Genomic DNA, 1,088,135 nt, shown 5'->3' with positions numbered 1-1,088,135 from the left:
CTGCCACTTGATGTTTTTGTGGAGGATCTTACAGAGGTTTTCAGGAAAGATGGGAATGTGACCTACTACTGTTGCTTCTTTCCTCTTTAAGGTGTCCCAAGTTCATTGCCTTTAAATTTCTCTGCTAATGTCCTTGCATTATGAAAGGAAACAGGGGGATCTACTACAGAAGAATTTCTTTAGTCTTCATTTATTTCCAGTTTCCTGTCTTCTTAATTTCATTGATGCTGAGGTGGTTTTTGTGGGAGGTTTGGGGGGTTTTTTGGGGATACTGAGGAGATGAGTCCTTTTTTTTTGTTTCAAGGTAATTAATCAAAAGATAACACTTTAGCTGCAGACATTTATTTTTGACTGTCTATTCCCCCTCAGTTTATTATTTTTGACTGTCTATTCCCCCTCAGTTTATTATTTAAAGATTGGTTGTTTGTATTGATTAAATATAAACATCTCAGAAATGCATAATGATTCCAATTATCTGCCCAGTTTCCCTTCTCTAGAAATACCTTATCAGTGCAACATAAAGCTCAAGATGACAGCAATTTACATCTCTGCAGAGACAATAAAATGAAAATAATGTGGTTTGTCTTGAGTATATTCCCCTGCAAATAGTTTTACCCTGTCTTTATTTTCACACACGCAAAAATAAAAAAGCACTAATAAGATGACTGCTGCTTATTTACTTATTGACTTATTTATTTTATTTTTAAAACTCAGATAAGAATCTATCTATTACAAGAGCTATCAGGGGAAGTTGTGTGTTGATTGGGTACCACATAACAAAGTCACCTGCCTTTCACCACTGCTTGTTCACAGAGAGACATTGGTAGGTTTTAGATCCCACTAGTAAGTTTGTGTTTGGCTGAAGTCACTAAATAATGAGGGGCCATAGAGGCCAGTTATGACACAGCTCCTTGGTTTGTATTTCAGATACGGAACTTCTTTATAAATGGTGCTTTATATGGGTTTTAGTTTCCGTGGGATTTTTGTCACATAGCCTCACTGAACAAAACTGCTGTACCCTAGGGAGAAAAGTATCAGCACTGTCAGAGAACTAATTTTGGGAAGGCAGAGAATAAAACTGTCAGCTTTTCTAAGCTGAATTTCCCAAAGGGACTTTTTATTTTGTGAGGAAAACTACCAGACACTTGTAGCATTACTGGTATTGATTTTAATGTTCAAGTTTGCAGTCATTATTTGCAAGAGCATTTTGATTAAAATAACTTGTCTTTGATTTTCCTCCTCGAAGTGGCTTTGATTTTAAAATTGATTTTCTGACTGTTGATAACATATAACTAAAATGGTTAATTTCTTTTTTTTTCAATCAAGTCCACTATTCTGATTATTAATGTTAAAGTGATATCATAAGGCTGAACAATTAACAGTGCATTTTTTAAAGGAAATTTTTTTCTCAGGTCCTGTTTGGTTCTGTGTCAGAGTAAACCAATTTGCCAAACTACCACAATTTCTCATGGAAGAGACACTCTTAAATCAAAGGTGCTCTGTTGCTTGACTTCTGTCAAAATAAGTCATAGGTAGCAAATATGTATTGGTTCCTTTCACAAATTCACTCAAATAAGATGAAAGACCCTAAGATGACACAATAAGTCACTTACTTCCTGATTTACTGAACTAGAAAAATAATCGCATCATTAAGTCCCATCTTACGATGCAAGACTAACCTTCTGAAAAGTTTAGTCAGTGCTTTCACCTGCTCCATAAATTTATGCAACGCATTCCTCAGCTTTATTGCTTCCATGACATCCACAGCTACTGAGGTCCACAATTCCAGGGCACAGATGATTAACGTCACCCTATTTGGATTCCTGCACCTGCATGATGAGTCAGGCTGTGTGGGAGGGGACAGTTTTCAACCTTTGAATTTTTCCCATCTTTCCCTATTCTCCTGAGTTAGATTGGTCAGAATTTGTCCAAGAAGCTCTTTCCTACTGAAGATTTTTCTTATAGCAAAGTTGAAACTTTTCAGTCTCTACATTTCCCAAGTAAATTTTTAAAACGGTTTAAAGATGTTTATCTTGATAAAATTTTTCCTTTGATGATACGTTAGTTAAAACAATGACATAAAATACTTGTGCTTCAATTTGGATGTTTTATTTTGTTAAAATCTTTGGGATTTTTACACTTTATTATAATATGAGGCAAGTGTAATTTCAAAATCCATAAATTGTTCTTATGAACTAAATTTCCTTTTTTGTTTTTTGTTTGGATCACCTTCTCTAGTTTGCTGTAAGTACCTTTCAGAAAGGTCATGATTTGATTAGTATGTGCCTCCAGCCCTTCAGAATCATATTCATCCATTCAAAGGTTTATTCTTTTTTTCCCCTTCCTCTTCATCCATCCCAAAGCTTCTGCCTTATCCTGTGTCACCTGAGGACAGAAGAGATCTTGTTTTGAGGCATATATTAAATAAACAAGTTGGTGGCTTTTCATCTTTCCTTTCAAAATCCTTCAATTCTGACATGGATCTTAGAAGCACTTTCTAATTTTTCATTTTCACGTGTGAAAATCAAGCCATTTCTAAATACCATGATATGTACCACTGAAGCAAAAATAACCACACCATGGAGATGGGGAGGGGGGGTAAATAGGGGGAGGGAAAAATGAAGATCCAGAGCTGACACTGGTAGCAAGGAACTAAAGCATTAGGATAAATAATGCCATTCTCAAAGTGTTATTCCAGCATGTAATGGTTCCCTTTTCTTTCTGATCAGCTCTCAACTGAAAATCAATTTACTTTAACAGAGACCACACCCCATGTTGTGTTATTTATAAAAACAATTGTGTTCTTTTCACAGCATTGTTGACTGCCATCAGCAGTCAATCTAAAAAGTAGAGTTCTGAGCTAGCTTGCACAGAGATATAATAAAACTAAAAATTAATAAAGAGTGATAACAAAGATGATGTAACAATATCTGCACATGGAGAGTAAATGTGCTAGGACAGTTCAGCCCTGAAAATAGCCAGTGGGGTTTGAGGTATGATGACAGCCTACAAACTCACGAGTGGCTTGGAGAAACTGAATAACCTTTTTTTTTTTCATGCAAGAGCAAAGAGTCACTACACAAAATTATCAGGCTCTACATTCAGGATGCATAAGAGAAGATGATTCTTCATTCAACCTCTAATTAAAATATTTTCATCATTACCATGGGGCACTGTAGATGCTGAAAATATATATGACTCCCCAAACCATATTCATAAAAGATTATTTATTTAGGGTCATTAAACACAAAAAGAAATATGTCCACTTTCTCAAGGAGATCTTGAGACACAGGGCTCGCTCCATGTATTCTGGCAGTTCACCAGGGGAATATCAGTTCCTGCTTGCAGCATTCTCATATCCTTCCTGGGCATCGGCTGCTGCCCACTGTAAGGACTAGGCAGACCTTTAGTCTTCCTCAGTATGACTTTTCATACTTTCACTAAAAATTGCTTGCATGCTAGAGATTTATGTAGTGTCCAATACTGTGATGGATTTGAGATTTGCTTGTTGTAAGAGCTATCCTCTTTTGGGATTCTTCAAAGACTGTTATGCTATAGGGACTTGCTGTTATTAAGATAAATGTGGGAAATTCATCTCACCCGACTTTAGACATCTATATGTGAGGTAGTCGCCTGGATCCCTACTCTGGTCAGTGGAGAAGAAAATTCCTTGTTATTGTCATCTCACCTAGGAGAAGAGCTGTGCACTGGGGAACATACTTATTAACTCTCATTTAGGCACCTACATCATGGTCCTCAAAATTTGGGTATGTGAATCCCACTATGTTTGGAATTAGGTTATGGTCTAAGTGAGAAAACTGAACGTTTTTTCCCTGTTTTTAAAATCAGGAGATTTCTATTAGCAGGGTCATTACCTTTGACTGCTCACATTAGAAATAATGTGAGGGGAGAATTGGTAAGGAAGGGAAGTAAGCAGAGAGCTGTATTCTGGTTCTACTTCCTCCCTCATGGAAAGCACTGAAAAAAATGCAGGAAATATGGCTTTTAATTTTTTTTTTTCAAGTAGAGATTGGTATATTTTCTAAAACAATAATGCAAGGGCAAGTCAGCTGGAAAAGTGGTTTGGCATACAGACTTCAATGAAGTTTGGGGTCCACAAAGGTGTTAAATGCAGGTTTTGTTATCCAGAAAGATCCTTTTCTTCCTTCGGGAGTGTAACATGTATGCAGAAAACAAATATCTCTAGAAAAAAATGCATTAATTGCCTTATTATCATATCCAAAATCCCAGTTCTACAATTCAGAGGGCTAGCTAGGACTGAGAAATATGCATTTAAATCACTCCTGGCTCTTAAAAGCTGTATTATGGAAATGAGAGATGGAAATGCCTAAAAATGATGTCAGGCAGGAGATGTACACATAGCAGGGCGTCTGAAGGGTAGCACTAGGAACAGTGAGCAGCTATTGCTTAGGTTCAGAGGAACTGGACTTTATATCTCCTCATGGTTAAATTCATCCACAACAGAATTGCAGTAGGTGTATGACATATTATTTTCAATATTGTTTCTGTTTTCAAGATAAAATCATCTGGCCTTCTGCCATATGGAAACATATTTTTACATAAATGTAAAAATATCACTGTTGAAGAACAATTTCCCAAATCCTATCTGTGTCTATATATACAATTATACCTATACCTTTTTTTCAAAGCTAAATTCATTCTCTCCACTTCCTCTTGATCTGCATCTATAATAGGTCATTGTTTCTTCATGATGACACTTAAATTGCTCACCTCTCCTTCTTCAGGCAAATTAAATGTACCACAGTGCTTTGAAGATATTCTGTCTGCCTTGAGACAGGGTTCTTCACATAACCTATGCTCCAAATGCCATGTTTTGCATTGTTAATCTAAAGGTAATGACTTGCTGTTATGGTGTTTTAATGCAAAGGTACAGCTACTTGAGTCAAAATGGGTGGGATTCATTTGACCAACCCTCAGCTGCTTGTGACTTAGCTCTATACACCCTCATCAATAAAGAGGAGGAGTCACTTCCAAGGCACTGCTTGTCATATCCTAAAGCAGAAATCTTAGCTAGGGGAAACTGTATGACTGGCAAGGGAAGTACACTGGGAACCTGAAACAGCACATGTGCTGTATGGAGGCAGTACAGGGGAGGAGTGAATTTTTCCTTTACAAATTGTTAAACAAGAGGAAGACCTTTTTACACCTTTTATTTGTAATGAAAAGGTAGGTCTCTAAAGGACAACACTTGCTTAATAAAACATATTAAATCAGGGCCTGCATTATCAAAGACGCACTTTTGCACACACATCTGCACCTCTCCTTCACAGAAGGTGTGTCAGCTCATGCTAGAAGTACTGAAATGTGCTCTAGCTACTCTTTCCAGAGATGAGACAAAAGTAATGTACTGTGATATAGCATGAAACCTTTCCAAGTAGTTCTTTATTATGGTGAATATTCAAGTCCTCAGAAGTGTGAGTAACGGAAGTTCAGGCTTCCAGAACAACTGATCAGCATGTTGATGGATCAATAAAAGACACTGCCGTGGATCTAAGCAAAATGTGCCTTGTTACATTCAGTGCACACTGAGCATTAAACTAGCTTATGAGATGGGTGCATACCACAGTTTGATGTATTTCTTCTTTCCTTAAAAAAAAAAAAATCCAAAAATCGATCCTCTGTTGGATCTAAGGATTCCTTGCCTATGAGTCTGGAGAATAGTTCTTGTGTGATCAACTGAATCTCTTCCTTGAAAAACCCAGCCTCTATTCAAAGATCAGTGGAGACTCAAAGACTTCCCTCAGAGGCTTCACTCTAAGGTCTCACCATCTTTTTGCTAAGAGGATATCACAGCCCAGAGATCCACAGCTATTTTGAGTGGTGCAGTTGGAACTTGTTTAAATTCCAAATTATTCTTTATTTTTCATAGAGTGCAGAAAATTTTCAGAATGAGCAATGCTTACTCATTTGGGATTGCGGCTACTGTAATTTGGTTGGAGGTGTCAATAACTCAGACTTCTGCTCGGAGCAATGACTTTCTGAGTTTGACTGTCTGAACATTGATTCATGTGCAAACAGGGAGTGGAGACACAGCTCTGGTTCTCTTGGCCTACCAGTCTGCACAGGAAAGATTGTTATTCAGTTCTTGCACTGCTCAGGAGAAAATTATTTTGGTACTCACTTGTTCTTCAATTTTAAAAGACGACTAACCTTGTATGTGCAGGATTTAAAGGCAGCACAAAAGGAAAGTGAGAGAAAGGATGACAGCAAAGCATTTAATGTATTAGAATATCTATCTCGATGTGTGTGTTGGAGGTTTACGCTATCCAATTGTGGTGGGGGGAAAGAGTTTTCCCCCTGAAGTTATAAAATGGTAAAACCCCAGGGGGTGGTGACCCTTGAGGTTCTACCCAATGAGTGCTTCTGCAAAATATAAACATATCACAAGTAGACCGGAAGAGAAGGTAGTTGTAGTTGTTGTTGGAGGAGTGGCCATGTTGTAAGGCCATGAGGAGAAAGGGCAGGAGCCCCCCTGGAGGGCTCTGCCCCCCCCCCCCCAACCCCAGCTGGGGGGCTGCAGGAACTTGGAAGAGTGTAAAACTGGGCTAAGTACCTTTAACTAGAAAGCTAGAGAAGTTTTCTCCACCATGAGTGAGCAGACAGAGCAGCATCAGAAGCAGCGGCAGAACAACACTGGCCGGAGGAAAGTGGCAGAGAGCCAACAGAAAAGAACTGAAGAAGCAGCAGAAATAAACATGCAGCCGAGCAGGAAGACACAGAGTTGTCTGAAGGAAAGAGAGCCAGCAGCAGAGAGAGAGAGAGTGTTTGGGTGAGAACTGAACCAAAAACCCCAAATTCAGTAGGATGGATTCCTACTGGATGGAAGTCCTAAATGCAGCAGCACTGCAGAGAGGAGCTGAAAAGCTCAGGTGTCCTGGAAAGCTGGACCGGGACGATTAAAGGAATGTGGAGGGGGTGACCTTGGCCCCTCTCACTGCTGCTGCCAAGCTAAGCTAGCAGCCTGAGATCAGAGCACAGGAGCTCTGATAGAACTCTTGAGGCAAAGGTCTTCAACTGAAAGCTGCCCGAGATGTTCTGACTCAGGGGTGAATCCCCTGAGGAAGGGACCTTCATGGGGTTCCTACACCCCATGATATGACCGTGGTGAAGCGAGTTTTGTCCCTGCTACGCAGTCCACGGAAGAGAAAGACCCTCGCTTGGAGACGATGGGCCGAGGGGCTTGGATACCCCCTTGTGTGTACTGGCAGAGATCCAGCTACCGCTGCTGCATGGAAGAGAGAGAGATAGACTGCTACTCTGAAGAGAATACTGCTCCAAGAGTTGGAAAGGATCTTTTCCTTCTTCCCTCCTGGACTTTTATTTGGAGGGGAGAAGAAATTTGATCCATTGTAAATACTTTTATGTCGTGGTAGAGATAGCTAAGATTGTATATAATGTATTGTAGTATTTATTTTGTACAGTCATTGTAATATATATTCCCTTTCCCCCATTTTGAGTCTTGTGTAGAGTCTGCATATCCAGAGCCAAAGCCTGTGTGTTGCTGGTGTATCTGAATTTGGCTATTTTTCTGAATGACTGAGGGTAGCATCAGAAGATTTGGATGGACACTATCCATTTATTTAGGAACTGGAACTCTCTGTTGTCTGAGTTTATTTCAGAATTGAAGCTTACTTCCCTTAGGAATTTAAAAACCCTCCTCTCTGTCTTTCCATGAACTGCCTGAGCTTGTAACACATGAAATAGCTGTTACCATCTCGTACATCTTTATACTACCTTATTCTGGCTCCAACCATGAAATTGTCTGTACATCTGCATACATGTCATACCGTTATCCAATCACATTTCTATGAAGTGGTGGATGGTAACAATGTTTGCCATACAGGTTTGAAGGATATTTTCTTGGTTTGTTAGCATAATTCTGTGATGGGGCCACCTAAATCTAATGAACAAAAAATAAATTGTAGCACTAGCAGTTAAAGGGTAATTTAAAGAATTAACAGTGGGAAAAGAGAATGCTGTACACAAACTAGTTTGTAAATTTCAGACCTTTTTCTTAAACAGAAGTAGTTAGTAACTTTCCTATTGTGAATCAAAGGCTTTTTTTATTGGAAATCAATCATTCCTTCCATCAAATCCATTAGAAATTGTTAATCATAGCAATCTATTGCACCTCACTGATAGGTTTTGCAGCAGTCTAGTCTTCTGGACTTGTATTTACCAATGATTTAGGATTACATTAATTAGCTATAGCCCTGCCGTGTTTAAATTCTTGCATAAAGACACTGTATGTTGATAATAGTTTTCCCCTGGGATCCCAGGGAATAAACTTGGTATGTTTCAGAGCTAGCTTGGTTTCATGCTAGAGGACTGGTGCATTATTCATAAAAAGAAAGGCAACAGTAAATATAAGGGGAGCTTATATTTCAAACTGCAGCTTCAGACCCTCCTTTGAGAAGCTCTGCATTATGTTCCCCATCCTCCACGACATTACAATCATTCACTTCAGTCTCTTGTACTGTGTCTCCAAAAAGGATTAGTGAGAAGAACAGGCTAGAGCTTGAGTCTCCAGCTTGGAGCTCCTTGAAGAACTGGAAGGCAATGAAGTTCAACTCAAGACATTTGTTTGAAAGAATAATAGACATTTTATTTCCTGACATATCTTTAGTTTTTACTGTGATCATAACTTGCATGCACTCCTCTCTCTCTTTGGATGTGAAGACAAGGCTCCCTTCCAGATGGGCAGAGAAGGTCCTTTTCTTCTTTTGTCTGCTTTAGGAAGAGATCAGGAGTGTGTGCTTAACTCGAAGGCATAGGTCTGCCTGCTCTCACATATGGACTGGTCAGGGATCAGAATTTTTTTCTGATACAGAGATGACCTAAAGAAACCTTTCTGTCTGATTCCCATGTGTAAGGAAGGGTATTAGTCATCATGTCATGGCTAGGCTTCGTGAACGAAGATTTGGGAAGGGCTCTACCCACATTTGTTACAAGCGTGCTGGTGGCTAAAAAGGCCAATATGAGATAGACACGTCCGATTGCAAAAGGCACAGCAGAAAGACTCCTTAGGTGGTATATTCTGCAAGACACAATTCTTTCTGTGTTGTCTTTTCTCCTCAAGAGTGATCCTGCGTGTGTTCTCAAAGGAAGCAGCAACGTTATAGATGGTGTGTCTCCAGACCTCCCGATTTGAGGCCAGAGTAGACCAGTTATGTTGATCAATATGGTCAAGGCTGAGATGTTGTTTCAGGGAGTCCTTGTATCTTTTCTTTGGGGCTCCTCTCTTGTGGCAGCCGGTAGCAAGTTCACCACAAAGCAAGATCTTAGGAAGGCGGTTGTCCTTCATCCTTGAGATGTGTCCTGCCCAATGCAGCTGTGTTCTCAGCAACATGGCCTCAAAACTTGTGAGTGCTGCTTGTTCTAGAACAGATGTATTGGTCACATAATCTGACGAGTGGATGTTTAGGATTGTACAGAGATAGCATTGATGGAAGTGTTCTAGGAGATGCAGGTGGTGACGGTAGATGACCCATGATTCAGATCCATATAAGAGAGTAGACAGCACAATGGCTCTGTAAACACTGATCTTTGTACTTTTCTTCAAGTGTTTATTTCACCAAACTCTTTTATGGAGTTTTCCAAAAACACTATATGCCTTTGCTAACCTGTTGTCTATCTCTCCGTCAATCTTACCGTCTGATGAGATGAGGCTACCTAAGTAATTAAACTGCTGGACTGATTTAAGCTCTGATTGGCCAATGGTGATATGGGGATGACAGAAGACTTCCTGAGGTACCGGTTGATAGAGAACTTCTGTCTTCTTTAAGCTGACTTCCAGCCCAAATAACTCGGCAGCATCTGCAAAACAGGATGTTAAACGCTGCAGGGCTGCTTCTGTGTGGGTGACAAGGGCGGCATCATCAACATAAAGCAGCTCCTGGACAAGATGATTTAAGGTCTTAGTGTGGGCCTTCAGTCACCTTAGGTTGAAAAGGCTTCCATCAGTACGATATTGAATGTAGATACCATCTTGATCATTGAGGTCTGCTGTGGCCCTTTGGAGCATCATGCTGAAAAAGACTGTGAATAGGGTTGGTGCAAGAATGCAGCCTTGTTTCACACCATTAGTTATCAGAAAGGGCTCAGAAAGTGCATCACCATATCTGTCTTGGCCATGCTGATCCTCATGGAGTGAGATGATCATTTTAAGGAACTTGGGGAGACATCCTAAACGTTCCAAAATCTGCCTTTTCTGTGACCTTTTCTACTCACAGTATCGAAAGCCTTGGTGAGGTCAACAAAGGTTACATAGAGACCTTTATTCTGTTCCCTACACTTCTCTTGCAGTTGTCTGAGAATAAAATACCATGTCTGTGCTACTCCTGTTGGCTCTGAAACCACACTGGCTTTTGGGTAGAATACCTTCTGCTGTAGCGGGTATTAATCTGTTCAAAAGTATTCTTGCCAGGACTTTGCCAGCAATGGAGAGCGGTAATTAGTACTGACCATGTTATTATATTTGTCAAAATTGGACATTTCAATAGTTAAGAAAATATTTACTAAGACTCTTTTAAACATCATGTGTTCAAGTGGGAAGTGGGTATAGTTTTGGATGGGTACCTATAAGTTTTCAAAAAAATATTTGGACATCAAGCGTAAGTATATATTTTCATTTAGTGGGAAAAAAGGTTCCTGCTAGCATAGTAACAAGATTAATTTATTTTGTGATGTATTTATGCATGAGTCTGAAATATTAGTGTGAGCAGTCTTAAGTAGTTAATTGGGAAGTTTTAACAGCAAAAACCTTATTAGACATTTCCCTGTTTTCTAAGAAGCTTGAAAGGTTAATCTTCAGTAGTGTTGTGACTCCAAGGACATTAAACTGTAGATGTATTTTTAATAACTTGCTATGTTCTTAATCAGCAACAATAGTTTATGTATGCTTATTCAGCTATTTCTGATGAAAAGAACATGTTGAGGAAGGGGAAGCTATCTTTATAGCATAAATCTGTAATGTGTTCTTTATCTTGTTTATAGTAAGTAGAGAAACCGTGTTGATCTAACTTCCTCGTTAGAAAGCTTATTTGAAGATTTATAAAACTTTTACCTTATTGTTTTACCATTAAAACATAAATATTTCTTTAAAAATATCAATAATTTGATGTGTATGAAAAGACTTATCTGACTGAAAAAAATGTATATCTAACTGAATTATGTCTTTCCAAATATCCAAAAATATGCAGCCATATATCAGGTCTCATTGGTGAGGTAAATACTGGCATGTTTTTTGATAAGAATAAAGTTATCAGTCTGTGAGGTAGAATGGATATTGGAGGTGAGTCAGAGGGACACTGTCTACTGCTCTGACTGGGGAATGGGATGCTAAGTGAGGGAGCAGGGGCAGAGGGAAAGGGGCTGCATGGCAGTGCTTTGCTGCCCAGTGGTCATGGCACTCTCCTGCTCCTTGAAAAACTCATATGCTTTATCCAGGCAAAATAATGAGCAACAGGCAGTGAGCAAGGAGTCTGCTTGTGTGTGAAGACAGTGGCAATTCTCAGAAATTTCTCCACTAGTATTTGTACTGTGTCACAGACTGAAGTATACTTTTGTCCCCCACCTCTGTTCCGCTATGTATGTACTTATAGTGACTTCATTAGCACCGTTTCACCTCATCATCACTCTGGAAGCTCATGCTTCATTGCTAATTCTGTGTGGTTCTCACCGAGTCCCTATTCCAAGTGCAGTATTTCATTTCACATGCATGATCTAGATGCTTTTGTCTAGAGATACGTGGCATTTAAAAAGATCATTTGTTTGAGTGGGCCCAGACTGACAAGTTGAATGTCTTCATCATTATTATCTGCTATTCTGGCAATCTATGTGTCATCCACACATTTTACCAACAGTGATATTTTGTATTATTAGAGAGCATTAATAAAACATTATTGAATTAATCCCTGCAAAAGGATCATCCTTTTAGAATATTCCTCATTCCAGTATAACTCTCCATTGACAGCTGCTTTTGGGCATCTGCCAATTAGTACATTCTTAATCCATTTAATGTATTCTCTACTGGTTTATAAGAGACTAATTTTATAATAAAACTCACATGTGGTACTAAATCAAACACCTCATGAAAGGCAGAATTTACCAATTACTTTTGTCAAACAAGTTAGAAATTTCAGAAAAAAATCCCATAGATACAGTCATCTTGGGGACTGAGTTACAGAATCTCAATCAAAACATTTTTGAAAGTGAAAAGTACTTAAATATTTATTTAGGGCTAATTTCACTGAGGTAATTTAGAATTGTGAGCCTGACCTATAACACAGGTGCAGTCTACTTTCAGGTAAGTTCATGAAAAGTGAATTGACTCCTCTCTTCTTGGCAGTTTCCTCTCTGAATGCCTTACTCATCAAATGGTTTATCATAGGTTGTGAGAGGTACATTGTGCTATTGAACAAAAGGAGTGGGGTAGTTTGGGTGGCAGTGCAAGCCCTCTGTTCCAGACATACTTTTTAAAAAAGCACTGGGTCTCCCTTTTTTTCAGAAAGAAAGGTGGCAGATCAGGACAAGACAATTAACTTTCCTAGTGGAAAGAGATGTAATACGGGATAAAGTACATAAATTCTTCCCTCCTCTCCTTCCTCCTAACTCTGTTTCTGATTGCTTAGTTTAGGTGTCTCCCAACTCAGCCTTTGTGCAATCCATTTTTAGATGCTTGAAAGGATATCTGCACAGACTGTTGTCTATTGCTATGCATGTGCTCTGCGCCAATCTAAGCCTGCTAAATGTAGGTTTCCACTGGTAAAGCTGTCATTTAGTGTGGGACTTTGCTAGAGTCAATACACTTTTCCTCTTTAGAGGGAACAACATTATAATGCACTTAGCAGATCTTTCCCCTCCCAGCCTGACTACCAGAAGTGAAAATAATGAACTCTAGAGTCTTCAGCCAAAGGACAGGCTTTCGGTGAACCCATGCTTTTGTGCCTCTAAGCATTAGCATTTGGTAATACAAGGAAAATCTACCTTGAAAGTTTAATATGAAATAATTCAACCTAATATCACATTAAACACGGTTTTTATTTAGCTTGTCTTGCTTCAACTTGTGCCTACAAACTGAGAACAGTAGCTACACCAATCTCATAAATATTAATAAGCCAGAAACAACTTTTAGGATATCCCAGACTGTTAGTGATATTATGCAAAATAACTGCATACATGGAAAATCATGTAGAGTTTTGGGAACTATAACATAATGTCTTTCCAGATCTATTCAGACATCTATATCACAATTTTAAAATGCCATAATTCCCCTGTATATGGCATCAGTCAGTTTTATGATCTTTAGGGTAATTTACTTGTGCAGGTGTTCAAAGATTTAGTGTTACTGTCATCAGCCATTCCTTCAGGCAATCATTGTTACTAGAGAAGATGAGAGGAAATGGGTTTAAATATCATGATCTTGACAAATTGGAGAAATGGTCAGAAAAAACTAGGTTGCAGTTCAATAAGAATGAGAACAAACACTGTACTTAGATGAAAATGAGAACAGCATACAAGACAGGAAAAAGGCAACTAGGTAGAAGTTCCCAAGGAAAGGATCAAAAGTTGTATTATAAATATAACCATATGGGGATAAAGTCAAGGGTCCACCTAGACTAATGTCTTTTTCTGTCAGTGAACAACATTTCATGCTTAGGAAAAGACTACAAGAAACAGGAAGGATGGAGTGGCACCTTTCCTGATGCACTCAGTTCTTCTGGTGCTCTAGATTATAAATTTACTGAAACAGAGTCACATCTTCAACATCATATTTTAGAATACCTTAGTGCATCTTCCATGTTTTATTAAAAAATCTCTGAACCTATTATTATTTGTGCTATCCAAATCATCCTGTGACAAAGAGTTCCACAATTTGTGTACCTCATAAAACTTTGCTTCCTTTTGTTAGTGTTAAGCCTGCTGCCTATAATTTCATTTAATGCCTCTTATCTTATATTTTATGACAAATAAGGTATCATTGTTCTCTCTTTATGTTTTTAATTACATGTTAATCTTTAATTTAAAAATAATTTTATAAATGTTGATTATGTCTTTCTAAATTTTAAGAAGGGTCCTACTCTATGCAATTTGTCCTCATAGGCAATCATGTGCTTCTGATAATCCTTGAAAATTCTTCTAATTCTACTTTACCATTTTATGATATCTGCTATGTGATTTCTGATTTGTGGTATCCAGAACTGCACACAGCATTTGAAACATAAACACACAAGTATTTTATTCAATGACTTTATGCAGCTTTCTTCCCTTTCCTTTTCTTAATAGTTCCAAATATTCTAATTGTTTTTGTAACTGTTATTGAGTACTGGGCTAACATTTTCAAAGAATTGTTCACAATTTCTCATTTCTGAGTCAGAAAATCTTACTGAAAGCCTGCTGCTGTACGTATAGAATTACAATTACTTATGTGCATTTATTGACTGTTTTCTCCTGATATCTTTTCATGCTTTATCATGAGACCCTGCTTCAGCTATTTTCAGCCAGTTTAGCTGTGACTAACCTGAATGTGAATGCTAGTACTGCACCCCATCTCTGATTTAGAAGTGGGTCTGTATACCTATATCAGTTGTTTGCCTATGTGCACAGCGACTCAGAATGTATGTATGTGTCAGATACGTGATTTGTGATTACCCAGCTGACATTTATGCATGTAAATTGGGCATCGACAAATATCTATGTTTGCCCATCACTGAAATTCTGGTCCCCAATGAATTAAATCCTACTTAAAAACATAATTTCATGCTGAACAATCACTGTGTGCAATCTATAAGTCTCAAAATTGAGACTTAATCTCAATTTTAGAGATTAAGATAGAGATTAGAGATAGAGACTTATAGATTGCACATAGTCATAATCTCTCATGTGGGTGCTGTTGATGTTGAATTCTCTTCAAAAATTTAGTAGATTGTTGTGGAATGGAGTCTGTAAACTGATTAATGATGACACCAACATTATGGCCTGGTGGGACCTTGTATAGTTTTCAGACAAGGTTGAACTGGAAAAAAAAAATAGAAAAAAGCTTACAGGCGGTGCTGCTGCATGTTCTTTGTGGACAGCTGTGATTTCTCTTTGTTCAATTTCATAATTATGAAAGAATTATTCTAGAACCTTCATCCAAAATTTTAAAGGTAAACAGAAAACTGGGAAAATAATTTTCAAAATGAAGTGTGCCCAATTAGGCGTGAGTTAGCTGAATGCCTGATTGTGCACCCGATTGGCACATTAAATTTGTCATGTTTCTTATTCAGTTAGGGTAATCGTGCATGCAAATGAACAGGTAGTCATATAACCTGTAATTTCCATAAGTAATTGACATATTTGCATGTGTAATTATTTTCTTTGTAACTGAAACTCAAATTTTAACAATATTAGGGTTCATCAAGAGCATGAGATTAGGTCCTTTCAACAGGAAATGAACTTCAATGATTCACTGACAAACTGAGTTAACTTCACAAAAGTGGGGAATTATCTCACCACTCTAGATTATCCTGAATTGTTCTCTTGGTGACTTAGGAAAGAGGGTTATCAAACTGGATCAGCAGCGATAGGTGACAACTTCCTAGCTATATATAAACAAAAAGGTTGTAGATATAGAAAGATTATTCTTAGCAGCCACTACTGCACTGAAGGGTTTTTTAGAAGGAATAAAAATGAGAATAGTTGATCAGCCCATCAAAGCTTTCTATACTATATGCCATAGATACTGTATAGGCATCTATATATTAACACAAGAAACTTAATCTCGTTGTTGTGAAGTAACTGGAATAATAGAGATGAGATAACTCATGACTAAAAGATGAATATAAATAATATACTTAGGAGGGACAAATAAGGGAGAAGGGAGAAAGTGTTGTCTTGCATTTACAAGATAACACACTTTGTGGTTGAAAGTATAAAGTGTATGCCAAAAGTCTCTGGTTAATAGCTAAAGAGAATAGGGAAGAAAGATTGCAGGTACACAGGTAGATTTTCAGAATTTGGTCTGAAAAACAAAGATGAAGGTATACACAGGTATGAAAAGTCATGAAAACAGAAATAGGATGAAATACCAGATTTTTGAGACAGAATGTGGGATTTATGGTGGACCATAAGACCATAAGCTGAATGTAAGTTAGTAGGGCTGTGCAGCTGTGAACGTCATGTCTGGGATGTATTTTCAGAAATGTAGACCACAGGATTTCTGTTTCTCTCAGACCTGTCTTGCCAAGCAGAATGGCTCTGGTCATTACACTTTGAGAAAGACATGAAGTGACCAGAGAATCTGATCCAGGAACCAAGTCCAGGAGAATTTCTAGAAAAGGTGGCCTTTGGTAAACTTTGAAAAAACTAGACCTGGATAAGACACAGAATGGAAAATAGTTGGGACAATGCAATAGAATTTAGGTGTAGAAAGGAGAAGATAGACTGTTTTCCAAGCTTTTGGTAGACAAAGAAACAGTGATAGGCTTTTTTTTTCAGCAAGAAACGATTGAGTTAAATATTGGGAAATTTCCTACTTATAAGAGAAAGTGACAGTGGTAGTCATGTATATAGCTTTGCACTGTATGAGCAGGCATCTGCAGAGCTTGTAAAATCTTAATTGCTGGAGATATTAAAAACAGTTTAGCCATATGTCTTTCAGGAACGACATAGGGATAATTGATCCTGCCAGAGCAGGACTAACTAATATTCCCAGGGTTGCTCCCAACAGTTCTTTATAAAACTCTCTTATTTTATGGCTGTATTTAAAATTATATATTCTTGTAATTGCTTAGTCTTTTTTAAAAAATAGAATTGAAAAATTTTAATAACCCAGCAGTGTACAGTTTCACAGATATTTACAGTTCCTGTTTTTCCTCTGGCCTCTTTATTTAATGTCTGTTTCCAGAAAAACAGTGACTTAGTGGCTTAATGTATTTGACCCTTTGGAGGGTCCCTGAAGAGGGGCTGGAGGCAATTTCAGTGTCCAAGAGATAAACAATCATGAAGGCTTTATTCTTCTGAAAGGTGGCTAATCCAAGCAGTCAGGGCTGTCAGGCTTGGGTGATTTGTAAGATCTCTCAAGAACAAAATGACTCTGACTTTTGGTCTGTTTTTCATCATTTCTTATCCTGACTTCATCCTCTGAATATTTCTGGGAGGTAACTGTGGAAATGGTGCTAAACCCCCAGACTCATATGCTGCACTTCTAATGGGCGCTCCTTCTGACTCTTTGATGCAGACACCTGAAAGCTGAGAACAGGTACTGAGGAGGGAACACAGGTCAACACTCATGCAGAGTCTTCCATCTTTTCTGAAATTTATATTCATAAAAGCCATGTGCAGTCTCAAGCAAAAAGCTGGAAGAACATCAAAAGCCACAATTTTAATAAAATACGTATGAGTTATATTTTAATGATTAATTGGTTTAATTATTTTTAATAGGTTTGATTGTTTTAATGAAGATTTAATAAAGACAGTAATGAAGATTCAGGCTCAAATTTTATCAACCTGAAAACATGTAGAAATGCACTCTAGCTGTCATAACTTTACAGTGACAATCAGTGGGAAGTCCACCTTAATCTTTCCCTACCTTTCCCACACCAGAAAGCTGGGCAAGGTGGGATTTGCTCTCATGCTGCTTTTGCAACTGGCTAGTGTAGATGGGGATGGCTCAGTAGGGAAAATCTAAACCACAATTATAGTACAAAAAGCAAGCCACTGGTAAGACCCTGAATTGAAGCTAGAAGCCAGGCTTGATATATGTGAAGAAAAGAGACAAATCCTCCAGAACCTGTAGGTTTACTTGACTATGCCACTATTTCAGGAAAGAGGAACATCTCAGATCAACATACGCTACAAGGGCCTTGCATGAAACACCCAAGAAAAGTCGGGAAGCCAATGTTATTGTTAAGAGCAACAGTTTATATCTCCTGTGCTTGCAGTCTTGTAGGTATAATTCTGAATTCATTACCTTCAACTCTGATAAATTAGCCTCTGCTTATAGCAAAACTTGGCTTGGATTGAGGGGTGCAAAGAATCCGGGAGAAAGCAGCAAAGGGGACTGCCTCTGACAGAGGTAGACAGTGAGCATGGGTTAAGGTGTAATGGTAGCTCACAGGCATCCATCTCCATCTACCTGCTGGCGACTTGCTCATGGGGCTGGCATCCCTGAAGCAGGCTGTCAGACATAGCAGGGAGTGGTGATGAGGCTTATGTTAGCAGCCTCTGAGTCTGCAGGAAGAAGTTTCTCTAGAAGTGATGAAGAGGAGCTCTGTCTGCAAGAGTTAGACAACAGTAAATATGTGTCAGCCTGGTATCTCACCTGGGCTCCCAGAGCCACAATCTGCTGACCACTATGCTGCATGGTCCATGCTGTGAGGAGCAACCTTTGAGAAGGAAATGAGTCAGTGGCAATTAGTGGTGCTCTGCAGAGGTTTGCCTTACTGAACACTGTTGTACAGTCAGATCAAATAGGTGTTAGTGCGAGTCCTGATCTTCCAGTTATGGCTTGTGCAGCAAAACCTGGCATAAGCCGGGTTCCTCCTGTACTGGACACTCAGCTGTAACCACATCTTCCTTTGTGAGAGGGGAAGGGAGGATGACACATTTACCAGTTATATTGATAATGAAAAAATCATTGATCTTTGCAGATTCAAAGTCATAGCTATATTATTCTACTTGGTGTTTAAAACTCTAAGGATCTCTGCATTATTAAATAATCAGGCATATATTCACACAAGCCTCTCCTCAAAATATGAAACAAAATATACTGATGCTGAAAACTCAGTTGGATAATTTCTGTGAGAGAGCAATAGTTTGATTTGGTATGTGAATACTGCTGTAAGACCTGTTTATAATTATCAGGATTTTTCCTTCTAAGTGCCCCTCTTCCCAGGGCTAAAGTAATGACATTTAAATGATGGTGCAGAAGGATGAATATTCACAATGCAATGGTTTCATAGTAGTTCTATGAAACCTCAGTTCTACTTGCAGCAATCCTGATTGTTTAAGGAAGATCTACGGAAAAAAATTGTTCCATGTCTTTAGAAATCACATGCAGATGCTGCTATCTTTCTAATATTTTAATGAGGAATTATTACTATTAACTAAATTTTTGTTCTTGTGTCAATTTCTCATATGGCCAAATCCTGGGTCGTATTTCTTGTTATTCAAAGTACAAGTGGCATAGCATGAGACCCCTAAAATTTCTTAATAGTAGGTAACAAAAAGAAGAAGGCTGGGAAGCTGTGGGAAAGTGGCATCTTGAAGTTGTCTTTGAATGAGCCTTTACATTGTTTTCTACGGAAAGGGTGTCAACTAACATCTGTCCAGAATACATAGAAAATAATATGATGGACTTAAAATTTAAAGCTTTTTTAAAGAGGATTCTTCCAAGATTAAAGTGAAGCAAAGCAGAACTCCTACTTATGGAAGTATTACACTTCGGGGTAGCTGATAAGCATTTTTTTACACTACATTTGCATTACTTGTGTAGATGTAGATGTTATGGTAAGATCTTGAAACAAGACTGTTTCTCTTCTTCATTAATTTTGCTGAAGTCATGTTTCTATAAAAATGTTTTATTGATAGGATTCTAAGTTTTCTAAGATCCTTTCTTCTCAGTGTAATCAAATTTACGGTACATGGAAAAAACCATTATCCTTTGTATTATGGCTAAGGAACATAGGTCCTCTTTCTAAATTGTAAGAATATTTCGATAGGGACATACAATGATCATCAAGTTCTTTTTGGTAAGAATTTCCCTGCTATTCTGCAGTAGTGCATTAGCAATGACAGTGCCAGGTAATGCTGCAGGAGGTGTCAATAAGGTTTATATAAAGATAGTGAAGCCGTGGTACAGGGCATCCAGGAAAATTTTTGCATCTCCATTATTGGAGGGATTTAAAAAACAACAGGTAAAAATCTGTTGGCAATAATTTAGGCACAGTTTATCTTACCTAGTCATGATTCATTCCAGTTTAATTTTCTGTTATTTATTGAATTTTACCACATATCTCAAGCTGTATTGTATTTTCTTTTCGTTTGGTTGGTTTGTTCATTCTTTTTTTTGCTTTGGGGGGGCTTTTTTTTTAAGTTCCATCCCTCACTGCTGTTAGAACATAAGCTCTTAATGAAAAATGTTAAAGTAAGTTCCTACTTTCAAAGAAAGGTTGGAGTACTTGACACTAAGATAGCCTGAGGACACAACACAAGAAGGGTTTAATGGTAAAACTCCATTCTCTATGAATAGTGGAGCTGAGAAGCCTACTTTCCTGTGGACTGTTGTACAGCATTTCTTGCTTCTCCATCATCACAATTCCAACTCTCTGCAACTGCTCTGTGTTCCCTATGAGGATACCTTCCATTTTCCTACAAACCCCTTTCAGTTGGTCAGAATAGGAACTTCTTTTTTTCCACACAGCAAAAGATACTGATCTTCCCCAAGAGCCCCATTTGCTAAACCTGTTTCTTTACAGCGGTGTTTGGGCAAGCACCAGTTGATCCAAAGCTGTGGAGATGGTGACTGCTGGCTGCTGCTGCTGCGAGGCAAGAAAGTGAAGTGCTGACCTGCTCCTGCCTTTCCACCACCGCATGCAGCACTGGCACTCCATCTGACTGGTGGTTTTCATTGCACTTGCAGGAACTTTGTGAGACCTCAGTAGCTCTGTAAACATTTGATTAATATTAGTTAGTGCCCAACAGTAAATCTTGGAAACTGATGGACAGATAGTGTGATCACTGAAGTCTCAATTAAAGTAGATAAAATGAGTCTTACAATTTTGAAGTTATTAAGGATTTGGAAACATGGTTCGTGGAATTGTCAGGTCTGAACAAAATGCACCTTGTAATAAATGACTCTACAATCTAGTATCTTGCAAGCACTGTCACTGGCAGCTTTAAATAAGTGTCTTTCTTTGCCAGGAATGTAATTCCACTCTTTCATTTTAACCTCAATGATGTGGAATTGTTCCGGTAAACTAATATATCTTTCTCTGGAATCAAGAAAACTACAACTGGTTCCGAGTCACACAAAATAAGTTATTTTAGAGCTGATAAAAGATGTCCTGAAGGTCTGATTCAGAATTTAATCACCACAGAGCTGGATGTACTCCTATCAGAAGGTGTTTTGAAAATATGCTCGTGTTTACAGCACCTGCTCACAGGAAAGGACAAAAAAATCTGATACTGGTTCTTATTGAGATTCATTTATTTTGTCAGTGGATATGGATTTTTTTAAAAAATAATTTAGATTATTTTCCTTTTGGACAGAGTGATTATAAACTTAAATATCATATTTGGAATCTAATAACCTGACTGTAGTTTAATAAGTGTAGAAACTTTTGAAATATTTAGGGCATATAATATTGGTTTTGATAAATAAACAGACAAAATATTGTATTATTCCAAAGCACGTACATGAAATACTCATTTCCAACATGATCTTAACAAAATATTATGAAATGATTATTTAAAGACTCAGAAATAATACTCAGAAAATTACTCCAAGATAATATTGCTGAAGGACACATATTCAGATATCTTTTATATTTCCTTGCCATGATTTAATATGACAGGAGAGAAACCCCAAAGACTCTACAGCAGCACAAGTTTGTGACTTTGCTGTGTTCATCTAACCTAATCCAGTTAGAAGGACAGGTCTGAAAATCATAGTTCTAAGTCTTAAAATTAGAGGATTTTTATACATTTACTGGTGATCTGATGTCCTTTTCTGGGCATGAAACAGACCTGTCATCAAAGGCCAGCCTGCAAATCATATTTGAAGACTGAGTGCAGTGAAAATAGCATTTCTTCAATGCTATGCTTTTTCTGTAGTTAAACCAGCAGTAAGTGATAGTGGCTCTGACTTCTGTACACTTATCCCTAATCCTATGTTGACTTTATATTCTCAGTAGTACTTGGAAAAAAGGTTACATTCTTATTCACAGTGAAGTTGGGACTTACTGTCACCACATTCTCTGTCATCACGTTTGGAGTGGAGAAATAGAGTGAGTCCTGATGTAGACCACATGTTGTGGTGGAATAGTACTGTTGTACAGGTACCTCAGCAGGTCTTCTAGGAAGTTTGGTAATGTGGAAAGACAAGGTCAGTTGGGTTTTTTTGCATTGTTTCCTTTCAGTTCTACAGCAGCTGAAAATGTATTTCTCCCCTGGAGCCAGGAGGGCAGAGGCACAGGCTACCCAGGGACACTGTGCTGGCTCTGGTCTGGGGCATTTCCAGCCCAGAGGGGACACAGCCCTCAGCAGCCCCATCTGACTTCAGTGCTGAGTACACTCTAGCAGAGCCAGACCAGAGACATCCCAAGCTCCCATCCAGACCAACCTGGCATCACTTTCCTAAGCCATTGAATGGCAGTGTAAGGATATAGGATACTAAGAAAAAAAAACCCAAACCAACAACACATTTTTACAGAAAAACTTCAATTACTGTATTTACCAGAATCACTTTTGTACCAGCACTATCAATAGTGGAAAATGTGTCCTGGGCAGAGATAGAGCAAGGGGTGTGCCTGGTCTAGACAGTATAGACTTGTTCAGCAGACAGTGGAGAAAACTACAATTCATCTCTTTCAGATGTTTACTTTATAAATTATACCTGTTCTCTTTGACAATGCAGGCAAGCTTTCCGTTCATGGAAAAGGTATTCTGTGATGACTTGCAGCAAAGATAGCCATTTGGTCAGGTGAATCTCATCTTTCAGCCTCCTACTCTGAGAGGCTTGTGGGTGGCTTTGCAAATTCAAATTCACCTGCACAGATCACAAGTTGTCTTTAAAACCTAAACATTTTTGCAAGTCATGGAGGTGTTCTTTGAAATATGTTTGCATGCCCTGCCAGCAATGATTTTCTCCACTGCAGGAAAAGTCTGAGCAGATTAAGGAATTTTTCTCTCACAAAGGGCTTGCAATAAAATTTCTGGCGTTTCATTTATCCCTTTTGTAAGGAAATGGGTCAAATAAAACTCATATATTTGAAAGACAATAAGGTTTTTAGGGCCAGTTTGCACATATTGATATTTGTGTGTTCATTACTTCACATTTGAACTGACACAGGGAGAAGAGAAATGACAGGCATGGCTAACTTGATCTCAGTGCAGAATTTTTAAAGGCAATACTGCTCTCTTCTCCTGTCTTATTTTCCTCTGCAGCTATAAAATTATGAACACTTTCTAATAACTTTTGATGTGGGCCTTCTGATTTTTCTTCACCTCATGAAAATACTGTGTAGAAACAAATGTATGAATGTTTTGAGGAACTGGGTTTATTATGGAAGAGGATTCTTGCATCCATATGTTTATTTTTTTTCATCACGATAGCATAAGTTTGTTTCATCAGGTCAAAACACTGGCTTATATATCCTATAGCCTATCTCTTGTCCCAGCTAATATCTCTTTAAAAAACAAGGAAAAAATCCTTTAATGCACCTGAGCTATTGGGCAACTCCAGATCCGAGTTGGATTTAGACAAGATTTCTGACTGACCTCTTTACAAGATATGATTCTACATCTATGATTTTATTATCTGTTAATTCAAATGCATCATTGTAATACAATTCACCCTTTCCTTAAAATTAGTCCATAATATTTGATGCAATGTAAGGTGCTTAAAAAGTAATCTACAAATTAATGTGAATCTGTGAGAGTTTCAATTAAGCACTAATAAGCAGAAATCATTATGTTTTTGCATACAGAGAAAGACAGAAATAGAAAATACTTTAACTAGTATTTTCTTTCAAAAACATCCCATCATTTTTATCTGGTTCTCAGTTACTTGGTCAGGGTCTTTTGTTTACAGCTAAGATCATAGCAGTTTGCTGAATAAAAATAACATCTCTGCTGAAGGGGATATGAATGCATTATTTTTATGCTGCTGACCTTTTGCCAAGAACATATATCCTTACTCAAAGACAAAGAAGAACTGGGTGTAGCATCGGGGGTTCTTTTGTAAAGTTTCCAATTCGCTGATGATTTACATTTTTATTTACTATTGGTCAATGTAAAAAAATCTGTTGTGCAGATGGAAGGCATCACTTCAATGGTCTTGTTTCTATAGAACTTGCAGCTACCATACTGCATATGAATAGCTGATTAATCAGTAGAGCTGGATGGAAAGCTGTGTTTAGTTCTGTTTTCAGATCTCCTGTAGACGTGCATGACCTTGGGTAAATCACCCTTGCTAAATCCTTGAACAAACATCTGTCATTTTATGTGTTTCACAACTCCTGTGCAATGAGTAGGAAGCCACATAGACCAGCTTTGTATGACCTTGTTTCTGATTTACTATAGTAGGAACTTAATGCAACACAGAGGAGGACCACAGCTGGAATTTAGACTGGGGGACTCACAGGAAGTTCTGGGTAGCAGGAAGCTCTGCAGGTAGTCTGGTCCTACCTCCTGCACAGAGCTGAACTATTGTCGAAGTCATGCTTGGGAATTTTACTTGGGAACTACCTGAGTCAGTGAACTGAGGATGGAGCTGCCACAGTATCTCTGGGTAACTGTTCTGATGCTTACCACTCTGATGGTGTTTTTTTTTTCTTGCTGGAAATTGTGATGATTGCATCTCTGAGAAGGCCCTGGTTTTGACTTTCTATAACTACACTTTAGGTTGTGGAAGATTGCAGTTCATCTTTACTCTTAACCTTCTCTTCTCCGGGCTGAAAAGAACGTGTTCCCTCAGCCTTTCCCCATGCAAGCCCCTAACTATGCAAGTGACCCTCCTCTGGCCTGCCTGCAGGTCACACCTCTTGCACTGGGCTGGCCAATTGGGAGACAGGGCAGCACATACGTCCACAAAAGTGCCAAGAAGGGTGGAATAACCATCTTCCCCAACCTCCTTACTGTACTCCTTTTGATGCAGCACAGCACGCTCTTAGCCTACTTCATTGCAAGAATGCATTGCTGGCTCATATTTAACTCATTTCCTACTATAATACCCATGGTTTTTCTGTGGAAGCATTACCCAGCCAACCAGTCGCTAGCCTGTACCCTTGCAGGTTCTCTTCTGCCCTGAGGCACTATAATTTATCTTTGTTGAAGTTTGAATCTTTGATCACAATTTTGAGATAGTTTTTGGTCCAGCAAGTGATTCACCCACCTCGTAGTCTACTCATCCAGTCCATCTCCACAAATTTTAGGGAGATTATTTTTAATTAGTTTTTTGTATTCCTAGTTACATTGCTATAACTTAAGATTTTGCTCACTGAATGAATGACAGCAAAAACACAGAGGGGAAGCAAATTTTCCCTTTTCATTTAGCAATAAAAGGGATTGATTTTAATGTTTGAATGTGCTATCAAGCAGAAGCTGTTCTGGAGAATGTCTATAGCACAAATATTGCCATTTTATTACAGGGGGAGAGTGAGGAATAAATAGTACCCACCACAGTTGGTACCAGAAATCACTACTAAGGATACTTGAGAATGTAACAGAGGAGTGCTCTGCATCTGCACAGAAGGTCTTGTTCTGGGTACTCTAGCTGTGAATATTCTGGCATGTCCTAAAGGCAACAGAATACTTATTCCACAAGTTACAAGTGGATGCCAAAGATTAATTGGCCCAGTTATCTCATTCACTATACACTTGCTGCCCTTCCTCCCTGTAGGTCACTTATCATTTTTTTGCAGCTTACTGCTTAGGCATTAAACTTCCAGAGGGATGATGCTAACAGTAGTCAGCACATTCAATTTCCCTGAAGCAGGAGTGTTGAAAACATATACATGCAATTCATTAGATTTTGTTCTCATTAAAATTTTATTAAGCATATTTATTTGACTTCTACTGCTATTTATCCTGTTTTCTCTGAAGTAATGTATTTACCTGAGTCAAACATTAATGTTATCAATCAAATCAATTAATGTTATTGATCAAATTTTCAGTGATATTTCTACTATATATTTAATTCAGTAAGAGTTTGGACTTCAAGAATAAGTCAAAACAATTTAAGAGCAATGACCTGTACACCCTAAATGAAAATTAAACATTTGATTTAAATGAGAAGTTTCAACACTACATGTACAATTTTTTGACCATATTTATATTCCTCCATAATGGAGAAAGATTTTGTTTAGAGAGCACAGTGAAGTACTTTTTCCTTTATGAAGACAAGAACTTTAAAGAATCATGTTACCAGAGGGAAGCAAAACATGTAAAAGCACAGCTGCCTGAAGGAAGAGGCAAAAGGACACAACCATTAAGTAATTGGATTAACCTCTATTTGGCCTTTTTCATCTGAGTGAGATTTATTTTGATAACATAATGTTTGTTTCCTTCCTGGTTTGCTCACAATATAAAAGCCACTCTCAAAGACTGAAAAAGAAATTGAAGCATGGAATTTCAGTAAAAGTCCCTATCTGGGTAATAAAATAATACATCTTTCAGTAACTTGAATTCTGGAACAAGATTGTCCCAGTAGCCATAACCTGAATAATACATGAACAGAGATATTGTTTTATACACAACTTCTTCTAAAATTACAGCTGCAAGGACAACCTGGGGATGAAATGAGAAAGAAAAGCTTCTCTCGTTTTACTTGAAAATGGTTTTGCTGAAGAAAAAGGATCTATTTTAAATTAGAATAAAGCATAAAAATCTAAGACTTTGCAAATTGGAAGTCCAAAGTGTCTTTGATTCAAATAAAATATATTTTACATTAATTTATAAAAAAAATTTCTCTGAGATCTAGAAATATTGATTGTGCTTAAATAAACTTTATTTAGTCTATTTTAAAACAAAGTTATTTCAAGGCAGAAAAATATAAGAGTTTTGTTAGAAAATATCAAAACAGTTAATTTAGACAATTTTCAAAGTTAAAAACCAGATTTTTTTCTAATTTCTTAGCCTACTCTACAGATATGTAATTGAAAAATAAGTATATACATTTTGTAGCAGCTGTAAGAAGTGCTTACTTTTCTTAGAGCCTCCATCTTAATTTATCTCACCTCTGTAATTTTTTGCTTGAGAACTTCAGCAGGGAAACAGTGTATTTTTCATTTCTGTTGATGAGGTGTTATTGGTGTTTCCTTTGTCTGCTATGAACATAGATCTGGCGTGAAAGTGGTCCAGCCTGTGACTTTCAGCTGTATCCATGCAACACACCCAACCCAGCCATAGCAACTGCATCTATTATTGAGATGAGGATGGATCTGGGGCCAAGAGGTGACTGGCTGATAGTGGTGGGGAAAAAAAAGTGTTTTTTTTCTCCTGGAGTTAAAAAAAAAAAAAGATAACCCCCAAGGGGGTGGTGTCTCTCTTGGTGTTGACCCAATCAGCACTCCTGCGAAATTTAAACATATCACACTAGACCGGAAAAGAAGGAGGATGAGGCTGTTGAAGAGGAAGTGGCCATGTTCTGAAACCATAAGGAGAAGGGGCAGGAGCCCCACTGCGGGGCCATGGCCCCCAGCCCCCGGCTGGCGGTTGCAGAAACTCAGAAACAGTGTTAAACTGGACCAAGGTCTGTAACTGAGAAGCTGGAAGTCTTTCTCCACTGTGAGTGGGCAGCAGGAGCAGCGGCGGAGCAGCAGTGAATGAAGAATTGTGGCAGAAAGCCAAGAGACAAGAGGGAAGCAGCAAAGATGGCATGCAGCAACGCAGAGAGATATACTGCAAAGAGAGAGAGAGAGCCGGCAATAGAGCAGAGAAACCTCAACAAAGACAGTTTTGGGGGTAAGAACTGAACCAAAAACCCCCAAAACCCCTAGAGAGGAGGGGTGATGGACTCCCACTTGAGGGGAGTCTTGGAATGCAGCAGTACCGGAGAGAGGAGCTGAGAAGCTCAAGATGTCCTGGAAGCTGGACTGGGATGTCCAGACAGAATGGGGGGGACGTGGCCTGACCCCCTGCTGCTGCTGCCAAGCTGGTGGCCTGAGACAGAGCACAGGAGCTCTGGTAGAACTCTTGAGGCAAAGGCTTTCAACTGAAAGCTGCCTGGGACGTTCTGACTGAGACGTAAACCCCCTGAGGAAAGGGACCATCACGAAGACCCCTGCACTTTGTGATATGATGTGGTGAAGCGAGCCTGTCCCTGCAACTGCAGTCCACAGAAGAGAAACCTTCGCTTGGAGTCAAAGGGCTGAGAGGGGAGAGAGGAGACCGCCTTGTGTGTACTGGAAAGAGATCCAACTACAACTACTGCATTGAGGAGGAGACACTGCTGCCCTGAAGGTGGAAAGGATCTTTCCTTCTTCCCTCCTGGACGTTTATTGGAGGGAGAAGAGATTTGATCCAATGTAAATACTGATTTATTATAGGATAGATAGTTAAGATTATGTATATGAGGTATTATAATATTTATTTGTGTAGTGATTTTAATATAACTCCCTTCCCCCTATATTGATCTTGTGTTGTGTCTGGAAAACCCATCTCACACGGGCGACATGTGGGAGGGGGACTTGGACTTGGGAATTGGATTTTGGGGGTCTCGAACCACCACACTGGTGTTTGATTTGAAAGGGATCAAAGTCCTGGTCATGGTAAATGGCAGGAACAGATGTCAAAGAGAATATTGGCACTTTTGACTCAAAAGAGGCAAGTAGGAATGAAGTGAGTTCACTGCTGATATTAGAAAATTAGAGAGCTACTATAGAGGATGTGATCTAGTTTCTCTCCTTGTCCTTCACACTCATTTTGTTAAGTCATGCATTTAGAAGCTATTACTTTCAGCTCAGGATTTACAATGATTGCTACTAAGGGCTATACTTTGAAACCATCTGGAGGTTGAAAACATACCAGAATTCAAGTCTGTGATCGTTAAGAACATATCTTTCTGGAGTGCAGACACTGATGTTTCTGTGTTTGTACTGTCTACACAGTGGGAACTAAACAGGATTTTGTTTAATTTGTTGGCCTGGGACCAGCTTTGCTAAAGCATCTTCTCTTTCCTTGGGCCGATCTGTTACTGGTGTGGTCAGAAGGAGACGTGTTCCACTCCTTGCCTCTGAACCAGTTTCCCACAGAGAGCACTGCAGTCAGCAGCCTGTCTGGCAGGCTCCTGATTTCCAGATATGAGTGGGGTGATGGACAGGTTAAATGGAGCACAACCTCTCTTTCCGATGCACTATCACATGTTTCTCCAAACTCCTGGAAGATAGTTACAGTCTCAGAAACTTTGAAATAGTATCAAGACAAAGAGTTTGCCCAGATACTTTGTCCAAGCATTGAGAATGTCAGAATTTATATGAAACAGAAAGTATCATGGGAATTACTGTCCCAATATCATGATCATGACTCCAACATAAAATCCTTTCCATAAACATATCAAACTCCATCTTACAACTAACTAGGTTCCCTTCCCTCCCATATAATGTCTGGAAGAACTGGCTCAGAATCCTTATTGTATGTTGTTTAAGGTTACTGACAGTGCCTTCTTTCAATTTCGGTTATGTATTGACAGTTTGCTAAGCAGTTGTCCTCAAGATTTCTTGAAGATTTTCTTCAGAAATTTGTGTTTAACACTATAAAAAGATTTGTACATGACCACTTCTTTATATCTTTTACTGTCCCATTCTCTTCATTGAGAAAACACTAATTTCATCACATAAAATGCTTTGAACCAAACTGGTGTACTTTGCTTAGCTTCCTCCTTGGAGGAAGGATAGGATTTCCATGAGAAGTTGTATGTTTAGATCAAAAAGATTATAAAATATATAGAAGTTCATGCCTCCTTTGTGCTCTCACAGGTTTAGGTATAATGCTGAGCAAAGTCACTGAAATCTGATAATATTTTTCCACTCTGAAGCTTTTTTGGTGATTTATCCCCAGAAAATCTCACACGCTCTGATTTTACACTGAAGATCCAATGCTGGACTAACTGCAGAGTCTTCAAAGAACACAGAATGCAAACAACTCCTAGAGAAAAACCACTACTACAAACCAAGTTTAAGATTTATAACTCCTTTCCCTCAATTTTAGGGTAGAAATTCAGCTCGGAAGAAACAAGAGATTAACAATGTAATTAAGATGCCAGAAATGTTACAAATAGCTCCATTCCAGATAATACAGTTTCCCTTTGACAAATCACTGATAAACCTGAAAGAAATTGTATGAACTTGTGTGAGCTCTTCCTTTTGTTAAAAAGGTAGAGCAAGACCTGAGCTTAAATTGTAAAAGGCATTTCTTTATCCTTGTGATTAGTTAAGAAGCAAAATCAGATGTAACTCCAAATGTAAGAGACATATAGGCCTCTATTAAACAACCTTTCCTCTACTGTCCTTATGTACTGCACAGAAATGCTTTGATGTAGGGCCAGCAGTAGAAAGTTCTGTCTCTCCAGTGGTTTCTTACCCTTGGCCTGATACATCAGACTGTGAAAACATGGATTTTTAGATAAATACGAGCAAGCAGGATTTTCTCAAGTTTTGGGATTTTACCAGACCCTTTGCCCCAAAGGATCTTAGTAATATGCTCTCCATACAATTTCACCCAACAGAACCAAGAACTGGAGGTTCTTATTTAGAGCGTTGTGCAACACTTGTTGCACAAATGCTGATTCTGTCATTTCACTCTCCATCCTCTTTCGTGTTTTAATCTGGAATAGGAATCACTGATGCACCAAGAGAGTGAACTGGTCACTTTGCAGGAATGAAACATCATTCTCTTTTTCACTCTTACCTATCCTGTATCTTCGTTTTTCTTCCTTAATACTGCTACTGACATATACCTATGCTTCTCTCAAGCACAGGATTACCCCATTCCTACCTAAATACTAAGTATCTAGAAGATATGGAGTAATCTGTTATCCTGAACCTTGACACTAGAAGCAGTGGGTCGTTTCACCCGTTTCTGCCATGGCTGTGAATAATGTTGCAAGAACTGGGGGTTAAAAGTTGATAGTTTGATGCCAGGAACAGCACTGAATTGTTTGCTGAATGATTTATAGGGAATGTATGAGTTTTCATGAGGCAAGTGGAAAGAGTATTTTTTCTGGTAATGTCATAGGTATAACACATTTTGGGAGAGAATAAAGCAGAGTAAGATCCTTACTGAAACCCTGAGAGGGTCTCACTGGACTAAATTTGCTTGGCTTTTTCCCCTTCCCCCATCAGAAAAGCAAAAAGACTGTTCACCTATTTCTCCACTGTTTGAATGGATGTTTTCACGATGTTTTAGACAGGACACTATTTGTTGAATTATTTATTTTTCAACAGAGGGCATAAAGACACAGTGACCTCAGTTTTCTCCCGTGAAAGACTCTTCACAAATAACTACTTTCAAAGTCAGTGCAGCACATAGGTGGGATGCCATAGATATGTTTAATTATTGAAGTTAACTTTCATCCTCTTTTCTCATCAAGCTTAGCAATTTTAATGTGCATTTTTATGGGACACTGTGACAAATGTAGTGTCTCATTTTGCTCTGAATAAGATGCTGATTTCCCTCATTTTGAAAATATTTTCTCGAGTTTCAAGAAGTGGAAAAAGATAGTTTCATATATTGGAGAACTCCCATTGGGCTTAGATTTCATTATAGCTAATAACTGAATAATAGATGTTAGGAAAGAAGAGAAAATCCACTAAGGGAAAATTGACATGAAAAATGTGACCAGGGTGAAAAAACCTGCTTCTGTAGCAATCTATTTCAATGATCAAATTGCTCTGGTCCCAGGACCTGAAATGTAAATCACATAAACAAATTTGGGTGACTTTTCATTAAACAATAGATAGGTTTAAATACAGCAGGCAATGGATTCTGGGACAAGTGTTATTTACTGTCATAATTTTAAATCTGAAGCAAAGATATACTTCAATTAGGTCCGTTAATATTTCAGATAAACAGCAGATGTTGATGTTAGGAGAAACAATGTTGTCAAAATAAGAAGCTAGAAGTGTAATATTTGCTTTATAACTTGCTTCTTCACCTATGCTGCATCAGTATTTTTGTTTTGATACATTTTATGTTTGCCTAGATACATCATATGAATAACCAGTCCCTCAAACATCAATCCTCATTCTCATGTTTTTTAATTTCTGAAATATTAGCTGTCGTGTCATCATCCGTGAACAGCCTTCTACTCTGTAGTCCTCAGTTTCACCCCTTCCTGTTATTCCAGTCTCAAAGACCATTTAGTTCTTTTCTATTATCCCCAAGTTGATAATCTTATTCTTTATTAGGTCTTATAAAAGTTTCACTGTTACAGTCCTACTTAATTTGTCCTCAGCAATGTTCTTTGGCAATTATATTAATTTTGCTGAAGAACTTCCTTCTGAAACATCATTTCTCTAAATGTACACCCCAGCCTGGCACACTGATTTCCAATGGGTTACAAAAGGGATCCTTTTCACACATGAAAAGCAATTATAGTTTCATTTTATGTTCCATCAAAGTACTTTGTACTAGAGTAGTAAAATTTGTAGGAAAAAAATTCAAGCCCCCTTAACACTGAAGAGATCAGATATAAAATCAAGTTAGTCTCTTTCCTGTTTGAATAAATTTTCTACTGATTTTAATACACCACATGGTGAAACAATTGCATGATCCTAGGAAGAACATTAGCATTCAGTCACTCATAATTAGGACTTAAAATTGAAATTCACAGAGTGATTTATTCTAACATTTAACAAGCAGAAATATCAGTTAAGTAACCAGTCTGGTACAGTTGCAAGCAGCATAATATTTGAGAAATTTTAGAAGGCATCATGCTGCACAAACATTTCTTTATTATATATTATACAGGACTTTTCTAAAAAGCAACCATTATATGGCACAGCTGGGAGTAATTTCACTCCATGAAACTTTAAGCGAAGTATCCTCTTGAGTGCACAGATTTTGTCCTTTAGCTCTGCATTTTGAGATTTGTCAAAATGAGTTTGGCGGTTGCAGATAACTTCATAATGCAATTGGATTTCTTTTGGCTTGCAAAAAAAAATTCTCTGGCTCCAGAAATTATGGTTAGAAGGGACTTATTTCCCTTCCAAGTGAAACAACTGGAAAATTAATGAAAGAAGAAATTGTCAATATTTACCTGAATTTGACTGGTAAGGACAAACCCGTCAAGATATGAAAAAGGAGAATGGTTCTCTTCTAATACGTTAGAAGATTCTATCTAGAGAAATTATTTGTAATTTTAATGTTAGTTACAATAATTGTCCTTCAAATGAGCTATTTTGTTCCTATATTTCATGGCAGGTATTGAATTTGAGGTGTTGTTTTTTTTTTAATCCAGGGAGGCTATCTTGCTATTTCCGGAGGATGTAAAAAAAGGGAAAAGAGAAAGAGGGAGAGGAAAAATATAGAAATAAGAGGAATCAAAGACAACTATTACTGTACCACATGCTGTTACTTTCAAGCTGAGAAAAATCGTTGGGGATAAATCTGTTTCGTGAACATGTTCAAATGTTTTCATTCCAAATGGAAAAAAAATAATAATTTAAACACCAAGTGTCTGATCATCAGCCTTTCTGATTTCCACCAACTACCTACCACAAAGCAAATCATCAAATTAATTCTTCTGATTCCAATTTTTTCATACATTAGAAGACAAGCTTCTGTTCTAGTGATAGAAAATTGTACCTTGATAGACAATTATACCACTTCTGTTAGCATTGATATTTCACAGATAGAAAAGAAATACTTGTTCAGGCAAATACCATGCCTCTGAAACTGATTACACAGTGCCAAAAGATTTCAGCATCTGTAGATGTTGGCCCTGATTTCACCTTTATATGGGGTTGTAAAAGTAATTAGTAATTGTAATTAGTAAAGTCAGTGGAGTCTTTCTAAAATGACTAAAAATGTTAATAGTTGGAAAACATTCATCCTTAAATTATGAGATATAGAAACCTTGTTTCTCCAGTTATTTCAGTGAGGCTATGCCATTTCAATGCTTGAAAAACTCCATTGGACAAGCCTGCAGGAGTCACATCTAAAATTTTTCTTTATCGGAATAAGTACTTTTTTGTTATTTCAGAATAATTGTCTTAAATTTAACTTGAAAGTTCATTGTGTGCTTTCAGTTTAACCATTTTGTTGCAGACTCTATGAACATTCTTCTTGAACTGGCCTTGAATTCAACCTTGGAGTATTTTCAAATCAAATTTTTTTGAAGAAAAAGTGAAATAAATAGTCTTTTCCAAAGAAGCAGTTCTTGCAAGAACTCATTATTAAAGTAAATTAGGAAAGACCATCACAGTTGTTGCTTAGTAAGCCCAGAACAAGTCAGCCATTAGCGTTCTAACCAAGAAAGAACTGCTGTTTGTCAGTGAAGCACATATAACAGATTTTGGACCATCAGTACCTCTACAGATACATTATGCCTTTCTCCATCACTGGCTTGGTCTGTTTCAGTCTTAGACTGGCAGACTTTTCAAAATCTAATAGTTATTAAAGAAAAGTCTCTATAAGGTTGCATGCTCTATTCAAGAGGACATACTATATGGGGCATAAAGACTGTCATGTGTCCAAACAAGAGGAGAGCTTGTTATTCAGCTCTTTCAGCGTGATTCATGAAGTTTCTGAAAATTAGGATCACTACAACTAAGAATTGTTTTGATCTGCTTTTTCAAGATAGAACAGCAGCTATAGCAATACAGTTAATGGCTACGTCTCTCTACAAACTGCCAGTTTACCACTCTTTGTTAAATAAGGTGCAGGAGAATTATGAGAGGAAAGAAGGGAAATCAAATATTGTCAAAAAGCACCCATCAACAGGAATTGTCTCAAGAAAATACCCAAGGCAAAAGGCCTCTTTGGCAAATAGCAGTGTTGGCTTTGTTGTCATAAATTAGAGAGTTGTAATTTATTTGTCATTAATTTACTAAATAAAAAGAAAGTGAAGGCGATATGAATTAATGCAATTGGAAACTGGGATTACCAAATGACTAAAACAAATGGAAACATCTCACAGAATGAGACATTTCCACTTCAATAATGTACAGAAAAGTAGAGGTCACCTTCCTCAAAGAATTAAAAATTTAAACTCTTCTGATGAGAAACTTGCTATGTCATAGCTCAAGCCAAGTTGTATCTGAGCTTCACCCAGTATTACATTACCTTTTTTGACAAAATATTATCATCCAAAGAGAACTATACAAAGAAGACAGGCAATGTGAAAGCAATGAAGTAATAGAAATATATTAAGTCAGTAAAACTTTCCAGTTTGGTACAGTATCATTACTGAATCCCAAGGCAGCAATTTTTATAGATAGAGCTTAGCTACTAGGAGACCTTACATGAAACAACTGTGTGAGCACTTTTTTGAGACCAGTTGCTTAAGGAAATGAGCTGATCAGACCTTATGTCTGTTCATGTCTGTTTTCTTTATGCAGTTGTGAATGGTTAGGCAAATTTCAACTGAGTTTGTTAGAGGAGTTTGTTCTTAAATTGACTTTTTTGCCAGAAAATGTCACATAAAGTGGTGCCTAGGTAGAGGAGAGGTGGCCTCATTGGTGATTCTCTTGGTGGAAAAGCACGTGGAAATTGTAACAGCAGTAAGCCATCCAAGTGGCGGTGCACATCAGAACATCTTCAACAGGCAATGTCTTGACCTCCTCTTACCTCACTGAAAAAATGAAGAGTGTGCCATGCAGTTAGGTGAAAGGGGGGAGCTCATGGCATTGTGGGAGTAGACCATAGGGGTTTGGAAAACATCTGAGATAGGGGAAGTTACAAGAGTGTGGAAAGGAACTACTACCATGGAGGGAAACGAGGGATTCATTAGTTCAGCTGCTGCAGAACATTAATTTTTGTCTCCTTTATTTTTTTGTTCATTCTGACATTAATAATGCTACTCTGTTATGAACTCAAATATCTTAAGCTTCCGATTCCTTAGTTTCTCTTATGTGCAATGCTCCTAACATTCTTTCCATGTCTTGTAAGTGTGCTCACAGTTTTTATAAAACTAATTTTGTTGTTAATCTTCTGATAAACATGAGTCTAGGTGAGTCTAATTAAAATAATAAGATAGTGTACAAGGTCAATTTGGTAAGGATGTACAATGAAAATTTTACATAGAGATAACTAATTCAGCTAATGTGTTGCTGGACTAGTGAAAAAGAAAGTCTGGTAACAAAACCATTATGGAAAGAATCTTGGCAATGATGGAAAATGGTAAGCTTTTCATGCTTGGAACTAAAAATGTGCAGTCTGATAGGTTTAAGAATGAAGGAGAGTGTGATCAATACTAGAATGAGTGAATAAATTGCGTGGGGTATATCAGATATCAAATGTCAATTGAAACTTAGAAAGTTCCAAAAAGCATGCAAATAATCAGTATTATTTTTTGAAATGACTGGCTTAGGTTCTCCTTGGATTTTTTTACTGTGATTCTTCATTCATCCACTTGTGTCTTGTAAATCAAAACAAGTTATACAGGAATCATGTTTCAGCCTGTTGTTTGCAGAGTTTGTGTTGATCATTCTTTCGGGACAAGACAGAAACCTAATATAGGTAGCTAAGTTAGTTGAGTAGTCTGCCTAGACTACCTCTCCAGTCCATGGGGAGTGATAAACACTTTCAGAAGTTGCTTCAGAGCAATTAGAATAATCTTCTATCTTCACTGGCTGCGTAATATGTTTATGCATGAATGGAACAGATATACTTCAGTCAGGATATATTTGATGGGAGGCAATCGCTGCAGTGTAATAACTTCCTTGCCAGTGCACTAGAACATATTAAGAGGAAAAGTGATACAGCTGTTATATCACTTAATATATCTGATTTCTCATCAAGAGAAGGTGAACCTGTTGTATTCTCTTTAAAAAGGAACCAAAATGTTCCTGTGCCAGAGCCACATCAGGAGAAATGATCACTCACGATCCAATTTCTTCATCAGATTCTGTCAGGGAGACTAACATTATTTTTGTACCACATTCTATGGGAGAGTCAACAAACCACTTGATATGAATAAGCACAGCTGAGCATTGGCAGACTGTTAAACATTTGGGTTCTTTGTATTAGGATTTCCCAAAAGAAGGGTCAAATGCAGACAGACTTAGCACTGCTCCACAGCATTAAATCTGAAGAGACATCCCTCTCTCTGGGAACATCAAGATGAATCAGAAGCCAAAGTCATTTTACCTTGGAGTCCACTAAAGAGGTGCTTTACCCGTACAAATGAACATCTTTTTCCTGGTAGCATGGTAATGTTATCTGTCTTACAGAGGATACTGGATATTGGGTTTAGTTTCTTTCTGACATGTTTTAGTACCAGGAAGAATGTTAGCATTGCGTTGGTATTTGTGTAGTCATTGGATGTGCCACTTTTGTTGCAAGAACCTAATGAAGACAAATGAACTGTGCCAAAGATGTCCACATTTGTTCTATTTCATGATTGCTTCTGATATAATGGAGGACAGACAACAAAAGTTCAGCAAAGGTCAGCACACAGAATGGGCAATCATCTATAGTTGTCCAGATGTCCCCTCTAGCTGGAAATATTTTGCAGATAAATAACCCCAGGAGAAATGAAGATACACAATGATGACTCAGAAATTGCCCTGGCCAAGCTCAAAGACGCAATCAACTTTAAAGTTAGGGAAGGGAGAACCTGCCTGCAAAGCCAGCAGGCACAGAAGAACCTTTTCTTAATCATATACACTCTCTTAGTAGCATAAATTAATCACCTAATATTAACAGATCGCTCCCAGTCCAGATATGTGGCTTTTGATTTAAATCAGCCTCTAATCTGACAGTACACTTTCCAGTGCCAAATAGAGAGGTCTGATATAGTGCCTGCCCCATAAACCATGGTAGATATTGAACTGTAAAACCCAAGAGTTCAACAGTGGAGCAGGTAAAATTACTTGTAGGTTTCCTGCTAGAAGCTGGGAAATTTGCTATGCCTAAAAGATTTTTTAATGATAGCAGTAAATGTGAAAGTCTTTTATAACTTTTTTTCCCTGGTTTGAGTAGAGAGGAAGACAAAAATGTGATGAATCCTATCCACCTCTTTAAAAGAAAAATGCTTCCCCTCAAGGGAAAGAAACAGAATGGGGGAAAAAAAGACAAAAGAGAAAGTAAAGCATTTCCTGTACCTTTAAAAACACCGAAGGATTGAGGTACTGTAGTGCTGAGCACCAGAATCATACCATGCACTAAAGCACAGGTGAAAAGTGGAATTCCCCCCCTTCCATTTGAGATATCATATTCATCACCAAAAGATAAAAAAATGAAGCCAAGGAATGAAAGAATATTTCCACTGTTACTGGAAAAATGATGGGACAGGATATATATTCGTGAGGGTGATGAAGAGAAAAGTCTCTCTGAGTTTTCATTTCATTTAGACTTTGTCTCAAACATAGTATTATTCCTATTTTTATAGAGGAAAATAAAGAATATACTGATTCATTTCCCCCAGTTGGAGAACGTGGCGACCTCTGAATTCTCTTGATGTATTAATTGTAAGCCATTACTATTGCTATTCTGGTTACACAACTTTTCCAATCAGCAGCATCTCCATGTATGGTATAGCTGTATTCTTGGAGGCACATTTCATAGTTTTGTTACGATCAATATGTTTTTTCGCAAACTATGTTAGTAACTCAATAATATTTATCAATTTATTGTTATTTCTTCTAGGAAATTAAATCTTACGTGTACATTCAGGTTATGAAGGAGCTGGTGGTGGTGGTGGGTGGAAGACAGAGATGCCTGCATATACCACTGAAGTAGTGCAGAACAGGCATTGGTTGATGTGGCAAAGTTATCCCATTGACTCACTGTAGCAGAGTAGTTGAGGGAAGGTTGTCATCCAGATGTGGGAAGCAGGACACAGTGATGTGTGGATGATTATCATTAGATTTATTGCTAATACATATCTAAATATTGCCAATGCAGTATCTAAATAACAACTTTATCATTGATTACAATGGATTACAGTATCTAAAGGATTATAATATAAGCAGATTTGGCTAGAAACACACAGGTTTACAATCTTTGGCCTTGCAGAATTCACAATTAAAAAGCTGTAGTACTTTTTGTTTACCTGTCCAAAAGGTGAGTGTTCCCTCTCTTTGGACTGGACATACTTTGCAGGCATACCTGCCAGGGCAGGAATCCACTCAGAAGCTGCCTGCAACCTCAGTAGCCCAGTTTTCCCCTTTGCCTCAGTCTCCAGCAGCATTTTATACCCTTTTAGAGGCTGAGGTGCACCAAAGCCAGTCACAAACATCTCAGCTACCCCATCTCTGGAACGCGTTAATTATGTGAGCATTCAGACAGTTCCTCTTGCAAACCCTACCTGGTGTTCTTATCTTAGAACAGATCACGCTCTCTCTAAGAGATGATGCAAGGGGAGAGGGTTTGTATATGTGTGTGTGTGTGTGTGTGTGTGTGTGTGTGTGTGTGTGTGTGTGTGTGTGTGTGTGTATAGGACACATGTGGAGACCTGAATATCTGTCATTGTTACATTCTGCAGGGCAAGGCATTCCTTATTTCATTAACTGAAAGAATAGAGATGGATGAAAAGCACAAGGAGGTTGAAACTGTAGAAAGTGCTGATGAACGAACCAAGAATGGCCAACAGTGGTACTGGCTTATGTAATGTGGGCTTCTTTTTTTTAAGAAGTGAACTGAGAAAATAATTGCTTTCAGAGCTGGCTGCACTGTCATCTGGAAATAATTCTCATGCAGTAGCAGCTGGGTCTGGCTTGAAATCAGCTTTTAGTACTGTGGCTTGGTATCCCATTGTTATTTCCGTAACCTCTACAGCTGTTTTACTATAAACCTTAGTCAGGTAACATGTTCTCTGAGCACCATGATGTGGAAAATGAATAGTTAAGTTTTCAACAGATGTCTGATGATGGGTTATTTTTGTCAGGAGATGAATTGTTTTTATTGGGTTCTGCTGTTCTGCCGTGCTCTTAGGCCTCATATCTCATCAATTCATCCTATACTGTTTATTTTCACAGACATAAATTTGGTAAATTGAAATACTGGTGTCAGCTGTAATCTGTCATTTCACATGTGACTACTTTTTGTGACTGATTTTACCTAATCTGTTTGATAGATACAAGTACCTATTAGAGCTCCTGGGGTTCTCCATTTTGGTAGAGGGTTGTTCCTCTCCACTGTAGTATAATGGGGTGTTGGCAATGTGCATGTTGGCAGTATTCAGGAACTCCTTCAGGTTTCCAGGCCTGACATATGCAACAAAGCTGCTGCATTTCATCTTAATGGCCATATTAAAATTAACCCGCTTGGCCACAGCCAAATTTTTGCAAAGAAGAAGCTGTATCTGTGGCAAGAACTCCCATAAGGGAACTAGATGTTTAATTCTGAATTCTTTTAGCACACAGCCTATTCTTAGTGTTTATTGATAAACAATGGTTACAAAGTAGGTGCTTTTTAAGAGTCAAGAAGCATTGTACATGTTCATTATACTGGAGTTAACAGTCTGCAGTACATTAACCATGCATGCTAAAACCCTAATGTATAGTGCCCCAGAGATTTACTGAAAAGCCACTACCAAAGAGAATTTCTTTTTTATTTCCAAAACTGCAGATCTTCAGGAGTCAGACACCTGTTCTCAAACAAACACCTAAACAAGGGCACCCTCACAGGAAATCTGTTTTAGACAGCTTGTGTAAGTACTAGTGGAAAGTAACGCATGGATTCCTTGACAAATTTTGGCAGATAAAAAACAATATATCAGCAAAAGATGTACGTGTTTAGTAGCACTTCCTCTATAAAACAGTACAAATTAACATATCACCTTTTCAGCATTACTTCACTGACGAGTGACAATGTAGAATTGGGGCTCTTCAGGCTGAAATAACCCGAAATGACTTGGGATACAAAATAATACCACGAAATCAGGAGTATCATAAAGGACAAAAATAGGAAATTATTATACACTCCCTTCTAGCACACAGATGGAAGTCAAGCAAATGAACCTAGCAAGTGGCAGGTGAAAACAAACTAAAGGCTATGGTTCCTCACACAGCATGCTATTAAGCAGTGGAGCCCATTCACTCAAAAATGTTTTGGATACTAGTATTTTACAGAATTTAAAAACTGGTTAAACTCATGAAAGAATTTGTTTAAGGTTACTGATTAGAAAGACAACCCTATTTCAGGAAACTTATTTCTGCATATTTTTGAATTTCCAAGGAGAATATCTTTACACATTTTCCCTATTCGTACTATTTACTAGAAATTTTCTGCCAGTGACAGACATTGATGTAAACAGAGCAAAAATATGTCTACTTTTCTGTTCAAGTGTAAAAATTGTCTGTACTGGTTCAGTGGTGTGCTGTTTTATTGCTGGAGAGGAAACTGTGCTTGCTTTACCGTATCTTTAATGTATACTGAGTTACTCATTTTATTTAGGTTGTTAGGTGGTCATGGAGTAGACAGAAGAATTGAAATCCTTCTGACTTCTTATTCCAGATTCTTCCTCACAATCCAGGTAAGTAGGACCCTTCAGGTGTACCTAATGCAATGCAGTGCACTGCAGACTTACCCAAGAAATGTCTAAATATACTTCCAGGATCCTAATTAACTCACCTATCTTTGTCATATACTTCAATATAGTTATAACCTAACAACTATGCAAAATGAACTCTGTCAAACACCTCCTTTGCTTTCAGTAATTTCATGACATTAGGTCTTTCCCCTTTTTCATGCTTCATCTTTCCTGTAGGTTGGTCCTAGTTTCATGTCTTGAGAACACTTCAATTGCCAGAGAAACTAGCAGGTTTCACCTTTTACATCTCTTACTGGGCCATTCTTACAGCAATTGCAATATTTGATTCTAATAATATGCAAATATTGATAATTGTAACACATAAATGCTCTAATCTGGGAGTAATTTACTGTTTATATTTTTTGCATGTATGTGGCTTTCAGTATTATCACAAAGCTGAACAGAAATTCCACAATAGATGTTAATTAACTCCTGAGAATAACTTCTGTAAAATAATACTCCTTATTCACATATTAGTACAAAAAAAGGCATAACAGGATTATGGATGGGAAATAAATTATTCAGAGTTTGAAAAAAGAGATGGCACCAAAATGTGATGTATTTTGTGCAGAGAATTCACTAGAGACATATGAAGAGGAATTTGGTGTGATCATAGTGGCAGACAAAGCAGATGAAGTTTTCCCCAGTGTATTGAAAGCTAAGAGGCTGAAGAAGTTAGATTGTAGGGAATTAGAATGGGGGAAAATGCTCTAGTCAAAGTTTGATTTGCTGTGGAATGAAGAAGAATCCATGCATTTTAACAATATGGAAATAACGACACATTATATTATAGATCCCATGTTGGAAGGAGAAGGTGTGGTAGTTGAAATGATACTGCTTGGCTAGATAGGTCTTTTTATTCCCCTATCACAGAAAAAGGAAAAGAATGACTTTCAATTTAATTCTTTAAATTGCCTCCTCTTTCTCTGTTGCCCCTGGAGAAATTATGTATTTGGACATGTCCTTTGAGTCACTGACTAGCTCTTTATTAAAACACACACAAGAAGAAACAAGAGAAAGCCAAATTTTAGAGATAAGATGATGAGAAATTTAAGCCCTGAACTTCACCCAATGTCAGAAAAACTTATGTGTGATGCCACCCCTTTCAGTGGTGCTGCAATTCAAGTGAATTGCAACACAGTTCACCAACAACCCTTCCCATGTGTGCTCCTCTGGATACACTCCATACGTAACTTATGTATGGAGAGCACAAAAATTAATAACCATATTGGTTTCTACAGGTTAAAATTTTACAGAATAAGGTCTTTCATTTATCATGTGCTAAATGAAGCACAAGAGCATTCAGAAATTATATGTCACTTGCCTTCTTTTTAACAATAATAGCTGTTTCATTGGAAGTGTTCCTTATCTACAGGAAAAAAATGCCAAATAAAAATCTTTTGATTTATTAAATGTCTTATTAACTTGATTTTAGTTATAATTTTTCATTTAAGTGAACTTTTCATTAATTCCTTCAACAAATTCAAGCACTAAAAATAGTTAGTAATAGTAATCCTTCAGCACTATTACATTATACCTTTATTATACCTTAATCACTTGAAAAAGGTACCTGCAAGGAAAACATTAAAACCACAAATGCATCTATGATTAATAAGTGAAATTACATTGCTTTGACTTCATATTTTTATTATGACTTTTCTCTAAGACAAAAATTACCAACACATTGAGTCTTGTACAAATCCAAGTTTATCTACAAAGTGTGAAGAAAAAATCTATTGAAAAGTATGAGGAAAAACCTATAAATTAGGGGAAAGATACAGTTTTCCATTTTATTTTCCTATTTTCTGTTTATCAATGCATTTCCAATCTCTTTTTTTTAACAACTTTTTCTTCTGAAATGCTTTAAATACTGTTATTCATATATAATATTTGTGATATCAAAATATTTTATAATGGAAAGGTCATTTCATGTGATAAAAAAGCATATTTGAATAACTTGCAAATAAGGAATTCAATAACATATTTAGTCACAGGAAAAACTTATGGATATGGTCTCCAAGAATTCATGCTGGTACATTGCAATATTTTGGGGTGGGATAGTTATTCAATTCCCTAGACCAATGTAGAGTTCGCATACAAATATTATGTGACCTGGCAACTGAATCAGTGTCTTTGCGGAAGACAATTCCTTCAGACCTCCTTCAAATATGCTTTAGAAACATTGACAATGGTGTCAACAGTAGAGAGAAATTGAGGGATATAATGGCTTATTTAGCACAATAATAAAAAATTCAGGGGGGAGGTTGGTGTTATGATATGTTAAGCATGCTCTGAGTATGTGTGCTGGTTTTGGCTGGGGTAGAGTCAATTTTCTTCACGGTGGCTAGGATGAGGCTGTGTATCAAATTTTTGCTGAACACAGGGTTGATAATACAAGGATGTTTTTCGTATTGCTGAGAAGGGCTTACACAGAGCCAAGGCCTTTCCTGCTTTTAGTACTGCCATGATAACAAGGGAAGTTGGGGGTGCCTGGGAGGAAACACATCTGGGTCAGGTGACCCAAAATGACTAAAGGGATATTCCAAACCCTATGACATCATGCTCAGTATATAAAGTGGGGAGAAGAAGGAGGAAGTGGGACACATTTAAAGTGATGGTGTTTGTCTTCCCAAGTAACTGTTAACACGTGATGGGGCCCTGCTCTCCTGGGGATGGCTGAACACCTACCTGCCCATGGGAAGCAATGAATTAATTGCTTGTTTTGCTTTGCTTATGTGCATGACTTTTGCTTTCCCTATTAAACTGCCTTTATCTCAAACTGTGAGTTTTCTAACTTTTGCCTTTCCAGTTCTCTCTCTGATCCTACTGTTGAGGGAGTGAGTGAGCAACTGCATGGTGCTTGGTTGCTGGCTGGAGTTAAACCACAGCAGTATGTGTGATTACTTGGGTCCTTCAGTGCCCTCTGTCTCCTGAAGGTTGATTTGGCCATGGTGAGCATGAAGCACCTCAACAGGTTTTGATGGTTTTACGCTGTCAGAAATGAAACTAGTAGGTATGTGAAGGTATCAGATCAAAAAGAAAGGTAACTAGTAAGTATTTAGTCTATGGCCCTAAATTTTTCTTAAATAATTTTTCATGTATCTGGGTCCTTCTTTATGGTTCAACAACTAGAATAATTATCTCCATAGCATGTTGTATAAGCAAATATATTATTTCTTTGTTCTATACACATTCAGTATCACTTGAAATACTTCTGCTTCATCAGGATGTTGAAGAACAGTCAGACAGTTGTCTCCCTTTATAACAAAAAGAGGTTATAGGGATTCTGAGCTCCAGATTCCAGGCTTCCCTTTCTTGTCCCTCTTGCTCTTTATCCATCTCTGCCTACCTCAGTCTGACATATCTGTGAAAGCAGGTGTTTTTTCAAGTTAAAGAGAATAACTTGGGATCTGTTCAACAGAGGGTATGGTGCAGGTTTAAAAATCGATTTAGACAAAAAACATTAAACATATAGTGTTGGCACTCTAGGTGTTATGCTATGCTAAGGTAGGGTAAAATATGTTTGCTTTCATTAAAATGTAGGAAACATGACAGAACCATGTACTCAGAGCTCTAAATTTGTCATGTTTGATACAGAGTTGAATCAGAAGAAACATCTTGCACTCCGGACAACTGATGAGTAAGTATAGTCCAGCATGGGCTTGCTGTTGGCAGTGCTGTCACTGAGGAGCTCTCCACTAAGGGAGAAGAGGTTCAGGGACAAATATTCTGTGTCTACGTGGTGGAAGGAACACTGCCTTTAGTATTGCACTGATCAGCAACCGTGCTTTAAGGACATGATCTTCCAGTGATTTGACGATTGGAAATGTTCCAATTAACTTTAGTGGTGCAGGCTTTTGAGTTGAGAGGAAAGCCTTGACAAAATTTTATTCCTGAACTGAAATATTATTGGCTGCTGTGATTTCATCAGTGTCTCTGCAGAGGAATGAATCACTGATTAGGAAATGAGGGGTTTACACCTCTGTACATTTGAAGCAATTGTTATAAGTCAAAATAAAAAAAACCCTCCTACACAAGTAGTATGGGTAAAAAAAGAAATTTCTCTAGGTTTTTATAATGTCCCAACAATTCAAACAATATTTATGTTCTGCGTAGTGTTGTGGGAATGGAAGCAGTCAGGGGATACTGATATTATTCAGAGTTTGAACTGATTTATGTTCATGATGTTTGAATCCCACCTGGCTGCTGCATACATTTTTTGTTTTAGACTGTTTTTTGTGTTACTTCCTTTTGATCCTGAAGAGAAAACAGGAGGGACATGGAAAGCAGCCTATTGTTTATAGGATCAGGGATTTACCAGCCAGCTTTGGTACTTAGGGATGACTTTTCCGTTGTCTGCAGTAACTCTGTTATGAAAGTACATAATTTCAACATCAGTAAGCCCTTGTGTTATAACTCCCCCACCTCATTTCCCGTAAAAAGACAAATTCTACAAATCCAAGTTATACTTATTCCATTTTTATTCACTAGATACAGTTAAGTAAATAGTGATTTTAAATATAACCTCTGCAAAATATCACCACTTGGTGAGAAAAAAAGTACAATTAGAGAGTCTAGTGGAATCTTAGTCCTGTGGCATATAGGTGACATGGAACTAAAAGGGGAGGAGGAGTGAGAAGAGCAAAATGACACTAATGTACCAAATTTGATATTAATACTTTTGCTTTTGGCAACTAACACTTGACAGAAATACAGAGAATGCTTCATTGCACTTTTCCCATATATCAAGATTATTGTCATATACTGAAATAAAGTCCATTTCTAGCTTTAGTACTTGGCACACAGCATTATAGCATCATAGATGAATCTCATATTGCTTCAGTCTTATGAAAGCTACAGAGATCTACTCTTATCTAATTAAGAATACAGCAAATGAAGAAAGACTTGTTCCTCTCAGGGGTGATTCATCCCACCTCTCAGATTTTTATTTCAGACTAGATGAACTCTCATCAGGAGTTACCAGTCTCTCTTCTTTGACTACAGACTTAACATTGACTGAGCAACTGCCTTAGACTGGACACCTGACAAACTAGAGATGAAGTGAGACAAATCACATTCAGTGTCTTTTGAGCAATACAGTTCTGTATTCACTCTGAACTTTAGCTGTTCTATATAGTCACATGTCTTCCCTGTGACCTACTGGGAAATCAGAAATATAGCCTCAGAGTCCCTTTACTGTTTATTTTATAGATTTATTCTATAAAGTCCAACATAACAGAAATATATAACACAGACGGATTTTTTTCCCTCATCTACAAATTAGGGCAGCTGCAGATGCCAAAGTTAGTTGAGTTGCAGGAATCTTAAATAACAGAATTTAATTTCTTTATGTTAGTGCTTCCTGAAAGAGCATTTGTGCCAGTGGGATTCACAAAGGTTTTACTACTAAAGTGAGGTCTGTCTTACCAGAAAGAATTTCAATGTAACCCACTGTTTTCAATATTTGAAAAATATTTGATATTTGAAAATATGCCATAGTATTGATTGTCAGAATGCAATTGCTACAATGAAACACCTCATATGCTGTTTTAGAAGCTGGTTGACTTTGAAGGTGCATATACTTTCTTGTCACTTTAGAATTCATTGCTGCAGCAAGAAAAATGCTAAGGATATATATTAACTCAACCATAGTGTTTAGGGCTAGAACAGGCACTGTGAGGTGATCATCCTTCCCTCTAGGCAGGATCAGCTGTAATAGTGTCACTCTTGACACGTGTTTATCAAACCTTTCCTTTAAAAGTTCAGAAAATTCTGTATTGCCTACAAATTTTCCACTTTTTAACTATCTATACAACCAGAAAGTGGTATCTAAGGTTTAACCGAAACCCTGGAGTGTTTTTATTTTTTCTCTGATAGCTGGAGTGTAGGAAGAGAATCTAATCCCATCTTTATTTCTGCAGTGACAGGAGTACGTGCATTTTCTTTTTGTCCTCACACATTAGAATTTAATCAGCAACCAGAATCACATTTGTTGAAGCAATACATAGCGTAGATCAGACGAGTTGGAGCCTACTGTGCAAGAAAGAAAGATTTCTCATATATGAATATTCTTTTCACATAGAGAATTCCTAGTATTGTATTATCTTTTTTGCAGCAGAAAGGCAGAATTATTAGGCCCAGGGCTGTGGTTTGCAAGAAAATGTAGTGTGTAAAAAGACTGAGCTGGTTTCTATTCTGTCATGAGTGACTGGAAGAAGCAGGTAATGCAACAAATGATTCACAGAATCTTGTAGAAGGCTGAGCCAGGAGCTGATGTGAAATATGCTCTGCACATCTCTTCATAGAGCTTAGATAGAAGATACTTAATTACCTCATGGGATAGTAGTGATTACTTTTTTCTTTAACAAATAATCCAACAGAAGCATCATCTAATATTTGCTCCAATGGAAAAGAAATGAAACATCTGAAGATGCTTTTAGACACATTAAAAAAAAAGAAACAAGTAAAATTAATTAATTAATGAGTGGGTTTTCTGTCAGGCTCAGCGGTGAGATCTGGGTCCTTTTGTTTTCCTGCCTTGTACCTGTGAGGGTATAATAGAAATTACTGCCCATTGAAATTGGGTAAGGGGATAAAACTCATTACATTTTCTGTGTAATCACATATTTGTAAGTTTTAAAAATAGATGAGTTTAGCAGTGACTTGTTTTTGTCAATTTTCAGATTAGGACAAGTATTAACACAATAATATACATTGGACTCCTGATAGTTAAAGACAAGATGAATTTTTAGCTAAATTATCATTATCATAGTATATAATTATTGTTATATATTATTATTATATGTTATTGAGATGTATGCCGAGCCCCATGCAAGTATATAGCAAATGATGGCTACTGATAACAACAATTAACAAAGGATCCAGCCTAGAGGAGTTCAGGAGCACCCTGCCTGGGTACCTTGTTTGGCATGAACTCTGTTCTGACAAGTTCATGAAGCGAATCATTCCCAGTCTTCACATACACTGTATCTGGTGGGTGAGGTGATTGCTTGCCTGTGAGATAACAGCAGTTCAGTCCCCAGGAAGAGTTAAGCTTTCCAACACATCACAGAAGCAAGACTCCATTTCTAGTAATTATCCAGTGCATGAGAATCAGTTTTCCAAAGAGCACTGGGATCACACTGTACAGAGGTAATTTTTATTTCCCAGAGGAACTAGCAGTCAAAGTTTAGGGTGTGTTTGTCCATCAGCAGAGGATGGTACAGACAACTTATTGCATTCGAGTGCTTGCCAGAAAATAGAGAAGGAAGGGAGAATGTTAATTTTTTTTTAGAGGATCAGCAGCTTCAGCTTCATAGCTTGCGTATTTATACTTGTTAGGGCAATTGATTTGATCAGGGACTGATATCCATCCAAACCATTATAAGAAAAATAATTAAACAAAAGCAAAGTCTGCTTGTGGTTTGTAAGGGAAATGAACTGAATTCCCTGTTCCTGAAACTGAACTTGAGCACTGTATATCCAAAGAAAGCTCCTCAAAAATACTTGCAAAATCGGATGCTACTGTCCCAGAGAAGAATACAAAATGTTTGAGGGCATTAAAATCTAACTTTTTAGCAGTGACAACATGGTTTGTTGAGTTCCATTACCTCCAAATCACTCAGGGCCTCAAGTCTGTTGAACCTTTACTTTCGTTTTCTTTCATTCTCCTCTTGATTCTCATTTCTTCCTGCGGTGAACAACTCCCTGAAGGTCTGGTCCCTCCTCTCAGAGAGAGGGAGAGGGAAGGAATGGAAGACAGTCTTCTTCAGCAAGGAAAAATTCCACTAGTTCAGTTGTACTCATGTTTGTGTCCTTACTCTCACCATCATGGGTGATTTATCCACTCAATAGTTTTTCTCCAGGCATTTTTTTTCATTAGTCTAACATTGGCTTCATAAAGTTTGGGTATTTTGGAAGGCTTTCTATTAAAGGAAAGTCTGTTTTCAAACTTTGAAGTAATTTAAGTCAGTTAATTTTAATGTGGAAACCTTAATTTTTAATGTACAAATATGTGCACACAATATAACCTAAGACGTTGCACGAGCTGAACCTCTCAGTGCTCAAAAATTAAAAGCTTTATAGCTTTTCCATTATTCATCTCCTGTAGAATGCCAGTGATTGGGTTTGTGTGAATCTGTGCCTCCTGAAGGTTTTTGTGGTAGGAAAAATCTGATCTTTGGGATCAAATACAATAATAATTGGCATAGATTCATCAATGAGCCACAGTGAAGCAATTTGTTCAGATCTCTGCCTCATGTGAGCCTTCACAGTTGGCAAAATAAATTTTGAGAGTCACGTGTAACAGTAAATTGACATGGTTTCATCAATGTTGATGGGAGAATAGTAACAGAAACCATTTCTAAAATGACTGTAGCTGTGTTTGTGGAAAGATGAGACAGGGTAGCATTGGAGACTGAGACCTCTTATAATTACAGACAGCATGGGAAAAGGAGAGCACTTAATCTACAAACCTTTTTTTAGTTTGTCCAAAATAGATATTAAAGATTTGTGCTTTATTCCAGCTTGAGTTATTGGACTTAATACAAAAGGTCACAGATTAAAATACGAGGGTTTAAATCCCATGAGTTTACAGATGTATGCTGAAGGAGAGTGCTTAGGTCTCTGCATGTGCATGTCCACAGAAGTAAAGGTGACTTGCTGCATTCACACACACACAAACATTTCTTCTCCTTGGTCTCTTCATGCTGCTTTTGCAATGACTGTGAAAATTCTGTCCTCGGATTGCTGACATGGTGTAGCTCCACTAAATGTACTTTTCAAGTGATTGGTATTTGAGCCATCAACACGTAAGAAATCATACACAGTTGTGAGACACTGAAATGGTTAACAGGTTAAACATTGTTAAAAATCACTGAAGGACTTTTGTCCGCTGTAGCAAATTGTGCAAAGCAGAGACTGCTCACCAAAACCTCCTCCTCCCTGATGTGCCTACTAATTTGAACTGTGACAGGAACTTGACCTAAGATAAAGGTGGTACTATTGTCTAGTTGTCCCAGGAGAAGAATGTATCCACAGGTGTGAGAGACTGGAATGCTGATGGTTGAGGCAGTCAAGGTGCAAGCTGACAATGTAACTGCCCCAGTGCAGAGGGCATGCACACCCACCACCTCGGGCTGCAAGCTGGGTCAGATAAAAGGAAAATCCTGCAAGGTGGGGTAATGTTTCTTTGTCCTTACACAAATGATTCCGCTGTGATAACATCCCTCGGGGGGAGGGGGGGGGGAGGGGGGAAGCATCCAGACAATTCACACACAGTCTGAAGATATTAATCTCCACTGATGGGCCATAATGTATGCAGATGTAAGGTCTTAGAAAGCTTCAAAGACTCATGAAATATCCCATGATCCATTATTACATCATCCATTGTAAACCTTCCTGCCCCAGGGGAGGTACCAGGGGTGTTCCCACCTATCCTAAGCCTAATAAAAGCCATACTTGGGTTTCTTCCTTGACAGCATGGACTGCCCTCCCCCACATGGTCTCCTTCCATCACCACATGGACTTCTTCCTTCACTACCATGGGCTTTTTAGCCCACCACCCTGGGTTTCCCTCAAAGGATTCAGACCACAACCATCACTTTGACAAATCTGGGACTTTCATCACAGAGAAGACCATAAGAAGAGGATCAATGGGATGCCATCAGAATCCACAGAGCGGTGATATTTTTTCTACTTAATTTTTCTATCTATCACTTTCTTTCTTTCCACCTTTCTCTCTTTTTCCCATTTCTTTCTATACCTCTCTACCTCACATTTACTGTTAAATAAAAATCTGTACCATTGACTTTGGCATATGGTCTTGTTTGCATCTTAATTCAGGCAGAGGCATCTCTCTAATTTTGAAAGAACTTGGTCATAACAACAGTGCTGACAGCTCGGAAGATACAGTCTATGTCATGTGTTTCTGGATTTAATTATTGCTTGCTATTTTTTACAAACAATATTTAATGTGTATGAAATCATTGGAAAAGGTCTTCTTTACTATTATTCTTTGACCAAACAGCCTCCTTCAGTAATTTTCTTCCTCTTAAAAGTTTTGGTTAAGACATTTATATGACAAAAATAAAAGAACAGTCTGATTTAAAAATGAAAACCAGAATTTTCTTATACTGATAGTTCCATCATAACCCTAAAGTACTCAGCTCTATACTACAACTAAGTTCTTAGCATCTTAGCTAATGATATTGTTTTCACAGCATATTAATATTAGAGAAAAAATGCTAGAGAATGACTTAAACACTCTAACATATACATATCTATAAATAAAAGCAGAGAATTGTACATTTTTGTAAGTGAAAGACTGACAATGATTGCATTTGATAAAAGACTCCTTTACATTAGAGGTCTCAATGTGAAGGGTAAAAGCTATCAAACAGGATTATACCTAAACTTGTTAACTGCTCTATGGCTGTGATTTTTTTTCAGAGAATTTATGGTCTCAACTAAATTGCAGAAACATTGTAGTCTACCAGTCACTACTGTTCATGACATAGCTGCCCACAAATAGATGCATTTGTAAAACATCCCTATGAAAATGTGAATTGGTCTCCCATGCCTGAATTAAGTTTGCAGTATTTCTGCCTTTGATTACATGGATTTGTCATTTTCACTAATTGTAACCTGCCAAAACTATAGGACATCAACAGCACTGCTAGCAGCTGAAAATGCTAGACTTAAATCATTAAGCATCAAGCAAATTAGAGGCATGTTGTTGTCTTTATTTTCTGGAAGCTGAAGCACACAGATGTTTCATTTTCATGACATTCAGCATTTAATAACCTCACTGTCATTGGTACTAATTTTCTAAATGCCTTTTCTGCTTTTTTTGTTTTGAAAATGAATACACGAAAAAATGCTTGGTACTTCAGTTTTCTCTTCTACTTTTTGTGGAAGCTTCTAAAATGATTAGCTAAAAGATCAATTAGTTAAAGAAAAAATAGATTCAGAGTTGGATCCAAATGGCCCTATAGTCTATAGGATTCTGTTACCTTCTATTACTTGTGCCCAGACATGATAAATTAGTTGGCAAGGCATTAATGGGAAAAAACCTCTTGACAATAAACTTAAAAGGAGGAAGATTTGCATGATTTAAACAGTAAGGGTCTTAAAATCTTATAAAAGAGAGTATTCCACTTTTTTTTCCACATTTTTTTGGAAATTTAAAAGAACAGGTAATATTATTTGGCACAACACTACAGCTTCCTTGTTCTAGTTTACTAATTTGATATATCAGAGAACACATCATTCCAACTGAAATGTAAGTATGCTGCTATACGTATGTATACCCACACATATGTATGTATATGACAGCAGAACACTGGATTGACTTTCACACTCAGAAATCATCAAGCAGCAGTGATTTATTAACATTTTCTCAAGCCAGACTTACATCCATTCACATCAAGTTGGAGACAAGAGAGAATCAGTTTTTTTGAGAAAGGCTGGAGATATCACTTTGGCAGGAAGATACGATATTGAGAGAAGTGCGTGGAAGGTTCTCACTAAGTTGTCTTCATGTTGCCTTTTCTTTACTGCAACACTACTGCTAAGCCCTAATTTAACAGCATGGTAGTCAAGGCTACTCCTTTGCATTGTTTCTTTTCTGAAGGAAAGAAATAAAGTGCAGAAGGTAGGTCGCACAATAGATGTGCATTTATATCTTTGTCATTCAGCTGGAAAGTGTGCTGGAGTATTAATGTCAGCAATTTTATTTTCCCATTTCTTTGACAGGTTCAAAACCAAGAAGACTTCCCTTTTGTAATGCCCCTTTGCAGAATAAAAAAGCAGGTGAAGAAAGTGTTTCTTTACCATACAAAGTTACCCTTTGCCATAATTACAATTTTTCAGTTTCGTGATTCAGTTTCAAAAAAATATTTGCTTTTTCTGCTAGCTGGAGCTTAGCATGGGGTACATAGGAGAACAGATGAATTTCTGAGCAAAATTTAGCCCAAAAAATGAGAAAACTGTAGAATTAAAAAAGCAAATATGACACTTAACAGGAAGAAGCTGCTCATTACCTCTGCTACTATCTAAATTCAGTGACTTGCTGGTTCAGCCACCAGCCAATATTATCTAATACAATTTCCTATTGATGACTGAGAAAAAACCCAAAAGTTTAGGGCATGAGCATGCTTATTACCATTAGATATTGTGAGAGAAAATTAATAGACTATTTCAGGTAAAGAAAATCTGAGAAGAAATTTGCCTGTTGGCAGAGTATCCTTTAGACTCATAGAATGGTTTGGGTTGGAAGAGACCTTAAAGATAATCTAGTTCACACCCTCCTGCCATAGGCAGAGGCATCTTCCACTAGACCAGGTTGCTCAAAGCCCCATCCAACCTGGTCTTGAACACCTCCAGGGATGGGGAGTCCACAACCTCTCTGGGCAACCTGTTCCAGAGCCTCACAACCCTCACAGTAAAAATTTTCTCTCTAATATCTAAACTAAACCTAACCTCCTTCAGCTTAAAACCATTCCCCCTTGTCCTATCACTACATGCTCCTGTGAAAAGTCCCTCTTTACCTCTCTTGCAGGCCCCCTTTAGGTACTGAAAGACTGTAATTAGGTATCCTCGAAGCCTTCTCTTCTCCAGGCTGAACAGCCCCGTGTCTCTCATCCTGTCTTCATAGGAGATGTGTTCCAGCCCTGTGATCAACTTACTAGCTCCCCTCTGGACCTGCTCCAACATGTCAACATCTTTCTTGTGCTGGGGGCCCCAAAGCGGGATGCAGTATTCCAGCTGGGGTCTCACCAGAGCAGAGTAGAGGGAGGGAATCACCTCCCTCAACCTGCTAGTCATGCTACTTTTGGTGCAGCCCAGGATACAACTGTCTTTCTGGACTACAAGCACGCATTGCCAAGTCACGTTGAATTTTCTGTCCACCAATAACCCCAAGTCCTTCTCCCTAGGGCTGATTTCAGTCCATTCCCTCCCCAGCCTATACTTGTTCTTGGGATTGTCCCAATCCAGGTGCAGAACCTTGCACTTGGCCTTGTCAAACTTCATGAGGATCACCTGTGCCCACCCCTCAAACCTGCCAAGGTCCCTCTGGGTGTCACTCCTTCCCTCCAGCATGTTGACCGTACCACACAGCTTGGTGTCATCAGTGAACTTACTGAGGGTGCACTCAAGCCCACTGTCCATGTGACCAACAAAGATGGTAAACAGTGCCAGTTCCAATACCAATCCCTGAGGAACACCACTAGTCACTGCTTTCCACTTGGACATTGAGCTGCTGACTGCAGTTCTTTGACTGTGACCCTCCAGCCAATTCCTTATCTGCCCAGTGGACCATCTGTCAAATCCATGTCTCTTCGGTTTAGAGACAAGGATGTCATGTGGGACAGTGACTTTGCACAAGTCCAGGTGGGTGATACCTGTTGCTCTTCCCTCATTCACCACTGCTGTAACCCTATTGTAGAAGGCTAATGAATTTGTTAGGCTTGATTTGACTTTAGTGATGCCATGTTGGCTGTTAACAATCACCTCATTATTTTTGATGTGCCTTAGCATAGTTTCCAGGGAGAGCTGCTCCATGATCTTGCCAGACACTGAGGTGAGACTGACTGACCTGTAGTTCCCTGGTTCTTCCTTATTTCCCTTTTTAAAAATGGGTATGTTTCCTGTTTTCCAGTCAGTGAGAACTCCACCAGATTGCCATGACTTCTCAAATATGATAGATAGTGGCTTAACCACTTCCTTGGCCAGTTCTTTCAGGACCCATGGATGTATCTCGTCAGGTCCCATGGACTTGTGCACCTTCAGGTTCCTTAAATGGTTTTGAACTCGGTCTTCTCCTACAGTGGGTGGAGAAAAAAAATGGGACCACTTAGGTTTTTCTTAACACAGAATAAGAATCAAGTCACAGGGAACACAGGGGTCATTGTGGTCATTTGAGCAAGAACATATTTTTCCCTTTGAGAATAAACAACTCCTTGAAAGAAAAAGGGTCAAAGTTTTAAACATATTTTGTCTAGTGAGTATTGGTAAAACAGATACATAATAAAAGTGATATCTGGAAAGTGCATTTTTTTGCAATATCTTTCCAAAGGAAACATTACTGAATAAGTTGAATTGCTGGGCTTTTGGACCAGGTAAAATAAAATGTGTTCTAAAAATTTTACTAATTTCTATCATAATAAATATAATAATAAAAAAGACTGGAAACTGAACAAAACTGCTGATTTACAACTTTAACTAACCCAGTCCTTGAGATGTGAGGTCTTCAGAACAGATTGTTGGGTAGAGTATGTATCACAAAACAACATGAATACACAGAAATCCATAAACCAAGAGAAAACCTGAAAAATGTCATGTTATTTCATGGTTAAATTGAATGGCTAAGAATTCTGCATTTAGAGGTACACTCTGTTTTACCCACAGGTGAATAACATGACTCCCTAAGTACCTGGGTAATTGGAAATTTCTGGACAACTTCACTCAGTATGAATAGCTAGTATGCAAGCTAGAGATCTAGTGACCTTTTCAGGTGTATAAATAATACATGCTTCATATTTTCAGTTACCTTTGTGTTTTTTCCTTCTGAAGAACTGAAAGGTGGCAGAAATATCACCTTCTTAAAAATGAATTTTTAGCAAATTTTTCTTCTTTTATGTATGGTTCCTGCCTAGGAACCCTCATAAGGCATTTGATATTTTCTTTTATTTTGTCAAATAACAGCCCCTCACACCTTCACTTTCACCAGTACTACTCATGTAATTCTTTTACTTTTGTTCTTGGCTTCCACAGTCTTCAATCCCTGGAAAGAAGTGCTGCCAATGGTATATACCTCAGGGCAGTCAGATGATGACTGTCTTGAGTTCCAAGCAGCTTAAACAACCAGTGTTCTCCCTAAGGCGGTAAGTCACCCATTTCTTACCATACTGAGTGGTGGAAGAAAAGTATTAAGATAGGAAAGGGAAAAGTCTTTCAGCTGCTCTCCTGAGTGCCTACATGCTAGCAGATAAAGATATTCCTCTGCAACTGTGCTTAATGCACTTCTATTATGTTATCTTAAAGCCACGTCATACAGTTTTGTCATAGAGAATTTGGCATCTAAACTAGACTACTAAGTAGTAAATGGATGTCTACAAAAAAAAGTAGCAGTGTGGTTCTAGAGCTGGGGGTCAGTGGGATAAATCTTTGTGGCAACGTGCAAGTTATGTATGTTCTGTCTTGTGTTCTAGGTGGAGACCCTAAATGTGCAACAAATAGCAGTTTGTTGACATTTAGTAGGAGTGTATAGGATCTGTGTAACAACCGGTTGTGGTGGGTTAGCCTTGGTTAACAACTGAACTCCCACCCAGCTGCTTGCTCACTTATTCCCTAAGAGAGAGGTAATAGGAAGAATAGGAATGACAAAGCTTTTGGGTCAAGCTAAAGACTAGCAGATTGGTTACTGATTATTGTGGTGGACAAAGAAGACTCAGGGAAAATTAAGTCATAAAAAAGTAATTGCTGATTTGGATAGTGGGAAACGGAAAGACAAACATGAAATCAACACCTCTCCTTCCCCTTTCTCAAGATCAGTGTCACTCCTTCACACCAGTCTTCAGCAGTAATGGTTGCTACATGGCAGTTCCTCTCCACTGCTCTGTCCTTGTCACACTTTTAGCCTGTGCCAGCAGGGGTACTCCACAGGCTGCAGGTGAATCTCTGCCCTGGTGTGGAGCAGCTCCTCTTCCTCCTCATCTTCTGACCTTGGTGCTTCGTCTGCTCCTTCCTCTTTTTGTTCTGTCCTCCTCTCTTTGTGGCATTTCCAAATCTTCCTTACAAATGGTTTCCTTGAGGCACCACCATCATGGCTGCTGGGCTCCAATATGCCCTGAGGTGGGTGCATTGGAGCTGACTGGAACCAGCCAAGTCTAACCCAGGGCAGCCCCAGCTGCTCCTCATAGAGGCTGCCCTGCAGCCCCCACCAGCACCTGAGCATCTGTACTCTGTACATTGGCACAGTTAATCAATAGAGAAGCTTTTTACATAGACTTTCTGACCACCCCTCAGTAGCTGGTGCAATAGGAATGAGCCACTGAGGAAAGGTCCCATTTGCAGAAAGGTTTTAAAATGGACAAAATTGGACTCCAGCTATGCCATGGGTAGAAGTGTGAAACACTGAACAGGGACTGAGGGCTGTGGATGGGGTCTGAGGGCTGCACCAGTGAAAACAGACAGCTCTGGGGCAGACGGCAGTGCAAAACTGATCTCACTGGTCTTGCTGGAAATTTACTCATTTCTGTTGCCTCAGTTACTGAAAGGTGGTTAGAAAGTCTGTGTAAGAGGCTTCTTTAGTGATTAACTGTGCCAGTGTATGGCACTGTGCCCAGTTCCTGTTGATTTAAGCAGGATTTTACCATCTCAGGAAAAGGTGCACAGCCAAAATGCTGAGTGACACACCTTGCACTTGGGATGGCTCACCAAACTCCACAGGGCAAAGGACTCCTGAGCCCCAGTGTAGAGCTGTGCAATTGCAGTTGTACGGTCTTCGGGTTGGAGTCTGGTTCCCACACTATCTCATCTGTCTTAGCAGTTGCTGATACAGGCAAACCATATCTCCTGTGGGGTGTGAGAGGAGGGAATCTCACCATTTTTTGCTATCTCAGCTTCTTGGTGGCCATTTTCTGAGTTGTCTGAACTACAAACTAGTCACTGGAGATCAAAGCTCTGTCTGTATTGGTTGTACAGTTGTATTTTAAATAATCACTTTGATGAACATATGTGATTTGGTACAGATGAAGTCCTACCTTGAATGACTGCAGCAACGATTTAGCTTTTCCTATGCCAGAGTGTAATCAACAAAGTGTGTATTAGCTAAAAGCTCATTAGGAATAAATACAATGCTGAATGAATTATTTTCCCAGCCTAGTTGCATCTTTATAATCATATTTTTATAAATTTACATTTGTAAACCCTTGTCCTCCACTTTGAGATTCACAGAACAACATATTACAGCCACTGAAACAAGGTTTATATTTTTTATTTTCCAAAATGTATAACAATCAGCATATGATTTTGCAATATTTCAGGCTAATTTGAGTAAAACCATGCAAATCAAGTAATTTTTTTTTTAATTTTGCAGGTGAATTTAAAGAGAAAAATGCTTCCCACTTGGAGAGTAGACCTGTTTCTCCAGTTTTTTGAGGCAGTGACTAAGATTGTGAAACAACAGTAAATGACTAATTTTATATCCCTTATTCAGTTACACTAATTGTTTATATTTCCAAAGCTTTCAGATAGCTAACTGAAACATTATGCAAATGAGATCTGGAACAAATTCTTGTCATCTCCCCTCTCAGATAGGAAGAAAGGATTAAGGCTAACTATAATGAGAAAAAATTATTTTGCCAAAAGAAACTGAAAAAAATAAAGGCTTATGGTATATTAAAATGTTGTGCTGATTATTTGCATTAGATAAAATCTTCAATTAATTGATTTTTCAGAAAGTTATAATGTCAATTTCAAGATAGCTTTGACAGTAAAAACCTAGGGCAATAACATCCATAATAATACATACAAAATCACAAATTGGGAAGGAAAAAGTAACTGGAAATATAAAAAGAGACATTGAAAGAAAATTAAAGATTATCATGTGCTCTGTTGGCAGCACTATACCCAGAGAAGATTTCACAGAGGACTTTGAGGGCATTCACCATGAACACTTATCTGCACTGTGGTCCTACATGGAAAGAGCTACTCCTAGCTGTTCCTACCTCTTTCTGCACACCACTACCTAAACTGCTTGTTGCAATGACAGTTTTTGCAGCACAGGACCTGTGCAATATCAGAGCGCACTAAGACCAAAAACCTGGTTCATGTAAGGCCATGACCACTAGTCACAGAGTACTAACCTGACCCAGCAGTGTAACAGCAAAGCTTTCTGAATTGTGCTAATCTGTCAAAGAATCAGTTGCCCAAAACTCACGTGAGTCAATTATTTGATGATGGTAAGAATGGATGGGCAGGGAAAGGGAATGAGGGAAAGACCTAATGTTATCTTCAACTACACTAAAAATAAAAAATAGTATATAGTTTTTGGTGTGTTCAGACTCCACAAGTAGTCAGGTTGTACAAAGAGAAACATGCTGCTTCACCAAAAAACTATATAACTAAGATCACTGCTTCATATTTCCCAGATTAAATGCAAAAATATAGTAAAGAAATACAAACAAATAGCAGCTTGCAAAAATGCATGATTATTTACAATACCAGACACAGACAGGCGAGATGCCAATTTTCAGTCATGTGCCTTTACATGGATCGAATGCTATCTTGTCTCTTAAGGCAACAAGTTCATTATTTCTACATAAAGGCACAAAAGAAGGTTGAGAACTGGCATATCTTTCAGTTCTGTAATTTATCTACAGTACTGTGCTATGAGGAAGCCCTTTCATTTAATCTAGTAGAATGAGCTACCTGGATTATTCCATGTGTTCCTGTTTCTGTTTTCTGATTGTTTGTCTGTTTTGGTTTTGGGTTTTTTTGTTCTTTTTTTTGCTCACTGATCTGAGATATCATCAAATTCGCATGCTTACTTATTGGAAATTTGGGTTGCCTTAGTTTCATGAATGACATCTCACATCCTAGCTTTTCATCTGACTTATGCTAATAGCCAACGGTTGGCTGATATATTCTCCATTTACAAGGTTTTCAGTGCAAGTCAGTCTGATTTAGCTGCAGAAGAAAACTAGAAGCACTATAACTATTTCATTAGTTTCTGGGGACTTTCATGTTGGTAAAACACTGGTTTTCCTGAACTTTGCCATGTGGTTTCACTTTCTCTTCTCACTTTGGGCTTTAAAAGGAGATGAGTTTGTATTTCACCAACAGGCAGGGCAAACTGTCCATGCCTTTACAACTTTAAGTTAAATAGAAATATTCATCATTAGCATGACTTGGGGAGTCAACTTACTGGTAGTATGTTGGGCTGTTCCAAGTAAGTGTGAGCTTTAGGCTACACTGGTCAATGAGACATAAAAATAGAACCAGTCACAGAGCACATTTGCACGGCTTAGTGAGGTTTTTTCCTGTCAGCAGTTTGATTGAACTTTAAGAAGAAATGATTTAGGATTGCAGGAAGCCTTGCAATCTTGCTGATATAAGAGCTACATTCAACATTTCTCTGCTTAGATAAGATTAAATGGAAAACAGACTCACTTCAATGCTGAGCATGTAGGTAAAGAAAAACAAGAGCAAAAGAGGCAGGAAAACACACACGCATGCTCACACACACAGTCATGTCAATGCTTTGTTAGCATTGCAGCCTTTCCATGAGAAACGGGGCGCTTTTACATTTCTTTTTGTTAAACATAGTTCATTACTGCTTGTTCTGCCTCTGCCCTATGGAAATTTTATACAGGTACATGTGTGCAAGTGGATCACGTTCTTGCAATGATAAGTACCATTGTAGCTACTGTGGACCTCAGCAGAAAAGGTAAAGTGCAAAATATCAGTGATCACAGGACTCAGTCTCTCTACTGCCCCGGTTTCCTTGTCTTTCTCTTGGAAGTCTTTGAGTGAGTCTTTTCTTCCTTGTTTGAAGGGGGATTAGTGGGAAATTGCAGCCCAAATCCATTAGGTCCATTTAGGAAGACACATTGAAAGTAGCGAACAGGAGCTAGGAAAACAAGGAAGAGATGATTAATGTTTATGGCTTCCAAACTAGGGCCATGAGTCAGTTCCATGTAGTTTCAGAAAACATCTCTATAATTTTATTCCCATTAAATGAGTTATAACAGCAGAAATCTCTAACGTGATCACAAGCCAGGTTTCACGCATCAACAAGATTTTAGCTAAAAGGCTCAATGGGACATCTTTGTAGCACAAGATGAGAAATTACGGGCAATTTCACACTGAAATCTATTATTCCTCTCAGTGTTATAGCCCTACTTATCCCAGAATATTTGCATTTTGGGATAGCTGAATGTAAGGTGTTTGCTTCTTTGTTTTTCACTTTGTGAAAGGAACAGGAACTTTTTCTCCTCAAAAAAAAGACAGAATTCCTTTAAATTATTTTTTTTTGCCAGGATGGAAATCAGTTTGGAAAGAGAACAGCCAAGAGTTCTGGAAAGCAAAGAAACCAACAAAACCCCCTGGATTCAAAGTTTGTGTGAAGTTGTTTGGTATTTATCTAGTGGAAATGCTAAGTACATTCTGTAATTATTCAATAAATTATACAAATATTCCATGGAGCTTATTTTGCTCTTGATCTCCAAGTGACATGTATGTCACACAGAGAGCTGGTTTAAAGAAATATGAGGAACATCGCAAGAGCACTGTCCTGGCATTTTCAATTCTTTAGCAGAAAGCAGGAAAGCAGCCTATAATAAAATTCACTAATCCTGAAGAGTATAAAGGTGTTTGTGTTTATGTGTTACAATGATTAAAGTCTTCTTTCTATGAGGCTCAGATAGCTATTTTCAATGCAAGTCACCAAATAAAATATTCGTTAAAAAGAAAACTTTTTTAGCAATACAGTTTGGTAATTAAGGGAAAATTACAGAGAATGTGTGAAGAAACAATTTTTACTACAGATGTTTTCTAGTTTAAATCAAATTTATTCACTTAGAGGCTGTACTAACAGAATTAAGAAATTCAAAAACCCACAAAAATTCAGGCAATCATAGCATTACAAACTACTATTTGATAAGCAATTACAAATAAAAGAAAAATATTAACTATTGCACTCATTTATTTCTGATTACTTCTCAGGAAAGTATATGTTGTGTTTTGGTTCAGAAATCAAAACAAAATCATAAAAGAACAAAGAAATTTGCTCCAATGGCAGGGTAGCCAAAGATTTTTTCACTTACTAAAGGGCAAGGAATTGAAGTGGGTACTTCCCCTCTTGCTCTGCTTCTTTTTCTGTCAGACAATTTGTGCCCTTTCACTTAACATTTCAGTAAAATTACATTATGACAAACTGACCAGACAAAGCACTGGCAGATTCAGAATGAAAATGTTGTGGAATCCTCTATAAATATCACAAAGTTATGCCTTCATATTATCAAAAAAAAAAAAAAAGGGATATAAGTCTTTGAATAGCAAAGATGCATGCTGAGAGCCTATGCAGGAGAACAAATACTATTTTCTTAAATTCTCAGCATGGTCCATGTTTAGGTAGTGGCTATTCAAACCAATATTTTTGGGTCAAAAATTAAACTTATTTTTTCTTTTTTTTTTCTTTTTAATAAATTCTTTTAAACTCCTTTCTTATTGAGCATGCTGTACAGTCATGTGACTGCCATTCTCAGAAAATATAATGTTTAATGGGAAGAAAGAGGGGGAAAAGAAGAGGAGAAAAGTTTTATACACACATTAGAAGTAAACAAGAAATATCGCTACCACTTTAAATTAATTCTATACATCTGAAAAGATCTTAAAATGACGTATTTCTAGCTTTGTATAGACAATGCATAGGTGGGGAAAAAGCATGCTTCTTTTTCATTTTATTTTGTGTTTTGAATAACGAAAGACAATGAAGAATGTTCAGAAATAGCTCTCGAATGTACTTTCAAAGTGTCTGTGATACAATGCAATCAATTGATTATCTTTGCAAAGACCATCCAAGTTTTCATATCCATTTTAGCATGGGGTCTGTCAGATAATAAGTTATGTAATGAAAAACTTCTAAAGATGTTTGAGTAGCAGAGTTAAATACTAGAAAAATATTGTTATTATAACCATGAGAATTCAGATTGCATGTTCTCCATAAAAGCTCTTTTTCAGGCATTGTGGGACTTCTCCAACAAGGTCTTGAAAGGTAAAATAGATTCATTTTGCAATAATAAATACCTTTTCTCAAAAATAATGCTCGACAGTGAGCTAAAAACACCCAGAAGGTTGTTCTATTTCTTATGTGTGTTTGAGGTCACAACTCACCCAGGAAATTTGCTAAATACACAAAAGAAATCAGCCTTTATCAGTGTTTCAATCAGCAGAACAAAAATAGTATCAGTACAAAGTCGATAATACATGTCTCTAATAATACTTTCTTAGTATTAAACGTTGTAGATGTATCAAATCAATAGTGATAGAAGGTCACTCGCATTATACTTAATGTTATTAGAGGGGAAAAATATCACCACAGTAAATGTATATATATAAGATTAAAAGAACAGAACTGGTTAAAACCAGCTATGATCTGTTACTTGTCAGAGTCAGTGCTCTTTTCGAAACATATTCTAAGAAAACCAGTTCTTCAATAGAAGGCAAATTTTATTAGTTCTGTCTTTTAGCTTGAATGTGATAGATGACATCTAACAGCCATTTAAGGCATAAAAAAAATCTATATTTTTCTAACTGGCTCTTGCATTGCCTAGTAAGAAGGCTTAATGGATAAATAAGATGTAAGTTTAGAGAACAATGTTATATTCTGTGTTATGGTCACTGCACACAAACAATGTAATTCTCATGCATAAATGTGTGAAGAGCCGCAAAGTGACATTCCCCCAAAATTCATTAAAAGAATTCTTTTTGTTAGTAAAACCATGCAAGATGTAACAGTGCAACACACGTAAGTGGTAATACAGACACTTCCAAGAAAGCAAAGCAATGATCAGAGCACATATGCTTTGCAACTTTGCTAGCATTGAGTTTTCAAAGGAGTCCAGTACTAGCATTATGTGTTTTATTACTGAAACGTAGGAGCACATGGATGAATCATTCAAGACATTATATACAAGAAGGACCAAAACTTACTGGATTTTCCCACAGTGCGGTGGTAATTACATGAGACTGCAGTGGTATTTGGTGGGCAGCAAAATCAAATTGGATTTTATTGATATTGCCTAATAAACACTGACAGTGTCATGGTAGGATACACTGTGTGCTGGTCACATGGCAAGTTGACATGACATAGATCCTCTGTCAACTCATTTCTACATCCGTAACATTCAACTAATGTAGTTTCAACATATTGCAAGAAAATAATTGCTTCTAAATAACAGTCAGTTGCTAAAAGACTGGTTTGAACTTTACATACGAACACATTTATGTACACCAAAAGAAAATAAAACCAAAGAAGAAGGTAAAAACAATGAGGGATCTTATTATGTTAATAAGAATGGATACCAAGTAACTGGAAGTTAATACCACATATTTATTCAGCTGTGAAGGCATGGGATGGAGAAAGGAGGGGAGGAGAAGAAAAGGGAGAGGAGGGAAACAGTGAATGATAAGGCAGTTAAGCAGCTAATGAAAATTAAGCTGGTGCTTGAATGATACAAGTGATTTCTTAATTTCTGTTATCATTCTAACTGAAATCTTTATTAAATAAAGGCAAGTGTGTTTGGTTTTGGTTTTGTTTTTTTTTTTTTGGGTGTGTGTTGCATTATGTGCACACACTTATATTCATCAATGAGAACAGCAGCACTTCTTTTATGACAATAAAAACCCAGTAAAGAGTCAGTGTTGAACTGTCTGATAACCTTGAACTACTTGACAAACCCTGATAGACCCAGATTCACTCTACTTAACATCAGACACTGGAGACACTACCTTCTGGGTTTAGCTCTAGCCACATGACATAATCCTAGGAGGTAATTCAGATTTTGAAGTGATGAGTAACCCATTGGAGAAGTTCCTCTGTGATTTACCATGGAGCAAATATGCTCTTATTTAAGTGCTAGTGATCAGAAAGATCAGATCTGTGCCTGTGTGCTACTTACAATGAAAGATAGAGTTAAATTAAAATATCTTCTTCACCCTGAATTTGCACAATTCTGGGAATAAGGGAAAAAAAGAAATAAACTATAGGACCTCAATAGACTGTCTTTTTAAAATATTTCACAACATTTAGTGTCACTAATTAAAAATTAAATCACATAATTATGATTTTTCTACTGGACTTGACTATACTGATGATAGCCTGGAAATATGAACTGACTCCAACATCAGGATGTCTGTTTTTCAGCTAAAATTTTTAAAAACAAAACCCATGTTGTTAAAAAGTAAGACAGCAGTTACTTTCCTAAAGCTGAAGAGGGATTTGAAGTAATAACCATTTATCTGAAACAAAGATAAAGAATCTCTGACTCTGAAAACTGCTGAAGAATTACATTTTGTTTACAACTTGACTTTCACAAGGTATGTAATGGAAATATGTAATATGTACTTTTTTTCTTTTTTTTTGCAGTGTGATTTAAGAAGATATACCACTCGAACTAAAGGGCAAAATGAACTTAACAATGTTTATTAAGATAATATACATTGGTATTTTATTTGTGGCTAAATCATTCAGAGACTTATATATATATATATATGCATTTGTAATTGTAAACGAATCTAGACCATAAATAAATTCAAGGTAAGACAATAGAATTACCAAATGTAGCTAAAGGTAAAAAAGATTAGTTTAGAGCTAGGGATAGATATCCTCCTACAGAAGAAACAACAGGAACACAAAGTGCTTCTTGATTCTCGCTGCGAAGTTCTTTGTTTCAAAACATAAAACTTAACACTGATTTAAATAGAATCTCTGTAATTCATAATTTAAATTAAAGTGTCACTATGCTGAGAGGCTATAAACTTATTATTAACATAAAACCTGATTTTTGTTTTCATTTTTGGTGTGTATTTACAGATTTCGAGTTTCAAAACTTATTGCAATCTATTAGAAGTTTTCCAGTGACATTTAATCTGCTTCAAGACAGGCCATAAAGCTTTCATTTTACCTAGCTGCCACAATCTGTCTGAAATTTCCCCCTTAGATGGCTTTTCTGTGTAGGAACAATTCAAGTTAACTGTAAAAATGGATTAATTAGGCCATATAAAAGTGTTGTGTGGGTGCTGGTTCAGAATTAATTCAGCCTCAGTAAAAAATTCATCAATTCAATTTCACAATAGGTTAAACTAAATTAATTCAAGGTCACCTTAGTTCTTAATAAGTGACCACTTCAGCATTTAGCACTGTTTTTCCATGCTCTTTAAACATATACAACTTCTAGCTGGATAGTATTCCTCCGTGTCTTCATTTAGACAAGCCTGATGAGATTTAGTCTCCAAGTATTTCTATAACATCAGTTTCAGAATAGCAGAATGACCGACACCAACTTGTTGGAGAGCCTGCATATACAGGCTTGGTCCTCACAATTCTAATGAATATGAAGTGCTGAGACATTCCTGTATATCCCCAGAACAGAGGCTGTTCTACGTGAACTCACTTGCAAAAAGCCTTAGTGTGCAGCTCATCCTGCTCTCATTTAAGTGCTTTTACTGGGGTGTGATGAGCACCCTGGAAAATCTTACTCAATGAGAATATGCTGCGCAGACGCGGGTCTTGTAAATGAATAAGAACAGACCTTACACAAAAAAATCTGAAACTTTTCAGTGTTGGTTCCTTCTAATTATTTTCTAGCCAGTGGCAGACTTTCTTATGTCCAGAAAACACATTAATATTAGTGATTTATTGCTAAATTCTGGTGAGGAAAAAAAAGAAAGATGAATCTCCCATATAAATTACGTCAAAGATGCTATTACTGTTTTCATTATTACTTTCAGAGACACAGCTGTTACAATTAATGGTCCCTTCCTTGATCTCTATCTCTATTCTGCAAAAGGACATCACATCTTTTCTCCTCAATATTTTCGTTCTGCTTCTTTGGTCTACTTGCATTCAAATGGTCAGCTTCAGGAGTATTAGTCTATACAGCTGAATTTCTGAGAGAAACTACTCTCTATGAGAGAAACTATATGATAGTATACAGAACTATCATACATCTGAGACACAGACACTTTCTGGGTGGCAAGGAGAGTAGAGAGTATAGTATCTGCAGTTTATCACCTGTCTATAGATCAGAGCTACCTGTACTGCTGAGATTAAGATCTTGCTTTCTCTTTTGAACATTGTGCATTATTTTTCAAGTAATTCCAAACTTTTATTTTATATAACAGTACCAATCTTTGTGTTTAATGAAACTGACAAAATTTCTGCTACTTCAGAATAATGAAAAGGATCATATTTTATTCCAAAGTCTTCCAGTGCTCAATAACCAAGGAAAAAATTCAGTAGTCTCATTCTCTTTCAAAATAATTATCCATGGGAAAAATCTTACACATGGCATTGCTGACAAGTGTATGTTCCCTTAGCATTGAGGAAATATCCTTGATGATCTCTCAAATGGCTGTCATATCAAATCTCACATCAAATTAAACTTTCTGCTTTTGCAGATTTGGAAATCATCTTTGCTTTAGAAAATTTATTACAAGACAGAAAGTGCAAAGCAATAAACCAACCTCACAGTAATAAATAAATTATCACATGCTTATACAGATGTGATGAGTTTGCCCACTGGAGTTGCTGAGGTTTTCATGTGGTGATTACTATGTGCCATTGAATATATTTTGATAGTATGATGAAATGCTTGTCCTTTATGCTAGAAAATATTTGAGAATCTGTGTTGTATTTGAGGATCTTTATCACTGCAGAAGCAGAAGAAAAATCTAGCTGGATATTTTTCTTTTTACAAAAGTGCTTGCATAATATGTTCATATAAACAATATTCCAACTCTACTTAATGATAATTTTAGTTTTTGAGAGGTACAACTTCTTTGACCAGACAGTAAGTATAACAGTTCTTATGTCAAAGAAACTTTCAAACCTCTAATAATATATGAAGGTAGATACCTCGTAGAGGTAGATGCATTATGTAAGTCTATTTATGACACATCTATTTACATGGAAGTTAGCATGACTGGTTTGATTTCACTTGACCTTGAGAATAATCCACACTTTTCTCTAATTAAAAAACCCCAAACATATGTATTAGCATAAATTTAATTATTTCTCATTGTCATACTCTTGCAACACAGCCTTACTGTATTTCTGTCACATTTGCACATTTGTGGGCTTAGATAGCAGCACAGTAAAAACACTGACCTGTTCAGTTAACTGTATTATAAATGCAACATATGATGGTTCCAGAGTTTTCAGCCAAGAGGACATTTGGAAGGTAATTACAATAAATATAATCAACTTTTGATCCATTTAGATTTTCATACTCTGATATTAGCTTTGAAACAAAGTAGGACTTATATAAGTGTACAGCTGTTCATATAAAGGGTATGGCAGATAATCCTCACTAGAGAATTGAATTTGTACACTACTTAAATTTCACCCCAAGAGGCAGAAACCTGCTTCTGTGTGCTTGCAAATACATTTGTTATAAGATGGAAATAAAAATGGAGTTGCAACAATTCCCATTTCTTTGCTTTGGGTAAGTTACCATCCTGGTACACTGCCAATTTTGACATTTAGAAGAGGAAAAAATTCTAAGTAATTGCAGATCTACAGGGGAGAGAAATTTAGTGTCTACTGCATATAGCACCATTGTTTATGAAAGATACAATACTACTTAAAATTCTGTTTAAAAGTGGAGCATTCTAAAATTGAAGCTATATACAGCTTTTTTAATTGCTTATTCTTTCTTATCTGATTGCTGTTCAATATGAGGGAAAGGTTGAAGGGGTCGGAGGAAAATCTAAGAACATGTGAATCTCTATTCAGCTTTTGAAGGCTGAAAGAAGATTTACTATTTAAAGTTTTAGATTAGCTCAGAATGTGTAAATCCTTTTCTACTTTCATTTATCAGAAAAAAAGTATTAGTATTCAATGAACTGGGGAAAAAGCACTGGTTTCATCTGCAAACAGAACAGGGAAAAGCTATCAAGTTCCAGTTCAGATATATATGACTCAGGATTTGGTCTCAACTTTTAAATTCTCAACTTGAGCAAATACTAAAGACCAACATTCATAAAGAGAAGTAACTTTGATGTTCTTCTGGAAACCTCTCATCCACTGTCTGAAAGGTAACATTCTTTTCAGTGGACAAAGAATACTTTGAAAATACTTACAGACTAAGTTCAGTTTGCAAAAACAGTTTTGAAGAACTGATTGCACAGAGCTGCTTATGATCTGGGAAACATGCAATCAAGAATAATTGCACGGTGATAACATATGATTAAATTAAACAAGCACAACAATTACTATAAATGAAAGCCACAGAAACAGTTTTTGAATGATATAAACTTTGTAGGAGTGTGGTGTGCAGGAGAAAATCCACTGACGGACAATTTTTAGTACATTCCTTTTTTACACTGAATTTGGACTTTTGATCCATAAGATAATTCTTTTCTCTCCTGGTAAAATCTTTGGTTTAACTCACTGGTTATATATTATGATTAGCATTACTTGATCTATAAAAATTCTATATTAGTAAAATAAAAATACATTTTTGCTAGCATAGATTCAACCTTCTCTGTCTCTCAGTTAACAACATAATCAAGAGAAATTAAAGTTTGTATCTGACTCCATATCTCTGGATTCCTGATTAAAGGAAAAAAGATGAAAAAAGCCAAGCCATTCTTTTATGTAAATGTAGTTGCCTTTACAAAACAAAGTCTGGTGAGCCATGTGTGCAAATATTTTCATATAATACACATGGTCACAAATTTATACTTGATCTTAGTATTTCATTTGTATTTTCTCTCACTTGATGTCAGATTGTTCTGTACTTGTTTTATACTTAGCTATCTTTTTTATTATTCTATGAATTAAATTTTATACATATGGATAAATGGATATTTCTAAATACATAGATACATATAACTACATATACATTACATATCTTATATAATGTATATTAAATCATTCTACTTATAGTAAAAGGGTGAAAAAATCATGTACAATAAAATAGTCTGGATGATCAGAAGTGAACTTCTTTCCTCAGTAGTTTAAGACTACAAAGTTTCATTAGGAGGAACCACATTTATATTTAGTTCATATTTTCTGTGTAAACCAGTTAGACCTCAGGCGAGACTAAAGACTTCGATCCTTGTTTGTCATGAAATAATGCAGTTCCATTGAAGTCATAGGGATTAATTTTACTAGTCAAGAACCTGGAACATATTTATATTTTTGCTGTGAACTAGTAAAAACATGATAACACAATGGATGGAGGTTTTCTTCTGAGATGCCCTACCTTTATTCATCATTTTTGCCAGAGGGGGGTTGGGACAGAGTGTGATGGAAGACAATATTTATTAATATGAAAGAAAATAAATTGAATGTGTTTCTCCCTGTGTGGTTTTGTTACAGAAAAGGTTTTCTATGAGGAGAATATACTTGTTTTAAACACTGCATGCCAAATTAATTACAGGCCACTTGACTAATAAAGTAATCGGCTGAATATATGTTTAAAAGTTTAGGAAGGTGGTAAAGCAATACCATTTTAGCAATTAATTCCTCACAGGAACAATATTTATGGATTTGATTTGCCTGGCTTGTCTCACATCTTGTCCCTTAGACTGGAATTCAAAAAGAGATAAGATTGCAAGTGTGATCTCCCTTACAGAAAAAAAAAAAAACAAAACACCAAAACAACAAACCAAACAAAACTAAACAAGAAACCACAGCCTTCCTGAAAGGAAGTTCCTTTACAATAAAGGAAAATCATGTACCTGATGTCAGGTTTTGATGTCGTGGGGCTTCTTTTACTGGTGGGGCACCTAAAGGACAAAAGGTAGATAGTACATTAATCTCCAGTTTCAGGTCAAAATACTGAAATAAATTTCAGTAAGAAACATGTTGGTTTCTTGGACTCAAATCTCAGATAAAAATTTCTTTAAACTAGATTTTTTTTAAGCATGACTCTCCTAATAAATTATTTAAACATAGAAATTTTATGTCCAGTGAAACCATAAAAGCAAACTGCTTCTAGGTGCTAGTTTAATGCACTTGTACCAGTACAACTAACTGTTATCCTTTGAGGGTCAGGACTTCAATATACAAAGTTTATATGTAAGTCACTGTATTTAACCAATGTAGAGAAGATTTTTATGTCTTCCATCACCTCCTTAATAAAATAGTGTAATTTATTACTATTAATTATCTTTAGAGGCATAGCAGAAACCATTTCTCCATTTGTATATTACCGTGGGGAAAAAATCCAAGGTAGTGCTGTGTCCAGTGAATATAGGTGATCACGAAGTCTGTCTTATATATAAAAAAGTGCTTCTTGTTATCAGGGCAGTTATTATGCAGTATGAAGCTGGTGACCTAAGGGATCACACAAGCTATGGAGACAAACTTTGCACTGCCTCTGTAGGGAGCATCACAGCAGACGCAGTGGGGGCTGCCAATCCTGCGGCTGCAGTGCTGGAGAACCCTGCAGAGAGGCTAATGCTGTGCCAGCCAGGGAGAGTCACGGGCAGGGCACTGCTGCAGCCAGATTGGATGTGCTGATTAATCCTTGATAGTCATATGCAAAGGAGCCACTAGACATTCCATTACTGGAAATTTATGTACAATATTATCATTTTGGCCTACTTGCACACACGTAAAAATGCTAACAAACCTCCTTTTTCCAACCCCATCAAAAACCCCAAAACCTAATGCTTGTATTTTTACTGCCGTTTACAAAGATACTAATTTTTATTACCTTTGTTTTTTTCATTTTTCAGCTGTTTCTTCTCAGTTGGTTTTTCTAGCAAGGAAAAAGTAGCACAGTTCAAGTTTGGTAAGTTGACTGTTGAATAGATTATTACCTAGAATTGTCTGGTAATATTCTTTGAAAATTAACACAGATGTATTAGGGGTTGTTTCAAACAACAATACATACAAATTTGCAATCTCATGCTATTTTTATTGTTATTTTCTACATATATATGCACACACAGAGTAAATCCTACCTTCTTTTTCCTTAGTTGTCTTTGGTTTTGGTTTTTTTGCGGCTAGAAATATTTGCAAGGAAATAAAATTACGTCACAGGCAGCAGAAATACAGGGATCTTACAATAAGCACATTGCACAAAGATTCTGTCCCTTGTAATTTCCCTGGAAGAATTATTGTGGTAAATGTGTCTCATGGCACGTATACAATGTCTCTAATACTATAACAGTGGTTGCTACCCGTAGTGGCAGCAGCCGTTCTGGGTTTTATGTAGAGTTTTTGGAAATTTTTTGAATATTGCTGGTTACAGAGTAGTTTAGAAAACTCTGATAAAGACTTTAGGCACTTGAATTCTGTAATTCCTTAACTACTGCCAGATTTCCCTAATTATTTGTTGCCAAAATGCACCAGGGAAGAATCCCTCCACCTATTGCTTGTTTCTTACTCTCTTTCCCAGAGTGATCTCAATCTGAAAAAATTAAACAAACAAAACACCCCAGAATATGGAGCTAGATGGACCTTTAAAACTGCCAAGTGTGACCATTCAGAAGTCCTGCACCAACAGATTGTAATTTATTTTATTCAAGTTTTTTTTCCCCCCTAGTTACCCATTCACTTAGAGCATGTGCTTTTTTCTTTTCAGCATCCTCTTCCCCAGCCTGCAAACACATTTGGTCTGTGATTCCATTCAATAGGGCAGACTGAAATTAAGTAAAGTGTATCGCTTCAGGCATCTGAGTCCATTTCAGTATTCCCTTTTGACTACAGCAGGAAACTAGCAGGCTGCCTTCAAATTGTTCATTTGCACTGTGTATCATCCAACGAGTTGTGATAAAGTTTTTTTCAATGTCTTCTGGTGCATGTGTTATCTGATTAACACTAACTTGCTCCGTGAGGATCACCTGTGTGTAGCTCACCAAGAGATGCTGCAGAAGATGAACAGTGAAAATCACGATTGACCAATCATAACAGTCTGTGATAAAGAACTGCGTAGCAGCAATGCTGTCATTTCACCCAAGCTGCTTTACATTATCATTGCTTGTTGCTGATGAGCAGTATGCACTTACTGGTATGTTCATTAATTCTTTCCACAAGGCATAGTAGAGAAATGTAATATTTACCTGCTGTTGGGATTTCAGCTGTTGGCTCTTCAGGAAAATGATCAATGATGAAGAGGAAGGGGATGGGGAAGGGAAGGAAAAGAATAACAGATTGAGTACCATGTTTTTTCAGGGCAAGCAACAATTTATGTAGATCTTCTCTTTCATCTGCAAGATGAAAGATATCTGCAACATCCTTTTCTGCAGGATATTAATTTACAAAGAAATACGCCTTAACAATGGGTGTGTACGTAGTTTCACACTGAAAGCTAAAAGTCTTACTCTTTGAAGTACTATAATCCAACATGCAATGGTTCCTGCAAATGCAAACACTGTGCCAATGAAAGCCTTCCAGCAAACAAATATTTAAATACTTATTTTTAAATATGCCTTCAAGGTTATAGATGACTATGCTATTTTCCAAAAAAATTATTAATTTTAAATGTTTCCTCTCATCATCCACACGCTCCAATGAAAAAAATGACACTGACCTTGAATAGCTACCATTTCCCCTGTGTGTGTTTCTCCCACATTAGTAGTTTACCTTGCCTTTTAAGAATAAAACCTCTTGGGAGTTGTAAAGATTTTGACTACATCTTTGCACAGCACCTAGCACGAGAGAAGCATATAGTCTTGTGCTATTATAATACCCATAACAATGAATGGAAATTGGTCAGTTCAATGGAATAGAAATTCTCCAGTGTAAACCATCATTACTCTTTTTAAATCAAAGGAATGAATTAAATCGTGATTTTGAATCCAAGAATTTTTTACCCATTGCTACTTCATTAGTCCCAGTTTTATCTTAAAATACAATTTGAAGGAAGAAGAATAACCTCACTATCCAAGCAAAGCCTCTATTCCCTGAACCTGGAGCCGGACAAAAAGAGAATAACCTCTCAAAACATTTCAGGATATCTTTTGATTTAATTATCTCTGTATTTTCCTCCTGCTGAGGTGAACATGAGGCTCTACAGCTCACACCAAGGTGAAAATGTCTCAATCAATGCTTTTTCAACAGGAAGACTGAGCAATTAAGCATGATTTTCACTAACACATCCCAGGAAACTTTCATTCAAGTCTTGGTTTGTAAAGAAACCCATAAATGTCAATGCTCAATGCTTAGGCATCATGGGCATTCAGCAAAGGCCAGTTTTGCTGCTGTTAAATGCTGATGTGCTTAAATCCTTTTAATATTTACATTTTTGCTTATGATCATGCTCATAGCTGCTGAAAGTTGATACAGTACTGCATTGTCACCCATGGAATAATTAACAATTTTTCTTATTTTCAGAAGAAAAAACAAGATTTTTCTGAGGTACTAAATCTGGGAAAGAGTTTCATGCTCTCACTCCTTAATTGAGGGATTATCTTTCTGAGGGATCTGAATGGGCCCAGTTATCTGCATGTATCCTAATTTAGGATTAATGACTTAGACAGTGAGGTACTGGAACACTGTTGACCTCAAGTGTAGTCAGCTTGACCCTCTGGTCTATGAAATGCAAGAGCCATTTTCTCTTCTCAATGCATCAACAAACTTCCACTTACTCTGAGGACCTTGAGAAACATACTACCCTTATCACAGGACTTTCATTACAGAGCTAAACGGGAATATAGTTTGGCCAATTCTTAGTTTTTCTCTTAAAATATCAGCCTACATGTTCTTCTTCTTGATTTCAACCTGCGCTTTGGTATTCTTGCGTGCGCAAGACCAAACATGGTTTGGTCTTGATGTGCCAGGCACAGTACAAAAAAAGAAAACATAGGTCCTGTGCTAAAGAGGCTACAACTAATCCATCTGTGAAGGTCCATACCTCAATATTTTCACAATTCAAAGCATGCAGTGTAAGCACTGTCCTTCCGATTCTTGTCTGACCATGATTTGCAGTATGTAATGTGTAATGACTTGCCACAATAAGAATAGATCCCATCCCACTCTTTATCTGTTCAGAAGTCTTAGTGACCTTAAGAACACCATTATCCAATGACTTCAGTGGAAGTATTTGTTATGTGAGAAATTCCACTTGAATTCTCCTTAAAACTCATCTAAATTGGAAATATTCTTTTCTCTTCTTTAATTTAATTTAGGGTTTTTATTAAAGTAGGAAAAAAAATCTTGTATTGAAACAAGTCCAACAACGTGCTTAGTGAATTAATGGTATAAGTAATTTCAAAATGGTAAAATAAGTAAGGAAAAGGTTGCCTAATTCAGTTATGCTACATGCCATTTTCAATAAAAAATATATTTGCATAAAGATAAATCATGCATCTAAACTCATCTAAAATCACAAGAACATCAATTTTACTACCAGTGTAATTTAATTTATTTTATAAGAAGTAAAAATTGCAAAATGTTGAATTGAATGTTGCAGCTTCCCAATATTACATTATAAATGTACTTAGTATTGTTGTGTTCAGCTGCTAGTAAGCAGGCAGAGTACAAGAGTATCTGTAGTATAAGCAAGAAAATAACGTTACCTAACATGACAAAATTACAAAAATGCAAATCGAGATAACATGCATCTGAAAAGAAGGTTTATATTCTGTAAGAAACAAGACATGACACATACTTGCAGTTATTTTTGGTTTGACTGGGAAGTAAAAAGAGGAAAGAAAAATGGTCAGAGCAGTCAGGTTCAGCATAATATTGTCATAGCAGAGAATAGCTTTGTTTGTTCTATATGATTCCTGCGTATCAAAACACAATTTTTAATAATATCACAGTAATTAATAACAATCTAATAATGAATAATAGTAGTAGGGACGTTTTCATCTAGAGATGATAATTGTTTTGCTAGAGTTAAGGATGAATAATAATAAAAATAAGAATTTTAATTCTTCACTTATTTCCTTCCATGGAGAAGCATGGAGCAGACATTTCTTAAACCCATGATGATTGCTACACAGAGAAACTGAACAGCACTCCTTCCTAACCCACCAGCAATTTTGCTCATCTTGTAAAAGTGAGGCTGTGCATGAGCTATGATATGCAGAGACATTTACCAGAGATGATAGATAGTGCCAGATCATGCTGAATAAACTATCATATAATACCTGCTATGGATAAAAATTAAACTATTGCTTGTCCTGACAAGTTAACTCATGCAGGAAGACCGTGAAGTCCAAATAAAAGGCAGATACCCACAACTAATTACCAAAATGAAACCATGTAAAGTAAAAAATTCCAGAAAATGGTTCAAATTCCTTACTGGCATATTCCTTTGACATCAATGGAATTACAAAAGCAGAAATTTGACCTTCGATATATACATATGTCTATATCTTAAAATGACAACCCACATTGTAAATGAGCAGTGTATTATCTTAGTTACGGTCTGGCATGTCAAGGCCTTTCTGTACAGCAAAATAGATCACAGGGCCATGACTTTGACATTTGTCATATACAATTTTATTTCGCTATTTCTTTAAATAACATTTTCAAAAGTAATGAATACATAAAATGCAGGAGTCCTTACCTGGTTTTGTTCGTGGACCATCTTTTTGATGTCTGACTGCTTCATGCTCTAGATGAAAGAAACAGCATAATAAAATCACCATTAAGTTTCTAAGTTACATTTTGTATGGATGTTTTGGTGTTTTTTTTTCTGATTGGTTGGAGTTTTTGTGTTGTTTCTGATTTTTTTGGCTTTAACTAAGAAAGACTACATGTATATTTTTTCAGGATTAAGCATTCATTTTCTCTTGTTTCATGCTGTTGTTTTGAAAAAAAACAAACACATGGGTGGTTATTTACAAATTTTCCACTGAGGGATCTGTCACAAAATAACAAAGTTCATTAGTACTGTACATAGCTCTACACATGTGACTACAGTTAATGCCACTAAGAGTTATGCATGTATCTTAAGGAAGAAGTCAGTTAACAGGGTCTCCTCTCAATTTTTGAAATGTAATTTGTATCTGCTTTCCATTTTTATTATTTGAAAGAAGAGCATAGAGCAAACTCAGCAACTATTTACTCATCCTTTATGCTGTTGATCCAGATACGCTTGAGTTGAATTCCCAAATTCTTGAACATGTACTGTTCCATATGAATAAATTATATTTAGCTTTGAAAACTGCACTTCATCTCCCCCTCCCCTCCCTTCTACTTCATAATTATTACTGGAAAAAATTATAACTTATGTTATTTTGAGAAAACCCCACCCTACAGATCTCACACCACAGTAGAAGCTATGCAGTGCAAACAGGGACCACAATGCAACTCAAGGCTGAAGAATCAGTGGACAGCTCTGTTGGCCTTGTTTCCAGGGGATGTTTTGCACAGCTAAACGACTGTGCATCAGTTTCCCTTTGAGCAATGAGGACCCAAAAGTGGGCTGTAAAGTGGAAAGTGGAGAGTGTTGAAAGTGTGAATGGCCCCTGAAAAAGGTCAATATGCCTCAGCCTTTCTGCTACTTAGATGAATAATTGAATTCCTAGTAATTGTCATTTCAGGTGAAGATACAGGTCGAGAAATACCAAGAGGAACACATGATAGGGAATATCAAATGGGAAACAGTTTTATGGTGTGAATGAAAACATATGTCAGTGAAGAGTGATATATTTCCCATGTCTGGGTTTTTATTGATAATGAAATTATTTAGGGAATCAATTTTTTTTTTTTTTGAAGTTTACTTTGGATTCTAAAGGTATGAAAGATATAGTAAAACAACAAACAGGCTGTGTGGTAAGTTAAGGTATAGACTCTTTCCATCTCCAGAGGTTAATTCATGTAATTATGAAATGTTTATTAAATAAAGATGGGATGACTTTCCTACTGTTTGAAGTTGCCTGTTTCAAGTTCAACAGGTATTGATCTGAAAACTTACAATTATTTCTGTACTAACTTAAGTTGGTCAAACTGAAATGTTGCAATTTCAGTTTGGTTCCAACAAATAGGAAAAAGACATGATAATCACATGAACAAATCTTCCAAAAAGTAGCCAAGTCATGATATTTCTGTCAGTTTTGTTTCCAAACACTTGAACCTTTTAATTTTGGTCACAAGCGAAAAGCAAAAATTAACTGACCATAAAAGCAAAATCAGGAATTCAGATGTGAAAATTCTGTAAATTCAAAAACGTAATTTCTTCCTTCTCGAGATTTTTTTACCTATCAGTAATTCCTAACTCATTAACTATTTAGGTTAGAAATATATTGAAGTGTTTGTCAGTAATTTCTCCAGTTAGTATTAGAAGAAACCCCAAAAATTCCCAAATCTTCGTTCGCGAAGCCTAGCCGTGATTAGAAGAAACATAATTTACGTGGGTTTGAGCAAGCTACAGTAGTTTATAATCAGATACAAACCATCAAACCAGTACTTTTACTAGATAATCAGAGAGCTCTAAAACATCATTTCATAGTAAAATGATAGACTATCATAAGAGGTCTTATAGAAAGAAATATAAAACCACAAATTATATGAATGTACATCATTAGAGACAGAACCATAATACTCTGTACAACATCTATTCTGCTACTGCAAAAAAGAAAAGACATATACAAAACAATAATAGAAATCATCACCAAATCAAATGAAAATCCATTTTTGACATCATTGTCCAAGATTTGGCAATCTTTCATTTTATGTTTGGATCACAGCTACCCCCAGTAGAAATAAAGAGGTTATGAAAAATCCTTCTGAATGGCTTTGTGTTGACTGCTAAATGATGATGAGAATGCTCTAATTCCTTAGCTGACTCTTCACATTTGCTATAACAATCAATATTACTTGATTTTTTTTTCTGCCATCATTACATTACAAAACTTACGAGGTTTAAATCATAGGAAAGCTCCAAAGATTTAGAGTTTAGTTGCAAAGCTGTTTTCCCCATGAGATAGCCAGTTTAAGACTGATCCAAGTTCCTAATCCAACTGAAGGTTCATCCTCATGTTTGAGATAATTTCAGAAATCTGATTTACAGCTACCCCCCATTTCATTAACCCAGCTCTGACAAAGAGGCTGGAACAAGCAGCTCAGGGGCCGAAAGGCCTTGACCTGTCTTCATCGTTGGAAAGACTCTCCGTAGAATGGTATCTGCAATTGCCACTCTGCTGGTTTTGCTCTAAGAAAGTGTTATCAGTTACATATTTCAAAATACTGTAAAAAATTATTGCAATGCAAACATACTACACTAGATGAGTGCTGAATAGTGTTTAACACTCCCTACCCCCCTCCATAAATCAGGAGAGAAGGACTTATTCTTACCTGATTTCACAGTGGGAGTTGTCTTTTGTTGTTTCATTTTCTCCTCTGTATTGTGAAAGTAGCATTAAAATCACAGTGTGTTAGCATAGGTGAATATAATTGGAAAAATATTTCTATAGGTAATAGTATGCATATGGTTCACAATGACAAAATAAATCCATATCTTTAGCATCACTATCCCATTGTAGCACTATAAAACAGCATGCATGCATTATGAGTTCTGACTGCATGGTGAGATCATACTCCATGGAAAAATTAAATTATTGGCCCTAATGTCTCAGCTGCCAGAAAACAGCTACATACCTTTTAGTTCTTTCAGTCAGGCACTCTGGTGGAAACTATTCTATTAATGCATCTATTATAGCTTTGAGAACATCACTTTCCTAAGTGTCTAAGTTCAACAACTTGGTATTATACAATACTGAGAACTTCTGCTTACATGCTGCCTAATCACAAGCATGAATGGAGCTATCCACGTGTGTCTACACTCTGAAGATGAAGGTATGGAGACTCCTAAGCACATGCTAACTCACAGGGGGACATGTGGGACAGTCTGGATGTCAGTTCATACCACCTGCTACCGGACAAGCTTACTTAGACCTGGCTGGATATCTGTCACAAAACCTCAGAGCAACCCTGAACTTCTGCTAATCTCATGAGAAAAGCTGCCCAAGTTCGCTTGCCCTTCAGCTGCCTGTGGTTTTACTGAGCACGATTCTCAGATGATGTAGACCCATATCAACACCAGCCACCAGACTTGAGCTGCCTCTTCTCCAAGTAAGATGGTGAATAAAACTTCAAGTGGAGGCATGAGTGGGACTACACTTTCTAATTAGGTGGGGGTTGTCTGACCTGCCCAATGCCCACATGAGGTGGAAATTTGGGTGTTTATTTTCCTATTTCTACTGTACTCAGTTTGTTTGATTTAAACTTCACCCTAACAGATCCTTTTTATAACTCTACTCTGTTTTATCTCTTTTTCCATACCTGAATTCAAGCCCCTCTCCCAGCTACCACCTTTCAACATTATCATACATCACTAAATTATTCTTAAATATGCTTAAGGCATATTCAGACCATATTTCCCCTTCCTCTGCTGAAAGCAGTTTGCAGCCATATGCCTCTGACCCCTTCCTTTTCCCTAAGACTTCTGCAAGGCATCAGATTGAAGCTGACAATGGCTGGGTGGAGGTCAGGTTGGGCAGGTATATTTTCCCCCCAAACCATTTGACTAATCTGAGTACTATTTGTCTAGAAATCCTAATGTGTAATCTGCCTGCATGCACAAAGTTGCTTGACCCCTGACTGAGACCAGTGTTTCCAGCCTGGCAGTCAAACTCGTTCTTAAATGAGGTCATGGAGGGAGGTACTGGAAAAGAGACAGGTGGCTAGAGTCACCTGTGGATGGTCAGAGCCTTGGTTAATCCATCACTGTACCTATGTACCCTCAAATAGTCAACCTCAAGAACTGTTCTTTTGTAGGAGCTATTTATCTGGAATCCAAAAGTCCAAGTTTGACTACTATATCCTAATCTGTGCTCTGATTAAATAAGTGGGTAATTAAAAGAGCAGACTGTTGAGTGGTCTCAACATACATGATGTTTGCTTTGAATTTAGTGTGTAACTTCCAGAGAATTTTTCTTTCTGAGGGCAGAGAGAAGGTTTATCTTCTCCTCTGTGCTGATTTCCTTTTAATTTTTTTCTGCTGTTAGAAAAGCTTTACCATATAACACTACTTTTCACTAGTTTAGATCAGGATGTTAAGCTTTTGATGTACCAATACAGAAATAAACCCAGCATGCTGACTTTAAACATAGGACCTGTAACATGCATTGGATTAATGACATGCAAAAATCAAAAGGCTTCTTTTATTTGCATATTACCCCAACCGTTTTGAACACCAAATAAGCTATTTTTCTAATTGTGTTGAGAATTTACAGCAATGTTTTCTCTGTAACTCTAAGATAATAAGTCTGTGAGGAAATAAGTAAGGAAATAAGTCTTTGACTGGATGGCACATCTGATCCATTTAAAAGTAGGGGAGGTATTTCTTCTCAAAATCAATTTATTGTTGAAAACAAGAGTGTCTTGAACAGGCCTGTGAATTTGTATTCATCTGGGAATAAATACAGCAATCTCTTGGTATTCATTCACCTACCTATTCTGCAATCTAACCATACAGTAACTATTGATCTATTGATTCCATTGGAGAACACCTTGACACATTCCCTGGCAGATTTCCAGGTGATGACTGTATGGCTTTTTCTCTGAGTTTCTAGCTGTTGATTGTAGTCAAAAGGAAAACTGAAGGGTTAGATCACCCAGACTTAGGCAGAACAGTTTTTATAAGGGAATATACTTCAAGACATTAGGAAGCTTCACAAAATCACTCTGTTCACCAGACTCAATGTGAAAAAAAGCAGTGAAAAAAATACGATGAGAATAATGCATATTATTTTGCTAAGAACATGTCGTATTTCTAATTTCTCATGCATGTTTTGTTTGCCATATCATGAGTCTTGCTAAAAAAAAAAAAAAGTAAACTATTTTGATGACCTCATAAAGCAACAAAAAGTCCAAAATAAATTTTGTGAATATATAAACAAAAAATCTGATTTTGTTAGGATTTTCAGTAAGCCAAAAGTTTAAAGTTCTGAAGTCTTTCATGGGAGTGAATTTATTTCTTTGCAGAGCTCCAGTTTGGGAAGCACTACAAGCATTAATATTATTTTTTCCCTGATGTATCAAATGTAAATTGAAAAACATAAATCCGTAAACATTTCTCTGTGTGTTGAAGGCAGTTTCAGCAGAATTACATCAGAAATGAATTTTCTTGCTTTACTTGCTTTCACTGACATACACAAAACACTCTTTAATTTAAATATTTCCCTACAGGATCAATATATTTTCTGAAGTTCTTTAGTACCTCAGTCATGTGATACTTCTAAGTCTGACAACAGGAGGCATAGGAATAATAGTTTTGAAGCTGCTCTGAATCAAGGTGAAAAAGGAGGTCGCTGCTTTGTACAGAATAAAGCTTTTATAATTCAAGTTGCTAACTCAAAAGCACTCATCGGCACACAGCGGGCAGAAACACTATTACCACCAGTGCTTGTAGATTAATGCTTCCAGTCATCAACTGAAACTCAAAGCAGCCACTGTTCTCCAAAGCAACCATTAATCACCTGAGAATAGGTCTTTTATGTTAAAGGAAATTTAGCAAGTTTTTTTCCTTCAAGCATTTAAATTCCTAGGATTTGAGTCTGGAATATACTGAATAAGCTCCTAATCAGTCCAACATACTGGTTTGTGACATGATGCTCTCATGTTTGAGAATGCCTCACCAAATAAATTTATTTTTCTGCTTCTATATGGATGAGATTAGGCTGATTGTGTAGTAGGACTGATTTCATTTAGCTGGAAAGGTAAGTGGTCATACCACCTGTCCAGGCAACACATTTTTTGGCCACCACTGTGGCCACCAAGTGTGGCTTCCTCACTAGGACATTCCTGCCTTGGCTGAGTCCACCTACACCTGCCTGCTGGCTGAAGCATTCTAGTAGCTTTTAATACACAAAAAGTGAACAACAAGTTAAATTTAAAGCTTGACCTATGTGCCTTTGAAGGATGAACTGAGAAATATTTTCCCCCTATTGACTCAAAACCAATAGATCTTTACTAAATCAGCTACTCAAGGATTGCAGGAAACCTCAAGATGTCTACGGAAATACTTAACTTACAAGGTAGAATATTTTATTATAAAAATGAATGAAAAAAATGCTAAATGCGCAGGAGAAATTACTTTCTTTCAAAATAAAATTCAGGAAAAGAAAGTAACGAAAAAAAGCCTGCCTGCTTATCACTGAACACATAAGGGTTTAAATGGTGTATCCAATCACTTGTTTGTGAGCTCTTCATTTCAATGTGAAGTTCAAACAGCAGCACTGCTAACAAAGGTCAACAGTATGTTGATACTTGCTTTCCAGTACCTCAAAAAAGTCTGTGCCTAGCTCAAGGAAGTCTCCAAGTTTTTCAGACCATGCATATCCTTATTAAGTAGAGCTGGGAGTAACTGAACCTACCTGGCTTACTCTGAGAGATAGCTTTTTCATGTTTAACATGTTCATGCTCTGCAAATAAGAAATCCTAAATTAGAGGGCTTTTTAATTTTTAGAAGATTTTAAAAATAAAAGATTCTCATTATAATTTTAAAAGATGACTGCATTACACATTCACATGAGACTTGAAAAGAATTTTTTGATAGATATATTTTTCAAGAAAGAGTATTTAATTTTTTTCCCTAAAAAATTAAAATAATGAGATTTTTAAAAAACTTCTTAATGGTGTTTAATAAATCACAAAATTTTTTTCTGTGTTTTTTTAGAAATACAGAAATTCTAAAAATTTTGAAATGCTTCTGCTATTAAATTTAATTGTTATAGTTGATCTTCTATACAGAAAATTTTTCCTTGATGTATAATACAGAAATCATAGAAGTACTTTATTACAATGGAAGTGGGGTTTTCTCGTATAGAATGACAAATAAATGTTCAGTATCCTGCATAAATTAAAAAGTAGTTTTCCATGTTTTTCTGTGCCCTGGATTTGATTGGGATAGAGTTAATTTTCTTCACAGTAGCTAACACAGGGATCCCATAGATATATTGTGAAGCAATAAGAATAATGGATATTATACTGTATTATAATATAATCTGCATGCAATTTTGCGCTATTTAAAAACAGTGTGATATCCAAACCCCAACATTATGAGACAGAAAAAAGAAAGCTATGGAATTTCAGAGGAATGTTAAAAATATGTGCAATTCTAATTTATAGCACAAATGTTTAAACTGTGCAGCAGGTGAGGTTGCAGCAGACCAAGAGATAAATCTCTCTAAAGCTTGGGCCAGAGACCTAGCCAGAGAATTGCACAGCCCCTTCATCATCTGTGGCCCCCTTGATTTTTTCCCAGTATGAAGCTGCCTTAGATGCAGAAGGCAAAGTTAGGTCTTATCTTGGCCTGAACTGGAAAATGGTTTCCATGCAAACTGGGACCTGTGAAACACACCTGGTCTGGCATTACAGAGCAAGTAATTGAAAACCAGTTTTATAAGTCAAAATGTTGTATGACTTTGTGTTGATGAATCCCATCTTAAGCTGCTAAAACTTGACAACATAAAGAAATACCTTCCTCCAAAAATCTGAAATAACAATGTTCTTTATCACCTTGATACTCACTGTGTTCATGAGGTTTCTCTGAGGTAGCTAGAAGTAAACAAAAAAGGCACATTTTAATATTTTTGTAATTGTAATGCAAGATTTAATGTATTTATTAATGACATTTTAGACACATAAAAGTTCAGGGAAATCTATGTTAAAATGTACAACAGCTAGCATTGTCTTGCACTGTCCGCCCCAGACACCTAACTGGAAACAAAGATACCCTAAGTTAAGGAACACTGTTAAGGAACACAGGCTCCTAAATTCCTCATTTAAATGAAGTTTGATACAAGTACCCCTGGAAGGCTCTGCACCTCTTCAGTGGGCTGAGTCACCCTCACTAAATGGTGTCCATACATCAAACCTAGGGAAACTACCTTGTTAAGTGAGATGCTCAGTTCAGTGCCAGAGACAGGGTAAGTTCAGACCATAAAGTCCAATACTAGACAAAGCCAGACAAATAATTTTAGCTCTAGTGAGGTAACTGCACCTAGGGCAGTCTAAACATGAGTCCCTGACAATTACACCTGCTTTAGTGAGGTCAGTGAATTTCAGGTGGTTTAGTGATACTCCAAGAGGAAAAAAGACATACTTGAAAATGTTAATTAACTTAATTAGGGCACTTGTAAACAAAAGGATTTCAGTGCTGCAACTCCTAAACTTTGTGCCATTTCATTTTCCACATTTTTCCAGGAAAAAAACTAGATGAGATAAAACTGAAAACCAAGTTAATACTTTCCATGGACGCTAAGAGAGGAGCTCAGGGAGCTGTAACCAATGTCATTATTTGTTCTAAAGAAGAAAGCTAAATGTCAAGACCTAGCCCCCCAGCTGAATTTTTCTTCTTGACTGTTGCAAGGCAGCTGTTGTTTTTAAGAGAAAAAAGGCTCTACCACCTGCATGCCCAGTATGTGTGAAAGAGCATAATCCCACAGACAGATGCAGCAGTGCAGGGGATGAGCTGCCTTTGCAGCCCCAGCAACATAAGCAATAAATCTACTGCTGTGAGCCCCCAGGCTTTGATTCACCGAGCTCCTGAACTCCCTAGCTCCCACTCAGGACAAAAAGTAACTGCTGTGCAAGTGCGTTTGTGTTTTGGTTGTTTTCTCTATAGTATAAAATTGCTCCCATTTTATATCCAGTCTCTATTTAATCCAAGTTGTTGTGCATTTAAGGAGGCAGCAACTGAAGACGGTGTGCAGAGCAAAGTTAAAAAAAAAGCAAAAAACACAACAAAGCATTTTTGGGGGTAATAGAGACCAAAGATACAAATTAAGCATATATGCCTGCTCCTAATAGGAGAATCAGAAATAGGAAACAACAGAAAAACAAGTGTCCTATGACAAAGCCACATTTGTTATCTTTTGTAGGTAAACATCATAAGCTGAGGCAAATTCTATTGCAATTGAGTTTCCATGAAATTAATAGAGAAAATTAATTTTTTATTGTGTCAAAGGACATATGCTCACCTAACTATGAATTTCAATTTGCAAAAAGAAATTTATGGCAAATATTTAAATAAAATCTGAACTTCAGGGTATGATATAATGGCTTACATAACTATTACAGAACATTGTGTCACATGACACTTTCAGTGATCACCAAATATGATCAGAGCTAGGTGGCATTTGAACAGTATTGTTTTAAAGACTCTTTATTGACACTGCTTAATGAATTTTACAACCAAGCTTTTGTAATAGCATCCTTATCTCAGATCTGCCTAAAATCAAAACAAAACCATTGATCCTTAACTTTCCAGTGAAGCCAGTGCAGTTATTTCCCTTTTTATGCTGGTGAACATGAGTCACAGAGAATGTTTAAAAGAATAAAAGCTCAGCTAAGGTCTGGTCCCTCAAGTTTGTGAAGGTATCTCTGTTGCCCTTGTCCATATTTTCTGTGGGGACATTAATAAGCCAAACTCATATAGTGCCAGTATCAAGACAGAGATTGAACACTGAGATTGCTTCTATCTCAGCTTTGTCTAAAAGTCCAACCTTCTTATTTCTGGCATAACACTCAGAGATATTTTTAGCAGATATTTTGATGAAGTAATGAAGGTCTTATAAAGTTAAAAGTTTCTAGAGGATGTGCTGGTGTTCTGCTGCTCTGGGAATCTCACTGCATGTAGTATCTTGCACTGAAAGTGCAAGTCAGCATTTGATGGTTTGGCCACTGGTGGAGAGAGTGTGTTGGGCTAAATGACCTCTTGGTCTCACTTCAGTTGTTCTGATGTCATTAACTAACAGGAGTATCTGTTGGGTAAATAAGTCTTTATTGTTCACAATGTTAGAAAATTCAGTCCTAAGTAAGTACTTTATCTTCATTAGTTTAACACTTAAACTATATTAGAAGAGGAACAGGGTCAGATTTGGATCTAAGGAGAACAGTTGGATTATTGATGAGATACTTGAAGTTATATAAGATCTGAACTGGATCAGTGAAATCATCTGGTTCTATCCTCAGCAATATGTTTTTGAAATTTCTTTTATACTATTCTAAATTAAACTTGGAAATTGTGCTTCGTAGATATCTTGTTGTTTTTCACATTCATCTAAAATTTTTTTTGACTCTTGCCTGCTATTCTGAAGGCCACAGGGGCATTAACTATATATGACATATTTTTGCAAATTAGCTTCTGATATTGGTTCAGAAAAGAAATCCTGTGCTTTATTGAACCATAAATTGGTAAGGCTAAAAGCAAAATGTGCTTTTTGATTATAACATGTCTATTTTCCATCTGGATAACAGTGATTTGCTATTCAGACAGCAAATACATTTGTGAGTGTACACACTCTGTAAGAAAAGAATATGTCACAAAGGAAATGAAAGCAATGCTAGAACTATTTGTTTTAGTGAAGAATGACAGAATAACAATCCATGTATCTGAGAAACATTATTTCTAATTGCATAGTTACATGTGTATTATAAATAATACTTTATAATAAATAAATAATACTTTATAATAAATAAATACTTTCCATTAGACAAAGCAAGAGCTTGGTTTATTTCTCGTTAAAGAGAAAACAAAGATTCTTTAACAGGTTTTGGACTGGGCATTAGATGAACACACAGCACATCCATAAAATTAATCTTTAACAACACTACAGGCCAAAAGAAAGATCAAAATCAACAGGAATCTTTTAACAGAATTCCAATTATTTGAGAAGTATACCTTGCAATTTATACATCATGGTGAAGGATAAATCTTTGATTTTCCTATTTGAGTTCATTGTCCCTGAAAATGAACTCCAGATAAACTAAAAATTTGACCTCTATACAAATAAATGGACATTCCTCCTTAAAAATTTAAGTTTCAAGAGCTTAAGAGGTCACATCGTTCTGCCTAATCATCAATGCATTTTTAATTTAAGGTTAAACCAAACAGTTTTCTAGTCACTGCAAGGTTTTTAAGGCTGTGAAGGAACTGCATTAAAAAGAATTCAAATAGAATAAAATATATTACTTGCATTAGGCCAGTTCAAAATGACTCAGATGATAATAAGTTCAGAAAAAAAGAAGGGATATTAGGATTTATCAATCTGTTAAGGAGCAGTTTCCTGCCTTTGTGAAGTTATTGTCTGTACTCTTTGTCATTCAAAGGAGAAGTCAGATGATCCCACAATTTTCTAGATCAGGAGACCTGATCTCTCATATCTGCCTGTGTCCTACTCAAGTCCTGCTGGTTAGCTGAGCAGCTGGCAGACCGATTGTGTAGAAAAAACTGTCTAATGAGCATATGTCTAAAAAAATGACTCATAAAGCAGATTAGCTGCACCAAGATTCCTAAAAAGAGAATGGTTTGTTTTCAGCCTGACCTCTGCTCTACGTTAAAAAATTGCCTTGATTGTATATGGCTAATAGTTACCCTATGGCTGAGTGAAAGAAAAGAAAGCAGGAAGTGTGTGGTGGTGGTGGCATAAATAGAGGAAGTTGTATACAATTAAATTACAGTGCATGCTGTGTAAGCCTTGCCCTTACAAGATCTCTTAATTCCCTATACCATTAGTTTTAAATTTCTGGTTTACTTTAGACCTTGAATTTTCCAGAATATTTTTCTACACATTAAAAAAGTATTATCCCACATTAACATGACCGGTATGAAATACTAAGTGATTATGGCTGTCTGGAAGGTTTGAAGAGAAGCAGAGAGCTTGAGCTTCCAGCTGTGGTCTAATGCTTATTCATGGTCAGGGAGTGCTCGTTTGAATCTGTGCAGCTCCACAGACTTCCTTGGATCAATGTTTCAGCAGTGGCTGAAGGATGATAATAGGGTAAATGATTAAGACAAACCTTCCTAAAATTCCATGCTTTGCTCTTATCATTAATAGTTAATCACTGGTATTAGAGCCTGTAGGGTATTCACTTCAACAGACTGATCTTCATATTGCCTCTTTCCACTTAGAAAAGTTGTCAGGCTGCTCTCACAGTTCTTTCTCACAGTTATTTCCAGTACTAAAGCAGCCTGGCCCAAGATATCTATCTACTTTTCATACAGTTAGCATGTTTGTGTCCTTGCTGTTTGATTTGCTTTATGCCTTTGGGCTGTATAGGGAAAAATGAGCTGACACTTGGTTTTGGGGGATTTTGCTGTTGTTGTCTAGAGCAACTTGTTTTTTAAGACTTATTTTTAACTGGCAGTTCAAGGGTACTTTATATAGCAGGGAAAACCAAAAAGTAGTCCAGACAGAGGAGGGGAGAAACTTGAGCATGATGGAAATATAGCAGAAGTAGCAAAGAAGTACAGACATTTCCAACATTTTTAAATGCTTTTTAATGAGAGGAATTACTTCAATTTCAATCTGAGATGCATGCCTTCAGGGATCATCAGTAATGGTCCGATCTTTCTCTGTTTCCCAGCTTGTCACTTAAACAACAGAAATGCACTGGGAAATATAAGTCTTGTTGAAACAGCAATCTTGCATGGTAGCACTGAAAGCTTATATATTTAAAGTACTATAAGTCTTAAAATCCCAGCAAGACAAATCTTCTATCGACGGAGCTGGAAAGAATAAAATTTCAGTCAAATGTGGATGAGGTACATCTGCTGCATTAATGCATTTCATCTTTAGGCACGTGTGGTGAAAGACCTGAAGAGCTTCCTCTCAATATCATCCTCAGCTTCTGATGTTTTCATGTGCTCTTCCCTGAAATTGTGCGATGGGAACATACAGATGAGGGAGAGTATGTTTAATAAGCTTTCACTTTTAGAAATATCAGTTGTCCATTTTTATATAACTGAGACAAAACATAGCCAAGCTTAGGCCATGCTTTATTGCAACAGAAATTATTGACTCACAAAGAGTAACTGAGTGAAATCAGTGGTGTGTCCAGATTCCATGCAAATACATTGAATATGAACTTCTTTGTTGAGCTCCTTCTTATCTATTACTGGATTTGTAAAAGCATAATAATGTCTGGAAATATATTTACATACATTATTAAATAAATGTGAAATAATTGTCAATTAGATAAGAATAAGATGACCATGAAAATCTAGAAAAAAAAGAATTTCACAGGAAAGATTAGTTGATAATAAGAATGGTGAACAATAAAAAACAATTATCTTTTGCACACTAGGAAGATGGACTTTTCCTAGTGTGCTACCGAAATTAACACAGTGATTAAAGCAGAGGGCTGACTGACTTCTGCAGGTATAACATCCTGAACCATCTTTATTCCTCGTGAAATGCTGCTGTTCACTGTTTTTTCTTTAACTACAACTTTGTAAGGGGCACATTCTGAAAATGATCTCTGCATAGATAAAAAAAGAAATGTAGATTAGCACTAGAAGAACCATGCATTCTGGAACTGCATCTGAGTAGAATACCCCTGAGTGTTCATTTGCAGACATCTTTGTGCAGAACAGTAAAGTAATACTTGATCACATGGGGAAATTTTTAGCCAATTAGCCATGTGTTATATGGCTATCCAGGTGTTCAAGCCTATTATGCTGATTGACAGGTGTGAGTGTTGCTGATATGATGCCAATATACATGTGTTATACCTAACATAACAACACAGGCCAACAATTACGCAGAGCAGTCTTTCTTCAGAAATCACAGTTGTTCCATAATCATTAAATAAGTAGTTTAACTGTCTCCAGTTTTTGGTAGTAGGGGCTGAATAAATTACTGTTGTACTTTAAGGTATGTAAGAATGATTAACACAACTTTTAATCATAACTGCAATTGAAATACTATGCCAGATCTATCAATATGAATTGTTTCAGAAGTTTGTTGTTACATAAGACATAAAACAGTGTGATCTCAATTTTACCTAGAATGGATAACAAAGTTGTAGTCAACGTTAAGGCTTAGGTTAAATCCTATTGAGAATAAAATTGTGGTCATCTTTTTAAAAAATGGATGCAAGTTATCATCATTAGTTTTACATGCCTTAACTATGCGTACACTGAAAACAAGGTGCTAGGTAGATAAACATGGAGCTTGAAACTTAATGTTAAAATTTCTAGGTTAAATATTTGCATTAAGCCCTCCATGTAAGTAAATGAAAGTGGACATTCAATCAGCTATTAAGATCTACAAATTGTTTGCTAATTTCTATCCATTAGTTCTAAACTGAGACTGGGGTGAATGGCTTCAATGTAGATGATTAACTTTTGACATCTATGTTTGTATGAGTTAACGTTTCTTAATGATAAAATTAGTCTGAGCATCTAAAAAATTCTTAAAATTTATTAATTTGGTGAAAAGCCTTGAGTTTACAACACTCATGCCTCTGCCTGCTTTCTACTTATACTGAGCGGGCAATTTGGAGAGTGTTTTTTTGCCAAGTCTTATTATCCTAACTGAAATATCTGCAACATGGAAAGTACATGAGTCTAGTTCCTCAAGGTCTGTTCATCACTTAACAGATGTTATACAGACCATTAAGTCTTGCATAACCCTGTAAAATGGACATAAATTATTTAAACCCTCAAGATAGTTGAGACAAGGTAAACAGAGGTCAAGCGAATTTCAGCTAACTGATGTAGGCTTTTCAGATCCTTTTCCATATTTCATGTAAATTCTCTGGTCATCAATATTCCTTGAAATGCTGGGGGTTTATTACTTCAACATGAGAAGTCAAAGTTCACTGGTGCATGTATAGTCATCTATTAAATTAAAAATATTTTTAGACAAACTACATTGTCTGTAGTTTAAAATTCCAATGAAGTGTTCCTCAGTAAAACCATGTTATTTAGTTCTTGATCTGATGCAGGCAGGCAATGTTAACTACCATCTGGAAGATCCTTTGGGCTCCATCTTGTGGCTAATTCAACAATTGTTACCTCATAAGAGAGATGTCTACCCTCAGCTAGTCAAAATAGCACTACTAGTTTCAACAGCATAATAGCATGGGGGTGTTTTTGTTATTTTCTTACATGTAATACAGAATTTTTGATACTATTTTAAGAAGATGGTTTTAAAAATATTTATATTGTTGTGGGGGTTTTTTGTTTATTTGGTTGGTTTGCTTCTTTTTGGTTTTGGTTTTGATTTGTTTTTGGTTTTTTTACCCCTCTGATTAGGACTACAAATTCTTTTAGGGGGTTGTGTAATACACTTAGAGGTTATGGAGTCAGGTAATCCACTTGCTTGTCCTTTGATGCATGTTAGAAAACTGCTTAATGAAACTGTGATTCATGTTGCACCAGTGGCCTCTGCAGCTGAGCCAAAAATCCCATGCTACCATTTGCTTTATGAATAAGATTGTTGACTTCCAATTTTTCTGGTCAACTCCAAAGCTAAATAGTTCTGAAATGCACTACAACCCTTTTTTACTTCAGTTTGGAAAGCGTCTTGATTTTTGTATATATCGAAAAGGGATGCTACTGTGCTTGGCCTGTTTATACCGCACTCTGTATGCAGGGCAGCAGTTTCTAAGCCATGGATATGGTACCATTACCAGGAGTACTTGAAAGAAGTTGTACTTTATTGGGTTGATAAAAATATATACTTTGGAGTTTGAATGTACATGCCTTGCCCATTTTCTCTTTTTGTTTGATATCAGCTGCACTCAGATTATATGCATGTTTTTTTACACCAGCTTGTATTTATTGCAAAAAGGTCTCTAAACGTGATCCTGTACAGTCTACTGTCAATTTATTTTGATGAAACTTGTCACGTGAATGTGTGTTGGTTTTTTTGTTTGTTTGTTTCTGAAAACTATTAAACCAACTTCCTGGCAACTCAGGTTCATGATTCACTTTAAACAGTGGGAGTGTTAAACGTACTCATGCAAAAAAACAACTCATAGGGATTATGCAGTGGTTAAATCCTGTTTGGGTTCACTAGAACCACAGACATAAAGAATCTTCAAGACAAGAATTCCTGACACTGACCTGGAGAAAGAAATTACTAAGCTTGTGAAGGTTGCTTGCTTGACATTCCCAACTCAGTCCATGTCCTTTTTAGTCAGAAATAAATAAGGTATGCGAGCTATGAACTGAAATGAGAAATTCCATTTTATGCAGAACTAGGAAAACTTGAAATTTTCTCTGATCTGGTTCCATTCCAAACAAAGGATTTTTGGAACTCTCTGTAATTATGAAATATTTTTGAAATATAAAAATACTGGTTTTGTTTATATAAATAAAAATAATTATTAATATTTTTTCCTTTAAGAAAGGCAATTAAACCTGAAAAAATCCTGAAATACTACAGAGTGTTACAGCTCTGTTTATTGTTTTCTGGAGCTGCTCTGAAGATCATGACATTTAATGTTATTTCGCAAATACCTGAGTCTATTTTAATTCACTTGAGTCCTTACTCACAGTGCTTTGAATTATGAGCAAGAATTAAAAATTTTTGTGTACTGGCAGCCAGATTTGCTCTTGGGAAATTTAGGAAGTGCCTTCTTCATGCAAAGGGTTATTATCTCTTGCCCTTTCAGATCTGACAACACACATTTCTCTCACAGCTCCTCTATCCCACACGTGTTGAAAGAAGGCATAACATGATGCTGGAAGCTAAAGCTGACTATTTTCTAGGACTTTGGTCACAAAGTCTGAGAGAGCTAACCTTTCAAATAGAAATAGTGAATGCCTAAATTTCATGCATAAATTGTGCCTTAAGGTTCCTTTTAATACCACTCATATTTGGAGAAATCAGTGAAATACATAAGGTTTCTCAATCTGAATTTTGTTCTTTTCTGTCTCTTTCGAACTCCTTCCTGTTTGATTTATGCTATGTGCAGAATGTACCATCAGCTGAAAGCATCATTCCATCTTCTTCTCTTCTCTTTTTATGATGGCTTGTAACTCTGTATTGCTCATTATTCTTGTTCTTCTAGATGAGGGATGTGTATTTGAATAAGACAGAATAATTGGAGAAAGCTTCATGTAGAGTAGAGTGTCTATGTGCTGCATGATTCACATGAGAAATGGTAAAGTCTATTTGAACTCTGCATGCTACTACCACAATATATTTTGGATAATGAGCCAGTCAATTTAGAGCACTGCCTAGCTACTTCTATTATTTTTGCAGTTGTGCAAAAAATACTGTATCCTTAAGCAAAACCAGCAAACACTACCCTTTTTTATTGCCAGTCAGAGGAATACACATCAAGCCTGGAGCAATTTCTTGTGATAACAGAACAAGCAGAAATAAATAAAACCTGATCATATTAGGAGTTAGCTAGTGGCATGCAATATTTTCCATGTTGGGCCTGCAGAGAGGAGGAAGCTAGATGAGAAAGCTAAAGCATGACATGATTGGTTTTTGGCAGAAGCCTTATTAATTCTCTCCAGTTATTCAGTTTAGGGAATATCTAAGAGAATATCAGAGGAACATATGAAGAGAAGAACATTGCTGAACCAGTTTTCCTTAGTAACTGGAAAATTTCATTGGACTAGCTTTTTTTTCCCACTAGAATCACTACCTTCCTTGCTGACAATGTTGGTTATGATCTCAGAAAACCAGAGGAAGGTGGTTTAGCCCATAAATAAATAGAATGATGATATCATAAAAATGACTAAATCTGACTTTCATTTCACACCTCCATGTTTCTGTGAAGTAGGTTGGTGGTATCCACCAGAATGACATATGACCTGTCCTGAGCCAGGGGCTTGAAAGTATCCTACATATATAGGTTGGTAGAATCCTTTCAACTAAGAAATCAAAGGAATTTTTTTTTAAGCAGAAAATATATAAACCTGAAAGTGAAATGGAAAAATTGATCTAACTTCAAAGAATGTTCATTAAAAATGCATTTTTCAGTTTTGCTGGGAAAGAATATGGTTAAAGAGAAAAAAAATCCTAACTGGTAAAAAATGAGCCAAGAGCAAGCAGTAGGTGTTTAAAACAAATTCCCTTGATGTTTTTCTGTAAATGAATGGGCCCATAATCTGTGGCAAGGGTGACAGAAGTAGCACCCTTAATAATTACCTCACTCTTTTTTTCCATTAAGGATGTAACAGTCCATGTTTTTGAACACAGCATGCATTTTGATGTCTGAAAACCAATGGTGGTAAACGTAGCTGCCAATTTTCTGATTCTCCCCGCTTCATGTGCTATCTTTCATGCCTCAGTTATTGCAAATTAATCTTTGGACAAAATATCCAGCTTGATACCTACTAAGCATGGTCATTTTTGATAACCAAAATGAATTTTATTATTCTGTTAAAGACATGAGGTAAATTTTTGGCTTCAGTGGATGAATTGGACTTTTGCCACTAACATCAACACAGCCAAGATTTCACTCATGAGCTGATAAAACATTTGAGAATATAATTTTTTTTTCCAGTTTAGTTAACAGCTGTGTATAGGGATAACAGAAAAAATAATAAATTAGCAGGATTGAAGATGTCTTCATGTATAGACAGTAAAAGTTGGCTCCATTCTTCACTTATGTGAATTGCAGAATTTCCAAATGTTTTTGAAATGGCAAAAGACATCCATCCCCCACTGTCCCCCCCAAAAAACTCACGTCAGTAGATATCGGTAATAAAGAACAATTTTTTTTCTTACTAAATGAAATCTAAATCTCAAATAATCCTATGAAATCTATGGAAATGTTCTGGAAATGTTCCCACTGCCCAGTTTAGTGAGCAAGATATGATTTATAAACCACATAATCAAGAAAGTTGAATAACCTAAAGAAAAATATCACCTTAGTGCTAATATTTAATTATTTTTGCTGTTTGAATAAAATCAGAAAATTAAAAAAAAAAAAGTTTAAACTCAGCAAATCTTAAAGACAACACTATAAATAGATATTTAGGGTCTGATAAATACATTGTATTTATCTTTAAGCGTAAAAAAGTAATGTTTTAGGCTCTGATGTAGGGCAAATTTTTCCACTAATCTGTTAAAATATCAAAGAACAGCTTCAGCAAAGGTTACATGCAAGCTCCATACATATCTGAAAAGAGGAAATTAAATGGGCCGAGAAAAGCAACTTCTGCAAAGAACAGCCAGGTCAGCATGCATGGTGAACTGCAAGTTTTGTTCTCTTTGACAAATCCTAATGTGATAACAAAGGCCTCTCATTTTCCTCCCAGTCAGAATGATGAAGTGTTTGATACTGGGCTGTGTTGGCCTGTTTTAACAAGGAGTTGCAATACTGGAAATGACAACTGTGTTATCACAGTAGGAGTGGATAAAGTCGACTGATGGTAGCACATGAGGTGGTGTATGTCATTGCAATTGTATCACTGAACGAAGGAAACATTTCTCACAGCAGTCACAGTCTGAAAGTCAGTCAAGGGAAAACATTGATTTACCTTTCTTCTCCCCCTCCTTTTTCACTGCAACTGAAATAGAAACAAAAATACTGTGTTTTCACAATGGAAGCTAATAATAGTTAGTATCAGTAAAACTAATTCAAATGCCTACATATGAGCCTTTTGTGTACATAAATCATATATACATTGTGCAACATAGGAATAAATTTCTTTGCCAGATGAGGAAACTGAAGTGTTTCCTCACAGACACCCAGCTCTGCTATTGATGAGAGCAAATTTCAGCTTTCTGTATTCTCATATACAACTTCAATCATGGTCATCCCCCCTCTCAGATATCAGTACTGGAGATAGTCACAGAGTAAATATTTCAAAATCAACAATGAAGGAAGTGAATAGACTGAAATGGGAAGGCATGAAGGGCCAAGGGAAGTATAGAGGAAGGTTATGAAGCATCATCAGTTCAATAGAAATATGTGCTTTTTTACTATTAAAACTTATAGTCTTAAAAAAATGCATAAAAGAAGTAATAAAAATACACCTGAAAGTTATGTTTACATTTCTAAGACTGCCTAACATGGGGAATTACAAGACCTGATCATTCAGCAATTCCACCTCCAGATTCCATAAGTATGAGTTTTGTGGGAAGGAAGATGGGAAAGAGAATGTGAAAAACCTGGTACTTTAAACTCAGTTTAAACAACTTGGAATTGGTTCCCCAGTAGAAACTGTGCTGTGTGACCAGTGCTGTGTGACCAGTGTTCAAATTCTGGGGACAGAATTAAAGTCCCCTAAAACTCAGCCTGATATTCCAATAAAACATTGTGTGTATCTGCAGTGGACACTGTGAAAATATAACATTTTACTAAAAGGGTTGAGGTGTCAAAAATGGGAGAGTTAGCTGCATTTACAGATTACACAAGTTCATACCTAAGTCCATTTGAAACTTGTTCCTCAGCCTATATTTATAGGACTGAACCTTCTAAAAATAGTTACAGATGTCACTTTATTTTGAAAAGTCTATTAGAAGTGGTCATATTAAGTCTCTGCCTTAGGCTAATATTTGCAGGCAAAAGAAGACAGAGGAATTAAAATTCAGAGCTCTTACTTCCCAGAAAAGGGTGTTCAGCATCATACTACCAGTGTGAATGGATCTGATGTGGCGCTGGAACTGGAAACAAAACAAGCAGAAGCATAACTGTGCTCTTCATTGGAGAATGTGCCCTGGTGCAGGACAGAAATGAAGTGTCATGAGGTCAGAGGAGGGAGTAGGCACTCCCTAGTAGTTTCAATGTATGCATTTAAGGTTTGGGTACTGATCTCTGGTTCTCCAGTGTTCTTGAAATGAAAAAGTGTTTTATTTCAAACTGTTAGTACATTTGGATAAAAGAGATTAAAAAAATATTAAACCTGGAATTACTGAAGTGCCATCTATCGATGGCCTGCAGTAAAAAATATTATGATTTCAAAGATTTTTTGTGTTTTCTGCCGCTTACTCCCCTTTGACAATTAAATTTAAACATCTCAAGAATGTGCCCAGCAGTAGAAAAAAGGTTTCATGCCTAGAATTAGTGAAAAACTGGCACAGGTTTTCCAGGATCTGGTCCTCTGCAATCACTTCACTTTTCTAGGGAATGTGTGTATCAATGTGTGTAGCTGTGAAGTGCACCTTTCAGAAACTGTTGTTACAGCAGATTTAGTAGCTTTTACCTCCAGAAGCTGCTTTTGAAAGGCATACTTACAAAGCCAGTTGAAGTGTGTTGGAGGGATTCCCAAATCAACAGAAACCCCGAATACCAAGACTCTGGGAAGGGCATATAGATTAAGGTGCAGTGCACCTCTGGGTTCCTCCTGACTTCTGTCCTGCCAGCTTATGGGATGTGGCTCACCATGCTCCTGCTCCCGAGGCAAGCACAGGCAGAGTCAAGTCCATCCATGCCTAACACTGCATTTATGGCTGGCTAGTTTCTATTATTGGGCTATTATATCGTGCTGTGAAATCCTTTGGAATTTTCACTTTGGCCACAGTTTTTCTTATGGAATGTACTGCAAATACTCTACAAATCTTAAGAGACAGAAGAGAACTCATTCTGACCACTGTTGCCAATAGCATTGTTCCTGTTACTCAAACAGAAAATGACAACGAATAAATGAAAAAGAGCGTGGACATCGTCCTTTACATTGCTCTTTCGGAAGTTGAGCAATGTGTTTGAATCTGAAATGCAGCAAAAAGATGGATAGATTACCCAAAGAATTTGGTTTACAACTGTTAAAAAGCCAGAATACCTGCTGAGCAATATATTGTAGCTGGGCAAGGAAGGACATGAAATAAACCAAGAATGATGAACTAGAAAATCTGATGCTCTGACATGAGAGATGGCCTTGGCTGTGTACTATTTTACCTTGATTATTTGGAGGAAGAACAAATTCTTAAGTCAACTTGTTTTGCACTGTACTGATGAGAGTTGTCACCTAGTTCTTGAATTAGGAATTTGTACGCACAAAGCTATTAAAAGAGAATTACATTAGCAGCCTTAAATTATGCTCTGTCTTTCCTAGACTTATCCAAATCTGATCTTCCAGTTAATACAGACATGATACAAAGCAAAATACTTTTTTATCAAGAATACATATACCATTTTCAGGGATCATAAGTCCAAATGGACAACTATTCTAGAAACCAGAAGTGAACATTATTGTATTTTAGATTTTGGGAATGGGTTTCATTACAAACCATGGTAGACCTTGTTCAAATTTTTTATGTAGTGTGGGAAAATAAAGGTAAATTTCCAGTGATGGAAAGGTCACAAAACTATGGCACTGTAAGTCTTTTCAGGGAGGAAAAAAAATAAATTTAGGTTTAGTATGGTTCTATTATTTTTGATTTGTATCAGAAACTTAAATATAGATCACCATCAGTCCTTTAATCCCATATAGTGACAGTTTTGAAGGGCTTTTTTCACTGCTGTTGAGCAAACACAAACATTTCTGAAATCTTGAAGACATCTTGAAAGCAATTAAAATCTTGAAAACACTGTTTCCTGCTCAACAATAGTCTATTCCATGTTGCTTTATGATCCAGCAGTGGCTAGGAATAAATATTTAGTTTAAATACCATCATAGAAGTGATTTCTTCTATAAATTCTTCCTTTATTTTCTTATAAGAACCAATTGGTTCCATCTTGACACATGAAGTTTAAATAACTTTCTAAATTTACAATAATTAATTGTGAAAATTTGGGCTATGAAAACTGCATTTTCATAAAGATATCCAGTTCCTTTGTGTCATTTCTAAAGAGCCCTTGATTTAGATTTGTGATCTTCAATCTTATCATGACCATACTAATTAATCTCAAAGGGAATCTTGAATCTTTCCTATTTCTCTTTGGCTTTTGCTGCTTTTTCCTAGCCCACACCAGTGCCACATTATCATGTCAGGATTTTGTACACAACGTTCTAGGCAAGATGCATTTTTGATTTATGCATAGCTTTACAATGTTGAATGCATTTACCCTAATGCACTTATATATAGAAGAAAGTTCTTCACTGACTTGTCTGCAGTACTACTTAGGTCCTTTCCTGAATTGACACAGTCAGTTTAGAGATAAATTATTCTTTAATATTTTCCCTCCACTATATATTACATTGTATTTATTGACACTAAATTGTCTTTGCCATCATGCTGTTTTCCCCTTGTAAATTCAATGTATCAGAGTCCCTTCTAATCCTGAATTTTTTAACTAATTTTGTCGACTAAAAATTTCATTATATTACTATTTCTATATTTTCCTGTTAATTAAGGAATATAACATGAGTCCAGGCATGGAATCATAAGCAATTATTCTGTAAACAAGCTGCAAGATGAAAATGAACCATGATGAATGCGCTTTTAAATCACATATTTATTTCCTTCAATACTGTAGGTCTTGGGCAGCAGCTATTTAATTTCTACAGTAATTCCTATACTGGAATTTTTCATAGGCCTATTTAAACCATTCCATAAATGCTGTGCTTATTTCTTTATTAATATATTGAAAACAGTTATTACTAAGACAAAGTTTCCTTTTCTAGATACCATGCAGACAGGATCTCTGTGATTTTCCAGATAGTTGATTTTGTTCTGAATTTAATTATGATTTCACCAAATTTCTGACTAATTTTTAAATTTCTGGAGTAATTTAAGTGTATTAACCCTGACACAGTAACTGTCTGAAGGTAATGGAAATTTTGCCTAAGTTCTTTCATTTATTTTGGTTATAAACATGTAAGTTATGGTAAAACAAGATCAAATGCAGACTCATCCCATGTGTCAGATACTCTGTAATAACTGTTTATATTCATGCTGTTATGCTAAAGTGAAAACCACCTAATGTAGGCAGCAACAGCAAAGAATCTGGCATTCACTGAGTTGATACTGTCTTTGCCCATCTCACCATAAATTGTCCATCTGTTCATAGCTTGAGAAGAATGTACTGTTTGAAAATATTTTAAGAAACATATAAAGTGATATTTCTCTCTCAGGTCTTCTTAACAGGTATTTTATCTCTCAGTGTTTTGGAGTTCAGAATTTCTCTTATCCATGTCAAAAGAAACCTTAGTCATGTTAAGAAACCACAGCTGAAAGAACCAGTACAGTGAGCAACAGAGAGGAGAATTTAGCTGTTAAATCGACAGGAGTATCTGTTATTTAGCATGATTCTCATTCAGTAGCAGAAAAAACTTTTCCTGCCCTTTTCCTCCTCTGGTCCAGGTTTTAATAACCTCTTATTCAATTGTATTCATGCATTTTATCATTAATGGGCAAGAATGATCTTACGGTTTAACTCCTCTGCATAACCTGACTATCCCTTCTGCCTCCATTTGTAAGACATAGCTGCCAAACCTACTTAGAAAAAAATATTTCATTAGATAACCCCCAAAAAGTTTACAGTGTTTTTCTCTTTATTACCAGCAATGTCTTAATGAGAATACACAAGCACATTGTCTAGAAGGAAAATGGGCAAACTCTACTTTGTATTATCGGTATTCACATTATATGGATTATTAGGCCCCTCTTCTGGTTCCAACCAGGACAGGGTTAATTTTTCAGTAGCCAGAAGGGTGCCTGGCTAGGACCCATAGGTTATTCTATACCACCTCACATCATTTTACAGGGATGGGGGAAGAGGTGGTTTCCTGGTCAGATAGGTGGTGGAGGGAGAGATCAGTTATTGTTGGGAGTTTCCCTGGTGAGAACTTGCATGTGAGTTGTTCAGAGTTTTTTTCTCCTATACTCTATCATTAATATTTTTGCTGTTACTCTTCATTGTCTTATTCCACTGCTGTTTCCAGTAAATTGTTCTTAGTTCAACCCATGATCTTTACTTTTTGTGCCCCAATTTTACTCTCCAGCCCACTGCAAGGGGGCAGGGATGGAGAGGGAGGAGTGAGTGGCATGGGGTTTGAAGTGTTCCGGTGGGGACTCTAAGGTGGGGAATATCATTCCTAAACTATGACAGTGCTCTGTAAATTCACTTGGTAGAGGTGGTAACATTCCTGAGCAAGTTCTCCTTGACTGTGTGTGGAGCCTGGTTCAGCCTCTTGACAGCTGAGGAATGGGAAACACTGACTACAAGCAGAAACCTTCTCTCAACGCTGACTGAGTCCTTGAAACTTGAGACCTAAAATGTATGAGGATTAATTCAATCACACTCCCAAAGACAGGCACAAATCTCTTTTTGAAGATACCACAAAGGGCCAAGGAGTGGGGCAGAGCTGCCCAGGGATTTGATCTCTCTGCCACAACAGAATGTGCAGATCTTTCTCTGCCAGTCTCACTTTTCAGAGAAAGTGCTCAAAGTATGAAGCATTTTTGGAGAAAGACAGATTTTCGCTGGATCTGTGTAGAAAACAGTGCAATTCGGGCCATATATCCAGAGGCACCTTGACACACTTGAGAGGTGGACCTGTGTGAACCTCGTGAAGTTAAACAAGGCCAAGTGCAAGGTCCTGCATGTGGGTCAGGGCAATCCCAAGCACAAGTACAGTCTGGTCAGAGAATGGGTCGAGAGCAGCCCTGAGGAGAAAGACTTGAGGGTGTTGGTGGATGTGAAGCTCAATGACCACACAGTGCACGCTTGCAGCCCAGAAGCCAACCATGTCCTGGCCTACATCAAAAGCTGAATGGCCAGCAGGTTGAAGGAAGTCATTCTGTCCTTCTACTCTACTCGGGTGAGACCCCAGCTGAAGTACTGCTTCCAGCTTTGGGCCCCCCAATATCAGAAGGATATAAATAGTTTCAGTGAATGCAGAGGAGGCCACGAAGATGATGAGAGGGCTGGAACATGTCCAGAAAAGAGTAACAAAAGCTGGTGAAGGGTCTAGAGAGTAAGTCATATGAGGAGTGGCTGAGGGAGCTGGGGTTGTTTAGCCTGGAGAAGAGGAGGCTCAGGGGAGACCTCATCACTCTCTACAACTACCTCAAAAGGAGGTTGTAGCCATCTGGGGCTTGGTCTCTTCTCCCAGGAAACTAGCAACAGGACTAGAGGACATAGTCTCAGGCTTCACCAGGGAAGGTTTAGGTTGGACATGAGGAGAAATTTCTTCATGGGAAGGGTTGTTAAACAATGGAATGGACTGCCCAGCGAGGTGATGGAGTCACCATCCATGGAAGTGTTCAAGAAATGACTGTACATGGCACTTAGTGCTATGGCCTCATTGGCAAGGTAGTGATCACTCAAAGGTTGGACTTGATGATCTTGGAGGTCTTTTCCAACATAAATGAGTCTGTGAATCTGTGATTCTGTGATTCAGAGGACATTTCAGAATGCTAATATGGAGTTTTGTGTGTCCCAGTATGTAGCAGGCTCTACTTCCAAGAAATAACTTAAGTGTCATTAGACATACTTCCCTTTAGAAATCTGTTTTGACTACCGAATGTATATTTCTACATACATATGCAGATGCTACTTATTCAGCTCGACTATTTTTTTTAAGAAAAAGTAATTTAAAAAAAAAGTATCAAGCCATAGGACAATGTTACACTTTGTAATTTGCCAAAAAACATGCCTCATCTTTGTGTAACCTGTTTTATGAAATTAAATTTTTAACTCCTTCCATTTATAAAATGGTATTCATTCACATTATATATGTTATTTCTGATCTTTTTCTCTTACTTTCTAATGTCTATTGTAGATTTTTTTCCAGAGAAATGCTGACTCCCAATGGTAGTTCTATACCACCTGCTACAACTCAGTACTGGTTACATATATGTCATTATCTTAGTGTCTGACTTTTAAAGCTCCTGTATTTTCTTGAAATATTTCTTACTGACAAAGTTCAGCAATGATGTTCTGTAATGGTTGAACCATTTGAACAGGTTGATACTGCAATTTTTATACACTAAATACATCTACCTTACATTTTGGTCCTCTATTATTCAGGATTTTCTATTGCAATTCTATATTGAGCTTGTGTGAATTCAAATTTCACATTTCAAAAATGTATTTATCATAACAAAGGGGTTACACTGTAACCACTTATATGAATTCAATTTACACTGGATTTGACAGATTTCTGTAAAGTAGCAAATGCTAATCAAAACACTGCTATTTCTCAAGGTGTTTTTGGTTGGCTAGTTTAATGTGAGATGTCCTCTAAAGAAGCTCCCTATGTACTCTCAGTTGACTAAAAAAATGTACCAGTGCTCATAAAAGTGACCTCATGTTTGCCCTTTGTTACAGGGCAATGGCCACAAAATTTCTGGAATACTTTTCCCCATAGAGGATTTTCTCAAACTGTCTGCCTGATGTATGTGACGCGTCACTTATCATTGTTAAGAAAGAAAGGTTTAGTAATGTGCAGCATCGTACATGAATGCTTGAAGCCACTTTACGAGTTGGGGTTACACTCTTCTGACAAAATGTCAATGTCTTGTCATGCATATTCAGTGTCACTGAGTTAGCTGTATTTGCTTTTGGAAATGTTGTACTTGTATGAAACTTGTCACATAAAACAGAAAAGACAGAAATAACTTTTAAAAATCTGCACTACTGAGCTGAAGTGCCTTCAAAGTAAGATTGTATAAAATTTGCTGTGTCATGAACTTTGCTGACTAGAAAATTAGTGAATCCTATTGTAGACACGAAGGTGGCGTCACTATACACGTGTGTGCAACCTGAGATCTTCCTGCTCAAGCTCAACTTTCTCACTCAACTTTTCCATTGCAATCTTGCTTCAGGAGCCTTGAAGGATTTGCAGTCCTGCTCCGAATAGCCACTGTGCACAAGTTGACCTGATCATGTGTCTGACAGCATTTAATCCAAATATTTTAAGTTCTTATAGAGCCAGCTAGAGTCAAAGAGAAATACTCTCACAACTGTGAGATATCAGTTGTTCTCAGTGAACTGTGCAAGTGCATCCACAGGTAATGTACAAGGTCGTATACAAGCCACTAGAAATAATTGAAGTAGACAGTACTCATGTCACTTGGGAAGGTGGTAAAGGCTGTGCAAAATCAAAATCAGCACTGCTAGTCTCCATTAGATTATGGCATTTCTCATCCAAATATCCTGCTGTTACTACGAAAAACAATCCTAATTCAGACTGAATCTGAACCATTGTTCTTTGTCAGAATAATCACATGTGTTTCTAACGTAATCTTGTACTGCAGTGGAGTTAAGTTAAACTCAGCATACTACACACTAAACATTCAGATCATGATTCTTGTGTTTTGACAAGCAAGAAACTATAAGTTTGTAAGATAACACAGCAACACAGAATCTTTTACGTTTCTTACAGTGTTTTAATCTGTAGGGTAAAAAAATTAGGCCATGTAGAAAAAATCTGTGTGATATGAAAGTTCACTTGGGAACATAGCTTATACTTTCTACTGCTATAGTATAAGAAAAATTTTGCATATGTTTTATCAGCTACTATGGGAAGAAGTAATTAATTTTACTATAAGAAAAAAATCACCTCTGGGTACTGACTTTCCTTTTCAAGTATCTGAGCACAAACCACTTCATGTGCAGTCAATGAAATGTTACAATGTTTAAATAAATTTGTCCTTTCTTGAAATAATTCCATTTTGGAACTTGAAAGGAGCTGTTATTCACCAGTTGTTTCAGTGACTGAGTTAATAAAGTTCTTATTCTTTGTATAGTTGGGTGGATGTTTGACACTTCACTGAAACTAATTTATTAGCATTGCAGCTAAAACACTTTTATAGACATACATTACTTCTTTACAAAATTTGATCTTTTGAAATAAGTAGTATTTTAGTTTCAATATCACTTAAATTTAAATAATTTGGTCTTCCAATCAGAAATATTCATGGAGAGTTGAAAACAAAAATTAGAGAAGAAACTCAGTGGTAAGCTCAATAGTCAAATAGTTAAAGGTCTGATCAATGTTTAACTCTTCATTAACCTAACTACATTTCCTAGATATGTTGCAAGAACCTAGCAGGAAGACCATAGGCCTTGCTTGCCTCAAGATTAAAATAAAAGCCAAGTTGTATTAAACCAGTAAACAACACACAAAAAGCCACCCACGCTTAGGATCACAGAATGATAAGCTTGGAAAAAATTTCTAAGATCATCAAATCTGACTGTCAGCCTAGCACCACCACCATGTTCATCACTAAACCCGGTCTTCAAATGCCATATCCATACATTCTTTGAATACCTTCAGGAACAGTGACTCTACCACTTCACTAGGTGGTCTGTTCTGATGCTTGACAACCCATTCTGTGAAAGGGTTATTGCTCCTTGTTCACCAAAGTAAACTAAATGAAAGGGTACAATAATGTGTCCCCATTTTTCTAATGTCTTTGACCTTGAACTGACAATTCAGGCTCATCTACTTTGAGTGCTGCAAGGAGTGTCAGAATATTTAAGCTCTACTACATTTTCATAGAATCATAGAACCATAAAATCATAGCATAACAAAATCATAGAATGGTTTGGGTTGAAAAGGACCTTAAAGATCCACTGGTTCCAATCCTGCTGCTCTGGGCAGGCACACCTTCAACTAGACCAGGTTGCTCAGATTCATGTCCAACCCGGCCTTGAACACATTCAGGGGTGTGTCATCCACAGCTTCTCTGGACAACTTGTTCCAATGCCTCACCACCCTCACAGTTAAGAATTTCTTCCTAATATCTAGTCTAAACCTAGTCTCTCTCAATTTGAAGCCCTTCCCCTGTGTCCTGTCACTACATGCCCTGGTATATAGTCTCTCTCCATCTGTCTTGTAAGTTCCCTTCAGGTATTGGAATGCTGCAATTAGGTCACTCCAAAGTCTTCTCTTTTCCAGACTAAACAATTCCAATTCACTTAGCTGTTACTCATAGGAGGGATGCTCCATCCCTCTCATTATCTTGGGGCTTATTATCTGGACTTGCTCCAACAGGTCCATGTCTTTTCTGTGCTGGGGACCCCAGAGCTGGATGCAGAACTTCAGGTGGTGTCTCATGAAAGTGGAGTAGATAGAGAGAATCATCCCCCTTGATCTGCTGTCCATGCTCCTTTTAATGGAGCCAGGGATATGACTGGCTTTCTGATCTGCGAGTGCACATTGCAGGCTCATGTTCAGCCTCTAATTCACCAGCCCCCCCAAGTCCTTCTCAACAGCACTGCTCTCGATAACACTTTTTTTTGTAGCATGTAAGCCTTTATTTTTTCTTCAGAATGATACAGCTGTGTAAAGCAATACTGCTATTCTGTTATACACTGTGTGAAATAGCTGCACTTAAAAACTTGCAGATGTCATCTTTCATAACTTTGTCAGAGAAAATATTCCTTCATTATTTCTAGCAATTGTTAGGGAAAATCTAAAAATAGGAAGTAGTATTATTCAATTATCTGAAATAGTTTTCAAAACTGACTGAAAGATTTTAAGATTGACTACTATATTCCTATGACTCAAATGACTGTTAGTAGCTAACAAGTTATTACATATTTTTATCCACGTTAAATTATTTACACATTTAACCTGAGAGACTGTTTTATAATGAACAAGTGACATTTAATCAATATGCAAATAGTGTCAAAGTAAAACTAAGTTTTGTTTGAATTTAGTTCATATGAATAAACCTGAACATATTTGGTTAATTATAATTATTGTGTTATCATTGCCTAAAAAAGCCTAGTATTTTGGAGGTACTATAAACTGTAGTTGATTTTTATTTGATGGCTGATACTGATATTTCAATGTAAGAAGAGAGAGCAAAGTACAATCAAATACTGTATTATAGAAGAGAAGTAAAATGAAACCTGAAATGACAAATTTTAATAGAAAGAATGAGAAAAAAACAAGAAAAAAGAAAATAAGTCCTTTTAACTTCGGAGTCTATAAAATACCACTGCTACAGCTTGCTTGTATAGCCCCATATGTATCTATCACTTGTCAGCCAGGTAAAAAGAATGTCCAGCAGCAAAGGATGCCATTCAAGGATATATAGGGATTGCTTAATGAGGAAACTAGGATTTCATTTGCAAATACTTGCACAACAGATTTATTTTCTCAGCTGAATCTTATGCTCAGTTCAACTTGGGACTATTACCTTTTTCCTTAGTATTACTTGAAGCCTTAATATCTTTTCCTTTTGAAGAGTCTGAAAAAGAAATAGAACACAGAAATGGAAGGACAAAGTTAGTACTATTAGTATATCCTGTGCTCACTGGTACTATAACAGATGTTCATAGCACCAGATCAACCAAATATTCAAAAGAGATATATTAATAATTAAAATTTCTGTTTACCTCAATAAAAGGCTCAACGTAAGATTTGGAAGCAAAACAAAAATAATTCCTCAAAATTTGCTGACAAAATTTCTGTAGGTCAAACCATGTACTCATTCCTGTGCAGTCTATTATTTCAGCCTGACATGTGAATTTAGTAACAGCTCTGTTACTAATTCACTCAGAATAGATTAGCATTCCCACTTCCTTGGTTGTGCAGGACAGCAGTTAAACAACACTACAATAAAAGGGTCATGAATTTATTATTTCTGAATCATGTCAGAAACTGCTCTTTTCAATATATCAGATCTATTAAATGAGAAGAAGCTAGGTTTAGTTGCTTTTCACCAACACTCTGTACCAGCAGACAACTGGTTATTTGCCAACCACATAATGATAAGACATTACCCTTTTCTTTTGAAGCTGCTGGAGGCTTCACCTCTTTTCTTTTACTGGTCTCTAGAAAAAAACATTTAACATTTATCACAAGCCAGGTTAGAAAAAAAATATGACACTTGAAAAGAAAGCAAGTCAAACAATTTGATATGTAGAGAGCAAAAAAGATGTGATAATTAAATGGATTTAACAGCATGGAAATAAAAAAACAGGACAAAACCCCAAGGTCATCCATTCATCTTTTTAGTCTTGTATATGCAAAATAATAAGCCTTCAATATGTCATTAGTTTCTTCACATTTTGAGGAAACTGTTGAGCCCTCTCTCAAGTAGGCAATGAAGAATAATAACTTACACAGAAGTAAGAAATTCTGTAGAGCAGTTGACATCAATGGATTTTTCCTTTGCTGAACCCAGACAAAAAATTAATCCACATTGATACAATTGAAATATTAGGAATACCAGTCTTGAAAGCCAAAGGCTGTTGATAAAGGTAAGTAGGAGTTTTCTTTATTCAGAAGTGACAAAAGGACCAGCTACTCACTGAGGACTCCATTATTCTTTTAATATCAAAGAGGCCATATGGGTATTGCCAGGGAACAGGATTTTACTTCCTGCATATATATAGCCTTTTAAAATCACAGGCACACTGGGTATAAAAGAAGAGCAGTGCTCATCTTTCAAAGGTACATTCATATATTTTATGTCACAATGAATAGTCCAATAACTTAATTGTATCTTCTTTTTTTTTTCCCCGCAATATATGACAAAGTATTAAAGGACATGAGAAAAAAAAAATGATATTCTAATTTTCTCTTTCTAGTAACTGAAAAGGCAGAACCTAAGGACAAAAAAAAAAATAATCCACAAGTTAGTTAAGAACAAATAAAGGAAAACTATGATCTTCCTGTGATGAGACACATGGACTGAGAGCAGTGACAAAAAGGAGAATTCTGAACCCCAAGGGGTGACCTGGTTTCATTTCTCAGACTTTTTAGAAGGAATAAGACATTCCTCGCAGAAATATATTCAGATATACTTTGCTGTATATCTATTCAGCAGCCATAGACAGGACTGCATCAAATATCTCCATCTTCCAAAAAAATGAGACTTTGTAATAATTTGAACCTCAGATGTGCTGTTACAGCTCAAGACCCTGGCACAGTTCTGAAAGCCTTTGCTATTTCCTTTAAATTTTTAATCTGTTTCAGTACTCTCCAGAAAGAGTTTTTAATACATATCACATTGCAACAAATAAGGTTTTCTCCAAATGGATACTATCAAGCAATCTGTGACCTCTTTGTGCACAGCAGCAGGCCAGCCTCCTGTAACTGAAAAGGTTAGAGACATATGTGCCTACATTGCCAACAAATTAAGGAAAAATCTTAACATATCAGGCACTCTCAAACACCTGAATCTGTCAGTAGCCTCAGCCAGTTTCATTCTCAGTCATCCACGTTCCTGAGCTGTAGCCATGTGGACCAGATTTAGTCTAGCTCTCTGCAGAAATGTTCTTACTATGGGATTTAGACAACCCATTTTTGACAGACTAACATCCAAAGGTGGTATAAAAATAAATTTTAGTATTTCCTCTCAGATCCAAATTCAAATATGTGCATTTAGAAGAAGTCTAGGGAGTTTCTAGGGACCCTACTGGGATCTATACAGCACAAATAAAGTTAAAAACAATATTATAATTAAAATAATCTAAACATGAATCAGAAACGGTTTGGTTTTACACACATATATTTCTAGTCAAGACCTGTTTCTAGCATAGAATAGCTGTTCTGATATTCAGATTTCTGATAATCTTAGCTTCTTCACTTACCTTTTTCCCTTGAACTCTCTGGATTCTTGGGATTTTTTCCTTTCAGAGAATCTGTAGGGAGATAATTATGTTTTTGAGACTTAGAAGATAGGACAGCCCTTCTACATTTAAAAGAAAACCCAAGAAATATTTAAAAATCAAGACTAAAATTGTGAACATAAATGGATACAACCTTAACGTCTCTTTACATCCTCTCTAGCAACCACCTCATATTTTTTAAGGTGCAATAATGTTAGTAGTAAATGCAAGAGTAGAAGTTGCTAAGTTGCTATAGATGGTTGTCTGTAGAGATCTCATAGAAGGAAGAAACTGGAAAGGAGAAAGGGAAAATGCAAGTAATGACACAGAATTAGAAATTCTTAGGGCTTTATACAAAACTTCATGAAGAGAGAAAGGTTTATTCTGCTTTCTCTTTTTGTCTGAAGAATATTTTTTTTACCTCAATCCTTCAGGAAACATGCACTTAGGGCCATCAAACACAGCAAAAGCATGTTATTTTGTAGAAACAACTAATGTTTAAATAATTTTTTCAAGCAATAGTCTCTTGACCTCTTAAGAGTATATATCAAGGAAATTAAGAGAAAATAGTTTTTGCCAAAGTAAGGAAGTAGTTTTATAGGTTTATGAATGTATGTGCTTTCAGTGAGAGAATATCAGAGCTTGCAGGGTGCTGAGTAGTCCCAGTTGCATTCTGTCTGACAGGATATAGCACCTAAGCATCTGGAAAAAAACCATACCATTTATTCCAAATGAAAGTAAACCAAATCTTCAGTAAAATAGATAGAGCTAAAAGAAGATCCTTTACAAAATAATTATAACTCTGAACATTCTCCTGGCTGCCATGGTACCAGGAAGTGATCCCACTTATCCATCTGGCCTTAAGTGTGAGTTGTAACAGGAAAAGTTCATTTCCAGGATGGTTGAAGTTGTTGGAGAAACCACACTGTGAAGGGATAGGCTCTTCACTTAGAAGCCTGCTCTTCACAGCACCAGTGGACCCTTCTTTGTGGGACTGAGAGAAAAACTGCAGTGTGAAAACTGAAATCCTTTGAAGTAGCCTATATGTTGATTATATAAGAAGCCTTGAGTCAACAGCTACCCAATTGACCATTTTACTTTGGGTAAATTTGTGATTTCAACAATCAGCAGCCACTGTTGCAGTCACAGCCAAAAAAACATTGCCTTTGTCCTTATGGGTTTGGTGGCATATAGTCATGAGGGGTTTTTTCATCATCCATGTAGCAGATCTCCCTGAGATTTCCTACAATGTGTAGCTCCTGAAACAGATTCAGCACTTTCGACTCTTACAACTTTTGGATGCAGTTGGACACTTTCCATGGCACACCAACTTCCCCACCCTCTCAGCCAAGACTGCTGAGATCACCAGTTATGCTTTCCTTCCCGGGTGCAGATTTTCATTTTCAGAGGTTCATACAGGGATTCACTGAAGACTTTCCAAACTTCTCCTCTCAGCTGACCACTTTCCTGCTAGTCCCAGAAGGGGAAAAACATAACATGCTCTCTTAAAGCCAGCATTTGCCTTGCTACTTTGCTCACGCGTTCTACTCCAGGTGTAAAGCTGGGTCAGGCTAGGAAGATGGTATAGAAAGATGAAAGAGCAGCAGTGTGTGATATCTTCAAGATAAGGACCTGCTTCTCATGCAAATGACAACAAATGGAAATAGGAAGACACAGCCTTTCTGTAGGTGAGTCTCACAATATAACTTCTGCATTTAAAGAAAAAAATATGTATAAGTTAAGATAAAAAATGTAGTAGGCAAGATGTTATTCCATATTACTTTTGCTTTAAAGGAAACATAAGCATTTCATAGTGAGTGCAAATCAGCACAATTTTTTTCTTTAATAACAATGTGCTGTTATGTATATGGCAAGAAAGAAATACACACTACTCACTTATTTCCCCTACCAATCTGTGCATAAAAATAAACATGCATATTCATGCATAGCTGATATAAGAAAAGATGCAAAGATATATCAAAAACATTGCAAAAGCAAAGAAGAAAGAAAAGAGGAGCATTTGTTTGGAAAACAAATCCTGTACCATAGGGTAAGAGTGAATTTACATTATCTGTACAGCACAACTGCTCTCAGTTTAATATCTCAGCATAATGCTCTTAGAAAAACTCAGTGAGGGGTTGTATATACTATATCATGAGCTTTTAGTGCCACTATTAGAGACTCTGAATAAATAAGTTATCTACCCAAAAACCACCTGGCAAATTATACCTTAGAATTTCATTGGCCTCAAATTTTTTGAATATGCTTATGTCAACAGAAAATCAGTTTTTATATTTTTTAGTACAAATGGGCTTCTTTACTGCAGGAAAAAGATGAAAAGTTAGTTATAAATTCAGATGGAGTCTTGAGATGTCCTTTATTACAAGGCAATGGAAAATATATTATTCCAGTGTTCTCCTTAATTACTGCCAATAAAACTAGTCTCCAAGACTGAAGACACTTTGTTCACCTCATAAAATAGATAAAGCAATGTTTTGAGGTTGTGATCTATAGAGTATCCCAGCAATAACTCTAGATTCAGGGATTTATTTTTCCACTTTCTGCTTTAAATAAAACCACTATGCTTCAGGTTATGAAAAATAGTCTGCTTTATGATAAGGGTTTTGGTCTGGACATCATCCTTGTTCATTCAACCTTAGCCCATCCGTCAAAGAGAATGAGGTACGATAATGCCTCCCTTAGTGCATAAGGTGCCAGGCAAATATTAATCACCCCAAATATTCAACACTTCATGTAGAAGTGTTCCTTTATTTGGTTTACATGAATAGTAACAAACTACCAAGATACCTGATTAGGAAGTATATGCAGTCTTAAAAATCCTTACTTTCCTATGTCCTTCGAAATATTTATATTTGTCAAAAACATCCACTTAAGAAAGAGCTATATAAGACACCAAGTCGCAGAGCGAAAAGAAGTCCCCAGTGATCTGGTTAATAAACTACAGAGGCCCACTGATGAGGCTTGAAGAGGTGATAGAGAGGTGAAAGAGTTCATGCAAATAAACATGCAAATAAGGCTTTGATTAATTTATGAACTACAGTTTGATCAAATATGGTGATTGAAATGGGGGATTTACAGTGCTAAATATATGTTTATGTAGCAGAGTAATGCAAAATGCAATAAGAAAACACACAGAAAGTCACCAAGGTTTCTAGGAGTTTCTCACAGACAGCTTTATAAGTTCTCCCTATGGAGTCTTTGATGTCAATATGTTTTGAACTGAGCTATACAGCTCACTAATCAGCACCTTCATTTTCAGACACAGGTACAAAACTGTGAAGATTTGATGCCTATTATGGAAAACAGCAATGGCTACATGAGCAAGTGCTCTCAGGATCTGAGGGACAGGCTCAGGTGGGCTGCTCATCAGTGCTACTTCAGGGTATCAGGAGCCTGTGGTGCATTTATGGCTGTATTCAGCATTGAGTAGCAGGTCGAGATCTTGTTCTCAGCAGCAGTAATGCATTTGGCATAGAGGACTGTGTGGAGCTCTGGTTGGTAACACTTTGATTAACATGTTGGAATTTTTACAGAGACTTTTGTCTCGTTTTCCCAAAATGTAAGAAATTTGTTATAACTTGGCCTGCACTTTGATATTTAAAAGAAATTCCTGCCTGCCCATTTCTGAAGGCTGATTGGAGAATGCGTAACCTCCTTTGTCATGTTAGAAGGACCTGTAAATAACTTAATTGACGTTGCTGATACATTAAATATGAGCCCAGGAGATAAAAAGCAGTGCTGTGGGAGCACTCAGCAAAGGACACACTGAGGAAGCTTGTTCAGGGCTGGTAAACCCCTTTTTCATTGGATCTAAAGAAATTCTTGCCAGGGAGAAAAAAATTTTGGGTCTTCTCTCTCTTTCTTTTTCTCTGCTCCCCCTCTCCCCTTAATCCTTTGAAAAGAGTATCAGGCTGAGCATATGTGTTCCATGCAGGGAAAGATGCAGCAGAGCTGTCACTCAAGTCTCTCCTCTAATTTTCCAGCACAACGCCATCATTACAGGCAGCCATAGATTACAGGCAGTCCATGGAGAGGGCCACAGGACCCCAGAGAGGTTGAGTATACAGTTCTGGTCCAGATAACTAAGCTCATGTACGTAGGGTGTGTGTACATTAGGAGTAGAATAGACATAGAAGAACAATATATGCACCACAGGATTTGAAGACTGCTATAATTTAATTTAAATTTGTGAATAAAGGAGTGAATGAATATAGATTCTAGGATTTTGAAAATACATCTATATAGACTATATCTATATATTATAGACTACACCTATATATCTATAGACTTACAATACTTATAGACCATAACTTAGAATAAATACTAAACCTTCTATATAATGTAGGTCTTTTTACTCTGAAGTACCTGAATAACATGTCAAATAAGTTATCCATAACTCACTTCATTCAAATAAAGCTATTTGTAATAAGGAGGAAAGAAATAAGATGAATAAAAAGCACCCAGCAAAACAAGTGATGAAAGGAAATCTAGCTGTCCAAATTACAAAAACCAATACATGGGAAATGTTTCATAAAAATCAGTAGCACAAAAAGATTTGGACCATCTCTCATGTTGAAGACGGTTGAACAGATGAAGCTCTGGGTTTTTAGCTATAGCTTTCACAGAGCCCAGAAAGCGCATTTCCTACTCATATATTTATAAACTTTACTTTATTCCTAGTATATCCAAAGATTTATGCAAGGATTCAGTTGAGACTTTGTTAACTGGCTCCTATTAAAGAACTGGCATTGTTCAGACAAGGAAGGTTTTCTGAAGGTTCTTAACTATTACCCAGAGTAATAGTTTTGTGATATTTATTTAATTAATTTTGAGACTTTCAAATGTTAATTGGCTCACCATATTCTGTCTTTTTCCCCCTCCTGCTTTTTTCATGACATAAATACTGTAGAATATTTTAGCCAATTAAATTTTGATTGGTTGAGATTTATAGTGAGAAAGATTGATAATGATTATTTTAAAATTAGCACCTTAATTCCTTTTCTTGAGGTTTTCAGTAAGTTTTATATTCTAATCTGTAGTCTTACCTTTTTCTTTTAAAAATGTAGGATTCTTTTCTTCCTTTTCTTTAGCATGTGCTGTAAAAATAATAACTAGAGTGATAAAAGGTTAACATCTCATACATCTGGGGTAATGATTGATTGAATAATTGATGGTTTCTAACTGACACAAGATACCAATTAAATGTGTAGAACAAAACTGATTTTCATAAGTTTTAGCATGTTCACAAAGTGAAACCACAATTTTTATTAAGTTTGATGAAAGACAAAATCACCTAAAACTTATTTCACTTGGCAGCATGTAATAAATGTTATCAAGTTTCCTAAATTCTAAGTTTGGACTTGTCAGTTTTTATACAGATGTTACCAGGACTCTCTTTGCACTTCTAATCCAGGTAATGCCAATTAAGTTTCACAGCAAATTTAGTGAAATAATATTATGCACATGAATTCCTACCTAAACTATACTCTAAAAACAAAATGCTCAGTGCCTTTCAAGATCTTAGAGCTATATACAAATTTGTTCTGCCAGGTTACCTTTATCTTTTGTAGCTGCTGGAGATTTCAATTCCTTCTCTTTTTCAGGATCTGTAAAAGAAGCAGTCACACTGATAAAGTGACAGTTAGAAGCCATAACTGAGTGCAAATATAAGATTTAACTATAAGAGAAAATGAAGCATCTAGATCATATGAGAGACTAAAACTGTATATTGGAAGATATGGTAAAAAATTGAGTTCTTGAGAGATTTGTACCAAATTCACCTTTTTCCATCCAGAAAGTTCAGTCCACAAAATGTGTTGGAACTGACATCAAGAAATAAACGTTTCATTATTTTTCTCCTTCTACATTTTGTTTCAAAATAGGTAATACTCAACACTTCCAGACAATATGATTTTTAAAGTAGAAGACTTGGGAAAGAAATTTGTAAAACAAGGTCAAAAGTGTAATTTTATTGTAAAAAACCTGTCTCTTCTATTCCTTACTACATCCCAGACATCTGCTTCAGAAAATACTGCTGTCCTGCTTTGACCTTCATGTTTTGTACTCATCAGTACAATTCAGTCACTTGTTTTCAAAGTGAGAAAATAAACTATTTACTGCAGATATCTGTGAATCATATAGAGTGGAACTCAGTATCTCTAAAATTCTTAATAAAATATCAATACCATTTTTAAAATATTAAGTTAATGACAGAAATCTGTGCAAACAGAAAGAAAACTCAGTGTGAAGACTGAAAAACTTGTTCTTCTGTGCTCATGAGTCATGCAAAATTCCCAAGAAATTCCATGTTCAGTGCAATAGTGTCTACAAAAAGAAAGAGGATAGTGAAAGACAGACCTCCAGCCAAAATAAGCCACTTTATGCATGATATAAAGCCTTTACTTTCAGAAGCCTGCCCGTAAGAACTTAAAGTTGCTGTGCACCTCCATTATTAGTAACATAGTTACTCAAACTGTTGTGGAAGATTTTACTTTAATGAGGCATTTTGATAAAGAGAACATTAAACAATTCTGTACTGAAAGCTTAAGTCATTGTTGACAAAGCTTGAAGTCCCAGGTGATCCCAAACAAGGAAACATTTGGAAAGGTGCTTCAGAGGTAGTTGTCATCTTCAGGAGAAAAAAAAATGTTTTTTTAGACATTGTGGCACGTGACACATGTGCTGCTGAAGAATTTGAAGAAATGAAACAGCATTGACCTGTAAATGGGAATTTAAACTGTAAGTAAATCCTAGTAAATTCTGTAAGATTGAACTCATCAAGGTCTATTAGAAAGTCTGCTGTAACTTGACAAAATGACGACATGTAGCACAAATCCCATGTCAAAAGCCTTGTGCTGATTTGCAGTGTAAGCTCATATTGAAATCAGAATACGTGACTGACACCTATAGTGAGCATAGGAAGTGTGGAGAGAATAATTTTTTGTGTAAAATAATAAATATAAAATTTATAAATATTTTTGTGTACTGGTATTTCATAAGACTCTTCTTTTTGTCCAGGAAAAATGTACAGTATTGGGATGAAACTTCTTGGGCATAAAAAGGAATTTCTTAACATATGCATTATTACTATTATCAGCTATGTTGTATCAGTTTTAGTCTGTCTAATCAATCATAATCTGCAATTCTGACTAGTACTAGCAGTTATTATTTTTTTTATTATTTATAGATCTGAAATCACTTTTTCAGTTATAGGGAGAAGCAATACATAAAATACGGCTTACTTCCATGTTTCGTCTTTGGTTTATCTGAGGAAAGAGAAGAGAAGGGAAACAAAAGTGAAGAGAGAAAAGAAAAAGGAAATGTTAGAATGCATGTTCACACGGGAAATTATATTTAATATAATCAGCTAATGAAAATGTATTTAAGTGCATGCTGACCCTAAGTGCTTAAATATGTGTTGAGAGTGATTTCTACTCCACTGTTGCTTGACAGTGTATGTGAATAAAGTTCATGTTTCCCATCTCCTGCCTTGTATACACGCAACAAGAGTGTGAAAACCTCCAGTGTCATATGATGTGCTTTAACCAATGGCAATAGTCTCCTTTCTTAGTACTACTGAATATCACAAGAAAAGAATTTTTGCCTTTTCATCATGACTTTTAAATATTAATTCTCAGTAACAGGCAGTAACTCCCTGGCATTTACTCATGTCATTTTTCAAACACATAGGACAAAGAGTTAAAGTGCCTTCTTACTCACCTTTTAACAGTTAAAAATGTTACATACAACTTTGCTTTACAACCAATAGAAGATCAATGAAGTGAAATGTTGCTACAACCTTTCAGCCCACTTCCAGAGGTAGGGATTTGCAATAGATTGGAAGGTCACTAAAACCTTCATGTTTGAAACAGTGAAGCTGTGTTCTGATTGCTAAGCAAATCCAGCTGCCAACGCTCCAGATTTTTCTGCAAGTTTTTTTATAGTGTTTTTCTCAGATTACAAATCCCAATTTTGTCTAGGTCTGAATCCCTCTACTTTTTGAAATGTATCCTGATGCACAATAATCCTCTGTGAGAAGCATGATTAGTGCATGCTGATGTTCAAAAAATGTCCTGGATGTTTATTGGACTTGTTTGTCTTTGAGTGATCGATGTATTGGCAGTAGCTTCATACACATAGGGTGCAGAAGTAAGAATCCTTTGAATTCCTTGGGGAATTTGCCCCCCTTTTGAATTCTAAACCACAACCTGTGGTTTAGTCTGTGCTCTTTATGGCACAGTCAAAGTATTTGGCAAACAAAGTCCCATCTAATGGTGGTACATTGTAGAAAGGACAAATCTTGCAACAATCACACACCTCATTGTTGCATCAGATAGCCAAACAGAGGGGAGGCAATGTAGATGGCTGGTAAGTAAGTACTTGTGTGGAAAACAGTGTGGAGATACTCAGACTAACAATGACTGAAATGTAGGCCAAGGCCCACCTAATTATAACATTTTCCATGACAACTATCAAGCTGCTGACAGCTGCTGCAGGGTATCTCTACTGGCTTGATTAATGCTGAAGAAAACAAGCTGAGAAACTGGAGAAAAGAAAGGGATAATAGCTCATCTGACCAAAGCTACATCAGTAAGTATGTCTCAGACCTTATTCTGAAGGTTACTGGCAAGTTCATCATCAGGGTTTTAACTGCCAATTTGAGCATAAATAAATACAAAAATCACCTTGGTAGCTTGTTAGTAATAAAATACAATAGGCAAAGATGTGTATCACATTAAGACAGTCAGGGTTGATAAGGTTTGGGTATTTACATCAATCTTTTACCATGCTCCTTACCATACTAAACTAAAAAAGTAGGATTGCTTTTAACAAGCATACAAGAAGCAAGTGTGCAGGAATAAGGCTGAAAGTAATAATAATAATAAAAAATCTAAGTGTATATGATGGGAAAAGACACATTTATCTCGATGGTTTAAGGCTTCAGTCCTTCTCTTTTTATGTTCACCATCATCACTCAATGGCTCGAGTTTTGTTTTAGCTTGGGTATAGGTGGTGCCTTGGTGTTCCTGCTCTGGTTGTTTTGGGATACTGTATGTAGACTTTGTGTCCCTCTGAACTATGCGCCATCAACACATGAGGTTCTTGTAGGCTTTCTTCTTCTAGTGCTCCCACTCAGACATTCCCACTCAAGCCTCATCCATACCAATCCTAAGCTTTTCGTGAAAAACTTCTAGAAGGTCAGGTCTCACAAGCTTTTGAGTTTCTGTAAAGTGGACCTTTGTGACTTTTCATGGGGCTAATGTTTCATCTGGGACAGGAAGGGCAACTCAGCTGACTTTAGGGGGTCTCTGCGCCTTTACCTCATTGTGACTTACGCTTTAAGACTAAATAGCAAAGGCTGATCCCTGCCCAGGCTGCAGAGGCAGGAAGCCCCTTGCAGGATTGGCGAGACACAAAGTTGCAACACAGAACCTTTAAGCTGAAGCGGGCACCTGAAGCCTTTTATTGGGGTTGCAGTTTTGTGGAAGTGGGACAAAGCCAGTTTCATAGTGGAAATTTCCTGTTGTTCTAATAAACACAGCAAAGCCCTGAAAAATACTCTCAAAGCAATGGATTTAAAGGTTAGTCATCCAGCTCTCTGAATCTGAGGTTATTGTTTCTGTGCTATTGTCTTTTAAGAAAGATAATGCCAACATGCTTTTCTTTTTACCTTGCTCTGTTGCCTTTGTTGCTTTTACTTCCTTCTTTTCAGGTCCTGATGCAAATAAAAGATATGGTTTAAGTAAGATTTTAGTCAGAAAAAGCTCTTCTTAAATACAATTATGAGATTTCCCCCCTCCAGTATATGAATACATAATAGCTATCTTTTACCTGCCTGAAAAAGGGTATTTTTTTTTTCCTTTCAGAATAAAAATAGTAGCATTTTCTTCTAGACCTTGTCTAGTGGAATGTGTCCCTGCCCAGTCCAGGGGGATTGGAATTAGATGATCCTTAAGGTCCCTTCCAACCCAAACCATTCTATGATTCTATGATTCTGTGATGTCAGGTGAAAGAGATGCTAAACTGCAGCACATATCATGTAATGGAGAAGGGAGAAAAGCAAGCAGGTTTTTACTTTGTGAGGGTTCCCCAAGCAAGCATGGTTTTCCGTTTGCTCCAACAGAAACCTCCACTCTGCATCCCTAACGCAGCAAAATATTTCCCTGTATTCGCAATTTTAAGCATGTTGTTAGTCTCAGTGCGGATAGCAGGCCACAGATTGGCTGTACTTAGATTATGACAGCTAACTTGATCCTTATGAATACTGAGACTTCTGCGTACAAGAGAGACACGCGAACCAGACCACTTGTGCAGCAGAGCTGCTAGACCTTTACTGATGCTAGGGGAAACAGTTGTAACAGGTCAGGATGCCTGGACATATCCAATTGCTTGTTCACAAGCTTCACCTTGCGCAGTTCTTAGTTCAGTTGCACAGCTTGAGAGACAAGGGACAGAGATAATTTGTTCATAGCTCCACACTAAGGATTAAATTATCTAAAAAGAGATGGTGCAAGAAGGAATCCCTTCAGATTTTACTCTCTTAGGAAATATGGGTATATTTTATAGTTTCTGACAATTTACATTGCAGTTTTGGCAATGTACAAGATTATATATTTAGGACAAACCACATATTTTCTAATTGAATTATTCAGGATTATGTTTTGCATACCTATGAATATATGTGTTTAGCTATAAACTAAGCAACACCAACACTTCACTTTTGTGGAACCAAATTTTTGTAGCCATAATTTATGACTATTATGCTAAATGAAAAGCCTTGCTTTAATTTAAAAACACTCATAGAGTGTTTGAGACAAAAAAACATGTGGCATTAAGAAAATAAGCTTCACTGTCATTGCCTTATTTAAAAGTAGTGCAAAGAATAGACAATCAGCATAAGTGGCAGGATGTAAAGTGGACAGGGAAAATTAATTTACATCTGATAAGTATAGAAATGTCTTTGCAGCTTCAGAGGTATTAGCACATAACAACCTCTCAGCTTGTTATGTCAACCTGTCAAGCAAAAAAATATTTTTAGCAAAATGGTTTTTTGCAACAAGTCACAGTTGAAAATTAAGAGTTTGCCTTCTAGAGATAAGGTAAATTCTGAGGATCATGTTTTGTTACCATTATTTATGCTGGGAAAGTCAGGGAATTTAAAGGACCTGTGAAGAGCCTCCATATGTGCTCACTACTTTTGAAGGGATGTCCTGGTGGTGCCTCTGGGGCCAGGCTTGCAGTCCAGGCAGCAGGGAAGCATTCTGAAGTTGCTGGGCATGATGGCTCAAGAAGATCAGCTCAGGTAGTAAATTATGGCCTGTCTGTAATGTCTTCTGGTGGGCTGGAGGCCAAAAGAATGATCTGTTCCCAGATTCCCTGAATCCTGAGACTCAGAGAAATGTCAAGTATGGACAGATGAACTACTTCACATTGAGTGGGATGGACCAACTCACAGATATCAATCACTCCCTTGCCACTTGCTCTTGTTTATCCCAGGATGCTGTGAGATGTGCATGTGTTTGTGAGCAAGCTTCATGTAAACAGTGAAATATTGCACTTCTGCACCTCAGTTACCCTGAAAATCAAGTCTAGGTTGAAAAGATGTCTGACTCAATCCTCAAAAAAAAAAAAAAAAGAGTATTCCATTTCTATCCAAGTACCTAATTTTGTATTGGTGTTCATAGACACACAGAAAGCTGAAGAGGAGCAAAGTCCCTTAATATGTGTTGTATATCTCTGCTATAAACATCCATGTTACTAAGGCCCAAATCAGCAGTGCTACTTGTATTAACAATGAACTAGGTGAGTCTGAACACTGAGACCTGCCACTGAGCGAATTGATATCAGAGTGCTTCTAAAAATCCTACTGAAGTGGTCAACATCTTGAAGAATAAGCTTCTTTTAATATGGAAATATATAAAAAGTGCCACCAGAAGCATGTCCCATTTGTATTACAAAAGACATTTTAGTATCTAAAGCTGTGAAAGCACCTATGATAAGAGTAAAATGAGTTATTGAGAACTTTGTTTCTCCAAAACGTTTGTGCTTTTTAGCTAAAAGGAAAGCAGTTTTGGTTTGTAAAGTTTCTAAAACCATAATAATAATGGAGTAAAAGCATTTTCTGACTATTGAACTGCAGGCTAGAAGAGCTATACGGCTCTCTAAGAAGATCAGGTATTTAGAGTCATCAAAGTTGTGTGGTGGGGGTAGACCATGAGTATGGTTATGATGAAGGAACCAGCCATCCTTGAGAAATGTTGAGTCTACTATAACTAGTACTATTGTACTATAGTATTCTGGGCATCAGTGCACTCACTTCTGTTGAGTGAGTGTTAGTAAAGAGGAACTTGCTGAGACAGAACAGAGCTTGAGTAACTTTTGGGAACTGCCAAGTAGCATCATCTGGACATGGCAGAGCAATATCTGGAAGGACAAAGAGGACATTCCATTATTCTCTTTGCTTTTAAACAAGGGAGGTGTGAGCTGCTTTAGTAATGCTGAGAGGTCTTTTATCATCAAGGTAATAGTTGTCACTTTGACAGTATACATAAATAGAAAGCCTGCACACATATTCGGTGTTTAAAATAAGACTCCAACTCTGTTTCTATCAGAACAGTGACAGGTTTTCTAAATAGCTTAAGATGTCATCCCTTCCACTGGACAATTTCAAAGTTCATGCCACTTCTAAATTGCAGCCTGAAAGGTGATCTCTTTGTAAAAAATGGTCCTGTTGCAGGTGTTCCCTATTTGAAAAGTTGATCCTTTAGCCATATGACTTAAGTAAAATGAATGTGTTATAAGGTATCATATTCTCCTCAGCAGAATATCAGGTATTAAAAAAAAAAAAAAAAAGAAATTCAACCCCCTCCCAATAAAACCAAACCAAAAACCACAAAAAAACCCTGCCTGAAACAATACAAAATAAAATAAATGCGTATCAAGGTAAAACTAGAAATTTGCCAGAGATCCATGTTTTCAGTAAGATATGTTTTCAAAAAATAGATTAAGTAAATGGAGTGAAACGCCTGTTTATATTTTTGCTATTTCTCAGCAAAATTCTTGACAACTGTGCATAATGTGGATCAAATGGGTAATTCATTTGGTAATTGTTTCTCTGATTCCATCATAAGCTCTTAGAAATCAAATGAGAGACAACTCAGCAGATACTGTTTTATGCTGAAAGTGTCCAGGAGAGCAATTCATCAGTCAAATATTTCTGCACTCTCAATAGTTGTAGGCTACAATCAAATTCACCAGAATATTTTTATCCTGAAAGAGTCAAGTTGCATAATCCACAGCAGAAATATGCATACCAAAATGTCACTGATTTTAAAGATACTTTGAGATATTTGCTCAGTATGAAGGAAGGCTGAAAGAAATCACTCTGACTGGAAATAACGAACACTTCACTCACTGAACCCTGAGGTCAGAGGCTCCTTATCGTGATCTCACTAATTCAAGAGGTCATTAACTTAAGAAATGTATATTATGGTTTAGGAACTGTTCCTGTTATATGGAGAAATGAAAAAAATTCATGCTGTAGTGGCTTGTGAGAAAATGAAAGAAAACTCCATATGAATTTGATAGTTCTTCAAACATACACGCTAATTGGAATGACCTTCTTCTATGTCAGGAGATTATTTTTTTTTAATTATCAAAGAAGAGAATTTCGTAAAAAGCCTTGCTTGTTTTCAGAACAGGACTGTGTGCCCTCCAAAAATGTACTTAAAAATTTAAAATTTGTCACCATCTACTGAATATTGAAAATCACTTTTTGCCCAGAGAGCTGCTACATCTAAAAGGATTAATAGCAGAAAAATAAGAAAAAAGCAAATAAATATCAAGGAAAAACAAATAAATATGGATTGAAAAGCAATGATCTTGATTAGATTTAGTGAAAGTTATAGCAAATAAGCAATACTAGAATTTGTCTGCATCACAAGAAATATAGAAGAAAATAACAGCATTCCTTTGTGATTGTTACTAAGTGGCAAAAGAAACAGCTGTAACATTTTTTTATAAATACAATTTTTCCCCTGGAGTATAGGCTATGTTTGAGTTTCAAAATTAGCAACATAAAGTTAAATTTAGATTACTTGTTAAGAAATAATTTTTAAGAAATCAACAATTACCCCAGAGTTAAAATCAGTTATTTCTATTTAATGAAGATTAAAACAAAGTTGTTATTTACTAAGACACTGGAGAATAATTTCAGGTTCAACATTAGGTTCATCCTATGGTAAAACTAAGATAGCTGAGACCAACACTTTCAGCTGTGAGACTGTTCTTTTGACAACAGAAATAGAAGAATTATTCTTGTATTATATAAGCGAAACCCAAAATTTCTATTTATCCTTAATTAACTGTGAAGTTCCTAAAAGTTTTTTTTCAAATGCCCCTTAATTCAGGAGCTCATAAGGAAGAGTTCACTTCCATCCTTCAAAATGCTGGTGGCATGATGAAGACCTATTGCATATGCAAATATTTGCTTCTTATCTAAATAAATATGAAATATGAAAAAAATGAGGCTACTCACAGCAATAAAGCATAGAGTTAAATGCTCTGTAGTTTGAAAACCCCTGCTAACTCTATTTGTAAACTTTACAAGTGACCTAAATAAAGTAGCATTTAATAAAAGGGCAAATACCATCATTAGGATAACAATTTCAAAAGGTATGTGACAACATATTCCAAAAGTGACCAAAGAAAACTTCAAGTTCACTGAAAGGGACTTAATTTTGTAAGAAATAATTGCTTCACTTCTTTTCAGACTGTGGTGGTCACAGGTTTGACAGAAATGGGTTCACAGATATTGAAATGTTGATGAGTCCTGCATACTGCAGCATTACAGAAGAAATCAAAAAATTTATTCAGAGGCTTCAAGCAATCAAAAGCTATCCACCTTTTTTCAACCTTCATTCAGTCACACATAGTGGCAAGACTACTTTTATATTCAGCTTTGGCTTTCTAGAATTTGCTAAAAATGCAAAAGCTTAATACCACATTTTTTTCCCCTTTAGTTTCTGTGTTTTGTCTGGTGGGAGTATGAAGAGAACAAATGCTTAAATTTGGTTCCTGTTTTGCTCAATACAATTAGCTGCAGAGCAATGACAACATTATGAATTTAGCCATAAAGCAGGGAACTTAAAAAAACATCCAATAAAGGGAATAATGTATCAGCTTTGATTTCCTTACATTAATCTCCACAGTTGTGATTCTGCAACCTCATGCTCCAGAAGAGCACTCTCTTGCAATGCAACCTGACTACTTGGGTCAGTATTGTACATATGCAAAAAGTCAGACACTGATGTCAACAACTCCATATTTACTCAACTTGAACTTATGTCCTTAATGTTTCTCACCAGTCCCAGTTCCCTGTGCATTGTGGAAAGGAGCAACCTTTGAAGCAAACACTGATGCTCTCACACCTCCCCCCTTCTGTCATCAACAGTTCATGTGTAAAAGGAAGGCAAAATCTGGTTCACTGAACCTCCCTGTAAAACTCCATTCCTTAAAGAAAACAACACTTCTGTCACTGGGTTTGTGTTGCAGTAGGACTGACAGAAACAGAAATATTAGTCTTTGTGTCATGTCTCTATAGAAGACCGGTTATTTCTCCTTTCTGCCTTTCACAAAAGCCTGATGATTTGAGTTAGGATTAGAAACTGAATTTGATATAGTTGGAGATTGACAGTTAGTCTATGAATAACTCTAGGAAAAGGCACCTGCTTTGAGATGCTGCAAGGTAGAAGCCATTATAATTTAAAAGGTTGTTTGTTTTAAATGTCACACCTGTTAACAACTTCTTTTCACAAGAAGCCTTCTTCATTAACAGTAAAGTTAACAACAATCTTCTTCCATTTCTATTTTAAAAACAAACACAGTTACCCACCTTTTAACTTCGGATTTTGCTCAGATCCTATAAAACAAAAGAAAATTCTCAGGCACTAATTTTGTAAATGAATAAAGAAATTAAGACTGATCCTAACATCTCTTCTCGTGGTCAATATGCTATCTATGCTATCTATGCAGAAGCAGGAGTTCATTTTTTTGTGTAGAAAAAACTGACACACATACATTGCTTGTTTGGATAGTCTTATGGCAGATGACTGATTAACCTGCAGATTAAGAGCAATGGAAAACAAGGTCAATATATAAGTTATGTATGGAGCTTCAATAGCTCCACTATTTTTAATAATGTGAACGAGAAAAGGAACAATATGGGTTTCAGAATGAGCACATATTAAACAGAGGTGGAGGGTATAAGATAGAAATCTTTTGACACCTTTAGTAATTTAGCAGAAGATAAGGATTTTTTTCTCCTTTTTTTTTATTTTATTGAAAACTTCGGATACAGAGGAGGATCCAGTTATACAAATCTTCCTCGAAAATATGTTTTTTCAGATAATTTATTATTCTTCATAATTACATTAACTAAATCCAAATTAATTTAACTACCACATTTCTCTTTCTTCATTATTTATACCTTCATTCTGATGCACTGTGGTAAGTTTCTATGCTTTAGAAAAGAACAGATTCATTTTTCTATAAATTGGCTGTCTATTGTAGGTATTTCTTGCTCAGAATTTCTGTCTGAGAAAATGCAGTCATCTGATGAATGAGTCATCAAGCTTAGCTGTAAAAGGAGTTGAAAATCTTTACGATCTCCCAGATTTGGATAAACTTGAGAAGCGGATTCCAGTTAGAAATAAGACCATCTAGCTGCTCTAAAATAAACCAATAAAATGCATGGGTATTTGGAATAAAAACATATTAAACAATCTACTTTTTTCCTCCCTTTTACACTCTGAATCTTATATTTTATTTTTGTTTCTCCATCCATTTACATTACTGTAACTTTTAAGTAAGCCCCCTTCCTTGAAAAGACAAACCCTTTAAAAACTGAAATTAAGAATTACCGACCTCTTGTGCTCCTCAACAGTATTTGATCAGATCTCAGTTCCAGAAGACCAAATGGCTGCATGTCTGCTCCACAGCAATTCAGTTGCTTAAGTTACTTTTATTAAACCAGGGAATCTTTATCTATGGTATTACTTTTTTTATCCTTCTACCTAATCCTGTCTCAACTGAAAATCAAACCAGATAAATGAGACTCTAAAACTTACAATATTCCACAGGTCTTACCATGTACTTTTACTTCTCTCTTTGCTGTTTTGGCTGTAAAAACAAACAAAAAATTAAATATTGACTTTTGACATTATTTAATTTAAAACATTAGGATAGTTAAAAGGTAAGATAAAAAGGAGAGAATATTCACCAGACTCCATCGCTTTTTCTTTCTTGTGTGGTTCTGAAAAAGAAAAAAAAGTAAAGATTATATTTCTCTTCCTGTAATGCTTTGTTTAATTGCCTTGGACAGTCATTTTTCATGTTACTAGTGGTGGTTGGATGTGAGACATTCCCTTGGACTCTCAACTCAGATGAGCCCTTCTCTGCTTTCCTGCATGTCAAAATAAAACCTTTATAGTTGTAATCAGTCTCTTCAGTGGTTTTCCCACTGCATAAACAGGCTGAGATTAGCTCCTGATAATGAACAGCAAAGCATTTAACTTGTATAATAAGGTGCTAAAAGGAAACTACAGAAACAGTGTAGGTTAAAACATCGGCAGTTTTGCTTCAGGGTGGTTTAAATGGAGGCCTGCAACTGTAGATGCTTCAGGACACCTGTGGTCCTTGTCTGTCTTCACTGGAGAGAACAGAGAATAAGCAGAGTATCTAGTTCACCCACTGTACTCTACATCCACGGGAAAGGGGACAGGATCCTGGCCTCCTTTACAGGAGTGCACAGTGTGGAAGAAATGACTGCTCACTGGAGCTCACCATCAAAACAGGAGCTGAAAACCTGAAGTTGAAAAGCTTCCTCCACCTAAACTCTGTACCCTCTATCAAGCTATGCCTGAGATTTACAACTTCTTAATATAGTTTCTGTAACAGCTCTTTTCATCCTGCCAGGATATGCTTCAAAACCTCCTCACAGAAGGAGCAGGCAGCCTGCCATGGGGAGAGACTGAATGTTTCTCTCAGACACCAAGCATCATCTACCAGTCAGTGCTGATGCTCACAGTAGCAGAAAAAATAGTTAAGTTTTTTCTGTCTGCAGATGCTTTTAAACAGCATATGGAAAGGCTCTGCTGAGCAGGTTTGGATCTACATAGGAACATTTCCTAAATTCAAGAGTATCTGAACTGACTGATCACAAGATATATCATAGAATCATTAAATCATAGAATATCCTGAGTTGGAAGGGATATTCTTGAGTTCCAACTCAGAATATTCTATGATTCTATGATTCACAAGGATTACTGAGTCTATCTCCTCTCTCTCCACAGAATAACCCCAAGAATCACACCATGTGCCTGAGAACATTATTCAAGTGCTTCTTGAGCTCTGGCAGGCTTGATGCTGTGACTACTTCCCTGGGGAACCTGTTCCAGCTCCCAAACACCTTTGGGTGAAGAATCTTTTCCTAATATCCAGCCTAAACCTCCCCTGACACAACTTCAGGCCATTCCCTTGGGTCCTGTCACTGGTCACCACAGAGAAGAGATCACTGTCTGACCCTCCTCTTCTCCTCACAAGGAAATTGTAGACTGCAATGACGTCTCCCCTCAGCCTCCTATTCTCCAGGCTGAACAGATCAAGTGACCTCAGCTGCTCCTGGTATGGCTTCCCCTCCAGAGCTTTCCCCATCTTCATAGCCATTCTTTGGATGCTCTCTCTCTTATGCTGTGGCACTCAAAACAGCACACAGGACCCGAGGTGAATACTCTTAAATACATGCTCATCGCTTACCAGTATCTGATGCCTATATTTTCTCCATGTTTATTATAGGTTATATCTGTATTAATGCTGTGATATACAGTTGAGCAACAATAATGTTTCAACAGTTTCCACTCTAGAATCAAGACATAAAGTTCTATGTTCAAAGAGATTCTGAATGTTGCATCCTCACAAACCTATTAATAAATCTGAGCTATCATTCATTTGAATAAGCAAAAAGGAACAAGAACCTGCCAATAGAAAATTAAATATGTTTATAAACAACATTAATATGAATAATATTCCTCCTATTAAATATTAATTAATAATCAATCCTGACTGCACAGTATTAATACTGACTGCACAGTGGGCAACTAAAAGAGGTAAACTTCATGCAGAGTTGCGAAAGTAATTTATATTAGAAAGGGCATACTAATCTAAAATACAGGCCCCTCAATTGTTAAGTTTGAAACAAATGTGTCATTACAGCATACTCTCACCCCCAATAAGCTTATATCAAGCAACTCATGAAATTCTCTCTGAAATAAAACCTCATTTTTTTCTAGGGCTTTAAATCCATTTGAAGAGCCATATTACATACATTTTAAAGAAAAATATAGTTTCTAAAATAAAGTTTTGCTCTGAGTTCTTAAAAATCCTGATTAATTTATCTTTTTTTCCCAAAAATATTTATGTAGTTTCATCACAATTTCAAAAACAATATCTTTCAGACAAAATGTACACTTTAAAGTATTAAGACTAGCTGACTGAAATAATGGAACTAGCTTTAATATAGTTATATAAAGCCCGTTTTAGTGTATTTATTATAAAACTTATATTTATGAAAATTATTATAGATTCTTGATAGACACATTGTAAACAAGAAGGGGGATTTAGCGGAAATGGTCATGGAGCAGGTTCATGTCATCAAAGCAATGAGTCATAAATATGATTTTCCCAGCAATATGAAAAAGTGATAGAGATAGAGAGCAAGTTTACATTAAATGGTTTATTGCCTGAATAAGTATTATATTTCCTTGATGGCACTCTACCTTGGGTGGCAACCCTATATAGGTCAAGGATGAGAAATATTGTAAAATCTGAGAAGTTTGGGACTCAGTAGTTTGGCTGACTCGATCTTAATTATAACAACAGCTGCAGGTTTGGTTTTGTGTAGCCCAAGTACTCTTCAGACTACCCACTTTCATGCAGATATTCTAGGATTTATTCCATGAAATGAGAATTTTTATTGGTTTTGTGCAGTTTTCTGTTTTGCTATTACTCAGAATAGCTTCCTGGAAACTGAAGGAAATGTAATTCTGCCTTCAGTTGTTCTGAGGCAATTATTTTTTCCTCTCATTCTAAGATCTGTCAGCTCTCATGAGATCAGGGAACAGTATGATACTAACAACACTCGGCAAGTGTTTTGGCAAAGTATAAAATAATCCATTTATTTAGCTTTATTTTTTAAAACTTCAAACATTAAGGAAATCCTATAGAGTTTCCTTTATAATAGTTTGATTTCCAGAAGCATATGAAATGAGATCCTTTCCTATAAGAAATTTTATAAAAATTAATAACATGGAATTTGACATCAAGCATTTCTGGGAAATCTGACATGTCAGGAAATTTCAGGTGATTCCTGCCTTGAAATTTGAATGGAACAAACTTAAACCTTTCATTACATGAGCCATAAATTTCAAGAAACTTCAGACCTAGATCTTTCCTGTTTGTTACAAGTTATTATTGCTTGATCTCAATGTCTTTCTCTTTGCTTTTTTTTACTTCCAAGTAGTTAGTATGACGTAGGAAAGGATATTGCCAACTGTAGAAACATTAGACATTTGCCATGACATTTGTCATTCTTTTTATATTTAACCATTTTTGCATGTATATGAGACTGTACAGCATGTTTTTATTTCGGGAAGTTTTGTTGGTAATATAATATTTTTCTACCATGCATGGAATTCAGATTTGGTTTAGTTTGACATTTCACCATCTTTATATGCTCTGATGCTTTAAACAAATGACTTTTCCTTTTTTTTAATGAGAACTGGTAATGTATTAGATACCCATAAAACCATATAAATGTGGTTTTTTTCATTACTAGTAACATACTCCTAGGCAATCCAGAGTAGCTGGAAGATAGAAGAGAACCTGAACCTGTTTCTGCACTCTTCCCCAAAGCACAAATGGTGCTGAAAAGCATCTAGGCTGGTAAATTCATTGTGGTGCACTTTAATCTTTACTACTACGATAGACAGTCACAAACTGGGACTCTCTGCCGTCCCTTAGAAGAGAATAAATTGATATCCCACATAATTTATATAGCTATGTGTGCACATGTATGCATGTGTGTGTGCATGTGTCATCTCTTAATTCAGACAGAGCATTCATGCTCAAGAAGTGTTCAGGAAAATAAAAATTGTATGAGGAATGACACAGATTGGGAAAAGTTTAAATAAATGGCATATCAAGTGGTTTTGCTATTGTGTGTCATACACCACATGTCAATTAACCAATACCGTTTTGTTTGCACTCAGCAGCTGCATAGAAGTGGTGTTTAACTGCTGTACTGTTGTTTAACTTTTACCACAAATATTTCAGTCACTCTTGTCATATTCTATGCAGTGTCTTGAATACTTAAATCCTTAGACAGCAGAAAGTTAGCCTAGTCTTATAGTTTTGTAATCTTGGTTTTACAGGCTATATGCTTGTCATTTCCCTTCTCAGACCTTCATATCACATTGTTTAATTAAAACCAAATGAAACAGAGTGGTAAAGCTCTCCAAGATATCCTTTCATTAAGAGTATTGTGAACATAAGCAACCAGATACAAGGAAGATGCCTTTAGTTCCTCCTGGTGAATGGAAATTTTGCAATATGAGTTCAGTCACATTGTTAGATCTGAGATAATCCCCATGAGAAAGTCTTGCATCAAACTAGGTTTTTCCATTTCTCCTGCTATCAAGAAGAATGTGTTCTGCTATAATTCTCTCCTATTCTTACTTTCTAGATCAATGTAGAAAACCTCACCACCATTGTACACTTTGATTCATAAAGATAATGAACTGAACAAATACATTTCTTTCTGGAATAAGAACAGAGATAGGAAATCCCTTACTTGGTGAGATCATGCCACACATACAATTGTTCCTCTATAAATCACCTTTTGAGGGGGGTAACAAACAGTTTTTCTGATAAATTTTTGTGAAGGAAAGGAAAGCATTTGACAATTCTCTCTATCAGCATATTTATATGAGAATTCTGCTACCATGTTGGGAAATACCTGAGAAAAATTTTACACAAAGAAAAGAAAGAAAAGAGGCCTGGAGGAAATTAAGTACTTTCATTTTCTTCTATTTGGTCTATAGCTTTTCCTCACAGGCAGAAAGCAGTGACATCAAAAGTGAACGTCATAAATTCTAGAGGTAGTATGACCATATATGGTATAGGAAAGTAAACCACACCACTGCTCCCCTGTAAATCAAGTGATGTTTTCATAACAGTCTCAATGAACAAGATGAGGCCCATTTATTCCCATTTTAGCAAAGTAAAGGTGGCACCACTTTCAAAACATTATTATCTGGGAAGATAATCATATCCATAGTGTATGCGATAGTCTAATCAACGAAACTTAAGCATGCCCTTGAATTCTTTGTTGATTCAAGATGGAGTTAAAGATATGTTAATTTCTTGCTCAAAATTGGCCCCATTCTTGACAAAAGTGCACTTAAATCATGAAAAAGTTCAGGGCTATGAAAGTTTGCCAGTTTCAGAACAAAATACCTTAAAATGCCTTTTCTGTAAAGAGCAGACACTTAAATAATCCTTTTAACTCGGATTTGTACTTAAATAGCACTTAATTTGACCCTCTTTTATTCTCATTATTGTTACTTTTGTGTATGGAAAAAAAGTCGGTTTTGTAGTTTACTTGCTCCCCCTGCCTTGCTCTTAAAGTAATGTTGCTTTGTGTTAGGAATACGGCAGTACTTTGGTGCATATCAAATAACTGGTAATAAAAAAAGAAAGAAGGCTGCATTTTTAGTACAAGTGTCTTCACAGACACTGTGATCTGAAGGGAAGTATTTGAAATTATTTTAAATCTTTATCATCCTTAAACAGAGAATACTGTAAGGAAAGTATAAATACCAAGCTATGAGACTGGGCTTTTCAACATCTTAGTAAAAGTCACAAAAATAACATGGATTTCAGGACATTTACTCAAAAATAATTGAAAAAATTGGTGAATAAAAACTGGATTTCAGATGAGAAAGCTTAGTGTAAAATAAGCTATTCATGCTCCATTTAAATAAATCCTATAATTAAAGAATTCAAGGTTGTAAAGTAAAATCTTCTAACATCAGAAAATTCTTCTGCTTTCAGGGCATCTGTTGTGACATGTCAATAATTCATTTTTCCTTTCCTATTCAGAGTTAGATGAATTCAGAGTTCAGCTTACATAATCATGTGAACCATTTAAGACATCCTGTTCTGTAATATTTTCTCAGACTTGAGCTGGGATGAAAATGTCAATGGGTTGGAATGATTTGTGGAATACATCTCCATCCACATAATAGATTCCTGCAGATATTAAGTGGCTGAGTGATGGACTACTGCAATAGCAGCAAGGTTTTAGCTGCTGAGGGTACAGTGCATTCCTGACAGATCAGGAGCAGAGTCAGCTGTAAGGCTTCACTAAAGCCCAGCGGAAGCACCGTAGGACAAACAGGTGAGAACCAAGACCCAGGTTCTCCTATCCTTTGGCAGGTTGCCGGTGACTGAAACCAGATAATTCCCAACTGCTGTGCAAAAAACAGGCAAGACTGGAACTATCCATTTAAAACCAAAAAGAAAATTAGTAAGTCAGAGAAGATATGATGTTTAATTTCCCAAACAATTAAGGTGGGAAAGAGGAAGAGTTATGCTAATATGGACTGAAAAAAAAAAAAAAAAGCCTTGATGATGCAAAAGACCTACAGAATGATCCTGGACCTAAATCCAAGGACCCCAAGCAGCAGGATTAATGCAGGTAGGGTTTCATTATTTTGTTTACTGTTGCATAAGCACCTGTTAAGTGTATTTATTTTATAAAGAAATAAACTGCAAAGCCTGTCCTTATGCCATCAATAAGTTACCTCTAATATTTGGTCCTCAGGAGTTAGATTGTAAACCTGGAATATAAACCCTGAGAATGGCTGTTCTTATGTTATGAAAAGACTGAGAGGGTTAACTTCAGGGACCAGAAAACTGAACAGACTACTGCAGCTTCCAGAATAATTTTCTTTGTAACACCTGCATGACAGAAATATGTGCAGAGATGTTCTAACCAGGTGCAGTGGCTGCTTATAGAGAGAAATTTCAGGGCACATAGAGGCACTATGTAACATAAGAGCCCAAGGAGAATGTGGGATGGCAAACCTACTAGGGCCATGTCCATATACTGTGAGAGAGACAGAGAAATAAACTATTCATCTCCTTTTCCTCTTTCTAAAAGTACTTACAGGGGGTGTGTAACATAAAATTATACTGGTTTTTGAAGTCTCTCCTCTTTTACTGACTACACAAGAAGATACGTGTAGTCACATAAGGTGAGAATAGGTAGGTCGATGGATGATGCAGAGGGTGTGGTGCTGTGAGTAAAATAAATCCCAAGATGTGTGACTTGAGAGAGTTACCTGTCTGAGAAACCTGAAAAGCAATCCATTATAATTTTGCCCGTTCCACTGTGTTGATAAATTATTCAATAGACATGCTGAATTTTATTAATTTTTTGTAACATTTTCATGGTTTTAGCATTCTTCCTATGTACTTCTGTCCTATAAGTGATCATTAAAAGACAACCAATTAAAAGACAATCCAGCTCCTTAATAAACCTCTTCAACATTTCAAAGCACATCTACTGTCCCATAAACTTTTGTTATTTCTTCCTTTTTATGTAGAATAGCACTGGTTATACACTATGGAAATAGCTTTCCTGCTGCCATTTTAGTTGCATTGTTTACCTTGAACCAAGAAATAAAATAATTTCTCTGCTAAGTAAATACTGCCCATTACCACTAGAACCAGTGGTTCTTCCTGCATTAGGTAGGGTGATCTGAACCTCTTCAACACATCCTCTGACGAGGTTTTTCATTATAGTCTGCATTCTAATATTCTGTACTTATACCATGAAGGCATTTCCTGTATAATTTTCTATATAATGTTCTCTTTCTGCTTCTTACCAACAGTGGAATGATCAAAGGCATGATAAATTAATAATAATTCTAGCACAACTGGTAGTCAGTTTGAGAGATTGGATGCAGCTGACATCTGAGCACTCAAATTTAGCTATTGCCTGTCACATTTATTTTATTCTTTCTGGATCCAAACTAAATTTCATTGATTTTCAAGGGAGAAATTGTGCTCAAAAAGAGATTTTTGTTATGAACTCAAAGGGAGAAAAGAATAAGATTTTTTTTTTGCATGTATGAGGAGAGGAAGATGGGGAAAATCAGGCATTAAAAACCCGCAATTAGGCAGTTAAGTGACAGTACAAAATCTGTTAAACATACTGTAAAATTAAATTAAAAATTTCAAGACCATTCCAGGGAAATTCTAAACTGCAATTAGGATTTAATTTTTGCAATGTTGAAAGGAGTTAGAACTGATTTTTAAATCAGGCAAATCATCAGGGGGAAAGCTATCACTGTTGCTTATAGAAGGTGCATGAGTCTTGCCTATGATATTAGGTTATCCCGTAAGATGGAGTCACAGATGAGCTGTTCTCAACCCTCACCCCAGTTAAGGGAGTGCCTGAGGCTCAGTGGCACCAAGGCTCCTTGCTGCCTACTGGGGAACACACTCACCCTCCTGCTAGTTTAGCTGCAAATGCTCTCTGCATGGTTTGAGCCTGTGCCCTGTCCTGCACCGCCATGTGCTTGCTTTCCTTACCATGACAAAACAAACCCAGAAAATTTACCAAGATGAGGTGTGGTGACTCTGTGCCCCACCGCTGACAGCTGGACCACTGACCTAGTAGAATTAGCTATAGCTGTGAGGCATGATAAGTGTTGAGGTGTGGGAATTTTTTCCAGGTGAGCCTCCACAGGGATGAGAGGGAGAGGATTTTCCCTCCCCGTCCTGACAAAGGATGAGGCAGCTGCTCACCACCTACACCCCTGGCTCTGAGAAACCCTTCAGAGAACCTACTGGGCCCAGCACACACAGAGTGCCTGAGGAAAACCCGTGAAAGAAACGTGCACCTGTCCTCAAGGAAAAAGGGTAGACAGATATCTTGTAAGGGTAGGTCATGTTCAGACCTGTCCTGCCTGGCAAAATTCAGGAGACAAGGCACTGTGGAGAAAGAAGAGAAAATGGCAGCAGGGTTTGGGATGGGGACAGCATGTGACAGAGTAACTGAGGAAGACTGGTGTAATGAAATATCTTCAACTCTGATTTCTTCCTTCAGAACATTTGCATACACCTATGAAACAATTCTGCTCTACAGCCAAATACTGGCCTCTCCAGCCCAGTTTCTGATGGTTGCCAAAGAGGTAATTTTTTCCAGTTAGAGAAAACTGGAAATATTTGAACGTATCCACTTTCAAAATCATGTAATGGAAATTCATTAAGGCTGATTTCCTAGAGCGGTTGTCACCTTCCAGATATGGAAGTTCTCATAGACTTCCAAACTCCATATTCATTTCTGTTGCTTTCTCTGTATAAATATATGGAGATAAAAATAGTGCATATTGAATTAGGCAGGGATTTCTTCACCAGTGACATTATGATCAGGAACATATGTGATGTAGGTGCACCGTAAGATGACCAGCTGTGCTGTCAGTCTGTTCAGTCTGTTAAGAGGAGTAAACCTTCAGCTTTAGGCATTCTTGGGTACAGATTGTGATGTAATAAGATATGAGGAAGAAAATGAAATATGAAATTGGATAATGTATTTAATTTACTGTGCTAATAGGCAACAGTCTACTTACAATGTTTCCAAACAAGCATATTTAATATTTTGCTATGGTGAGTTATTCTGGTGGTAAATTAGTTTTCAGAGAACTAGAGGGGAAGCAAAAATGTAGAAGTCAGAGCCTACTGCTCTTTATTGCTTTTAAGGTAAACTAAATAATTAGAAATGTGTCAGAACAAAGTTATTTTATTTTTCCATAAGAAGCCAGTTTTCCCCCTTTCTTTGTCTTAAGCAGATTACTGTCATCACCATTCATGCCAACAAGCAGACTCATTGGAATATTTTTCAAAAATGAACACAAATATTGGAAGCAAGCAGGTGGAATGAATTAATTATAAGTATATGGTTCTAACATAATGGTTCAAACATCTAAGGGTCTAGCTATACAACTGGGGGAACAAAGCTGCTTTAAGAAATTATCAGTTACATGGATATAAATGTGTGTGGAGCCAGACTCAATGCCCTGTCACATACACATTTCTGGGATAGTTTTTAGCTGTAAGGCATGGCAATGGTGTGATTTACGCTGTTTTCCCAGTTGTGTTAGCACAAGTGAACATGGTGGCAAACACAGAAGGCAGGGATGGGGAGCATTGGCAGGGAAATGGTGCTTCTTAGGCCAGCTTCACACAGTATATCCTACAGCTGAGCAATAGCCTGCATCAACTGTGAGTCCAGACTACATGTCCTTTGTTGGTAGAGGCAACTGAAGGTGCTCCTGGTTTGCACTGATCCCTGACCAACTCCCAATCACCCCTACTGGTGCAAGTCATTATTCTCTCTTTCATCAGAACAGATCTCTGAGATAGACTACAGACATGCTCTGAATTTTACAAAGAGAGCCAGAAAATAATCTTAAAGAAAGGAAAAAAAAAGGAAATAACAAGATCCCAAATCCGTACAGTGGGATTAGCTGGAGGCAAGAAGCAGCAGAAGTGTGGGCTGGCCTCTCCTGCAATACCAGCACCAGAAACAGCTCAATAGCACAGAGCCTGGTGCAGTGTTGGCTGCCCTGCTTTGGGCTAGGATAATATTATAGTTTTATACTGACCACACTTTCACATGGGGATTTCCTGAGCATTTTTTTGATAATCAATATAAAATGTAGTCAAACTACAAATATAATAAATATTCAGATTGTTATTAATTATATTAGGTTTTATTTAATTAAGCAGAAATGAGATGTGGCTTTTTTGAAGATGGCTCTGAAGCAGATGAGATCAGAAATAAAAAAAAAGTAGTAGATTTTTACAATCCAATCTAAATTCAGGTAGGAATTTATGACATTATTTTATTGAAAAAAGTTTGCTTGTCTTTTCAGTGCATATTTATTATTATTATCTAAAAGCTGCATTTTGAAAACCTACTGCGAGAGCAGCACTTTGAAAAATCAGATCTTCTTCTTAAAGGGCTGGAATATAGCTTCGCAAGGAAAGTAATTTCTGTAAATATTGCTTTTAAAATCAGTCTTTACATTCAGATTATTTTTTTTTTAATATCAAGACCTACAGAATGACCCAATAGTTAGGACCCAATAGTTGGCCCCCCTTTGGAGGCCCAAATTAATAGATCCTTTAAGAAGTGCTTGCAAATAGGCAGTTATTTCACTAACAGACGATTACCTGTAAAATAAGTCTATTGAAACTTTTATTCAATATTCCTGCAACCTTACGGTTGACATGGGAAGACAAAAAGTAAATATAATGTCATAAATCAGTGCTAAATATTTTTGTTCTTAGCAAAAATTTAATGTACAAATTATCACAATAATTTAGAGGAAACAGATTAAAAAAACCCCAAACCCAAAACCAAACAGTGGCTTTTGTGCAATCCAGCAGATGGTGCTATGATGCAATAAACTAGTTCAAGAGTATAAGAAATGCATTGTATGAGAACATTTTTCTCCTTTACCTGGTGCTGCTGCTTTTTTGATAGCTGGATTGGCTGCAGGAGCTTTTGCTGGCTCTTAAAAAAAAAAAAACAACAAACAAAGAAACAAAGAAACAACAAATTAAACCAATTATTACAAAGTATTATATAATAAAAAACCCACAGAAATCTGAGGAAAGGCTTCCAATGAGGTACAACCTGTAGCAATTTTTTCCCTGAAGAATTAAACAAAGAGATTACCCAAAGGGAGAGGAGCTGTCTTCAATAAACTCAAGGGTAACAATAAAATAACCTTACAAGCTGAAGGGCTAGTAAGCTCTGGCTGTTAGGCACTGAATCACTTATTTTAGCTTTTTCTGCCTAGTAATTCAATATCTATTGGCAAAGCAGAGGAAAGGAGGTATGTAGGGGTTCCAGCATGGCCTTGCCCCTCAGGGAGCATGTATGTGCTGGGCATCTCTGCATTTGATCTTGCAGCTATGAGAGCAGAAGGTCCCGAACTAGCCTACATCAGGTATTGACGATTCACTCCTGTGAATTCAGCAGTGGTGTTTCAGGGGATCTCACAGCCATTCAGTGCCATCCTTTCCCCTAATCTGAATCTCTCCCTGGTTAGAAAAGGTGAAATTGGGCTACTTCTGCAAAGTACATCCACAGACTTGGCTCTCCATCCTGAGGAATGGAGGAGCATTAGGAGAAGATCTCCGTGTTTGATCCTGCACTTGAAAGAGCAACAACAGTATTCTCCTAGCACAGAAACAGGCCCTCACAGGCCATTAAACTGTAATTCTGTTCCTGGTCTTTTAAGTCCACTTGCAGTATATTTTAGTGCACTTGCACTATACTTTCTTTGCTGGTAGAACATGTCCTTGCAGAATGAAGATCCAAGTGATGAAGGGTATGTACATCCCCAAGCGGATTTGGGGAATCTCAGCCCTAGATAGAAGAATCTAAGTAGTTTACTAGATTTATTTACTCTTCACTAGTGTTTAGTTAATTGCTTTTGCTCTCAGGAACTAACAAAACAGACTGTACTTAAACCACAATAATTCAATGAATATCAATAAGGAAAACTCCACCAACTGTCATAAAGGATTTTGTGTATCAACTAGAAGGTCCTATAAATTAAAAATCACATTTCAGTATTTTGAGAGGAAATAACTAATGATTTTAATCACAAGCTGAATTACAGATTGTCAAAAAATGTTAGTTAATCTTCACATCTGCCATTGTGTTATTGCAAAGAAAAAAAAACATGGCTAAATCAGGAATGTAATCTTGAGTTCTTCCCTCCAGTCTTTTGAGAAGTTCATAAAAGATGCATAGACTGTCTTGCGAAACAGAATGAAAACAAAATATACTTTGCATGTGTGGTATTGTTTTGTTTACATCCATTTAAAACCCCACAGCAGATAATTATATTCTAACTTAGTTATTATCACAGCATTGTAATTACTTGGGGTGCTCACACCTCCTTCAGGGAAATATGTAGAAGACCTTGAAGAAGAATGTACTTAGTATTACTTTCCTAAGTGCCAGTTCTGGCAGAAATAAGAGATCCAACTTTCATGTTCTACAAGTGTCAAGTTGGATTCAATACAAAATTACAGGACTCTTGCAAGTCCCTTCTGAGCTCTGAGCTAGAGCATGGTGGACAGTGAGACTTTTTTTTTACTTTTTGTTCTTAACATCCATGAAAAGAAACTAGGTTAGGACCCTTTTTATTCTACAAAGATTTTTCTTTTCATTAAAATATTTAATTTCTGAGCAACTGAAATAATTATAGTTGAGAAAAAATAAAATTAAGGGTATGTTTTGTCAGAAATTTCTTTATTTAATTTTTAAATAAATTTTCAGTAGCACTGAAACAAAACTAACCAATGTTTTAATCTTTCTTTTGCAAGCATACACTTTTCAGTTTGTAATTCACAAATTATTTAAGTGCTAATGACTCTACATATTTATGAACTAGTTTCAGCTGCAAATTTCATGGTGGAGCTGGGACTTTTTGCTGTGACAGCTGCTGTGGAATTCTGCCATGAAAAGTGTCATAAAATGGAAGGCACATCTAGTGTTCCTTAAAGTCCATCTAGTTCCAACTCCCTTGCCACTGGCAGGGACACCTTCCACTAGACCAAATTGCTCCAAGCCCCATCCAGCCTGGCCTTGAACATTTCTAGGGATGGGGCATCTACAACCCCTCTGGGCAACCTGTTCCAGTGCCTCACAGCAGGATACAATAGAGATACACGGAGATACACAGTAGAGAGTTTGTTCCTAATATCTAATCAAAACCTTCCCTCTTTCAGTTTAAAGTCAATACCCCTTGTCCCATCACTGCATACCTTTGTGAAAAGTCCCTCTCCAGCTCTCCTGTAGGTCCTCTTTGGGAGCCGAAATAATTAGATCCTTTAAGACCCGCTTGCAAACAGGAAGTTATTTCACTAACAGACCATTACTTGTAAAATAAGTCTATTGAAATTTTTATTCAATATTCCTGCAAAATTTGAGTAAGAAGCAAATGTATAAGCTTTCCTTGATTGCCAAAAGAAATCTTTTAATAAATTGCTGCAAAACCGAGGATGTCAGGAGATTAATCTGCCATTCATGTCACGAAAGATCATAAATGGAAAGTCAGTGCATTTTTTAATCATGAATTTGAATGAGATTTTGAAGCCCCATAGTTTTTCTATATTTTTCCTATATACTATACTTTCAGAACAGAGAGCTGGGCAGATGAAGTCTTACCAGAGAAACTGTCTTACTGTCCTTACTGTGTTGAGGTATTGATGGTTGCAAACTTGTAGAAAAGGAAGACGTAAGTGTTCCTCTGTTAATGACGCCACATTCTCAGAACATTTTGTGGTTATTTTTTCAGAAGAGCCCAACTCCCATCTCTCTTCAGAAGTCTCTGTGCTGGAATCAGAAGTAACTAGATAGGCAGGGCCCTTGTACATTTGTGAAGATAAATTTGGTGGTCCCCAGCATGTTGAACTCTCAGCCTTCTCAGCTCATTTATGAAAATTGCTGCCACTGAGAGCACATTTTGCTGACACTTCAATTTGACATTTCCTTTCCTAGGAAACTTTTGTTTTTTAAGACAGTGATAAGGAAGAGGGGAAGGCAAAACTGTCAGTCACAAAAAAGAGTGTGGAATTAAAAGTAAGACAAGAATGTATTTAGAAAATAAGAGACACATGAAATCTAAACCTATAATTTTTCAATTATAAATGGTGTAGCTGCTTTCTTTGCATTTTCAACAATTCAATATCTATTATTTTTGGATTATTGAAATGTACTCTTTGAAACTGCATATAAAAGAGATAGTAGTTTCTTACTTTTGAGTTCTTTGGACACAGCAGCTTCTTTTTTATCTGTAAGATAAAAAAAAACCAAACAAACAAACAAAAAAACAACCAAAAACACATATGCATGAAACATAGAAAGGATATAAATAGATAGAAAACTGCAGTGTGTACTTTAGAGGTGAAACAGCTTATTTGCTGCAAAGTGCATCTGATGATACAGTGCCTCAATTCAGTTCTGTTTCTTTCATGGTACAGTTACACTAATTTAACGCTAAGTGTAAATACAAAAAAAATCTGTGTGAGCATGAACAGTTTTGTTTAATTTCTGTATTGTAATCCCTGAAATTTGACATGTGGTTGAGTTATCATGGTTTGTATGTACTGGCTGAACTATAGTTACTCACCATGTGCACATTGTTAAGATGCATAAATGCAAGGGAAGATGAGCTAGGAGCCTAAGTATAGAGATGTAATGAAAGGCACTCTCTTCTTAAAGATCTTACAATCATACAACTTAGACCTAGTTTAGAAGACTTCCTACCTAACACCTTCGGAACCTGGAGAAACTCAGCCAGTCCTACATATGGACCAGGCAAATTTAGGCAAAATCTGTCCCCGGTTGATTTAAATAAAATTTAAATGACTTAGCTATATCAAAATGCAGCATGGCCAGGAAGTCTACCAGAAAGACTTAACTAGGCTGTTCAGTCTCTCTTCACTTAAGGTAGCATTTTTGTGCCAATTTTTGTAGGACTTTTTTCCGATGGCTGAGAGATTTGGAATCTTTATTAAGGAGATATAGGTGGGCAGAAATACTCAGTGATAGCTTCTTCTCTATAATTCTTGCTACCTCAGGGTTTTTAAATGGATACAAAAATCATCCATTTTTAGAAACATACTTGGAGTCTCACATACCTTTTTCATTAGTCTCACTCTTACAACTAAGAGATCTTACAACTAAGGTCCATGGAGATCCTGTGAGACAGAAGCAAAGGGGTGCATAGAGCAGTGGTAGAAGTTACTCCCTGGGTGACTATGAGGAAATTAACATCCTGTCTAATAATCTATAGTGTGTGGAATAAAGGCAGAATAATGCTTATGTCCACAGCATATATGAAGGACAAATGAACTGCGCTCTTAAATACTAACACAGGAAATACTTCAGGGTAGAAACCGCCAAATTAAGTTGCCTGCAAACCCAAGACTATCCCATTACTGCTAAAAATATGAAGTTGTTTCAGTTTCTGTTGCTTCCTAAATTGCTATGAAGAAGTTGATATGAGATAAGGTAATGCAAATGACTACCAAGTAGTCTAATAAAAAAATCTTGAAAAATTTGGAGGAAAATACATTTCTACTTGGGCGAGACGCTGCTCTGAACTGAATGTTTCTAGGTTAATCCTCTGCTTCCCCTAACTCTCTGTGAAAGCATGTTTTGCAGGCATAACTTCAAAGTATGATAATTACCACATTTAGATGAAATTAACCATGAGGCAGCTTTTAGCCATGTTATCTGGCTGAGGAGCCTATTGAAGCCTTCAAGAAGCGCCTATTAGTTGCCAGATATGGAAATTTTGAAAGGTATATATTGCAGTGATATGAATCATTTATCAAAATAATCTTCTATTGCTGGAGGTTATAAAAAATAAATAAATTGACAGCATCATTTACAATAAGAGACTGGATCTAAATAAAGCCCTCAGGTTCTTTATTTCCTTTTTTCATATAAGTTATCATTTATTAGGACAATGTACTTCCATATATTTTAAAACCATAATTTATGTTCAAAGAATCAACGTGTTTTCTCATCATCTGAAATACATAACCTATAGTAAATTCTGAGTAAAAAGCTGGACAATTTTTTCCAGTAAGAAAATCTTATAATTTGGGGGGTTTGGTGTATTTTTGTTTTGTTTTTAAAGTGAAGAAAAATTAACAAAACCTGATTCCATTCACACATATTAATATGAAAATGTAAATATTTTTACTTTTATGACATTCTTTTCAAACCAAGGTGCCTAATATTTGATTTCTATAGCTATATTTAACCATCTAGGCTGCAATGATTAACAGAAAATTGTGCAGAGGAGGTTTTGTAGGATCTTGAATCACAGAGGTTCCTTTGAAGGTATATATCATTTACATCTACGCACTTCATACTCGACTGAAATAAATGACCCGGTTGCAAAGAAATGAACAACTGGTAGATCTTACAGAAGGAGGGAAAACTGCTCAGAACTTCTGAAGTTCCTAAATGTAGTTACCTGCTATAATGCAGCAATATCAGATAACTAAACAACTCAAAGGAAAACAATACCAAAAATGAAGTGAACAATGAGTTAATTTGTGCAATTTAAGACAATGAGCATTTTGTCTCATTCACTTTTGCTTTGCACAGGTCTAGGGTTTAACTTTTAAACTATGGGAGTGCGGTTGGAGAACGTAACTTATATTACATCAGGTTTTCATATTTATTATGTCTTTTTCTTAAAAACAACAGTAAACTCTCTGGCCTCTTGATGGGTCTGCTTTTTTATGTTAGTTAAGAAGAGGTATTTCCAAAACAAATTAACTTATATTCAAACACTAGTATTGGACAACCTGTGAACATTATCCTAAACACATCAACTTAGAAATACCAATCAACCTAGAAAGTATAATCTTCAGACCTCTAGGTTATTTTCTCTTTAAAACTTTACTGGTACAGGAAAGGCAAATGCGTGACATGAGAATGATTATTATACTTCTCAGAAGCTATGTCATTTCATTAGGACCTGTATAACATGTGAACATCAGTCTGAGTGTTCTAGCAGCCTTGACCAGTAGTACAATCAAAAGCACTGTGATTATCCTTCATATTGGTGACAGAACTATTTGATATCCAACAACAGGGTATGTATTTTATTTTCAAGAAAAGCCACATTTCTACAACAATGTAAAGCAATAAAAAGCCCAAACCTTTAATAGACTTATAATAGAAGACAAGACTTCAAAATCTGATGCTTTCGATAATTTGGTGGCCAATTCGAAGCAGCCATTTTTTCAGAAGTTTTTGAGGACATGTTTGATATTTAGGTCTTCTTAAAGGTCTTATGTAAACCACACAAATACTGTGCAGTCCAAAGTTTTGGATACCTCTTAGAACCCTAACCATTACTTTTTCTTGAAAGAACATGCAACAGATTTTAAAAGGCTAAGCACCATAGCTGACAAAATAATTTGTCAGCTGCGGAGTACTGTGAAGCACCCTTTTCATCTTACAGTTATTCTATCGAGGTGTTTAAAGGCAGTTGTATTCTAGTCTATATTATCAAAAAGCAATCATGTTTGTACAAGCTCTCCTCTTCTCAGGTGAATGAACAGGTTTTTCTTTTATTGACTCTTGCGAAAGACTAAAGTACAGCAATACTTAAAAATTATTTTATTAAAAACCACCAAATATTTAAACAAATATGATCTGACTTTGTTCTTATCTGTAAAGGCTAAAAGGATCAATTTTGAATTCAAACTAAGAATGAGCACAGATGTATCGCAGCAGAACAGCAAAGGAGTATTTTATTTTTTGCCTCTTTTTAGCACACAGCTCAATCTTTTCCTCAGGCCTTGTTCAAAATTCTTTTGAAGTAAACTAGCAGTACACAGTAAGTGCAAATGATATCTAAACTACACATGGGACAAGAAAAAAAATCTCTCCAAGCTTATATAGTGCCTTTCATGACAGTGAGTCCCTAGGAGGTTGGTAATAAGCTATTAGAAAAGAATGCCCCAGTACTCTGGTACAGAGTGTAGTTGTTTGAGTTTAAACAAACTTCCAAAATGGAATATTTCAAACACTGCTCTGAAGTGAATTCCAGATCTGGGGTTCATGAAATTTTTACACCTGTTTTAGCAATAGATTTATAATACAGTGTACACTGTACATTTCATTACAGATCTTTGGCAGCTCCATACAACCTATATTTTTAATATCTAAAAGAAAGTTATGGGAAATAAGTGGGTCTCAAATTGCACTCACTTGAAAAGCTTCTCTGTGCCTTTCCTCCTAAAAATCTCTCAAACACATATAAGAGTATTAAAAATCTTAAATTAAAAGTATTATTCAGATAAGTGAATATTTCAGAGACAGTATAGTGATAGCTCAGATAATGATACACTATTTAAAATAGCTGGCTAAAACCCCTCTTACTATTGGAAGCATTATCGTTTATGTTGTATATAAACCAACCTTTCTATTTGGAAGCTTCCCAAAGAACATGACAGTAATATCAAATTTATAAACAGAAATTCATTTCAACATCAGTGGGAAATCACAGTGTCCAAACTGAACGGTAGCTAATATCCTAATCAAACATAGTGTAACCCAATAGATTCCTCCACAGATGATCTGGACTAAGTACCAACACCTTGGAGAATTACTAGATACCTCTGAAAGACATGATTTACTGAATCAAAAACTAAAGAGAAATTTAAGATATTAAGCAGTTATGAAAGGAGAAATTCTCACTCTAAGCCTCAGCTAACACTTTTTTACTTTCTCTATCTTTAATTGATGATCACATACTAGGATGGACTTAATCAAACACCACTGACTGGCTAACGGTCTATATGTACTCACAGAAAATAAGTTGTGCAATGAAGATACCTCACACAATGTGACCATAGCTCTCAAAGAAGAATGTTCCTAATAAGACACACAAATATTGCATCATTGCTTGGCTCTTACTGTTTATTTTGCCTCAGGTATTCAATTCATCTTGTGATTAAAAGTGGGAGAACAAAAAGAGAGGAGGGAAGAAAAATGAACAGAAAGCTCAAGAATCAGAGAGAATTGTGTTGAAAACAAAAATAGTATTTTCCAATGTCTTGGAACCAAAATTGTGTTGATTTTCCAGAAAAAAAAAAAAAAAAAGAAAAAAGGCTCCTGGTTGTCATTATTGACCAAAGCACAATCGAGTACCAGCTTTGGGAGCTTGGTTCTGGCTTTCAAAGTGCAATACAATAGCAGAGCTTTTATGACACCACACCTTGCAAGTATGACAGCTAATGTTCTCCTTACTGCCCTGGGTAAGAGTTCAAAAAAGTAGAAATAAAAACCATAGCAGGTGGCACCTGATGTCTGAGAACTTCCATCATGTGAATGGAAAACATAATTAAAGTAGCCTAGAGACCAGTCTCACTACAGCCTGTTCCCAAGCTAGAAGATGTACCAGAATTTACAAATAATTTATTAAGTAACAAGATTTGCTGTTAATGTGATTTACAGTGCTAAAAGAGGAAGACACCCCAGATAGCTGAGCATTTTGAAAAATAAGATGCTGTTGAGCACATAGTAATTAAAAAAGCATTCTCAAACTTCCTACTAAAATATGTTGTGGTCTAACATTTCTGGTTTTCATTTACTTGGAGTTATTAAAACTGCTTTTCACAATACAGCATTGATTTCAACTAATAGTACAACAATTCTGAGAAGTGTTCAATTCTGAACTGTCTTTAAGAATTTCTTACCCAGTTGCTTTTTAATTTACATTATTTTTGATAATTTTACACTAATTTCATGGCATTACTGAAATTATTTTCACCTTACCACATCTAAAAGTTTTTGGGAGTATTTTCTTTATTTTGATTTCAATAATTTCCGAAACAGATGCTCACATATAGGTGTGTTTTCTCAGAGTATCTACCCATTTTGTTGTAATGTCTCCATTATACAATAAAGATTTTAAAAATTCCATATTACATAGAATTAAAGTAGTATTGTTTCTTCTTTTCAGTGGAATTAAAATCTAGGAAGGCTCTATCAAAGCTGCTTATACTAATGTAAGATTAAATTTTTAACATACTTCCCCAAAACCCTAAAATTTGATGATGGCATAAAAGAGCTGTTTAGAAATATCAACATTTCTCCCACATGCAAAGTTCTGTGTTTGGACCAACACTTGATTTTGTTCCCTATCTTAATCACTGAGCATGGTATTGCCATATGCTCTGTGACAACTACTGACAAGAACTCCTCTTGTCTTTCCAAAATATAATTTCTTGGTGAGTCTATGAAGGGCACTTCACTGTACCAATGAGACTGAAGATATGCACAAGGTAAAGCAAAGTACTGCTCCTTCAGAGCTGTTCCTGACCCACTTGGCTATAGCAGTAAACTCTCTGACCAAAGTTTAAATAATTTCCTTTGAGAATAACTTGGGAATAACAGTGAAATTTATTGGCAGGGGCCAGCAAGCCTTGAATCCTAGACTTCAGGTTTTGCATTTAAATCTCTAGTCTGCAGAGATTTCCCCATATGAAATGAGGAGAAACTGCAGATAATGTTATTACAGCTGGGTAAAATGGGAGGATGTGGAGCTTCTGGAAGTTAAAATCGAATTTCCCCAAGCAACATGAGACTGGACTATAAGAAAGAATTCTTAAATGTACTGATAACCTATGTGGCATATAAAGTAGTTTGAATAATGTAGGACTATGAAAAAGAGTTAATTAACTATCATTCCTCTGTTGTTGATTACTATAGAAAACTGGTGATAGTACTCTAAAATTTTGACAGATCATTTTCCATTGAAGCAGGAAAAATTAAACCCTTCCATCCATTCTCTGTGAAGGGTGCCTTCTCATCTCATCATCACCTCTATTTCCTCCCCATTCACAGTAACAGGCTTTTTGAAACTTCTATGGTGTGTCCAAGTCCCTTCTGATTAACCCTTGTGTGTGTTGCTTCTCCTGTGTGCTATCTCCTTGCATCATCCTGTCTATCACCATTTACAAATCAGCTCTATATTCTGCAGAGCCAGTGAGTGCCTGCAAACCCTGAACAGCAGAGCATCAGAGGCAGGTAGCAGCTTAAAGCTCATTGAGATTTCCAGTAAGTGGAGTGGCAATGCACATGGGTGAAATACTAAATGTTACGTCAAGCAGACTTCCCAAGATCATTAAAAAGTTCACTTGATAGAGTAAAAGATAAAGCAAGTAGAGGAGGGATGTGGGCCAACAAGTGATTCAGTTATAGTAAAAAACAGTCTGCACTTTGGGAATGGCCACTTTCAACTGTACCAGTTATTCATGGTTCCACTAATTGGTGATTTCTCCTCTCTACTTTGTACTTGCTGGAATGCATTCAGTCTTCCCCTCCACAACCACAGAACAGGTGGAAACATGTTCATGTCCACGTTAAATGCTTGCTCATGTCTGAACAGTATCCTAGCTTGTATCAGAACTCCTGTGACCAGGGCTAGGGTAGTAATCATCCCCCTGTACTCAGCACTAGTGAGGCTGCAACTCAAATCCTCTGTTCAGTTTTGGACCTCTCACTGCAAGAAAGATATTGAGATGCTGGAGCGTGTCCATAGAAGGGCAATAGGGTTAGTGAAGGATCTGGAGCACAAGTCACATGAAGGGCAACTAAGGGTGCTGAGGTTGCTTAGCTTGGAGAAAAGGAGGCTTGGGAGTGGGGGGAGGGGGAAGACCTTATTACTCTCTACTACAACCTGAAAGGTTGCAGCAAGATGGATGTCGATCTCTTCTCCCAGAAAACAAGCAATAGGACAAGAAGAAATGGCCTCAAGCTGTGCCAAGGGAGGTTCAGATTTGATATTAGGAAAAAATTCTTCACAAAAAGGGTGATCAAGCACTGGAAGAGGATTCCCAACAAAATGGTTGAGTCATCATCCCTGGAGGCATTGAAAGAAGTGTACATGTGGCACTTGGAGACATTGTTTAGTGGTGGAGTTGGCAGTGCTGGGTTTAAGGTTGGACTCAATGATCTTAAAGGTGTTTTGCAACCTGAAAGAATCTATGTTTCTATGTTCCATTTCCTTCTGTATTCATCAGACATGGTTTAAAAAAGTAAAACTTCTGGAGCATGAGATCAGAGTCATCCACACACAGGAAGCTCTAAGTGCAGTTAATTACAGAAACTGCAGTCATTTAGGGAAAAGGTAATGATTTTTTACGTAGCAAATGTGAGTAATAACATTACTTCCTAAAATTTAGGAATCAGATACTTTCCTGGAATAAACTGTCATTTGAATTACTGCAAATATTATAAAACCAGAAAATTTTCTTCAGCATTTTTTATCTTTTCTTGAAACAGCATGGGGGATAGACTCTCTAATTTTTTCTTAATAAAGCTCAGCACCAATACTTTTTGAAGGATTCAGAGGAGAAGTCTGGGGGTTTTTTGCATTCAGACTGGGCTTTTTTAAGTGTCTGTCTGCTATGCATCCTTGTGATGCTTTCTGTACTTCTCAACATATTTCCATTTCTTTCTTTCTTTCTCTTGGATAGATAGATGTACAGATGGCATCTATAGACATTATCAATAGGATGAAGATATTTTTCATATTTCTGAACACAGATGCAGTCAACATTCTCACTCTGATGAAAAGGAGATCTTAAATAATGAAATGTCTGTTCGTTCATCTTTATAGATGACACACTACTCTAATTACTCTCATAAGTGAAGCAGAATCTATGAGAAAGGAACCTCATGCAGAAGACATGGCAATCAAGCTAAAAATCAATGCTTTTATAGCCACAGTAATGTAGGGCTCTTCTGTTAAAGAAGATTTGCCTGTTCTATTTTCCTAATCATTCAATTATACTCCATCCGACTTAGTCTCTCAGAGTTACATATAGCAAAGCCACAAAACTGGCTCTGCTTCTTGGAAAACATGTCAGGAGAGCAAACATGGACATTGGGAACATTTATTGAAAGGTTAAACAATTGTAACTGAGACTGAAGTGTAAAGGTTGCCCTGTTATAAGTCAGGAATACCTCTGATCTATGAATCTTTCTAGGGGAAAGGTACACAAGAGACTGAAGTATACTCTAGAATCAGTGACATGAATGTCTTTATCCAATAGGTGCTCATCAAAATTTGCTAAAGGTTTTTAAAGCTTCATTTCAAGGTCAAAGTAAAAATTTATTTTTCTTTTTAAGAGTAAAGCAAAAGAAAGGAAAGAAAATCAGTCTGATTCCAGACTCTGAGTATTCCTATTGGCTGACTTTACTTGTGAGTCAAACCTTCAACTTGTCGATGGAGCAACAGCAGAAAATAGATAGCACTGCATAGCTATGCCATTTCAACCTGTCTGATGCATCTGTGCATGGATGTTTAACACAGAACAATTATCCTAAATATCAGGCCTGCTGACTCAGATGCACATTTTATTCTGGGGACACAAAATTTTTCCTTCACTAAAAAGATTAACTTTGTGTTGTTTGAGGCATAGGCATATTCTAATCCTGTTATTTCTGGATGTGACTGGAAAAATAAACATTACATTAATCCCCAGACCAACATAAACAGAGTTGGAGTAACAAATTAGATTCTTTAATTAAAACTATGCCACCCAGCAGCTTGCACAGCACAGGTAGTTCATTCTACATATTTGAAAGATCAAAGGCAAAGTGTTTATTTGGTTACCTGTGTGGACTTTAGATCGAATATGTATCACCTTCTAGCTTGATTATTTCTAGCATCACAACTCCTCAAAAAGTTCTTTGTGAGATTGACCATACAGTGTCAGAAGAAATTGCCTGTCAAACACTAAAATGACTCCTATGCTTTGCTCAAGGAAGATTTTCTTGCCAACTCATCAAAAAGTAAGTTAGTAGTATAAGCCCAAGCCTCCTCCCTTTTATCTGTATTTATTAAAGGGTTAAAATTTCTAATTCTTTGCCAGCCAGATCTAACAACATAATTCACAAATTACCTTTCTCACATCTCTCCCTACTTTGTGTAGTCAAACACAAAACGCCAGATCTGGACTGAGCAATACTCAGCATAGCCTTGAAAGCACTCCAGCCGGAACCTACTGTGTTTTCATCGGAGAGTTTTGTGCTCACTGGGAGAAAGGGAGGAGCCTTGAAACACCCATCCGAGAACAACAGTGAGTTCCGTGGTGGTGGACTGCTTTTCTTTTCCTCTTCTTCTGTTGGGGGAAGGGTCCCCATTTTTTTTTTGGCTTTTCCCGTGATCCAAGACAGCCTCCCCCCAGACCCCCGTGTGGTGACTGCCAGAGCCCAACAGCGTCCCCTGCAGCCACCACAGAGCACTGCAGGCTCTGCCCCTCCAGTGATCCAACAGCGCCACTGCCAACTGTGATTAGAACTGTGCTGAAGGACAGAGAAGTACTCAGACTGTTTCTTGTGTTTGAAGGGGACTTTTTGGGTACAGGACTATTGTCTAGTTGGTTTTTCTGTGTTCTGTTACTGTCCTTGCCAACATACATATATCTTTTAATAAAGGGTTGTTATTTCTTCTTTTTTGCACACTTCCTCGATTAGAGCCCCTTAATTTTGAATTTACAATTGCTGAGAGAGGAGTTTGGTCTATCTCATGACTCATCCTCTTTAGCAAACATTCCAGTCTTGTCAAACTGAGACAATTTTGCAGTCAGATACTATCACTGGCAATCCTTGAACCTTAACCTTAACCTTATTAATAAAGATTAAAGATTCTGTAAACTGTTAATGTGAGTCCTTCACAGGTGCTAGCAGTTGCTGGAAGTATGTAAAGGTGTGGAGACTCAGGAGGGGGTCTCTCTTTTTAGCATGTGACCCTGCACAAGTCGGTGAAACCTACCTCTGATCCGATGAACTGCTCAGTGTGGAGTTCCCATAATGGGACACTGACAGACTGGTCAGGCACAAGGGTCTCAGCTTTCCTGGGGCACTGACAAACTAATCCAACATTAGGGGTTTAAGAAAATTTCCTCTTTTCATGTGACAATGGACAAAGATGGAAAGGGAGATGCAGTTTCCTCTAAAGCTGATACATAGTGAACGAAAGAGGAAATCAGCCTTTCACTTGAGTCACCACATCAATTGCAATGAAGACAGTCAGACTGAGTCAGGTAAAGAAGAGACAAGGGGAAGACAGGAAAAGCTTATTTCTAACTCTTTCTCTCTTTACATTTCGTCTAATTTCTAGCTCTTGAACACTGAATCCTAATGATGTCCTGGAATGACACAACTGTTTGGTTTTGTTTTGGTATAAATAGTGTTACTATTCCTGGCTGAAGAACTCTTTAAACTCTGAAGAACTCTTTCAACACCATAGTGACCTTGCAACCTCTGTACGTTTTTACAAAAGCAGTTTGGGGGCTCAGTTCTCACAGAAAATCAATGGGAATTATGTGCCTGGCCTTCTGTGACGTGTTTGTAAATCCCACCTGGTACCATGCTACATTGACACATTTTGGAATCATATTGCTGATTACGATGATAATGGAGGACAGAATTCGAAGTCCACTGAGTGCTTTGAAGTTTCAGTGTATGACATATTCAAACTGCCTTTTGTCTTCTTTCAGGAAGAGACTCTCTTAATAGCCAGTCATATGGAGTCCATGGGAATTGCCTTTCTGCTGTGTTTGCATCTCTGCTGGATTTTTTGCCTTGTTGCTCACTGTAACCCTATTTTTATTCTTCTGTTTTTATCTGTTTGGGGAGACACAATTTGATTTTTACTAAATAGTCCTATCTGTCTTGATGATTTCTGGAAATTCAACTAGAAAAGCAGACTTTTAGATTTTCCATGGAAGACTAAATACCTAGAGGATGACTACCAGTCATGTGTTCAGAGTTGCATTCCTGCACTGACTCTTCACTGCATTCTCTTTTAGCTTATCGTGTATCTCTGAGGATACACCTCCATAATGCTCAAGGCTAGAACACACCATCAGGTTATCTAGTCTGACACTTTGCTGTCAGAGACTCCTATATTTCAGCTAGGCAACTTTTCAGGCTGATCTGTATCTTCCATTAGGTAAACAATCATCTTCTGCAGACACAAGGGAAAGCAATATCCACTCTGTGCTGTGGTAGTTTATCACTCTTAGTGTTAAGAACATGTACCTCATTTTCAGTTTGGATTCAGTCAGCTTCAGCTCCCAATCATTCATTCTTGTTTAACTCTCCCTTACTATATTAAAGGGAGCTATTGTAACCAGAATCCTTCTTTTTTTTTTCTACAAAGGTGCTTATTATCCACAATAACAAAGTCACCTCTTTCTGAAGAGGTGAATAGAGTAGTTTATTCTTCTGTGTGAAAAAATCCTTAATTTGTAAATAATTTGAGCGACCTTTTTCATTTTTTTCTCCAATTTGGACATGCAAGTTCAGTCTCTTCAGTGCACTGTACACACGTGATGTGTGGCCATGGTCAGTGTTTCCTGTTACAAGATTAGTAGTTTCATGGCTGTATGAAAAAATATCAACCTCAATTTACCATTACCTTGTCAGTTTTAAAGCTACTTTTCAGATATAAATGTAAGTGGCAATATAACTCATGAGGCAGTAGGGAATTGGGCCCTGAGGTTAGAAAGACTATATTTGGGTGTCACGAGAGAGCATAACTCAGAGTAATGAGATAAAATTAAGCAAGGGAAAATTTAGTCAGACTGGAATGAAGTACTTCTTAACTGTGAGATCTATTAGGTTGTAGAATAATCTTCTGTGGGAATTGATGGAGGCCTAGTTACTTCAGACATTTAGAACTAAACTTGTGAAAGCACTTAAAGATATTCTGTCAGGAATTATCCTGCATTGCCAGAAGGAAGGATCAGATGACCTAGTAGGTCATTTTCACCTCCAGTTTCTGTGATTTTTGTTGTACAAAGCCCCACAAACTGGCAATTTTTATCAAAGTCAAGAGATGCCACTAAACCCTGTGTCAGAGAAAAAAAGAGTGAATTACATCATTTGCTGGTAACTGTTCAGGAATCCTAATCCAGTATTTCTGTGGGCCAGTAAAAACTACCAGTTCTGAGGGCTGCATGCATAGTTTGTGTCTGAAAGAAGAAGCATCTACTAATGCAAAGTATCAAGGGAAACAGCAAGTGAGTTATGAATAGGATCTCAGAGAAGAGGAGTAGAAAAGAAAAAATCAGAATGGGCCTGACATGCCTAATAATGTCATGAACAAGTTATTAGTCAGGAATGGATCAGCCTGTAGTAGAGTAGATGAAACCTTAAGCTGCAGTCATCCAGATGGGAAAATTGGATGGTTTGTATAGGCTTTGATGTATGGGCATTGATTCATATAATTCATATTACCAATTGAAGTCATAATTAAGACAAAATCAAAACCAGGGTCTTTGCTAAGGGTTGAACAACAAGCCAAGTCATGATCTCTACAGAAATATGCTAGTGGACAATGAGTCTAGCAGAGAAAGCTGTCAAAAGAATACCAGTAAATAACACATTAGAGAAGGATCACACAGTTCTAAGCTCCATAAGTTGTTTTTCCTTGTTTTTTTGTGTGTGTGTGCTTTAAAGTGGTTTGTTCCTAAATTTGCTCTCAACTCATAACACACAGCACTCCCTTAATTATTGTTTTTATTCATTCGTCTGCATGAGGAATCACTAGGCAACTCATTGCTTATTATTTCTGTTGCTTAATTTTTGCATTTGTCTCTTCTCCTTATCTCTCTAAACCTGCCTGCAAATAAAAACAACAGGTTCCTGTACTGGGTTTGGGTGGGATTTAGGAGGTAGTTTTCCTCATAGCAGACTGTATGGTGCTGTGGTTTGGATTTGTTGTTCAAATGTTGTTAACACATCAATGTTTTGGCTATTGTGCTGAACAGTGTTTGCACAGCACCAGAGCCTTCTCTTTTTCCCACTCTGCCTGCCCCTACTGGAGGCTGGGAAAAGGTCAGGAGGGGACACAGCTGAAATAAATTCACCAAAGATGTATTCCCTACCATATAATGTCAAGCTCAGCAATAGGAACTCAGGGTAGAGGAAGAACAGGGGAAGGGTGGCCTCTGCTCCAACTGGCTGGGCATTGGTCTGCTTGGCAAGGTGGTGATTGCCATTGCATCACTTGTTTTTTAACTCTTTCTTTCATTTATTAAGCTGTCTTTGTCTCTACCCATGAATCTTTTTTGCTCTTCCTATTCTCTTCCCATCCTGCTGGTGGGTGGGGAGTGAACGAGCAGCTGTGTGGGTGTTTAGCTGCTGGCCAGGATCAACCCAATATAGTGCCTTTTCCTCGTTAAAAAAAAAAAAAAAAGGCAAAGAAACAGTCAGACAGGGTTCTACCTCTCAAAACTCTGTACCTTCTACATGCTGTAGCTGTCATTCTGAAAACAGGTCTGGCCAATCCAAAATGCACGATAACACTTATATGTGCACCCAGTTCCTCATCAACACAGTTTTCACCTTTTCCTCATATTTTGTCTAATAAACTACAAGAAAATTTGTGAATAAATATTTTTTTTTCTGTACATGACCAACCACTTTCAAAATAGCTTAGGCTCTTTTGTTCTGTTTTCACAGTTCCATTTTGTCCCTGTAAGTAACCTAAATTGAGACAGCCTCTACATCTCACCGGCTATTGCAGATGTGATATCGGGGCTTCTTCCGAAAACACCCATCACTGACATCTGCTGACATCTATCACATTAGGGAACATGAGGCACATAGTAGTGCCAAAGCTGGGCTGCTTACAGCTGTTAGCCACTCAGCTGGAAATACACTCTTGGCAGAGGGCAGGATAGAGTGAGGAATTTCAAACCCTGCTCTTGAGAGACAACAGAGACGTTTTCCTACAAATATATGCAAATACAACCCCTTTGCTCAGCTGAAAAATCTGAGATCAACATTTGAATCCCAGATTAAATATTCAATCCATTGCAGATGGATGATCCCAAAGCAGTTCAGGCACTGTGATGTGCACCTACTTCCCTAGATCAGTGGATTAGCCAACTATGTTTTTTTTCTGAGTTTTAACTTATGTCATAAGTTAATTTTTACTTTTCTGGCAGTAATACTGAAAGCATTTGCATTCCAAAATATTTCTTCTGAGAAGAATGTCACATTCAGATGACATTTTAACATATTTATAGCCATGAAAGCAGCAGGATAAAAAGTGCAGGGAGATAAGTAATAGGTTCATCATTTCATTGGAAAACTATTTAAATAGCCTCATTTGAGAACAAACAACAAAAAAACCCCAGGCATATAGGTTGAAAGAAAAAGATAATTTACCACCAGGTGTCAGTAGTTGTTTTTTTATTATAATGAAAGGTTTAATATCAACATTGAAAAGGTAGCAGTTAAGCCAAGGAAGTCACAAAATTAAATGGATTTTTAAAATTGTTTTTCAGACCAGGAGTTTAAAACTGATCAAGGGAATTTGTCTTCCTGCCTGTATAAAGAACAATAACAAGACACTGTCGGTGTATAAATTTATCTTTTCCCTCCATTTTCTATTAAATCATTGGGGTTTTTTTTCAAATTACACTGTCCTTTAAAGAAAAGAAAGTAGAGTTGATGCAAATGCATCTGTGGTCAACTCATGCAAAAAGTCACTGGGACCTGGTAGGTCTTGTTTATTTTTGTTTTATCACCTCCACTCTGCTCTACCTATGTAGTACTAACATCCTTCCTCCAAAGTATGGTTAAAGATAGACCTTCCCCCCAGCTACTTGATCTCATTGTATGACAGGGTAGCAAGAATAGCCTGGTTAACCCGGTTCTGTGGCAGTCATAAGGTTCTGTTTTCAACTTTTATGTTTAAGATTTACTTTTAGATTGTTTTCTTCATGGCTGCAGAGGGAGTTCACTTGATTTTTACAGTGACATAATTAAAATGCACCTCAGCATTTGTAACTTTAAACGCCCAGGGACTTTTCCTATTCAGGAGGCAAAGATTTACTCTGTATCTAAAGAGAAACATCACCACTCCCCTCCTCAGCTAACACTGACTGGTGTGAAACATATGACACGATGTCATGTGTCACAGATACATCTATACCATGTTCATATCTTTATCAATGATCTCTATGAAGGGATCAAGTGCCCCCTCAGTCAATTTGCAGACCCCATGTAGCACTACAGGCCTGGGGAAGAATGTCTGGAAAGCTTCCTGGTGGAAAGGACCTGGGATTGCTGATTGATAGTGGCTGAACATGAGCCAGGAGTGTGCCCAAGTGGTCAAGAAGACCAATGATACCCTGGTCTGTATCAGAAATAGTGTGGCCAACAGGACTAGAGAAGTGGTTGCCCTTCTGTACTTGGTGCTGGTGACGTGACACCTTGAAACCTTTGTTCAGTTTTGGGTCCCTCTGTGCAAGAAAATCATTGAGGTGCTGGAGTGTGTCCAGAGAAGGCCAATGGAGCTGGTGAAGGGGATGGAACAAAAGTTTTATAAGAAGCAACGGAGAGAGCTGGAGTTGTTTAGCTTGAAGAAAAGCAGGCTCAAGGGGGACCTTATCACCCTCTACAAATAGAAAGGAGTTGATCTCTTTTTCCAGATAACAAGCAACAGGATGAGAGGAAACAGTCTCAAGTTGCACTGGGCTGAGGGATATAAAAATTTCTTCACTGAAAGGGTGGTCAAACATTGGAGCAGGCTGCCCAGGGAAGTGGTTGAGTCACCAAACCTGAGTATTTAAAAGGTATTTAAAAGATATTTAGATCATAAAATCATAGAATCATAGAATCAGCTGGGTTGGAAGGGACCTCCAAGATCATCAAGTCCAACCCTTGATCCAACACTGCGACGGTGGTTACTAGACCATGGCACTAAATGTCACATCCAGTCTCATCTTAAAAACCTCCAGGGACAGTGAATCCACCACTTCCCTGGGCAGCCCCTTCCAATGCCCGATTACACTTTCTGTAAATAATTTCTTCCTAATATCTAACCTAAACCTCCTCTAGAACAGCTTAAGACCATGCCCTCTTCTCTTACTGATAGTTGCCTGGGAGAAGAGACCAACCCCCACCTGGCTACAACCTCCTTTCAGAGAGTTGTAGAAAGTGATGAGGTCTCCCCTGAGCCTCCTCTTCTCCAGGCTGAACAGCCCCAGCTCCCTCAGCCTCTCCTCATAGGACTTGTGCTCAAGTCCCTTCACCAGCCTCATTGCTCTCCTCTGGACCTGCTCCAACACCTCGATATCCTTCCTGAACTGAGGGGCCCAGAACTGGACACAGTACTCCAGGTGTGGCCTCACCAGCGCTGAGTAGAGGGGAAGAATCACTTCCCTGGTCCTGCTGGCCACACTGTTCCTGATCCAGGCCAGGATGCCATTGGCCTTCTTGGCCACCTGGACACACTGCTGGCTCATGTTCAGTTTCTTGTCAATGCAGCCTCTCAGGTCCCTTTCTGCCTGGCTACTCTCCGGACACTCTGTGCCCAGCCTGTAGCACTGCAGGGGGTTGTTGTGGCCAAAGTGCAGGACCCGGCACTTGGCCCTGTTGAACCTCATCCTGTTGGAATCAGCCCAACTCTCCAGCTTGTCCAGGTCCTTCTGCAGAGCCCTCCTGCTTTTCAGCTGATCGGCACTCACCCCCAACTTGGTGTCATCTGCAAATTTGCTAATGATGGACTCAATCCCCTCATCCAGATCATCAATAAAGATATTAAACAGAACTGGGCCCAACACTGATCCCTGGGGGACACCACTAGTGACTGGCTGCCAACTGGATGCAGCCCCGTTCCCCACCACTCTCTGGGCCCGGCCCTTCAGCCAGTTCCTGACCCAGCACAGGGTGTCCCTGTCCAAGCCGTGGGCTGCCAGCTTTTCCAGGAGTATGCTGTGGGAGATGGTGTCAAAGGCTTTGCTGAAGTCCAGACAGACCACATCCACAGCCTTCCCCTCATCCACCATGAGGGTCACCTGATCATAAAAGGAGATCAGGTTGGTCAGACAGGACCTACCCTTCCTAAACCTGTGCTGGCTGGGTCTGATCCCTTGTCCATCCTGTAGGTGCTGTGTGATTGCACTTAGGATGATCTGCTCCATAACCTTGTCAGGCACTGAGCTCAGGCTGATGGGGCTGTAGTTTCCCAAGTCCTCCTTGCAACCCTTTTTGTGGATTGGTGTGACATTTGCCAACTTCCAATCATCTGGGACCTCCCCAGTGAGACAGGACTGTTGATAGATGATGGAGAGTGGCTTGGCAAGCTCTTCCGCTGGCTCCCTCATCACCCTTGGGTGGATCCCATCTTGTCCCATAGACTTGTGGGGATCCAAGTGGCTCAGCAGGTCGCTAACTGTTTCCTCCTGGATTACAGGGGGTTTATTCAGATTCTTATCTCTTTCTACAAGCTCCAGAAGCCAGCTGTCCTCAGGACAACCTGTCTTACTGTTGAAAACTGAGGTAAAGAAGGTGTTAAATATCAGCCTTTTCCTCATCTTTGATAACTATATTCCTGCCCATGTCCAATAAATGTGGTGCTTAGGGATATCATTTAGTGGGACTTGGCAGAATTGTGCTAACAGTTGGACTAAATTATTTGGAAGGTCTTTTCCAACCTAGAATAGTCTATGATTCTGTGAGAGAGGCATCCTCAACACGAGATGTACAACCACTGCAACCTAGTTCCTTGATTTAGAGAGGAGCTGTAATGTTGCTTTGTAAGGGCTTGTATGTTCTTTTGGAGGCATGCATGTATCAGCACAACAAAATACAAATCAAATTCATGCTGCCTGATCTGAGTGGATCTGTACACCAGAACGTTTGACTCCCTTAAAAGGTTTTTCACTGACATCAGAACCTAGGGATTTTTGAGCACAGGTCCAGCTGATAAGGCCTTATGCTTTGTAGCAAAAACATTTTCTTCCTAAACATCAGTTGCATTTGCTGATGTCTGTGGTTTATCATTAGGGAAATAGCGAAGGTGTATAAAAATTCGGGTTCTTTAATCAGATACCTTTGGTTTAACTTTCAGAAGATATGTATGAACAGAAGATAAATATGTGAATAACTGGCCTGGATTATATATCTGTACCTGAATTTCCCTGTGGGGAAAGTGGAGAGAAAGACACTGACTGTCTTTCTAAAGTGTTGCTAAGATTTACTATCAAAAAAATGCAGGAATAACAGGAAGGAAAGATCATCAATGACAGCTGAGCAGACCGTTAGTTAGGAAATGGTATGATGATCCAGGCTGACATTTTTATTGCTTTGTAAACTCATTTATTACCCATGTTATTTGTTCTGAGAATCAAAACAAAATGGGAAAGGAGTTTGCAGCAACCAGATTTAAAGGCTGGTGCGAACATCATTTCTAGGAAAGCTGATACAGAAGGAGCAGAGAAGTTCCAGATTGTTGAGTTTCTGGGAAAGAGACCATCAGAAACATTCTGCAAGCAAACTCTGAGTGGCTGAATACATCAGTCTCTGGATATTCATTTTCATGTAGTATTGGACAACAAAGCTTTAACAGAGAAGGCCCCCTTTCTCAGTCAAATTACAGGCTGGACCCCTCCAAGCTGATGTGTCCCAAGCACTGGGATGAACTCTGGGAGAGCCTGGCAAAGGCTTGTCTCTGCCGAGGTGTAACAAGCCCCTTCACAGGGATTTGGAGATGCAGCTCCTTCTGTATCCAGAGTAGCACTGGAAAGATTTTTGTAAAATGTTTTGAAGTCTGACTGTGCCAGACCCTTGTGTCTGATGATTATGTTTGTTCAAGTTAGACCTCTGAGTTTGTAACAATGGAATTATCTATTTTTCAGAACAATTAACACAATGGTATTGTACAAGCTGGAGGTTGGAGGATTAATGTGGTTTTATCTACAATGCACTTTTAAAAGCTAATTAAGAATCATTCAGTTTGCTCTGTACTAAAGACTGAGAACATTTCACACTTGATGACTCTTGATCCTCTGAAGGAGCAGAAAGAGGGGGGGAGAGAAAGAGGAATGGATGAAGAGAGAATTGTAGAAAGAATGAGCTGGCATGCAAATAAACAAATACATCATAGGGATGCAGTTAGTAGAAAGCAATAAAAAAAAAGTAATTCTGGTAACACTAGAGATAAAATTGTCTCTTGGACCAAAGGGCTAATCTAAACTATTAATCTGCAAATATAATCAGTATTTGAAATTACAAGTTTTCCTTGTTAAAGGAAGAGAGATGGAAAGGAATAAAGAGAAGTGCTTCTCTAAGACCATTGTTTTAGAGATGTTTTTGTCACCTAGTGTTTACAAAGCATCTCCTCCTCCTCCTCTCTCTCTCTCTTGTGCCTGACATTCTGTATATGGGGAAAGCCGGTTAATGGGCCTCCTGTCAGAGATGGGTCTTCCGGGAGAAAGTATGCAAGCATGTGGAGCAGAGGTGGCACTTGGGTGCCAGAAGGACCCTGGAGCAGAAGGAGCTGCCTGCTGGTACAGGGAACGATGTGGGTGGTGGTGAGAAGGCAGCTTGCCCTGCAAACACCTGGGCTTCAGGGATTGTAGGTGTCAGGGGAAGCAAAATGAGGTACAGAATCAGAGATATACAGAGGTAATGCAGAATTTGAGAACCAGGGCAAAGATTTTATTTTCCATGCAGTGGTCTCTACCTAACCTTTTAAAGGTAAGAAAATTGAAAGCTGTTTCCTGCTTTTGGATGCTTATCTATGCTACTGCTGATTCAAGCACTTGGAGGTTCATTTTCTGTCTCTGTCCAAAGCATGTAAATACTATCAGACATTGAAGTACCTCATTTCAAAACTGGGCTATGCACTACTATTCTGTTGATCAAATATGGCAATTATTTCAGGTTTAAAACCTTTTAGGGATAACAATAGGTGCTGCCAACCAAAGCTAGAAAGTACACATGCATTCAGAGCAAGCTGAATGAGGAATAACAGTAACATGTGTACGTAGAATATATTATGGATTACCATCCTCTTGCACAAAGGCTAGTAAACTCTTCAAAATGCAGCAACCTACAGAGCTAATAAAAGGGATAGAAATGTGTGGATGTCTCAGTTTGTCTAATTTGTGTCTTTCTAGCGTTGGTAGGATGACTCACTGGATTTAGCAACTGCTTGTGAAGATGAACATATTAATAACTTTATGCTGTAGCTCTGCCATAAAATGTAATCTTTTACAATTCTGTATTCTCAAGTGAAATACAAGCTTAGAATCAGAACAAAATTAGAAAAGATATGTGAATTGTCAGCTTATTTTCTTTTAAAACCTGTGTTTATACATTTAAATATGCAATTTAACTTGGAAAAGAGTATTCCCTTTCTACCCCATCCCTTTCTCCGGTGTGTACAACTCCCTACTATGAAAGACATGTTTAAATGTAGGACTACCAAGATAGTTGTCCAAGGTAATTTGTGTAGGTTTGTATTGTACCAAACATAAATTACCATTTTTCTTCCCATCCATAAACACTTGAATAAGAAAGCTTATACAGACCATGTATGACTCAATGACGAAGAAACCAGCTGCTTATTGACATTTGCATATATAATCCACAATGTTAGTAAACAATGAGATATAGATCCTTTTGGCTTTTGATAACATTCAACAGATTTGAATAATTAGAAAACAGATCAGAAGGTTTACCCTGAGGATGTAGTAAATACAGTCGAATCTTTCAGTCCTATTTTAAACTTTTCTCCATGTTTTTAGGCATTACTCTAATCTACAGGAAGGTTAATCTGAGTACTTGATGGTTTGTAGAGGGTTATATAGAAAAGTGAGTGACAAACCAGCAAGTAGAATCGGTGTTTCTAGGTATTCAGATGATGACCAAACCACTAAACTGATCATTTTGTTTCTCTTTGATTTTAATGAGACAGTTTCACAGATTGTGTAACTTACTGTTGTATTTGGGCATTGAACATACTTGGAAATTTACTGAAATAATGGCAAAAAAATTACAAAATTTTTAATGTCGACTAGACCCAAATGTTGATTTCTAATCTTATGGAAAAATCTATCTTTTTATGTATGACAGTCAATTATGTTTAGGACATTCACTAACACTAACTTTTAAAAAATTCTTTTCTGGGCATGAATAAAGCCTCAGAAAGATAACCATATATTTTCTACCACATTTAGTGGTTTGATATGTTAATGTTTCTATTTATTACTTGAGCTTAAAATGAGCTATATTTGTAAAATAATTCATGTAAAAAGCTATGCTGGCCATTGAATCTGTTCATGCCATGCACCCTTTGAAACTACTTAGGCCTTTGATTGATTTAATGTATAAGGAAAAACAGTGTTTCTAATGTTTCTGTAAAAATCATAGAACTGAAAATTACATGTTTTATATATTTATATATATAATATGCATAAAATATGTATATATGTCATATGTAAAGCCACGATATAATAAAATAAATATAAACATATATATCTATATAAATATACTGTGATATATCTGTGTCAATGTATCCATATCTCCCACTTGGATTCTTAAATGATAATGAATTACATACACCCTTATCTCAAAAGTGGAAAACTTGAAAGTTCTTACGCTAAATAGTCAGATATTAACTGCAGAAAAAGTCCAAGTTCAATTTCTTACCTGCTTTTTTAATTTCAGGGACAGCTGTCTTCTCATGAGTTTTCTCTTTTTTTCCTGTTTTTTCTAAGATTTAATTAAAGAAAGTAATTTGCTATGCTAGAACTCTGAATCATACACTCAAATATGTAGTCAGACAAGTCCTGGTGGGCACATGCTGAAAAAAGTGTGACTTATTTGGGAGTTTAGTTCAGATTATTCCCTTATAGCATTTGCAGCCAACTAGCCACAGATCAATCAGCTGAAAATGAAAAGTAATCAGTATGCATCAACTATGGATGATTTGGACCCTTAATAATTCATCAAAGGCTAGATGAAAATCATCAGCGCATGACTGTGGCGCCTTTTAGCTTAAGCTCCAGTAGCCATGAGATCATTAAAAAATAATTAATGACTTAAATATTTTTATATGCAACAAGACCTTAGTGGATTTCAGATGCTTCCTGGGAATGAATGATCAAAATATTATTTAGATGGATATCATGGCTTTGCAGTTTGGTCACTGCAAGTTTCGATTCTGATTCTATAAAATAAATAAATAAATCTAACCCACTTTTGGAAAGTGATGTACCAGGAATCGAATGATATCTTCCGTGAGTTTTCTGTATTGCATTATCACTATGTCCTACTATATACAGACTCTATTAAATTGTTTAAAAAGCCCATAAATGGCCGCAAAACAAGACATTTTGTTTGTCAGAAAATAAGTTTGGAAAATATTGGATGCTGAACACATCAAACATTAGATACTGAAGAAGTGGTAACATGCAAACAGTGACTAAGCAACTAAGAGGAGGACAGTACAGAGCCAGAAGCATAGGATTAACACATCAGAAAACAAAGATAAATGAGCCAGGAGTGTGAGTAAAAGCTGAATAAGGCCAGTGAGAAACATTTCCAACTCATACCTTTCATCTTTGTTTCAGTCTTATTCCTTTTTTCATCAGTCTTCTTCTTTTCCTCTTTTCTCTCTAAAAAAGGAAATAGAAGTTCAGCTGACTATTTTTACATAGATACACACACACAGACATGTATGTTTTTATGCATGTATACATTTGGGATGGGATTCCTTCACTAATTGCAATACGTTCTAGATTTGATAAGCTGGTCACTTACTACCAGCAGCTCAGAAAGACAGCTTAATACTCTGAGAGTGAATGTGGTGCTAAGGATAGAACTGGAACAAGTATGTACACCAGATTATTACTTAACTAACTACTAATTCAGGAAGTTATGCCCATTAACATGGTGAAACTAAGAGATTATTGTGGTGACTCAATAGCCATGCACCTGTTCTGCTTCTTTTGTAAAGTCTAACCGAGTGGCAGCAAAACTTGAAAGTGGTACTTGGGAAAAAGTGTAGAATGCCATGAAAAGCCTGCATATACAATACATCTTTATAACACCTTTTATGAATTGAATCTTTGAAACTATCATTACAGGACTTCAGCTATTCACAGAGAGTTGTTGTTAAAGTATCATTACAAAAGAACATGACTTATTCTTTTAAAAGCATCTGCCTCTATTTTGTCAATTAATTGAACAACAGTAGCAATAAGGGGAATATTTTTCTTTTTTTTACAACAAGCTACAACGATTTAATTACTAATTTCATTAATGTTTTTAATTAGAAAATTGAGAGTTCAGTAGAGGATATGAGGAAGCTGTAATTCTTACTTTTCCTTTGGGAAACGAATTCCTTTTTTGATGGGGAAGAATACAAGAGTAGCTAATCGAAGTGCTCTTTTAATTGCTCATCCATGAAAAGCCACATTTGTTACCATCAGGTTGTGCTTCATGGCTTTGGGTACTGATGTAGTTATACACAGAGAAACTAAAATTTTGTGATGTTTTACTGTTACGTATGTGGATAAGAAACCAAGTTTTACTATCTTACAAAAGAGAGAACCATAAGCCTTGAAGCAAGAGTCTTTTCTTTAATTAAAAAATATTTAAGGTATGGAAGTCTTTTCAGATCCAAGAGACAATATACTCCTATCCTTTGCATAAATTAACATGAAGACAAGGGAAATATAATAAAAAACAACTTACTTTTCACTTCTCTGGGTACCACAATAGACTTTTCTTCTGCATGGAAAATATATACAAATAAGGAAAAAAAATAATCAGTATAGCATCTTCCTAAACCAAAATAAATATATACACAAATTTGATTTTTGAAAAATTTAAAAATTGCTGGCTTTATAGAGTACATGAATTCCACAGTCTGTCCATGGTGGTTTCACAAATTTTTTATTTTGCCTATCGTGGAGGCAATGTATTTACCAATATGCAGGGTCTCCCCAAACCACACTTGTTCTGATTTTCTGACAATAGGATTTAATGTTAAGCATAATCTTGATGCATTACAGCCCTTTCTACTTTAAACAGATTTGTTCAAGACATTTCCCTAGTTGTTGTCTTCAGAAAATGAAACAGAAAATCCTTACATGCATTCTACAGAATGTTTGTCTTGGTGTTTTATGTGCTTAGTTCTTCAGGAGTGTGCTTTGTGATACTCAGGTTTCTTAGACATGTATAGAGCATTAGAGCTGTGTTCACCCTCCACAAACTTGCTTGGAGCTTCATTTTCTTGTATATTTGAATATTTTTGTTATTGGCTATCTCTAGGGTTCCAAGGAGTCTCTCTCCCTCTCTCTCTCTCTCTCTCTCTCTTTCTGACACACCGTTTGAGAAACTTGTGCTAGGAACTGTGGATGTCTCCTCAAAATGGAAGTCTCTCAGCTTCAGATTTCACCTAAGCTGTTCCACAGCTCCCCTTTCCTGTGCAACCTGACTTTCATTGTTTCATTTCCACATGTAATGTAGAGCTCTTCTAATTTCTGAAATGTGGTTTGTTTATTTATTTGCTTACTCTGCCTGAATTAACCCAAACTGTTAAACATACCAATTATGTCAGTTACTGTTAGAAAAGAGTTTCCTTCTGCCTTTCTTCCATTAGCCTTTACCCTAGTAACTGTAGGCTGAAGTGCTACCGGTACTTCCGTAATTTCCATTTTTTTTAATTAGATCGATTGTTTTGCTTTCTTACACTTCTGATGCTAGGTGATGCACAGGAACAATTTGTAAGCCCGGGTCCTTACAACAAACAAGATTCTTTTTAACCCAAGACCATTTCTGCTTTTGAATTTGTATAGTTTTGCATGCTTCTGGGGCCCAGAAAAGCCACATGAAATCTGCCTCGAGTTTCATAGCAAGGTTCAGAGCCATATGTGTCTTGAGAGCCATGAGCTGAGGCATGGAGCTTTGAGAAATGGAGCTTTGTATGGAAGCTGTACAGGAAGTAGCGAGAATTTTTAGTGCAAATAACCTAAAGCAAAGACGACTACGTCCCTTCATTGCTAAGTCATTCTAACAATTAATCCCACTGACATATTTTCTTTCATCAAGCTCTCAAGCTGCATTATTCAGAATGTCCAGGCAGCCTAGAGACATCTGTATTCATTATGAAATTTCTGGAGGATGATTACATAGAAGTATTAAAGAAATGTGGCCCCTATTTCCAATTTGCACTGCCTAATTACAAGATGTATAATCTCAGTCAAGTTTGAGAAAAACAGTCACAGGTCTTCCATTCACATCTCACCTGCATCTAGCTCCATTGCTGTCCCTCACAGATACTACTGACAGAAGTTTATGTAAATGACAGTGATGGACTTGGATATTATGGAGAGCTATTTCTGATTTAACAAAGTGATCCCATTTCTTGAATAAATTTATTTCCTCCTAATTTGAGTAGCTCATATTTAAAATGTTGCTTATTAAGTGTATGTTTAGCACCAGCAAAACTTGTAATTCCTGAAGCAGTAAATGTAGTGGACTTTCTCTAGATATGTACACAGATAAATTAAGAGGCAGAGCAAATAATTAAATAGGAACTTAACAAGTCTTCTGCACTGTAAAACATGATCCCCATCTGTTAATTGAAAGGACTTATTTTTTTAGCTAAGAGCACTAACAGAGCTACAAATGACCATGGATCAACTGCATAAAGAAGGATCATAATATCCACAAACTGTGGGTTACACAAGGCAAGACAAGGTGCTTTCAATGATTCAACATTGACCACAATATAGAATTCAAGTGCAATTGACTACTGAAAAATCTATTGTTATTGCTCCTGTTTCTTGATAATGTAACTAATGATATTTTTTTCACCATGTCCTAGTTAGAGCAGCCAGGACCAGTTCATCACTGTGTGGGTGTAACCCAAACTATGTATTCGACACTCTATGTCATTTCCCAGGAACTGTTAACAATAGACCATTTGCACCAGCTGCTTAGAGCACACCTGACTCCTCAGGCTATAAGAGGGGTGTTAAGAAGCCTGTGAGATAGGAGAATATTTCTATCCTCACGCCAATGACTCAGGTGTGATAACTCCCCTTTGGGGAGTCATTAGTACCTTCACACCCAGCCTGAGGGGTCATGTCTGCTAATGACCCATTAAGGATTCCAAAAATATCTCATGACTCACAATCACCCATTGTGGAACTCCCTGCCCTGGGGGAGGTACTGGGCATTCCCACTGGAGCCTGAGTATATATAATCTTGGGGTCTTGGAACTTCTGGGCCCCACTTGTTGGATCCAGAGGAGGACCAGAACCTTGACCAGACTGCAACCAGCACTCTCATCAACAGGTTTTCCTTTCCTTTTACTTTGGACTCAGGGGGATCAATATGGGGCTCAGCACAGGGGCCAAAGAACACCATTCTGTTCCTGCCCCAGGGTGCTGGGTTATACACCCGGTTTTTGTGGTTTAAAACCAATTGTTTGTCTGTATAATTGTATTTATTGTATTATTTTAATTAAATTGTAACTTTGACTTATAATCTCTTTTGAGTTGGGTTCATTTCTCCTGCCGGTTTACGTTTAAACTAGCACACACCAGGAGCACTAGTCCTGAACCACATTTTACAGATAGGGTGTAAGACATATGGGTACAAAAAGACCTCATCTTCAAAAGCCTGCAATACCTTTACAAGAATGAAATAGGGATATATGCAGCTGTTAGAGTACATGACAGAATCAGTCAGCCAGGCAAGCAATGGACTTTTCACTTAATCAAGTCTTTTTTTTTCTGTAGGTTCTGGCAGAAGTTGAGCTTTACGTAGTATAAGAAGTACAGTGATCACAAGAAATGTGAATTAAAGTAGTGATGTACTACTGAATGGGAAATTCAGGTAAATTTTTTCCTGGGTGAAAAATAAAAAGAAGCAGCATAGAATAGTTTTCCTGAGAAGTGACTGAATTGAACAGCCATTAGAGCAAAGAAGCATCTAAGATGGAATTATTTATTTTTGAATAAGGAGTGAAGGACTGAGGCCAGTGGAAATCCAAGTAAGATTCAACAAAGACCAAGAAAGAGGTCTTTGACAATGTCTTTGTGTTGTTCTCATTGAACAGCAACTAATTCTTGAACAACAGTGGGAGAGGAGATAACAGAAGCATGTTAACAATGCAGTACTTGAAAACAGGCCTTGTGAGACTGGTCTGCTACTGTGCCAGCAATGAGTGGAATCTAAATTTAGAGATGCTCATGAGTTACTGGGCATAGTGTCATGAGAATGCTGCACAGGAACTGGAAGAAGAAGGTGCTCTGAAAATTTCTTCTCGGAATTGCTCCTGATGGTTCGTGTGTTTATGGAAAGACTGACTCAAAGGAATTGTCAGCTTATCTCATCTCCTCTCAGAAACCGAGGTAAGGAGGGCAGCAAAATACAGCCACAGATTCCTTCTTGTGGAGAGGCGTGCATACAGCAAACACTGACTAGTGGGACTGAATGCCAGAAGTCTGGAGATGTTTTGGTTCACCAAAGCTTTCTTAAGTTCAGATACTTATATAGGGCTTATCTGCATTTATCTAAAACCCTGTTGCCAGGAAATCTCAGGAGGAAAGCTCTTGTGAGAGACTTTAGCTATTGCCTGATTTTGTGAAATACTACAACAGCTTTTCTTGCCTACTGATTCTCATCCTGGTAGAACTAAAGAGCAGCAAAGATATGTGTGTACTCACTTACATACAAACCAGAACAAAACAAACATTTACTTAGCTTTTCCTGAGAAACCATAATTCAGACTGAACACAGTAACTTAATTCTGTTTTTCTCCAAACAGCTCTGTACATCTCAAGATGTCACTGGCATAATTTTAAAAGACCATTCCTTATTAATTTTGAGGGAATTACAGTTGTTCTTTGTTTTACTGGTGACTGCAATACTTTTCCTGCTGAACTCAATGAAAGTTTTGCTGTTGATTTGAGTGGAATTTGGATACCTTTTAAATATTAAAATAACTAGTTGTGTTTCAGTTTTTGATGATATTTCTTTCCCCTTTGTGTTTTGCTTAGAGTGGAGGCTGACAATGACTGGTCAGTTGCACTTTCGATTCTAAACAACTTAACACATTCACAAAATAAGGCCCCCTAAGGGTTACAAAACTTCTGGAGGAATGGAAAAACAATGCAAGGAAATATTTCTGCTTAGTTTAGGGTGTCATAGAAACTCATAGTTTTAAGATTAAGTCTAAATTTCAATTAAAAATTTACCTCAGCAGTCTCTTTGAAAAAAATCCCTTTCTGTGTCCTTGTTGGTCCAGTTATTTTCTCTATGAGAAATAATTCTCTCTAGATTCAGCCAAACTACAGAAAGGTCAAGAAAGATCAAAGAAACCTAAATAATATTAAAGTTCTTAGAATTGCTTCTTTTAACACACCATCACATACACGTGCACACACACATACACACTCATATGTTCTCTCTAACTTACAGGTGAATGCTCAGGCCAAAATGAAGTGCATTTTTTTGCAAAGCTCTGTTTAAGTGGCACCTTTTTTTTTTCAACAGAGGAATGAAATACAATTTGTTCTCATATCGAGCAAGTGAGAGATTATTGAGGCACATGGATAATTGGAGATATAGCAGAAATCCTAGGCAATTTCTCCAGCTTGACTTTGCTTTTTGAAACTGCTTTACTGTTTTCAAATCCCAATCTGAAACACTATTTGGCAGCTGTGAAGATTGCTTATGGAGATATTTTTGAGGTCTGCAAAATCTATGTAATAGCGGTACCGTGCTTGAAATTCCTAATGTTTTCATGTGACCTACATAAATGTTTCTCATTTCTTCCTGTAGTGATTATAGGCTCCTTTTTCATGGCTCTGTTGAATTAAGCATCAGAACTGTTTGCTAATAGCATGAAGCCATATGTTGCCCTCACTAAAAAACACAGTGGGGAGCAAAGGGATAAAAATACCAGTGCAATGAAGCCAGAGCATGCATGCCAAGAGAAAAAAGAGAGGCCAGGCCAATTTACAAGACAAGACCAGCAATAGGAAATCCACTGGACAGTGGTCAATGGCAAACATGATGCAAATATGATTTGACAGAGAATTAAATTCCCAGGGGAACACTGACTTGTGGTACAACCTTCACTAGAGAGAGCCAAACCAACAGAGCTAAGGTAGCAGAGTTAGCCTTCTCCATCCTTATGACTAACATTCTTACTAGGCAACATGAATCAACAGCAGCACCAATTGTGTTACCAGTGCTGGGAAGGATATTGTTGTCACTTTTTAGGAGGCATGCTTTTGAGCAAGAATGTCTGAGCTTTATTAATGGGATGATGAGGTTATGCAGGACCTCTTCTGCAAGAGTTTCCCTTTCCTTTCCAAAGAAAAATGGAATTTCTGCTTTTGAAAGCCCAGAGAATCTCAACCAAGTAAGTATTTTCCATTTGCAGGTACAACATATTCAAAATATTATTGCTTTTCTGTAACATTTAAAAAGCACTTGAAAAAGTTAAAATAATCTTCAGAGCTAATTGTTTTTATTTTCTTGGGTAGATTTTGGTGAATATTTAAAATGGATAATCTAATATTGTAAATTGTATTATTATTATTAATATTAATGATGAGAAAACAAAATAATATGTCTAATCAAAATAGACATATCTTCATAAATATCTTTCTACATTTGAGTAAGTTTTTTTCTAATGTCTGTTTAACTTTTTGTATTTTATGCTAGAATAAAAGTAGTACAGAAGAGCCTCATATCATTAAGGAAAATGTCAAGGGCTTTTTAAAACCATGACAATTTAGGGTTTTTTTCATCTCAGCTAAATCATTAGAATGTACTGCTTATATGTCTAATCTAAATCATTAAATAACTCACTTTGAAACCTTGTTCATATTATTTCAAAGGTTTTACTGTCTTCAGTACAGACTCATGGAGATTTAAGGCCCATGTTTCTCAAAAAACCTTGTTATGCTACATATAATGTGTTAAAGCTAACCAAACTGTTCCATCTAATAACCTAGATTAAAACCTAGCCTATTGTATTGTGCTATTTCTCATAGCACTATTTTTCTCTTTTTTTAAAATTTTTATTCTCTCTTGGATTAAAATGGATTTTTATCCACAACTCATGTCAGTATTATTAAGAATACTTCAAACGGGAAGAATTTTTTCAAATTGTGTTTTTTGGAAAGGTTTTGGTTGTATCTTGAATCACTGTCTTTCACTGGAAGGATTTTTTTTAGGGTAATTGATTTTATAGTACAAAAGAAAAAAACGAGTTTTTTATAGAATAATCTTTGTACAGAAGAGAAGGCAGACATCGACAGACTGTACAGAAGCAGATTGATTTGTACAAGATTTATACACTTCTATACATCAAGGAAGCTTTGTCAAAATTGGTATTGACTTTAGTAATTTAAATATTCTTGGCTATATCCTGTAATATTATATTCATGAACAGAGGTATAGACTAGAAGTTCTTAAGATAGTCAGATAGTGTACATTCTATACAGCACTAAACATAGATGTAGTTGCCAATTCAGCCTCCACAAGAGTTTTGGAGGAAGTTAAACATATTTCACAGCAATTCACTTTATTGCATTCTGCAAAATTTGTCATTAGAGGATTCAAACAGTGACCTAGAAAAAATATCTTTTCCTCATAGGTTCCCTGAAGATGCTACAGAAACTTTAATTTTTTTTCTTTTTTTTTTTTTCGTCATTTAATATCACAAATACCAGCAAGATGGCAAGGAACAGCCGGTATACTTCAGGCAAAGAAGGGGGATATGTCAGAGCCTGTCACAATGCATTAACAAATCAGAATGGTTATGTTGATGACTCTTCCATGATCAATGCTATCCTACTCCAAGATACAAGCACAGAGTTCTAGGACAATACAACCTGGAAAATCGTACTCAGATACAATGCCATTCCGAGGTTTTTCATGATTCAGGGCTCTTCAAAGTGGTACAAAGCAAAGTCTATTTGAGATCATATGTAATATTCATTAAGATTCCTTCCACCAGGAGAAACATTTTGATAAAGGCTTCTCACAAAAGTGCTGTGATCTTGTGAGAAGGCAAAGACATGCTATTCTGGGGCAATTAACATGAAACCTTATGGATAACTACCTGAGCCTCTGAGCTTAGTTTTGACATTTCTTGTCTAACTACAGCATCTTCCTGAGAGATTACCCTGCCATGTCAGAGAGCTTCACATGAGAGGACTATCAGAAAGGAGAGTCCTTTTTAGGTGAACGGGGAATGGAGGAAGCTAAAAGCTATGTGAGCTGAGTGAAAAAGTCAAGACCTGAAAGAGAGAATCACAGAGGATCAGTATACACTGCAAAGCAGTTTTAGGATGCCAGTGAATAGCAAAACACAAGAAATCTAGAGTTAAAAGAGGTGGAGAAGAGTACAGTCAAGGAAGGAGAAACATATTAAAGTTCAGGGAGCCATGGAGAACTGATCTGTTCAAATTACAGGCAACACCAGTATCCTCCCTAGATGGTAGCATCAGAGTGTCAGCTAAGCTGAGAGCACTGTTCCCAAGTCCTTGTGAAAGCTCCAGAAGAAGATAAGATAAAGAATTTAGAAGTTATTTCACTTCACAGTTTACCAAACAAGGTTTCTAAGCTTGAAACCTAGGTAGAAGGTAGGTATCAATGCCTTTCTCTTCACAAATTTCCTTTTCCTGTTTCTCTTGTTTATTGTTACAGGATCTTTTGTTTCATTTCATTATTCTCTTCTGTTGGTAACCTGAAACTTCAAACTCTTCATTGAACTTTGACGATAAGATCTTTGAAAAGAGCCAAAGAACCATGAAATAGGAGAGCAATGATCTGTTCTTTTTCTTTCTGACTGGATGAATACAAAGCATTTTGCGTTTTGACCAGGAGATAGCTGAAAATTTCAACTCCCATACACACTTTAATGCCATTTATTGAATACTACTAGAATGTAGTATGCAAACTGGGATTGTCTTACGTAATTATCCCTTTTCCAAAAAATTTACTGTGGAGGTGAAGGAAGAGCAAATGGTAATGGCAAGGAGAGAAAGTTTGAGTTTTAGTACATAATAACAATATGCTCTTTTTCTAAGATGTCAAGAATTCAGCAGAACATAGTATCTATAGGGCATAGGATAGTATCCAGGAAAAACTTTCTATCTGAAGGTATCAAAAAAATCTAAAAATTCTGGAGATATCTGGCACATATGCTACCACTCTTTTCACCTTATCAGAAAACAAGAGTGGTCCGAGGTTAGGTAAGAAAGCAGTGGCAAAACAGAGTAAAAGTGAAAACATGTCGTTCTAGAAAAAGAGTATGATCCTTCACCAGTGGCATGATTATGTATATAGTGTCTGACTATCACTGAGTTGGAAAGCCCAGGGTGTAAATAGATTGGTTTCATAAATTTCCTGTGGGTTAACCATTCCGTTACTTCCTAACATTTTACCATTTTTTTTGGAGCTGGTTTCTTCTGTCAGAGGCTGGGCCAGTCTTTCATATTATGAAAAGTGTATTTCTCAATTAATAAATGCTTCTACTTATTCCCTTTTCTGCGAACTTAATATACTATCTTCAATTATATTTTTGATAAGAAGGATCTATGGTTCAATCTGCCCCTTCTCCTGATCAGGGATATTTAGTGATGTACCAGTCATAAAGGTATGTAAGCACTAAGAAGTCACATGCAGATGTCTCTTTAGCTATTTCAGAGATTTATATTTCTCTACCTAGTCCTCTTTTTCCCTTCTGACCTTGTGCCAAATATTCCCATAAATTACTTTTTTTTTTTCCTCAGGGCTGAAACAAAGCTTCAGGGTTTAGGGTTTCTAAAGGCAGTCTGACATATTTTCTCATATACGGAAAACACAGAATAGCACAATATAACAGTTTTTCACAGTAGCATTTTACAAGTAATTCTGCCTTCTTCATTTCCTTTAAAACTCTTGCATGAGTAGTATTGTATCTCAGTGACCAGTCTTGAGCTTTAAAGGAAATTCAGTTTTATGGTTCTGAGCAGATCATCTGCCCCCCCAATTTGTTTGCCAAACTGGTATCTAATTTACATTCCCAATTACCTCAATTGCACACATAAACGAGCTAATGAAACACACAAATGTATAACTGGTCATAAATAGTAATTTCTAAGTGCAATTGCAGTAATTGCATGCTCCTCATGATTTTCAAAATCAAGACCCTAATGTTAATTTAATGCTAGTTCATCTTGTATAACAGTTATATTTAAAGCAGAAGTTTATCACTCAGCAAATGTGACAGTCTTGTTCTATTATGTCTTTTTTCCATTACAGTTAATTGGTGGATAACAGTGTTTAACATTGCAGGGACTTCTTTCTGCTGATAAGCAGGGATCAGGCATTTTCCTAAAATAAACAGGACTGCAAATCTATTTATAAACTACATTGTGTCACAATAACTGCAATTTTACACTCTTTAAACAACATATTTAAAAAGAAATATTCATTTGAGGTAACGAGATTTTGGGGAAAGAGATAATAAGCCACATAACTATTTTTGTCCAAATGTTCTGGTCACAATCACATCACAGAAATATTTAATTAACATATCTGTTTTAGTCACAGGTCCTGCCAAAATCTAAGTCTCATTTTCTGTTTCCAAATGCAGTTAAATCTTGTAGCTCTTGTTACTTATTCTGCTGCCATCCCATCTGTTTTTCTCTTAGACTACAATTGATTTCTGGATAATGTAGAACTAAGACCTCTATGAGATTAACAAGTGCTGCGGTGTGACTGAATTACTCTGAAGTATCATATGAAAACTTCTATATAATTACGTGATAAGAATCATGTGTTATTAAATTTGTATTACTAAAGTGTATGGTATAAAGACCAAGAATGTATATTGCAGTAGTAGTTCTAAGTCACTGGATGTAGTCCATTTTAAAATTAAAATGCGTATTTCAACCACTTTACTGTTATGGTTAGCCTATAAACAATATAATTCAATGGCAGGGATTATGTTTTAATCTTTTGAAGGTAAGATCTGACTTTGTATTTGTCTTTTACTGGTTTTAACAATAGAAATAGGGTTGATAAATGCAGAGCCAGAAATATTATGTTCATTATTGCAGATAATGCACAGAAATGCTACTGAATAACAATAGCTGAAAGAGTAATCCAAAGTATATTAAGAGGATAATGTTGATTATGTTTATAGTTAGATAACAATTCATGGCTGAACACCATTCAAAGCATTTTACATATTAGGCCTCAATTCTGTAATCTGTTTCACTCAGGAAATCCCAGAAGCCATCTGTGGATGGCTACTACCATAAGGAACACTTAGGTATTGTGCATATTTCAGTGTGTCATTCCTGTCCCAACCCTAATTATTAGATCAGCTTTGTAATATAGGTTATAATTACAAAAAATAAAAATAATAATAAAAAAAATCCATTAGGACAGATAGTCAAGTTAATGAGAAGAAGAAAAAGTAGAAAAACTCAAACTTGCCGTCAACAGCTGCTGGTTTCTTTCTTGGACTGTGTTCTAGAAGAAGACGAGGTGGTACAAATTCCTTATGTCCTGCACACAAGTATATGGGTTAAGAAGCGTAGAAAATGTATTCACTAACAGGCTAAGCAGTTTCACTGGGAGACTGAACTCCCTTCAAAATTGTTCATGTTTAAAATATTACACTGTGCATAAAAGCTATTATCTTTCTGACACCTTAGGAAGGAAATGTATTTCTCAACAAACAGAGTAATTTATTTTTAAGAGACACATTTGAAATCAATGAAGTCTAGGTGACTCAAGCATATGCTGAAATACTTACAGTTTTATTTTTCTTCATTAGACTCAAAACTGAACTATAATACTTTGATAATAAGGTTACATATTCATGATGCCTCTTCTACAGTAAAGACTTATTTTCTTCTGTCAAACAAATGATCTTCAGCAGTTCCCTAAAGTCTACTTATTATGAACTCCTTGAAACACCAGTAAAAATGATGACGTTTCTCATCCTTAAGGGTTATTCTTAATTAGGCAATACCAACCACGTCATGCATTGTAAACACTGAGGTCCTGATTCCAGCTGTGGTTGAAACACCTCTACTCTCTCAGACTGTTCAGCTGGGACTTTCTGTACTGTCTCAGCCTACGTGCAGATATCATGCTTTATAACAAAATATTTTTCACTTCATTTCTCCAAAGATTCTCAAGCCAATTTAGCCTACTCTTATTACTTACGCTTATTTTCTAGTCTCTAACATGTTTTCAGTCTCATTTCCTTTTAATTCCTTTCTCTGACATTTATTCTCAGTAGCTATCATGTCATTGTCATTTGGAAAGTACATTTTTTTTGTGACATGAGAAATAAAATTACATAGTTAAATATGATATTGATTCAGCCTTATGTACCAGCATACATTCACTGCACCAGAGTCCACATGCAATCAGGCTGTTAAATCTCAGCTCCAACTCCACATCAGAAGCTCAAAGTCATGCCTCATGCTTGATTTCTCAGAAGAGAAATTAAGATCTTAATGGACCTTGGAAACTGCAGCATCTTACTTACCCCTCTCATTTTACAAAGGTATGTGTACTCATGGGGGAATGCATGAGAAAAACATCATCTTGGAGACAGCAATGGGATTTGAGCATCATGGTCTTAATGTTATTGCATCTCATCAGCATATGTACAATTGCAGGCATGTGGTTTAGTTCATCCAGTAATTTGTATAAAATATCACGTACAGAGCTGCTCAGACTTGACTCGTGCCTGAGCTACTGAGAAAATGTTAACACATTGGTAAAATCAATGCTTGAAGGTGCTTTGCAACAAATAGTAAAAATCAGGTTTTACACATAATTCCTGTCTTGGCAATAATGAGAAGTGGACATTTACCAATCTCATAATAGAATAACTATAGCCTTAAAATGAATGTTAGGCAAACTTTAGGAATCCAGGTATTTAGCTATGATTTTGCAAACACTTTATGTCTTAAAAAAAAATCTTGAAGTTGCAAACTCAACTAATGAACCACCGAACACTTTTGTTACCAACCAGAATAGAAAAATTATATTCATAACATTTGTCGAAATACAGGAACTTCATCAACCGAATTTCTATTTCAGAATGACAACAAAAAAAAAACAAACCAAGATAAAAATTAATAAAGAGTGGATAATCATATTCTTTCTGCTAGGTTTGATCAGACTAAAGATCACTTTTTTTCCCCCTAAACTAGATCACCTACCCCCAGGTAGGAAAACTGATCATTTTTATAAGTTGGACTAATTGTTTTGTGTGAAAGATGATAAAGAGCAGTGGCTCAGAATGTTGAGTGGATGAGTAATGAAGAAGGATAATCAATGATTTGGACTGCTGTGTAGTATCTACAGTGTGAGGCAATGATCTAACACCTCTAGGTCAAACTGTAGGCTGGCTCCATTATCTTCTTGTTCTTTACTGTAGCACCAGTTTTCTAATGATTGCACCAGTGTGAATATACTGCCAGTATGGTACCACTTATTGCTAATGACTTGTCAAGTTTTATTTTATAGTTTTACAAGTTCTAAGAAAATAATTTATTTCATGCAAATTGACCACATGATCCAATATGAGAGTGTTTTAAGCATGAAAAGCTTAAGCTTCACACATCAAAAACTTTCCCTTAGGCCAAAATGTTTGTTCTGAGCAGGTTCCTATCCACTCTGATAAAAGGCTTCTTTAATGTCTCCATGTCTTATTAAATGTCTCTATATTCACTTTGATGGGATTGCAAAGGACAGTAGCTGAATAAATATTTTATTCATTCTTTTGATGAAATATGTTAAAGGAGATAACCTAAGTCAAATTTCTTTTCTTTCCCTTTTTCTCTCCTCTTTAAGTTATAAAGCACAAGTGGTTTTCTGTAGTACAGATGGCTCACAAATAGAACTGAAGAATTGGCTTCAGCAGATCAGACCATTAGGATTAATGGTGTCTGCTATCTTGACTCCAGCAGTGGCCAGTTGGACACATATCCATGATGTAAATGAGAGGAAGGCAGGATGTTTTTAATGCTCCCAGTGGACAACCAGATTAGTCCATGAATCATGAGAAGTCATTATCCAGATTACTGTTATTATTGTTGGACATACATTTATCTGACTGCTTTAAAAATGCAGCAGAGCACTGCATAGTTATTTGCTTCTCATTTCAAATGTAGACTTTACTTTTCTACTATGAGATAAGATGAAAAGGTTCATTTAACTTGCTTTTTTAATTTTTTTTTAAACTTTTATTAGGGTTTGTTTGCTCAAAAAGACGTAATTGCAAACACAAAAATGGGCACACGTTTCTATGCCTAATCTGTCCATACAGTTCCACAACATTTCCATGCATAATCTTTCCATGCATTTTTGCTACAGATATCTCTTTCATATATGATATTGCAAACAGTTCTCTAACAACAAATTACATCAGATGACAACTGAAATAGTGAAATGTTTTGGTTTTAATCTCATGGGAATGTTCTCATCAGAAGAAAAAGTGTCACATTAACACATGAGTAGCTTCTTCCACTGCCTGAAAGGCAAGAAATATGCTGCAAGGATGAGTAGAAGGTTTAAAACACTAGATGGTAACATGAGTACTTAACTGAAAATAAGCTACAGACCTCAAGCTCTGAGAAACTTCTGTCATTGGTGTTTACTAAATCACTTGAGATGTCTTGAATAAATTAATTCTGACTTGGTTTATTAATATTTTAGATTTTTTATTGCATGGTAAGGAATACAAGACAAAATTTAATTACCTTAATTTTCTCAATCTAGGAAGTGTCTTTCTACATGTATCAAAAATGTCATGTCCAGACATTGTGGATAAATTGAATTTTTATGACAACAGCAAATTATATGAGTTTTCTTTCTTCCCTGATCTTTTGAGTTCTATTTGTCAGCAGTAACCTTAATAAATTGTGTCAAACTATATCTTTCTAATTCAAAAGATCGAGATAAAATAAAATATTTCTAAAATTATTATTATCAAACAACTAAACACATTGTAGACAGATGAATATTCCAATTGGATATAGAGAGAAATAATGCCACCCCAGAATGTAACATGTGGAAATACCACTCCTATGACTGTTCACTTCCTCATACCTATATAGCATTTATTTGAACAACAGGAATCCTACAGTCCAACAGCACCAACACTTTGTTACCGTGTTTCTCCGCGGCAGCAAAATGTCTTCAGATAAATCTCATTCTGCTCAGATGTGATGTCATTCTCTAATGATAGTAAAAATAATTGAAATAAAATAAATGTGCTCTTTGCAGAGTCATTTGTTACAAAAAGTAAATTCAAATCAAATGTTTCATGAATCTTGGAATAAGATATGGATCAACGGAATGAGGTAAGACTGCCAAATATGCTTTTAGAGGACTGAAAACTTCATGAAGGCCAAACATTTTTTCCAGGCTTCCAGTTTTGACATGCAAGATGCTAGAAGTTAAAAGTGAGTCTCTCTCTTGCTATCAGTCGTTACTCTCCAGACATTAGACTGTCATAGTGCTGAGGAAGGGTTTCTCTGCTTAGTACATGTGCATGAAAAACTATGAGCAAACCATTTTTCATTAAGAAAGAACAGCTGTGGATCAAGAGGTGAGATTGTGCAACTGTACTGAACAATGCAAATACTCATTTTCAGGAAAGAATGAGCTGAAATACTGACACCCATACAGGCATTCTTTCCTAAGGAACATATTGTGACGTAATGGTTTTATGCACACTAGTAATTAAATGGTGCCTGAGAACATTACTGGGCTCTGGAATTCAGACATACATATCCTGCAACATTTTTTTGAATAGTCCCTGACAACTTTGACTTGTGCTAAGCAGCAATGTCTCAAACAATTAATTGGCTCAATTTAGGAGTTAACAAGGGCCAGGGACCACTCCCAATAGACAGCCAGGAGACAACCAACCCATTTCGACCTTGAGGAAGTGTACTGGATGCGGATCACTCTATGACAGAAGAAATCGCATTCAGGGAACAGTTGAATTGAGTTTGATTTACTAATCTAGATGTAGCCCACAAGTCTTAAAAGTGATAACAAAATTATATCAAATGGAAAAAATAGTTTAAACAGTGTGTTAATGACCTATCTGGAACTGAATTTTTGGCAGTGGCAGATGAAATTAATGGATAATAAAATGAGGCTTTTAAGAAAGTATATCTTGGAAGCCAAGATACATTTCGGTTTTTCATTTGCACTCAGGATCTGGGTCTTATTAAATGGATAATTGCTCAACATAAAGTGAAACTCTGATTTTGGATAAGGTTGATGTTACCTAAGAAAAGACTCTGTTACAGTGGTGCAGTGATTACCAGTACCAATGAAATCCTTTAAATTGTCATATTATGGTGCACACTATCAACCAGTTACCTTTATGATGCAAAAGAAAAGAAGAAAAGGGAAAATTACATGGATAATGCCAAATCTATCTATCCATCTATGTTCCGCTGTATCTATGCATTTAAGTCCATTAAAAATACCACAGACAATTTTGGAACTCTTCGTAGATCCTAACTTATGAGTAAAGCATGTTATTGAGAGATATTCCCTCAACACGCAGACAACAAAACGAGGCATTTATAAATAACCTTACAGCATTGGGAGGCCATTGATCTATTAAGTTGAAAGCAAGGATCAGTAGGTTAAAAGTGAAGGTGTAGGAAGGATGGATGCAGACTGATAATGTAAATGTAAATGCTGTTTTCAGTGGAGTAGGTGGAGGGATTAAATTTTGCTTCTCAAGGCACCAAACAAAAAGTAGCAGCAACCTGATGGTATTCTATTCTTAATACAAAGAGATTTGAGTTCATCCTTTGTTTTTGATGAAGCATTCTTTTATATATTTACATGCAGTTATACCTACATAATATATAGTACGTATATGTGCATGCATGGGCATATGTGTACATATGCATACACATATATACGCAAATACATATAGGTATTTATTTTGAATGAATTATAGAAAGGTTAGGGTTGGAGGGGACCTTAAAACCATCTATTTCCAAATTCCTGCCGTGGTTTAGTGATGTTTGTGAGCAGAAAACACTTGATTTGGTAATTGAACAGGTGTGAGATTCATTGTTGCAGATTCCTGGAGGTTATGTGAACATCAGTTAGTTGCTGCGTTTTCACTCAGCCACCAAATCCAATTAAAGTCACAGCTGGGAACTTGTTTGATATATCTTTTTCTTTTCCTGTGGGTTTATATCTCACACAATGCAAGTGTGAGCAAGTGTACAGATGAGGCAGGCAAGAGAGGCATGGGTAAAGTTATAGGTGTTTTGGTTTTTTTCTCTTTTAACCTACAGCCAGTACTATGGGTCTAGAAATGTATGCAATATATTTTAGCTGCATGGCAGATCTGTACAGTTAAATCCAGTTAAAATTATATATCTGTTGAGAACTATTTTACTGAGATTTTTACAACAAAATCCCTCTTTACTTCAGTCCATACCTCATGAAAGCTGTTCTAGCTTTTGTGTTCAAAAGACCGAAGTCTTTTAGGAGTTAAAAGTTAAGTATTAGCAATTTTGCCATTAAGTAAGAACTCACACAGCCTTTTCTGACATTAAAATAAAATTGAATTGAAAAAACTGAAAATTCAATTGCCTTTACTTCTTGCCATTATTTATCATGGGCATTTAGCAGATAAAAATAATCCTACATTTATGTTTAGAAATATCGAAAGAGGGATCCCAAAGAACTAAGTAGTAGGACAGTGAAAATGATGGGTTACTGTGTGGAAATGATGGGCTATTATAGCTATTGCTGCATACTTGAGTGTGAAAGGACTGTAAAAGCAGATTATAAAATGGAAAACCGTATTCAGCCTTTCTCTCCCCAAATAGCCTTTAATAAATTGGTATCATATACAGTGACCTCTAGCATAATTAACATGAATATCAGGAGTTAGTATAGATGCATTTTTTTCACAATGTGAAGTATCCAAGGGAAAATAATTAAAACAGAGAAAAGAAAACACTGTAACTAAATACTTGCAGCAGAATGGAGGGGACTGATAAGCTGTTATGACGAAAAGTAATAAACACTGACTATGCCATGGGATCACTGCTCAGTAATTTATAAGTAATTTGTATTTGGTTTATCTGTACATAGCATCATTTCAACTGTCCTTATTCCAACTACATCTAAGAAACATTAAGTGCTAAAGTCAGAAAAGCTGAAAGTAACTACTGCAAGAATGCTAAAACTTTGTGTTGTCTTTGAGAAAGAGTGCATATACGAGGTTTTGCAAAACAAAGACAGCCTAGGATAGATAAAATCACTATAATAATTTCTCATAACTATAGATATTTGTAGATAGTGAATATGTTTAATATAGAAATCACTGGAAGTCAAACTGAACCCAAATATCTCTGACCACAACTCACAAAGTTTTTCATATCTTTATCTTTTTGCCTGAATGAGAGAAACAAGAAGTTAATGACAATCACCTAAGACAGTGAATCCATAACCATTTTTCAGTACTACTGATTTCAATAATAATTTCAATTTAAAGTTAGAGGGAAAAGAATGGAGAGGTTTTATTAGATCAATTATCAGGAGTTAGGCCCAAAGGTACAGAGGTGTTGGCTCCTAACTCCTGTTCCTCACTCCCACTGAAATCAATGAGAACTAAGGACTAGGTTCATATCTCACACCTCTGAAGGTTAGGCTCTGTGCAATTAAGAAACTCAGTGAACATTCTCTTTCTTCTATAAGTGCCATGGCTGTAATTATGAGAAATACTGGAACAAAAAACTGCAATACTTGAGATAATGATTACTTTAAACCAATCTTACTTTAGTGACTTCTGATTCTTCATTCCCTTTAATTTTCACAAGAAAGACACTCTATTTTTTAAATATATATTTTATATATATAGGTATTATTTTTAGAACAGAGTCCTGGGATTCACTGTCATTGGTTCTAAACCTTGTGTTCAAGGCCTCCTCTATGATTTTTGAGAAAATTACTGAACTTACCATGCCTTTCCATTACACCTATAAATGGATGTAACAGAAATTAAAAAAAAAAAAAATGTTACATGCATACAGAAACTAAAAATTCCCAATCTTAAATTATATGAAAGTGAAATCTGTAAAGACCGAGCTTTTGTTCTGATGTTAAAATCATTTAGTTTCTTTGTTTGATTCATTTGGACAGGGAATACCTTCCATATTTTTTGAAGAAAGTATTTCCCTCTATAGTTCTTCTCCTCCCTTTTTCTCACACCCAAAATGCTATAGCAATTGCTATTCATATTTTTAAGTGTCACCACTGTTTTTTTGATTAACAGCTGCTCCTGATAATATCCTTTGAAATCTTACAGAAAACTCGTAATTTCAAGTCTTCATTTGAGCAAAATCCTTGTTTGCACATTTCCAGCATGCTTCTTGAATATATGTAGGCTCTTTCACTACTAGACATCTAAAAGTTAGCTTTCAGACAGTTAAATCACCCAAGGGATCCATTTATAGTCAACAGAGAGAAATTGCTACCTTCAAAGGGCGATTCATCTTTTTTATCTTAAGGCATCTTTTTTAGGATGAAATTGTCTTCTGGAGGCCTCCATTTCATACTATTGGCTATAAAGACAGCTAAAGGTTAAAGTTTGGCAATTAACTTTTGGGTATCTAAGCGAGGTCCAATGAATTGCAAACATCTTATTTAGCAGTTCTACATAAAGATGACACTATGTGCCACCAAAATATTACAGAACTCTAAATTTCACACTCTAAATGCTGTCTGGTAACACAGTGCTCCCCAACCCCCTAGCAATTATATGAATGAATCTCACATAGATAAAGGATTTTGTTGTTAAGCTTAACAGAAAAAACAAACAAAATAAAAAACAAAACAAAAAAAATTATAAAAGTGTTGTTTAGATTTAACGTGTGTAGGCATTGAACACTTTTTGAACTCTATATGTTCTTTACTTTGTCATATAATACTGAGTGTATTGAAGGACAAAGTGAAACAATAGGAAGGAAAGTGAAGTACCAGAGGGAAGAATAGCATTTCCTGATGAAATAAAAATAAATTACTCTTGACTCACTCTAGGTATATGTCATACATTACATGTGTTTCTGTCCACAGAAAGAAAGTGGACATCAAAAGAAAGATTCACCTGAAGAGAGAATGGTGAAAAGAATGGATCTGTCACAGCTTACTGTCACAGTGGCTGCAGATAAGATGCAGAAGGAGGAGGACATCAACAAGGGAGGGAGAGCACGTGTTGCTTAGGCCGTGTCTGAACACTCTTCTGCCTACTGCATTGTATGTTCTCGGAGCAGAAGAGGTGAGGAATTATTGCTAAGATGGAAATGCCTTATGATGGAATGTATCTTATCAAAGCATTTGTAGATTCTTTGTATGGTCTTCTTATCTACACGATATGGTGACCTGGAACCATCCATCAGTGTTAAAACTCGGCGTCATCATTTTCCAGTAGAGAATCTATATTTGAATCAGAAGAGTAACTTCTCTCAGTCCCACAGTGGAGCTATAGGTTCTTCCTTGTTAATGAAAATTTCAGGTGAAAACTGGATGCATTTTTCCTCCTTCATGACGTTTCAGTGTATTCAGCATCAGGAGGTGTTTAAAGACACATTATATGCATCTCAGCTATTTTCCTTTTAATTAAAGTTGAGAGAGACTACTTGTTATGGTGGTTAACTTCCCTAAGAATTTTCAGAAGTATATTTTAAAGGTAATGGATTCATTAGCTCATTTATAATTTTTGAAATAAATATATTTTAGAGTTATATAACCTGGGCTTACACAACTAACTGAAGGAGAAGATTGTGGGTTATCATGTCTCATCAAAGACAAGTGTTTGCTTCTAACCCATGAAATATTCCTATTTTACTGAAATGGTTGGCATTTAAGATGTAGTTGGCTGGCTGGTTTGACCTAAGTAACTCTATAATTTCCCATTCATTGTGTAAGAAGACTAAGCAATTGGTTAGGGTCTTCAGGGACTATTAGGTTGATTAGTATTTAAAATATAGATTCTGTAGTGCTCAATGTTACAACACTAAAATATTTCTACAGGTCAATTTTGGTCTCCAAAATTAGAAAATAACAGAACTTAGAGGTACTTGTAATCAGACCTATGTAGAAAATCCTAAGGTCTTTTTGAATAGACTATCAATTTTGCTGAGTATCTGTTCCAACCTGTGCAACAAGAAAGTTGAACCTTTTAGTGAATCTCCCTTTTAGCTAGTTTAGGAGCACTTAGAATATTTGACAGGGAAGGATTAAAAGAGACAAATTTTAAATGACCAACACAAATTATCTTTCTGTATGTTGGAAATGGCTGAAGTATTTTGTCCAAAATAAGCATCTTTACTGGAAGAATAATTTGTCATAGCAAATTTTGAACTCAGTCAGCTGAGGTTTGGCAGAGCTATATGTAGCTAATTTCAGTGGTTGTCTTTTCTACTGACATTGCTTATAATGCAATCTCAGATCTATCAACAGTTATATTCCATCCCCTTAAATAACTAATCCTATGGGTGTTCCAAATAGAAATGCTGTCAACAAAATCTGAAACATACATAATCATTGTCTGGGTTCTTTTGCATATATAGGTTTTTAAAAGCTAAAAAATCTAGGCTTGAGGAGGAGGGTCTTTCTTTTGCAAATTGTGTTTTTCCTCATACTTGAAGCCATCCAAGATCTAAGGAAGAAACATATGTTCTTATAGGCTGACATTTGAAACTTATGTTTTTCTAGATTTCTGAAATGTTACCTTGCCAACTATGCCTTACAAATATGTATAAAACTACTTGTGGCTTAAATAATTTTCTGTGAGTATTTTTCATATTAAATTAACTTCTGACAATGATATTGAATACTGAAGAATGGTTGTGTAGCTCTAGAATCACAGAATAACAGAATGGATAAGCTTGGAAGGGTCCACAGTGGGTCATCTGATCCACCTTCCCTGCTCAAGGAGGTTCATCCTACAGCATAGGATGAACACAGCACAGGATTGCATCCAGGTGGTTCTTGAATGTCTCCAGTGAGGGAAACTCCACAACCTCTCTGGGCAATCTGTTCCAGTGCTCAGTCACTTGCACAGTAAAGTTCTTCCCCTTATTCCTATGCATCAGTTTCTGCTCATTGCAATTGTCCTATTGCTTGGCACCGCCACGAAGAGCCTGGATCCATCTTCTTGACTCCATCCCTTCAGATGCTTATATACATTAATGAGGTCCCCTCTCAGCCATCTCTTCCTGAGGCTGAACAGGCCCAGCTCCCTCAGCTTTTCCTTGTAAGAAAGATACTTCAGTCCCTTAATCATCTTCGTTGCCCTCTGCCGGACCTGCTCCTAGAGTTCCACGTCTCTCTTGTACTGAAGAGCCCAGAACTGGACACAGCACTCCAGATGCCTCATCAGGGCTGAGTGGAGGGTTAGTATCACCTCTCTTGACTTACTGGCAATGCTCTTCCTAATGCACTCCACGATCCCATTGGCCTTCATGGCCACAAGGACACACTGCTGTCTCATGGACAGCTTGTTGTCCACAAGGACCTCCAGGTCCTTCTCCACAGAGCTACTTTCTAGTAGGTCAGTCCCCAGCATGTACTGGTGCATGGGGTAATTATTCCATAGATGCAGGGCTCTGCATTTTCCCTTGCTGAATTTCAGAAATTCTTCTCTGCCCATCTCTCCAGCCTTTTGAGGTCCTTCTGAAGGGCTGCACAGCACTCTGGGGTATCAGACATTCCTACCACCAGCCTTGTGTCATCAGCAAACTTCCTGAGGAGGCCTCTGCCCCTTCATCCAAGTAACTGATGAACAAGTTAAACAATATTGGACCCAGTATCGACTCTGGGGGGACAGCACTAATGACAGGCCTCCAACTAGACCTGATGCCACTGATTATGACCCTCTGGGATCTGCCATTCAGCCAGTTCTCAATCCACCTCACTGCCCACTCATCCAGTTCACAGCTTCTGACTTTGCCTATGAGGATGTTGTGAGAGACAGTGTCAAAAGCCTCGCTAAAGTCGAGGTAGACAATAACCAGTGCTCTTCCCTCATCCCCCCAGGTAGTTGTTTCTTGTAGAAGGCAATCGAGCTGGTCAAGTATGATTTACCTTTAGTGAATATATGCTGACTACTCCCAATTACCTTCTTGTCATTCATGTGGATAGAGATGGCCTGCAAATGAGGAGCGCTATCACCTTTCCAGGGACTGAGGTTAGGCTGAATGGCCTGTAGTTCCCTTGGTCCTCCTTCTTGCCCTTTTCAAGGACTGGGGTGACATTTACTTTCTTTCAGTCCTCAGACACCCTCCTGATCACCACAGCCTTTCCAAGATGATCGCAGGGAGCCTCATGGATCAACACTCATGGATCCATCCTGTCAGGGCCCATGGATTTGTGGATGTCAAGTTTGCCTAGGTGGTGTTCTCTAATCCAATCCTCCTTGATCAATCTTCCTTACAACATTCCTTTACCCAGGTCTCCTGGTCATAGACTATTGGGGGCTGGTCTTGTCAGTGAAGTCCGATGCAAAGGAGGCGTTCAGTAACTCTGCTTTCTCTGCATCCTCTGCTACCAGAGTCCCCTCTCCATTTAGTAATAGGCCCACACTTTTTTTAGTTTTCCTTTTGTTATTAATGTATTTGAAGAAGCTATTCTTGTTGTCCTTGACATCATTGGCCAGATTTAATTCCAGGAAGGCCTTGGCTCATTTCTACTTACTCTGACAACTTCTATATATTCATTCCAAGTAGTTTCACCCTGTTTCTATCTCCTGCTTATTCTTGAGAAATGATGGGATGTCCTTGTTCATCCATGCAAATCTCTGGCCCCCTTTGCCTGATTTCTTCTCATCAAGATGCATCATTCTTGAGCATGGAGGAAGTGATCCTTGAATATCAACCATCTCTCTTGGACCCCTGTGATAACTACTGCGAGTTAAAGATCAAGAAGTACCAATAGCCATGACAACCCCTCTTCACTGAAGGACCTGCTCCCCTGGGGTTCTTTCAAGAAGAACCCTAAAAAGTCTAAAGTTATTTTACCTGAAATCCATGGTTACAGTCTTACTCGTTGCCCTGCTTTGTCCTTGCCTGATGCTGAACTCCATAATCTCATGGTTACCACAGCCAAGACAGCCCCCTACCTTCACATCTCCAACAAGACCCTCTCTGTTTGTTAGTGTGAGGTTGAGCAGCACTACCATGCCTTGTGAGATCCTCCACTGATGACAGAAGGCTGTCTGGGGATGTCTGGGGAGTTAAATTCCCCCACAAGAAGCAATGCCTGTTACTTTGAGGCTGCTTTGGGCTGCCTGTAGAATGCTTCCATTTTTTAACCTACTTGACATATCATCACTATTTGTTGTAATAACTATAACTGGAAATCAGTTATGACAATGAGTCACTAAATGTAATACATATTTTACAAGGTCACTTCTTAAATTTATTATGACCTTTTAAATATGAAACTCTGTTTACTATTAGCAGTTTAGGGGTTTTTTTGGTATTTAACTTTTACTCTTATTTTCTAAATAGCTTACTTTTCAAAACTATAGTTGAGTCTTTTGATGATCCTCCATTGAAATTATTCTTGATTTTTAAACTTGTTTACTGAACTATATGAAATTGTTATAATATTAAATAGTAGTAATAAAATATAAAGTAAGTGTGAGAAAAACTGTTACTCTAGTCTCTCTGTCTTCACAGATTAAATTGGTTTATTTCCATTAAAATCAAAGATTTAGACTCACGCCAGCAAAGGTTTAGACTTTCTCTGGTATCCCATAATTTTGCCTCCTCAGAGTGCCTTATAGTGAACTATCGAAGAAAGAGATCCATTCCTCTCTACAGAAGCAAAATACCACACATTCCCTTTGTAGCTGCTTCTGAGAGAGTCAGTCATTTGAAATTTTTTTGGCAAAGTTACAATAAAGTGCCACAAGAGTGTTGACAGATGCAGCTTTGTGTGCCAGCATATGGCTCTGGTTCACAGTAGGATGACATAAGCAGGTAATAATGGATAGCTATTTTGCTTCTGTGGGATGGTGTCAGGATTATATGCTGATAACATTCCAATTGAGAGATCAATGTCATTCCAGAGTTTGACCAAAGAGACAGTTTTTGGGGTGAGAGTGGGGTCAAAGAGAAGAACCTTGTTCAAATGAAGATCAGTGGATATCTTCTCATTGTTTCTCATAGCTGAACAGAAATTCAAAGAAGCAATATTTAGACTCCAAATGGCAGATAAAGTTATTGCAAGAATTGAACATTAATAAAATAGTTATACATTTTTCAACAATTAAAACTTAATTTTCAGCTTCTCATACATGTATTTAAAATCACTCTTCATTAATTCTTTCCTTTCAGACTGATTGATCAGTATTCAAAACTCTCCCAGAGTAAACTCCTCTGTCATTCAATCATCTCCATTTATGTCATCAGCAGAAAAAAAATGTGTCAATAAGTGTTTCATCATATGAGCTGCTTTTTGATAAACTGTCGGACAATTAACTGTCAACTCTGAAGATGAATCCAGATGAATCTCTTCAAATTTTGGGGTACAGTACTGCCCTCAGAAGGCAGTAAAAAAGTAAATATTTAGAAAATAAAACTGGAAAAGTATTACAGCTCCCTTACTCTTTCTTTAGTATTTCACTAAAACAAATATCTGGCTTGTTTGTTTTCTACCAAGGGGGAGAGGGCTATTGAGTAGTTAGCATCAGAAAGCATGTCACCATAGAAAACAAATCCTATTCTTTGGCATTTTTTCTCAAATGTTAAAGCCTATAACTCAGCCCATAATTTTCCTGCTGAATTTCTCCAAACAAAAAACTGATAACATACTACTTTCTTATTTATTACAATTGATTTTTCTTTCTTTTCTATTTGCACTGCATCAAATATATACCCAGAGAAAGTGCACTGGTATCAAAGTTGTTTCCATGTAAATGTGATGTAATGAGGTGAAAAGTTACACCTTGTCATTGAGACATCCACAACACATTCTAGTCTTTAATCGAATAGGAGTGACACTTAAAAATAGTTCAAGAGCCTAAAGTGTTTTACTATCTGAACAGCACAGGGCAAATATTTAACTCCAGTGCTACAGCCCACCCACAGCAAACACAGGCATTTTTACTTTCAAAATTAGGTACTTATTGCTCTAGGGGTTTTTTGCAGTATACTTCATGATCTTTCAATATTAATATACCAGTATCTCAATTTGTTTTATATTATATGGCAAGTATCATACTGACAGTCTTGAAATTCTTTTACCACATTTTGTAATAACAATAATACCTCTCTTTTGACTGAATACTTCTTGGCAACGGAGAAGAGGTACGCCTTGGAAGAAGATTGTAGATGTGAAGGATATTCAGTCTACCACTTCTTTCTGGGACAAAGTAATCTCTAAGATTCCCTATGGTCACTCCTCACAATTTGCCTGAATTTCTTGACTCTCCATGTTTGTCAGGTTTTCTTCCTTTCTGTTTTTTCATAAGCATATGTGCAAAAGGTAAGGCTTCAATGATTTTTTAATGAGAAGGTGGGATGACTCTTTTACCCTATATGATACACTCTTGTGATGTACACATGCCAGAAATCCTGATGATTTTCTCCAAGGCAAATATTTTTTCAACAGTATAAGATTAGCAATATCATCTACATCAGTTTCCCTGACATGGAAATACACAATAAACATATCAGGGTAAATTGATGAAAGGAAAAGATATGGCCACATTCCTTTGTAGTGTAGCTGTTATCAGAAAGAGGTATGTAGTGGTATAAGGTCCATAGAGTAATTGGGTACTTCCGTGCAAAGATTTTAGAAGGTCTAAACTGTGAATAATATCACATCTGTTCTCCCACTGTCTTTGTTGCCAACTAGGCAACTTGAAGATCATCCAGCAGTGAGTCCAGAGTACTGTGAAATGCAAGTGGTTTAACTGAAACTAGAACACCATAAAACTATGCACACAAAATAACTTCTAAGTGATTAAAATGAAAACAAAATCAAACCATGAGTAGAGAGTGTGCCTGTGGAAAGAAAAGGTGCCATGTTATGAAGAAATACCCAAGAGACACTTATCACTCTTCATTCAGCAATATGCAGCATGCACAGCCCCATGCTAAGGTGGCATGCAAAAAGAGAAACACACAAGAATCCACTTTATGTAGCTGCAAACCAAAAAAAGCATTTCATCAGAACAGCTCCTTGATCTGCCAGAGTAGTTCAGGATGTGCTAACATAAAGCAAGCTGGCAAACATTGCAGGGAAAGTAGGGAGTGAGTGGGAAAACAGGTGTATGGCTCAGGAGGAACAAAATAGAGTAGACCCAGTTAACTCAGAGAATCATGTGCTCCATGCTAAAAGAGTGACCAATTAGTGTCCCTGAAATCCATCCATGTGGGTGAGAATTTCAAACTCTCTAAGGCCAAAAATAGTTACAAAATTAAATTTTAAATTTTCTACTAAAATAGAACCTTTTCTCCTACCAATAAAAAAATAAAACTATGAATAAAAACATTAGAAATTCTACTCAGAACAAAATACAGGAATATCAAACAAATTATCTATTACACGAAACTGTATAAGTCAGTTGCCTTCTGTATCAGAAAGGCCATCTTGGACATCAGAAGTGCCAGTAGAAGAATAGAGGTACCAAAGTTCTTAATAAACAAACTTTCCACCTTTGGTTTTTAAGTTTTATAAGTAAAACTTGGGAAATTAACCCTGGAAGAAGTGTATATAAATTCTTCATTTACAGGCAGCCAGGAGTTCAAAGCAATTTGGACAGAGAGATTTTTAATTCTGCAACAGTACTCCCCATACTTGGTCGAGAAACAGTAGTCCAGCAACGAATAAGATCAAAAAATTTATGCTTTTGAGGAAAGGTGGTTCAGCAGTCCCTCTGAGAAACTCTCACATATCACAAGCATGTTAGACAGAAAGTAAAAGAAATTCTCAAGCTCCATTTCTCAACAGATAAATTCAGAAAGCAATTTTTTATAATGTATACAGTAAACCTCAAGTGGGCTACCTATAAATGTCTCAGTAGACTCCAACTGGTCACTGTTGCAGTCATAATATTCATGAGACAGACTTCTGGTTTAGAAAAAAAATTACTTTATGGCTAAAACTCTGCTGGTTATCTATTGCAAAGGGCTGAGAACCCCAGATACTTCTCTTTTGTAAAAAGTAAAATAGTAGTCTTAGGAGTTAGTTAATATTGATAAAATTATTGTGATTTTTAGGAGGATCTGCATGCAATTGGTCAGTATCAGAGACGAATAAGAGCTAGAGAAACAAGAAAACCAGCTAACGCTGCATGAAGCAGCTTAGCAAGAATTTTTCCTTATTTGGCTTCCTATGAATTCCCTGTGTATATTTCATTCATTTTTTATAGCTAAGGCTTCAGTATCATGACAAAACTTTGCGTAAGTGAAGAACATATCAGCTTCATTTGTTAAAATTAACAGAAGAGCATTAACTAACCTCCAACAGGTTGTTTATGTAACAATGTATTAAGTTATATGTTTTGAAAAGTGTACTTAATTAATGAAACATAAGAATCTGAGTTTTACTTTTAATTTTAATTATTTGAGGATTATAAAATGCCATCCTAAGTGATCTACTTTTCTACAAATTCCTTCTTAAAATTAATATAAAACTAAAATAATCTAATGTAGGAAGTAATTAATATAAATTTTATAATAGTAATATTGCAAAAATACTATCAAAGAATAAATACTGAATTGCTATCATTGAGATTATACATTCATGTATTTTGCTTAAGGAGTCTAATAAATGGGTGACTGGTCTTATAAACTCAAGAAGACAGAAATGCATGTTTGACATAAACAATCCTACAGAAAGCCAATATACTTGTGTGAAGGAATTTTCGATGACAAAAATTGTGGTTTTTTTTCTCCTTCACAAATGGCACTATTGAGATTTATATAAATAATTCCTGTTTTAAAAGTATTACAGTGTCAAACTGACTGTAATTAAATTCCTCAGCTGATTTGCACTCAGATCTCTTTGTTTGGACAAAGTTGTTTATCACAAAATATATAGACTGATAAAAGGATAAAATATACCAGATTTTCAAGCTAGTTGGATATTAGGTTCATTAAAGGGTGTTTTCCCCACATTCAATAAAATGAATTATAGTAATACTTCAGTTCACAAAAAGACAGGGTGAAATGAGTAGGTTGCCTGAGAAAGACAGCAACAAACACTGCCTGAGCAATGTTTGGTGGCACTTGCCTCAATGATTTCTATAAATTGAGGCTGAACGTACCTGACTTTTACCTTGCTTCTCAGAAACACAGTGTGGATGCTTCAGCATTGCTTTTCACAGCTAGTGGGTCAACTAAAGCTTGTTGGCAACTAATAAACATTTGAAGGCAATGTTTTTTGGGGTTTTTTACCTCCCACAAAAACGTGTCTGGCTTCACCACAACAACCACCCACAGCATTCAACTTCGGGTGTCAAGAACTGATTTAACAGGTCAGATAGCAGTTGCTTTACAGGTGAAGCCACAGGTGAACTTTAGGAGATGTTTAGGAGATGTTAAGGGGCTGTCCTTTTCCATTTCACCTGCAAATCTACAAAGTAGATTATTTAAGATGCTTTATGACTTTTTTTCACTTTCTGGGGCCTAGAGCTGTCACCCTTGTTGTTCATTCACCTGTGAGGCCATCTGACCACCCAATGGCCACTGAATGTCTTTCAGTTGTTTAATCTGTGGTTTCTTAGCACAGCTTAGTCATACCACATTGGTATGATGCGAGACAAACATTGGAAAGCAAGAGTTTTTTATCTTCTTAAATTCAAGTCACTACAGAATTCCCTCTCTACCTTGCTGCTCCCCTTCACAGTTTTCCCAGTTTCCTTGTAGTTGGAAAGGACAAAACTGAAAAGAACCTAAACCTTCCCTTCCCACAGCATGTCTACTCTGCCTTCAGAGACTGTCAAACAGGACAGGGAGCCATCTGGAAAAAAGGGGCTTTGACATGTGTCACGGCTGCTTGTAAATGTCAGAAGAACCGTAAGAAAGATCTTGAAGATCTCCATGCAAGTATTTGTCATGTGATTTGTTGATGGTACAGCTGTGTAAAGGCAGAAACTAGGTCATTCACACTGGTGCAGGCAGTTACTTTGTAAATTAAAGCATACTTGAAGGTCTCTAGAAGGTTTTGTTAATCTTTCTCCCCCTATGAGCCTAAAACAGTTCCTCCATTTATAACCAGCTGTCTTTAAAAGTCATAGAGGGGGTACAATATTTTGTTCCCTTGTAATGGAACCCCCTACCTTTCCATGTCACTCTTTGAGAACAGGCTTCACAAACCCTTTCCGTACAGAATCCCAAGATTTTCATTTTCCCTCCACAAAAATCTGTGTCCTTCTTCTCTTTGTGAGAGTCTTTGTGTCTCAGCTACATCCTTGGGACTTCCCAGCTCTTTCTGAACCTGGGCATGTCAAGAAAGGATGTAAGCCGCAAGACAGAGATAAGAAAACCCATCCAATTCAGAAGTATACTAGTGGAGAGCTTGTTGAGCAAATAACTGACTAAACAAAGTTTGTAAGTCTTAGTATATCCTTAAATATTCTCTCCTCGACTCTTCTCATGAATATCATTGTTTTCATTCCCAGGATTATGTCCTCTCTATAGTAAGTCCTCTTATGCTAGATTTCAGCAGGAAAAATACGTATTAACTAAGGTCAGGGTAGAGTGATTTAATAATGTGAGATGATGCTCAGTCATCATCAGTAGCTCCATCTTCTTTTTTGGTGAGGAATTGTCTGTGTTAGAACAGATTAGCATGGAGATGTGGGAAGAGAGAATATAAAGCACAGAAGTAATAGATCAGCTAAGGTATTTTATGTACTAAGAACAAAAATTACTGTTTCATTTTTGAAACATTTTGGGCTTAAGCCTTATTATTTGTGGGGGAAAATCCCCAACAGATAATAAGCTATTAACAATAAGCTTCTTCCTTTTGCATCTCATCCAAAAAAAGCATGGAAAATTTTAGCAATTTCTACAGCCTTCCTTTGACTCTATTTTTAACATAATCTTGATTTTAATTCATGCATTGTAGGCAGAAAATTAAAAGCTTTAAGAAAACAGCCATTAGCTCTTATGCTTTATTAAAACTATTTGCACACTCCGTTGCTCTTAAAAGACCTCCCAATAACACAAAATGCACTTTTATACATAAAGGAGCAAAAACTCTCAGGGAAACAGAAGAATATTAGAACAGAGTCCAATGATATAGGAAAGTACCTGGATAAAAATCCCCTTGCGCAAACATGTCAATCACATAGCGACAGAATGCATATTGATCTAACAGAGCAAAAAGGAAGAAAAGAGTAATGAAGAAAGTAAATTTAACATGTCATTTGTATTTAACAGTGAAGATAAAGCTTGGTAGTGCAAAGACATTTCAGTAGTCTTTTTATAAGTAGTCTTACACATATGTTTGTGGTTTTCTCCTGACCTTCAATAAATTCATATGTTCCAAAAGCAACAATTGTTGTCCAGGTCTAATTCAAAACCCCTACCAAGAACTGCAGAACTTCCAGTACGCCAGAGCTAACAGCTCTTCTTCTGGGCTAGCAGTGCACAACTTTGGTTTTGGCATATGTCCTAACCCCATGCACAATTAGTGTGCAAATTGCTGTTTGGACACAGGGCTCAAAGACTTTTCTTTATGCTTAGAGATTAATTTCAGAGACAGGTGATAGAAAATTTTAAAAATGTTTTGTATTGTGGTATTTTGATAATATAGTTTTAAAAGTATAATAAATGTGTATGCTTAGTGAATGGGAATATAAAGAGAACTCCGTGTACTTACACTCCAATAGCAATGACACTTTTCACAGAATTTTACTACAGAATTATCTTCTAAACACTAATCTTTATAAACATACATATGTATATATTAAATCTGTATATATATAATATATATATTAAAACTAAACTATTCAGAAATTAGGTTTTGGAATCTAAATGAAACTCAGATTCTAAAAATGTTGATAGTCTACTGATTTCTCCTATACATAGGCAAGTTGGTGACTTTAATAAAAATTTCTAACATTAAGAATGTTGAAGAAAAGTTATCAGTTGTAACTGAGTACCCAGTGGACTATAAGGGCCAGTAGCTTTGAAAATTAATGTTGATGACTAAATGCCAGCTGTGGTTAGCTAAGTTAGTTGCCAACTGCCCGTGAGTGAAGCACATCCATCCATCTGTTCTACACTCTTCTAGCACAGTTCCTACACTATAGAAGTTACAATTCTTCCTGTCTCCACTGCCTGTTGTGTCTCTGTCCTACTCACGTACAAAGTCACTTGCTTTTGCTTTGCCAATTTCAAAATAAAATTATGCAGACTTTGAAATGATTTAAGTTTTAAAAATGGCATTGGAGTTATATCTAAATGCAAAATGCCATTCCCAAGTATGTGACACTCATTATAATATTTGCTTTCATAAATAGTTCACTGAAGCATCAGTATAATTTGATGCTGAGGCATTTATGTAATTGCTACTGTGTTGACTGTCATAGAAGTCCTTGGATGTGTGTGTTAGTGACATGACAAGGGTAGTACTAGTCAATGATGTAGAGCCTTGGGCAAAATTTTCAGAAGGTACACAGAGCTGTTTGCTGTAAACATTGTTTTTGTTCTAATGACTATTCATAATTTTTATTTTCATATTTAGGAATTCAAATTTATCATTTTTTGCCTGGCTTCAACTTTGGATTACATCCTTAAGGCTGTAATGTCTGAACTAGGTCTATATGATAACTAAAAAAAATAAAGTAGCAGCACATGTGTGAGAAAACAAGTATATACAGATCTGTGTTCTTAAACGCACCTAAAGCCACTGAAGTTCAGCAGTTGCACAGTTGTAACTCAGACCTCAATGAGTATTAGTAAATAAAATGTAGCAATGCCAACTCTTCAGCCCACAAAGCTGATGACAGGGCACAGTTCTTTTTCAAAAAACTGTTTTCCTTACCTCTCTTTTGCCAAAACAAGCTGCCTTTATCCATGCTATGTGTTGAGAAGATCCCCTGGACCATTTTGGGGCAAAATGTCTGTACAAAAGTCTGCTGGATGGCATGGTACAAAAACTATGGCAGGGGACAATAAGCTACATGGACAATCACAGGAGAGAGTGCAAGCCTGTGTTACTTCCATATAAGTTATGATATAAACATAGCCTGAGGGCCTAGAATCACACAATTTCATCGATATTAAAATATTCCATTCTTTCAACATAGTAATATAGTCCAGGAATAAAACAGACTGTGTTATTCGTTATGCGTGTGAGGGGTTTCATTGTTTATTTTTAGTTTGTTTTTCTTTTGGGGGGCTTTTTAGTTTCTTTTTTCTTTGTTTGTTTATTTTATTTTTTTTTTCATAAATGTAATTTGAATAAACTTAAAAAAAAAAAGGCCTTAATCTTGATTGTACCTGAGATCAAAGATTTTATATTCATTTTCTCCACATAGGATTTCTTTAGCAACTCAACCCCTGAAAACTGGGATTTATAAAACAAATTGAAGACATAATGTAAAACTCTGAATAACAAAAATACAATTTCTACTGTATATGAATTAGCAAGGTGCTCTATAACATCCCATTTAAGTTCATGAGAATGCTATCAATCAGCAAAAATTGAAATCTAAGAAATTTTAAATTGATATGATTTTTCATATGTCTCTTCATGGCTAAAAATCCCTTTTAATTTAAACACCCTTATTAAAAAGGAGACTTTCACACTGTGATTTTCACCTTATTACTCTGTAATGGTGGCCCAAATATTCATCTAAGTGCTAATAAATCATGTCAAAGTTTGGGACTAGATTCTTAATGATAAAAGTACTCAAAGATATTTCTGTTCTTGAATTTCATGTGATTTACTCAGGGAGATAACCTATCTTTTTTTAATTTCAGTTTGAGTAAGAAATGATGCAACAGCAGGGAAATCATAACAACTTTCTGTGATCAGTGCTATATTTTTTATTTTGTTTCAGATAAGCCAGCAGAACTACTCCCTTGACCAAGTAAAAGTAAAGATTGCAGGATCATGAAATCTTGGTAAAACTGCATTGAATTTAAAATTATGTTCACCTTGGATCACAGTGGGACTGAAACATAGAAATGAATTTTCTAAGAGTATTCAGCTGGGCAGCAGTGGCTTATGGTGGAAAAGGGAAGGACGACAGTAGAAAAGGCAGCTTTCACTGCGTGTGTGTAGCCCTATCTCCAGTGATAAGGGCAGTTGAAGAGGCTCCTTCCTTCCACCACTCCAGCTGCTCATCCTCACTTTCACCTAATAGAATTCTGTGCAGAGTCACTGGGGTCACATTCCAAAGCAGATTTACAAAGGGATCTGTTAATGTCTGATGCCAAGATGGATAATTTTGTTAATATTTATCAGCTAAAAATGGTGAAGGTGTGTGGTGCAAAGCCCACAAAAACCAAACCAACAAACAAAAAACCACCACTACTCTTGATCTCCGTAATCTTCGATCCCTACTTAAAATATTTTGCTGGGAGTAAAGTGCCTCATGTGTACACCATTTCTTTTTGAGAGCTTTATCCTGAACAGTATGGACTAGATCCCATGTGCGCTGAAACTCTGCCACAGCAAACAAAAATTGAAAGAGATTTGCACCTCCCACGGGAACTGAAGAATTTGCTGAATTTTCTCTTTGATCACAGTAATCAGTGTGATAAATGCTGCTGTGATTTCATGCCTCAGAGGTCTGAATATTTCAAACAAAAGACAAAATTATCTAGAATACTGTGAAAAAATGCTAGTTCAGTACCCTGTGCATGTCAGAAAGTGGGCTATGTCTCTCAGTTTCCCGGAAACATACAATTTAGGCAACTCCCAAGGGGTCCAGAGCTGATGGTTATAAAATTCTGAGAGAATCTGCCCAGGCAGATTCAGATATCCAGTAAGGGGTGGCTTCACTGATGCTCAGGCACAGCTTTATCTGTGGTGATCAGCTGAAACGATCAGATAGATGTGTCATGCAACACTGAGCTGCCCCTATCAACGTAAAAAAAATCCCGTGGCTGCAGTGTTTATACAGAAAACCAGGTCCTGCTGCCTGCATTTATACAAAATTGTGCCTAATGCCATGAAAGAGCCACAGGGAAATCAGAGAATCAATCAGTGCAACGTAGGAGTAGAAGAACCTAGACTTGCTCTGAAAAAGGGTAGCATAAAGTTAACACCTTTGTTAATTAAGTAGTGTTGATGCATGTTGATTCCTTGCTTTATCACTTAATTTATTCCTTACCAAAGTAATAGCATTTCTTTCTTTTTTAGGAGAAGTTTAAAAGCTTTCACATTAAATTACATCAGGTATGACACTATGTTATACGTTACCTGACAACCTGACAGTGCCTCATACAATATGATGTTAGCTAAATTATTATATTCCCTTTTCTCTGTTGCTACTTCCTTTATCATTACAAAGGACATGTGCAGATGTAGAAACAAAACAAAATTCCTAACAGGTCATTGAACGGTTTGTATTTTCCAAAATAACTCTGCTAGCAATCCATTATATAAAATGCTACTGAGCAAATCCATGAAGTCTCAGACCTATCTGAAGAGAAATTGGTCCTTGGTAAGGAAGGATTTAAATTAAAATGATCTTTAGCCATGACAAACTGTTAGAATCTTCTTGTTATGTTTATGAAACTTATTTTATTTTCAGTAGTCTCCTCCTAGCAGCATGGGAATCATTTGGAATTTATTTGTACTGCATTTTTGTTTTTCATGGGCAGACTTTGGTCCTTGACAGCTTTAACTCTGTTCTCTCTCCTTCTTCCCTACTACCTTTTTAAGATCTTCATCTGTTTCCTCCTCATTTTGTTTACCTTTCTTGTCCGATTTAGTTACAGTCTGAAGAGCTTTCTCCTCCTTAACTTTCGTTTTGGCCTTTATTAGCCCAGTTTCTGTTGGTTTAATCTCTGCCTGCTTGACTTTCTCGGCCGCCTTTGTTTCTCCTTTTCCATCCTTCACTTCCTTTTTAAGTTTTGCTTCCACTTTAGTGCTCTTTACTTTCTTCTCCTCTGCAGGTAATAAAGAAAAAGCTTTCAGTGTCATTCTTTTCCCCAAAAATAATACTCAGTGTCATTTATTTTATACTGTGCTATTACTAATCAGCATTAGACATTATTAACACCTTGATCAGATCTGATGAAAACTATAATCCCCTCAAACTGGACAAACTTAAACAGAAATATGAGATGCAAACAGGTTTTAACTTCAGTCCTTCACGAAGTACTTGACTGATACTAGATGAAGTAGGCTATGGCAAATAATATCAAGTGTTTCTAATGACAGTATGATAGTTATTATGGTATAAACTAGGGAGACAAATATTGGTCATTAAGCAAACAAATACAGAAGGTACTTCCAGGCAAAATCTGAGTAAATTTAAAATTAAGAGATCAGAGTTAAACTCTGTTGTAAACTGGAAAAGTAGTTAGTGTGTGGCTATTTTTAAGGGTTTCTTTCATGCACTGATTCTCTGTCTTTGTCCAAGAAGTTCATATTTCTATTTTCTTCATAGCTCTAAATGTCTTCATCTTTGAGGCAAAACTCGTATGTGACCAAACCTATGTTTTCTGTAAGGCTCTAGACTTCTATTTCTATTAAGCCACTGGGCTGACTAGACTGATTTTATCAATATGTTAACAGAATAGATCTAAGTATTATAGATCAGAATGTAGATATTTGGGTAAGAGCATTTCTCCTTCCAAACAAAGCCACAGCACAAACAGGTATTGCTGGCTAGTGTAGAATTAATTTCCTTAACTAGTTATAGTGAAAATATATGTCAGATCACTTACAGATAGGCCTAGTTGTTTTTCGGGGAAATGGTGATCCATATTTTTAATTCTCATCTTTGAAATTTTAACAGATTTTAAAGGGGATCAAGCATAGAATTTATCCCTGGGTGTTCTAGAGACATTTTAAATCTAATTATATATGAATTTCATTTTAGTTTCATGTAGCTGGTTTTTCATGCATATTGAAAATCTCTGGTTGAATAAAATAAAGTTTATGCATTTTAATGTAAATTCGGTTTAAAAAATATAGATAAATACCTTTAGGAGGAGGAGGTTTCTTTTCAGCTTTTTCATGTCTTTCAGGTTTGTCTTTTTGAGTTACTAGAAATGAGAACAATTGTATGTTAGGGAAAAAAACTCACAAAGAATGAGAAAATATTGCAAAATCACAACAATATCCCTGGAAATTTCACATTTCCTTATAATTCCTGCTTTTCAGTTTTCAAAATTCTTGCTTCTTTTTCTCAGGTCCACATAGTGGGGTAAAAAGCTTCAAAATATCTCTTGAGAGTCTCTAACCAGAAGACAAATGAGTCACACAGATCTCAAGCTTCACTGGGAATGTTTATACTGCATATTTCAGAAGATACAAATTTGCTCATCTCAAGTTGGGAGAATACACGGACTTGATCTTCTTGTACTCCAGTCAAAAAGAAACCATGGGGCTACATTTGTCTTACAGAAAGGTGGTTTTCTTAGCTTGGGCTCATTGTTGCACAAACACAGCCACAAGTCTGGGACTCACTTCAGAGCCCAGCTTGAGTGAGTTCATGTCTGCACAGGATACACTGTGTAAACACACATACACTGCTATGTCGCAGAAAGGCTGACAAAATTTTATGCAGAGACTTCTATCTCTCCCCTCTTGGTCACCATCCAGACAGATTGCCAGAACAAAACAGCCTCGAGAGTTAATTAGACTTGTTTCAACCGACAACTACATAATAACAACATCCTCTCTAATTGAACTCCATCCTGGAATTGCTGCCTGTATGAGTTACGACTGACGTTTAGACTTGGTTTGGGGTTTTTTTAAGATAGCTGTTTCTTAGATGATGTGTTTAAATAACATTCATATCACTGAGGCTTTCTGGAGCCTTTAATGGAGGGTGAAGAATTACCTTTGGTCTTTTTATTAAGAATAGAGAAAATCTGCTGAATGTGGGGGAAGCAGCCAATTTTCAGGATACCCATTCCCTGAGGTTGGCCTGACCTGAATATCCTCATTTCCTAGGGACTGCAAGAGGTTGAAATAGCCCCTCACCACTGCTGATGGCTGATCTAGTTTAGAGCAGACCCCTGAGAAAAGGAAGGTGAGCCTGGCAATAGATAACTCAGTAGCACATTGCTAGAAGAAATGCACCTTTGAGTACACTGAGAATGACTTCCCTGGTGCCCTGAGTCCACCTGTAGGGACTCACACAGCAGGGAAACTACCCAAGTGAGGGCAGCATGACTGTATGTCAGATTGCAGCAGTAAATCTCCTCGGCTACAAAGTGTCCAAAGTCTTAATAAAATTTTTCAGCCAGTAACTGGAGTTATGGCTGTTATTAAACACATTAAAGCTCTAAGTGATTATTTGGTTAGCTGGCAGAAGATAAATGGATAAACAGGCTGGCTGCTCATTATCAGCTATCTCAGTGATTCTTGGAAATTATTTGCTTTTCAGATCTACACAGATGCTTTGGGCATTTATTTTCTCTGGATTACTTCGGTGTGATTTTGTTTTATGGAAAAAAACCCAACTCTACACTTTCAAGCTATACACTGAAAGTAGAAAAAATGAAGAAATATCCCTTTAAAAGAGAAACTGGACAACGGTTATCTTTCAAATTTTTTAAGTCTTTAAGTCTTCATTCTGCTTTCTCTCTTTCTTCACTCCTACCTTCTGTTCTACCTTTCTCCATAGAGTACAGTCAAGTACTGTCTGAACAGATTAAAATTAAACCTAATTAATTTATGTATCTCATCATCATGAAAGTAATCTGAATGTCCTAACAGACCAATACTAAGACACATTGCATAGTGTTTTTTCAAGAGTTAACTGAGTAAAGTAAAAAGAGGCAAAGACTGAAACTAAACTTCATTAAAGAAGTGACTCCCTCAGACAAATATTTAACCTCAGAGAAAAACATTCAAATGTCAAGCAACAATAAATGTTAATCTTTAAAAAATGGCATAATAGGGCAAGGTGATTGGATTTTTAAATCCCCTGTCCATATCGGGGCAAAGATGGAATTATCAGTCAGAAAAATTCACCTCTTGCACACACACAATATTGCTTTAGAATATATATGATAATTAGTTGATATGTAAATCTTAACCAAAGCCACTTCTGCCATGGAGGACAGTGCAAATCGTGTACTGAAATTAAAATGTTACTGAAAAATATAAAGGCAGGAAAATGAAAATCTATTTTTGGATATGATGGAAGACCCAGACTGAGAGACAGTGAACACTCTTGCATTAGGTCTGCACAGCTTAGTTCCTTAGCTGTATAAGAATGGTTTGTAATTAACTCTGTCCATCAAAACAAGAGAGCTAAGCAAGAGATATACGCTGAGCAAGACTTCACTCAGAGGCTGATCAAGACCTGCTCAAGCAGAAGCGAGAACGCCCCAAAAATGTACAACATGAACTAAAAGAGATTTATATTTTAAATACTCATCTTCACACTCTCCTACACTATGTAAGCATTGAAAATCTAAAATTGTACAATATCTGAAGACAATCTGTTTTACCTTTAGTAGGTGTTTTCTTTTCAGGTTTTTCTGGCTTTTCAGGTTTGTCTTTGTGAATAGCTAGAAATAAAAATCAACATTATTAACGGCCATTTAGGAAGAGAAAAGTTGCATTTTAAGAGAGAAAGAGGAGAAAAAAAGATGAAGAAACACAACTAGGCACCAGGGTTATCCATGCAAAGAATGTGAAAGATTGATTTAGCTGCTGCTGTCTGCTGTTGATGCCAAAATATGAGATTCGAACTTTCAAAAATTCTTCTACCATTCCTGAGGTCTTTGCCATTGGCTGGGGGAGGAGTGGCCTTTCTAACTCGACTGTAATCCCATGAAAGAAATTAGTCAAGAAGAGTCATACTTATGGATGTTGTTTAGGGGTTCTTTTTTCTTTAATATATATTTGTATAATGTAATTTATTGGTTAATTTTAGTTTATTGTTATGTTTGAGCTTTCTTGTTTATAACTTTGGTTAATATCTGAAGGATTTGCTGAACTCCACAGAACAACTGACAGTTTTTCCAGCTATGAATGATTAACATTATAATTAATTACAGATCTAATTGCAATGACATTATAACTAATGCTCTTTGGGGCTTTTTGTTTGCTTTTAATTTCCACTTTACAAATTCAAATTATCTACACTGTAGTGACTAGATTTCCGGCTCGGGTTTCAAAATACACCTGAGTTGCACAGTAGTCACAGAGTGGTGGGTAGTCTGGAATATTCTGTGTGGGCTCTGATTTGCTAATTTTTTGCGATTAATGTTTACACAGTAACTTGTCCACAGGTATGCAGGACTCATATTTGCATGTGCTCATATTCCCTACAGGGATCATGTGTGAAAACACTCATCTCCCTGTTTGACTCTGATATATAAGATTATATTAAGAACACAAAAATGTATGCACGAGCATTGTGTTGGTGTTTAAAAAGAAAGTAAGAACTGTGGAAGATAAAACAGTGCTAGATAATTTTTATTGCAAGTAAATACTGAAAGAATTAATCCTGCCCTATTCAATGCCTTTGAAATGTCCCTACACAGTATTGTATTTAAAATGCCTTTTTTTTTCTCATGGCCTGCCTCATTACCTTTGTTTACAGTCTATTAGGTGTTTTTTTCTTGGATGACCATAGTCTCTTAGCAACCATACTTATTGTGAGTGCTGGAAACACTCAGTTATTACCATGAGATTATACTAATCCAGAGTACAAAATATATTATCTCCATCCTTCAGAAAAAAACCTCAAAAACATGCAAGACGAATATAAAATGCTGCTCAGTCTGTAAGTCCACAAAACTTTATATAATCTCATTATTTTTGTTCATATTATTCTATAACTCTTTTTTCCAATCAAGGGGATACATAAATGGAAATTGAGTAGAGAATTAGTTCTGGGGTATCTCCAAATGTGAAATAAAATCTGACATTAAATAATTACCTGCATGCCTTTCCTTTTTTTCAGGTTTTTCTTGTCTTTCCAGTTTGTCTTTATGTGTCACTAGGAAAGAAAGTGTTACATATATTAAAAAAAAAAAGTGGAAAAACTTAGGAATCAAAAATAATTCCTAAGCCTTAGGAGACAAAATGGCATACTGTGTTACTCCTGAGCTATCCCATGCATATTTGCATAGCATACATCACACTTCATGGGTGTTAAGAGCCAACTCTGGCTAACAAGTTACTGCCATGGTAACATGCCTCAGTTGTTTACTACAGTAGCATCATCTCTTGCAATTGTCTGTCAATTCCTGAAGAGAGATTTTCAGAAAACTGTTGAGGACTAAGGCAGAGCTCACAGTAAATGCTGCTGCCTGCAATAGAAAGAGGACTTCACCCTGTCCACTCCTTACTCTGTCAGACATAGGTTTTAAAATTCTTGGAATGGATCCTGGAGCATAAGAGCATCACATGCACAAATGAGGCATCTATCACTTGCCAGATGACTTGAAATGGATAACCAGTAATGGATACGGATAGCTAGTAATGGACACCAGCTGAGATCAGTCCCTGGCAATGATGATCTCAGAACCATAATTAGATGCCCAGTATGTGCAAAAAAAAGTGAAGACTAACATCATGACAGTGGAAACTGCATTATGCTGTCCACTCAGAGCACATTTTACACTCATTTTGCTAAAATTTTACTCTATAATTTTCCAGAAAATTAAAAATAAGCATGTAGATTTTAGAACACTTCAGAAAAGTCAGCTGTGAAACTGCAAGCTAGCTTTAACTCCTGTGAAGATTTCATTCAAGCTTAGGAAAACTCCCTTTGACAAACATGAGGAAATAACGAACTTTCATTACAGTACCATGAATTCCATATCTAAATGGAAGCAAAAGAAGAATGGTAGGGAATATTCCAGCTTTCGCATTTTTTCAGCAATATAGTGATGAAATACATGAAAATGGGTTCCTGACAAAGCTGACCAAGTCACTCCTAAGTGACTGAGACCCTTCTAATTACTCCCTGTGCCATTAAATAACTTTCCTAAACTTCATCACAGAATTTGATTATAAATTAGAATAGAATGCTATTTACATTCTCCATTATCTATATCTGTGTTTAGAGCAGAAAATAAGCAGTTGAAATACAGGGATGCAGTCTCTGGAGTCTCCCTGTCACACTACAGTGAAATGGGACTTGGAAAGACATATATCCATAGTCATTGTTTTGAAATTTAATGTACAGTCTGAAAAGCAATGTTTCTTAGTGCTGTGAATACAGAGAGTCTCTACACACAGTAGTGTTTCAGAAGCAATTATGACAGTATTTCACTAAACAAAACTAATATGTTAACTTTAAGACAAAATGCCATTAGGTAAACAGAATATTAATAGGAATTATGGCAAGTAAAGTCAGCAGGACTGGAAGAGATACTAAGCAAGTTGGTAGATGATACAGAACTCGGAGTAGCTGTTGGCTCCCTTGAAGGCAGGGAGGCTCTTCAGAGAGACCTTGACAAATTCAAGGACTGGACAATCACCAACCATAGGAATTTCAACAAGGGAAAGTGCTGGATTCTGCACCTGGGATGGGGCAATCCTGGATGTACATACAGACTGGGGAATGAGATGCTAGAAAGCAGTGCCATGGAAAGGGACCTGGGGGTCCTGGTCGATGGCAAGTTGAATGTGAGTCAGCAGTGCCCTGGTAGCCAGGAGGGCCAACTGTGTCCTGGGGGGCATCAGGCAAAGCATCACCAGCCAGTCCAGGGAGGGGATTGTCCCACTCTGCTCTGCACTGGTGCAGCCTCACCTTGAATACTGTGTGTAGTTTTGGGCACTGCAATATAAGAAAGGTATTAAGCTCTTAGAGAGCATCTACAGGAGGGCAGTGAGGATGGTGAAGGGACTTGAGAGGAAGCCACATGAGGAATAGTGGAGATCTCTTGGACTGTTCAACCTGGAGAAGAGGAGACTGAGGGGAGACCTCAATGCAGTCTACAACTTCCTTGTCGGGGGAAGTGGAGGGTCAGGCACTGATCTCTTCTCTGTGGTGACCAGTGACAGGACCCAAGGGAATGGCCTGAAGTTGTGTCAGGGGAGGTCTGGGTTGGATATTAGAAAAGGTTCTTCACCCAGAGGGTTGGGTACTGGAACAGAGAAGTGGTCACAGCACCAAGCCTGACAGTTCAAGAAGCATTTGGATGATACTCTCAGGCATATTGTGTGACTTTTGGGAATGGGTGCAGGGCTAAGGGTTGGACTCAATGATCTTTGTGCGTCCATTCCTAGTCAGCATATTCTGTGATTCTGTGTATAATAGTCATTATTCTTCTTCACTGATTGTCTGAGATTGGATGGGATAATATTTTTCCTGTTCCAAGAAACTTAAAAAAACATTAAATATTGTTCTCTTATGAAATCCAATTGAAGAGTTTCCTGTTTTCCACATAATAACCTGTCCTAGTTAGGACAGCTGAGATCAGTTCATCATGGTGGGTGTAACCCAAAACTGTATTCTATAGCCTTCCATGTCATTTCCCAGAAACTAGACTATTGTTGTCAATAGACTATTCGCACCCTCTGCCCATAGAGCATGGTGGGTGTAACCCAAAACTGTATTCTATAGCCTTCCATGTCATTTCCCAGAAACTAGACTATTGTTGTCAATAGACTATTCGCACCCTCTGCCCATAGAGCATGGTGGGTGTAACCCAAAACTGTATTCTATAGCCTTCCATGTCATTTCCCAGAAACTAGACTATTGTTGTCAATAGACTATTCGCACCCTCTGCCCATAGAGCCTGACTCCTCAGGCTATAAACTAGGTGTTAAGAGGCCTGTGAGATAGGAGGATGTTTCTGTCCTCACACCCTTTGTGAACTCCCCGCCCTGAGGAGAGTACCAAGCATTCCTGCCTGAACTGGAGGATATATAATCTTGGAGTTTTGGAACATTTTGGAACCCACTCGTGGGATCCAGAGGACGGCTGCATCTCATCGCTCTCAACCAGACTTAGACCACCACTGGACTGCGATCACCAGTTCTGGCCAGACTGCAGCAGCTCTCCCACCAGCAGGTTCTTCCCCTCTCCCTTTACTTTGGACTCAAACAGGGCCCAAGGAACACCACTTTGTTCAGGCCCCAGGGTACTGGGTTACACATTTGGGTTTTTGTGGGTTGAGACCAATTGTTTGTTTGTATTATTGTACTTACTGTATTATTTTAATAAATTGTTATTCTGACTTATAATCTCTCCTTTGAGTTGGGTTCATTCCCCCTGCTGGTTAACTTTTAAACCAGCACATAACCGAACTCCCAAAGACACATTCTTGTTTTAATATTGGACATTATTGGTTTTGCAATGTCATTTTTCAAAATTTCAGAAAAAATTCCTCATGTTACCACCATTCCGTTTTCTAGTAATAAATATTCATTCCATCAGAAACCTAAATTTATATGCCTACCCTTAACCTCTAAATTTAGTCTTGTTAACTCAATGCACTTTGAGTTACCTACATAAAATGGGAAAGCTTTAGTCAGAGTTCACTAGAAAGGACTAGTCAAGTACAGATTTCAGGAAATGTACATTCACTCAAGTTGTGAGACTTGTGTTCTTGGCCTGAATAAGTCTACTAATGCTGGATATTCAGTCTTCCCTTTTTTGAGTGATTTATTATGACCACTGGCCTATCTGCTTTTCCAGAATGTGTTTCTTCCTCCAGCCCAAGACTACATTAGCCACATTTGTTGCAAAGGACATGTTCTCAGAAGGTTTAAATTGTTTCGACAATTAGGTACCCTACAACAAAGTTTCATTTTGCTACAGTATCCCTCACAAAAGGCAATGGGGAGATTGTGGCTCTTCGAACCCAGAGCTAACTCATGAGTCATGTGTGAAGAGTAAGCTGTATCCTGACTCTGACTCCTGCAACAGGCAGATCTTAATCAGTTGTTGGCATGCACCACCAACAGAAAATTAATAAATCTCTCTAAAACCTGTCCCCAATGTCTCTGAAAGGAATCCGAAGGATTTTTTTTTTCTAAGGAGGGTCTCCAAAGTAGAATATCTCCGGGGACCGTGTCCAGTATATTGTAACTTACTCATTACATTTTTCTAGGAGTATTCTCAATGACAAATATCATGTTTGGATTTATTCAAGAATTCAAAATATTCTGTGATTCTCTGGTAAGAATAAAAAAGGCACCTATTTATGCTCTGGACATCTTTGACATAAGTTAATAATGCAATAAAAATTATTCATTAATCTCCAGATATAATTTCAGACTTCTTGTGCAGTGATGAATTCAAAGTGCTTTTAAAGTCCTTGTTCTCCTTCCAGCTGGCTTTCACAACACCTCCGTCCTTAAGCATAATTGGGATCTACAAGAACAGTCTAAGACAATAGATTAGACTATTTTAAACCACTGGTAAAAAGATAAAGAATATAAAATGTTGAATACATACCCTTTAGGGGCTCCTTCCTCTCAGTTTTTTCTTGTTTTTCAGGTTTATCTCTCTGAATTGCTACAAACAAACAATAAATAAATAAATACATCCCAGCTCACAATAAATTTGTAATCTAGAGGTATTACGTACCCTTATTATCTCACAAAAGTTATCAAGGAAAAGCATTTGTAAATTCAAATAATGGATTTTAGCTCTGAGTCATGGGTACTTGATGATATATAAACCTTCTTAATGTCAATGTTTAATTCCAGGTCCAAGAGAAATATTTTTCTTTGAATAAGCTTTCAGATGTTAGACTATATTTTTCTGAAAGAAATGATTATTCAGCAACCTTAATCCAATCTGTCTGATCTGTTTTGGTCCCATTACACAAGCACCTGGCTCTAAGATTTCTGACAGAAGAAATTATTTTCAGTCCTTGACAGCATTGCTTTCTATTCTTAACCATAAAACCTGCCAGCATATTGCTTTCTATGCTATTTTTTCTTTATTTTTAGCTGCTACTTCCGTCACAGGGTAGATTAACAAGAAAACATCTTTTAATCAGTGTAACTTCAAGAAGAGCAGCTGTTTAAACACAATCGACTGCATGTCCTGCTAGAAGCGGGCAAACATGAGTCCTTATGGACTCTATTGCCTACGTAGAGGCACATCCCACATCCTAATGATTTAGGTAGACATTTCATTCTTTGTCATTCCTTGTCAACTTGTACTACTAAAAGACTAGAATTTTGCAATTTCACGGAAAAATTATTTTATTCTCAATACTCAAGTTTCTGTTCACAAGTAAACCCCAGAAAGCAAAACTTTGATTAAAAGACAACAGTGAGCTTTATACACAGGCATATTAATGCTTTTTCATCCATTTGTTTTAACAGTTTTGTAGTGAACGTCATTTCACAGAAGTACAAGCATTATTTGTTAAGTATTTCTGCACTAAAAAATAGGTCATCGTCCGTAAGAAAAGTAATTCAGAACATTCAGTAAATTCATTATGTCTTATATGTGTTTGCATTATCCAAATACATTTCTAGTCATAACAGGTAAATTATTGTTGATAACAAATAGCAGTACAGTCGAAAGAGATTGAAGGGAGATTTTTCAAAGCCTTTAGAAATGTGGACAGCAAATTTACACTAAAAAAAAGCAGACTGTGAAAAATGCAGCAGTACCAGCAATGTATTATTGAATGAATTACGGACTGTAACTCATTCAAGTGCTTTAGGACATCTAGTAGCATACCAAGGAAAAATCATTCTCCTCTCTATATATACCATGTAGAACTTACTGAATATTTTTTGCAGAAATTGTAGCATGCTTTTACATCTTACATTTGTATTAGCAGATGCTGGCTCTGTGCAAAACACTTCAAACCAGTGTATTGTCAGTTTTGGCTGGGGCAACAGAACAGTTTTGCTAACAACAGTTCTGTGATGATCCATGTAAGTGAAATATGAGCTTTTGCACATTCAGACAAAAGCCCTTGTAGTGTCTATGCCAAAAAACACAGATGAACTATTCAGAACAGACTTGTAATCAGAAAACTTGTTTTTAGCCGCAAGATATCTTATTTGTGTAAGAGAGACTGTTGTGGGCATGATTTGAGGAGAAAAAAACCCAAAGCAAAACAAAAAACACCAGAAAATGAGCCTTGAATGACGCTAACTGAATTGAGTGTCAGCAGATCTGAAAGTGGACAGAAAAATTTAAGATTCCTTCACATCCTCAAAGCAGTATAAAGCACTAAGGTGTATAAAGTTATTAATATTGGTGTGGACTAGAACTAAAACCGTGGAGAAGGCATCAGTTGTCCCCTTCTTGAGAAATAAAAACCTTGATGTATCTGGGCAGGGAGCCTGGAATGTTGATAAGCAGAGACTAGGCTGGCATAAGCATAAGCTATTTTTCTCCTCCCAGTTATAGACCGAAGGTGATCTCTAGTTAGTTCAAGAGCCCTATCCTGTGTGTTGATATACCCATAGCCTCAGAGGTTGCTAATCTCAGACTGTAATGTTTACCATTACCTCTTACGGACACTGTCAGAGCTATGGCTTCCCTAATTTGGGAAGGGCAGGTGTTGCCAAAAATTAAAGTGTTCATGTTTCAGGGCTGTGATGACTGGCCATTTTTGACTCTTCAATCATAAGTCCACCAAAATGCACTGAAGATTTTGATCTGACAAATATAAATATGATATTTCTTAGCATATTAACTCTCCCCTGAAATGTTTTTGTGTTCAGATTCATATATAGTCCTAAAAATTCTGTCATAGAAAATACATTATTGTCTATAGATCTTTTCCAGATTTTGTCACTTGGATATCTATTTCTTTGTAAAGGGCTTAATACATGCCCTTTTTCAAGCCTGCAGCACTCGGTACAAGCATTAGGTTTTAGAATAAGCCAGGCTGGCCATACTGTGAAACAAATTAGACTTGAACAGATTTTCTTTTCCATATATATAAAAAGAAAAAAAAAAAAAGAAAACAAGAAAGCATAAAAAAATATTTTTAAGGCTGCTCAGCCACACACTCTTCAGCTGAAAAATGCTGAAGCTAAACCTCTTCATTCGACTTTAATTCAACAATTTTATTTGTTTTATGACACACTTTTTAATTTAAAGATCACCTCTTCTCTTTTGTTAATAGGATGCTGGATTCATCCAGAAAAAAATTAAGAATAAGTAAAACACGTAATAATAATAATAATAATAATAATAATAATTATAATAATTGCGTAAGCTAAAAATTTTCCACAACTTAAAAGAAATTTTCTCGTACTTCTTTGCAAATACCAAAAGTCATAAACTCAGAAGGAACTGTTATTAGCACTGGAAAAAAATATAACACCCCAACCTAATTTTCACTAACCTAGATTTTGGAAATTGCTGAAACATTTTTATATGTCTTTGAATGAAAATTCAGCCAGAGGCAAAAAGATGAGCATGAGAAATTTCATCCTCGGTGACTGGAGTATGATAAATTTATAAATAATCTAAAATAGGAGTTCATTATGGAAAATTTTAAAAGGTAATTTAACAATGCATTCCAAAGTTAATATTGCTATCTATGTCACATAAAACTAAAAAAAAAAGAAGAAACGTAGCATATATGTGAGAGGATTTTCCAGATTTCAATATAGATTTTATTTGCATCAAGTTGAAGACATAGTAAAGGGGGATATGATTTAGTTTTTTTCCCATAAAGTTCTCCACAAAGTCATTCCACACCCCAAAACAGAAAGTGCAAAAATAAGAGATGTAGTAAGTAGGCACTAGTTCCATACCGAAGGGAAGTAAAAATAGTTTCCATCTGAGTAAGCCTTAAGTCTGCTGCTTAGTATAAAGCTAGGTGATGAGTGCAGTAAGCATGAAGCAGAGATTGCTCGCTCCAGCTAACTGACTAAGTGCTTGTCTACAGAGCAGCACTCTCAGGAAAGTTAAGATAAATGAACTAATACAATGAAGTTACAGTGCATTAGTCAGAGAGCATTAAATCTCTGTGTAGATGCTTTCATTCGGAAGTAAAGTAACTGTAGATGGCTATAACTTAATTCTTCTTGAAGGAACACTGAAAAAAAAAAGGGGCTTTTTCTGGAGAGGGGCATAGACTCCCAAGTCCAAGTCAGTAATTTAAGGAAACCACAGCTACATCACTATCAGTACCATGTTCCCTAGTTTAAAGTTAACGTAGGTATGTTTGTAGCTGTACCTTGAGAAATCAGGCTAGACAGTCCTGTGCCAAAAATACACCATTTAATTTGCTAACTTGGTCAAATTATGTAGGTTTCTAACATGCTATGGATTTATATGGTCCAGGTCTATTTATCTATTTAGCTGTCTCAAATACTTTGTCCTCCAGCTACAGCAAATTACATTATTGGGACAAACTATATTTGTATTTATAATCTCATACTTTATCCATATGTTAAAATACAGAGAGCTTTATTCTGGCATGTTTCATATTTCCATTATCAGTACAGCCTTATTAACAAGCCATTATGCTATGTATAGTAAATGAAATAGTCTTGAAGGGCCTGGACTCTATTTGTCAAATCAGCCTGAATTTAGAGATACTTCCTGTAAAAACCCCAGTGTGACTAGTGTTAACCCAGAGGCACACGCATATCTGTCCTAAAATCACTGTTTTAACATATATCTGTCAGAGGTAGCCATCATATATTGTTTTCTTCCTTATCTCACTCCAACAGCAATGTATTAGTGAAGTGATTTTGGGGAAAACCACATGGTAAATCAAACTTTTCCCATTTCTTCTCAATGCCTGTTGTAATTAGAGCTATTTCCCAGAAATGCAGGACAATTAGTTTTCCATAAAAATCAGAAATTATCATTGGACCTTCCATTAGACAGAACTTACATATACTTTTATCTTGATATTTTTTATTATTGTTCTTACTTGTTGACAACATAAGGCACAGTCATAGCTTATTCATTGCTAGCAACAATAATAATTACGACACCTATTTCTTAAACAGCCTTCAGCAGCAGCTCAGAGTCCTGCAAAATCTACAAACTATCACAAAATGATGGACTAAGAGACAGCTGCCCCAGGCTGAGACAGCACTATCTGTCAGCCTCTCCCCTGCGGACAACTGCTCCAGCCCTGGCCACTGCAGTGGCCCCACACTGAACTTGCCCCGGTTTATGGATGTCTTTCCTGAATTGGGAGGCCCAGAACTGGAGGCAGTATCTAGATGTGGTCTCAGGAGAGGTTAGTGTAGGGGGATAATTAATCCCTTGCCTCCGCTGGCTGGCCAAACTCCTGCTCATACGGTCCAGGGTGCCACTGACCCTTGTGAAAGTACTAATACATCAAATACCAAATTGGAAAGACCTGTTTTGTAGTGAATTTGTGGTTATGTGTACACATAATCATTGCATAATTTGATATCAGGGTTCTTAAGCGTGACCAACTGCTTCGTGGAATTATTTCTCACAGTATTTCTTCTTTCCAGGATTAAATTTACTACAGTAATTGAGATGGACATTATTGCTGGTAGTTTTTCAAAATATTTAATTAAAAGCAAATTTTAAGGCACAAGTTTGCCTGGTTCTCAATACTGTTAGAATCTCATAATTTCAGCCACTTCCATCTGGGATTTTTAGTCATTACAACTATTCTTCATATTTCGGTTCAATCTTTCCAAAATGAGTCTTATGGATGGAACACCCTTGTAAATTATGGGACTTGGAATGAAAGGGTTTGACTATTAAAAAAATATATATAATTAAATTATTTTTAAAACACTATTGTCCCCACATGTTTGGGTGGAGAACTGAAATTCTTTCTGTTGTTTGCTGTTACTAAAAACATTCATTTTACCTCTGGATTTTTCCTATTAATAACAACAAAAGATTATGTTTGTACATATTTCCTGAAGGTATTTTAGAAGGCAACAGTAAAATTCCCCTAAAGATTCATGCCTTTATCCTGCTCTAGACTGAAGCCAGACAGAATGTTTTTAAGTAGTTGATCCTTCTATGTACAAGTAGCATTTTTGGGACTAAACATGAAAACAAAACACAGAAAAAAACTATTTGTCTTGTCCTTAAAGACTGCATTATCAGGCACATACATAAAGGGACTTAACTAATGACACCTGAACATTTCTTTTTTTTTTTGGCATTTACAACTTCTTAGTAATCATGTCTGCAAGGTTAATGTAAACCAGTGTAATTCCATATATATGAAATGGTACTGGCTGTTCTGGTCAAGACTGCAACATCATTTGTTTTTTTAGATTACTGTGCTTGAAAAGACCATAACTGGATCCCTTGCTAATGGATCTGAGTTTGTTACTGCCTAGCTAGCCCACTGGTACCCTAAAATTTCATTTTGATCCAACATGATTTACTTAGTAGTTGGGAAGCAGTCCTAGGCAGTCCAGAGGACCCTGATGAACACAGAACTGGTAAGCTAGCTCTAGACGTGTAAAATACTATAAGAACATACTAAGAATATATATAGAAATGAATGTAATTGTGTGTGAGAGAGTGTATGTGTATAACTACTACGTTTAATAAGATTCCTCCTTGCTTCCTCCTGCCATTACCAAGCACAGCACTGGTGCATCAGAGGGATGCTCATCAAGTTTTTTTGGCCTAACCTTTACAGGAGAGCTTTCTTAGGCAAAAAATCTGCACACATCCTAGGGAAACTTCTTTGTTTACATGACCTCTGAAAACCAGTCCAAACCAGTTCCTCTGTGGATTTTTGGAAAGTGCCAGTTATAAGAGATTAAACAGCCTGAAAAAGAGTAGGTTCTTAAAATGGAGGCCTTTCTTATCTCTGATACACACCTGGCTCACTTTTTACTATGACTTTTTAACTTGGATGGCACCCACTGGCCTATAAACTTACTTTCTTCCTTGCCCTACACACTTCATGCCTTTTGCACCAGAGGAATTTTCATCAACACTCTACTTTTTGCACTTTTGCTAGAAAAAAAGATTACTGGAAAAGTTTGGCCTGAGAGAATCTTATTAAGAATTTGCATTTACAATATAGCCACACAAACATAAAATTACATTATTTTTGTTACTGCTAAGATATACAGAAATTTTTGATCTTTTACAGTCAGTGTCAACTGATCTTTGGATGCTTTTACAATACATTAAGCTACGTTTTTGTAATGTAGTTAACAAAGACACTGTATATTACATACATATATGTAGGCAAACAGACAAAAAAACAAAGTTACCCTTTGTCAGTGTTCGTTTTTCGTGTCTCTCCGTTTCCTCTTTTTGAATTTCTGAAAACAATGCAATGCAGATTTATTAATTTCAAAATAATTTTCACACACAAAAATATCAGATGCATTCTCATAATAAAACATTAAAAAGTGCTAATGCTTCAATTATTATAGCAGAACCATGGCTTTGTCATCTGCATACATACAGTATCGTTCAATTTTATATATATATACACAGACAATATATATGGATAAAAATCACAGCATTGAGCATCTCTAATAATTATTCTGTTTTTAATTGAGCCATATAGCTACTTTTAAAGGCAAGAAGAGGTTTTACTGATCTATAAACAGAAACATGTTGGTCATGAATCAGAAAAAATGTGCTTTTACTAAATATTTTCTGTATGTATCTTCAGTTGTTTACCAAGATCAGCATTGTATGTTTTCCAAATTACCTTTGAAAGGGAAAAAATGTTCTTTTTGGTATGTTTTATAAAATTTTTAAAGCTCACATACTGAGCTGGTGTCTCCAACACACAATAAAAGCTAGACTCAATGCTCTCTACAAATTACAGAGATAAAAGTTTCCAGATTAGGGATCATCATCTGGGAGAATGACATTTTAATCATACTGTATACCAAAGCACTGAGAACTACCTTGTTAGAAGAGGAAGCAGCTACAGCATTTATCTGCAATTTTTTTGCCATCTCTTTTGAACAAAAATCTTCAACTATACTATTGATATTAAATTATCAATTATTATACCTCCGTAAGTATTTTTCTACTGTCCTTATTGTTCCAAAACCAGGATAATATTGAAAATGAAAAATGTTGAATTTTAGAAAGAGTAAACAATTAAATCAAGCTTTCATAGCCCTTTTGGTATGTAGTTGTAAAAATTTAAAGGGTATTTTTAAAAGGTGTATAATAAGTTCATTAAGACTATACTGAGGGCCTTTTTTATGGTATTGTGCATATATTTCCTGCAGTAGGAAACTGGTATAAAATATTGGATCATATTTGTTCTTGACAAAAGCAAATGCAGATCTCACTAGACTGTGGGAGGTGCCTCCTTGTTGTTCAGTGTTACTTTTTGTCTGCAGGGCCTAAATAAGAAGAACACTGACCCCAAAGTTAATCCAACAGAAAAAAGTTATGCATATTACATCTAAGATTTAAGGAGCTACTTTAATGCCTATTGAAGACAACTGAAATCTTCCACTTACAACCTTAGTTATTTTCTCAGGTTATAACAGGATGTACATTGCCAAACAAACCCAGTAGAAAATGGAACTTTCCCTCCCAAATCTTTGCATAGGTCCTTGAAAATAAATACAGAATATTTTTATTAGATAGTATTTGACATCTGAAATAATGATTGTGTCTGGTTTGCAAAAACATAACTATTCTATGGTATCAGCCTATGTTTTCTTCACATAGAGGACGTTATTTCACCAAGATAAAGAGTAAGAACAGGTAAAATACATACCACTGTTAGTCGCTAGTGCATGGCAGCATAACTAAGCTAGTTATATGATGTCATTGAGCTAAAGAGACTTTTTATTCATTTTTCATCTTGCTCTTTTCAGCCTGGGTGTGTAGTTCATTTATTGTTCTATAAACCTCAAAGGCTGTGATTAGGAAGAAATATACTTTACTGATTTACTGTATATCAGCTGAATCTGGATCGTTTTTCTTTCTTCATCTATGTGAGAATATTTTATTTCTATTGACATTTCTTCTGCTTAAATGGACGCATGAACTAGTTTAGGTAACAAGTGGTAGGAATGGTGCAAGACAAGAACAGCTGGAGGATTGCTCCCTAATTCTGGGCACATCTGAGAAATTCTCCATACCATTGCTCCAGATTGCCTCCAAACATTGACTCAGAGGACTTAATGAAGGCTGAGTCACTTCCTCTACATTGCTACATACAGTTGAGACATATCTCACCCACTTCAAGAGGTCACCCTACATACAGAAATGAATATAACCCACTAAGTGATAAATCATATTCTTCCAGCAGAGGCATTCACACAGACACATATTCCTTGCTTCTCTTAAAATGCCTCAGCTCCACTGTGTTTTTGTCATCTGTATGTGTCTCACCACAGAAGATAGTTGTATTCTTCTCAAAAAAATAAGTATAAACACTTTTTAATTGAAAAAATTAATGAAAAACGGCTGCAAAATTACTGTGGGTTTAGGAAATTTACTGCTAGTTTGACTGCAAAATATGTATGGAGCGATGACTGTACAACTGGTTGTCTAAATCAGGCTCACATTGTATCAGCAGCGAAGCTTGCTTTACACAAATATTTCAGTATGGTGCACAAAAAGATACTTTCTAGACAACTACACTGAGAATCTCATTAACTCCCTGCTACATTAGGATACCACACATACAAAAAACCATACACAAATTCCTTAAAGTTAAATACGTCTTCATAATACACTAGTGTGTGCATATATGCTTTTATATATTGCAAAGCATCCCATAATTAAGATATCTTTACAAACGCTCCATTATAGTCTGAACCATTATAAAATATTGCAGCCTGGAACACATCAATTCTGCTATATTGCAACAGAAATTTTCCCAGCACAAATAAATCTCATCTCAATATAAGCTGTTCTGGATTAATTCACAAGATAGAAAACAGTGACTATTTGCTAACTTCAAAATATTTAAAATAAGGAAATGAATTAGATTATTGGATATTTTTTGTTGTTGTTGTTCTGAGAGTTCTGATACTCTCTGCTTCATCTTTCATGACAAATAGCCTTAATTTTCTAGTAATCATATCATATCTTATTGCTGAGTTGAGAAAGTGGCTGTAATACCGTAGAAGACTTACATGGCCAGTTTAAAGCATGTAATTTATCTCTATCAATGACACATTGTTTATAAATCCTAAATATTACGAGTTTTTGTTTAGAAAAATGACAGAATCAAGCAGCAACAAGGATAATCTTTGTCACCACAGCAACCATCCAGATTCTTTATGAGATGACAGCATGGTTTATTAAATTATTGTAAAAGAGTATGTATTTTAAAAGCCATATTTCACTGTTTGTTTTCTTAAGTTATTAAGCAGACATGATAAATTATCTTTCTCCTTGTGTTTCTCCGGTTTTGAATGGATAAGTACTTTATTTCCTTAAATATGAATACTGTTTGATGCTGACTTCTCTAGACTTCAGGTCTTGTGCAAGTACACAGAACAGGCAGGGTGATTATTTTAAATAACTTCAAGAAGGGAAGCTAGTAGTCTTCTCACTGACAATTTCAAGATGCTCAAATGAGACACAGTTGACTATATTGTTAGCAGGCTGATATATCTATGTATTGTTGACCCAAGGCAGACCCTCATAATCAGCTGAGGATCAGTATTGCAGGCAGCTTTACTGAAAATCCCTGTTGACCACATAGTCTGGGCTCTAGCTCCCCCCACCCCTCACCCAGCTAATTTTCATTAACAGCATTTGACAGTGTCTAATGACAGCACAGTACTGGCCATGCACTCCAGCTCCAGGAAGATCAGGATGGGAGAAAATAATTACAGTCCCTTGAATCCATGTGAAATAGTGTGTCAGCACTTGCAAGGTTTACATCAGTGTGAATGAAGAGCACAGCCCTTCATGGTAGGGAATGAGGAGATTCTCCTGGTCCTGGTTCCCTTCTTTGTCTGTGTTTGTGTTTCTGATTTTGATTGTTCATTATCTCCTTTTTTTTAACATGGTAAAATAGATGGCATTATTCTTAGCTATTTTAGTTGTATTGTATTATGATAGCATTTAGGAGCCTCAGACAACATTAATTACTTTAGGTACCACATGGGGTTATAACACAATATAAATATCCCATCTCTGTAACACAGAGGTTCAAACTTTGAGGGCTACATTTCTTCTATTAGTGGGAAAGCGCAGCCCTGCATCTTGCTTCATTAGAGGATAAAGTGGTGACTAGCATTGTTAAAACAGGCTATTGTTCTGCTATTGTTAAAACAGGCCCTAAACCTTATTCTCTGCTGACTTTTCATCTTATAAATGATATATACCTTTAAAAAAGCCCAATAAACCATATTAAAAATGTCAATTATATGAGAGATAAAGTGAGAAAAAAAAAGGATTATTGTTCTCATTTGAAATACAAGAATGCTTTACTGAATGTAACCCACAAACTCAGCAAAGGAATTTAACCCTGAGCCCTGACATTCCACATTGTCCCTTCATACTTAAAGCCATCCTGTTTCTGCTTAAATACTACAGTAAGCATAGAATGTAGTTTTAATAAATCTAGTATTTTAAAGGTATAATTAAGCACATGGAATTTTATGTGAAATGAAAAAGCATTTTTTCTATGGAAATTTTACCAGGTGGTTGTCTTTTTCATAATCTGTTACAGGTAAGACAGCACTATACCCCCTTAATGCTTTGACATTCTTTCTCTCATAAATATCTAAGTGTGAAAAGGAAAATGAGTTCAATTCAGAGTCCTGGTGTGCCAGAGGCTAATGATTTGCTTTTGAGCAGTTAAAACTCTTACAGCCATTGCTAGAAATTTAATGGGGCTATATCCATGTTAGGTTATCAACACTAATTGGTAGCAGGCAGCTGAAGAGTTGGTGGAAATAGACACTGAGGGCAAGGCAAGAGTGAGTGGTGTTAAGAGCTTTAGAAGATGAGAGAGATGTCATTTCTAATGTGTTTTTAGATGCTGTCTGTATGAAGAATTTTAGTCAACTCTCTTGCTGTTGGTATCCTCAGGAGAAATTTGCAATTGTGCAGCTGATGTCTATTTTTAATCCAGATAGTACCAGCTGGTGAGGGTGACAGTTATTCTTGTGGGGCTAGAAGGAGAAGAAAGGAAGCTAGAGCAACTTCTAGCTAACTACTAATAGATCACGTAGCTGTACTCTAGAGGGATGAAAAGAAAATCCACAACAAAACCAAAACAAATTTTGCAACAGCCAAAAATCACAGGAAAAAAAAAAGAAAGAAAAAAGGAGCAGGAAATACTTAATTGGGGAATTAAATTAGTGTATTGTACCTGTATCCAGGACCTAAAGACAGCGTAACAGACCTTTAATACTGGCATTCAGTATTGGAAGGTCCGAGTGACACATATGACTTACTCAGGTGACTTCTCTACCAGCTTGCTAGTAGCACAGTTTTCTTAGATCTTTCCCTATTCTGGGGATTCATAGAAACTTCAGGCTGAGGTACATAATAACGCTTCCTGAAGTTATGTGTTGTAAGACCTTTCTTGAAAATGCAACAGGGACAAATTGCTCTTATTGATGAAAATGCTGAACAGTTGGTGTGCTCATTCACTGCATGAGATACCAGGCCACAGTGCCTCTTAAGTATCATTTCAGAATTCTTTATCCTTCTCTTTGGAAATAAAAAATAGAATTTAGAGTGAGAATAAAGGTGTTTTTTTTTTCTCTTTTTTTTCTTTCTTTTATATTTTGCAGAATTATACAGTGTCTCTTTCATTTGCTGTATGACACTATTGTTGACAGGGCTCACACAGCATCACTTCTCATTCTTCTTGGTCCGAACCCTCTGCTCTAGTGAATATTTACCCAAACCAACATGTTCTTCTGTCATGGTTTGAGATAGCCCCAAAATCTAATTCCCTAGCTCCATCCCCCCTCCCACATCTCAACCTAATGTGAGATGGGTTTTTCCAGACAGAACACACCAGACTCAAAGTGGGGGGAAAGGGAATATATTACAATGTCCTTCTTTCCCTCCTGGACTTTTATTTGGAGGGGAGAAGAGATCTGATCATTGTAAATACATATGTCATGGTAGAGATAGTTTGTGATCGTGTGTATAAGGTGATATGGTATTTATTTGTACAGTCATAGTAATATATTCCCTTTCCCCCCACTTTGAGTCTGGTGTGTTCTGTCTGGAAAAACCCATCTCACATTAGGTTGAGATGTGGGAGGGGGGATGGAGCTAGGGAATTAGATTTTGGGGCTATCTCAAACCATGACATCTTCTAAATTGTGAACTTTGCTGTGAAGTGACATTGATGGGTCCTAAAGCTATTCAGCAAAGTTCAGGTTCTTCACCTTAGTTGCCTTTATTTCCTGCACTTCGTACTTTGTTTGATATCACTAAACTGCTATCAGAGATACAGAGAACACGGTGATGTTTTATCTTATTTTTGCTTTTACAAGACTACAGTAAGGGAGATGCATTGTTAGGAAGGCATTTGCAGACAGGGTGCTTGTTATTTTCATAACAGCAAAACATCCCAGCATGACTATATATTTTATTATGAGTCACTCTTTCTTGATCTCCAATTTTCTAAACTGAACTTTTTCCAGTCCTCTTTTTCTCATTATGTCAAAGATAATTAAACATGTACATATTTTTCTATATTGCTATGTTTGAAACAGCCTTCCTTCTGCTATAGAATAAAATAGCTTAAGCAATTAATGGTGACTAGAAGTGTATCGCTATATTACTATGTACTTATTGAAAACATTTTGTCACCAAATCACAGATTGGTGTTATTGACCTTTCTATTTGTTATTATATATTTGGGCATTTTTGTGTATCTACCAGGGCTTCTTAAAAATGTAATATCACAAATTATTTCAATACAAAATTGTCTTTTAAGAAAATAGGGGAAAAAAATATTTTTCCCAAAGAGCTGAGGTAAAACAGAAAAGAAAGTAAATGGAATGGCTGTGGCTAATTCCAGCCAAGGCAAATAGAACTTGACATGGTGCACAACCATTTTTAATTTCTTTCTAAAGCCTAAATATTTTTTTTATTCTTCTTTAGTTTTAATTTCCAGTTGAAGTAGGAAAGTAATATCTTATCAGAAAGGTTTTTATGGGAAGAGGGGTACTTGCAATTGTCTTTGACTAATTGTCCGGTAAGCAGCATCCTTCAGGAAGACCATACACAGACTTTTATATGGTGGAATTTCAGTGACTGTGCTTTTGAAAGAATTAAAAGGGGAAGGTATTAAAAGACCTTCAATTCGAGACATTTTTCACATAAAATTAATTTTTATTCCTAGTATGAAAATATGTTAAGACTATATTTTTCATTCCCAGACTGTAGTCTGGTACCTAGGTTCTGAAATGTAAAATAAATGCTAATTACACTTTGATTAAAAGCAAAAACCAAACCAAAACACAGCAAAACCCTTAACCCAAACGCATCAGAGATAGAACCATGTAATCAAAACCAGGTTTTATTTTCCTTCTATGGAACACAAAATTTTCTTGGCAAGCTTCTCTTTATGGATTCTAGCCTACCAAGTTGTTATTGGACCAATTTTAAATTACATTTAAATAATTTCAGTTTTTAAATTTCATAATCAATTTTATCAATCTGCCTTTAATAGAGTGTACTTTTATAAAGAAAAATTCCAGGCAAGACTTGTAGACCTCTTAGTAGGGCAAAATTTTATACAAACAGCAATACATAAAATCTTTAATTTTGACTAGTATCAAAGAAATATTTTCCCATATGAATCTATTTAATAGTTTGGGGTTTTTTGTAGGTTTTGTTGTTTGTTTGATTGGTTAGATGGTTTTTTGGTTTGTGGAGTTTTTTTGTTTGTTTTGTTTTTGTTTGGGTTTTTTTTGTTGTTGTTGTTGTTGGGTTTTTTTTGTGAAAGGAGGAAAAAATAGAAAAAAAGAAATTACAAGACTAACCGCGGTTACTCTACTCAGCTTTTAAAAACTTCAGCAGTGCAGATTCTACCTTACCAAATTAGTGTGAAAATATACATTCCTATAAATTCAATCACTTCTAGATCCAACTGATTTTATTTTAGGGGTTTAGCGTGCAGAAGAGAGAAGTCTCTGTGGTCATGAACATTGGCTGGACTTGCTATATTGTCTCCTTGGAATAGCAGTAGCTGTGAGTAGATCTGAGTTCACTCAGAAAAATATGCAGGACCTCCAGTTCTGATGCTGTGGGTTTAACTGAGTTTTGGAAAAATTTTTCATTTTCCAGGCCAGGAATTTACTCTGTCTCAAGCACAGCATGCTCCAACCAGTGAGATACCTTCCTAATGCCCCCTCTTCTCAGAGTGAGAACCTCCCTAAGGTTCCATAGACAGGGCACAAATGAAGATTTTCATGAAAGTAGCATGGATAGCTTCACTTCAGATTTTCTCTGATTTAAGAGAATAAGTTAAAGAGCTGCAAGCCTCTCTTCTGCTACACTTCTGTCAGGGGTTTCTACTAGCCTTGTGGCTCAAAGTTCTCTCTCAATCTTTTAAAATATAGTTGGTAAGTTTGTATTAAAATTTTTCAACTCAAGTTGAAACCCAATCACAATTCTGCAATAAGCAAAAGAACTATAATTGAACATCACTATTCCCTGGTGGTACATAGTATTGTTTCATCTGGATAATATGGAAAATATTTTCTTTCCATTATAAAATGTTATTTTGTGGTGGATATGCTATTGCTGCATTGATCAGCCTAAGTAAAACAAGATGAGATTGTTAAAAGAACATTAATAACAGAAATGGAAGCCGCAAAAATGAAAAATGCAGAACACACATATCTGGAACAGCAGTTTAACATCTGAGAATTGAACCAATCAATGGTTTTCATCTTTTAAGACAGGGTCTACTTTACACAAAGATATGCAAAATGCTTTGTAGCAAAATGTAGCCTAGGGAGACAGTGAAAGCCTTTTAGAGAGATCTGTAACAGCAACTCATATACAGAAAAGTGAACATTATCATGCAGCAACATAAAAGAAACTCAATTCAGAACACATTACCAGTACAAATAGGTATATACTTTAGGGATGATGAAACTGCACAATTATTTTGTAAGATACATATATCTTGACACAGTTTTCAGGTTGCTTCTATGGTATTCTGAATTTATTTTCTCTAGTCCATTTCCAAACTGTCTGTAGCCTTGGGTTCACAGGAAGTGGCAGATGAATTACAGAGATGCAAAAACTGTCCCCTCACTGGGGAAAATGCTTGGAGTATGGAGAAGTTTTTTGGGCTATATTTTTAACAGTTCTGATATGCTTCCTGATGCATTTACACTGGTCGATCTTGGGCAGCAATAAGGACTTCTGTCTCATCTGCTGAGTAAACTGAACTTTTGATCTGATCTTACATTCTTAGGTATGTAAATAGATAAAAGAAATCTAACACACATTTTAAATTGCAGGACTAATACTTAAGTATTTGTCAGTATGTTTTTCCCTACCCTACCTGGATACCGAAAACAGTTCTTTTTAGAATTATACAGGCTATTATATCAAAACTGCTTTCAAATCCAAATTAGCAAATTCCCTACCAGTCTTCTCTAAGCAGGTCGTTCCTGCCCCTCCGCTTTCCCTACAACAAACAAAGTTGTAGGTGTTTGCTTGATCATTCTTAAAAGGAAATCTAGGAAATTGTCTGGCCTGAGAACCCTTCCTTTTGAGAGCACTTTGTTTGTCATTGTTAGCACAGATCAATACCCAGGTCTGAACAAGCAGATACATTGTGCTGAATAAATTCTGACTGTTCTAATCTTGGGATGCAGAGGAGGTTAGTAGGGGTGGGTGTCTGGAGTCAGGTCTGGGGGAATTGCACCTTGGCCAGAGTTGCTGAGGGTAACTCAGAGTAACTGACTATACCTTTAGAAGTTGCCACATTTTAAGAGCCTGACATGTATGTCTTCAGCATATTAATAACCAGCTTATTATTCAGGGAAGGATATTCTCATTTGAAATGAGAATGGTGCTTTTCCAAAAAAAAATTTGTATTTTCCAAAATTTCTTGCAACCTTTAACAGAAATTTCTATTAAAGCATTTTTCTATCTCATACATAGTCTAACAGAAAATTAGAGATCCATCTCTACCTCAAGGAAAACAAGTTTCTTTTGATTGTCAATAAGAATAATATTATGCTAATTAAAAAACTTTTTGATAATACAGAGATGGATAACACTGCCATGATGGTGCTTTATTTCTAAGTCTGCTTTTTAAATGAATTGTGTTTATTGAAGTGAAAATTATTTACAGTTTAATAATAACATTTTTAGCCATGGTTGTCAATGCTGAAGTGTCTGCACTTGCTTATTATTTACAGATCTTTTTTTCCAGTTTTGTGCACTAGATTTCTCAGCTCTTTTTGAAACTCACAACTGATGCCAGCAGTGTCAAAAAATAAAATTCTCTCTTTTTTTTATAACAATAATTTCTAGTAAAACGGACCAAAATATGACAAAACATGCAGCTGTCAGATAATGAATAACACGAAAAAATGAAGAACGTGATCAGTCATTACTGTTGTAGAAAGAAATTAAGCCAAAAACATATTAAGCCTGCAAGAAAGAATTAACATTCTCTTTGTCTTTTGTGAAAATACCCTACATCTTTAGTATATTGAAAATATGCATTGTTAAAGACTACAGAATAATCTTTCACTATGTCCGTTGAAGAACATTGCTTTTCTAGACAAGTGTTCATTCTTTTCCAATTATTAAAGATAAACATTAGTGATAAGACTTGGACTGGCAAAAATAATTGCAATAAAAAAGGTACTTGAGAGATATTTTCATCCTTTCTAAAGGATTCTGAAGCTGATATTAGTCCCATTGCCTGAAGAAGCCCATTGTCATTACTCGTACTTCTATTATCTTTGCTTTCAATTTCCATCTCTAGGAAAGTGAGCTTTGATTTCTTTCAGATCATAATTATCATTAGGTTTTTCTTCTTTCACAACTAGTCAATGTCCTTGCCACTCCCCTTGAGTTTTTTTCCAATATTTAATTGCATTGTGATACCAGCAATCTTCTTATTTTTTCCAGTTACTCTATTCCATTATAAAGTAAATTTTATGCAAACCTTTTAGCATTCACAAAGGATGCTAGTCAACAAAGCAAAAGTGTGAAGGCTTGTCCACACACTAAAGGTAAGTTTGGTAATTTTTAAACAAATTCTCATCCTGTTCATGAAAACTGCAATAACTGTGGATTAAATCCAATATGAATAGTTAAAAAGCAGGCATAGCATCCCATAACACACATTTCCAGAGTGAAATTTGAGAGAGGTTTTCTATAAAAATGTGAAAAATATTAATCTGTTCATCTTCTAGAGACAGCAGTAGTGTATTGCACAATCTCACTGTGTCTTTTTTTTTTTTTTAGGATGTTCAAATGCCATAAGCATAAGAATCACCTAAAGAAAGATCATTCACTAAGCTATTGATAAAATTCCTGCTCAGAAGGGAAAGGACTTCGATGCAGAAATGGTCCTTTACATATACCAGAGAACACACCATAACTAAAATATGTGTTTCTGATTTCATGGATCTAGCTAACATTTTGATACCCAAGAAGTTTCCTGGTTTATTTGTGTAGCGGTCCTCCTTTGGGTCCAGTCCTAACAGCAGCCTTGTTGGAAAAATGACCAATGCAATGCTTTGTTTTAGAAAGCTTTTCTTCTGGAAGTCTTATTTCTGGACCATACAGACAACAGCACACATTAGTTAAGAAAAACTACTCAAAGAGATCTGCACCTTGTGCTGGGAGAACAGATGTTTGTGAGAGTGTTCCCTGCAGGAGATCACCTGAGCCCTTGGCTCACCTCCCAGGGCTTTGCCTTCTGCGCTCATGAGCTTTAGCTCTGGGAATAAATTTCACTGCCTAAGTAGAAAAACTGTTGACTAGACTGTATCACAGAGCTCTCAGAAAACTTTTGTTTAGGCTAAAGTGCTGGTAATTCAGCTTTTGATGTTTATACAATTTTAAGAGAAGTCTGCAGAGAGGCAGGAACAGCTCTGAGGGGCTCAGAGCTGCCTGTCACTGAACAGACATGCAGTACTCTGCACTGGCATTTCCAGGGGATTGGTGGCTGCAGGCCACGTATATTGTATTTCTGTAGCCCAGTAAAAGAGGTGACAAAACCAAGTATAAACAAGGCCAGATCCAAGCTGCCAGAATGAAATGGAGACCTCTAGTTACCTGGAGATGGTTATTTGAGGATGTTGCTATATGAAAGCTTATGGCTATACTCAGAAAGGGGTACTATCTTCAGCAGTCCCAGTCAAGGAACAGCTTTTAGCAGGGAGACAGAGATGGGAAGCCTTTTCCTCTAAAAGACAAAGGAATGATCTTGAGGACACATCCAGGAAATGGAAAAGACCACTCAGAATTTTTTTACTTCTCAGGCAGATGAAGCATGTTTGAATTTGGGTCTTTTCACATCTGTGTGGCTGAGTTAACCTGTAAGACACCAGACCCTTAGGAATCACCAGCTCCTTGCCCATTTCCTTCACACCAAAGATGGAAGTCCCTCTCAGGATTTGTCTCCAGAGCTAGGTTATGAGCTTTGAATAGTAAGGAAAATGTTCCAAACCAGCAGTTAGATACTTAGCTCCCTGGATGGAAGACTTTTAGGTCCAAACAATTGTCTCATTTCATCACTTCCAATTAAGCAGCTTCCACCTTATTTGGATGGTTTCTCTGAATTGTGTTTCTACAGACTTGTGTCCCAATGCAAAGGGTTAGGCCCGAGTGTGTCAGTGATTTCCAGAGAAACAGGGATTGCAGTGCTGAACATGGTGTTGTCCATAGTGTTTTTATAGGTAATACCTTCCCAGACATGAAGAATCTTCATGGTACTTCCAGCCTGGCCAGCTACACTGGCCCATGGTGAAAAAACATGGATGTACCTAGCATCCCTACAAACAACAGTCCACAGCTTCAAACTCTGTGCACCCCTTTTTAAAACTAACAATGCATTTCTCTCTCTGGGAGAAGAGACAGAGTGGTGCTGAACATTTTACAATTCTTACTGATGGAGTAAACAGATGGAATGTTTTCCTACACTGTCTATAAGTTTTCCTAAAAATGAAGGATCACCCATAGAAAGATGATTCATCCTGCTCTTCAAGCCTATTAATTCCTTGGATGCTCTATTGAGAATGACAAAATATGTCACTAAATAGAAGCTTGATCCAGTTCCAATTAACTGCAGAGAAAACTGGATTGTGATCTCAGCAGCAACTGGGGTAATAGATTCTTCAACACAGGCATTTACCTCTTGAGAAATTGATGAATATCAAATTCAGATCACATGGGGCTGGTTCCATATCCTACTATTCTCAGCCTTTGCTCCATATGGAGAAAAAACACGCCCTAGTTTTGAAAAGCTTTACATCGTATCATCAATAACTCAAGCCTTCTAATACATTTTCATTTTGATTTAATAGAAGTTGAACTTTAGTTTTATGTTTCATCATAACAATTTAAATATCTATAAAGATTTATATTATAAATCCTATTTACTTCACTTGTCTGCTTTAAGAATTCAATTATAACTAAGTACTTTTTCTGAAGACTCAGAATCAGGCCTTATTTTAGAGTCCTGTGTTGGCACAAGATAAAATGCTTTTATGGTGCCTCATTATTTCTCACTATATATTCTTTCCATAGTATTCTATAGTATTATTTTTGATTTTTATTTCTATCCAGACATACATATAACTCATTGATATTAACAACAGTCCCACATGAAGGGTAAGGATACAGATAATATATCTATAATTCTATTTTTTATGATAATTTTTAAAAATTTCTGGGTAATAATGGAATACTCAAGAAGTCTCACAGAGCAGCAAACAGCACAGTAAGTATTATTACTTGAGTTTCTTTTATATCACAGATATACTAGTTTATTCTTAAAATAGGTGCAAAGTATTTTCCCTCTATAGTAAAGCAACCGACCAACCTTTTTTCATGGAAGGTTCCACTTCACCTAAACCAAGAGAAGAAAACAAATGTCAGAGAAAAGATTTTTAAAAAACACCAACATTTTTTCTCATGTTTTCTCATTTTAATTTCAAAAAATAATTTCTCTTCTTTATAGGCTAAATGGTAAGCGTCTATTCTGAGATTTTGAATTTTTCATAAAGATTCTCTTACCATAGAGTTTTGGGTGGATAAATTCAAGGTGCACTAGTAACTAAGGAAAGATCCAAATCTGCGTTTGTGCTTCTGAATATTAATTTGTAACTACTATTTACAATTTGCTTTGTTTTATGCACATTTCCATGTTTTAAGGAAAGGCCCAGTAGTCTGGGTTTAGTTCCAAATGACACAATGTATATGCAGTTTTGGAAGATTGTAAATCTAGCAATGCTTCCAGTGAAATCCAAGGCAAAAAAAAATAAACTATTTTGGTGGAACTATGAACACTTGATTGCTGCAGTATGTTATTCCACCTCCATGTAGGACATGACAATTTAAACGCCTGAGCCTGAATGACTGTGGTTAGTGTGCAGCCTCAGCTGCACTGACTGCAGCACAGAGCTCACATGCACTTAGTTTTTATATACAGTGCTAATATATTTATTACATAAGATGCCTTACTGCCTTTTCATACTGCTGGTTGATATTGATGAAATTCCACCTGGGCTAAAAGCTGCTAGGACTAAGGTCTCCAAACACCTAGCGAGCATTCAGATCTTGCATTTTTCTGTGTCCGGTATTTTATGACCTTTCATACTGCCATTAACACTTACACACTCAAGTATTTGAAAGCTTGCAGGTTCTTTGGGAGCTATTAAACTACAAGAATGAACTCTGATCAAATTTTACCAAGCTCTCCATATTTCATCTTTTCTGTTTCTCAACCATCTGAGAGGCTGACTTTCTACTAGTTGTAAATCTTATCTCAGAATAGGATGCCCAGTTCACAGACTCACATGCAGCAGCCTCTTAGTGTTCATATATGATGCTAATGTAAGGAGCTCATGAACATATTTAAAAAGTAGAAATTTGATGACATGTAAAGTTTATGAACAAGCAGGCAGAATTCAATTTCAGTACATGTTGCTTTTTAATTATATTCTGGTATAGCCAAATTAATGCTCTTTACTTTAAGATGTAGTAATGGTAATATTTAATTCTGACAGCTTTTCTGTAATGGTACATTAAACATGAGATGAAAGCTAACAAAGAGACCAACTTACTGATCGGAATAGCCAGTAGATGCTTTATGAGCAACAATGTTACTTTTCATTTTGTTTGATCTTGTCTGTGAGGTTAAAAGCTGAGTAAGCCAGCATAATGCGTGTAAAACAGCAGTTAGAGCAGTTACAGAAGTCTTTACATTACAAATACCTTCATCACTGTCATCATCATCATCACTCCATACGATGTCAGACAGTAAAGAAAAAAAGCCATAAATCCAATCAGCAGATTCTTCCAGTGTCTCATGAATGATTCTCAGTGGTTCTGTGCTGAGCTTGTTAACAGATCTTCCTGAGTGCAGAGTATAAAACAAAAGCGGTTTCAAAAAAAACCAACAAATAACTCCTTCAGTGATAAAAGTTAATCTTCATTTTATACAGGACTAATTAGACCACCTCTTTTAACAGAAATAAGGATTGTGAATGTTAATTTTTATTATTAGAGGATTTGAGGACAGCTCTCCTTCCTATGCAAGACTGGTATAAACTGTATCCTATTGCACTTGCTATTTGCAGAGTGATTAGGGACTCAGTGTACAATTTGGTCTGATCCTGTACTCCAGGTTCTGGCTCTCCTTCTGAGGCTTGGTTGGACAAAGTATAAAAGTAGATTTGTTTCTACCTAACATTCATTGTTTTAGATAAGCTCTTGCTTTCAGCTGCTTTTTTTTTTTCTTTGAGTCAGGTCCTCTACGTCTTGATGCCTGTTTAGGATTCAGTGCCATCAATTTCCTGCTCTTCATATCACATGTCCCCCTGAACCTGTTCCCTTACACAAGTTCTGACTAAGGAAATTGCTGAGTGCTGATTTATTTACTTTGTTTATTTTCATTGACTTCATGCATTGAGATGTAGAGATTTAATTTTTTCAACTGATTTGCCGCAGATACTCTTCTAAAGCATTAACCAGGAGAATGAACAACTAATTTAGGCTATTAAAAAATAAATCTATGACCCAAAACTCACTTCATTCTAATCTAGAGATGCTGAGGAGTAGAAGTCGACTAATAGAGTAGACATGGTCAGAAGTGTCTTAGCATAACAAAGGTTTTGATTCACAAGCAGGGAGGGTTGAACTTTGGACAGCTGCCTTGATTTCCACTGTGGATACCCACCCTCCTTTTATCTACTGGTTGCTTACAGAGGGTTCAGTTGTTTTTACAGCCACAGGCTTTTACAGCCCCAGGGAATACAGCTGAAAACTAAACAAGAACTGGTATCAATTTATTTGAATATACTCATCTATCAAGTAGCAGTTCAAGAACTGCTTCACAGTTAGCAGAGCTGTCTCCCCTGGGCAGGCAAGGGAGATGCTCAGAGAAAAGCAAGATCAAGAGCAGAGGAAATTATTCCAACCACCCCAAGGCAAGCCCTCTTTGCTCATGAATCAGTCTTCAATATCATATCCTGGTCTTTAATTCATGACATCTTCATACTCCACTAAGAAAAGGTATTAGAAATTATAAGTCTCTGGAGGCAAAATTTTCCGGTCATACCCACACTAACAGGCCCAAGTTGCAAATCCTGTTTAACACACGAAGTTTAGAAAAATCAGTTTGGAGCTGTATAGATGACACTTTATTGGTGTTTGCAAAATGAAATTTTGTATTCAAACTGATACTGTGATCTCACTTGAGGTCTGATGCAAGTGGCACAGGCCTGGAAAATTATCTCCCGCACAGATCTTCTGTTTAACTTGTATTTCCAACATTTTTGAATTGTAATGCTAACAGTAATGATGTGTCCTAAAATTCCGAAGAACATGATAGCAGCTAATGCTAAAGTGAAAATTACAACTGATTAAATCCATGCTTTTAGCTCTACCCACAACTTTGACAACAGGTTCTACTAGGTCCCTAGTAGAACAAAACACACTAGAAAAAAAAGAAATTTAGCAGTTCTAGTGGTAACAAGTACAGAGAAAGATTCCATTTATCTCAAACACATGCAAAGAAAGTCAACCATTCCCAGAAGATTTGCATATTCTTGATTCAGGAGTGAAGATGAAAGAATGCAGATTTTCATTAAAAAGTTTGAGTTTGATATTTTCATGTAATTTGATTTCATTTTTTTTAATTTACAAATGTCCAACAATGGAATAGTATGATGAGATTTTTTTAAGATAGTTTTGCATTCAGTATATTCAGACTGGATCAGCTGTCTTCTGTCCAACTTTTCATTTCTTAGTAAACCTTAGAACACTAATTATTTTAAAAGTAAGCTCACAATTTTCTTTTTTTTTTTGCTAGCATATGTTATATAGTGTGTAATATATAATTTGTAACTAATCTATAGCTATAAACTATAATTAATAGATGACATATCATCTCTAAACTATTGTGCTGAGAGTAGAAGGGGCAGGATCTTGAATTTAAACTGTAAATAGCTTTTATGAATACAGAGTATTTCTCAGACAGATACAGGCTGTGACGTTCCACCTTTCGCTGAACTTTTAAGTAGCGACTGAGCCAATCATTTCCCTTAGACAATGTAGTAGAAAAATTACTAAATGCCTGTTGAAGGAGCAAGGAGGGGAAAGGAAGTAAATGGATACTCATGAGGTTAAGCTTAGGCATGAAACATAAAATTAATATTGAAGAATTTTGTTGACAGTATGTAATTTCCTTTCATCGCGGCTTTAAGTTTAGATTATCCTACCTAGGCAAATGTACCTGAAATGTTATTGAATCCCTGGTGGTTTCTAGACTCCCTCAAAAGCCAATGCAGATAAATGTATTGTGAACTTCTGAAGGCAAGTCTCTTGCTTTCCACTGAAATCTTTTTTAGTATTATATGAATTAATTTCCAAAGATGTCAATTTCTTTCCATTGACTAGAAAGGAAAGGAAGCCTGAAAAATAAGCATGGACATGACATCTTATTTTCATACGACTGAGGTATGGATCCTATTAGTGATGTCATGGATCCTATTAGTGATGTTATTTCATATTTAAATCCTATTTGTCATTGTACACTTAGGTTAAGCACTTAGATCTGTAACTTTACACTCATAATTAATTCCAGGTCAGTACAACTATTCACATTGATAAATTACTTACATTCTGCAACACTGGTGCCAACAAAAAGGCTTGGCTAGAACATTTTGTTTTGTCATGTTTTTTTATTACTTGGTATAACATAAGAGATGTTTTGTAGATCAGTTAAAGTTTATCTGTACTTCTGCTAGCATGATCACTGTGATGAGAATAATTAACAGTTTTGCCTTTTCGTTTTCAGTGAGAAGTCAAAATTCTAAGTCCATAACTTTCTGGAAAATGCTGAAACTTGTAAGAGTTAAAGCTGACTGAGAAAGAATCCCAATCAAATTAAAGGACTTTGTATGTTACTTTTCAACAAAACCTTATTGTGGGAAAACTCAGTTGTAGAAAGTTGGAGAAAGCTTTTTATCTACTATAGATATCTGCATAACAATTTGGAAGCTTGTTTGGATTTTCTTTACTAAAAATATGCAAATTTCTTTAAAATAATTCTCTAAGAAATAATTCTCTAAGAAATAATTTCGGACATGTTATAGGTATTTAATACTTCTAAAAACTCCCTATGTAATTTGAAGCTGGCACATCAAATTCTTTGTAGCTCTCTAGCATTATTGGTACAGAAACAGTAATTTGATTAAAAATGTGAAAACAAGAATTCTGAACAATTAATTTCTTCATTTTTTAAGTCTCCTTGGCTCACAATTTTAACTCCAATTGATTTGAAAATTGAATTCATAACTTTAATGATAATTAATATCTCACACTTAACACAGCTCCTTGAAACCAACCAATGACAGATTTCTCAAGTCCTGCAATTGGCATTAAGTGTGTTCGTGGGATAGAAGATAATTTTGATAAAGTGACAAAGTAACTTCAGTAAAATTGTGGTATGTTTGAACAGAAAAATGCTTTGTTTCATAATGGGTCCTTTAACAGTGACTTTTGGAAACAAGAGTTGAGTAATCACATGGTATGATTTGCTGTAGCGCCTCAAGCAAATTTGGTTATGTTTCATGGTCTGTGTCATCTATTCCTATGAAGTGCACTACAATAAGTGACTAATTGATTTATCTGTGCAAATTACTTCAGTAATTATTCCAGTCTTAATAACTTTACCACAAATATAGTCCCCTATAAATCTTTTTTGTTTGTCAAATTGTTAAATACAAATTCAGAGTTCAATCTATACTAAAGTGGCCTTTTTTTTAACAAATTACAGCAAATTAGATAATAATTGTTAGATTTTCATCAATTACATATTTTGACTTCAGTGAATTGAATGCAATTAAATTACAAATGATGGTAATTATCTGGTGTAAAGATTGATCTATGAGATATAAACTACTTCATTGATACTGACAAGGTACAGATGATGAAGACAGAATTTGTGTCATGTTTGATAAAATACAAAAGCCTAACACTAGTTTGTGATAAAGCATATCCTATTTTTAGTAAAAAATAAAATAATTAAATATGGAGACCTATATTTTAATTTGAAAATTTATATCTCTTAAGTTTAGTAGTAATAGTACTTTATTTCTACACTGTGAATTAAGATACTAAACTCAATACAAACTTAAAATCTTCCGTTATTAATATTCCAGTTTATCAACATAGCTGTCCTTAGGTCTTATCTTTCTGTTTCAGAGACTAACATTTTTATAGCACTAAGCTTAAGCACCAGAAAAAAACTTGGACAGGTGTCATTGAAATATAAGTATAAAAATAATGATTTAATTTTTATACTTATAAGTATATTGAATTATTGCATATAAAAACAATACCAAAAATGCAGACTAAGCATTTCTCAGTAATTTCCATTTTATAAGTACTTATATTGTAAATATGAAGACTACAACCTGTAGTTTAAATCTTCCCTGTCTCTTTCTAATATCAGCCTTAGATAATTGTATTGAGGTCAAGTCCATAGAGAAAACCTCACCTGAAAGCGGACAAAGAAGTAGGCATAACTAGAACCTACTCACCAAAATTTAGAAAGAAATTCACAAACTGTCATAAAGTATCAGATAATTTCAGGTACTTTTGATATAGCTGTACACGTGGACAGGAGTGTATGTTTAGGATGGGCTTTACATGTAATTTATATGGCTTGATTTAGTCTCAGCTGGAAGGTTTTGATTTGGTTGGTAAGACCCTCATTAGGTGGCTTTTTCTGAAACAGACAGACATTTTATCTAAAATAATTTGAAGCTTTATTTTTTCCTCATTCTATGGGTTCAGTTCTCTGACTAAGAACACAGATCTTAGCTTCAGGTTAAAAAGCTGTTAAGTAATTGTACAATGGCATTTTTAAAGGACATTTAAAGTGTAAAATTAGTATCTCAGCTTGACACCATTTTCTGGGAATCGCCTGACTGGAGTCAACTCTTAGCAGTCAGGTCTACTTCAAGCACAATGTGAAAATCAGGAATAGGCTGTTGCCATGAACTTTGCAGCCCCAGCCATCCAGAGTTGGGGTTAGCTGAGAAGCAAGGCTGTGCCACATCCTGGCACTCTGCTTGTGCCCATGCTTTGTTATCATCGCACACACGTATTCAGAACACTGCAGGCAGAAGGTCTTTACCAGGTGGTAAACAGGGATCATCGCAATGTTGTGAATAGGTGTCTATAGCTGATGGCAACAGGATGAACCCCAGAAAGGCCAATAAAAAAAAAAGGAAGAAACACCATTAGCAATAATGAACATTCTCAGCTGTCTCTTGGTTAAAGGAAACACTTAAGGAGTGAAGGGAGGAGTTTTTTTAATCTCTGTGGGGCTGCTGTTATGAAGCAGAAATTGGAGTTCATTCAAAAAAACCAGTATGATCTAGGTGTAAGATAATACAGTATGAATCAGAGCAATGTGAAAATATGATTGAATAAGATACAGGTATTTTCACAAGTTACAAACAAATTCTATTACCAAAAAGAATAAATCACATACAGTTGATTCTAGTCGAGTTACTTCAATTTCTTCAACAGCAAATAACCAAAGAGTTGCATCACTGCAATTGTTACTGAAGTGAATTACTGGTTTGGTTTGCTTGTTTAAAATTAAAAATTTCACAAATACCATTATGCACCTGAAATTTGGTTTGTGTTTTTTATCCCATGAAGCATATTTAAGCATGAATTCTCCACTTAAATCCTTCCCTATTCATGAAGACAGTTTCTAAAATTTCATATTTTCAACTTCATGACTTCATGAAGTTTGATCTATCGTAATTTATCATCTTTTATATGCTAGACCTTTTGGGATGAATGCAGCACTTGCAGCACTGCAATACTTCATAGACTGTCATTCTTTCCAGTGTAAACTCATTTTCTAGGGGTTTATAACTCAGCTATGAGATCCACTGCAGAGTGAAACATGGCAAACCAGATGTCATCTGGGCAGCCCTTCTTTAAACTGGAATTTGGCTTAAATTCCTTTAGTTGTTTTTATCATTATGAAAGAGAAAAAATATTTTGTAGGTTTTGGGTACATTAGTTGAAGTCTCGTATAATTCAGTTAAGAATTTCATTAAGAATTTTGAAATAGATAAGCTGTTTAATCATGCTTTGGATTGGCACTTGTAAATACAGTAAAAGTTGTATTTCAGAAGACTGTAGCACTGTTTTGATAAATTCCAGGCTAAGAGTTGGACTTGATGATCCTTGTGGATCCCTTCCAAATCACCCTACTCTGTGATTCTGTGATTTGCCTAGGGTTTTGCATGTTTGAAAAAGAGACAAAATTATTTGTTCCACTAAATTTGCTGGTGCTTTAAACTCATACAGAAGTTCATTTTTTTATTAAATAAGTGCAGAGGTATTATCAGCTTTAACATTGGTGAATATGTTGTAAATATAAGAGCATATATAAGTACACTTTTTTTTGCATATCTTAAAATTTCCAGTGAACATGAGCCCAACAGGATGACTACAGTGAGATAATATTACAGGAGAAAAATGTGTGTATATATTCCTAATAATTATTATCTCACAAAAAAATAGAAAAAAAAGAAGAAAAGAAAAGAAACCCAGTAGAATAGCCATATTTTGCTGAATTCCATGTCTCCTAATGAAAAAATGCTCTGGACCTAATAGGTTTTGCATCTTACAGTTTTACTGTGAAGGAGGCTAGGGAAAATAATGTCCATGTCAGTAATAAAATACAAGTGGTTTAGAGTCATGTTCTTTACTTTTGTGCATCTTTTTGTTCCAAAATATAGATTTTTATGTGACAAATGGTTCTCTAATTTTCATTTGTTTTCCTCTGCTGGAGAATAATAATAGGTATATTCTATGCATACTACCCAGGGCCAGCCAAAACTTTCTGTGATTACAAGACAGTAATAGAAATGACCATGAGTTCAGGAAGAGAAATGGTGCCTTCAGGCTTTGTTATTCAGAAGCTAGTATGGGAGAACCCACAACAATTTGGTCAGATGTTCTGTCATTATCTTAAAAAGAAAAAAAATAATTAAAGAAAAAAATTACAGACAGCATCTAAGTGGATAGGAGCTTCATGCCTCCATCTCCTGTTAGCTCCCCATTTCTCTCATTGACAGGTATTACCTCCACAGAGATCTGCTTTGCTTCAGGTGTCTAAAAAGCCTCTTGATGGCTGACCAAAACAAATTATCCACAACAAAGAGCCTATTCTTTTTTTCATTTATGAAAGCAGTCGTGATAAAATGCTAAGCTCATCCTGCTAGGAGTGTGTGAGTGTGTGTTTTCTATATTTTCACTTAGATTGTTTTGTGGGTAATTTTGGGTTTCCTAGATTTGTTGAGGTTTCATTAGGTTTGATTTAGTCTGACCTTTAGGTGACTGGCTAAATCACTATCAATTTTCTCTGAATATTGAACACTCTGAATCTGAAATTAGGATGGTGTTAATTGGTTGTAATTGGTCACAGAGATGGCAGGGAATTTTGAACACTCTATTAGCCCATTACCAAATGTGAATTCCTGGGTAATTAATCTTTAAGACTAAAATAATCTTAAAGTATTTAGTTACATTTACCAATTAAAATATATAATCCAGTCATACATGCAAGAAATGTATGAAATATATTCATGAATTATGAAGCCAATTAAAAAGGTGTATTTTCTAACACAAAGGATGGTAGTAATAAACTCCTGCAACACACGCATCAAAACAAATTTTTTTATGCATATCTGAAGATATTCAAAATGTATGAGACCATTCAATGTAGTATGATACTTATTGCATATTCATGCACACTATGTACTGCATAAGATTTTTGGTTTCTTATCTCAGGCTTTTGTATTGCATGTCACCTTCATACCACACTACAAATATTTCAGTCATGTTTATAGTTGTACAATACAGCATGATAGGAATGCAAGTTTTCATTTCTTTCCTCAGAGGAATGAGCATAATACACTAAAGCACAACACTGCAAAAATTTAGTTTCCTTCTTCTGGGTAGATAGAACTGGGGTGAAACTTTCAACACTGATCTAATTTTTGTCTCATGCTTTCCTCAAAATCCAATGCCAAAGCTAAAGATGATTTGCAGGTTCGATCTTTGTTCTAACCTCTAAACAAACTAATGCATAACCACCAAGGAGGCACAGCTTTACACATGCAACCTGTAACATAGTTCTCCTCTTATGGTATATTTTATATCATAACCAGCACCTCCTGAATAATACAGAGTACTATAGTATTTACAGTCATCATGTTCTGGACATGTAGAATTACACAAAAATATATTGTAAATCTTTTTATGAGTGAAGCTTGAACTCATGTAATCTAACTTCAGTTACCTGAACCTTCAGTGTTATCCACGCTCGGCCTCTGTCAGTTCTAAAAGCTACTTTTCAAATACTGAGTAAAAAGGCATCCCACAAAAGTAATTTACCACATTTACTTTAGGATGAAACTAAGCACCATTTTTTCATATAGTTACTCGCGGGACAAATTTCATCCTATATAAATTGTCAAATTTCCCCAACTTGATAGTTTACTTCTAAAAGAACGTGAAACCATAGTAATCAAAAGCAAAATCTATGGGTTGGCACTCTAATCACAGAAGGCAGTGTGAAGTTCATACTGATAAATTAAAAAAATACATAAGAGATAAAATGCGTATGCTAATACTATATGTCTTTTTGGAACTATTTGTCTTTTAGATAATGAGATAAAAATTGCTAATTATTGAAGGAAAACAATGCTCCAGTTTAAAGTACTTTCTACTCTGCTGATGTGTTGTACTTCTACTGACCTCCATGACTATGTGTTGTCTAGGTAACTCATAATTTAGGGCATTGCACTTCCTTTATTGCCCAGAGGCTAGTGGCTCTGTAGTGTAATCAGGGGGACCAAATCCATGTATATTCCTCAGCCACACAGTTCCCAGGCAGGTTTACTATGCCAACCTGCTCTTGTTTTCTGGTGCAGTCAGTCCTATGCAGTGGAATTACTGTTAACAGCTGTGCTATGGAAACAGTCATTTCTGGCACAGAAACATAGTGGAAGTCCCTGGTGGGAGGCCATGGATGAAAGTCTTCTGTTATTGTAGCTCTCCTTCAAAAATCTGCAGACTAGGCCATCCCTCCCTCTCCTTTTCTCTAGACTGAGTTCAACTCTCTCAGCTTGCCTCATTCATATGCTATGCATACTTTCTAAACTTGAACTTCATGGAACTTCAGGTAGAGAAATGGGAAAGAAATTGAATGCACTGACTTATGAAAGGCAAGTGTTCTTTGAGGAAAAACACAAGGAATTTTCTGTGTTTTATGGATTAAAAAAGTATGCAGTTGAATATAATTTCTTTGGCATCTTTCATTTGCATTTGAAAACTAGGAAATTAATTTTAATCATGCTTGAAAACTATATTTACAGTCCTGAAAACAACTATTCATGCTTTTTATGCAGGTCTGATTCTTCAAAGAACAGTGTCAAACTCAAGAGAAAATATCACTGGGTTTTAGATTTAAGGAGTCACTTATATATGCTCCAAATATGCTCCAAATATGCTCCAAATTCTACTTTCTATGTGAAAAGAAGGCAAAGGGCCTTCACTGGAGGCAAAGGGCCTAGCTGTCCAAGAGTGAAAATCATTCTAGTATTAATAATGACAGTCAGGTGATTCTATGTGAAATCTTCAGCTATTTTAATGGAATTTTTATAAATCAGTGTGTTTAACTTGAAGTAGGAACTCCAGAAGTAAAACCAAACCAAGAGTTATGGTAAGAGCTACGTAGCTATTGTTAAATTTATGTAAATACAGAAAACAGTCTAATACATCCTCGTCTAAAGAAGTACAGTAGTTTCTTCTCTTAACTGTTGACCATCAAGACCTGATTTAAATGCTGGCTTAATTAATCACTTAATTAATATCATTGGAAAAGAAAAGAAATGAATTCATAAACTCAAAGTACTAAAGTATCATCTCTCAGAGACCTCCACAAAATGCAAACTCACCCTTCAGATTAAATATTATTTTATTTCTACATCCTGGTCTGAAAATGTCAGTTTCCATCAACATTGGTGACGTTTAAACTCATTTAGTCAATATAATATGAGCAGAATTACATCTTAGATGCTTCCTTCAGTCTCCAGTACAAATTCTTATTACTTAGCATTACCCTGACTTGCATTACCCTGACTTATATATCAAACATGTGTGACTTGCCAGCCAGTTCAGGAATTGCTTAGTATAAGAGTGTAGTCTCAGTTATGTCCTCCTTCTTGATTGTTCATATAAAATATATTAAGAACTTGACTAATTGATTGATTGATTGATTAATGGTTAATATGGAAAACTGAAGCAGAATATGATAGTTTCTCTTTCTTGGTTTCTATATACATTGTAGTATCCAGTGTGTGATGTCCAAATTAAAATCTGATGTCTATATTGGAAAGATCTCTAAAAAATAACTTTATGTTTTGCTGGAACTCAAGTGATGTCCTTCTGAAAACAAAGACAGAGGAGAAAAAAAATTAAGAAAGTTTTGTGGTACATTTTCTCCAAATTTCAAACTCTGTGACATCCTTTGATCCAGGATTAGTTGGTTTCTTTCAAGATCTATCTGTGTCTCAAAAGCTTTTTAAGTAAATCTTGAAGTCAATATTGATATATAGCAGGACAAAAAAAAAATCTATGAATTTATCAGTAAACTAATAAAGTCCAGGAAATTTACTCCAAAACATCAACTCAATTTGTTTTGAATTAAAAGGTTGAAGTCTGAAATTCAATTCCTAGTTAATTATTGTGACAGAAGTGATAACTTTAGAATTGGAGCTCTACTTTAAGAAAGAAAAGTACTGTAATCATTTGTTTTCTGCATCACATACAGGTTTCCCAGTTGTTACAGGCTGTTTCACCTAAGTTTTACTGCCTTAATATCTTGTTGATCATTATACACCCTTTGCAAACATAGGTAATTAATTTATTTTTCATTATATATAACTGCCAGACAAAAGGCATAAAAATTCTGTTCCATTCTATTCCCTGTTCCTTTTTCCAGTTCCTCAATTAGAATCACAATCCTTGTACCACCCACTTTATTTTCATCTTTGCCCTCATTAATCTATACGTACCTTTAAACTCGATCTTGTTCAGTCAGCTTGCCAAGTCTTAAACTAGGCTAGAGTATTGAAGACAAGGATGTGACCTAGCTAATATTAGGAATCTGGTCCTCTGTGCTTATGGTTTTTGAAGATCAGTTTTAAGGTTAGCATGTTTAGAAATTATCTGCATTTTTCTAGTCATTGAAATGTGTAAGCAGATATCAGAATAGTTAAGGCAACTATTAAAGGCTTTATATTTCAGAAAATATGAATTAATTATTTTTATTGAAAAACTTATATAGAAATTGCAAAATGGAAATCTGACTATACATGCTCATATACATATTACATTACTGTCAATATGCATGGTTTTGAGGATGAAGATGGGTTGCAAAATGAAGAGACTTAAATTGTAATAATACATTTTGACATTTCTTATATCTTCTCTCTTGGTAAACTTGGCAGAGACACTATGCTGTCCCCAAAGTAAGACACATGCATAACTGTGTAATACACATTCCTTAATACATTTTAAAATTTTAATATACAAGGTGTCAAACAGAATATGTTGAGTTTTACCTGCCAAGTCTTTGTAATCCACCAAGTCAAACATTACAATAGCTACTGCTGACCAGGTAATAATCAGAGCAACAACGAGAAGCCATGCTGCTGGTGAGCTGAATGTTGTCACGAGGTCTTCTGTAACTGATTTCTTGCCCACTTTCATGGATGATGAAGGAACGGATCCATTCTTACCATCTATTATTGTTGTAGTTGTAGACATATGTCCTATGCAAACAGTCAAAGCAGAGAAAAGTCAAGACAACTTGGAGCCTAAAAATCAAGAATATGAATATTGTTTTGAAATTGCTTTATAATAAGAATGTTTAAAATAAATATAAATATCACATTCTTAAAAAAAGGTTTTGCTCTTTCTGGAAGAAGGTTTTCCTCAACTGGGCCTACTTTTAGTAAAGGTAATTTGGGAGCAACATGATGAAACAGCCTTTTGGATTTTAATATGACATTTTTTAATCTGCCACAAACAACTACAGACCTAGAAGAGTGATTGATGAAAGCATAAAGTAACCTTACCCTATAAAGGACAGTCTTGTTAGGGGCTGCAGGTCAGATTCTCAGGTGATGTGATTAAGTGTACTTCCATTGACTGTGATGGAGCTAATGTGTCTGCCACTTGAGGATTGGCTGGAATTCTGCTGTCAAGGACACGTATCAGTGGCAGTAGAAATATATCTAATCCATTTCATCTCACAGAAACACAAATGATTTACATGTACAGTGTCCTTACAAGTTGTGAAGAAGCTTGTAGCTGATTTTTTAATATCTTTGTTTGTGGAATTTTTCACTAAATGCTATAATCTCCTAAGAAACAAGAATTACAGTGCCAAAGCAGACTTAGTTCCAGAAAGTATAGGCTTGGTGCTAGAAACCTGGTATGAAGGTGAGTACTACTTAGCTAAGTGAGCAGTTGACACACATTATCTGTTTAATGGACATTACCAAAAGTGAATTAATCTACTTCTTCCCGGGGTATTAAAAATGTTAATTCTGACACAAACCAAAATTATGGTAACTGAAGCCTGACCACATTTGAAAGTTCTCAAATTAATCTTCCTCATATAGGATAGTGATAAACTAAATGGTTTTGGTTGGCATTTGTATTTCATTATATGCAATAACTATAGTAAAAATAGTCATAACACTACAGTCGAAACTAGTAGAAGACCACAGTATCTCCACTTAGCTTAGTTTGCAACATCTACTTTTAAAATATTCAATTACATGTTACATATATTCTTGGTCTGGTTGATGAAACCAACTTTCATAAATTACTTTCAATTATTTCAGGGACCTTTGCTCACACAGACACCTAAAATTTCACTTTTGACACAGAAAATGGCAAATATGCATTTAGAAACTATTTCTGGAGCTAAGGTACAGGCTTTTGAAGACTTTCAGACATTCACCATCACAACAGGTATGTAGCTGTTTCTGAGAATCACAACACTGATATTCTTAAAGAAATACATGAATAAACGATAAGATGTTTAATATTACCCATAGGTACATACACTTTTCCCTAAAAAACCCAAAAAAGTCTTCCAATCCTTGTGCTAATGAATACTGGTTTTGTTCCTTTTTCTGTAGAAAGTGAAAACAATATTCCAGAGTGATATTGAAATGACCTTTATATGTCTCCCATAAAACTATAGAACTGGGAAGGAAAATGTTGGTGTCAGAAGTTCCCTAACTCTTAATCTGCCATATCTGTAGAGTTTTCAAATTCATACCCCAATCTAGTCTAGATTTCTTTTCTTTTTATTATTATTATGTAGTGCATTATGTTAGTGTGTATTTCCCTTAGCTCTACCTTTTAAGCTTGCCTCTGCACGAGCATGCTGGTACTGATCCATGCCTTGCTTTAAGCCCCAAAAAGCTGCTCTGCTACACAGCAGTGTTGTGTAAGCAGAACAAGATTGGCATATTACATGCTTTTTGTAACTTATTTGAAATTTAGTCTGATTTATAGAATGTGTATTCTGTTTATAAATAATGTCTATCTCCTAGGATAGAATGTATGCAATTTTTTTTAAATATTGTAAAACCATCACTGCTTCCATTTCTCCAAAACATTAATTTTAGATCAAACATTTCACAGTGGGAGGAAAAATCTGCCAAGTGACAACCAGCAATAAAGATCAGCTTCCTAAGTCAAATTCAAAATCAATAGCATTTTGTTACCCTACTGCATACAAAATGCAGGCAATTTGTGAAAGCAACAGGTCATAAATGACACATTATGCATTTTTTCCCCTTGGGAATATCAGTCAGAGTTTATGATGTGTAAAAGAGAATAGAAATGTACTGTTTCATGTCGACAAATCTGATTAGTACCACAGCCTATCTTCAAGGACATCCTAATGACAGATATTTGCGCAATTATAATACAAGCAATTAAAACTCTGAGTCTGTACACAGATACAGACTCAATCACCAGTCAAAGGATCATTCCTCTAGGTTTGATTCTATGTAAAAATAGTTCCTTCCTATTAAGTATACCTAACTTTTCAAATTCAAACTGCTATGTGTCTTTGGTGAAGAAAATAGTTACTGACAAATTATCAGAGTAAAGCTGCAGAGGCAAAGCTCAAGTATGCTAGAAGGTTAGCTATGGCATGCTTTTGGCTGCTGATGTAGTCAAGTCAGATTTCCCCTTGAAAACTCAGGATGTTATACAATAAAATTACCACTGCTAACATTCATTGAAGTGTGAGTGAACAGCTATTGATTCAAATTTGACTGGAAGTCAAGCTAAGAAAACTGCTGTTATACTGCTAGAGGTTCCCAATGCAGGTGTTTGCAGTATGATTCAGGTGCCTAAGAAAAATCTCCAGTGTTGTTATAGATGATTTATGATATCACAGACATCCTCACAGGACTGGCAAGCAACATCTACAGGGTAAAGATCTACTCCTGAACTGCCTAAAAAAAAACCAAAGCAAAAATCAGACAGGATGTCCTAAAGCACTGAAAATAGAAATCAAATTTTTATGTCCCTAGATACCAATATAAACAAAATTGGCTGGAGGACTTTATCTGATGACTCCTTAGAAAGATATTTTTTGCTACTACATAATCTCATGTAGGATGGATTGTATATTGATACCATCATCATTTAATGACTCCAAAAAGAAAAGGCAATAACACCAAGATGACTGCCCTCTCCCTTACAAGCATTTTGTTACTGTAGTACCTTGGTGCTAGCCTCATGCTTTTTTCTGCCTGTTTCTTTCTTTGCAGTGCCTAAGTGCTCTGTTTATTTTTATCCATCTCCTACCACTGCTAACCTCCTCCCAAAACCTGCAGTATTGGTATTTTCACAGATAGACAAGTAGAGAAAAGGGGACATAGATATGGGCAATATTTCCAGCCAGCAGTGATTCTCCTTTTCCTCAGAAAAGTACTGAAGTTAGGCAGAGCTCCTGCCCAAGAGGTCATTGGGTCACCACGTGCACAGTGGGGGAATGAGAAAAACAGTCATTTTTGTTGCTTTGAAATCACCTGATGGAGCCTACTGAGTTTGACTTTTACAATTAACAGAGATCATTCAGCTGCAGGTTAAAATCAGATTCCCGAACTTCTCCAGGTATCTTTGCTGCCCATATAATAAACATTTTCTCTCCCAAGACAAATTTCAATGTCCGTATTACAGCCAGAATCCAAGTCGGTTTATTTTAGATGAGCAGTGGACTGGGTGATTCATGAGCAGATCAGTTGTCCCTGCTTTGGGGGAGCAACATCCATCATAGGAGTGGAAGGTGCAGCTGAAGGCTGTTACAATTTCAGCCATCCAATTTTAATCCACCACCACATGTCTGCCAGAGCCTCCTGGCACTTTGGGTTGTGATTGCTATTGATTTTCAATGAGAATGGGAACTTTTAGAAGTTATATATACATTTCTATAAAAAGATTACTCCAGGGATATATACCTCTGACTGCACATCACAATTTCTCATGCACACAGAACTACCCCATCAGGTCACAAATGTCACCTTTACATCAACAGATTGATTTGCTAAATTCCAAACAGCTAAAACTCAGAGATTCTTACTATTCCTCTGGTTTCAGAGTTGTCACTTAAAATACAATCTGAAGACCTATAAGGTCTGGTAAGTATAAATAAACCTTGACAATTGGTGACAACTTTGAGTAAAACATTGTGTGACTTTCAGAGTCCAGAGCGAGCTTGTAGTTCTGGTAGCTTCGATAAAATAGCCTTTGTATTTGTGAGTTGAACTCTCCTTCAGGCATAATAAGCATAGGAGTCCACGGTTAAGGATGAGTGCTTGATTTTGCAGTTCAACACCTTTTTGCATTTCAGGTTTACCTATACCTTCCACTACTCCAGTAGAAAAACAGAACAAAACCTCCAAAACAAACAAACCTACTCCATTCAGACTCATTCAGATGTAAAAGAGTGATTTTCTCTATTTTTGTTATTTCACAAGTCTTTTGTGTATAACAGTCTTAGTTCGTCAATAGTACAAAAAAAATTAAGTAAAATATTTAATGTGCAATGGCTTTTTAAGGCTAGGCAGTTAAAAAGAAGGCTAGTCACAGTACTGAAAAAAGAGGTTGTTCCCTTTTAAATAATAATATTGTTGCTAGGGCAATGCAGTTAGGATGCGAGAAACCTCAGTGCAGTCTGCTCTTAATGAGAGAGCGGGTAAATTTTGACTTGTCTGTTCCACTCTTCAGATGACCTCTCCAATAATAGGCTATAGAGTACTCTGGACTCAGGTCATTGCTAGCTCCTCTTTGACCTATTCCACCTCACTTGGAATATTTAAATACTAATTAAATAAGCAGAAAAGAGTAAAACTAACTGTATAAATTGACACTCTATGTTACGCACTAGCTCAGGCCTTGGGTTTGAACCTGGTGACTTTATCAATCCACCACTGTTGTGATAACGCAGGCAGGAGTCTCAACCTACAGAAAGGAAGGTACCACAGGGAGAAGAGGACAAGGGATTAGAACCCTTAAGTGAAGAACTGGGCAATGGATGTGATAATCTGATGCATTTTTTCAAGCACAGCATATCACCCTTAGTGAGTCCACAGACCTGCAGATATCACAATAATCACTCTTTTCCCATGCGGGGAAAATAATTTCTAACAAAAGAAAAGATTACACCTATGCCTGTTGTTCAGGTGATACTTATGCCTGACAGTGGCATCCTCCTGTTTCAACCTCTCTAGTATGGTTTCTTCTCTCTTGGCTTACAGAAAGGAAAAGACAGAATATCTGCTGTGGTTAATAGTTAGTAGTTTACAATAAAATATCAGTAATAATATTTTTCTTAAAGCGGTCTTATGACTTTTTTCATGCTTTTTGTCTTCTTTATATGTTTATCTGAAAACAAAATTCTGAGCAGAGAGAAGAGGTCAGGATCCACTGTACCCAATTGAATAGAGAGGCTCTACCATCTTATCTGGCCAGCACCAGAGGCCAAAGATGCAGATACTGGATGATGAGCAACAGAATGCAGAACATTTCGGAGGAGGAAGATCAAGAGGAGTCCAGCTGGTCAGAACCTCCAAATACTGCTAAAGTGTGTAACTACAGCGGATTTAAAACCATTTCCTGTGGATGATCTGTAGCCGTGGTGAACTTGAACAGATCAGAAACTTAGCTAGATCCACTAACACGGATCATGATTTCTATTGGACATGCATGGAATACTCCAACACTGACAGAAAAGCAGATGGGAACAGGGAAAGACAACTTAGATAGGCAAATGCAGCTTCCCTTTGAAAGTTCCTCTCTGTCACGATTACCTGTAAGAGACTCTGTGAGAAGGGTAGGAATCTATAGTTCATCCCAGAAAAGGGTGATGGGCACCTCTTGCAGGTCTTCTGAGTATGGAGAAGCTTCTACAAGCTTTTGAGCAGAAATGTGACAATTTTAAGAAAAGCTAATTTATCTCAAGCATAAATCTCTTGAGATGACTGACATCCAGAAATTTCTTCTCCTTTGAATCATATTATATCCCCATACATATGAATAAATGCAACTCAAATAACTAAAGGCAATAGTATATAAAAGGAGTTTCATAACTGATACTACAATCTACACATTTTTAAATTCCCTGCACAATGTGTTGAAGGGTTACTCTACTGTTTATGCAATAAAAGTGCAAAGAGAAAAACCTCTCAACACATATGGTGCATATTGGCAAATGTCAGACTTTAAGGTAGTGTTTCTGCTTAGAAAGCTGGGACTCAGACTGTATGTAAGGGAACATTTGCAGATTTATTGGTGACTGATAGTTATAAAAATGTAATATTCTTTATGAAATGTGGAAAATAGGGCTAGAGATTATGCAGCAGCCAATTCCACATGACAAAAGAAATAGAATAGAGATTATGGAATATGAAGAGGATGGTGCATGAAAATTAGCTGAATGATTGGATTCAGAAAAGGCACTTATAATTACATATAGTGCTGTGTACTTTTTTAATTTCCTTTTCTGTTATTATAACTGTAATGGTTTTATTTTTGATCAATAGAGAGCATCTGATAATTTAAGGAAGTAAATTGATTAATCTTTCTATTCATTCTCCAAGAAATTATGTACACCAATTTCATCGATTTGAAAAGAAGTTTGTAGAATAAAAGGTACATTGTATCAAGCCATTTCATTATCTAGTTCAAAGAAACTACGTAGTTCATAAAGTATCAGTAAATAATACCAATAGCAGTACTACTGCTACTAAATACTATGAGGTGAAAACTAGAAGTTATTAATGCTGTATTCTGACATGTGATATATATTTTGGAATTGTAACAATCATGGTTTCTTAGGATACTGTGGTGGGTTGACACTGGCTGAATGCTAGGTGTTCACCAAAGCCACTATATTACTCCCCTCATAGGGGAGAGAAAATATAATGAAAGGCTCGTGGGTCAAGATAAGGACAGGGAGAAATCAGTCGCCCACTCCCATCACGGGCAAAAGAGACTCAACTTATGGAAATAAGTTTAATCAATGAGAATAGGTAATGAGAAATAAAATGTAAATCTTAAAAGTACCTTCTCCCCACTCCGCCCTTAACTTCACTCCCAGTTTTCTCTGCTTCCTCCCTGCAGTGGCACAGGGTGACAGGGAATGGGGGTTGTGGTCAGTCAGTTCATTACATGTTATCTCTGCTGTTCCTTTATCCTCAGAGGGATGACTCCTCAAACTCTTCCCCTGCTCCAGCACAGAATCTCTTCCACAAGAGAGAGTCCTCCATGAACTTTTCCAACTTGAGGCCTTTCCATGGGCTGCAGTTTTTCATGAACTGCTCCAGCATGGATCCCTTCCACTAGATGCAGTCCTCCGGGCACAGGCTGCTCCAGCATGAGTTCCCTGTGGTGTCACAAGTTCTGTCAGGAGTCTGCTCCAGCAAGGACTTCCCATGGAATCACAGCCTCCTATGGGCACCCACCTGCTCTGGTGTGGAGTCCTCTAGGGGCTGCTCCCCTGTAGGGCTGCAGGGAGACAGACTGCTTCACCAGGGGCTGCATCAGGAGCTGCAGGTGCCTGGAGCACCTTCTCCTTCTTCACTGATCATTTTCACTCTTTCTGGTCAAAGTTACACAGTTGTTTCACCCCCCCCCCCCCCCCCCATCATCCCAGAGGTACTACCATCATCGTGATGGAATCAGCCTTGGCCAGTGGTGGGTCCATCTTGGATCAGTCTGGCATTGGCTTTGTTGGACATTGAGAAAGCTTCTGGTAGCTTCTCATGGAAGCCACCACTCTAGTCTCCTCTGCTACCAAAATGTTTCCATGCAAACCCAATACAGATAGAGTACACTATCATGTGCTATGTGGAAAGAAAGTAACAAATCTCTGAAGAAAATAGTTTAACTAATATTAATTAGAAAACCTCCATAGCTGCATGATCAGAAAATTACTTTCCAGTGATGTACAGACAGATCGTGATAGGGAGTGGGCAACTGCATGAAAGTAAAAAAGACTTTTGAATATGAAGATACAGTCTTTGACTCAGGAATTTTCTTTATTTCATATCCCTGAATGCTGAGCAAGTATCTGGATGAGCAGGGGTTAAGTATTTAACATCTGAACTCAAAACTTTTTCCTCAGCCTGGTGAGGAAACTTCTTCCTGCTGGTGAACACAGGACAGTACACAAATTGGACCAATCCTCTGACTTGTTGGCTTGTCCTATATTGTTGACATTTTTTTAATCAAATAATACCTAACAAGTATCAAAGAAAAAATCCATCTTAAACAGCATTTTATTTCTCCAGTGCTCTTTATTTTCAATGTTACTTGTATCGAAACCGGATCTTTTCACTTTAAGAACCTGCTGCTTATAGCCTACTTGCAGTCATAATGCTTCCCTTGTGATATTACAATCAATTCCATGTCAATATATTGTGAGGATTACAATGATTATAAATGGGAGGGAGCAGATAAAGAAAATAAAATTTTAAGAAACCAATCTGCTATTTTTGTGTAAGTGTCCTTTATAATAAAAAGGAGAAATATGAAATGTATGGGAGAATTTTTTTTCCACATGGAGCAATTTTACAAAACCTGTTCTGAAGTGCTAGTGACTCTAAACAAAAGAACTATGGAAAACTCAGAAACTAAGTTCCAACATTTTTTAAATAAGTTTCTTGCTATATTTTGCTTTTTCTTATGTAATGCATCATATACCTGTTATAAATCACTTTTTAAAATAATCAATCAGTTGAAGCACAGCAGTTCTTCATCATACTCCAAGAATACCAAGTCAAAATAATTTCAAGCCCTCGATTTACATCTATTTAAAATTATTTGTATGCATGTATCTGATTTTTTTTTCCTGAGGATAGCTTCAAACATTGCTTTGAAAATACTTTTATGTATATAAAAGATTAGTTGTACCTCATGTAATAAGTTGGCATATGTGGTTAACTTCTTGCCATGCAGATTCAAATGATGGATTTGAACCTTTGCTATACAAAAATAGTTAGAATCCCCTGAGGGCAACCTGGACTTCTCCCCCTTCCTGATCAAGGAGAGAAATTCAAGTAGTAGAAATCAAGGATGTTTTGTCTAGAAAAGCTCAGAAAGGGGAATGGGCTAGTAGGGAAGACAGTCTTCTACAGTTGGAAAATTCAATTTTCTCTAGCAACCAGTGTAACCAAGAAGAAAAGATCTTCAGAAGATTTGAAAAGGAATAAATATATATAACCATGGAAAGGTCTCTTTGCTTCAATCAGATTTCCCCTGAGAAAAGAAAATGCCGGCTTTTTCAGGAATGCAATATTGGGTCCTGTTAAAAAAATACTAATACCTGCTATTACCTTTTCTGGAATAGGCCAAGGTATGAACTGTAGTATTAGATAAATTACATATGAAGAAGAGGAATTCTACCTCTTTGTACAGATGTCTTGAAACAATCTGAGAACTTCAAGGAGGGGAAGGGGAAACCAGTTTCAGCCTGACCCAAGTTACATTGTGCTTTAAAATACAATCAGCAGTAAAATAAGTTAATTCCCTCTCAGCTGACTTACATTTAACCTTTGACTTCAGAGGTCTCAGTTAGGTCAACAGATGTCTGCAGGATCTAGGATACCATATCCCCTTGAAAATTCATACAAGATGATCCCTAAATCGCTTGGAAAGCTGAACTTCAGAGATTTGAAGCTGAATTTCTCTCCTTTCTTTTATGTTTGAATTGCATAGTTTAGTAGAGCATTTGTCTATACTTCAAGTTAAGTAGAAGAAAACTTGTCTCATACTTTAGCAAGGAAGTGTAAAAATGTCTTTACTTCATTCCAAAATTCCTTATAAAGAACATTATGCTGATATGACCTTTAACCTTCTGATCTATGGAAATGTTTCTAGTGCACATATGTATCTCAATGAGCTTTTATATGATTCTGATTTGAAGTACTTCAGACATGGAAAAGATTAGTAGTTAGGTAGTAGTTAGAAGATCTTTGTTAGTCTTATATGACTGATTGTAACCTCTCTGCAATAATTCATACCTGAAATTACTTTATACAAAATAATAAGGGAAATCCTAAGGACCAAATTTAAAAGATGGCAAGTTTTATTGGGAAATTTTACAGATCATTTTACTTACAACTATATCATTTTCTGCAGTAGTTTCTTGAGAACTTAGCAGACCACAAGGGTGAACAATAATCAAAATAGAATAAACTATTTTATAAAATCAAAGCTGCACTAAGTACAGTTGATAAGAAGAAGAGAAATGTCAGTTACTTCAGTATAAACTAGATACCAAGTATGGCAAAGGGACACTGAGCTGCTTCCTTTCCAAAAGGCAGAAGACTTTGCCTTTTCATGATCTGAAAGTTAGACATTTAAAATCTCCTCTTTGAAATAACTCTTCAGTTTGATATGTTTTTTAAATTGTCTTTTGGAAATGTTGAGATTTGTTAAAAATCAAATGTTTCATTACCAACTTCTCAGTATGCAGATGAGATAAGAATGTAACTGAATTCTGAACACTCAATACTAAACTACTAGCACCCTGAAAAATCCATTATTTATTTGGATCCATACCTCAATTTTTTATTGATCTGTAGTAATACCTTCCCTTCTTTGAAAATAAAATAGTGCTTTAAAACAGTAAAAAGTTTTACCTTCTCGTTCATCTTAGAAATTTGACATTTCAGAAGGAGATGCCAAATGATATTTAGACACACTCCTGAGTTGATATAAGCTGAGAGGTACATCTTATCTTTTAAAATGTCAAAACGAAGGTTGGAGGAAAACGATTGCCATTTATCTCTAAATAGCAGGAAACCTTCTGAAGCAAAGCACTGTATGCATTCCCCTTGTTATTAGTTTTTGGAAACTCAACTCTACACATCCTTGAAACATTCAGAAGGGATTAGAGAAAAACATTGACTTATTTTTTTATTACAGAAGAAAAAAATCTGTTCCCATCTGGGAAATAATGAGAGTCATAATAGATAGTGAAAGTTACTAGAATAAATAGCAGGTTACAAACACCTATCTCCACTCTGGACCACTGTATCAGTATAAAGAGACTCTGTAAAGACAATTCCAGATCTGTGCTTCCCAGGGTGGAACTACTGTTTACCTCAAATATGTGTATCAAGGAATGATTAATAAGATAATTTTATTGATTTCATTTATTCCAAGCTAACCTGACTGAGAAGGTAGGACCAACATTATATGTCTTAATGGACTGATATCTACAGACTCTGAGAACAAAAGTAATTCTGACAATAATTCAAAATACTCTCTGCAAGTTATGGTGCCAGCAGTGTCTCATATTGCAAGTCTGTCAAGTTTTCCATATGGAGCTACTCAGTCACAGTAGACTTCAAATATGGAGCTCACCACATGGACAGTTTAAATGTAAATATCATGAGTCATATTAAGAAACTTGGTCACAGGTGTCTTACCAGAGACAGAAGAAAAAAGCATTTTTAGCGAGCAGCAGAAGTTGCAAAACTGAGTTATGCAGTGTGTATACATATATATATACACACATATATGTTTGCTACAAAATGGTATTACAGGTCATGCTGCCTGTGAGAGAGAAAACTGAAAGACAGCTACTGAAGAAAACTGTTATATGGCTTATAAAATAGTATAACCAATTTCACAAGAGACAGTTGTTAGCTATGGTAAACAGCTGAACCAAGGTCTATCTTGTCAGGGATAATAAATATGAGAGTATGACATTTGCGTACTTACAGAATAGCTAAAGGCAAGTCCGCTGCATAGGCATGTAAAATACTAGGGAAACAAGGTTTTCTGAAACTTGTTGTTAAAGTTATGGTCCTATCAAAATGTAAGCCCCAAATCCTTTCTGATGTACTCTTTATATTCAGTGTGTGTTTGCAGAAGAAAAGAATTCTAGGACGCAGTGCAGTCATTAAAGAAGTGGTTCCTCTGAAGGTTTTGGATTTTTTTTTCTTTTCTCCTTTTTTTGGTCTGACAGGATCCTTTGGAAATTATCCTTTCAATTTTAGGGCACAAAAGGGCTCTTGAACTGACACCAAGGAATAGAATTCAGGGTTTAGGTAAAAGTTAATGATGTGTTTCATCATTTTCTTCTTGCAATAATGATTCCAAAAATTGCAATTTGAAGATGAAGTATGATGTTGATAGACTAAATTAATAATGTCATTCATCTCTGATCTTTATTTGGAAATAAGAATGTTGTCTACGGGCAGCTGAGACACATAGACTATGCTGTCACAGTGAGAACAGTTGATCTTTGTTGAGGGTTCATATTCACAACACACCTGTCATCTAACATGGATTCTGGAATCCTCAAGAGCTGACAAATCTTTACACTGTCTTACAAAGGCTTCCTTAATAGAAGGTTATGCCAGATGATTGCATTTTAGGGGATATTATTTCAAGTTAAAATTAAGTAATCTGGAGAAAATTGGATGTTTTTGAGACTACTGAGACCCATTTTAAAACCAAAATCTTAATCCAAGTAAGAAAAAGTCAATGTGCCCTCACTTACACTCATTTCTGAAGCAGCTATGGTGATTTAGCCATATCTTAATCCATTTTATTCAGGATTATACCCTGGCCAAGTTTTGGAATGTGTGAAAAACTTGTCAATTTAAGTTTGAGGAGAAAAGATCACGACATGGTATTCATGTACACGTAGAGAGTCCTAGGTATCTTGTTTTCTTTTCTCTTTTTCTCCTTATGCAGATATTTTTATGTCACCTCATCTACCCACAGAAAAGAAGGAAAACTAAGAAGATTTAGGATTCTTTGAATGTTACCTGAGGAAAAAACAAAATTACTTCAGTAATCATATCCATTCTCTGCATCCTTCCTCCTGACAGCCCAAATCAATCAACACTTGTCTGCAGAACAAGGTCATGACCACGTTTTAGAAATTGTTAGCAATAACTGACTAAGTAAATTAACAACAAATAGGACTACTAGTGAATCTGTCTTGTACCCATACCTAAGTCTGGAGAAATTCTAATATTGCCAACTATATTACAAACAAACAAACCCAGAAGAGCAGCTTAGAAACATAATGAATAGCCTAAAGATTGGTTTAGGGATTCCTGCTTCTGTGACCTGGATATCAGGTCCCAAAAGCTCCTCATCTATTATAAGGGGCTAGAGATTTACCTGGAATTCAAATCTTCCTATTACACCTCTTCAGATCTCTGTAGAGTAGATGAGATATAATAATAATAAGGAGCTCAACTGATCACACAGATATGAGATTCAGGTCTCTATTTTATCCTAGTAATAAATGCTGAGGAGTGGTTACCCGGCTACACAATTTAGCTCCAGAAATTGACTCATTCTCTAGAAATATTTCTCTCTAGAAATGGAGATATTCATGTAGTATGTAAAATAAAACTTGAAATTATGGGCAAGTCTGGATTAAAATGTATGCACAAGTAAGTACAGTTCTGTATCTCTCCACCATTGCTTGCCCGAACAAATTATGAAATCCAAATTTAGCCTTTAGGTGTCTGCTATGACCTTGTCTTGCAAAAATGAGTGGGTGAAAAGGAACAGAATCACAGAATATGCTCATCTGGAAGGGATCCACAAGGATCATCAAGTGTAACCCCTAGCCTTGTACAGGACCATGCCCAGAGTCACACCATGTGCCCATGAGTATAATCTAAATGCTCCTGGAACACTTTGTGTGCATTTAAAAAGGCTATTTGCTTTATTTACAAACTATGAGTGAAGTTCCAATTTCTACATCAACTCTAACTTGAAACATCACCTAAGTTGTATGATTGCCTTGGGGAATATGCATGGAAGATACCAAGAAGCACAAGGTTATTAAAGTAATTATTTTTTTGCTTATATTATAGTAGTGTTGTTGTATGGGCAGGATATTTTCTTTGCCTAGTCTTTTCTGGTATATGATAGTGGCTTTATACAACTTTTGTGATTTATGGAGAAAGAATTGGCAGAATTATTAACTGATTAATATAGCTCAAGGTTCTCCTGTTTCCTACAAAAGATGCTAACTTATTTTGCCATCTGACAGAGTAGATCCAAATTCCAAATGAATGCTTTTTTTCAAATATATATGCCATAACATTCTGTATTAATGGATTTCTGATAAAAAAATGAAACAATTTTAAAGTAAATGTTTTCACTGAGCACAAAATTTCCAGTGGTGATACAGAAAAAAAATCCTAATATTGTGAATATATATCTATTTTTTTCAGTATAAATTTGCTCAATTATAACATTTAAAAATAGCTTTTTCTGTATCTCCTTGAAAATGTAAATATATATCCATATAAAATATATGATACCTGGGGAGGATGTTTTTAGTGTAGGATTTAAGCCTCAGGAAAGGAGAAAGAATTTTGATCCATTGTTAAGTGACTCAGAGAAGTGATGTCTTAATTTTGAATAAAAGTTTTATTTGTAGGCTAGCAGTCCTTTAAACATATTCAATAACAGAGAAAATAGAAATATTCTGTGAATTAAAAGATTCCAAAAGTAGAAGAATATTTATTTTTAAAACCTATCTATATAGACTATGTCTAAAATATTTCTTTATCCTACTCTCATTAAGCTTCTACACACATAAACAAAAGGAAGAATCCATTAATTATAAACTTATGTGTTTGCAATATACATGAAATAAAAATATTGTCTAATGAGAGAGATATTTGTGAAATTGTCTTAACAATATAAGATTCCAAATTCTAGAAAACAAATTCAAACTACACATTCCTGGTCAGAGCACAGAATTATGGAATCACTTATGCTGGAAAAGACCTTTAAGGTCATCAAGTCTAATTGTTAACTCAGCACTGCCAAGGCCACCACTAGACCATGTCCCTAAGTGCCACATCTACATGTCTTTTAAAGACCTCCAGGGATGGTGACTCTACCATTTCCCTGGGCACCCTATTCCAGTGCTTGACAGCCCTTTCTATGAAGAAATTTTTTCCTAATGTCCAACCTAAACCTCCTGTGGCACAGCTGGAGGCCATTTCCTCTTATCCATTGCTTGTTACCTGGGAGAAGAGATTGACATCCACCTCACTACAACCTCCTTTCAGGTAGCTGTAGAGAGCAATAAGGTCCCCCTTAAGCCCCCTTTTCTCCCATTTTCCCTCAGCTGCTCCTCATAAGATTTCTTGTGCTCTAGACTCTTCACCAGCATAGAATGTTGCAAATTTATCATTCATTTTAATTCCCTCTCATTGCATTTTTCTGATTAGCATAAAAACGGGACAAAAATGTTGAAATGTCTCTGAGTTGCTCTTTCTGGGAACTTTCTGCCCTAGGTATGGATGAGGAATCCATTTGCTTACATTTTTGGAATGTGATTATTTCTGAAGTTCATAGCCTCTCAGTTCCCATGTCTGCATTATAATACTAGACATAGGGTTCTACCTTATTTGGGTCATGAAAGACTAATTAAAATGTAAGCAGACTTCAGCAGAGTAGTCATCAAACCTTAGTGGTACATCTTAGAACAGAAAAAAAAATCTTTCCACTTTTTTAAATTACATGATCAGTCCCAAAAGCTTTCATAATGTTAGTCTTGCCTTGGTACAGTTAAAAAGATTTTATTCCAAGTTAAAACAAACCCATCACCTTGAAATGGCCCCTCCAAGTTGTTATCGGTAACTGGAACAGAAAGTGATCTACATTGGGGAAAATTTTTGACCTGGTTTCCTTATTTCCTTCTATGCATTCTAAATCAGCTAATCTTTAGCATGTGTTGTAAACATGTACAAAGTCATCACAAAAACATTCAGCTATCTTTCACAAGCTGTAACACCTCCCCACATTCTCTGTAGAGCAGATCCGTATAGTAGGAGCTCCAGTATTCCTAGCCCGTAGCAACAGCAGCTGCTGCAAAGTTTCCACTGAGCTTGAGTGTCTTGCATGAACATCAGACAACTTGCAGGACCTCTATAATATTCCTGGCATCTTGTCCCAACCTTAGTTATTTTGTGCTTCACTCTGACTGAAAAAGAGAAGAACAAAGTTGCATACCTCTACCTGAAGTTCAACCATGAAAAGAATATTTAGGCATATTTGTCCTGATTTTATCCCACCCTTTTCCATACAACAGCAAAACCTATTGTGAAAGGGTTTTGTGAAAAAGTGAAAGAACACTTTTTTCAGCCTGGCATTGTTTTCCAAACTACCTGTCCTGATTCATAAATCTTCTAGTGATTCTCAAACATGCCCATATAAATACAATGTTTTCCTATTTACTAAACCTTCACATAGTCTCAGGTAATATTCAAAATGTGCAGTTCTGGTCTGCATACTTTTATAGATCTTCAAATCTGGATTTATCTGCCCCTGGTCTTCTAATATTTATCTTCCCCTCAGTTCACACTCTGACAAAAGGCCATATGATTTTCATTCTGAAGAAAGGAAGGAATGGAGCAGTCATGGGAAGAGAGGAGATCATACTGGAAGGCTGGTAGGAGACAGAGCTGAACCCAGGTCTCCCGTTCTAGTTCACTGCTCCTCTACATCATGTAATGTTTATGTTAAACATGTCACAGGCTTCCCATGAATGTAGTTGTTTGGCTTCTTAGACATTTTTAAGCCATTTATACACATTCGGCGTATCTATACATACGTATAAAGTTTCTCGAAGATTTCCTTCTTGGATGTTAAGGATACCAAAGCTATTGCTACTTTCTTGTTTCAGGAAACTTTCAAGCAATTGTCTGATATTTCATTAGAATTGTATTTAGTATTAATAAAGAAGTCTCAACTCATAACTTTGCCAGTATAATAAAAAGACATAGAGATGTCCTCTGCAGATGTAGAAATTGATGGTCCTTTCTAAATTTTTAATAAAGCTTTTGAGAGTTACTTAGTTATTCTGCCTATATATTTGCAAGATTTTGCTGTGTGTTATATTCTGGTCAAAGGCCCATTCATCATCTAACCTTTCTTTATTAATTTCCTCTTCTATTATATCAATAGAGTGCAGCTTCAGCTGTAATTAGGTAAGTGCTAAAACATAAAAAATGCATACTTTCATGTTTATAGAAAAAGAACATTTACTTTATGATAAATATTTCAGCCTTACAGCTTACATTTACTATGTTCTTATGGTCATGTAACTGATAATCTTTCATCTCCCCAAACCTACAAGACGTAGCATGCTATAAAACTATTTCAATAGAAGACAAGATGTACACAAAATGTATCTAATATAATTGAATGAGTAGCAATAATATTCAAATAATGAAATAGAAAAAGGGCATGATATATTGTACTATGCTTTCTATTTTTCCTGGGTTTTTTTTTTGTTTAAGGTAGTGCTTTATTTAAACCTTAGGCTGAGTGTCACATAGGAAGTGTGAAATAAACTGTATAGGATGATGTTCTTAAAGAACTCTACCTACATACTGTGCAGCACACAGTCCACTCCCCAGGGCCCGCCTGGGCAGGGTGCTTCTGACAGGTAAGTGGAGAAAAGCTAAAGTATCTTTAGGGTTCTTCCATCATTCAGAACTGTGACAAAAGGGTTGTCTGAGATAAGACTTAAATAAGACATCAGTCTCACATACAGCTGAGCCTGCTCAACAGTGCAAATCAATGGTTCATTTCTACTCATCTTGCTGATGAGGGCAAGAGCAGTATTAGCTTTTAAGGGGCATTCACAACATACCTGTTATGAGAGATGGCAGGAAAATTTTCCTTGACACCAAATAGGCAGGTATAGGTTAGATTGTCTTCCCTGTATTTCCAGAAATGCTCAGACCTGGTGGATTACAACTTGACAGTGTCCCTTGGGTATTCATTCCTCAGGGGTTGCTATTCCCTAGCAAACCACTACAGAAATGGACATAGAGGACCATTAGATATCAGGGCTTGCTAAAGTCACCATTCCCATGACCAAGTACTGAAAATGTTGATAACAAGCATGCAAGTATGAGAAAGTGTAAGATCTACTTGTCATGGAAAATTATTGTCAAGATTTTATCATGCACAGTGTGTTTCTGTCCCAGCTGATACTGCAGTTCACATCACCTTTAATCAGGAGCTACTTTGCAGAAAGAAGTAGAGATTTAAAAGGGTTAGAGTGCTGAAGCATTTGCAGATTTATATAATGGAAATTTTGGCAGGTAACTTCTATACAGAATAAATTCTGATGATACCTTCAGAAGCATACAGGCCATGAAAATGGTATTTATACAAGAGATCTGCAGAAAATTAATAGTCTATGTATTGGGAAGTTCACATTTTTCATACCTATGTCCAAAAAAGTGTTAATGAAATTCTAGTTATAAAATCAATGAAGAATAAAATAATTTATGATTCTCTTATCTTCCCATTTCATTGTCCTGGCATCTAAGCAAGTTGAAAACCCCAAACAAAAGTTAAGTTTCTGCAACCAAAAGTAAATCAGCAAGGTACTGAATGATAATAAGGACTAAAAATATGTGTTCTTTCAAATAGAATATGTACTCTTTCAGCTGATGAGGCACTACTGCAGTTCTAGTTTTATTCAAAATTATTGAAAAAATGCTTTTCAATTACTGCAAGAATAAAAGAAATACTGTGAGAAGAAAAGAAACAGAAAAATTGAAAGTAAACATAGATATCGAGTCCTGACCGTGGTTGAAAACATATGAATCTTTTCCAAAACCAAGTTCAGAAATTTAGCAAATTTCATGCAGGCAACTTTTATTGAAGACCTAAGTAAGTGCTTCTACTTTGGAAGACTTAGAATTATGTAATTAGACAGAGTGAAATTATTGTCAACAATACCTTAAAGACAATAAGGATTTTGTTAGCAGTAATAGCAACAATAGTTATTTCAAAGGTTTTGACTGGACATATTCAATAAGGCTACAAATGCTGAAGAGTTAGCAATAACAAACACGAAAAGACTGAGATAGAGAAAAACTTTCAATGATATCTTGAAGAATGGAAGTGTGAAGAATGTCTCCCATAAAAACATGAACACATTATCTAAGTTTTCATTTATGCTAACTTAAACCAGTGTATCTAAGGGAAGGTGGTTTTCACTTGTATATACCTTAGAGACAACTGAAAAAAGGTTTTTCTAGTGAGAAACTGTTGAGACAACTATTATATTAAAATGTACCTTCACAAATACACTGAAGTTTCTGAACTCTTAAAGAGAAGGTAGATAGCTTTGGTATTGTTTACATTCAAAGATGAGAACTGAGAGGAGAAAGAGGAACACTGTGAACAACCAGGACTTCACAGGCTTTTGTAAACACTCCATTTTTTTTTTAGCAGACTTCACATATTTTGTTTGTTTTGATACCTATTCTTGTGTAAAAAAAAGAAACATGTTAGTGTTTTTTTGGATGATTGGTTGTTTTGTTTTTTCAGGTTGCAGATTGATTTCCACATTACATAATGAACTACAAGCTCTTCACCAGATATCTGAGAAAATGAGTAGTGCAGGGCAAAAGAAAGATCCAGAGAATTTTTTTAAGGACTTACTAATATAAGCTTTTTTCCACCATTACTTTCTCATCCTATATTAATCATATATTAATCCTAATATTAATCATACCTATTTACTGTGTCCTGTGTGCTCAAAAGACCAGAAATTCAGACTCCCGCATAATTTTTTACAGACATTGTATGGGACAAGAGGAAAGGTGTCTCTTCCTGCTTATTTACACAAACTTAGAAAATCAAGGAGATGTGGAATTGCCCAAAAATGAATTTCTGGGCTAGAAAACAGACACATAATGAGATGCTTTTTTTGTTCCTAGCTAAATGGTTTCACCTGGAAAACAGCTGTTCCCTCCAGTGGGACAAGACTGACACTGGAATTGTTCCAGTGCAACCAAGGTACATCTATTTTCAAGAGAAGATGTAATTCATATCTGCCTACCTTGACACTTACAGGGAAAGAAGGAGCATCTGGAAGTTAAAACCGTGTTCACATTTGAGAAATTCCACTAATATATTAACAGCTTGAGGAATGAATAGAGGGGAAAGTGGCAGAGTCTGCAGATGCAATGAATCAATGGTTGCACCTTCATGATATTTACAAATAAATATGATGTTGCATTCACATCTCAGAGTGGCTCAGTACCGTAGAGAGAAGAATGGACAGGTTTAGTTGAAATTTTACATAAATTTTGCAATATTTAGGACAAATTTCTGCTATGCTGAAAAATTATTTCAGAACATTAATATTTTTGATTTTTAAGAATAAACTCAAAAGCATTGTAAGTACAAGAACCAAGAAATACTGTTGCTGCCTCTTCTGCTTGAGTAACACTGATTTGAGACAGCAGAACTAAGAATTTATTAGACGGGACGATAAGTGGGAGGACCAAAGGTGGGGAAAGTGATGAACAAAGCTGGGTTGGAATAGTGTGTGCCTATGGGTAGCATGGGCTCAACCACCCTCTTCCTTGTTCCTGGGGACATGGGACCATCACAGCCATCCAGCACTGGGAGGAGAGGCATCCCACTGCAAGTGCCTCTGGCAGGGAGTAGTAAAGAATCTCATAGGTCCTGAAGCCCACCAGATGTGGCCATCTCCAGCAGAGTGAGGAGTGCAATAATTGCTTTTCTTATTCTTTGGTTTACTCATGTGAAAAATCCAGTCAGTAAACAGAAAGCATAAAGCATGGTTTATATATCAAAATAGCACAGATTAGCACTAAAAATATTCCCAAGAATTTAATCACAGAATTACGGAATCATTTAGGTTGGAAAAGACCTCTGAGATCATTAAGTCCAGCTTCTGACTGATCACTACCTTACCAACTAGACCATGGCATTAAGCGCCATGTCCAGTTGCTTCTTGAACACCTCCAGGGACGATGACTCCATCACCTCCTTGGGCAGTCCATTCCAATGTTTAACAATCCTTTCCATGAAGAAATTCTTCCTGATATCCAACCTGTACCTCCCCTGGTGCAACTTGAGGCTGTGTCCTCTTGTTCTGTAACTAGTTGCCTGGGAGAGGAGATTGCTTGCTACCTTGCTACAACCTCCTTTCAAGTAGTTCTGGAGAGTGATAAGCTCCCCCTTGAACCTCCTTTCTCCAGGCTAAGCAACCCCAGCTCCCTCAGCTGCTTCTCATAGGGCTTAATTATTAGACCCTTCACCAGCTTCATTGTCCTTCTCTGGACATGCTCCAGCACCTCAGTGTCTTCCATGGTGTGAGGGGCCCAGAATTGGACACAGTACTTGAGGTGTGGCCTCCCCAGGGCCAAGTACAGAAGGACAATTGCTTCCCTAGTCCTGCTAACCACCCTGTTTTTGATACAAGCCAGGATGCCATTGGCCTTCTTGGCCACCTGGGTACACTGATTGCTCATGTTCCATTGCTGTTGACCAGCACCCTCAGGTCCTTTTCTTCTGGACCACTTTCCATGCACTCTTCCCCCAGCCTGAAGCATGGGATTATTGTGGCTGAAGTGTAGAACACAGTCCTTGACCTTTTTTAACCTCATTTCATTAACTTTGGCCCATCTATTTAGTCTCTCCAGATTCCTCTGCAGAGCCTTCCTTCCTCCAGCGGATCAAAACTCCCACCCAACTTGATGTCATCCACGAACTTAGTGAGGGTACTTTTGAACAGTTGTATAGTTTAGTATTCACTTCGCTAGAAAAGGAAAACTTAAAATGATTATCAAAACCACTGTGATCTCCAAGATATTGAGGAAATACCTTTAAAATTTTAAATTACTTTAGGATTCTAGGACAGAGACTGTTTCTGGCCACACAAAGTAAAGTGATTCGTCCAACGCAGTCCTGACCTCTAGGCACTACCGTGGGAAAAAAAAATCAGATCCAGTACCACTTTATTGTTCTGGCAGCCTCCACAAGAATGGTATTGTCTCTAATTTTCTATGCTTAGCATGACACACTGAAGACTGGATAGAAATATTGCTGTAAAACTAAGTCATTTGTACCTCTTCTATGAAACTGCCTTTAGCACTTCACAGTGTGAAATGCACTACCCTATCCTAAATGATGAATGAAACGATGGCTAATATACTCTTAAAAGGAAATTCCCACTAATTGGTTTTTAAGACAAAAACCTAACCATCATCATTGTTTTGCCTGTATAGTTGAAATTATCTTAATTCATTAACTGGTAAAATTCCACATTCCCCTTCCCAATGTACTAATATCTGCATATACGCACATTTTAATTCACATTTAATTTTAATCTTAAGTCTGTGCTGAAGCCTTATCAATATTTGTGGCTAACCTAACAAAGCTTTCCTGAAATTGCATTCTCATATATTTGGAGTGGTTTTCCCCATAATTTCCAAAGTTCCCCTCTTTCCAGAATAATGGTGACCTAGCAAAGTTTCTCTTGTGATCTTTCTTACATGAGCTCTGTATAAATCACTAAAAGAAAACAACAGCAAATCACTGGACACTTCTGGTTCAATAGAAACTTGCAGGCGAAATATAATGAAGCTGTATTACAAAATGCATGGGTCTCTCCCTTGTGATAAATGAAAGGAATAGGCATGTGTGTCTCTGGGGAGAGGGTCCCACAGCACTTATTTCTGGAAAAGGAAGAGAGAGTGTAGGTTGAGAAAAGAGAGTTTGGGCTAGTAACAGCCCTGGAAATTCGTCACTTCATCTGGTTAACTAACAGCAGAGTAGAGCATTACATTCTCTAGACCATTTCAGGTGGCTTTTAGGTAATCAATATAAAATGCTAGAACAAGACATGCATTTTAGAATAGATGTATCTCACATGGATTACTTCTGCTTGACCATCTGACAAAAGGGCTACTCTTTCTGAGAAAAAAACCCACAGGTATTTAGTTCTAAGTTGACATGCCTCTTACTAAAGTGAAAACTTCATCAAAAGATTTTTGAGCCCTTGCATTTTTGAAGCAGTAGAAAATTTTGTGTTCTCAAAACTCACTCCACTCCTAAAATAACATCTTCATTGACTTCACAAGTTATGAGACAAATTAAGAGCAGAGTATGTAGTGGTTCTGCTCCAAGTCAATGGATACAGTCAGCCATCTAGTGATGTAGCTGCTCCAGGCAGAGTTCACATTCAACCTCTATCACAGGTGATTTGCTATAATATACACGTAACATGGAATATATAATATACACTCCTGGTAAAAAAACAAACAAACAAACAAAAAAACCACAAACCCCAAACCAAACAAACAAACAAAAAAAATCCCCCAACCCCCCCCAAACATACACACACACAAAGAAAACAACAACAACAACAACAAATAAACAAAAACCCAAACCGAAACAAAACAAAACAAAAAACCCAGAACCCTCCTTCCCTCCACCAAACCAGCCCAAAACAACAAACCAAATCAATAGTAAATATTTAAAAGGATGAGTCTAGCTTTGGATATCTCCTTGTAAAATGATCATATTTTTTAATCCTAACATGAATGATGATTGAAAAAAATTTCTGGGAAGAAGAGGGTTTGAATGTTTTCCTTAAAAAAAAGGCAATTGAAATTATACTAAATTTATGCTGCAATTACAGTTTAATTATTTGGATTCTAAAACTATGAAAGGTATATAGCCTGAACTGTATCATATACATGTGATATCACCTCTTTGGGATGTTAAGTTGTATCTTGTGTCAGATACGCTCATACATTAATATAGCTAACTTCAGTAAGAGTCACATGGATAGACCTGAAGTCAAAATTAAGGTCCTATATGCTACAGGAGGAAAAGCTCAATGCAAAATAAGGACCTTAACATTTGAATAGATGTATTAAATTATGCCTCTAAAAACAATAAAATAGTTACCAGAAAACTATATTTATGGTAATTTTGTCAATTGTGAATAGCCTCTCAGCAAAGATTGAAACAAGATTTAGCCTTCCTGACATGCATAGAGAACCACGACTTAAATCTACATAATGGAATATAGGAAAAAATTGGTTCATTTACATACCAAAGGAGGCTACAAACGCTTAGATTCATTGTGCCTTTGACAATTTGACTCCAGGCAAAGGTACTGAGATACTTTTGAAGTTGTCAGAACATAAGCACGTACAGGGAGTAGCAGGTCTTTACTCATTATATATTTGTAAAGGATTTTTTAAAACTAACTTTGAAGATAGAAAGAGGGGACTTCTCCAGTGAGAAAGTTTTCCTGTGCTTGGCATTTAATATTTTCCTTTCTTATGGTAAATGCCTTCACATGGCACCAAGAAGAACTTTTAGGCCAGATACAAGTTCATACTGTGCTGTCAGACTTATTCTAAAAAAAGGACAAATCAGCCACAGCACTCAAGTGAGGCTTATTCAAGACTTAAAGTGACTGCTTTTTCATTCTGATTTCTAAGGGCAAAACCCATCACTGGCCATGATTTTGAGCAACTGAACTAATCTGACTGAAAGTATAACTTAGGTGAGCTTTAGCTTATGGACTGTTTGGGATAGAAGAAACAATAATTAAAAAAAAATAAATACCTTCAATACCTACATTTAAAGAATTGACCAGAGTCTCCTTTCCTGAATATTACCTGCAATATTATCTAACATATTTTGAAAGGGGGAGGAGAGGAGAAAGAGAAAAAGGTGGGACAGGACAAGGTCTGTCAACAGTGTCATCTGGTATCTCTACCTAACAGTGTCACTAACTCTACCATTAGTAGCTTTGGTAGCCATGTACTTGCTGCGTAATTCCAATAGGCTTTTTTACATAAATCAACTGTGCTGTTGGCACACATTAGGAAAAAGACCTAGAAGCTAAATCTTGCTGGTCCCTTTTGACCACATACAGCTCAAACACACTCCCACTCAGGGATCTAAAGTCTGAGTGGTCTGTTCCAATGCACTAAAGCAAGATTTATATGAAGGTATAAGGCTAACACTAAAATATTAAATAGTCACATTTTTCCAGTAAAAATGTTTAAAGCTGGCAAGAGAACATGACAGTGGGATGATATGGATAAGAAATATAGCTGGTTGTCCATAGCTTAATTCTTTAGATGGGGTGACTTTATAGTTCAGATCTGTTTATCTACTTCATGTACTGTGCTACCTGTCTGATCTGTCAACGTAAAGCACTAAGGATATTAAGCCTGCCCATCTCTGTAAATTCTCTTTGATCACACCTTTGATTTGGTTTTAGTTTAATGTGAAAGCATTGTATGAAAAACGCTGTGTTCCCGTTTTACACATATCCGAATACATTTCAATATTAATCCTAAACAATTTTCTTTTTTAAGAGCCACTAAAATGATTTTGCAGGGGGGAAAGGAAGGGAATACAATTGTTGATGGTTTTTGAATCATAAACTAGTTTTCTTTACAAGTCTTAAAAAAATCCCTTTTAAAAATTAAATGTGAAATTAAGAAAACCTGTGCTAAGGACCACATTTTCACAGTACTACAATTTTACACTACTATCTATAGAAATCACTTTTATTTAAACAAAAAAGCCATGATCAAGCCATTACAGTTGTGAAAACTTTTAAAGAAATCGCTGAACTGTTGGAAATCACTGGCTAAGCAGATGCAGTTAAATTAAGGTGGCCTTTTTTTGAGAGTATGATCTGTTTGCAAATACAAAGGATGTGTTCTTAATTCAATTTATTTTACTATTTGAACTCAATTATTATTTTATAACAAGAAATAATTAAACCTTTAAAAAAAAAGCTAGAAATATATTTTCTTTTTCTAACTTTTGAATAAATATTACATGAAAGAAAATGAGCTCTATCAGTTACATATTGTTGTAGAATGCAATGACCAGAAATTAAATTATAAATAGCATTATATATACTTTACAGAACACAAATAAGCAATTTTTAAATGCTAGATTTGTATAATTTTAATTGAATTCCAATTTCCATCCTAATGAAGCTTGACAGAAACCACAAGTAAAAGTTAAATCATTATCTAGCAAAAGAGAAATGCACCATTTACCATTCTCCATTATTAAAAACCCAACCAAAACAACAAACTAAGAATCTGGATAAATGGCTCCTAAACTGTAGATTTTTTTAATAGATGGATTTTCAGGTTATTTATCTCTCTAAGAGTAAAAGGTACAAATTTAGTGAGAAAGGCTGTGTTCAGTTACCATATTATTCAGCAGCCAACAGGAGTCTGTCTCTTTTCCGTTCTTTTGGGAAAAAGAACAATATGTAAAAAAAATTAAAATTGCTATTTTGAAATCCAGATTCCTTGTTTGTTGCTTTAAATCATGATTAAAATTGGTGTTTTAATAAATCAAGTTTTTTCAATCATTTTGATTTAAAGCAATTCACCTTCCACTATTTTAAATATGGTTTAATTTGGTAAAATAAGTAGTGTCCACTAGCTCAATATTTTTAAGAGAGAAGAAACCAGAAAAAAAAATCAGAAAGAAAAGATTTTTCATTTCTGTAACCACATGACCTGATTCAAATAGGATAACTCTTGTTTCTCTGTCCTCAGGATGCCCTAAACTGAAGCCAGACCCATATTATGAAATATGATTTAAACTAAAAGGTTAAAAAAAAAAGTTTCTACTTTCCACAGCAGAGAAGTAAAAGAAGCATGAATCTGCTTCTTATTCAGTATTTACACTGTAGACAATGGGTAAAATTGTGCAAAATATTTATAGACTAGTTTTTTTCAAATTTTCAGTACTTGAAGCTGTAGATTGGGACTTCTGACAATGTAAGTAGTTGCACAGATTTCATTTTTAAATCAGTGGTGACTGATTTCCCCAATAACTTGAAAATACTACTAGGATTTTAAACATGTTTCTTATTATATAAGTAACCTTAAAATACGTTCCAAATACTTATGAGCACTAGGTTCTTTAAAAAAAAAAAAAGAATAAATGTTCAGACCTAAAGTCCAGCTCTTTGACCACAAGTAAAGGGGAGTTAACTGTACGCAGACACTTTCAGCCCATCACAGACTAACAACACCTTAGCCCTCTGGTTTATTGGTTTTAAGTCTTCCTGTTGTCCATAGATAGCTAACTTTCTAAGGGGCTACCTAAAGAGCTTCCCTGTACCAACTGAACATGCATAGATACTGTATCAGCTGTGAGTAGCATTGTCCACAAATTCTTAAACCTAAAACTTAAGATAGTAAATTTGACCTCACGCTTGCTTCAACATGCCATGAGAAAGTACCAAGGCTGGAGCCAAACTAACAAGCTCAGTTGTCCAGGCCTGCAGTCACAGGGGAATACAAATTTTAAGGAATTTCGGTGAGAATCTGGAGGTTTTGTTCCCCACAAAGACTTTTTTACAGGCAGGGTTTTCTGACTTTTTGTCTCTCTGGGTAATTATGCTGTTAATTTTATCCGGTAGTTCTGAACAGGAACAGACTGACTCCTTCAAAAAATCATTGCTAAAATTGTTGTATTCTCCTTACCCTGATGTAAAAGGTATACTATCTGCTTTCTTAACACTGAAAGCCAGAAAAAGAAGACACCTTTTCATTTTGAAAATTCACTAGATGCTAAATGAATTTTATAGAAACCTTCTAATTCCGAATTTGAACAGTGTCTAACTGAAAGGTAGGAAACCTTGTATGCCTAAAGGGTTATTTCTCGTATATTATTAGTTTTGTGTCTATCAATCTTCAGGCATGCAGATCTTGTTGCCTTTTGAAATGGTTTACATCTTAAAACTTTTCGTAGCTATCAACAAGCCTGAGTAAAGGACTGAAACCCTGAAAAGCTAATTTTGATTTTGTCACTGACAAGTTGTGTGTGGCCTCAGGGCTAGCCTGTCTGCTTGCAGCCTGCTCCCAGATAGAGGAAATATGTAGTTGCACAGCTCTCAGCAGCAAAATAAAGACCAAACTGTAACTCATTGCCTTATTTCTATTTGACTCCTGCTTCTCTCTCGCTCCGCTGGAGAAGTAACTTGTGGCAGACAAACAGCTGGCATAGAAACCTTGTCTTTCTCCTTTTCTCACCTCCCTGGATTAGGTCAGTACATAGTCTCCAGGGCACTGCAGCAAGCAGAGCTGAGTCTCTGTTCATTCTTCCCTGCATAAAGTGTCAGGGGACAGCCGTCAACCTTGCACTGTGACCTGCAGGAGACTAGAAAGGACCAACTATAAGGCTGCTGCTGGAGCTACTGTGCACATACAGATTAAGCTGTATTTTGGTTGAAACCATTTCTCAGAGGTACCAGGCTCAAGGTCAAGTGATATGGGAAGAATTCAGAGATGCTGCTTGCCTTTGAAGGGAGAAAATTTGTGCTGCCAAAACTCAACTGGAGCAGATTGTGGGCAGAAATGTGGGGGACAATAAAAAGAGTTTTTTCATATATATTAATGGCAATAAGCAGTATAAAAATATTGGCCCATTGCAGGATGAGGAAAGTCACCTCACAAACCTGTGTCAGGGGAGGCTTAGGCTGGATATTAGAAAAAGGTTCTTCACCAGGTCGTTGGCTGCTGGAACAGGATCCCCGGGGAAGTGGTCACAGCACCAAGCCTGACAGAGTTCAAGAAGCATTTGAACAATACTCTCAGGCACATGGTGTGACTCTTGGGGATGGTCCTATAAGAGCTGGAGTCGATGATCCTTATGGGTCCCTTCCAACTGAGCATATTCTGTGATTCTGTGAACTACATCTGCCATCGAGTCCAGTCCAATCCCTGTGTTCCATAAACACAGCAAAGTAACATAGCTGGCTAGACAATCACTTAGGTGGATCACAGTAAAGATCCTGGCAATTACAAGAATACGCAATAACAGCTTAACAATAACAATATCAATAATTAATATTAATTAATATTAATATTTTAATAATACTAATAATACTAGTATTAGACCTTGAGAGAATTGGAAAGACAGCGTACTTAGTATCTGTACTGAGATTTTTTTTTATACAGTTTTAAGGACTTCCACTTTTTAATAGTACATTTCTGTGACTGCAATGACATGTAATATGAGAATGCTGAAGATAATCCCTTGGAATCTTCTCCTAAATACTTGACAGCAGGAGACGTAAGTCCTGCCAACTTTCTAAGGACACTTATAAGTTGCTGTCTTCAGAGATCTCATTTTGTCTTTCACAGTGTACATTTCACCAGTATTTCCACAACTGATTTGTAACTGTGGAAAAGAATAAGTAGCACATGTGACTTGTGATGCAAGTAGACAGGACAGGGTCATTGCTTAGTGGCAACGTTTTTAAGTAACTTAGTCTCATTATCACTATCATGATGTTGACCTGAAAGAGTTCCCCATCATCCTTATTAACCTATCTTTGAATAGATCACAGTCTTGACATGGGCTGTCAGAAAAAGGTATCCTGAGATATGCACCCACACACTCTACCAGGGCTAGACCATCTCTCTAAACCAGCAGCTACACTGGCCATGGCAGAGTTGAAGCCCACATCACTGTTGTGCCCTGCTTTTTTATGTGTCATCATGGTACCTCAAAAAGCAAGGAGCCCAACAGTCTGGCTGATATGACACTAACACTGTAAGATAGAGTTATGAACACCTATCCCAAGGAGCAACTGTTTTAATCCTAATCAAGTCATGAACACCTCAGAAAATCAGGGGATGGGATGTAATATGGGGAAAAAAAAGAAGAAATTCTGTGAAGCAACAGGTATTTTAATACGTTTTTTATTTAACCAAACTATATGTTGCTGAAGTTTATATTTAAACTTTCAGACTGTGAGTGCCAGTACTAGCCCTGGAGGAAAATAAACTGCAGCGAAACGTTAGCCTGAGGCAGAATTCTTACTTTTCTTCCATGAGTAAAATTTCCATCTCATGGATACAGAGTTTTAAAATCAGTCTATCAACATAAGTTTGTTCTAAATATGTGAAAACAAAACTAGGCTAAACTAAACTAAACTAATTATATGGCTTATTTACCTGTCATACGGAAGGTCAGCTTACTGTGGAGCTGGTGCCCTTTATTACCTAAAGTCTATGCTTTGCATAAGAAAAACACAGAAGAAAGACAGACACTATGATAGCTAAGGAATACCTATAAAAACATTATAAAAGCACAATAAAAACATTTTCAGACTCTTTGTTTTCTTTTATTATAGGGTCTTTGATTTCATTTTAGGGTCTTTTATTGTCTTTCTTCAATAAACCAAATGACTGAAAAGTCACTTCCAGACTGATTGAAAAGTCTTCTATTTTTACTATTAATTTTGGACTAAAAATCTTACTAATTTGGTTATTCTGTAGATTTCCCTGATCACAGTTACAAAATAACCAATGTTTAAAACAAATTTGGTTAAGAATATTCAAATAAACTAGAGTTTGTCTTAGCTGTCAGGCTGAGACACCTGTTTTGTCAGTATTTTCAGCCAGAAGTAAATAAGAGAGCAGTCCAACTGCTGATTAAAACATCACATTGTCTCCTTGCTATGGCTAACCAGAAATCAAGTAACAATTGTACAATTTGACATACTCTTAATATCAACCTTTTAGAAGGAAGGTGGTTACTCATTAGTAGCACTTAATGCAGAATCCTCTTAAAAGTATGAACAATAAAAAACGGAAGATGAAAACTACAGCTTTCATGCACTGAAAGACAACATAATCAGGAGAAGTAGAATAAAAATAACCTTCAGAAGATTTTTTAAAAGCACCTTTTGTAATGTCATTATTAAATTCAGATAAACACTGTAAAAAAAAGGTTGGAATGAAATGTAACACAACTATTCAGTATTAAAGAGGGTTGCATTTTAAATATATCCTCTGACTGACTGTAGTTGATAAAATATTGTTATGTATCTAAAATATTATTAAAATATGAATGGTAAGGAAATATTAAAGTACATGAAACATTCATATTTTAGAATATGTATTTATTGGTTAATACTATTGCCTTTCATTCTTGCAGGCCAAGCTTTGGCATACTTATTTCAGCACAATTTTCTCTGACCCCTCTAAAAGTTTATCTGAATAAGGATTTCAGAGGTTTTTTTACATTTTACCCTTCAGTGACTACATATACAGTTCACAAATACTCTGGGCTTCCTAAGGAAAAATCAGGGCCAACAAATTAAACTATTCTGACTCAGGTAAATCTCTCATTATAAGGGACTACCTGAGCAAAGACTTGAGAGTAGAATGCCCTGAAAATTTAGACATTCCCCTCTTGTATCACTCTAATGGAACTGCCTAAATGGTGATGTTCTGCAATTGAGACTAAGGCTATTTTTAGAGATGTACAGAGAACTAGCTTCAGTAACTGGTAAAAACTCAAGCTACAGGATTGAAAAAGTAAAGAAAAGAAAGAAAAAACAGGAAAGAAAAGTAAAAGGCAATCCAGCACACAAAATGAAATGGTCCTAGAGTAAAAGAATTATTTGATAAGAGTAACAAACCTTTTTGACATGCTAGCTCAATTATACTGTTAAAGTACATATAATTTCTGTTTAATTATATTTGAAAAGAGTGACTGTACCTTCTGCTGTAATCTCGGCCATGATGATGGTAAGAGATACTCTGTTAAAATGGTCAAGATCTACTGTGGCAGCTTAGACTGTACTTCTGGGTTGCTGGCTCTTGCAGGAGCTGCAGAATGAGAAGGAGGGAGGTCCTCTGCTTTGTCTAATTGTGTTCCTTCTTCTTTTGTGCCCCTCTGAAATGTCTTTTTCCTCTGCAGAATCCTGCCCTCTCACAGCAACCCAAGGTCTTCCAGAGGCACCACTTAAAGCTCAGTCTAAAGTATCAGCTTCTAACAAAAATAGCCACGCCTCACAGTGAACCTTCAGCACATTTTTCTAATATCCTCAGAACCACGCACACTACAAATAAAAAGTAAAAAGACACAGCTATAAACAGGACAGGAACTCATGGAAAGGCAACAAAAATCAAAAGAACTGGGAAAGAACTGCTCAGTGCTTCTGCAGCCTGTCCAGCATAATTGCAGTTCTTTGGGGGGTATGTCGGGAAACATGAAATATAGAGTTCAAAGTAACCTTATCCATCCCAGTTCAACTTTATTCTTAGCACACTCAGTGCTTAGCACATTCTTCCTGACCTTATTTGGCTTGGGGAGGTCCTATGAAGCTTACTGCTGACGAAGGGGGAGGGTAAATTTGGGTGATTTTCTTCACTTTGATAGTCATAGTCCGGAACCAATTAAGACACCAATTCAAACCTATGAAAATGGTAACTTCAGTTTGGATTTTTTTCATCTTCTTCTAATTTGTTGCAATTATCACACATACCTGTGAAGTTCATCTAAATATTACAGAACATAGTTGAAATTCAAATAGTAACAGTTTATATGGTCTAAATAGATAAAGGTAATATGCAAAAATATTAAGCAGATAGACTTTTTTTTTTCTGTGTCTGATTGATGGAAATATTTAAATAGCTCAAAAATTCTGTGATTTTAAAAAAGATTTTATACAACTGAAAAAAAGTAGATTTTTAAAACTATTTAGAGGAAGAAAAATATTAACAATTTAAATAAGAATAATGATTTTAAAACCTGAGCAATCTTTTCATTGCACTACTTGCAATTTCACAACTGTGGAATTATGTATGTGGTCAATAGGTTGAAAATGAAATTAGCAAAAAAGTACCCTCGAGCCAGCATACCGCTACATAAATGTCATCGTCATATGAAATCAGAAACCATCCTAAACGGTTCTTACTAGGGAACCTATAGTCAACTCCTCTCTGCTACATGAGTTGGCATTTACGCTTCTCATCTTCCCCTCAGGAGATATAAGCACCTGGCTCTGTGGCAAAGTATGGGGAAAGCAATCTGTTTGTCCAGTGCACAAGATCCAGAAGCAAAGGTTCATTGAGCAGTACAGTCACGAGCAGGATTTTTCTCTTCCCAGTACTCTTAACGTACTTCAAACCTGTCACTTTACTGAAAATGTAAGCTTACGATCAGTGCTCTATCCCCTTTCTCCTTTAGCCCTACTGACCAAATCTTTTGCATTGACAAGTTCTGATTACTTGATGCTAAGTACTCATCCCTCTAACCCTTGGTTTGCTCCTTTAGCCTGTCCTTCAGTAGATTCTCCTCACTAAAGCTGATAAAGGGATTTTAGACACAGCCATATTCCTTCAAAAATACTCTTTCATGAATACCAAAATTACATTCATATTGACAAAACAGCTGCCCACAATAGCTCAGTGGTTAGTAAAGGATGATAGCAGATATGATACTTAGGGAAAGCCCTTGTTCTTCTTAACTATTTCTCTTCTGGAGCAGTACCATTGTCCATGAACAGTTAAATATTTTGGGTCATCTGTGTTTTGACAGCTTTGCTACTTGCTTGAAATGTGAGAGAGAACATCTCAGCTGATTATTCAAAGCATAGACAATACTGCAAAGTCAAGATTGTTTCACTTGTATTACTATTCAAAATGAAGTGAAATAGTAAAGTCTAAGTTTGGATATATGAGGGGAGAGTAATGGTGAAAAATTATCTGAATTTTATGAAGCAAGATTCTGAGATTGTGAATTATACCCAGACATATCTGTTTGTATAACCTACTACATATGCATAAATGTCTGTACCTCATTGCTTTCCATTTCGTCTTCTGCCACCTTCTCCCTTGCCTCCATACCTTACTTCCTTGATACTATTTATGCTTACTCTCAGTCATGGGTTGTTATTCTGAAACCAAAGTATAAGAGTAGAGGAAGTGAGAGAATCCAGATGGAAATCAGTTTACCTCAACATCAGCCCAGTGGCCAGAAAGAGAAGTGGTTGACACTTTCTCCATTCCTTGTATATACAAAACATTCATTCCGAGAAGTGGGCTAAAGATGTGATATGCACCAATATCTTACAAGTATAATTCTAGGCAACTGTATTGGAAGTTACATAGTTACTCCCTTTAAAGTCAAAGTATTTGTGTGTCATATTTCCTTCACAGCCTTTGCAAAAGTACAAAGAACTACGGTGAAACCAAGTTCTGTGTATGTGTCTATGCATGTACATTTGTCTTGAAAAACAAGCATTGCCATCTGAAAACTATACAGAATGTCAGATTTATTCTTAAGGAATCTAAGCAAGGGAAATTCTGAAAATTTTGTTTAGGGTTAGTTAGAAGTTTTGTCAAAATCTTAAATTCAGCTCCTGACTCAATTTAGGAGTTTCTTTTACACTAGTCTGTGAAATTCACAGTATGCAGAATGCCAGCACAAAATCTATTCAACTCTTCATCCAACAAAGTACACATTAATTTCCTGGCCCAGTGTACATATTGAAAATTGCATTTTAGTAGGAACTTTTTCTGTCTAACCTATCAGAAATATTCTTTTGTAAGGTGTCCTTTCTCTCTCCTTGTCCCTCAAACAATAACAAAACTGAAAAATTGAAATGAATTTGATTCTTTAAAGTGATATCCAAACCTGGACACATGCAATCTCTCCTTATTTTGTTCCCACCATGTCTTGGGCACAATGCAAAAATGCTCTTGGTTCAAGTTGGCAACAGGTACTCCCTTCCCACTAAGTGAGGTTACCTGGTAAATGAATTGTCCTAGGATCAGTACTTGCTTTGGCTGTTGATGGAGGGAATTGTAGCAGCAGCTAAACCCTCACACCAGATTCCTGAGATACCCAAATTTGTGTTTAAGAAAATAAAATAAAGGTTCTCTTTGCTCTATAGTTGCCTGGATAGGAAAAAAAGTAACAATCTTAGGAAGAGGGGAGGAATAAGTACTATATATTGTACTAATGTGTGCATGTAACCATGTGCCCTGATCTCAGATAATGTATATTTCACTAAGAATCCTAACTGATGATTCCATTTGAACATTTTTTTAGGATATTTAGGAAGTTTGCTATTTGGCAGAATCTGATACTGCTTTTAGGTGTAAAGTTGGGTTATTCATATAATTAAGGTAGAAATATACAAATACTTTATGAGTTGATTTCTGGGTTGTCTTGGAGATATTATTAAAAAGGGAATTGGGAGAAATGACAGATTACATCAAATTATGAGGTAATGAGAAGACAGACTTTCATACTGACACAAGGAAACATTGGAGGAATTGAGTATAACAGTCAACAAGTGAATGAAGAACAATATTTGAGCTTGTCTGCTAGCACATTACTGAAGAATTCTCAGTGTTCAGTCCTAGAAAATCAAACTATGCATAACAAAAGCGTTTTCTATGTCAATGCATGCTCAACAGCACAGCAGGGTCAGAGAAAGGAAACAACTTTAACTCTAATACATCTTAAGAGGTACCTCTATCGGAAGAAATTGTTATCAGAAACAGACAGTAATCAATGGATAAGAACTAAATATAGAATGAAAGTATAATGCCAGGGAGAGGGTGAATGGTACTGAATCTAGTGAATAGTAAAAACATATGCAGAAGCAAATATAGGATTAGAGTGGTGTCTGTCAACTGAGCTTTCATGTGCATATGAAACTGTTTTCCTCTGAAATAGACTTTTACTTTTTTTGCTTTATTTTTGTTTAGGAATAGTGTTACTTACAGATGAGATTTTCATTCAACCCTACTAATAATACCCTGTGTTTTTCAATATGAATAGGACCACACATTCATATTCTGATGCCTTTGAAGTTCTGATCAGTCAAAAATGTAAAGTAATTGTTTTCTATTTGTGATTGATATTTCATGATTAACAGTTGCAAGTTTTTGGAATCAGCGTGACCAAAGTATAGACTTATTTCGTATATGCTAAAGCACATCCAAAATACAGAACTAAACAAGACAAGGTTAAGTCTTGTTATACGTATGTTTAAGCATTCTCATAAATCAGTCTCCACTACTTTTTCATTTAGAGAATTGCATACATAGTACCTTTAAACAACTTTATATTTAATATGTAGGTTGAAGTCTGTAGAAGATCTGTCCTACATATAATGTGAAAAACTGTCAGATGGGTCAGAAGCTCTATATCCATAGGCAGATTGGTCTGGAAGCAAATCAGCCTCTACCAGGGGACAGCTCACAAGCGCACTAGGGTCACATCACCCGGGCACTCGGAGCTCCTTAAAGGACATTTGGTAGGTTACTTTTCCCAAAAAGAAATTACTCCAAAGCTATATGATAGAAGCATAGCGGGAAAATATCTATGACACTGACCATTCTGCTTTACTATAGAAAATACTCCCAATTAGTCATTGTACTGCAAAACTGCTGAAATAGCCTCAGTCTGGGTGTATGACTGAATAATGAATACTTTCTAACAACTAAGAAGGCCTGAAGTTATAAAACCACTTCCAGGAAACAAGGACTTCCTGGCTGAGTAGACAGTTTGTGGAAGGAAATTGGGGTAAAGCAGCCCCCTTGTTTACAGAGGTTTTTTTTTCCCATATTCTCTGCTTTAACTGTACTATTACTATGAGTTAGGTTCAGGGAAGGCATCTATTGCAGTATGTCAAAGTCGACTGTATTTGGATGAGCTTTAGCAGTTCCATGTTACATGCTTTTCCTTTGATTACTCCATTCTCACAATTCTTAATGAGTATCATTCTATTAGCACCTATCTGGATCTACTTTCACACCTAGAAAATTTCTGTGGAGCTGTCTCACAGATAAGACAACATCCATGACAGTGAAAAAAGAATATCTGAAACTGACCCTTTTTAAGAAACAATGACAAAAAGTACACTTTAATTATTCTTTTCTTCACAGCAATCTGTATCCAAGCTTTACTGTGTATGGAACATAGAAAGTTGTCAACCAATTGGTAGAGATGGGGAGTGTCTCTGACACAACCTGAATTACCCCTGTTAGAAATACTGGCTGAGAATTGTTCAAATATACTAATGTACTTGGAGTACTGCCTGGTCAAAAATGTTCTTGCAAAACAAGGTGAATTTAGTTCCAATGACTTTCCTAGACAAGAGGAAATTTCTAAAAATTTACTGATTTTTTTCAAAATTTTATTTGAAACCAGGTTTCTATGCTAAAAGAACAAGATTCAGAAATATCACACAAAAATATGTAGCAAAAGAGCAAAATTGTTCCTGAACTTCAAATTTCCAAACCATCTCCAAGTTTCCACTGATACATTTTAAATTTGTCTTAATCTTATAAAAAGTATCAATAGAAATGAGCACATAGTGGTTTTTTTCCCAGATATGACCATATTTGAGCACTTTTTCAAAACAGATGAAGAGAAAGACAATTTTGAAAAAAAAGTCTGATGTGAAAAGACAAATACCTGTTCTCATATCACAGAATTGGGGAAAAAATATGGAGTAAAACTAAGTCTCAAGTAACTTCAGTAATGTGAACTGCTTTTGGGATGCTTCACAACCAAGGAGACATCTCACCTTCTCTTCCATTTAATGGATTATTCTTCTACTTGATTTGTTACATTACGTACATTAGGCACTCATGCTAGACTGGACTTTCCCTAGTCACATTAACAAAGGATTTGCCTTGTAAATAAACCCAGTCAAAATCTTAGGAGTCTCATCTCGATTTGGGCACTCTCATAGCCTTTCTGAGAGCTGACACTCAGTATCTAGGCACAGTAAATTAAAAGCTATTTCCAAGTTTAGCACTCTTTGCCCTGGACATCCTTTTGTGTGTGTGATACAGCTGCAGTTCTAAGAGTATTTTGCTGACAGTGCGTGTTGGCTGTGTTTTTTTGTTTGGGTTTATTTTAGCAGCAGGTTTTTCTGTTATTCCCAGGTCCCTGTTTGCCCTGGGACATTAGGACCTGCTTGAGTTATGCATTTCCGTAGATGTGATAGATATCAGCTCCTGGCAGTGGATAAATCATTTTTTGACTCCTGAAATACAAAAGCCTGAAGCTTGAATTAACTCTTTATGCGCCCCATTCAGTCACCTGCCCAGCCATACACAAACCTATGACACAAAATGCACAAGAACAAAATGCATTTGTTGTCATAAGTATAGAGAGAGACAGATACAGAACAAAAGAGAAAAAATATAAAGCAGGCAAAGTATTTCATCAATTATCGGTTATAAGAAAGAAAATACATGAAAGAAACCAGATTTATATATAAGAAATTTTTTCTACAAGAGCTATAATTTTTCTTTGTGTTTTGTCATTCTTTCTCCCTCATTCTAGTCACAGTCTTGGACAGATAAAAGTTAGTATTACAGATGAAGAACTCACTTTATTATTATCACTATTTAAAAAGAAAATCTAATCTGGGAGCATTTTCATTAGGTAATTTAGCTTCTTTACAGAGTAGAAGTGGAAGACATGAATTAGTAAATTCAAACTTGTCAGTGCTGACAGCTGCAACTGCACTGAAAAAAGTATGTCTAAAAAATAAAGGATCTTTTAAAAGGAAAATAAGTTTGAGCATTAATGTCTTTAAAACTCATCATAGCAGATATATACAAATTTTCCTAGAATAGTACATCACCGTTTGTCACTGCCAATCATTTTAGATTCCTGTCCAAACTCCAACATATGTACAAAGTCAACTTCCTAATGCAAACCATAAAGAATTTTTTCTGCATTTACTGAAAAGTATTGCTACGTATTTCTTACTCCTCCCATCTTGTTGGAAGAGCAAAACATAAATAGACCACGTGTAGAAGACTAAAATGATCCTTAAGGGTCAGTTAAACTATTTCTTTTTCCAAATTCAGAGTTTAAATGAAAATAAAAGTATTACCCCAGACACACAAAGTAGAAGATCCTCAGCTGTGTCCTCAGAGCTCAGAAGGCAATGCAAGGACATTGGGGACTTTTGGAAGCTCCTGGATGCATTCCCAGGGCCTGAGGAAAGCATGCAGCACTGGTAAAACTGGCACAAACTGCAGCTGCCAATGAGATGTTAGCAGTTGTTCCCTGTGGGGTGAAGGGGCCCTGCAGTCAGATTTGGCAGGACTGCACGTTGAGCTGTTGTGCAACCATAAAGCAATCCAGACTGAGACATGAATATTTTCTGCATCAGGAGGATCTAGCCTCCAATATAAAGGTTTGTGCTTGAGATCATTGTGTGTGTCTTGGATTCTCACTGTTTATGCTAATAAATCCCTCCTGTGGTAGTAGTATTGTAGCTTGATATGTATAAAACACAGTCTTCACTTGCACACCAGCAATGGACCATCACTGGCAAGAAGTAATTATAACCGTACATGTATTTTTTAAATTCATAGACATTCTCTGAAGTGAGCATTTGGCTATAAAATACCATTTTATATCTCTTGTGCCCTTAAGATTTTCCTCTCTGGTTACTTCTGATTCTTCCTCTTTCCTGAGCTACCTGGCAAGTTCACAGTTTTGCTAAAATTCATACCTGGTGAAAGGTTTGTGAAGCAAATGTAGCCTGGGTATTTGGATTCTGCTTCACCTAACAATGCTCTCTTATGATGAACAAGGAAAAAACATGTTTCTTATTACTCAGGTAACAGACAGTTGAGAAAGGTGTTTTGATTTTGTTGTGTTGTGGGTTTTGGTTTTGTTTTGTTTTTTTTTTTCATAAGATAGGGAAGGCAGCTAAGGTTTTACTTAACCTTTGTGAAAAGCAGATATAACAATACTCCTATTTCCACATTTCAGAGTAACAACAAAAATGTTATCTGTTCTACTTATGAGAACCAGAGCATGGCAGTTGGGTGAAGTAAACATTTGGTTCAGCTGCAGAAATAACAAAAGCCACACAGAATCGAAGATACAGAAATGCAGGACTAAAAGTGCACTTTTCATATGTCACCAAATTTGAGCTAATGTTCACAATCACATTTATGATCCATACACCACAAAGAGGTGCCTGACAGAAATGCTGGTGCTGCACAGCCCTAGGAGAGGTTATGCAGAGGCAGAACACTACAAGCAGTAAGTGGTTCATGCCACAAACAGAATTATGGTCCCTGTTCCTCTCCTTTGCTATCTGACTTGACAAACTTGCTCTGCAAATGATACCATTCCATTACTTTACAGCATTTGTCAAATGAGTCCTTCTCACCCCATTCTCCCCACCAGCAAATTTATTTTCTTTGTTAAAAAAAACAACTCTTCATTTGTCATAGTAATCCCCTGACAGTGACTGGCAAACATTACTGGCAGACTAAATCCTAATGGTCTTTTTAAACCATTCAGAGTAACGTGATCAGTTCTTCCACTCCATACTAACAAAAGTGAACTGGGATATAAATTTACTCCTGCTCTTTTCCTCCTAAAAGGCTGATATCAATGTGTATTAGCAAGAGAATAAAAGTTCTTTTCCCTTGTCTGACCATGCAAGGTCTATCAACCCTTTTATTAGAGTCAAAAGACTGGAGAAGCAGGCACTTAAAGCTGGTGGTCCTGCAGTAAATTCATGTCTTGAATTGTCCAAGTATTTGAGAGGTTAATTTAAACACACCTGTTGATCTTAAGTACAAGGTAGTTGGAGTATATTAATATTCTCCTGAATTATTTAAAAGATATGACTAACGCTTCATGTACCATAAGACTGTTATCTGCAAAAATAACATCTGTGTCAGTCATTGCCGGGTGGTTAGGATTTCATCTCTAGCGTTTATCAGTATTTGTGAGTCCTGTGTGTGAAGGATTCTGCCATGTTACCAGCTCTCCTTCACCTTCAGGAGTAAAACCCAACCTCCAGACTCCTTCATACTGTTCGTTTTGATCAGAGATGAATCAGACAAAAATATGGAGTCTTCCTCCTGAGCAGAATCTCATAAAAAGATCAAAAATATTTTAGAAGTATTTCTGATAAACTAAAGACTGCAGAGTAGATATGTTAGACAGTCCAGTGTGATATGTATTCTTTCAAAAAAAATAGAAATTGATCCTACAAATTTTTTTGCCTGAGTCCTGAGAAAGAGCAATACTATCTAATGCAATAACTCGGGGAATGGAACTGAATACAACCTACTAACTAAAAAAAAATTCTCACTTTTTATGCTAATAAATCCCTCCTGTGGCAGTAGTATTGTAGCTTGATATGTATAAAACACAGTCTTCACTTGCACACCAGCAGTGGACCATCACTGGCAAGAAAAGTAAACAGGCAAAAAAAAGCAAATTTTTGTTTCTTTATTTAGGGCAGAGTGTACCTGTCTCCTATGGTATGTGACTGATGCAAGATGTAGAATATTTGACCATGCAAGTTATTTCTGATAATTATCTGACTATTTGAAGGAGTTCATGAAGGAATTTCTGCATTCTGCTGTTTCTAAATGGAACAGCACCAGCACAGCAAATCGTGAACCTCTTTAAAAGCATAGCCGTCTCAGTGGTTCATCACACAGAAACCATGAAATACAGGAACATTTCATGGAAAGTTATTTTCCTGCTACAGCATGGATTGAAGAAGTTTTTTATCACCTGTTGATCATGCATTACAGTAGAGGTCCGAAGAACTTCTTCCTCACCCAACTTGATCAATTAAAGCCCAATTTTCAGAGTGTCAAAGATCTCAGTTATAGCAAGTGAGAACTGCAGGAAATTTCAAAACTAGAATGTGGGGTACCTACTTTATTGTTTGTATACTTGCATTACATATACAATCAATAACTTTAAACATAAGTATTAATTGAAAGCATGTAGATTCTATGATCATGCTGAAAGACAATAATTTATTAATTTATTCAAAGTTTTGCAGTGACTTCAACAATTGTCTTTCATCAAATGCTGAATATAGCTGAGATTTTGAGTCAGATTATGGAAGGAATGTGTGAATGAATGAATGAACAAATGAATGAACGAATACTAGCCACTAATTTTAAAGGTCTAGTCCTTTATTATTTGCTATTATCAATGTAAAAGGACATGTAATATCTGCTGCATTTCTTTACAAACTTTTATTTATTTCTAAAATAATCCAAAAAAAATCTAGTACACTCCACAGAACTGAAGCTTTTTTCCATCTCAGATTTCAGTTTAATTTTGTAAACTTTGTAAGTAGTTTGTTTTGTACTTCTTTGGAGCATTACAAATATACTGTACAAAATACAGCAGTTCATCAATAGAGTGTTAGCCAGTGTCTCACACAGTGGTAGCAGCTTACCTCATCATAGTCACAGATAGGAAGAAAATGAGCTTTAGTGTGGAAAACACATTACAAACACACACACATTTCTAGAGAGTTTCTAGGGATTCAATTTTCATAGTAATATTATACTAAAAATTTTCATTTAGGTCTTGGCTAGATCCCAATGCGTTGCATGTAGCCAATGCATAAGCCTTGTTTTACTGTGAAGATAGGAACTTTTACATTGCTCCAAATCTGCCTAAAGATCTAGTCAGAGCTTTTGATTGGGCCTGCTGCTAAAATCTGGCCTCAGAGGAGGCCACAAATTTTTACTGCCACTTTCTGGGCATGTTCCAGGAGAGGCTGTGATGACTGACTAGCTGATTATGTAAATCCCAATTCAAAACGCTGGAAAATTTTGAGACTCAGAGGTCTGAAAATTTGAGACTCAGAGGTCTCAGGGGTCCAGATGTAAAGGTATATATAGCCCCAGCTTGAACAGTAGCAGTGTTGTGGTCCCTGTGTCTAGCTGTGCTTGAAAGCACAGGGTCTACTGCTACAGCAGATCTGAGGAAGGCACAGAGAACTGACTATCCCACTTTTTTGACTTCACCAGAGGAGACATTAGAAATAAGTACATCCTTGGGACAGTAAATAGATATAGGTATCTGAAATAATTTATGAACTAAAAGTTCTGATCTAAATTCATTCCCATGCCCTCGTCTTGAGAACTATTTTATACCATGTTTTCAAATTAGGCAGCAATTTATGTCCACAATTCTAAAGAAGAGGTCAAGTGCCTTGTTTGAATGTGTCTCAGTTGCCATACTTTTTACATTTTCATTAGCATTATTTCTGCTGTGCCAGAGACATCTAAAATGAAACATGAAGATGTGAAATCTAAATTATTGTTTTACAAACCTATGCAAGACTCTGGAATCCAGTGTAAGAAGCTTACATCTATGGTTGCCTAATGTGTCTGTTGCTCAACATCAAAATAACATAGGGAATATTCATCTGTCACTATTAAAAAGAAATAAAACAGAACTATTAAAATGTACATTCACTATGAAAATGTTAAATACTTTGACACATTTTTGTAAAAAATCCCACACTTAATAGCTATTTTTCAAGTGATTAACATTGATTAATTCACCACTAAAAAGATTATTTGCATAATTTGTAGGATATGTAATTAACACAGTGATTTGTATGAACACTTTAGTCTTGAAAGAGTTTTTAAAGGTTCTCCTTTCAAATCAAGTTGCTATTTTTACAGTCACAACCAGTAGGGCAAAATTAAATATATATACCTTGCTCTTTTTACTGTTCATACTTATCTTACACAGAGAATAAGAGGGTATTTTGAGGTTGTTCAAAAGGAACCACTGGTGATTGAAATACTGTGCCCAAGCCTTCTGACAGCCACACAGTGAAGTGTCATTAAGGTGGAGGAATTCCAGTGGTAATTGCAATTTTACTTGTTACAGCAGATGATGGCTACTCATACCTTATGACTTCTGAGAACACCCAGCATTTTTTACCTGTTGAAGTTTGAATGAAAGAACCTAACTTGGCTGTATGAAAAAGTGTTTAGAAAGTGTGAATGCCAAAATTCAAAACCACAAGGACATGATACACCAGTATATGCTGTGGGAACAAGTTAAGCCAGCAAGTCAGCAGCACCTTCATTCAGTCAATTAGGATCAAAAAGGACTGCTTTGCCCTTGACTGGTGTTTTTGATAAAGAGAGTGCTGTGTTCTCAAAGTGAACACCGCTCAATGGTCTGCATGGTCTGTATGTTTTTCCCATGGCTGAAAACAGTCAAACATTATATGAGTGTGAATGTGTGGAATCAAAACACCAGTTTAGCAAGATCCTGGGAATTCTGTTTAACTGAACACAACAACAGGTGCTGTTTACAAAGGAACCCTAATAAAAGGGGAATGCCTGAAAAATCAGTGCACGAGTTCCAAAATCAAACTCAGTGCATGTGCAGCCTCATTTCTTTCAGCACCCATATTTGCCATATATGTGGGATAAGGTTGGCACAAGCAGTGTTCTATTCTTTCTGACTTGGAAAGAGACAAAGAAAATGCAGAATTTGAAACTATCTGTGTTATCCACCCATCCCTTTTAAAATAATCTAGGGTTAGAACCCTTGTGATCCCAATGGGCCGAAGAAAGCTTTTAACAGGAAAAAACCCCTACCTTCTTTGGTTGTTGTGAAGTTAATATGCTAATTTTGCAAATAGAGAACATTCTCAAGAATCTCCTAACAAACAGGGGAGCAAATCTACCACATTCACTCATCACAGTATAAAAAAATACTGTCTGACCATACGTATCAATATCAAAATATCAAAAGAACAGGAGAATAAAGGATACTTGATGTGAACAGACTGGTGTTTATCCTCTGCTGCTAGAAAAATCATTCTGCAGCCAAAATGCCAGTTCATTGGTCAGACTATATTGATATACCATAGCTGTTTCATAGATCCATATCTACTTTAAATTCCCTACCAGGCAAATTTTAAAATCTTCACCATGTTTTAGAGGATCAGAAATTCTACTATCACTTCACTTGATGACTTGTCAGCAGAGGGATTTGCCTTTTTCTTGCAAAACCAGGCACACACATACTTGATTGCAAAGATTTCCTTTAGAAGTTATTTATAAAATGACAGCCTCTTTTCTCTCTCATTTCCCTCTGGAAAATCATGCATTCACAAATTTGATCTTTTGTCTTCCAGATTTTCAAACATCTCCTGAATCTTTACAATGTCAGATTGATTGTGTTGTAGAGTTTGAGATGAAGTTAGTCTTATCTTGATAGGCATATTTCACTATTCCATCTTAAAGTCTTTATTAAAAATCCCTTAAATTCATTTCATTCATCGTTCATTTCATTAGCTTTGGCAATCATCTGACACAGAAGGAATACTGAAAGAAAATATTCCCCTGGTATTTCTCGCACATCTACTATCTTTTAACAGTACACTCAAACTCTTCTTTGATAGTTTGCGTACACTGCAAGGACGTACAGACCAGAAAAAACTGTCGAGTCATTCCAGCTACTTCTATGTACCTGCTTCATCTGGTGCTATCAGGTTTTGCCCTTACTGGTTTGGGAGGACCAGTACTGATGACAATCAATACTTTTGAAGACTATCAAACTACTACCGTTTTGAGCTCTCTTGCTCTAGTGAAAGCCCTCTACCACCCCAACAATTCTATTCCTTGTCTGTATGAAACTGAGGTGAATACATGGGCTGATAAATAGCACAACGCAAAATATCTCTAATTATATCAGTAGTTAGACTAAACTAACTTTTTCTTGGTGGCAGAAGAAACGGATTAATCTAATGCAGTTCACTCAGTCTCTATCAGCAAAATTCCTGCTACAGACATTCGTAAAGGTCCAAAAACTAAACGATTCCAGTTTTGGAGGTAGAAATTGGAATCTTTACTGAACACGCAAAATGCTATTTAAGGGTCTCGGGGGCAGAGCATGCTAATGAGGAGGCTGGGTTATGCCAACTAGGGGACTATCCAATTGGTTAGCATTTCCAGTAACAAGGATCATATATGGGGGAAAAATGGTTAACATTTCCCATATCCAGGATTACGTATGGGGGGAAGAGGATTAATATTTCCTGCAACCAGGATTACACTGGGGGGAGGATGTTGTCCACGGCTTTCTGCTTAAGCCCATCAAGCTCCTTCCTGTTGATAACTGAGTTTTGGCCCTTACAGACATTCACCAGACAAAGCATCACTAGCTACAGGCCTTTTCTCCCCCTGTGAGTCTCCAGGTACTGTTTCTAACCACATGGAGCCTCCAGCTGTCACTTGAGGCAGGGGGTTTTTTTTGTAACGAGTACACTACATCATGGAAGCAACTATTGACAAACAGCTTCTCTCTGGATGACCACAGCACCAGCTAGGGAGCTGGGAGCTCCACTGTAGTCTTTATGGTTATAATGTTCTCACATAGAGACAACAGTTTGTTTAGTGACTGCAGAATCTCCAGTGACTTGTTGGAGATGTAAAGTTAAATATAAGCTGAAACCAAAGGTCACAAAATACCTGTTGCCTTGATTTCAAGGCTTATCTTTTTTTTTAAAAGAAAATTATAGAGCTAGTAATCCCATCCATCCTTTGAGACCTTCACTGTCTTGCACAACACCTACCTGCTTCCAGCTGACTTGGCAGCTTGCCTAATTTATAAGACAGTTACATCAGTGTTTCTACTCTTTCCATTCTAGGGATTCAGCACACTCATCTTGGTTCTCCCTGTCAGATCTCCTTAAGGATAAAAACTCAGATGCAAGATATGGACATCTCTATATTTCAAATTTGAGTCTAAAATGGAGACTAAAAACTAAATAAAATACAAAGTCAACAATCAAATCAAAATTTACTTAAGAAGGAAAGATTTGTCATACTGAACTAAGTATCAGAGCACTGATGGTCAGTGGTGTGTACTAGCAAAAAATTCCACAGAAAACGCTTGTTATAACACCACTAGCTGGCTCTGCAAAGCTATGCTGGTTTTCCATTGGAAAGACTTAAACACAGTTCAGTGTATATGAGGACAAAAGGGACCTATGAACCTACCCCTGCTCTCACTCTAAGGAGTTGAAATGTACCAGGTTTTAACCCTATTGTGAATGAGCAGCGCTATTAAGGTACCCGTGTCACACTTCATTGCAGTCTAACACTGGTTTGGAAAGAGAGAAAAAACTTTCATGAGAATTGTGTTACACAGAAATATTCCCTTCAAAAATAGTCCTGTGATTTTGTCCTTCATTTAATCCTTCTCTCAGGACTCCAGATTCCTACATGTAGTTTACCACTGACTCAAATTATTCTTGCAACTCAGAGTATATTGAAGGTGCCTCTGATATTGAAAAAGTTACTTATTTAAGTTGGATTCATTATTTTGGTAGTTGGCCTATTAGTGAAATCACTGAAGGTTTCAACCTGACATGCATGTCTTCACACCAAGATATAATGAGTTCATAAATCAATTTCCTTCTATATTTCTTCAAAAAGTAAAATATATATGAGCTCTCTTTCTCTCTCTCTTTCTCTCTCTGTCTCTGCTTTAAATATGGATGGACCACTTGGCTGAAAACTGTCTTGGGGTATCTGAGATCTGAATATAAATAATTCTGTTAATTTTCACTGACTAAAAACTAAATCATAGAATTCTCCTCCTGCCTACAATCCACATTAGTCTTTGGTGGTTAGAAGCTGACTGGACTTATAGTATGTACATCATTATAATATTTTTTTTATTGTAACTGTTACTGCAACTAAAAAGGAATTTAAAAATTACATGGAATGAAAAGGAAAGTTTGAAAGCAAAGGATTAGGATTTTAGCAGTTTCTTGTCAGGTCACTCTTGAACAACTCAAACTTAGACACCTTAAAGGGATTTAGAGTTTTATTACCTGTGTATTGCTCCAAACCTAAATCCAGAAGGACAGTGCTTAGTGTTTCAGTAAAAATAGGTTTCAATTCTCTACAACAGGGCCTTCATTCCTAAACCTGACCTCTCAGGGAATGTGAGAGGTGTACAGTGGGAACAGAGAGTGGAAGCCTCCAGAAAGGAGCAAATAAATACAGTTTCTTAAAATTACTAAAGTCAGTTTGTCATAAAATTCAGTCTTAGAATGCAGTGGGAAATATCAACAGGAAAAGTAATAACAGGGAGCAATAGGAATTAATTTTGGAGGTAAGTTGCTATGTCCTCCATTTACACTGCCATTAGAGAAAGCCATTTAAAGTTTTCTACTACAGACAACGGGGCCCCCTGGTGGTCTAGTGGTTAGGATGCAGCTCTCTCACCGCTGCGGCTGAGGTTCGATTCCTGGTCAGGGAAACTCCCCCAGGCAGATGGAGTTTGTCAGCCCTGTAAGACCATCCATCTAAGAGAAGGTCACTCTAAACAAACCTACATCCTGAGGACCTCACTGACACTGTCCAAGTTCGCTCGGCCCCGGCAGATGAACCTCAGGATTAAAGGGTGGGCTCAGTTCAGCGCACACTGGGTCTCACCTAAAAAATCCACTGCGCAGGCTCAAAGGGTAAAGACCTTTCCCAAATCTTCGCTCGCAAAGAATGGCCATACACACTACAGACAACCCATGCCCAGAGGTTTAGTGAATATGGTCCAGGAAAGATGGGTAAGCACTTGATAGGGTCAGTGAAAGGTGATGGGTTTACAGTGCCTGAAATACAGTAAGAGTGTCCAAATGTCACTTCTGAAGACAGTCCCTTTGCATCCTGAATTAGATTGTAATTTTTATTCCATTGGTCATTTCTTATGACTTTCTTTTCCTAGTAGCACAAGATAACAGCTCGAGTACTAAGAAAATAATGTCTCATGTGTTTGTGACAACCAGATGTTCAGTTCTAGTCTGGTAGAAGGAAGAAAAGCAATGGCAGACACGAAAAAAGAGATCTTAGAGCTTCAAGCACCCTGATTCTTCTTGTTCTGCATAAACATACCTATTCCATGTAGAGATTTTTGTCATGTACCACTTAGGCAGAAAAGAATAAGAAATACGTTATGTTCACTAAAATACATTAGAAGTTTTTACGAGCCAGGCAACTTTGAAAGAGTGATTGTCTTTTGAGTATGCAAGCACAGGAGGTATAAAACAGAGATTTTTTGTTATCTGTTCCCCCAAATATTAAATAACCATGTCAGAACTGCATTTTTTTGCTATTTTTTTTGCACAGATAATGGTTGATCTGTAATTTCTATTAATTATTATAACTTCAAGTCTGTAAGGACCTTGATCTTACAACCCAAAGGAACAGTCTGAAGAAAAGGTAAAATATGAAAAAGAGGATGAATATTTTGCTATGAACGAGCCAAATGTTCATGTTAGATCAAAGTTGTACACATTTTGCACTTGCTGCTCAGGACTAGAGTACTGAAGATGTATTGGTATCTTAAGTGACTGTATTTATCCACTCACACGGGATAACAGATTGTATCACTTACTATTTCTTCTCCCTGCCAATTCATTTCACAGTGCACAGTTTGTTTGTGGAGATGGAGTTTTACCAAAGTGACAATTACTGGCTATCATACCTGCTCACCGTCCTACATGCAGGCTAGAGAAAAAGAGGGAGGGATTTCCAACTCCCTGTTGCAAATATGCAGTTCAGCCTTTGACCAAGTCCTTTATAAAAGATCAGCCTGTATTAGACGTGTTAGAAGATCTACAGTGAACAGGAAATCTAGGAAAAAACAGGCATTAGTCACTTCATTTCTCATTTTTGAGCCAAGGTAGGACAGAGTGTAATCTGGAGTGGTAATTCTCAAGAAGGAAGGTCAGTACTACAACAATGTAGTAGTTGCAATGAAACAATGGGAAGCAGCTTGATACTGAGGGGTCCTTGTCAACCCCCTAACAGAAGGAAGCTACCTAATTTTTAAAAAAATGGTGTTCCCTGACCTTCCATTTGGAATCAGGATTAGGATCCAGGGAATGCTACAGAAGACAGGGAAGGGAACATTTCTCTCCTCAGTAGTCGTATTATGCATTGTAGAAGAACATCACTAGTATATATGTTCTGAAAGCCTTTCCAAGTATGGAATTAATGATTGAATGCCAAATTCTGAATGTGACTAAAAATCTTTATAGAGATGCCTGGCAACTCTATTTCCAGTTGCATACTAATTTGGAGTCTTGTAATAGCTAATAATAACCCCCTGAATACCTTTGACACTCCTAGAAGACAGCCGATAATGGTGCCTGCCCAACTCCAGTGGCCTCCACCACGGGCAGTGGAATGGTTCAGATTGATCACATGCTTCATCTGCCTCTGTCCTCAACATACCTTGACTGCTGTGAAGTTTATAAAGAGCCTGCCTGCTTCTGTTTTCCTTAGTTTCTGAGTCACAGGAGTTGTCCTCAGCCTGGACCTGGAGTTTTCATAGCCCTTATACATGGCTAACCTCAGTCTTTATATTGAAATCATGGAACCAAAGTGGGGGGAAGCTCATGTCAAATAGCTAAGATTCACTTTTCTTCTCTCTTGTTTTTATTTTTTTATCTATGTGAAAATTATTTATTTATTATATAAACGAAATCATATTCACAGTGGGGAATATGCCATTTTTGTCAACATTTGTTATGTTTGATTAGCAGTATAATGTTATTTTCTATATATTCATGTATCAAACATTGTCATGATCAATTAACATTATAGAAACCCAAATAAAATACAAGAAAAATAGATATAAATCTTGAAAAGATATGGAAATGTCTAAATACTAATACATGAAAGAAAATGAAAAGTTACTTTTAGAAAACTTCCTTAAATTTAAATATCAAAAAAGGAAAAAGTAATAATCAATGACATGCAACAGGGAGTTTGATTATCATATGATGATAATTCCCTCAGGCCTTCCCAGCAGTTTTCAATCCAAGTTATAAATAGCATAACAGTAAATGCTAATGGTTGAGTTTCACGTTAATTTTCCATATTACCACTGTGCAGATTTTAAGGGATACATTCTGGACAATGTCCCTCATGCCCATCTTGAAAAATGAGCAGAATTTCAGACAGAGATCTGAAAAATAGCTTTTAGAGAGGAAAACATTCTTATTTTTTTAAGAAATCTTGAAATAGAAGGAGTTATTATTATGGAAAATCTCATATCTCCTTTCGTATAGAGAGTGTAAAAATGTATTTCCACCTCTGAATTGTGTTTATGAGAATACCAGAACTCTAATAATAATAATAATTATATTTCCATTAGTGTTTATATTTTGTACCAAGATTACAAAAGAACATTGTGTGTCAGATGGAAAGCATATAGATTAAAAATATGTTAAACAGTAACCCAACCAAGCTCTCTATAAGCTTTGTTGATTCCTGAATCAAGAAAAATCACGAGATTTTAATCAGTTTACGAAAACTGATAGGACTAAATAAAGGTTCTTAATAGCTGGAAGAAATAGAACATTTACCATCAGATAAGCAAATTTCAGAGAGGGTTTTGTATACACTGTATTTTAGTACTTTTCACCAGTGTATACTTCTACTCTCAGTTTCATTGTTCTCAATTAAACAACAAGGTGAGGCAAACATAAATACATGCCGGGAAGGCATCATAACAGACTGAAACTCCTTAGAGGCACAGCCTACCATGTGTGATCAAACTTGGCATACTCTAATTAATATACAGTCTCAGTGGCTTTCAGAGACAATGTTTGACAGGGTCCAGTGGTCCTGTTAATTTTTCAAGTTGCATCTCATGCATGGAGATGTGAAAGGTAGCCCCACTTACTTGCTTGAAGTTTCTTATTTCTTCAAAGATGCCAGAAGAGACCGCTTCTTCCTGTTCTAAAATTATAATTCAGCACCAGAACAAAAGTCCACCCAGAAAAAATTGTTCCTACATAGCTATATGCAACTTATGAAGACACACAGGAATTGGATTTCGGTGATCCTTGTGGGTCCCTTCCAAATCAGGACATTTTGTGATTTTATGATTTTCATATTCCCTGCTATCATATAACACTGAACATTGATGATTAACAAAAAATAAAGTGTAGAAAATATGCAAACCTTGGCCAAATCTATATACCTCTTATAGGTTGCTCTCTGTTGGTGGTTCTCAAAGTTCTATGTCATGACATAGCATTACTGACCTCCATTTCCAGACATGAGAAATAAAACCACAGAGAGAAATATATGTTTACCAAGACCATCAACTTTTCACAACTGAATGTGGAATGTATCTTCATTCAGCTATCTTCAGTCTCAAGCCTTCCCACTGTTTCTAGTTATTTCTTTGATCACCTCTATACTCTTCAATAAACTTATTATAGAAGTACTTTGCCATCTATGGTTCAGATTATACAATAAGCATGAGGTATATTTGATATTTTGTTGTAGTGTTAAGCTTTCCATAGGATCAAATTCACTTACAAATAATTTCCATTTCTGTTTTTCCTCAAGACACATGCTTACTTTCTGTGGTAAGTTTTAAAGAAAAACAATTCAAAAATATTCAGAAAATAAATTTAAATTATTACAGGGGAAACATAATTTCCTGTTGCAAAGACATTTACTTACCTTTAGATATGGGTTCTCTATTCTTATGTCAGATGTTAATTTGGCTCACACACCCTTGCATACAGCCCTATTGCAACTTTAATCGAGTGATTAAGAGAGCTGTCATTTCATTAGTGCATCCTTTCACTGATCATTGTGACACATTAGTCATAAATAAAATGGGTACCAGGGGCTTGCTTCAAAAACCATGTATTGTCATTTCAACTATAAAAACACTTTTGTTGCCTTTCAGCCTGCAAGAATGTCATTGTTCTAAATAATATAGTCTAGCAACACTTCCATCTCTGTCTAAAAGGTGTTTTATTACAGAGCAACAAAGATTCCTTTTGTCTTTTTTAAAAATGAAATAAAAAAGGAAGAATGGGAGGAAGAGAGAAAGAGAAAGAAAGAAAGAGGAAGAGAGGAAGAGAGGAAGGAAGGAAGGAAGGAAGGAAGGAAGGAAGGAAGGAAGGAAGATAAAGACAGGACAAAGTAATGCAAATGGGTTTTTTATTTTTTTAAGGCCTGTTGACATGAGGGAAAGACTTGTTATTAATAATTGGTCAAATACCTCCTCCATCACTTGTGGTAAAATTGATCTAACTACTTAAAAAGGCATTATGCTACAGTCTTCATTTTCCTGCATTTGCTGACTCATTTATGCAAATCACTCAGGGTAAGAGGAACTGAGTATTGTTTTGTGATGGATTCCAGTAAGAAATGGACTCTACAGTGCAACTAATGCTATTAATAGTCAGAATTAAGGTATTTGTATTACCAAACAGCCATTTTTGAGCTATGAGTGAAAAATACCAGGAGTTTTCACACAAAGACAAATTATACAAAACTTAATCCTTTAGTGAATGACATACATCTCAGATTTTTAAAATTCATAAGTTTGTAAAATCCATCCTATCTTCCCAGACACCTTCAGTGTCATACTATACCAACATAACTGAGCATACAATGACAGAAACCATTCACGTATTCACATACATTTGTGATTTTGTCATTTTGGAGCATACTGACCCAGAGTTTGGGGCTCAGCAGCCCCACAGGTGACCTTCGTGTCCTTCTCAAGGACCATGTCAAAGCTGGTGACTCATTTTCCCAGGGTGGATCTGTGAGTCTTCCACTGCCTTCATCTACAGAAATCAGATTCAGCATGACAATGAATGGGTCACTGGTATTAGTCCTTAAAAGATGTATTGAAGGAAGAAATTTTAATAGCTGAAAGTAATAGCCTTTTTCTTCCTGTACAATCAACTACACAGTTCAGAGACCAGTGGAAAAAATAACTGAGTTTTTATCCAAAATTTGATATGATCTAATCTAAGGAGTATGTCATCTTCCTTCAACAGAGAAGCAGGCCTTTTAATTTTGAACCTGCATGGGGGCCTAATTGAACAGGCCAATCATTCCCCTCAATTTCAACTCAAATTTGTGAAATAAACAGATTTGTAAATAGTTCCCCATTCCACCAAGAAAAGACAGCTTTCAGAATAGCTTTTAAAGAAGTGTTTGATATCTATTATTACAGTTTAATTGCTGCACACATTCACAATGCCATACAATTGTGAAAGGGTATGCTGTTACTTTTTGCTGGCAAGTGTATTGTGTTGTAAAATGTGTGGAAGGATGAAAGAGTTATAGTGAAATTCAATTCATATAAGTTTTGAGAAAAACATTACAGAAACATGCAACTGTGTTACTGATAGATAATCGAAGTACTGGCTGCTTTTCACAAATGTTGTAAGAAGAGATTTTCTATTAAAGTTTTTTGTGCTCGTTTTTTTTTAAGTGTAATATGTACTGTTTCTTTAAAGATCACACAAACAACCAAAGAAAAGCAAAAAGAATGAAATGCGTTAGGAGAAATCACATCCAGTCTCCTGTAAATCCCCCTACCTCCAAAACAAATGCAGGGTAGCCCTGCATTTTATATAGGTTTCATCAGTAGATTCAGATCCAGAGCTGTGATTAAAACATGAAAATCTTGGGCTGAAAGATGCATTTCAGTTGCAAATATGTAGCAATTATCATGAAATTAAGTTCATTCCACATTTTAGCTAATCACCATGGAAACCTATATTCATTGGCTCCTAATTGGAAGTGTTCCCGACCTGGAAAACACTGTAGGCTTAAGACTGCATAATTTCTTATTTAAGCAATTGTACTATTCTTCTGTGTTTGTGACAGTACACCATGGCAATTTTGGCAATAACCTTAGAGAAAAAATGTTTTTGTTTTTGGTTTTTTTTTGTTTGTTTTTTTCTGAGAAGCCTGCTTTTGCACATATTTTTCACACTTTGGTAGTATTTCTGCCCTAGAAGGTTGCTTCATCAAGCTGCTTCTACTGTTTATGACATTAATATCTTAGTACGTAGTCATAAGTTTTACAGAAGGCTGCTGTTCTAGTAAGTTCAAATTAAAAAGTTACAGTAATAATAGTGAAGGTCGTATCATTCTGTTTGAAAGAAAACCGTGGTGCAGTGAAGGCATTAGGAAAACTCATGCAAAAAAATATTCTCCAGGGATCATTCAGCTTGCCATAACACAGTACACAATTGAAGGGAAAAAGTACAGGTTGGAAAAAACACCCTATGTTAGTAACTTCTAACTAAGAGTCATGCTTCTAGACTGAACTCAAGAGTACTGCTGCATTACAGAGGTACTGATGTCTGAACCAGCTGTTTATAAATCAGTTCTGTTCATCTACAACCACACTATTAGATTACAATGTACATGTTTCCCAAACTGCTATCAAAAGCACCCTATAAATGCATTTCTTTCCTCCATTAATCTGTACAAACTGATAGTCTAGTTTGTTGACATAACACTAATCGCTGCAGACTTATTTTTCACAGTGGGATGTTGCTTCTTTCTAAACCCTGTTTTCTGATAGAAAATTAATTAAATGATGAGTCAGAGGAACATATTCCTCAAAATTACAAACTGAAATGAAATGTGATTGTGTATGAAAGCCATGATCTGCAGGTGGAGTAGAATATGTTTATATGTGTTTCAAACACATCTTAAAATAAATAAACTAAGAAATACACAATTCTTTTTCATTTTCATGGGGCTAAGCTTTGATCTTGCATATTGACAGAAAATTGCTACAAAGACATTGGTTTGGTTTTGATCTGTGTCCAATCAGCTTCCTGGGTTTAACCTCCCCTGGCAGCAGGAAGCATGGAGAAGTAACACAACTGTTTCAGCATTTAGTGAAAGCTCCTTTGGATTAGCTACAACTAAGGTGTGAAAGGATATGAAAACATATCTTTACTCTTTCTATTCTTCAGGTCTTGGTTTGGACTTAATCTTTGGTTCTCATCACATATATCTTACTCAATACCTTCTGTATTTCACTCTTGTAAGCTGCTGAATGGGTACTCCTATACAAACTGCTTTCCAAAGGGGCTCAGTATCATCAGGTTATTTGCAGTACATATTTAATTCTCTTTTTATTACAATGGAAATTGCCTCAAGTTCATGTCCAGTCTTTGGTGGTTTTGCCTACAGGTGTTGCTGCTGCCTCAGGTTAGCTATGGCCAAACCCTGGGTATCAAGGTCCCTGAAAAGCAGTACAGCCTCGTCAGTGCTGAAAGCTGCTGCCAAAAACTGCTGCCATCCCTTCTTCCTTCCACTAATGACTGCAGCATCCTGCTGTCACTCTTGACCTTCTTTTTCCCCTATCCCTTCCTCTTTCCCAAGGATAATCACCAAGTAATCCTGTGTGCATTTCCTCCAGTGATTCTGTGAGTATAAGACAATAAAAGAATGGGCCACCCATTTTCCTAATAGGACCAGGGTAGAATTGTTGTATGAAAAGATGATGTTCTTCATGTTTCTGAGAAGTGATCATTGCAGTACCTATTGCACCACACTGTGCATGCTTATTTGCTAAATTTAAGTTTTCATCAGGCTTTTTCTGCCTCAATAACTAAAAACCTAAATATTTCTAATTTGTTCTTTCGGAGAACAACTTCCTGTTGGTTCTTAAAATCTTATACAAGTGTTTTACGTATCTGTTACATTGACTTTAAAACCTTTCAAACCTTTGGAAACATTCCTATTACACATCATGGCCCAGCATCCTAATTTATCTGGAATTGAGAAAAAACTTTAAATTTTGTTCTAACTATCCTTTGAGTTTTAAGTCTTGATACGCCTGAGAGCTGAAGTTTGAGAGCATAAGTCTTCTCTTGCTACATTTACTGAGAACCTTACAAATAACCAGTCTTCAGATAACTAAATATATTCATTAATTTTAATAATGCTTCTTATCTCTGAGTAGAATTCCTTTTTCCATGAAAATGTTTGGCAAACTTTGAAGTTTTCTGTTATTCTAACACTTAAGAGCATTCAGAGTGTTCATAGCTTTTGCCAAGGTATTCTCTTCAAGTCTTATTATCCTCAAATGAGCCACTTTACTCCTATAAATATTTACGTGATGAGTGAATGCACCTTTACTGCCAGTTGCACTAAAAAATGAGCATTTTTGAGTTCATGCCTTGAATTCTTGTTCTCTAAAACCCATTCCCATAAAGAAAGATTGATTGTATTAAATTAGAGTGTACATATTTTGATTCTGATTGCTCTCTTAAGGAGTACATGTATGTATCTTCCTTTCTATATGCTTACTATGTTGCTCTGTTGGCATGGCAAAGGGATGGCAATATGAGAGTTGGGAAATAAGAGGGTTTTTTCCCACTTCATCTGTGCAGAAAACAAATGCAAAAATTAAAATTAGATTTCATGAAATCAAAAAATAAAATAAATTCACTTCAGGTAAAAATAATAATAATAAATATTTACTCTAAATTATGTTCATTGTTAACATCAGAGTAATAGATTTTGTTTTGTTCATTCATATAGAAAACAAGTAAATAAAGGACTGGTTTGTAAAAAGTGGTTCTGATTGTCAGCAGAAAAAGAAATAAAGAAAGAGCAGAAAAACAATGCTTGAAAGACTCTCCCAGGACGTATGAGGTAAAGATTTACTTTAAATCCCAGTCTTCAGTGATTTAAACAGTAAAGGCCAAACTGGGATAACCTAGGTGAGGGATAATATAGGAAGTTTTCAGTTTTCATACCATACATAACATGTAATTTTGGACCAAGTACTTTAATATTCATTTAACTGTGGACAAAATTACCACATCTTGTCTTTCGTATTTTAAAAGCCATCACAAATATCCAGGTTACCTCATCCCCCATCTTGGAAGTTTCTTTCCTTTGGAACCAGTTGAGCAAAAACTTGCCTTGGAGACCCTGCTGTACTGCTGGGAGCAGTTGCTGGAGGTTATCTTCAGATGGGAAAGTTTCTCATTAGAATTTAACTTTTCGAGATCCAATACACCATTAAAAAAAGTCACCACCTGATGGACCAGACTGCAACCATCACTTCAACAAGACTGGGACCCTCACCACCCAGAAGACCAGAAGAAGAGGACCAATGGGACACTGTCGGAATCCACGGAGTGGTGATATTTTTCTACTCAATTTGTCTCTCTGTCACTCTCTTTCTATTCCTCCCCTCTCTCTCTTTCCTATTTCTTTTTCCTATCTCTCTCTACCTCACATTTACTCTTAAATAAAAATCCATACTATTGACTTTGGCATATGATCTTGTTTGTACCTTAATTCGGGCAGAGGTAATAATTTTAATAATTGGATATTAACACCCCGGCAATGAGGTGAGGTGGTATAGAATAACCTCCAGGTCTTAGCCATGCCCCCTTCTAGCTACTCCAAGAATTAACCCTGTCCTGACTGGAACCAGGACCATGAGCATAAGTGAGTTTATCTTAGGAACATTAGTTCCAATAATGAAATGTTCCTAAAATCACCATTTTACTTTCTGAAAAGCATTTCTGGAGATAAAAAGTTGATGTGTGAACAAGATACATGTGCATCTAGCTAAGCTAAACTCTTTCCCCTATGGTGAACAAAGAAATGCAGATAGGACAACTGAAATCACTGTATTTTTTTAAGAGAGGAATTAATTTTAAATCTCACAAGGAAGAATGAGGGAAGAGATACATTAGTAGAATTCTGAAAGCAGAAAGGGGATTGCAACTTAAAAACCCTAAAATACCCATTTTATAAGGTTAATCTATATCCATCATGTTATTAAAGTCATTTAATAGCATTTTTTTTCTAAAAAAAGATCGTTTAGGAGCTTGAACAGTACAATGACAGATGCTAATAGAAAACCTAGAAAAATATAATAGTGCTGCATTAATTCAGATGGAATAGATTGGCTAGGCTTTATAAAGTTGTTCTCATAACACCGTTGCTTTATAATACCACGAATACCTAAGTGAAATTCAGAATTTGTGTCATGATAATAAATGCTACCCAAAAGGTTTTTAACTTTTATTAAACATACAAAAATAGCAAGAGAAAACAGTTAAACTTTATGACATATAAGAAACTAAACAAGGCTAATTTTAAACAGCATTTTTTTTCTATTACTCTCTTCTTTTGCTCTAAAGCTTTTAGAAATAGACTTTTTATATCACAGCTTCTGGATGACAATAGCAGTCCATTTGGGATAGAGAAAAAAAGGAAGAGTAGTTTAAAATGAGGCTGTTGTTGCAGCCTGTGTCCTTCAGAACAAAACAAGATAAACAAAAACAAAGAGAAGATAAAAAAGAGCAGTTAAAAAAAAAAAGGAAAATGCAGCTTATGTTTCTGAGCTTCACTTTTGTATTACGGACTAGAGTTTAACAACTTTTTAACTGTGATGAACTACATGCTCTCTTTTTGACTAACCTGAAGAGACAACAGTTCTCCTTTGGATGTGCATAATCCAGGGCAAGACTCAAGGCCTGCACTTGGGCTTACATTCCCTAACTGGCTTTTGGCAATGTGTCTGAGAATGTGTAAGTTTCTGTTACAGTTTTATACTTTTTTTTCCTATTGAATTCTCCCATACCAACACTCTGGCCCAAGGGCTACAGCGTGGGCAATTTCCTGCTTGATCTCTTCAAAGGCTTGCTGCTGTTTGAGGCCCCCTTTTTATCCACCAAGTTAAGTGTAGTAATTTTTGGTCCCACATTCTTGGACTCATCATGTCTGTCAGACATGAGTTTAGCACAGTTCTCTACATATAATTTTGTTTGTGTTTCTGTTTGTTTGTTTGTGGTTGGGTTTTTTGTTTATTTTGAGGAAAAGAACAGCTTGGCACAGTCGGTATAATACTGGTTTAACAATCTCTGCATGAGATTAGTTCAGAAAGTCACAGAATTTGCATAGTAAACCAATTGCAATAATTACATCCACAAACTAAAACCATCAATTGAAGAACCTGTGTTTGAAGATAATGCCTTTAATAGTAATGAGGTTAAATACTTCTGACAAAAGGGAATCCTTTTGTCATGCGACATGACTTGGAAGAGAACGTCAATCCACATTATGTTCCATGACTGTAACATTATTCTTCATAGACTCAAACATGTGCAAGTGAGCTATATTAGAAGTTACTGATCTTTTTACCCTTGAGTCTATTGCAAATGTCTATCATTAAGGCAGCTACAGCTAGATAGTCAGTTAGTGTCAATCAAAGCCTGTGAGGCATTTTACAAATTAGTCCCTACCGATATATAATGATATATGGATTAAAAACAGGAGATGGATCCATTTGTCATTGTAGCAGCTAAGTTTCCAATTAGCTTATTTAGCTACTTTTATTGTATATGCCATGTGCATGCCACACATATATTATTACTCAATGCAATTTAATTAAATAACACAAATGCTGGAATGAGTTGACATTAAATCAGAAATCTTTGGGCTTTTTAAATCTACTGTGTGCATGCAGGTAGGAGGAGAATAACATTTCTTACTTTATTCTTTGATTTTACCTTAATTCTTTACATCACATTTCTTCACACACACAGAGACTTTACTCATAATCAAAGCCTTTCTGGAAATACTTTGGGGCTAAATTTGGTGATTAAAAAATAAAAATGTAATAGGGAATTCTTAGACAGAAAGAATCCAGAGCAGACATATCCATCTCAGTGATGCAAGTTAGTTTAAATCTCATGATAATAACTGAGTCGCTCCTATATTTTACCAGTGATACTTTTCAAACAGTTCCTTGGAGTTACTTCACACACCTGTGGTAAACCTAGCCAAAAGTATATTCCTTTTAGGTTGGCATACCTAAAATGCATGGTCAATTTGTTCCTTAGGATATTTGGCAGGGAATGAGGGAGCAGAAGAGAAGGTAGAATGACATTCTCACAACTGTACCACAGCATTTCTCTATTCCCTGGATAGGCACCACCCAAACCATAAAAGATCAACTAATTCAGCAGCTGGCTGATAAGCTGTAAGAATGGAAGATTGGTGCTGTGTTAGGAACTACTTTGCTCTAGTTAGATTAGGAAAGTACTATTTAAATTATTCTTTATTGCTCTAGATTTTAATTGAAGTATCTTAATTTATCCCAATTTCTAAAATGTACGTCTTTCTTGTATAATATTCTCTATGAGAACAGTAATCCTACCAAGTTTATTCCAGAGTTATTTCCATGTTACATGCTGATTTTTGCATGTCAGATCTTAAGTATTTTAGACATTGATTTGTCATTTATTTGGCCTCAGTACTCAGAGAATATGATAGTTACATTAAATAATACCACAAAGAATAAGGTGCTTTTCAAAGAATCAGAATAAAGAAATCTTAAAAAAAAAAAGAGGAAATTATGCATTTTACGCAATAACATCAAGTATAAAATCTGCTAGAGTATGGAAGAATAATCAGAAGTACATCACAAGTAAAAGAGAGAATTGTTAGAACATCTATTTTTTAGAAGATTTCTGTTCCAAAGCTTCTTGCCAGTTATTGTTTTGAATTTTCAAAAACAGACAAGAGATTTACGTGTTAAAGTCCCACTGGAAGCATCTTTGGAAGTCCTCCTTAGGAGAATAGCCCGGAAGGAATTTTGTGCAAGGAGTAATTAGGAGCTACTGTGTACCTGCAAGCTGAGCAGATGCAGAATAACACCATCTGTGTAGCAACTTTTATTCTGCATAGAATTTAGTACCATAATGTCACCTTTCTTCACTCATTAATCTGATTGTCCTCGTTCTCCACTTTACTTTCCCCTGTGTATTCATCATCCACAGAAAAAAAAACCTTAGAGTTAACAGATTGATTATGCTTTTTTAACCCTTAGAAAAACTCTATTTAATGAGAGTTTAGCTATTTGCTAACTCTTTACAAACTAACATTACTTATTGCATTGCGATATCCTGCTACCACTTCTTGACATAAGGCCGAATATTATATGAATATGGTGGAGCACAGGTGCTACAGGGTACAGACTGACCAGAAAAGGTAGAAATAAAGGCAGGTAAGAGAGAGTCACAGGGAATTATAAAGCCATGAGAGGCTGCAGAGAAATAAGAACAAGAGTCAAACTCCTTTGGGGAAGGTGTTTTAAAATGTTTTACAGGCATCTTCTGCCTTCATGCTACAGAACTCTGGACTCCTGATTGTTATTAAAATAATGGCAAAATTCCTGAAAGTGTTTACAGGAGATCCTTGTTTTGCAGATATAAATTAAGAATAAATACCATTAAAATCATGAATCTGAGAAGAGAGTTGATTGTTCTCTCAGAGGGTAGATATGAGAAAGGAGTAAGGGTGATTTACAGTGAAGGACAGAACTGACATAAAACAAATCATGTACTTTGGTGAGGAATTAATTCAGGTTGGAAATTAGAAGCTATTTAATCATCTTGAGGGCTGAGTTCCAAAAAGCCTCGCAGGCAACCCAGAAAAGTAATCCATTTTATGCCAGAACATGAGAAATCTATGACGGCAGGTACATGATAGTTTCACATCATGGAAAGTGATTTAAAAGTGAAAGAAACAAAACAAACAAAACCCCTCCTGTCAGCTGTATGGTTTGCCTGCTATTTATCATTGTATACTTAAACATTAAGCAGCAGTTATCTTCTCACTATATATTTGGACACAGCAAAGGAGATTCTGAATCAAATATAGCTAATATTGTAGAAATAATAACAGATTAACATTAACATCTAAATAGAGTTATTTAGGTAAAAGATTAAATTGTGATAATGTCTTCCATAGAAAATTTCAGTAAATATGTCAGAGCCAGGTAAGTTCAGAATCAGTGAGACAAGGCTATGGCCATGCTTACTAGATAGAAATGACCTAAATGTGTAATTTCTGTGAGGGGGGAAACTAGGGAAAAAATGGAAATAGCTTTTTGGAAAAATGAGAACTTGGAGTACACCCAAGCCAAATATTTCTTTTTTATTATTATTATTTTTTTCCCTAAGCAAAATAGTAAAGCTTAACTCCTCACTTTGCATCACATTATCCTAGATGTAGCTCAAGCTTCAGATTCACATAAAAACATTGGTATAGTAAAATTTATTAGAGCCAAGTAACAAGAACCACATAATGAGAAACATCTCTTTGAAAATTAATGTTTTAGTGTGCCTTTACTATTTATTGTATGAATGAAATGTCTTAGGTTCACATAGAAGCAAGAGACTGTTATCATGTAATAGTTCTGTTCTGTTTGATTCATATTAATTCTTAATTAAATTAATATATTCTGTATCACAGACGCTTGCTAAAGCAATTGATTGGTAAAGTAGGGCTATGATAGATATAAACATTCCAGTCATCTTGATGTAATTCAGAGATCTTTGATGATGACTGACTCGAGTAAAATCTGGATTTTGCTCACCCTTGGTGAAAATAACTTACTAGAAATTGGGCTAAATTATTATGCAACTTATTTAGTGCATATCTAGCTAAAACTCTGAAGAGATGATTAAAAGAAACCGTAAGGGTTAGTGTTTCTGTTTCCAGACTCAAATATCTAGGCAAAGTTTCCATTCATCCAAAGCAAATGTAACTAAATGAATAAGAACACCACCTCCTTGCCTCAGAACATGATATTATAGCTGGTCTGGGACAGTTTCTTCTCTGAAGTCATGAATCTGCAACTTCACAGTGGACACTTGACTCAAATTCATCAATAGCTTTGAAATTTTCAGCACCACTGTCTCTGAGATAGATGTACTTGATTAAGACTGCCAATAATGTACAATGGACTTTAACTGGAGACTTTCCAAAACAATGACATGGAGAGTAACCTCTTTTTAAATTTTTATTCCTCTCTCCCCAAGGCATATCTGAGCTGTCTGAAAATCAGTGAAAATACAGTTTAATTACTCCAAGTATGAGAGAAAACAAGTGTTTTTCTCCACATGTAGAGGTTTCCCTCAAAAGCTATTAGCTTGGTAATGTAATATTAAATTAAGAATTGTCATTACATGTTCTTTGACTAGTACTATTTAAAATTATTGTCTTGAACATCCACTCAGATTTCTACTATATATGATGCTTAGGAATCAAAATCAGCCTGTGATTGGACACTTTTCATTTTCATTGAAGTGGACATTAATCATATGGATTCCTGAGCCATACTGGTCATTTATAAGCTTTTCTAATGTCTTGTATGCAGCCTTGATAACAATCTTAACCAGACTCCAACTTCAGACTTTTGCAAGACTGAATCTAGAAACACAGCAGAAGACTAACACTGCTAAATTATACTGTCAAGTAATATCCTTGTAAATAGAATAAAAAACCAGTTTCCTTACAGATAGGTATCATGACTTCAGTCATGTTGAAGATACAGAATTTTCTTTTCACATCAACAGTATTAACACAGACAAATGTATATTCTTGAAGTTTGAGATTTTGCTGAATGGTTCAACTGGCTTTATAATACAGGAAAAAAATCCATGGAACTACTTAAAAAATTGAGGAATTGGTTCTCAACGCAGGAAGAGATTGGTTGCTATGGCTGCTGTTTGTGAAAGCAGCTGGCTGCTTCAGCATCTGATTACTGTAATGTATTAAGTGGCAATCTCCAAGCATCAGAATTCAAAAAAAAAAAACCAAACAAAACAACAAAAAACCCACAATCAAAAAAACCATGCATAGACAACATTAAGCAAAGCATTATCTGTTTCAACATTCCTTGTCTCTATATTCCTCTTTCTGTAATGTTTCAGCTACCAGGCTCAGCCAGACATACTTTACAGGACATACTTTGATGGACAAATTGTCTCAGTACTTTAAATTCTATGCTCCTACTTCGATGTCATGACATTTACTTTCACTTGTGAGCAGAGGTAGGATGATTCATTCATATCTATTCCTCTCAGCACTTACTTTCTTTTTTTACCACGAAACTGGAAAGTAAAAAGGAAAATGAGGGATTATCTGGATTCAGGGTTACTTTATTCTTAATTTTGAAACAAAATATTCATGAATAGCATCATTGCTGCCCTAAAATACATATGGTTAATTTTTCTTCAAGTAATTGTATGGATCAAAGAAGCAATTGCAAAAAATAAAATGAAGTAAGCATATCAAAATGAACTTTCATTCATAATTCACTCAAACAAAGATGATTGTCCTTTTTTTTTTTCCCTATTCCAGAACTACAAAACCAGAAGGTGTTTTGTTTCTTTGGTGCACAAGTCATTACTTATGCCTGCGTGATGTCAACTCACTCTACTGTAACAAGAATTTTCATCTTCAACTATAAAGACTTTCAGAAGGAATCAGTTGTTTTTAAGGCTAAAGCTACAGTTGAAGAAGTTCCAACTCATTACCTATATTTACATTCTACTCTGTCTGAAAATGTATTTTAATAACTTGCAGCTATTGTTCTGTTTCTTTTGAAGTCAAAAAGTTTTTCCAATTGACTTCAGTATGAAAAAAGCATCCGTGTAGTTTTTAAGGGATAACTGAAAGTCGCAGGATCATAGAATCACAGAACAACTCAGGCTGGAAGGGACCTCAAAGACCATCAGGTCTAACCTTCCATGGGAAAGAGAGAGGAAGCCTAGATGAGAACTATTCCTTTGTCCTGTTAGCCTACTTAGATATGAGTAATTGTCTATATTTTATATTTCATTTTATTTTAAAACTGAAAGTGGTACAACATCTAGAAAAGGCCTGCAGTCCTGCAGAGGATGTATGGTTATGGACATAAGAGTAACGTTCTCTCAGAGAACTAACTTTTTTGCACATGTTCTGAGACTTATTTCTTACATTTGAAGTGCAATCCAGTAGCCAGTAAATGTATGTAGGAGCTCTTTTGTAAGATGGTGGGTGAAATCCTGCTTCTCCTAATCATCAGGTGGAATCCTTTGGAAGTAAAGGACCTGACTACTAATTATGCTTTGAAATGGAAAACTTGGAGGACGGAAGATTTCACCACTTAAAAAAACAAGGCATACTGATATCTGTTATCTTAGAATTTGGATGGCTTCCTTGTTGCAAAGGTTGTGCTAAATATAGAAATGGTTCTGAACTGAGGAAGAAAACCTAAAAAATCTGCAGAAACCCCTGATCTAGAAAAAGCTTTTTGCTTGCAAAACTTCTCACATATTAGAAATGAAACAGATGCTTAATTAAGGCCAAATTCCCCTAATTTGCAGGAATCCTTGTTAGACCAAAATCTCATGATTTAAGAGAATAATAGTTGCTAGATTCGGCTGATTTGTACTGTGAGTCAGAAAGAACAAAAAAAGAAACATTGCTCCTTTTTTTCCTGCAGTCACTCTCACACTATCTTTTCCTCCCAGCTTAAAAGCATTAGCTGAAGAAACAGGGAGAAAAAAGGAAAGCAAGCGTTCATCTAAAACAAATTTAATGATTTTTTTTTTTTTGACATAAAGACAGATTAATATTTTTGGCAACTTACATTTTTCCCTCTGCAGCTGGAATTCAACAGCTCATAGCTGTCTGCCAAAGCAGATGCATAGTCCAGGCCATTGCCTCACAACTGCTTTTGTGAGAGTTGTTAAAAGAAGCACTTTCTAGCTAAATACTGTGAAAATCTTAAAACTACAGAGTTTGGTTATAAAGGACAGAATTCACTTGTCCCAGTTGGAGCAGAGGAAACAGCTGGTTGCAGAATTTAGGTATGGACATATTTTTTTCCTCATTTCTAACAAATGCCATTATTATATTCTCCCTAACTACCCATAACATAAAGATCAATCTGGTAGTTCTGATTCTGAGGATGCCATATTGATGAAATCAAGCATTTTTCATGATATCCTATTAATATGAATGCAATCATCATGTTGTCTTGAATATGGGAAGAATTAAATCACCAGAAAGTTTTCTTGTTCACAGTTCAAAGTCTTTTTCAGATAGTGTACTGACTTTATAGCTTTCTTTTCAAATACATTTACAGTGTAGAGATGATATTTTCCCCTCCCCTTTTCAATTTTCAGTTTACTTCCCTCTCTTTCTCCACACACACAAATGCACGTATATATGTACCTATTCAAGAAAATAGTGAGAAATGTCCTTCTGTTTTTGATCTGGGTGGAAATGGGGGCTTTGTGTTGAGGATTTGGAGACTGCTATTTACTCAGCTGTCTCCTGTGAAAGCACTTACACTAATATTCCCGGTAAACACAAACCATTAAACTCATCAGTTTCAGTAATGTTCTATCCAAATCCAGTAGTTTTATGGAGCTGATAAAGATCTCCTACAAATCAGGGCAATTTGGTGGAACTGTAATCTGCTACATACAATTAAAACATTTCTGCCTTTGGTTCTTCACCTCTGGAGGTCATCTTTTCTCTAAGTACAAGCAGTTTAGAGCAGGTTGTTCAGGGCAAGATTTCAAAGCCTGTCTAGGAAACCCACTTCAGTCTTTGATTGCACTCACTTTGGTTTTGCTCTTTCTAATACATACTAAGAATTTCTCTATTTGTAACTTGTGACTGTCGTCCTTTCGTTGTTGACTTCCAAGGATAGTCTTGCTTTTTTTTTTTTCTACACACCCTCATTAGGTGGCTGAAGACAGCAATAAGGTCACTGCTCAGTTGAGAGAACTGGGTTGCCTCAACCTCCTCTTATATGTCAGGTGCTGCAGTCTTTAATCATAACAATGGTCCTCAGCTGCATTTGCTCCAGTTAGTCAGTCTTATTTTGCAGCAATGGTGTGCTGGAAAGCCGAGCGTAGAAGAAAACCCCTAAGAGTGGATGTCACAAGGTTACTGCCTCTTGCTCTTCCACAAGTTGTATGCCATCCATCCTTCTGTCTGTTCCAGCTTATGGAGTGAATTTTTAACTAGAAATATTTTAGGTCCAGAAGTAGTCCTCCATCTGCATAGCTCAGTTCCCAAGTTGATACTTCTTCCCAGCACCAAAACAGCTAAGGACAGTGACACAGATAGGTCCAACCAACCCAATATTGGTCTGTGAGCATCTGCAAAACAATGAAGTTGGTTAAAGCTTCCTAATTAGAGTTGGTTTCTCGTGGAGTAGCCCTTTTTTAAATTTGCCATCAATTCCCAGGTTTCTGAGGAAATGGCTACAGAAGCTGTATGAGCTGATCAGTCACACCAAACTTCACTCATTCCCCATTAGGTCAGTTCAGATGCATTTATACCATCGATGGTGAATCTCTGATTTCTGCACTGTCCAAAAAGTAATTTTCTGTAGATATGTGGATTCACATATCTGTGTATCCACCCATGCATCTATCCTATAGTTTATAGAATGCAATTACTAGATGTAAAAAACTCATCACCACAACCACCGACAAAAAAACACCAACCTAAACCACAGAATTACTTCTTAGGGAAGAGGAGAGGTGTTTTGATGGCTAAATAATAGTCATCAAGTTTATCAGAGAAGAAGTCAGAAAGTTTTGAGCATGATATTAGGTAAACCTTATCTATGTAAAACAGCTTGTTGGCCAATGTTGTTGGCTGCATTCACCAAGCTCCTTTCTCAAGCAGTATTGCAATAAACATATTGTAGTTAACATTGTCTTAAGACAAAAAAATGAACTCAACTATAATGAACTACAGTGGGCATCATTTAATGTTTTTATATTCCTGCCACGAAGACAGATGTGTTCCTTTTGTACTGCCTGACACATCTATCCCCGAAGCAATAGCCACATGATGTCACTGTTGTTCATACACGAGTCATCAACTCGAATCACAAAATTTTCTGTTGAATGAAGTAAAAAGGTGTGACTGGAAAATAAAGTTGTTTGTATTATACATTAACAAAAATCTGTGTCACACAGTCTGCAAAAATAACTTATTAACATGGGAAATATTAATTACAAACCTTAATTGCATAAAATCCAGAATATACCAAAGTGTATTCTGTTTCTTTGTGCTTGAAAAACAGTCAAAAATTATCCCATAGTGGCTGAAAAGAAGCAAGGGCATTGTCTACTATATTTACTGGAACTTTGTCTATAGTAGTTACTCTCTTCTTATCTTGGTTATTGAACATTTGATGGGCTATGGTGGGTCAAAACAGTTCCAAGAAAGACTTAGAACTTTGTAATTTTTTAATTGCTTATCTTTCATGAGAGTTGTTTATTTTTTTTTCTTTCTGCTTTTACATTTGACATTTACTGTCTTCAGAAGTATGAAGCTGTAAAAGTGATGTGAGATGCTCTGGCATTAGAGAAGCAAGCTGTTAGAGAAGCATTGTTACAACCTGTGTACTGAACTGCAGTGTAAAGCCATTCTGTGAATTTGCTAATGATTGTTTTGTTGACTCCTAAAATATAATATACCTATTATGCTGGTAGACTTTCTCCGAATGATTCATTCATTCATGTGATTATATCAGTGTACATTACCATAACAGTTTCTTTTAAAAGACTACATAGCATATATGATAAATTCAGTGTTATGAGATTTCAGAGAAGGTACATTTCTATTTTGCTGAATTTTTCTCATTAAAGAAGAAGGTGTCATATTCGCTAATGCTATATAGTCATGAAATTAAAAACCTTATCACGACCAAAATCATCAAGAGAATAGAACAGAAATAGCAATCAAAAATGTCAGCTGAATTTGAAGAACCGCATAATTAAAATCTTAGTCCCCAAACTGAATCAGAGACCCATTCATACGCTGAGATTCTTTCAAGAAGGTGTTTTTTATGCTGGTTATTTATCAACATGCATTTAGATGCAAACCCATGATTTCTTCTACTAATAAAATAAAATATATCATTAAAAGTTGATTAGTTTTTGCAACATCTTTTATCAAACTACCATTCATATTAACTTCTACATTTGAGCATTAAAACCCTTCTCTACATATTCTAATAAAAGACTGTTTCAATAGGACATTAACATAGTAAAAAAAAAAAACAGATATGTGCTCAACAGTTCTTGCATTTATTTCTTCATCCTTAAGCAGGTGAGTAAATAAAATGTCTCATATTATGTAATTATTTCATATGTTTGGATTCCCATATGGGATTTCAGAGACCCTCGAGAAAACTTACACGCTAAATGTATCTATCTTAGGTAAAAGAGGAGCAAAATAATGAGTCTTAAAAGACAGAGACTGTATAAAAAATGGATGAAAAAATGGGCCAATACATTACCCCAATTTTCATTGACAGCTTATAGCCTTAAAACTGAAAAAAATAAATTTCTCTCATAATTAAATAACCATTAGCTTAAATTCTACAGCAGATCTAACTACACATAATGTGACCTCCATGGTTATAGAAACAAAACATACTAAAATTACAAAATATAGTTAACTTTACTAATTAAGCTATAAAATAATAACTCTCAGTAAGTAACAATAACTCTCTCTACAGTTTGGTGCTTAATTGAATTCATGACTGTAAAGGAAGACTAAAATAACTAGATGTGTAGTACAAGAGATCATTCTGCCACAGAAGTCAACTATATTTTGAAAATCAGATGAATAACTGGTGAAAAATCAGTAGCAACAGCAGATGATTGTTCAATGGTGGAAGTGGGTGCACTAAAATGTGTTGTACTAAAAATTGCCCTATACATATATAACCTTTTAAAACGTACCAGCTGTCAATTGTTGCACAAGATAAACATATGAGAGACGTTTTCAGGAATGAGTCATGTGACAAAAAAATTTCAACTTGATGTTGCTTAGATTTTTATCAACTAGTGAGTTCCTTCTTTCTTTTGCTATTTTTTCCTGGGAAAGTGTTTCTGCCTAAGCAAGTTAATAAGCTAACATACCTCCTGCTACCTTGCTTTTACTCTCTGTAATGAAAATCCTTACTGGAATAATTTATCACAGTGTAAGGAGCATATTTTGAGTTGAATCCCTTAAATATATTGGAAACACATCACTGTTCCCCAGGAAGTTAAAAAAAAAATCTTCTTTACCAGAAATACATGTTTTAGAACCAGCTACTATGCCACCTAAAAAATCAGCAACCCAGGGGACTACTTTTGATCGCTAATGTTACTGCCCAATGTATCACTCCAGCAGATGATGATGAAGCAGGTGGAAGGCTCTTATATTAATTTATTTCAAGTGAACTTTAATTTATTCTCCACCTATTCTTTCACTGAGAACTTCTCTCTCTTACCTTAGTAACTCATGTCATCACAGTGTCTAGCAGGCCAGTGAAGAGTAGATAGGATAATATTTTTGTGTGAATCATATACTGGTAATAGTCTGAGCTATTTTACTGTCTACAGTGGCATAGCTCTTTCATTCTTACAGGTAGTTTTACTGCTACTGGTTAAAGGTTTAAAGGAATGTATGGCCAGTATATCTTAGGAGTAGTTTTCAGAAAATACACTGGGGAAATTTTAGATCAGTGAGGTTCAAATATCATTTAGAAGAAGCAAACAAAAAAAACTTTCACCACAGCTCTGTGAACACAAATGTAGCTTTTTTTAATACATCTCTATAACCTGTGACTTATAAGGATCAATTTGGTAGCATTCTTTATAGAAATTTTTCACATTTCATCATTTTAGTTGTTCTAGATTATATTTATAAGAGAAAAATCACACAGTTGGTGTCAGATCACCCATAACTCTTTTAGAAAAATCCACATAATTTAAACATACGAATCATACATTTTGCCTTCTTTCGAAATTCATCATCTGTTCACAGAGATGTAAAGATTCCTGCTGATAAAGGCAAATCAGGATGTGAAGTCATCCAGAAGTCTAGCAGGATGTAAAGTAATAATAACAATAATAATACCATAATAATTATAATAATAATTAAACCTGTCTATAACATTATTATGAAGTAAACCAGTTCTTCCCAACTGTTGTTACTCCCTGTACAAGAGTTTCTCTTTCAAACCATGGATATCAAGGTTCAGAGTCACAAAAGGCACCATCTCTCTGATCACTGATTGCCACTCTATACACAACTTGTATATTATAGCTTCTCTTTAAGAGAGTTTTTTAATCTCCACCTTACTAAGACACTGGAGACACATAAACATGCTATTAGTCATCAGCAAGACATTTTTGCAATTCATTTTTTCTTGGGAAACGTGTGTGTAAGCGTGCACATTTTTTTTGTGTGTAAAGAGGGTCACAGAATAATTTAGATTGGAAGAGGTCTTTGGAAGTCAGCTTCCCCAGCCTCCTTGCTTAAGACAGACATATATTCACTAATTAGGCTAGAAATAGCAAATTATTTATTTATATTAGCATCAGGACAGCTATGAAAAAGAAATACATTCATGATAAAATAATCTAGTACCTTGCAGTTATATACAATAACAACACAATTTTTCAGTTACCTTTGTAATATATACACATTCCTCTTCGCATGCACATTTATGTGTATCACATATAAAGATAGAAACAGAGGTTGGAAAGACATATGAAAGGGTATGTAAATGTACATATACATATATGGAAGAAATTGCATTTGTAAAAAGGAATATGCTTATATGAAATGTTCTAAAATAATAGTCTTTTCCTCCTGAAATAAGGGCAAATCCACAGAGCCTACCAAGAGAGATAAAAGAGGTCAGAAGACCACTTGTCTTTTACTTAGACCAACCTTTTCAAACAAGTGTCATATAATTGAGCCTGGATATAAGATGTGACATTTCGAGAGCACATCAGTTGCCCTTCAGTGCATTCTGTATGAGCTTAACAAGTCAATGCTAACCTGGGTGACAACTAATTAAGACACTACTAATGAGACTGTAAAAATCAGGGTCCTTAGAGATTTCTGATTAGGGACACCTATTGCTCTTTGGTCATTATATGGGGAGAAATGTCCCTGGGTGAAAGCTTGAATATTTAAAGTAGATTTTCCAGAGCAGAGCTTTCTGTGGTAAACAGAAAACAAATGTAGTTAATCATGCAGACATCAGCAAAACATGCAACATTATGCCTTTGTGTTCATGCAGAAAGAAAATGTGTCTGATGTAGATGTTTAGATTTACAATAGCTTAATAGAACGAATATTTGGCATATTCAAATACTGAACTACAAACAAATGTACTGCCACTCTGAAAGCTTTCATATGGTTGCAATTTTCAAATTAGTAAACTGAAAGTTATCTAAAAGGCAACATATTGTTATACTCTAATGGGCCATTATGGCATAATTTATTTAGTTATCTGTTCCAGCTTAAAATCAATTTCTCCAGATTTTGGGCTCAGGATCCCCACAGGGCTTTTACAATTTGGCTACTGTAAAGCCTTTTCCTTTCTCAAGAAGCAGACATTTTCTTCTGGGCTATATTAAAGGGGCCTGTATACTACAGGACTTGGCAATACATCTGAGTAAATGTGACCCGTATAGGCATTTTCTTCCTGTACTTTCCACCCCTGTTACAAGAACAGTGTAATGCAAAGACTCCTTTTTCATAGTTTATCCTTGCATACAGTAAAGAAACAAGACTAATCTGAGCTTATTCAGAGAGAAAATATCTGACCTCAGCACATAGGGAGAAGCTGAGTGAGGCCAGATTGCAGTCAATTGACCTGAAAATAAAACATCCAAGCTCCTATATTAGTTCCATTGATGCTCTACTGACCAAAATGCATTTATATTAGTGATAATTTCCCTGTGCTTTCTTTCCTGACATTTTATTTTCCCAGTTTTAATGGAGAGAACATGAAAAATGTTGCCTTCTTTATCCCATGTATATAATCCTAAGTCAGTAATATTGTTTTCTCAGATTCAGCATCTTTCCCTGACCCAAACTTTAACTGCCCACAATGTAGATGTCTATATGGGAAACAGTCACTTTAAATAAACTGGTTTTATTGTCAAAGGAAACTAGTCTGTGAACTCAACACAGAATCTACTTGAGGAGGAAATGACTCTATAGCTTCTCTTCATTGTAATTACCAGGTCTCTGTCGACTACAGAGACACTGCATAACAATTTTTCAAAGATCTTTTTTTTTTGGATGACTCCTAGATTTATTTCCATTTGTTTTAGTAATGAACCATTGCTCAGTGTAGTTACATATGGAAAAACATGATCTTGTTCCTTTGACTTTCATCTGAAGGGCTGTTTCTTTTAAGCATCAGATCTTTTACTCTTACATATCAAAGTGACTTTCAGAATTCATTTTGATCTTAATTTACAAAATGAAAGTATACACAAGTGAGAAAGGAAAATTCTCATCCATGAAACTCAGAGATAACCACAGTTGGAATATTAGACTCAATTTGAGTTTTACACAGAATCTACAGCAATCTGTTGAAAGATTTGCATCGATGTGCACACTTACTGGATTAGGTTCCAGATATTTAGATACTTTAATGATTTTGGTGAGAAAACAAAGAATTCTGAACTCAATTTGATATTTATACTGGTCACATTTTCAGGGCTGCTGAATGATTTGTGTGTCCTTGTTTTCTACATGCTTACTGCATGCGATCTGCGAGTTTTTCTTGGTGACTTTTGTTTCAAAGCTGTTAAAAATCTTTAAAATACTCTTCTCAGAACTGCCTCCATTTTTTTTTTTTTTTTGCAATACATTCCTAAATATAGCGACGTCCAGAACTGGTCATTTCAACTGTTACCAGAAGAGGTGTAATTATGTCCATGTTAATGCATGTTCTTTGCCTATGTCAAGCAAACACTTATTTCCCTTCATAGATGTAATATTAGAATTGCATATCTGCTTTGCTGACTATTGATGTGCTTCCTCCTTTAAAATATAATGAAAATTGGGGTATTACTTCTATGGATTATATTGTTTTAGGCTGTTCCCCAGATAAAACTATATATGTCCTCAGTGGTATCTGTAAAATGCAGTGCACTGTATCCTACATCATGAATATGCTATTTATTCCACTTTTTTTTGAGATTTTACTTTAGAAAGGAAAACAGAATGATTTACCACTGATTCAGTAGGAGTGATTTTACTGACTTTAACTGTTGACAATATAGATAACCTCTTCAATTCTTATATGATTTTTCTCTTATAAAATCATCATCTTATTTTATATCTCTTTCTTTGTTTTAAAAATAATTATATATGTTAATAATAAAAAATAACACTACCACCCACTGTGATTATATTCAAGCTATTTTCAAATTATTTAGGTAGGGTTTGTTGTCCCTAATATAAATTGTACTTGAAATCCAGCACAGCTCTAAGGATAGAGTTGGAGATTTAGACCTCTCTGCTCCCAAGTTTCTATATTTAATACTACTAGGATAAAATATACCAACAGTACTTGGAGCAGGAACCAGAAGCTGGAAGTGTCTTCTCTCCCAGATAAAGACTCTTTTCAGTGGTTTGTTATAAGTGCTTTTCCCATTTCTCCCATATCTTTGGAGAATGCCCTGTTTTTATAGTGAACATGAGAAACATCTTACTATTATAGTATAACTGGTGATTAGGACAGTTTCCTTGACAACAGAGTAGTGTGTAGCTGCTTCTCCAGATTAGTCACATAAGATCTTGTAGCTACAAGCAAAAGTACAAACTATGTGATTAATAGAGGTCAAAAAGTTTATTTAGCCATACTATATACAAGAGATGTTCAATCACATTTTCCTCATTGGCTCACACTATATAAAGACAAAGATGACCCATTATACCTTTCTAAAAAAAAATAATAACAATCTAATTGCAAGAAAACATTTTTTGATTCTTTATTTCCATTTTCATATATATGCCAACTGAAGACTGTGGGGAAGTGGTTATTAGCAAGATTTCACATAATCCCCTCTTTGTAGTATTTCCTGTTGATTTTTTTATTCACACGAAAGATCTAAGAAACTATTGCATTTAACTATATTGTGTTATCTGTACAGAAACTGCCTCTTTCAGACATTTTACTGAGGCTCTTTTTGAAACTCTACTGAACCACAGAAAATCAAACCTCTTGATTAGCAGCCCCGTTTGTCCCTCTTGGTTACCAACACTGACAAAAAACAGACCCGCAAGATCTTCAGACATACATATACAGGCATGACTTATTGACTTTTCTGGGGTGCATCTCTGCTGCTGTCTGCTGCACAGTGTGTGGAGCCCTGAGGCCTGCAACATGCTGGTTGGTATTGCTTGGAGTGCATCATCTGGAAAGCGCACTCAGATTTCTTTTGGAGGGAAATTGGAGCATGTGTGGAAGTGTTGGGAGGAGAAGAAAAGTTTGGAGAAGAGTTGACGCATAGCCTTCTCTTGTCCCATGAGGATAATGTGATGCATCTATGTTTGGGCTTTGCTTTCTATAAATCAGAACTCCAACCCTGAGTCATCATGTAGCGCTCATGAATCTTACCTCATCATCCATTGCTTTCTGCAAATGGAAACCTTTAAGCTTTTAAATATATATTTCAAGATTGACCAGAGAATTAAAATCTTCCAAAAAATCCCAGATACATCCTTTGTTACGTTGGTGTTCTGTACTGTGTCATGCTGGGTTTGCTACTATTTTCCTTTCCTACATTAAATCTTTTTATCTCAGCCGATCATAAATAATTTATCACACAAAATGCAATTTTATTCACTATGGCAACAACCAGAATGCAAATATGTAGTGGGTTGGCTTTTGGATTTTTTAGGCCTTCCTTAGCAACAGAGGTCAGAAATCTAAGGAAGTATTCCATATTATCCTTTAACGTAACACAGCAGATAAATAAGGTGGAGATAAGAGACCTCGCTCTCTTCTCTCTTCCAGTGGCTGAAGACGACAGGTCTCTCCGCAGACAGTCTTTGCTTGTATAGGCCAGGGCCTGCCTGCTTAGACCTGCCATTATCTCCGGTCCCTTCGGAAGGCATGGGGAGTTAGTTGGTGCTTCACACGGTTCTGCTGTCTCGTTCAGGGAAGTATTTAATTTGGATTTTTTTAATTTGTTTGCTCGCTAGCTCTCTATTAGCGGTGTATATTTGGAAGGTATTTGTTTTTATTTTTTTTATCCCTGTTTCCCCTTCCCTTTTCCCTTTTTTTTCCCTTCGGGAGTTTCCTATTGAGTGTACAATATATTCAAATTGTACATATAATTGTAAGTATATGCAAGTATATATTTTTGATATAATTCCATTTTTGTTCAGACTTTCTTTGGTTTTTCTGTGGTTCGGTTTTTTTTTCCCTCACTTGAGAGAGTGGAAGGGGGGAGGAGACAGCTTGGACTTGGTTGGCCAAACTGACACACACACACAAAATATTTCCCAGTTGGGTGCACAGAGCATGTATCACATCTTGTGACCGTATAACAGCAGCACACATAAACAAGAAGATAAAATCCCTTGGCAACATATCAGTCATCACTTACTACCTCTCTCTCAAGGTAGTGTAATATAAAATTGCTTAATAATCACCTGCTGCCTTTTTTTTCCTAATTAATAAGTCATACTTAAAAGTTTTCAATTAAGATATAATGTAGTCCTCCACAATTTTCTCATCATGACTCAAGGAAACGTCTGAGAATCTTGTGAAAAGAGGTTTTGGCCTATTTGAACAGCAGTATGTTTCACTAATATATCTCTCAGCACCCAACTGAGGGAAGTTTACAGAAGTAATCAAAAGAAGATTTCAGGACCTGTTTGTTCTGTGACTTTGACCCAATCTCTTGGAAGTATAAAAATCCCTGTTCAGGACTTCAGTTTTTGGAAACTGGGTATAGTTTGGGGTAATTTTCTGAGATATTAGAAATCTTCACATTGCTTGTATTAGAACATTAATAGAAGGAACACTCTTAAAGATAAATATAATGTTTATAGACATTTATATGCAGGTCAAATGGAAAAATTATTCTCTTTTATTGAGAGATAATGATTATTTCTTATGACTAAATTTTATAGTGTTGCATTATTTACCAAGACTGAGCAGACATTAAAATAGTCGTTACTGAGGGGAGGATTCTCCTTTCATTCTGTCGCTGTTCTTTCACACAAAAGAACATATTGCAAATGTAAACACACTTTGAGTTGAATAGATACAGTATTTTTAACACTCTTTCTGGCATCTTACTGGCAGATGACTAGCTGTGATATAAAAAAATGTTTTTGTGACAATTGTTTTATGTGCTTTTTAGCGAAATTTTCTTCTAATACATGTGCTGTCAAAATGCACATGCACAACATATTTATGCTCTGTTGACCACCCAGATTTAAAAATATGCCAGCTGGATATAGGAAAATGGATGCAGTCAGTCTCAAATGTCTGTGCATCTCAGCTCTGCCAATTGAAGAAAACCATGTAGCTTTCTAATACTTAAGACACCTTGACCCTTCCATGTTTCTGTTCTCTCACCTGTGTCTATTTACTCCATTTGTATGAATAAGAAGGAAAAAAAGAGACATACATAGGTTATTAAGACAGGCAGGATTAGGATTTTCAATACAGACCAAAGCTGAGGGACTCTCTTTTAAGCCTAGACATCCCATTAATAGCTCCCAAAGACAGTGTGTGTCTCTGAGACCCAGTTTTATACTCATTTCTCTCTGCAGGCTTAAAACCTGTATGTGGAACAGGCTAACAGCAAATGTTAGCCTATATAACCAAAAAGGCACTTTCCCCCTCTGCAGGTTGCTCATCTGAGCTAATAAAAAAGCCCTTGAACCAAGGAAAACCAGATGCTAACTGCTATCGCTGCAGCTGTGGGTGGGTTAGCTCAGAAACTGAATTTGTGCCCAATGCCAGTGCAGAGATGCTCTTTGCTTCCTGGTACAGGAAGGTGTAACTCTCAAACAGAAGTTTAAGTTGACTGCAATGTTGTTAAAAAAATGTGTAGGCCTGCATGAAAGAAATAATCAAATCAGAAAGGGGGTGGGAGGCTGAGATCCATTTACATCTGTAAAATGTAAAAAGAAGGTCTTACTCCTTTGCAAAAGCCACAGCCCACAGGGGAGCAGATTATTGCTGTGCAATTGATGTATCCATAAGCCGATTGCATGGTGTGTGGGGTGGATGTGCAGAGATAGGAGGGAGAGAAGGGAAGCCTATGGTCTTTCTGACTGATTATGCCTCTGGTTAGGTCCTTAAAACAGTCCCACTATGCTGGCTGAGATGGTAACTGCCATATTTATGCTGTAAAAAGATCACCTTGAGTGAATCATCCAAAATAAATGCAACAAGAACAGATAAAGCAGACAAATTTGGAGATAAATAAATTTAACTCGTACAGGCCGGTGTTAAAAAAAAAAATAGAAAGGTAACACTGATCATATTCCCTTATTTGTGATGATTTGCATTATTCCAGTCAGCTCTATTCACTCCTAGAGTCTTGTTTGATGAAATGAAAATCACTTTAGTAATATAGTTTGCAGAGGGTATGGAGAACAAGATTCTTTATTTTTATGTTATAACTTTATTACTCTGCATATTTGCAGGAGAAGTTGCTTACAGAAAGAAGAAAAATGAAGGTTTATAGTTTGGGTATTTGCTTCTGATATTTGTTTTTTTTTCACTTACATTTCATTTCCCAACCCATTTTTAGATAATTAAAAAGAAAGCTACAAATAGAATCTAATTGAAGATTCACTTGTAATAGGGAACTTTGGCAATGTCAAAACCTGCATGACTGAAGTATCTTCATTTCCTGGCTGTATTTTCAATATTTTTTTGATCAAATTGATATAATGGGAAAATAGTAGAAGTGGGAAGAATATCTAGTATCTTTAATTCTTTTGTTACCCTGTAGCCATATGTTGAAAGTAGAGCGGCTGTGATTTTTTTCCCCCAGTGCTGTTCAAGGAATAATTGGACTTCTTTGAGTAATGTTTTGAGAGTCAAGAAAAACAAATAAATGGGAAAGAAAGCCCCAGGATTAGCAAAAAGATCAATTTGAGATTCATCCTGGAATTATCTGCAAATAAACTATATACTTCTTAAAAAAGTTTGGGGTATGGAAGGTATTTTAGCAAGTGAAGAAAGAGCCCTAGTGAAGCAAAGAAATCTCAGTGAAAGAAACAACACCTACAGGCAATGAGACCGAAAAGAAAGTGAGTCAATATGTGCAAAGAGAACAGTGTCAGAGAGTAAAACATCCAAAGAAAAAGTGATAAAGAAAGAAAGAAGAAGAGGTACAGGAATAAAATGTGATCTGAGACTATAGTTTTACTATGGATGATTTATTTATGTGAATGAAATCTTCCTAACAAGCAGTGAAAGATTACTCCAGGCTGGTTAAACCTTCTTAGGCAAAATAATCCTGAGAAACAGACTGAAGGGGAGATTTATTTTGGAATTTTACTGAATGTAATGGTAGAAATAGTACTGAACTCTTACCCTCAGAAATTAATGGTCTTTTCTTAACATTATTTACCATTTATTTACCATCTTATTCACTATCATCTACTGCACTGTTTCTCGAGGGTCAGTAAAAAAGACAAAGGTTTTGCATTACTTCCAGGGAGCTGTAGGAAAATGTTGGTAAAATTAATATTTGCTGAGAAGTCTTCAAGTCAAAATTAGCCTATATTTTTTTTGTGGTGCTTCTAGCACAGGTGCATGAGGTAGTAATACTCAGTTGCTGGCTGGAGGGATGGACGTGAAACACATAGGAGGTACATATGTATTTTTAGGTGAGGATAGGAGGAATTGAAATATACTGCAAGACCTTTAATACCAAACAAGAAACAAGACACATATTTTCCTAAACACAAAAATAGAGATAGGTGTTCTGCACCCACAAAGCAAATGAAATAGGTCTCTCAAGCAGGAAGGCTCTCCCCAGTGAGGAAGGTAAAGAAACACCCTGGACCATCAGTATAAGGCATGAGGAGAAGGGAGCAACAACAAATCTCAAATAAAAAAAATACAAACTGTAGGAACAAAAACTATAAAGCTCCAGATCTGGTGGCTGCAGGAATTGACAAACCTTTCTCACTCAAATCTAACCTCGAGGCAGAACTTGAAAAATTTGTAAAAGCATTAATTGCAAGAAAACTGAGAGCTGACATCTGCCAGAGCTAAAAAAAAAAAATGAAATTAAATACATTTAAAATACTTGGTGAATTTAAGAGCAACAGAAAAATTCTGCAATAAATCTTATTAGAATACACAAAATAGGAGCTTAAAGAAAGAGTTCTTTAATAGTCCAGCCTATTTAATGTTCATTTTTTAAAGGCCCAAAATGTATTAAACATTTTATGGTACAGTTAAATGCCCAATCTTTGCTCTGAAGAATTCAATTTATATTTAAAGCACAGCTTAGAAAAAAAGTATTTCATAAAAAGAATTGGAATTGGTAGTATTAGGCTACACTGTTCAGGTGGTTGCTTGTTAAGTTTACACGTGTCTCAGTGGATTGTGAAACCCATGTTTCATGATTTAAAGGAGAAACTAATGAAATGAGTGAGAGACAGCAAAATAGATTCTACATTTCCAAAAATAATCAGAGACTACTACTTCTAAATAATCAGATTGATGGGAACTTCAGGAGTCTGTTACTAAATAGAAAAAATAATCATAATTAAAAATCAAATCTTAAACTAGTTTCACAGGTGTCTGGTAGTTTAGTGATAGCAGGGAAGAAGTTTACTTCACAGTTTTTATGATGAGATCATAGATTTGTTGCAGCTTCTTCCACCAAAATATTCTAATTCCTGTCTCAAGGAGTTGTTTGACCTAAACTATCTTTATTTCACTGTTACAGAAAAAGAAAATGAATCTGAAAAAATCAACACAAAATCAAATGAAAACCAAACCAAAACTGTTTGGGGGCTACTTTAACAACTAAACTAATATACATTTAGTGGTCTAAAGGGTTAATAATTTTTTAACGAGTATCTTCTTTCAGCACAATAACATCTTACTGCTATCACCTCTACATATTAAATCTATCTCAAATCTCTGTGTCAGCTATACAGTTGAAGAAAATCGCCATTCATGAACAATTAATGGAAAGAATCTTCCTCAAGTAAAAATAAACCAGTTTGCTTTTATCTGAATGCCAAGACACAAAATGTGACACTGCTATTTGAAAAACTTTTTAATCCAGTCAGCAAAATTTGATTCATTAAAGCCCTTTCTCTACTCTTTGTGAATCATGAAGTTAATCACAGAATTAATCACAGAGCTGGAAGCTGTTCCTGTCCTGTTTGTACCAGCTTTCCAGGCACAGGAGAGGAGCATCACCACAAAGACCTCTTTGCCTATATCTTCCCTATAAATAGGGCTGAAAACTTCTGCCTAAGAGCTGGAAGAACCTGCAAATTCAAATGGCAACCCTGAGCACAACTTTCCCTAAGCATAGAAGGGCTCTGTGTTCACTGTGCAGAAGTGAAGGCATGACTCCTGCCTCTGCATCTCTGATCATGGACCTTTGGCAGCCAACCCTACAACAACAGGGCTGGGGCAAGGACTGACTACCAGGGGCCCCACTCCCACCTGGGAGCTTGCTGTCCAGCTGTCCTGCATACTTCCCCACCCTCCCAGCCTGTGCGGCTTTTGGAAAGCTGAATCTCTTCACAGCTTTGATTTAGAGCCTGATTCCATGCAGAATTGTACAGCATCTCTGGAAAGGTGGTCCATCATGGAGACTGCCTCAGTGAGAGGGAAAAGCTGGAACTTCTTCGACTGGGTTTACTACTAGTAGAAACATAATCGTATCCTAAAGGATATGAATGAATGTGAATAATGACCGAAGAAGACGTCTGATTCTGGAGAAATTCGTGCTGCCTATCTTTGGCAGCACTCTGCTCTTGCCATTGGGAATACACTTTCTGCCTCTTGAAACACATCACATTGGGAACATCTAACTTCCACTCCACATTTTACCAGGCAGTAAGGTACCAGAATCCTTTTGCAAATGTTGTTGTCTAAGGATGATAAGCAAATAACAAAAGGGGATGATGGAGGGACGAGGCGAACAGAACAGGCAGGTTTCGAAAAAAGACTTGATTGGGTGATCTGCATGACTGAAATACTGAAATCACTGCTTGTAATCTATCTAGGAAAGATGGAGCGGGGAGAAAGAGTGCAAAAACCACCTGATGTCAAAAAAGACACTATCTCTTTCCAAGTGCTGACAGTGTAGAAGTGATCAATATTGAAGGTTTATGGGTGAATCTTTAACTGGCAAAGAACAAAGTACCAGCTGGGATTGGCTGTAAGTTACCATATTGCAGCAGGAAGCCGGGGGCTCAGGTGAGTACCTCTCAATAATGCAGGAGCATTAAGTGGGTGTGTAATCAGAGGAACATTAGCCCTAGTAACATATGCTAAAGAAATTCTGAATCCAGTGTTAAACTTTTTCTAGAATTTCAAAAAGTTATAGGTGAAAATTTCTAACATATTACTAGGTAAAAATCATGGTTATATTCATACAAATTCCTAGATTTGCCATTTGCACGGAAAACAAAGCTCAGTCAGCACTGATTCTGTATTGCTTTAAATGGATTGATTTCAGTGAATTGATAGCAATTAAGAACCAAATTAAATGGAAGGGGGAAAATTGTATCACAACATAATGAGCATACATTGAAGTAGGAACTGTACAAAATAGATAAAGGAAACAAAAGGAAAAGAATACACAATCATTTTATAATGGACCTCACCATCCAAGTAAATCAAGATTAAATCAATTACAAAATGAAAAGGCAATAAGACCTGCCATGGCTGCTAAGGTCAATAGGAAGAGAGACTATTTGGGCTTTTTAAAAGGATATGAAAACCAAATTAAAAGAGAAGAACAATATTGGCTTTGCACTAGCAGATGAGAAATGCAGAATAAAGAATGCAGGCAAGCCAGGTGTGCTCAGTGCATAGCTACATTCTGTGTTTAGGAGGGGAGAAAGTACAAATTTTATCATAAGGTAATAATGAAGTAATTTCTATTCCAGTGGTCACTCCAGAGAATTAAAAGGCAGTTACTAACAGCACACATTTTCAAATAAAAAAATCCAAGTAATTTTCATTGAGAAGGTTTAGCAAAATCTGACAAAGAAATTCTCTGGACCATCAATGTTGATTCCCAATAAGAATTGGAGCACCAGAAAAGCCCCAGAGAAAAGGAGGAAAGCTAATGTGTGAGGTAAATGAGATGACCTGAACAATTATATACCTGCCAATCTAACATTGATCTGAAGTAAAATGATGAAACTGCTGATATGACTCAATTAATAAAGAAATAAAGGAGGACAATTGATGCAGATCAACATGACTTGATCATGAGTTTATGGCCCAACACGAGTTATGGAAAACAGATCTTATCAAGCTAACTTGATGCTTTTATTAATGAGATTATAAGTTTGGATGACACTGGTAATCATGTTGGTTTGTGAGCTCATTTTGATGACCATTCAATTAGGAAAACTAGAATGACAAAAGTCAACGTATAGCATATTAAGTTAGTCAAAAAGGTAGTTAACTGATACATCTTCAATTTTAACTTAACATGGAAAACAACCTCTGAATATGTCAATTGCACCTTGTACTATCTCCCTTTTCAATTATTTCTACATAAAAGAAAAAAAATAAATTGCTATGAATATAATTTGAAGATGAAAAAATAGTTTCGGTGGTATGTTGTGAAGCGGAATGGCTTATTCTGTGTGACTCGGGTAACTTGGCAAGCTGAACATAAAGAAACATTTGCCTGAGCAGAGCCAAATGCAAAGTCCCATCGCCAGGAAAAGACAAGGCAATTCAGAGGGAATCCACGGAGAAGTCTATCTCAGGAAACAGAACCAGAGAAGGAGCTCTAGAGGTCATGGGAGTTGCACAAGATGGTCAGGATATCTCATCAGGATGATGAAAGTAAAACTGCTATGAGGCTCTTTGCATTTGAAAATGTCACATTCCTTCATAATATGCTGTATTCACTTCCACAGCCCACATTTCTAGAAAACACTGAACAACTGGGGAGGATTTCAAAAAATTCTGTGAAATGATTGAAGGACTGAAAAATCTACCTCACCGTAGAAGACACAGGGAGACCAAGGTCTTTAGCTTATCAGAAGAAAGATTATATATTGAAATAGCAACAGTCAAGATAAGCTTATAGAGAGGAGAAAACTTAACCTTTTTGATTTCTGAAAGGAATTTTTCAGTGTTGCAGTCAGAAGCTGACCAAGCAGCAGTTCTTTAAAAATAAGCTTTAGATTAGAATTAAAATGCCATTTTAAAATATAATTTCTTCTACTAAACTCCTAGGATTTATTTCGGAATGCTTTGTACATTCCTTGTTTTTAGAAAATTCTGAAAAATGTCTAGTACATCATTTCCTGAATTCAGTTCAATCAGAAACCAACCAAAGGAAGACATGTCCTCTTGCAGGAGGCCACTATGGGTAAACAAAGGGACTTCCTTAATTTCAAATAGAAAGCCATCTAAATGTTATAAACACATATAATTAGGGTTATTCTTCTCTCTGATCTGCTGTGTGAGATACAAGACCGCTCCTGCTCTCAGGAAAACAGTAGGATTTTCCAAGATCAGAGTCCAGAAGAGATCCTCAGATCTACTGTACGTCTTTTACTTTTCATTCCTACAGTTCTCTCTTCATGGAGCCCATTAATCCACTGCGTGAAAAAGTGAGATCGCATTAGGCACAGCCGCCTTCTGTAGCTTGGTATCTCTGCACCGGGTATCTCCGTCCCACGGCTGCCGGGCGGTGTCGGAGGGCGGCGGGCAGGGCAGGCAGTCGTGCTGCTGCCTTGGAAATCTGTGCATCCAAAGGCATCCGCAGGACTGGCCGATGCCGGGTGCCGTGTCTGCACAAGAACACAGTGCCCTCTTTTGACGGGTCTCCGTTTACAAAAAATTTCAAGGTTCAGCTGTGGCTGAGCGTTACTAGAGCTCTTCCAACTGCTCAGAAGCTAGCCAGATCTTTCCATAATGGCAGTATGAGGGTTCATTATATTTTGATCTATTTGCCCATCAAGTTTCCTTTCTGAATATGAGTCTTTTTTTTACCCTTCTTCCTACGGGACTTCTCCCCCCCCCATTTCTAAGACCATAATCACACTTCTGTCACAGCTTCACCACAGAAGAAAGCATCCTTGTGTTTGTCAAATGTCAGGATTTTAGTTTCACTGTCAATCAAAATATTTGCTGAAAACAGAGCCTGTTTATTTCAGAATTAAAATATGTTAAGATATTTGGTTAAATAGATTATATTAAATACAAACTTAATAAATGGAAATTAGATTTGACAGTAGCTTATGGAAAAGGCAACTTACAAGTGTATTAACACCAGAATGCTTAAAAATATATTGTTGATGGAAATGCATGTGTGATTCCATGACAGGGAAGCAAATAGAAAAAATAATGGTCACGCAGAATAGTTTGACCTCCATATTGGCCAGTTTCAGAAGTGAAAAGAAATTCCAGTGCTATGAAAATGATTTCTCTCTTGTGTTACCTTGCCCTAGGCAAAATGAGAACACATTTGTTTTCCAGATGAGGTATATAAGAAGTAGAATGTTTAATCGACTTGCTAAAGGTTACACAAGTTTATAGGAGACAGATAAGAAAAATCTACTGTGTGAATGTCCAAAGTACCTAACATATGAAGTGTTTCAAATCTCTATACTCAGATCTACTGAAATTTAAGATAAATAATATTAATTTACCTATACAATGCTTTAACATCCACAAGTGAGAAAACATTAACTAAAAATAGTGATGGCATTATTAGACTCACTTTTTTCTCTCAAAAAGGCTAATAAAAGCACAGAAAATTACAGTGTTAGTTAAGAAAAACATTATAAAATAGTGTCCACAGAGAGCAATGGTAAGCCTTCAGGATAACAATTTTGTTAACCATGCTCCTGTGGGAAGCAAGGCAATATGGCAAGGAGTCCCTCTTCCCCTCTGATTCCTCTTTTTTCCCATTCTCCCACAGAAGGCGGAGCTGCCTGAGAATTGCCAGAGTTGTTGCATCTTTGTTCTCTCTCCAATCTGGGTGAAAAACAAGCTCAGCAGCAAGCATGCAGTGACAGCACTTGGCTGCTGTTTATCTGTGGCCCCAGAGCAGGCTTTTTGCCACTTGTGATGCGCTGCAGTTGGTGGCCCGGGAAGCTCAGACACCCTTGGGTGCTACTCTGCTGAACTCTGCTCATACCTACTGGGAGTTGTGTGCTGTAGCCCACTGCAGGAGGTCAGCTGAGCACCTGGTTGCAGCACCCCTCAAGATAATTCATTATCATTTTCTACTAGCATTCATAATGTCAAGTATGTGATGGCTGCATTGTCTACAAAGTCAATGTATGACAGAGTGGCATGGACACATCATTCTCTTCTTCAATCTAACAGCTTGCTGAGCTTCCCCATCACATTTTGCAAACTGGCTTGTCCTTTGTCTGCACCCAAGAAGTGAGATTGCTATTACTGTTACTTCATCCACTCATTAGCAGTAATAAAATTCCCAGAAAATTTCCTTACTGGTTAGTATTGCTAAGTAGAAATGATCCATCACATTATCTCCAAAATCTAGTCAGAATCTGTCAAAAACCTTAATACATTAAATGAATGGATTATCCTTATTACTGTTATTACTTACATCTCATCTAAGGTATGGATATTGTTGAATAAAGAAGCAAATCTTATTCTTCGCACCAGTTCCAGTAACCCAATATTTCTGTCCATTAGTGTGTGACACGGCCTCAGGCCTCCAGCATAGGTTGGTAGGTTGACAGGTTTTGCAAATAGGAGGCAAACCTTTTTTCACCTCTGCAGCCACCAGGATGTATCACTGGGCTTCCCATTTCTGTCTTTCATTTCATTCATGAAATGATGGCCCTCCTAACTTGCTTCACCCTCTGTCTAGTTGTTGTCTGGTGACTTTTACCAGTCTTAAATTCATGTCTGAAAGGGATAACATTGCTCTTCTCATTCAGTTAAAACAAAGACTTACTTAGAAAGTGTACACATTTAAACCCATCTTAATGTTTCAAATAACATTATTTTCAGCAGAAACTGCTTCTTAGTTAAATGGTTTTCAGGCATCAGACTATTATATGACAGATGATTTTGTCACTATGCAAAATGTGAAACCTGTAATCAACTTGTTATGGCATTTCACAAAAGTATGTGACAGTAAAATAAGTAAACTGTCATTTGGGCAATCAAGTCTTGAAATCCTGCAGGAGGTAAAAAAGAGTACCTGACACTCAATCTTCATGGGAGGGATGACGTTTAAAAAGATCATTTAATACTGCTACAGTCTTAGAGGTTTGAATAGAATTTTTATTACGGTGTGCTTAAGCCTGCAATAATTTCATATTATGTTTCAATCACTTATTTCCCCACTTAATTGACTTTTTTCCCCAGATAATGTATATGTATGTCACACAGTAAGGTCTGCTCTGTGTTGGTTAAATTGCAACAATATTTTCCCTTTACTGTTAATGACAACATTATCAGTTACAAAACATTTTCAGACTGGTTTGATATGAGAACAGATACAGTAGGTAGGAGCCCATGTTGACTTACTAACACCTGGGACAGCCTGGGTAGATGATGCTGGCAGTGACAAGCTCCTACATGGCTGAAATGCTTGGGATGATGTGCCACTGAACCCACGCTGTGCTGGCTTTAACGGATTTCACATAAAAATTTTATTAAAGGAAAGGAATATACAAGCTACGGTTCATAAGCTGCTTGTGGCCCTTCCTGCCAGCCTGTTTGGCCTGCAGCTTGTTTTCTCAAGTCCTTGTTCTCCCCTGTGGATGCAGGTTTGATGCAGTAGGCTGGCAGCTGCAGACCTCCTTGGGCTTCCCTTTTCCCCAGGTGTTCCCACAGGCTCAGAGAAGGAACAGGCTAGGGTCAGGCTTACAGCCAGTAGAGTAAGTCCTGTGAAATCACAGGGAAGGCACTCTGGGGGACACAGACTTTACCATTATGACATTGAAAGGTGTGTTCCCCTCTCGCCTTCAAAATGCAGACACCGTGTACAGGCACTGGCAATGAGCTCTTACAACTGGAACTGTAGCCTCCTGTTTCCAGTCATTAGTGAGAGTCACAGATTTTGGATCTGATCTCCTCACAGAAATGAGTTATAGAAGTAGGAATAAAATTACACTTGATTATAAGAAGAGGGAAGGGAAACAGGGAAACCTATTTTTATCTTTTTTTTTTTCCTTTTGGCCTCTTTATGATTACAATCCAGCTGGTGAAATCACTGTAATCTACCAGGTAATGTTTTGCATGGAATAACCTTCAGTGAGGAGCACTGCACAGCCTGCTTTCAAAGAAAATTTGGTTTGTTTTGACAAAATTATGAACATTTGGAGATTACTCACTGAGCACACACAACAGGCCTTTTGTTAAGTCAAACTGGAAACCTAAAAACCAGTATTACTGTATGTACACAGCTGATTTCACTGCATGTTGAAGCTGTGAGGCCTCAAGAACAGGCTTAGACTGGACTGCAAAAGGCCCTGAGCATTTGACCCAATGAGAACTGAAACCTGTGGCTCGCTGCTCTGGGAGCACTCTAATAAAGATTCAGAGCTTCACTCATCCTTCCTCACCTACTCTACATAGTCATAACATAACATTTTTTCTCTCCCAATATATAATTTGTAGCTTTCCTAATTGCACAAAGCAAGCAAAGGCAAGCCCACAGCAAGCCTAACAGTGGTGAATATTGGCTACAGGGAGGAGGAATCCTCTTTGACACCTCAGTGATGGGTTATAGCTGGAGAATCTCCCAGAGAACATAAGTGTGACTATTGTCAAAAAGATTAACAGAGCTAGAGGAATATTTTGCTCTTTAAATCTCAGCTTTTGGGAAGATTCATGCTTGGAAGGGTAGAAAGACTAGAACAGCAGCAGAGGGAAACAGCAACAGGGCTCAGACAAAGGTCAGGGAACAGAGCAATTCACACAACTGATTCTTTGACTTCATCTGCCTCTGCTGAGGCCTCATTCTGCTCTTGAGTGATGCTTCCAACAGGCTGTGGCCAGACAGGGCAAAATGCAGTCCATACCTGTACATTTGATACTGTAGGGCAGAGTAAAAAAGGCTACCCAACTGCTGCTGAAAAAAAAGGGGACACAGACAACTCAAAGAAGCCCAAAAGAAGAAGAGGTTAAACAGACAAAAGTGACATGAGGAAAGGCAGTTTGTGGGGATAGTTAAGCCACTGGTCAAGGGAAACTGGATAACAGTGACAGAAAGAGACACAATTACTTTGAAGGTACTCAGGAGAAGGTAGAGATTCTTACTACAATCCAAAGCTATAGGGGAAAGTGCTGAGAAAAGAAAAGGACTGGGGAGTTTTGGGGAGCTGTAGGAGTCCATGGAGATCATCCTTTCAGACTCTGTCATTATTGCTCACATTTTTCTTAGGAAACCTCCCACAGTAATAAACAATCAGATCAGTTATGTTCACACAGAGGGAACTAGTGTTAGCTTCCTCTCAGCACAAGTTACCCCTTCTGTTAGCTTCCCAGCTCCCAGTCTCAGATAATGAAATACACTGTTCTTGCTACTACCAGTTTTACCAGGAGACAATTGCTGTAATTTTTTTTTTGACCACTCTGACTCCTCAGGGTTCACTGGAAGAGATCAGTACACAAAGGCTAACATGCCTGGGATGAGACAGAAGTAACTACACAGCAACCGCAGAATCTCCTGCTCCATCTTGTATGGTTCAAATCTAAAGCTCAAGCAACCATAATACCAGTTAATACACCAATGTCACCTCTGTAAAATGCACCAGTACAGGCTGGGTGCTGACCTGCTGGAAAGCAGCCCTGTTGAGAAGGACCTGGGGGTCCTGGTGAACAACAAACTGTCCATGAGCCAGCAGTGTGCCCTTGTGGCCAAGAAGGCCAATGGCATCATGGGCCGCATTTAGAAGACCACTGGCAGCAGGTTGAGGGAGATGATCCTGCTCCTCTACTCAGCCCTAGTGAGGCCACATCTGGAGTGTTGTGTCCAGTTCTGGACTCTTCAGTACAAGAGAGACATGGAGCTCCTCGAGTGAGTCCCGTGGAGGGCTACAAAGATGATTAAGGGACTGGAGTATCTCTCTTATGAGGAAAGCCTGTTCAGTCTTGAGAGGAGGTTACTGATAGGAGACTTCATCAATGTACACAAGCATCAGAAGGAAGGGTGTCAAGAGGATAGAGCCAGGCTCTTCTTGGTGGTGCCAAGCAATAAGAGGCAATGGGCAGAAACTGAAGCACAGAAAGTTCCACCTGAACATGAGGAAGAACTTCTTTACGGTGCAGGTGACTGCACACTGGAACAGAGTGCCTGGAGAGGTTGTGGAGTCTCCCTCACTGGAGATATTCCAGAACCGTCTGATTGCAAATCTGTGCTATGTATTTTAGGATGGCCCTGCTTGAGCAGGGAGGTTGGACTAGATGACACACTGTAGTCCCTTCCAACTTTACCCATTCTGTGATCCTATAAATGCATGAATGGCCTGCTGAAGAAGTCAAGAAAGACTGTTTGAGTCCAGAGGTACCTGAGCTATTCACTGCCAGTTGCTGAACGTTTCCACTCTCTAAGCCTCAGCAGCTCCCCAGTTTTATTTGTTCTCAGATACAGCTCTCCCTACCAATTGCCTCCTTAGATCCTAAAGTGAATATGTTTACTGTGTTTGGTACTCCTCATGACCAGTGATCTTCCTGGTCAATGCTGTTTCTGATAACACAGAGGTTGAAAATCAGAAGGATGTCATTATGGAGCTGAGGAAAAATACTGTCACCTTTGTGTGTGAGCACCCCTGTGGAGTGCTCATTACCTTATGAGAATTTTAGGAGTCATAACTGATCATTTGGCGGCTTGCCAACTATTTTGACAAACTCACTTAGCAAGTGAGAGACAAACTACATGGAGTTCCAAGCTTCCAGCTTCACAGAATATTTGTGCTGCAAACAAACATCCACATGTGCTCAGAAAACCCAGTGACATTCCTCCAGTTCATAACTGTTGATGTCACTGATAAAACTATCTTTGTTAGTGGGCAGCTCAGTAAAAGAGTGACCAGGTCCAAATGCAATGTCAAGGTGGTTGCTGATGACACAAGTAATAACCTTTGGAGGCTGATTGACACACCAGATCTTGACATATAATTTCCCACCAACTTGATGTATTCTGGATGCTTTTAATAGCAGAGTAACGCTGGACCAGGTCACTAAGTCCAAACGTTCCTCATCATGATGGTGGGCAGAACCAGTTCCCTGAAACCAATTGATAATTTTTCTAAATGCGACTAGCCTTGTCCTTCTTTTCCAGTTCTCATCCTGCGTCTCCTGGCCTCTGCCTCGGAGCCCTCCCAGTCAGGCTCCTCTGATCGGTCTCCGCCTGTGACCTCTGCCCAGGGTGAGAGGGACGCGGGTGCAGAGGGCAAGCGGGGGCCGGCGTGCCCCCGGCGGCCCCGGGGAGCTCTCCCCGGTGCCGGCGGCAGCAGCAGCCGCGGAGGAAGAGCCGGCCGGGGCGGCTTCCCCGTGCACCGACAGCCGCAGCCCGCCAGGCGGCAGCAGTGCGTTCCCCCGCGGTGCTGCGGCCGCAGTAGCCCCGCTCCGCGGCCGCGCCGCGCTCCCCGCCGCTGCCCTGCCCTGCCCGGCTGTGAGCGCGGGCAGCTCCGCGCCATGCCCCGCCATGCCCCGCGGCTCTGCTGCCTGCCCGGGGGGCTTTTCCTGGGTGGCGGCGGGCGCCGTGCGGTGCGGGGAAGCCCGGGAGGGGTGGGCGCGGAGGGGTGTCCCGCCGACACAAAGGCGCCCGGGAAGGTGCAGCCGCGCTCGCCGCGCCCGCGCAGACAAAGCGGACGCTTCCCCCGCGGCTGCGCCGCCCCTCCGCGCCCTCCCGCGGGGGACCCCCTAGGCGAGGGGCTCCCACTGCTGGGGCTGCCTGAGCCCTACCAGGAGAAGGAGGAGGAGGAAAGCGGGCGGGGAGGCGGCTCTGCCGTGGGCAGGAGGGAAGCCGCTCGGCGAGCGTGAACCGAGCTCGGCGCTGCCGCCTGCCTCGCCTCCCCGTCCCTCCCTCCCTCCTCCCCTCCTCCCCCCGCCTCCCCCCGCCGCAGACGGCTGCGAGCCCGGATGGTTTGCGAGCGGAGTTGAGGGGGCAAACTTTGAAGCCTAGATGCCTCTGGGGTTGCGCGGCAGAGCGCGGCTGCTCCTGCAGGCACCTGCCGCCGCCCTCCCCCCGGCGCTGCCGCCTTCCGCGGGGGCGGCCGGCCCCGCTGCCGCCGACCGCCGAGGCGGCGGGCGCTGCGGCCGCGGGTAGGGCGGGCGGGCGGCGGGCGCGCCCCCATGCGGGTCCCGGGCTGGGGCTCGCCGGCGGCAGGCGGGAGCCGGGCGGCGGCCGGGCGGTGCTCTCCCGCCGCCTGAGTGGGCGCGGCGCGGGACGGCGGCGCGGGGTGCCGGGAGCCATGGGCTATTGCAGTGGCCGGTGCACACTGGTGGCCGTGTGCGGCGCGCAGCTGGTGAGTAGCGGCGGGGGCGGCCCGCGGAGGAGGGGGGGGGCAAGGAAGGCGGGCGGGAGGGAAGGAGGGGGGTAGTGGGGCGGGTCCCCCGCTGCCCGGAGCGGGAGCCCCGCGAGCGGCGGTGGGGGGGGAGGGCAGCGCCCGCGCTTTGGGCGAGGAGGGGACGCGTGGGCTGGCATGGGGATCCGCGTGAGGCGGCAGGGTGGGAAAAAGGGGCTGTGTTACAGGTAGTTTGGCGGAGGCTCTGCCAGGGAGGCTGCGGTGGGCTCACGGCGGAGTTAATAAACTCGGGCAGTTCTCCCAAGCGCTGACTCAAGTTGGTACCTGGTTTCCTTTGGCTGGCCCTATGTAAGGCAGGGACGCGGCCGTGTCAGGGGTGATGCGCAGCTTGTAAACAGTTTGCCATACAGGTGTGTGTCTGTGTGAAGTTATCACGCCTGAGCTCTTCTGCAGATGTGTATCTTTTTTTTTTCCCCTTTCAGACTTACTGTCCAATGTATGTTAACACTGTATCGTTATGGTGCTACAGAACTAAAACAATTATGTGTTTATATTTACCTTTGGAGGAGACGTGTGGCAAAACTCGTAAGCTCAGCTACCAGCAAAACTAAACTGAGTTTAAAAAGTAGGCACTGTGATACAATAACAAAGAAACTGCCTAAAAATAGATCTGCTTAGCAAGATGGTTAGTCTGTGCAATTGTGTTGTGGCACTTTCAAAGAGACAGGGTTTAAAGTTAAAAAACTAATGTCCCTTCCTGTAATGTATATGTGGATTATTTTATTGTTGTGAAATCAGATACATGATATATAGAGTTCCTATGGATTTGGATGCAGTAATGCACAGATAAAGACCTATCAATTGAATATGTCCCATTTCTTATTTTCATTAGACCAAATGTTGATGTGGTGGCAGAACAGGTGCTGGAAGCACCTTTGTTAAGCAGTTAACCTCATAGTAGAAAGGAAATATTTCTTGCTACTTCATCCCTCTACCTCTTACTGAATAGTTTTGCTGAGAAAGTGTAAGTCAGTATAAATAGCAACCAGCATTGTTGCCAATTCATTTCCTGCAGACAGATACTAAGAGAACTACAGAAGAAAACACCTAGTAGATTTCAGGGACCAAAATCAGTAAAACAGTACATAGGAAAGAAAGATGTGTTAGCAGATTAGAGATTCAAAATGCCTGTGGTCTTTTTATAAGTTGTCATCAACCCATAATCCTTTTGTATTCTGGAAAACATTTTATTTATATATGCTGTTCTTCACCTAACTTATCTAATTCTTTGTAACTGGTTGTATCTTATCAGAAGTGATTTATTCATGCACATAGTCTAAAAAAAGAATCTTGAATAGTAGTACTGAATCTTGAGTGGAATGGTGGGAATGTAACCTTTTCCAGCAATTTGGAAACATAAAATTAGTGACTGAAGTTCTTCAAATCTATTTAAGTTTCAGAGGCATAGTTTGTTTTTTTTTTTCTTCCTGCAAAGGGAACAAAACATGGTTTATATTGTGTGTCTTAAAGATCGAAGATTGACTTTTGCTTTCATTCAACAACTAGGAGCTTATGATGACTATAGAACGTGCTAAGATGTTAAATTATTACTGTTTTGAAAGACTGTGAAGGAAAATATATTTGCTAATTCATGTTGACAAAAATACATGCAGAACTCATAGTAAAAACATCAGCAGAAATGCCCCACAGGAATGTATCAGCAGGTGGATGAGCAGGTAAGCTAATGTACAATTACTAGCATTACTGTAGCATTAGTGGAAGCTTTCTACAAGTGTCTCTAAAAAAAAAGGTCAAATAAATATATTTTTTAAAAATAAATGCTGTTTTCTGGAGTAGTTTAAGCGAAATTTTAGCAGAATCATAAACTGAAAGCAAACTTCAATATTTTTATTGAGCAAGAAAAGAATGTGTTAGCAGCAATGCAAACCTCTGAATCACACTTGGCCTGTGTAATGACATTTAGATAGGTTAAAAGCAGGAATAATCATTTGCATGAGAAAAAGGAGATGAGAATGGAAAAAAATTATGCACTTTATTAAAATCACGTCATATACCTTTATGTACCATATACTATCATATGGGAATAGATCATGAGTTTTAAGTCAAGATTTAACTCCCCTTAGTAGGCCCATGGGTGATTAATCAGTTGTCACCACTTTTCTAGGTAAAAACTATTTAAAGGAACAAATGCTGTCAAGATTCATCCTGGAATTAGCAACCACATTAATGCAGATGCATATTCAAATACAAAGGATCTAGAAGTTATCTGGCCTGAGGAGATGGGTGTGGGAAGCATTTCTACAATGATAACCATATTTGAAAAAATACTTGAAAGTTATAATGTAAAGATTATAAGCTTTAAAATGGTTGTATTTGAGTAGAGAGTATACTTTTGTTTGAGGAAAAAAAGTTGTTAGAAAGGTTTATTTTTTTTTTTAATGTAAGTATATTCTTCAAATACTGCAAAGCTAGGGTGTGGAGATCTAATTGGTCTTTGTAGGCACTGCACAATAAATAATACTGTGGAATACTGCAGTTCATTAGAGAGGCTGTTGCATGTTGTGTATGTATAAATGATGTAGATGTCGCAAATGGACAGAAAAGGTGGTTGTTTCAAGTACTGGTGCAGGAGTAGAGCTCCATCAGTTTGAGAGACCCTGCACAAGCAAAATTTTTTTCATAAATGCATTTTTAGTGCTTATAGTTAAGGCAACATACTGTACCATCAGTTTATCAGAAACCTCAAGGAATGCTTCTACTCTCAAGGGCATACTGATCATTGCTTTCTCCTTATTAACATACATATACCTTCCTGTTTGTGCTCTCATTTGCACTATGGAAAACAACCTTTGACAGCTCATTTTCATCTGCTTTTATAACCAATGAGAAGAATTAACAGTAAGAGCTAATTTTGCTCATGTCAGGAGCAAGGCATCACCTTCTGTGTGCAAATTAATTATCTCAAAATATATTTTCATTTTTTTAAGGTACTAATTTTGGTCTCTTTTGTCCTTTTTCCTTCTGAAGAGAATCCCAGGCATGGGTGCTCTGGTGGTTTTTGTTGTGTGTTAACTATCCTGGTTGCAAGGAAAGAATTCTCTGCTGTTGCATTTTGTCCTTTAAACCTCTTTATTTTTGGGTGTCTCCTTTCTATTAATAGCTTACATCAGTAACACTAATATCTTGTTGCCTTGTCTTTTTAATACCAAGAGCAGCAAAGGTGAAACTGCCAAGATTATTGTGCTTTCTGGAAGTCTTCAAGAACCCCACAGAAACCAATTGTCTAACTTTTTCCCTACCCGCTGTTGCTGCTTGGGAAAACTTGGAGCATGGCAAAACAGTTAAAAGTACTGCCTGTTTTCAGCTTAGAAGGTCTCCTCCCAAGTGCAGTGATGCAAAAGGACAACATTTCATAAAGAATGTCTCCAATAATCATTGCCTTATTGTATCTATCCATGAGGCAAAGTTTGCCATACTCTTAAGGCTGATTAGATGACAGATAATTCAGCCTTTACACTCCCTTCTCTCAGTTTCTGTCTGAATTTACTGAATTTATTTATATAATTAATTATTAATTATATAATTAATTTTGTATATTTATATAATTAATTTTGCCTGTTCTTTTTCTTTTCTTCTTTTTTTTTTAAGTAAATTGTAACTCAGATATTCCAACTGAGTATTAAAAACTATGTAAAATTTATAAACAAGGTGCATATGTCCAAAAGGTCAGTTAGTGATTCTTGGGTACTCAATCTGATGCTCTACACATACCCCCAGTTTCTGAAAACAGGTGTCTTTTGCAGACACCAATGTGTGGCAATTGCATTTTCTCCTTTCCCTTGCTGACAGCTCACAGTTGGGACCATAAGCACACTGGCACACAAACCTGGTGGTGTTTCTTCATGAACTCATCCTGTTACAATTCTGGCTGAAGCCACCGTCCAAGTCTGTCATATTGGCCAAAAAGAATGGAATAGGCACCCAGATTTGGTTGCTTTTGCTAACACAAGCTCAATCCTTTTTTTTTTTTTTTTTTTTTTTGCTTTGAGCTAATGAAAAAAATGATCAAAATGGTTTGTATAGAATATCCTTGTTCTGTGCTCTTACGCGAGTGAATGATACTGATTAAGAGAAAGTTCGAATACTTTGTTTCAAAAACTGTATCGGCTGAAGTAATTTCTGTACTTAACTGTGATACAAATGTCCATAAACACATATTTAACTGCCTATTGGACATGAAGATACCTATTTGATCTGAGTAGGTAAAGTGGTGGAGCTGCTCAAACCCAGGAAATTAATTACATAAAAGCTGGGAAGCAGTTTCTGTCATATGTCTTCTGTGACAACAAATGTCAGGACAGATGCCCATAATCTATATTACACACTTGATATATGACTGAAGAGTGTCTTGTTCTTTTCCAGTTCTCGCTTGCATTATTAAACACTGGTATATGTAACCGCAGAGAACAGCTACTGAGAAAAAATTTGTTTTAGTGATCAGTCCTGTAAAGTTTTGGGTTGCCTTTTTTTAAACATGAATAGTAAACATTCTTATGCTTGTTCACACAGTTCAGGAGTGGTGATCATCACAAGTTCTAGTCTATATCACAGGTCTAGCTACCAGGTTTATGTCAGTTTAATACTATGAATATCCTTTCTTGAGGAAATCCTCATGTTTTAACAGTTTGCAGGTTGAATTGTCTCTGGACTTTCAGAGAGTGAAGTTTGTTGGATTAGAGCTCAGGTCCCACTAGGTGCAAAGCAAAGGCATTCACAGCAGATACTCCCTGGGATTAGCTACTCTGAAGCATTATGCAGTGAAGAACATATTTTGTTAATGTAGGGTCTTACACCATGCATAGCGTCTGGGTACTTTCCTATAGCACACCACATCACATAAACAGTGGACTTAGCATGTCTGGCTTTTTTTCCATTTTTGTTACAGAGAAGCGGTAGTGAAATTTTTGGGTTTTACTTTTAATTGCTGGGTTTTAGTGAGAGTTTCTTTTCTTTTTGCATATGTATTTTAATTATGTTTCATTGTCACTGCTACCAGTGGTTTTCAATAACAGCTTTAGGAGACAAGTGTCTGCGATAGAAAATTCTGATGACGTGTACATGTTCCTACATTTTCTGCTATCAAAAGGGGAATTAAAAACATAGACTTTTCATGTGGAATGGAAAGCGATGTTGTTGCTGTGCTTAGCCTGTGGATCTGTAGTTTTTTCAATCTGCAAAAAGTAGAAAGACTTGGTTTCTGTGTTTTGGATAGTACTTAAATATAAGTGCTGCCTTTGAAATTGTGACTATGTCAACAACTTTGTGCCTGCCTTCCTTAATGTTCTTCTTCTTGCTTTGTTTCAAATTTGATAGAAAAGTGAAAGTCTTAGTTTCATTGTATCCAAAAGCATGTGATTCTACTAGCAGTGAAAAGGAAACAGTCCTGTAAATAGCAGACTTTCAGCAGATGTGTGTTTGAGAGCTATTGTATAAAAATAACGAGTAGATTTTGAGGTGTTGCTGGAAATATATAAAACAGGAACTTGATAATGAATTCAGAGAGCCAACATTATCTCTTGTTGTGAAAAAATATGTAGCAACATTTTTAGGTTTATGACACCTTGGTAGAAAAATAAACACTCTTTTTTTTTTTTAAATTCTGTTTTTGAGGTAAAATATCAGTGATTCATTACAAAACTGTTTTTGTTTGTTTGTTTGTTTGTTTTTGGTTTTGTTTTTTTTGTTTTTTTTTTTTTTTTCCTCCCGTATAACTTGAGGTCAAAAATGGTGATGAATGCAAAAAAGTGGATGTCATAAGTAACGGTCCATTATATCATTTAATTTTAGTGCTTGACATTCACTATGAATGGTACAGTTTTATTTATCATAGAAATGTGAATGTGTAATAATCATGAGTAACTATCATGCTCTTCAAGCAAAGCAGAGTATGTTGTCTTAAGTTACAGGTGTAAAAGATTTCTGACTATTTGAATAACTGGTTTAATTCACTGCTTTTGGAAGCTGAAGTCCTTTAGAGTTCAGTGAGCCAACTCAACATTCAGATACTGTGGTGTTTGATAGGAATGAAAGGCTGAAATAGATTGAGAGAAGTTGAATAAACTACCTGAATATAAGCACCTAGAATACCTAGCAAAGCTATTCTTCTTGTATAGCCATGAATAGAATCTTTGACAGTAGAAATTAATTTCATATTGACAGAGATTTGAGCTAACACCTTGAATGATGAATGCAGGGTGTTATGTTTTTGTTTTTTTCTTTTTCCTGTTGCTTTGCAAAAAGCACTAAGTAAGCATTTTAAAAATACACTAAAAACTCTCTGTAGTCAGTCTGTTGTCAGTGGAGGTAAATCTCTCGTTCTGTAGTCAACAGAAAGGAACAGGTTCTGTGGTTCAAAACAGAAACATAATATTTTGATGGTGGTGACTTTTCTGTCCTAGACTGAGCTGGAGAATGTACACAGTGCAAAGTGCAGCAGATAAGATTTGTAAACCAGTACTTGGTGACTTGTTCCAGGAAAGAATCTAAATCCATGTGGGATCTTCTCAATGTTATGGTGCATTTGATGACACAGATGTCAACATCCAGTTTCAGTTAGCATGAAATTTTTAGAAACTTTCCTGGGCCTAGGGACTGGAGAGATTCAGCCAGCGTTTGCTCTGGAGGCTGATGTCAGTGAACTGATTTGTGTACACCAATACACTCCAAACTGCCTTTTTGGTCCCATTGTTCCACAGAGCTCAGGAGATTAATCTGGATGTAAAATGCCAAAAGACACAGCTGTTCCCAATGGTGTTTTACAAAAGGTATGTCAGAAATCTTGAATTTCTAAAGAATTTACTTAATATTCTGAATTTAAGTGACATTTTGTAGACAATAACCATAGTGGGTGTTTTCAGATTTGGATGGGGAAAAGAGTATTGGTGATCTGACTAAGTCTGAATAATCTCTCTAGCCTTCTAAGTGGTCAGAAGAGGGACTCCTTAAGGGGGTAGGTCAGAGTGCCTAATGTTGTTTCTTGCCCTTAACTGACCATTAGAGTTGTGTCCTAAGTAAAGTGGTCCTTCAGCTAATGTAGGCTTTCTGGGAGTTGGAGAGAGAAGAAAAATCATAGACCCCTATTATAAGATGTCTTACCACTCACAGAGTTTATTATTTATATTTTTCTCCCTCTTGCATTTTCACTAGTTATTTTAGTGAGGACTTTTTGATTTTAAGGACGAGTGTTATCTACATTTTGAGAAATGCTGGTTTGGAAAAGTATTTGTGTCTTTGTTGCCTGTCAAGGGAAACTAAGGAGCCTGCTTTCACCAGAACAATGTCAGCTTTTGTGCATACTCCCTTAAGATCCCATAAAAATATGATGCTAAAATCACATGGATGAAACCAATTTATTCTCACTTTGGGGTTTGCATGATTTCTGTAGCTTCCAACAGGACTGAGGAAGACAGGAATCACTATAAAGTGTGATCATAAAAATTGTACTAGAAATACAATAACTTTAAAGAATCATTTAGTTTATTATCATGCAGGTTAATCCTCATTTTGTTTTTAATCATGATGACTGAAAGTGAGGGACTGTTGAGTGCTACCTGGCTTGTAAAGTAGAACGGACACAATAGTTTAAATTACATTTTCTTGCCCCAGTGGCAAATAAACATTTTATCCCCTCTCTCCAGTTGTACATGTACCAGCTGGATGGCATCTGAGAATTGTTTAAGCATTTTGTCACTCTATAACCCTCGGTTAGAAATGACATTTAGAAGAAAAATTATCGATTTCTCTGTTCACTAAAAAGTAAACATGCATAGCTAATGGTTCTATTCATCACAGATCATACTTATGCATTTTTCATAAAAACTTGATTTTAATTCATACATAACTTATGAGAAATGTTTCAGTTTAGGTATCTGCTGATTCCCACTTAAATGTTTACATGTATCTGGATACCTTGAAAATATTTTTCATCTGAGGCTCAGATTTACTTTTTATAGACAAACTTGCTACTCTGTTGCTACGTAATGATGTGATGTATATAGAAATGCTGATTATTATACTAATTGCTAAAACCAATAAAAATACCAGTTACATGACGTAAATGAATTTCAGATTTTCTTGTGCTATTCAGAGTAATAACTTTCTAATATTGGAGTTTGGGGCAGTAGGGGATGGAGAGGTGTTCTTTTTTTTCCGCAGTTGGGATGTTAGGCAGCATCTCTGGTGGCAAGTCCCCAGTTACATGTAACTGGCAAGTTACCAGTTATGTGAATGGGAATAGGAAAAGTCTGTCGTATTCTATATTCATACCATAACAGATTAAGTTCTGGTTTCCTCCTCACCCTGCTTTTCTTATGAAGGAATTCTCATTAGCGGAGTTTTGTACAGAAAGCAGCATATGAGGTTAATTCTATTATTTCTAAGAGACATATTGAAATGATGATGCCTGTCATGTTCAGATGTCACATCACCTTTCAGAAGGCAAAAATGCAGGACCAGTTGCAGATGGTGGGAGAGAGATTCATGCTATCTCATTTAAGCATGTAATTAATAGTCTCTGAACCACCTTCTGGAAGTGGCTGCTTCTTTCTGTTAACGATATAGGGATCCTTGAGTTGGGAATGCAACTCCAGCCTCTATTATGCATGCACCTTTATTTACCTCATTATATAGTTAAACCTGCTTATTTTTGATTATATCTCTGTACTAAAGAGGAGAAGACAGACTGTCAAACTCTTTTTTAGAATTCAGGCAGAACATAATTGACTGATACATTACATTTCTTCTGGATGAATGGAAGTCATGCTAGAGGCCTAGAACAAGAGTCAAAGGCCTCCCCATGTTCACCTTGAATAGCATTTACTGTCGCTGTGAGTGATGCTGCAGTAGTGAATTAAATTGGTGTACAAGAACAAGATAGTATAAAGAGATAAAGGGTCTTCAGTCTAAGGTACTTGCTAATATTTGTGTAAGAAAGCTTAACTGTCTTAGGAAATGATGTCATTCCTTTCCAGATGACTCATAGTGTGGGTCAATTTACTAATTAAAAATTCCTTTAAACTTTTTCATAGACAGACTACTAATTGGCCCTCAACAAGTATATTCTTCTTGTTTGAAGATAAAAAGCTTTTGTGAGGAGAGGAAGATAGATGCTACGATGTCTCTAGAACAATGCATGTCTCTTTTAAAAGCTATTCTTCAATAATTAAACAAAATGTAAAGTTTGCAAATTTTTGCAATGACCAACAGTGGCTTAGCATTTTTCATTATACTCTGGTCACAGTCTTTGCGGTGGCAGGGTGTTCTATTACAGAGGACAGAAACAAAAGGAGAAAAAACCCCATTGTGTGTAGTTGCTACCTTCACAAAACCACATATACATTAAACTCAAGATACTGTTCATTGTGCTCTTGAGCCACCAATGACAAAGGTGCTGTGAGTACCACATGAATATCAGGCATTATATCGTTGTTCAAATTGGCAGAACAAATAGCAGCAAAACAGATGAAAACATTAGCACTAAAGGAATGCAAAATGGTAAGAGGCTTGTCAAAAAAAAAAAAAAAAAGAATTCGGATGTTATTTTTACCATTAGATATAAAGTTGATTTTCCCTTTTTTTTTTTTAATTTATTTTTAAGTTTTTGTCCATGCCCATCCCATGCCCTTGAGACCAGTTAGCTTTTATTTTCTTTGACACTTGCAGCACTCCCAACCAGTGACAGCAACTTGGTAACAAGCCAGATGATGGCTCTGGTAGTGTTAACATAAGATATGGGCTTCAGTGTATCCTGAAAATAGAGTTCATTGTCTTGGATTTTATCAGACTGGCTTTCCTGAATGTGGAGCTTGCAGTAAATTTGTTACTTGCAGGGGAAAAACCACAACAAACTGAAGCTGGATGTAGTATTCAGCAATGTCCCTAATAATGCCTATTTCTGGTCTTGGCAACCTCTCAGACTATTTAGAGGGGCTACTGTCTGGTACAATCTCTTTTTGTTTTTTTCTTTCTTTTATTGTAATTGAAAGCTATCATCCAGAGGTAGGGTCATAATGGCAGGTACAGAAGAGAAGTTATTGGCCTCAATGACTGGAAGAAAGGTCTTTTCTGCATCATGCTAAACTGTGCTTTTTCTGATGCATAATAAAAGTTATTTATGGACACTGATAAAGTGGTATCTGTTGTATAATATCACAGATCGGTATAAGGACAACAACAAAAGGCAACTGGTTTAGTAAGCTCTATTTGCTGGAGAAATGTGCAGTTCTTTGTGCATTAAAATTAAAAAAAAAAGGAGGGGAGAATGCTGGGAATTTTTTCTTGGTTGCTGGCATTTGCAATCATTCTTGCTTTGTGGTGTGCTTATAAAGACAATTATGTGGGTCCCACGTGAGTATAATATTTGTCATGACTAGTGCCTTACTAGAGGACAGCTGCTCCTTTCTGCCCAGCACATATACATAACTACCACTGATGATAATTGAACTTATGTGTAACCCTCCTCTGCGTTACACCGAAGAGGATGCTGGAGCTCTCTTGGTTTCAGTTAATTAACTTAGGTATAAAACTGTGAATGAAACAGTGATGGATCTGGAACTATTCAGATACTTGTTCGGAGTACAGTGCCTGTAAGGAGGTTTTGGACTTCCAGCAATTATTAGTTGGCCTTCATAACAGGTGAGTAAGAAAGGCACTGTCCAAATGCACAACATCTGAGTCTTTCAGAGCATGCTGAGTGTCTTCATGAGAAGGCCAGGTGTTCAGGTCCCCATCAGCCTAGAGCAGTCACAAGGAAGCTTGATATGCAGGAGGTACTTCCAACTTGTAAGCATTTTATGTAAATTCCTCAGTCTTTCCCTAAGTCCATCAGGATTGAAAAAAGGGGTGACCAGCAGATTTTTGCAAAGTTACTCAGATACTGTAGCAGTGCTTTGGCTTCTGTCAGTCCTGCTGAGAACTTGACCGAATTGGAATAAAGGAGAATATAGAAGTGGCACAATGCCATCGTAATGCTGTTAAGAGCTAATGTAAACTCAGCTGGAGAAAATCATTTGCAGTGAACAACAAGGTTTATTGGCCATGGCAAGCCCAAGAACATATTCTCAAGGACCACCTCTTGGCATTTTAGCTATTGTAATGAGCTGGATTTGTAAATCTGTAAGCACTTGCTTCTCTCAGCTCAGACCTGCATGGTGGGCAGCCCAAACTGACCTAGGGAATGTTAAACCCATGCCTCTATGTTCACATTAAATTTATCTTTTGTTACTGTTTTTTGTTTGCTTTTGAAAATTTGAGTAAATTTGAAATTCTGCAGTACTTGGGGTGACTAATTAGATTTCTGTGTGAGGACAAGCCCTGACTTTTTTTGGAAGGTGAAAAGTATTAATCTTAAAACTACAGCATCTGTTCCAGATAGATTACTTACTAATTTAAGACAAGATATAAAGCTACAGTGATGAATGGATTGACCAGTTAATATTTGTCGTTTCATTTTATGCTTATACCATTTTAAAATAGCTCACTTTTGACGAACTGCTAGTATGTTTATTTATGAATTAGAAAACGTATACTTATAGTAAGTTCCCTGCTACCCTTCAGTTTGAGGTCTCTGACTAAAGGTTCCAGCTGCTCTGATGTTCAGCACAAGTAGGACGATACTAAATTGGGAGGAGCTGTTGACTCCCTCGAAGGCAGGGAGGCCCTGCAGAGAGACCTTGGCAAATTAGAGGACTGGGCAATCACCAACCATATGAAGTTCAACAAGGGAAAGTGCTGAATTCGGCACCTGGGACAGGGCAACCTTGGATGTTTGTACAAGCTGGGGAAAGAGATGCTGGAGAGCAGCCCCACAGAAAGTGACCTGAGGGTTCTGACCGATGCAAGTTGAATATGAGTCAGCAGTGCCCTGGCAACCAGGAGGGCCAACTGTGTCCTGGAGGGCATCAGGCACAGCATCACCAGCTGACTGAGGGAGGTGATTGTCCTGTTGTGCTCTGCACTGGTGTGGCCTCACCTTGAATATTGTGTGCAGTTTTGGTCACCGCAATATAAAAAAAAGATATTAAGGTATTAGAGAGCATCCAAGAGAGGGCAGCGAAGATGTTGAAGGGCCTAGATGGGAAACCATACAAGGAGATCACTTATCAAGTTCAGCCTGAAGAAGAGGAGACTGAGGGGAAACCTCATAGCAGTCTACAGCTTCCTCATAAGGGGAAGTGAAGGGGCAGGCACTGATCTCTTTTCTATAGTGACCGGTGACAGGACCAGAGGGAATGTCCTGAAGTTGTGTCATGGAAGGTTTAGGTTAAATATTAGGAAAAGGTTTTTCACCCAGAGGGTGGTTGGGAACTGGAACAGGCTCCCCAGGTAAGTGATTACAGCACCAAGCCTGACAGAGTTCAAGAAGTGTTTGGTCAACTCTCGCACATGGTGTGACTCTTGGGGATGGTCCTGTGCAGGGCCCAGAGTTGGACTTCAATGATCCTTGTTGGTCCCTTCTAACTCAGCATATTCTATAATTATTCAATAAAGATGGCTTGGGTAGGTGGGGCATTCATTTGTCCTCACAGCCTGACTGATGAGGTGTTTAAGAGAAAAACATGAAATAGCCTTGCAGTAAACTTCAAAAATTTGATGAAAATTTTTTTTAATTGTCTGAGATACTTTAAATCTCTATAAAAGTGAAAACTGGTGATACCAACAGGTGCCAGAGAAGTACTTTAGAACAGTCCTCTCTAAGGTAGTTTGGAAGATATGTCTGTCCTAACAAGATGCAAAACTCATATTTTAACCTCTGCAGATTTCATGAGAACATGATTCTAAAATCTCTGCACCCTAGGGCCACCTGCACAATTTAGGACAAGATATTTTTCTGCTCTCATAGATGTCTTCCTGTGTTGGCAGTGCCCAACTGTGGCTGGGCTCTGATGAGGATATACTCAATGTCCTCCATGTAAGTTGTGAATGGCGGCATCCAGCAGACCTAGCCCTAATGGCATCCTTTATACCCTGACACAGCTATGGCTGCTGAGTTGGCCGTGTTCTTACAGTGTTAAATTATTTCATAGTGAATTTCTTACCCACATAATCCAGAAGGAAGGTGGAGGGGAATGTTTTTGCTCATGCATAGACCTGAGACTGACACTGGATTGTCTCTAATCTTCTTTATCGGGGTGTTGTAACTTAGAGCTTTTATCCCATTTATCTTGAAGATGTAAATTTGTTGAGGAGTGTGCTGAGGCATGCTTGCTGACAGTAGGAATGGTTAATCTTCCAGGAGTTTCTATGTAAAGTGTCAACTTGTGTTTGTGAGGAACCTCTACATCATAGCAATCCTAGGACTTGTATAAGGTCAGTATACAAACCCAGCCATCCAAATCTCTTTAAAACATCAAATTTGATAGAGATAAAATGTGCTTAGAGAATATCTTTTTAAAAGGTCAAAAAATAAAGATGATTTTTTACTTTAATTGAAATTCAGCAGGTCTTAGGTTAAGGTGAAGGATAAAGAAAATAAATCTCTAGGATGATGTTATACTTGAGAGAATATTTATCAGTAACTGTTTCAGCAGGAGCTGATGGTGAGCTCAAAAGTAGTTTTACAAATTTACATAAATATTTCTGATTAGCACTTCTTGTTGTACATAGCTTTACCTAGATTTTTGTTCCACACTGTCTCTACATGAATGTTTCAGCAACACTAGACCATTCTCATTTTTGATTAAAAATATGCTAGAAAGTTCTGTCTTTTGTTTAATGTTCCTACAGTGTAAGAAAATAAACACTTGCTTGGACATTATTAGCTTACTAATTTCATAAAGAAGAATGCTTTACGCTGTAGTGGTTTTACTGGATACCCCACAGAGTGAGCAGTGTTACCATACCCATGTTGGCCTTGGAAAGGGAAGCATTTTCATAGGTATTTGTTAATCACTTAGGGAAGATTATCTATGGAGTCCTTCTAACAACCACTCATATTTGAAAAATGTCATACAGTTCTTTTCTTTTACGCCAACTTTCTTCTTGTGTCTACAGTCTCCCTATGATTACAGAAGTAATACAAGGTGCTTCCTTGCTCTTAGGAGTAGGTCATCACAGGCTTTCACTAGTCAGCTAGTATAATCTTAAAGTAAATATTTCTAATGCACCTTATTGGAGACCTGTGTCATTTTCTGTGCCACTTTCTTTATTTGCTGCCATGCTCTCCCATGCATGCAAGCACATGAGAGAAATTCCCACCAGGTACCTCAGTGCCTAGGCTACCTATCAAGATGATGGAAGCAGGCAGAGTCTTTAAGGGGGGAATTCACTGCTCTTTGTTAGCATTTAGAAACTTAACTTAGGTGCCTTAAATCATGCTCTGAAAGAACAGTATCTCTGTGAACTTGGTATAGAATATGAAGTCCCAAATTAGGTGTCTAGAATACACAGAATACCTGTGCTTTTTCTGCTCCCATGCACATCTGGTATATACTTCTTTGTACTAAGTGTACAGCAAGTTAAAATATGGATAATTTTTTTTCTTTTTTTTTTCCCTTTCTTTTTATCCCCCTCCATATTTCACAGTTTCACAGAATGGTTGGGAATAGAAAGAATCTCTGGAGATGATTTAGTCCAACCCCTCTGCTAAAAGCAGCCTCACCTAGAGCAGTTTGCAGAGGATCATATTCAGGTGGGGTTTCACAGCCTTTCTGGGCAGCCTGTTCCAGTGCTCTGACACCTTCAAAGTAAAGAAGTTTGTCTTCATGTTCAGACATGTTCTATATTTCAGTTTGTTTCTGTTGCCCCTTTTCCTGTCACTGGGCACCACTGAAAAAAGTCAGGCCCCATCCTCTTAACATGCACATGCACAAGCTCTGCCATAACCAGATTTCTTAAGTTATATCATCTCCTTATGGATCTACACAATACATCAAGAAAAAAAAAAGAGGCTATTTCTTCAGGCCTAATTATGTAATAAGACGGATATAATTGTAAATGGGAAAGCTGTAGAATAGAGTTAATAAATTTCATCCTTAAAAGCACTGTTTACCCTGATAATAGTGACTGAGTCTCTGCTTTCCAAGAGCTGACAGGTACTAATGGAGTATGTGAGTGAGGTTTTCTTTTATACCTTCTCTTTGTCACCGTTCATATCTTTTCACTACTTGGGTCCTGGTTGTTTTACTTCCTTGAAATGTCTTGGTAGGAAGAAAAGTTAGATAGAGCCACAGCTTGTGGCAGTTATTGATATTTGTTGTATTAGCTTACCTTCTGCTGCTACCATGAGGAATATTGCCTATGTAGCTATAAGCTAAGCTATATAAGCAGCGAGGATTGCCTACTGAGTAGCTACTAACAAACGTGAAATATTTCTGGATGAAATCACTCCTGGTTCTTTCATATGTTACTGAGTCTTCATGAATCTTGGTTGCAGTTAGTCAAGGAGCAGTTTGGTGACAAACAAACCCACCTGCATTTCACTGAACTATCTTCTTTATTCCCATAAGAAACTGTGGCTAAAAATGTGAGGGAATATCAGTTCTGTTGCAGCATAACAGGAGAAAAAGAGGCAGAGATATTCCCCCAAAACTGTGCAGCTTGAGGAAATACATTTTTAGTGAAAGAAAATCTGTTGACAATAAGTGAATGAAATGACAGTAAGGCTTACTGAATTCAAGGAGTGAGGGTAGGAAAATAAAATCTGGTCTCTGATGTAGTAACAGAGCCACCATGAGATGTGGGGATGAAGAAATGGGGAGAAGAAATGGAGGGAAGAGAAAAGAAAGAAAATACATCATTGATGGGACTGATTTTTAATTTGGGAAATTATTTTCAGATTTTTTTTTTCCCTAGACCAACCTCTTTTTATACTGATCTGAAATCCAAAAGGATAACATGAATAACATTTTTTAGAGATTTATGGTTCAGATTAGATAAAGGAGTTGAAGGAAACATATCAATTAGAACATTTATTTGATATATGTATACATATACAGAAGATATATGTGTGTTTATCTAACAGAAAAAAATGTGTATGTCTCAGTGGTGTGTAAAGATGTCATACTTGACATTGAATTCATATTTAAAGCAATGATGTGTCAGGTAGTGCAGGTGTACTACAGTGTGTGTACATGATGACACTGAATGTATCATAGAATTGGGAACTTTCAAAGAAAAACTCACGTACTTTTATAGCTTGAGCTGGAAAACTGGGCTTCTGGGGAAAAGATTAGTAGTAGATGGAGCTTAGGCACAGGCAGAATCTTAAACAATCTGTTGAATAGAGGGTGCGTACAAGCAGTGGATTACATATCCTTTTTCAGCTCAGTGTTGCAACAAAGAAGACAGCAGCTTAAGCAAATATGCTTGAATGAAGTCATAGCTCTGAATGTGTGTGCTGTGAGTTTTTAAAATAGATTCCTGTTGAATTGAATAGAGTCATAATCTCCTACGCTGCATGGGTGGTACTGAAGGCTTTAGGCAAATGGATTATAAGTCTGATACTAATGGAAGTCTATTAGAAAGAGATGTGAATTTATCTTGCATGTGTCACAGATGAATTTGTCTTTAGCAGACCTACGAGCTGAGTAAATGATAAATGTTTCATATTTATATCATTGAATTAAATGGGAAAGGTCCTTCATTCTGCCACTTCCTACTATTATTATCAATGCTAGATTGCTAATTTGGGATAAAAAGGAAGGAGAGTAGAAGAAAAGAAAAAGTAACTTGGGTAATGAGTGCAGGTGACAAGACACTAGGCCCTTCTGGGAACACAGAAATATAGAACTGCTCTTCAGAGATGGTATAATCTCCAGAAGCAAATGCAGATGGAGAGCATTTCCTGCTGGATCTTGATGACCAGGGATTGCATTGGTTCCAGTCATTCCTTAGCAGCATTAAGAGAGCACTCCAGGGGAAGGAGAGGTTTGTAGAGGGATGGACAAGCTGTTGTGTGCACACAGAGATGGCTTTACAATGCCACTAACCAGTATTGCTGACCGTCAGAACGGATGTTTATTTTGGTGGAGAAATACTCTACGTTTCTATTCATTCCAATTGCCCATGGCTTACTCACCTAAGAGAGGCATTTGAACAGTGGGGGTGGAAAAAGTCCATGCTTCCAGCTTATGTGCTATACTTCTAGCTTACATATCAGCAAGTACGTGCATTTAAAGTTCATTTTGTAAATAAACTTGAAAGTATTCTTAGACCAGTAATGTAAAAGTTGTAATGTAGTCTGTAGTTTATACTGAGTACATTTAGAAAGTCTGCTAAAATTCAAGCTTTGTCTCAGATTTTATGATAAAGCAATCAACATAAAATGAGGACCCTGTGTAATATCAGTAAGACACTTTTATTCATAAATTGTATATGTTGCTTTTTAAAGCCTGCACTAATAAGACACACAATAAAGAGAAGAATGCATTACAGTCGGGCAACTGTGCTAGTTTTAGGACTACCCACCATGAGAGAGCATTTGGCTAAGACAAGGTAGTAGTTTGCAAATTTCTTCTACTTCTAAAACCTGTTCCCTTTTGCTTTTTCACTCACTTAGCTTACAAAAACATAAAATAATTTTCCTTTTCCATTTTTCTTTTCACTTTGTGTCAAGCAGAGTACACACTTTGTAGTTGCTGAATGTATAATTTATATACTCCTTTAAAAATAGCTGGTTTTGTTTCCTGGAGTTGATCAATCACTCCCCAAAAATCTGATCAAATTTTAACTTTGCTGCTATCATATTGATATTGTCTAGGCTAGATCATTTCCCCTTAATGAGCTTTTCTCTATTTACTTTAGCTGCTACTCAGACCCGAAGACTAGATATCTTACTGCTTTAGCTACTTGATAGGGTAAGAAATAGTCAATATAGTGAAAGCTGTTTAGATGAATTCCATGGACTTGCCTTAGGTCCTAAACGTAGGCTGGTTATTTGGTTTCTCTGCTGTGAATGGGGTATTCAGAGCAGGCAAAAGTACTCCTGGAGTCATTCTGAGGGTGTGGAAGGTGTTGCACTCTCCCCTCAGCTGGGTTTAAGTGACACATTAGGTGTCTATGCAGGGCTAGGATCCACACTTGCAACCTGTGCTTGAGTCAGTCAGACACTGAGATTGCTCTTTCATCCCCAAGATGAGGCTTGATCCTTTCTGTCACAGTGTGTCTGGAGAAGAAGCAGTGGTAACTGTAGTGCTGCTCAGTTTTCATATGGTAAAGAGACTTGTTATTTTGCACACACAAGAAAAAAGCATCCATTTGTTTGCCCTCTAGAGAAGACTGGCACTGAAGCCTTCATTTCTCAGCCATTTTGAGAGAGAGTACCATCGCCAGCAACCCAGGAGCAATGGGAACATCCATCGAGCTCTTCTTCAGCCTGGACCAAGAACAAGACAGAGAAAGGAAAAAGAGACCTGAGAGGCCTGAGCTTCCTACATGTAAAATAGGAGTTCCCTAAAGAAATGTACATAGACTCGGCTCTTTGGAGCACTCAGCTCATTTTCTATGATGGAGTTATAAGAGGCATAAATAGCATTAAAAGCAGATCTATACTGGGAATTTGTTTAGTGTGGTATAGAGTCTAGTAGAAATAGTCTTAGTTACTCACCCAGAGTCATGACATCAACCAGTGGGAACTGGATCTGAGTCCTTAACCCTTGATGTTTTACTTTTCAGGACTGATCTTATTTAATTTCTTCTTGGTAAAGTGGTTCAAAGATTAGTTACATTAATCATCTCTGTTACCAAAAAAATAGATTCAGGTCCTGGGACAAGAGCCTCTTTATGAAGCAAAAGGTCTTATTTAAATAGTTACTCAAGTCCTCAGAAGATCTCTTATGAGAACTACTTTTATTACAACATCAAGTTGCATTATTGGGAAAAGCAAGATTATGTTAGAAAACATAAGTTTTCTTCCTTTTTTTTCTTGCACTGTAAGATATGGTCATTTATATCATCATCATCAGTAGTTATCTAAAAGAACCTTACAGAGGGAAATTTCTTAAGCTTGCTTTCTTCTGCTCAGTAACTGCTCATGGTTAGATTTTATTCAGTGAGACATTAATGTCAGTTCCAACAATAACAGTAAATGAGTATACTTGGAGTTTTCTGTGCCTAGGAGAAATACTGAGTGAGTTTAAATCTGGACAGTGTGATAATTGTCATCACCGTGGCTAGGCTTCACGAACAAAGATTTGGGAAGGGCTCTACTCACGTTTGTTACAAGCGCGCTGGTGGCTAAAAGGGCCAATACGAGACAGGCATGTCCAGTTGCAAAAGGCACAGCAGAAAGACTCCTTAGGTGGTATATTCTGCAAGGTATGATTCTTTCTGCGTTGTCTTTTCTCCTCGAGAGTGATCCTGCGTGCGTTCTCAAAGGCATCAGCAGTGTTATAGATGGTGTGTCTCCAGACCTCCCGATTGGAGGCCAGAGTAGACCAGTTCTGTTGATCAATATGGCCAAGGCTGATATGTTGTTTCAGGGAGTCCTTGTATCTTCTCTTCGGGGCTCCTCTCTTGCAGCAGCCGGTGGCAAGTTCACCATAAAGCAGGATCTTAGGAAGGCAGTGGTCCTTCATCCTGGAGACGTGTCCTGCCCATTGCAACTGTGTTCTCAGCAACATGGCCTCAATGCTTGTGACTGCTGCTTGTTCTAGAACAGATCTATTGGTCACATAATCTGACCAGTGGATGTTTAGGATTGTACGGAGGCAGTGTTGATGGAAGCTTTCTAGGAGACGCAGGTGGTGACAGTAGATGACCCATGATTCAGATCCATATAAGAGAGTAGACAACACTATGACTCTGTAAACACTGATCTTTGTACTTTTCTTCAAGTGTTTATTTCGCCAAACTCTTTTATGGAGCTTTCCAAAGGCACTATATGCCTTTGTTAACCTGTTGTCTATCTCCCCGTCAATCTTACCATCTGAGGAGATGAGGCTACCTAGGTAATTAAACTACTGGACTGATTTGAGCTCTGATTGACCAATTGTGATATGGGGATGATGGAAGACTTCCTGAGGTGCAGGTTGATAGAGAACTTCTGTCTTCTTTAAGCTGACTTCCAGCCCAAAGAGCTCCGCAGCCTCTACAAAGCAGGATGTTAAACGCTGCAGAGCTGCTTCTGTGTGGGCGACAAGGGCGGCGTCATCAGCATAAAGCAGCTCCCAGACAAGATGGTTTAAGGTCTTAGTTTGGGCCTTCAGTCACCTTAGGTTGAAAAGGCTTCCATCAGTATGGTATCAAATGTAGATACCGTCCTGATCCTCGAGGTCTGCCGTGGCCCTTTGGAGCATCATGCTGAAAAAGACTGTGAATAGGATTGGTGTGAGAACACAGCCTTGTTTCACACCATTAGTTATCAGAAAGGGCTCAGAAAGTGCATTGCCATATCTGACTTGACCGTGTTGATCCTCATGGAGTGAGATGATCATTTTAAGGAACTTGGGGGGACAACCTAAGCGTTCCAAAATCTGCCATAGACTTTTTCTGCTCACAGTATTGAAAGCCTTGGTGAGGTCAACAAAGGTTACATAGAGGCCTTTGTTTTGTTCCCTACACTTCTCTTGCAGTTGTCTGAGAACAAACACCATGTCTGTGGTACTCCTGTTGGCTCTGAAACCACACTGGCTTTCAGGTAGAATTCCTTCTGCTATAGCAGGTGTTAGTCAGTTCAAGAGTATTCTTGCCAGGATTTTGCCAGCAATGGAGAGCAGAGTAATACCACAGTAATTTGAGCAGTCTGATTTAATTCCTTTCTTCTTATATAAGGTGATGATGACTGCATCATGAAGGTCTGATGGTAGTTTGCCTAGTTCCCAACAGCGCACCACAAACTTGTGAAATTTAGCATGGAGTGCAAGGCCCCAATGTTTCCAGACTTCAGGTTCATGCTCTTAGCTTTGCACCTTCTGTTCAGAGCAGTGCTGTGAGTGTGTAGCCTGCCACAGACTGAGTGTGAGAGTCCTCTTCAGACATGGGGTGCCACACGTGAGGGGCTGGTGGCATTGTCCAGAGCACTGTCGCTCTCTGCCAGATTGTAGTCTTTTGTCTTTGAGTATCCCTCTGTGGCTGTTTTATTTCTCTGAATAGCTCCTTACAGCAATTTCTAGAACTGCTGAAAATACTCTGATGTTTGAATGAGATTATTTTTTTAGAGTAATCTTTCCTGGGTGCTCTTTTAAATGTCCCTAGACAATGTTTTGAATGGAGTAGAGTTTTTGCTGACCGTACTCTCATGCTTTACATGATTCTTATGGATCCCTTCCAATTTCAGATATTCTGTGATTCTGTCCCTGCTATCCCACAGGCAGAACTGAGCAGTTCTTTTCCTAACTGTCCTTCTCTTTAGCTGTATTTTACTTTGAATCTGGGGGGAGAAAAAAGGTATTATTGTTTATTTCTTGCCGATACATCTGATTACTGTTTTTATGACCTTTCTGCTGTCTGCCTGACAAAAAAAAAACAACAAACCACCATGAACACCACAAAAAACCACAAACCCTTACAGTTAAATGTATTTCTTTAAGACCTACAGTCTTTCTAAGTACAGTTCTCTTACTGTCAGATGGGTGGTGGTGTTTCTGGGCTTACTGAAAGGTTAGTGATGTTTCTTCATGTTTCCAATGTCTTTTAATTCAAGCAAGTGTGCTTTTAACAGACCAATTTTGTGAGAACAAGACTCAAATTTTTGAAAGCTTCTCCTTTTTTCAGTCACTCAAATCTGCTAAAATTTAAATGTTAAATGGACATTCAACTGCCTTTCTGTCAGCTTTGAAAGTCTTAGCTTATGGGATCTCTGTTGCAATTGCCAGAGTTACAGTCCATGAAACCTGCCAAGTGACTCAAGGAAATTATTGGTAGCCACCATTATGTTTTTGTTTTCATTGGCAAAAACATTATTGTAGTAGCTTTGCTGTCTTGTCTTACTTTTTCATCCAGACTACCAGTAATAAAAAGTATTATTACTTCATTGGAAATGTGCTGCTTGCTATAATTCCTGTAATCTTCTCTGTTTTATTTTCTTTTCCTTGTCTTAGTTTTATTTCTCTTATTATATGAATAAAAATTAAACAGAAGATGATTTTTAGCATTTGTAAAGCTTAGACTGCACCTTATATTGGGCAAACAGCTCAGTGGGGATGTTTTTGAGTTTTGATTTTTATTTCTTTTACCTCCCATTGCTCTCCTGTATTGCAATTGTAAATACTGTATTGCAATATTTGCAATTGTAAATATTGTCAAAAAAGAAGACATATAGTAGAAAACAGTTTTCCTGACTTCTTTTTAATTTCTCCCTTTTTTCTCCTATACAATTCCCAATAAAATTTTAAAGCATATGTACTTATCTGACTTCCTTTTCTGTATGAAGGGATTAAATGTTATGTTAAATCTAATTTGTAGAAAGAGATGAGTAATTGTATGCATGATATCAGATGCTATCTCACTATCTTTAAATTATATACCTGTATGAATGTTTACTCATGTACAAGTTATTCTCTCTTTAAGGAACATTATAAGTAATAATACTTATAATGGTGAGTTGACCTTGGCTGGATGCCAGGCGTCCACCAAAGTTCCTTTATCACTCTCCCTCATTCCCCGGACAGGGGTGATAAAATATGAAAAGACTTGTGGGTCGAGATCAGGACAGGATAAGATCATGCACTGGTTATTGTCATGAGCAAAACAAACTTGACTTGGGGAAATTAGTTTAATTTATTACCAATCAAATCAGAGTAGGGTAATGAGAAATAAAACCCAAATCATAAAAGAATCTCTTCCCCACCCCTTCCTTCTTTCAAGACTCGCAAATTCTCTATTTCCTCCCTCCCTGCCATGACACAGGGGGACAGGAAATGATGGCTGTGGTCAATTTATTGCGTTGTCTCTGCTGCTCCTTCCTCTGCAGGGGGATGACTCCTCACACTCTTACTTTGCTCCAGCGTGGGGTCCCTCCCATGAGAGACAGACCTCCATGAACTTCTGTAGTGTGAATCCTTCCCACGGGGCTGCAGTTCTTTGCGAACTGCTCCAGCATGGATCCCTACCACAGGGTGCAGTCCTTCAGGAAGAGGCTGCTCCAGCTTGGGTCCCTCAAGGGGACACAGGTCCTTCTAGCAAACCTGCCTCAGTGTAGGCTCCTCTCTCCATGGGTCCACAAGTCCTGCCAGAAGCCTGCTCCATCATGGGCTTCCCAGAAGGTCACAGCCGTCTTTGGGCATCCACCTACTCTACTGTGGGGTCCTCCAGGGTCTACAGGTGGATCTCTGCTCTACTGTGCACCTCTGTGGGCTGCAGGGGGACAGCCTGACTCACCATGGTCTGCACCACAGACTGCAGGGAAATCTCTACTCTGGTGGTTGGAGCCCCTCCTCCTCCTTTTTCACTGACCTTGGGGTCTGCGGAGTTGTTGCTTTCACCTATTCTCACTCCTCTCTCTGGTCAAAGTTGCTCAGATCTAATTTTTATTTTTTTTATTTTGCCTCTTCTAAAATACACTATCCCAGAGGTGCTACCATGGCTGCTGATGGGGCTCAGCCTTGGCCAGTGATAGGTCTGTCTTGGAGCTGGCTGGCATGGGCTCTGTCGGACCTGGGTGAACTTTCTAGCAGCTCTTCACAGAAGCCACTCCTGCAGGCCAGTGCTACCAAAACCTTGCCACACAAACCCAATATATACTAGTAGCTAGAACTTGTGTGTGAGGAGAGATTAATTTAAGAAAATATCAAAAGCTAATTTTTGTTATATTCAAAGCATATTTTTCTTCTGTTTATGGAGCACAGGCACAACAGCAGTTAAACTGAGTTTCATTTTATGACAAAAAATATAGACAGTGATTATCACTGGGTCTAAAGAAAACAAAAATGGGTATGGTGAAAGAAGACATGGAATATCTTCAGTATTTGAGTACATCTGCCCTGTTAACTTGTATGGCAGTACCAAAGTTAGACTACAGTGTTCTCCTAGTCATCATGTAAAAATATGAGAGAATATAGATCCCTGTCTGACAAAGCTGTCAGAGTGATTATGTCAGTATGCGAGTTTGGGTAAATTATCTAAGGTTACAAACTTTCCAGTGTTCCTAGTCACCTGGAGGAATATAAATATAGGCTGGAACTGGTTATCACTGGTGCTGTCTCCTTAGGTGGCTGCCAAGAATTTTCTCCTTAATTCTGAAAGCTCTTCCAAGAACTCGTTGGAAAGCAAAAGGATCCTGTTATTTTGCCATTCATGTTGCCTCATTTTTTACAGCCTAGTGCATGAAGGATTTATGGCAACCAATAAAGTATTAAAGATCTGCTTTTATATATTTGAAAATTTTCTTAAGTACTGTAGTTTGCGGCCAGTGATGGTGCCTGCTGAGATGGAAGTTCAGATGCTACCAGTCTTGAAAACAGAGTTGAGAAGGTGACTTGACTTTGAAGTGATGATCCTTTAAGTAAAGGTCGAGTGAAAGAGTATTGTGCCTGTTCATTTTAGAAGTCTCTTGAAGGGGACCAACTTGTTGTCTCTAAGCTCTATGATACTATTAAATGGCTTTGTTTTACTACCATCTAAATGATATTGTAACAAACTTGTAGAGGTTAACCTCTTGAGGCCAATCCAGAAAAGTACAAATTTTTGTTGTTCACAAATGCTCTCGCTCTTGTTATATATGTATACTCTTACACTGCACTGCATCTTTAGACTCTTTTACAATGCTCATATAACTTATTGCGATATTTAAAGGACAACAGTCTCTCTGCATTTCATATGAACTGAAAAGCTGACGTTGCAACATTGTCATTGATTAAGCAGTAAAAAATAATTGTACTGAAGTACGGTGTCAACTGATTTCAAAATGCAGAATATTCTTCTGAACAGTTTTTTCTTCAACGTTTTTTTCCAAGCAGCTTCAGAAATAAATATTGTTGGAATGATCAAAGTGAATCACCCATGTTTTCCAATTTAAACAAATATTCGGAAATGCTCATCATTAAGCTATATCTGAATTTGGCTTAGTGCATTTACTTTTGAAAATATACAGACATGTTTAATCAGGAGCAACAGCGATCAAACTAACAGCTAAAATAGTAGCGAAACAGAGTCTGGGTTAACACTTTATTTTGGGCTGTATTCAGTCCATCTATTTCAAGGAATCTCTTAGAGGATAGTGCTTAGATTTTAATTAGGCATAAAAACTGGAATTGGTGGAATGAATTTTAATATGTACTTTATTTTACTTCACCTAATATGTATGCTTCCCCTAAATGTATGTTTAGCTTCAAATATTTTCAGTTCTTCATTTAATCCTTTACTTTGACCTAGAAAATGTAGCACATACTGTAAAAGTTATAATTGATTAATATGGTATTCTTTTCAATTACCACTATTCTTTAAATACTACTTAGATATGCTTACCAAATTATTATATACTATTCTTAAAATATTTACTTTTTTCAATGGTTGAAGTGATATTCTGGAAAAATTTACATATAAATTACATCTCCAACTTATAAAATGGCGGAACATACAGGACAAAAACATGAAGAAAGTGATTCCTCAAGCTTGCTCTTCTATCAAAGGTGGCCTTCAAATTTATTATTGACAAGTGCTCAACTTTGCAAAAAAGGTTTAGATTTTTTTTATTATTTTATTTTTTTCCCTAACAGGATTCTGACTTGAAAAGGTAGTCAGAGCTTTTGATACACAAGGATACAAGAATAACAGACTTCTGAAGCAACAATCGAGAATTCTGTCTGAATATTTTTGCTCTCATATTTTTTAATGCAATTTTTTTCCACCTACCTTTAGTATGTTTTAAATATCTACTGAGAACTGGGTTGTCATATGATTAAAGACAATATCATAATGCATATGTTAAAGGTGTATCATAAGGTCAAAAGAGTAAATTTGCAGAGGCTGCCTTGACATTTTTCTAAAATGTGTATGTGCATATTCTTCAAACTTTCTTGTTAAATTTTTAGCTTTTTTTTTTTAAGTAAGAAGCACATACTACACATATGCACATACAGAAAAAAAAAGACTTGAAATTCCTCCACTTCAAACCCTGTTAGCTGCTAGTGGAATCTACAGTCTCTGATAGCTATTGTGTGTTGCTTATGTCAGACATTAGGAATGTCTACTGCCTGCAGAATGCTCTGTGGATGGGTTTCATAGCTGCCTGTTGACAGCAGAGGAGCATTGAGATGTGAGAGGTATACAGTATCATTGACTATAAGTCATGCAGAGGTGTCCATCCCAAACCAAAGGATGCTTCCTGTAAACTTCACTCTGGAGTTGTAAGTCCTCATCATTATCTGTTCTCAGCAGACAGTTAAGATACCTTTAGTCAAAATGTCCTGCCTCCAGAAATAGTTGCTCAAAATAGCAAGATCTTGCCACTGATTACATTCTGTGTTCATTCTTCTGGCTGTCATATGATCTGCTTTCACTGGCTTTGTAACTTCTCTTACGAACTGAGAGGTTGAGTGAAATGTTGGGGAGGGAAAGAAAGCTTCCATTCCCTAGATAGGCTTTCTTACTAAACATGATTCCAATTTCCTGAGTCTTCAGCATCTTCAGAGTCTAGAGCAGCACTCAGCATATTGCAGATATGTTGGAGGACAACATCTCCTATGACATCATGAGACTTAGTATCTAGACATGTATCCTGCCTCATACTGCGCCAAATGTCTCCCTCCTTCATCTCTCTGTGCTGCACAGGGTGTCATTTTTCCCTTCCCACTTCTGTACTAGGTTTGTCCACGTCCCATCTGTTGTATCCTTGCAACCCACCTACTCTTAACTCACTTACTTTCCTAATTTGGCCCCCTTAAAATAAAAAGGCAAAGAACTCTGCTCCACTATATGGTTCAGTATTAGAAGTGATAAACTATGGTGTCTCTCTCTCCTAGTATCAATTTACTCTACCTTAACCACATCACCTGAGCCCTTTTTCATACCTCTGTGTATTTGTTCTGCTTTTCCTACTTTTCCCATTCCCTCCCATCATGATTCTTCCCATTCCCCCAGGTCTCCTTTTTTATTTCAGTTCTCCCTCATTTTCATCTTTACAACCCGTTTTCTCCCTGTTCCTTGTTCGCTTTGTGGGTGGCAGGTTGCCTCTTCCTTCATTTGGTATCATTTGGTATCACTGAAATTAAGTTAAAATAACATTCTATTGCATTGACACGGAAAAAAACTCCATGTGGATTGAAGTCGGGTGGTGCTGTCATCTGTCCACCTCTTCTGGATACTGGTCTTCCACCTCAGAGTCATGTTTCAAGCAGTTCCTCAACTTCATTGTACACATTGGGTGGACCATATGTTGTAAAGATCCTGGTACTGTTTCAGGTGAGGGCTGACATCTTTGCTAGATCACTAGCTAATGTATGGAAGAAAGATGTGGCTAGTGGAGCAGAAACCATGTCAGGAGTGAGTCCAATTTTTCATCATAAATCAACACTCTTGGAATGAAAAATGCATAATGTCTAACCTGATAATGACGTTGTAAATGAAGAAGGTTTAGTTGGTGAGAGAAATGTTGATTTGGAAGCAAGAGGAGTAATTTCTGATGTGTATTTGTAGTCTCTGGCATGTGATTATCTTCAGTATATGAGATATGGTTCTTTAAAATATGAAAGCATGTGAACTTAAGCTGTTAAACTTTTGAATTGCATGATTAACATTCGGACAAAAACATGATAGTTGGAATGTATTGTCATCGGACTTTACACACTGTTAGGCAACCTTCCAGCCGCACCTTTTGAAATTATGATTACTTTACCACTTTCTAAATAAGACAAATGTAAATTTTGAAAAAGTGTGTAATGTGTTCTGGTAGTTCCTGTGTCAGTTTTGCTGACAGTGTGATTAATAAAATCACTATATGATTTTACATCATACAGTCTTGGATAACATCTTTTGAATGAATGCTTTATTCTTACCCAAATTGAAAATACCTCTGTGTGCCTTACTGTACACCTTATCAATGAAGTTCATATGGTTTGTTCTATCCATTCGTGACTGCAAAAAAACACTGGTTACGCTAAAGAAATGGGAATAACACTGGATTTTATAAAATACCAGCAGTCAGGCCAACAAGGTCTCATGATGGATGGGAGTGATAGACATAGCAAGTATTTGTTATTCTCCTGACAGTTTATGAGTTGGAGGGGAGAAGTGCTTAAACGCTGCTGAGGCCAAGAGAAGTCACAAGGGATGTGTCCATAGTGGGGTCCCCATCTGACTGGCTCTTCACTGATGTGGGTAGAATTAAGGTTGAGTCATGGAGCAGTTACTCAGTTCCTGGGGGTGCAGTTTTTGGAAGAGTCCTGACACTGCATGGGGTACCCACCCAACAGCATAGCAGACACACAAATGTAACTGAATCTCACTGTTGAAGTGATTGGTCTGAATTCTGGGTGAAGAAGATCCTGAGTCCAAAATTTCATCAACAGGCCAAGGTCTGTAGTCATAGTCCGCTCCATGAGTCACTCAGAGGTTTAAACAGCGATGGAATTATAAAGCAATGGCCACAGGCAATACTGCAGCTGTCATACAATCTGAATATCATGAATTCATTAATCACAAAGTTTGTCATAATGTGATTGTCACTGATCTGGGGATGTGTGGCAAGATTGTCAGAATTGCACTTTGACTCCCTATGGAAATAGTCTTTATTTACTGTATAATTAATTGGTAAGTTAAATGGCTAAATAATACAAGATCCGACATTAAGTTTGATGCTGGTTTTCTGGCAGCCCTTCAGGGCAGTGCTCTTCCTCTCAGTGTTCCCAGAATAATTAAATATCATTCATCCTTTGAAGGATTTCGCAAGTAGGAAGGAAAAAAAAGAGAACGATAGGAGAAGGGAGGATGTAAGAGTGAGGGTCTGTAGCATTGGGAGAAAGAAGGAAGGGGAAAGTGGGGACAAGATAGGGACTGTATTTGGGGCAGGTGGAGGTGGTTAACACAGGTCTTTCACAAGTAACTGTGAACAGCTAAGAATTTCAAGTAATTCAGAAGCACAAGCAAGTTATGGTATCAGCTGATGCATTCTCATATGCTCTGCATATTTAAAAACAGATTGCTTCATCTTTCCGGTATCCTTTTTTGGTAGATATACTTGTAAACATTAGGAAAATGTTTTATAAGGATGGGGCCCATGTTTTCAGAAGCGGCCACTGCTTTCAGATATCTTAATTTTAAATGTATAACCTGAAATACAGCAGGACATAATTTGGGGTTTGTGTCCACGTCTCCTGTTTACTGTACTTTGAATTTTGGATACAACAGTTGATTTTAAATCGCAGATTTACTTTGGTGTGAGCCATGAAATTGTTGTTCCCCTGCAAAAATACTGGCCCAAAGTGATTTTCCACTCCCAATGTGATGGCATTAGGAAAAAAACTACTAGATTCTGAGTGCAGTATGTCCATTTTATTCAATTCTGAAAGAAAGTAAAAGAAATATCCTGCAAGAAGAGCATATGATGCTAATTTGCAACATTGACATTTTGCTCTAGTGGAGTTTACAAGTTCTGGTTATGGGACTGTTGTTTATAGAAGTTAAAAAACATTCTGTAGCTTATGAAGTAAATTAAGAACTACAGCTTTGCAGTTTTCATTGAGAATCATTGATGATAAAGAGAGTAGAAATTTAATCTTCACTGAATGTCTATGACTAATTCGGGCTTTTTTCTCTCTCAGCAGGGATAAAAAGGAAAGCAATGGGTGGCACAGGATGTATTGAATTAAAAAGTTAAAAATACAGAAGTGAGTGGTGAGTGTAGAATGGGCCTTGGGTAGCAATCAGAAAGCATTCAAAGTAAAAATTTGTTGGTGAGTTTCTATTTAAAAGGTAGGTATTTGTAGACAGGTAGATTAGATAAGGAATCAAATCCTGGAGCTCATGGATTTAAACTTGTTGAGTTTCTAGCATGGGAGGATTGCCGTTCCTCTGGGGGCTCTGTTTTGCTGCTGTTCTCCAATACGACCTCTGATCAAGTAAAGCATTGGCAGCATGTGGCAATCCTGACTAGGATTTTATGAAAATTTTATGTTACTGTCCATTTTCTGCAGCTCTGCTGTTGTCATCCTTCATACTTCTCTTTAAAGTACCTGATTTTTGCTGCAAGCATAAGGGCTCAGAGCTAATTTGGGGCTGACTGCTGCCACTGCTGAGGGCAGGAGGGCCACAGAGCAGAATGTTGCTGCTTTTGACCTGAAAACTTGCTGAGCGCAATCTCCTCAGGGAGCCACAGTAAAGGTCTGTGGGGCCTGGAGCCCAGCAGTGCCACAGCTCTGGCATATCTGTCTTCATGCCTTGCTGAGAGTGATCCAGAGCAGGGGGCAGAAGGTCCCTTTACTGCATCTTGCTTTTCTCTCTTAGTTACCTTTTTAGTACTCTGACGGAACATCAGCAAAATGCTCTGCCATTTATTTACAATGCTGTATGTATTCATTAGATGTACAGAATAAAGTAGATATACAGTGAGTCTATGGGGAAAAAAATAATCAGGGAATCAGTAGCTGGAGAAACACCGCTATTAGGCTGTCAGCTGTTCTCAGCAGAGACTTTCAGATACACGGCAAAGCAAACTTCAGCCAAGTGACCTAGAAAGACGTATGCTTTATTGAGAAGTCAGCATGCTTCTCAGGCGATAAAGTATCACAAGTTAATGGTTGGTGGCTGTGTGCTGACCTCCAATGGGCCTGCCCTGCTGCAAACAGATTCTGCTCTTCCCTTGCCTCTGCTAATAAACCACACAAGCTCTTAAAGCTCACGTGCACAGGAAAGGAGTTATTTCACTGGAACAATTTTTATTTGTCGGCCTTTTCCATGTCTTTCCATAAAACTATCAAGGCTGTTGCTAGTGTGCCAGCAGGTAGGCTAAGGCTACAATCTGCTGTGCTGACCAGGCTTATAGCTCTCTGATTCACTGAGGTATCTTGACTGTCTATACCCTTCTGCTGTCTTCCTGACATGCCATATGCTCTTTGCCTCATTTACTATCTATATTGTGTTTGCATTATGCCGAGTCTTGAGATCTGGCATGGATTTTACACACTATAAAAACACCACTATTACTGTGCTCTTCCTTATGTAGAAACTGTTGTAATCATTTCTCTGTATAAAAGTAAATTTTCAAAGCAATAGTGTAATATTTAATGCTTTGAAATTGGGCTACTTTCAAAGCTCCTACATCATGCAATCACTAATCCTGAAGCACTGCTAGCAATAAGAATGGGAAGTAAAATATTCCAGATATCTTTGCTGGGATTTAGATTCTCCTAGCTCATCACTTCTGCTGGTTTCCAAACACAAGAGCAATTCTTAGACCCTTCAGAAACTGAGACATGGGGGCAAATTCCAGCAGGAGCCCCCACTTTTCACAGAATTAAGATATTACCAGTCAAAATACTTTGATGATGTAGGAATTGGGACTGCTTTGCCCCCAGAATACTGCCCGATGCTGTCAGGATCTCACTGGGACCTGCAGTCTTCTGAACGCCTGCATTTTTTTTCCAAAAAATATGATTATGTTCAAAGACATAATAAGAGTGCTCTGCCACATATTTTCTACTGACCTGCTTTGAGTAGTAGGCATGGTTTCTCTTGAGCACTCCAGAGTCCCCCTGGAAGGATTATAATGTAATTAATTGACTAAAACACATATGATGAGTAAAAAACAAGATGTTGAATTTTCTTTGCACGTACCTCTCCTAGCTTCATAATGTGTGCAGTATGGGTATTCATTTAATGTATTTTTTTTCTGGATATTTAATTTTTCATATTTCTTCACCTGCCTCCAGAAAGCTCATAATTAAGAAACATAACGAGGTCCACATGTTCACCAGTACTATTGAAAGTGCTCATAATTAATAGCAAGAGAAAGGTGTTACTTTAGCTGCAGATTGACCACTAGTGGTCAGCTGGGTTGTGGAGATACAATGTCAATGGTATAGAGCAAATCAGAATTCACTCTGATGTTTTTGAGGTGCGTACATAGTAGCACTTGTACACTAAGAGCACCAGTGGTGAAACATTCTTTGCTCTGTAAAAAGTGTTTAATCAGTAGTGTAATGCATACATACAGATGTATAGATGCATGAAACACATATATATCTGTGGACACATGAAGCTGAGAAGTTCCAATACCAATGACAAACCAAAAGGGATGGAGTAAATTTTGACATAAAAGCATTGTGTACTTTTTTGTTGTTTTTGAAGAACCTGGCTTATTGTTTCTGCTCTGACTGGTTAGTGATACCTACTTGCCGGATTGCATGTGTCAGACCTTCAACCCAGTCTCTTCGATCAGCTTATGATGATATTTTCCTCCTCCCCACCCACCCTTACCCTTCTGGAAATCAGCGAGTCTATAATACTTTTCTTTTAAATTTGACATTTGAGCATTTTCACATTGACAGTTTGTTTTTATGCTACAAGAATGGATGTTTTTGCCCCCTTTTTGCCTTTTTGTTTTTTTAATTACTGCCCCTGACTAGCCTAACTAGCTTGTTCCTAGCAGATTGGTTCCTTATCTGCCAAGAAAGAGGCAATCAAAATTATGCAGAACTTCTCTGTACAAACTGGATTAACATTACACCAAGCTCAAGCTTTCTGTTTTATGAAAGATTTCCTTCCATAGCCGATTTGCTACTGCAGCCTTTTGCTTCCTTCCCTCCCTCCCCCTGCCTTGCCAGTCTCATTTTTGGGACAGACAGGCTTGATGGCGACAAAAAATAATCCTGTCCTTCATTACCCTTTTAAATTAATTCACTGTTGTCTGTGAGTGACTGAGGCAAATAGTACTTATATTAAAATCTGTAGCCCTGTGGGTTCTGATGATTTTAGAAATCTGTTCAATGCACAATCATGGGAAATCATGGTATCATGCCCCTGATCATCAACCTTTTACAGATTTGTTTATTGTTTTTCATAGAATAGGAACTTAAACAAGGATCATATGATTTCTTTAGAAAGTTGGTGATCTATTTATTAATACACTTACAGCCTTTGGGCCGGTCTACACAGTTCCATAAAAATACCTATTCTACTCAGGTGTTTGCAATTTCAGGGGCATTTTATGAAATTTCTAAACCAAGAAGCTGATATTGCTGATCTGATGGGGTTTTTTGTTCAACTGTGTTTGTTTGTTTGTTTGTTTGTTTTCTGGAATCTTTTAGCTCTGTAGACATATTAGCTTCTGGTAATTTAACTGCAAGGTCTCTGATTTTTAGTCTCTCTTATTGTTTAATATATTCTTCCTTTGGTTCCTAAAGCTTGGTGATTTTCATGTATTTTTTGTATCTTCTATGCTTGTCCTTTTAAATGGTTTTGAAACTGTACTTCCACATTGCTTTTTCTGGCTATTCTATTAAACACTCATTCCACATTTTCTTACCTGAAGCCAGATAGCATGGTTTCTTTTTTGTTTTGTTTGTTTGTTTGTTTTTGTTTGTTTGAGGTTTGTTTTATTTGTTTGTTTTTGTTTGATTGTTTGTTTTCTGGAGTAGGTCTGATTGTTGGCTCTTACCACTGTTTGTGGTGATATTCCTATCAGTGGACTAAAATGAAATAAAGGCTAAAATAAAATCCTTGAGCAGGCTTACAATGGAAGCAGTTTTGTTTTCCTCTGTCCTCACATACTACAGAAAAGAACAGATACTATGTTTTGCTCTTTTTAGTAGTAATATGCAAAGAGAACAGTGGAACAAACGATTACATTCAGGTTAATATAAATTTCCTGGTTGTTTTGTAACAAGATTAAGGGAAGGGGTGGGTGTAGGCCAGTCTACTTACTGCAGCTAAATGACTATCTCATACCCACCATTGCTGGGAAACAACATAAAATGGAGAGGAGCAGTTGAGCAGGACAGCAAACTCTGGTGACTAGTATTGTTGGGAAGTTGTTAGATTTTTGGAGAACTTCTCTGTGAAGAAGACCAAAGACAAAGGATTTTTCTTAAAATATGAACCTTATGGTGTAGGAACTTGCTCTGCAACTCAGTATTTCCATGATGGAATATTTCACTTTAATCTTGATTTTACAGCCTTTCAGTGCCATGGCACAGGATTGCATGACTCCCATGACTTGTGATTTTCAGGGGCTTGGAGCTGCGCAGATACTGTCCTCTGATCCAGGCCCGTATGTGTGACTTGGTCACCTGAGAGCACAGCTGCACAAAGAAGCTGGCGCACCCCAAGGTGCCATTTGTAACTCACAAAGAAGCAGAGATGTGGCAGGGATGATAAAAGTTATCCACATCTTATAAACTATTTCCTTTGGTTCCCTGAGGTGTAAGGTCTGACTTATCTCCTGCTTAGATAACTATTTTGGTATAAGTCTTGATGGCAGGTGGCTTGGTGGCCACTTCTCAAGTGTATATCTTAGCTAGTACTATGTGATCTTGTCATTTTCCCATAGTTGCAACTTTTCAAAAGTCATGACTTTTTGATCAGGCCAAGCAATTTCCAGAAATAGGCCAGATTAGTGCCTTAGTTATCTGTCCTTAATTAAAATAAAATCTTCAAACCCTGAGTGATTTGAAACATTAAGAACGAAGGAGTCAGAAAAGTTAGTTACCAAGAAGGGGATGCTTAGAGTAAGATGTGTATGTCTCGGGTTTTGTTTTGATTTTTTTTCTGTCTAATGGAGGTGCTAAAGAGGTTAAGATGAAGTTTAGTAGCAGATAGGATGAACGAGGAAAAGGGGTAAGTATGGATTTTGTCACTGACATTTTAAGGTCAAGACCTAGGAAAAAGGTAACTGACAAGTTACGAAATGGTAGCGTCTCAATACAATGTGGTTAATATATAAAGTCAAACATATAGATTTACAAGTTTTGACTCATAATAAAGTTGGAATGGGAAAATGTGAAGTTTTGGGCTTTCTTGGTGTTATATTTTCCACTTGAGGCATTGTGTTTTAGAAAGTAACTATAAAGTGTAATTATAACATCAAATATATTCTTATGCTAGTTTCCATACTCGTTTGTACATTCCAAAGTAAGAGGCTATCATGGAGCATTCTGTATTGCACTCTTCTGTTTTAAGTTTAGTGAAGCTTTTGTTATGTTTTGCTTTCAACTTTTGATTGTGGCCATTTATAATTTATCCTCTTTATGATAATGCATGAAGATAATCCACTAAGAAGAATATTATTCTTAATTAAACTTGGATGGATGGATGGTGTTTTCTTGCTTCTCTGTAGAGTCACCTATAGGATATTTCTGAAATGCAAATGAGTTTATCTAAAATACAGCTAAACCTGATTTAACTGATGTAGTTACTGGCTCCTCCTAACATCTGTGAAAATAATTTCCCTCTGGGCTATTTTAATGTCAGCTTGGTATTTCTGACTAATTGTGAACATGTGATGATCATCACATATTATGTAGAATAAGAAAGCAAGGACAAGGTATACAAGATAGGTTGACTTGATAGCCTGCAATTACTTACTCTTCAGTTTTGCTTTGTCACTTTCTCTATTCATATGTTTACAGTTTATATAAATAACCTGGGTCTGTGTTTCCTTTGGCTTGGTGTTCCAGAGGAAAAAAGGGAACATAAATTCTTAACGTGAGAGGAATAATTTTCTTTTCAAGAGCAAAGCAACATGGCTAAGGTGGATAACAGTGAAAAGCCAATTTTCTGAAAAGACCATAGTCTCTTGCAAACAGCCCACAGAAATTCTAATTCCATTTAATGTGAACAGCATAAACACTTGAAACCAAACTAGCACAGAGGTCTATTTGTGGGTGTGTGCGCATTTGTCAAATAGTATGTTTGAGTCTTCACTGAGCTTTGGATCTAGCACATAGTAATGGAAATATGCTGTGTTGGCCATCTACAAGCATGATTCTTCATCTAGTAAGTGTGCAGATGAGTTCACTGTTTTTATTTCATGTAGATCATGTAGACATATGATATAACTGATGGTGGAAGTGTCCATAGAACTCATTGTTTAATGGCGTGAATTGCACCTGGGATGGTGCAACCATGGATATATATATAGGCTGGGGAATGAGATGCTGGAAAGCACTGCCACGGAAAGGAACTCAGAGGTCCTGGTTGATGGCAAGTTGAATATGAGTCAGCAGTGCCCTGGCAGCCAAGAGGGCCAACCATGTCCTGGGGGACATCAGGCAAAGCATCGCCAGCCAGCTGAGGGAGGGATTGTCCCTCTCTGCTCTGCACTGGTGCAGCTTCACCTTGAATATTGTGTGAAGTTTTGGTCACCACCATATAGGAAAGATACTAAGCTATTAGAGATTGTCCAAAAGAGGGCAATGAAGATGGTGAAGGGCCTTGAGGGGAAGCCATATGAGGAGTGTCTGAAATCTCTTGGTCTGTTCAGCCTGGAGAAGAGGAGACTGAGGGGAGACCTCATTGCAATCTACAGCTTCCTCATGAGGGGAAGAGGAGGGTCAGGCACTGATCTCTTTTCTGTGGTGACCAGTGGCAGAACTCGAGGGAATGTCCTGAAGTTGTGTCAGGGGAGGTTTAGGTTAGATATTAGAAAAAGGTTCTGCACCCAGAGAGTGGTTGGTCACTGGAACAGGCTCCTCAGGGCTAGAGTTCAAGAATTGTTTTGACAACCCTCTCAGGCACATGGTGTAATTCTTGGGGCTGTCCTATGCAGGGTTAAGGGTTGGACTTGATGATCTTTGGGGATCTCTTCCAACTCAGGATATTCTATGATTCTTTGATTCTGTTATTATTCTCTGATCAAAACCACCACCTTTTTGACAGTCAAACTACTTTCTGAAGTAACTATAATAACTCAAAATATAAAATCTCTCCTATGTGTTACTTCTAGCCTTCCTGTGCTGTAAGTGTTGAATTTTGTGCAGTTCTGACTTGAAAAGCAATTCCCTGAAAATTGCCTAAAAAGGTTCCATTTTGTATCATCTTTTTGTCTCTCATAAGTGAACAATTTACAAGTAAAGCAGTATTACTATTTTTTTTAAATGCATACTTTTAACCATCTACCAGCATACCTGGGACTGAGGACTGAGATTCTGACCATGGATTGTTAATATTACTAAAAGGTCTTCCATCTGAAACATGTGTTTCATAAAATCAGATCAGAACTAGCAAGCTGTTCCGTTGACTCAGAAATTACAAGCTCCAGTTTGTGCTGCCTGTGTTAGATCGGGGGGTTTCATAGGGACTAAAGTGCAGTTTTCATTTTCATCTAGGTTCATGACATATTGCGCTAGCGTGCGTGAAACGTAATACAATGCTACACTCTCGTTCTGCGTTTCACCCTTGTTCTGGTATTTCTTTAACATTTCCCTGTGGAAAGCTGTGGCCTGCCTTCTGGCCAGTTTGCTTCCAGGAACTGGGATGATGTGGTTGCAGCTGCTTCCTACTTGAAAAAGGCACCAAGTGGCATGAAGCTATTGGTAGAATGACTGTGCTGGAGGGCCGTAGTAAAGAGACTGCCAAAAATGGTAGGATGATGAAAAAGACAGAGTAAAGAAGGTATCTTTCCAGAATTTACGGAGTTGAACTGTGGTGTAGATGGCAGTTTGTTGCTAGAGGAAGCAGTCATGATGCTAACTACTTAAACAGAAGGGACCTGTTGAGTAGGAAGAACTTTCCCACAGACAATCAGTTTTCAAAGATATTTGGATGTCAACCCAATATTGATTTCACCAAGAGTTAAATGTTTAAATAATACATCTTTGTTATTTAACACACATTGATATCTTTGCTGTCTTGTGTGCTACTATTATCTGCATAGGCATCTAAATGGTAGGAAGAGCTGGGTAAATAAAGATACACGGAAAGAGAATATCCTTATTCATTGTAAAAATGACCTTTGGAAAATATATGATGTATTAAAAAAATTGCTGTCAAGGTAATATGACCTACTACACCCATGCTAGACACCAATTTAAACAGAAATTCTGGTTAAATTGCATTTTAATGCCAACCTCAATTTTATTCCTCCTTCTCCTGTGTATTTATCAAGCAGTAGTGTACAACTGACAGTGCTACTCAGTGGCAGAGAGTTTTGTTGTTAAGCATCAGTGTGCTGAATAGAATTCTACGTTCTCCATCAATCTTTGTTGTCAGATTATTATATATCATCCACGGTTGTTACAGGGTTTCTGTTATTTAATGGTATGTGGTAGATATGACACGATATCTGACGTGACAGTGTACACATGCATTCATGTTGTGCCTTAAACTTCACTACTGCCTGACATTTTAGGTCTCTCAGCATCTGGAATGTGATTGTTACTATTCAATATCTTAAATTAGTGTGAAGCTATCTTCAGTAGGTGTTCATTTGAATGTCATTACTTTAGTTGGTCTGCATAGTCTTCTGTCAAAATTTTTAAGGCTATTGTAATGTTGCAGACGAGCAGTAGGTTGAACACACTGCTTGTAACCTGTGACTGTAAATGTATTCCTAAGCAATTACAAAAGATATATAGTTTTGGAAGTTTAGGTAAAAGTATACTATGATCGCCAAAGTACCTGAATTATTATAACGCCAAATGACCCATAATTTGACCATTAATTGTTGGGAGGAAAAAAGTGGGGAAATCGTTGTTTTTATTTATATGAGGGTTAAGCTGAATTCTTCAATAAAACACATGCTCTTCAGTCTGTGTGGTAGCATTTGCAAGTTAAAAGGATGTCTTTGATCCCAAACTGCAGTTGTTCTAGTAGCATTTCACTCATGTTTTTGTAAGGATTTTTCTGTGTTCCTATAAAACATGAGATGTTCACATCAGCTAGTAAATGGGCTTTCATTATTGTTTTAAGAATATGAAAAATGATATGGTTTAATTAGAATACAAAACGCAAAGAAAGGAACTGAAATACTACTTGAAATTATTCTTAACTGGACATTCTGTCACTTTTACAATGTACAGGGTACAAGCATGTACAAGAAGCATTTGTCTGATTCAGATTCTTTGCAAATGATTCTTTGAAGGCACATGACTGATGGGAATCAGCTTTAAATTGGTGTTCTGCCCTATATGGCTTTCTCATATGAAAAGTCATGGTTGGTCCCATTCTTAATGGATGCTCTTCTTTTTTTACTGCATGTTTTACCTGTGGACCACTATGTCAAGCTAATATAAATTCAATTTCAGGGCATGTTTCATCTATATGGAACTGTCTCTTAAATCCTCAAATTTATACTTCTACATAAGGCAGGGATTAAACAGGCTGGTTTTGCAGCCAAAGTTTGAGATTCACCAGAGTAGAGTAGCTGTAGCTCTGGACATGGAAATGTGCTTCACAGATAGGGGAGTGAGTCCAATACACAGGTCTCTAAGGATACGACCATTGGCGTTCCCTGATAACTAAGATAAAAGCATCAAGCTATTTAATTCTTTACCAAAAATTCTTTACTATTTAATTCTTTACCAAAAGCTATTTAATTCTTTACCAATTCTTTGCTATTCGACACACATCTGAAATCTGGAATGGTATATTAAGGTATTCATATTACCTTTCTTGATTGTTTATGGCAGAGAATTTCAGAATGACCCTTTTCTATATTTTTTTTTTTAAATTTGAATGTATTTAAAGTATTAGGCTTAAAAATCTAAAATATTCAGCTGACATCTCATTATGTCGTTACTGCATATAAAAACAGACTGTAAATGTGAGCTTTTCTGCCTATATATTCTGTAGCTGGTAGTCCTTAGTGGCTATGAAGGAGTTGTAATCATGTAAAAAATGTGATTAAGTATTTCTTTTAGAAAACTACATGTACTTTTTTTTTTTAGATTGCCCATAATGGCTCCAGTGTGTAAACATGTAATTATAGAGTTTTCTTAAATGCTTACTATTTACTCAATAGGCCGTGAGGGCTACAGAAGGAGCTCTTTATTGCTTTGCAGATCATTGAACTTATAGGCTGCATAATAGCTCCTTTGAAGCCAACATGCACTACTTTAATGTGGGTGCTGTGTGTAGTCCACATGCCCACATCCCATTTTAAAGGAAGAATAGTAAAATGATCTTCTCTTAATAGAAAAAGCAGTTGTTCCACACTATGGGAGACTTCAAATGTTGTTTTGGAGAACAGAAACCCTTACCGATTTAGCAGATAGGGGTTAGGTTTTTGTTGGCTATTTTGTGACTTTTATTTTTAGGCTGTATGACCCAGATTGACATTTTTGCAGCTAAATATGACTAACTGAATATAGAGCTTCATGAAAGAAAATGTCGACATGATTTAACATTTGGGACATGAACAAAGCCCTGCAGAGAGACCTTGACAAATTAAAGAGATGGGCAATCAGCAGCAGTATGATATTCAACAAGGGCAAGTGCCGGATTCTGCACCTGGGATGGGGCAACCCTGGATTTACATACAAACTGGGGAATGAGATACTGGGAAGCACTGCCACGGAAAGGAACTCGGGGGTCCTGGTCGATGGCAAGTTGAATATGAGTCAGCAGTGCCCTGGCAGCCAGGAGGGCCAACTGTGTCCTGGGGGACATCAGGCAAAGCATCACCAGCTGGTCGAGGGAGGGATTGTCCCTCTTTGCTCTGCACTGGTGCAGCTTCACCTTGAATATTGTGTGCAGTTTTGGGCACTACAGTATAAGAAAGAAATTAAGCTCTTAGAAAGTGTCCAAAGGAGGACCATGAGGATGGTGAAGGGTCTGGATGGGAAGCCATATGAGGAATGAGTGAGGTCACTTGATCTGAGGTTCAACCTGGAGAAGAGGAGACTGAGGGGAGACCTCATTGCAGTCTGCAACTTCCTCGTGAGGGGAACAAAGGGGCAAGTACTGATCTCTTCACTCCTGTGACCAATGACAGAACTCCAGGAAACAGCATGAAACTGAGTGAGGGTAGGTTAGGTTAGATATCAGGAACAGGTTTGTCACCCAAGTGGTGGTTAAGCACTGGAACAGGCTCCCGAGGGAAGTGGTCACAGCACCAAGCTTATTAGAGTTCAAGAATCATTTGGACAACACTCTCAGACACATGGTGTGATTCTTGGGGCTGTCCCGTGTAGGGCCAGAAGCTGGACTTCAATGAACCTGATGGGTCCCTTCCAACTGAGGATATTCTATGATTTTATGATAAACTTTACAAATCTGATGCTATTAGGCTTTCAGTTGCAGGGAGGGGAAGGTTGCCAAGCTGCGGATCAGGAAGGACAGGAATGGTATTGGGAGGTTATCTGTTTTGCCTACTGTTACTGGTAGTGTCGACAGTGTTTTCCTTCTGTTAAACTTCCTGATTTCTGTCCTGAAGCTGATCTCTGGGTTGCCTAACATTCAGAACCGCTGAGCCTTTGAGTCCATGCCCTTAACAAGCCTTTTTCACCTTGTTCCAGGCCAGAGGTGAACAGGGAGAGGGCAGGAGCAATTTTCTGCATTAATGGGAAAGAGAAATGCTGTGGAGATATGCAGAAAAAGCAGGGCATCAGGGACAAGGATCATGTTTCAAGCACTTGGCAAACAGGGGGGTGAATCTAGCTGGCAGGACGTGGCGGGGGGCAGAAGCATCTGGCAGGTGGTATGGAGACAAGAATGGGAGGAATAAAATGCCTTGATAGTTCTTCATAAATTGTAGTATGGTTGTTTCTGTGTTGTAAGAGCTGGCAGCAAATAGAAGTTCATGTGAAGAAGTTATTTCTGCAGTATAAAAGGGGAGAAAATGTGTAGTATTTTGAAGACCTCAGTAGTGTTCCTGAGCAGTGTGGGAGCAGAAGATCAAAGCTTCCATTTTCATAATTTCATTTAACTTCTCTTATATTTAATTAGCTACATCCAGATGCCTGAGAAATTATGTCTGAAGAGTAAAAGTGATACAAATTCTGAGTCTGACAAGACTAATGAGCTAAAAAGCAGCACATATTCTGATGACTGAGAAGAGGGTATTGTTCTGTTCTTCTTTCATAAGAGCTTATGTCTACCAAGTGCCTGGAAGCAAAATCAAACTCCATCACAAAAGAAATCTTTTAGCAAGGAAAAGAGGTGGGTCATTTCACTAAGTATATTGTAAATACCTTAATTTTATGTGCAAGTTTAAAGAAAAATGCTACTCACAAGTGAAGAATGGATGAGTTTGGAGAATAATTGTGCCTAAATATGAATGTTAGAATTCAAGCTAGAGAATTTAATTAAGAGAAGAGTTCTTAAACTACAACAACCTGTTCAGATTTTTGAGATGAGTGTATTGTGAAGGAAGAGTTTGCTGTAATGTCAATATGCATGTCAAAGTTAGATACAGCACCGCCATTTAGGAATAACAACACTGTCAGACTTTATGTATGTCTTTCATTTTGTTTTTATGGTGTAGTGTAATGATGTTTCATTAGCTGACTAATTTGTTGATCTTCCACTGTATACAGAAGGGCCATTAGATGCACCAACATAAAAACATTTTTTATCAGTCATTCACAGAAGAGTTTATTAAAAGGCAACATTGTAAATATCTGATTGGTTCCTAATCCAGTTTGTAGTTTGTTACTAGTGGCACTAATTGGCATCAACTTGGTAGAGATGAATAATGTTCTGTCTTTTCTCAGCCCTTGAATGGGCTTTTCCAGGACCATCAAATCAGCCACAGGCTGAACTGATTTTACCTTTTAGTGAAAGTGTTGCAGTATGGCAGGCCCTTGCAGTCTAGAGCTTTACAGAATTACCCTCTGTAAAAATATGCAACACAATCATATATGCAAATAATGAAGAAAAGATATAACAGAAGACAGCTCCTCCTATACTCAGCTTGGGTTTCCCCCCCCCCCTCAATGAACTGAAATTGCTAAAAGTGAAAGAGATAAAAATAATGATGTTTCGGTCATCAGAATTCTAAGTCTATATTTCATATGGACAAATGGATAAACAAATTCATATCCTTCAAGATGATATCCACATTCAGAGATTTTGTGAAGAGACAATGGGGAAAAACAAAATATCCCTTTCCCTAGGAGGTGGCATGTGAAATAGGGCTACCTATTTTAAGATGATCCATCAAAATAAAACTACTTAGGGCTGCAATGTAGGAGGAAAAAGCAAATTTTTCTTTGGAAGTGTCTGTCCAGTTCAAACTTCTGTCTTATGTTGCGATGAATTGTCCACAGGATAAACCTATTTGTTTCCACTCACCACAGGCAGCATTGAGTTTCTAGTTCAGATGTAACCAAATTATTGATAGAGTTTTGATGTCAGATGACACAGATTTCACCATGACTGTGTTACCTATGAAAGCCCTTGTGCATCGCTTTCATGCATTGTATATTCAATGTATTGCTCAGAGATCTGTGTAGTCTTGCATACAGCAACTTTTAGAAATTAATTCTATTGCTGTTTGTAAAGCAAACAAAGAACATCATTGTGTGTTCAATATGAAACCTACTGTGTCAGTGTAAGCAACATTTCAAAATGCCTCTGAGTAAAACATATATCAGTAGAAAGTGCATGGAAAGCCTTTCATCCTAGCAACGTATATTTTGCTAATCTGTTGTTTATTCCAACACTGATTCTTCCATCAATTGCATGGACAGAACCATACTCTGTGCCCCTTATCCCCACTCTGTTAATCTCCTATTGTTTTTTAAGCAGCTCCAATAAAAGAGATAGAGTTGTATTTCCAGTATCACTTAAATCAATCAGTGTTTAGAACTGCTGTTTAGGGATTCTCTATTAAAAAATACAACAAAAAATAACATGTACAGAAAACTCACATTCAAAGTCCTCAGGCTGTGGCTGATTTCAAAATACTTTTGTTTGTATATTCTTGTAGCATGTATAAACCGCAAAATCATCCCTGAATTCTTCAGCTATGAAGTTTTGAGTCATTTTTCTAAGGACTTATTTTTTGCAGAGGGATAAACTTCTCTTAGACATAAAGTCTTCAATATCTACACTTTTAGAAGCAGACAGTGCTCTTCTTCATGTCATGGTGAAATTTCAGCCATCAGGACATGCAGATGGCCTGGAAAGTGCCATGTCATTGGACAGCAGCTGAAGGAGGGCCGGGGCTGGAGCTCTCCTTTGGACGAGTGGTCATCCCAGGCCACAGGAGACCACAGGAAAATGCTGAAGGTGTGTAGGTTGAGCTGCACATGTTGAGAGCAAAAGTGATTCAGTCAAACAGACATGATGGGGAGAAGCACTGTCATTGTACATGCCAAATGGTTGGAGTTGTCTAAGCTGTAAACATTATTGAGACTTCTGCTTCCTGTTCACACTTTTTCCTGTCTCCACCCTGTTTCTCTTCGTTCATTCCTACTACAGAGAAGTGGAGAATGGATTGGAAGAAGTAGTTGAGAGGTTCAGTCAGTTCACAATGAGTTGAGTTTCAGCATCACAATGCAGTCACTACATTTTATACAACTGAACTCTGGAGAACTTTTCTTCTTTGGGCTGTGCACAAAGATTTGCTGAGGTGATTCTGTTTCCATTTCCGTCATTATGTTTTACAGAGAGAGTAATCAGACATTGGAATAGGTTGCCCAGGGAGGTGGTGTATTCACCATCCCTGGAGGTTTTTAAGATGAACTGGATGTGGCACTTAGTGCCATGGTCTAGTAACCACGGCAGTGTTGGATCGAGGGTTGGACTTGATGATCTTGGAGGTCTTTTCCAACCTGTTTGATTCTATGATTCTGTGTGCCCTGACTTGTGGACTTCCTTATACAGAGTTGTTTGTGTTCATTCTTATTTTACTTTAAACACTGCTGAATATTACTTTATTCTTTCTCTGATTCGTCCTTGCCTCTCCAAGCCTATTGATTTTGAAAATGGCAGCACACTATTGAGCACCAGCCATACATCAGATTTGTTTCTCCCTGTTCATGAATTACAAACCTTGGACTCAGAGTTGCCAAGAAGATAATTGAATCAAGTTACCATTTACTTCTGGAAGATAATTCTCATCAGCACATATTGGCAGTTTTCTGAACTTACTAAAAATGCAAGGCAAAGAAATATGAACCTGTTCATGAAATAGTGGGATTAAACCCAGTCCCCAGAAAATAACAAAAAATTGTAATTAGTCTCCTCAGGTACTTTAAGAGTCTTGAGGGAAAGGACATAGGCTATGAATTGGTTAAAAAAGAGAAAGAACTGTGCTTCTAGTCACATTTGGAAGGCATTTTGGAATTGCCATTAATGGTATCAATGGATCTCATGATCACCTGCAAAACTAACAATGCAATTTGAGGAAAGAATAGTGATTAATATATGGTAGAAAGAGTTAGTCCCTTGTCTGAGTACTAGGCTAGGAATGAAAAACTGGCCTGCCCTCATGAATAGTTGTGGATTTCCTGCAGTGTGTCCAAGCATCACTGACTAGGTAATAAGTTGTGATTTAGGAGTATTAGCAATAAATCTACATAGACTGTCAGAATGGTTTTTCAAAACAACCTAAACCTTTGTCAGAATTCCAGTGAAACAGCTACAAGCACCCACACTGTCTTACCCAGATATGTCTTCCTGAGATAGCTGGTATTAAATCACCTCCATAGGAGATGAAACTCACATTAATGTGTCTGCTATGCTTAATTTAAAGCTTGGTCTCACAGGTATCAAGAAAGTGTGCAGATCTCAAGGCTATTTGCTGTTCAATATTGTTGCCTTAGTTTGTTTTAAGATTTTGGTTTAGTTCCAGTGCTGAACGTAGAAAGATTTTGAAACCCTGATATTTTTGAGGAGTAAAGCTCTGCTTTTCTCCCATTTTGTATTTGCCAGCTGGTGTATGGCAGAGTGATCCCAAAGCTGTACATTCAATTTACCAGTTGAAGAGCCAGATTTCAGCAGTCCTTCCCTTCTCCTGTGCCACCTGGATCCTAGGGCAGCACAGTATCTCTGCCAACACTGTTGTTAATGCTCTCGAAGAGGCATACAGTTTGTTAATTGTGTTTTGAGATTGCATGAGACTGAAAGGAGTTTTAAATACTACTGAGGGAAAGAAAATGTTTAATAAAAAGAGGAGCAAGTGATCGCTCAATTTGACAAGGGAACAGCAATTTTGCTTTTGAGCAATGTACCTTGAATTGTTGTAACATCTTGGCTCACAGAGGTGACAGTTCAGTTCTATACATGGTGTATTGGGGCATGGGAAAATTTGAAAAGGTTGCTTAATTTATTGGTGTGTTTTAACAAGCATGTCAGAAAATTTCAAAGCTTGGAGTGGGGAGGAGTTGCTGAATAGTGAACTTTGACATCACAACTTGTGCAATGTTGCTGAGCAGCACACAGAACCCTGTCTTCAGGTTTTCCACCTGAGAAACTGGTAAACATTCTGGTGAAGCAACAGTGTTTTTGTTGGGGTTTGTTTTTTAGTTCTTTTTTAAATGTGATCTGTGAAAACAGGATAGAGAAGTTAAATGTTAAGGGCTTGATCTTCCACTAGCAATATGTAGAAATGGAACTATTACAATTAACAAGCCACATTAATTTACCACAAATGGGCATTCTGGTCTGCATTTTCTTACCAAAATTCCTGTCATTAAACTGGAATGAGTTTTGTCCTTACATTGTTTCAAGTAGGACATAGGTGACTCATAAGCTTTGTGGTGATTCTATGCATGACTTGACTTTGCCTCCAGCAGAGAATAGAGCACAAGTTAGATGATAGATAGATGATGTAAACCGGAGCATATGGAAATGCTGTTCTGTAAGTTTTAAGTTGGGTTTGTAGTCTCCAAGTTGGCAGATGTGCAGGTTATCAAATGTACAAAACATCTGGGGAAGGAGCTGGTTGGCTTCTGATCGATTATGCCAGAATATATTTCTTTAAGACCCTTTACTTGGTTTCATCTCTTCTATTTTCTCTATCTATGTTCCAAAATATCTACAATAGAATCTATGAAGAAATCAACAGCTTTCTTATTTTTTTTTCACTTTGTATGTCTGATACATCAGTCAGGAATCTCAGAATTCTAATTAAAATAAAAACAAAGTATATTATTCCAGTGAAAGATGAAAATTTCCATTCTCATCCTCAGTTTTAAAGTTCATGTTCCTTTCACTTTGTAGATCTCTGATCCTTTCAAATCTTTCAGATTTCGACAATAAAAACATTTACTTACGGAAAAAAACCAAGCTCCCAAGACTTCAGTAAAACTTAACAGAGAGGTTCAATTAACATGACCCAAGCTCTTCTTTAATAGGTGCAGTTAATCCACCCTATCCAAAAGACATTAGTGTGCTCAGTGTCTGGAAACACCATCTTCTGTTTATGGGAAGGTTTTTGTACCGATTGTTAGGTATTTTCTATTGAAAGAAAAGCATTATGTTTTAAAATCTTATAGTCTAAACATACTACCACTAGTCATAGTAGGAGTTCACCCTCTTCCTCAACTATCCATCTCTGTAATTAGGACTGAGTTTGAAAACTAAATGATTTATTATGGCATTTGTGTCAAATCACAGGAACAATAAGGTCAAATAATTTTATCCTGCCAAGAAACATTGTTTGAAAACCAGTAGACAACCAGCAAAGGGCTAGTTAGACTGCTCAAACAAGTATTCTGGTGAAATTCTTGAGCCACATAAAATCACATTTGATGGCTGCTGAACTTAACACTGCTGTGGGAATTATGGCACAAACCTCATCAAGAAAGTCAGATGGGCACTACTACGACAGACTCCGGGTCAGAGGCAAAGAGATCTGTAAGAGAAGGATCTCTCTGGAGCAAATACGGGCTTCTGAAGAAACATAGGATTAGGTGTCCAAATAGATGATGACTGTTCTAGAAGACACAGCTGGGACAAAACCTGTACCTTATTACTGATATTGAATATCCTATAAGAAAATGCTGCTCTGTTAAAAGATAATTAGAAGCAAACGCTTTAAACTGCTGTACTACGCAGAGCTAAAATGATCTAATGAGATATCATGTATATTATGCAAGGAGTTTAATAAAAATCTCATAACAATTTGTGTAACTTAGCAAGAGGATTTTTCCCAAATGGAAGGAAAGATTATCCTCTAATCATTCTTAAGAAAAAATAATATTGAAATAAATGCAGGTTATGTTCAGGAATTGTGCAGCATATCTTAATAAACTATTGCAAGGAAGAGGTTATATGGCAAATACTTAGAACAGTTATACCTAAGAAATAACTTCCTGCTATCTTCTTGTCAGGAAAAAAATGGTGCAGAAATGCTCATTATTTTTTCCACTTCTGGAGTAATTTGTTTGGCTCAATTATTCTCTCAATGATACTAACACAGGGTCTCAATTATGTTTGTTGGTTAATTACTGCTTCAAAATGGGCAAGTGGTTAGCTTAAAATATATTTGTGCTTAATCTAGAGAGGTGATTTTGCATTAAATGTAATTTTTCAGTGACAGAGCAATAGGTATTTTTAAAAGCTACTATGATAAATACTTTCTATGGCCTTTCCATAAATGCTCCTTCTTTTAATTTTTGACAATCTTTTCCAGCACTGATTTAAACACAACTTTAAGTACCAAGCAGAACTGGTTAAATTGAAACCTCCCAGAGCTATCTGTGAGTTCATATTTTCTCTGCAAAATACTATGCTTGAAATCCCTACAGATTCTTTAACTTTTATCCTACTGAAGTGAATCAAACAGGAATGATATATTCTGGTTTCCAAGACAAATCAGCAGAATATCTGTTGCTCCATACAGTCACCTGAGATCTTCTCGTGGTTTTCTAAGACTTACAGCAGGATATACCTAAATAACTTACTTTTTGATCAACATCACACTGAAAGTAGATAAATGCAGATGTAGAAACAGAAGCTACTCCACAGCAGTACATCACTATAAATATGTAAAAAAGCTGCATTTTTACCATGCCATTTTTGACTGTTCTCATAGCTGTCAGTGTCTCTTCTTCCCCCAGTCACTTCCCTTAGATTCATGCACTGAAATCAATCTCTACTGTTGCTGTTCTTTTCATATCTACATTCACCTGTTTGTGGATATGTCAATCTGAGAGCTTGACTTTTTGTAAAATTTTGATAGTAATACGCATTAGCAACCATTAACCTTAATCATTTGATTAACCCAATATGGGTTTCCATTAGCACCCTTGTGGAAACTAAAATGGAAAAATGTTTTGTTCATGAAAGACAGAAAAGGAGAGATTCAGAGAAATGAGCTCTTTCATGACCTGTATATCTTCCTGAGCTGCCAGCTGGAAAATATGACTAAAAAAACCATGGTCATTGAAAAAGTTAGGATCACAGACTACTCACGCTGTTTTCACACAGGACTCTGTAGATGTTTCATTTTTTGATTCCAAAATGATTTCTCATATAATTGTAGATACACATGATGTGAGACGTTATTTGGTAACAAGTCAGCCACTAGTTTAATTCTCTAGCAACAAATTGTTCTTTCACAGTCAATCACCAAGTAAATTAAGACAAGAATTTACCAGTCTTTCAAAGGACTTGGATTTTTTTATCTTTTCATTCTCAGACATTTGTTTGTTTGTTTGTTTTGGGGTTTTTTGGAGGTTTTTTGTTTGTTTGGGTTTGTTTGTTTGTTTTTTGTCTTGTCATGTTATGTAAAATGCTCCACTATCAAGGAGTTTACAGACAAGGAATATAAAATACCTACCCACAGGTATACTGTAGCCTAATGATTTTCCCTTTTAAGGTCTATTATATACTGGTATCTAACTTTCTCCTTTGCCTGTTTTTATGTTCTTATTTCCATTAAGTGTCCTTTGTCAGAACTACTCAGTGTTCTTAGCCTGTGTACTCATTTTTTTTTACAGGGTATATCAAGTGCGTTTGTGATAGTGTTTAAGTTTGCATCAGGAATGTGCATTTGAAGTGAATTTCCTGTTCATTCCCACTTTTGGGGCTTTGGTTCAAGATGAGGATTTCAACTGGATCCCATTTGAATCGAACTAAGCCAAGACTGTCAGGAACAAATCTTGTGTGCTCTTTTCACAAAAGCAAACTGAGACCTTGAGACAGCCTTTGGGCTAGTTGAAGTTAAAACCACTCAAACGTTTGGGCATTAAGTCCTCAACACTAATTGTTTTGCTCAGCAAGTCTGATCCTATTAGTCTTCACTATATGCTAGTGTAGATGGGGGAGCATTTAGTCCTGATTCCTTCCACACTACACCTAATAATGCCTTATGCGAAAGGTTTTGTTCTTAGAGATTGCACCTCTGATAGTTGTGTCTGGATTTCTGAATATCCCAGGTTAACATATATAAAGTGTTCTTGTAGTTTTCTTATCTGTTTCATAGGTATTTTCAGTTTCTTCTCTGTATTCTTACTACACAGCTCTCTGTGGTACTGTGGACACTGTAAGGAGAAAGATTCCAGGGCTGTATTTTAATATTGTCATGAATCTGCAGACACTAGTGCGTTCCCCTCCATTAAGTCATTGTATAAAGTGCAGACAAAACCTCGATGTCTTAACTACTAGTGATTTTCAGCCACCTTGTTGAATATATTAGTCTCTTAAAATGTGAGAAGATGACATTTTATAGTATCCAGAGCAAATACGTAATATTTTAAAAAAAGTCAGGAAATGTAGGCAAGTTACTACATCGTTGTATTTATGTAATTTCTCTAAGTTTTAGTTTTTCCTCTTCAGTGAGGATGGATTAGAGAAATTATTTAGTCAGAGAGAAGTTCTGATGCAGCTTCAAAGAATAATATCAAACATTAGCATCACGCAGTAAAAACGTCTGCAAGAGGATTGCTACTTTGCTGATAGAAATAGAAGTAAATACTTCTTGGTCATTAGGCTTTAGCTTCAAGGGAGAGAGAACTGTGTAGGTAGAAATAATAGAAACATGGTAGAAACATTGTCATCTATCTGAGTATTTACTGTGGGTTTGTTTGGGTGGGGATTTTTGTGTTGTGAGTTTGGGTTTTTTCCCTCTTCTTTGTTTTTTTTTAATGCATGCTTTGTGAAATTAGTAGCATAATTTATTATAAATCCTTGCCTTTATCTTTATTGTGAAGGTGGAACTCACTGGAAATGTTACATAACTTAGGCAATGCTGAAATAAAGCAGCTGAGACTGGCAGAAACAAAAGCAGTTTTGTTTTTTTTCAGGGGAAATTACTGGTACTGAAATGACATTTCAACAATAAAACATAAAAGTGGTACACAGTGGGAGATCATTAAAAAGTATCCTGTCACTTGAATCAGACCGCGTATTGTAATGCAGATTATATTGATTTGCTGAAAGTTCCACATTAAAACTAGAGTTTTCCTCAAGTGAGCACAGGTACTAAAACTCTTTGAATTACAGTGGCAAGCAGCAGGGTAGTTGGTACAATGTCTCTCTTACCAAAACCTGAGATCATAAGAGTATTAGCAGGAGGTTTTCAGACTTCTTACTGAAAGCTCAATAAATTATTAACTAACTGTATTCCTACTATTTGCAGTACTGCTGATGAATAGTTTTCTTAAAAAGAACAATACCTTTATTTTTTTTTGTAAAGTAGAATATTATTCATGTTATTCTTTTCAAAGATTAGGAGACATTATCTCAAGTAGAGGCAAGATACCCTTTCCCAAGATCTAAATTCAAATCTTCCATGTTATGGTTACCTGCAATTACTAAGGCTGTGGGAACATTCCGTGTTGCTTTTTGAAAATATCCTAACTTTATCAGCTTTACCTTTGGTAGATACTGAATCCCACAGTCTTGAAGGATATGAGCAGGAATAGGAAAAACCATAACAGAAAGGCATGTCAAGACTATAGATGAGGATGCTGGAATTATGCTCTCAAATGATCTGCTGTTACATTTGAAAGTACCAAATGCAACAATAAACCTTTCAAAGATAATCTGATTGGTCTGAGTCATGCAAAACAGAGGTTTCCACCTCTTCAGGAGCTGTGATGCCTCATTCATGTCTCGAAGCCCATGGCAGTACACCCGGTCTCTTTTTCCATGATGAGTCACAGAAGGTTTTGGGAACACGTACAGTGGCTAATGTCCTGCTTTGGGGAACTGAGGGACAAATAACTAAGTAAATCTACTTCTGCAAAAAGCCAGTAGCAAAAAACCTGATTCAGTTACATTAAGGTTTCTTTAGGTTGCCCTACTAGTATGAAGGAACCTGAAGATCACAGAAACAATCTCTGTGTGCAAGAAGTAGCCTTCAGCCACAGCAGAGAGTATAGTACTGTGTGAGTCTGCTTATGGCCCCTAAAGTGTGAGATACATCAAAGACTGAGTTTAGGGAAGGGAAGGCAATTAAAGAGAGAATGAATCTAGGATGGTACTGAGAACCACTTCTGCAGCCTCTGGCAAGGAGAGCTATGTTGCTGAGGACCACAGGAAGCAGAGCTTCAGGAGGAGCAGCCCAAACCCCCATCAACTTCTGCTGCTGAGGACGTGATCTCAACCTGTGTAGGAGTGCTGGAGTACAAAGCATTGGTGATTGTCTCACCTTGTCAGCTCTTTCCTCTGTCACAAAAATCACATTTTTGAGAGCTGGGACCAGGGAACAAATAAGATCAGAATTGCTCAGTAGCTGGTGGTAATACCTTTGAGGATCACACCACCGCTACTAAAAACTACAGTAGATATTCATCAATTTTCCAAGAAACTGCATTTAGTTTCTACTTTGCCTTGATGTATCATATCAGATCTGTCAGATTCTGTTTCACATTAGATCTGGCTTTCATAATACTATTTCACCATTACCTTCCCTGAAAGATTTTCCAACTAAATAAAAGGAATATGTTGTAATTTCATTTTTTAGCTTGATTTAGTACTCTAGAGCAGGCTCATTCTATATTTGTGTATTCTTGCTGTTAATGATTTTGACCCTCATAGAAGAATAGCCTCTTAGGCTGTGTGTCCCTATGGCAGAAGAGATACAGCATGAACATCTGTTTTCCTTCCATAGCATTACTTTGTCAGCATACTCACCTTCCGTCTCAAGGAGCTCTCCTTAAGCATGATGAATAGTTCTTTCTCAGAGATTTGTTTCATCTACACATTTTTGCTGTGCCTGTTGTGATGGTACAAAGTTGTAAAGGTGGGATTTTTCTAGTACTATTTTCTTAAGTTAGTGTGCTGTCTTTTGTCAAATAAACTCATGTATAGGGAACATGGTGCAAGCAGTTCAAATCATCCTACAAGATTAAGTACCAATTTCCGTCAGTTCCTGCCAAAATTATACCTTTTATAATTTTGGAAGAATTTCTTATACTAAAAATGTAGGTGAACTCTACCCCCATATTGTACCAGACCTTTAGCTGAATGTGTGTCTCTTTGTACTAATACATGTGACTTTGCATAATTTGTGGATTTCTAAAGAGGAGGAGGGGAGATGTCTGACCAGGTGCAAGTCTGAAAGCCTTTCAGCATTGTTAAATTACTGATATTTCAGTACAGGTTACTGAACATTGACTGAAAGTTCAAAGATTATTACAGGAAGTACAAAATCTAAATTTTGGACCTCAAGATAATAGGTTTGCTCTTAGCTGGTGTAGATTTTTGTGACTGTAATGACATCCACGACATATCTTTTATAAATCTTTTCATTGGAAAAGCCTTTCCTGTTAGATTATGCAGTTTCCTGCAAACAAGAAGACAGAATTAATACTACTTTAAAATGAAATTTGTGATTTTGATCTGTGTTCTCATATGGGATATACTGTGTCCCTGTTTGTTTAACACTGGTTTTATTTTCTCTGATGTTCAAAATCTGCTAAATAAATACTCCAGCTCTTGACTGTTTTTCAGTAGATTGGTGTTTTTGCCAAATGTTAAATGTTCAGCACACTATGGGATCATGCCAAAAGTAATCATTGCCTTTTTCAATGTTAAAATCCCAGATTTCAGTTAATTGCTGTTACGTTATTTATTACTGTCTTTTAGAAGACTTAGTAATATATTTATACCATGTCATAGCACTTCTGGAGTAGAGCTAAATTAATGGCAAATTTATGGAAGACAGCTAACTGGCAAGCAATCTGACTGGCAAGAGAAACCACTGAATTTATCAGTCTGAATTACAGTTTAGGATGGACTGCTCAATGTGGAGTTCATACATAGCAGACTTAGACATGCCAGTAGAACAAATGGCATTAGGGATTTTTGTTTAGCAATTCTTTGATATTTAAAAGGGCAACTTGATCTGCACAGTTACAAATTATAAATTAATTTTTGTAATCAATGTAGTTTTTGTTTCAAGCTCTTGCCCCTCATAGTGCTGAACTGCATTGAGAAAGAAGCTCATATTTTAGATTCAGGTTTTCCTGGAACACATTCCTATCAGCTGGGGTCACATTTTCCCCCTTTTCAGACATTTAAGTGGAGATTCTTTTCACCCACTAAATGCTAAAAGCTAATCATCTCACCCCATGTGACTCACTCACTTCTTTTACCCAATGAAGAGAAGCAGGTACATCAAGCAATGGCAAGCATCCCACATCCTTATGAGGAAATGAAGCACACTTCAGAGGTGCCTATTTCTTTCGAGTATAGAAAATACTAGAATAGGGCACAACGAGTCTTAGCTAACCTGTCAATGCTTAATTTTAGCAGAATGATTGTACTCCTGGTCCTTACTTTCAAGTTCATAATTTGTCACTGAAGCTTTTCTGAAGAGTTGAACCAAATTGCAAGAATACTTGTTAAAAAAATAATAAATACCATTCAACCAGAAATTAAAAAACTTTTCCTTAGCTGGAGATTAGGCATGCCACCATTTGAACTCTTTCATAAAAATTGAATGATTGTATGATTAAGCTCTGGAAGCGGTCTCTGACAAGTAATGTTCTTAAATTGCAAGAACTTCACCATATTGCTGTAAGAACATGTTACTAAAGTGAGAGAACTGAAAGGAAGGGTTAAAAGAAAACCTGTAAACTTAATATAAATTAGATGTTGGGCCAGTTTAGATTCAAAAGAGATGTAGGGAGCCTGTGTAGACTGGAAACAGCCAATAAAAAGGAAAGACAAGAACAGTCATGCAGTCCCAATGGCATATCTCGCTATTAATGACCTTTAATAAAAGATTCCGTAAAAGAATATGTAGTTCTTTTATTCTATCAGTTTAGGGTGTTAACTGTCAAAGCATATGGGAAGATAGGGAGCTTTGTCAAAAGAGTCAGCACTCAACACTAGTTATGCTCATGTGATGGCCTCCAAAATATTTCTAATTAATAAAGTGAAGTATAGGATTTATCAGCTGAGGGTGGAGGCACTAAAGCTGCTTTCTAAAGATGAAGCCTATATTGAGGAACAAATTAAACAGCTTGTTGTAGACTTGTACTTATTTTTGAACAGGTAGAGGTATAAGTATGAAAGTCACAGTACTTCTCCTAAATTATTCTGATAGTTAAAAATGATAGACCCTAAGAAATCCAGGCTTGTTTATTTGTTCACTAACTAAGCTTAGGATGTTCTTTTACTTGGGAGTCATAAAACAATCTGTATATTGATAAATGAGTAGTGTATTTTTACAGTTGCTTTCTATAAATAAATAAGCAAAGCAGCATTAAAATATGGCAATAGCAGCACCACAATTTTACAATTACTTACTTTTCTTCATTCCACAGCCCTTTTCTTGTAGTAATTGTATACCACATTGCTTAGTTATGTGGAGAGGGAAATCTTTGTTTCTTTGTTTTGAGAATCATAGAATCAAACATTGGAAAAGACCTCTGAGATCATCAAGTCCAACCCTTGATCCAACACTGCTGTGGTTACTAGACCACAGCACTAAGTGCCACATCCAGTCTCATCTTGAAATTCTCCAGGGACGGTGAATCCACCACCACCCTGGACAGCCCTTTCCAATGTCTGATTGCTCTCTCTCTAAAAAATTTCTTCCTAATATCCAACCTAAACTTTCCCTGGCACAGTTTAAGGCCATGCCCCCTTGTCCTACTGCTGGTTGCCTGGGAGAAGAGACCAACCCCCACCTGGCTACAACCTCCTTTCAGGGAGTTGTAGAGAGTGATGAGGTCTCCCCTGAGCCTCTTCTCCAGGCTAAACAACCCCAGCTCCCTCAACCTCTCCTCATGGGACTTGTACTTGAGTACTTTCACCTCGTTTCTCTTCTCTGGACCTGCTCCAGCACCTCAATATCCTTTCTGAACTGAGGCACCCAGAACTGGACCCAGTACTCCAGGTGTGGCCTCACCAGTGCTGAGTAGAGGGGAAGAATCACTGACCACACTGTTTCTGATCCAGGCCAGGATGCCACTGACCCTCTTGGCCACCTGGGCACACTGCTGGCTCATGTTCAGCTTCCTGTCAGTGCAACCTCCCAGGTCCCTTTCTGCCTGGCTGCTCTCCAGCCACTCTGTGCCCAGCCTGTAGCGCTGGAGGGGGTTGTTGTGGCCAAAGTGCAGGACCTGTCACTCGACCTTGTTGAACCATTCAACATCCTCCCCCCTCAACTTGGTGTCATCTGGAAATTTGCTAATGGTGCACTCAATCCCCTCATCCAGATCATCAGTAAAGATATTAAACAGAACTGAGCCCAACACTGATCCCTGACCACTAGTGATCGGCCACCAACTGGATGCAACCCCGTTCACCACCACTCTCTGGGCCCGGCCCTCCAGCCAGTTCCTAACCCAGCACAGGGTGCCCCTGTCCAAGCCATGGGCTGCCAGCTTTTCCAGGAGTATGCTGTGGGAGACGGTGGCAAAGGCTTTGCTGCAGTCCAGGTAGACCACATCCACAGCCTTCCCCTCATGCACCGGAGAAAACATTGTTGTATTTGGTATTCCACCTGTACTGGAAGGTTGCCCTTCCAGCATTAACCCAGGGAAATTTTTTCACTTCTTTCATATTGGACTTAGCTCTTCAGCTTTTTCCATGCAGAATATGCTTTTAATACTGCCAGAAACCCTGGAAGAATGCTCTCACCTTCGATTTAAAAAAAAAAGGTTTTTTTTTCCAAAAGAAAGAAAATAAAAAAACCCCAAATCTGACAACAAACTATAGCTGAAGAAGAAATCCAAAACATTACTGAGGAAAACCATAGAAAACTGTTACTTTTTTTATTGTGGTTTTCATATTGTAACTTCTGGATTGTTTGTCAAGAGACTGGTATGTTCTACTGGGGCTTTCAGTAGGCAACCACAACTGAAAATGTAATTGACAGCCAAAGAATCAATCTTGTCAACTTCCATTTGTGTTTAAAAGGAGTTCATATAGAAGATCTTTCTGCAAGCTTGGGGAATTCTACAACTTCCCTTGTTTATTATCTACTGTGCAAATACTTTGTAGTTCATCTTCCCTGTCTTGCCAATGTTGTAATGTTGGTGTCAGTAGCAAGGTCAACCAGAATTAAAAGTTCAACAGAAAAATGTGGGAACAAAAACCAAAGAATTCCTGCATAGAAAAGAAATCCAGCGTAAGCATATTGGCAAGCTCTGCATGACATGGGTTGGGATGAAGCTTCATGCAAGGCTGAAGCACGTCGTCTTTGGTGAGTGGCAGTGGTGCCAGTACTGCTGTGCTTTATCATCTCAGTTACCAGAAGAGTTTTGAATTACAACCCTAATCGTAAAAACCATGTTAATGTTTTGTGACAAATTTGAAGTTTATTTACTTAATGTACTTTACAGAACACCCAAAGAAACTGTGTAAGTGGCTATTATTTATCCCAAAGGGCTCCAAAGGAACAACAATCGCAGGAAAGCAAAAGAAGGAGAATGCTACATTAAAAGGCAGAAAGCAGTGTCAGCCTTGCTAAAGTATTTCCTACTCTTTCTTACAGTTCTCTGTTGCTTTCTTCTTTTAACCGCTTTTCAGCTTTCCAATGATATCTTCATGCTCATAACTACATAATTTCTAGCAGTATTTCCTCATTCCTTTGCTTTTAACATGCCCTGTTGCAGTACAGACAGTACAGATTGCTCGGTTTTGGGAGAGGACTTCAAGCATGACAACTGGCAGAATTTGATGAAGTGCATCACCTATAAAAGAGCTAAAGAATATATCAGAGGGGAATGGTTATTATTATTATTTATCCACTAGTTCATAGGCATTCTTCTGTTCCATCCAGAAAGCAGCTGTCAGACTAGCTAAAAATGCATTATAAAAAAACCCTCATCTTTTTAATTGATTTTAATCTAATTGCATCCAGCAATAAAATGCTCACCATTGATGACATGGCAAATAGTGTGACTGCAATTAGTTAGAAATTCAGGTTGCCACCCAGAAAACTGTCTCCAAACCTTCCTGGAAGTAACTTTCTTCTGCCAAAATGAAAAACATATTTTTTTTGTGACATGTGAAACCACTAGGTTTTAGAGCATCTTCAGATCTGTGTTCTGAAAATTTGTATGCCCTTTCTGAAATTAATGCTAAAGCTTTCCTATGTGAGGCAATGGATGCTGGTTTTAAAGAGAAATAAATAACTGTGGCATGTCCTAGCATATAAGAACTCTTCTGAAAACATTACTGAAGGGAATGTTTATACACTGGGTTTTATCTTTTGCCAGTTTAGCAAATGGATGATCCCGGAAAGTGCTCTGCAGAACTGATTAACTCATTTCACATTATCTTCAAGGTAGTGTTACCATGATTTAGAGATACCATTCTGTTTGTATATCTAATTTTGTAGTATTTTGATAGAAAGGAACATTATATTATAATAATTCACTTTATTTTGAACCATCAGTGTTAATCAGTCCATTAGTGTTCTGCATGACATACCTAAGTGATTCTGGAGCATCCTTTGGTAAAGGGAAAGTTTTCACTGAACTCTTCTGCTTCTGATACTGATATAGCTAATGATATTGGATTGATTACAAAGGTTATTCTTCCGACACTAAAGCCATTACAGTCTGGTTTTAAATATCCTCAGCCACTGTGCAACCCTACAGTAGTTGTTTGCTCTGGATGACCACAGATTATTCACTGCATGTGTTGCTACATTGAGGAGGGAAAAAAAGCACTTGCTAGTGTATAGCAACAAAATTATGATCAAAAGACCAAAAGTACAGCTGAGAAGAGCACTGAGGTATGTCAAACATGACTACTTCCAATTAGCTTCCTTCTGTTTACCAACCAACCCACCATCTTCCCTTCTGTGGTGCAAATAGCCTTGTCTTTGCTCATGACGTGGTAAGCAACATTTTATAATTTCCAAGCTGGTGCATCTGGATTTAGGTTATTGTAGGACTGTCATTGCCCTTGTTCCTTTATTTTCATCTGAGTCACTTTGACTGGTGAGAGTCATAATGAAACATGAAGGCAAAACTGTCATTCGCCTGTTGTGGTAGCATACGGACCCCTCCCAAGCTTTTATGGAAGGGCTGAAGGAAATTTTTTCCTTTGGAATTTTTATTTTATTGTGATTGAGGTACTAGTAGCAAATGAGATCATTCCACGAAATGACCAGAGGTGAGTAAAACTCAGACACCCAGTTCTTCTCAGCGCATGTAAACATTATGCTGTTTTACGGATGGTTCCCTGGTTCTAATCAGTTTCTAACAGACCAGTACCAGGCAGCATCTGATTCTCCTGGTGGATAAGAGCCTGATACATTTAAAGCTGGTAGAGGAGCTTGGCTTCTGGTTATCCCATCACTTTTGTGCCTGTTTAAGGTACCTACCTTGTTCAGTATGTTTCAGGGGCACTCTGGTCCTTGAAGTAACCCCACTGCTGATGTTTTGTTAGCTCGGTCTTCGATGTACTTGAAAGTCTGCTTAGTTTCTGATCCTACCTTGACAGCAGACCATTTCTTCCTTGCTCTCATAAGGGGAAAATACTACTTGATTATTGCTTAATCTCAGTTGATTTGCATTTTGGTATTTGACTCTCTACTGCAACAAGATTTGAAATTTTTACTGGGAAACTCTTGAGACTTTTTTCATCAATGAGCTTTCACAGAAGAGTGAATATATTTCAGTCCCCCAGCACCCACTAAGATTTCTTGAGATCCTGGTTTCTGGTACCTTTAAAATCATGTAGTGTTGATCTGTTGAATAAACTGACGATGGTTTAGTCTGTGTATTTCTCCTTAGTTGTCATTAACTCGTCGTGGTTGTACATGTAAATGAAGGTAAAACAACTGAATGACCTTTATTAATGTGGTACTGTTGCACATTTTTCCTTTTTGAGAAGTTTCTTTGAAAGTAGAGTTACAGGCATAATATATTAGTGTGACTAGGCATAATGAAATATCACTTTAAGAAAAAATGATTTTTAGTTGTCACCTCATGATCCCTACCTTTAGTTTAAGTACTTGCTATGGAATAACATGAGAATATTTTTGCTTGATGGCTATTTCTAATATATGTATGAAAATTACATGTAATTTATATGTTAGCATCTCTCTTTAATAATTGTTTTTGCCTATAGTACTTTCAGCACTTTTTCATACTTCTTAAATGTATTGACTCATTTGAAATCCTCTGGAAGTCAGATAAAATTAAAAATATTTGAAAGTGTTTATTGAAATAGTTTTTTGAACTGTAGAAAGAACATAGTACTTATGCTAGAAAAAAAATCTGATTATGAGTCTGATGAGGATTATGTTACTGAGTGCTTCTGTCTTCTAAAAGGCAAGGAATGGATGGGCACAATATGACTTCTTGTGGTGGTTTCCCCCACCCCCCCTCTCCCGGGGGGGCTGGAAGTTGTTGGTCCCAGGTGATTTTCCGAAGCGGGGCCAATCAGAGCAGCGTTTCGCCCCTGTGAAATTAGCATATTACAACAGCCAGAGGAAGTTGTTGGCAGAGAGAGAGAGATTCGGAGCCATGAGGTGAGAAGAGGGAGAGAGAGACCTGTGGGCCCCTTGGGGGGGGTCAAACCCTCTTTCACCCCCACCCCACCCCCCGGCCGGGCTGCGGGGAGCCTGGGATGGTATTGAAACTGGACCGGGTGCTGTGGCCAAAAGGCTAGGGGTTTCTTCCCCCCCACCACCTTGGAGAGGCAGTGGTATGGGCTTGAGAGGCCAGCCGGGGTTGGAGCTAGCCCACCCCCAGCAGGCAGGCATGGCACTGAAGCCGAGCCAGATGGGCCGAGGGGTGGCCTGGAGCTGCAGAAGCAGCAGAGATCATGCAGAGCTGGAAGAATTCCAGGCAGAGGATGAGAAAAAAACTTCAAGCAATCTCACTACCACTTCCCCCACAATGGTGGGGGAGGAGGCGACCCTGAGCTGAGACGGAAGCAATGAGAGATGAGCTGAGGGGCTTGGAGGTGCTCTACACGAAGTTTGGGCGAGAGCAGCCGAAAACCGAAGGAGGAATGCGGGGGGGGAGGAATGCCTCCCCTTGCCATGTGAAGTCGAACTGAAGCTGCAGCTGAAACAGAGAGAAGCCAAACCAAGCAGGTTTTTTCTGGGTAAGGACTTTTGGTGAAAACTATTTAGGGTATATAAAAGACTGAGCAAAACCCAGAGACCCTGCAACCTGGAGAGGAAAAGTGGACATCTTACTCTCTGGGAGGAACCTTCACGACACAGGGAGAAAGGACTCAGAAGCTGACTCTCTGTAACTTGTGATGCAGACCTGGTAAAACAAGTGTTCCCTTGTAGTCCAGGAGGAGACCTCAGCAGAGACCAAGCAGCTGGTGGGGGTAAAGAAGACCCCTTCCTTGATATGCCAATGAGAGAGAGACTTTAGCTATTGTCCTGGAGGGTTCTTCTTCTGGATTGATGTGGAACGACCCCAGGGGTGGTAGAGATTGTATAAATACTGCGTATTTATTTGCTTTTTAGTTTCTATAGTATTTATTGTGTTAGTAATAAATTCTGATATAATTTCCCCATGCTGAGTTGTGCCTGTCTGAAAACTTCTCTTTCACATCGAGGCAAATTGTGGGGAAGCCTGGAGATTGGATTTTTTTGGGGTGAAACCACCACAGTTCTTAACACCAGTGGCTGAGTGTTGAAAGCAATAAGATACTTTCTGTGTTTTGTGTAATACGGTGTCCTTGGGTGGAAAAATGATAATATGGAAATGGTCCACTAGATCAGAAAAACTACAGCACAAAATTGATAATAGTGACTACATATAGAGTGCATTTAAGGGCTCAAAAGTGCAAAACCTTTCTGCTTTTATTTTTTTTTCTTTTGAGAAGTAAATAAAATCCCTTCACTGATTCATTTGGATGTTGCTTTTTGTTTAGTTTTGGTTTAGGTTTCTTGAGTTTGGAGAAGGGTGGGGGATGAGGACTGGGGTTTTTTTCCTGTAGGAATAGGTAATAGATATAAAAGAGTATTATTTATTTTGTGAAGCGGAGCTCCTCCCCTGTTTTGCCTGGTCCTTAGTGCCCATTCAATGACCAATTTTGTGTTACCTATGTGGACCAAGAATGTGAGGAAAGAAGATACAATATAAGATGAGATTTACGTGAGAACGGTTCTTATTCTGCTAATTTTCTAAGTTTACACAGATAAAAAAATTCACTTTTTGAGGACAAGTGAAAGGACTAGAATGTTGATTTTATGGGAGTAACAAATTTGAAGACAAATGTATTTTTTTGTAGATTCCAGCAGTGTGTATTTACTTTAGATTTATTTGACACATTAAAATGCACCCATCCAGGGTTGAAAATGCCTTTGACATTTATGAAAAATACAACTATATTGTAAGCTATTGTTGATTTTTTTCCATAATTATACAGGCTAAGATTTAGCAAAGCATGTATACAACTTAATATGTTCTGATGGATAAGACAGCTCGGCTACAACATGGCAATGAGGAAGAATGGTCATGGTCTCTTCTCAATTTGAGTCAAATTGCCTGGGCAAAGACATCAGGAGTTGGATATATTTTACTATGTGGATGTGGGGCCAGCAGAGCCAGATTTTACTCTACCATCTCTCAGAACACCACCAGGGAAATGTGAAGAGACACATGGCAGAAACTCCTCAGCCTGCAACACATCCTGTGACACTATGGTATCTGGTGAAAATGAGAGAACAGAAAGAAGTAAAGACCTAATCTGATCTGTGAGAGCAAAGGAGCTAATCGTGATCAGGGAGTTGCAAAGAATATCCTTACCCTTGCCTCAAGCATGGCTCAAACAAATGCAGCATTACAATATTCAAAGTTAAGAAAATGTGGATCACTAAGGTTTTTTTTTACTCTTTGATTCATTAGTAAAAGACTCGGCACTTCAGTTAAATTGATGTATTCCTGAGACCAGTTTACTGCTTTGACAGCCTCTGTTCTAGTAGTCTTTCTTAGATGAATGGCCCACTAAAAAAAGGGGAGGAAAAAAATTCAAATATTATTCTCTGTAGATCTTGCATTTTCTTAATGACCTACATATTTTTTTCTCCTACTTCATACCTTTATTATATATATAAACACTGGAATTCAGACCTCTTTCTGACTAAGAAACAAAAGAGTAAATATACTGTTATGAGTGTTGTGTTGCAGTCATGTGAGGGGTTAGAGTGAACTATAGGATCTTAATTATAATTTTTAAGGAGAAAACCATAGGTAGCACTCTTTTAAGTCACAGCTTAAAACAGTGACCTGAAGTGCACAAAACTAGCAGCCCTATATTCACTTCTTGCTTTAGATTATGTCTGAATTCTCAGTAGTTTCCTAGTGATCACTAAATAAAGCTTGTCTTCTGAAAAGTGAGGAATCCACAGGTTAATTTCAATCATAAGGTAATGGAGCCTTCCAGAGTGTGCTGTCCAAACAGGTGTTGGATCCGGGCTGTGACCACTTTTAGTCTAGGGGAGGCCAAGGCTGAAGCAGATGGTTTCTGCTGAATAACTGAGCTAAGCACAGGATGTGTCACAGAGACCCCAAGACTACAGATAAATATGCATCCATGTGGGAGGCTGACATCTGGTTTGGTGTCTCTAACCAGTCTCTATAGAAAAAATAAGTAACTTTACAATTAAAGAAGGGAAAAGGAAAAGAGGCTATAGGATTATGCTCTCATTTTATTGAGAAATCTTTAGGTCACAGGATCCTACAGTAAAGCCATAGTCCTCCTTGACAGAAAGGAGCCCTTTTCATTTTTGTACCTTTTTTGAAAGTGTGTTTTAATACAAAGTTGTACGGGCTTTCGGTAATATATTCTTGCTTTATGGTGAACTTGCCACCGGCTGCAGCATGAGAGGAGCCCCGAAGAAAAGATACAAAGACTCCCTGAAACAACATCTCAACCTTGGCCATATTGATCACCATAACTGGTCTACTCTGACCTCCAATCGGGAGGCCTGGAGACACACCATCTATAACGCAGCTGTCTCCTTCGAGAACGCACGCAGGATCACTCTCGAGGAAAAAAGACAACGCAGAAAGAACCGTGTCTTGCAGAATACACCATCTAAGGAGTCCTTCTGCTGTGCCTTTTGCATTTGGATATGTCTGTCTTGTATTGGCCTCATAAGCCACCAGCATGCCTGTAACAAATGTGGATAGAGCCTTTCCCAAATCTTTGTTCGCAAAGCCTAGCCATGAAGAATGAAGAAGCCCTTTCAAGGAGGAAGAAGAAGGGCAGGATATGCTCAGTTTATAACCTCTTTATAAAGCTGTGACCAAAAGAAAGAAATGCCTGTCAGGGATCCCTAATGTTTTTTTTGATGTGGGAATTTCCTGACTGAAGACTGCATCAGAGTTGATCAGTTCCTATTGCATAACTCTACCTACCCTAAGAGCATGCAGAAACACAAAAGGATATTGAAATTCCAGCATGATACCTAAAAGTTCACTGAAATGGAAGTAACTTATACCTATAAAATGTTAGTGTGAGTAGTTCATGTTGATATGTTATGTCGACAGGGATGTTTTCTTAGGAATGAACATAATGTATGCCACTATGGGCTGAAGTAGACAGTAAGGATATGTAGTCATGTTGGGAAAGCAAGGTATATTACTAAGCATTGGAAACAATGAAACAAGAAGCTAAAGGAGACTATATTGCCTTTACTGTCCTCTTAGAATAGAGAATTTGGTAAGGGGCAGTCACAGGTAATTTTGAGGGTTGATCATGATCTACTCATCCAAAAATGTAATATGCAAAAAGTTTCAAGAAATAAGGCTGGAAACCCTTCAAAGATTCTGTGGTTAGAGAAAGATCTGAGTGAGAAACAATTATTTGGCTTTCTATAAAACAGAAGTAAGTTAAAAATAATAATGTCACAAATTGAGATAAAAAGTCAAAATTTTTTACTCTTTTTCACAAAATTAAACTGTTCTTGGTTTGAGATAGAACGAAGTAATTCTGTAATATTGTTTCAATTCTGTGTATTTTTGAATTACTATAGATAAATACCCCCACACCCCAAATGTTATTTTAAATTAAAGATGGAACTTTTCAGTCTGAGAAATTAGAAGTAAAATTTTAGGTTGCCTTCTGGATTTTTGAATGTCAAAAGTGTCTTTAAAAAACTTCCCTTTTCTTTAAAAGAAAAGTTTTATAAAGATACGATGTAGCACCTTAGCTAGATTTGCAAACTTCAGTGTTTTGAAATGAAGCTTTCCTACTTTCATCTTAAAGGACACATTAGACTGACTTTATCAGAAAACTCTGCCTCAGGTATTGGTACAATACTTTCATTTGTCAGAAAGATTAAGGTAAACAACTCAAGTGGAGAATCTGAGATGCAGAGAAGTAAATACTGGATACTAAGAAACAAATTCCAAAAACAAATTAGAGAGATAAGAATTCTTGTACGAGAAATTTTATAACTCTGGGCTTTTTCAGTTTAGTAAATATATACAGGTATACCTTCAATAGTATTGATATTTATAAATGGAGACAGTTGCATTCCAGTACATTGAAAGCCTGAAAGTCATTCCCCTCTCCAAATAAGATACTGACAAGAAAGGAGAAAAGCATGTAGTTTTTGAAATACCTTGAAATGTTGAGGAGACTCCAGGCACTGAACTTCCATTGTTCATTTAATGAAATAAGCTATTGCCTAATGCCATCCATTAAAACATAAAATAGAAATAACAGCTTAATAGTTATGCAGGGTAAGGACTAAATAGCATAGTAGAAGCTGAAACGAAATGAGAGGTTGACTTAGAAGTCTCATGCAGTGTGAGTGCTTATTGCCATATGGGATATATTAACAAAAACCTCTTTCTTAACAGTGTTTCTACGTGCTTTATTTTTACTCTTTTTCTTCACCTGTTTGTTTTTTGTTTTTTTATAAGGCTGTATCACTTTCCTGCTGACATTATCTGCTGTTGTTGGAAGTTCATATGAGTGGGAATTACACGTTTTCAAGGAGTCTTATGTATGCTAATAATGTGTGCTAATCTCTCCCTGCAAACTCAGGTCTTTAGGTCCTTAAAATAGTCTGTATAAGACAGGTAGCTACTCCAGAGAGGTACCTATGTGGACAAAGGAGAGTAGAATTATGCCACCCCATTACATAGAATTGACAGTGGCTATAGACATGCTACCAATTTTTTTACAAGAAGTGTGTTTGTGATGGTTGCAAAATGGGGAAGTAACTGAACCCAAGTAAAGGAAGAAGTTTATAATGAACAGCCAGAAGTGATACAGCCATTTCCTGTATTGTCTGACAGCTTAGTTGATTCTTTCAAGGAGATCTGACCACATCTATTCTTCCAGATGAACAACCCAGAACACTAAAGGTGAATAGCTCTTGAAACAGGAAAACTCAAGATTTATTGGTCAAGATGGGTTAAAATAAAGGGTTTGACTGCATATATCTTTTATACCTCCCAGCCCACTGTGACTGTTGAGTGAATCCTGTCCTGCTGTGATTCCAGCAACTTTCGTCAGCTCTCTGAGCTGCAACAAATTCTGTATTGCCTCTTCTAAACCTCTATGAAAGTATCTTTTTTATTATCAGTTCTAAAGTTTGGCTTTGAGCCTGTTCCCTGCTTGTCTTAGGAGTCTCTTAGTCACTGTTTTTGCTGGAGGCCCCTAGCTTGCTGTGTTTCTCAGTCATTCTGTCTGCTCCATCCTGCAGTCAAACACATCCGCTCCAGAACAAGCATCCACTTCCATCCAGGAGGCTCCACAGCCATTCTCAGCACAGCATATGCAGTATGCGTGCTGCAATTGGCAAATGTGTAAATCAGGACGGATGCCTTTAACTGGCTTCCCATTGGCCACCTCAGTGATGGGCTAACATGACAACACTGCACGTAGCTACACTGTAAATTTGAGGAGCTGGGTGGTACCAGAAGACAGAATGGTTATGAGGAGAACTGAGAGTTATAGCTTCCTTTTCTGCCCAGTATTTAAGAAGAAGTGGAGAGACAGAGATAATAATAAGAAAAAAATAAGGAGACAAATCTGAAGGTCTGCTTCCCTTCATAATATACGGATATAGTATCATTTTTTTTGTTTTAAAGGGTTTTGGTAGTCCTTCCTGTAGATTTATTGACTGTGGGAGGCCAAGCAGGCCAAGCCTCCTGTTCCAAGAAATGGTGGATGATGAATGACCAGGTAAAATCTTCCTACCTCAGACAACAATAGAAAGGACCAGAATTATGTGCGGAGTCTTTCACTTGGTTTTATTAAATAAACAGAATAGTTCGCCTGTCTTTTGAAACGTAGCATACAATAAAATAACTGAAAAGCTCAAAATGTTTCTGAGCTTGATTGCTTCTTAACTAGTTCATTCACATTGAAAAAAGCTTGGGAGGAAAAAAACCCTGAAACACTGAAAAGGGTAGGACCAGCCATTATAGAATAAAGTATAGTGTGATGAAAAAGAAATTTAGAGGGAACAAATTTACAATTGACCAAAACATAGCTTCCACCTGTCCTTCAAATAACAGAGAATGCAGCTCTCAATGATGTTGCATTAGACTAATGTACCGAGGACTACAAGACTAAATGATGACATCTGAGTCATTTGGCATATATGAAATAGACATTGAAATAACTCACTGTCTTGGAGCAAATATATCTTTGAAAACAAATGATTCTGGCTCAGCATTTATTCTTGATTGGTTTCTTATCCCCGCCTCTGTTCTGTAGTTCTCCCTCTCTGTTCAGTAGCTCTTGTGCTATATGTCGTAAAAAGGCACGAGTGTGTGTGCCCCACACATGCTGTGCACATAAAGCAGAGGCACATGATTCACTAAACAGCAAAGGAACTTAGTGACTTAGTCAAAATCAATAGGAAAGTGAATGGGTCACTTTTAGCCATTTGACAGTTTTGACTTTGTAAGTAGGTCACAGCATTGGATATTAATGTAGTACAATGAGCTTAATTACATGCAAGAGCAAGATTGAAAGGGAAGGATTTTAACTGTAGCTTCTGGATCTGCATTGAGTTCTATAAGCAGAGAAAAGCAGATGATTGATTCCCTTTCTTGTTTTCTTTTGTGAAGGAGCCAAAATCATTTTATCCAAAGCCATTTTATTTGGATGTATAGACTGCAGATAGCATTTTATAATGCTTAATCTTAATGGTTAAGGGGAGGGTGTCTTGTTGAGTTTATGCCTGTATAGTTGGTTTTGCTTTTGAAAAGCAAATGGAAGTAATTTGAGAGAGAGGAAGAAGAGAGAGGTTTTCTCACAGGGAGAACCTGACCTGGACTTCATTCAAAACCACAAACCTTGTGGAGAAGATAAAATCTGTGCTTTGAAAGACCTTGCTTTAAAATGCAAAGCTTTCTCCCATGTCGATGTCACCAATGAAGACCTTATTTCACAAAGGGTTTTGTTTTTAATTGTAGAGCACTACATCAAATTCCAGAAGATAAATGAACATGGAACAAATTTGTACTGGCTCTGTCAATAACTAATCTGACATCAGCATTTTAGCTCTTGGACAAAAGCAGCTTTGAGATCTAGAAGAGATTACAAAAGGGGCTTTTCTTCGTGTTTAATTTAAATGTTAAATTTCTATCAGCCCAAGCACTATATTATTAATTAAAAAAAAAAAAAGACGAAAGAAAAGAAGCTGATGTTTGCTTCTTTTTCCAGAATGTGCACACATGCTGTTTTACTGAGACCTTTACAAGCTGCTGTTGGCTAGCCATACACTCCTGAGGCTGTTTTATTATTGTGCACCCTTTCTACAGAAAACAAAATACAGCAACTTATGCCATGACATTTTGTGACATTTCCAGTTATGAACATCTGGGAAGTTTAGTGTGACAGTGACAGCAAAGCTGACAATGATTTTCCAGTGCCACATACAGCCTGGACATCTGTAGTCATTACCTTTTCATTTTATTTTCCTCTCCCTCCCTCCCTCCCTCCCTCTCCCACCTAAATGCTTAATACAGCCTTTCTCTATTTTGGCCTTGAAGATAGAATAATATCCCACATTTATTTCAAAGCTGTACATGGAACATTGTACATCAAGTGCATCACAAATCAGTTCAGAGCAAAAGGGAAGTGCATTCCAGCTAGCAAGAGAAGCGCAGCTGCACAAGTTGGTCTAATTGCAGACATTGGATGGATTTGATCATCAGATGTCTACTCTGCATAAAATGGAAGTTAAACAGCTAAACATTAATTACTTCTATTATTGCATTTAAATATTGAGATGAAAGAGGGAAAAAAAAAACAACAACCCACACATCTTCAGGAGCAAGACAAAGCAAGAGAAGGAGGAAAAAAAAAGAAAATAAAAGCCAAATAGTTGTTGCATTTAAAATGTAACTTGTCTCATTTGTGTGATGAAAAGTGCACTGAAGGAAGGTAACATTTTATAAATTACTCAAACTGAAGCACTAAAATGGTTAGTTAATAAAATAATGTAAAACAAATAAAAGTATATTGAAACTTTTGAGAAATGTTACCATTTGGATCATCTTGAATTAAAATTGATATTGATAAACACTAGTGACTTTACAGAGTTACAGATAGCAAAAGACAGAGTTCTGCCAGCTATGTATATTCATATTGGATTTAGTGCTACCTCTAACAGCCTGTCTAAAGGACTTTCTATGACCTAATGGTGTAAGGCACAAACACTTAATCAACATGTTCTTATGTCAACTTCATTTTCAGCTTAAACTATTTATTTGCCCTTTCTGATCTCTTACACTTCTACAAAAATTGTTTTCTAAGGGGCAGTCTCTGTTGCGTTTAGAACCAATAGTGGCATAAGTAAGAACAAAAATTGCCTAACCTATGTAGCATGTTGCAGCATTTTCAACCACAAGACTGTTAAACTGTCAAAAAATTGTAATGACCAGACTTTAACATTACATACTGTCTTTTAAAGATAATTTCAAAGAGGAATGACTCAAATAAATAACTCCCTGTCTTAAAAAATATTCAAATGGCAGATTCAGTATTCACCTAAAATTTTATGCTTTCAGAAGCTCTACTTCAGTACAGGGTAACTGCAAAATAATTTATATGTAATTATTTTTATTTGGATTTACTGCAGTCAAACATTGTCCTATGTTTGGCTGTGTTTAGACACAACCACCTTACATTTTTTCTGTAATTAGCAGCCTTGAAATATGCATAGGGTTGTTTAAAAAAAAAGTGCTAAGAGGAAGGAAAAGGTAAGGTACTAAGGGCAAAAAGTGATTTTGTTAGGTGAGCATTTTGTTTGTATCCTCTAGGAAAACTTATGTGGGTTTGTTTTTTTCAGAATTGCTTTACTGGGAGCATAGAAACAGCTGTTTCAAGTCCAGTCCACTTCTCTGTGGAGAAGTATTTTTCCTTGAAAAATACTTAATTTCCTCTGCTCTTCTTGTGAGAATCTTCCTAATAAACTCATTTATTAGAGTATTTCCTGAAGGCAGGTACTGTAGGAGTGTGGTAGCAGAGTGCAAAGGCCATAACTTGTCAACTGAAAACCAGAGAATTGACAGATTGGGCCCACAGAGAGATTCCTTGCTCAGACCAGAGAAGCTGGTGCTCCTGGAAGATGTTTCTGTGTTGCTTTCTGGTGAGTGTTTGCCTGACCTAGAGGCAGCAATGATTTCCGATAGATAGATGATTTTCTGCCTTCCCCTAGAATTATATAATGAGTCGGAGAAAATGTCTGAGTTTTACAGACTGCCATTAACAGTTGTCATTTCATCCTGAGACAGTTGTGATTGAAATAAAGTAATTTCCTGACCCAACTGAATATATTAAAATAAAGGAGATTGTTATAATCTTAATTGGCAAGTAGAGTGATGAATCAGATTCCACAAAGGGGTTTTTTTTACCTCTTTCCCCTTTCCATCCTCCTCCTCACCCAGGTTTCTCTTCATTTTAAACTCTCACACATCATGCATTTACTTTTCAGGAACTTTGTTTTATTTTACTTTGCCCCTTTTTATCCTTCTGAAAACCTGAGCAAATTGATAGAGCAATGCACAAATACAATGTCAACAGCTTACAGAGAGCTTTCCTTAGAAGACAGAAGGCAACAGACTTGTATTTTCTGCTTCACAGTATAGGGATGCAGCACATACGAGCAGCTGTTCCATGGAGAGTTTTGGCTCCGTGAAACCATTTAGTGCGATGATGCTCTGGCCTGGCCCCAAACTTTCTTTCTCCTAAGTCTCTCATACAGTGTACTGGAGAGCTCAGTTGGCCAGAAGAACTCAGTGTTCCACTTCCTTTCACCCCAGCCCCTAAGCATCTTCTCTACAGTTTCAACCACCTGTGGAGAAGAAGTATTCTTTCTACTGCTTTCTGTTGCTTTTGGCCCTTGCATATCAGTATCAGCAAACACAAGGTTCTTCGTGTCCCTTTTCTTGCCTAGTGCTTGGTTCACAGTGTTGCATCATCCAAAACACCTACTCCGTCCGCATTTTCAGCTTTTGCTAAATGACCCTCTGTTACCCTGGTCTTTGCTTCCTCCTCTTGTGGCAGGAATAGCAAGTTTAGTCCTGTTCACAGCAGCTCTTTTTCCTCCGTTCCTAAGCACTTCTGAAATTTTCACCTTTGTGAACTAGCAACTGCTTTACAACTTTATCTAGAGATATTACTGGTCTTATAGCATATCTTTTCTCATCTGTGTTCGTGGCAAAAATCTGTTCATAGAGGCTTTTTTTTTTTAATTATTTAAACTCTGAATTAGTTCTCAAGTTGTTTCTCAGGTTTTTATGTGAATGTTGCTGCGCAAACTCAGCTGTCTTCCATATGACTCCTGTGCTGTACTCTAACTGCAGACTAGTTTGTAAATGTACGTTGCTGAAAGTTTAAAAAATCCTAATAAATTATTCTTGCACTAAATGCTACCATAGCATTGTGTGGGTATTATGGGTACCCATGGGTGACCAGGCTGTAAGGTCACTGGCACAGGCACCATTTGAAATCACTTTTTTGCCATGTAAGAAGCTGGGCTGATGATATACCAGAGCTCAATCTCAAAGTAGGAAACCTAGTGAAGTAGGAAATACCTCAAGCACTCTGGTGATGGGATCCCAGCTATGCTATCTCAAATGGACCATGGAAATTTTCAGGGTTAACCAAAATATAAAGTGGTTAGAGGTATTTTGGCATCTGGTGGAGTCTGAAACTGACAAGGTTCACTTGTGACCCTTTCACCACACCTTCAGGATGCTGGGCACAGTATTTTACATTACTTCAACTCTTTAGCTAGTTTCTTGTGCCTCACTTGTATGACTCCCATAGACTTTTTGATTGACACTGGTTCTTCCCCCCCCTCTCCCAAATAATAAAACCCACAGGGAATGGTACCGGAAGCAGGAATTGAATTACGTTGCTTATTAATATACATAGATTGTGAAGCATATATTAAGATAGTTTTGTTAAGTAGCTTGAATGTGAGTTTTGCAAACAATTAGCAAAATACACATTAAGAACACAGGAATATTACAAAAATCAAGGAAAGTTACAAAAAGTCATCTGTGCTTTTTCAGGCTGATAGCACAAGTGACAACTTAGTTTTGGTTTGTGTTCTTGTTCTGTCAATACATCTATAAGGGGTTTGAGCTGTCTTACTAAGCCCCTGCCTGGGAGTGCACACACACTGTTACACTCTGATTTTCCCTGTGACACGATGCTAGGTTTCACCCTGAAGCTGAGTATTATTTTATGCCATGTGTTAATTTCCTGCATGAATGCCTTATTTACCTTCATTTAGAGTATGCTGCAGGTGGAAACAGAATAGTACTTACTGGCAATATTTTTGGTGGCAAAATGCTGAAGGACAGCTCAGGGTCTTGCATAGCTGCAGGGAATCACCACTGTGAAAGCAATTTGGAGGTGTGATTTGTCATTAAGGAGGACTGGTTTCTTAAATACTGGTGCTTCATAGGACTAACCACAAGTATGAAGTTTTGCAATCTCTTAAAAGCAAGCAGATATAATAATTTCTGGGCTCCATTCAAAAGCCACTCAATGGGAGTCTTTACTGGAATTTCAGCCAGTGTTTGATCTGGCTCTCAGAAACACTTCTTGTTGTTTGAAAGTATCTGGTAAAAACAGCTGAACTCTTGGGGATAAAATTACAAATTTATGTAGTAATTGAGTATGGTTCTTTTACTAAATTGTCATTAAGTATCAGTAGCTGTTCCAGCTACTTTTTTTTCATGTAAGAGACAGTATTTATTGCACATTGCTCTGTTTTATGAGCATGATAGAAGTTGTATGTATACAATTTATATTAGTTTTTCTATAACTCAGATACACTGACTTTGGGACTAGTAGTTATAGTGTGTAATCAACATGGGTGGCTGGATCTGCATATTCATTAAGACAACTTCACCCAGTACAACAACATTTGTAGAAGACACATTCAGTAATATATCATATAGAGGGATCATTCCTTTGCAGCGTTTCTAGTTGTTTTCCTTTGTTACTTGGATAGGTTTTGATTTTCAAAGTTATCTTCTAGGTACTTGCACTGTATATACAACTTTCAGTTGTCTTGGAGGTTTTGTATTTGTTTTGCTCTGCAATCATCGGATCCTCTACTGGATCTTCCGAACAATGGAGCTGATATTTTTGAAGTAGTAGGGTACACATTTCTTTAGTTACAATTAATATCTAAATACATGGGCAAATTTGCTAGTCTGTTTGGGCAATGTACATTTAAATTTTCATTTTTCCTTTTTCTCCTTCACTGTTCTCTTCAAGGGTTAATAAAACTGCTTTTTCATGTTTAAAAATATATTCAGCAATAGAGAGGTTTAAATGTTTATGTCTGTGTTTATGTGTTTGTCGTATTGGCTGGTTATTAGAAGTAGATATTCACATGTATATGAATGCATGTATACATGCATATAAACTTAAACCATAATTGTGATAGAATAGAAAAGGAATGTAGCTAGATTCAAAGTGTTTGTTTTTAAGCTTTTATGTTATGTGCTTCTCTTCACTTCTAGGAGTGCAGAAATATGGTTCGGGTTTGCCTTGAGGATGAATGCAGGGGCTGCTTAAATTGCAGCTACTAAAACATCTTATTACCTTTGCATTTCAGGACCAAAAGTGGAACAAAAGTAAAAGCACAAGGAAATACCTTTCAGATTCAGCTTATGCAATAATAGTACAGTAATACATTTAAGCAGTCTAGAACTTGCTGCCATAAGATACCATATGAGTCAGAAGTTTAGCACAATTTCTATGAACACTTAAGCCTCAGGGCACATGACTTCTAAATTCAAATTTTAGAAGCATCTTTACCTATTGAAAGATTGTTCCAAAATTGCCAATTTCATGGTTACTTGCCCTTTCTTCTGATGCTGGTCACTGCCAGAAAGAGTGTGTTGGACTAGATGAATTGGTCTGAATAACTGTGACAGTGGCTATATTTGTTATTGTCAGGAAATTGTTTCCACTGGTATCTTACCAATAAGAGGACTTCTGACATGTATGTAAAAAAATCTGTGATAACACACATATTGTGATGATTTTAGAATGCACAATTATACCATACAAACTGATCAGCCTGTTTTTTATTGGGCAGAAATTAATCATAGAATCATATAATCGATGGGGTTGGAAAAGACCTCTGAGATCATCAAGTCCAACTCTTGATCAAATACCACCACAGTTACTAGAGCATAGCACTAAGTGCCACATCCAGTCTCGTCTTAAAAACCTCCAGGGACGGTGAATCCACCACCTCCCTGGACAGCCTATTCCAGAGAGTCTGATTACTCTCTCTGTAAGAAATTTCTTCCTAATACTCAACCTTAACTTCCCCTGGCAGAGCTTAAGACCATGCCCTCTTGTCCTACTGCTGGTTCCCTGGAAGAAGAGACCGACACTCACCTGTCTACAACCTCCTTTCAGGGAGTTGTAGAGAGTGATGAGGTCTCCCCTGAGCCTCCTCTTCTCCAAGTTAAACAACCCCAGATCCCTCAGCCTCTCCTCACAGGACTTGTGCTCAAATCCCTTCACCAGTCTTGTTGCTCTTCTCTGGACCTGCTCCAGCACCTCAGTGTCCTTTCTAAACTGAGGGGCCCAGAGCTGGACCCAGTACTCCAGGGGTGGCCTCATCAGCTCTGAGTACAGGGAAAGAATCACTTCCCTGGTCCTGTTGGCCACACTGTTTCTGATCCAGGCCAGGATGCCATTGGCCTTCTTGGCCACCTGGGCACACTGCTGGCTCATGTTCAACTTCCTGTCAATGCAGCCTCCCAGGTCCCTTTCTGCCTGGCTGCTCTCCAGTCACTCTATCCCCAACCTGTAGTGCTGCAGGGGGTTGTTGTGGCCAAAGTGCAGGACCCGGCACTTGGCCTTGTTGAACTTCATCCCGTTGGAATCAGCCCATCTCTCCAGCTTGTCCAGGTCCCTCTGCAGAGCCCTCCTGCCTTCCAGCTGATCAACACTCACCCCCAAATTTGCTAATGGTGGACTCAATCCCCTTATCCAGATCATCAATAAAGATATTAAACAGAACTGGGCCCAACACTGATCCCTGGGGGACACCACAAGTGACCGGCCGCCAACTGGATGCAGCACCGTTCGCCACCACTCTCTGGGTCCAGCCCTCCAGCCAGTTCCTGACCCAGCACAGAGTGTCCCTGTCCAAGCCGTGGGCTGCCAGCTTTTCCAGGAGTATGCTGTGGGAGATGGTGTCAAAGGCTTTGCTGAAGTCCAGATAGACACATCCACAGCCTTCCCCTCATCCACCAGGCAGGTCACCTGATCATAAAAGGAGATCAGGTTGGTCAGACAGGACCTGCCCTTCCTAAACCTGTGCTGGCTGGGTCTGATCCCTTGTCCATCCTGTAGATGCTGTGTGGTTGCACTGGGGATGATCTGCTCCATAACCTTGCCAGGCACTGAGGTCAGGCTGACAGGCCTGTAGTTTCCCGGGTCCTCCTTGCAGCCTTGTAACTTTTTAAAGAAACATGATTCAGAGTTCTGCTCCATCTAATGAAAGTTCAGGATTAGTAAATAATGTACAATATGGGATGGGCAAAGTATTTCAGATGAGCAGCTTATGACCTTTTCAGGAAAACAAACCTGAAGCTTCTCCCAAATTTCAATTTTTTTCACAATGATTTTTGGTCTATAACTTAGACTTCTAATTGTGTGGTAATACAAATAATAAACTGTAAAACAACACTGGTAAATATTACATTTTTTCCTGTTGTTTCCTCTTTTCCTGGATTCAGTAGTAGCAGCAGAACTAGCAGTCCTTTTAAAGTAGTGAGGATACATCAGAGATGAGCAGGTATGCTTCATGGAAACTTTCCTGCAGTTACACACAGGGGTTGGCATTTTTTTTTTATTTTCTTCTCTGTAAAATTACTCTCTAGTAGGTGTCCCAAGTACAAGGAATGTAAGATTCATGTCTTCTAGTTTTAAATATTGACAATTTTCCCCAAGTCAAGCATTCTTGTTAGGATAGATTCAGTGTTAAATTTGTTTAGTTTAAGGATTTGTTGTATTACAGCCTAAGTACTTCTAGGAAAAGGATATCAAAAACTAAAAAAGACTCAGTATACTTTAAGTAATCTTTTTCTTGATTCCTGACTCATAAAATTTAAAATTGACCTCCAGAACATCAGCGAGGCCTCTACAAACACTTAGCTGCAGGATTCCCCAGAGTTGAAACAAATAGCTTTGAAGAATTTGTTAGGCTGTCCTCAAGGAAAAGGGAAGATTCAAACATTGTTTGGGAATACAAGCTGATCTCTCTGCTACATTTGCATCCAAGATAATTCTTGAAGTTTCCAGAAATTTATGAAAAAGAGAACCAAATTGCTCAAAATTCTGTTTAAGAATATGCACCAAACCTGTAGGTTGTTGGACATGCTGCATACCTCTGTGCTGTAGAGAAAACAGTTTTCATTAACGAAACTTCATTGGAACCTGTAAAAATATTTAGCAAGGACCTTGAATTGTCATTGAAGATTCAAAAGCAGCAAACAAAATATACATATACTGTGTGCTATTTGTGGGGACAGAACAGACTGATGCAAACTCCTGCTGAGAGGGAGCCAAGATGGTCAGATCTGCTTTGGTCATAGAAGTTATTCATTGGCAAGCTTGCAGTTTAGAATGTCAAATTATTAGGTCCTTCTGGCACGTTATGATTTTCTTAATTACAGTATGTTTACAGATTTTGTTGATGAGGTCACCACAGGAGCATAGAAAAGAATTTAAATCCCTAATTGCTGAGGGACAGTTAGCAGCAAGAGCACCTTTACAAACAGCTGTAGATGCTGCAGCTACCATGTTACGGTCAATGGGAATGTGTGTTAATGAGCCACTATCTTCTTGACTCTGGAGTTCTGAGATCCCAGGAGCAGTGTAGTCATCAAAGGAGGATCTTCTGTTTGGATGATGTGAGTTAATTCTGCATGAAAAAGCACAGTGCCCTTCACACTTTGGAATATTTGTTGGCTGATGTTTTTCTTTCAATATATATATGACTACAGCAAAACAAAACAGGATTTTCTGAGAGCTAGTCCATGTACCGGGTAGGAAAAAAATAAAGAAATTTCTTCTTTGCGATGGCAGAAGACCCTGCTTCCTGCTCAAGGTATTACAAAATACTGTGTTTCTTATTGATTTTATCTAGTAACAATCCTGACAAGAGTTTTTTGAATTACCATTTTGGCATGCTTACGGATTTTAGTCACTTTTCTTTGCATTGCAAACTATGTTTTCTCATTCTTGGTTGAAGTACTCAACACCATAGACTTCAAGGACAGAGAACATTTTAGGTTGCCTCATACCTGTCCCCAGCTGTTTCAGCTTCTGCTTAGAATCCACTTTTGCCAGAATCTGTTTCTACAGGAAGTGAATCTTCTCTATGATCTGCAACAGGGGAAGAAGTTCCTCATGAATAAGGAAGAATTTCTATTCACACTATTTCATGATTTTTCCTATACAAAGGAGGGCTTGAGAACTCTCCCTACCTTCATTACACTGTTGCAATTGAGAAAGACCTCCAACATTTTGTTATATTCTCAGATGATATTAAGTACTTGACAACACCTACAGATCAATTTGCATATTTTTTTTGTATGGCAGTACTCTTAACTGTGTCTACACTAGATAACATTATCTGAAAACATAGTACAATTTAGACATATAGCTAGCAGTTCTCTCCTTACTTACTTCTGATAGAAAGATCCTGGCAAAGTGAAGAAAAAAGGCATTTTTTTGCAAAGACCAGGATGACCCGTGTGGTGTAGGAGATACAAGCTTTCGTTATATCTTCTCTTTATGTAATTTATATAAGAACATAATGTCCATAGAAGGACAGACCTAAACTCCAAGTAGCCTATCATGCTGTTTCCAACACCTTCCCAGCACATATCTTGAGAATAATGCGGGCTCATGTACTGATACTTCCCCAGAATATTCTCAGCCTCCAAGAGTTAGAAGTCAGATGGCTTCTTTATAGTCAATATGCCTACATGGATTTCCTGAACTGGTACAGGCTTTCCTGGAACTCCTGGAACTTTTGTCATTCATCATGATTTTCTTATCCAGGCCTTGAGTTCTTGGTAAAAAATGCATTCCTTTGGATCTCATTTATCTGCATAATTTCACTAGTCATCATCTGACTAGGGAGATCCTAATCTCAGTGTTTAGATGTTTCAGTCTTTTTATGTAATAAGAATTAAACCTTCTAGATTTTTCATCAGAGTTCTAATTTCTCTGTTATGAAATTTATCTAAAGATTATCTAAAAGGTTTTCAGAGTTTATAAAGCAGTGTTTTTAAGGTAGCTGGGCTAGAATCTCAGGGTGGTACAGTTCCATCAAGTTGGATGGAGACACCTTTTTATACCTCTTTGAGAGGCATCCCACTCATGGCAGATTCATTTAAAGTTGTATGGACTATTAATTAGAGGATTCTTCTGCAATATGTACTTGTTTTGTAAGAGTAGTATTTTGTAGTCTATTTTTAGGGTAGCTCCAAATTCCCACAGTTTCTGCAATGGAGAAAGACCTGAATGTAGCTTTACCTTTCCCGTTCTGGGCGCAGAGATCACACTGCAACCTTCGCCAGGTACTGCAGCATATTCACTTACTGACACTTTGAAACCAGAAAGTACTTCATGGAGGCACATCATCTATGGGGTGAAGAGCAGACATGTCAAGAAGCTGTATTCAGCTTTTCTGTTAGTCACTAAAGTCTATTTTGTTCTCAGCTCTGGGCATTTCTGTGATGCTTACCAGCTTAGTTACTTTTGTTATTCTTTTGACTGTGTTTACACTTTGATTGACTTTGAGAAAAATGTGATTGTTTTCTCAGCCCTAGGCATCATTTATAGTTTCACATACAGAGGAGTAAGCAAAACCAACGATATCTAAATTAACTACTTGTTTTACCCCAAAGAAACCATATTCAGATGAAATATAATTCTAAATATCCTAATTCTGCTTAATGCTCTGCTGCACTAGTTGGGAGAGTTAAATGGTATAATCTTCAGTACTCATCAGAAGCTCTGGGCAAGGAATGAACATTTTATGGCTTATCAATCAGTGGCTGCTGAAGACCTTGCAAAGAAAAAGGAGTTTTGATTGGTTAATGTATGCATTTCTGGAGAATTCAAACCCTCTGAACGTAATATATTGTACTGCCTGAACAGGTGAGCAAAATACCAGCTATCACATAAAGATGAATCTGACACTGCACCATCTACATTTTTTGTAGAAAATCATTACAGCTTTTCTTTTTAAATAGGCTGTATAGAACATCTCTATGAAGAATACTTTTAAAGTACTCCTGTGCAAATAAACTGCTATGTCTAGATAGATTCCAATTTCATAATGACTGGGGTATGTAATACTAGCTTCCCCATCATTAATAACAAATTTAAATGTCTCCTTAAAGCCTGTTGATCTGTGGAGGTAACTTGCCAAGCTATCTTCAGTGGCCAGTGCCATTCATGTAGAGATATTGGTGCTTTGGGGCTGGGTTCACTGATACTGCCTTCAGGCTCCTAGCAAAGCAGGATCTGGTTTCTCTGGATCTAAACAGATCTGTCTTAACAGCTTTACCATTTATCATTTATAACAGTGGAACTATCAAAATGGCAACGTGTGGACCAGCTGCACCAAGTGTCTGCACAATGTTACAGAGAAGGTAATGGTGCTCATCTTTACAAGCACCACCATCAGCTGAAGTTAGAGCAGTCAAATGAATTGTGTCTACCACTGAGGGTATCGTACCTTTACTAGGAGGAGTGTTCTGGTTTAGGAATGGTAATTCCCAATTCAGGGTCCCCTCCAAACCACACACTTCTCTCTCTTGCTCCTCTATTTTCGCCTCCCTCTCCTGACTGTGGCAGGATGTAGAGGAGAACTGGAGGCACAAAAGGCAAAGATCACAGGTTGAGATAAGAACACTTTACTGGAAACAGCAATGAGATAAGAAAATAAACAGTAATAGCAACAATACTAATGACAGAAGGCATAAGAAAAGAAATGATTCACATGGAAAAAAACCCAACCCTGATAACAGACAAGACCAGGAGCTCTGTCTGCCACATTTTCTCAATCAGAAGGAACCCCTTGTCCCTGGAAGAGTGTCTCTTTCTCCTGCCCCTGACAATGAGGTGAGATGGTATAGAATAACTTTCATGTCCTAGCCATTCCCCCTCCCAGCTACTGCAAAAAATTAACCACATCCTCTCTGGAACCAGGACAAGGAGCTACTGGCTATTTCTACTCTGCTTGATGGTCAAGGCAAATATTACATGTATGAGATAACTTTCTGCTTGCAGTTCATTGCTGTGAGAGAGGTACTCAACTGGTCAGATTTAGATGGTCTCCAATATCTTCACCCCACCAAAATGATAAAAAACAGTAAGGTTGGAAGATTTGATCCCATAGATGAAATCCAATACATCTGATATCTGAACTCCTTAAAAAAAACATTTCTTAATAAAACATCTTTCTAAAGAAATGGCTATTTTGTGATTGTTCTTTAACACAAAATGTTTTAGAAGTTCAACCTGGTGATTATAGCAGCCATTGTAAAAGTGTAAGGAACTCTAACTTACATGTCAGTACCCTAGGTAGAATTTTTAAGAAATTAAACCATTGTATTGAATTTCGGCATAAAAGATCATGTAATAAATAGAGTAAAACATATTACTAATTTTAAACTCTTAGGTAGTTTACTCGATGCAGACTAAGTGTCACACTGGAAAAACATTCAGACAATTAAAAAAAATAATGAAAAGTTATGCTTCCATAAATCATCACATTCCTGGTTCATGTCATCATTTTCCTATCTTATTCTGATGCATTTCAGAACTTATAGGCATACCAACTAAGGCAAGTCAGAGAGGTCACTGGAGACAGAAAACTCCTCTAAGTATTAACACAGCTAATCAAGAACTCCAGTATGTTCCAAGATTTTCCTTAGGAGGGAAAGACGACGCAGCTCTGTATCATTTTCAGCAGCTGTTATTTTGGAACTGACCATCCAAGACAAGTGGGATAAAATACCTAGTAGGATAAGTACAGGGATTTAAAGACAAGATCATTTGGAACAGAGACAGACATATATCAACTGTCAAGAGCTGGAAATATTTCAAAAACAAGGGGGGAAAAAGCTGTGTGGAGGTAACTTGGTTGAAAATCTTTGAAGCAATGCAGTTCTGTTAAAGGCATGGATCTGATGTCTTAAGAAATGTAAAGCCAGATGTATGCACATCTCCAGTTTCAGTTCTGTTGTCTTTGATTGCAGCTATCACTTTCAGTAACAGAAAATGCATGTTATTAATTGTAAATCCGTATGTGATATTCTAGCAAAGAATGACATAGTGCCATAAATGCACTGACTTGCCTTCAGTGTCCTATTTTCAGCAACAAAAGGAAATAAGTCTTAAAACTTTACATAAAGCTCTCGTACTGTATATTTCTGTTATTCCTGATTCATTGAACACTTGCTTGCAATAATCAAACTTGTGGAGAAAATGGCCATAGAATAAATGTGGAAAAATAAAAGCACAATACCTTGTGCATTATTATTGCTATTAATCAGCACTGTGGGACTTGTATGATATTTTCATAGTATATCTTGCATGTTCATATGCGGTATTTCATCTATGGAAAATATTGCAGATGAGAGAAACCAGAAAACCCCAGTAATTTTATGTAGGCAGGTATTTCAGCTGGGCTTCAGTTTAGTGCAAAGACATGTTCAGTTTTTACTGTAACAAACCCCACATTGTGCAAACAAATGTGAATATGTACTTGGACAGTCACCCAAAAGATGGGACAAACTGCCAGAATTTTTGGTATTCTAGCAACAACACTATTCTGAACCAGAACTAACAGGGCCTTGCTGGGCCTCACAGAGGAATAGGGAGTCTCCTAGACCAGCTTAGCTCAAATTTTCATAATAAGCAGAGGGGTGAATATTTTGAGCACTTTGGCCCCACCTAGTTTGGCATGTTGCACTTTGCAAATTGAAGACTGTAAGTTTGCTAAAATTATGGAAACAACTCAGGTAAATGGTACAGTTGAGTAAACACCTGTTCTGCATGTGCTGGGACTTTCCATACACTTCAGAAGGAAATGTAGCTGAATGACAGTGATCAGAACCAGAAGGAGTGTAGGATTGGTCAGGAGCACAAATCCTTTTTTGAGAGACATTGTTCTTTGAGTCAGTAAGCCCATAAATATAAACTGTAAACTTTTGGATCTCTGTCTACATGGCAGGAAAAGCATCTGATTACAATAGGTGAAGCGAGTAAGTGATTGGAAGCTTTTCTCCTGCTTTGATTTAGGATTAATTTTCCTTGATTACTTTTGATGTGTCTACACCCCATATTAGCTTAAGTAATTCGTAGTCAGTTGTGAAGGTTTTAACTGACCTTTGTTCAGTGCCAGCAGAGGTTATAAGGGAGTTATTGTGTTTTTGCTGTGTGGTAGGTAACCTATTTGTGTGTAGGGTTGTTGCTTGGGTTATTTTGTACAGCTGTTAGCTCTGGTGTTTTGACTAAAAGTACTTGACAGATTATAGAAGAGCTAGTGCATTCTCCTGAGATTGGAGGGGAAAAAAAGTATCATGAAGAGGTATTCAAGCGCTTTCAGTCCTTCAGTGATTTAGTTTCATCATCGCAGATACTAAACTGGTTACCAGGCTGAATGAAAACAGAATCTCAGGGCTAGTGATGCTTCCAGATGGACATGGCTAAAAGCCTCAGCAAACTTGGGTTAGTGACTTTCTAGGGGGGAACAAGAAAGTGAGATTCTGCATGTATGTAAGGCTAGCTTTGCAATGGTTATAATGTCATAACTTTATAAAGATGTCTCAGTGGCCAAAGTGCAGGTACTTATTCACCTCTGGTAAGGGTGAGTGATTAGTGTGGGTGGATGGATTAAATTAAATTCCATTGTGAGTTATTCTTCTATCTCCCTTCTGCAGATCTCTCTTATCATTTCAGGTCTGTTACTCAGAGTGTGTGGGAAGATGGCTGGAGTAAGATTGCTTTTTTTATCTGAGTGTAGGAGGTTTACCACTGGATGTGGTTATTTTATGTGTCTTTTTTTGTGGTAGAAGGTTGATGCATGGGAACAAAGAGAAATCTGTTGAATCTTAAGGTAAATAGAGGATTAAGGACTTCAGTAGGTGTTATTCTTCAGTGCCATCTCCCCTATAATCTTGTAGGGCTGATTTGCCACAGGGAAATTGGTTAAAATAAATGTCCTGGGGTAAAAAAACCAGGATGTTAGTGAAGATATTGAATAGTAATGGCTACTTAGGTTTTAGCTTGTCATGGAAGTTGCTGTTTTGTTTGTATTACTTCTGAAGTTGAACTAGTACTCTGATCTCTTGAGTCATGGAGACATAGATATGTAATGATTCTCAGAGTTTCAATTGCAAGAACTTTAATCCTCAGTATAGTGGTAGGAAACAGATAAATATATGGCAAGAAGTATAAATTAAGTAATATTTCCTAAAGCAAATTACAAATAATTTATGCAAGTGTACAAAATTGATGATCTTTTTCTCTTGAAACACAGTCTTTTTATGTGTCTCTCTTTCTGTATGTATATGTAGCATAAGGTTGGCTTGTTTGCTTACACAGGCTTAAAAACTGTCTCCCCTGAAGCCAAGGGAAGAAGTTTCCGTGATTAATAGAATTAAACCTGTGTTTTTGCAGGTTTGTATTGCATGGTCTATGTGTGTTCAAATTCTTAAGCACTTTTGCATAAAGGTTTCTGTGTGATTTTTAATATAGAGCTGACAAATTTTGAGTGGAAGGTTTGCTTGCAAATAGTCTGTTATGTATTTAAAATTATACTACATCAATGAATTAAGTTGTCAACTTGTTTTTGCAAGCAGCTTGACTATTTATGGTCAGAATTTACGTATTGTGAGAAGTCAGACTGGTCTTTGGGTAAGCATACACCAGATTTGTTTGGTGGCGCAAACAATTTTTGCATATGGAAAAATACTTAAGAAGTGGAGAATCAGGGTATATCCTGAAGTGGAAGGTATGCACAAGGATCATCAAAGTCCAACTCTTGGCTTGTCTAAGGACAACCCCAAGAGTCACACCACGTGCCTGAGAGCGTTGTCCAAATGCTTCTTGTACTCTGTCAGGCTTGGTGCTGTGACCACTTCCCTGGGGAGCCTGTTCCAGTGCACAATCACCCTCTGGGTGAAGGATCTTTTCCTAATAAGCAACTTCAACCTGCCCTGACACAACATCATGCTGTTCCCTTGGGTCCTGTCACTGGACAGCAGAGAGAAGACATCAGTGCCTGTCCCTCTGCTTCCCCTCATGAGGAAGTTGTAGACAACTATGAGATCTCCCGTCACTCTCCTCTTCTCCAGACTGAACAGATCAAGTGATCTCAGCTGCTCCTTGTGTGGTTTCCCCTCTAGACCCTTCACAATGTTTGTAGCCCTCTTTTGGATGATCTCCAATAGCTTTACATCTCCAGTAGCTTTACACTCAAACCTGCCCATAGCACTCTAGGTGAGGCCACACTAGCACAGAGTAGAGCAGGACAATCACAACCCTTGACCTGCTGGTGATGCTTTACCTGATGCCCCCCTGGACACAGTTGGCCCTCCTGGTTGCCAGGGCACTTCTGACTCATACTCAACTTGCCATCAACCAGGACGCCCAGGTCCCTTTCCATGGTTCTACTCTCAGGCCTTTTGTTTCCCCGTTTGTATGTACATCCAGGGTTGCCCCGTCCTAGGTGCAGAATCCAGCACTTGTTTTAATATCTACTAGTTTGACTGTGCCTTAACAATAAGGTATGTTTTGTAGATTATTCTACTGTAACAAGTTTCTTGCTTTCAGTGTGAATATCCTTTTCATGATGTTTGTTTCCTGTAAGTGAACTGAAGAAGGGCACAGGACTTTAGTTGCATGAGAAGAAATTTTGTTCTAGGTTATTGGTTGATTATATCTTCAGGTTTGAGTGAACCATGAATTACGTTTAAGTGGCAGAGAATAGGGGAAACATATGTAGTTGGACCTAAGATTTCATGTGGGAACAAGAAGAGATCAATATAGAATTACAGTTAAGGAATTCTAATCTTGGAAGGATGTGACCATGATGTCAGTTATTTGATGTAAGATGATAAGACTTTTAATTTTTAAGAAATTGCCCAAAGGCTAGTGTAATAAAAGTTCTTTTAATGAGGAATCACTGGGTGAAATTCCTTGGCCAGTGTTCTGGAGCAGGTAACTCTAGTTAATCACGCTTAGAGCCTGCAAAGCCAGAGAAAATCTTTTTTCCTTGGGTCCAAGCTAGTAAAAGTATCCTTCCTGAGGATATAGCAAGTGAACACTTGTGTAGAGATTTATTGAAGCTATGATAGATTTTACATAGAGCAGAGAAATGGAAGCACTTCACTTTGCATTATTGAATTCTATTGACCTAATAGCTGCATTGCTGGTGGTCTAGAAGATGATCTAAAGAAATATTCAGATGGAAAGCTAGATAAAGTAAAAAGTTCCAGCTTTATGACAAAACTAGACATGTTTGGGAGAATAAAGAAATGCTTCTGATCAGAGTTTTAAAAACAATGGAATTTCTTTCTTTGACAGCAGAAAAAATCAATCGAAATTTTTCATCCTGTACACATAGTCCCAGAGTTAATGCTCTCAATCAAAAAAAGTGGATAAATTTTTTTTCCTTAATTAGCTCATTGATAAAGGAAACATGATGAGCTCTCTAAAGTGCAAGCTAGTGTTAGAAAAAATAGCAGTTAGCCACTGAAGGATAGCTGTAGAACAAAGAAAATGGGATCAAGTGTGGTTGCAGAGATGGTCTTGCTTAAGAACATTGTTCATTCTGTCTTGCTTAGCTTTGCAAAATACGAACAGGCTGCAAAATAGACATTTATGGTATGATCTATGGTAAAATGGAGAGTGCTGCATTTTGAGAACTTATTTTTGGATGCTGGAAGACAAAATTAAAATGCTAAAAGTCTTCAATATAAGGTGGCTTATGTGGTGATCAGTCACTCTAATATAGCTCAGCTGAAATCAACTAATGAAAATCAGTCTCCTGTTAACTTGTTGAATTGGGACATGACTGCTTCTTTGCTTTATGTATGTTGCGATATTTTTGAAAATGTTCTGGTTACAGCTATAGAACATTTTGCAGGACTCTGGAGTCAGTGTTCAATTTAAAAGATGTATTACACATAAGAAGCATTTAAGATTAAAAGGCTTTATTTTGGGCAAGTAAATTACTATTAGTGCCATTTAAATCTGCAACAGTGTTTACGATATAAAAGAAGAATCTTTGGGGCTTTTTGTGCTTCTGTAGACCAAAGCTTCAGGAAGCTTTATAGCAATACATATTCCAAGATAAAACTGTATTTTTATAGCTAAATTCCCAGAGTGGGAGCTGCCTAACTCTCCGAATTAATACTGTAGCTAAAGAACTATAAGAGACAGGAAGAATAAAGTTCTTGGAAAATGAGGATGATTAACAGAGCTACACTTCTTTGAGCGTGCGTAGTCTTTAATTAGCCTTAGGATACAGGCACTTTTGAGTATTATTCAGCCTGTAATCATATACATTAGTATTTATAATCTCACAATAATGAAAGATTAGCTGTAACTGAGAACCATTCATTTTAGTTGTGACTCCATTCAAATGAAGGTACAATCATCTACTCTTGTATACTGGACTATGCTTGATAGCAGTGTGGGCGGTTTCCCTAATGCTGTGAGTGTTGTGGCTTTCTGTTCTCCATCTGATTGCTTCATCATGCTCTTTGCTCCAATTGTTGTACTTTTTCATACTGACAAAGTGATTGTGCACACAAAGAGGAAAAGAGGTAACATATTCTTATGGAGTTTTTTAGTACTTTCTTTACCCTTTGTTTCCCAAATAGCATCAGTTGAATGACTGTTGTAAGCACTTTGGTGCAGGCTGGGCTGATGCACTTTCTGTTGTCTGAAAAGAGACAACCCTTGTACTTTTCAGGACTGATAGGAGGTGCCAGAAATACCAGAGAACTGATGCTCAAACGTATTTAGAAAACCAACATCTAGTAGATATAATTACAAATACTTAAGCCCTTTGTGAAAAATCTCAGCTTTGTGATTTGAGACATGTTCTTTCTCCTCTCACAAACACTGTAGCATTAGGGAGGTGGCAGGTGACAGGAGACAAAACTGCAGGCTCTAATGCTTGATGTTTGATGCTTGAATTCCAGCATCAGCTGGAATGCTATGCGTCATGTTGCTCCAACTCCCTCTTCTAGTTAATTGCTGAGGGTGAGAGACACCCTAAAGCAAATAAGCGCTCAGGATGAAAAATTTAGACCAGTGTAGATTGTTTCGTTCAAATCAATGAAAATGCAAAACAAAACAGAAAATTCTGAAGGTTTCAGTGCTGCTCTGTTTCCCAAGTTATCTAAAGCTTCATACTGTTTCTAGAATACCTACCTTACCTACCTCTTCAGAGAGAGTTGTGAGAAGAACAGGGAATCAAGATGATAAATGGGAACATGATAAATGGGAGCATTTGTATGATTAAGGTTTTGGGAACTAGACTTACTTTCAGCTGTAGTGTTTGCATTTAATTGGACCATTTATGTTTACCAAACAATTAAATATGTGTTTCTACTTGGAGAGATTCTTGCAAAAGAGTGCCTGAATGAGGTCCCTTGTAATCCAATTCTGATTCTCTTTATAGCCAGGACAGAGATTGCCACTGGAAGAACCTAGATTACGCATTGAAAGATCCAGAGTTCTGACATGTTATATTATTAGGCTCAGATTAGCTGAACACTGTCTGTGCCAATGTGTCCGGTGGTCATGAGGGTAGTCAGGAGGTTGAGGGAAGTCTGAAGTGCCACAGGAAGGTAGAATAGTGCCAGTGCACCACAAAACCATCCAGAATCTTGACACTGATTTGAGGCATCTAGTCTTGAAAGTGTTTTTTGGGGAATGTGGTTCAAAAGCTTGCAGCTACTGGAAACGTGATCTTCACCCTGAAATAACAAAATCACATCATGTATTTGAATGCTGATAGTTAAATTATCTACTGTATATAGGTTTTTTAGTGAGTTATTTGAATAAAACCCAGCATAACTGACCATCTTCCAGTTCTGTCAGCCTTGACCTGGATGAGAGTGCTGCCACTGAGACAAAAGCAAATCAGTGGCAGAGAAGCCAACAAAAAATTGGTTGTGCTTTGCCTTGATCCAGCCAAGCTTATTGTACGACTTTCAGTCTATGAAGGTTGTCCCTGTCATATATTGATCTTTTATGTATTTAAATGCTTTGCAGAACCTTTAGAAAATTTTTGCCCTGGCTCCTACTTAGTAGTTAAAAACACAAATTGTCCTTCGTCTTTTTCTGCTATTACACTATGGTCAACCTGTTGCCTGCCTGTATAGGAATTTTTAGTCACAGTTTGGGGGAAGTTATTGCCAGTCGTGGGCACCAACAGTATCAGATAAATTGGTTTCAAAAAACTGTGGAAAAAACTTCGAAGTTTCCTCAACATCCCTGACATTCACTTTAATTTCTCATATTTGTTGCCTGTAAGCCTCTTGGTGGCTGAGAAAAAGAGGGTATTGTCTCTCATCAACAGCAGGACTGTTTGCCAGCCCTTCGACTCAACAGGAGAATTTTGAGCTTTTGCAAAATTTGCAGTTGAGCAGATGGACAGCACACAGGAGGCCAAAATGACACAAAGGGAGCCCTTAGTTTGTAGAGCACAGTCTGGATCTGTCTCTAGATTATCAGCTTTGTGACCTCTGCAAACAAGGCTGGTAAAGAGAAAAGAGTACAGGACTGAGACTGAACAGAAATACTGTGATGAGTGAGAGCACAAAATGTGGGTCAACGCTTTTAAACATCCTCCCTAGCTCTTCAAGCTGGGTAGGAAATGTAAAAATTGCAAGATTTGTACACAAGAAGCTTTGCTGTCCTTTCTTACTCAGTTAGCAAACACACGGGTAGTTTTTTAATTGTTTCCACCAAAAAATGTTGAGGCACATCATTGTGACCTTGCAAGACATAGGGTTCCTTTCTAGTACAGCTTTCCCTAAAATTTTTTTTAAGCAAAAAGCACTAGCAATGTGGAATCTGGATCAGATTTTACACAGTGACCCTGAAAAAGTGATTAATGCAAGAGGATAGCCTTTTATCTCCAGAACTAGGAATGGAAAAGAAATTAATTCATGGGAAGGAAAAGGGAAAAAAAAAAGAGAGAAAAAATTAAGAAACACATTAAGGCTTAAGAACTCGTCTAGTCCTCTTCCTCATCAAAGATTTTTTCCTTTGTTGGAGGCTGAGGTATTGGCACTTGACCCACAGGACTTTAAAGAAGAAACTCATGACTGATTGTTCCTGAAGGATTTCTTTGATACTGTAGTCAAATAGTCATAAAAATTTCAGAGTTGCAGCTGGCAAAGGAAGAAGGGTGGACAGAGGGGCATGAGGCATGGGCAGCAGAGAAGGAAGGAAGCTAAAAAAGGAGAAAAACTAATAGTAAAAGGATTCAAATTCTTTCCCCTTAAAACAAGACATGTAGATATATTTCGAGATCCTTGAAGGGAAACTCTGAAATGTCAATAATGTGGCACTGAAAAAAAAAACAAACCAAAAAAAAACCCCACACAGCCAAATCCACTGATTTTTACTAAAAGCATTGCTCTTCTGGTGTAATGTATTAAAAATAAATTTAAAAGGTAAGAATTCAATTGACAGTATATTAGATCTCTCCCTAGCAGTAACTACCCACTTGATATTTTTCTGGAGGTAGGTCATAGCAGTGACCTTGGCAGGGAAGTATTAACCCTGCCCTCAGTTGTCTGGTTTCTGTAACTCTAGAAAGTCAAAGTCCATGGGAAAATAGATATGTCAAAGGGAAAACAAAATGTTTAACAATACAAGAATATCTAAAACACGATATTTTCTTTCTTTCAGCCCAATCATGTAATGAATGATTACTGAAATACCAGGCAGATATTAGCCCCAAGGGGTCAGAGGCTGGGAAATTCAATCATCTTTTCTCCCCCTTTCTGTTACACGGAGAGGCTCCCCAGGAGGAGAAGCTGTCCTGCTTTAAGTCAACATGGAGCGTCATTTACACTCAGCAAAAGGAAAGCATGCCTAAGACTGGGATGAGATTACCTACACAGAAAGTAATGAACTTTCTTATAACTTGGAAGACATGCAAAGGAGACTTTATCAGTGAATTGACTTATCATTATGACGTCATCAATTGAATCAGATCTGGCAGTGAAATTTCTAGATCACTTATAGGGGGCACCCAAGTCAGTGCTCAGAGGATTAATATCAACTAATTCTAGCCATCTACAATGTGAAGATTTGTCTGCAACAGCTGATTTATTGAAAATTTAGGCAATGAAAATAAATTAATTCATTGGAATGCAATTTGATGTACTTTAGATGCCTACTCTAGGATGAAATGAATTGCTCCCAAGTAGTCCCTGTTTCTGTCCCTGACCTCAAAAAAACCCCTAAAACTCCAAACAAACCCAAACCCTAGGGTAAGCATCTTAAATATTGTCAGCTACAATAACCAACAAAATAGGTTTGTTAAATTGATGTGTTTCTGAGATTGAAGTCAGCTACATTCCTGACTGATGCAGAGCAAAAGACAGATGCTCCAAAGTTTGTGTTGAGGAACATAACTTTCAATTTGGGCACTATAAGGACAGGCATTCAAGGTCCAGCATGGTTGGAATTCAAAAACTGTACCTGGTGAAGTACTTGCAGTGTAAGACAGCAGTCCTGTGAATGCACACCCAGCTTGGTATTTTATGTTGTTGGGATTTAATAGATGTATTACTCTATTTGGTCAGCAAAACTTTTCTTAAGAGCTGACTTCCCAACTTACTTGAGCTGAATTTCCATAAATGTTTTCATTTACAGAATGTAGTGTTATATTTCTTGAGCCCATTTCATTCTGAGAAGCATGCTGTAATGTTTTTGCTGGCCTCTCGTTATCATGACCACATGTTCCTCAAGCAGGTGTTTGTATGCTGGAAATACTAATTTAAATTGATAATCAAGTCACTTCTCCTTCACAGAATATTGGGTACAATACTGTAGCAGGAAATGAATCAACATTTACAAAGAAACTGAAGTACTGTTTCAACATGTAGTGTTGAATCCTCAGAAGCAATAATACTGCATTACTTGACTCTTGCAAGCTTTGGGTTGGGGCCAAGGCCTGATGTTGATCTGTACAATACATTAATGTCCTAGAAGTTATAAGAAACAAAGTGATTGTATGACTTATAATTCTTCCTAAAAGTATTTGAGAAAGCTTAGTAAAGTGCTATGACAATTTAAATAACCTTCCTATTTGCTAGTTGAAATTAAGTTTGTGTGAACTAGGATTCCATTCCAGACTTCTGGTTTGTTGCTCAGAAATGTCTGTAACATTTTCCTCTTTGTGCTGGCTTTTACCAGTCATCTTTCCTGCCTGAATGTGGTTCTGGTGGTGTATTACCCTGGACTTTTAGCAACAATAACAGTTCTACCATTTTTAAGTGTATGAAAGCTGAGGGAAAAAGCCTTTCCTCTTCAGTGACTTTTTGGATTTGTGCTTAGAGTGTTCCTCTAGCCAATGAGGTGGGAGATAGAAAACTGTAATAGCCTCTACTGTGGAAAAGCAGATTTCAGTGTTCTGGTGAAAACTGGTTTTAGTTTGAGCAAATGAGGAGGAAACTGCAAAAATATACACATACAGTTTTTGTGTATTTTAAATAACCATTTTAATGTGATGTTTATCACTAAATATGCTCAAATAACTGTGGATATTAACCAAGGACTTTGCAATGGAAAAGCTGTCAGTTTTATATCCCAAATAACACACACAAATACTGAGCAATAGCTGTTTGCTTACAGCATTTCCGTAGTTATTTTATCAGTGTTAAATAGATCACTGTGTTTTCAGTATGTAGCTGTTCTATATTAATTTTGTATGTAATCAAGCAACTAAACTTTGTACAAGAGGGGAAGCTAATGACAACATATCTAATTTTCACGTTTGCATGTATGTAGCTCTTTATGTGCTAGAAAACAAATTTCATTTAATTTTTTTAGGCTTCAAATGCAAATTTTTGTTGGATTTTTCCCTGGAAAAATACTACAGCCTTTCACAGCATCTCTGAATCATAGAATGGCTTGGGTTGAGGGACCTTAGAGATCAACCACTTCCAACACCCCTACCATGGGTAGGGACATCGTTCACTAGACCAAGTTGATTGGAACTCCAACCAATCTGGCCTTGAACACTTCCAGGGATGGGGCATCCACAACTTCTCTGGGCAAACTGTTCCAGTGCCTCACCACCCTCACAGTAAAGAATTTCTTACCTAATCTAAACCTACTCTCAGTTTGAATTCTTTCCCCCTTGTACTGTCACTACATGCTCATGTAAATAGTCTCTGTCCATCTTTCTTGTAGGTTCCCTTCAGGTACTGTATTTAGGTCACTCCGAAACCTTCTCTTTTCCAGGCTGAACAACCCCAACTCTCAGCCTTTTTTCATGGGAGCTTGTTCTATCCCTCTAATCATCTTGGTGGCCCTCCTATGGACTCACTCCAACAGGTGGCCCTCCTATGGACTCACTCCATGTCCTTCTTGTGCTGGGGACCCCAGACCTGGATGCAGTACCCCAGGTGGGTCTCACCAGAGCAGAGTAGGGGGGCAGAATCAGCTCTCTTGACTTGCTTGCCACGCGTCTTTTGATACAGCCCAGGATGCAGTTGGCTTTTTCAGCTGATGGCAACAAGGTTGTAGAAATTCCCTTCATGCAACTGATGTGAATTCAATCCCTGTGGTAATGTTCTTAAACTTTTAGCTCCTTTGGTATCAAGGGAATTGTAGTGGAAAGGTTAGTCAGTTGTTGGAATGAATATAGGGTTATTAGAAGATACACATTGATATTCTGGAAGCTGGTGTGTTTTTTTTAATGCAGTGCATTGGTAAAAAAATGTATTATTTATGTACTTAAAAATCCATGTTATGAAAGAAGTTAGAGTTTCAAAATGAGTCTTGTACAAGCATGGTTAATGGACTGTGTCTGGGATTCCTGGTCTGTGATCAATGGTGTGTTTTTTCAACTGAGATGTGAAAGCTGAATTTGTGAAAGAAGAACTGTTTATCATCTCTTTCCTGGGTTTCTGATTCTGTCCTGGAGTTTCTGATAGCACCTATGACAGTAAGATGATTGTTTCTTTTTAAAATGCAATACATTTCTATATATCACGTTAATAGTTGTGTTCAATGTAAAAAAAAAAATGGTGAAAGACCTTTTTATGTATTACTCAGATCTTTTGATAAGTGTGTTTTCCAAGAGTGGAAGGAGGCAGAGGAATGAGAGTGGAACAGGCCCAAAATGTTCTGTAGAAAGAAATGAGTGTGTTACTTACATGGCAACATCCATCATTGCTGACCTAAAATTGAATATCCATTGTCTCTCGTTAACTTCAAGAGGAAATTGAAACATTTCCAAATGCCAGCAGAGATTAAGAATATGAATTGGTTGATACAGTATTTCGAAGAATAGAGTGCAAAGCTGTTAATGAGTTGTAGTGGCTGCCTTCTCTAAGAAAGACAAGTTGCTTTAATCAGAAAGGTCATGCGTGTCAGATAGCATTATTGTTTCCTGTGTTAGCTTGACTCTACTTCAGTCTGGGAGAATTAAGATTTCAATGAACATTACTAATAGTTAAGACACATGTCTGGAGATGCAAATGCTTCTGCATTCAGCTCTGCTGAAATTTCACTTTTGATTTATTGACATTGCTATTAAATTCTGCTTAAATACAACCAACTTATATGTGTCACTGGAAACCCTTGAATCATGCAAGTGTTAAATTTATAGCACAGAAAATAGCTTAGGGATCAGTGAAGCACAGCTAGATCCACCTTGGATTTGAATGCTATGAGCACCTTCATCATCCCTAAGGTTCAAGTGATATAGTCATATTTCTTAGATATACTGAAAAGAAATTGAAAGGGTTGTGATTCAATAAGATTGGGACTCAATCAATTTGGGAACTTTCTGGAGACAACAGTTCTCTGCTGGTGTTCAGGCTCTCCTAGATGTTTTGTATTTTTTTAGTGATCCAGGGTGTTAGATAGGCACCTGTTCGGAGGAAGTATTCCAAAGACAGTGTAAATATAGACTTTGCTCCTCTTTTTCCCCGATACATTCATCATTTTTGTGGATGTGTAAGCTGTATTAGAGCTAGCAAGTATTACTCACTGCAAAAAAAAATACTGTAAGTATGGGCAAATACTTCCAGATCTGTCATTATTTGGTACAAAACACCAGTTTCTCCAAATACATTAAACCTTCTTGACACACTTTTGTACTATATGATCCAACCCTGCATCAAACAAGTTTACAGGTTTCAGTGGAGTGTTGATTGAGGACTTGTTGAGCAAGTTTTCCTTTTCACAAAATAGCAGTTATCTGGAGAAATTCCATCCTCCTGAGCATCAGAAAATGGATCAGATTTCTCACTCTTATTGCTCTACGGTCTGTTTGATTTGTGTGATCTAAGTCATGCACTGGGTTTGAATTTCCCTGATTTGGGTGGTTGTTGCTTCAACCTGTGATTTCTTAGGCAATCTGAAGGACTTTTCTAGAACAGGATATTGTAGTTTCTCTCAGACCTGGTATTTATCACATGGTTTCCTGACTCCTGAGCATCCTGACCAGCCACAGTATTGCTGAAAGTAGTGTCAAGTTGTTTTTGTTCTTAACTAGTGACTGTGAGACATTAGTCCTATCAAGGAAATGGTGAAAATTTACACAAAAAACCCCCAAACCCACCAACATGTTTTAAATGGTATTTCATAGTGGGGTCTCCCAAATAATGGAAAACTGCATGTGGGTTAATCCAAGATAATATCTTTATTTTTGTCATATTTGGGAATTTTCTATGATTGTAATTTTACTATATATGTGCATGCAAAAAAAAAAAAAAAAAGGATATGTTCATCCATTAGGAGATCACAAACTGGTTTTATCCCCAAAATGGAAATAACTGAAGTGGCGGAAAACCCCCACCACCACTCATTGATCCTGAAAATGTTTGGTGAAATGTATCCTGGTAGGCATTTCACCAGTACTGGCATTCTGTCTTCCTGCAAGCTTCTCTAACCAGAACAGCAGGACATATGTCAGGTTTGATAAGAATCCCTCTCCTAGCAGAAACAGTAGTGTTACTGTTGACCTGCAGTGATGCTAGACTGTGTAGAAAGTCCTTTATCACAGCTTGAGTGGAAAGGGAGGATAGTTATATCATGTCTATTATATCTATATAGATACAGGGAAGAAAAAAAGGACAGAAAAATGTAGTGGAAATATATTTAGCTCATTGTTACTACTATAAACCTTTTTATTGGACTGAGGTCAAGATTCTGCTCTGTGACTCCAAGAAAGGTTGATAAAGGCTAACGTGGTAAATGATTGCTTTCAGAAATTTCATGGCAAACTTGCTATGTTGATTGTTGTCATTGTCTGTGAAAGGTTGTACTTTCTTTTTTTTTTCCTTTACATTTATCTTGGTGATGTTTTGTCCACTTTGATTCACTTTATGAAAACTAAAGGATTTCTTCTCCTTTTCTTTTATAATCTTAAGGTTTATTCTGCTCCCCTACCTAAGCCCTTTCTTCAACGACCGTGAAAGTTGGCTATTTTTAACTCAGCTCTTGAAACCCAGCTTATAGATTCCAGTTTGGTGGTACAGAAAATGAGATGAATGTCCAGATACTTGAAAAAAACCAAGTTTAGAACAGGGTCAGTGCAACTGCATAGGAGGAATGTATGTATGAACAGTAAGAGCTTATTAGGATACATAAAAATTATATGGTCTTTACCTGTGGGAGCTATTGTGCTGAAGTGAGGTGTGCATCTAAAAATCACTGAAGTTGCATTCAGCATCTCTTTTAAAATAAATAATAAAAAGAAAAGCATCAGTCAGCACATCTGCCTGTGCAAAGGCAGTGGAGAGTAAGAAAACTTTTCAGAGATAGGGCTGTTTCAGCAAGGTAAGTTGAGCAGGCTAGGAGTACAGCATCTTTTCCCTAAATGACTATGATATCATACAGAAAGGCCAGTACAGTTTTCCTGGTGTGAACTGTCTCCACTGCCATTTGAAGGTATTCTCAAATATGTTTGGATACACAGCCAAGATGATTCTCCTCCATTTTGAAATTCTCTTCTTATCTGAGCAGTTTGCAGCTCTAAGAAGATGTATATTCTCTATACAAATTATTTTTCATATCTTTTCATCCTCCTCAAGAAGGATGGGGAAGTAGACGTGCAGCCACTAATTACAGAGAGATTAAAATAGACTTCTTCATAGGAGAGGAACCTCAGTACTACTTTTTCAAGACAAAACTGATAAAGAAGCTGACAAGAAAACTCCTTTTTGGATGGCCAAGAGGTACACAGTCATTGAATGTGCTACTATCTCAACACAAGGGCAGCTATAGCATGTGGCAACTCTGATTATGTTAAAAAGCCAACGTGTTTTAGCATCTGTCAGCTCATTCCTGTTTGTGATGTGACAAATATCTTCACCAAAGGAGAGAGAGAACTACCTACACTAACACTACCCAAATCTCTTTCTCCCTAATTGATTTTTGATATTGAATAAGAGAACAAGAAAAGCCGTACCAGCAAGGATAACTATAGGTTAACTTTTGGAAAGTGAAACTCTATCTCACACTGGCAGAGCGAAAATTTGAAGCTTTCCAGTACAAATGCTTTTGATCCTGAAGAAAAAAAGAAATAATTGTAAACCTCTTCTTCATGATATCTTATGCAAGAGTGGCCTGGTTTAAACACTTAATGAAAGACAAGACTGAAGATTAGAAATAGTAAAACTTTTTCTTTTGCCTTTGTTTGCACTGTATTTAATACCAGTATGGTGATTAAATCAGGGCATGCTATTTAACAGCATTGCAAACTTAGTCTGATTCTCACCTTTGCAAGAGAGGTGCCAAAATGTCATTGTTAAATTTCTGTAGCTTTGTATCGTGGCAAGACAGATAGGAGCAAAAGCAGCATTTTACAAGATGCCTAAGAACATCCCTCAGGGCACCTGAGGTGCTACAAGTCAGATTAGACTTGTCCCAGAAATCAAAACTCTGAACTTGAGTGAGTATTAGCATAAGTGTCAGTCTTGTACCTGTATAACATAAGTGATTAGGAATGTGATAATTTAAAATGTAATTGTATCCTCGTGTCCTCTGTTTTCAGTGCAGCTATAATAATAATAATATAATAATACAGACGTGCTTATTCTAGTGGACTACGATCCACTGGATTCAAAGCTTAGTTACCTGTTTGGATTTCCTCTTATGCCTGTAATTCTCTGTGCTATATAAGTTGTACTTTATTACAGTAAGAAAGTAATAATAATAATTCTGTAAACAAAAGCCATAATAATATTTCCTACACAAGCAGCGTCAAAATATACTAAACTACATTTGCATCCATCTTGTTATTCTTAGCCCTCCAACAGGTCCAGAACAGCCTTGGTGCAAATGTGGTACCAAGGCTGCTGCGGGAGACATCAACATGGGAAGATATTGGTGCTTCGCTTGCCCTCTAGTGGCATTGTAATGGCTGGGGATGCCTGAGGGGTTACACTGTTGATATCCTTAATCGTGGGTGTGTTTAACCAATGAAGAGGCAAACCCAAGCGATTTTGTTAGCAGAGCATCTTCGTTCTACTTCGTGTTTGACATTAGAATCTGTGAGATAACAGATATAGTACGAATGCAAAGAGCTTTCTGGTCTTGCAGGCATCCAGGACAGTTCCTTGACTGCAGGGGGTAAAGCTGTTCTTCCAAATAAGGTTACTCTATTTCAGGGATGCTCAACACATTAGAGACAGAAAATTGAAATTGAAAGAGATGCAAGCATTGTCTCATTCTCGTGTTGCTAGAAAACTTCTTTAATTTTTTAACTGACACTTTACATTTTCGCTTCCGTGATTTCTGTAGAATAATGTCAGTTACTATTCAGTAGCTGTTTTCTAATTTAAAGACATGATGAAATTGCAATTCTATATCAGCAAATTTCCTTAGCTTAATCACAAAAGAGATAAACATTTGTTGATTTCCCTTTACATAGTATCCTTTTTCTCTGTATTGTGTTTTGGTATGTTTGATAGCATAAGTATCTTCTGCCACGCACAATTAAATCTTTTTGTCTCCAGTGAGATGGTTACACCCTGATTTCTAGAAAAATTATGAGAATGCCAATTCAGGTTGTGATTATGCAGGAAAGTCAGCTGCAGACTAATGCCTTCCATTCAATGCTCTTTGGCACTAGATGTGATTTGTCACTGCTGTATATACTGTTAACTATTGTTATCCTTTACTTACTCTTTTATCAGCTATGACATTCACTGTGTGAGTCTGAAGTCTTTTTTTATTTCAGTCCTTATAAAATCAACTGTGTGGAGCTTGTCCTTTCTCTGACCAGCACAGATACTGGTCTGTGCATGTGTGAGACATGCTCTTAAGGAGCTTTTTTCAAATAAGTATTTCTCAATTTCGGGATGTTTTTAGCCCATTTTCTCTCTGGAAGTTCTTGTACTTTTACAATTACACATGTGATCGGATCCTTTCTTCTAATAAAAATTTGGTTATTTTCTTCTGATATAGTGTTTTTAGATTTTGTAATGGGTGTGGCAGCATTTCCAGTTCTTGAACTGGAAATGGAGTATTATTAAGAAGCATTTTGTTCATGTTGACACTTTAAAATGATCTCCATTTTCCAAGCATTAGCATGAAGTAAAAAGAATTGGATGCTTTTGTAGTAGTTAATTACATAAAAAATATTGAATCTGCAAAAGCAGCCCTCAAACTCATGCACTTTGAAGTAAATTCATTTGTTTAGCTTTATTAAATGTTTGCTGACAAAGGGTTGAGTGTGTATATATTGCAGGAAACCCATAACTCATGAATAAGAGTGGAATTGCTGGTGACTTTCCCTGTCCTGTACTCAGGAGTTCTTACTTCTCACAGAAGATCCATATGTCATTCTCTGGCATATGTTCTTCTGTGCCTGCTGGAACCATCTTGCTAAAACACAGTAGTGGACTGAAGTGCTGGTGAATTTGAGGCTTAGCATGACTCATTGATGCTCCAGGGACAGAAAACACTAACTTGGTACGAACCTCTAAGCTGTACCAAACTTGTTTGTAGCCATTCAGGTTGTCCTTTTTTTTAGGATGGATGATATGATTGTGTCTCTATTCAAAATAATTTCCCAGTCTTTGGAATGAGAATACGTATCTCATTAGAGACATATTTATCTTATATATATCTCATATATACATATTATCTCATATGTATCTCATTAATACCTCTGAGTGCTGCTTTTGCCTATAACAGTTAGCATGCTCAACTATTTTTGTGTGTGTGTGTGCAGAGTTCAGATGAGATGCTTGGGTGAATATTCACAATGTGCAGTTTGCGTGCAGTCACCCTGTTCACATAAGCCAGGAGTCTTTGGGATACGTTCCTCTGTGCCAATAGGCCTCTGTGTCCAGAATGAGTGGCATGTTGCATTTACTAATATGGATATAGCCAGTAAGAATATACTCATGTTAATTAGTAGCTCATTCACTTGCGATTGGTAATGATGAAACCAAAACTTGGTGGTCTTGTAGAAGACCAAGGAAAAAAGTGCAGCTGACGTTTGTTTGTTTCCTCTGTTTGTGCTAAAGAAGGAAGCATTTCCACATCATTTCGGAAAAAAGACATTTTCTTTCGAAATAATGGGGGAAGCATAGTAGAACCTACATAGAGGAAATACCTCTTTTGTAGCTAATGTATTTTCATTTATGCCCTTTTTTACCACTCCTATCATCATCTGAGGAATATTTTTCCTCAGGAATAAAGGAACCGTTTTTCAACTTAGTTAAAGGAAAGCTTTATTGCTCCTCCCTTTAAGCTGATAGATGAATCCCATCTGTTAAAAGGAGAAGCTTTAAACTTATGAAGAGACAGGAGACTGATATTTCTCAATTCTTCAGAATCAATGAGAACTTTTATTTGATTACTTAGTAATTTGTCAGTCAAGACTAGATCTGTAAGTGGTTTTAAGTATGTGCACAGGAAGGACATAGAGCTGAATGGAATTTTCAAGGCATTGGTTTAAAATATGTGGCTCAATGTAGCATTGATAATGTTCTCCTTCCTGCATGCTCTGTGCCTTCTGCTAAAGTACATTTGTGTTTCAGTCTTCATAGGCATAGCTGGGATAGTGGTAATGATGCAGCAGGATTAGGTAGGTATTACAGTTCTTACTGAAGACTTTGGTTAAACCTCATGGCCAGCCCAAGGCACCCAATTGTTGTCTTTGCATCATTGTCAGCATCTGCTTGGCTGCATAAGAGTTGGCATGTCTGCGTGACCTGTAACTGCATTTTAATTGCTGTGTTGAAGTATTCTTAAGCAGTCAGATCATTGGAAAAATACTTCCACTTGTTTTTGAAACTCCCAGTACAGGGACTTCTCTGTAATAGGCAAGTTTATGGAAAAGCATGCATTTGCAAATACCATAAAATGTATAGCAGAGCCCCTAACCTGATTTACTAGCTTCAAGTAGTAGTTTCCATGAAATATTGTATATTGCATTCTGACCTGTATCAAAAATAGTGTGGCCAGCAGGACTAGGGAAGTGATTGTCCTCCTTTACTCGGCATTGGTGAGGCTGCCCCTCAAGTACTGTGTCCAGTTCTGGGATCCTCAATTAAGGAAGGACATTGAGATGCTGGAGCTCATCCAGAGAAGGGCAACGAAGCTGGTGAATGGTCTAGACAGTAAGTCTCTTGAGGAGCAGCTGAGGGAGCTGGAGTTGTTTAGCCTGGAGGAAAGGAGGGTCAGGGGTGACCTTATCACTTTCTACAACTACCTGAAAGGAGGTTGTAGCCAGGTGGGGATCAACCTCTTCTCCCAGGCAACCAGTGACAGGACAAGAAGAAGTGACCTCGAGCTGTGCCATGGGAGATTTAGGTTGGACAGCAGGAAGAATTTCTTCACTGAAAAGATTATAAAGCATTGGAATGGGCTGCCTGGGGAACTGATGGAGTCACCATCCCCGAAAGTGTTAAAGAAACTACTGGATGTGGCACTTAGTGCTATGGTTTAATTGACATGGTGGTGTTCAGTCTTTTCCAACCCTAATGATTCTATGTTTCTATATGAAACTGCTTTACGGGAAGCTTTAAGTTGGTATGTGATTCACAGATATCTATGCATAACTTGTGTGTGTTTTTTATACGGAACAAATGTCATTCTGCTAGATTCTTTCTTCTGCTCATGAGTTGACCTCTTTAATTTCAATGGTAGACATGAACAGAATCATGGTGATCCTAGGGTATGTATGTCTGTTCAATTCCACTTGGCAACAGAACCTCAAATCATGGCAAGAAAAAGGTGAAGATAAACAAAGACAGAACCTGCCTGGAATAGATTCTAGAAACTAATAATGCTCTGTCAAAAGACAACCTTGGAAGGAGGGCATAAATGAGTGTGGAGAGACTGCTTAGAATCAAGTAATGGTTTATGGAGAATGTCAATCTGCACTTAGTTGTCAAGGCGCATAATTTCATCCTGCCATGCACAGTGCTAGTAGAGTTTGCACTTGTGGAGATTAAAGTTGTGCTATTTCTTTTGAAGAAACATAGGAAAGCATCACGTCCAGTGAAAGTGAGCCTTACAGGATGCATATGACTGTTATCCTGATTATAAATAAAATATAACCTAGAAGAAGATAATCTGTTGTTATTCAAATATAAGGAAAGATTGTACTGGAGGTGCTCAGGGGGATGATCACAAAGAGTAAGTTTATCTTGTTGAGTTGAATTTGTCTAGATTGCCTATCTGACTGTTGTGACTTATATTAGTAGGCAAAAGGTGGCCTTTTTTGATTAATATCTTCCATCTCCTCTGGAGAGTCTTTAACAGGTAACACACCGAAACCAAAGGAGATAACTGGTAACTACATTAACATAGGCAGCTTCTGATGCTGCTGCTTGGGCATCAAAACTCTTAGAGGATTTTCAGGCAGGGCATCTGGCAGGCAATGGGTAAGAAAGACCTTTCCTTTAGAAACAAGTTATTTCTTCATGATGCCCTGGAGCTACCTTTCTTACCTTGCTAGCATTAGTGCCATTCATTGCCACTGCAAAGCAGCAGCTTTGAACATAAATGGGCAAGAAGCCCAGTAGAGTAAAAAAAAAAGGAAGACTGTGTCACTATAATACCTACTGAGTAGCCTGATTTGGAGGGTTGTAGGTCCTACTTGTATTGTATGCAGTAGTCAGTGTACAGCATGCAGATGCATAAAGAACACTTTGCTATAATGAATATGAATTAATGTGTATATTGATAGATGAAGATTTTCCTGAGAAGGAAAATAGTTATTTAAAACATTTCGAGCAAACCATGAAACGCAATATAGCACATGGCCAACCCTGTGGGATGTTCTTTTGACCCTTTAGGTAAAACCAAGAACATCTGTTATTTCTGTGCCAATTTGTATAGCATGGCACCTGACTGCATTGCAAGTTTAAAATAATTTTAAATATTTCTCTGAACAGATTTCTGTTGATTTTTATAGCTTTGCTCACAGTGTGTATTCTGAGTACAATGCAGTAAAGACAGAGAAGTAGAGAGAACTCTGTTTTCATGAGTGGTCTCCACAAACTGTTATTAAAAAAATGCTTGACAGTATGGTTATAAACCTTTGTCTTTGCAGGGAAAAATAGATTTAATTTATAGTTATATACTTACATCATATCTTAAAATAAAATCTGCATAGTAAGATGGGTTTCTTATTTGTGTTTTACTGCTGGGGATTGAGAGTTTAGTCACTTTTAAGACTTGAAAGCATTTCAGTTTGTGAGACGTAAATAATGTTAGTGTTTTCACACCCACTATATTTAAATAGGTTTAACAACCACATCATCAAAAATGCAGATACTTAATAATGATACTTCACATGAGATTTTTATTTTCAATTCTCTCATAAATTAATTTTTATCTATCATCTGATTCTACATCTCCAGGGCAGACCGTACAGAGTTTGGTTCCCTCAAGAAATAAAACATGGAGTTTGAGCATTTATTTTAATATGTTAAAAAAATTTTCTAGCCATTGGAGTTAGTGCAGGACTTGTCACCTCACAGGAGTTATTAACATAAACCAAAGGAGAGAGTTGAAGATGCTATGTCTCGTTTCGATCTTTTTTTTTTTAAACATAGCAAATGAAGCAAGACTTCAAAGAAGTGGAAAGCCAATGCTGAAGTAACTTGAGGCTGAAACGTTCATAGAAATTGCTACCTGTTAGTCTGAGTCCTTAACGGTTAACCAGATCAAAAATCTGCACCATGCAGAAATCCTGTTTAGAGAGTGTGAAAAAACTTGTAGACCTAAAGTCTGAAAACATGCAAACCAAAACAGCAACCTCTTCCTGATGCTAGTGGAATTCATTAGGAAAATACTACTACATCTGCATTTTCTTTACATTTATTTAGAGGGTAGCAGCTTACTAGTTTGTTTTTTATCCTTTCATCCATTGGTGGGTAAGATATGAAGTGTAGTTCAATATGTTTAAAAACCCCAAAACAACAACAAAGACTTCCTAGAAAATAATAATAATAAAATTGATGCTGGCATTTGTTGTCCTCTCCAAATATCATGCAATTCAATAATACATACCCTGAGAAATCAAGAAGTGTAAATGGGGAGAAAATAGCAGAATAGACAGTTTCTACAAGGCATTAAGGACAGACCCACAAAAAAAGGCTGAATTGAGGTGAGAACATAAGTGTCCTCTGAACACAGTAGCTGCAACAGCTTTTGAGGGCCAGCCTCAAAAGTATGTCTAAACTCCAGCAAGCCATTAGCTGAAAGGACAAATGCATGCATTTTTAGTGTGCCTCATCTGGATTCTTCACATCCTGACCAGTATTTGTGATTCCTTGAAAATACTTTGTAAAACTATTATGGTATTTTGTTTAAGAACATAATTTCTGTTTGGAGAGAAGCCACTGAGTAGAATGAGAAGATTATTCAGACCTTATTAACATGTTGCAGGTAATGGAAGGAGACCAAACTGGGAACTTCAAAAAGTATGCAGATAACTCTGTATGAGTCTTGAGTTGAAAATAAAGTCTTTCATGACAAGTTTGCAGATGTGTATGTGCATGGGGTTGTTGTGGCCAAAGTGCAGGACCTGTCACTTGGCCTTGTTGAACCTCATCCCACTGGAATCAGACCATCTCTTCAGCTTGTCCAGGTCCCTTTGAAGAGGGAAGAGATCTTTGTTGCCAAAGATTTCAGTTATGCTGTTAGGTCAGATTTTTAAAAGCAATCAAAACCTAGTGTAATAGTCATGCTAATATTTGGTGTTGAAATGGAGCTGAACATGTCTGAGAACCTTGGCCTGTGTTTGGACTGCAAACTGTCTTGTGAATTCTACAGGTGAGAAAACTACCAAGCGAGATGAATGATCTTTGGAACCTAATGAAAAAGAACATTCAATAAGAAGCAAAAATATCTCTACTGCCTAAGTAAAAGTTTTTGCTTACAAGTAATCTTTTTCCAAATTAAAATTAATCTTAAGAACATTGAAAAATTCTTCGCAAATGAGAATATTCTCTGTGTGTAGCATTTGTTTTAATAATATTCTTATTTTCATAAAGACAAGAGACATGAAATCCCATTCTGATAAAGTGAAAGGGAATCTCTTAAAGGTTTTGTATGATACTGGGTTTTTTTTGCTTTTGGTCTTCTGCTTGGTCTTTTTGAAAAACAGTGGGATGAGAGTGCTTGCCTTGTTTTTTAAGCTTTTATTTACTAGAATGTGTAAGATAAGGAAAAATCAAACCTGCCTGAAAGACAAAGTATAAAATTGCTTTTGATCTATTACAATAACAGCTTTCTTTTCTAGGAAATGGCGTACTTATTTTAAAAATGTGGAATCAGTGACACCTAAACATATGTGGATAGCTGTATTTTCACCCAAATGACTGGAGTGGTTAATCAGGTACTAAAGGAAAAGGAGAACATAAAATATTTCAGGCTGGAAGGTTAAAATATTAATGAATCATGATTTTCAACATCATGAGAGGTTTAAAAATATCTTTTATATATATTTTATTCAGGTTCTGTTAAGAGGATTTTAGGTAGAAAGTCTATTTCTCTCTTGCCTTTGGTGCTCTCAAAGTAACTATAGACTTACATGTAATCACATACTATCATCACAGAGCAGCATCATACTCCAATCAATAAAGAATCTCTGCTAAAAGTTCCTGTTCCAAATAGGAAGAGGTGAGTAACTGTGGACAATTCCACAATATAAAGTGTATTTGGATGTGATGACTTGGACACGTAGTGTTGAAACTTTTATTATTGCTTTGGGTTTTGTTTTTTCAGGAAGCACAGCAGTTGTGAGGGAATGGAGGAATAACAGTAAGGATCTCTTGGAAAGGGTTGACAGCCCCTGCAGTTTTATACTGAATATGATTTCACAAGCCCACTGCAGATGAGAAGGTGCACTTGGTTGGGTTATAAATAGAATGTAGTTAGCTTTGAAATGCATCCATTTTATTTTGAGCTTCCAGAAAAGTCCCAAAGATATTCAGCTCCAGTGAGAACTCTAATGTTGGAGATAAAGAGAAAATGACAGGAGTTTTATTTGGAGTCTTGACACCTGTGGAAGAAAAGAAATCCATGTAGTGTTATGGTTTGTTTTTTTCTTTCCCCTTACAAATGGTGAAGAAGTAGATTAAAAAACTTTTTATTCTCAGGAAACACATTCTTTTTCCCAGAGAAATGTGTTTGGTACCACTGAAAATGTATGCAGTTCCTGAGCCCTTTTCTTCACTCTGTCCTTTCTTACGCTCAGATGCTGCAATCTGAATGTGATCCAGAAGTCAGGTGCTGTTTTTTCTATCAGTCTAAGGGAGGTGGGACTGCAAGACCTACAATTTTGCTTTTGTCAGCAGAGCACTCATCTGAACACACTAGTCAATATGGTATTTGTTGTGATGCCGGCAGTATAGGCAGTGCTATGTGCTGACCAGGCTGAATTAAAAAGCTTTGTCTTTTAGAGGGTGACTAGGATGACTTGGATCCAAGGGTTAGCAGGGTCCCTGTTTTAGTGTCTATGGAGTAGACTATTGCACAGTGTAGCCCTGTCCTGGGTAGAGCAGGAGTGTGTCAAACTAAAGAGTGTATAACAACAAGCATGTTACTCTTTGTGTATTAAAGAATAATTCTTTTTAGATCTCCCCTGATTACCACCTAAGGCAGAAGAAAATTTCTTCAACCTCTTTTTAAGTATATATTTTAGTGACTGAATGAACAGTCTGTTCTTCTAATACACATTTCAAACGTGGGAAGTTTTGAATTCTGGTGGTCATTTATAGCTTTTTAGAATATGATTGACACAGTCTGATCACCAAATATGAGAAATCGTAGTGTGTGTGTTTAGCTGCTAAACAAAATCAGAGCACAGACCTGTTGATTCTCCAAGTAATTTGATATTGCATCAGGAGACAGATGGCAGTAATAAACCAGTGGAGAGCTGAGTCTTCAGCTTGCATCAGTAGCATGTTGGTCTCTAAGCTGTCACCAGTTTTGGACTCTATCTAACCGTAGGCTATTCTTAGAGGGGACATTAGGATTAAAGACAATGCAATTATTGCCTTCACATGGAGTGCCGAGGTCTTCAGCATACCCTTTTGCACAATTTATTTTCTACATGGTATGATGGGTTTCCCCAACAGCAGCATGAGTGCTTACACACTGGTATTTGTCTTTGCACAGTTAAGGGAGAAAATGAACACAATATAAAGTTTGATATTGCAGATAGTTTGCCAATGAAACAGAGAAAGGTTCAGTTTGTACACATCTGGTGACCAGCCTAGGTCCTTCAGCTACTGTGGAGGACTTTTAGGTAGTAGATGTGCTGGAGTATTCCTCGCTAAAAACTGCCTGGTACACTCTGGATCTTCTGGTCTTTCTGCAATGCTGATGCAGTCACTTAGGCATAAAGTAAAGACAGGTATGTGTTTAATCTGTAAAAATGAAACTAGTGCTGTTCCTCCTAAGACCCTACATGCTGTGTAACTGAGGCCATGAGAGCTATTTGCCCCTTGACATGATCCCTTTTATAGCTTCTGTGCTGCTCTGAGTTTCCATCATAGAGTAACTAGATAAACTATTTGATTTGCTACAAAAACCTTAAGTTTTGCAACTATATTAGTACTTTTTGATGGAATTCTCAATCACAGTGCTGCATTTCTGTTGGCTTTTGAGTTTGTTGGCTTTTTTTATTATTCCCAGTTTCTAACAGCTCCATTAAGAGTTTGTCTTGGCAGCTTTCACTTGCAACCGTACTTGCTAAAATATTCTAGGACTGAGCCTGCCAGCCTTTGGATGGCCTGTATTTTTTATGGCAAGTGACTGCCATTTATCATCTTCTCTTGAGTTGGGTATATATCATTGCTAGAAAGTGAATCAGGCCCTTCAAAAGCCAGTGCTGCATGTGGTGCTGCTTATAAGTTATGAGGTCGCTTGGCACTCTTCAGACTGGATAGAATATTTAGGCACAGCCAGGATTTAGCAGGGCAGAAAGAGTTCTTACGGTCCCTGTTTTGTGTCCCTAATCAAGGAACTATGATCATGTTCATGGCTGCCACTTCAGCAGAAATCTTCGAGTTGGTCACACAGCTTGACCCACATCCAACAGATTTTTTTTGTTGTTCTTTTGATTCATAGTAACTTCTGCAGCAAGTGCCTGAAAGATGTGATAGCAATAAAACCAGCATTGTAATTGGAAAGGAATTTTGTTGTATTGGATTGCTACTGACACTATTATAAATTCTTTGGTGTTCATAGGTTCCTTTTTGTTTGTCCAAATCAAACTGCAAAATTTTCAGTTCTCTGGGTCATAAAATCTCACATCACTATATGATTCCAATTATTAGACTTGTTAGAAACAAACTAATGTGAAACATTACAAAACATTGCAACACTAAGACCAAACAAAACCTAGCAATAATCAGCTCTGTTCTTTCACCTTTTCCTGCATTCTGAGCAATTTTCTTACTGTTTCTCAAGCTTCCAGGCATTGGGGTTTTTTTCCCAGATGTCAGATCTCCATTCTTTCTGGGTATTTATTAGTCTCTGTTCTGGTGCTTGTCTCTCTGCCTGTCTCGTTCATAACAGATGCCAGTGCTGTGAATTTTTTAAGGCAACTGCAGTCATTGTAGTTGATGAAATGTTCTGGGGCACTATCAACTTTCTCATGATAAAGCAAGAATATGGTCTTTAGTTTTCTTATCACAAAACACTGAAAACGAAAACATACTGTTTTGCCAAAATATTCTACCAGTCTGTACAGAAGGTCATGTTAACTTGAGAGCATGTTTCTTGTGATTAGTGTCATAGTTTGAGAACCCCGAAATCCAATTCTTGAGTCCAAATTAATTTCTCAACTTAATAAACATTTTATTTTGCATACTCATTTTTCAGTGTGACTGTTCTAGTACCATTGTGCCACTGCTGAGTGTAGTGGAAATGTACAAAACATCCTCCCTTGATGAGTTTACTTTGGAAATTAGACAAAAAAACTTTTATATGTTAATCAGACACATTTGGTCATTGAGATACAGCGAGCATAGACCATAATGATACCCCTTTTATGGCCACATTTCACAGTACAAGTACACTTCATCTCTTTGATCCCTTTGTTCTAATGCTCGAAATAGATGTTAGCTGCCAAATGAAATTCCATGTCACATGCAAAGTTTTTTAATCAAGGACCTAAGAATCTTATCCCATTGAACAAAAATAGTAACAATTCTTTGGGAGGACTGATGCTTTAAGTTTGGGGGGTTTTTTTCAGTTGTTGCAATTATTCGTTACATGGGGCATCAAAGAATTTCTGTTTTGTGGTTTGCAAAGAAATCTTAGTGTTCACTAAAAACAAATACTTAATCCATATCGCTACATTGCAATAGCTAGCTAATCATGATGACACATATTTTCTCTGTAAAAATGTTTACTTAGCTTTAGAAAGCCTTCTCTCCTCCTATGAAAAAATCTTCCTAATTTGGAGACCTTTCTTTGGTAACACAACAAGATACTGGAAAGGAAGTGAATGTCCAAGGCGGGATCAAGAGTTAACAGTTCTAGTAGTAAGGCTTCTTACTGGGATCCTGGGGCTCATAGTCATGAACCTTAAACACCTTCTGTATTATTCAAATACTGGATGGTGCAAAATTCAATTGCTCTGACTACTTGTAGTATTTCTCTTCTCAGTGGGTGACTTCTGAAGAATATTTTACATTTGCTGTAATTTTTTTGTCTCTGAATGCATTTCCTTTTTGCATGTACAAATGAAGTAACAGTTGATTGAGTCTAACACTGTTGTTGGCCTTTTCAAACAAACAATCTCTGAGATACAGAGAAAGGTTAAACTGTTGGTCAACAGAGAAAAATACATAGTAACACTGTGCTGTTTCCAGGGGAAATGTTGCATGATTTGACAGTTTTGTTACCTGTTGGGTAGTCAAGGCATCATCAACAGCCTTTGATAAAAGGGCTTTAATCTGGTTTTTGTTTTTTTGGTTTTTTTTTTCCATTCTCTCCAGTCGTTGACCCAAACATGCTTGCTGGGATGTTGTTTACCCTATTTTCTTTAGCTTAGGAATAGAGTAAAAGCTTCATGCTGAAGCCCTTTTAAGTTTTAAGCTGAAAACTTTTAAGTTTTCCTATGCTTATCTACTCCTGAACATGCTTATCTTTAAACATGTAAGTTGCCTGAAGTGATGTTTCCTTTTAAGAAAGCAATTTCTGTAATTTGTCAATTTTATAATGTTTGTTGTTAATTTTCATCATCTCTCCTCTGCCTTTGCCTCATAACCTGTTGGGATTCTTGTTATTACTATGACTAGCTCAGGAAGGTATGTCTTCCCTGAATCTTTTACACAGTTTGAGTTTGTAAAGACTGAGGGATTTAACTTCCTTTGACTGCTTTGTATTTTATCTGATAAAATTCCTGTATGAGGAAGAAGCTAGGTGATCCAATCTGTTTACTAGCTCTTCCTTGTAATCTAGTATCAGAGGGTAATTTTATTGCCAGTTATATTAATGTACAGTTAACCTGACCATAATTATTAAAAAAACAATTGGGGTATTTTTAACCTATAATATGTGTATATTATAATCATTGCATTATCTGAGACTGTAACAGAAATACCTGATCAAGTATTAAGGATGTGTTCAGGATTGTTCGTTGCATTTTTAAGTAATAGGAATGTTCTTTGTATTTTTAAGAAATATGGATGCTTCTGCTAGAAGCCCAGCCAGATGTTCCTTATATGTCTCAGCCAGAAATCGCTGGTAGTTAGAAGGAGGATCTGATTTATGTTGGGAACCAAATTTTGTGTGGAGTCAATGAAGAGGAGTAATGAAAACCCCTTCCCTCTCTCAAACCCTTGCTGTGCTTTCTGTGAAGTTAAGAGCAATAAAATATCTTAAAGCTGTCCTCAGACACTCTCATTTGCCTTGCAAAGCTTTTATTGGTAAGTATCTGCAGGCAGATACTGTAGTTTTGCAGACTGAGTTCACTGTACCATAGTAGACTGAACAGCACCCTGTGTGTATGATATATCACCTTGATACTAGTCAGCCTATCTCATAAGCTAAAGTGTTTTACTGGTTGATTTCATAGTTCATTAAAAGACTTGTGTTTTCCTCCAGCAGCTGAGTTGCAAATGAAAATACCACTGGGTTGCAGAGACTATGCTACTAAGTAATTCTAGCCTAGCTGGCCATGCCTCAAGTAAGCAGTAAAATTGTTAACTGTGACAGCACCATTATTTTTAAGCCTCATTCATCTTACATCCCTGTTCCTTGACTTGAACTGCTTTTTTTTAATTCATATTATTTAACACTATTTTAAATTATTCCGTAAAAAAAAAAGGAATGGATTTAATAAATCTCTTAACAAAAAGTTCTGATGCTCTGTTTTCAAACAATTGTCCTCAAAATTTAGGCAGAAAATAAAACTGAATTATTATTTCCAAAAGGAATTCCTATGCAAACTTGATGTACCTTGATTAACATAGCAATTTACCACACATTTCAAAAAATGTTGCTAGTATTTTGTAGCTCAAAATAGAGATACCTTTGAGTTTCCTACTGTATTCCATCAACACTTCAAATCCATCAGACTTCAAATCCTCTTTAATTTTTGCAAATACAATAAGATTTCATTTTAAATAGATTTTGATAATAAATAACCTAATCAATGAAGTGATTTAGTGTTAAAGCTATGTTTAGTATTTTCTTTTTTATCATCCCTTCCTTGGCTAACCCCTTTAAAATTCATTTTTATCTTAATGTGATTCTTATGAGGTAAATATCCTTTCCTCCTTTTTTCTGGAAGTGTTTAGGGTTAAACTCAAATGGTGTAGGCAAAATGTTTGCTTGATGATGTCAACTAAAAACAGTCAATGCAAAAACCTGAAAACAGAGTAACAGTCTGAAGTAGGCCTTTTAGCTTTGTTTTTGAGTAAGAATAAAGAGATTTTGTTTTATTTTTTGTTGTCTTCCTGTGGTGGGGGGAAACAGTTTTTCCCCCTGCAGTTACAAAATGGTAAAGCCCCAGGGGGTGGTGACCCTTGAAGTATTGAGGTTTTACCCAATAAGCACTTCTGCAAAATATAAACATATCACAAGCAGAACGGAAGAGAAGGTAGTTGTTGAAGTTGTTGTAGAAGAAGTGGCCATGTTGTAAAGCCACGAGGAGAAGCAGCAGCAGCCCCTGGGGGGCTCTGGCCTTCCAGCCCCCAGCTGGGGGGTCTGCAGGGACTTGGAACAGCGTAATGCTGGGCTAAGTACCTGTGGCTGAAAACTAGAGAAGTTTTCTCCACCATGAGTGAGCAGAGAAAGAGCAGAAGCAGCATCCAGAGATTGTGGTTAAGAGCCAAGAGATAACTGAAGAAGAAGCAGAGGCATTGCAGCCGAGCAAGAGGGACACAGAGTTGTCTGAGAGACGAGAACCAGCAGCAAAGAGAGCAGACTAAGCTCTACAGACAGAGACAGAGTTGGGGTAAGCAACTGAAACCAAAAGACCCCAAACTCCTTGGAGACCCCTCACCTCCTAGAAGGGATGGGTGAAGTGCAACATGCACTGCAGAGGAGCTGAAAAACATAAAGCGTCCTAGAAAGCTGGACCAGGACAACCAAAGGAATGCGGAGAGGGTGACCTTGGCCCCCCTGCTGCTTGAGACAGACCACAGGAGCTCTGGTAGAACTCTTGAGGCAAAGACTTTCAGCTGAAAGCTGCCCGAGACATTCTGACTCAGAGGTAAATCCCCTGAGGAAGGGACTTTCACGAAGATGCCCCTGTACTTCGTGATTTGCCCGTGGTGAAGCAAGTTTTGTCCCTGCTGGCAGTCCACAGGTGAGACCTTTACTTGGAGTCGAAGGACAAGAGGGGTGAAAGGAGACCCCCTTGTGTGTATTGGAAAGAGATCCAGCTACAACAATCCAGTTACAGCTGCCGCACAGAAGAAGAGAACCTGCTGCCTATGAGACATTGCTGCTCTGAGAGTGGAAAGGGATCTTTTCCTTCTTCCCTCCTGGACTTTTATTTACAGGGGAGAAGAGATTTGATCCATTGTAAATACTTATGTCGTGGTAGATATAGCTAAGATTGTATATAATGTATTGTAGTATTTATTTGTACAGTCATTGTAATATATATTCCCTTTTCCCCATTTTGAGTCTCATGTGGTGTCTGGAAAAAACCATCTCACATTGGGTTGAGATGTGGGAGGGGGCTTAGACTAGGGAATTGGATTTTGGGGCTCTCAAACCATGACACTTCCTTACAAAAAAACCTTCTAAAATGGCTTTCAGATATCATAAAAACAAATGTTTCTGGTATAAAATTATAGCACTAAATACTAGAGGGTTTTTTTTGTTTTGTTTTGTTTTTAACAATTGTGCTTCTCCATTAGCACTGAATAAGATGGACCAGGAGCATGGTTACAGTGTTTGCCACAGGCCATGACTGTAGTAAATGCTGTTTCACTTAAATTACAGAAATTTCACAAAATATTCTGATTTGGAAGGGACCCACAAGGATCATCAAGTCCAACTCTTAGGTGAATGGCCCATTCAGGGATTGAACCAAGAACCCTGATGTTACTAGCACCATGCTCTAACCAACTGAGCTAATCTTAGGGACTTAACTGTTTTAGAAATTTCTTCTGTAAATATGAAGGATCTCTGTGCCTGTTTTCAAGAACAAGCTCTTAACCATCCCTGGAGGTTGTGTAAGGCACACAAGTGATAATATGACTGAGTCCAGCAAGGTTTTGGGCTTTTTTATACATTCTTAGAGAAGTAATTCATTGTATCCTAGGGTTACCATCCTTTCTGAACTTCTCCCTTTTACACTAAGCAAAGTTTGATGGAAGCAGGTATGCATGAACTGAAGAAAACAGTGCCACCAGGTTAGAACATAATGACAGAAAATGTAGCAGCAATTTCTCTGCCTTCCTACCCCCACACCCACCATGCCCCCCACAAAAACTCCCCCCCAAAAAAAACCAAAAAAAAGACACCACCAGAAAAAAAACAACCTACTAACCAAACAAAAATCTACTCAACAGATAGAAGTTAAGACATTCATTATGAGGTTTAAAAGGAACAGAAGAAAGAAGCAGACACACATGAAGTCTTATTTTCTAATATTTTCCTTTTTTTTTTTTTTGGTGCTATTTTGCTTTTGAGAGAGTATGGAAACATCTGTATTAGAAATACAAACTCTCATGACACTAGATACATTTTAGTTGGTCACTCATTTTCAGAGGCACCACCGGTATGTGACTGCCATAGAAATGAGTTACCCTGCTAAGATTGCAGGTACCAGAGAGATATGATGCAATAGGGGCTGGGTGTGTTTTAAGAGCAAGTACAGTAGTGCTTCACTTGTCTTTGAGTCATATCTGTACAAGCAATAATGATTAGGGTCCAAAAAACCCCATTCAATTTCTTTGCTTTTGCTTAATAATTTCTACTCTGCAAACATTCCTAGGGGCAAAAAAGTGAGATTGGCGCAACTGTCCTGCTATTTATAGATAGTAGATTTTGAAATCCAGTTCGTTAGAAAGCTGGAAATAAGGAAGGAAACAGCAGATATAATTCATCACAGTAATTTATCTTCTTTTTTTAGGGAAATATTGGGCAATATGCTATAAAACAGGGTAATCTCTGAATAGTGTATCAGATTTTCTGGGGAAAATAGAGTGACAATGAATGAACAGTTTCTTCAGGGATTAAAAATTGACTTAAGGTAGGAGTTGAGACACATCTTGTAAATGGTTGGATGTAAAAGTACGCGTGAGACTGAAGCATATAGGTAGCTATAGGAGAGTTGTATAAGCAGTAGGGTAATTCAGCCTTATTTTTTTGTCAATTTTTACAGTGTTATGGAAAGGTTGTGTGAAGCAAAGCTTCACTGAGTGTGTTAAGACTGGTACAGAAGTGTCCATTTAGATTCTGTAATGTTTTAAGACTAAACTCTTTATAATGTATAAGACCCAGTCTAGCAGGGACAGCAACTGGGAGCTTGTGGTAATGGCAAGACCATGGTGCTCTTGTGAGATCTGAAAGATAAGTCAGAAGGAAGCCAACATCCAACCAGAACATCATAGCACAAAAAATAAAATAGTGAACTGCCATAACTTTTATTGCTTAGAGGAGAAAACATGACAAATAGAGATTCTGTAAGTAATTGGCAGATGTGAATAGTTACAATGGTAATAACCATCAAATAGTTAAAAATTATGAGTAATATGCTGTTTCTTTAACATTCTTGGATCATTTTTTGTTTCTTCTGACAGTTGCAGATAATGAACTTGATTTTTTAAAATTGGATATGAAAATATGTTTTTAACTTATCCAGAAACAGCACTGCCATTGATTCAGAAGTCTAGGTAGAATCAGAGATTTTGTGTTTATTTATCTTTGAATGCTGCATTGAAATATGTGGATTTTGTTACTAAGGATGAAACATCTTGTCATGACAACTCTTCATAGACTGCAAGTGTCTTATGCAATTCCCCGTGGCTTCAGTGTATGCTGGATCAGGCTCACAGTGAATAAAATTGGAAAAAGATCTATAAAAGCAGTCAAACACATCTTTTTCTTTTTAAAAAAGAAAAATATTTTTAAAAAGCTGAATTTTCTTGTTTAAACCTTTCTGAGGTTGCTTGGTTGGTTGTTTTGTGGGTTGTTTTTTTTTTACTTCAGCATTAAACAGGTATTAGCATACATTCCTTGGAGTAAACAACTTAGCAATTCTTGGAGGGATATTTTCTACCTCGTCCTATTTTTATTATATGGTGTGCTACTTCCACTTTAATTCATCTAATTTTATTACTACATTGAATGTTAAAAGAAAAGTAGGTTTTTATGGTGCCATCCTGATTCATTAAACTGCATCTCATAGTTCACTGTCAATACAAAAAACTTAAAGCTGTTCCTGGGGTTATTCTGCCTTTTCATATGCTCTTAAAATAGCCTATCTGCACTTAAGAGTTTTTCTTCTAGAGCTCACACCGAGCCACCTGCCTAGGAGATAAAGTGCATTTGCTTAGGCTCAAAGTCCGTTTCTGATAGAGTATAGCCAGACCTCATTTCTTATAATTTTTTCAACTTTAATTTTTCCTGATGTTTCTCCATATCACGATTTTTCTCATTAACTCCTCTCCTAATGGTACCACACCACCTGAGGTGCTTCAACACTTCATTTCTACTTGGACTGTGTATTCTGGTTCAGTGACGCAGGTTGATTCCCATTCATCACTTGCACAGTATAATGCCTTCCTGAACAAATCCCCTACTTTCCTAATGTGCCAAATTACTGAAACCAATTTGGGCCACCTCTTCACATTTCTTAGGCTGATCGGTGACTCTTGAAACCTCTTTTTAGCTTTATGGAGCAGCAAACCTTGCTGCCTGTCTTATTTTGTACAGGCAAACCAAACTGAAAAGGAGCAACCCAGGTGCCTAAACAGGAGCTTCAGAGGAATACACAACATATCATCTAAGACATCAACAGAGGCTGGGCAGGTAGGCTTTGTGATCAATGGGAACCACTTCAGAACTAGCAACTGGGGAACACGCAGGACACTTTAAAGCACTAGATGCATGTTTTTATGCTCCTAATTGCTCCCCAGAATTACTACTCTTAAAGAAAGTGTTATTGCAGATAAAAACAAAAAAACCCCAAACATAAAAACTCAGTCCAAAATGCACACTTGTTTGATTTTTTTTATTATTCAGTTATTTATATATTTATATATATTATGGTCATAGTTGCAATGCCTTTTCTCATTGCAATGTATAAAGTTGCCAGAATGTATTTGCATATGGTTAGGTCTTTTGAAAAATCACAAGAAATATTTTGAGATGTGGCAAAAGAAATTAAGGCACAGAATGTCAGAAAAGACCCCATTGGTTCTAGTAAACATGCAAGAAAAACTTTAAATGGCAGCAATTCTTTCTGAATATACTGTAGTCCGGCACTGGAGGGAGGTAAAGAATTTTTCCTAAAATATACACACACATAGACTTCAGGCCTTACTTCTCTTTAAACTCCCCTCAGCCTGAGGAGTTAGATAGCACTGAACCATTCTTAGAGAATTTAATTTTCTGGTCTTTGTACTGCTGTACTATTTTAATTTCCTGATAGTACCAGAATATAGCCACTCTGAAATTTCAGGTTTCATTTTCTTGAAATTGTGAATGTATTTTTTGTAGAAACCAGGCTTTTAGAGGATGTCTTTTTTTTTCCTACTAGAAGATCCAAATCTTGAAGGGAGAGGGGTGGGGGGATGAATATTGACTTGTAATAGTGTTGGAAATAAAATAAGGCTGAAGCATAATTTTCTTTCAGTGAAGCAATGAAAACGAGAGAGATGCTTGAAAAATGCTAATGAAGGACTCAATTATGAAGAAGCTGCAGAACTCGGAGCACCCAGGAAATTGCCACTTATTCATATTGCGGCAAAACACATTTGGTCCTATTGGGTAATTTTTTTTTCATGAGCCAAAGATATCATTATTTCAACTATTTCATAACCTTGACTCCCACATACAGCTGCACTGGTATTTGGGTTTGGATGTGCAGGAATAAGCATCACTGTGGCAAATATCTCATCTTTGCCAAGTGTGGTTAAAAAGGAAAAGAAAAGAACCCAGTGTATCTTAGGAGTACAAAGAAAATAAGTAGGAAAAAGATTCCTTGAAGGGTCGGATGCGCAGTGCCTTCCCTGCTCAAGGTTTTGTTTAAGACTGCTGTCTAGCCTTGTATGTTATTTCATCTGCTCTGCTCAATGGAGAGATTACACAAAAAAAGTGAAGCCTTACGCGGCATGTAATAAAGTTTTTGTCAATGAAGTGACATTTCTATGTTGGATAAAGGCTGATAACAGTGGCGATGAGCTGATACCTCTATACTAAGTATTTTCACATCCTAGTTTGAAATAAAACAGCAGTTAAAAAGGATGAAGGTAATGATGATAACTCCAGGTATGTTCAAGGCATAGTCTTGAAGAGAGCAGAGCTCTCGTCCTTTGTTTTTACTATGGAGTAAACAGGCCTGATTCCAGGCAAAGATGTCTGAAGGGACTTGGCTAATTTAACAATTGGTGTTGTCCCATTTATGAACTAGATGAAGAGCTGTTTGCTGCTCTATCATTAATGACAAACACAAGCCCACAAAAGAAAGAAACATCTAAATTATTAACTGCCTGATCAACAACTCAGTTGGGAATTTCACTGGGTCATGAATGCTGACAGGTTGTCAGGGAAACAGGAATAACTTGATCAACTGCCTAGTTTGGAAGATGAAACCTTTTTACATATTTTTAGTGGCTTATAGCTGAGTTGGATTTATAAATGGTTGCTGAAATGGAAAACACAGTCATGTTTTTGATTCAATACACGCAACTTGAAGAATCACAAAATGGTTGGAGTTGGAAGAAACCTCAGGAGACCATCTAGTCCAACCTCCTGCTAAAGCAGGTTCACATAGAGCAGGTTGCACGTGTTCACAGCCGGGCGAGTTTTGAATATCTCCACAGAAGGAAACTCCACAACCACTCTGGGCAGCCTTAAACGATTTAGGTTTTAATTTAGCATCTTGATCTATGTGTTTCTGTTTTGATTCATGAGCAACTCCATAGGTTTTGATCATTCTTCCCTTCCCTCACCTTTTTTCCTATTCTAACCATTCATTAAAACCATGTATGAAGATTTCTTGATATCTTGACAATTTACAAGCAATTAATAGTGTTATGAAGTTAACTGTAGTTTCCCAAGTATGTTGAGCCAAAATTTCAAATGGTTCAGGTGTCACCATTTCTGCATAGCATTCTATTTGTCTGGCTCCTTTGCCAGCCATATGCCCTTCAGGACCAGTAATGGATACGTGCAATGGCTGAGGCAGTTTCCCTTTGTTCTGGATCATAAAACAACCACCTGGAAAGGCAAGTTGAAAATCATAGGCAGGAGAAAAAGCTGTGTTTGACTGAGAGCTAAGGTAAGATTCAGTCTATGATTTTGGAGAGGTAGGGTTGTGGTCGGCAGGAGGACTTTCCAGTCTTAGTTAGCACTTAGGCTGTAGTAAGCTGTGGAGTCTGTGGCTCTGAAACTCTCAAAATTCTCTGTGGCAAGCTTATTAGAATGATTGCTAGTCCATAAGGCTTGTCTGTTCTCCTGAGCATTTGCTCATCTGGAAAGCATCCTCTTGGAAGAGGGGTAAAACAACTGTTACAACAAGAATATTTTTATTTCAAGATTTTTCTGCTAGAATAATTGGTCACTGTTCATTTGTTTGTTTCCTGGTTCTTCATATGTATGCTAGTACTGGTCAGCAAAAATAGGCAAAGGTTTTTCCGTCACTGAATTGTAGAACTAATGGTACCTGGTTTACTGTAAGATCATTCATTTGACCTGTGCTTAGACATGTAGAGAGTATGACAGTATATGACCATCAATGATTAGAAATCAGTATTCACCAAATATTAAAGGATCTGTTATTTAGCAAGTGATCTCTTGAAGTTTTATGCTAAATAAGAGCAATCATGCTACTGAACATTTACTGAGAAGACAGGTATAATCTCAAATCTTGCAATGGTCTTAATTTCCTGGGACAATTTTCAAGAATAACAACTGATGGGAAACCTGGAATCAAAAGGCATGCAATAATCTTTGACCAGGGAAATATCAAAGATAAGGCTTTAAAGTATTAGGTGTCTTCAGGATTTCAGATTAAACCATGTCACAGTTACACAGTATGTCCTTTTGGTATCTGAAGTCAGGTTTCCCTGAATTGTCATCATTGCAGGTAGAAAAATCATCAAAGTATTTTTTCTCTTCCTTATTCTTTTATAAAATGTTGTACCAGTCTGATATTCTCAGGGTGGATAGATAAAAATACATGGGGAAAGTATGTTCTTAGTGCTGATCTTTACCATTCAAATGTACAATAGAGAAAATAATACATTACGGTTTTGACTATCCCAAGTCACTGCTTCTCTTTTCTCACCCCTTTACATGCTCCCTTCTTTTACAGTGCTTGAAGTGGTAGCGCTTACCATCAGCATAATTCTGCTGTATTCCTAGGTTGTAATGCTGCCTTAACAATTCAGAACAGCTTGCCTTATTTCACTTGCCTAGTTGTCTAGACCAACTTTTTACTTACTGGAGAGAAACAAGCAGGAGGAAGCAGTTTGCTCCATCCAACAATGGAAATACCTGCTTTTGGTGCCAGTCTGCTGACTTCATGGAAATGCACATTTCCTTCTATCAGCTCAGATACCTGAAGTGTTTATATCTGGGAAATGAAATGCACTGAATTGAAAAAGTGTAGGTAAAGTAATAGCTTGTGTTTGGATAGGAAAATAAAACATTTCTCTGTCCGAATTTCTCTGATCCTAAAGGATTTCCTTGGCGGGGGGGTTTAGGAGTCTTGAGTAAAATTCATATTCCAGGTAGCAATCTAGTATTTTGCATAACAGAAATTTCCTTTGGTATGTATTGTGTTATGTACATTGTTGCACACAGCTTTGTCTGGGGTTTTTGTTTGTTTGTTTGTGTTATAAGCAAACTTGTTTTACCCACATTCACAAGAGAAAAATTTCACTTTCTTGTGTAGACTGCTAGAATTGTCTTCTTCTAGAGAAAAGTGTACTTCATCACTTTTCTTTCTGAAATGTAGGAACAAGTTTCCTTTTAAATTGGTTGGAAGACAAAAAAAAATCCTACAGCTCCTTTTGTTTATATTTTTCTTTGACTCTTCTACAAATAAACCTTTTACAAGTCTAACACCAATAAAACAAACTCTTAGTTTGCCTCTTAGTAAAATGGGGAAGTAAAACTATACCCCATAGTATCCAGGATCATAAAATCCATTTGTTTTCTGTTTCAAAGTGTTGGTTTTTAACTGCTAGTGAAAGCATTATAAAGATTGGCTTCTGAAGGAGTGGAATAAAGCTTTCATTTTTTTTCTTCACATATTCTCTGTGCCATCCAGTTATGGTTCAGAAACACAACCATTTTGCTCTTCAGGACTAAATTAATTTGATGCACTATCAAAGTGCATTCAAATTATCAGTCTCATTCTTGCCCTAGAATATGGTATTGAAGTGAGAACACTGATCTGCTGACATTTCATGGATAGTTTGAAAATATCAAGCTACAAAACTGCAGATGAAATTACTCAGTTTCTTCTTGTAGGTGATTATCTGTTTTCTCTTCTTACCAAGTATTAAAGTATTATTTCCCTGTAGGTTGATTGTTTTCCCTCTTGCTATTTAGTCAAAAGCTTCAATTTGTTATTCTCTAGCGATCACTTAAACTGGGGGCACTAGAGCTTTCACAGCTGAAGAACTGCTTTAATATCATATATAGTTAGAGGAAGCTACAAAATCCTTGCACACAATAGGGATTCAAAGAAAAATGCAAATAGATTTATTAGTGGATTTTAATGAGACCTGTTATGGTAAATGAAAATCAGATTATCAAATGAAATTTGAATATTCTTTTTCTAAGTAGTACTATCACTGAAATATAGCACGTACCATTGATACTAATCCATAACTCTGATGACCTCTGCAACAAAATGTGTGGATTAAAAAGGAGTTAGACTATATATGTATGTGAGAACAATGGAGTCACCAACTTCTGATGTTTTTCTGAAATCATCATGATTGTCTACTCCCTCAAGTTTTCCATGCTCTGCAGAGGTATTCCTTAGCACCTAGTGTTACTCAGGGGGTAACCTAGTGTAACTGTATAACAATAACAATGAGTTATTTTAATACCCTCACAATATGATTTAATACTTCAGCTTACCTGGATGGACTAAATGGTAAAATGCTTTTGTTCTGTTTCAACTAATGACTTGTATGACTTCAGTGTCCTTCATATTTTGTTTCTAATGCATAATCTCTGTTACTAAAGACTGCAGCTCATTAGAGAGAGCAGAAGTCAGTATCTCATAAGAATTAGTTGGTTTTTTTTTAAAAAAAGTGGATAAACACCTACTAAAGATCAGGAACTCCAGAGGTCTTTGGGTAACTTAATACCATTAATATACTTCACCTGTATGCCATCAAGTATTAGTGCTCTTGTGTCAATTGCTAATGTTTCTGAGCGTGTCTCTCTGAACCTCTTGGTGGTTTTGACTGGTTGAGATACACATCCAAAACTAGTGATATTTTCTGTCAAAAAAAGGTAAAGTGGCTTACTGTCCATCAATGGTGGTTTTTATCCCTTTGCAAAAAGGTTTTTGTTGTGTCAGCTGAAAGCAACTACTCAAGAATAATTGGTAATAGAAAAAATCCCAATCCTTAAATAAAGAAAATCTTTAAATAGTAATTAAAAAAATTATTTTATATGCATTATTAGACCTTGCTGGATGATGCTTCTGGAAGAATTTTCACATTTGTTTCAGTCTAGACATTTGCTGCAAAACAAAGAGAAGAGACTGTAAAGTACAAATTGATGATTGTAGGTCTTGCAAGGTCTGCCTGAAAATCATGTAATTAGCACAAGAATGCTTTGCATGAAGCACAGAGATGAAATACTACACTTGAATTTTTGGTGGCAAAGACCAAGAAGTTGCACAGATGAAGAGAGATATCAACAGAAATAAATGCTCTCTGTACCAGCATTTAATAGAGTTAAAAGTGCTTACAATCCAACAAACTTTTTAAGAACGGACAGTATCACTTTTCTAATACTGAAAAAGGGAATGGTGCTATTAGTTCATAGCTCAAAAGCTGAGTCATCAACAGCTGGAAGATTTCAAGGTAAAGCAATGGTGCCTGGCAAATATTTGGATTAGAAGTATTGGTGCCTTGATCTGTGTGTGCTTAGTGCAAAAAAGGCTCCCAAGAGATTTTTTTGTGCTTGTAAAACTGCTGGAAATACTTTTATTTCTGTTTCATACTGCTTAGGCAAAATAGAGAAATAGGAGTTTTACCAGTTTTATGAGTTATAATTTCCATATTTATAGATTAAATCAGTAATTACATATTTATATCATCTTCAGTAATTAATTTTTGTCTGCCTAGCATAGTAAAATATTCTAGCTTGGCACGTTTAATATCTTTTGCTTATGACTAATTAGCAAAGCGACAATATTCACTTATTTCAGTTTTATGCAAGGAAGTGGCATTATGGCAAAATGGCCATTTATCATTAATATGGGTAGTTGAGGAGGCTGTTTCTTCGTTTTATAATCCTTTCCAGTTACATATTACATCATATTGATAACACATTATACTACTATTCTTGCAGCTATTTTTGTGCCATCAGTAGACACTCCAGGTTGCAGTCTATGTACTGTTTGCAATCCATGTACTGTTTGATCCTTGGCACTCACTGAATGACTGCTGCTCTTCCTGGAACTAATTTGGAGGGTTGAAGGGATCAGGATCTTTGCCATCATTTGTTTTACTTTGTTAGAGGATATATAAGTGGATGAAATTGTGTTCTGGTAATTTTCAATTCAGACACCTGTGACAGTGACATGTTTCTTCTGTCTGTCAAACTTTGGAAGTTTTACTTTATCTACTGGAATTCCTTAGCTGCAATATACGTCTAAGCCAATAGCAGGAAATTTTTGAACTGTGACCTGTATCTTAATTTGTTGACTCTTTTCCAGTTTTGGGGTTTTCTCACTTTCTTGTATAGAAAACAGTATAGTGTATTTGTTAAAGCCTTTAAGAAAACTTTTTGACCTCCAGTAAGAAAAAGGATTTTTACTTTTGACTTAAGTGACTTAATTTCTGGTGTTTTATGTATTTCCTTTTGTTTTGGTTTGGGTTTTTTAATTTTCCGTGGAAGTTCTGAGAGAGGTCAGCAACCTTTAGAAACTGAGGATATATCCTACTGAGCAGTTTTATTTGCTTTTAAATGCAAATAGTTAAAGGGTGTTTTTTTGTTGTTGCTTTTGATTTTTTGTTTATTTTCTTTTTCCCCTAGGGCATGACATGCATATTTACATTCTTCTGTCCTTAGGAAAGCTTTGGTTGGCTTTCAATTTGGCTCTAGTGCATGCAGACAACCTCTTTAGCATCTTAGAGGGACAGCCTCAGGATATCTGAGAACACCTCTGTAGGATGTGGTTTACCTCTTTATCTGCCTTTTCCTATATATATGCACCTTCAGGAAGCTTCTTATATCCATAATTAACTAAATAATGACAGAGTGGAGTAAAAAAGTAACACACTTGTTCTGCCATGCCATACAAAATGAAAATACTCTTTTAGAGCTTGGGACCAGATTCCATGGACACACACATTAAATGGCACGGCACTGGCCTGTGGGTTTGCTTTGTTCAACAGAAAGATGGACTGGGTTCATGTTTGTGGTTGGTAGCAATGAGGTATGGACTCGTGGGAAATATACTACAGTGCTAATGGCTTATTGCAATCTTGTCAGAAAGTTTAAATAATATTGGCAACAAAATTCATATTTTGGATTGTGTTAATTTGGACACTTAGGAAATTAATCAGTTTCTGCTTTTTCTTATCATACATGTTCTTGTCTGAACAACTGCTGGAAACCTCAGGCACGAGAACTTAATTCTTTACTGATAGAAAACAGGGATGGTAACCTAGTAACTTTTGTCTCATTCAGAGGCTTAAAAATGAGGCTAAATGGTTCTTTCATGGTGGTAGTGATTATAGTGTTTTAGCTGATTCTTTTTAAATTACATTTAACTCACTTTTAAAAAATAAGAATTGATAGAATGCAGTTTTTAAAATAACTAGACCAAGATCAGGGTTACTATGCTAAATCCTTCCTCTTTTTGCCTACTTCCGCCCACCCAATATGTAAATAGTACATAAAACATTTTAGCATTGCCATGAAAATCCAGTTTGTGCCTATGTATTCGCCTATGCAAATGCAATAGAAGACAATATTTAGCCAGTGAGTGCTCTCCTTTCTATAGGTGTCTAGATACAGAGAACATGGAATAATATTGTTGTTACTTCCTCAGATATTTAATTCTTTTATTTTTATAAATAATGAATGGGTTTTCTGAGTTTTGGAGGTTTTTTGGTTTTGTTTTTGGTTTTTTGTGGAGATTTGAGTCTTAGCCAAATCTCATTCAAGACAACAAGATGACTTCAATGGATTTCAATAGCTGTACAATCTTTCATCAATATGATATTTTGGAAGCAGCATCTAGCCTTTATTGGTAACAAAATTTTCAGTACACAAGCTTAAACTACAATTTCTGACTGTTCCTTGTCTATTAAAAATTTTCTTCTAAAGATGAAGTCCTACAGTAAGGTAAAACTTTTATGTTTAGAAAAATGCATCCTAACATACTTTACCGAGAAAACATCAATTTCTAGGAAAAGAGATTAAAACCAACAGTCAGCTACACCTAACTATTTTGTTGTGTCATGTCAGAAGAACTGTTGGAAATACGTGAAGGCAGCATGAGAATAGAAAAGCTCATTTCAAACTGAATTGAGTTTGGGTATTTTTTCCACTTTGCCCACTGCTTGTTAGACATCAATTCTTTTTTTAAAGATTAAATTTTTTTTCTTATTTACATTAATAAATGAGCATCATCTAGTGATGAATTAATACTAATAAATAGAAGGACTAATCTGTTAAAATATAGCAGCTCATTTGTGCTTTGGACTTCATGCCTGTTTTGTTTACGGATGGTGACCTATAAGTAGAGGTACTTCCTAACGTTGTTGTGGTTTAGGAATGGCACTTCCAATGAGACTCTCCAAACAACACACTACTGGCTCCCTCCCCTACTTCCCCCTCTCCCTCCCCCTGCAGTGGGTTGAAGAAGACAATTGAAGGCACAAAAGGTAAAGATCATGGGTTGAGACAAGAACAATTTACTGGAAACAGCAATGGGATTAATAGATGAACAGTAACAGCAATAATACGAATGACAGACGGTACAAGAAAAGTTCACATGGAGCCCCCAGGACACAATATCCAAGGGCTCCCTCTGCCATGCTTACTCAACTGGAAGGAACCCCTTCTCCCCTCCCCCATGATGTGAGCAAGTATAGAATAACCTCCTGGCCATGCTCCCTCCTGGCTACTGCAAAAATTAACCCTGTCCTGGCTGAAACCAGGACACAGATAAATTGAAGAATCATTTCATAAATTTAAAAAAATAACTTAAAAATTTTTAAGACACATTTTGTCCACTCATGCATTATCTATCTTATTTAGAAATGCTGAAAGGTTATTTTTCCTCTCCCTCCTGCCATGATATGTTAGTTACATTAGAAAGGCTGCTTTTGTTGTATGTAAACCACTATAAGACTAATAGATTTTCATTACAGTGTAATTCTAATAGTGATTAGTGAATTCTAAGGAAACTTTATTGCATGGTCAAAAAATAATTCTAATTTGTATGTGTGCTCATAAACTTGCTGGGAAAACTCTCTGCTTATAGGTAAATTACTTGCTTTTTTAGGTTTGAATTAATAATAGAAGCTGTTGGGACTGTGAATAAAATTAAACAAAGATGTTTGATAACACATAAAAGATGGGGAGCAAAAGTAATTCATCTAGGTCATAAAGGAGATAACCATAGGAGGAGAACAGTAAGAATGCTAAGACTAGTAACCTGATTTTACTTGTGAGACGACTAGTGTCATAAAACCTAGCAGAGCATAAGTGCATGGACACGAAAAATATGCAGTTCAAAGCACTGTGATGTTTCATTTATGGAGAGTGCAAACTCTTAAGAATCTACTTGTTTTTTTCTCATACTAGAGCAAGATGGTGAAATCTTGATGAAACAATATTTTGATAAAATAATCTAACACTGAAGCATGGTAATGTGAATTAATACAAGATGGATGTAGTTATGTAACAGTAGAAACTCAAAATTCATCTTCTAGTTATTATACGTTAAACAACAAACAAATAAATCTAAAGTCCTCTAAAAATTATAGGTTTTATTTTTTTTTACTAGAAATTAGTATCTTACGATTCTTCAATATAAATTAGACATGTAACTTCATTGTGTATTGAATGTCACTCTGGGCATTAAAAATACTTTTGAATGAAGACCAACTATAAGGTTTTAATGAGTGAACCAGCATCCTTACTTTCCAGGTCCTGCAGAGCTCCAAACAAGTTCTGGTAAATAGCTGGGAAACACACATACTTTTAGGTGGGGGTTGAGATTTTTGTTAATACATGTTTAATGACTCCGTAGTACTGGGTATGTATTTGTAAAGTTAGTAATTCTTAGGAAAGTTAGGTTTGTGTGCATATAAAAAACGGCTGCTGAGGTAGGCTTCTCAGGTAGTAACATAGATAAAGAAATTTAAGTATGACTAATCTAGTGAAGGTGTATGACCCCTGAGTGAGTGTTCTGTGTGATACAACAGGGCTTCTGTGATCAGAAATAGGACCAGATAATTTCATGGATTTTTTTAAAATATGTGATATAGAATATTTAATTCCACTTGCAAATTTTTATAAACTGCACAGGTGAAAGAATCTTTGTAAGGTGTAGATATCACTAGTAGTAGCGAACACCAGCAACACAGGTGTAACTGTGCCTGTAGGGGTATTCTGTCTGAAAAAGCAAACTAATATTTGACTGTATTTGAGTATATGGCAGCATTTCCACTGGCTTTAGTGGTTTCTGAGTGTAGCCCTCCACATCTGCCTTAAGCTCTGCATTTCCAGTTTTTCTAATTATCTTAACTTTCTTCATTTCAGGAGGGCAGTTCTTGGATCTCATGAAGTAATAGTTTTGTTATGCAGCAAATTAACATTTTCTGTCACATAGCTCACTTGCTGAAAAAGGAAAAGATCCTTCAGGATGAATAAGATCAAGTGTCCATCTAACCTACTTTATGGGCAGAAATCACCTATTGTCAGGCACATTCCAGCTCTTACAATATTTCTGGAACTGAATTGTTTCCCTTTGTGTGACTGTGGTATATTTAAGCAATGTACCTTTAGTATTTCTCCATTTACAGATGTATTTGCCACATAGAAATTGACATTTAAATATTGAAAACTTTAAATAGCCTCTCTCATATGAAGTTCAACTGTGTAGTCAGCAGATCCATATGGATTCTTATAAAGAACCTGGTCATACTACTTCATATGGAATAAGTTCAGTTTGCTGTGCATTCAAAAAGTGTGTTTGGGTGAAAAGGCAGAGGACTGTAAATGTAAAATAAGCCATTTGTGCATATCAGTAATTCATACAGAAGATATTTGTGGTCACTTTCTGAGACAGCTTTGGCGCCAATGGTCTCTTGGCTTCTTGCATTACGTGAGGCTTGTTCCACCTCATGGTCAAGGCTGGCTGACAGCACTGCTGACATACCAGCAAAGCACATTTGTAGTCCCCTTGCCTTCACCTGGTGAAACCTGTCTTCTCCAGGTTATGTACTGTTACAGTTAGGATCTCTCCCTGTGTGTGCACTGGGGTGAAAGAAAGATCAGAAGCATCCTGCTGCTCGCCAAATTTTTATCTATTAAAGACATAACACAGAGTTTTCTTTTCTTTCAGCTCAGAATGTGCTATGTCTAAAATAGGCAAATAATGTGTATCCTTAATCATTAATAGGCTAGTCGCAAAACACAGGATCAACTTAATCCTTTTGGACATTGATGAGTGCATACTGCCACTTTAAATAATGGCATAAAAGGCATCATTGCTAGCCAGTATGGATTTACCATAGTAAATGAGTTTGAGTTACTGTATATATTTTGCACTCCATACCCTGTTATCAATAACAGTCCTCAGGTCTCACAAAGGGCAACGTGAGCAGGAAAAGAATAATTGCCATTCTGCATAGAGGCAGTTTATTGATGAGATGGACAGAAGTAATATTTTTAGCCTGCTGGGTGTCCATCTGTAAGCAGTTTCCTGGAGCTACCACTTCTCCTTTCTCTGGAAACTGTTATGGCTTTGTCTGTCCAATGAAAATAATGAGATCCATCTATCAAACAGAGAACAAACAATAAACTCTATACCTTCCAATTAATTTGTTTTTCACCTCTGTTTACCAATGTGCATGCAGTTAACTATCCATCATATTATATGCATGTAAAGAAGTACATTTTTCAAAAGGTTGAATCTATTAACCCTTTTGCTAGCAAAATATTTCTGCATGCCCTCCAGCTAAACAGGAGACTTGAAAAAAAAAATCAATCCTTTTGAAGTGCCAGAACATAGCAACATAGTGTACTGTAAAATCATACCATCCAATCTAAAGTCTGCATCCTCTGCTATACTCATAATTTATAGTCCATAAAAAATCCTTTCATGGCAAAGAAATAATGCATTTTAGTCTGACCCAAAATCTGTAGTAATGAGTCGTTTCAGGATGCGTTATATTTCCATTAAATGTAGAGATCCCTCAGAGAATGCCTGGAGCTGGTACTTGAAGCTCCAGTGGCTTCTTACTACATTATGATAATTTACCTTCTCCTAGCTGTATTTCTCCCTTTTAGGTGTTTTTTTTTTTAGGGATTTTCAAAGAATGTGGGAATGGGTGTACCACATGATGACCAAACTGGATAGTCATTTTGGCTGTTGATATGATAATGTGAGAGGTTGTGGGGTTTTGTTTGTTGGGGGGAGGTGGTGTTAGTTGTGTGGTTGTTTTCTTTTGTTTGGTTTGGGGGTTTGGGAGGTGAGTTGGGTTTTTGTTTGTTTGTTTGTTTTTTGTTTAGTTTAGTTTTGTTTTGTTTTTTTTTCAGAATATTGCCCTGTTGTGGGGCCTTGCTTTTTTGTCTACAGCATTTCCATTTGCATCATTAAGAAGCACTTGAATCTGGGTATTATTCATCTCCTTTAACTGGTTTATGTGCTATTTTCGCGTGTAAAATATGTGAGTTCAGTTTATCAGGACACACATGGCATATCAAAAAACCTAAGAAACCAACTAGACAGAAACATTGATTTGTCTACTACCACACAGGCACACACACAAGCATACACACAGAACAACTGAGGAAATCAGCTCCAAGGTGCCAATTTGTCAGCTCCTAAAAGTCTTAAACAATGAAGATGATTCAAAACAGTACAGTCATCTTTCTCTAACTATTTCTGAGAAAATACCTAGTGTTAGAAAAGCTAGAAAAGGAGTCGTACTGTAGATCTTGGAAACCTGACTGGCTGACTAGAATAATGTTGTATGAATAGCTTAAGCACTGTATCATTGCCATTAGCCATTCTGAAGTACAGTAAAATTCCACAGGGGAAGAACTTGCTTGCTTTTTAAGAAGGAGAGGAATCTGTTGTGAAAGAAAAGGTTAAAAGGCTTCAGAACTCATATGACAAAGGGAAAACAAGACGAGAAAAATAAAGCCAAGAAATGTCTTCCTATGTATTTGTCTCTAAATCAAATCAATTTCTAGCTGCCCAAAGTTAAACAATTGGTCAATGACATTTTATGCAGATGAATCAATGTGTTTCCAATTATAGTTGTATATACAGTGTCTAAAATGCAGTCAGCATCTTAACTAGTATTTTTTTACAAGCTTCTCTGAGGTCACCCACAAATATGTCAGAGAGAGAAGCCTTTACTTTCTGAGTAAATGCGAATTAGAGAAGCAGATGTATAATCTGTGAAGACTTCTAGATTATTCTTTCTTTAAAATTAATGTGTTCAGCATTGGCTACACCGGTCAGGATTATTCTTTGCGCCACAAGCCATCATCAGCACAATGATAATTCAGAAATGGGCCCAGGCTCACTAACAGATCATGTGTCTGACAGGTCCTGGCCTCAGCTGTTGGAATAGGTACATCTTAAGGAAAGAATTGTCTGATTTGGTGCTGTCCGGTTTTTGCTGTCTTGATATTGGGTGGCCACACACTCAGCTAGTATAAATTGGCACAACTTCATTCAATTTAATGCTTAGCTAATGATCTACATTTAAAAAAAACAAACAAACAAAAAATCCCCAAAACAACAAAACCACAACAGCACAGCACATTTATTAGTCATGAATATGTCATTAAACATCTGATTTATGAAAAGTCCTCCTGCACTTCCCTGCATTTTTGGCTTTCTTCCTCCCATCTGGTTGTATGATTGTGGTTTTAACTTCTGTCGTTTGCTACTTATGCACTGGTCTCTCTGCCTTTTTTCTCTGAGCAGCAACTATGGATACAAAACTGCTACACAGTCTTGGACGCCAGTGTAGTTCATTCAGTCTGAATTTCAGCACAGTTCCTTTAAAAGTCATCTGTACAAAATCCTTTCCAGTAGGATCACACTTATTTCGGTAGGGCTGGAATTGTTTGATAATGTTCATGTACACATACCACTTCACTACGCTATCTCACGTGTGTTGTAATGTATCAATACCCACAGAGGATTTTAACATTCATTGCTATTGTTTTAGTAATATTTCCCTGGATAGAGGTTGCTAATAACACACAGTGCGTGATTACTGTAGATGGACAAAAGGCTATTAAGCTCAATAATACTGCTGTGGAAGGGTGTGTTTTCAAGCAATAGGTTTGGAGGTTCACTTATTCGTGTCCTATAGTGTTTCAGTGTCAAATGGGGGGATGTAATTTACTGAATTTGCTTGTATAAATTTTATATAATGTGTGATTTCTCATAAAATGAAAGCTAGAAAGTAAATGTTAATGGGACTCTTGCCTATATAGAAGACTACAACTGAATTAGGTAAATTTTATTGAAAATTTTGTTCAAAGGAAAAGGATTTTAAGACACAATTATCAGCTGAAATAACTCTGAAACCACACAGAAGATACAGAATATACTTTCCTGGAGTGTGGACTACCTTTTATAAAGGCTTAGAATATGACCTGGTGAAATGAGAAGAATTTGGCTAAAAGCTATTTCTATAGGATCAAGCTATTTCATATGAGCAAACTCTTTAAAGTGAAGTGTTTAACAATTCGATTCTCTCACTATTTATAGTTTGCTTCAGACCATAGGCCATCAAGTAATGACAAGAATTTTTTCCTGAGTTACTCTGAGCTGGCTTTAGTTGCCAAGATATTAAAGGGTTTATGGCACTTGATGAAATTTTACTGGTGATGTTTTATATCTACTGCTCAAGAGTCTGACTAAACTTACATTCATCTGCTGCTGAGATGTAAAATTGATAGCACTAGATATGTGTTGCCACAAAGAAAAGAATATTTAGTGTTTTGGTTTTTGGTTTTTTTTTGTTTTTTTTTTTAGTTCAAGATAATTTAAAAATAGTGCTAAATAGGGCAGAAGTGCTTCACTGCTACCTAGAGATGGTATGTAAAAACACAGTGTTTGTGTAGGGGTTCTCTGAAGGGAGAAATGCACTAGTTTGAGTAATCAAGGCTTGTTTCTGCATGATTATTATGGTAAAGGCTTTGCAAAGATTTTTAATATACATCACATGCTTTCTAAAGGAAGACTTACTAGGATAGACTGGAATAACTTGGTGTCTCCAGGTACTGTAATATTATGCTGTGCAATTTTTTTGTTATGTTTTTTTTTTTCCCCAAGTGCTTTAAGTATTTCATAATTGAGTAATATGGCTGATAAACTTCTCCAAGTAAATATGTGAAAAGCAGGTCTCCAAGCAGAACACAGATCCTTCAAATTGTGCAGAAGATAAGCTACCTGGCCACAGTCCACTAAGGCACTTATGTATGGAGCTTTAAATGCCTAGCTGCCCCCTCACCTCACATTTTAGGTATGAAATCACTTGGAGATGGGTACTTAAGTTTATTAAAATTCTTAAGTTGTTTGCTAGATTGGGATAGGTTTAAAGAACAAAGCTCAAAAATGTTCTTTCTTTAGGGACAGAGTTCTGCACATTGGGAGGTAGATGTGACCAAATCTTGATCATTTGTCTTCAGAATGAAGTAAAAAATTTCAGTAGATGCTATAGCAAGAAGTTCTAGGAAAAGCAGATCACATATTAAAAAATGGATGCACTTGCTGTTTTTATTTTAGTTTGATCGTTGTATAGTTTTAATTAGTTGCTCTAGAGGATACCTTAAAAATATGTTGTGAATGATCCTAAGCATATCTATGTACTGCAGCATGGTTAATATATTTCTAAACTAGAAGATTAGATGTGGTATTCAGTGGAAATCCAGTATGATATCCAGACTGTAAATTGTCAAGAGAGAGTCTTTTAATATTAAAAATGCAAAAAAGAGCATAATTTTGTTATCAATAATATTCAAATCTGTTTCAGATAATATCATGGTATATTAAGAAAATATAGAAGCACAACCATCTTCAGTGTTTGTTTCTTTCTTTTTGAGTTTGTTTCTTGGAAATGGAAAATTTAATCTGTTGGAGAAATACTTTAATTGAAAAAATAGATTGTTCTATGAGCTTGGAATCTGATTCTGATCTCCTCTGAGATGACGGTAATTGCAATACTTTACTCAAAGTGGGGAATGTCAGCAGACACTGGACAGCCATGACCCACAGCATATTGGCACCAAACTCAGGAAATCCAGTGAAGAACACAACAATTAGATAAAAAATTTTGCTCAGTGAAGAAACGTTTTCCGCGTTTTTTAAATATATGTAGATATGGAGAAAATATGACTTACGGGAGATGGCAACCAGTTCAGGCATCAGCTAAGATGGCAATAAGACAGACATTGCAAGATGGAAGAAAATCCATGAAGTGCCATGTCTTTGTAGTCATTTTTAGTGTTTTGAGTTTCCATGTAGGTTGATAAAATATTTCTTGGAAACAAAATCCAAAGTAGAGAGTATTTGTGAAGAAAAACAAAATATTTTAAGCTTATTACCCTGGTACTATGTATATGACTTAATAAGTCAGGTCAGTAATAGATTTGAGTGTTGTTACGCACCTGCATAGACATACCTCCAGTTTTACATGGTAAATCTCTTTTCAGACCATATAGAAAATCACAGAATGCAAATGTTCACAAAAAAACCTTGCATAGATGTGCTACAGAACCTCAAATTCACACTTTGCTAATACAACTTGCCATGTGGACAAGTTAGCCGTGGCTAACTTTGTAGTAGATGTTAAAATGACGTGGTTGGACAAGTTTTGTAGATGTAATTTCATCACCATTTAAGCAGTAGAGGTTATTTTCAAATCAGCCCAAACTGTTACAGAATGGTTAGCTCATTCTAAGAAAAAGTCACAGGACAAATGATGATGCTTAGCAGGCAAATGGAACGGAAGAGGTCATAAATGTACTGGCAAAACAACATGTATTTCATTAAGTACATTAGAAGCAGGAGGGCAAGGGGAAGTACTGGTTAACATCTCTGCAGTGTCCCTGGGTGTTTTGGAGTAGCCAAGGCTGTGGCTTACTGGTGATGATTCACCAGTTTGTCAAAAGAAATCGATCACAAGGAATGACGAAAGTAAGGTGCTATAAAAATCAACCCCTAATGACAGTTTTCTGCCTTACTTAATTGGTCAGAAGGTGCTACATGTTACACATATACTTCTAAAATTTTTAAAACACATTAATGGTTAATCTAGGAATTAGGGTATTCTAAACTTCAGTGTTTCTGAAAGTGTTAGGGAAAAAAAACAAGCCAAAACATCATTTTAGTAAGATGAGAGTTAAGTTCTTGACTAATGGAACTATGATGTATAAAACTTACCCTGTTCAGATGAATTTAAGGCAAATATATTTATCCAAGGTACACTAAAAAAAAATTATGAAGTGAGTATGATCAATACTGCAATAATTTCTGGCAAGGAGAGTAGAAGTACAATTCTGTACTTAAAGTTGCAAACACAAATGCATAACTTCCTCTGAGGGAGATCAGGTCTAGTTTCTGCAGCTGTTGTCCACAGATGTTAAAATAAATAGTGTTTGATTTACATGCATAATATTTGTATTCTTGAAAGAACTTAGAAATCAAATTTTTCCTTTGGAGGTGTTAAGCTTGCCTACTTGGTTAACAAAAGAGAATGCCCCAGCTATTCCCACCAGGACTCAGACTTCTCCTATTCACCTCTGAAGGTAAATATTTTTTCACATTTACATCTGAGACCTCAGACACATAGAGAAATTTATCCTTTCAACTTCCCTGTTGAGATTTGGTGATCCAGACCTGAGTTTACCCCCAAATCATTGTAGATGTTAATCAGCAGGAGCCCCGGGAGACTAATCCTCCCTTCCTGCATAGAGGAATCACACAATTTCTCTTGCCTGTTAGGTTTTATGCATGAGAAAGAGGGTGAATTTTACCCATAGGGTTTGCCTTTTTAATTTTTAGAAAAGATGAAAACTTGTTACTGAGCATATTTTAAAATCATCCCTGTATCCTTTTCTAGCGTATATTTTTCCTGTACAAAGCAAGGGGTAATAACAATTTCACTTTGAAAGAATGAATTCTGTGGATGCGAACAGTGTCAGTAATGTCAGTTTTGGGTTACAGGGTTTTGAAAAATGAAATAAGATACTCAAAGCAATTAACAAACATCACATTTTCATTCTAGATGCTGAATGTGATTAGAAACTGTAAATGAATAACGCTTCATTCAACCTGTTCTGGGAGCAGGTTTACATGCACCATAGCCATACTAAGCATAGCTGTACTGCTATTTATTTGCACAGCCCATCAAAACAGCATTTTGATTAATAGCCTTTACTCTGTTAGAGAATTACAGAGTTATAGACTATGGGTCTCTGTATTACAACAGAGAAGACTAAATGTGTAATGTATGGTAAAAGTTGTAGAGATTGTATTTGAACCAAAAAAAGCCTTTCAACAAAGTTCGTACTAAGGTTCTATTTAGCAATAATGTTCCAAGGTGCATCTTGGTACTTTTTTCATGGAATAGGCAGTTTTTATGTGTATAGTTTGCAGTGGTAATTGCAATAGGAGCTAAACTTTATTGCCTTCCAATTCTCCAGCGTAGTGTGTTTTTACTCATTTAAAAGTGATTTGTTTATTGGGTTTTTTTATATCAGTTTCAAACCCTACTAAAGAAAAAAAGAAAATCCTCTGGCATTTTTTCTTTTTTGGTTGTGAAGAGACTCTGACTCTGCTGACAGTATACTGAAGAAACTGTTTTTATTTGTCAAGTGAAGAATGAGGTCTTACCTAAAAAAATCATGGACAAGCTCTTGGTATGACCTGAGATGTGTCAGACTTTAGTGCTAGTCTACTGGGAACCCTTTTTGGTTAATCATTAGTCACACCTAAGTGATAAAGTCATGGTAATTTTTTGTGATGCTTTCTTTTCTGTTGATTATGTGATACTTAAATTATCAAAAACTATATTTTCATTTAAAATAGTACTATGAGTTTAGAGATGGGAATTAAAGGTCTTACAAAGAATTTTTCTCCACGTACTTTTTCTTCATGTTGACTGTATGAAAGAGGTTGTGTCTGAATGTGCTTCTAGGGTTTTAATCATTCATGCACTTGCTCGGAAGCAGCAGCCTCTCACTTGATCATGTATTATCCAAGTGACATTAAGTAATTTCCATATTAACTTTTCCATTTGCTTATGATAGTTTTACGAATGGCTGTTGAATTCACGCCCACTCCTTCTTTCCCTTCCCCCAACCTTTCCTTTATGCACAGAGGTTAGTTGAGAGCCTGCCTCCTCACACATGTGCTGCTCCAGAAATAAAGCTAGGGCTTCCCTTGCCATCTAAGCTAAAGTTTTATGTCAGTTTTAACTGTTTCTGCTGATTGATAGATGCAGTGAGTAAAGAACTGCAAACTGCTTGGGATATCTGCTTCCTTTTATGCTTAGTATTAGGTCTTGATTCTGCATTGTTTCCTTTGTCGTCTGTTGCATCACTGCAATAAGGAAAGGTGTACCACACAAATGGAAAAAGGTTTTTAGATGTGTAAAGTAACACTAGTGATCAGTGATTCTGTCCCTGGAAAGCATCAAGTCTTAATCCATCTTACTTGCAAGATCTTAACAGCCTCTGATGATGGAGACTCTATAACATGTGCAGGCAACCTCTTATGGTACTTCAGTGTGTTTGTCAGTAGGACATGCACACATGTATCTATATATATGGGTTTGATCATTCATCCAAGCAACTTAAAACTCCACAGCATTTAAAGGCCCTCTTGCTACTACTGCTTCTCCTGATTGAAGCAGCCTTTTACGTTTTAATCTGTTAATATATCTCCAGCTGACATCTTATGAACTGGCCAGGTCCTCTTTGTATAATTTAATCACAGATAGAAACAGTGGGGTATATTAAGTTTCAAATTGTGGGGTTTGTTTTGGTTTTAATTATTTTGTACTTTTATCCAAAAAAGTCCCACGTCTGTCTCCAAAAACGTGCATTTTTTTCCCCTTTATCTTTTTTTTTCTGCATTTTGTTTGCTATCAGCGTTGCTCTCTGCAGCTTTGGGGACTATTTTTAGTTAACTACTGCTTCATCAAGGATGAGGGCCCACATGCATTATGCTTTTGTGGACAGATAACCAAGTGGAAGCTCGTATTTTAATTTCTCTGCAATAACACAGCTTGGATAGGAATCAAGGCGATTAGGTGTTGATTATATAATCTCAGATATAACCTACATTCCCAAAGCTGGGAAGAGTGACCAATCCCCCAGAGGGATGTGCAACCCTTCAGAAGGACCTTGGCAGTTTGGAGAGATGGGCAGAGAAGAACTGTTTGAAATTCAATAAAAGCAAATAAATTCAATAAAAATAAAAAAGCAAATAAAAATTAAAAAAAAGGCAAATAAATTCAATAAAAGCAAATAAAACCCTGCCCCTCAGGAGGAGTAACCCCATGCACCAGTACAAACTGGGGGCTCACCTCCTGGAAAATAGCTCTGTATAAGGACCTGGGGGTCCTAGTGAACAGCAAGCTGTCCATGAGCCAGCACTGTGTCCTTGTGGCCAAGAAAACCAATGGAATCCTGGAGTGCATTAGGAAGAGCAACACCAGCAGGTCGAGGGAGGTGATCCTGCCCGTCTACTCTGCCCTGGTGAAGCTGCATCTAGAGTACTGTGTCCATTTCTGGATTCTCCAGTACTAGAGAGACATGGAGCTCCTGGAGTGGATCCAGAGGAGGGCAACAAAGATGATTAAGGGACTGGAACATCTCTCTTATGAGGAAAGATTGAGAGAGCTGGGCCTGTTCAGTCCTTGAGAAAAGATGACTGAGAGGAGACCTAGTCAATGTCTACAAGTATCTGAAGGGAGGATGCCAAGAAGATGGACCCAGGTTCTTCTTGGTGGTGCCAAGCAATAGGACAAGAGCCAAGGGGCAGAGACTGATGCACAGGAAGTTTCACCTGAACATGAGAAAGAACTTCTCTACTGTGTGAGTGACTGTGCACTGGAACGGATTTCCCAGAGAGATTGCAGGGTCTCCCTCACTCGAGATACTCAAGAACCATCTGGATACAATCCTGTGCCATGTGCTCCAGGATGACCCTGCTTGAGGAGGGAAGTTGGACCAGATGACTGATTGTGTTCCTTTCCAACCTTACTCATTCTGCAATTATTTTAGTACTGTTTCTCTAAAAGTGCTATTATGTTACAATAATTTGGTATAACACATTGGTAAGCTAATTGTAAAATTTTACTTCAGAAGTAACAATATATAGGTCAATCTCATTGATAAAAGCTCTTGGTGTTTCATAGAGATTCTATGTGACTTGGTTATTGTAATTATATTTGCAAAACTTAGAATTTTAGCACAGAAAATATGTTTCTTGGTATTTATTTATGCATACACAAATACGTACAATAGGGTGTATATTTCTTCATTTTGGTACTGGGTTGGACATTTAGTGGGTCAGAAGTGAGAGAAGCATAACCTATATGCTCCTTTCTCCAAAAGTTATTTGTATTAATAAATGCTGGCACCTTGTTCCAGCAGTGTCTTGAGCAAGTGTGGCAGATGAGCCCATTTGCAGCACTTGCTTTCCTTATTGGGCCCCTGCTCCTCCTGGATGGCCCTGGGTCCACCATGCCGTGGGAGCCAACAGTGCCAGTCAGAGGGAGGGGGTATCAGTGGTGCTGGGGAACCATGTCTGTGGGGTGGAGGAACAGAGCACAGGCACATCACTGCTGTGTTTGTATACCTCAGCACCCACCTCCCCCCAGATGACATCCTTTCACTGCATGAAGAATTATTCTTCAGAGGCTTGCCTTTCTTATGCTAATCAACAGAGCTGATGTTATATTCTCCCCTTTTCACTTTTATCATCATTCACTTAGCTTATTTTCCTCTAGCATCAAACTTTCTCTACCTTTAATTCATCTCTCACACAGATAAATCGAAAGCTGCAATTATTTACAGCGTGAGAGGAGGAGGGAGGAAGCACATTGATTTATAAATCATTTTAAATTTACTATTCATTAAAGGTGGAGTACAGAGAGCTCCACTCAGCTTAGCCAGAAAACAAAAGACCTGTTTAGTCAGAAGTGATGCCAACTATTCCAATCTCCTACAGCAGCCTTGTTCTGCAGGGACCACCTGAGAGGTGAGGTCTGCCTTTCCCTGACCCTGCAGAGTTTGTGGTGTTGCTGCTGAAAAAGTCAACAGGCCTTCTAGTTCTCATGTTGAAGCTGTTTTCTTACTAGGGGACTGGGTTTTGACTGTTGGTGTGTTTTGTGTAGATCAGAGAACCACTTCACTTGCTTTTGGAGTGGTAGTCTGGGAACTAGTGGTCAGGGGACAGACATTGGAATATTTTGTACGATAAGATTACCAGAGAGGTTAATCAGTGGAACTGGGGGGTGGAGGAAACAAATTATCTCAGTCTATGTTCTTAGACTATATGCCATCAAATTATGGAAGACTGGATGAGTAATTCTCTGAGATAAGCAATGTGTAAACAACATGTGAAGGGAGAACATGTGAGTACTACCAAGGCTCTTGTCAAGATGTGATCCAAGGAGCACAGGAATAGGAATTACTACCAGAAATATTTAATGGCAAGTGAACAAAATACTTCAAAATTACAAGTGGGCAAATTTCCTTGTATTGGGTTTGTGTAGCATGGTTTTAGTAGTGGGAGGGCTACAGGTTTGGATTCAGTGAGAGGCTGCCTCTCTTTGACAGAACCAATGCCAACTGGCTCCAAGATATGGAGCCTTCCCACTGCTGCTGGGAAGGAGATATTGAATCAGCAGTGAGCTTGAGCCTGGAAAGAAGGAAGAGGTGGGGAGAAGGTGTTTTATTGATTTCATTTTTATTTCTCATTTTCCTGCTCAGGTTTTATTGGTAATAAATTGGTTTTCCCAAGTCAAGTTTGTTTTGTCCACGACCGTAACTGCTGAGGATCTCTCCCTGTTCTTACCTTGTCCCACAAACCTTTCTTTATATTTTTCTCTCCCCTGTCCAGCTGAGTAGGACAGTAATAGAGCAGCCTTGGTGTGCACCTGGCAAACAGCCAGGGTCAACCCTGTGTAAGAAGCATGGGTGGATTGAAGTGGACAGCTGTTTTCCACCTATGCTTTTCACAAAGCCCAAAGAACTTTAGGGAAAATATAGCAGAAATGTTCATCAGCCTTGCAATATGCAGTATGCTTATATCTAGATAGGTATGTGGGCTTGTGCAAAAGATTCAAGACTTGTATGACACTTTCAAGAACATGCCAGGAACCTGTACCCTTTTGGAAGCTTTCTTAGACTGGGTCTCGGTTCTGGCAGCAGATATCTCTGGTGGAATAGAGATATCTGCCAGCCCCACATCCCTGCATGAGCCAATGCTGTGTAGTCAGATTGCAACCTTAAAACATGAAAATGCATAACAGCTCTGCCATTACTCATGCTGACAATCACTGTGACACTCTTGTTCCTTCTTCCCACCTCTAGGTCTACACCAAAACAAGTTTTAACTATTTTATTTTCTTTGGGGGAGTCTATTCAACAGCAAAATGCCTGAAACCAGGCTGTCAACAGCTATTCAGTTTTTCAAACCTTATCTTAAATGAATCTTTTCTGTCCCAGCCTTTCCTGTGGGTGATGGTGAGGGATGGCCAGGGCCATGCTCTGTAGCAGTTAAAGCTAACTTTTAAATTACTCAGATTTGCAACATTTCATGTCTAAAGAGCCTTAGAAATTAATACAGGGACAGGTGCAGTCTTCCAAATTCAACTGTGTTCACTGCAGACAATACCACCCAAGGGCTGGTTGATAGCGAGTGGTTAACTTTTAACCCCCTAAGAGCTCTACAGTTTAAAATTAGCTGAGCTGGTTCATTTGTGTCTGCTGATGAAGTAAACGAGGTATGCTGTTAGATTTCTCCCTGCAGAGTTCAGAGCTGCATGAAGGACCTTTAGATAGAAGACAAATATGCATGAACACCTCCCTTTTCAGTCCACATGCACTCAGATGTGGCTCTTGACAAGCAGGGAATTCTCCTTTTTGCATAACTGAGGGATACTATATGTTTGTGCCATGTGGTTCTGAAACTGGTCCTTTTTGTACTGCCTAGAACGTGTGGAAGTCTCTGGGGAAAGCAGTATAAAATGAGGATCGTCTCATGCTTAGACTTACTGGTACCACTCTCACTGAATCACTACTATCAAAATTAATTTATGTGGTATATTCATTACAAGAACCTCCTTTGCAGCTGCACTTTAATAACAGAAAAAGCATCAGAAAAAGCAAAATATGTAAATAATGCTCTGGAACATGGAGCAGTGGATTCTGTGGGAGTTTTAAGCCTAGATATCTAATGCAAGAAGGGAGCTTAGCAACTAAAACAGTGCACCACACTTTTCTAGATGGGTCCCTGTCGTGTTATAGTAGTAAATGAATGACCTGCAGTGGACAACAGGGGTTTTGCATGAGGTTTAAATACTGCAGCCTGAAACTAGTGGTATTTTTAGAATGCTCCTGACCTCAGTGAAAGCACTTTCATGCTGTAAGTGCAGAATACTCTTAAATATTTTGCAAGAGTAAAAGTGTAGTATGCTCAGCATGTAGTAATTTCAAATATTGGATCAGTATTAAGATTATACAAATCCTTTGGTTTGGTTTGACTATTTTGAGTTCCAGACTATTTTTTTGTGAGGATATGAACAAGAAGTAGTTTTCAACCTGTATTTTGGGAATCGTGTGTTTGTTTTAATAACATGGTTGCTGAGGTGCAAAAGGACTCATTTGGAAATGAATGAGTAAAATGATGGGGGGAGTCACTGAGAGTTTATGGAGCAAATGTGTCTTTAGAAAACAGCTAATTCTCAGCTGACAAGATTAACATTTCTGTAGAGAAATGTGCATTAGAGGGTGTATTAGACTGACTAAATTTCTGTTGCTGGTCATCTTATAAATGCTGTTAGATAACAGTACTCTAATTATTACTATTTTCTTTCTTTTAAATGGTAATCTGAATGGAAAAAAAAAATCAGCCACAGTCCCCATTAGAGACAGTGGAAGTGCAGGACATTAGTAATGCACTGAATGGGCTTTAAAAGTTGCTATACTAGTTCTCATTTTAGCTAGTTCATCTAGATCTGGAATTTATTTATATCAATGCACAATTGGTCTTATAAGTATGTAGTGATGCTCCTGGAAGGAAGTTCAGGACCAAAGCTGGAACGACCTTTTATGTTGTAAAGAAAAGGACTCCCTGTGGTTTTAATTAATTTGTCAAAATCTGATATGATGACAAATGTGCACATATTGTGTTTTATAACTAATTTTTCTGAAAACATCAGTTGTACAGAAGTGCAATGACAGAAATCATTCATTTTCTGAGCTAATAGAAAGCAAATTATAAAATTTTTAAAAGTCATAAAATTCAAAGCAGAAAGCTAATTGACAACGAATAGCAGAAGTTTCAGTTTTAAAACACTGAACTGTAAATTCTGAAAAAAAAAATAATATATAGGGAAATAAAATTGTTTACAATTCTGTTGTAATACAGTGTCTTACAAGTGTTGCTCATTAATGCTAGTTTCTTATCAATTCTACATTCAGTTTCCACAAACTGACCGTAGGTAAATGCAAATAGTAAATTTTCACTATTCAAAACTATCCAAATTTTAAAAGAAATTATTAGAAAGAAACTACACTTAAAGGTGTTATTTGAATCATACTCTTTAAAGGTTTTGTTATATCAGGACTTTTAACTAATTTGCTTACGTGAGCAGTTAAACCCAACAAATCTGTTCCAGAATTAATGATACCCATTAAAACTGATTTGATCTAACAATTCAAAACTATTTAAGGGGCATGTGAAGCTTCTCTGTTCCACTGCCTCAGTCCTACATCTTGTGGACTTTCACTCTTGTTTCCTCTGGAACTTATAATTGCCTTTACTGGGTCCAATTCAGCTCACTAACTTTTTTCAGTTTTCCTGATCACTGTTATTACCAGATGGTCTTTAAAGTTTTCTTCCAACCCAAACCATTCTGTGATTCCATGAAATTTTGTAATTTTAGAATCTCTTGTGATTTGGGTTTCCTTGTTACCTGTAGCATTTTTCATTCATCTACCCTTTCTTTGCTATTACTGTGTAAGTGCCTGACTGTAAGTGCTGCTCTCTGGTCTTCTAAAGTATCTCTGAATTTGAGGTACCAACCTATATTCTTTCTGTAGACTTCCTTAACCTACTGTTGCTGTTCTATCCCTTGAGCTGCTGTGGTTTAGTCTGTTGAGCATAAATAGCATTTGGTGGAGTATCTCTGAGTTTTAGAGTTGTTCCTGAGGAACAGAAGCTCAGTGTAATACCCTTTCTCATGGAATGGTTTCATGAGTCACTGATCTGCCACTAGCTCCCACATTGCTCAGCTGACTGAATGACTGGCTGCCAACAGAAGGAAGAAATCTCTCTTCCCACTCTTGTCTGAGCTGTCCTATTCAGTGGGCTGTGCAGGTCCCAGAGGAAAAGCAGCAAAAATTTACCTGAGAAAACATGGTAAATTTTGAGAGGAGATGGATACATAGAGTTCAAGCACTTTATTAAAAAATAATTAGAAAAAAGGTCTCAGTAAACAACAAAATTTGTTGACGTATAAGGATATAAGGAAGAATGGGGACAAAAAAAGCAGATGAAAACAAGGCACAGTGGTATACAGCCATTAGCTCAACTTGAGGAGGCACTACAGCTGAAGAGATGGTCCAGTGCTCTTGCATCTCCAAAGCAACATTTTGCAAGGTGGAGTTCTCATTGTAGTAGGAGGCAGAGATCCAAGAAATAGAAAAAAAAGTCTGCAAATTAAATCTTTCCTTTATGTTATCTACTCTGAGGCATTCATAATATTTTTGTCAGTTTGCAGATACTCACTCTCCAGTCTTCCTATTCATACCTCACATGTCCTGTCTTTACAATGGTCTCTGTGTAGAACTTGTACTTCAAGCAGTAAAAAGACATTCCCTTGTACTATTATGTTACCTGAATATCTCAGTTGCCATGAATACTTACTAAAATTAGACTTATTTTAGTAAAAGTGTGAGGAAACAGCTGGGAGTATTTGTGTGCTCATTTTCCATTCCTATTAACTCTCTCTTTTTTCCTGTTTTTTAAAAAAATTATGATGAGCAACTATTGTTTTAAACTCATTCACTTAGCCAAGTTTTATATGGATTGCGCTATCCCACTGTTAATATTTTCTTTCTTGAAAGTGTGACCATTCTGGTGAATCATGTCCATTTTTCCACCTTGGAGACAATGTAGCAGAAGATGTTTTTAAATTTGGGGAATGAAATATTGGCAGAGACCCTTGAAATTGAGATGATGTTCAGAAATTAAAATGGAGTTTGTAATTTTATTTTTTTATGTTTATATATATATGCATGTCAGTGTACAAGTACATGTATGTGTATACATATGCACAATTTTTTAAAAATTGTAGGCATGAACACCCTAAATGTAGACACAGGGTTGCTAAATTGTAACAGGCCTTAATGACCTGACATGGTCAGCAGCTCTAAGTATAACCTCCAAATCACAGTTGCTTACTTTTTCATCTTGCTCTTCAAGTTAAAGAAAGAAAAGCACGTTTGGAATAAAAGGCGAGTGTTTTCACAGGAGCTTTGGATGAGCAGTACCTCTGAAATTTAGAGACTGTAATAACTTATGCTTTTCTAATGATAGATTTGAATTAGTTTAGTTTAGGTATTTGAATTGGAATATTTGTCTTGGTCTTTCTTTATCTCTCCAAGATACATGCTAGTACATTTTTCAATTAAAAAGAAAGACTCTTGGGCTGAGTTGCTGAATTTCAGCAAAAATTTTTATTCTGAAGTTATAAGCCCCTGAAAATAGCAAGGGGGAAGATTATAACTGTCTGACATTACCTTATCTGTACAGCTGAGAACAGCATCACTACAATAAAAGAAGATAGCAGTGTCTCCCATTGATTGTTGTTTGATGAATGTAAAGCAATTTACTGGAATGCAATTAGCATTTGCAATCGCATTACCGTGGGGAATTTTTTTATGTTGGCTCTGAATTGAAAAATCTATACATTTTCTGTCCATGAGTCACTTGTAAGGAAGCTTTATTTCTTGTTTCCTTTTTTTTTTTTTTTTTTTCAGGTTTCAGAGCTATAATTTGTGCAATGCTGAAAGGAAATAAACCTAGGAATTTTATGTTTAAAATATGCCAAAGGACAAATTGTACAGTATATCTACTGCAGTAGATGTCTTGGATTAAAATTTGTAAGGCTGTGCATTGCTGGGGAATTAGTTTTTCAGGGTTTTATAGAAAGAAATACATCTCTTTGAAAACAAATAGCTTCTAGATAGGAATATCTAAGCAACCTTGAAATAATTTTAGAAATGTCTGAATTAAGAAGCTTGAAGTACATAGATTAAATAAGCAAAGCAATATGCTGAAACAATAAGATCTGTGTATGATGGCAGAGTAATAATAGTGCAAAAAGTAGCCGTGCTACATTTTCACAAGCATTCAGATTGCCAAGAAGAAATATACATTCATGCAAGTGCTCAGTTGGACACACCACTCTGTCTGCACTTTAAATTGGTATAAATTTAGTTATTTTTGCATCATAAAAAGTATATAGAGATTTTAGAAAAAATAAATACAAATGTGTTGATTGGCAATTTGGATCTTCCGTGACATGTAAGTGAAAGATTGTCAGTGCTACAGGAGAAATCTCAGCTGATATGGAGAGGCTATCAATGAAAAATGTGTGTATGTTGTAAGGAGGAGTCAACATACTTCTGATGGTGACATATGCATACAATAGCAAATACGATCTGTATAGTGCTTTTTAATGCCTTCTGTGCTGCTATCCTGATTCAAAGACGACCACAGAGAATTATTTCTATAGAGAACTAGCTGTGACTGTTGTTGTATTAAAAACACAATTATTTTTGACACTATCAGTTAAAGTAGTCTTCCTATAATGTTATATAGTGTACCTTAACCAATTTAGGAGAAGCTTCTCTCTTATGTGTTTGACCTTATAAGAGATCTTATAAGGTCCCTATTGCACCTTGTATACCTTAATCTCTGTGAGGTCTAGAAAGAATTGCTACTGAATTCCTAGCTACTGTATTTGTTTTCCCACTGGGACATTATCTTCTGAGCTTTCAAATGATTTGTATTTATTTTCAAATGAAAACCTTTAAAGAAAGCAGAAAATCCTTTGTTCCTGTTCCTGTTACGTCCCTATAAGTATAATAAAGTGTGAGACTCTGTCAGTTCTTGTTTTCCACTGAAAACTTCCTTCCCTTTTAATGGGAACAATGGCATTTTTAACTGGGGTTGGCATTAATGTTTTAGTGGAGTTGGAATTGTCTATGTGCCCCATCACTGCCTTGGTTAGGAAAAAAAATATTATCCCCATTTATCCCCATTCACTACTGAGATCAGGCTGTGCACTGACATGTCTGCCATCTTAAGGAGAAGCTGGAGGATTTGGGGCACACCTTTACTGACAATAAGCAAGTGTAATTTAGGAACTACCACTAGGGTAATTAGGAATTGCCACTAGGGTGGCAATACTGTACTCACTTCCTTCAGATTTAACTCTGCTGCATTTTCATTTCACATCAATAATCAGTTAATTGCTTCATATTTTCACATTTTGTGTTTTGCCACATTTACACAGCTCCAAATTTTCTGTCACTTTTATGAAAACCTAAATCCACCAATATGAAATGCAAGGTGCAAGGAATGAGGTAAAATTTTGACTGTAGGAACAGAAGTCTTAATCTTTTTCTAAAAATAATAATTAAAGAAAATAGATTTTCTGTTTCCCTGGTTGATGAAATACCAGAGACATTGTATTGCTGAGTTTCAAGGCTGGATGTGTTCTTAGGATAATTATTGCAGTTTTCCTGAGGAGGGAGATTTGTATTCCATATCTATTATCTTCTAAAGTTAACCTCTTTATGCATTTCCTCCTCTGTATTGCGGTCTTCTTCAGACCACAGATTGCATTGCTGTGCCCTTAGTTTCCTCACCAAAGAGCAATAAGGCTAAAAGCAGATAGTGGCTTTGTCCAGTATAAGGCAAAATATTGTTCTTAAGTGTCATTTTGTGTTTGTAAGACTGGTTTGGCACTTTCAAATATATTCATCCAAATTCTGTCATAGCTGCCATTCGTCTGGAAGTCCACTTTAGTGGAGTTCAGCATTTGATCCAGAAACTGCTGAGACTGCGGTGCCTGTAGTACTTTTACTTTAGTGCTGGGTGGTATCTAACCAGTTTCCAGACTGGGGAAGATGCTGTGCCACTGCTTTTTCTACTCTATAAGCAGTGACATATTGTGGCTGAGGGACTGACTGGCTCAGATGCCATCACCTGGCACAAAGGCAAGAGTGTTCCAGGCAGGTGTTGAAGTTACTCTACTCCTGTGTGATCAATGCCTCCTGGGTCCTGATAACTTTAACTTAACAGGAACCAGTGCACAGCGGGAGATAGGAGCCACTGTTTGTTGTGTTATTGATTATCTGATTAGTGTTGTCTCTGTGAAGGCAACAGCTCCTGTTTCATGAAAGGATGGGACTTGCAGCTTCACACAGAGCCTTCTCAGTGGGGCAAAGGGTGGACTCTAGCCCCATGCGCGAGCTCTCTGCCGTTTTGGGAGCCTCTGCCTGTCTTGAAGCAAGTCAGTTAGTGCAAGCCCAGAGCCATTGTTTCCCACGGGGGCAAGAATATAGATGTTGCATATGAGGACATTTGACAGGCAATTTCTCCTGTACATGTGGGAAGCAGGAGATTCTTTATGGTAGAATTTAGATGACTCTAGGAGCCCATAAAATATCTTCCCACTTCCATGTGAGGCAAGCATCCTAACTTATGAGGCTTAGTGCCACTTTCTCTCCACTCACCCCATGCCCTTGAAGCATTATGTGCAAGGTTCCTTTTGAATTTTTTTTTCTTAATCTTTTTAAGGACCTTTGCCAGAGGTTAAAGGGTGACAGCTTGTGGTGCTCTTGTAAGAAGGTTAGTCTGTGTAGACAATGCAAGCTCTGTGCAGTGTTGTGATTTCATTTTGACTCTGATTTTAAAATCAGTGGAAATTATTCAGGGGAAAGAATGGATTTTGGAGATCTTAGCCGTCTCTACCAGCTCCTGTATTGTGTCCAAGCCAGGCTATAATAGTTACCAGACCAGACATATTTCATGTGTAAGCTGGAGGACTTTCATTCAGGCTAAGCCATGAGTGCTCAGGAGAGGCCAGTGAGTTTGGGTGTTTTAAGAACAGACTGCAGCAAACAGAGTTGAATTTGATTAAATACGCAAGCAAGACACTTGAATATAGTTGGGACACTATGAGTTGCTTACCTTTCTGGGGTTAAAAGACCAAGTTGTGTGTGTTTTTACCAATGCAAATGGTATTAGACAGGGGAAGCAGTCATCACAATAGGTTAGAACTACCTAGAAATTGTAAACTGAAAACATTTAAACATGCTTTTGATGCAGCTTCTGAAACAAAGGAGGTAGCCTAACCCCTCTAAAAGCATGTCTTTATCACTGTGGAAGCTGGGACTAATTTATAAAAATAAATAAACTGCTGCACAGATTGGCATTACCTAGCAGGAGTACAGAGCAAACATTATCAGTTCAGCTCATCAAATCAGATGTGGGATTTGAAAAAGGTACACTGAAGAAGAGCTCATGAAAGCTTGGGAGTAACTTGGAAGACAAACCTAAGCTACATCTGTGAAAAGGGATGCATATCCTGAAGTCTCATCTGTGGCTCCTTTCCTGATAATGAACTTTACAGGAAACAATCAAGAACAGAACAAGAGCCAAAAGAACCACCTCAGGATTTATTAGTTAAGAGTCCTGAATGGGAACAGTAAATGCAGTTTTTTTCACAAGTACATTCACACCTTGTGTGTGGTTCCTCTCTTTCTGTCAACTATGTTTTGTTTAATGCCGTTGTAATTACAAAAATATAGTATTAATTCATAGATGAAAAACAGTTTCAGAAACTTGGTGTTAACACATTGAAAGGTAGAAAGGAGAATAATAACAGAAGATAGAGAACAAAGTGGAAGCAGGAAAGTGGTGTCCTTTTAAACCACTGTGTGCTAAAGTCATATCAGAAACTGAAGCAGCGGGAGTTTTTCTCAAGGGGAAAACTTTCTCAAGCTGTAATTTCTTTTATGAATGAGGTAAATAAACTAATGGCCACAGTTGATGAAATTAGGCCATAAAGGCAGAAGTTAACATATTAAAGTTAGTTGTCCAAACACATATGAGGAGAAATCTGGAAAGAGGAAACTGGATTTTTTACAGAGATGCTGATGAAACCCTTTCAGAGTCAGACAAAAAAGACAAGGCTGTCCACTGATGTGGAAGGAGGACCCTGAAAGAACTGTTCTGAAGGGGAATGCCAATACCTCAGCATCTAAAAGTCAGGTTGAGTGCCTTGCAAAGAAAATTGCTAGGTAGAGGGACAAATCTGACATTTAACTTATAAGGAGTAGTATGTACTTGGCTCTTGAATAAGAAGTAAATTACAGATAGGCAAGGTCTCGATTGATAAAATGCTAGTTTCCTGAGGATTTTTTGACCATTCTTATTAGAGCACATATTCTTCATAAAGGATGGACTGAAGTCATCTTACATTTAGAAACAATGACAGCGTGGCCATTTCTGTGTTACACACTACACATGAAAGGAAGGTAGATGGTTAGATATTTAAAGCTGCCTTAAGGACAGGGAAGTTAGAAGTGGCTCTCTGGAAGACTGGTCTTCCTAATCTGCTTTGTGTTCCTCAAATTCACAACTCTACTGCATCATTTTATATGCCATCTAAAGAGCCTGATGCAGTGTGAACAAGAGAAAAAAACAGCTGCTCACTTGGTATTAGTAACTTTTACAGTCTTTCCCTACTGTGGTTTAACTTCTGTGCTCCCTTTCTGTTGCCTTTAGGAAGGTAAAGAAAGAATGTCTGAATATTTGTCAAAGCATGAACTGCAGCTAAAAAGTATTAACAACTTGATTTAGGAAGGCTGAAGTTTCTGCCTTTAAGTCACACTGTAACTGACAAACGTCACCCCTACACACCCTCCACAGTTCTTCACCCTTTACAGCCACGATAACCTGCTAACCCACGTTTTCACTTATGCAAGGTTGAATGTTATAGCATGCTAGTGAATAGAAGAATTACTTGACTGCAACTTTGATATTATATTTGGGTTGCATAGCCAGACTTTGGTAGCTAGGGGGCTGTGAGAATCTGCTAGGAGCTTCTCCTCTGTCTTATAGAGCCAGTGCCACCTGGCTCCAAGATGGACCCTCCCAGGCCAACCCCAGCAGCAGTGGTGGTTGTGCCTATGGGATAACAGGTTAAAGATACTGTGTGACAGCACTAGCAGTTGGAGAGGGGAGCTGAGAATATGTGAGAGGAACAACAGACCCCTCGATCAGTGTAAAAAGGGAGAGGAGTAAGTGTTCCAGGTGCAGACCTGTAGTGAAGTCAGGCTGTCCCTCTGCATTCCATAGAGGTCCACAGGGGAGCAGAGATCTACATGGAGGACCCCACACCAGAGCAGGAGGGTGTCCAAAGGAGGCTGGAACCCTCTGGGAAGCCCACACTGGAGGAGGTTCCTGGCAGGATGTGTGGAACTGTGGAGACAGAAGCCCACACTGGAGCAGTTTTGCTGGCAGGACTTGTGACCCTGTGGAGGACCCACACTGGAGCAGGCTGTTCCTGAAGGGCTGCACCCTGTGGAAGGGACCCACGCTGGAGCAGTTTGTGAATAGCTGCAGCCCATGCGAAGCGCTCACATTGGAGAAGCTGCTTGAAGGACTGTCTCCTTTGGGAGAGATCCCATGCTGGAGCAGGAAAAGAGTGTGAAGAGTCCTCCCTCTGTGGAGGAAGGAGCAGCAAAGACAATGCATGATGAACTGACCACAACCCCCATTGCCCATCCTTCTGCACCACTGCAGGGGAGGTGTTTACTTAATTTCCCCAACTCAAGTCTCTTTTGTCCAGTCCTTGTCTCAACCCATGTCTGGTTGAGAAAGGGGAGTGATGAAGTTGCTTTGGTGGGCACCTGGAATCTAGCCTGGTTCAACCCATAGCAGGGAGCAAAGGAAAGTCCAATACTATACATTATTCATTATTCTCCTCTTGATATGGGAGAAATTATAGATGTCAGAGAAATGAGTAATGGATCTTTTAATACGGTGTAACCTCCTTAGGCATACCAAAAAGTGCCAAAATATCTTGGCTAATAGCTATTTCTATCAACCATTAGCAGTAAAAGGTTTCTTCATGGATATTAAAGCCGCCATTGAGCCTATTACACAAAAGGATATCTGAATGCTGCCAAAAAGAAAATCAACCTTTTCTAAAAATGTCTCACTGTAAATCATAGATTATAATAGATAATTGTAGAAAATCAAGACTGCTAAAAACTCTTCATGAGACAGGAATAGGAAGGACTGTGTTTCAGAGAAGATGGTTGACTTTCCATGACATTAAGATATTCAGTCAGCTGTTACTGAGTAAAAGGTATAAATTGAGTCAAGTCTTTCCAAAGAAGTTACATGCAGGGCCAGGAGCTCGATTTTGGTGATCCTTGTGGGTCCCTTTCAACTCAGGATATTCTATGATTCTTAATATAGTGAAACTGGTTGTGATGTCTCATCTGTCAGTGAGAGACCAGAGGCTTGGACACACAAAAAGTGAAATAAATTTACACAGAAAAAAGAAGCCCTATGCCTGCAATGTAATTGCTAGACACCTTATGAATGTCTTACACATTCATAAAGAGCTCAGAAAGCTGGAGGGATGTTCAAATTACTACACTTTCCAGTGATAAATAAGACTCATACAGTATTCAAGTGGGAAAAAAAATTGTTTTGTTTCGCTTTAGAAAAGTAGGATATTGAAATGGAAGTATCAAGCATGTGTTACTTCTGTCTGATTTCTTTTTATCTGTCTGGAAATAGAACCATCCTCCACAGAGAAAGATAAAAAAATAATAATAATAGTTAAAAAAAAAATTTAAAAAGCACCACAAAACCAGGGGGAATTAGTAGAGAGAATGATCCAGAACACAGTAGGGAACTGTGGCATCTAAAATATGTGGTAATATGAAAAAATCACATAGCACGGGAACAGAGAACTGAGACATAAAAGTATTTCATCTGCTTCTGGGAAATGAAATTGCAGCAGGTAGCTCACAGAAGAAATCTGCAAAATCAAAATTATGGCAGGGTAAGTGGAGGTCTTCTGACTCTTGGAAAAAGAACCACCAAACTTGCGATGTTTAAATCTTGGGACACCTCGCTATCAGCATTTTAGTGCTTTTCAGGACAGCATACCATGGAATTGTATTTGTATTTCGACACATTTAATATTTTGTAGTTCCTTCTTTGTATCACCATGCATCTTACTCAAGAATGATTTGATACTGATAAATGGCATGACACTGATTTGTTATAAATGTTTTTCTAAAAACAATTTATCGGAATGATTTGGTCAATTTTTATTTTTATTTTTTAAAACAATTTTCCTCTATACTCATCCACTTTTAGAAAAATATACCTGAAATTTAGGATGATTATATTGTTAATATATGAGGAGATTAAACTGTTCTGGGCAGATTATTATTTTAAAGTTGGAATTAATACTGTCATTATGCTTAATATGGATGAAAATGAAGAGAGATGCACATGTGTTCATGTTGTCATTAGCAGAATTTATAGAGACCAAAAGAAAAGGATGCACACCTGAACTGTCATCTCCTAAAGGAATGTGGAACTGGTGGAAATCTCTTAATGAATGTTAGAGTAAGCAGAAATGTGAGAACAATATTGCACCAGACATGAAGGGGAGGCACTGGCACAGCAGAATGCTGAGACTGTGTTTAGTCTTCACACAGTAGGTGTCTGCAGAGGACATGGAGGGAGACTCAAGGTGTGCTGCTAGAAATTGAGGAATTTTTTAGGAAATGAGTTACACTGAGGCTTCCTTGGATTCTTGTATTTGGATATAAAACCAAAGAAACCCAGTAGTAGCCACTCCTCTGAAAAAAACCTGCACATTTGCTAGATTTTTCTAATGAATTATCTGTAAACATGGAAGGATGCACTAACATGACCATAAACAAAAGCTCTTGAAAGAGGGATGTAGCTTCAGAAATTTTAGGATTGAGGATCATTAAGAATTAAGGATGACCAAGATCATCTTTGATGTAGTATTGGTTTTCTTATGGTTCCCAGGGTAAAAGTTCCCATTAGAAATAACACAATGAACTTTTTCCTTGTACCAGTATAATCAGTCTGTCATAGTTGAACTTAAAAATATGCTTAATTCTTTATTTGTGTTGGATTTGGTTTTTTGTTTGATTGTTTTTGCTGGGTTTTTATGTATCAAAAGCTCTTCACCACTTCAAAGGTTTTAGGGCTTAGTTTTGTTTATTGTAAGGGTTACTGCTCTTTAAATACACTGAGCTGTATTTCATATCTTAATGACTGAAAAGACACATGCCTTAGTTTTTCTTGATCTGAGTAGTATGAAACATGAAAATATACATGTTATTCTCCAATATTTAATAAGATCGATCACTGCATAACAAAGAAAAACAAAACTTGCTTTAAATTCTCGGACCTTGAGCTTCTGCAAAGCTTAAAAAAAATATTTCTACCTTGATTAAAAACTAGAAAATTCTGATCCCTTTTGGGTTTTATGTTTCATTCAGTGTAATCTGGTTCTACACGGGTATAAGATCACACCACTTGAATTGTGTTTGGGGAATTTTTTTCCCTTCTGTTAATATTAAAATTGTGGTTTTGTTTTTGTTTTGGAGGGGTTGTTTGTTTGTCTGTTTTGTTGTGGGTTTTTTGTTTGGTTTTTTGTTGTTAATATTAAAAAATCTAGCTGTGTTCCCAGGAGAAAGAGTATGTGGGTTTTATTTTGTGTACTCTTGAAGAAAATGTTTAACATGTGGAAACTTTTCTGCATGCAAAAGATGCTATGAAGCTGTTTAGTGATTTGAAATGTTAAAACATCTCTCCTGGGAATGAATGAATGAATGAGCAGTTGATTTTTTCAGGTAGGTAGGAGACAAAACCTGTACAGATGTGGTTAATTTGTTCTAAATGCACCCATATCCTCAAGCATCTACTATCTAGTTATTGCCTCTTGGGAATTTGCACTCTGTTATGTAAGAATGTCTACATACTTTAGTGAGCATTCCTTCTTTTGTGAGAGTATTACGAGAAGCGTTCAGTCTGTTCATATGCAGGAAACAGCTGTTAAAGACTCCAATTTTATTCCCTTCCTTTTGGAAAAAAATGTAGGAAGAGATCAGATTTTTCAGCAAGCTGCTTTGTATTAAACATCAAATTCAGTAGTTCCCATGGGTGCTATTAGATGTGCTATCATAATGGCTGCTGTACTATTTGAAATAGCAGTTGGTGAAGCTACACTGTGTGTGTAGTAATGCGAACATTCCTGTCTGTGTGAGCTTGTGCACATTCATACCCATGCATGAGCATTTTTCGAATCTCTGTTCGTCCTTTGATCATATTACCTTCATGAGTAGTTTATGAACAACACAAGGTCATTTTTGGGAACTGGAAAGGCTTAGTTTGGAAAACACAAAAGAAAAAGGAACACCATCACTTCCACCACTCTCCTACCCCCCCAAAAAAACCAAAACAAAACCAAAAAAGAAACCCAAAACAAAAACACCATGAAACAAGTTAGTGTTTAGATAATGAAGTAAACAAAGAGGTTTCCGAGAATAAGTCATTGCTCTGTCTATTTGTAAACTGATTGACAGAGGAAATGAAAGAGATGGAGTTGCAGCATTCCTCCTACCTCTGATTTCTTACAGTACTCTGCCTTATATCATGATGACTTTTAGTGGTTGTCTTTGCAAACTCTGCAATTATTTGCGTAGTTGCTCAGGTTTTTGTCAGTGACTTAAATAAACAAATTAGGATACAGAAAGTAATAAACAACTGTGTAGCCCCACCTGCTTGTTTATTCAATTTAAAAAGAAATCCTGATGACTAAGCAAACAGCTCATGATAGCCTACATTCACATCTAGTTTTTTAATGGAAATTTGCTTTGTGCTAATCGTTCTGGTGTGAGACAGGCCAAGCCACTCTTTGTTTTACTGTAGAGCATGCTGTATGGCATTCTATGAAGTTACTTGTATGTTTTGTTTGTCATTTAGGATTGTGCCATTGAATAAAGAAGAATGTACCACCAGTGATACTTTTGCTCAACATTTTTTGTCCGAGTTTTTAAACTGTAGCAAAACCAGCAAGTATTTAAGGTCCAGAAAAACACTTTTCCTAAGCACTAGATGTGGATACTTTGTGACATGGACAGAGATTAAATGTTCACCTTCAGATGCTTCCTTGAAGGTGGGAGATAATTGCGAAGTACAGGTGTAAAGCATAGCTCCATTGGCCTAATAAGAGACAGTTTTCCTACCCAGTTTTTACTGCGTATGTTTTTTTTTGTGGTTATGTAAACTCTTTCAGTGAAGGAAAAATGTGTGAACTCTTAATAAGTGGATACTGACCAGTATCATATGCTTTTCTGACAAGTAAACATTAATTTCCATATTTGTTAAGTATAAAATGAAAGGGAATCAATAATTTTAAATCTGTCAGATGGTTGTCTAAGTATTCTGAATGTTTAGAAAGACAAAGTTGTTTCTAGACATCTTTATCACGTCTCATTTCAAGACAACTTTGCCTAGGTATAAAGAATTCTTTTGGATTTTGCAAAGAATTCCCTGAGTTTGCCACAGCCTGGAAATAGAAGGGCCTGGCTTAACTTCATGTAGAACAAGCCAAAAGATACCAAAGAGCTCTCAAGTTTTCAAAACTCTTCCATAAAAGAAAAATAAACTTGTAGCTAGATCATAAGTAATTCAATGTACTCACTTGCTATCTGCCGATTAAGACCTATTGAAAACAAAGCCTTCCAGATCCTTTCTCCTTCCACCTCATTTTCTAGTTGATCCAGGCCCCCTTGCTTTCTACCTGTTCTCAGGGCTGGCTCACTGCTGCAGGAAAGCTTTTACTCCTTTGAGCAGTGTCCCAACTGCCCCAACAAAGCAGGTTGCCTGCCTGCTCTTCCCTTCTTCTCAAGAGCCTCCAGAAGTTTCTTCCAGCTGGACATGCTCAGTTTGCCCCAGAAAAGAGCTATTTTCTCTCTCCCATCAGGACTGTCTGTCTAGCAAAGAGAAATGGGAACAAGGTAAAAAGATGTCTGCACTTTCTCATTACATTGTTTTAAACAATATGTAGATAATCAAACACTTGTAAATTGTGTACTGGAAATGAAACAAATTTATAGTGCAACAAATTTTAGCTAGCTTCAGTGAACATGTTATTGTTTCTCATCTGGAGCTGTAGACTTTAAACCTGGCCATCTTTATCATACATTTACTCTTCTTGGTGGTGGTATTTGAAAACTAGTGATACCTTCCTTGGCCTCCTGTTTTCTGAAAACAGCATGTTTTACAGTGGTAACATGATCTTGTTCCTTTTTTCTATGTCATACATATATTCTTCAAATATGTTGCCCAGTAGGTTCATAGAGACCATCACAATCATTGTAGTGTACTATGTTGTACAGGGTTTCTGGAAACAATCGTTTTGGCCTTATTTCCTATTTAATGACCATTTCATATGCCACCTGATTTGTCATTTCAGTTTTCCCATCTGCAGTTGAACTTGTTTACCTTTGGATGCTTTACAAGCATGTCGTTATCTTATTGCAATCATTTGAAAAGTTAACCAATAATTGATTCGTTCTTCAAAGTATGTGAAGTTTTCATGATTGTTTCTTCTAGACCTTAAGCATCATCTAGTTCTAAATCCCCTGCTGTGCGCAGGGGGACCCTGCACTAGGCCAGATTGCACAAAGTCCTGTCCAATCTGGCCTTGAACACTTCCAAGGATGGGACATCCACAGCTGAAAAAGAAAATTTATGTATTTCCAAACAAAGAAAATAAACATGGTACTGCTTCTCTTAATGTGAACAAACTGCAGATGAGGTATGGTATTATTTCATAATCCATCCTCTCAGTTGTGCTGATTTGGCATTCTCTTGCATCATATTGGGTTTACGCTAGCAGTGGTTCTATTACACAGTATACAAGCTGCAGGCAAACCAAGTCTCTGTGCTTATAACTCTAATTCTGGCATGCATATTCTGTTCTGCACATCTGAGTCTCACTCATGTTTTATTGGTATGGCAACTGTTTGATTAATATAATTAGTAAGTTGAATTCGAAATTAAAAACATTGTACCATTGAGGGGACTTTTTATTTCTGGTAACAGGGTTACCTTTGAGGTGTCTCTGGCAGTTGAATCAGCTGTAACAGCCCCTGACAGCCTGCCTTGCTCAGTTCTTTCCCTGGAGCAGCAACTGTGCTGGTGCTGTCATTCTCAATGAGGGGGCAAGTTCTTCAGCTGATTGAAAGCCTCTTTTTGCAATGAAAATGCACTAAAAATCTGAAAGCTGTTGGTCTCTCTGCTGCACCTGGTGTTTTAGACTTCCACCGAGTAAATTGCAACCCTCTTTTTTCTATGTCTTTTTTTTTTCTCCAAAGGCTTAGCCTTTTGAATTTAATGATAAAAATCATAGAACCAATTTGCCAGTTTCAGAAAAAAATTGTAAAGTCTACAAAATATCTCCATTCACTATAAATCACCCGTAATTGCATAAATTAAAATGTGCATTACTGCTGGTAGTTGTACTAGTAAAACAGTAATTTTGCTACAGTTATATTACTATTTTAAATATTTGAGAGTTGTGTTGTCTTTCAGGTTAACTCTTTGGAAGATATTAATGCTTTAATATTGATCTGTGCTTAAAGAGTAATAACTGTAATAATAACTATAGATTCATATTCGGCTTCTCTGGGGCTTCAGAGATTAGTACATCACTGTACTTTGACAAGCTTCAATGAAAAATCCATGCTCCTTCTGTTTCAACAAGGAAAAAAAGACAATCTATGGATTTCCAGACTTATACTTAATTTTTACATTATCCTTGAAGATTACAGTAAAAGGCTAATTTTCAGCTGGCCTACACAATTTTTTCTCAGATGTCCTGCCTCCTTCATAAGTGATCCATGAACACTCTCTGATTTCCATGTAGAGTTGCTCCCTGTCTGTGATAGTTGTACTTTGGTTTTGGGTTTTTTTTGTAGCGCAAACCTATGATCCTAGTGAAGTAGCAGAGATGCAGTGAAATCTGTGAGCAACTGGAAGATCATTTGTATTTTTCAGCAATGAATTTTACAGCTAGACTACTGCTGTTGTCACTTATTTAAGTTATGGTTCATAGTTTATTTGGGGAACGTTTTGGTGAGGAGAAAGGTTTTGTACCTGATCCAGAGGTAGCACTGCATCTAATATGATTTCATGGAGCCTCCAGTTGGATAAAGAAAATGCATTCATGTAATTACACCAACTGAATTTCATCTCTGATGAAGTTTTGAGAAAAGAGAGAAAAAACCTCTCTCACTCAAAGCATCAAAGTGGCCAAAAATGGTAGCGGCACATAACTGCCAGAGTATGAAAAGCATGATATACTAGAGCCATCAAAGAATGGACATCTGAACAGATGAGGAGAAAAAGTAAATGTCACTGAAATAGAACAGATAATGGCTTTTTGCTGCCACATAAATGCTGAGGCCACAAGGTGAATCAGAAGACATTTCAAAACAGGCAGCATTGATCCTGTGATAACAGTCCCATTACCATGATTTCATTTCTATGACACTGCGTGATTGATACAGATGAAATCATTTTATTTCCCAGTTGCTGGTGCAATAGAAGGGTATTTCCTTAGTGTTTGCACAGCACCCCTTTCCTTGCACAGTCAAAGCTCCCACTCCTATCTCTGTACCAATGCTAACATATCAGGACATGGCCTGATGACAGAATTTATCTGTATTTTGCTTTGAACAGCCATGTGTAATTACGTGTGGTGGTTTTATTCCATGTTTTTGTGGACAATCTAGGTATTTCCTGAAGCTTCATAACACTTAAATAGCACTGTTAATAAATTATGGATGTACATCTAACAGTATGATAAATCATAAATACCGAAACTGCTAAGAAATATAAAGCAGTCATTTTGTCAAAGCCAAAACCAAAAAGAATTGAAGAAACAGTTTTCAAGTGTAGGAAGCTAGTTAGAATCAGAGAATTCACACCAAGCTGTATGAATTATACTTCTTCCAGAACTTTCCTAAAAAAAATTTGTTCTTGGGGGATATTTTCTGTTTTAACTTAAGAAGTCAAAAAGTATTTTCTTTCTAAGAAATGTTATTGTTTACCAGGAAAACAATAATTAAACATCTGACAAACATTTAAAAGGAAAATGTTTATTATGTGTGTGTTAATGGTTTTTTATGGAGAGAGTAATGACTGTATAACTGGGATTGTTTAATGATGTAAGTAGAAAAATACCTGTAAAGAATCTATATTTTATTAAAGCAACTGATACAGATGGAGGAGGGAGTCAGACAAGATTTCTGGCACACAAAGCCTTTTTGCCTCTATATGTTTCTTCTGTCATTCAGGAGTGTGGTTCAGAGACTAAAAAATATGCCATATATCTTCTCCTAGGTGTTTATAGTTTTTATTTAAATTTAATTTCTCTAACTTCTAGATACATATTTCAAGTTCTGAGAAAGTTCAAAGTATAAAAGACTTTTTCAGTCTTAAAAGTCTTTATTTCATAGTTTACCTTATCAAAATGACTAGTAGCTATTAGAAAAAAAAACTACTGCACTTGTGCAATTATTCTTGAGCTCCTTTTCCTGTAGTAGTATTTCTGGAATGTGTTTCCACATATAGTCTTGCTGGTACCTTCTCCTTGTCTGTTTGAACAGTAATAAAAATCAACATGCAGTGAAACAGGACTAGAAGAAAGATCTCCTTTTTTTTGCCTCAGTGTAACTTAAATATTCTGACCTCTCTAGATAACATCTTAGCCATTGGTACCTGAGAGATTCCCAGGTAGCTTAATAGGTACAAAATCAGAATAAATAACAAAGGAATATGAATCACTAACTTATAGGTGATGTTAATTATACCTACTTTGTCCACACTTCCATTATTATAAATAAATAAAGGGTCTTTATTTTTTCTCTTTTTTTTTCCTGTACCATGGGGAAATGCTTAACTATTCCATCAAGGGTATTGTCTGGATTAATTAGTTAGTGTTGTTCAGTGCTACAAAGAGTATTCTTGATGGTAATCAAGCATGAGATTGTAGTTATTTAGCATTCCGTTCACTAGAACATTTACAGAGAGAATTTATTTTGAACATATATGTTCATTTAGGGTTAGTTCTTAATCATTCTGGACAAATCAATCAATGAATGGAAGACTTAGGTGTTTGACGTGTCAGAGATTTTGTTGACACTTTCAACCAGGAAAGTTGAAGTTAAATCACAGTCTGGATTTTGATGTCCATATGCTTTGGATGTTTGGCATCTCAAGGATTATCTACATCTCAATATATTACTGTAACTTTTTGCTGTTCAGGAAATGCTTAAAACATGGTTTTAATTTCATGAGGCCTCACTTGCTGTTGTCTATTTGCACATCCTTCCTGATGTCTAAACTTGACTTTTTTTTTATACAAATGCCAACCTGATCTCAAAAATAATTATGACATCTTGAAGATATTCTGCATTATTATACATTATTATACATTAGGGTGCTTGTCCAGACCCCCAACCCAAGAGCAACAATGAGAGAGTTTTCTCCACAGGTTTTCTGACTGCCCTCAATTCTTCCAACTTTTATCTTTTCCCTGCCACTATGTTTAGTGCTGTAATCCCATTCAAGACACGATATGGTCAGAGAAATGTTGCCTTGTAATTATCACCTGCCACAGTCTTATTAGTAACAGTGTGAATGAAGTGGGGACAAATCTTGCATTGCTTATGGTCCCTTGCATGGAAGTGCATTTGAGGTTTGACCCTTTCTGAGGTAGCTGAATTACCTATACCTGCTTAAATTATCAGTTGTACAGTTTGTTTTTCTCCCTATTAAGTAACAGAAGTTTTACTCAAAAACTGATCAAGATTCACCATATAATTACTGCATATTAAAGAAAGACACTAACAAGAAAATGAAATTAAAAACAGCATCTTTTTTTGCCTCCTATCATAATAAAAAGAAATATTCTTTTAGTTGAGCTAAAGATTATTATGGTCTTCTACAGTAAACATACTGTCTACGAAAAACCTGCTTGACATTCACTTTTTGTTGAAATGGAATTCTTAGTGTTTTGCTGTAGTTACACTTTTGGAATTCAATTTAGTAACAACCTCGAAACTCATTCACTGTAGATTGTGAGAGGGAAAAATCTGAAATACTTTACCTGAATCTACCACAACAAATAAATTAAAAAGGCATGTGGCATCAATTTTTCTCAAATTTACATCTTTTAAAAGGGGTTTACAATGTTTGACATAGTCAAATATTAATTTAAATTGAGGTTCCTAATTTTTCTTCTGGTGGAATCCTCAATTCATCCTTCAGCTAATTGAAATTTTGAATAGGTTGTGCAGTATGTTTCCCAAGACCACCATGCCCTAAAATGCTATTTGCTTCATTGTTGCTTTGACATTTTAGGGCCTGACATTGAGTCCTTCTGCAGAAGTAACCACACCACATTTTATAAAAGGCACTTTATACAGTTAAGAACAGTGTACAGTGTTGAACCATGTATACATTTTCAAAACCATTGTTCCTGTTTCCTAAAAATAAAAATTAATATTAGTTATTTGCAGCATATTCTTAGGAAAATCACTGAATTCCCAGTCAGTCTTCTAGAAAATTCCTGTTACTATTTTCATAGAATCAGAAAAGTGGACTAACTGTTACTTTGAGGTTTATATAAAGTGTATTATTATTTTCACTAATATAAATGGAAATTACAAAGAGTGAACACCTAAATTACATGGGTATACTTTAAACATAATGCAGGACCTGCGGGCTTAGAGTTAATGAATATCAGTATGTTGCACCACAGACCCTGAATGTGATGAACAACTTGCTGAGGTTTCATCTAATCAATTGAAAAATTTTTGGAAGATGGAGCTTTGAACTAATATCAGGATCTGTTCTACATGACTTTACTAAAGATGGTTAAAAAAAAAAAAAGGAAGAAGAAAGTTAAAATATTTCGGAGGCATATTTCTGGGGTTTTAATACCTTTCAGTATATTTTCTGAATGATTTTTTAGACTGATGTGCTTTAGCAGGTAACAAGCAAAACAGATATTTTTGCAGAGTGCAGTTGCTTATTACAGTAAAGAATGAAAAATATATTGCCAGGAAATGTGTTGCTGCTATTATTTGAGATTTAAATTTTCCTCTGACCCTGGCCTAGTATGTTCCTCAAATTCATATTAAATAGAATGAAGGAAAAATCATCAAGTCATGGTATCTCACTGGCAGAGGTGTTTCCAATTCTAGGCCATTGTTTTACATAAAAAATATAGTGGGGAACTAAGCAATAATTTTCTTATAACTGGACTATTTCAGAGAACTGGCAGTGCTGAATTTGTTTTGCTTGTTTATGACAAAGTCTGAGGACAAAGAAGTCACAGGCAAACCAGTAAAGCAAATCAGTCTTAAGACTGCCATAGTGACAAGACTGCACATGGATGCTAAGGGTGAAAGTCATTGGAATAAAACATGTATCTCCTCAAGCCCCCTGTGTTTTGTTTTATTTGTAATAGTCTCTGAGAAAGATGTGTAATGTGATTTTGTAGTTTTATTAATGTTAATAAAATCATAAGAATTAACTCAAATAAAGGATTAAATTTTTCAACAGTGCAAGAAATTTTTCCCTCTAGTGATCATAGTACTATATTTAACAAGGCTATATAAAATGACTTTTATGCTGAATATGTCATACTAGACCATGATTAGGATGAGATATTGGAATCCAGTTTTGCAGATATTCTTCTTTTTATATTGTGGCCTGTTACACTGGTTAAGAACTCAGGTTGACAGGTTCCTTTTTTTTTGATTATACTAGGTTTTTAAGTTAGTATTTATATGAGTTGTGTTTAATGGATGTAGATGTCAATCTAAATAACTAATGATGCATGCATATATTCTTCTTAATAATCTATATTTAAGATCTCCCCTCCTTCATGAGGGCAGGTTGCTGGCTTGCTATTTATAGTGGGGTTGAAAACTTTTGAATATTCATGACGTTTAATATCTTATATCTGATTATTGTGATAGAAATACAGTTCCTGTAAATAACTATTTAAATAAGCAGATGAACTGCAATAGAAATATAATGCATATCAGTGTTCTCCAAATAGCAGTGAAGCAGGCACTTCTAGGGAAAGATAAACCTCTGAATAAAACAACTTTTGATTTTACACATCTCTTGTTTTCTGAGTGGGAAAGAAATACATCATATGGAAGTGAATATGACTTGTCTAATTAAAAGGTGAACATTGAAAAGTAGTCTAGAATCACATAAATAGAAAGAACACAGGTATTCCCTGAAAAGTCCTAAACTTCTTTTTTAAAAAACCATATTCACCATGATCTCTATTATGCTTCAAGTTGTATCATAAAGAAGAGTTACATGGATTTTACTTACCTTAATAGGCCCTAAATGCAAATATTCAAGACTGAGAGGGAGTTGGTCTCTGGGACCATAAATTGAAAACAGATGAATGTTTCAAACTGTAGTCACAAATAAAATTTAAAGGAGCAAAATATATGGTTCTCCCATTCTAAAGTAGTATAGAAAGCCATTTGCCATTTAGGAACAATTTAAACTGTCAATTTGTAAAAAAAAACCCAACAAAACAAAACACAAAAACAAGTAAACAAACAAAACCAAAAACCAACTAGCCAACGAAACAACAACAAAACTCCAAACATTTTTAGAAAAAAGGATCTGAAAAAGCTTAATAAAGCAATTCTGTTCTTGTGGGTGTTCTGACTACTTAGCGATAATCATGTACGCCTCACTTAAAATGTAAAAAGTTTTCTCCTTCTCAGTACTTAAAAGGAGTGTTTGTAAAAATTCACTTTTTTTTATTTTTTACTTCCAGTGAACTAAGCAGAGTTATGTTCCTTTTTGTATAACGACTGCAAAGTGAAGCAGCTACAGGACATTTGAGTGTTTGGGTTTTTTTTTTCCTTTGGGGAAGGAGGCCAGGTTTTTTGCTTTATTTCATGCCCATTTTATCTTGCAAATGAAATTAGCACCAGGGATGCCCATGTCTGAATTCTCACCATCCAAAATGGTGAGAAGGTTTGCTGAGGAGGAGCAAATTTATCATTTGTATTGAGTTGGTGCTGTAGCACTTCTTAACAACCTCTTGCACCTTTCTGCTGAAGGTGGTACCAACTACTAAGAGGAAACTAGATAAGCTGGGGGTAGGTACCCACCAAACAGCTGGCTTGGTAGCTCCTATCTGGGTTGTTCTCGAGGAGCTGCTGTACATGGGAAATCCCAGATATGGCAACTGCACTCTTCCAATATCCCTTTACTCTGGGAAGCAAAGTGCTCCTTTTTTGCCTTGGAAGTAAGGACACTTATAGGATGTTTTCTAGGACTCCTCCTGTCTCTGTCTCAGCACCCAGCACTTTGTGAGGATCAAGCAAACACCATCTCTGCAACTACCAGTTCAGAGTGCTCAGTGCACAAGCTCAGCAGAAACCATTGACATGTACAAAAATGAATTTAATGAGTTAGTTTTTGGAAAAATGCGAATCTTCCTTTAGTGTTAGCTTAACACAATTTACCTAGTATCAACTTAAATACTTCTGCCAAGTATAATAAACAGGAAAAAAATCATCAGAAAAACTAGTATAGTGGGATCCTATTTTAAGAAAGCAATAATTTGGTGTTATTCAGCTTAGCTAAAGGACTTGTTTGTTAATTTGAGAGACAATAATTTTCCATACAAGTTTCAGGAAGGTTTTATGTGTAAAGTATCTGGCAGTGGAAGAAGTGATCACTTAACTTCTGATGCCAATAAAACATTTCATTTCTTTATTTATATCTCTTGCTGTATTGCTGCTCTCTGCATTATATCCTTTTTTTTTATTTATTTATTTTGCTACTATGGTAAGCAACACTTTTTAACTTTTGTGCCTGACTTTGTTTTGTTGATGTTTGAGTCAAGTTCTTTCAAGGTAATTCAGCAAATAGGCCTGTATGGAACAACAGTCACTGCCTTGGGTCTTCTCTGAGAACCTTCCAGATAGGATTCATTCATCTGACCTTAACCAGGTCCTCTAGACAGCAACTTATTGTCACGAACACTGGAGATTCTGGAGGGAAATTCAATTCCATGTTTCAGACATCAGTTTTTTGGATTGAATTTATTTCCCCATAGAGGTTGCTGTTGCTTTCTTTTGGCTATAGAGGAAGTCTAGAGGTCCAGATATCTCTCTAGAAGAGCTGAATTTAAGATCAGTTTGGTATTTGTCTTCAATATTCTCTCTTTCCTGACAAATCTGACTTGTAGTGTAAAATACTGACATATAGGATCCAAGGGCAGTTTATTTTTATTAATGGAGCTGCTTTTAGGATTCAAGCTTTTCTCCTATATTTGAGCTCTCAGTAAGGCTACTGTTTGAAAAATCCAATCCTTCCCTGTATACCGTGTCTTTCACATTTACCTGTATTTTTATTGTTAACACAGAAATTTAATTGTTCTTTTAGTTGTGGTCCCCAAGTATTACTACTGCTGTCACATCACCCCAGTTACTTTTTAACTTTTAGTTGTTAATGACTTACCTCTCTTATTTGTGAAAAGAAGCTCTCTTTTCTCTCCCCAACTCACCTTTTCTATTTCCTGTTTACTTCCATCTCTTTTAAAACATGCTTACAGTGTTTTTTCTTTTAATGCCCTTGCATACAATTCCCAGTAATATTAAAAGATCTTAAGAGTAAATGTAACAACAACAACAAAAAAATCAGTTAGAATATCTTTCTTCTTTTGTTTAGGCTTTTCTTTTCTTACCACTTGATTCTGTGGTTCTTTTAAGGTATTATTTTTTTCTCGCTTTTCAAAGATAAATGCAGCTGTCTAATAGACAGCTTTCTGTTGCCTTCTCTTAGTACTTTGGTATTATACCTCCTTGACCTAGAAGAACAAGGGCACTTTTTCTAAAGCAAGCAAATTATATACTTCAGGTTGTGTAGCAACATGGTGCTGATGAGCAACTTCTTTAAAGCAGTTCTGTTGAAAGCACTTTCAAATTACAACATATTGTCCTAATAAAATCTATATTTTTTAACATACTATGCTGCTTTTAACAAATCTAATCCCATTTTTAAAGTCAGGGTACTACAATTTTCTTTACCTAAATTTAGATCTAAACCATTTCAAATAATTTCAAAAATAATTATTAGTAATTATTATTAAACTATTATTTCCATTAGCAAAAATCTTTGAGGATATTAAGAAAGTGAGAGATAAAACAAAATAATAAAAAAAGACTTAAATATAGGGACAAAGATAAGTCAAGCTACAGAGTACAGTTTATAGAAATTATCAAGCAAAAGACCTCAACTTGTGGAATTGGGAGTGGAAATTAAACTAAACCTATGCTTCTTATTTATGGAACAAAAGCAATGTTGGTTAATCCCAAAATTCTGAGGTGACTGAATGCCGGAATTATGCAACAGTGTTAGAGTTCAAAACATTTCTTAAACTCCACGGGCGCCGGAGGTGGTATTTAAAGTCCCCTTCCATCCATCCAGGGTCCAACCATTAATTCTTCTTTCCTCCCAGTGAAGGCAAGATTCTCCTTCATGTTGCTCATTGCCATAGATCAGCAGAGCTTATGGTCTCTGTAACCAGGGACTGGATGTAGGAAAACAAGGGCTTTGACAACTGGAATAAATTGCCTGCTAGCGTGGGACTGTAACTGAAGCACAAAGCTAGACAAAGCTCACGTTCCCTCTGCCCAGCAGAGAGTCATTTGCGATGCTCCGTGTAACCAGCACAGGAGTGGAAGAAGATGTCAGCCTCTCCTTTTTTAATTAGGTGCTGAAGGCTAAAAATATTCTCCTTGTATGCGATAGAAAGACAAGATAAGGTACACATGCTGACTCCCATATGCTGCAAAGCTAGTAAGGTTGCATTTGCTGAATGGCAATTGAGTTAAAACTGGGAAAATGTAGCTGTAATGCAAGCTTCAGAAAGGAAAGCCGGAAAGAACCATACATTTTTCTTACATCTTACATACAGAAAAATTCACCTCCCACACAGTGAGCTCTAATAGCAGCAGCGTGTCCTGGTCCAAATCTGCAGACATGCACAGGGTCATACAGTTCTCTTTAGCTCTCTCCAACTGCAAACCATTCAGAACTGAATAATACCACAAAGGAAAGAGGACTATAGTTCTGTTAGCAAAGACTTTCTGTTACCTTTTGAAACTATGTCCTCTTGTAGCAATTCAGAGACACTTGAAGCTGGGAAATGGTATATGTACTTTGGAAGGAATTAAACTTTCTAAAGCTGTATAGCATTAGACAGCTAGCAAAAAAACCCCAACATATTTCAGACTTAAAAATAAAGACCAAAATAATCATGTCATGGGAAGTTCCTTGGCCAAAGAGCATTGCACTTTCTATTCTTGCTGATCTTTGTCTACTTTAAAAACATCTCAGCTACTCTGTATTGAAAAGCACTACTATGCTTAAACTTGAATATTGCTTTATTTGCATTCTACTCAAAGAGGACTTAGATAAAAAGCAGTGGAAAAAAATAATTAAAATGGCAAATTGTTCTAAAAAAACAACTCTCCCCCTTCTCCCAAGATATTGATTCCTGTGGGAGACTTAAGGAAAGTTATGAAAAACTGTGTTGATGGTAATCTTTTCCCTTTTCTAGCACTAGCTGTCTCGTTACATCAGTGTAGCTACTCTGTCAGAAGGATGCTGAAGTGTGTGATCTTTCAGATCAGCTTTCCAGCAGATAAGTGATGACATTACTTTCACAGGGTCCTTTTCTTTAATATTATAAAATACTAATATTTTATTTACACACAAACATCAGTATTTGACCAGTTTCATCTAATAGACTCTCATTATGTTAAATAGTCATGGACACTAAAGCTAATAATAAATTCTGGTTTTGGTATATCTCTTCCATGCAGGACAGCATATACCCCAGCTAAAAACCACCACATGCTTTCTATTCAAGGACAAAATTACTAATCCAGGAAATCAGACTATAGTTATCTTCAGGTAGTGTCACATCACAGATCAAATGTTATGTTACAGTCCAGTGTCTACAGGCTGCCTTTCTCATGGGCATGGCTGGTGTATTCAGTCCCTGATATATTTTCCACCTTTAACACTTAGTAAAGAAAAATATCCTGAGAGAAATATGCTTTTCAAGTATAGGTGGAAAAGAGTTTATGCTGAGAATTTGTGATGATGTTGATCCTGTTGCTTGTTTTGTTTTGAAAGGCTTTTCTTTTTGGAAGGGGTGGTAGTGTCCAGAGTTGGATGGATTAGCATGGGAAATTCTAATCAAAGTTTACAGCTGAATAGGAAATGAAAAGCAAGTGTTATGAGATGTCAAATGTAGTAGAGAATATCTTTCTAAGGGTTAAGCATTGGTTTATTTGTGTGAATTGCTGTTTCTGTCTGTTTCATAAACATCTTTAATGACCTCCAAAAAAGTCTATATCTTATCCATATACTTAACTGAACAGTTGGTTTTTTTCCTTTATCACTGCAAGTTCAAACTGTAAGGTACCTGAATCTACCTATGTTAACAAGTACTGAATATGTTTTAAAACCTTCTTTTCCAATAGTAACAGTTACACCTGCTCTCCAGAAAGGGTTGCTTTTTTTTTAAATTATAATTATCTCTAACAAAGATGAATAAATTTACTATTGTCCACACATATTCAGTCTGCAGAGTGAGAGATCTCCTGAAGAAAAGATGCATTTGAAAGCTCTGCATCTTCAGCTGATTTTGGAAAGGCAGTGATGATCAGCCATATATATGATGGTAGGATTAAGCCCTTCAAAGTGCCTACACAAGGTTTCCTGGTTGTTTATAACTCTCAGCATCCTACAGAGTTATAACCAGTTGCACAGTCAACATTTTCTGCTACATCACCTGTATGTCTTTGTGTCATGGAGTCCTTCATTCATAATAATTAAATAATTTTCTTTCTGGTAATCTAAATACTTGTTCTCCTTCCTCTCAACCTTTAGTTGGCTGTGTGAATTTTTAACAACAAAAATAACAATGTGTTTAAAATTCTAAGGTAAATCCATAGTTATGAGGAAAAAATAGCACTTTTTTAAAAAGAACCAACCACATTTCATTCAAAAAGATTTCTTTCTTTACAGATTAATAAAAGCACTTAGGGCTTAAAATGAGTCCCTCAAGAGCCAGAGAAAGCTTAGTTTAAGATATCTACGTGAAAGCAATATTAATAAAGGAGTTGCCGTCAGTAAAAGAGTAAAGTGAGGATGCACAATACCACCTCATTTATTCATCACAATGAGAAATGAAAAAGGTGGTGGAAAGATTTAGAGAATCTTTCAAGATGAAGAGTAGATTTTCCAGTAGTTTGAGGTACATGAGTTATAAAAAATTCATTACTTCATAAGATGATGAATGAAAGATTGTAGTTAATGAAAGGGATGTATATAATGGGAAAATAGTATAGATTTGCAGTTAACAGCCAAAACAATACAGATAAAAAAAGACGAGCAGGAATCTGATGGAGACAGAGAATGTTTTATTTAGATCGCAAATTTGGTATATATGCTAGTTTATTACCCAAGAGAGTAAAGAAAGCCCTGGCAAGTTTCTCAACGAGTGTTCAACTTTAATATGAAAATCTATCTTTTGGAGGCAGACTACAACACTTTTTTTTTTTAATTCAATTTATATTTTTAAAAGACAGTTGAAACTAGGTCTTACGGAGAATTGTTTAGAGTTGTATGGCCATTGAAAAAGTCTGCTGGCTGGGTCAGTTTCATAAAGAGAATTGTGTAACAGAAAATTGTATCAACTAGAAATCAAGTCAGTAAATTGGGATTTGTGATGAGATGAGAAAGACAATCATTCAAGGATGCCTGGATAAAGAAGAGTATAAGTGCAAATGAAGAGGAGTTAATGAAATTGATCACCTGTCACTCAGAAAGATTAGTGATAATTAAACCGTTGTCGCGAGATCTGATTCATCACAACACCAAATCTCAGAGCAGTTATGGTTAGTGATCAAAATAATAGTTAACAAAAGTAATGTTTACCTTCTGCAAATGATTGCCATAAATTATGTAATGTCTCTCTTTACAGTTGATGTAGGCCTTCATCTCCTATATCCCATCATGCCAATGTTTGTACGCTATGTCTCTAATAATGATTAGTACAGTATGAAGAAAGAAGGACAACATGTTGATTTGTCATGTTCTGATACTGTTCTAGGTGGATATATCTGCTTTTTCTGTTTTCCAGCAATGAATATGATGTTAGTTGATAGTTTTAGGTACATAAAATGGATCTGCATCCAGCAGATGACACAAAGTAGATTTTTGTACAGCCATCCCAGATGACTGTCCCCACTGCACATGCTGTTACTAATAGAAATTCATGCATATGTATTGAGTACTCTTCTGGAAGACCTTCAAGAGGAATGTGTTTTTCTCCTGAGGAAGGCAATTTGTGCCTACATAGCATGTGGGAGGCACTCTGCGCTGCCATATTACCTCAGCCTTGGTTCCACCTCAGGAGAAAGCATTTCAAGTGCATTTCAAGATGCAGAGAAGTTCATACCACATGACTCTAACACAGATATAATGCAATACATTTCTGTCACTGACCAGGTGAACAGGATGGTTCTAGTGCACTAAGTGCATTAGGTACATGTACCCTATGCAGCCTGCATTCCTCCTGCACCACCACTTTCCTTGTCTTTTTGACAGTCCTCCCAGATATATTAAACTCTGATTAAATTTTGACTTTAGAAAATATTATTTATAACTATATAAATATATTATATTTAGAAAATATTATTATTGCCTACAGAGTGGAAGTTGTCTTATTTTTCTGACAGGCCAATTCCCAGTTTTACATGGTTTATCTGTAATATGCTGTATTCCACTTTTTTTACATTTTATCATAAAAGTCCTTTCAGTGAAGTGTCAGCACAAGATGAAAGACAAATTTGTCCTTAGTACACTAAATCAGATTATGTCTGCGGAGATATGTAGATAAGGGGTTGGTTCTCTTTGGCATATGCAGTATTTAGACCAGGATATCTGTAAATGGCAATTTGAACATATGAACATTTTATCTATGATCACTTCCATTTTTAATTCAAACTAATTAATTAAAATAGTGGATACTTACATTTAATGAAGGAAAAAATTCAGCTTTTCAGCTCAGGACATTTACTTTCAAAATGCACTTTTAAAATTTGTCAACATTATCCACAAAATCTACTCCTAAAGACAGTGTTCAATTTCTAAGTAGTCATGTTTTTTTTGATACAAACTTAACAAGCACAATTATTTCAAACTGATGTAAAAAAATTTCCTCCTCCTTTTAAATATACTAATCAAACTAATACCACTAGAACAGAATAGTATTTCATAGGCTATGATGTTCTTGGAAGAAATGTTAATATTTAAGAATACATTTGAACAACGGTAATAAAATTAATATGAAAATTGGTAGGAACAGAAGGTCATAGGAGACTGCTAAGTAGGTCTTTAAGTTCAGTACTCTACATCAGCAGATAGGTATCAAGCAGCTACACAGATCATGATGGTCCACGAAACATCTGCCCCGTACAAAACTGGGCACAAGTTATTTTCCAATATCTGATATCAATTCCAACACTTAAAGGATTGAAGACCAAAATTAAAAAAGAAAAACAAACAACAAAGAACAAAGAGTAACTAGTGGGCCCTAGAGGGAAAGCAGATATCAAAGTTGTTGTCAATGTCATAGCTGCATTCATGTGTGCCTGCAAGAGTGCTGTCTTCAACATGCTGTTGGAAGTTGGACATTGGAGGCAGCCCGTGACATGACTGAGGATGAAATTCTATCCAGTCCTCAAATCCTGAGATCCAAGGCCTTAGTCAAATGATGTGTACGTTGACCAGATAACTTTAAGAGCTGAAATCATGTGCTCTTTATTTTTTGTATTTGGTTGACTGACAATTTCTGGAGTGCTTGATTGAACTATGCAATCACACAGTCTGTGGATTGAAACAAAAAAAATTTCTAGATTATGAACATCCTTCCAGGTTATTCTGGTACTCTGAAGTATTTGGGAGAAGCAAAAGGATACAGTGAAGTTTCGTGTACAGATAAATATTTGTGAAAATATTTTTTGTTCTTGACTCAGCTCTGGCCAAAGGAAAATTTTTTTCGTTAACATTCAAAACAGTTCAGGGCCAGATTTTTAAACTTTCAGTATCCATTTGTGGGTCACAGAGCTTGAAAAGGTTTTCAATTTATCAAAAGCGTGGCCCATGGTGACACTGATGACCAAATTTTTCAGGGGTCAGCAGCTGATATGCTGATTTTCCCTTGAAAATCCTCTCTTGACTGTGGGAGTCTGAAAATGCTGGTGGTGGTGCACTCTGCAGGATGCACCTGCTGGAGCTTCCAAGCAGAATTCAGTTTGAGGATTTTTTACTTGTAACTAGGCTACGTCAGAAGATTTCTAGAGTGTGTTGTGATCACAGATGGTTTCATCAACAGCTACGTTAGTGATGAGTAGACGTGATATCCTGTTTGTGTGTGCTTTCGCATTAGGACAACATATTTCTGGAGGCGAGTACGGTTGGACCTCACTGTTTTCAAGTAGCTAAAAAATTTTCAAACTGAGCATATTTCGTGTGAATGTCAAATAGTCAGCTGCCAAGTAATGACACTTCTGAAATTCCGCAAGCTTGTAAAACATAAATAAGTTTGCAAATAAAACCAGAATTTTCTTGATAATATTAGGTAACTGCTATCTTGCTCGAGCCTCTGAAAGCCACATTAATATCTTTTACTTGTAAAATATATGATTGGATTCATTCTTAATATGTCAAATACAACCTCGTAATTTAAATGGATTTTTTAATGTGTATTAATTTTAATGAAAGACTGGGAGGTTTATTGGAGGGTGGTAAAATAGTGTCTCTGAAGCCTCCCTGGCTAATCAAATTACTATAAATAACCTTTGATAGTCTGAGGCTTTACCCCTAGATGATGTCTCTCATCATTATCAAGATGTTAAAGAACTGCCAAAGGTTTGCTTTCAGCTGTTGGGAAAGATTGTGAACGTAACTCCTCCCCCCACAACAAATACCTTTCAGTAGAAGTTATAACTAGGGTGTAGTATGCCAAATCTTTGGTCTGCATACATTTGGCAAAGAAAAATCATACTGCTTAGATTGGCACTCATGGATGCACTTAAATATCTATCGATCATGGAAGGAAGACTGAGGGAAAAAAGTGTGTGCCCTTGCTTAGAGACCTGATTTGTGCTTCCTCCATGCAGTCCATACAGCAAAAATAGAGAAACTTCCATAAAACTGTCACAGAGATTTCAATGGGAATGAAACAAAAGATGGGATATTGCAAAAGTGAATCAGACATGTGTGGACTAGGAGACTTCTTTCTGCAAGTGAATGTTGCTTATGAGCCCCTCTACATCAACTCCAAACTCTTGTTCTCTAAAATTTATCAATGCTATAGTTCAGTTTTCCAGCAAAAATCTAGATAAATGTTAATGCAAACAACTGCCGTTATAATTTCCATTTTGAGAGCATCAGTTTAACACCAAGAAGTTCATTCAGTTGTCTAAAATAATGATGAAAAAACCAGCATGGAAGCTGGCCAGGAGTAGGAATCACTCAGTCCTGGGTCCTACACATTTTAAAGAACTATCTAACTAATTTCACTCCTAGTTTCTGTATTCTTTATCTTGGTAGACTGCGGCCTGGTCCTATTTTGATTATGCATTTGTTCTTGTTGTATTTTGGGAAGTCCATGATTTACATCTACTTTATGTTGTCTACATGTTCATGCTTTCTTGAAAATGTAAGTAAGCATGTTAAATATGTGTGCATGTGCGTATTTATATGTGCATGTGTGTATTTTCACATTTTTGTGCAAATACAAACAACTGGGAACTTTGGAGGGATCACAGCAGGTTCAAAGTAAGTCAAGTTAATCTTTTGTATTAGTATGACATTAGGATATCTGATCTTTGAATTTTTCTAGTTCAGGCCCAGAGTCACAAAACTCGCTCTTGTTTCCTACCTTTTTTTGCTTGTAGTCTCAGCTGAGAAATTGCATATTGAGTGGGCTACAGAACAGGAATGACCTGTGCCTACTGGAAATACCGATCTAGAATTAGAGGTATTTTGTCCTAGTGAACAAATGAGACGTGATTGGCAGCAACAAGGCATGTAAAGGCAGTTCTGCAGTTTACACACTGTCCTAGTATAAACTGTGGGCTTAACTCTCTAGACCTAAAGTTAGAAAACCAAATGAGAGAGGGAAAATGCAAACCTATTTTGTAGTCATCTTTGTGACAGCCTTGAGATTGAAACTTTGAAAGGCACAGTTCCCTCTGGTCAACATGGGCACTACATTTCCAAATAAAGGTTTCAAGAGTAAGTTTTCCCTGGCGTACGTAGTTAAATACCTTCCTTCTCATCTTGCTTTGTTGCACACTGGGCTGCACACCAAATTGGCTGTATTTCAGTGCCTCCAAATGTGTACAGTTTGATAAGCACGTTGTAGCAAATCTTCAGGATGAAAGGCACTGTATAAGCGTCGAGTTATTTACCCATTTTAAAGCATTTTATCCTCCAGAGCTGTAAATCCAGCGCAATTTACTAACACAAAATTAGCTTTTTAATGCTGTAGGACCCTGCAACACTACCACATATAACAACATCCACATCCTTGCTGGGGAGTAGAGTAAGGGAAACTGGAGGTTGATGTGTTTAGGTGAAGCTTCAGCAATTAAAGTGCTTTATTCACACTGGATGTAGAATCAGATTAATAGGCCATACTAGGTCTCAGTTCAGCAATTCTGTCATCCTGTCTTCTCATATGAGCACAACAGACCAAATATTCTCACATACATATGCTCACCACTCAGAGAATACAGCAGGACCAGCAAGCATGCAAGCAAGGGCAGAATAGGACTCCAAGTTTCTTACTGATAAAGTCAGCATAGGATAGCACATAATTTCTGTGTATTACTATATCTACTTCATATAAGATTTATTACTTTTTTTTTTGATAATTAATTGGGGTTGCCTGAGAACTTGAAAAAAATGGCAGAAAGCCTCCTTGTTTATTTCCAGACTGGTGATGTATTATGCACTTTATGTTTTCACTTTGTTGGTGTTCCATAGTGATTCACTTTTTTGTTGTTGTTAGACTGTTTCCTCCGGCTTTCTATTGCCTAAATTTGTCTTACTACTTTCACATCCTTTTCTTAGAAGAAACAATCAATAGAAAGTACTTTTAGCACCATGGTTTACTGCAGTGTAGGTGCTGGGTGGTGCCAACACTGCTGACCTATATATTGGGATTTCGGTTAAGCAGCAAATATCATGTGGTGTTCCTTTGATATGTGTCTTTATGGTGCCCAAACATGTCTGGAGCTGTTAATACATGTTTGCTTTAGATTCTGAAAGAAGTCTTAAGACAGAATCTTGTTAACCATTTTTTAAAAATGCTTCTCAAACACTACTTGTTCACATATAAAACATTTCTGTCAACAATATAATACTGAAAAAAGGGAATACAGAAATATCAAGTATGAAAATACATTCTATCTTCACTGGATTTTTGCTGTTATTGACAGTGAGGCAGGACATTACTGCATGTTCCTCATTTTAGACCTGTAAATATATTTCATGTGTTGGGACAAGGTCCATTTCCCGTTCAAGCCAATATGCTTGAGATTTAAAGTTATGAGACTGAAGTTCCAGAGAGAATTTAGTATTAACTCAGAACTATCTACAAGTCATAGTCAAAACTTACTTCCTTACTTATCAATACTCCTAGTATTGTTTGACAGAGAAGAATGGGAATCACAGTTACATTGGGTGAGATAATGGAGATTTCTGTCTCAGTTGGAAGACCTTGGGTCTGGGCTTTCTTCAGCTCTCATGGGCTTGAATCCTTAGTATACCCAGTTGCCTCAGCTATCCCGGTGGCTGGCCACGCTGTTGTGGGCAGGAGGGGGATGTGGTCCACCCTTATCTGGAATTGGGAATCATGCGTCTGGGACTGTAAGAGGAAAAGGGTGAGGAAGGGAGGAACAACAGGGAGCTTGGCTTCAGCAGTCTACAAAGGATCTAGCATGAATTGGATCCTGGACCAGTTCCTGAGAATAGCTGTATACTTTGCACAGCACTCACTGTGAATTAAGCAGCTAACTACTGTCTCCTCTGCATCTTACTAGTTGCTTCTCCACAGCACCATTAGACAGATTCTTGGCTTTCTTAGAGACACCCAAGAGGACTTCAGAGTGAGGAAAAAAGTCTGAACTAAGGTAACAATATATGATTTTAATCTGATTCGACTGATTAACTCTGATCATGACTTTCATTACCTGCCACATTTAGGCTTGTGGACAGCAGATGAAAGGTGAGGGTAGCCTGTCACAGCACCTGAACTGCTTACACAGAGTCTTTTCCAGGAACTGTTCAGTATTGAAACTCAAATGAGTCAGGCTGGGTTTTCCTGTTGTGGTGAAAATCTCATCTTTACTCAGTTCATCCTCTCCTATCACACTACTTTTTTCTTTCTTTTGTCTTTGTTTAGAATTGTGATGTCTGACTGAAATTAGGAAATGTGTCTCCGGATGGTTTGAGATTTTTGCAGGCCTACATTAAGTTGCAAGAGAGAAAAATTGTAAAAAAATATTGTCTTAGAAACACAAAACAGAATGTAGTGTTACTACGCCAGATAGAATTTTTGCTTCGTAGGGAAGATGTAGCTTGTCACAAAACTGTGAGGAAAAGCCTCACAAATTCTAGAACCTTCATGCTCCATCTTTTTCATTGCTGAAGTTTCCTAGGATTAATGTCTGCAGAAGCAAGCAATAGAAACTAAGATCCTGAACAGTAACTGGGGGATTTCAGAGAGGTTCCCTGATGAAAGTTATACGCTATTTCTGGAACAAAATAACTGACAGTAATGCAGGTAAAAATGGCAGTCTGAAACCATCTTTTAAGTACCTTTGAGAATGAGTGTGAAGTCATCTGAGAGGGTTTTTTTTCAATTTATTTAATATTATCATTTTGCCTTTTTATTTCCCACTTAATGAAGATAGTTTGACTTTGGAAACTTTAGTAAGTGCATTTGAAGGCATAAGAGAAAGCTACACTAATTAATTGCCTAATATAGATAAATACAGAAAGTGCTGTTTTGCATTTTGCCTGCTTATTTATTGCTCACAGAGACAAGTAAAGGTCATCTTTTGCTACGGCATTATAACCTTGGCCTCCTTGGTATCAAAATGTTAAATATTGTAAAGAAATGTTGCTGTGTGAGGAGGATTTTAATTATAATAAATCTTTATGTTTTCATTTTAGCACCAGTCCAATCTCTTTCCATGCAGAAGTTCTCAGTAATTTATTCATGACATTTACCTACTTTTAAGAACTGTAGATTGGGAATTATTGCTCTCCTTGCCATTGGAAGTGCCAAGGAAGGACTGCCTGGAGAAGCTTTGCAGGATTTTATTAATCAGATCCACATCTCACATTAGAATAAAACATTTGAAGCTGCTGATTTTACTCATCCTGATGTTATGTTCACTGTTTAAAGTCAATTGGAGACTTTTGATCTAAAATAAACAAGTGATCAGTCCATGTAAGGGTCTGATCAATTTATAATGAATAATCTGGTTTGTTTAGGATTCGTTTTCAGCCTTGTGATTCTGACTTCCCTCCTACTAAATAGTGAGTTACTACAAAAGAACAGCTGAGTTCAAAGCCTGAGTAAGATAAGAAAAATAATTCTTCACATGTATGAATGTATGAGTAGGACCATAAAGCGTATCTACCCTTGTATGTGTAATGTGTTCAGAAATACAGATTTAAAATGTGTTTCTTTCCAAAATATCTTCATCATAGTGAACTAGTGCTGTGGACACAAACTTCAAAGAAAGATTTAGAAAGTACACAGCTGGGAACTGTTAAGACTTCTACTTTATTAACTTTATCACTATGTGAAGTCTGACAAACTGGCAACCTGACCCAGATGGAAAGATCAGGAACCCTGTCTCCTTTATGTTTTTTATTACTTCCCATGCTATGATCTATGTTGGGTACCTCCTGAGTCCTGTGATGGGAGTAAGCTTGGAGTTAAAGGAAAAAAAGGGGCAGGGAGAAAGATATTGGTGCCAACAGACTATATGAAGATAGAGGCCATGAAAGGAGGGAGGAAGAATGAGAAGCAGGTATTCAGTTTATGGGCCAAGACTAGAAGAACAAGCAGTCAAGTCTTCAGAAATTTGAATTTGCGTATATTAGATTCTTTGGCATTTTTATAGACGTTAAGAGCATCTCCACCAAACTCTGTACACTCCCTACAACTGCAGCTCTCTCCACACCCAGGAGTGCTAGGGACACAGGAACTGAAACACTGGGATTCATGTCCCTTAGTCTTCTCTGCAAACTTCCAGACAGCATGCAGCCGGAAAAAATTTTAGTAGGATATTACAGGATATATCAGATTGTGGTTATCAGCCTTTGAAATAATGAATTCAAGGGAGACTGTGCCTGCAGCACAGGGAATGGCAGTGGGAGCCTGGCTGAGATTTCAAAGTTAAGGTCCCAGGGAAGGATGATGGAACCCAAAAGCAAGAAAGAGATCAGGAAGAGCTAAGCAAAGCACATGCAATCTCAGACCCTTTATGTTAGCAAATGACTGTGAAATATTGACAAAATGTACATATTTCTGAGAGAGAATGACACAATATGTCAACCTCTTGGTTTACTTTGTTCCATCAGGACATTCCCTTGTGGATGTGTACTAGCTAACCACTTTGATGACCTGTACCTCTTGTATTATTCGAGTTTGTGAACTTAATATTTTGTCTTTGGTGATCATAGAATCATTTAAGTTGGAAAAGACCTTTAAGATCATGAAGTCCAACTATTAACCCTGGACTGACAACTCCACCACTAAACCACGTCCCAAAGTGCCACATCTAAACATCTTTTAAATACCTGCAGGCATGATGACTCAACTAATTCCCTGGGCACATGAAAGGAATTATTTTAATTATTACCAAATACAAGTTCAGATCTCTAGTGTTTAACACATTCCAGAACTGGCAATCCTATTTAGTATTCTTTATTGAATAATTAATGCTTTTTAACATAATTTGTTCTGTGCATTAAATTTTGTATAGACAAATGCAGTTAACCTGCCTTTTAAACTTACTTTATTTACTTTTATTCTATACCTACTTATTAGTCTGCAGTAAGGTCAAATAATGTTTCAGAAACCTCCTTAACTCACTTCAAATTTGGTAAAAAAATTTACTTGGATCCCAGATATAATTTACCACTGAAAGAATAATGCACTTTTAAGCAGGATTAATTTAGATTTATGATAAACTCAGTTTTAATCTCTTTTAAGGGAATTGCAGTTACTGGCATGTTTTTTTAGAGGTCATGAGAAATTCATGTTCTGTTTCTTTTCCAATGACTAAGTGATATGCTCCATGCAAACAGCACAAATATGTTTTCCAGTATAGTGTCTTGTGGCTAAAGTAGAGTTTTACTATTTTTTCAATTTAATGTGTGATACAGTGGAACTGAAGCATAGGATTTTGATCTTAGAAGTATAAATTAATAAATGTACTGTAGGGAGACATTTATTATGATGTGCTTTATTCCCTAAATATTTGTATGGCTTCTCTCCATTCATGGATTCTTTTCACAACAGGCTTACTTCTGCATCTTTGTTATTTATAAGAAATAATTCAAGTCACCCTAGAAAATCCTTAATAATGTAACAAATTCTTGAACAGCATAAAGGCCATATGATGCATGATATCTCTAAATTTAGCTGTAGTTGCAAAATTTGATTTGAACTTCCAGGTTGTAATACTTGCCAGGTGTACTCAAATCCAAATGTACAACTCTGAATTGTTCTTACACAATCAATTTTTACTGTGTTATATTCATGACCAGTAAGTATTTATCATTGAGTGCCTTTCATTTAGCATTAGAAGAGCTGGTGACAAGTTATTCTGCATACATGTCCTATTTACATTTAAATTTTACATATTACCTCAAAGAAAATCTCGTCAGAAATTAATTGAATAAAAATCAGTATCTACCAAGTGAATGGAGAGAGAGAGCAAGGCAGGGTGGGTAGATGGGATGGAGGAGGCTGGGATAAAGGGTGAAAATGGAAATGAGGAAAGGGACTAAGGCATTTCTATGAGCAAGACCAGGAGCAAGTGAGGAAAGGAGGAGCATAGAGCTGTCAGGATAGGGTCGTTCTGGCATGGGATAGCTTTGAATGTTTTGATGATGAATTGATAAGGGTAGTGACTGAAAGGTATCTGTAATCAGGGAAGAAAAATAGAGAAAATAGGAATGGGTAAAGGGGTAAGTATTCAACATGTGTCAGAGAAAATTAAGCAAGCTTAAATGAGTTAGTTTGGATACAAAAAGACCACCTCTGTGGTAAAAGACTTCTCAGCAGGGAAACATACAGTCTGCAGAGCATTCAGTATACTTCCTTTTATAAGCTGCTTCAGATCACTCTGTTGTATATAATATACTTCTCAGTACATTATAGGGTATAGCCATCCTAAAATTAAAAGTCTGAAGGATCATGCTAAGGTAGGTGGAGTAAAGAAAGTTGAAGCTGAGTTGGTAGGCTCATATAGGTCCAGTTTAGGCAAAAAGCAGGTTAGAAAGAAATAGAATCACAGAATCAATTATGTTAGAAAAAACCTCTGAGATCATCAAGTCCAGTCTATGACCTAACACCACCATATCAACTAGACCATGACATTAAGTGCCACATCCAGTCTTACCTTAAATATCTCCAGGGGTGGTGATTCTGCCACCTCTCTGGACAGCCCATTCCAATGTCTAATCACCCTTTCTGTGAAGAAATTTCTCCTAATGTCCAACCTAAACCTCCCCTTGTGCAGCTTGAGACTGTGTCCTGTTATCCTACTGCTGGTTGCCTGGGAGAAGAGACTGACCCCAACCTTGCTACAACCTCCTAGTTGTAGAAGCAGTAAGGTCTCCCCTGATCTACCTTTTCTCCGGGATAAACATCCCCAGCTGCCTCAGCTATTCCTCATAGGACTCATGCTCCCGACCCTTCACCAGCATCGTTGCCCTTCTCCAGACACACTTCAGCTCCTCAGTGTCTTTCTTGTAGTGAGGGGCCCAGAACTGGACACAGCACTCGAGGTGTACTCGGCCTAACCAGTGCCGAGTACAGAGGAAGAATCACTTCCCTAGTCCTGCTGATGACACTATTTCTTATACAAGTCAGGATGTCATTGGCCTTCTTTGTCCACCTGGGCATACTGCTGGCTCATGTCCAGCCACTGTCGGTCAGCACCCTCAGGTTCTTTTTCACTGGTCTGCTTTCCAACCACTGTGCCCCAAGCCCTTAGTGCTTCGTGGGGTTTGTGGCCAAAGTGCAGGACCTGGCACTTTACCTTGTTGAACCTCATACCATTAGCCTCCGCCCATCTATCCAGCCTGTCCAGATCCCTCTGCAGAGCCTCCCTACCCTCCTGCAAATCAACACTCCCATCCAACTTGGTGTTGTCCGCAAGTTTACTAAGGGTACTCTCGATCCCTTCATCCAGATCATCTGTAAAGATCCTGAACAGGACAGGGCCCAGTACTGGTCTGTGGGGCACACCACTAGTGTGCAGATGTCAACTGGATGCAGCACCACTCATGACTGCCACTCTCTGGGCCTGGCCATCCAGCGAGTTCATAACCCAGTGAAGAGTGCAAGTGTCCAAGCTGTGCGCTGTCAGCTTCTTCAGGAGTGGGAGAAGAGCAGATTGTAAGAAGACGTGAGGAAAGGTTCAGGCCAGTGAAGATCAGGCAGAAGAACCTGTTCCACAGATGGTCAGTGCCTTGAGATGTCCTCCAGTTACTGAACAGAGTCATTTTTCTGCCAGCTGTAAGAGTTTCTAAAAACCTCCAGCAGATTCTGGACTGATGTTTCAGTTGGTGGTGATCCTACCTACTACTGCTACTTACTCTGCTGCCTTAAATAGAAAGGGAGATCTAAAAGCTTCCCAAATAGCTGGTACTGGAACACAAATTTGAGTAAAATATCAGGGATTGGGCTTTTTTCTTGCATTCTGTTTTTAAAATCAAACTAGACAACTGAGAAACAAGTTGCAGAAATAAGTTAAGGAGAAAACTAAAGTAATGAAAGCATAACTCAATATATTTAGAAATGACAGTGCTCTGAATGCTTCTTCAACTTCAGAACCTTCCCCTTCTAACACACTTGTAAGGTTTTTTTCTTGTTCACACTTCAGACAAAGAGTAGGATGGACCTACTCTGGGAATTCATCAATACTGAGTAATGAAAGCAAAGTATTTTTTTTTAAACTGACTTTTATATCACTTGTTGTAGAAGTTGGAAAGCATACTCTGAGTAGACAAAGGAATGCAGAGGAATAAGGATCATTTCAGGATAGAAGGAGTTGCCACTTGCTCTGAGAAATAATATTCTAAGCCTGCCACTGACATAAAGATCCTACCTTACGCCTGACAGGTGATTAAAAGCAGACTTTTCCTAGGTGTGATTGTGTGTTCCTCATTTTAAGATTCTTAACCTAAAATACAGATTCGCAGGTGTGGAAAATGGGCTTCAGTATATGAATGCTCAGAAAATCAGGTCTTAAGTGTCTCATTCTGACACTCAGAAAATAATGGATGCCTTGGTCTTGATCTCTCTGTGCTGCAATTGTAGTAGCCAAAAGTGTAAAGGTTGTTCTGAAAATAAGTTAGTGAACTTTAGAAAATCATATGAAGTGTGGAAAGAAACACCAGAGAAGTAGCTCTGAGAACATTAATAACTCTTAGAAGAAATTAATAACTATGTCTTTAGAGTAGGATGTGAATAGTACGCTGTAAGTAATGCATGGAGCCACATGTTGAACAACAAAGAGAAATCAGAACATTGAATTATCACCTATTCAAGTGTGTACAATCCATTGGGAGCCCCAAATAAGTTGGAGATTATGCAGAAAAAAAACAACATGCAGTCAAAGACATAATCATACTTTATATGCAAAAGGGTCTATGGAAAAGTTGCACAGTCAGCTTCTGGAATGGCCTTACATTTGAGTACTCAACCTTGCAACTATTTTAATGTCCTTTGATTAGAATTTTGTTTCATAAAAACTCATGTGCACGTAAATCTGTGTATATTTCTGCACAAATGTTTATTACACAGATTCTAATTGGGTGATTACATTCTGTTTCTGTAACAAACTAGATTTTTTCCTATTCAAGCTTTAGTTTTAATAGACCCTTGAGGCCTAATCCAGGCTTGAATTTTACTAGTCAAGCATGATTATAACAGTCTTTTCACCACAAGTGTTAATACTGTTATAAATTATTTGGGATTAGCATTCAATATAGTTTGTACTAAGTTTCTTAATTAAATAAGTTGGCTTTTTTAGTGTTTTGACTGCTAAGATTTTGTCCTGTAGCTAGTGGTACATTGTGTCTGCCAGATTACATTTCCTGGACAATTTGAAGTCTCTAGTTGCAGGTTATTACTATAATTCTCCCCTTCAGCATGTACAGGTTAAAAAAAATGAGCTGTGAGATGTCAAGGTAAATGTACATTCCATACTATTGCCATGTTTATTTGTGGATTCTGCAAAAAAGGTGATTCACATGACATACTGAATGATTTTAAAAGTCACACTAAAAGTTCACGCAGGATTTCAATATAGATTGGCTTGCAGCAGAACAGCAGCTTGTCTGCAGCTTGAAATAGTGTCAAATAAAGGAAACAAAAGTTGTTCTGTGTTTGTGTGCGTGTCTCGGGGGTGCTAGTCTGCCTTCTGCTTTTCTAAGTGCAGTACAGATGGAAAGAGCCTAATTTGTGCAGGTGATGCAGAAGAAAGTGTGGGCACCCCATTACAAAAAGTAATTCAGAGCTAAAAAAAAGAAATTTTTAAATGGCTGCTGCTGGAGGGGGGCTTAGCCAGAGAAAGGCTCATCCTGTCCTTGTGTTGAAAACATTGCAATACCATCTTTTGCCAAGTTGTCGTAACTGCCAGTTATTGCACAGCTTGCCAGAAATGCAGGAAGGCTTTCCATCTAAGTCAAAGAAAGGTTAGCAATGGGTATTTCCATACAGTTTTATTCCCAGTGTTAGAGAACTCCCAACCAGTATGTCTTAAAAAAATGTATAGTACATGTACAATGTTTTCATGTTTAGAAATTGACAAGATTCCTTGCAGTGACTGCAATCTCCACTTGAAACAGGTTCTGAAGAACATGGAAATCTACTCTGACTAGAATTGTAACAAACTGAAATTTCTATTTTGCAGAGTATTCTGCGAAGTCTAAATTTGCAAGCTTCAAAGGCAGAAAATTCAAATTAAAATTGTAATACAAAATTAAAAACCATAATCAAGCTCTAAAAGACATTTTGCTGTAACCTATAAATATGCTTTTGAAACCTGAAGCTTAATCTGAAATTAAAAATAAGTGTTCCATTCGCGAAATGAAATTTGTTCTGAAAGTTTTCACTGCTGTAAGAAGTTTCATTATTGATACCATGCCTTTCTCTGTAGTTTTTTCAAAATTGCATTTATTTTCCAATGGAAAATTGTTCAGTCAAAAACTTTTTAATCTGTTCACATTGTACCATCCTTTTATCTAATAAATGTATTTCTTTGATATAGATATTAATTTCTAACAAGGAAGAGGAAGTCTCTTTCTGAGTATATAAGCATTCATCAAGTTATGCAGGACTAACAGTTCTGCACTGTGATGTACTTGAGCACAGTTTTCTCAGTCCTACCAAATTCTATGACAAGATTATAAGATAAAAATATATACAAAGTCCGGTTTTCATCACAAATATTTTATTTTCCCGTAAAAAGAATGGACCAAAAGAAAAAAAAAAAGTATATTAATTATGGGTGCCTGAGAACAGAATTCCCCATTTCAGATTCACAAGACAGGGAAAATACGAAAGTGGTGGCCTGCACCCAGGCTTGAAGTCCTGGGTTTGTTCAAAAGCATGCACTCCAGGGCTTCTGCATTTCCCAAAACTCCTCTTTGAATTTTTAGCTATACTATAAGTTAGAGCTTTTGCAACAACTCTTAGCATCTTGGCTCTTGTCTTCTTTTCTGCCTAGTAAGGCCTATAAGGCCTGGAAGCTCATATCTGAAGCTGGAAGGTAGAGCTGGAAAACATGGGTCTTCTTGTAAATTGGCAGAAATTGAATAATCTTCATGAAACAATTTCACTGAATCAGTATTCTCCTATAGAAGGACACAGACCATAGAACCTCCAGTGCCATCTTTCTTCTGTGGCATAGATGTTTTGACAAAGCTGTCTGCTGAAGTCGTTTTACAGCAGGTGAGCTACAATTAGCCAAATGTTTCAGTGCTCCAAATATACCTCCCTGGCTCTGTCAGATGTGGCTGACTAGGAAAAGATAGGACCATTTTTAGAACTCAATATTGCAAACCAATGGTGGATGGAAAAGACTATGGAGAGGCATGTCAGAGTCAGATGAGTGATTAGCTCAGTGAATGACATACTTCAGAGTTGGCAAGTGAAAGTTAGGGCTCATTCAGAGGCATAATTTGAGTTTACCATATACAGTGCTGGGTTCTAACTGAGCAGTTAAGACCTAATGATGTCAAGAGATTGTTCAATGACTGCAGCAGGAACTGGAAAAGCAAGCAGGGTGTTGGAATGTTTAAACAGACAGAAAGTAGTGCTATGTTACACATAAGTCAGTTATAACCACCCAGCTGGAATAAGACATTCTGTTCTGGTCGAAAAAGATAATTCAGAAAATAGAGTAGGTATATAATAGACTCATAGAATCTTAGAATGGCTTGGGTTGGAAGGGACTGAAGATTATCTACTTCCAATACCCCTGCTGCAGGCATGGACACCTTTCACTTAGACCAAGTTACTCAGAACCCCATCCAACATGCCCTTGAACACTTCTAGGATGATGCATCCACAGCTTCTCTAGGCAACCTGTTCCAGTGCCTTACCACCCTTACAGTAAAGAATTTTTCCCTAATACCTAATCTAAACCTACTATCAGTTTGAAACCCTTGTCCTGTCACTACATGTTCTTGTAAAGAGTCTCTCTTCATCTTTCTTATAGGCTCCCTTCAGGTACTGGAAGGCTGTAATTAGGTCACACAGAAGCCTTCTCTTTTCCAGGCTGAACAATTCTAATTCTCTCAGTCGTTTCTCGTAGGAGAGGTGGTCCATCCCTCTTGGTGGCACTCCTCTGGACTCGCTCCAACACATCAATGTCCTTCTTTTGCTGGGGACCCTAGAACGGGATGCAGAATTCCAGGTGGGTCTCACCAGAGCAGAGGGGGAGAATCACCTCCCTCAACCTGCTGGCCATGCTGCTTTTGATGCAGCCTGGGATATGATTGGCTTTCTGAGCTGCAAACATGCATTGCCAGCTCATGTCCAGCCTCTTATCCACCAGCATTCCAAAGTCCTTCTAAGCAGGGGCTGCTCCTGATCTGTTCATCTGTCAGCCTGTATTGATATCAGGAGTTGTCCCGACACTTTGCACCTGGTCTTGTTAAACTGCATGAAGTTCCCATGAGCCCATTTCTCGAGCTTGTCCAGGTCACTGTGGATGGAATCCCATCCTTCACATGTGTCAACTGCACCATTCCACCTGGTGCCATCTACAAATTTGCTGAGGGTGCACTCAATCCCTTTGTTTATGTCATTAATGAAGATATTAAATAGCACTGGTCCCAATACAGACTCCTGAGGGACACCACTTGTTACTGATGTCCATCGGGACTCTGAGCCATTGACCACTACCTGCTGGATGCGAACGTCCAACCAATTTCTTATCCATCTAACAGTCCACCAACTAAATCCATTTCTCTCCAATTTAGAGAGAATTTTGCAGGGGATCATGTAAAAGGCTTTACAGAAGTCCAGATAAATGACATTTGTAGCTTTCGCTTGTCCACTGATGTAGTCACTCCATCGTAAAAGGTCACTAAGTTTGTTTATATGAAGAAGGCTACTAGGTTGGTATATGAAGGGAGGCTGAGTAAAAAAAAAAATTCTATATAAAGACTCAACGTATTATTTTAATTTATAAAGGATTAGAGAAAAAAATAATAAAATGTAGGTCCACATAGGGAAGATAAAACACTCTCTCATGCCTAAATTTGTTATTGTATAAGAAAGAATGGATAACTGAAAGAAAATAAAGAACAAAAATGTACTTTTCTAAAATACAAATTTTGTAAGCACAGACTATGTGTGAATCTCATTTTCACAGGCAGAATAGAATTGAGGCCACTATCTTAATATAGTTTTTAAATGAATTAGACATTTCCATGCTTCTTTTGCCTTTGTATTATATCAAATAAAGATTTTGCAAGCAATATGCCTTTCAGGCTTAACAGTTAAGAAGAAACATCCCCAATAGGCAGATTATTCCATAGTTGTTCATTACTTTCCCCAAGGCATCCTGTCATGCTCTCTGTTTGAGACAGGCTACTGGAATTAACCAGTGTTACAACTTGTTAATAAAAGTACACTGTGCAGTATTTTCAATGTAGCCTTTTTAGATGGCATTAGAGTGGCTATGTTTAAGCTCTTTACAGACACTGTAACTTAAGCTTAAAGACACATACAGGCATTCCCATAAATTCTTGCCATGCCTCCTATCAAACATGGCATTCTGCTCTAGTTCACTCACTACATATCAGAAGCAATACAGAAAACAAGAAAAAGGTTTAACAAAGGAAATGTAACTCAACATAAAGTAAAAAGACTGGCTTCACAGAATCGCAGAATATGCCAAGTTGGAAGGGACCCACAAGGACTACTGACTCCAGCTCTTAACCCTGCACAGGACCATCCCCAAGAGTCACATTGTGTGTCTGAGAGTATCATCCAAAAGCTTCTTGTACTCTGTCAGGCTTGGTGCTGTGACCACTTCCCTGGGGAGCCTGTTCCAGCACCCAACCACCCTCTGGGTGAAGAATCTCTTTCTAATATCCAGCCTAAACCTACCCTGACACGACTTCAGGCAAGGTCCTGTCACCAGTCACCACAGAGAAGAGATCAATGCCTGCCCCTTCTCTTCCCCTCAGGAGGAAGTTGTAGACTGTGATGAGGTGTCCCCTCAGTCTCCTCTTCTCCAGGCTGAACAGACCAAGTGACCTCAGCCGCTCCTCATACAGCTTTCTCTCAAGGCCCTTCACCATCTTCACTGTGTTGCCTAAAAGACCGAGGAAAAAAACTCCAGGCCCAATTAGGTAGGAGATAAGATAAGAAAGCAGAAAGCTTTAATGAGCCACCGGGCTCCAGGAATACAGCCGCCTGCACGCCCATTCAACCCAGGTGCTACGATTTTATAATGATGTCCATCCAATCCCCGCTTGTCCACCCCCCAGTTCTGCCCCATTCCGCCCCTCGGCACACCCCTTCGGGAATTGAGTCTGGGGGAGTTTGGGACCCCTCTTTCATCATCTTCCTCTTCATCAAAGGACATGCAGCCCTTGGAGGCCCTCCAGAGTCTCGGCCTGAAGGTCGTTGTGCTCATGTTTACATTCCTTGGGGCGGGTATTAAGATACTTTCTGCAAATCGACATTGAAAAGACTAAACAACTAATGGACTTAACAGAATTTTGATATGGGAAAGGGGTAACAGTGTTGGGAAAATGTGTAAACTACTGTGCTAAAGGGTGAGGGATATAATGCAGCTACTTTAAAATCTACATTCACTAAAGTCTATAAAAACTAAAAAATCAAAAACTCTAAGGCAACAACTGCCCTCCATTGGATGCTGTCTGTAGTTTAATATCTTTCTTACATTGTGGTGCCCAAAACTGCACACAATATTCAAGGTGGGGCCACACCAGTGCAGAGCAGAGCAGGACAATCACCTCCCTCGACTGGCTCGTGATGCTTTGCCTGATGCACCCCTATATCATTCTTCCCATTTATGAATCTTCAACTCAAAATTAATTTTGAACTCTAAAAAAGGTTCTCAATTTTTTTATAAATGAAAAGGTCATTTTTAAAAGGTGATTGTTTTAGCACTTCTTTTTCTTTAAACTTAAGCTGAGAAAATAAAAATATTATTCATCTGAAACATCAAGACAACCAAAACATTCAAAAACATCATGAAGCATTTAAGATACTTATGATTAATTAGCCAATCTATTGATGAGACACTGAAGAGCAGTCAGAAATATTTGAAGTGTGCTTAATTAATAGTTTTTATGATCCCTCGTTTCTTCAATGTTTGCCATTTTAGGCTGTGAAATCAAAGATTTACAAGTTTGTTACAATTTACACATTTAATTTTCCACTGCTCATGTGGGCTTCTACACAAGAGCATAAACTGCTGTGGTCTGTGGCTCTTTACAGCAATAATCTCTTGTTTTACTTCTGTACTCAGGAAAATAAAGTCTCAACCTTGTTCATGCTCCAGTATTAGATATAATATGTAACATTTGGAATGATATCCTACCTTTCTGAAGTTTAAGGTGTTATCTTATCTTTCTATTTACTAGGTCTGATAGTTCTTTCTTCTTTAACTTGTCCAATCTCCCCTTGTATTCATCTAAATATTTATCGTCCATATACTTCTGAAGAAGTAGTTCCACAACTTAACTGCATATTTCATCAGAATCTCCTCTGGCTTGCTATCTCCTACGTTTCATTTGATACACTCTAGTTCTTGTATTTGGAAAGAGGGTGAAAGACATAACTGTTTCTTCTGTGGTATGACATAAAGCAAATTAAACACCTCACTCTTTCTTTTCTCTGACAGAATGCGCAGTTCTGAAAGTAAAGATGGAAGTTATTTCACAACTTTTAATCTGAAATTATCACTGCTAAGAGAATTTTGCCATATTATTGGTGATGCAATAGGACCCTGCAACTTCCTTTTACTTAAAAGAAACTGGTTTTAAAGTTTCCAAAGTACTTGTTTTAATTATAATGCAGAACTTTTCTTTAGAGACAATTGATAATATGGAAACTAGATTTATTGAAATGCATTGAGCATGGGCAGGAGTTCTGCTGCACCCAGACCCTTAGCTCTTGTTACTGGTTTCCTGAGCTCTTCTGTCAACATACTGGTTCTTCCTAATTACTTACCTGGAGGCCTCAGATTTTCCTGAAGTTTTGCAAAGGCCAGAGGCAGATAACACTCTCTTTAGCATTTCATGTAGGTGGACAAGGGAATAAATTTAAGTTTTGAAACACTTTAGATCAACACCTTTAGTATCAAGGTGTTTGTAGTCAGTTGACACCTTTCACTAGCGTAATCAGATCACCAGCTGTGGGACCATGGCAGAAGGTGGTGTGACAGTGGAGAAGGGAAAGAACAGTCTAGGGACAAAATCAAACTGCCATACAAGCTCTCCAGTGTGTGTGACAAATAACTAAAGTGGGATGCCATAATATTATGGCAGACCAATAAGAACTGGATACAGATATCCACCCATGCAGAATTCACAATGTGGTGTGGGGTTTAGAACTAGAATACTGTCTCTCAAAATTGAGTGTGAGTCCTTCCACCAACTCTAATGAAAATTGAATGAGACTACTCTTCAGCAAGTGTTTAAGACCAAGCCTAGTTTTCAGGCACATGAGTAGTTGATTTCAGAGACCTGGTACATGTGTAAATACCTTAGAGAATTGAGGTTATATTGAATTATACACTTTCAGGACTAACTAGCGTGCAAAAAACATTAAATCTAATCAAAACAACAATATGAAAGTAGCAGACTTTAGTTTCATTACATTTTTTGCTAATATGCTGCATTTAATTTCTCCATTTCCTTTCAGGCAAATCTTCCTTAAAACTCTTTTCTAATACTCGAATGTATCATGAAAAGGTTAATATTATTTTGACAGAATTAAATATCCTCTTAGGGGTTTAAAAGGAAGTATGTTTCAAAACCAAAATACAAATGATAGAGAACCCAGTCTTTATTTCCCCAAAAGATATATGCTGGATTTTCTGTCAGCTTGATTTTGAACTCCTAAGAAATATCAAAGATACACGTTGTAAAACCTTAGCAGAGGGGGAGGGGGGATGTTTAGTGCCTGTTTTTATGCTACCTGCATTTATTTATGTTGTAACTAAACAATGGAGTACAGTATCTCTAATTATTCAAATAGGCACATTTGCAGTTATAATGCATTTTTTCACATGCAAAACTATTATTTAAAAATAAAAGGGAAGAAATAAAGTCTTTATGACCTTAAATTGAAAATACCAGATAATACGATAGAGCAATTTAGAATTGTCAGAAAGAAATAAAGGCTTTTCTTTGATTTTGCTGGTCTTAAGTTGATCTAAAAGTATCAGCCAACTAGTAGCAACTAAATTTAAAACAGTAAGGGTGATTCTATTAGTCTGTCTTTTTTTTTTAATAAGAAGTCTTAAAATTAAAATTACATCTTCTAGTTGATTTAAAATGGTGGAACAAGATGTCTATCTCTTACTCCCTCTGGGAAACCTTCACCTAGCAGAAGTCAACAATTTCTATTCCATCTTTTTTTCTGTCTGTCAGGGTATGCTGGTGTATTAGTTTCAATGCTCTGATTGAGCTTGTACCTGATCCTGTGCTACAATGCTGTATTACAGCAGCTCTAAAGCTGCTCTAAAATGCATAACATAGTAGTGTTTGCTAGAGAAATTCAAATGCTAGAAGTTAATAGTTTCTAGTTTTCCAAGAGTGTAATTTTATGCAGTGACAGCAACATAAAACTTGAAGAACACAGCAGTGGTTCAAGCCCTCCTCATAATTAAATTTGTAAGACATAGATGCTGAGTAAATGGGGATTCACACATTGCTCATTCAGTTTAGAGTAAAAATTTCCACTGAATTTAACTTTCCATAGGTAGTTATTAATTGTAGGTGGTCTCAATTTCTAGAGTTATTTTACAAAAAACCTGGAATTAACATGTTCATTGTTAGGTCCCATTTAATTACAGTTTTATATTGTTTACTAACCATCTGGGCATCGGATTAGATGCTATAACCATCATTTGGTTTGAGATTCTTTGCTTACGCTAACTGTTTGTTATAAAAGATAATGACTTGGAAGTGAAAATATGCAGCTCACATGGGTAGCACAAGCCATTGTTTTAGCTAGCCTTGCTGTTCTTTGTATTCTGATCCTTTGTTTTCAGAAGAGGAATAAACCCTCAAAATCTCACACTCTACAAAGAACCTGATGTACAGTGTGTGAGAGTTTCCTGGTCTTTGTACTCTCTTTATGACCAAATGTGCAAGAGGAAAACAAAGATAAAACCTTTATTTTCTCCTGAGCATTTCATGTTCATAGAGTCTAATAGCCAATTAAGATAAAAGGAAATATTTGATGGCTAAAATCCAGTAATGTTATCTGTCTCAGGTCAATTTGATATTTATTATGTTGCTTCCTCTTCAGCAATTTTACTACAAGGGACAATTTAAGCATTTAAAGAGAAGAAGGACTGATCTGTTTCTATCTTGAATAGTTTTTGATTTTTTTTTTACTTAGGTGATACTTTATCATTACAGCAGTAAGATTTATTTATGTTCATAGATGCTCCATAGAAAAGATTTATCTATATAGTAAGGACTTTATTAAGACTGATAATGACCTCCTGAAGAATTATTATTATTTTAAATAATTTAACACTATTGAATTGTTGGCTTCTTCTTTCTAGAACTATGAGTGAAAAAAGGGGGCAAAGCAGTTATACTTTCTTGTATGTGCATATATTCTGTTATATTAATGCAGGATTATTGAATAACTTTGAAAATTCAATAAGAATACCTAAGCTGTCAGAAACATGTCTAAGTCGTCAGCAATGATAATGATGTAGACTCATGAAGAATCAATAACTAGTGAAAGCTTTGATTTTTACTGAAATAATTTCTCTCAGTCATTGCAAATACTTGGATGGCCAGTAGTCAAAAGTATTTTTTTGATAGACCAGTGTACTAAAAAGGAAAAATAACTGTTAGTAATTGATTTTATCTATGATTAAATAATTATTTTATACTGTTCCTGAGAGTAATTTTTCTTAAAAGTCTTGTAAAAATACAACTCACTTTTCTAAGTAAAAGCAGCAAATCAGGTTAGAATTAATAGCTGTACTTGGTGACAACCACAAACTGCTCCTTTTGAAGTCCAAGCAGGCATCTTTACTGTGTCTGATATTACTGCTCCATACCATCTTTTATGGATAACGACTGGCAAGGAGAAGCCATCTTTTTGCATTCCCCTTCCTTTCAACCAGTAAATAGATGGTAAATGCAAAACTGACCTGAGCTATTTATCGTGAACTTTTGCCAGTTGAAACAGTGAATGTATCTATTTAAGTACCTTCATATCACTGTCATTTAAGGCATTGATTAGATTGTGATAAATAACTGGTTTTGGAAATGGTATGGAAAATTACTGTTTTTAAAATCTTTTTATAGCTCACCAAAAACTTGTTTGTCTCATGTATTTTAGTTGTGTAAAATCCAGAGAAGACTATGACATACCTTTTTTTTTTTTTTTTTTTGCTAGTAGACTTTTCTTGGTTTCAAAAAGCACTTGCAAGTTATCGTGATGAAAGAATTAGAATCACTAACAGAAAAAAAATACCAGCATACACAAAATCCATAGACCCTGACCTGTCGTCTCTGGAAGCGGGGAGTGTACACGAGAGGAAGGGTCCCTGCCCACTGCTGCTGTTCTTAGACTGTTCTCTCAGCATCAGCTAAAGACCACTGTCCAATCAGGGATAATAAGATAGGCAGAGCTTGGTCTAGATACTTTACAATTGTGTCTAATTATGCCTTATTCAATATAGGCCTGAAGAAAATCTCAGGGAAATTATCAGAAAGGTCGTTGGGGAAAAAAAAGTGAAACCTTCTCCTTTTAATGCTCTACAGAGGTCATCATAATCTTTGGTAGAAATCTTACAGGTAAATGCTTCTAAACAGGAGACTGTCTTAAAATCCCTCGAAGTATCTATCGTCTCCATTAGCTTTTGTGGATTCCGCAAATATTCTTCAGCTCCTGTCCCTTTAAAACTATAGAGTTTACAAAAATTAAAACGTATCTTTGCCCTGTACATAGCTGGAAATGTCTCTATTACTGTTTCATTATGGACCTAGAATTCCCTGCCCACCTTATTCCATACAAACGAGGATGTGTTCTAGTATTCAGCATTCTCAGTCATCCTTGAAAATATTCCCTACTTAAACCAGATTCCTAGTCCTGCCTTTTCTCAGGTTCTCTTGCACAGTCAAAATAGTTTTTAACTGGTTAAAATCCTCTTGCTCCTGTAGTTTGCATTACATGTGTAGTTTAATAGTTCAGATCTGATTTACAAAGGCACCTCTGCTGTTTCCCATTACAGACTGAAAAAGAAAATGTGTTCAGATAAATTTTTGTAAATATAATAATTAAATAATTCATATATGTAATCCATGAGTTGGAAACTCTGGCTTCTGTCCTATAAATACAGATGTCATTTCACATGCATGCCTTTCATGTGTTATGCTTCAATGATTGCATTCTTATTTCAAAATATTTCTTGATTCTTGGACAAAGAAAGACTCAGTGCTTCTGTCTAATTTTCTATCAAGTATAAATGAATTATTTTGGGTGTATTCTTTTTATTCTATCACTTGTGCTTATTAATACTGACTTATGAGAGCAGAGCCTGTGAACAAGACATTTGCAACATGTCTGTCTTGCCCACCTCTTACACAGGGTTTTTACACATTCCTTTCTAAATCACTTCTCTTGATACAGCAGGACTGACAAATATTTTGTTTCTCTTTCGATTTTGAAGGACAGGTCCTCATGCACACTTAGTGTTAGTCTATGTCTTTGTGAGATACAGAATGGCCATGGTACTGTTTCTCCTCATGTACTAAGGATTGCCACAGGAGCAGTGGAGTGAACACGTTCAGTTCTGTGCTAGAGGGCTCTTGCAGGTCTTGGTTAGCAAGGCAGGGGAAGAGTTTTCATGCACTAATATTTAAGTCCTCTGTGTTTTTGTGGGTCTGCTGATAGTGAGTTCTGTAAGCCCTACCTGAAAAAAATTCGTCTCTTCTACTCAGGTTTATACACAGGTTAATCACAGCTTTATGCAAAGCCCACAGCCCCCAGAGAAAAGTGACATTTTACAGGCAGACTTGCTTTCATTCCCTCTGCGGTGTTGAACATTTTGCTTTAATTAGAGAGCAGAAGCTTAACTCAAGGCAGCATCACTTTTTATTTATGTATGGGGGTTTTTTATGAATGCTCTGTCAGTATTTCATCAAACTTATATTTACACTCATGCAACAGAATCCAATTGCAAAAGGTAGTATATGAACATGGTGTGAAAATATTGCCTTTACTCAAAGAGGTTATAAGACCTCTTATAACCTCTTGTTGCTACAAACAGTGGGCAAGTGGGTTGAAACAACAAGATGGAGCTGCTCAGATGAAGGGATGGCATTATCAGTCCACTGGTAACTTAATCACTGTCTCTTGGCAATGAGTTTCAAGGAGGGACTTAAAAAAAAAGCTTAAAGAGGTACCTTTGTGGATGCTTATGGTGAACTCCTATTAGACAGTAGAGACAACTTTGAAGACTTTGTATATTTGAAACTACAACTTTTAGCAATGCCAGTATCATAATTTGATCAGTACAATTTAGGATTGTACTGCCTCCGTACAATCCTAAACATCCACTGGTCAGATTATGTGACCAATACGTCTGTTCTAGAACAAGCAGCAATCACAAGTATTGAAGCCCATTTGCTGAGAACACAGCTGTGCTGGGCAGGGCACGTCTCCAGGATGAAGGACCACCGCCTCCCTAAGATCTTGCTTTATGGTGAACTTGCCACTGGCTGCCGCATGAGAGGATCCCTGAAGAAAAGATACAAGGACTCCTTGAAACAACATCTCAGCCTTGGCCATATTGATCAACATAACTGGTCTACTCTGGCCTCAAATCAGGAGGTCTGGAGACACACCATCTGTAACGCTGCTCTTTCCTTTGAGAAAGCACACAGGATCACTCTCGAGGAGAAAAGACAACGCAGAAAGAATCATGCCTTGCAGAATATGCCACCTAAGGAGTCTTTCTGCTGTGCCTTTTGCAGCCAGATGTGCCTGTCTCGTATTGGCCTTTTTAGCCACCAAAGCGCTTGTAACAAACGTGGGTAGAGCCCTTCCCAAATCTTCGTTCGTGAAGCCCAGCCATGATGAGTATCTATAATGCTTTGAAAATTGAATGAAGACAAATCAAATAAAACTTATGCTTGAATGGACTGGAGTGGTTAACACAGCACTGATTAATGTAGTACACTGGGAAAATGATCATTGCAAAACCAGTAGATATTTGAAGGATGCAATTGGCTTTGTTTGATCAAGACTTTAGTTCCTCTCTGGAAAGCTTTTCATTGTTGTGAAAAGGGTCTCTGCTAAATCATGCATGAAATGTAGGAAAAAACTGCATACCATTTTTTAATCACAAGTCAAATAACTTTTTATCACTGTTCAAATAACTGTTCTTATTTCTGTTTTCTTTCAAATCAAACATCAGTTATTTTCCTGTGTTACTTAAAAACATCCAATTATTGTATTTAGATTTTCCCCTCATATTTGTACTGCATTATGATTAAGGCTATAACAACAACTTCCTTTTCATTCAGCTGTTCCTCCAAGATCATACCTTCATAAAGCTTTTTTTGACATACTTTAGAGGAGAAGTAATTTTCTGGCATACTACTTTTCATTGAGGCATTGTGCTCTCTTTCATTGAGGTAAACAATTTGTATTGAATTTAGCAAGTTGTTTTGACTACTAGGATTTGAAAAAGTGAAAACAAAAACTGCTCTAGATCTTTAGAACAAGCTATTCCCATTTCTTGTCTCAAAATATTTTTTTCTGAAGTTAAGCATTATTTCTCTAGTATTTAACAAAAAAAGTGAGATTCAGATTAAATCAAATGAAATATTTTCTTGACATTTTCTTTTAATTCTAACATTTGTTTTTGCCTCATTTGTTTTTTAGGTGGTTTTTATTTTCAAAATTTATTATAAAATAGAGTTTTGAGTTGTCAGTGTGACCATGGCTCAAAATTAACATTGTGTGCAGAATTGCTTTATATATTGTCTAGATTCCTATTGTATGAAATATCTTTGGATACTACACATTAGGGAAGATAAATATAATACTTCTCTAATGTTCATATACTCCTTTAATTTAGGCTTTATGTACATTCTGGATTTTGGTTGACCTAGAAGTTGTATAAAGCAATGCAAAGTGCTTGTTTATCAACTATTTATTTTTATCTTCCTGTCTTTCTGTCATGAGAATTCCTTTGCTACCCCCAACAATAAGAGTATTGCATAATTTTTAAACTTCATTCACCACCATATGGGATATATATTAGCCAAAACTGTCAAAGGAAAAAGTGTAAATTTATTACAGAACTGCTTTTGTAAGCATGAAATGTATTTAAGAATTTTATAGGACTAAGGGATTTTTTAAATAGTATGAAAAAATTAAATCAGTGTAGACCTGAGTACTATTTCTCATGGTGTAACCCACACGCTACTAATAACTATGTAAAAAATTATTCAGTCATGATACAAGTCCACCTCACAGCTCTGCAACAAGAAAGCAAGCACTATTCTCTTTGTTTTTAAAGCATACACATTAACTCCAAGTTATTCTCTTGTGCCAAATACAGTATTGCTGCAAAAGCTCTTTGAAGTAGCAGTGTCGCCCTCTTTGCTATTTTTTACTGTCTGTGAAGATAGTTCTGCTGCTTCTAAGCAGTGCACATTTCTAGAGTTGATGTAGTGGGAATACGGAATGCCATGTCTGATTCATTAGTTGCAATTACTTATCATTATTCATTATTTATTTTGATTTATAATGGATAAAAAGAACCTACCCAGGGCCATTTTAACATGAATGATAAATGGAGTCTCATAAAACGATTAAACTGGCAACTGCTGCTTGTCTCTTAAGTGGACAGTAATTGATGTAAGATTGAGAAATTCCAAGCAATGGTTGCCTCAGTCTTTTTTTATGCAATTCTAATTACAAAAGCTGACCAATCTTCCCCAAAGCTAGGGAACTTTTGGGAAATTTGTAAAAAATGATGAAAAAGCAAATTAAGACCTCATGGAAAATTTTCTCAACACAGACAGCAAAACTTATTCTTGAACACCAGCAGTCAATTCAGTTTAGAGTCTGCAGGGAACTAAAAACATGTCAGGGAAAGGTTTGAGGGAAAAATGCTTTGATTCTTGTTCAGAGTATCTGTCAGAAGATCTAGAACCTCTTCTACAAACTGGAAATGATCTTTCATGATACTAATATAGAACAACTACTTTGAATAATTAAAATGCCCCACCAAGAACAGGAAAGGACGTTAGCTGTTACAATGTCAGGACATAGTTAAATACTATACTGGAAAAAATAATAATATACACACACACATTTTTCATCAGTTCATATCAGATTTATACTGTAAAGTATGTCTATAGTAAATTGACTTTGATTCTATTGCTGTTGATCATGTAGATGTTACAGCATTTGAATTTCTGTCTACCTAATAATGCTATTAACTTTGCTGTCCTCTGTAAAACAAAATCTTAGTGCCTAGGAAAGTCTTTCAAATACAAACATAAGCGAACATAATGGGTCTTAAGGTCACCAAGAAAGCAATTCTAAATATCTTCGATTCCAAGATAAAAAATGTAGTTTACCTATCATTATGCAAGTATTCTTTCTCTCTTAGGAACAAGAAGAATTTATTGAAAGGGGCTGCCTGCCTACCCTATGGCAAGCATATCCTTATTACATACTTGAAGGAAATCAGCTCTTTTTTGTTGGTTGCAGTGATTTGCGAGTGCAGCAGTTCTTTTTATTGTGACTCTCAATGTGTCAGGAGTTATCCATGACAGATAGTCTCCAATGAAGCCAGCCCTCAGTATTTTCTGCCATTTTAAGTGCTGGAGGTCTTCATGTTTGTGACTTGAAGAGAAAAGAAATTTAGATCTGCACTAGGGAGTCAGTCTAGTTGTAGGTAACAGAAGTTTGGGTATTGTTATTTAGTATGTCTTGCAAGGGACAGCATAGCTCCTTGTGCTTCCCTGAGTCCTTCTGTTGCCACATGTGGTCTTCAAATGACAACTGTAGGAGCCACAAAACAAAAAAATGGTGTCTTGTTAATGAAGATTATCTGTCTATGTACCCACATTACCTATATACAAGCCATTAAAAGATTTCTACTCAGCCACCTAGGAAGGCAGTATAACTTTAGTATGCTAGTGAATATATGTAAGTACAGTACTAATTGTTCTATCAGTTGTAGAGCTAATGAGTGTGTCTGGTTTCCTACTGTCTTTTGTCCTCTAATCTCTCAGATCTGTCTTCCATGGCAATAACATCTGTTCCTTCCTGGGTCTGTCTGTGACACCCCGGCAGATAAAGCATTTAGTCATTAGTCTGCAACTAGATATGTCCAGATTGCCTGGCCCAGATGCCTTCAGATGGGGTGTGTAGCTGTTACATTCTGCCTACCTTCCTCTTAGGAAATTGTATCTCAGGATGTAGCTGTGCCCACAGTTATCTGTCTACCTCTCATTTTTTTAGTTTCCAAATTTATAACATCTTTTAGAAAGTCTAATTCTCTTTGAACCTTTACCTATTTGTTAACTCTACCTAAAATTGACCCACTGTGTCAAAACTTATTTGAGGGATGACAGGGAAAGACAAACTTTATATATATATATATATATATATATATATATATGTGAAATATCTTATTAAACTTATTTGATAAACTGTGTTAATATTTTGCTAATGGATAAAAGGAAATTAATCAGTATTCACTAAGTTCACAAATATGTATAGAATCCATTATATACTATTTACTCTGCAATCTTCACCATATTAATCTTATAAATAAATTTATGAAGGTCACTTTCTCAGCAGGAGTAGCACAATATTTGAACATTTTTTAAAGTAGTTTTTTGGATGTTTTTGCTATCTTTTATTGACCAAAACCCAATATTTTGATTAACATATGCAATGACAGGATTTACACAGATTTTATGTAAAAGTGAGAGCAAGTGACTTGTGTCCTAGAATCATTTTAGAATAGACACTCAGACCTCTGCATTTTTTATAGCTTCACAGTGTTTTCACACTTTCTGTATTGTAGGGCTACTCTGTGCAAAGGCTGGTGTTGCAGACTTGTCAGTCACCAATTTTGCTGTATAAATTGAAAAGCTGCACAGATCATAGAGGAAGTAAAGAAAGCACTAATACACATGAGAATAATTATCTTTGTTTAATACAAGATACGATTTCCCCCTTTCTGAATTAAGAGTTAAATTATTCATAGACAACATAAAAGATTGGTCTCCTCTGTGCCCTGACACTTCATCACTTAATGGATAGATAGGTGGAACTTCAGAAGTAAACTATTACCATTAAAAAAAAATAATCAAGCATAAGAACTTGATTACCACTGCAAGACTTGTCCTAATATTAAGTCTGCAGCATATGCTGCATACTAATTACAGGTTTGTGTGATAAAGGGAGAGATGGACTGCTCTGGAACCATGTGCTTTCTAATTAACTAGCATTGAATATAGCCTTGTCATGAAAGAGCAGTCATCTCCAGTACAAATAGGAACCAAATGATTTTGCTGCTCAGACCAAAAGATGAATTCAAAAGCAGGCTGGATGACACTGCAACAAAAGGAAAGCAGCTCATAGAAGATTATTAGGTACCAAAGACACTTTTTCATTCCCCATTGAGAGTTTGGGCACTATAAAATTACTATATTTTTTAGACTTTTTACTTTTACCCCTAAACTGAATGGACAATGAAAAAGTGAAGCCGAAAGAAAGGGATCAACTAGACAGTGCTGCCAAGATTCATTAGTTTTATTCTATATAATCAATTTTCTGCTATTCTTCCAACACCTTATTCAATGCTTCCAACACTTGCTTATGACTTTTGCTTCTGCTTTCTCTTAAAATGAATATATTTATATGCAACAGTTTCTTTGACATTGTCAGAGTTGCAGCCAATAATTTTAGGAGTGCACTTCCATAATTTTTCTGAAAAAGACCAGCAAATATCAGTTTTGGCCAAGGCATTAATACTTATTATTGCAGTCATTCCAAACCATTGTTTCTAGAAATCTGAAGATTGTGTCCCCTCAGTGTATGACTGTGGTGGTTTGAAAAAGGTTTTTCCCCAGGAGGTATTTTTTTCCATACTGGACCAATTAACAGCTTGTAAGCTCGTGCAGAAGTTACATACAGAAATAGAAGAGGTTAATTTTTGACTGCATGGCTAGAGGCAGAAGCAACCATGCTCTGATGTGGGGCAGGGCTGAGGGACCTCTGTCCCCCACTAGCTCCTGCCGGCTGGGCCAGGAGCAGCCAGCCATGGAGTGGAGCCCACCCTGAAGGATCAAGAAAGGCCTCCAGGTCGAATTTACTCCACTTCGCAGAGATGGGGGAGAAAAACGGCAGGAAAATGCTCAATCAGACAGACACAGCGCTGGAACTGAGCCAGCGAGGGGTGGCCAGAGCAAGCCGAGCTCTTCGGCTATGAATTCTGAGGCAGAGGCAGCCACAGAACAAAGTTCTGCAGAGGAGTAGTCTGAGCTATCACAACAGCTCGGAACAGAGAGGCCCCCTGCAAAAGGTCGGCAGCACCAGTGAATCGGTTGGAATCAATTCTAGGGTAAGAACTAAACTAAGAACCTTAAAATTCTTTTACCCCAAGGAGGAGGAGTGAAATCTTCAAAGAAGCTCCCCAAAGGTTCGGGCTTGAGGGAGCTGGGATTTTCACAAAATAAAAACAGGGGATAAAGACAAGATAAGAGACGCTTAACAATGCCACAAGAAATTTATTTAGAAGAACTATAGTTTAAAAGTGAAAAAAGGACTTCTCCTTTCTTCTTGGACTCTTTTTGAAAGGATAGACTTAATCTAATGTAATATATTATTTTACTGTAGAAGAAATAGTTAAGTTGTTACATGTATATATGTATGTAAATAAAACTTCTAATATTTTCCCTTCCCCCCTTATACCAAGGTGTGTATGAGTGTGTCTGAAAACTTCTCTTTCACATTAGAACAAATTGTAACAACCCTTGACCTTTTTAAAATTCCTGTGTTTTTCAAACCACCACAATGACTGATGGTTACAACTGAAAGGAAAATCTGGGGGAACTGACAACTCAGTGAGTGTACTTGCATATTGTAAGTGAAGCTTGTCACCTTTTGAAAGAGATTGTTTGTAAATCTATTTGTCGCATTATTCCACGTGATTACCTTGAAAAGATATACATTTGAACAACCTTCCCTTTAAATTAATTGTGATTTTTTTGTTTGCAAATTGTACTAAATTCCTTTCCTTTGAGCCTGTGTGAGAGCTCCAGAAGATAAGCAAAATGTACAGAATAATCCCATGTAACACAAAGATTAAATTGCTTAGTACGTAGCTGTGAGTAAAGGTGCTTACTAATTGTAGTGAAAGTTATCAAAGAAGTATAGATTAGTGCAAAACAGAACAGAGACATCTGACAGAAATGAACACTACCAAGTGAGAAAAAGTCATTGTATAGGGTTTTTATTCATAGGTTTGTGAGATCGTTACAGGAAATATTTTTCATATTTGTCAAGCTAAAATGCTGTGGAGTTTATTTTTAGAGTGTTCACGGTTTATTTAGAGTTAAGAGCTATAATTTCCAGTAGCTTTCATTCTCAGTATAAGGATGCCCATCCTTGTACCCAAGTGACAATCTCATTAACAAAAACTCTGTTAATGTGCACATCAGCATAAGTATACTATAAATCGACTTTTGCTCTAGTCTAGATAACATTTTTAAAGGACTGTTTCTATCTTGGGTGGAGGAGAAAATTCTTAAAGAATGGTCTGTTGGGACCTGTAACCATGGTAACTAGAAAGTCGACTTGCTATAATTTGTTGTAATTTAGAAAATCTAATGCTGATTTACTTTTTACTTCACAAAATATAATGGAATCTCCAATAAAGAATCCATACAAAAAAGTGTTGTGCTTCTATGTAGTGTTGAAATTCACTTAAAACATATTTGGGGAAAATAATATGAAATTTAAATAAATTTTTGTTTTCAACTTATTGTTGAAAGGATTGTGTCATGATGATACTACCTATGAAGTTACAGTATATATTATCCTTCCTTGTGAGTATCTATGAAATGTTTGTGTAGGACACTTTTAATAATGCTCTAATGACAGTTCTGACTACATCTGCTTGTATGCTCTCCTTCCACTGTGGACAGTGCCATATCCTTCCATGATGTTGCTGTATTTCCACTTTAGGCGATTGTTTTGCACCAATACCTGACACCTACATCCAAGACAGCTAGAAAGGATAAAAACTAAAAGCTAACACTCAGGTAGCCCTATGTCCCTAAGCACTGTTTGAGGAACTAAATGGGAGGGAGAGATTCCTGCAAACCAAGGCTCTTTTGGAAGCAGGGGAAAAAAAGAGGGAAACAGAAATTTTATGTCAACTCTTCCCAAGTTGGAAGAATGAGTTGCTTCTGTTAATTACATTTTAGAATTGGAGGTCTTTGAAGTCAAAGATTAGCAACTTTCCTACTCTGGGATTAAAATAAAATAGCTAATTAGCCCCTAAGAGAGAAAAGGAGTCCCACGAAGTTGAGCTTTTGGCTTTGTTTTATGTTTCCATGACCTCTGAGAATTATGGGTGTTTTGTTTTGAAAGTAAAGAACCATTTTGTGGGAAACTGTAACTCAAGGGGGTTCCTGTATGATCTGATTAGAACCTGTGGTGTCTTTGTGCAGAGATTGTCCAAGTGCAGATTTCTAAGAATTAAGGCCAAGATACTGAAAGAAAATTACTTCTTTCAAATGCTTTGGTTCTCAGTGCTTGCTGAACAAAACATATATTCTCCATATACCTTTCAGTTATAGTAATTGCCTTGTTCAAGTAAAGACATTTTTATATTTTGCTCATAATTCCAAGGCAAGGATGGCATTTACTGTTAATTCTTGAGGAAAAAACAAATTACAGTCTCTTCTTACACTATTCCTTTCTTCGACATTCTTTGCAAGATCTCTTTTCTGCTTCAGTTGTGAAATAATAGCCTGTTTTGGTATCTAAAGTTCACAGGCTGGTTTAGACAGCACGTACACACCCCTCAATCTGAATATTTGCAAATTTAGTGGAAAAAGGTTTTGAATACACTGAGTTAAAAAAAAAAATGGGTGAACTTCATATTACTATTTGTCATGTCCACCCCAGTAATTGATGGCAGTTTCAGAAACCACCATTAACTTAGAATATCACAAGTGAAATGGAGTTTGCAATATCAATCAAAATTTGAATATAGGAACAGATTAAATAGGGTTTTTTGTTGAAACCTATCCATTTGAAGAATCACCCAAAAGACAGGCTGTCTTTTTATAGAATTTATGTGCTTTGAAGCATCTTTCTTTCTATCAAGAGTGAATATATGATATAAATTCATAAAGATCAATTTCTATAAAATATGTCTAAATTTTATGAAAGAGTCATATTGGAAGAAAACAAAGTGATGCAATTAGTGCAAATCAATCAGTATGAAGCAAGAAGAGCTAAGAATATCTTCTAACCATATTTCTACTCATCAAAATTTAGCACTTTCTCCAACACAGTTTCATTTGGGTTCTTCTTACAAATGATCTTTGAAGTGTAGCTCAATCTCATAAATGACATTTTGTCAATAAATATCTTTGAAAATCAGTATGTTTGCGAGAAAAAATGTCAGCAGGCTTTCTCCTGCAGGTGTACATCTGCCACTCTACTAAGTATTAGCTCTTCTTGGAGTTCCTCTTAGAGTTTTTGTTTCGTTATGTTATTATTTCTAGGGAAAAGACTTTCTTGTATGGGAATTATCATATTGAGGCAGCTCAAAATATTGAATTGGTTTAAAAATAAAATTCCCTTAATAAAGAGAGACCTAAGTCAAAGGGTAGTATATCATTATATAATTAAAAGGTACATTAAATATTCATATGCACAAGAGATAAGGCTTCAGATGTTCAAATTTAACTTTTGAATCTCTGATTTTTGATGAGGAAAAATTAATTTTGCATTAATGTAGTCTCTTACTTGAAACTTAAAAAGGGAGAAAAATAATCTCCATTGTCCTTTTTACAATGATAGATGGAGTTCCAAGTTTGGGGTGTTTCAGGTTTTGTTGGGGGGTTTTTTGTTTGTGTTCTTTTTTTTTTTTAACCAACTTAGACTACTTTTATGCTATTCTTATTTCGTCTCTGATTGCATAGTTAATTTAAAGTGAAATTGTTCTAATTTAAAGTCAAATCATCCTTCTTTTCTCTTTCATGATAAAACCTCTTTTTGTCATGTAACCTTTCTCTAGAAGAAAGCTTTTACATTAACATTTCAATAGTGAGTCTGGCTTCATACAAACATATAATTTGAAACAGCAACAACCAGAACCTTCATAAACTACTGAAAATAGATATCTTTCTACAACTAGAGGGGGAAATCATATTTTCTATAAATAGTGCTCCGAGTATTTGGTTTTTTTCTTCTGCTCTTAGCTGGAATATGACTTAGTCCTGACAGTATTACACCTGACATAAAATACAATTGGAAAATCTTCTATACAAGGTTTTACCATAATTAATTTCATGAATGATAATCAATTTAATGTTCTGTCAACCAATTATCACTTTTTCTCAAAGTCTGTGAGAGTATATTCTGTTTGAAAGCTACTCATATCTGCACAGTGTGCTGTCTGTGCTCCTGTATGTTTGAACCAAACCACCATCCTCCCTCCCTCCCTTCCTCCCAGTTTTCAGGGATATACTCATTTAAAATCTATTATATGTTACCCTAAGGTAAAGATCAGAAAATACTGAGGTGAGACATGTGGATAGTACAAAAGGAAGGTTTTATGGCAACACTGGTTTTTGTGGTTGTGGACAAGGTGTATGGGAAAGGAAAGGTCAGATAGGATGGAGGAAGATGAACTTGACAAGAAGAGGACTATTGTCAGGAGCTATAAATGTAGGTCTTGGAGGACAGAGAAAGAAGGCATGAAACCTAATCAGCAACAACAGGAGTGATTGAGAATAGTTGAACTGATGGAAGAAAGGTCTGCCATGCAGGGAGACCTCAACAAATTAGAAGAATGTACTGAGAAATCTCACTGAAGTTCAACAAAAATAAATGTAAATACTTGCTTCTGAGATAGAATAACCCATTAAGCAACATTGTCTGGAGACTGATTGGATAGGAGCAGCATTGAAGAAAAGGAGCTAGGGGTCCTGGTGGATCAAATTGAGCATGATTTAGCAGTGTGACATTGTGGTAATGAAAACTAACACCATATTAGTAGCCCCTTCTAATATTGGTCTATATTAGCAAGAGTGGAGCCTGCAGGTCAAGATGTGATTATTCTTTTCAACAAAGGACTGATGAAACTACATCTTGAGTACTGGTTCCCATTTTGGGACTCTCAGTACTGTAGAAACATTGACTAACTTGACACAGTCCAAGTCCTAACAATCATTAAGATTGTTAGGCAACTACAGCACAGGACACACAAAAAAGGCTGAAGCTAGGCTAGTTTAGCCTGAAGAGGAGAAGAGATGGGAATAGCGGAGATAACTCCGCTCTTCTATTCCCAAATGCAGATTACAGACAGGAATAGACTGTTTTTTACTGTGGAAGAAGAATAGTTGCAGGTTGCACCAATGGAAATTATAATGAGTTATGAGAAAAATGGGTCTTACTGAGAGTGGTTTGACAGCAGAGAAAGTGTTCAGAGCTGTGGAATCTCCACCCTTGGCGATTTCCAAAATTCACTTGAAGAGCTCTCTGTGCAACCCATCTAACTTTGAAGCTAGCCCAGTCATGAGCAAGAATTTGGACTGAACGACTTTCAGAGATCCCTTGCAAATTAATTTATCCTATCTTTCTGTCTTTCTATTTAAAAAAAAAAAAGAGAGAAAAAGTTCTTTTGTCTCTTTATCTATTGTGATTGCAAGCTGTAACTCCATGCCTAGAAGAATTCCATATCTCTGCCAAATGTCTGAGTGTTAAGACTTTAGTCTTTGTGGCTTTGAAGTTTTGACATGATAAAAAGTAGTAATTGGAAAACCAGCTCTGTTCTAGAAAGCTACTTTAGAAAACTTGAAACACCTCTACATTTCTATGATGGTGTGTTTTAGTCCACCTTGCCTGAATTGTTTAGCTATTGTAAGCAAATTATACTTTGCCAAGGGCATAATGACTGCACATAATAAATGTTTTGCAGGTCTGCTATTTGGCTGTTGTTAGTAATCTGCTTGTGTGATGCTGCACACCTGGTACTGTGTTTCAGGGAGGTATATCATGGACATCTCAATTTTTTGACCTACCAGAAATTTTCATTAAAAGGTATTAACTTGCATCTCTGCTTTATAACCTACCACACAAAACTATTTATAGAAATGAACTTTTACCAACTAAGTAAATTATAAATGTGCATTTGATTCTCAAGTTGCAGTAGGATACGCACAGCTAGTCTAGCTGACATCAGTGCACAGTGTGGACTAATCTGCAGTAAAATGATGACTTTATTAAAGCAAACTATTTCACAACTTTTTTTTTTAAATACATGCTAAATTGCTGCTCATTTGGTACTGTGCAAGTACTTCTGACTTACTCACATCCTTGGTATGAACCATGTTTGTTCTCTTTACCGAATCGAGTCATTACCCGACTTGAGTGAGAGGTCATTCATAGAACCATAGAATCATAGAATGGTTTAGGTTGGAAGGGACCTTAAAGATCATCTGGTTACAACACTAGGCCACATTCCAGGGATGGGACATCCACAACTTCCATGGGCAACCTGTCCCAGTGCCTCACCAGCCTCACAGTAAAGAATTTTTTCCTAATAGCTAAGGTTTTCCCTAGTCTTCACCAGTCTTTTATCCTAAAATGATGCCATTTAAATGGGAGCTATCAAGATTTTATTATTCCTGGTCTAGGAGACGCATGGCATTGCCTTGATATCATATACTCTAAGACATTTAATGATGCAGCAACTTCATACCCTCAATTAGAATTCTGGTTGAATATAGAGAGATTCCCTGAATTGTTATATCCGCAAGTCACGTCTCCTGTGTTACGTAAATGAAGTGTAAAAATGGCTTACAGCTCCTGTAAGATGCACTGCTGTACAAAGAGCTGCTCATAAAATTACCAGATAGAATGAACAGATTAAGAACATTCATGCTGTTACTTTCAGTGGATTAAATCTCCATACTTTTTATTTCAAGTTTATCAGTCCTTCATACTGCAGAATGAAAAAAACCACAAACCCTGTCCAGTAAGCCTCAACAGCAGGAAACCTTATCATGCCAAAGAACTTTCATTGCAATGAAGAAACTGCTGAATTTTTAGAGATACCAAATTGCACTTCCTAAGTATGTACTATTTCAGTTCTTCTTAAACTGAACATAGAGTTTATTAAATGATGTATTCAAAAGTTTAGAAAAAGTATCACAAATATTCTAAGCCATGTTCTTCATTCTGTCTAAATTGTAGTATGCACTCTGTATAATACACCTTAATATACACCCACACATGATATAATTTTTGCTAAAGGTGACTGGATGACATAATGTGGGTTTTTTTCAAATTTCATGTCTTAATAAACAAAGAGATTTTGCCATCAACTTACCAAATGCCCAAAAATTCCATGCTACTTTGTGCTTTACACTAGATCACTTAAACAAGGAAGGAATAGTTTTCATAAAGATAGAAGACACACAAATGTGAAACCATAATAGAAACCCTTGCATGACATTAACTCTGACATGCTGTATGAAGTGCCTCTCATAACTATTATATCTTATACAATTATAAATTTTCAATTGTAGTTTGCATTGACAAACTGTAGGCAGTTTTTTTGAAAATAGGTACCTGCTAGTTCTTCCTAGCAGAAAGGAAGTAAAACATTGGTGGTGCCCTTTTTAAGAAAGTAAAATAAACTTCAATTATTTTCTCTAATAAAGGCTCAAAGTTGTTCCACGTCAATATCAAAACCTAAGAATTATGAATAGTTGATTCTAAATATATATCATGTGTCTAATACCAGTGGTATCAAAGTTTGACAAATCCTTTCAGGGTATGGTTTGTTTTATCAGACTAATTTTAAAAAAGAGATGATGTCTTGTAGGAGTTTCAAGCCAACATATGTTTATGGCAGCTAACGTATTCTGGAATTGCTATGGAAGTTGACATCATTTCTACCTCACCCATGTACTGTATCCTGCTTCTCACCTCCTTCTAGAAGTAGTTGTTTTCATTGTCAAACACCTTGAGTCTAAATCCCTATTGGAGCACCCAAACAGGTGGTGTTTCTGCTGTCAGTCTGTACCTTAATTCACAACATGAAAGACAGCAGGAAAATATTTGATTTAGAGTATTTCCTTAACTTGAAAAGTAACCTAGGCTACAAAAATAATTTTTAAAAAGTCTGTAAAGCTGAACTCTTTTATTTATAATCCAAAGAAAGCAATATATAGGTCCTTAATTTAAATGCTAGAATTTGCAAATTTCAATCAATAAAAGTAAGGGCTACTGTTAGTTTCATAACAATGGTGTATCTAGCTAGGTAAGAAGTGTTAACAAGTATTTTCTGATAGAAATCCCTTACACTTTGCGTATTTGCTGTATGAGGCCTAGCATGAGACCAGTGGATGTTTGAGGTCACATTCAGCAGAGTTGAGAAAAATCTCAAAATTCTCAGTTCAGATCGGGTATTAGTTTTCTCATGCAACACAACCAGCTAGTACTAATATGAGACAATAGTGATCATCCTTTTAACTCCATCTTATCCTCAACAAACTTCTTCGTGGAAGTATAAACAGCTGCCAGGATAGGTAGGACAGGAACACATTCTTCTGGCTTATGGATCAGTGCTTCCCCTAGGCTACAAAGAGTTTATTTCTTGGAAACGTGTAGCTGAAGGATACTAATTTTGTCCTAACTAGCCAGACAACAGACGGCAGGATTTGACTGAAGACCTGATACTTGGAAGTGCAAAAGCCTTGATGTACCTTTCCTCCTAATCACTAAGCACTCATGCGGAATTAAGCTCTTAAGATTTTTGTCTTCGTCTGTGTTTGATGTAGTATTCTGATAAACATCCTCATTTTGGATAGAAATTAAGGACCAGAAGCTTATTTATTTCCTTTTATTTTATTCAAATTATTGTCCCTTTAAGGTTCTTTCCCTAACACATCTCAAAGGTTACAAGCATAACAAATTTTACAGGGTGAATTTTTATCTACTTAATTTTGACTTGTCTTTTTGAGTTTGTGACATATCTGTACAAATTTTGTTAAAGTCATGACAGAAGGGATTCATTATATTACCAAATCTGTGGAAGGTCAAAACTTCCCTGGAATTCTTTATCACCCTGTCACAAGTCATAGCATCATTGTCAATGAAAGGCATTAAGTCAAAAAGTCAGTCTTGTTTTCTTTGTGATTTTAGCAGATATATCTGGATGCAGGGTAATTTTTGACCCTATTCCTTGCCACTTCCCAGAGGCTTGCATGCTTTTATGTCTGACAGCATAACAACACAGGTTGTTGCTCTCTAACCCATCTCTATCAAGATGAGACAGCATTAACACTAAGGCCGAATTAAACCAGACCATGCTACCAATTTAAGAACAACAACTTTTGGACTTACATCCATGCTGCACTGTGTTTGTGATGAAGAGCATTGAGGCTGGTATCCGTTTAACCCATTTCAGCTCTGGGCAGCACGTAACATCCTAGCACAACTTGAATGATCACAGCTTTTTGTTTGCATGTGTGCTGGTTTTGGCTGGGGTAGAATTAATTTTCTTCACAGTAGTTAATATGGGGCTATGTTTTGGATTTGTGCTGAGCACGGGGTTGATAAAATGTTTTTGGTGTTGCTGATCAGTGCTTACATGGAGCCAAGGCCTTTTCTGCTTTTTATACTGCCACGCTGGCAAGGAAGTTGAGGGTGCATGGGAGGTTGGGAGGAGACGCAGCCAGGACAGGTGACCCAAACTGATCAAAGGGATATTTCATACTTTATGTCATCCATATGATCAGTATATAAAGTGGGGGGAAGAAGGAGGGAGGAGGGGACATTAGAAGTTATGGCATTTGTCTTCCCAAGTAACCATTACACGTGATGGGGCCCTGCTCTTCTGGAGATGGCTAAAAACCTGCCCACCTATGGGAAGTAGTAAATTAATTTTCCAGTTTTACCCTTCTGATTCTCTCCCCGATCTTACTGGTGGGAGAGTAAGCGAGTGGCTGTGTGGGGCTTACTTGTTGGTTGGCATGGGTTCCTTAAAAGGTGACCCCGTACTTCTGGTATGGCTTACAGTAGGTCAAGCAATGCTTCATATATGACTTTTCTATCAGTTCTTCATTCACTGGATAGATCTGATGGTTCTTTACCAAAAACACCTAAAGGTCTCTGTATCTGAGAACAGGAGCTCTAGGACATCATCCAAAAGCCATTAGGTCCTGGAAGATCCTGTTTACTTCAAGATTGAATAAGTCTCTAATAGAACATGTCATTGTACTGCCATGGTGTTGATGAGAAAGGGGAAGAAGTTGAGCTGTTGCAGATTAGTCAGGGCAGCTTATGGTCTTTATGCTTCAAAGCATGTATGCAGTTGCCAAACCAAATTTTTTTTTTTTGCTAATGGCCAAGCTGCTAGAAACAAATAGTGATGTAAGTTGAGAATGAGAAAGTTGTTACCACAAATAGTTTGAGGAATGAGCTAATGTCCATCTTTCAAAAAAAAAACTTCTTAAAAGAACTGTTTTCTGACACTAAATGTCAAGAACAAAACTTGGTTAGTGTTTGCAGTAAATCTTTCCTTTTTAGTGCTAAGTATCTGATTGACTATTTATTCTAATAAACATTGGACAAATAGCAGCATGAGTAACCTCAAGCAGATACCATTTAAACGTCAATCTCATTAGTCAGAAAGTGGCAATACTTTCTTCCTGACCCGAGACCTTTCCATACTGCTTATAGCTGCATGGACAAGTTATTTAAATTATTTCATCAAAAAAAAAATTCCTAGATGATTAAAGAAATGCTGTGAAATGTATTTTCTTGAACACAATTACTTTGTTTTAAAGTGTTGTTATGCATTCCATGCAACAGAATTAGCACTTGCATTCATCCAGCATGTTTCCCATGCTTTGCTCATGTGGCAAGAACGGATCAACCCATGTGCTCCTTCCCCTCTGCTGAACTCAGCAAATGCTCTGTGCAGAACTCCAGCAGAGGGACCTATTCTCTTCTAACGACACATGCTCTTTTATGGAGCATTTTATAGCTTGTGCTTGTTGGGTTTGCATTTTAATAGATGCACTAATAAAGAGATTATCCATGCAGTTCAGCTCATCACTTCAAAAAGGTGAAAGGTGTCATGAAAAATAAATAACTAAAAAGAAGATGAGGCCAAATGCCTTGACTTCAGTGAGATCATGAGAGATTTATGCCTGCTGATGTATACTTTTTGTGTATAATAACCCCAAATAAAGAATGGCGTATATTCTTTTAAAAATAAGGAACACTATTTTATATTCTATTCAAATATTTTTTCTTGGTATGACTTACACACCTGAGCTGTAATCAAATCACTTTTCTGGATGTACTGAATTCCATTCTGCCGGCCTTTTTTTGGGGAGTCTCTGAGATGAGGATTAAATTTACTCTGACACAAAGGTCTTAATTAACAAAAGCAATAAAGTGCTACTTAAAGCCCCCTATATTTAAGACCTATTCAGGATAGAATTAAAACTGTAGTCAGCATACTTGCTTCTGTGGCCATATCTAAGTGCACTTTGCAAGGAAAGGATAACAATGCTAAGGAAATTTGTACAGTAGATGTAAAACAAAGAGACTTGAAAGATAGTAGCTAATAAAGAATAGAACAGGATTATAAGAGAAAAACATGCAGGCATCAACTTTAGAGAATCTTACCTCAGATATGCTAAACAAAAAAGGAGATTATTCAAATTTATATGCATCTCTGTCACTTGGAATATTTTGAAGTATTTAAAGTGATCTTCCCCTGTTTGAAAACAGAAAAAAACACATTTTGAATAAGTTCCTGAACATTCCAAACAGTATTGTTTTAAATAATGTCTTCGAGAATACAGCAAAAATGGATTAGGCATCTCTTAATTAAAGAAGACTCTGAGTAAAATTATGTTTTGACTCTGGGTTTTGTGATAGCAGGGCTGTGGGCCAGGATAGAGATTTGGGAGCTTAATAGTTCTGACAGCTCTCTAGTAGCTACTGTAAGCTCTGATTCATTCTACTTTGCTAGTAGGGATGTACTTTCATCACTTGATGTTAAAAAAGTAGTCCTATAATTGGCAACATCAATTGTCTGGGGACTGAGAGGGAGGAATTTTAAATACATCTCTTCAGGCTGAAAGGATACTCAGTGTTTTTTCAGTTTTAACAGAGGTACACTTACAGGAGGCTTTATTCTAATATTGTCAAAGATTCATCTTTTTTTTTATATTCTTGTTTTTTGGAGGTTCAGAATGTTCAAGATATAAACTAAAAACTTACAGTCTCAATTGCCATCAGGTAGTCTGCTTTTGTGGGGTGTGGGAATTTACTTGGAGGCTGAGACTTACAGGTGTGTCTCTTGATTTCAAAGAGGGCAATAATTTTGTTCATATTTAACCGCTAGAGTCATCCAGTCTGGTTTCTTAAGGTCAGGGAGTGCAAGGGCACACTGTGGGAAAAGTCTTTGGGTTTTTCAGAAAACCCCCATGAATACTGAATAGTTGAGAAATAACATTTATTGTAAAATGACTTCTTGGGTGCTCCTCACCATGGTGTGTGGCTGCAGCAGGAGTAGGAGAGAGGATCTGGCATCCTTTCTCTTTCTCTCAACTGTCAAAATCCTCCTACATCCTGATGTTTACACCAGAACTCTCTACCATATGTTCAGCCATCACTTGGACTCTGCAACATATTTCCTTCTGTGTATTATGGAGTTTTCTTGTCTTACAAAGTCTTTTCATGTTTGAAGCAGAAGTACGAGCTTTTCTACCTTTCTAGAATGATTTTGACAGCTGTAAAATTCTACTGACTGCAAGAATACAAAATATAATCTGACCTGAATCAGTGATAATCCCCGTGTGTACAGAGAAAGAAAAAAATAGGCCCATTTAAATATCAAAATGTTTGCTAAAATGATGTGAAGGGACAATTTGAAGCAAAAAAAAAAGTTAAACAATAAGTTTAATATAAGTTAAACAATAGAGTAAAAGTGTATTGCTATGTAGTGGTGTAATGCAAGAACCAGGTGATTTAATCAGAAAAATAACTGATCTGATCTGTGATTTATTTAAATTTCTTCTTTTTATGCTCTAAAGAAAAATAAAGAAAAGAGGAAATCTGAAGAAAAAAGTTTTAAAATCAAGGTTGCACATTTTGTTGTTAGATTATTTTTACTCTCTAATGATGAATATAGTTCTGTATTTCTTCTAAACTCAGTTATATGTAGAAACAGTTGGATGAAGTGCATCTACATATATCAGCTATGAAAAACATTAGAATTGATTAGAAGACTGTTCATATATAGAAGGTTCTTAAGTCCTTCTTTTTGACAGGTTAAAAACCTAGGGACCCTGTTTTCTTCTTTTCTCAGAATTTGCAACTGATTTTACATTGAAACTCAGTATTGGCTGAATAGGGATGTAAATATTACAAGAGAATAAGATATTTCTGAAATTATGATTGTTAGATTGATAGATTCCCTTGTACACTTGTGTGCATAGGGATGATTACATCATGCTCTTCATGTAATCATCATGAAGACCATTATACCCAACAACAAGTAAGGAGCAGATCTTCTAAGAGTAGCTCATTCACTGAGCTGCAGCATCCCCATAATGGAAGGGGGCAGAAAAGACCCAAAGGCAGATAAGTTGAAAGAATGACTCAGAAAATCTTACCTTGGTTTTATTACTCCTAGAAAATTATTATTGTCTCTGAAAATGGTCAGTTTTAGTTTAAGATCATTATTTTCTCTGAATTTGAACCAAACATAATTTGAACAGGTTACTTGGGGGTGAGTAGCAATCTTCTGGACCCAGTCCTGCCAGTTATCCTTCCAGGAGTTGCACAAGTATGATTGTTTTCAAGATACCCAATTTTGAATCACTGACTGCATTAAAATTTATCTTGCTTATCTGTTATTGAGTTAGCTAAACACACTGTGCAAAACTTCGCTTTTTAAATACTGTATATTTAATGTGATAGCTGTATAATCAGTTTGTCCAACAATTTCCTAGTGAAATTTGGCCTATAAACTTTGGGTCATAGCAGTCAATTCCATGAAACTTAAAATTTGTCATTTTTCAACAGGGTACAGAATTTGTTCATTGTTTCACCTCAAACTTGCACGGTCTAAAGGAAAAAATGCTGTTCACAGAAATACTGTGCAAAACATTCTCAGTGAGAAGGTTCACATGGTGAGGGCATAGTTTCTCTTTCTGGCAAGTTATCTGCAGAAGACTTCACTGCTTATCAGTTTGTGAGGGATTCCAATTCAACTCATCTGTTCTGGAGTTGCATTTTGTTGCCAGTTATTCTGAGACTTGTCATATACTGCAGAATGTCAGCCTGCAGATCACTTATAAGGTCTTCTGTGCACATTGCCTCCAGTATTTGTTATTTGCAGTCTATGATTACCATGCTAAGAAATATGATAATTTTCTGTGATTTAGATTTATATAAAAGAAAAAGATTGTACACAGTGTCTGCTCCCTGGAAAAGTATATAACAATGCTTCTTATTGGCTTGAATAGGAATATAATTAGGTCAATTAACTACTAGCTATATCACTGAAAAAATCAACTGGCAATAAACTGGTTTGGGACAGGCACTTCTGTGTGCTCTGCTGTAGTACCTTGGAGAAATAATGTGCAGATACCTAGTATAAAATCAAGATGCAAGGAACTCTTAGGGTTTCTAATTTTTTATTTTTGGTCTAGTTTTTCTAGTTTATTCATTTATTATTTTTAGTATTTTGTAGAAAACTCAATCATGGCTTAGGTCTCTATGTGTGAATACCAAACCGAATTATATTTGATGCCTTTAAAGTCTGACCTCATGTCAGGAAATTTCCCCGTCAGAGATGAAAGGAAAAACAAAGATGATGAGTGTGATAGGCAGTATGTTAACATTTTAACTTTGTGATAGTTTCAGAACAAAGAAAAAAGATTATAAAAGTACATGAAGGAGAACAATAAGGTAGTTCTGCATGTACTTACAGGGAAATCTTCCAAAATCTGAAAAGCAAAACAGGGAGAAAAGAAACAGATTTTTTTAATCATAGAAAGTGGATCTAATCAGTGGCAGAATTCAGTCTTTGTAGCTGATGAGAGAGAAATGGCCTTGATATTTGAGTCAATGCTGACAGAAAAGGCAACAAGTGGAATGGAGTAAAATGGATGCCCCTGAGCAACTCGCTAGAAGAAAAGATCCTTGCAACAGTGTCATGCACAGAGATAGTAGGGCAAGATCACCGGCATCTAGGCCAGGAAAAAGGGATGGGATTGTGATTGAAATTTCAGATGACGCAGACTTTTATAATTTTTACATGCGTGTGCATGTGAAAAGGCAAGAAATATGTGGGATAATATACGGTGAGAATCTGCAAGGTTAAAGTTAAATAAGTACTTTGGTTTTTTCAGAGTACTCTGATTTAACATCCTAATTAATGATTTCAAAGAACTAAATGACTAAATCACACATTACTAAAGCTGACAGGAAATGAAAACATATTTAGGAGGAGAGAAGGCATCCAAAACCTGGAAGAACTGGTTAGTGACAAAATATGTAAATATACTAAAACAGGATTGTTTACAAAGTGCTAGGGTATTAGAAAAAAGGCCCGTGATCATTAAAAATTGAGTATCTGTAAGTCAAGATATGTGACACGAGTGAAAAAGATTCAGAGGTCTAATTTGAGAGTTGTTACAGATCACCAATGTTAGGTTATAATAATATCGGTGCAATATTGTTAGTATTAAAGGGATAAATTTCCTTTGAGATATTTAAAGTTGTCTAATTAAAAAACAACTACTGCAATTTACAGTAGGTTTCATGTATTTTTACACCACATAATGAATCTACCAACAAAAGAGTACTTTATATCATGGAGTGGCTGGTCATTTTATAAGACCTAGTGCTTAAAAACAACCCTGCGTGTGCATGTTCCTAAAATGGATCAGTTTGGTGGATTATGTAAAGAATTCATACAAGGTAGTTAATTTTAGAAGAGGAAATGGGAATAATTATGTATTAGTTTCACTGTCTAGTGAAACTAAGTGGACTAAACAGTTCCAGAATTTAAAAATTAAGAGGATTTAGAATTTCCTTAATCATAAATGCAAAAGGCACTCGAGTTAAGAGAAAATATTTCATAAGGAATAGTTTAAGTTCACAACAGATAAATAAAAAGCTCCTTTTTTTTTTTTAAAGAAAATGAATGTAAGCAGACAGCTTTTTTTTTCTAGTTAATATTAGAATTCAGCACACGCTGGGAGTGTGACAATGGTCAAATATCAAGTCAAGCTACATCATACAAAAAGTAATCAAAACAAAAGATCTTTAGCCATGCAAAATTGAGAACAAAAAACGAAGAAAAAGGGTCTTTATTCTAGGAATAGACAGATGTTAAAAATGCCTCTTTTTGCCTCACATTCTAAATGAAAATTTTGTCAAAGCTTTCAGTAAAGACAATGGTGTTTAATATGGAGAAAATGATGAAAACGAGGACATGGAAATGTGACTTACTGCTTCACAGAAGGAAAAAAGCTAAAAAATTCTATGTGATCCATATGAGGGTGATTAGATAGCTTTCATTTCAGAATTTTGAAAGAACCATATTTGAAACTGCAAATCTATTCGATTAACCTATCCTTAGTCAATCTTTCCCAGCAGATACCATATACTCAGAGAATGATGCTAAAGCCTACACTTAAATTTTGGGTTCATCTGGCCTTTATAGTATGCAAAATTTTAGAACAAATTTCAATGGAAATTATAATTAAATATATGAAGGCAATTAGAAATCGGACAAAATACAGCATGTTTTTAACTGCAATTTTTCTTTGATAAATAATTTTCTAGGCAAATGGCATGCAGTAAAGCTCATCTATTTGGACTTTGATTAAATATTTGGTCAGTGCCAAAGAGTAAATTAAAAATAGGATTGTTACAAAAATTTTAATGTCTTACATGGAAATTACTAAACAGGAGAAAATCATGTGTGATATTAAAACAGATTAGATACACTGAAAGAGAAGGGAGTTATTGTGGGAGACTTTTAGCACTGGTTTGTAAGTGTTCTCATTTAGTATTTTCCTTAATGATCTTGGTCTGAAAGGTAGGAGAATGTCATTGGTTTTGTCTGTGGTACATGCTTTACATGGGCTAGCACTATATTAAAATCAGTGAGCCATAAAATCTTTCTCCATCCAATGTTCCTTTCATAACCAAAGGGAAACATGATACAAGTATATGAAAGATATTTCATTTTTCCTTTGCATTGTTGTTTTTAATGTGGTGCATAGTGGTAACATTTCTGTAAGAGTACTGGAATGCTGTATCAAAAAAGATAAAATTCCTCTCTTCCTTTCAGCTCTGAGATAGCTCTTTAGGAAAAGTGATGGTAACGTCATCTCTTGGGACATTAAAACCTGATTCAACATGCTACTGAACTAAAATACTGTAGGGAACAAACTGACAGTGCAAGTATGAGACTTAATAAGCAGTTTTTCCCCTCCCTGCTTCTTAGAGTGCCAGCCCTTCTGCTGTTCTTCGCTCTGGTGTGGCATCTCTAGGTCTGCGCACAGCACGGCTGCCCTTCTGAGTGCACAGATTAGCAAAGTAGTTAGTGCAAATGTTCAGTTGCTATTTTCAGATTTAAGTCACTTTCTATTTCACTTTTTTCTTTTAATTAGAACAACCACTCGCCCGTAAACTGTGCATACCCTTTGATTGTTAATGGGAGATTTAATTTTCTGGTTGAATATTCTGTTGAATATTCATTCTGATTGAATATTTGACTCAAAGAAACTAGCAGTTTCTGGAAACTAGTAGCATATATCCAAGAACTACTGTTAAAAAATATAGAACTACAGGACTATTTTCTTTCTTTTTTTTTTAGTATGAAACCAAAAAATGGACAAACTTGTCTGTGAAAAATCAGTACATTCAATTTTCTGTGGGAAACTTTACTTGCAAATAAAATCAAGGCATCTTCTAAGACTTCTCTGAGTGTAATCAGTGTTGCTTTGGGAATAGAGCATAAAAATCTCAACTGTCACATCAGAAGTATGTGCATTTAGTCTCACAAATAAAACAGTATTTAAACAACAAAATATACCATGACTGTAGACTTATGGAATTGTTGTCTTTTAGGTAAAATAGAGTTTTGCAAGTTACAACTTGCAAGCAGACCATTCAACTTTCACTGAACCTTTTAGACTTAAGAGTGTTTCATCAGAAGCCAAGCAGTCCATATGTACATTTCAGCTTTCAGAAACATTTGTACTGTTGGGAGTACATGTGCACTGAGATTGAAAAGTAAGTAAATTGTAACCTAGCAATATTACTTATCATCAGACCATTTTCCTGAATTCACACAAAACCTTTAACTCATTGGCTCAGGGTTTTACTATTAATTTTTTTATATATATGTATACTTGAATAGATTAACTAAGTTAAAAATTATCAATAGGGTGATTAAATTCTCACTCTGAAGACCCAATTTTGAAAGAGAAAATTGTTAATACCAGTAGGGGGAAGAAAAAAATTTTGCTTCCCAGGTCCAGCACAAAACCACTGAAATTGCGTACTTTAATTCTCCAGATGTCTTTCTGAATTACTAATCTGACACAAAATTAAAGCAAAACCTAATGATTTTACTGCACCTGTTACAAAGGCAATATGCCTTTCCAACTTGAAGAGAGTGTTGCAGTTTTAAGACAATGCTTACTCTAGAGTTGTGGTTTAAGTCTACACTTTTCTTTAGAGAGGTGCAATATCATAATGCTAATTTTTATGTCCTTTACAGAACACTGAGGAGTTCGTTGAGATCAACAGAAAACCATAGAGCTGCTATTATTTAGTAGTACTATTTTCAGGCAAAGTACTGTTAGGTGTACTATAAATTTAACAACAACATGTTATTACATGTGTAAATTGCCCAGAAATTCTCCATCTAATGAGTACATCTTGTTAGTTGACACACAATTATGTTAATGCAATAGAATTGGAGACTAATTTAAATGTAATTATCGTTTTAGGGCTTAAAAGATAAATCGTACAGAACATAGAACTTGTTCTCATAGAGTATGTCTGAAATACCATCTTACTGTTTTACCTTTGAAATTCATTTTTTCAAATGGAATAGAAAAAGAGCAATTTGGAAATCAAAATGCAATCATGCTGCTCAGTGGTTTGGTTCCAGGTTTAGACTTGCAAAATTAAGACAATCAGAAAACATATCCATAACTGAGGTTCAGAATAGTCATGTGTGTATCATGGTTTCAGTTTTCTGTTTTATTAATACAGAGTCTAACAATAAATTATAAATAATTTATCTGCATTTCTAAACCTACATTAAATTTCTTATTGAACTTACTTCAGTATCTATCTGTCTGTCTGTGTAAACTGTTAATCTGTCTGTCTATATATGTATATTCATGTCTTTCAATTTTTTAATTAAGATTCATTCACTGAATCTTAATATTGTGATAATATAAGTTATGGGAGAAAACAATAATATTTGTGTGCTATTTATTGATTTCACTAGATCCTTCTTGTTTGATGTTATTAGTCAGAAATTTTGTTATAAATTTAATTATTATGAGATATGTATTTATTTTTTACATTTCATGTCTTGTTCGATATTTAAAACTCCTCTCTTGCCTATTAAAATGTCTTAATAATATTTTTATTTTTTCCACATGCATTTTTATCAGATACAGTGTGGCTGTGCTTAAGGTGCTGTAATTCCTATTTATTTATTTATTTATTTAATGAATGACCGCATAAATTCTCAACACTAACACTGTACGATTCCTAGTTCTTTACACAGAAATAGATAATTAATTACGGTCAGTCCTCAAAGACCACTTTTATTCCATTTAATAACTTTGGTAGTAGTTCACTAGTGAATTGTTTCACTAATTGCTGTTGAACATGTACAAGTTTTTTTTCACGCTTGTTTTCCTTGAGGAATCCATTTGCTTTTCCACAGTATTCTCATTATTGGGAATACATTATTTTATGTTCTGCTTAATTTTTTTCTTTCATACCCACAGGCTATTACACCTCCTTCCTGTGTTCATATATCCGTATTCTTATATTGTTAACTTGAATGTATTTATAGACTGAAATATTTTTTCTTTTTGTGGATTATAAATTCAGGTTTTTCACCCTTAGCTTCATTTTTCTCCTCACTCAATAACTTTTTTTCCTGTTTCTCTTCATATTTTCTCATGTTTTCTATGTCTTCCTTACACTGAAGAGCCAAGAATACAAGATTTATGAAGCAAGAGTGAACAAGGAAAAATACACACAAAGTTATAGTTTGAAGGCTCACCTGTCAGTGAGGGCCTAAAACTGTATTCTTTTTATGGCAGTCATAGGATTAGCTACCTGCTCTGTATTAGTAATAAAAGCACCTACATGGGTGGGATAGAGGCATGTTCTCTCTAACTTTTCTGTCTCTTTTCATCAGGTGTCCCATTTCCTACACTAGTGTCTAATAGTGTTTGGACTGTTATGTTTTGAGGTGAGGGCTGCCACCAAATCCATTTATTTTATCCTTCCTGCCATGTTTTTTACTAGAAGTGGTTGAACTGCTGTAGTTTGTGTTGAACTCTTGGGTATTTACGCCCTGAACCCTCACATATGACCAGGCACTTCATGGGATTTGGGCACCTGGTTTGTATAAATCTGAAAAGGACTGGTCAAAGAGAGGAGCATGGATTTACTCAACTTTGCAAAAGTTATTAGGGTGCTCAGTATACATCACATTAGAAATTCAGCTGTCTGGGCAATTTTATTCAGGAAAGTGTAGGCACCTTCAGCCTTGCTTTTTTTTTTTTCTTTTGTGTTTGTGTGTGTGTGTGTTATGCTTTTGGACTTAGAGCTAGTCATTTAGAAACCTGATATTAACTTCCACCATACATCAAAACTTTAGGTGTCTGTCTCAGGTGTCAGTATACTCAAAAGCTAACTAGCATCTTTAGCTGTCAGAATGGCTACCTAAGTTCCTTAAAAAGCCGGTGGCAGCAGGGCAATGCCTCTGAAGACCTGCAGTGTTGGTATGGATAGTTTAGCTTGTCTAATGCAAGTGTTTTGGTTGGGGACTTGACTGAGAGTTCTTACATTCAGGATATCACCAAATAGCCCTGCTGTATGTAGTGCACTCTTGGAGAACACCAAAGGCTGTATGCATCTTAGAAAGAATGCTGACTGTTTTCTGGATAGGTGCTTAACCACTAACTAGGCTGTTTAACAGCTGATAAGCTCCATTTTAATGGAATTTAAACAGAACTAATGTCTAGTTGCTTGATTCTGGATCATAATGGAACCTTTGGTAAGAAATGTCATCTCCCCTGCCTTTTGAGGCAATTTTGAGCATGCACTGATGAGTAAACAGGGTAAGTACTAAGAGAATTTGTTGGAACTTGGTTTGGGGACCACATTTGAATTTAGGCAAAAAAATCTAACTTTTGCTGCCAAGGTAGCAAAGTGGCATCGTAAACATTTTTCCTGGGAACTCCTCGAATATCTCTAAATCCACATATTTTGCTTTCTTCCACTACGCAGTGACAAAGTAAAAGAGCAGTGCAAGGGCCATCCCACAGTTGAGAAAGCTTCATTGGCTACTACAATCTTCAAACAACCACGTATAAACACAGTGAAAGAATTTTATTGTTCTGAAATCCTTAGAATACTGAACAAGGTCTTCTTAATTTGGGAAAAAATAGTATTTATAATTGTGTGAAGCTGTACTATGAAAAGAGTTTCAAAAATCTAGAAGCTTTGGTCAATATCCTCAGCTTGATGTTAAGGCTGCTCTGCTCTACTTTGTTTTAAAAAGTCATTTGCAGCACATGCTGTTTGGCAAATAGAGACATTGTTTTGTGTGTTACATTCTTGTACACTTTTTTAAGCAGCAGGGATCTCTGGATGTCAGAATGGTCTATAAGCGTAAGTGTTCTTCACTAAGGGCACTGGCATTATTCCAGCCATCTGTTCTATAATAAATTCCATCCAGTATGACTTTTTAAAATCAGTATGCTTTTCACTGTCGTGGTTATACTTGACTGAATATTTTATTTGAAAAGTACCCATCATGAAGTATTGGCCAAATAGCACAAGGTACCATTTTCCTCAAGAAAATTTGGTCTGATTCAGGTTTCATGTTGGTGTAGATGTAAAAATGAAGTTTAATAATAAACTTTTACAGAATTAGGAATGTATTCTGAATTTGTTATGAAGGGGGTAAGAGGAGAGAAAGTGCAAGACAAGCAATCCAAAAGCAATTTAATAATCCCAATGTCTTAGTACAAGTTCATTCAAAAGACAGAATATTTTTTAAGGGGTATAGATTAACATTGTACATGCAGAATTCTGTCTGAGGTGAAAACCTTGTCTTGATCTGCTAAGTATGGCTTCCAGAAGCATGAAGCTGTCTACCTAGGCAGTCCTTGAAAAGTCACTTAGAGAAATTTACCACCTTAACAAGAAAACACACAGGAAAAAGAAATTTAAAGAGAAGACAACTTCTCAGTGGAAATTAAGGCTGATGGAGGGAAAAGAGATGGTGATGAGGATGGTTTATACAGAGTGGGAAGGGCAGGAGAAATGAAATTGAGGTGCTACAGTTTTTCACGTTTGTCCCTCCTGGGCTCGTAACAAGAGGTATTTGCCCCTAGAAGACAGGTTTAAAAAGCTTGCTGGCATACTTTAATACTTCTTAAAGCATTATCATCCTTCCTTGCACAACAGTTACAATTTCAAAAACAGAAGAAAACATAAGATAAATTCAGTTCTCTGATGGAATTTCTATTAGTTTAGATCATATGGATAAAATATAGTGCGGTCAATGGTACCTAAAACTTGCATTTACTTCATACATGCATTTCCCATATTTCTTAATTTCTTACATTGTTTTTCCTGATACATTATTTTCCCTAAAATAATACTCTAAGTATGCAAAGGTACGATGGATAGCTGAAGAGGAAAGACGATGAATTAGTGGCATCATTGAGGGCAAGTCTGCAAGACTGCAAGGGAGTTTAATAGCTATCATTTTTTTTCTGATCTCCTTGATGCCCACAGTATACCTTCATATGCACTTCAGTGCATACGTAACTCAGAACCACCAGAGTGTAATCTTGTGTTTTCCTCAGGTCTTTGCTGGGAGCCCTGGGAGAGGGGACATACAGAGTATATATGAAGACTGTGGGTTGTCATTACTACCTGGACTTTTTGCTGGACAATCAGGTTATAAAGAACGGGACAAGGATCAAGGCTATTGTGACAGTGGTGGTATAAGGACAGTGATTTAACTGACCTCCCCATCACTACAGTTGGTCAGATTTAATGTCTACATATCAATCCTTGTGCTTCAGGTCAGAAAAGTCATATTGAAATGCCTGGGTTTCATGGAGGTAGCAGTGTGTCACAAAGAAATCTAGGCTGTAAGTGTCAATGCAGCAACAGGCTCAAGGATGTTTCAAATAATCTTCTTGCTTGCTAAAGCAGTGAGTTAGACCTGCTTTAGAAAACTCAGAAATGGGGATTAGGGATGTTTTGGTTACCCTTTTTTAAACCTATGCAGTAAAAAAAATAAAAAAATTTTATAGATTGGGATTGAGAGGCTATTTCTGAAATGCTCGGCTGAAGGTTTACCAAAGGCTCATTGACACCAAAGTACAATTACACAATGACCTTATTTCAACAGAGATTATAAAAAAAGTGGTCATTTTTATTTTATACAAAGTGTATACCAGGGAAAAACACAATCCTGTGGTCTCAGGAAGAATTCAGAATTGAAAACTGTTTTCATGGTGTGTCATTCCAAACTATTAAGGCTTTTTTTTTCACTGCGAGGTATTTTCTTCATCAGTGAAGGGGAAAAAAAGTTGCAAAATCTGTTGTCTTCAAAAGACAAGCAAGACAACAGGCTTTTTTCTGTTCCCTTTTCAGATGTAAAGCTAATTTTGTTGCTCCGTTTGCTGGAAGAGCAGAGACAATAATATCCACGGTATGAGAATTACAATTATCCTCATTCTTGCAGTTCTGCAAGTAGTTAGAGTGATCTGTATCCAGAGAAGTAACCTATAAAATCCATTCAGAAAATCTTTTTCTAAAAGACCTATTTCAAATCCAGAAACTTCAGTCTGTCAAGAAAAGCACCACAAAATTATCTAATTGTTATGCCACAGATTTCTTTTTATCTCAACTCTTTCATCAGTTTGTGAGTTTGCTTTTTTCTTTTGTTTTTTGACAGTAATGTTTTCAATGTCTTCTTGTCTTTTCTCCTTGAAGAATAATACTCATCTACAGTTTGACCTTTTGCCAAAGAGCTTTGTAGTCTATAACCCTTTTCTCTCCCTGCTACTTTCTCCAGAGTGATAGTTCTCTGGGAAATCTATTGCTTCCTTCCCAGGCTATCAGGACTAATCCAGTCAGGGACCCCCTCTCCTTACTAAGACATATGGAAGGTGCTGCAGGCATTTAAACTGGAATGTGCTTCACCCTATTGACACTCTTGGTTTGGCATGTGGGAATGATCTTTGATTTATCTCATTCAAAGTTCTGCCTCTGGCAGTGGCTTATAACACATGATGGCAAAAAAGAGATCAGACACATGGCAGCTGAACAATTGGGTTATTCTGAGTGAAGCAGGATGAATTGATTCTTTCAACTCGATTGTGTATATTTTTAAAATTATTTTTGTAGTGGGTGCACCTATGACTGCAGCATGCCTGAGAGTCCATTGTTTGGATTTCCTTTTATCAGATACAAGATGCAGGATGAGATTCAAACAGAGCCTGTCCTCCATGCAAGACACAAGGAGTGCAAGATCCTTGACAGAGTATTTTGTGATGACAACATTGGTATGAAAAGCACTTTTAGCCAATTACATTGGATAGATCTAGTTTGGTGAAATTCATCACAGTAGGGAAGTTTAAATAAAGGGTGCATCCAGATTCCTCTTTCTTTATATTTAAAGTTACAAAACTTTATCTGACCAGAACAAAAATGCTTTTAGCTGTCTGTATTTTAAAACATTTTATGGTTTCATACAGCTGCATTTAAAAATATATTCAAAATCAAACTAATAATTTGTGAGCATTGCACAGAGTAATCACATACGGATTTTTCTGATTGCAAATTGAAGGTCGTTTTATGTTTACATGTGAGTCTGATTTTGATTTTGGCTTTTCTTCTGTTATTTAATCTTGTCATTTGGGGCCTTTAGGAGATAACATGGCATCATGTTTTTAAATGTCAGAGCCAGAGGTATTCTATTTCAGTTGGACGTTTTTTGTTTTGTTTTTTTTTTCAGAGATGGGGAGAGATGGGCTTAGGACTTGACTAATTAAAAGCAATTTGTTTTCATGATCTGGATAGAGTGCTTTTGCCAAATGCCTAAGATACCTCTGAGATTCAGGCAGAAATTTGTCGCATCATCCAGGAAATCCTTATCAAAACACAGCTTGGATCTCTGGCGGCACTGAGTGTATCGTTTGATAAGTGAGTCCTATTTTCTTGTCCACACATCAGTCCTTTGTAGCAAAGGGCATTTATTAAGAAACCAGATGGGGAAATATCAGTTATCTTTTGTGCCTTCTGTTTTCTATAAAGGCCAGCAAGACAAGGCAAGCTCAACCAAAATAATTGAAGGCTTCGTAGAAAAAGTCAGGTAAGTCAGGGTGCAATAGATTCACTACAACTCCAGCAGCACCACAGTTCCTGCTTAAAAAAAAGTGGTTTTCATGTAGGTTAGTAAAACAGCTCAAATTTTGAAAAGCCATAGAACTTATTTTTCAACGAAATTTTAATCAATGAAATTACTTGTGCTAATACAAGCTGTTGTGCTATGTATACATGTAACTGGTATAATCCATTTCTGAAGAAAGATTTTTTAAAAATTAAGAGTCTCAGAGGTGCTGAACCACCAGCTGCAGTTTTTATGAACTTCTGCAGAAATTGTCAATAATTATAAATTCCAAAGAAAGTTATCTTTAATCAGAATCATAATCATTAAGAGCAATATTTTTGTCCAATAAATAGCTTCTATAGCAGTAACTCAGGTCTAATGTGTTAAGGTTTGTCCTAGGCTTGTGGCGGGCTGACCTTGGTCAGCTGCCATGTGCTTACCCTGCTGTTCTCACTCCCCTTCCTCAACAGAAGAGGGACAAAAAATGAGATGAAAAAGCTCATGGGCCAAGATAAAGACAGGAAGATCACTCACCAGTTATTATCAAGGAGAAAAGAGACACAATCTGGGGAAAAAAAGCTTAATTTATTGCCAATTAAACTAGATTTGGATGGTGGGAAACAAAAATTAAACACTTTCCCCCCCACACACACTTTTTTTCCTGACTCAACATTACTTCTTCATTCCCAGCTTCTCTACCTCCACCCTGACTAGCACAGGGGGATGAGGAATGTGGGCTTAGGGTCAGTCCTTGACAGACCCCACTCCTGCCTTATGTTGTTTCCCTGCTCCAGCCTGGTCTCTTGAGGGACTGCAGGGAACTCTGGCCAAGTACATGGAACACCTCCTCTTCCTCCCCTCCATCCTGGAACTCGTGGGGCATGTTTCTTACACTTTTTTCATGTCATTCATTGTTTATGAGCAGTGTTCTGCCCATCTTTACACATGCTTTCCCCGAGACACCACTATCGTGTCTGGGGTGCTCAGCTGTGCCCTGAGATGGGTATGTTGGAGCCAGCTGGAACTGGCCATCTGGCACAGGGAATTCCCTCAGTGCCTGGGCACACATACCCAGCATAGGTTTACAAGTAAAATGTGAGTTAATTAACAGTACTAAAATGAAAATAGTATGAGTTAAAGACAGTTTCTTTCATCTGAGCTTTGTTTATGCCTGGGCTTCATACTTCTGATAACTATGAGGCTTTTAATTTTTCACTAATGATACATTTCTTAATGTATAGGGTCAAATTAAAGAAATAAAAAGGTAATCAAAAAAACCTGAGGAGGTTTCTTATAAAAATCCTTCTGAGAAAAGTATGAGGAAAGTGAACAGTACTAGTTTAATATGACTTCTATTTTTTTGAGATAGTTTCTGCTATATACATGCATGGAATTACAATAGTTTAATCAGATTTAGTAATGAAATGCTGCCCTAGCAGGTATTGCACAGTCATACAAACCTATGTTAGGCAATATCCCATAAAACAAGCTCTGGAAGGACGATTTTACACAGTGCCACCAGTGAAGGGCAGAGCAAGAACCACAGTGACATGTAGGAACAGCACAAGTTAAGAAACACATTGAAAATGAAAAATATCACATTAACACACACCACCACATCATACATCTTTCTATATCTTAACACTATCTCAAATATTTGAGAAATAAAGAGGTAATAATATTTTTCTACAGCATGTTTGCATTGTTTCACATTATTTTGACTATGTTTAGATATCTGATGATGTTATCCCTAAGACAGTATTATTAGGTTTCCTGCTATGGCAATCATAATATCTAGGTACAAGTAGAATTGTTTTCCACATTGCCTACATTAATGAACCACAGAGATAAGAAGTGCAGATTTTTAAGCCCATATTATAAATGTACATAAGTAATCTTTTTTGCAAATACCATTAGTCTAGTTTAGCTCACATCGATGCTTGCTGTCTTTAAATAGTAGGAAAACAAGGTTGATTTCCTACTTTGCTACTTTCTGTGTCCAGATCTGTCTTGTTTTCAATCAGTACCTGTGGTATCACTGCTGCTTTCCAAGGCAATGAAACTGTCATATCATTGCTATAGTAATGCAGTTTATCTATAGAATTCTGATACCAATCGACTGCATACTGCTTGTATTTTCTATTATCTCTAGTCACTTCCCTTTGTGGATTCACAAGAAGCAAGTGCTGTAATTGTGGTTTGGAGGTCTCTTAAGAGTAATCTTTTTTATTTTAATTTTTTGTTCTTCTAAGAAGATATGTATTGTGTAGTATAATGTATTTTTACAAAGTAAAGGAGACTAGAACTCATAGTTACCTACATCTCAAGGAAACTGTGCAAAGTCCTAGGAAACTCTCTTATCCAACCTATTTGCCATCATCGTTAGCACAAAAATAAATTAACGTTCATTCATGTTCTGTGGCCCAAAGCAAACAGATTACTAGTTTAGGTATGGAAAACTTCAAATTTTAGATTACTTGTCCAGGAAGACTTACAAAGATGGTTATCTACAAAGTCTTGTGTGCCTTGTCCACCACTCATTATTTCTGTTATGTCTGCTCTTTTCAAAGCAGAACTTGAATTTCTTATGTCTAGAGACAGCTATTCATCAGTACCCAAAATTGCTGCATTTTCCCACTTGTGCCAAATTCACCTTCTCTTTTATAACTTAATAAGGTGTAGCTTTTTTACTGGCCAACAGTTGTTGGCAGGTGGCTGATGAAGCCTGCAGTTGAGTTTTCCATCTGCCATTCTATTCTTCCTATCTAGGCTTCATAGGGTATATATTTTCTCCTCAAACATTACCCTTTAAGCCTGCAAAAGACTTTTTCTGTCTTGTGCTCAAGTTTGCATGATGTGGCACTAATCTGCCATTTCTGAGTGTATTTTTTCATTTGAAAACAGACTTATGGATTTGTTCTTATTACAGTGACGGTATTGAGTGGGGGTGTATCCTGTAAGAGTTACCAGATATGTCACCTCTTGGGGCTATACTAGCTAATGTTCATCCCATTAAGGGGCTAATTAAAACAAGGAAGTGTTCATATTCTGGATGGTTTTAAAGCATCAGGAACACCATCAACTTATTGTTAATGTAGCTTACAGTCTTACATTTTTTCATGGCATACATTATTAGGTAATAATGCAAATAACAGATGTTTATTAGAAATGGATAGATGGCTCTAGTCAGGTTCTTGATAACAAAAGGAAAGTGGTACCTAACAGGTCTCTTCAGTGCAAGCACAGGCGGTGTACTTCACTGGTTAGGGCTCTCAGCAGGACTGAGCAGGTCAGCTATTCTCCAAGATGGAGTATTCAGCTGGGTGAATTTTGGTAGATCTCTATCTGACTTGTACTTCAAGTCCTTATTTTTAAAATTGAGATAGTGGTGTTTCATTCTTTTTCACAACAGTCTTTGGACAAAAGGCACAGTAGCAGAATTCCAAATTTATTTAATTTTTTTTTAGGCTTGCTAATGACTACAGAGGATCTGAACACTTGAAGAGGAGTAGCTGAGTAGGATCAGCACAGCAATACCTATCCCAGGATAGACAAAAGTTACCCATCCTAAGGGAAGAATAAATCCAAACACGGCTCTGATTTCTTGTTTGTCTCTTTCTCATTTTATCCACAAATGCTTGACTTGTACCTCAGCTTTCCCCACCCTCTTTGCCCCACTGTATCTTGACATCTAAGTGGAGTCTTTTAAAGTATTTTTCAAAAGTTTTGAATTCATGCTTTTCAACATCAAGGTTATGGACGTGTGTAATAAAATGAAAATGAAAACAAACAGATAAGGAATTTTAAATAAAGGAAGTGATTTTATGCTCTCCTAATTCTTGGTCTTTCACACTAGGCATTAGGGAGCAGCTTTCTACAGGACCTGAAAGAGATTACTCTCCTACAGAGTTACTGAAAAGTAAATGGGGGATGTCTCCAAAATGATCATGTTTAAAAGTCATTTTATAAATAAGTTTAGGCAATATGATTTTAGATCATATTGGTTTTGTTCCAGACCCGGTTTAAATCTTAACACGTCAAACTTCAAAAGTCTGAAGGCATAATATTCTGTGATTTAAGCGTAAGTATACGTATTCTTGTATGCTGTCAATGGGCATAATTTTAATAAGATTTGAGATTTTACAGTCATGTCATTGCAATCTAAATTGAAAAAAAAAACTCAACCCCAAAAACAAACCCGAAACCTGTTTCAAATGGCAGATAAAAAGCCATATTAGATGAGAACAAAAGATCACCTTAGCACAGGAACTGGCCTCAAGCAGCAGTCAGGTGCAGTTGTCTAGTGAACAGTGCAGGACCCTGTAGAGGATGGTCATTCCTTCAATTTGCCTTCTCAGCTTTCAGTAAGTAGTAATTATGAGACTTCTTAAACTAAAGGCTGTGGCAAGACCATAATTTTTATCTGCTATCAATGGACTAATTTTCCATGAAATTATCTGAATTTTTTCTGTCTAAAACACAAAAGCCTGTGGAAATATATTTCCCAGTTTCATTATTCACTCTGTGGAAATATATTCCTTTTTTTTTTTCTTTTCTGTTTTTCTCACTTCATTGCAGCCAGCTGTCTCTATGGCCAGAGCTAGAAAAAGTAATAAAACTTGTTCCGTACTTATTTACTTTATGTAATCCTTGATTTTAAAGAGTGTTTCATATCCCTGTGCAGCTCTCTATTTAGTGACTTTAAGAGTCCTAATTGGTTTAGTCTGTACTCAGTAGAAATGTTCCACTGTTTTCATAATCCCTGTTATATTTGTTTGTACTTTTCCAGCTTTACTGCGTGTGTTGCTGCAGGTATGGTACTCTCTTCAATAGTGCAGTTTTCTGTTTAATTGCCCACTTTTTCCTAATGTTTTCTGCATTTGGATTTTGTTTATCATCAAGCTGATGTTTTATGCGAATTATCTGGAATAATTTTATAATTTCCTGAGTAGTAATAATTACTTTAGAACCATTCACTGTGTATGTTTAATAATTTTTCCCAAGGAGGTACATAATTTTGTATTTATCAGGACTTTATTTCATCTGCCATTTTGATGCCTAGTCACTCAGTGCTCTAATATCCTTTGCAACAGTATGCTGGTGATTTCAATATTGTCTACCTTGCAAATTTGGATAATCATCAAATTTCAGCACTTCCTCACACAACCTCCTCTTACAACATGTTTTCTTCAAGCTGAAGTTTTATGAAATAATTTATATTGACAAAGTTCAGTCACTGATTCTTAACATCTTTTAGCAAAAGCAGTATCAATTCTCCCACAGCTAATTATGTCCATCAGAATTTTTTCCCAGTCTAACCTAATTGTAATCTTCAATACAGGACAAGAAGAAACTGTTGACTAGCATTCAACACAAAAGAAAACATTCAGAAATATTTAAATAAGATAGGAAATTAATAATTGAAAAAAGTCTATGAAATCCACAGTTCCAAGTGTCTTCATTTTGAGACCTGGATTTAAGTACTGCCTGTTACTCCCTGAAATTAAAAGATTTTGTCTTAATCTCAAGAGTTATCTGTGGCAGTCCCTGGAACAGGATACAGTGTTGCAGTCTATTCCTGGAAAATCATATGTATCAATTACTTTAGTAGTAATTATGGCTCCTCTAGATTAAATGGATGGATGGATCAGATTCAGTTTGTCTCACCTGGGTACCTGCTCTTAGATCAGAACTGCTTCTGGAGGCCTTCAGAGACATACATTTTCATTTGGTATACCAGAAATTTGGTGGGTTCAATACCAAAAAAGGAAAATGGAAGTTAAGAGTCTTAAATTAGGTAGATCGGACCTCAGCTCTGCTTTCTAAATAGAAGTTATGACTGGGAGGGGCCAGTGCCTTCTTTCCTAGGATAGTGTCATTACAAGAGGAAGGTCTGTTGTCTGTTTGCTTAGTTCAAAGGGTTTTTTATCCATGTGTGAGGTGAAACCTTCTAGGCAGAGGATGAAGGAAGAGACTTGCAGTTTAGCAGTGTTCATCATAGCAGGGAAGACAGTTCCACCTGGAGAAAGGCAGCTATGCAGGAATCAATGGTTCCTACCTGATCTTCTCACAAAGCGAGAACATGAACATCACTTTAAAAATATTATCAAAGCTGACAACCTTTGTCAGCTCTCGGCAGAAATCTGAGAAATCTACTGGCACTTTGGTTAGTTTTCCAGACTACAAGGCTGTCTTTATCCTGAAGTGTTATTTTTTGGCATGATTTTCTTTGTAGTGAGAGATGTAGGAAAATTAGATGACTCTTGGTTTTCTTCATATTTTCCGAGATGTGCACAAGCTTTATCTATTCCTTCTTCTCCCCAGTGTAGAATTACCTGTCAATAGCAGATATGGGCATTGATACTTTCTTTCCTTGGTTGAGGTAACAGAACAGCAGGGGTGAAAGACTCTGATTCTGCTTAGAAAAAGGCAGTTCTCACTAAGCTACATTCCTTTTTCACCTAACTGCATTGTTTGCCAGGGAGGTCAGTTTCCCATATCTTCATTGTAAGTGGACTTCTAATCAGTATGTCATCAACCTAGAAATAAACCACAGGATAAGGCATTACCACAGTCAAAACAGTGCCATGCAGCACAAAGCAGGAATCAGCAGGTGTGGCATTCATTGCATAAAGGTATGCTGTGGCTTTAGCAGAGCAGCAGTGTGCAGAATATTATCAGATAATCATTTTCTTGAGATAAAAGTACTCTCTGGAGAGGTCACCTATACTACTAAGAAATGCTCAGGCATTTGGTGTTATATGAATATTATTTTTTCCAATTGTTTCATTAATGACAGGAGTCCACTTTGAAAAAGACATTGTAGTTACCCTCAAATAATTGTATTCAAATCTGCTGTCTAGCAAGGGTTAGAAAGTCAGTAGACATGCATCATTTAAATCACTGACTAATATGTTTATAGGAAGAAGGCTCCACAGTTAGATTTTCTTTACAATTTTCTGTAAGGTATCATGATCTGAAATTAAATTGAACACTGTTAGCCTTCCTCTCCTAGTGTAATCCACACAAAATTGGTCAAAACCAATTATAAACTGCTCCTTTTTTGACAGCTTATGATTGGATAGAGAATTGTTTTTTTGTAAATTCGAGGAGGATATTTACTGACAAGACAGAGCATTTAAAAGGCTAGGTTTAAACAGGTAACCTAAAATTGTCAGGTGATTTTTTGTGGTTTTTTTGGTTCTGGTGTTTTTTTGGTGGTTTTTTTTTTTTTTTTTGGTGGGTTTGTTGTTTGGTTTTTTTTCTAGGCATTGTAGAACTGTAGAAGACTCTGGCTCAGGCAATATAATTTGCCTTTCATAGTCTATCACAAGGCTCATGATTATTTCTTATAACAAAATATTCAGTGCAACAGATTAGTAAATTCTGCTATGTTGGTTGGGCTGCATTCCAGTTCCTGCCTGAGTGACGCTGGCTGCCTGCAGCACTGCCAGCACAATAATTATTGCTGCGTTTTCTGGACCTCGTGAAACCAGCAAGGTGATCACCCCCTTGGAACAGCTGGGGATATGAAGGATGGAAAAGTGCAAAGACATTGCTGCAACTCTGTGTTTTCTTGCCAGCAAGTGCCACTTGAATGATGATGGCTATTGGCAGGGGTAGGCCTCTGCTGGAGGAGAGCTTGCAGCAGTTCTAGATTATAGCTTTTGCTCATTCCAAGGGGAATTGCTGTGGGCACTGAATTAACAAAAGCAAATTTGAAGGTGGGGAAAACAAAGATTTGAAGGCAACTGTAGAAGGGGGGGAAATGATAATTTTTGACAATGAAGCAAATTTTGGTTTACTATATGTGAATGGTTCCCTTATGAAACAAAAAACTTCCACAAACATCATAGTGTCAGCCATGCAGGTTTGTTAGGCAGCCTTCTCCAGCCTTCCTCACAAAATTAAGGTACCAACTGGTGGCAGCCAATGGATGTCATTCTTGTTCCAATACAGAGAATTATACTACTATTTATCAGTACTTTCCCACATGAAGTACAGAAGCACAGTTAAAAAAGTCTTATTTTAGATATTTAGCAATATTGTCATCTTCAAAATATCTGCCAAGAAACTGCTGCTGTGCTTGAGTGCCTAGTATGGATAAACAAATGTGTTTAATCCAGCACATAGCACTAACCTTCACACAAAATAAACATCCAGTAAAAATTAGAGTTTAGTCTCAAATTAGTTGATGCAAATTATCTCCATGTAAATCACAGAAACTATTGACTGCAGTAAATATTTATGCAAATAAGCAGGCCAGTTATATCCAGCTTTAGTATCTCTGCTTCTTTTCGGGTGCCTCTCTTTTGTTTGGAAGTTTTATTTTTGATCCAATTATATTTTTTCTGGACAATCTAGTTACATGGAAGTGGACATTTTGACACCATTCTCATCACTAGTGGCACCTATTAGCGATATATAATATAGCAAGCATTCATCTTGTGTGTTTAGTCTTTTGTCACAGCTTTGTATCTATCCTTTTCATTGTCCCTCACATTTTAACTTTTCAGTATAATAGACTGGGAGTAGAGCTTTGTGATTAACTGACTCTTAAATTGGAACTTTGTTATAGTTGTCTTTTTTTTCTGTATTTGTTACCTTGCAGGTTGATAAAGCTTGAATGCAAACAGATAATATTTCAGAAACAATATACTTAAGAGAAGGAAATATTTGTATCCGTAGATGAATTGGCATACTAAAAAGAATTCAACACATGGAGTACATACATTAGTCATTGCAGACTAGCTTTTTTTATTCATTACATTTGTCATCAGGGCTAGGGAAAAGGAATGGTCAATCTGCTTCTTAATTTTATTATAGCTTTAGTGTTGGAAAAGGCAAGAGAATGAGACTGTACTGCTTACTTGTATTACGGAGGCTGTGCTTTCCAGAAGCAGGTGATAGGTTTTGGTATTTTTCCAAAACAGAAAGCTTAAGGTCCCACTCATTTAAACATATTGTTTCATAAAATCAGAAAAAAACCTTTGTGTTTTCCTTGAAATGTTTGATGGGGGCAGTGTCTGACTGACTCACTCTAACTGTCCATAGGGCTTGGAGTGGGGAACCCTGCCCTGACTGCCCAATGACCTGGAGTTTTCCTGTAATGACTGTGACAACACAGAGTGCTTCATATGTTGCCTTTTTTTCTTATAATCACGTTCCAATGCAAATTGAATACAAATGGTGAAATATTGAAATTGCTGCAATTTGGCTAGCTCTAATCAACAATTCTTGAGTTGAATCAACGGTCTTGAACTAGCCTATGAAAATACCACATTTTCTTTATGAAAAAAAAAAAGAAAGAAAAAAAACCTACTTGACACTTTGGATAGAAATTTATGTTTGTGGAACTACGTTGTAGGCAATGATCGGTGTTCCCCAGCTGCCATTGAATTTAAAGGCACTGGAGCTGGGAACTGGGAACACCAGATATCTGGAAGATGAGGTCTGAGACCTTGTGCTTGTCCCTGGGCATCTGATGTAGAGACCAGATGACAAGTCTGTCTCTAAGGTAGCCATGTTGCAGAGAAGATGCTTTGCTTCCTTCAGCAGTACTTGGAGTTCCCTAAGGACGGATGGCTTTATACATGGGTAATAGGCAAATTTTAACAGGTAGAAACTTTTCTGTCTATAACTGATGTCAATTATCTTTCTTCCATGAAGTGATCTGCATAGTTTAAATATCAGTTTTTAAGTTGTGCCAAGGCATGAAAATGGAGCAGGTGTTTCACATATTCTGTATAGGAATAATGACTATTCAAGCAGAAGCATTTTAAGACCGAGCTTTCTGTAAGGTCAGATAAAGACATCATCCTGTTTATCCAGGTTTAGTTGTGGGATGAGAGACTACAAAGCCCTCTGTGCCTTGCAGTTCTCACATGGATTAGTTGTCATTCTTTCTCTTACTTTGTATTCAGCATATTCTTATATGCCTGAATACAAGTAAAACCACCATAGTGACTCTGAATTGGCTAATTTTCGCTTGATGCAGTTCTCTGATTCCAAATGCCCAGTTCTTATTATTACAAGGCTCAGTCCTGATGAGATAATGAGTGATCCCTGCCAACACCAACTCAAAACTATTTGGCTAATGAGGTTTCTTCCAGGTGTGCCTTTCCTGCTGAGGAGTAGGGACTAATTTTTTTCTGTTGTTATAAGGTAATTTTTTTCAGGTTTTAAGCCAGATTCTATTTTGGGCTGAGGAAACATACACAGAAGATAGTTTCACTACCTGAAGATACCCTAGATGCATCCTTGTGTCAGTTCCATAACTGCATTATCACGTCTTTGTTGATTTTACAAATGTAATGTAATGTAATGTGAATCACTGTATAGAAACTAGTTGTATCTTTGTGAATGAAATCAAGACCTATTTTATTGTTAAATATTTCCATAAAGACAGAAACAATTTGAAACTATTTGATGAAGCTAATCTTTCTAAATGCTCTCTGAATGTTAGATTTTGCCTTCAGGCTTTACTGCAGGCAAATTCATATTATTCAATTATAAGTTATTATTAAATCTTAATTCAAAAGTATTTTTACATTCAGAATTGGTTCAAACTTTCTCATTAGTGTCAGTAAATTTGAATTTTGCCACCTTAAAGGCATGGGTGCCAGTGCTTCAATGTTCTTGCTAGAAGAAGGATGTAAAGGATTGAGAGAGGCAGGGAGGGAAGGAGAGAGGAATAAGGGTAGGGCAGAGGGGTGGGAGGGAGCTGCTAAGAGATCAGTCTACATCTTCCCATTGTCAATGGCAGAAGGGATGAATATTGGGTTGAGTATGTTGGCAGTGTTTAAATTTATTCCCACTGGTGGTCACTAACCCTCCTTTGGCCATCATCCCTCCTTTGGCCACAGTCAGAGCTAGCCTGCTTGCTACACCCCCTAGCTGGAACTTGGCAGCTGAGTATTTTGTGTCATAAAATTATCTTGGGTTTAAGGTAAAAATGAACCTCATAACTTGAGGTTTATAAATGTATCTGTTTGAGAGCGAACCACTTTTATGAACATCTTACGGTTTTTAGTGGAGTGAAAATATGTCTTATTAAAATAGTGCACAAATTGTTATTACATGCGTTCATGAACATGAAATAAAACACTTAAAGCTTTTAGCACCTCTTGCTTAAGTTCATCCTGTAGCTGAGCTACTAACTTCTTGGTAGTCTTAAGAAGTAAATAGAACAGTTTACATGAGACTGATTTTTCAAATTTTCTTTCAGACATGCAAAATGATGTGGTTCTGACATATCTCTAAGTCTTGCCACTGATGGGCAGCCAGAAACAAGAAACTCTGTTGTCTTAAAGCATACACACATGTGCACACACACACACACACACACACACATATATAAAATTTGCTGTAAGATGATGATAAGACTTGTGATCTAAATTGTAGCATGAACTTAAGACTCTAACGCATTTAAGCAAGTCTTTGGAGTCAAGTGTGCAATTGTATACAAAGCTTTGCTCTGAAGACGAATGAACTGTAATACTCTGCTGTTTTCAAGAGTATTGAAATCTACTTATACTTCACAAAATCTGAATTTAGTTGCTGTTTTAAGTTATTAGCAAAAGTGAGTTTGGTCTTGTACAGTAAAAACTATAGCCGTCTGAGGCACAATTATCTCTACAGTGCTTTATAGCTATGTAAAAATATCACCATGACTTCTACTATTTGCTACAGATTTCAAAAGTTTGTGTGTCTTAAATGCAACTCTTATTTAATTATGTTTTTTCATTATTCTAGCAATATGGTTCCTGTAAAGTTATTCTAAAAATTTTAGGAAGCATTATTAAAAATACCAAATAATTTATTTTTAGATTAGAGACTTCCCCCATTTTTTTCTATCAGTTATCTTTTTCATGAATATTGGTGTACAGAAGTTGTGTGGGAAAGTATTCTGCAAGATTAGAACTTGTTGATCTAGCATTTTGCCATCATTTTCCTCTTTTTTGCTGCCTGCTCACTCATCATGTGATTCTTTCAGGGACGTAGTTGGATTTTGCTACTGAGTCATTGGATCTGCATGTATTCATGATGAAGCCTAAATGTATATAAATCATGAATACAATACCCTAAATATATGTTTAATGCACAGTAAATATTTTTTATTTAACCCAACTGTCAACTTCACCAGCTTTGGTTTGGCTAGACTCTTTCTGATTTTCATATAATGAGTAATAATAACTGAAGTGTTATTTAGATAACAACTCTGCTTCTCACTACTACATAAAAAAACCCTACTGTAGAAAACTTGTATTTACCATTTTTTTTGTTATTGCTATGTTTAGTTAGGGAAGGCAGCAGCTGAGACTTAGAATGTACTCTGTACCTGTGGAGAGCCCTGTTGTCCTTAGTAGGTCACAGCAGAAATCCACTTACACACAATACGATGCAGTAATGTGGTCCTACACAGGATTTTTAAAAACTATGATTACCTTGTTATCAAGTGTGGTGAAGGCCTATTCCGTCTCTCAGCAGCATCCAACGGATTAAGGACAGGGGTTCCGTATTTTATATGTGATTCCTTTAAGGAACCAAAGGACAAGTGAAAACTAATTCCTTCTGGATTTTAACTTGAATTACCTGTGCTTGGGATAGTTTTTATTAGATGTGCTGAGAACACGATTGTGTCCACAGCTCTTCACAGAACTTCATTTTAGTTTTGCCTTTCTTCTTACCAAAAAAAAAAAAAATCAATTTTTTTTCCTCCTGCTGTCTAGCAGTAAACAGCTGGACTCACATGCACACCTGCAGATGTGTATGTGTATTTTGTATAGATTTGACTTTCAAAATGTTAATCTGTTTTTCTGCTGGGTGACTGTGGAGAATTTGTTGAGTAACTGGGCCCTCTATCTTAGGATACTATCTAAAATTTTGATGAAAAATTAAATTAACCTCTCTAAGGAATGGGCCAAATATATGCATTCTGCTTCAAAATGATGGAAGTGCTGGTGGAGGGTTAGCTGGAGACATTATATGTGGTGCAGGCAGACTTTAGCATTAGAAATCTTTCATAAACCAAAGGCCAAAAATACTTGTGTTTATTTGGTACTTTTTAACTTTCTATGCCATAGAATCAAGAGCTGAAAGTCATTAAACACCTTAAAAACTAACTTAAAAACACAAGCAAATTATTAGATGCTGTGGTCATCTGATGCAACACAGTTTTTCTGAGGGGACCTAATGAGTTAATGTTAGGGCTTAATTTCTTTATCTCATTCTTAGCCTGCACCAGTCAATGATATAAACCACAGTTGTTTAATTCTCCTACAATGCAATTTAAGATAATACTCTTTTCTTCCTTTAGAGTGAATGAGAACCTGTTACCATCACTCAGCTGTGAGTCCATCAGTTCAGTGGGACCTGCCCCAAGCCCCAGCATGCTGAGTGCCTCTGTGCAATGTTTGCTGCCCAAGGGCCATGGCTGGCTGGAGCTGTACAGACTCACTTGTGTGTGTATGCCCATGTGCACTGTAATTTATATCAGTGCAGAGTTTAGATTCTGTATCATGGTTGAGTTTTTCACAAGGAGCTTTCTGAGCAAAGACACTTAATCATTTTCCATTTTGGAGTTTGTATTATAAATCATCTTTTGACTGGTTTCTCCTTTGTAGTTCCTGTCTGGAATTCTAGTCCAATCATATACTTAAAGAATCATCTCCAAATGGTTTGGTCCCTCAAAGTCAGTAACACTGTTGAGCTATTAACGACCAGCCTCTGACAAGAATTTGGAAATAGTTTCAGCTATTCCAACTTGACAGTATATGAGTTGCTTTTATTTTGTATTTGTTTTTAAAACAGTTAGCGGAAGTCTGGGAAAAAATAATGTATTAGTAAAATGGTTCCCTTTAAATAGGCTATTCTATAATTTTATCAGTGAATACATAAAATAATCTATGATATTTTATTTATTTGGGAGCCTAAGAAGACAATGTTTTGTGTGTTTATTTTCTAACATTAGGAACTGACTGTCCATAACCTTACATTTTGGGTTCACCTCATTATTAAAATGGAGTTGAATTAAAACATATTTTTCTTTTCTAACCGTACTATACTTTTTCATCCAAAGGACCCATTTTTCCTCTTTCCCATTCTTATTTTAAACTCTTGTTTCCAAAAGAATCATGGAATCATAGAGTAGTTTGGGTTGGAAGGGACCTTGAAGATTATCTAGTTCCAACATTGTTATCAGGGTGGGACACCTTACACTAGGCCAGGTTGCTCAGAGCCTCGTCCAACCCAGCCTAGAAGACCTGTGGGGATGGATGGTCCACAACCTCTTTGGGCAATCTATTCCAGTGCCTCACCAGCCTCACTGTAAAGAATTTCTTCCTAATGTATAATCTAAACCTACCTACCTTCAGCTTAAGACCATTTCCCCTTGTCCTGTCATTACATGCCCTTTCAAAAAGTCCCTCACTAGACTTCTTGTAAGCCCTCTTTAGGTACTGGAAGGCTGCTGTAAGGTATCCCTGAAGCCTTCTTTTCTCCAGGCAGAACAGCCTCAACTCTCGCAACCTGTCTTCACAGGAGAGGTGCTCCAGCCCTCTGATCAACTTAGTGGCCTTCAATATCTTTCTTGTGCTGAGGACCACAGAGCCAGATGCAGTATTCCAGTTGGGATCTCACAAGAGCAGAGTAGAGGGGAGGAATCACCTCCCTTGACCTACCAGCTGATCATGCTTCTTTTGATACAGCCCAGGATACAGTTGGCTTTCTGGGCTGCAAGTGCACATTGCCAGGTCATGTTGAGCTTCTTGTCCACAAACACTCCCAAGTCCATTTACCCAGGGCTGCTCTCAATCCGTTCTCTGCCGAGCCTGTATTTCTGCTTGGGATTGCCCCAGTCCAGGTGCAGCACCTTGCACTTGGCCTTGTTGAACTTTCTGAGGTTTGCAGAGACCCACCTCTCAAGCCTGTCAAGGTCCCTGTGGATGACATCCCTTCCCTCCGTTGTGTCAGCCGCACCACACAGCTTGGTGTCATCAGCAGACTTGGTGACGGTGTAGGAAATCCCGTTGTCCACGTCAGTGATAGAGATACCAATACGGACAACCTGAGGAAGAAGAAAGAAAACAGACAATTCTATATCTATTCCTTGAGTTTAAAGATTAGTGTTACTTTGTTACTTCTTTCCTTTCTCTCTGTGGTATCATTGAAACATCATTAAACATTTGAAGCTGGTGGGTATGATTTGAAAAAAGAATTGAAGTTTTTTTAACCAAAAACTTTAAGTTTTTGAAGTAAAGGAATGCAGAGCTTTCAAAATCAGGTCTATATTTTCTCTTGCTATGTAAGAAAATCCCTTATGATTCTGACATCTATGGAAGAGGAGGAAGCTACATAATACTGTTTTTAATAACTTTTGTCACTACTTTTTCCTACTTTTCACTTTTCCCCTTCTAGAAACACAGACCAAATGAATTTTTTTTAAGTAACTCATGTAGAAAGTTTGTATTATTTTTGTTTGTGCATTGGTTTTATTGGTTTTATTTTCTTCACACCTTTATCTCTTCAGGAAGTGGGAATAAAGATCTGTCATATATTTTCCATTTGATAAATCCACAATGTATCTTGCTGCAGTAGTCTAATCTTCTACAGAAGAGCAGCTGCATTTCCACAGCATTTCATTTGTGGACAGCCTACCAGAATGCTGCCATTTCACATATCCAGCAGTCCCACACACTTTGAAGTGTGATTCTTTGGAGTGAAATGAGAAAATCTAATCAGTACTAAAAAAATTACTAGTCACCAAAAAAAAAAAAAAGGCACATTGATTTGTAGAAATAAAAGATTCTTACAGAATATCCATTTATCCAACAGTCCCATAAACAAGTTTTACTGGAACTGCATCTTTCACCTTTCACCAAGCAAAACAAACCAAAACAAAACGTCGATACATGATACTGCAGTTTCCTTTTAACCTTTTAACAGTTGTAGCAGGGATATGAGTTTTTCTACTTTTCATATAATTAACTAGCATGCTGCAATTTTCCTCCATAATTGGGATACTTAACTGTATGATCTCCTGCTGTTTTAATGATTTGCATCTTCCCGTGTATTGTTTTTTTCTTGCTGAATCTCTACTGTTATTACACTAGAAGCTTGTATAGTCTATGTTCCTTTTGCTCCTGCTTTACTATTCTCATTTCCTCTTTGTTTAGCTGATGAAAATAAGAGCTAAGAGTGAGCATTTTCCCTTTGTTACCTGTTTAACAGCACTTATGGTATTACAGGTTTTTTGCTAATATGCTTAACAGACTTCACACTGACCTACATAATACTGCTTTATGACAGATGTTGGCCTTTTTTATATATATATATCTGTAGTCAAGGAAATATTTCTTAATGATAAACTTAGAAGCACTGGCAGTTTGAGTTTTCATGAAGTTTCTAATACAGCTTGATCTTCCTTTTATTTCTTCATCACATTGTCACTGTTAGACATGTCTTGGGATTCTGGGAAATCTTCTATGATGTTCCTCTGCTGCGGAGAGTGGTAGGATAGCAAAAATCAGTTCATAAAGATTTTCGATGAGGTAGGAACAGAATCTCTTTCTGTCAGTAAATATGTAAAATAAAATGGTAGGTAAAATACCAAGACTGGTTATAAGTGGGGTGCATTGTGTGAAAGGGGTCTTTGTTGTAGAAAGAAATTCAATGTTTAACATGAAACCTGAACACTCAAATTTGAAATTACATGGCTGACAAGCTTCCCCAGGATTATTTTGACAGTCTTTCTTTTAAAGTTCAGCATATGCCAGTACATACTATATAATTAACAGTCTTTACATTTGCAATGCTAGTGTAAATGTAGGCTGTCTTTTTAATAGAAAGTTTTCTTAATTTTGAGATGAAAATGTTGCTGTGGTAGTGGACTGTGGCATGAAAATTGAAAAATTCTCCCATAACTATATTGTTGCAAGAACAGTGGTGAACAGTTCTCATTTACTACTCATTTACTACTCATTTACTACTTGATCTCAAAAGATGATATTTTTTAAATGAATGAAGTTGTGACACTTAAACTAATTCAGTTAATCCACAGTGTACCATAAACTCAGTAAACAATCAACTGTCATTTAATGAAATTTAATCAAGAAACAACCTGCTCACTCTTTCTTTTTTTTTTTTTTGTGAGGTGTTCGCATTGTTGTTATTTTAATTATTATTGTTAATAATTATCAGTATCATTCTCTTTCTTTTATTTCTATTATTCTTCACATTTTCATAAAACTCATCTATTCACCATTCCGGTTAGTGAAATTTTTGGAATGGTATCAGAGAAACTCCTTAGTCTTTCTATCTAAATTTACCACTAAATTGCCTTCTAATATTAGCATAAATATTATTTTTGTCAAAACATGCCATTCTGCCTATGGGTTGGGCTAGAGTACTGTATTTTGACATAATGTCCAAACATCAGTTAAGGGAAATCTACTAGTGGAATTCTGAAATTATTACTACTGATACTCTTAGAAAGACAGTTTGTCTAGTGTCTGATCTATCTGTTTGTAATGGTATTGCTTGAAAACAGTAATCATCAGCCCCAGATTGTCCCTTGAATAATTTTTTAAATTATTTATCTAGAATCTTGGGGAACAGCTTATACTTCATCTGATGTTTGTGACAGTGGAAGGAGGTAAACTAGAGTCATTATCAGGAGAACCAGGTCAAAAAGTTGTGTTCATTTGGTTACTGACAGAAGAGCTGGGATAGAGGGAAGAGGAAAAAAATCAAAATGCAAGGAAAGGTGGAAGTAAAGAGATAGGACTAGACTAAAGGATGGTGTTGTAAGTGGAAACAATGTAGCTGAGATGTCATAAGCCTCTCACTTATTTTCAGCACCGATACCCTAGAACATTATAGCATTTGCTGTTGTATATAACAAAGTGATTTGTGTTTTTCCTTCTGCAAACATATCATCCTAGTGAACAGTATAGTACCTTGGTAGAATTGCCCATGAGAATATTTTAGCTAACTGAATATAACTTCGTAAACAGTGAGAAATGCAGTTTTCATTAAAACAAGAAGGTGAAACATTGCAAACTCATTTCATTTTATGGCTAACAACTATTTTTTAACTCAGGGTAATTATCTTGAGTATGGGAAGGGGAAATACACTCATATTCATAGTTTTCTGGTTTGTTCTAATCTATTTATGCTTTTATTTTTAATCATAGGTTTCTGTGCTCGAGAGGCAGATATTTGACTTCCTTGGTTATCAGTGGGCACCTATCCTGGCAAATTTTATACATATTATTGTAGTCATACTTGGCTTATTTGGAACCATCCAGTATAGACCTCGTTACATAACAGGAGTAAGTACTGAATTTCATTTGCTTATTCTGATGTGCATGTATAAAACAAACAAACAAACAAAACAGCGCTCCAAATTGTATTGCTCATAAAGCAAATAGAAATCTCATCTTGAATTAATTTTCTTCTGTAACATTTTATATTAACTTATTATGCTTTTGGGACACGTGCAACACAACTGGTAACTACCTACAAAAGCTGAAAGTCAATATGATCTTTAACTGCATGACAATACAAACTTTCAAGAAGTAGAGTCAGTTTAAGAAATTACAACATCCTCACTATTAGAGGAATTTAGAGCTAGAGTAAATGCTAACCATAGCTTTCCTATATACATTGGACCTCCTCAACAGAGCCATGATTTATTATAGTTATTCATTATTGTTATTAACCATTGTTGCTACAGTACCTATCTGTTATCTATATGCCTCCTAGAAGTTATAGTCCAACCTGAAAATGAAATGCGATTGTACAGTAAGAAATAATGAACTGAGGTCTCCAATATGAAAGTAAGAATTTGGACCTTAATTAATATTTTTTATCCATTTCTTTCCTTATTCAGCTACCTCTCATACAAAGACTTAGTATGGCTGTACTTGGGCACAATGCAGTATTAATTTAATCCTCATTTCAGTCTCTGACTTTGTGGGGGTTTTGCCATTTGTAGTTCTATAAAGAAAGAATAACAGCAACTCTTAAAGCCATCATTCAGAACACCTTCTGTTAGAAATAGATTTACATAACAATATTACTGTCAAAATCAACTATTAATTCACTTAAAGGTTGTATACATTTCAGAAACAGACAAGAGTTGAAAAGATTTTCCCATACACAACCATATTTTCATGTCAGATGAAAATTAGGAAATCTTAGAACAATAGAATGATTTGGGTTGAAAGGGAGCTTAAAGATTGTCTGGTTCCAGCCCAGCAGGGATGCCTGCCACTAGACCAAGTTACTCTAAGCCCCATCCAACCTGGTCTTAAACACTTCCAGGAATGAAGCATACACCACTTCTTTGGGCAACATGTTTCAGGTTCTCACCAGCCTACAGCAAAGAATTTTTCCTAGTATCTAATCTAAACCTATTCTCTTTCAGTTTAAAGCCATTACCCCTTGTCTCCAGTAACTCCACTGAATCTGCACCTACTTCTGCAAAGTCTGTTTCTTCTTATCTGTTCCCTCATATACCAGCAGTTACTCAGAATCTAGAAAAATTTCACTTATTCTCTGCTACCATCCATATTGCATTACTTTGATGCTAAGAGAAGTACATTAATATTTTTGTCTGTGTTTCTATTTCTGTGATCTCCTATATGCAGAAAATGTGTGTCCACATGTGCAATGTCTTTATGCATGCACAAAATTTAATGTATTCCAAAAAATTTACCATCAATATTGAAAAATATATTGCAAACCTTAAATATTTCATGTTTCCTTCAAGTTACGACACTGGAGTCATGTGAATGTGAACTAGAGTTTTCTTCCATTTCTGGTACTTTGACGAGTACAAAAAGCTTGAAAATAAATATCCAAAATTCAAATATCAGTTAAAGAAAAAGGGTTAAATGTTCCATCCCAAGACTATTCTGTGGCATAAAACTGATTATAAATATAAAATGCATAGCTGAACTAAACAAGTTAGATTTAAATGGCCTACTACTATGATAAGTGCATTGTGAATGAGGAGGAATACCAGCCTTATAAATTGAGATCATTTGCGTAAGTTTCTGGATAATGTGGTTTGTGCAACACTGTTCTATTAATTTTCATATAAGTCTTTCCCAGAACTCACCTTCACTGTGTAACCCATCTGGCTTTGTGCGTTTGCCTCTCTGCATCCTTTTGGTGAATTGGATAGAACCAATCTAAGATCAAATTGTTTTTCTTGCTCGAAGTTTATAATAGACACTTGAATCTGCCATTTATCACAGACTGCTTAGATAAAAAAACACTGATGACATTTTTATCCTTTATTTAGTTGGATAAACAGAGGAGTGCTTAAATTTTTTTTTCATTTTTATTGCGGTTCTCTTTGGTCATTGAAGGGAGAGAGAAGGGAACTGCACCCTTTTATTTAGTTGTGTTGGGCCCAAAATAAATCAGTGGTGCCATCTGATATCAGGAATAAAGTTATGAGTTCAAAGACAACAAGAAAGACAACAACCTATAAGCCTGCAAGGGTGTAGCTATGAGGTTTTCAGGAGAGTGTGTGTAAATACTCGGAGTTCAATAGATTCTGCAAGGGTCAATCTATCTTGAGTGACTCTACAGAACCCTTAATCCAGTCACATTAGTACCTCAAGTCTAGCTTGCTTCAACAAGACTACAGAAAATTTCCTTTTTATTGTACATGCTTCATAAAGGATATCACAAAAATATTTTCCAGTGGAAGTGAATTATAGGTTAAAGAGAACAGGGAGATTTTAAGGTGAGGTTTAAAGAAATGATTCAGTGGCTTAGGGAGAAGAGGAAATTAGTTTCAGACAGATGGAACACCACAACTGAAAGTGTCTCCTTGAACTTTCAAGAATGTCAGGGAAGTTTAGAAGTGGATGAGGGAAAAAGGTGACTGTGTCTTCTCGGGCACTGGAATATTGTTCAAACTACATGGGGTTCAGTAGTTGTGGTGGACAAAGAGGACAGGAAATTAAAGTCTAATATCATGAAAGTGGTTAATCTTAATATAGATTCAGAAAGAACACATTGATTTTTGATTGTAAACTTAAGCCATAAGCCAATAAATGAGCAATTGATGCAGGAGGTGAAACATCTGTTCTGAGGGTGGGAATAAGTCTTTTCAAAGATATCTTTTCAAAAGATAATAATTAAGCCATTTTTTGGTGAAAACAATTATGACAAAAGGACTGCTTAACAGCACTAATCTGAAACAGAGAATGAGGATTCCAGTAGGAACAAGGATTATCCAGAGTAATAACTGTGATGTAAATGTGGTGGGTTTTAGCATTAAAGTGCCTGAGAGGTTAAGGGTTCTGGAAAGAAGCAAAGTACTTCACCTGGATAGGGCTCCACCTGGAGGCTCAGTTTCTCCCCATTTCTTCTATAGAGGGATTACAGCTATGTTGATATGCTGAGTGCATATTCCATATTCTACTATGGATTATTAGTCACGTGACTAATCTAGTGACCTTCTACAATGGAGTGACTGCATCAGTAGACAGGGGAAGAACTATGGATCTAATCTATCTAGACTTCTGTAAGGCTTGTGATGTGGTCCCCCACAACATTCTGCCTACTAAATTGGAGGAGTGGGTTAGATGGATAAGGAAGTGGCTGGATAGCTTTACCCAGAGAATGAAGTGGGTGGCTCAGTGTCATATTGGAAATCAGTAACAGGTGGTACTGGGATCAATAGTATTTAATATCTGATTTCCAATATAACATTGAACCACCCACTTTACTAGACAGTAAGACTGAATACACTCTCAACAAGTTTGCAGATGACACTAAGCTGACTGATGCACTTGATTAACTGGAAGAAACAGTTGTCGTCCAGAGGGACCTGGACACCATTGAACCTATGTGAACTTCATGAAGTTCAATAAGGTCAAGTGCAGGGTCCTGCCCCTTGGTCAGAGCAATCCTTGATATCAGTACAGACAAATGGATGAATGGATTGAGAGCAGCCCTACAGAGGACTTGTGGGTAGTGGTGAACAAAAATTAAACATAAGCCAGCAATGTGCGCTTACAACCCCAAAAGCCAATTATACCCTGGGCTGCATAAAAAGAAGCGTGAGCAGCAGAAAAAGGAGAGTGATTTTCCCTCTATACTTAACTCTTCTGAGACACCACCTGGATCACTATGTCCAGCTCTGTTGCCCACAGTACAAGAAAGACATGGACCTGTTAGAGCAGGTTCGGAGGAGGGCCATGAAAACAGTCAATGGGATGGAACATCTCTCCTATGAAGACAATCTGAGAGAGTTGGAGTTGATCAGCCTGTAGAAGAGAAGGCTCTGGGAACACCTTATGGCAGCCTTTCAATATATAAGGGGGGCTAATAAGAAAGACAGAGGTCCTTTTACCAGGGCCTGTACTGACAGGACAAGGAACAATAGGTTTAAGCTGAAAAGGGTAGGTTTACGTTGAACATAAAGAAGAAAATGTTTACAATGAGAATGGCAAGACACTGGAATAGATCTACCAGAGTAGCTGGGGATGCCCCATCCTTGGAAGTATTCAAGGCCAGGTTGGATGGGGCTTTGAGGAACGTAATCTAATGAAAAAGATTTTTGCCCATGGCAGGGGACTAAATGACCTTTAAAGATCCCTTCCAGTCTTGTACCTGGTAACATTAAGTCTGGGAGAAAAGGATAGATTATTACTGGTACATGATTAAAAAAAAAAAAGAGAGAGAGAAAGAGGCAATTCCCTTATGTCTGAGCATCATCAGTCTGCCAAACCATTAGGCACTTGAGAGTATAGCTGAGTTAATCCATATCTTTTTAAAGACTAGACATTTTCAATCTCTCAACACACCTAGGGGGATCTACTTAATGCCCTATATAAAAAGTAGCCCTGACTCTACCAAATCTGTTTTGGAGTATTTCAGTTGTATATTGTAGTCACAGAATCACGGAATCAACTGGATTGGAAAAGACCTTCTAGATCATCAAGTGCAACCGCTTGATCCAACAGTGCCACGGTTACTAGACCGTGGCACTAAGTGCCACATCCAGTCTCATCTTAAAAACCTCCAGGGACAGTGAATCCACCACCTCCCTGGGCAGCCCATTCCAATGTCCGATTACTCTCTCTGTAAAAAATTTCTTCCTAATATTTAACCTAAACCTCCTCTGGCATAGTTTAAGACCATTTTAATTGGTAATTTATTATCTTCCATTTTTTTAAATGTTTAAAATAGGATGTGAAAATGTGCGGCAGTTCATCTGTCCTATACCAGGGGACTTTCAAACAACTGTAATCATGCCATAGAAAATTGTGAAGCCAAACTATGCTCTCTGAGCTACCTTTCTGAATTTTAAAGATAGTAAGACAGTCTGCAAATAGTGAATGATTTGGCCAGCATTTTTGGTGAGAAAACATTTCAGAAGGCTGTTTTGCTAAATCTTCTTAAGAGAACTAATTTTCAGGTAAACAGATATTTGTAATGAAAGAAAAGGATGCTTATGCTTAACACATAAGTGAGTTCTTGGATTAATTCACCTTATTGACCTAATTCAATTTATTTTCCAGATAATTGTTTTATTTAAAATAAGAAAGTGTGTGTACTCAAGCTCAGTAAAGAAATTGTTAAAAAATATATTTTCACAGAACCACAGAATGGGTCAGGTTGAAAGGGACCACAGTGGAATATGGTCCAACCTCCCTGCTCAAGCAGGGTCATCCTTGAGCATGTTGCACAGGATTGCGTCCAGACAGTTCTTGAATATCTCCAGTGAGGGAGACTCCATGACCTCTCAGGGCAATTTGTTCCTGTGTCCGATCACTCACACAGTAAAGAAGTCCTTCCTCATATTTTACTTCTGCTTTCTCTATAGCTGTTGGGAGAAAAACTTATATGTAAACCCATTTAATAAAAAGGATGATGAAATTAAATTGAATGGTCATTGTACATTCTCATCAGATTGCAAGACACAAAGTTTTTGAAGAAGTTAGACTCCTACCTGAACCTGCTCTCTCTTTTCTTAGGAAGCACTTTTGTATCCATTTTGAGACAAACCATTCAATGTTTCAGCTTAATTGTACTTATGTGATGATTTACTGTATTACAAATAAAATGTAGACATTTATTTATAGAAGGAGGCACACAGTCACACACACTACTTCTGTGCTTTACACAACTTTTCAGAGCAAATGATAATTTGGGAATATAAGCAATAATTTTCTGCATAATCATTTTGAGCTAAGGCCCAATAATGTTATAAGTACAATTAAGTAAATGACCTTGAACATTTTAGTAGCAGCACTGTCTGTTGGTTGTCACAGGAGACTCTGAATCAGGATACTGATTCTGTTTCAAAATGTGCCATTGGCAAAATGTTTTGTTTGTTCAAGTTTGCTCAAGCACACATAATGATAGTCTTCAGTTTGTTCCTTCTTTCAGTGGTTTTTCATGGATAATAATGAATGTGAATGTTTTTTCTGTAGTTCAGAGAATTATAGAACCATAGAATGTGCTGAGTTGGAAGGGACCCCCAAGGATCATTGAGTCCAATTTCTGACCCTGCAAAGGACATCTCAAGAATCACACCATGTGTCTGAGAGTGGTGTCCAAATGCTTCTTGAACTCAGACAGGCTTGGTCCTGTGACCACTTCCCTGGGGAGCCTGTTCCAGTGGTCAACCACCCTCTGTGTGAAAAGCTTTTCCTGATATCCAACCTAAACCTCCCCTGACTCAGCTTCAAGCCATTTCCCTGAGTCCTGTCATTGGTCATGAAGTGAAGAGATCGATACCTGCCCCTCCGCTTCTCTTTGTGAGGATGTTGAAGACTGCAATGAGATCTCTGCTAGGTCTCCTCTTCTCCGGACTGAACAGACAAAGTGACCTCAGCCACTCCTCATACAGCTTCCTCTCCAGACCCTTCACCATCCTCCTGGCCCTCCTTTGGATGGTCTCTAATGGTTTAATGCCTTTTTTATATTGTGGTGCCCAAAACTGCACACAATATTCAACGTGAGGCCACATCAGTGCAGAGCAGAGTGGGACAATCACCTCCCTCGACTGGCTGGCAATGCTTTGCCTGATGCCCCCGAGGACATGATTGGCCCTCCTGGTTGTCAGGGCACACTGATGGTTCATATTCAACTTGCCACCGACCAAGAGCTGTCATGGGTTGACCTTGGCTGGATTCTAGGCACCCACTAGTGTCACTCTGAACTAGGAGAGGTCACACAGGCAAGACAAACTCAACGTGGGGTTAATACTAAAATTTATTACTAACAGGATAAGATCTAAAGAGTGAGAAATAAAACAGTCTTAAACACGCTTTCCACCCACCCCTCCTTCCTTCCATGTTCTCCCTCCTCACCCCGCAGCAGTGCAGGGGGACAAATCCATCCCTCAGGCAACAGGTCTTCCAAATCTACTGTCCTGTAGGTCACTCTTCCATGGGCTGCAGGGGGACAGCCTGCTTCACCATAGTTCTCACCACGGGTTACAGGGGGGGCGCACAGCTCTGAGTCCTTCCCCTGCTCCATGGGGTAACAGTCCTTGATGGACCTTTCCAACGTGGGTCCATCCCTCAGGCACTAGTTTTTCCATATCTACTGTCCCGAGTATCACTTCTCCCTGAGGTGCAAGGGGGAGTCTCTGCACCCCGATAGTCCTTCCTAGGATACAGTCCATCATAGGGTGAGCTGTACTGATGTGGATCCCCCACAGGGCCATGAGTCCTACCCAGGAATAACCTGCTCCAGCGTGGATTTTCCTCTCCATGGGCCACAAGTTTCTCGAAGGACTCCGCTCCATCCTGGGCCTTCCATGGGGGTAAGGCCTTCTTCCATGCATCCATCTGCTCCAGCATAGGCTCAGCTGCACTGCGTCGGGCCACCCCAGCCCTGACCCAGCTCGACTCAGTCGGGGGGGAAGGGAGGGCAGTGCCTGCCAGTAGGGGCCAGTCTACTGCCCTGGCCTAGCCCATGGGGCACCCCCCCAACCTCACCCCTTGCAGTTCACCTTGAGGGCTTTGGCTCCTCGGGCAGGACAGGCTCCAGCATGGGCTGCTCATGAAGCGGGCCCGGGGTCTGCAGGGCTGCACGCCCTGGCCCCAGCCCTGCCCCAGCCGCCCCTTCGCAGGGGCTGCCGCTTGGCTCAACCGGCACTGCCAAGAGCAGCATGGGCAGCTTGTGGGGTGGGCCTGGGGGGCTGTGGGGCCACTCTCCACAGGGCTGCATGCCCTGGCCCCAGCTGCCCCTTTGCAGGGGCCGCCACTGCCTGCTCCAGGCTAGGTGCCGAGAAGCCTGAGCCAGGCTGCTGCCGTGCCACTTCCTCACCCCCCGTGGCAGGGGAGGCGGCAGAGCCACCCAGGAGCTTCAGTTAGCTCTCCCCTGGCTCAAAAATTCTTCTATGCAACTTATTCTTAAATATGTTATCACTGAGGCGTGATTATTGGCTTTCCCTTAGCCAGCAGCAGGAAGCCCCTCCTGTGACCAGATATCATTGGCTTCACTGGGGGGGAAACTTCTAGCAGCTTCTAACTGAAGCCACCCTTTGTAACCCCCCCTGCTACCAAAAAACCCAACCACTTCAACTCACGACAGACCCCCAAGGCCCTTTCCACAGTACTGCTCTCCAGCACTGCTCTCCAACATCTCCTTCCCCATTTTGTACATACATCCAGGGTTGCCCCATCCCAGGTACAGAATCTGGCACTTGCCCTTGTTAAACTTTATTTAGTTGGTGATTGCCCATCTCTCTCATTAGCTGAGGTCTCCCTGCAGGGCCTTCCTGCCCCTGAAGGAGTTGACAGCTCCTCCCAATTTGATGTCTGCAGCAAACGTGCTTAGTATTCCTTTGAACACTGCATCCAAGTCACTTCTGAAGATGTTGAAGAGAACTGGGCCAAGAATGGAGCTGTGTGGAACCTCACTAGTGACTGGATGCAGCCTGATCTTACCCCATTCACTATAACTCTTTGTGCCTGACCCATGAGCCAATTGCTCACCCACTGCACGATGTGTTTATCTAGCTGTGTGCTGAACATTTTGTCCAGTAGGATACTGTGAGAGACAGCATCAAAAGCTTTACTAAGTCCAAAAAGATTACATCTACTGGTTTTCCTAGATCATCTAGATGGGTTACCCTGTCATAGAAGGAAATCGGATTCCACAAGCAGGAATTTCCTTTCGTGAAGCCATGCTGGCTGTAACGGATGACTGCCTTGTCCTCCAGGTGTTTTTCAATACCTCCCAGAATAATCTTCTGCATGATTTTACAAGGAACTGAAGAGAGACTGACAGGCTTGTAGTTTCCTTCTTGTCCTTCTTGAAAATTGGAACAATGTTAGTCAGCTTCCAGTCAACTGGAACCTCCCTGGGTTCCTAAGAGTACTCAAAAATCATTGAGATAGTCTTTGCGATGACATCAGCTAGCCCTGAGGATTCTCAGAGGAATCCCACCAGGCCCCACAGATTTGTAGGGATCCAGCTGGAGCAGCAGATCCCACACAAGTTCAGGGTCCACCACGAGTTGAGCATTCTTACAGTCATGGTCCACCAGCTCAGGGCACTGAGACCCCCTTGGTCTGTCATCCATGTTGAAGACAGAGGCAAAGAATGAATTAAACATCTCTACCTCGTCTATGTCCCTTGTTTACGGCTTCATATCTATATATGCAGTCCTGTATTTCAATGTATCTAGTTAAAAAGTACATTATTTCTAATGCTCAACATAGATTTCTGGTAATTTCCTTTGTAAATTAAGCAACAAAACATTTAGCTATGTAAAAAGTAGATATTATGGAAAGTTCTGCCTACATCTAAATAGAATCATAGAATCATAGAATCAACTGGGTTGGAAAAGACCTCCGAGATCATCAAGTGCAACCCTTGATCCAACACTGCGGTGGTTACTAGACCATGGCACTAAATGCCACATCTAGTCTCATCTTAAAAACCTCCAGGGATGGAGAATCCACAACCTCCTTTGGCAGCCCATTCCAATGCCTGATTACTCTCTCTGTAATGAATTTCTTCCTAATATCCAACCTAAACCTCCCCTGGCAGAGCTTAAGACCATGCCCTCCTGTCTTACTGATAGTTGCTGGAGAAGGGACTAAACCCCACCTGCCTACAACCTCCTTTCAGGTAGTTGTAGAGAGTGATGAGGTGTTCCCTGAGCCTCCTCTTCTCCAGGCTAAACAACCCCAGCTCCCTCAGCCTCTCCTCATAGGACTTGTGTTCGAGTCCTTTCACCAGTCTTGTTGCTCTTCTCTGGACCTGAGAGGTTGTGTCTGATGAAGTTAACTAAGAAATAAAATTGCTAAAAATATAATGCAGCATAGGATTGTATAGAAGTAAGAAAAAACTTTGAAGTTCAAAACGCATGACCAAGTGTATGAGTACAAACAAAAAAAGTACAGACTAAAAATAGAAAACTTAAACGACCAGTAGTAAACTTTGCAGAGCCATGTTTGGAACACTCTTAAAACTCCACATCATAATATGAATTAAGAATATTACAGTACTAGAGAATCCACCTCCAGCCTGAACCTCAAATTGCATTCATGGTTTAATTTTTGTTATGCCAGATAAATTGATGCTAGATGAAACACTAGTATTTTATGGTATAATATTTACTGCACAGAGGCATCTTCTTGAAATGCTTTTCATGCCATGAATAGCAACATGAATTCTCTGTAGCACTTTCCATGGTAAGTATTCAATATTTTTAACATTCTTTTTATTACAGAATTTATACTAAATATTTTGTTTGAAGAATGCTTACTGTTTGTCATAGCTCATCTTCTTAAAAAGTATCCTTTATTTAGTTTTTTGGGGGTTGGTTTTTTTTTCTTTTTATCCTGGTCACCTTTACAGTAGTTCTCTTTCAGATCTCGTCGGGGTTTTCTGAAATATCTCCATGTTCAGAAATACCTGGAGCAAGAGCATCTTATTACAACTTTTTCTCTTAAAAATTGTTATAAAACATTACTGATACAATTTGGATGTCACAGAAGAGTAGAGTTTGTGATTCTTTTTATAGTCTGTCCTTTTACTACTGATGCTACCTCCATAGAATGACCTTTGTAAACTTTGCTAACTGCTATTTTATTGGAGGGTTTTTCTCACTTCTGGCAGATGCTGTGAAAAATCAGTAGGGATGTAAGCAGAAGACTACCCTTTGGACTTTAAATAACATATGTTGAAAGGGATTTTGTTTCACAGGGAGATATGCTGTTTAATAGAGTGCTTTTGTTGCTGTTGTGATGAAAGATTAGATTTTAGTATGTTGTGGATTTAAATGTGGTTTCATTTTTATTTAAAAGGACAGACTCAGTAGTTACTTCAGTAACTGAATTGAGCCTGCTTTAGGGTAGGGCTGGGAATTTGAAGGGAGTAGAAGTTACTCAGTAGCCTGATGGTCAGTGTCATAGCTCTAGGAGTTCTAGTAGTCCAAATTTTGAGTCTAATGCCTTACACACATACAGAACTTAATCAAGGAAAGGTTTAAGTATTCCACTTGTCAAAGCCCAATTCTTTCTTTATGTTTATCATTAGTTAGTTTATAAATTAAATAAAAGTTTAAAACAGAGGGTCTTCTTTTTTACCTGATAGTCAGTCCAGAAAGTTAGTCTAGGCTTTGATGACACTGGGCTTTTGACTTCTCCTTTTAGAAATATTTTGACAACTTGCAAAAGATCTCAGTGGATTTCACGTTCTTAAGCCCTGGAGATTCAGCTGAGTCTTGGGCAAATATGTCTGAGAATCACTTCCAGTATAGTATTACACAGAGTGCATCTGTCTTGACTGTATGGAAGTAGATGAAAGAAGACATTCTACAGTAAATTTTTCTGTATTTTCTGCCTCTTTTTGGCTCTTGATTTTAATATTCTAATACTATTTAGAATAAAGTAATTTTTTCTGATTGTCTGGGTAAAGTTTGACTACTTTCATCTCCTCTCTTCACTGGGACATATTTAGGTGTGAGGCATTGAGGTACAAAGAATAATCTAGAGGAAATTATGAAAAGGAAATTTCTTCTTTAAAAAGTGTAAAATATTCTTTCAAGATTAAAGAGTACCCAGACAGTCTGCCAGCTCTAAGAAAGTACAATAGAAAAAAAAAAAAACAAACAAAACCCTGTTGATCAGAGAACTAGTCAAGACATAAAAAGGAATCCCAGATCCTTAGTCTCTGACTCTCCTAAGTTTTGTGTAGGACATTATTTTCTTAGAAGTCCCCTACTGTCAGAAAACAGAGTTCTAAAGAGAAAAAGTGTACTAGCCCTCTGGATGTTTAATTTAGATAATTAAGGAGAAACTACCAGACTCCAAGAGGCTTCTTAAATAGTAAACATTTTGAAAACACAATAGACTCTTCTCACTTATTTGAGCAAGAGATCTATTATGTTCTTAGAACCACCGATTCCTGAAAATTAATTTGATATATTTTCAGAAAATATGGCAAAAGACACTCTGGACAAGACTCCAGGATAGAATTTACTTCAGTAAGTGTTCTGTTTGTCTTTCAGACTGAAATGGATTTTCATTAATTTTCAGAGATTTTTTTAAAAATTTTCCATTATAAGAAGTCCATTTAAAGATACTAAGCTAATACTGGTTTTAAAGTGATATATTTTTTGAGTATTAGAAGATGAAAGATTATAATTTCATGATATAATTAAGTACAGCATTGATTTCCAGGAAATATTATGCAGAACCTGTTCAGTGCATGAAACTGTCTGATATTTTTAATTTAAATCCTCAATTATTAGTCTCATAGCAGGTTTGACTGGTGTAGAATTCAGCTATATTCATCCTTTCCCAGTGCTTTTATCCTCTTTGAATGAATTGTATTCACGTTTAAAAAGTAGCCATTCAAAATGTCTCTCCCTCATCCATTCCACAGAAAAGGAAGATGGTTTTCTGGGGACTGTACACTGAGGAGTACAGTTCCATGTACAATTGTTATTAATATATAACAAATATTTTATTTTCATTCAAACCAGAGAACTCAGCCTGGAAAGAAGCCAAAACATTAAGTTTCTCTGCATTTCATTTTCTCTTTCTTTGGAATAAATCCTCTGGTTTGTTACCATAATGACGAGTGGATTTTATTCCACAGTGGGGGTTGTGGTTTGTTTTTTTGGGGGTTGGGTTTTTTTTCTTTTTATAAGAACTAGTAGCTCTTTCTGTTAAAATAATGTCTAATTGGCACTTTTTTAGTTGAAATACTATAAAGATCATGGAGAATGAATGACTTAGCTGATGAAGTCTTTAGACAGATACTTAAAGGAAGAGATTAGACACAAAATCCATGGTGTTAGCTACCGCTACCTAAACTGCGGTGGAAAGCATTAAAATTCTCTCAAGCACCCAGGAGCTCTGACCAGTTAGAGATGATTAAAAATCAAGCAAGGTAATGTTTCCACTGCTCTGAGATGACCTCTGCAGTTCAGTGCTAAATGTTTTTCTGTATCTAGAGTAATCGGATTTCTTTATATTTCCCATACTTGCTCCTATACTTGTTACTGTGGATTTTCCCAGTGTTTATTTAGTATTTTTTTCTAGCTAGCATATATCAATTACTACTGACATATGCTTGTCTAAGAGGTTATAGATCTATCTTTTTATCTTGTATACCATTACAGCATGCTTTCACAAAGTTATCTGTTCACTTCAGAGTTTTAATGTCTCTGTCCTCCTGCCACACTACTGAGGTAGGAAAGTATTCCCCCTGCACTGCTCTACACCATGAGAACTGAAAAACTAAGTCTGAGATGTTTTCTCAGTATCAGAGGAAAGGCTGAGACAGATCAGCATGCGGACCCATTTTTCTCATTACAAGCCAGTGTTTTGTCCAATGCGTTCTGCAAACAAAAAAATGCCTCAAATTCTCTATAAAGTCTAGGAATAAAGATTTGAATCACAGCTACCTAACAGTGTGGAATACTTCAATAAGAAAAAAAAATGATAAAACAGTCTTTGGAAAGTATCTCTCTGTCCCAGCTGGCAGCTAAGTCCTATAAAGCCAAATGCTTGCTCCCTCCTGCTGGGATGGGGGAGAGAACTAGAAGGGTAGAGGTGAGAAAATTCATGGGTTGAGATAAAGACAGTTAATAGATAAAATCTGCATGTACAAGCAATGAAAAATGCGGAATTCATTCACTGCTTCCTAAAGGCAGGCAGGAGCTCAGCCATCCTCAGGAAAGCAGAGCTCCATCACACCTAACAGTTATTTGGTAAGACAAATGCCATCACTCTGAACATCCCCATCTTCCTCCCTCTTTCTACCACTTTATATACTGAGTATAATGTGATATGGTATGGAATATTCCTGTGATCAGTTGGGATCAGCTGTACTGGCTGTGTCCTCTCCCAACTTCTTGTGCGCACCCAGCCTCCTCACTGGTGGGTTGTTGTGAGAAGCAGAAAAGGCCTTGACAGGGTGCAAGCACTGTTCAGCAACAAAAACATCTTTAGATTATGAACACTCTTTTCAGCTACAACCCAAAACATAGCTCCATACCAGCCGCTGTGAAGAAAACAGCCAAAACCAGCACATTCTTTCAGCAAGGGAAAAGTTTGTTGGTGCCTGAAGCTTTCTTAGTAATAACTCAGTGGCTACTGTGACCCATAGTTGTGCTCCTTCCAATAAGAGATTAATTTATTTTTATTAACAGCTTATAGCACAGTGAAATATACATTAGAAAAGAACAGGAAACATTACCTCTAGTCTAGACTACCTGTCCAAATCTCACATTCCACTGCTGCTTCTCCTTTGCAACAGGCTACATGTTCAGGGCTTGATCTGGAGTACTGTCATGTAGCAACAGCTCTGCTCCTCCTCCTCTTTCTTTTCCATCTCCTTCTGTACTTCTGTCTATGTCTCCCTCTATTCTCTTCACCTTAATTCAGCCACCAATCTCTACATATATATTTAAAATGGCATTGTATGGCATGTAGCTAAAATGAAGTTGTCCACTTTAAATTAAATGAAGTCTGCACAACATTACTTATCAGTACTGTACTGAAACCAAGTTCTTGTTTTGGCAAACTGATTAAGTTCACACAGTCTCATAATTCAAGTGAAGTAAACTTTAGTCATAGTCATTTTATATCTTCGCAAAGGATGACCTGACAGTACCTGGAGTCCATCCTTATATTTTTTCCCAGAGTTTTTTTTCTATGAAATATGGCTTTCTTTTTTGTGAGCTTCATTGTCACCCTGAGGTTATGCTTTAAGAAAGGTGCATTGAGAATCACACAAAGCTATAGTACTCTATTCATTTACGAATCTCCATTTCCAATTTTGAGAGAAGATGGAGATGATTTTCTTTAGTTATATTCCAAATGTGGGGTTTTTTTTCCTTCTGAACAACGATCTACATAAAAATAATTTGTAAATCTTGTCACAAATCTCCATTTCAGAACTTCAAAGATGTTTTTCTCTTCCCATCTGTACTTACCTTTTAAAATTTTTAATGTTTTCATTATGTTTTTCAACTCCTGAAGCTCCACAAGAAAAAGAGCACTGTACTTTTTTCAAGCTTTGCCTGTTGCTGTGAGTACCATTACCAGTAAAGATACAGTTTCTGAATTACACTGAATGGCAAGATAAACAATGAGTACAGTTGTAAAATGCACTACTAAACATGTTCCAAAATTTCCATTGCTCCCTATTTCTATAATTTAGCTGTCAAGGGCACTATTTATTTGCTGTTTGTTCTATGGGTTATTATGTATATTAGGCATAAATGTTAATGCTACATACATTCATGTTGGTTAGATCATAGTGAAGTAGCATTTTATGTGCTGTGAACTCAGCAGGTATGATTTGAATTATAAATGCCTCTAAGGACAGAATTTTGCATATCAATATAAATTTTACTTCTAAACAAGTCTAGTAAAGTAGCATTGTAGTTTTACAAGTGAATGCTATGATTCCCTCTATACCAGTTTGAGCTACCAATGGTCCCGCTGCTCAATTTGGTTTCTAGCTGTAATTTCTTAGCTATTTACATTCATAGTGTTTGTTAGATTCCTACTTATTTATTATATTAATCTGTGCAGCTGTTTTAATTGATTTCAGTATCATTTTTGGGTGAATGAAACATAACCAGTTTTGGTTTTCATGCTGCTTTTGTCAGCCATTAAGCCACTTAAAGATTCTGTGCTGCTTTTGCTCTGAGACCAATGAGTGGTTTTTCTTTTCTTTAATTTATGGCTTACAAAAAAAAGTTAATATTTAGTTGATGGCTTTACTGTCCAACCAGAAAAATGAAGAACTCATCAAAAATAGTTACAAAAGTTTTCAAGTTTATTAAATCACCATCGTTTGGAAGATCATAGATGTTGGTCCTTGGACAAAAACTTTTTTTAAAGGATAGCATTCTGTAATTAATGCATAAACAAGCAAAATTATTGCAGCTATGTGTTATTTGTTAAATAGTTTGAATTGATTATGCATATGAAAAGAAAATAATTAATTTTAAGTTGGTATCATTTAGTTTAGCAGTTTGCTGTTAATCAGTTTGACTTTTCTAGTCAAGATCTAAAGTAATCTTAAAAATCCTTCTATCATGACTAAATACCAAAAAGTTATTCATAGGCTGTGGCACTATCACTCTACTTATTTTATTTTGTATCTGCCTGAAGAGCAAATTTCTGTTTGAAATTTAGTGTTGAAACAAGTGTGTCATTGATTTTATTTATAAATTTGGGTTTACCTACCCACTACTTCTACTTTCTGTGAAACAAGAACTGTTCTGTCTTTAGTCTTGCTGAAATACATATTCATAGATTTGAAATGGGTTTAGTGATATAAATGATACAAAGGTTATGGGTTCTACACCTCTAATCGGGCTAGTTAAGCAAATGTTGGATTTCATCTTCATGTGCTTGATTCTGTAAAAAATTAAGATCCAATTTCAGTCTTGAAAGACTTACCCTTGTAATAACTTTAATTACTACCAATATTAGTGGTTTTGCCTGCATGTCTTAGGTTGATTGACAGTGCTTTTTTCTCATAAAGATGTCATTGTTAAATTCACAGAAGTATAGACATGATGTGAATAAGCACACTTTTGTGATACGTGTCTGTTTCTAAGATATTTTGCTGTTTCTGTGTGACAAGGCTCTTTGACATAACTTTATGACACTGACTTTTTACCATTTGCTATTTGAATTCTAACATAACTGATTCTAAAAATGGTCAGTTTTACTTATGGTCACAAAAAATTCTGAAAATGGGCACTGATCAACAGTTTGGATTTCAGATCAGATGCAGATAAGACCACAAATAAACAAAGGATCATATATTTTTCCAGATACCTAAACGTGATATTTAGGTCTATTCAGTATACTGCACAGGAATTAGATTTACCACAGAAATTCAGGAATCAATATTTTAATTTAGTAGGTGCAATCTCTAATCAAAGTGCAAAAATGTATAATGTAAAAAAGAAAGCCAAAATGGAAATAAAATCCAGCCCACTCTGAACTTACAGCAAGTCACAGGAAAGTCTTAGGGTTTAAAAAAAAGGAATCCACATGTTGACTAAAAAGCCCTAGATGGACTGGCATTAGAAAAGGCATACACTGTTCGCAGTTGTAAATAAACAACTCCACTCTCGAGAATTTACTTATAAAAGTGCAGTACTACACTACTTGTTAAGAAAAATTGTCAATATATGAATGTTAAACATATATTTTTAATTTTTGTTTCGTAAGCCTGATGTGAAAAATAGGAAATAATGTAACTAGAGATTATGTAAAGTTAAATAATACGGCTGTAATATCTGAAGCGCAGCCACTGACATCCTTTTAGAACTGGAAGGTAAAGTCTGTATGTTAGATGACATCAAACCCAGCAAAATGATCATGAAATGAGGTAAAAAAATTTTGATCCTTCTGTGCTGTGATTTGCACTCCATTGCACTTTAAAAGATGGGCATAATAGGAGGATTCTTGCACAAACCATACCACTGAGAGTTTGTAGAAACTAAAAAGCTCTGATTAAGTCGGATTAGTGTTGGGTATGTTCATGCATGACAATGACTCGAAATTTTAAATAGAATGTTGCCTTCCCCATAACACTAGCGTTCATTTCACTGGTAGGAGAAGCAATGGGACTCTCAGATTTATCCCTTCCTGTCATCTGGGAAACATAGGTGCCAAGTAAGTGCTGGCACTGAAAATCATGAGGATTGAAACACACTGAAATCTGTGAGGATTTTTTTTGTTGTCTTTAGAAGAGTTTGTGTCACCAAAGTGATCCCAAAAATAAAATTTTCTTGTCTTGAGTGTAAACAAAATAGAATATGGACTTAATCACACTGTATTATTCTTGGTCTTGTTTCTCTATAGAAAACCTTTATTTAGTAGTTACAAAAATTAACGAATGTTCTCACCATTCACATAACTTAGGAGCCTGTATTAGATCTCGTGTTCCTTAATGTATGCTGTGTCTGGGCAGTAATTAGATGCACTGCCATCTGTGGTCTCCTGGACTTCGCTGTGGTGCAAATTATCTACTCAGTTCCCATTCTCAAAAATGGAGTCTGCACAGTTCTGCTGCCCATGCTCTGTTTAACCTATCTGTAAAAATTATCCTTCCGAGGTTCAACTCTCTGAGCTTTTTGTGTCTTCAGTTCTTCTACATTTCTTTTAATCCTCATATGAGCCTTCATGTCTGTGTTGGACTCTCTTACTAGATATACCACACAAAACAAGTTCCTAGAATAAAGGATAACATCTTTCAGCACCTTCTGTTATTGCATTCGGGAAATTTAAGTTTTCAGTCCTATCTCTACAAGCAAAATGAGATAGCCACTGTTTTTATTCCTTTTTTTTTTTTTTTAATTTCTGTTTTGATTTGTCTGCCTCCATGGCATAATTACTACTTCTGAAGGCTTGCATATTCCCTGCTAATTCGAGTCCTGTTTAGATAGGGTGGTGTACATGTTGAACTTGACTGACTCCAGTATCTGAATATTGTCTTATACATATATATTCCAGACAAACCATTAGACTCTGTAAGTTTCACATTTATATATTCCTCAGGTCATTAAAACTGTGCTGATGAGATGAGCTGCAAAATATTGTCCTAGTGATGAGAGATCTGAAGTGTTCCTGTCACAGATTCCAAGGGAGTTAAGAATACATTAGAGAACAGTATGTTGTACTGACAGTATTTTTGAATTAAAAAACACTATGTTTGACTGATACTATTTTTTAATTAGTTGCTTAATAGTACATAAGTATTTTCCCACTATTTGAATGGCAAAATGTTTCAGTATGTTTCTTTGCTTTCAAAACACTTAATTCAGATGTCCCCTAGCAGCTTTGATATCTAGCAACTATCCAGGTTTAGCACAATCAATTTGACCACTTGCTTTTGCTACCAGTAAGGTAGATTTTCACAGAAACTGGCATTTATTTACATTAATGATTAGGATTTGCTTAGATTAGTCTGTCTCTCTGTGAAATCCAACTAGAGACAGGAATGCTTCAAGATGCAGATGACTGCAAATTGAACCATGAGTTTAACTTATGACAAAAACAAAGTAGCTCACACTCACTAGAATTTTTCATATGGTTTGTTGCTATTGCTAGAAGTCTGATTTTATTACTGTTTAAATTGGACACAGTAATATATTTGTTTTGAGAATGAATTACTTTCTACCAAGATAATTCAAATCTAGCTATGTGGGGAGGCTAGTAGGTGAAAGTAGAAAGTAGACCATTCAGCTGAGATATGAGGGAATAAGAATTAAGGCTCTATAGGCTCTGAATTGCTCCTATACTTCCTAGGCTGGTGCTGTATTAAAAGGCTATTTTCTTGATGACCTCTATTTAGTTATCTTTTTAAGTAATTTGAGTTTAGTTTGTTGGGGATTTTTTTTACTCCAAAACAACTTAAAAAACCCTCTAAAATGTCAAATCTCATTTTGTCTAATGGGAAAGGGTGGTTTTGGCACAGCTATGGTGTTAAGTATCCTGTGGGGGATTTTTTTCTGTTTTGAGGTCTTAGACTAGGTAACTATAACATTTGATGCTTCCCATTTCATTTAAATCTATCGAAGTGGTCACAGTCAGATCCTGCCATTACTTGAATGGGAGGACAGTTTCCATTTCTTTACAATGTAACCTTTATCATGAGGGAGTACAAAAATCAGAGAAATGTAAGCCCTCTCCCTGTAGGGATTGACTCTCAATGAATAATCTATCATCTGTCTCTCCATCTTTTTTATGTAATCTATTTGAAGCTCCATGGTGAGCAGTGAGTGCTGAATGTCAATGACAGTTGCGTTAAGACAGCCAGGAATATTCATTAATATGTTTGTGAGTAGTTTGCTGTTTCATTTCCCTGATACTTGGAACCATTTCTACTAACTTATTAAGAAACATTTACACTTAGAAATGTTTCTTGAGAACTTAAATATGGAAATTAGTAGTTTAGTAGGATACTATTTGTTTACATCAATCTTCAAAGGCCTAGTGCCCATTAGAACTAGTTAACTGATCAGCCTATCATAGAAAAGGATTGCTATTTTCTTAGCAGACAACACATAAAGTAGTAATGCCATACTATCATTGTATCACTGTTTTAATATCTTGGGGCCAAATGAACAAATGTTTCCTTAAAACTGGGTGAATTTCTCCTGAGGGAGGAATCTTCTTTTATACTCCAGTGGGGTTCCTGACCTCTGTAGCAAACACTTTGTCTCATTAAGCTAAGACACATGGTCTCGTTGTCAAGATGGTGATCAGTTAAAGCTTGGACTCAATGATCTTGGAGGTCTTTTCCAACCTAAATCAGTCTGTACTTCTATGATAATAGAGCCATGCTGAATTCTGTCTTAATAAATCTCCCTTTGAAGTTCGAATGCACTGGTTTCAGTTATGCTTCTAATTACATGCACCAGAACTAAGAAAACTATATGACAAGGGGACATTCAGAAGGTTAAGGCATACAGTGAATATGCTCTACTACAGTGAAAACTGATCCTCACCCTTATAAGGCTTCCCTGCTGCAAAATCTCTGTGAGAAGGAGCATGGTAAGTGAATGGAGAATGATATTGTTACGAGTTTAACTATTTGAAGTTTTCCTGAGCTAGACATGAAATATTTATATCTTCCAGAAGGAGAAATGCTATAATCCATTCCTCTTGAAAGGTTTTAAGTCAATAGTTGTGTGCATGCTGTGGTTGTCACCAGTGAAAATGGAAAGCTTTTAATATACATAGCATATAACAGTTGTAATTGAAATTCTATTTCTTTCCTTTAACTAATCCAGAGAATAAACAACATCTTAAACAATAAATAGTTGCATTTTGATGAGCTACTTATTTTAAAATGCTTCTCCAATAGCAAGTTTTCTTTTGCTATTTGTATAATTCTATATATCCTTCTAGAATAAGCATATGTCCAAAAATTTGCCTCTGCTTTTACCAAATGAGGAGAGTTTTGTTGTAATTAAATTATATATGACCTCAATCTTATTCTAATAAAAATTGCATCCCATAAATGCCATACATTACTGAATATTAATTTCTAACTTTTTCTCAAAAAGTTTAAGGACCCTTTTGGAAGAAAAAAATGAGTACGGAATATCACTATTTTGTTGCTTTGCACGGTCCTTAGCAAGTATCACAAGTATTGTGACAAGGTACTAAGAATCTTAAAAGTAAAAAAAGGTTAATGTTGATGCTAACACTACATCTAATTAGAAGATTTTCATTTCACTCATTCATTAAAGTCATTGAGCTACCTGTTCTTAGATTTTCTATGAATAGGCAGTTGTGTGGAGTCATGAAATGCTTGCTGAAGTGAACAAAGATATTTGAACAACTCAGAAATCAATCCTACATACACCTAGGTGCATTTTTTAACTTTTCATATATATCATTAAAACACTGAACTTAACAGGAATACTTAGGTATAACAATAAGTATGACTGCATTTGGGGAACTGTGGTTATAAACTCTGATTGACAATATGATTGACTGAAAAGAGAATTTCCACTGGAATTTAATATAGACCTAGCACAAGATAGAAAAAAAAACAACTTCTCTTTTTAATTTAAATCAAATTTAAATGCAAATCTTCAATGTGAAAGAGTTTTCTTGCCTACTGAGCTTTTTAATCCTCATAAACAGAATGATGACTTTTCATTTCATATCTGTGGAGAATGTGCACTTGCAGCAGGAATTTTGAGGATATCTTACCAAACAAATATATCTGGTCAATCTTGCAAAAACACTTTTGTAAATATACGACATATCAAATGCATTTACATTGCTCCCCATGTCTTCCCTTCCTGGTAGTATTCTCATAAATGACCTTCAGAAGCATGAAACTTGAAGACTGAGAAACAAAAAATCCCCATGATTATAATCATGTGCATTTGAATATTAGTTGAAGTTGAAAGCAAATCCTGCATTCATGTATAATATTCTTAGCTTACTGTATTGATTGTTCATCTAAGTAAAGCAGCTGTGCTTTTATGTGATTTCTGAAACAGCCTGAAGGACAGAAATACATACTTTCTTTGCCACAACTAGACAAAGTATCAAAGTATTGCTGTTAAGTTTGGTATCTAGTAGATAATGCATCAAGAAGTTTTCTTGTGTGATGCCGGGAGTCCAACTTTGAGTAATAATGTATTTACATAAATACTTTTGATTAATTGTGAAGTAAAAAGGTCAAGTTTCCAAAATTTTATTTCTATGCATTTACATTTTGAAAAGGCTTTTATGGACATTACCACCTACTTAGGCAAGTAATAAATTATACATTCTATGGAAAATTGCAGACTAATTTCACACCTTTTAGTTTAACCAAGTTTTCTTGTCAGAATGTTGGGATTTAAATTATCACCCAGTAAAATGCATGGCCTGTAAGGTTGCTGCTGTTAATATCATTATTAGTCAATTTTTTTACAGTGAATTCTATGAACTAACCAAGAAGGTGCTCTGTTGTGCTAAACAGTGTACAAATACAGCAATGGTGGGATAAGATGGTAACTTGGAGAGAAAAAAAGTGAGAGAACATAGCAATCACAGAGACAAAGACAAGAGTAAAGATGAAAGGGAAGACATTTGTGTTTTATGTCAGACATACACCAGGCTGCCATTTTGAAAGGAATCCCCATTAAGATCTAAAGACCATGCACTAGGTGAGACTGGACTTTTGCTATGGTGTCCTTTGAGTGTCAAACTCTCTGGAGAGGCTGGGAATGGGAGCATCACCCCATGCACACCTTCAACATGCTTGAAAGAAAATGCTGGAACAGAAGAGAAAAGCACTGACATTCAGAGGCTCAGCACAGGGAAGTCTAGTTGTAACTGCAGAAAGGTCTCAGAGGCCGATGCTCCCTCTCTGGCTTCTTTCTGTGACTGTTAAGGCAGGGGAGTCCCTATGAAGTTTTATCTCATTTCCCTGGGGAACAGAGAGGAATCACTGTGACTCTGTCCAGTGTCTGCTGTTTGAATGCTGCCAGGGTACAATTATTATGGAAGAGTTTATTATCTTAAAAATAAGAGCTTGAAGATAAGCATCTTTTCAGCTTTGTCTCCTTTTCTAATAAGATGACACATTAGATACCATACAAGTTATTAAATGTCTAGCCTGTATCAGATACAGGATGTCACAAAGAGATCACACAGTTATCACAGACCAGCAGACATAAGGATTTAAAATCCTTCTCTGGATTATAACCCTGGTGTAAACACATGGGAAGCTATTGCTTTCAGTGGAACTTAACTGAATGTGCTAGCAAAGAATTTCTTGTTAAGGGCTAAAAGAAGCACTTATAGGATACTTTTTTTTCTCCATGGTAAATGAAAAGGAAAAACAGCATCACCACAAAATTAGCAGCATAACTGTGAGAGTACTTGTATTAGAGCCTGAAAATAATCAGTATCTATTTTGTCAACACCTTCCTCCCTTTCAAAGATCTAGTGATACTGCAGATGCAGAATTTAGTTCAGGACTTGTTTTTTGTTACATGAATTTAATTATCATGGAAATAGGCAACTTGATAGCACTAAAAATTCTCATGTTTTTATCCACTGAACAGACAGGAACATACTGTAATTGACATCTGTGGTAGCATCTGGCTTATAACCTGACAGGTACCTCATCCTAGGCCAACAGGTGATAGATTAGTTCCAGTAGTAATGTATGTAAATTTTTCATGACAAAATATTTCAACCTTTGGCATGTCTGCCACATATAATCTAGTCAAAATAGGTATTTTTACAGCACTCAATACTGTAGTTTCCAAGTACTTTACAAATATTTTACATTAATAGTATTTTAAAACTGGGAAAATTAGGTCATATTTCTATAAAGAAATGTAGAGATATAAGCATAACATCTTTCTTCCAGCATAACCTGCTGCTTTAGAAAGTTTTTTTATTTCTTTTTTTTTGTTTTTCTTCTTTTTACTCTATTGTTTTTATAGAGGAGATTTCATAACATCATTGAAAACACTTATTAGGGAATAAAGTTTTGATATATACTCTCTGTTAGACAGCCACCAAATTCAGTAAAACCAAAACTTCATTCTTTAATAGGATAACATTTAACATTTTGTTCAGAAGCTATCTCATGCTTAGCAAGTATTTAAGTTCCATTGACTCCAACGGACTTTGCTTGAAGTTAATAATTTATATTTACATGTATTTTCAAATGAGGATTAAATTAATCATGCTAGATTAAAGCATTGAATAACAAAGTGTAGATCTTTGCCCATGCAATAGATATCACCTGATGATGACACCAGAATGTCTTCATTTATTGCTGCTAACTGAAGTTGTTTATTGATCCCGTCACAGAAATGTTTAAGAAATCTTTGGTTTGTCCTCCTGAAATCTTCAAAAGTTTGGACCTAGATTTAGAATCCAGTGTGAAACTCCCGAGTGTGCTAGGTAAACGTTTTCAACCCCAGCTTAATATTTTTCTTATATTTTACTTATCACATAGCAAATGTACTGTCAAATTTTGCATTGTGTGGAGCTTGCTAAAATGGAAACACAAATGGACATGAAGGAGGTAACGTATGGCATGCACACAGAGAGAATGTAAACATACAGGTTCCACAGCAACTCTAGTACAGGTCATTAAGAAATGAGAACTTTGCAGAGAAGTCATGATAAATTGTAGCATTGTGTCTCTAATTATTAGCTCTTGAAATCATTGAACTGTGAGTCAGGTTTAATTATTAAGATGTTTGAGTTGCAAAAGGGAAAATACTGAGTGGTAAGAAATTAACAAAACAAGTGAATGTTTGTGTGGCTGGTAAGAAAAAGTCATGGTTCTGTTATGAAGGTAGAAACAGTTGTCATAGATACAGAGAGAGATGGTTCTGGAGCTGGTTAAAATGCCCATGGAAAGTCAGCCAATATATGACAATATTGTTAAAAGTGAAAGGAAAATGGATAAAAGTGTGGGGGAAAAAACCCAGTATAGTGGAGTTCACAAGCTGTAGCTATCCAGCTTTGCTTTCAAGGATAAATAGAGCAGTTATTGCATCTCTGATTCCCATTAATTTCTGAAGTAATGATTTTGCTTACAGCTGTATACTCCAGGAACAAAATATACAGCTCAGGACCTGAGCTGCCTCTAGAACAGGTGTTGCAGTTGAAATAATTGCAAACATTTCACTGCTCTTCAAAAATTCTTTTAGATCAATAATCTTTGGTGTCTTTAGAAAAGACTTGAAAAACTTCTGCCAGGAATTATGATAAGATGATGCTGAAGTTGTTGTTTGGTTGATTGTTTTTTATTTTGTTTTTAATTTATGGAGTCTGTTGGAAAATACAGCAACATTTTTTTCTAATTCATGTGCTTGAAAATGAGTCAATAAAGGCATCAGATCTCAGACAGCTGGCCACAAAGCAACAGGAGTTTAAAGATAAAACTATTTATTTTTTTAAAATTTATTTTTTTAAGGAAATTATCAGAAGAAAATAAGCAGATATCATTTATAGGAATGAAAAAAATAAGAAAATAAGTAGTTACTAAGCCGGGGAAATATTGAAGACTGCTTACTTGATCTTTCTTAGGACAGCAACACAAGGCAGGAAATCTCATACTACCGGGAAATCTCTAAATAAGCCAGAAGCAACTGACAAGTGTAAAACTACTCTTGGTGTACAAACAAAGCTACAAACAAGCTAAGAAATATTTCAACAGTAAGTCTGACAACAGAATCAAAAAATTAAAGGCAGGAGTTCGATTGTTGTATTGGGTCTAGCTGAGCTGGAGTTCATTTCCCCATTGCTGTGCTTTGCATTTGGAACTAGAAGAGTGTTGATAACACACCAGTGTTTTGGCTACTGCTGAGCACAGCATCAGCATTGTAACATTCCTTCCCGAATCGAGGGCAAGATCCTGGAGGGGACACAAGTAGGCCAGCTGACCCAAACTGACCAAAGGGATATTCCATACCATAGTGCATCAGCTCAGATATAAAAGCTAAGGAAAGGAGCAGGAAAGGGGATATTCATTGTTTCCAGTGACTGCCTACTGAGAAACCATTAAGCATTGCTGAAACCCTGCTTCCGGGAAAGTGGCCAGACATTGCTTGCTAATGGGAAGTAGAGGATAAACCTTGTTATTTTCCCCCTTGCTTGTGCATGTGCAAAATTTCGCTTTTTTTGCTGTAGTAAACTGGTTTATATCAACCTATGAGCAGTTTTCCATCTTATTCTCTCTCTCCTGTCCAGCTGGGAAGAGAAGTGATAGAGCAGCTTGGTAGGTACCTGGCATTCAGACGGGGTCAAACCACTACAGTTGTAAAGTCAACCTTGGAAAGAAAATGTGTTAGGCTGATATTTTGGTTTTACTGCCTGCTCCAGTGATGTTCAGAATACTTGCTCTTTATATTTGCACAGTTTTCATCACATCATTCAAAATGAGTCTGATCTAAATCAAAAATGTCTTTCTAAATAACACTCAAATAGAAGTTGCTTTGTATCTATAATTCTTTTTTCTTTTTTTTTTAAAATTACATTAATTGAAAAGAAGGATAGCATCATAATGAAGCAGCATTTATATTGATGATTTAACAGCAGTCATCTAAATGTAGTTACATGTATTTTCCCCTTCCAGGTCTCAGACATTTCCATTAAGAACAAAAATGAACCCTTATTTGATGAGTGAATTTAAAGTCCTTCTGTGTTATTATTAGAAAGACAGAACTCTGTTTTTCTCCTTTTATTCTTACAGGTCTGTATGCACATTTAGAATTTATTAACATTTTGAAGTTTGTTCTTCTGGCTAGAAAACACTGATCACAGCTTAAAATGTCATCATAGTGGGGGCTCTTTGAGTAAAACAGCATTCCTTTTTATCTGGAGGCTTCTAAGTTTGTTGTGCAGCTCTCCCACTTGAGGATAATATGCAAAAAGCAAGAATAGAAACATGCTTTTTTTACACTGGAATAAAATCTCCAACGTGTTCTTTTGTGTTATTCATTATTTTTCTATTTGCGACACATTTTTTTTTGTTTTACTTTAGACTTTTAAGCACTGGTTTGAAATCCTCAAAATTAAAAAGGCATAAGACTCCATAAATTGCCTTCCTTAGCATTTATCCTGTAATAGGAATGATCTTTTCCAGATACAGGGTGGTTAACCTTAAATAAGAGCATTTTAAGCACTTGGACAACTGATCTCCTACAGACATCTCATCTTCTGTTCAAGAATCAGAAAATGTTATTTATATCACATAGTAGGTTCCTGTCAGGTGTCTGTTACTAAGAGTTAGAGCAGGTCTACTCCACATTGTTTGGGGAAGTTTTACCTCTCCCTGAGCAATCTTCTTCTGGATTAACTATCATTTTTAAGAACAATGGATATCATAACTACTTCCAAACGAAGACTGGTTTTCATAGAACTGTTCTTTGATAAACGTCTGTCTGTGGAAGTGCCACAACCCTTGTGATATATCTTCCAAAATATAGCTATGTGGTTAATCGTCTTGGTGTCTTCCAGTTGTGAAACTAAATGAACCCAAGCCTTTCTTTCTGCTTTCTAATTCCTAAGAATTAATATAAAATTTGAATATTATCTGTAATTCTAAATCTTACAGCATTCTATTAATTAAATTTCTGTGTCCCAGATACGCTATATTTTACCTACCCAGTTTAGGGTCCATTTCTTAATTGCTTTCTAACATGTAGAAAGCAAAGGGAGGAAAGTAATCATATAAAATTTGCAGGACAGCGCTTTGTCTCCTTCCATTGAATTCCTGGGATTTCTTTATTGCTATGTTAAATCCACAAAGTTTCGAATAGGTTGGGTATCAAAAGGCATATGGAAAGGAGCTACAGACTTGCCACACTAAACAGATATTCTCACTCAATCTGTCATATCAGTGATTTATACATGCTGGCTACATATCATTTTGAGGAAGAATTCTTAACACTGCAATTCATGCCAGAGTCAAGAATTCAGAGGACTAACATATTTCTTAAGATAAAGATTCAGGATTTTCCTGTAGTTAGGCAGATGTTCCCTTATCTTTGTTTCATCGATAAAAATGTTGCACTGCAGGCTTTTTAAGGCCTAATTTCTGCAGGTTTATATATTCAGTGACCTTTCAGTTTCCACAACAAAATAAGGTATTAAGGTGGAAATCCCTGGTGAATCAAAACAATTGTACAGACCAGTACTCTCTCCAATGAGAGTTAGAGGATTGCATCTGCGATCTTCACTTGAGACCTTTTCTAAGACTTACCATTTATTAGTTTTAATGTTCTGCAAGTACATCCCATGAGATAACTAGAAAAAGATCCACTTCATTGCTTCCCAATACACGTTCAACAGGCAAAAGTTTCGACACACTTGAAATAACAACTCTGAGTTAAATAGGGAATGCAACGCCACACATCAGCCTCTTATGATGCTTCATCTGCTTTCTGCAGCATTTTGTTCAAAAATGAGTACCATGGGAATGTCATCAAGACAGTAGGTTCTCACTTAAACTGGGAGTAGACAAGGTTGCCAGAGAATTAATTCAGCCAAAGACATTGCAAGTGTTGGAGTTGGGCAGAGTACCAGGTGCACTATCCTTTTCTCCCCATCCATTCACCTCCAGGTGAATGTTGTCTCAGGTTGGGTGGGACAAGCTAGTGTTTAGTAATGGGAAAGGACAGAGATTTCTAAGGATTTCCCTCTTTCTAGGTCTAAATCTGCTCCAAAACCTAATTAACACAATGAGCATTTATGTAAGTTTCAAGATAAATCCATATTTATACTACTCAGCCAAGATTTACTGATTCTTTTGGACTAATTCTGTCTGATAGGGGAGAGTTTTCTAATTTTATAGCTAGATGTATGTGACAAGTCTATGTGTGTTCTAGATTTCCATCTTTTCATTATAATGCCAAACTGCTTGCATTGCTTTTCTATGGAAGCGTGGTCCTGTAGCTGAGATTGCAAACATAAGCTAATTGTTCTTTTATCTTTCTTGCCATTTCATTAGTGTTCTGGGACAGAATCCAACTGCTATGGAAGTTTTCTTAATTCTCCAGCTCCAATTTCTTACTGATCACTACTGACTTGCTAATGGCACTCTGACATTTTTTTCTCTTTTTTTTTTTTTTCTTTTTTCCCCTTGGAGCTTTGGAGTTTTATATTTATCTTCCTGGCTTTTGTTCCCAAGTTCTTATGTGAGTCACATTTAGAATTCTCTTTTTCTTCTGGCAGTGAAATTACACTTTTTATGCCTTAAAGATGTGACCATACTCTGTGTGGCTTATGTATTTGAACATTATCTTATTTACTTAACCTTCCACTTGCTCCTTTCTGTTTTGAGGCTTTATATCTCTTTGCAGTATTAATACTCCTATCTTTCTTATCCACTTCGCTTTGGAAATTCTCCTGTTTGTTCTCTGTATTACTAATGCTATGGGATACATGTAATGTAGAAATGAGAGCAAAGGAATATCTAACATGAGGAGAGATGAGGAGAGATGAGTAGAAAAAGAGCAGAAAGATTTGGGTAACCTATTGAAATTTTTTGTAGACAAAAGGACAGCCGAGTTTTTCTATAGGACTCTATTTCTTTTGAAGTATCATTAAAGAATGGGGACATGTCTGCTGAATATTACTGAAGTCCCAGCAGTGCATATACTCAACATCTGAAGTTCCAAAGCAGGATGGGGAGAAAGAAATTACTGGGTCTATTCAATGATTTACCTAGTCATTGTAAGGTTTGGCAATAACTGTTTATACATAAACTTGCCTAGCATTTTCTGTTACTTTTATGAGTGGGCTACAGTTAAGCCTTTCTAAGTAAAGTTTTGCTTAAGTCTATTTACTATTTTACAGTTAAAGCAATTCAGTACAATTAAAGCCTTTGTGATCATCTAGATCAATGGAATTAAAAACTAACAAAAAAATCAAGAGGGTATTTTTGTCTGTTTTTGACAGCCATTATACTAATGCATTCTAATAATTCTTTTTTGCAAAGTCAATGTGACATTTGACATAGAAAGAAAGAGGGAAGAGATGCCACAGGGCATCATTTCAGGCTGTCATTTGTCCCCATTGCAAAGTCATCTACTTTTGTTTGAATGGGCAATGATTTCAAATTAGGGGATGGCAACAAACTCTAGGCAAGAGAGCCAGCATGCAGCCATCCGCCCCACAGCTGAGCCACAGTGCTGAAGGAGCAGGATCTGCTCCTGCTGAACAGAGGGATGAACCCTGAGGGTTGCGCGGGCCCTTACTCTGCTTGTCTGTCCTGTTTTAGGCAACTGGCACCTGTGTGGGATGGAGAACAAAAGACATTATTCTTTCTTTGCACCATGGTGTGGATGAGAGGAAGGAAGCCACCATTCTTTGTGGGGAAAGAGAGGAAGGAAGAGCACAGAAGCCTCTAGCCCATATAGTTATGGGTGGTGGGCTGTTGCCTTCTGTCATTTTGTTGTCTTGATTGGCACAGCTCTATTTTGAGAGGCTGAGAGGCTCTCATGGCTCACGTGTAGATCAACACCTCTGTGTAACAGCGTTTTCTAATTTCTTTTTGTTTTCAATGTTTCCTTTAAACAATATAAATATGTATTAATAGAAGACTTATCTAGAAGCTAAAAGAGCATTATTCTTCTGCTATTATAAGCTCATGTAGAGGACACTGCTCATCACACCTTATTAACTGTGGCTACCTGACTATGTAGTTCCTACTATTCACAGAATAAGTTGTGAAAATGCCTACACACACTTTTACATGCACTGGAACAAGAGTCTATTAAAGTTGCAAATGGAGCATCTGAGACTAAGAAAGTTCCAGAATTGAGGCTGCCTCTGTGACCTTTATTTAGCCAACTGTGTTTTTGAATTATGCTACAGTCTTTAATTGCGTGATCAAAATGAGCATCTCCTTATTAGTGCACGACATGATTTTCTCATACTGGTAGTGAATAATGTGGTTACCTTCAGCACCTCAGACTCATTTGCAGCAGAAAATTTTCATCTTTAACATGAGACTAATAACTATTACTTTGCCCAGCCAGGGGTTTAGAAAGGTAATCCATGCTTAAGATGTACTCAGAAGCTGCAGTAAGTCAGCTAGCCTAAGAAAATCCAGCAAACAAGTCAATTTGGATGATATTCAGTAAATAAAGCACAAGTCTGGACTGGGTGATGAAAGTAAAAAGAAATATTGAATAGCAGAAACCTCTGCTGTGATGCATGAAAAAATTGGATGTTGGTATAACTTAACATGGATAACTTTTCATTCACACTTTTTTAAATTTTCCAGTACTTTATTTAAATTGCCTTTGGATGCTTGGAAACATGTTCTTTTTATTTGATTTTTATTTCTTTTGTCTTTGCATGGAATACATTATTGTGCTTGGACAGGAATGTATTTTTGAAGCATCCAAGCAATCAGGCCAGCAGCACATTCTAATTTAATTCAAGCATGAAATATAAGCATGACTTTAGCTTGCATAGATACAAAATTTTTCAATGGTCACAAAGTTATCCTGTTGATTTTAAGGCAGCAACAATTAAAAAATGACAGTATTTTCCTACTGGGTGTTTCAGTACTGTTTCAGTACTGTTTCCACATACCAGGAGGAGTATGCACTTGATCTGGCACTCTGAAATGAAATTGGAGAGCAGGAAAAACCTGTTCAATTTTCATTATACCTTTCAGAATTTGGAATAATTCAGTATGGTCTCTTAAAAAACCCAGTGATTTTCCAAGCAAATTTATCAGTCTGTCATGCTGTTGTCTCTTGTCATAAAGCTGTCATCACAGTCTCTCTGATATGGCAGTGGTGGGGGCACTGGCGAAGCTTCTTGGCTGAGTGGTGCTCAGATTTTGCATGGCAAGTTAGGTTGTTCCAATGAAAGTCACATGGCTCTCCTGCCACAATGTGGAAGCTACTGTGCCTTTCAGTATTAATGTCATCAAATGCCATCTTGGCATCTGGATATATTCCCACCTCATTTCAAGTATCAGCTGTTTATTCCCTCACTGTTGACCTTTCTTACCTCCTTATAGTTTGCTGAGCTATCATCCTTTCAACAACCTGCTATTTTTATTTTTTATGAAAAGTGCCAGGAAAGGGTTTGTGTAACACTGAGTGTTTATCAAAATAGTGTGTATGCTTTTCCATCTGAGCTGTGCATAGGGTCATAATGCCAAGAAAGGTCTGTAAGAATCAAGAAATCAGAGGAAAAGCTGGGTTGGGAGAAAACCCTCAAAATCATATCACCAAATATCCCTCCCAAAGGAAAGCAAAGTTGTGTAATCTGAGGTTTCAAGACAGCTTTTGGACCCATCGTTGATTTTCTTGACTTTATTTGGTCTATCTCTTACTGTTCTTACATTAGAAATTATGTTGTAATTTATTGTATTAATGATACATGACAAGTTTGTATGCATCTTGTGCGCTGAAAGTCAGTTTAATTCCCTCATCCTGTATTTCTCAAAAATTTTTTTTAAAGATGTTTAATTTAAGCTTAAATAATCTCTTTAGATTTCAATTTACTGAGTTAGAATTGTTCTAAAAAGAATATGAAGTCTAGTCTTAGCTTGAAATAATATGAACACTGAACAATAATCCTAAAAGAAAACCACCAAATGTTTAAATTTCTGTCGGAATGGTGTGCCATCTCTTTAGGACAAACTAGGGTTATCTAGACTATCTCAGCTTTACGTTGTCATATAATAAATAATTTGCTTTTCTCTCAATGTGAACCAGTTCCTGCATTTGTAAAACATTCCTTGTTTCAAAATGTGTAAACTGCAGTGGGGTTGGGGTTTTTTGCCTTTTTTTTTCTTTGAATTAGCGGTGTATAGTGCACAATAGTTAAACTATGCTCAACCTGCCATACTCTCATTTTATCTCATGATGGTTTTGTTTATGAGAGTCTTATCTTTAGATACTGCCTTCTTTCCCTTTAGTACCATATCTTTCTTTGTAAAAGACATGTTAAAATGGTTATGGCAAGACGCTTCTTCAGTGAGTGAAAAAACTAAAAATGCACAAAGATATAGTCTATTAGTATCTCAGCTCTAGCATTTCTTCCTACAAAAGAAATGGCACTTTTGTGGTTATACAGGCTACCCATGTAAAACCTTTTTTTGGCACCTCTGCATACTGAAACTGTCCAACTAGCTGATAAGCAGGCACCATGCCACTGAAGCAGATGGGCATAGCTGTAGAGAGCCAAAAGACAATGTACGTGCATCAAGTGTGGATGTTGGTGGCAGGCTTCCCAGTCAGTGATGTCTTAACGATTAAATGTCCCGAGTTTTTTGCATCTGTAGTTACAGAGATGCCAGTCTTAGTCCTGGGTGGTGTTTGAAAATTTCTCCTGGTTTGTTTAAAAATTATAAGGAATTTTTTGAGAATGCTTGACCTAGAAGATACTTGGGATGAGAAGGTTAATAGTAAAGGAAATAGTAACAATAACCTTTCCCAGTCCAAAACAGGCACATGTTCTCACCCAAAACTGAGATGCAAACAGGAGTTCCAGAGAAAGGACAATGAAAGCATTTCTTAGGGTATTTGAGATATGCAGAGGAGAGAAGCAACAGGTACTTTCAGAGAAAGAAAATAAGATACATTCATTACCATAATTTTACCAAAAAAGAAGGATTTGAAGGTTACGTCATGAAAGAAAAAACCTCAAAGGCATGAATAAGAAACATTAAGCTATTCTTTGATTGTATCACATTTAGGGAAATAGAATTTTGCCAATCTATATATGTTAAGAGGCCTGGGCCACAACATTGTCTGATTACATCTCTGGTTTCTTTTCAGAACTGGAAAAATGTAAAGCATGGAATATTTTTAGCTAATGTTTTTTGATGCCTTTTGAAAACAAAGGAAAAGTTAGTTTCCCTAAGATACTCTAAGAGAAGGGTTTTTCTTTGTTTCCTGAACAATACGGAGTAAAACTTGCACACAAATTCAGGTATAAACCTTCCTGAAGAAGGCTGTAATTCATCCAATGAGTAAAATGTAATGTGTTATGGTGATTTGAGAAAAATCAGATATTGATTGAATGATACATGAAGAAAATATTTTTAAAATATTACTTTCTTTAAATATATGCACTCTGTTTTCAGCATGAAATGAATGTTTTTTAGGCAAACACAGTCTTAAGTCTCCCTGAAGACATTAGAAAATTAAGTCCAATTTGTCATTTTATGCTCTTTTAGAAAGTCATGTTTAAGTATCTACATTTATTTTTTTTGTTATAGCTTCAGATTTCTTTTTTATCTAATTCAATACTTTCGGGATTAAAAAAGACTAAAAAAAACCCATGTTGTGTTAAAACATACTGATCTTATCAAATCAGGCAGTCTTGCCTATCAGATTTACTAGAAGGAAATAAGGGAAGTGGAAGGGCACTCTTTGTCTTCTTCTCTCCCCTCCCTGTGGCTCATTGGCCTCACTCAGTGAGTCAGTCCTGGGCGTGTGGGCACAATGAAAATCTCACAGGTATGCACACCCTACAGAAGGAAGTTACATCTAACCCTGTACTCACCACACAGTTCCATGAGGCTAGATTTTATACCTCTAGAATTTGGCTCCATCCACTCTAGCTACCTTAGCCTCCTAAACAAAATTCAGTCTGTCTCCATAGTATGGTTGCTCTAAATGGCTGTGTCAGTTGAGGTTCCTTTAAAGGAGAGCACTCTGCAGATCCAATTTCTGTTTGCTTCTTATTTCTAAAGAATGGGAAGTGACCTTTGCAGTTACCTGGTGCTTTCAAAACAGCTACTGACCTCCCAAAACAGAGCTTCCAGCCAGTGGCTGAAGGTCTGTGTTCTCTGTTCTGCAACTATGAAAGACAAACACTACTAGTATCTTAGTCACCTCTCAGTTTTTTCCTAAACTTTTGGAGTGATCTTAGGGACTTCTTAAAATCTGAGCTTTAAAAAACAGTTCAGAGAGAGGCAAGAAAGCATTTTTCTCATTACAAATACATGTTTAGTTAAAATTAAATCACTTTTGGAATATGAACACCAGAGACCACACTCAAAGCCCTGTGAACTCAACAGCCAGGCTCCTCATGACTTTCACTGCTAAAGCATTAAGTCAAAGAAAATGGAGGGAAGAAAACAATACCTGGAAAGCTGAATACAAACCTCTCAATTTATCAAAAAGATCTGATTATAAATGGCTTAGTTTTAGCACGAATTTTGGTATATTCACTGAGGGAGATAGATTCCCTTTATAAATAGTTGTAGTTGGCACTCAAATACTGAGGCATCAATAAAAGAATCTAGATAAATGTCAGTAGACTTCTGTTCCTAGCAACAGTAGCTATTGATTTTATTTTTTGCATTCTGTTAAAAATGAACACTGAAAGAATTCTGATTGTCCTTATTTATATTTTTAATAGGGAATTTAAATGGGAGCAGCTGCTAAAAACTCCATTAAAATAAACTGTTCAATGACTGAATTATAATAAAAGATTTTTCTTTTTGTATGTTTCTAAAAAAGGCAGAGACACCAAGGAAACAGTCAATACATGTCTAGCTCCACCAGTTGCTGATGTCTGAAGCAGATTACAGCTTCCCACAGCTTTTCCAGTGAGAACCTCTTCTCATTAGATTACAGCAAGGATATATGTCTTATGTTTATTTTAGCTGACAAAAACCACCTTGCCTTCCTGGCTCCACATTGTCCAGTTCAAGCGGGAGGGAGTGCCAGTGTTCCCACTGAGGTCTGATCCCTTGGCAGAAGGTGTAGGTTCCTCCTAGGACTGCCTGAGGTTGAAAAGAACCTAGAGAAGTGGTCCCCAGCTGGTGAGCCTGGTTTACCCTGGGTAAAATGCAAGCATATGGCAGAGTCGACACAGCATGGAGCCCACATGGAGAAGCCCAGCTGCACTGGGGAGGGGTCGAACAGTCAGTGTGGCTTGTTGAACTGGTACCATCAGCAGACCCTCTTGGTAGAGTGGTCCCTGGACTGGGCAATGTCAGGGAACAAGCAACATCATTTCTTGGTAAGGGGCTATTCACATATTCTGCAGAAAAGCAATTACATGATCTTCTCGAGCATGTTTTCAAATATTTCTTAACAATTGAGGCAGACTATCTACAAAACCATTCTTCCACCTATCACTTTTGTCTTAAATATGTGGGATTTTTATTTTTTTTTGCAATGTGATCATTCCATAGTAATATTCACTCTCAGTGAATCCTTGGAGAAAGCAGCTTATAGTATTGAGTGATCATTGTCATGTTTCTTTTTCATTGCTAATTAATTGGTAAAATGTTCTCAGTGAAATTTTACATCAATAATTCCTACAGTTTTCCGCTAAGATTTGCTAGAAAAAAATATCCATAGAAGACAGCTTGAATTCCTGTGAATGTAATTTCTACACTGATCACTATGTATTAACTCAGAAAAACCAGGGCTTGAAATGCTTAGTATCTTAAGAGTGTTCTAGAAGGCAGGGTTTGAAAAAGTTCTTTCAAAATATTTCTAGCTCTTGAATTGAAGAACCAAATGACCTCCAAAATCACATAATTTTGATTTCTATCTTTTTCTTTTCCTATGCCAGCTTTAATATGAATTTAACAGCTGATTAGAACTGGTAAAAAATACTGTAATTTCCAAACCATTAGTTCAAGTTTTTAGATCTTGAATAGCATTGATTTCTAGTGCTAGTACCTCTTGAGGTAGATCCTGGTAGCTTAATGTTGGAATTGAAGCAGAAAGGTTAGAGAAGGATCAAAACAGCACTATTTTAAGGTTCACTATTGCCTGACCAGCTCAAGTTATGTCTTGAAATATAGAGCTATTACAAGAATTCTAATATAAAGAAAGACTTTTGAGCTCTACTTATGCGAGAATTATCTGCATATCATTTTTCTGTTACTTCCATTTAATTAGTAATTTCTATTTTGAGAGACTTTATAGTCTCTTCCCCAAACAAAAGACAGAATACTAAAAAAGTATGAAAGTAACATTAGAGGAAAAATATCAGTCCATCTGTTAATATATGCATGTATATGCATGTGTCTGCAGCTGTTTCCATATGTACAGTGTTGCAACACATTGAGTATTCAGATATTTGAAGTTGCTTCCTGCTGATAAATGTTTCACAACAAAGATGTGATCAAAAGAAATACAGGAATTGAATGACGACTGTAGCCAAACCAATTAAATCTCTACTGCTATGTCAAAAAGATAAAATATCCTGTTAAAATTTCTGCCTTTCCTTACTTTGTTTAGTACATAAAATACACTTTTTTTACAAAGGCCAAGAACTGTAACATATGGATGCAGAAGAAACCAAAAAAAAAAAAATTAAAAAAAACAAAACGAACAAACAAACAACGAACAAACAAACAAACAAACAAAAACAAACAAAAAACCAACCAAACAAAAAAAAACCAAAAAACAGAAACCAAAAAAAATCAAACTAAAAAAGCCCTAACCAAAACAAACCATGAAGAAAAGAATTTGAGATAACAAGAAGAAAATTTCTCTGCTCCCCATTTGTAAGAAGAATGGCAGAAATATTGTCTGTTTAAAGAAAACTTTTTTTTAAAGTTAATCCTCTGTTACAGTATATTTTTGTTTGGGGATCTAGAATGTTTGTAGCTCCCTAGTGTAACATAATAGATTGACTGAATAATGCTACAATGTAAGTTATGTATTTCTGTGTGCTTAATTTTATATTTTGGTCATTCACCCTTATAGCTTCATATGGAAAGAAATTATTATTTGTAGGAATAGAGTGACTGCACTGAGAAAATTTAGTGTATCTTTCTTATGAAAGCTGTATGAATGGATGGATATGTCTCCTGAGTTGTTCATGGGAGGTTTGTCATTTAGTGTTTAGGGTAATATTTTCACTGGTACAGTTGGACACTGATACAGAAGCTGAAAAACAAATGAAAGTGATGCAATACCAAAAAGCACTTGTCTCAGTCTTTTCCACTGAAACCTAAAGAACTGTGAATCCAAGAAACAGGAAATGAAAAAATTAATGATTCAACCTTAAGCATTAATGGACCATCAGTAAGTATAGGATACAAGAGATAATAGTTGTCTCTTCAGCAGTCCATTGGTGATATTTTACCCTTGTGATGTTGACGTTGCTTAGTTCTTTTTTTTTTCTTTTTCTTTTTTTTTTTTTAATGTGGAGAAAAAGGAGTGCATATCCACACAGTGCAGTGTTACTATCTTATTTTTTATGTCACCAGTAAAATATTTTTAATAGGCTCTCTAACACTGGGAATTTTGCCTTTGAGAATTTTGGCTTTCCAAACAGCGAGGATAGAGTGATCTGTGTTAGACACTGAGAGATGAACTGAGCCCTGAAAGTACCTTTCCTCTCAATTGACTGCAATGGGAATCTAGATGCTACTCAGAGGAGGACATCTGCATTGCAGACATCTAATTGTGGGCAGATGGATATTTCTCTGACAGTAATGTTCTCTGTAGAAATTCAGCTTCTTTTATGCAAAAGGAGCTGATGCCGTGTCTTCAGAAGGAAATCTGTGCTTGTGCTTTCTGTACCCGGCATAATTCTGGCACACAAGAAAATGGAAACAAAACAGAAGAAGCCAAAAGAAAGAAGAATCCCAGTGAGTCCCACCCCAGCAATAACTCCATGACTATGAGTACAGTGATGGGTGATTGTACATAATAGCAGTATACTGGGCTCTGGGCTGTCACTTCATCCAGTTTCGACCTGAGCTGAATGTGCCTCAGCTTTCTTCTTGTCTTTTATGCTTATGAATCCTTCTCACACAAATTAAGGGGAAAATAGAGTTAATAAACTCCTATATAAAATCAGGACTTATAACAGCTCAAGGAGTTTGAAAGTCTATACATAGCCATTGGGTGTATGGAAGCCTCTGGAAAGAAATTTTAAGCAACATTTGCTCTGTATCTGAAAGTGGTGATTGCTCAAAAGTAAAAAACTATCACAGCAGTAATCTTCTGTTTGGTAGTGACCAGTTCTGATGCACTTGACAGTTCAGCAGCTTTCAGTCAGTCTTGGCAGAGGACTAATTATTAAAGTGTAACAAGTAATTATTAGTGTAAAAAGTTACACTAATTATTAAAGTGTAACAAGGAAGTAAAATATCAGACAGCATTTTTTTATCTGAGGGAACAAAGGGAAGGAGAAAAAATATATATAAATTTGTGACTAATGAAAGACTGAAGAGCCATGGGTTCACAATGCCAATGGGTTAAAAAATTCCCTGGTAAAGACAAGCAGAAAACTAGAATGTCATTGCAATCTGAGACAGAAAACTCCAACAACTCAAAATGGATGCTACAAAATCAATTCATATTTGCTTAGAAACAGAAGCTCACAAAGATGGACAGTGCTCTGATACTATAGACATGATTAATTAAAAATAAATAAAAAGAAATAAGACTGCAAGAAATATCTAAGTCCTGATGATATGAAGAATCCAGACAAGCAAAACTAGTGCAACCTCTATGCTGTGACAACCAAAGGAAAAAAATCCAGATAATTATGTCATTCTGCAAAAACTTCCCAGTACACTGAGGAAAGTGAATGAACATTTATTGAAGTTGAACTGGTTGTACAAAACTCTCTGCTTTGAGGAATATTATTTGTTGTCAAGACTACTGGTTTTGGCCCTGAGCTCTCTTCCATTGAGGCCTGTAGGTGACTGCTGGGCAGGGAAGACTTTCATCTGGATCATTAAAAGCAGAGCATGGTTGCTCTTTGTGTTAGGTTGCTGAGAGCAGCAGTTCTGTTTAAAACATCTGGTCCTCACACATTCAGTAACTGTATCTTTACTGGGTGATAATTTTGCTTCTAATTCCTCTTTGGAGCCCTTGTATCCCTTGGTCAAACGTGTTTGTAACTGACACATATCAGAAAAGAATTTGGGAGCAAGAGAAATGCCATGTAAAGTTCTGTGGAAAAAAAATGCTTGAATTTAAAATGGTCAAAGCTTTCAGATTTGCTCGCTATTTATACTTGAAAGGTATGTGACATATTTCTCCTTCAAGCAAAGAGTGACAAGAGTATTAGATGTGAGCTCTGGTGACCAGGTTTATACAACAGGCAGAAGTGGGCTACCTGAAACTTTGATTCTTGTGCCCTTGTAATCATTTTTCTATTCAGCTGAGGAATTAAATCTAGTGATTTAATTTCTTTGACCTTCAGTTTTCCTGTTAGTAAAATGTAGATAATGTTACCTAGCCAGCTTTGACAGAAGTGTTAAGAAGAATGTATGGATTCTTATTTCTGGAACCAGTATTTCAATATTTCAGTTTTCCATTTGCTTATGATGATTCATAGCAAATTTTCAAACATGTATCAATAGATCATAAGATAGCTAATTCTTTTCAAATTTTTTGCAGAGGGTTATAAATTCATGTTTATTTCAAGAATTGTAAGCATATTATAACATGTAAGAGCTGTATTGATATAATTTATTTTACAAATAAAAGGAACTTTTAGTGATTGGCTAAAAATTTTCCAGATAGTAAGTATTCAAACATTCAGTCTTAACCTTCCAATTATACCTCTTTCCAGTGTGGAGCTCCATAAAAATAATAAACTGCATTGTCATTGTTGTGCTTCCTGTCAGTATCTCCTGCTTGGTCAATGTGTATTTATCAAAATCCTTGTTTTGTTGATATGTGACTGCTGTAGCATTGTGGTGGCTTCTGTCAGATAATGCAGCTGTCTTGAGCTCCCACATATAAGAAAAAATACAGCTATAGCCCTTTGAAGAACTCTTATAAAATGTTTCTAATTCGACACATATGAGAGAGTGCCAGAGGGATTTGTTCATTGTCACAGATCTTCAGAGCTGAATTTCTGCAACAATTTGCTGAAGCACATAGACAACAAGAGGCATTTATGACTGCATGTGAGATAAGAGATGTGCTAGATCTGAAGCATCAGAAATAAGAAACAGTGGGAAACAGAAACATCCTTTATTTCAAGACAACTAAACTTAGTGTTTATCCACGGCATTCAGGCAACAAATACTTAATATAATGTTCAAAAGGAAACAGTTTAAAGCATACTTTTACAAGAAATTTTTAACCTTATCTTTAGTCCAGTATGAACAGATGTTCCTTTAAAATAGTGTATCTAAATGGCAGATAAACTTGTCATTTTTTGGTGATAGACTAGACAGTGGAAAAGTAAAGTTTTGCTTCTTCATGTAATAAGGTTCTCTTCTGGGACAAGCAGGTCCCATGTACCTTGGAGTGTTCTGTTGAATGAGCTGTACATGATGAACTTTTTAACCAGGTATCACTTACATGCAATGTGACAAGTTGTGCCATGAACAGCCAATCTAATGAAACCTAGTTTCCAGTGTCTCTCTCCCTAATTTTTTCCCTTCATGTTGACTGGTAGATGATGATCTTGTAAGTCTTTCTGTGTATAAAGATTTCATAGAGTGTCTATTCCCATTTGTAGTCCTCTTTTCCTGAAATTTGGTAAAAAAATTCCTCAGATCTTCTATGGTTTTGTCCAGTTTGCTTAAAATTGTTCTGAAGCACAAAAGATCTTTCAAGGGAACAGACATTGCACATAAATACTACTTTGTCAGTCTCTTTTTTTTCAGAAACCAGTCTAAATGCAGTATTTAGAATTTTCACTAAAAGAAATCCACGTCAGAAGGACTACTTGTATTAACTCCATCAGAATATATAACATTGCAGTATTAAAATAATTGGCAAAAACCAGCAAGTTAAAATGCTGCAGAAAATGCAGTAAAAATGCCAAATTAAGGTTACTGAATCTAAATTAATGTTTTCTTCTCTGGTATTTATAAAGCTCCATGTTACATGTGAAACCAGGTGTACTGTGAGCAAGCTACAGGAAAATGACATGCTCAATATACTTAATGTCTCAGAGTTGGCTTAAAAAATATTGAATGCATTTCACAGATTTCACAGAGTATTCTGTGCTGGAAGGGACCCACAAAGATCATGAAGTCCAGCTCTTAAGTGAATGGCCCATAAGAGGATCAAACCCACAACCTTGGTGTTATTAGCACCATGCATCTGAACTAAGTTCCTATTTTCTAAAGTTTTATTAGGAGCCCGCACTCAAAGAGTAGACATGGATTATCGAGACCATCCCTGGATAAATCCCTGCAAAATCTGATCCATGCCGGTTGTGTTGTAAACAGAGATTGGACCAGGTGACCTCCAGAGGGACCCTCCTGACCTAAATAAATCTATCATCTGTGACCAAAAAGAGCTGACCTATAAAGTATATGTAATCTGTATGCTTTAAATTGCCTGAAATTACTTCTGTATAAATCAACTCTAGCCTTTAAAGCTGTGTTAGCCTTTATTAAACCAAAATAATATTTATCATAATGCTTTATAAATCTGTACATGGTCTATTTAATAGCTAGGTTAGCTGACAATTATTTTGTTATCTATAAAAACAAGAAATTAGAACAGATCTAAATTTTAGCCATATTGGGTATAATCTCACTTTAGATCCTGAGAAAGGACAGAATTGTATTATTTTCACAGTATCTAGAAGATTAACGAGAAAATGGCATATTCAGTGATAGACAATGTGATACAAAACAGCACTTGCAAGAGAAATGCAAGAAGAATTCTACATCAGTTGTTACTGAATTTAGAGAATGAGGTTGTCATTCATGACAAACAATAGTTCATCATGTATTTCTTTTGTGGGGGATGGATAGTATAAAGTCCAAAATATTGTCTTGCTTATTCAGAATGTAAACACGGAGGTGTGCAGAAAACAGTGTTTCCTGATTTGGAAATGTAGTTTATCAACGTTTAATCAGTATAGTTTGAAGAAAAAAATATAAGACGTGAAGAATAAGTCTGTAAATACTTTAGAGAAATGGGGTGGTGTTACAAAAGGAGAAAATAGCTCTCATCTATAACAGAGAGGGAATAGTGTCCTATCACTCGTATTTCACGCAAACACAGTGCCATGTGGAATGAAATTAGCAAACGTGCAGAATTGAATTGTGAACAACTAGAGGATAGCTACAGCAGCCATTAGAAAAACATTTGTAGATCCTAAAGTTTATTAGATGACAGACTAATTTGTCAAGGGAAGTTCTCAAGTACAAACATTAGATAAGAGTAGCAATATCAGGTCAAACTTTATTATATGAGATTCTCTAGCATTATAGCAGGGGAATGTAGATTCCAGTTCTAGCACATAAGGTCTTACAAATACAAAACAGAAGCAAAATAGTGGACAGAAGGATAGAAAACATACTCCATTATTCATCAGATACATGAATAAGAAGTTTTGCAACTACCAATGAATATATATTGCTTAAGCATGCATCCTTCTCCTATATGCTCTAAAACAAAACAAACAAACCAGCCAAACCCCCCCCACACTCCCCAAGAAATTAACAGTTTAAAATGCAGCCTGCTCCTTGAGGGTGTTGAATAATTATGAACTATGCTTTGGAAAGTCACAAAATATATTGATAGAGGCAGCTGTCAGGACCGAATTCCTCCATATTCTGTAGAAATGCTGCAAAATAACCTATATATATATAGATTTATTTTCTTCAGGTTATATATATGTTTGGTTTGTTGAGACTAAACCTGAAGTGTTGCAGAATCCAGTGCCTAATTCAATTAGACTGTTATTTAGTAAGTTATATTTGAATAACTATTTGAATAAACAGCTTTGCACTTCTAATGTATAATTAAGGTTACATGTCTCTATATTGTAGTATTCCCCATTGGAACAAAAATAAGAGATACAGAGTAGTCTCAAATCAAATGTAAGATCTATCAGCTGTTTTCTGAGATAGATTTTATGGTCTGATTAAGTACTCACTAGGTCACTCTAAACTGTGTCTGGGAAAGGGAAGAATTTATTCATGGTTCTATTTTACGTATAACATTTTTATCCATATGCACCATATTTATAGTCTGGTTTTGTCTTGGGCTGAACTAGTGGTCTAATGAACTAAGTTTAACTCAGTTGATAGTGGAATTGTTAATGCAGTGTTTCTCTCTTCCTCCCTACAGTATGCTGGCTGGCTGGTTCTTTGGGTTACGTGGAACGTCTTTGTTATCTGCTTCTATTTGGAGGCTGGGGACCTTTCGAAGGTAATTTACCATTGGATAATTCAAGCCATCAGCACTTTGTTAACATGCCCCAGTCAACAACGGATTGTGCTCTGTTTTACTCATCCTTTTCGTGTTATCAGGAGTGTAGTAGTATGATGGAAATTTGGAATATTCTGGAGCGTTAGAAATTTTTAAACTAGAAAGTAATGAGCATATGCATTCTGATGCCCACAAAAATAATAGTATATATGTTTTAAAAGAAAATTTCTTCTTTTTGCCCCTCTCAGTAGTCTTGCAGTGCAAATTTCACCCCTGTGAGAGACATTAATTAATGCTCTCATGAATACAAAACATTGCCATCTCAGGGATAAACAAATATTTATTGTACCATTTAGCTTGCTGTTACTTAGCTGGATTCGATTCAGGGTTCTTACATCATGGCATAACAATTACAAAAGAAGGGGTCTTTCATTAAATTAAGTTGTAAATGGAGATGCCAGAACAGATTTCCTTTTGGCTGCAGCAGTGATTTTTAAGTTTGTGCTTATGGTAGTAATGTTATGCTTGAACACTTATACACAGTAAAAATCCATAGGAAAAATATATTTTCCCAAGAATCACATATTTATAGGGTTTTATTGACACTGCAAGTGATAACACATAAAGTGGTAGTTGGTAATGGCTCAATCCAACATTTCAACCCAAAACTTCTACTTTCTAAGGTGTTCCCAGAAAGCTGGCAATTTGTGGGATAAAAGATTAGCAGTGGCAACAAATTATTTTTTTAGAGTAATACACTTCTAAGTACTGTTGCCCGTGCTGAATTATGCTCACAGTGCTATGAACTGACCATCAAGGAGAATCTCATGTGTCAAACAGATCACATTCCATTCTTGACTTAGATTTTTAATAGGGAGTTTAGCCCAACTGTAAATTAAAGATGTAATTCTCTGATCCTTTGTGAGTTACTGATATCTTATGATACAGAAAGTTAAACACAATTACAGGAAGAATGAATGGGGCAAAGATACTTCCTTACCTGTATTTTGTTTCAAATCACCCCCAATGTACAAAAGCTACTGGAGACAAGAGTATTTCATCCCCATGTATTCTGTTTCTTCAAAAGATACTGACTTCAAAAAGGATCAGAATTTCATTTCCTGAGAGTGTAAAGTACTTTTCTGCAGGTAAAACATTACACTTTCTTGGTTTTATATCTTCAATCTCATTAAAAGTTTGGCAAAAAACATAGTAAATAAAAGAACTTGCCTATCTTTTTTTTTTTGTTAAAATACCTTCTTTATTGCTAAGTGAACTAATGTACATAACAAACTCAGCACCTGTTGTACAATTATACTCAATCCAATCCGCCCTCTTTCCACCCACTTGTTTCAACCACCTGCATTCCTACAGTTGTAAATGTTGGGATGCTTATCTTGTCTGGGGAAGTGAAAGGGGATGGAAAAGAATGGAGAAAATAGAGGCAGCTGTTTGAGTAGTGTCTTAATGGGTATAAAAACAGCTTAGAAACACTAGTAAGTGCTATTTGGAATAAAAATGGGCTACAAACGGTACCTAAACCTTGAACTGAATTTTTTTCTGTAGTCTAGGGATGTGTCATCTAGAGTTTTCCCAACCAACCATAGAGTTCAGGCCTATGCTTGAATGCAGTTAAATTTTTTATTTGGTCTTTAGAGGTATTATTTGTTCCAGTGATATGATTTTCCTTGAAATACCCAGTAGAGTGTATTCCTTGCACTTCAACTGGCTTTCAGAGCAACAGAATTGTTAAAAAGAGAAAGCAAAGGAAAAGTTCCTACAAAATGAATTCAAGAAATAGGTAGAGATCAATTCTAAAAATGGTCTAATTCACATTTGAGGCATCTGGGAATAACTGCAACTTTAAATCTGTAGTGATAATCCTACATATTTTGTTTATTTGGAATGGCATGTAGAACCTTGAGAAAAGCTCTGGGTCTGAATTGGCTCTAAACAGAGAATAAAAAATAACCTTTAGGCAAGTACTAGGGGGATGCCTCTGGGGTTGTAAACTGTAAGAGAGGATCTTGTGCAGCATGGCTTTAAGAATTGATGGATTAAAATTACAGCCTAATAATAGTTCAGATGGGTATAGTTTATTTTTATATATATAATTCGTAACTCACTACTGAATAAAATAAAAGTAAGACTGGTTTTTTTGAAGTTTTGTGAACAGCTTTCATTTTACGTATGAGTACAACAATTTTTCCATCATCACCTGCTAATACAATGGAGAGGACATATTTCACTGTTATTATTAATCATTGCTTTTAATAATTATAACAAAAGGCTTGCTAACTTCATCCTTTTTTTTATTTTAGTTGTGGGAGCATAGATCATGACATTTTTACAGTTTCTCCTTATTACACTGAAACAGGTCTGCAAAGACAGAATTTTTTAGAACAATGAGACAGGGAAATCCGTTTGCATTATACACCATTGCAATCATAGATATCTTGTGAGAATCATAGATATCTTGTGAGAAATGGCATCACACTAAGTATTTTCTATCCTCAAGGCACAGTTATCTTTGCTGAAATTCTTTCACATCAAGCTGGAATATGTATGGTTTTATAAGAAAGGTTTGTAACAAAGAGGAAGTGCAATGACTTGTTCTTAACCTTGATTTTTATGTGGATCTGTGAATGAATACCTAGAAAGCCCACTTCTCAAACTTTTCAGTATTACTCTTCGAAAACATTTAATTAGTCTGTGTGTTGTTTTGTTTGTTGGTGAATGCCATACTCAGTATAAGTAGGACTTTTTGGTTTCAGGACTGGTAATATTTATTTTGGCCTGTGGCTAAGCAAATGTAGCATATGAAAAGCATAACCTCTTGTCTTGAATAAGCCACATCTAAAGTACACTAGTGAAACAAAAGAGTAAAACATAATAGAAAGCATTTCTGAGAAAAATGTAATATTTCCGTGATTTTTTTAAACTGAGGAAAGGACATAATGAGATAGATTCAGCTATCTCAGAACAACAGCAACAAAAAAATACTCATGTGATTAAGAAACAGTATTCTTGCTTCAAGGCATTTGAACGCTTCCCCTAATGATGCCTAATGATGCCTAATGATCCCGCAAGGAGAATAGAAGCAGAATAAGACCGATCATACTCCTATTTTTGGTTTAGAAATGAGTAAAAATTTTTTTGCTGAAAAGAATGTGTGGCTGAGCTTGCACTGCTGCTATCATAAGCATAACGGGTGAAGATACTGCTACTACCAGTTTCTGGAAGTCAAGGCAGAGGCTGGGCTTAGGGTGTTGAACAAGGGGAACCAGCTGGGATTCAGGATCCAAAGCAGCCCTTGATGCACATGATTCCAGCCTTGATTCAGTACTTTTGGTTCTCTTTGCATGCAACCCTATTTGTGTGACCAGATACAAGAGCTCTCCTCTCACTGCTGCCTGGCTGAGCTCTGGAATTACTTTGCTGTAGTCCCTAGAGTATTATGTGTTTGTGACCAAGAAAGCACTTTTTATAAACTCATTTTAACTGTCAAAATTGGTTTATTTTCTAGTTTTGTGGCATTCTTTACATCTTCCTTATTTAGACTTAATAATATACAAATGTTACATTTAATCTATTGAATCATAAGGTTGTACTTTTATATCTTTTGACACAAAAATTTCAATTTTAAAAATCAAAAACTCCAGTATCAAGATATGCCAGAATTAAGATTGTTTGACTTCACATGATTTAGCTCGCTCTTTAGATTAATTTTTATATACCTTTTAATTACACAGTCACAACTGTATTTTTTTCTTTTTCACTATCCTTTCCTTAATCCCTATACCACATGGCCTATTTTAGAGATGAAGGTCTGGGAGTTGAGTGACACTGCCATACTGGATCTTACTCCCTGTACTGCAGCAGTGAGAAAAAAATATAGAAGTAAAACCTGTACTTCAGTTTGGATCTGAAAACATGTAGAATAAGAATATGAAAGGTTAGGTACAGAACCGTGGTACCTAAGAGCTCTAGGCACACTGGTGATATTGTGTACATGGCTCAGCATATGTAGTTGGAGTGTGGTTTCTGAAGATTTTAGTACTCATTCTACAGATATGAGTTGCAAGCTATTGTTCTAAAAAAAAAAACTTTCAATTTGCATTCAAATTATATTACTTCCTTTCCTATATTGCCCTGAACTGCAATAGGGGAACATGAAATAATAAGGAAGACTAAAAAATGAACTTATTTAAAATTGAAATGGTTAAATATGATACAAAGAACTGAATGTACCACAGTTATTAAAATGTAAGCTTAAGGAAAATTTGTAATCGAGTTGCTTCCTGCCAGAAGTTTTAATGGAAATCAAATATTTCTGACCACTTTGTCTCCTACCCACCCCAAATAACTGGAAATATAAGATAACAGACTTACAAAATCACAGACTTATTCATGTTTGAAGAGACCTCTCAAGGTCAGTTAATCCAGTCTCCTGCTCAGAGCAGCACCAACTTAAAAGTTCTATCAGGTTGCTCAGAGTTTTAGCCAGGTAAGTTTTAAAAGTCTCCTAGAATAGACATTTCACAACTTCTCTATTTCTTAACCACTGTCATTGTGAAAAAATTTCTACTGATAAGCAGCTGAAATTTCCATTGCTGAAATCTGTGACATTGCTTCTTGTCCTTTCACTGTATACCTCTGAGAAGAGTCATGCTTCATCTTTTCTAACACCCCTTTTAGGCTTTTAAATGAAATTTAGTACTTCAGCTTTCTATTTGTCCTTTCTGCAGTTGAATTCCTATTTCCAACCACAGACAGCTTGTTGCAGCTCACAAGAAAAAAGCTATATATTGTGTCATAAATAATCAGTTCACTTTTCACAATTTTACATGCTTTACTGTGGAAGAGAAATGAAGGATCTTTACATATATGTAAAGCTATATAGTATCTTAGGTAAAATGGGGAAAGATGAAGGTTATCCATGTTTGGAAAAAGTAATAACACATTCAAAAAGAATTAGAATCTTTTAGTTTAAAGACAATTCCATTTATACCAGTGTTTAAGTTTCCTGATATTGTATTTAACAAAACATTGAAAATATTTAGTCTAAACCTTGCAGTCAAGTAAAATGCTGCAAATGTATAACTCTTCCTCTTTCCTGCTGAGGTGAGTATGGAACAAAAATTTGATGAAGTCTTCTCAGTTCTCAGTAACTGATAGGTAGCGGTAGGAAGACTCTCTAATGGCATTGCTGAGAAATACCCTTGGGGAGAGAGACAGCTCTTCAAGGCAGAGGAACTACTGAAGAAATGAAGATTTAGGGAGAGAGTTTGCAAGTATTGTCTGCTCTGTATCTGAACTGCAAGTTAGTCTTTTTCCATATAATGAAATCAGAGGAATAAAGATGTAAGAATGTAAGAAATGTAAGAAAACGTTGGTAGGATTCTCCAACTGCCAAAGTGCACTGTGATTAAAGTCAGTGTTTTCGTACTCATAGTCATGGCTCATAGTAAAGTAAGGCCAGAAGGGACTTCAGGATATGGTTAGTCCGTTCTCCTGCCTCCAGCCAGGCTAACCAACCTTAACTATGGGAGAGCATCTTATGCAAAAGATCTTAAGGAGGAAATGAGCAGTTTCGAAATCCACTCACATATGACACTCATGCATTAGCAATTTTTCATCACTGAGCCCTCCTTTCCTTTGTTGATCCGAGATGCTATTCCAAGATTAGCCAGATATGGCTGACTTTTAGTGGTTGTAGGGCAGTCTTTCTCTTTTCCTTTTCCATTAGTTGACTCTAATGGGAAGAGAAAGAGGCAGAAATGGTTGTAGCACTTCCTGTAAACAAATTAACACCAGTACTGCATTGCTGGAGGAAATAAATGCATGGTGTAAGGGGAAATATGTTTCTTCCTACCATTCCCACTTGTCCGCAGTGTCTTATTCAGCAAAGTTGTCAGGACCAACCAGAAATAGGCACCTTGTAATATTTAGTATTTTTCCGCTTGAATATCCCAACATTTGCAAGCTAACATCCACCTATGTGTCTGACTTTCACATACCACTGCTTGGATTGATACCTAGTTGCTCTGAAATCCAGTTTATCTCCAAATGCAAATTAACTACAATAATGCAAATTAATTCAGGGTATGATTTGCATAGCTTGTCACTCATGTTGCTTAAAAAACATGCTGGCTATGAGTGCTGAACACTTTATGCAGCTAATATACTCTGATTTTAAAGGGAGGGTTTGATACACAGATGAAGCTGATGAAAGAAGGAAAGAAAAGAAATGGGTAATTCATCTTCAGCATAACTCAGTTGTAACAAAGTAATGAACTTGGTAACAAGATTGAACTTATTCCAGTTACAAATTCATTCTACATTGCTTTGTGTCCATTAGTATAATTGTTATACTGCTTTGATTCCACATTTACTAATTATTTTTGTGAGGTGGTGGTCTTTAACAGTTAAATGTCAATGTCACACATACTTTAATAAAACAACCTGCGGGATGGTTAATTTTGAACATATTACCTTCCTTGGATGTTGTTTTACCAGATGTCCTGTTAAGATAACAGAGAAATTAAATTAGTTTTCAACTCAAAGCATCTGGTTAACTTTGTAGGTAAATGCCTTTGAGCAGTAAATCTGACCAAGGTTTTCAGATAAATAGCTATCAGAATGTTTTAAGTAAATGACTTTATTTTTTCACTTCCATTACTTAGGGTAGATTTGACATGCTTGATCATATATCTAACAGATGAAAATTGAAAATAGTCCTGGCAACCAGCAGTGTTAGGTTATTCAGAGGGTAGTTTCATGGGTAGATAATATTAAGCTTGCTAATGGTTTCATAAAATTTAGTTTTGTGGCCTTTTTTAAACCTCAATATCTTTTCCAGCTAGAAGATAACTGATTATAAAATTTAATCTGTTTCTTACTGTAGACATGGCATATGGTGGAATACATTTAGATAAAAGCAGAATTTTTCATCTCTTTAATGGTAAAGAAAATTGTATTAGAAAATCATTCAAAGTATAGAAAAATATGAAATATGATTGCATAGATGTTGCTAATTGTAACAACTTTATCTTTTAAAATCCTGGGGTTATTTTTTTTGAGTTTATGAATAAACATACATCTGCATGGTGATTTATGTATGCAAACTTTTCCCATAATCTAATATTTTTGCACTGAATATAGGAACACATGAAAATGAGTAAGTGTAGTGACTGATCAGATGATAATTTCATATGACAATTTACATATCTGTACATAGATATCAAGTATCTTAGTTATGTCGTTAAGATTGCTAAGCACACATTTTAGCATTTTCCTTAAAACTTATAGTGACAGGGAAGCTATATATCTAAAGGCAGTGCCGTGGATATTTCTGCCAATCTTTTGAATGTTACAGCCAAACCATTGCAGAAAAATATCTAAATATATACTTATGAGATTACTTTCTAATATTTTTTAATTATATTGCACTACCATCTAGTGGCCCCAATTTGATATCAGGGTGCCATTATACTGTGAGCCCTAGACACATATAGTATAAGTAGACCTTGTCGTATATGGTACATAGTCTTAGTACATAATTTTGTGAGAATAAGAGAATAAGTGGAAACCAAAATATAGTAGAATGTTGCAAGAATCCTAACAAGTGCTATATCTTTCAAACTCTTCATGAAGACTGGATTTTCACAACTTTCTCGTCATATTTTCCCCATGTTTCTCATCTCTGTGAGTATTGATAATCAAGTGACACAAAGCCCTACTTTTACAGCTTTTCATGGTCTACCTCTGGAAGGAAACCACTTCTGTATGCTATGGTGCACCATTGCTAGTGTTTCACCAGTTGTTTAAGACACTGGGGGAAAAATCTGTTGAATTTACTTAAAATGAAAGATCAGAAGGTAAATTTATTTCTAGTCAAGCAGATGCTCAGAAGATCACAGCTACAGAATGCATGTTTGCTATGACAGCTCTTCTAGGGAGTTATCTATGCCTCTCATATGCAGTACCGTTCCTATGGGTATATGAATCAGCTATGGAACAGGAGCTGAAGGATTATTTACCATAGCTGAAAGCAGGGGAGTCTGACAGAGTAACCACTCATCTTTTGTGAAAGTATAAAAATATAGGAATATATGCTCTGCTTTTTAAATTTCACTGTCTCATGGTGTCAGCTTTGTGTTTTATTATTTATTCTTTTGGGGTACAGATGCAATACTTTAACATAGTCCCTAACATTTTTTTGTTCTAAGCGTCGATGAAATGGCTAGAATATACTTTCCCCACATCTGCTTTTACTCTAAATATAAATGAATAATTGACCTTCAATAATAATCTGTCAGATAAAACCCATCTTGTGAACCTGGGGTCTACCAGAAATTTTAAGGCAGCACTTAACCCATACAGTTTCTGAGGAGCTTTGTATTACTTGGAATTTCTGAAAGAAACCATTCTGATCCTTATGGCACTAAAAATTATGCCAGTGTTATTCCTATAGGAAATAAAAATTCTGTATTGCTATCAGCATATTTTCACATGTGAATCAGCATTTATTGAACCTGGGAAAGCAATGTGAGCTGTAAAGTGCTCTCCTTTTTTGATCCTGTTTAATATTGACCCCCCCCATATTCCTTTCTTATCACTGCAATGGTAGAAGCAAGCTCACAGGCCATGTATTGAAAAAGACTGTGGTGACTGATTAGCTCTTACAGTGGTTCATCCTCTTATAGCATTCCGTATTAGCAGTTGCCCTTCTGCTGGAGGCTCCCACTCCCATGTTTCTGCTAGAGTACTAAAGCACTTGAACATTCATGATCTATGTCTAGGCTAAAATATACAGGTGTGTCTTAAGCCACTTTGAGCAGCCACATAAAGTATGTTCTTACACACACACACAACTTTACACTGAAGCAGGTGAATAGCTCCTACAGAAGGCACTAATAAAAAGCTAAGGAGACAGTAATGTGTTTAAACTGTCAGAAATATTTCAAAGCAAATGTCTTCCCTAGTCACAGAGCTATGCTATGCTTTCTGCACCACAAGAGAATTTACAGAAATCTCCTTAACCATTTTAACAGGTTACATATTGCAATGTAACTATTCAACGTACAACAGAAATTAATTTTTTCTTCCTGTAAAACTGTTACTTCAAAACTGTAGAATTATTTTAAATATTAGTATTTTTTTCACATAATTTTTCTTCCTTTCTCATTACACTAAAAGGAATGTTTCCAAAACTGGTACTGAAATGCAATGGTCTGTGGTATATGGATTAGTGAATTAACGAATCCATATACCATCCACTGATAACAGTGTAGGATTTGATGATGGATTTTTATTAATTGTCCATAATAAACAGAAAAAATATTCTCTGGCAAAACCTCATTGGCTTCAGTGATGTCACACTGCAGCTGACAGCACATTCTCAGCTGGTTTTGTTTTGTTAATTCCATATGCTCAGAATGAAGGACTAGCTTTGAAAAATATTTACTCTCCTTTTCTAATAACCCACTAAATTCAATGATTACCCTCATGAGTTTATCCCCAGAGGGTAAGTTCACTCTAGTGTTGTTTTCAAAACTTGCTGCTGCTATTTCAATGATAATAATTTTAAGGAGCATCCTATCTATTCAGGAGTGCTATAGTAGACTCCCACAAATACCTGTTTGGGTAGAAACGGGATTCTGTGTTTTGAGGGTAGGATTTGATTGATTAAGTAACCTTCTGAGTTGAACTTAAGTGGGTTTCATGCTAAAAGCCTTTGGCAGGCCATAGTGTAACTGGCTATTTTTCTTCCACGCTACAGTAGTTGAGTAATTCAGCAATAATGAGGTGATCAGTAATGTGCTGGGTCTAAGTATCTCACTGGTATCTTTAAAGTGCCAATGAATTTTTTTAATAGAAAAACTGCTGTTTGCAATTTAGAGAGAGAGTAAGACCAGAGTGCTCAAAACTATGTGAAGAAGCCAGTTCCTCCTCTATGGATAATTGAGATATACCTCACTACTTAGATGAAAAAGAAAAGGTGTTGGATTTGTCAGGCTTTTGACCATATATTAGAAGTGAAGGACTCTGCCTGTATAGGGGCTCTTCTATGACTTCCAGTCAGATGCACAAAGCAATCTCCCTCTTCCTCTCTTTTTTTGGCAATTTTGTGTTTGTCACTCCTCTCTTTTCCTCCCTCCTCTTATTCAAGCTGAACACTTTTTTTAATCTTGACTTTGCTCACCTCTGGCACATTCCTCTGACAGTTAGCACATCCAAATGTATCCTAGCTGGATTTGGCCAAACTGGCAAGTTTTATTTGAATTTGGCAGTATGGGGAAACACTGTATTTGAGTCCATTTTCATTTATGCATTTCTCTTTAGCCATCATTTACATTTTACACTAATTGTTGTTATTCTTCACTGCCCATTGTAACCAAATCCATTTGATTCATTGTCTTCCCACAGGTGCTCTTAAAACACGAGTATGAGACATTTGTCCGGCAGCATTAATGATGGGAATTGATTTGCATTAGGTGGACAAGTTAACCAGATGTAACATATTTGTTTATCTTAAAGTTTCACCTAAAGACATTTTTTTATATTTTTTCCTCATTGGAATATCAATACAGAGTTTATGTAGGTGTATTTGTTCTTTCATACATTGCATATCACATCCTAATATAAATTGTAATGAAACATTGTTAAACATATTAATGATATAATCTGGATAATATACAGTATAATAACTTCTTGCATAAGTATTCAGATAAGAATTATATAAAAATTGTTACTGAGGGTTGTGCAAAGGTTATCTGTGAATATTATCATTTACCCAACTGCACTTAATCCTGGGTGTTCAAATGGCAATGTAAGAAATACTGCCATGGGCAATGCTGAAAGAGATTCCTCCATTGGAAAAGCTTCTCTGTAGGCCTAGGGAACAAACCACTCACTTCTATTGAAAAACAAAGATATATATATATACATATATATATATATATATATATTAGGTCAGTATTTTCCACCTCATTTGACAGCACATATATGCTGTCAAATTTCTTTATCCTCGTAGGCATGAATTCTAATTAAATATTATATTGTTCTTAACTCTTGTGCATAAATGTCTTATATTTTTATTTATTCTGTCTTGAATAGTTTTTATTCTACTTACTAAATACTGTCAGTGCCTTTGCAAATGCTTTAAAGTAGTTCAATGACAAAACTAGTTTCAACTCAGCACAAGGATATAGATTATAGTGTAATTTGCGTAGAATAAGAAATCTTTGGAGCTTCTAATTGTGCATTTCTCATGGTTGGCAAACAACGATGGGGTTCAAAGCGTGAGATGTTTCCTAAAACTACAACTTCTGGCTGTTGTGTTTGCCTTCATGAATTCTGTGGTTTTAATTTTTAATAAAGGAAAAAGTCATAAGCTCAGACAGCTGTTTGGAAGAAGAGGCTGCAGGACAGCTTAGAAACAACAGGCTATGATACTATGTAATTAGATATTTTTTCTTGTCATTAGCATATACAACCTGCTACAGGAATGAGAATATAATGATAATTGCCAGGCTCTTGGGTTTTCACACTTAGAAATAGTGTAAAGTACAAATCTAAAGTAATAGGGATTCCTTCAAAAAATGTCTCTGTCTGCATAGTGAAAATAGGAGCTTATAAAAGACTATGGAGACTTAATTTTGATGTTAAATTTCTGGCAAAGCATCTCCAGGAGATAATAGTACTGATTCTCATTCAGGTCTCAAAGTGAAAATGAGTGTAGCATTCATTCTTTAACTTATCATTAAAGGACATTTGCCTGTGTCACAGCATGTAGCATTAATGATAGATTCTGCAGAAAAGAGTTGCCTCTATATGAAAAGCCACAGAAGACTAAAGTTTGTTGGAAAAGCTTGTATGGGAAATTTATTTGATTTTTGTACACATTCTGTTTAGCTTTAGGCAATATTTCCATTTTTCACAAGCGCAATAATGTGTCCATTAAAAAAAATTTATAAAAAATATATTTTTTACACTGATATCATTCTGTGCTGTATAAGACAGTGCTCTTTTGTTTCCTATCATAAAGAATTATGCTGTCAAAGAGGATAAGTGTCAAGTACCATCTCTTCCATGTCTCATACAGAGTCAGTGCAAAATATTAGAAACATATGTAGCAAATTGCTAATAAGTATTGTTTCACATATAATTTAGGTATTTGATAACCCTAAGAACTGTTTTCAAATAATAGTCAGATAATCTACTATTTATTTTAAATGGTGAGTTATTGGCAGGAAAACACAGACTGAAGAAAACCAGCAAGCCACTGTGAGTCCAGAGGACAAAGATGTGCATTCTGCTCCTTCTCAGCAGTACATGCCCTGGTTAGCTGCCATCCTCCCATGCCCATATGACATGCCCCTTTCCCATGTGTAATTCTTCAGTCTCTCTCACTCCTTTTTACACTTCCCATGTTTTCCTGGACACTTGCCTGATGCAGGTGGTGCTGGGCTGAAACACTCTTTGGAGATCCCTGCTTCTCTGCCTAGACTGCCAACATAGCTTAGATTCCTGACTTCTAGACAGCTGTAGTAAAATGAGCACAATCCAACCCTCAGTGCTTATCACCCACTGAATTCATGATAGTTAAGCACTAATGGGATGCCTTCCTTTAACGCTGGGCTCCTAATATATTTTAAAATGTGGTACTATGAAACCTAAATTGCCTTTAAATAAGAATTTGAGTGTTTAGTCTGTTAGTAATTTCTGAAAATGGGGTTTGAGTTCTAACAAAAAAATCCTTATCCTTTCTTGAAAATCCTGTGTTTATTGATTTGCCTTCAAGAAAAGGAAAAAGAATAGCAATGGTGGAGGTTTGATTTATAAACATACTAACAAACTGCTTCTTGTTTTCAGTTGGAGTTGCATAGTTTATTTGATTCTCCTCCTTCACTGATTATAATTTTGTTTCAGAGGAAGGCGGTGATGGTTCACACAAAACAAATTAAAAACCTGCCTACTATGTCTATGAAGCAATTGGAGTCAGTTCTGAAAACCTAATAAGAAAATTCGGTTCAGAAATGGAATAGTTGCATTCCTTAAAAAGGCAAATGGAGTAAAATGCATGCTTCAAAGCAAAGAGCAATGTCAAGAATTTGTGGCTCTGTATTGATTGGTACTATAGAAGATACTCATAACAAGAAAGATAGAAAGACTGCATGAAAAATTCAAAGCAAAAGATCTGATATGAAGATTTCCAATACTGAGGAAGGGATATATATTCAGCTTACTAAAAAATTTAAGGCTAAATTTTTATTAATGGCTGTTTCTTTTCTGTAGTATTTCCTTTGTGATGGGCTGTGTGGTACATGTTAGATTAGGTACAAAGGAGAAAGAGGCACACTGTTGAATATGTAAGTCCTTGAGCAAATAAATATTTTATTTTACTTTTTTAGAATTAAATATCAAACTGTAGAGATGTGGAACTCCTGTATTTTACATGAAGAAAGTCACATGGAACTATGTTAAGTATAAAGTCCATTGGGATGATTTATTTTATCACTAGAATGAAAGAGAAAAAAAAGATAAACAAATTATGTATTCATATGTTGTTGATATATTTAGAAAAAAACACCCATGAGTCCAGAGTGTCCTGTCTCTTTTTCTTCTCTACTTAGGTGATGCTAAATTCCCTAGAGTAGAATTGTAGAAATATAAAGATGGAAGATATCTGCTTAAAATAGTTATAATATTTCTTGGATATAGAAATTAATAATGATATTTCACCTGTTTTTAATACTTGGTTAACCAAGTGATTTTTTATAAACTAATAAAATTAATTGTGTATTGTCACTAAGTAACCTGTTTTTGCATTTAAGAAGTTTTTCCTAGTAGGCAACCAAAATGATTTTGCTGACTAACTTTGACTTTTCCTGAACAACCAGGACAAAAATTCTCCTTACTATTCTGTCTACATGTTAAAAGACATTTATCATGCTGATTCTTCATTTTTCTTCTCTTCTGTTGCCAAAATAGATACATTTCTTTCATATTTCCTTATTGCTCATATTTTCTAGGTCTCTTATTGCACTTCTCTAGATTCTTCTCATATACTCTACAGCCTTTTAAGTATGAAGTAAAAAAAAAAAAAAAAAAGGTTATTCCATTTGAGACTTTACCATAACTAAGTACGGCTGACCTATAGGCCCTTTAGTATTTTACCTATAAAACTGCCATTCAGTGCTAGTGAACAGGATTCTCTGTGTTATTAATTTCTGAGTCACTATTACAGTCTCCTGCAGTTTTCTTTGCCATATTTTACTACCTTGCCAAATGTTACTTACTCTCAATTTGTCTGATTTCTTCTGCCTACAGGAAGCACTTTGCTCTTCCTTTATTTAATTCACTTTGTTGTTCTTGGGTCATCTCTTCAATTTGCTGAGACTATTTGGACTGCAGACCTGTCCTCTGCAGTATTTGCTGTCCTTTTTCTGCACAGCGTAAACAGTGTTAAATTCTATCACCCAAATCCTTCATAAAAATACTAATTGTGTTGAATCTGGAGTGGACACCCACCTTCCACTTCCAATCCTTTCTCAGTTTAACAACCAATCACGAATGAATACTTTTTTGTGAATAGGTTTTAAACCAGCTGTGCAGCTCATTTTGGTCTTTTACATCCATTATGCACTTTGTTTATTTGTATATAAGGGACATCACATAGCCCAGTGCCAGAAGCCAGAATAAAGTATGTCCTCTCTACTGTTCTGCCTACCCAAAGCCACCACACCTAACTCACTTATCACAGAAGAAGGAAAGTTATTTTAGAATTAATTGCTCTTGAAAACTCATATTTTTCTTGAAAACTCATACTTTTATCTTACTTACTTACATAGGTACACAGGGATTGATGGATTAGCAATTTTGTTACAGAACCTCAGGATCAAAAACCAACTCACGAAAAAAATGTCTGTCTTTCTGTAGTTGCTCCGTCAACTTTTTTTTTTTCTTAACTAGTTCTGCTTTTTTCTTTTTTTTTTCTTAAGTCAGAAACTTCAGGTGAAATTGTGTCCCTATTTAAGTCGATACAGGGTTTGGTTTTTTATTCCATTGACTACAATGAGGCTAGGAGCTGACACAGACTCTTCAAGGGCATCTCAAAGTGTCAAGTCTTATCTCTAAAAGCATGATGATGTTTTGAGAATTCTGAACATCAAAAACAATTTCATAATAGAAGAGAATATTTTAGTTTCATTGATATGGAAATCATATTATGGAGCATGTATTGTTAAAGTATTTGGAGTCTAAACCGACATCATATAAAGCATGGTGATAATTTCCATCCTCACGAAAATGTTGTTAATTTATTTAGTAAAAAAGGTGTACTGCTACTTATTATCACAAAACAGAAATAAACAAAGTAATAATATGAGTTCTGTTTTGGTTTTTTGCTTTCATATTTCAATGAACTTGGAATATAAAAGATGTGCAAGCAGGGCATCTGAATACGTACATGAAGTAAACATTTATTAATCTATTAAATATCATCTGCTCACCAAGTAAGCCAGTGTATTGAGTCTGGCTGAGATGGAGTCCATTTACCAACAGTAGCCCTCAGAGTGCTGTGATTTTCGTTGGTAGCTAGAAGAGTGTTGATAACACACCAGTGTTTTGGCTACTGCTGAGCACAGCATCAGCACTGTAACATTCCTTCCCCAATTGAGGGCAAGATCCTGGGAGGGGACGCAAGTAGGCCAGCTGACCCAAACTGACCAAAGGGATATTCCAGACCATATGACATAATCTCAGATCAGCTAAGGAAAGGAGCAGGAAGGGGGGCATTCATTGTTTCCAATGGCTGCCTGCTAAGAAACCACTACATGTGCTGAAACCTTGCTTCCCGGGAAATGGCTAGAAATCACTGGTGATGAGAAGTAGAGAATAAACCTTGTTATTTTTTCACTTTGCTTTTGCACATGCAAGCTTTTACTTTGCTTTTGCCTTAATAAACTGCCTTATCCCAACCCACAAATTGTTTTCCATCTTACTCTCTCTCACTTTTGTGGCTGGGAAGGGGACTGATACAGAAGCTGGGGGAGCACCTGGCATCCCTCCAAGATCAACCCACCACAGCCAGTTATTTAACTGTGGAACAGGAATATGACTTTGTAGTTCAAATCACTTTACTGAACTTTGGGAGATTTAAGTCCACTTTTCAGCTCTGACTCAGATTTCCTGCAAATCAGAGCTTCCACCTCAAATTTTGCTCTCAGTTTTTGCTACTGTAAAACAAAGATGGTTTCAACTGCCTGCATGAAAAGGACAGCACCACAGTGAGGTTAAATTCAGTATTCCTCAAGTGTCTCACAGTATTAGTGAAGACACCGTACTCTGCTGGTTCGCCAAGTCTAGTCCTGTTCATATTGTGGGATTACTTGAAGCCTGGCTCATAGAAACAGGTCCCATTAAGTTTTCTCATGTATGAATCATTCCCTTTCTCAGTAAAATTTCAGGCTACTGCTAAAAGAAAACTAATCAACAATACAGTTAACCTTTCTTCTGCTAACTTTTATGATTACTATGGTTATCATACTTGTATGTTTAAATTATTTATAGAACTTTATAGGAAACTGTTCACCTAATGACTGACAGTCAGTTTTTTATTTTTGTTTCTACTGATTTGATTATTATAATTAGACTAGATGAGTCTATTTGGCATATTGAGTTTACAGGCTATGGGACGTTTGCTTTCTTTAAGAAGTTGGTGAGACTAATGTAGAAGATAAGGAAAATCAAAAACAAGATTAGACACTTCTGCTTTTGCTATAATGTTCTACCAGTAAAATGCTGCTAATTTCTCTTTTTCTTTATTTTTTTAATTAAAATAATATTTGACAATCAATAAGTAGATAGGAAACAAAAGGTAGTTGACAAAGAGATAATTTTCAAAAGGGAAGAACTGGCCAATGTATCCTAGCAGGATTTGTGCTAACCTTTTCTCCAGCAGAATATTCAGCATTGGTCAAGCAAAAGTGGTGAATAAAGTAAGGTGACAAAAATAGTGGAGTATACCAAGAGCTTCAGGTTAGCCAAAGTTAAGAGACTGGGTAGAAACGCAGAACAATCTCACAATTTTTGTATTTTACAAAGTAAGTGATAAGACAAGTTGGCCTTCGTGATAAATATACAGTCATGCCCTCTAGATTATCTGCTGCAAATTAGGAAAAAGATCTGTCACGTGACTAGTTCTCTGAAAGCATCAACTCAACACTGAATAAACAATGTTAAGGCTTGCTAGGAAAGGAAAAGATTACCGGGCAAGGAATATCATACTACAGACAAAAACTATGAGGACCTCCACTATTAGATACTGTTCATTTGTAACAGAAATAATGTATAAAATTGTTTTAGAAAGAATGAGTATGCTAGAGTGGTTTTATGATGAATGAATGTCACAACTTCTTGGAGTAAAGAATATTTTCCTGCAGTATGTGTTTTCCACTTACAACATCAGGGCTATAGTTTTAGCTTAGGCTATGGTTCCTATGATTTTTGGTTTCCGGGAAATAGGATGTGTTTTTATTTGTTGTTTGTAAATATTGCTTTCTTGAAAACAACAATAAAAAAAATCCGTCATAAAAAACTGATGAATAAAGACAACTGGATCAAATTATTTAGGAATTTTCTTGTAATTATTTACTTTTGTAGCTGATGAAACACTCTGCCTACCTTTCCTCCCCCTCCTATTCTGCTCCAGTAAAGAGGAAGACAGGAGTGATAATCCTCCTGGACTGAAATATTTTACACTTGTTTGGTAGGTGATAAGTGCTGCATTCCAAGGAGATTGGCACAGGGAAACTTCACTAAAGGAGTAATCATTTCCGCATGCACACCAAACAATTCAGAGCCTTGTCGAATTGACAGTAATAATACTTTTTCTTTAGGAAAAGCTACTGCAGGAACAACCACATGAAGTTAAATTTTTTATTTTTTTAAATAAATTATATTATTATTCTATTGGATCTACTCTGCTGTGAACTCATTTAATTGTTGTGAGGATTTTTCTTTCAGTAGTTCACATTAATTTGCAAACTTCTTTTCAGTTACATTTTAACATTAGTAACATGTATTGCATCTTCTCAGGAAAGGAAGGCAATTTTAAGCAACTTTATGTTTTAACCCAGATGAAACATTTGTAGTGATCAGCATTACAGCCACCATAAAATGTTAATAAATGTATATCCTGATAAATGCAAAGCATATAATATTGCAAGTGAAACATATCTACTCTTAGTGGATTCCTATAATTTCTTTAAACATTATGATTTCACTAAAACCTGTCATTGAAAGGATGTGCTTAATTTTCATTCTGCATTTCTTACCCAAATTTATGCCCATTCAAAAATACTGTTGAGATCATTCACATTTGTTTCTTAGGTTAGTGAAAATAATGTATTTAGTACTGCATGCTTAAAACACAAAACTGATTTGATGATTACAAGCTGTTTTAACTCCTTTCTTCCAGATATCTCAAATTTATGCTTTAAAATGCTGTTGCTTGGAATTTCTTCAGTCTACATATAATTACAAGGCAAATAACCTATACTAAAATTGAATCCAAATGATATCAGATTTAAAGGACCATATTAAAAGATCAAAGTCAAATTGGTTTTTGGTTTCTTGATGTTTAAGCTGAAAATGTAATTAAAAGTCCTATGGAAAATTTTAGTTTATGCACATTTTATATTTTACTTCATTTTTCCTATAGTGTCATGTGCTATCCATAGTTATGTCCTAATGCCAAATAAGAAGACTCCATGGAATACTAGGAGAAAAAGAACCCACTAACCCATAATGATAGATATTTCTACTACGACCAGGTATCACATGGATGATTTTGAATTGTGAGTTTTATTCTAGAGCCGAGTGCTCCATCTGTGACAGCTTATCTCCCCAAGTTGGAAATTCAGTCCATTTTCCTAATAGAGACTGAATGCATCACTTTTAAAAAAGGTCATGCTTTGAGCACAATTATGTTTACTTTGAAGGACCGTTGAAAGATAATGTCCAGTGAATTGATGCCAACAGCTTGAGCCATGCTTGCTCCCACTTGAAGATTGCTTGTTTTTGTAGTCCTTATCCAGGCTCTTGCCACACATGATCTCAGTATTGAAAGCATTGAGGTAGGAGAGGATTTGCATGATTGTATTTTATTTCCCTTCCTTTTAAAATGTAGTTTATGCAGTTCTGCCTTCAACAACATAGGATTGACGACTAGGGAAATGGAGATACATTGCTGATATGTGATGTAGTCAAGAAGATGAAGGAATGATAGGCCCAAGTGCTAGAGAATATGCAGTCTGGATGTGACATGATTGCTGGGAATCTTGAGGTACCTTCCCTTGAATATTGAGATACCTTCCCTTCACCAATTCTTCTTGCAGGTTTTGTCTCTAATGACTTATAGTCATTAGTGCTCAGACTGTATATGTTGTAGGATGTTTTAGCAGAAATCTCAATTTAATTTTGTAATTTCATGGAAATGTTAAAAAAAAAAACTAATGAAGGCAGAATTCAGAAAACATTGAAGTAAGAATATTTTTTGTCTTCACTACCTTAACATTAATTGCACAGCTAAAATTATAGGCAATGCATTTAAAATAAATATTAAGCTAAGAGAGGAAAATCCCAATAAGTCAAACTACTGTATCTTTCTGAAGAATATGTCATTTTTTGCTATTTGTAAAAAAGGTATCAGTGATGACTAATTAGACCTTGAATTTAATGCTAAAATATTGTAGTTTATTTTAAGCTGTCATATATTAAAAGCCATCCAAAACTGCATGTACAGTGCTTGGCTTAGAATAGGTTATTTCATGGCTTTGTTTTGTCTTTCCGATAGGCAATGCACTTATGATGCCAGAAGATAAAACAGTGCCTCCTCTGCTGATTTAGGCTATAACATTTAAATGCTGCAGTATCTGGAATAACTGTGTGCATCTTAATGGTAATTGTTAGTAATTTGTTGGACTACTAGAAATCTTCTTGACACATGCAAAATAGAAGAATAAAATTTTTCTACACTAACGGTGCAACACTAAAAATATCTAAATATTGTCAGAGAACCAATTTGAGGGTTAACACCAAAATTGGTGTTAAAAATTGGTTAACACCAACTCTTCATGGAATGTAAGGTTTCAGCACTTAAGACATAAATAATACTTGTGGTAATAAAAATGTGCAGTATTGGAAATTCCATTGAATATATTTCCATGTAGATGAAATATTATGTGAATTTTTACTTTCAGATTTCTGCTTTTAATATTGCAATAAAAATTTTAACATATGATGATATAGCCAAAGTTATAACTTAATCACAAGCATCAAGAGCTGGGGAATGTTAGGTGGAATTAGTCAAACTTTTCTTAATTAAGTCCTCTAAAAAAGAGGTTTACTTGTTTATTCTCTTTGCTTAAGATGCATTTCTAAGTAGTTAAATACTGGATATTGGATTCTGGATGTGAGTTGTTTGTTTGTCTGAGAATAATGAGGGGTTCTTCATGGGGTGCCCTTTATGCAGTTCACAAACCAGCAGAAGAAATATGTAGGTGGTAGGCTCAAAATAATAAAAAGTGGTGTAAAAGTGATTCTGTGGAGAAAAGCAAAAATATGAATAATATTTTTCTTCAACATTTTTCTGATATTTTAGAGTATTCCTGTTTTATCACCAAAATTGGTGTATTTTCCATTTTTATTGCCTCATTGCCATGTTGGTACAAATATATGAACAGGTAAAAGGGATTTTAAGTCTTTTCCATGTCTAATCACTGGCATTATTTGGTGAATTATGCTTTTAAATCTCTTTGAACATTATTAGTCACCAGTCTGGTGACACATTTACTGACAGTTGGGAGCCGTAAAGGACATAAATTACCTCAACAAATCTTTCCCTATGTAGTGGCAGGATAAAAGAAGGCACTGTTTGCCTACAGACTGTACACTGAATTTTGTGTTCCTTTATCCTTTCATCTAGAAACCATTTAGAAAAATTAAAATTGCAGCCATGTATTTAGTCTTTTGTAATTCTAGGATCACATCTGAAGATGTAGTTGTACTAGACACGTATATTATCTGTTGTGAAACTTTTTTGTTGAAATATTCTACCATTGTCTTTTTACTTTGAGGATCATAGAAAGCAATGAAGTTTTTGCCAGAATATGAGGTAAAGTTTTTGCTTATGAGGACAAAAGTTATGATTATTAGTATGGTCATTGAATAACACCTTCTTTTTTCTTATACTTTTCAAAGGTTACAGGCATAAATTTAAATTGAGAATATTCTCAGTAATTATAATTTAATAGGCGTAACAATACTGTAAGCAGCCACTGCCTTGTGAAAATTTTAGAATGTGTAAGGGAAGGAAGCTAAGGAAAAAAGTCGGAAGTATTACAAGAGATCTTGGATGCTGCACAATAAAAGCTATAAAATTATTTTAAATGATGAAGTAGATTTTTATTGTTACTGGAAAGATAACATATTTAAGTAATCCCAAAAATAAATAAAAACCTAAAAATAATGTGACTTGTCTTAGTAAAAACATGTATTCATAGATTTCTGGTGCTTTTTCATGGGAAAATTTTTTCACTCAGTCCAACTTTGCATCATCAAAAACACTATCTGTCAGAAAAAGTCATTAAAGTGATAACTCCTACGGAGGAAGAGAATAGACCCATATTTTGTGGAGGAATACTAAAAAGGTCAAAGGTATTTCTTGAAATGTTTGAGCAATTTTGACTTTATACTTGCTATGTACTCTTCTGTTTAAAATTACATACTTGTGAGGGGAGATGTAAGTAATCCATTTTAAGACTGGGAAAGCCCATTGTGATTGTCTAGTTTGATCTTTTAATAACACAGTCCTTTGAATTTCACTGAGTAATTTTTTCAAATTCTGGTGGAGTTTCCCTTATTATACAGAAAGAAACTCAATCTAGTCTGTAAAGGTTTAAAGTGATGGAAAATCCGTTGTTCTAGATAAGTTGATCTACTGCATAGGTATCTAGAGTTAAAACAATGCTCCTATCTCATATGAGTTTATTTAGCTTCTACTTTCATCCTGTGCATCTTGTTATACCTTTGCCTGCTAAAGTCAGCATCTTACATCATCAGAGATTTTCTGTTCATATTTATATTGTCTTCCTTCTTGCACCACTTGTACTGTATCATCTTTACCAAGTTTAAACTATAATATTACTGCTATTGAACTACTATGAACTACTAAGATGAGTTATATAGATTGAAATTCTTAAATCTCTCACTGTAATTCAGACTTCCCAGATCCAAAATACCTTTAGAGGTCTTCATGGAGCTCTATTAGGTTTTTCAATTTCCCTTCAAAAGTGAGATGTGACATCCATTTTCCAGTAATGGTCTCAGCAATGTAAAGAATAGAGTAAATAAATAATCCAGTTCAAACATACACATCCTACATATATGTTCAGGGATTACATCTATTTTCTTTTTTATAATTTGTCTCTGGTAATTCTAGTTCATTAATCACTATAGGTCTCGAAATCCTGCCTGAGAATGATTTTCCTTCTCTCTAAACTGGAGAAAGATGGATTCAGTGGGTGGACTGTTAGATGGATAAAAAAGTGGTCAGATGTTTGCATCCAGAGGGTAGTGGCCAATAGCTCAGAGTCCCAAGGGACATGAGTAACAAGTGGTGAGTGTCCCTCAGGGGTCCATATTGGGGCCAGTGCTATTCAGTATCTTCATTAATGACATAGATGAAGGGATTTCATTTCCCTCAGGAAATTTGCCAAGCGGAGCGGTATGACTGACAAACCTGAAGGACAGGATGCCATCCAGAGGGATTTGGACAAGTTCAAGAAGAGGGTTCATGGGAATCTCATGCAGTTTAACAAGACCAAGTGCAAGGTGCTATGCCTGGGTTGGGCAACGCCCAGTATCAATACGGACTGGGCAATGAACAGATTGAGAGCATCCCTGCTGAGAAGGACTTGGGGGTCCTGGTGGATGAGAGACTGTCAATGTGCACTTGCAGCCCAGAAAGCTGGGCTTGTATTCTGGACTGTATCAAAAGCAACGTGGCCAGCAGGGCAAGGGAGGTGATTCTGCCCCTCTACTCCACTCTGGTGAGACTCTACCTACAGTACACCACCTGCATCCAGCTCTGGGGTCCCTGGCACAGAAGGGATATTGGCCTGTTGGAACAAGTCCAAGTCCAGAAGAGGGCCACCAAGCTAATAAGAGGGATAGAGCGTCTGTCCTATGAGGAAAGGCTGAGACAACTAGGTTTGTTCTGCCTGGAAAGAGAAGGCTTCAGGGTGACCTAATTGCAGCCTTTCAGTACCTGAAGGGAGCCTATATTAAAGATGGAGAGACACAATTCACAAGAGCATGTAGTGACAGGACAAGGGGGAGTGGTCTCCAACTGAAAGAGAGTAGATTTAGATTCAATATTAGGAAGAAATTCTTTTCTGTGAGGGTGATGAGGCACTGAAACAGGTTGCCCAGCGAAGTTGTGGATGCCTCATCCTTGAAAGTGTTCAAGGCCAGGTTGGATGGGGCTCTGAGCAACCTGGTCTAGTGAAAGATGTCCCTGCCCATGAGGTGTAATTTGGAACTAGATGACCTTTAAAGATCATCCAACCCAAACCATTCTGATTTATGATTCTGTAGTTACAAAATTCAGGCATTCATCAGAAAATCGGTGATCTGCGTTCCTTGATTTTTGTTGTAAGATATTAAAATGTATTATTTTGAAAAGTCCACTTTACTCTGTAATGCAAGCATATGTGTAGCAATGTCTGCTCTTGATTAGTGTTCACCATTCCACTATTTTTATCAACTGCAAATTTTTACTGACATGAATGTGCAATTTCTTCTGCATAAATTAATATTGTATAGATCTAGAACTTTGCACTAGACCACTAGAAATTTCTCTTTGCACAATGGTTTCCAATTAACAGCTGTTTTCTGAGATTAGCCAGTGAACAAGTTTTTCAAATGATTATTATGTGCTACAGGGAATTTTTCATGTTGCTAATTTTTAATCTTGATGTTGTGCAGACAACTGCCCTTACAGAAGTCATATTGTGTCAACACACTTTCCTTTGTGAACTGAACTTGTCACCTCATCAGAAGTTCTGATGAGATGTTTTCCATAAAACTGTGCTGATTGGCACTAATTATGCTACTATTCTTCATTCTTTAGTGTTTTTATGTTGCATCAGCTTTTCTCTGACTTTACTGAGAATGGAAGTTCAGCTAACCAGACTATAATTATTTGGGTCATCTCACCTACCCTTTACAAAATATACTACAATAGACAATTACAGATCTTTTTCCTTTACATTATCTTTTATAAATATAGCCTTAGATCTCCATGCAGAATGGAAAGTACAGTTTTGTGTAGTATGTCCTTCAAAAGGACTCAGATTTACAGGCCATGGAACAGACTGTCCCACACAGGGCAGACTACCTACAGAATATATGCAGAGGCTGAATATCACTAGCTTTTCACATGACAGAGTGCATAATGATGATGCCACTTGAAAGGTTACGGCTTGCTTAAACTCTTCTCTGCTCCATTAAGTTGTTCTGGGTATCAGATAATCTCTTTCAGTGGTATGCTTTTAAAGCCTTTGTCATAGTTCAGTATTGTTATCCCTGTCCTGCCATAACAGAATGTCCTGCCATTCTGTTATGGCAGGACATCACAGAATACATGCCCCAGAGAGAACAAGAAGACAGATCAAGGTCACTACACAGCATGTGTTGCTTTCAATGATGATGGATCAGAAAGACTCTAATGTATTTAGAAAGTAGAATATTTATCAACTATGGATCTCAATAAGTATGGATCATAAGTTCTCAATCTTATGATTTTTATGTAGTTGTAACTCTGGGCCAGATCCTCAACCAGGGTAAAGCAGTGTCAACAGGCAATGTTCTGTTGAATGCCATGATGCCACTATGATTTCTACAGCAGCTGAGCAGCCATCTTTATTCTGAAGTGGCACTAACACTGTATTTGGCTTTTATTTGGGCAGATTAGTTACAAGAGTTGCATGGCATTACCAAAAACCTTTTTGATGTCTTTAAGTATTTAGAATGTATTTGGACTGTTTCCAACTTTTTTTTCAAATTAATACATCAAGAGGCTCCCTGTGAAGTCATGCCAAAGAACGAAAGAACAGAAAAGTAGCACAATCAGGAAAAAAAAAAACTTAGAAAAAAAAATCTAATATTTTCATGCCTGCTTGTGCCCTTTCAGTGGTGCAATTTTAAGAAACAAGGCTTAATTTCTCTCCTTTACAAACTCAGTCTTTTCTTGTGCAATAAATGAGGTTGGCATATATAAAGGAAGTAGCTATGATTTGCAGTGTTATTTTACCAGCTAATCAGATACACATTTTGTTACCATCTTGATCTTAGAAAATAATTGGAGGACAGAGTGTTTTCAAAATCTAACAGCAAAAAATATTATATCAGAAGTTCTTTTATTTTGGGGTTGCACTGTAATCCATTGAACATCAGCAAAACTTTACACGGATTTAAAATACAGTGTAATATCCATGGTTTCTGTGTGGGAAAAAAAGTGTAAACAAAATCTATTTGATTATCCATGTTTATGAAAAGTGTATTAAAATGTATAATAAGCATAAATAAATTTGGAAGAAAGTAAAATATGATCTGCATACTATGCTACAATTGAGGATTCATAACAGAAATCACCTTGAGCAACTGTTAACACATGTTCATGCACATGTACATGTACAAAGTCTAATCAAGTTATTTTTGCAGACAAAAATACTGCCAATTAAAACTTTTTATTGGAATTATATTAAATAAAATGGAATAGCTTATATGTTTTATGTAGTTCACAATGCACTGCAGGGAATCTATGAAATGTCTCTGATCCAGAATTCTCCTAAGGAGATTTTGTCTTAGGAAATTTCTAATGCCTATTGCTATTAGGATTTGAACAGCTTACTTTCATTGGATGTTTCTGTAAGTTTGCTAAAATCAAGAAGTGAAAAAAAAATATTATAAAAAATTCACACCTATTCTTTGGTTTTATTTCCATGACCTGGGAAATGCTTAGATGTTGTGCTTTCAAAAATGTTATTGGAATTGGTTTGCAAATTCCTCAAAATAGGTTTAAGGTGTTTTCTTTGTAAGTGATTTCCTTAAAAATTAATTTAGTAATTTTTCTTCTTACCTGTCATATTTTTTGATATAAAAGTAGTTGTCTGGTCTTGAACAGCATTGATTTATCTGTGATCTGTAAACAACATATATATTATCTGTGTATTGTATTAGTATCTGTGAATGGCATATATATTATGTCTGATCTGGGCCAAAGTAACTTCAAAATGAATTAATATTGATAAATTTGAAGCATGAAGACTCTTCCTCAAAGCTATTAAAATTTGTGATTGAAGAATCCAGTTCAGTTTCCTGAATCTGATAAACAATTTTTCTTTAGCCTATTCATTATAAAACACATGTGGTGGAGAAATTCAATTTCTAAATTATAAAGTGACTAAAAGTCTTTGAATGCCAACTTTTTGTACTGGTCAGTCTTCAGGGAAGTTCTAATTAATTGACACCATTAGTTGAGATCTACTTGCAATTACTCCATTTATGTTTGCCTACTTCCATCTAGAATTAGTCTGTACTTGGTAGTGCTCACCTGTGGCCAGAGGCTGTTATGAATGCTTGGTAGTAGACATCAATGTGATGTCTGACTTTGTGTAAGTGTGCTTTGCATTTCAGTGGACAGTTTTGTGTTTTGAAGACAACTATTTAACCTGGAAAACCAAACACAATCTCATTCTGGGAAACATCACAGCACTTGGTATAGTGCTGAAACTGTACCTCTTTTTTCTCCATGGAAACTCTCTGACTAAATATTATTACTGCATGCCATAACAATCTGCTTTTATATTAATACTATTAACATGTTATCTTTCCATTATGATCTAATGAAGATGATAAAGATTTGTCTGCAAACAGCATCAAAGAACCATTTGTTCATATTGTGATGAGATAATGTATGAATTTTGGGAAGTTTTTGTTTTTTACATTAGTCTTTCTAGGCTTTCTTTTACTATTTTGTCATTTGATTATGCTGCAGACTTCGGGGGTTATTTTCCTGGTTTTGGCTGAGATAATTTTCTCCTCAGTAGCTGGTAAAATGCTGTGATTTGGATTTAGTATGAGAATAATGTTGATAACACAGTGTTGTTTTGTTTGTTGCTGTGTAGTGGTTACTCTAAATTGAGGACTATTCAGTTTTCCTTGCTCTGCCAGTGAACAGGTGCACAAGAGGCTGTGTGGGAGCACAGCCAGGGCAGATGACCCAAACTAGCCAAAGGGATATTCCATACCACAGAGTGGCATGTCAAATATATGAAATGATGGGAGGTCAGGTAGTACTGTCGTGGTTTAACCCCAGTAGGCAGCTAAGTGCCATGCAGCCACTTTCTCTCTGCAACAGAATGAGGAGGAGAATCAGAAAAAAGCTAAAACTCATTGGTTAAGAACAGTTTAATAATTCGAACAAAAATGTACTACTACCATTACTACTATTATTACTACTAATGATAATGATAATGAAAGAGGGAAAGAGGAATAAACACCAAAAAAGACAAGTGAAGCACAATGCATTTTCACCCACTGACCAATGCCCCACCTGGCCGCAACAAGTGATCAGCCCCTCCCAGCCAACTTCCCCCAGTGCAACAGAAAATTCACCATGAATTAAGTATTGTGTGTCAATGCAGAAAAGACAAAGAAGACTCTTGGATGTTTTACATTCCTGTACGTAAAGACTAGTTTCTCATAAGCAGACTAGATTTTCTAAAGTCTCTTTTATTAGTGGTGGTTGGAAAAACTGATAAAAAGCTGCATTAACAAAATTAATGCTATAAAAATTGCCCACAAAAGATTAAAAAGAATTAGCATATAAGTGGAGTAATTTCCATAAGGTACTGTACACATACATTTTAAAATAATTAATCTAGTTTTCATAGTTAGACCTTTTGAAGAGCAAAAAGACTTGTACCATGTTTGCTTTTATATTGATAAAAATTAGGAGTGCTTTTCCTCCCTATTTCCTTTTTTCAGAAATTCAGTGTTTAGAAGGCATTTCAGAGACTTGACAGCATTATGACAAAACAGGTGTGAAGGAATTGAAACACTTAATTAAGATAACATGGCTTTTTCTTACTCTAATTTCAGTAATATCTGCTTAACCACTTCAGAGGAAAGGTGGAGGCTAATTGGGTCTCTTGGCTCCATATTTAAGGACAGGAAAACATATCAGACAGTTCTGAGGGTAGAAGAGAGTAAAAACACTGATGAAATAAACAAAATAAAAATACAGGTTGCAAACAGTTGGAAAAAATGGTAGATGAACAGGCAGATTTTTCCCTGATACAAATTTAAGGGTTTTTTTCCTTCTATTCCTTTCCACATTTTATTGTGTTTCTAGCTGTTATAATGGGCTTCATCATATTTTACTATTTTTGATATTTTTGTGTCATAGACTGAATTATTTTCTCTTTTGGGAGGTAAAAGGGGGAAGTACAAGGAAAACAGGAGAAACACCATGAATGCTCATTTTGAGTAAGTGATCTTAATTCCTGAACTCATCTGCTATCCAGTTTCTGAAGACAATTTACAGGGGTGGAGGCTTGTTGCTTTTATTGAGTTTTGTGTAGAATAGAGGTAAGGACTTCATCTACTTTTAAGTTTTTATGTTCGGTGGAAATCAAGGGCAAAGGGAAAGAACAGTCATATCAGAGCAGGACTCGTCTTCTACAGAGTGACTTCCCATTTCTCAGCTTTTGAGATGCAATTTCTCAAATATGAAATTCCATGATATATGTGCAACTTAGTGACTTGACAATGTTACAGTTCCGAATAGTTTTGGTACCAAGTCAAGTGATTTTTCTCTGGCTTTGTTTGGTTGGTTGGTTTTTTTTTTTATATTAGTAAGATGACAAACCCATTTAACTGAGATTTCTTTTTCTGAGAGAGACAAGAATATTGCTATTTTTAACAAACAAGGGAAAATTGAAAGATTGAAATGAGCTTCTTGAGGAACAATCACAAACCTCAGCAACTCTTTCTACAATGATGATATATCTTTCACTTTGTTCTTTCTTAACATAAATACAGAGCTACATGTATTTTGAGGAAGTACAATATTTTTCAAACATAACAGCGGTAATACTGCCAAAAAATGATACTTCATTGCACATTTTCTTCTCATTTTCCTCTTCCTTAGGTCAAGATGATTAGAGAAATTCCTGGGGTAGCTGTTAGTTGCATTGCTTAGAGTATACTCCACATAAGAATCCAAAAGTATGGAAAGGCTAAAATAATGTTTAATTTGCTTCCCCCTGAAGAATTATTTCTATAATACATGCCTTTAATTTTCCCTTAAGAAAATGAAATCTAGAGAAGTGATGGACTCATGAGGCTAATTATAATTCATGTCTTAAATACTTGCCTTTATCTAATTTTGTGTCACCTTTTCATACAGATATCTTCTTCTACTACAAATACACAGAAAACACTCATACTCTTCCATTTCAAGCTGTCCTTAAGAGTTATGCTTACTGTGGTGCTAGCAAATAAATGGTCTACTGAATATGAAATGCAGGATACACTATAATCAACAGTTATATTCAAAATTTTCGGTTCCATATAGATTTCTGTATATCTTCAGAAAAAAACCCACAGCCAACCCTACCATATTTGAATTCGTGTTATTCAATTTTAAAGACTCGTATTCAGGCATTTGGAAAGGGAATTCCTAATTTATTGTCCTTTTGTGAAGGTAATATTAAATGTGATTAGATGATCATACACAGCTTTTACATCACAATCAATGTCACATTAATTGCACAGAACGCTGGTCTAAAACAGTAGCATGTTATTTCTGTTTGCAACATATCTTATTTGTTGCACATTTTGCACTGAATATGCATATAATATGCATTTACATGTTACACACTTGATGTTGGAATGGGCTGACCAAGGGAGGTGGTGGAGTCATCAACCCCAGAAGTGTTCAAGAAATGGTTGGACATGGCACTTAGCACTTTAGTTTAACTGGCATGGTGGTGTTCATTCAAAGGTTGGACTCAATGGTCCTGGAGGTCTTTTCCAACCTAATTGATTCTGTGATTCTACGATTTTATTATTCGCAAGTCTCTGCATAGAGTAATAGCAGTGTTCTCTTGAAGGTGCCTTTATAAATATAAAATTTTCTTACAGAAGTCAGCCCTTTGATTAAAAAAAAATGCTAAGCCATAATAAGGATACTTTTTTCCCCTTCCCCGATGAACTTTTATTTGAAAGTAATACAATAATTATTAATTAAAAAGCTCATTATAGGTGAAAAACTAATGCATGCTAAGGTACCCACTGAAACATCACATGAATAGATTAGAAACAGTTGTGCAAACTGCATCCTGATAAGGCAGTCCAGTTTTCTTTCCAAATGGTTTGCCACAGGCACAAAATTAACAGAACAGGAAGACAAATCAGGCATTTCAGCTCCCTGGCTATTCCTTGATCTGATGGGAACTGTTCCTTTTATCTAAATTACTTATTTTAAGGGTGCCTAATAATCCAATTACACTGCATCTAAAAACTCTTGTCTATCTTTCTAGGAAGAATGCCAAAAGTAGTAACCAGGAATTAATGCCAACGATAGTCTAGAATAGCTGTCATGAATTGTCCCCGAACACTTCATGTAAGTTTGTGTGTTCATGTTGTTCATTCAGTGCTCTAAAATAGACTTTGCAATAGCACGTACCAAATCCTCCCAACCAGTTTAGCAGTTTACTGCACAAGCAACATCTTTGGTTTATATGCAAAAATGCTGTATTGTCTTCTCAAATTTCTAGAAGTACCCCAGAAATTTCTGCAAGTCTTGTCTCCACTGATTGTGTCTCCCCTGGAAGCTGGCACACTGAGTTACCAAATGGTTCCTCAATGTTATGCTGAGACAGTGCTACTGAACAGAGAGAAGACTGCCAAATATTAAATCATCAATGCTACTTTCCTTGGCACCTGGGATTTTCTTTGGAAAGTTCCCAACAAATTATTATGCAGGCCAGAATCTGCTTACCTTATGAGATCTGACAAGATCACAACTGAAGAAACGCAGACGATAAGGCAATCCCATCATTACCAGCATTCACAGGCAAATGAACTATTTTTTGTTTGGATCTACTTCCAAGAAAACTTAATATTTGATGGATATAATTAGGTTAAGTGAACCTGATTCCAGAACTAGATATTTAACTATATTTGCAGTGCACAGACAATATATCTCAGTTATGGATACATGACAGTTCTAATATCAAAAAGTACATATACACAGCAAAAATGTGTCAAAAGAGGATGTATGAGAACTCTGTAATTCATTATTTTGTTGGCCATTGATTATAGGAAAAAAAAGGCCAAACTAACCAAGCAAAAACAAACTGCACAATCCTACAAAATTAAAAAAAAAACCAAAAAAACCAAACAACACATCAAGAATAAACAAAACTAACTTTTCTTGCAGGGGAGTTTCCAGACCTTTCAGAGTATCTGGAAAAAAGAATATATATATATATATATATATATATATAGTGAAATCAAATGCTACAGACCTCAAAGAGTCATGGCAGAGATACAGGTCTCACTATCAGAAAGAAAACTCAACTCAAATCTCCCCTCTGAGTAAACTTAAATAACACTGGAGCCCACAGGAGTGGTTCCACTGAAAAGGCAGAGGAGAGAGAATAGAGACACCTTATGATAATATAGGAAACCTAATCACAGGGTCATAGCAGTTATTTCCACTTTCTGACTCCGTGAATACCTTATAATTTTACAAACTGGAATAGTTTCCAACTGGAATAGTTTCCAACTAGGAACTTCCAAGGAAATACTGCTACTAGTTCTACCTCAAATTTCAGCAGGCAAGGCTGAGACACTTGTGTTTCAAAACACATTATAGCAGATAAGAGATTGTATTTATCCGAGTGATGGGAGAGTGTAAAACAGGCCAAGGGGATTTTACATTCATTTTAAATATTCTAATCACTATACTATTAAATACAGAAATAGAGGCAAAAAAAATGTCTACCATTTTGCAAGTGGTGTATCATAAGAGAACATTTTGTTAGGGAATGGTGGAAACAGTTGTTTAAACATGCTTCTCATTTGGTGTCCTGCAAAGACGAATTCTGTAACAAAGATAAAATGCAACAAAAAAAAGGAATTAACAAAACTGAAGAAACAAAATATGGAACAAGTGAAATCATAGAATCGTAGAATCGTAGAATCAGCCAGGTTGGAAAGGACCTCCGAGATCATCAAGTCCAACCCTCGATCCACTACTACCATGGTTACTAGACCACGGCGCTAAGTGCCGCATCCAGTCTCATCTTAAAAACTTCCAGGGACGAAGAATGCACCACTTCCCTGGGCAGCCCATTCCACTACCTGATTACTCTTTCTGTAAAGAATTTCTTCCTAATATCCAACCTAAACTTCCCCTGGCAGAGTTTAAGACCATGCCCTCTTGTCTTACTGAGAGCTGCCTGGTAGAAGAGACCAACCCCCACCTGGCTACAACCTCCTTTCGGGTAGTTGTAGAAAGTGATGAGATCTCTCCTGAGCCTCCTCTTCTCCAGGCTAAACAACCCCAGCTCCCTCAGCCTCTCCTCATAGGACTTGTGTTTGAGTCCCTTCACCAACCTCATTGCTCTTCTCTTGACCTGCTCCAGCACCTCAATGTCCTTCCTGAACTGAGGGGCCCAGAACTGGACACAGTACTCCAGGTGTGGCCTCACCAACTCTGAGTAGAGGGGAAGAATCACTTCCCTGGTCCTGTTGGCCACGCTGTTTCTGATCCAGACCAGGATGCCATTGGCCTTCTTGGCCACCTGGGCACTCTGCTGGCTCATGTTCAGCTTCCTGTCAATGCAGCCTCTCAGGTCCCTTTCTGCCTGGTTGCTCTCCAGCCACTCTGTCCCCAGCCTGTAGCACTTCAGGGGATTGTTGTGGCCAAAGTGCAGGACCCGGCACTTGGCCTTGTTGAACCTCATCCCGTTGGAATCAGCCCAACTCTCCAGCCTGTCCAGGTCCCTCTGCAGAGCCCTCCTGCTTTCCAGCTGATCAACATTCCCCCCCAACTTGGTGTCATCTACAAATTTGCTGATGGTGGACTCAATCCCCTCATCTAAATCATCAGTAAAAATATTAAACAGAACTGGGCCCAACACTGATCCCTGGGGGACACCACTAGTGACTGGCTGCCAACTGGATGCAGCCCCGTTCACCACCACTCTCTGGGCCCGGCCCTCCAGCCAGTTCCTAACCCAGCACAGGGTGCCCCTGTCCAAGCCGTGGGCTGCCAGCTTTTCCAGGAGTATGCTGTGGGAGATGGTGTCAAAGGCTTTGCTGAAGTCCAGATAGACCACATCCACAGCCTTCCCCTCATCCACCAGGGGGGTCACCTGATCATAAAAGGAGATCAGGTTGGTCAGACAGGACCTGCCCTTCCTAAACCTGTGCTGGCTGGGTCTGATCCCTTGTCCATCCTGTAGGTGCTGTGTGATTGCGCTGAGAATGATCTGCTCCATAACCTTGCCAGGCACTGAGGTCAGGCTGACAGGCCTGTAGTTTCCCAGTTACTCCTTCCAGCCTTTTTGTGGATGGGCTTGACATTTGCCAACTTCCAATCATCTGGGACCTCCCCAGTGAGCCAGGACTGTTGGTAGATGATGGAGAGAGGCTTGGCAAGCTCTTCTGCCAGCTCCCTCATCACCCTTGGGTCGATCCCATCTGGTCCCATAGTTATTATCCATGTTACTATCCAAATTATATACATAAAGTCAAGGATTTGTACCATCTGCCTACTCTATTTTTTTGAACTCCAGATATTTTTAAATCCCTCCTTTTCGGAGAGTTGTTGCTTTTCAGTCTGTTAATCTTTCCAAAATCTCTCCTAATTTTCCTTTTTTTAAAAGATTTATTATTTCTTTCACAGAAGTCTTTCTGTGATTCTTGTCTCCCTCCGTATAAGGATACCTTTCTCATATAGTTGAATTGCAGTGCTTTGCCTTGGAAATTTTACAAACCTTTTCACTGATCACAACCCATGACCCCCATGGAACACCTGCAATTCGTCTACTGCAACAAGGATGCGTCTGCCTTGATACCATTTACCTGCCTCCTTTTTCCAGTAGTTTTGTTGTGCTTCAGCGCCATCATTTCAGCAGCAATGAAACTTAGCTTATAATATACGTATTTCTATCTGGAATGTAGAGGAAAGAAAAATCAGTCTGATTAATATGCTAAGAAATGTTGTCTTTCTGACTCAGTTTAGGGTGGGAGCAGTAAAATGTCTGAAGAAAGACACATTTTTTTTTCTCTTGTGTGTTCTCTAATCTATAAATAAATACAGAAAGGAATATAGGTTACCCAAAGGAAGAAAACACTCCCATAAAATGCTAAGACAGACTTACTTGCATACCATTGTGTGATAGTCATCATCTCAATCCTCTCTGCAATTATAGTAACATTTTGCTTTACAAAACTGCTGCAATTAGCATATTTAAACATGGTTGTTTCCAAGTATGCTGTTTAGCTCAAATTTATCAGCATATTCATTGCATAAAATTTCATCTTAATATACCATGAAGGTCAAGCTATTAGCAAGACATACATAAGCTCCCAAAAGCATGCCTGAAGCATAGTGGAAAATTCATGACACTTAAGTGACTTGACTATAATTCCTTTTCATCTCAACAGCCTTTAAAACTCTCCACATGAAAACAGCAATAACCTTATGACAGTTGCAGGGCAATGTGTTCTCTGAACATTTGCTCACTTGACATATTTTAACCTAAGGGTAATGTACAGTGTCAGCATATTTGAAGAAGTTAAAGGCAAAAACAGACTTCAAAACTATAATAATTTTTCATAAGAGCCTTAAAATATTTTCAAAAATAGACAACTATATAGATGCACTAAATTTGCATATGCACAATATTTGCTGTAGACAGCCTGCATTTTTGAACAGAAAAGAAAATCCATTTCAGTTTGTATGTTCTTTTTTATGCCCTACAATATTATTTCTTACACATATTTGTTCAGCTGCCTTTCTGAAATTGCTTCTCTGCAGTCTGCATGAGGCTAGGAACTTTATACAATGATTTATCTAAGAGGAAAGATTCCAGCAGGTTTATTTCCACAAACTGGATTTCAATAGCAAGATAGGAAAATGAAGCATTTCACCACAAGTGATCCCTGTGTTTTAATTTTTACAATGTAAACAAACAAAACAAAAAAAACCCTAAACACTTTTATATACCTTTGTATATACACTCTTCTTCTTCTCCTACAATACCACCATTAAGGATCTGGTTGCATTCAGATTTAAGCCGCTCTTGGTTTAGGTTCATGTCATGGATGTCAATTGCCTTCTCAATGCCTTTAGCATTGGATTCAATAAGAAACTTTTGACACATTTTGTTATGTTCTATTTATGGCCCTAATCTTGATCTCCCAGGGATCTCCATATTTTTTTTTTAGTTTACATTTAATTCAAATTCATCTCACATGTTTTTCTGAATACTTTGTGCACATTTTTCTAGCTTACTGATCCATCAGCTATGCAAAATTCCACATCATCAGTAGAAGTAATGGAGCAAGAAAGTGTCTGTTGTCTAATGATAGATGCAACCTCATACAAAAGCAGATGAAATAACATTTAGCAGAGTTTAATAAAGAAAGGTGGGGGAGGTTACAGCTGCACAAGTCGGTGTTAAGAATGACAGTAGTCAGTGCTAAGGGAGTAGAAAACAGGCAGTTGATGTCAATATTCAACCACCTAAAATAATTAAGACACATGCTCATGATCTGCTCTGTTACAAGTATCATAGAATCAGTCATTCAGGTTGGAAAATCATCGGGTCCAACCATTAAACTGACACTGACAAGTCCATCAAATTCAAACACCTTTTCCCTTGCAACTTAGAGAGTATTAACATGCCTTCTAAGGGGAACGGGCTGACATTGCATGAAGTTTTTGCTCTTGTTGAACCACTTTCAAGCTAATTTTAGGCATTTAGGCATGCGTTACACCGTAACCTAAACATTAATGAGTAAATGGTTTCAGTTTTGAGCCATGTCCTCTACTGTGGTGGCTTTAGTTTATTCTTTGATATAATGTGTTTTCTACTGTGAATTTTGCCACAGTCAGTGTGGCTGATAAGAAGGGAGATCTGTGCGGTCCACCTCCGTAGAACTGCACTTTGACAAAATAAATGTAGTGAACGGGGAACATGCTAGATCACACAGTTTCATTGTATCATCTACCTGCAGAATTACCTCCTGTCCTGTCACTTATATAGAAGGGTTTACATTCTTGACTACCTACCCACAGGGATCAAGAAAATAAAATTTGATGTAATAACTTCCAAAGCTAGAAATAACCAGTTGGAGGATTTCATTCATTCTAAAGCACAAAAGAAACCAAAATTCAACCATTTCAGGTTAGGTCTTTGTCTGCACTCTACTTCCAGGGATGCAAGGAAACATTCTTTAGTTCAGTGTAATCAAACAAAAAAAATCTGACTTCAATCATGATTTGTATTCCTAGACAGTGGTCGTCAAATCCCTAAATGTCCTTGAGTTTATAATGACCTAAGTCAGACTGTAAGTCATTTTATTTTACACATTTATATATATTTCTAAGTTTCTCTGTTCTTTGTTGCTTCATGTAGAGAGTTTGTGGACCTGGTTTGATATTTTTTGCCTTTTTAATAGAGATGGTTATTTGCTTAAGGACAGCAAGTTCTTCAGTGCTGGAATTAATGAATAATATTTACATAGTGCATATCAACTCATAGGGGATTTTGAAAGAAGAGAAATCATTAACTTAGCTGGCTTTCTTGTACTGACTAATATCTTTGACATTATATAATTCTAATAGATGGTGATTGTCTTTAATTTTTCTAAATAACAAATTCATAAAATAGTTGCTAGATTAGAGCAGCAGTCTACATTTACCTTTAGTATACACATCCTATTTTTCTATTTTGCACCTTATTAAGAATGGAAGCAAAGGACGGTAGAGGGTTTCTTCTCCAGTGAACTAGTATTTTGTATAAAAGGATTTTATTATTATTTTGGTTGGGGAATATATTAGGAGACTTACAAGTCAAAATGAGAAATTGCCTTACCAAGAACTGAAAGTGATTGTAAATTCTAACTTCACGTGAATCATGAACTTAGATGATTTGCCCAGTAAAAGTGAGCCTGATTAGCTTTCCCTCTCTGCCACATGTCAAGTGTGTGTGTCCACGTGTGTCTGCTCAGTGGAAGTCAAATTGTAATTTTTTGTGGGAATGTTAAACCTTTCAAGATGCAGTGCTCTCCAACAACAAGATCGATTGGAAGTCTTATTTCTACCACCAGCCTCTATGACTTCATATAAAACTCCAGAATTCTGATAAACTGTCATGGGGAAAAATGATAAAGTGATTTATACTCAATTTCGCTGGAAGGGAGAAATGCAGAGGCTGTCAGTCTGGGTCTTCAGAACAAATGAGTTACAGTTCATGAGGCAGTTCAATAAGGCTATCATTTCCCATCAACTCCTATCAGTGACAGCCACAGATTTACTGGATGGGGAAAGGGAAAATGGCTGAGTTTTGGTGCCATGTGAGTCCACACTATTACTCTGTCAACCAGACTTGTGTAGACAAGAGGCTACCATGAATATTTGATAGAAACTTCTTCCCATAAGTACTTGTAGAAAGTAGTAAAGTTGTTCTTTCATTTGTATAAAAAAAGCTCTCTGCCTCTCTATTTGGATCCAGTTGAAACTGTCCATTTGTAAACTGCTGAGGTTTCTCTGATTTATTTTGTGAGTGTGCATTTGTTTCATTCAGTCGTCTGTTCTGTGCCACATGGCTTATTTATAGCCCTTGCTGAATGAAACAAAAGAATCCTCAATCTGCTGGGATTTCATATACAATGCATTTGTCACTATGTGTCTCATAAAATTGCAATACAAACACAGCCTCAGAGCCACCTGTGCATACCCAGAGGAAAGAGGACTTCATCTGCCACAATTACAAATTGTTAGAAACATCTATGTTCCAGGCAGAAAAAGATTCAGGTCAAAGCTGAAGAACTTATTCTGTATGTGTTCATATTAAAATAGATCAGCATAAATTACTTCTATGTTATCCCATGTTTCTGTTGCACAGAATTTTCCTAACAGTTGTTGGTGTCTGTTCAAAAAGCTACTGTGCATACTACCTGCATTTTTTTGAGGACAGTTGCACAGCTGGATTTCCTAACAGAAATCCAGATTTGTTTCACTGATACTCAGATGCTAAAACATTTAACTTTTTCTAATCTTAATTATCAGTAATGGATTTGGTCCCTAGGTGTCAGCATTAAACATTCTCTTAGGTTGGACTGTTTTGCTACATGAGTGGGATTATAGAATCACAGAATTGTAGAATATCCTGAGTTGGAAAGGACCCACAAGGATCATCAAATCCAACTCTTTGCTCTTCACAGAACCATCCCCGAGAATCACACCATGTGCCTGACACCATTGTCCAAATGCTTCTTGAACTCTGGCAGGCTTGGTGCTGTCACCCTGGAGAGCCTGTTCCAGTGCTAAACCATCCTCTGGGTGAAAAACTTTTTCCCGATATCCAGCCTAAATCTCCTCTGACTCAGTTTCATGCCATTTCCTCAAGTCCTGTCACTGGTCACAAGAGTGAAGAGACTGCTACTTGCCTCTCCTCTTCAGCTCACAAGGAAGTTTCAGACTGCAATGAGGTCTCCCCTCAGTCTCCTCTTCTCCAGGCTGAATAGACCAAGTGACCTCAGCCATTCCTCATACAGTTTCCTCTCCAGACCCTTCACCATCCTTTGGCCCTCCTTTGGACACTCTCTAATAGCTTAATGTCTTTTTTTGTATTGTGGTGCCTAAAACTTGCAAGTGTTATTACCAGACTACTTTTTAAGACAGAGAGATAGACTCCCAAAAGAGAACCTAATATAGCAGTTAGAAACAAGACTCTGATGTTCTCACTCACACTGATATGTCTCATGTACCTAATTCTATGTGTAAGTCTATGTTGTGAATCAAACACCACTATACCTGTATCAGACATCAGAACTATATCTCTAACACACAATAATCTCAGAAATGAGATAGTTTCCAAGCCTTTACCTGTGTCCATAGGTTAGGCAAAATATTTTTAAAATACCTGTTCAGTTACAGAAAGCCATTCCATCATAAACCCACTGAGAATAAAGAGTTGAAGAGTTCACATTAAAAAAAAAATAAATAATTATCAAATATGTCCTTTATTTTTTAAAAAAAAAGGTAAACCAAAACAAAATGCCAATCAAACAAAAATCCATGCCACGAAATTTCATTTATATAGTTCCTTAGAATCTTCTAGGCCTTCTATTCAAAAGCATCTTTTCTCCTATATCTGCAGTTCTTTTCCTAGATAATAAATAAATATATAAATAAAACCCCCAGGACAACCATGGTCTATTTCTATTAGTGACTGTGTTCCTGAGTTTCCACAGAAAACGTAATTTATTATTTTCATTTGAGAATCTAAGAAGGCCAAGGCTATCTAGGCATTAAAGTTAAGATTAATCTAATGCCAGAACTGTTAATGATGTCAGATTTGATTTAGTGGGTTTTTTCTTGCTATGAAGATTTAGAATAACATTAAACCTTTCTACATTTATGTAAAAGTACAGCTAACACATATATTGCTAATGTTAAAAGATGGTTTATTACCTGAGTTTTTAAACCAGTGCTGTTTTGTTTTGCCTAGTGTATTTTCCCATGTACTCGAGCCTTTCCCATCATTGCTAATAGGTACCATTTCTTTTTTCAAATACTACTCTGCTTTCATTTGCTTTAATGATTGAAAGCTGTATACCAACTCTTATCTTTAATCTTTTTCCCTTAAGCTTTGAGAATCTCAGTAAATACACTTTCTAAAATAGAAAAAGAAATTCAAAGTCAGATCAGATTAACAGGTTTGTCATTTCATGGACCATATTTCATCTAGGAATAATAAATACAAAGAAATATTTTCTCATTTACATTTCTCTCTCCTGGAGCTGGAGATGCAGAGGACTGAAGAGTGTCTTAAATGGATCAGACTCTGTGTAGACAGAATAAAGAAAGTGCAGGACAATTACAGTCATAGAGTCCTCATGTTTCATATCAATCATCTGTCGTGTTAAACTCTGAGAGAACATAGTGAAATGCACATTAATCTAGTCTTGAGAAATTCTAACATAAATATCACCACATATTTTCCCACTCCTTTTGTTTCTTCATTTAGCTGAACACAGGAGATTGTGATCTTATGGCAGAGCATCAAAATTCTCTATACAGGGAGCAGGAACTCACAGGAATGCATCACTTCAGTCTCTGTCTTCTTTGTGTTCACATAACTGACCATAAAAAGGGATAATAAGCTAGGATACCAGAGCTCCATGATCCTTATCTCAATGCAACAGTTCCCTACTCTCCCCTGTGACTGAAGAACTGAGCGTGAATTGGAAGAACTGCATTTTTTCAGAATATCAGATGATTTTTCACAATGTAGAACATCTTATGTCTCTTTGTTTGAATATTATGTCAGAAAGGTAAGGCAAGAAAATGGAGAAGGGGATGAGGAAAGAAGCATTTTCAGCATTGGAAAAAGCAGGAGGAAAGAAGAGGAAGTGTAATAGGTGAAATGGAAGGGGAAGTGGAAAGGGAGAAATGGAAGGGGAAATGGAAAGAGCAAACCATACACGTCAGGTTTCTCAACTAGCAGACGGTCCTGGAAGAACCTTTAACTCTAACTTGAGTTGCAGTTATTGTTCAGGAGTGATTTCTCTTTGAATTTCACTCAAATTTGAAATTGATTTTTCTTTCTCGTAGCCTCAACTATGAAGCATGAACTACAAATCATAGATTTATGAAGTCTTACAGAATTTGGTGTGGCACAAAATTTCTCATTTGAGTCAAGATCTTGTCTAATTTTATCCTGTTTTCCAGTTCCCTAAAGAGGTATCCATCTTGACTGAAAGTGCTAGAAAAGTATTTTCCCATCTTGCCTAATATTGATTATCAGACAAATCTCTCTGATAGTTCTTCTATGTTCTGAATGAATATTTGAATTTGAAAAATGTTCTGAAACATTCTTCAGAAAGCTCTGATGGCAACTGGTACACCTTTAGTTTGTCATATTTCCTAAATGAACTGTATCCTATTTTAGATTCTGGTTTCAAACAAAGTTCTGCAATGCAAGACCAAATGAATTTTCAGTTTCAGTCCATAGTTCACATTTGAAAGATATTTGTATCAAAGAACCAATATGAAAGCTGGCAAGACTAACAGAAGAAAACCAGAACAGCTAGAATAAATGTATAGCTAAAAAGTATATGGGCAGTGTCCACACTACCTGCCTGAGTGTCTTCCCATGATTTCTGGCACTGGTTCTTGTATTTTTTTTTTAACATCCTGTTTTATGAGAGTCTTATTTACCTCTGATTTGCACTCCCAAGGACAAAAAAAACCTCAGATATGTGGAGTTTTAACCAAAGTCTATGGAGAACCAAAGGATTTGAAGTTAGTGCAACAATACCCTTCTGTACTTGCAGCAGTCCTTTTGTACAAATGTTACACATTCTTCCACAGGAAGAAGAAAGTATCTTGTGAATCCCTCATTTACAGTATTACTGGTGAATATGTTCATGATTATATGACTATCTCCATTTTATTTTATAGTAAAACTTTAGGAGCTATTATGACTAGAGAGTCTGTTAAAAAATAACTTACTAGAAGTTATTAATGGATTAATTATTTAAATTCTGCCATAAAACTGGTCTTGTAAGAATGCAGTTGCTGAGTCATTTTTGAACTATATGCAGTTGTACAGATAATGACGGGTGAAACTGTATGTTCACCAAATTGCCTCACTCCACTTTTCTCACAGAGATTAACATGAAAGCTAGTTCTTTACAGGGTGAGAAAGTGTATATCTTGCTCAGGGATCAAATAACTTACATTCTAGCAGTTGAATTGCTGCTCAGATTTCTTTATTATATTCTCTGTTTTCCAGTAATAGAGTGCTGTTTCTCTACAGAAATTCAAGTGTAACATGTCAACTTCTCCATTTCTTGAAATAAAAGCATAATGGGTAGTATATAAAAAAGAAAAATGGAGCCAATCCATGGTCCAGCTAGATGAGAACCACAGTAGGCATGATGTTGCTTTATTTATTTGAGCCTTAATATTCTGGATTTTCTGGTTCTGTTCAAGAATTAGAATAGAATCAATAGTGAGGAAAGACTGAACTGTGAATAAAGTTAATTGAGGAAGTCCTAAAAGCATACTATCACTGGTACCAGCAGAAGCCTTGAATGTTAACTATCTGACATAGCCTATTCTGTTAACTGAGAATGAGCCTGAGAAAATTTCTTTTTTTAATCCATAATAAAAAAAATAAATTATGTCAGAATTAGCAACTGATAAACATTAAAGGCAAAGACACATCTTGATGTAGATGATTTTTGTAAGGGTTCTGTCATGCTTATGGCAGAGAAAATTCCAGAGAAAGGATAGCTTTTGTTCTGTTTTTACTATCACCAGATAAAGAAACCATAAAGAAATTACACATTTATTGAATTTATATTATAAGAAATCTATTTATACATGTGCACCACTCCTTAGACACACTTCTGCCAAAAACTAGAAGGGTGCAAAGCATTATGAAATATCTGTCTGTGAGGAGTAATTAATTGAACATTGCAAAGCCATACACACTGCAAAGCCTAATGAATAAGAGTCTGGGCCCAAAGTGGAGTCCATATCCCTCAGCTACATTTGCTGCTTAGGCTAACATATTTCTGGAGATAAAATAAAAGATACTGATGATCACCAGGAGGCAAGGGGCAATTCGAACTGTGTGTTTCTTTTAGCGAGTTTCAGAGATGCAGATACAACAGATGCAGATGTAACAGTATTGCCACCATCCCCACCTGTCTCCAGACTTGTAGCCCACAACACCCTGCTTCCACTGCTCCACACTGGTTGCAAGGGCAGCCAACCACTCCTATATTTAAAAATCTTGGTCCTTAACCTCTCTGTTTTCTGAAGCCCAAAATATGCCCCAGCGCTTCTCTCCCCATGCTCATCTACCAGTCCCTGACTTTTATAGCCCTTGTCTTCCTATCTATTCAGTATACCCAAATTACCCAGGCATTCTCCTCTTCAGCCTCAGTTCCCTGCTGTATAAATCCAAGCACTTCAACATAGGTCATAGAATCACAGAATCATAGAATCAACTGGGTTGGAAAAGACCTCTGAGATCATCAAGTCCAACCCTTAATTCAACACTGCCTTGGTTACTAGACCATGGCACTAAGGTCCCAGCAAGTGTTGCTCTATAGTCATACCCCGTGTCTGCCTCAGGACTAACTCCTGGCTACATTTCTGCTGTCCATCAGCTCTGTTGATGCATTCCAGGTAGCTGTTGGAATTGGCTCATCCTCCCCATTGCGTGGCTCCACCATGTCTTCTACTTTCTTGTCCACAAGAACTTGAGCTCAGTCAAACATTTGGGCTGACTCAATGCACATCGATAGACTGCTTGGGGAAAAGAGATGAAATATCTGGCAGTCCTATGCAATGCCTGTCAGAAGGCTTCTCAGAGCATGACTCAGACACCACTAAGGGGAGAAGTGAGGAGGGTAACTACTGTAATATCAATGATGAAGTGGATGGAAGGCAAATAATTACAAATGTCATCTGCTGATGTAAAGCATAGGCCACTCTGGGCAGTTCTCACTGGGTCGGGGACAGAGCCAGTCCACAAGAACATTGACTCTTCATTTTGCACAGTAGTGCTGGGGCTACAGGGCAACGTGGCAGTCACCTGCCAATGGGGAATATTTCAAATTTTCCTTCTGTCCTGGGAAAGTCAACCCTAAACCTCCAGCCATACTAGAAAGTGATTTGGCAACAATATTCTCTTTAGAGATAGTAATACTCTTTATCCTTCAAGGACAACTTGTTATATGCCATAGAATTCAAGATCGTTTAGACTTGAGAGTGAAAGTATGGCCCTATAATTCAGGACATGGGGACCAAAAGTGTCACATGCCCACAGGAATCTGAGGAGCTTTATCTCCCTCCTTATCTTCAAAAGTCTCGGTAGAAACTGGCTGTCTTGTATGAAATACCTTGATTGCTTCAAATTGATGTTTACCAATGGCAAGCATTTCATTTGGTGAATTTGCATCCAGTTTCCCTTCTCTGCAAGATGTTGAGAAAAATCTGACAAGAGACCAAATTCATGTCAGATTTCTTCTGTAAATGGAAATCTGTCACTTCTGTTGGCAACAAGAACTAATGATTTGATTGTCATATAGAATTTGCAACAATCCAGTTCCAACAAGCTGGAAAAATCACTGACATGCAAGACTTCTTCATCTGCCTAAACATACAGAAATCATTGAGGCACATTAATTCCACTATTTTGCTTTCTCTAAAATATGCATTTAAAAATAAAGAGAGTCTCCCTTTTTCCACAAAATGACAGTCACCAAATCTTTTAATTCTTTGCTGATTTGTTGATATTTATTATGTCTTTAACCCTAATAAAACTACTCTTTTTGAGAATCATGTTTAGGTTGCCTTAAACAATTTGACTTCAACAGTACTGTGGTACCTTTGCACATGCTTGGTCATAATAATATATACTATCAAGTCTGTTGAAGATCTTACCTGAAACACTCATAACTGTTCTTGCTTGTAGCTCTTAACTGTTTAAAGAAAAGCTCTTTTGGTCTTTTTTCAATGGGATCTTGGGTTCTTTAGTAGTTTTACCTATTTTTTCTTAGAAATCTTGCTATACCTGGTATATATTACCAGAGCTGTGAAGGACACAGATTTTCAGTGCTTTCAAAAATACTACATTATTAATAAGGTTTTTTACTGGAAATAGAATAAGAACACTAAAAAGCTTTCTTTTTTTTTCAGTTGAACATTTTTCTTCCTGTTTCAATTTTTAAATTTTGTATTAATGATTTACCGTACAAAAAATCAGCTATATTTCAAAACAACTAAAAATAAAAATATTTTTATTTGTATCTAAAGCAAGCTTCCCTAAGTCTACCAATGTTCTCATGGAACATTTTTTATCATAGTTTCAAAAATCTTAGTATTTTTTTAATTGCCTTTGCATATTTCTGGCCGTGTTATGGCATTTTGTGAAATCCTCCACCTAACTCTGAGCTTTTAATGATCCCTTTATATTCTGGTTAGACTTTATTATCCTACACTGTAAAGAAATGAGTAAGGTACTCCTACTTCCACTGAGTTAATTCTGCGCACTTTCCACTGATTTTTAACAGCTGACTTTGCAGCAGATGATTTGGGTTTTTATACTAAACTTATGCAGTTTCTTTGTGATATGTCTTTTGCTTTTGTGTTTGTATTTTCATAGTGGGTTTACTATACTTTACTACCTTTACTAGTTTTTCTTTCTTTAGCTTTGCTTTTCTATCTTTAATGATCATACTTCAAAAAAATTGTACATGTCCCTTTTTGTAATTCATTAATTTTCTTTATGATTATTATTCTAGACATTTCACTTATTAAATTCATGACACTTTCCTCATTAAAGGATAAAACTTGACTACTAATACTTGACAAGGCAATTAATGCAGTGCTTTTTGGGAAGATAAACTGTGCTTGTTTAACATGCTTGGTGTGTAGTAGTTGGAATTTTATTTCTCTGATTACATTGGCAGTGGAAAAAAATCACTATTAAATCTTCAGTGTAATGTCAGATTTTACTTATTTTTTTAATGATCTGTATCTTACTCTTTCCCTTATATAAGAAAAGAAAAAAAACACAATTAAGTGCATGTTATTGAACTGTGTTAAATCTTGAGGGCTTAGGCTTTTTCCTATTAGTGCGAGTTAACCTATCAACGTAGGTGGCCTAGTTGCTCAGCATACTGTTCTCTGACTCACATAGCAGGTGATTGAAACATTATGAATTTTCATCCTGATATTATCAGACTGTTTCAACAGTGCTATAAAATGGGCTTGTTTGCTCAGAGGACCCCCAAAGTTATTTTTTTCCCACATAAGAATCAAAAAGAAGTTCAAATAAAGCTTGTCCTTTTTTATTTTCTTGCTTCACATGACTTTCTTCTCAGTACGATGGAATAATTAATTTTGCTCCATTCTTTAAGAGAGAAATTAATTTTGTTTTCCTAATTGAAAATGAAGACCTCCATGAATTCCCAAGTTTATATGAGGCTGTGAATTTTGCTCTGAGAAACCTATTTCCCTCTTTTGATTTGACTTCAGGGAAAGACATCGGATTTCCAATATTTACTTCAGTGACCTCAAAATCAGAATCTGGATCATCTTGTTTTTGAAAATTGGGTGACTTCAACTCATAGAATCACAGAATCACAGAATAGGTCAGGTTGGAAAGGGACTCTGGAAATCATGTAGTCCAGACATCCCACACACCACACTTGCCCTCCCCATTCAGGCACAATCAGCTGTAGCAGGATGCCCAGGACTACATCTGACTTTTGAGTATCCAGTAGTGGAGATTCTTAAGCCTCTCTGGGGAACGTATCGGTGTTTGACCACCCTCCTCAGGATGAAATGTTTCTTATGTTCAGATGGTATTTCACACAGATTCATGTCCATTGCCTCTTCTTTCACTTGAAAAGAGAAAGAGTCTGGCTCTCATCTTCATTGCTTTCCATCAGGTAAATTCCTTTCCTTGTTTGGTCGATGAGAAGACTCTTCCTCCTCCGTCACTTCTTAGGACTGCTGTGGAGAAGATGGGTCTTCACAAAGGCCTAAGCTTATCTGGCACTCTGAACCAAACTTTAGACAATGGTTAATGCATTGTGGATAACTAAGAAGCACCACTTTCATAACAAAGGCAATGCCTTTTAGAAAGAAATTGGAAAGAAAAAAAATAACCTATGAATCATTTTATCTGAAATTTAAGCAGGTTATAAATATTCTTAGTGTGTCATTGTTCTGTAGCTCAGAAATTATAAACATTAGTAGAAAGCAGATTTAAAGAAACTGTGATAGCATCTGCTTGTACTTAACTCATTTAAAATCACCAGTACTGAGTTCCTTTTCTTTAAATTTAGTTTCAAATCAGAAACTCAAAAACATGCCCTGAGTTTAAGAGACTGGAATTTCTCTTAAAAGTAGGTCACAGAAAAAGGGATCTGAATCATTAAATGATGCTATCCATAACAGAAGAGGAAAACCAGAGTCTTATTATGTACTGCTGCAGACTTTTAAAAGCTGAAACCTGAAGCTGAATTTTAGTTAACTGAAAGTACCTTTTGAATTTGGAGTAAACAAAAAAAAAACAACTGTCAGCACAAATATATGGATCTATGATAAACTCATCTCTCAATCCCAATCGTATTCTGCACACATAGACTTCTGGGACTTTTACACAAATATTAAGGGTGTATTCATTTCAAAGGCTAAATAGAAATAACAATGCATTTTGTGTCACTGAGTCCAACACTTCAAATGCTGAATGTTCTGATGCATGTTTAGGATAAAGCATTCTATCAGAAAATATTCATCTGGGTGGTGAAATCAACTGCAAGAAACATTAGTACAGATAGAACATGGGGTTTGTGATGCAAAATGCTTTGGAGGAAACATTAGAGGTTTGTTAACAGAAATAAGAAGGGAATGGGGAATGCATAGTTGGATGAAGACATAATTGTTCAAAGACATTAAAAGTTATTTTTGTAGGCCAGGTTGTTAGAGAAAATAAAATATTTATCCTATTTATTTGGTAATTTGCTAATTTTCAGCCTTTTGAAAAAAGTAAAGTTATTTTTAAAAAAGTGTTTTTTTAATTTAATCTACTTTTAGGAAAATCACTGTGCTACTTAAATGGTCTTGTTTTGTTTGAGATCTTCAGGTGTCTATGTTTCAAATTGCTTAAGGGTTGGAAATCTACCACTTAGGAGCACAGTGTAGGAGTTCATAGTGATGCATGAAAAATAGATGTAGCTCAGCTGTGATGCAATACAGAAGGCCTCTAAAATACATGTCAGCAAAACTGGAAGAAAAAAAACCGGTTAAAATCATGATACCCCTCAATGTGACCTCAGTTTTCTTGTGTAGTAGTTTTATTTGGATTTTCCATATTCCCTGTACATATGTATATTCGTTGAAATAAGATCCTGTCAAAGTAAAACACTTATGTTTAGAGTTTTCCATACAAATTATAGGATGTATCATCTTTTATGCAAATTCTTTTCATTAATACATATGCAATCTAAAGATGATGGGAGACATAGCTCTGTTCTTTTTACCATCTTGCTGTTTGGAAAATTCATATAATATTTTGGACAAAAATTTTGAAGAACAGGTCTCTGAAGTTTGGCATCTACATATTGCAGTGCTGGTGATATGTTTTTAGAGTTACTGAGTACATCTTGTTATTGTAGTATCATTTTTATCTCAATGGAAAATTTCAACATAATCTATTTTCTAAAATTCATAGAGGAATGTTTCATCTTCACAGTGAAGAACTGCAAATATGACTTTTAGAAACACTGTGTTTGGTTGAAAATTTGGAAATATTTTCAAGGAATACATTTATGGATACAGTTCATGTATATATTGGCCTAACAGAAATTATTTTTCTAATTCAAAGTGTTTGAAGCACTTTTTGTATCAAGTTTGTGCTTTCATCAGTCCAGGAATGATTGGTCTCTCTTGGTTAATTTTTTTCTCTCATGTGGATGTTTTCAAAATTTTTGCGTATTTTAGAATGCTACAGAGGTTGATTTAAGGCAAGAAAAGGAGGATATAATGCAGAGATTCAAAAGCATTCCCTGCCTCTCCATTTTTCTTAGCACAGATTCAGGTAGAGTTATAACCACATGAAAACTAACAGTGCAGTAGAAAGGTCTAGTTATCCATACATGTGGCAAATAATGTTTAGCACTGTGTCAAAATTAATTGCGTATGTAAATGAGAATACTGTAATAATGGTCTAGAAGACATTACTTCATTTATGACTAAGATTATATTGGTGAATGTTGCTGAATACTGTAATGGCAAATCTTTGTAGCTTTAGAGAAAATAAATAAAAGCTAACACTACCTTGAATTTTGCAAGCTCCCCTGTCCCCGACTTTGACTGTATCTTTTGAAAAGCTGTAACCCCATTCAAGCTTTTTCCTCTCTTCTGGAATGTTTGAAATCCTATTCTACAACTGCTATAAGTGTCACAAAACTGCAGCTTATGCATAAACATCTTAAAACTCTCAAGTATATTTGATTGTTTCAGGTGACATCCTTCCATGTCAGTTTTTTTTTTTTTTTGCAACAGTCTCTATATTGAGTACTGCCAAATGCAAAATGTTCACAGGCAAAGAGAAATCTCTAGCACACATCTGTCTGTCATTTGAGATGTTGCTTCATGTGGGAAAATGAACAAATCTAGGTTTTGTTCTTTTTGTGCATGTAACTTTTGTGTTTCAAAATCCTGCCAAATGTTGTTCTATTCAAAATTAAAAAAAAGTAAACTCCCAATCTAGCCGATGATTTACTCAGGTTGGACTAATCTAAATGTCAACCATATTCCTGAGAATATGACACTAGAGGTAGAAAATTACGTTTGTATTACTTGAAATATGGTAATTACTCTCTTCTGGAAAAATTGACATGAAGAGACTTTATGGTATACAGGACTTGCTTACTGAATTTGGGTGTTTAAGATACCTATGAATAGTAATAATATGGCATGAGGAGCAATAAAATCTGCCACCTTTCCCTCATAGCGAATGCATAAAGAGCAATATTGAATCTCAGCATAAGTTTTTTTTGTTCAAATTGTATGGTGGGATTTTTTTTATTTCAAAAGCAATCGATGACCAGGAAAGAGCTGAAGTGTTTGTGGGACTTTTTGTTCTTAAAGGGTGTATTGAGAAGCTTTCATTTCTTTTTGGGGTGAAATGCAGTATTCACTTACAGATGCTGTTCTCACCAACAATCCATTGCCATTACACCAGCATCACCTCTTTCAGCCTCTGTAAGGACATTTGTTCAGTAGCAGAAACTTATACTCAGTCCTTAAGAACTGTAAAAATAGATGCCGATGTGGTGACTGTAGCCACACATTTTGATAAGGATAAAATGTTATATGCCAGAATGTATTGTTTGTAAACTTATGGAATGGAGAGGAATAATCTGCCTCAAAGAACAGGAATGCAAAATAACGCAGTATCTGAAAAAAATTATATAATGAAGAATCAATATTTTACTCTTTCACTTGAGATGTAAGATCGGTGTCTTGAAATGTGCTGGTTTTAACCTGTGAGCAATGGAGAATTTAAACAGTCTCTTCAGTGCAGTAACAATACAATACATTTATACGGCATCTTCCCTAAAAGAGTCACAAGAGGCCTATCTGTGATCTTTCAACGTGTCAAGCATACTGGCTCTGACTAATTTCTTGTGTGCTGAAGGGAAAAATGAATGTTGTTTAGGTCTCCTAGACAACAGTCTGTGCTTCAAAAGCAAACTATGCAATAGGTATCTATCTGATTCAAATCTAGTGTTCAATTTCAGAGTGAAACAACATGAGTGTCTGTTTGCCTGGGCTATTTCAGACGGATAAATAAGCTCATCCAGCCTTCAGTACTATTCAGTTCAGATAATATTTTTTAATACATATCTAGACAGAAATATTTCTCCTTCATTTTCCTTATAGAAAAATTAATTCTATTAATTTTAGTGTTTTGATATTTCTTGTAACTTAACAGTGATTTTTACTTTGTGTAAATTATATTTTCCAAGTGGGCAAAAGCTTACTCTAAGCCAACAACTAGTAATGTCTGTATTAGTTGCTCTTGAAATATTATATTTAACAAAATGTATTTTTCTCTTTTTAGGCCTATATTTTCCCTTTTGTATAGTTTAACTTTGCCAATAAATGTCTGCTATCCTCAGTTGCCAACTAAGCTACCATAGCAATATGAATTAGCCTGAAATTATTGTACAGGTTACAGAGTGAAATATTCTTCACAGAAATTAACAAAGAAGTAATTAACTCAGCAGTGCTTTCCTATATAATTATGATGACATCTTTAAAACCACAATTATGAAACACCTCAATGTGATTTCTGGCATACAAGTTACTGTATATAAACATTGATTTGCAGTCTCGATTTGAGTAAAACCATCAAGATTAACTAACTAAACAAACTGATTTTCAGCCACGTCAGATTTCACGTGAAATTCCAGTTAGCTGAACCAAATTTAGCTTAACCTATTTTCCAGAACAACTTCTTGAGGAAAGAGGGAAGAAATGAACAAAAATACTCTAAATGATAAACAATGTAGACAGTTCTTCAATGGCATTTTATCCTGAAGAAATAAACTTTCTATATTAATTGTTGAGTTTTGGCAGTGGAAACCCATTCAGAGGATCCACTCTACCTATTAAATAATGCTAAAGTAATATTAAAAAAATGGTTTCTGTGAAAATTAATGTCCTCCAAATTAAAAAAAGCGTTTTATAATCTGCCTCCAAACTAATATTGTTTTTTCTCTATCAGGCAAAAAAATGTTTGCTTCTTTATTCATTCACTTTTTTAAAAAATTTTTCGTGGCCACAATCTCTTAAGTTTAAAAATATTAATTCTGTAAATTTAGTCACCAAAATGCTGTTCGAGGCTTTTTTTAATTTAAAAGGCTTTGTAGTAGCACAGTCTTCATCTCATTCATATTGGTACAACTTAACTTGTGTCTGTTTGTACCTAATGACAGACTGTTAGAAGAACTTCAGAGTACACAAGGTTTATGTACTGACATTGGGCCACAGATGCCACTGTGAGATCCCAAATTGCCATTGCAAATAGCTAGCGTATTAATGGGGAATTAAATTTCTTCCCAGTAAAAGATGGAGAGAGCATCTTATTTTATGCTTCCCTGCCCTGTCTGAACTACTTCCTTTTTATAACAACTGCATTTCTGCCAAATGCCTCTTCTTTACAGCCAGGAACTCTAAAAGCAAAGTGTCCTTGCCATTTAGGAAAGATGTTGACAGGAGGTAGATGCAATGATCCCCTGCCTACTTAGACATCAATTCTTTCCCATCAGCATCACATATGAATAAGTGACTACTGCCAAATGCCATTCTCTGGAATGGAGAAATTTAGACAGTACTGAAGAGTCTAGTCAAGATCCTTAAAACAACAAAACTCAAGGTCTCATCTCTGCATAAAAATGAGCTTAACTAGTATTAAACCTGAGTTTATTATTAAACAAAGTGCACTGAAATTAATGATCACATTTTACAGGTGAACTTCTATCACAAATATCCCTGCCCTTAAGTAAAACAGATGTGTAGACCTGATAAGTGCCATCTACAAAGTGAAAGCTGTGTTTTCTCAGTGCTAAATTTGGGGTTGCCTTGTGTATGTAACTGTAACGCTTGGCACACAAGCAGGTGGTAAAACAGAACTCTGCAGGTGTCAGTATATGGAATACACAAGGATAGTTGATCTAAACAGCTGAGAGCTCCTGCAATATACGGGCAGTGAAGGAACATGAGTTCTGCAGGCCATGGTACTTTAAATGCTGTAGTATGTTTTAATATTAATATTAATAATAATCTCTTTTGCATGAATGACACCAATTTGAAAAGTTATATTGTAATGTAGGTACAGTTTCCATAAAAGTCCTTGAAGCTAGCATGTTATTTACTAGGAATTACTGGATAGCACGTGCTATCTGGTCATTAGGCACTTCAAATTTCCCTGCAGACACAGCTATTTGAGAAAAACAAAATGATGGTATTTAGGCCCCTCAAACTGAACTGATAGTTGTCGACTGGAAGCAAATTCATTCTCCTTACAGGAATTTGTGTAGCTTCTGTTTCTACATATAGTGTTGCAAGGTGTCAGAGCTAAAACTCCTCCCTGTTCTCACTTTCTATGTAGCCTGTGTTGTCTCTTAAACAACTGTAATTTTCAGTGAAGAAAGGAACACATCCTTAGAAGACAGGTTTTAGAAATGAAAGTGGCAAACATTTCACACTGTGTAGAAGTGTGATATGTTACAAGTAATCCTGGAAGAAACGGAGTAGTGGGCAGAGTGGAGTGCTCAGAGCTGCATGTATAATTCACACTTAGTATGATGGGTGCTATAAAAGAAATCAATACATAAGCTGGAAGGCAGATGGAATTTATCACATATCTCTGCTGTTTGTCACCTGAATATCACTAGTAGGTATAGGATACATCTGTATAACTGAATCTTATTTCCCTTCTAAAAACACATGCTAAATGCATATTAATTTCTGTACACATAACTGGAAGTGTTTAGTGTAAAATATATATGGAATGTTTTAACTGGAAATAACTTGCATAGTGCCAGAAAAAAATGCATCTTTTCCAATATCGTGTTTACTCCTCAACGAGAGATCTGTCACTTCAGTGTTTCATTTTGAGTAGCTCATTTGGTTGAAATGTACAATAATTACTTAACCAGTAATAAAAAAAATGACAGGACAACAAAACCTGTTAATAGTAGCAATCATTATAGCATCCTAATGAAATATATTATGCTTCATTCCCATAGCTAGGCCAAATGCTGATTTCTGACAAGTAGATATTCTGTTTTTGCCATTTGATTGAGATCTGCAGTGTAATCCTAAAAGAATGAGGAATGATTGAGATATGTATGTATGTTGTTGCTATGGTAAATAAAAAGTGGCCTTCAGGCCTTTGATATGATATTGAAAAATTACCTATTAAAGGGAAACAGTAGGAATTTGAATTGCAGTATAGAATTTTCAGTTTTCTGAGAGGTACCTTTCTTCTAGTTTAAATTGTAAGCACCTGAAAATCCATTGTAAATTGATGTTGTATTTACTGTGTAGCAGTCACCTTAATATGCTTGCCTTGAAGCCCCAAAAGCAAAATCGTACTAATCCTATGGCTTCAGAAAAGCAGGGAGAAAAATAACCATCGATGCTTATAAATATGAAGCCTGCAGACTGTAAGTAAAAGAAATTTATAGAGAAAACCTTGAACAATTCCTACAGCAACATCAACCCAGTTTCATTCTGAACTGTTGAGCCAAAAATGTGAGAAAACGAAGTGACTGAAACCTGCCAGAGAAGAAAAACTGCTAGTGGAGTGATCATATGAATCCACAGACAGCAGCATTGATTCCACTATCTTCCCTGCATTGATTAAAGACTGTTACTATTCAGGTGAATTGAAACCTTCACTGAAGCCATGGTGGAGATGAGCACAATAAACAGTGGTTTGTCATTTGTAACTCAGTAGGACTCTGAAGTAATGGACTGATTTCTTCTTTTTTTGCTTCAACTAGGTTATATTAGGGGGCTCATGGGAAGAAATATATATATTGGGTGTTTCTTCCATTACATACTTTCTTCTTTTTTTGCTTCAACTAGGTTATATTAGGGGGCTCATGGGAAGAAATATATATATTGGGTGTTTCTTCCATTACATACTTTGTCTTAAAGAACATGTTAGCAATCAGATTAGGTAAAATCTACAATAAGACCAAACTTTCCAAGTATAGCTCTACCTTATTGGTATAGCTTATAACTTGAGTTCATCCAATTTACATAAACCAGGACATTGCTTTAAGCCTCATTTGAAGATGAAGCTGTACTATGCAGGCACCACAGATTGCAACACACTGTGGTTTCTCCTGATCCAAATTGATATTGGTATGTCATTCCAATTGTGAGAGAGAAGAGTCCTTTTCCATGACAAAAAAAGATTTCTAAATTTGTTCAGGATTTTAAACTTGAGGGGGGAGGGAAGTGTTTGGTTGGTTTATTTAGTTTTTTATTTGGTTGATTTTTTTATTTGTTTGGGGTTTTTTTTGTGAGAAAACAGCAATTTTTATTAAACCTTCATCTTTTTAGCATTTCACAGCTTGTGAAAAGATTAACTGATCAAAGTCAGAGACATCACCCCTGGGATACTCCTGATGACTGCCAGGGAGGAGGCATTTACATGAAGCTTTTTTCCTGATTCAGAACTGAGTATTAAGCCGGGTCTCCCACATTTCTGTCACACCTCCTACATATTTAGTCACTTGGTGCTTGTTAGTAGCAGCAACCTGAGTAGGAACTTTTCTATTTTGAGTAGATAGTTCAGGGAAGTTATTTCAAAAGTTAAGTTTTACCTGGTCTGCCTTCATTGCAATGAAGACAGTTTTCTTGACATAAAAAATCTATGGTAATAACATACGTTAAATATATTATTCATGACAGGCCAGGACCTGTAAACATGAGGTATGTAGAAAATGCTCAAACAGACTAAAAGAATTATCCTATACTGGAGGCCTGTCAGGAGTCTGACACAGGTTTAAGTGAGATTTAACAAAACACTATAATAAATCTTTCTACTCCCTTAACATGAAATAAGGCCTGCAGTTTACAGCATTCCACAAAGAATAACTTGGCTATACTCTCAGGAACATACCAGAGCAAACCTCTTCTCTGTCACTCATTTATGCATAGTAGCAGAAATCAGATAAAGAGCATTCACTGAACTTGAAGTGTAAAATAATGATTTTTTCCAACAGTTCTTAAATTAAGCTGATACTATTTCAAATTCGTGAAGTTGAATTAATTCAGAATCCTTTCTGTCTCTTAGTCAGTTATAAAAAACAAAATATAGATTTTCTTCCTTATCCCTCAAAAAACATAAATATGAACAAAAAAACCCCTCTAATTTCTGTGAAACTACTTTGAAATATGACTTGTAGTAGTAGCATTCAACAAAGTATCCTCAGCCTGACAAAATCAATGAAACCAAAATAATCTGCTGTGATGCTGTTTTGCTTCTATTGAAAAGTTTTCAAAAATTGGGCAGAAATTCCTAGTGATTTTACAAGATAACCTCCTTTTAGCTGTAGAAAACTCAGCTTTTTCTATATGCTTTATCCTCTCCCAGTACTCTTCCGGCAGAGGAAACCTGAAAATTTCAGGATATATTTGTTAAATTATTAGAATATGAACTGTGTTTTGGGTTTGCAATGTGAAGTTATAAAAGGCAATAATTGTTCAGGGCTTTGGATGGAAGGAATTCTTATTAAAAAAGGCATCAGTTAACAGTACCATGTGATTTCAGTAAGCACTCTTCATGGAATAAAATTGTGAGTAACTCAGCATTCTTTGATATAAGTTTATTTAATTAAATATAATTATTTTGAATTTAATAAATTATGATTAAGAAAGGTCTCTAGTATTTTGTACGTTGTTGATAATTTTTTTCTTTTACTGCTTAAAATTGTTTGCATCATTACAGTTAACCGTATCCATCCTTACACAAAGCTTTTCAAGTATAGCAGAAAAATGTCAATCCTACTAATGCAAATTGATATATCAGGCATAAAGCCAAACCAAACTGGCTGTTGCATTTTTGTAGTTTATATGTGCTGCACCTGAATGTAATTAAATGCAAATTGTTAGTTAAAAACAAAATACCGATGAAAGAATATCCCTTCAAAGTAGTTTCCTTAGTCACAAAATTTTGCAGGTTTTTGCAAGATCTTAAAGATGGAAAATAGCCAAAAAAAAAAAAAAGCCTGTTCAGGAACTTGAATCCTGTTCATTCCTTCCACATGAGCTGACCTCGCTTCACCAGTTTCAGAAATTCATTACCACAATGAGTTATTCACATGGTAGCAACAGATAACATAAACTAAATTGCTCACCTTCACAAACTCTAGCATGTCAGGCATATATTGCTGTTGTGCTGTGTATTTTCCATCAAATACCAGTTAACCTTAGGTGAAATTCAAGGTGTTTGTACTTAGCCCTGATTATTTAACATCTACTTTCCTGTAATACAGCTTTTCAGGCTCTACATATCCATGTTTCCTATGTTTAGTTACCTGTCCCGTGGGCAGTGAGGTTAGAAGTCACATGCTATTCGTAGTGCTCAGATCCTGTTTCTGGAATTGATCCTTCATGGATAAGTGTGACTTCTTTTAGACTGTGACATGTGAGCCATGTCAAGTTAGCTACTTTATGCCTGTGGTGGTGCCTCCCCTCTATCCCAGCCCACACTATGATCTCATTTCATGGCAATGTCCCTTGCCATTTAGATCCCCAACAATTTCTTTTTCAATTCTTTAATCCATCCAGGATACAGGACTTGCTGCAAGGAATCACACAATAAAGTGTTCCCTATTATAGAGAAAAATGCCTGTTGTAATTCGCTTTATGTTTAAATCCTTAAAGGATCCTAGATCATGGAATGGGAGTTTTATAAATGTGCATTTTAATAATTAAAGTTAAAATTAATTAGAGTCTGTGTTGCTGTATAAGTATAGAAAGAAGATTCTTGGTGCATGCTAAGCAAGAAGAAGGAACAGTGAGTCAGTCACAACACAAATTGTGGGGAAAAATGGAAGTTTCTTTTACAGAAACATCAATATTTGATAGGATCTGAAGCAGTTGCTAACAGCTTTAGAGAGAAATGCTACTTATTAATAAGCCTACCCTAACCACTTATACCAGTGTGTGCGACACCTTGCATTAGATCAAGTGGAATAGAATTGAGAGCACAATGTGTCTCCCAGATTTGAGCTTCTTATCACCTATAATATATTTGGAGATGATATTAATCTTCTTTGCTTTTATTTACCTCATATAAGACATAAAAATGTATAAAAATCTCAGCAAATGTACATTTTGTCTGTGTCTGTGGTTAGGCAATGATTGGTTCAGCAGAACAAGCAGACTTGTGTGTCCTCACAGATTCAGTTAATCACACTTTTAAGAACAGTCTGAACAAAAATTTGCTACCATTTTGTTTTGTTCAGTAGCCTGTAACAAACCTTTTTTTCATAAATTTCTGTGATAACTTTGCTAGTCTATTTAAAATTCTGGCATTCAAAGAACCTGATAATAATGAATTCCACAACTGAAATGTGTGGAGTATAAAGAAAGTACTTCCATTTTTATTTTTTTTTTAGTTCTCAACTTCATTTAGCATCCCTAGTAGAAGAAAGAAGGAAAAAAAATCATTTCCTACTTACTCTTTCATCATATCTGTCATTGCATACAACTTTATAGCCCCATCTTCTCCAGGCTGTAGAGTCACAGGCTATCAACTTGTCCCCGCCACAGTTATAGCTTCTTTTCTTATGGAAGCCATTCCACTTGTTTGGTCAACCTTATCCCATTTTCTGCATTTTTTCAAGTTCTTCTTTCAGCTTCACATATTTGAAGATCATGTAAGTAAGACTGTGTGTATAGTAAGTGCATAGTAAGGCTGCACCTAGTCCTCTTTCTAGACCAGACGAATGAGAAATACACAAAAACTACTGTCAGGTTTTATCAACACTGAATTTAATCTGTCATTTCATTGCTCATTTTTTCAGCATTGCAGTGTCTTGCAACTCTGTTGCATGTCTCTGTTCCAGTTCTCACTGTCCTGAATTATTTTTTTTATTATAAAAATTAGGAAAAGTTTTAAAGTGTCAGACATTTGCACATATTGACTGTATTCATTCTTCAGTGAATGAAAAAAAGTTCAGGTGATTTGTTTCTAGTTTATCATGTATTGATTTACTTTATCACTTTATTCTAAAACCTATTCTACTGGTTTTCCACTCTATGACATTTTAGAGACATAACCAAAACTAAAAAAAAAAAAAAGAAAAGAAAGAAAAAATCGTTATAGTAATCATCATTAGAAAGAAAGAATTAGTCTTTGTTTTCTGCTGTGATCTTTTATTCTCTGAGTGCTTACACAACATTTTGACATCTATAGGCACTGAAGACTGTTTGTCAGATTGAACAATTCTAAAGAGTCTAGAAAAAAAAAGATTCTTTTTTGAGTCTGTTGCATTTACAAAGTACTTCTCATACTCTCTTTTTGACCTGTTGTGTCATGCTTTTGCATTTAGATTCCGGGATATTATACTCTTTCTATTCTTCTATTCTGGACACAAATAGCAATTTTTGAATTATATTTTTTACTGTAGATAGCTGCTGTAACTTATGGTTTTTTGTGCTTTAAATTTTAAAGATGAGTGTTGTTCTGACCATCACACTCTTTGGGGGGAACACAAAGTCACTATAATTTATGGACAACAAACAGTAAGCCAACAATAAGTCACACCACAGGCCCTGGGCTGATGCACCACTAGCTAATGGCTAATGTAGACACAGCCGTTGTTTACTCTGAATCATCTTGCTGTGCTTTGTACACTACTCATGATAACAGCAAGCATTTTGTATCTTAAGCTTTTCCTTTTCATTTGTTTTTCTCAAATATCCCTACTTTCTTCCTTAGAAATTATTACCCTGTAGATTTCAAGTTTTTAATGTGTTCCTTCAAGGATGCAGATAATAAATATTTTACTATTACTATTGTAAAATGGCTCTTATTAGACATTTTGCCTTAAATCAGATTCTGCACAGGTGTATCATCTAACACAAAATGCTACATAGAGTATTTTTGAGCTATATATCTATCTATCTATATATATATGAATATATATAAAAAATAAGAATATAATTAATTGAAAAAATAATTTACCTAGCAATAGAATATATCAGAGACTGAGGATTTTGCATTAAAAATTAGGTATACAGTCTGCTAAGATGATAGAGCACCTTCAAAGAGAGCATTTTTAATAAAGGCAGATACACATTCATCCACTACAGGCAAAATCCTAAATCCATCATAAATATACCTGCTATTATTGTATGACAGAACAGTGAAAAGCAGATGGACCTTATTTGCAATAATGTAGCTGGGCTGAAGGTATTTTTCTGCCTCTTCCTGCATTAATAATGACAGGTGGTGTTGAAGATAATTTTAACCAGATTATGATGAGCTGTAGTTCAGATTCAAAGACTTTTTTTCCAACTTCTCATGCTTGATATATGACTGAACATACTTTTAAATGCAACTCTTCAAAAACAGCATTTGAAGATTTGTGGGTGTGAGAGCTGATGAGGTGCTTGCCTTTTCTGAAAAGAATTCTTTGAAAAACTTAAAAAGAATGCATTTCAAAAAAAGGTTCCTCTGACTTTCATGTGAAGATATCTATTTTGATATGAAAATGCTTGTAAATGGTATTTCAAAATAGCAGATTCCCCCCTTCTGAAAAAAGGATCACAAACTAGATGAAGAACAAAAAAGAATGTTGTGCTTACTTTAGACCTTGCAAGCTGACAAGGTAGTGTATTAATTGCAAGCTGCTTGCAAGGCAGTGTTTCTTCTTTTTAAGAAGAAAACAAGTATATACATTAATGTAGTACTTGGTTTCCCTCACAGCTCATTGAGTTACCTTCAAAGCTAGAACAGCCCTTGAAGATAATTTCAGTTTCATAAATTGCATTCTTAGAGTTTCACCTTCTGTGTTATGTGTATTTATGCATATGAATGTATGCAGATATATGCAAATGACTGCAATGTTCAAACTTTCTATAGTTGTTCAACTGTATATAATGGGAAAACAAAGTAAAATAATGCTTAGACTGTAGTTTATAACTTAAGTGGGCAAAGAAATTATTTATGAAAGTCTTAATATTCATAATGACCCTATTCATTAGGGGTTATGTATAAGTGAAATATTAAGTAGAGAACTTGTGGTTTCTGTCATTTCTTTGGGATGAAAAGTTTCATTTTATGAAAAACAAAGTCTTTTTTCAAACTGAAGATACAAATAAAACAAAAAAATGCATTGAGTTCAATCACAAATTTGTTTTGAATGACATCTGAATGACCAGGCTGCAATAGTTGAAAAGGTGGTAACTACGGGTATATATTTCAAAAGACTGATATACAGGTATGTCATTTCAAAAGACTGCTTGGGAAAAAAAGTCTAAAGAACAGTGGCAATTAACCATGTACCCACTCATAGGGTCTGAATAATTATAACTTTTGTGAATGTTTATTTATTCTGCCTGTTAAGGCTAAAATTTGATGCACTTTGATTCTGGCATCCAAGTCTGTGTGTGAATTCATTTTTGTCATCAAGAAACTATTTCTGTCATGAGAGAAAGCTGCTGGCAGATTCCAGTGAGCCCAAAGCTGAGGCTAATGTCATGGGCTCCTCCTTTCTTCTGTTTGTAATCAGTTGCCTTGCTTTGCTGTTTTTCTCAGCTGAATCCTCACCCATACTTGCAGCAAGTTTGCAACCTGTTTAAGCAACTTGCAATGCAGTTTAAGCAAGAATAGGTCACATCAGTAGTGAGTTCTTTTTACCTGGGCTAGAGTTATACATAACCATGACTTAAGAAAATCCTTGGAAGAGTCATATAATGTTTCCCCTTTCAATGTGAGCCGAATGAGACCAATGAAAAATTATTCAGAAAACAAAGATGTTTCTTCCAAATCAGTTTCTTGTCATGAAGAGGATCTGCATAAGGCTCAGTTTTTATTTAAAATGCCCTGTTGTATTTGAGGATTGTTCCAAGCCAGTATTTTAACTTGGCGTGAATTTTTTGGTACATCTTAGTGATATGCTGTTAAGTCTGACATGCATAGCTCGATTGCTTTGCACAGTAACCATTTTCAGACTTGGGCTTTATTAGTTGCTGCCCAAAGTTGCAAGATAATTACCAATACTGGCTATCTGCTGCTGAAATTGATAAATTTTCCAGGTGACAGGCTACATGATAGTTTAAAATTTCAGCCTTGAATCTGTGATACTGTTATCTTGGTTCAACCAAATGTAATAAATCTAACTAATTTAACTAAACCAGTAAATGAAGTTGTGCAGATACTTTTATTGCAGTTTAAATGAGGCATTTTTCAATTTAGCATAAATTGAAATCTGTATAAGCTAAACTGAAACAAACTGCTTTTAAACTGAGTTATACATACACAATGGAGTTTAACTAATTCACTTTATGAAAAAGCTTAAGTTAATAAACCACAAATCTCTTGTGTGAACAAAACTTTATTCTTGCTGTACAAAACTGATAAAGGATTGTTAAATGCGGTTTCCATGTCTTCGTAGAAAAGCGTAAAAGAGGTCATATTTGACACATAGTAAGCAGGGTGCATATGTACTTTGCTGAAATATATCAGATAAAAAGCAAAGGTATGAAATAAAAATTTGATTTGGTTACAATACAATAGTAAGTCTAAACACTAAAAAAAAATTGTGTAAGAAATATAAATAAATCAGCTCTCTGAAAAGCAAGTTCTCTTACAGAGAGAGGTAAGAATAAAATGAAAAAATATCTTGGATCAGTTGATAGATTCTTCACTGCAATGAAAATTGTGGAACTGCAAATGATTTATTATATTATCTAATTATATACCTTCTAGTATACTACTAAAATGTGATTTCTTTCATACACAAACCAGAATACAGGCCAATAAAATTTTTAAGAAAAACACTTAAGATAAACTGTTAATAATCTTCAAACGTGTGCCTCGCTACTATCAAACTTCTGACTAAAGAGAGACTTTGGCACATACTTATGGACCTCTTCCAAATGGGGCTCTGCACCATTATTATCTTTAACTATATAAGTACAGGTTCTCCTGTGTTATAGTGGAGTATGACTGAGAAAAAAAATTGCTTTTGACTTCAGAATAACACAGTACCTTGGAAATATTTCTATTACAGCAACCTGAGGCCTCTGTGGATGAGAGGGGTTTGTAGTAGTATAGCTCTGCTGCAAAAAAAGAACATGTTCTACTGATGTAAATACCATGGATACATCATATTTATAGGGAAGTTGTATTGAAGATCACTTTCATCAGGCTTTGATATTTTTTTTTACATCTGACTTCACTGAACTCTTCCCCAGCAAAAAGCAGATACATTTATTCTAGGCTGCTCAACAGCACTCTCACATGTGCCAAATGGAGTGAGGTAGATGTCCTCACTGTGACATCAGAAAAGAGTAAAGGAAGAAGAGACACTTCACAAAAAATCACAAACACGTCATGTCTGGAGCCATGGAGTGGTTCAGGGCACAATTTCTTCTCAACTTAGATTTATCTTGAAGCCTTCACTTGAGCAGCCCTGTCCTTGATATTGTCTTGCTGAACAATCCAGATCTTCTGGAGCTAAAGCATACTGTTTACACGATAAAAGTATGGAAGAGAAAGTGATGGGCAACTTTGCAGCAAGGTGAGTCTCTCCTTCTGAAACAGAAGCCTACCCTTGAAGAAGCATGGAGTTGGGTATAGGACCAGGGCAGTTAAAGGGAGGACTGTGACTATATGTTAAGATTGCCCTGTAAGACTGTATCAAACAATAGGGAGAAAAAGGTCTAGAAGCCATAGGTAAGATCATAAAGAAATTTTGGCTGATTAGTGATAAGAAAATAGAAAAAAAGGTCAAGATCCATCCTAAGTAGGTACTGTGTTTTTGTAGCAGAAGGCTGACATGGAATATCTAACTCTTTTTTAACTGTGTGTTTTATTCAGGACAAAATGTTGCCAGAATTCAGTTATTTAAAAATAAATAAGCAGCAGCTTGAATGCAGATAAAGGTACCCAACTCAATTAGGAAGGATTTTTTTTTCTCCAAATCTGAAAGCAAGCATTATCCTCCTTTGATAGAAAAACACAGCTGTGCAGTGCTGAGATACTAATGCATTCTGCATTCAGCAGATTGTAGGGAAAACAGACATTCTTATTTTGGATACAATTCAAACTTTCGGCAGTGTTTTCCAGCTTTGGAGGTCATTTGCCTGACTTCATTACAATGCACACACAATGTTCATACCTTGTTATATGCCAAGTGAGTATAAGTAAGTATTTGCATATTATTGCTCTGCAGCTTATTGACAGGCATTTCGTTTCAGAATTTTAAATATTTAGTGACCAGGTGCTTAACTGCTGAATAAAAATAATCATGTCTGTTTCTTATGAGGGAAAAATCCAACCAATCCAGTAAGACATTCTCAGTACCCAACCAGTGAAGTGTGTAAAAAATGTAGTGAGCTAAATTCTGTTCTCATTTAAAACAGCATAAATGTGCAATTATTCCTCTGAAGCAAAACGTACACCACTAGACATAATTGATTTTAATTAAAATTAGAATGTAGGCCCTAGGAATCAGAATGTTAGTGATATTTTGTGTGAAAACACAAATACAGTGGATGGAATCATTAGTCATGGAAAGAATAAAGGAAAGAGAAGAGAAAGCATACTCTAAGCCTCTTCTCCATGCTTGTCCTAATCTTTTCCCAATTATTCACATTTCATATTTGTTTATAAAAATTTTTTTTTCAGTGGGTTTTGTTTGTTTACTTGTTTTTAATTAGTGGGTGACTGTTAGACTCTTTAGCGTACCTGAATGAAAACTGATTGATTTTCGAAGTCATAAAGTATCTTCTACTTCCTTGATTCAGTAACTTTCATTATTTCACCATGGAATGACTATTAAGAAGAATGTAATGGCATCATAAAAAAGACAGATGCTGCCCTGGGTTATGTCAGCTAAGGTATTTCCACTAGAAACAGGGAGATATTGAAGCTTTTTTAGAAGGCATGGCTGAATTTTCATACAAAATACAGGCTATAGTCCTAGAATTTACATCGAAGAACCAAGTATTCAAAAATAAAACATGTAAACAGAAGCTTTTGGACAGCTTGCAAGAACTGAATACAAGAGTTCAAATAGTTCAGTTGAATAAAGAAAAATATGTAGAAAAGAGGGCAAGAGGATGGTGTTATTTTCCTAATATCTCTTCCTGCCTTTGTGAATTAGTGTATTAGAAACCTAAACTGTAGAAAGCTATTCCATGCTACCAGCCATCCTTGTCACTTTATGTGTACTGTGAAATAAATGGCTGAAATAAGTGGCCTCAAGTGTGTACACAGTAATTGAGTTTTCCATTGATTATGTATTTGTACAGTGACATAATTATGTTTTGTATTTTGTCCTCTTTTGTTTGGTTTCCTACTTAACTTATTAGAAAATAATTCGAATTTTCTGTTTGCTGTTCTATTGTTGTTGATGATTTTAGGTCTGCAATCATTCCAAAATCTCTTTTCTGACTGGTAATATCTAATTCAGGATCCATCAGTGAATTGATATAATTAGAGACCCTTTTTTTCTGTATGTGCTTTACTTTGCAGCAGTTAGTACTGAATTTCATTTACATATTATTTATTCAGATATCTCACTGGTTCTCATCTTGGTATGTAGCCTACATCTATGTTATTAGACCTAAAAGAATTCAGACAGGGACAGAATCTCTGGCTCAAGTCTGTATTCTTGCATTCGTTAGCCAGGTCCCTGAAACATTTTTGTCCTCTGCCATCAAATCATTGCTGAGACAATTGACAAGCACCATTTTGGCCTTCAGAACAGGGCTGTCAATAGGCTTTTAAAATGCAACTGTGGGGTAGGAAATATGTAGTAAGCAAGTTTAGTTTCCGTATGGTGACTGTGTACTTAGCTTTACAATTAAAAGAGCTTTTATTATACCAAAAAAAATTTTCTACTAAAGTCTGCTAGTTTTGTCCTATCTTCATATAGACATAATAGACCAATTGCTTAGCAGCAATTGTTATCGTGCCCTCACTCAGATTTGCTTTTATGTTGCTGAAAATTTTGAGCCATTTCCTCATATTTTCATTACTGCAGCTCTTCATCTCTGCTCTGTTATGAACATCTCTGCCAGCCCAGAACTTTTTGGGGAACTTGTGCTGAAAACAACTGTTTGAAATGCTCCAGTTGAGTGATTGCCAGGGCTGGGATAAGAAAAGCCTTGCTTTGCATATCTTACAGAAGATTTTGCTTTTTATATGGTATTTGTTATTTCTACAGCTGTGTGAGGAACATCTTTTCTATTGGCCTCATGGTTCTGAGAATTCCCGCAAAACTAACATATGTTTTGTTTGCTTCCTTTAAATTTAAAAGATTTTAAAGAGATTTTCTGGGTGCCAAGACTATCATTTATTTTAAGCAATCTGGACTATCTTATCAGATCTTACAATGTATAGGGATTCCTTCTTTATTCATGGACTTTGAAAGAGAATGATTGATGAATGGAATTACTCCATCAGAAGTAATGATTAAAGGTTCAGCTTTTAATACTTGCTCTAGATTATGGAGTCATTTGTTTTACTATTTTAACTTAAAGCACTGAACTCATAAATGTTACATTAGGCAAGTGTAATGTCTTCAAACTAGAAGAGTATTCTGTTAGGTCAGACAACAGCTAAAAGTTTGAAAAAATTCTGGTGCTGTGGGCTGGTTTATGATTTTTTTGCATCATGATGCCTTATTTTGGGCTTATTTTTCAGCAAAATAAAAAGCACATTTTGGTCTGAAAGACTTCTAGACATTTTCTTTCCTTTTGTCTAAATCATTGAGGCAGAGAGGAGAGTGTGTGCATATAGGAGAAACTGAGTTCTTTGTAAAATAAGCAACCTCTCTATGAATTGGTAGCCTAAATCTATGACCCCTAATGTTCTCCTGTATCTTCCAAATATAAGTAAGTAGATATTTTGTTATTATAAAAATATTTTTTTCTACAGTGTTTTGATCTTTCTTTTCTTCATGTGATGTCCTCCTGCTTGAAAAAATTACATGTGTTTAAATCTTCCTCTGTTGAGAAGCAGTGATCTGGTTTGATATACAGGCTCTAGCTAATATAGATAGGAATGCCAGTTGTTTCTTGTTGGTCTATTTACATCTGTTTTGATTTTCTTTTATGATCAGTATCACAGTTAGAACTCTAAGTGTTCTATGTTTTTACATACCTGCAGTGCCAAAACAGATCATTTTAACACATTTAATAATTTTTTTAATTTAAAATTAATCTTAATGTGACAGCCAGCTAACAGGTTATGCTTTGTTTAACAGCAAAAGAAATCTAAAACAGTCCAGCTATAAGCAATTAAAATAGATTTTAAGATAAGCTTGATAAAGGATCCATAAGAAAGGCTATAAAGCTATTGAGCAGTAAGATTCCATAACTGAATACACAATGAGAATTATTATTTTCAAATTTTTTTTCTGAGTTTCCTGTAGATAGTAGTTGCTTTTATAAATTTTACTTGTGCAATTTTCTTTTTTTTTCAAATACACAGTAATACATTCTAAAAATAGATGCTACTGGTTTCATCTTCATACATCCTCTTTTCCATATATTAAGAAATTTATCATGTGTGTACTTTTACATACATCATAGAGAGAGCAGCTCACTGGCCAAAGGCAGTTTATTTGAACTTCCATGAAGTTTTCTGCCTCTTCTAATCATTCAGAAATTCAAATTAAAAATCTGCCTAAAGCTTCCTTCTCACCTTTTAAACCTAAAAATCCAGGATCCCAGCATTCATTAGCCTCACTGGGGAATAGTAGGTGCCCTTTTAAACTAAAACTGTTAGTATGCAGTGTCGTAAATATCAGATGGTCAAAAGCATCTTTCCCTGCTAAGCTTTTATCTGGTCTTAATTAAAATAACTGTTTCTGTATATTCTATTACAGTATCTTAAATACCGTAAGCTATCCCATGATACCATCTTCCAGCAGTTATGTTAAAGGGGCTTAGAATATTGTCATGTGGCAACAGATGCTGTTCTTACATGTCAGGCTTAACTTGAGTCCTGCTTTGAGATGTTTGAAGTTTGATTGCCAGAAACCACTCATGAGCACAGAATATTAGATTATTGATTTGAAAAAAACAGAAATAGATTTTCACACAAGCTGTTTTTCTACTTCCCTCTCTACAAGGGAAAAATATGAAGGAAAATAGGTATGCCTGGGCCTCACTTTAACTTCTGATAATTCATTTGCCTTGTTGTGCTATTATTTATGTCTATTCAATTACCAAAATAAAGAGGATACCCAAGTTAAGTTATGCTTTATTTTTATTTTATTAACTCCAGCTTTGGTCTCTTGTTCCCTTTTTCTTGCTTAGTGCCATTACAGGCATTTCATTTATGAGTACTATCAACAGTTATGAAAGAGCAATAGAAATGATTGAGGGTCTGGAAGGGACTGATTTATGAGGAAAGGAGAAGAACTAAATATGGAGTGCCTGTCTAAATAATGATTCATGAATGGCATGCTAAATATCTGTAAGTGTTTTAAGGAGGTAAATGAGAGAGGAATCAGGTAGGGTGGTTCAAAGTGAATTAAGCAGGAGTAACTGAATTGAAGCAAAGGAAGGATTTAGACACATTTTCCTGTACAGCCATATTTTTCTTACAGTAAAACTGCGTGCAATAAGAAACAATCTCCCAGAGGTGCTTAAAGCAGTGTTGCCACTTGACTGGATCAAGTGCACCATCAGGATGCGTTAAAAAAACAATCTTTGAATCAGTAATAGCAATAAGAGTTGTTTTTGTATGTGTATCACAGAGTGTTCTGCAGCCAGTATTTAACACTTCACGACACGTTTTGTGTCAGGTGATGAGTGTTAGTGAGCAAAATCAGTGTAGACACAGATGTTTACAAATTATGACAAAAGTAATAATCTTAAATCCTTTAGTTTTAATCACAAAATTGAGAAGAAAGAAACACTTTGCCTAGCAGACTAGTTACAGTGCTCAGACCCTGGTTCTGTCCTCTCCTTTATTTATAGATATTTGACACTATGTCTGTTATCTCCTAGAGGAAGACCCAGTAACACGTGTATAGAGCTAATGACTATGAAGTTTTTGAGGTGCATTATTCCTATTTTTAACTAGCTAAGCTATTGTTCTTTGTGGAAAATTCTTTTGCATAAACTACAGAAAGGCACCGAGAGTGATTCTGTGGCATAACAACCCTGGCAGTCCTTTTGAAGTTGGACAATATGTTTCCCTGAGCAGAGCAGGGAGGGAAACTTCCAAAACCTTGAGACTAATCTGATAGTGGTCATTCTGGTCATATTACATGAATGTCCTGAGATTGTGTAAAAGGAACCAAGAGAACTAAAAAGTTTCATTCCTTCCCAGCAACACCTTATTTTCTGGCTTGCACATAAAATTGTACTCAGTTTGATCTGTAATTTTTTTTTTAAGTTTGTCAGTTCAGCTCCTAAAAAAAAATAATCTGACTGACAACTGCCAATCATATGGAAAAATGCTGCCATTCATTGTAAGTCCCAAATATCCATCCACCTGCAAAACTGGAAGACTTAGAAACTTTCACAGCACTAAGATTAGGGAGAGAAAGCCAACCACCAACTATCTCACAAGAATAAGAGTGAGACAAGCAGGAGAGGAGAACTTTGAATCCTGAGAAGTTTCTTTCCTCTTTTTAGAAGATCCAGTGTGTTATTACAAGGATTAATGACTGTGTTTCCCCTGCTCTGACATTTTATAACCTTATTTCCCTATTAGAACAGCCTGCTGGATTGGTAATGTACAAAAAATGTAGTTCTGTTTCAACTCCTTCATAAGATGCACTTCTCAGGAGGTGAGGAAATGGTACAAGGTGGGATCTCCGTAAAAGGATATGGAAGATAATTGGAGAATCACAGGGTGGCTAAGGTTGAAAAAGATACCCTTCAGATATTTATATACCTCACTAAGATCTTCCTGAGCCTTCTCTTTGCTAGGCTGAACAGTCACAGCTTTCTCAGCCTCTCCTGATACGAGAGCCCACTCTTGATCACGTTTGTGGCCCTTCTCTGGAATCTGTCCAATATGTCCACATTTACCTTGTACAGAGAAACTGAAACAGACTCCACACTCCAGGAGTGGCCTCAGCAGTGCTAAGCAGAGGGGATGGATCATTTCCCTCAACCTGGCAATGCTCTTCCTAATGCAGCCTAATACTGTTACTTCCTAATACTCTTAGCTGTCTTTGTCATAAGGATGTACTGGTGGCTCATATACAGCTTAAAGTCCACCATCTTTTCTTAAAAGATCTGTTCCAGATAGCCATCCTCCAGTATATATACTGATGCCTGGAGTTATTCTTCCCCAGATGCAGGACTTTACATTTAGTTTGTTTAACTATGAAGAGGTCAGAGTAATGAGGCTAATTTTTAAAGGACGTATATTTTTTTCTATAATTCCTTTTTATGGACATCTCCTCAGTTTGCACTTTAAGTTTGGTCCTACACTATTAACAAGAAAGTTCTCTTTTCACAATAGGCCTGCTAACATATACCCATTCAAATTTTGGCATGGATCCTGTCAATCTGATCTGGAAAAGACCCAGTCAAGATCTGTGAGTCAGTCAAGAATCACTACATTTGGTGTAACTTTAATTTCTAGATCTTTAATTTCTTCAGGGAAAGCTGATATCAGAAGGTCTTTTGATTCTTAGCATGTAAAGACTATTAACTTTCTTTATGACTGCTAATTTTGTGTCTTGCAGAAAAGACTCTCCATTAGCTTTCATATTTTTCTTCTTTACATCATGCTTCTTGCAAGAACTAGAGGAATTGTTATTACCATAATAAATTATCCTTACACTATCCATGAAACAAGCTTGAGGAGCAGGGGTTTTTTTATCATCCAATCCTGAATCCTAAAAGCTATTTTGGAATTGCATGGGTTTATGTACTAGTGTTAATTACAGAACAAAGTAATGTATTAATACTTTCTTTCTAGAATACAGCAGTAGGTGTAGAGGTTGCACCATATAATATCTATGTTCATAGATAAGTATGACTAATGGATTGTACATCAAAAAGAAGGCACTATGCAGGAGTCACAGAAACCATAGTATTATATTTAGATTAAAAATTAGACGAGAAATAGCAGACCCCTAAAATTTAATGAGCCCATTTGGTTAAAAAAATGTATTCTCAGTTTGTGTCAAGCTACAGACCAGTGCTATGTGTGCTTGGTTCATTTTTCCTCCTTTTAAATTCTTTTAAACAACCACATGCAATGGAGCTATAGATTACCATAACATTAGTCCATATCCTTCATGAGGTAATATGAGGTGTCTGCAGTTTTTGTTTTGTCATCATGTTGCCTGCGTATTATAGAAATAATTGTGGTGAAAATAAACATCTCTATTACAGACAGCCTTATTGGTGAATAATCCTCACTGTATCATTGTAGGTGATAGAGACAACCTAAAAAAGAAAACAACAATGCTTCAAAGGTGGCCAAGTCCAGATACTCAAATACAAACTGGTATTCTTTTAGATTTACCTTTCAAAAAGGTCAAGAGTCAGCAAATGTGCATAACTGTTTCTTTCTGCATGGAAACTAATGAATAATATAGGAATTGCTGTCATAGCTTCCTCTCAAATGACAGTCTTGTCCAGCTTCTGAGCCACTCCTGGAAAAGGAAATACAGCTTCCAGTAACCTAAGGTTACAAATATCAGAGCAGGTTACAAATATAAGCAGAGTACAAATATAATTACTGTTCTTTGGGGATATGAGGGATTTTTTTTCTTTTCCTTCTGGAGTAGTATAGCTTCTGAAGAAAAGATGTTTCAGATTAGTTGCATCTTTTTCGTGCTGTCCCTTATACATAGCTGGAAGTATTTCTTTCAACTTTCCTTTTTTTTTTTGTTCCTTTTTTTTTTTCCCCAAAAGTTGGACTGCCAATAAATGAATATAAGTTTTTTCCTGTAAACTGCAGTGACATCTTCTTTCAGCTTGGTTTGTCCCAGTCTCTAATGTGCAGGAAAAGCAACTACTGCAAAATCCTGACATTTTGAACTATTAGTGGAATTTTGTGAATGAAGAGGAGATCTAGGTTTATTCAAGAACATGCCTGCTGAACCACAAATAATCCAATATAAAAGAAAAGTGTCTCTAAATGTTAATGTCATCATTCTTTTTTACATTCCATAGACTTGAAAACTGTCATATAAGAATCCTTTACCATACAAAGATAAAGATATTTCAACACAGGTTTTGAAGTAATAATTGGGAATCTTTTTCCACTTGTCCATTTTTTCTTTTTTTTTGTTTTTCTGAGATCTCTTTCATCTGTTAATAGCTTAACCATACAGACAGGACAACATAACTTAATTATCCTAATATTTCAGTTGCAAGTTATATTCTTTACTGCTTCAGTCGTGGAGATAGCAGCTAGTCCTGAGTAAGTTGACATTGTTGGCTATTACCTAACACTACAGAGTTGGAAAAACTGCTTTAAAAACCAACAAGCAAGCTAAGCAAAACAAATAACCCATAGAAAAAAAAGAGGAAGAGGGGTTTTTTTTCTAAAAAGGTTTTCTATTTAGGCCATTAATTACCTCCCGAAATAAATCTTAAGAAGTCACCTTCATGATGTTTACTATCCTTGACATTGGACATGCAAAACCACCAGGTTAATTTGAAGATTTCTGTTTAGGATGCTCAGTATTTTGCTCAGTATACTAGATACACAGAATCTGATTTTATCATGTAGCAGAATATGAAATGGATTAACATTAAACAAAGTATTTTGCTGATACTTATCTTATTGAAGAAGAGGACTTTGGAACTGATGCCAGCATGTTTGGTAATTAATTGTGGTGGTCAAAAAACACAGTGATGTCAAAGACTCAACTTCTTTATAATTCTGGTGTCTTTTTATCTCCCACAGAGATAATGACTGGGTTGCTAGGAAACTTACTTAAGTTTAATAAAGGGTAATAAAGGTATCTCTTCTATGGAAATGATGCATGAGCGAAAAGCTGAGTTACTTTAGAAGCTACTTACCCTAAAATGCCTTTATTTTTGTTTACAATGAGTGGACAGGTGCACCTGTCTCTTCACAGAAACATTTTAATGTATTCTGATGTGTTAGAATGTATTAATGTACCTTAATCAAACTCCAAAGTGGATACTTCCCTGAGACTTGATGGGATTATTTCATTACCCATTACCAGAAATGTACGAGTGTTCAAACTGTATCAGTGAAAGAACCAAGGGACCTTAACTGTGTTGCCTGAGTCTGTCTCTATCAAAGTAATTCTGCAAATCTAACATCATGTAAGCAGAAAGCTGGAGAGGGAGAGAGTTATTCTTTGGTTTTGTCCTTTAAGGAGAGACTTAGTTCTGTCCCTTTGCCTGAAGACTAGACTGCCTTTGTGTGGTTTTTGGTGCTGTCGCTTCACCTCTCCAGCCTTTCCCCTACAGCTGAAAAATAGACAGCTTCAAAAAGGTTCTTGTGCTTTCCCCCTCTGAAACACTGTAAAGCCAAGGATCATTCAGACAACTCCAGGGGCAGGAGCCTTACCTAGGTGATGGAGTCTCTTAGATTCTACCCCCATTCTACCCCTAACACGGGGTTTGGAAAGAGTTTCCATTTAAGGATGAACCTATATGGAGGCAGTGAAGACACTGATATCCCTCTTTTCATACTCTAGGGACATTTCCCACCAGGCCACAACTTTACTCTGATTCATACCTGTTACCTGGAAATTTAGGCAGACACAGGCAGGGTGAAAATCTGACTTGGTACTATTTTTCTTAAAAGATTCTATAGAAATATTCTGTGTCTTTGCTGAATGCTGTTGTTTTTATCCTTTTTCAATTGTATTAAAATTCGCTGTAAGCTTTCTCTTCTCAAAGTAACCATGGTAGCATAATTACCTTACCTGCTATTTCCTTCTTCCCCTCTTTTCAATATTTTTTTCTAGGAGATCATAAGTATATATGAAAATAACCCCCCACTTTAAAATAATATTAGGAGACTTTGCTGACATTTTTACCCTCACAGTTTTATGATCACTGAGAGCAGATTTGCTTTTGGCAAAGGAAGTGTGACAACTATCACTTACACTCTGTAGGACACTTTAGCATTGTTGAGATCATAGAAAAAAACATCAAAAACTGATGTCTGATGCTCTTCAGTAGAACAATTTATATCTATTTCTTGCTGTCAAAATAATAATAAGTTTAAAATAACAAGTCAAAGAGAAAATGAAAACAGATCTTATGGACTTCAACCGATTTGCAGATTCCTCACAGGCAGCATCTGAAATCATAGATATTCAGAATACTGAATATGGGTTCTAAGTTAGCTTGTGAGTATAATTTTTTAGTTTTAAATATCATCTCAGAGGGAAAATTATTTCTTTAAACATCAGTTGGAAGTACTCACTTTACTTATCAAACAGAGATATCCTAGAGACTCTGGAAATTCCTCTGTAGAACTCAAATCACTTGCTTCTTTCTGGTTTGGTTTGTGTGTGTGTGTGTGTGTTTGTGTGTGTATGTGCTGTCTTTAAACATATGCTTTAGTCAAGAATAATTCCTTATAGAAAAAAATATTTATATTTGGAACAAGATTAATCTAAAACAGTGGTAGGGAAGAAGTATCCTAGTCATTAGGCATCCCAAATATAAGATTTAAACAGTTTAACCTGTAGTGTGAACAGCATTTTCATATTATGACAGCAATTGCAGAACTGAGATTTGATTAAGAAAATGAATGTAGCTGTCCTGACTATAAGAGAAAAAAATGAAAAAGTGAGAGGGGAAGACTCATGAAATATTGGGAGATCAAACTGGGTAAAATCCGAAAGGTCCTCTGAAAAATAAACAGTTTATATCACTCCACCTGTCTGCATATAATGCATTCTATAATATTATTCAGATTTTATGGTATAGGAATGTAACAGTTCTAAATGTAAAACCAATAATCAATATTGTAAATGTGATTATTGTTCACTGATTATAATAAAAATAACTTGTGAATTTATTCAATTCTGCATCAGTGAGTTTGAAAGAAGGAAAAAAATCAAAGGATTGTTTGAGAGATCTGAACTAAGAAACAGTGATCCTTCATGAGACTGAATGAATTTGTTTTGAACTCAAAAAACCCAGAAAATTGGTTTCTTTGGATTCCACAAGATCAAATGTGCCACTGGCTGAAATTTTTTATGGTGATGAGCAAAAATTGATGAGTCTGATGATCCTGCAAAAGAGACACACATCTCATTGTCTTTATTGAAATATGATCACAATGTTAATTAATGTTTCTTCTCTAGAGCTTTCAGCAACATTTTAACATCTCCTATAATTTAATACACCTGTATTCAATAGTAATTTTTATTCACTTCCTGCATCCAGAAATTTGCAGAGATCAATCTGTGCTGTATGACATAAAAAACAACTAGAAGGCAAAAGTTTCAACTTGATCAAAAAGTTAAAATTTCCTTTTATGTTAATAAAATTGCCTTCAATTGAACAAAATCAACATTAAAATAGTGTCTTGAAGGCTTGCATTTGCAGATTTGCTAACAAATCTGGCAGGCAGAAAAAAAACCTAGGCAGCAATAAAGAACCGAGGCTTAGGTCTCTGAAGGTTGTGATGATCTAAAACATGTATTGAGCAACAGAACTACTAATTATGGCTATAAACAAAATAATTATTATTCCGCTTTATCTGACCACAAAAGTATCATCAGCCACATTACTGTGTGACTCTGCATGTGTTCAGAACTGCTGTTGTTTGAGGATCCTGTTTCCCACCTAAAATCCATGATTTGTATGCCTGTATTCTCTAAAGAGACTAATCTCTAACCTAATATAATTGGAATACTTTACTTTTGGCAGTCTAGAGTCTAGATTACTTGTATAGAAAGTAGGTCATCTGGATTCACTTCTTTCCTTCCTGTAACAGCATGCAAAACCAAAAAGAGTCTCCCAACTCCTAGAGAGATGCCTTAGTCAACAAGCTAAGAGTAAAAATCTCTCCACCATTTTGAAGGAGAGATTCTGCAGTGAATAACTCAAAAGAGGGACTATACTAAGAAAGGAGCGCAAATCTGCAGTCTTCCAATTGGTGCATTCATTTTATAAGAAAAATATACTAATTCTGTTCTGCTTGTGCATTTTGTGTTTCAAAACCACTGGCTAAAATGTTGAATAGCATCTTTTAGAGAACATATCCAAACCTTGATCTCTTTTCTTCTGATGTTCATCTTATTACTGTATTTCCTAAAGTCCTGAGGATCCATATTATTTCCTGTAGTGATACAACTTCAGAAACATAGAAGGAATGTATCTCTAGCATGAATAGCAAATAGTATAACACTTGATGCTTTTCATAGAAATGCAAATTTAAGGTTGGACTCCGCCTCATTTTTACATTCAAGACCTGACAGAAGGAGTTGGATATCAAAGAGGAAGAAATACTTGACGTAGGAGTGAATATAAGATTGGCATAAGGTGTTTTCTTTATATACAGCCTTTTTTTTACTTATAGCTTATCTATCTTGTTCACTGTGTGAGATTTTTAGGTTGCAGTTCTAGGAGTTAGTCCAATAAGTCCAAATTTCATTTAGGACCAACATGTTTAAAATTCAAATTTTCCAACACCCAACTTGTAGTCAGTCAAGTTCTTCATTAGAGCAGATGTTTAATCAGGCATGACATCTGATCTAAAAATCCACACTGTGATCCATACAGTTAGCTGTTCTCACTACTATAATACCCCATTGCAGAACTCTCTGTCCAGGTTTCCTAGGACAGAATCTGTAAATCCAGGGGTAGTAAAATGAGATCCATGCTAATTTGGTACTAGCATTCCACTACTCACAAGTGCAGCCCAGTAGGAGATTTTCAGAGCAAAGCTGTTGGTGCTGAGGACCTGACTTGTGCACTATGCAGGGTTCAGAGTCAGACCTTGTGGATTTAATGCCTGCAGCAGTGGGAAATCATTGGAAGGTTCCTAGAGTGTATCTGGTTTATTTTTCCCAAAAGGATTTTCGGACCTCTCTGCAGCATGAACAGAGGTCAAAAGTAAGGTGACCTGCAGTCCCATCCCAAAATAAACCCGTAAATTAGTCTCACCCTTGTGATATGAAAAACCTGGGAAATTAATGGATTTCAAATTGAAGTCTAAAAGGATTCTTGGATCTTGAGTATGTGACATGAAATCATGTAGCTTTAGAAATGCCCTGATGTGTCTGGTTACCCCTTGTGGGCCAGGCAGCTCTGACACCTCTGCAGCAGCAGTTTCACATTAGGCAGCACAAGCCAGGCTGGATCAGAGAAACCCTAAGATCCCCTCTACAAGACCTTTAGTTTAATATTATGGCATCAGAATTTAGGCACCTTTTATACAAGGGGGTCTTGTGTGCCCTGTTATGCAACTGTGCTGTGGAGCACATTATGGTTGGAGCAAGTCTTTTCATCCAAAAGCAGATACTTGGTCATTTGAATCATTCCTTAGGCCCCATTGACTGCAACAGAGCCTTCTAGGCTCATATAATGGGAATGTAGATACTTATCACACAAGGAGACACCTGACATGAGACATGGAGTTAGGCATCTTAATCTTGCACTGTATTTGTTTCTTGGAATTAGAATTCGGCCATGCTGAATTTCCCAAAGAGCTTTATAAGCATCAGCAGAGTATTCTTGTTCAAATCATTCACATTATGATTATTCAGATCAGTGTGAACCTTTATAAATTGAGCCTTTATGAGGGAGTAGATTTTGAAAGGGCAAATAACTCAGCAAGAGAATGTCAGTGTCTCAGAATAGACTCAAAAAGCTGCCCTCCCTTCGCAGTAAACTGTATTACTTAACAATGCATGTTATCTGTAAAATGGCAGGTTTTTCATTTACAACATGAATTTATTTTTGGTTTTTGAATAAATATGCTTATTGTATAAATTTAGGATTTTCAGTTCTAGAGGATTTCAGTAAGATAGTAAATTTTATAAATTATCAATTTGCAAGGAAATATTGCAGCCCATGAATAATTCTCCCTCTGTTTGGCTGCTGTTATTCATTACTCTCTTTCAGAAGAGCAATAACTCATTTCTCCATGTGCTTGAGGGATGGATTTTTCCACTTCTTATGCACAGGCACAGACACTGCCTCACAGCTGAGGGACTGAGGTCATCTTGCTATACTTAAATCACTTCTGTTAGCTTTACAGCTCTTGTATTACTCCATCCCCTTCCTTTTACTTCCTTCTACATCACTCATCATGGAAACAGAAGGGCAAGATCTCCCTCTTTACAGAAACATGAGTCCCTCTGCAAGAGGCAAAGTAAAAATTTAAAGCTATACACAGGAAAGGGGGGAAAGGCTGAAAGATGGTATGCAAGGACGTCTATATTTTAAGAATGAACTTCACTGTAGGAGAGTTGAACATCAGCATAAGTGTACCCAGCCCTCTGAGCAGCAAGACGGGGATGGGGAGCAGAATGAAGCTCCCATAATCCAAGGGGAAATGGTCAGTGACCTGCTACACCACTTAGACATAAGTCTATGGGGATGGATAGGATTCATCCAAGGGTACTGAGGGATCTAGCAGAAGTGCTCACCGAACCACGTGCAATCATTTACCAGCAGTCCTGGCTAACCCAGGAGGTTCCAGTTGATAGGAACTTAGCAATTGTGATGCCCATCTACAGGGTCTACATCTACAGAAGGATTGGAAGAAGGATCTAAGGAAATACAGGTCTGTCATTCTGACCTCAGTGCCAGGAAAGTTCGTGGAACAGATCATCCAAAGTGCCATTTTCTGGACAAACAAGGGATCAGGCACAGCCAGCATGGGTTTGTGAAAGACAGGTCCTGTTTGACTGACCTGATCTCACTCTATGACAAGGTTACCTTTCCAGTGGATGAGGGACAGGCTGTGGATATTGTCTAGCTGGACTTTAGCAAAGACTTTGACACCGTTTCCCACAACATTCTCATGGAGAAACTGGCTACTGGTGACTTGATTGAGTGCACTGTTTGCTCTGTAAGAAATGGCTGGACAGCTGGGCCAAGAGAGTGTTGGTGAATGAAGTTACATCCAGCTGGCAGTTGGTAACCACTGGTGTTCCCCAGGACTCACTATTGGAGTCAATTCTACTTAATATATTTACTGATGATCTGGACCAGGGGATCAAGCGTTGCCTGAGTCAGTTTGCGGAAGACACCAAGTTGGACAGGTGTTGATCTGCTGGAGAGCAGGAAGGTTCTACTGAGGGATCTGGGCCTGTTTAATCAATAGGCCAAGGCCAATTGTATGAGGTTCAACAAGGTCAAGTGACAGGTGCTGCATTTGGGTTACAACAAGCCCATGAAGCACTACAGGCTTGGGGAAGAGTGGCTGGAAAGCTGCCTGATCATAAAGGACTTGGTGATGTTGGTTGACAACAGCAGCAGTTGGTTGAACATGAGCCAGGAGTATGCCCAGGTGGCCAAGAAGGCTAATGGCATCCTGGTTTGTGTCAGTAATAGTTGGACAACAGGATAGGGACAGCGATTATCCCTCTGTACTTGGCACTGGTGAGACCACACCATGAGTCTTGTGGTTTTGGGTTCCTCACTACAAGAAAGACATTGAAGTGCTGGAGCATGTCAGAGAAGGGCAACAGAGCTGGTGAAGGTCTGGACGACAGGCATTAGGAGGAGCAGCTGCGGGAGCTGGGATTGTTTGTCCTGGAGAAAAGGAGGCTTTGGGGAGACTTTATCACTCCCTACAACTAGTGTAGGGAGGTTGTAGTGAGATGGAGGTTGGTCTTTTCTCATAAGTAACAAAAGATGGGACAAGAGGAAATGGCCTTACGTTGTGCTGGGGAGGTTTAAATAAGATATTAGGAAAAAATTCTTTATGGAAAGAGTGGTTAAGCATTGGAACAGGGAAGTGGTTGAGTCACCATCCCTGCAGGTATTTAAAATGTAGAGGTTGCAGTTAGGGACAAGGTTTAGTAGTGGACTTGGCAGTGCTGTGTTAATTTTTAGACTTGATCTTAGAGGTCTTTTCCAACCTAAATGATTCTCTGATTCTCCGATTATTTAAAGGCTGACCGCCAAATGAAGGTGTTTCTTATAATGTCACTGATATGGAAGTGTAGCATTTGAAAGACAAAATGTTTCAGAAACAGAAAAAGGAAATGTTTTGGAGAAGATGAAAGTGATAAATTGGGTAAAATGCTGAAAGTGTTTTGGAAAGAAGGTAGACGAGTCAAAATACAGATGGTGGTATCTGAATAGGAGAAAATAAACCCCAAAACACTCATACAGCTTTTTTGAGAAACATGCATCAATATGTCCCTAACAGTAACATTCATAAAGAGTGAGCTGTATATGTATAGGATGGGAGAGAAAGAAGAGGATGTGTCTTTGTATGTGTGACTGTGACTGTGTTTTAGATTAATTTTCTTATATGGCTAAATTACCCTTTCTTTCTTCTTGGAGAACTTTCTTCTTGGAGAACCAAGTTTGGCTCTCATAGTGAAAAAAAAAACCAAAACCAAAAACCCAAATCCTTAGGAATTTAAAATATTTAAACCAGGAAATAAAAAATTTTGAAGAATAAATTTTACCTGAACTTAAACAAAGGCTGAATGTCTTTCAAATGCATTAGCTTCCCTCAAACCTTGAAATAGTGCTGTGATCTAATACTCAGAAATCACTTCTAATTTGTATGAAAAAAATGTATTAGTAGAATGAGAAGAACTCATTGCAGTCCTGCTGGGATATTTGTATTTTTAACACAAAGAGTAATGTTGCAACTGAAAAGTGGACTTGTCATTTTTTTCTCTACTGTTTTTTTATATATTATGCAAACCATGACCTACAGCAGGTCACTGAATGGGATTTAAAGAGAAAGGGCCTTCCCTACTTTCCATTCCTGATGATCCAGACTTTGATTTCTAGCAAATTTAAAACAAAAAGTTTCTTCTTGAGATAAGTTTATGTTAAAATTGTTTTCATAACTGAAATTCATAAATAAAATTTAGTATAGCCAACTAATTTGGTATTTTTCATTAATTCATATAAATTTCTTGAAAACTGCATTTCATAGTCCAGACATATTAAAAGCTGGGTCAAAATTAGCAAATGGTTTTCATCAAGAAAGGGAAAACTATCATTTTGTAGAAATATTTTTAGATAATTTTTTTCACTTTTTGATTTGAAAAATAGATTCTAAAGTATCTTTTCGTAAGTTTTAATCAATCTTTCAATATGAAAAAAATATCTTTTGATTTGAATCATATTAGTAAGTATAATAATAACTAAGGTTTGATTGTTAATTCCATTTTTGGTGATGAAAATCAAAGAAATTACTTCTGTACTATTTCAACCATACTTACATGAATGTTATTGTCTGGCCACTGATTGGAGAAGTATTTTTCAATTTATTTTTCCATAAAAATGAATATCCATGTATAAAATGCACATTTTTCTTATTATTTCTCTGGCCAGACAATAGATAGAATGGTTTCACTGAAAAAAAAAAAAAAAAAAAGAAAAAAGTTTCTTTTCAATAGTGCAGTTACTTCAAGGTATCAATTTCACACTTTGCATATATAATAGGAATGCCTAATACCATTCCTTGCTTTCAAACACTTCGTCTATGCTTGACATGGAGAAAATGTCATTCATTACATGGCTACTAACACAGTTTCTGTTCATTGACCCCAATTATATGAGCTATCACTGCTCACGCTTAAGAAAGCACTTAGCCACACACTTGAGTTCCATTAATGGGACTTGTTGAATGAGGAAAGGCAGACACAGGCTTGAGTGGTTTGTTGAACAGGGCTCATCTTAGGTGCTGGCCCTGCCAGCATCACTGTCTTACAGTACAAGAGTAATCTCATTGATTTGGGGCCCCCTGGTGGTCTAGTGGTTAGGATGCGGTGCTCTCACCGCCGCGGCCCGGGTTCGATTCCCGGTCAGGGAAACTCCCTCGGGCAGATGGAGCTCGTCAGCCCTGTAAGGCCATCCATCTAGGAGAAGGTCACTCTAAACAAACCTACGTCCTGAGGACCTCGCTGCCACCGTCCAAGCTCGCTCGGCCCCGGCAGATGAACCTCAGGATTAAAGGGTGGGCTCAGTTCAGCGCACACTGGGTCTCACCTAAAAAATCCACTGCGCAGGCTCGAAGGGTAATGACCTTTCCCAAATCTTCGCTCGCAAAGACTGGCCATACAATCTCATTGATTTCAGCAGGGCAGCTCACACAAATAACAGGTCAAAATTAAGTACATGTCTGAATATTGGAAGGACCAGAAGCTTAATATCTGTGTAGTTAACTACAGGTAACTGCAAGCAAGCCTCATCCACAGTGCAAACTGACCTCATACATGGTAGCTCAAATCCTGAGTGTTGTGTCAAATCTGGAAGGACACTATTAGACTATTTCTTGAGCAGTCAATGCATCTGCTGCTCTGGTCCATTGTACACTATTGCACAACTGCGAGGAACATCACAGGTTTGGTTGTGGGATAACAGGATGGAGAGAAGCCCTGGCAATACAGATGTCCATGCCTCAGCATTAAGCATCTCAGTCATGGTCTATGAAGAAAATAAAGTGGTTAAAAATGTCATTTACAACTGCACAGTTCACACAGAACTGTCAGAGCTAAAACAGTGGAAACATCTCCCCAGCTCTCACACTGGACAGCATTTCCCCAGTTAGGGATTCTTCATGAACCACTCACGGACTTGAGGGGCCAGGGACAGATTGGTGCTTTCTTATGAAATGGAGAAATATGGACAGGGATGAACAAGAAAATTAAACTAATTTTATTGACTTTTTTTTTTTTTCTGAAGTATACAGACATCCCAGAGAAGAAGGTAAGCTAAAATTGAACATCTATGGTTCAAGAAAAACAGCTTGTGTCTGCACACAGAACACAGTTTTCAGATGAGAGAGAAATTTGTAGGGAGTTAGTATCTGAAATTCTAAATCAAACCATAAGCCAAATTTGCAGTTTGTCATTCACTTCACTTTGATTATTCTATGTTCTTATTACTGAAGTGTTTCTTTCACATGACAGTCCATTAAATTTAACAGAAATATCTAACTCCTGTCATTCTTGACAGACTTACCCATCCTTGTAGATAGAATTATGCAAAACAACTTTTCTCTTTATTATGTCACTGTGAAAGCAAGGCACTGATGCTTCAGGTGCATAACTTGTTAAAAATATAGCCTGAAAACAAGGAAACGAATGTATAAATTGCCTTTGGGCTAGGCATCATATGTAATTGTTTTCCTAAACTGTATTATCTCCTAGGCACATGCTGCGACTCTCCTGTATCAGAACAGATAATACAGTATCATGATTTTTCAAGACAAAGAAAGGAATTTTAATGAAAATGCCACTTTTAATAAGAAAGCTCAATAATATTCAGTCTTGGTTGTTTCAGCTGAGATATTAATGTCTTGCACTTCTTTCTGGAATTCAATAACTGAGAGGGAAAAAGGTAGAGATGGGGGTTAAAAAATACTTGACTGTGCTAAGCATATAAGGTCACTGGAAACACTGGTAGAACTGATCTAACAGCACTTGCTCTTTAAAGATTTTTTTTTGTGATTTCTCAAGTTAGCTAGAAGGGAACTCCTTACCTGCCTAAAGGCTAAAAATGATAATTCAGTTTCTCAGCAAGATAGAAACTGTATCACATGGAGACTAAGAAAATTCTGAAACATTTGGTAGCAGTGAACCCTTGCTGCAAAGTAACAATTGATATTTATTTTTCTTATTCAAATCTCAATTGTCTTAAAATAGAAACAATAAAGCCACTGAAAGGTTTTGAGCTTTTCGAGTATGGTATAGCATTATAGATGTCTCCTGTTGGCTGATTTAGAAATTATATGAGCAGAGAATATCTGCTGCTTTTTTTTTTTTTTAAATTTAACTGTCTGTTTTATCAAATGCAATAACAAATTGATTTGCCTGTAGCAATGAAAATCAAGGATCAGACCGGAGTTCTTTTAATGATGACAAGTAGAGTAGTCACTGAAGCAGAAAGACTCCTTTGCCCCTATAGAATTGTTTGTACCTAAGAAGCACTGTCACTCTTCTTGGGATTTCATATTCTAGTGCAAGTAGCAATCCAGCTACAGTGGCTTAATCAGTCCCATCTTGACATCAGTCTAGTTTTATGATCTTCAATAAATGTATTTCAAAAACAGATGCAAGATTCCTCAATTATTCCCAACATCTATGCCAGTGTCAGAAGTGTAAGCATCTTTTAATGTTGGACATGAGCAGTATGCTTGAAATTTGGGTGAAGAAACACCAATTGCAAGAAGGAAGTTTGTAAGAAGAGGCAGGACACCAGCCTGTGTGCATAGGGCTAGAGTTCTTCCTCTAATTCTATCACTTTTGTGAATAGCTCGTATAAATAAAGAAAAAATTCAGACATACAGCAAAGGTCTCTAATGTAATTACACAGTGCACATTGCATGAAGAAAAGTAGCTCTCACAGCAAGGAAGAGAGAGCGATTAATAAGTAAAGAAAGTAACATATTGGAACAAAGCAGCAGGCACCAAGGAAAGACTCAGACTACCTGTAATCCTTATTTCAAGGAAATAAAACAACCTTGAACAAACAGGAAAGTGATGGTAACAAAAATTAAATCTGTTTTTGCAACCAGTAGGAGGGATAAGGGTAAAACAATGAGAATATGAAAATAAAATTCATTACTACTCCTTTTAAAGAACAGATTAGGAAGTCAGTGAGACAGTGTGGCTAGACATAACTTTCTAAATATCAAATGGCTTGCAACCATTTGAGTGCTGTCACACAGGAGATAATAGATTGGAAACGACCTGTCTTTTAGGGGAAATTGATCTGCAGCTGGTATCAGGTGCCCAGTCTAAACGTAAATCACTGCAGACTCCCTCTGTAGGGACTAGAGAAAAACAAAATTTCTTTCCAGAAGCAATTCGCCTCATAGTAAAAAAAACAAAGTCAAAGATTATTTCTCTCTTTTTATAGAAAACTTCTGTTAGTTCAGTGTTAGCAAAACTAAAAGGTTGAGTGAAAGAGATTTCATCAATAAAGGCTAGAGTGATAGCATTTAAAAAAAATTTTGGGTTTACTTCGGAACCAATGTGTCTCAGCAAGTTATTTATCCCTTCTGCTGCCACAAGGCTGTACGTGGAAAATTTCTAATGCGTTTATCAAAGCTATTTCTTAGCTTTTCGAGAACCTTAGTAGCCCTAGATATTTTCTCCCAATTTTGATTACATTTAATGAAAAGAAATTGTTATGATGGAGAATAAATTCTGTAAGGATTATTAAAACATATAATCCATGCTGCTGTAAGAGTAATTTAGGAGTTAAAGGCAATATGTTCGCACCTTCTTATCTACCTCCAAGGCACCTGCTTCTGGTCATTGACAGCGACAGGATACAAGGCAGGATGCATTTTTTGGTGTGACTCATTACAGCCATTCTATCTTTCCAACGTTGCTCCTTAGTATTCTCTTCTTATGATACACTGCACCAGTCACTTTGGGAGAATACAAAGTTTTTGAAAAGTACCAGAGTGAAGATCAGTTGTGAGATTTGTAACACCTATTTCTAGGAGGCATTATTTCAAAGAAACTAATATAGCTACGCTAAAGTGACTCCCAAGAGTGACCAAGCTACCCACGGTAAAAGTTAAAAGGTGACAATCCCTGTTGGAGAACAGGAGCTAAGTTTCAAGAGCTCAATCAGCAGGACAGAAACACTAAGTGTTTAGTCATGCAATGTCCAGTACAGATATCGTTAAGATCAGCATGACTGGAAGGAAAATATTAACTTGCTATCAGTGGGGGAAAGAGGGTAAGAAATAATACTAGCCATCCCTTCAAGGTTTCTTGTATTCTGATTGTCCCACCAGGGCTATGTGAGACCAGCATCAACATCTGTGCTCCTTCTCAGGCAGTGTCAAAGTTGCCCAGGAATGGCCATGCTTTTAGACCATAGTACAGTTTGCACAGAGTAAAAGAACAGAAGAAATAGATCACAGAGCAATAAGCAGCTTACAATCACACATTCCTTTCCTAATGCTGCCTATTGCAACTGTAGGAACTAATTCTCTTTAGTTTGTGATTTTTTGTTCTAATTTAATGTCCCCATCCTACCAAAGCAATATGTATTATATTAATCTCTACTGAAGTTATAGATATAGGTAACATCTCTGTGCTGTAATGCACGTATAAGCCCTCTAGCACACTGAGACCGTAGTTTTTTACTATTCCATCACATACCCTAGGATATGTTATATGTCAATAGAATATTTATTATTACATTCTTCCAAAACATCTCATTTGTTACAAGAGGTGACATCCATTTGACTGCTGCATTTTGCAACTATGCCATTAGATCAGTAAAAATTTTATTCCAGCTGATTTATGGAGGCAGATGCATTGTAACCCCTATCACACTGAAAAGATGAAGTATCATACTGAAGGAGCATGACCAAGTGCTAATGTTTTAGAAAAAGAAAACATTACGAGGCCAGTGGCAACATGCAGTAATTTGTTACGAAATTCCTGAGAAATACAAGGTTTGTAGATATTTGCAAACATCAGAGGCACCAAGTGCTAGGGAGCTGGACAAAGAAATCCATTTATTTAATTTCAGTGCAGCACCAAAATATTGTCAAACTGAGAGAGAAGAGTTACAAGGGGCATGCACAGCTTGCAAATGGAAAACAAAGACATAGTGCTAGGGAACAGTAAGAAAAATGTGAAATAGGTCCTGCAGCATAGCACAAGAGACTACAATATTCAGTACTTTATTGGTTTTGATGCAACTCAGGAGGAAAATGGCAAATCAGTGAAGAAAAGGCAACACTGGTCATGCTGAAACTTGCACAACCTTCTAGGAAACAGTCAGAAATTTACATAAAGTGAGGTTCTGCACTGCACGTTAAAAGTTTTTCAAAATGTGTAGAACAGTGATCCTGTTCACACATGTCAGTCCATCCAGGATGAAGTGTTTTCTGTATGTGAACAAACAAAGTTAGCTGAGTAGGTAGGGTGCTCCAACAGGGAGGAGAGCACCTCATAAACACAGAAGAAGGAATATGGGAAAAGCTCAACAAAGCGGCAAAACATTTTCTCATGCCAAACAGTATTATGCAATGTCCATCAGAGGAACCACAAGCACTGCAAAAAAGCTGTTGAGATAATATCAATCTAAGTCCAAATCCTTTAATAACAAAGAAGTTGAGGTTCTGAGACTGAGGAATACTCTTTGGTTCAGCCACACTTGAGATAAAATAAGTGAAAGGCAACAGGGTAAGCTTCAATGGCTTCTGGTTATGTTACACCACCACACAATAAAGCATTAAAATAGGGAAAGCTGTCCTAGACTGGGAGCAGTCTTTCCTCAGTGGCAATAACAAAAGAAAAAGGATATTATTTTGCCCAGCATAGCTAAGAACAATCTTGGTTTTTAAAGGAGAAAACTTTAAGAATGCAGGTAATTTTACTAATTATTCTATATAGTTTTATATCTGGTACCAGCAAGTTAGTTCAGAAATTTCAGAGCAGAATTCATATCCAGGAGTGAAGAGAAGTACAGGGGGGGAAAAGGATTGAAGAAAGTAACTGGAAAACAGACTATGTGTTGTAAACAGCTGTAATGGTAGGAAACTGCAATATCCTTGTAAACAGATTTTATTAATGACACTTTAGTCTTGCAAATTCTTGTACAATGCAAGCAAAAGACATCAACACAAAGTTGCATACTTTCACAAAATGAGAATAGAAAACATTCAGGACTTCTGTCAATGCCTTACTTTCCCATAGACAGGCAGTGCCTGTCCAAACTGTCATCTGGTACAGGCTGGATGAGGGGGTAGCAAAAGCAGGGATGATCTGGTATGGGAGGATGAGCTGAGGCAAACCAGCTGACCACAAAACAAGCAGTGCCCTCAGGGCCCTGGGCACAGTCCCACAGCTCAAAACAAGGCCCACATGGCAGCACTGAAAGTTCTTGTTGACAGTCCTAGACAAGAAAAGGTAATGGGTCATGTCCAGGGTCCATCCAGGTGAACAGCAGAACATGTCCAGCGTCAGAGTTGGAGGCAAGGCTATCCAGTTCATTATCCAGCAAGCTGAAGGTTTAGATGTGGTCTGCCCTGCTCCTGTGTGTGAATTCAATTTCTTGAAACTTATCTTATTTTGCAATAGGACTATATTCATTACTCCAGTTCAATGCTAACAGTGCTCTCTTTTCTAGATGTTTTCTAGACGTTTCAAATTCAAGCTAGTAGCAGATGGCCCTATCATGCTTTACTGATTTTTTTGAACTGATGAAGATACATTATTTAGAAAAATGTAGTCAATAATTTATGACAAGTCATATGGTATTAAAGGACCTGTATTGCAATAGTGCACCAGAAAGCTTTGCTTTCCCTGGGTTAAACTAGGAGAAAAGGGTGTTTTATTAATATTTAAGAACTGTTCTGTAACTGGCCAGACCAAGTTCTTATTCATAAAGTGTAATAATATCAAACACATGGGGTAAGTGTTCTCAATGTACTCTATAGTTTGTATGTTAAAACAATGGCTTTTCAGTTGTATTAGACATTAATACAACAGAATAATTTGAAAACTGTGAAAAAGTACAGATTTTATAGTTTTTATAGATTTTATAGTTTTGATAGTTTTATAGCTTTGCAAGGTTGGTAAGACTAGTGAAGTGAAAATCGGAGAGGTTTCACTTCATAAACCCATTCATTTGTGTAGGCAGCAAACACAGCCAAAGAGACCTCTGGTGGGGGTGTGGAGTTTCTGTTCAGTCGGTGGAAACCTCTGACTTTTCCAGAAGAGGGAAAGATTGTGGCATGGGGTGGTTACAGTTGCCATTCATGGAACAAGTGAATAGGAAACTGGATGGATGCAAGGATTTGCGTCTATAAAGCTTCACATTCATCACACAAAAAGTTATTTCTGTGTAGTTGTATAGCAGCCCTGTAAGTTATATAGCAAGCCCTTTACATTTGACTAAAAAAATATTTAGTCTCAAAATAAGCATTTTTCTTATGCTGCAAGCTGGACCAGCATGCCTCCTTACCACAGTTTACACAGAAGTTGATGATATCTTCCTGAATTTTCTCTTTTTTCTTTCTAAAGTACATTCTGAATTGTACTTGAAGGCTGAATTTAATACCTTGTTGAAAATTAAGAGTATCTAGCAGCAGTTTCTTGCTTTGAAAGTAAGATTCTCTGTCTGAACTCAATACTTTTCAATGGGAATTGCCATTGATTGTATAAATGATTCTGGATGAAGCATACTTGCAATTACTAAAAATAAGATTATGTTCCACTAATGCACCTTAGCATTGAATCCCAAAAAGCACCCCAGGGGGACTTAAAAATGGAATACAAAATTAGCTGAAGCACCGAACTGGTCACTTGTTAAATAATCCTTTGCTTTCTTATCTGACTCTCACCTGCCTTCCCTTCACCACTAGACATGTTTGTTCTCTTTCACTTACCTCACCTCCCAGCTGAAACAAGAATTATACTAATGTGCTTAGATGTTGAAACCACCATGTGTTCCAGCACTAGGGAAAATATCTATGATGTTAAAATATTTATGCAGCTGGATTCAGTGAGATGCAGCATCTCCTTTTAACTTAACAAGCTTGTCAACTGCTAGTTAGAAAAAAAATATAAGACACCTTTAGAGCCAAAACCCCCTCAGACAATTTTTGACATAATCTTATGAACCATGTAATTCACATCATCATTTAAAACACTGTGCAGTGCCACATCCCAAATACAGACCAGAATATGCACGTAAGTGCACATAGAATACACATATACTATTCTTAATTCTTTATGCTTGGAAAGGTTGTGCTTTAATTCTAACTCTGGGAAGAGAAACCATTTCCAAGAGAAGAGGAAAATTGGTCCTTGTCAAGGTGAAAGCAAAATCACCCATTTGTTTCTCTTTACATACATTCTATCTGGTAAGATTGGAGGAAGTAGCAGTCAGAGCTGGATTGCTTTGATATGCCTTAGATAAATAAAACAGATAAAGCTGTTATCTCAGGAATAAATTAAAGGTTAATACACAATATTTATTCCAGTCAAATAATTATTTTTGAACTGACAATAACATCTGAAATTACTGATTTGAAATCATTAATTTAGAAAACAGAAAAAAAAATCTATATGCATGAACACAGGATCTTGTTACTGCATAAGATTGCTGGCATATTTCAGTACACAGAGTCTGTCAGCTCGTTCAGAAAACCTAGAAAACATGAGCAGTGGAAGCTAGAAAACCACCTCATGATGTGTGCCTGTCTGTCAGACAGGTGCATTTACATATATCTCATGGTTTGGGAAACTCACTTCTCTGTGCGAGTAGTTGGCAGGAGACTGCCTTTCTGGCCAGACCATGGGCAAGCCACTGTCCTGCTCTGGTTCAAGAGCAGCCAGCATTCTTGTCACCTTGCCTCTCTTTCCTCCATGAGGCAGAGTCTAAACAAAACGGTCTGTCCTGATCACTTCTGCAAGCCCCTGGAAACACTCCATCCCCCAAGGTAGGTTCTTGACAAGAATTAGCTCAAGATGCTTAAGATTAGCTTTTCATTTTTAACTCCATTGTGTTGTTCTGGCAATGGGGTCTGGACAGTGTTAGTGGCCAGTGCTGCCAATGGATTTGTTTATAGGAAAGTTTATGTATTCCAGAGGCAGCGAAAGGGAAGTATTTATTCAAGATTTCTTCACTGTGGTTTTGGACAATGCTTTCTATTTTAGATGCTGAAAGGTTGTATAAATTTTGACTTTGGGATTTAGACATGATTTCACAAAAATGTAATTGTGTGAGCTTGTCCCTGAGATTAATAAAGCAACTATTTCTATTTTTTTACAATTGTAAGGAGAACAAATAGAAAATGGAAATGATACTCCTGACAATTTTTCTGCAAACGGTGGTATGACAAAAATGTCTGTTTTATTTAAAAGCCATAAATGGTCATTTGTGGGATTAGAGCCCTGTGAGTTCCACGTCTGATTTGGACATGGTTGGATCTGATTAGGACTGAAACTTAATTATAAGCAACCAAATAAAATTCCCAGTGTCAAGTCAGCTTTATGGATTAATCTGTATTGGTGAACTAGGCTCATCTGAAAAATGCAAACAATACAAAATCTAAAGTCATGTATCCAAGAAAAAAAGATTATTATCCAAGAAAAAAGTGAGATGGGAGAATATCTTGGATTGTATTAATGCTAGAAAAAATTTGGAGGCACAAGAGTTTAAGTAGTTAAGTCTCAGTTAGATACTGTAGCTCTAAGGATAAAGGTAACCTATGGATATAAAATACTGCAGTTGTAAATGGTTGTTAGTTTCCTAAATGCAGTTTTGTTGTCAACAATTTTAAAAGGGTAGTGAACAAGAAGAAAGCAGTGGGAAAAAAATGATTAATAAAACATAGCACGAAGCACAGGAAACTCAATTTATTCCATGTGCTCACTCCAGTATAATGACCAGAAAAATCCTAGCAGATAATTTTTTAATCTGAAAGAAACCAAAGTCGCAGTGAAAACTATGACTGAAAATTTTAGGTAGATAAATTCAAAGGGCTTATTTATAAAATAGAAGTAATTAACCTTCCCTAAAGAACTGAAGGAGCCCTCATCACTTGCAGGAGTTAAACTATGATTGTATGTTATTTTGAATTCTGTACAGAACGTCACTGGACAGTATCTTTGTACTTGGTGGAAGAGACTGAAGTTCTCTTTCCTGTTAAGCAGAAAGTGAAATATCCCATTAACACTCCCCTCAAAATTTAAAAACTAAATTCCTGGTAAAATTAAGCTTTTTCTCTAAGGAGCTGAAAATTCTGCAACTTCTGAAATCCTAGTGGCATTTAGCATGCCCTCTTTCCCTTTATATTCTATTGGTTAGTTAATAGAATAGTAACCAATTCCACAGGAGAAGTCTTGATTGCATGTACATTTATATGGAGACTGTTCTATGGATGTGTGTGACAAATTAGCATATATAGTTGGTTTGATATCTTGCCCAAACCCCCAAATCATTGTTCTGTCTACATATTGAGGTCTGGTCTGCAGCTATACGCATTCAGACAGGAAATAATTACATTTACATATGCAAACAAAATCATCTCCAGTAACCTAGGTCTTGGAAGTAAGGTCATTGTATTAAACTGATTACTTTTATCAAGCTATCCTTAGGAAAAAAAAAGATATAGAGAAAGCAAACAGACTTATACAGACTTATCTTGGCCTCCATAGCCCTTCAATCAGCGCTATATTTAGAAGCAGGGATCACAAAGTTTTGAGTGTGTTTTACCGTGGTTGGTTGTGGAGTCTGATTCTAATTGCTTCTACTGTCTTTAGGGATTATTTTCATGAAGTGAGGAATCACTCATCACAAATAATAGTGCCACAATTAAGCCTTTCAACAGTGGAGTCAGCAAGGAGAATTACCCATGGCCCACAGTGAATAAAACTATCTTTTTTTAGATAACTATATTGACAAAAAACCCTTGAATTTCTGGCAAGAATTTGGATAATAAAAAGAAGCTTCTGCTAAATTTTACAATGACTTCAGGAGCAGGAAGAAAAAGAACAAAAGGTACTAAATTTTAAAATACTTCACAGATTAGCAAGATTATTTTATTAGCAAAAAAGTAACAGGTTTGCTTTGATATTCTCGAGCACAGAGACCCTTGACTTTACATCCTTAACTAAGACATCGAGCACAGCAGTGGTTTCAGGAATGTGACATTTTAGCCTGTGTTCACTTGGAAAAAGGTATCAGACTTCAAAAATGTAATTCTTCAAATATGTTAGTAAATGATTTAATGTTAACGAAATGTTGCAGTTTTCATGTCCTCTTTATAAAGTTATAACATCCTGTCATGCTGTCCTCTTTGCATTAGAATTTCAGAACTGAAAGCCTCCCATACATTAAGCAGTCTGGCTCTCAGCAAGGTGTTCAACTTGACATTTTGAAGAGCATGGATATTTCTATCCCATTTTTTTCAGCTTAATGCATCATAATTATGCATTTTAAAGCATTTTAATTCTAATTTATTGCTCTGTTTCCAAGCAGTATTGTTCTTTAGTCTCATATAGCATATATTTCATGACAAGTATAACTTGTCATGAATATTTTTTTCAAAGTGACTCCTTTGTGTATACTCTGTTGTATACAGTGTTATTTCTCGGAATTTAATATAGGTAAAACTGGGGGAAAAAATATGCCTCAAGTTCTTGTTTATCTCTTGCTTTATGCATACAATAGGCAGAGAAATCTGTTCTTCTATGAAAATTAGTATCATACATGCTATACATTTTTCAAATGCAACATGTACTACAAGATATTCACTGTCTAATGAACAATGAAGACCTGGCTTCCTGTGTAACTTAAGTTGTGAAAAATTCTGATTCTTTCTGTCTTCAAGGACTGTATAGCAGTTCTGTCTTCCTAATTTTAGGAACTTGAGTTTGTCTAAAATAGCCAGCAGACTTCTCTCACTATTTGAATTGGAGGTGCATAAAGTAACAAGATATTTGCCTGTGTTCTGTGATTATATCTGCTGATTTATTTCAGTCACACTCACAGTGTTTTTATTCACACACATTTGTACAAGGAAGACCTTATTCATGCAAATAGTCCAAGAAAGGGAATGGATCATGAATACTAGAAAGAATAGATTTATAGAGTATTCATAGCTAGTGGAAGGCATCATAGCCCTTTATTAAAGCCTCTTTTTTGGCTTTACCACAAGAGTGATCAAAAACAATGGACATTCATGTATAATTGATTAAACAACAAGGCTTTTTTCCTGTTTATAATGCATAGGTCATCCATTCTTGGAGTAGAAGTAATACCATTGATTTTGATGATTAATCAAAGTACATAGAGTACATACAAAATAATCATAGTGACCAGTTATGAATAAATTCTACAGGAGGTTAAAATCTGTGCATATAAACTACTACAAATAAACAAATACAGAGATTTAATAAACAGCCTGCTCAGGGATAGTTTGCAGAATGACCGTATTCATCAAGAAAAGTTGTTCTCCATAGTCAGTAAATGCATTAAATATTCACTTTTTAATGTTCTATTGCAGTGCTTGGACAAGCAAAATATGTTTATGCATTCAGCCTTCCATGAAGCTGAGGAACTTTTGTTTTATACTGATAGCTAAAAGGGGGATGGGTTAGTTTGACTGTTTAGAACATAATCTTAGACCTAGAATAACAATGTGTGAAGTGCAGAAGCCGAAAAGGATGGAATACAAATGAGCAAATGCAAAACAAGTTGTTACATAGGCAGAGTAACTCATAAGATTTGTCTTCCTGTGGTTTTGCATCCTTTACAGTCATTGCTGTGTCTGCCATTTGCCCAAAAGACTTATTTTTCACAGTACTCTCATTTTTTTTCCTTTTGTGACCTCCAGGACTAAACCTTCAGGTCTTCACCAAATCATTCCTACCCTCACTTTTCAGCTGTAATAATACCTCATCTGCCAGCAACAACCAACCAACCAAACAAACAAAAAGCCAACAACAACAAAAACCCAAACCAAAAGCAGTTACACAATGCTTAACACCCAGTCACATTTGCTGCTTGCCTGGTCCTGGTGCCTGTGTTGCCCAGCAGACTACCAAGCCAGCCTGCGGAAAAAGCTGTAGGCACATTTTAACCTTTCCCTTTGTGGATGTAGTAATAGGCTGTCTCTCTTCTTCCCTGTTTTCTTTCTTTATGAAATTTGTATGATTTTAATATCTAAATGTGTCTGCTATATTTGATTAAAATCTGCCAGCGGGCTCAAAAGTTACATGGGAGAAGGAAAGAAGGAGTTATACAAAAAGAGAGAAAAGAATAAGGCAGGTAGTAGGATGCTGGAAGCCTTTTTTTTTTCCTTAGAAAACTACTCTAAAGAAAATTCTGTAATACATAGTTAAGTACAGAGCTTTAAATCTTTATTTATTGTCTAATTAATACACATAATATGGGATTTAGAACACACAGTTTATGTGAAACACTAGCTGCAATTGAAAATAATAGTTTTTCAAGGACAGATAATGTAGTGTAGGATCTGTGGCAGGTCGCAGCCAGCAGGTGATTATTATAAAGTATTAAAGCCTGCAGAAAAGTTCGTAGTAGTCAACTAAGAAACTCATGTAATCTTCAGATTGCTGGGAACTCAAAGTGGATGGCACATTTAACTTTGGTGGTTTTCCATTGCTTGGCAGCCAGGAAGCTCAGGAAAGACACGATCAGCCCTGGTTATTGAAAGCAAATGTGAACACAATAAATCTATCAGGTTCTCTATCTCTGTGCTAAGGCATCCTTTGAACCAGTCAGTGAGGTGCCTGCCTGTCTCTCCATAATAAATTTCTGTGCATTTCCTGGAGGAAAAAAATGCCCAAACCAAGACAACAAAAAAACCCACCCCAATATATTCTATTACTGGAAGTGCAAGTAAACTGTTATGATTCTTATAAGAAATCATCTTCTGATTAATGGAAATGCCTCCCTGTGTTCACACATAGCATGCAGAGAACTGAGATATTTTTTTTGCACCTGTGATAACACTTTTCAGGTTTATTACTGTTAGAAGAACAAAAATATCGAACAGAATAAGTTCGATATTTTTGTTCGAGAACTTCTCTTCTCTCCAAAATACCCAAGAACTCTACCTCTTACAAATAATATGCAAACCAGATGCTTTCTTATTAATTAACCCTCTTTGTGTAAGCATTTTGCCTAAGAGCATCAGTCATCGGCCAGGTCTTTCTTTGCCAAGTGCTCTATGAACATATGACAAAAAGTCCTATGCAAAAGTGCTCACAATTTCAAGCATAAGACAAAAACACTTCAAAGGCTAGGGAACATAATATAATTTAAATGTGAGAGGTCGATAAAGTTAACTCTGTTTAGGATACTTTAACTCTGCAACTCTGTGCTTTCCCACCTTTGACTTTGGCTTTGGTTAGCTGATTGCTTTGGTCTAGTTTCACTTATGTTTGTGGGTTTAAGACTTAAGTATGGTATTTGTTTTCGTATGTATTCTACATGTATTTACAATCACACTCAATTTTAAAAACGAGTGAGGTGGTCTAAAAATAGTATATCCTTGTGGTTTGTAGCTTGTAATTCTTATCCACTCCCAGCCCAGGACCATTTTCTCCTCAGGCAACAATACTTAATATTTTCCATGCAAAAATACTGCACACTTGCAAGATAACAGCATATCTAGGAATCGATTTCCTGCACACAGGATTTACTATGAACCCTCTTTACCTTCTTATGCTGTGTCTTGAAAGTACAGAAGCCCATTAACTTCAGACGGTGATTCTGTTGCCTTCTTTGCTCCTGCAAGGACTACAGTAAATACAGTACTAATAAAACTTGTAGATTTACCCACCTCAACTTTAGATTTCCATAATTGTGTCTTTTAAACTAGTTTCTCTCCAACATACAAGGTGTTCAAAATTCTTTGTGTGTTGTGGTTTTTTCAGAGCTGCATGAAAGGATGAATACAGTTTAGTTGTCATACAGGATATTGTAGTGTTGATTCCCAGTGCAAGCAGTTACATTTGCTGATAACAAAATGCATTTATCTTCAGTAGAATTTTAGATGGTTCCACAACCTGCTGCATATTCTAATGAAACTTGTATCACTACCAATTAGACACCTGTAGAAGAAGTAGGCTATGCAAATGACTTGCCCCCCAAATGCTATTTTCCCTCTCTCATTAAGCTTTTAAACTTAATTATATCACAATTAATGGCTAAAGACTTTCCCCTCAAATTTCAATGTTGCATGGAATTTAGCCAAACATCTCACACAGACTTTAAGGATTTGTGTGATTGCAAGTCTTTCAAAATGGATTTTCATTGCTTCCCACATGCCTAACCTAACCCCACACCTGAGCACTTTCCTTTCACAGACATACAAAATGAAATACACTCCCCCCCGCCCCCTCCATCTCTGTGACAAACTATTCTGGTGGGCTTGGAAAGCTGTAGATTATTGTTTTGCTTTTCATCTCTGGAGGTCCTTGAGTTCAAATGTGACTAGATTTAAGTCATGCTTGCTGTAAACAGCTGTTTGTTGGTTGTATACCCAAGATAGAGATTAAATAGTGGGTATCTTGCTTATGAGGTTATATTTCCATCAAGGGTTTCCAACAATATCATAAACCATGAGAGAAAAGCAAACATGGCTTAGGAAATTGCCACAAGTCCCCAGGTAGAACTGTATCTTGGTAATTCACACTTACCAGTTTGTTTCATGCAAATCTCAGGACCTGGTCTAAGCCCTGCCTGAGATACAGTTCCCGTCTTGCTCCGGGGAGCATTAACCTTTTATCTGCTCTGGGCTCCTGTGGTTGCTGCCCCATATTCCAATTTGTTTGACTCCTGCTCTGGTTGCTTTCATCTCCTTCTCCGGGGTGCTCTCTGATGAATGCTTTGGCAGGAGCTGTAAGCATTACCCCGTATCTTTTAATTACACATGCAAGCATATTTCTGAAAGCATGCTGTGCGTTCATAAGTCAAAATTGGATTACGAGATGCCTAAACTGTTCTCACAAGTAAGTAAAAGCATGTGATCATCTCTGAAAATGTGGACAGCACAGATTTGGTAGTAGGCTTTAGAATTCCCCTTTGATATTTTGACCTTAGCATTTTTTATGAATTTGTAGAAGAAAAACGTGTCAAGAACAGTTAACAGAAACTTTAAAATCTTAAAATATAGAAGGAGGATAGTGATTAAGTATTTTACTGAATCTTGACATACTATCACTTAAACAAGATCCTCTTCACATGTCAGTTACTGTAACATGCCACAGAAAAGCCATGAGTGCTCTGGGGAAAGAAAATGTGTGTCTTCCCAAGTCAGACTACCCCAACCACAACAGCGGGGGTTACTTCATTTTTGCCTATCTGCAGTTATCATAAAGATTGAACATGCCTACGGCTTACACTTGTTTACTGGACAATTTCAGTGAGATCAGTAATAAGAATACCCTTGGTTTGTGTAAATGACAATGCAAATTATTGTAATTCTATCTTACCGCACATTCTTGTATTCTAAAGCCAGAAAGTAGAGAACAGGCTTCACTTCATGTGTATAACTTTGCATTTTAAGTCATAGCCAAAGCTAGAATGAATTTGAGGCATTATACCTCTATTTAGCTGACCATAAAACAAGTATGTTGTGGGTTAACCCTGGTGGACAGCTCAGCTCCACACAGACACTTGCTCACCCCCCTTCCCAGGGAAAAGGTTAAAAGTGAGAAAATTCCTGGGATAAAGACAATTTAGTGGGTAAAGCAAAAGCTGTGTCTGTAAGCAAAGCAAAATCAGCAATATGTGAAGAAAATTAATTAAAAAATTTCCAATTCTTTTAGCTTTAAAAACTTGGGCAGAAGTTTGGACAGAAGTATTACTCTGATAAAAACATTAGAAACATAGTCTTTCTAGCTATCTCAAAAAGAGTAAGAAATTTGCACAGTAATGTTAACTACAAATATTGCCTTTAGCACAGTTCAATGTACCTGGCTATAAAGTAGCACTTACAATGTGAACTTATCTTTATCACAGAGACTTTTGCTCAAGGGGCAAACTCTGTGAAAAGGGATGTCAAAAGACTATTTAGTGAGCTAGGCTTGTGTTTATTTTGTGGATTTTATTTGGTATTTCTTTTGTTAGCTTTCAGTAACACCAGTTGAGGTGATAGAAAACATTTGAGTTTGCTTTATTTGCTATTGCTCACAAAACCTCAGAGTATAAAAGTATGCAATTATTCCGAGTCTTAAAAAAATGAAAATTTTAGGTAATGCTCAAACAGCATCTGGATGTGGCACTTGGGGATATGGTTTAGAGGTGAGTATGGTGGTACTGGGTTGATGATTGGACTAGATAATCTTCAGAAGGTCTCTTCCAACCTTGATAATTCTCTGATTCTGTGATCTTCAGAAGGCTATTCATTGCATCTTACCCTCTGTAGGCCATCTGGATGAGAATGATAGACTGGATTAGATGATAGACTGAAATCTGTCCTTTGGATGACTAGAATTAGTTGGACTACAACCCTGTCTTTGTTGGTAACATTACATAATGAATGCATAATTAAGAAGCGTTTGGTGCTGTTTCCATACAGCCAATACTTCTTTATAATTTTTTGTTTTGACACTCTGTTATTGATCGGGAAGAATCACAATCAATAAGTATTACAGCTACTCAGTGACTAGATTATTAGAAAAATAAATTAGGAACTATCCTGCTTGCAAGTAACCATTATTTCACATGATGGGTAGAAAAAAAATGTATACATGTCGTGGCATATTGTTAATTTGCAAACACAAAGACACCTTTTCTAATCCTATGAATTTCATTTATTGATTAGAGATCATGATAAATTAGTTTCTTTTGGAGTGCTCTTTGTCTAAGCCTTCTCTTTTAAATTAAGAATCTATCTTACATTACCAAAACCCAACATAAAAGCTATGTGCCCCTATGTGTACAAGCAAGTCACTTCTTTCTCTTCTGTTTCAACAGAACTATTAGTTTTCTTATTAAGAAAAAAAAATCTGTTTTCTTCTTTCTCCAACTGATCTTTGTGTTCAGGTATAGCAAACATACTACTTCCTATTGTGGATTATGCTACAGGCTATTCTAATATTTGCATTTGTACATCATGTGCATTTTGAAATAAAGAAGTGACAGCTGAACTCCATGTTGAAAGCCAGCTTCTGTGTTGCAATTGCTCTATAGTTTGTTGATTTACTTTGTGTTACTTTGCTTTGTTTCCTCTGGAAGACCTAACAATCTTTTGTGAAAAAATTGTGTGTTAAAAAGGAAAAAAGAAGTATAAATCTCACAGAGGAAAAGTAATTGGTGCAGAGAAAAATTGTCACAAAGCACATGACTGCAGAGATACAAGTCTTTGGGTCCAGAACAATAAAAATACTCAGAGGTAGCCATAGAATCCCAATAGGGAAACTTGCTACTCCCAAGTACGCCTTGCACTTTGTGTTGATGAAGGAATGAAAAGGTCTGAAAATATAACTGCTCATCATTAAACAAAATAGAAAGGAATTGTGATGGAGAAATACACAAAATTCAGTATACAGAAATAGATTTCCAAACTGTTATATACACAGCTCCTGTCTCCCTTGTAAATAGCAATAATCAAAAGCATCTGACTGCCTGTGTATGTGGATTTGTCTTATTTGGTACTTGGTAAATGCCAGCTCACTAACAATCATATGCAAACAGCTGGAAGAACTGAAAGTAAGTGGATAGAGGCAGAGGGATGAGGACGGGTTTATAGAAAGTGGAGGAATTATGGGGACTGCTACTGTGGTACAAAGGAGAGAGATGTTAGGAAAAAAGCTTTAAGGACAAAGTAATCCATATGCTGTTATTTTCATGAGGCGATTCTTAATGCAAAACTGTCTAAAAATTCAATATCTACACTGTAAAAGTTTGGAAGTCAGATCAATACAAATCATTGCTGCCCAGGTCTGTGTCAGATTCTCACTGTATGACAAGATGAGCTGAAACATATCAGCTGCCTTAGCATAGTTACAGGGAAATGCCAGGGCAGAGAAAACTAATCAATAAATGACCGCAAGGCTTAGGAGAAAAAGGGTTAAAAATAATAGGTTAACTGATTCCAAAGCTTATGATAATTCAGCTTTGAAAGTAAAATGGTGCATCAGTGGTACAGAAAGGAGTTGAGGTCAAAACTGAGGTACAGGGAACCACAGTGTCTGTCCTGTTGTCAGTCTACATGGCTCGAGCCTTTCATCCTGTGTTAAGCACAGGAGTACAGCGCTGACAGTATGTCCAGCATTGACCAGTCCTTTCAGTAAGTAGAGCAGATGGACCACAAATGCTGCAATTTGCTGTGAGGAGACCCTTTTATTTATATTCCCTCACGGTGGGTGCAGCTGACCCCTGATATTACAAGTCCCACCAGTTGCAAAGCATGATCTCTCAAAATCTGATCTGGATATGTTTTCTACCTCCTGTCCTCCCACTCCTTCCACATCTGGGAGTAGAAGAGCATAGTAAGAGCCAGCATGTTCTTGACCTTCTTGAGTGAATAAGACAAACCTTTTGTTTTGAAAGGTACACTAGACTTTTAGTTCCCATTTTCAGCTTGCTCATGTCTAGCCAGATGTTTGTATACCTCCAGTTCTTGAATCCCTAGTAGGAAAACTGTGGAGAAAAGAGGAATTATTCTGCATCCAGCAACAAATATTCCTCAATATGCCTTTAATATATGCTCTCCCACTTTATGGGTTGTTACTGATGTTATGTTAATTACTTTTGGTAACATGGGGAAAATTTTCTTCTTATTTCCGAGTAAGTATGCATTTATTTTCTCTGAGAACCCCATGACCGGATAGGTAGGTTCAGTGGCACACCTGCTTTAGATTTTTTTTCCTCCAGTTAAAGAATTGTCATGAACCAGTGCCTGGAGGAAGTTTATGAAGTACTAAATTCACTAATGTCTTCAATAGACATTTGCAGATAACCTTTGAAGTAACAAAGATGAACTTGAAGCATAAGAAAACCACACCATCGCAGGGCAGCTACACTATCAGGAGGCCTGATGACAGCATTCATACAGAGCAAGAGCAAACTACTGTGGATAAGTGACAAAGACTGCTCATGACACCATGTTCAAAAAAACACCACAGTATATATACACCACCAAAAATTTTCTCTTTCTTTAGACTGTTTTCATTACATAAATGCAGGATTTGCTATTTTTCTCCCCTTATTACCTTAAATCTTAATGTATTCGTCGGTGGCACTGATGTGTGTTGCAAAATGTGCAATATGGTTGATGTAATAATCACCTTAGGGATTGATTGATTGATTTTTAAATCTTTAGCTTCAGAAATTTAACACTAAATTAGTCCACATTTTTGCATTTAAAAGGTAAGACCTTGTTACACAATATTTTGCTTGAAAATAATTGAACGTTTGGCCCTTTCAGTAAAATCAATGTCACATTGTAATGTCTTTTAGGTTTGCTTACTATATGATTTTTTTTTTAATTAAAGTGAGTGTAGGACTCAGAAAAAATGTTCCATGTTTCTAATCTACAGAATAACATGGGTAGTATCTACTCTCCAATCTACAAATTTCCTCTTCTGCTTTTTATGAAAGTACAAATTCCAGAGACCAGAGAAATAATTAATTCCCTGTACTGATCCAGTCCCTGGCCTTGCATCAGATGTTTAAAGCAACTTTTGCTAAATATTTTCTCCTTCCTCTTATCTCTGATAGATTCCATAAAACAAGTCTGTGTGTGGTGGTAAAAAACATCCATAAGGGACTAAAGAAAGAAATCATCTTCTTTTCTGTGTTGCAACAAATGTAAGCAACAACCAAAGCCATAGACCATAACAGGAAAACGTAGGAATACTTTGAGAAATGTTGTTCTGTACTGCAGAAAAGTGTATGATGTCGCACTGCAGATAAGTATATGACATTCTGTTCTTAAATAGGACTTTGAGGTGTTCAACTTAGGTACCTAAACATCATGTTTGTGCACAGATCAAAAAGTGAGAAACAGGTGAATCTGAAACCATTTTCATGAAAATCTGAACTTTAGGGTTTGGCGATATAAATGGCACATGCTAATGACTAGATGTCTCAAATTGCCACATTCCCATCTCACCCTGACTAATACTCTTATCTTTAAAAAAACCCCAAAAACCCACAAACCACACCTTCCAGAAAATATCATCTGCCTTCTGGAAAATTTTGCTTCTTTTAGAAATAAGATTTTCAGGTACTCTACATCAGCATTAAATTAATGTATCTTCTCTTCCTGTGCTTATTCATACATTTCCTACTACTCCCTGCAGAGAAGGAGAGTTCAGGAACTGATTCCTGCTATCTACCTGCAGCCTTCTCTCTGGAACACTGCATCCTAAGATGCACACTTTATCTTTGTTGTGTTGCTGTGAGATATGAAAGTTCTATCTTCTGTTTAGGAACTGACAAATATAAAAAAGAGACCTGGTTTTGTTTTTTTTCCCCAATTATTAATATACTTTTACCAAATCTTGGGAATCTGCACAGATCTTTTGGATCTCGGTGCCAGTGCCCCTGTTAAGCATGTCTGGAACCAAAATCCAGGTAATATGATGATCTCTTTCCTAGTTCTTCTTGCCTCCTTGTACTGCAGCAAAGGAAGAAATACTCTGAGAAAATTTAAAACAATGTGAATACTCTTTTCTAATGACTTAGTACTACAGACACCATCAGCAGTGAGATTCTGTATGCCAAGAGTGAACATGTCGAATGCTGTACAAGACACTAAATAGAGACGCATCCAAAAGTGTATTGGATAAATCTAGTTTTATAAATGAAATACAGTACCAGAAGAGTTAAACCAAGTCACCTTTGTCTGATGAGATGGCTGCCTTGGGAATACTGTGCAAATATCTTTAAATTTCACTGAAAAGTAGATCTTGCCAATCAAAATCATGGGTTACAGTTCTGCAATATTTATTTGTAGTAGCAGAACTCAGTCTATAAATAAGCACTACATCCCATGTCATTTGTTATGTTTTCTGTATTTTACTGTGATTAGAACTAGCATCCAGATCAGTCCTACTTCTTGTATTTACAAAGTAGCCTGATAGACAGTTGATATGGCACTTTTCTGTAAGGGATAAGGACAAACTGTGCAAAGCAGGCTTCTCCCAACCCCTTTTCTCTTTTTGATCATTACTCCTTTCTTTAATGTTGTCTTCAGCTAAAAAAGCACCATTTGACCTTTGAGAAATGTCAGGAAAATATTATTTTCTCTGTACCACTCCAGTCTGTGGACGTCAGGTACATCCTTACTCCAAGCCCCGCTCAGAGTAGCGGCTCTGAGATCGGTCGTGCTAAAATGCCTCTTACTGCGCTCTCAGGGATGCCACGCACCTCTCCTAACCTTCTCTGACTGCTAAATGTGGCTGTGGGAGTTTCACTAATGAACAGCATTGCACCATCTGTTTGGCTCCCACTGTTGGACCTCTGTAGAGTGAAGGAGGAGCAGCAAGCAAATGCCAGTCCAATGTCTCAGTCTGACTCACAGAGTAATACAGCTACCACTTCTGTGTTTTCTTCCCCCTCTTTTTTTTTTTAATTTCCAGAATGACTCAGATGCATTCTTTTTCAGAAGTAATCCAAAAGGGTAGAAATTTTAAATGCATAGAAGAGAAATAAATTCATCACAGTGTATATGATAGAAACAAAGAAAGGAAAATTCAAAAAATTAAAAATCCTTTCTGCATGCTTGAGTGTGTGTGCAGTGTCTGTGACTTTACAATGTGAATTTCAGACTGGATAAAAAGTTGTACATGAATAGTTACAGAAGTACAGGTTTTGGGTTTTTATGATTCCACAAGTTTTGACAGCTTAATCTGAAAAAAACAAATAAAAATCTTGGGCAGAAATTGTGTATCAGGGATTTTTGCATTCAGTAAAAAAACAAACAAAAAAGGTGAAATATTCCTTTATTTTGATTGCACTTCCTTTTAAAGTCCTCTTAAATTTCTCTTCTTTTTTCTCTGTATAGTTTCTAGTACCTTTTTACAGCTATAATATAGATTTTACACTCTAGGATCGAAGGAAAGGTAATGATTTACTATGATATGTAGACTAGTATACTCAAGCTTTATGTGTACTAAATAAGATATTGTTTTTCTGTAACTATTTTAATTGGTCCTTAAGCAAGTGAAAGAAAATGCTTCTTTTCCAGCTCTTTCAAAGGGAATAAGTCTAGGAGAGGAGTGGGCTGGGTGCCCTGTCCTTTCTGATGAAGAGCAGAATGTTGCTGCATTCCTGGTGGAGCAGTGTGGAGGGGGCTGGGCTGGTGGCATAAAGCATGCACTCCTTTACCTGTTCTGGTCAGGCCATCCTCACTCATAATAGATCATAGAATCACAGAATCATACAATGGTTCGGTTTGGAAGGAACCCTAAAGATCATTTTGTTCCAACTCCCCTGCCATGGACAGGGAAACCTTTCACTAGACCAAGTTGCTCAAAGCCCCATCCAGCCTGACCTTGAACACTTCAAGGGATGGGGCACCCACAGCTTCTCTGGGCAACCTATTCCAGTGTCTCAGTGTGGTCACATCACTTGGATGTGATTGTCTGATACAGGACACAAATTACCTTAGCCACATCTTGTGGCTACAGCAAATTTTCAGACTTGGGTTAGGGCTGTCTTGTTTTGAAACTTCAGCCTCTCCTATGCAGTTTCCTTGTTTGTTGTCACCAACATCTGTGTTGTCTTCATGTTGTATTTACACAAAATGGCACTGGGCCCAGGTCGCCAAAGACCCACGTTGATGTCAGTCCCTAAGTCACAACAGCTTGAGCTCCCTCTCTTCTCCACTGAGCAGGGCATGTCCTGGACCAGTCCTCTGCTGACATCCAGGTCCTTCATCCAGCTGCCCCTCTCTTGGCATTGCCCCAGGAGCCCTACAGACCATCTTATCGCAGGGTGTAGTACTGCCCTGTCAGTTTGGATACTCTTCCTGTATTACCACAGCCTCTGAGAAAGGAAGAGCTGAGCTTTGGCCCTTCTCAAAGCAGCATGACTCCTCCTGCAGAGCAGCATGGTGCAAAAAGACATGAGGAAGAGAGGGCAGAAATAGAAGTTTTTCTCATCCCAGCTGCTTCATGTCCCTTCTGGTTACAGGTGTGTGGACAAAAGCAAAATAGCAGCTATGTGGAGGGGTTTTCCCTGGTCTCTAGGGAAAAGTAGGAGGTCAACAGTAATGAGGAAGCAACTTTTTGCTTTTCTGGTAGGACCAGAGTCTGAACAAGATTAGGTTGTATAGAACATGTTTTTCTTTGCTTTCTGCAAGTATGTGTAGATAGTTTAAAATCACCAGAGCCATGGCTCCAGTAAAAGAAAATACAAAATGGAAAACCCCCACAATACTTAAACCAAATAAAAATCACATCGTTGTTGTGCCAGGTACTGTCAGAGACATAAAAGAGATGTTAATTAATTACGTGTTCCTTACTTTCTGAAGCTGTGTTTGCTCCCAGCTCTGCATTTTACAGCTCTTTATAGGTTTGAGTGTTATGCAATGGAGTGGGAGCAGATGCTATGCTTTCCTTTGTGAGCACCTATGCCAATGACAGGATTTGACTATATCAGGCAGATATTTTGTTCACTAAGGCTGAGAAGCCATTTTCTGTGAAGTTGAGTATTGAATGATGGGAGTGGTATCTTGTGTCAATTTTATACTTTTCAGGGGGATGCCAAAAGAAGATCAAATATGGGAACAGTTGTGTTTTGATAATAGTGCAGAGAAAGAGATGGCTTTATTAAATCTCCCCAAATCTCCCAAAGCAAGAAGTACAATTACATTAGTACACTCTGGAAACTGAGTAGGTTTTCTTGGAGTTTTATTCAGTCATGTCCTGTCCAGCTATTAAAACCCTGTCCAGTGGACATGACATTGCATGATATACGTCAAAGCCAAAGCCTAGGCTTTAGGTACTATCATAAAATTTTTTATTTGGGAAAACAGTCAAGGTAAAACACCATTTGCAGACTGTCCACATGAAAATTCCTACACTCGTGTCTCTGGGCTTGATTCAAGATCCATGAAAAACCTCTTATATTGCTCAGACCTTGTGTGAAGAGACCTGACTATAGGAAAGAACAAAGCAAGAGGAATAGATGAAATAAAAATAAAAGAAGGGAATGACTCACTGCTGTTAGACCAAGTTTGCATTTAATACAAAAAGGCAGAAATATTTCGTTTGTGACTCATACTGGCACTTGGCAGATTTTTGTATTTTAAGTTTTTGAGTTAATAAAAACTGCAATATTTTCTGGATTTATAGATTTCCCAGGGGAAAAAAAAGGTATATGGTTTTTACACCTACTGTCCACAAGACAGGTAATTTATTTAATCCTCCTGTCACCTGTATTTGTCTATCTACAGGGAAAAACACAGTGATACAATCAGCAATTTGAAATAGCTGTCATTTAAGTAGGAGTGTGGTTTGCCAAGGGCAAATCATGCTTGACAAACCTGATCACCTTCTACAACAAAGTAATGTGCTGGGTTGACGGAGGGCAAGCAGTGGACATTGTCTATCTGTATTTCCCCCAGGCTTCCAATACAGTTTTCAGCAGATACCTCTAGGAGAAACGGGTGTGTTGTGGTCTACGCAAGTGGTCTGTGTGGTGGATGGGGAACAGGCTGACCAGCTCACCAGAGGTTGTTGGTAAATAACTCAGTTTCAAACTGGCAACCTGTGACTAGTGGGGATCCCCAGGGCTTGAAATTGGGCTCACCATTGTTTGCTAACTTCAAAAATCAAGTGTACTCTGACAAAGTTTGCCAATGACACCAAACTGAGTGGGAAATTGAAGACTTTTGAAGGGAGAACCACCCCGCAAGAAAACCTAGACAGGTTGGAAGAGTGGGCTAAGAAGAACCTTAAGAAGTTCAACAATGTCTTGCACCCAGGAAAACATAATCCATGAGTGTAGCACAGGTCGGGACCTACCTAGCTGGGGAATATCTCTGTGGAAAGGCAAGTGGGCATCCTTGTGGACTAAAAGCTCAATATGAGAGAGCAGTGTGCTTCTGTAATAAAGAGAGCCAACAAGATGCTGGGTTGTTGATGCAAGGGCATCACCAGCAGAAATAAAATCACTGTGCCATTCTACTCATCACTTGTCAGGCTACAGCTGGAATACTGTATTCAGTTTTGATCTTCACTATGCAAAAAAGATATGGACAGCCTGAAGAGGGTACAGAGAAGGACCAAAAAGATGATCAAAGGACTGGGAAAGTTTGGAAAGACTGAGAGTTGGGTTTGTTCAGTCTTGAGAACAGAAGGCTCAGGATGAACCTTATCACCACGTTCCTGTACTTAAAGGTGGCTAAAATGAAGATGGAGACTCCTCTTTTACAAGGTGTTTGATGGTAAAGATGACAGGTAATAAGTGCAAGTTACCCTGAGGAGATTCTGATTGGATACAAGAGGAAAATTTTTCACAATGAGAACCATCAGCCATTGGAATAATTTCCCAGGGAAATGGTAGATTCTCCAGCATTGGACATTCTTAAAATTCAACTCTACAGGATGTGGGGCCATCTTGCCTAGATCTTGCTTCTGCCAAGAAAGGTTGGACCAGATGATCCTTGAGGTCCCCTCCCGACTTGGTATTCTATGATTCTGGAATGAAAATCCATTCTGCTGACGATAGGTACCTAGTGTCTTACTGTTGCATTGAGAGCAGCCTTAATTGTTGTTGTAGTTGTTGCTTGGATTAAAAGAAGTAGCAGGAACAGGTGTAAAAAAACCAGATTACAGGACTCAGGATGCCCTCCTATCCTCTGCCTACCTCCTACTTGCCTGCCTTTTGCTTTCCCAGGATGTGAGTCAATGGCCTCAGACAGAAGAAAGCAGTGCATCTCTCTTTCAATGACACCAAAAGGACCTGATCTGTGTAATACCTTTTTAAGATGCTATGGTAAAATCTTTTTATGGTTTCCAGCTATGATAAAAAATCAGACCTCCAAGAACTTTGGTCGTGCAGTGGGGGCTGAGCAGTGCCCAAGATGAAACATGGGCTTTCTCACTGGAGTGGGATTCACTGTGTTAGCAGTCACTCAACAGCAAGCTTGTTAATACCACTTTTTGCTCAAATATGGTTCCTGTGATGGTATAGCATTAATAGGAGAGGAGGCTACAAAAGTTATGTAAATAGATAGATCAGATTTATGTGGCAAACGAAATGTACTAAATTCTCCTAGATGAGTAAAGACTTTTTTTAAAAAGGTCTTTATATGGCAAATAAGATACAGAGCCAAAAATTATATTAAATCTTTATAAATTGTGGAGTCCTGTCTAAATAAAGGGATTTATGCAGGTAATTCTATTAATTTTATTGATAGTTACCTCCATAAATCCCAGCCTTTTTAACAGGAAAATATGTTTTTACATTCAAAACACATCTGGATATCACATAATGTAGTACTGTAATCCTTGCTTTCAGTTGGAAAATGAGGATGGTGTTCTTTATGTAATTGTCATATACATTAACAAATAATGCAATGAGATATTTTAAGGGATTTTTTAATACAGTGAAAAATAAGATGTTTGGTTATTTTTCAGAAAGACAAAGAAAATCTGGCCTATGAGGTCTCATTTGTTTTCTGTCAAAATCATCTGTAACACTCGGAAATTTAAAAATCTTTTTGAGAAGAGTTAATTCATTTTTATCAAACAGGAACAAGTTTGTGTATTAAAGAGGTATTAAAAATAAATTACAAGATACATTTCTTAAAACACTCAACAACTTAAATAGCCCTGTGGGTTTTGATAATTGCTGATGAGCAGTCACAGTACTAGAGCTCTGGCCAAACTGTTACGAGAGAGTAGGATCAAATGCTAATATTTGATTAAGTTTCTCTGAAAATTTTCCTTTAGATTAGGTCAGAATCCTACCCAATTAAACCTGGAGGAGAGATGTGTTTTCAAAAACTTGGGTGGGAGAGGTGGAATGGGGAAAGGAACATTCATTATTTTGTCCAAATATCATACCAAAAAAAAAAAGTGGTTTGTAATTTGGAAGTTGTGAATCTGAACTCAAAATTGGAAGGAGCCCTTGGGTCTTCATCAATCTTATCACTACTCTTGTAATTTAGACACTTTTTGTACTTCCAGAAATAAAAAGAATAATGTGTCATAGTAACATAGCTGTACTGGAAGGATGTACTCCTCTCCCACAGCCTCATTTGGCTGAATGACCCACATTGATGCTGCAACTCAATGGTATCCCATGAGTCACAGTATTGCATCATCCATTGTAAAACTACCCATCCCAGGGAAGGTCCTGGAGGCATTCCCACCTGAACCTGAGTGTCTGTAACTCTGAGTTTGGGGTTTCTGTCACCACCTGGGACTTCCACCACCATGTCGATGGATCTGGACTGTGACCGGCACTTTGACCAACGAACATTGAAATTGCAACAACCAAATCTCGTCACTGGATCCAATGGGTGTCTTGCAGGTCCTTCCAGTCACCTAGGGAGTCCACAGCCCTGCTCCGACTGCCTGTACTGGCACCTCAGACTCATTCCATCACTACAGAAACATCTGCCAGTATCAAATCCCAGCTAACCGCCATTCCCTGCCAGCACTGACTCTCCAACAATTCTTGCCAGGTTTTCCAGGCATGGGGGAGGTGAATCACATGGAAGGGCAGCCATCTTGTCTCTGTCCTGTGGCCATGTGTGTTTTTTCCAGGTGGAGGAGACCGGCTGCCATCTTGATTTGGTCTGGTGGGCAGGGCTTGGGAAATTTCTCCTTGTCAGTTGGTTTAACCCAGTTTTACCAGAATTGTTATTAGCATTTCTTCTTGGTGAAGAGTTATTTTTTCACTTATATCCAGGCATATTTGGTGTCTTCCTCTCTGTATTGGAGAAACCAGGGATATAGAATCCAATGGAGAAGACTTCTGTCCAAGGTCTCTTCTCTTCCAGATTGTCTCAAACCGAGACAGAGTAGAAACATACTGACATCCAGAAACTCTGGCTGATTGCTGGTAAAGGTAGGCAAAAGAAGCCTAGAGGCACAATATTCAGAACAAAATATTCTGGAAAGTCTTATAGGAACACTGAACATCTTCTACAAGATTGAAAGAATTGAGCTGAAAAGACACAAGCAGATGGAGAAAAAAAAGATGATATTCTTTATGTTTGTCTCTTACAACTGACAGGAAAGACATTTAAAAAGTAGTCTTTGAAGAGCATTATCTATTTCTGTTTATTTTATTGCAAGTCCATGCCACTGCTGTGTGTTTTGATATGTCTCTTCTCTTAAATAGTTCAGCTTGTTCCAAAATAATCAATACATCTGTTTCTGTATTCCTCATACTTATATACAGTGTGCAATCATTAGTGAAGTCTGTGACTGATATTTTGTGCTCCTCCACATCCAAAACTAATGAGAAACTATTTTATAGCTAGACAAATCTTCTGGTCGCTTACTTTACAAAAATAAAATTTTCAGAGAAGCTGACAAGATCAGAAGTACTGAAACTACTGTTAAGATTCACATTTTTTCCATTAGGATTATTTTTGGATAGTCATTTATTTCTAAGGAATTTTTTAAAATAATATGAAGTATCTAAATGGAAGAGAAATGCCAAACCCACAAATATTCATATCTGAAGCAGCAAAGGGCTTTCAAGACTACCTGTAAGACGTCTGTTTTGTTTCACACTGTGGAGATTGTTCACTACTTCTGAAGAAATTGTGTGTCGTCTCCAGTAAGACCAATCTGTAGAACCATAGCAGGAAAAAAAGAGGATTCTGAATTCCAGATGCTAGATTTCCAAGGGTTCAATCATGACGGGGCTGATTTAATGGTTTCAGAATGGATGAAATTCACTTCCTCAGGCAGCCTGTAAACAAAAGTCACTCACTGAATTCAAACCTATCTTAAGGTCCCAAGTATAGATTGTTACTGATATCCTAAGTAACATTGGGGGAAATTTCGTTTCTCTTAATGTAATTGCTTATCTCCCCAAATCTCCAAGGGAGACATTTGGAAAGGTTAAATATCAGACACAAGCTTCAAAGGAAGAAAACAAACCTGGTACCCAACTTCCTATGAAGACCACTTTTTGAATAACAACAGTTCAGCATAAACTGTACCCCATGCTAAGCAAACACATGCCAAAGCCTCACTTTGTGCACTCAGAATTACTTTGGGATTGACTGTCTTTTTCAGTTGTTTTGCACTCAAAATTTACAGCAAGATACATGAAAACCAACACTGTTCAAGTCTTTGTATCAAATTTCACATCAGGATTTTATCTTTTGTTGGAACAAAGGGAATAATTTCTGTTGTACTTTCTTATATGCTGCTGTATCTGCTCAGAAAATGAGGTACTTCTTATGAAATTTCATACAAAAATTATATGTAATTATCTCCTCTCTACTGGGGAATGTACTGGGCTGAATAGCTGTCAATGCTATTTTAAAAGATAAAAATTGAGGGGGACAGATTTACATTTAAATCATATTTCAGTCAACCATAAGGGTGTAGTTTACACAGTAAGAGTATAAAATGTTATCTCATTAAATATGCACAATGTTTTGGATCACATAAAGGACGTGGATTGTACTTTCAATTTCCAAACAAATTAAACCTGTTGTCAGAAAGTACACTGTAGCAGGATGCAGCGGGCTCTGTGGAAACCAATTTAAACAATTTATGCTGCTGCATATGAGTTGGGTGAACTAGATTTCAGATAAATTCTTGGTGACAGGCTTAGGTTCCTCTTACAAGAGTAGAAAGAATCCACATCTCTTTTTCTGATCACAGATTTAGGGCAATACTTTTACCCTCCATGCAAAAGAGTTGAAAGAGTTGTAGTGGGAGATCCTACACAAAAGGCAAAAACAAATTGTGATGCAATGAGAGACGGTCTCTAGGAGTTAGCAGCGACTGTCTACGTCTTGTCACATACACTTTGGGGGTTGATGGTTAACATGTGTGCAGCTTGCAGACTAGTCTTCTTCTGTACAAATAAAGTCAGTGACCCCATGGTATCCTTCTTTCTCATTTCAGTTTACAGCCACATATAAATGTTTTTTTTCAGGTCTTTGAAGGCTGCATAAGGAGTCAGATTTTGCATTAGCTCATTCCAGTGAATCTAACTCGCCATAACGTTTTTCTTAATCCCTGTGCTATAAAAAAGAGGAAGAAAAACCCCTGCCTATCCAATGCCTTGTGAGTTGGTTTTTTTTTCATAAGGTGTAATTAGTAAACTACAGTGCAAACGGAGTTTTCAAACATCGACTTCCCATGCCTTTCCAGTGCTCTAATGAACAGTCAGGGACACATCTTCACATATAATTTCTTACGGTATTCACTGTGTTTAAAAAAAGTATACTAAGAACTTCCTCTCTTATACGGATCTGAATCATGGGTCATCTACCACCACCTGCGTCTCCTAGAACGCTTCCATCAACGCTGTCTCTGCACAATCCTAAAACATCCACTGGTCAGATTATGTGACCAGTACATCTGTTCTAGAACAAGCAGCAGTCACAAGTATTGAGGCCATGTTGCTGAGAACACAGCTGCGATGGGCAGGGCACGTCTCAAGGATGAAGGACCACCACCTCCCTAAGATCTTGCTTTATGGTGAACTTGCCACCGGCTGCTGCAAGAGAGGAGCCCCGAAGAAAAGATACAAGGACTCCCTGAAAAAACGTCTCAGCCTTGGCCATATTGATCAACATAACTGGTCTACTCTGGCCTCCAATCGGGAGGCCTGGAGACACACCATCTATAACGCTGCTGTTTCCTTGGAGAACGCACGCAGGATCACTCTCGAGGAGAAAAGACAACACAGAAAGAATCGTGTCCTGCAGAATATACGGCCTAAGGAGTCTTTCTGCTGTGCCTTTTGCAATCGGACATGTCTATCTCGTATTGGCCTCATTAGCCACCAGTGTGCTTGTAACAAATGTGGATGGAGCCTTTCCCAAATCTTCATTCGCGATGCCTAGCCATGATGACTAAGAACTTCCAAACACGGATTCATCATCCAGCCAAGAATTCTGAGAATTCAAATGTTGGGAAATTGTTTATGACAAAGATGAGGCCATGGAGTAACTGACTGTATTTAATTGAAAAGCATTTCAAATAATTGTTTGTGTAATGTAAACAAAACCAAAACAATTTTGAAGATAACCAAATGTGTAAGGCAAGATAATTTTATAGAACAAGTATAATTCCTTGGTAATAATGCATTTATGCCTTTAAGTTAGAGGGTTCTAAAGCCCTTTACAGACTGCATGCACTGTCTTTGTTGTATTCATAAAAATAGGCAAAAAGCTGTAGATGGTACTCTTAAAAATTAAATGACTCAGCAAATTCCTTTTATGATTCTTTCTCAAAAAGACTCTGGGAGGCTTTTTATTGCCATCATATCCTCACAGTCAACACATTATTAAATTGCTGCCGCTACTGAAGAAATTGGATTCTGTTCATTCAACACCCAACCACATTTTCAGCCCTCTTATCTCTGGACAACAATCACAGCAAGTCCAATTTCTAGCCCTAAAGTCTGTTTTTCCAAAAGTGGCATCCATCTCCCTAAAGACTTTCATTAGGCACTTCTGTAAGCATCTTTCAGGTTTCCTCTGGATGACTCTGTCATGCAATTAGGTTACTGATGGGCTGCCGTGACAAATAGCTTGCCGTTTGCCTTTTGATGTACTTTTGATTTTGATGCTTTAAGTATTTCCTTCTTCCAAATGCTGTCTTTTGGGAGCTGTACCCACTCTATTTCATTTTTTGAATAAAATACTTGCAGCAGCATCTTTTCTTTGTGAATGCAAAGAGCACGTTATAATCTGTCATATTTTTCCCAAGAATGAGTTTTACTTTGAACAATACTTACTGTGTTGTGGAATAGTAGACTAAAGAGTGTATTTAGTTACTGGTTTTCTATGGCCTGAGAAATCTTTCAATTGGCAAAATAAGTCATATAATCATAGAATCATAGAATGGGTTAGTTTGGAAGGGACCTTAAAGGTTATCTAGTTCCAACCCTCCTGCCATATACAGGGGACACCTTTCAGTAGACCAGGTTGCTAAGAGCCCCATCCAGCTGACCCTGAATACTGCCAGGGATGGTGAATCCACGGCTTCTCTGAGCAACCTGTGTCAGTGCCTCAGCACCCTTACTCTAAAGAATTTCTACTTATTCTTCAAAAATATCTGAATAGTAATGTTTTCTGTGCAGCCTTCATTAGGCTCTTTTACCTGTGGCTTACAACACCATCTTTAATTATATTACGATTTACTATTTTTCCTCAAGATCTCTGCATTGCTTATTGCACAGTGGAATGGATCTGCAGATAAATCACATCTAAGCAATGAAAGAGACTATTATCTGAAGGACTTCCTTTGCTGAAGTTGGAATAGTAAGGCAGGAACCTGAAAGAAAGAGGAAAAACTAAGACAGCTATTGCTACTCTGGAGGAATAGATTCCATTCCTGTCTGTCCTGCCTGAGTTTCTGAGTGATGTTACTGTCCACTTTCTAACATAACTTTTGTCTAGTAACTATTTTTTCTTGTTCCTTTTTTTGTTGGTTTTTTTTTTTTGGCATTAATTAATTTTTCCCTGAGATATTTTTCTAAGAGCCAAACAAATAGCTCAAATTGTTCTTTTTATTATTTAAGTAATTCTAGAGTTAAATCCAGCAGCTATTCCTGACTGCTTTAAACTGTATTGGAAGAGTACTAACTGAGCAAAGCATGATGGCCTTTAAATCGAGTTATAGAACTGCTTTAAGGTATAAGGTCAATGCCAAACAATTTTAGAATACACTCCCGATTTCTCACTGATAAAATTTTCCAATTTATTCATGCCTTATTTTTGCCTGCCTTTCCCTACACCAGTATGAAATATTTCAGGTCAAAGAGACTTAATACATTGTTAAAATTACTTATTTAAATTCCAATGAGCATAAGCTTTTATAAAAATAACTTCAAAACCTTTTCCATTGCTGCTTTTCATTACTGTGTTTAATGAAGAAATTATGAATGCAGATTTTAATGACACAAATGTAAGGATATCACTTCTGAATTTTGTGACACATCTAGAGGTAAAGAAATAAAACAGCCCCTTAAAAGAAATGTTTTGTACTGCAGGTGGTTAAGCAATTCCTTAGCTCTTCTGCATGTGAGCAGTGACTACTTCTGTTTTATTTATGCAAATGCATAACACAATTCAGGATCTGCCTCTAAACCAGTCAACTGATGTGAAAATAAATTTGAGCTAGGCAGAGAAGAATATTATTGTCTGAGTGTTCCAACTGTAGTTTTATTGTATTCTTTTCTCTTAGTTTTATAATGTCCTTGTAACTTAAAACCAAAATTGCCTTGGTACTAATGAGCTGTAATTACTTCCACTTTCTAAACATTTTCTTTTTTTTTTTTTTTGAAGTGTCTAGGTCAAAATGTTAACGCTTAAGAATAGTCTACATTCACACTCCTCATTTAGGCAGTTAAAGGATAGGTTTTCTCAAAGTAGTTAAGAAATTTAGGAAGGTAAGTCCTCCTGGTTCTATACCCTGGTCAGCATAAGGGAGCATAAATTATTTAAGTTCTTGGTACACTAGATGTCAAATGTATCAGAAGATGTCTATGACCTAAAAACACTTTCTCAAAACCCAGGTTATAAAATAAGAAGAGATAAAGAAGTAAAAAAATTCCCATAAAATAATACCAACTAAAATAAAAACTCTACCCAGGTTGCCCTGTGTTCCAGATTTCTCCCACTAGTCTTTCTTAAGTATGCATGTATCCTACTTTATTTTTATGCTGTCATCTTTCTATTGCAAGTAAGTAATTAACTCTCCAAAAGTTAAAGGAGTAAGTACTGTAACTTAGGAGAGAAGATCACTAAGTTTTTTCATACAAAAAGTCAACTTCCCCATGAACTTGTCTCTAACACTGAAGCTGTTGCCTGTTTCATCATAATGTTTACCAATGTGTTCAATGCCTTCTGCTCAATTTATGTTGTCAAAATACTATTACTTTTATGAGATAAGGGGGCGTAGGTAATTATGCTGCATAGTATAGAAAAGATTTTTTTTCATCTGCTGGTAGTTGCAGGTTTTATGTATTAAGAATGTTGCCTTTGTACTGCATACCAAGAAAAAGTACTAGAAATGATACTAACTAGCAAATATAACTGTTTGTTCAAATATTAATATACTCCCCATATAGTCATTATAACTAAAAGGGAAAAGTGCTTTTAAGCATTTCATATTCATCAATAGTTCATGAAAATATGTAAGAAGTTATGACACATCTAATAAAGATGAAAGGGATGAAAATCTTGTGAATTTTTAATATGGATAATAAAGCTCATTAATACAGCTTAATTATATTGATAAATAATTAAAATTACTTTTTAAACTATGTTTTACTTTTATTTGAAACAACTTTATGTGGCACTCTTGGAGGAATTACATACATAATACTGCCAACCATACTATAAGGGGAAGTAAAAGTTGTTCTATTGATTATCTGAGTAAATACAGCAATTGAAAACATTCTTAGGACATTTCAGACAAGATGATGTATCTTTTCAAAATATTAAAGTATTAAATAATAATGAAAAAACTCAATGGTCTGTCTTGAGGTTAGATGGCTGATCAGTCTGCCACTCTTAAGGCAAATCAATTTCTGTACACATTGTCATACAAAGAAATAATGTCACTGGCTTTGCAGGGGTACATTTGATTTTCAGTGACCTCAGGTACACCATAGTCAAAGGAAAGTTAGGTATTTGATTTAAAACCAGGGGCTTAAACCAAAGTTCAATATTAAGTCCCTAGCTTTATCGCAGTGAAATTTTGTAACTTTATTCCCTCAGCAAAGTAAGCTAATATTGAATAGGAGCTTTAATTACCTCACATTCAGGTTTGACACACTTTCAGCAAGATCCATACCAAATGCCCGGGTTGAAATTTGTCTTTTCACCTTTGCTGCAGTTTCACAGGGGGATGCACCAGTGTACCTCCTCCTTTCTCTGAGTTCCCTGACTGGAGCCTGCTGACACTCGCCTAGAATCATAGAATTATAGAATATCATAAGTTGTAAGGGATGAATAAGAATCATTAAGTCCAACTCTCTTCCTCTCATATGTCTACAAGTGTTGTCCAGACACTCCTCAAACTCTGTCAGTTTGGTATCATGACCACTTCCCAGCAGAGCCTGTTCCAGTGACCAACCACCCTCTCAGTGAAGAACCTTTTTCCTTATGTCCAATCTGAACTCCTGATGCAGCTTCATTCCATTCATTTCCTTGTGTCCTAATCACTGGTCCCATGTCGGGGCTGAGAGTCCAGGACCACCTAAAAAATCTTGAGTCAAAACATTTTGATTTTTCTGTGCTAACATTCCATCTTAATATGACATTTATCTAGGATTGAAAAGACTTTATAATTTTCCCACTGTCTTCAGTACTTAAATAAAAAATAAATTCTCTTTTTTGATGAATTTGCTCAAAACATAACTACATAGTCATCACAGTAGAGAATCTCCATCTAAGGTATGTTTGAGGTTTGCTTATGAACTTGCACACTTGTTAAAGAATTCAGCTAGATGACAGTAACGCTACTGCTTATGGGTGAAGCTCAAAATGACAACATTATATGAAAAGATACTACCAAAGCAATAAAGGAAACCAATGTCAATAAAAGTTATATAAAGTCAGGACTGAAATTCAATTTTGGTTCTTCAATAATAATACTCAGCCTTACCACACCTTAAAGAAAAATATATTTCTCAGTGCACTAAAATTGAATCCTGTTCTTTAACAAAAAATACTTGATCTTATAAGAGCTACTTAGAGTAGTATTAAAATACATCTGTTGACATAGTAACCTCTGTAATCTCCTTTTTTGAGCCTGTCTGTAAGAACCACATATCAGACCATAGATAAAGCATTGCTTGGGTTGTTATCAATCATTTAGTGCATTACTTTACTTCCTTTTGCTGTATTTTGAGGTGAAGCATGAGTACCTACAACTCTGGGAGAAGAATGTCTTTACAAAACAACATCTCATAGGGTACAGTTAGGAGACTTCTTCAGAGTATTCAAATATGCCAGTGATTAGATGTTTGTCAACTAAAATCTATGCTTCTGAAAACAATGAGCAGCTATGTGTTTTATGCAGATTTGAAACATCTAGTAATAAACATCCCTTGCAAAATATAAAAACCTTGCCTTTCTCTTCTCAAGATTACTAAAGCTATGTTAACATTGCATATGCAACCCAGGGTGGGAACTCCAGGCTCTCACCTTCCAAGTCAGCTGTCATGGTCAATTTATGTCCGTAGCTTCATTCCCAGCTTGGTCTCGCTGTTCAAGCAGCACAATTTAGGGTCAACTCCACTCAACAACTGGTTGCTATTAAGGGATTTTGTGGAGTGCAAGCATGAATGTTGTAAGACGGGAGCTTGTTTTTCAAAAAGGAAAAGAGGAATTCAAGGTGAAGGTTCAGTTGTTTAACCTCCAACTGGGTGCAACTTAGTCAGATGTGAATTTTGGTGGAGGGCCAACATTACTAACTGTATAGAATATTGCTATAATTTCATGGTAGAAGGCTAAAATTTTACTTCATTGCAGTCTTAATACAGTCTACTGGTTTGGTTTACTTGTTTAAATAATATTTGTGGAATAACATCCTGTTTGGTTTTGAACTCTGGTTTACTTTTTGTGTAACAAATTCTTTGCATGTACAGTTTGACATCTTGGGATCTGAGGGATTTGCCAGCCTTTCTTTAAATTGAATACTTTAAAGAAAAGTGAGAATATTCTAATGAAGTACCCCTTAAAATCAGGGGCTAATATATTCAAATTCAGTAAATTGGTAAACTCCAAATGACCCATTTCTGTTACCTCTAAGGGTAACATATGCCCAAGAAAACAAACCTAGACTTTAATATCCAACCTAAGCAGTCTAAAATATATATCTACAAAGAGGGCCAATTTTGAAACATTTGCATCATGAGAAAAAAATTGAGCATATTTAGTGTGCAGTTGCTGGAAGGTGCTTGTTGCATGTGAAGTTGTTAATGGGATGGACAAACTGCTTTGAGTAGTGTCTTATGCAATGCAGTGAATAATATCCCAATTACATTCCCTAAGAGAAATTTTGAGGAATTCTGCTGCAGATTCTGGTAAAAATGAAGCATTGCATCAGTGGTGGACATACTTTGGCATAGCTCTGACTAGAGCATATGGTTACAACTCAAAGCCTTTGTAATATTATTTTACGTGTCTAGGATTATATGACTTCCTCTTTCATCTCTTCTCTGTTTGTTCAGTAAATGCAGGCAAGAAGAAATTCAAAACTACCTTTAGGACAATTTGTGGGAAAAGATTTCAACTTAAACTAAGAGAGGAGACATGAAATAGGGTTGATGAGCAGTTAGATTCACTAGCAGAGTGTCTTTTTTTTTATATAGGAGATAAAAAGCACATGAGATCTGAAAGTGAAAAGAGTGGTAGGATTCAGGAACTCCGAAAAAAATGGAGGGAAATTCTTGGGGGGAAAAAAAAAAAGACCTGGGATGAGCTACTACTAGAAATTAGCGTACATGAAAATCATAAATTTTAGATAATTCTGACCTTTACAAGGCAGATTGTCTTTTCTCAGACATATTAAATGTCTGTTCAAGGTTTTCAAACACATTCCATGACCAGAGCAAAAATCTGAATTTTAAACCTCTGTGAGATCTGTGAGATTTTGAATTGTGATTTTAGTTCTAAACACTGTCAGCTCTTTTCCAAATGTGAATTAGATTCATGGGCTTGACTTATATTATCCTTGAAGTTTTTAGAGTCAGTCTAAATGTACCAGTTTTGTGTCTGTGTGTTTGGGTATGTGTGTTTTAAATAAGTAACCAAAACCTACAAGGGATGGAGTCCATCTTACAGTAAGATATCTCAACCTGTAATCCTTGTCTCTGTTTAGTGCTGTTACTTGCTACTTCAATCTTGAATACTTCTTTTTGCGAAAATTAAGATTTGAGTTTAAAGTTTATTATTTCTTGGACATATTTGTTTCCATTTACCATAATTTTTCTCCTTTATGAGAAAAGCTTAACCCAAGAGAAATGTGTTCAAATATTCTACGTTTGTACTTTTACTGAAGATAGAAGAGTAAAGTTTGGATGAAATGGAAAAGCTGCTGTCAGGATTAAAGCAGCAAAATAATCAGAATTCCTGGCTTCTCCTTCCTCTAGCTTTATCTCTTTAGGAGTTTTTCTAAGTTGCAGAGTCCTTTTTCAAAAGTAATGTCAGGGTCCTTTTTATTATTTATTTTTTCTTTTGAGAAGCCTGTAATTACTTTTCAAACACTGCACTACCAAATCCTTTTTTGAGACAAGCACACCTTTTCCTGTGTAGTTCTTGAGAGACTGGAGCCTTCGTCCTCTCCTCACATGTATTATTTATGTGAGTAGACAGGAAAACTGAGAAGAATAAATTGGCAGATCCACCATTGCATACCACTCAGCAAAAAGGTTAGGGAGCACAGCACCACAGAAAGTGCACCATAACTTTTCAGATTTCATTACACGCTTTGAAACACCTTACCTCTTGGACAAGATGGCTGGCTTCTGCCAACATAACTGGAAGTTGACCATGACAAGAAGGACTTGTACACTGGAATAAATGAACCAAAACTATAGCAATTATTCAGAGTTCATAAGATTTATTTTCCTCTACTACTTCAAGATAAGAAAAGTCTAGCCAAGAAAATCCAAAGGTAGACTGTGTATCAAGTAAGATATTTTGTGCAGGTTATTAATTTCTTATGTCTTCCTTAAGTAGAATTTTCTCTTTGTCTAGCCAGTATGTAGGAAGAGAAAGGGAATAGTTATTTGGGGAGTTTTGCCTACACCTGTTAACTTGGTGACAGGAACAGTGAGAACAGTAAAATTTTGTGAATGTAGGCCGGTAGAGAGTTGCTAGCTTTCTGCAGAGAAAAATAGTATTAGCATAATCTCTTCTCTGTTCCTGGAGTGGAAAAGCACCATAACATCTGCTGGAATAGGCATTCCCACACATCTAAAGAATTGTTTAAGAAACACATTTAATCACAGCAGTCCCAAAAAACCTCCTTGACTTAGTCTAACCCTAGCAATTGCAATTCAAGCCTACAACCCAGTGTGATATACACCAAGGCAGAAAGAAATGCATGTCTGAGCTGAACTACCTGAAAGTGCAGTAGGTTGATATGTGCAACTGTGAAGTCCCTGAGCATGAATTGGCTATTATCTGAAAGAAGTATCCTAAAGTGCAGAAGTCATTGAAAATATAGAATTTAAATGAAGTTATAATTGCCTAAATCTAAACCTCTGAATAATGTTTCTAAAAGGAATCATACATGCACAGGTATGCTGTGGGAGCCATAGTTCTTCACAAGTGTTTATGGTCTCTTTCACTGTGTTTTTATACTTAACTATTACCAATAAGGCAACAATGCAACAGTGACATTTTATGAAGGAGAAAGAAAGCTTTATTTACCACAGATAAACATTTAAAAGCAGAAAGTTAGAAGATATATGAGGAAAATTCTCCTATGAGCCTCTCCACTAAAGAGTTTCACATCTTTAATGATTGCCTTCTATATTCATAGTCTCCTTCAGAGATTTGCATGCCATTTAATTCAAAACTACTTCTGCTAGACTGCTGTTTGCTGGTGATACTTTACTACTGTTCAAGTCCCGAGTGTTCTAGTAACATCCTATCAATCTCTATCAACATGAAGGCTGCATTTTTCTTATGTGCTTTACAAGCACATATAAAATGCAAATACACATATAAAATGCAAATGCACACAAATATAACATGACTTTATCTCTCTGCTTAAAACAGAACAAATACTTAAAAAATTGTTTTATTTTCAATTATAGTTTTTGTCACTCTGAGCTTCTCATGTTTTTCCTTAGAGTCTATTCAAATGTTTTCAACTAATAAAATAGACAGGACAAACCCCTAGAATATAATTTCTTCTCTAGCAGGTAAACAGAACTGCACACTGTATTTTAGCTAAGGTTTTTTTTCTATAGTCTGTATATCGTCATGAAGTTGAGCACACAATGAAAGCCGGGAATGGAAATTCAGATTTTTATGCTGTTCTACTTACTCTAGAAAAGCAATTTTCTGGATTGCTGAATACAGAGAACTGAGATGGAGAAAAGATTAAATAAGTATGTTTTACTACTGTGTCTAAAACTATTTGTGATGGAGAAAACTAAAAAGTGAAGTTGCAATTCAAATTCCCTCTTCATAACACACGGTTCTTGTTTACTGATATAATGAGTCTATAAAGCTTAAATTTAAAGAGTTGTCATTAATTTGAAAGCAAATGCTTTTTAAATGCAAGTCTTTGCAAACTACTTGTGCAAAAGATGCAGGATTGTGCATTGTTTTTTTCTACTGATTTTGGACTTTTGCTGCTCGCAATGTCTTTTTTCCTTTGCAAAGTCAGTTATTTGGTCGACCTTGTCTGTTACCAGTTTGCTGCTACTTAGAATCATAGAATCAACTGGGTTGGAAAAGACCTCCAAGGTCATCAGGTCCAACCCTTGATCCAACACAGCTGTGGTTACTAGACCATGGAACTAAGTGCCACATCCAGTCTCATCTTAAAAACCTCCAGGGATGGTGAATCTACCACCTCCTTGGATAGTCTATTCCAATGTCTGATTACTCTCTCTGTAAAAAATTTCTTCCTAATATCCAGCTTCACCTATAAGTTCTAGATGGATGTAGAAGGAAGATTTGTTAAGCAGGGCAAGTGGCTCACTGGATTTAGCAGGGCATTCCAGGTCTATGTTATGGGCCTATAGCAGAATAGTCAAGAGAAGGTTCCCAGGCAGGCACAAGTAGGTCTCAGTGATTATGTGGATGATTATGATTAGGTTTATTGTTACTACAGTATCTAAATATTGCCAATGCAGTATCTAAATAACAACTCTATTATCTATGACAGTGGATTATAGTATAATCCAGTTTTGGTCTCTCCTGTTGATTTGAGCTTTAGTGGGCCCAGTCTCCAGAGTGTTTTATATCTTCTTGAAGGTGTGCACCAAAGTCAATCACAAACATGTCAGCTCCCCCATCTCTGAAATGTACTCACTATGTGAGCGTACAGAGAGTTCCTCTTGAAATATCCACCTAGTGTTCTTAGAACAAACCACATCACCCATCAAAGAGTTGTAAAGGGAGAAGGAGTTGTGGGGGAGTAGGGGGAGAATGCACACAAAGATCCCACTATCTTTCATTGCCATCCCAATGCCATGTTGGATCACTACAACTACAATTTTCCTGATCTGAAAAACTTTTCTAACTGCATGTACTTTCTCATTTTTACATTAAATGAGAAAAAGTTATGGTCTTCCATTCTGCCTGTGGAGAGAGAAAAATCTGCATGAGAGAAGAAGAGGCAAAGACAGGACAGGACCAATAAAGCGAAAGTGGAGCAGCAGAGTTCACTTGGTCTGTTCTCCCCTGGAGGCTGAGGGGAGACCTCGTTGCAGTCTACAACTTCCTCATGAGGGGAAGAAGAGAAACAAGCACTGATTTCTTCCCTGTGGTGACAGGACTCAAGGGAATGGCCTGAAGTTGTGTCAGGGGAGGTTTAGGTTAGATATTGGAAAAAGGTTCTGCACCCTGGAGGTGGTTGGGCACTGGAACAGGCTCCTCAGGGAAGTGGTCACAACACTAAGCCTGACAGAGTTCAAGAATTGTTGGGATGATACTCTTAGGCACATGGTGTGACTCGTGAGAATGGTCCTGTGCAGGGCTAAGAGTTGGACTCAATGATCTTTGTGGTCCTTTCCAACTTGGCAGATTCTGTGATTCTGTGTTGCTTCTCAGTTACTGCATGCTGGGACATTCATCTTCCCTAGTGTTGCCATCTGACCCAATTATCCAGATTACCATTTTAAGTCAATATGGAGCAATATTTATTTACTTCTAGAAGGGGCTGTTTCCTTTGTTTGTAAAGGGATTTCAGACATCTTACTCAACTTGTCTTTGCTAGTCTGTTATTATGTTTCAGATGTATAAAACTAAGTCTGACAAATCCCACCCTAAGCGTCCAGAAAAGAGATCAAAGCAAACCTACTTCTTACATCAATCCCAGTTACTACATTGAGTAAATAAAACCTGCTTATATGACACTAAGGTGGGATTCAACAGGTGACAATGCATATCTCTTTGTTTAAATCAGTCAGCTTTCTCTCCTTTGACAGTTACCAGAATTCTATTTAACAGAGTTAATGTGTTCTAGGATACAATTCATCTCACCTGAAAGTAATCATCTAATAATACAGGTCATATAAATCACAGTTTAAAAGTTAATCCTTTCCTTCACTGGCTGTAAAATGGGAGTCTATAATGTGGCAATGGAGTAGCATGGCACCAGGGTGAGAGCAAGAGATTCTGTAAATGTCTGGCTCCCAGAGTGCAATTCACCGTTTTTGGTTACAGACCAAAGCTACAGCTTATGGTCAAGCACTAAATAGCCTAGAAAAGTTATTTATTCTGATGTCTTCTGTTGTCTTCACCTTCATTCATTCATTTAAGCTAAGCTATACTCTCTCATAATTAATTGGACTAAAAACATGCTCCTGGACCCTTGTAGCTGCTCAGCTGAGAGGAGGCAGCTTGTTAAGTCACTGCAATTCAATTGTGTTTGATTGTATTGCTGTAACCTGAAGCTTTGGCTTTCCTCTACTGTGGGTTTAAATCAAAAATAACTTCTCCGAAGACATTAGATTTATTTCAAGGAATAAAATAACATGAGAAGCAGAGCCTTAGGCCACACAGCTTACACAACAATAAAAGGGAGAAGGGGAATTTATGGATGACATCAACAGAAAGGGTCATAAACCCAAAATTACAGCTTGAAAGAGCTATACTAATTAAAAAAGTGTATTGCAGAAGTTGGAGATTGTGATGTAGATAACAACACTGTACAAAAACATAAAGAGTGATTTTTTTTCTTTTACTAGAAGCATAGCTAAACCCCACATGAGTCTTGAATCATGAGTGGTTTAACTTGATCAGAGGCACAGGAGTATATATCCTGTGTAACGGAAACATACAGCTTAGACAAATCACTAAAGTGAATATGAAATTGTAAAGTGAGTATTTCTTATCACGTTGTAGGTATCTGAGGCATGAACATTATTTGATTATTCAGTTAAGTACATTAAAAAGAAAAAGGAAAACCAGCACACCATACAGTTCAACATTACAAAACAATTATTCTATTCAGTCAGTGCTTTAAAAACAAACTCATTCCAGAACAGCTGGAAGCCTGCAAATGACATTTATAACAATTGCAAGTCGTAGTTAACGTAATGTATCAAAAGAAAAGATTGACTCTTTTGGTCTTTTTTTCCCACATATTTTATTTTTAAATTTACATTTGGTTTATGATTTTTATGTAATATCTTGCCTATTCTTTTGTCTCCTTTGAAAAGTTCTAATTAGCAATTCTCACTGGCTTTGGTGCATCTGTCACTGAATTCCTCCTAATGTGTTTTAACATGTCCAAAGCCTGCTCTAGAGTGCTCTTACACCAGTATGTTCATTTTGCTTATTTATTTGTTTGTTTCACATTCAGATACATTCCTGTAAGCACAGGTTTCTCTGCCAAAATTAGTTGTGCCAAGTATGTTGGTATAATGGTGCTCATAACTGATGAATTACTTCTAAAAGCCATAGAAATAAAGGAGCATTTTTAGGTGTGGGTTTTTTTTTTTAATCTTGACCATGGATTTGTGCCATTGAGGGCACAATTAGAAAGAAAGCAAGTAGAAAGTAGAAAACAAGGCAAGCCACACCGAAGTTACTGTGCAATGACTCATTCCTGAAGAAAAAGAAAATAATCTGGGAGCAGAATGTAAATGCTTGGTTTGAAAGACTCTGACCTATTCTTGTTATCTCATTGGAGATGAAGCATTTGACTGAGTAATACCAACGCAGATCACTTCAGGCTCATATTCCCAAACCTAGAAATGACCCACTGAACTGGATTTATTGTGCTAATACAGCAAGACATGGTGCTGACTATGAATGCTTCTGTTAGGAGTGTGATAGTATGAATTGATATTTCACTTAAATGACAAGTCTGGAACTATAAAGTAAGACCAATAAATGAAAATCATTCCTTGATGAAAGGCCAAAGCACATCATAGCAGTTGTCAGTTACCTCATGTATCTTTTGGCAAAAAAAAAGTAAAATAAGAAACCTCATTTACTTTGGCATGCAATGGACTTGAGAAATGGAGAACTGAACTACTCTGCTGTTAAACAGCTCCAAAGCCAAGTTTGTGGCCAGATTCAGCAAATGCAGAACCAATCCTGTAAATGCTTTGCCACACCTGGGGAAAACTGATGTAATGCAGCGTGCCTTACAAGACAACTCTGGTTGTATTTCCCTGCTGTGTGGGTAAACTCTGGTCTTCATCCATCTCATCTGCTCTTACAGAGCTTTTATGCATCTGACATCAAGTGGTCCAAAGATTCAGAAGTTTGTCCTAGGAAATCCCTCTGCTGTTTGTTGTTTCTCCAAGGCTGTCTGTGAAAAAAATGTGGGCAAAAGCTATGAGATTTGGGGGTGCCCAGGATTTCAAGCACTCAAACATCTGGCTTGGCTGCCCTGTACATACCTCCATAAGCCTTCCATAGTGTAGTTTTATGACCTAAGCTCCATAAGCTTTCCCATAGTGTAGTTGTATCACCTAAGTTAATCTCCTGCTCTGAGTGTCCCTTTAGAGGTTTCAGCCATGCTTCAATAACTGCAGAAGTAGTGTATGGAGAGAAGATCTATGAATTAAATTCTTCAGCCTGATTTCCTAGTGCTGAGCAATGGAAATCTCCACCACCATGCTCATGCTGTCTGAATCCCAGCACCACAATGCTGCACCAGGCACTGGAATGAACTCCTACAATAGTAACCAGCATGAATCTTAGCTGTTGCACACACATAGAGATTATTTGTTTATTTTTTTAAAAAGCCTCATATTAAAAGGGAGAACATGTTGGGAAGCTTTGGGTTTTTTTCCACTGACTCCTTCCAGACGATCAAAAGGACATAGCAGACTTCTGATTTCAAGAAAGCAGGAGAGCAGTTTGAACAACCCTGAAGTACCATGTAGTAGTACTTTTATTCCTCTCAGACCCACTTAGATTTCTGCATGCAATTCAGTTCATCTGAGGAAGAATTGATTAGAGTTTATGGTGCTCTACCCACATTCAATATGCAGGAATTTTCTGAGGGAAAACCAGCCAATGACAGCATATTGAAGAGATCAGAAAGAAGATGTCTTTTAGAAATGTTCATCCTTAAATAGATTAATACAAGCCTAATGTACTATTAAAAGATATTCTGATATCTTAGCAGTTTCTTGTTGTCAAACCAAGAGTTTTTAATTGCTGTGGCTTCTCTGTTGTAGAATTTTCTTTTGTTAATAGATCTGATCCAATTCCCCTAGCAGTCAGGAGAAATTCAACCACTAGCAGTAGTTGAACAGTTCTCATGCTGAAAAAAGAAGAGTCATTATTATAGCAGTTAATATGACATAGCCTATATTTTAAGGTATGATTTTCTGTCATGTAATGCCAACTAATACCATCCAAAGCTCTCCAACATAGAGGAAGTTACAAATTAATCTTCTAAATTTTTATCAATGCAAAATATGTTACTTAATTGGTGAGATAATTCCAGTTACGTAATAATAAGGTTACGCGTCTACATTTTCATATTTGCTTTTGTGGGATCAAAAGGTCCAGGGATCTTTTTTAACAGAGTTTAAACAAAAGAGAGAATGAATCCAATATTTGATTTTCTGATTTTGTTTTCTTCTTCTTGTGGCCTATGCTGGGAAGACTGAGGCACGGTGCAACTTTTGATAAGCCTTTGGGGGTCAGTTTTAGCCATACAAATAAGTCAGAATACCTTTCATAGCCTTTTTATTTTCAAAGAGATTAGTAATAAAATGAAAAGAAAAAGCTTTCCACATCCATTTTTCGACACGGATTTCAGGACAGTATTCTTTAAAGTTCTTTTATTTTCTCAGCTTAATAGCTGTGGTTGGGAGCTTGTTTTTCCCCTCCTTTCATATACCTGACAGAGCAAAATATAGAAACTGCTACCAGTTCAGATTTTACTGTAGCCTAAGCCTTGTCTGAAATTGTTCATCCAACGCACAACTTTGTCTTATGATATTGAATTAGAATTTTTTAGTTCAGATATTTTGGGCTGTGAATCTCTCACATCTCGCTGAACCTTATCAAAATTAGTGTTAATGTCTGTAGTACTCAGAAAATGAAGGAAAGGTCAAAACTATCAATTCAGCTTCAACTGAGGTCATGCTAACCTCCAAGACAAATCTTCATGTAAAATATGATGACTCATCTCCTTGAAGAAACCTGCGGCATGGTTCATTTCTTGGTTATTATAGAAAGATGTATTTAGTCATCAAGGTCTGCTACTGCCAAAGAAAGGGAAAGAAAGAGTTGTCTAGCTCTCAACTTTGGGGAAAAGAGCTGGTTTATTTCTCTGTCATCAGGCATCTGTATACCTATCTGCACACAAAACAGGTGTTGTTTATTCAGGGATGTGGTAGGTGTTACTGAACACAAAAACATTATGCATTTTATAAGGATAGTCTTACTCAGAGACAGATAAATAAATATTGGGGAGGAGTACACAATCCCTCACCAACACAGTCTATAATCTAATAGATAATAAACATTCAGAGAATGCAAAAGTGAAGAAAAGAAAGAAAAAGTCAATACAATTTTTCATTTGCTATAATACCTTCTTTTCTGTTGTATCTTTTGCTCTTTTAGTAAAAGCTTCTGGGCATACCTTCTGACTACAGAAGCTATGACCCAGAGCATACAAAGCCCATTTTCACAGAGAATAACCTGTACAGCAGTCCATTCCACAGAATGACAAGCCTGAAAGCTGTGGGAAGGAAGGAAATATCTGAAGGAAGCTTCAAATTCTAGGAATCAAAAGACTTGCTCTCAGAAAATGCCACTGTTCTCTTTCAATGTTGCTTGTGCACCTATAGTTAAGTAACCTGGTTCAGTACATCCCTTTATTCCAGGTGTCATTAATATTTAAAGAAAAATCTTTTCTTCTTGTCTGAATTTGCAGGGCAGACTCAGAAACTTAAAAGGAAAGACATATGATTTAATGTAACTGTGAAATGTGTAAGAATAATAAATACTGTGTGAGTTTTAGTCCATAGTGAATTAATTATATTTAAAACTATAAAGTGAAAACATCTATTTCCTACCAATAAAATGAAACTTTATTAGGGACACGTAAGGTCTAATAATTTAATATATTTGAATTGTGTTTAAACAACACAATAAGGCATTATCAGCCTGAAAAGTAAGGCAAGGCATATAGATATTGAAATAGGTGAATAAGCAGCATGTACTGAGGAAACTCTCATGATTGTTTGATAGCTGGTATTGCAACATTTCCCAACCATCTTTTATTCACAGTCTGGAAAAGCTGCTCCTAAAAGAACTTTTCACTGTTTCTGGTTTCTGATCATTCCGGAAGGATGAAGATGTGGCAACAGAGAGAGAAGAGCCAGCCACAACACTGGCAGTAGGACCCCCAAACTGAGCCTGATCACTTGTGGCACGGGAATGTGAAAATGTGCCTGCTTCTACAGGTGGCAAGGAGAGAAACCTCCTGTTTCCTTGTAACATCTGTCTTTGGGCTTTCCAAAATGGGTAAATATTTCCTAAAATTCATGTAATCTCATCTATTGCAATCTAATGCTATGAAAGCCTGGCATTACTTGGAGTAGGAGTCTCCAGCTGCAGCTGTCTGGTGGTGAATTGTCTAAGGGAAAGCTAATCAGCTTCAGGTACTCATCTTGGTAGGACTCATTTGGATAGGTGGGATGATTCGTCCACTGGAGGTGGCAGTCACTTCTTAGTCCTTACAAAGGAGCCTAACTAGCTATCTTGGTCTAGAAACTAGACTAAGTTTAATTAGTTAGGTGAGATGAATGTTAACCTCTGCAAGTGGAATTATCTCTATCTAGTATGAAGTTATCTTTAGTCACAGAGTGCCTTAAGATGACAGATGCCTAACCTTTCACTGAAGTAGGTGCAAGAGTATTTCAAAAGTGGTTCAAAGCTGTGCAAGGGGAGATTTAAACTTGGACATTACTGAAGCATTTCTTTACCAAGGGGTTGGTTAACCACTGGAATAGGCTTCCTGGAGAGGTGGTTGATGCTCCAAGCCTGTCAGTGTTTAAGACATTTGGACAATGCCTTTAACATTATGCTGTAAGTTTTGGTCAGCCCTAAACTGGTTAGGCAGTAGGACTAGATCATCACAGTATGTACCTTCTATCTGAAGCGGTCTATCCTATCCTATCCTATCCTATCCTATCCTATCCTATCCTATCCTATCCTATCCTATCCTATCCTATCCTATCCTATCCTATCCTGTCCTATGCTATCCATCTTATTCACAGTCATGATCTTTCTAGGGGGTTGGTATTTTGCTGCTGAAGATGAGCAAGAAAAGTTCAGGGTTTTGTTAGCTGGATGTTTTCACAGTCTTTAACTTGGATTATCAGTGATCATCCTTAAAAGAGTTATAAATTAGGCCCTTAACAGTCAAAACTTTTCCTACCACTTGCTCCTGTTCTCCCAGTTTGGGGGAAAATCCTTGGGCAGACTGTGTTAGGGAGCCCAGACAAAGATTTTAAGTCCATAAATTTTATTTCTTTTGAACATGGTCTTAAAATGGAGATATAAAGTAGTGATTTCTTTGCTCAATTTTGTAGATTATCTCCCCATATCAATGCAAATATATAATATATACATATATACATGCTAGATAGTGTTTTTATCTATCATCAGCCTTTGACACCAGCTCTGCCTTACTTCATTGCTCTGGAATTTTTCCTCACATGTGTCTCATAACCTGTTGGACAATTATCAGCAAAATTAAGTAAACCTTTATCTTGCTCTCTGTCCTGCTGTATGGACTGCATCATCTGGTAAGATCTGTAGCAAAAGTCGAGCTCTACCATTAATTACAGTGTGTTAATAAGACTAAATTACATTTGTATTATTTGTGTTGGAAGTGCAAGTAAAAAAATGAACTGATGTAAATTTCCAAGGTTCATGGGTAATTTTAAATTTCAAACAGAGTTGTCTCAAATTATCCCTAGGAAAATTACTGGGTTTGGATATGGATCTGAAATCAAATCCCCAAAGATTTTCAATCTATTTTTATTACACTCCCTTTCCTCACTTGCTTTCCAGAGGCAAAAGCAAATTGTACAATCAGTTCTGTAATTTGTTTTGAAAACTTAAATTTGTTTTTAAGCAGGTGTAGAAAAATGTCATTTTCCAATTAAATGGAAAATAGATGAGTATAAGAGTGGACATTTTCCATTGTGAATTTTTTGGGTTTTTTTTTAATTGTTACTGATTTTTTTTAACTTTTATAAATCATTCAAATGGTGAGAAATGTCGAGGGTGAAAATTGCAGATGAAGGACTACGCAGTCTAGTAGCAATACAGGCTGATGTTCTTGCTATTGGTAGTTAAATTTTTCTGTCTGTTCTTCTCCAAGAATCTGTTTGTGTGATTTTTTTTCCACATACTTAGAAGTTTGCCTTGCATTTGGGCAGGTCAGAACAAGTGTCTTTTATTTTTTAGGTTATCACATAGATTGCACAATTCACTTGTGTTTCAGTATTTGCAGTGCTATCACTCCAAGGTTAAGGTTAAAAAGAGTTGATTTTAGAACAAAGAGAAGCATTGTTAATTTCCATAAAGTATTAATTTCTGTTGGGATTTTGGGCAGCAACTAGAAGAAAATAAGGTAAGGTTTCCCTTTATAGAGGACTTTGTCTTTTATGGTTGTGAGCATCTACATGCGCTACGAAATTTCTGTGAATACTGAAGTGTCTGTGTGGGAAAGGATATGAACAAGCAGTGGAGTGGAGCTGGACTCTGCTTAAAGAAACCTATTATATCTTTATATATTCATTTGTGGAGCTACAGAGCATTGCTGAGGTATCCAGAAAGAGCTTTTTTATTATAGCTCAAGGCAATTTAATGCAATTCAGGGTGTTTTCTTTAAGAGTGTAAACTGTACCGCACTTCAAGTTGTGGGAAAATATTACAGCAAGAATAATGAGATCTGCTTATATGTTAATCTGCTTATATATAATATAGCTTTGTCGTTTCCCTCAGTTTCCTTAAGTAAAATACCACCTATATTAGCTACCAGCTACAGGTAAAACCTATTTTAAAAAGTCAGATTGCTGGTCTTTTGAAAGTTACCAAGGCCATTAAATCTAGACCTGATATTAGAAAAAGTAAGCTTGGAGATAAACAGAGATCCTCCCAGTCTGGAATTGTATTGAAGCTTTCTGATTCGATTACATGCATCACAGACTCAGTGGTGTAGCCCTGCAGAAATCTGTTACAAAATGAACCTCAAGGGCCATGAAGAGATTGATCATTTATATAAAATAATGTTCTTTTTCTGGTTTATTCTGTTTGTGTAACCATAGGAAAAATATTTCCTTTCTTGACAAAAGAGTTGTTCACCATTCAAACAGGTCTTATGAAGCTAAGAGAAATATTTTTTTTGCACCAGTAGATAGAATTCTTATTAAATACTTTGCCATTATGTATGTAATGTTCTGAATGGCTTTTGGCCTTCTTTTTTTTTTTCTTACCAAGGCACAGTAATTGTAGCTTCTTTTTCTGTATTCTGGATACAACCTAATATGAGGATTTTTAAAAAGTCTGATTTTTTTCAAGTGTATTGAACAGGGTTTGACCACTTAAGTTTACCAGAAAAAAAGAAAAAAATTAAAAAAGGCCAGAATCTCAGCTGGATTGTCTTCTGATATGTGTAAGCCCTTTGAGAATACCCCAACAACAAATTCTCTAAGTACAAGGAAATATGTTGAGTCCCTTTGCAACCTGTGTCTCCTCATCCTCCTAGTCATTGCTTTTGGTTTTGTCTGCAATTTCAGAAACATTAATATCACACTGGAAAAAAAAAATCAAAGTGTTTGGGGAAAAAAAAAGTCAAAAAATGGAGAATATCATTCTTCTGACAGTAGTTCTGTGGGAGATTTAGGCTTATGCCTAACTTTTGTCATTTTGCACAGGTCAGGCTGAGATTAGGTGGAGTCCAAAGTACTTTACTTATCTGAGCCTCTGAACACATTTCTCATTTATGGTTTTGATCTTCTCTGTTTCTGTGGGAGTCACCACTGGCCATCTGCAGCAGTTAAAGATACTGGAGAAAGTTGCCAGAGAGTTCCTTAAAAAGTTTGATATGTTGGCAAAACCACTCACAAATTAGTGGTGTTTTTCTGATGCAGCTAATCCTCTTTTCTCCAGTGATACAGTTCCTTTTGATCTTTAGGTGAAACGCTTATGCATTCACAAACAAAACCTAGCTGGGTGAACGTCTGCCTAGGATAGCAGATGTGATATGCACTGTGCTTTCTCTCATGGGTGATAATATTCGCATAAAAATGCTCTCTAGCTCTAGTAATTTGACTTTAAAAATAATCTCATCATGTTAAGAGGCAAAGCTGTAATTGACTGCAAGTCCAATAAACAAAGCAATATAATTTTTTACTGTCATAACTCTGATGCTATCATGAGAAAGGATACCTTGACTCTAAAAAGGTCATTTCTCTTAAGCTGTAGGAGGACTAACAAGCTAATTATAAATCCAGTTGAAGGGAAGACTTATTGACGCAGTCCATATTTATATCTGGAACTCAATGGGTTTATTCCAAAACTATGGTGAACTCAGTTGAATCTGCTGGAGTTTCAGGCACTGTACATGGACCATTGAAATAAATCCTTAATACTGTTTTTTGGGGTTTTTTTCTGTATAGACAAAGTTATTCCTTAAGTAGAGATTTTGCTTTAATTATTTTATTGTATCAAACAGTCATGCAGTTATGTAATAAAATGTATTCTAAAGGTTATATATATTTCAATATATAAATGCATACAAAATTTGACCTACATTCAAGATAGGACATGGGGATATTTTGAGCCCAATAGGAGAAAAGGATGTGTTCAGCTATTTCCTGGACTGGGGCTTTAGTTGCAGCATAAATGAAGAATAATGGGAGTTGCTAAGGGGAATATTTCTCCCCTCATACCAAATGACTGGGAAAATTAAAGGAGAAAACAAAAGAAATCTCAGAGATTTTTATAACAAACCTTAGAAGCAACATAGGAAATGGATTTGAAAGACCGTGTTGTTTAAATTATTTTACAAGTTCAAAAAACCTTTTTTCTCCATTAATTTTAAAGATAACTTTATCATCAAATAAATGACCTTTTTATTTACAATAAAAAATATGTAAATGATGCATTGCAATCAATATATAGGAATAAGCACTAAGACAGAAATATTATCACCGGCAAAAACATGCCCATATAGCTGAGAAAAAGTGGAGGTGAAAATTTATTTTTCTAAATATAACCTCATAGTAAATTTTTCCCCTCAGTGTGAATTAGTGATTGGTAACGAAGAACAAACAAGAAATAGATTTGAGATATATAGTTATAATAATCATACTAAAATTAATATCAATATGAAAGACACTAAAATATACTGAAAAAAACCCTCTTCTTTTGAACCCTACAGCTGCAATTTAAGAGACCTGCCATATTTATTGATTGATATGGAAGATCTACAGCAAGAGCTTTAAAGAAGGAAAACTTTCCTGAGAAATAGCACGCAATTGTCAATAAACAGAGTTTATTGTTCACACTTCATCCTGAACAACACAACCTTTTTGAAAGAAATTTGTGCACTGTGATCCATTTGTCAGGCTGATTAAGACTGAGCTCTCCATTAACATATGATAAAAAATCCCAAACTTGCATAAAGAATCAGACATTGACCAAACAGGGTGGAAAACTGCTTTATGATTTTATTGAATATGTAGAAATATCAAACAAAAAAGCAGAATTCGAGATCACTTTATATTGTCCCCAAATGTTTTAATGAACAGAAATGTGAGAGAAAGCTTTGAGATATTACTGAAATTCAGAGCTCCATTATGTTATAAAGTCTGAAATTCCCATTCAAAAGCATGGCTTTTGTCCAAAGGCAATTTCCCTAGATAATCAAGGAAAAGCTTTGCCTTTGCTAACACAGGTATGTAATGCACTTGCAGTATGTAGACTGACAAATGCATTGAAAAGAACACTAAATTTGTTCTATTTTCGCCAATGCAGCAGAAAAGTTCAGAGTGTTTGTGATTAAAATGTATGTTTGACCTTGGATTATTAAGTAGGAAAAAAAGAAGAGTATATATTAAAATAGTTTTATTTTGATAGTCTTTCTGTTCTTCAGCCTGTCATCCAATAAAGCAGAACATATAAGTATTACTATCAAACAGCTTTAACTATGCTGTCAAGCTTGACTTTTTAAACCTATCAAGCAGTCATTCCTTTTCCATTGCAAAACATCTAACAGCAAGCTTCCTAGCCTTCCTCCTGAACAAAAGTTTCAGAAAAAAAGCCCAATAGAAGCCTTTTTACAAACTTACTTAAAGACAAATTCTGAAAGATGGTCCAATTAATATTTCCTATCAGAAGCTAAGTTAACTGATGTTTCTGCGCCGAGGTCAAAGCAACCTCTGTAAACAATAGTTAAACAGGGAACTGTGTGAAACAAATAATATTTTTGCCCATTGGTTACCACCTGTCAGGAACAATGGTGCTGTGGTATTTTGTTACAAAACTGTCAACATTTGATTAAAAATTGTATTTTGTAGTTGTAGCACAGGTTGTGTAATTAAAGTGTTGTCTTTAATTACAACACCTCAGCAGGAAATTCTAACAAAAAATCTGTATCATTAATGAGCTACTGGAAGTAAATGAAAGTGACTTTCTCTGGTACTGGATATTGTTAGAAATTTATATTTGAAGCTGCCTAGTACATTCCACTAAGAAATTCTAGTTTTCAGTAGTTTATGAATTTGCCTTGTCAACTTTTCATGCTGAAATTTTCCATACTTTCTTTCAGCTTCAGGCTTTTCTTTTTCTTTTTCTTTTAGGGAGTTGGATGTTAAATTTCAGCAGAGGTTCAAATACTTCAAAGAATGAGAGTAGGTGGTAGATTTTTAAAAACAAATTCCCAGGTTTTTGATGCATTCTGCACCATTCATACTTTAGAACAGCATCTTGGCAAGAATAGTGAAGACTGGTGTTGGAGATACACATCTCCATTTGACAGTCAGATTTGGCCAAATAAGCAGTGTCTTAAAATTTCCTGGTGCACCTGTTCAGTTGGTGCTGTGAGTATTTGTCATGGATCCCCTGTGTATGATCCAGGCACTTTACTCCTGCTCTGGTCTCACAGTGTGCAGCTGCACTGAGCCCACTGGAGTCCTCCCAGGAACAGAGCACATGTCCCAGAAGCAGAGAGGCTTAAGATCAGCAGATCCTTCCCATCTGGCCTGGGGCAAGAATAGGTTGTGAGACAGAATTCCCATTTGCATAATCTAGTTTTTCTAGGAATAATAAATTATAGATCTATACCTTCAAAACTCTCTTCACAATTTTATAGGAGCTTCTGTCAACTACTATGTTGTAGGTGGACAGCAAACATTGTTTTTATATCTCACCAAGAACCCATGAAAATTACACAAACTCTCTTCTGGATGATCCAAGGCTGTCACTTTAGCATCCCAAGAAAAATTTTCTCTTTACTTAGACAGTGAATTGTAAGAAAAAGTGAACCCTTTCAAGATCCTTTCAAGAAATAAAGCTGTTAAATCTTAACTGAGAATGCTGTGCTTTTTGGAGATCAAATGGCTAGGAAGCAGTGTGCCCAGGTGGCCAAGAAGGCCAGTGGCATCCTAGCCTGTATCAGGAACAGTGTGGCCAGCAGGACCAGGGAAGTGATTCTTCCCCTGTACTAAGCACTGGTGAGACCACACCTGGAGTACTGTGTCCAGTTCTGGGCCCCTCAGTTCAGGAAGGATATTGAGGTGCTGGAGCAGGTCCAGAGAAGAGCCAAGTGGGGGTTGGTCTCTTCTCCCAGGCAACCAGCAGTAGGACAAGATCTTAAGCTCTGCCAGGGGAAGCTTAGGTTGGATATTACAAAAAAATTTTTTGCAGATAAGAGTATTTAGACTTTGGAATGGGCCGCCCAGGAAGGTGGTGGATTCACCCTCCCTGGAGGTTTTTACAATGAGACTGGTTGTGGCACTTAGTGCCATGGTGTTGGATCAAGGGTTGGACTTGATGATCTCGGAGGTCTTTTCCAACCCAGTTGATTCTATGATACTAGTAGTACTTAGTTCTAATTATAGAAGTGAGCCATACAATTTATCCTAAGTAAATATTAGCAAAGAGTCTTATTATACATTTGACTGTCATAAGAAGTTGGTACCATCCAAATATGACCACAGGTGGGGTTGATTCCAGGTTGGGATGTTGGACAGATCACCCACTGTACTCCTTTAGGAGCAGGGATTACCAAGCTGTTGAAGCTTCTTTCCACAGATAGATAAGGACAATAGGCGTTATTCACTTCTGGTGGTTCTTTGTTGTCCTGCGGCCTTCTCCAATGCCCCTGACCCTATGTTTTCTTTCCTCTGACCAAAAAAAAACCAACAACAACAAAAAAAACCCCAACCAACCAAAATCAACAACACCAAATATTAGGTGTAGAATTTTTGGGGTTTTTCTCCTACCACAGACTATATAGTTATACTAACAACCTTGGCAACAAAAAGAAATTGGTATAGTTTTGTGAAGACTTACAAAGTCATAGGACAAAAGAGACCAAAATGTTCTTTATTGCTTGATCCTGTGCTTTGTTTTAGTTGTCGTCGCAGGAGAAGATTCTAGGAAAACTAAACAAGAAACAAAAAGCCTAAGCCAAAGATCATTTGCATCTTGATTCAGCCTCTCTGAGCAACATGGCTGATGCCTGACTCACCTTCAAAAGCCCCAAATGCTCTAGCCTAGAACTGCATTGCTGTACACTTTGTCTCAGGACACCATGATAACTAAAATGAGAGAGCACAGTGAATGTGCAAACTGAGTTAAAATTATACAACCATTTTGTTCACAGCTTAAGAACAACAGTTATGGCCCTGGGAAAGAAGGGCAAAGAGCTCACCTTCACAATTTACATCCCTCAAGATCTTGATTTTGAGGACTTGACAAAGTATAGCAGCACATGGAAAGACATACTTGATTTTAGTTATTTCTAATTTGTAGCCAACTTCACATCCAAGATAGAATGAGGCACTCTATTCCTCATACCAATTGAATACTTGAAAAAAGCTCTCTCAATAGTTTTTCTACGTTACCAATATGGCAAGTGATTATTCCCATTATCTAAAAAAAGGAGACATGAAATCAACCTACACTGTGTTTTCTGAATAGCATCTGAATTTGTGGCCACCTTTGCACAGATATTTGAAGAGGATAGGTAGTGACTTGTGACTGAGATGTGGAATCTGATGGACATCTCTGTTTCTGAAGTTTCCCTCTCTACTAAATTGCAATAAACATATTCTGAGAGACAAAAGGGCCCTCGGTCCTTGATTATTGAAACAAGTTCACATAATCTCCCTGTAATTTCCCACAATGTTTCTAGTCTTCTTTGAAAAGCATACTGTATGTGGGCAGAGGCAATATTAATAACATTTTTCTAAAGTATAATAAACTCTTCTCAAAAACTCAGTAACATACTGAATGTGTTCTGTACTGGCCTAAATTCTTGAAAAACTCCCCAAGTTTTAGCAAAACCACTGTTCTCAAGGAAACAAGCAGAATATCAGCAATAACCATGTATAAATTCAAGTGTGCTTTAAAAAATATCTGCCTGTAATTTCAGAACTGCTGACAGTGAGTCAGAGCAGGGAGGCAGGTTTCTGCATCTACTGTAAAACTGGGTAAAGCCTTCTGTTTTGTTCTGCTTGTCCAAAACATTCTTAAGGGCTAGTTTTAGCAGAGCTACTGTGATTAATTAATGGAGCAGGGTTGTCATCATTTCTCAGAGTGGAATTTAGGAAAAAGATTGCAGATTATTTCAAAATGTGTCAAAGCAGAAATATTCTCCCTTGGAAAAAGCAATATAGCGTATTGTAAATGCCAAGGTCAAAGCAGTTTTACATCTTCAATCAGGCATCCTAAGACCAGTAAATACACAACATGTCATATAGTATGCAATTAAAGTGATTTATATACACAAATAGAGATCAAAAACTTACTTTACTCCCACCCTTTCCCCCTCCAAACAATAGGAAACAAACTGCATTGTCACAGATATGCGTCATGCTGTTTCAGTCACTACTGGAGAACAGCCAGAGATTACAATGATGAGATCAGTATAAGGCTGCTATATTGAATGAAATAGAATTGCTTAGTTACAGCAGGGAGACTGAGTTTGTGACAGCAGTTATGGAGCACAGAGCAAGGTAAAACAAAGTGGTCATAAAAGTACCCAAGTTATATTTCGGCTCCATGGCTGGTATGAGCGGCAAGTGGCTTTGCTTTCTTTTGGTTTAAACACATCATAATTCTTAAAAACTTCATGAAGCTGGATGAAAGCATCAACCTAAAAATGGAGGACTTTGCAGAAACATATAAAAGGAAAACTCCTGATTTTAGAAAATGAAAACATCTTTTTGTGCTGAAATGCAAGACACAGACAGATTTCCTAATGTTATAGCACATGATACAGAGAGAAGAAAAAGCTGTCAAAACACCAGGACAGCCTCACCAAGTCTCTGGGCCTAGTGATTTGCTGGTTTTACAGTGCTTTTTAGATTAACATTTACAGTGAATGTCTGAATTTGCATATAATGGTTAATTCTTTGAATTCCCTTTGCAGCTTGTTATTATTCTCTAATCCTTTACTTTTCTAAGAAATTAGAGTGGTTTTCAGTAAAACCTTTCCATCAGAGAATTGCCTTTGTAGATATCTAGGCTTTGCAGATCTCTGCATATTATAGACTCATACAGTATCAAGCATTTCCAAAACGATAAAAGAACAATACCAAACCACATGTCTAGAATATATTCCTACTGCGTTTCAAACCAATTCTGTGTAGGAGATTATTAAGACCTTTCTGAAAATTCTGTATTATTCACTAAACTGAGCACACAGTGCCGCTGAAATTTATGTGGTTCATTCTTTTAATTTCTTCACAGAGCAAAATCAGCTGGGGTAAAGAATATCACTGTATTGTACTCAGAGAACAGATACAAATGAAATATGGAACAAATGTTATAATTAATTGCCAAGAAGACAGTGTCCAGTCCATTAATTTTAGAGTCATTAAAAACATCCTAATAGAGTGACTTCTAGATTACTCTGAGATCAAGTGATAAAGTGGTACATTTTGGGTTTGGTTTTGGATAGAAAAAGGAGCCCCATGGATGGAAAAATACCTCACTGTGGAAGACTTTGTAAAAATATAGAACAAATTTTAATACTGGAAATTTTTAAGTATAAGATAATAATTTAATTATTTGAAGGGGCTTTATCTTATAATGAAAAAATGTTAACATTGCATTCAGATTAATTTAGTGGCAGATTGTATACTAAAGGATTGACCTAATTAATTTTGAATTTACAGGGCTTATAATTTTGTGGGACAACATGTCTTTAGGCAGTTCTGAGGCCATGAATAACTGCCACATATTTTGGTGAAGACTCTGTATTACTGTGTCTTATTCATACACTGATGTACGTCATATAGATTCTTGGCATCTGAGATCTGGAAAACACTATTCCTTTTTGAGATTTAAAAAAAAAAAATCACAGACCTTTTGGATTCCTTGTTAGGTTTTGGCAAACTCAGAAAAACCTGTGAAGTAGATTTGAAAATAATTATTTTCCAAATACATTGACTGAAAAGTAAGATAAGATTAAACTCTAAGCATTTCCTTGGAAGTAATCAATATTGTGTGACAAATTTTCAAGTTGCAAATCTTGGGGGACAGTTTTTTCCCCTTCAACTCAATTGTGCATGCTTTCTCCCTAGTATAAAGCAACAATTGATAGGCTTTTGAAAATTTTTTGAAGTACTCACAGCCTTAACTTCATCCTTATTCTATATCTACTATTAAATCTGAAAATCTCTTATAAGTAAGGAGAGATGCTTCTTAAGCTGTGCAGTAGTGCAACTTCCTTTTTCACAAAAGGATGATATGTGGGGTTTTTATTATTTCATTACTGCAGTCATTTTTGCTTTTATTCCCGTGGTACACATATAATTAAGCTTGATATAATAGCAGAGTTTTGTTCCTTATTAAAGTATTGGCGTCGAATGAGTTATACAGTTAGAAGAAAATTACAAATTAACAAATTCAGTTAAAAATGTTAATAATGTAAACCAGTAACTGCTGTGATTTTTTTAAAGGAGTGGTATGACAGAAGAGCAATAAATTTTGGTCCTCTAAAGAATAATCTGAAAAATATGCTAATGAGCATAATAATTTTCCTTTGTACTCAGTGAGCTTATGCTGAAATACTGTTCAGCCTCATAGGGATGAGGATAAGGTTGGTTTTACCTGGTGGAAATTGTGTAGAGACAACCCTCAGTTCCGAAGGAGAGTTTGAGATCTTGTACCTCTTGCAAAATAGACTGGAAAGACACACTTTATTATCTGAATGTGTACAACTGTATTGAGAAAAAAAATGAGCATGAGAAAAATGAAACTAAAAAATTTTAACTAAGGGAATGCTGGATCTCATATACATAATTGCTACATCTGACCAGCTGCAAATATGCCATGAAGCATTTTATTGCACCTAACATGCTAGTTCTGCCTGTGAAGTTTGTGCAGAAAGTCCTATTCCAGCAGGTTTGTCATGCAAGTGCACTTTTGTGTCAGTAATTTGCTAATGCTGTCACCTTGCAGAAAAAGCAACACTAATCTTAGGGGTAGCACGTCAACATTCCCCAAATTATCACAGTATTTGGAGCACCTGCATCTGATCTCTGCCTGATGCTAGCGCTAAACCCATGTCTCACAAAAATGATCTGCCTTTTTATTATCTTAGATTTGGTCTGAGAAAGGGAGAATTTCTCATTAGCAGGGTGACTCCAGTACAAGGCTTCTGGCTCCAACAGATCAAAATCTCCTAATTGACCAAAACGCAATTATAAGTCTTTAAAATGTCGGTCTTTTTTGAACCTTCCAAATGCATATATGCACCTTGTTTTGTAATATTTGTTGACACATGGGAGTGCCTACAGAGTGGTATTTTTACATTAGCTCCACCTGATCTCATGCATTTTTCCATCAACTGCAAAGCCTTTGTTCTCATCCACATCCTGGGTGCATACAGTCCTTGCACAGCTTTTAAAATCTAGCTCTTAAAGAACTTTAGTCAGTCCTCAAAACATTTAGAGACCTATAGATAATGGATTTTATAGTCCCTTTGATATAGAGGCAAAGAGCATAAGTCCATATCTAATATTTCTATTCTTTCGGCGGGTGTCGTGGTTTAAGAATGGTATTCCCCAATTTAGTGTTCCCACTGAACTACTCCAAACCATGTTCTGCTCCATCCCTCCTCCCCCTTCTCCTCCCCCTCCCCCTTCAGTGGGATGGACAGGATAATTGGAGGCACAAAAGGTAAAGATCACGGGTTGAGATAAGAACAATTTACTGGAAACAGAAATGAAATAATACAATGAACTGTAACTGCAACAATACTAATGACAGAGTGTACAAGAAAAAGGTGAACAATTCACAGGTGATGGCTCACCATGGAAACTCCAAAAAATACCAGACTGAAAATACCCAACCACTCCCTCCACCACCCTGTAAAGTAGCCAAATTGTAGAATAGCCTCTGGATCCTAGCCATGCCCCCTCCTACCTACTGCAAAAATTAGCCCTATCCTGGCCAGAACCAGGACACCCAGGGATGCCAGATGTTCTTCTTTGTTAGGCAGTAAGGAAAATTAGAACGGAAAGAAACATTAAAAAAACCCCTAAACTATCATCTTTTTCTAAAGTTTGCAACAGTGAGATACATGTTTTACTTGTGATATACAACTGATGACACACCTCGCTGACATGTAGCAGAAGTTTGGACTCCACTGTGATGTTATGGACTGAGTTGGGACCAGCACACTAGCACGCATGCTAGTAGCATGGAAGTAAGAAAACTGTGACTAGGTGGGAAACAACTTCCTGGATCAGGCAACACAAGTACTCATCACTTTCTGTAAATCTTAGAAAAGGTAACATTCAACCATGAATCTGGGGTTTTATAACAAAAGAAAAACCAGATAGATATATCAGACTAAGATCAGATTTCTGGCCCATTGTAGAACGCATGCTGGAAAATATCAAGACTAAAACACACAGCTTTATGAACTTGGGGCTTTTGTCTCAGATTTCATGAATACGCTTCTGTAACTTGGAAAAACTAGGAAAGTTGTCAGAAGCTATGTTTCATTTAATTTTTTTTGTCCTTTATATTTGTTACCAAAATTCATAAAATCCTGAAAAAATACAGAAGATTTTTTAGCAGATGAAGACTTAGCAGCAGATGTCTTGTGATATCTATGCATGCCTAAATAAGAACTGTGAGGTGCATTTCTATTAAGAAAAAATCCATGTCTTGTAAGGAATGATCTAATAATAGAAGGCAATTTAAAATAAAATAAAATAAAATAAAATAAAGGAGAAGAAAACCAGAAGTCTTTTTTAACCCTTCGTGTGAAGCTTCCACTAGTGTTATCTAAATAATTTTTTGGCTGGTGTGGTGGTGTGTATTTGAGTAAACTCTGTGCTACATGGAGGTTACTTTAATAGTTCACACCTTGAAAGGGTTGTTAAAATTAGCCTTGTAAATATAGCTATTTGATCTGGAATGGTAAAACATTGATTATTATTCTCATTTCCTACAAAGAGAGGGTTTCCATACACTCAGTTAGAACCAGGAAGAAACACAATTCATTTGGTATTCAGTGCTATCAGTGGAGCAAAACTGTTCACCAGGAACGAGGAGTAGGAATTGCTCATGGTGGTGATGCTATCACCAGAGGAGGAAGTTTTTATAAGTGCTGAGTTAATATCCCTTTGCAGTATTCAGTGTTGTGGTTTACTTGGAGGAAGATGAATTTGGGGGCTAGAAACCTGTGGACTGAAAACTGACATTTTTAGCCACAGATTGATATTAAAATAAATTGAGGTATATGTTATTTTATAAGCAACACAGAGTATAGAATCATAGAATCAACTGAATTGGAAGGGACCTCTGAGATCATCAAGTCCAACCCTTGATCCACTACCACCATGGTTACTAGACCATGGCACTAAGTGCCACATCCAGTCTCATTGTAAAAACTTCCAGGGAAAGTGAATCCACCACCTCCCTGGGCAGCCCATTCCAAAGTCTAATTACTCTATCTGCAAAAAATTTTTTTGTAATATCCAACTTCCCCTGGCACAGCTTAAGATCATGTCCTCTTGTCCTACTGCTGGTTGCCTGGGAGAAGAGACCAACCCCCACTTGGCTCTTCTCTGGACCTGCTCCAGCACCTCCATATCCTTCCTGAACTGAGGGGCCCAGAACTGGACACAGCACTCCAGGTGTGGCCTCACCAGCGCTGAGTAGAGGGGAAGAATCACTTCCCTGGTCCTGCTGGTCACACTGTTCCTGATCCAGGCCAGGATGCCATTGGCCTTCTTGGCCACCTCGGCACACTGCTGGCTCATGTTCAGCTTCCTGTCAATCCAAACTCCCAGGTCCCTTTCTGCCTGACTGCTCTCCAGCCACTCTGTGCCCAACCTGTAGCACTGCAGGGGGTTGTTGTGGCCAAAGTGGAGGACCCGGCACTTGGCCTTGTTGAACCTCATCCCATTGGAATCAACCCAACTCTCCAGCCTGTCCAGGTCCCTCTGCAGAGCCCTCCTGCTTTCCAGCTGATCAACACTCCCCCCAGCTAGTGTCATCTGCAAATTTGCTGATGGTGGACTCAATCCCCTCATCTAAATCATCAATAAAGATATTAAACAGAACTGGGCCCAACACTGATCCCTGGGGGACACCACTAGTGATTGGCCGCCAACTGGATGCAGCCCCGTTCACCACCACTCTCTGGGCCCGGCCCTCCAGCCAGTTCCTAACCCAGCACAGAGTGCCCCTGTTCAAGTCGTGGGCTGCCAGCTTTTTCAGGAGAATTCTGTGGGAGACAGTGTCAAAGGCTTTGCTGAAGTCCAGATAGACCACATCCACAGCCTTCCCCTCATCTACTAGGGGGCTCACCTGATCATAAAAGGACCTGCCCTTCCTAAACCTGCGCTGGCTGTGTCTGATCCCTTGTCCATCCTGTAGCTGTTGTGTGATTGCATTTAGGATGATCTACTCCATAACCTTGCCAGGCACTGAGGTCAGGTTGATGGGCCTATAGTTTCCCAGGTCCTCCTTCTGGCGCTTTTTGTGGATGGGCGTGACATTTGCCAACTTCCAATCACAGTCTTGATCTAACAAACTTTTCCTTTTCTGAACTACATGTGAAGTTCTACTGAAGAAACATCCTTCTGCAAATTTTACGGATGAGTTTACAAAAATTATGTTTACTTGCAATGATAACATATTTTTCAAATAATTTGACAGCTTAAAATGTAATGATATTGTCTAACATGGTTCTGAATGAGCTAACTCAAAAACATAAAAAATACTACATTAGGCTCTGTGTGAGGTTTTGTGGGGTTTTCTCCAGAAGTGCTCTTCTCTAGAAAAATATTTTGTTAAAAAATAGTGGGATAAATTCAAACAGTATATTCCCCTTTGGAACAAAGCTAATTCCTCTATCATTATCAGAAAGAACAATTTAGTTACTTTTATGGCTATCTACTCATTAGTGACAATAATCTCGAAATGTTCAATATTAAATAGTTATGTATTCATTGACATCCCCAGAGGTAAGGATTTAAAAATAAGTCAGAACATCCTGTGCAGAATGTATTTTTCTAAAAGCATTTCACTTACAGCGCCATAAAAGGTGATCGAAATTGCATTAAGGCTTTAACTCCCAACCCAATCAGACTCGTGAAAAAAGGCTTCTAATTGCTTAAAATACATTTTGAGTCTTCTCCTTTTTCATTTGTAGATATTGTTAATATATGAAATAGATAAATTTTATTATCTTTGTCTTCTGAAAAGAATTTCTAGACTACTGTTAACTAAAGCAAATTCCAGTCTTGCATCTTCATCAAGCAAAATAAGGGAACGAGACAATTTGGTGTAGTGGCATGTATTGGGTCTGGCTGAGATGGAGTTCATTTACCCATAGCAGCCCTCACAGTGCTGTGCTTTGCATTTGGAGCTAGAAGGGTGTTGATAACACACCAACGTTTTGGCTACTGCTGAGCACAGCATCAGCACTGTAACATTCCTTCCCTAGTCAAGGTCAAGATCCTGGGAGGGGACACAAGTAGGCCAGCTGACCCAAACTGACCAAAGGGATATTCCATACCATATGACATCAGCTCAGATATAAAAGCTAAGGAAAGGAGCAGGAAGAGGGTATTCTTGGTTTCCAATGTCTGCCTGCTGAGAAACCATTACGCGTCACTGAAGCCCTGATTCCCGGGACGTGATGAACATCACTGCTGATGGGAAGCAGACAACAAACCTTGTTATTTTTTGCTTCGATTTGTGCACTCAAGCTTTCCTTTTCGTTGCTTTAGTGAAATTCCTTATCCCAACCCGCGAGTCATTTTTCATCTTGTTCTCTCTCCCCTTTTCTGGCTGGGAAGGGGAGAGATAGAACGGTTTGTGGGCACTTGGTGTCCAGTCAAGATCAACCCATTGCATGGCTCAAAAACAAAGTTTGAAAAAATAACACTCCAGTCCTAATTCAGCAAAATCAAGTCACTTTCCTGTCTCAGTTTCCCACATTTCATGATTTTACTACTGCCACTATATACCTCATGCTATTCATTAATTCCAAAGTGCTTTGAAAATATGAGTAAAATATTATTAAATCAATTAACAAAATAATTAAACTGTCTAAATAGAATTACAAACAATAATTAGGAATTAAACAGGATCTGTCAACTGTGATGGTGAGAGCAAAACTAGGACAATGCAGAACCTATGTGAATATAGAAGAAATAAGCAACAGTGAAGACTTATGTAAGCTTCTATTCATTAAAATACACCTGAATGACTTCTAAATACATTTGTGTCTATTAAATGATCAGATCTAAGACTTTGAAAATTATTTTTCCTTATATTTATAAATGATTTTTTTTATTTAACTTCAACTCTACACTATCTAGCAGAAACTCCTTCCTGAAAGTATCAATGAAATACAAGCCTCCAGCAATTTCATCAGTGTCAATCATAGCTAGGTTGCAATATACAGGTAGTACCACCTCTGTAACATATCCTTAATCTGTGTTTCTTAAAATCAAATATTCACATATTTTTGTTTAAAAGAGGCAGATAAGTTTAAATAATGTAATTAGTTGGTCTTTGTTAAACTGTCTGATAGTGGTAGAATAGGTTTTGACTAGATGACACATCCAAGAAGTTGGTAACTTATAACACACTGTGGAAGTGAGGAGGTCTTCAGCTAGTGGGAAAAAGGTGTTTCTGATGCCTACCTTAGTTGCTGTTTATTTTCTTATTAAACTTGATATAACTGACTGAATTAAATTGATTGAATTCTAAGATATTTTTTAAGGTTTTTCAGGTGCATGAAGACAAACATTTTTAATTTTCATTTGTCAGGAAAAGAAACAAAAACCAAAACCCAACAAACCAAAATTCCAGAACCAACACCCCCTTCCTGCTCCCCTGAAAAAAAAAATCCCCAAAGTTTTAAGGCAAGTAAAACCAAAATTCTTTATTAAGCTTCTCTCTTGAAAGGCAACCCTGAAAAGCATAAGGACAAAATGCGTTAGAGCTTCAAGAAGCACAATGACATCAAGAAACAGAAAATGATCAAATGTACTGACTGAAAGCATAAAGAAGTCATAGTAACTCATGCCAGCTCTTGCACTGTATCATCCTGTCTAGAATGTGCACACTCTGTGAAATACAAAAGGATGGGCAGAAATAAAAGAATTCATTTTGTCTCATTTACTAGTTACCTCCTGGTTTTCTGGATACTGCTCAATAATAAGGGAATATTCTTCTCTCCTGCTGTTATGAGTTACATTATCTCAGATTGATTTCGCATGTTTCATAGAATTGTGCCTGAAGAAAGAACTATTAAATGAAATTCTGAACTGAATATTGATGTGGCATTAACGGCCTTTACAAATAAAGCTTAGGGGTTTAGCTGACAAAGTATGCTAGGTCAAGACACTGCAAACTAAGCCTTTTAGCATGTGTATGTTCAAGTCAAATTTATTAGTGGCTAATGAAAAAACTGCCTCAAAATCTTGTAGGGTTTTCTAGAGGGTAAAAATAAGTGTACAGAGTTTCTCAAAGCCAGAAAACTCTAGTTTAAATCCCATAAATGAACACTAGAAACAACCTCCCAGAGGGATCAAAAAATGTTTAAAAATAATACCAACAATAGCAATGCATTTTATGATCTTGAAGTACCAGAGGAGGCAAGTGTGGAATACATAACTTCAAACAAATCGGAAAAAAAAAAAAGGTTGGCCTGGGCAAGGACTTTTCTGCAATAATATCTGTACACTTTTATCCCTGTAGTTGTTGTAAACAACAAAGAAAGTCTAGCAAATGTTTGCAGAGGTTTACATGGTAAACACCTAAGTTTATTCACAACCTGTATCCATTGCAAAAATACTTGGGAAGTTGAAGTGTTGCATACTTGGAAACTCTAAAGTTAGGTTTCTTACACAACTGCAATTCATACCTTGTTGTACATAAGCATTATAATCTAGTTCTCACATAATGTTGACATCCCACTATTTTCTGCAAAGACATTTCTCACATCTATGTATGTCTATGATCCAGCATGTTAACTTAATGTTCGCCTGTTTCTTTTTTTTTCCCTCTTTGTTCTCTGAGTGTCTTGTAATGTAGCTATTTTATGCTGTTCAAAATCTGCTACTTCTGCATCAATGAATGGCTATGAAAAAAGAAGAATAATGAAAGAGAAAGGGCAAAACATGAGGCCTTCTTTTTCTCCGTGCCAAGCATATTGGATTAAATACGTAAAGTTGTTTCAGCCAACCTTTCTACCAGGAAAAGGGTAGTATTATACTACACACCAAAGCAAAGGAAATATAAAATGAAATATGGACTTAAAATATCATTTTAATTGCAAGGAACATGTGAGACAGCATTTTATATCATTTTATATAGTCAGAAACGTGACAGCTTTGTTTTTTTTTTTAGGTTCAATCCTATATAGTCAATGCGATGTGGATCTTACTGCCCAAAGCCCATCCAGATCCTCTAAGAAAGTGACTGAATTATTTTGTGCATCTTCCTAATTAATATTGTTAATCATTAGCTAAATTAAAGTTAACCAAAGCATATACATCTAAGCTGCAACTTCACACTAAATTTCAATGTCACAAGGCAAAATTTTCCTCTTTGGGTGGTTCAGTCATTGTGAGCTCTTACACAAAGTCCATGCTGGAATAACTCACATGTCAGTTTGTAACATAATTATCATAATGACTAGAAGATAGATGGGATTCCAGTAGGGATTATTAAACTAAATATTCATTAGACAAATTGCAGTATGGTTAACTAAGAAAGTTTGGGGTCTGGATCAGTTAAAATAGAATTAGAATTTGTTTATTTTTTAATATACAGTTTCCTGATTATAGCGGAACTTGCAATATCTAAAATATTGCTTATGCAGTACGGTGCTAACGGTGTCAAAAGGAGGGTTGAATGGTAAAGATTCTGTTCTGAATTTATCAGACGTGTCAAAGCAAACTTTATATACTTTATACACTAATGTTATTTTGGTTTTGTCTTTAGTATTTTTGTAAGGTGATTGGTCCTTCTACTCTTTGTTTTCAATGTATACATTGCATATACAAAATACACATCAGTATAATCTGTAACCTTTCTCTTCTTTGAGTTGTGACAGCTCAGTTGGTTAGATCATGGTGCTAATAATACCAAGATTGTGGGTTTGATCCCCTTACAGGCCATTAACTTCAGAGCTGGACTCAGTGATCCTTGTGAGTCCCTCCCAACTTAGAGTATTCTGTGATTTTGTGATGTGTCAGATTGCAAAGTTATTTTACTGGACCTGTAGTTTGCAGGCCAATGTGTATTCGTATACTCAAATGTTAATAAAATGAATAAACAAAAGCAGAAATCCTATTTTAAAGAGATTTCCCATAAAATTATAGTTTTTAGTGATCCACTTGTGATGATTTGAGCAACATATTAACATCAGGGAGTTTGCTAATAAGTATTTTCAATAAGCTTTGTACTCTTCATGCATACTAAACCAGGAGACCAGTTCATTATCTTGATAGATTAATTCAAAATAGATTTCTAACTCCAACATCAGATAATTAAAGATAGCTTTGACTATCATTTACCAACAGTAACACTTTTTACAGATTCCTGACTATTCATCTTTTTCTGTACATTTTTTATAAAACCTTCATACAATGAATGAAAATGTTTCAGATATGCTCTTGATAAAAGAAAATATTGTTCAGTTTTTAAGACAAATGAGTATGCATTGCTCTGTATTAATCAGAGGAGTAATATACCTCTAAGAAAGTAAGAACTGAATTTTACTAGAAAATATAAAGTATGATTGTTCAATTCATCATTCAGTGGTAATACTAGACACTCCATTTCACAGAATTGTATCCAGAGATCTCATGAAGTGTTCACAACTACTGAGCAAACACTGCCACTAATAACTGATTTAAAGAGTTGCAGTGTTGAACAGAACAGGACCCTTGCACACAGAACAGGAACCATGAACTTTAATCTGCTTGTTATCAGAGGAACATATTGTATGTTAGTCCAATGATTAATATCTACTTGAAGCTAGAAATAGCCAATATTTTAAAAGCATATGAACTCTGTGCAGCAATCAAGAACCACTGGGTCTATTACAACCATAGGTATGTTACATGAATATTGGCTTCTAGTTACAACTAATAGCAAAGGATCTTAAGCAGAGACTGGAATTATTCAGAATAAAGGTGACAACAGGTGTGATGGTAAATAAGAAGTGGAATAATAGTAAGTAGGATATCAGGACTTAACATATATGAAAACCATCATCTGAAATTTGAAACAAGGAAAATAGGTTCATAGAAAGAAAGTTGAACTTATACACATGGTTACCTGTCTCACTAACCACAGACTAAATTAATTACAGGTGAACTCACCTTCACAAAATCCAGAAAATATCAAGGACCATTTTGTTTGTGAGCAGATTTAAATTTAAAGATTCAAAATCAAGTTATATTTTAACCTTCTGAATAGTACATGAATCCAAATATGCTCCATGCTACTTCAGGCTATTTCTGATTTCAAAATTTTTCATTTGTGTTGCTGTATTCTAGTAAATCAGTTTAAGATTAGAGTGAACATTAAGAGAAACTGTTTCAGGAAGTTCCACTGGCTTCGGGTATAGGTTGGGAAGAGAAAATCTGAAACCTTTTTTATCCCAATTCTGTCCATTTAATAAAAACATCTTAACAACCTTAATGTACTTTATTTTTCAAAGTCCCACTGTTTCCCAAATGCAATTTGTCTTTTTCATCTCTCTGAATGCTTAAATACTTGTTTATAGCATTATTTTTCTGCCTACTATTAATATCATACACATATTTTTTTCTGCATCTGAAACTTTTAATAACTGAACATGAGTTCTCTTTCTTTGTGACAATTTACCATTTCTGTTCAAGCTAATGCTGTCAAAAAAAACCCCCAACAAAACAAAAAGCAAACAAAACCCACAAACAAAACAAACAAACAAACAAATCACCCCCCCAAACAACAACAAAAGAACAAGTGCATTAAATTTCCATGTTATCTCTTTCTACTGAGTCTGCAGTTTCAGTTTGAAAACCAATTCCTCTTTACAGAATTAGGTAAAAGTGCCTGCAATTTTAATTTTTTTTTTTTTTGCTATTTAAATCAACTCTATGGTGCCAAACATGAATTCTGCAGAAAGTTTTGATATTACTATGTGTACATTGTCTCTCTTGTCTTCTTTCCAGTTTTGGAGAGGCTTATCAGAGAACCTGGTGTTCCAATGGGGAAGTTTTGAAGTTTGGAGTTTTAATCCAGAGCAGTACATCCATGGCAAAATGATGGCAGAAGGTTGGAAACAGACTACAGCATTGCTACAGTTCCTGGAGGTCACAGGCACCCACAAATCAACTATTTGGTTGATTAACTCGGAAATCAGTTTTCCAGCATCGCAGACCCCCAGGAACCTTGTCTCTTAGTCCTCAAATTTCTCATACTGCATGAGTTCACAGTTGGTTAATGCCAAGTTTCCAAAATGCTCCAGAAGTTTTGGAATCATGCATGTGTGTCAAAGTGAATAATCAATTTTCAAGTAGAACTTCAGTATTTTTCCAAAGGAAATGCCACATTATATATTTAACTAAAACAATTCTTTTATGCATGAGGGAATTTCCAACTTATCAAATATTTGCTCTAATACCAGGTATTTCTATTTGAAGTACCTTCCTAGCACATCTATCTACAGAAAATATGCAGTTGGTTGACAGGTTTTATACATATATATAATTATTTTTTTCAATCTGATTTCTATGTATTACAGGGTATCTATGCTTTTGATTTTATTTCTTAAGTATATGGAGTTGAATTGAATGCAGATATGTACCTTTGGATTAGCGTCTAGAGCTGCTCTAAAGCCAAAGGACTCCAAGGTGTGATTCCTCTCATGCTGAAGAAGACTTCCACACCCGACGAGATGACTCATACCCTCAAAAGGCCTTTCAGCTCCAATGACTATATAGGCAACTAGCTCAGAAGTAGACAGCCAAAGCTTGGGAAGTGCATTCCAGCCTTTACATGCCATACACTGTTTCTAGAGTTCTGCAGCATGGACTGTGCAATACTGTAGGAATTATCTTATCAAAATTTGTGAACCTAAGAAAGAAGAAAACTTTTATAGAGAGCCATTCACTTAAAATTCCTTCTATAAACAAAGTTCCCTTTTCTTGCATTGAAACTGCTCATATCTTAGAAGACTCCAGGGAAAAGCCTTATATTTAAATTTAGTTATGTTTATGCTTTACGTGTTAGATACTTCCAATTATTATATAAAATGTATCAAATCTCAACAGAATGACTGGTGATAAGTGTTGCATATTTATAAATATTATGTATTCCCAGAACCATGTTTTCAGTTATTAGAATCATAAATTCTCATTGCTGAAGAACTCAGTAGGTCAATTAGTCCACATCCCCAGCCTAAATACATGAAAAAAAAAAAGGTGACAGAACTTTGTCTATTTTGTTCTTAAATGCCAGCAACAATAGATCATACAGAGTCTCCAGTCAGCTCTTCCCGGTGTTTTCCTCTCCCTTGGCTTCAAAAGCTTTTCCCCCAAGATCTAATTTGTATCCTCTTTGCAATGTCTTTGCAATGTAGTCTAGTTCCTGGGCTAATGATGGATGTATCTCCATTATAAGCAGGGAAACGGGTTCCTCAGTTCCTTTCAGCAGCCAGTCATGCTCTCAGTCTTCTGATCTAGGAAACCTCAATTCCTTCCATCTTTCTTCACAGGTCTTGTTTTCAGTCATCTGCTCATTCTAATTGCTCCCCTCTGGGTCCTCTCCAGTCAGTCCACAAGTTTTCTTGTAGTCTTTTGAGTTGAACCCTTGCCAATAATAGAGAGAGTTTGTGAACTGTGATAAGTTTCCAGTTCCTTGTGAGAGAGCAATGTCCAGGCTTGTACAGTGTTTGTATGCCCTTACTGTGTTTGTATTTTAGTTATTTCAACACAAATGTTGTGCTTTCCAACTCGTCCTTGCTTAATAGCATTTTCATGGACAAATGTCAGGTTTATCAATATGATTTTGAATGCTACTCCTTTCCTCAAATGTACTTAAATCTCTCAATATTATATATTAACTAGCCTTTTCACTTTTCAGTCATCCATGGAATTAATTAAAATATGTTAGTATTGGACCCAGAACAAACTACAGCATAACATCACTTCATATTTCTTTCCAATATGACCATGAACTACTGAAATTTCTCTCTGGATATGGCTTTCCTTTTTGCAGAATACCTTATGGGTAGGTCAGAACAAAAGTGGTTTCAACAACATTAAACTTATGACATTCTCTGCAGTTGCTAAGGAATCACAGTATATTTGCAAAAATCAGCAGGAAAACTATACCCAGAATGAAAAAAATACCAATATCACCATCAAGAAGGAAAGATATATTAATGGGTTCATGTATATATAAGATATATTAATGTCTTGTAAAGTGTTTATCTGAATGTCTTGTCTCAGTGTAACAAATTTCATCTCACATGCTGTGAGAGTCCCATTAATTTAATGGAACTAGTGTCAGTAGTCAATTTTTTGTCAAAAAAAAAAGGAGATTCTTAAATTATCTTGGATTAAGCTGTAAGTCTCTACAGGTTAAAAGACTGAAAAATACATGGGGGCAGCTTAATGAGGAAGTTTTTCAGGATACTGTGCACTCAGCCCAGGTGATAAAAAAGTGTGTAATTAATACTGTATTGTAGTGCTGAGGTACACTAGGGGCAGAACCAAGGAGTTTGTAATTTCCTAACCTTTGAGGACTCAACCATGCAGTATTTATTTTCAGCCTTAACTCTGCCATACATTTTTGATAATAGATCCTTTTTTTTAAGAGATGTATGCCTTAAATGTAATAATGCTTTACAGATCCATCTCTCAGATTAAATTAAAGCATTTGTTTTAGGTTGGAAGCATATAGGCCTTTACTGCTGCCTTCTCTGGGCAAATTCAACTCCCAGTGAAATCAAAATTGCACTAATGCACATTGTAGAAAACTGCTATGGGATTGGGAATTCAGGGAAGCGTTAATTCTTCCAATACTTTTGTTCAGGAAAGAAAAAAAAAGCAGTGATGTTGATCTAAAAGTTATGTATCCTTGTGTAAACAAAAGATTCCTCTTATAAGTATTTTATTAGAGTTTTACTCCAAAGAAAAAGACACAGCACATGTGATATATTGTTGGCATTTCAGAGTGAAGTGATTCTATAGATACTGAAAAAATTGATTATTTATTGAAGTGTATATATTTTTCCATTGGGCAGATATGCATTTCCTTGAAAATATTTTTACCCAGTCTAAATTTAATCAATCAGATATACTATGTGTATTCCCTAACCAAAAAAATGAACTCCACTTCTTTAAATTCACAGCGTTTTGCAATATTCTTAAGCACCAGAAAATCAAAGAGGTTTTTGTATCATTCCTCCCCCTGTTGTCTATACCAGTTTTCCAATTCAAAGTAATAAAAGCATCGATCTTCTAATATCTTGACGGTGGAGTTCATCTAATTCTGCATTAGCACTAAACACAAACAAAAAATTTAGTATAAGCAGCCCCAAGAGACACTTCAACCAGATTTCTCCATTTCCCCAAGCTAAATCAGCTCCTGAAAACTCAATTTAAGGCACTGACACAGACACTGCAGTTAGAATGGTAAATCTACTCCCCATCAGTTTCTTAAATAAAGTTTTCAATCATTGATTTGGTCTACAGAGATAGAGCTCTGTTCTAGGTACTCCTTTCAAGCTATGCTTATTAAAGATCATTGCTCCTAGTGTTTCTTCTTAATCCTGGCTGGAAATTGGAGGGTCTTTGAGGGATACCCCATAGATATTCGTGTTTCAAGAAGAAAACCCATTCTGTAATTGGAAGTTGGGGATTTTTGTTCAGTTGGTTGGTTAGCTGGTTGGTTGGCTGGGGTTTTATTTGTTTCTTGAAGAACTGCAACAACCCTTCTAAGTCTTCAAGGAAAGACACTTTGACTCACAAAATTATTTAGGTTGAAAGGTCAACTTGTACAACTCTTTTCTCAAAGGAGGGCCAATTAAATGACATTGTTCAGGTGCTTTTTTGATCGAGCTTTTGATATCTCCAAGGATAAAATTTTTACCTCATCTCTGAGCAACTCTTCTAGTCTTTGGTTGTTCTCATGGTCTAAAATATATTAAAAAATAATCATAGTTTTCTGTGTCCCAACTCATCTTTGTTGTCTCCTGTCCTTCTGCTGTGCACCTCTGAAGGGTACCTGGATCTACCTTCCCTAGGACCTCCCTCTAGGTAGTTATGGGCAGTAGTAGCATCCTCTAAAGCCTTTTGCTATTAATGCTGAACTGGTCCCACTTTCTCCACTTCAAACCTCCTGCGCTCTAGTCTGTAATTAGTTTAAAAGCCTTTGCTGGACTGGCTACACTCTGTGTGTGTTTCTTTCCTACTGGGAATCCCAGAACTGGACACAGCCCTCCAGGTGTGCTCTCACCAGCGCTGAGCAGAAACAAAGGTTCTGCTCAGTTCCTCAGCCTGCTGGTGACACTCCCTCTAACACAGCCCAGAAGGTTGTTACCCACCAGGACCCCCAGGTCCCTTCCTGCAGAGCTGCTTCTCTGCCAGTCAGTGCTCAGCCACAGGGAGAGCTCCATTCTCATTGAAAAGACCACGGAGGTCCTGTCTGAGCGCAGAACCAGAGACCACTCATATTCAAACCGTCTTGGGACCATTCAATGTAAATTTCAACTGAAAGCCAATCTTCCCTTTTGTACAGCCCTGTGAGATGAAGCAAAGCATCCAAACATAAGCCTTCAGCAACAGTGGAGCTGATAGCTGACATGAGCTGTTAATGGACTGTCATTAAAACACAGGTGATCTAGGAATTAATTTTTAAGAATGCCTTCCAGGTAGCAGATCCTACTCTTCAATTAACAGGATTTTCTGTGTTGTCTTTTATAAAATATCTTTTATAAATTTATTAATACCCAAAGTAAAAAACAGTCTGATTAGATTCTAATAAAGTCTGTATTATTTCTCTTTATATAAATTTTAATTTGTCTCTTAAAAATAGAATAATGTTTCTACAAGACTACCCTGGAAAATACAATAACAAGTAGCATTTTTTTCATCATTAAATAACATAGTTTATCTGTTAACCACTATATCTTCCACAAAGTACCAGATGAAAATATTTGTATGTAAGAGAAAAGAGTATTACATCGTGGGAAACAAAAACTGGAAGGAAGAAATAGTGTGATACCTGGAAAATTACTTGTTACCACCTAAGAGAACCATCAGATCAAAATTTTGACACCACACACTGAATCTGCATATTTTTTCTATAACTTATGTATATTATACAGGCCGGTATCTATGTTGTACAAACTGGTGCTAAGAATAAGATTAGCAAAATAATAGATCTTTTTATTTAGTTGATTTCAGCATCTTAAATTAATTGTTCTTGCATTACATGTAAGAATACACATATTCTTATATATGCAGATAGTCCTATTATGCTTTAGCAGCATTACATGCTAAAAAACATGCAAAAACAGGGACACGCTATTCATTTGTGGATTAGTACCTTAACTGGTTTCAATGGCTACAGTTTCTTTTGTAATACATTTAACACATGTAATACATTTGCATTTACCCAAAGTTATGCACTGAATCTTTTTAAATGGCTTTGAATTGTTCTTAGGAGGCTGCAGTTTACTACAGTGGTGGGCACTGTCACATCGTAGCAACAGCTCAAAAGAGGAAAGGACACCCACTTGAAAAGTTTGCTAATGTCAGCTTGTTGGAGATTATAGTTTGTTTATTAACGTAGATGATGAAGTTTCTTTTTAGTCAGTTTCCATGAGACTTGTCAGAATAGAATTTTGTGAATAACTTATTTTTCATTTCTGGTTCATGGATTTAACCCATATCACCTACTCTGCATAGTAGGACTGCTAACATTTTCCCAGATTTCAAATTCAGCCTAAGCACCCTATTAAATGAAGTTTGGAAAAACTGTAACATTTTCCCATGAAAATTTCAAAATACGTTTTTTACAGTGTGGTTCATATTCTTGTTTTTTTTTTTCATTTTGAATACTAAAACTAGCTAAAAATGGATTTCCTGGGTAGTAGTGTCATTATTCAAAATTCTTTCTGAGGCACAATATAAAACAAAAAAAACGAATTATGGCTCTGGAACAGGAGAAACTGTGTACTTTCTTTCTTAAAAGTAATTAAAATAATTCTCAAATACAGGAAGCTGCCAACATACAAAGTATCCCATAATTTACCCAATATTCAAGATAAACCAGATCTTATTATTTCAATACTTAGATGACAGTAGTGGTTAATCACATTAGTTTTAATAAAACTAATCTGTGGCCCATGCTGAGTGATGTGGTATCACACCAGAAAAGGAGAGAGCAATTTCACCTACTGCTAAATTAATTACTTCATGTAAAGTGAAAAGAGGTTGATTTATCAAATCTGATATAGCATTTGGTATTCTAATAATAACCATCATCACCTACAAGGACATGAATGAACACTTTATGAACTAAAGTTTATCAGAGTCATATAACATGTTCCTGGAACAGATGTCTTTTTCATTTAAAAAATTAAATAGAATCTTTCAGGCAGGAACTGAAGGTGGTTTTTAACGTCTGTAGGGTAAGTATAGGTCAGGCAGAAGTAGGTCTTGCCACACATGAGCATCGAAAACTGTGACACAACTGTGCAACCTGATGGGTTGCAGATGTGCAATTCCTTACATTTGATAAAAGTCAGATCTAGATGTGAAATGTGTCAAACCAATTGTCAGCAATCATAAATATTCAGCAGTGTTGCAGGAGACCCTGCTACATGCAGGCTTTGTGCACATCGTGCTGAGCATGTATCTGTGAGTCTTCACTGATCTGACTTTTCTTTTATTGGCCCAAATTTTCAAGGTACATAAATGTTGTACAGTTTCAGATCTGAAGCTGCAGATAATGATGTATATCAGCCTGGTCAATAGCGGAATAAGTTGTAGTGAAAGAGTCTGAAGTAGCTGATGCAGTACCGTTATTACCCACAATTTCTTAAACAGGGCTCAAGGTCTACATGGAGGGGGCCCACAGTTCTCCTTCTCTGCTTCCTGATAATCAGTCTGTGTCTGGTGTCCTGCTCAACGTCTTATCTAGGTCCCAAAACAAGCTTTTTGGAGTCCCTCAGGAATATTTATCAGTCTGTTTCAACTGGGTCCTTTCTATTGACTTCAGAGGAATTCAAAACATTTAAATCTGGATATTTTATTTTGTACTGAGAATGCCAGTGGATTGAGAGAATTAGCATTATAAACTGATGCATTATCTTATTGCAACCCACCCACAGAAATAAATCCTGTTGAAAATATTCACCTTGGGATAGATTTGAATCAAACTGACTAAGATGACTCCATATTTTTTTTTAGTAATTTTCAAACTTATCCAGGCTTCATTTTAATTATTCTGAGATCTTAAAGCATATAAAATCACTACTGATTAGAAATGTTTAGACTATAGAGCACAATGTACACAACATGTATTTCTCCTCAGCCTGGTATTTCAGGAAGCCCTTTTGCATTACAATGACCTCATTTTTCCTAACACTGCTTCTGGGATAACATCACCATTTTTGTGGTCTGAGAACTCTTTTCAAGTCTTCTTAAAGTTTTCTTCATATGCTGAAGGTGACAGGTAATTATTTTGATCTAAAAAAAAACCAACCAAACACAAAAAAACATAGAAAACAGAAAACATAAGTTTATCATTGTACACATGAATTTCATTTTACGGCCCCTAGCACTAAGAAATAACCAACACCAAGGGACACTGAACAAACTGCATCAACTGGAATTTCTTTCTGCACATATTCTATAAACTTTCTGATGTTTAAGTTCTACACCATACAATTCTGCATCCTTCATTACTAAATGTTGGACCATGCTAAAATTTTTCCTTGGACAGAGTTGGTCAAGCAAAGTATTCTTGAGGTGATTTGGTAACTTGATAAACCATTTATTCTAGAAAAGGGAAGAATTTTAAGGATAATAATTTCAAGCTGTGATTTTAATCAAGGTCTAGACCTTTCTGTTGCAGCCTACACAATGATGTTCCCAGATGACTGAAAACTCTGCATAATCTTTTGAATACTATCCAAATATAAGATGTCCTTGTGCTTAGAAGAGTTTTATTTAGAATTAAGAGGTTATGTGTATATTTGTGTCTGAAAATTCTAAGCACTATTGATCTGTGTATTTGCCTGGGTAAGCCAAGATGAGAGACACATCTCTTTTACTGTTTAGAAGTAAGAAAGGGAAAAAACAGTCCCAAGAGAATAATGAACTAAAACATCTTTAAAAGCATTATGCCTTAGTCATAAAAATCTGGTACTGGTATATTGTGAAACCACTTTAATCAAGCATTTTCAGTTCAAAATGAATAATCAGGGTTTGGAAACCAATCAGAATATTCCCTTCACTTCAGAAACAGATTCAAAACCACACTGAGTTTAATTTGATCATAAAATACTTTGCTAGGGTTTTTTTCATGGAACACAGCTTTGGTGTGGTAATAGAGACCATGTGCCACCACCCCGTTTCCAGCTCTTGTGTCACCACCCTGTTTCCAGCTCTGGATCCATGCCCTAAATCAAGCCATTCAGTTCCACCTCGAAGCAGAAACTTTACTCTCTAAGATATCTGTAGGATTATCATCTTCTAGTTACAACAGTAAATATTTAAATTGTATTTTTGTACTTTCAGGTTTAATCCAAAATTTAGAATAGATTTGTCTCTTGCAGTGAAAAAAGCTAGGGGTTGTTGGTTTGTAAGATCTGGTAACCCTAAGAATAGTAGAACAATGTAGAACATCTGAGACTGGAAAACTCTCTGCTGTACACCCACATTAACTTGGCTTGGAGACAAGCTGTCTTTGTCAGAGAATGGCAATTTTTCAAAGCAAGGTATTACATTTAACTCAATTTCCTTAAACAAATTTTCTCAATTCCAGAATGATATCCTTGATTACTGCACAGTGAGAAATAAACAGGATTCCACAGTTAGCTACTACTCTTCAATGTGAATGCCTCTGCTCAGCTGCCTATTTCAGTGTATTTTTTCACTGCACAAGCTTACATCCTCCAGAAAGTAATTTTCCAAGAAACTGCAAAAATTCTAGTTCTCAGGATCTTCACTAAATATGTACCTTAGCTTAATTAAAATTTCTATGTGACTTGAACTTCTCAGTCCCCATGTCACTTGACATTAGGCTACTAGGAAGGGCTTAATTCTCTTGTTCAGCACAAGGAAAAAAATCAGTGGATCTTAGCCCAGAACATTCTTAGTCGAAAAATATTCAGTTTAAATATGACAAACATTCACAGGAGAGTAATATTCATGGGACAGTGACAATCATGTTAACCTTGCAATACAGACTGAAAGTTTCTACTTTCTTTTTATATTTTAGTTGAAGAAATTAATAGATAAAAAAAATTTAAGAAAGATGTTAATAAAAAATGTTGGTGCCACTGAACTGATTAAAATAATATTCTGGAGCTTAGCAGGTATCTTTTTTTAATGAGTAGAAACAGAGAAGATTAAAATTGTTAGGTTTGTCAGTGTACATATTTAATTACTAGAAAAATATGGAGATATAAATTAAGATAATATTAATTGCAGCTCTAATAATTTCATTCTAATTATTTTATAGTATTTTATTAACATAACACTCTAGTTTCTTTTTAGAGTAGAAAATCAGGACTTCTGAGTCATCTCCTTCGTGCTGGTATCTATAATTCACTGAATTGTTTGGAAGTGCATTAGTAAATTGGAAATCACCTAAGATACATTTGGAGCTTTTTTAACAGAATACTGAAAAAGGCTATCGGTGAGACAAATTTTGCTCATTTTCATTGACAAACTTCAGAAGTAAATCTGTTGGGTAGATTAAGACTGGTTAAATCTTATCTGATTAATGGCATATGTAAATTAAATTCTGTATCCAATTTTAAATTATACTGGTGCAAAATTATTTTACAAGAGAAAATTAAAGAATGTGATTCTAGGTTACTGAAAAAAATTCAAATGAAAGAGAAAGCATTACACACATACAAAAATTGGGGAGGCTAAAAAATCAATTCAGTTGCAACAGAAAAGAAAAAAGGAAAAAAAAAACCCCACAGTTGACAATCTCTGTTTTGGCTCTTCAACAAGGACAGATTTTTTCTTTAGACAGGAACAGGTCTGCTTGCATGAGAAAATGGTACTGCCTGGTGGGAGTTAGTTTTAGTGGAATAAGTGAGATAACAGAAGAAAAAAATGCCTGTAGAGGCCTCTGTGCATCCGAGGCATCCAGAACTACAAATGCTTTCAGACTCAGATCTTTTATCACTGAAACCTTATGTGATCATTCAGTCTCCAAGCAGCCTGTTCTTGCTAGTTTGAGTTTGATAAATGAAACAAGTGGTTACATGGTTGTATTTGACAAAAGTTGTAAAAAAGCTTGGCAGGTTTGCAGAGATTACAGCAATTCCAATTAGAAAAATGGAAGAAATATTTCCCGTGACACAGCAAGCCACAACCATTGAAGTCAGTACAATTTAACTTCCCTGAGTCTGTGAGATCTCCTGGACTTTTAAGGAGAATCACTCTGAACCACTGCTAACTCTTTTTTCTCACAGCACTGTCTGGAATCAGCTTCTCTAAGGTGCAACCAACAAAACTCATTGAAACAGTAATATAGTGTAATTACTGCATAGACATAGTATACTTACTAATATGTACTAATGCTAATACGATGCACACAGAGCTATTTTCCTTTTAAGCACTGCTGTACTCCTGATACTTCTTATTACAGAGAAGCTTGTATTCTTTTTCTGGAATCTCTTACAAAGCTTTTTGCTGCCATGCTCTGTCCTCAGCTGTCCTCAGCCAGAAAATTTTATGTACTGTGCAGTTAACCTCACCAAAAGTTATCTACTGTGTTAAACACAGGCACAAAACCATCAGAGTTCAACATTTTTTAACAAACTAAACTGAAATAAAATTACAGACTTAATTTGAAGATGTCTCAGATCCTAATCTCTGAGATCTGTGTCTCCGAGACCTCCAAAGTCCAGGCTTTGCCTTATCTGGCAGTACTGACCACTACAAATACCAGCACATCTTCAGAATGTCAGCAAAGATGTCCTATTAAATATTTTCCTCTGTTTTTTTCCTCTTTGATAAATAGCAAAATCTACTTTAATGCACCAATTTTCATTAACAAGCTTTACAAATACCAGCAGAACTTACAAAAGAAGAACAGTGATTGGCAATAAAGCCCATACAGATGTATTTCTGTGCCCACGAAGGAAGCAGCTGTTTGTTGAATTTAGGATAATGAAATCTTCCTTGACATACAGACTGTGAACAACAACATATTGGCTTACGCAATGTGTATCAACAATTCTTGTTAGTTTTCATAGCTTCAAGGCTTATCAGACCATTTTTCTGCATTTCTCTGAACAAAGTTTGAGCCACAGATGTTGGAAAGAAAACAGACGACAAATACACTGGAGAGTATAGTAAATCTGCAGACTCTGGTGTAGACTTTGTCTGTGTCCACTAAAACTGTATTCAAACAGGGAACAAAGTAAATAGCAAGCAGAGTTTGTCCAAAAATAGCTCTAAATGCTGTCAGTATAAGAGATGTTAATGATAGATACATCATCCCTTTGTTGGCTTCACAATTCTACAAGGGGATTCAAGTCTTTAACAGCTTTCTCACTAAGAGAAACATTTTCGTAAGCTAGGTGATCTTCAATACTGAGTAACAGGAACTGCTCTGCTAATATGGTTACATGTAGGGAAACATGGCTTGAAGGTTATAGACAAGTTCAAAGTGCATAACAATTTATACCTGAGAAGATTTAACTGTGCAGTAGCTGATTTTGTAATTAATAGGCTCCTTCTATATTTATTCTCGTCACACATATTTGGGGGATAGGAATTTACAGGGTCTAACTTACACGTTGACTTGTCAAAATGTTATTTCATTATCATTCTTAATCCATCCAAGTTGGACCTGAGCCATGGATGATGTCTAATCTTACTGGAACTAGATTTCATATCTACTTATTGTTTTGTTTTCTGATGTTGACCTTTTTTTGTTAACTGGTTCAATGTGTGATAACTGCTCCTTGAAAGCCTTCTCAACTGCATTATTTAAAGTTCTTTAAGATTTGAAGTTGGGGCTTTCAGTAGGATTTATTTTATTATTATTATAAAGAGTTAAGGAATATAGTATTTCTGTGCCAGATATTAAGTCTATTTTATGACCAAGGGAAACTGCACAGCATTTTACTGATTATTCAGAGTAAGAAATAGAATATAGATCTGATAAATATCTGTAATTTTTTCACTAATAAGCATTCAAAGACTATTTCTGAACAAAACAACATTATTTAGTCCTAATCACAACATTCAACTTAACTGCCAAAAGATGATTGGAGAGAAAAGGAATTTTGTAAATATTACAAATTATTTCAGAAAATCACCTGGGGATAAATTGAGGGATGGAAGAAAGTTAGATTTTGTGAAGTTTTATTTACATATGTAATTATTTGAATATGTGTTTATATTTCCCAGTGTAATTTGGAAATTTACATGTGCTTTTGACTTATAAAGTTTTGGATTACTGTACCCTTTGTAAGCAAAAATAATTGCCTCTAGAGTAATGATCTTCTACCCACAGAGCCCAGTTTTGAATTTTTATGTTTAGCTCCTCCTGATCCATTTTCTCTGCATCTGGCAGATGCATAACAAACACTCAGTTCCTGCAAGACAGTTTATCCCATTCTTTTTCAAGGAATACATTTTTCATCCCTTCTCTGCGCTTCCTAAAGTATTTTTAGTCCATCATGATTCTTCTGAAGGTATTGCAAGTGGTAAAATAGAGACAGATAATGAGTTCTATTCATTTGTGCTACATCTCTGATAAGAGACTAGAGGTTAAGAATTTTCCATGGTAACTAGAACGGTTGAAAGTTCTTTTGACAATAACATGATGGATTCCAATTTTAGTTATTTAGAAATAAATATGGTACTTTAAGAAAAGTTACTCCAAAGATACCCATTATTTAACTTCTTACTCCAGGTAAGAAGACTAGTGTTCTACTTGAGGGGTCCTGACTCTAGAAAAAAAACAATTTTCGGGCTTGGGTGTAAGGTAAAAGTATTGATTTCCAAGAAACACATGGCAGACATTTCCAGTGTCTACAGCTTTGGTAGGTGGGGTTCCAGAGAAAGGAGAGGTTTGTTGGGGATGAAGACTTACAGTCATACATAAATATATATATTTGGGAAAAATTTGTGTAGTTTAATAATTCACTGTTGCTTTGATTACCTTCCAATGCTTGAAGTTAATTACCTGACTAAATTCATACGAGCATTTTACATTTTCTTATACAGTTTATTATTTGCTGGATTGGCCTGTTGTGAGAATGGAGGGTAATTATTCATCACGAGAATATTTAAGGTCCCTTCTGCCATCTGCTAGCTGTACATGCTTATGCAGCACAGTAATCGATCTTTTTTTTAATGTACAAAATTTCTGTACTTTTGGTGAAGAACTGCAACTTAGAGAAAAAACATTCAGCTCCATTTCAGTGTCTAGGGTAATCACAGATCAAGTGACGTGTGACATTTTCCAAAACCTCTCTGGGTGGAGTTGCCTTTTTATGAGTTAGTGCAAAAATGGAAAATAAGTGGGACTGAAAAAATTACTATTTTGAAGAGAGGGAAAGTGGATATAGTGTATCTGCTACAGAAAGGCATTCTATTCCTTTTGGCACAGTAAACTTAATTAAATAGTTACATTTTAAAATCTTTATGAGAATCTTAATTATTAATGACATGAACAGGCTGAAAAAATGTAGGTTAGGTGTGGGGAGAGTTTGGCTCTGCAAAAACATTACTTAAAAGCAATTTTTTTTTGCATGACTGAGCACATGTGCACACAGACTAGATAGTCACACTTTACAATGAGGTTACAGTTGTAAATTATTCATAAAGTGTTGGTAAACACTGTAGGCTATTACAGAATCCACAGAGTCCATAGTTTTGTTATAACTATGTGTAACACCCTCAAGTAATGTGCCACCACGTATAATTTATGAAAGTAATATTAGTAGTATTGTTTATGATGTATATTAATAATTTATTAATCCTTTATGAACTATTTATAAATGCAATCTTAATGGAAAGCATGGCTGACTAGTTACTCCATCACTTTAGCTGTAAGGGAGTTAAAGGTTGCATGCCTCCGCCCCTGCTTTTTAACAAGCCAAGCAATCTTTAGACAAGGCAACTCTCCCTATTTCCTTACATGCTCCTAGGAAATTAGAAATCTGAGAGAAGCATTACAAAGAGGTTTTACCTGTAAGAAAATGCACAGAATCCTTTTTTACATCTTCTCCAATATTTCAGTAGAGCTACCACAGGTCCATTAGACAAAACTCCTTCCAGTTGTTCCATGCATATCAAAGTCTATGAAATTTTGATACCTTAGGATTCTTGTACAGTTTGGAACATCAGACCAACAAAACATAGGCCATATTTCTAGGAACTGAGCACAGGAGGGTTGCTATATAGGTGTGCATATCCATCAATCCTTATGGTATCTACCAGAAAATGGGTGATGTAACAGAAATTACTGCTATAGTCTAGGATACCATAACGTCTAGGAAGAGATCCTGGTTTGCAGGATTATTTTTCTGCTCCAGAGAATTTCTGCCTGCCAAGGTACTGCTACTTCTGCTTGCAGCAGGCAAGCTCCACTAACCTTCATGTGACAGTGCAGTTTTATCACTGCTCTTTTCTTCTTTTTGCATGCTGAGAAATCTCTTGCTGAGGCATTTGAGATCGGAGTACCGTCCCCATGCATTAATTCTTCACTTATTCTTTTGCAGGAAACAGACCTCATTCTGACCTTTAATATCTCAATGCATCGTTCTTGGTGGATGGAGAATGGGCCAGGCTGCACCGTGACCTCAGTAACCCCAGCACCAGACTGGGCACCAGAGGATCATCGTTATATCACTGTCTCGGGGTGTTTTCTTGAATATCAGTACATAGAGGTGGCTCACAGTTCTCTTCAGATCTTCCTTGCAGTAAGTGTTTATAGATAACTTCACTTCCATCATCTTTTCTGGATTTCTTCTTTGTCATTACTGGAATAGCAGAGGATTGTGACGTTCATTCACAAACCCTGGCTCTAAGTCTTAGTTTAGTTATGAAATTCTGTTCTCTTTCAGCTAGTTTGAGATACCTGCATGCAAAAACCTCCAACATACATATTTATTATTCTTCTAAGAACTGCTGACATGATACACTTTGCTTTCCTGGCCTCGATTTTGACCACTGAGTGTCCCACAAGCCTCTGATAGCAGGTTACATTCAAATGACACTATAGTATATAACTCGTGACATAACAAGAAGTTACAGCTATTGTTGTGAAAGCCAAATTGAATATAAAAGAAAATCCAACAGTAAAAACAGATTCACTGATCAGTGTGCAGGACTCAAATCTCATCAATTTCTCTTTAACCATATTAATCCATAGGCATTGGAGTACAATGGAAAAAATTTTTCAAAAAAAATGTTGCATATGAATGAAAATCAAACCCAGAAATCTTAAATCTTTTTTAGGAGTATAAGAATCCACTGTTACACTGCAGAAAATTTCAAAGGGATGAAAACCACTTGTTTTCAGGGAACAATATATACTGTGGCCCACAGTTACTCAAAAAAGCCAGCAGCTTTTCCATCTGTCTATTCCCCAGTATTTGTTATCACTCAAATTTAACTCATGGAATTATAGCTTCATGGAATCATTTTGATTGGAAAAGACATTTAAGATCATCAAGTCCAACCCTCAACCCAGCACTGCCAAGCTCAACAGTAAACCCTGCACTTAGTGCCACATCTAAATATCTTTTAAATAACTCCAGGAAAGGTCACTGAACCATTAACCTGGGCAGCCTGTTCCAATGCTTGACAATCCTTTCGGCAAAGACATTTTTTTTAATATCCAGCCTAAACCTTCCCTGGTGCAAGCTTGATTCTGCCCTGACACAAGCCAGGATGCCATTGGCCTCCTTGACCACTTGGACACACTGCTGGCTTATGTTCAGCCAGCTGTTGACCAGGACCCCTAGGTCCCTTTCTACCTGGCTGCTCTCCAGCCACTCTGCTTGTAGCACTGCCTGGGGTTGTTGTGACCCAAGTGCAGGACTCAGCACTTGGCCTTATTGAATCTCATGCCATTGGCCTCAGCCCATCAATTCAGATTACTCTGTAGAGCCTTCCTACCTTCAAGCCATCAAAAGGAGATAACTAGGACAATTTTTCTGCCTTTTTTTTTTAAATTTAATGAATGATGAACAAGAAACTTAAGGAATATTTAGTTCAAGGTCAATTCTGTTCCTGATGCAACAAGGTTTTCAGTGTTTCTGTGTTTAAATAGAGCTGTGTTTCTAGACTCATTTTTTTCAAGTCAGTGTAATGGTTCAAAATAACAAACCATTGGTATTTTGCTAGCTGTAGACAACTACATCTGCATTATATTTCCATTTGTGTTAATCTAATCGTGTTAATCACTTACATGATTACCATAAGTAAAGAGCTACTTGTGTGGGTCAGTTTTCCAAATCTGGTGCTTGACTACTGTTTTCATCACTTTTGCATTCCCAGTTGTGGTCATGGGGTTCTTTTTCTAATAGAAATGCTAGTCTAAATTCACTATCATATGAAATGTTATGAGAAACAGAGGAATTACCTGGTACTACTCAGTGACATATAACACAAAGGAAGAAGAGCAGATACTGCTTGTTTTCCAGCAAATTAGCTGTAACAAACCCAAGCATTAGATCTGACCTATCTCCAGTTAGTAGAAAAAAATTAATCTTTCCCTTCAATTTTCTTTTATGGACACTTAAATAGAAATCGTACTTTACTTGTAAACCTAAATTTCAACCTATGAATTGGATACTTGTTTTCTATTTTTATTTCTGTATGTTCATGACAATGATCATGCTAACGCTGACCTTGGCTTTTTCATGGACTGGTGGCACTGCAGCATGTTTTTAAGGATGCTTTCTACTGCCTACAGACAAAAAGTTACAAAGTTATCCTGCTTCATTGAGGACCACTTATATCAGCCTTTGGAAACATTATACTGAGTTTATTTTGTACCACTTGGCTGTAAGCTCACAAGTAATGCAACTGCAGAAGGTTAGGCTTCATGTAGATGTGATAATTGCAGTGGACAGTGAAAAGAATATGACAGATAAGATAAAAACTATAAAGCCTTCATGGTTTGTACTTTCTAAAAAGCAAGTCTTAAGGTGGGCTGTGAAATATGTCAAGGATTCCAGACAGATATTCTCCTGATGAGGTGCAACAAATCTCATAGTCTCCAAGAGAACTTCTCACCTCAGAGAAATGTGTCCCAGAAGCAAACAGCAAGAGACTGTGCATCATAAAAATACTGCTGCCAATTTTGTGTAAGTAAACATAGATTCTAGATTTTTAAGGGTGAAATTTTGGAGACTTTTCATTTCTCCTACTTCTTAAACAAAATAGCAATTAAGACAACCAGAAAGTTACATAATCCAAAAAGTCAGGGGAGTCCTCAGTGTGCATAGTGGTGGGGTTCATTTTGTAGTACCAACCTTAGCATAGTAGAGAGATAGATGTGATGATGCATAGATATTTTGCCAGCTTCACCTGAGGAGTGTATTTTGTTCAGGTTAAAAAAATAACTGGAAAAAATTGCTAGTTTAGCTCACACTGAAGTAATAGAAAATTCAGTTTGGTGGTCTCTATATATCAACCAGCAGAATGCTCATGGTTTAGAAAAACTTCAAAATAGGAAAAAATTATTTCCAAACTAATGTGTGGAATAAAATGCTCTGATAAATAAAGAGTTATCCCAGTTTGGGTATTTAGCATTTATGTGTATGCAAAGCAGGGCTAGAATAACCCACAGTGATAATAAGGACGGCAAAGCAGCCACAATCACTCCTTTGTCCCATGACACAGAGCACTTATTACATTGGGTGATGCTTGTGGAAGACTATAGCCTCTGTAGAGCCTAACAATATATCAATTCTTGTATCACATATGTAAGAAATGACCACATAATGCACATTTATATCTGTCTTGTAGCCGTTCCCATGTCAGCACATTACATCTTGCTCAGTTGATGTCAGATTTTTTTTTCATGTTTATGGAAATCTATTTTGAAAAGCTTCTACTGTTTCTTTACTCAGTTATTGTGGTAGTTGCCCCTCTGAAGTGAATCAGCACCAAAATCTCGGTGCAACACACCATGTTAAGTCAATTTTTAATGTGTCCTTCATATCCATACCTCTTGCTTGATTCTTTTCAGACTAAGCCACATTGCTATCACTTTATCTCTGTATATTACCATCTTCCAGCAAGTTAAAGAGAGAAAGGGATTCTGAATGCAAGGAAGAGGAATCTCTTTTGTTCTTAAGTACAGCTTTGCAGTGCTGTAAAATAAACAAACATATTTTGTGGGCGTGTCCTGCAGCACACAGATATATGGAACTGAATAGAACCGTCAAAGGCCAGATTTTCTCTGCTTTCTGTGAAACCCTGGGCTCTGGGAAAACATCTGGAGAGATCCAGAAGGGCCAGTGGTATCCTGGGGTGCATTGGGAAGAGTGTGGTCAGCAGGTCAGGGAGGTGATCCTCCCCCTCTCCTTGGGCCTAATGAGACTACATCTGGAGTACTGTATTTAGTTCTGGTCTCCACAGTTCAACAAAGAAAGGTGGTACAGAAGAGGGTCCAGTGGAGTGCCACAAAGATGTTTAGGGCTCTGGAACTTCTCTCTTATGAGGAGAGACTGAAGGAGCTGGGCCTGTTTAGTCTAGAGAAGAGAAGACTGAGAGGGGATCTCAGTAACACACATAAATATCTCAAGAGGGTAGTACCAGACTCTTTTCAGTGGTGCCCAGTGACCGAAGGAGGGGTAATGGCCATAAGCTAAAACAGAATAAGTTCCATCACAACATGAAGAAGAACTTCTTTATATTGAGGCTGGCAGAGCATTGGCTCTGACCAGGGAGATTATGGATTCTTCCTCTCTGGAGAAATTCAAAACTCACTTGGACACAACTCTGGATAACCTGCTCTAGATGACCCTGCCTTGGCAGGAGGGTTGGACTAGATGATCTCCAGAGGTTCCTTCCAACCATAAAAATTCTGGGATTCTGTGTTTCTATGGAACAATTCCCTCATTTCCTACCCTCTCCAATTCTTGGTGAATCATAGCTGAGTCTGCAAAGATGAGATCTTAGCTTCATCACACTTTGAGAGCAACAGTTATTTAATGCTTTGCTGATACATGCAGAAAAAAGGCATCATTTTGACCACAGCTAATTCAATTGTTTTATTGAACAAAACTAACTCTTAATGTAGCCTATGTTCACATACCGGGCAAAACTCTCCACTCAACTGTTCTCTCCCAGGGAAGTCTCATTTACAGAGCTACGACATCTTGAGCACCTGGCCTATTCCGTATACTCTGCAAGGACCACAGCTCTGCCTGTCCATGGTGCCTACAAATTACCAAAATGAACTGGTCTAGTGATGGTTTGACTTGTATACTTCAGACAATAAAACATACTTATGTGCTTAATAGTTATTGATTCTTGTTGCTTACATTAGAGAAGCTATTTCATTTTCAGGCCTAGTGGGTTATCAAGGATAGATATACTTAAATTACTGATCTCTGGAGAGAATTCTTCCAGGTAAAGAATGAGGTCAGTGATACTAATGGGGATTTGATTTGCAACTATTTGAGTTTCATTCTGTATAGTATTTACAGAGTGGAAGGTTGAATGGTAGTTCCCACCCATTCCTAAACAATAGGAGGTACAGCTGCCACTTCACCATGAAGAGGGCAGCACTTGGGAGGGACACAGTGCAGGTTATACACACCTGCTAACCTTGGCGTGTAATGTCAGGGCTTAAGATGGTCATTGACTCTGTGTATAAATAGTATTTGCATCCCAGCCTTTCAGTCATACAGCTGAAAAAGAGTCATAAGCTCGCAGTCCACGCTCCGCCCCCCCCACATCAATGTCTAATTATATCTACAGAGCCCATGTACAATTTTTTTTCAATTACACTTTTTATTGAACTCCTTTTTTTATAACAGAAGGGGGAAATCTTTTCAGTTCAGACCCTGAGCTGTGGTTAAGATCAGTGGGTTCTGCCTCCAGGTCTACCACAATGTCCTTTGGAAAATCATTTCTTCTCTTTGTGCCTCTTCCCAAGTGCTGCAGAGAGGAAAGCATGCCTAAATTTTTCATGTTCAGTTCATAAGACTCTATACCATTTGCATAGATAGAAATCTCTCGAATATCTTGAAAAAACCCTAAATGTCGATGACACCAAGTACAGTAAGGCCTTTGTGTGGTACAAGGAAATTATAGCAATTGCAATTGCATTTCATACAGAAATGGAGATCAGATTCTCTATATTTTCCTTCTGCCTGAGTTTTATTCTTTGATTATGCATGACCTGCCCAAAAGTCAACAAATTAAAATCCATTTGTAGATCAAAACTCTGAAAATATGCAAATAAAAGATCAGCCTTGGAGATAAGTGTGACAGAATTATATCTATTTGCCAACAAAGGATTAAGGGTATTTAGTATGCTTGTCTTTTACTTCTCACTTACACATTCACAAATCTATTGATTTTAGTAGAGCTAAGTGCCCGAGTTATGGGAATAAGACTAATGTGAAGGCCTCACCTTAGCCAATTTGGGCTTTAGTTATATAGACCTCAAAAAGATGAACTGTGTAATATTATTGCAGTAAAATAAGTGGAGGAAAAGCATTTCTTATGTACTTATCTGCATTATTGATGGTAATTTACATACCAAATAAATTAAACTATAAGTAAACTATTACACAAAAATATTGACCATTTTCATAGTGATCCTGTCCACTGACTTTTATGTGCTGTATATTAGTCTTAATTCCTTTTTGTTCCTTCCTGTATTTAAACTTGAGTATATGCTTCATGCAGTCATTAAAATTATTATTTCATGCTTTAAAATTTGTAATATGTAATTATCCATCCATAGTATTTACAGTAAATGCATAATGTTTGGGACTCTGCAAAGTCTGCATCATACATAATACTTTTCAAGCTCTGATGCTGTCAAATTGATTTAAACATCATGGAGCATAACTGTGTTACTAAGATGCAATAATACATCTATGAAGTTAGGATGCCAGCATCAGAATCTGCTCTGCTGCAGACTTACCACATGACCTTTGGCAGGGTACTTAATTCATGCCAATTATTGTCTGTACAATACAAAAAATGTTTCTTAAATATTTCAGAAAGATGCTGCCAGGATAATTCCATTAAACATTGTAGGTAATCAAATATTATGGAAAGGTGGTCTGTGTATGTATTTAAGCACTTAGAACAGTAGAATAGCATTAATGTGCCCTGCTTCTCTCAAGGATTAATCGTAATTAGAATAGGGTACTCTTAAAATCCTTAATGTGAGCATAGCACAGGTGACATTAAATAGTCTCATGCCCTTGTGGAGAGATAGGAATTGCGAGTAAGAGTGTACTCTCATAGGAATTTATTTACTGGACTGTCTATATGTGCTTTAGACCTCCATGCTCAAATATGTTTCTGACAGTCTACCACTTAAAGGTTCTCAATGCTGCTGAAGAAGTATGATTAAAAACAAAAACAAAAACAAAAACAAAAACAAAAACAAAACCAGCAGTACCTGTTGAAAAGAACCAATCTTCAAAGTACAAAACAAACCAGCCAGCCCATATGGACAAAAAAGGAGGAAAAGATAGGAAGATGGAGAGGGAATACTAGTTTGCAATTTCATTGCACCTCCTGTTACTGTGTGCAATTTTGTTCTCTGCAATACAAGACACTCAGCTATTAGCATTCAAAGGAGGGGAACAAAGATGGTGAAGGGCCTTGAGGGGAAGCCATATGACGAGTGGTTGAGGTCACTTGGTCTGTTCAGCCTGGAGAAGAGGAGACTGAGGGAGACCTCATTGCATGCAGTTTACAACTTCCTTGTGAAGGGGAGAGTGAGGGCAGACACTGATCTCTTCTCTGTGGTGCCGTGACAGTACCCAAGGGAATGGCTTGAAGTTGTGTCAGGGATGTTTAGGCTGGATATTAGAAAAAGGTTCTTCACCCAGAGGATGATTGGGCACTGAAACAGGCTCCACAGGGAAATGGTCACAGCACCAAGCCTGACATGATTCAAGAAGCATTTGGACAATGCTACCAGCTACATGGTATGACTCTTGGAGATGATACTTGTGGGTCCCTTCCAACTCAGCATATTCTGTGATTCTATTTGACCATTTTCAGCTTTTTTGTAGGCATGATAGAAAAGTAAAAAAAAAGGGCTATGATTCGGAATGAGTAAACTTTGTATTATATGGTGGAAAATTCTCCTTAAAGGCAGCAAAAGATGAAAGTGTGTAAAAGTTTGAAATTTATGAAGTAACTGAAAAGAAGATGGTAGCTCATCAACAGTGCGCTCTCATACTGACAGGAGGGGACAAGCCAGGTGGGACAAGCCACAGAGAGCCTTGCAAGAGAATGAAGTAGTTGAATTTCACTGGAAGAAACTAAGTAGAAATGGAAGGATAAAGCAAGATGTGGAAAATCATCTCAGTAGTACCTTTCCAGGTGGGTTCAGTCTAGACTGAGACACTGTCAGGAGCAAGGAGAGGATATGGCATGGGAAGAGAGGCAGGATGATCCTCTGAAGCTGAGACTCAAAGAGTGAGAAATCAGGTCATCAACAGGACAGCAAAGGTTAAAGAAACAGAAGGCTTGTAAAGTTTCTGCATTTAGGGCAGAAAGGGAAACGCCTTCTGAAAGGGGAAAGTACTTTTTTTTTGTGGTTTTAAATTTTTCTATTTTTATTTGGGAAGATATTGATAAGACCTGAGCAGAGAGAAAGGCTAGAAGTTCCTCTACAGACACCAGCAAATGACAGAGCAAGACTAAAAGAATCATGCAGCAGGTATATCAGCAGGACAGACTGCATGATAGGAGAAAAGGCAAAAGAGCAAAGGCAGGGGAGATGGGGGAGTCACAGGAATGCATGAAAAATAAAACTGCCTAACTAATGATGTCATTAGGAATGAGGCAAGCAGCAAAGTAGTGTTTCTGTGAGTCCCAAAGCATCTGTGAGTGGAAGCAAACAAAACACAAGTTGGCCCTGGCTTGTCCAAGTTGAAATGCTAAAACTAAATTGTCAAGTCCTTTTGTCACAGCTTCAAAGAAACAATCGAAGAACTTGTACTGTAGTAAAGGTCTTCACTGAGTTCAGATGGTTAATACTGATCTTTTAGGAAGAGTCACCTATTGATTACCCTTCAGGTTCTGCTAATAAACCAGCATATTCCATTCCTGTGCTCAAAATACATACAATGTACTATGCTGGGGAAAAAAAAATAAGATAAAGATCAGATATATTTGCTGCTAGTTCAGCAAAGCTCTTGCAAAACATCTGACCCTCAAATATAGCAGTAAACTTATTCTGAGTTCTTAATTTTCTGGTCTCCTCTAGCCATCATAAAGGTCTTCAGTTGTGCAGGAAGCACATCTTGCCCTCACTTAGATCTACCCATGCTAATTTTGTTTCCCCATCTCCCTTCTGACAGTAGCCTCTACCTCTTCTACACACATGCATGTCATACACATACCTTGCACATCAGCTACCTCCTCCTGTGCTTGTAGAGTGGTGAGGATATTTACATGCGAGAAAGGAGACGAGCTTTAATCAAGTTTTGACTCTTTGAACCTAGTGGAGAAAAATAGCATTATTTAATTAAGGCAAAGTTGTTTTCTAGGGCAACACACAGACTGAAAGAAACTTGGTTCTTAATGATATAGATTGGTACTTTAAAAAGACTGGTTTTTCACTGTGGGATTGGGCAAAATCAGCACAATGGGAAGAGGGTATGAATCATTGTAAAGTGTTAATTTAATAGCACTGTCGTGCCGTGTTAGCAGAGGCAACATCAGGTTCAGACATCTTTGACATTGGCTCAGAGCAGAGTATATTGCTGTTTCTCTGTTTGACAATAATGCTAGAGCGTATGTCGTTAGTGTTTTGAAGGATTGCTACAAGAGATTTTTTTATGCTTATACATCTCATCTGTTATTGCTTCTATCAAATTTTACCTGCATTTCTTCACTACTTCTTGTAAAAAATTGAATTGCACACATCAAAGCATAAACATTTTTTATAAAGCAGGGAGCTTTGTCAGTAGAATTGTACTCATTTATTTCCCTAAAATCTTCCCTCCTTAATGAGCTGTGTTTCTATAAAACTAAGGTATATGATAATTGTCTGAAAAATAGTTTACTTCAATTCAGAAGAGAGAATTTGGGTTTAAACAGTCTTTCCCAACAATGCACATGGAATTGTCTCTGAAAGGATTATTTCCCTGATACAATGAAAGAAAACAGCACCAGCATGAGCAGAGACGGGAAGAAGCCTCTCTCACAGACCTTCTTGCACTAGCAAAGACAAACAGTGAATGTGACTTTTTGGAGGTAGGTTGGAATTTTGATAACAAAGAGATGAACGTTAGATTCATTACTTTGAGGCCTGAGGGAAGTTTCCTGAGAATTCTTTTTCACCATCTCATAAGTATTCCTTCACACAGGGGACTCTGTTTCTGGTTGACCCTGTAGAGTAGATAGTATTATGATAAAGTAATAAGATTACAGTTTCCCAGGTTCGGTGCCTCATGGCGTCCTGGGGCTGTGTATGCCAGTGGTGCTGTGCTGACTGGTGGTGCTGGCTTGCTGACTTGCTTCCTTCCACAGTTGGCATTTAAATTATTCCTCTCTTCTGGTACTGGTATAGTCCTGTATTTATGATACTATCATGGCATGCATGTGAAGAGCTGCATGTGAACAGATTCTAGCTATACACAGGTTAGACTGCTTGGACTGGGGTCTGTTTACCTAGTCTTGGTGAACCTCTACAGGTCTCTTGTTTTGAAGAGATTCTGGATAAAGAGCCTAGTCCATTTGATTTTCTTTCTATATAAATGAATTTACATGGTAGGGAAAGCAAATTACGCTTGCTTTAGATGTAAGAATGATACTAAGAATAGCAATAACAATAAATATCACAAGCTTCTGTAATCATAAGTATTCTGATACAACATGTAGTTAGACAAAAAGACTGAAAACTCATTGGTTAAGTGCCAGGTTCACCAACCCCATTCCTGACCCAGTTCTGAAGGTACAATTAACATGAGTGTTGGTCCTTAGAAATTTAAAAAAACCCATCCAGATACAGATATGCTTCAGTGTCACCATGCACAGTATTCTTGCTGCTATTACGGTACTGCCTTGTTCTGCCATATACAAAAGTGACAGCCATTATTTTGCCATTTTGTATTACATCCCAAAAAGAACCTCCAGTTCTGGAATGAGGGAACTCAGTTCATGAGTTAGGGTAATTTTTTCCTGAATATAAGATAGGGAATGATAAAACATACAGCCATCTTCCTCAATTTGATATTGAGATAAACATATTTTCAAAAAAAAAGGGCAGAAAAAGCCAGGATACCACTGTTTTTCAAATTTGTGTTGAAACTTGCATTGTATATTTTATGTAGTATATTTCATGTTTCATTTTTGTGTGCTGTTAGCACAGCTTTCTGTGCAAAAGATAAATCGAGCACATAAAAGTATAGGTTTATCTATGAAAACATAGAATGACCTGGTTTGCCACTTTAGTCATAACTATTCTGGTCACAATACCATGGTGCTGAAAATCGTCACAATACCGTGGTCTGTTAAATTCACCAAAGACAAACAATGTCAGGAACTGTAACTGAACCTGCATTGAGGGTACTGGTCAATGATAGATTTCTGAAATTCTGTAATACAAGTTGAGTGTTTTTGGTAGAGCTAACTACCCCACTAAAAAAAAATAATTATGCCTAAGGAAAATAAAAATCTAGGAAGCATTTAGATTTGTGTGTAAAATAAACACACTTCAGAGTATGTAAAATGAAAACAATAATATTGCATTATGAATTCTGCATTTCCTCCCCCCCATTTTCTAGCATAGACAGTATAACAAACCTTTTGCCTTCCAGAAAAAAAAAAAGGTACCTCACTTTCTGTGGCAACTGTGTACCCTAGGACCCTTGGAATAAGTGTCTGAGGCATGTCAAGATAATGGGGTCAGAAAACTGCTTGTAATATTTTTGATAACTGAAGTTTCTCATGCAATCTCAGAAGTAGAGCTGACTGGGAATTTTGTGAAGGAACATGATTTTTTTAAAAATGCATCAGCCCTGAAATGTTTTGTCTTAACATAATGGTGTCATAAACTTCATTTAAAGTGTAGGCAAGTGATGTTTAATATAGTACCTGGTTTCCTGACAGATTTCTCAGACGGCTGTTTGTGCTCTAGGCTTTTATGGTACATTTATACTTGGATGGGACACCTCCTAAAAACTGCAACATGATTACTGATAATGTTTAACTTTTGCTACAGTCTCTGTCATACATTAAGCCCAGATCAGCTAGCACTGTCCCAGACACTGTTGGGGCAGCACAAACCAGGGAACATCTGTGGTAGCCAGTATGGATCTGCTCGTTTTGTTCTGACAGATAAAAAGAAGTTTATTTGTGTGAACACAAGCTGTGCCATAGCATTTGGCCTCTAGGACAGAAGACAGTCTATGGGTTGTTTTAGTTGCTACTATGTCTATTTACACTACTGTGCATCCCCAATGTCATGGCTATTGCGCAGTTAGAATCTGGGTTCCCTAGAGATTTAAGAACATGAACACTAACTAGATCTCCAGCTAGTTTTTGAGTCCAGTTGTGGACCTACACCTTGGAGTTCAGGAAAGAAACATGAACTGTAACCTAGTACTGTGGGAGGAAAATTCATCTTTTCTAGGAAAAATCTTAATTTTTTAGTGCTTACGTAGCATGCAAAACAATGTGTGCAATAAAGATGCTCTGTAGACATGTCCTAAGGATTCTTGGCTCTCTGACTTCTGCAGTGCTGCAATTTTAAGGAGCGTGGAGTCTGAGATAACTTTTTATCATAAATTTCTGAATTTTCCACCTGAAGCCGAGGGTTTAAGTGACAGGTAATATTCATTAGTGAGAAAGTCATTGTTCCATCCAACTGAAGAAAATTACTTTCCCTTGAAATCAGAGGTAATCTGTTCTTTGCACGTATTCTCAGTAGACATCAGCCAATTCTCACCACTTCTCTAACAGGTGTTATCTTCAGCACTGGTTGGACAGACAGGGAGAGAGCACATACATGCACCTCTGATGTGTTTGGGGGGCTTTCAAGATGGGACCCTGAGCAGCCCCATTTACCTAAACTGCAGCACTATTAAGACATCAGTTTTTCAGTACTCAACTGCTTGGAAATGACTGGCATAAAGTGATTCGTGCCTTCAAAACCATTGGAGCAGATATTTTTTCCCAGAAGGCAGCAGTCTCTTAAGCTCTGTCAACTTAACCTCCATTCTGGTCTGAACACAATAAAGGAAATAGCTATTTCTTAAAATAAACAATTCCATAATGAAATGTTGTGACTTTTCCTCTACTTTATTTTATTTCCGTCTGTCCATGTTTTCTGCAAACATATTGGACATGTGTGCATACTCACAACCTGAGGAAAAAAGGCATCTACAAAGCTACAGGAGCATTTGTCTGCTGGTAATGATTGTTGCCATAGATGGGAATTCAACATTACCACGACAGAATTTATTTTTCCTTATATGTTCACAATGATCAAGTAGTGACATCTGGAATCTGCCTCAGAGGTTCAAGTCAATAAAATATTAATAGCTGCCATTTCCAGCAAGGAAGTTGTAGCAAGAACACAGCAGAGGAATCTCTGACATTTTTGTTCCCATTGTTTTGCACCTAATTAGTTAACCACGTCTACTTCCACATACTCTTCTTCTAAAGATTAGAAAAAATAAATCTAGGACTAGGATGCAGTTCCCTGACTTCCATTTAGATAAACTGCAGTTTATTTTCTGTGAGTGCTCTGTTGGGAAGTGGCTACTGAAAAGGGACTGGATTCTCAGGTCCTCCTCCTCACTTCCACTGAAGCTGGGAGGAGCCAGACTGACTGCGCACATCTGATTCACAATGAAAACCAGACACAGAAATCAAGGCAAAAGCTAGGCAGTCTCATCTGAAGCACTCACCATTTTAAAAAGAGATTTTCAAGGCTTTCCTTAGTAATTCAATTCTAGTGAATTCAGTCATGAAAGCAGGGAGAGTTGGTGGAAGAGAAGGACTGTCGAGCCTTGCTTCAGACAACCCTATTCTTCCCATTCCTCTCATTCAGTGAGCAAGTATTCAGTCACATATACATAAGAAAAAAATAATGAGGTTTAATGAATCTCCAAAGATCAGCTACTTCATAAAAGCAAATGCCACACTTCTATCAGTAAAAGGCTTCCAAGTCCAACATCAGCAGCAGAGGGAATTTCTATTTTAAAGCAAATTGCACCCAATTTCAGTAAATTATCATAGAATGATTATTCAACTTTTATCCAGTCAATGTTATGTCTCCCTAGTGAACTGGTTTATTGTCAGTACGTCTGCTTCAAAACATGTCTTCCCTGGAAAGCACTCATTCATTCAACTTCTGCCACTGGAAGCAGGCAACAGTTTGAAGCTAGCAGCTGCCCTTGAACAAAACAGGTAGAGATGCAGAAAGGCTGCCGAATCCATAGCAATAAGCACATCATGGCATAATTACATTAAATCTCCAGAATGGTCTGTACACACAAAATGCCATATGTTTTGGACAGAGGAAGCATGTATTAGCAAAACCATAGTATAACATAAGCATTTCCATTGTAGTCCTGTTAGTATGAAATTGACTTTTTATCTTGAAAATTATCATTGACAGAACAGAAGATAATATTTGACTGGTCAGCTAGTTAGCCTGAGGGGGATATAATTAATATCCTGAAGGGCAAGAGTGGATGATAGAAAGGTTTGGAGGGATTTTCCAGTTGTAACTGCATAATCTAATAGCTGATGCATCCGTTTAACCTTTCTTTGATATGCTCTTCTTTCACCACTGCATGTAATAGCAGTTCTGTTTTCTAAATGTCTTCATTTGACTTTGAACAGGTTAATAGGATTTATTGCTTCTGCAGCCTGCCTACACAAAACAGAATGTCAATATGGACAATACCTTCTGGCCTGCCAGAGAATAATAGACTGTTTTCTCCATCCCTGCTTTTAGGCAGTGATTTAGTTTCCTGAAGATTTAGGTACAAAAGGGAGAAGCGGAGGGAGGTGGTTTTCCTGTGAGAGTCTACCAAGAGCTGGCACTGCTAAATAGCCGCTTGGCATTTGTATCACTTGGTGGTACTTGCCTCATTTTCAGATGGCAGCCTCCTGATTCTCCATTAGAGATGCCTGCAGAAATTTTGCTGTGGCTAGATAGCAATGGTACAAAATACATGACCCAGATACATTTCAAAGATTGCAGTGGACTCCTGCAAACATTTTCTTTTACAAACTGCATGAATTGATCTCATCTTCAAAAGAATTAACTTGATAAATCATTATTTTGTGCTCTGTCTGAACCTACATTTTAGGTTTCAGCGGCTTTGCATTTTGTAAAGATGGTTCTGGAATCACTGCGTATCGTAAGAAAAGGATTTTTCCCTAGGCTGTTATCTCTTTCTTGCCACAATTATTGCTTCTTGCTGCAATGATCAGAATATAACGATGCGGCAAATTTTACAGAAATGTGAGTTACATGAACTAAACAAATTGTCATTTTCTAAAATCCTTTCCAAATGTCATCTGCATGTTTATACCTTTATGAGTCGTGAAGCTCTGACTGAAAGAAGTTAGTGGCATTAAACTATATGTAAAACGTAGGTAAGCAATATGTGCTGCATTTCCAATTTCTTTTTGATCTTGGAAATAGTACTGCCATGAGAGGCTCACTATGATGAGCCTAAAAATTACCATAAGTAGTAGTTATTTAGTCCTATGATTTTTAAATATGGGGATGGACAAAGTCCCACCACAGTACATTGTATTCTCTGTCCTGAAATGCTCCTTTTGTGTAGCTGTTGGGCTTCCTTAAAATTTCTGATTCATTTTAATTAAAACAGTCTAGCAGAAGGTGAACAAGAAAAAGGAATGAGTTTTGTTTCATTGTTGTGTAAACAAAAAAAGAAACAAAACAAAAGAAAAAAGAAACAAAAACAAAATAAAAAAAAACCAAACCAAACCAAAACCAAAACAAAACCGTTAAAAACCCCAACAGATTTGTTTCCAAAGTCATATGAAGATATCATCCTTTTCTGCACTTACTGGGAATTGCTTTGCATGGTGTGATCCATCTCAACTCAGGTACTAACAAGAATTCATGAACTTGCAGAATAACAAAATTAATCCCACCTGTTTCCAGACGAGGGACAGCCACAGATGACAGCTGCCATCAGCAGACTGAGCAAGCACCCTGCACTTGAGCAGTGTTTCATCTGGGCAGTTTGATCTGAGAACAGTTCTGAACTTTGGACTGAACTTTGCAAAGGCGCCTTCCTCAGCTCTAACACTCTTAAGAGCAACAGGCTCCATTTGATCCATAGCTCCTTAGAGAGCTCGACTCAGCGCATGAAGCTTTGAACAAGTCTCAGGGGGAATTTTGAAGAGGGTATGAAAAGCATTTAGGCCATTAACTGCCTCATAGAGGAATTCAGTGGCATTTTGGAGTCAGCATATGCAGCTGCATAGATCATTCAGGAAGTTTATAACTCTTCCTCTAAATTCAGGTGTTTAAATAAAACTTCACTGAAATTAAAAAGTATCATTCTTCTGAAAGACTGTTAAGTTTTTTTCTGTCCCAAACAGACTGCCAGCTGGAAAAGTACAAGCAGTGCTAAACTGCTATGAGATTAGAGATTAACTCCTGATTTGTGCACATGAACACAGAGGTGAATGTAGCATCATTTCTGGAAAGCTAGTTCTTTTTTTATTTTATTTTTTTTAATATCTTAGGGAGGTGTACAAGTACCTACAATCGTTTTCCACTGTGTACAATTACCTTCAAAAATCCACTCTTCTGATAACTTTTAAAATGGGTTCTAAGAATCTCTGTGATTACATATGAAGAATTTTTTAATATGAATCCTAGAATCCAGTATTTTTCTATGCACAACAGTTAACAAAGCAAAGACTCGAATAGTGAAATTCTTATTCAACTTTTATTCAAAGAATGTCTGAGAGACTTAAGTTTCACGTGAAAAAGACCTATCAACTGGAAAGGGTGAATGTCTGAATTGTTAAACTATTTAACATTCCTCCTTTTGGATTTCCTGCTAAAATTTGAAAGCACACCATTAGTTCATTTAGCATTTTCTTATTCTAAATTAAAGTTACTACTGGTGTTGTTTGTCGCAGTTGTAATTGCTTGATTGTTGATGCTGTTGTTGTTGTAATTCGATTATATCACGTATAATTCTTGTCACTCAAGTCAATCAGACTATCAAATATCATTCAGGGTGAAATCAAAAACTAAGCATATCATACTGTCAGATTGCTTTGCAGAACTGCCATTGCATACTATAAATTTATATTTGTTTATTAAAGCTACCTTAGCGATCAACATACATGACATATTGAAAAGTACTGAGTTTTACATGAGTTATCAGAATACAGTACATTTGTTTGATTTTTTTTTACCCTCATTTAACATAAATGGCACTTGTCAAAATTGCAACCTGTCAATGTAAATTTGGGCATCATTCAGCCAGACTCCACACAAAAAAGGCACTTTGGCTTTACTTTGTGCAATATGGGGCCTTTGTTTGCTCTCCTTCTTGACAAATGACTGCACTAAAGCTACAGAGACAGAAAGACTGCCATGGGAGATCATACAGCAATTTGGAACATGCATAGGTTGGATTTTTTAATGACATCTCGATAATAATACACCTGTGACTAAAGCAGGTGATTGGAAGTGGAGCGGATGCATACAGACAGATGGATTAAGACAGCAGTAATTGTGCTTTCACTTGATTATAATATTAACAGGCTCCAGGTGATTTCTATTTTTCACAGCGTCACTCATCTCGACAAATCCCAGCAGGCCTGGAAGCAGAGTAGAGATGCATCCTGCTTTTCACATGAACCTGTTTCCAGTGTAAGCACTTAAGAGAGTTCTTCTGTCGAAAAGCAATTAGCTTCTGCAGTCTAGGGTGCCACTTAGAATATCCAGGCTCATGAGTTTCATCATAAAATTGACCTTTTTAATTTTTTATGCCTGAGATTCCCCACTAAAAGAGTAAGCATTAAAAAATACAACCCTAGAGAAAATACTGAAGGCACATGTAGAATTTATTAAAGGATGTCTAGCCCTGAAGTGCTGCAGATAGAAATTCTGTCTGAATATAATAAATATGAAGTATGCATTATTGTGTCCTTAATTTTTAAATAATTGGTGTCATTAGGTAGCATAATGATACCAATTACATAAAAAGCATAGGAAAGCAATATGTGCTGCATTTACAGACTCACATTTTTCCTGTAATAATTGCTTTTCCATACAAATAGTGTCTGCTTGCTGATACCTTTGAAAAACTAAGTACAAATTATCCCAATGTTTCAGAGTTTGTTTTGCTTTTTTAGTAGCGTTGCCTATCTTGGGAATATACTTTCTGACAAAATTTTACACCATTTTATATAACAGAGACTTTTAATAGGCAGTGACATTTGTAATAGGCAAAGAAATACCTCTTTTGCCCAGACAACTCGAGTAACACTATTGTCAGCAATAGTATCATCCCTCCATCTCTGAGACCTATCAAGTTTCCATGGAGACACTGGAGATTTTCAATAGGGCAAGAGTGCTCAAGATTTAAAGTATGGATAGATGTTAAGCTTTAGGAATATCTGACAGAAGCTGAGGTAGTTTTAGAACAGTACTTCAGTACTTTTGCTCTAAAATTTAATAGCAAGTTTCACTTGCATCTCTACTACTTAGACTGAAAGAGGATATGGCAGCACTTTTAGCCCTACTTGGAAGTGTTTTGAGGTCAGCTAAGATTCCTGAAGCTGACATCTATTCCTACTTATGACCTACAATATCTCTACAAAAATGATCCCCTGTTGTAGAGAGAGTGCAGAGAAGACCCAATGTCGAAGGAAAGAAGGAAGCAAGAATATGCACCTATACAATATATGTACACATATATGTGTGTGTGTGTTTAGGAAGTGAATGAAGCAGAACTTACTGCAATCTATATAGAAGAGTTCTTTAGCTGATGTGTTGTGGAATATTAATATAACGTAAAGAAATTGTCAAGATTTATTACTTGTGTGACTCATTTGTCCGTATTCAGCTTCAGACCCAGCCCCTGCTGTCTGAATAATAAGTTCTAGAAAATCAGTAAAGACATTGTTATATAGACATTACATAGGCATCAGAATAACTCAGTGGTCAATCACCTTCAAACCCCTATCTCTGACACTGTCAATGAACAATGTTTCAGCATAAGCCATAAATTAACTCAGTTCCCTTATGAATTTATTGGGTTAATATTGTACTCTGCTCTAAATGATGAGACATGAGAAATAATTTTTGCTTTAGGATGGGCTATCCTTTAAGAAGGAATTGAATTGTTGCATTTTCTAGGGGGAAAGAACAACAAAACAAAAATAAACAAAACAACCAAAAGCCACAAGAATATCCACCTGTCCTGTGCCCTTTAATCACTTGCAAGTCCCCTTCTTCTCACCTCTGAAACTTTTCCAAGCAGCACACTAGGCCACTTCTCTTTTTTCCTCTGCTCACTGGGAAAGGTCAAGATAATTATATTGTATATCCTCTTTCTGTCATTTCACAAAGAGTCCACTTTTGCAGTTCTAAAACTCCATTTCTATAGCCTTTCTTTTGTCTTCCTTGCTCTTCCTACCAGATGGTGCTGGTTTTCTTGCACCTTTTTCCATGTTGGCTTAATCACCCTAAAGCCTAATGTTTTGGCTTAAAGCTTTGGAAAAATTTGAATTTAGGTAAAGGATTCTGACTATGCCTATCTTAACCCTTTTCCTAGTCATACAATTTCTACTTGTTTTCTAACAATTCCTCTCCAATTAGCAACTACTCTCTGTTCCAAAATACTCTTTGAAACTCCCTGTTGTCTTGTTCTCATGGTAAATACTTCTCAGCTTTTGCTCCATGCTGTCTTTACTGTGCATGTTTGTCTTTTATTATTTAGACACTAAGTCCATTGGGGTACAAGATGTCAGTTTATTTATGTTTATAATACTCAATGTAGTATTATTGCCCTCTGTAAAGCAATAGTGGAGGCACATAAAGACTGATAAATCAATTTGAAGGAAAGCTTCCAATGATTAATGAACTTGTCATATCAACTAGGACACTTTTTAATCATTTTTGAGGTACTGACAAATGTAAGAGCTGTTAATTATACGAGCCACAGCCTGCTTAGTGCTCATGCAAAGTTTTACTATCATTACAGTGGCAAGAATTTCCTGAAATTACTTTACCATTGTTTCCTTCCTTTCACAATACCTTCTGCAATAAAGTATTGTGTATTGGATCTTGCTTGTTAATGAGTTGTTTCAGTTTAAGGTCCCACAAGCTACACTGTGAGGAGAAGGAGCACAGGCAGACATGGAGGACATAGGCAGTCAACAAAAGAAAGCGCTGTACTTAGAAAAATAATTTTCCTATAAGCATTAGATTGCAACTCCCTGAAACAGAGTCTCTGCTTTCAAAAAACCAATTTCTGGCAGATTGCAGAGGCTATTCCCCTTTGGTTTTCCAGCATCAGACAGGAGATGGGAATGGCAGACCCTCTCTCAAGGGGCTGGCAGCTGCTTAAAAAAACAGATGGGACCTGACAGGCTATTTCCAAGAGATGGAGTCGCTGAAGCAGGAAGAAGGGATGCCTGAATGACTATGGGGAAAGATCCTGCTTTTAAACTGGGTGAATGGAGGACTCTTTTGACAGGAGGCAGCCTCCTTTCATAGGCTACCAACTGTCCTGTTTGTTATGTGACGTTCTTATCAGTCAAAGGTTTTACTATGAATTGTGAATTATTTGGTTAGGGTAATGTTTGACCTGTGCAATAGAAGCTATCTCTACTTGTTTTTGACAAGAACCATTTGTGTTGCTTTGTCAGTTTGTGCCCCTCCCTCAATCTCCATGTAAAAGACCCACCACACAGATCACATCATACCTCCTTGTCATGAACCAACAAGGAACTTGAAGCATTCCACTTTTTCTTATTTCTTACTAAAAACTAAAAAGAAATTTTTTTTCTGAAAATATTTGAAATTTAAACAGTTAGAGGTCTACTTGTGACAACCTTTGAAATTCTAATCTCTCATCTTGAAAATATAATTGAGTGTTTGCAGAAGATGCACATCGCATCTGCCAGAAAAGGGCTGTCCCTGAGGAGTTAGCTCTGTGCTTTGCAGCCGTGCAAGCAGGTACTCCTCATCACCAGGTGCAGGAAAGTGTGCCAGCTTTTTAGCAAATGATGAGAATGAGCTTCTGCAGAAAAAAAATAACAAAGGTTGGATGAAAAGGGCTGACATGCAGGTCTTGATCTAGTGTGCTGCACAAAGGTGTTAAGCTTGTAGTTTTTGGAAAAAGATAGAAAGATGGATACTCCAGAAGGCTGCTTAGCTTTTAGATACTCATTCTACTTAAAACAGAAATCCAGCAAAAATGCAGATATAGATTTGGACCACGGTTTGTGTGCAAGACAATGTGTTTGGTCTCTTTCTCAGTGCAGGAAAGGATCCGTGAAAAAAGACTGAAGTCCTATATACAAGGGGTGTGTGAAAGTCCACATTGGAACCAGTGGTCATTTCAAACAATTGTCTTGGAGCAGGTTCTTTCCATCCTTGACAAAAGACAAATGTAATTAAAATTCACCAACAAAGGAAGCAAGAATCTAAACATGGCCTGAACTCAAGAAAGTTGTTGCAGAGCCCATTAGTGACTCTGCACTTTAAGTATCCTCATGTCTTCCTGCTCCTGGGCTGTGGCAGGGTCTGCTGTGCCCCCATTGAATCACTACTGAGGTCATGGATGCCCCTGGGAGGTGATCTGTGGGTACAGTGCTTGCAACTCCGTGCCCCATCCTCTCATTTACAGTTAAGGGATTCTTAGAAAGTAACTTTATCATTGCACCTTGCAGAGCTATTCCTGACACAACCAAGAGGAGTCATTATTAGGGTCAGACAACATTATATCTTGTCAGACATTATGTCTTGTATGGATGTTCAATATGTTTCTAAGCCGCTTTCTCTCTTCCAGGAAAAGACACTACACCCTAACGTGGTTAATACAGTTATTGCTTGTTGCAATATTTGGAACATATTTCTAATACCTCCTGTCATCATTAACCTCTATTTCAATGGATTTCAGACCTGTAGGAAATTAACCCTAGTGTAATGTAAACATTATGTCAAGTTGGATTTTTGATGCACATTGTATTTGTAGCTGCACACCCATTCACACAAAAAAAAAGATATGCATTTGTGCATTGAGTTTTAATTAATAAAAGCCTTGCCAATTCCTTTTTAGACCTGTATCATCCCTTTCTTTTAATGCACTTCATTCATCACTTTTAAAAATTAGACCAATTTAGTAGCATAAATTGAATCCATAATTGAATCTTTTAGCTACTCTCAGACTTTACAAGTTAATCAAATGGCATAGTTTTAAATGCATTTTCAGTACATGCAAAAAACTGTCAGTAACCAACCAGCCCATTTCAAATGGGAAACTCTCATTCTCAACCAGGTTCTGTGCTGATTAAACTTTTTCTCCTCACAAATACCAGACTAGATTTTTCCAATCCCTGATAAAAATTAATAACATAAGACTATGTGGAAGGATGAATAAAGTATAATTCTAGTTAAGGATGAGAAAAGACAAATAAATGAAAAATGTTATCTGAGGTAGAAAAGAGATGTTTAATTGAACAGCACTAGAACCAGATGTCAAATGCCTTCACAGAAAGAGGCAGGAAAGGAAAATCCCAACAGTAGCTCTGTGAAAACATCAGTGCAACTGCTTCTTCCTCGTGTGCTGTGGACTCACCAGGGACATCATACCTGGTCTAGCATTTGACAAGTAAGTGTCTCTGTTTATGTGTGCTGTCACCCAGACAATCTTTCCCCCCCCCCCCCCCCATTCTCCATCTCTCTCTCTTGGGCTAACAAAGCTATTCTTAAGCTACCAAGAAGTAACTCAAGTAAATTAGGTGGGACTGACATCTATCACAATGAGTCACTATATCAGAAAGTTGCTTTGTTTTAAGCCCTGATATGTTTGAATGGTAGCTTCTATCAGATTTTCCTGGATTTGTGTCACAAGTTATTTGAAAACTATGGCAAGCAAATGATGTGTATAGATAAAACCTTTCTGAGGATGTGTGTGTGTCTGGAATAGGAGAAAAGAATATGTGGATTTTCTTGGAAAATAAGGACTTGAAAATTCATGGAATGCCATTAAAATGTCCTTAGTATCATTTTATTTTCCTGCCCCCAGGGCTATAACTTTGCCCACAAAAACTTAGATGTTCATGACGTTATACTAAAAAAAAAATCTGAAACCTGGTTGTGAAAATCACAAGCTATAGCAGCAGAAAACTGATTTTGTCAATATATTCTACATCTCTCTTATAAACCTTTGCTTGCGTGGCTGTATTGATTCTCAGTGCAGACATATACCTACATTTTAATATTATACCTCTGTTTTTTCCTTACTTTGTTGACTTGTGGGAAAAAATGTTGAGCAAATGATGCAGTGCTAGCAACATAATTGTTTGCCCTTCCACTCAACAAAAGAAACATTATTTTTAGAGCATAAAATGCATAAATTTTAATAGCACCGGAATGTATTACAAATGACAGGTTATGGCTTCATTGATATAATTACTATTAACTCTCTGAACTGCTTTCTTAGCTGCTTTTTTGGGTAGCCATTAAAGCCATCCAGCTAATGATCTGTAGGTAGCATGGTTTCACTGGAGACAACAGGCAGTGAGCGTTAGATATCCAGAAAGAGAAATTGGAAAATGAAAGGCCAAAGGCTGGCAGTGAAATGAGCAACACTTCTTTCCACTGCTCTTGCTTCTCTTTCTTTCTTTTATTCCTTGCTGTTAGCATCACCCACATTTTTTCATGCCACTTCCTCTTCACTTTCCTCCTATTGCCAATTTAACAGAACAAAACAACAGCTGCCTAACACATGTGCAGTCAAATATTCACCCCATTTATGTGAGAAAATGTTCAACTTTTTATCAGCTTCAAAGCTGTAAGATTTCCTCTCAGAGCACAAACTTCTTTCACATCTCTGATATACATTTGATACTGGGGTGCATCAACTGGAATTGTATTGATAAACAATTGCTGGTCGAGGCTCGCTGCTCAATCCACGCGTTTATGTTCATTGTCTACCTCAGCACTGTTGTGAACTCAGGAATTCTGTTCCTACTTCTTCAGCAGAAAAGGAAATTATTATAGCATCATTGCACAGTGATGCTATATACCACATTTCAACATTTCTTTGAATTGGTAAAAGACTAGAATAGTTCCAAATCACTACTGTTAATTAAAATGTTTATGTATATTTTTATCCTAAATAGAATATAAAATGAGTATATTAGATATAGTGAAGAGTCTGAGAGCATTGGTTGTTCTAAAAAAGACCATTTCTTTCCATGTGAATATCAAAGTAAGTGAAATAGTATTTAGAGCTTCAACTAATATTTGGCAAAAAACCAAAGAAAAATTAACAAAGATCTAAAATATACTTCTCAGATTGATTTTTTTCATGATACACTTATAATTTTAAAAGTAAGTCCTACTAGATTCTAACTCCCCCAAACCTGGGTTCATTTCTAAAATTAAGTTTGAAGATTTTTTGCATTTCCACCCTATATTTTGCTTCCCAGGCACTATCTGCTTTTTGCAATTAATACAAATGTTACAGGGCTTGATTTGCTTCACTGCAGCATCTGACCTCAATTTCTTTTCATCTGTAGCTTTGAAATAGCATAAGCCTCTTTGTGGCAGACTTTCACATTGTGCTGATACTGCTTACTGAGCCATGGGCTCACACCATCAATCGGCTATACAGACTGCATCTCTTTTGTTTTAGTTTAGATACACTCACTTTGTGCCATGTCAAGGCAGGAATTTAGGCAGACAAGTGTTACAGCTGGGTTGGAAATGGGTTTTCAGCCATCTGACTAATGACACACATAGCTTTACATGGGTTGTGATGGAAGTGGAGGAAGACCCATAGCTAAGAAGATTACACGACTACATCAAGGATTAAAGCTGCATTTATTTTTATGAGGCAGAATGACATGTGGCGTATCTCAGGTTGTTCCTGTATTCATTTGCTCACGCCATCACTGAGAGATTAGCAAATGGGTCCAAACAAACCAGACTTTATAACAACCGGCTCTAACCAAACTTTCATCAGTGTCACTGCCAGCCATTCATTACTTCTGCAATTCCTCTTGGAATTAGCTCTTGGAGTTTGACTGTGGTTGGAGCAGATATCAACATCAAATTTGAGCTGATATCAGTGAATCCTGTAAAGGCATATTTCAAACTTGTTCTGGTGTCAGAATTTCTTCTTAGGAAAAAAAGTGTTCATTGGACACAGAGAAGAAAAATTACTGATCAAATGCAGTTGAGAGTACAGTCATCCCAGGTAGACAAGTTACTCCCAGGTGGTCTAGACACGGCCTGTTCCCAGCTGCACCTGAGAGTATGCTGAAGATCCTGGCCACTAATGTAGCTATCAACAACTCTCAGGGCTGCAGCAGCAACTGAGCACAGGGACAGCTGGCCATCCCACAATCAAAAGATGAATCCTTCTGGGATGGGTTGATAGGATTTGACAGCCAGCCACTCTTCCCTGCTCCAGCAGTCCCAATGCATGCATCAGATACGAAAAAATTAATATTGCACCCAGTGTCCTTAAAATCTGTCTGTCATTCCTCTCTGTGGCACTTTTGAGGTGGTTGCAGGAGTTGACTCCTGTTGTCTTGCAGCATCCATTGAATATCTGAAAGATGACAAAGATTCTTCTTTCATCATCAAAATGTTTCTTATTTGTGTTGAACCTCACAAGACTTTTCAATGAGGTGAACAAAAAACAACTGATGAGGTTTAAGTGAGATTAACGTAGCTGAATCTCTTTTTATTCTCCTTTATAATAATAAAATTATTATCAGTCCAGTGTTAAGGGAGCTGTAAGAAGAAAATTAGGAACTTTAGAGAAAAAGTACATCTACCTCACACAACAGAAACCATCCAGAAATACACAGGAAATACTCTGAGCAGCCTAGTTGATAAGCTAGAAATACTGCTCTGTCTGAATTTATCTGCCTGTGAGACAACCAATTTTTTTAGCCCAGTTATGTTCATGGCCAGTCTTCGCGAACGAAGATTTGGGAAAGGTCTTTACCCTTCGAGCCTGTGCAGTGGATTTTTTAGGTGAGACCCAGTGTGCGCTGAACTGAGCCCACCCTTTAATCCTGAGGTTCATCTGCCGGGGCCGAGCGAGCTCGGACAGTGGCAGCGAGGTCCTCAGGATGTAGGTTTGTTTAGAGTGACCTTCTCTTAGATGGATGGCCTTACAGGGCTGACGAGCTCCATCTGCCCGGGGAAGTCCCCTGACCGGGAATCGAACCCGGGCCGCGGTGGTGAGAGCGCCGCATCCTAACCACTAGACCACCAGGGGGCCCCGCAGCCCAGTTATAGTGTATTTTAAATTGCACAGTTATCAAATTCCGTGCTTGATATGTGCAGCTAAGAATTTATTGAGACCAATTAAAGATTTAACAGTCTTATCAAAATACAACCATTATTAGTGGTATAATTACAATGACAATAATAGTCTAGTTTATCCCATTATTGGAGGAAAGTCTGATTAACACTGGAGTTAAAATTGTTATGCAAAAACATTCCAGTACGTACCCCTTTCTCTGGTGTTACACTTATGCTTTCAGTGTTCTTCTGGGGCTAAGGCTGTGATGTCAGTTTGACTTGTACTGTATGACAGTCTGAAAGAATGGTAACTGAAATGCTGCCTCTCTTTTGCTAGACTATCCTGCTGTTGAAAAGACAGGCTTTATAATTAAATAAATTGGAAATACTGAAAGATGTTATGCTTATTCCCAATATACTTTTTTTTTCAGAGGTAAACACTTTTTACAGCCTTTTTCACAGCCTGCTAGGGGGGAAAAAAACTCTTTTTATCCTTTTTTCTTCCGAAGAATGAAAAGGTAGAAAAGGCAAAAAGGAAAGAAAAAAAAACCAACACCAAGATTAAAATATGGTATTTATGTGATAATATACATGAAAAAAATTAGACATTCTTTAAAATTAAGCAAAGATGTTTAACCTTCCATTCATCTCTCCCAATAACAAATATAGGCCTGGTACTGGGAAAGACATCTGAAAATGTAAACTTTATCAGGTTTTTAGCAATCTCAGCTTGTGTCTAAAACTGGTAGGGTAAAACCTACTGAAAAGGAACTCAGACTCTTTCAGCACTGTATATATTTCAGAATACTCAGGCTGCTAGAAAAATGAGTCTCAATGTCCATAGAAGTGTGAGTAGGAGCCCTGCTGTGAAAATATTTTTATCATAAGTTGGAACTTACATTTATAACAGCAGTAAAGCAATTGTTGGAGCTTAATAGCATGATGCATTCTCAATTACTGCTATGTACACATGTCATCCAAGATAGCCTCTGCTATCAGCTGGTATCATCCAGTCTAGGTTAGCAGTCAAGAGACAATGATGTGTCATCTTGTCACAGTTAAAAATAATTCTGTGAAACTTATAGTATCACACAGTTTGTCAAGTATACTTAATTGACTTAAAGCAGCTCATGCACTGATCAAATCCTTATGGTATAATAGCAACATAATAGGCTACAACACATGACAGTACAAATTATGGAGAGTCTTAAATGACAGGTAAATAATTTGAATTACAAGAATGGAAGTGCATGAGGGGATACTGGGAGTGCTATAATAAACCCTGAATGCAATTTTCCAGTTGTATCTACTTGCATTCTCAATGTTCACAGTTCTTTTATGCACTGATGAGATACACATAAAATTACAACTTCCAAATAAGCCAATTTACTTTGTTCTTTTAAAATCTGAATTCACACTGGTGTGATGCCAATTTTCACTTTACCACAGGTATTTTAATATGTCTTATTTCTGTGTTTCCAATTTAATGAGACATAGTAGTAAACTGTGTACTGGCATTATTTTTCAGGTTTTATTCATCTTTTGAAAAAATTTTCTGGTCTGATTTTCTCTACCTTTCTTTTGTATTGCAACTCTTTGCTAATTCTCCATAGGGCTGACTGGAAAATTACGACTTGTACATCCAGCAGTACAGGAGGTTCTTCCTGGATTGCATCTAGTCTGAAAGACACTTGCAAGACCATAAAACAAGTACCATCCTTGTGAGTTGATGCTTTTCTATAAACTAGGAAGGAAAAGAAAAAGAGTCTGAAAAATTATAATGAAATCCATATGAGTCCAAAGGATGCCAGGCACATATCTGGTGGGAGGAAACAGTTCCTAAACAAATTTTATTATCAGTTTATGCAATTTGTGGTTATCTACTATTCATTTGTTTCAAGTCAAAGTCATTCATTTTTTGGTAACTTAGTCCAGCCCAAGTATGGAGACATATTATTTAGTGTCTGGTGGAGGTTGTTAGTATCTGCATATCCAGTCACAGGACCCGGACATTTAAATCCTTGAAGAAGCTACAGAGACTTTTCCTGATGTGCTGATAAACTATTTTCATTGGCAGAAGCAGCCTTGAGAAATTGCTATTTGTGGTTTTTATCTTCCTGAATTAAAAATGTTTTTCTAACCATGGGAAATTGTGTCTTGAAAAATTATACTATTTTAGGAGGACTGTCTTTTGGACCACAGATAAATAATATTTCCCTGTTGCAAATGCCTGCCCTTGTTTCAGGAAAACAAATGGTGGCTAATGAGTTCTGTAAATATGCTACCTTTCAGTGACATTAAAGACAAATACAGTTATATCTACTTTCCAGTTAATAATAAAGCACAGATTGTTGCTCTTATTTCACCCACTATGTACAAAAAGAAATAAAATTCTATCTATATCAAAGAATTTCTCATCCTCAAACTCAATGAGCTAATAAATCATCTGGGCACTCTTTAAAATCCTTCAGTTGGAGGTCTTGTAATTCCTCCTCATCTTCAAAAAATATTTTTTTCATTCATTTGCTCTTAGTTTATTAAGTGCAAAACTGAAATCTTATTTTCCGGTGTAAGAAAATATTTTTAAAAACACATATACACCATAGCTTGGGTTTCTCTTTACTTCTGTAGCTGGACTCAGGTTGAGGAAGTAGTTCTTTTGATCTTTGAACAAGCTATCCTATCCTCCTGGAACAGCTGTATTTTTCTGTTTCTAGACTATCAAGTAGAATCAGGATGTGCATCAATTGCACTTATTCCCAAGTTAGCTGTCCTCTATCATAAGTCAAAAAAAAACAGAAGAAAGGAAGCAGAGTAAGTGGCATAAATGTAGGAGGATTTTTCTACTCGAGTTTTATCTTGAGTATGCATATTGTCATCTCTTGTGATGACTCAAAAGCATGAAGAATGTTTATCTGGCCAAACATCTGGCCTCATGACATCATAGTTTAGATTTTTCATTTGTTTTCCTCCAAGAAAGTATTTTCCAACATGAATAAATTGCTTAGCATAGAAATTGGACAGCTTTGTGAGATACTCTTTATTGTTTCTCTATTATTTGCAATTTGCATTTGATTTTCATTAACTTATAAGGCAATTTACCTGAAACTGAAAAATAGTTGCATGCAAGTTTGACTGCTATCACTGGTTTTATCCTAGTTCTTGTGCTTTTAAGTATGGTATGATTATCATAGCTAAAAATATTCCTTCTGTCACTTTTTCTAATAGGTTTTCAGTTGTGGTGTCTACCACAATTTTTCACTTACAGCCTGCAAATACAACACTCAGAAAAATCACTGTCACATTTCACTCCTCTTTTTTTAGTGTGTTAGAATAGTGCAGTCTCAGAGATAAATGAATATGAATCTTGTTGATAAATTATTATTTTTATCATTCTAAGCAAAAAGGTCTAAGGCACTCTAGACCCACTCTTAATAGAAGTTCAGAGAGGAAATAATCTGCATTAACAAATTGTGAACAGCTGTTGATCAACAAAACAAATCATGTAATCATATCAGCACTTAAACCATAGCTGGTTTATAGTGGAGAAAAACAGAAGACGTGCCAAATATCAAGGACAGAAAGACACAGATTGCCTTCATAAAATTTTGTGTTCAGAATGGTACTTAAGCACTCTTTAAATGTAATTCATCATCTTAGACAATACTGTAGGATGATATCAATATCTGCTACATTTTTCTATTCACTTTCAGTTTCTTTCCTCTTAACTTACTTTGTATGTTCATCCTCAGCTGTTTAACATTTTCATTTTTATGTGTTTATCAGGTATAGCTGAAAAGAGTAAAAATGCATAGCCACTCTGTAATTACAGATGTAATGAAAAAAATAGAAGATTATTTGCAAAAAAAATAAGAAAAAATATACAAGTGGAAATCAGATAAAAAAATTTTTTCTTTTGAAAAAGCAGTAGGATTTAAATACCCCTCTGACATGAAAATAAATTAAGGAAGAACAATGTTGCTGTAACAACATTCATTCAGAATTGCATAAACATTTGATTTTTCAGATTCCCTTCAAAGCCAAGAGGAAAGAAAGGAAAATATTTTGCTTCATTCATAATTTTCCTTATTGTTGAAATCAAAATACCGTCTTTAAAAAATAACATTAAACTTCCTTAGAAAATAATAAGCTGAAACAAATTCAATAGATCTCACATGAATTGTCCAATAGTTTCAGTCAGTTAGAATCTGCATTCTTCAGCAAATAAAGCATGAGAATGAAAATGCTGTTGGAGCATTACCACTTATCCCAACAAAGCAAACATTTTTTCTAGTGCTACTGGAACAACTACACCATCTGTTGATGGGAGGTCATAAGATTATTTTAGCACTAAAGTGCCTGAAATCAGTTCACAGAATAATAAACCCAGTGTAAAGCTGAAGCATCACTGAACTCTCCTATATTTGCACAAGTGACACAGGAACAGAGCCATGGGGATGGAAAAGCATTCAGACAACAGTCAGTCTTGTACTGTGCCTTTAATGCTAGAACAGTCTCTGTTTAAATGTGATCTGTTTAAAAGCACAAAGTTGAAATATTTTCTATTAAGCATCCAAAAGATAGAAAAGTTCAGTTGGGTCCAGTACCATTTCGGGCTAAATGAAGTCTTTTATGTTTACTTCCCAGTAAAGAAAATCGTCTCTCACAGTCAAACTAGATTTTCAAAGCATTCAAGAAATGTTGAGAACCAGAACATTTGAGCCTTAACCAAATTACAACTGCTGAAGTGCATCAGGATTACTGTAGACTCACTCCTCTACAATTTAATTGACACCAGTTCTTGAGCACTGGTGTCAAGCAAAATAAAAGGAAGAACTGCATCTTCTCAAGCCACATATTACAGAATATTGTTTATCAGTAAACAAATTCAAATACTGATATTCTGTCTGTGCCAGGCTCAAATCCTGAACAGTGCACTGCTGTAAAGGTAATGCTGTCTTGGGTGACAGTATACATTAGAGATGAAGTATTTCAATAAGTCTATACAAAACCTCTAAAACAATCACTTTTCTTTTTGCCTAATAGAGTAGATGTGTAGTTGCCATCAGTGAGTCTAATAAACTACATCAATCAGTGACTCAATGACTTATTATGCAATTCATTCTGTGGAACGATTTTGAAGTACAAATACGACTTCTGCAGTGAACAACAAGCAAATGACAACAAAAAGAAACATGAATTTCTGTTATTGCTTCTTTCACTGTTACTGCTGTGTCCATAGGACCAGCTTTGGCACTTAGGTTTACAAAGAGATTAATCATCTAAAAGAGGGCTGTGGCAGAGTAGGGCTATTCACTTTTTATTAGTGAGATTCAGACTATGTCAAAAGAAATGTAAAATCCCTTTACGGACAGTGTAGAGAAGGTTCAGAGGTATTCAGAGCATCAGTCAGATGTCCATTGTTGGACAGTATGATTAACTATTTGATGCCTTTGCTCTGCTGATGTGCAAAGACATCTCACCCTATGAGTCCCTGAAGCCTACATTTGCCCAAACTTTCACCAATAGACTTCCTTTAACATCTAATGTTTTGGGTTGGCTCAGAAATATCAGTCTTGCTTGTCATTGATCATTAGATAATTGTATTTAGTCTGTGACCCCTGGACTCTGATTTTGCAGTTGCTCTGATTTTGAAGCAGGTGATGCCTGGCTGTGAAATGTGGCTCTGATGATCTACTGACCCCACAATACCCATCCCAAGAATTTAAGAGCCACACAGCTGAGGATCAAATATAAGGACTGAAGACTGACCCTGCAAAGAGAAAATGATGATTTGTTTGTTTCTGACTTCACTATTCTTACTAAAGCTAGAGGCAAGAAGGCTGCAATGGGCTTGATGAAAGTCATGCTGGAACCATAAATTGTTAGCCCAGATCCAGACCCAGAACCAAACCGTGCACTAGACACAGCAGCTGCTTTCAGATCAAGGGCCAGAACCTAGGACTCTTCCCTCTCCCACCTGCTTAGAAAATTCTTGTTTCAGAATTCAACACTAGGAAGGAAAATGGGAATAAAGTTCTCATTGTCTAGCTTTACTAAGGCAGGAAATCTTGAGTTTAAATTACAGTGAGGAAAGTACAGAAGCAGCTCAGTTCTGTGCTGAACATAGAAGTAGGGAGTTACTAGTGTGCATCAACTAGGCTAATCAGAGAATTGCTGCCAGGGGAGGTTTCCAAGACATTTTTCACTCCAGCAAAACAACTGTCAGGAACAATATAGGTAGAGCTGACTCTGCCTCGAGGTTGGAAGAGTCAGCAGATGTGCTTCCCTCCCTTCTTTCATGTGATCCCCAGTGTTCTTTAAAAATGGATTATAAACCTGAGACTGTAACAAATGTGGATAGAGCCTTCCCAAATCTTCGTTCGCGAAGCCCAGCCATGAGGATGAATAAACCTGAGAGGTGCAATCCTGGAAGTAATTCTGCACATATACACCCATGTAAAAGAGAAGGAAATTTATGTGATTATCAGAGGAAAAATCTTACACCACCCCATCAGAGAGGACAGAACAGGATTTAATACAGTGGTTTCTGTCCTTCTTCTTAGACTGCTCCTAAGTTCCTATTATTGCTTCACTGTGGGCTTTGTCCAGGCTCATGATGTCGGCTTTCCCTTCCACACCATTTTTGGACATAACATGTTAACTTTAGGACAGTTAGTACTGGGATTTGGGTGGTGAATAGGTGAAGATACATAGAGCATAATCAATCTGAGACTTTCTCTGCTTGGCTTCTGTCTCCCATTAATTCACCATTAATCAGGGACTGAGGTCTGGCATAGCAGACCAAGGGAGATCAAGACAATTGAGGGGATTCATGGGAAGGATTTGGAGAGAGGCCACCTGCAAGATAGATTGTACACCATTGCTGTACTCATTTTTTAAACAGAATCTTGAGTTGAAGAGAGAGAAGTAGCATTGAAGGACTACTGAATGGAGCATAATCTACTTTGCAACACTCCCCTTCGACCCACGGTGTTAAATTGCATTATAGAAATCATAAAGAAAAGCACTGGCATTCATAAATGGGGCAGATTTGCTACTAACACCTCTCTATATTTCCATGTTGTCAAACCACACTTGTTGACACACCTGCTCCAGAGACATATATTGCCTTTCTGCTGAAGACAATGTGGAGTAAGGAGCAGAAACATTTAGAACTGTTGGGAAAATGAGACAAGTATCTAGACTGGAACTAAAGATGGGAAAAGAAGTTCTCACCTTTCAAAGGAATATGTTGTCACTCAACAGGATCTACAAAGAGCAGTCTGCCCATTATCACAGGGAGTGAGTAGCCCTCCCATATGAAGCTCCCTACATTTGCAAATCTACTGAGTGAATCTAGAGCAAATCCTACATGAACTAGTGCCTGTCATGAAAAGCCTAGGATCCCAGTCTCTTAGTGCATGCCACAACCACCAACTCCAGTTCTGATAACCCCCAAAAACACTACCAGGAAACAGGGAGTAAGGCTCTTTCTGTTCTTTCCCTCCTCATGGCTAGTCTACTCCCACCCGAGAGCTAGAAGATTTATGACAATAACTGTATGGTTATATTCTGACATAAATTAGTCATTACTGTGTTGGGGTTATTTTATGAAGGGAAAAATTTCATCTTCCCCAGTATTTAAAATTAGGGGCTTGAAAGGAAAGTTGTGCTTGCTTTGACACCTTTGAGGGAGGTTCTAGGAAAAGGCTTTCAAGAGTACAGACGTGGGACACGTGTCCCATCCTAAAGAGAAGAGATGATGGTGCTGTAGTACAGCTAGAAAAGGAAATGGATTTTGGCAATTGGATTCAGGATGTACTGTATGCACTTAAAGACCTCATGACCTGCTTCCTTGGTATTCACACATACATGCAAAAACTGCAACATGGCCCATTTATTTTAAAGCACTGCTGCAGTTTGACAATGATTCCAACTACAGTGAAGCAATGTTGAGAAATAGAGTGTTGGTTTTGAATGTACTACACAGAAAATATGTCCAAGGGAGTTATGTATATAACTCCTCTGTACTCTTTTAAGTACTTCTTCCCTAAGGGCTCTCATGCACTAAACTGCTTGTTTGGAGTTTGTGCATCACAGCATTCAAAAAGCCCCAACACTGCTAGCATATTTTCAAGTAGGGTAGCCAGATGTTCAGAAGCAGCAGCAAAGACTAAGGTTAAATACCTCCCTCAGCAGCTCCTCTTCTGAAAATATTTTATGACTGTGAGTTATTCTGAAGAGTATTGAATTGCCTTTTTCTGTACCTTCCCGCAGAGGTAACAGCACACAAGAGCACAGAGAAACAGAGGCAGAATGACAAACATGGAAACTGAAAGATCAAGAAACTGCCAGTTCCTTATGTTTCAAAAGCACCCTATCATTTCTATTAATATAAAAGGCTAGAATCCGAAACAGAAGATAAAGATTAGTTTAAAACACAATATCAAAATATAATGTAAACTGTATCTTAAGCTGAATGCCTGAGTTGAGAGGTTCAGCTTAATGAGTTAAAAAAAGTTAAGTTAAAAAAAGATCAAGACAGCTAATGTGAATAAGCACAAATTATTTCAGATGTCTTGTTACAAAATCAGAAAAAAATCCAGTAGATTTTTCAAGAATTTTTGTTTCATTTTGGAGGTTTTTGGTGGTTTGGTGGTTAGTTATGCATTTTCTGTCTTCACGTATGTCCTTTATGTACATCTGTATTCTCTCTTTCTCTGTGATTATTTACGTGATTATTTACATTTTCACAGTCAGGCATAGGGTGGTCATTTTGGTGTGGTGTAAATTTTCTGGCTGAAAGCACTTATAGCCATGGTGAGATAGCCATCAATTAGGAAACTTCCTTCCTGTTGTTTTACCCCTAAAATGTTTCCAAAATTATTTTACTACAGAGAAGGTTGGTGTCTTTTTTTATTATTATTCTTTATTTTAACTCCTGTGCTTTGGGGTTTCTTCTGAGAACATATTTGCAGTCATAATTAAGAAATGTGTTAAACCTTCTGTCAATTAGCCTAATTGATGTAAAACCCTGATTGGGTCCTGAGAGAAATTAATTTCCCCAGCTGAACCTTATCAAAGAACAGCTTTGCACAAAATAGGGAAGAAACCAAAATATGCACTACTGCCAAGAAAAAAACTTGTGATGCTTTGAAACAAGGTGAAAGAAAAATTTATGTGTTACAGCAGACTGCTGTGTAGGTGTTACAAAAATAAGTCAAGTGTTTTTAAAATGCTTTCCTTTTAGTGCATAGACCTAATATAAAGCCGTTAAAAGTAAAAGCAGAAATGAGGAAGAGATGCCTGTGGGTTAAAAGATTTATCAGGAAATAATATCAGAATGTGGAAAGGATAGGGACTGTAAAAGGCAGTGGTTAACAGGCCAGAGAAGTGGCTTGCTTTTTTGTTTCTCATTCCTTCTGAAATATTACAGTATACAGTGAGTACAGAGAGCATATTTGGTGTAATGACAGAGGCCTCAGCCATACGATACTATCAGCAGAACTGGATGTTAACTGCTAAAAGCACATAATGGGGAGCACATGAAGCTCAAATGTGAATGAGAAAGAGCTGCTGCAAACTCCTGTATGCGTGTGTGGTGGAAAACTTGGTCAAATAATGGGATCAACTACCAAATTTCTAAAATATTCCAAGTTTTCCATAAGAAAACTTTCCTTTCCTTCAAGTCTGGTTAATTAAATATAGACCAGGAGCCAGGTACTAAGGACTTCAAATTTTGCTTGTAGAGAAATTTTATCTGTACCTGAAATTGCACAGAAATTCAGCCTGTGAGTCAGGATTGGAGCCTGTGTTCTTAAATTCTGCTCAGAGTATAAGTACACAGTGACCTCTCAATAAACCGTCTCACCATTATCTCCCATTCTCCACTTGAAAACAGAGTTAATAAGTTACCTGCTACTTTGCTATAATCTTGTATATTCCTTGGCTTATGTGGAGGGGAAAAAGAGAAATTCGTTGGAATTACTTATTTTTGTTGGCTTTAAGGTGTATGTGGGAAAGACAGTTCAGATTCATCAATTCTAGTGAAGAGCTGGACAAAGTGGTGCTATATGCAGAAAAGCTTCTGCTGTGCAGGTTTTACTGTATTTAATCTTAATCTCAAAAAATGGCTCAAGAACATGCAGTATTATTTTGTGTGTTTTGATTTCTGAGAGTATACACTTTCACTGCCATAAAATGCTTATATCACATCTCTACATTTTTCTCATAGAAAACAATTCTCACAGAATGGTTTTGTCATAGTAAAGACAGAAACACAAAACAGACATAGAAGGAAAAGTTGGTTTTTATGCTAGTGTCTACACTAACTTTCCTTGACCCTGTGCTTTAATATTTACTTAAGTAGTTACTAAACTAAAGCTGGATGTAAAGCCTAGAAGACATTAATGCTCCTTGTTGGGCTGTGACACAACCCTCATTGTTTCAGACACTTTGAATGGGAAAAAAAAAAACCAACAAAACAAACCAAAAAACAGAGAAGATGACATTGCCTCAGAGCTATAAGTCTATACCACACCGGACTTACAAGCATCTCAGTTAAGTACTGTGCAGCCTGTGCATGGCCCCTGTGCTTTAGCTGGAGCTGCACCAAAGCAGTGTAGTAAAAGCCAGTCTACACAATTTGGCCTTGAAGCCAGAGACTGGCCCTTGCCCTTTCCTATTTCACGACAGAGCCATATCCAGAGTATCTTCCCCTGTATCATTAATTGTCCAGGTCCCAAGAATGTACTCTGGTTTATGAAGACAAAATATTTCCACTTTTGCCATGTCTCTGCATCATTAGTGTGGCCTTATTCCATAGGGCACTTGATTTATGCCACTGTGCGGTTTCATGTCATTGCTGGCTCTACAGTTCACTTCTTTTTATATGTTTCATGAAGGCTACTTGCTGATGAGGGAGGGTTCCACCAGCAGTATGCTACCCCAGTGTACTTGTAGCCTTGAAGTCTCTGCACCTGATCATTTCATAAGAGGAAATATCTGGCACTGTGGTTATACAGTGATCAGCAGAGAGGAGCTGTGTTTGCCTCAGGCAACCTCCTGCCAGCAGTACTATGTCTATTTTGAAATTTCATCCCTCTGCACATTTCATATTAATCCACAGCTCTCTGTAGAATAGGCAAGTCAAAAATAATATGCTCCATAAAAAATGAAAAATTAAAAAAAAGAAAGGAAATTGTGAAAGAGCGAGTCAACGTGACATGTTCCCTCATTGTTTTCTCTTTGCCCTATTCCCAAGTGCTCTTTGCCTTCTCTAAGTCTCTGCCTTTTGTTTTGGAGGTATGTTTTAAGATAGTACTTTCTTCCTTTCTGAAAAATCACAAGCAATTCCTGACATAAGGGTTGAAACTTTTGAGGTGTGCCTTTTTTCCCCATCTTTCCATATTACATACTAAGCTGAGCTCTGGAATAAGCTGGTTACCCCTTTCCTGGGATTCTTTAGATTTACTTATATAAATAACAATGTAAATTATGTCTAATGAATTAGGTGTAGCAATAATGGTGTAATATGCACTGTGCTACTTATTACTGAATCTGCAAATTGAAGTTAATTTACTCAAGAAGAAAATAGTAAAAGAAATCATAATACAGTTGAGGGTAATTGTACTCCACTGTACCTGAGCAAGCTAGATATTAATTGCAAATATTTTACTATCAGTATAAGTTTTTCTGTTATTCTTCCATTAAAGCAAACTGCTCATTTTTCCCCATTTTCAGAATTAATTTCTTTCATAAATACTCCTATACACTAAAATTATTACATAGCAATATTGCATATACCATATTATAGTAGAAAACCACAAGGACAGAAAAAAAAGCTTCAATTACCTAATTTGACCTCCTGCATAACACAGGGCATAGAGATTCCCTGAATTAATTCCTGTCTGAAGTAAAAATACATTTAATATTGATCTTAAAATGTCCCACAATAGAAAGCCTACTACCATTCTTATTAAAATTTACCTTTAACTTGTCTAAATTTCTAGCTTTCAGTCCAGACGCTTACAATACAATGATTTGAAAAAGTACATCATCCTGTCCTTAGCAATATTTTACTGGCTGGTTTTGTGATTTATAATGAAATTTAAACTCCTTTACTTAGCTCACCTACTTAAATCTCCTCCCCCTTGTCCGCTAATCACTCTCACAGCTCTTCTCTGAACCTTCTCTATTTTTTCAAAATCTGTCCTGGAGGGACACAAAAGAATATTTTGGAAACAACCGTGAATAGTACCAGTGTTAAGTGTAGAAAAATAAAGCATTCTTATTTAGACAGAGTTTCCATTTAAATAACCACAGAGCACACAATCTGTTTAGCCTCTGTGTTAAGGAAACTCCCCTGTCTGACCAACCAGGAGCCGCTCTGTGGTCTCTTGCCTTGGGCTCCTGGTCCCAGAGCTCAACCTGCATCTTACACTGCAACTCTACAAGTTAAAGGCATTAAATGTATTTCTCAACAGCTGTGTTAAACTGGAAATCCACATTGCACTAATTATGCACTGTGAACCACAGGTCCGGAGTCAGTACTCCACAGACACCCCATCCGTGAGACAGGCTTTCCTGCTTCTCTGCATTCAAACACTTTGTTTGCTTGTACTTGCACTACCAAGATGTCGAGATTTCTCTGAAGGAGAGTCAGTCCTTGTATTAGGGAGGGTTCGGAGCATACTGAAGCTGAAACCATGACACCATTAAAAGCTCAACCAAACTAATATTTATTACCAGGAGGTGGCCAACAAAACGAACAAACCCAAAAGAGAGGAGGGAGGAGAGAAATAAGCCCTCAGTAAGACTTCCCCAGTCACCCAGCTGTTGCATATAAAGTTATCTTACCGACCTAGCGTACCCATAATTACCCATAGCAGGAGCTGCATTCCCAGAGAGAGTAGACTCACAAATTGGCAGGTGTCCCTGCCAAAAGGCAACTTTGTCGTTGAGGCAAAGCTTGCTTCTCTCCGAGAAAGAGCTATCTGCTTTTATACAATTAACTGAGTGACCTCAACCTAGGCAGGTTGAGGCAGGTGGTCAGCACTGCCCAGCCAGAGGCCCTTAGTCCTATCCCCCGTAATGCAAGTAGCATTTATTCTGTGCATGCATGGCTTTCGCCACGCCTGTGCACTGCACCTGAGGGGGTCTTTTCCAAAAGAGTCCAGGGGTTTACTTCATACCCATAGTCTTCAATTTCTCCTTCGAGCGACCTTGGAGTATGATCAGCCAATCATAAAACAGCAATTAAATATAGTTTATACTCTCTTCAAGGACGAAGTTCCGGTTTTATCAGTGCTTGTTTTCTCATAACTTGGCAGGGAAAGAACAAAACTTTTACGGGTGGCTGGGCCAAACACAGACCAAAAGTATCAGCATAATTAACCCCTGATACAGTCTCCAGTCTGCATATTCTAAATTCAGTCAGTTTTTAAGATTGTTTTAGGCATATAAAAGCTCTGAACCTCCTACCTTGTTCTTTTAGAGTAGGATTAACTCAAATCACCAGGCTTCAGTCATCTCAAAGCTGAAACTAGACAGCATTGGGGTTTCTTTCCCAGACATGAAACAAAGCAGACATTTCTGGAGAGTTCATCCATACCTATTTTACATAATTTAGGTGCCTGAAATAGGTGGAAAGTTTTGTTCATTCTGTAGGTGCCTGTCTCTTGCCAGTGAATACACAGGAAAGCTAGTCAGCATTTTTTCTCACATTTATGGGGGAAAAAAGGAAGATAATTATAATCGCACCAAGTGTGCTGATGATTCGTGAGGTGAAAGCTTCAGAAGCTGCTGAGCAAGTAAAACTTGAGGGCAAAACAATAGGCCTGACATTTCTATCATGGCCATTCCCCTCTGTCACAAAAAGTGAAGCAACTAGCAAGAATATTTGGCTCTTAGAAGAAACATCACTATATTCGTATTCCATTAATGTCTCACTAAGTACAGGGATTGCCTTGATATTACTTTGTTCATTTTGAAAAAGTGAATAATTCATGGCAAAGATGGCCTAATGGGAAAGTATTTCAAAATTAGTATGCATACCACAGTCGTTACATTCAAACAACATGTTATGCTAAGGTTAACTATAAATGCTGCTGCTAATTCAACATTACAGTATACTTGTGACATCTTTCCATCTTTACTTGTATATTTGTATGCAAGTATACTCGTTTATATTTCTCCATGTGTACTATAGGGGTTGACAAGGGGAAAAACAGATTTGATGGAAATAGTACAAGAAGTCAACACACATTTAATAGAAACTATATGGCCACAATTTCTGCTGCTTGACAGCAGGAAACACAATAGTCGACATACAGAAGAAAAAAGATATTATATTAGAATATAGAATCTCCCCATGATACACCCAGTATCGATGTGAAGAAGCCATAAATAATGAAAAAATGCAAAAAGGTGCATGTGAAAAATGCAAAAGATGACTCTAAATTGATTGAAAAAAATATTGTTATCAGTAGTGAAAGTCTGTGCTTGACTGAGGCAGCAGTAAGGACAGTGAAGACAACTGCATTACTTAGTGTACTCAGTAAGAGCTCAAGATCAAGTAAATCAATATAAGAAAGAAGAAAAAAATATGCCATTATCAGGACCTTTATATTTGGTACAGTAATATAATGACCTAAAAAGAAAACTAAAAAGAATTTGGAAGGATATCTCCAAAAGAACAGAGAATGTCAGATTCAGATCAGATGGATGAAGAATCATTATCCAGATTTTGTGTTGAAGTTTAGTGAGATGGCTTGACCAAACAATATGAATGAGGAACAGAAGAATCCCAAGGCAGGCTTTTGTGCTATGTGCCATCCTCCAGATAAAATAGATATCTTCATGAATTATGCAATTAACATCTCTCTGAATACCAGTATGGCTTCACATCTGTTTGTTACCCACTTCTATAAAGTCTTCCTTCATGTCTAGATTGCTGCATGCTGAAGATCACAGTGAAATTCAGAGGTAAGTACCTACTAATTAGGCACATATTAAGCATGAATTCTAACAACTTATTGTGGAATTGAGCCTTCTCTGACAATTTTGCAGAGTTTTCATGAGAAACTTGTGAGCACAGAGACTTTCTGGGCACATAAGCAGCCAGTTGCCTCTGCAAACCTCATTTGCTTTGCAGAGGAACAGCAGACCTCTGAAAATGTGAACAAAAGACTGCAAAGGTTGTAAAAGAAAGATATCCACTGTCATAGGCCCAGACTGAGCTCAGATATAAGCACACACTTATCTCCTCCTTCCTGATGCCTTGGTTTCTACAGAAAAAATATCTGGGAATACATGCTAACCAGAAGCTCTGCTTGTCCCAACCAGGTCCCTAGTCATTCAAGCAAAGGGACCAAGACCACCAGGTTAGACCTGCTTAACCAAATTTAGATACTACTTGCAACACTTTCGGAAATGGGAAGTTTCTGCCCTAATGATTTTTTTAATGAAATCTGTTGTCATTTTCAACCTCAGTTTTAACCTATTTCTTTAGTATTATTAATGTATCTGATATGCTTCAGTTCTTCGGGAAACAGAGACCTTCTTATTGAACCTGTGTACACTCTGGTTTGTAGACATCCAAGCAAAGGATCTATTTTATTTGAGTAGCACATTCGTATGTCAAACCTTGCAAATCTTTTATCTCTAATAAGGCCTGCTGCCATTCCAGTTCCTGTTCACTGAATTTTTGGCTGCTGTTTCTTTTTGTTTTGGAATAACACACTGGGGGGGGTGTCAGAGTCTGTTTTTCCTTCATTTTTTATAACTCTAAATTTATTCTCAATGTCTCCAGCCTTCCACTGGACTTGCATACCTAGTGTGTTATACCTATATATTTCTGTGTTCATGCTGCAAACATATGTTCCCACAGATTCATGATTTCTTGCCCACTAATACTGTTACTCAGTTTCTAAGAACTTCCCAAATATCTTCTTGAATATTCAAAAGATAGTATTAGTGTTTTACTGCACTGAATGTGACAAACCAAATAATTCTGAGTTTATGAAATGTAGCTCATCTGTAACAAGAAGAACCTTCACAGATATAATGTGGTTTGTTTTAAATCTTAGATCAAACAATATATTAATGTGTATCTTCAGTTTCAGTAACCCTCTTAGTGATTTGCACAGCATTTAGCAAATTAATAAATGATAATAGGGATGGAGTTATTGAAAAGCAATTGTTTTCCTACATAGTGAAAGGTTCCAGAGTTTATTCACCTGATTAGCTAGGTTTATCAATAAATGTTATGATTTCATTGAAATTCTCTTGAGTTTGTGTGGACAAAATACAACTATCACTTTTCATTTACTGCTATCAAATAGGATAAAAAACATGATGTTTATAAAGAATAAAATTTTGTCAAAAGCTCTCAAATCCCACTATAAAAATCATTCACACACTTCACCTAAAGGTCATCAGTGAGCTCCTAAGTCTCTCAGTCAGTTTAAAAATGGAGTTTCTATGGCAGATTTACTTTATACAAGTTATTTGTCCACTCTGCCCATTTTTTTTCTCTCTTGTGCAAGTGGAATAACTTGCTAAAATTTCTGGGTGAGTTACAAACCAGAATCTGGTCAAAGGGATTGCTAGTTTTCTGCAAATATGTGGCTCATGGAGTAATCACTTTTCACAATGATTTGTAACATAGCAGCACATACATAATTTTGCTTCAATTATCATTTCTGGCACCTTGTCACTGTAGAAGGCAGAAGTCCAAAGTAGCTGGTAAGGACCATTCACTAACTCAAAGTAAGGGTTTTCTACATAACATCATAAACTGTCATTTCTCCTAACAGAGAGCAATTTCCATATTTACCTGGTAATGCCAAGGTGTTTAATAATTTTATTTGTTGAATATGTTGTATTTTAGATGATTAAGGTAGGGTTTGGGTTGAAGTTTTTTACTTTCTATTAGTTAACTTCACAAATCATGCAAAAAGGCATGATCTGTGATGCTCTAGGTGTGACATAAATAATGTCACATGGAAAGATGAGAATGCTGAGAGCAAACAGTGAAGACATCTAGTTTTGTCTACTCTGTAAAGCAGGGCAGTTTCACAATAAATATTGTATCTAAATAATGTAGTAATTCCCTAACTATTGACTTCATAATCACATAATCATTTTAAATAACTAACTTTCTAACTCATGAGTTTTGATGAAGTCGTATGTCTTCATGCACTAGCAAACTACATAGCTAAAGATGGGGGCAAGCCTGAGTGTCTCTTGTGTGTCAGTAGGTGTCCGTGATTCTATGACTTGAAATGGGCAGCTGCTAGATAGTACAGACACATCTCCTAATTCCCAGTATTCTCTTTTTTGCATTAGATAATACACTCTACCATTAGGGCACAGTGAAAAATGAAGGGCAAGTCAGCATGCCTGTGTGCACTTGAGCACGTGGTCTCTTTTTCTATCTGTATGTTAACCCTTCTTTCCTCTCTGACAACACACTTTGTGCCTTCAAGTGCTGTTTCATTTTTCTCAAAGCAGTTCTCCAGTGCCTTATACTGCAATTAATGTTTTTCATCTTCCTTTGGAACATTCTCCTGATGCTTCCTAGTAGGTACAACTTTGTTTGCTGCTGACTAGCATCATGTATCTGGATATTTGAAAAGAGCCTAAATTATAGAAAATATTTCAGATTAAAGCTCTTGAATTGGAAACATGATTAGAACTGACCTGTGACAACAGAAGTTTTTTATTCCTTCTCCTGAGAAGTCTAACTCAACTCTATGCACACTTTCCTTAAAACTCTTTCATTAACTTTTAAAGATATCAATAGACCTTTTTCCATTTACTCTGCATATATAAGAAACCAGAGAAAAAAAGACCCTCACTAAACATAGCTTTATACTATGTTTATTGCTGCTGTGCAGCTGCACAGCTCAGAGGTCTTCAGAGATGGCTGTGCAAGTTGGACCTCATTGCACAGTGTTGTGTTCTTTCATGTCTCCAGTTAAATTATCCTTCTACCCTTTATTCTGCCAAGGCAACACAACCAGATGAAATATTTCTCAATTCTGACAATGAACTGGTGATGTAGAGGGAACCAAACATCTAAGAATCATTTCTTCTCTGACCCTCAGTAGGATATAATATTGTCTCATTTTTCAAAGAGTTGGTGTATCTATTCAAGTCAATAACACTAAATTTCTATCTACCAAATATGTATTTTTGACAGAGAATTGCAAAGGAAATGACACTATAAGCAGTCGGAATACATAAATTAAATATAAACAATATTAAAAATAAAGCATTAACATATTGCTGGTATTCTGCACGGAATAATCTCATATAATGGATTAATAAGAATTTAGAATAGAATATGCAGTTGTAACACTTTTCATGCTTTTGATGCAAAAACTCAAACCAAAAGTCATAGTAATTACTGTAACCTTACATTGCCCTGGTGAAACAGGCACCATTATCTGAATGTTACAGACTTTGTAAGAAAAAAGAAAAAAAAATAAAACCTGACTGGATTTCACTGTTTTGATACTCATGTTAGAGATCACTGTGGCTCTGCATCACAGAAGTGGGAGTTTTTGGAGGCAAGAAGAAAGGCAGACCATTTTCAGGGACAAAGAAGGAACACAGCTGCTGTACCAGCATGGTGGCTACTGCGTGTGTTGTTGTCAGAGCAGAAGGAAAAGGGCTATGGCTTTTGCTCTCACTTCATACAGTCCATTGCCAGTGTTGAAGCTGGCTGGAGACCACTAGTGCAGAAGCTTTCCCTCACCTTTCCTGCTGGGGCCAAGGCATCCCAATCTGCCACTAGATGGGTTGCCCTGAGTGCCCTGAGCCTGGAACAGGTGACAAAGCTGCAGCCTTCACCACATGTGGGTTAAAGAAAACACAAACCTCACATTTTTCATGGCGATTAGCATGTCAAAGTCACTTGTGTTCTTCCTACCAAAGCAGCTTTTTCATCAACATATTAAATAGGTTGTTACTGAGACAGAGGGAAGAGATGTGTCCTGTGTTCCTGAGAGCTACACAGAGCTTCAAGCTGGTAATCACTGCTTTAGGGAGAGACATGCCCAGTTCAGACAAAACATTTATTTTTAAATGGACGTCTGATGTCTGTTGATGGCAGAGGTCTAATTCAGACTTCCTTGATCACCGTGGCTGGCACACTCCCAGGTACTGCATTATATTAACAAGGTTCATAAACTGTCAGATATATAACTCAACCACTTAACTCCCTGCGATGAGGCACAGACTCTGAGGACATGGCCTTTCCGAGAATGTTCTCTCTTTGTAATTTGTCATTCCCCCAAAATGCCTCATGTGATATGATGTTACTGGAATCTTCAGCTAAAAGGTTCAATTATTTTTTTTTTGGTCACACATATTGCAGAATTTATTCATATGTATTCTGCCACCCCAGGCGGTGACTGGGATCTCTGCCATCAAGCTATTTCCATTCAAAGCAAGGAGATCACTATTTTTCATGCTGAATAAACAAGGGAATGATCCCCTGCCCTTCAGGAGAAGAGCTTTAAGGGGAAAGGTGCCTTTGGCCATGGAATTCAAACTGTCCTTCCACTTGGAGCCTCTGGAGCATAATCTCTCATCGTACCAGCCTAGGCTGCATGGTGTGATATTCATTTAAACTCTCCAGTGGTTCTCCTTTTGCAGGAAAGGTTTCCGCAGAGTACTTTGGCATTTGCTTTTTGAAGCCTGCTTAGTTGATTTTGCCAAACGGAAAAGGTAGTCTGAAACATATCTTTTATTATAGATTACAAAGGTGGAAAAAGCCTGCAGTAGGCTAATGCTGAGAGGAAAAATAGCATTGCAACATTAGCTGAGTTCAGTTACTTTAAACATTAGATACCACAGGAAGAGGTTTTATTGACCTTGAAACCCCCCTGACACTTGATGCTATTATACTGTGCACCTAGAGCAAAATGTTTGTGCTAAGCAATGCATTTGCTAGACGTATGGATCCTAGGGAGGTGCAATGATGTGGAGCACCCTATGCATGCTGCTTTGCATTTTCACTGAGATACCTCTATTTCCTTACTCCAGAGTGTGAGGGTTGAGGGAATTATTGCATTAAAATAAGTTCATTCTTCCTCATCTTCCTTACATGCATTGCCAAAGACAGAGGCTTCCCTGTCAGGTATCCCACCTTCCCATATCCTACAGACAAACTCTCCACCTGACTTAGACACCTTCCTGGTAGCTCTGCTGCTAAGGGCACTACCAAAGAGATATGTCAGTTCTTCTGTTGTTAAGAATCTACAATTCCCACTGGGCTTCTGAATTATTGTATTATTGTATTTTGATAATCAATCAAAATTCAGGTTTTATAAGTTCAAGCCCTATTCATCTAGATCCTACTATCTAGAGCTGTTCCTACTAATATCTTATTTGTTTTTCTTTTTATATGTTAAAATAATGAGCTTGACTCTTCAGGGTGCTGAAGGGCTGCATCAGCTGTGCTGTGCACTTTGCATACCATACATCCATCTGCCTTGTCAGCACCGCCATCACCAGCTGTTGGAGGAACATTTTGATCAGAACATTATTAGGCTGTTACAACATGACCACGACCATGAAGTCAGTGCACTGCCAAAGCTGTCATGTTCCATGAAGTTTCCTGACCCTGTGACCATCATCAGAGCCTTCAAATAAACAGCAATTCATGACAGGGAAAACAAATAGCATCACAGGGAAAGAGTCAGTTGTTACTGGAAAGTCTCTTACCTCTGATGAAATTTGCTGGCTCTCGCTTATGTGACAGCAATGATCTAATTTAATCAAACATATAATGATGGAGAAGAGCAAATTGCCTGTGCTTCCTTTCTGAATTTTTACTTTGTACAGTTTTCGTGATTTGCCACAGTCCTGAGAAACTGGCAGACACAACAACATCTCATCTTCTACTTACTCTCCTCTAAATGGTTCTGTTTCCCAGATCAGAGGGCCCAGTGTTCACACTCAAAACATCGAGGTTTATTTGCCATATGGGTGCTTCAGCATGGAGGGATGAATTTTCACTGAACAGAAGTACTCATATGTGTTTGTTTATCAGGAATTCAGAGCTCTCTTGTACCATCAAAATATTTCCCCCTATACAATCTGCACAAATTTCAAATACACTTTTTTTTCCTGCTGCCCTCAAGAGTGCATAGCATTGATAATCAACTGTTTCTTCTAACACAGTTCAGTTTAAAATGCTAGGCATTCATTTGGTGGGCTGTAAGGATTCTGTGGCTTTGTTAGATCAGCAGCATAAAGAACCAATTTTTCTTATCCTAATCCTGTGACTGTCTGGAAAAGGTGACACACAGTTACACATAATGATAAGAAAAGCTACTGCTGCCAAAGGCAGTAAGATACCAAAGCCAGATGATTAAACCATTCCAAAGCTTTCCCAGAAGACAAGAAGAGTAAAAGTTCCAAAGTTTCTTTTCATAGAAGTTTCTGTGCTATAAACCCTTAAGAGCAAAGCCCACATATAGGCACATGTATACTTACACTTTAATAATCCATTCCTACTATAAACAGAAAAAAACGGGGTGATGAGTATTTTAAACCCTTTCACTGTAGGTTTTTTTTTGTTTTATCTTCATTCTTTGTTTTGGTTTTTTGGTGTTACCAAATAGAAAGAGGCAGTTTGCCTTGTTTTAAAAATAAATGGAATTATTTTTCCCAATCTACACAGCTCTAATGGCTAAATCCTTTTGATGTGAACAGCAGCCACCATACACTGTTGATGCCCATGCATCAGAACTCTGTTCTACAAGTGACAAGTTAGGTTACAGAGATACACCATGAGAGGAAACAGAGCAACAGACTTTTCCATCTTCAGGACTTCCCATACACTTGGATCGGATGGAATTAACAAAAAATATGTATCCAAATATCTTCCTTAACCTTAATCAAGTGAGAAAATATTAAAATAGTGACAATTCCACGAAAGAAGAAAGAGAAAATTAAAAGTTCTCCAGTTTTTTACATGTTTTTTTTTGGCAGCAGTAATGCATTCAGCCTGCACTGAGCAATGTGCATTTAAGCTGCACCCAGTACCTGCTGAATGCAGCTGGTGGAGAATTTGCTCCTTCTTCCCAGTCCTATCCTTGCTCTGAACTGTGACCTGGGGATCTGCAGAAGTCAGCCTGCTGTGGCCTCCCCTCTGCCCCATGACACATGCTTACCTCAGTTTCCTGAGGGAATCCAGGAGAGTCCTGGTTGGGGCATTTTGCCTGTGGGAGCAGGAATGTGAAGTTCAGTGCCAAGCCTGAATCCACAAGGTACTCTGCAGTGCAGTTAACACAGAGGTCAGCAATAAGCGATCCCTAGTTCCATCTCATGTAAGTTGGTAGCCCCTTTCAGAGGTTTTTTAGGTTGTCATTCATGTCTGAGGCAGGAAAAGGGACACCCTACTCTTTAGCTCTTGAGACAAAATCATGGAAAAGTGCCAAATATCATGTGGTTATCAAAAGCATAAATCACATTGAAATACCTAGGAAGAGGGAAGATTCGTAGAAAGTTTTAGGTCAAAATTGCAGAAAACTCTCACTAAAGTTTAAACTTTCTGGAAATTTGGGTCAAGCTGAGTGTCTGTAATACAACTACAAAACAGGTAAGTATCTCTTTCTTTCTACTGTTGTCAAAGGTTTGCACAACTCTTTTCTGACAAGTCAGTGCTGTGATTTTCAGCGCCTCTGTAGTCTCTTCATCAGTTGAAAAAGCTTGCCAGGGAAGATGCTAAGGGAACAGTTGTCCTGAACAAGATAGAACTGCACTCAAGAGCCTAGAAGGATTTCAAACAAAAGCATTCTAGCAGGTCTTCATGGTGATCTTCAAATGCTTATACAAAAAGGAAATCTCCAGGAAATTGAACAGTCCGCTGAGAAATAAACATTTTATGCTAAGCACCTTCTAGACAGATGACATAAAAAAGATTATGAGGCACTAGGTGAAATAAATGCAATTTTTTCAGTCCTCTGTTCCAATTTGTCCAGACTCATCTGTATTGATGATTCATGTTTTTATTGTGTCTGCTAAAAAGAAACACCAAACCTTTCGAGCACTTTTCAACTTAAGAGAGGAAAGAAAAATGATTTGACAACTACACAGCCTAAGACATTTCCATTTTTGTTGACTTTGCTTTTAAATTTCACAATTTCCCCCTAAATACTATTGTGGACATGTCAATTTAACATTGTCTTTTTTTATTAATTATTTTATTGCACAAAATAAAGCTACTTGGCCATACTAAAGAAAAATTCTTTCCAGTCAGCATATAGATATTTAATTTTGTAGAATAAGGACAGCAAGGCCACATAGTCTATTCCCCATCAGGAACCTGGCCTTATACCAATAGTTTTCCAATGCTCCTTTTATGATGAAAGATAGTTAAACCTGGAGAAATGACAGGGTTCTCATAATGTTAAATGTAAGCACAAATAAAAGCGTACCTCAACAGAGTAGTTTCCATGGAATGTAGCTTAAGTTTTATATTAAACTCCAGCAATGATATTCCCTCACTTATGCGGCACTGCTGCAGGCAGTGAAATCGTGCTTGAAAGGGTTTTTGTAGGGGGCAGCTTTAGAACCCCCATGACACCAACTTAAATTTACAGATATTGATAGAAAGGTCTCAGCCTCACCTTTCCTGCTAAATAATGAGTATTATTCTTCTGAGAATCAATACACTGGAAGCTTTCTAGATAATAATTCTCCATTTCTTGAGTTGCTCATAATGTGGAGATATCTATATATATATATCTCCAGACTTCAAAAATCCATTTTAAAGAAACACTGTTCCTTAAATGCAGAGCATTATAAAGGCTTTATGTGTGCAGCCCACTACAAGAAAAATTATTAGTTTGCACATGGGTAGACATGTAACACCAACCTTTGCAATATAACATTCCCAGGGCCAGAATTAATCTCCATGTATTTCTGCATTATTATTGCTTGAACTAGCCCATATTTTGCTTAGGTCTTAAAACAGAAAACTTAATAATGAAAAGTAAATACACAAGCCTCAGCTGTTTCAGAAGATACTGTAACATTTTCCCATAGGAAAACACAAGGGTTTGGTGTTTTTTAAGTCTATGGTCCATTTCTCCTGACCACGTAAGGTTATAGAATAAAACATATTCATTCAATGAAGCCAAGACTACGTACCATTTCCATAAACCTTAACTCATTAATCTTCATCTCAAGTGTTCTCCTCATCACCTTATCCCACTTAGATCTTACCCACTTTTAGTTTGTGTTTCCTCCTTCCTGTCACACTTTTGTTTCAGGTTTCCAGCTCAATAAAGTTAACTCGTAATAGTTATCTACACAGACATTGCTTTAGAGGAGGGAAATGTGAGGGCCTTGACCAAGAATGATGCTGTTTTATATAATTGCTTTTTTCCAAAATCTGGTGCTATTTGCAGTGTATAAAAACATTCATCGCCATAAAAGAAGTGAGAAAAAAGACACGATTTTGATCAATACTAATTCTGATTAAGTTCCATTACAGCACTTGATATTTTCAGCAAGTCTGGAAATACAGAAATTCAGGATTGCTAAGAGTCTTTAACAGCATAACAGGACACTGTTGACTTGGGTGGGGACTATTCTATCTACTTTTTTATTTGCCTTATACGGCTATAATAAGGTAATGAAATGCATTAACTTTATTCTGTAATTAATCTTATTACCAAAGCTTCAGTAGTGCGGTTTTATTGCTTATTTATTTTAGGCTTTTGCTTCTCTTCTTTTTAACTTGGCAGAAGGAAAGTTGGTTTTATCAAAATGTTTATAGATTGGGAAAAAACTCAAACAACCAATAAAAAAACCCCAAGTGTTTAAGATCATTGTATGTAAAATTAGGGTCAACAGGATGCCCTCAAAGTACACCCAGGGAGCTGGTGCAGGCAAAGAGCAGTACTCATTTATACTCTCATATGGACATATCAGGGACAGTTGTAGAGAGCAAATTTTTTCAAGCTGCAGAAAATGAGGTTCATGAAAACATACATTCACTAATCACTACATGTATAAATGAGCAGGGTTGTTATTAATGGATCCTTCTCCTCTAGAGGCCCATAATACAGCATTAAAATATGAATGGGACAGATGCAGACACCTAATCTTGATGGGTCTAGGATCCAGAACTGAACTTCTGTTCATTGCACCTATTTCTTTTTATCACTGCATGGTTTATAAAAAACAAAGCTTGGTTAATTAAAAAAAATAAATAGGGAGGGATGTAAAACAGCAAGGGTTTTCAAGCTGAATTTCCTAGTTCTAAAGTGATTTTGTGAGACAGTCCGGCTCCTTCTCTTCTTTATCTCTGAAGACTCATTTCCTTCTTTCTCACATATGATAAAAATCTTTTGGAAATACTGAATTGGGAAGACTCTGTGTAATTCTTATACTGCACTGAGCGCTGCTGTTTGAGGGCTTTCCAGGAATATATTAAGTGATGTGACTGACCTCTATCATTTTCATTTGATTTGTTTTTTTCCCTCATCTTCTTCTCCAGGGTGAGGAGTGTGTTCAGTGAAGAGTTTTGTTTGGATTTTTTTTTTTCTGCTGTACATAGGTACATTGCAGTGTGCTTTTCTTAGAGACAAAAGGTCAAAGACGTGCATCTTGCACTACAACAAAGGTGGTAAATTTTGTGAGAACCCTTCATCCTTGCAGGAATTCATTAACAATTTAGGTGTCTGATCCCCAAGAAATGTCTGCTATGTGTGTAGATGAGCGGTACCCTTCCTATGGGAAGTCCTAGCCCATAGGGGAGAAAGCATGTTCCTGATCTCTATCCCAGAGGTCTCTGTAGTCACCATGGGCTCAGGTCATTGAGCATCATCAAAGTAAAAGCTGCCACTTTTGCTTCTTATCCTCAGCTCAGAATTTGTGCCCACTGCTGCTGATGCAATTAGAAGATAAATCCTGAATGGCTGTCACAGGATCAGAACTGAGAAGTTGCTTGATTGCCAAAAAAGAGAAAAAACCAAAAAACTAATGTGAGATCTAAATTAAACCAAAATTATTATGCGTACCAAGCAAAGGGTTAGATAAATGTGGAAGAAGGGGAGGTTTATTTTATGAACTCTGATTATCTCATGGGAAAAAAGCTTCCATTTGTACTTAGATCAGAACAACTTGAGTTGTAAGGCACACGTTTAATCAAAAAGCTCATCTGATGAAATGCTGTAGGATTTGCTTGTATATCCAAGGAGTTCCCTAGAGATTTAAGGGATGTAACTGAATACAATTAGAAGATCAGCTGTAAACATCATTTGTCATACAGTTTGTTTGCTGTGCTTTGTAAGAGAAGTTCAGTTAACAATAAGTGAATCTGTGGTGGTTTAGAAGATAGTAAAGTATTGAACTGTATTGCAAGAAAAGGATTACCATAGCAGCCTACTAGAGATGCAACTATTCAACTATCTGGGATCTGATGGTCTGTAGAAAGAGAACAGAGAAACTATTAAGCCGAGGTTCACATCCAAGAATGGAATCATTTATGAACAACCTTTCTGGGCCTACTTCGTTGCTGAATTAAACCTCATGTAATGTCATTGAAGTCAATGGGGTTATACAGGGCATAAGTCAGTGGAGAAAATTAGCCCTCTGTCTTGAAGCCAAGAAATGAAAGGGAATAGTGATCCAATAAAACAGACATGAAATGCTGATATTAGTTGAATGCCACTGTTCTTGGTACAGTGAGTTCTTTGTGTCCAGTAGTGAATATTTCATCCTTCCCAGGTGTAAAATCTTCCCAGCAGCACTATAAGGCAGATTTATAATAAATGACAAAATTAATGGTTTAGTTCTGTTGTAATGCAGCTTCTGGGCTCCCAAATGGAACTTAAGCAGTTAGCAGACAATATCTGTGCTGGCTTCAATGTGATCTCCAAATCAAGTCTTGATCTCTTCAGAAAAGCCTTGAGGCTGACCTTTTTTTTCCCTTTAGTCATCTCTAACCCATACGTGTGTTAGAAGCTAGCATTTGTGGGTATGGGGAGCTTTCTACATAGAAAACTGACAGAATTTCCAGGAATATCTGTGTAAGACCTGGAGTATACTAGGCACAGTCACTGCCTCAGGTATGAATGTACTAGGAAATATAATGGATTTGTTTGCATTTAATTTGTATATCGGTAATATTAAGGGCTCTAAGAACCCACAGTATTGCAGTGATTGTACATGTGCCTTGGATTAATGAAAAAAAAATCCATTTTCACTAACCAGCATTCATAATGGTTTCTCAGATTTCACTTTTTCTACTTTCCAACCCACTGATTACTCAAATTGAAATTAAGAGCATCATCTCCCTCAGCCAGAGATTATGGGTTTTGTACCGTGCACAAAGAGAGTTCTGTCCTGGCTGGAACACCTAGGTATTTTTATTATCTATATAAAGAACCAATTCCCAAAGTGTACAGATGGGCTTGCAGCTCATGAAAATATCTCTGTGAGATGACCTGTGCAGAATAATAGATTTCGACAGCATGGCTCACTTTTCACTACAAAGAGACCAAACAACTTGAATTCTTTTGACATCTTACTGTGCAGATTTCAGCAGTGAGTTAAAGGGTGAAAAATGATTTATTATTATTTAGTAGAGAAAACTCTCCAGACCTAGATGTTAAGGAAGTTGTGTAAAGCATGGAACGCATGGCTCGGGTTGCTACTCCAGTATCTGTTCTGTTACTTCTAATGTGACTCCTTGGCAATGACAGAACTTGTTCGAGGGACTAGCAGAGGACTCATATGATACCTGGCCTGTTGGATGTGTGATTTTGGCCATTTCTTCCTTTTTGTATTATTTTTTTCAGGTGACACTTCAATAACTGCTTGAGATTTTCATTTTCTTTAAATCCAATTGCTTCTGCTTACAATTCAATTCTGGGCATGCTCTTCAGAGAGGATTGATAGGAACAAGATACAAATTTTGCAGCTGCCGTGTGAGATGCTGATGTAAACACAGCCAGACCTATCCAAAGTGGAAGATATGTCTTGAGGCTTGAGGACTATTGCAGATATAGGAACAAGTCCCATTAATCCACAGCCATAATTTCAAGTGATAAAATATCACTATAAAGCTGGTTTACAAGTGCACTGAATTTGTCCTTTGTTTAGTTGGCAAGGTTCTGACTTTAAAAAAAGTTCTGCTAGAGAGCCAGGTTTTGTCGGATAACAAATCTGATTTTGACAGAAATCTTTACATTATCAGTGGCTAAAAACCCATTGATCCAACCACTCATTTGCTTTTCTAGTTTTCAATAATTAAAAAGAAGTTTATTAGTTATTGGAAAAATTTTGGTCAATTTTTGGAAGTTTTATTGAAGGATGTGATATTCAAGAAAGATGCAAAATTCTCCTGACTATTTCCAATTAAAATTACTAAACTGTTGTAGAGAATTATGTTTATACCTCATCAAAGACAGTCTGTTGAATTTTGTTTCTGTTTCTGTTGTTGCTTTTCTAAAGCCGTCTCTTGTTTTTCTGTTGTATTTGTCTGACATCTAATACTATTACATTCTGTTTCAGCTGGCAGGCTTCATCTATGCCTGTTATGTTGTGAAGTGTATTACTGAAGAAGAGGACAGCTGTAAGTACTAAAGCTTTATTGCATACAAAATGAATACTTTTTTTTTTTTATATTTAAATCACCCCTCCACTATGCTGGCTCCTGCTGACTTCAACCTAAAAGCCAGAACATGTTTTCTGTCCATCTTTCTTGGTCTAAAATTTGGAAATGTCTGAATGTCTGAAGGACAAAGGAGACATGAAATGCTGCTTAAAAATTTAATAAACATACTCCTTCCTTCTGAAAAGATCATTGCAATTCTTTATCTCCCAGTTTAGCTTAAGACATTAAAAAAAAAAAAAAAAGAACAAAAAAATACCAGTTGGTGAATATAAGTTTGGGGTTTTTTCCTTACTTCAGATTGTTATTAACTATCTTCAGAGTAATTGCTTACCACTGAGGTTATAGGTCTCCTGTGTTGACATGTGCATTGGCCCGTAAAAACACTTCTGGCAAAAAAATAGCTTTAGATCACTACAGAACCTTCACTTATGAGAGGTGAAACAGTGCAGTTCCTCTTCATTCTTACTGCTCTCAGGGTACAATTAAGAGGAGTGAAATGATTTCATAGAGATATATGTTCGTGTTTCTTCTGCTTATTTATATCAGTAGAAGCCTGTTGAGCAGAATTTGCTCTTATTGCATGCTATAGAGTCAAGGCATTTCATTTTTTCTCTCTACTCTAACCTTGATTTTTTTTTAAATGGGCCACTGCAGCATTTCAGTACATCTTGGGATTCATACTAAAGCACTTTAGAAACAAGTATCAGAACTGCGTGTAACTTTGATAAAATATACATGAATCCTAGAGAGAGCTCTGCAACAGGAAGCTAAAGGGGTTTTATTTGATTGAGAGCACTGCAAGGGCTGGCAGGGGTTTCTTTGTGTGTTCTCCTGCGTGGAAAATAGCTGCAACCCTATAATCTATTGGCAATACAGAGTCACTGTGAATCATCAAGGGGAGATTTAGTGCTGAAATCAAACCACCACACTTTGGAGGTCGTTCTGACTATGCTCATTTCAGTTGTTTTTGTGTTTCTGTGGAGGTGAGGAATGTATAAAGAGTAAAAAGGGTTTGAGACAGATATGTGGATCAGGGGTATGTCACAAATAGACTTGTCTGTTTAGGGAAGGACTCTGTCATATGTGCTTTCTCTTGCTTTCCCATTAAGTGCATTCACTATCCACAGGGCTGGAGGAGAGTTATTCCTTGCCACCTGAATTGAAATCCCATTTTATACTATCCTGTCCTCTCTTCTAAGGGCTTATATCTTTTTTCCACTCTTCTGTGATGCTTTAGGGCATGATATAAGTAAAAACCAAGGAAGGGGCTTGATTCTTGGCTCACCAAACAAGTGCAGAAGTCAGAGCACATCTGAGAGGTTTCTCCCACGGTCTGTAAAGCAGCATTCCTGGCAGCAAAGTGCCGCAGCCAATATGGTATTGTTTTCTTCTCACTGTGGCAGGTGCTCCCTATTGTTCCAGAGCCACAGATTGTCATGCTTCTTTGAACCTTTTCTTGCCATCACCTTGACTATTTTGAGGTTTTTATTACTCTGTTAGTAAACCTCGGCTAGGTTTCCTTGTCCAGTCAAAGAGCCATCTTACCCACCTGTGAGCGTCTCTCTGAGGTACCAGGGTGAACCCCCAGCCAGCACAATAAAGCCAGAACAAGCTCAGGCACTGCAGCTTTCCCCCTGGTGAGGCTTGGAAGCTTGGCTGGCAAAAAAGAGAAAAAGGGAACTTCTGTGACTGAGTTGTGCCAACACTATAATAATGCTCAGATTGGATTTGGCCCCTCAAGGTATCATAAAATTAAAGCCTTAGTTTCTACTGAGAGGTATCATGTTGCAGAGACTAAGAACTATTCTAGTTCTCTCTCTGCTCAGACAAGTGTTCGCTGTGACAGCCAGGGCCTGCAGTCCATACAAACACTCTCCACTCAGGTTTAATTTAAAATTCTTTTATTTCCTTAGATACATTTTCTCTCTTTTTCTATCCCTTCCTTTCCGTCCCTTTTGGCAACACGCCCATCTATCATGCTCTTCTTAGAAGATTTTATCCCTTATGGATGTCATGTCATTCAGTACTTTTACTCCAGAGGAAGATGCCTAAGCGTGACTTTCTCCATACATTCGCAGATGGGGTCATCTCATGCAGACCAAGGGAGTGCTAAGGAGAAAAGCTTTCAGGATAAGTGGAATATGTCCCAGAGCCATTTATTGAGCTTCCTGCATAGGCAAGTCTTTGATCTGAGATTACTTCAGATCCCCTAGCTGTGTTTCTCTTTCCGTAGTCTCTTCTTCCACTTTTCCAGTTCCTCATCCCTGCCTGTTGCTGGGGAGCAAGAGAGATGAAGGAGCCCCCTTGCCCACAGTGTACTCCCTCCTCCAAACTTGCTGAATATCCAGCATAGGAGAAAAAAGCACTGTTACTCACCAGCCCCTGCCTAGCATCCATACCTGGTAAGGGGTTAGGTTGGGCTTGTGCTTCCATTCAGTTTGGCAGCTGGTGTTCCCCCTTTGTCCTGTGTCAGCTGTGAAAGATCCTCTGGTAACAACCAGCCACCAGAAAGCAACTCTGCCACACCATTCCATGCTTTCCCACCACTGAAGTGGTTTGTGAAGGACAACAGAGGGACACTGCCATCTTCTTACCCACCTCTATATTCACAGGAGAAATCTACATCTCTGTTTTTCAGAACCACTCATGTGTGTAAAAATGTGATGCCTCATTGGCAACCACAGAGAACCTCAAGGATAACCATATTGGATCATACTAAAGTGTCACTAAGCCACAAGTGCTTTCTGATGAGACAGAGACAATAGAAAAATCCTTTTGCTTCTCACAATGGACACAGTAAATGCCCATACACTCAATTCCATTTCTTCTGCTTTGGTAAGGGGCCATGGGAACAACAGTAGTCCAAAAGAGGAGAAAAAGACACAGAAACACTGAACTTGGCAGGTGTAAGCAGCAAGGCATAAGACTAGAGAAAAAGCCATGCAAAAGTCAAACGTGGGCACGTTCCAGATTTTAACCAGAGGAAGATATCGACACCGCTCTGGAGTATAGAAGGTGTCTCATCTTCTGTTGGCACAGAGCCTCAACTGTGGAAACGGAGTCAAGTTGCTCTTAAGCTGCTTCAGCTGAATTAGCTTTGCTCTCAAAATAATTGGAACAAGCTGAAAGAATTATTATTTCTCCATTCTTTATGCAGATTTTATTGAGAGAACAAATGAGCGAGGGTAGAATTAAGCAAACATTTCACTAAGATTACCCTGCTCTAACCTCACCAAAGGATTAGGGATGGAACAATACAGTGATCAAACCAGGGTCAGAACTAGGGCTGAAACAGCAAGTCTAGAGGTTTTAATTACTCACACACCAAATAAATCCAGCCTCAGGTCCCCTAAATCAAAGCTCAAGTCTGTGCTATCTTTCAGGAGAACTATCTGCTTTGGGTTAATTCTGCACCAAGGACTAAAGATGAAACTGCTTTCCCTCCTGGTACAGCCCTGGAAGTGCTATAACGTTGGGTCCACCAGAGTCAAACAGCAGCACTCATCTGCAAGGGGAAGACAAACCATGGATTTTCCATGGTTCCTTCTCTCAGAGAAGGTTTGTCACTCCCAAAGGTCCCTTCTGCATCATTTTCCCTGTGGTTGTGTAGGGAGGAGGAACTCTGAGGCTTGGAGTGCCTCAGTTCTTTATCTGGGAAAGAGAGAAGACAGGTGCCCAGCAGGACTGCTGCCAATTCCATATTTTCCCCTTCACCATTGTTACTGGTATGCCTAAGCCGTGGCCAGTCTTACCTCATTAGCATTATTAGTTGCAGCAATTAAAAATGAAACATAAAAATGTCAGGAACAATGATTACTTGGAGGCACTCAATGGCTGTAAACTTATTGGAGCTCCTCATTTGTCTTCCAAAATCATATTAGGCCTGCATTTTTCAAAGGCTGCACATTATTTTTAATAACATCGAAATTTTCCTTTAATGTGCATTTCCTCACTAGCAATTTAGCTCCCTGCTATAAGCTGCTACTGCCTTACTAAAAGAAAATCCAATGTATTTTTGAAAACTTTATTAACTATACAGACATTTGGTGGAAAACACTGCAATGTAAGCAATAAAACAGCATTCTCCCAGGGCTTTTTGTCTGTAAGAAATTAAGAAAGAAACCTAGGTTACTGAAGTGGGAATTCTGCACTTGCCTTGCAGGTTCCATTGAGGGAAAGGGGACTGGATTGTCTACTAGAGGGACAGCTTTGAATGGAAAGGAACCCCAGCCAAGAGAATATCACCAATTCAGTCTCTTTCCCACAGTGAAATCCTAATTCAGAAGGCTCCCTTGCCAACCCAGAGAGGCAGCAGAAATAGCATTTACCGACTATAACACAATGGCAAGGCAATCAGAGAACAAATATGGCCCTTCTGACTGTTCCCCACGTACCAGGAGGTACAACCTTTGCACTATCTCATGCTAGCAGGGATCCAACTTGCACATACATTATCTTCTTTTCTCCTGGCATTGTTTCCTGTTAAATTGCAAAGCCAAAGAAATTGCAACTGGATTAAGCAGATTTTTGCTACATAGTCCCTTGAGCCCACCCTTTTGGGATGTCTGGCACAGAAGTAAAGGTCTAGATAACCTGTGAAATTATTTCACTCTTCCCCCCTCCCTCGTAAAAACTTGAATTCAAGATCCCACCTGAATTCCTGAAAATGTTGAGGATGACTGTAATACCCTAATAGGAAATACCTAATGGTGAGCAATACAGTATTATGTGCAGTTATGTGCCGACAAACTCGGTGTCAAACAATAATTCACTCTGGGATCCTAGGCCTGACCTGGGAAGTATGAAGGTGATGACAGAGACTTTTTCAAAAAGACAATATTAAATACATTAGGTGTGAGAGATGTGAAATTTTGTCAAACATTTTCTTTTTATCTCTGTTACAGTCAGTCTTTCCCCTTTGAGCAGGCTATTTAACCTCTCTATACTTCCGTTTCCCATATTTAAAATGAGAAATAATGACAGGGACAAACTCATAGGCGTGTTGCTTCATAACTTTGAGCTTCTGGGATGAAAGGCACCATTGAAGTGCAGAATATGCTCAGGTATCACTTTATCTCTGTGCCAAATGCTTTTCACAATCTGCTTAGAGAGACATTACAGAGAACTAATACCTCAGCTTCCATCCCAGCTTAAAAATCTCTAAAACAAAGACAAAGAGAAACTGGTAGCAAAAAGTCGATTATTAATTGTGCTTCTTTGTTTCCCATCACATTTTCTGGTGAATATAGCTGTAAATCCTGACAATACAACTACAGGAGAAAGATAAGAAGGAAGCTGAAACTAAGGCTGGGAGAGATGGCTGAAAATGACTGCAAGCATCTTTCTGCAGTCAAGGGTGAACTTGAATGTATCTCTGGAAGTTGTCCTGGACAGCCTGACAGGTCTCTTCCCCATCCATTTGAGAGCTGACACCACAGTGGCAGTGTGAGTTGCAGCCCTATAAGTGCAGCATTATGTTACACTTGTGTAACACAACACAAGACAGGAGGTACCTGGTCTATCCAACCACATATTTGATATCCAGTAATGAAGAACGTCTGATGCTTATTTCGCTATATATTTGCTATATAGGCATAGAGGAACACAGAAAGTTTGTGGTTCCCAGAAAATCCTGACAATAATTTGCAGTTCATCAACTTCCTTAGTCAGAAGAGGTCTTGTTGTGTTTAGTTTCCCACAGCAGTCTTTTCTTCCTGAAAGTGTCCACCTATGTTTGAATCAAAAAAGGTTTTAAAGAAAACAACCTCACAAGGCGATCCAACACCTCAGCTATATATTTAGTTAGCTTTGCACCTACCATTTGTGCAATGTGTCCTGAATCTTTCTCTGTAAAACACCAGTCATTCTGTCTTCACCTTTTCCATACTGCTACAGGTGACATCCATCTCATATTCCTATAGCCACATGTAATTAGGCCTGCAGCTTAAAATAAGAATCAGAATTTCCACCACAGTCAATGGAGGCATGGATGAAACTCCAAAGAATAATTTGCCCTATCTGGGGTAGACACCTCTCTCACAAAAGGGTGAATCACTGGTCTGACTTGTTTGGTTAGTGCTAGAGACAACCTAAGCAGCCTGCAGAGGCAGAACAGTAGCAAATAATAGTAGGAACAAATACAAGCCACTCTTTAAAACAAAGTTGTTCTCCAAATTGTTAAATAGGTCATTAATGAATGCAATGAACACACTACAAAAGTTGAAGCTAAAGCTTGTTTTTGTTCAGCTGAACTCTCCAATTTACAGCCTGTGGCTAAATTAGAAGTCTTTTCTGATGACTTGTTTCATTTAGTGTGGTGACTGCTACCTGAACTAAGTAAACCAAAGGGATTAAAATGGGATGCCTTTGGCTGCCAGGATGCTGATAGGAGCATGGAGAGAGAGAAGTATTTGAAATCCCATGGTACTACCTCATGCCTGTCATCCTAAAGAGGGCTGCCTTGGAGAGCAGGAACATTTAGAATATTCCCTGAGGTGCCTGTACAACATCAATCTTTTGCAGATATCAATAGATTGTTCCTGTGTTATTATTTCCAGTCATATCCAGTCTTGGAGGGGGCCTCTCACAGAGCAGAAGGCTGGTGTTGAGCGTCTCATTCTCCTCAGCACAGAGCACAGACGCTCCCCATCCCACCAAGGCGTGCTCACCAAGGCACAGGCTGAAAATGTCTGAGCTGCAGAGTGCAAGGCTGAAGCGCAGGGGAGAAAGCCTATGGTGGGAAGATATGACAAGTGAAACCATCTGCTTTTGAGATGCAAATGGACCTGAGCAGTCCAAGGTGTCACGGGGCTTGGCAGACATTACAGAGCCTGGTCTGTGATCATTTGTCACTGCAACGCAGAGTGAAACAAACTTAAAAGCTCCAAGGAGGTGCAGTTTGTTTAAATAATAGCAAGTAATTAGTCTGAAGACAAAATCAGTGATGGCATTTTATAATTACAATTAATTTAAAGGTTAATTTCCTTTGGTGCTAAAATCTTATTTAAAACCTTTACCAGGAAAGGAAATTAGGATATTACTATCTAGATGCATAGAATGCTTCTGGGAATCCATGCTTATTATCACTAGAAAATTAGGTTAGACTCAAAGTGGGAATTTCAATTCATTTTAGTGTGTAATAGATGGTGGTCAGGGCCTTGAGTCAGAAGGGTTGCTTAGGGTAGACTGTATGATTTGCATTTTCTTTGTTTGTGGGATTAATTGCAAATGTTTCTGACAAAAGGGCTGGGTTTATACATGAACAAGTTTGACATGAAAAGAAAATTGGTTATGGATTGCTGCCTTTGTAACTAATGAAGTTGATGTTCAAAGAATCCCTAGGAGACAGGATTGTGGTATGAGACAAATATATAAATAAAATCATATAAGGGAAAATGGTGGTGTTGCTGGCTTCATCTATGATAATTTCCCTTCTCCCTCACTTGTCTTCCCTGCCACTCCCCTTGTATCCATCGCTGCCTCCTGTGGGGACCGTCAACTTCAAGTTTAAAAATTATCTAAATAATATAATGTAAACTTGAAGGAAGTAACATTTCCATTCCATCAAGCGATCACAATGGGCTACTGCTTAATAAGATCAATGCATTGAAACAGCCAGGGAAATATACCTGCCTTACACAATTTTTTTCAAATTCTTCACCACAAAATTTTGATCTTTTCAAGAATGACATTTCAGAAATGTTGGAAAAGATCTGCACATGTCAAAAGGGAATGAACAGTTAACATCTTTTTTTTTTTTTCCAAAGAAAGATACATGTAATACCAAACCAGTTTGAAAATATTACTCATAATGAATTATTAGTTTCAGGAGAGGAACACAAAGGCATTCATACCATGAAATAATGTCACACACAGCTGTGTCAAACTGGTAGCAGAAATGAGGTAGTATCTAGTGATGGTTCTGACAATAGAAGCTACAGATCATTTGAAGAGATGTTCAGGTTGTTGTTGTAGCAGAATAGGGAATCTTCCTGGCCATGGAAATATTTTGACATTGAAAAATAAATAAAGCTCATATTCAAAATCAGGAAAAAATAGCAAAATCTGAAACTCTTCGCAAGTTGAAAATTGCATGGAAAATGGTTTCAGGTGTGTTTTGTTTTGATGCTGGTGGCAGACTCCATTTCGACATCAGTCATTGCCTGCTACTTTGCAGTGAACGTGGAGGGCAGGCTTTGAAGGCAGGCCCCTCAACAGGGAGCGTCTCCTTCTGCGCTCGGTCAGAGCTCCAGAGGGGCGGGCAGCTTGGATCTCGCAGAAATCAGGCAGAGGAGCAACCTGCAGGTGGCCATGTGCAGCTGCAAGCCCCCTTCCCCACCCTGGTGTCCCACCCTCCGAGGGCAGCTGGCTGCATTCTTAGGGTTTCAGCCCAAATTAGCAGATGGAGCATGGCAGGTCCTGGCCATCTGGGCTCGCTCCAGACTGACAGATAACGGAGTCTTGAGAGGGGAGTGGTGATGAGCTGCTGTAAGTGGATCAGACTCATTAGCATTTCCAGTGGCCCTGAGAAGGATACCTACCCACAGGCTTAGTGTTCTTCCCTCTGAGGCAGTCAACACGAGCTCCTCGCAGTTTCCTACATACCATGAACATAGCTTCGTACTGAATTATTTTTATCAGCATGGCTCCTGTTAAAGTTTTCCTTATTACTTTTCCTTTCAAATGTCTAGATAAGTCTTCATTAGCATTGGATTGCTAACTTTCATAGATTTGGGCCTTAATTCTCCACTTTGTTGCACCTACTAATGACTCTTTTTCTAATTTATGAGTGTGGCAGTCACACTTGGAGGCCACTGCCCCAGGCATTTTCTTTTTCCTCCTTTTTTCCTTTTTCTTCTCTTTATTACTTGCCCTTAGCAGTGATCTGGCTAAGAACAATTTTTCCTAATGACTCATCTGATAACTTCTATAATAATTCAGTCTACCCCGCATTTTCTTTAATTTTCAGAATGATTGTCACTCAAAAGCTATATTGCAGGGCTATATTTTTTTGCTCAGCACTCAAGCATGAAAATTTGAAAGCAAATGGCTATTATCAGCAATGTCCAGGTCTGTCCAGTTTAGAAAAATAATATATTGCTCAGACTAATATTGTTCTTTTAGTTGAGTGGAGGTCTTTTAAAAGCTCTTTACTGAGCATCAGACAAGCCCTGCTGCAAGTTTGGACAAGCCTTGCAAAGCCTTGCAGGGGTCAAGCAGCAACCCTGTTTCCAGGTGTACAGGCTTGACAGGTGGCTTGCTGTATTTCTCAGCTATAAAATGCAGTGCTGACCATTTCAGTCCTGTATTTCTCATTGCTGCAGCTATGCTCCAGCCATTTCCTCCTGGCCTCTGGTTCTTATTCCTGCTTGCCTTGTCCCTGGCCCTGTTTCTGCCTTCAGCTACTGCAGACTCAATGATGCCTCCCAGCCCTTGCTTGGGTACTCCTGGCTACTTTCATCTAATCTTATTTCTGCTAAGCCATGAGCAGCCTTGGTTCCAACCTCCTCAACATGGTTCCTGCTGTTGGGCAACCCTGCCTTGCCAAGTCATTGCTCCAGAGCATATCATGCCCCTGACCAGACCCCTTCTCCACCTGGGATCTTGACTTGTTCTAATTTTTGACTTGTCTAATTTCTGGAACCTCAGCACCATTCATCTTACTATTTTCTGCTGAGTACAACCATGACCTGGGCTCACCTTGAATGCAATATCTGCATCCCTGCTTGGTCCTAATTATAGGGAGTAACAAGCAGAGATCCCTGTCAGTACCTCTATAAGGGCAGTAACACCAGGTCATGCTCATCAGGTTTCACAAACCTGCATACTTCCCCAGTCTCACGTCTTGTCTCAGAAGGACCGATCAAAGAATTAGCCAGGGGGATCAGCAGAAACAGAGACAGAAGAAGATGATGCAGGGTCTTATCCAACCGGAATCATGATAAGAGGAGAAGAAGCTGGAGGAAAAGCCCTTGTGAAGCGAAAAATTACAGAATAATTTTGATTATTACTTAAGTAAACATCATGAAAATAGGGACAGTGGGGCAGAATCTGACCTGAGAAACTGCGTCAAAATTTGTGTAGGGGTTTCCCTTTGCTGCTTCTACGGCCATTGTAGAGCTCAGAAATGCCATGATGTGACAGTTTAAAAATCTGAGGTTTTATTATTCACCTTGCAAATTGATTAGCTAAGAGCACTTACAGGCCCTACATTATTGGCTGTTTGGCAAAAATGCTGTTCATTGCACTGCAAGAACTGGACCTTGTGTCCAAGTCCTTACACTGTTTCTGAATCCTCCTGTGACAGCAGGAAGGGCACAACCCCATGTTCTGGCATATGCCTCCTTCCCCATGCTGCCCCAATGTTTGGCTTTATGCTCTTTTGAGAGCCTAAATCACTGTGTACTCAGCACAAAGACCAATAATGTTTGATTATCATTGTAAACAAACTTTATGGAGATTGCATTCAAGCAAATCTCCTCCTGTGTGCTATATTGTGGAACAGCCACCAGGCCATGCTCGCAGCATAAAAAGGCAGCAGCACTAAATCGTTTGGAAATGTCTTCACCAAATAGAGAGGCAGGTAGCGGGATACTGGCAAAACTGCAAGAACAAGGGTGTCCCCATATGTTCTTTTATATTTTGTCCCCATATGTCATTTCCAAACTTATTAAAACCAAACCTAATTTACTTCCCTCCATTTTTATTTTTTTTCACTCGATGTGGCCAGTTTTTAGCTACTAGTTTTTTAGTATTTGTGCACAGCTCTGTCTTGCCTCACATACTGACTTCTGCACCAACAGTGCCTCCAGTGGTGTTATAAGCTGTAATTTGTTTGACATCTCTCCTTCCTCCCAGCAACACCTGCAGTGGAGTGCCTTGCTGTGGTGTTGAAGCTTAATCACAGCACTTCCGAAGCCTGAGTGCAGGGAGCCAAATCTTTGGCCTCTGGAGCCAGTGTATATAAATTTAAGACATTGCATGTCAGATGTAGTGCATGTACACTACATATTCTCTCTCTGCTATACCACATGGGAAATATATCCAATCATGACATGCATGTGGAATAAGCATCCATGTGAACATGCACGTACACTTCCCTGGTCATTAGTTCTTTTTAAATAGTATCATCTCTAGCATGGGTAATTGTAATTTTTTTTTATATTACTTTAGTGCTTTAGATTCATGAATATATTTAAGGACTACCATAATGTCAAGCATTTTATATGTGTGAATGCCAGTCCTGTTTCTTGGAGCTTGCAATCTGTGTATTAGACAACAGGCAACTGAAGGGCACAGGCAGAAACTGGGCACAAAGAAACTAGGAGCAAATATTACTCACTGACGTAGACAGGAGTATAACGGTATTGGCAACCTAATTATTCCCAACAGAGCAAAGAACAGTTTTAGGAAAAATAATAAGAGAATTGTTTATGAAGACACTCTAACAAGGAAAGACACTGTTTGAAAATTCTGCAAGTATGGAGGTCAAGCTGGTGGCATGGGGGCAGAATTTAGCTTTTAGACCTGGAAGGAGGAGAGATTGATGTTGAGTATCTACAAAACGCTTTAAATGTAAAAAGATTTAGTTTATACTTGATGTAATATAGAAAGTTAAATCAGTAGAAGGATGCAGAGAAGAGTAACATAGGCAAAGAGGTGATCCCTGAAGCTTAACTCTATATTTGGTGAGTTGAAAAATAAAATGGGAACAATTGTGGTGTTTGACGCTGGGAGCCCTGGTTAAATGTTATAGCTGTGTCAACAGTTAGAGTCTTCTTCTTCAATATGCAAAAATAATCTCCAAAAATTAAATCATGCACAGCCCACACCAAAGTTGACATCAAACTTATATCCTTAAGTGATAGGCAGACTTGAGGACACAAGTTCACTATGAGGGGCAGCAGAGAAGGTTAGGGAGGAGCAACTGAGAGTTCTGATGTTAGCCATGCAGAACTGGAACTGAAGGTTAATTATCCATGGGTAAATATCACAGAGACAAGCTGAGATTTAAGTTTGTATAGGAGGAGCAGAATGAGCACAAGCCAGGTAATCCGTGACACCTCAGAGAGCCAACGACAGCAGAATTTGTGTTTGTGAGTGCAATTACCCAGTTTACAGGAGGTAGAGAAAAACAAAAGGCAGAGATTACTGTTCATTGGACTCCAGCAGCATGCTGGAGGGAGAAGCATCAAGAAAGGAGAAGAACGATGAGAGGAGGAAGGTGAGCACCTGCGGAGGAGGCAGAGGAGACCAGCAGGGCAAACAGTTCAGGAAAAAGAAAGCAGTAAATGCATGAAAGTTGTCTGGATGACCAGAGAGAGGACTGTGTTTGCCTAAATTTGAACAGAAAGAGGTGATCTGACTGAAGTTCCAGCTGTGTGCAAAGGACAGAATACAAGATGGGAGTAAAACTCTAAAGAAGTGGAGAAAAGTAGCTCCAAAAATGGCTTGAAATCATCTGGGGTGGAGTGTAGGAGAAAAACTAGGACAAGCATGGATAAGGGTGGAGTTGATTTTTTTTTTTTAGGAATTTACATGTATTTGTATTAGGGAAGAAATTTTTTAAAAAAAAAAAGGATCACGAGAAAAAGTCTGTTTTACAGAACAAAATTCCTGTAACTGTAGTAAGAGAGAAGGGGAAATTAATAGTAAAACAAGTGAAAAAGGCTGGCAACCTGAAGAAAAGAGTACTACTTTATCAGTTTGTTAGTACAAAAAATGGAAGAGTTGATGTGCAGAGAAATGACTGGAGATGGGATGAGGGATGTGGATGAGGAAATGGTGGGGATCTCTGGGCTAGAACTTATAGAGCTGGAGGAGAAAAACTACTTCATCAAGGAGATTGACAAAGTGAAGCAAAAGAGAGGAATCAGTGAGAGAAGTCACCCTTAATACAAAATTGCTACCAAAGACATTTTCACTTTTAAAGAGGAGCCACAGGCAGGAAACTGATGTGGTAGTGAAGGCAGGCTTGAGTGCTGACAGTAGATTCACCATGGTGAGAGGCAGGCCCTTGTGCATCAAGGGTAGGTATGAGATAATCAGCAAAACAAACAATCACAGCAAAGGAACAAAACTAGAAGAGGATTTTAAAGCAGTCAAAAAATCATCCATACTGCAGGTCACAAGTTGACCAAGTTGGCTGTTTCCCAACCTTTCCTTTTCCTTTTATTTGCAGATAAAGCCATTCATCCCCGTCCCCATTCCTAAACTCTAAATTTTTTCATATCTAGTCTGCGCTGCTTTTTGCACGCCTACTAAAATGCAAGGAAAGTCATAGTCAGTCACATTTCTATACATGTATGCCCTAAAGGATCCTTTGGGTGAGATCCTAGGCTAATGTAAATTACCATTGCTTCATAGAAGTCACTGAAGTTATCAACATATATATTAACTGAGGACCTGAATCTTTGTGCTTCTGTATTTATATCTTACAGAGAAAAATTTCTGTAAGTAGAATAGTGTCTAGTCATCTGGTTTCTTTTAAGTATCTTTCCTTTTGCTTTCTACAGAAAGATATTGCTTTTATTCCATACTCAGTTCTTTCTCTTTGTCCATCTGTTGATTTCAACAGCTCTAATTTTTCTCACTGCAAACTTTCTAAAAAAAAACCTTAATCTATATCACATTCATGCTAACGGGGTCTTTTCTGTGCATCCCATTTTAATGGTCCCTCTATATACCGTAGACTTCCAGAAATGAAAAATGAGAAACCCATTTATGCCTCTCATCCTGTCCTGATATGTACACCAGAAACAGTGAGGACTGTGACCACGAGCAGAGGCTGAAACTTCACATCCCTGTGGGTGCTTATTAATAGAAAATATGTCCCTATTTTGAGCCATATGTTCTGTCTGTGTTACACTTTTAACAACAGTCATATGTCTGACAAGCTACTTAGCATCAGCAAAAGAAGAAAATACTCTGAATTTTTTATAATACATTTTACAGATAAATAGTACTGCTATTATCCTATAAGTCCAGATAGGAAAATAAACATCTCAGCACCCAATATTTCAAAGGTGTATTGGTTTTGCATGGCCAGGTTTTGGATGGGCTGCAGGGGTGGCTTCTGTGAAGTGCTGCTAAAACTTCTCCTGCGTCTGACAAAGCTGATGCCAGATGGCTCCTAGTTGACCCACTGCTGGCCAAGGCTGAGCCCATCAGCAACAGTGGTAGCACCTCTGGGGGCAACAGATTTAAGAAGGGGGAAAGTTACTGTGCAACTGCAGCTATGAAAGTTACTGTGCAACTGCAGCTATGAGAGGGGAGTGAGGATAAGAGAACAGTGACTCTGCAGACCCCACGGTCAGTGAAGAAGGGGGGGGAAGAGTTGCTCCAGGCACCAGAGCAGAGATTCCCCTGCAGCCTGTGGTGAAGAACATGGTGAGACAGGTTGTCCCCCTGCAGCCCATAGAGAACCCCATGCCAGAGTAGGCATGTGTGCCCTGAATGAGACTGTGACCTCTTGGGAAGCCCACACTGGAGCAGGTTCCCGGCAGGACCTGTGGACCTGTGGAGAGAGCAGCCCATGCAAGAGCAGGTTTGCTGGCAGGACTTGTGACACCACAGGGGACCCACGCTGGAGCAGCCTGCTCCTGAAGGGTTACACTGCATGGAAGGGACCCATTGGGGCAGTTCATGAAGAACTGCAGCCCATGGAAAGGGCTCACATTAGAGAGGTTGGTGAAGGACTGTCTCCCATGGGAAGAATCCCATCCTGGAGTAGTGAAAGAGTGTGAGGAGGAAAGAGCAGCAGAGATGACATGTGATGAACTGACCCTAACCCCTGTTCCTCATTCCCTTGTATTGTTTAGTTGGAGGAGGCAGAGAATCAGGAGTGAAGTTAAGCCTGGGAATCAGGGAGAGGTGAGGGAAGGTATTTTGTTATTTGGTGCTATTTCTTGTTATCCTGCTTTTCTTTGTTAATAATTTGAGTCTGTTTTTCCTGTGATGATAACTGCTGGAGTGATCTTTCCCTGTCCTTATTTTGACCCATGAGCCTTTTGTTGTATTTTCTCTTCCCTTGTCCACTAGAGGGGGAGAGCGATAGAGAAGCTTTGGTGGGCAACTGATGTTCATCTAGGGTCAACCCGCCACAAAAGGAATAGGATCCTGTTTGCTTGCATATTCACATGTGCTTTTACTAAAGAAAAACATGACCTAAAAACCACTTGTGATAACAGTGACATTTAAGAAGAATATAAAATAGAGTAGTCAAAAATGTGTTTGATGCATGAGGTTAAGGATGGAAGCCTCTGTACTGATTCAGCTAATGAGCCTTGTTTTATTCGTCTAATGTTACTGCTGCCAGGGATGTATCAGTTCTATGACACTTTTAGTGACCTTTCAGGCACAGCCAGGATAAAACGCCTGCAGAAAGGGCAGCCTTCTGCATGCTTTAAGAAACTAGTTTAGAGTCCACAGGGAGTTTTAGCACAGTCTGGACACCACAGGATTTGCCACCATGAAGAAAGCTTGCTACAGAGAAATTAATGAAATCCTTTTGTGTTGGAGTTCACTTTCTATTACTTCCTTTACCTACCTTGCAAAGTTTGTTGTTGCATGTAAGAAGCCATTGTATGCCTACAATGAGGTCACAGTAGTACTCTCTGCCCCACTATCATTTGGTTACACACATGGGAACCTTCATAGTGAGTTGAATACAGAAATGTCTCTACGAGCTTGCCTTCTTTGTCACTTGACAATCTGGCTTGTTAACACTCCGTGCAACAATTACTCTGTGCAACAGGGCAAAGCCATAATGCATGAAGAGATATTTGGCATGCATCTTTCTCTTGTGCCCACACAAACTCGTTTTGCTCAAAGAAATCTTTTTCTTAACACATTGGTTTAGCTTTCTGGAAACAACCCTAAAGTCACCCTCAAGACCTTTTTTACTCCACAACTGCAAAAGAGTGTCTATACCTGCAGCCTACTAATAATGGTTTACCAGTTGCTTGAAGGGTCTAGGAAAGTACAGAAGAAATAGAAGGCTGGACTAATGTATATAAGCAACCTCTGTAAAGTGACATGGGTTGACAACAGTGAGACACTCAATCCAACACAGGTATTTTCTGACTTGTGATCACATGGATCAAGGGCAACCAATAAAAAAGAAAATGAGGTGAGCAAGCAACAAACCATATGCAGCAAAGATATGTTCTTTTTTTTTTTCTACAGTCTTTGTATTTGAACAGAGGGGTTTTTTCCTCCCAGCCTAGCGTTTCACTTAAAAATTTTCTTCATTCTGTGCCTATAAACTTAGTATGCTTCCAAAGACATGATCACATTTTGATAAAGATATCCTGATGGTTATAGACAGTGAATAAGCAGAAAGCAACAAATGACATTTATCTTGATTTTAGCAAGATTTTTATGCTATAGAAGATTTTTAAGAAGGACAGGGAAGTACTGCTCAGATGCAACCATCATAGGTTGTATGCAGAATTGTTTAAAACTCTATTTGAAATGTACTTATAAACCAGATGGGATGACATTTCAGATGGGATCCCACTGGGACTTCAGCTAACTAAATAATTCTCTTCATTATTTTTGTTAACAACAAGGAGGATAGAGGCGAGAACATTTGTAAAATTTCAGATTAAAACAGACTGGAGTTCTAGTGAAGATAGGATTAGAAGTCAAAATGATCTTGAGAAATGACTTGAAATCAAGAAGATGAAATTCAGTACAGATAAGCGCAAAAGAACTCCTGTGGGGAAGAATCAATCATCTTCAAATAAAACATGGACTACTTGGCTAGACCTACAGTTCATATCAAAACATAAAGATCTGATTGTTAAGTGTTTGTACGTTGCTGTTGAAAAAAGAAATTAGGGAAAAAACCCAAACCAAACAGCACCACAACAAAAAAAAGCACAAGGTAAAAAGGAAACAAACTAAACAAACCAAACAAACCAAAACTGAGTTATTCCAGAAACTACAGGTAGTTGCCCAGTTAGTCCTGATTTGTGCACTCTACTGTAAGAAAAGCCTAAGTAGACTGAGGAAGGATCTTCGGGCTTTGAAATTTAAAGGCTTGGAAAACATGAGCTGTGAGAAATGTTTGAAAGAACTAGGTTTGCTTAAACCTGGAAACAATAGATAGCATGAAATACCTTTTGAAAATGCTTAAAAGCAGTTGTAAGAGAAAAAAAGAAAAAGAAAAGCTCATTTTCCTTCATGTCTATAGGGAGAAAAGGCCAAAATTCAGAAAAGTAGTTAATTTTCAGGAAATTACATTTAAATTAGATATTAGAAGTTAGGCACAGGAAAAAGCAACACAGAGAGACTATAGAACCTCCTTCATTAGTGATACCAGGAATTAATTTAGTAACACGTCATTCTGGGATATGAGTATGCATAATGCTGCCACAGTGAACAGAGTCAGACAAATTATTTCTGCAGGGGCCGTTGTTGCCACTGAAGAATGACTTGATGACAGGCTGAACAAGTGTGTGGTTGCAATGTACTGTACCCATCCAGTCTAGTGTTTTGATAGCTCTTTGCTTGCAAAATAAATGGAGGACAGAGGTGTACAAGAATTTGATATTTTTGTACCGTGTCTAGGGTGCATATGACTGCTTTGATAAGTGTGGCTAAGTGTGAGACACATTGAGGGGTACCTTAGTATAAAATAACCTTATAAATGCAAGTTTTAAGTATTCCAACCACTGTGGAGGTTCTCAAACAAAGGGTAGTAATTTTATTTTTTTTTTGTGATTGTTACTGCATTTTAGATCCACAAGAAGCTGTCCTCCATCAAAGAACCTTTTCTTTTTTTTCTACTTTTAATGTACACAGATCCAGTCTGTCAGTAGCAGTGTCCAAGACATGTGAAAAATGCATTTCCATAGCTTTGGCCCTTTTCTATCAAAGTCAAGTCAAATTCGCATCGCTGACGTAAGAGATAATTTTTCAGGATTGAGAACTGCCCACGAAGAATCGCTAAAAGCCAATAGCTGAGTCTCCTGGGACAGAAAGGAAGAAAAGGGCACCATTTTACCTGTGCAAAGAAAGTATTATAGCAGAGAAACAGGGGTCTCAAGCTTAGGTGAGCTTGAATTTCCCTGGAAATTGTTTAAAACAAGCATGTAAAGACCATCAGGAACTTGCAATGGTTTGAATTAATAAATAACTCCCACTCTGCAACCTTCTTGCAGACCTTCAGTGCCTTGAGAGAAATAGGTTTCCTTGCATCTGAGAAGTTTCATCTCTGAAGCTCAGATAAATTGTTCCAGCTCTCTGTTCATGCATTTCAATCCAAATGTCAAAGCAAGGAATCAGAGAAACTTCTCTCTCTCAGACTGAGTTTGATCAATGTGTTCCCTCCTCTACATCAATGGTATGACAGGAAGCCAGACACAGTAATCACAGTCAGAATCAATGTATTCATGCCAACAAATAATGGTTTTCAGTATTTGTGGTGTCTGAATAGCATGTTCTTTTGTATTACAGTGTGGTGGTCTGCTTGAAAAAGAGGGATGTGTGGCTATTTCTGATGGCTGTTATAAATCTTATATTGTCTTTTTGTGGGTTTAAAAAGGAAAAACAGGGGACTTTGCCTTTCTCTCCTCTTTTAGGCTTTTTCTGCATCTTCACAATTAGCTTGTCTAATTTTAACAGATTATTAGAGGACTCATCAAAAATAATGTATGTGCCGGGTGGTTCTTGAATTATAGGGCCTATCACTTCTGAAAAGATGTTGCTAATGCAAGCAATTTTCCCCCTTTCAGTTGACTTCATAGGTGGATTTGACTCTTACGGCTATCAAGGTCCACAGAAGACATCTCATTTACAACTACAGCCCATGTATATGTAAGTACTTAACTTCTAAGATATTCGGCAGAGTGGCAGGCTGATCTTAAAGGATCATTAAGCTGAAAGATGGCATGACTTAAAAATTCAGAACACGCAGAAGCCTTTTTTTATGGACTGAATTCAAGCTACACTTAAGCATCAACATTGCTCTTCTGTTGAATTATAGTGATTTCTTGGGGCAGGATATCATATGTCACAGTTATTCAAATAACACCCAGCTCTCACCTGATTTTTCCCTTTTTTCATTCAAGCAGGTTCCACTCAGAAGCAATGAGAATTCAGTGTAAAAAAAAAAAACAAACTAGTCAGATATGACAAACCTTGGTTGGAAAAAAAGTGGGTTTTTAATAAGATTTATCAAAAGTTCAGCAACTTGCTAATTTAGTGGATGCATTTAACATTTGTCTGACCAGAGCATCTGTTCACTGAGGCACTTCTGTACCTCATTTCCAGTTACCACATTTAAAAAAACCCAAAACAAATGTAACAACATATGAGTTTTAAAATCAGTTTGAAAAGAAGACAGTATTTTACCTAACCAGTGGGTGACAACTCCATCCCAGAGTGCAGCCTGATATATTTGGGAAATCTCCTGATATATTTGGATAATCAAATCTCCACTCATACACACAACTGGGGTATATTCACACTAAAGCTAACACCCAACTACAGATTACTCCAGGAATAATCATCTCTAAATATTTCTTGTACTGATGCCAACTGCAATTCAGAACAGTCCTGACTGCCCAGATAAATCTTACCTCACTGCTGCAGCCTTTTGGAATATTTTTTATTTGCCATCAATAACCACACACTAAAAGCATAGCACTGAAGACTTCACAAAAGGGCAACATTTACTTTTTTTCCTTTGTTTCTCTTCTGAACATCTCTTTTGAGGAAAATAACTAAATTCAAGCAAACAGTAGGCATTGCAACATACACTTCCATTCACCCTTGAATGCAATTTCATTTCTTATGAGTAGTGGAAGCAAGTCTGTTAATAGATTAGTATATTTTTGCATGGAACTGGCATTTACTCCTTTATCATGGTACAATCAGTCTGCAGTAGTTCAGGATTGGGCCCTTTGGGATCTTTACGAGCAACTTTTTAATAATCTCAAATTACAATAGTGCATATCTCCAATGCCATCTTAACTTCAGCTTCCCATCTGTCTGTGCTCAAGTAAAGATTTTTCACCTGCACTTTTGGCACAGTGCTGTGCATTTAGAAAATGTTATTTCCTTCCTAGTATTATATGAAGCACATAGGTACTTAGAACAATTCTAATCCTATTTCTTTCTCAGTACACCATACCTTGTCGTCAACATATGGAGCACTCTAGCTGAGATATTATCCCATTCTCTTTATGCTCTCAGTGTTTCTTCCAGAAGAACAGATTGCATTTACTGTGTATTTTCATACTGACTGGAAAGAAAGCTAGACCTGTGGAAAAAAAGAAGGCAATATTTTTAAGCTTGTAGCTGAAATGAAGAGATACATGATTAATCCATGCAAACTATGTTCCATCTTATTTCAATGCTGCATTCTCACTGGAGTATAGGTGATTTTACCATCTTCACAGAGAGACAGAAATCAGAATGTGAGCTGACATTTTGCGCAATCAACCCACAAAAGTATTACCACGTCCCAACCGCACTCAATGACATTTGATGTTTCCCTCTGACTGTATAGTGTTTGACAGGGTTCTCTAGAATTGCTACAATCTGTCCTAAAGAGGCTTCTACAGCATTTAGTAATACCTCTCTGTTTTCTGCAGCTGAGGCACACCAGGAACGCATGCATATGTATTCACACTGCAGTTGCTCTGTAAATATAGGCAGACCATATCCATATAGCAATATTCGTATAACTATTTCCACAACTTTATCAGTTGCTAAAAAATGTCTTTTAATCTATAAGCAACAGAAGATATATTAAGCATCATCCCATCTAATTCCTGCAAAAGATCAAGAAAATACAAAGATAGCTTGTTGCCACCTCTTCATCCTTTACTATTCAGTCTCACACTCATGTGGAGCTCTGGATTTATCAGAGAAATAGGAGACACTTGCCTTTAAATCATCTTATTACTAACTATATCCAAAGGCACAATATCAATTCTTTTGTTTTCTGTGCTGTGGTAGTACCTATATGTGTGCTAGGCATGCTGCAAAAGGGAAGAAGATATGGCCTCAGCTTTGAAGAGCTCACCAAAACCATATCAGCTTCTAATGATGTACAGATTCCGTCAACATATAAATTTCAAAATGTAGTTCAGTAATGTAGCACAGAGAAGCCCTTATATATTTACAAGATCAATTCATATACAGAACTAGTACAAATCTTAAAGACACACAGAATTGTGTAGTAGGTCTCAGTCATCATCCATGTACTGCTTGCTGATGTGAATTGATTTAGAGGATTGCACTGGCAGAATTCCATCAACACAAACTTTTATTTCTATTCAAGTTAGACAGTTTTGCATCCAAATCAATTTTAACTGTCTTACACATGAACGATTTAATTATTATCCTGAAGGAATGCTGGGTTTAGTAATTGCTAACTATTAAGACACACAGTTTTGTAACCAGTTTCATCCTGTGTGCTGAAGTTAGCACTTCATTTTGTTAATTTGGAGGTTTTATTGAACCTACACAAACTCACACGTGCAAATAATTATATTGATTTATTCAGGCTTCTTATGTTTACATTTCTATTGTGTCAGGACTTTTTTGTGCAAAGATTTATTATTTTTTATTCGTGATATCAATCAAGCTCTACTTATAGGAACATTCCAATTCAGTTTAAATGTACACAGTATATTTGTGTGGAATTTCATCAGTTATGCAAAACTACTCTGAATGAAAGGATACTTACAGGAAAAAAAATCTTGATTTATGAAAAAGAAACATTATTTGTAGATAGTGAATTGAGGTGACTATCTCTGGCTACTATTTCCTTGAGTACTCTAGAAATATTAGATTTGGGCGCACTTTGGGGTGTTTTCTCTATATTTTAGGCTTTTAGTTGCAATCACAATTCTCCTTATCATCTCTTCCAATTTCATATTTATTTTAAATAAGTTTACTTTTTAAAGAGAAAAATATATTCAATTTAAAATTATGTTTTAAATAAAACACTGACTTTTTGGGGAGAATTCTTGTTGTGACATTTATCTACCTGTTATAAATCGGGGTTTTTTTATTATTTAAGTGCCAACAGCGTGCTCTATGCTGTACAAGCCAAGAAGCCTAGACAGTCCCTTCAAAACGAATATGCTTTTTGAACAGAACGGGACAGAACCGATGCTCATGTACCTCCTTGCAGTGTGACCACAGCTGATGTACTCAAAAGCAGCTTCCTGGCATTCTGTGCCAGAGATGCCAGTGCTCATTTCCAGACCATGGGAGAAGAACACAATAAGATGGAGGAAATCAATTGACAAGAGAAAATTCTGCTCTTGGGAGGTGATCGAGGAAGGTGACTAAACACTCCCTGACACTGATTCTGCTGCACATGAAAAAACACAGTTGTAGTTGTGGAACAAGACTGCACTGCATGATCACTGTTCTTCTAAAAACAGTAGGAAGGAGGGAGGGGAGAGAGATCTTTCTTTATGTTCTTCACAGTAAACTTGTTTGCTCAAGAAAAGAAGAAGTGAAGCAAAAAAAAAAAGCATGCGTGTCTGATGCTGATGCCTAATGCACTGACGAAATTGCTCAAAAGTACTGTAGCCCAAAAATAAAGCTTGCTTGCCTCCATTGTGAAGTCTAAGAATATTTGCAACATATATACTCACATGCGCACACACACACACACACACACACACACACACATAGGTATTTGTCTAGATGATTACACATACTGAAGGTGCTGCCTACTTTACCATTCACTTAAAGTAGAAATGAAACACAAAAAAGACACTAAGACCAGCAGCTCATGTATAACCACCATGACACTCAGCAAGTTCATGCAGCAGAAATCTGCTGGGTAATGATGTCCTCATGTTTGTGGTATTCAGACTTCATGGACAACATTTCATTTAAATAAACTACCAGCTAAGCTTTGATTATGAACAAACAACATCTTGTCCATTTTAGACTGAAAGCTTTAGTCACAAAACATGGGTTTGGGACAACACTGTTAAGGTGTACAGGGCTGTGGCACTTGCACATGCACCCTGCTTTGCGAGCGAGCCGAGGGTGGCTTTCTCCCGCTCCTGCAATTCAGCCCTTCTGTCCTCATACTGTGCCACTTCTTGTTTTTACAGAGACAGCTACATATCTGATGGATTATATGTCAGGTCATCTTCCAGTTGACCCGTGGATATATAGTTAAGATTATAATTAAATATAACTCCTGTCTAGGATTGTTTAGAAAACCTGTGCTGACTTCTCTGACGGTGTTCCAGAGAGAGCCAAGCAGCTCCCTGAGCAAATACTTTGTCTTTCTGTCCACTTCATCCTATGTGTAGCTGAACTGTTACTGGTTTGTTGCTTACACTTGCTTGCAAAGGGGCAGCAGAGCAGCAGGGCAGGGATCAGATAGGTATATGGTGGATTATAAGTATTGTTCTTTTTCTGTCTTTCTTCTAGGTCAAAGTAAACATGGGGAGTACCCAAGGTGGGCTGGAAGACCACTGTCAAAGAAACTGTTTCAGAATGGCCTCCTGATTCTTCAAAGAGAAAAAAATCCAATTTTTCTGCTAAAAGAAAAATATAAAAGCTGGTTGAACAGTGAGACAGAAAACAAGAGACTTTCAGCCCCTCTTTCTAACAGGTACTAAAGGAGATGTCCCAGCCCCCCACCTTGGACCTCCTGCCTCCCAGCACCAGAGGACAGAGCAGAGGCATTGGTGCCATCTTTTATCTCTTCCCTACCCCAGCCACCGCCAGCGTGACCCATCTGGATTAAGACATGAACTCGGTGCTTTTGGAGCCTCCTTCATACTTCTGGCTGCATCAAGTCTCCTTAGTCAACACGACACTGAAATACCAGGATGACCTTCCAGCAGAAGTTGATAGACAGCGCATTGTTTGCCCTGAAGGCTGTACAGTTCATACTTGCCTTAACCCAACTGCATTGCACACTAGAGAAACTACGTGCAAGCTTTCTGAAGTTAACATGCTGCTGTTAATTCTGAACAATTTCTAAGTCAGTGGTTTTCTTCTGTTTGGTTTTGCTTTGTTTTCGTGTCAGGGAATAAGGCTCTGTTGCTCCATGGCTCCAGAGCGACCAAGTAGAAAACTGCCAGCTGTCTGATAAGTGCTTTACTTTTGAGACTCCACAGTGGTCAAGAAACAGTTTATAATGATTAAAAAGAAAAAGAAAGAAAGAAATAAGACCTTTGGGGGGTCAGGGTGAGGAAAGGGGTAACATAAACTAATAATTGAACCTACTGGATATACGCAGCAGAAATAGTTCTTTAATCCCACTGGTTTTATTTATTGCACTGTAGGTGCTTTTATAGCTATCTCTAAACGTCTTTTACTAACTACAGAGACATCTGCAGATTTCTATCAACAAAGGCCAACTGAATATGTACTAGCTACGTTTAGTCTTTTATATCTAATTTCAACTAAAAATTCTCTGTAAGTGAGCTTTTTTTTTCCTAATTGCACCATAAGGGATCCACATATTTTATTTTTTGATTTCAGTTGGAAAGGGTGGGGAGGCACTAGTTGAATTGAAGAAATATTGAAGACCTTTGTAGGGTATATTTGGGGGATTTGTTCTGTGTTAGAATGTGTATTTTATCTTCCTGTATTATTGTGGCTGAAAAAAAACAACTGTGCTGTTACGTAGTTGGCAACAAGATGCCTTTGGGAATTTTGCTAGTAGGTCAATGTGTATATGAAATACTCTGAACTCCTAGGAACATATGTTTTATTCTACATCTGATCTGTATTTTCAAGAACATAGGTGGCTTTCACTAGGAAAACCCAATACTTTGCTCAGGTTTTTCAGAAACTTGGATTGTCATTGTTTCTTTGCTCAGACCTTGCATAGACAAACGCACGCACCTACCACACATGAGGTGACCACGTAGGTTTTGAGGGCAAGAGGAAAGGTCAACACTTGGAAAAGCTTGAGGTACACCTGAGCAACTCCCTTTTCCTTGCTGGCCAAGGCCTTGCTCCAAAGGCCTGTGCGCTCACACCACTCACTCATCTCTGTACAAACCAGTGCCCTTTGCTGTGTCTGCATGGATGTACAGTGTCACAAGCAGCAACTCTGGACAATGACAGAGGGACAGTGAAAGCAAGATATGGGACATGTTCAGGAGCTATGCTTACATTGATTCAGTGAGATTTATATAGATAGATAGATAGATATATGTAAGTGTGTGAATGTGTGTGTATATCTATGTATATAAAATACACAGGAATAATTATTGTTGGGGGCTGCATCACCCAGGAAGATTCTGATGCAGTGGACCAAGGGCTCCTGTCTCAGATACTGCTGGGAATTTCCTGCATGAAACAGGCACGTACCCTAGGCCTGATCCCATAAAGCATTCACTGCTGATTTGGATCTCAAATTTAAATTTTCATACTTGGGGACCTAAAATTCTAAGTTCATTCTGGATAGAGCTGCTTTTCACCCCCTGGAAACCCCATGCAACTTCCGAGTGCCAGGATGAAATTTCCCATAACTTGAAAAATTTCAAAAGTTTCTACTTTTCTGTAGTATTAAATATAGCAGATGTATAGAATTAAACATAACATAGAGGTTTAAATGGAATGAAAATGTCATAACAGGTTCTTTTATCTTTCCCTGTATACCAGTTAATCAAGATGATATTTCTATAAAAATCACTTTTTAACATGAAAAGAAACCAATTTAGGCACCTAAGCAGCAATCCAATTTTCAGACGATAATTTTTCATACCTCTCAGTGATTTCCCATGGAACAGCAGCTACTGCTAGTTAGCAATTTTAGAAGCCAGACAATTTAATGAAGTGTCTACATGTAGTTTATAGGCCTAATTTTAATTTGGAAAGTTTTGGCCTTAGTTTCTCTGTGTCTTAGTCTTCCCATCTATAATACGGGAATAATATGTGCCTCACTGGCTTTTTGTGAGGTCTGAATTGTTAGTGTTTGTAAAATGCTTAGGAAATAGGAAGCACATCTAAACTACTACAGACTGCAATATAAATGTGTATTCATATATTACATATAGAGTAGATACACACACTCGCTTACACACAGTATACATATATATATACGCATACTTACCTATATGAAGTTGGTATTCATAACCCTGCTTAAATTGCAGTTAGAGCACCACCATTTAAAAAATTAGGACTGTTGACTACTCAACTAAATGATTAGTGGACAGATCTCTTCTGGAAGCAGTTTAGAGCACAGTAATGTGAGAATATCTGGATGGCACTTTTGATTTGTACAGCTGTATCCTCCTCAAAATCCAGTAAAGAATGTTATTTTTCTAGGCTGGGCTTTTGTTATAAACTAAAATATTCAGAAGGCAAGAGATACAATCCAAATGTGGGTTTTTTCCTTTTCTTTTCTTTTTGGCATTTGTTAATTCCGAATGTATTTTTAACAAAAGTGATTTTTTTGACTTACTAGTGTAATTTGCATTTTAAAAAAAATAAATGGAAAAAATATAGGTTTCCAAGCTATTCATGGCCCCCTGCTGCTATTCACAACTTACGGGAAACTTAGAATTACTGTTACCAGCTGAGCAACAATGCAGGATAAATAATCCTATTACATTTACATGATGACAATCCTGATCTGTGCAGTGCATGGATGTGACAGCACTGAATAGAAATTGCCAGGTCATGACACCATTTTAACACTGTCATATGTAGCAGGTATTTTCATTATCACTGACACTAAAAGGTTTCCTTTACAAGGTTGACTGCAACAGACTCTTCACTTAGGAAGCAGGGCTGGTTTTGTGCACTCATCAGGAATTTTAAGCCTATGATAGGTATACAGTGGCCAACAGTGTTAAGTATTACAAAAGTAATCCTTTCTAAGAAGGAGCTATGTAACATGAATATTTCCACTGCATTAATATTCTTTTATATGCCATTTATTGTCCCTACATTGAAATGAAGAAATATTGTGAAATGTTTATAGAGTTCACACATATATGCCTGAGGTCATTTAATAAAGGTGGAGTAGAACAGTATACATTTTGAGATAGTCGGTCATACTGTCTTAAGTCCTTAGAAAGAGAGTGTATTAATTAATGTCACTAGGATTTTTTAGGCCTTCATTATAGTGCAAGTGATACTTTTCATTCAGGTAAGGAGAAAAGATTTGTGCTCCATTTGCTTAATTTAAGTTTGCAATACTGTACTGCTGCACAGAATTTTGGCAAAGTCTAGCACAGTATGTATTGATTCCTGGATGTCTCCAAATAAGAATGGCTATTAACTCAGTGTCTGAAGGTTTTGATCACTTGCACACTTACCTTCTGTTTAAGCACATTGATACTAGCCAGAGCAAAACTCCATACACCATGGACCCTTCCAGCCTGTAATATTTTCATTGCCAGTCCTCTGTTCTATCTTTAAATGCAAATGCTCAAAGGGTGAGGATTTTTCCACAAAGATGGAAAGGCCCGTGAATAGTCTCTGGGTATGTACTTCTTGCCGACTGTCCACTGATGAGTAGCTGAGGTGAAATTGAGGTGAAATTTTTCTAGCTAATCTGAATCTGACTTTTTCCCAGCACTTGTTGGTTGGTGACAGACACTAAAGGTAAACCAGGTTTTATTGAAGAACCAATGCATAGCAATACTGCAGACAGCGCTCTGTCCACTTCTCCTCAGAGAAAGATGTAGGCAGTTGTTATGCTAATTGGTCTGCTCCAAACTATGTGCAATATTAAATGTAATTACCATGCATAAAAGAAAGTGCCCTTTAGACTGCAGTTACTCATTCATGTATAGAAGTGGTGCAGCACAGAATGAATCAGTAAAAGAGCTTTTCTTCCTGTAGTCACTAATATGCTTCATTCCCAGACATGGATTGGAAAAATCAGCTCTGTTTGATCTCGTGTTGTGACAAGTTGCTCTGTTCAGATCTTCACCAAGAGAGGCAATTGCAGCTAGTTAGAGTTGTGACCTTTGCATAGCTGAGAAGAAAGATATTGTACCAAATGTGAAATTCTAAGTAGCATCATATATACATTTGTTGCACATCTCTCTCCATATGTACAAAAGAAGGGTCTTTTAAAATGAACTTTTCCTTTATCTCTCAGAAATCAACTGAGACAGATAATGTCTTACATAAGGGTCTTCCAAATTCTGCCAAGATCACTTCAGAGATTTTTTTTCTTGTGTCCAATAAAAGCACCATCTTTCCTGCTCTCTGTTGAGTAGAAGACTTAGCTCTTGGGACTTCCAAATGCCTTGGGATTATTATTTTGGATAGATAGGATCACTGTGAAACCTAAGAATTAAAAAAACTAATGTTTGTGGTCATCTCTGATTCAAAATTAATTCTTCTGTACAAAAGCCATACTTTTGCATCCACCAGTGGAAAAAGGTCTTTGCTGCCACCTGTTACCTAATCACTTTCCTAGCTTTGCCATTGTCCTACTGGGAAATAGGCTATGGGGAGCTAAATATGAAGCAGCATGTTCATATTCAGCATGTGCTCTTCAAGAGTCTCCAGTTCTGCCACACAGAATGCTATTTCATACTTATTTAATTTATTTCTCCCTGTCACCATCTTCTTGTCCTATTATCACTCTCCCCATCTTCCTGAACACAATCCCAAATACTCTCCCAAAATTACATACTTCTGTTTGGAACATCCATTGTTTCCAACTGTTTACATAATGATGGTGATGACAGTCATGGAGGACAGTATCACTGTGGATATCTGCAAAATGACAAGATGAGGAAGCACAAAGGTCCCAGATGCAGGGAGACACTTAACAGAAGGGTAAAGGGTGGCAGCATTACAGAAGCTATGAGGTACAGTGAGTCCTGGTAGGAATCATTTTTACATGTGCAATTACATTTGCCGAAGATATAGTTCATTGAGCACGTAGACAGTCATAAATATCCAGAGCTACAAAAGGCACAGGTGAACCGGAAGAAAATTCTTAGAAAATGTGTTTGTGAACATGTTGACTGGATTAGATTCACATTTCAATCTCTTGAAATTTGTCTCAGGGTTGTTTTTTCCCTCTTGCGAACATTTGGATGGTTGGTTTCTGTGCACGCAGGTGAATGTTTGTTCCTAGGAGAGCATGTACGTATGTGCAATTTAATTCATTTACATGAGATTCTCAGTATCTATGTGCTTTTGTGTAAACGTTGGCTCAGTTCACTCTGTCACACATATCTACACACAAACATATCAGTTATGTGAGTATATTTTAGGGTGGGAATACAAAACCAACTACAGTTTCCCCCTCTTTCTACATAGCTTTTCCTATCCCTCCTCTCAAGAGATGCAAAGTCTCGAGTATTTATTTTTTAGATGGGCATTCAGTATACAAAAATTATAATTTCTGATACTTGCTGGATGTACAAGCATGGTGCAATCTATGAACACAGTAAATAAGACAGTCCTTTCTGCAAAGAGTTTATGTTTTAAATAAAGTAAGTGAGAACATTTTAATTTAAAAAAAAAAAAAAAGAAAAAAATATGATCTCCGTGTCACACTCTGCTGTTAAATTTGTTAAATTTTAATTAATAAAAAAAGTGGGTGCCAAAAAATTTCAGAAAAAGAAGAGCAGGGAAATGAGAACTTGGAGTATGGTTATGAGGTGATATGATTAGTTTAAGCATGTACATATGAGACTTGGGTAAAAGAATAAGCCAATTATATCTTGCTAGATTATCCAATTAATTTATGATAGCTCCACATAGTTATGTATTATATTACAGCCTACATCTTAAAAGCATTTAAAACAGTAGTTTTGGAAGAAGAACAACATCAAAGGGACTGCATATTGATGCAATCACAAAAGGTTGATGGATTGATTCAATTAATCAGTGAGTCATTTCTAAGAGTTCTACAGGGATTTATTTACCAAATGCTTACATTGTTTATTTTACTCTCTGGAGGGTTTGTGTACTATCATTTTTCTTCATTATTCTTCTTGTTTCATTCATCAATTTCTGACAAATGTTTTCATGCCGATATGGCATGTTCGGCATGTAAATTGTCCATATTTACTGATTTAAAGCAGTACACTCCAAACTTCAAGTAGCTGAGAACTTCTGTTTATTTCCCTCAGGTCCTGAGAAATACTAACCATCTATAATTAGTATAAAGACACGTTTCCCATTTAATCTTTGCTTTCAAAGTCTACTCAACATGACAAGGATGTAAGGTCTTGTCTAGCATAACATGCAAGTACCTGCTTAAACTTTAGACACAAACTTACTATGAAAAATATTTTGACTGCTGTTAATACTAAATAGAATATCTGTTCCATGTTTGGTTTGTCCTTACATTTTGTAGTTCAAATCCAGGAAAACAATGCAAGAGGGTCAGCAGTTTCACTATCTTTTCCATAAGTTTAGATAACTTTTTTACAAGGGCATGTAGTGATAGGACAAGAGGGAATGGCTTTAAACTGAAAGAGGGCAGGTTTAGATTAGATATTAAGAATAAATTATTTCCTTTGAGGATGTTGAGACATTGGAACAGGTTGCCTAGAGAAGTGATGGATGCCCCATTCCTGGAAGTGTTAATGCCCAGGTTGGATGGGGCTTTGAGCACCCTGGTCTAGTGTAAGGTGTCCCTGCCCATGGCAGGGAGGTTGGAACTAGAAGATCTTTAAGGTCTCTTCCAACCCAAAACATTCTATGATTCTATGATTTTCTATTTTAATATTGTCATAGTATGTGCTTCAAAGACAATACACAGAAATGGTCCAAATAGATCAAATTGGATTACAAAATAGTAGATATTGAGCAAAACAAAGGTCTGTGAAGGATGAAGAACTGAAACCAAGAGGAAACCATTATTTGATGGAGCTGAGCCTCATTTGAACAAATACTTTTATTTTAAACTATCAGGAATACTGAACCTCTAAATAAAAATTTCAAAAATTATCATGTGTTATTGCATACATATATGCAATGTGGGTGTCATTTTCAGGCATCTTTGGCACTGGCCGAAATCTTACTTCACTTTTAGGTGAGTGGGAACAACTTGTCATGAAAAGTAAAAGATAAAAGATCACAGTCCTAGTGACAAGAGTCATGGCAGCCTGCATCATGTGACAGCCTTCCCCAGTGGATTTAGAAAACACCACCCTACCTATTAAACTGGAGAGCATCAAAGAGATGGATGCAAAAATATGAAAGTACAACATTTAAAGACTAATGAAGATGTTAGCAGAATGAAATCATGGTACAACTCTGATTGCATACAACAATGTTGTGATGCAAAGGTAGTGGTGGGAGACTGACAGAAGGCAGGGTAAAATGTGAGAGAAAATTGTGTCAGCATGAATGAGGGGCTGAGCTGTATACCCCATACTCTGGGCTGACTGAAAGGAGTAACAAGCCCTGGACTGCATGAATGACGATGCTGTGCTGCTTCCTGTGTCTGCAAAGATGATCTGGCATCAAGAAAGGCAGCACATGTTCACATTTTGGGTGGTGGTAACACACAGGCAATGATTTCAGAGAGCCATATAAGATACAGCCAGCATTATTTTCCTCTATCCATTTTTCTCTGTTTATTGGGTTTGTTTTCTTCAGATATTTTTCCAATCTTGAAAATAGTTGCTAGAATTCTTGTTATTAGCTTTATTTTTTCTATCAACAATCACTATGCCCTTCTTTCTGTGAAATACAAAAATTACACACCCTAAAATAATATGGGCTATTGTCTTAGGTACAACATTTTTAGTTCAGTCCCTTGGTCTGGATTATAACAGACAGATGGAGACAGATACTTCTTAGTGATACCCAGTGACAGGACCAGAGACAATGGGCACACACTGAAACACAAGAGGTTCCCTCTGAATATCAGGAAAGACGTTCTTACTGTCAAAGTCATCAAGCACTGACACAGGTTACCCAGAGAGGTCGTGGGTTCTCCATCCTTGGAGACAGTCAAACCTCAACTGGACGTGGTCCTGGGCAACCTGCAATAAGTAGTTGTTGAACTAAATGATCACCACATGCACTTCCCAACCTCCAACCATTCTCTGATTCTGTTATTTGCTTCTTATTAAAGCTACAGTTTCTTGCCACTGGAAATATTTCGAGCATCTCAAGAGGATGCAAAAATCTTGTTTGTTGGGCTGAGGGAGTCTCAGAGTTAATCTTTGGAGTGAAAATAAGACTTTTATGTATTAAGATAGAAAAAAAAACCTTTTGGAAAAAACATCTGTTTCTAAAATGTATTGGTTATTATTTTTCCCTTCTTTGAGTCCCATGTAGTTGGCTACCTGGATGAAGTCCCAGTTCCAGTTAAAGTCAGTGGGAATTTTGCTGTTTGTTTCAATAAGATTTCAAGATGTCATACTTTGCAATTAAAATGCTTGAATATTTTCTTTACTTGAAAAAACAAAAAATCACAACCATTATCCTCAATAATTTTTAAATACTCGACAAAAAATTTAGATTTTTTTTTTATCCTATCATGCTCAACATTTGTGAAATGCATGGTCTGGTGATACAAAATTTTATCTGTACTCATTTATGTTGACCTACATGACTTGCTCATTGCCAAACGTGCCACTAAAATCTTTCTATCATTCCCACTCTTCTGTGTATTTCATTTCATGTGAATGAATATCACTCCAGGGGATTAGTACCCTTGGAGTTTTTCTGCAAAACATGAATATTAAGGAGAAATCAAAAGACATTTGCATAGCTATTTGGCCAATGTGACAGTAAGAATCTGCTACATGACCTCTTTTCCCTTTGTGTATAAATGTTAAATATCAGTTGTAACCCAGAGTTCTCAGTGTAAGCAATTCACATCCTTCTAGCTTCTTGCACAATTTCACAGAGCTCTTCAGACTTGATAAGATTTCCATTGAGCAAAATAATTCAGCACCAGGGAAATTTTTGCACATAAACAGAAAGATAAAGCACAACCTCAAAAGACGGGTTAATAGTATCCAGAGCGTCTGGAAATCCAATACTTTTGCCAAAGGCATTACTCAGTCTGGAGTTTCTCCTGTGCAAAAATACTTCTTATTCATTAATTCACAGCCTGAAATGTAGTTCCAATAAAACTCTGTCTAAGTGAGATTCCCACTCTGACAGCATACACAACCTCATATTCTTCCCTGTGAAAGGAAATACATGACAAACTAGCATCGCTCCTTCAGTCCTGTCTCCTTGAGCTTGTACTTCTCACACCTGAACACTTGAGACTGCTGCCCCATGACAGTCTCAGTTCTCATGGGTGTGTGGAGTTATTAAACTGAACCACTGGTGAGTGCCAGTTAAAATTAAATAGGGTCTCTTCATCCCTAGTGACAAAGCATCCAGTGTGTCAGTGGTGCTGTGCCACCTGAGAAGGGACAGGTCTAGGCACAAATGGAGCAGAGAAGTCTTTAAAGCAGGGGGAGCCAGGAAGGGCAGCAACATCTACATCCCTGCTCCCTGTGCCTGCCAGAGCCACCGACAACCCCACACCTTGCTCTGGATCCATCACCAGCAGTACCCATAGGTCACATCCTTCTGGCACCAGAAGGAACAGAAAGTCTGGATCTGTAGAAATCACTTCCCAAGTCTCTGTTTTAACTCAGATCATGCCCTTCTTGTAGGAGAAGCAGTCAGACTCCTGTCTGGTTACAGTTTTTTACATTTGAGGTGGCAAAGCCCTGCCTTGCTTCACTTTGCACTTACTAAAGAGTAAGTTCAATTAGAGGAGACAGTTTTGGCAAGCAGGGACAACACTCCAAAACATTCCCATTAGGAAAGCTATAGTTCAGGTGCACTTCCAAAAAATAAACTTTAGGTGAAAAAAGATAATGTTCATTGTTTGAACATTTTCAAGCCTCCTTTCTGGATGTGAAGACATCTTGGGTCATATGCATAATTATTTAGTGTCATTACTTTTATTAGTACTTATTGATGTAATTACTTGCTTTATTTATTATTTTGTCATTACTCATATCAGTGGAGAACATTTTACATTTAGAAGTACATATTACATTTAGAAAAACCAAAGGAAATAGCAGGAAAAATTGACATAAAAGTGTTCTACAACACCAGAGTACTGTTGTGTTAACCATCAGGATTAATCTTAAAAGCTCATACTTATAGACCACTTACACAGAAAAAAAAAAAAGCTTCTCAGTCCTGGAAGTCATACAAATTATGGCCAGAAGTTCTGTTTATCTCAGGTTGATAAATTATGTTTAACTGGGTTGACAGGTCACTGCCCCCGATCATCTCCCTGTCCTACCATCTTTTCTGTTTCTTGCACTCTTAGGGGTCCCAAGCTTGTAAAACGGAAGTTCATCATTCAGGTTTGCCCCTGAATGATTCCTTTTCTGCACTTTACTTTTCGTCTGTATTGCCCATAACAGAATCTTGAGAGAAAAACCAGGTAGATTCCTAAAAGGACCTGTAGACATGTTTAACAACAGATTTCTAGACGGGCCTGCTGACATGTATAATGAGGACTTTCTGGGGAAGTATGGATGGTGAAGGGCCCCTCAGACTGGGCCTTCTCAGATTTTATGGGGCTATTTCAGTTGTCAAGAACTGGACTCAGCAGCCTGAGCCATTCCTTTAGACACCTTATTTCTGTGGTGCCTGTGAGGAGTGTTAACCTCAAATCAGACCCCCAGTTTCACTGAAGTCAGCAGATCTTAATCTCTTCTTGGGTATTTAGCTTCTTAGGCCTTTTTGAAAGCTCCACTAATGTTTATTTTCATTTTCAAATTCCTCTGAAACGGAACAAAATGACTTTTGAAAATCAGTCATCAGACCCTGTGAAAAGATACACTTCGCTCATCAGGCTAAATAAATTCAGTCATTTGATTCACCCCTTGAGATTCAGCTCTCCACATGTATTACACTCTGCTAATTTCCCTGCGATTTTTCACAGCTTGTATGAAGAGAGAAATAGAAACTTCATCCAGATCTACTCTGATACTGTTTGAGTTCCTGATATGGATGCATGTCAGTAATAACAAAAATAGCTGATCTGCAACAGCCCACGCTATGTGACAGTTTGTACAATAATTTTTTACCCTCAAACTCCATCACTTCAGAATCCCTTCCTCTCCCATCTGTCCTAAACAAGTAGGAGAGGCTTTTTGCTAGAAAATGTATTTTTTTTAAGTACCTCTCTGGAGGAGAGCATAACAACTCTGCCTTAAGAAAAATGTTGTTAGCCCTTCCAGTGTGTCAGAATGGAAGCTGCTACTAATTATAACTAAGATCCTGTCAGTTATCTGAATTCACTGGCAATTCTCATAAGATCCTGAAGAAAGTGAGTAAACACATTAACATCAATGTGCCAGCAGCAAACCACCCTAATTCCTTTCCTGGCTTTCTAAAAACCTGCTGCAGGTTGCAACAGCCGCAGGTTTGTGCTGCAGCCCACGGAACACCTGGGGCCACTGCAGGTGGCCTGATCCAGGATAGCAGCTGTCTCCATACAGGCACATCCATAACAGGTGAGCAGTGCAATAGCTGATGATCTTCTTGACATATCTGGAGCATACTGCAAATTTGGACAAGAGTGGGGAAAATCTGTCATTCAGGCTCCTTTATCTGAGGAGCTAAAGAGGGAAAACCCCCCTAAGTAAAACAGGGCGTGCATTAAAATGGGGCACCAACCTCCCCGTGGTTTTGGGTATAGTTGGAATATGCCATGCTCTTTTTTGAAAACAAAAAGACAGAATTTTTTCTGTTGAGACCCAAGGTACAGGTAATGTTTCCACAGAGCCAAGTCTTCCCCAGGGACCATTCCTTCAAGCCTGTGCACACAGGATGTGCGTGTAAACCAGAAAGGACTGCTTCTCGTGAAATAATAACTGTCTTCATTACCCAGGACCTCCTCATACCTCTCTGGAAGAGTGAATAGGCCTTCATGGGACTGAAGAAATAACAGGAGTGAGTGTAAAACACACTCATCTGAAGGCTCCTGCGCTGGCTAAAGGAACACAAAGGGTGCTTAGGGAAAACAAGAACCTGGTCCAATGCTCATCAGGAAGGGAGGTTAAGTACCCTTCTTCAAAGCTTTTTATTATTATTCATAAATAACACCAGGTGCAGTAGCTGATTTCTTTTTTCCAAAATACACATATAGCAATGCCTATTTGGAGAGAGTTTGACACATGGGATTTTTCAAGCCAAACATGACTGTGGAACCACACTCCTGGGTGACAGAGCACAGCAGGTCCCTTACCCTTGCTTGAATTTGATACAATTCACATTCCCACACAGACAGCAAGAGAATTAAAGGAGAGTGGGAAGAGTAGCAAAGATTAACAGACGTTGAAGAATGCAGTATATTCAGTAAAAGCTTAATGAGATAATCCCATGGTAACCGTCAGGCTTTGGCTTTTGTGTGCAGCTATCTGCAGAAATGCTACCGGCACGTGTGTGGTTTGCTGCTGACACTTTTTGTTAAAGAGTGTTAAACAGAAAAATCTGTTTGAGGGTCTGGATTATGTACAGGTTTGGCTAGGGGCATGGCATGTGTATGGTATGTGTATTCTGGTGTCAGAAGAAGGGTTTCAAGGTATGTGGTAGTATGTACAGCAGCCATAGTATAGTATGGGCAGTTAAAATGGAAGATAGTGAATTTAAACTGCTTTTACAACAAAAGGATTATTTTTTTTTCTTACACAAAAAAGGTTTGACAACTTTTGTAGAATCGAAATTTAAATAAGTTACTTCAGAGTCCTTCAACATTTTTTTACTGCACATACAGTATTTTATTTTTTCAAGTAGCAGGTGTCATCTACTATCAGGTACCAGGTCATTTAATAGCTGTCTGGGCTAAGAACCCAGAGTCTTTTCTCTATTTTTCTCACCTTGAACATCCGAACTTCACCTTAACTTCCATCCAGACTAGTATCAAGCTTTGGTCTTAACTGCTCCAAATAGAATGGAAATCAACAGTGTTGCATAGGAACAAATTACCAAACCATGCAACGACAGGTTCAGAAAAAAGGTCTTCCAGTTTCCCTTGGCTGTGACAGCTGACAGTGCCACTGTCCTTCCTACTGCAGCGGCTTCTGGGACAAGTGATCCAGGATCAGATTACCCTGAAATAAGTGTAACAGGGTTTCAAACTAATAAAGACTTAAAAATCTTCTGTTATTAGCAACTCAGGCTTGGCACACATTGACAGTGACCAAGAAATACTATTTAGAGGTATCTTGCTTCTCTTGAAACAGTAGTGTTACAGAAACATAATGTCTTATGTTACTGTAATACAACTATATTCTGTCACACTGCCACAAACATGAAATCTGCGGATGCCAGGCCTCACCTTGCTGTGGATGAATTCCAGCAGCACATATTAGGGGGGGAGTTGGAGTCTTACTGAATAACCTGGGAGTTTGGGGCACTCAGTCACTGAGGAATTTGCTGTCTTTACACATCCATGATGGAGTTACAGGTCTGAGTCACACCAGTGAGCCATGCTATCAGTCAGTAATTAGGTGTCAGAGTCAGTACAATGCTCAGCTTCCAGACCATCTCTGCCTTGCCCTGCTGCTTGCTCCCTGTGTGTTGCTGATATTTCTAGCCACCAACTTGGTAGCCCTTGTTACCAGTTCTTATTGTTTAGTAACAAAGTGCCCTAGATACAACCGGCATCTTCCAGGGACCTTTCACAACCTGAAAGGAAAATGTTTAATATTTATCAGGCCAGCCTAAAATAGCTTCTGAAATGGAAGAAAACTTCAGAGTTAAAGAAGAGATATTTACTCTAGAAAAGATAGCAAAAAAAAGTCAGGGAATTATTTATCGGCCTTGAGAGTGAGTAAAAAGAAACTAAATGGCAGCACACCTAAAAATTGCTTCATGTGCTGACTCGGTCTTGTCTGATTTGCTCAGGTGGCAAAGCTAACATGACAGTTTCACACTCATCAGAATTAGGACCTAATTCCTTAGACAGATCACCTCTCTTGGGTGTTGTCTTTCCAAATAAGATCATAAGCTGATGTTAAAAATCTGCTTCTGTATCTTCTTACTCTCAAAGAATCCCTTGGACTGGAAATGCATCACTCCTTCATCCCATCACTTGCAATTTTGGTACCTAATTTAAAATCATGATATTGGCTCTGAAGTTTCTTGTCAATGACATGCTGTTTGTCACAATGTCAACCTCTGATATGTAAAGAGATTCCAGACACCAAATGAGAAACAGCCCTGGGCAACCTGCTCAATATCCCTGCTCAGTCGTGGGTTGGACTAGGCTGTTTCCAGAGGTGCCTTCCTACCTCAGCCATTCTGTGTCTTCTCACTGGGAAGCAGCAGGCATCCTTGTCAGCCAGTAAACAGAACTTTTCATATAAGACAAGCATGGCCCTTCTTACAAACTCAGCATCTATATACTTCTCTGTTACATAAGTTTTAGTATAAAAAATTGAAAAACATGCTGTACTAGAATCACTTCTAGAAGACTTAAATCAGAATGCAGCTCAGTACATGCCTTGAATGTTCAAATGGTGATGGGAAACAATTCAAGATCTAAGGCAGTCTGGGATAGACAGTACCTAAATGCTGCCTGTGAGATTTGGAAGACCTTATGACAGTGTGTTGCTAGATCTTGAGCTCCTGTGTAGGTTGAATTCTCCTAGATGCCCTGAGGAGGTGGTTGGTGCTGTTCTATTTCTTTCTTATGAAGGGTATCAGAAGTTCTTAAAAAGCTAAACAGGGAAGGAAAGTACTAGAAAGGAGATGTGTGCATGATAGAGGAAGATCCCTAAAGAGTGAAGGAGTTTTAGATCAGGTGGAGACACAGGAGAGTATATTTCCTAGAAATTCTGGTCGGTTTTTACAAGATCGAACCATGAGTTAATTCCCTCATTGCTTACCCAGACACAACTTTCATTTGACTTCATGTGACAGCAAAGTTCACTCCTTCCATGGGGAACACAAGCCCAGGCATAGGACATTGCATTTAGGAAGCTTGTTGTGTAGAGTAAATGTCTCATAAGTAAATACGCTTTTGGAGTCTCTAAGCAAAAGCTCTGCATATATGTTTTCATAGGGAAGATGAAGCTCAGGGAAACCACAAAGTCTGGATCAGGGTTAGGATGCTGTAAAAGTCCCCTGACTTTTAAGTTTGGATTTTCTCCTACATCTGTATCAAGGTCTGTTCTGCGCATTCTTATGCACTGCCATTAGGTCAGCCAAGGAGTGTGTTGGCTGTGAGCTGTGTTGCTTGTTTTCTTCCAGAGGTAGATGGCTTAATGGGAAGCCCCTGACAAATATCACAGGGCTTGTGTGGTCATCACCTGCCATACTCATACTGATACAAGCAGCTCCTAAGTATCTGTGATTTCACCCAGAGAGGAACCCCTCTTTTGACTCGCGAACACCCAGGCCATGGTGTTCAGTTTTCTCACTGGAATGGCACTGGCCCTTATAATCCTCTTTAGGAGGCAATTTCGTATACCAGCACTTTTATCATGAATGGTATTTCTACTTTTTTTCCCTCTGTTCATTCATCTGTTTAATTTCACCATGGAGACAGGTTTTGGAAAGAAAAACATAGTCTTGTCACAGGGGTTACAGCTCTGCACTTTCTTCTTGCCTTTAGAGATGAAACGTTTGACTCCAGAGGTGTGTTTTAGTAGCTTAATAAACAAATAGGTAGCACTCTTGACCACCTTGAACAGAATCAGAATCTGCTTGTTCAGCTGTGTGTGCTTCAGCCAGCTCCAGGGACAGTGAGCAGTGTTGGTGGTTGGCTCTACCCTTGGTGGTTGGTTCATCTGTGTGTGCCCACACATAAATGAAAAGTTACTGCTTTGGAGTTTTTAAAATATGCCCTGTGGTTCACTGTGTGAAATAAGGTCATTATTGCTTCTTTAGCTTGTGAACATCACTTTTGTGTCACCCAGTCCAGAGATCATCAGTGCACTGCCTGTTGGAGCTACCTCAAACATATTTTTGTAATAGTAATCTAGCATCAGGTTAAGGATATCCTCTAGATCAGTTATCCATTGCTCCTGGGCTCTCTAAAGTACATCATCTGTTAGTATAAGAGCCTCTGCTTCTGTCTCTAGCACTTTCCGTGATGGGAGTATCTATTAATTGACTAATGCAGATAAATGTATTCAAATGTTTCAGATGTATACACATTTTATTGCCATACGAAAAAAAAGATACAAATCATCAGCATGTCCTAACCATGTCCTGTCTTTCATGTGCACTGGTGAAGTATGTTTGATCTTCAGACTTCCATAATATCATTGTCAGATCCATAAATCTTTGCAAATGCCTCGAAGGAATTTTCTTCAGTGTCACTGCTTTCTTTCCATTAATTTTCCAGGTTAACTTTGTATTTTCAGACTCTTGAGGTCCTGATAGGATAGGAGAACTTGGTTTTGGGCAAGTCATCCTGACCAATTCTTTTAAAAAATTCATCATATTAATGCTCTTTACTTCAGAATTTCTGTGCCTTTTTTTGCAGACACCAGCTCAAGTTGCTACAGGAATTTCTCTTCTGGGCTTGTATTTCACTTTGAAGTCATGCCTTTGTAGGTTTATGATCATGTGTGAATTTGAGATGGTGCAGAAGCTTAAGATTTGTCAAGAATATCCCCTAAGGTTTGTTATCTATTTCAGCTATACTGCATAGTATGTACTGACATCCAGTGACAGTGGTAAATTCTTTCCTGCCTCAGTATAATTTTCCTGTGATAGCTCTACACTTTCAATTCTTATGCCCCCAAAGTGTCTCCTGCAAAATACTTCTTTGTCCACTATTTACAGCTTATCTACCTTTTCAGCGTTGTGACCTGAATGTCTAGGAACATATCCTGGAACACATACAGTGACTTTGTTGTTGCCATTTTTTGTGGTTTAAAAATTTTACACTCCCTGTGTTCTCAAAGTTTCCATCAGATTTTCCCAATAAGATGTGCTTTTTATTTGGGCTTGATAACAATGATCTGTATTAATCTATTAATAGGTCAACCATCTTATTTATTATGGATTCTCATTTTTCCACCAAGAAGTTGGAGATTTGAAAATGCTTTATTGTTTTCACTTTGTTTGAACAGATCCAAGGGTATTTTTTTTCTCATGTCTGACTGAAGTGACTCACACAGCACCTACTTTTTATTTTGCTGTGATTCAGTTTTAGATGGTACTCCATCTTATGAGTAGTGCCATTAGGTGTTTCTTGAGTGTCCCTATATACTAGATTGTCAACAGCAAGAATTCCTATTCCATCTAATATTTCACTGTACTCTTTCTGGACTTGTGCAGATACTATGTGAACATAGGAGAAGTTATACTCTGGAAGAGTTGTCTTCTAGACAGACAAGTGAGGGTACTTCAACTTCTTCTTCTACCAGATTGTCCAATCTGACACGGTGGCTTAAGCAGACTGTAATTGCTGAAGAGGGCCTGAAAGCGACGTCCTCTAGGCCAGGTAGACTGTAGCTGTGCTGTAGAGAGGAAGAAAAGACAAATGAGACATTTGCCTCAAGGATAAAGTCCTGTGTTGTCACGTAATCAGCAGAAAAAGGGAGAAGACTGGTTGCTGCAAGGTAGCTCAGGCTCAGCAGAGACAGTCTCCTTAGTTTTGATACTTGATTTTGGTTGCAGCTACAGAAGGCCCATACTCCTTATCTTACACTAGTGTTGGTAATCTCAACTGCTGAGGTTTCCCCCTTTTCCAGTTATGCTCAATCATGCTGCTACTGTCCCCTGTCATACTGCATTTAGAAGTACCTGAATCCTTGGATTCTGGGGTGCATCATGTATTCTTTAAACACACCAAGAAAAGCTTCCTCGATCTTTTCTACTGGAAGACAAGTTCACAAGCATTCTCATAGATTATAAAATTGTTATCATGCTTCCTGAAGCTAAGACAAATATTCTTAGGACTTGCTCTGTTGTAGTAGCTATCACACAGGCATCAAGATTTGTCCAAATGGTTACATCTAAACCTGCATTTCCCCAGTATGTCATGACATTATCAGCCTTGCTGATGTAAAATGTATGAACATTGTGGCTTCATTTTGACATTCTGAGCTGTTCTACCTATTCTGGCAGCGCAGTTCAGGTAACAAAACCATGTGGCATAAGTACATTTTCTCATACTGCGCTGTAGCAAAAGTGAAAGTGGCTGCACTGTTGCTAAACTTTCCACCCCTGCTCTGCAAGGACCTGGACAGTATTTTTTTCTGCCTATGCTGTGCAGCAGTCTTCGCTCTTAGACACTTCATCAATATCCTTATCCAACAACACAGGCACAGCTTTCCTCCTCTATTTCCACCTTCCAGAAAAGGATGAGTCTGGGCTAGCAGATGTCCTGAAATCATAGACAAATGGTCACTGTCCACACACAGCATAGCTTAGTCTCTTCCTTAGAGCAAATCCAACATAACCAAAGTACACTAAAACTGCTGGGCACATGATGTCTGACTAATCTGCACATGCACTGCAAGTATGGGCAACCAGCGTACACACAGCCGTGGCACAACACATACACAATGTGTCAGAAGTTTACATACATACGCATTTATGTGTCTCTTATCTGGGACTTTTGATCAAAAAAATGTGAGGCCTGTAGCCACCAGCAAATTTATTTGGTCTTAAAACATCAACTGTTTGGCAAGTAGCCCTGCTTGGGGCACTTTCCTTTGAATAACGTGGTCTAGCAGACACTATATGCTTCCTGTTATTGTGCTGGCCACATGCTTTCCTTCAACTGCTTTGCATATCTTGATGTTGCCTCAATATTTATTTTTTTTTCCATTTATACATCTGTTTCTGGCTACACGGCTCTCCATCACATATATATCATGAATGATTCTTTTGACCCAGGAGGTCCTTGCTATTTTCCTGTCTTTGTTCACACTCACTGTGTACTGCCCTGTCTGAAATTGCTCTCATTTTTCTCTTAGAGATGTATCATCTGACTACTGCAGATGTCACTTTGTTCCTTCTCTGCATATTTTCCCATTTAAATTCATCCAATGCCCAAGAACCACTTGTATCTCTCTTTGTCTCTGTCTCTAAAATTGCTCCATGAGGTCCCTTTGCATCACCTTCAAATTATTTCCTTTCTATTTCCTATAGAAAACATCACCTTGCCTGTATCTGAGAAACAATTGGTCTCTTTTCCCATGATTCAATTCTGCTTTTGTCTTGAACTCTGATTAGACTTTTCTCTCAGCAGCACCTTTTTGCTTTCTTCCATGCTAACCTTTAAGCTTTGTATGGACATGTTCAAACTTAGAATCAAGGCATTTATTTTCTTCTGCCAAATCCTAAAATACTTTTGTCTAAATCCTGAAGGTCTAGTTGTGAATCACTAATTAGATTCTTCTTAAATTTTTAAGGAAAAGAATTCTCCTTGACTGTATTGCCTTTCATTTGTGCCAATTTTAGTGTCTGCACTCTTTCAAAATATTCCCGTAGTGAGGCAGTGTGCTTTAAATTGATGGAATTATGAAAAAATAAAAAAGACCTGCCTGTGTGCACATGGGATTTCCAGAAGACCACAATTAAGTGAAATGAAGATATAGTTTAACCAGCATTAGGTGAAGTCAGTTCTCTTTGAACAAGTCAAACTCTTGGTCTCTTATGAATTTCAGTTCTTAAATTCAGTGGAAGAGCAGCTCAAACTTAATCTCAGAACCAGTTGTCCTCAGTAAACTTATCGCAGCTACACTGGCACTCTACCACTAGTTCAAACAGTGATTAAGGAGCAGCTTTTTTATTCCAGAGAGACATATGAAACAAATTTCAAATTCTCTCAAAGCAACTTATTTAGGAAACATAAAAGTGTGAGCTGAGCAGCTTGACTCTGGAGTATGCTGCTTGCTGTTAAGATGATTTAATGGCAGGAAAATAGCTCAGATTTCCCTGTAGCAGCATTAATACAGTCTGTACAACTGATTTCCAGGTTGTCAACCTGAATGAAGTTGAAAACATCCTGACAATTCAGTAATGTTTTCTTTTCAGCTGTGCAAATGCTGTGGCAACAGATTACAGCTGGATTGTAAGTACTTAACAAGACCATTATGAAAAGAAAATAATAATTGGAATGAGAGATGAAAGGAGAGAAAAAACATGGAAATAAATTAAATTAATGAAAAAGAAATAATTTTCATTACTCTAAGATTTATAAGTACAATAGCAGAAAAACTAGTCCATGACGTATTCCCCTTAGTGGTTTATGTACCAGTTATAAAGCTGTCTTTATGCTTTCTTTTCACTAGGAAGAAAAAAAGCAGAAAAATTAATTTCTGCTAATTGTAACTGTTAAATAGAATGACATACCAAACATTTCTCTGAATGCACTTGGATAAATGTTGTCATTATTCTGAGTTCCAGCATAGCCCATGTACTCTAATTTTTTTACAATGGTGTGTGCTTTGGAGGTCTAAAAGTCTGTCTTGAGGTCAAAAATTATCCTTGTACAAGCACAAACCTCATCTCTGATTTGTAGTAGAAATTTAAAAGCAAAATTTAGTTAAATCTATTTCTGATTTCCTGGAGGTATTTTCATCTCAGAAGGCTGAATAAAGAAGTTCAATGCAGGATGCAAAATAAGAACAACATGTACACAACAATATTTTGGAAATATCTGCAAAAATTGAGTGAATGTGTGTTTGTCTGTTTGTGCATGTGTATGGATGTTGCAGGAGAAAGAGAGTTACTTAATAAAAGTATTGTAGATGACCCATCTATCAAGAGTACAATTCCTCTCTCATCACCTTGGTGATGTCTAAAATCCATTCAAGTATGCAAATCTTTTGAAAGGTTGGCAAGATGAAGAAACAGGAACAGGACATAGGTGCAGTGTCTCTCTTCTAACTCCTGCTATAATAAGTAATAAGTAAAGAAGATTTTGTCTGTAGGAAGGCTTAGGATACCTATATCAGCTTCTCCACCCTTGCTTTCCTGGTCCCTTGATGATGTGACTGATCAGGAAGCAGGGACAAATAACTTCTCCCAGACCTTCCTAGACCACCTCTACCATCACTGATCTGGTATGAGGATAGACTGCATTCTTGGAAGCAACTAAGTAGTTATACAAAGAGTATATGTCATGTTTGCCCCATGCAGAAGACATCCTTCATTCCAATAGGTAAGATAAAATGGCCTACAAAAAATTAGTTTTACCTTTCCTGTTTAAGCTGCTCAAAATAGCTGCCATTCTGTGGATAAGCAGTTTCTATAAGGACACAAAAGAAGTTCAGTGCAGCTGTCCAGATATATATGCATCACATTAGCAGGTTTAATCAAGTTCTACTTCAACTGTACAATGGCAAGTACAGCAGAATCCTCCATTCATTTCTAGGCAGTTACAGTGCAATAAATAATGAAGTAACTGGTTGTACATATTTCAAAATGTCACAGATGTCTATCAAGGCCATCAAAGTGGAATTCAAAACATAACCATTAAAAAAAAAATATAAATGTTGTAACAGAAAGTGTTTTCTACAATGAAAAGAATGGTCAACTTGGAGCATAAAAGCAAGGAGAATACAATACAGAAGGCACTTCATTAATGGAGTTTATATAAATGTTAACAGAAGTTGCTATGCTGTATTTCCCATTTTCTGTTTTAAGAGTGTTAATCATAAAGTATATTTACAGCAGAAAGCTAAATATTCTCCTTCTATCCAACCAAGCTAGCAGGCAAGCCACCATACAAGTAGAGTTTAAAATCTGGCATGTTGCCATTTGCTATAAATCATACACAGTCTTACTATCTGACACCCTGTAAACAACTATTTTAAAAACATCAGCCAGCAGTAAATACATTTAATTCCCAGAAGGCCCACTACAATTACTTTGCTTAGTGTCAAGGAGTTTGATTTGCAAAGGAAACAGTTGGTGCTTATTTGTAAATCTATTTAGGAGGCAGGCCAACGTTTCAAGACTTGTTCACCAGTTTGATATCAGATTTATTTAACCACTTGGGATATTGTGGAAGGACAAGAGGGCTTTCTTGGGCTCGTCTGAATTTACATTGCAAGCACAGGTGAATGTGGGACATGCTGGCTTGGTGCCACCATACCACCAGCCTTTGGAGAGGCAGTTCCATAACCTCTGAACTGGTGGCAGCAGCCTGGAGCTCAGCACCGGCAAGGAACAGCTACAGTCTCCCTCAGTTGCAGTGTTACCTCACAACATCTTTAATCACCCAGTCTCCCCTTTTATCTTGGCTAAAGGGAAGATATTTTGGGCATGAGTTCAGTGGCACGTTCAAACTTAGGCTGCTGAGTTTACAGTGCAATGCCACATTTGCTCTGGCATTTGCATTTGTAAGTTGCAAAATAACTGGAAGAAGAGTTTGTTCTTTCAGGAGTAGTCCAAGAGCCTGCTTACAAATGCATCATTCAGATACTTTGAAATTATTATCTCCTAATACTCTGCCCTGTCAAACATTTCCAAGCAATGGCTATTTTATACAATATTATTCTACAGTTTACAGAGCCTTTGGAGAACTCCATGTTTAAAGGGTTAAGGCATACATCAGCTGGAAAGAGCCGCTATGTTGTGTTGCAGCTCAGGTTAAGTAACACCAATCAGTCAGGTCTCTGACCAAAGAGACCTCTGTCATACTTCTGAACTCTACATGAGTTCTGAATTTGCAGCACATTTTGCAGGCATTCATAAGCAGACTCTGTCCATGCTACAAACAGAACAAAGGCTATGTAGTTGTGATCTGCTGGTACTTCCGCTAAATTGTCTCCCTCAGCTCCTGTCTGCCTGCAGAATCACCTGACACATGTACACAGTTCATTTTTGCAGTTTATGACCATCTGTAGCCTGCTTACCTCAGGAAAAAAAAAAGGTTTACACAATTCTGCAGTCTGTGTTTAAGTGAAAATTTCTGAATTTGTTTGAAATAAACTGACCAGGGAGGAAGAGATCACAGTTCTATGCAAGGTGGGAGGCATTTCTAGATAGACACCTGGGTAGGCTTAAAAAGAAATGGAGGGTGTGGCTAATATCACCCTTCAATTTGGCATCTGCAGTGAAGACAGATGCTAAAACCAGGTTTCATCAGTGTTCAGAGAGCAACTTCTTGGGCCTCTGTGACACTAGACATTATGTGGTGCCTGACAGATACAACTGGAGACATTGTGATACAAGACTGGTGAACAAATTATATTACAAAAGGGGTTTTATATTTCCAAAGGTTTAGTTTGCTTACTTATTTCAGCAAAATGTTGTTAAGGACATTGTTTCCCAGTAATGATTTGACTCTTCACAGCATGACAAGATGCCATAGAAGTTCGACAAACAACATGACTGTAACACTAAAATCAGTCACGTCATAAAATGCCCCTTTCGAACATTTTTTAACAATTAGTGTATTGAAAAATCAGCTATTTTGTGAAATTATTTGTTTTACAACTGCACTTCCATATACAGAGCCTGAGCTTGTGAGATCCTCAGTATGTATACTATGTAATCCATTGCTGCATGGAAGATAAAAACTCCCCTGGTACTCTCACTTGCAGAGCACATAAGTTCTTTTCCAGCCCCCATCTACAGTTCAGACTGTGTAGTAATCTCATATTTTAACCCTAGAGATCCTGTTCCAGTCCCAAGTTTCAGCCAAGAGATGATTATAACTTTTACTCCCCTTTAGATTATTCATTCAGTTATTAAATTATATCAGTCCCTAGAATCACCACAAGCCTTTGAGTTTGAGTGGGGTACATCTATATTTACTATCACCCTTTGATTATGGCATTGCAGTCAGTTCTCAATCTGCATGACAAGTTTCCCTTTCCAACTCCATTTGAATTAATTGTGAGATTACAATTTTTTGCGACACCGTAATTAAAGCAGGAGTGCAATCCAAACATAGAGCATCTACAGCTTTTCCTTCACTCATGAATGTCACGATTCTATTTTTAAAAGAAGTTAATGACTGTGGCAAAGTGTATTTCTTCCAAACTAAGGATGCTTGTTGCTCATAGGTCTTTTATACAAGAATAAGAGAGGAACCAGAACCACCAAACACTCCCAGATGCCTTTCTGATGTCCATCATTCATGATAGCACCAGAGCATCATCAGTGTCAAAATATAAGGCAGGAATGGTCCCTATTACATACTCTAGGTAGCAGCAGTTGGGACAAGGAAGAGTTATCTCTTAGCCCAGCACTGCATGCATTTAGGCAGACCAAAATGCCTTGCCTTACTGAAATAGTAGCCAAAATAAAGAAATGTGAAATTTATATCTTCCATTGAGCTCTTCCTTATTTGATTCTACATTCTTTTGCGTATTGTGCCTGTGATCTGGCATGCAGTCAGACTCCAGCACTCAAATAAGACTGCTCTAGAGAGTAAAACATATGGGACAGTCTCATCAAAAAAACATAACGCCAGCAGCCACTGGTGGCTGTATTATCTGTTAATCTACTTTGGGGGAAAAAGTGAAATCAAATTTTCCCTAATATTTTTTTTATATCTAAAACAGGCTTGTGTGGATAAAATAGCTTTGAATTGTTAACGGAGTACTGTATATGCACTCTACTGAGACAACAGCTGGGTCTGTTAAGAGGCCCAGGCAAAGCAGTCTAAACCACACTCTCTACGTTTTGTATTGGACACAAATAGAAGGATCTGCTCCAATTGGTCTTATTCTAGCTTCTTTGGGGGTTTTTATGTACTTTATCTTGATCCCATCAAAAAATCTTAATCCTGGTCCATAAGTGTTTGTTACAAGAGCTGAAAGTACCTTATCAGTTCTCTCCTTGCTTTTCTCTAACAATCACACAGTTGCAAAGGGAATGAGACATGCTGTAGACGGATTAACTTCTTTGACCTGAGGAAAAAAGCTGTAGAGTTACAGGTGGTATTGTAATACCTGTCTCTTCTCACAAACCATGTCTGCTCACCCTCCTGATCACGAGATGGATTCACATTATTCATGGAATCAGTAATTCATGGGATTCCCCCATTATCACCTTTTCCTTTTCACATCTCGTTCTTCATAAGGTATTTTCCAGTATACAGCGTTAGAGTCCAAAGTGTAGCCTGTCAATAGCCTAATGTGTTCTTTTCAGCTCAGAATAGTTCTAAGGAGCTTGATCTGAAATTATGGTTATAAACAAAATTCAGGCAAATCAAGATTGTGTCAGAGTTTTGACAGAGAAAACTGACATTGCAGACCATATTTAAAATCTTAATTAAAGAATCTTAATGCCTACCGTTACTGAGGCTCTTTGACAGATCTACCAGCTTCTTGTTACATCATTCATCCTTTATGGCTAAGAAAATTTTGAAGGAGTGGTAGAATCTGTGAAAATGTGATTTTAAGACGCATAAAATACATAGTACCGAATACAGAAACAGTCTACTTACTGATCAAAAATGCCATAAACAGACGTGGTTCTTGCTAACTGCCTACTGCCATCTACTGATGAGAGAGTAGAAGCTGAAGGCATTTGTTGCAAAATGTACGCATGCGACGACCTTCAACCAGACAGCACAGGAGGGGGGAACCAGCTGCAGAGCCTCCATGGTACTTCTGCTGAGATTGGGCTTTATGCCTGTTCCTCTTTCCAAACTCTGAAGATCTCCCGGGAGCTGCAAGAGGCGGGAGCTGTCCTTGTGTTCACCGTATGCCTTTGTATAGCTCATTATCCACTCGATTCCTAATAGCAGTTCTCCCTTATGCTCAATCGGAGTCAATAGGGAATGGAGGGATCAGTACTTCTGCAAGACTCCTTTAAGATGGTAGGAGGCTTTTCCCACTCCACGTTGGAAAAACCTGCAGTCATCTAGCTGTGCTTCAATTCTCACTAAGTGTTCCTATAGCCAGGAAAGCAATATTACAGGTATGAATCAGTTCCAGAAAATAAGAAATCTATTTAAACCTCTGCATGTGAGCTAGCTATCAGTGGAATTCAAGGGTTCAGTACTTTTGCTGAAATATGCGTGCACAGAGTCAAGTAAAACATCCAGAAGTGCCCCACTAGCCTCCAGTTGTTCTTCCAGAAGGGCATTGGCTTCTGCAGCTGGTGTATCATATTTGCCAAATCATTGAGGACATCTCAAGTGACATTAGATTCCTGTGCTCAGACGATTGAATCAAGGCACTAGACAACACCATCCATGGAGCTTTTTGGTTGACTTTTTTCCCCAAATGTGTTTGGGGAAAACACCTGTGTTTGTTCTGTTCAATGACACCATAAATGCCTCTGATAATAGTGGAAGTCTAGACACCAAGCTCATGTGTAGACATGGAATTTAGATGCGTTCATCGGGAGCTGAACCTGAGCTCATGTGTCCAAATACCATCCAGCCACTCAGTACAATACCATGTGTTCAACACCTCTCTCTAATTTTTTTCCTTGACACCTCAATGTGATTGCTGCCCTGGCTTTGATCAGAAACAATGAATACCTTCACGAAATTGCTGAAGTTTCTCATCTGAAAGGTTTTATTTCCCTATTAACAAGAAAGAAAAAAAAAATGTTTTGGAAAGATTAACATAAAGGCTGTGGGACTTCTGGTGTACATTTGTAAAACAATGTTAGGAACTATTGAATTCACAGCTTTTCCGTTCTGACTCCATCATGTTGCAGCACCAGTTTACTGTTACTGGAAGTAATTATTGACATCAGATGGCTATAGACAGCTAGTAAATGGTGGTTTTGTCTAAGTGAAGAGATCAAAGAACTGGTCTGGATTTTAAATTATAAATTTCAGACCAAAGAGGTGGTTCTGCCATTATATAAGGCAGCATTCAGGGACTCAAGACTTTCATGAGTCGAAGTTGTAAATTAGGAGTGAATGTGCATGGCTCTGTTGCTTTAAGGTCTGTGATTTTGTGCAGTAAATTTTCTTTCTGAAGCAAAACTATTGCTCCTAGAGTGTTGTAGGCATGACAAATAAGTTAGACCTCTCAGGTAACCACAGGGGGACAAGAGGCAGCAGTGCAGGGCATGATCTGAGAGAGCAGTGTAAGTCTCCTGTGAGAGAAAAAGAGTGATAGACAATGAACTGGAAATGCAGCCTGAGAGACCAAGAAAGATCAGAAGAACAGCTTAACCTCCTCACTGCAGTACCTAGACCCATGTAGGGAACCAGCATGAAGGCAGAGGAAACAAGGTAAGGGCACAGAGTCAGCTAAAACTCTGCAATACCGATACCAAGCATCCTCAGAGCAGGAACAGAGCAGCAGATGAGCTCTCCTTGCCCTTCAATAACCCAAGTGATAAAAAAAAAACCTGGTCAGATTGTGTTGGTGCCAAAACATGCTTTATCTGAATCTTTGCTCTCACATAGCTAGACCCTTCCTATTAATTGAAAACCATAATCTATTCATGGCTAACTTATTCCCGCACAATCTGATTGTGTGCAGTGATAAAATACAACTGATACTTCTTTTCTGAGCTTTTTACTCTGCTTCTGTCTTTGAATTACATTAGAGACTCTCAGCAGGTATGAGAGTCCCATTGAGCTAGACATTCCACTGGGACCATGCATAACAGAACTCTGTGTCTGAGATATAGTGATGTGCTGCACACTACATTATATATTTCCAGACCAGGGTCAAAATGAGCATTTGCCAAAGCAGAATTAGTCTGGTAAATGAGGCTTTCATTCCAGGAAAATAAGAGAAAGTGATTCCTCATATCTCTGTTTCCATATAATAGCTACTTTTGTATGATGATCAGAGTAGGGTAAAACATTGTAAGTGATTCAGAAGAACAAAGTAATAGAAGGGTTTGAGTAGCTTGGAGGGAAGAGAATGCACTGAACTTAAAAAGCTACTTAATGCATTCGTAAATAAGATAAAATAATATGTAGAGTCACGTAGACTATCATAAGGAGCACTAAGAAGAAGAGAGTAATGATTTAGAAGAAAATAAAAACTTAGAAGGATAAAAATACATATTTGATCTACCCCCTCCCCCTCAAATCTCATAAATATTAGGAGGATGTCCCAAAATTTTACCCTCCACAAAAACCCTGTAGTACTTATTTGGCAAATAAAATAGTCTTTAAGATGTTCCTTATGCTACATTTCACTGCTATGCACTTTTTTGTATATGATGATCTCTAATGAATGCCATTATATCCATTATGTAATGTAAAGAAATATTGATTTCTTTATATACATGAATTACTAGTTAAATTGTTCAGAAACATTTAAATCATACTACAGCTTTTGGGTTTACAACGGCTTTTCTCCCAACCAGTGATATTTAAAAGCAACAATTGAACAACTCCAGCTGCCCAGAATCCCATGCCTTTGGTAAAACTGAAATTTGTCTCCTACCTATTTTGTCTTCAGTTACAGCACAGAAAAGGAGAAGAAAACATTGGGGAAGAAGGGAGGGAAAATCAGAAGAAATATAATAGGGATTGATGTTTACAGAGGAATCCCTGAGTTCTCCTCTGAGCCCTCTCTATTCATGTTATTCATGCCTGTATGTTACACAGTACGAAGTCAGTGAGCAGCCCCTGGAGCCAAGAAGGGAAACCATAGGGTTATCCCAACTATTCAGCTACAGCAGTGCTCTCTTTGTCTTCTGATTCTTGTGAAGACCTTTTTATTTTATGGGAACCAAAGTAACTTCAATGGGAAGTATTTAGGTTGTTATCGCTGGTATGCCTCCACTCCACAACTTGGGTCAGATGTTGATGGATGAGATGGAAAATAAAAAACTCCATTTCGGAAAACTCAGGAGTTCATGTCTAGTTTTTGCTTTAAAACTGTTGATTTAAATCACGTTCTCCAAAACATCTTTGATTTCCAATACTAACCAGAACATTTTCAAGCTGCAGTTGGAATTCTCAGGGAGCATGGTATAGAAGATGTCTGAGGTTTGGGAGGAAGCAGCAGGACAACCACCTGTCTGGGAGCCTTGGGTGACAGTCTGGACAGCTACCCAGCAAAACTGAGTTTGGGGACACCTTTGCTGCAGCTGTGGGCAGCAGAAGTATCAGATAGCCCATTGCAGCAAGAGCTTCCAGCCACAGCAGCTTACTCCTGGCTGTCAGCACTGGCTATTAGGATCAAATGAGCTTTCTCATTTGATTTGTCTTCATCAGCGTTTGGGGCAATTCATGGGTCAGCAGCAGCAGTGAAAAACCAGTTACCAACAACAGGTAGTAAATCACAACTTTTTTATGACCTCTACCTCAGTCCTTCCTTAAACTGACATGTCCCTTTGCAGCTTTCGCATAGATCCACACATGCTAACACTGGAGTAACTGCTAGGGTGTCCTACACCCAGGCTTGACATAGGTCAAGACCGCTTTCGTTCAAACCATAACATTCTCTTCTTTGCAGCCACATGTGATGCTGCAGCCTCAGCAGAATGGCACTTCTCTACTCCAGCTATAGAAAACAAGAAGGGAAACCATGACATCACAGGCAGACTTAGGGGAGTTTTGCTGGTTCTGGCTGGAGTTGATTTTCCTCATAGTAGCTACTATGGGACTATGGTTTAGATTTGTGTTGGAAAAGTGTTAATAACACAGGATGTTCTAGTTATTGTTGAGCCATACTTACACACAGTCAAGGCCTCTTCTGCTTCTCACCCCATTTTACCAGTGAGAAGGCTGAGAGAGCATAGGAGACTGGGAGGAGATACAACCAGGACAGCTGGCCCCAACAACCACATGGATACACCAGACCATATAGCATCATGTTCATGGGGAACGTTGGCTGGGGAGGTCACTTCTTGGGGACTGGTTGGACACTGGATGGTTGGTGGTAAGAAATTGTTTTTGTTTGCAACACTTGTCTTTCTTGGGTTTTATTTTTCTCTGTTATTTTCTTTTTCATTGTTATTATTATTATTATGCCATTACTAGACTCCTTTTAACTCATGAATTTTCTCCCTTTTACTTTTTTCTCTTCCTCTTAATCTACTAGAGTCTGGGGAGGGGAGTGAGTGAGAGGTTTTGTGGTGTTTAGTTGCCAGCTGTCCTTTTTGGTGCCCAACATAGGGCTCAAAGAGTTTGAGATAATAGCAGATTGATCAGAGTGTAATAGGAAGGATTTATATCTATTAACAGTTGCAGGTCATGATATTGATTCCTACGTTCTCAATATTAGTTTATCAGATCTGTGCCATGCTTTTTTTTCCTGCACATGTTAAAGATTGGTCTTGGCTTTTTCAGTTTGCTGTGCTCTGTAGTGATTAGTATGTTTTCCCTGGGAGATTTTTTATTAAAACACTGACCTTGAGTTTAATCTGGTATATCAGGCCTGTACTGAAGCCATTACTGTACATTGGATACCATCTCATGGAGACAATTAACAATTATACTTCTTCCTCTGAGAAACCTTTGGGGAAAAAATATAAAGTGGTACCTTCTTTACCTTCTTCTGTGATGTTTTCTCCCTCATTACAATAAACTGTCAGCGTCTTGAACACCCTTGGGTAGTTAAAATACTTCTATTGGTATTTCTTGGGAATATTGCTTTGGTTTTGTCTAAGGTTAATGAGCAATTTAGTATGACTCAAGCTCCATGAGAGTATGATCATGGGTTGCATAGCATGTGGGAGAATATAGGCAGGTATATAGAGAACTTTTCCCCTCCAATGGTCTGGAATTTCACTCCCAAACCACTATAGGATGCTGATGAAGTGATAGAATTTTGAAAAACAAACGCTGGCGAATTCCAGAAACACACAACTTACCACACAGTGCTGGGCCCTGGCCAGGATCTACCAAACACTGCTTGATATTATGCAACACTCTTAGGGAGAAGAAAGGGAAAACAAACAAACAAACAAGCATTTTGACTAAACCAGGCACTATATCAGTCACCCCTATAACTGAAAAGAAACAATGGAAATAGAAGTCATCTCATTTATTAAGGGATGAAGAAGCTTTTCCAAGAGGGAGTAGGAGAAAGAAGCAGAAGAGGTAGCCTGTTTCTGCAGCAGTGCACACAGAAGAGGAGGAGGAATAGATTGAAATTATGAATCACAGAATCACAGAACATGCCAAGTTGGAAGGGACCCACAAGGATCATTGAGTCCAACTCCTGGCCCTGCACAGAACCATCCCTAAGAGTCACACCATTTGCCTGAGAGTATCATCCAAATGCTTCTTGAACTCTGTCAGGCTTGGTGCTGTGACCACTTCCCTGGGGAACCTGTTCCAGTGCTCAACCACCCTCAGGGTGAAGAACCTTTTTCTAACATCCAACCTAAACCTCCCATGACACAACTTTAATCCATCCCCTCAGGTCCTGAGACAAAAAACACCCAGTCTCTATCCCTAAGTGAGCTGCGAGATACACAAAAAGATTTTATCCATCACCCAAGTGAGTTAATTCTCAGCTGGTTAATCTGATGCTGTTACTCTGAGGCTGTTACTCTGAGGCCATGACTCAGGAATTTGAGAGTAAGAAAGTCCAGCAGCTGGGATCTCTTGCTAAGGATAAGGCATTGACAAAGGGATTTAAAAAAAGGCAAGAATCTTTGATGGCAAGTCCTATAAACTGTGAAGGACAGGTATCCATTCAAGGAAGATCTTGTAGATTCCCAAAGTCAATGGACCAACATGGAGGGAGGTATCCAGTGTCTGAGGGAATTAGTTATATTGGAGGTGAACTATAGCAAAGTGGATAACAACTAGGCATTGAAAGAGACAGATGGAACCCAGTGCATGCGGTCCATATAGCAAAAGTTTGTACAAAATGCACCCGCATCATATACCCATATCCTGGAGATAATGAGGTGGGCAGATGTGGAGGCACCAACAACTTCAAGAATACAAATAGAACCTTGCTTCCTCCAAGTGGGCCCTTGTCACAAGGGCACTTGGACACACTGACACAAAAAATGTCTGACCAAGCCAAGTGGGGTAGGTCTTCCTCACACACTCCAACCAAAGCCTCAGCTGTTAAGAGTCACTGTAGTGTTTAGTTGCCAGCCAGGGTTTAAAACATGACAGTTTAAACTCTATATTGCAAGGAAAAGCCATATTTAGGTGTGCAGCAGAGCCCTTCTATTTTAATCTGTGGTACAGTCAGAACCCCAATTCCTTAAGGACAAATGTTGAAACTCTTAATCTGCAATAGTGCTTCCACCACTAATGGTGAAGATAAATGCTTCTGTTGCCTTTTTTTCCCCATCACAGTGACTATTCTCCAAAATTGGCTTCTTTTTCAACAACCGTGTTCTATAGACAGTGTTTTGCACAGAGGTGATTTAGAAAGGTAAGATTATTTGAATTGCAAAATGTATAACATGATGTCTAAGATATAATCTTGGTTTAGACTAGAATAGATATACATAACAAAGTATGATATTCTGCAGAAAATGGGCACTTAAGACAAGCCAGTCTCCTTGACAAGTAGATACAAAATGCACTCTCCTTACCAACAGGGGATATTTGGGTGAAGCTCTGTTGATACAGTTTGTTGGCTTATGAAACCAGGTAAGCAAAGTTGGTAGTATTGTTGTAGCTAGATGTACCCAAATCTGATCAGAGAGAGCTTATTTCAGTTGATTGAAGTATTAAGAAAATTTCTCTTTTTTTTTCACCCAGTGAAAATATTTTTTATACACAGAAAACCCTCTCAGGTGAAAATATATTTATTGATATTAAAAATATCTTTATAACTATTGAGACAGTATAATGACGCTAAGGGTTCAAGTGAAGACAGGTCTCAATGTGCTATCTTTGATAATTTGTGTGAAAAATTCCTCCAAGTTTGGTCAAATTATAAGACCATCATAAACCCACAAGCACAGTAAAGACTGTTTTTAACCAAATAATTTGAATATTCCACCTGCAGCAGTTATATCTTCTTGTGGCTTTTCCTTACTTACCAGATTTAATATGCCATGTCCTCAGAATGGAAAACCTTTTTTACATTTTTGGCTATGACAACTGTATTATATTTTCTCTGTAGTTTTTCTGCAGCCCTTATGCCAGGGTTTTGTGATAAGTAAGAAAAAATAAGACATTCTTTCACCTCCATTTTCCATATTTGTTCTTCTCTTTTGTTTCCTCAGAGTTCAGTGTTGCAAAGGGTAATGGTATCTTCTGCAGAACAGTGTGTAGTGAATGAAGTTGTGGATATAGGAAGGGACAGGGTGATCTCATGGTAAAGGGACCTGAGCATTACCCCAGTTGCATCAGCTTTAAAGTTGGGAAATGGATTCTGTATCACTCTATATCATAGAATTTATGTGGCCATGACCAGATCATTTCAGTCCAGTTGCACTACTGGGCACTGTGCCCAGTAGTTTTCTTTTCTCATTAGCTGTCACTAAACAATCAGGGCCAGGCTTGCAGAAACAGTAAATGCTAACCTCTGACATCTTCTCCCAACCATGCATCATCTCATCCAGTGGTACTTCATCTCTCACTCTCTTTTTTTGATCCTTCTATCAACAAGATTTTCTGTGGGAATCCTGGGTTTAACTTTGTTATAAGGAGTGCATATAGCAATAGGTTAGAAGTCTATCAGTCTGGCTGGAGTCTTATTTTGGGATGAGTTGTACTGAACAGTGCTAAGCAATGCTGACGCTACCAAGCTAAGAGTTGAGGTAGTGCTAAAGTAGCAGCATATAGTGTTACATCTAACAGTTGTTTGCAAGCTGAGACAGTTCCAGATCTGAGAAGGCACATGCAACCAGCTCTCTTGTATGTATCGGTATATCACACACACACACCTCTCATAAAAACAATGGGATAAGGGCCACGGCAGACCTTGATGATCAGGACGGTATCTACATTTGATATCATACTGATGGAAGCCTTTTCAACCTAAGGCGACTGAAGGCCCACACTAAGACCTTAAACCATCTTGTCCAGGAGTTGCTTTATGCTGATGACGCCGCCCTCGTTGCCCTCACAGAAGCAGCTCTGCAGTGTTTAACATCCTGCTTTGCAGATACTGCTGAGCTTTTTGGGCTGGAAGTCAGCTTAAAGAAGACAGAAGTTCTCTATCAGCCAGCACCTCAGGAATTCTTCCATCATCCCCATATCACTATTGGCCAATCAGAGCTCAAATCAGTCCAGCAGTTTAATTACCTAGGGAGCCTCATCTCCTCGGATGGTAAGATTGACGGACAGATAGACAACAAGTTAGCAAAGGCATATAGTGCTTTCAGAAAACTCCATAAAAGAGTTTGGCGTAATAAACACTTGAAGGAAGGTACCAAGATCAGTGTTTACAAAGCCATTGCGCTGTGTTCTCTTTTATATGGTTCCGAATCATGGATCATCTACAGCCACCATCTGCATCTCCTAGAACACTTCCATCAATGCTGCCTCCGTACAATCCTAAACATCCACTGGTCAGATTATGTGACCAATAGATCTGTTCTAGAACAAGCAGCAGTCACAAGTATTGAGGCCATGTTGCTGAGAACACAGATGTGTTGGGCAGGGCACGTCTCCAGGATGACGGACCACCGCCTCCCTAAGATCTTGCTTTATGGTGAACTTGCCATCAGCTGCCACAAGAGAGGAGCCCCGAAGAAAAGATACAAAGACTCCCTGAAACAACATCTCAGCCTTGGCCATATCGATCACCATAACTGGTCTACTCTGGCCTCCAACCGGGAGGCCTGGAGACACACCATCTATAACACCGCTGATGCCTTTGAGAACGCACGCAGGATCACTCTCGAGGAGAAAAGACAACACAGAAAGAATCGTGCCTTGCAGAATATACCACCTAAGGAGTCTTTCTGCTGTGCCTTTTGCAATCGGACATGTCTATCTTGTATCGGCCTTATTAGCCACCAGTGTGCTTGTAACAAATGTGGATAGAGCCTTTCCCAAATCTTCGTTCGCGAAGCCTAGCCATGCTGATTAAATTGGGATTAATTTTGCACATAAGAGAAGCTTCAGTCAGGGAACAAAAGGCTCCACAGGTTATTGGCTGGCCAGGAGTTCGCCATGGTTGTGCTGCCTATTGCGCTGCCTGGGTGAAGGAAGCCACAGTGACCACGTGACAGAGGGCAGACTGCCTGGCAGAGGTGGTTTTAGAGGGAGAGCCATCAGTACAGTAAATGCAATTATAAAATTAGCTTCAGCTTTTACCTAAGAAATTATAGCTTTGTGATTAAATCTCTGGTTTAACCTCTAGTTCTACTAGGCAAGTTCTGATTGACCTTGGACTGATACTGAAAAATGAAATCCTGTTCTCAAGTAGTTTAATGCTGCCACCCAAGCCTAGACATTCTGCAGACTTTCAAAGGTGCTTAAAAGCCTCAGGGTGAAGGCTGGTGTTTGGTAAACAGACAAATAAGCTTAAACAGGTTCTAATAAACTCCTTTGAAAATTAAATACTTAGCCTGCTCAGGTGTTTCTGAATGACCCAGAAGGTGCTGATCTGTATCTTCATAAGTTTTTTAATAAATGTAGCTGCTTCTGCCTCCTTTTTAGCTGCTCTCTTTAATAGTACTCCCCTAACACACTGAAGTGCAACGACTATAAATTCACTACTAGCTACAAACTGTTCAAACCCGGTAGGAAACTTTTAAGTCCCTACATAAGTATGCAAGGAACAGATGTTATAGAGCTGACCAAATTACTGAATTTCTTGTACTGATGATAAATGCACAGGAGAGGGGGCTGTAGGACCAGGTTGGTTTTCACTAAAGTAGCCTTGCGAAGCTGAACACAGGACGATGGCTAAAGGATGATAGGAATAATGAGAAAATAGCTTAAACTTTAATGTCAGCCATTTTTAAAAACGTTTCTAAATAGTTTTGTGTTATAGGTAGTCCTCTAGTGCTCGACATCAATGAATGCTCTTAATCTTACCTGTATGTTCCAACTGCAGAAATATGTCTTACAAAGATTCTTGACTTCTTTGTGTGACATAAACACCTTCTAGGATTATGAGATCAGCATGGCATAAGTGTTAGTGCATGCAGAAGGCAAAGTCAAGTGGAAAACAGGCTCCTGGAACTGCTGAGATAGGTCAGCTTGAAAGATGGGAATTGGAGAGCAATCAGGATAATTTTACATTTGTCCAGTAGAGGCGTGGAGTTTAGAGATAAAAAAGAAAAATAAATTTTCTGCCCTATTACGTCTGTTCTTGGCACTTTATGGTGTGCACGAGGTCTAATACAGGTTAATTCTCTTCACATTTTTTAAAAATTTATTTGCAAATAGTGTAACAGTAATAATTGCATCCCCCAGAAGTTATCATTTTTGTAAAATCATCCCCTATCTGGTTACAGTGGCTCGAACATTACACCATGAGATAACTTTCTGAAAGATATTCTAAATACTGAACCAAAAAGATGGTTTCAGCAGATTTAAAAATGGGAATCCACTATAAAGGCTTCCTCAAGTATTAAACAAATCTCCCAACAACATTTACCAGGAGCACTTATCATGTCTTTACAAATAATCTGAGCTGTTGTCCAAAACTGATGTGCTCATGTTTTGTTTCCCACATGTAGGGCACTTCATCTAGTTCAGACATGGTTTGTTTTCTTAAGATGAGCTTTGGGAACCTATGTCTTCTGCATTGCCCAACTTAGAGATTCTAATGCAGCTATGGCATCGCATTTCAGGTGTCTCTGATGCCATTATCAGAGTTAAACCACATATTATATATCTCTTTTGCTATTATTTCTGATGTGCTTAGAAAAACAGACACTCTATCCTTTAAATCAGAAAGGACAGAAATGTATATGTCTTTTTCCATAGAAAATTGACCCCATGGAATTGTATTTTTTGAATGTTTTATTCCTTTATCTTATGTGGTAATGAGAAACTGGTGCTTTAGATTGAAGCATTTGGCCAACAACTAATTCATGGAAGTGTTTTAGATTTTTTTTTTCTACCTCAGAGTGAATTTTTTGCCTTATTTCTTAGAAAACAGTCATGACTCATGGTTGCTTTTTAGCTGGCCATTAGTTTTCAGTCTCTGCACACTTATAACTCACAATGCATAATTGTGAGACTGTATGAATAATGAATATTTAGTATCAGTGAAATTCTGTGCATAGAAAGGTAATCCTGGACCTGCTGTAGAGACCCACAGAAGTGAAGAAAAGTGGATTCCTCCTACCCCATCCTTAAACATGAACTTAGATGAGAGGGGATGACTTACCTTCCCCGTGCAAGGTACTTTCTCTATTACTTGAAAGAAGTCTGGACCAGACCAGATGCCTCCCTTTTAGGTGACCAGTGTTAGATGAAATGAAACTCCTGGTCAGGGCTAAATCAAACCTTGCTTGAGTTGAGAAAATTCCCTACATATTTTTTAGGTAACCTATGTAAATTTTGGCTCTTATTTTCTTCCCAAGCCCTATTATGAGAAAAGACAAGCTATGTCCCTGAAGGCTTGACTAAAGCAGATGCCATGGTTATTTTCATTAAAAAATACAGTGGGAGGAAGAACTATACCCAGTTTTTACACAGTAGGTGACTTATTAAATAGCTCACTCAAGATGTGACTGATCCACATCAAAGCATTCAGTAGGAAACAGAAAAGCAGCAGCCAAAGCTGCCACCTCTGACAGCATAATGAATATGAGTACAGCTCTGTTTTGCTGCAGTTTCAATGAGGCAAAGTGATCATAGAGCATGATTGAGATAATCAAGCACATCACAATACAGTCAAGAATACAAATCTTTTATCAGTATTTGGTCTTGGACATAACTGAGGACTTTGGTCCTATCATAAGCTGTGACTTGTCTTTCTACATAAGGGTACATAAGTCCTTTAATTCCTCCCTATCTGCATTCCTTAGTTTGCAAAGTGTTTTTGCAAATGTGGCACCATGCTGGCTACACTTATACCACTTGAAAGAGTAAACTTCAACTGACAGAAGAAAGGAAAGGTTTGGCTCTTGACCACCTTTCATACCATCTCCCCACCTCCCCAGACAGCCAGCAATGCAGACTGCTCATCCCAGGGGGCTCCTAAAGGTACATGCTAGCTGCCCTGAGCCCAAGCTGGCCAGATCTCTGTCTGAAAAGAAGCCTTCATAATCTATGACTGAATATACCAACACATTTTGTTGGCAGTTTCTCATTTTGGGTTCTCTACTCTTTATCTTAATGAAGTCCCTGTCATAAAGCCCCAATGTAAACTGTGCACAGAAGATATTTGCAGAAAAATTTAAATAGTCTAGCAGTAACAAAAAATGGTGCTGAAATCCCCTGCACACAATATACTGGCACCTCATCTGTGAGATCCCTAACAGACACCAGCAAATTAAGTGAGGCATGAGCTCCTTTATTAGACCAGCTGGTAGTGCTATAGAAAACAAGCAAGCACAGAAGCCCATCTTCCCATCTCAAAGAAAAGCTCCTGATTCAGTGTAAAGAAAGGCCTGTGTGTCCCAGACAGAGGCATCTGTCCAAGCCCAGGGGAAGGGTTGTGTGCCCACTGCCACAGCGCCTGTGCACCAGCACTGCCCAATGGCTTTTGCTGATGTGTCAGTCAGCCTAACAAAAGCTATTATTTCTTCTTCAAAAATTGCTGCATCTATATCCTTAGACTATCATAATTACATCAGTGTTTCCATTTGTACAAAATAAAACCTTGAATCATCCCACCAACAGGGAGCAATTTGTTCTCTGTCTTGGTCATCTTTTTTCTTTCAGTGATGGTAACCCTGTCCCTTGCCTATGTCTGCACCCAATGGTTGCTAAAAGAGCATCATGGGAAATTAAAAGTTTCTTTTTGGAATCACCTGAGTTTGCTTTCCTCCTTCCTCCAAACAGCAGCTGCTGAAAATTTTCAAGACCTGTTTAACGCTCATCATTTTTGCACAATTCTTGCATTAAGGAGAGGAGGATAGTCAGAAGGCAGGAAGGAACAGTAAGCACTGTGCTACTCATGCTCATAGTTTATTTTGTATAACACATGCTCTGTAAGAGTCCATCTAGCCCATTGTGCTCCTGCTAAAAGTATCCATAAAAGATTGCTCAGGGAAGAGTAAGAACCAGATAAGTATATGAAATGCATACCTCTAATGGTCTTCCAGACATCAATTATTTCCAGTTTGGAGACTTCCAGGACTAGATATAGCTTCTATGCATTTAGTACATCCTCTATCAACTTGTTTCAGCTCCCCTTTTAGTATCTACCTCCTTTGGTTGAGAAGTTACACACACATACGCTGAATTTCATCTGCCTTTTTGCTGCCAGCCCATTCAGCCTTGTGAATTCTTCACAATTAGTCTTACTACCTAAAACAAATTAGAGTCACTGTCAATCTTTCTTTGACATTGTCTGAAATAGGTTTGTCTATGAATATATTGAACAGAACAGATCTCTGGATGGATCTGAATTACAGTAGTAAAGTCCCCTTGACTTCAAGGACTGACTGTTTCTTCCAATTCTGTTTCCTATTCCCAAAAAAGGTTTTTATCTTTTCCCTTCTATGGTAGCTACATAGTTACTGTATTTTAGATATTTGGTCTGCTGCTAAACCAGAATATATGTGGTGGTCAAAGGAAAAGATAGCAAAGAGTCTACAAGCAGGTATGGAATCATGGGAGTAAGGAGAGATGACAAAGTCAGTATGATTTCCTAGGCTAACTCTCCTAGTGCTTTCAAGAATAACTTCTGCAACTTCTGATTACATCTAACCAGAGTCAGAGAAAGAGCATTCCACCTTGATTATTGGGGAAAAAAAAAACATGGGGCACCTAGACCTCCACCTTCTGAGGTGGTCTGTACACCCTCTAGGCTTAAGGAGTCACAGAAGCCCAAGTCTGCTGAAGGATCCACAAAGCAGCACAGCCTGGCCAGCCTGGGTCTACACCCCAGCACTGAAACTGCTCACACACATGCTGAGCTGCTGACCCTCTTCGTATGCTCTGGGTGACAGCAGAGTTCCGGTTCCCTGCCACATGCAGCTGCAGAACAGCTGTGCAGAAATGTCCTGCTTACCAGGCTGAGCCAACACACTCTCCTCACCAGGGACGGCCTAAGGCCAGAGTCAAAAGGTGCCTTTCCCACACCACCCCAGCAGAGACCTGCCTAGGTTGCAATGGCTGGACTTTCCTCTGCCTTCATGCCTCACATGTACAGCATCTCCCTTTTATTCTCCATCCTGAGCTCTTCTCTCTTACTGGTGACAATCAGTAAAAAACTGATTGTCAGCTGACAAAAACTCCCTGGCATCCAGTTTCAGCAGAGCTGGAAAAGTTCCAGACAATAACATCGTACCTCACTGCCTGGCATCCCACAAGTGTGTGTCTGACTCTAATTTTGTTCCCAGGCTCCTTGTTTTCCTTTCCTTCCCACCCCCAGTCTGAAAGAAAATGAAAGTCATTGGAGCTTATTCTAGGCCAGTTGGTCACTGTAAACAGACACCAGCCCTGCTCATAGCCTAGATACATGAATACTTACATAGGGACAAGCCTAACATCCTCGGTTTTTATCTGGATGGAAAATACCACACTGCCCAACACTACTGCAAGCAGTGGTAAGTGCCACCTACTATGAAATTCTCTGTCCTCATCCTTACTACCCTCCTCTTCCTCCACTGGCCTTTGGCTTGAATCCTAGTCATAGTAAAGTCCTCTTCTTCTGAGCACAACCATTACACTGGCATTCCTGGGAGAAGAGAGTCCTCTTCTGGAGAGCAAGGGTATATAGAAGATATAGAGAGAATATACAGGTTGCAGAGGAGCAGGTTGTGGCCCAGTAGAATCATAGAATCATAGAATATGCTGACTAGGAAGGCATCCATGGGTATCATCAAATCCAACTCCTGGCCCTGCACAGGACACCCCAAGAATCACATAATCTGCCTGAAAGCATTGTCCAAATGCTTTTTGAACTCAGACAGGTTTGGTGCTGTGACCACTTCCCTGAGGAGCCTGTTCCAGTGCTCAGCCACCCTTTAGGTGAAAAACTTTTTCCTGATATCCAATCTAAACCTCTGCTGACTCAGCTGCAAGCCATTGCCTCAGGTCTCGTCACTGGTCAAGAGAGTGAAGAAATCAGTGCCTGTACCTTTGCTTCCCCACATGGGGTTGTTGAAGCCTGTAACAGGGTCTCTGCTAGGTCTCCTCTTCTCCAGGCTGAACAAACCAAGTGATTTCAGCCCCCCATGAAAGGTTTCCCCTCCAGACCCTTCATCACCCTTGTGGCCTTCCTTTGAATGCTAATAGCTTAATTTCTTTTTTGTATTGCAAACTGCACACAATATTCAAGGTGAGGCCACACCAGTGCAGAGCAGAGCTGGACAATCCCCTCCCTCGACTGGCTGGCAATGCTTTGCCTGATGCCCCCCAGGACACGGTTGTCCCTTCTGGCTAACAGGGCACTGCTGACTCACATTCAACTTGCCGTCGATCAGGACTCCCAAGACCCTTTCCACAATGCTGCTCTCCAGCTTCTTGTTCCCCAGTCTATACACACAACCACGATTTTCCTGTCCCAGGTGAAGAATCCATCACTTGCCCTTGTTGAAGTTCATATGGTTGGTGATTGCCCAGTCCTCTAATTTGTCCAGGTCTCTCTGTAGGACCTCCCTGCCCTCGAGGGAGTTGACAGGTCCTCCCAGTTTAGTGTCATCAGCAAACTTACTTAGTTTTTCTATTTTGATTCTATACACACTGCTGAAACAGAGAGCAGAACCCTTGCCTTGGCATCCCTCTAAATATTTTGTGTAGCTGAGTGTTTAAAGCTCCTCCTGCACCAGAATAGAAGACAAGCTGGGTTGAGAAGGTCCTTAAGGAGGGGTAACAGTTGCTGGTTTTCCTAGGGGACCCTGTGATGCTGCTGGAGGCAGCTGAAGGGGATTGGATGCCAGGGCAGATCTCACCCACACTTCCTGGGGTGTGGTTGTGTGGGTTGGAGCGGAGTATCATACTGTCTCTGCAGCTGAAGAAGGTTTCTTCAGGGGGCCAAACCTGGGAACAGTGCTAAGCTAAGGCCTGCTCTATTTCCCTGTGAAATTACTTGTTTCAGGCTATTGTAGAGTTGCTCAGCAACTCTTTTGTCAAAAGCAGCTGGTGTGACTTCTGCACTGCCTTGGGGCACAGAGCCTGCAGGGAAGTTCCTCTCTGCAGTATTGGGGACATCTTCTTCACCTCAGCCTCTGTGGGAGAAAAGAACAAATTTATTTTGGGAACTGAATAACGACAGTGAGTGAGTGAGTGGCTACGTAGTGCTTAGTTGCCAGCTAAGGTTAAACCACAACAGTCTCTTGCCAGAAATAGTGCACAGCATTTGTCTCCTGACTGGCTTCTTGAGGAGAGAACTCATGCTCAGAGTCCCAGACATCCCACACTTGCCCTGCCCATAAACCCAAGGGAGGTGTTAACAGCCATGGTCAGCTCTGGTCAGCTCTGGCTGGTCCAGGGCTTGGTATAGTTTTAAGAGTTATACCAGGTGTGGTCCCCTGGGAAATCAAAAAGGGACACCATAGTTCTCTGGTCCTTGGGCTTTGATGGAAATGGCTAATGCAAAGTGAGCACTTGTCACGTGGAAGCACAGACAAGTCCTGAGAAAAACTTCTGAGGGACAATGATTCATGTTAGATATCTACAGTTCCCTCTCTTCCTGTCAGTCAAATCCAGATCTAAATCTTTGCCTCGCATATAAAATCCTTAAGGGTTTTTCTTATTGCTGTTGAAAATTAAACTTTATGATGAACAAGGGGTAATGATTAATTTTAAAAATCTACAGTTTTCTCTCCTCCTGTCAGTCAAAGTCAAACCTAAATCTTCACCTTGCATACACAAAATCCTTAAGGGTTTTTATTACTGCTCATTTTTATTACTTTATTTGTAGTTTTCTTCTTAAAACTAGATAGAAATTATCTAATAACTCTGTTTGCCCAGATCAACACTTCATTAAACCCTCTTAAGAATTGATGGCCTCATAAGGTAGCAGTCAAACATACTGAAATTGGTTTTTTTTTAGCTTAATTGAGCAAATCTATAAAAGAAAACCTATGCCACTTTACATACTTGTTGAAAGTAAACTGCAAGAGGGAAAACACTGATCTTATAATCTTTGACAACTTGATATTCCATAATTATACTGGATTTTTTTCCCCTTAAAAATTCTAGCTGTTTCTCTTGTCTTTTTTAATTATCTCTGCATTTCTAAGGTTCCCTCACTTTCAGAGATATAGAGATGTGTTAAAAAAAATTTGTAACAGGAATTTTAATTTTTTGAGTGTTTTGGAGGGGTTTTTTTTTTGATAACATGGGGAAAACCTAAAGAATGTTTACAAATTTAATATTTCTTGCCTTTGTCCTTGTACTCCACTTCTACCTTTTTTTTACATTATACTTTGAAGAAGAGAGAGGGAAAAAGCTGCACTTCAGAGTGAAAAATCTTTATACTTTTGCTCTTCCTAATCTGAAAAGCGTAATGGTTTTATTATTTTTAAGGGAAAAAAATGCTTTTTCTCATGAAACACTTATTATATTCTACAGCTTTCTATTACAAGAGTTATGTGCTTCTATACTGTGGAAGTCTGACTTGGTTGTTGCTCAACAGTATCATCCTAGTATAGAATCATAGAACCATAGAATCACAGAATCATAGAATCAGCTGGGTTGGAAGGGACCTCCAAGATCATCAAGTCCAACACTTGATCCACTGCGACGGTGGTTACTAGACCATGGCACTAAGTGCCACATCCAGTCTCATCTTAAAAACCTTCAGGGACGGTGAATCCACCACTTCCCTGGGCAGCCCATTTCAATGCCTGATTACCCTTTCTGTAAAGAATTTCTTCCTAATATCTAACCTAAACCTCCCCTGGCAGAGCTTAAGACCATGCCCTCTTGTCTTACCTGATAGGTGCCTGGGAGAAGAGACCAACCCCCACCTGGCTACAACCTCCTTTCCGGGAGTTGTAGAGAGTGATGAGGTCTCCCCTGAGCCTCCTCTTCTCCAGGCTGAACAACCACAGCTCCCTCAGCCTTTCCTCATAGGACTTGTGCTCCAATCCCTTCACCAGCCTTGTTGCTCTTCTCTGGACCTGCTCCAGGACCTCAATATCCTTCCTGAACTGAGGGGCCCAGAACTGGACACAGTACTCCAGGTGTGGCCTCACCAACTCTGAGTAGAGGGGAAGAATCACTTCCCTGGTCCTGTTGGCCACACTGTTCCTGATACAGGCCAGGATGCCACTGGCCTTCTTGGCCACCTGGGCACACTGCTGGCTCATGTTTAGCTTCCTGTCAGTCCAAACTCCCAGGTCCCTTTCTGCCTGGCTGCTCTCCAGCCACTCTGTGCCCAGCCTGTAGCACTGCAGGGGGTTGTTGTGGCCAAAGTGGAGGACTTGGCACTTGGCCTTGTTGAAGGTTCCAACCTCATCCCATTGGAACTAGTCCAACTCTCCAGCCTGTCCAGGTTCCTCTACAGAGCCCTCCTGCTTTCCAGCTGATCAACATTCCCCCCCAACTTAGTGTCATCTGCAAATTTGCTGATGGTGGACTCCATCCCCTCATCTAAATCATCAGTAAAGATATTAAACAGAACTGGGCCCAACACTGATCCCTGGGGGACACCACTAGTGACCAGGCATCAACTGGATGCAGCCCCGTTCACCACCACTCTCTGGGCCCGGCCCTCCAGCCAGTTCCTGACCCAGCACAGAGTGCCCCTGTCCAAGCTGTGGACTGCCAGCTTTTCCAGGAGTATGCTGTGGGAGACAGGTTTTACTGAAGTCCAGATAGACCACACCCACAGCCTTCCCCTCATCCACCATGAGAGTCACCTGATCATAAAAGGAGATCAGGTTGGTCAGACAGGACCTGCCCTTCCTAAAGCTGTGCTGGCTGGGTCTGGTCCCTTGTCCATCCTGTAGGTGTTGTGTGATTGCACTGAGGATGAGCTGCTCCATAACCTTGACAGGCACTGAGGTCAGGTTGACAGGCCTGTAGTTTCCCGGGTCCTCCTTCCGGCCCTTTTTGTGGATTGGCATGACATTTGCCAACTTCCAATCATCTGGGACCTCCCCAGTGGGCCAGGATTGTTGGTAAATGATGGAGAGAGGCTTGGCGAGCTCTTCTGCCAGCTCCCTCATCACCCTTGGGTGGATCCCACAGACTTGTGGGGATCCAAGTGGCTCACCAGGTCACTGTTTCCTCCTGGATTACAGGGCTATTCAGATTCTCTTTCTACTAGCTCCAGAAGCCAGCTATCCTCAGGACAACCTGTCTTACTATTGAAAACTGAGGTAAAGAAGGTGTTAAATACCTCAGCCTTTTCCTCATCTTTGATAACTATATTCCTGCCCATGTCCAATGAAGAATGGAGGTTTTCCTTGCCCCTCCTTTTGCTATTGATGTATCTGTAAAAGGACATTTTGTTGTCCTTCACAGAAGTGGTGAGATTAAGTTCAAATTGTGCCTTCTTTCTACATGACTTAACTATATTCCTAAACTCTTCCTGAGTAGCCAGCCCTTTTTCCATAATTAGGTAGGCTTACCTTATAGTTCTTACCTTAAACACAAGATGTCAGGTTTTCAGCTCAAATATCTCTAAGCATGTTAAACATGTTTTTGGCATTGGATAAATTCCAGTATTACTGAAAAGAAGAAAATCACTAAAAATTAAGCAATGATTGCACAGTCTCTTCGACTGATATGAAAAGGCTTTGATCATTAGTTCTTTGTGTTCCTAAATTACTGCCATGATGGAGATACCAGACTAGGAACTTGGATCTGACTCTCCATATCCTGAGACTGGCAAAAGGCAGAACATAGCACCATCATTTGCTCTTGGTAAATTTTATTTAATCACTGAAGGCCTGCTAAGTCCCCTCTATGTCCTTCTGAAAGACTGTTAAAATGGGAGATACAGATCGAAAGATGTATGCAGAATTATGGAATAAAACAAAAAATCTTTCTTTCTAGATAAACTCTTCTCTGAAATCAGGTATTTTTTAAAATAGTCTATGGTCTGTTGTACAAAAGTAGCAATGGTTCTGAGGCATGAAGCAGGATCTAGACCCAAATGTTCCTGAAGCTTAAAGCTTTTAATGTACAGCACTGTGGATCAAAACTAATGCTACAATGGAAAAGTGCTTTTAATCTTAATCCTGTGGTCTCTGATTATATCCAGCTCTACACACACGCGACTTGACTGCCAGCTGAAGGCACAGTTAGCCCTTGAAGGAGCATGTTCCTGGTTTGAAATGGCAGAATGACACTCATATCTGCTGTGCTCTCTTAACAACTGCTTTACCTTTTAGCGTCACATGCACATGCATTTAATAAAATTGCTTCTTTGCATAAGCTCCATGTTGATGTTACACTAGGTTCTACATTCATTAAATTTTTTTTTTTAGTCAACTGATGCATTTCACTGATTATTTTGATTACAGATCTCAGAGGGAAGGGAATTCAGTCTTGGTAAATTCAGCCTAGCAGAAAGAAAGCTCTCATACTGAGTTTTCATATATTGTTTATAGTATAATCCAGAAAATGTTAGGTATTGAACTTCATATGTACCAAATGCATATTAAAACAAAACCCCTTAATATTTGGTTTCCTCTAGGACAGAGCTAAAGCTATTTGAATGCTCTAGGATTTAGAATTACAGTGCTCTCCTGTCTGTAGTTAAGACTTTTTCCCCCTAGCCCAGCAGAGACCAGAATTAAAGCACTTACAGTGGTTCTTTACTTTGGTGCAGAGCTTAAAGACGATCAGTGGAAGAACAATAAAAATACAAGTACAACAAGCAAAACCTGAAAGCAAAAATCCATAGCAGGTAACAGCACGATCATTTGATATATAGCAAGATATCAAGAAGCAGCATTATGTCCTGGAAACATGCATGTTCAAAAACAGAGAAAGAAAACTGAGAAACAAAGAGATCTGTACTGACAAAGTCACAGAAATGGCTATTTAGGAAGCAAACCCATAGAGGTGTGGAGGCAGGACTTCCAAAAAAACAAAAAAAGAGGCAGAACAGGCAAACCACTTGTTTCTCTCCTGAATTCTCTGTAACAGGATTTCCTTGTCACATCATGTGGAGCTATGTAAATATGCCCCCTTTGGCTACATGACAGGAATCATTTCCTCCACCATGCCTGCAGGGAAGGAAAGCAAAAAAGAGAGGTCAGGATCTTGGGGATTTGTATTAGCAGATAGCACTTAGTCAGGAAAAGGATAAAGATTACAGGGGAAGTGGTGCTATTCATCTGTAATCCTTTTCTGTCACACATACTTTATATATTAATAATAAAAATATGTGGAAAAAAATTAAGCTTTACCATTCTTCACTTTCAATTTCTCATTGGTACTTAATGCAGGAATAAAGATTTTTAAATGTTTCTAGAACAAACTCACAAGCTGACATTTCGTTAACATCCACAAATGTGGAAGCAAAACTTTTTCTAGCCAAGCTTTCAAATGTTCCTTTGCATATCTTCACCCCAAAGAAAGAGACATGGTAAAACAGACATTTTAAATCATGACAAGTTTATTTGTGTATTCTTAGCTGTGTTTTCTCTACTTCACATATTAAATTATGAATAATAACTCAGATTAGACTAGTTACTCTAGCTTTAGTATCATTTCATATTATACCACACAACCAAGCAGAGTTAAAATGGTATGACTGTGTGCCTAGGGAATCTTTTCAGTTTTTGAACTGAAAGTTCAAGACATCCATTTTCAGCAGCCTGAGAAGGGCAGACCTTGCCTAAATGAAAGCAAGGCAACAGGTGTGCTGGAATCCTTTAAGTGCTGTAACCCCAGTCACATGGATGCAGTTTTGCCAATTCAAAAGCTTAAGCTTTCTAAATAGGAAAAAGACTGGTCATGTGAAAAAAGCATCCAACATATCTATATCCACACTAGGAAATACACCAGTATTACTCCCAGGGAAAAAAAAATTCCACTGCAAGCAAAGTTGTTAACCCAGAAAAAGCTTCCTTAATGGTCTTTTTGAAGGAATTGCTGTGATTCTTCCCATTAAGAATTCTATTGAGTTCCAGTGCTCCAGCAGAGCTGGGACCCTAATTCATGCTTAACACAGTGACACAGAAAAAGCCCAGATTTTCATAGCAGCACTATGCCTAAGCATTGAGATGACAGTGAACAACTGTTTTTATCAGCTCTGGTCAATACACAGAAGTTTTGTTGTTTACAAATGGATTCATAAAAACCAACACCAGTAGGGACTTTTCTAATAGATTTTGGTCTCATTTTCTACTAATTCAATGTATACAGAGTGCACTTAATGTATCTTTGATAGAAAGATAATTTCTAGAAAAGCATCTATTCTTGAAGACTTTAGGCACTACAAAATCTGTTACATACCAGACGTGTGTTGAAGCATACTACTTTATTTTTTATTATATTAAGACATACTATTGAAACAAGACTCACATACTCAAGTTAAACTCCTTTGTAAAACTGCCCTGTCCTTATTGCTATTCATTAGCTTTTAGTCACTATACATTTACACCCTGCTCCTGAAATTTTGAGCAATGCCAAGACTCACATGAATCCCCATTGAACTCTACCAGAAACAGCCCCACCTGATGATCCTTCCTTACTGATGGTTACTTCTTGAATTCAATTACCAGTTTTACAACTACTTCTGTTGCAATGTAATGTGTTTTAGGCAATAATATCATGCAGCACTAAGATAAACATTTTACCGATTTTTAAATATAAGCATGCTTAGACAATTTTAGATATTTTATACCAATTTCTTGTCCTGTTGACATGACTAAGGAAGCTGGGAAGATACTATCTAGAGGCACATTGTGTTAACATACACTGCTTAACTGATTAATTTAAATAAACACATCTTGTTTGGGATATTTTTTCATTGGCATTGGCCCAGGTTATACCAGTTTACCTTCACTAAATTGAATTGTATCAATTTAATTTCACTGATTTAAAATCATGCTGTTAGTGCTGTGTTCAGATCAATTATTAGCTGAAAAAAAATTTCCATTTACCTTATAGTTGTGTCTCAAAGGTTCCACAGATACATGTTTTCACTGGAAAATAAGAAGTACTCAATAAATTCACTTCCTTAGTATCCTCAGCACAAAGCAAGCCTACACCTGTTTTACATATGAATTGCTTAACCAGTAGTCTTCTAGCATTAGACTTTTTCACAAACAAAAAAAATTATAGGTGGCAAAAACTTAAAGACAAAACTGATTGCAATTACCCAATTGCTCTCTTCTCTTTATTTTTTTAATCTCTCTTAAAAGTAGATCAAATCACTCCAAGTAGCAGATGAGGTCACAGTAAGTCAAGCAATCACAAGTAGCCAGATACCTCTTGAACTAATTAATATAAAGAACATTATTGCATTTATATTTACTATTTCTTTAAAAAATCTGCCACTGTTTATGTCAAAAGTTATGAAGTTATGAAACTTTGACTGGTATTAAAGGACATGATGGTGAGAATTTTCTCCATTAATTTAATTCAAATTTATCTGAGGTTAAAAGTTAAACCAATGCTTTTTATCTTGGTGCTTTGCAGCTGCATCAAATGAGTTACTCTCAGTTCTTATCCTCATGAACAGAGATTCATGTAGCAAGAACCCATCACAACAGTTGGTTTCTCAGCAGACAGCCATGTGAGTCGCTTCTTGGGAAGGTTCCTGTAATAGCTTGGCATTTCAGAGATTTTTTTTTTTTATGTTGCTGATAAGCATACCACAACCACAAAGCAAACTGCAGGGCTTTCGCTGCAGCTTTGGCTTGCCAGCAGTCTCAGATTCCACTTTGACAGCACAAGAATTTTGTTTTCTGTCCAGACAATATCTTCAAATGTTACATTTTTTCCCCCAGTTATGCTTCCCTAGGATAAGAAGTTTACTGATGCCCTCTCATTACTCTAGGGATCATTTTAACATTTCCATCCAGGACTTAATCTGCAAACCAAGCAGCTAAACCCATTGTTAGGGCAAGATGCACTAATGTTGCTTCTAAAACAGTTACTAAAAAACAACTTTTGGAGGGAGAGTGCAAACAATTCTTCACCCGTATTTATCAAGTTCCTAGCTGAACTTCTTTTTCAAAAGAGCTTTATTTTGCAGTCTGTAGATTGCTCTAGCTGGCCTACACTTTTTAATAGTATTATTGGGCCTGTTTTAAAACACGACATGTTAGATAAGATAGAAGACTTTTAGGAACAGTTTGTCAAGGTTGCTGAGTACTACATGCAAAAAGGCACTTGATGTCATGTGTAGACTTATTACTGGTATATGTACAAGAGGATGGCTGTTTTCAGCTGTATACAGGAATTCCTAAGGCAAAACACATACCATTTCCCAAAAACATTATTTCAACATATGCAATCAAGCCTTTAAGAATCAGCCTTTAGCTTAAGTATGGGGGAGCAAAGAATGCTCCATGCAAACAGTCCATAGCAAAAACATTGAAATTACCTTTCAAGGAAATCATTCAGGAAATCATAACTGAATGTCTGTTAATTGCTGTGTCTTAGCAGCCCTTCAGAAAAGTCGTGGCACCTGACACCATGTTGTGTCACATATTGGATGTGTATAGCAGCAAGTAAAGCATTAAGTTTTTTTAAGGCAATTTGCTGTCTTGCCTGTTTCCATTTTTGATGCTTCTCAATCCCCACTGCAGTCAAGCTATCTATAGAATAATCAATTCGATGCATAGAATAATCAATATATCACTACTTTAATTTTGCAGAATCATAATTCAGCCTCTGTTTTTTTCCATCCAACTGAGAAGATTTTTCTGAGCATGGCACCTCTATAGTGAAGCTAGATTTACAGGCTGGTAAACACAGGGGCTTGCAAATTAGGGTCAAAGCCATGAAATGAACCTGTATTTTGACCTGCGATGGTAAGAAACCAGCATCATCTTACTCTGTGGAAGGACTTACTGGGTGTAAGCAAACAGTATTTCTTGTGGCACTAATAAAAAAATATTGTGGAAGGGAATTACAGTATTTCAGTCTTGCTAGTGAATTAGGTTTTATTCTGGCTTTTCTTTCCTTGGTATAATTGTCATGCATGTCCTACTAAATATTTGTGTTGGTAGCCTAGGTAAAATCCCACTGGAAATCCAGACACATGATCTGAGCAAGGGAAAATGTTTAGATTCCTGCCTTCTTACACAAAGAGAGCATGAAGTTGAAGGTGGGTTAAGTTCCTGGTGTTAGCTCATGAAAGTAAAACCCTCATATCACACCCAGGGCTATTCAGTAATGACTACAGCCCAGCAGAAAAATTCTTGTGAATGTGGTGTTCCCCAGTCAAACGAAGTAAAAATAGGGAGAAGTATCTGAACATATGTAATCTTACTTTTAACTACAAAATGTGCTATTAATGAGTTAATTTCACACGGTACTCTGTATGTGGAAATGACTGTGTTTTGTCTGTGATATGGCAGTACCTCAAGTATCAGCCAAGACCGAGAGATTCACTGGGCCACACAGTGCCACAGCTGCAAGCACTTCTTGTCACACACGACTTACAGTCTAAATAATTGAGACAGGCAAATAGTAAAAGAGGAAACAGAGATACAGGAGTATCTCATCCAAGGTCACACAACTGGTCAGTCACAGAGCTGAGATTAGCAAGGGGATTCCCAGGTCTCCACTCCAGTGCCCTCACCTCAAGACCATACTGCCCATCCTTGCTCAGCTGGTGAAAGCAGCTCCACTTGTTACAGCAGCTCCCTGCAGAAGTGATAAGTCTCCACAGAGTCACAAAACATGCAATGGGAGTCTCTGCTGATAACAGTGGGTTTTGTTGAATTATGGAGACAAACTTAAGGAAGTCTTCAAAAACATTCTCAAATTTGGCTGTAAGAAGTAAAGCATCATAATTTAAAAAATAGCTAATTTGAATATCTCTATGTATTCCCACTGTCTGATCAAGTTAATTACTTAATTTGGTTATTTTCTGAAATCTTTTTAAATTATTAACATTGTAAAAAAACCCTCTAGTACAAAATTATAAAAGCATAATTTGAAAATCCAGTGATAAGGGTAGACAATTGTTTTAACAAATGTTCAACTGCTTTTCAGGCCTGAAGCTAAGAAGAAAAAATAGCAATTTGCACATCAGAGAGTGACTCACAATATTTTTGAAAACATAGCTGCTAAGTCTTTATTTTACAAAACATTCTGTTTGTGTGTCATTGTGCATAGTTAATTAAAGCAATAATAGCTATAAAATATATTTGCCCTTCAGCAGAATTTATTCTCACTGTGTTGTTGTCAGGTAATCCTGTGGCCAACTAATATCATAAAAATAAATTCAAAGGAATATTAATAAAAATAATGCAGTAATGAAGGATTCTTCCTTTGTGAGAGTCTAAAAATGCTGATGTAGTTTGGAACAGTCTCTTGCCTGTACTGCTGCTGTTGTAGTAAATAACTTCAGCTTCCTCAAAATGACTGCATCGCACCCAGGCTGTGCATTGAGGGATTTAATTCCAGATTAATGTTGATAAATTTTTTGGGAGTTGTCTGTTGTTAAGGAGAAAATCAGTGATTGTGGGATACATGGAGTGTAGCTTGATTCAGGTGGAGTTCTGGAATTTAGAGTGACTAAGCTCACCTGGGGAAGCAATCCATAGTCATGAGATTCTCAGCTCAGTCTCTCAGTTTTAACTTCAAGAACTTAAAAATATACACTGCTGCTCTATGAAAAGTTTTATGTTTAAATTTCCTTTTTCACTCAAGTGGTTCTTTGCATTTGCTGAAGACGAAAGTGATTCCTGGCTTATGAACCCACATGACACGAGGGACACATGAACCCACATGACACGAGGTAAGAAAGCCTAGGAAGAATAAAAGATTTGGATGAGGAGGAGGAAGTAATTTCCACTAGCTTAAGTTGCTGGTCGGTCTAGTGCTCAGTGAGAAACTGGATTCAGCAAGATTGGGAATACAAAAATGGTCATGAGCGTCTACAAACCTGTAGGCTAAACACAGAGTTTTATGGCACTTTTAGTAAGAAAAGATGTAATAGGAAAAAAAGAAAAAGATACTAAAAAATTAGCAACGTAGGCAGAGAAACAAGAAAAAAGTCAGTATTGCAGGTGTAAAGGAGGATTTTGAAGAAGTATGCAGAATATATCATTCCAAAACAAGAGAAGCAATTAAGAAGGATGCATCAAGGTTCTCGGTGTCCTTCAAACTATAACTTGAGACATTGATAAGATTTGTTTGGAAAGATCCATAAATTCTAGAAAAGCATTTTCTTTCCTTAGCCCAGATGTCGACAGTAAGCACATAAATGGTGTAAAAGGTTTGATCTGTTTAGGCAGTGTGTAAGATACACAATTATGTTTTGAAGGTTGTTTCCATAGTGCTAGATAAAAATAATGGCACAGGCTTCTTTTCAAAATAAATACTGCAACAATTAAACTAGGCACACAGTCATTCTTCCTGATTTAATTTGGATGTTCATAAGAAATTATTCTAGTGCATGCCTTTTGTCTGTAGAACATACATGATTCTTTCACCTCACAGGATGGACAGAAGCCCAAGGAGATAACTGTATTTTCCTTCTAGCTGCAGAATCATACTGCATAACTATTAAAACCAAGTACCACCAAGGTCACCTTCTTCGGTGGACCACAATTCAGATGCTAGAAGGATTTTTCTAGGTGAGTTGTACAACCACCAAATAAGTTGTGTCCATGCATCCCACCTAAATTCAGAACTGTAGATGAAGCAGAAGATCTAAGACTTCTGTTCCTGCTGAGCAGCCAAAGAAAACTGTTGCCACGACTTCTGTACCATTGCCACAAGCTTTTGTCACAGAAGGTTACGGGCACTTTTTGGTGAAAACTGTCAAGCCGGTAAAACCAATTTACAACTTTTGAAAGCAGGATCATGTCCAGAGAGTAAGTAGTACACATAAGACATATTCTGGAGAATGTAAGACAATATATTAAATGTGGAGTGTACAGAGTATGACAGGTGTTGAGGGGCAAACATTAGAATATCAGTTTTTATTTCATTTTCAAAATAAGTATAAACATTTGTTTAAGGACGTTTTATAAAATACTTAGAATATATTTGCAATGGTTGTCCAGACATAAAATGAAAATTTTAAATATGTTGAAAAAACACTAGCAAGGTAAAAAAGAATCCCCCACCCAAGAATAAGTTCTACACCCAATGACCCAGTACCATGCTGCCAATTACTTAATGCTATACATAGGAAAATAGGTCTTCAAATTTCCTCAGAGGCCATCAGCATAAACCCAGAAGAATGAATGTTAATTACTCATCCTAATAATATTAATTATTTTTAGTAAAAGTAATTTTCATGAAATCTCAAGTACTACAGCCTTGGGAAATGGAGTCCTCCTTTTATATACGTGTATATACACGACACAGATGGAGATATATATATATATTATACAGACAGCACAGTCTGCTTTAGCTCTAGGTATTGCTGAAAGTATCTAATCAGGTTTTAAATTCATTATAGAACTGCTTCAGTGATTGTGTGTAATAATGAATTCTGTAGTTTGGCTGTATGTTGCATAGCCTAGTACTTTCTTTTCCTGAAGTTTTATGTAAGCTTGTGCTCTTTGATTAAAGGAAAGAAAGGAAGGGAGGAAAGAAGGAACTGAGGAAGGATGGAAATTCTCAGAAAATACTTTGGAAAATTTTACAAATTTGGATAAATTTAATTCATTAATGCAATAGCCACCACGACTTCTTTGTTCAGTGTGAATAATTAAAAAGAAAAAAAAATCAACCCTAAATTCAGGTATTACCAGAACTGTGGCAGTCAATTATATTAATTGCTTGAAAATACAAGTGCCTGCCCTGGATTTCAGCTGTGAAAAAATCAGACATGAGTAAAAGGACCACCCATAAACATACCTATTCAAACAAACCCTCCAATAGTTTTAACAAAGAAGAAAAAAAATATGGACTTTGCTGCATTCCTGGAGGTAAGCAAATTCAGCTTTTGGTGGATGACAGTGGATAGAGCTTTCCAAAACTGGGGATCTCTCACAGATAGTTAGTGCCCTGCCAGCTGCTTCTTCATACTTCATTTGCAGAATTCAAATGTGTGAATCTTTGTGGAGTTTGACTTGGTGGTACATCACAGGCAGAAAAGCAATTTTTCAAGCAACTAGACTCAGTTCTACACAACAGTGCTCAAACACAATGAAGTTCTTGTAAACCAAATAGTTTGGTGATAATGAGGTTTAGCTCTGCAGGATAATTTATTTTAATCTGTTATTTTACGCAAATCCAGTAATGCTGCTATCTTTTTAATATCTTCCATAAGGCTTTATTTAAGGTCTAAGACATGCTCTACGGAGAGTGTAAAATGTGTGGATCTAAAATCACATTTTAAAACAGGAAAGTTTTAGCAACAGCGTCAATCTGGATGCAAATCTGACTCATGGTTTCTCAAAACCTGGGCAACAGCCAGACTAAGACACATCATGCAGGCTGTCAGTCAGCAACTGAGCAACCTCCTTGGGAACCACATGTTCACCCCTGTATGGACTCCTGCTTCATGCACCCAGGCACCTACCAGCAGTGCACTGAGCAACAGAACCAGCATCCCTCACTTACCGCTCTCTCGGGGAATAAGCAAGTGCCATGCAACACAGAATCCTATTTTCTCTGATTGTTGGGGGCTTCTGGGGGGCTAGGGTAGTCTTTCTGAGAAAATTCTCCCTTAAGGTCATTCAAATATGAATCTGTGTAAAGGCACAGTGGGAAAGGCCATCAGTACATACTAGTGGGTTGACCTCAGCCCTATATTTTTTTCTGTCTACTGCTACATAATTTCATACTTTTTCAATATGCCTGAGAGAATTTATATAGCATATGGCAAAGACTTGTTGCAGAGCATACATTTGTCAAAAAGTGGCAGGGTCCCCTTGGGGGCGTCAAGACCTCACCAGCCAGGGCTGGTCCCACCATCCCAACCAGAAGCAAGGCAGAATGGGGGGCACTGGGGGCACTGGGCTGGCATGTCTGCTCACTCTTCACAGCTGGGACCAGCAGGACACAAGACTGGGCATAGGCCCCTGAACTATCTGTCCTTAGTCCATAGGCTGGTAGGGCACAGGCAATTCTATAACTCCTGTTAGCTTAATGCTTCCCCTCAGTCAAGTACAATTACCATTGCCTTCATGAATTCCCCAGGACCATTTCTCCTCTGCTGTGCTTTAGCAACATTCTTGCTTTTGCAAAGATGCTGTTTTTCTAGTTTTTTCTTGAAGCTCCACATTCTTGAGTGGTAGGGTTGTAGGAAATTCTGATGTTTATTCATTCATCAGAAGTTTTACACTTCATATTTTCAAAGTAAACTTTGGGATTATAAACTCTAGAGGCTCATATAAGAAAAGTTAAACATATTGTTTAAAATAAATAATTCCTCTATGTTATTTTTCTGGAGGGTAACTACAGCCTGGCATTGCACAAATTCATTTCCACTGACTTTCAGGTCTGATTGGGTCTGGAAGAAATACAGCATTTTCAAGACGAATTGCTCCCAAGCCAGCAGATGTTGGCAGTTGCCACACAGAGTCTGGGATGCCTCCATTGACAACCTTCAGCAAGACAGGTCAGGTTCTCTCTGTGGCTTTCCGGGAGGCTCAGCTCCTTCCCAGACTGCACACACACTTCAGTGCCACACAGGGCCACCAAAGCTGGGCTGGCTCCATACAGTGTCTTCAACACCCCACATTCTGAGTCACTGCAGCTGAGAAGCTGGTCTGCTGAGCTCAAACATGGAGCCAGGAAAATGCATGGAGCTGCTCCCTGAATGAGTCTGAGCTCATGGGCTCACTGGGGTTGAGGGAACGACACGCAGACAGCCCTGATGTCCCCTGCTGTCATCTCCCCACTCGCAGACCTCCTCGTCCTCCTCTCACCCTGGTTAGCCCAACCCAAGCAGAGCAACTGATTAACTTCTGATTAACACTCTAGACAAAGTTCGGGATGGAAACTGCACAATCCCTGTTAAGTTACTCAGTTGCTGCAGGGACAGTTCCATGACATCTGCTCTACAGGATAATGTAACTGATGATGTCAAGGCCTGTAATATACTATCATCAAGTAGAGGCATTGACATACTGGCCAACACTCAGACCAATACATGCATACGTTCCTCTAATGTCCTTAATTGTGAGTACCTGAACAACCAGATACCAGTCGGGACCTCTGTGGATACACAGTTTTAATTATTTTTGTGAATGTCACCTTGGTTTTAGTGAGTACCCCTGATGGTTACTACGATTTTTCTTCGGGGATGATTTTTAATCGGACCCTCACAATTTGCTCTGAGGACACTACCCTAAGAGCATAAAGGCGTTTTGAAATTCCTCCCCCCTCGTGCCTTCGAGCAGAGGACGATTTCGGGGGAGCGATGGCAAATGCTGCTCCTGCAAAAGGAAAGGGGGTGTGGCCCGGCCCCAGGTACCGGCACACGGCGGAGAGAACGGCGTGGGGCGCGGGTCAGCACCTCGCGGTGCCGGTGCCGGTGCCGGTGCGGGTGCCGGGCGGTGCCGTGCACGCACACACGCGCTGCCCGCGGCTCCATGAGGGGCGCAGCCGAGCGGCTGCGTCAGAGCGGGCGGGACCGGGCCGGGGCGGAGCGGGGCGGGCGCGCCCGGCGGGGCGGCCGCCGCGGGCAGGGGGCGGTGACGCGCGGGGCGGGGCGGGGCGGCTGCGGGGCGCGGCTGGGCGCGCTGCCCCGCGGCACCAGGGGCGGCTGCCCGCGTCCTCCCCGGCATGGGGGTCGGGCTCCGGCTGGGACCCCGCGGGCGGCGCTGACCGGAGCTGCACCCGCCGCTGCCGCCGCTCCCTCCCCCGCAGCCCCTCCAGGGGGAGGCCGGGCGGCGGCGGCCGGCGCCCGCGGGCGGGCGGCGCGGGGCTCGGCGCGGCGGGGCTCGGGACCCGGAAGCAGAAGCGGGGCCAGGAGGTGGCTGGATGGGAAGGAGCGGCGGCGGGCGGCGATGGGGGAGCAGCAGAGCTCGCTGAACGCGCCGCGGGCGGCCGCTGCCGCCGCGCCGCCGAGCCCGGCCGGGGGCCCGCGGGAGCCCGGCCCGGACGAGCCGCCTTCGCTGCGAGAGACGGTCCCGGGCGGCGGAGTAGCCGGGCTGGGGCGAGGCGGGGAGCTGGGGCCGCCCGCCACCGACCCCGAGCGGCGAGGGGCTGAAGAGGAGGCGGAGGCAGCGGCCGGGCCGGAGCAGCCGCCGGGCGCGGGGGAGCCGGCGGCCCCGGCGGAGGAGGGGCCGGAGGGAGGCAGCGGCCGCCGCCGCCCCCCCCGGCGGCACGTGTACTGCACCGTCTACTGCGTGGAGAACGACCGGCCGGCGGCCGCCACCGGCTCCCCCCGCGGCGGCCCGGGCACGGGGCAGCCCCCGGTCCGGCGCGGGGTGGTGCCGGGCGACGACCCGCTGTCGTCGGGCGGCAGCATCGAGGTGGTGGACTTGTACCTGCTGCCCGAGCCCTTCTCCGGGCTGATCGCCGGCGAGTTCGGGCCACTGCTGGTGCTGAGCTGCCGCGTGTGCCTAGAGGAGAAGCCCATCAAGCCCCTGTCCTGCTGCAAGAAGGCGGTGTGCGAGGAGTGCCTGCGGCGGTACCTCAGCTCCCAGGTACGGGCGCTGCCAGGGTGTGCTGGGGGGGCTCTGTGCGGCCGCAGCTGTCCCGGGGCGCGGGCTGAGCGCTGCTCTGGGCCCGGTTCCGCGCCCGCCGAGCTGCAGAGCTGGGGCGAGGTGGTGCGGGGAGGTGCGGGCAGGAGCTTTTCCCGTCCCGCACGGAGAGTGTTGGGCAGCGACCTGCGTGCGAGCTGTTGATTCAATGACCGCTCGTTCCCGGAGCGCTTGTCTGCGCGTTGTTCCGCAGCTGTCGGGCTGGTCACGGCTGTCTTCAGGCTCTTTCTATTTTTACAAGGATTTTCTTTTTGAATTCTGAAACTTTTGCTGTTACCTGGCTGGCACCAGTTTCCTTTAAAGAGAGGTCAGGGAGTGATACAGAGCGAAGTTTGTAAGCTCTGAGGCAGCTCCTGGAGGGCTCCTGGGGTTTTTTCCCGCATCCCCGGTGCTGCCGCTCGGACGTGTGGGTGTTCGGGCCCTTGGTGCAGTCGCTCGCCCTGGTCTTCTCAGAATGCATCGCGTTTGGTCTTATACCATATATGAAAGATTACAATATTGCGTGCGTCTGGGGTGTGTGTGTGACTCTTTGTGAAGAATCGTATTTACAACAGTAAACAAGAACTTATTTGGAGGAAAAAAATCGAAAACACAACTTTTCCACCTTGGGTAGATGGGCTCACACATAGGCTGTTTACATCTTCATCACTGTTTTGTCAGTCAGAACTGCTGTTTCAAACCGAAATCAGCAACTTGAAAGCAAATCTATGTCTTCAGTAATGTTTTCAGTAGCTAGTTTAGCATCACAGAACACTTGAGTGCTGTCATACCCTAAAGCCGAAGAGCAGTGGGGGAAGTTATGTGTATGGGAAGTTGTGGGAGAAACAAAACCAACTAAACCCTTTGCTTAGCATCTCTATGCTTTTATTCAGCAGAAACTTTTGGGACGTGCCCGGTGGAGACATGCTAGTGTGGTGGTAGAATGAGTTTTTACACTGTTGGGGTGTAGAGGTGTGGTGGGGCAGTCTGTACTCCTACTGGACTCTTTGTGTAGGGATGGGATGGATGGATACAGCTACTTCTGCACTCTGTAAATAGTTGACAGGCCTGTTCTGACCAGAGTGCATTTCACTGCTTGGAAATTGCACATGCTAGTCGAAGTCAAGTACATGCTCTGCTCTGGAGTTACAAATGCCTGTGTAGCATTTGCTAGTGCTGGTAGCATTTGTTCAGGCTAACAGTAAACCCACTAGCGTTTTTATGAACCACTTTTGATATGTTTATTAAACAGGGAAGAGCTTAACATGGGAACTGATGGATGGGAGATGCAGAATTATGTTTTGTATGTCTCCTGTAACATTGAAACTCAGGAGCACTTAATAAGCCTTCTTGAGACTTTGTGCACAGAGCCCAGAACTATTTGATTTGTAATTGGTGGACTGGAAACTCTCAATAAGTTTTTGGAGTTTATTGTCAGTGTATGTTTGTGCCACTTTCGTATCTGCTGCTGAGGTGTGGGTCAGAATATTGACTTGCATTGAAGCTGGAAATTGCCAAGTGGTGTGATGTTAGGATGGTCTTCTATAACTTCTGCAGGTGCCTGCAGCTTACAGTGATCTAATGAGTTATGTGATCTATCATATCTATCTATATCTTAAGCCATACTGAAAAAAAAGTCTTCTGCCTGGTTTCGGCTGGACTCTTGGAGGATGATCTAGCAGCTTGGTAGCTGAAAGAGCTGGCTGGCCTGGGAAGCAGATTTATGCCCTAAGAATTTGGTTTAGTGTTGGCCAGCTGTTGGATACAGATATAGGCATTGCCTCTTCAAGGAAGCACTACTATTGCTGAGCGCTCATGAAGCTTATCTCAGCAGCTATTGAAAGATAGCCATATGGGTACTTACTCCTGTAGGTAAAAGATGGGGCAGGGATACAGAAGCAGAGGAGAGGATACTGATGTTGAGGAGTGAGATTCAAAGAGCATTTCTGTGGGCATGTTCTTACAGATGCTGTTATGACCAGGCAGAATTTTAGTTGCTTGATAAATTTGTTCAAGGAAAAAGGAAACGAAATATAACAAATAACACTCCAATATTTTCTTGCCCTACCTTGTTTCAAAAGAATAAGAAAGTGATGTTTCTTAAGAACAAGAAGTGATGTATCTTTCCTTTGTGCTATGGAAGGACTCTGTGAGTCATCCTGAGGAGAGAGAAAGGCTTTGCCATTTCAGTTACATTAGAGGAATTTCTGGGAAGGATGAGTGAAAAGCCAGTATAGGTTAGAAATCAAGTCACCTTTCATCTTTGAGACTTTACACTTTGTATAGCAAATTAAAAAGAAAATTTACCAGAAGTTCAAAATTAATAAGTGTTGAAAAGCTGTTTTTGTTTGAAAATTTTAGCATATTTTCATTTTGGATCCAATCAACTTGATATAACAATGTACCTGAAATTGAAAGCAAACAAAAACCAACTGAAAAACAAAACCTCAAGCAGCAATATACACTGTTTAGGTCTGGTTTCCTTGTCAGAGAAATAACAATCTGTGCCCTTTGTATGAGAAGACACTGGCTGACTACCACTCTGTGGGAGTGGTGTCTTATGATGAAAATGTGGAGTATGTTGGCAGAAGTATAGCACTTAAAATAATTCATGTTGCCTTTAACGTCTGTGTGTGTTCTCTCTCTGAAGAAAGCTGTATTCTTCACGATGGTTTCATTATGTTTTCTGAAATGATACTTAATGGAGTAGCAAGGTAAAAACTCTGTTATGCACTCTGTTTTCTTCTATGCAAACATATAAGAGCATCAAAATTTCTGCCTGGGGGGCCCTTTATAGATCAGAAAATCAACTGAAGTTTTAAGCATTCTTTTTAAGAATGCCAGATGAAAGTACTTCAACTGCAGAGTTTGCTCATAGTGTTACCAGCATGCTGGAAAATGAGGGTAATTGTTTTTAGGAATGTCCACATCTGAAGGTCCTTAGAGGTCAAATCCAGTCCTTATCACTGGCACCTTGCTGCATAATCCCTTTCAAAGATTTAATGGCTGAAGCAGAAGCTTACCCTGCAAGCCTGGAGAGCCCAGGCTGATCTGGAGCCTGACTTGGGGAAATTGCATAACTTTACCTCTGCCTCAGTTTACCTATTCTCTCTCTGCATCCTGATAATCACAGACCCCTGAGGGTTCATCTGACATTCACAAAAAAATTCTATGGTTTTATTCACTTGGACTCAGAAACCGATGATATGGTAACTGGTAAGTGATTGATGGTGATGGATTATCACAGAAGAGGTGATCTGATCACAGCTCAGGATTAGTGGGGGTCCCACAAAGCCTGAGTCAGGTCCCAGCAAGCCCTGTCTCTAGGAATGGATGCAGCCCAGAGCTGTTCTTTGTTATGCTTAATCATGAACATAAAGTGGATGAGGCTGAAGAGTGTGCTTGTTTGAAAGGCCAGTGTTGTTTCAGGATGGGGCGGTCTCCATGGGCTCTTAGGTATGTTGAGTGAGTTTAGGGTCAGAAGTGTGGAAGAACTGTTTCCTGTTCAGCTGTGGGTTTCTGCACTTTTAGATCCAGCATACAAACTGGGGACAGGGTAGAAAAGAACCAGGACACCTAATCTCACCGGTGTAATATTACATTCACATCTCCTTCACATCCCATCTTTCTCTCCATTTAACGTGGCACCAAACCCAGGTTATTTCAGAAACTGTGCATTTATAGGTTTACTAAATGAGTGATTGACTTCCTAACCTTTCTGAGCTGCTCGTACATCTAAGTCAGAGGGCGAATTTGCTCCTGGTTTTGCTTTTTAGCTGTTTGTGTGTCTGGGGTGGGGTTGGGATTTGTTTGGAAATTTCCTTTGAAAATTAACAAATAGGTAAGGAAAGACTTTTGACTTAAGAACAGGAGAAGACCTAAAGAAGTAGGCTTTTCTATTTAACTTATTGCAGACTGGTAAAAAACATAAGATTTATATGTGTTTTCTTATCTCCCTGATCTGTAAACCTGACAAATGCTATTCAGAACAACAATCTCACTCCTCACTTTTTAGCAAGTATTGACTAGACCAAACTAACATTTGCTGTTTCCTAACATCTATAAAGAACAGTTTGTTCTTCAATAAATATTTGAAGATATATATAATTGTTTCATTTCTCCTATAAAACAGCTGTAAAAGTTTTATAGAAACCTTGCTACCTGCTTTTTCTACATGTAAATCAGGAAACTTGATAATCCAGTTTTGATCCTGTACTCATTAGTGATGCTTTATTTTGTAAATCTTGTAATTCTCTTGGAGCAGTCATTCTTGTATTAAAAAACTTCGTGTGAGTTAATTTAAACAGCATACTATATTCTTGATCAGGTATTATGGTGCTTTAATTATAGGAACTATAATGAGATTAGTGGCCATGAGTAAATCAGAAGGGATTGTTTGGGGCAGGGAGGGACCACATCTGACAGCATTTTTTCCATGGTGGCTTTGGTGGGACTAAAATCCTACTCTCTTCTTTTGAGCCTGAAATGTGGAGGTCGTCTTTCTTCTGCTCAGGACCTATTACAAGTATTTCTCTGTGAACTGAGACCTTGTCTGTGCATGATTTCTTTCTGCAAGAGTAGGAGAACTGTTTACTAACTGCAGAGTGTTACAGTCAGAATTTTTGTGGGGAATGTGATTATAAAGGCTGCATAGTGAAGAGGAGAATTTAAGAGCAGTCTGTATCACATAAAACTAGTTGGCTTGGAGCTGGAGGGACTTGACACCTGTGTGCCTCTTCAGGTGTCTGATGGTATCATATAAATGATTCACCTTCAAAGCTGTAGTCTGCTGATGAAAACCAGCCAGCAGAAATGTAGGCACCAAGTGCTGAATCATCTGATGGTTAATGAGCTGTTTGTGCCCTGAGTCAAACTAGAGCTCAGAAAGGCTACCCTCATTCAGTGCAGAAGCAGCTCTCTGTTTGCAGGGGTTATTAATCTAAAATGATGCTCTAACGCTAGCTAGTGAGTTGCTGGGATGGCTGCAGACTGCCTACCAGGAGGTGATGGCAGGGTGAGGGACCACCCTCCAGCTGACACTGCAAGAATACAGGTTTCCAAAGGAGGAAGAGAGGTATAGGAGGAGAAAAGAACCTGTAGTTTATGGGCTCTCTAAACCAAACCAGCAGCTTCAGCCACTGTAAGGTGGCTGTGTTCCTGAGGATGAGGCAGATAGACTCACAGGTCAATCAGCTGTGAGCAAGCAGCCTTTAAGCTGCACAAACACCTAAACTTCTTCACTGTAATTTTCAGCAAACAGCTTCTAAAAGTCTGTCCTGTTTTCCTGATTTTTGTATGCAATGCCAGTGCCAAAACACTGCTGTGTAGCTAGATGTCACAGTTCAAGATGATACTCAAGTACCTTTAAGATTGCAAGAGTTAGCCTTTAAAGTTGATGAGGTATATGGCAGACTTTTAGTCCATCTTGAATGCTTCTTGATGGATCCATTTTGGGCCAAAACTTCAGTTTGGAACAAAGCTTAACAAAATCCAGCATTGATGAAAATGCTTTGAAATTAATTTTAAAGAAAACTAGTTTTGAGCAATGTTCTTGAATGACAATACTACCTAGTTGTCCTAGTGTGTGCAGGCCTAGATGCTCTGCCAACATATGAACACTTTGTGTGGTATGTTTTTTCGCTGTGTAGAAGTAGTTGTAAGCTTACTCTGCATGGATAGCTATGACTTCCTGTTGTTTGGATAAGTCTTTGTCAGATGTAGAGCTGGAATTAAAGCTGTCGTTTCTTAGCCTTGCTGTTATGAGGTAAAGGGGTAAACTAGCAGGTCCTCTTCTTACAGCTAAGAAGACTTCTGTTAAAACTCTGGGATCTGAGATGTTGGGAATAGAAAAGATGGTGTCACCGTTGAACAGTTGTAGGAAGGCTTTTGCTAATGGAGAAAAGCCTGAGTTCCTGAGGTGAGGATAAATAGTGTCACAAAATTGTTGATGTTGGTAGCAAGGAGTGAGAGTGAGCAATAAGTCTACAGTGATACCATGAGTTTGCTGATGTTGATAGTAAAGCTGATTTTGAAGGTTAAAGACTTCCTATGAATTGGAAATTGTAGCGGGAGATGAAGGAGAACCAGTTTTGTTTAGCTGGGATTGAAACCTAATTTTTAAAATGTTTCATTTCTGGGAAGCAGAAGCCCTTGTTGTCAGCTGTCTCTCATAAGCCAGTGTGTTGCACCTCACTGGTCTGTGGGTGGTGTTGGCATTGGGGACCGCAGGCTGAACCATCAGGAGATATCTGCTGTGTGCCTCCCTTCCCGCTGCTCCCACCAGCTGTTCGCAGGAGCTACCGGGCACAGGTATGGACTCGGTCCAGGGATTTTTAAAGTGAAATGAGTTGAAAACTGAACTACTGGGTTTAAATTACTCAAACAAAGAGAAATGAAGGAGTTAAATGGGGGTTGGGAAGGCCTTCAGCTCACCTCTGCCCCATTCCTTCTTCTCCACCCAGAATAACTGTTCTTCCTACTGCTCTGGGGCCTCTTGGCCCTTCATTCCTCTTTTCTTCTTGTACAAATATCTTGCTTCCTGCTGTCTAAACTAGCCAGGCTTGAGGAAACCTATGTATTTTACATGGCCAGGATGTCAGTACATTGTCAAAACGATTAAGAGTTGTAAGGGATATAATTTCTTTAAAAGAATTCAAACTGGAGACTTCCCCCTGAAGAAAGGCATTGCTTACCCACCCACATCTTTCAGTATACTCTGCTTGTACTTAGGTTTCTCTTGCGCATTTTTTCAATACTTTCTTTATGAATTACATTTTAAAAATAAAAAAGTCCTTGTCTATAGGGTTTTATTAGCCAAGTACTTATTACTTTTTCTAAGTAATCTAAGTGACAAATTTGTCCAGTGATGAAGAGGCTATCTAAATTTTGAGTTCGTTTTCAAGTACTTGGAAAACATCTGGTAAGGTAAAAAAATGAATTTTACTTGGAAGTTAAAAATTTGGATGAAAAACAAATTCAAGAATTTACTCATAGAGAAGAATTTTATGGATTTCAGTGCAGAAGGTCAGAAGTTTAACAGTAATTTTAGTCAGATTTGGAACTAAACCTGAAATGGCTTAGAGTCTGCATTTACCTTAAAGTCTACCTCACTACTTCAGCTTAAGATTGGTGTATATTTTCACTGACAGGCTTGTTGAGATGTGCAGTTGCTCTTGTTTACTTAATTGTGAGAAAAGCTGGGCACTTCCTAGATTACAATTCCATGAAAAGGTAAAGAAACTCCTAAGGCTATCTCTTATGAGCTATAGTGCACTCATTTTCCTCAGTGGTGTTTTTATTAAGTACAGTACAAACTATATTGGGTATTCTACTGGAAAAATAGAAGGGGCAAAGCTTTATTTTGTCTAGCTTAGTCATCCTGATGCCGTTGTGTATTGTTTTCTACCACAAACATAGTAAGAATGGCAGCAAAGGCAGGTACCTCTCTAGTGTACTTGGTTTGGCTTCCTGATCTCATAGGAATGGTGGTGTATCAGCTTAGGGGGGTGTAGGATGGGGATCTGAATGACTCTGTTCCTTCAGCTTGTAGGAAAGGGAAGTTCTATGCAAACTGTTTCAGCTGTGACGTGGCTCTGTGGGATTGCTCACACAATACGAGGAAGGAAGAAAAGGGAGAAGAAGATTGCCAGGATGGGAAGGGCATGGTGATCATGTAAGAATCAGTTTGCCCCAGAAGGTGGACTTGCTCAGAGTAAGCTTTTATAAAACAAAAAGGGAATTGTGAAGATTGATGGCCTCCATGTGAGGTTGATCTTTGGCCTCTGTTTAAAGCTGCAGCTGAATACTGGCCAGTTATTCTGCCAAATGGTGGCTAGACAGTGAAATGGGACTAGCTTTATTTCTGGTTTCCTATTGGATGGAGGCAGGCAGGAAATAAATCTAGCCTGAAAAACGTAATAGGAAGGATTTTAAACACTGTTTAGGAAAATAATGGGTTAGTGTTTTACTAAGGTGCTGGAAGACTTTTATACCCCATAGGCAGCAGAGTGGGTGGAGCAGGTAGATGCAGCATGACATCTGTGACACAATTACAGAGTGGCTGTGAGAGATGCCACTTCCCTGAACAAGCAAAAAAGTCCTTTGCTGTTGTCAGTACTATTGCTGCTGTATGGGGGCAATGCAATGGTGGGGAAGGGCTTCCTAACCTTTCAGCTGTTTTAATGTTGCTCACTATGTTAGTGTGCTTTGGAGAGAGGACACATTATGCCTTTCCATTCCAGTGCACCTGTGCAATGCCAGGTATAAATTTGTCTGCTTAGAAGTACTCTTTCAGAGGTCTTACAGAAACAAGCACGTAAATTGTTCAGTGCTTTTTCAAGTGCGTGTGCAGTTCAGTTCTGCAATAGATTGGAAACTCTGTTTAGTTAACTTCATGGTATTAGCATGCAGTTTAAAAATGGGAAAGAATGTGCAACTTCAGAGTTTTTTGGAATAGATGGGTTTGCAAAAGAGTAAACATGGTCCATAGTATTTAGATGCCTAGTGCTGCATTCCAACTGCAAAATATAGATGTTAGGACTCTGGGCAGAATTATAGTGATAGTTCTATGTTTTATTGTGATGAACTAATCCTGCTGGAGATTAAGGCAGAAAAACAGTAGTGTAACACTGGAGTTTGAACTAAATGTTCTTGGTGTTAGGCACTTATGGCTATTGACATATACAGGGCCACCTAGACCTCAAAGTGGCCAAAGTGAAATACAGCATTAAAATCTGGATATTTCAAAGTATGCACATATCTGTGGTTCCCATTTGCCTTACATAAAGGCAATGGAAATCAAGCAAACTCAGAAATTTTCACTTATTTGTGTAAAGGAAGTAAATTCAGCTGTGCTTTTGCTCTATTTCCCAGTAACACTTTGAGTAATTTTCAAACTTCTGAAGATACCCATTCTTTCAAGTTCTAGCTTTATTTTAAATTACTATTATCTTCCCAGTCTCTAAGATATAAACCTTCCTTGCAGTGAGTTATGACAGTTGCTGATGGACATTGCTGAGTGCTTTTGCCTCAATGAAGTAGATAGTTCATGTGGAGGCTTGATTTGTTGTTCTTTCAGTGAGAGTAACTCAGCAAATTATCCCAGAGTGTAATGCTTCATGAGGACCCCACCCAAGCCATAACAGGTACTCAGACAAGGCCAAGCTATCGCTTTTGGTAAATTAAGGATCTAAAATGACTTCTGGATCTCATTCTATTTTCTTTCTATATGAAGAAAAGCAGACTTGTTTAGAGCTGATGGTATACATCACTTTGGCTAGCAGTGCTGCTCACCCCAATCTGCAACTTCATTCCTGCTGTTAATACATCATTTGATCCACTGACAAAAAAAAATTATCTGGTTTAAAAAGTTACCTTTCACAATAGTTTTTTACTTTTTTTTTTCTTTTCCAGTTTTTAAGTGTCTCATGCACAATGTGCAAATGTTTATTTCCCCACAAGGTGGTAGTGAATAAAGTGCTAAGCAGGCTGTTTATTTTGGCAACTGTGACAGCCTGTCAGACCTAAACATTTGAAAATGACATGTTCATGAAGATAACAAGTGGAGGTTTTCATTGGAGCTCGATGAAATCATACCTTCAATTTGGTCCTTTTACTGCATCATTTCTTCTTTCACAATCCATACAAAAGTCATGGTTTATCCAGTGCCTTATGGTGCACCCACAGCTCTTGGACAGTCGTGGTCCAGGGCATTTCTCTGAGCTGCTCACAGCACTGAAGTTCCCAGGCTAGGCTGGTAGCCACTGGTCCTGTCTCTGCTGCCTGTGGCATCGTTACGTAAGAAGTTTTCAACTAGCTGAATTCTAAAGCATTCTGAAGTGTTTTGTAACATAGAACAGATTATTCCTGACAGTCTTACAAGTGAAGTTTTTCATGTGAATATTGTTGCAGATGAGAAACCTCTTTTTTGATCTTGCTTGTTTCAACAGCTTTGGTTTGCTGCAGCTGAGTAATACCAAGCATGACCATTATTTTCTTGAGAAATTTTTTTCTGCACCACAGAGCTCTCAAAAGAAGTTTCTTTTTGTTCCTTATCTATAACAAGTGAAAATGTGCAGGACTTAAAACAATAGAAGGATTTTTGTGCTTTATTTATTCTGTGGGTTGTGTAGTGATTTGGGGTTTTTTTTGGGTGGAGGGGACAGAGGTATTAGGATTTTTGATGGTTTTTTGTTTGTTTTTTTCTGCAAAGATGCAAAATGCAGTCTGTTATCAAATACATTTTTAAAAAGCGCAACAGAACAGGGTACAGCACTGTCATGGAAGAACTGCTATGTATCATCAGATCTTTGGTGGTGAAGGTTTGTTTTGAGCTTGGTCATACAGACTGTTGGTACAAGTTAGAAAACAAACTGGTATTGAAGAACACAACCAATAAATTAATGACTATTCCAGTATATTCTTTTCCACTTTAATTGACTTTTTGTGTTTCTGGAGATGTACTGCTTTTGATCCATACAAATTTTAAGCCTGTTTTTAAAATTAATGTAGATTTTTTTTTTTTAAGCTGTGTGCAGTCCACAATTCTAGCGTGTGCATTGGGCTGTAACTACAGCTTTCATAAGCTGGAAGCACTGAGTTGTTTGGGGAAAGGAGAGGAGACCTGGAGAGGGTCCCTTTTCCTTGCCTCAGTAATGAACTGGCACCAGATGGTGACTTGTCTGGTATGAGCTTATCATTTAGCTTCTGTATTGAGTTTTGATGTAGGAGAGTTTTGGTTTATCTGTTCTTATGGTGCAAAGAACGCACATGCAAGGAAGAGGTTTTTGATTATTTGCATTTTTCAAATATGAGCTCAATCTTACTGTTGGAATGTTAGTAGGACACAGCAGATCTGGATTAATGACGACAGATGATGCAGGCAGCTAGTAATGGTGGAACCACTAAAAAGCTGAATGCAATTTGAGGTGCTAGTACTGAAAGGAGAGCAATAAGGCAGTTGTATCAGGTGCAGCTTTGTTTGGAATCTCAGGTTTAAGAAAAATGGCAGGAACCAGGAAGTGCTGCAAGGACAAAAGTGCTATTGCTCAGATGCAGAACTGCTTACTTTAGCATAAGGAGAACTGGAAGAAGAAATGACTGTTCTGTCTAAATGCAAGAGGGAGTAATTTGGGCAGGTGCTTGTAAAAAAAGTTCTGGCACAACACAAACTCTAAAAATTGCAACAAATTAAGTTAGGTTAGAAATCAGTATGAGCCTACAGATTTGGGATAGAAGGGAGAGCCTTTCTGGTCTCTGAATCTGGAAAGAAGGGTGCAGTATCAGAGTGGTTCTCAAAACCAGCACCCTCAATGCTCCCCAGAGAAGGCTTGCTGTGTGACACCACTATGTGCTGACTTTGGCCCAGCTGGATGGGAAGGCTGCCTGTGCTTCTCAGTACACTCTGTTGAGGAGCTGGAGTCCAATGAGGAAACAGTAGAATAGAGTTTTATTGTCTGGTGTTACTTTTTATTAACCATTGAAAACAGCAAAATATATATTTTAATGCCCAATGTGTACCTGCAAGCAGCGCACTTCAAACCATGCTTTGCATCTGGTATTTTTTGGTCCGTATGGAAGCTGAAGTCAAATGTCTCCCATTGTTTTTAGGAGAAATAGCTTTCAAATGAATTTCAAAATTGAGTTTTTGAGGCACTTTCTGGTTAGACTGATCTGGCTGAATCAGAGCCATTTCCAAGTGATTCCTTCCCTCTGCTGGCAGAGGAGAGACTACATTGCTGTTACCTGAGTTGACTTAGGTTATAGAGGATGCCTTTGTGAAATAGCTCTCCAAGGGGATTCGTTCAGGCTGTTTTATAAAGAAACTTACAAGAGAAAGAACATTTAGCAAAGACCAGTGATTTCTTTAGTTTCCATTGACTACTTTTACATGAAAACAATGGACAGAACAGATAGTTAAGGTACCAGAGAAGAGCTATGTAATGCTGAAAAACAATATCTGAAATTATGTGGTTTGGATGTGGGGCTTGTGTTGAAAAAATATTATTTTTGTGAAAATGCTGTTACCACCTGGACGAATGTGCTGTAAATCACTGGAAGGCAGTAGCTGGTTGTTGAATGTCCTTGTCTCTTGTTAAGTCTTTATTTTAACTATGTGCTTCATTTGACAGGCTGCATCATCATCGTTCTGGATTTATCTCCTGATGTCTTGTTCGAAGTTGTTTTTTTCCTTCTGGTGTTTGCAACCAATATCTGACAAGTTTTGTGAAAAGATTTCAGCATTCTTAAAGGACTTATGTTGACTGCCACATAGTCCTTTGGAAGCTCAGGGTGGTTGCAAGGTGATTTAGTGGGGATTCTGGTGAAATCCGTCCTGGCTCTGTGCCTGCCTTGGTGTACATAGGGAGAGCTTTGCTGCTGAGATGCAATAAACATTGAGTTTCTGTATTCATCACCAACTATACTTACAAGCTGTTTGAATGAACTTGTTGAAGCTGTTGTGCTCTTTATAGCTGCTCTATGTAGAAGCTAGATCCACAGGGAAAATCAGCAAATCTTGCATAGAGGTAGAAGCTTGGCAGCCATGCACACATCTTATGTTTTGAATGCCCTATATGTGTTTGTACCTTTGAAGAGTGTGTAGCAGGAAAGAATTTTTTTTAATTCAATTCTTGATAAGTTTGGTTTATACCAAACCAAACTGGTGTTCTGCAGTGCTATAGTTTCACTTACTGTCTCTGAGTTCACCAGTGAAGTCTGTCTGGGGAGATAAATTTAATGGAAGCACTAATTGATGTAATTTTTTGGCTCTGAAATCTGTATCAGGCACCAGTTTGATTTTAACAAGCCTGCTTCTGGATTTGAGCAAACCTTACACAAACATGAAGACTGATATATGCTGATACCAGGTATTGAAACACTGAAAATATTTCTGAAAGGTGTATGATTTTAATAGATTCTTCATATATGTAAGCCATGGTGGGAAAACCGATGAGAACTATTCTGGAATATATCAAATAATGGCATATCTTGTGTAGTGGTCTACTGAAAGACTTGAAAAATGGAAAGCTACTGCCCAAGGAATAAGGCAGGTGAAATTAAGTAAATGGCTGGCTGATAAGTATTTTGAGTGGGTTATAAAACGTTTGTTTATGGCAGGAAGTTGAGCTTCTTCAAAAGGTATATGCTTATCTAGTGAGTGCTTATCTAGTGTAAAGATCCTGGAGAATGACCTGTTCTCACCAGCTTCCAACTTTTGCTGAATTTCTTCTTCCCTTTCTTGGATAGGCTTCCTTTTCACTGTCAGGAGCTTTCTGAAATGCTATTTCCGTTCCATAGTGATCCTTTTGCATACAGTTTTCGTAGTAGTGCTCTGAAAGAGCTTGTAGAATTGAAGACTAACTTGGTCACTTTATAGATAGTTCATCAATGGCATTAAAGTGAAAATTACTCACATGTGGACTTTTCTTATTTCTGTTGTGTTGTTAGAATGTCTTATTTTTCTGCCTAACAATGTATAATTGACAAGGAGAGAAAGACTTCCTTGCAGGAAGATCTTTGTAATTAGATGTCATGTCCTTTTGTCTGTCAGACTGCTTTTGGGCAAGTAGTAGATTTGTCTGAGAGCTATACATGCTTTGCACTGCTCATACCACTCTGTAGTGTTAAACTAAAGCGCTTAAGCCAAGACTGAACCTACATGACACATCAGTTACAGCTGGTTTACGCAGTTTCTTGCTATCCTGTATGCACCTCTAAAGATTCACAGCAATGAATTTGCAGCACTATGTTTTTTCTCGACCCTTACTGCAGGGTCATGGGAAGTGTTGTTATATGTGGCTTGGAGAAGTTCTGGGCTAGCCTGTGTTACTGTGTTACTCAGCTGGGATTTCAGCTTGCTGGTTTTGAAGATACAGCTCTATACCTTTGTGCTTCTATTATACAGATATTTTTGGTTGTGAAGTGGAACAGCTGTGAAATTTGGAAGTATAACAGGTAACAGTTATCTTCCTGTTGCACTGATTGTTACAAAAAGTTTTTTGAAAACTACTCCCTCTTTGAAGTAGCAGAAGGAATTGATTTTTTTTTCTCCATTTTCTTACCTTTCAAGCTCTATAAGTAAGGAGAAGAGGATGGATTAACCATGAGATTAAGACTGCATTTATCTGATTTTCCTTCCATCTTTCTCTTTGAACAGAATTTGGTTGGGGGTGGGAGAGCATTGGGAAAAAAGAGCTAGTCTTTCTGAAGCAGTAGAGTTGCTATGCAGAGCATTTTGCAGGTGACAGGTTTGTGTGGTGGCTCAGGGGACAGGTTTGCTCAATTGCAGCTTTAACGTTTCAGTTCAATGTGTATAGTGTGCTGGATGTAATAAGAGGTGTTTTGATGCCATGTAGGTGTTCAAATGCTCGTGCAGGAAGTGACTAATACGGCTGGGCAGGTAGGGCTGCACTAATGAGACCAGAAGGAAAATGGGCTTTATTTATAACAGAGCAGCTGTCGCTACCCAATGTAGAGAACACATCACACACAATCCATATCTTGGATTGTACAACACATATATTAGTTGTGCTAATACTTCAGGATGCAAACTCAAGCAAACAAGAAATTGCTCATAGATTTTTTTTTTATTAAATAAACTGGAAAAATACAGAACTATAGGACAGCTTGACTGTCTTATAGTGGCCACGTGGAAAAACCTTGGAATCACATCTACTTGTAACTCCAGTTCAAACTACTTTAAAAACCAAATTTGTCTCAACTTTTTGGGGAAAGTGTGGTGCACTTTGGTGTGGTTTCATGTGAAACTAGTTGCAAACTTGTGAAATTCTAAAAATTTTTTTTCACAGAAACTTCAAATTTGGGGAAGTGGTACATAATTGTTGAAATTTCCTTGAGCCTGTAAATATTGTATCATATTACACTAATTACTGCAACAATACAAATACTTGTGATGATAATTAAACCCTCATACTGAAGGTAAATTACAGGTCATATAATGAAAGGGGAAATATATACATTTTGCATAGCTTCCTTTCTCCTTTCATGTTCCCTTTTGGATTTCTATGTTTGGACTCTTGCTGTTACTTCCTCTCTGAGTCTGCATACCTCAGACATTATAAAGCTCTGGGAATGTAGGCAGAATTGCAGTCTTCCCATCTTAGTGGTGGTTAAGTGAAAGTCCTAGTCTATTCATGTGGACCTTTCCCTCCACTTTTTTTTGTTGTTTTTTGTTCCACTTTTCTGCTTATGTCTCTTGAACGGTTTCTGCGGTTGGTTTTCTTTTCTCAGTTGCACTTGAATTTATGGCTTAATGGGTTTTACTTTCCAAGGGTCTCTTAAAAGTACTTCTTTTGTGTGGTAGTCAGTACAGCATGTATGCAGTTTGTCTATCTCACGTAGGATGTGAATCCAACATTTTTCATCCTAAGATATTTGTCTGCTGTCACAGCTAAGCAGGAAAATCATGTGAAGTCCCGTGTGAATTCAGCAAGTGTGTTTTTTCTTTACTAGAAGTGTCTTCCATGTATCACAGTTACAACTTGTTGTCTGCTGTTAAAATAAAGCAGTCCTAACCCAGATTTCTAGATTTGCTTGGTTTCTTCCAAATAGAAATGTTCCATCCCAATTGAATCTGTGGGCAAAATCCTAGCAAACAGTTTGGAGAACTCTAAGGGTAAACTTTGGAGAAACCCGCTTACTTGGCTGCTTCTATCAGTGTATTAAAAACCAACCAAACAGGAAAAAAAACCCCCAACAAATCACATTTAGATTATTTCACTAAAAATCTTTAGTGTTTCAGTGATTGAGTGGGAAACTCAACATTACAGGATGTCTATCTTTGTATTTACAAGTGCTGTACACAGGTAATGCAATGTTTAACTGCAGTTTTTCATCAGTATCATCTGCCAATTTTTTCATTAGGTGGCTTAACTCTCTAATCATTCTGACAGTATCAAGGTGTCCTAGTCTTGTGGGGCTTAAGCAAGATTCACTTTTTGTCCATCCAGGCAATTTTAGACCCCTGTAATACGCTATAGTTGATCCTGGAGTAGGGTGGCACTGTTCTGGTGTGTATACCTGTTCCTTTCTTGCTGTCCATTAGGGAGTGGGTGAACCAAAATGCAGCAAGAACAGCATGATGGAGGTGGCAAAGGAATTAAATTGAATGGGTCAGGGCACCTTGTTTCTAGATGCCGTGCCATGGCATGGGCACTGAAGGGAGTCTGCTGATGGCCATCCCCTAAGGCTTCTGATGTGGGGGATGAAGGCTAAACAGCTGGCTTAGTGAAGAATAAGAACAACACGGTGTGAGAAGGCCTGTCAGAGAGGTAGAAGAAGAGATGCGGGGAACAGGGGCCGCAGGGGAGGGGAGGGGAGAGGCAGGGTGCCTGCAGGCTGAAGCTGAGGCTGCAGGGCTCTGCTTGCTCTCCCCGTTTGCTCTGCCTAGGATGAGATCTCTTCTGGCACATATCTCTCTAGCAGCTGATCAGCATAAAGTAACTGCCTAGTGTGCTAGTAATTATTCCCTTAGTTCAGGGGTTAGGTTTTTCCTCTATATGTGACGCTCGACTTACAGCGTAGCTGACAACGTACATAGAAGCTGATACTCTCCTGTAGAACTTGTTTTGAAGAGTAGGATTATTACAACTTTGATGAGTCTAGGAGCAATGGGATGAGAGAGAATAGTGTAATAGTTGAGGGAGGAGAACTGCATTGTTGAGAGTTTTTTCCTGGTAGTATTAGAGCCTTCCAAGGTCATCCTAGCTATATCCCTGGGGACTTCTCACAGATGACCACTTACTGCAATGACTCGGTTTGTGAGCTCACCCTTGGCACTCAAAGTTGCTAGGAGCTATGCTTTGAGGTAAATCAAGCTGATGTTGGGCAAAATACGTTCTTGTTTGCAAGATGTTCATATTCTATAATGAGAAATTAATAACTTTCTTTAGAGGTTTGGTGTGCAGAAATAGCTGAGGAGGCACATTAAAAATAGCTTTTATGATCTCTGTTTTATCATTCTTCCTGTGGTGAAAGCCTTACTAGCCTGTTCTTCCTTACTGATTACAGTTTTGCAAGTGAGAAATCAAGTGAAACTGTAATTTGCAGTTAGTTTTAAGCATAATCGTTTGTACTTTAGAAACTTAGCACTCAAAATGTGTAACTATATGGAAATTACCACTGGTGTGGTTTCATACTTTTTTCCTAATTTTAATAATGTATACTGCTTTTATGATTTATATAATTTTGTCAGACTTCCTCATGTGTAATAAGTTGTTCATTGTGCAAAACTAGCACAATTCTGCATATGAAAGCATGAGATGTAAGTGGTCATTTGGGGAAATCATTAATCTGTGTAAAGACTCGGGCACTCTTCTATTTCACTTGAGCTATATGTAAGTCTTCAGTCATATAATTCTTAGAATACTTTAATATAATAAGTTCTTAAATTCTTAAAATACTTTAATGTATTTCAGTAGAGGCTGAAAGTAGACTCCAAAGACCTCATTATTAAACATGGCTGTATAATTACGATACCTTATGCACAGGAATACAGCAAATAATTTTGCCTTTAATAAAAGCTATTTCATTAAATGTAAGTTATTTAATAAAATGTTCTTAAACTTGCCCTTGATAATACCTTACCATTGCTTGACAGCAAGTGAGTTGCAGATTTAAGTATAAACATCCTTTAGCTTTTTCACATTTGTCATTTTTACCTGAGTGACCCAGTTTTAAAGGATTATATTTTCATGGAATCATAGAATGGTTTGGGTTGGAAGGGACCTTAAAGATCATCTAGTTCCAACCCCCCTGCCATAGTCGGGGATTCCACCCACTACATCAGGTTGCCTGGGGCCCCATCCGACCTTACTGTAAATGCTTCCAGGGATGGGGCATCCACAACTTCTCTGAGCAGCCTGTTCCAGAACCTCACCACACCATTGATATGTTAATATAAATTTTAACAGATTTATTCAGTTAGTTACTTTTTTCTTGCTGTTTGGGTGAATTACCCTGCTCTCAAATGAATATTAATCTTTCATATGTTTTTTCAGTATTTCAACTACTTGTTGCAGGTTAAAAAGAAACTTTACAGATGCAGAGCCATCACTGCATGAAGATATGGAGCAACAGGAACAGTTCAGAGGGAAACCAACTTGTATGTGTGTTATTAAAGTAAGGGAAATTATGTGGATCAGAAAATTTTGAAGAATTGACTTTTTTCCACCTTGTATGTCAGTCAAGAGGGCCTTTTGTTCCAGGGAAAAAACCTGCAGGAGAGAAAAGATACAAATTGTGGAAAAGGTAGGGACTTCCTAGGAAAGGCTGATATGGGTGCCTCTTCCTTCTTTTTCCTGAATTTTCTCTTATCTTCCTCTCCCCACACAAGCTAGCACAGCTGTGGCTGCTTTCCCCTTTCTGAGGTAAACTGCAGCTAACGGGGCCTCTGTAGAAGCTTGTATTGGTGACAAATGATGGTCAATGATTGCTTAGCCATAGGGAGCAATTGCAGTGTGCAGACCTGGAAGAACTGTTGGGTTATTTTTCTAAAAAACGGTAATTCTTATCGCATTACGAGTCTGAAACAAAACTAACATTTCAAGAGAGATCATATTTGGATAGACAGGTCAGTGGTGTTTGACATCATGTGTTGTGCTTCCATTTCAATGAAAATATCAATTAAATGCTAAATTAGATACTCCTGAAAAGTTTTCTCCTCCTTGCTAACAACCATTCTGTTTATTTACTTGTCTGTTTGTCACGAAAGCTGTTGATCCTCTCTTTTCGATCTTGCAAAATCTGGATTTGGAGACATGTACAAACCCCCTCGTGTTCTGTTACTGTGCTTTGTACCAATTCCTTTCTATTCCTGTACTGCTTCAGTTCTTACTTAGTAGCCTCTCTCCCACTGAGGATGTTTCTTTGGAAATAGTTAATGAAAGTAGAATCTCCTCAAAGAGTATTGAATTCAATTACTACTAGAGCCTGTGGTTTCAGAAGTGGAGATGGATATAGTTGGCTTGATACCTTGTTCACCTCACTTCACCTGCCCACTTCCTGGTCCCCAAGCTGCAGTCCTTACTGATAGTGGTTCAAAAACTCTGATACCTACTGGTAGGGCAAAACTGCTTCTTTAAATATTCAGTGTGGTGACCCAGTTTCTGGAGCTCTAGAAAAGTTTAATGCTGGCAGAAGGGAAGTATCAGGGTATCTAACAACCTGTTCATCACTTTTCAAACCCTTATAGTCAGTAATCCTTAATTATTTTGATTTTGGTTTTTTTGCAGGGAGTGGCATTGAGACAAATTTGAATTAATTTTGTTTGTATATAGGTAGGCAGTATCTACAGAAATGAAAAGTAGTGGTTTTCTTCTGATTGTAAGCAGTTTTTCCTTCCATAACCATTTTTAAGTCGGAGTCTCTGGAAATGATACCTTTACTCTTGGAACAGAACAATGAAATGTATTTAGTAAAAGTTTTTTGCAGTGTATGTCAAGTTAAAGAGGTGTTCTGTTCATAGTATGTCTTTTAATAATCATTGTTCTTATAGTCAGCTGCTTCAGTGTTCCGTAGCATATGTGACAGTTGTTGGTAGAGTTCCTCTCTGCTTCTTGGTCTGAAGTTGCTGAGGATACCTACTAGCTGTTTCATTAGAAGTAATGCATTTCTTCATCTTAAAAAGCCTACTTCTTAACAATTCCTTTTGTTTTAGCTTCACAGGTAAGACTCTTGTATCCTTCAGGGAGACAGCTGAGAGGAGAGCAGGAATTACACCAACAGAAGTGGGAAGTGTGAAGGCCATCTGAAGGGCTATGGGGTGGGTGTGAGGGCAGATACCTGGTTCAGACGTGAAGCTCAGTGAAGGATTTATATGCATGCTGCTGAGCATTTTAAGTACTTGAACAAAATGAGAAAATATAGATGAGTATTCATAAACCTAATAATCACCTAGCTGTGCCAAAATACAGGCTGTTTTCTGAAGAACATAAATTTTCGCACTTGTGCAGAAAACGCTGCTGCTTAGACTCACATGGAGGGAGTGATCAAATGCAGCCCTCCAATCCTGTAGTTGCCATTAACTGTTTTTACTGAGGAGCTGCTGTAGCTTCCTAAAGCTTCCTAAAGTTAACACAAGATGTGCTTGGTATGTGATCTGAAGGTGTAGATTGACATGACAGGTAAGGTGACTGGTGGCCAGCTACCTCTACAAGAGTCTCTCCTTGGTCATGTGTTTCCCACTTTTCTCTTGTGTTGCAAACTAGTGATCGTGTGTCACAGGGAGAATTAATTCAGCTGCTTCCCCTATTGGAAAACTAATTTAAAAACACTTCAGTCTCCTGTGTTAACCAGCTGAAACTTCTCTCGTTACATCCCTGTGATTTGCTCTCTAAAGCAGAGGGGAAGAATGGAAAGCTATATTGACTTCTTTCATACATTTTTAGCCATTAGTCAGGGTGCAATCTTGGCTGACTGTGACCTGATGGAGTGGCTAAAGCATCTGAGACCAGGGCAGGGATACCTAGACCAGCTGGTATGTGAGAGATGTGGCTGTACCTGCACCCCAAACCTTTCAGGTCCATGTAGGTGTTTGATGACATAACTGGAAATCTTGAGTTAAACTCTGATGCAGGGGAAGCCTGGCATACCATCCAGAAAGAGAAGTTTGCGTGGATAGAACTCTTCTTTTTCATTTCTGTTTCAGGCCAGTCTTTCTAACCAGCTGAAAAGTATGGCTTCAGAGGTCTGAATTCAGTGATGACAAATTACATTCACCTTTCTCTCTGTGTTTGTACACTGTTTGGGACTGTTATTATTCTCCAAGTAATTAAAAACATGAGGCAGGGAAAGGAAGCCTTATTTTACCTTGTGTTTTGTTGTTTTTTTTTTTCTCCTACATGCAAGTATTTCCACAGCCTTATCTGATCACAACAGTATTTTTGCAATAATGAAATCTCTTCCTCACTGTTAACACTGAAATTTTAGCCAGGAGTCTAACCTGGGGCATTTTGACTTATTCTACCTCAGTTCATTTTTGCCTCACCACAAAAGCTGTCAGAGTACCACACTACAGCTTTGTCAATTCCATATCAACATTTGAAATAGTAAAAGGCTTGTAGTAAAGATCATATTATGTTGTTATACTTTTTTTTAAAACACAGATTTATGCCTATAGAGAGCATTGCTTTGTTTTGTCTTTTTTAAAGAGAATTCGTAACAAATGGGAAGTCATAATTTCTTCTCTTGTGGAAGACCTGAGGTGAAAATGAGTATTTTAACAGCCTAGTCAGCTGATAATACGGCCTTTAGGAATTTAAGTGAACTCGCTTTATATTTTCTCTGCTTCAGGTGAAAGTGGGAAGTGGAATATATTGGTCCATGGTTTGTTTTTCCTGGTATATAATGCATATTGTGTGCTTCCCCCCTTGTTTTGCTGTTTCTGATGATTTTGTAATGTTGTAAAGATTCTAGCTGCTTTTGACAGACAAAGCCTGCAGAAATCAATACACAAATTCTCCGTTAATCAAGGTGAAGTTCCAGCTTCAGGTGTGGCCCAATTCTGGCAGACTCTTGGGTAGACTAACCTGGCACAGTAACAACCTCCAAATTACAGCCAGAATTTGGTCAGCAGGAGAATTAACTCTGATAGTTTGGCTGTTAAATGTGCTGTTTAGAAATTATCATGTGCTAGATGAGTGCGGATCCCTACTGGATTAGATCACTTGTGGAGCATAGTTGTCCTTTCAACTTTCGTAAGGGGATTTTTTTCTTCTTTGCCATAGTTTTCTGGTGAGGTATCTTGGGTAACAGTGTAATTGTTTGGTGATGGGTAATTTGATCCCAGCTGGAGTGTCACTTTTGCTTTCACTTCTGCTTTTCCAAGTATGGGTCAGAACCACTGTTTAAGCTTTTGCCTCAGCTCCCTGGAGAAGGCTGTGCTGTTTACACTTCTTTATCATGTATACTTGCTCCCTGTTATGGCTGTATACATCATTTCATTAAATGTGTATTGAAATGTGGGTTTAACTTAACAACTCGCTATAAGAAATAACTTCATAAAGTCATGTGAAATTGGAGCTAAAGCACAGTATCTGGGGTTTGTCTGAATGATGATGTGTGGGAACCAGCTTGAAAGTCTGTTCTGCATTAGCCTTTCCCAGATCTATCCCAGAAAATGGGGCAACGTGCACATCTGTCACTTAAGCTGTGTAAAAGTTACCAGTTTCTTTCACTTTGTGGTAGCTTTAATAGCACAGCAGCTTTATTTGTTGTGGATAGGTACTGGTCTGATGAGATGGTAAGAAGGCAGAGCAAAATAACTATTTATAGCTATTTTGTAACAACATGATTGCATGAACAAATTTCTTTAAGTTACCTTGTTTGTAAGGGGAGACAAGTGATGGTATTTTAACCTCATGTATTCCACCTTGAATCTTAGAAATAAGATACTCCTGACAATCATCTACCAGTTAAAAAGTACTTTTCAGCCATTATTCTGCTTCTGCTTGTACATATGCAACTCTGCTGTTCCTATATTAAATTTATCAAGTAAAGAGGGCACAAATTGGTTTAATGTCTGATAGTCAAGAATGAAAATATTGATTATTGAATACGTGTGCAAGAAAACTCACAACCTCAGACCTGGCAGAGATGTGGAAACTAAACAGTTGTAGGTATCTTTCTGAAGGAAAGCAGGACAGTTTAGGAATGGCTGTAAGATGCCTGTCCTTTTTTCTGTGGGCCAGGGTATGTAGATGATCAGGTTGGGCAAGAGAATAGTTGAAACATTTATGTTAAAAGTTCTTGCTATTTTTAAGTAATCACCCACATACATGCCAACTCTGTTAGGTTTTGAAGCTCCCTTGTGGGACGGTGTAGTGAGATAGGTGGGAGCATATTTCTCCTCTCCTACCTTCTTTGCTTGATTAAGAGAACTTTATTTTATGCTAAGCACCACTTTCTGTTGGAAGAATATTAAGCATCATGAAGTGTTTCTATAAGTACAACAATAAAACGTAGCAGCAGCCATTGCAGGAGAAGCCAAAGGTCAATTAAATACTGCTGATGATATCAACTGGTCTTCTCTGTATTAGAGGCTCAGTAATACAGATTAGTGAACAGATTGTGCAAATATGCAGTGGTTTGGGCCCTATTTTAATTGAAAGGGGAACGCTGCTTGGCAAATGGGAGTTCAGGAGCCTATTCCAGCTCTCTTGTCTGGTGGGAAACCTTCCTAATAAATACTAGAAGAATGAGCTATTGATCTCCTTTTTTAACATAAATAGTTGTTGGATAAATTGTCACTGTTGATAGACTTTGCTTGTCTGCACCTGAAGACCAAAGTGATGTTTCTCAGTGAAGATTGGGACCACAATTTTTCACTCTTCTGTAACAGTTTAATATGAAATGGTTTGAGTTGGAGGGAACCTTAAAGATCATTTAGCTCAAACTACCCTGCTGTCTGTAGGGATGCCACCTACTAAACCAGGTTGCCCAGGGCCCCATCCAACCTGGTCTTGAGGACTTCCACAGCTTTTCTGGACAACCTGTGCTAGTGTCTCACCACCCTCAGAATAAAATATTTCCTCCTAACATCTAATCTCAACCTACCCTCTTTCAGTTTGGAGCCATTACCCCTTGTCCTGTCATTCCATGCCCTTTGTCCAGCTCTCTTGTAGGCCCTCTTTAGGTACTGGAAAGCTGCTGTAAGGTGTCCCTGTAGCCTTCTCTTCTCCAGGCAAAACAACCTCAACTTCCTCAGCCTGTCTTCTTGGTGCTCCAGCCCTTTGATCATCATCTTATGGGTGATAACTTTTTGTCTGTCTTTAAGAAACGCATGGGAAAGGTTTTGATTGTGATACTAATTATTGTTAATATTTAACAGTATTATTCCTTTGAAATTGATCTGAATTTGGGTTAGTCTAGTCTAAACTCGGTGGAAGATGGAGTTTGTTGGATTTCCTGTTGTAAGCAAAACAAGGAAAAAGCTATGTGCTTTTTTAAGCATTGGTCCTGTAAGAGAGCATCATATAAATAAAAATTACCTGCTCAGGTAACTGAGCATAATTTGGTTTAATCTCCTTAATGGGAAAGGGAGAATAGTATGTTGGTTTTGGGGGTAGTTTGGTTTTTTGTTTGTTTTTTCTAATTTGTTTTTTCTGAGGTAGTGTATTTAAATGTATTACAGTAAACGTGTTGTGACTTTTCTGCTTTTGTGAGGTCAGGCATGCTGAAAGCAAGGGTTGCTGCCCAGTGGAAGGCTCCCATGTTGCCTAGTCGGTGACTGCTGCTTCACCCATGTCCCATCCTGTTCGACCTGTTCCCTCCTTGCCTTCCTAGGGTGTCAGCATGTGCTCTTGCAGTTTGCCATGACAGAGCACTCAGACAATCAGGATGGACCCAGATTAGGCTTGGATGGTAACAAATTGAGAAATAGGTGGCAGTTTCTATGTGTCTTGTGCTGGCTGTAGGAGAACAGACTGTCCTCTGAATTTAAGGGTAAAAATTAAAGAATTAACGGATTGCTTTTTCTTATTTTACAAGAGTCAGCTGTGCAAGTTGGCTTGTTCTGGTTCTGTTTTTTGGCTGTGATGTTTTCATTCTGATGCTGAAAGTCCAGCAAACCATTACAAAGAAGGTCTTGCTTTTTTGCTACTTGTATTTCCTAGTGCAACTGTGACACTTCGAGCAGGGTTTGTTCCTGAGATGCTCCAAGTTATTGAAGCATATCATAATATGTGGATGGTTTTCTGGCCCTTGCTTCCTTTCTGTAATCCTTACCTGCACCTGCTCAATTTTAGTGGGGTCTTTTGGTCTCATTCCTAGGCAGGAGCAGTTGCCTCTGTTTTCCTACCCAAAAAGGGTGGGTATCTGGTTTGGTCTGCTCTCCTCAAAGCTCTTCTGTCTTGAGCATCTTTGTATCTTTTAGTGAAAGTGAATGTGTCTTCTAAGGCATAGAAAAAATACCATACCCATACTTAGCTAGCGTTGCTAATATGCACACCTGGTCAAAATCAGAAAGCTTTTGTGGTTTTCCTTCTTCCCCTTAATGAAGTGATTGGGTCAGATTCCTCCAAGGTTTGCGGCTTCTGCCATGCTTCCTCACAGGTTACCTTCCTTTGCTGGGATTTCTCCCTCCCTTTGCCCCCACACACCACAAGAAAAGAAATAAAAGATTGCTTTATCTTACACTCTTCAGGGCTCCCAGAGGTTGTGAAAGCTTTCTGCCAGTCGATCTCTGTCTGACTCTGGCATGCCTCTTTGCTAGAGAGTGACCCAGCTCAATAGGCAGCCATGCAGGTGTACCAGCCCTGGAGATTTACAGCCATGGGACTAAGCATTACCTCTGCTGTGGATTATTGAAGATGTCAAAACACTAGGGCAGAAAGCACATAACCTCCATACGTGCTGATGACATGCACTAGGTTTGATGAGTAGTGGCAGGCAGATACATGATTTAATGCAGTGCAGTTTTTCTACATGTGTTACTGAAGTAAAATTGTTTGCTTTTTTAATTTATTCAGTGAAGTAACAGGAGATGAAAAGGCAAAAAGGCAGAGCTCTGCAGGTTGATAATTGTTTACATCTTGCAAAGGAGAATTACAGTAATAATTAGTTTTTCTATGAGTAATTTTCTATAAACCCCATCCCTATGTGAACATAAGTAAAATCTGTGAACAGATTGATTGATATCAAAACCATGTGAGCAGGTAACACCTAATCCTATGGAAGAAAAAGAAAAGGAGTAGAGCTTCATGTCACCATGTCTTCAAATGAAAAAGCAAACTAAGAGATTTTTAAGAAAAAAGTTTGCTTGAGTTAAGCACGTTCTGAAAAATATCTTGCTAGTTTATCATCACTGTTTTTAGAGAGTCCTAGATGTGACGGTGGAGGGAAAAAGAGGTTTGCACGGGAAATGAGCACCATGATTTGGGGTTTTGCTCCAGGCAGCTGAGGCCAGTTTTGCCTGTTAAGGTTTTGGGTTGTTTCTGGGGCTAAAGCTGCTCAAACCTTTGATGTGCTAGTGGTGGTTGAATTGCAGTTATATATGTGGGGATTCCCTACCTGCTTCTTGCTTTAGAGTGCCTTTCTCCTGGAGGATGAGATCTTAAGAGTTCTTCAAAGGCTCTGAGACTTCTTTTTGTGTCTTTTTTAGTGTTGTGATAATGAATGCAGAGCTCATTAAAAACAAATTATTGTCAAAACTAGAAGAGGTGGTGTCTGCTCAAGTCTGCTCAGTGTTAGACCCTAATTGACTCTCTCTGAATGTCACATGGATCAGGAACCATCATGTCATTGTCATGGCTTCATCCAGATGTGTAGTACTTGTGAAAAGAGAACAAAGACTACTTAAAGGACATGTGAAGGGGAACAGCCTTGATGGATCCTTTCAAGGTAGTTCCACGTGAGCTTGTGACACAACAGGAATTTTTTTTAGCGAAAGTCTCTGGTTCAACTTTTATTAATAATAAATGACCATTTTAAATACAACTCAAATACACTATTTTGAACTCCTGGATCCTTTTGAGGTCAGTGATACATGCCCAATAAAGCTAGCAAAGCCCTTCCCCCTTCCCTTCTGAGGAGAGGAGTGATGATTCTTAACTGGAGTGAGGTTACAGGTGATGATTGTCAGAGAAGATGGTGGAGCAAGTTAATGAGAAAGGGATTCAGAAAGTAATTTATTGTAAATCTGCTGAGAAATTAATTAAATTTAATTAAAGGGGGAAAAATCGGGGATCCAGACTGATGAAGTTAATACTCAAACCACAAACATGGTCACAGAACCATAACCTTAAAGGCGGGTGTAAAATGTGTAGTAAAAGTTTGTATATTCTTTGGTTGGCACTTCTTGAATCATGTCTACTTGGTTTTCATTTGGTTAGCACCTACCACTGTGGAGTCCTGAACCGTGGTAAGTCCTTCAAGTACTTTCCATGAATTTTTATTATTTTTTTTTTTTTAAGAAAATAAATTCAAAATTACACACTTCCCAAACCTACAAGAAAAATAATTCTTCACTGATTTGGAACTTATCAACAAAAATGAAAGATGTTTCCAGTGAACTAGAAAGGAATAGGACTTTGCTTATAAATAAAGGGAATTTTAATCCAGTTGGTTTTTTTACCAGTAGAACATGAAAGTCTTGTAGACTATGTTGTCCCTTCATTTGCATTTGTGCATTTCCAAAAAATATTCTTGTATGCAGAATTTCCTTGGTAATTTACAGGGTATAATAATAATATATATATATTATTTGTATAATAATATATATATATTATATTTGTATAATTTGGGTATAATTTGGTGTACTGGTAGACATTAAATTTCTCTACAGAAGTGCATATGACATAGAGCAATATTCACTTTCAGCATTAGTAGGTAAGAAGAGCAATTTAGCATATACATATACTCTGAACTAAGAGTAGAGTTTCAGTTAGAAAATATTTGTTTGTATGTGTCTATTTTAAAGTAGAATGGCCCCTTCTTTAAGGAATATAGCTGTAATACAGCTAACCAAGTACAACCTGCAAAGGTTACTTTACGTCCAGCTTGAGCCCGGCTAAATGACTGGTATAAATCAGTGCTTCTCCAGTCTGGTTTGAACTTTGCTTGCTGTGTAGCTAACAAAGATTTCCTTTAAAAGAAAGCTCAGGAGGTGGAAATAATTTTCTGACTATCATGCCACCTGGTATTGTTTTCTGTTGCTGGTGTTGCTGCTTTTTGGGGCACTAAGTGTATCGGTGTAGAGTCTGTGTGTGTGTCCTGTCCCTGTTCCTCCCTGTCAGGGCTCCCCCCCTTCACCCCTAACTGCCCAAAAAACAGCTTGAAAAGAAAAGAATTGGCAGAGAGAGGTACATACTGCTCTCTTGATAGTTTAAACATTACCTTTCTGTAGGATGAAATGTGCTAGAGCCTGCTTTCTCCTTATGAATTGTAACCAGAGCTAGCCCCTGCTGAAGTGCTTTACAGAAGCTCGGCTGAGCATAAGAGCTGGATGCTGCCTGGCGTTTAGCACCAAACTGCAGCTTAACTGCTTTTAGACATGTGAGTCCTTCCTCATGCTGTGAAAATACACTATGCTATTGTGTACATTGAGAGTTCTGAGGTCCCTAATACACAGTGGTATTCTTAAAACTTGAGGATTTGGTATTGTGAGAAGCAGATATTGAGGGGATAAGGCTCTTCAAAACAAAAAGAAAATGAAGGAAAATAAAATAAAAAAAAGATATTTTTACTCATAAGAGATCTTTTGTTTTGTTTTTTCTTTCTCATTCTGTAGCACCTCCTGAGTCTGTGGCAGCAGGTAGCCTAATAGGCTATCTCTAAAGCTGTACTGCCATCAGTTGCTGATGCTAGTGCACAAAGATGGACTCTTACGGTAGGACAAAGCTCCATGAAGTTACTGCTAATAAGCTCTGTTCACTTCAGTCCCATTCAAAGCATGGGAAAAGGATCAATCTCTGCCAAACTTGAAAAGCTGAAACTATTAGAAGTTAAAAATTATTTGTTTCAAATGGGTGTAAAACAGATTTTCAAGATAAACACTGAAACCACACATGACTTTTACCACATATATTAATCGTATTCTGTGTGGGCATGAAATACACAAAGTGTTGAGCTTTGTATTCCTTCACTTTTATAAGTGCAGGTTTGTTCCAACTAGCATTTAATATAAGCAATGTTTAAGTACCAGCTTCGATGTCAGATACAATGCACATTCTCATTATGAAGTAGCTTAGTTTACTCTTAGAAAAAGGATGTGCCTCTTTTTATATCTCCCTAATGCTTAAAAAAACCCAAAAACCAAAAACAAAACAAAAAAACCACTACAACAACAAAAAACCCCAACCAAGCAAAAAAAAAAAAAACACCAAAACCATGAAGTAGTTGTAGGTGGAATTATTTTGATTATTTGGTTTTAAAGTGTTGTACCTATATTTCTCTAAAAAAAGCGTATACTAATCCTAGTGCAATGGCTTTTTATATTTCTGTAGGAAATTGTTTTCTTAGTTTATTGTGTTTGAGTGCTATAGTGCTGTATTGATTGTCATCTGCTTTTTAAGTACAGCTTCATGATGTACAGGGTCATTCTTCCAAGAAGAGTCACTCTTGTGGTGCCATATGCTTGATTTCAATTTTTAAATTCTGCTACAGTTGAATTAGTATCCTACAGGTACAAAATGTGGACATTCCCCAGCATGCAGTTAGTGTAGTTTTGGGGATTTCTTATGTTTGGTTTTTTTTTTTCCATACCTTTGAGTACATCCTCCTTCTCTGCTTAAACTTGTCCATGTAAAAACCAAACTGACTCTAGCCTTCTTTGGATGTAGCTGAGCTCTGCTCACTTTTTAGAGCTGAAAATGAAATTTAAGGAAGTTCCTTCCTAAGAGTGGGTGTATTGCTGGGAGAGCTGTCTCTCCATACTGCCTCCATTCTGACCTGCCTGCACCCTGAGCGGAGGGTGCTCAGGGCATCATGGCAGCAATGGCTGGCTGAGGTGCTCTCCACCATTCTCTGGTCTGAGACTGTTGCCACCATGCACACTCTGCTTTTCTTTATCTAACATATACCTAATCTCTTTATTCTCTGTAGTTTTAGCTACATTGCAGAGAGAATAGAGGTAGTGCAGCAGGGATTTTTTTGAAATCAGTATGAAACTTGGGTTTCATACCATGGTGTTATGACTCTTCTAATCCTCTGGCTCCTGACTAAATTATCATTCAGCTGCTGAGGCAGCAATGACAGTGTTGTGTTGCTTTTCAGGGTTTTTCTGTCCTTTAGCTTAAATACTTCATTAATAGAGTCTTTGTGTCTTCTGGTACCACTGTGCAGCAGCGAGATCTGCGTCCAAATTTGAGGTGTTCCCATTTTATTTAGAGTGTTGTTTGGCAGGTTCCTCTAATGGAGCATGCTAAAGAATAAGCAGTCTAGGGAAATCAAACTTGCCAACCTTGAAACACTAATTCCTGGAAAGACGTGCTGGTTGCACTTATTTTTCTCTGCATGGAGATATTCAGTGATGAAGGAGTTGGCTGGTGGTCAGCTCCACTTGTACAGTCAAAACTCACTCACTCAAGATTACTTTGGACAGACACAAACATGTTCTAGCTGGGTCCTTGCAGACTCTCAAGATCCAGCAGGGTTCATTAACTTTGGCTCACTGCCAAGCAAATGCAACTCTTGTGTGCCCAGACCAAGTAGGATCTGCTGTTTTGGCATGGAGTCCAAGCTGTTAAAGCCTGCCAAGCATGAAGGGTGCAGATCTGGGTCCAGTGCGCTTCTTGGATCCAGGAGCTCTGGAAACATATTGCGGATATCTGACCATATGGATCAGCTTGGGACCATCAGGGCTTATTAGATCAACAAAAGTTTCTGCCCTGTTAACCTCAAGCTTATTTCTGTGCCTGGTTTTAGTTCAGTTTTTATTGTTTTCTTTTATGTTGTTTTTTTGTTGTTGTTCTTGGTTGGGGTGGGGTGGAGGTGTGTGTTTTAAAACTGACTCTGAGGTCTGGGGAAATTTATTAGCTTGGTCAGCCTCAGGCTCAGCTAAAAGTTTCTGCACTTGCAGTATGGCATGTAAGGAGCTTCTTGGAAGCAGACTGCACAGGCACTGAGCACGCTCAGCAGGAACCAGCTCAGGGCTAGCACTGAGTTAGAGCTGCTAGACTCTGATCTTAAATTGACTTTTAATTCCTCTATGCTTTAATTCCCAGCTCATTTTGCAGTGAAACAGTATCCACTGCCTGCTTTCTCACAACCTATATGAGCCATGATATTGGAGCTCTGACCATTACACCCAAAGTACAGAGACCTGGATGGACTCTGCCAGTTAGGACTTGTGTTTTGGTTTTGTGGCGTGTGTAGCCATGGTATGTACTAGTTAGACTGTATGTTTAATACCTGCCAATGTCATAAGGGTAATTAGCTTTCCTGTTTAGATTCAAAAATACTCTCTAGAAAAATTGCAGTGTGCTTGATGTAAGTCAAAATAATTTTAAGAAAATATGCTTGATAGTCTGTGGGCTGTTACAGTACTTGAAATTATTTTTGCTCACAGAATTCACGAATGCTTGCTTAACTTTTCCAGGCAAAAGGTCATACAGCTCTTATGGGTTTTCTTTCATATGCAGGTGCAGCTGGGACAAGTGGATATAAAATGTCCTATCACAGAGTGCAGCGAACACCTGGATGAAACAACTGTCCTCTATAACCTGCCCCATGATGACATCATCAAGTATAAATATTTCCTGGAACTCAGCCGCATTGACTCCAGCACCAAGCCATGTCCTCAGTGCAAGCACTTTACAACCTTCCGGAGGAGAGGCCACATTCCTACCCCTGCCAAATTGGAGAACAAATACAAAGTGAGCATTTTTGCTAGGGCTGTGGGTCAGATGGCACTGCAAAAGTAGAACAGCATTTGGTGGGCATTAAATGAGCTTTTTTTGCTTCAGTGGAGCTGTGTGCAAGCTGTGATTAGAAATATGAATCTGTAGTATGTTGTTGATTAACTACTTACTTGGCTTCAAATAGTTTAAGTACTTAAACTTCAGCCCTTTTTTTTTTTTTTTTTGGCAGAGAGCGTAATTTTGTCCTGGCATACATTGTAATTTAAAGAGTGTTTTCTCTCGACATGCAAACAATATGGTCACAATCAGAAGAGACTGGGGAAAGGGAATTTATCACTATAACCAGTAATTCTAGACCCTCTACCCTTAAGTTTTCCCTGAAACTCTGGGTAAATGAATTCTGGTCATTTATGCTGTTAGGCAGTTGGCTTTGCTCCTTCCTTAGTAATAGAGCTGTTGTCCATCCTGCTTCTTGGTTTTGATTTCTTCACTCTCTTACCAGACATAATACATTACTGTAGCCTCATCACTCACAATGCAAAAACTTGAGAAACAGGAGGGGAAAAACCCACTTCTACAGCATTTCTTTTCATAGAAGATTTGCTTATACTGTGATTTAAATCAAAGATAAAAAGCAAGAGTTTAGAAGAAGCTTTGTGCTGCTGAAGGTCCATCTAAGTTCCAGAAGATGACGTTTCTGTCTGCAGCATCATGTTCTGTGTTAGTTTTCCATCCGGTTATTAGATTTGATGTGGTTAATTTCATGATTGAGCTGGCCTTTCCTGGACAAACCAGTTTCCTCAGTAGGAGTTTAGATGACTGTTTAGATAGCTCTAATTACACAGCATAAGATTCAGCCCAGTGTGAAGATTAAAAGGTAGAAGGTTGTGTATTCATTGGAGTTGAAAAGTTGGTAAAGCTAATTCTGAGTTATGAGCTATTTAGGTATATTGGTGCAAGGCATGAATTACATGCCACAATCGCAATGTCTGTTGGGCTCAATGTTTTCAGATTTTTGGTGTCTTACATTGAGATGGAAAAATTTGAAACTGCAGGTAAAATTCCTTCTGCTCACAGCTATTCTCCTTCACCCATCTGCTTCATCATCACCACACATGAGATGTAGTCCAGGGTAGATCAGAGCAGGTAAGGCTTCTGCAGCCACCTTCCTTAAGGTGTCAGGAGCTATTACTCTCTCACAAGTGCGGGTCATAGGTGATGCAGCTGTTGTATCGTGGGCATGCCAGATCTGAGAATATTCCTCAAGGCATAACCAGTGCTCTTTTATGAGTCAAAATGCTACAGTTAAAATGTTCCTACGACTTCCCTACAAATTACAGTCAGAAGGAATGGGTGACTGTGATGCATAGTACAAACCAGCAGCAGTTCACTGGTCCTGCAGTGATTCATTATGTGTAGCTCTGATCTGCAGAGCTTAAGTCTCATGGGAACAGACTCTGGCAAAATATGTCCTTTGAGCTGAGCTCAGGTGTTGTGTGCAAGAATGTCTAATTGATGCTAGTCAGAAATATAATTAGGAAAGTGCTAGCAACAGTATGGATGATCATGGGCCACAAGGCATCAGCCTACTCCCTGAACATCTACTGTTTTCTGGTATACACACAGTTTTAGTGATTTATTTTAAGCTTAGCACAAAGAGAAGTTTTGCTGCAGGGAGAAGGTTTAGAAAGAAGACTATATCAGAAATTGAGTATATGTGAGTAATTACATACACACATAGCTGTGGACCGATATTATCTTGGTTTTCTTAGGTTCTCACGTGATTGCTTGTGTGCATCCTCTCTGTGTCCTGAATGACAGGCTTTTTGGAGTTAAAAGCTCATTTTCTTTTGCTTATAGTGTTAGGAGATGTCTGACTGGAGGCTCGTGAGGCTCACATATTCACGTGCGAGCAATATAAACAACAATTTCACCAGATGAATTCTGCACCAGCGCTGGAAGTGCTGGCTTCAAGAGAAGCCATGTGGGGAACATCTATGCACAAGCCTACTAGTAATATCACAGCACATGAGTGCTCAGTGCCAGTACACTCACTTTTATACACTGCAACAGGAAAGCACTCTAAAATCCAAGAGTTGTTTGAACAGATACTTTAAAAATGTTATTAATGCCATTTCTAAAATCTAATACAGTATTTAAAATTACAAATAACATCAAAATTTAAAGAGGCAGCGAAGTAGCAAATTATCAATTAATTTTCCTTACTATAACTGGTTTATGTCAGCTAAATTGATCTAGGCCCTGCAGTTCAATTGGCTGAGATTTAAGTCTTTGTATGCTAAACCTAGAAAGTGAGTATGTTGAGGGAGAAGGAGGGGAAGAAAAGGGGAACTTGATATCCAAACCTTTCTTCTACCATTAATGCCACTTAGGACAGTAGTCCCACAGCAGTGGGACTACTTAATTTTCTGTATCAAGTATTTGTATCACAAATGGATCCAGCTTTGAGCAAGGAAATACCCCTGTCCCCTCCCATATGACCTAAATTGGGAATGCAAGACTTGATTGTAGCCAAGACCCTAATAAAGCTTTGATCAAAGCTGTTATGACAAAGTGCAAAGGAAACAGGCAAAAATTGAAAAATTGCTAGTTAAGTTCCTGTGTGTGGAACAGATAAGAGTTTCACAAGAGTAAGATGACTTGTTCTGTGTGGGGTTTGGGGATTCCCTCCCCCCCCCCCCCCCATGTCCTGGCTTTCAACTGTTGTTTTAATGTTAGTTCTTTAACCTGGCACCTTCCGTGGAGAAGCAATACTTGATTCTTGGAGTCTTATTCCTGCTTTATCAATCTCTAGGTTCATAATGAAATCTTCTAGTTCACTTCTGCCAAGAGATACACGTCACATAAAAGGAGGACTTGAGTGTTTGGCTTTGCAAGTGCAAATGTGTTTTCAATGCAGTTGTTAGATAAACTATCTTTTGTTTTAACTGCTGAAGAGTTTCTGAAACTTGTTGCTCTTGAACTAGCAGGAGTCCATACCAGCAGAGATGCTGTGATAGAGCTGATCTGCGTTATTTATACCAAGTAGTTCCTCACTTTTTGGATCAGATTTTAACCTTTAAGTCACAGATACCTTCATGGCTGTTTATCACTTCAACCTACCTTGAGCCTCAACTGCTGTGGATATGGTGATTTTGCCATGCTTTCCATCTTTCCTCTCAGCTGTTCATTCCTGCCAGCCTGCTTTTGCTCATGTTGATGTTTTGGTGTCACACTGGGAACTGGATCAAAGATCAGCCCTAGTGGGACACAACATTTGTTTGTTTTGTTGTTGCTTCATTTTCAGCTGCTACAAGAAAGAGGTTGGGTTAGTGATGAGGAGAAGGAAGCTGTTTGGGCCGGAGCCCATATTTATTTTCAAATAAAGTGACAGTAGCTGTAGCTAGAGACCGTAATTCATGTGATCAGTTAGTTGCATAATTAATTTGACCATCCTATTATATAGCTAGTGTTCCATCACCAGCAGAAAATCCCACTAAGCTTTTTGCACCTTGAGGTTCTCAGAATATTTTTCCTGTGCAGTCAGTTTTGCTATCATCATGTCACATTAATCAGTGTTTTGTGTTGAAATTATTTATCAATTTTGAAAGGTCTTTTCCTGATAAGTGAGGAAACTGATAAATAAAATAGTTTGCAGTAAAAAGGCTAGCTAAGAAAATGAAAAATGTTAGCTTCAAAGGTCAGTGTTTCAGAAAGCTGAGAACTAAGAGTTGTGTAAGGTTTTCTATTTCAAGGGAGACTGACCTCTAGTATAGACTGACCTCCAGGCATAGAGGTTTGTGTATATATCCATCCTCTCAATTCTAATCTATGGAAAGGGAAACCATAAAATAAATGGAAAAATGTTTGTGTGAGGAAAAACATATTTGAAAAAACGCTGGGTTAATGTTTTGGGCTTTTGTAGGTATAGTTTCTCTGCTTTGCTGGACTATATTTTACTGTTTTAAATCATATGTAGATAGCACTTCTGTGCCCTTGTTACGATGGTTTCATGCACTAATACTGAAGCATAAAGCAAATCATATTTGACTTTCTTTCAGAACAGCAGAGAAAGAGTGGAATAAGAATATGAAAGACTGCAGTATTTCTGCAGTCTGTGTTTCTGTTTCTTAAGCATGTTGGTGTCACACTGCATCCAAGTTTGAATGGGTTTAGGAGTTTGTTTTGTGATCACTAGTTCCAAGAAAAATAAGGTTCGTAAGTACTTACATCGTTTTCTTTGCCTGCTTAGTGTATGCTCAGCATTGAACCATGGAGAAGGGAAGTGGCCCATTCAAAATATAAAAATAATTTACTAGTTCAGTTTTGAGGAAGGTGCTGTCAGGGTGGCAGGTGGAAGAGGAAACTGGTAATGAAACACAGTTCTCACTAGTTCAGTTAGTTAGGGCCATTTGTGGTAAAAAATGTTATTTCAAGTTCATATGGTTATAGCCTCATCTTGTATTTCAGTATTTTCTAATTAATGTATTTGGAAACAGGTGATGTCAGTATGTGTGTAAGTTTAAATATATATCCTAGTGGCTGCTCTATTACTTTCACTTATGTAGCTGCTATAATAGAAAGATAGAACCTGCAATTAATTTGTGTCAGATTTTCACCAAAAACCAAACCAAAACTGAACCCATGAAACTTGTTTTAAATTAAGTTGTCAATTTTTTTAAGAAAGAAGATTTAACTTGCAGCTTTTCTACCTGTTGGTTTGTGTTTGTATTTTTTTAACATCTGTGTTCTGTCTCAAATGTCTGAATACTACAACTATTAAAAGTAGGTGATACTTGTAAGGGGTACAGGATATCAGAATTTAATATCACACTCTTATTGTATCTGCTTGATATGAAGGAAATGTATGTATTGTAATACTTAAATGCACATACAATATTTTTTGCTTTACAAAGATAATGACCAGTAGATGGTAACAGACTAAAATGTTATGTATTGTAATGAGAAGAAAGTCTCTCGATTTCTTGATGCTGTTTCACTTCTGTGCACTTCAGCTGTATGCCCAGCAAAGGATCATGAATGGGAACATGCTATCTTAAGGGTAGTGAGAAAATTTTCTTGACCCTTGATTCCTATTCTTGCACTTGATGATCCACAGATGTGGACTGGCGTAAAGAGGTAATTTTCATAGTCTTGTTGAGAGTGGCAGTCACAGTCCTGTTGGAGTTTTGGTCCTCCTCTGGATCCAACGAGTGATACCAGAAGTCTCAAAACCCCAAGATTATATATGCTCAGGTTCAGGTGGGAATGTCCTGTATCTCCCCCAGGGCAGGGAGTTTCACAATGGGTGATTTAAGTGAGTCTTGTGATATTTTTGGAGTCTTTGATGGTCTAGGTGTTGCAGCTGACTATTATGCCAGTCCAGTATGGCCATTTAGCAAAGCTGACCCCTCAGGCTGGGTGTGAAGGTGCTAATGCCTCCCTGGGATGGGGGGAGTTATGACAGCTGAGTCCTTAGATGTGCCCTGGGCAGCTGCTGCAAATGATCCATTATCAGCTGTCCATCAGAAATGACATAGAGGGTATAGAATACACAGTTTTGGTTATACCCACATAGTAATAACCTGGTCCTGGCCACTGTAACTAGGACAACATCGCACAATACAAACCAAGCTATGACTGTTAGACACTGCTGCAGTGGAAAAAACAATATTACTCTTTACTGGTGAAGTTAGACAGCCACTGAAAAATAGGTTAGCTAGGGTCATAGAAATGCTCAGGTTGAGCAATTGTGTCAATTAGGTTGCAATGTGAAACATTAAAGGCAAAAAACTAAATGCTCTCTCTGTGTATAGAACTTGGGGAATAGCGTTAAAGGTAACAGACAGCTTCATTTCTAGGTCATGCATCAGAGATCAGATCAACTTTGTATTATCATGTCAGTAGTGATAGATGTAGTGATTGCACATATAAATAATTTAGGCTACCCTCCAGCAAAGCATATAAGGGAGATCAGAGCTCCTACTTTGGACTCTTAACTGTAGTCAAGGAGGCACACCACCAGTTAGCATGTCTGAACAGAGGGCACAGCAACTGCTGGGAGTGACAACTTCAGAAATGCATTTTGGAGATTTCACATGTGACTACACTCTAGGATGCAGTTTCCTGAACAGCACTCCCACACCATGCATGGCCAGCACAGACATGTCCGTGGTTTGGTGGTGAACCAAATGTGGAAACAGATATAGCCTTTGTTTGGCTGGTGGAATCCCTCAATCCCATCCATCAGCTGGTACAAAGCCAGGGTAGTGCCAGACATAGACTGCAACTGGAGATGGTGGACAGGGCTCAGCAGTCGCTTGAGAGGTGTGATTTCCCATCTTTCAGGCTGAAACGTTTTTCAGCCAAACACAGCAGAATTGAACATGTTGCAAAAGCCTGGATGTGCCTGTGTCTAATATGGTTCTTGCTTTCCTTAGTCACAATCCAGGTAGGAGGCCTGTCTTTCATCAGATAAGAATGTGCCTCTATTTATTACTTGGCAAACACAGGAACTGCCATAGCTTTTCAAACAGAAAATGGGCAGGCTCTGGAAGAAGCAATGACATGATGACGATGGTACCTGTTTGACACAATGATTTAAAACCGAGGGAGTGGAAAGAATAGATCCTTTCTCAATTTGAGTATAGCTTGTGGTTTTTACCATTAGGTGTGGTCTGTAGCAAGCAGGCTGTTTGTCACGGCCTCAGCTTGCCTTTACGCAATCAAGAGCAAAAGAAGGTGCCTGACTTCCAGCTGGTCATTCTGGCTCTTGGATGAGAACCTTGTTCATGGCCCCTGTTCCCAGGACCATTTCTAATATAGCTTCATAACCCATTCTGGGTTCTGTAGAGCCCCCTCAGAAGACCAGGTGCTCTCTGGTAATAGCCTTGGCAGTGAAGTTTATTACTAGAAGACGACAGATCTACTGCAATGAAAACTGTCTGCTAATTTTTAGGTGATCTCACAAATGTAGGAAGCAAGTGAATAAGCTTCCTGGATTTTGCCTTTTGTCAGTTGAGTCACACAATGTATTTGGGGAGCAGTTCCTATGGTTGAACCAAGCTACTTGTGTTTTGTTTGATTGAGACCTTTCCTGACTTTAGCAATTGCTTCTATATTTTCTCTCTTTTTAAAAAAAATAGAACAAGCTAGCTTCCACAACTTCTTGTGTTTTTAAAACAGACCCTTCAAAAGATGCTGGACCTTTGCTGAGCAGCTACTCTCTTAACTGAAGAGCAGTGGTTTTAAAACAGGCTTTCTAATTGGATCAGCGTCCAGCTTGTAAACATGTGGTGTTTTCTCATTTGTACAGATCCAGTGTCCGTCTTGCCAATTTGTTTGGTGTTTCAAGTGCCACTCTCCCTGGCATGAAGGCGTTAACTGCAAAGAATACAAGAAGGGAGACAAGCTGTTACGTCACTGGGCCAACGAAATTGAACATGGGCAGAGGAATGCCCAGAAGTGTCCAAAATGCAAGGTGAGCTGCTCTCCCTTGGCTTGCAGGTATTGTTTATTAAATATTAAAAATAAATATTTTTGGCTTCCGCTCAGCATTGAAAATGAAATTCACACTTGCTGTGCAGGGTCTTTTCAATGACCCCTTAAGAAAAACAGGTCAGATGTTTTACTTGCTGGTTTATGCACTGATTCTGCAGAATATCTGCCTGTAAAAGCAACGTTATGAAAATAGTAAGAGGGGGCATTGATATATACTTAGAATCACAGAATCAGGTTTGTGGTAATGAATGTGCTACAGAATAAATCATTCCTAAAATAAAGCTTTAAAGAAATGGGAAGCTGTAGAGAAATATGATGCCCTTTGTCATGTTTTCTAGAGAGTTTGAGTGAATTCAGTTTCACAAGACAGGAAGTACTCTGTCAAAGAGTTAAGGGAGAGTTTAAGATTTGGCAAAATTCTGAGTTTTTTAGGATTAAATGTCAGTTCTGCACAAGTCACATCTCAAGGTGCGACTTCACAGGCCGCACCTCGAGTACTGTATCTGATTCTGGGCCCTTCACTTCAAGAAAGACATTGAGATACTGGAGTGAGTGCAGAGAAAGGCAGTGAAGTGGTGAAGGGTCCAGCAGGTAAATCCTGTGAGGAGTGGCTGAGGGAGCTGGGATTGTTTAGCCCGGAGAAGGCTCAGGGAAGACCTTATCACTTTCTACAACTACCTGAAAGGAGGTTGTAGCGAGGTGGAGGTTGGTGACTTCTCTAGTGCAACCAGCAAAAGGACAAGAGGACATAGCCTCAAGCTGCTTGAGGGGAGGTTCAGGGTGGACATCAGGAGGAATTTCTTCACTGAAAGAGTTGTCAAACATTGCAGTAAGCTGCCCAGGGAGGTGGTGGAGTCACCATTCCTGGAGGTGTTCAAGAAATAACTGGACATGGCACTTCATGCCATGGTTTAGTTGACAAGGTGATGGTCAAAGGTTAGACTTGATGATCTCTGAGGTCTTTTCCAACCTAGATGATTCTGTGAAGTGTTTCTTATTAATTAGTTTAATTTTCAACACTGAAGTGCAGTAGTCGTACACCCTAAAAATATCATTAATCTATTCCAGGATAGGAAATACTTCCTACTACTCAAATGAGATTCAACAGCCCTGCATACCCCTGACCTGGTTGCCCTTAATGAAGGAGCTGTTACCTTGGTTCACTATTTTTTTTCATAACACCTATCTCCAGCTACCAAGGGAGTAATAAGTCAAAACCTTAAGAGCGTCATGGTGGTGGGAGACTGTCCTTTTTTTTTTTTTTTTTTTTTTTGAAAGAGAATACCTAATCTGAAATTTTCTATTGCTCTAAATCTACATAGACAGGACAAAGTAAGGAAACTGGAATGTTTGGTAGAAAATAAATATTGAAAGGGAGATTTACTTGTAATATATACCAAGTATATGTCACACTTTGAGCCTTACACTGTGCAAATAAGAAAATGTTCAGCAGCTTAGTAAGTGTCTCATTTTGGTCTTTGGGAAAGAAATGCCTGTGATGCCATAGCTTGAAAGATTTTGAAACACTAAGCAAAATTGGAAAGCTCTAAAATCAGCAGCTAGTTGTTTACCCTCCCTCATGCACATGTGACATTTTAACAGAGTTTTTACAGCTTGCTCTTTGGTAAGAGTTGATAGGTTTGAGCCAGTTCTAAAAATGTTCAGTTTCTGGGAAGTCATAAAATAAAATCCTTTGTTCCTTTTGGAGTGGGACCTGTGTTTTGGTTTTAATTCTTTGTGTCCGGATTCAGATTTTGTGACCATGCAAATAATGTAACTATTGTAATAAGTTGTCCAAAAAAAGAAGAAAGTGGACCAAGCAAAAAAGTATGAATGTGGAAAAACAAGGGGAAGAAGGCTGCTAGCTGGAAAGAGAAAGGAACTAAAACCACTAACTCTAACATATTCAACCTGAATAAGTAATAAATTTAAAATGCCATATTTAAATGTACAACTCTTTTCACCATCTTCAAAAAAAAAAAGCTAGACACCTGAAACTTTTGTGGCTTGTCACTAATTGTGAAGCATAAAATTACATGAGTTGGGCTGCTAATTTCAAAAATACTTTAGGTTTCTTTCCATAATCAAAGGAAAATAAAACCTCCTACATGGTGGGAGGCAGTATGGAAAGTTATGAAACTAGCACAGAAAAAAGAAACTCTGTCAAGTCCTTTCTGTTGATGTGTATTGTAAGTGAATATTGAAGAGGGAATTCAACTTTGTTATAAACTGTGTTGCTACCCTTACTCCTGATACTTTTTTCTTCAGAGATGAAAAATATTCTTCCTGTCTGCAATCTCCAAAATGTTTCTATCAACACATTGTTTATTTTTAAGTCAAATCTATAACTAGCAAGTAATCAAAGGACAGTTAGCCAATGGTTAGTGGTACTGTTGTTCTTTTCTTTCTTTTTTTTCAACTGTTATTGAGTAATTAAAAAAATACATCTTTGGCAGCACTCTTCATCAAGTCTTTAGTAGATATCTGGGCACGTGGGGATAAGCATTCCAACAGTTAACAGTTTGGAGTCAAGGGGATTAGACCTAACACTTCTCTGCCTTTCTTTCTCCAGCCATCCCCCTAAAACCTCTATATAAAATAACATTGAATCAAATGACAATCATATTTCCAAATAAAATAAAGAGAAAGACAGAGAAAATAGAGTTGATAACATACCATTTAATTTATTCTTGTTCTAGGTCCACATAGTCAATGTTTCAGGTGACAGCATATTTTATTTTTAACCTCTTTCATGTGTTGGTTAAAAATTTGCAGCAGCCAAAGTTTACAGATTGAGAAAAAGTCAAGATGAAATTTTGTCTGAAGATATTAGTATTCAGTCTTTACACTAAAACTGAAACTAAGAAAAATTAGAGATAGAAATTTCAGTAGAGGTAGAATTTCTTTGCTTAGGCAATTTGTAAAATTACTGGTAACTTCCGAAGTTACTGATTACAGTGTAAACTGTGACCATATTTTACAGATACCTTCTGGAGATAATTATTTATACAGACCACATAGATGCACACACACGCACACACACGCACACACAGACTCTCTCTTTAAGTACCTGTACCACAGAGAAGTCAAATGCACTATTATTATCTTGTCTGGGCATGCAGGTGAGAAAATGGAAACACATTTATGGGGGCGTGTATGTATTGGCAGATCCTCAGGCACGTATTCACAAGTTTTTCAGTGGCTTTGGTAAGTGCTTTGAAAAAACATAATCCTTTGTAATCTGAATATAGTGGGGACTGTTGAATAAACTTAAACTTGATTGCTTTTTGCTGTAACTGGATACAGCTTCAGTGAATCTAATAGAAATAGCTTATATTTACCTAGTCTCTCTAAAGTGTGTTTACATAAGATAATAATGTTACACACTGTCCAACTGTGTAATTGTAGATCCATGTTTTGATTGTATATTAGTATGGAAATACACTAATTTTTTTTAACTGTATCTTAAATTAGTTTTTATATATTTTTTTTGTTTTTAATAGAGCCTTTTCCAAATTTACTATAAGCTATTTTAAGGAAGTCAGCATAGACAATTTTTCTCAACAAGACTTGTCCAAAAAGTGCTGGTCCTGTTCTAGAGAGAGCTGGCTAATGCATGCAAACTTGCTACATGTTTTTAGATGCCATTTGACTAAATCTATAACATTACTTGTCTTTCCCTACTACTGTTTTAGGGGTTTATTTTTTGCAATTTCTAGCTAGGTGTTTGCAGGAAAATGCCTTTGTTTCCGCAAGTGTCTTTACAGTACAGCAAACCAAGGAAGTACTTCATGTTGGTGTTATCTTACTACAGATTTCAAAAACAGCACTGTCTGAGGAAAGACCACACAGCAGCTCTAGTTTAGAAAGCTTGAAGCAGCAACAGAAGTTTAAGTAAACAAGGATGTCAATGCAAATAAAGGAGTGTGTACTTCTTATCTGTGGCTTATCTGTTCTGATTACTATAAGTGTTATAACTCAGGGCATAGATTTTGAAGGTGCTCTGCAAATTAATTCTCATCCTCTGGAGGGAGGAGTGTCCTTATTTGTATACAAAGGGATAAAGCTGTGCAGATTCTCTTCAGGAGTGAAGGAGAAACGGCCATTCTCACCTTCAGAACTTTTGGCAGTGATTTCCCTAAAAGATTTCTATGAGAGGACTTCTAACATTCAGAGGAGGTAAAGTGAAGGTCTGAAATAGCCACTGTGCTACTTTAGTTGTTTCCTTAAGACTCTGAGCTAGGTGTGTTTGCCTTTGATGTGTAATTTTTACCCCTCTTGTTCTGGAAGCCATGTAAGGTGAGGGTATGTCTTTGGTTTTGAATGGGTACTGGGTGTAGGATGAAGTCTGTTGCATTTACTGAATGTTTGGAGGCAGAAACTGTGCTTGCAGTCATCATGCTCTCACCTTGCCTCTTCTACCCTCATGGTGCTGCTGGGAACACAGCTGCAGCTAACTATAGCAAGCTGCATTCCTGGCCCCATACATTCCCCCGGCTGCCTGTTGCATACCATGGTATTGCCAGTGGAGCAGGAACAGTCATTTGATATCTGATCCATCAGCTATCGCTTTCTCAATTTATAGATTTGTAATCCATCTCTGTCAGTGGATTATCTGGAGGGCAGGGAGGCATGTCCATGTGAACCAGAGCTGAAGTTGATCTGGTGAGATGTCATGTCTTAGGCTTGAAAGCAGCAGAGTTCATCTGGCATCGTCAGTCTGTGTGCATGTGACCAAGAGTCCAAGCCCTGCATCTGAGGTTTGGGGGTTTTTTTTAACTTCATTTTTTTGATAAAGTCTCTCCTCACTGTAAAAAGGAAAGTTCTTTCAACCAAAAAAATATGGGCAAGTACAATCAGTTGTTCCAGATTGGCAGCTTTTGAAGATAGTTACATATGTGCAGATAAGTATTCACTAAAATTTTTTTTATGGTTTACTTTTTGAGGAAGCAACATAAAGTATATGTAATTGCAGTATGTGTCTGTAATAAAATAAATCCCATAAAAGAAGTATCAACTTCTTTTATGTTTAAAGAGGACAGTATGACTGGAGGACTTAGAGTAGAAACAAGTAGATTGTCAAATGATTCAGCAGTGGTGCCTAGCTAACTGGAGCTGGTTTGCATCTAGGAAAGCACGGGTAGGCAGTTGGCAGGTAGTTTCTAAAAGGTGTGAAATATTTATGAAAGGTATGAATGGTAGAACATATAAAGCTATTCCCAACATCTTCTTGAAGTTCTTACTACCAAAAAAATTAATTTATTTTTGAAACATGAAGTAGTTTTGGTTTGCATCTAGGGTTTTTATAGGTTCCAGGCTCATACCATCCATCCTAACTGAAAGTCTGTAACTTAATTGGGTTGGTAAATTAGAGAAGAGAAAGGAGAATTAAATGGTTTTGATTCAAAAAGAAGATAAAACAACCAGTTAATTCTCATTGGTGGGATAAGATCTAGTTGCCTCATGTACATTTTTAAGATGGAATCAGCAGATAAGGAAAGTTACCTCTAAAATTGCAGAAGTCCATATAGTTGCTTTCTGAATTTCAATCCCCCGAAAAACTAATTGGAATTAAAATTTAAAGTTAATTTGTTAAAATACATTAAGTCACTAATAAAATTCCTTCATTTCAGTTCAAGTTAATCTTAGGAATTACATTAAACTATGGCTCCATGAGCAAGGTCAACATTTTTTCACATGTAACCTGAAAAGTAAAAACAAAAACTGACAATATAATGTCCCTTCTAGAAGAAAATAGCATATAACTTGGTAAGTTATTCTTAAATTGGTACAATATTAAGTAGACTTCTGTTTCTACTTTGTTTATTCAGTGCTTAAATGTGAAAGTTTTAAAATCAAGTGGCTTATAAAGCTCATCAGCAATGGTGTTTTTTCAGGTGCTTCTGGAAAACAGGGCAGCTGTGATACAGCAGGCTTTCTCAGGGTGGAGAGGGTTGCTTGGTCATAAGGGATGCTATTTGCATCCCTTCTCTGGGGCAAATGTAAGTCCACTAGAATCCTTTCTCACTAGAAAGTATTTTTATAGCCCAATTCTCTCTTTTGTGAATGTCTTTCTCTTATGTTTGAAAACAGCATTTGAAAGTGTAGAAGTGCAAATTCTGAGATCACTGCTGTTGACAAAGAGATGTTGGCAGGTGTATCTGGAACTGCTGTTAACTACATCTGCCACTGGATCTTTTATCGTGAATATTGCTGATGGAAAACATCACTTTGCTACATGTATAAAGTGCCAATTTCAGTAGATGTGTGGGTGAGTCAGGTGTGATCCCAGATGACCCCTGATCAGCACCAAAGAACAAACACATATGACCCTCTCAATAAGGTTGGATACCTCAGGAGCCATGAGCCTCTCTTGAGGTACCTGAGCTATCAGTGTCTCTGATGCTTGCAGGGTCACAGAGTGGTGATGCCTTGTCTTTGCCTGTATCTCCCTGAAAAATAAATATATGTAGATATCTGTAGGAATTTCAGGAGGCATTCATTTATCCATTGCAAGTTTCAACAGATAAAATTCCAGTTGGATGTAACAGGAAAAAATATTCCCAGGGAGAATGGTGAAGCATGGGACAGGTTGCTGAAAGAGGCTGTGACATACCCATACTTGGAAATTTTTAAAATTTAATGGGATGAGACTTGGAGCAATCTGATCTGACTTTGAAGTTAGTCCAGCTTGGAGCTAGGGGTTAAAATAGATGACCTCCAAGAGTCACTTTCAGCCTCAATTATTAGGTAATTTTATCTGCCTTTCTGTGGACCACTGTGGAATGTGGTCTCAGGATGTGGGACAAGGGTTGTATGTGGGATGTGTGTAGCAATTCTGTGGGCTAGGAAGAGCGTGTGTTTACCACTCCATTAACTGTGGTTTTCATTGACAAGATTTAAAGTAGCATGTAATCATATTTGATTTCGTGGAATACTCAGGACCAGGATTACCCTCTCTCCAAAGACTCTTGGAACTGTTAACAAAAAACAGAGCTTTATTAGGTCTATGCAAAGTAGGTAAATTTTATCAGTTTGCAGAAGAGTACATGGAGATACAGGAATGGAACTACTTCTGCTGGCAATCAGCAGAAAGATGGATGTAGAACTTAGGCAGCCCTGCTTCATGCTCTACTGTGGGCATCATGACGCTTGGTGTAATTTTTAATATGGTTTGTGGAATCTTTCTGGGGAAAAAAAACCACAACAACAAACAATGCCACAACAACAAAAATACTTGTGAAACGATTCACTGTAACAGCAGTGTCTTTCTGGTGTATATTACAAAATGCCAAATCAATTTGTGATGGGGAAGGGATGGGGCCACAGGTGGTGTGAGAGGAAAACCCATCTGTGGAGAGATCAAACAGAGTTCGTAGCTACATTTACTGTGCTGCTTTTATTTTTAATAAAGTTCAGTGCTAATGTGTCTTCAGAAATAAATAACCAATGTTTTCAGAAATAAAAACAAATTTTCAGTAAGGGCAAGGATCACTCATATTCTCATCTGATATGAAGAGTGTTTAAGCAAGGAAGGAGAATTATACAGAAAATGGAAATCTGGAAACAACTTATAACTCATATTTAATGCTCTGAAGCTTGCCTTAGAAAACCATTATTGTCTTAAGCCAGGTGCAGTATTAATTAATGCAAATGCAGGCTTAAGCAAGGTGTTGCTTGCAGTGTCTTTTCATCTGGCAAATGGATTGTACTGGGTAGTGCCTGCTGTCCTGTGCTTAAGGAGGGGGGAAAATAACTTTTTTTTTCCTTCTTCTCATACAGATCCACATCCAGAGAACCGAAGGGTGTGACCACATGACCTGTTCACAGTGTAACACTAATTTCTGTTACCGTTGTGGGGAGAGATACCGCCAGCTCCGCTTCTTCGGAGATCACACGTCAAACCTCAGTATCTTTGGATGCAAATACCGCTACCTCCCCGAGAGACCACATTTAAGGAGATTAGTGCGAGGCTCTGTTTGTGGTGAGTGATAAAGGTTCCTTGTGGAGAGCTGCACAATGAAGTGATTGGGGGGATAAGGCAATATTTAAATTAAAACATGGTTTAAAGTATTGGATGGGCAACTTGCTTTTCAGTTATGTAAAGGGGGGTTATCAAATATATTTAAATATATCACATCTGTACTCCTTTTTTAGATAGACTTGTATGAGTAAGTATTTTGTCCTCTTCTGATAGCTTCTGTTTCCTAACCTTTTTTAGTAATACATAAGCAAACTGGAAAAATGCTGTCAATATGCATGTGGCTGGCTGTATTTAGTATTCTAAAAGCATATAGGAGAAATGGATAAGAGCAGGAATCTTTTTTTAACCTCTCCATTAAGGATCTGTTTGAATAAAGCACTGTTAGGATTTGAACCTGATCTGGGTTATTTTTTAACTTTTAGCTTCAGTTCAGATAATATCCAGCTTAAAAGAAAATAATATACATTTACTTTCTCTCAGAAATATGATCCCAAAATACAACCATACAAAATGGTTGTATTAATGTCAAAAACTGGGGACCTGATAAGGAAAACAGAACTTCTTGTACTTTGAATTAAGTCATAGAAATTGGAAATGACTTGGAATTCACCTAGGATTAGGAAATGCTTTGAGCTTATCAATTGGTGATGTTGATTGCAGAGGTAAAGGTAAGAGTCTGTACATGTGGAAATAAAAGTCAGCAGACCTGAGGTGAAAACATTACTCCTGAGCCCAACATATTCCAGTAAGAAAACTGGGTGATTTTTAGAGTAACACAAGAGTTGTCACACAAACATAGGCCTAGTAATAAAAATGCCAATCTTGCTGATCTGCAAAGTTGTGGAAGATTCACAAACCTGGAATGCTTGTTTAACAAGCAACAATAAGTCATTCAAGCCCATTAATTTGACCTCAGGAACTTGCAAGGTTTTATAACAAACTTTATCAGAGAGGTGAATTAAAGATACATGAATAACAAGAAAGTGGATGAAAACTGAAAAATGATTGGAGGTGCCTGCTCTTGACACATTTTGTAGATATTAATACCAGTGGATGAGAAGATCTAGTCTAGATTAAAAACAATTCTGGCACTAAGGCACATGGGTAGAAACATTTCATGAATAAATTTAGACTTAACACTCAAGAACTGTTTCAAAGCACTTAGTAAGATTTCAGAAGAGCATTTATTAATAGCCACAATGGCAAAAAATGTAAGCTGTTTTAAAATGGATCATGTTACATTTGGTGTAATTAGTGTCTGCTGTAGCAACGGACAGTTCTCAGAGACATAACCAAGTCAGTGCTGCTCACGTACAGAATCATGGGGAGCCTTATTAGAATTATAGAATAGTTTGGTTTGGAACGGACTTTTAAAGGCCATCTAGTCCAGCCCACTTGCAATGTGCAGGGACATCTGCAACTAGATCAGGTTGCTCAGAGCCCTGTCCAACCTGGCTTTGAATGTTTACAGGGATGGGTCATCCACTACATCTCTGGACAACCTGAGCCAGTGGTTCACCACCCTCATTATAAAAAAACTTATATGCAATCTAAGTTGCCCACCTTCAGTCTGAAGCCATTACCCCTTGTGCTATTGCTACATGCACTTGTAAAAAATCCCTTTCCATCTTGCTTGTAGGCCCAAGATTAAACCTTCTCTGTGCAATGGAGATGCAAAGATAAAACAAGTGAGTTTTATCACAACATAGATCTCCAAAAAATAACATTATCATTCTGATAATATTTGCATTGGTTTACATTTAAGGTATCTAAATATGTATTTGGAATGTTTTAATGTCACATAAGAAGTCCCAAATACAGATGCATGTACTGCATGCGCATAACTACTATTAAAATTAGTTTATATTTACCTTGCTTTTTGTTTTAGGAAACAACAATACACGACCTTTTCCTTTTAAAATAAAACAACTGTTACTAGTAAGAAACAAAATTATTTTATTTGTCAACATCAACTTGAGGGCAACAGAGAAATGTGGAAGAGAATATATGAATTAAAGTTCAGTAGTGAAGGTGTGTATGTTCATATTTAAGAGATCACACTTAGGGAAGGTATAAAATATTTTTATTTTAATTTCCTGTTTGCAAGCGTACTTGTGGTTTGCATTAATTGGTAAATAAGAAAGATTAGCAAAGCTCAAAGCCTCAGATGACATTTCTCATAGGGACTTTCTGTTAAAAATGTCGCTCTAGGACTACGGCTGTCGTATGGTGCCATTTCTCAAAAGAATGGTCATCATTTGAATAGAGACAGAGCTAGCTGGACCTGCCAGCACATGTAGTTAATGACCCTCTTTTTTACAATAGCTTGTTAACACCCACATTGACAATAATTCAAAAAATTCTGCATTGATGCTCATGACTTAAATCCCTGTCACCTCTAGAACTCTAAATTTTAATATTGGTTCTATTACACTTTATGAATAACTACCAAAACACTCCAGAACCCTAACTGAACTCACACATGAAAACAAAAAATTACCAGCTTTAAAAATTTGCATCAGATTTGAAATCTGGAATTGAGGTCAAAGCTCTTCCTCCATTGGATTAGATTTTGGCTATGATTTGCATATGTGAGCTAGTCTAGATTTTTGCATTTTTTTCCACAAAAGTGCACATGTGGGTTTTCACATGTGTTTTTTTTTTTAAGACAACATTATATTGCTGTAAGATTGTACCTACTGACATTTTTCTTCGCAGAAGGTATAATCCCAAACTGTGATACAGTGTCAGTTCAGTTTGTAGATTCTGCCATTTTCAATGCTGCAAATCTGCTAGGATCATCTGTCTTTGTAAAACTTCAACAGAATTGATCTGTGCCTGTTAATTGGGCTTGTGTAAAGGTCTGCCTGGTAAGTCTGTCCACAGCAGGGGTCAGTTAGAAATAAGATCTCACTCCCTGTTTGTTTCCAGTATTCATTGTTTTAAACAAGACACTTAGTTAAGGTTTGTATCTAAACCTTTGATTAATAACTACCAGTAGATTTATCCTTCAGTGGTTTATACAGTTCTTAAGTTTTGGCTTCCAAAACATTTCTGTTAGAGGTTCTAGGATTTTACTGTGTGTTGTATGGCAAAAGTCCTGTTGGTTTTTATTGATTCCTAATGATTTCATTGGTTACTTCTGTTATCATGAAATTGAGTAAGTACTAATAGCTTGCTTACCTGCTCATCTTTCTTTTATGGACCCTCCATCAGATTCTACTTTGTCATGATATTTGATACTGTTTTTTGTTTGTTTGTGTTTTATGTTTTGTGCTGAACTGAAGCTTACTAGTCTGAATGACTTATGATCAAGCTGAAAACTCCAAAATGTTGAATTCCAATTAGGGATCATGTCTAGGCTCAGGGATGTCCTGGTTGCTAGAACTGTAAATGTAAATACATAAATACATTGTTAGGCAAGAGAGGAGCATTATCATCAGGAGATGCTAGAGTACAAGCCTGGGTTTTGGTTCTGTTCTGAACGTCAGCAGAAGAGAGAAGAGATGGTAGCAGAGAGACAGTCCATTAAAGCAAAGTCTCAAATTCTAGTAACATGTAGTAAGAAATAAAGGTTCGATTTCCTGTAGTAAAATGCCTCTACTAGCTAGCTAAGTAGTGAGAATTAAGGGAATCTTATCTTGGCTGTCAGTGGGAGACTGGTGAGGTGTTGCTAGATATGTGGGTGTTTTCTATGACTTCTTTATTACTATGGAGAAGAAATACTTAAGTTAATGTGATTTTGTAGCTGTGTACAATAAAGGTTTTTTTTGCTTGTTTCTAAAATCTAGCTGGGTAGGGTGTGTAGAAAGAAAAGTGCCTCATGGCAGGCTGGCATGCTGTCATGGTTTCTGTTGAGAAGCAGGGTTTTGTGCATACAATCACAAACTGTTCTGCAATAAAAATAAGGGAAAAGCATTTATGGCAGCATAAATTTAAACATACTTTTCTTCACAAACTAGTTGTTATGTAAATGTGATAGTAATCACAGGGAGTAGAAAACTTAAGAGCGGAAGTGATCTCTAAATTTGATGACATTTCTTCCCCTTCTTTAACCAGCATGTTTTTTAGAGAAACTTTGAGGTTTGACCAGTACAGTAAAGTGAAATTGCTTTTATTATTCAGTCCCAGCAGACTTAGAGATTTCATTCTCATAGTAATTATTTGGCTAAAGTGTTGAAGGCAGAATGTTTCATTATAACTGGAGTCAGTGATGAATTGTACAGAAAGGAAAAACATGTTCAGCTGTCTTAAATGTACTTAAGATGTCACTGGAGTACCACTTGAATTCAGCTGGATGAACTATATTCAAATTTAACTGCTAGGTACTTCGTGGATCTGTTACAGGACACAACATGCAATGAAGCTATTAAAGCAAATTAATTTTTTTGCATGGTAAGCAGCATTTCAAATAGGAAAAGCAGCATGTTTTCAGATCTGACTGACTCCTGTCCCAAGCAAAGCACAAGGTTCACTTTATGTATGCACAGCTTTGAGCCTTGCAGAAGGAAGCATGCATTTCTGTAATCTAACCTTCATTAGCAACTTCATCATTTAAGTCAGTCTGATTTGTAAGAAGTCATCTGTATACGCTTGATAGGACTCTTTTAAAAACAAATGCAAAGTTTTATTAGAACTTAAATCTACAGAAAAACATGATCCTCTGTATCACAAGTAAGGCAACCCCTCTGAGACATCTGTAAATACAGTTACTACATTACCACAAATATCTAAGTCTTCATGCAGTGACCCAGTAGAGAAATTATTTACCATTAATTTGAGTGTGATTGTAAAAAAAGATTCCCTTTTGAGGCTTGTTCTGTTTACAACCATTTCTTCTTAAGTTATCCCTAAAAACTAGCTTTGGACAATACCAAACTGGGTCATAGCCTGCCGCTGAGTTCATCACATGGGCTAATGACCCAAGATTTCATTCAGCTCCGAGACAGGTTTTACATTTGCTCTCTCCACTAGCAGTCTTGGAGCTAACAGACATAGGGTAGTGGGTCTTTGGGCAGTTCAGTGCCTGCAATAAACATCCTTAGTCTCAGCGTCATTTCTCGGTGTGTCATGATTCCATCACATTACATTCATCCTTCTGTCTACACTTGAATAATTTAGGTAACAACTTCTATGTGTATAGAACGCAGCGCAGTAGAGTCCCAAGAAGGTCTACCATTAGAATGCCTAGCAATTAGAGTAATACAAATAATATTTGCCAATTTTTTTCTTCTAGGAATTAATGTTTCCCACCCACAACACTACTATGAAATTTAAAAGCTATCAAAACAGCATGAAAAGGACCAGTTCATTTAACTGCTGTAAATATTTCCAAAATATCAAATTTTTCCTTCAGACTGCTCAAATTAGTGTCTCAGGTTATGGAGAGGTTTACATCATTATTGAATGAAGTAATCCATTTACTGAAATCTGATACGAGTGACTTGAGAGACGGAATGGCAGGGAAGAGAGAAATCACAAACTCACTTTTTCTCCCATTCTAGAGGTGATCTTTCAAACACATGCCTAACTTAAAGACTTGCCAAATTTCAAGTCCCTGAGTAGACTGCTGGTGTATCAGTAAAAATGCCTTCCCTTCTGTGTTTTCAAACAGCTCAGACAAATGATATCTTAGATCCAACTACTCAGCCAACTGAGACAGGGAGATTCTTCCACTTGAAGTGTGCAACTCAAGAAAGATAACTCGGTTTCAAGTTCAGTTTCAGATTCACTGTTTCAGAAGGACCCCTGCTTTCACTCCATGATCATGAACTCATTAGAAGTAAATAATATGAGCATGCTTTTATTTGTTCTTGGTCATATGCTCTAGCCAGTATGCTGCACAACATTGCTGCCTTATTTATGTAAGTGCCACAACATATCCTTACAAATGTTGATCCAAAATAGACTTGGCTGTAGTTTGATTTAGACCTAAATCACAGCTGTACACAAGCACTTCACTGTAGCCTTTTAAAGCAAGAAGAAGCATATTTAGAGGGGGTGCTCTCATCACCTTGAGCTAACCTAAACTTTCCAAGATGCTAGTTTGCTTGGCATCTTTCCAGGGTGGTTGCTGTGCAGTTGGATTCCGGAGGAGCCAAATGATAGTAGCTTTATAGCTATCACATTCCTGTCAATGCTTGAGGGACTTCAGAATGGAAACAGAAGTAAATGCAAGCTGTTAATGGACAAAATGAACTGTGCTCGAAGAGTTGTGGTGGGTTAAGAGTACAGAAAGAAATGTGTGCGGGGAGCTGGTTGAGTGGTGATAGATCCTACCTGGATTTGTAGGATGAAATTGCAAATAGGAATCCTATTTGTAAAGGTAAAGTATTTAAAAAATGAACCAGCTTTTGGGAGTCTGATATTGAAATGTTTATGCATGGTTGGAAAGGGAAAAATAAAAATACCTTCTTTGAATTGCATAATGAATTTTACATTTCAGCTGGAAAACTACTCATTACACCCCTAATACTGGTTCTGGGACTGGCACTGGGAGCCGTAGCTGTTGTAATAGGTAAGAGTTACATATGTGAATGGAGCTAATCCTGATTATGCAGTGACTTTTGTTGTATGACCTCTCTATATTTTCATCTCAAAGAGATGGACACAAAGTACACATTTCACAGATACTGTTTTGGTATCAAGCACATGACTTTTTTTTTCTAAAAAGCTTGTCTCTAGGTTTTGGTTGGTTTTTTTTTTTTCCTTACTTGCATTTTATGCTTATTAGCTTTATTTTTGCTCCTATATTTGGTTTTCTGACCCAAAGTCTTTAACTAGTGTAGTTAAACTACTACAAAGGCCTGAGTAATTTAAACATAATCCTAGGGGCTGGCTGACTTGGACCTGCCCTTTAATCACCCCATTGAATCACAGTTTTATGGTCTTGGCCATGTGCATGACAAGATTTTTGGGGCACTAGGCATAGTCCCAGGAGCTCACCAGCTTGAAGATGCAGCAGCAACAAAGCAGCAAATCGGGATGAGTCAGTCTCAAAATATGATTCAGTGCATGGGCTGCCAAATTGGATTCCATCACAAAAACTGGTACTGTGAACTCATTTGATATGGTATCAAAGCTCTGTTAATGTGGTTATATTAATGTGGAGGTAGTTATTTTAGCAAATCTGCTCTTTACCTGGCTTCACTGAGTTCTCCTGCGGAAAGGAAATTAGCCATGACAATCAAGGTATAATTTTGCTCATGCAAGTGCATATCTACTCTTTATATTGGCAGTAATATGTTATTTGGGTATCATGTTGCTTCACAGCTCTACACCAAACTACTTACTCCACTGAAAATTTTCAGTGCATGCCCTGAGGCATGTTGGGATGTGGCATCTTTATTTTAATATAATAAAGCCAAAATATACCAGGAGAGTTACATTAATAAGGTTGTAAATAACCAGTCAACCTATAACCAAAATACTATTACAGGTTTTCTAGACTACGTCTGGCCAAATAAGGAATATTGCTATTAATTTCTATATTTAGACTGCCTTCACTGGATATATATATATGGGAGGGGGTCTATCTTAAATATTTATTCTATTCAATAGCATCTTTATTCCAAAAATATAGACAATAAAAACTTCTTAATGCCAGTAAAACTTATTTTGCTCTGCAATCTGATATAGTGTACGATCTATAATCCACTGTTTTGCTTATACTAAAAATTAATAGGGTTTTGCAGTAATATAATAACACTAATTGCAATTACAGGCATGCCATTGAAGTCTCATCCTAGGTATGGCTGGATAAGATACAATCAAGAGCAGCAGTATGAGCAGTTCCAAAAATGTGGATTATTTATGGGAAAGTTTTGGGGTTTGAGATAATTACAGCAGTATTTTTTGCCAACACTACTGTTAAAGTAATCTCAGTATCATAGCTGAAAACCATTATGCACCATTTACAAGGCTATTGAGCAAAGCAAGAACCTTGGTGATTGTGGGAGTGTTTTGTTCTATGTTGTTACTCTAGTGGTGTCTGAAAAGGAAATCTTTGGCCGTTTCAGTCAGCTGGTGCCAAGAGAAAGGGGGAGATCTCATTTGGATTTGAGAGAGTACCTCCTATGACAAAATACTTTTCACTTGATTTAATGTGATTTATTTATTTTACTTTTTACAACTTGCTTTCTCTCAAAAGACTTTTAAGAATAAATAGCATCCTGCCCAGGCAAGGATAAACGTTTGGTATTACTTCACAATAGATAAGGATGTTTGTAAAAATAAATAATATTTATAAAAAAGTAAAGCTATAGCATGCTGTCTCTATTGCATATGAAACTAATTGAAAACTAGTTTAGTTACATCAGACTTGGATTTAGATCTAAGGATTTCCAGAGTGGTTTTTAAAGTTTTGTTTGTATCTTTTACCAAACAGCATGGTTCAGAAATTAATATGTCAGAGATGGGTGTAGGATTAGCAGGAATTTGTTGTAAAGGAAAGAATGAGTGTAACTCAACTCATTATTGAAGAGACTCTTACAGGCTAATATTTTTTCTGCTTTTCCAAATGCCTTGTCGAAATTCTCTTGGGATGTAGAAAGCTCCACCTGAATACATATATTGAAAGAACACAATACACGCACAAGGGACTGCATTTAGTTATGGTTTTCTTTGTATTTTCTTCTTTTGGCAGGTTTATTTGTGTTTCCTATCTATTGCCTTTGTAAAAAGCAGAGGAAAAGGTCACGGACAGGTATGCCCTGGTGAGGATGGACCTTACTCGCCTGAACTGAGCTGGTCCTGCAAGGGCTATACGTGCTTTGTGCAACAGAGCAATACAGTGCTGGTAACAGCATCAAAGCCACCGCCCTGGAAGAAGAATGGGGGTTCTCCTGCCATCTTCCCTCAGCCGAAAACACTACTGCAGACCAGAAAACCTCTTTGCTCTGGTGCACTCTCAGCAAGATGGGCCCCCTGAGTGCTGCTTTTTAAATGGTTTTGGTTGGTTTTTTTTTTTTTTTAATTATTACTTTGGAGGGGGTTTTTTGAGTCTAAGTTTCTGAACTAGACAATCAAAGTCTGTATTGTAGCCACAACTCTACTACCGATTTGGCCTGTGAAGAAAGCATTTAACTGCTAACATGTGCTCCATTTAACTTCAGTGTCAGCCTTTAAGGGGGAAATGCTTAGAAGTGTTTGGACTCTTACTGTATACTGAGCATACTACTTTTGGTATTAAAAACTACTTCTGTAAATAACTTCCATCACACAGCATTCTGTTCAGCATACCAAAACCCCGTCACATGCCAGAACACAACAGCTGGTTATCTTCTGAGTGCTCCTGCTAGTAGGCAAGAGTGTAGATTGCCACTACCAAACTGCAGTGCCTCAGAGGGAAATATCCTTAGTATTGAAACTCTGTGATACTTAAGAATATGATGATTGGTTTCACTTCAGTAATTTATTTATGACAGTCTATTAATATTAATGGTAGGGGTGTGACAAGACTTGTTACAAGAGTACTTTGTTTTTAAATTGTCACAGTACAGAAAAAATTTGAAGGGTTTAGATAACAAGAAGTGTCAGTGGCCTATTCTGTCCCAAGATATCCCTGAAGTGTGTTTGCAGGGAAGATGGGAACCTGCTCTTCTATTCTGACTTGGAATATGATACATATGCTCCACACTAGTTGTGTGAAGATAGACTTGATGAAATTTTATAACCTAAATAGCACATTTTGTTTGTTCATTTAAGTAGGCTGCTGCGCAAGTCTTAAGAGTATCCACTGATGTCTCATGAGGAAAATCTGTGAATCTGGGCTAAGGGGAGGGGTCATGAATTCTTAGGAGACCACTTCATTCTTAATTTCTGTTTCTAGTGTTTGTCTTCCTGGTGCATTACAGTTCTGAAGAGAATAGCTATCTTTGCTCTTTTTTCCTATCTTCAGAGTTCCACTGTTTGCTACCAAACCTCTTTCTCAGTCCATCACCCCAAAAGCAATCTAATTCAGCATTAGGAATCAGCTACTGAGAATTTTTACACTTTTTATCCCAAATTTATCATACAAATATAATTTCCAAGAAAAAATAGAATAAAATAAATTTGTGTAGGCAGAACACTGAAACAAAGAAAGGAACTGATCAAGAAAAATACCTACTTTATACTGTAAAAATACAAGCTGATCTTAAATAAGATTGAATTTGTACTGTGAAGGTACTTTTTTCCAGTGTATGTGTTTGAAGATACACGTGTGTGTGTGTATGTATATATATATATGTTTGTGTATATATGGGAAAGGGGGAAGCAGGAAGATGGGAAATGTCCTGAAGAGTCTACAGACTTCAAAATTTAGGCTTGCAAATAGCATATCATGTAGGAGGATGTACTTTGCGCCCCTTTCTTTGTTACATCTGAATCCAGTTGTAATTTTTAAGTAAATGGTATTCTGCCCCACCAAGATAATACTGTTGTAAGATGCTCACTTCGACTTCAAAGCCTCAGTGGAAGAAGCTGATGACTTTTGTTTACCTGGAAACACAAATATCAGCTTTCTGTAGTTGGCTAGTATGCTTGTTTTCTGTCAGCTTCTTGTTCTGTGTTCTTGGTTTGTTTTTTTTTTCTTGTTGAAACAGTGTGTGCAAGCACATCATAGTAGTCAACAACTATTTAATAATTTCCATTTGAATTTAAGTGCATGTTGACCCTGTTGTCCTAGCAGTAGAAGCAGTATCTAAGATTTGCAAATTAAGCAGGGAAGCAATGACATATAGAAATAAAATTCAAAACCTATTGTCATTGCAAATCCACCTATTAATTAGATTTCTTCTTCTGAGATGCATCAGTTTTCTATTTGTGTTCTGCCTGAGGTTGGAAGCTGCCTTAAAATTGGTCTTGGTTTTGCGTGTGTTTTCTGAGGCTATACATATCAGTTGTCTTTGGCTTACTCAGGGATTTTTATTCCTCTCTTTAAATGTCAAATAATGAAGATATTTTTGTATTATTTAGAAAAACCTTCAGACCTCAGAGAGCAAGATATATATAGATAGATTTGGGTTTGCAATGCAGTCTGTAACATGGTGTCAAACTATTCCACTTGAGAATATTTTAGTACTTGAGATTATCTGTAATTAACTATACAGTGGATTTATTTCCTTGCTTTTCCTGGTTCTGTATAAATATGTGAGATATTATTACACTTTTTGTAGCTATTTTCACTCTGGCGTGTTTGCCATTTTCAGTTTCTGATAGGAGTTCAGTAAGATTTGAAATCAAGATACTAGAATAAAGAGATTAAAAGGCAACATAATAGATCTGCACTTATTTATATTCAGAAAGCATGTCCTTGTGGATGGAGAAAAGGAACACACAACTCAGCTCCTACATTATCATTTCATCTAGGCCATTTTGATTTTATCAGAACAGATTAAATCAAAGGGAAATAGTTTTTCATTTTCTATACAGAGCAAAAAGAGACATCTTTGACCTTGTAAAGATGAACAAGTCTGATCTTTTTCTGTGGGGAAAAAAGGGAATGACAATAATTTTTGCTTTTCTTTAGAATGGGACAAACTTTCAAGAGTCAGACAGAGTAGAGATATGAAAGTCTTTTTCCATCTGTATGAAAGTCTTTTTCCATCTGTGTAAAAATATTCCCACTTGAAAAGTACATAAACACAATTTTTATCAATATGTTGTAACATAACCAACCAAAATATGAGAAGTAGCTCAGTACAAAAGTTCATGCAATAAAACATTAGCTTTTAAGCAAGTCACTACAGAAAATCTTACATATATCAAAGCCATGACATTTGTTTTAAAAGCATTAATTTATGAGTTTGAAAGAAATTGAATGAACTTCGTAAGGAAATTCAAGGATGTTTTTATCATGTAAACATCTTTTGGGTTTTGGTAACTACTCTAAAGAAACTACCAGGCTGTTCTACTCCATCTTTAGTAGCAGAAACCTTGTCACGCAGCTGAATTAACCTACTAATGCAGATTTCACACTACTGTATGCTGATCATTGCTGGTCATTGTCTTTGCTTTCACCACATTTATTATTTAAGATTATTTATTGTTGTGCGAAGCTGTTGCTCACCAATACCTGTATTCAGACTAGGAAATGCTTAAATCCATTCTACACTAGCCTTCTCTTTCAAGTTTGCCTGAGAATGGATTTGCCTATGCACCAAGTCCTGCTTACAGACATGCAGTCGGAGCTAGGACCTTCCCCATGGTGCCATGCAGTGTGCTCCTGCTGGGAGGGATGGCTGGACATGCTGTCTGGCAGGGGCTCCTCTCCCTTTCTCCACTTTCTCCATTATGCCTAATTTAGTTATATTTCAGTCATGGAGTTGAGCTTCAGCGCTACTCAGCCATGTCATTGGCTGGATGATTGACTGCTGTGGCATAGGTATATTTGCAGAGCTTATCCAACACCTTGTGACTGGAAAATAATTGTGCTTTTCCCTATGTCACAGTCTGTTAGCCAGTGAGAATAAGAAGCTGAGTAGGAATACAAAGGAGAGGCAGAAGGGCAATTCTGAGTAACCTCATGCTGAGGTGATCCATCAGTTTTAGTTCCATACAAAAAAGTTGGTTAGTCTTCAGTTCTCACCACCTCTGTAATAAACAACATATTCCTATCTTTCCAATGTCATTAAAAATACAGTGCACTTTGAGTGATCTGTTATCTCCTTTGGGGAAGTGCAAATGTGTAAGTAAGGGAAGATTTTGTTTGGTTTTGATGGTACTAATGCTGACTTCGTAACTCTTTCTGGTATGTTAGGGGTTTTTTACTTTACTCCAGTTTATTCATTATAAAAGTTTTATCAACATGAAGTTTATTAAAAATATTAATTTGCAGGGACTATTGCCAATTTAACTAGAAAGCATTTTGGATCACCATCAGGTATTCTTTTTAGCCAAGGGGCTTTCTACACTTCCAAAGACTGTCACAGCTTGTGTGATGTTAAATGGTGTGTAGGTGGGGCAGTAATTCTCTCAGAGGATACAGATTCTCCAGTGATAAATGGTTTCTTTTGCCAGTTAGATTTGAGAAACTGTTTGATATTCAGTGGCCAAATAGTTCATCATGCAGACTCTTGAGGGTTTGGGTTTTTTTAATTTAGTTGGAGTGTTTTGTTTCTTGAGCAAATTTGGGTATGCTGATCATGTAGTTTCAAGTTGTGGATAAGAACCATGGATTACTGTTACTTTTATAATCTATATTAAGTCTATGATTATGCTGATGGAAAGAATCCTACCTGAGTAAACTCTTAAAGAGATAATTTCTTAGTTTCTTTTAATTTTGCAGCTTTGTAGTTGCAGTGAATCAACCTCATTCCTGGTATCAGTCATAGCCCCATTAAACCAGAGAAACCCATTTTTATGCCAGTATGGGATTTGGTCACCAATACTTTGTTGGCATGTTGATAGCCATTGTGCAGGAACTTGAAAATCTGTTTCACCTCTTAAGTGCAAACTATTATGGAGCCACTCCTCTCATTTGCCGAATGATGCCAATGTGTTTAGTAAGTGCAGGAGAGGGAAGGAGTAGGGAAGAATTTCCTAACAACAATCTTATTAGAGCAAATTCTCAGGAGAATGGATACTAGCTTTTAATATAAAAAAAGAGACCTTCTTAAAGCTTTGAGTCATTAATAAAATTAGAAGCAACATCCACAGACAGTGTTAAATAACATCTTCAAATTCTGCATTCTTCAATGTAACAAGTAATAGCACAATGTAAGAATTGGTATTGTGAACTGTTCAGTATTTTCGGGACTTAACACATAAGCTTGAGAGCACACAACATTTTTAAAAAGTTATGATGCTGATCTGTTTGGTGGTTTGTCTTGCTACTGTTACATGAAGAACAGGCTGAACCTTGATTCAGTTGAAAGACAAGCAGTGTTTTCACTTATGTTACAATTTGAGCAGTACTTAATGCCCCCAAACTTTTTTCTTAATGAAACTAACAAATGCAGCTGCTTGTAGACTTTCAGTTCCTGGCTGATTTCTTCATTATCTTTCTTTGCGTAAGATTTCAGAATCTATGTTCTTTCTGCAGTAAGGAACGGAGTGCTCATATAAGGCAGTTAATCACTGATGTTTCTTTTAGCCTGATAGTGAAATACCATAAGGTAGGGAAGAGAAAACTGATCTTAGAATGCATGCTCTGATTTCAAACATAAAAATGTGGAATAAGCTTTAATTACTCTGTAGCAAAAAATTAATACATACATTTCTAAGCATAATTCTAGCTGTTTATTTCTAAATATATCTGGTTTAAAAAATAGAGTAGTTATAATAGCAATTAGTTTATTAAAGTATGAATATTGTACCAGAGGAAAACTTTTTTTGGAGCTTGTTTGGCTTACCAAAACTTGAAAAATTAATCCGAAGTGTTTTGGATGCATCAAAGTCAGAAGAGAAACATTGTGTAAAAATATTTGTTTAGCATAAACATGAATTTTGCACATAGCTTCTTAAACAAAATTTCATGCCAACCCCAGTCCAGTGTTCACCTTGTTGAAAATTTGTCAGGCTGAAAACAGTATTTTTGAAATTTTAACCTACTCTCACTGAGCATGTTACTAATATAATGCCACATTTTCTTCGTTTCTAGAAGGAAATCTATTTACAGAATCCAGAGAAGCTGTTCAGATATTTTAAACCTGTCCTGTAGAACTGCTGATGCAGTCAAGAAACATTTCCATGCCTTATGCAAGCTCTGGATGAGCAGATGGATTCAGTCTTTAGTCATGGACTATCTTTTTGCATAAAAAATGCTCTCTTGAGAGTTCATATCAATTTACATTCTGCTACTTTGTGTCCTAGAATTACAAGGACAGAAGTAGATTTACATTTCACTTTGTTTACCATCTCATGATAAAGTGTTTGCCATGTTTCCATTTGTTATACACTTTATTTGTAATCCTGTCCTTTACCTTCCAAATTTCGTAAGTTGAAACTGACTTGTGAAAATGGCTTCAGATCAAATTGGACATGGAAAGTGTGATCTCATAAGAAGTAATTTCATTAATGCTTTGCTGAGCTATACCAGCAAAAGATTAGTTTTGTTTATTTAAATTACTTAAATGCAAAATGCTGAAATTTTTTTCTTCAGGGCTTTTAATTCTGCAATTTTTTTCAAATGTAATTAAACAGCACATCTTCGCTACATAACTAACCATCTGAGTATAAAATAACATTTTAAGGTATTCTTTAATTCTTTTCACTATGGTAGAGATGAGAATAATAATATGTGCTGAGAAGAAGAAAAAAGTATCCTGAGGAGCTTGTCCAACTGAACTTTCTCTTAATTCCATGACTATTCAGTGAGAAATCTTCCCTTGTTCTCATGTCTTTTATGTATTTTAGGATGAAGAATTCCCTTTAAAATAGGTTTAATTTGAATGGTGAAGGTAGTGAGGTAATGAATCACATCCTTTTTAGTGTACAGGCTCCTGGCTTAACTAGGGTGCTGGCCGAAACACTGTGGATTCATTAAGAAAGCAATTTCTAATTCTGCATTTGGGCTTCATACAAGCTATATACATCAGTGAGTGGAACTTTTTGTAGTATATTTATTGGATGGCTAAGAAGTTATAAAAACTGGAGGTAGGTAATGTCCATGAAATCAACACTTGAATTCTAGTATTTAGTGTGTTTTGTATAATGAGGAATTTTAAATGTGTAAGTGCCTTATTGCTTGAAGCAAATGAAAGGTGTTTGTTCCCCTCAATAGAGCAATATGGGAATTCCTGTTCTGTGGACTCCTACAGTTACGTTAAGCCAAAGTAACCAATACTGGTTTGCTCGGAAAGTTGGAAAATGTTATGTTAGTGAAGAAGTTATTAAAAAAGTAATCTGGCATGCTTATTTTAATTCTTATGACCTCATTTCTGAGGTTTTTTTAACTCGCTGTTTGCTCCTCTCCCCCCACTGACTCCCACCTTCCTTCAGACTTCTGCACAAATGCATGTTATGTTGTTGTTAGAGTGAGTTTGGCTCTTCCAACATAACAAGCCATGAGTTTTCAACCACTGAAAGAAATGCAACTTTTTGGAGAATAAAATTCAGCTGAAGTCTGGTTAGAGCCATACTGCAGTAAACCACAGCCTGTCATAGGTGTACCTTCCAACTCCAGGGCTCAAACAGTCCCTGTTCGCACCAATTAGTGAAGGTGGAAGCCCTGAGGAGTGTGGTGTAATTAGATTGGGACTTCGAGCAGGTTAGCAGCATTTCAGTTCAGTATCCAACTTGAACTGTTAATATAAGTTGGTAACTCCTCTGGTGTGGATATCTTGATGGACTAATCCATCAATCAAGCTTGATGGCACAGCTCTGGGATCTCTGCCCAGCCCCTTCATCGCAGGGTGGGAGGTATGATCTGAAAAAGTATTATTCATTTTGCCATCTTCTGATAGCTTCAAAATGAATAGTGTAGGGTTTATTTCTTCTTACTTCAATTCCCAAAAGACAGTGGAATTTTGCCTTTTATGAAATAGATTTTCTAGAGGACCTGTTTTTTTCTTACTAACATTAACTCCACTTTTGTCCATCTATTACTGGAAATCAGGCACCAAGATTAAGCTACTTTTCTAAAATTACCTTGAATTACATGAACTTCTGGTAGAAATTATGTTTTAAAAAATAGTGAAGTGTAAAAGGTAATTATCAGAAGGAAATTGAGTTAATGGGGGTTAAGAAGAAAAATGATACTTAGAAGGTCTATTTATTATAGATTCGTGATCATAAAATAGTTTTACTATGTTCAATTTCCTCCACTGAGAATTTGTGGAGGCAAGAAGGAAAAGAAGGAGAAATGAAGATAAGAAGATCATCCCCTTGAACCTTTTCTTCTCCTGAAATTCCTGTTTTTCAGAACTGTAGAAGAGGTGTGTTTTCCACCCTGGAAAAACTGGTAATACAGCTGTCACAGTGTTACTGTTAAACACTACTATGAGTGCTTAATCAGGATTCAGCTTGCATATCTGAAGGTTTTAGGATAGAGAGTTTAATTTAGAGCCATACTGCAGTAAAATTTTAAGTGAATTAACAGTCTTAGATGACTCTTAATGACGTCTATTTCAGCGTTCTCTCAAATATTTAGGCACTAACTAGGTCCTTCTATAACCCATTGAACAGAAGACACCATATGTCAAAATACTTCTTCAATCTTATGAGTTACTGTTTATTTGTACAAGTTATTTCCTTAAATGAAATTTTTTTTTCTTGGAACCAGCAGGCACACAACCAAAATGTTGATAAGGCTTTTCCATTATCTTTGTCTTACATTTAGCTGATAACTCTATTTTCTGCTGCATAGTATTGCAACAATGGTCTTCATGCTGTAATAACTTGTATTGGGTAGTCTTGGGCAATATTTTACAAATAATTCATCTTCAAGTTGGTATTTTAAGTGTATACCAATAATCACTGTTGTGTGTGCTATCTGTGTGGCCGCTTTAGTTCATGTCAATGTTTTGTAAGGATTATTTCTTGCTACCCTCTTCAGAGTGCCTTTTCATTTAGCAGGTCTAGAAGGCGGTTCACTGAAGTCTTCTGTTGAATCTACCATAGTAATGTCTGATCTTTAAACTTGTCCTGATGAATGTATAACTAAAATCTTGTTCTTTTAAAAAGCTATAGTAGACACAGGTGTATATGCACATGTACATGCATCGATACAAGGGAAGGTGTTCTGCCAATGTTTGTCCTGCTGGACAGGACCTTTTGAAAGTAAGTGAATTTTTAAACAGTTTTATTTTCAAAATGTTACCTCACTAGTATTCAGTAGTAGGTATGTCTCTGTACTGCTTCACTTCGCTAAATACAATCATGATCAATATAGGCAGTTTCATTTAAAAGACTGCAATGAATCTGGTGTATTGAGACTGAATTTCGTAAGACAAAACTTACGGTACTTTGTTTTCTTTAAGGCATTCCTTTGACTCACACTGACTCCCAAGCCCCTGTTACCAACAGACTGAAAAAGTGCTTCCTCATGATGAAATGGAAGAATGTAAAGTAGCATTTGAATGCACTCCACCTGTCTTAAAATCAGTATTCAGAAATGGGGTGGGGGAGTGGATTTGATGAACTGTGGGAAGACATACGTTGTAGAGTTCATTCACTTGCACACAAGGGGTTTTACAATGTCATCTAGTAACATCTACCTAATAAAGTTTTGAAAAAGAAAAATTAAGTTGCCTGAATGTTTAACTCTTTCTTTAAGCAATTCCATGCGTGAAGGATAGCTGGACCACTCCAAGGAATCTTGCTTAAACCTGTAATACTTTTTATAATTCTTACATAATATTTTTTAAAAAATTACACTAAATTATTTAAACTCCAGAATCTTTATCTTTACAAACACTGTATTTCAGTCAGTTCAGTCTTTAACTGCTTTAACACTGAAAATAAAAGCAGAGGTAAAAAACCAGTGTACTGTGATGAATATTTTAATGTAAAATATTCTCTGCCATATGGTGTCATCTCTGGCTACTGCTTTCAATTTTAAAAACATCTTAATTGAACACAGAATTTTACCTTCTCACAAGATCTTAAAATGTTAGCTTAAAATAACCCAATACAAAATGAGGAGAAAATATGCTGGAATCCAGTTTTCCCATTCCCTTGTTATGACTACTTCCTAAAACTTCTTCAGTTTCAAAGACAGTTTTTATAGAAAGCAGTCTGTAGCTGTAGACTTTAAATATGTAACCCATTAATTGAACTAAGTGCCTTTTTCTCTGGAAAGGAACTGTGTTCAGTTTCTGCACTTTGTGAGCTGACAATATTGATGGAATGTTTTGTTTGATAGGTTGGGGATTTTTAAGCACTATACCTAATTATGAAATTGCTGTTGCACGTTCGTGCACAGGCAGACAAGGTATCACAGTTGCCTACACCTCTGGGAAATAAAGCTGAAAAACAATTCACTGCAATGAAATACACAGCAGAAATATTGAGGCCTGTGCCAGGCGCCTCTGGCAGAGGACAAGCCTTTCAGCCCTCTCCCCAACCCCCTCCAAAACAGTCAAGATTTGCAATCAAATGTCAAGGACATCATACCAGAGGTTCCTTATCTGCAGGAATTCTAGCATGCAGTGGAAGGATAGTCAGCAGGCCAAATAAATTGATAGCCCTAGAACTGAAATTGAAGTTAAAAGCTAACTTCTCACTTGCAATCTCAAACTGTTTGACAAAAGACAGACAGGAGGCTTTGTTTATAAACACCTCCACAGAGATTACAGATATGCAACTGTAATTTTTAGATGCTTCCCCTCAGGTGATGGACGTGCTTTTGCAGGTTCTTGAAACAGTGATTATAGGAAATATAGATAGATATTTTCCCTAAATCACTAATGCATTTGTGCCTGCTCATAAGAAATTGCATTTGATCATTAATAAGTAAATAATATATCAAAAATTTTGAGTAAATATTTGAATTTCTTATGTGTTGCTTAGTCGTTTGGCTTCAGCAGCAAAATGAGACACTGTGGGATACATGAAATACTAGCTAATGAGAACCTAATTAGAATCAGCAGCCATGTCAAGCTGTCATGTTTTGAAAAAGTTGATAGGGTTTTTATGAAGGAGTCTCCTCTTACCAACCACAAAGTTTATTGGCAGGTCAGCAAGTTGTAGAAGTCTTTGTTGTAATTCCTTGCAATAGCCTCAAATGAAACTAAGTAGATGTAGGCTGAGAAGGAGGATCTCACAGGGACAATGTGGACATCGTATGGTCAGAAGATGCAAAACAATTGGAGTGAATAGCTTTTGCCATGGAGGGAGGATGCCAGTTAAACTCTGCAGTCTGTGCTGGGACCTTGCTCTTGGATGTATTTGCAAATGATGTGAAGAAAAAGGTAAGTAATGGGGTAACAAACACTGCTGCTGATGAAGAGTTACCCAGAACAGCAAACATGAGAGCTAGTTAGTGTGATCAAATAAATGGGTTTTGGACAACAGAAAATAGAGGAAGGCTCTTCATCATGGAATTATATGACTGATGCATACGGGTTATGTTTGTAACAAAGGCCTCTATTTCAGTGATACAGGAAAGACAGAAGAGTGACAATATGGGAGCTGTAACAAAAAAGGTTAATCATGATGAAATAATGAAAGACTAGTGGAATCTCCTGCTGAAGGATATTGTAGATGTGTTGTTCTGTCCGAGTATTTCTAGGTCATTCTCTTTCAGTTCTTCTGTTGAAGGTCTCTAGGTGGGGACAATGTCATAGTAGATTCTAGCAGTGATCTATTGGGGACAGTGGGGATATGGCTGCTTCCATTCTAGTTGGCCATAGAAAAACACTCTGCCCTGGATGGAGATGTTGATAGAGAAGATACAGATTTGTGAAGTTATGCAAGTCTGTCCCCTCTGTAGTGCACTGTTCTCACTATCAATGAATTTTGTTCCACCTGATCTGAGCAATGTTCTTGCCTCCACCTCATTTCCACCAAGCTTATCCTCACTCTCTCTTGGATGTTCTCAAGGTCACCTCAGCCTTTTCCAGGCTGTTTTCTTCCTCTTTAACACTTCCCCTACTGGAATACTCAATATGAAGCTAAGCTTTGTTTTCATGACCCTTGTATGAGTGCTGGACACATCCAAATCCATGTTCTATGCTGGCCCAGACCTCACCTCCTTGACAATTTGGACATAAATAAAAAATACTACTTCTCTAGAAACATTTATTTCTAATGAGTTGCCTTTTTAGATGCCCATTGCCCACTTTTGTCTGCCTTCTACTTCATCAATTCCATTTTAATTTGTAAATGATAGTTTCTATTTTGTTCCTTTTTATACTAAAGAAATGTTGGACAGTCTCTCAAAACTCCTAGTATATAGGAGAAAAAGTGCAATAAATCAAAATAAAATTACAAAGCTGGTTAAGCCTGAAAAGTAGCACTGTGTGCTCTCTGCTAGAGATTCCCCTGTTGCTGATTGTACACTTGTACACTCCTTATTTTGATTTTTATTTGCATTTTTTTCTTTAGCATGTGTATGATGCATCTAAAGAATTAGTGTGCCTGTTTTTGGCATTTGGGTTTGGCTTTTTTTCTTTTGCTTTGGGTTTGGGTTTTTGGGGTTTGGTTGGTTGGTTGAGGGTTTTTTGGATTTTTTTCTGGGGTGGGGCAGTTTTTTTTTGTTAAGGAATCCATATGCACCTGCATATTTGGTGAGGGACGGCCCTGAGGCTGAAGCCTGGCTGGGGGTAGGTTTGAGTGATCATACAGTCTGATGGATGGCACCCAGGGCATCACGGCCTTCGCCCACAGGGCCGTGAAGATGGCCAGTTCTTGTCCCAAGCCATCAAGCCCCTTCCTGCCTAAGAGCTGCCACGTAGATTCTTTTAACCCATATTTTGTCAATTAACAGTAATAGCAGGCTCCAGTCATTGGTGCACCACACCAGAACACACTGCGGAGCAGAAAATGGTGGCTGGGAGAGGGAGCAGTGAGGAGGACGCATGTTCACGTGAGCAGCACAGTGTGGCAGCAGTCTCCCTCTGCCCTGGCCCACTCTGGGCTTCTCACCACAGCTTTCCCTAGGCCTTCTTGATTTTAACTTTTTTATTTTCAAACAATGTCTGTTTTAACTTTTAGTTTGACCATTTTTCTTATTTATTATTTTCTGTTATTTATTAAAAAATACTTTCAAAAACATGGCTTCATTTTAATTTCAGCTGACTTTTATGAGGTGATGGACAAGTCAGAGCTAATAATAAACAGCTTAGTGACAAACCTTTGCCAAATCAAACAAACATTAATTCAGCAGAGCTTTCCAATAAATCCTTCAATGTTTCAGTGTCTGCTGTTGCCTTTCTCAAATTCCTTTACACCAAGCACTCTATGTCACCACTCCCCTTAAGATGCTATTTGTAACAAACAGGTTACTTAGATTACAGGCAACATGTAGCCTCCATTTAACTATCACTTATTTATTAATTACAGTTTTGAGTTAGCTGTTTTGTGGCTTTGGACCTGAGAAATGAGTGTAGCGATGTTATCTCTCCTGTAGCAGTAAAAGGAGAGAATGTAGAGAAAGGCTAACTTTTCCTTTCCCACAAAGGAGCATTCAAGGGCTAAACATGACTGTCAGAATTGTACTTCATAAAATCAACCTTCATGGGAACCCCTCGTCAGCCTGATCGGGGATAATGGAGCAGCTGTCTCTGCTGAACCTATTCATTTATCTGACAGCCTGTCAGATGAGGAGTTCTCCAAAAAAGGTGGCTGAACGTGTGCTGCAGTCATTGCTTTGGTTGTGGCACTCTGTCCTGAGTTGCCATTTTCTCCAGCTATTTGAGGGGTAAGTGTGGGGTGTGTGCATGGAAGATCCATCAGGTCCCCAGCACCCTGGGCTCAGTGTGCACAGGGTTATGGTTCCCTCTGAGGTGTAGGTCCAGCCCAGTCATAGCACAGCTCTGCACATCACAGTCTTGCTACTGGAAGAAGGTATGGGACCCACTCCTCTCAATATGCATAAAGGTAACATTACTAATTATTTTTTGAACTATCATCTTTTCATAGCACTGTCGAGATAGGAAAAAAAGTGCATACTTCAGTATACAATGTCTCTGTCTAAGAAGAGACAGAGAACTTAGAAAAATAAGTTTATGTGATTTAGTTTATTGTGTATATGCATGATCATATTACTATGGTATGCAAGCTTTTGCTCGCTTCTTTTTAATATAAATGTAATCTGTAACAATTTATGTTATAATGTAATAGTATATCAAATTATAGATACCTAGTTAGATAAAATAAAGGCAAATGTGGGGTCCTGCACCTCTGGAAGAATAACCCTGGGCACAAATATAGGCTGGGGGCCAACCTGCTGGAAAGCAGCTCTGCAGAGAAGGACCTGAGGATCCTGATGCACAACAACCTGTCCATGAGTCAATAATGTTCCCTTGGAGCCAAGAAAGCCAATGGTATCCTGGACTGCATTAGGAGGAACATTGCCAGCAGGTTGAGGGAGGTGATTCTGCTCCTCTACTCAGCCCTGATGAGGCCACATCTGGAGTGCTGTGTCCTGTTCTGGGCTCCTCAGGACAAAAGAGACATGGAGCTCTTGGAGTGGGTCCAGCAGAGGGCAACAAAGATGATTAAGGGAACAGGAGCATCTCTCTTATGAGGGAGCTGGGCCTGTTCAGCCTGGAGAAGAGACACCTGAGAGGGGACCTCATCAATGTATATAAGTATCTGAAGGGAGAATGTCAAGAGGCTGGAACCAGGCTCTTCTCGGTGGTGCCAAGCAACAGGACAAGAGGCAACAGGTAGAAATAGAGGCACAGGAAGTTCCACCTGAACATGAGGAAGAACTTCTTTACTGTGCAGTGACTGAGCACTGGAACAGAGAGGTTGTGGAGTCTCCCTCACTGGAGATATTCAAGAACCACCTGGACACAATCCTGTGCCTTGTGCCCTAGCATGACCCTGCTTAAATAGGGAGGTTGGAACAGATGATCCACTGTGGTTCGTTCCCCATTCTGTGAAATATTCATATTTATGCAGATAACAGCAAACCAATAGCATTATTCATTCCTTGCTGGTTTGTCACATTGCAGAACAAAAGAACTGCAGTGAAATAATTTAACTGCTGCTTGGTTTATTGTCTGTATACACTCAGGGCTTTTTAATTATTACTCTTTTGCTGGGCTTTTTAATTATTACTCTTTTGCTGATTTGCTTATCTCAATGGCATTCTTTGGTACTGAATTATCTACATTCCAATGTGGAAATGTACTTAGCTTCAGTAATTGCCTTTTTATGTAATGATTACCCACCAACTTTAAGATAAGAACAAGAACCTGGAAGATGGTTGTGGGTGTGAATTTGTGTGTATTGAAAACTGAAATGAGAACCAAGAAAAGGCTTTGAAAGTGTAAAGATAATGGCAACACAGGATTACCAGGAAAGGAAAATGACTGTTGTGAATGTGCATCTGATGAGAGTTGCACGTTGTTTTTGTTAGAGACTTCTGACCACATTAGACTGATGTACTGGAAAACTTTAACACAACTCAGTCATGAGAAGGAGAATCCTCTCTTTGTTTCTGCTGGTTCCTGTGCTTGTTAGGCATACAATATTTAAAATTAGCTCTTTCATGAACAGAAAAATTAACAAAGTGTGTTTTATTGTGGATTTATTGTCTGTGCTCCTCCCTCATAGCCTGCCGTCACCTGGTGTGAACTCCTCCCTGTTAAGTATCTCTAGTTCTGCCCTGTGTTCCCTAAATTCTCACCCCTCTCTCCCTCTCTAGCTGAGCAAGAATTACCACATGCCTTACCTTTTCCAAAGCATGTAGGTTCCAGTTGATCATGTACTAGAGCTGTGATGGTTGCCAGACCAATTTTCAAGAGCTGTCAGGCTGGCTGGATGCCCACTCTTTCTGGATGCTTCACTCTTTCTCCCAACTGAAGCAACTCCTACTTCAGCCACTTTTGTCCAGGTACTGATTTTCAAAAATCATATAGGCGTGTGCTATCTTGGAGGATGGTTATTCTAGGCCACCACACAATGTGGTGTTCCAAGCCTCATTTCTTTAGAATCCCAGGATAAATTGGAGGTTTTCACATGTGCATATATAAGGTTTTCCTTTTAACTTCAATGTGAGATTTCATTTTTTGAACATGAGTATTAGAGCATGGCAATGATGCTGTGGCTCTCTGGCTTTAGACACACATTCAGAGGCCAACCAAAGCAAAGTAGGCAAAAATTTCTGTTTGTGATGGACGAGCCCAAATCTGCAGAGACCCGAAGCCGAGCGGGGTGCAAAGCTCAGCAAACATTACTTGAATCAGTATGATTTTTTGGAATTTGGAGTTAACACTAGAATCCAATATGCATTGTATAGGAACAGCCAGTGAGCTGTCAGCCTCTGTTCACTGCCTTCATGTTGTGAGACTTGTGTGTCCCTGCTGTAGATTTTACGTACAATTCTCCCCATTCTCCCTCACCCAGCATGTCTTTTCCAAGTTAAGGAGCCTTAACCTGTGAGTTGCTCACACACCAGAAATTCTTCCAATACTCTGACTGTTCTTACTGCTGTTCTCTGTTCCTTTTCCAGTTCTGTCAGATCTTTTTTTGAGATGGGTAGTATAGTACGGAAGGTAGATGAGATGCACACATGGTCCTGCATATCTGAGTAAATATGGAATTTTATAATGGCTTAATCATTCTTCATGTATGTTTGGCTTTTTTTTGACTGCTAATGAGTAAGGAAGTGAAAGTTCTTTGAAAGTTTGACTGAAACACCAAGGTCTCATTCCTGAATCCTAGTTGGTCTGTACTAAATTGAGATCTGAGTAGTGCTTAGCAGGATGAAGAGATTCTAGAGTTAGGAGTCTGTTCCAATTTCTTCTTGATCAACTTTTTTCTTCCTTTTGAAAAATGTAATTATTTATGACAGAATTTTTTAGATTATTTATTATTATGTTTTCTCAAATGTAGATTTTTTTCCACTTTATAAGCCTATATATGTGTCCTATCTCCTCAATATTATGATTTGAAGAATAGCTCAAGTACAATATAGCAATTATTCTTTCTGCTTTAGAATACCATCTCCAGCAGTGAAGAGCCCTCTTGATTATTTCTTCCAAAAGAGTTGCAAGAAACTATGCCTTGGGCAGAAGCTAAATATTCTGGCAAGAGAAAAAAAATCTTCCTTCTAAATACCAATAAGTAAAATGCTGATATATGCCTAAATGGGAAAGGACTTGGGTCCTTCCCAGTCCTTTTTCACAGTTCCAGTATTCTTGTATAATCGACCACTTTTCAGACCCCACTTGTCTCTTATGTATCATTGGTAAAATGACTAAAAATGTTCCACTTTCACCTATCCACTGACTTTTTATACAGTCTGAGAACTAAAGTGCAGATTTTTTTTTCCAGAAGGAAAATTCCTTGCTTGTAATTTTCTCCACCCACACTAGGAAGTTAACTCATCAGAAAAACTTTCAGCCTGTTTATTGACACTGTGGACATATATGTATAGCCAAACTCTCAGACTGAGTGATTTGTTTTACTTTGATGGTTATGTAAAATACTTAAATAATAAAATAGTGTATTTTTTATATGCCAATTATTTTTCCCTCTAGCTGTTATCGTTTACTTTGGCTGAATGCCAGGTGTCCACCAAGCCTGCACAGATTCCTCCCCCTTCCACCAAAAAGGGGAGACAAAAGGAAAAAAATGGTGAAAAATCTGGGCTTACCAAGGAAGAAAGTTTATATTTAAACAGAGGAAAAAAAAAAAGAAGAGACTAATAACACTACAAACACACAGTCAAAAGAAACTAACAGTAAATAATTCTACCTCCCTCACGGAACGGCGTCTTGGACAGACGTAGCTGCCTACAGGGCCATACCAGAAGAAAGAAGAAGGGCCGAGCTAATTCTCCCTTCCTTCTTATAGTCGGACTGACGTAACATGGTATGGAATATTCTGCTCCTCCCGGAAAGAGGAAGTGTTATTTTACTACACAAACCCATTACACTAACTTATACATATATATACACATATGCATCATAACATGCTGCAGTATTAGTTATTATATTTATGTTGCTATGTACATTTTATTTATATATGTATATAATTTGACTCCTGTTAATTATTGAATTTCTTTTTAGTCATGTTCATCTGATTGCAATAGGCTCATACATTAATTCTCACACATGTTTATGCAGCAGCACTTGCAACGATGCTGTATTGAACTGTATGTGCGACTATGGTGAGGCAATGTATGTTAGCCAGTTCTTCCCACCATAGGTGACCTAAGATTAGGACAGCTCTATTTATTAGCTGAAAATGGAAGTTTACATGTCAGAGCCTGTTGGAACTGCTGGCCTGAAACAAGGATCCTGTCCCTGCTAAACAGGTGGGTGCTAAAGCGGAGAAGAGCAGTAATAGTTGAGGTCTTCCACAGAACAGGCAGCAAAGTTCTTTTAACAGAATAGCATAAACAGAGCTTTTCATTACTATGTGCTGTTTTCAGCATAACACATGAAAAATTGGAACTGAGCAGTTGGAAGCAAGAACTTTTTTCTAGGAAAAAACTGCCTTGAAAAGTCCTTTGTGTGCATGTTGGAGTTAGGGAAGCAACAATATGATTTCATAATTTGATTCTAATTGGGCTCTAACAGGCTTCTGTCTTCAAGCTCTTGGGTTGGAGCAGTGGCTGAGGCTAGGTGCTGTTTAATATGATTCAATTAGACTTTGGTGAAGCAGTTTAAAAATACAAAAGTAGCAGATAGGTGCCATGCATAATAGTAGTGAGACTATTATGCCAACATGTTTTGCAAATACTCCAAAAATTGTATAAATTATTGGCATTTTTGAACATGGTTTCTGGCAGCAACATCCCACACTGATCAGAAGTTAATCAGGAGATCAGAAATTAATCAAAAGTAAAGATGATTGCAGACACATGGCTGAGACACTTCTACCATAACATAGATGTCAGGAAATGTAGTTAAATCCCTTTCCCCAACTACAGTAAGTCACAAGGCACTTTTCACAGGGCTGGTAGTTAATTTCCCAAGTGCACAGAATGATGCACACTCAACACTTGCACCTCAGTGTAACTCTTGCAGCTACATGTCTTCCTAACATCTTCAAGGTGTCCTCAAGACAGGTGCCTTCTGCAGTTTCCCTCCTTACATTTTTTCCTTCTGCACTTAGCATAACTTTCAGTTTCTCTCTGCAAATCTACCTTGATGCACAATTTTCTCCCTTTTTCATGTTCTCAGAAGGTACCTACAGATTTTGTTAAGCATATAGCCTACAAACTCCGTGGGCTGTAAAGACCTGCACAAAATATTTAGTGCAGCTTTCATAAGAGCCCTTAGGGAAATGAGTATTCAAGAGGAGTTTATAAAAATGCAGCATGTTGTTCACGTCTGTCCTGGAGCAGAGCAAGCCAGTGGAGACCTTTTCCCTGAGCCCTTAAATACACTGTGCAAAAGGTTAGGAGTAGCAGCACCTAGGCAGTCTCCTTCCTGTAACTTCCCCAAAGGCAATCAAACTACAGCAAAATGTCAGCTTGCCTGTAAATTCTGCCTCCCGACCTCATTAATGCAAGTACACACAGGTGCCTTCTCTCACCCCATCCTTTCTGTCTTTCACTGCACCCAAGTCCTAAGGACCGATCCCTAATCACATTCTTTCTAATTACTATAACTGTTCCTCTTCTGATGTTTAATTGTCCCTAAACCCTAACATTGCTCACTGTCCCATATCAAATCAATCCTACCCAAATTCTCTGTGCTAACCAAAGCTAAGAGCCCCCTGAAAAATCTTGTGCTTGCTCTTGCCAAATTCTGCTCATAGTGATGCTAAGCCAAGGACTAAGTCAGTCATATTTCACTGCCGAGTCAACCTGCTCAGATCAGCTAATTTTATCCTGGACTCAAATATAAATGAGAACGTTGCAAATGGTGAGGACATGATGCTGATTTTGGAAAGGAGATGAATGTGGAGTAGACACACTGTCAGGAATGTGTATGGGCAAAAGGAGCACATCGGAGGCCTGTACATGCCCAGTTGTCTCACCTAAAGGGGTGTAAACACCAAGTGGCTGGGCATCTGAGAGGAGGAGGCTGGATGAATCACTGGCAGATATACACACTTAAAACAGTTTTCAGTGTCGAAGTTACAGTGAGGGAATGGCAACGCCTAATCTTCAAATATCCACGATATCAAATGATAAATGTAGGTTTCCTATGAAAATTAAATACGATTCAAGCTTCAACCTAAACTGTATTTCAAAAGGTGACCTGGTTTTAGAGTGTTTTTAGCTTTGGTTGTGTAATACAATTGGCACCATCAAGTGGTAAAACAGTGTACTGCTCATTCATAGCAATCTCGGTAGTAAAAAAGGGAACATTTTAACATTAAAAAAGGGAACGAATTATGTGGTTGTGTATTAGAAAGGAGCCTAAATAAACCTTTGAATACATTTTACCAAGGTTATTTGAAAAAGTTTCCGATGTTTTCTCAGGAAAAGTACTAGATTTAAATGTTTTATGTCTCCAGAAAATCTGACTTGGATCAATTATTGTTTCAGCTTGAGTATATATCATGGTACTTAGTATTTTTCAGTCTAAAGTACTGAAGATGAGTCTATTTACATGTGATCAACATGGAAATAATGGTCATTTTAGGATAAGAGCTGGTATGAGTTTTCTCCTTGGTAATATCTTAAAATATTAATTCTGTAAAATGGGAGCAGAACTAGTAACCTGCATTGTTACTAGGCTTACTTAACTTTTCCTTGCTGGCCATTGAATAGGCTTGAATGAGACCAGCCAGTGGTAAAGACAGTCTGCAAAAGAGACAACTATAGAGAGATAAAATGAGTAGAAATTAAAGACAGAATTTAAAAGAGCACAATTAATTTGTTTCTAAAATAATAACAACAACAAAGTCCTTTGCTAGGCCAAACCCAGCTCTGCAATCTGAAGAGATTCTCAATTATGTAGTAATCATGCATCATTTCAATTAGTACCAGCCTTGGTATAGATAACACTTAATATATGCATAACTTGATTAAAGAAATAATAGACTTACCTGCAGGGTAAAATGATCTATAATTATCCTGGGTGATTGTTACATAAATGTTTGTAATTTTTTCAGTGTGTGCTTATCAAATAAGAATAAAAAAAGGACCTTTTTCCTTAAAAAAAAGAAAAAGCACCCAAACAAAAATGAAACTAAAAAAAGAAACCTAAAGACTGCTCCCATTAAAATAACCTTTTTCATCACTTAAAAATTTATTTTAATGAGAAGCAGAGTCTAGTGGATGAGATCACACAACTGAAGAGAAAGAAAAGACAAGCAGATGAGCTGATCTCTGAGAAAGAAATGCAGATAATTTAGGCCAGGCAGGAATTAGAAGGGCAGCAAACCAACCTGAACAACAGTGAACATAAAATCCTTATGTTACAGTGAAAGTAAATTTTTCCTGGTATCAATGAATAACACAAAGCATTTATTTGGATTGACTCCTCATGTTTATCTGAGGAGAAATATCTGATGCCAAAAATATTTCTCCATTTTGCTATTAATGTTACAGTTTAAATTTCTTTCTATTAATCTACTCTTCAGTCACATAAGCGCAATATTTTAGTAACAGGTGAAAACTTCATTCACTAGTGTTCATTTGAAATCAGTGTTAACTGAGCCTAGGATTCCTATAATGGGAAGTGAAGAGCATTTGCACACTGTAATAGGCTCCTCGAAAGTCAGGTTGCTCAGCATCTTCATGCATCCACTACACTTTTCATACATTCTTGGACTTCCCAAAAAGGGCAGGAAAATTTGAAGGGCCATTTGTGAGCTCTTGGTCAAATTTTAGAAACTTACATGCAGAATAAAATCCCTTGAATTGTCCTTTTTTTTTTTTTTTTTAAGTACTGGATGCAGTTGACTGCAGTAGCTTGTACTGCTTCAGGAAAGAATGCGCTGAGAGAGAAATGGGACAGTGATTTGAGCGTAAGTGCACAAAATCCTCTCTCAGTTTGTCCCAGTGTTAGATGCTAGAATCCCAAGTATAAATGCAGAGAAATGTGGTACTTAAATAAATGCCACTCCTTAATGATTAATCAAGACCAAAATACATAAGAGTGCCCATGTTAAAGTATCAAAGAAAGAAAGAAAGACAGATGTTTATCAGGAAATAGTGGCGAGAGAGACAAGGGAGATACACAAAAGAATTGTTGTAGGCTTCATAAAACTCAGTGTGATTCCTTTATACAGGCCTCAGCTACTCATCATAAGAAAGTGATTGATAGCAGCAGTCTGCTGTCATCCTCCAAATCCCAGCGCTTAGCAGGGAAGAGGAGGAGTTGCTGCAGGCTTTGTTGTCAGCAGGGAGGATGATCTGGGGAATGGCAGCACAGCTCCGAAACAGGAGCCATGTATCCCCGCGTTGATACAGCACTGAATCCAAGCTAATGTACTTTGCCTCCAGCTCAGCTTTTTGGCTGGGGCTCAGTGCAGTGCTGGCTCGTGTCCCTCTGAAGCACTGCCTCAGAAAGCTTTTGCAGGCATACTACAAGTAACGGAGTGTTTCATTTCACACCTTTGAGAGGAGTCTCCTCTATAAATCCCAAACCCTTCAGCTTCGTCCTCATCTTGACTCTCCCTGAATTTAGAATTTGCCAAACCAAAAGAGCATGCAGGGATGTCACTTTCTCACATGGCTAAAACCATGGCTTAACAAGTGGAACCTGCTTTAAAAAAAATCTGCAAAAGTACATAGACATGTCAAAAAAGAATATGCAGTCTGTAATTTAATTGTATTTATAGTTGGGTAAAAAATGAGAAACTATTAGAGACTTGCTCTCTTTCTAACCACTCATTACTAAACAAAAGATGAAATCAGAATGTGTGGCAGATTTTCCATAAGCAAGCTATCTCTTAGCCCAGAATACTGCCATCCCAAACTAGTTCTATGGTTTACAGGTAAGCTTTCAGTAAATCAAAATATGAATCCTCATGTTGACGTTGTTTTGCCTCCTTGTATATATATCATTACCAAGCTAAAACAAAGTGCAGAACAACAAACAACCATAAAGCAGCCACTTTCAAAAAACAGGAGAGAGATTCTGAAATTGCAAATGGTTGTGCCTGAGATGGAAAATGAAATATTTTTTAAAATAGTGATGGCACAATAGTAGATGACATGCGATATCAAGTTATTTGGCTTATGGTAGTTGGGATTTTGAAATCACAGAACTCAGTTTTAGTTGCATCCTATTTTTGGGCATCAGTTGTGTTCTTGGGGAGGTTGGAATCACTCAGCCTGGGCACCCAGTTCTCTGAACAAACTCTGCTCAATGTGATGATTTGCTGACAGTTCTTCCTTATTCACTTCTTTTTAAGAAAAAAAATAAGCCTTTAGTCTGGTATTTGCTGATTCTAAGATTGATTCTGCAGAGGCAACCTTTCTACAATGAACTCTTTTAAAGAAATCTTATGGACTTTTTCCTTTTTTTTAAGAAGAATCCATCTCACGTGTTTTACATAAATTAGAAAATTTTTAAAGATCTAATCTTCAAGTGATGCGTGATTCATATCTTGGCATTGTAATGCTAAACAAATACCTATGTAAGGACACAAACATAGTACATATATAATCTGATTCTTCCTGCTGGTGAAAGCTATTTGTTAAAGAGTTACATTTTTCTTTTGGTGATATAGATAATAAATAGGCAGGAATGTTGTCAGGTTGGTTCAGTCACTCCCAGTCACATGGCAGGATGCACTTTCACTTCAATCTGGAGGTAGGATTTAAGCCCCAGAAATGAACAATACATCCAGCAATGCAGCAATAATTCCATGTGCTAGGCCTTCCATCAGTATCAAGAGCATTTCAAAAAAGGAACTCCTTTAAGAAGTTGAATTAAACACTCCTCAGCAATAGGTTGTGTACCAGCTTCCCAATGCACATATACATAGGTGAATATTTTCTAAACCAATAAAAAAATCCATTTCTGAAAGACCTGTGAAAAACAGATTCTATCCTTGCTTTTAGGATGACTTCTTACCTTTTAGATATAAAAAAAATATTCTATGAAGACAGAAGAAACCGCATCAGCTGTGTTGAGTTAAAACTAAATCACATTGGATCTATCATGATTATTTTATCTGTATCAGAGATTGATTTTGACCTATTAAAAATTTAGTTGTCATAATATAGATTCACCAAGTTAACTTTCTTAATATAGCATTTTATAGCACGTATTTGCCAAACCTGAAAGTTTATTGTACAGCAGGATTGGCACATAGCAAGATAAAGGGACAGAGAGATGGACTGAAAATAGACAGAATGACTGGGTTCAAAGAGCTGTGATCGGCAGCACAAAGCCCAGCTGGAGGCCAGTTACCAGAGGTGCTCTGGGCTGCACGAGGCAGAGTGGTGCCAGCAGGCCAAGGGGGTTGATCATTCCCTCTCTCCAGCACTGGTGAGGTCATATTGGAGTTCTGGGTCCAGTTCTGGGCAAACGGGGACATAAGGGAGCAAGTCCAGCAATGGACTATGAAGATGACTGAGAGTGTTTCCTTTTCGTCAGGTTAATGTCTTTGTACAAAGTTTTCATCTGCATGAGTTAAATTGATTAATTGTGTGTTTTAATCCAGTGTTCAATTTCTGATGTGTGTAGTAGCAATGTGTTAGTAGACATGTCCATGCACTGCTTCTGAAGGAAAGCTATTTACTATGCTACATGGAGGTGGAAGGCTTTGGGGGTATAAAATCACTGCTAAAAGGTGAGTTGCTGATCTGACCAAAAGCCTAGTGGCAACCTGACTTACAAACCAGGATACTTATAGCTTACAGAAAGTGACAAGAATGTTATTTCAAAGACATTAGGTGATTGTAGCAGGGGGGGCTGCACAATGTCAGGCAGACTTGGTGAACATGCAACAGTTCTGCAAACAAAACATGGCATTAAGTACATCTAAGAGGGACTCCGTCTACAGACATTTAGCCCACACCTGGCTCCACAAAGCAGGATGCAGTTTTCTGAAAAATGGGAGCAACCTTGTCACTTCAGATATAGCAAGAAGTCTCACCTGGCCTGGACCTGCTGCTCCAGAGCAGTGCAGCCCTCACATCTGGGCTGTGCTGCACCTCTCTGCTCTGTCGAAGCATCTCAGATTCCCCAGGAAGTGATATTGGATGTTTCTCTGTAGGTAACTGAGTGCTTTCTGTACTGAATAATTCAAGTGCTTAAAGTTAAATGTTTTGTAGCATTTTAGAATTCCTAGGGTATCGTGTCTGTCCCAATATGACACTTCACAGATCTCCCACAGATCATGTGATATATGCCAGGTCATGTGGGTATGTCAGGTATTTTTGACACCTAAAATGGTTCTATATATATATATGTTTAGATATTTAATTGCCTTCCAACATTCAGGCAGCTAAGTTTAGTCATATGCCATCTGGTGTTGAAACATTCCATGAGGGAATCAACTCCTGAGCTCTCATGGTTCCCGTTTATCTGAATGACTCTAGAGCTCTGTGTCAAGATGGCATGAACCCATGCGTAGAAATGCCGGGTTTCTTTATTATTTTCCTTTTTATTTTAACATGAGAGATGAGCCTTTATTTCTGACAAATAGAGTATTTCATTTCACAAATTATATGAATGAATGTTGAATTGCTTTTCACAGTATATATATATCTTTTAGAAAGTCCTAAAAGCATGATGACAACACACATTCACACTGTGATATCCACAGATCCCAGGATGTTTGTAAGCAGATGTCAGCATCCAATAAAGATCTTGATTCAGATTCTTTGAGATTAGGTGCATAGTAATCAATGTTGGATAACTGAAGTTCAGTTCTACTGATCTCAATTATAAGAAAGTTGGGATGTTTTAAGGAAAACAGAGCTGTAGAAAAAACAGGCAGACATTTTAAATTCATATTAATAATAATAAAATAACTTTTTGCACATGATTCCATCACAGTCCATGTCTCATACAAAGTTAAGCATTAAAACCTTACTCAAAAAAACCTGCACAATGTTTGTATCTTCATTCTTACATTCTGTTAGCTACAGCTGGAGAAAAAAAAATTTCATGGTAAAAAAAAAAAAGAAACTACTTTATCATCAGACCATTAAGATAATTTGGAAAGTAGTTTCAGAACCATTAGAACAATAATGAAAATCTGCTGATAAAAATGTAAATGTAAGATTTCAAAGTCAGATTAAATCATGAAAGAGTAACCTCTTCAGGCCTTTTTATTGTTTAGAATTGTCTTCTGCTGCAGGCCTGGCATGACATCCAGTTACAGGTACTATGACTCACATGAAGATAAAATAAATACATGCTTACAGTGTATTTCATATAATTTTGCATGTTCCTAGTATATCTCATACATCCTTCCAGCCTGTAAGAAAACCTAGGGATGTCTCCTAGACTAATATCAAAATTCTATTTTGCAGAACTGTCATTTCTCAACATAATCTTATGGATCAGATACACAGGTAAAGTAAAAATTGTCCCATAGTAGACACATCTATGCATTAAAATTAATGTAATGCTTCTTATTTCCACTATGTCTTCAGCCACAGCCCTGCTGGCTTCTGCTACACATGATTTTTTTACTGAGGTTTACCATGGGACAGAAAGGAGAGAGGTTTCAGAAGAGGTTTCAAGAGAGGTTTCATCTTGATATAAGAAAGACATTTTTTACAATGAGAGTAATTAACCACTGGAACAATCTCCCAAGGAATATGGTAGAGTCCTCATCAGAGTTCACCTTCATGACTTTTTGGGATGCTTTAGGCAGACACATTTCCTCTCACTCTAGCACCAGTGGAAAATGGAGTTAAACATATTATTTATTGTTAAGAAGTAAGGTCTAGTGAATGTAACATTGTTCTCTAATAGTATATTTGTATAATTTAGCTCAGTGTTATTTTTTTTATACTGTTTCCAGTATCTTTCTCGTATTGTTCTAGTACCTTTTGACCCATGGAGCCAGAACCCCACTGTATGAAACTGCAGACTTAACTGTCTGTAAAACTTGCAATACATCTTCTCACTGTTGTATGTTGTAGTAACACTGACATTTCACACTTTGTATTTTTAAATTGCAACATTGTCTTAAACATTAAGTATACATAGAATAAGAGATGAAAATCAAAAGAACCTACTAAAAGTTAAAGAAAAAACTCTGCAAGAAGATTGAGTGTATTCTATTTTAATATTTCTTTGAAGTATTGGAACCTACAATATGCTGAGAATTGAACATTTACCAAAGCACTCAATGACATCTGAATGGATGGAAATAAATTACGTCTGGTCTGAACACATGACAGTATGGTTTTCCAACCTTGTAATAAAACAGTAGATGCACAGCACATCCTTGGCCTTTCCATCCTTGGCATATTACTAGAAAGCTTTAATCTGCCCATTGCTGGGGATCTAACTTTATATCACCACTAGAATGTCGTGCTCATTTCAGCCTGCCATTTTTCTTACAAAGTGCATGTATGCATATGCCAGAGTGCATCCTGCTAAACAGTCACTCAGCTTGAAGGACCAACAACTTCCACTGTATTTCACAGTTCTTAGACTGTTTGCTCTTATGTGAATTATTCAGCGCAGTTTCCCCCGTTATTTTCCACGGAAATTTAGTAAGAGTTTGGGATACTTGCAACATGCAGAATCCTGCAAAATGCACATAGTTACTTCCTACAAGCAGAGAGACATCCACTGAAGTCTGACACAAGATTGAATGTTGTTGGTTTTTTGTTGGAGGACAAAAACCAGTCAGCGCAATGCCATAAACGTAATACATTTATTGATGCCTTTTACTGTTGTATTGTGAAAATGGTGTAATCTGAAGTATGCAGTAATACATAAATATTTCAAAAATAAAATAATTTGGCTTTTGTTTTATTCTGTCTGTCTTCTTAAAAACCAAACAAAACCCAACTGTTCCTAATTTCAGCATGATGGGAGAGACAATGACCTTTCTCAGGCAACAACTAAGCTCCTACAACTTGATTGAGCCCTTCCAAGACAGAAAACAAAGTCTGAATTATGTCAGTCTCTTCAGACAAAAAAGTGAAAACAAATCTCTCAGAAGGCAAATTCTATGAGGAATCTCACCAAATCAGTGATATATGTGGAACAATATGAAAATGCATCCTGCTGAACTATAGGTAGAAAACTAATCAGCTATTTTACAATTAAATGACATAATTTCAATGGGATATTAATTTTCTAATCAGATTCACCTTTAAAATGCTGATTTCCCAGCTGCATGTTACAGAATATTGTAAATGACTCTTTTCTTTTTCCTGTCTAACATACCATGATATGAACATGCTACTGTGGAACTCCAAAGGCTTATAGGTTTGTTTCTCTATTTATCATTCTCTTAAACGGAGAATTAATATTGTTGTTTGCCAGTACTTGTTAGGTAAAACTCTGCTTGGCTTTTCTTTACAGTAGAGTGCATTTCTGATGTGGAAGAAGAAGTAATAAATCTAAATGTAAATAATAAATCAAATTCAGCATCTAATCACCTGGTGAAATTTTCTGTTGTTCAGTAATTTGAACAGCACATGCTGCTGTAAGATCTGCTTCTACATAAACAGTGTTGTTAATATTGGTATAGGCCTGTAAGTAAATTGAGTGCTCAGTTTTCATTATGCTTCATCAGAACTGCTTAAGCTGCTTTAAAAAACCTTACACATATTTGCAGAAAAGTTTGTTTTCTAATTATATTGTTAGTTTCACATGTTGAGAGAAATGTCTCAGCTATCTATTTCATGCATTTGTGTCTGGACTTGGGTTTGTTTTTTTCATGTAGAAGTTGATAACATTTCTGAGCTCAAATCTTTTAAGAGTAGGATGTCTCTGCATTTGAAATGACAGGAGTACAGGAATTCATTCTTCTGACAACCTCTGTTCTGCTTTTGGAAGAGGTAAATTCCAACTGAAGGAGATGTCAAATCACAATGAAGAGAGGCTTGCTTAGGAAAAAATAATGATAATTCATGCCTTACAGTAATTCAAATTCAAACCCACTGCTGTGCGCGTACTAAAGCAAAACCTCATTAGATGTATACAAATTAAATTTGCCTTGGCCTTGATTTTTGATTTTTTATGAAAGCAAATTGATAAATAAGTAGATTTGATGCTATGCTCTACAATATTTTAAGGGGAAAAAAATTATTTTCTAGCTATGAATGTTCTTTTTTTTCTTTAACCGAACTGCATAATCATTTTCTTTTGGATTTGTTTTCTTCAATTACAGTATTATCTGTTTGCACAATTTCTCAAGCAATGTCCAATACTTCCTTCATCTGCATTTACTCTCTTGCTTTGTTATTTTTAGTATTACAGGCCTTGAGAAGCTATGTGTCCTTAGTATGTCCTGGAGGCATTCAGTAGTATCATATACTCAAATTACATATGGTGTTAGACTGATAAATGCATGGACTGTCAGCCATGGTGAATGCAGCATTGCTAAAACAAGTATTCTGGATCCTTCCACAAGTGAAGGTAGTGTGGACTGTTAAAGATCGTGGAAGTTATGTTGACACGAGCAAAACATAGAGTAAATCTGCACTGCAGTGTGAACTATGTATCGGCACTCCAGCTTCCAGTGAATAGTAGGATACAGACCTGTGTGCTGGGAAAAAAAAATAAAATCATTTTTACTTAAACTGCTAAGTATATGTGACGGTATAGGCTCTGTCAGTATTCCTTTGGATGTATTCCCATGCTTCTACCATAGGAGGTAGTAGTACTTGACATCCACATGTGCTCAGATAAGCCAAATACTCATTCACGAAAGGCACCTAACTAGTTCACTGTGCCGCTGTGACACCAGGTACTCCCGATTGCTCAGGTGGGGAGCGTAACCTGCCGGTGCCCCGGGGCTCCTTGCTCCCCCTCCGGAGAAGTCCCAAGTGCCTTCCGTCAGCGGGGGCAGCCGTGACCTGAGGCATTACGCGGGGGAGATGGCGAACAACTGTGCAGCTGAGGAAGCCGGGTGCTGGCCCTTTGGAGCTGAGGGGCTGGCCCAGGCCGAGGGGCTGGGCTGCGGCAGAGGGGCGCCGGGACGAGGGCTGACCTCGGGCTGGCACGGGACGAGCGGGGACGCCGCAGGTGAGCGGCGGTGGCAGCGCCCGCGCGTGCCCGGGAGGTGGCGCCGCCCGGCCCGGTTGTGTGGCGGGGGCGGGGGCTGGGGCGGCAGCGCGGCCCGGGCCCGGCTGTCAGCGCCGCCGGAGCCGGGGGTGCGCGGGGCGGCAGCGCTCCTCGCTCTGCCATGGAGCCGCAGGCACGAGGTGAGTCTCGTCTGGACAGAGCCCCTCGGGGCGGCGCGGGGCTCACGGACCTTCCGCTACCGGGGGCTGCCGCTCCCCCCTCGGGAAGGGCGAAGCCGGCGCGGGGGCAGCGGGAGTTCGGGGCGGGGATGCCCGGCGGCAGGGAGAGCCCGAGGGAAGGCGCGGCCCGGGCACCGGGCGGCGAGAGGAGCGCGGTGCCCATGAGCGGTACCGTGGGAGGCTCCCGTCACCACACCGGTGGTGGCGGCCCCGGGCTCGGCCGGGGAGCGCGGCACGGCACGGCACGGCTCGGCCAGGATGCGTCCTCCGTCCCGTCCTCCATGCCGACCCGGGCTTCCCCTGGCTTTCCTTATGGTTGGGGTGGTGGTGGCCGCTTTCTCCTCCTGCTGGCTTTAGGCATTTCACGGTCAGTTAGCTGGCAGACAGCTCCGGGTTAAGTTAGTCCCTTAAGGGTTTGGGGCTTTCTGGGTTTGAAGTAATTTTGTGTGTCTTGCCGTGTCCTGCCTGGCTGTCCGTCCCTCCTCGGAAAGCTATCCCCCGGTCAGGCTCCAGCCGCTGCCTCTCGGGGCTGGTCGGGACGGTGCGAGCCCGAGCAGCATCGCCGTCCTCGTCCTGGGAGCTCTCGGCGTGCGGGAGGCGCCTCCAGCAGCAGGGACCCTGGGACCGAGAGCTGCTTAAAATTGGATCCGCTGAAGTATTTCTTCAGCTTTGCAAACACGGCACTCCGTTCGTTTAAGGTGAACATTTTCTATTGCAACAGTTAGGACTAACATGCATACATACATGACTTTACACTCTCGGTAAAGTTAATTGACCTCCAAAGAACAAACTTTTCATGCGAGCTATAAATGATGTTTGGGTCAACCCAAGGTATTTAGCATACACAGGTCTTGCTCACCTTTATAATCTTGCTTTTGTTTTCTAAAGAACCTCATGGTTTCACCACACGTCTGGAAGTCACCAGTACTACACAGGTGGTACAAATGTTTCTTCAAAAGCAGAGTGTTTAGAAAACATTTTATGTCATCTATAAAACAGGGAAATGAAGTAAGAGGGAGACATATGCTCATTGAAACTAACTGAAAAAATAGGCTTCCAGAATAGTTAAAAACTACCTTAAACAAATGCACTTGAGAGACAACTCTTGCCTGCAAATACGGTTGTACACAAGGGAATACAGCGGGAAATTTGAGTTCATGATGCTTGTGAAAGAGAAGGTGTTTCCAGCAAGTGTGGTGTATGTGCTGTCCTAATGGATGCATGGCTGAAGCTGCTTGGCAAAATAAATAGGTCTGTGGCTCAGTTCACAGGGTTTTTAAAAGTCACTATTAAGATTATAGAATAAGACTGTTATTTAAACTAAATTCTGAATACATCTGTACAGCTACTATGATGGGAGCTCCTGTTCTTTAAACATTAACTTCATAGGATAAGGAATCTGATCATTTCTTGTTTTGTGGAACTGATGGAAAACAGTATCAGATTCCAATTAGCTAGATAGTGGCATATGTAGATGTGATTTTTTTACCTTCTCTGATTAGCAAGATCAGTAAATAGGTTCTTAGTGCATGTTAAAAATTCAGGTCAGTAAATGTGCTTTGCTAGTGTATATTTGGGTCAGCAACTCTGTTACTTCCACAGGTCTTGAATAAGTTCTTCTAGATGAATATAAGAGCATTTTGAATTGCTTCATCTTACCTATACTCAATTTTAAGTCACTTTTTTCTTCTGTTTCTCACTTGTGTGTTTTATTTCTACAGTTTCTCAGAAGTCTCCCATTACTAAAACAAAAAATAAAATATTACTTTGATAAACAAGTAGTACAAGCTAAGATTTTTGTGCTAGATACTTGCATGCCAGCAAACCTTTGTTCCAAAATACCCCCTTCCTTCTAGACTTGAGTAAGTGCATGCTACTGTAGTTATGGAGCCTTGCTGGCAAAAAGAATTTAACCTGCATGTGTCTAATGCTGTCGAATTCAATTAAGTACATCTAACCACTGGCCAGAAATCTGAATTTTTCAAACCCACTGTGCAATTTCCAGAGCACAGTTATAGGAGTTTACTAACAAAACAATAACAATTTGCTTGGAGAAAAGTTCCACTTCAAATATCTGCTTAAGCAGCAGGAGAAACTTGTATATGTTTGAAAGAGTTTATGAATTGCCTCTAAAAACCTTTCAGATGCCTACAGAGAAATGAATCCTGAATGGTTTGTTCCAGTGTGCTCTGCTGGGAGATTGCATTCCAACTGAAAAGACAAAGTAAAAGCTATGCATTTAAAAGTGGTGTTGAATTCATGTTTAACAATTTACAGATTTTATTCAGAAGGACTTTTCTACATAAATATGTTGTTTGTGCCATTTTGTATTGTCTTTAAGGGAGGCTATGCCTGAGTAGAGCAATTTCATGTTCAAGAAACACATGCGTGCAAGTATAAAATGTACATTTCTTCAGAGCAGGAAAATCATTTCTGTCAGAATTTTTACATAGCAGCATGAATCAACCTTATAAATCTTAATGCAACTCTGGAGAAAATTATTACGAGTAACTGTATCAAGGTACTGGGTAGAGGTCACAGCTAAACATCAGGAGTTTCTGTGTGGTTCAAGGCATAACATAATACCTGTCCATGCCCCAAAGACTGTGAAAGTTAAGGCTTTGATATTTACTTTATAGTAGAGAGATTTCATGGACTGAAATGGAATTACTGTTATCCTTAAGCATATTGAATATGTCTTGCAACATTCATGCAAATGAACTAGATGGGGCAGTCAACCAGACAGAGTAATAGTAGTTAAAGTTAAAATTATTTTCTAAAAATAACCAGATGTTCCATGTAAGCAAATTCATATGTATAATAAAAATAATAAATTTCCCTTTACAGACAATGTGTCTTTAAGTCTCTGGGTGCTCTTCTCTTTGATTATTTTTTTTTCTTAATGGTCCTAGAGCTAGCTGGTCCAGGAACACACCAGCTGTATTTATGCTAGGTGCTAAAAATTCCATAAGAGCATATTTATTTTCCTTCAAATGCCTGTCAGTAATTTTTCATGTGAAAAGTTTGGAAGTCTGAAGAACAGTGTTTCTCTCAAAGAGAGGAAAATCAGAACTGTGTATTTGCCTCTCATCATACTCGTTCTACTCCAAGTCCAGATTAACTGGCTATCCTGCGTAGTCCTGCCTTCTAGTTTAAAACTGTGAATGTCCTGTAATAATGGCAGTACAATGGATGTCTTTATCTATGTGACTTTTTAACACTGGAGCTTTGCTCATAAAACATCTCTCTCCTTTTGCAATTCTTCTCCCTTTCTTTATGTATCCAGATATAATCATACTTTCTTTCTCTGTTGTATCCTTTCTTGATTCTTACTCTGACAAAGCTTTGGTGTGCAGCTTTCTGCTCCCTTTTTCCTACCCAGGTAGCTCAACCAACTTCTTGCACTTCAGACCTCCAAATGGGTTTTTGAGGCATCTCCCTGTCCTAGCAATTCTTACAGCTGTTCGTGACAGGTGTTCTGCATCCTCAGCTAGTTGTGCATTGTAGCCATAGTAGCTTGCTGTGTGTGCACTCATCTGTTGGGTATTGTGGTGATAGCTGTGGTTAGTTCAGATGAACTAACCTCGTGGAGGCCTTTAGCACCTCGCTTCTCTCTGCTGTGTGCAGCTGACATGCTCCTTCTGTGATCCTCAAGCTAGCTGCATCTGGCATGAGAGGTTACAGAGAGACAGCGTCATGGCATGTGCAATTTGACTGGAATTTATGATCAGAGGAATATCATTAGAAGTCACAGCATTAGCCCAGTAGTCCTCTCCCTGCCACAGTGGCGCCTGCCACTTCACAGTCAGGTGGTCTGAGGTCTCCGTGGTGGGAGGTACTGCTGAGGAATGTGTGAGGAATGCTGTGAAATGGTGTACAGATGGCAAAATGGCATTGGCATCTTGATCAGCCTTCTCTCTCCCTCTCTCTTTGCTAGCTACTCCTGTGGTTACTAATACATATAGGAATCTGGATAGAGGATCAGCCTCACAGTGGGAAGGTGGGGATAAGGAACACACGATGATTTTGCTGCAGCAGCAGCAGTGCTGTGGCTATCACACCAAAGCAGTCCTGTGTTATGCTGGAGAGGGCAGCATCTTCCCTAACCTTGTGTTTGAGGTTGGTGACTTTACCAAGGAGCACTGACTGTTTTGTTCTTAGTTCACATTTCCCCTAAGGACAGAGTAAAACTGGTGGTTTGGAGCTGATTTAGTATAATTATTTTATGGGAAAAAAAGTACCTGGCTGCACATGATTCTTGAGGCATCAGGATTCACTCTAGTTATCAAGGGATTTGTGTTGTCTCCATACTGCCTTCTTGAGCTCACCATGACCCTGCTATGGAAAGCAGGAGGTAAGACTTCACAGAAGGTCAGGAGGATATTGGTGTAATTGAACCATCTAGTGATAACCTGCTTAGTTCACTGCATGATGGAAGTTTCAGCTGCTGTGTTAATAAGACCACATGAAGAGGAGGTCAAGTGAAAAAGGTAGGGTTGTAATATTTGATAGGATTCTTAAATATTTAACAAAAGAGTGCACAAAGCTCAAAATAATTGCTCTTTCATGCTTTTTGTACTACAAGGAGAGAAAATACATGAGTGGAATGAGTTATTTGGTGTATATCAGATTTTAAGCAAGTAAATGCTTCTCTTTTATCCTTTGAACCTGTGCTGCTTTCAGCTTTATGACACTTGTCACAGGATGAAATTCAGTTTGCTGAGGCTGAGAAAATTTCAGTGGTTTCATGTTACACCTGAGAACTGAGAATAGAATACTGGTGGGATTTGAAAAAGATACATAAAGGAAATACCTTCTCTAAAATCTAGGACCAATGTTATGAGGCTTTGTAACTTTGCCAGTTTCCTAACCATGAAGATATAAAATGTAGAAAATATTAAAACAAACACATCAAACCCTAAAACATGTTTTTAAATTCTTGCTCTATTTTTTCTCCTGTATCTTCTTATTTTCACAGTACTGCTGGTATGAGTCCTACTGTGAGGCAACACAAGTATAATCTGATTCTGTTGTCAGTGGTGTAAAGTGCAGTAGTGGAAAGATGAGTTTCCTGATGCTGACCTGACATGCCTTGATGACTAGTACAGTACAGAAATACATGGAACTTTTGAGATGCTTTGCTTAGGCTGCGTGCTGCTTGAAGGATGTGGCACAAGCTTGGGAGGAGATTGCAGAAGTGTTGAAGGATGTTCTGTGTGGCCATATTTAGAAATTTATGTATCATTTAGTATCTTATATTAGTATAATCCTAGAATTTGGGTTTAGAAAGACTGTAGTCTGCCTTTGATTCAGAATGTGTTTTAAGGGTTAAATTAAATCTTTCTTTCTAATTAGAAAATACCTCTTGGGGTAGTAGATAAATATGAGATCTGAGCAGGGTAGTTTTATCTGATTGTATTTATATCTCACAGAAATGCACAGTTGCAATGCCAAACTTTATATATATAGTATGCTCTAGTCCTATCACTGCTTTCTAAACTGTGCCTTTTGGCTGCTGCATTCTCTAAACTCATCATGTATGAGAAATCGTGAAAGGGGAATGACAAATGTGGATTCTACTATCAGATGTCACACTGACCTTCTCCAAAACCCTAGGCGTAGTAGTTGATTCGTTTGATTCTCTAGGACAGAGGTAATGTTGCTTAGCCATATTTGAGATCCATGGATCAAAATCATAATATCTAACTAGTCTATCATCATTACACTTCTGCATCCATGGTGTGGTTAAGAGTTGCAGGTGAATAATTGGGAAAGAAATTTAGGAAGTGTTTGTATTGTACTTTAGCAGTAATTCCCCCTTTTCTTTCTCTTGTACTGCCTCTTATTCCCTCTTTCACTTTGTACAAAGAAATAGATAGGTAGCAGAGAGGATCTTGTTGCAAATGTTCTTTTCTGAAAGTGTATAACAAGTGCAAGAATGCTTAGGAACTATGTAGTCAGGGATCCATTTCTTGGGTAATTTTTACATCTTTTGCATTTCTAATCACTGAAGGAGAATCCAGGATGCTCAGAGAAGTAGGTAGGGGGTATAAAACCAGAACAAGGTCTAATGCCTTATGCCATTTCCAGAAATGGAAGGCAAAGCTATGCCTTGAGCAGTGAGTTCCTTCTAAAGCAAGGAGGCCTGTTGGGAAAAATGCTTACTTTTGGGGGTTTTTTGTTGGTCTTCTGGGGTTTGTTTTTTGTAAAGTTGTCCTGTTACCATTTACTTTAGCCTGCACTTATCCTTGCTGCCCACCAAGAACCTAGTCAGTAAAGTGTTTTAACTTAATGAAACTACTTAAAATGTGTAATGGAAAGCAGTCACTTTTCAGCTTTGCTGTTCTAAAGACAAAATTATACTTTTAATGTTTTTGTTGTTAAAAGTACTTTAAGTTCTATTATCTTACAACTTATTTCTCAAATGCAAAAGTTTAGCATTTCGTATAACACTGAAACTAGGGCTCTAGTGGTACTTTAGGCAGAGAGAGATATAAAGTTACACTCTGAAAACACTTTTGATATTCATGCAAGCATGAAGTGCCTATAGATACAGTGTTGGTTTTCCCAGTAAAAAATGTTTATGTAGCAGGCAGCACAGTTTACTTCCACGTGCTTTCCTGCTGAAAGGGCTACTTTTGTTTGTTGATCAATGAAGTTGATCAACAAGGATCCTGCCCAAGCTATTTCTCCCTCTGTTTTGAACCTTTCTTTGTTTTATTTTCTTTCCATTTATACAGTTGATTTCTGTCTGAGTTTTACTTTAGTTTGTGAAACACCTTCCTCTTTAGCCAACTAAATGCATAAGTTGTCTCTCTTCAGTACCTGTGCCACACTTTAAAGTTGTATTTAATAATTGCCTAATAAATAAAGTTACTAACTTATAAATTGTAAGTAAAGTATGGAAAGCATAATTTAAAACTATCTATGGTATGAATTTAAAAGACTGTATTATTTATATTCTGTAAATATTTATAAATGGGAGCTGAAGGGAGCTGATGCTTTCCATGTTTGCTTCTTCAGTAGAGTTAGGTTTTTCTGTGTTCACCTGTTTGTTCAGATGTTCTCTTTTTACCAGTTTCCTCACTAGGAAATTGCCTTGTCACCTCGGTGGGACTAAGGTGGTGAAGGTTTGTGGTTACGACCAGGTTTCTCATAACCTTCTTAAAGTTTTAAAATACTTTTGCATAGCTTCCTTGGAATAACTGTTTTCATTGTGCTTCAGATGGATTTAGTAGTAACTTGTCAAGCTGATGTTGGCTCAGGCATTTTAGGTGCTTAACTAATTCCTCTTTCTATGTTTCTCACTTTAATTAAAATGTTCTTAACTGCACTGAGTAGATCACAGATAGGTCACGCTAAGAAATGCTGGCAGATTTTTAGAGGAGGATGTGGTGTGAATGTGTCTAGTTAGAATATCTTCTGAAGGCCTTGGATATTTTTTCTGCTGGGCTGGTGCATGCTAAATTTTCATTAAAAAGTGATCTGAGATAGTTGTATTTAAACACATCCAGATTTTTCTTAAAGACAAGTAAAATGTATGTACATTACAGAGTCAGAGGGGCAATTATGCCAAGAACAGAAGATTATCTGCTGCTCAAAGTATTTTAGGTAGATGGCAGCTATTAACTTGTTGTTGTGGGAGGAAGGAATCAAAGTCATGATCAGAGAGAATGATGTTTGTCATGTAATTAAACTATCTAGCCAGCTGTACACTATTATGTGCAGATGAAGAACCAGTGAAGCCCTGTGGTCTTGCAATAGTAAATCCTTCAGTCATGTAGTGCACCAGGTGGTGCCACAGCTTTGATAGCAAAGAAAAGATGACAGTGAAGAAGGAACAATTACTGGAATAACCTTACTGATTAAAAAAAAAACAAAACAAAGGCTGCTGAATAATGTCATTCATATAAACTGAATCACAATGCAGGCTTGAAGACTTACATGGGGTCTTTGCAGAGATAAATAACAGATATCGGCAGGAAACTGGAAGTCAGATATTACAGGCAGAGGAAAAATATGTGTTCTCTTGGTTTTAAATTGCTTCAAAAAACAGAGAAGCATAGATAATGAGCAATATTGATGAAGCCTGCAGTAAGCACAAGGAATTAGAGTATGTAATGATAATAGCTTGTACTCATTTGGGAGAGGTTCAAAGATGGGAACCAGGTTTACAACTAGATCCAGAATTAGAAGGCTTCTCGGTTGTGTCCAGTTCTGCACAGAAATATGGAGCATGAACATGACCTGAAAAGGGAGCAGCAGTATTCTGGTCATAGTTATGTGCTGTGCATGGGAATCAAGGACAGGGAAGGGTCAGAAGAGAGTAAGTTTTAACAATTAAGTTGAATAGGGATGAAGATGTGAATGGAAGTTATTAGCAGACGTGCAAGCACTGGAATACTGGTTTATTTCAGAAAAGTACATTTTTTTATGTCCATCCTGCAACAAGTTCCTCATAAAAATCTTCTTACTTAAGGTAGTAGAAGAGTGAAGAGAAGACAAAGACTGTCTTGTGCTCTCCATCTAGACCGTTCTAAGGTACTGAAGTTAAAATAGGCATGATTCCAGATTCGGTGATCTGTAAAGATAGGTTAGAGGTTTGAATGGTGTTCTTGCCACTGAGTGTGGTTTAATGCAACCTCAGGGGTATAACAACTCATGCCTTGTGCTTAACTAAACCCCTTACCTCTCTTACCCATTGGCCTGTGCCCAAAGCAGCTGTTGGAGAAGCTGACCCTCTTTGGTTCAGGGCTCATCTTCCCAGTGATCTTCAAGGAAAAAACCATAAAATCTGCCTGTGGCAGCTGCCATTTTCTGCGGGTATTTGAGGATGATTCAGGAACCTCAAATATTGAGACTGTATGGTGTGTCTGGAAGTGCCAGTCTCTGTCTCCTGCTCTGATAAATAGCCTCCCTTCCTGCAGTATGGTCATCTGTGTCACTTGGGCTGGCTGCATGGGGCATGCCTCTGTCTTCAGACCCTGCCCGACAGAAGGAAAGCCTGTTTCTATAGGAAATTCACAGATACCTGAGGCCTAAACCCCAGATGCCCCCACTCACAACCTCACTAAGCAGACACATTTCCTTGTAATGGCATTCTGCAAAACACTGAGTTGGCAAAGCCAAAAAGTTAATGATGCCGAAAACTCTGAAGGCCTTAACATGAAGCTTAACATTAGGAGCGGAATAATAAGTGCTTCATTTCACAGCTCAGTATGCTGGCAAAAAAACTTGTGAGAAAAACAGGTGAAACTTGGAGTTGGGCAGGCCCAGATCGATGGTGCTATTCTGACTGAGGAGTGTTTTGTGTGGCCTGTGTGCAGAGAATTAGTGTCACACTAACTCCAAGTTCCAGGTTTGTCAGAGCAAGACTGCCTGGACGTAAGACAGTGCATTTCCAGGAATCGAGGTGGCACACGAGTGAGCTGGTTTTCAGTGTGTTTGTAGTATTTGCTTTAAAAAATAAAAATTTGTTTTGTCTTGAATATAGGGCCTGTGCAACAGAGTACATGGCCATTGTGTCTGTTAAAATGGATTGTTTTCAAATAATTTTCATATAAATAAGCTTTATTTTTATTGGTTTTAAATAGGAATACAATTGTGTTGGAGATAGATGCATCCAAGAGTAGGTCAAGTTTATTTAGGGAAGACTAGAGGAGGTCCACACTGTCAGATGACCCCCATTAGGCAGGCAAAAGTGCATTGGTGCAAAGTAGCTGGTCTTTAATTATGAAGGGATTAAGGGGTGAAGCAGGTGGTGCTTAAAAAATGGGACAGCGGGAGGGAGGAAGGGAGGTGGATGTGACACACAAGACATGTCTGATCTGAGGAGCGTGTTGATTCACTGCCTTTTCTTGGTGGCCATGAGCTATTATGTAATCTAACATTAAATATTAAGAAAAACTGAGAGAAGTAATTGTGTCTTTCTCCTAACTTAGAGAGTGATTTCAGCTCTGGGGCCCCCAACTTAAGAAGGACTTGGAGGCCTACGGAGATAATGAGAGAGCTGGACCACTTTTTCTATGAAGACAGATTGACAAAGTTGGGTTTGTTCAGCCTGGAGAAGAGAAGGCTCCAGAGAGACCTGAGAGCACCTTCCAGTACCTAAAGGGGGCCTACAAGAGAGCTGGAGAATTTTCACCAGGGCATGTAGTAGTAATGGCCTTAAGGTAAGGCCAAGGGGTAATGACCTTAAACTCAAAGAGGGTAAGTTTAAATAAGATATTTAGAAGAAATTCTTTACAGTGAGGGTGGTGAGACACTGGAACAAGGCCAGAGGAGCTGTGGATGCCCCATTCCTGGAAGTGTTCAAGACCAGGTTGGATGGGGCTTCAGGCAACTTGGTCTAATGAAAGGTGTCTGGAAAGCAGTGCCACGGAAAGGGACCTGGTGGTCCTGATCAATGACAAGTTGAATATGAGTCAGCAGTGCCTTGGCAGCCAGGAGGGCCAACCGTGTCCGGGGGGGCATCAGGCAAAGCATCGCCCACTGGTCGAGGGAGGGGATTGTCCCACACTGCTCTGCACTGGTGTGGCCTCACCTTGAATATTGTGACAGTTTTGGGCACCTCAATAAAAGAAAGATATTAAGCTCTTATAGAGCATCCAAAGGAGGGCAACGAAGATGGGGAAGGGCCTTGAGGGGAAGCCGTATGAGGAGCAGCTGAAGCCACTTGATCTGTTCAGCCTGGAGAAGAGGAGACTGAGGGGAGATCTCATTGCAGTGTACAACTTCCTCGTGAGGGGAAGAAGAGGGACAGACGTTGATCTCTTCTCTGTGGTGACCAGTGACAGGACCCAAGGGAATGGCCTGAAGTTGAGTCAGGAGAGGTTTAGGTTGGATATTAGTAAAACGTTCTTCACCCAGAGGCTGGTTGGGCACTGGAACAGGCTCCCCAGGGAAGTCATCACAGCACCAAGCCTGACAGAGTTCAGGAAGCATTGGATGATATTCTTGGGCACATGGTGTGACTCTTCGAGATGGTCCTGTGCAGGGCTAAGAATTGGACTTGATGATCATTGTGGGTCCCTTCCAACTCAGCATATTCCGTGACTGTGTCCCTGCCTATGGCAGGGGGGGTGGAACTAGATGATCTTTAAGGTCCTTTCCAACCCAGATCATTCTATGATTTATTGTTGTTAATTTATAATTATACTGCCTACAAAGCTTAGTCACAGATCATGGACGTTTTGTGCCAAACAGTATGCAAAAAAGCAGCCCCGGTCCTTTAAAACTGTGATCTTTACTCTCCCACTGTGAGAGATTGAGCAGATATAGGGGAAAGATAATTTTTCCCTTCTCTCTCAGCATTCCTAAATGTGTACTTTAGTAAATGTGACTATGCCGAGATAATCTATATTAAAGCAATAATGAATTTGAGCCTGAAGGGAATAAAGAATCTGTCATGTATCCAGTTATAATTGTTTCCTGTGTATTTTCCCTAGTATGTTTACAGGACCAAAAGTGACACATCTGCCTTAGATGTTGAGATTCCTGAATTGGGGTGTGGGGAAAGCAAGCAACCTGCTGGCTGCATTAAGATTTTACTCATTTTTAAATTAGACTTTTAAAGGTATTGTTAGTTATGTGTTTTGAGAGCTAAAGGATACAAATTATAACTACTTGAAGAATTTATTTTTTAATTAAAAATATAATTTTATCACTTCTTGCAGTACAGATACATTGTTGGAAGTTAATTGAGGAGGCTTGTGAGCTTAACTACACTGCAACTAGATTGCTATCTAATTATATTCTTTTGCACTGGGCTTTAGAAAAGTACAGTAAACTGATCCGTTCTTAGAAGAGAAAGGTTATTAAATCCTGCATTTAAGTTGCAGTGATTTTGATTCAGTGAAGCAGATGAGGGTGAATTGATGAGCATGACATGAAGCGTGAGCCTAATTATACAATTGATGGGATTACAGTCACTTCTACCAGCAGAGGATGGGACCCCAGGTGTCTGTCTATTCTGAGATTAAAAAAATGTACCTTCATGTATTTTTAGTATGAAAGGGTGGATTTAAGAAATGTGACTGATGACTTCCACCTCTGACTGCCAGCATTTCCATATCATAGCTATCTTCCCCTACTTTGCTTTTTCTCTAGTCTGATTATATATACTTTATTCCTTCATTTGATTTATACAGTCTGTTACAGTTTCTAGAGTACCTTATTTGCGGAGAAGTCAGTGTCCTGCACTTTCTCATTCCCTATTATTCCATCGTGACTTTATCTTGTTTCTTTTTTTTTTCTCCTTCCCTCTTCTACCTAAAGAAAGGAAAGAGAGGATAATCCTTCCGCTTGTAGCATCTTTTTCTTCCCATTGATATCACAGAAAGTTGTGCAGAATGATCAGTAGGAAGCACAGAAGGTGGTACAATGCTGTCATTACTTTCAGTTTAACATAATACAAAGAGTCTTCTGCTGTCTTTAAACTGTTACATTTCACAACAAGTGCTTTGTTTTTCCATAGCTACAGCCTGAAAATGTCACCCTTCTCTTGCCCAGGCAGGCAGGATTATTATTTTAAACAAAGAGAGCTTACTATTGGATAAAATGCACAAGATCATCCCTTGCATTTTGGGACATTTCAGATAATTATTTTTTTAGGAAGATCAGTTCTCAGGTTGAGGTCTTAGGTTGAAGTAAGTGATATGTATTTTGTTTTAGCATTACTGCTATTCTCATTTTTTTCCACTACACTTCTCCTTACTAGTGTGCGTGGCTTCCTGGTGCAGCGGTCAAGCTGTCAGTTCTGTTTTCTGCCAGTTATTTGTGTGTAGATTGTGTCTCTTTACTGGCATAGACTGTCAGCTGTGTCATTGGTTTCTGGGGGAAAAATAAGATAGACATCCTCAAGGTATGATTAATTTCTTCTTATTATACTAAAATGGAGAAAAGAATCAGCACAATACAGCTGTTTATCCAGGAGCTTCAAATAAAAGCATTCCTTTGTTTAGAAACCTACCAGTCTATCTCATAGGTATGGATGGATTTATTATTGCTTGGTTTTGCAGGCATTAAGAGATGGAAGGGAAAACCTTAGTAAAGTCTGTAATAAGCTGCTCCAGGATGACTGGGAACACATTCTGAGATTTTAGACTACATCCTAGAGCTCTTGAACACCCAAAAACTGTACTCCTTTCCTCCCCTTAATACCGCCCCAAACCCAGAGCCTGTTGGAGAGAGGAAATGAAGACACTTGCCCATCCATCTCTCCCTTCCAAGGAGCATACTCAGAGAAAAAAGATTGAGCCCTCATGGTTTCAAAAAGTAGAATCTGTAGTTTTCTTTAATGTTTACATTTTTAATCTACATGACCTGTGTGTCTTGAATTCTTGCCTCTCTGAACCAAGATGAATCCAGCCTCTTAAGTTTGTTTTCCAATCATAACTTCGAAAACAACCTTCCTTATATTCTAAGTCCTTTAGGGAGAAGGCAGATTGTATGGTGTTTGCTGGGCTCAAGCAGTTCAGACTTGTCCACAGATAGAACCAGACACAGAAGGGAAGATCTTCCTTCAGTAGTTTGTTTTCTATGTGAATTAAATGAAAACATATTTTCCTATTTAGATCTTCCCATAGCTTTGTAGTGGAAAAAATGGTACTGGAAACCCTTGCAACTTCTGATAGTTTTTTCTGATCAATTTAGTTATTTAGTACTTGCTTCTGGTCCCCCTTCTCCCCCCTTAATCTCTATATCTGTCATTAAGACTACATTATAAAGAAGATCAAAGACACTAATGCAGTGTCTGGACAGTTCCTTTGTTCTACTTATCATTTCATCCCTTTGAAGACTTAATTGCAATTTAAATTTGTAAACAAGAGTTTTCCAATTTTAAAGAAGAAACTCTAATGACATGGCAAAAGAGGCTGTAACAAGTCGTTTTGCTTACTGGAAAGGTTATATAATTAGGAGTTGTTTTCTCACTATTTGATATGAATGCCAGATAACAAGGTAGGCATTCTATTTTTAATTAGTTGGGAAACAAAAAAATAGAGCAGTAAAAGGGCTTCAATTCTTAAGTATTTCATTAGAATAAAGGATCATCTATATATATATATTTCAAATGAATGTCAGAAAATGTACACAAATGGAAATTGATGTTCTTGACTTTATATTTGCTGCCATTATGGTTAATTCAATAGACATCACTGCATATAGTGTGAGCTTTTTTTTTTTGGTCGGGTTTTCTGGTTTTTTTGGTGTTTTTTTTTTTAAACAGTCAACATACAAGAATTAGTCTGATACATAACAATCTAGAACAAGGGCCTGAGATTAATACAGAGAAAATACATAAAAAGCACTAATTAAAACATCTTTACCTTTAGATACCTGCCTTGGATTTTATCATTGTATTATCTGGTTATTTTAAATTTTATTAAATATTTTATGTAAATAAAATATTGTAAATAAAATATTTTATTAAACATTTTATTAAATAAAATATGTAAATTTCTTAAATTTTATTAAATAAGTTTTATTTTTAAATTTTATGAAATAGTTACAGATTCTCTTATTGGAAGATCCACTTATCCTCTATCATCATGGCTGGGCTTCGCGAACAAAGATTTGAGAAGGCTCTACCCATGTTTGTTGCAAGCGTGTTGGTGGCTAAAAAGGCCAATACGAGACAGGCATGACTGGTTGCAAAAGGCACAGCAGAAAGACTCCTTAGGTGGAGGCAAGGCAAGGCATGATTCTTTCTGCGTTGTCTTTTCTCCTCAAGAGTGATCCTGCGTGCGTTCTCAAAGGCATCAGCAGTGTTATAGATGGTGTGTCTCCAGACCTCCCGATTGGAGGCCAGAGTAGACCAGTTCTGTTGATCAATATGGCCAAGGCTGAGATGTTGTTTCAGGGAGTCCTTTTATCTTCTCTTTGAGGCTCCTCTCTTGCGGCAGCCGGTGGCAAGTTCACCATAAAGGAAGATCTTAGGGAGGCTAGAAACAAGGCATGATTGTTAGTATTTCTGGGTAAGTGGGTAAGAGGAGCGGGGAGTGCAATTTCATTGCAAATCCTTCATGAGGAAGCACACATATACTAGTCAGGAAAAGAGGGTGCATTGGGAGCCCTACACTGACCTTTCAGGTTTTTTATTCTCTTTTTTTTTCTTCTGCTATCAAAGATTTTATGTTAATCTTGGAAATGACTCTGCTACTTGTGCAACTCCCTCTGAGAGTGACCAAATCTTCCTGGCTCCTAACTAGTACCTATGCATCTTTTGGCAAAAAAACTATCTTTCCCAGATTAAGTACCTGTGTGTGGTCAAGTTACATAGCTGGGTAGGAGAGGAAAATGTCTCAGTCTCCTTTGAGACTGAGAGGAGATCTCAGTGTAGTCTACAACCTCCTCATGAAGAAGTGGAGGGGCAGGCACTGATCTCTTCTCTGTGGTGACCAGTGACAGGACCCGAGGAAATGGCCTGAAGCTGTGTCAGAGGAGGTTTAGGTTGGATATTAGAAAAAGGTTCTTCACCCAGGGGGTGGTTGGGGACTGAAACAGGCTCCCCAGGGAAGTAGTTCCAGCACCAAGGCTACCAGAGCTCACAAAGTGCTTGGACAATCCTCTCAGACACATGGTGACTCTTGGGGTTGTCCTGTGCAGGGCCAGGAGCTGGACTTCAATAACCTGTATGGGTCCCTTCCAGCTCAGGATATTCTGCGGTTCTCTTCTATGCCCACTCAGGATTTTGAGACTGTACAAGAGCAGTACTTGTAGGTGAACTTATATGACATCCCTTCAAGTGTGCTGTAGGATGCTAGGCTGCTTAGTGGTCACCTGCCCTTAAAGGCTGGCTCTGTCATCATTAGGGAGTCACAGAACTTCCCTCAGTCTGAGACTAAAGCATGCAAGAAGACAGTAGAGAGAGAAACCAGTGACTGCTAGGAATGTTCTACTGGCTGTGCAATGTAGCACAGTGCAGAGATACCCACAAATTCTGAGCAATAGGTATACCTGTGATCTAAAGCAGCAGTCCTGACTCAAGGCTCCAGAGCAGTATGTTATGCTATCAGCATGCCTGAGCTGATGAGATGTATAGCTTGCAGTGGCTAACTAGCAGAGAGCGAGTTCATACTGTTGTATCTACAAGTTTGAGCTTGTAGATGCTGATCTCTGTGATGCTCCATTTTAAATATAATGTCCTAATTGTAACAGCTCTGCTTATTGTTGCTGCTTTAACGATGCCTTTAGCTATGCAGAATTTTCATTTAGCAGGATTAAAGCTTCTTTATGTAGTGGTCTGGGGAGTATCAGATATCTTGCAGTTCTAAAAATACTGTGAGTCTCAGTGCAATGAAGTCATTAAACTTAATATCAAGTGGGAATCCTAGCAGACTAGGTTCTTTTGGTGTTTACAAATTTAGACTTAGAAAACCTAGATTATGTGCAGGTAAAACTGTTTTAGCTCCTTGCACATAAAAACAGTTGGTAATTTGGCAGTAATGTTTCTGACCAGGCGTGTATGTGTCGCTTCTTGCGGAAAACTAATTTAACCATTGGGAAACGTTTCACTCTGAAATTTTAGTCTCCCTGTATTTTATCATCAGGAGCGTTAACTGAAAGTTAATAAGTAATAAATATTTTCCCTGATCCTGTAAGTTAGCAGAAAGGATGATTTAAATTAATTTTATAGCTTCCCCATACTTTCAGTAAGCCATTGGGAAAACTGAGCCTTGAAATGTTACCTGACCAGATTTGCAACTTCCCAACAATATTATTTTAATAAGCAGCTAATGATCATTTGAATACTATGATTTAAGATAGCAAATTTAAAGGAAAACGTGGAGATCAGTGAATGGAAATTGAGGTGCACTGTAAAATCTATCATATTCCAGTACTGCAGGAAAGATTTGCCTTGGGCATCTGATCAAAATGCCATTCTGTATTTTAGTTCCTGTGAGAAGTTACAGATTATTTATATATGTATATACATTATGATATTTACATTTATATATGTAAAATACATTATGACTATGAGTAGATATATGTTTATCTATAGAGTTATATACTATGTAGATATATTTAATTCCAGGTTTACTGGAAATCAGTTAAGTTCCTTCTACCCCAAAGGAAGAAGCATGAAACTGAAAAGAAAAGCTCTGTTACCTTCTCAGCTGCAGGAACTGTTTGTATAAACGGAATGTCTGTTCATGCACATGAATTAATGTCTGCCTTGCTAAAGTGCAGATTTCTTTTTTCCTCTATAAAGTAAATAATTTTTGGAATTGAATGTACATGCAGTATTATCTTAAAATTCTGGCTTTTAGATACCTAAATCTGGCCTGCTTGTGTTGTGTAGAAAAATTTTTTGATTTTTGGACTTAACTCTAACCATTTAGCTGAATCAACTCATTCGTTTTTGTGTTTTCATAAATAGTTAGATTAAGTATGTTTAACAAAATGTGTAGATAGATTAAACACACTCAATAGGATCCTAACTTGTTACTTGATTCTTAAAGAACTGCTCATGTGGTTAATTCAAGATATATCAGCAATCGCACTAAGCTCTTTTATTCTGTTATGTTTCTGTGCTTGCTGCATTTATAACCAATATCTGTAAGGTGTATTTTCCAGACTGCCTGGTTGAAGGAACACTACAGGGAAGGTTGAGAGGACACAGAGTAGAAGGTGAGAGGTCAGCAGTACTTAGCAATACTTGGGGTATTAGCAGTACTTAGCAATAGGAGCTGTTTGGCTACCACAATCATTACCAATTCTTATATATATTGTTGTGAATTTTGCTGCAAGTTTCTGTTATCCTTAGAGACTGAAAAACTAACAAGTTTTCTATGAGTAGCAAAATGTTGATAGCTTAATTTCCTGTGGTTTTGTGTCATGTGGTTGGCTGACTCCTTGAATCAAGTTAATGCTATAGCTCTTCCTGAGGCTGTGCTGAACTCCTCCTGGGCAAGGTGCTATATGAACCTCACAGAAGGTGGGCTTTCATGGAATGAATGCTGTGGTACCCAGAAGTAAATTGTTTCCTGTTATTGTAAAACGGATTTTGTGAACTATCCTTTTTCCCTGTTTGGCTTCTCTGATACCTCATATAAGGATGAGCTTATTTAGCATCCACTCTGTCTGTGACATTACTTTAAATCTTCTTTGCCAGCTGACTGTTTTCATTAAACTTGTTTTAAAAGACCTCCAACTCTTTGAAATCTAATACAGAACTCAGTGGTTATTAAAGGGGAACTAGAGACAGGCACATAAATTAAAAAAAAAAATAGACTCAGAAGAATAAGATCTCAGGAACCTTGCCTGCATACTTTGCTGTGCAGTTGGTAGCAATTGTGGATACTAAATTCTTTAGGATGGAAACCACAGGGACAGGTTTTATGTTTACATTCTCAGTAGATGGAAAGAGTTGGAGTCTCCTCTGCCTCAGGAAGCCTGCTGTCTTCCTAATGTTTTTTATTTCCCCTCTTTCCTAAGATGAAGACTAAGACAGGTAAATTAGAGAAGTGGACTGTGAGGGTAGCCCAAGGCAATGGTGAAGATACGTTTTCAGAAATGACTGTCAGTTGCTCAAGTGGGGAAAAGAGACTGAAGAGTTCATATGACCTAGCACTAGAACTGAAGCACCCTACTTACACTGCTAGTCCTGGCCCAGGACAGAAGTAGTCAGTCATAAGTGGTGCAACAATATCAGAGACTGAGAACAGCTGGGAAGAACTGAGAGAATTGGTTGCTTGTGATAGGGTTCATGTGAGGAAGTTTCTGAACTGAGACTAACTTAAAGAAATTTGTGACCCATAGTACGGTGGAGAGATGTTCAGACTGGAACTGTGAGGTGACTGAAGTGAAACCTTTGCACAGGGGCAATGACCATTAGGGAAGGCTCTGGTAGTGGCTTGAGCAAGAAAGTAGAGACTAAAGGATCAGATTAGATTTTGGAAGACTTAAACAAGAAGCAAAAGGTAAGAATTGGGACTGGCATTGCACTGCAGAGGATCATACAGAAGATTGACGTGCATGTGCTATTTTGGAATGGATTGTAATTGCAGTCCAGTCTTGAAGTTTAAACTTGACAGTTGGATCTAGTTAAATGTTATTCACAAACTAATGCTGTCCCTTGAGCATAGGTCTGCCTTCTTTTTAGCTCAAGGATCCGTTGCTCCAAGGTCACCTCATCTCACATCTACCCCAAGGCTTCCTTTAAGGGTTTTCAACCTTAACCCTGTTGCCCCTGAGATTTTTTCCAGAGCTGCCCTGTACTGATGCTCCTCCATCCATGGAAAAAGAGACTGCTTTCAAGATTATGGGGACTAAGTTTAGCTTGATTTCCATAGCAACACTATTAATCCTCAAATACCAAACAACAATTGTGTTTGGAGATGGAGGAGTGTTAATAAAGGTGATTTGGGAGTATTCATACTGAATAAATGTGCTTTTCTTTTGTTGGGACTTCAGCAATCTAGATTTTCCTGGCAAGCAGCTTTTTGGGTAATAGCTAAGATATCAACTACTTCTATATGCTTTCATGTTTTTAAAAAGGTTTTGTGCTTAAGGGTGGTGATCTTTTTCTGCATATGGTGCCAGGCAGGGGTTCAGCACCTGTTTTGCTGCTCTTTTTCTTCCCACTCAGGGAGGGTTGTAATTAACAAGGCTGAGTTCACCCCATTGTGCTCTGCAGCGAGGTTGATGGTATGAATCAAATCACTTCTGTTAAACAGGAGGAAATCCAGGTACACTGGGAAATGACAGAAAGCTGGAGGGAGCTTAGTTTTTTGCATGAAAATGTAAAGTACTCTATTTCAACAGACTTACTGCTTGTAACCTCTGTTCCCTAATGCGAAAACTTAACTAAGTTGTATTCTGATTTCTGTGTAATAGAGTGTACAGGCCCCCGTGGACCTGGGAAAGAAATTATTCTCTTCCACAGTAAGCAGTATACAGGTGTTAGGAGTCAGCAGAGATGGCTGATTACCCCACTAAAGAACTGAAATAAAGGGAAAAGTGCTGTCCCAGATGTAACCTGAAGGAGATTTTTCTTCCACAACAGAAAAAGATCTAGAACTCTAAAACAAGTTCCAAAGGAACAAGAATGTCTTCTGCTATCTCATGGTTCATGTTGTTTTCTTTGCAGACCATAAAGAATGAGAGGCTCTTAGTGGCTCCTAGTGATTGGAACCCCAGCGATCTTCTCTTTACTGAATGACTGGGAGATAGGATATATTTTGTTTCATCTGTACATATTATACTAGGCAGGCCCAGGTCTTGGAAACATCTTTGTATGCACTTATCTTGCTTATTATGCTTAGTGGTCTTGGACATGCAAAAGAAGAAAGTGACTGGAGGTTGAGTATATTTATCCACCCTTCACAAGTTTAGATTGAGCAATCAAGGTATGCTTCTCACTAACATTTACAAAATTCAAACAGTAGGTATGACATTTGCTTCTGCAAACTGTGTACAGCTGTAAAGGTTTCAAATTGCTGCAATCAGAGGTGCTTTTAAAGCAAACTTTGCTCAGTGATATACTTTATTGTTCAGTGCACTATTGCTGCTATTTACATCTATGATCCACATTAACTAGCTTTCTTATTTTGATGAAAAAGCTTTCTTTTTCTCTTCCATATTGTTAGAAGCAAGGAAATGCCTTATCATGGATTAGTGGGGTCCAAGGTGTTTGCTTTCTTGGAATGAGAGGTGCTTATACATATTAAATTGCTTTTGTGCAGACATTGTCATCTGATAGTTCCAATACCTTTTCAGAAGCAAAGAGAAACAGAATCCAGATGATCTGTAGCAGGAAAAGGTTGGGTTTTGGTTTTGGTTTTTTTTTTCCTAGTGGGTGAATATTATAATGTTCTTAGATTTTAGGGGAGGCCAGTACCATAACTGGTATAATCAATAACTGAAATGATTAATAATGGTTGTCTTGACCTTTTAACTCTTTAAGGCCTGTTGGAAACCCAGTCATTGCATGAAGCAGATGAAGATGTGGTCGCTGACGTTGATTTCACCAATATGATTTCTGAAGAAGAAAAAGAAGAGTTAAAGATTGAGCTAGCCAAGGTAATGAATTTGAATTTGTGTGAGTGCTACTGTTTCTAATTTTTTAAACTGGAAGATATTAATTAAAGGATAAAATCATAAATGTATGCCCTTTTGGTAAAATTATTCTAGGCTACAATACTGTGAAGGAATTAATTTCCTTTTAGATTTTTTTAGGGTTAAATATGTTCTACTTGATAGTTGTACAGAGAAAGTTAAATATACCTTACCATATTAGTAAAGACTTGTCTTTATTTAGAAATCTTCCTTGATAAAGAATGGAAGGTGTTTTTATTAGATCTGTGGTATTGTCGTTACAGTGGTTGTGCCACCTGATGGAAAAGATTCTTTGTTAGGTTTTCTTTGGCACTGATGTGTTTGGAGAGGGTTATATTTTCTTTCAGGAGTCTGGAACTCAGGACACTATGAAGAGGCTTAAAAATAATAACAAGGAGATAGAAGGAAAAAGGTGGGAACCATGTGGGTTTTTTATTATGAAGATTAAAGAAATTGTCTAGATTTGGTCTACAAGGGGATGATGTGTTCAGTTTTAATTACTGCTGCTGAATACCACAGAAACAGAAGTGAAATTCAAAAATAGAAAATGAGAGAATGGGAAAAAGTGTGAGTTTACTTATTTTAAATACGAGTCAAATAATAGAAATTACAACTGTATGAAGGGGAAGAGTTGTTTTTGTCTTAATTGGAATATTAAATTAATATAAGTTGTAATACTAAGTACTCTAAGAAGTCACATTCTTAACAATTTTCCAGTCATTCACCTTTAGTGCTGATAGGATTTTCTAGTGAAACAAAAGGCTGTTTTTTCACTTTAATATTTTATCAAGCCTTATAGTTTCTGAGTCACTAGTTATTTTTAACTTCTTTGCTGATCCGGTCACATCTGTAAATAATCAGAAGGAAGCTGAAACTTTACATGTTCAGTTCATCACCTAAGTTAGAAGTTGACCTATTCATTACTGGCTTTTCATCAGGATCAGAGGCAATGGGCACACACTGAAACACGGGAGGTTCCCCTTGAACATCAGGAAACACATTTTTAACATGAGTGTGATTGAGCAGTGATACAGATTGCCCTGAAATGTTGTATAGTCTCCATCCTTGGAGATACTCAAAAGCTGTCTGGGTGCAGTCCTCAGAAACATGCTCTAGGTAGTCCTGCTCGTTCAGGGGGCTTGAACCAGATATCCTTCAGTGGTCCCTTCCAACTTCAGTTCTTCCGTGATTCTCTTCTCTTTTCTGGTGAAAGGGACTTAATAGGCAGATGAAAAACAAGGAGGGAAAAAATTCAGTACTTCTTCAGTACTTCTGAGAATGATATGCCTCTCAACACAATTACTCTGAAGAGTTTTTGGGTGTCCTTTCTGCCTACTGATTCCCATGGAAGCAGTGAGTTCTCAGTGGCTAATGCTAGAAATGCTTTAATTCATGTACTAAGAGAATGCCTTTTAAATGTTATGGTCTTGACTGACCTTGGAATTATTTTTTTAATTGCTCGCAGCAGTTTACTGGCATACAACTTATGCCTAAAAAGAAAATAAAACTAAAAAATTATGATAAGGAAGGTTTGGGAAACTTGAATTTAGAGTGAACAAAGTCTAAACTTAAATAAGGCTTATGACTCTTAGAAAAGACTGTAAAAATATATGTATGACCTTGCCTCCTTCAGAAAAACCTCTATGGGAATCGGCTAATGTTTCCTTTTGAAAAGCTGTTAGTGTTTACTTTCAAGCCCTTTCTGCTCCACCAGTGATAGTTTTGGTTTTTTCCATGTCTTTATGTGTTATGTAATACCAGTTTGAACCTATAGGAACAAACACCTTTCTTCTTATTGTTGTAAAATGTAAAAATCATCCTTAATTTTATCAGTAGTTGATATACTGGGGAGCTGTTGAGAGCAGCTGTTGTGCATGTAGTTAAACAGAAAAAGTATATTCCATCTGCTGTATCTGCTGTATGTATTCTTTGTCTTCTTCCTCTTCCTCCTTCCCTCTCCAACATTAAGAGAGGAACAAGCACCGCTGGTTTTTTTTGACAGGTTTTTTGTATCCTCTATTCCTGTTCCCCTGCTAGTAGTTTCTTTGTGCTGGAAGTTTCTCAGAGCATGGACTCATTCTGTTCTTGTATTTGTAGTCTGACTAACACAGCAGGGCTCTGACTCTAAACAAGCCTTGGATCTAAAATGAGTAACTCTTACAGAAAATTTGAGCAGTCATTTGAATTTACAGAGGTCAGTTTGACTTTTCAGAATAATAGCAGAAAATTGTAGCCCAAAAACTTTACATAAGGCCAGAAGATTTTTAGCAGAACAGGTTTCTTTTCTCCCTTCCTCCCTTGCTGTGAGAAGCATGGTACAATGACTCTTGAGTCACGATGGGGGCTGAGATTGTGAGCTGAGACTTGCTCACTGCTGTCAGTTGTCCTTCCATTACACTTGTCAAAGTAGTCATTTACTCTTTTCTGTCTTCCCCCTCCCATACCTTCAGAAAAGGAGCTATCTGCTTTGATCTAGCTGATGCACAGGTTCTAAGTTCAGCAGTGTGTGTTACTGCATGTTTGCTCCCAGTTTGAGGAAAGATGCTAATACGTTTTTTCTGCAAACTTATGCCTAAATTTATTTATGAGTGTCCCTGATGTGTCTGGGTGTTTTTCACCCAAGGGAAAACTTATGTATTAACAGATTCTAAACCCAGAGGTGTAAAATTTGAGCTATATGATTTGTACATGTGCTGCTTTATTTCATCACTGCCTTTCTCTCTTCTCCATCTCAACTTGTTTCTGTCCCCTATGCTGTACCTGTACAGGTACTTGTGCATCACTCTGCAGTGGATCTGGTTAAAAGATCTTCTGTGATGGCTTTTACCTGATTCAGTCCACCGAGGAGGGCTGTGCGAACAGTCAGACAGGGCCACGACATATTTAGGTGATGTAGTAGTAGTAGTGAAAAAAGATACTTAATCTAACTTACATTTAACCATGCTGGCTTCTGTTTTCTGTTGGGGCCCCTTAATATTTTAATTGCTTACTGCCTTGGAAGCTTGTATTTCTGTTGACTTAAGCCCTAGTTTCATAACAGACTCTGCATTTATATGAAAGGACTTTTAAAAAATGCCTAAGCAGGTGACGCCTGACTATCATGGGAGCTAGGTATGTAGCGTACTTAAATGTTTTTCAGTATCCTACTGTAAGTCCCTAAACTTTTCTACCTACTTCAAAGTCTTCAGTCACCGATATCTGAGCACTTGAGGGCGGTTTTGTATCTGTCATTATTTCAAAATGATGGAACTTGAGGAGGATTTTGTCAATTCAAAACTGATCACTGTATTAAAAAAAATATTAAATTATTTTTCTTTAGTCAAAAATGTTATTCATACTTATGCCATTGAGCACATGGCTAATGCTTGCTTAGGGCTTTACAGCTTTAGATGTCTATTCAGTGGAACAGATGGAAAGTAATTTTACAGAAGCCCTCAAATGTTCATGTATCCAGGTACCTAATGATCAGGCTAGTGCTAGCCCACATGGAAAGCATTAATGTTTAAGTACAAGTAAGCATACTGGTATTGGTTTAAGTTAAATGCTTCAGCAATGTTACTCAGGCAGATGTGCACTAAGGGGTTTGCTGGGGGAAACAACTAAAGGGAGCTCTGAACTGCTGCCTGAGGAATGCTGACATTTGTGATTTCTTTCTGTAACCATTTAACCAGTTATCCTGTCAGAAGAGAGGCTCTTGACAGCTGCCTCTTGACAGTGTTTCATTTGCAGGTTAGGAATATAATGGAGCATAAAGGACATGGGCAAGAATAAAGCAATTTGGATTGTTGTGTATTTTACAGGTGAAGTGTTGGCATCACAGGCATTGGTGAATACTGATATCTGCTTCACTCAGATCATGGTTTTGCTTTGTGTTCGCAGTCTTGCTGCTTAATTCCTGAGCTGCTTGAATAATTCAGGTAGCAGGTAGTGACAAAAGAGAAACTGACAGCTGAGGGATTCAAGGATGAGACTTTTCCAAGAACAATGAGTTTACAGCCGGTTTTACAGGGAAGCAGAGTGTGTAAAATAAAAATAATGCTGGTATTGGTGTCCTAAATATAGCCCTGGAGGTCAGCACTGTTTCAGCTGGTGCTTGCATCATTCCCTGCAGCCTATGGAGTTATATCACAGGGAGACTGTGGTTCCAGGGAACTTAGCATATGGTAATCAGATACACTGCCATATGTTATCCTATTAACATATGGAAGAAGGAACACATTTGGTAAGGGAATTTCTAAACCTGAAGTGAAAGGCAGCTGCTCTGGTGTCACTTGCCCTTGTTAGCTTCAGTGCCTCTGAGTGCTGCTTGTATAGATTGGATTGGGAAGCTTCCAGATGAGGAATGCAAACCTGTGCTTGCTTGCAGGAGTGTTGCCCAAGGGGCAAGATCCTGAGCCAGTGGCAGGATGTTTCTACTGTCCCTCTTCTGGCCCTGTGTTCTGGTCCTTGCCTTGTTGAAACACTGGCTTTGTTTAAATGTTTCAAAAAAATGTCCACTGCAGGAAGAATTATATCCCCCTATTTGGGCTGGATGGCATCTTTACAACTTGAAAACGCACAGTTTGGTTAATGACTAAGACCTCTGAAAAGGTTAATCTGCTGTGTCTTCTGAGTGCTTCTATGCTTTGGGTAGGACCTGCTCACTCATGTTAACAGTCCATCTATAAACTTTTATGTTGCTATTTTGAAATATGTAGGGCCTAAAATACCTAAGTAAAATTTACGTGACAAGGATTATAACATTTTATGATACTCTCAAGTCATGTTATCAGGCGATTTTTCTGGGTTTTTTAACCTGCTCCTGTGAGTTTGCATCTTTTTTTTGAGGACTGGAAGACTAAAAATCTGCAAATATGAAGTTAAAAGCCTATGCATTCAAAGACAGATTTTTGCCTGAATTGTCCAGTCCTGCCCATTCCCATTTTACCAGTGAATGAGAAGCTGATGTTTGAGACTCCTAATGCCCTAAGGCAGATCTTGGTCAAGTCACTTCCTTACTGGACAGTTCTCTGTCTTATCAGATGCATGTGTATGATGGTGCACATAGATGAATGACACAGTTTGAGACATTAATTTAATGTAGTGTCAGCTCTGTTCTGGGCATGCCTTTGTGATCTCCACAAGCACTTGACTCTGTCTCTGTAGTTACCTACAAAAACACAAGTTTATGTGAGATTCATTTAACCTCCTAACATCATGTGTGTTTATCATTCTGTGGGAACAGGCTAACACCTTTGTCCTCCCCATTTTTTTCTCTCAGCTAGAGGATGAAATTTCAACTTTGCGGCAAGTGCTAGCAGCCAAAGAGAAGCACCTGGTTGAAATTAAACAAAAGCTTGGCATAAGTCTGATGAATGAACTGAAGCAGAACTTTAGCAAAAGCTGGCATGATGTGCAGACGACTTCCGCGTGAGTACTGATCTTGATACTTACACATATGAACATACCATGTTCCTCTCAAACTTTTTGGGCTGAATTAATAGCAAGATTGGTAGAAAGAACCACCCACCTTTCATCAAGTGCTGTCTGAAAAGTCATTTGATATTTTTTTTCCTTTTCATTTGACAACTGAATTTGACACTTAAGGAGAAGCAAGAGTGAGCTGCTCCACAACTGAGCTGATCTGAGAGTTGACAGCAAGGCAGGCAGGGCAGTGGCATCACCCATGAAGGAGCAATCCCACAGTATCTGAACAAAGAGAGCAGAGCAGGTCCAGTGACAGTAAAGAGGGTCAAGCCAAGAGTTCAGATCTACCATCTGTATTGATGAGCCAGGTCCAAGGTCAAGCCAGGGAGTCAAATCTATGAGTTCAAGATTGATGAGGTACCCAGCCAGATAGATGCATACCAGTAATATGACTTGGGCTTAAATGCAATCTAAGCTTTAGTGTAGCTCCAAAGTGAAGGGAAGGTAGCTCCAAAGTGAAGGGAAGATGTGCTTAACAAAACTTCCCCCAACTCTTTCTTTCATGGCACTTTGATCACAGTCTCACCCAAGGTTGCACAGTTGTGCAGTGTCAGAGGTAGCCTGCAGCCAGCCTCAGGGGAGTGGTGGGAAGCATTTGCAGTGTCTCTTGGTGCATTCAAGGCACTAGCAGAGACTTGAAAAAAATATATTAAAATGTATGGTTTTGCATTAAAATAATTTTTCTTTGTATTTTCATGGGAAGTCAAAAGAGGCATAAACTCCTTAATAGAAAATGTAGTTTGTATGTCTCCTATCTCTAACTTTTGGACAAGTTTCTCATCTAAGTCCTGTTTCTCATGACATGTCATTAGCAGAAGCATCAATGCTGGCTTGGTGAGCATGTGTGACCTGTGTTAGGAGAGGGTAGTTTAGAAACACTAAACGTTAGAAGAGAGGAGGGGAACAAAAACACCTGAGCTAGAGTTACTGGGAGACACTAGCAACATTTTGAAACAAAAACTTTCATTTTTTACTTGAAATTGGGTAGCAAATTCCAAGATAGCTTTTCAAGATAGCTTTTCATTTTTCCTTCATGACATTGACATTTTCCACAAGGATAGACTTAGGAGACTTTGTCAGTATGGTAGCTGCTACTTTTTATTTGAGATGATTTTCAGAAACAGCAAGCCATTAGGCGATAAGTGTCCAGAAATAGTTATGTGGAACTGAGCAGCAGGAGCCCATCTGTGCCCCTGAAAATTCTTATGTTCATGGTCCCACTGCTATATAATTCTGGCTGACACTCATGCCAGTACACTGATGCCAGTACAAATCATGGTAATCCAACATTCATAAGAATGAATGTGTTAAGTAACAGAGGTGATTCATTGTTGCTGTACCAAAATAGCAATGGAATAGTATTACTCACCAAGATTCTCTGATTTAGGAAGGAAGAAAGGCTGTTTTAAAAAAATAAAAGTTCAAAATATTTACATGCCTGCAAATTTTGTTTTCATTTAGCTGCTGTGTTTCTCTGTAAATTAAACCCACTTTAAGCTCTCCATTTAGGGATGGATTCTTAGGGTTAGAGTGGACTTAGAGGCAGAGGGGTGGACTTCTCTCAGCAACAGTTCTGTAAAGTGTTTTTGATCCCTAGTTAGGACTCAGGACCTAACTCACAGGATGGATGCCACCTGTAATGACTAAATTTTAACTTGAGATTCTGACTGTTGTAAAGCATTTACATTTTAAATGGATGGCCACAGGTAGCTTAGGAGTTAGGCTGAGCATTCTTGACATGTAGATGTCAGAAATTATCGTTGAAGGATTGCTACAATTAAAAAGAGAGAAAAAACCCCAAAGGTAGTAGTTTTCACACTGAGGAAGGATAGACATCAGTGGGCTGATGTTCTCCATAGATTGGAGATTGTGTTAGGCTTGACATACAGTTTAGTACAGTCTGTTTCTTTTCTATTAATTTATGGCTTAGGGTATGCAAAAGCAATTCTAACTACCTCTGGTAAGGCGTTACATTTGCAACAATAATGTGCAGCTTTTTCTGTACCAGAACAGCTTTTTTTTTTTTTTTTAAATCAGCTTTATTTTTCTATAAGGAAAAGCTGTAATGTTATTTGCATTTTCCAACATTTTATAAAAGGCACCTGGAAACCATTCATTTTTTATGACCAGAATCATTATGCATTTTTCAAATTCCTTGTTGATTTCCTATATTATTCTTCACTGCATTGATTTTTAGTATAATCTATGTGTTTGGGGGAGGCAGGGGGTTCTACTATAGAGGAGATCAGTATCTAGAGAGCAAATGATTGCCTTGAGTTTAATTTGCTTTCACGGTGGTAAGGCATTCAACTGGAACGACTTCCCACACACACATTTTTAATGATTGGGTTTTCAGTGAATAGAGGTGGGTGGATATTCAGATAGCTTTTAGCAATGCAGGTTTTTTATATTTTAAAAATAGGTAATTAATTTTTATTTAGATGCTAGAAGCAGGGTAAGAAGAGGGACTAAGGAAAGGGGTCCACAAGATACCTTGGCCTTTGCTAAGTATATATGGTGTAGCCATGCTCAGCTCTGTCCCTCAGCTTTTAATTTGGTGGTCTTCTGTACTTCTTTGGAAAAAGACATAAGATATTATAGTCCTGTCCCCTTGGGAGATACTTCAGTACTATTGAGTTTCTAAAGAGCAGTTGTATCTGTAAAATTACCCACAAATAACCTCACTCCAACCTAATAGTTCCCAGAAGCTCCTTGGTCATTCTTTCTTGAAATGTTATCAGCTGTTAAAAGACATAAGCCTCCTCTATTTTAAATGGTTAATCTCTTTGGAGTTTTTTTAGGAAAGTTTCAATGTTGCTCTGCTGTGACCTGTAGTACTTAATTGAGATTTGGGACAAGAGCATTCAACATGGACTTGGCCTTTTCCCTCAGAGGCAGAATAAAGATCTATTCATTGACTACTGGTTGAACTATGTGAGCAAAGTTAGTTCTGTTAATAGGTAACTGGAGGACAATTGCATGGGTTTCCACAAACAGTTGGAACCTAATATTTTATAGTTCAAATTTCTGCCAGGTGATAAGAAAATAGAAAGTATTAGTTACGCTGCATGTGTTTTAGGCTTACAATCTACAGTACATGCAGTCTTTATTATATAACTTTAAATATATAGTAATGTGTTCCATAGGTTCAGAATTCTCTTAGGAAGCCAGATATAACTTGTGGACAACCACAGTCCTACTGTGACTTCTAGGAATTAAGTATACTATGTTCCCACACACATACTTCTTATGAGTGGTAGTAAAAGAAATGTGGGTGTTTCCGTTCTCTGCAATGTGTAATCACCTTTTGATGTTTTCTTTGCTAAATTTTCAAGTAAATGTATCAGTTGTGTAAGTGAAGAAATTGCGTGTTGACTTTAGCAAGTACGTTACCTGTGTGCGAGCCCGTGCTGTATGGAAGTAAAGGGAGCTTTGGGTCCGATCAGGCAATGTTCGTGCCATCTTCAAAGATAATTGTTTTACTGCTTTTCCACATGTATATCTGTCCTTGAATTTGGAAGGGTGGAGTCACAAGGCTGGAGAAAGGACTTGGAGAAGTTAACTTAGTCTGTTCTCATTGTTCCTTTTCCAGCAGATGTATGTCCATTTGTTTGCACCAGGACCTTCAGCTAATTGGAAGCTCTGTAGCAAGGTCAGGTGGTCTATTCCAAATGTTTGTTTCTCAGGGAAAAGCCCGCTGTAATTATAATTGTGGAACAGAAAATATATACGTGTATTATAGTTATCTGTATATGTGTATATGTAACAGTAAGGATGGGAAGGGAGGCCTGAATGTAAACTGGAACCTTTGAAATGACAAGGATTAATAATATCCAGGAAAGTGTCAGTGGAAAGGGGATGAAGGAAAGGGAAGTGAGAAATGGAGGGAAAAAGAAAAAACTGAAATGAAGGAAAAGGAAAGAGAAAGAAGGAAAAGGAAATTAAAGGGAGGAAGGAAAGGAGGAGGAAAGGGAAGGGAAAAGAAAAGAAAGGGAGAGGGAGGAAAAGGAGAAAGAAAGGGGAAGAAAGGAAAAGGAAGGCTGACATAGGTTCTGTTAATCTAATATACAATACAGAGCCCATAGACAGTGTTATTGGCATAGTTTAAGGTGTGAAGAGCTGTGAAGTTTTGGCCTTGAATGTCTTAAGATCATCTGTGCTTAAGCCAATAACCTGGAGAGTAACTGTACCACAACTGCTACTTTTTCCCCCACTCTATGCTGCATTGCACAAATAATGCATTTCACACAACTGTATCCCCATTTTTTCCCAAGTGTTTGAAGATTACAGTGTACAACAGCCCAGAATGTTTGTCACCTTTGTCTGGCACCTTTTCTGACCTGTGACTCTCTCCAGCCAGCTGAACAGTCATCTCTTGTGTGCTGCACACAGATTTCTGGCTGCAGCCTGCAGAGGTTCAGTTTCTGCAGCTCTGCCCTTCCGTCTGTGGGAGAGGGACTACCTGGGGCATACCTCCTTTGATTTAGGCATATGTACCCATCCAAGTGCCATCACAGTTTCAGTTAATTCTTAACATACCTGTCAGTGGGAAGGATGTCAAAAAAAGTACATTTGGTTTTGAAGTTGGAATGAATTTCAAGAGAGTACTAAAAAAAAAAAAGAAACCAACCAAAAAAAACAAATAAAACAGCTCACAGCAGTTTAGAGTTCATTTCTGGGTAAAATAGCAATATGAATAGAGAATGTTTTATGTACACATTATCTGCCATTCATATATGCATTTATCTCATTTGAGCATTAGCACAGTTTAGTTAATGCTGAGCCCCACTTCTCCTAGAAAATCAACAGAAAAATAGTTTTCTAGCTGAGAGTTTCTCAGATATCCAGATGCTTTACATTGATTCCAGAAAAGCCATTCTTAAGCTGACTAATGGTTTGAAAACTGAAAAGAAACAAGCTCTATAGGGCATGGCTTGTGCTACCAGGCTCTGCTCTACTGTATGGTTTTGTTGTTAATTGTTTGCATTCTGTGACATCTTATGTAAGCTTTATCACAGACAAGCGTTTCTCAAGTGAATTAATTTTACCAGCAAGCATTCATGGAGAGGCACAATGACAAATGTGCAGATCTACTAATTTTACAGAAGCTGAATTTTAATTTTTTATAATTTACTGTAGTGGGTCAAATGTGCAGCTTGCCATGCAAAATATAAATATTATATGTATAGCCTACTTCTGTTAGCAGTCCATGTATTGCACCTATGAAGGAAGGTTAGATTTAACTCTGCCACATGAAGGGCAGTTCTGTACTGAGTTGAGATGAGTGTGACTGTCCTGTCTTATCCTGCAGATGATGGTCATTTAAATGTCTAGTTCTCTGACCTCTCTATATGGCTGCCGCCTGGCTACACTCCTTATGAATCATTATTTCCTTCACATGTTGTGTTTTATGACACAGTCTCTCCTTACATTTGCTTTCCCTGGCTGTAAAAATCAGCTAGTGAGACATGGTTGTCACGGGATAGTATAAACTAAATGTAGTATATGAAACTGTCAGGCGAAAATGCAGTCAAAATATGCTGCAAATATACTTCGTCTAAGTAGTATGTTACAGCACTGGAGATGTGAGTTTTGTCTAAAACTTCTTTTAAATGTGTTGGGTATATTATCAGAGTATAACTGCAATATCAGCATATTTTGTGATAACCTGTAATAATCCATTTTATAAACAATTGCTTCTTTTAAAGAAATACCCTATTTTAAAAACAAAATTATAATCAGAAGTTGATAGATGAAATTCATAGTTTGGTGTCATATATAAAGGAAATGTTCAAATGTTCACAGGTGAGTGTATTTACAAGTTTGTAATTGTGACAGCAGTTGACATATTTGTTTAATCTTTTGTGTCTACCAAATACACTATAAATATTTACTGATAAGCGCTAAGTGAAAGCATGGAATATGATCCTTGTTAACCACTGCCAGCAATTCTTCTGTGCTATAGAGTATGTTCAGGTGCCGCAAAATCAGAGAAAGCCTTCCTCCTCTAACTGAATAAATCAAGTAGCCTGTTTCTACTTTTACTAATGCTACTGGGTACCTGGCATAATGCTGATAAACTCAGGGAGGTTAAGGTGCCTTTGTATTAGTGTAAGAAAAGCATAGACCCTAATGATGTTTTTGTGTAAAAATGCATGCCATGGGTTGGATTGAAGGTGCTATTTCTTGAATATCTGTATCCTAAATTATCTGAGTTTGTTTGTGCCGGAGCATTTCTGCCTATAAGGTTTAGGGGTCACTGGTCTAATTTCAGCTGCTGGTTGACTGACAGCTGAGTTGCTGTCACCTGTTCTGATGCACTGAGTGGTCAGTACTCACCTGCTGATTGCCAGCAGTGGCTGCTCACAGGATGAGAGTGTGTAGACAACTTAGCATGCATAGCATTTGGTGGTGTAAGGAGGACTTAAGCCATACATACAGCACTTTTTCCAATTAGTAAGTGTTTGTAGGTCTTACCTAGAATATCCAACTTTATTTCTGCTCATAAAGATTTCTGAAAATTATGTAAGTTGTTCAGTGCATTAAAACAAAACTGTTGTGTCTTACATGACATAATGAAAACTGCTGGGTCAGATAATTTATGCTACATATAACTGCAAATATTCCCAGATGTCAAAGAGAATATGTTGAAGAGATCATTGTTACCAGAGTGTTTGGAGAGTCATCAAATGGATGCTGTAAATATGACGTAACTACAAGGATAAAAATATCTGAGCCAGAATACTGTGCATCATATATCAAAATGTCAATGCAAAGTATAACTAACTACAGTGAGGCAATGTGCTCTGTGGAAAGATAATTTATTTATGAAGAAGGCATAGTGATATGCATAATGGTGGAGAGGAGGGAATGGAGGGGGCTTGATTTTTAAGCTATCTATCAGCGAGCTCTACTGAGATGCAAATTGCTGCTTCTTGTCTCTGCTGACAGGTGTTGTATGTTATACTCCATTTTCACCTTTGTTATTTTATTGTTTTTTAAAGCTCATCTTCAGCATTGCTGAAGGGAGGAGTCGTTCATATCAAAGGTCATTTTTGATGAAGTTGGTGCTGAAAAAAGACTAGTTGTGTAATAGTTTTAGCTGGATTTATGCTCTTATGTAATGTCAGAAGTATTAGGAACACAAATGCAGTCTCCATGTCTTCCTTGCTAGTAGAAATACTGGAGGATGTTTGGTTTACAAGATTTGCAGAGAACACAATATTGTTGGAATACCAAAATTGGTGTCATTTCAGCCAATTCCCAGGAGGTGTATTCTGACCAACGTAATGTTCAGAAATACGTAGGGGACTCTAATGTTTCTCAGTGAAATTTGAGTCTGTCTGCTGTATGTGGCATTTGGAACTGTTTCTCTTAACGGTTTTACACAGTGTGAAGAACTTGAGGAAGAAAGGTAAGACATGGAGATATTTTATCATAAAGTTAAATATGCCTATCAATAAATTTAACTCCAAGGTGTCATTTCAAAAAATCATTTCAGAAGGATATCTGCAAAGTATTTTACTATGTGCATTCAACCTATACATAAATAGGTTGTTTTACAAATGATCTTTTAGACCTGGAAGTCAAGTCTTTGCCTTCATTTTGTCATCAGCAAAATTCCACTTGTGCTGAATGGTTTAGGAAACTTCTCTGTCCGCAAACTGTCTAAGACTTGTATGCCACAGGCATTAGAGTATTTGATTTTTATTTTTTTTGTAGGCAACTCTTATCAAAAAGCTACGTGCTTATAGTTTGGCTGAAGTATCATTAATATCTTTTTTAGGGTCTCATCCCATTCTAGTTTATATGAGAGTATATCTACTGTCAGCAAGAGAATGACAGAGCTGTTAAACTAGTTACGCTAGAGAAAGAGGCCTCACTGAAATAAGAGCATTGCAATTCTTGCTATGTCCAGGGACAGACTGGCGAAGAAGAAATGAGATCTGGTGAAAACAACCTTTCCCATCTTCTCTGTATTTTATCAGAATAAACAAAACAGGCATAACCAGTGCTCCTTCCTTCCTAATTATAATATGTGTTCCTGTCAGTGTTGCCATGTTTTAGCCCTTGTTGGCATTCAGCGTTGTACCTTTGTTTGATTCTGCTTATCTAACTGGAGATTCCTAGGGAATTGGTACCCTAGTCTTCAGCTGCTCCCTGTAGATTGCCTTGTGAGTCAGTGAAGACAGAGACAAGTACATTCATAGAGGGAACCCTTTCACTTGGCAGTTTCAGAACTTGTTAGGCCAGTAGGATGTAAGAAATACTGTGGCTTAGGAACATAAAATCAAAGTATATTGTCTGAAAGACCAGAGCATTACTTGACATCTGCCATCCAACCTGTGGTTTGTAAAACACAGTCCTGAACAGAGGACTTTCAGCAACAGCTACTGCTGGAGCTAAAAGGACATGACATAAAAAGTGATGTGCCATGCTGCAAACATTAATCTTGTTTTCCCTCCTACCTCCACAAATTCATATTGCTTTCATATACATAAAAGTAAGAAGAAAATACTCTGTTGCAGGAATTATGCAGTGGGATTTTTTTTAATCAATCTCCAGTGTATTTTGGTACATGTTTGCAGTTCTATAGTTTTTGTTCAAAGGAGAATTAGAACCAGTAGAGTTGTATTTCTGAATTTTTCACTATCATTTCTTCAGTTCTTGTCTGCCAACACACACCACAGGATACAAGACTGATTATAATGTGCTCTCCTTTTGTTACTAGGTCAGTACTTCTAATTCTGAGCTTGTCTGCGTCATTGGGAGTATCAGATAATTTACTCAGAAGAAAGGCTCTGACATGCTGAGAGTTGGTTTAGTCAGCAGAATAGCATCTGTGCAGAAAAGCTTATTGATTCCTCTAAGAGAGAACTTTACTGAAGGGTCTGTGTGGGTCAGAGCATGTATTCTGAAACAGTAATTAAGGTGATTCTTTGTTTGAATCTGTATGCTATAACTGAAATTAGTAACTTCTAAGAGAATTCAATCCCAACAATATACATTCATTGTCTAGTCTTTTCATCTTTCTTTCTATGTCCTTCCCCAAACCTTCTTCCTTTAAAGAAATTTTAAAAAATAAAAAAAAGGAAACTTGTAGCATATAAAAACAGATTTGATCAATTTTTTTCCAATGTGAAATATCACAGAATCATTTTGAAGTGCATTTGTTAAATGTACCTAATATGTATACGCTTGCAAGAGCAGAGTTGTATTTGTCCTGATTCTTTTCTGTGCTCCAGATAACAGATTTTGCCACGAGGTCAGTGTGTGCTGTAAGAATGCTTATTTGATGTAAATGTGATTTTACGTAAACCAAAGTTGTATCAAACAGGTATTCAACAAATCGCCATATTCTGCTTTTAAACAGCATGTGCTGGCCCGTCTGGGGGATGTTACTTGCCAGCAGGAAAGACACAGCAAAGGATTGCTCTGGGAGAGCGTTTTGCTCATATGAGGATTAAACTGCACTTGGGAAGCAGTGCAGAAGTGGGCTTCCTCACCATTTGTTTTGTGCTACAGTTACCTTGTTTCTTAAGCCTTCAGTGTTTGGGACTTTAAGGTGTGGAAATAAGGGAAAAGGGAATTAATTGCATGGGATTCTAGTTGCTCTTTTTTAATACTTACCACTGTTTCTGTTCTGGTTTTTTGTTTTCAGTTACAAGAAAACACATGAGACCCTGAGCCATGCAGGACAAAAAGCAACAGCAGCTATCAGTAATGTAGGAACAGCTATCAGCAAGAAGTTTGGAGATATGAGGTATAGGCATCTGCTGCTTCTCTGGTCTTATTTTGAGAACAAAATGTATAAATGGTTTGTCAGCTCTTCTTTTACTTCTACGTTAGTGTTTTACGGGTTCAAGTAGTTTGTAGTCTTGAGTATTTTGCAGCATTCATGTTTTTAACTGAAAAGAAGGTATAATGATGAATGAAGATGTAATTTTTATTAGAGTCCTGGTTTGTTTGTTTGTTTGTTTTTTAAAGTACAGTTGGAAATCCCTTTGAAATAACTTTGCAAGCTCAAGGAAATATACAAGTTAAAATGGAACAAAAAATTGCTGTTAGATCTTTATTAACCCAATTTTATTCATACATGGACTCTGGAGAAAAATATCATCTGAAGAAAAGAAGCCTGCCTAGAAGCTGCTTGTGAAAAGATAAAAAAATATTTTAGGCTATTTTTTGTCATTTTTTTCGAAGTGTACTGCAAAATTTTGTTCTGAAGTTGTATAAAAATAGATATGATAGAAGTAACAGGAGTTGAGGTCAGTACAAAAACTGTCACTTAAATGCAACTTCAGTGTCAAGCTTTATATGTTGATGTGGCTTTTAAAATGTTGATCCCTCAGCATGAGAGCAGAAATTGTACGCTGTAAACCAGCACTCCAGTTTTCATTAGGTAGCAAGATTACAGAACTTCTTGAGTGTTTGAAGAAGTTGATTTTCTTTTTTGTGATGAAATAAATGGACATGGGTAACTCTCCAATGTATTGTTTGAGCTGCAGAATTAGAGTCTCATTTATTAGAGATATTGGTATATATTCACTTTTTTGTCATTTTGTATTCTATGAGGTAACCATATCCTAAGACCTGTGTGTGCTGCAAATGGCTGAAGCATGGTTCTTGGCAGCTAAAACTTCTTTTTCCACTTTTTAAATTTTAATCTGAATCTTAAGCTATCTTTAGAGTCTCCCCTTTATACCTACCTTTTACATGCAGTTTAATAAACCCTTTACAGAAGTGCTGCTGTTTTTATAGGTGAAAATAAAAAAGGAAAATCTTCATCACAATATGATCAGCTTTACAGTGTCTTTTTCCACACTGCAGTTCAAAATGGAAATTTAGTGCATGACTTGCAACCAGGGTATCAACATAACTAAGAATTTTTGACTTGATGCAGTTAAACATTCATGGGTAGTATATGTCTATCAAAGGGTATAAGAATAGCCTCTTGTCAAAAAAGGCATGCAATTGTGTTTTCCTCTTACATTTTTTTTAGCATTCAGCAATCTGAGAGCTGAAAACTTTCTAAAACATAGATTTGAGCTTTCATTTAAAAGTTTTTAAGATTTTTCTTAATTAGTTTATTTAGAATTTATTTTAATTTGTATGAGCTTTTGACATTCATAACATCTCATGTCTCCCCAGATGAATAGGCAGTTATGTGGTAAAGTGTGTGGTTTGTTCACTCATTCATTCCCTACTTGGAGTCTCCCTGATGTCTTTCTTTTGATGCCTTCTGGCTCTTCCATTATGAGAAACAGTGAGTGAGTCCTTCTTCTGTCCTTCATGTCAGTCATTATTTCCTGTGGTTTTATTTTATTTCACTTCAGTTCCCTCTTTCCAGGCTCCAGTTGTATGAGTCACTTTCACAAGCCTTTTTGCTACCTTTGTATATTCTTTCTGCCTTGCATGCATTTATAGTTGTATTCTATGTTTTTGAGAAGTGCATGAGATGTGTGTGATGCATGTGTTCCATTTCATTTTCTGTTCATTCCGAGCACTTTCTCTTGTAAAAAAGACAAGCCTACAGCTTAGCAAACAGGTGCTGTTGCTGTTTCCATACTTTAGACCCTACAGCAGTGACCAAAGAGTTGGTGTGCAAATACCTTAAGTGCTGGCTCTTGATCACAAAGGGAAGGATGACTTTAACAGTTCAAGATTTCTTAGTTCCTGTTACTTATGCTTCGCACAGGGTGCGAGATTAACTGCAAAGCAGAAATGTCTTCACTGAAATAGATCATGTTTATCCTTTGTTATTTCCCCTAATTAATCACTGTTACCAAATGCCTTTGTTGTTATCAATGCTCATCCCCTTGGAAATCATCCTTCTGACTAGCACTCAGAGGGCATTTGGAAGGTATTTATCCCATTAACCCTTTAGCCAAGGGCTCAAGGCAGAGGCTGAGTCCCTAGGCACTTTGATTAATCAAGAAGCTGGTTTATTGTAGCTTCCTTTGATTGAATTTTTTTTCTTGAACCTGGTTAAGAATTTTTCAAGAAAATATGAACTACCAGCACTGCCTTTTTTGTGGACACTTATTGTTTTCAGTTGAGTTTTCAGTTAGGAGAGTTTTCTTGGCACTTGATGAAGAAGCAAGTGGTCTAGCCAGATTCCCATAGTTATAGAAAGAGTGGCATGACTTGGGCCTTCTGCACCTGCTGAACATCCTAAATCTGGAGTGATGGTTAGTATGCTTCCCTCAGCAACAAAGCTGGCCTAAGATTTTGGCTCAGCTTGGGCAGATGCAGTTCTGTGTGGGGTCACACTGTAAACCTTATCACTTACATAACCTGGTTTTAAAAATCTTCCCCCTCCCTTTCCAATCCCAGTTGTGTTTGTGGGAGTTAACTGTAAAGAGGCAGGAATTTTCTGTGTCATTGTTTACTTGCTTTTTTTGCTAATCCAAATAATTTTATTTCAGGGATCTAGTATATGGATTATCACCACCCCCTCCCATAATGCCGATTTAAACAAACATCAGACTCTAGCTTAATTCTCTTGGTTAGGCATTAAGGCTGATAGTCACCAATGGCACCCAGATGCAAATCCCTGTTCTGCTTTCATTCAGAGCAGACACTTGAAACTGATTTCTAAAATCCAGATGTCATCATAATTCCCAGTATGTTCAGCAGTCTTACCCCCTGCCTGTGGCGATGGTGATTTTGAAAGGGTTTGTAGTCAGCCTGACTAAATACTGAAGCCTGCCTTCTTTATGAAACAAAATTCTGCTTTCTATGTTGCTTGCTATGTCAACTGTACAGAGCACTACGTGAAACATATATTTCTGTTCTGAAGATGCTGTATGTTAATTTTAACCTTGTATTATCTCTAAAAATATTACTAAAACATCATATAACAGCAACAGGCCAAATAGATTCCTCCAAATGTGCTATTCTGCTGTGTTAGCATTCAAGAAGATAAAATCTACAAGAAAGAAAAATGAGAAAATTCTGTGTCTGAAAGAACAGCCTTTGGGGACCAAGTGCTTTTCATGCAGTTGCTGGGCTTCTCTTTCATCCCCACCCTGGCTTTCAGGTGTCACAACTCTCTAATTCATTTTGTGCATGAATAATCAGTAGCATTTTACATTTTCTGAATTTTATATTAGTGCTTGTATGGTCTATTTGCAGTCATAATGCATCCTATCCTAAATATTATCATGTTACTAGAAATACCAGAAATGCATATAAAGACAGTGTACTGGTACTTTTGCTTTAGGATACAAACCAGACACTAGCAATGTAGCTGAGATAATAGATTCTTTATGAATAGCTCTTGTGATTAGTTATATGCCATCAAGATTTTTTGTTGCTTCTCCACCCCCAGCTCATATTGTCTCTAATATTTTTCTGACATGGAAGGCAAAGGGGAAGAGTGGGGTCTCGGGTCGCTTACAAGGCAATAGTATGGGCTCAGATGTCTCAATATTAAAGTTATTATGCTGACATTTTAACATGGCTTTTGCTATGTAGAGCACAGATGTGATAAGAGTTGAGGGTCTTTACCCCTTTCCCCTTTACATACTGCTAAAGTTTGGATCTTTTCATGCAGTACTGTTGGACTGCTCTGCAGCCATCTGTGTGGATCTAAGTTTCATCCCTGCTGATGACCTTTTTAGAAACAAGTTGTGATACCAAGTGGGAGACTTTCTGGTTTTTGGTTTGCTTTAAAAGAAATAAAAAAAGGGGAAAAAAAAGGAAACTACTTACACTACTATGTGCACACTACCACATACATTGCTACTACTCAAGTAAATGTATTTAAAGATTAAGGTAACAAAGGCATGCATGCAATTTAGGATGTCAGCAGTTGTACTGCCTATAGAGGCTTCATTCAGCTGTCTCATACATTTTCTTTAATTACATGATCACACAGACCCCTTTCAAATTCAGTGCCTGGGATGAGCCAGCTCTCAAGATGAATGAAGATAATATAATGCCTCATTCCTGCCAGGAGTTGGAAGGCACATGTGGAAAGAGACAAAAGACTGCAGGGAGGGAGAGCCTGGGGGCATGACTGTGCCCCTCAGAGATGACAGGAATCAGCACAGAAGGCACGAGGCCCCAGAGGGGTGGAGTAAGGCAAAGTTCATCCCTCTGGCAAGGGGCAAGGAAAGTTCTGGGAAATACAAAGCAGATACTGGGAGAATGCATTAACCTGTTATTTTCTAAGGATCTAGAAGATAGCATGAAGACAAAAACATAAAAGGGTTTGTCAAGAACAATTATCTTGAACTGACAGCACCTGTCATAGCTGATAGATGGGAGGCAGGAGATGTCATAGAGCTTGACTTTGATAAGGCTGTCTGTACTGTTTTTGCAGCACTGGAGAAATACAGCTTAGGTGATATTGCTTTAGCAGGAAGAGAGCATAGGGAGTTGAAAATTATATCCAAAGAATAGGTCTCAGGAACTCACCATAATGCAGGATTTTGCAGGCATCTGTCCTGAGCCTATTAATTATCAGCATTTTCATTACTGGGTTAGATGAAGGCATCACAATGGCATCACTTTGAATTCCCATATGAGTGCAGTGGTAGAGTATGCAAGCACTTTAGACACGAGGATTAGAATTCCACATTTATTCAACATAGGAAAGTATAAGGTGCTTTATTGACAGATAGAAAAAAAAAAAAACCAAAATCAGAGATGGGGAGTGCTGACCAGCCAGCTTTGCAGAGAAGGGCCTGGCAAATGCTAGGCTGGAGGCTCACATGTGCAGCTGAACAGGGGTTATTTCTGAAGGCTATGAAATCTCTCTCATTTAATGTTTTTAGAAGCAGGTTGGGCCAATATCAATTGGTGATGGCTCAGGCATAATTTGTTTTAGCGCTTTGGGAATTGATTTTTGCTGTGCCTTTATTGTTGTGCCTTTTGGAGCTCTTTGTTGTGGTTTGTGGTGATGGTGGAGTTTTTGCACAGCCTTTTACAATTTCTGTGATCTAAGGATGTTCGGGGCACTTAAAACTGTTGCTGGAACTGAATTCCTTCAGATACTGTCATGCTCAAAACTACCATTCTTAAACCTTTCTGTCTTTGATAACCTTATACAGGAAATAGTAATACTGTCTTGCTTCAGAACATAATTTCATAAGCATTTCTTTTGCTGATGGGTGAGGCATTGTTTTCTCTCATTTCTACTGACACCCATTCATTTGTGCCGGTTTTTAGTGGTTTGCAGTAACAGATTTCCTTATCATATGGCTGTGTAAGTATCTGTATTAGCATGGAGAAAAGGGTGGCTGCTGCTGAGAGGCAGCAGGTAGTAAAAGGAGGCTGTATATGGCAACAGTATTACTTAAGCTGGTCTAAGCAGAACTGTGTTAAAAAGATAAACCCATGACTGTTGAAGAAGCACCAATGTACATGATGATATGTAAAACCCTGTAAATAAGCCTGAATAAATCAATACTTTTCTTTGGAGGAAGGAATGAATGTTGTGCAGTAAATAATGCATCACACCACACATTCAGAAAGGATGTGAGAAATAAGTATTGAAGAGACGTTCATTAAGTGTGCACCATCTATCTGGCTCACTGTATGAGACAAGTGTTCCCTTGAAGTGGTCTGTAATTAAAGACTACATCAGTAACACGGATGAAGAGAGGCTCATCATGTCTGCCTCATCATGTCTCAACTTTGGAACATTAACGACATCCTTTGAATATTGTATATCAGTGTGCCTTTCCCAGTTCTGCTGCCTTAATTAAGTTTCTTGTGAACTGGAACACAGTGTCAAAGTGTTTCAAGTATTGTTTTCAACACAAGTCTTTTAGAAAATGTCATTTTAGGAATTAAAAGCCCTTATTTTTTCCCAGCCTTCTTAACTGAGAGATGATTAAGAAATCCAGTGGGGAAAAAAAGACATTTACTATTGATGTACATGTACAATTCCAGTACACCTATATTGTAATAATATTAAGGTAGGATATGGGTAGGGAAACCAGTTAACATTGTTTAAATCTGATCTAATAAGAGAACACAAAACTTAGCAGACAATACTTCTGTTATCCAATCCATACAGAATATGTGACTGCATAGTGAAGGACTGTGTGAAAATTTTTGCTTTGAAGGGATCTTAACTGATTCACATTCTAGTGTGAATTCCAGCATCAAGATTTGAATGCAAATTATTTTATTTTTCTCCTTGGGCAGTTTGACATGTCACAGATATATATGTATATATTTGTTCCTTTTTCCTATTACTTTTAACTCTTGCTTTTCTTTCCTTGTGCATCCACCACAGATCACATTCAATTAGGTAAGAAACATTACTCTCCTTGAATACTGCCTCTGTATTTGCCAGGGTTTGTTTTATGGACTGTAAGGCAGTAACCTCTTTCCTTTTAGCATCATTATATAGGATAAAAGCATATGCTACTTAAAGTGTAATGCTTTATTTTTACAGCACGGTGAATATAACAAGAAATGGACTGGACGAAGTGTTTGCCTTGAGTATATTAGTCTGAAATTCAAATAATGAATGTGTTCAAAAGATGTTGGTCTTGGGAAAACCTATTTATACATAATTGCATTCTCTCAACCATCGTTTTCTGTCAGAGGTTGGAACAAAAGCAACAAACAGGAAAAATTCTATTCAGCTGAGTTTTAGAAAGATTTTATAAAGTATTTAATTACCTCCTCTTCAATGAAGCAAAAGTATCTTTGCCATGACTCTTGAGTCCTGGCAAAATTTCCAATAGTAGGCCAAGTTCTGAACATGATAACAGAGTTCTTTATATTTAGAGTTTGAACTTATTGATTCTATAATGCACTTCAATATATGATGAATAAGAAAACAATTTTATGTGTACTCAAAGATTCTATAAGTAGTCTGGCTTTACGTCAGGTCACCCTGCAGAAAGGCTGAACAGCCCTGAATCCCCTCCCAGTCCTTCTGGCCTTCTAGTGACTTCAGTGTACAGGAAAGCCCAAGAGTATTTTTTCCATTCAGCTAAATTATCCTAACATGGACTCTTACTTCCCTGAGAAAACTTCAAAACGTGGCATAGATTGACCTTCCTATCTCACTCTGACATGAAACCAAAATGTAATATTAAGCGACCTTTGTCATGAAGGATCTCTGTTCTCTGCCCTAATCACCATCACAGACATGTATGTCTTTAAAAAAATCCTTATTGTTTTAGGCTTCTCCTAAAAGAAGATATTGCCACTGTTTCTATAACCTGCATCCTCTTTAGAGAAATTAAAAGATGAACTCAATAAATAAATATTGTGCAATTTGCACTTAATGTTTGGATTGTCTGTCATGTCCGTCTCTCATCTGTGTGAATTTAATTTGGCAGAATGTAGTCTTCTTACTTAAACCTTCATATTTGGAATGTTTGCTATTAGAAGAGGAGCAGCCTATGCTGAAATACTTCCAAACTCTATTTGTGCCTATTTGTCATATGTTGCAAGACTAAAAAGGCAAGCATACTTGTTTAATTTAACTAGGATTGTTAAAGATTTGGTGCACTTGTGAAATGTTTGGGCTAATCTTTCATAACTCTTAAAAATTATATGCAAAATTGAACATGAAACATTTGCGTTGACTGCTGTCTGTTCTCGTCAATCTGAGCTTAGCAGAAGCCTTAAAATATACACAACAGCAAACATTTCGTATTAGATCTCTTTCACTTGCTTGCCAAATAGTTCTTCCTGCCCTTCCCCACCCCCATTTCTGAATCTTTAATCTGGAAGAAAAATCTGTATATGGACTCAATGCTGCTCTGAATTTGTACAGTTTAGAAAAAACACATATACTGTTTGTATGAGAGCTTTCATTTTTTAATGCTATAATCATGCTTTATGTGCAGCCAAATGTTAGTGGCTCTTTAAGTAAAGCTCTCACTGTTCTCAATCAGACCAGGCTGCAGCTGTCAGTCAACGCTGAAAGTGGCAATGCATGGATTTTTGAAAAAAGACATACTCCTGCAGCGCACACTTTACCTAAAATGCTCAGATCTAAATGTGCATATGGAAAGTTCTTAAATCTTAAATAAAAATTCTTATTTGGAACAGGCTTGATGCTTCCCAGCAGTGGGGAACAGGTGATGATGTGACAGCAGAGTTGGTTTTGATGGCTCAGGTGGGAGAATTTGGTTAATGCAAGTCAAGCAGTTAGTGTGGGTGGTCATCTGCAAGTTTAAAGGTGTGCAAGATGATTTGATGCAGAGGCTCCATCCTCTGCTTGCAACCTTCCAATGCTCTTGCTGCTGGGAAGCCTGAGGAGGGAAGTGTCATAAGGAAAGCTGGACGAGAGCTGTGGAAAACAGCTTCCTACCTTTGGTAAAGTTGAGGGGTGAAGGAGGAGGTGAAACATCTGAAAGAGATGTGGACAACTGAGAGTGCTGCCTCTCTGGTTGAAGGTAGCTGTTTAGTTATCCAGTTGTGCAGGAGCCTGTTCAAATTGGGAGTCAGCACTGGCTGTTTAGACTGTATATGTTGCACGTGCGGCAAAGGCAATTGCCTGCTCACCTACTGCCTTTAGCCAGCTCTGTGGATGTTCACAAACCAGAGGTGTGCTGCACTTGCCCAACACGGAGCTCATCCCTTGTTACTTTGAGTCACAGGGATGGCTCTCTGTTCCACTCTCACATGTTGTGTGTCTGTCTAGATAGCAGGAGCCTGTGCCACTTAAATGCATATTTCCAGGAACTGTTTTGCCTAATTGTTTTGAGCCCCATTGCTAGTCAGCTGACATGAGAATGATGTAGCAAGATCTTTAGTGCTGAGAGTGAGCTGGAGTTCACAAGTGAGTTTGACAAGCTGTTGCCATCAGGAGAGGAAGAAAACCAGCACTCTTGAAAATATGTATATGTACATTTAAAGTTGATTTAAAAAAATATATTATAATCATGTTGGAAATTGGATTTTACAGCTTTTTTTCTTTATTTTTACCTTTGTCCTACAGCTACTCTATTCGCCATTCCATAAGCATGCCTGCAATGAGGTAATATGCTACCCATATTCTGTTGCTATGATAATGTTCAGCAGTGTAATTAAGGGGGATTTGCATACTTTGATCCTGATCCTGCAGTTTTTGGTTAGATGAATAGTCTCACTTCAATCAATTAAGGTTATTCATGTAGATGAGGGCTGTAGGACAGGCCATCTGTTTTGGTTTTTTTTTTTAGTTTAATTGTATTAAATGTGTAATCTCTTGTACAAGCCTTTGAGTAAATGAAGTAGTTGTGAGATATATTTGAGTAGCTGATTGTTATCAGGTTTGTATTACTGAATCTGAAATTCAGTTGTTTTGCTGTCTCTAGAACATTGTCCAAAGCCCATTAATGTCAGAGATGCTTTCCACTCGAACAGGCTTTGGATCATGCTCCTATGGAGGGATTTTACATGAGTGCTTTCATATTTTAATGGCTATAATCATGCTTTACTTGATTGCAGCCCAATATTGACATCTGTTCAAGTAAAGCTCTGACTATTTTTTCAATAAAATTAGAATCCAGCTTTCTTTTTACTCCTTTGGCCTGTAAATATATGAATATCCCCCCTCCTTGCCAAGCATGTGGGAAAAACAAATCTCCTAACTATATGATGGATGCTAATTCATTCAGCTTCAACAGGTGAATAGTTTAAGGCAAGCATTCACCCACTGATGTGACCTATGGGTCAAATGCAAGTCATAAAACTCAGTTTCTCTCTCCTTTTGACCCTTCTTGCCCTATGAAAAATTCGTCATCTAATTAACAGAAACAAAATCTACATCATTTTTCCAACTGGCTTTTGTTTTCCCTTTCCTTAAATTAAGGTCATTTTAACTTAGCCTGATGAGGGATATGATGCAAATGTATTTGCAGAAATAGGAACTGTGCTGGACATCAGCATCTGAGCTGCAGAGCCTTCACTAATTATGAAGCACAATGTATGGAGCACTATAATTGAGCTCTCAGGTGTCAAGTGAGGAGGAGAGAACCAGAAGGTCCCCTTTACCCACTACAGATTTGCCCAAGTCCTTTGTGCTGGCTGAACACAGAGAAAAGCTTAGCTTTGTCAGAGAGGCACCTTAGGCACAGAGTCTCCCTGAAGTCTTTGTCTTTGAAAGCAGCAGGATACGTCTGCAGTCACAAAGTTACAGAGGGGGGGGTCAGGATTCCTCAAAGACATTTGGGACCCACTTCCTATGTAGTTCTAATCTCCTTTTTCTCATCCTCAGGACATTAAACTTGTCATCTTTTTAATAATGTAGGTTACAAACTTGCTCATCAGCTAAAAAAAATGTTCATTTGTTTACAGCAACAACACAAATGGACAAAGCTACAACAAAAATGATAAAACCGTAGAAATGCAGCTCTACAACCAGCATTCTAAGGCTGTTCTTCTAAGAGCATGAGAAATGTATCACAGAGTAGGCAGGCCAGTCACCATTTGTTTTCCATTACTAGGCAGGTTCTGCTTTTGCAAATTTGTAGCTAAAAAATACTCATCCAATTATCGTGATTGGATTTAACTGACAGAGCACAAGTTGAGTGTTCATAGCTTATCAGCCTATAGCCCTGTGCTGCCAGGCAGCCTTCATTCTGTCCTGGCGTTGTTGCCTGGTAAGAACTGATCATATTGTGGCGTTATCCCATGATGTTTACAACTGACTCTTTTTCCTTCCTTCAACTTTTTTTTTTTCTTGTAGGAATTCTCCAACTTTCAAATCATTTGAGGAGAAGGTTGAAACCACTGTCACAAGCCTTAAGGTAAAGGTTAGGGGCAGAGTTACATGGCTGTGTGTGTTAAAGTGTGACACCTTAGTTGTCCCTATCATTTATACAGGAGACCAGTTGAATTTGCTGTTCCATCAAGAATTTCATGGAACTGCAAGAGCACTAATGGAGAATGAAAGCAATATGGAGAATGAAAGCAATATGCAAAGAAACTGCCTTTCTCTGCTTTGTTAGTAAGAAATTATTTCTGTTGCCTGCCAAAGTGAGCAAGTGGTCTCAGAAATGCCAAAAACAGTGGTGAGAGCTGTCATGTAACTCAGGTGTGATTGATACTATCCTCTTAGCAGCTCTTAGCCACTAAGTCTTTCTTTGTCTGCAGATGTATTTCCTTTAAAATTTAAATGTTTTATCTGGATTTAAAATTTCAAAACTATATTGACATATTTGCTGCAGGAGAGGAACATCTAATGGCAAAGTTACCAGGCAGCACTAGTTAAGGCTCTTACTCAGCAGGGCAGAGCATGGCAAATTTGCAGTTAGCTAATCTTTGCTGCATGGTGAGGCACAAAGGGGCAACATGAGGGTTTGTCTCCTAATGGTTCTTGTTGATCAGATAAAGTCAAGTGTGTTCATAACATGGCATTTTACTTGGCTGTGATAGAATGCTTTATCATTTTCAGATTTTGAGTGTTCATGTTTATTTAGTGATAGATTGTTCTGACAACTTTAGGTCATGATAGTGTAGGGCAATTTCATCTTCGTGGCACTGTGTCAGAGAAGGAACAGTCATCTCAGTTTCCCAGGTGGGAGGCAGCATCCCAGGAAAGACTGAGTGTGTCTAGGAGGAGGAGCTAGAACAGAACCCAGAGCCCCAGAACAGTGCCTGTATACGCTTTCCTATTCTTTTTACTTTAGCTGCAAATGCATTTTATAGTCACCCTTACTGTAGGAGGAATCATTCATGCAGTGGGGTGCATCAGCTCGGAAGATCTGAATTCCTGTCTCCTGCAGTCAAGCCTATTGCTTGCATATATCACTTTATGTTCCTTCTACTTCTACCCATTGATATAAGGGATGCAGCTCACTGGAACACCTGAAGTCTGAAATATTTTGGGTTGGTTGGTTCTTTTGTTGGGTTTTTTTTTGGGGGGGGGGGTTCCCCCATTTTTCACCAGCAGGAGAAGTGCAGCACATTTTGTATCCATTTAGTCACTAAACCTACTCTTGGGGCTTTCAGTAGTACTTCTAGCTCCCAAGTTTGCATCTAGACTACTCTAGACTCCAGAAATCCATACTTCCTACACATAGGCCAACCTTTGAGAGACAGCTTAACACCTTGCTTTCAGGGATAAAGGACAAATGTGAGTGATGTTCTTTCTGCATCAAAGGAGGGGTTGTCTGTTTCCAGTCACCTCAGTGTGATTCAGAAAAAGTCAGTTCAAACTACACAGCTCTGAAGACCATTTCCTCTCACCATTTCCTCCACTTGAGGAGGCAGAACTGTTGATTAAGCAAAGGTGTTCTAGAGGAGACTATTTGTCAGGTCAGCTCAGCCTGCTGTGTTTAGAGTGCTCTTAGATCATCCTTTAAGGAATCTCTAATTAAGAAGGACAGTACAGTAAGTTTTGAGTCTGAAATAATTCACTGTCCATTGGCAAACCCACTAGCATTTTCTGAAATATTTTCTGTCTGTTTTCTCATTCTTTCTTTCATTTCCTTGTGCAAATGGGGAAGCTGGAGTTATGGACCTAGGGTGCCACCAGTATGGGCTATGGACAAATGGGAATGTCTCAGCACTGTTCTTCCTTTTGCCTGCCTCTTTTCCAAGCCTTGTAAGATTAGGAGGACTGGGGGATGGGGGGAGAAATCATGTGGTTCCTCTTCAATTCTAGGATCCTGTTGTGGTCTGAAAAAGTGGGGAACTTCCCAGAGAGGCTTCTAAAGAAAAAGAAAAGGACAGCAGCAGTCTTATCATGTCCCTCGCACCTCCTGTATTAGCCAAAACTGATGTTCAGATTTCATACATTTAGAAGTCAAATTTAAAAATAAATTTGATTTGCTCTTGGAGTTTGGTCTGTGGGTTGCAGCTCTCCTGGGAGAATATATTAGTTCAGTTTCCCCTGGTAATCAAACAGCACCTGGGTGCCTCATTCTTTTCAGCTTTTCTGAAAATCTGAACACAGGTGAATTAAATGTTTGCATAAACACTGAGGTACCGGCCAGTGAAGTGACTTTCCTCATTCTTGGTTCTGGATGGAAGAGTAGGCAGAAAAGCAAATGAAAGAAAAAGAAAATGAAATTGCATTAATGTTTCTTATTTTGAGGTGTCTAAATCAAGATGCACGTTATCTGAGTCATTTGAAGCAGCGCAGGAATAGCTTACTTTCACAACCACCCTGATCAGTCTGAATCAATGTTCTTTTGAGAATTTTAATTGGCAAATAAAAGTCATGAGCCTTGCCATAAAAACTTAATACTAGCTTTACTAGGCAGTAGCTGCCTTTTTGCTGGAAATTCTGGGCCCACCAGCATTTTACAATACATGTATTTCATATTGCTATTTGCAAAAATCAGTGATGGACAGACACCTTCTGAAACTAGACTGGATACAGATTTTTACCTCTTGAGATGGGAACTTTTAATCAGTGACTCAAACTGTCAGAGCAAATATCAAGCCCACTACTACCTTATTTTATTTCAAACTAGGCAAACTGCTGAGCTAGCTAAAGAAACAAAGGATTACATAGGATTAACCCTTTGGAAACTTAGGACACAAAGTTCATTTAATTAAAATAACCTTTCTTGAACATTCAGTGGCTGACAGGCTTGAAAAATGAGAGCTTGTCTTTAAGTCCTGCTACAATTCTAGGATGGAGTACAGAGTTTTGCCCTGTTTTCAGACTCGAGTCAACTTTGAGTGGGCATATCAGCAAGCCAAGCCACAAAAGAACATTTTCTTACCAAGACAACCTAGTCAAAACAGCTTTGTCTCTTCGTCACATTGGCTTGGTCATTTCCAAATCTTTAGATAAAGCTCTGTCTTTGTTAGGAAAACTCTGTTTCAGAGATTAGGTCTTACTGGTTTTTACTTTTACTACATTTACAAATTCAGTGACCTGAAGCATTCTGGAAGTAAATGTGCAAGCACGTTGTCATATATTTCATTAATGTAATTTGATATCTCTTCACCACCTTCCTCAATGAAAATGCTGCAGGCAGTTTGGTATATCAATATCTATGTAGCTGCAAGTGCCTGAAGGGAGACAAGCTGATGGGTTTGTTCTTTGGCTACTACATTCCTTCTGCTGTCCAAAATCCCAGTACGGTTTATGTATTTTGCAAGAAGGTGTGTTACCATTGCAGGCGGATGGGCCACTTAGCAAATGAACTAGTTCATTTTAATACCCATCTCTTATCCAGGCTTCATAGAACTGGAAAAAAACAGTGAAACCAGTGTGAGCTACTCACACTGGGTTTAGTGGTAGGGTCTAGGATTCTGCTTGGGATCTGCCTAGGGACTGGTTCCTTTAAGTGTTATGAGACATGCCACTGGCAGATTTTACAATGGTAGCCTAGTTTAGAAATTGGGGGAGGAAAGAATTTGCTTTATTTGACTGTTTTTGTAGCTGTTGTTCTAAGAAAAAACATCCTATGTGTTCTCTGCCTGAACAGTTCCCAGCCCTCCATGACCATGGGGTGGAATGCAAATGGGACTTGCTTCAATGTGAACAGAAGAACTTTCTGTTTTCTGTTTGCCTTGTTTCAGACCAAGGTTGGTGGGACAAGCCACACAGGAGGCAGTTTTGAAGAAGTTCTCAGCTCTACAGCCCATGCCAGCGCTCAGAGCTCTCTTGCTGGTACCCGACTTCCTGAGAGTGAAGAAGAGCTTCAGTGTTAAGCTTCAGGCCCTCCTGAGCCCCACATACTTCTCTTCAGAGACTTGCCCAGACAGTGATTTGCAACCTTCTCTCACCACACAACTTGTGCAACAAGGTTTTGTCAGCTTTGGAAAACTGCCTCCCTGGCCTTGTGTTGGAGAAATGTTTCCTCTCCCTGTTTCTATTTTAGATGGGCCGTTTTAGCGCCAGGTACTTTGTACATCATAGAAACCACACACCAGTCATTGGCTATAATGCACTAAATTCTGTGTTAAGTGACTAACATAGTTTTCATTTTCACATGACTTCCCTCCAACAGTCTCCCAGTTCCTGTTTCTTATCTCTTTTAGTTTACTCTTTTGTATGTGTTGGTTTCTGGATCCCCTCTCAGTGCCACATCAGACAGATGGACCTAGAGCTGTGCTAAGCTTTCAGCTGCCAGCAGCAGCCCATACACCAGCTGTCTACCAGCCATACCAGGTGCCCTTTGTTCAGGAGTTTCAGTACATGATCTGTTTCCTAACAGAATTAAAATCACTTATTGTCACAAAAAATTTTTTCTCCTTCACTGGTACAGTCTGGCACTGCCTTCCACCTGTTAATCGGCAGAGCTAAGGACAGGAAGAAACCCCCAGTTATTCATGCAGAAACTGAACTGATCACAGCTCTGGATTCAAGATGGTCACTGTGGCTGGAAAAGTTTCAGTTTAGAAATATGTACCATTGCTTGCTCTCTGTGGTTTGGTAAGGCTTGACACTATAAGTTAATTACAAAATCAAGTGGAGCGGAGGAAACCTCTAATATTTTTGCCTCCATATCTTACCCTCAAAAATAAGGAAAGTATTTATGAGCTTCAGTCAAGCTACAGCCTTAAGTGAAAGAATACAAACCCAACAACTGGCTTCAGATGTGCCATAGGTTAGAGAGCCCATGCCTTCAGGCCACATTTCAGAGCTACTAGGATAGACCCTGTCATCTCACAATATACCGGATGAGTAAAAACTTTACTTCACTCTTGGTGTCAAATTTTGTCATGCTTTGCTCCGGGACAAAATTCCACCAACTCCATTATCTCTGCTCAGTCACCAAGAGCCAGGCATCTCTCAGCTTTGATTCAGCATGCTTTCTTGCATTCTTCTAACTTTTTTTCTAAGGAAAGAGCAGCACGTTTGTGACACTATCTGGCTGTCTAGTGAGCACGTGTCAGTATGCATGTTGCATTATTAGGTTCACCAGATTGAGGAGAGCACAATGTTATCAATAAACAAGACGGAAAAGAGCCTGGCTACTTTGAAAATGGATGCATTTTTTGAGCATACGCCAAAGCTTCAAATCAGTGTTAGTGAGTTTGACATTACAGACTGCTTAAAATTTGTGAGAAAACTTGGCTTTAAGTGATTTTTTTTTTCCTGTGTGGCTTTTGGTAGTTTTTACAGAGTTGAAAGTCTTTTTGTAATGTTCTACTGGACATAAGCTAACTTTGGACATTTATATCACATGCCTCTTTAGTGTGATTTTTAGCATGGAAGCAAATCTAATTATGCTTTTCTAGTATTCTTGTGACAATTTTCTAGCTTATTTTATGTGGTTTTTTGCATAAATGTGAATTTATTTAAAATGTAAGCTATTAATTGTCTAGTTTGTGTAAATGAAGTTCTTGATATTCTTATTAAAAATAAATTTCTCTCTTACTCTTTTACCCTTTGTGATGTTTTAATTCTGTGTTTACTAGTAGTACTGAGCAACCTGGTCTGGTGGGAGGTGTCCCTGCCCATGGCAGGGGGGAGTTGGATGGTCTTAAAAGTCCCTTCCAACCCAAACCATTCTATGATTCTATGATTACTGTGCATCTATAAGCCTTGCTATTTCATGGAAGAATATCAAAGTAAGTTGCATGAACATAATCTGCTATTTTTACTTACAGTTTTTAAAATCTGTTCAGTTTCTTCTGGGCCTGAAATTCCCCATGAAAAATCTAGGGCCCAAGTTTTGAAAATTCTGAGGTTCAATGGAGAAACATACTTGAACTAAGTTCAATAAAAGTCAAATGCATGGCAGAAAACATCTAGGTCTAAAACCACTGACCTTTTGAACAGGGCCAGCAGCCAAACCAAGCTCAAAACATGGAGTCCAAACACTGTTGGGACACTAATTTAGACCTCATTTTATTTATTTATGTATGTATACACATTGGAAATACTTCTGGGGAGCAGTAAATTGCATTTAATTGGATTCATTAAGAGCATAATTTCAATAGTGCTAGTGGAGGTAGGCTGGCCAGGCAAGCTTCACTTCAATAAAAATTCTTAAATGTTACTGTCATGACAGCAGCTGCCACTAGGTGTAGGGTCAATGCTCATATGAACAGATCAGAAGAAAGACATGAGGAGGCAAGTTCCTCTTGCAGGTCATGGGTCGAGCACCTTTTCCTACAGGTGAATAGTGCACTTTAGAACTGCATTAGGAAGCCTGAAACCCCACAGGCTGTTTGCTAACCTATCTGTCAACCTCTCATCACAGCTCGTGCTTTCTGATCACACCTTCTTCTCCCATCTCCTTCCAACTAACTCCTGTTTCTGTCACAATGCAGTGTCCAAAACTGACATAGGATTGCAGTGGCAGCAAGTAGAAGGGAATGTAATTTTACACATTTTTTTAAAACCAAATCCAACACAATGCATACCCAAACCATGTCTCCATTTCTCAGGCTAGCACCACTGCACTGGGGTTTCACACTGTCCCCTACATCCTCTGCAGAACAGGGAAGCTTCCTTACTCCATTGCAAGGAATGGACTGTTCCCATTTAGGGTAGCACTTGTGCTGTGTATGTTTCTACCAAGCATCTCTTCAAGGCCACTTTTCTGGTTTGTTAAGAATGTTCTCAGTTCTGTCTTTCAATGCACGTGTAGCTCTTTCATGCTCAGCATTCAGTGGAAACTAATAGAGACTATAATCTGTGTGCATCTTGGAGGAATAAATATGCTGAAGAGAGCTCAGTGGGCCCCACTCCATCCCACTTGCAGTATGACTGTCTGTTGCCAATAACCACTTTTCTATTGCTCAGCAAAGGACAACCTGTTCTTCCAGGGTTTCCACAGGGCACAACTGCTCCCTTGTGGGGTTCCCAGCAGAGCAGGCATCTCACATCTCCTCTGGACCGGACCAATATGCTCTGCAGATTTTGTGCACTGTGCCAACCCCTAAAGCAAGAGCTCCCAGCAGCTGTGCCCAGCACTCTGTGCCTCTGCCAAAGGCACCAGCTGCAGAACGCTGCACAAGCTTCGGTCAGGCCCCTGAGGTTTGCATAAAGGAAACATTTCCTGAGTCATGGTGCCTGAAAATGTGTGCTCAGCTACATTACCTATCTTTAAACTGGATGACAATTGAATTTAGTTTTATGCCGCTTCATTTGACATGAGGTGGAAGACAGAGAAGCGAGCTCCAGGTCTCGACCATGTAAATTTTCCAGGTGCAAACTTTGCTTACTTGGTAATCATGACATTGCCCTAATCTCCAGCTGCACACAACTCAGCAGTTGGCTGTGCAGACACTGGCCTCATTATGGCATTTACCATCACTACAGCTTTGCTTCCCAATCATTCTGTACTTCTACATTGGCAATATTACTTCTGCCAGAAACTTATTTACAGCAGAATCAGTACCAGTGTGTAACAGCCAGAAGAAGGGAACCAGCTTTACACAGGTGTAGAGGCTTCTGCATTAGACTGCACAAACACCAAAGGTCCCTCCCAACCTCAGCTATTCTGTGATTATCAATTACCTGTCAAAGAGTCTGTAAAACTGCCAGTCTGGGGTGAGGGGGAGTAAGGAATATTGGAATTATGGAAATGTTGGCACCAGTTCTTGACACAGCACATGAACAGTGGGAAAGTCCTATGAAACAATGAAGATATTGAGAAAATATAATTAATGAGATTACCAATTTTATCCACCATCACTTCTTAAGGCTTATGTACTCGAAAGAAATCTCATCTCTAGGCTCAGTCAAGAGCTCATAGAGGAACGTGCTCAGTGGTCTCATTTCTGTGTAGCACTGTGAGTGGATATTAACCCACTGAAAGGTAATTAAATCCATACATACTTGGAAGTCACAGAACAAGACATACACAGTGCATTACATGAACTGATTAGATTGCAATCAGCTAATTTGTAAACGTACTTGAATTTCCCCAGCGGAGAATCTATTTGTAACTGAGACTGCATTAATCAAAAGCTGATTAAAAAAAAAAGGAAAAACCCAAACAAGATAATTCTAAATATTTGGTCCTTGACACAAACTCTGATCTGGGAGGTAACTATGCTCCCTGCTCGTATCTAAGTGGTCCTGGGATTCTCAGCAATGAATGCACAGGAAAAAAAATTTGCTGGCAGAATCAGTGATCTTACAGAAGGAAACATAATGTACAGAATATAAAACAAAGTATTTATTATAGCTACAGCATTTAGGAACACCTCAGGAATGTGGACGAGATGTAGCAGCTATTTTTTTATTCCTTTCTGTGTTAATCAGAGATACAAGCTGAAGTATTTCTGGGTGAAAAAACTTTCCTGCAAAAGAAAAGAAAGGGAAATTTAATGAATAAGGCTGTCATTTTCCCACCTGTGAAAGGCTGGCATTGGAATGATAGCAGTGATGTCACTTCAGGCTCAGAATAAATGTCAAATTATTTAAGAAAGTGAATACTCACAGTTTGATCCAACTATGGAGTACGAGTAGTTACAGCCCTTCTTACCAAAAAGCTTATATTTTGTGCCATATTAAGACCTTAAGAGCTGAAAAAGGGATGCACCCTGACCAAGATAATCTGATACTATGTATCCTGCTACGGGAAACCACTCCAATTACAGGTGCACTTGGGGTGTATGCTCTAAGCTCTACTCAGACACCAGCTCAGTTTAGTTTACTGAATTGTGGTAGGAGGGCAAAGATGTCAGTTAGAAAATTAAGTATTCCAGCTTTGTTCATGTTGTCCTCTTTTTTTGTCTTCCCTAATCAAATTATTACATTTTTCAGAGAGCTTATTATCTCCCTGAGGAATCACTAAAGTATAAATGGGACTTGTCAGGAAGTGTCTGGTGACTGCTAGTCCTCTTCCCGAGTTTGTCTACCACTAGTTTTTTTCCAGGACTGGCTGACTTAGTCACAAGTTCTTTTCTGGTGTTCAGCTCCCTTGCTAAAATTATAAAGATTATTATTTTACCTATTTCTCCTTTCAACTATCAGTTTATTTTGCAAAGGATGAAAAGTAAAGGATAGAATAAAAGGTAATACAATTGCAGCTAAACCATTTCACTGAGGTGGTTCTCACATACATGAACCTTGGGCAGGTCACACACAACCACAGCTCATGTAGAGATAACAAATGCTACTTCACTGGCTCATGAAACACTAACAAAGTAGAAACAAGCTGCTGTCAGAGCATCTGTGAAGGCTGAAGACTCCTTTAGGCCCCCTCTGATGTTTCAGGGAGTTCCTTAAACACATGCAAGTGTAATGAAAGCTGGGCCTCTGTCTAGATAAAAAGTGATCTAAAAGCAATTTGGCATAAGTGAAATTCAGGCTCAATATCTATAGATAAATAAAAGGTATTTTCACACTGCATTAAGTTTCCCTCAAAATATTTAGGGTACTTGAGCAATGAGTAAAATAACTAGTTCTCACTTGCTCTGAATGTCTGTCAGAAAAAAAGGCAATTTATCTATTTCATTTATGAAAGAGGAAAAATAGAAAGCCCAAATGTCATACCAGCAGTTGAATCATAAAAATCTTGCAATCTGCCAGGTGTGTTTTCCAACTCTTCGTACTCAAATGCTTGTAGTATCATCTCACACTGATCCAACTGTTTTACAAACTTGGCTTCTGCAGTAGACTGGTTTTCATATTCCTGAAAAGATTTGAAGTATAGGAAAATAATTTTGTTTCTCCGAAACAAAGTATTAAAAGCTCTTTATGTATCAAGAATTTTCTTCATTAGTACAAGCCACTCCATAAATATCCACCGCAGTTACATCTTTCACTTTGTTTTTAAGACGCTATTCAGCAAAACACTTGAAATAAGTATGTGCCAAATTTATATTAAATGTAATGGGACTCAGAACACAATTCTTTTGCATAATCTAAGTCTAAATATATCACTTGTTTTGGCTGACTCAGGGATGATACAGAAGCAACCCTGCACCATATACAAGTTAAACAATAGGTTCCATTTAATAACATTTTACATATAAAGATCATTTGAGGCCTGGCCTAATATGAATTACCACAGAGTGTGCCTATGCATTGTCATCACCTATTTTTAAGACCTATTTTGCACTTTTCTCCACCACTTGCTGTTTCCATACGGAGCTGTTCTTTACATTTCTCCTGTCATTCCTTCCTAATCTTTTTGGTCTAATCTGTCTGAGCTGCTTATGTCCTTATGTCTCTCCCAAGAGATAGGAAGTCCTTTAATCTCTGTGCTATCTTTTCCCTCTCTACAGTAATCATCAGCATATATTTGTGAGTTATTCCCATTTCTGGTCAACTTGAACAATGTTGCTGTCATTTGCTTCCAGTGATGGCTGCAGACAGGTTTGCCATTTCATTTTTTCTGTCACATTGCATGTGATGTCTCATTAGCTGGTCTTCTCCTGACTTCCAAAATCAACCCCAGGAAAAAGGTTTTTTTCTGTGCAGGTTACCAATCACCTTGATACCCTGGGCAGGCCGACTCCATTCATCATCACCATTAATCGGTCTTAAGTACACACCATCCCATCTGTGCTCCCAGATGCACAGAACCTGTGACTCACAGCAGTTCTGCAGATAAGAGCAGCACAAGTACAGGAAGAGGTTTTCCTACTGACCAAAGAACATGGCATCCCTTTCTGCATCTTAAGAAAACAGCTGTGGTGTGAGTGTCATCACAGTGGCAAGATCCTGGCTTTGTAATTCCAGCACAGGTAAGCATGACAGTCATTTCCTTGTCTGACATACTACTAGGAGCCTGTACTTCGGCTTATTACTTTACCTTTGAAGTCAGAAATCCAGATTTTGATAGCCATGACTGACTCATTTACTATTCTACTTGGATTTCAATGATACTTTGAATTTTCAGTTACATTTTGATTGTTAGTTTAGTAATCAATTTCACTTCAATGTTTTATCTTCTTTTTCTCCTTTCAACCTGAGTTTGTTTGCCTTAAATACTACTTCTTATTTTCTTAAATCTATTTCTACTATTTTTCTTATTTTTTTTGGGGGGGAGTGGGATGTTCCACCAAAGACAACAAACTCTTGGCAGCATTAAAAAGGAGAACTTCAGGAGAAGGACAACTAGGGCTGTTTTCCTGTAAAGGTCAGTCCCACAACCAGCAATTAAACTGGGAGTATCAATCTGTTACCAACCTTTTTGGGCCATAAAACCCACCAGATCTTATTCATACCTCAGCTCACATGACCCTCAAGAAACATCAGTTATTATATGTGCAACTGTGCACAGTGCTGAAATAAACACTGTTTCTTCCCCAAAGGTGTTTAACACTGTGAAACAACAGCACACTTTGGAAAAACAGTAACTAGTCTTTCCAACGCCACAGGCCATCTTTTAAAAATTACTCCCATGCTTTTGCAGTTGAGAATAAAAAAGCAAGACAATGCCAAAATGTGCTGACTCGTTTACTTAATTATTTTTTCTAACATATTCTGGATTGTTATAAAGTGAAAATATATCTGAGGCACTTTTCTGCTGCCTCTCCCCCCTACACTACACTTGTAGAGTGCCCACCAACACAGCCCAAAGCAATAGTCCTTGTAAAGCGGAAAGGCAAAGAGAGGCAGAGACAAGGGTAGAGCAGTGCAGGAATGACTTGCTAAGAGTATCAACAGATCTTGCCCCACCACCATTCAGCTTTGGTCCATGATTTTCTTCACTCACAAAAGAAATCATAGGGAAATGCCTCTGGCTAGGTGAGAGGCCAAATGATTGGAGGCTTCTTATTTTCTGCCTCTCTTTTTTTTTTTTTAAGAAGCAACTAGTTGTTTCACTTAAGACTAGAGGGACTACATATGACTGTTAGATTTTTAGGGTATCCTCGCTGTTATGTGGGTTGCACTCATGCTATACATTGCAGATTCAATGCCAATAAATTATCCTGAAGGTAGAAACAAAGACCAAATGATTAAAAGTGCACATATATCAAATTATGGTTAATGAGAATGATGAAAAGCTAACATGCTGAAGAACTGACTCCATAGTGAACCAGCTCTTATACAATCATAAGAGAAGACTGAGACCAGCAAAGAAAAATACCAGTTCTACAGGACTAACCTTATCTATCAAAACCTCATTTTCCTCAACTATAACAGCTTCCCAAGGGAGAAGGAACCAGTGCTCAGTAAAAAAATGCATACACTTTATTTCCCAGATCTGATGATAGTGATTTACCCTCTTTACCCTGAAATATAGCTCTGAGAACACATTCTCACTGCCTGTTCACCACACGACTATAACAGGGAAAAAAACAACAAAGCAAAACAAAAACCCCACAAACAAACAGGGTGTTGTAACAAAAGGCAGAAATTGGATGCAAATATCTGGAATTTAAATACATTCCAAGCAGAAAAGCAAGAATATCAATATAAGATACAGAATCAGGTCCAAGAAACATAGAATGCTTTGTTTGCAGCAACATGTGAATGAGAGGTTGTGGATACACTTGTCCTCATGTGACCGTATGTTAGGAGAAGATGAAGCACAGTAATTATAAAATTGAATTTTTTGGAAATAATCCTCATTTACAAGTAAAAAAGATCTTATCAATTAACTGCATGAATTCACATAAAAAAGTTAAATCACCTTCAAATACAGAAGATACTTTCCAATCCAAACTTTTAAGGTACACAAGGCAAGAAATCCATAGTGTTTGTAGAAAAGCGCTGTTTTGTGTCATATTTAAGTTCAAACTTAAGTTTTAATTTACTTTAACATTTTAAGTTACTACTGAATATTTTAGCCTAATGGGCTTTATAATCAAGAAACAGAAACCACAGAAATTACTTGTATAAAAAGCAGAAAATAATCTGTGGCGTCATCAGCTCCCATTATTTTCTTCCTGTATTAAAAGCTGCAAAGGGCCAGATGTGAACAAGAGATAACATAATAAAAAAACCAGATTTATACCCAAGTGAGCTAGATATAGAGGACAAGCCCTTCTTTCAGTTGTACAAATCAAGCCCTGGACAGGTTCATCTGGAACTTTGAGAGGCCAGAGGCCAAAACTGGTTATTTTGGCAAAGTCCAGGGTTTCTGTTAAACAAGGATTCTAAAATGACCCTGACTCATACCATTACACTTTATCTCCTAAGCAAATGAATCTAGCTTTCTGAGGTCAAAATAAGAGATGGCACAGTTTCACAGGTATACAGGAAGAAGAGACTGGGTCACCCTGAATTTTACCATAGGATTAAGAGAATGCAAGCTTACTTCCCAGAGTTCATAGATTTCTTTTCTGAGGTCCTCTGATAGAAGCTGGGTCAGTTCTTGCATAGCTGCCTGAAAAAAAGAGGCCATTTCAATTTACCTATCTTTTGAGTGAGCACATTTCTATCACTGCCTTTTCTGAATAATTATCTACTTGTTACCAAGTTTGTAGAAACATACACTAGACAGAATATTACTGTATTGTGTTGGCATGGCAAGGTTTTGGCAGGGGGAAGGGAAGAGGGCTACAGCACTGGCCAAGGCCAAGGTGGTAGCACCTCTGGAATAACATATTTAAGAAGGGAGGAAAAAAATCCTGAGCAACTGCACTCCATTGCCCCCCCCCACTGAAGCATCAAGGTCTTGTTCCTTCCCACCTCCTTCCAGCTCTGGAGCTCATCAGATTTCAAGGTTAGCAGGCCAAAATGACTTACCTGGAAAAAACCCCATCCCAACCTGAAAAACTTCCCCCTCAAAAAACCCCAATTTTTTTTTTTTTAATCAAGTTCATTTTCTGCTGCCTTAGCCTTGGGCAAGACTCGCTGGTTAGACTTACTGCACAAGCAGCAAACTTCAAAACCAGGTCAACATCGGCTGTAGAGCAAAGGGGAAAAAAGAACTCTGCAGTGGAAGCAGAATATTGATAATTCCCCTCAAGCCACCTCCTGAAGTTGCCACCCTTCCTGTATTTTTTCAACAAAGCATTTCAGAATTATCCTAAATATTTAATGCTTTACCCTCCTTCCCACAAAGTCAACAGCAAAGTTCTCACTGAGTGAAATGAGAGCAGGAGCTGAAAATACTCAAGAAAACTTTTTAAACATACTTAGGCATCAAAATACCTTTTTCCTTGCCTAAATTCAAATCGGAATTCTTTCTAGACAAAAGTTGAAGCCTGATTCTCAGTGACACAACAACCTTTAAAGGCTTCTAGGAAAGATTTTTTTTTTCTGTTCAGTGTTTTGAGGCTCTTCAAAGAGTGTAACATAATGCTTCAGTGATTATTCCCCTCCCTCTTTAATGCTTATCTGTTTAAAACTTGGGATTAGGGGAGTTGTGACTAACTCTAGGAGTAAGCTTTTTGCTAAGAAAGTGAAAACTACAGATCTATTAATATTCAGTGTTTTTGAAGTAATATCTTTACTGACTGTAATTGTGGTATTTCATTTTTTCAATGTACTTCCTAGCATGTTCCTACACCGAACAAAAAGGCTATCATGAGTTTCTGAGGTGACACGTTGCCCTCTAGCTGTGGCTACAGAAGTGGTTTACATTTTCTTCAATTTTCTTCAAATAATGCCACAAACCAGAAATGACAAACCAACAGTTTGGATACATACAAGACCAAAAATAAAGTAACTCTAGGCATGCTGCACTCACAACAACAACAACAACAAAACAAAAAAACCCCACCCAACAAACAAACAAAAACAAACCCAAAACAAAACAAAAAAGACACCTGTGTCTGGAGTCCCATGCAAAAGGTTTCAATAAAGTCTTTGTCACAACTGCATGATCTGGCACCACACATATGATCTGACATGAACTGTCATCCCTCCCAGTCAGTGCACCCACACCCTGCTCTCCACCTTTTGGTAAGGCTGCTGAAATGACTTATTCAGGCTATCAAAACTACAGTTAATTTGGAAATAAATGACCAAGATGAAGATTACTTCAAAGGTTCCCCTGTCATAACTTTGTACTTGGTGATGCTAAAGATACAAAAATCACAATGAGTTGAAAATTGTAGTTGGTTGTGGCAGACTTGTGCAATGCCAATGACAGTATTATATTGCTTAGTGTTCCCTCACCAAACCATTGAAAACATACAGAATGCTTTGCAGATGTGTTTTCATGCCTTATGTCCATACCTCTTCTCTCCTGTGTTTCTCCTCTTTTGAGATATTATCTGCAGGAGCAATATCTCCAACAATGCATTCAGCCATATCATGAACCAAAGCTAATCGTATGCATCTGACAAGAAGCAAAGACAGAATAATTAGCTTTTCAGCATTTTAAGTTAAATCTTGTTATCCACAAAGGTAAGAGATGACAGAATTTATACCCTTCCTATATTCTACAGGTTGGCTGGAGTTTTTTTTAAACTTTACATTTTTCACTTCTTTGTCACAGGAAGTAGTTTCCACCCAGACATGTTTTTAGTTTCTGATTTCTAGCTCCTGCTGCTTGTAAATACAGATTTAAGTATAAATACACCATGTACCAGAGCATATTCAAAAGTCACGTACTTAGCTTTTGTACACTTGGCTTTCAGAGATGTGGTGATAATTGATATACTTCACGTTATTCCTCCAACAGGTAGAAGGTAATCTGATTAGAGCCATCTCAAATTCATTATATAATCTGACACTCACAGCTCTATGGCTATGCCAGTCTGCAGCAAAATGCTCAAAAAAGCCTTCACATCAGCTTCTGAAGGGACTAAGCAAGCATGATCCTGTAGAGGACTCAACAACTCATTCAATAATGAAGCTTTCTCTACTGTGCTAGAGGTTTACTGAGGCTCATTAACTGCTGCTAAGTGCTAGTTCAGTCAAAATCCACATAGTGAATGGCTTTGCCCTTGCTGTCTGTTGCTTCAGACTATGTTCAACGAGTATCTTCAGCTTGCTTATGGCTTGAGAGAAGGCCAGCTCAGAGCCTCTGCACTAAAGACTTGCCTCTGCACTCGCAGTCTAGCAATAGAAGTTTTTAGCCCCTTTCAGTTCTCCAGGTAAACAGCATCCTGTCCAAAGGATGGAGGGAAAAGAAGAGGGGGGAAGGTTTTCAAACTCCTTCAGTGTGTTTTAAAAGTTCTTAGGACGATAGCTCTTTCTAGCATTTTGTCTGCAACTCTCCCACAACATTAACACATGGTCTTGATAACTAGAGGCAGTCTCACCTGTCCTTGTTAAGGCTTTTGTCTTCAGTCACCAAAGCCATCATTGCCATCCTGTACATATGATCGGATACGCTCTCTGGCTTCGCCACGTTCCTGTACACCCATCCTGTCCGTGGTACTCTCTGCACGAGTGTCACAGAATCACTGAATCAGTCAGGTTTGAAAAGACCTCTGAGATCACGGAATCCAACCTTTGGCAGGACACCACCACGTCTCCTAGACCATGGCACTGTAAACGTTAAAATTCTTGGAACTGAACTACCTCTCTTCAGAGAGACCAGAAGAAATTTTGCCCCACCGTGACCTCCACGGGCCGGTGAGCCTCGATGCTTTCCGGAAACACCTGCCCCAACGACCTGACCGGGCTCCCCAAGACTGTGCCAGCAGCACGGCCCAGCCGCAGCCGAAGGACAGGGGCATCCTGCCCTGCCCTGCCCAGAGCCCCCCTCTCCTCGCCGCAGCCCCAGCCCAGCCCAGCCCGGCCCGGCCACCTCCGCTCCGCAGGCGCCGCGGCGGGGCCGCCACGCACACCTCGGGCAGAGGCACCGGCTTTCCGCCGGCCTCCACCGACTGCGCCCCCGCCGCTGTCCGGGCACTGCCGGGGAAACGGCCCCGCGGGAGGCCGGCGGGCACACGCACGCCCCGGCGGGCACACGCACGCCCCGCCGGGCACGGGCACACCCCGCCGGGCACGGGCACACCCCGCCGGGCACGGGCACACCCCGCCGGGCACGGGCACACGCACACCCCGCCGGGCACGGGCACACGCACACCCCGCCGGGCACACGCACACCCCGCCGGGCACGGGCACACGCACACCCCGCCGGGCACACGCACACCCCGGCAGCCTCCGCTGCCGCCCCGCTGCCCCGGGCCCCTCCTGGGCAGCGCCCGCGCCCACCTTGAGCTGCCCCAGCAGGCGCAGGAAGGGCAGCAGCCCGGCGCCGCCGCTCGCCGCCATCCACCGCCCGGCAGCCACCGCCTCCGGCCGCTCCACCTCCTCCTGCCGAGAGCGGAAGGAAGCGGGAGGCCGGGTCAGTGCTGCGCTGCCCGCCCCGTCCCCAGCTGAGCGCTGGGAGGAGGGCGCGGGTTGTAGGGAAGCGGTGTCTGCGGGGTGCCGGGTGTGTGGCGGAACAGCGCTCCCGAAGCTCTGCCTCCTCGGGGATGCATAAAAAAAGAATGTTTCGGACTGCGACTGCAACGGGAAAACAGCAAGAGAAGCTGGGCTGCTCACGGGTCGTGAAAGGGGAAGGGAGGTGGGCGGCCTGTCCTTTCTTGTCCCAGGGTGCAGCGGGGAGGAGCGAAAGGCAGTCTCGAAGGCAGGAATAACTCATACTGCAGCCAAAACTGAGCATCTCGGTGACCTTTATCGTACTTTTTTTTTAAAAAAAGCGAAAGGTAGATATTGCAAACTCATGTATATTATTAACAGAAGATAGATTAGTTATTAGGGTTGCTAATGAGTTTTAAATTATTCTGGGGACTCACAGAGTCTGGCTACAGGCACTTCCACCACGTTTACAAGTTGAATAAATAACACACTGAATCACTTGACAGTTGGTGGATTTTCAAAATACCTTACATTTCTTTGCTATTTTTATATTGCCGACTGCAATAGCAAGTAACAGCTTAAATGTGGTGATGAAATAGTCTTTTTTCAGAAAACAACCTCTGCAGTTTGCCAGATATCAACAGAAGGCAGAGTATTTTTATTTTTGCTCATGCATATGCCTAAAATCATAAATTAATAATAAAGTCCAGACACTATTTTGGTGACCATTTTAAGGCTGCCTTCCAACAACAAACAAGAATCCTAGACCAGGAAAGTCATCACCTTTACACCTGTGCGCAATCATAAAGGTTGTAAGGGACTTCTGGTATTGCAGTCCAGCTTCCCTGCTTGAAGTGAATCACATCTGTTGCAGTTTTGTCTTGACAGCTCTTGAAACCATGCAAAATAAAAATTACATAGCTTGTCCAGGTTAACTACCTTCCATGTAAATAATTTGTTTCATGATGTCTGCTTTGGACCTTCTGAGCCACTTGTGCCCATGGTTTCCTGTTGTAATGCATACCATTACCAAGGGGAGTTTAGCTCTGCCATATTTACAATCCCCCTTCAAGTAATTGAATGTTGCTGTTATATGACCCCCAACACTCTTCAACAGGCAAGACAGTCCCAGGATACCTCAACATCTCCTTCAAGATGATGTGATTTAGGTCCTGATTGTCTTGATAGTGTTCACTGGAGCTGCCCTGTCTTGATCTGAGGAAGCACCAAAGTGGGCCTTGTGTCCAGCCAGCACCTCACCAACACCAAGCAAAGGGGGACAGTAACTTTCCTCAGCCTATTGGCCACACTCCTAATGTAGGCTACTGTGTGATTTCCCATCTTTGGGATGAGAGCACACTATGTGCTTGTGTTGGACTCAGCTTTCACATAACCCCCGGTCATTTTCGATGAAGCTGATAGCCAGCCTGTTTCTTCCCAGCTCATACCAATGGAAGGGCTTATTCGGCCTTAGGTCCAGGATTGAGCATTTATCCTTGTGTTTCTCCATGTTGAACGCGTTAAGTCTTCTGTAAGCCCAGTCCTGAAGATTCTCGAAGTCTCTCAGAACTTAAGCTTTACTGTTTAGTGTGTCAACCATCCCTCCTAACTTATTGTTACCTTGAAATAGCCAGAGAGTGTATCTTGTCCCATGGTCCACATTTTTGATGAAGACAATGCACTATATATACCCTAGTATCAACCCCTAAAGTACTGAACGTGCTATGGGCCTTCAGGCACATTGCCAAGCCACCAGTTGCCACCCACTGAGCCCGTCAGCCCAGGCAGTTTTCAATGCATCTAGCAAACAGCTTGTTCATGCCATATTTCCTCAGTTTGTGAGTGAAAGTACTGCAGGAAATCATTTCAATCCCTGTACTGAAGTCAGGATCTATTGTGCCCACTCCTCCATCCTTGTCCATGTAATTATAGCCATTCCATTATAGGGTGCAATCAGGTTGACCAAGTGTGTTTTCTTCTTCATAAATCAATGCCAGCTGTTCTTGATCGCCTTCGTGATCTGTACAGGTCTCTCTAATAGAGCTTCATCAACTTTCTTTTTGTGGCTGCAAACAGAATCTTTATTGTTTCTTTAACAGCTGAAAAAAATGCCTTCTGAACTCAGTCATGAAAATAATACAGAGTAAGTTATTAATTTGCATTTTAAATAAGATGCTGTATCCAGTTTAGGAGCGTATTAAGCCTGCTTTGTCTTTTAACCCTTCTTGAATGTATCTATTCAATGTACATATTTAGTATTTGTAGCCTTTTAAATCCATTTTCTTTTGCAAATCCATTAATAATTCTTTAATATGAATGAGTCTTCTACAGCACACACGAGGAGGCATGATTTTCAGTTTTATTGTCTGACAAATTCTTTGCCACTGGTGTCCTTAAGATAGGTTTCTAGAACAAACTCTTGTGGGACATTACTGAGGCTGGATTCACAGGCACTGATCTCAGCTCTCCATTTAGTTCAGAAAACACTATCAAAAGCAGGATACTCTCATTCACAGATTGATTTTCTAATGCATTTAGTATCTCTGCTCGATTTGAACCCTTTGGAGCTGTGCATGCTCTGAAGACCCGAGGTTTCCCATGGTGTTGGGAAGTATGGAAAACTGATGGGCAACAGGATGGCAACAACATCATTTGACATTGTGGTGGAGAAGCATTTCCGGGCATCAGCCATAAATAACGTCTTGACTTATTTTTGCAACACTTATTTCTTTAAAAGTATACCCTGACATATGTAGCATTTACATGGGATAAAATGTACAGAAAACAATACACTTAATACAACCTTTGTAATTCTTTTGTATAGGTATTTATATAACTTTTGTGATTTTGTAAAAATTGTAATATTTTTAGTATTTTGTAATATTTGTCTTTATATAAAATGTATTTATGTAATATTTATGTAGTGTATTTTTTAATATTTGTCAGTTTTGTAACATTTGTATGTATATAATTCTTCCGCATGCACTTTGTGTGCTGTTTTTGCATATTGCTTATTGACACTGGTTTGCTACCAGGTTTTTCTGACGTAGTACTGGAGGTATCATTTATGAGCTTTTTCAAGTACTTATCAAATGCATCATGTGGAATATTAGAAACATAGACTTTCTGTAGGCTGGAGGACACTAATATAGTACAAATTTTAGCTCTATCATGATTTTATTCTTTACTAAGCAGCCTGAAAAAAATAAACAAATTTGGGATGCTTACCTCCATGCAATTTTAAGTGGCTTTTTCATTTAACTCAGAAACTTTAGCAAGGATTAGCAAAGTCTCCCTGCAGGATATTAAGGTAGTGTTAAGGCTTAAATCTCAATCTTTCATCAGTCTCAGCTGGCTTTTTCTCCATCTTTTCCAGAACAGATGGCAATTCCAAAGGAGAAATTCCAAAAATTGATTTGTTACCACCGAGTAATTCTGATTTAGTAGCTGGAGATGGCGCTCTCTGTCCACAGAATTCTGCTTCGACTGCATTTGCTGCTGCCCAATGCCAGCCTGAAATTGTGCTTCCATTTCTTTAAGAAATAGCTCTGGGAAAAAGGGAATGCTTCACACGCTTGGCTCAGTAATATGAAAATCATCTCTCCAGATGTCAGACAACTGAGAGCAGACCCATTAACTGCTCATAGCATGAATCTTGATCCGTTTGTGGTTTAAGTAACGTAACACCAACAATAACAAATTGGGTTTTGAAAACTCTTATGTGTTCTGCCAATATGGACACAATAAACCTTATGTTGGCAAAATATCTTCAGGAAAAGTAATTAATTGATGGGATTCATCTGGTGGGAAAAAAAAAAAGAAAAGAAAAATTGTATAGTTCAGTGGACATAGCAAAATAATTGCATATCACAGACCCATCAGGCAGCAATAACAGACCTGATGTCCTCCTTTAAGAGGCAAAAGTTTGAAGAGCACCTGCCAGACACTGTAACTGGTTGTTTTAGTTCTTCAGACTGTATTATACCTTTCTTTATCTGAACCAATCTTATCAACAATGTAGAGTTAGCTAGTGAAAATCTGTTGCAAGAATACTTCAGTAAGGATACGGAAAGAACAAACCTCTGGAGTGACAGGTACCTGTGTGCCACGTAGCTCCGTTCACTCTGCCATGCACTCACTGCCCCACACTGCCCTGCGCAGGCTGTCAAAGCAGGTGAGAGAGGCACCTAAGAGAGGCACCACTCACTGATGTCTGTGCCAAGGGCTGAACATCTGCTGTGACTTCACAGAACCACAGAATGGTTTGGGTTGGAAGAAACCTTAAAGATCATCTAGTTCCAACCCCCTTGCCATGGGCAGGGACACCTTTACTAGACCAGGTTGCTCAAAGCCCCATCCAGCCTGTCCTGGAATGCTTCCAGGGATGGTGCATCCACAGCTTCTCGGGGCAGCCTGTTCCAATGTCTCACCACTCTCACAGGGCAGAATTTCTTCCTAATATCTAATCTAAACTTACTCTCTTTCAGACAGTGTCACTACATGCCCTTGTAAAGAGTTCCTCTCCAGATCTCTTGCAGGCCCCTTCAGATACTGGAACACTGCTGTGAGGTCTCTCAGGAACCTTCTCTTCTGCAGGCTGAAAAGCCCATTCATGTTCTACACCTCATGGGAAGTAGGTTAACACTAATAATGTTACCTCTAGTCTGGTTATTATCTGTAAATATTGGCCATATGCAGCCTAGGGGTAAGTGAATGACACTTCATTTATGCTGGCCATTAACACTCATCTGACCTCAAAGCCAAACGTTTCAGGAGAGTCTGGTCTTTGGGCTCCAAAGGAGAAAGCTGCAGAGGAGCACTGGGGACACTGCAGGGGAGTGCTGGGACAACTGCGGAGGAGCACTGGGACAACTGCCCTTTCCCAGCAGTGTTGTGGAAGTCCCCTCACATGTGGCACAGCAACAGAACCACCGCATCAGAAAAAACAAAAGAACAAAAATGAAATGAGAAGATTGTTTCAGTTTTTGGTGAAATGTGTGCGAACTCCAATGGAAGGCATATCAGAAGGCTGAAGAGAATGTACACTTGTGGTAACCTTCCCATAGTTGGCAATAGCTGTCCAGAGTATGCACATTCAGTGTAGCTAACCTGTGGGATCACTACCAAAAAAGAAAAATGTTCTTCTTGCTGCTGTTGCATAACATCTTGGGCTTTCTGTAATTGGCAAGAGATTTTCTATCAGATAATCCTATTTAACCCTTCAAAAG

The 1,088,135-nt window shown here is 37.5% G+C and overlaps 5 protein-coding genes, 1 long non-coding RNA gene and 2 other non-coding genes across 22 annotated transcripts; 4 read left to right on the top strand and 4 right to left on the bottom strand.

Annotated features, from left to right (window-relative positions):
- Positions 1 to 52,806: 52,806 nt before the first annotated feature.
- Positions 52,807 to 277,085, bottom strand: TRDN (triadin). 10 transcript variants are annotated; one of them, XM_051792113.1, is made up of 39 exons: positions 276,599 to 277,085; positions 245,263 to 245,472; positions 238,740 to 238,787; positions 233,309 to 233,449; positions 231,915 to 231,941; positions 218,182 to 218,232; positions 211,460 to 211,519; positions 206,984 to 207,043; positions 205,545 to 205,604; positions 203,061 to 203,123; positions 201,825 to 202,019; positions 197,202 to 197,261; positions 177,349 to 177,420; positions 166,582 to 166,617; positions 165,438 to 165,500; positions 164,533 to 164,595; positions 142,287 to 142,322; positions 138,970 to 139,023; positions 127,600 to 127,632; positions 127,467 to 127,499; positions 126,214 to 126,240; positions 119,992 to 120,036; positions 117,563 to 117,586; positions 115,877 to 115,927; positions 115,367 to 115,432; positions 110,283 to 110,333; positions 108,468 to 108,518; positions 107,882 to 107,932; positions 96,379 to 96,408; positions 84,672 to 84,698; positions 83,516 to 83,563; positions 79,434 to 79,478; positions 76,702 to 76,749; positions 75,796 to 75,816; positions 73,247 to 73,273; positions 72,146 to 72,187; positions 71,896 to 71,940; positions 70,916 to 70,963; positions 52,807 to 55,263 (listed from the first exon to the last, which is right to left on the bottom strand). In XM_051792113.1, the coding sequence occupies exons 1-39, from the start codon at positions 276,618 to 276,620 to the stop codon at positions 53,774 to 53,776; spliced, it is 3,624 nt and encodes a 1,207-aa protein (XP_051648073.1). In that variant the 5' UTR covers positions 276,621 to 277,085; the 3' UTR covers positions 52,807 to 53,773. The 10 variants fall into 10 exon arrangements, with proteins under 10 accessions (XP_051648073.1, XP_051648074.1, XP_051648075.1 ...); XM_051792114.1 differs by having other exon boundaries at positions 115,367 to 115,417; positions 276,599 to 277,084; XM_051792120.1 differs by lacking the exon at positions 52,807 to 55,263 and adding an exon at positions 58,424 to 61,076 and having other exon boundaries at positions 276,599 to 277,079.
- LOC127473100 (uncharacterized) lies at positions 259,886 to 264,501 on the bottom strand. The gene is made up of 3 exons (XR_007905281.1): positions 264,401 to 264,501; positions 262,893 to 263,056; positions 259,886 to 261,218 (listed from the first exon to the last, which is right to left on the bottom strand). It is a non-coding gene; the product is annotated as an uncharacterized LOC127473100 (long non-coding RNA).
- Positions 277,086 to 337,713: 60,628 nt separating the features above from the next.
- Positions 337,714 to 879,721, top strand: NKAIN2 (sodium/potassium transporting ATPase interacting 2). 2 transcript variants are annotated; one of them, XM_051792302.1, is made up of 7 exons: positions 337,714 to 337,806; positions 584,010 to 584,147; positions 628,298 to 628,378; positions 795,671 to 795,871; positions 850,180 to 850,240; positions 869,023 to 869,104; positions 873,704 to 879,721. In XM_051792302.1, the coding sequence occupies exons 1-7, from the start codon at positions 337,753 to 337,755 to the stop codon at positions 873,711 to 873,713; spliced, it is 627 nt and encodes a 208-aa protein (XP_051648262.1). In that variant the 5' UTR covers positions 337,714 to 337,752; the 3' UTR covers positions 873,714 to 879,721. The 2 variants fall into 2 exon arrangements, with proteins under 2 accessions (XP_051648262.1, XP_051648261.1); XM_051792301.1 differs by lacking the exon at positions 873,704 to 879,721 and adding an exon at positions 872,322 to 872,441.
- Positions 709,942 to 710,013, top strand: TRNAE-CUC (transfer RNA glutamic acid (anticodon CUC)). Its single transcript has one exon. It is a non-coding gene; the product is annotated as a tRNA-Glu (tRNA).
- On the bottom strand, positions 821,534 to 821,605 carry TRNAE-CUC (transfer RNA glutamic acid (anticodon CUC)). Its single transcript has one exon. It is a non-coding gene; the product is annotated as a tRNA-Glu (tRNA).
- Positions 879,722 to 932,034: 52,313 nt separating the features above from the next.
- On the top strand, positions 932,035 to 988,755 carry RNF217 (ring finger protein 217). Its single transcript, XM_051792234.1, has 6 exons — positions 932,035 to 932,713; positions 963,844 to 964,077; positions 971,378 to 971,542; positions 979,345 to 979,546; positions 985,992 to 986,063; positions 988,191 to 988,755. Exons 1-6 carry the CDS (start codon positions 932,072 to 932,074, stop codon positions 988,262 to 988,264), a joined length of 1,389 nt encoding a protein of 462 aa, XP_051648194.1. The 5' UTR covers positions 932,035 to 932,071; the 3' UTR covers positions 988,265 to 988,755.
- A 29,334-nt stretch (positions 988,756 to 1,018,089) lies between these two features.
- TPD52L1 (TPD52 like 1) lies at positions 1,018,090 to 1,071,174 on the top strand. 5 transcript variants are annotated; one of them, XM_051792294.1, is made up of 8 exons: positions 1,018,090 to 1,018,167; positions 1,039,294 to 1,039,409; positions 1,044,706 to 1,044,854; positions 1,054,573 to 1,054,674; positions 1,061,164 to 1,061,178; positions 1,063,834 to 1,063,872; positions 1,065,565 to 1,065,625; positions 1,069,359 to 1,071,174. In XM_051792294.1, the coding sequence occupies exons 2-8, from the start codon at positions 1,039,362 to 1,039,364 to the stop codon at positions 1,069,488 to 1,069,490; spliced, it is 546 nt and encodes a 181-aa protein (XP_051648254.1). In that variant the 5' UTR covers positions 1,018,090 to 1,018,167; positions 1,039,294 to 1,039,361; the 3' UTR covers positions 1,069,491 to 1,071,174. The 5 variants fall into 5 exon arrangements, with proteins under 5 accessions (XP_051648254.1, XP_051648255.1, XP_051648258.1 ...); XM_051792298.1 differs by lacking the exon at positions 1,018,090 to 1,018,167 and adding an exon at positions 1,018,263 to 1,018,346; XM_051792297.1 differs by lacking the exon at positions 1,018,090 to 1,018,167 and adding an exon at positions 1,022,721 to 1,022,739.
- Positions 1,071,175 to 1,073,895: 2,721 nt separating this feature from the next.
- On the bottom strand, positions 1,073,896 to 1,082,912 carry HDDC2 (HD domain containing 2). The gene is made up of 6 exons (XM_051792307.1): positions 1,082,758 to 1,082,912; positions 1,081,857 to 1,081,978; positions 1,080,826 to 1,080,928; positions 1,078,958 to 1,079,026; positions 1,075,240 to 1,075,378; positions 1,073,896 to 1,074,041 (listed from the first exon to the last, which is right to left on the bottom strand). Exons 1-6 carry the CDS (start codon positions 1,082,815 to 1,082,817, stop codon positions 1,073,947 to 1,073,949), a joined length of 588 nt encoding a protein of 195 aa, XP_051648267.1. The 5' UTR covers positions 1,082,818 to 1,082,912; the 3' UTR covers positions 1,073,896 to 1,073,946.
- Positions 1,082,913 to 1,088,135: the final 5,223 nt, after the last annotated feature.

The sequence above is a fragment of the Manacus candei genome, unplaced genomic scaffold (assembly GCF_025592945.1).
Source record: "Manacus candei isolate 608988 ecotype Guabito, Panama unplaced genomic scaffold, ASM2559294v1 h1tg000034l, whole genome shotgun sequence".
NCBI lineage: Eukaryota > Metazoa > Chordata > Aves > Passeriformes > Pipridae > Manacus > Manacus candei.
This window is presented reverse-complemented; position numbering and strand designations above follow the sequence as displayed.

Coding starts and splice junctions, on each gene's coding strand:
- TRDN (XM_051792113.1), bottom strand. CDS start 276,620: ATGGCCGAGATTACAGCAGAAG. Junction 165,501..166,581: donor GGTACCCAGAGAAGTGAAAA/GTAAGTTGTTTT, acceptor TTCCTTTTTTAG/AGAGAAAAGAGGAAAAGAAG. Junction 83,564..84,671: donor AGAGAAACCTCATGAACACA/GTGAGTATCAAG, acceptor TCTTATTTGCAG/AGCATGAACATGTTAAACAT.
- NKAIN2 (XM_051792301.1), top strand. CDS start 337,753: ATGGGCTATTGCAGTGGCCGGTGCACACTGGTGGCCGTGTGCGGCGCG. Junction 337,807..584,009: donor CCGTGTGCGGCGCGCAGCTG/GTGAGTAGCGGC, acceptor TTTTAATCATAG/GTTTCTGTGCTCGAGAGGCA. Junction 795,872..850,179: donor CTCTTCAGATCTTCCTTGCA/GTAAGTGTTTAT, acceptor ATTCTGTTTCAG/CTGGCAGGCTTCATCTATGC.
- RNF217 (XM_051792234.1), top strand. CDS start 932,072: ATGGGGGAGCAGCAGAGCTCGCTGAACGCGCCGCGGGCGGCCGCTGCC. Junction 964,078..971,377: donor AATTGGAGAACAAATACAAA/GTGAGCATTTTT, acceptor TCATTTGTACAG/ATCCAGTGTCCGTCTTGCCA. Junction 986,064..988,190: donor AGCCGTAGCTGTTGTAATAG/GTAAGAGTTACA, acceptor TTCTTTTGGCAG/GTTTATTTGTGTTTCCTATC.
- TPD52L1 (XM_051792298.1), top strand. Junction 1,039,410..1,044,705: donor TAAAGATTGAGCTAGCCAAG/GTAATGAATTTG, acceptor TTTTTCTCTCAG/CTAGAGGATGAAATTTCAAC. Junction 1,065,626..1,069,358: donor CCACTGTCACAAGCCTTAAG/GTAAAGGTTAGG, acceptor GCCTTGTTTCAG/ACCAAGGTTGGTGGGACAAG.
- HDDC2 (XM_051792307.1), bottom strand. CDS start 1,082,817: ATGGCGGCGAGCGGCGGCGCCGGGCTGCTGCCCTTCCTGCGCCTGCTG. Junction 1,080,929..1,081,856: donor AAAAGCCTTAACAAGGACAG/GTGAGACTGCCT, acceptor GCTTCTTGTCAG/ATGCATACGATTAGCTTTGG. Junction 1,074,042..1,075,239: donor TTTTTATGATTCAACTGCTG/GTATGACATTTG, acceptor TTTCTTTTGCAG/GAAAGTTTTTTCACCCAGAA.